The sequence below is a fragment of the Lissotriton helveticus genome, chromosome 3_1, assembly GCF_964261635.1.
Source record: "Lissotriton helveticus chromosome 3_1, aLisHel1.1, whole genome shotgun sequence".
In the NCBI taxonomy this organism is placed as follows: Eukaryota; Metazoa; Chordata; class Amphibia; order Caudata; family Salamandridae; genus Lissotriton; species Lissotriton helveticus.
This window is the reverse complement of record NC_136061.1, coordinates 158,776,295-159,929,727: the sequence shown is the minus strand read 5'-3', so window position 1 is coordinate 159,929,727 and position 1,153,433 is coordinate 158,776,295. Positions and strand designations below refer to the sequence as shown.

Sequence of the window (1,153,433 nt, the reverse complement as noted above, 5' to 3'; positions counted from 1 at the left end):
AGCCACGGAGGCTCAGGGGCATTTCTTTGGTCATGAGCCCTGAGAGGCTCGGGGGCAGAGTGGAAGAAGGAGCCCAGAGAGGCCCCACCCTGGCCCATTCAAGTTAAGAGCCTAGAGAGGCTCTAGGGGGCCACATTTATTTCTTAGGGCCCGGAGAGAGGCTCCAGGCGCCAAAGTGGTTGTGAAGGGCCCAGAGAGGCTCTTGAGCCCCCACTGTTGTTTTTGAGCCCTGGCAGGCTCAAACATTGTTGCACCAGTTGCCCAGCACTTTGTGGGCAACTGCTACGTTTAGGCCCCCCTGACTTTGGGACACAGGGCGTCCTAGCCCCAACAAGGCCAGAGGGCCTAGGGACAGTCACAGGTGGTGACTTACGTGAGTTGGCGCAATTGTTCATTTTGCTTGCACCTCTGAATGTATTGTTTATGCGTCATGTGCCTTACACCTCTGAATGTATTGTGATGCATCATGTGTTTTCCTCCTTTACACCTCTGAATGAATGTTATGCATTGCATCATGTGTTTTCCTCTTACACCCCTACAGGTATTGTAATACATAGGTGGTTGTTTTCTCCCTAGTACAGGTGGTGCTAGTGAGGTCCTGGTTACCAGTGATTACTGGTTGTGTGCTATTTTGTGCTATATTCTATGTACTAAGTGCTATTTCTGAAAGTGCTACTTCTGATTCCTGACAGTGGTCCAGGTGGCCCTGTCTTGTACATATCCCCTGTAAATTCTGCCCGTGCCTCTGGCACATTGTAAAGTGTGTGTTTTATCTAATGTGTTTTGGTGTAATACAAAGGCTATTTTTATATAACCTTGTGTGGAGTTTCCTTTGTGGTGGGCCTTTGGTTGTTGTTGCTGGGGTGCGTGCGCAAATACTTAGCCTACATCGCCTCCAAGTTTAGCCTTGCTGCTCGCGCCACGTTACCTAGAGGGTGAGTAGGGGTTATCTTGGCGTGTAACTCCCTTGCCCTGACTTGGGTGTGGTGGTCTCTGACTGACTTTGGCGAAAGCCCTGGCCAGCCGGGGATCCCATTTCCAACATTGGCGGCAAGCGGCGGGATAAGGATTTGTGTTTGCCTTGTACCTTAGTAGCAGCTGGCTGCACCACAAAACTCTGCATTTTAGATGACCACATTTTTAGGGGATTGTATTGTTTTGAAATTCCATTGTTTCTTCTCCTGAAGAGTGTCATTTGATTGTGTTCAGTACATTTGTCCCCCACCCTGCTTCCAGAGTTTGGTACCTGTGTCGCTTTTGGTCAGGTTGAGAAGTCAGGGGTGGTAGAAACTGCCTTACCGATCCGAGGGGAGGGTGTGTGTGGATGAATGGTGTGTTTTCCTGGACGCATGAGTATGAGTTCTCTTTGATAAGGAGATTGTTGAAGTTTTGGAATTGTGTCCTCTTACTTCAGATCGTTCAGTCCCCTGTGTTGCACGTGTCTGTGAGCATCTTGCCAAGATGGAGTCTGCTTTTAATGTCTGGGGTCTGTTTTTGCATGAACTGAGAGAGTTTTGCGAAGAGAGAGACATTGAAGTGAATGAGTCAGACACCCAGTCCCAACTTAGGGGTAACCTGATCCAATGGCAGAAGGATGACTGGGAGCGTGAGCACAGTGAGGAGAGGGCCCGGGTCTCACACCATGAGGGTGGTGGGTCAGAGGGGAGCCCTGAAGAGTCTGAGGAGGAGGGAGAAGATGATAGCACAGGGACGCCAGCAGAGAGTGAGGACCCCATAGATAGGGAGTCCCTTGCTGGGTCCAGTTTAGGAGGCAGCGCCTCATCCCTTTCCCTGTCCCCAGAGGAGCTGGAAGATAGGAGGAGAGAAAGGGAGCACCAGCTGGCTTTAGAAAAGCTCAGGTTGGAGCATGCCCAGGCTATGGCACAGCTGGGCATTAGAAGGCAACAGCTGGAGACCGAGAGGGTCTTAGCGCAGGACAGGATAGAGGAGGCTGAGAGGGCCGCCACCAGAGGCAAAGTAGCTCTGGAGGGTAGACTATCCCCTGCGCGCAGTGTTGAGTGTCTGGATCCCCCAGGGAGGGTTGGGTCCAGTGGTGGCAGCTATTTAAATCACAGTGTAGAAATTCCCAGTTCCCAGAGTATGGTTCCTGTTTCCCCAGAGGAGGAGAATAGGTTGAGGTTTAGGAACCTTAGGAAACCGTCTCACCAGTCTTGGGTAGACTTTGAGGATGACTGTTGTGGAGCACTGTGGGCTTGGGTAGAGGTTCACACTGACTCTGATTTTGAAGTCTTGTTTGATCTTATAGTCAAAGAGCAGGTGCTCAGTGGTTGTTCGCCAGAGTTGCGCCAACACCTGTTGCAAGTTGGATTTACTGATACAGAGTTACTGGCAAGGGAAGCCGACCGCTGGGAAAGGGCCAGAGGTTCTCTAGGGTCATTGGTGAGTGACTCCAAAAGTAGTGGTTCAGGGATCTTCCAGCCCAGCGTGGTGGAAGAGGCTCAGTGTAGCCCAGCTAGGTCCCAGGATAGCGAGGAGGGTGTAGGGGCTCACTGCCTGGCTCAGTGGAGCAGGAGTGAGGGGGAGACCGAGGTTCCCCAGACGCCCAAAGCCCTGCCTCAGGACTTGGATGGTTTCTTGAGGGAACACCAGGTTGGGGACCTAGGCTGTCCTGTTAGTCCACTTGAGGAAGATCTCCTAGTGAGTAGAGGACCTGGAGTGTCTGTAACCAGAGCTCCTGTGGTTCTAGAGTCTGGCAGTACCGCTCCGGTAGGGAGGGTACAGGAGTCCAGAGTGAGGAGTGATTGGGGGAGTTCCCCAGTGGCTGGACCAGTGGGTCAGGGACTACCCAGTTGGGCTAGGTTCCCGTGTAGTGACCATGGTGACACCACTTCTGGTCTGGGGGATCGTCACGCACTGTCAGGTGGACAGAGGGCGGGAGATCTGCGCCAGACAGACAGTCACACGACACATGGGCCATGTGTCAGCCTCAGGGAGATTGTGTGTGAGTCCCCAGAAGTCCTGGAGTGCCAGGCAATTGTTCCACCGAAGGTTTTAGACCAGAGGTTGGAAGGCCAGGTTCAGGATCAGCCTGACCTGAAGGGTAGGACAACTGTAACCAGTGTCCTGACCGGTTCTTCTTCCAGAGGAACTTCTCCAGGTGGGAGAGGGCAGACCTCTGGAAGGGGGTGCAGAGGGTGGGAGAGCCCACCTCTGACCCCGGTGCAACCTGAATGGATAAGTCCTGGGTTGGAATGGCGTTCTAGGGGTACCCCTCGCAGAGGGAGGAGGAACCCTAGGAGAAGAGGTAGGGGGAGGAGAGCCTTCCCTGAGACTCCTGGTCCGCCTGAGGTTGTAGGCCTTAGGCTGGAGAACCAGTGGCAGTCTAGTCCTGCCTTGCAGACAGGAAGAGTGGAGAATGGCTCCTATGTGCCAGGGGTTACTACCCCCCGCTCTGCGAATTGGCATGGACCAGTGGCACCTGGGTGGCCCAGGGCCTGGTCCTGGCCGCGGACAACTTGGGAGTACCAGTGGGGTAGCCCAGTTGGTCCAGACAGTGTGTTTAGAAGGAATCCCATGGGTTCACCGTGGCCTAGAACAGGAGGGTGTCCCTGCAGTTGTGGGCCCGCGTCCGTGTTCTATCGCCCCAAGCAGGGAAGTCCATCACGGTGGTGATTGGTCTCCCCTGCGTTTTGGCTGGAAGGGGGTTATGTTGGACTTTGGCCCTTAGGGCAGGTTCACCCCAAGACTTTTTGCTTGAAATGGTGACCTGGAGATGGTGATTTTGGGATTCTGCGCACTTTCACTGTGTCCCAGTGGAAAGTGCGTGCGCACTCTGAGTGCATGTGCTGAGCTAGGCCTGCCCGCCCATAGGAATGCATGGGGAATGTATGTGTCCCTGGTAGTTCCTGATGCGTGGGGTGTACAGGCTTGAGTCTGGTATGTGTGAACTCGTGTGAGTGAATGCTGCGCAACGGTGTATGCAGCATGTATGTGTCTAGTAGCGAAGCGCCATTTCTAGACATGGCTGTACGTGTGCTGTGAGGGTGCTGGCGTGTGATTGGCTGGAGCTGGCTGGCATGCCAGGCTCCAGGAAGTCTGGATGGGTCTGCCCGGTGGTGAGTGGGAGATCAGCATGAGTGATGTGTGGGAGGAGTGTACCTGTGTCCTGGATGGGCTGGGTTTTCCCCACACAATGCTGGCTCCGCCCCCCTGTGGTGTGTCTAATGACCCAAGCCCTGCCAGTGAATAGAGAGGGTGGTTGAGGTAAACAGAGTACTCAAGAACCAGCTGCGACTGGTTCCGCCCCCACTCTGCACCCTTGAACAAAGGAATGCACTGTATAAAAATGGGGCTGTGTCCCCACTGAAGTTGTTCTCTTCCAGGATCCTGAGGGGGCTGTTGCTGCTGCTGGGCCAGAGGACCGCCACTTGGGGTGTCTCCCTGCCTGGAGACCCAGTGTGCTGGCTCTGGGCCCAGCCTTGCCCCCCCTACAAGGAACTTTCCCTGTGATCCTGCCCTGCTGAGGGCACCTGGAAGCGCTGGGATTATTGCTAGCGCTAGGAGCGCTGAGGATTTCCCTCCGAGCGCCTGGGAGCGCTTCCCTTGATTTGCGGGGCTAGATTTGCCCCCTAGCGCTGAGAGCGCGCCCTATTGCCTGCCAGCGCCTCGGGGCGCTTTATTGTTTCAGCCGGTGCCCACCCGGCATTGCCCCGGTGATTTGCTGCTATTTCTAAACTCGAGGGAGCCCTCGGTTTATTGAGCCCCCGCCTAGAAGTGCCGGAGACGGGCCGCCGCGCTGCCCGCGACGACCCGGAAGTGCTCCTGCCGGCCGGCCAATCCGAGCGCGGCCCGGCAGAAGTCCCGCCCCCACAGCCGCGACCCGGAAGTCAGGCAGGCCGGGGGCAGGACAGAGAAGCAACCGGAAGCGGACGGGAGGCCACCCCGTGCTCCGGTAAAGGGAGAAGCCGGCACCTTTCCTTGACCCCCCAGGCTCCCAAAGCGAGGGAGAGCCCAGGAGGGAAGTGAGAAGTCTGAGGAGAGCCCCGGGACCAGCGGGAGAGACCCGCCTCCGCTGGAGACCAGCCGGTGAGTGTGGCCGTTCTGGAGGGAGGGGCGCCGGGACACATTGTCGGTGTCCGCCCCCCCCCCCTGCCGCCCTCGGCAGCGCGACCTCGCGCCCACGTGTTTAGAGCCTGAGAGAGGCTCTGGGGGCATTTTCTGTTGCAAAGCCTAGCGAGGCTCGAGAGCCAGAGTGATTTCCGAGTCCCCGGAGGGGGGACTCCAGCATCTGGGGCCACATTCGTATTGAGCCTTCAAGGCTCCTGGCGGCATCTTTGTTTATGCAAGTCCACGAGGGACTTGCACAAGCCGCCCCTTTTGTTTGTCCAGAGCCACGGAGGCTCAGGGGCATTTCTTTGGTCATGAGCCCTGAGAGGCTCGGGGGCAGAGTGGAAGAAGGAGCCCAGAGAGGCCCCACCCTGGCCCATTCAAGTTAAGAGCCTAGAGAGGCTCTAGGGGGCCACATTTATTTCTTAGGGCCCGGAGAGAGGCTCCAGGCGCCAAAGTGGTTGTGAAGGGCCCAGAGAGGCTCTTGAGCCCCCACTGTTGTTTTTGAGCCCTGGCAGGCTCAAACATTGTTGCACCAGTTGCCCAGCACTTTGTGGGCAACTGCTACGTTTAGGCCCCCCTGACTTTGGGACACAGGGCGTCCTAGCCCCAACAAGGCCAGAGGGCCTAGGGACAGTCACAGGTGGTGACTTACGTGAGTTGGCGCAATTGTTCATTTTGCTTGCACCTCTGAATGTATTGTTTATGCGTCATGTGCCTTACACCTCTGAATGTATTGTGATGCATCATGTGTTTTCCTCCTTTACACCTCTGAATGAATGTTATGCATTGCATCATGTGTTTTCCTCTTACACCCCTACAGGTATTGTAATACATAGGTGGTTGTTTTCTCCCTAGTACAGGTGGTGCTAGTGAGGTCCTGGTTACCAGTGATTACTGGTTGTGTGCTATTTTGTGCTATATTCTATGTACTAAGTGCTATTTCTGAAAGTGCTACTTCTGATTCCTGACAGTGGTCCAGGTGGCCCTGTCTTGTACATATCCCCTGTAAATTCTGCCCGTGCCTCTGGCACATTGTAAAGTGTGTGTTTTATCTAATGTGTTTTGGTGTAATACAAAGGCTATTTTTATATAACCTTGTGTGGAGTTTCCTTTGTGGTGGGCCTTTGGTTGTTGTTGCTGGGGTGCGTGCGCAAATACTTAGCCTACATCGCCTCCAAGTTTAGCCTTGCTGCTCGCGCCACGTTACCTAGAGGGTGAGTAGGGGTTATCTTGGCGTGTAACTCCCTTGCCCTGACTTGGGTGTGGTGGTCTCTGACTGACTTTGGCGAAAGCCCTGGCCAGCCGGGGATCCCATTTCCAACAAATACATTCAGAGGTGCATAGAAAGTCCAATTGCGCCAAACTCACGTAAGTCACCACCTGTGACTGTCCCTGTGTCCCAAGTGTCAGGGTCCTAAACGTGGCAGCTGCCCACGAAGTGCTGGGCAGCTGGAGATGAGGATGGGGCCAACGTGGGAACCTGAGCCTCTCTGGGCTCGTGAAACAAATGGCCCCTGAGCCTCTCTGGGCTCCTGCAACAATGGGGGCGCCTGAGCCCCTCGTGGGCTCTCAAAAATGCCCCCTTGAGCCTTTTAGGCTCAACACAAGTGCGCTGTCTCTAGAGCCTCTCCGGGCTTAACAACACAGGTCAGGCCCCCACGAGCCTTTCACTAGGGCTCTCGGGGCAGGGGGGTCCCTCACGGGGACCCGCAAACACGTGGGGCGCCTTTGGTGGGAGTCCCCCCCTCTGGGGGACTCGAGATTCCGCAGGTGCCCCCTTGAACCCCTCGGGGCTCTGCACAAGTGCCGCCTGGAGCCTCACGGGCTCACAACCACTCGGGGCCTCGTACTGGAGGGGAGGGGCGGGCACCGTCAATGTGCCCCGACTGCCCCCTCCCCTTTTGCAGACACTCACCGGGTTCGCGCTGGGCTCTCCAGCGACGTCTCTGCTCCGCCGGCGCTTCCCCTCTCCCCGGGGCTCTCCTCACTTTCTTGGAGCCTCGGGGGGGACAGGTGCCGGCTTCTTCTTCTCGCGCTGCTCCTCGCTGGGTCTCTCTCCTCCTGGGGGCCGGGGCAGGACGGGACTTCCGGTTGTCCCGCTACAGCCTGCCTGACTTCCTGTGACTGGGGGCCGCCAATGGCAGCGCGGCCCTCGGTCGGGAGGCGGGCCCTCGAGGCAAACTCCGGGCAGCGGCGGTGAACCCTCAAATTTAGATAGAAGGCGAGGTGGGCTCTCGCTATGGCCACGACAATAGCGGCACAGTCCCTGGCGAGGTGGGCACTCGCCAGGGGCTTCCAAATTGGCAAATAGAGCAGGCAAAAGCACCCAGAGCGCTCTCAAGCGCCAAATGAAATTTAAAGCGCTCCCTGCGCTAAAATGGCAATTTCAAGCGCTATTAAGCGCTGGGTCACAGCAAAGTGCCCTCAAGCGCCAAAAGTCAATAAAAAGCGCTCCCAGGCGCTAGGGGCTAATAAGCCCAGCAGAAGTCCTCCTTGGTAGGCAGGGGGGCAAGACTGGGCCCAGAGCCAGCACACTGGGTCTCCAGGCAGGGAGACACTCCAAGTGGCGGTCCTCTGGCCCAGCAGCAGCAGCAACAGCCCCCTCAGGATCCTAGAAGAGAACAACCTCAGTGGGGACACAGCCCCATTTTTATACAGTGCATTCCTTTGTCTGAGGGTGTAGAGTGGGGGCGGAACCAGTCGCAGCTGGTTCTTGAGTACTCTGTTTACCTCAACCACCCTCTCTATTCACTGGCAGGGCTTGGGTCATTAGACACACCACAGGGGGGCGGAGCCAGCATTGTGTGGGGAAAACCCAGCCCATCCAGGACACAGGTACACTCCTCCCACACATTACTCATGCAGATCTCCCACTCACCACCGGGCAGACCCATCCAGACTTCCTGGAGCCTGGCATGCCAGCCAGCTCCAGCCAATCACACGCCAGCACCCTCACAGCACACGTACAGCCATGTCTAGAAATGGCGCTTCGCTACTAGACACATACATGCTGCATACACCATCTCGCAGCATTCACTCTCACGAGTTCACACATACCAGACTCAAGCCTGTACACCCCACGCATCAGGAACTACCAGGGACACATACATTCCCCATGCATTCCTATGGGCGGGCAGGCCTAGCTCAGCACATGTACTCAGAGTGCGCACGCACTTTCCACTGGGACACAGTGAAAGTGCGCAGAATCCAAAAATCACCATCTCCAGGTCACCATTTCAAGCAAAAAGTCTCGGGGTGAACCTGCCCTAAGGGCCAAAGTCCAACAAACCTCTTGGAGACAGAAGAAGGGAATTGATCTTTACGTGTGGAGGATTGTAGAGACACTGCACAGGGCACAGAAGAAGTTGCTATTTCACTAGGAGAGTCCAAAGACTCAGCCAACAGTTCCTTCACAGCGGAACCAGCAGCGTCAACACTCACCGTAGAAGAGGAATGTGTCTTGGGGGTAAAAACAAAATGCATCTGTCTTAATCTTCCCATAGAAAAGAGAAAAACATGTCAAGAAACGAAAGTGAAGGCCGAGTTATCATTTCCACCAATACCGCATTTATTTATTATGTAGCAATTCCTCTAGAAAGCTACTCCAGATAGCCTACAGACAGAAAAAGAAGGACCTGTCAAGCAACAGAATTTGCAGTAGAATTGCCCCACAGAGCCTCAGTCATAGAACACTGCAGAGACACTCCACACAGCAGTGTAAATATCACCAAGAAAATTAAATCTTCCACAATGTCAGGTAAACCTGCAGCTTTTCTTAAATGCAGTCTCTCGCAAATTTCAGAGTAATCAAAATCCTTACGTGCTCCTCTAGGGCACCCTGTAGTATGCTCAATTCCCTAACTTCGTCGAGAGAAGAAAAGAAAATGGCGGCTGCTACATTTGAAGAGTCTGTGGCGAGACCAGACACGGCACTCCAGCATTGAAAACAGCACAGCAGCAGCTCTTCATGTTTCCTTCATCGCCGCAGCTCAAAACCTCCAGAAAAGCAGTGTGATGAACGCCGAAGGGACCGAAACATGTCTGTGGTGCGCCGGAGCCTCCCCGTCAGGCAGCCATCTTAGGTTATGCCAAAGCCACGTCTTCATCACAGCCCTCTTTTAATCTGACACAACAAAATCATCCTTAGCCAGAGACTCTCATAAAGCAAAACTGTCATCTTTTAATGCAATCAGGGGCCTAACGCAAGCCCCTGAAGGCCAAGAGGGGACCCCACACTCTTCAAGGAGGCCCCATTCAGCCCAAGGTCAATGCATATTTGTGAGATATGAGAAACTCTGGAGTCCTACATCCAGTGGCGGCTCCACCGATAAGGCGGAGGAACGTCTCCCCATTGAGCAGGTCGATAAAAAAAAAGATAAAAAGATAATGACTCTTTGTTAATATCATTTTATTTTTCCCCTTGCTCAGCCGGGTAGGGGCGAGGCTGCTCTGCTCACAGAGCAGGACAGGGGAGGAGTGGTTTGCCCACTCCAAGTGCGCAGGATGCTTTGGCTGGTCGTCGCGGGCAGGTCAAACCGTCATGCGCACTTTACATGTTCTCCATGCAGGCTGCATCACAGCCTGCATGGAAAACATGCCCAGCCTACCATACTCTGGCTGACCGCCAAACCACGGTGCTCAGACCAATCACAACGTTGCAGCTTTGTCATTGGCTATTGGAAGGCTGAGAGCCGGCTGCTTCCTCCCCTGGAAGCAGGCGAAGAGGACCGAGAGGCAGTTGCAGCAAACAGGTAAGTGTTTATTTTATTTTTTTCTTCATTCCCTCCTCTCACCCACCCCCATGACCCACCCCAACCATCATTACATACCAGCCGCAACTGCCTACATCACATTCTGCAGGGGTGCCCAATCATTGTGCATTGTGCCACTGGATGCAATGTTAAGAGAACTTCTGTCCTGTTGCACATTGTTTTTATGCTGCCTTCCTCATCCCTGTCGATAAATAAAATGTTCACTTTTTCATATGAAATTGCCATAAACAGAAATCATCAACACTGAGACCCGCTCATTGTAAAGCAGATAAGCTTTGACATGTATTTGTTGTATAGCACATTTGGACTTTGCACCAAAAGCAATTCTTGTTCAGCTTTACTGTACCTCACTCTTGAATGATCCAGTCTGCAGATTAGTTTTCTGACCAGGTCATTAGTAACCCTGGGCGTAGTGGGGCTCCGCGGAGCTACGCGGAGAGGGCGAGAAGCTACGCCCACTCCCGCACTCTGCGTAGCCCCACTACGCACCTCCCTCCCGCTCTCCCCTACATACGTTATTTAAGCAATTACCTTGATTAAAACAATTTTAAAGCACTTACCTTGTCCGGGGCTCGTCCGGGGCTCCCTCATTGAATAGCGTCCTTTCCTGGATACCAATGCGCATGCGCGGGCGGCCGCGCATGCGCATTTCTCCCGAGAAATTCGCATGCGCGGGCGGCCGCGCATGCGCATTTGTTTCCAGGAAAAGGACGCTATTCAAAGAGGGAGCCCCGGACGAGCCCCGGACAAGGTAAGTGCTTTAAAATTGTTTTAATCAGGGTAATTGCTTAAATAATGTATCTAGGGGAGGGCGGGAGGGAGGCGGGTGGCGGCCGACTCGGCTACGCTCACGGAGTGGGCGTAGTGTTGCCGGCTACGCTGTCTACGCAAAATGCGTAGAAGGCAACACTACGCCTACTCCGTGGGCGTAGCCGAATCGGACGCCCAGGGTTAGTCATTAGTGGCTGCCCTTTTCCCAGGATGCACTTCTTTGGCCTTCCGGGTCTTCCTGCATGATCCGCCATTGTGCGTCATCAGGATCGAAAAAGACGATAACACCTTTTGTGTTATGTGCGAGTAATTAGCTAGAAAAAGGGAGCTTGAGTCGACCAGGGAGATGCTTATCCAGGCCTTCAACACCAGGAGGATTATGTCGTAATATTAAGAAATGCTGCTTAGGACAAGATGCCAGATGGGAGCCGCGTAGAGCCAGTTTCATCTGAAGCGCACTAGATCAAAATGGCGCTGGGCGTCGACTCTTTCTAAACCTCACAGGGGATAATGAGATCATACACAGGCTTCAGGCGCCTGAATCTGCCGCCTTTTCCACTTTACCTCTGGGTGTGTGATCTTAGGCAAGAACTGCTCTTGATAGTTTGATATCACATCTAGGACACAATTACAAATGCAACGTCTACATGAAAAACAAGATTTATTACAAAATGTAAAAACTGTTAGATGTACTGCGTGAAAAAAAGTTTCTAATGGATATTTTGACCAGTACTGGACCTAGCCTTCCCTTCACGCAAGGTTATGTCAGGCATTGTGGGCCCAGGCAGGCACTTTTGCAGCCACCCTTTTTGCTGAGGCAGCACACCCTGCGTGCTGGGCGGGCTTGTCAGCGGAGCGCATCATGCAGGTGGGACAATGGGAATCCAAATGTGTTAGGGTACATCCATCCGCAGCCACCCAGCGGATTGGCCAGAACACAGGTTATGTGTTGTATGTATAGGCGAATGTTGAGTATACCATGGGCACCTCTGGGACAAACCTGGGTTTGTTGGGGTGCAGTGGTAATAGATCATTTATGTGCAAGCTGGATTAGTTGTATAGAATGATGTCCAGTGCTCAACAAAGAGGGTTTAGCAAGCTAGCATTTCTGTATGTTGCCTGGATCAAAGGTCTGGGTGAAGGGCCTCCCGTGCGTCTGTGGATGGCACAACGGGTGGAATTCAAGCAATGGAGGCATGGGTTTTCTACCACGAGTTAAGTTGGTTGGAGGGCCCAGGCATGACCTGGAACAGCTTGCTGCAGAAGCTGCGGATCACCACTGAGATAATTTGGTTTTGGGGTTCCAGGCATGCGCTCGAACAGCTTTCTGTAGAAGCTATGTCACAGACTGGGGGCAGGAGGATTTCTCCCCTCCCAACATTTTGGCCACACACCAGGGAGACAATGATCTGATTTGCCTGGGTAGGAGGGTCCTGCTGCCACAATTGAATTCCTCCTGGTGTAAGTTATGCAACCATTGGTGAGCATGTGAGTTTGATGGTCAGAGATACCCCAATGCAATATGGGAGGGGCCAGGCCGGTGGTTGCAGTGGAAACCTCACGCATAAGAGTTAAGAGTGCCAGGTGTAGAGGCCCGGAACAAAGGGGTTTGGTTTTAGCAGGCATGGCTGGCTGCATGCTAAAGTCCACAGGGAGTTTTAAAAAGGATGGGGGCGCCAGTCCAGAAGGGGCATGCTGGCCTTCCATCCAGTATGGGCGTGGACTTGTTTTGCGGGACCTGGGACAGGCCCTGGAATCATAATGATGTAGGTAAGAATGCCTACCTTGGTGGGGGGCCCTGGTTGTGACGGTGACCACACCCAGAGCTGTGACGGAGTTACAGGGCGATCCAGACTCTGTAAGGTACAGACGGGTACCCTCTGCAGGAGCACAACAAGGGTGCAAAAGTCAAGTGTACCCAGGGATGTCCTCATGTTGGACCCTGGAAGAGTGACGGCGCCCTGTTAGTCCTAAGGGCGGTTGTGGGCCTGAGCAACTGGGGGCTGCTTGGAACTCTCCGCCTCCTTTGGGGGGCGTGGACTGGCGATCCACCACTGGGAGGGTTGGCCCCTCCCAAAATTGGTAAGCACCGATTGGCGACGGCCCCGGTGTAATTTGGCTCATCAGGCGGGCAGGCGGCGGAGGGGCTCGCCTGCCCTTGCATCACCCGTAAGATAACCCACCATGTTTGGCATATTTGTTATGCAAATAAACCTGCAGCAATTTTCTCCACAAACAATGTGTCTTGTGGTTTATTTACTGATGATATTGCTGTATGTGGGATGGGGAGTGTTGCTGATATTGGCACTATGATGGCTGCTCGTGGTCCACGAAGGGGACCCTCCTAAGAGGGTGGTCGCCTTAGTGCCACATGAGGGCACACGAGTCAGTCCAGTTGTTAGGGACCCACTAAGGGTCCACGTGCCTTATCACTGCCGGTAAAGGGTGGGTGGGGGATGCAGTAAAAGTGCTTCTCCCCATCCATCTGGCGGCCTCTTTGTGGCTGCCCTTTATGCCATTTACCTTCCTATAGCTTACCGGGGTACGTGCCGGGTTTGGGGTGGGGGAAGTGTACTAATGTGTCATTTTGGGTTTGCAGGCGGAATTACATGGAGATCCAGAGGCTGTAAGGTACCGGCGGGTACCCTCTGCAGGAGCACAACAAGGGTGCAAAAGCCAGGGATATCCTCGCATTGTCCCCTGGAAGAGCTACTGCGCCCTGTTAGTCATAAGGGTGGTTGTTGGCCTGAGCAATCGGGGGCGGTGTGGAATCCTCCGCCCTCTTTGGGGGGGTGTGAGTAAGGGCGTGGACTGGCGATCCACCTCTGGGAGGGTTGGCCCCTCCCGATTGGCGACGGCCACGGTGTAATTTGTCTCATCAGGCGGGCAAGCGGGCAGGCGGTGGAGGGGCTCACCTGCCCTTGGATCGCCCGTGAGATAACCCACCATGTTTGGCATATTTTTTATGCAAATAAACCTGCAGCAATTTTCTCCACAAACTGTGTTGTGTGTTTTATTTACTGATGATATTGTTGTATGTGGGATGGGAAGTGTTGCTGATATTGGCACTAAGGATTTTTTCAAAGAAAGATGGCTTCTGCGCAACTGTACTGCCTTTAAAGATGCAGGTTTGTTGCTCACTCACAACAGCTGCAGAAGCTAGAATATCGAAAAAAATATTGTGTATTTGCATCTAATTTCCTCAAAATCTGGAAAATACAGCACAATTGTGTTTGCCCTTAACATCACCTACACCAATGTGAAAGTGTCTGAAGTGCACAAACTTTGCGATTTAAAAAACTGAAATATGTTGTTTTTTTCACAACTTTAACTTAAATGATCTGAATTCAGGAGATATAAATAGTATGCTTTGCAAATGTCTGGTAAGGCCCACCCCTCTCTGGCTCACTAGTATAGTTTAATGGCTAGTTGGAAAAGCAATATACCCTCATGCAAATTATGTCAATCGTAAAGAAATAAAGCATGTAAGTCATTAGGAAAAAAACAATTGAAGGTTAAAAGGCTATTAGAAATTCTCAATGAAAGTCATTGGGGGGAAAAAAATCTTCTTTTGGTCTTATAAAACAAAATATTTAACATCTCTGGCTTTTGACCGAAAGGTGCTAGTATTTTTCTGCACCTCCCCAAAGCACTGACATAAACCCAGCTTTTTATTTTATTCGCTGTACACACATGTTCCCAATAAACGTACTTAATTTCGAGATAGATTTATGTTCATTTTTAGACCTAATTATCACCATTAACTTTTTTAATATAATTGATTATTAAAGCACTCGTATTGCGTCATTGTTTGTAGACTGCGAGCAAGCGAAGCTGAGTACAAGTTGTAGGATTTTCACAGCGGGGATCTATCCATTTCATGCATTAACGTCGCTAAATTCCCTGCTGTGTAATCCCACTAGCAACAGTGCTTGCAAATTTCTTTTCTACCCCAAGTACTGTAAAAAAAAAAAAATCCCCTGCTGTTGTTTTCCAAAACCTCTTCTGTTTGTTAGGGGATGGGCTTCCGATGACACAGGTTGGGTTAATGGTGGCAGGCAATTCAGGCATGGAGAGCTGAAGGCTACGGGCCATCCAGAAATAAAGGGCATGGGTCAACTGGACGAGGAGAAAAGTCTCAACCAAGAAATGAAACAGTGGTGGGCTTCCGCAGCAACCTCTATCTTTTAGCCATAAGCACAATGTATATCCTGAGCTAACAGATATTAGGGAGTATAGATAAACAAATACCAAGTCGTGTGTCTCTTCTTTTCTTCTTTTATTTTTTCAGTGATCCTTCTTAAGGTGCTCTAGCCGTTGCCAACACGTGTTTCGTCTTTGGTGGTAGTAAACCACAGACTTCTTCAGGGCTAAACTCAATTTCTCAGTTCTTTTTCTTATTATCCAGATATTAATATGTCGAGAAATTGTGGTCTTAGTAGCTCCAAATATTCGTGTTTCCCGGTTCCGTATAACCGCAAATCAAAAGTGTCCTCCACGTGTAAGTAGAGACTATATGTTCTTCCAAAGACGGAGTAACGTCTTGTTCGAAAAAGGGTAACTGGCGTTTTTGTCTTCTCATACTTATTTTATGGCATGGAAGGAGGCGATGGTGAAGAATCAGAGGTAAAATAGTCACTTATCTCAGGTACTTTGCCTCAGAGTCCATTCACACAAGATAAACATAACAAAATAAACACCATGGTAGTGGGTTCTTTGAAACTGAAGTACCTTATTGTGATATTGGTCTAGATGTACAAAGCGTTACCAAATCCGTACCCCGTCGCAAACTTGTTACCGAACGCAAAAATTTAGTTTTCGAATGTAACAAAAGCATTTGATGTGCTATTTATCAGAAGAGACTAGTTACTGAATTAGCATTTTAGCGACCAGAGTGTGTGAGTCGCTGTTACTGATTCCCAAATACCGATTCTCAAATTCTATGTATCAACCATTCACAAATTCTGAATAGTGCAAAATGTGGATTTTGCAGTTGCAAATTACTACCGACTCTGATCAGGTGATGACAAGGTGTAACACATATAAAAAGTCCTAAAATGCATCAGGTTGCTCCACAATGGCAGCGATTTACGTGATTGCGAGGAGGATGTGGATTCTCAATTCCCTTTAGAGATGAAGGGGGAGACAGGAACAGATATTCAGAGTTAGGGTGACACTCTTCCAACAAGCAGAGGAGAACATATTTGATACGTGCAGGCTGAGGAGTGCAGTTATTTTATACCTAATTGCAGAAATAAGGTCTTAGTTTGAGAGAAACTCTCACAAGCAATGCCATACCCACCCATGTGCAGCTAGAATTCTCACTCCATCTTTTAGCCTCTGGGAGTTACCAAGGTGGCATTGCAGCTACAGATGGGGTATCACAGAGTGCCCTTTCTAGGTTTTTAAAGAAATTCCTAGATGCAATGGTACAGAGAATACATCACACTATAACTTTCCCCGGCACAGTACAGAAGTTGCAGTTAGCAAATTAGAATGTGTTCTGCATTGCCCAATTTTTGCATAATTGGATTAATTGATGGCACCCATGTTCCAATATGTCCTCCCTCTTACACTAAATACATATTTAGAAACAGAAACAACTGTCATTCACTCAATATGCAGGTGGAGTGTGATGCAAAACCTATCATAACAGATGTCCTAGCAAAGTACCCTAATAGTACACATGACTCTTTTATGTTCAGGCATAGCAGCATTTACTCACGTCTTCTCAGAGGAGAGTTTGAAGATGGCTATCTACTTGGTAAATATGAATTATGTAAATGACATAAATGTCCCTAATGTTTAAATTGTATATATTGTAGATCATGGATATTAACACCATGACACCATGGATTTGTGCAATGATTTAATCAATTAACAAGAGTGAAAAGTAACACTACAAGAAATGAGTCAAATGAATAATAAAGTACAACTGAGATAATAAATTGGATTAATCTCATCAATAACGTACAAATAACCCTGAGAGGCAACAAGCAGTGACCTGGGGACGTTCCCCAGTTTCAAAGGGTACGCACTAACTGTATGCCAATATAGCACACAAATGGATCCGGTCTGTAATTGAGAGGACATTTGGTCTACTGAAGAGAAGATTTCTCGGTCTCCACAAAAGTAGTGGTGCCCTACAATATTCCGCAGATACAAGTTGCAAGATAATCTCTTGTGCAATTCTCCACACTGTTGCAATGCGGAAAGGGTTGCCAGAAATCATGTCTCAATCAGAATCTGAAAATTGGTTTCAACAGCACACGCTAATGTCAACATGTATTACATAACTAACAGATATCAACAATTCTTGTCTTTCTTTGTATTTGTTAAGTTTATGCTAATATATGTTCTTGTTCAGTTCTTTTTTTAGCCAAAAAAGAAGCTAAAAAAGAAAAAAAGGAGAAAAAGAACTAAACAAGAACATATGAAAATAAACCTAACAAATACAAAGAAAGACAAGAATCGTTGATATCTGTCATTTATGTAATACATGTTGACATTAGTGTGTGCTGGGGAAACCAATATTTTTGTACACACTGGGTGATTTTGGTCGTCCAACTGGGGAGTGGGTGATCTCTCTACCTCAAAGCACCCCACATAAATAAGTTCACAACAACTTTCAAGTGTACTTAAGTAGAGCACCACAGAACCTTCTGCAAACCTCACCCCGCTAGCGTATCTCAATCAGAATCTGATCAAGATGAACCCGGATACCTACCACTACAAGCAACATAGGAAGATACACTGGAAGCAGAAGGAAGAGCCAGACGTATGGCCATCCCAAACAATTACTTTCAAGGTATGTAAATGATCTCGTGTGTTACATTTGGCCCAGAACTAAACACAAGAAGTCCAATGTTAAACAAATTAACCTTTATTTTTCAGGTTGTAAAGGAAGTTGTAAAATCCTTTTCACTCGTCAAAATTTTGAAATGAAAGTAAAACATCAGCACACATGTTACTGTAATAGCAAAAATGACAAAACAATATTACTGTCTGCATTGACTACGAAGTAAACTTTGTCGCACGGATCTTGTGGAGTCTCATGTACCAACAACACCACCTCATGGTCTATTGCGATGCACATTAAGTTCCTCATCTACAGTGACATTGCTAATACTGGATAGGTCAGTGGTTCCCAAACTGTGCACCACGGCACCCCAGTGCACCGTTAGGAGTTGCCAGGGGCGCCGCGCGCACTATGCGTGAAAGATAGCTTGTGGCTGTGCTGAGGAAGCTTCTCATGTACTTGTGAAAATATGCGCAATTAACAAATGAATCGGTCAGCTTGAAGGCAGCAAGTGAATCTTATTCAACACCCAGCCGCACGCGGCGCAGGGGGAGGGGGTGTAAACAGTGCCCAGTGAGACTGAAATGGAACCAGCAGCCCACCGCCCCTCCCCAGAGGGCAAAGTAACCACAAGGGAATTACTGCAAAATATCTTAAAACACTAAAATGGCCACGTAATCGGACCTCTTCACCAGGCACGGCCCGTGCAGGGCGTTATACCGGAGCGGTGACGTCAGGCGGGGGAAGGCCAGGGTCGGGGGTTATAAAATGCGGGATATGGCCCATTACAGGTAAGTACTGAAAAAAAAAAAACGAATTTCGTTACCTGCGCTGCATTGCCAAATGTGATGCAGCGCGAGCAACAAAATTTGTTTTATTTGTTTTTTTCAGTACTTACCTGTAATGGTCCATATTCCGCATTTTACAGCCCCCCCCTACCCTGACCCTCCCCCGCCTGACGTCACCGCCCCGGTATAACATCGTGCACGGGCCGTGCCTGCTCTTCACAAACGCAGGCTCCAGCTAATGATTTCTTGTAAAATGAGCCTTTTATGACTTTCCCTGTTCTATATCTTTTTTGACAAGCTTGAAAAATTAGCAAGCTGCTTCTACAATGTGCCTCACCTCCACGATGGTCATAGAACGCATTCAGTTCTCAACTGTAGTTTACACAAACATATATACATATTTTTTGCAATCACCTTTCCTCATTGGCAGGAAGTTTGGCATTTATTCTCAAAGGGCAGTTTTCGACCCTGGCAGTTGCAACTGGTTGAAAATGTAATATTTCCACCGTGTGGTTTTTATGGGGCTATTTTGGCTTTGTGAATGGGCGTTTATTGCTGTGTGTAATATCTGAAAAGGAGGGCTTGGGTGGGACAGCGTTGCCATAAGAAAAGCGCCCCCAGTCTAGGGTGGCCAGACGTCCTGGATTTGCCCGGACCGTCCCAGTTTTTTGGTAGCTGTCCCAGCAGATTTCATGAAATTAAGCTAATTTCCCGGTTTTTAGAGAGGGTCGGGTGAAAACGGTGGGAGGTATCTTTTTATGTTTAGCAAAGCAGGGATATTTAGCACTTTGTTTAACAGGCATGCTACTGGCTTTCAAAATGGCATTTATTGGATGTTCTTACTGCCTCTTCATTAATTCTCTGCTAAGGAGCACTGGTATTCTGTGCGCTGGGGTGAAGGAAAATTGTATTCCTTCTATTTTTAGGAAATGTCCCGGTTTTTGGCTTTACAATTCTGGTCACCCTACCCCAGTCTCCCATTTGTGCTGCGTCCATTGAGTCTTTGGGAGGTGCACGACAAAATGACCAAAGCTCCACTGAGCCACTCACTTCAAGTGGATGGGATGGGGGTGCACTTCTCCTTAGAATGTGTAAAGTTTGTCTGAATCAGCGATAGTAAACTAAATCACGGAGATGGCTAACATATTGAACGTCCAGAGAGAGCAGCAGGAACACAGTGATTTAACCCACCTTTTGCACCGTTGCCAAGCAAGGTGCTAATTCTGATTGGTTTGGGCCCACTGAACCTTCTTCATGTTTTTTGAGCCTGAAAGACCATATTAATAAGTAATAAAAATAGCGTTCTGCTATCTGTCTCGATTCATACTGTATCTGTCCCCTATTGCTCATTTGCAAGAGTTACTATTCTGTTTCTAAATACTTTAGTTGATTAAATCTAATGTGTAAGATCGTGATTTGCCACATTGCGATAAACGATATGTGTATATCAAGAAGCACACAATGGGGAGCCACTGCCAACTGCCAATTAGGTCAAGGGAGCCACAGGTCTAAAAAGTTTGGGAACCACTTAATTTAATTTAAATTTAATTTAATTGCGGGTTTATATAGCGCTAGGAATCGACTCCCGGAGGAGTATCTCCACGCTTCGACCGCTGGGAAACCCGTCCTGGCTCACCCTGAGAGATGGTCCCTGATGGGTATCTCTAAGGTGCGACCAAGCATCCCCGGCGATCTGGGGGGGCCGTTGTGAAGATGAGGCAAGCTGATGCCCAGAGTTGCCGAGTGTGGTTTCTGACTAGAGTAGGCACCGAGGCGAGAATTATCGAGTCCGCTGACCCTGGTCCACGACCCTGCCGCGTCGGGAATCGAACCCTGGTCCCAGGCCGTTCTCTGCTTACGGGTCTGCCGCCTCTAACCAGTGAGCCACACTTCTCCACCAGTGAGCCACACTTCTCCACCAGTGAGCCACACTGGGATAGGTCCTCACTTTCGGCATGCCCGACTGCTATTCTTCATGCTATTTGAGTGGTCTATAAGCTCTCTATCTACTGCACTAGTTACTTGTACAAGGCCCAGTGCGACATCGCCACCATAAAGACCAATTTCAACCTGCAGCCCTACAGTACGATGTGAAAGGGTTGATGTATCCTGTGCAAGAAAATTTAATGACCAACTCAACAAATCAATATGCGGAAATAAGCTATTTTCAATACGTCTGTGTGTTGCATTGTCCTACTGCATTTGGCCACATAGATTGTTCATAGCCTCTTTCGTAGAGTCCACTTTTGCCTCCAGAGACTTGTAGAAATCTACAATGGTTGTTGCTACATGTTGGACGCCAGTTGTGATGCTTCCTTCTGTTCTAGATAATCATTTAGTAATAATCTGCATTTGCCTGTGCTGTAGGTGCTGTACCTTCAATATGGATGCTTCAAGACCACCAAACACCTGTGTGATATCGCCCATAGCTTGTGTGGACCCTGATCTAGAAATAGGCTGCCTGACAACATTGCAGTGTCAGACACGAGTATCCCTGTGCAGTTGTCTGAGCCTCACTGTAGATTATTCCGTGACTTTTGGCATCATCCACTTCATCAATGAGAAATGTCTGACTGCCATGTTCAGGACTGCTACTTTGCCTCTGGGCTTATGTATGTGGCATAATGGACCCATTGCCTTCTTGCATGCACATTTGTGTGTCTTCCTGACCTTATCCTTCTCACTTATGTTCTGTTTCTGCTAGAAAATCTGTAAAGAGATGCAATGTGTAAATATATGTAAATAAATGTTGTTGCGTACACTTTTGTTTGTATCATTTATGGTATTATAGGTTTGGTCTGTCCTGTAGGTGTTTATAATGCAGTACTACATATCCCATAATGCACTACTCGGGTAGGCCGAACACTTCGAATAGATTTTTTCTTGTATTCTTTCGTAGCTAAACATTTTCCAGCCTAACATGGTTACAATGTTGCCTCACAAATCGCTGCAAACATGTTATCGTGACACTGTAAGTGTATGTATCACTCTTACCTTTTGAAGTAGAAGGAGCCTCTAAAGCAGTGGTCTTCAAACTTTTTTATTCCGCGCCCCCCCCCCCCCAGTGTAGAAAAACAATTCGCCGGGCCCCCCCTCAAAATATTTCACAATTATTTTATTTAACTGGCAATGTTTAAATATGTCGAGACTTATTTAAACATTGCAGCTAAGTTCTGTCACTGTTTTAGAAATGCAAACAAATACATGATTTCCAAACATACTTTTCCGGTGAGGCAGGCCTTACTAATGTGCAAAGGATCCAGTCTGGTTATTCAAAATGGCAGTGTGGGTCTTGGAGAAAATTTGAAGTCCCTTCCCTTTTGACACCTTCTCCCAGCCAGGATTTAAATGACAAAGGATGTGAATGATGGCCCATTACAGACGTGCTTACTGCTGCTCATTTTTTTAGGCAGAAAACAAAGCATAATGTTTCTTTTGGCCAGAACCTGGCGCCCCCCCTGAGATCACTCGAGGCCCCCCTAGGGGGGCCCGCCCCCCAGTTTGAAGACCTCTGCTCTAAAGTGTCAGTGTTGCTGAGTACCGACACAGTTTTGGTTTCAGGGTGGACTCGATCATTTCCTAAAGAGGAGCTGGTGGTAGCTGGGTTGGGGGTCCTCCTGTTGCACAGACCTCAGTTCTAAGGGTTGGTAATTTCTCTTTGGTCTTGGTCGGAGGCCGTAAGACCTTTTGCAAATCTCTTCTATGGATCTGTATGTGACCCCCCACAGAGTTGATGCGCTCCTGGATTTTTAGACAAATTTACTTCTTCGCTGCGTCAAGCAGAGAGGGGGATGTTTTCCCAAAAAAGGCAGCATTATTTGCTGGACCCTCTTCTGTGAAAATTGCCAACTCTTTCTCAGAAAATATGAGTTTTCTCTTGTACCCTTCAAGGTACTTCTCCTTCTCATGATTCTGCTGGGACATTTTCCTGCTTTGCAGGGGTGGATGGCTGTGAATATTGCAGATACCATTAGGATTGTCTCAAGGCTCTTCAATTTTCTTATAGGTCTGCAGCTGCTCTACTTACTGTTTGTGATGTCATCACTCACTGCCAGGTAAAGATTCAGTATTTTTGTCTCGATTCGCTGTTTACTGAATCACTATTTGCTATCTTTAAATAGCGAATGTGACTCGTACTAAGGAGGAGGGAACGTCCGCATGGGCTGCGGCGTTCCCTCCTGTGCAATAAGGATGTGACCGCCACCCTGGCACATTGCAGCGGGTGCGGCTTCAAGCTGCACCCGCTGCAATGGTAAACAAGCATTAGAAATGCAATCGGGCTCGGATTTATTTGAGTTTGAGCTAATGGCATTGTAAATGCCAATGTATTGTTGCTATGTGTTATGGAGTGTGTTCATGTGGTGTGTACTGCTAGGGATCTCCTTGTGAATGTGCCAATATTGCACCACTTGCCTGTGATGTCCTTCTTATGTGTGAGAAGCTTGCACCTCTGCTGCCTGTGGTCTCCTTGTGAGTGTAAGAAGCTTGCACTGCTGCTGCCTGTGATGTCGTTCTTGTGAGTGGGTGAAGATTGCACCTCAGCTGGCTGTGGTCTCCTTGTGAGTGTATGCACTGTCATTGCTAGCCTGTAGATATGCACTATCATCGCTAGCCTGTAGATATGCATTGGCTTCACTAGCCTGGAGGTATGCGCCGTCATCGCTAGCCTGTAGATATGCTCTGTCATCGCTAGCCTGTAGATATGCGCTGTCATTGCTATCCTGTAGATATGCGCTGTCGTAGCTAGCCTGTAGATATGCATTGTCATCGCTAGCTTGTAGGTATGCACTGTCATCGCTAGCCTGTAGATATGCTTTGTCATCGCTAGCCTGTAGATATGCACTGTCATCGCTAGCCTGTAGATATGCACTGTCATCACTAGCCTGTAGATATGCACCGTCATCGCTAGCCTGTAGATATGCACCGTCATCGCTAGCCTGTAGATATGCACTGTCATCACTAGCCTGTAGATATGCATTGGCTTCACTAGCCTGTAGATATGCGCTGTCGTCGCTAGCCTGTAGATATGCGCTGTCGTCGCTAGCCTGTAGATATGCATTGGCTTCACTAGCCTGTAGATATGCACTGTCATCTGCACTCTGCACCGGCACTCTGCACCAGCACTCTGCACCGCCACTCTGCACCGCCACTCTGCACCGCCACTCTGCACCGCCACTCTGCACCGCCACTCTGCACCACCGCACTGCCACCCTGCACCGCCACTCTGCACCACCGCACTGCCACTCTGCACCGCCACTCTGCACCACCGCACTGCCACTCTGCACCGCCACTCTGCACCACCGCACTGCCACTCTGCACCGCCACTCTGCGCCACTCTGCACCGCCACTCTGCGCCACTCTGCACCGCCACTCTGCACCGCCACTCTGCACCGCCACTCTGCACCGCCACTCTGCACTGCACCACCACTCTGCACCGCCACTCTGCACCGCCACTCTGCACCGCCACTCTGCACCACCACTCTGCACCGCCACTCTGCACCACCACTCTGCACTCTGCACCGCCACTCTGCACCGCCACTCTGCACCGCCACTCTGCACCGCCACACCGCCACTCTGCACCGCCACTCTGCACCGCCACACCGCCACTCTGCACCGCCACTCTGCACCGCCACTCTGCACCGCCACTCTGCACCGCCAGTCTGCACCGCCACTCTGCACCGCCACTCTGCACCGCCACTCTGCACCACCGCACTGCCACCCTGCACCGCCACTCTGCACCACCGCACTGCCACTCTGCACCGCCACTCTGCACCACCGCACTGCCACTCTGCACCGCCACTCTGCACCACCGCACTGCCACTCTGCACCGCCACTCTGCGCCACTCTGCACCGCCACTCTGCGCCACTCTGCACCGCCACGCTGCACCGCCACTCTGCACCGCCACTCTGCACCGCCACTCTGCACCGCCACTCTGCACCGCCACTCTGCACCGCCACTCTGCACTGCACCACCACTCTGCACCGCCACTCTGCACCGCCACTCTGCACCGCCACTCTGCACCGCCACTCTGCACTCTGCACCGCCACTCTGCACCGCCACTCTGCACCGCCACACCGCCACTCTGCACCGCCACACCGCCACTCTGCACCACCACTCTGCACTCTGCACCGCCACTCTGCACCGCCACTCTGCACTCTGCACCGCCACTCTGCACCGCCACTTTGCACATCGCTAGCCTGTAGATATGCTTTGTCATCGCTAGCCTGTAGATATGCACTGTCATCGCTAGCCTGTAGATATGCACTGTCATCACTAGCCTGTAGATATGCACCGTCATCGCTAGCCTGTAGATATGCACCGTCATCGCTAGCCTGTAGATATGCACTGTCATCACTAGCCTGTAGATATGCATTGGCTTCACTAGCCTGTAGATATGCGCTGTCGTCGCTAGCCTGTAGATATGCGCTGTCGTCGCTAGCCTGTAGATATGCATTGGCTTCACTAGCCTGTAGATATGCACTGTCATCTGCACTCTGCACCGCCACTCTGCACCGCCACTCTGCACCGCCACTCTGCACCGCCACTCTGCACCGCCACTCTGCACCGCCACTCTGCACCACCGCACTGCCACCCTGCACCGCCACTCTGCACCACCGCACTGCCACTCTGCACCGCCACTCTGCACCACCGCACTGCCACTCTGCACCGCCACTCTGCACCACCGCACTGCCACTCTGCACCGCCACTCTGCGCCACTCTGCACCGCCACTCTGCGCCACTCTGCACCGCCACTCTGCACCGCCACTCTGCACCGCCACTCTGCACCGCCACTCTGCACTGCACCACCACTCTGCACCGCCACTCTGCACCGCCACTCTGCACCGCCACTCTGCACCGCCACTCTGCACCGCCACTCTGCACCGCCACTCTGCACTCTGCACCGCCACTCTGCACCGCCACACCGCCACTCTGCACCGCCACACTGCCACTCTGCACCGCCACACCGCCACTCTGCACCGCCACTCTGCACCGCCACTCTGCACCGCCACTCTGCACCGCCAGTCTGCACCGCCACTCTGCACCGCCACTCTGCACCGCCACTCTGCACCACCGCACTGCCACCCTGCACCGCCACTCTGCACCACCGCACTGCCACTCTGCACCGCCACTCTGCACCACCGCACTGCCACTCTGCACCACCACTCTGCACCACCGCACTGCCACTCTGCACCGCCACTCTGCGCCACTCTGCACCGCCACTCTGCGCCACTCTGCACCGCCACTCTGCACCGCCACTCTGCACCGCCACTCTGCACCGCCACTCTGCACCGCCACTCTGCACTGCACCACCACTCTGCACCGCCACTCTGCACCGCCACTCTGCACCGCCACTCTGCACCGCCACTCTGCACCGCCACTCTGCACCGCCACTCTGCACCGCCACTCTGCACCGCCACTCTGCACCGCCACTCTGCACTGCACCACCACTCTGCACCGCCACTCTGCACCGCCACTCTGCACCGCCACTCTGCACCGCCACTCTGCACCGCCACTCTGCACTCTGCACCGCCACTCTGCACCGCCACTCTGCACCGCCACTCTGCACCGCCACACCGCCACTCTGCACCGCCACACTGCCACTCTGCACCGCCACACCGCCACTCTGCACCGCCACTCTGCACCGCCACTCTGCACCGCCACTCTGCACCGCCAGTCTGCACCGCCACTCTGCACCGCCACTCTGCACCGCCACTCTGCACCACCGCACTGCCACCCTGCACCGCCACTCTGCACCACCGCACTGCCACTCTGCACCGCCACTCTGCACCACCGCACTGCCACTCTGCACCACCACTCTGCACCACCGCACTGCCACTCTGCACCGCCACTCTGCGCCACTCTGCACCGCCACTCTGCGCCACTCTGCACCGCCACTCTGCACCGCCACTCTGCACCGCCACTCTGCACCGCCACTCTGCACCGCCACTCTGCACCGCCACTCTGCACTGCACCACCACTCTGCACCGCCACTCTGCACCGCCACTCTGCACCGCCACTCTGCACCGCCACTCTGCACCGCCACTCTGCACTCTGCACCGCCACTCTGCAGCGCCACTCTGCACCGCCACACCGCCACTCTGCACCGCCACTCTGCACCGCCACTCTGCACCGCCACTCTGCACCGCCACTCTGCACCGCCACTCTGCACTCTGCACCGCCACTCTGCACCGCCACTCTGCACCGCCACTCTGCACCGCCACTCTGCACCGCCACTCTGCACCACTGCACCGCCACTCTGCACCGCCACTCTGCACTGCCACTCTGCACCGCCACTCTGCACCACCACTCTGCACTTTGCACCGCCACTCTGCACCGCCACTCTGCACCGCCACTCTGCACCGCCACTCTGCACCGCCACTCTGCACCACCACTCTGCACCACCGCACTGCACCACCGCACTGCCACTCTGCACCGCCACTCTGCACCACCGCACTGCCACTCTGCACCGCCACTCTGCACCACCGCCACTCTGCACCGCCACTCTGCACCTCTGCACCGCCACTCTGCACCGCCACTCTGCACCGCCACCCTACACCGCCACTCTGCACCGCCACCCTGCACCGCCACCCTGCACCGCCACTCTGCACCGCCACTCTGCACCGCCACCCTGCACCGCCACTCTGCACTGCACCGCCACTCTGCACCGCCACTCTGCACCGCCACTCTGCACCGCCACTCTGCACCTCCACTCTGCACCGCCACTCTGCACCACCACTCTGCACCGCCACTCTGCACCGCCACTCTGCACCGCCACTCTGCACCGCCACTCTGCCCCGCCACTCTGCACCGCCACTCTGCACCGCCGCTCTGCACCGCCGCACTGCACCACCGCACTGCCACTCTGCACCGCCACTCTGCACCACCACTCTGCACCGCCACTCTGCACCGCCACTCTGCACCACTGCACCGCCACTCTGCACTGCACCGCCACTCTGCACCGCCACTCTGCACCGCCACTCTGCACCGCCACTCTGCACCGCCACTCTGCACCGCCACACCGCCACTCTGCACCGCCACTCTGCACTCTGCACCGCCACTCTGCACCGCCACTCTCCACTCTGCACCGCCACTCTGCACCGCCACTCTCCACTCTGCACCGCCACTCTGCACCGCCACTCTGCACCGCCACTCTGCACCACTGCACCGCCACTCTTCACTGCCACTCTGCACTGCCACTCTGCACCGCCACTCTGCACCGCCACTCTGCACCACCACACTGCCACTCTGCACCGCCACTCTGCACCGCTGCACCGCCACTCTGCACCTCCACTCTGCACCTCTGCACCGCCACTCTGCACCTCTGCACCGCCACTCTGCACCGCCACTCTGCACCTCTGCACCGCCACTCTGCACCGCCACTCTGCACCGCCACTCTGCACCGCCACTCTGCACCACCACACCGCCACTCTGCACCGCCACTCTGCACTCTGCACCGCCACTCTGCACCGCCACTCTGCACCGCCACTCTGCACTCTGCACCGCCACTCTGCACCGCCACTCTGCACCGCCACTCTGCACCGCCACTCTGCACCACTGCACCGCCACTCTGCACTGCCACTCTGCACTGCCACTCTGCACCGCCACTCTGCACCGCCACTCTGCACCGCCACTCTGCACCGCCACTCTGCACCGCCACTCTGCACCACCACTCTGCACCACCACACTGCCACTCTGCACCGCCACTCTGCACCACCGCACTGCCACTCTGCACCGCCACTCTGCACCTCTGCACCGCCACTCTGCACCTCTGCACCGCCACTCTGCACCGCCACTCTGCACCTCTGCACCGCCACTCTGCACCTCTGCACCACCACTCTGCACCGCCACTCTGCACCGCCACTCTGCACTGCCACCCTGCACCGCCACCCTGCACCGCCACTCTGCACCGCCACTCTGCACCGCCACCCTGCACCGCCACTCTGCACCGCCACTCTGCACCGCCACCCTGCACTGCCACTCTGCACCACCGCACCGCCACTCTGCACCGCCACTCTGCACCGCCACTCTGCACCGCCACTCTGCACCGCCACTCTGCACCGCCACTCTGCACTCTGCACCGCCACTCTGCACGCCACTCTGCACCGCCACTCTGCACCGCCACTCTGCACCGCCACTCTGCACTGCACTGCCACTATGCACCGCCACTCTGCACTCTGCACCGCCACTCTGCACCGCCACTCTGCACCGCCACTCTGCACCGCCACTCTGCACCGCCACTCTGCACTCTGCACCCCCACTCTGCACCCCCACTCTGCACCCCCACTCTGCACCGCCACTCTGCACCGCCACTCTGCACCGCCACTCTGCACCGCCACTCTGCACTCTGCACTCTGCACTCTGCACTGCCACTCTGCACCACTGCACCGCCACTCTGCACTGCACCGCCACTCTGCACCGCCACTCTGCACCGCCACTCTGCACCGCCACTCTGCACCGCCACTCTGCACCACCTCACTGCCACTCTGCACTGCCACTCTGCACCACCGCACTGTCACTCTGCACCGCCACTCTGCACCGCCACTCTGCACCACCACTCTGCACCACCACTCTGCACCACCACTCTGCACCACCACTCTGCACTCTGCACCGCCACTATGCACTAGATGGTATCGGATATTGCTTGTTTCACCTTTGGTCAGAAATCTATAATTTTTTTCCCTTCTGGCTCTTTTTTGTTGTTGTTTTTGTTTTGTTTTCAAACCAGTACTGTGGGAGTTTGAAATGCGCAAACTTTTCCCCATTGCCAGCTTACATGTGACAGTTTCCTGCAAGGTCCTACTATTCTCGTCTCACACATCGAATCCTTTTGTACCTGGTTTCCACTGTTGCATTCAAAACAAAATATTAGAGCGATTATCTTTGATGTAAAATTGGTTTCTGTAATACTGCATATGATCATAAAGTTGTCCATGGAATCTCCAATTGACAGATGACCAAGTAGTTGAGGCACTTGGTGCAATCAAGTGTGATTTAAAGCGCGGGGCATGCCTTATGATCTATGTGCTCTCTTGAAGGCGTTTATATTGCTATTCAGGCTTGCAATGTAACTTAGAAAATCGATTTTAAAATGTGACTTTGAGAAAATGTAACACTGGTCTACGGCACCCGATTGATTAGTCTTTGCAGCATCTTAGGGTCTTCTATGCACTGCATGTATGTCATACTGAAAACATCACTCCATGCGTATAAATCTGACCTGAATTGTATGTTTACATCCGTTCTCTTATATGTGCTGGATTGCTTAGTGTGTTCTGCTGTTGAAGGAACACTTGTGCTTTTTTATGCTAATGTAGTGAGGGCGCGCAGTCCAGTGTCTGTCAGGAGCGGCTCTGGGAAACAAACATACACGGGAACTTAAATGTTAAAAGCGGCACCATCTGGATTGCATTACACGGCCACTCTGACAGCTCCTAATTAAGATTAATCACTCAGCCGTGCTCGTTCGCGCACACAATATGCCACATCGGCCACGCGTAAATTACTTATAGCCTATCAGGTCAACGCTACAAAAAAAACAGAACAGCGAAGACGAATCACTAGGCAGATGCCATAAAAATCTAAGGAATGTGCCTGGCAAGAGCCCTTTCTGAATTCCTTCTTCTTTTGATAGCATAAGATCTCGGGAAGCTCCGCCTCCCCACTTCGTGGAGGCGGAGGCCCGAGCCCTAAAAAGCACACATTGCATTTACATGCAGAAAGCGGCAGGCACCGCGCGGTGCCTGCCACTGTCTGCATGTAAATGGAGGGGGGTACCATAGGTACCCCCCATGTGCACCCTCCCACCCCCCCTTCACCCTGGGGGCCCGCAACGGGCCCCCGAAGTGCACATCCGTATGCTTTTCCACGGCGGAGAACCCGCCACGGAAAAACATATCTGATACGCAATCCTTATATGGCTGGCGGTGTCTGAGAGACACAGCCACCATATAAGAGCTTTTCCGCCGCGGTTGTAAGCCGACCGCGGCGGAAAAGCGGCGGACATACACCAAGTAGTCTCCGCGGTGGTTTTCCCGCATCCTCCGGGCCGGCGGTCGCTTCCGCCGGCCCGGAGGATGCGGGAAAACCGCAATCGTAATGTGCCCCTAAATCGGTAATGGCCAGTCACTCACATTCGTACATATCAAATACTATTTTGTAAATTACGATTCGATAAGAATTGCAATTTACAAATTGGTATTCATTTGCTTTATACTTCTAGCCCAGAGATATTTTTATTCTTTTGGATAGAATGTTGGTATGTATATTGCACCTGTAGAGCCTAGTGGCCTCATTGTGCTAGAGAAGCCAGTCATCAGGAAAGGGTCAATAATTTGATGACTAAAAATATGCATTTTTTCATGCATTTAGTTGTAATTTAGCACTACCACCAGGTTACACACTAAAGCTGCTGCATTCGGCCACCTAATTAAGCAATGATGCTGCCACTGAAAAAAGAACAATGGGCCTGATTCACAAAAGTAATCTGAGACAAAATCCTAACTTTACGACTTTTGGTATTCACAAACGGCATTTAGGAGTACTAAAGTTAGGATTTTGTCTTAAGTTTGTCTTAAGTTTTGGTCTTAAGACAAAATCCTAACTTAAATTTAACTTCAGTTAGGATTTTGTCTCAGATTACTTTTGTGAATCGGGCCCAATAATTTTGATGTTTGTTTTTTACGAAATAGACTTTGTTTCCTTGAGTCTGTGATTACTCAACCTTTAATGACTAGTGATCCTATCGCCCATTCATGCATGATTGGCAGAAACTACTTGAAATACTACAACTCCTGACTGGAAGATAATCAGTTAATTAAATCATTGTCCTCATTCGTGTTGTGTCTATAACAGCTTTGTGAACACTGTGCATGTGCTGGTTTTATAAGGTACAATTGGCGGTGGAAGTGGGTGGCATATGTGGGGCACGTGTCCCTACTTTATTAATTTAACAAAAGCAGTTCCCCTATATTTCGTTAAAAGACAACAGTCCCGGGGCAGTTAATTCCAGCAGTTGAGATGCCCTAGTTGAAATATAATGGAGGGGTCTTCTGTGGTGAGTGGCCAAGGGAGGGACAGACAGATAAAGAAACTAGCCTTCTTGCCAGGGTGCCTGCTGCCTCATAGAAATGTAAATGTGTGCTATTGGTTAACCTCCAAATGTAAAGGCTGCTTAGAATCTGGTATTTACTTTGCTCAGTGAAATCAATTGAAGCTCGTGATGAGAAGGCTTTTTTCTTTTTGAGAGGTTTTGTAAGGGTGATAGCAGATAAGCTGTGAAGTGTGTGCTTTTAATTGTCACTCATAAAACTGTTTGTACTAGATACAGTCTGTTACTAAAATCTATGGGGCAGATTTATGTCGGAGTTGCGCCACGTTTACGCCGCCGTTGCGTGATGCAACGGCGCGGAAATGTGGCGCATCCCTGTGACCTATTTACAACGTGACGCATCTAGGCAGATGCGTCACGTTGTAAAGCCCTGCGCCACATGAAACCTGCGTCAGGTTTCATGTGGGCGTTCTGTCGCAGGGTGGGCGTTCCCTCGCAGGAAAGCCCTGTAAAACTGACGCAGTGAAATCTACAAGATTTCACTGAGTCAGTTTTACGACGCTGCTGCGTCAAATCCTTACGCCTGCTTAAAGCAGGCGTAAGGAGTGACGCACCACATTATGCATGGGTGGCCTCTGTACATTGCAGGAGTTGCGTCGCACTTGCGACGCTACTCCAGCAATGCGCCGCCCGTACACCACAAGATGCGTCACGCATCTGCCCTTCCTTGCACCATGGTGCGCCGCATTTACAATGCATCTGTGGTGCCGCAAGGAGGGAATTGCGTGACGCATCAGTTCTGGCGCCTCCCTGCTGATTTGCCGAGATGCGCCAGAACTCATAAATATGCCCCTATGTTTTTAAAGCACTTTTTTTTATCTTAAACCTACATTATTTTGCACTTTCTGTGACCACCCACTTTTGAATTCTCACCAACACTGTAGGGTTAACTGAAAAGAAATCACCTGTGCGAATATAACACATCCCTCTGGTCTGTGAGGGGTGAGACAAGTTTAGTTCAAGAAAGATTACTGCACGGGTACAAAATTATTTCTGCCAGGTTGATCGGGTGACTCTGTGCTAGACTGTGCACTCAACTCACAAAAGGCCAAAGAGGCGGTGTCAGTTCTGCTGGCACCAGAATCTGCAGGTCAGATTTAAAAGGGAGTATACAAAAGCATGCCTTGGGCAGAATCAGACAATATCTATGTAATAAGGGATGCTTCTTCTGTCTCCTGACTAACTTGCCAAACAACAATGGTAAAAAGTCGATTTTGCTATTGTGAGTCTATGGGCCATATGTATCAAGCCTTTTGCGAATCGCAAAGGCCGAAATTCTCAGAATTTCGGCCTTTGCGAATCGCAAACGGCCTTTTTGCATGTTTTGGGATGTATGATATATTCGCAAAATAAGGAATCGCAAAGATTTGCGATTCCTTATTTTGCCATAGCATTTAAGGAATCGCAATTTTGCGATTCCTTAAATGCTATGTATGTAGCATTTTTGGGTTGCGAATTTTGGTTAAGAATTCGCAAATTACCACCAACTTGTAGTTGTTGGTAACTTGCGAATTCTTCAAAAAATGCACAATTTGGCATGTTTGAAGGTGGCATGTGATGCACACATATGCCCATAGGGCATGTATGTGCGCCATATGCACACACATGTACATTTCAGGGCTGCAGCAGGGCCTCCTGGCCCATAGGAATGCATTGGAAATTATACCTTAATTGCAAATTCGCAAATGCAAATTCGCAAATAAGGAAGATTAAGGAATCGCTATAAAATAGCAATTTTCTTCATACATACCATTTTGCGATTCCTAAATAGCGATTCCTTAAAAATCGCTATTTAGGAATCGCAAAAGAGTTTGTTGATACATATGGCCCTATGTTCATCTTCTTGAGCAGTGTTCAGTGCTACCACATAAAGTAGATTGCAACTAAAGGGTTACCATTATCACTAAAAGAGTGGCAAAGAATTGTATTACCAGACAGGAGGCTCTTATTATGCAGTCTCATTGCTTAAGTAGCACATTCAAAGTAACTACTGCTTCTCTGGACAAGAAGTAACAACAAGAAACACACCCAACACTATAAATTGGGGCAGTCCATTGCCAACACCCTCTTTTCTTGCTGCTCGGGTTAGGTACATGTTAACCTGTGCAATAAACTGCTAAGACTTAGCGCAATTTGATGCTTTTCTAATTATATTTAATATTTATGTGCATGCCGAGGCAAGAGTGATGTTAAATTCCTATAATCATTTGTCTGCTTTGAGGGCAATTACAAAGGGCGTGCTACAAATGCCTTTGTCATCTTTTTCGTCTGCTAGAAAAGCGTGTACAGGGCACGCTACTATTTTAGTACTATTTTAAAGTATGAGTGTGGAGAAAACTGAAGTGAAAAGTGCATTATGTTATGCTATAGCCTAGTTGATTAGGTCTCATTCTTTCAATCTGAAACTGTGAAAGTTTATATAACTGTACGTATGTTTTTTTGCCATTTACAAAGAATCATTGCTTACCATTTAAATAATTGCTGTTGTCATGATTCAATTTCTTATTTAAAATTTAGGGATTATGAATAATAATAAGGAAGACTGTGATAGTAAGGAAAAAAAGGTAAATGAGGTACTTAAAAAGTACATTTGTGATTGTTTTGTATAGTTTTGTGGCCAATCTTATCTATAAAACAGTCGCCTCGTCTTTTACAAACGTGGCTATCAATATTAATAAGTTTGTAGCAACTACAATAATGAGTACTTTGTCTTCCCTGCAAGAGGCTAATGGTTAATGTAGAAAACGCATATGGTAATCATTGAAAATTCTCAAGGGAATAAGCATGGTGTGGATTCTGGCTGTGTTAATTCTGCAATGTAAAAGGGTCTTAAAGTCCCTCTGGAATATGGAGGCATTTGAGGGTCTACATAAAAGGCCATTTGATGATTTGAATGATCAATATTCCGATGATTTATATGTTCACGATGCATAATTTACTGATGATAGTATTGCTAATAGTGCTAACAAATGTAAAATGGTTGACAAGCGGCAGATGGTAATTTTGGATGCGGATGTTTGACCCCGGTATGCTTCAATACCCAAATTTCTCTGAGTAATTTCCTCTTCTTTTTGTTGCGGGTTACTTACAATCCAGGCTCAGCAAGACTATTGAGAAGGCCACTAGGTGCAAAATAAGGACAAAATGGCCTAGAATAGTTATTACTGATAAAGTTGCTTTGACTCTCATTCTGGTTGCAAACATTATCACTTTTTAAAAAGAGGAAGCAAGGATCCCTGAACGGCTGTTGATTACGGCCTGTGTAGCATGCTAGGATTAACTATTGGATACATTGGGTCCATTAACAAGAATATTTTGACTGCTGAGAAGGCAAAGAGCTCAGGTGATTTTCTGGATCCTGTGATTGTTTCTAGGTGGGCCCTAAGGACTGTGTGCTTTTTTAAGACTACGAATGTTGGACTATCATTAGAACGGGATAAGGAACTTTTACTGAGGGTAAACTCAAAACTGTGGGGTCATGCTGGTTCCGAGGTTGGACTAGAAAATTATAGATCTCTGTTTGGCGATGACTTTATTAAGGAGTTTAGATATTTTTTGCAAGCTTTTGCCTCGCGAGATAAAGCTCACTCCGCGCTGATGAGGGTGTTTGGGCGGCTCTCTCCTCGAGTTAGCCACGACAGGGGGCCACTTGCTGGCCATACTATCTACTTCAGACCCAACTTCTACTGCCAATAGTAGAGAGAATCCCGGCCAACGTTCTGTGCACAAAGGAGGAGAAGAGGATATTTTGGCATTGATAGAGGAAAAGCAAAGGAAGAGGGCTTCGAGGTAAGAATTCTCTGTCCCCCCCTTAAGAAAGTGATTGCAGGTTAGTCCTTTTTGCCCAAGAATGGAAAATGATTTCTGAAGGCCCTTGGGTTTTTCAAACAGTCTGTGATTTCTATCCTATATCAGTACACAACAGGTTTCCTACGCTAATCCAATTTTCTCAAGAGGGAGTAGATTTACCACAGAAGGAAGCGATAGAGCCCTGTCTGTTGAACCACAATGGGTTTGTAAGCAATATATTTTATTTCAGAAGGTCAAAATGTTCCTGCCAATGATAAATCTAAAGAATCTTAACCAAATTGTTCTTTATCAACAGTTCAAAATGGAGACAATAATCAGTCTCAGAGAGATTCTCCTCCCAAGGTACTGGATGATGCATCTGGATTTAAAGGATGCGAGTCTAACAGTGCCAATTTTTAACAGGCACAAAAAAGATCTGCTGTTCTACTACTTGCAAGGTGTACAGGTTGAAGTCCTACCGTTTTGTCCATCCTCTGCTCCTTGGTGTTTCACCATGTTGTTAAAACTGTTGGCAGCAGCCCTAAGCTCCCAAAGACTGAGGATGATGGCAAGCTTGGATGGATGGATGATGTAATATTTCTAAGGCAGGAGAAGAATATTTTGTTGATAGAAGTACAGGCGACCACAGAACTAACTCAAACACTTGGTTTCATCATATACAGAAGTTGAACTTGTATCCTTCAATGAGAATGTAATTTCTAGGGTTTTGAGTGGAATAAGAAAGTGAAGTTCTTTTGCTTCATGACCCAAAATTAAAATAACCAACAAAGAGTTGAGTATGACTTTAGCTCAACAACAGATTTTCTGTCCAGCACTTGGTGGATCGAGTGGGCCTTCTTTCACCTTGCATTCAAGCGATATGTCCAAGTCTCCTTTATTAGAGAGCTATCCAGCGAGTATAAAGATTAGGCACTTGCAAAGAGGCTTGGACTATTCAGAGATGGTTCCTTTGAGTCTGGAGGTGGAAAATAAAATAAACTGGTGGTTAAGCTATGTTGGAAATGGGATCCCTGGCTGGCCAGGGCTTTCGCCAAAGTCAGTCAGAGACCACCACACCCAAGTCAGGGCAAGGGAGTTACACGCCAAGATAACCCCTACTCACCCTCTAGGTAACGTGGCGCGAGCAGCAAGGCTAAACCTGGAGGCGATGTAGGCTAAGTATTTGCGCACGCACCCCAGCAACAACAACCAAAGGCCCACCACAAAGGAAACTCCACACAAGGTTATATAAAAATAGCCTTTGTATTACACCAAAACACATAAGATAAAACACACACTTTACAATGTGCCAGAGGCACGGGCAGAATTTACAAGGGATTATTTACAAGACAGGGCCACCTGGACCACTGTCAGGAATCAGAAGTAGCACTTTCAGAAATAGCACTTAGTACATAGAATATAGCACAAAATATAACAATAGAGCGCACAACCAGTAATTACTGGTAACCAGGATCTCACTAGCACCACCTGTACTAGGGAGAAAACAACCACCTATGTATCACAATACCTGTAGGGGTGTAAGGGGAAAACACATGATGCAATGCATGACATTCATTCAGAGGTGTAAGGGCACATGACGCATAAACAATACATTCAGAGGTGCATAGAACAATAACAATTGCGCCAAACTCACGTAAGTCACCACCTGTGACTGTCCCTAGGCCCTCTGGCCTTGTTGGGGCTAGGACGCCCTGTGTCCAAAGTGTCAGGGTCCTAAACGTAGCAGTTGCCCACAAAGTGCTGGGCAACTGGTGCAACAATGTTTGAGCCTGCCAGGGCTCAAGAACAACAGTGGGGGCTCAAGAGCCTCTCTGGGCCCTTCACAACCACTTTGGCGCCTGGAGCCTCTCTCCGGGCCCGAAGAAATAAATGTGGCCCTCCAGAGCCTCACTGGGCTCTAAGAACAAATGGGCTGCCCCTGAGCCTCTCTGGGCTCCTTAATACAACAATGTGGGACTCAAGAGCCTCTCTGGGCTCTTCAAAACAACTGATGCCCCCACGAGCCTTCGTGGCTCTGAGCAGACAGGATGACCCCCTGAGCCTCTCTGGGCTCGAAGCAAAAAGAACTGGCACCGAGCCTCTCTCTGGGCTCTGCAACAAATTGCGGGGATGGAGCCTCGTGGGCTCTAAAGCAATATATGCCCCACTCGTTGGAGTCCCGCTCGGGGGACTCTAAAGACACCAATGCCCCCTTTGCCGGTGGAGCCTCGCAGGCTCGAAAGAAGATGTGGGCGGGAGCCTCTCTGGGCTCTGCACAAATGGGGCGCCGTGAGCCTCGCACTGGAGGGGAGGGGCGGGCACCGTCAATGTGCCCCGACGCCCCCCTCTCCCTGAGCAGTCACTCACCGGCTTCTGCAGATGCTCCCTCGGTCTGGGGAGTAGCGCGTCTCCTCTGCCCGGCGGCTCTTCTTCTCCCCGGGGCTCCGGCAGGCAGCAGCTTCCGCCTGCCTCTCTCCTGCCCCCGGCCTGCCTGACTTCCGGGTCGCGGCTGCGGGGGCGGGACTTCCGGTCGGCCCGCTCTCCGATTGGCCGGCCGGCGAGAACACTTCCGGGTCGCACTTGGCAGCGGCCCGGCAACGTTTTTAAACACCCCGGGCTGCGGCGGTGAATCTCGAGGGGCAATGCCGGGTGGGCACCGGCCTTAATTACCATAAAGCGCGGTGGGCACGCGCTCGATTATTCAAAACCAGCGAGGTGGGCACTCGCTTTACAAGGTCGTTAAGGCGCTCCCAAGCGCCAGGGGGCAATCACAGCGCTCCCAAGCGCTACAATTCCAAATAAAGCGCTCTCACAGCGCTAGAGGCCAATAAAGCGCTCCCTCAGCGCTAGGACCAAAAGAAAGCGCTTTCAAGCGCTAGGGCCCCAAGTAAAGCGCTCCCAGGCGCTTAACAGAAGCAAAGTCCAGCAAAGTTCAGGGAAGTAGGCAGAGGGGCAAGGCTGGGCCCAGAGCCAGCTCACTGGGTCTCCAGGCAGGGAGACAGCCCAAGTGGCGGTCCTCTGGCCCAGCAGCAGCAACAGCCCCCTCAGGATCCTGGAAGAGAACAACATCTGTGGGGACACAGCCCCATTTTTATACAGTGCATTCCTTTGTCTGAAGGTGCAGAGTGGGGGCGGAACCAGTCGCAGCTGGTTCTTGAGTACTCTGTTTACCTCAACCACCCTCTCTATTCACTGGCAGGGCTTGGGTCATTAGACACACCACAGGGGGGCGGAGCCAGCATTGTGTGGGGAAAACCCAGCCCATCCAGGACACAGGTACACTCCTCCCACACATCACTCATGCTAATCTCCCACTCACCACCGGGCAGACCCATCCAGACTTCCTGGAGCCTGGCATGCCAGCCAGCTCCAGCCAATCACACGCCAGCACCCTCACAGCACACGTACAGCCATGTCTAGAAATGGCGCTTCGCTACTAGACACATACATGCTGCATACACCGTTGCGCAGCATTCACTCACACGAGTTCACACATACCAGACTCAAGCCTGTACACCCCACGCATCAGGAACTACCAGGGACACATACATTCCCCATGCATTCCTATGGGCGGGCAGGCCTAGCTCAGCACATGCACTCAGAGTGCGCACGCACTTTCCACTGGGACACAGTGAAAGTGCGCAGAATCCAAAAATCACCATCTCCAGGTCACCATTTCAAGCAAAAAGTCTAGGGGTGAACCTGCCCTAAGGGCCAAAGTCCAACATAACCCCCTTCCAGCCAAAACGCAGGGGAGACCAATCACCACCGTGATGGACTTCCCTGCTTGGGGCGATAGAACACGGACGCGGGCCCGCAACTGCAGGGACACCCTCCTGTTCTATGCCACGGTGAACCCATGGGATTCCTTCTCAACACACTGTCTGGACCAACTGGGCTACCCCACTGGTACTCCCAAGTTGTCCGCGGCCAGGACCAGGCCCTGGGCCACCCAGGTGCCACGGGTCCATGCCAATTCGCAGAGCGGGGGGTAGTAACCCCTGGCACATAGGAGCCATTTTCCACTCTTCCTGTCTGCAAGACAGGACTAGACTGCCACTGGTACTCCAGCCGAGGGCCTACAACCTCAGGCAGACCAGGAGTCTCGGGGAAGGCTCTCCTCCCCCTACCTCTTCTCCTAGGGTTCCTCCTCCCTCTGCGAGGGGTACCCCTAGAACGCCATTCCAACCCAGGACTTATCCACTCAGGTTGCACCGGGGTCAGAGGTGGGCTCTCCCACCCTCTGCACCCCCTTCCAGAGGTCTGCCCTCTCCCACCTGGAGAAGTTCCTCTGGAAGAAGAACCGGTCAGGACACTGGTTACAGTCGTCCTACCCTTCAGGTCAGGCTGATCCTGAACCTGGCCTCCCAACCTCTGGTCTAGAACCTTCGGTGGAACAATTGCCTGGCACTCCAGGACTTCTGGGGATTCACTCGCAATCCCCCTGAGGCTAACAAATGTCACATCTGTTGCGTGACTGTCTGTCTGGCGCAGATCTCCCGCCCTCTGTCCACCTGACAGTGCGTGACGATCCCCCAGACCAGAAGTGGTGTCACCATGGTCACTACACGGGAACCTAGCCCAACTGGGTAGTCCCTGACCCACTGGTCCTTCCACTGGGGAACTCCCCCAATCACTCCTCACTCTGGACTCCTGTACCCTCCCTACCGGAGCGGTACTGCCAGACTCTAGAACCACAGGAGCTCTGGTTACAGACACTCCAGGTCCTCTACTCACTAGGAGATCCTCCTCAAGTGGACTAACAGGACAGCCTAGGTCCCCAACCTGGTGTTCCCTCAAGAAACCATCCAAGTCCTGAGGCAGGGCTTCGGGCGTCTGGGGAACCTTGGTCTCCCCCTCACTCCTGCTCCACTGAGCCAGGCAGTGAGCCCCTACACCCTCCTCGCTATCCTGGGACCTAGCTGGGCTACACTGAGCCTCCTCCACCACGCTGGGCTGGAAGATCCCTGAACCACTACTTTTGGAGTCACTCACCAATGACTCTAGAGAACCTCTGGCCCTTTCCCAGCGGTCGGCTTCCCTTGCCAGTAACTCTGTATCAGTAAATCCAACTTGCAACAGGTGTTGGCGCAACTCTGGCGAACAACCACTGAGCACCTGCTCTTTGACTATAAGATCAAACAAGACTTCAAAATCAGAGTCAGTGTGAACCTCTACCCAAGCCCACAGTGCTCCACAACATTCATCCTCAAACTTCTCCCACGACTGGTGAGGCAGCTTCCTACTGCCCCTGAATTTCAACCTATACTCCTCCTCTTGGGAAACAGGTACCAGACTGGGGGAATTGGGACTGGGATTTCCTACACTGGAATCTAAATAGCTGCCACCACTGGACCCAACCCTCCCTGGGGGATCCAGAAACTCAACACTGCGCGCAGGGGATAGTCTACCCTCCAGAGCTACTTCGCCTCTGGTGGAGGCCCTCTCAGCCTCCTCTATCCTTTCCTGCGCTAAGACCCTCTCGGTCTCTAGCTGTTGCTTTCTAATGCCCAGCTGTGCCATAGCCTGGGCATGCTCCAACCTGAGCCTCTCTAAAGCCAGCTGGTGCTCCCTTTCTCTCCTCCTATCTTCCAGCTCCTCTGGGGACAGGGAAAGGGATGAGGCGCTGCCTCCTATGCTGGACCCAGCAAGGGACTCCCTATCTATGGGGTCCTCACTATCTGCTGGCGTCCCTGTGCTATCATTTTCTTCCTCCTCTTCTGAATCTTCAGGGCTCCCCACAGACCCACCACCCTCCTGGTGTGAAGCCCGGGCCCTTTCCTCACTGCGCTCAAGGTCCCACTGACACTTTTGCCATAGGATCAGGCTGCTCCTAAGTTCGGACTGAGTGTCTAACTCATCCACCCCTATGTCTCTCTCTTCACAGAACCTTACCAACTCTCCCATACTGTATCTAAACAGATCACAGACATCAAAAGCAGGCACCATTCTGGCGGACGTTCTAGTGAAGAGATCACACAGGGAACCTAGGGGTCTGAGCTAACACAGGAGTACACAATTCACAAGGTATTCAGCAAGCTCTCTACCCCAGAGAACTCACACTCACTTGCCTAGTGCCACACACCATTCATCCACACACAACCCCCCCCTCGGACTAGTAAGGCAGTTTCTACCACCCCTGACTTCTCAACCTGACCACAAGTGACACAGGTACCAGACTCTGGGCGCGGGGCAGGGGAACAAATGCACTGGACACAATTGCACAATGATACCTTCAGGAGAAGAAAATATGAAACTTCCAAAAAAAACAATCCCCTTAAAATGTGGTCATCTAAAATGCAGAGTTTTGTGGTGCAGCCAGCCGCTACTAAGGTACAAGGCAAACACAAATCCTTATCCCGCCGCTTGCCGCCAATGTTGGAAATGGGATCCCTGGCTGGCCAGGGCTTTCGCCAAAGTCAGTCAGAGACCACCACACCCAAGTCAGGGCAAGGGAGTTACACGCCAAGATAACCCCTACTCACCCTCTAGGTAACGTGGCGCGAGCAGCAAGGCTAAACCTGGAGGCGATGTAGGCTAAGTATTTGCGCACGCACCCCAGCAACAACAACCAAAGGCCCACCACAAAGGAAACTCCACACAAGGTTATATAAAAATAGCCTTTGTATTACACCAAAACACATAAGATAAAACACACACTTTACAATGTGCCAGAGGCACGGGCAGAATTTACAAGGGATTATTTACAAGACAGGGCCACCTGGACCACTGTCAGGAATCAGAAGTAGCACTTTCAGAAATAGCACTTAGTACATAGAATATAGCACAAAATATAACAATAGAGCGCACAACCAGTAATTACTGGTAACCAGGATCTCACTAGCACCACCTGTACTAGGGAGAAAACAACCACCTATGTATCACAATACCTGTAGGGGTGTAAGGGGAAAACACATGATGCAATGCATGACATTCATTCAGAGGTGTAAGGGCACATGACGCATAAACAATACATTCAGAGGTGCATAGAACAATAACAATTGCGCCAAACTCACGTAAGTCACCACCTGTGACTGTCCCTAGGCCCTCTGGCCTTGTTGGGGCTAGGACGCCCTGTGTCCAAAGTGTCAGGGTCCTAAACGTAGCAGTTGCCCACAAAGTGCTGGGCAACTGGTGCAACAATGTTTGAGCCTGCCAGGGCTCAAGAACAACAGTGGGGGCGCCGTGAGCCTCGCACTGGAGGGGAGGGGCGGGCACCGTCAATGTGCCCCGACGCCCCCCTCTCCCTGAGCAGTCACTCACCGGCTTCTGCAGATGCTCCCTCGGTCTGGGGAGTAGCGCGTCTCCTCTGCCCGGCGGCTCTTCTTCTCCCCGGGGCTCCGGCAGGCAGCAGCTTCCGCCTGCCTCTCTCCTGCCCCCGGCCTGCCTGACTTCCGGGTCGCGGCTGCGGGGGCGGGACTTCCGGTCGGCCCGCTCTCCGATTGGCCGGCCGGCGAGAACACTTCCGGGTCGCACTTGGCAGCGGCCCGGCAACGTTTTTAAACACCCCGGGCTGCGGCGGTGAATCTCGAGGGGCAATGCCGGGTGGGCACCGGCCTTAATTACCATAAAGCGCGGTGGGCACGCGCTCGATTATTCAAAACCAGCGAGGTGGGCACTCGCTTTACAAGGTCGTTAAGGCGCTCCCAAGCGCCAGGGGGCAATCACAGCGCTCCCAAGCGCTACAATTCCAAATAAAGCGCTCTCACAGCGCTAGAGGCCAATAAAGCGCTCCCTCAGCGCTAGGACCAAAAGAAAGCGCTTTCAAGCGCTAGGGCCCCAAGTAAAGCGCTCCCAGGCGCTTAACAGAAGCAAAGTCCAGCAAAGTTCAGGGAAGTAGGCAGAGGGGCAAGGCTGGGCCCAGAGCCAGCTCACTGGGTCTCCAGGCAGGGAGACAGCCCAAGTGGCGGTCCTCTGGCCCAGCAGCAGCAACAGCCCCCTCAGGATCCTGGAAGAGAACAACATCTGTGGGGACACAGCCCCATTTTTATACAGTGCATTCCTTTGTCTGAAGGTGCAGAGTGGGGGCGGAACCAGTCGCAGCTGGTTCTTGAGTACTCTGTTTACCTCAACCACCCTCTCTATTCACTGGCAGGGCTTGGGTCATTAGACACACCACAGGGGGGCGGAGCCAGCATTGTGTGGGGAAAACCCAGCCCATCCAGGACACAGGTACACTCCTCCCACACATCACTCATGCTAATCTCCCACTCACCACCGGGCAGACCCATCCAGACTTCCTGGAGCCTGGCATGCCAGCCAGCTCCAGCCAATCACACGCCAGCACCCTCACAGCACACGTACAGCCATGTCTAGAAATGGCGCTTCGCTACTAGACACATACATGCTGCATACACCGTTGCGCAGCATTCACTCACACGAGTTCACACATACCAGACTCAAGCCTGTACACCCCACGCATCAGGAACTACCAGGGACACATACATTCCCCATGCATTCCTATGGGCGGGCAGGCCTAGCTCAGCACATGCACTCAGAGTGCGCACGCACTTTCCACTGGGACACAGTGAAAGTGCGCAGAATCCAAAAATCACCATCTCCAGGTCACCATTTCAAGCAAAAAGTCTAGGGGTGAACCTGCCCTAAGGGCCAAAGTCCAACAAGCTACAAAGACACATGGAGCCATTTTCCTACATCCCCAGATAAAGATTAGAATCAGATGCAAGTCTCCGGGGTTCGGGAGCCAGATATGGTACATTCTCGACTGGAGGAAGACGGCCCAAGAGGGAGTTGTCAATGCATATACATTGTTCAGAGCTTCTTGCAGGCTCCTTTGTGGTCCAACGCTTTGTAAAAAACAGGGTCAGATGTGTACTCCTCCTACGCAGGGACAATCTGATCATAGTCAGCTATGTAAACATCTACGTTAGACGAGATTGAAAGTCCTAGTAGTATGGCTCCAGGCTCTTTGGGAATTCTGTTTTCATCAGAAGATATTTTTGGTGGTGGCAGATATAGTCGGGGACCTTGCAAACATGATGCGGACTGGTACTGATGGAGCCTATAGGACAGCAGTGATTGGCCCCTTAATTGTCATATTTTCAGGACTCTGAGCAAGGTTTGGAGACTATATGATATAGACCTGTTTGCTTCGTGGTTAACAGCTGAGTTATAGGGGTATTACAGTGGAGGCCAGGGGACTTATTTATAGGATTTTGGTGTAGGGCAGCGCAAAAAGGCACGTTGCTGCAACTGCCCTACTCGAAAGCGAAAGGGCAGGAATGCACTCTATTTAGGCAATACGGTGCATTCCTGTCCTATCTCCCTGCGCAGGTGTAGTTTCAGCAGCCTAGCAACAACGTAGGCACGCTTGCACTATGATGCCAGGGTGTAGGCACCTTTGCACCATAGTACAAAGGTGCCTCTGTTACATGCTGGATTATTTTTGTGCAGGAAAACAATCCTAAGAGACGTTTTCCTCTTTCGATGCAGAATGCAGCACACAAGACGAGGAAAATTAATCATATTTCTCCTAGTTACCTCCTCACCTCAGGAGGCGTACGGATTTGGTGCTTCCACAGGTTTACAGCACTTTGTAAATATGGGGCAGCATCAAATTCCATGGGTTTTGCTTGGGAAAACCCACGGCAACCCCCATGGAACGCCTTCCAGGAGCAGAGTAATCGAACGCAGCAATTTGTTCTTCGTTGCCTTACTCAAGATTTATGAGGCCACTCAAAACCATGCAGAGCAGCTTTGCGTGGCTTTATAAATCAAAATGAGAGCCCTGTGTAATGCATGTACCACTTACGTGGTGCAAAAGTGACACAGGGATCTCAAAAAGGAGAAGTGTGGCTCAATGGTTAGAGCGGCAGACCCTGATGCAGAGGTCTAGCCCGGGACCAGGGTTGAATTCCCCGCCTCGGCGGGTCTTGGGTTCAAAAATTCCACGGACCTGATAATTCTCGCCTCGGTGCCTATTCCAATCATGGAGTCCCACTCTGCAACTCTGGGCAATGGCTTGCTTAATCTCCACAACGGCCCCCACAACGCTAAGGATGCCTGGCCTCCACCTTGAGGGTGCCCAGGAGTGGACACCTCACAGGGAAAGCCAGGATGGGTTCCACAGCGGTATTCGTACAAGCGCCTTGAGACCCTTGCGGGTGAGTAGTGTGCTATACAAGTATCAATTTTCTACATTTAAAAATAAGCCCCCATATCTACAAACTTTACCAACAGATGCTTTCTTTGATGGAGTATGTGTGTGTGTGTGAGTGCATGCGTCCATGTGTGTGGTTTTTTTTTGTGCTAAAGACGAATAGTCATGTCTCTAGGAAAATTGGCCCTGGAATAGAATGGTACGTTCAACAGGTTGATGGAGCTTCGCTGGACTCATAAAATATAGGGGGAATTATAGAATCTATAGATAATCAAAGGTAGATAGGACACTTGTAACCACGTTTGCCAGGAGATCTGTTGAAAACCCCTCATAAACGCTGTGTCATCGAAAAGCGGTTTATCTCTGTTCTCTGCCCCACACTAGCGTTGTGGCATTTATCATAGGGTTCAACAACGTGCATCATGCCCGCCTCACCCGAGGCAATCTCTGATGTTAACGTGGCAGTCTCCAGAGATCTCCAAATATAACCCCACAGGCAGGTTTTTCTCAAAATTAAAAATAGTTTCCAGACAACATCCTTACTTTATTTAGTTGTTGGACAACTAATTAAAAGGTAGGGTGGGTATGCTCAGTGGACCGAGTTATAGAGTCTCAAGCATATCACTTTCATTCACAAAAAAGTCGACATGTTTCAGCTCTCTTGGCCCCAAAGGGTCTATGGAGCTTTCGTCAGGACAACAAATAACATAAAGTGTTAAAAATACTTGCACGATTTGTGTTTGAATGAGCGGGTTCTCAAGTCTTACCCACTGTGGTTCGTGATTGTTTTCACCTGGAACAAAGAAAATATTTATGGGGTGGCTAAAAATTCATCATGGTATAGAGTTTGTATATACAGTTTGCATACATTGAATTTTCACATAATACTCTAGAAGGTGCTTGTGGCGAATTAAAGGGGAGCAACATTTCACGAAATTAGAAATCATGTGTCGATTAATTAAGTCAAAAATTAAGTCAAGGGCTGATGTTGACGCCTTTTAAATACTGTCATCAAGTGTAAAGGCAATCACGTTATATAATTATTTCCTAAATTCTAGCTCAAACAAATACCTGAAACTGTAGGTGAATACTCCGTGAACTTAGGGAAAATCACCAAGCACTGCGTTAATAAGTTGAGTCAAATCGGGTGTATTCGTGGTCCCTTACTTGTAAAGATGTTCTTACCTAAAAAACGGTGTCGGTCATTCCCTTCAGAGGGTATGGACTGTTTAGTCCCAGGCTGGATTTCAAAGAGAAGGAAAAAAACGGATTACATTACCGCACGGTAAATCTGCACCCCAGTCAGCACACAAACTTCTCTCCCCGTCCTTACCCGCGTAGGAAGCAGGTTCCGCTCTTGTGCTGGCTCTGCCCTCTGGACGCGGAAACCATGCTTTCTACGGGGTTTTCTACACCTGCGGGGGTAATCATAGAAAGAGCACTGAGCGCAGTCCGAGACCCCTATTCGTAGTTTTCAACTTGGATGAATAAATTCTACAGTGGGATGAATTATATATCATGTACACACGTTGTGTATGATTTTCAAGTCTTATATTCATATTTCAAAATCTCATAATCATATTTCAAAATCATTTTTCAAAGGGCGAACCATATGTAAGTTACGAAGTGGCGTTATGCCTCCACCATATTATTCATATAGATAGCGTGTAAAGTGTTCTCCAATTCGTAATTTGACCTTCCTGCAGGTCATCCCGATGTACTTTTTTTCGCAGGGACATGTCACCATGTAAATCACATTTGATGAATTACAGTTTGTGTGTTGTTTCTGGATCCACCTGAAGGTTGGAGTCAATTGCAAAGTCTTTGTGGTGGTGGTAGATTTACAGGCCAAGCAAGTTCCGCATGGTAATGTCCTATTACTGGTGTCATATGTGGGTCTCTGATTTGTCTCAATATAGTTTTTTGTCGAGGACGGGTATGGACCAGCAGATCTCGAAGGTTTTTGGTACGTCTGTTAGCAAATCGAGGCTTGGGCCAATTGTATTTTCCCGTGTTGAGTATATGCCAGTTCTTATTGATCAGTTTGTTCACTTGATAGGTTGCTGGACCGAATGTAGTGACACATGTCATGAGATCTACTACCGGAGCTTTTTGGTAGGTTGTCAGGAGACATTCTCTGGACTGGTGTTTTGCCCTTTTGCGGCATTTTGATATCGTGGACGGTTTATATTCTCATTTCAGGAGTCTTTCACTGAGTTCCTTTGATTGTTTGTGTAGTCAGTCTCACGACTACAGTTTCGTTTAAGTCTGAGAAACTGGCTATACGGCAGGTTGTCTCTCAATGGTTGAGGATGGTAACTCTTGTAAGATAACAAACAAGCTGTTCTTAGCTGTCGGTTTTCGGAACGTTTTGGTCTCTACTTTTCCATCTTTGATATAGATAGTGAGGTCCAAGAAATCGATACTATCATTATCCACTGTGTACGTGAATCTAAGCCACTGATCTCTGGTATTCAGCCACTCGATGAATTGTTTTACATCTTGATCGTTCCGCCATATCAGCAAAATGTCATCAATGTAACGCTTCCAGTATAATATACTGGAAGCGAAAGGGTTTGCTGTCGTGAGGACATGCGTGGTTTCAAAATTGCTCACGTAGAGCCCAGCTACCGATGGGGCAAAGGCACTCCCCATCGATGTACCATGGCTTTGTAAGAATAGTTGGCCATCAAATTCAAAGTAATTTTCTGTTAATGCCAACCGGCAGCACTCAAGGACAAAATGTCTTGGTGTATTGAATTGCCAGTCCTCCATGAATAGGACATCTTCCAGCATAACCAATGTTTCTTTTTGGGGGAGACTTGTATACAAGGATTCGACATCCAAACCAACTAGGATCATTGTGGTAGGATCAAAAGTCATGTCCTTTATTTAATTCAGTAAGTCTTGTGTATCTTTTAGATATGCTGGAGTCTTTTGGACCAGTGGTTGAAGAAATTGATCAGCGAACTTTGAAAGGGGTTCTAAAACAGACCCTATACCCGATACAATCGGGCGTCCGGGGGGAGGGAGTTTGTTTTTGTGAGTTTTTGGTAAGGAATAAAAGAAAGGAATTTTAGGATCCGATGTTATTAAAAATTCAGCTTCCTTTTTTGTAATCCATGCATTCACCTCTGCTTCATGAACCATCATAGCTATTGTGGTTTGCAATCTAGATGTCGGATCTGACATGATTCTGGTATAGAATTTGTCGTCTGCAAGAAGTTTCAAACATTGGTCTCTGTATCCTTCTTTTCCAAGAATAACTACTCATCCACCCTTATCCGCGGGTTTGATTATTATTTCATCATTTGACTGGAGTTGTTCCAACGCTTTGTGAGATTCTGAAATGTTTTTTTAACATCCCTCTGTATTTCATCAATACCCTTAAATATGGCCTGTTCGAATGCTTGGATTTCAATTGGGACCATGCTTTGTGGGAGAGTGAATGTCGATTTTTTCTTTAGGTTAGTGTCACCTTTATTGACCACTTGTGTTGAACCTGAAAAGTGGGCTTTTAATTTGAGTGTTAGACAAAATTCTGATAATTCGCACTTCAATTTAAAAGTGTCCAGAGTAGGTGTGGGTACGTAGCCCAGTCCTTTATTAAGTACCCGTTCTTGTTCTTCAGACAATTCAATGTCGCTCAGATTCACTATTAACGACTGGTCTTGCTCGAACCTGGTTTTTCTGTTGTCATACTCCGGGTTTGGACATTCATTTGTTGGTCTTGCCACATGATGTTTCTCCTTCTTCCTCTTTAATGCTGGCCTCTCAATAAAAAAGTATCCTGATTTTGGTTATCCATACTTTGTATCGGCAAACCCATCATGTTATGCATTTGTTGTGCTCCCTGGTTGTAGGGGTTCATCCACCCTGGATAAAGTTGCATGTAGGGCTGGAAATATGGCATTGGATGGTCCATGAATTGTTGTCTAGGCCATCTGTTACCTCTTCTTTGTGGTCGGGATCGGTAACTGCCTTTGCCTCTTCTTGGTCCATAATTTTCGGAACCTGTCTCTGACCCTTCTGATGAGTTCCATCCATCGGATTCGTTGTCAGAATTTCGATTAGATGTCTTATATTCTTCTTTGCTATAAGGATGCATTTTCTCCTGGCTAAACTTTTTTATGTCCTTGCCAAGTTTTTGTAATTTATTCTGCATTAGAAAATCTTGAGCTTCTGTTATTTCTTTATTTATCTCCTCCAATCTTTTTTTTTGTATACAGATGGTTGTATGCCCTTTTTCAGATCGACTTCACAGGCTTGTATCTGTATCAGGAGGGCTTCTGACAATCTCCTGGCAGTTTTTACAATCAGTACCAGGTAGTCGAGTGTACATTTCCACGAAATCGCAGACCAATCTTTTCTGAAGGCTAGACCATGGAGGAAGATTCTCGGTGCATTATTGACTCAAAGGCCTCTCGGTGCTGTTTTGGATCATAGATATTCCGTCATAATAATGCCATGGATGGCTGTCCTGATTTGTTCCCGTTTCTTTTCTGTGAGACTTTCCCAGTCATCAGTCTGTGCCAGTGCTTGGACCAGGTCTGGATTCTGTAATAGCTGTTGTGCGGCTAGTATTTCGTTTATATCGCTCTCCGTATAACTCAAGCCACTCGTATCCTCCATGGTGAGTATTCCGTGGGTATCTTGGCTACAGATCTGTAGTCAAACGGTACTCCCGCAGCTGTGCGCTGCTTATATATTAATTTATCAAAGAGAGGGAGGAGGAATGATTATCCTATCAGTTCCCCGGGTCATCTATAGTTAATCAAAGGTAGATAGGACACTTGTAACCACGTTTGCCAGGAGATCTGTTGAAAAACCCTCATAACCGCTGTGTCATCGAAAAGCGGTTTATCTCTGTTCTCCGCCCCACACTAGCGTTGTGGCATTTATCATAGGGTTCAACAACGTGCATCATGCCCGCCTCACCCGAGGCAATCTCTGATGTTAACGTGGAAGTCTCCAGAGATCTCCAAATATAACCCCACAGGCAGGTTTTTCTCAAAATTAAAAATAGTTTTCAGACAACATCCGTACTTTATTTAGTTGTTGGACAACTAATTAAAAGGTAGGGTAGGTATGCTCAGTGGACCGAGTTATAGAGTCTCAAGCCTATCACTTTCATTCACAAAAAAGTCGACATGTTTCAGCTCTCTTGGCCCCGAAGGGTCTATGGAGCTTTCGTCAGGACAACAAATAAAATAAAGTATTAAAAATACTTGCACGATTTGTGTTTGTATGAGCGGGTTCTCAAGTCTTACCCACTGTGGTTCATGATTGTTTTCACCTGGAACAAAGAAAATATTTATGGGGTGGCTTAAAATACATCATGGTATAGAGTTTGTATATACAGTTTACATACATTGAATTTTCACATAATACTCTAGAAGGTGCTTGTGGCGAATTAAAGGGGAGCAACATTCACGAAATTAGAAATCATGTGTCGATTAATTAAGTCAAAAATTAAGTCAAGGGCTGATGTTGACGCCTTGTAAATACTGTCATCAAGTGTAAAGGCAATCACGTTATATAATTATTTCCTAAATTCTAGCTCAAACAAATACCTGAAACTGTAGGTGAATACTCCGTGAACCTAGGGAAAATCACCAAGCACTGCGTTAATAAGTTGAGTCAAATCGGGTGTATTCGTGGTCCCTTACTTGTAAAGATGTTCTTACCTAAAAAACAGTGTTGGTCATTCCCTTCAGAGGGTATGGACTGTTTAGTCCCAGGCTGGATTTCAAAGAGAAGGAAAAAACCGGATTACATTACCGCAAGGTAAATCTGCACCCCAGTCGGCACACAAACTTCTCTCCCCGTCCTTACCCGTGTGGGAAGCAGGTTCCGCTCTTGTGCTGGCTCTGCCCTCTGGACGCGGAAACCATGCTTTCTACGGGGTTTTCTACACCTGCGGGGGTAATCATAGAAAGAGGACTGAGCGCAGTCCGAGACCCCTATTCGTAGTTTTCAACTTGGATGAGTAAATTCTACAGTGGGATGAATTATATATCATGTACACACGTTGTGTATGATTTTCAAGTCTTATATTCATATTTCAAAATCTCATAATCATATTTCAAAATCATTTTTCAAAGGGCGAACCATATGTAAGTTACGAAGTGGCGTTATGCCTCCACCATATTATTCATATAGATAGCGTGTAAAGTGCCTCCCTAAAGTTATTCGAAAGAACAATATCTTTTTTGTGTATTGTAAGCAGAATTACTGTGGCGGAGGAGATAGTCATAGAAAGAGGACTCCTCTTGGTCCAAAGCCTCTCGTATTGTTTGTAAGCTTAGAGACTTGAAGAGAAAAGTTCTTTTTTGTGGGACGGATTTTATATCATAAATATAGATCAAAAATTATGATCTATATTCACATATGGCGTAAGGGATTTTAACAAACCATCTGTAGAGGGTCAGAAAAATGCATTATGCCTACCCCATATATGTAAAGATAATAAGTTGTGAATTGGTGTCAATCTATTGTTTATCCCTATGTGTACATTCTAGGAGTGTGATCACAATTCAAGTAGTTGAGCATAGTTAAGAGCGGCACAGGAAAATTGTTATCGATAATTAGCCAAGGGCTCTAGATTAATGTATGTTTCAAATTCTTGACAAGGGGTAATCAACGGGCAAAGTGGTGCCAAGATATGTCGTCATTCAGCCCATATTTGTTCGTCTTAAGGCGGTCTACCCAACGTTGTTCTTTCTCATAGAGGATCTTTTCTGCGTTCGGAGTCCCTTCTGGTAATCTTTCAATGACTGTCCACTTTAAATCCTCGATATTGTGTCCCACTTCAATGAAATGGGAACAGAGTTTAGTCGTGTTCTTTTGGAGTCGAATGTTGCTTTTATGTTCTCCAATTCGTAATTTGACCTTCCTGCAGGTCATCCCGATGTACTTTTTTTTGCAGGGACATGTCATCATGTAAATCACATTTGATGAATTACAGTTTGTGTGTTGTTTCTGGATCCACCTGAAGGTTGGAGTCAATTGCAAAGTCTTTGTGGTGGTGGTAGATTTACAGGCCAAGCAAGTTCCACATGGGTAATGTCCTATTACTGGTGTCATATGTGGGACTCTGATTTGTCTCAATATAGTTTTTTGTCGAGGACGGGTATGGACCAATACATCTATAAATTAAGGAATTATAGAATCGCCTTCATTCGTGCAAAAATATGAGGTTTTTGGGATCCTAGGGTGTTATGAATGTTGTCTGCCATGTTACGCTCACTTAGCATGAATTACAGGGGTTTTGCTACCTCGTGGCACAAAGCCATAATCGAATGAACTTTCAGCGCAAAAAAATTTTGTACATGAAAGTTGATTGACGGTGTTGTTTAGAGCGTGCTAAGGCACAAGAAAATATGGGAGGCACACCTCAGCCTTACCGCTGCGGCTTGCTTTAAACATCTTTTCTACTTGAGTGTTATTGCTCCTTTTAATATGCGTCTTTCACCTCCGGCCTCCAGTGGTTGGAAATCTCACTGTTTACAGATTGTATTAACTGCGACCATAAATGTACAAGCACAGACCTAACCATGATGTAGTGCTCAAGAGTCCCGTCTAGGCGCTCCTAATTTTCAGACATGTAAACCGAGGCCCAATATCTAAAATACAATAACTACAAACCTTTACCTTATGAATAACATTTTGAAAGTGCACTGCAATAGCTCCGGGTGTAGGTGCTCACAAAACATTATACAAAATGCATCAAATAAAATAGAAACTCAGAAAGAGTTTTGTGTGGGTGAACTGTGAATAGATACCAAAACCAATGAAGCAATTGCCAGCCCTTAACTCTCCTTCTCATCGTAATATAAACTCTGGGAGACATCTTCTGTGTAGATTCGTGTTCGCGCGCGTGTGCATGCGCACAGCACAGGTGATGATTATTGACGCTGGTACCAGGTATTTACTCGACTGCCACTTACAGAACACTCAAGGTTCACAAGGTGCTCAAACACACCAGAGGGGGCTACTTAGCCCTTAAGTGGCAGGCGAACGGGACTCCTGAAACCGTGGCAACCAGTCACTGAAAAACACCACAACCATCTAATTGGGAGCGCCTGCAAAGCAATCACCTGCGAGGGATTGTATAGTCATGGAAACAGGGCATGTTAATCTGCAGGGAACTTCACGAACCCGAGGCACAAGCAAGTCAAGCTGTGATATGCCTTTCACATGTGGATACCTGGCAGAGGCCCTTTGCTTGATCAATAGCTGCAAAGAACCAATGTGTCAATATGTGGATACCTGGGAGAGGATGAATCTAGAATCTAAATATTGATGTGTCGTAGAGTCCAATATGTCATTAATGTGTGTGTCCATGGTGGAGTCCAATATGTAATTCATGTGTGGGTCCATGGTAGAGTCCAATATGTCATTCTTCCATGGGTACACGATAGAGTACAATATGTAATCCATGTGTAGGTACATGGTAGAGTGCAATGTCATTCATACGTGGGTCCATGGTAGAGTCAAATATGTGATTCATGTGTGGGTCCATGTTATAGGTCCAATATTTCATTCATGCGTAGGTCCGTGGTAGAATCCAAAATGTCATTCATGCATAAGTACATGAGAGAGTCCAATAAGTCATTCATGCGTGGGTCCATGGTGGAGTGCAATATGTCATTCATGTGTGGGTCCATGGTAGAATGCAATATGTCATTCATATGTGAGTCCATGGTGGAGTCCAATACGCCATTCATACGTGTTTCCATGGTAGAGTTGAATATGTGAGTCATGCGTGGGTCCATGGTAGAGTCCAATATGTCATTTAAGTCCAATATGTCATTCATGTGTGGGTCCATGATAGAGTTCAATATACCAATAATGCATAGGTCCGTCCTAGAATCCAATATGTCATTCATGCGTGTATCCATGGTTGAGTCCAATATAGAATTCATGCGTGGGTCCATGGTAGAGTCCAATAAGTCAATCATGCGTGGGTCCATGGTAGAGTCCCATATGTCGTTCCTGTGTGGGTCCATGGTAGATGCATTTATATGTTTATGCCAGTCAGAATCCCAATATATCATTTATATGTGGGTTCCTGGTAGAGTTGCAATATGCCATTCATATGTATGATCCTGATGAAGGTCCTCCATGTCGTTCACCTGGTAGAGTTCCAGCCAGTAATTCATATATTGATGCCTACTAGGGTTCCAATATGTCATATAGATATGGATGCCTGTCAAAAGTCCAATATATTACTCATACAAGGGGGTCTAATCCGAAAAATTTGAAAGTGAGTGGTGGTATAGGGTTGATCAGTACATCTTCCCAGAAAACCTGTGGGAAAAGCACTCTCACATATTGCTAGACAGATTTCCAGCTTCATATAAAACATTCTGGACTCCAGTCCATTTCTGTGACACCTATGATCTGCTTCCACCCTGGCAGGCCATATTAGAGGTGAATTTACATATTTTCATTGTTGCAGATGCCACTCTTTCTAGGGACTGACTTAAAGCATGTATGTGCGTAGCATTATGTTTTTGTTAATGCCTGCTTGCTGGTGTAATTTCATTAAATAGATCCCTCACTGCCTGAGTAATAGCTGACACACCAGATTGGAGTATGTTATTGCCCTCAGAAAATATTTGTTCATTTTGTTAACCTTTCTGACTAAGCTAACAAGTTGTTCTACCTTGTTTTTGTGAACTGTTAACATCAATGTTTTCAGAATATAAAATTGAGATGCACTTAGAATCTCTCCTGGTATATTTACTACTAATGCAGGCCCTGTTATGTTATCTTAGTTTATACCGCGCGAACTACCCGGAGAGGGGTATCTTGGTGCAGCCACTGGACATAGGAAAAGAGGCAACTGAGTTAGAACAGAGTTGTCTTAAGTGGTTTCCTGAAAAGAAAGTAATCTGAATAAGTTCATATAAGATGCAGCAGTTTGTAACAATAAAGAGGGTCTAGGTAAGAAAAGGGCCTACCCCCAGATCAGGACTTTTTGACGAAAGGAACAGTTAGCAGAGCTCTATCCCTAGATCTAAGGAGGCTGGGCGGCCAATAGTGAGTACGCTTTGAAGCAAGATAGCAAGGGCCTTTACCTGTCAGCGCTTTACGTGTAGGGCAGCACATTTAAAAAATGATTATCTGCCGGACTTGTAGCCAATGTAAGAAGAGCAAGATGGGAGGAGATGCAGGCCCTGATGGAAGGTTGCTGAAGCGAGCAGCGGTGTTCTGCATGACTTGTAGTTTTGATAACAGTGTCATTTGCCGTGGCCAACAATGCATTATTGTAGTCCAGTCAACTAATCACAAGAGGCTGAACCACCGTTTTCCTTGCTGTAGGTGGGAGAAATGGAAAGACTCTTCTCCGCCAATTCATGATTTGAAAACAGGAGCCTGAAATGGATATCACCACCTCTTTCATAGTAAGAGATTCATCAAGCGGGCTCCTAAATTCTTAACCACCCGGTTGGGCGTGGAAGCAGTGCCACGTTCAGTGGGCCACCGGTCAGATGCCCACAGCTGCTAGCCTAGAGTCCTGCCCTGTCTAAATACAGACAGAAGTCTAAATGTACCTTTTAGAACATATCCACATTTCCATCTATGCTGTGCATACATTTGCATGTTTGTCCAAAATGTGGATATTTTTCAGACACCATCTGTTCTAGCAAATGAAAGGGAGGAGCTTATTAAGCCTTAGTCTTATGGTGTGGGGTCAAGTGCCCCATCTCATTCCCCCTTTAGTATTAAAGTTGCTCTCTACTTCTTTGGCCCCACAGGGGTGTTAGTTATTCTACGTGCTGAATTGCTTTGGATCCTGTTTTTCATGCATGTGTGTTTTTCCTTTGTTACCTTTCATAGGGCTTCCTATCGAGTCACATGTAGGATTGACAAAGATCCCCTGCATGGCCTTTCATAGTTTGCACCTCTGCCTCGAAATCACAACAGCAATCTGTAATTGTACCATCATGTGTGTGATCCAAGCTCTGTCGCAGAAGGAATAGCATTTAGCCACACCCACTCAATTCGGGGTGCTGAGCCTGACCCTAAATAAGACCCTCTTCTCAGCACCCCCTGATCGAACACTCACTAGACTCATTCACTGGTTGAGTCTTTGCTTTAGGTCTGGCTCTGCGCTCAGTGCCTCAGCTCACGTGGAAGCTTCTATGATGTCATTGGTTATACCAATGGGCATGTGATATGTGTTCTCATCAGTGATGTCATAATGCGGACTTGGGTGAGGAGGGTTCTCCCCCCATCGTGAAAAGTTTGAATAAAGAGTGGACAAATGCTGCATTTTTAAACAAATGTGAGAAAGAAAGACACTTAAAATGTTTCAATTCTGACATTGAGACTGTGAATTAAACAGTACTGAGCCCTTTGGAAGGGGCGTGGTCTTCAGAGTGTCTCAATCATGCCCATAATGCTCATTCTACATCAGACATGTGCGCCCTTTTTTCTCCACATCTCGTTCATCTGCATATCTTATCATCTTCAGCAGCCTCCTTTCACTGAGTCCTGAATGCACTTCCTCACATCTACTTCACTTCACAACCCCCAAACACACAAAGCACCCCTTCATCTGTAACCACTGTATTTCATTACAAGACCGGAGGCTACCATTATGCTTACAACTTTTAATGCAGACCCAAGCAGCCGCATATGTCATAAAGTAAAAGTTCTATACTAGAACATAACAGATGAAACAATAGCAGTAGTAACCAGGCAATCAGCCTCTTTTAAATGCGGCTCCAAGCAGATAAGTCAAGCTTTTTACTTCCTCCTGACTGTTATATAATTGTTACCTATGTTACTTCTATATGAAATTATTTTATCGTTTATATTTTATGGTAATACATATATTGTAACCCCCTTTTCCATTACAGCGCCTTTAACGCCCTTTTTTCCTAGATTCCTCTAACCTTTTATATTGCCGGTTAAAACACGGCCTACCCTACTTCACGCTCGGTTTTCCGACCTCCAATTTACGGAGGTCGGCTTCCGTGTTAATTTGACCTATTTCCTGAATCGTTATATCTTTCCCATTCAATTCTTACATAATTCTGAATTTCGGGGGAAGAGGCCTGCCGCTCTAGGCACCTCTCCCCCGTATACCTGGTGCTCCGATTGGACCGCTCTACCCTCCGGGGCTCCCGATATTTTAGAATCGCGCACTTCTCTTTTGAAGCCTTTTGGCTTGAAGAGCGCACCTTGGCAACGCCCGCGTCGCGTACGCACGTTGCCAAGGAACTTTCCTCTGGTCGGTCGCTCGAGCACGATCTTTCTGTTGCTCTCGACCGGCCAGCTGACAGTTTGTGTCTATCTTCGTTTCTTGCCCATATTTCAAGAGAAAACCCTTTCATAACCCTAGCGCATTTGCATAATTTATATTTTGAGTCTCTTTGTCCTACTGGACCCTCCCCACCCTTTACTTACTATAGATTGTTTTAAAAAAATATATTAAAAAAAAAGGTGGTAATTTCGTTTATATATATATTATTTATATATTAAAAGGCATAAAAAAAAAGAGGAATATATATTAATATATTTTAATTATGTCTGATTCCGACTCAGATCAGTCTAACCCACCTGTTTCTGATTTTAATGATGAGTCTATCAGGAATCTTATACACAAAGAGATGAGATCGTGCCTGTTCTCCACACTTTCACAGGTCATGTCCTCCAAGAGGTCTTTTCCACCCGAAAGGGATGACCCTTATGACACTGACCTCCAAGATGAGAACGCTGATTTAAGGGGTAAGAGGCAAAAAAAGACAAATAATACTATTTTTACCCCAGTGAGCACAGGAGGTCCTAGCACCTCGAGATTTACGGGAGGTGATTTCACCTCCCTTGCCTCAGGTGTCCCTAGCGGCACAAAATCGAAAGGTGTCCTCAGCGGCACAAAAGTTATGGGTGTCCCTCGCGACACATATTATCAAAGTGCTCAGAATTATACTAATGACGATCTCAATATAAATGATGATGCCTCAGAATTTCAGGATGAGTATATCCTTGATCTAGACGAAAATGATCAAGACACTGACTCCCTTCTCTTTGGAGGTGACGTTCCGTCATCTTCAAAAGATAGCATTATGGACCCCTTGGGTGAGGAAATGTTTTCCCCCCTCAATATTAAACATCCTAGAAGTTCGGAATGGACCCCCCATGACCACGTCTGTAAATTCATCACTAAGTGGCTCAGAAACCCTTTGGAGAGGGAGACTCGTAATCTTTTGAGAGCAGAATGCTCAAGACCTTCCATAGAGGGTAGAGTTTGCCAAACCCCAAACCTCGACCCTGAGCTAATTACTTATTTATTTAAGCTCGGCAGGGACCCTCGTAAAGGATTGGAAAGATCCCTAAAAATATGCCAAGATAAGGTCTTAGATATCCTGGGTCCTTTGACCAAGATTATTGATGCAGCAGAGGAAAGCTACCTCAACGACTCCCCCCTTGATATACTTTCAATTCGTGGTTGGAGTCAGAGGGCTCTAGTTTTGTTGGGCAACGCCAACGCAGGGCTCAATTCAGAGAGAAGAAGGGTAGTCTTAACCAGAATTAGCCCTAAACTAAGTGATTTGGCTGACAAGGAACCTTCTCTTAATCCCAAAGGTCTTCTCTTTGGTGAACACTTGATTAAAAGCCTTGGTAAATATGTCAATACCTTTACCGCCTTGGATAAGGCCCATCAAAACATGAAGAAGGTATTTAATTCTAATAACCTTTTTGGAAGGGCCGGAAGAAGGGGCCAATCTTTCGGCCGCTTCAACAGACGGCCCTTTTCTAGATCTAGAGGTTATGGCGGAAGAGGATACCAACCCCCCAGCCAACCTCCGTTCTATCCCCCGAGAGGAAGAGGCTTTTGTTCCAGAGGCTTCAGAACGAGAGGAGCTGCTGCCGACGCCAACTCTCAAAGTGAGTACTCCTTCCCCTCCCCTTTCTTCGAATCCAAGAGTGGGAGGCAGACTAAGGTTCTTTTACCACAACTGGAAACTTATCACACAAGATCCTTGGGTTCTAAATACCGTAGTTGGTTTCCATGTGGATTTCTTTCAAACCCCAGTTCAGAACTCTATTCCGAAGGCAATTCCACTTACTTTGGATCAAGAAAAAATAATAGAGGAAGAAATTTCCTCAATGCTGCAGAAAGGTGCTATTATAGAAGTCCCTATGGAATTCCTGAAGTTTGTAAGTACTCTTTTCCTCGTAGAAAAGAAGGACAAAGGTTGGAGACCTGTTATAAATCTCAGGGAACTCAACAAATACCTTGTCTACAGACATTTCAAAATGGAAGGAATCCATCTTCTCAGGGACCTTTTATTAGAAGGGGACTGGTTAGTCAAATTGGATCTGAAAGATGCCTACTTTACCATCCCCATGGCCAAGGTTCATCAACCTTTTCTTCAATTCATTTGGAAGAACCATCTTTATCAATTCCAGGCCCTTCCTTTCGGCCTCTCCTCAGCCCCTTGGTGTTTCATCAAGGTGATGAGGGCAGTCACCTCATCTCTGAGAGAAAAAGGTATTCGTCTCATCATTTATCTAGACGACATCCTTATACTTTCTCAGGATTACGATCAGATCATTCAGGATCTCAAAACCGTTGCAGACCTTCTAGAAAACTTGGGTTTCATCATAAACAAGGAAAAATCCATTCTTTTCCCCTCCCAAACAATGGAATTCCTCGGTTTCACTGTAGACACAAAGAACTGTCTTCTTCTTCTTCCTCCAAAGAAAATCTCAAAAATAAGGAAAGAGATAAAACACGTCCTGAAACAACAAAATCTCTCTTTGAGAGAACTAGCCAGACTCTTGGGCCTTCTCTCTTCTTCCATTCAGGCTATCTTTCCGGGCCCCTTGAACTATCGAGCCCTTCAAAGAATAAAGGCAAAGGCTCTCAGATCAGGTCTCTGGTATGGAGACCGCGTTTCTCTAAACCAGGAGGCTGTGTCAGAACTGAATTGGTGGCTAGACAATTTGGACGCATGGAATGGCAGGGCGATCTTTGGTTCAGCTCCAGATTTTGTCTTAGAATCAGTCGCGAGCCTTCATGGCTGGAGTGCTTGTCTCCAAGATCAAAACACTGGTGGGATTTGGTCTCAAGAAGAATCCTTTCATCACATCAATTATCTGGAATTGACCGCAGGGCTCTATGCTCTGATGAGTTTCAAGCAGTCTCTCCAAGGCAGATCAGTCATTCTGAAAATGGACAACATGTCCGCTGTCGCCTACATAAACCGCTTGGGTGGCACCAAATCGGAGGACCTGTCGAACCTGGCCAAGAAACTTTGGATATTCTGCCTGGAACACAAAATATCTCTCAGAGCAGAATATCTTCCGGGAAAGTCCAACCTCTGTGCAGATTGGAATTCGAGGTTCCTCATAGATTACAGCGATTGGAAACTCAACACTTCTGTCTTCAATACCCTCAATCACTTCTGGGGTCCTTTCCAAATAGACCTTTTTGCCAGCAGACTGTCTTTTCAACTGGAAAATTATTTCAGCTGGATGCCCGATCCGGGTGCTCTAGCGGGTTAATGCTTTTCTCCAATCTTGGGAAGGGATTGGCGGTTATGCCTTCCCTCCATTTGCAATGATCCAGAGAGTACTTCAGAAGGTGAGACAACAACGCTCTTCAATAGTTTTGATAACTCCATTTTGGCCGTCCCAGGCATGGTTTCCCACTACTCTGGAACTAACTTACGATCTCCCGTTTCTGATTCCTTCTCTCCCAGACCTCCTTACAGACGTAGACGGTCGAATTCACCCTCTCGTTCAGACAGGGAGTTTGAACCTTCTTGCCTGGAAGGTGTCAGGAGATCTAACCATCTCGCTAGACTTTCGTCAACAGCTTCTACTCTCCTCAGAGAATCTTGGGCTCCCGGTACACATTACCGATATAACAACATCTGGAAGATATAGTTACGTTGGTGCTTGGAGAGGCACCTGGATCCCGTGGAGGCGCCTATCGTTGATATAGTTAATTTTCTGGGAGAACAATTTGATAGAGGCCTGAGTTACAGATCTATTAACTGTTATAGGTCTGCCATTTCTGCTGGCCATTCCCTTGTCAACAATAAGACGGTAGGTAAAAATCCGATTATTTGTAGAATTCTTAAAAGTATAAGGATTAGGAGACCTCCCAAACCAAGATACCAATCTCTTTGGGATGTTAAATTAATTCTTGACCTTTTCTGTTCCTGGCCTGAAAACTCTCTTTTGAGTAATAAGGATCTCTCTTTAAAATTGGCAACTCTTCTTTGCTTAATATCATGTCGAAGAGTTTCTGATGTTAAAACTCTTGACATTTCATATAGGTGTTATGATATGTTTGGAGTCAAATTTGAGTTACATAGTGTGATGTATTCCTATAGGTTCTGTATCGATTCCCCTATTCCCGGCCCTGTTCTGGTTAATACTTAACTAGCAGCCGACCCACGGTGCAAAAAAACGTTATCTGATTAAGCCACATCACGGCACAGAAACGTGTTATCTGATTAGGTAATAACGCATGCCATCTAATTAGACAAGCACTATTCCTCCAGCCCCTGATAAGGCATACGGAGTTCTCAAAACAAATCAAACCTATGACAACCTGGGAAAATCCCTGCGGCCATTGTTTTGATTTCACCGAGAACTTCAGCAAAAGAATGTGCGAACAAGCCCGTTCGTATGACATCCTTATTGACGTATCCATGTCCATCCTTACGTCAATCTCGACACCTTACAGGTATAAATATTACCGACATTGCCTTAAGCAAACACACGCGGTGGTGACGAGATCGGAGCAGCGAGACGCGCTGAGGAGCCCAGCAGAGAGCGAAGCCCACACGCGCTGCCCCGCCTTCCTGACGCGCTGAGAACGAGACGCTGTTTTTCTCCTGCCGAGAAAGCCAGCTCCGGCGCTTCCAAGCAGCCCTCGCAGGCAGCTGGAATATCAAGACCAGAGACGAGAGATACCAGCCCTCAACCATTCTAGATCTCAGGTACAGAACTGAACAACCCCTTGCAGAGAATTCTTGAGTCAGTCACTTGGCAAAACAAACTTAACTTAAACTGCTACTTATCTACTCCCGCCCACGTATTAGGCTTAGGTCAGGTACACTGGGGTAGGCGTGGTTAGAAGCACCAGTTGAGTACGATTAGTCACATGTACATATGTATGTATCTATTTTATCAATTTTAACTATCATATGGCTTAGAAACCATATCAATGCTTCTGCAGTATTATTTTATACTTCTGCTTTTATTGTATGCACTTTACTTAACCATAAGTATCGCAATAATATCGATTCATTTCTCTTGTACGAGAAAAGAGACTGATCAATAAATAACATCTTTTATTGAACACGCCCGTCTCTTCCTTTTCTCTACAAACTGGTGAAACTAAGAATGCACGTACTGACTGAGTAAAATAAGTTGTCTTTTGTTTTCACACGACTCTAGAGATACACTCTTGATTGGGGGAGAGCAAAGTTGTCATGTTCTATGGTTGTCAGAAACTAAATCCCTTCTTGTCTATCCAGGGAAGTTAAACTCCTCCTTGTCTATTCGAGAAAGTTTCTAGTGAACTCTGAGCTAGCTGGCAAAACCAAAAACTTTAAGTCTAATATCGTCAGTAGAAGACCTAGTTAACCTCTGCCCTAGATCTATACTATTGAAGATATTATTCCAATGCGCAGAGCCTATTGGGATAATAGGAACTACACTACATGGCGCCCAACGTTTGGATAGGCGATAAAACTAACGCAAGACATTAGAGTAACTCAGTCGTGCTTTTTCACACAGAACCCCTTTTTCCCATAATACTCCAAAGACGTCTGGAGTGGGTAAAAGGTCATATCCGCCAAACCTCACAGGAGGAGACTCCTATGTATGGTTCTTGGTTTATTTCAACGTTGAAGGATACACTGTTCCAAAATATTGTGCATCTAATCTTTGTTTCCATAGAAACCTGATCTGCAAACAAACAGAATAACCTTCCTGTCAGTAAAATGGTAGACAGTGATGATGAAAGGGAGACAGCTAGACTAGCAGCTGAACTCGTAGCAGCTGATAATACTCTGCTACAAAATGACCCGGATATAAAACTCATCCCGGTCAACATAAGAAAATCTATAACTTTAAAACTTATAGAAAATGGACTGACATCGAGAGGTGGTACAGTCATATTCGTAATTAAGGCACACGAATATCGGCAGACAGAGGTATTCTATTCATGGATAAACTTTCCAGCAGCAAACGCTGTAACAAAAGAGTTCCACTATTATAAGATAGAGGAACCACCGGATACTTACACTCCTTTCGAGGAGGTAGAAGTACCACTCAAATTCCAAGAGCACCTGCTCTTGTTTGATGGCGCCCTAAAACATAATAATCACATCACCAGGCTCGGTCCACTAGATAGACCAGGAGCAACGTGGCCGGTCCTAACCGGATATACACCACATCCAGACATTAAAGAAATGTCTGCACCAGATCTTTTAGCACAGCTAAAACAACTAATCAAAATACATAGACAATTAGTCCAATATGTAATGCGGACTTCAACAATCCAACCAGCAAATAAAATTCCACAGCTGACCCCTCATCAGGGTAACACAAATAAAATTACACCACAGAACATACAGTCCTGTCTAGGTAAAGTACCCGCAAAACGGGAACAAATACCTTTCTGGCTAGCACAAAAAATCACTCAAATAGAGGCGGTGTTTCCAGACACCACCCCTGTAGATAAACACAGGATTCTGACTATCTGTCTTCCAATGGGAATCACACCACACGTGGAGGACTGTGACACTTGGGGTACAGTCTTTGCTTCCATATAAACAAAAACACATGGTGTACCATCCATGTCAGTAATACCAGATGTGCTAAAACAAATTCAAGATGAATATGGTCCAGAACCCGCTTTAACTCTCGGTATGAAATTACTGAAGGACTTCAAGCAGGTCTCGGCTATATTATTAGCCAACATAAAGGGAGAAGCAGCAAACGTGGCGATCCGCCAAAGGTTAAAAGAGACAGATATAGCAGACCAACCAACTGAAATTGCCAGAATCATAGAGAAATCCTATGAAGAACTAGGAAGAGATAGTCTGGGTGGAATACCGGTAAAACCTCAACTGATTGAAAGTCCTGAAAAGATATTTATTAAAAATAATTTAAACACTCAAAAAAAAGAGCTGGGATGGAAACAAACAATCCAATCCTAAAGAAAAAAGATTCCAGTCCAGAGGAAGGTCTCCTCGGCGGAGAGAAAGATCTCCGAACCAAGGACGCAGGTCTCCCCAAAGTGAGCCCTCTGGGAAAAAATACAACCTTAGAAATAGGGATAATATAAAGAAACCTGATAGATATCAAGATAATGATACACGTCCCTCTCAATCTTTTCAGACTTCCTCGCAGAAATCGGAAAGAAGAGGACGATCAGAACACAGGGAAGAGCACGTCAAGTCCAAAGACAAGGAACCTGCTCATCCAAATAAAAAGTTACAATTTCCAAAAAAGAAGGTAGCCAGTATTAAAGTAATCAAAGATGCCGAGAATACTGAGGACACAGCTGAAAAACGGAGAATGGGCTCAGACAATGCTAGACAGCGCAGCAGAAGTGAGCATAGCTCGCAAAGTCCTTATGAATCATCTGGAGACAGTGGACACGAATGAATATATTCAAGTGGAAACTGCCGACACCAGAGTTAGCAAACCTCACAAAATATATGAAATTACATTGCGTATAGAGGGGGATAAGACTAGAAAAATAAGGGGACTATTTTGGGATTATCTCTCCCAGGGCTATGACATCCTTCTAGCTGAGAAAGACTGGCCACCAGAGTTTGTCAGGGAGTGTCCTCATGGCGAAGAAATAATTATGCCTGCCTTCTCAAATCATATTCCAATTCATAAAAAATATACACTTGCTAGAAAGTGGGCAGTAGCTCAAGCTCCTGCTTTATATAAAAATCATGTAGGATGGGATGAGGACTCTCCTCCTCACAAAATCCAGTTAAAATCACAACCTACTGCACAGAGGCAGTACCCAATTAAGCAAGAAGCAAAATAACAGGTAAAAGAGATCCTAGATCAACTTGAATACCAGGGGGTGATTGAAACTTGCACCTCACAAATGAACAATCCTTTGTTTCCTGTCTCCAAACCAGACAACTCATATCGTCTAGTTTTGGATTACAGACACCTTAACTCATGTTGCAAAACCTTTACAGTGCAAAACTTGCATAGTGCTGCACTAATGAATAACATAGTGCGCAAAAAATACAAAACAACATTAGACATCTCTAATGGATTCTTTTGTCAAAATATAGCACCAGAGAGCAGATATTTGACTGCGTTCTCGGTAAATGGCTCGCAAAAAAGTTTCTGCCGTTTACCCCAGGGGCACAAGAATAGCCCAGGATTATTCTCAAAGAGAGTAACAGAATTACTACAAACATACGATGACGAGGCATTATCATATGTCGACGACATTTACCTAACAGATGATGACTTGGATACTCACTTGAAGAGAGTGAACACCATAATACTTGGGTTCGCAGCAGAGGGTTACAAATTCAACTTTAAAAAATCAAGAATTGCCCATCTAACGGTCCTGTTTTTAGGATATGAATTATCAAGTGAAGGCAAAAGCCTGGCTGACAATTTCCTAGAGAAATGTGCTGTACTCCAAGCTCCTAGAACACTAAAAAACTTACAATCAATTCTAGGCTTCCTAAATTTCGGAAGAACATACATTGTAAATTACGCAGAAAGGATCAAACCCCTTTATGATCTAATAAAACCAGATTTTAAAAGAATCAATTGGACTCAAAAACACACAGAAATTTTGAGATCTTTACAAACAGACATGCTAATTAAAACAAAATTAGAAACACGTGATAACTCACGCAATCTTGTGATTCGAGTCATCCCAGGAAGATGCGGATTCACATACCTGACCTCTAATGAGGGAGAAAAGGTACCAATTGCATACAAATCACACTTGTACACAGAAGCTGAAAAGAAGTTCAGTATTAAAGACAACATTGTTCATGCAGTTCAAACGGCTATAGCAAGAGAAAAAGACAACGCCGACGGTAGACATATCACAGTCAGAACAACGGAGTCAGCCTTTGAGGCATTAACAACCCCATGTAATTTACCAAAAACAGCGTTGAATCCAGAATGGATACAATGGGTGAATTCAATTACAACGGACAAAGTAAAATACTACTTTGATCTAGAATTAAAGGAATTAAAATATCTAGAATATGAAATAATATACCCTCTGCCAATCGACATTCTGCCTTTACGACAGTACGCCTGTGTAATACATACAGACGGGCATGCTCAACCCTCAGTTTGGGGAGAGCTGGCTTACAAGGCCACATGCGAAATTGTAAAAGAAGTGTGGCGCGGAGGTAAATTAAGACCTCTACTTACAAAAACACACTCAGTGGAAAATAATTCAGAACAACAAACTGAAATTATAGCGTTACAAATGGCGCTAGATAATGCCGATCGCGAATTCCCGACACTTATTGTGTGCGATTCGTATTACTGCGTCAAATCATACAATAACTATTTACAGAAATGGATTCAAAACGGTTACAAAGATGACACAGGTGCAACAATAAAGCAAAAAGTGCTTTGGGAACAAGTAGCTCTTTTACAGAAAGAACTACCAAAAACTCACGTGATACATTCAGTGAGTCATCAGCGTGATGGCGTTCACGTTGCAGGGAATTCATTGGCTGAGAAAGCCACAACGGCAGCAACTGAATCGGCTTCCGTAGTCAAGAAAAAGCGTACAGTAAAACACATTGACGGTGAAACTATGCTGGCGGTGAAAACGTCATCAAAAGGCGACTGCTCAGCACTACCGATCAACTATCCACTCAATTATACATACATAATCGATGCAAACTCCGTTCCTTTTGCTCGAATCCCTGGAGTGGGGGATAGAGTGATTCCAAACACGGACAGGAGAGGCTTGTTAATAGCAGACGCGCATATGGGTGAGGGTCTCAGACACCTCAAACTAAAAGATTCCCTGGAAGAATTACAATCAGTGTACTGGTGGCCAGGTATGAGCCTGCATCATCACATCTTTGTAAAGAACTGCCCAGACTGCAATAGAGATCGCAGTGGCGAGAGAAACGGTATATTAGCATGGCGTTTCACTCCAGGATTGATCAACAATAAAAACTAATGCGTCCAATTAACATATAAAGACTAGTTTCCACTTGTGATGTAGACCCCAGCACTCGGCTGACGTCTGGACTGTTATAAAAAGATTTGCGAGTCTATAATGGCATATACGCTAGAAGCATGCTACGTTTGGCTGAATGTTTTTTCTTCTTGCCCTAAAGCGTATGAAAAACATGGCCAAATGAGCATAGCATAGCGGGACTCTTCTCACTTCCTACCTGAGGGAACGGGATGGTGTAAAGAAAAAACCAAAGGCATAAAGCAATCTATAACAGCGAAGGTATTAGGTTCGGGAGCTGGGTGGGTCAAACATCTAATAAGTGTCCAACGTAGTCTAAATAACCTGCCAAGAAATTCTCTGAGGGGATTCAGTCCGTACGAACTATTGTTTGGAACTAGAATGATGGTCTTAGATCTTGACAGTCAGACTTCAGTGGTTAAAGAAAAAAGCTTTGATATCAAAGATCGTTTGGCTATTTTACAGGACTTAAACGTAACAAGGAAAGACCTGAGCAACATAAAGTTGAAACAACAGCCAACGACCACTGAAGAAAAACCACCTGTCCCAGCAAGACCTGTCTGGATTCCAAAAGTTGGGGATCTAGTCAGAGAAAAGATCGCGGTAAAGAAGGAATTTGGGCCTTCTTACAGAAAAGCAGTTCCTGTCTTGTCTATCAACGGGACAAGATCAGTAGTACTACCGCCCCTTGCTGGTAAAAAGGAGAACCGAGTTGTATCCATCGACCTGGTTAAACCACACTCAAGTGGCCGATAATAAACAGTAGGCCAAGTGGACTCCCGATAAGTAGTAGAACACCAAGGTTTGCTACAAAAACAGAGGTTCAATCTAAGAGGCTACTCACGTTTGAAATGCCAAAAGAACAACAACAAGGTCTGTGCAACAATGCTATGGAACTTAAACCTCTAAAAACCCAAATAAAAACATTTAGCAGAGACACACCAATCTACAATGAAGTAATAAATGACTATGCTGCTGCAACAAAACACACGGATAAAGCAAATATCAATCCTGAAGCTATTGGAACAATAGACAGAACGGCATCCGGTTACTTCATCAACTTCAGCGATTCATCTGAAAACCTGAGTGAATCAAAGGAACAAAAATCAACAAAAACCTTTAAAAATAAAGCTAAGGAGTTTTTTCAACATCTGAAAGAAACCTATCTGATTTCTCCATGAATTGAATTCTGGGTGGCCTTAGGTGCACTTATCCTCATACTTTGGCTCATCATGGTACTATGTTTGGGACACTTCATTGAGGGAAAATATGCTAAAATGGACACAGCAAGCCAGAAAATCAACTTGGTCCTCAAACCACACACGTCTTCACACATCGAGAAAAGAGAACTTTCTTCAGTCAACTTCACAGCCAATCCTATACCCGGTGGGGTAGCATGGGACAATACTGATTATGAAATCTATGGTCCGGTTGAAATCCTGAAATATCCACACCAAATCAAGATCTCATTGAGTGACTTTGTAAAACCAAGCTCAGTTGCTGATGATTGGGACGTTGAAAGCATTAATAATATGATGTCTGCTAAATTTACAAAACATGATTATTTACAGGGTTCGTCTAATTATGATAAAATGTTCTGCTATAATCACTATAGTAATCATTATCTGCATAAATCTGCACAACCTAGAAATGTTTTAAATTATAATCAATGGGAACACTGTGCAACCCCTCCAAAAGGTAGCTCAAGAACTTTTTATGACAAATATTCATATTTTTCAGGGTTCAACACAAGTAATGCAGAAACATTTTATTTCAAATTATCAAACAAGACAAGTACAAAGACCATGCTTACAAACACTAAATTGATATATTCAGACTCATTTTTTGAGCAAATGAGTACATTTGGTTTTGAATACTGGGACAAAAATGTTGAAGTAAAAAGTGTTTGGGGTACAAAGGAATGGCAAGTACAAGGTATATAGAATCATTGTTTAGAGTCTGCATGATCCCAAACAAATGATATTTTTGAATGACACTATTCAACAAACTACCTGTCTTGGCCTAGCCAAAATCAAAGATTTAAACAAACCGTCTATTCCAAAGCCAACGATAAACAGTAATAGCTCGACAGATGAGGAGATAGACGTAAACCATATATTAAGCCAAAACAGAACACATCCAGATTGGAAAAAGTGGTTGATCTGGCCCACAGATACTAATAACTGTCAAGACAGATTCCTGAACAAAATCCAGGGGTTCAAATTGACCAGGCCAGACCCTAGATATTCCCAAAGACAACACCCAGGGATAATTACCACGTACAGTGTGGGCAAGCTCTGCCTTCAATGGCTACAAACATCCACACTGGCAGAAATTAAGCAACACCTAACTTTACTCACTGATGGTGCTGACTTGTGTGATTTCATTATGGGACCACGCAAACAGCGTCAAAAACGCTTCATAGCAGCCTCTGTATATGCAGCTTATAACGAAGCCTGGAAAATAACTCAAATTGAAACATCAGAGAAAATACGGGAAATTGACCGTATTCATTTGGAAAAATCACTTTCTGTAGTGGACAATGGGTTAATGACTCTGTCCTCCAGAATATACTCTTTGGACAGCATTGTGTCTTCAGCAATCGACATAATATCGCAAGACTTACTGTTGTTACAACACGGTCAGGCCCAATTGCGTTCTATTGTACAACTTGGCTGGACGTTACAAAATCTGCGTTCAGGCTATGTGCCTTGGCGTTTAATCAACACAACGTCACTGTTCGATATCTTTAACCTTACTGATAAACAAATCAGTATGGCACAGAAGGGTGCTGATTATACAATCCTGAGCATTGAGAAACTCGAGAGATTACCATTGACAATGTCAGAACGACCTGTCAGTGAGTGGATAATACATGGAATAATTAATATTCCAATATCTACTTTCAGGTTTCAATACTGCCAAAAATATATACAGGCTGGCATGTACGAAAAATTGGGTAAAGGGTACATTAAGTCAACATGGAACTTGCCCTATTCACACGCGTGTGTCAGTAATAAAGGCCGGAAAGTGTTTCTTAGTGGCAATAATTGTGCCATGTCACTAAGCGGTACACTTCTGTGTAATGGTATTAGTTTACACGGAGCCTGTGAAGGGTCCTCAAATAACCTTTCATGTCACCAGCTAGGCACACCTGCGACACAAATAGAACCATTCTTTAGGAGACTATCGAACGGGAGTTACATTATAATCGTAGACCGCAGATGTTGTAGCTTGGTGCCCGGAGTAGCTTATCTCATAACTACGACTGCGAAGGTCATGTGCTGTGAACGAGTATTGTTCCCCAGCGCAATGCCAGACAGGGAGGCAAGGTTATGGCCGAATTTGAAAATTTCTTCCATTAGAGTTGATACTTTAAGCAGAATGAAAACTGTGCTCCTTCAGACGCCTACAAGGCTCACGTCATCAAAAGAAACGTATGATCTCCAAGTTGCAAGGACAACGGCAGAGATTCATTCATTGTTATCAACTAATTCCCCCATACATTTCGCAGAAATCCTGAACGAAATCTTAAATATTTCTGATACCAGTGGAGTCTCAAATGTATTTAAGACAGTGTTTTCAGGGGCTCTAACACCATTTAAAGCCATTCTGGGTATTTTTCCAGACTTTGTCCATTCCGTCTTTGGTGGACTTCCTCTCCTTTTGGGACTAGTGGCAGGAATCCTATTTTTGATCCTGTTATTTCGCTATGGCAAACCGTGTCACAGACAAAACACCTGCGACAAGGGAAGAAACAATCCTAGCCATTGGATACCGGGACCAGATATCTAGAATCCTTGGACTGTCCCGGCTTAGAGACCTGAACATGACTTGGTTTCTTTCGTTTAGACCTATGTGGCAAAGCTGTGTTTTACCTGTATTAAGGTGCTTGCTATGCGGAGAAGAATGCGTGTTAGACACCTGTCTGACGCTACAATCGGATGCGCCAATGGATGCAGAAACTTTGTTGGGTCCGGTCACGGCTCATGCATTGTGCTGTCCCCTGCGGCTACCAATCCTGATGACGGCATTCGTGGAGACTTCACCACTACGATTAAGGGGTAGTGAGGTTCAAGATGAAAGCAGCATCGATCAGGTACGACCTTCTGTCAGCTATGCTGATCCAAACATCAAGGAAGGCAATCATGCTCACGAATGCATGGTAACATCTTTTTCCGAGTTAATGGAACTTTCACAGGAAGCTGTTGACAGCTTTTTCGAGAGTCTAAATGATATGATGTTCTCACCAGAGCAGAAATAATGACTTTTGAACAAGCTAGCACAAGGCGTTCCCAACACCCTGAATTTGGCCTTCAACTTTGATAATAAAGTATCATGAACAATTTTCTCCAGTTTACGGACAGCGGAACATTATTTTTCAGCGGCCCCAAAAATATTTTACAATTTTCAGGACACTTATCTTCTGCTTAAAGTAGAAACTATTCTTAGAGAACTATATTTCTATTTTAGGCACTTTAGAGTCATTAGCTGCCCTCTGGCCTGTTCATAAATATTTTATTTTGTGATGAAATGGTCTCGCATTTTTTTTTCTTCTGTATTAAGAGCCATTTCATGTGTTGATTTTCATATTTTATTAGTTATGATGTATGAATATGCGTGATATTTAGCATTAATATACTGCTTGAATGCATATAATGTATATATATATATATATATATCTTCTCGTATATTTCATGTTTCAAAATGCATATGAATGTATTTTGGGGTGGTACGGTATACACATGCTCTACTAGTGTATTTGCTATGCCTAGATCTTGTAAATATGGACATAGTCAGCGTGGAGTGGGTGTGATGTATTCCTATAGGTTCTGTATCGATTCCCCTATTCCCGGCCCTGTTCTGGTTAATACTTAACTAGCAGCCGACCCACGGTGCAAAAAAACGTTATCTGATTAAGCCACACCACGGCACAGACACGTGTTATCTGATTAGGTAATAACGCATGCCATCTAATTAGACAAGCACTATTCCTCCAGCCCCTGATAAGGCATACGGAGTTCTCAAAACAAATCAAACCTATGACAACCTGGGAAAATCCCTGCGGCCATTGTTTTGATTTCACCGAGAACTTCAGCAAAAGAATGTGCGAACAAGCCCGTTCGTATGACATCCTTATTGACGTATCCATGTCCATCCTTACGTCAATCTCGACACCTTACAGGTATAAATATTACCCACATTGCCTTAAGCAAACACACGCGGTGGTGACGAGATCGGAGCAGCGAGACGCGCTGAGGAGCCCAGCAGAGAGCGAAGCCCACACGCGCTGCCCCGCCTTCCTGACGCGCTGAGAACGAGACGCTGTTTTTCTCCTGCCGAGAAATCCAGCTCCGGCGCTTCCAAGCAGCCCTCGCAGGCAGCTGGAATATCAAGACCAGAGACGAGAGATACCAGCCCTCAACCATTCTAGATCTCAGGTACAGAACTGAACAACCCCTTGCAGAGAATTCTTGAGTCAGTCACTTGGCAAAACAAACTTAACTTAAACTGCTACTTATCTACTCCCGCCCACGTATTAGGCTTAGGTCAGGTACACTGGGGTAGGTGTGGTTAGAAGCACCAGTTGAGTACGATTAGTCACATGTATATATGTATGTATCTATTTTATCAATTTTAACTATCATATGGCTTAGAAACCATATCAATGCTTCTGCAGTATTATTTTATACTTCTGCTTTTATTGTATGCACTTTACTTAACCATAAGTATCGCAATAATATCGATTCATTTCTCTTGTACGAGAAAAGAGACTGATCAATAAATAACATCTTTTATTGAACACGCCCGTCTCTTCCTTTTCTCTACAAACTGGTGAAACTAAGAATGCACGTACTGACTGAGTAAAATAAGTTGTCTTTTGTTTTCACACGACTCTAGAGATACACTCTTGATTGGGGGAGAGCAAAGTTGTCATGTTCTATGGTTGTCAGAAACTAAATCCCTTCTTGTCTATCCAGGGAAGTTAAACTCCTCCTTGTCTATTCGAGAAAGTTTCTAGTGAACTCTGAGCTAGCTGGCAAAACCAAAAACTTTAAGTCTAATATCGTCAGTAGAAGACCTAGTTAACCTCTGCCCTAGATCTATACTATTGAAGATATTATTCCAATGCGCAGAGCCTATTGGGATAATAGGAACTACACTACAATAGGAGAACCAAAACTATGTCTGATAGTATTTTTTACCCACGTTTTGACATGTGTAATAAACTTTGTGTTGTTCACAAAGAATATGATTTAAGAATGAATCCTCTTCGTCCTCAGGGTGTTAATCAATTACTTATTTCCTTTGTTAAACCTCATAAAAGCATTTCTTCCAGTTCTATAGCAAGATGGGTTAAAATTGTTATGGGACTTGCTGGCGTCAATCTGGATCTTTTTAAACCACATTCCATCAGAGGTGCTATGGCCAGTAAGTCTTTCTGGTGTGGTGGTAAGTTGGAAGATATTCTTAAATCTGCTGATTGGTCAAATTCTAGGACCTTTGCTCATCATTATTGCAAACGTATTACTCATATGTCTGATGCTGTTTTACATGACTACCAACAAGCATAATGGTAGCCTCCGGTCTTGTAATGAAATTGCGATTCTCCTATTAACATGACCAGAGTATCTGGATTTCATTAAAGACACGGAGGCTAACTTTATCCCTCCCACCCATCCCTTGGGTGGTTGTGTTTAAATTCATTATTGCTGTTCTCTCTATGCTTTTTGCAAGATTTATCTTTGATTGCTTTATGCTTTACTTCAAGTTTTATCTCTATTGTTCACTTTTCATGAATGTTCATTTTTCTGAATTCATTTATACCTTTTTTCTTTTCAGATAACATCTCATGAAATTTATTTATTTGGCTCCTGTTCTACATCCTTTGGATTTGCTTCCTGTTATTCGAATTTTGAAGTTCTTTGATTTCTATTTCTTCATTCAAGTTATAATCCAGATTCTCTGGTCATGTTAATAGGAGAATCGCAATTTTCATTTACTCTTGCTGTCTCCAATATTTTGTCAACTGTGCACCACCTTTACACACAGATACACAGAATCACATTTACAACTGGAATAAGCGACCATTGCTCTGTAATACAGCTAATATTCAAGAAAGCATTTACTGTGGACTGCATTTACCATTATGTTGAGGGGAGAAGTGTGCTGGGAGGTGAGGCAGTGTGCTCCCATCACCCTTCTATATTTTTTTTGAATGTTTATGTGACTTTTATCAATACATTAGCACTGTGCTGGTATCTTTCTCTGCTGCTGCAGTTGAGAGGCAGAATAGTCATTCACCATAAGCATCAGCTGGGAGTGTGACGTGGAAGTAAGTGTGCTATAAGGAACAGAAACCGGCCCTGGCAAACTGCTCACCTGGCCCCGCCTGGGGTGAGCTGGAGTGCAGCTGAGCAGTTTGCGAGGGCTGGTTTCGGACAATTTTGTTACAAGGGGCCTTTATTGCCGACCCACAGTAACAAAAACCGGCCCCCACACTAGCGGCCTACCGGGGAAACGCCCGGTGCCTGCTATGGCCAGTCTGGCCCTGCTAAGGAGAGCGTGCTTGTCATGGTTTGTTCAGCCCAATTACCTAACACATAAATAAATCATGAATGAACTCTGGGAACTGCACGGCCAGATCGGTAAACATAAGCCATGGCGAGCAATGAACCGCTGTCTTCTAGGAGCCAGAGCAGCGATTGGGGCTTCATTATGTATATGTCCCCTTCAAAAGCAGCAGGGATCTGAGAAATAGTGCTAGCACTGGGGCTATCTAAAGAGGCAGACGCTGCCTAGAAGTGTCAAACTGTAAACAATTACAATATTTGCTTCAATGAGGAAAAAACACAAAGCACGACAGTAAAACACCTTCCCGGCTGTGCTTATGTTTTTTAATAACACGTGAAGAAGGATTGAGCACAGTCATTAATTGCAATTTTAACTGTGTATTGTAAGGTTTTCTTATACACTGTCAGTAAACAATGTCTCGTGAACACACAAGACATTCATGCTTCCTATTAATAGGCCTATTGTAAGGGGATAATGTGCCGTGAAATTGAGTTCCCAGGAGCGGACGTTTCACTGCACAATATAAGGCTGCACCCAGAGTGCGACCTGGTACACTATAACGATGTAAAATGAAAACTCACTGCTCTAGGCAGGGGGTGCTGGAAACCCAAGGGGTTTTATCCACTCCATCTGTCCTAAGCTTGAACTTTGCATATTCTCATTAGACTCTGGCTTCAGTATGTGGCTTCGGCCTATAAACGTGCTGCATGTAGCTCTTGGCTAGTTGTTCTTGGCACTATACTTAGGTTGTCCTGGCCCACCTGCAATAGCTTTGATGTGGGCAGTGCAGGTCTGTCACAAGGTGGAGCAGCCAAAGCTATTAGCTGCCTCTTGATGTCGCCATAAAACCAAAGATGGGGCCCCCACCATATCTGACAAGCCTGGGGCAGTGGTCTTAGGGCACAGAGCAAGGCCTTTGACTCACTCCATGCACCGGTGCCTAGAGTATATGTTTATGGTCTTCAGCTATGCTCAGATGGCATTTTATACATTTTTATTCTTATACTAAATTTATTTGAATTCCTTTCTCTAAGGCGCTGTACACACAGAGTAAGCTGATATAAACCTTTAAATCATATGATACATTCATAGTGAATTAATATTAGAAATCACAGTCGAAACTGGCAACACACATTGATTGTTCATCTTTAAGGCCTGTTTTGGGAGCTTATTCTGGAGTCTGTGAGCCAAAAGAAGGGTGGAGCGATATCGGGAGTGTACATAAAGTGGATGAAATACTGCTAGAAGGCAGGGAGGGAAGGGTCAATAGAGGTGGGCAAGCCAACAAATTAGTAGGGAGAGCCAGAGCTGAACCAAAGTTCCATCTCGGATCTTAGAGCCCGTGCACGAGCCGAGCCCTTAACATGTTTACTATGTAAATCATACAGCAAACATTGCTTAATATACCATAAAGTCTCTTCAAAATTAAAAAAAGTTTAGTGTTTTAGCATGTGGAAGCTTTGACATTAATGCCTCACAGTATAGCAGTGCACGGAGAAGTACTTTATTAAAAGTGATAATTTTTAAACATGAACCATAAGAGAACTAAGAGGCAAGACAATTGTCATGCTAACCCTGTGCGTGGCTAAGATTATTATAGGCTTTGTCTTTATCTCTTTGTGCACCTTTTAAAGGTATTGGAGCGCTTTACATAGAAACTCCTAACATTGAGCCGACGCCGAGACTCAAACCTGCTTCCCCAGGTGCAAAGTTGACATCTCTGGTCCTAACCCCACATAAACGGTATGGGAATGGAGGCAGACAGAAGCCACATGAAAGCTTGGTCGATTTGGGCTCGAGGTTCTACCAGAGCCTCGAGCTGAGTCAGGTCCAGGCTCCAGCCTCGAGTCTGGCTCAAGCTTTCAGTGGCTCGCTCACCTCTAAAGAACAAGTGGATTTGGAGGATAAGGGGTTTCTTACAAGTCTGGCGGTCCACGGACTTCCAGACTGGCGGAAGCGCAACGTGGTGGTCTTCTAACTGCCCTATTAGGACCAGGGAGGTTAGGCCAACCTGAGGCCACCGCAACCACCAGGGATCAGAGATCCCTGGCGGTGGCGTGGCGGTCTTGAGGCCGCAATATGGTTGGCAGGGCCGCTGCAGCCCTGCCATGCATATTACAAGTTTCCTCACCGCCACACTTGTCATTAACAGTGTGGCGGTGAGGAAACAAAGGAGTCCCTATAGGGCATCTTGGTGCCTCACGGCATGTGGATGTACACAGGGAGGTACAACATGTGCCCCCTTGTATGTATGCACACAAGCACCTGCACAGCATGGATGGCAGCAGTCAGTGCCATGCAGGTACTGCCTTTGATGTTCCCATTGAAGTACCTGTTTCATAGGCACCACCCTGGGAACGCCAAAGAACCACAAGCTAGACAGGAGAAAACTCAGGGAAGTTCCTACATGGGTTTAGCATTGGGGAGCCGTGCAGGCTCGCTTCGGCACCGCCAAACTCATAATAAGGCTCTTAGGGTGTACAGGACAGAGAGAGAGTGAAGAGATAAAAATGGATCACAAAAAAGTCACACTGGGAACCAAAACTAGTCCCTTTCCCCACAAAAGTTCTGGAGAAAGGAATAGCCCACCAACTCACCATCCACCTAGAGAACAACTACCTCATAGACCCTTCCAAATCTGGGCACTGCTCAAATCACAGCACAGAAACTACCCTAATCGCAGCCAGCAATGACATCAGGTCTCTCCTAGACTGCGGCGAAACCGTCACAACACCGTGTCCCACAGCACCCTCCTACATGGACTCCTCCAGATGGGGATCCAAGGGAATGCCCTCAAATGGATTGCATCCTTCCTCACCAGAAGAACCTAAAGCATCTGCCTTCCACCGTACACCTGGGGCCCAAAGAACATCATCTACGCTGTTCCAAAAAGATCCTTACTGAGCCCAACACTGTTCAAAATGTATATGGCCCCTCTGGCCACCCTGGTCAGATCCCATGGCATGAACATCATATCAAACACTGAAGACACTCCCTATCCTCAGACCCACAAACACCAAAGCCAACTTCCACAGGTGCATGACCAGCGTCGAGAGCTGTATGCAGAACTAGTGCCTCAAACAACACCGACAACACAGAGTTACTCATCTTCAGAAGCAGCACCCCCTGCCCCAGGGGACGAGTCCTGGTGGCTGGCAGAACTTGGCCCTCACCCACACCCACAGAGCAAGCAAGGAACCTTGGCATCATATTCAACAGCAATCTCACAATATAGTGCAGATAAATGCTGTCTCGTGATTCTGCTTCCTCACTCTCCACATGCTCCAGGAAATCTTCAAGTGGCTCCACATCAGCACCAATCACATCGTCACCCAGGCCCTCATCACCAGCCGCCTGGACTATGGCAATTTCCTCTATGTGGGGATCAGCACGCAACTGCTAAACAGACTTCAGACACGGCTCGTCCTCGACCTAACGAGAAGGGCCCACATCACCACTCAACTCAAAACACTACACTGGCTCCCCATCAGCAAACTGTGCCAGTTCCAATTGCTAACCCATGCCTACAAAGCCCTGCAGAGGACCTACCTGTCTGAACCACAGTGTGAATTTCCACCAACCCGTCCACCAACCTGTCAAACAACTGCACTCCGCCTCCCTCTCCCGCGCCCACACGCCCAAATGCACAGAAGCAGGAGCGGTGGACGTGTCTTCTCCTACCTGGCCGCAAAGGCCTAGATCAGCCTCCCTCTCCTCCAAACAGACCCCACCCTGCAGGAATTCAGAAACAGCCTAAACACCTGTCTGTTCGACTGATGGCCCACAGCAACAACCACCCCGCCCCTTGCCTGGATACCCTCACTGGTGATAAGCAGCACTATACAAATCCTGATTGATTGATTTGCTTGCTGGAACTCAGGCAAGTTTTACGCAACACCAGTTTAAAAAAACACTGGCCACCATCCACTGGGGAGTGGAGGAGACCAGAAAGGTCGGTGCACAGGCATCGGGGCAGTGTGTGTGAGAAGGGGCAGGAGCACTGATTTGGCAATGAAGTGAATAACATTTCCTACTCTTAAAATGTATAGGATTGTATCAATATGACAATATTGGCCTTCTCCTCTCACCTGCAATTCTTTCCAGTTTATTTTCAGAATCAGAATCCCCCCCTCCCCCGACCCCCGCCCACAATAATGTGGTGAACCAGACTCCCATGGGTGAATGAACGTCGATGCTCTCGTGGCCCCACAAACCTCTGCGCACACCTTCCGGCCTTCAGCCCGCCCTCGGTGTACAGACCGAATTCTACGCGTCACGTGAGTGTGTATTGGGCAGTTTAGTACAGGTGCAGGTTTCGGTCCAGACACTCGTCTGCTCGACGTCTGCTTGACTCCCGCTGAAAGCCTTGTCTAAAAAGCGCACCTGCTCAGGTTCCTAATTACCACTTTAACCCTTTAAGTGCTGCCGTCGGCCAACGGTCGTCACGGGCACTACCTCCCCAGTGCTGCGTGCGACCGTTGGACGTCCAGTTCAGCACTGGATAATGGACAGCGCAGCACAGGGGAGGTATGTGTACGAAGCTCCTAAGGTGTTAAAAGACAGACGACACAATGCTAGGCCTCTCGGTGCAGCTGAGCACACACCAGAGGCCCCGCCCACCCATGAACGCCTGTCACTGGACACCCCTCCAGGACAAACCCTTTGATGCCTCATCCATACACACTCTCTTCAATATGTCCAAATGACTCGCTTGTTTGCCTGGGGATGGAAAGGGCGAGTTCCCCCCTAAAAGGAAAAGCTTTAACATAAATCAGTGAACAAAAAAAGTACACAAACACGCACCTTCTTAACATGTGTATTCATGAAAATTTGCATCCCTCAAAGGAGATTTTAAGCCACTTAATAATAACACTTTGTTGGGCAGTGTTGTATTTTACATTTTTAATATTTAAATTCTCAATCTTATGATCAACCTATATACATTGGGAGTACAATCAATTAAGTTTACAGGTATAGTTCAACAAAATAAATTATAACAAAATAATCTTCATACAATCACAGGTATAATTTCATTTCACAGACGGAAAAATGTTATACACGAGGAATATGTTTTTATTAGGAATCATTAGCAACAGTAGCAACTGATTCCAGTGCTATAGGCAGACCAATATTATTTAGGCATAAGCGAAACTTAAATTACACCCAAGTAGTTTGCATAATTTTGAGAATTTCATCTTAAGCTTGTTTTATGAAATTCCCAGAATTACTTAACACCACTTCTAGTATATACACTTTATTTGCAGAAAAATGTACCACACACGTGCCATTTGCAGTAAAAATGTATAGGGTATGTACAGGATCAACAGAATGTGAGCAGCTGGTCTTTCGCTGTGCGTTTGTTTTTTTTGCATTTTTTAATGCAAAATGCATGTTTGTGCCATAAACTGATGTGCGGACGCTTCAGGCACTATACTATAGTGATGAATGATAGATTTGCATTTTGTGCAACTGAGCATTAGTTAATGTAATTTTAGCCAAAATTTAATTGAAACTATGTTGAAAATTATTCACATTTTCCACAACCTTAATATTAATGGGGTTTTCCACACTCATAGATTTCATATTAGTATCTTTATTTATCTTTTTTCTATAGTGCAACTGAACTAAGGGCTCCATTAGGATGACGGGCGGACAATGTCCGCCCGCCACCCTATCGTAGAACGGGACCGCCCACCATAAGGGCGGGGGTCCCGTGGGGGGAATTAGGATGTGCCCGCCACAGTGGCGGGCACATCCTGTAGTTTTAGCATTGTGGCGGGCGGTGCACTCTGCACCGCCCGCCAAAATGTTAAAAATGCTTTTTTGCATTTGCATATGCAAAGCGGCAGGCACCGCGTAGTGCCTGCCGCTTTGCATATGCAAATGTGGGGGGGGGTACCATAGGTACCCCCCATGTGCCCCCCGACAGTGGTGGCAACCTGGGGGCCCTGCAGGGGGCCCCCACAGCAATCTCCGCCTGCCTTTCCGTGGCGGCATTGCCGCCGCGGAAAGGCCTCTACTGTTTGCCATTGTAATATGGCTGGCGGTGTCCATTGGACACCGCCACCATATTAATCTATTACCGCCGCGGTCACAAGGCGACCGCGGCGGTAAAGCGGCGGACGGTCTTTCCGTCCGCCGCTGTCCCCTCCGCCATCCTAATCTGGCGGAGGGGAAAACGAGAGTGCTTGTCGGGCGGATTGCTTCCGTCAGAGTGGCGGTGGCCACCACCACCCTGGCGGAGGCAATCCGCCCGACATCCTAATGGGGCCCTAAGTGTTGTACATTGCAACAAGGAACATAAGAGATATGAAGCATACAGAAATAGCAGTCAAAATACTATTAAAGGTGATGGACAGGCTAGATCTTAAATAGGTAACAAGTTATTAGACTTACTAGGATAGGAAAACAAAAGCCATATAGCATGAGGTTGGCATTACAGACAGAAGTCTAATAGTAAGTTAGCCTTCATGCTTCTAAAAAGTTTTTTTTAAGGATCAGGGAGGGTGTTGTGTTCTCAGGACCAGGAGAGAGTTCTCTGGGTTAGTGATGATTCCTGGAAAGGATTTTTCCATGGCCTGAGATGTTTTAACCTTCAGTATTTCTAGTGGATGAGAGCCATTGCTTTTCAAATTATATAGGTCTCCAGGAATGGTTGGTAGGTTTGCTAGGTAGTGTGAATTCACAAGTGGACAGTTTAGTAAGTCAAGGAGCAGATTTTGTTCCGAGATTGGAGATAGAAATTAGTTGATTTGACAACTCACCGCTGTATAATGTGTTCTGTTATAGGCAACATCTCTACTATGATATCCAACTCCAATGCCAGCGCCCATATTTTTCTAAGGAGGCTGCCACCCACTGTTAGTGACAGCACCACTCACTTCCATCTTGGCACTTCTTAGTGCCGAAATGCTGAAGCCACCTAAAGCCACGCCTTCAAATAGCCCGATTGAGGAACAGATTGTGGGTCTATTGTTCTGGTATTAACAGTAATATTCTGTGTAATAATCTTTTGAACCTAAACCTAATTATCTGATCAAGACCCACATGGATAAAAATGTGCCAGGTGTCCTATTGTAAATGGAATAAAGCACTTCTGATATTGGATTCCAGGAGTGGCTTGTGTTTGTTTCCTCTTGCACATCGGATTCACTTTGGTCATTGTTGGCAGGCTCAGGGAGTCCACACAAGCTCCGCCTGTCATATATGTATATATATATATATATATATATATATATATATATATATAAATATATATATATATATATATATATGTATGTGTGTGTATATATATATGTATGTGTGTGTGTATATACATTCACTGGCAAAGCCAATAGGTCCTAAAAAGTAAGACTTTGGTTTTGTCAATGCTTGTTTAATTAGGGAGTGGTTTAAAAGTTTCTGCTACCGACACGCTACTTTGGCTGTGCCCACGGAGCATTCAGTGAGAGATTTTGGTGAACACACATGGGACTCAGGTACTCCAGGTGCAGTTGAGCCTGTTTGGGTGTCGAGTGTGACTGACCTGGTGGGAGGGAAAGGAAAAGACTTTTGAGACTTTCGTATCTCAGTTCTGAAGATAACATGCTATGCTAATGGGTGTGATGTATCATTGTTAGGCTAGACATGGCGGTGTCAGCCAACCCTAGATAGTTCTGATGATTTTGGCGCTCTGCAAATTGGGGAACTGGGCAGTTCTATGCCTACAGTGCAGGGTAGCACGGTGGGGAAGGTGGGGGTGGGGGGGGCGGTTCTTAGTTAGACAGTTTTGCTGTTATACAATGTTTAAATTGCATGTTTTACTTGATTTAGCTCAGCAACACTAGGTCAACACTAGGTCAAAGGGATTAGGGAGGAGAGACCACTGTGGGAGAAGGGGATTTGTCACATGTTCACGGTGGGGGTCACATCTCGGTTAGGGTTCACATGGAGGCTTGAGCAAGCTCAGCCTAAAAGGTCGTGACGTGGAATGTCAACGGCTCAGTAAAAAAAAATAAACGTACAGTAGTACTGCAATTTCTGCAACAGCTCGCCCAGGAATTGCTACTCTGACAGGAAACTCATTTAAAAGCCAACCACTATAAGGAGCTTGATAGGTTTGGATATATTCTCCTAGCCCATGCGGGTTTCACTTTTGGCTTGAGAGGTACGAGCAAACTTATTAAAACATCAGTCGCACCTGGAACGACCAGTTTGGAAGATATGTAGTGCAAACTGGCACATGGGAAGACCGCACGCTCAACATATGCTCGGCGTATGTGCCGCCGAAGCTCCACTCTGGCAAATTACCGGCACTCAGCGCCCTACTGCTTGAGACGCCTCCTGGCACCCTTATACTGTTCTGTTTCGTCTCTGCTCCTGCTGTTTTTCCCACTTTGTGTCTCTAGTGTTGTCAGTTGCTTCGGTATTGCAAGTGAAGCAGCAGTGCTGGCAGGAGAATGGTCCTCTGGTGGTGCATGGGGACGTGCGGTATCAGTTGTAGTCGATGCGCCCAAGATCCAAGGCTCCGAGGTTGGCAGCTGTGTAGCTGTGCGGGATGGAAGACCCAGGGTTCATGACACCCCTCCGTGCCTGGATCGTGCACTAACTACTGCCATGCCATCCCTAACTTCATCCCCCGATCACCATCGACTCCGAGCACTACATCTTCCTTGGGGCTCTTAACTTCCACCTGACAACTCCAGCGACACCAACACAATGGTCCTCCTGGAAAGCGTGAGCAACATTGGCCTCAAGCAACTTGTCACGACCCTACCCAAATCATAAGACACACATCCGACCCCATTTTTACATCTAGTGACAGAATCAAGTACATCCACGTCTCACAGTTCACCTGGACCGACCACTACAGCGTCTATTTCACCATCTCGGGACCTACCAACACTGGCACCATGCCGCCCAGTTCCATGCTCAGAAACTGGGAAAAAATATCTGAAGTCCAGTAGAACAGCGCTCTCAACTCCCACCTCCCAGACACTACATCCAACCCGGAACTGGCTGCGAAGACCTTCTCCCAGTGAATCACAGAATGCGCCGAAACAATCAACCTTGCCTAGACAGCCATCTCCAAAGTACCTGCCAAAAGAGCCAGCTAGTTCACCGCCGAGCTGAAATCCACAAACTGCAACTGCCGACAACTAGAAAGGAAGTGGCACACCAGTAAAGCCATAGGAGACCATACCACCTACAAGACATAGCTTAACCAGTACCATCACCTCCTGAAAGAAACAAAAAAGAACACCCTAGCAGACCGCATGGAAGCCAGCACAAACCGCAGCAAGTAGATGTTCACCATTGTGAACTCTGCAGCGGCTGAGAATAACATCACCCCCTCCCAAGAACTTGTGTGACACTCTGGCGGACTTCTTCCACCACAAGATCTCAGTCATGTACGATAACTTCAAACCCCAATTCTCTGCTGCCGACAGTATCAGCCTGCTCACACCCACAAACACAAACCCCGAACACCTGCTCACCCACTGGGACCCTCTCACAACTCAAGCCATAATCTCGATCATGAACTCTGTGCACTCGGGAGCACCTACAGACTCCTGTCCCCACATCATCATCAACATCGGGAGCAAGGCAATTGGTGATGAGCTCACTTCGGCCTCCTTCCCTGAGGACTGGAAACACGCTGAAGTGATGCCCCTCCTGAAGAAACCATCCGCCCACCCAGAAGAACAGAAGAAATACTGGCCCATTTCCCTGCTTCCTTTTCCATCGAAGGTTCTCAAAAAGGCAATCAACCAGCAACTCACCAAACACCTCGAACACAGCAACCTCCTGGACCCCTCTCAATTTGGATTCCAAGCCAACCACAGTTCTAAGACAGCCCTGATCGCAGCCACCAATGACATTAGGACCCTGCTTGATTGCATAGAAACAGCAGCCCTCATCCTCCTGGACCTGCCAGCCGCCTTTGACAGTGCCTCCCATCCCATCTTGATCAACAGACTCCACCACCTCAGAATCCAGGAAGACGTCCTCAAATGGATTAACTCATACTTCACTGGAAGAATCCAGAGAATCCTTTTTTCACTGTTCATCTCAGAACCCAAGAAAATAATCTGTGGCATCCCCCAAGGATCATCCCTCGGTGCCAGCCTTTTCAGCACGTACATGATCCCCCGTGGCCAACATCGTCAGATTGCACAGACTCAACATAATCTCCTACGCCGACGACGCCCAGCTCATTTTCTCTTCTTCTGAAAACCCCTCCACTGCCAGAGCCAACTTCCACAGATGTATGATGAACGTTGCAGAATGAATGAAGTACAACTGTCTCAAGCTTAACACAGACAAGATGGAAGGCCTCATCTTTGGGAACAACACCTTGCCATGGAATGACACATGGTGGCCTGCTGAACACAGCCCGTCCCCCACAGACCACGCCCTCAACCTTGGTAACATCTTGGACAGCAAGCTATCTATGAAGAAACAGGTAAACGCAGTGTAATTCTCTTGCTTTAACAACCTAAACATGCTCCGCAAGATCTTTAGGTGGACCCAAGCCAACAGCAGAAGGACTGTCATGCAGGCCTTGTGACCAGCAGGCTGGACTATGGAATGCACTCTACGTAGGAATCCCCACACACCACCTGAAGAGATTACAGACAATACAAAACTCAGCGGCAAGACTCCTCCTTGACCTCCATAGATAGACGCTCATGGTTCTCTTTCTCAAGAAGCAACACTGGCTCCCGATCCAGAAGAAATGCCAGTTCAAGATGTTGCCCCACGAATACAAAGCCCTACACAACGAAGGAACAGCATACATCAATAAAACACATGACCTTCAACCAACCGACCCGATAAACCCCTGGATCCGCAAAAGGTAACAGCAGAGGACACTCCTTCTCACACCAGGCAGCCTAAGCTTGGAGTGACCTTCCCCAGCACCTCAGGACTGCCTAATAAATCTGGCAATTCAGGAAAGGGATCAAGACCTGGCCGTCGAATGAACAGATCACCACGAAGCAGCCAGCACCTCCAGCACATGGAGACTGTCACTGGTGATTTGCCATGCCTACTAATTCCTTGATTGATTGATTGATTGCCAACATGGAATACTTTAAGAGTTTTACAGTTAGTATTGAGAAATCAATCAGTCTTTTTTTCCAGTAAAGTTAGCAAATTCAACAGAGAGCCCAATAGGGACTCTTAGGAAGGGTTTTTTTTTCGTTTTTTTTTTAAAGACTTCAAAGACTTTATTGCTTGATTTAAAAAACCTTTGCAAGTTACAAAAGATAAAAAATATTTAAAAGTGTACATATGTAAAAAGAGGAGTGCGAATTCCAGTCCAATATAAATAAAAGTAGCAAATATTATGCTGATGGAAGGTCACTTGGATCGATCACATCACAAACTCTTTTTTCTGCTTGATCCAAAAACCTGACCAGGGCACAATTTAGTTCGGTGTTCCAGGGATCAAAGCATGCCAGAACTGTTGCCCTGCATGATCTAACCATATTTTTGTTCCAAAGTTTCCTTAAGAGGAACCGTCTTTCGTGCAACAGGTTTGGGCAGAGGCATAGGATGTGTGTGATGTCTTCTTTGTGTTTCCCACAAAGTCGACAGGGTTCGTGGCCATTGACTCTTTTCCATTTTGGCAAGTGACACGACAAGTTGATGAGTCCCATTCTTAATTTTAAGAAGCTTAGTTTTGTACGTGCAGTGAATATTAAGGTTAGGTACGGCTGTGGAATCAGCTGGACATAGGATTGCAAGGTCATCCAGCCGTGACTTCTTTTTGCTAGCCGAGCCTTGTCTTCCACTAAAGAAAGTATTTTAGCGCTTATTTTTGCTAATCGTTTGAATTAATTTTGGCTTACTTGCAGATTCCAAAGGTCGTTCAAGCCTAGCGTTCTTAGCCCTTTTTTCCAATAGTCATGTCCTGCTCGCCATAGGTTCTTATTAAGACTGGCCCATAGGTGTTGGCCTAGGCTGCCTTCCTTCGATGACCTCAATTTGTGGCAGCACATTAAGAAGCTCTTGGCTCTGGCCAATGATTGGTTACAGATACCCAGTTCCAGCCTGATTTGCGCCGGTGATGTTTGGTTTGGTAGCTTGAACACTATTCTATACGTTTTTGCGATGATTTTATCCAAATTGCCACTGTCCAATCCTTTTAACACCTCGCTACCATAGGTTAATGTTGAAATGATTTTAGCCTGTGCTACCTGTATTGTTGGTGCAAATATTGGGCCAAGTAGCTTTTTGTGTAGGGTGCTGATTGAGAAAGCAAGTCCTGCTCCCTTCTTTTTTTGTTCTTCAAGGTGGATTTTATATCTGCCGTTGTTATTAAAAAAGACGCCAAGGTACTTATGGCGGCTGGATTCAGCTATGCTTTCCCGGTTCAGGACCCAAACCAGCTTCTTTGCCCTTCCTGGACGCACCGCCAACATTTTTGTCTTCTTGTTGTTGATCTGAAGCTCATTTTTGGTTGAGTATTCGGAGGTTGCGTCCAATAGTCTTTGCATGCCAATCTTAGTTTTACTAAGGAGGACCACATCGTCGGCATATAGCAGGTTTGACAAAACGAAGCCAGCTGCTTTAGGAGCGTGGGAATTTACCTTATTTAAGGCTTCAGGAAGGTCTGGTAGGAACAAATTGAAAAGGGTGGGGGCCAAAACACATCCTTGTTTTAGGCCTTTTGTCGTCAGAATTGGGCGTGATAACCTAGAGCCGTCCCCAATCTTGATCCTCACCCGTCCTGATGCAAAAGCTGTATGGCTCTTAAAAGGTCTTCTGGGATGTTTAACCTGGAGAGCTTCTGCCAAAGCATTCCCCTGTTCACGTTATCAAAAGCGGCTTTATAGTCGATGAATCCCATATAGAGTGAGCTGGAACTGGCCTCCGCCTGGTCAATCAAACAGGAGAGGGTCATTAGATTGACAGAGGTGCCAGTATTGCTTGTAAAGCCGGTTTGATTTGGAGGAATTACTGAGTGGTCTTCTGCCCATGCCCTAAGTGAATTCAACAACAATCCGGCAAAATACTTTGCCTCATTGTCTATGAGGGCTATGAGGCGGTAATTCCCAGGTGATTTTTTATCCCATTATCACATCAGTAGAATTTATTCCACCATGCCATGACCAAATAAATGAAACCACGAAGGTCACCTGGAGATCGGAAGAGGCAAGGAATAACATCTTAGGGCACATAGAAACTTTTAAACAGTGGCGCATACTCATACAACCGGGGAAGGAAGTGGCCAACCCTCATGTCCTGCATGCAAGCCGTCACACTGAGCGTACGCGAGTCGAAAGGGGAGCAGTATACTCAGTCCTTAGGGGTGCTTGCAATAAAACACCGATTTGTGACCATAAAGGCAGGAAACCAAGAGACGACAGGATCCCATCCAACAGGGATCGGGACGAGGCCGGATCATGGTCATGGCTGGCAGGCACCCTCAACACAACTCGGCTCCTACGCTGACAGCTCAACAGTGAAAGGAGCGCAAACACGTGTCCCCTAAAGATTTGCTCGTGGAACATCAACGGTTTAAACAATAAAATGGAGGACCAAGCGATAATCTCCTATCTTCGAAAATTCGACATACTATTACTACAAGAGACATGGCGAACTGAACGGCAGCACATAGAAGGCTTTAAAACTCACCACACTCCTGCCCAAAAATTGAAATCTTTGGGTAGAGGCAGTGGCGGCCTGGGGATCTACATTTCAATCAACAACGCAATTGCCTCATGGGAGTTAACGAGTTCATCACACTCCCTCCAATCCGTGGGCATTCCCTACACCGTCAACAAAGGCAAGCGCAGGTCTCTCGTCCTAATGAATGCCTATGTCCGCCCAAATTCGGTATCAAGGCAATCCTTCACAGAAGAGGTAATAGCGACAATACTAACAGTGAAAACTGGATCCCCCATTCCAGAAATAATACTATCAGGGGATTTCAACATGTGGCTAATATCTGATTTACATAAAAACGAAGTAACCAAATCACACGAAAGCATTTGGGTCATACCACCGCAGGACCCCCCAGGATGGAACAAGGACGACCTGAGGGGCCGCTCTCTACAGAGCAACCTTGAGAATCTGGGTCTTAGAGCCCTAAATGGGTGCTTTCCTCAAGACAAGCCACCTTGCTTCTCCTATGTATCGAAGAATGGTGCCTCGCTAATTGACTACACCTTTGTTAGCCTGTCACTTCTTCATGAAATAACAGGGTTTAGTCTTGGAAGCAGAACGGAAAGCGATCACCGTCCTCAAGAAATAACGCTTATCTCCGGACAAACCTAACATGAAGAGGAAAGGGCACTGCCATCCGATAGGTATACGATCAACCTTAAACTAATTAAGTGCTCCTTCAGCAACTTCCAACAAATAGCAACTGAGGCCAAACAAATTATCGAGAGCACTAGCAGAAACTCCATCGACCATATTGTAAACTGGTCGAATTTTGCAATTAAACTGATCAATAGACACGCCAAACCGATAAGGCATGCCAACCCGAATGGGCAAAAGCTGACGCCTTGTAGGAATCTCGACATACAATCTGCAACAAGAACCATGAATCGGTTATGGCGGGCTTTAAAAACAAACCCAAAGGACCCGCTAATAATAGAACAATGGAGAGAGACCCGCAGCTATTTGAAGAAGGCAAAAAGAGAACAACGTAGAATTCATTGGAACTCCTTCTGGGTCAGACTACAGCACGACATCAAATCAAATAACTCTGCAAGGTTCTGGTGCACTATCAACAGCCTATCTGGGCGCGCTCAAAAAGTCGCGTCGTCAACCATCTTGGAGTCCGAGTGGGTCGACTTCCTAAATACTCATTTTAATGAATGAAAAGATATAACCTTTTATCAGAATTCCATCGCTGAAGGCACTACAGTATGGCTTACTGACCAGCAATCCAAATCGCTTACAATGGAGTTATCCCTCAATTCAGATCAAAACATCGAAAGAACAACACAGGGTCCCAGGAACCGAAACGGGAAAGAACCAAGAATTATCCAGAAGGACCAAATTGAAAAACTAATCAAAAAGGGTCGCAAAGATGGGGCGCCAGGCCCAGGCGGAATTCCTCAGGCTGTGTTTAAGGAGGACGTTACTTTTTGGGCCTCGAAGCTAACCACCCTTTTTAACACCATCCTACATAACAACATCATTCCGCCCTCTTGGCAGGGGTCAATTCTCACGCCAATTTTCAAAGGTGGGGATAAAAAATCACCTGGGAATAACCGCCTCATAGCCCTCATAGACAATGAGGCAAAGTATTTTGCCGGATTGTTGTTGAACTCTTAGGAAGGTTGTTTTTGGTTACTGCTGGTGCTGAGACATGACAGGACCTGGTTCATTTAAAGCCCTGCTTCCACTCCCCACTGGGTCACTGTTTGCTCAAGCAGCGTCAGGCACAAATGGAGCAGGACACAGTACAGGTCACTAGGATGCATGACCATGAAGGAGAATGTAAATTTGCCTGGCCCACTGTGGCTCAGATCAGACAGTGAGAGGAGGGTCAGTGCCGTGGACCTCTGACTCTTATTAACAGTTGCTCAGTACAGGTGGGGTGCACATTTCACACTTTAATTACTTTTACTGTGCAATAATACCTGGTAGTAGGACAATACAACTCATGCATTTTCCTTGGCTGCCTTTACCACGCAACATTTACTGTGCAACGCCTTTAACACATATGGCTTTGCCATGGATATACCTTTACCATACATGTCTTTATCATGCAATGTAAGCTTACTATTCAAGGTAAGTTCAATCCTTAATTATACATTTTTGGGGGGAAGTCTCCTCCAATGCCCCCTTTAAATTATTATACATATACATTTCCTTTTCTTTGCTTTGAAGACCCTCCAAACTCCATTAAAAAAAAAATATTTTACCCTCTTTTTTTAAACCTACCACCCTATATCCTTACCCAGCCCAAACACTAAAACCCCCTTAACACCCTACCCCTATCCACCATTAAACCCTAAAATACCCTTACCACATTATAACCTTACCCAACCCTAAAAATATTGTTAACACCATGTACTACCTATCCACTCCTAAAACCTAAAAAAGCCCTTACCACCCAATACCCCAACCAACCCTTAAAGCCCAAAACGCCCTTAACACCATATACACCTACCCACCCCTGAACCCTAAAATTCCCATACCACACTATACCCCTACCCAACCGTAAACCCTACAAATACTCACCCTAAAAATACCCTTGCCACCCGAATTTATATATATCTGTATTACCTTAAATATACTACCTTGCATGGTAAAGGCATGCGTGGTACAGGCATATCCTTGGTAAAGGCATGCGTGGTACAGGCATATCCTTGGTAAAGGCATGCGTGGTGTAGGCATTGCCTGGTAAAGACATTGCATGATGAATAATGCGTGGTAAAGGCATTGTGTGGTAATGCCTGCAGTGCAAAGACTATTTACCTAATATCCCAGTACACTGCATTTACAAGTTAAACCCCATGGCATGGAAATAACTGTGTGGACCTGGTTTTATCAACTACAAATCCACACATAATTCCTAATCCCGTGGGGGTAACACTCCCATTTACTATTTTGCTCTGAGCAGGTAGTCAATAGTTGCATGGACTTGTGTGCGGGTTGGAGTGGAGGGAGAGGTGTGGTTAGGGGAGGGAATGGACAGAAGTGACCTGGAATTGGGCAGCATATTATGCTTCCCAGGGAAGGGTGTGGGCACGAGGCTTAGTGCTTTTGCAGCAGAAGCCGAAGTAATTTTATCGGCTGGTTTTTCCAGCTGGTAAAATCGGATCCGGTGTTCTCACACCCAAGAAAACTGCTTACAAAAACACCCATCGATTTTTGATAGGGCAGAGTGAATTTGGTATGGGAATTCTGCTATGCATGACCGGTACTGAAAGAAAACAAGCACTGGCTGAGCTACTGGCTTTACAAGAAACAAAAGTAAAAAATCCCACACGATCTTTTTTCTTCTTTGTTAGCTCTAAGTGCTCATTTACCTGACCAATGACGATTTCTAGACATGTGGCTGTTTTGATATTTTTGTTTTATTTTGGATTTTGTTTGAACGATAGTGGGTATATTCTAACATGCTACCAATTTGATTGTTCAAAACATTATTTACAATTGTTACCATATGCATTCTAATTTTGTTGCTTACCAAAGACACGTTTGTACAAAACAAGAAAATAAGATTATTTCATACATTTAACCTGCGTTTCGCCTAGAAACACTATACAGGGTACATATGAATTGTATTAACAGATACAAGTTTTTCCCGACCCCAAATCCCAATCCACGCTCTCATTTATACATAAAACAGGCACATCCTCTCATCTACACCACTCATTCCAATCCCAGGCTCGTATGACATACTCTACAGGTTACAACAGGGAAAGGTCCCCAGTTTTTGCCTTTGTGGTGTTGTGGCCTGGGATCTCTCATACAGGTCAGTTAATGTACGTTTCGGTGAGTAACAAGAAATGACAATCCGCCTTCTTCAGGAACACACAATAAACCCTTATGATATGCTGGTCCAATAAGCGGGTGCGGAGGATCTGCAAATCAGTACATAAAAACTAAAATAAAAAAGGTCAGACCAATTAATTTTTTTTAAATGCAAATTTCTGTTAGGAATTACATTTTCTTAGTAAGTGACCTTTATAGAAGTTTCGAGTGCTTGAACCTAGTTTATCATTTATCCACCAGGGACCACCGTGGTCCTGGGGATATGTTGCAAGCTCTATCATTCTTAGATGTGCTCTCACATAGATCATTACTTTATATCTCATTCCTTTTCTAGAGTGAATACAAAAGTTCACCCTGGGGTAGTGTATAGGTATAGGAGCAGGCTACGTGGGGAGAGATATGGAGTGAGAGGAGTTGGATGTAGAGAAGATTTTTGATGTATTTGAAAGCAAGAGAAAGGTCTGTGCCCCTACACCATACGGGCATTCACCCGGGGATGTCCACCGTCTTTAGCGTCCCATTGCGAGATATCTAACCTGGGTCCCGCGTTATGGCCACATCCCACTGATCAAATTGTGTTTAAAACTATGTTTATTCTAAAAAGTTTGAGGTCTTCTGGATGGGGTATATCCTACACTAAGAGAGGGTATCTTGAAGGGGTAAAGCAGAATTGGTCGTCAACATGCATAGAGTCTATCGGTGGCACCTGGTGTAAATGGTAAGGATGTCAGTCTGGTACCTATAAAATGGACTATTGGTTCACAGTGCTCAAGTATGGAATTTCCAAGCTGGTGCATCTATATGGTTCTGCTTCTCCCAGAGCGCTTAGAGACAGCCTGCGTTCGTAGTAGCAAACGTCCTAAGTAGAAAACATGACTCCGCCGCAAAAGTCATAAAAAGATTATGCATCTGAAGTAAGAAGAATGCCTCTTATACACTGCTAATGGCATAAAAAATCTGGTATTTCTGACCGGTTCGGAAGCGAATTAAGGTGAGGGCCTTGTGCGTGTATAGGGACTTGAATAGCAAGGTCCAGTGCCATTACATAAATATGCCCAGGGTCAATCGTACTAACAATGCTCTGTTCTGAGGGTGAGAACAGGAATGCCAGTCTGCCTAGGTGGCAGCGAGAACTCCGTTAAAGGGTATAAGGCACATCGGTATTACACCGCTGCGGCATATCATATGCGGTATACAAGGGCAGGGTAGAAGGCACTGTCAGTAAGGTAACCCCTGCAGTCTGGACTCAGTCTAGAAATAGGGACGCTGGCTGTTCCCGAATGATGCCTCCCATGTCCTCATAAAGAAAGTGCCCAGACTATTTCTTCGTTAGGGCCCTCTGTCACTGTACTGAGAGAGAATATCCAAAACGTTTCCCTCTCTTTGCTGACTTCAGTCATTTGGTGCCCTTGTATTTGCTTTATTTCTTCCAGTATGAGTCACTTTTTTCCATATGTTTTTATTCTAAACAGTGTCGAACCAAAGGTGCTTGTGTCCTCTTCATCCTAATTGAATATTATGCTTGCTGTAGCGAGTCCTAAATTCTCTTCACATTTAGCCATTGTAACCCAGGGCACTGGGGCATACAATGAGATGATGAGATGTACAACATTTTGGCTTCTACAGTTGGTCATGTATTTTAGAGGTCCCCCGTGTGGTCCCCTGTGTCCTCAATAGTCCCATTGTTCTGCCACAAGAGCTGTCTCACAGGCGTGGCATGTGCCACAATGGTGGTTGCCTTTAACCTGGGTGTTTTCATCTATGGTCCTTTGTTGGTGTTCTACACTGGGTCCTAATCCAGTGTGTACCAGCTTGTCCCTCAGGCTGGCATTGCACCTGAATGCAAAAATGGGTCTTTCCAGTTTGATGTCTTCCTCATTTGTGTTCAGTATATCTTTCAATATTCTGTGAAAATTCTCTTGACTTAGTAATTTATGTTGGAATGATTTGTAACGCATACCAACCTCTCTTCTTTTCTTGTGCTCCTACCTTGCAGAAGGGCATCCCTATTGTATTATCTGGCTCGTTTAAAAGCATGTCTAACAAGGCGCCTGGGATACCCTCTATATGGGAGCCTGTCTTTCAGATCTTCTCCATGTTGCATGAAGTCCTCCATAGTGGAGCAATTGCATCTGAACCTTAAGAACTCACTGAATGGAATTGAGTCTTTCTGGCAGTTTGGATGGAAGCTGGCATGCTGTAGAACAGTATTTCATGGGGTGGGTTTCCCATAGATATGTACCTGTAGGCAGCCCGGCTCTCCTGAGATCCAAATGTCTAGGAACTCCACTTTCTGATTGCTTTATTTAGCAAGGAATTTCAATCCCTGTTGCTGAAATTGAGCCATGAGAGAAATTCTTTAAGATCTTCTGTTCCCCAATCCGTACAAAAAAGATGCTGTCTATGAACTGTGACCAATATTTGATAGTTTCAAAGAAGGGTGCCACTTTGTTGTATATGTGTTTGTGTTTGTATTCTCCCAAACAGATGTTCGCTATACCAGGGGCACAAGAAGCTCCCATGCTCCATTGATTTGCTGGAAGATGTCTCAGTTGAATGCAAAGTAGTTGTTGAGAAGCTCTTTCCAGACATTCCAGAATAAAACCATCAGGTCTCTCACTGGGTGTTCTCTCTATGAGGGCTCTGCTTCTATTGCTTCTTTCTACAGAATATTTGTGTTCAGCGCCTCAATGTCTAGTGTGACTAAAATTACGGGGGTTAAAAAGCGCATTTTCGATTTTGGAAATCATGGGGCACATGCATCAATGTACGATTTTGCGATTCTTAATTTGCGAAAATTACCGAATCGCAAATTAAGAATTGCAAAATGGTATGCATCATTTTTTTGGCTATTTTTTTGGGATTCGGTAAAAATCGCAATTTTTACCGAATTCCAAATAAATAGCGAATTCCTAACTGCAGTTTCGCAATTCCCATTGATTCCTATGGGCCAAAAGGCCCATAGGAGTCAATGGGAAGGCATTTCAAAATTCGCAATTTGTTCATGCATTCCATGGGTGCAGGGGGGGGGGGTCCAAAGGACCCCCCCTGCACCCCTGAAATTTATTTTTAAGTGGATGTTTCACACACACATGTCCTAAAGGAAATGTGTGTCTGTAACATGCAAGTTTAAAAAATGCATTTTTTTGCTTTTTTAAACATTTTCGCAATTTAACACGAGGGTCAACCTCGTGTTAATTTGCACTTCCAATTTCCAAATTCGCTATTTTTAAAAAAATTATGCATTGCATTTAAGGAATCGCACAAATGCGATTCCTTAAATGCATTCGCATTTTTTAGAAATGCTAAAAAATGCGAATTGTGCACAAAAGTTTGATGCATCCTAAAAATGGTTTTTGCATTCGCAAACGGCCGATTTTTCCGATTCGCACCGTTTGCGAATGCAAAAACCAATGATGCATGTGCCCCCATATCTCTTATGCCTCGAATGTAGGAGGCATAGCGCTTGGTCATGGGACAAAGAAACGTATCCACGTATTTGGAAAACTGTAATGTGGTGGAATTGATAGATGAAATGAAGGGACAAAGTGGAGGTTCCTCAATGCTCCTGTGGGTTTTTGGGACTCCATATAGGGCTACATTTGCAAGTAGGAATTTGAATTCCTAACAAAGAGAGCCCAGTGATTCCAACCCTTCATGGAGTCCTCAAAACCCACAAGAGAATTGAGGACCCTCCGTTTTGTCCCACCATTTCATCTATCAATCCTATCTTTGTGGATACAATTGATACTAACCATGGGCGTAGTTTGCGAAGTAGCACTACGCGCAGCTATGCAAAGTGCACTTGGCACTACGCGAGCTACACGTAGCACTACGTGAACTACGTAGTACCCTGTTCGCACTGTGCAAGATGCCATTTTCAATGATTGCACAGTGCGGACAATCATCCGGCACTGTGCAATCATTGAAAACGGCATATTGCGCAGTGCGAGCTGTAGTTTTCTGCCGCTCGAGTAGATTTTTACTCATGTGGCAGCTTTCTCAATGCGGGCTGGTAGGTTCTCATCGCGAGCCGTCGCGAGCATATGCGACCACTCGCAATGAGAAACCTGAATCCCCGCGTTGACAATCTGACCGGGAGGTTTATTTTCCACGCTCGCGATCGGCAACTTGATGTTGCTGATCGCGAACGAAGAAAAAGTCGCGCCGGGATGTCATTTTGCTTGCTCGCGGCCGCAAACTTGACGTTGAGGACCGCGAGGAAGCAAAAAATGACCGCTGCACTACGTTACCTGTGTTTGCACTGTGCTGCGTGCAATTTGCGTAGTGCAAAGTAGCGGAAACTTTGCAAACTACGCGAGCGTAGCGTAGTGCTTTGCCCAGGGTTAATTGATACGTACACTATGAAATACCCATTTTTCTTGTTTTGGACAAATGTGTCTTTGATAAGCAACAACATTGAAATGTATATAGCAAAAATTGTAAATAATGTTTTGAACAACCAAATTGGTAAGCATAAATGGATATACCCACTATGGTTCTAATAAATCAAAAAATATATATTATAAAAAGAGCCACATGTCTAGAAATCATCTTTGGTCAGGTCATTGAGCACTTAGAGCTAATATAGAAGAAATACAGGTTACGTGGGATTTTGTATTTTTGTTGTGCTTGTCTTTTCCCCCTTTTCCCAGACCTTAAATGAACATATAGGGGGTACCTTTTATTCTTATATGATGAGCTACTGGCTTTGCCAGTGCTTTTGACGATTTTACGCCTTCAGCAAGATGCATATCAATGCTTGGCAAACTTGAAATGGGTTGTATAGTAACGGAACCCCTTACCAAAATGGTTAGTGGTACACACGCATGCTATGTGAGGAATTCACATATTGTGATTCATGCCTCATACGTGCGCATGGGTTGTAGCGCAGGTGGGCATTTTTGAGTTGCTGTTCTTATGTAGCGGACAGCCATGTTAGGGTGTTAAATTAAAATGTAACGATGCTATGAGTGTCCACTCAGAGAAAAATAAGTGCACACAAAAGTGTGAAAATGGATAGATGGACTAAAAGCTCTTTGCACATGTCACAGCTTTGTGAAAAAAAAATTAAACACCGGGAGTGGGACGAGAGCATGATGGGAGCAAAGAGGGGAGCATTGGGAAGCATGGTAGGAATAAATTAAGAGAGTGTGGAGCAAGAGAAACAGGAAAATGGGGCAATAGCAAGGACCTATAAAGTGTATGTGGATCCACCATGAACTGAGCCTCTACCATACATTCACTGGATCACCGTGCATGGGCTCACTAGGCAGTCACTATTCACTAGGGTGATGCTGTAGCAGCACACTAGTGTGGGCCATCTAAAATACGCAAACACAAGGAGATGATGGACGGAGCGCTGAAACTTTAAAGACACTCACCCCCAGTCACAGATCTGGGTTGAATCCATCATCGTTCTTTAGCTCACTTCGCCACCCCAGTTCAGACATAGCTGTAGGCAAATCAGTCTTTACCCTGTGCCTTATGGGAACAGTCCAGCCCGAACTGCCAAGCCATGTATTCCCTGAACCGGAAACAAGCATGCTGGGACCGGTTTCAGGCTAGCAGCCTTCATCAGCCAGGCTAGCTTGAATCCAGTGGCAAAGTGAGCAAGGAACCCACGTCTGGGCATACCCTGCCAACTTAGGGCGAACAAAGCAAACACAAGGAGATGATGGACGGAACGCTGAAACTTTTCAGACACTCACCCCTAGTCACAGATCTGGGTTGAATCCATCAATGTTCTTTAGCTCATTTCGCCACCCCAGTACACAGCTATATGCAAATCAGTCTTGACCCTGTGCCTCATGGGATCAGTCCAGCCCGAACTGCCAAGCCATGTATTCCCTGGACCGGAAACAAGCATCCTGGGACCGGTTTTGGGCTAACAGTCTTCATCAGCCAGGCTAGCTTGAATCCAGTGACAAAGTGGCCTGGCAGTTCGAGCTGGACTGTTCTTATTGGGCGCAGGGTCTAGACTGTTTTGCATATGGCTGGGTCCAAATTGGAATGGCATGGTGAGCAAAAAAATTATGGCTTTAGGCCCAGATCTCTGTACTGGGGTGAATGTATGACAATGTTCTGCATTCTGTCCATCAATTGTTCTTTTTGCATTTGTCACCCCGAGTGGGACGGGTATGTCCAGACGTGGGTCCCGTGCTCTCCATGCCACTGGGGCAAGCTATCCTGGCTGATGAGGGCTGAAAGCCCGAAACCGGACCTAGGATGCTTGTTTCCAGTCCAGGGAGGACATGGTCTGGTAGTTCCGGCTGGACTGTTCCCATTGAGAGCAGGGTCAAGATTGATTTGTATATGGCTGGGCCCAAACTGGAATGGCATGATGGGCAAAAAAACGATGGATTTAGGCCCAGATTCCTGTACTGGGGTGAATGTATGGCATTGTTCGGCATTCTGTCCATCAATTGTTCTTTTTGCATCTAAAATCGCCCCTGAGCCCAGCACCAGCAAACAATGGATTAAATGAACCACTGCAGAAGCAGCACTTTGTAGTGGGCTGACTTCAGCTGTCAAAAGAAAGCAATGGTGCCTTGAAGCTAGTGCCGGAGCAAGGCACTGGCAAACAATGGTACAAATTGTGTACCTGGTGTACCAAAGATCTGTAGGATCCTTTATCAACCGGGGTCGGGGAATTATATCCCTAAAGAGAAGCCATCTCAGACTGTCTTCCAAGTCAGGGTATCAAAATGCCTAACAGCTGCTTTGTAGAGGACTAGACATTTTATACACTTATTTATTCATTGATGCATTCATGCATTCTATGAAGGGTCAGCATGTCACTTTGTTATTCCTTTCCAGCTGTGCACTCTTGGTTTGGTGAGGACCTGGGGAACAGATGGTCGGTCCAAAGCTTATTCATCCACAGTAAATTTAGAAGAGCAAAGTGAGGTCTTGTGCCTGCATATGGCTCGTGGTCCCTGTGCAGGGGGAGTGGCTTGAATCTGGGACATGGGGCCTCTGTAGGGGTGGGGCTTATTCTGCTTGGCAACCATTCCCCTAGGTAATCAAAGGCACTTGTAATTTCTGCTACGACCCTCGTATGACTCTCACCAAAAGGACACAACCAGCGAACAATTGTTAATTTTTAATTTTGTTTGCCTTGAAATTATTTCAAAATCTCAACGAGGTAGCAATTGTTTTCGTATTGAGGAAAATAGAAGAGCCTCCTTCTTACACCCACAGCACTTCCTCCTCGAATTCAAATGCGAGTTTGTGCCCAAATTCAGATTCAGAATTTTTCGGTAATTACTGCACATTTTTTAAACGAACCGAATGGGGAAACATGCAGAAGTGCTGAGTTCTACTCAATTACGAGGTTCAGAGCACGCAGTGATGTGGAATGTGCAGAACGCTGCATTATCTATAATTATGGGTTCCGGAGCCACACATCATTTCACTTCAGAAATTACAATCAGCCCCGAAATTGATAATGATAATGATAATGTATTCCTTTGAATTTAGTCCAATCTATTTTTGAGGATAGCATTGTATTACTAGTATGAAAGCAGTTTCCTCATTTTAGTGCATCAATAGAGCTCATGACAAAGAAGAAACTAGTTATTTTGAAGTGTTTGTTTTCAGGCAAGACTAATAATGTTGCTGACATTGTTTTGTTTTGTCAGTGAGAATCGTGTTTTCTTTGTACTTGGCTACAAGAAATAATGAGGTTGGAAATGTCTTATTAATGCGAAAGAAGAGGATGCTAATTTGGAGTTATCTGTAGGTTGTTAAAAGTAAAAATGAGGTGAATAGTGTGTTTACAATAAGAAAAACGCAATTGCAAAATGAAATAGCAAACAATGAACCTGATCATGAGATTATTACGTAATAAAACAGATAAACAAAGTTGAAACTGTTTCACGCTTGCACGTGAAATGAGTCGTTTTAAGATGAATAATTTTGAGTTGGGCACCTGTCTTGTGGCTCTGTGGGGCTTTCTTGAGCTTCAGTCCTTTTTCGTCACTGAACCCTGTTTTCTTATCCTTATTCTCAATGGCATTATCTTGGTTGTATGAGTTATTGTCCATTTCCTTTTCAGAATATTAATGCTGGAACCCTATTGAGTGTCTTTTTTCTGAGCATCATTGCCCTCCCCCACTCTTCTTCACAGACGGATTTGTTACTGGAAGGCTTGCCTCCTTTTAAACTGGAGGTGTGACACTTTCAGGTTTATGTAAGTCCCTTGGTTTATAGGTTACAAGGATAGGTCAAATGGAGAATGACCAGTGCTTTAAATAGAAATATAGAAGTGCGGGCACTCACTATGTAGGGTACCTGTTTGCTCCTGAGAAGTGCCAATACCCTCTCATTTAATGAATTGCAGGAGTGCTGAAAAGTGCAGGTACTCTCCCTCTCAAATTAAAGAAGTGCAAGGACTCAGGGGGCATATTATCAATAAACGGCATTAAAATTATCGCCGCTTTAGCGGCAGAAAACTGCAACTAAAGCGACAATAATGGGCTTGATAATATGCCCTTGAGAATTCCAATAGAAGCCCATGTTGACACCAGAATATGGGCTTCTATTGGAATTCTCAAGGGCATATTATCAAGCCCGTTATTGTCGCTTTAGCAGCAGTTTTCTGCCGGTAAAGCGGCGATAATTTTAATGCCGTTTATTGATAATATGCCCCTCAGTTCCTACCCATTTAAAGCACTCAGAACCACCACCAGGAGCAGGCCTCTACCCTGCCCAGCAATGCTCTCTCTCTCTCATACAGTATATATTGATGTACACACAACTCCAGCACAGAAACAAGCTAACTTCCTCCCCCCATTCTGAAAGCCCCAAGAGAGGCGCATATTTTTCTCCAATCCTTGTACAATGAGGCTACACTGGAACTCCAAGATAACAAATAAGCACAAGCACTGGCAAAGCCAATGGGCCTGGCTTGCATTTTGAGTGCCGAGTAAAATATTAAAACTAACCTGCAGCTGTGTAGGAACAAAGCAAACAATCAATGATTGCTTTCTGCACACAATACAACTATGAGATAATTATTTTTTTGTGTGATGAGTTGGAGTACGTTTATGATAGTAAAAAAGGCCCTCGTGCTTTGCAATGCAAGCACACCAAAGGAGGCGGAATGATACACCAAACAGCAAGTAGCATAGAGTGAAAGAGAAAAACTCCTCTAGATGACGTCAAAACACAGCCTATGTCTTCTAAAGACTTGGGTCTGATTTAGAGTTTGGTAGACAGGGTACTCTGTCACAAACATGACTGCGTACTCTTCATGGCATACCCTTGGTTCGCCTGCCTCATTTAGAGATGGGCATTCCTTAAGTATTCCAATGGGAATGTCAGTGGAAATTTTCCTCAGACTGCCCAACTGAGTAGGGGCTGTCAGAAGAAGGACATTGCGAACGCCTGAATACATTTTATATATTTATTTTAATTGCAGAGGTAAAGAAACTATGTTACAGCTACATAAACATAATTTTTATTTTAAAATTCAATTAATTTAATTATGTTAAATTAAGTTAAAATTATTTTTCCCAAGTTGAAATAAAAAAATGTATTCCCACGTTACGTAAAACATTAAAACTAGTCCGTCATTAACACTGTCTGATTGAGTGTTAGTGTCAGTTTAATTCCTGAACAGAGAACAACTCAATGGAGGCCAGTTAAAATTTGCAAAATGTCTGTGACTGTGTTCCACAATGCTTAGCACATTTTAAAGTAACATTCAATCAGTTTGAGCTAGAAAATATTGTTCTTTGTTGAAATCTGTGTATTATTCAGAAAACAATGAAATGATCCACAGTGACATGGAAGATGCTACAGCCTTGCAAAAAGGGTTTTCAAGTGACTCGGAACTACAGTTGAGCTCTCACAATACCTTAATTCCGCTGTTAAAAGACAGAGGCATATGAAAGGCATTTGTGTACTATCCATGGCTCACCGTTAGGTAGTGCTGGCCAAGTTCATGGCTCTGAAATGCTGGCAAGGTTGGCAGAACTGTAATACAAAAAAGATGATGCAAAATATAAAGGGCCATAGATACTAATATTCATGAAAATGGTTATTATGTTTTAACTGGGACCCACAAAAAGTTGGAGAAAGCAATAAAGATAATCTTAGCAGTTTCAGTAAATGTTCACGTGAATGGAAGGTGCACTGGGTTCTAGAAGAAGCCCAATATAGCATCTGGAAAGCTACACAGATAAAAGAAATCTTCTAAACACTCCTATGGATGTTTGTAGCTGCACCTGCATTAAGCAGGCGTGTTTTAATGTATACAGACGCCTTTCCCTTGCCTGAACCCCCTCCTTCCATTTCTCTGTTGTGTATGTGTTGGCTGCAGGTTGAGTCCTACTTGTATTTTGCACTATTTTCATTTACAAAGCTTATTTTCAAATAAACTCTGTCCGGCTGGACAAAGAACATAGTGTCTATATAGCATATGTTTATAAGTCGTTCTCTACCTGATTTTGTCTAGGGACCTCTGTCTTTAGTAACAAGCACTTGCATTAAGCGGCAGGCGGGCTCTGAGTGAACTATGTAGGGCTTTGGGATCAAAGTCAATTGGAAAGACATAGAGGAAAATATTTACATAAATCTCCCAAAAGTTCCCCTGGATCTTGGAAGAAGCTTCCACAACTTCAGACCAGTTGAATGGGAGATCTCTGTGAATTTTTCTCTGGAGGAGGGAAACAAAATAACAACAGCCCAAGGTCAAAGGTTTGTGCTGGCATAGAAAAAAAGTGGAAATACAGCAATCATTTAGATAAAACAGGGGATCTGCAAGTTTGGCAGAACACGAACACCGCCTAGTAACAGGGGTGCCCCTTTTGCGTCAAATTCTAAATGATGCTGTAGCTCAGGTATTTGGATGTGACAACCCAGGACACAACACAATAAGTACGACCAGGGGCGGCTCCTCTATTAGGGCAGAGAAGCATCACACCACTGCTTTATCGCAGTGCGAGAAGCAGAAATATTAAATGGCAAAACAACCATTTTATGTTTCTGCTTCTCACACTGCGAGAAAGCAAAAGGGTTTTCCTGGTTGGGGGGGTGGGGGGCATGTTGGGTGGAGGAGCTGGCCCAGTGCTGTGGGCCCTGACTGTTTGGTCGGCCCTCTGGGGCCGGCCAAAGCAGTCGTGCGCACTCTCCCTTTTATCCATGTAGGCTGCATGCAATCTAGATAGAGAAAATGGCCATCCCATAGGCACCCGACTGGGCGCCATCCCCACCAATCACAATGCTTCCATTGCAGCAGTTTTATTGGCTTTGGGGAGGGAAGGGAGGCTGCCTGCTTCTTGTTCCTGTCGAAGGCAGGAGAGCAGGAAAGCAGCAGGAAAACAAGGGACTCGGCCAGGAGTGGAGGTGGCACGAGACCCAGTAAGGTAAGTTTTAAAAAAAAAGTATTCCGCCCCATCCGTGAACCCCTGGGTGACCTCCCCACGCGCGAGTCATGCCGGCCGTGAATTGCCTCATTTAATGGCGGACTCAGCCAAGCACCGATGAAACAGTGACAATCAATTCTGTGTAATGCCTGGTTTGTTACTGACACCGGAAACGGTGTAATTCAAAGGCTGAAGTAATGGGCGCGCAAGGATTAGATACTAAGCCCATAGACAGAATATCTCATGTACTTATATGTATTTTTATAATATGTAGCCGCGGCTCCTTTTCCACAGCTGTGCACTGTGATTCTGCTTTGCGGTTTTTGAAGAATTCCGCACTTCCAGGTGGTTCACACGAGAGGTACCTTTTTGAACATTATGGGAATTTCAAAACACAACTCATTGTGATGTCTTTCCGAATGTGATGTCACCTCAGGTTTCATGAGTTAATATTGCATTTTTTCTTCACCGGGATATGTGGACCATGCAAACATTACACAATAGATAATTTGCCATTTTAAAAGCATTTTTGTACATATGGCCCAAAACAGTGTGATATGCGAAAATAATATCACAACATGCTATTAACAACGTCTTCCTCTGTGTAGATGTGCGTGTTTGGAAAATAAAAGACAATATGCAAACTAGTTATATTATTTTAGATTCTCATTGTAGCGGTATATAGAGCATTTATTTATGGTATTTATTGGACTGGGATTGTGATTCCAAGGAAAAAGCATGTTATAATAGTATTCTAGATGGGTATCAGAATGGGTCTATGAGGGACAGTGCTCAAGTGGTTTACCTCCTTTCTTCATAACCGGACGCAAAAATTCAAGATTAACAATACCCTGTCTACACCCATTCCAGTAACATTAGGTGTCCCACAAGGATACTCCCTATCCCCGACATTGTTCAATTTAGTCACGGAACCACTCACCGCACTGCTGCAAGCATCTAACGTGCAATTTCACATGTACGCAGACGATACCCAACTCTACCTTAAAATACACACCCCTGAAGACATCAAACTACTCAACACAACGCTTAGGAACACACAGACATGGCTGGCAGAGAATCATCTCAAACTGAACGCTCTAAAAACGAAATTCCTTCTAATAGCACCATCCGCCAATTCACCCAGTTACCTCGCTCAGAAATTGACAATCTCGGGTGGCTCTAGAGCCACAAGAAGAACAGAAAATCTACTACTGAAACCACAAAATTTCAACAAGAAAAAAACATATAAACGGTCCTTCTCAAGGATGGTGCCCGGAATCTGGAATGCTCTCCCTCCAGAAACCAGACTTATCTCATCCACGGCATCCTTCAAAAAAGAAGTAAAATCGATTCTCTTGGCAAAATTCACATGAATATACGCTAAGGAAATCTAAAGATTCATTATTATTCCTTTTATGACAATGGTCAGCCAGACCACCTAGGCACTTCTGTTGCCTTTGCCTTGACTCTATGGGTACTCATTGGCTTACATCGTTTTGCTCATCTTTGCACAAAATGTTATGTTAAATGATTCTTGTTGTCTGTATAACCCCTATGTGTGTAAAGCGCTCTGATATCCGCGAGGATCTTGTTCGCGTTCTATAAAACTTTCAAAATAAAATAAAATAAATAAATAAATAAAACTGATTTTTTTTTCAAAAGCAGCCAGTATGTGAGTGTGGGTGGAACGTAAGGTTGAAGGTGCTAGATACCAGACTGTACAGTTGAACAAATCTACAGTTGGAAGGACTGGATGTTGAAATGATTTGCCAAAAATCACACATTTTTTGGGACTCAATTGTTGAAGCCAGGTTTAGAACAGAGTAATCCAGCCAGTAGACTCTCTTTGGTGTAAGTAGCTAGATGGATGGACAGAGTTAGCCCACTGGAGTGCCTATCCTAAACATCCACCCCAGTCTTCCAACGCACTTAAGTACTCAGATACCGATCAACCACTCCTCCAGAACTTTTACGTCCCCCCATTTTCAAATGTCACCAGCCGCCACTGAGTATGACAGCTGTTCATCACCTTGGCAGGATGGCTAGAGCTCGTCAAAGAAACAAGATTTGTAGCACAAAGCTTGAAACTATATATCAACACATTGGCCTCATTGAGACATGGGTGGTAAATGGACATCTGCCAGAAATTGTGAGAAACTCAATGTACCCACCTCTCATAATTCCTTCCCAATTTAAAGTGGAGGGAGCAGTTAATTTTAACTATAAGTGAAACATGTGCCAAGGGAATTGTCAGGAAAAACCTCAATGCAAATGTACCACTGGTGGAAAAGCAGTCAAAGAGGGTCCCATATTTAGAACACACAATCTACTGGTTTTTTTCCTGTCCAGGTTAGCCATCTGAACCATGGCAGTCCTGGACAGACAAAGAAAATATGGTAGACCGTCAGACGTGTTTCCCCATCACCATTTTACAGTGGCCTGCCATATTCTAAACGAGGCTCTCGGTCTTGTCATTGGTGGCTTTTCTTTGCCTGATTGCCCAATCAGTGATGAGAGCTCTGCATCCTCTCTTTCTCTATGCTATACTTCTTGTCAGTCAGTAAATAAAATTACTGTTTGGGACTGCCTGTTTCACCCAGTGAAACAGGCAGCTCTATACAATCCTAGGTACTTTCCGAAACAGTTTTTAAAAATCCAGTACTGAATGACGTGTTATAACACTAAGCAAACACAAGGAGATGATGGACAGAGCGCTGAAACTTTTCACAGACCGAGGTGGAATCCATCATCGTTCTTTAGCTCACTTCGCCACCCCAGTTCAGATCCAGTCATATGCAAATGAGTCTTCACTCTATACCTCATGGGAATAGTCCAGCCTGAACTGCAAAGCCAGGTCTTCCCTGGACTGTAAACAAGCATCCTGGGACCGGTATAAAGGTAACACACCTCATCAGCCAGGCTGGCTTGAATCCAGTGGCATAGTGAGCAAGGGACCCACATTTGGGCATTCCCTGCCAACTTAGGGCAAACAAAGCAAACACAAGGAGATGATGGACAGAACGCTGAAACTTTTCAGACACTCACCCCAGTCAGAGATCTGGGTTGAATCCATCATCGTTCTTTAGCTCACTTCGCTCCCCCAGTTCAGACCAAGCCATATGCAAATCAGTCTTGACCCTATTCCTCATGGGAATAGTCTAGCCCAAACTGCCAAGCCAGGTCATCACTGTACCGGAAACAAGTATCCTGGGACTGGTTTTGGGGTAACATCCTTCATCAGTCAGGCTAGCTTGAATCCAGTGGCAGAGTGAGCAAGGGACCCACGTCTAGGCATACCATGCCAACTTAGGGCAAACAAAGCAAACACAAGGAGATGATGGACAGAACGCTGAAACTTTTCAGACACTCACCCCAGTCAGAGATCTGGGTTGAATCCATCATCGTTCTTTAGCTCACTTCGCTCCCCCAGTTCAGACCAAGCCATATGCAAATCAGTCTTGACCCTATTCCTCATGGGAATAGTCTAGCCCAAACTGCCAAGCCAGGTCAGCACTGTACCGGAAACAAGTATCCTGGGACTGGTTTTGGGGTAACATCCTTCATCAGTCAGGCTAGCTTGAATCCAGTGGCAGAGTGAGCAAGGGACCCACGTCTAGGCATACCATGCCAACTTAGGGCAAACAAAGCAAACACAAGCAGATGATGGACAGAGCGCTGAAACTTTTCAGACACTCACCCCCAGTCCCAGATCTGGGTTGAATCCACCATCGTTCTTTAGCTCACTTCACCACTCCAGTTCAGACCCAGCCATATGCAAATCAATCATGACCCTATTCCTCATGGGAATAGTCCGGTCCGAACTGCCTAGCCAGGTCTTCCCTGGACCGGAAACAAGCATCCGTGGGCCGGTTTAGGGGTAACACCCTTCATCAGGCAGGCGAGCGTTAATCCAGTGGCAAAGTGAGCAAGGAACCCATAAATTTATCATCATTCTTTAATGCTTGAGGCAGGAATATAAGACAATTTAAGAGAGCTATCTGGTTGAATGGGCACCTTTATTACCTAAAAAGCTAGAGGAGCAAATTGAGACAAAAAAGGGTAAAACTGGAACACTACTGCACATAAAAACTATTATGAAATTACAGCAGAATACGATGCCTCGATTAAGATAAAAAAGATACAATATGACATGGCCAACTCGGAGGAAGTATAAGAGGATAAGAGAACATTTTGGAGACCGGTCAAATAGAGGGGACCAGTCCCACCAGATGTATGATCTGGGAAGAGAACTGAGTAAAGTTTTTGAGCAAGCTATATGAAAGTAGAGACAAGGAAAAGCAAAATAAGGTGCATACTGTAGAAGACCTTCTAGTGTATATGCCTGTTAGTAGTCTAAAAAAGTTAAATATTACATTTAATTTATAAAGAACTGCATGGCCCAACAATTTGACAGGAATCATAGCAGAAAATATCATTGAATGGTGGACGTGAATATATGTGCGTGTTTTCCAAACCAGCACAAAACTTACATTTTCCAGATAGTTGTAAAGATGCAATCATTACGCACATTTTTAAGAAAAAGGACCCGATTGACAACAAAAATTATTGTTTATTAGAGTTTGGAGCAGAAATTAATGCAAAAGTTTTATTGCAATTTGTGAAGGGCTGGATTGGTTATAACAACTTCAAGGTGCCTGAGTCCATTACCTCCGCCACCCCGAGAAAAAATAACGGCGAGCAAGGGTCCTGCACAAGGAAGAAACAGGAACAAACGTCAGGATCTGGCGTAGGAAGGCACAGGGCACGAGTTGGCAGACACGAGCTCAAGCAAAGAAGCGGTGAAGGGGAGTAATCAGCAGCAGACGGAGCGAGGGAAGGAGAGGAGCGAGGGGAGCCCAAGATGGCGGCAAACAACTGAAGCTCAGTAACGCCAATGCAAGAGTAAGGAGAGGGGCAGCGGGGAGAAAACAGAACGCTGATACGGAATGGGGAGCACACCTAAGACAGGGAGCGGGAGCAAGATAAAAAGCCGATTAAGGGTCGGAAACACCAAATCGATCCAAATCGAAACTGAAACTGACGAGAAGTCAGAAAAGCAAAGCGTCCATTTTGCGCTCAGCCCCGCCCTCCTCCTCCGCAAAACAGGCGCGCCTGAGATCGCTACTAGTAACACGATCAGAGAAAACAAACGCGCCCAAAGGAGAAGCGATAAAGGGGAGAAATCGGCAGCAGACTGAGCGAGGGAAGAAGGAAGCGTGGAGAGCCCAAGAGGGCGGCACACAACTGGTGCGACAAGGGGCTCCGCAACGCCACAGCAAGAGTAAGGAGGGAGGCAGCGGGGGAACAAGCAGCGCTCAGAAACGGAAGGGGAGCGCTACTAAGACAAAGCAGCGGGGGCGAAATAAAATGCTGATTAAGAGCCAGTAACATCAGACCGATCCAAGGAAAACAAAAGTGACCATTTTGCGCTCAGCCCCCCCCTCCGCAAACGGGCACATCTGAGATCGCCACCAGCGACGCGATCACAGTTTAACGGCAGCAGAGAACAAACGCGCACAAGGGAGGACAAAAGTGGCGCTAAAGAGAAACCAAGCCGAGTACAATCGGAAACCTAAGGGAGACGGGAGCGGCCATCTTGCGCTTCGCCCCTCCCCCTACCTCGCCAATTAACACCGGCAAAGACTAGCGGTACGGAAGTAGTGACAAGAGTCAGACGCAACAACGCAGTGCATTAACAGTGGCCAGGATCATAACGAAACTAAACCGTTTCCCTACTAGAGACATTACTGCCACAACTAACAGGAATAAAGTTTGATAGGCAATTTGAAATCGACAAGGCATACAGAGTGCCAGCCCACAAACCCCAACATGGCCAAGGACCGCGCCCAATCATATGCAAACCGCTCCGCAGCAACCAAACAGAAGCAATTTTCGCCATCGCAAGGAAAAACCAGAACCTGACTTGGAACGGGAACAAAATCATAATCACACAAGATTTCTCCAAGCTGACAGTGGAAATCAGGAAGGGCTTTCTAGCCCTGAGAGACAGAATGAGAAGAGAAGGCATAACTTTCAGCTTCGCAGGTCCGTCAAGAATGAAAATCACGGATAGGAGGGGCACCGCGCTGTTCGATGACCCCAGGGAGCTGAGGAGATACCTGCAAGGCCCCACCACAGAGGAAATGGAGGCCCAAAGCCCCGGCACGGGAAAAAGACGAGCCCCATCGGACAACGGCGAAGAAGACAACAACGGCAGATGAACACGAACACTCCCACCAGTTAAACCACAAACCGACACTACCTCGTGGCCCTGCGCCACCCTTTAAGCTAAGACATGCTCAGGAAGACGCATCTACCTCAAGACTGATCAACCCTTTTTTTTTGGGCTGAACAAGGAAGCTATACGCACACACAACCAACATACCTACCTCAGCACTGATAATGAACCGACTTACCTCAAGATATGTTCCACACCAGAGACAGTTCCAAAAGGAAAAAGACTGTGACCCCTGCCTTTAGACGATGAGCGCCTGGATGTATATCCTTTTGAATGTGCTAAGAAATCAGCACAGTTGCTCATTACTTGAACAATTAAGGGGTGGGACTTTCAATATGTGAATTTGAGTGCCTAGCTGGACCAACCCAGAGGCTAATCTCGGAGGGGGGAGAGGGGGAGATCCTCATTGTCGCACGCCTACAGTACGAAGCACGGGGGAGGGGGAGGAGGGGGGAAGGGGAGGGGGTTCTTCAAGTACGGTGGTACAGTACTACTGCTTTCTATGCTTATTTTCTCTTTTCTTTCTTCTTTCCTATCCAAGACTTTCTGTCCTTGCACTACATCCATCTCGGAGACAGAACCAACAGCACATTGTCCTGGCCAAAGAACGGTGGTCAGAGATCTAGGGTGCTAAAACTAGTGGCAAACCAGCAGTGGAGGCACATACACGACCAGCATATGGGATACACCCAACTAAAACGCGACAAACACGCAATTACATGACAACAACGACACAGACAGCTAGCCAGCTGAACTCGGACATCCAGGTAGTGTCCCTAAATGTCAAAGGCCTCAACCACCCCGTTAAGCGCAGAAAGACACTAGAATACCTAGCAAAGCTCCAGGCGGACGTGTATGTCCTCCAGGAGACTAAACTCTCAGAAGACGCTGCGCTGCGCCTCAGGGCGAGTTGGATAAGCGGCACCTTGTACTCACCGGCCATACAGAAAAAAAGAGGAGTCATCACACTGATACATAAGAAAAGTAACTTAGCCATACACGAATGCCACAATGATGCAGAGGGTAGGCTGCTGATAACAAGCCTAAAAAGAGGGGACGAGACCATACACATAGCCAATGTCTACGGTCCTAACGCAGAAAACAAGGAGTTCTGGAACGATGTAGAGAGCAGACTAGACAAACTCCCCCACGACGACCTGGTATTGTTGGCCGGAGATATGAATGAGGTGCTAGACCAGGCCATTGACAGACACCCGGCTAGGCAAAGCCATAGACCTCAAGAGCAGCGCACCCTGCTAAACCTATGCACAAAGCTACACCTTAGAGACCCCTGGAGGCTACAACACCCAGACGCGAGAGAATACACTTTTTACTCGCACCCCCACAACTCATACAGCAGAATAGAATTTTTATTTATTTATTTATTTTATTCGATTTATATAGCGCGTTATAACCCAGGGGTCTCTAAGCGCTTGTCCAGTAAGCACAGCAGAAATCCTGAAAGGGCCCTTCCCTGGAGTTATAGCCCACCCCAGGCCTTCTGGAAAAGAACGGTTTTTAACTTCTTCCGGAAGGACAACAAATTAGGTTCCTTACGCAGATCCGCCGGTAGATTATTCCAGACTGCTGGGAGGGTGTTAGAGATGGCCCGACCACCCACTGTCGCCAGTCTGAAGCGTGGTTGGAAAAGAAGGGTTGCTTCCGCAGATCTTAGCGCCCTACCCGGTTTGTATGGAATCAGGCGGGTCTTAATGTATCTTGGTGCCTTGCCATAGAGCGATTTATGTGCAATACATAACCCTTTGAAAAGCACCCTCTGTCTTACTGGGAGCCAATGCAGCTTGCGCATAAGTGGGGACACATGCGTGCTCCTGGGTTTCTTATGAATGAGCCTAGCTGCATCATTCATCACCACCTGAAGTTTGTCCAAGAGTTTTTGGGGCAATCCTAAATAAAGCGAATTACCGTAGTCCAACCTTGCTAATATCATTGAGGACACCACTCGTCTCAAGGTGGAATAGGACAATAGTGGAGCAATTTTCCTAAGTTGCCGGAGCAGGCCAACACAGGTTCCTACCACCGTGGTGATTTGCTTCCGCATGGAAAGTTTATCATCCACATGGATGCCTAGGCTTTTTACTGCTACTGCTGGCTCAGGGGGTGGCCCAAGTTCCCTAGGCCAGAACCCGTCGTGCCATGGATTGCCAGCGATGGTAATAGGTAGAACCTCCGTCTTGTCCGGGTTAATTTTTAAGGAGTTCAGCGACATCCAATTAGCTGTGTGCTTAAGAATAGTTTGCAGATTTGCTGACGCCCCAGGGGCATCATCCATTTGGATAATGATTTGAGTGTCGTCAGCGTAGTTATAAACCTGACAATCCATTTGATTAAGAAGTGAAATCAAAGGTTGGAGGTATATATTAAATAACAGGGGCGACAAAGCCGACCCCTGTGGCACTCCACAGGAAATTGGTGTTGCAGTGGAGAGCAGTTCTCCCAGCTGAACTCTTTGTGTCCTCCCTTGTAGGAAAGAAGCAAACCAGGCGTGGGCTGTGCCCTGGATGTCGAAGTCCCTCAGCCGCGACAAAAGTTGTTTATGACACACGGTGTCAAATGCCGCGGAGAGGTCTAACAACACCAGGGCACCAGGTATCTTCTTGTCTGCCCTATTCCTGAGCTCGTCCACAATCGACAGCATGACCAGTTCCGTGCTGTGATTCGCTGATATTCATGTCAGCCACACACACACACACCTCATCGACCACACAGAGATAGCACCCATAACAATCTCGGACCACGCACACATCAGTCTCTCCCTCAGCGGCAGGCACAATGAACGTCCAAGCCGCAGATGGAGACTAAACAACGACATACTGCAGAACCCCGCACATGCCACAGAGATTGAAGAAGCGATTCAGTAGTACCTGTCCTTCAACGACAATGCAGAAGTGGACAAAGGCGTCCTGTGGGACGCTCTCAAAGCCACCCTCAGAGGGAAGTTCCTAAACATCAAGGCCAATGTTGGACCTGGCCCTTTTGGCAGGTTCACCCCGCAACTTTTTTGCTTTTTCCTAGCCTGTTTCTGGAACCTGGTGTTGGTGATTTTAGGCCTCTGCGCACTTTTTCACTGTGGTACAGTGTAAAGTGCGTGTGCTCTCTGTGTATGTGTGGTGAGTGACCTGCCCTCCCATAGGAATGAATGAGGAATATGTATGCCCATGGTAGTTCCTGATGTGTGGGGAGTGCAGGGTCGAGTTTGATATGTGCGAACTCCTGAGATTGAATGCTGCGAAATGGTGTATGCGGCATGGTTGTGTCTAGTCTAGAAGTGCCACTTTTAGAAGTTGGCATATTTGTGTAGTGAGTCTGCTGGCACGTGATTGGCTGGTGAGCCTGGCCCAGGAGTGTCTGGGCCTGCTTGTGGATTGACTGTCTGGTTTGAGTGTGACAGGGGCTGCAGAGCCCCAGGGGGTTGTCTGAGTCACCCCGTGGATGAAAGGCAGCATCTGCTGCCAGGGAAGTGGGAGGAGATTAGCACCTGATAGTGAAGGGCTGTGCCTGCCTGCCACAATGCTGGCTCCACCCCCCCCCCCCGCTGGGTGACTGTCACCTCTGTCCCTGATACTGAAGGGACTTCCCTATAACCAGTTCTGGCTGGTTCTCACACTGCCTACACAAAGACTTCAAAGACTTTTCTGTGTATAAGAAGGGGCTGTGTCCCCTTCCAAATTGTTCTTGTTTTCTGGACTTGAATCTGCCAGGGGCGTGCTGCTGCTTGGGCTCAGGGGAAGGCTTGCCTCCCTGAGCCCTGCCCAGCCCCTGGATGCCCTGATGGACTGCTGGGGGACTCTTCCTGACTGTCCCCCTGCCTGCTGCATTTCTTGGAGGGGGCTATGCTGCTCCCTCTTTATGATTTCAGGACTGCCTGGAAGGACCTCGTGGCTGGACTGTGTGTCCTACTTTGCTGGGGACCTTTTGGCGCTGTTTTCCCCCTGAAGAACGGTGCTGGACCTTTCTCTAAACTTACAATGCCTGGGAGCAAGGCATTTCATTGCTAGCGCTGGGAGCGCGTTATTTTTCCCTTCTAGCGCTGGAGAGTGCTGCTCTGGTCCATGAGCGCTGTATTGCGCCCCTAGCGCTTCAGAGCGTTTCCGTGTCCTTGTAGCGCTTGGGAGCGCTTTTTGATGCCAATTCACGAGAGCCCACCTCGCTTTAATATTTACCTTGATCGAGAGCCCACCTCGATTTCGTCCCCGTGATCGCCGACCGCCTGCCTGTCTGAATCGGGCCGCCGCGCTGCCCGCGGCGACCCGGAAGTGATTGACCGGCCGACCAATCCTGTCGCGGCCGGCAGGAAGTCCCGCCCCCACAGCTCGGGGGAAGGAAGAAGATGTCTGGCTGGTGCGGGGCTCCCGTGGCCTGGAGGGAGCCCCGAGGAGAGAGAGATGTTCGGCGAGGGAAAGAAGAGTGAGGCCGACCCCGCAGCGGAGGAAGGAGCCTGCCCGGGTCCCGACACCGGAGAGACAGGAACAGCAGCCGGTGAGTTGGGACCGGCTGGGCCGAGTGGGGCCGGTGTGGTTATGGCAGAGGGGGGCGTCGGGGCACATTGCCGGTGCCCGCCCCCCCCCGTGGGCTGCTAGCATGTCGGGCGGCCCCAGATGGTAGCGGGCCGCCCCACCATCGAGACCATTGTTGCTTGAGCCTTGAGAGAGGCTCGTGGGGCATTTTGTTCTGAGTCCCCCGAGAGGGACTCCCCGCCCGCATTTTTGTGTTGTGAGCCCAGAGAGGCTCGGGGCCAGGTTCTTGATGTCGAGCCCCCGAGGGAGGGCTCCAACGACCCCTTATTTGTGTTAAGAGCCTGCTAGGCTCAGGGGGGGTATTGTGTTGAGGAGCCAGAGGGCTCCAGAGAGAGGATTAGCTGCAGAGCCTGTGTGGCTCCACCATTGGTGGCGCAATTCGCCAGAGGGGCTGCTGAAGGCCCTGCCACCGTTTTTCATGATTCTCCAGCTGCCCTGCAATTAGTGGGCAGCTGCACCGTTTAGGCGCAATTTCAGGAGAGAGTCCCTGTGTGGGACAGAGAGGGCACAGTGGTGCCAGGCCTTCACAGCTGCGCAGCACTTAGTGCCAGCTGCTACGTTTAGGCTTTCTTTTCTTGAGACTGGCGCTGCATGGCAGCGCGCCCTGACATTTGGACACAGGGCTTCTGAGCCCCAACAAGGCCAGTTGGCCTAAGAACTGCCACAGGTGGTGGCTTATGTAAGGTTGTGCGCAATTGTTTGGTTTTTATTCCTGCACCTCTGAATGTTTTTAGACATCATGTGACTTTTGCGCTATTGTATTGTTCTGGTACCTCTGAATGTATTTTACTGCATCATGTGCTCTGTTCTTAACACCGCTGAATGTGTAGGTTTATACATCATGTGTTTCCCTTTACTACTCCTCTGAATGTATATGTATGCATCATGGGTAATGTGTTCTTTCCTAGACCCCTAAATGCTGTGTGATACTTAGGTGGTTGTTCTTTTTAGTACAGGTGGTCCTAGTGAGGTCCTGGTCCCCTGCGTGACATTCTCCTAAGGTGTTTAGGGTTGCGTAGGTGGTACTTACCTGTCCCCAGTAGTTACTGGATGTGATTTACAACTGTTATTCTTTTTGCTATACTTATTCTAAGTTCTATAAGTGCTATTTCTATATCTACAAAGTGTTGATTCTGACAGTGGCCCATGTGGCCCTGTCCTGTACATAATCCCTTATGAATATTGCCCGTGCCAGTTGGCACAATGTACATGTGTGATTTGTATCTGATGTGTTTTGACAATACAAAAGTTATTTTAATATAACCTTGTGTGGAGTTCCTTTTGTGGTGTGCCTAGGATGTTGTTGCTATTGTGTGCTGACGCAAATGCTTTACACATTGCCTCCGAGTTTAGCCTCACTGCTCGTGCCAAGCTACCAAGGGGGTGAGCAGGGGTTATCTTGGCGTGTGACTCCCTCGCCCTGACTAGAATGGTGGTTTCTGCATGGCTTTGGCGTCAGCCTTAGCCTACCAGAAATAGCCAGTTCTAACATTGTTGGTCAGCGGTGCGGATTTGGACTTGTGTTTGCGCAGTGCCACAGCGACAGCTGGCTACATTACAAAACTCTGCATTTTTCAGATAGTCACATGTTTGGGATTATTGTTTTTGATTTTGTTTTTCCTCAAGAGTGTCATTTTCAGATGGTGTATCTGCGCTTTATGTTTAGTGGCAGATGAGAGAAAATGACAGGGCGGGATGCCAGTAGAGGGGGAGGTTCCCATAGATTAGGAATCCCTTGCTGGGTCCAGTGTCCAATCCCTGTTCCTGTTCCTGTGTGGGTAGATGGAAGAGAGGGAGTGTGGAGGAGAAATGGCTTGCTTGGGAGGGTGGTTATCCCCTGAGTGTAGTGTGTGTGTCTGGATTCCCCAGTATGGTAGGATCCAGTGGTGGCAGCTTAAATGTGTCCAGTGCGTGAATTCCCATTTCCAGTTCCCAGAGTATGGTGCCTGGTGCTCAGTAAGAGGGTGACAGGTTGAGAGTCAGGGGCAGTGAGGAACTGTCTCACCAGTCTGGAAGGGGAGTGTGTGGATGAGTGGTGTCTTGAACTGGAGGAGTTGGTGTGAGGTTTTTTTAAGGAGCTTGCACGTGAGGTGTACCTCTGGTGGTGTGCAGGAGATCCTGCAGAGGCACTGAACAAGAAGGTGGATGTCTGGCTGTGTGCTAGATGTCTTGCAGAGGCATTAGGGAGTGATTCTAAAAGTAGTGGCTTGTGTATCTGATGATCCTGTGTAGGTGAAGAGGTTCATGTGTAGCCCAGCTAGGTCCCATTAGGATGGTAGGGGTGTAGGGGCTCACGTCCTGTCTCAGTGGAGACGGAGTGAGTGTGGGGCGGTGTGTCCCACGTTGGCCCGAAACCCTATCCCAGGGCCTGGAGGGTTCCCTAAGGGAGCGCCAGGTCAGGGGCCTAGGCTGTACTTACAAGTCATTTGAGGAGGATCTTCCTGTGTCTAGAGGACGGGGAGTGTCTGTAACCAGAACTCCGGCGGTCCTAGTGTTGGGCAGTACCGCTCTTAAGTGGAGGGTGCAGAAGTCCTGGCTCGCTGAGCATTTGACCGTCTAGAGTGCTTCACCATTTGTGGGGCCTCTGGAGGTCGTTCCCCGAGGAGGGGGAAAGCCAGGTTGGGGTTGTAGCCTGACCTGGAAGGAGTACTGGAGGAGAGTGTGTCACTGATATGCCGCTGGCGTGTGCTCTGTCTAGCCTGGGACATACTGAGAATCACCCTGTGATAGGGAGTACTGGAGGAGAGTGTGTCGCTGATACGCCGCTGGCGTGTGCTCTGTCTAGCCTGAGACATACTGGGCCTGTAATCATGGAACTGGAAGGGGGTGCAGAAGGACGGTGTACTTCTGACCCCGGTGCAACCTGAGGGTTTAGATCCTAGGTTGGGAGATTAGGAAACTTCTAGGTCAAGAGGAACTCTACCAAAGTGGATCAGCTGAAGAGACTGAGGGGACTGCCCTTGCTGTGTGTTCTGGGGCCCACCTGCAGTTTGTTGTTTCCACTAAGGTATAGGAAAGGGGGCTTTGCTGTGTGCTGTGTCCCCCCACCTGCTTGAAGAGGGACTGTGCTGTGTGCTTTGCACCTCAGAAGTGAAATAGTTTCCAGGTGGTAGACCAGTGATGGAGTGAGGTCCTGATCTGGTAGGAGGATTGTGTTCTGGTGAGCGCTTCCCTGTGAGGGTGCAGAAACCCAGAAGTAGAGGTAGGGTGGGGCATGCTTGCCCGTGACCTCTGGTCAGCCTGAGGGGGTGGTCCCTAGGTGGAATGTTCAGTGGTAGTTGTAGCTACACTGAGAGGGAGAGTGGAGATTGGCTATTGTGTGCCAGGGGTTACTGCCCCCCACTCTGTGGATTGGTTAGGAACTGTGATATTTGGATGGCCTAGGGCCTGGTCCTGGCTGTGGATGACTAGTGTGTACCAGTGGGGTACCCTAGTTGTGGCAGAGAGCTTTTGTTGAGAGAAATCTATGTAGGTTCAGAGTGGCGAAAAACTGGAAGGTGTCCCTGCCTTGCGGGCCCGTGTCCGTGTTTTGTCGCCCAAAGCAAGGAAGCCCATCAGTGGAGTGATTGGTCTACCCTGCGTTTTGGCTGGAAGGGGGTTGTGTTGGACCTGGCCCTTTTGGCAGGTTCACCCCGCAACTTTTTTGCTTTTTCCTAGCCTGTTTCTGGAACCTGGTGTTGGTGATTTTAGGCCTCTGCGCACTTTTTCACTGTGGTACAGTGTAAAGTGCGTGTGCTCTCTGTGTATGTGTGGTGAGTGACCTGCCCTCCCATAGGAATGAATGGGGAATATGTATGCCCATGGTAGTTCCTGATGTGTGGGGAGTGCAGGGTCGAGTTTGATATGTGCGAACTCGTGAGATTGAATGCTGCGAAATGGTGTATGCGGCATGGTTGTGTCTAGTCTAGAAGTGCCACTTTTAGAAGTTGGCATATTTGTGTAGTGAGTCTGCTGGCACGTGATTGGCTGGTGAGGCTGGCCCAGGAGTGCCTGGGCCTGCTTGTGGATTGACTGTCTGGTTTGAGTGTGACAGGGGCTGCAGAGCCCCAGGAGGTTGTCTGAGTCACCCCGTGGATGAAAGGCAGCATCTGCTGCCAGGGAAGTGGGAGGAGATTAGCACCTGATAGTGAAGGGCTGTGCCTGCCTGCCACAATGCTGGCTCCACCCCCCCGCTGGGTGACTGTCACCTCTGTCCCTGATACTGAAGGGACTTCCCTATAACCAGTTCTGGCTGGTTCTCACACTGCCTACACAAAGACTTCAAAGACTTTTCTGTGTATAAGAAGGGGCTGTGTCCCCTTCCAAATTGTTCTTGTTTTCTGGACTTGAATCTGCCAGGGGCGTGCTGCTGCTTGGGCTCAGGGGAAGGTTTGCCTCCCTGAGCCCTGCCCAGCCCCTGGATGCCCTGATGGACTGCTGGGGGACTCTTCCTGACTGTCCCCCTGCCTGCTGCATTTCTTGGAGGACTTTTCTTGCTGGGGGCTATGCAGCTCCCTCTTTATGATTTACTGCCTGGAAGGACCTCGTGGCTGGACTGTGTGTCCTACTTTGCTGGGGACCTTTTGGCGCTGTTTTCCCCCTGAAGAACGGTGGACCTTTCTCTAAACTTACAATGCCTGGGAGCACGGCATTTCATTGCTAGCGCTGGGAGCGCGTTATTTTTCCCTTCTAGCGCTGGAGAGTGCTGCTCTGGTCCATGAGCGCTGTATTAAGCCCCTAGCGCTTCAGAGCGCTTCCGTGTCCTTGTAGCGCTTGGGAGCGATTTTTGATGCCAATTCACGAGAGCCCACCTCGCTTTATTATTTACTTTGATCGAGAGCCCACCTCGATTTCGTCCCCGTGATCGCCGCCTGCCTGCCTGTCTAAATCGGGCCGCCGCGCTGCCCGCGGCAACCCGGAAGTGATTGACCGGCCGACCAATCCTGTTGCGGCCGGCCGGAAGTCCCGCCCCCACAGCTCGGGGGAAGGAAGAAGATGTCTGGCTGGTGCAGGGCTCCCGTGGCCTGGAGGGAGCCCCGAGGAGAGAGAGATGTTCGGCGAGGGAAAGAAGAGTGAGGCCGACCCCGCAGCGGAGGAAGGAGCCTGCCCGGGTCCCGACACCGGAGAGACAGAAACAGCAGCCGGTGAGTTGGGGCCGGCTGGGCCGAGTGGGGCCGGTGTGGTTATGGCAGAGGGGGGCGTTGGGGCACATTGCTGTGTGATACTTAGGTGGTTGTTCTTTTTAGTACAGGTGGTCCTAGTGAGGTCCTGGTCCCCTGCGTGACATTCTCCTAAGGTGTTTAGGGTTGCGTAGGTGGTACTTACCTGTCCCCAGTAGTTACTGGATGTGATTTACAACTGTTATTCTTTTTGCTATACTTATTCTAAGTTCTATAAGTGCTATTTATATATCTACAAAGTGTTGATTCTGACAGTGGCCCATGTGGCCCTGTCCTGTACATAATCCCTTATGAATGTTGCCCGTGCCAGTTGGCACAATGTACATGTGTGATTTTTATCTGATGTGTTTTGACAATACAAAAGGTATTTTAATATAACCTTGTGTGGAGTTCCTTTTGTGGTGTGCCTAGGATGTTTTTGCTGTTGTGTGCTGACGCAAATGCTTTACACATTGCCTCCGTGTTTAGCCTCACTACTCGTGCCAAGCTACCAAGGGGGTGAGCAGGGGTTATCTTGGCGTGTGACTCCCTCGCCCTGACTAGAATGGTGGTTTCTGCTTGGCTTTGGCGTCAGCCTTAGCCTACCAGAAATAGCCAGTTCTAACAGCCAAGATGAATAGAGTAGGAAATAAAAAGATTAAAGACCTCGAGAACGAAATCAGAGACCTAGAGACAGGCCGCTGTGCAAATCTCGCAGACGCAAACACGCTGACTACCCTGAATAAAAAGAAATACCAACTAAACAGAATCCTGAGTGAAAGGGCAGGCACGTGGATAAATAAATAAAAAGCGGTTAACCTGTGCACGGCCAACAAGGCAGGGAGGGCACTAGCGTCTTACCTAAAAGCAAAACAGAGACAGCACTCCATAGCCGCAATCACGGAAAAAGGCGAAAAAGACTCACATGGCCAACAAAGAAATACTGGAAACCTTCAAAGACTTCTATAGCGACCTGTACAAGGCAGACAAAAATCTACTAGAGGACGGGGGGCAGACCTGCTAAGCAAACTGGACCTACCCACTCTAACACATCATTAAAAATCGCTACTAGACCAAAACATAACAGGGGCGGAGATTGAAAGAGCAGTAGATTCCCTCAAAGTCAACAAGGCACCCGGGCCAGATGGGTACACAGCGAGCTTCTACAAGCTCTACCTTCAACAGCTGAAGCCCACCCTGGTAGAGGTGTTCACACACTGTGTGCAGAAGGGACAAATGACAGACACTATGGCGGAGGCCAATATTATAGTAATAGCGAAAGATGGCAAAGACCCACAATACCCCCAAAACTACAGACCAATCTCGCTGATTAATGTTGACTGCAAAATTTATGCTAAAATACTAGCAAACAGACTGAATAACTATCTCCCTCACCTCATATACAACTCATAAGTGGGCTACATCAAGAATAGGCTCTCCCAAGATAACACAAGACTTCTCTGCCACCTAATCAACCGCACGGCCACTAGTGCTGACCCAGCGGTCATGATAGCACTAGACGCCGAAAAGGCCTTTGACAGAGTGTCTTGGCCATTCCTAGAACAGTGCATGAAGATGTTTGGGCTAGGTGCGGCCTACAGAGGGATGGTGATGGCCCTGTACAACAAACCCAAAGCCAGAGTGGTAGTCAATGGAGGAACATCAGAGCAATTAATACTAGAGAGGGGAACGAGACAAAGCTGCCCGCTGTCACCAGCCCTCTTCCTACTGGCAATAGAACCACTCCTCAGCATGATCAGGAACAACCCTGACATTGCGGGGTTAGACACACACGGGAAGACGGTGAAACTGGCAGCATACGCTGACGACGTCTTGATAATAACCAAGAAGCCAACAGAATCAATAGCGGCACTAATGAAAACTATTAAAACATACGCAAAAGTCTCGGGTTACAGACTCAACAGAGACAAGTCGGAATATAAACCTATGAACGTCCATACAACTAGGGCGGTCCTGGGCGATACCGGTTTAGCATGGCAAAGGAAGCTCCCTAAATACCTAGGTCTCCATTTCGGGAAGGATCTCAGAGATACCCTAGAAAACAATGAGACTATCACCCTAAAAATGATCAAGGATAAACTGACCGCCTGGTCACCCAAATACATAAGCTGGTGGGGAAGGGTGGAATCCATCAAGATGATGATAACACCACTAATCAACTACTTGGTAGGAATGCTTCCGCTTACACTCACAATAGACTTCCACAAACAACTAGACGCCATGATTAACAAATTCATATGGAAGGATAAAAAACCCAGGATAAGCCTGCACAAACTAAGACTGAGTAAAAACTTAGGTGGACTCAACATAACTAACTTCAAGACATTCCAAACCGAGTGCTTAGCAAGACAAGGGGCCCATTGGCTAGCCCCTGATAAGGAATACACACCAGTATGGTTAGAGCTGGAGAGAGCCATGCTAGGAGGTCTGGACCCCATAGCATTGCTCACGGCAAAAAAACACCCAGAGGCCGACAATGCTATCCTTAAAAACACTAAGGCAGCCCTACTAAAGGTAGACAAAAAAATGGACCAGAGCATAAGCTGCACCAAATGGGAGTCCATATGGTACAACCCCAAAGTTAAGAACAAGGGGAAGCTCCTAGCCAACACCACCTGGTCTGGGAAGGGCATATCCACTCCCCAACAGCTGGAAAAGAACAATGCATCCATGACCTTCGAAGCCTTAAAAAACCTCCACAACCTAACGGAGTAAGACTTCTATGAGTTCCTCAAAATCAAAGCTGCCATCACGAAAGCCAATTTGAACAAGAATACACCCTCAATCATACAATACATGAGGAACCTGAACAAGCTAGGCCACCACACTTCCCACCTATACAAATTATTAAGTCCGACAACGTCAAAACTCAACAACAAAACAATAGGATTCTGGGAAGAGCTCCTAGGCAGACAACTAAACGAGAGGGAAAAGAGCCGCTTGTGGCTGTCCACGTCCCAAAATAAAATCTCACCCCAAGTCGCACAGACAAAATACTGGCTGCTACAGAGCTTACTGGACGCCAGCCAGACTCGCAGAGGTAGGTGTAAGAGAAACTGACACCTGCTGGAACTGCAAGAGAGAGAAGGGAGATCTTGCTCACCTAATCTTTCACTGCACCCGAGTCAGAGCCTTTTGGGCCAGAATCACAGATTTCATCACAAAGGTAGTAGGGAGGGACATACAGCCAGGCTTTGTAGGACTAGCGACGGCCTTCATGGCCCCAGACCTCCAATCAAAAAGAGGACGGCGACCTGATAGACCTCCTCCTCACGACAGCAGTCAAAACGATACTAGCAAACTGGAAAAACACAGGGAAAGCCACGTTCAAGGGCTGGGTTAACTGGATTACCTTCCTGAGGGGGGCAGACAACATAGCGGCAACACACGCCCCCAACCACACGAAATGTGGACATCCCTAGACAAACACCTGGGAACGTACGAACCCCCGTGAGATGGTCATATGGGTGACCCACATTTCACCATCGACCACCTGTGTTTGGCACAGCATAACTGAGCGACAACTTGTCTCTATCTCCACCTCTTTTTCCTTTCATCCTCTTCTCTTCATCTCTTTATTTTTTACAAGGGTGCACCAAGACTCAACAGCATGCATATACAATCGATCGAGTGATATACACCCACCAGGTAGCCCGCCAAGCCCGTTGTAAGCCCTACGGAGCCCGCGAGGCAATGCTATCACTGTACTGTATGTATACATGAAAATTTGCTAATAAAAAACTGTTGAAATAAAAAAAAAGAAAGAAGTGCATAGGGGCTATTGGGCAAGTGTGGAATTCTACAAATCTTCAAATAATCCTAATAGAGAAAGTCTTGTATAAGGGTATGTATTGGCACCCTCCCTTTTTGCACTTTACCTGGCATATCTGCCAGTCATTCTACAAAAAACACATATCTTTTGGCTAAAGATAGGGGAGAGTCATGTCCCCTATTTACTATATGCAGACTGTTTTAATATATTGAACATGACACAATCTGGAATACAAAGGGAACGAGTAGCCTTCAGTAAATATTATAAGGCAAACCATTTAGTAATCTACATGAAAAACAAAATCCTGGTGTCTGGGAAAAATTGCAAACCCTTTACATTGTTGATTGGTATGCAGGAGGTGGATACAGTCCTAATTCATCTGGAAAATGCACTTAGACACTTTAAAAACTTGGACGTCTACTACAGTAGGAGAGTTAAAGAAATGTAAAAAGGTCTTTGGTGTCCCATTGTTAAAATGAGTGCTGGCAGCATATAACGTCACATCTCCACCCCTAAATGCTATATGGGGCAAAGATTGTATGTCTAGGCACAAACACAGATTGGGAGAAGCAGAAGTGCACTGAATCAAAACCCTCCTTGGGCTCCCTAAATGTGCAATGATTCAAGCGGTAAGAATTTAAGCTAATTTGAAATCAAAGGACTGTATAGAAAAGAACCTCTATATATGCACCCCAAAACTAAAGGTATTGAGCTCCTGCTAAGTGAATCAATCACTAGTGTACCAACGTGGAAAAGACTGCTAAGAAACCGACTAGGTCGGACTGCCAACTATTTCAATTGAAAGGATTTTAATATTATTGAGTCTACCTTGCTTCTATCGAAGAAGGAAATAAGTGCAAAAGGTGAGGTGGAGTCAAATGCCAGGGATTTCAGTTACCTGGCGTCAAAGAAACCTACTGCTTACCTGACTGCTTCTTTGCAAGATTGAACAGTGTACAGCGTTGCAAATGACCTTCCTCATCAATATTCATGAGGCAGGTCACAGTTGGCGACCCATTGGGGATGGCTTGTATTCACGGGGAAGGTGGTCTGCATGTCTATGATTGCTTTTTAAATGAAGCAATTATTTTATTTAACGCAGGCAGTTTTCCTTAAATGAAAATAGGATGCATTTAAAAAAGAAAAATGAAAAGTTTCCTTTTTATTTTTTTAAGAAGAGGTAGTAGTCCATGGGACACTGGTCTTAAAAAATATTTACAAAACTTTAGGCCAATCATGTACAGGACGATATGCACAATTGGATACATTCATACCGATCAGAGTATATCACAAATAGAGCGACATTTGGCAGTATTCATAGGATACTCCATCTCACATAGAAACTGAATAAGAGACAAGTCCTCGCTTAACTCAGGAAAAGTCCCAGCCACATGGAAACATGCCATTGTCAAGCCTTTATTAAAAAAGCCACTAGCCGACACCCTAAAGTGCGAAAATTATCATCCTGTCTCCCTCCTTCAAGGGCCCGTCAAACATTTGTTAATAAGAATCCGGTGTCATATCTAGAAGCAAACGGTATACTACCTTCTTCCCAAACCGGATCCAGATCAGGAAGCAGCACTGAAACTGCCCTCCACAAAGCCACGGAGGAGCTTAAAGTAATCCTGGATCAAGACGGGTCTGCTGCCTTGATCCTTTTGGGTCTTAGTGTGACATTTGACACCGTCTCCCACCCAGTGCTAGTAAATAGGCTACAAGAAGCAGGTATAGCCAGGACAGCACTTAAATGACTTAACTCCTTCATCCATAACAGAACTTTCCAAGTCTGCAACAAAGCCATAATGTCAATAACTCACCCTTTTAACTGTGGGGTCCCTCAGGGCTAATCCTTGCGCTCCACCTTATTTAATCTGTATGTCCTTCCATTGCCAGATATCATATATGGCCATGGCCGCTCCACCATATCTGTGCGGATGACACACAGATTATCATCTCCCTCTCCCATGAAACGGACAAAACATCCATCCACCTCAAAAGACTGCCTTAAGCACATCATAGACTGGATAACAGATTTAGATTTGAAACTAAATGGAGAGAAAACCGAGGTGATTGTGGTTGGAAACAACCCCGCTATGTTGAGAGAATGAAACTGTCCAGAATGTCTTTGCAATCAGCCCACCCCCAAAACAGAGGTCAAAAGCCTGGGCGTTTAGCTAAATAACAAACTCTCAATGGCCATGCAAGGAAAAAACTAGTGGCAACATGCTTCTGCATTCTAGGAATCCTAAGAAAGCTGCTGAGATGGCCACCCGAACCATCTCGTAGGATAGTGGTACAAGACTTAGTCATGTCATGGCTTGACTATGGGAACTCCCTATACTTGGGTAGTCCCAACGCAGTCATAAAAAGACTACAGGTTATTCAAAACGCTGCAGCCCGGATATTGTGGAAAGTCCCCAAACACCACTCAGCAACCGGCGCACTGGCTAGCCTACATTGACTGCTACTGCTTAAAAGGATACACTTCAAAGTACTCTGCTTGGCCCATTGAGCAATGCATAAAAAGGGTCCAAAACTGATCCAAAAACGACTTTCTCTCTACAACCCCTGCAGATCGCTGGAGTCCATTAATCAGCAACTCTTTGTAGTCCCGAGGATAAGGAGAGCTAGGAGTGGAGGTTGGGCCTTCAGGTTCCTGGTTCATAAGCTATGGAATGCGTTTCCACAGCACATAAGACAGATTGAATCAGAAGCAACATTCAGGAAACTGTTAAAAACCATTTTGTTCTAACCCATTGGCCAGCACCGACATTCTTTCTTAGCTGTCGCAGCGCTGGAAGGCCCTTCTGGGTAGCCATGTGGTTTCCAAGTTCCCATGAATAGAATAGAATAGAATACAATAGAGGTCTACCTATGACCATCTTATCAATCAGTGCTAAAAAGGCATTTGGCCTAATGGATTTGTCATTCCCTGATGTATTTTTAATATGAAGCACATAGGCTGACAATGCAAACGTGTTTCGGCAAGATACTTAGCACGCACAGTTAAAGCTGTGATCAACAGAGAGAGGGCAGGGCCCTTCTTCCTTGGTAAAGGATCAAGAACCAGAGAGGGCTGCCCCTTCTCTCCACTCCTCTTTTGCCTTAAGATAATGCTTTCAGCTATCAAGATTGAGGCAAAGGGAAAATAGAGGAGATACCACTTGGATGTAAACAATTCAATATCCATCTACTTGTGTATGATTTTGTTTGTATTGAGAAAGATAGAAACGTTAATTCCAAAGCTATTGGAATTCATAAAACAATACAAGACAATATTGAAGTTTGAAATTCATCTGGTCAAATCACAAATACTGGGAATGAGATTCCTTCCCAGAGAAAATGAGTGACTAGAAAGGATTTCTCCATTCTGAATGGCAAAGGGAAACAAAACACCTAGGAATCTCTGTTATCCCTACCGTTTAAGCATTACATACAGCTAATTACCCTTATTTTGCCATATCTTAGCAGACATTCACAAAAACTTGTTACACTGTATCCAGAAATTCAAAAAATAAGTTCATTCCATTTGGTATATAGTCTATGCCTGGGCGGTGAACTCCGCTCCGCTCGCGGAGTTTGTGGAGTTTTCTGCACGCTGCACTCTGCGGAGCTCGTGGAGTTCAGAAAACTCTGCTTCACCTTAAAAAAAGGTCTCATCTTCCTCTCTGGATGACTGGCTGAGAAGGTTCCCATTCATAATGGCTATAGAGATGTTAACACGTGACTTGCAAGATGATTGTGATAAGTTTCAATACATCTGGGACCCGTCAATCGCTGAAAAAGTGTACAAACAGCACGTATTGGTTAAGACAAAGATATTATGGATGTTGGATTTTTGGTTTGCTTAAAAGTTCGATAAAATATCTAGGAAAAAAAGAGAAAACAGTAAGAATAAAATGCAACATACGTTAAAAATCAAAAGGATAGGGAAAAAAGCAGGGCAGAGGAAAATGTAAGTGGGGCTGTGGAGAGCAGAGAAAGGAATAAAAAACATTCAATAATATTTCAATTAAATATCCATATAATATATAACCCTGGGCGTCCGATTCGGCTACGCCCACGTTGCCGCATTTTGCGTAGACAGCGTAGCCGGCAACACTACGCCCACTCCGTGAGCGTAGCCGAGTCGGCCGCCACCCGCCTCCCTCCCGCCCTCCACTAGATACTTTATTTAAGCAATTACACTGATTAAAACAATTTTAAAGCACTTACCTTGTCCGGGGCTCGTCCGGGGATCCCTCTTTGAATAGCGTCCTTTTCCTGGAAACAAATGCGCATGCGCGGCCGCCCGCGCATGCGCATTGGTATCCAGGAAAGGACGCTATTGAATTACCAGTCGGCTTGACTTCGCAGCAGCTCCCACCACATTCTTCTCTGCAGTAGTAAACCCAGTTCAGCGGTCCTTCGTCGGCTACAGTCTCGTCCCGCTGGAGATTTTCAAGTTCTAAAAAGAGACTAAGGGCTAGATGTAGGTAAATTGAATTTACCGACTCTAAAATACCGAATTTTACCAATTCGGTATTTAAGAAATCGGAATCTGCCTTTCGGTATTTACCGAATCGGTATTTACCGAATCGGTATTTCCCATTCATTTCTATGGGCCTTTTGTCCCATAGGAATGAATGGGAAATACCGATTCTGTAAATACCGATTTGGTAAATACCGAATCGGAAAAAAAAGAAAAGTGAAACTGAATAAGGCAGCCAATCAGGTGCTACCACCCTCCCCCCCCCTACCAGGAAGTGGCTACACAGGCAGCTGCAAGTAATTAGAAGCTTCTGGAGAGGCAGTTGGAGCTGAGCTGAGTCCCTGAGCCACAGACAAAGTTTTGCACTTTTAAACTGGGGAAATGGCAAGCAGCAGTGAAAAGGAACAGCCAGAGAGGAAGAGGAAACTAAAATTTAGCAACATGGAGCTGCAGGTCCTTGTGGAGGACGTGGTGAAGGAACACCAGAAATTGTTTGGCAAGCTGTCCCTGACTGTGGCTGAATCTGCCAAAAGGAAGATTTGGCTGGACATTCAAGCAAAGGTGAATGCTGTTGGAGTGACTCCAAGGGACATAGACGACCTGAAAAAGAGGTGGTATGACCTCAGGAGCCTGACCAAGAAACAAATTGCTGAGCTACACAAACAGGCAAACAAAACTGGAGGAGGGAAGAACCGTGCACCCCCCCTGACTGACCTGGAGGAGCTGGTGGGGTCCACCAGTGAACCAGAGAGCGTCTGTGGACTGGGAGATGCAGACAGCTCAACCAGAGCTGCCACCAGAAAAGGTAAGACGCATGCACAGCAATCACCCCCACCCCATCAGCCTTCCCTTTACCCTATGTGGCAAAGTTAACCACAGTCCAGTAGAGTTAGCACTCTACAGGAGCAATGCATTATGAGACAACTAGTCAGTAAATGAAGGACCATGTCATACAGCACAGCAAGCAACAAGTTAGGCAAATCATTTCAGACATAGTGAAGCACAGGCAACATGTATATTGTACAAGTGATTTTTTTTATTGTAGTGGCTGTGAGGCAGTTGCACCAAGCTAATGTATGCTTATATGTCCACAGGCGAGACATCTGGCAGGCGTACCAGGGAGACGGAAGGCACAGCACCAGAGAGGGATGACTGCCAGGAACCAGGGCCAAGTGCAGAGAATGTCACAGAGGACACAGATGCACCAACTACACAGCCACCATCCCAAGACCCAGAAATGTCTCCACATCTGCAGGCGTCCCCAGAACGTTCAGGTTCCCCTCTGCTACTGTCCTCACCTGAACTGCCTGCATCACTGCCTCTGACAACTCCTGCATCACAAAAGAGCAGGAGGCATATAGTTGCCCCACTTGTCCAAATGGAGTCATCAGCGGGTGACATGGAGGGGGGTGACACACCAACCTTGCCTGGGGAAGGTAGCCCTTCCACACAGCAGTCCAGTGCAGAGGTTGGCCGTACAGGTAGCAGACGCCGGAGGCACAGAGAAAGCATTGTAGCAGCTCATGTGGAGGGTCCCAGTGTCTTCCGTGGCCTTGAGGGTAGCATGGTGAAAATCCAAAGGATGCAGGGTAAGGCCATCCTGTCTGTGCAACGCCAGATGAGTAACCTGAACACAAATCTGGAAGATATAGGGAAGGGCATTAGAGAACTGGTCGATGTTAACAAGGAGATGGCTGCAGGGATGCGGGACATGACACAATCAGTGCAGCTTCTGTGCAGCAAACTGGACCAGGACATGTTAGCAAGGCGCAAGGAGAGGCAGCGTGCGCGGCAGCAAAGTAAAGCAATAAACTGCCTGGCCACAGCCACTTCCCTGCTATGCAGACGATGCATTAAAATGCAAGCGGGACTCACCCACAATAGCAATGAGGTGTCTAGGGGCATTGCTAGTTTGACCAGTGCTGTAGAGCTGATGATGAATGCACAAACAGCACAAACTGCTGCCCTGGACGTCCCAGAAAGTGAGGAAAGCACCGGATCACTGAAATAATATCGACTACCAAAATATCGACTACCCAAAATATCGACGAGAAAATATCTACAACCAAAATATCGAGTTTGTATGTACAAACAGGTAAGTACAAAAATATCGAGTACAAAATATCGTTAACAAAAATATAGTTGTAAAAAATATCGACTTTAATAAAAACAATGTTTAATTACATTAATATAAAAAATTAATTACTAAAATATAATTAACAATACTTAAAATAACTTTTAATAATTAAATAATTAATGAAAGTAAAAAAATTATATTTTTTTAATCATATTTCTTAAAACATATATATATATAGTAACAAAATTTAATTAAATAATAGCCAATATTATTAACGTACAAATACAAAAGAGTAAAAATTACTATTCCCACTGCAAAGAGTGCAACAGTGGATATATGACGTTACAACGCAACTTTTACAATGCACTACCATTACAACGTAAGTATTGGTAAGTATATAATAATTTTTTTTTAATTTAAATTATTTAAATTATTTAAAATTATTTAAATATAATTTAATTTAATTTAATTTCATTAAATTAAATTAATGTAAATTTAATTTTACTTTATTTTTACACTGTACCCCTGTACCCCTGTACCCCAAAACTGACCCTGAACCCTAAAAAAAACCTTTACCCAAAAACCCAAAACTGACCCTGAACCCTAAAAATACCCCTTTACCCAAAAACCAAAAACTGACCCTGAACCCTAAAAATACCCCTTTACCCAAAAACTAAAAACTGACCCTGAACCCTAAAAATACCCCTTTACCCAAAAACTAAAAACTGACCCTGAACCCTTAAAATACCCCTTTACCCAAAAACTAAAAACTGACCCTGAACCCTAAAAATACCCCTTTACCCAAAAACTAAAAACTGACCCTGAACCCTAAAAATACCCCTTTACCCAAAATCTAAAAACTGACCCTGAACCCTTAAAATACCCCTTTACCCAAAAACTAAAAACTGACCCTGAACCCTAAAAATACCCCTTTACCCAAAAACTAAAAACTGACCCTGAACCCTTAAAATACCCCTTTACCCAAAAACTAAAAACTGACCCTGAACCCTAAAAATACCCCTTTACCCAAAAACTAAAAATTGACCCTGAACCCTAAAAATACCCCTTTACCCAAAAACTAAAAACTGACCCTGAACCCTAAAAATACCCCTTTACCCAAAAACTAAAAACTGACCCTGAACCCTAAAAATACCCCTTTAATTTAACATAATTAGCAATTAATCAATTAAATTAAATTAATTACCAATTAAATTTTAAATAATTAACATATTATATTTAATTACCAATTAATTAATTATTACTACCAATTAATAAATTTACATATTTAATTAATTATAATTAAATTACTTCCCACCCTATTCCCCTATAAACCCACAACCCGCTACAGAATAAAATTACACAATAATTTTAAAAAAATCATTAATTAAAAATAATTATAACATAAAATGACACTTTTCACACATATTATAACATAAAAACACTATAAATAATTACATATTATATAAAAAACGATATTAATATTTCGATATTATTTACAGTTGATATTACTTCACTTACCTTAAAAACGATATTTTGGCTGTCGATATTCTGTCCTGTCGATATTTTCTCCAAACGATATTTAAAACTCGATATTCTGTCCTAACGATATTTTGGAGTCGATATTATGTCTGTGCACCGAAAAGCACCAGTAGGAGCAGCATGACAAGCCCCCTTGTTGTGGAGACACGGAGGAGCAGCAGGCGCCATGGTGAGCCAATAGCCCAAACGCAGAGTGAAGAAAGCTAGCCACTTACATCTGGCACTGGTAGGCGTGGGCGGAAATTACTTTTTAAGTTGATGGGGAAGTGACCCAGGACTACCATTATTACATGGATGGCATTTGTGTTGCACATTTGTGCTTTGGAATACCTGCGTAGTGCCAAATATTAAACTACGTTGGGTGCATACTCCACCTGTCTGTGTCTCTGTACTTACTTAAAAGTAGTTGCGTGTGATCTCTGCCCGTCTGTGTCTGCCATCTGTTGGTGTTGCAACTCCTGCTGTGTTGGGTTCAGGCAGTGCATGTTTATCATCATGGTCCTCATAGTCGCTCAATTCCCCCTCAGTGCCCTTCTTAGTGGCAAGGTTGTGCAACATTGCACAAGTTGCAATCATCTTACAGCAGATTATTGGTGTATACTGGTGTGCCCCTACACTTTTGTGGAGGCAGCGGAACCTGCTTTTCAACAGCCCAAAGGTGCGCTCCACAATGTTCCTGGTTGATTTGTGTGCCCTGTTGTATCGCCTCTGGCTGGGGGTTGAAGGGTTGAGGTAGGGTGTCAGGATGTAGGAGCGGATGGCATATGCACTATCCCCTATTTGAAAATGAGAAAGACATTACTCACATGCACACATACACATACATCTGCAATATGTATCAATGGAGTGTCACACAGTGTGTCACCTAGCAGGTATCCTATGCCAAATTCCCCCGCTGTCAGGCGTGTGTAGATTCCACTGCTCTGAAAGATGTAGGAGTCGTGGGTACTTCCTGGGAACTTGGCCACTATGTCCGTGATAATGTACTTTGCATCACAGATTACCTGTACATTTATTGTGTGGGTTGACTTCCTGTTTCTGTAAATGTACTCTGTGGCAGCAGGTGGGCAAATTGGGATGTGGGTGCCATCAATACAGCCGATGATGTTGGGGAAATGTGCTATTTGATAGAAGTCTGTCTTGGTCCTGAGCAGTTCTGCGTGCGTTTCAGGGAAGCTGATGTAATGATGCATTCTCTGCATCATGGCCTCTAGGAACTTCCGAAAGAAACAGGACAGGCAGCTCTGGGACACCCCACCTACCGCAGCAATCACACTCTGGTAACTCCCAGAGGCAAGTAGGTGTAGGCTACAAAGCACCTGCACAAGGGGTGGGATGGCGTGTGCCCTTGGGGTTGGGTGCTCCAAAAGTGGGTGCAGGTCCCTGATCAAGTCCAAGATGGTTGGGGGTGTAGCCTGTACCTTTCTAGGATCTCTGCCTCAGTTACTTGGAATAGGGTGATCCTCTGCCTGTAGACCTGCTCCTCCCTTCTCCAGACCCTCTCTCCTTCGGCCTGTAGCCGTAGCCACCTGGCTATCACGTAGAATGCCGCTTTTCTGGTGAAACTGTTGCATTTTGGGCCCTTTTTCATAGCCTGCACCTGGTTACCACCTGCTTTCAATCCATGGTAAATACCGATTCTTAAATACCAAATTTCATGCAAATTCGGTATTTTAGAGGTTACCTACATCTCAAAAGTCATTTTTTCCATTTCTTATTTACCGATTCGGTAAATTTACTGATTCAGTATATTTACCGATTCGGTAAATTTACCGAATCGGTAAATATACCGATTCGGAAGTTTTTTTGACCCCTACATCTCAATATCCAAATACCGGTCGCTAACGGCCGAAATTAGGTATTTTCGGATGTCACCGACCGGTATTTGGATACCTACATCTGGACCTAGGTCCGAATGTTCACCACAACTTCATCCAGTGGCTATCCTATGACAACGCCTCCTCTTCAGACACCACCTGCAGTCTTGCCCTGCTGAACTTATACCTTCTCAGAGATCTTTTCTTCAAATATCTTCTAAGCTCGAATACAGGCGACGACCGACCCCAATCCACTTTTTGTATCCAACTCGCGCCGCATTGCAGTCGACCATATTTTTTTACTTTGACCTAGTCTTGCTCAAATAGATGTCCGCAGTTGGCTCTTTGATCTTTTAGGGACTATTTTATTCCTTTAAACGTAAAAAGTGTATAACTCTGGTTCTACTAATTGGGATTTTGCCATTTTTGTGTCAAATCATTTATTAAAAATTACTATATATACCTAAATTGGTGTGGAATGTTTCTTGTATTGTGTTTTCACTTATTACTGTCTGTGTGCTATATAAATACTTTACACATTCCCTCTGCTGACTGCTTTTGTGTCAAACTACTAGAGGGTTAAGTTAGTGACTTTTGTGGTTCATCCTGACAGGATTGCGGCTGTTGCCAGATCAGGGTTAAAACCCCAACCCTATTTCTCAGAGCAGCTATCAAGCGAGTCATTTGACTGTGAATCTTTGGTAAATGGACAAAGGAGAGGAAGAACGGGAAATGGTGAGTATCTCAGTACTATACAAAAAAGAGGAGAAAAAGAGGAGTAGAGGGATAGGCTAGAACCCTACTTACCAGGACTAAATGCTGAGGGAGCCAAGGGAAGGAACAACAAATATTTGGTAATGCCAACCTGGTCCTTACTTAAACAGAAGTGGTCGAGCCAAACAACAGCTGTTGTCAAGCAATAACCCGCTATACTGGCTGCACTTTTAACTAGCACAGCCTATCGCAGTCCAGAAGAGAAACCAGTTCCTGACATCTGAGCTTTGCAGTCCACCAAGGACCATCCTAGTCTCCACGTCCACGTTTTCCAGAGTGTCCAGGTGTTTGTTCTGCTGTTGTTTGCTAGAGAGTCTGGGAATAGGATGTCTAAAAGTAATTCCCGCAGCCTGCTGTCCCATCTTGTTGAGTGGACATCATGCTGCATGGACCTGTCAAATATTACTTCTCTGAGTTGGGCAAACTCCACTGAAATTATTTAAACGTTGCCAATCTTTGTTGAGCGAGCTGCAAGAAATGCAACGGTGGGAAATGCTTACCGCCCATCAGCCCTGAACAAACCTGCCAGCTGATCAAAATCACTCAGGGGTTTTAATATATCTGCATGTGCACTGCACATGTCAACTGTGAGTATTATTCTTTTTACAGAAAAGAGGTGAAAATTCAAAACAGTGTATAATGCATGATGATTTGATACGTGCCTATGGATAAAAGAATGAGCAAATGTGAGTTTTTAAAAATATATTAAGGGGATTTAATGAAATTGCTTTGTGTCCAGAGTATGTGCACCATCTGTTGTTTTTATGCTGTCTCTCTGTATGCTGGCCATTTGGGCCATTCATCTGGCACCAGCTCACTCTAACCAGCTGGTGCCCTTCCCTCTGCAAAAAAACACAACAAACTAATAGAAGGACTGCTTACATTATTCTCAGCCACCGGTGAATCCTCAGGGTGCATTCCATTCCACCATTCACACTCTCTATCCAGATATGGGACATATGCAAATCAAGCTTGGCCCTTCTCCATTATGAACAGCTCTGCTCGGACTATAAGGCCAGGCCCCCTCCCACTTGGCTGTGTCATCTTAATCCAATGCCACCGCAATCACCAGACATTATATCATCTCCCCACTAAGGGCATCTAGCCCAGGCATTGAGGTTAAATTGTGGAAAGGTTTCTTGGTGTCTTTCTGTGGCATCCTCCCTGTTTCCACCTACTGAAGCCTGGAGATGGCCTAGGATGAGAAACTGTGCCCATTCTCTGAGGGCTTTCCTGACAGCCAACCACCTCTGCTTCCTCTTCTGGCAAACACTGTTCTTTATCAGGAACCCTCAGCCGAACCACACACAGCACGTGCGGAAGGAAATGAGTCCATAGTTGACTATTCTATGAATGCAGTGGGGGGTGCACTGAAAATGATACTTGGTTTAACAGTGCCTCAAGGGGTATGGAATATTTTGCTCCTGAAAAGACCCCATATGATGTTCTATTGGTGGCTAAACCAGACATCTGGGGATTTAGGCCTCTAATTTTCCTAGCTAGCTTTCCAGTAAGTTATGTTCTTGCTGGTTTACTGGGCTGGGCTCCTACCTCGTATGGGTTGACTCCATCTGGAGTGTAACCCGTGGCTTAACACTGCATCCCAGGGGTTTGTACCTCTAGAAACCTTCGTAGGCCTGAACCCAGACCCAAGCAAAACCAAAAGGGGCAGTTCGGGCTAGACAGGAGGCACAGGGTCAAGACTGATTTGCGTATGGCCAGGTCTAAACTGGGGTGGCATGGTGATCAAAAGAATGATGGATTCAACCCAGATCTCTTGACTGGAGGTGAATTTTTTGATTTGTTCTGCACTCCGTCCATCAATTTGTGTCTTTTGCTTTCTCGCCCTAAGTAAGTCAGGTTTGCCCAGACATGGGTCCTGGGCTCACTGTGCCACTGGAATCAAGCTATCTTGGCTGAAGAGGGGTGAAACCCCGAAACTGGTCCTAGGGTGCTTGTTTCCGGTCCAGGGAGGACCTGCTTTGGCAGAACGGGCTGGACTGTTCCCATGAGGCACAGGGTCAAGACTGATTTGCATACGGCCAGGTCTAAATTGGGGTGGGAATGGGAAGCAAAAGAATGAAGGATTTAACCCAGATCTCTTGACGGGGTGAATGTTTTGATTTGTTCTGCATTCCGTGTGTCAATTTGTGTCTTTTGTTTTGAACCCAAACCCAGCTTACCTAGGAAACTCTAGGCTGATCTCCAAAGGCGCATTCCTAGCAAAACAGAAAGTGCTGCCGTCTTCCAGATCTCCACTTTGTTGAAGAGGATGAGCCTCAGCCTAAAGTAAATGACGTTCTATCTCATAATAGGCAAGGCATGGTAGCCATCATCAGGCCGCCTCCTAAGCCGCACAAGCAACAAATGCCCGAAGTTGTCTGACATGCCTCAATATCGCTGGATACTTTGTTCTTTATAAACTTGTGTAATACAATAACAATTTGTGCTTTAGTGGCTTTAATGAAGTCTATCCCTGCAGGCATGTGTCTCACAGCTTCTCAGTTGGACAAGCATTAAAAAGTCTCCCATTAAAAACTTGGCTTGCATCAGGGATGACTCAATACAGATCATCCCAATGGATCCTTGTCCTCACCCTCTAAGGCGCCTCGTGAATATAGAGAGCTTCTGCCTTGACTCTGTGTCCAGCACCGGAAGTGCGTTGATGTTTTGCTGATCTCTGAAGAATGTCATAAGGGACCTTAGTAACTTAGAGCGGACGATTAATGTGAAACTTTAGCTGCAACCCAAGACAGATGAAGAGCACCTCTCTGCAAGTGCCCCTCACTGCAAATCCACCACCCTTCTGTCCAAGCACTCCCTCACAGTGCAGTGTGCTCCCCACCGGGAACTCACTCCTGCACCTCCTACAGGCTATTGCTTAATTTGTAAATAAATAAGTGCCTACGTCCTCGGTTGGAGACTACTGCAGCTTCTACCACCCATTGCCCCTGCCATCACTGCCAATGACAGTACCAACACAACTACTATGTTTAACCCGTTCCATGCTGAGGACAGGCCCGGCCATCCCACGTGACAGTGGGCACGTGCATGGGACGGCCGGGTGCCATCCAAACCCCGCCCACTGATTAAAATGCCCACAGCGCGGCGGAATTCACGCCGCCGTCAACGGGTTGTCATTTCTTATGTATATTAAATTAATAAACATCACCACCTTGTGGCAGACTATGGTAAGTGCCAGTGTAGACAATGAAGTGCTGGTGCCGAGCACTGGAAAGCACCGGCTCAAATTAAGCACTTCATCGAACAACAAAAAGTATAAGTAAAATGGCTGCATACAACAAAATATCATAAAATGGCTGTTCTGTATACACCTTGTTTGGGCATATTGCGGGTGTTCTGCCTTTCTGGTGTTGTATCTACTGCTGTGTAATGTTGCTCACTCTCGCAAGATGGCTCAGGTCTCTTACCCGCTCACTCTCGCAAGATGGCTCAAGTCTCTTGCCTCCGGGTGTCTTCAACATGTGCCTTCCATTCCACAGATATGAAAGCCCTTTGCATCACTTCCGGTCCTTTCAAAGAAGCCCTCGGACACTCATTGCCCTTTAAGACTTTGTGTTTCGAGACATTAGCGCAGAGGGTGGACCCTCCCATCACATAAGACATGGCCCTGTTTTTTCCGTGGCGGCCCCGCTCCTAACAGGTGTTCTGCTGTTGCTCTCGGTGGATGTCATGGTTTTCTCCCAGTGGGGGCTCATGTGGTAAAATGTCTGAGTCGTGCTCAGGTCTCCCAGGAAGGCTGCCTACGGAACATTTAACGCTCTTCTTTTACAGCGTCGTAAAGCCTCCGCAGTCACTGAGCAAAACAACAACAGCTGCTGAAGTGAGCTCACGTGCCAGCGGTGACGAGCGGAGAAGGGAGGCAGAGGGCGTAGGTGAATGTACCTTAATGAGGCACTTTCTGGAATCCAACGTGTTAACCTAGTATATAGCTTGGTATTCCATCTTCTCAACTCATTTCCCCACACCAGGTCTGCAAAATTAGCATCCTGGACAAAAACCTGATTTTCAGGTATATGCAGACAGCTGTAGATCTGTGTCGGCCTCGTGTAAAAAAAAAAAAATAATTTATACATAAAAATGACGATACATAAATGGGCTATCGGTCAGCATCCTTCAACCTGGTCTCTGCTGGAGTGTCACTTCAATGCTGGGTTAGTCCTACAGGACAGCATACATAGAATGGATCATGAGTCAGTTCCACAGGATAAAATACATAAAATGAGCCATGAGTTAGTCCTACAGGATAACATACATAGAATGAGCCATGAGTTAGTCCTACAGGATAACATACATAGAATGAGCCATGAGTTAGTGCCACAGGACAGCAGACGTAGAGTACATAGAATGGGGTGGGGCAGAGTCAGTCACACGGGATAGCATACATCGCATTATACTCAGTACTCCAACTGCCCCTTCATCTGGGCCTCTGTACCCACCTTTGAGAGTGGTACGCCCTGATGTCTGAGCTTTCGGGGCGACCTGGGCAGTTGCCCCTCCTAGCTCTTCCATCCCCTACGGCAACTCATTCCCCACAATACAGTCAGTGGGCATCTGGGGGCTAACTATGAGCCTTCTCTGGGTCACCTCCCTACCCCACTCCAGGGAAACCAGGGCCATGGGGTGGAGAAAATCCTGCCCTTGGGCCTGGGTTACCCTACACACCTTATCGGTGCACTGCTCGGGGAAACCAGTCTTTCCCCTACCATGGTCTGCCTGGCCCCAGTGTCCCTCAGGATCAGTGACAGGGATCCCACTCACCATGATCTGGTGCAAGTAACGACTCCCACCCTCAGGGATCAACAGGCTACCCTCTGAGTTCACCCCCCAAACAAAGGGAGATTAGGGCATGATCTCCCTCCTGCCCCTGGGGATGGGATTACCTACCCCAAAGGCCATATTGGTCATCCTGAGGATGGTTTCTTAGGACAGAGTCCTCCTTCTTCTGTCCTAGTTGAGAACAATCACAGCATCGGGGTTGGCACTGAGGGTGCCCTGGGCCATTGCCCGCTAGAACCTCCCTCAATCTTCTCAAAAGGGGCCTGGGGACCATTTCCTTTCCCCTTAGTCTGAGACGTGTCTGTGTCTCCCTTGACCTCCCACTCACTCTATTGGGGAGCACCTGAACCACGCTTCTTGGGGTCACCCCAAGTACCTTCTTGTACACTCTGGTGCTGACCCAGAGGTCCGCCTCCTCCTGGGGCCAGTCAGTTTGATTCTACCAGATGCTGGTGCATTCAAGTGACCGCCATACTTTGCACCTGTGTGTTAGTAGAATAGACAATGTTTCTGCCTTTACAGGCTCTTGCGCGCCTCGCCCCAATGTGTCACCGATCACCGTCCGCAGCACACCATCTGTCAGGAACTGGCCGCGTGTAGTCCTCAGTTCTCCATGAGGGCCTCAAACGTCATGAGCTCACCCTCATTGTGCAGACCACCCATCGTGGTGATCCCTGCCTGGAGGGAGGCTTGTATGGTGTGTCCGACTGCCACCTTCATCATCACCAGAACCGTTCACACCGCAAGAGCCGGGGAATACGGAGCCCTTGTTCCCAGTTTCTTGAAGTAAGAGCTCCACCAAGCACCCTAGTATGTGGGAACTTGGGTCTAGTCATTTGGTATAGTGTTCTCAAGAGGTCCCTGTTTTCTGGAATGTTCACTACATCCTGCCTCTCACGGTCTGTTTTCACCGCCAGCCACCTTGCCACCCAGACCAGTTGGGCAAATATATAATATATATCTGAGTGTTAGGGATGCTCATGCCTCTCATATCTATGGGGTTCATAGCCTTTTCAAGTGAAAGTCATTCATTGGGAGCCCCAAATTAGTTCCAAGAATATGAAACTCGATTCTTTGAAGAAAGTACTTGGTAAACTGCCATGAAAAAATTAAGTAGTGTTGGGAGGACAATCATCTTGCAGTGCAGTCATGTGGCCAGTTTAGACAGGTAGGCAGTGTAGAACTTGGGTGGAAATCCATCTATTCCAGTGGTCTTCCCTTTCCCCATTTGATCTGCGCAGCTTAATCTCCAGCACCTCCAGGTCTGCATTCAAGGACCTCGATTGTGTTTCTTTGACCACTGGCAGCTGTGTGGACCGCAGGAATCAGTCTAGGTGTGCTGTTTTGGGGGGGGGGGGGGGCTTTAACCGTAAATAGACTTTTGTATAAATCTGCAAACAATTCGTTAATTTCTGCATATTGACGACCTGCCCACTATGTGTCTAGATGGCCCCTATGGGTTCATACAGAGTGTCTGACCGCGCTAGTCATGCCAGGAAACGGCCAGACCTATATTACTCTCCATTTTGGCAAGTGAGGTATTCTTTGTAGCACATGCATCGTCCGTGATTGATGTGTTTTAGTCACCTCCAGTAGTCTCAGCCTGTCTGCCTGATTTTGCTCCGCAGAGAGTTCAAAGTCACAAAGTTGTTTCTCAACTTGTAACACTTCCCTCAGCAGTACCATAGGATGTTTTAATGCATGTAACCCATAGTAGAACTTTAAAGGCATCCCACGCCAGTCCCACAGGATAGCATTCTCAAGCCCACCGGACACCATGAACAGATTATGCCAGTATATATACAGTAGGTCATGTGTCAGTCCCTCAGGATAGCATACATACATAGAGTAGGTCGTGAGTCAGCCCCGCAGGACAGAATACACAAAATGAGTCATGATTTAGTTCCTTTTAGCTACATTGCTAATATTTATCTGGGTAAAACAAGACCAAAAGGACTAAAATACAACATAAACAAATCAAGTTATGGAGTATGCAAAATTAAAGCAAATGCAGTGTTTAGAAATCAATAGCTTCAACTGGGGCTATGACTGGAGCATATCCAAAGGTACAGTCCGATCGCGATGGAGCGTGAGCCGGATACAGGAGTCATGCAGACAGTACTTTGGATGTGTCGAAGCTCGGGGACAATGCATTGAAAAACGGTGGGGATACTTCTCTGTTGGAGGCAATGCGTCAGTTCCGAAGTCAAGCAAAGCCATTGATGTGCTGATGTCAAGTGTGCGTCGAATCTGAGGTGTCGATGATGAGCCACTGGGCTGTCTGAGATGCATTGGCACAAAGCCGTGCAGGGCCAGGAATGCATGTGGCCCGGAGCATCACAGGCATCGGCGATGCGGTGTCTGAGACTCATGTGACAGTGGTGATTTGGGGGCGCTGCGTCTGCAAAGTCGAACTGCAATGAACGTCGAGGTTGTTGCATCACGCAGTCGGGGAGCACTGTCCACGGCTTCGATACAGGCAGCGGTAATGTGTCGATATCGCAGGAAAGTGTGCCAGTTTGAAAAAACGCTTCACTGTCAAATAATTGTTTCTTGGGTTGCAGTACTAAACACTCAATTCCAAGGACCCAGGACTGTATTTGGCACCATGTGGCAGAGCGGGACTCAGTGGCTGGTAGCAAGATGCAGGTGAAGTCTTCGATGTCCCTGAGACTTCTGACTTCCAACAAGCCATTGGGGAATCTTTAGAGATGCAGAATAAAGAGAGTCAAGGCCAGACCTCTCACTCCTACGCAAGAAGCAGCAGGCCAATACAGTAAAGCAAGCAGCAAAGTGTCAGTCCCTCCTAGCAGCACAACAGCTCTTCTTCCTGACAGAATGTCCTCAGTTCCAGAAGTGTTCTGAGTATATGGTGTCAGAGGTCCAGCACTTATACCCATTTCAGCCTATGAAGTAGGGAGACTTTATAAAAATGTCTTTGTAGTGCACAAGACCCTGCCCTTCCTCACCCTGGCTCCAGACACAGACACGCCATAGGGGGTATGCAACTCTTCGCGTGTGGAGAGGCACAGCCCTATTCAGGTGCAAGTGTCGGCTCCCCAATCTCACTCTACATCTCACTTTACATCAGGAGGACCCATCAGCCTGGTGATAGGTCATCAGGATATGCAGGGCACACCTCTGCTTCCTTTGTGTGTGACAGTCAAGAGGCAATACTGTCAACCAACCCAGATGTGTATTCCAGAGGGACTCAGAGGCACAGAATGGTTAAAGTAATAAAATGCCACCTTTCTTATAGTGGCATTTTTAGACTTGCAATTAAAAAAACAACTTCACTTAAAGATGTGTTGTTACATTTTGAGTCCAGAGACACCAAATTCATTCTTCCTATCTTTTCCCAATTGTAAGTTACAAGCCAGCTCCAATGCTAACCTAGGGGAGACACAGGCCTTGCTGTAGTGGAAAAACAAATGTAGCAGGCTTTCACTATCAGGACATGTAAAACTCCAAAGTACATGTCCCACTTTTAAATACATTGCACCCTGCCCATGGGGCTATCTCGGGACTACCTTAGGGGTGACTTATATGTAATAAAAAGGAAGGTTTGGGCAATGGCAAATTGGAGAACTTGCCAGGTCGAAATGACAATTTAAAACTGCCCACACAGGCTCTGCAGTGGCATGATGTTTTAAAGGGCTCCTCATGTGGTTAGCATAATCAATGCTGTAGGCTCACAAGTATCATTTAATTTACACGCCCTGTGCACTTATTGTGTGCTGAATTAGGGAATTACCAGTAAATCAAATATGCCAATAATGGAGGAACCAAATGCCATTACATTTTAGACACAGAGCACATGCACTTTAACACTGGTCAGTAGTGAAAATGTGCAGAGTCCTAAAGCCAGCAAAAGCGAAGTTTAGCACACAGCCAAAACAGAAGACGAAAAGTCAGGGGAAAAAATGGCAAAAGATGCCAGGTCTAACACTGCCCCACTCTCTGCTGTTGCTACATCCAGAGTTGAGTGTTAGGAGTCTGGCTGCAGCCCCCCTCTCCCACCAAAAACTCCAAAAAAGCTCCTAATTCCCCAAGCACCTCCAACTGAATGACCCTGCGGTTTCCCTCGATGGAGCACAGTTTCTGGCATTCCTTCCCATACATCCAGCTTGCACCCAGTGCATGCTTTAGCCCAGTGCGAAATTCTTTCTTGGCACCTCTTCAATGACTTCCTTATCCACTGATTTCCCCTTACCCCACTTTAAGCGTGCCCCGTATGCCTCCATAGTCCTTTTCTCACATTAACATAATTTACTTTCTAGCACTACTCATCCCATTGTAGGGTATCAGAGCGCTTGAGATCACACATATATTATCCAGATACAGTAACTCATACAAATGTGTAAACAAATGTATAGGATATGTTGCATAGGACAATGACAGCTACAAGGTGTAGGAGCCACATGCCATCCATACTGGCAGGCATTATATGTTATGAGTACCTTTTCCCACACAAATGAGAACAATTTTGCCCATTTGTGCAAGAAATAGCCCAATCATGCAACACTGAAATCCATCTGGGACCAAATGAGCGCTGTTGTCCACCGTTTATTTTCATAATGACTAGTCTCAAGGAAATGAAAGATGGATTACTGCCCGCATTTCGGTCAGAGTGCAAATAGTACCATTCCTGAGCTTGGCACCAGTTGTGCCACCATAAAGCTGGCACGGCTTGCAACAGAGTGAAACTTGGCATGTACTGATGAGCTGCCACAACTGCTGCTATTAATGTTCCCGGCCCAGTGAGATGTTCAGGAGAAATAGTGGTTTGTAATGGGACTCTGGCTGAGTGCTTGAAATGGAAAATTAGAAATGCAGGTACTATGAACCAGAGTACCTGCTTGTTTCTAAAAAGTGCAGGTACTCTCCAATTAAAAGTATAACGTCAGTCTTGATAAGTGCCGGTACTCTCCCTCTCATAATAAACAAGTGCTGGTACTCTGTACCGGACAGTGCCGGCCCATTTAAAGCACTTCTCTGGCTCCAGTTCCTTCTTTCGCTGAAAACTCCAGCACGCCTCCTCACTCCTAAGGCACCTCCAGGCTCCCTGACCCTTTTACTCTTGAGGTTTAAGGTGGGGGTAGCCATTGTGAGGAGCGTCATAGAAGCAAGGCGAGAAGTGTGATTGCTGCAGCCTGGGAGTCAGGCGGGTTCATGAACGTTTACTTTGGGCTGAGCTGTCAAAGTCGAGACAGTGGAAATTTAGTAAATTATTTCAATTTGTATGTCGTGGTAAATATGAAATATAACATGAACAGTCTGGCTAGCATAAATGAGAAATTAGTGCATTACTTGGCAAAATAGAGACCAATTATCCATATGAAATTTGGAACAGCTGCACTCAGTAGCATATGTAATACACAAGCACCTGTCCTATAGAACTTGAAAGGAATTGGCTGATGACTCACCCAAGGAATTATCCTAATGAATGCATAGGAAATGTTCATACTTGAAAATGCGTGCCAAAGAAAATCTTATGTTGTGCAACGTGAATTCACACCCAACTCATTTTTGAAGGGCACGAGCTTTGGACATTAGAGCTCCGAAGCATTAACTCCAGGGCCCATATTACAAATACAGTGCACCGCCAACATTTGCGCAGCAGCGTACCTTGAAGTGGGTGCGATGGGTGGAGACGAGATCAGTGCACCCTACTGCACTAAATGTGCTTCTCCAGTGCAGATGTGAACTCTTGTCTGCTCCAGGAACAGTGTATTAGAAGCATAGACTGACTGTTTGAAGCAACCGCTCTGCCTTTCACTGCAGGCAGCAATGCAGTCTGCATTTCAGAGATACCCCTGCAGGTGGGTGCAGTGAGTGGCCCACTTGCAGGGGGTGCCTCGGGTTATGGGTCCCAGGCATCCTTTTCGCAGTTTTAAAGGAGCAACTTGGGGGGCACACTAACTGTGGGCCACCTATATATGGCATGCGGGCTGCGCCTCTTGATGGCCTCTGCCTCTGCGCCTGTCATACTGATGGCATGGCATGCAGCATGCCCCCCCCCCCCCCCGCCTTAAATATGAGGGAATGCCACTTACAGTGTTTTAAATGGGCAGGTACTCTGTGGTACTGAGTCTTTATTTTGGAAGGGAGAGTGCCGGCACTTCTCAGCACTACTGCAATACATTCAATGGGAGAGTACCGGCACTTCTCAGGAGCACACAGGTACTCGAACTAGTGAGTACCTGCACTTCTTTATTTTTGAAGGGAGAGTACCAGCACTTCTCAGCACTACTAAAATACATTCAATGGGAGAGTACGATACTTTTCAGAAGCAAACAGGTACTCTAACTATTGAGTACCGACACTTCTAAATTTCTTTTCACAGAACTGGCCACCTTGTGATCGCACTGGCGCAAAATGGCCTCCATCTGTATTGTAGGAGAGAGTTCACAAGCATCCGTAGCCCCTTCTAGAATACCAGACTGCCCCGGAGAGCAAGCAGTAGGCGCATAGGTCTGTCGTGCCACCAAGGCACTTGCTATAATACAGGCCCATGTGTGGAGACAGTGCTGTCCAAAAGGGGGTGGTGATGGACAGAGCATCTGAACCAATCAAACACTCACACCCAGTCAAAAGATCTGGGTTTGATCCATCACCCTTCTTTAGCCCACTCTGCCACCCCAGTTCAGACATGGCTATATGCAAATCAGTCTGACCCTGTGTCTCATGGCAACAGTCCGATACAAAAGGGGATGATGGACGGAGCGTTTGAGCAAATCAAACACTCACCCCCAGTCAACTGATCTGGGTTCAGTCCATCACCATTCTTTAGCTCACTCGGCCACCCCAGTTCAGACATGGCAATATGCAAATCAGTCTGACCCTGTGCCTCATGGGAACAGTCCAGCCCAAACTGCCAAGCCATGTATACCCTGGACCGGAAACAAGCATCCTGGGACTGGTTTCGGATTCATAATCCTCATCAGCCAGGCTATCTTGAATCCAGTGGCCAAGTGAGCAAGGGACTCACGTCTGAGCATACCCTGCCACACTTAGGGCGAACAAAGCGATACAAAAGGGGATGATGGACGGAGCGTTTGAGCAAATCAAACACTCACCCCCAGTCAACTGATCTGGGTTTAGTCCATCACCATTCTTTAGCTCACTCGGCCACCCCAGTTCAGACATGGCAATATGCAAATCAGTCTGACCCTGTGCCTCATGGGAACAGTCCAGCCCAAACTGCCAAGCCATGTCTTCCCTGGACCGGAAACAAGCATCCTGGGACCGGTTTCGGATTCATAATCCTCACCAGCCAGGCTATCTTGAATCCAGTGGCCAAGTGAGCAAGGGACTCACGTCTGAGCATACCCTGCCACACTTAGGGCGAACAAAGTGATACAAAAGGGGATGATGGACGGAGCGTTTGAGCAAATCAAACACTCACCCCCAGTCAACTGATCTGGGTTTAGTCCATCACCATTCTTTAGCTCACTCGGCCACCCCAGTTCAGACATGGCAATATGCAAATCAGTCTGACCCTGTGCCTCATGGGAACAGTCCAGCCCAAACTGCCAAGCCATGTCTTCCCTGGACCGGAAACAAGCACCCTGGGACCGGTTTCGGATTCATAATCCTCATCAGCCAGGCTATCTTGAATCCAGTGGCCAAGTGAGCAAGGGACTAACGTCTGAGCATACCCTGCCACACTTAGGGCGAACAAAGCGATACAAAAGGGGATGATGGACGGAGCGTTTGAGCAAATCAAACACTCACCCCCAGTCAACTGATCTGGGTTTAGTCCATCACCATTCTTTAGCTCACTCGGCCACCCCAGTTCAGACATGGCAATATGCAAATCAGTCTGACCCTGTGCCTCATGGGAACAGTCCAGCCCGAACTGCCAAGCCATGCCTTCCCTGGACCGAAAACAAACTTCCGAGAACCGGTTTCTGGCATTCCAGCCATCTTCAGCCCGGCGTGCTTGAATCCAGTGGCAAAGTGAGCAAGGGACTCACGTCTGAGCATACCCTGCCACACTTATGGCGGCCAAAGCGGTACAAAAGGGGGTGGTGATGGACAGAGCATCTGAACCAATCAAACACTCACACCCAGTCAAAAGATCTGGGTTTGATCCATCACCCTTTTTTAGCCCACTCTGCCACCCCAGTTCAGACATGGCTATATGCAAATATAGCCCTATCTCCTTTATTGTTTAATCTCTATATCTATCCTCTTATCTTTGCACTTCAGCAGCTGGAGGTCGCCGTATATAATTATGCGGATGACCTCCAGCTGGTCTTTGACCTCTCTGCCTCCCCTCATGCTATCTCTAATTTTCAATCCACTATGATTTTTATCAGGGACTGGATGAGCCACAACCATCTGAAGCTCAACCCGGATAAAACCGAGTTGGTGCTTACGGGTGGCTCTTCCAGTCCCTGGAATTCTTCCTTTTGGCCCCTCACTCTTGGTTCTCCTCCCCTTCCGTCCTCTACGGTTAAGACACTGGGTATTAAGATTAACAACCAGCTCACTCTTCACTCACAGGTTGGTGCTGTTGTTTCTTCCTGTTTTCTGATGCTTCGAACTATTCGCTCTGTCTCCCGTTTCTTTTCCCCTTTGGCACTTAAACTTATTATGTCTGCCTTGGTCATCTCCCGGCTAGACTATGCCAATGCCCTGTACAACGGCATTCCGGCATATAGTCTACGCAAACTTCAGCTTGTGCAGAACCAAGCAGCCCGGTTGGTGTATGGTCTTCCCCGGTGCCACCATTCCACACCATTATTGAAGGAACTGCATTGGTTGCCTGTTCGGCAAAGATCGCTTTTTAAGACTGGATGCATGGTCTTTCAGGCACGACAGGGAATGGCCCCAGCTTTTATCTCTTCCCTTTTAACTAACTATGTCCCCGCCAGACATCTTCGTTCATCCGATCGATCCCTCTTGCAGGTTCCTCGGTTCACTAGGAAAAAATGGGGAGGTTCCAACTTCTCCATTTTGGCTCCTGTATTTTGGAACTCCCTGCCTGATCATCTCAGGGCCTCAAAACAATACTCCCTCTTCCGTAAGGGACTGAAAACTTTTTTGTTTGCTCAGGCCTTTCCACTCTAATGATCCTTCCTTTTCTGCCTGCATGCCGTCAAAAGCGCCAAGAAACCGTAATGGTGTAAGATGCGCTATATAAACTTTTTAAATTCAAATTCAAATCAGTCTGACCCTGTGCCTCATGGGAACAGTCCAGCCCGAACTGCCAAGCCATGCCTTCCCTGGACCGGAAACAAGCTTCCGAGGACCGGTTTCTGGCATTCCAGCCGTCTTCAGCCCGGCTTGCTTGAATCCAGTGGCATGGGGTATGGGTCCCAGGCATCCTTTTCAAAGTTTTAAAGGAGCAACTTGGGGGGCACACTAACTGCGGGCCACCTATATATGGCATGTGGGCTGCGCCTCTTGATGGTCTCTGCCTCTGCGCCTGTCATACTGATGGCGTGGCATGCAGCATGCCCCCTCCCCCCGCCTTAAATATGAGGGAATGCCACCTACAGTGTTTTAAATGGGCAGGTACTCTGTGGTACTGAGTCTTTATTTTGGAAGGGAGAGTGCCGGCACTTCTCAGCACTACTGCAATACATTCAATGGGAGAGTACCGGCACTTCTCAGGAGCACACAGGTACTCGAACTAGTGAGTACCTGCACTTCTTTATTTTTGAAGGGAGAGTACCAGCACTTCTCAGCACTGCTAAAATACATTCAATGGGAGAGTACGATACTGTTCAGGAGCAAACAGGTACTCTAACTATTGACTACCGACACTTCTAAATTTCCTTTCACAGAACTGGCCACCTTGTGATCGCACTGGCGCAAAATGGCCTCCATCTGTATTGTAGGAGAGAGTTCACAAGCATCCGTAGCCCCTTCTAGAATACCAGACTGCCCCGGAGAGCAAGCAGTAGGCGCATAGGCCTGTCGTGCCACCAAGGCACGTGCTATAATACAGGCCCATGTGTGGAGACAGTGCTGTCCAAAAGGGGGTGGTGATGGACAGAGCATCTGAACCAATCAAACACTCACACCCAGTCAAAAGATCTGGGTTTGATCCATCACCCTTCTTTAGCCCACTCTGCCACCCCAGTTCAGACATGGCTATATGCAAATCAGTCTGACCCTGTGCCTCATGGGAACAGTCCAGCTCGAACTGCCAAGTCATGCCTTCCCTGGACCGGAAACAAGCTTCCGAGGACCGGTTTCTGGCATTCCAGCCGTCTTTAGCCCGGCTTGCTTGAATCCAGTGGCAAAGTGAGCAAGGGACTCACGTCTGAGCATACCCTGCCACACTTATGGCGGCCAAAGCGGTACAAAAGGGGGTGGTGATGGACAGAGCATCTGAACCAATCAAACACTCACACCCAGTCAAAAGATCTGGGTTTGATCCATCACCCTTCTTTAGCCCACTCTGCCACCCCAGTTCAGACATGGCTATATGCAAATCAGTCTGACCCTGTGCCTCATGGGAACAGTCCAGCCCGAACTGCCAAGCCATGCCTTCCCTGGACCGGAAACAAACTTCCGAGGACCGGTTTCTGGCATTCCAGCCGTCTTGAGCCCGGCGTGCTTGAATCCAGTGGCAAAGTGAGCAAGGGACGCACGTCTGAGCATACACTTATGGCGGCCAAAGCGGTACAAAAGGGGGTGGTGATGGACAGAGCATCTGAACCAATCAAACACTCACACCCAGTCAAAAGATCTGGGTTTGATTCATCACCCTTCTTTAGCCCACTCTGCCACCCCAGTTCAGACATGGCTATATGCAAATTAGTCTGACCCTGTGCCTCATGGGAACAGTCCAGCCCGAACTGCCAAGCCATGCCTTCCCTGGACCGGAAACAAGCTTCCGAGGACCGGTTTCTGGCATTCCAGCCGTCTTCAGCCCGGCCTGCTTGAATCCAGTGGCATGGGGTATGGGTCCCAGGCATCCTTTTCGCAGTTTTAAAGGAGCAACTTGGGGGGCACACTAACTGCGGGCCACCTATATATGGCATGCAGGCTGCGCCTCTTGATGGTCTCTGCCTCTGTGCCTGTCATACTGATGGCATGGCATGCAGCATGCCCCCCTGCCCCGCCTTGAATATGAGGGAATGCCACCTACACTGTTTTAAATGGGCAGGTACTCTGCGGTGCTGAGTCTTTATTTTGGAAGGGAGAGTTCCGGCACTTCTCAGCACAACTGCACTACATTCAATGGGAGAGTACCGACACTTCTCAGGAGCACACAGGCACTCGAACTAGTGAGTGCCTGCACTTCTTTATTTTGGAAGGGAGAGTACCAGCACTAAGGCAAAACATTGAATGGCAGAGTACGATACATATCAGGAGCAAACAGGTACTCTAACTATTGAGTACCAGCACTTCTAAATTTCCATTCAAAGAACTGGCCACCTTGTGATCCCACTGGCCATCTGTATTGCAGGAGAGGCTCACAAGCACCCGTAGCCCCTTCAAGAATACCAGACTGCCCCGGACAGCAAGCGCAAAGGCCTGTTGTGCCACAGAGACACTTGCTGTAATACAGGCCCATGTGTGGAGGCAGTGCTGTCTACAGAGCATGCGCTGACTCCCGGAGTGCATCATGTACTGTAGACAGTGCCAGGTCTTACATAAAAAACAATGTAGATTGCAACCTTTCACATATGAGCGCAGTCCAGATCATGACGTGGCCGCAAAAGGGACAATCCTTCCCAAACTATGAACATGGGATCTATAATAACATGCCTCCACAGACCTCTCTCTTTCTCTCCTCCATCTCAGAGAGGAGCAGAAACACATCATCATCTTCTACACCATCTCACACACCATCCATAAGGGTCACGAGCTCCTTTGTCCGCTAGACTCTGTGCAAAGAGAACACCCCATACGTATACAGGACCTTGAAAAGCACCGCCACACACAACCACAACTAAGTACTGTACACCGTACCTTTCCGGCTAGGCCCAGGCTGCTTAAACTACCAATACAAACTAAACAACCGGAAGTGATCCTTACCTTCCACTTAACAAGATCCGAGAGGAAATGAATTCTTGAGTGCACCTAATGGAATCTGTGGAATGTGCGGGCACTCCAAGTATGGCCCAAGTTCCATAAACAAGAGGCACCATGGAACAGGGCTGGGTGTGCGCATTGTGTTCAGTCTGTGAAAAGCAGAGTTTTGCAGGGACAGGAAGAGAGAAAGGACCGTGAGCGCCAGTGGCGGAAGCCGCGCGCACCAGCCATTGTTCTCTGGAATTCACGGAGTCTCCCCTCGAACCAGGAACCCCGTCCCAGGGCCTTCCTGTTTTTTAAGAACACGGAATGATTTTCACCCGATAAGACAACACACTTCCTGTGGCTAAAACTGGAGACAATGGCACTTGGAAGAAGCTGACAATGACTGAGAAGTGCTAATGTAAATACTGCACGAAAAGCGCATTTTAACTGCGCGCCTTCGAACAAGAGGCTATGACGCGGCACGTCCATCACGTGCCCAGCGCTCTGCAAAACATTTAATTAAATAAACTGTATAATCAATAACTTTTTTAAGAAACCGGCGAGAACATTCCATTTACAAGCGTTTAAGATAAAACTGCTACGCTGTCCCTTGGACGAGCCAATGACGTCAGCGTTTACCTATTGACTTGCAATAAGACTTTTTGCGCCAATGAATAACAAGCATTTGCAATGCAATTGGTCTCACATTTGTGAGAGTAAGAGCTATTGGCGTTTCTGAATGACAATGTCTTTAACCCGTGTGTTTTGGAGTGGAGTGGATATATGTGGTGTGGAATTATGTGGGTTACATTGCAATTGTTAGTTGTGGAATTGTGTGGTGTGGAGTGGATTTGTGTAGTTGAATTATGTGGCATGATGTGGATAGTAACTGTGGTATTGAGTATATTAGAATTATGTGGAGTGGGATTGTGTGAAATAGTATTTTGTGCTGTGAAGTGGTTTGTATTGGATTTTAATTATGTGTTGTGCTGTTGTATTTTCTGGCATGATATGGAATTATGTGGTGATGATTTGTTGTATGTGGTGTATTGTCTGTGTTATTGAGCTAAATTATGTGGTTTGGTGTTCAATTATGTGGTGTGGATTGAAAATATATGGAGCTGAATTGTATTGCGTGGAACTGTTTGTGTAGCTTTGCTTGTGCAGCACTCTCTTACAGTACATGTGAGAGACTCTTGCGAAGAGATAGTCTTGTAATTAAAAGGCTTTGCAGTATATGTAATCTGCATTTCTTTGAAGCTATCACACCTCCTTCATTTTGTTCTCTCTAGTGTAGATAAATAAAGCATGCTTTGCTTTCTTTATAGTAAATATACCAAAAAAAACATTACGTGGCCAAGCAGATAGGGTAAATGACTTTACTACTTGGGAGGTGTTTGAAGCATTATGAGCCGAGGACAGAACCTTTATTGAAGCTTTCTTGGTGAACTGTAGCCTTTGTAGCACCCAGAGAGTTTAAGAACAAGAACCAAGAGCAGGGTGTTCTGCCCGCAGCACAGGAAGAGAGGAAAGGAAAGTGGGACAGAGGAGCTGAGGGGAGAAGGCTCAGGGCTGGGTGGAGGCGAAGGAGGTGTTGAAGGAGGGAGGAGAACTGGGATGAAGTCAGACCTAGCCCTGCAGCCGCCTCTGGTTACATGCTGGTGCTGGGAAGATTCTTCTCTCACAGCGAGGGGAGCGAGCCCCCTTACCCCGCAGAGCACTCAGTGTTGGTTAGCGAACCCTAACATGGCCCCTGCACCAGGATACTATGCTCTTACACATGCGCAGTTTGAGGTGGCTGAGTGCCAGAAGTCTCTAACAAGGCGGCCCAGAGTGCTTGCGATTTGTAATTTGTAAGTATCGCTGTAAAGGTTATCTGCACTTACCCTGCTGGCCCAGCGAGAAGTGAAGTATCACCATTGACAACAAAGATTTTGTTGTCAAGGCAACAGTCGAAGCTCCACCATTACTGAACATGTGACGTATGTCCAAACTCAAAAGCCCCTCTTGAGCAGCAACAAGCCGCTAGCCCTCCACTCCTGCTATGCATAAATAAAGGGGTGCAGCCTCCTGAAGCCCCCCCATGCCGAAAGGCGAAGCACGGTGTCCGTGAAGGGGGTTCTAGGGTGACCAACCGTCCGTAAATTTCCCGGACCGTCCGTAAATTGGACCTCACGTCCGTTGTCCGTGAGGATCCCTTTTACAGACGCCTTTTGTCCGTAATTTTGGTCCTTTCAGGGAACAGAGCTGTTCCCCTACGTGAGGCCTCAGCCTTGCACTTTTCTGATCACAAGAGCAGCCCCACCTCGCCCATTGATTGATGAATTGATAAGTGAAAGGGTGAATGGATGGACGGATGAGTGAAAGGGTGGATGTAAGACTGGATGAGTGAGTGAAAGGGTGGGTAGATGGACAAAAGGGTGGCTAGATGAGTGAAGGAGTGAAAGAGAAGATGGATGAGAGAAAGGATGGATGCATGAGTGAAAGGGTGGATGAGTGATAGTTTCAATGGATGGATTCATGAGTGGATGAGTTGATGGACGGGTGGGTGGATGGATGGAATGATGGATGGCTAAGTGAAAGGGGGATGGAGCGAGAAAGGGAGGGTGGATGGATGACTGAGGTGGATGAAAGAGTAAGTGAAAGGATGGCTGGATAAGGTACATGGCTAGATGGATGGGTGGAAGAGTGGATGGATGAGTGTACGGACGGATAGGGTAAAAGGGTGGATGGATGGATAATGGATGGCTGAGTAAAAGGGTGGATAGAGGGAAGGATGAGTGAAATGATGGAGGGATGGATAAGTGAAATGATGGATTTAAGGATATGTGATGGATAGGTTTGTAAATGGTTGAATGGACATGGATGGGTACACAGATGGAAGGACAGAAGGAATGGTGAAAGACTGAATGATGGATGAAAGTATGATTACACATTGTAAGCCCCATTATCTTAAGCAACATTTTCTATACATTGACTTTCACATTTATATGAGTCATTGTCTCTATATAATATGTGTGTGATGTAACACACTCTGACACCCTGCCGTACATACGTCGAATGAGTCACACTATAAAATAATTTAAATACACATGAGAGAGGGTCTAAGTGAAGATGAGGGGCACAATTGGAGTGTGGTAGCATAACCCTACTGGCTGGATCGGGCATCAGGCGTTTCCCTACGAGCTGGAAAGGTGGGGTGGGGGCTGTTTTGTTACCACAAAAAGACCTGCACATTTGCTTAAAGCTGCGCGCATACTGAAAAACCATGAAGTGCACAATTGTCTCGACCTAATACAAACTTATTTTCACTTGTACTTAATGGCTGTCTATTTACTTACTTATATACTATGGCGCAACCTCCTCTGATCTGTCTGTAAAACGTACCTTTTGTCCTGAATTTTGACCTCCTGTCCTTAATTTTGTCCTGAATTTTGACCATTTGTCCTGAATTTTTACACTCACTGTCCTGAATTTGCACTCATGCCAGTTGGTCACCCTAGTGGGTGCTGCGCTGTTGAAGAAATGCCACTGTATATGTATCAAGAACTTACCAAGGGGGTGCCACAGGGATCATGCCTGAGCCCAACTATGTTCAACATCTATTTAGCCCCCTTGGCAACTCTCTTGAGGAACTATGGGTTCGTCCCAATATCCTACGCGGACGACATCCAACTCACCTTCTCCTTTAACAAAACCTCTCAGACCGCTCAATCCACCTTCTCTTCCGGCATGCTGGCTATATCACACTGGATGGAAAGCAATTTCCTCCAGCTGAATGCTAGGAAGACGGAGGTTTTGCTCTTCTGAGATGCCCCTCTCCTATGGACACCCCACTGGTGGCCCCTAGAACTAGGCAATCCACAACCCCGGCGACTACAGTCAAGAACCTCAGAGTGTACCTCGAACAGACCCTCACTATGAAGAAACAAGTCATTCACACTGTGGGCTCATGCTTTCACATCCTAGGCCTACTGAGGAAAAGCTTTTTCCTACCTCCCCGACTCTATCAAAAAGACCCTGACTCAGACCTTGGTACTGAGCATACTAGATTACTGCAATGCCCTTCTGATCGCAGCGAACGAGTCCTCATTAAACCGCCTACAGATGATACAAAACACTGCCGCCCGCCTGGTTTTAAATGCCCCCCACAGAACAGCCTCTCTCCCTCTCCTTCACCACCTACATTGGCTGCCCATACGACAACGCGTAAAATTAAAGATCTGTTGTCTTACTCACAAGGCAAATGGGCCCTCCTACCTGGCGGAGAGACTCCACCACTACACCCCACATCGGACTCTGCGCTCTAGCTCTAAATCGCTCCTCAAAATCCCCAGGATAAAAAAGGCAAGAACTGGAGACAAGTCGTTCTCTTACCAAGCCCCACTCATTTGGAATCAACTTTCTCTTGCCTTAAGGCAAAGCCCGGACCACCTGAAGTTCAGGAAAATCCTGAAAACTACTTTATTATAAGCCTCAAGTCCTCTGCCGCTGCTGCGTATCCCGAGCTCTGAGATACCCTCTCGAGGGTGATTCAAGCGCTATACAAGATAATAAATCAAATCAAATTGTATGCCCTAATTCAGTGGCTCTGTGGCTTTGGCTTTGCGTTGCTGAGAGCTCCTGTTCAGAAGCATGGAACATCGGTGTTGCTCTTTGCTTTCGAGCCCTGGAGACCGGAGCTCCTGCCAGGGCTGGCACCGGTGCGACAATCAGGGCCGGACTGGGAGCCAAAGGAGGCCTGGCAGATTATGTCAGAACAGCCTCTTTACTGCATGTAAAGCCAGCGCACAGCGAGGGGAGATTGAAAGGTGGCGGTACCCCTCCGGGTTTTGCAAAAAATTACAAACATACTGCATTTTATTTTCATTATCAAACCTGATCCAGTCATTTAATGAATGGTTGCATGGCTCAATGAATGAATAGTTGGATGGTGAATTAATTCAAGAATGGATGACAATGATCAAAGACTTTTAGCGATGTAGAGCAAATGGTCTCAATACACTGACAAAGTCTGGAAGCTCTGTTTTTCATTTTAGCTTCCACATTAAATATGTTATATCCTGTAACTATAGAATGTTGATATCCTGGCGACTGTTGCCATGTTCCAATGCAACCTGTGACTCCAGCTACTGGACAGTAACGTTAAAGCAGACGAGTGAAGGACAGTTGCTGCTGGGGCTCCCAGGGGCCGTATACATATACCAATAAAGAGGTTCCTCTTCAGTTTGTGCCTCCTGTCGTTCTCAAAAATGGTGACGAGGATGGGAGAGATGGCATCCACTTTTCGCGGCCAGCTTATCCTCACTTTCTGTCTTTCAGTCTTGCCACAATGGACTCCCTTAACAAAAATATTAGCACGTAGCACAAAGACGTGATCACGTCATGTGATAACGTCGTTAGTGCACGTAACTCCTCCCACGAGCTTCCTCGTTCAAGAGCAACACCTCCGCTCAAGAGGAACATCACAGCTCTCGGGAACGCGCCAAACACCACACGACTTCCGTGGATCCAGTAAGTTTGCGAGCCGTCTCTCGCTGTCTCATGCTGTAATCCAACGACTCTCATCGTGACACACACTAATGTACACAAAATCGTATAATTACGACAGGCACCGCTCCAAGCGTCTATCCAAGTGCCGATGCACTGCAAAGCAAAGCACATCTCAGTTGTTATCCTTAAATCCCAGGGGCTACACAATCACTTAAGTTTCTTCTCCTGATCCTCAAAATGTAATTGTAGTAATGGTTCATAAAGGAATAAAGTCCAGACAACTCCAAGATGAAGTAAGCAGGTATTTAATGGAGCATCCACCTTCTTGAAGATCAGCAGTGTAACTGACAACTGACTGATCTTCAAGACATAACATGACATGACATATTCAAAGACATACAAGTAAAAGAAGGAACATTACAAAGGAAAGATTCTACCTAGAATGAACAAGGAGAATTCTCAACCAACACATAATACTACACATCCCCTCCCTTTATAAAATGAAAGCAAAGTAGAAAAACAACTAGATTGATCTATACAAAACAAAATCATCAAATCTTTTAGGTAAACGTTTTTGTCTTTTAAATGAACTTTGTACATACATATCAGAACAAATAGGCTCAATACTGCAATCAGTAACTAAGTGCTCATTAGAAGAAACATTGTTTTCTTTTTCTAAAACAACATCATCACTTGAGAAATCAGGATCAAAAGATATTTGTTTCTTGAAAATCGATGGATCAATTTTAGCAATTCTCGAAATATTCCACCAAGAACCATTATCCAAAAGAACAGAAGTTTTACCAATTTTACAAATTACAAAAATATCTGAAAATTTTGATTGACCTTTTTTAACAAAATAAGGTAACTTTACTTTCACCATGTCACCAACACATAGTTTAGAATTAGTCGGTGAAGAAACAATATTTTTTTTAACACAAGTATTCTCTTTAGCTTTTTTATAAATGCTATTCAAATCAGATTTCAAAACATTTTTTTTAACCAAGAAGGAGAAATTTCTTGCTGGGGATTCCTTCTTTTAAATAATAAGAATGGAGTAAATTTTGTGGAAGAATGTGGAGTACACAAATAAGACCAAACTAAATTCGCTACATGACTTTTAACATCAATATGACTTTTAAAAGCCAATTGTATTCCTTCCACCAAAATTTTGTTAAACCGTTCTACAATACCATTCATGTTCGGAGAATATAAAGCAGTTTTGATATGCTTAATGTTAGACTTTTTAATAAAAGTATTAAACAAATAAGAAGTGAACTGTGTTCCATTGTCAGAAACAATAGTTGAAGGTAAACCTTCTCTTTTGAAAATATCCTTTAAAAAACAAATTACAGCAACAGAATCAACTTGTGCCAACCATTTATATTCGACCCACTTAGAGAAGTAGTCAATAGCAACAATAATATACACCTTGCAAGACTCAATACCTTCATAAGGACCCAGAATATCAATAGCTATCTTACTCCAAGGAACATCAGGTATCTCAATATTTTCACACTTAGAGTGCATAGGTTTTAAGACTTTATCAGAATTCGCACGTAAAGCACATTTCTTAACAAACTGAACAATGTGATGATCCATATAGGGCCACCAAAAAATGTCTCTTACTTTTTTAATTGTGCTAGATTGACCTAAATGGCCTAAATGAGCAATAGAAACGATTTTCTGTCTAATAGACATAGGAGGTACATAGCAATCACCTTTTAAAATAAGACTACCATTACAAATAAGTTCATCCTTGACTTTCCAAAACACAGCAAGTTCTTTAGAAAGATTTTTCTCAACAGGCCAACCATCCACAATATACTTAGAAACAAAATTGAGATCTTCATCCAATTCCATGGCTTTAGACCACTCTTCCTTAGAAATTAAATCTGCCATAGACAAAACAACATCCTCAACCGATGCTACGACACACTAATCCAGACTTTCAGAATTATAAACAAAACTAAGCTCTGGCAACAACCTTGAAAAACAATCAGCTCTCAAATTTTGCGAACCAGGAATGTAGATAATTTCAAAATTATACTCATACAGTTTAGCCAAAATACGCACCAATCTAGAAGAAGCTTTTCCAACACCATTGTTAGAAAACAAAGAAATCAAAGGCTTATGATCAGTCTTTATTTTGAAAGACTTTCCCCACAGATACGTCTTAAAATGTTCAACAGCCCATGAGCAACCTAAAGCCTCTCTTTCAATAGTGGAATACTTAGATTCAGATGACGTCAAAGGTCTTGACGCAAAAGCAATTGTCAACTCTTTATCACCCTTAACTTGGCTCAACACAGCACCTAAACCAGTAGCACTTGCATCCACCGTTATCACATTTGATGCAAAAGGTGAAAGTGGAGAAAGAGGTTTACATTCAATTATTGCAGATTTCACAATGGACACAGCTTGAGAATGTTCATTAGTCCACAAAAACTTGCAACCCTTTTTTAAGAGCGACCTTAAAGACAACACAATATCTGAAAAATGTTGCACAAATCTAGAATAGTATTCGCACAGTCCTAAAAAAGACTTGAGTTGATCCTTGTCTTTAGGCTCACACATATTCTTGATAGCTGAAATTAAATCATTCTTTGGATGAATACCCTGAAAATTAATCATATGTCCCAAATATTCTACTTCAGATGCAAACAAATTGCACTTATCCAACCTTATTGTCATGCCTCTTTCATTCAATATAGATAAAACTTCATCTAGAGTTACTTGATGTTTTTCAACAGATTCAGAAAACACCAAAATGTCATCCTGAAATGCAATAACATTCTTGATATTTTTAAATAACGAATTCATTAACTTTTGAAAAACAGAAGCAGCTGATGAGAGGCCAAAAGGCATTCTGATATATCTAAATGTACCATCAGGGGTAATAAAAGTTGTAATATCCCTAGAATCTTCTGTCAACTCGACCTGATGGTAGGCAGATCTTAGGTCAATAGTACTAAAAACTTTTGCCCCATCTAACTCTGCCAACAAATCTTGTATTTTAGGTAACGGATGACACTCCACCACAATTTGTTTGTTAATAGACCTCAGGTCAGTGCACATTCTCAACTCGCCATTTTTCTATTAACTAAAACAATCGGAGAAACCCATTCCGAGGCATTTACAAGTTCAATAACACCTTCTTTACATAATTTATTAATCATTTCAGTTAACTCCCCTCTTACTGATAATGGGACATTTCTCAATTTATGTTTTGAAGGAACAGCATTTTTCTTTAACACAATTTTATGTGAAAAACCCTTAACATTTCCAAGTTCCTTCATAAACACATTACTATGTTTATCAATAATGTTTGAAATAGGACTCTCATCACCTTCCTTTACAACACAATTCACAAACAAATCTTCCAAAAAACACACTTGTTCTTTTGCATTGGGGCATAAAACAATATTAAACCTTCCTTGATGTTTCCAAACAAAAACTTGCAAGCCATCAACAGCAACATACACTTTTCCATAAATGGTTTTATGCTTAAAATTAATATCTGAAACAAAATACCCCAAATTTTAATTTCCTTACCAGCAAAACCAAAAACACGAATATCATTTGGCTTCAGAGATTTGTTATCCCAAGATTTATAGAAGAACGAATCTGAAATAATAGTATAAGGAGACCCCGAGTCTGGCATAACTTCAATGTTCCTGCCTTCTACAGTAATGGTACACTTAGGCGGAATATATGGTTCAGAATCGACATCCATTTCATTAGTCATAACTTGACCTAATCTATGAACCTCAGTTATTGGAAGAATTTTATTCTTATCAGGATACTCAACAAGAAGTTCTTCTTGAACTTCAACATCCGATAGTGAAGCTACACGCTTGTTTGATAAACAATAATTACCAAAATGACCTATTTTCTTACACTTAAAACATTCTTTTCTTCTAGCTGGACACTGTTTGAATTGAAAAGAATTAGATCTTGAACCACAACGATTGCAAAATAATTTGTTAGAAGATTTAACATTACCTTGAATAAAAGTTCCTCTTACATTGTTTCTGTATTTATCAACAACTTGAGGCTTTGTGTCTTTAACATTAATAGCAGCTATCCCAGAAGAGACTTTCTCAACATTAATGGTGTTGAAAGATAAAATAGAACGTTCTACACTTTTTGCAATCCTTATTGTTTCATCTGATGAGGGGTTTCGTTGTCTTAACAACTGCTCTTGAATTTTTTTATTAGAACAACAAATAATTAATTGATCTCTAATGTATTTATCAATTTGGTCCCCAAAATCGCAATCAGCAGCTAAAATCCTAAGACACTCAACATAAGTATCTACAGGTTCATTGACTAATTGATGTCTAGTATAAAAATTATATCTTTCCATTACTATATGAGGTTGTTCAGTAAACCTTTTTTTAACCTATCAATAGCTTCATTAAAACGATCATAGTCTCCGCTATCCATTCCTGCAGGAGTGGGAGAAACTGGTAAATGTATAAATACATCTTCTGCATGACCCCCTAAAGTATTCAATAAAATAGCCAACTTCCTAGAAGAAGAAAAACTAGCACCATCAATTGCCAATAAATAATGATGAAATAACCTATACCATTTTTCCCATTTCATGCTGGGCTGATTAGGACCTGAATAAAAAGGAGGTGGTGGTGTGCCACAAACTGTACTCATATTGAACTTTTAAAATAAAAATAGTTAACCAAATGAAAAATATTAAAACATTCCTTCTGAAACAATAATAACCATAATCTTACTAGTTTTCTTCAGTATTCGTTTCTTATAACTTTAAACATAAAGGATATTTCGTTGTAAACAAATAAAACCCTTGAGAGAAAACAATCGTAAAAAAGATCGTGTGGTTGCTAGGTAACTTAAATGCAAACAAAAATGGCTGCCTAAATGTGATGACGACAACACGCTGTATACCGACAGTCATCCAATAGAAGGTGTGCGCGACACTGTGACGCGCTGGTAACGCTGTGAGAAGAAGAATACTGACGTGATGATGACACGCTGGTAATGCTGCGAGAAGAATACTGAAGGAAATCGAATCCTTATGGAGATACAATTAGAGAATTAAGGTACGTCTTGTTATGCTTCAAAAAATGCGCGGAGGCAACTGACACCCTGCTCGCCTCCGACTGCGCTCGTTTTGAAGAAAAACACAATCTTCGATTAGAAAAGAAACACAACCTTGACAGTCCTTTGAGTTATCCAAAGATCGCGGGTTTAAACATTTCCATTACACTTCTAGAGTCACATAAAACTTGTCAAAAAGTCGAACTTGCTGGAAAAACGACTAAAAATAACAGAAGTTTAAAACAGTTTTGGAAATGAAGGAAAACAAACGATCTTAAATCTTCTCCTGGTTGCAGAAAATATTTTCAATTTTCTGTTTAAATGCCAATACTTAAAGCATAACTTTTATAAAAGTAAGGCAAATAGTTTCTCTTTTTAGTTCATAAAATATATCCAAAAAGATGCAGAGTTGCTTGTCAATATGCAGATTTCAATTCCATGAAATATTCTTGACTGCAAAATGAAGTATAAGATTTTTCCTTTAGTAATTAAAAATCTTACTTGTACATCAGCAACCTTTCCAGCATTTTATATCCAATAAGAATAAATCCATATGAGTGCACTGCAGGGAATTTTTTTTTATCAAACATGTCCATAGAATAATTCAAATAGTAAAAAATCAAAAAAAAATCAAAAATTTCCCAAAATATGATCAGTAGACGCTCCAGACACGTTGAAATAAATCCAAAATGTCGCCAATATGTAGTAATGGTTCATAAAGGAATAAAGTCCAGACAACTCCAAGATGAAGTAAGCAGGTATTTAATGGAGCATCCACCTTCTTGAAGATCAGCAGTATAACTGACAACTGATTGATCTTCAAGACATAACATGACATGATATATTCAAAGACATACAAGTGAAAGAAGGAACATTACAAAGGAAAGATTCTACCTAGAATGAACATAGAGAATTCCAAGGAGAATTCTCAACCAACACATAATACTACAGTAATTTTCCTGTGCCTCCTTGTTTGGGGTATTCAATTTGAACTGCGAACAGACCACAAACCATTAGTTGAGCTGTTCTCCACAGCAGGTGCTGCTAAAGCTACTCCCGCCTTGCAAAGTGGTCGCCTCACTTACAGGAGTACAATTTTGATGTGAAGAATGTTCCAGGCATAGGAAATATAAATGCAGATTGCATGTCCAGGTTGCAACTTCAGAGTGATGCTGGCGAAGATGAAGATGACTGGGTAGTGGCGAAGATATCTAAAGTGTGCCAGGCCATCGAAGAGAGAGAGTGGAAAAATGCAGTATTGACTGATCCTGTATTCAGGAAAGTTAGGGATAAGTTGCCTGAGATGTCAGGATGGAAATCCGATGAGGATTTGATTTTGTATAAAAACATGTGGGAGGAGTTATCAGTGGTAGATGATATAGTGAAGAGGAGCAACAAACTGGTGGTGCCAGAGGTATTGAGTAGTAGGTTGTTAGGAATAATGTATGAAGGTCATGGCGGTATGGCAACAATGAAGAGGAAGATCAGGATAGATTTTTAGTGTTCTCGGATGGACAGACAGATCGAAAGATATGTTAGAAACTGTGTTTCATGCATGTGTAGCGACAAATCACATTCTCTAAGAGAAACCACTATTAATTAGTCCTGTGGAGTGGCCAAAAAAGGCATGTGAGAAAGTAGGCATGGACATATGTGGGCTGTTTGAATTCTTGGGTTTAAAGGAAAGATATTCCATTGTATTAATGGATCACTATTCTACATGGCCGAAGGTAACATTTGTGAGTGAAGTGAAAACCGCAAATGTAATGTACTTGCATTTTGTGAGGATGATTTTCGCCGAGAAAGATGTCCGTCAAAGATACTTTTGGACATTGGCCCACAATTTGTGTCAGCAGAGTTTGTTGATTTCCTCAAGAAATGGGACATCAAGCAAAGTAGAACACCAGTCTGTCACCCAAGTGGTAAAGGCCTTATCGGGCGCTTTAATCGTGTTTTAAGTGAAAGTGTGCAAGTAGCCATAGTGAATAACATTTGCTGGAAGAAACAAATAAAAGAGATGATGAGAAATTACAGAACAACACCCAAAACTGTAACGGGGGAGACGCCTTTCCGTTTGTTCAAGGGAAGAGTGCTATGTACAGTAGCTGTTCCTGCGTGGATGGTGAAATATGGGGATAAAATAATACAGAAGGAAGTTTTGCGTGAGAAAAAAAGATAATTATCAAGCACAATATACACAGAAACACAATGAGAGAGTGATCAAGTTGGATAGAAATTTCTCAGAAGGTGTGTAGGGAAGAGTGTGTCCAGGAAATGTGGTGAAGAAAGGATTTTCCAAGCTGTCTGATTCTAGGAAGGTGATGAAAGCATAGTGAAATTCTCTATTGTTGTCTGATGGTAAATGGTGGAATGCCAGTAGAGTAGTGAAGTGTTCTGATGAGGAGGTGTGTGGTTGATTAAGAAGAAGGAATACGCCTGGAGAAGGAAGACTTGCTGTTAGCGATAGGCTGTTTGAAACAAAAATCAGAGTGGCATAAGAATTATGTGGGCATTTAACATGTGGTGAACCATTTGCTTAAACAATGTTATTTTCTTTTCATTATATTATCGTTGTAGGTATTTTAGTTATGTTGTTTAAAAAAAAAAGAAAATTAGATATGTTATATCCTGTAACTATAGAATGTTGGTATCCTGGTGACTGTTGCCATGTTCCACTGCAACCTGTGACTCGAGATCCTGGATAGGAACATTAGAGCAGAGGAGTGAAGGACAGTTGCGGAGGAACAGCTGGAGCTCCCAGGGGCCATATACATATGCTAATAAAGAGGTTCATCTTCAGTCTGTACCTCCTGTCGTTCTCAAAAAAATATCACCTACCCTAAATGCTGCTACCACCAATCCTTAGGTGGCATGCGCAGCCTTTGTGTGTTTAACACAGTGCACTGATTTAGAGCCTCCAAGAAGTAAACACAGTACATTAAGCTTTGATCTAAAATTGAAGAGACAATAAGATAACTGTGAACGGGCCGAATTGCACAAACACCTTGTATCAATACTTGCTTCCTCCTGACCCCATTGTGTGATCCTAGCTAATTACTTTGTTCACAGTACCTCCTTTTCCTTCATCATCACATAAGATCACCTTGAAATATAACATTTTGGGGTGGTGCTGCAGGAAAAGCAAAAGACTATAATGTCATTCCATCTCTAGTAACACCCTAGGCAACGTATAGAGGATAAAAGGTAACTTTCCACTTGGTTCACTAGTACCATCGTCAACAGGGCAGTGGTAGGGGCCTGATTTTATAATAAATTATTTATTAGAATTTGTCATTTCTAATGCAGCGTTTGTGTTACAAAGTAATCTCCAGACGAAGGTAGGTTCAGGTGTTTATTTTCGGTCTCCACAGTTCTACCAGCCTGTGCCTACAGGTTCACCAGCCTCAACGCTCTCTCTGCTCTCTTTCCCTCACACAGGCTCTCCAACATTCTAAGGCAGCCTCTCGACCAACTGTAGGGCTGTACCAACAGGGAAAAGGGAGGGAGGAGGGAAAAGGGGAAAGGGGAAAAAGGGGCACCAGGAAAATAGGCATCCCATCTGATACAATAAACAATAATATGGAAGAAGTAAAACAAGTAGTACATTATATCTAACAATAAAATATAACAAGTATATTTAATATACTAAACTAAAATCCATTTTAAAGTTTACAATCAAAAGACAAACACTGATTTACATTTTGAAGAGGCTTTATCATGCACCTACTTGATTCTCTCAGCCAAGGAACAGCAGACCCTCCCCCCGTGTTGTCCCCAAGCCCTGAAGGCCAGAGCTGCGGGTGGCAGTCTTGCAGGAGACAGGAACCACACAAATGCAAAAACAAATGTTTTTGAAGCAGGCTTTAAAGCCGTTTTGTTTTTTAAATATTTATTTCTAAGCGCTAGAGGCAGGCAATGCTGTAGGCCAGTCACCAGCAAGACCGGCCCCAACTGCAGTGAAACAAGCTCACAACCCTACCAGCACACACTGGGTAAATGATCTGTCCCGGGTAATGGCAGTCCCGCCCTGGCGACAGTCTTTGTTGGCACCCATCCAATCAACTCCTCCACAAATTCCATCAAAACCGCTATCCCAAAGGTGCCCTTGTCCTTTCCTTAGCCCCTCTCTCACATTTAATTTCTTCTATAGCGCTACTTATCCCAATATAGCGCTACTCATTCGAATGTAGGGTGTCAGAGTACATCACACACACATTTTACAGAGACAATGAATCATATAGGTGTGTAAATCAATATGCAGCAAGGTTATGCATGCTAATGAGAACTACAACGTATAGGTGTCAAATATCATCCATATTGGTAGGCAGTATATGTTATATGCACACACCCTTCAACTATGGTGTTTTATTTGTATGTGTAGTCAAGCAAAGGTTCTTTGCTGGAAGTCTATCCCTCCAATACAAAATGTCAGGCTTTGACAAAGTGTAACACTTTTCCCACTTTGTAAGTGTGCTATAAGGTGCAGCACACATGAGAAGCTGGAAAAATTTGGAAAAAATAGAACTCTTCTTCAATGCTCTACTTGCCTCAAGGAGGCATAATTGTTTTTGCAAATCACTTTCTACCAATGTTAGTAGATAGGTATTAGTATCAAAATCCATGGGTATTTTCACGGGAACAGCAATCTACCACTCATGGGATGCCAGCTTGCCATAAGCTAGCACAACGTGATGCATAGCACTGTTTTGTAATACTTTAGGGCTACTTTTCAAAACAAATTAGAATTTGCAATGAAAGCGACCCCCAAAATGAGACTGCACCATATCTGTATCACTTTTGTGGTGCAAACATGGTGCAAAGTTAGGAATACTACCCCACAAACTCAGGAGTTAAAATATAACACCGTGGTTGGGAGTTGGCTATACTACTACAAATGTTTTGCTGCAGAAATAATTCTTTTTTATCTACCATATAATAATGAAAGATTGAGAAAAAAGCAATACGTTGCTAGACCTATGCCTGGCTATTTGCATTCCGCTCTTTGATGCCGGTTCATTGCTCATGCAGCTATAGTAGAAGAACTGTAACTTATGAACTGCAAGTAACAAATGATCTCTGTCATCTAGTAACTCACTGAGCGATCTATATGAAATTCAAATCCGCGATCTTCATTTTACACGTTGCGCTTTGCAGCAGACATATTTGCCCTCTTTGCTACTTTCGGATGACTCAAAGTGTGACTAGACACATCACATATCTCTCCATTAAGTGCATTAACCATCAGAGTTATCTTTCCGTTAATTTTCTCCCTTGAAAAATGTTGGGCACACAAAGGTCTCGGCAGCCTGCTCTTGTCTCACCTTTAGCCCAAATGACGTCCCACCCTCAGATCTTGGTGCCCAGTGCACTGAAGCTAACAGTGGCTCACGTGCTAGTTGGTGTGTGTTCTCTAAATGGTGCAATTCCTTCAGTAATGGGTGCATAGAGTACGCTGCGAAGGGTAGCATGACACAAAGGGCCTTATTATGAGTTTGGTGATCCTACAGCGGGCGCTGCAATGTGCCGTCCGTTTTAGGGTCACCAAACCCATTGTGCGACCGTCCGCCAGATCACAAGTTTATTCCTGGTCTGCCTGGCGGTCCTGCGGTGGTGCCTGTCTAAGGTTCATAGGACAGCCATAGACAGTCAACGCTGTCTATGGCATGTTCCTGCATGGTGAGGCTGGCCCCATGTGGTGCTTGCTGCACCAAGCAGGAACTGGCATGTAAATTTGCCTGCACCCCCTGGCCCTGTACTGGCAGGGGCCCTGTTAGGTCCCCCTTCAATCAATCAATCAATCAAGGGCATTTGTATAGCGCGCTACTCACCCGGAAGGGTCTCAAGGCGCTGAGGGGGAGGGGCCCGCTACTGCTCGAAGAGCCAGGTCTTGAGGAGCTTCCTGAAGGAGAGATGATCCTGGGTCAGCCGGAGGTGGATCAGGAGGGAGTTCCAAGTCTTGGCTGAAAGGATCTTCCCTCGGCAGTGGCCTTGCGGATGCGTGGTACAGCGGCGAGGGCGAGGCTGGTCGATCGCAGCTGGCGGGTGGGTGCGTAGAAGGTCAGGCGGTTGTTGAGGTACTTGGGTCCCAGGTCGTGGAGTGCCTTGTGTGCATGGGTGAGGAGCCTGAACATGATCCTCTTGCTGACGGGGAGCCAGTGCAGGTCTCTCAGATGGCCGGAGATGTGGCTGTGTCGGGGGATGTCCAGGATGAGTCGTGCGGAGGCGTTCTGGATGCGCTGGAGTCTTTTCTGAAGTTTGGCTGTGGTTCCGGCGTAGAGGGTGTTTCCGTAGTCCAGTCAGCTGGTGACGAGTGCCTGGGTGACCGTCTTCCTGGTTTCGGTGGGGATCCATCGGAAGATTTTGCGGAGCATGCGCAGGGTGTTGAAGCATGATGACGAGACGGCGTTGACTTGTCTGGTCATCGAGAGGGAGGAGTCCAGGATGAAGCCCAGGTTGTGTGCATGGTCCGCTGGTTTGGGGGTGGTGCCCAGGGCAGGGGGCCACCAGGAGTCATCCCAGGCGGAGGGCGAGGATCCCAGGATGAGGACTTCCGTCTTGTCTGAGTTCAGTTTCAGGCGGCTGTTCTTCATCCATTCGGCAACGTCTTTCATCCCTTCGTGTAGGCTGGTTCTGGCGGTTGCGGGGTCGTTGGTAAGGGATAGGATCAGCTGGGTGTTGTCGGCGTAGGAGATGATGTTGAGGTTGTGTTTGCGTGCGATGGCTGCGAGAGGGCTCATGTAGACGTTGAAGAGGGTTGGGCTGAGTGATGATCCTTATGGTACGCCGCAGGTGACTTCGGTGGCCTCGGATCTGAACGGGGGGAGGCGGACTCTCTGGGTTCTTCCGGTGAGGAACAAGATGATCCACTCCAGTGCCTTCTCTCGGATTCCGATGTTGCTGAGGCGCTGTACTAGGGTGCGGTGGCAGACAGTGTCGAACGCTGCGGAGAGGTCCAGGAGGATGAGGGCCGATGTTTCCCCGTTGTCGATCAGGGATCTGATGTCGTCAGTGGCTGCGATGAGGGCGGTCTCGGTGCTGTGGTTGGCTCGGAAGCCGGACTGCGAGGGGTCGAGGGATCCGTTCGTCTCGAGGAAGGCGGCAAGCTGTCTGTTGATGGTCTTTTCGATGACTTTGGCAGGAAAAGGGAGGAGCGAGATGGGGCGGTAGTTCTTGAGGTCGGTGGGGTCTGCAGTTGGTTTCTTCAGGAGGGCGCTGATCTCGTCGTGCTTCCAGGTCTCCGGGAAGGTGGCGGTGTTGAAGGAGGTGTTGATGATGTCCCGGAGTTGGGGTGCGATGATGTAGTCGGCCTTGTTGAAGACGTGGTGGGGGCAGGGGTCGGTTGGTGATCCGGAGTGGATGGTGTTCATCGTGCGGGTGGTGTCTTCGGTGCTGCTCGGGGTCCAGGCGCGTAGGGTGGTGGTGGGGGCATTGGTTCGGTGGTTGGGTGCGTGGTTGGTGTGTCAAAGCTGTTGTGTATATCGGCGATCTTGCGATCCCCTTAGTTGCCTCACCTCCACCCTTTTCATGGTGGGCTCAACCCCATTGAAAAGAATGGGGGTTAGGAAATTCGTAATATGCTCGGACGGTGCAGCAGCAGCAGCACCGACATGTTACTCTGCCTGACCTCCAGCACAACCCTGCCGGATCCTGGATCCCGGCGGATGTGGCAGTCCTGTGGTGGTCCAACTGCCACACTCATAATGCAGGGCATGGTGCTGAAGCGGTGGCTTAGGTCAGACCGCCACCGCAACTCTGGAGGTCCTGTTGGCCGCCATAGTCGTAATAAGGCCCTCCGTGGCAGCACAGATCTATGTTTCTGAGCATTCTTGTCTGTAGGACATATGTTAGTTTGTAAGTTAGGCCTTAATATGAGTTGCTAATTTTTTCCACTTCTTGTGCTAACACAATTTTGTGCAGGGATTGGAATCACAAGTTTAGCTGTAGTTATTGCACATCCACAATTTTATACAGGAATTTTTCCGAAGGTCATGTACCGGTAAATGAGAATTGTAGTTCAGAAAGCACAAAAAGGTGCATGTCATTTGCTGTTTGAGTGGGAAAACCTTGTGATAGGATTTTGTTTGGAGCAATAAATTCCGATATTTGGGCAATATATATTTTATTGTGGTTGATAACTCATCACCCACAAGGCCACTCATACCGAGGGCCTGAGTGTGCTACCATAAGCGCTGCCGACAATGATTGCTTCAAAACGAGGTACACAATACCCCACTACATCTGTGCACATTGGTATACAAAATCTTTTTATTTGTTTATTGTTTTTAGAAGTTCTCACACCGTATTCATGGTACAATTGTGCTTTCAATGTTAATATGACCCCAGGGAGCAGACTATATACATTTTGCACTGATGAAAAACTAAGGAGAGACTCTTGTGCTCAATTTTTTTAGTACTTGCATACTAGGAGCAGGGGTAAGCACATTCTGCTTAATGGACATCACATACAAGTTTTTGTACCGAGTCTGAAGTGGCAAAACTTTATTTTTCGCATTCCTTATTAAGTCATCATAAAATCTTTATTTCGCTAAAAAAAATACCATAAAAGCACAGGTTTAAAAAACATACAACATTAGTACAGTTGAATAATTATCACAAATAAAAAATAGCATTTGATTATTCCAAATCACATTAAAATTAGGGCACAATATACATTGCAGTAAGGCACACCTCGGTAACGGATTAAATCATTTGAGTACTAGGGCACACTTGACCCTAAATAGTTAAAACTCTACGGATACGCCACATAGCTGCTAGAAAGTGCGAAACTGCGAAGACAATGGGTCCGGAAGTGTCACTTTGCAGAACCCTAAACGCTTGCATGCACTGCAGAAAACCAAGATTTTTACATAGTGGTGCTAACGCGGGATTACTGGTTACTAATTATCTTACCAAATCCCAAACTATGTCGACTGAATCGTTGGTACCTGTCTTGAGTAAAAGGTAATCTCGCAATAAATCAATCAACTTAAGAACTTACACCACTCTAAATGACCACTGACCAAAATTAAGTTTTAAAGATTTAATATAAAGTCAAAGATAACTGAAGATACAAACTTCTCAAAATGAGATTAAGAAGATAAATCGGTATCACTATAAACATGAACTTTTTGAATAGTCTGAGTCTGAAAAACAGAATAATAAGTACAAGCTCGAAAACCATCAGGGTTGCCAAAATGGATACAAGTTGCAACCTCAAAGTCATTACAGAAAAGAAAATTAAGGTTAGTCTGTCCCTACACTACACTAAATGACATCCCTACTTAGCAAGATCTTAACCCTCTAGGTGTCAGCCGTGGTGACTTCCTAAGAAGATCACGCACTTCTCTTTGTCTCTTCTCTGATAATGGGTCTCTCCTGATCAGCCTATCTGCCTACCCATCCGCTTCCTTAGGCTCCCAAAATCATCTGCTCTGCTCTCCTCCCGGGTCACTTTCCCTAATACCAAATCACATTTCCAATAGAAACGCCCCTTGGGACGCCCCTCACGTGGTACATCTTTGCGCGGTAAACTCCATGATGGTATTCTTGAAGACCCTCGTTATAGTTGACCTTGGTTCCCAGGCTCCTTCTTCCGTGCGCTGATACCCCCTGAAATTCCTGGAAACTCCTACAGGCCTGCGCAAGGCGCCACTGAACAAAGTCCCTTTCATTCGAGCTGATTAGGACCCTCGCACCTGCATACAGCTCATCCTGCAGTGGGCCTCAAATTCCAGACTCCACCATATCTTTGGTCATAAAACACTCTCAAAGCTCCGTGCTGGACACCTCACGACCTCTCCTCTAACGAGCACATGGCAATTTAAACTACATGACGTTATCTGCTCTGGCCTACTTGATTTACATGCAGCAGGTTCCTGCACTCTTAAAACGTTAACTTGATTTAAACAGCAAACATTCTTAACTAGCATACGTTTCTAAAATAACACATCTATAAAGCATATACTTTTAACCCTAAGTTCAATAGTACATTTTGAAAGAACCATGTCAACCTTATTTCACATTATTTTAGCAGCACGTTCAGGTTTGCTGTGAATTGCCCTAAGGCCTACACATAATACTGGATTTTCAAAGTTACATTTAATTCGGACATGACTCTTTTTAACATGAGAACATGAGGTTTTCACATATATTCCAACATTTCTACATTAATCTCACACCGTTATAATTATAGTTACTCTACTTAACATTCTATACGTTTCACTACTGAATATAAACCACTCGTGTGCAAAACATGTTTAAACTAACTACGTGCTTGTAAATATGGCGTACTTATACATTTTTTCAAACTTGTGCTCTCTCAGTCCCCCCTTTGATGACCTTCAGGGGTCATCATCACCAAAACACTAAAAATGTAGAACCTTTTAAAGTGAAGACAGGGCAGTTCCACCTCTTTTCATACTCTCTAATGCTTTCAGACTCTTATATTGAGTGTCCTGCATCGCTGTCAACTCTTCTTCCTGTTTCTTCATAGCTCTCTGTAACCTATTTGCTCTATAACATTGATACAAACGCACCAATCCCCACAAAGTGATTACACAAATCACAATTATGATGATGGGTTTCAGTATGTACCAAACGATACCCTTTCCTAAGTTGGCAAACCAACTTCCAACTTTACCCATTCCATGGCCTACCTTTTCCCACACATTTACCTTTGCTAGGTCCTCAATTTCGTAGTGTATGGCAGTGATGTTTTGTATATACTTCTCTAGAGGCTTTGAATTGTCTGGAATGTAAGTACAGCATTCCTGGACCTTCAAGGCCTTACAGACTCCTCCCTCTTTTGCTAACAGAACGTCTAAAGCAAGTCGGTTCTGAAGAACCATTGCCCTAATCGATTGCATCTCCCCTTCTATCAGCATCAAGGATCTTGCAGTACTGGCAGATAGCCTATCTACGACTGTAGCTAACCTTCTGATCTTAATGTCATTCATTATCAATCCTAAGAAAGGGAATGCAGCACCTATTACATCTCCAACTACTTCTGCTGCACCCAGCCCTCGCTTCCATCTAGTTGATATTTCTTTCTTAGGCGTGTCTAAATTCTCAACATGATATATTTTAGGAAAGACAACAGCCAGATAGCATGATCCGTACCAATTATCTGGTAACTTCACATAGGCATATCTTCCACATACAAAATATACATTTGGTATTGCTTGCATCCCTTTCATGAAGTTCTTAGAGTAATACTCCAATTGAAAGGCATGTTCGCAATTGACTTGTCCTACATAAACGTTTTCATAATAGGAGTAACTCCTGTGAATGCACAGTTTCCCCCGTTTCTCCTTATCCAAAGCAATTGGACCAATACTACCTTTTCGTTGTTGTGCCCTTTCCTCCTTGGTCCAATCTGTTTCCCCTTGTCCTGATGCCTTCAATATCTTCTGCCTCCTGTATCTAGTATCTACCTGTGCTATAAACTTTTTCTCAACTTCTGATATTTGACAAGTCAGATTGTTCCTTCGAGCATGTGAAGTATCTAACGTTTTCCATGGAATAAACCATTTGTGTAATCTGTCTTCGCTTTTGTAGTAGTCCCATTTGTTCAAATGCTTGAAATTCGGAACCTCTGGCAATGTCGAGTCGAAATTCGAGAAGTAATACTCAAATCCGTCTCGTCCATAAAACATACTTAACAATAAACTGCACGTTATTCCATATGTCAACGGAAGATGATGGTATCTGATACCCTCCTCCACTGAAGCTGGTAACTGCATACAAACATAACAATCCTTTACTTCCATGGCATCAACATATTCATAAAGCAATTTAGCATAAGCATTTGACTTGTAATTTCCCTGTGACTCATCCATGTGTAACCTTTTTACTTCTGCATCTAACAATGCTTTGTCTTTTTCATTGATGTTTCCCTTCTCTTTAATAACGGTAGTTTTCGGTGTTGACACTCCCTTATCCTCCTTAACTGCGGTTTCATCCCCTTCGTGTCCCGCTAGGAATGAAACAGTTACCACTAAAATTATAAGAGAAACCACTACTCCTAAAAGTATAACAGCTATACATTTTGCCCTGCGGTTCGGGTTGCCAGCCTCCATGTTCTCAAACAGTGTAGTTTTGACTTTCTTCCAGGATTCACTTCCTCTTCTTTTCAAACAAAGTCTTTTTCTCTTGCAATGTCTTTCTTTGAACACTTGGAAGCTTGACAATTTGTTTCCGCAAAACAGTTCAAAGTCCAGTAGAAAATAGACAACCCTAGCCCTTCTCCATCCACTAAAATGAAACCCCTATCACTTTTCTTCTTCCACTCGGCGCTAGGTTATCTTGCAACAAGTTTACAACTTATTTTCAAAAGTCTTGTTTTCATCTAAAGTTATGTATGGCTCAAGGAGTGACACTACTTCTTCATAAATGTCCATCCGAAGTATCATTCCCTCAGGTTCTGGACAGTTCGTACCACAACATGGAAAGTCAACTTTTTCTAGGATTATTCTCCTTATTTCGCTCAAGACAAGTGGACGGACAAAATTGAGAGTTAGCGTTTTTTCAATTTCCACTCCTGGTACTATCAGTTCTACATCCACAATTACAAAGGGGTCCGTTCTAATCGAGATCACTTTCTTCACCTTCCCAGTTCTGCGCCCCTTTGAAGACATTCACAATATGGTATTAATCCACAACAATAAGCGCTCCTAGCATTTCTACTACTCGCTCAAGCATTTCCAAACGAAGAAGAGTTCCCTCCAATATTGGATATCGTGAACAGCAAACTGGAAACTCCACTGTCTCTAAAATCAATTTTCTTATTCCACTCAGGAGAGCAGGATGAACGATGTTGAGTGTCAGCAACCTTTCGGTCTCCGCTCCTGGCAGTAGAAACCTTATTTGCACGGTGATGATCGGGTCAGTTCTGATCAGTTCCACTTCCCTGATCCTCCCTGTTCTGTGTCTCCCAGACATCTGCAACGAGGTAGGTCCAGTCGGGAGTAGAGTATCTTCTGCTAGGCACTCGCACCCTACTTGATCTTCTAAGACCCTCCTCGGCTTGATCCTGGATATCTTCTTCTGGATCTGAGTCTTCGGATATAGGAGTAAGCGTTTCTTCCTGGGCCGACCTCAAACTTAGCCTTCTTCTCCTTGTTGGCCAAGTGGCAGCTCCAAGCCTTATTCTCCTATTTCTTGTCCTCCCACTTGGTTCTTGGTCGCTCCGATACGGATCTGAGTCTGAGTCGTATTCACTTCTGCTCTCTCCTTCAGTTGCGTCTTCTGTCTCACTGCCGTCCTGCCTTCGCTCTTCTTCTGAATCCGTTGCGTTCCCAACTTCTTCCGACACCCCCTCAGCTGCCTCTATCCCTTCTTGCGACTCTTCTTCCACTTCCGGGCTTTCGTCTGGGATGGGAGCTGTTCCTTCTAGAGGTGCTGGAACTCTTCGAGTATGGGATGCATGGATCCAATTTGGCAGCCCCCCGCACTTCACCGCGGTGTTCGTTATCAGGATTACCTGAAAGGGCCCACGCCAGCGAACATCTAGGCAGTTCTTCCGGACGTGCTTTTTAACTAAGACCCAGTCCCCTGGGTTCAGGTCATGACACAGGTTCCTCGCTGCTGGAACTTCAGCCGCATGCACCTGAAGGGACACAGAATGGATGGCATCAGACAGTCCTTTACAATAATCCAAGATCAGATCATCTGTAATATTCAATAGAGCAGTAGTTGGAACTGTAGGAAGTCTCATGGCCCTCCCCATCAGGATCTCGTGGGGAGAGAGACCTGTCCTCCTATCAGGTGTGCTGCGCATGCTCATGAGCACTAAAGGAAGAGCATCTGGCCAACTCAAGGATGTGGATGCCACTACTTTAGCCAATCTATTCTTCAAAGTGCCATTCACTTGTTCCACAATTCCTGAAGCTTCTGGTCGATAACTACAATGCAGCTTTTGATCGATATTCAGTGTGGAGCACAACATCTTCACTATTTCGCTGTTAAAATGTTTTCCTCTGTCAGATTCCAAAGAGGCAGGCACCCCGAAGCGCGGTATCAACTCCCTGAGCAACAATTTAGCCACTGTGAGTGTATTGCACCTACGTGTAGGGTACGCTTCAACCCATCTGGAAAATACGCATACAATCACCAACACATACCGAAGGCGATTGACTCTTGGCATTTCGATGAAATCTAGTTGCATTCTATTGAAAGGCCCCCCCGACCTCCCAATATGACTCAGTGTGACTGGTGTTCGTTTGCCTACGTTCAGCTGTTGGCAAGTAACACATCGTTTACATACTGATTCTGCTGCTATTCTAAATTTAGGGCAATACCAAGTTTGCCTAAACACTCTCATCATAGCATCCCTTCCTAGATGTACTGGACCATGTATTTCTCTCGCCATGGGATTAGCTAATTCTTCAGGTAACACAGCTCTCCCATCTGCTGAAACCCAGAAATCCATTTCACTTCGCACACAACCTGCTATTTCCCATGCCTTTTTCTCTGTTTCAGGTGCGTTCTCCTGCATTATTCTTAAATCCTCCCAAGTGTCTACAGTTTCTAACATCATACTTAATTCAGTCTTTTCTTCTGCACCTTCTATTTCCACCTTTGAGAAAGAATAACTTTGTTCCGCACAATAGCGTGCGACTTCATCAGCATATCTATTCCCTTGTGACACAAAATCTGTATTCTTAGTATGAGCTACACACTTCACTACTGCGATGTCAACAGGACCTTGTAATGCTTCTATCAGCAATCGCACAAATTCTCCATTTCGAATGGGCGAACCAGAGGAGGTCATGTAACCCCTCTGAGACCACAACTGCCCGAAATCATGAACCACACCGAAACCATATTGGCTGTCCGTGTAGATGGTGACTCTCTTTCCATTTCCTGCTATGCAGGCACGAGTTAGGGCAATAATCTCTGCTACCTGTGCGGAATGTACTCCTTCCAGGCAAGCGGCTTCTACAACTCCAGTAATAGTACAAACAGCATAAGCTGCTCTCAACCGACCAGTATCGTCTCTTAAACATGAGCCATCAACAAAATAAATTTCATCGGGGTCTGACAATGGCTCATCCACAATATCTGGTCTGGGTTTCGTGCATAGTTCAGTCACATCAAGGCAATCGTGGTCTTCACATCCTTCGCCTTCTATTACCGTAGGTAATGGCATCAAAGTAGCAGGATTCAAGACAGAGCATCTCCTGAGAGTCACGTTTTCTGCGGCAAGTATAACTTGCTCGTAACGCGTGAGCCTGCTATTGGTCAGATGCTGCGTCTTTTTTTTTTTTAAACATATTTTTATTGCAGAGTTAGAAACCACAGGAGACAAACAATCAACCAGTGCCCTCGTGACACCCCACCGTCCAATAATAAATCCAAACTGTACACAGCCATTCAGCCCGCATCCCAGGGGCCGGGCGGCATGTTGTTCCAAGCAGTAAGAGAAAATCACAGTGCAAGTCCCACAGGGACCATGGTCGAAAAGTCATCGTACGTATCTGCTTTTACCCCCCCCCCCCACAACAAAATCTCCGGCAGCCATCCCAAAACTAATACAGTGACATCCCGCGCTTCGGGGCCACCCCTAAGCGCCCCCGTCCCAACCCGCCTAGACGCTCCCCTAGCCCTCCCCTACTTCCACCTCACGCAGCCTCCCTAATAGAGCCTAGGCACCCAGGCGAGCCACCCCCTAATGGCTTCCGTCCCACCCCAAGTCCCATAAGCCAGTCCCCCCCAAAGCCCCCCCCCCCCTGGCAACTGCAAGGAGTACCCCTCGCCCTGTCGAATTAGATGGATCCACCACAGCGCGGAAATTAACTCTCCCGTGTGTGCCCCGTGGTGTCCACCGGCTCAGTTCTCCCCATCCCCGTCATCCACCATCGAGTCACGCAGGGCCTGCACCGCCTGCTCCCATGCACGCGCCGCGTCCAAAACCCTCTCATTCCCCAACTTAACAGCCTGTTTCATCCGGAGCACACTCTCGCAGGCAGACCACCGCAGCAGTTCATTCTTCCACCTACGCAGCGAGGGCCCCCCCCTAGACTTCCAGTGCCACGATATCTCCCTCTGCGCCAGTATCAAACCCAGGTCAATAAATTTGCTCGTCACCTTGGTGCGTTTGGTGTGCGGGAACCAGAGCAACAGGCACGCCGCCATATCGAAGTCCACCTCCCTGGCAGACACTTCATTCAGGAGTTCCCCTACCTCTGCCCAGTAGGTCCCCAATTGCGGGCAACCCCAAAACAGATGATCCATGTCCGCACCCAAAGACGAACACCGTGGGCAGCGGGCATCCGGCACCCGGAAGTACCTCTGTAACTTCTCCGGGGTTAAATAGGCCCTATGAAGCACATAGAAATGTACTTGTTGAAAGCGCGCATTTCTCGTGCCCTTCCACGTACGCCGCAGGATGTGTCCCCATGCCGTATCCGGTATTGGGCGGCCCACGCTCTCCTCCCATTTAGTCTTGAGCCCTAGGAGTGGCTCCAGACCCTCATGCAGCATCCTATTATGGAGGCACGTCACAGCTTTAACCGTACCAGCTGCCATCACCACATATTGGCACGCCATAGTCGTCGTTGGTTCTACGAGCCCCCCTTTCCAGTGCTTCTGTACGGCAGCCACCACCGCCGCGTGTAGGAGGAACCCCCCGTCAGGCAGCCCAAACTGATCCCGGAGTACCTCAAACGGTGCTAACGCCCCATCTATGTACAAATCGCCAACCACCTGCAATCCCATCTCTTCCCAGGCCAGCAACGGGGACCAATCACCCCCGTGCGGCAAGGCCGTCAGCATGCCGATCGGAATCTCCGGTGCATAAGGCCGCGAAGACCTCGCTCTCCGAAGGCTCCTCTGCCAACACAAGCGGAGCGTCCTTTCCTCCACGGTGAGGGCCCGCAACTCAAGCCTCTGCTGCATGATAATATAGGATAACACATGGCGTCGTATCCCCCGATCCCGGTCCACCTCCGGACCCCTGAACACCCTAGCCACATTCTGTGTAAGAACCTGCAGCTGTGCCGCTAGATAATACAGCTCGAAGTCAGGCACAGCCATACCTCCTTCCATCTTAGGGCGGAGGAGCGTGTTCAGGGCCACTCTGCGGCGACCATGCCCCCACAGAAAGCCAATAATCATCGACCTCAATTCTCTGAAGATCCCCTGGGGAATCCATATGGGCAGCGTCCGGAAATAATAGAGAAAACGGGGGAGTGCCACCATCTTCAAAAGGGCAATCCTGCCCAGAACCGTCAGCGGGAGGGTCGACCAGAAAGACAAGCTGCCCCGCAGTGCCCGGATACAGCGACCAATGTTACCCTCCAATAGGTCCGCGGTAGCATGATAAATGCGAACACCCAAATAGGTGAAACAAGATGGTTCCCACACCACGGCCAAGTCGCCGTCAGGAGCAGGTGATCCCGCTCGCAGCGGGAACACGCAAGTCTTCGCCCAATTGACCTTAAGACCCGACAGCCGGCCGAACTCCGACAGCAGCTCCATAGCACCGGCCAACGCCCGGGAGGTGTCAGCCAGGTACAGGAGCAAGTCATCCGCATAAAGCGATATATAATGCCACTGCTCGCCCCCGGCTATCCCCGTGTACTCGACACCCGACCTCGCATGGACCGCTAAAGGTTCCATTGCCAGAGCAAACAACAGGGGAGACAGAGAGCACCCCTGCCGTGTGCCCCTGCCCACCGGGTACGCCGCAGACACCAGGCCGCCCAAACGTACTCTCGCCGTCGCCGATACATACAAGACCCTTGTCCATCTGCGGAACCCCTCGCCCATTCCAAACCTCTCCAAAACTCCGTCTAGGAACGGCCATTCCAAACTATCAAAGGCTTTCTCGATATCCACAGACAGGACCGCCGGGGCACCCTCCCCGTCCAAGATGGCGTCCATTATCCCCACCAGTCGGCGAACATTCAGCGCCGTGCTCCTCGTGGGTATGAACCCGGCCTGGTCCCTATGTACCAGGCCCGTCATATACGGGGCCAGCCTGGTGGCCAGTATCCGGCTCAGAATCTTATAATCCACCGTCAGCATGGACAGTGGGCGGTAAGACCGCACGTCTGCTGCATCCTGGCCAGGCTTCAGGAGCGGCACAATCAAGGCCTCCTGCATGGATCCGGGCAGTGCCCCAGCCTCGAAAGCTTCAGCATACACCGTCAGCAACCTGGGTGTCAAATTATCCGCATACAGCTGATAAAATTCAATCGGTAGGCCGTCCACCCCGGGCGTTTTGTTGCGGGCCATATGCTTTATGGCCGCCCGTATTTCCGTGAGCGTTACCGGACCGCCCAGTTCCTTCGCGTCCTCCTCAGCAAGGACCGGAATCTGCCTCTCCCCCAAGTATTCCGCAATGGCCTGGACCCCCACCTCCAGCTGACTCCGATACAGTTCCTCATAGTACCCCCTAAAGCACTCCAATATCGCCGCCTGGGTGTACACCATCTCTCCCTGCGCAGTGCGAATGCCGAGGATCGGGGAGCCCCCAAGTACCGGGTTGGCCAGTCTGGCCAAGAGGGTACCCACCTTATCCCTCTCCGCATGCGCCCTGATGATATACTGCTTGTAGTCATAGCATCGCAAACGTTCCGTCTCAGTGGCGACCACCTCCTTCGCTTCTAATAGCTGGGCTTGTAGGTCCGGTCTAGCCGGCCTGCGGCGCTCCAAGTCCCTCAACCTATCTTCCGCTGTCACAAGGTCATTCAACACAGCCGTGCGAGCATTCGAGAACCTGCCCAGACACACTCCTCTCACCACCACTTTCATCGCATTTCAGATGCTGCGTCTTCGTCCTGGTCATTAACAATTCAACTGAATGTGGTACATACACCACTACTGGATGTCCCATCACAATACTCTCGCTCCTTTCAATGCTGACACCCGTTGCAGCAACGGATTTGAGACATCCGGGCAACGCTGCGGCTACTGGATCTAATGTAGCCGAAAAATATGCAACTGGTCTACGGGCATTACCGTGGGTCTGTGCCAAGACTGACAAAGCACATCCCTCTCTCTCACAGCAATAGAGTGAAAATGACTTTTCGTAATCTGGCATTCCCAGAGCCGGAGCACGACATAAATCGTCTCTCAGCTGTAAAAACGCCACCAAACATTCTTCATCCCATGGTACCGGATCACTCACCTCCTTGTGCGTCAGTTTTTGTAAGGGCTTTGCTTTCAGTGAAAAGTTAACTATCCACTGTCGGCAGTAACCCACCATTCCTAGGAACATTCTAACTTCTCTCTGTGTTGTAGGCGCATTCATTTTCATTATCGCCTCAATCCTCTCTGGGGACACCTTACGTTTCCCTTTTTCTAACCTGTGCCCTAGATACTGTACTTCTGTCAGACAATACTGCAACTTGCTCGGAGATACCTTATGTCCATTTTCAGCTAAATGATTCAGTAAGGCAATTGAGTCTGCTTTACAAGCTTCCTCTGTTTCTGACGCAACAAGTAGGTCATCTATGTACTGTACCAGAACCGAGTTCTGTGGCAGTACTACATTCTCAAGATTCTTTTTCAACAACTGATTAAAGATGGATGGGCTGTCTGTGAATCCTTGTGGGATTCAACACCATGTTAAAACGCGATCTTCCATTTTAAAAGCGAAAAGGTACCTGCTCTCTTCATCCAATGGGATTGAAAAGAAAGCCTGACAAAGATCTATCACTGTGAACCATTCTGCTTGACATGGTATTTGAAACAATATTACTGATGGATTCGGTACCACGGGACAACATGAAACGACTATGTTGTTAATTTTTCGTAAATCCTGAACTATCCTAAACTTCCCGCTAGGTTTCTGCAAACCCATAATCGGGGAGTTACAAGGACTACCCACGATTTCTTTCAGTATTCCCTGCTGTATCATTGACTCGATCACAGGCTTTATTCCTGCAATCGTTTCCTGTGACAATTTGTATTGAGGCGTTCTTGGAAACTCAACATTTGGTTTTACCAATATTTTTACCGGTTCTACCCCTTTAATCAATCCTATATCTTCTCCTGTGAAATCCCACACCTCTGACGCCACTGCATCTCTTAAATCTTGTGGAAGATCTTCTACAGTCAGAGTAGGATATAGTTCTACACAGAATTTTGAATTGGCCACCTTAAAGGTAGCATCATCGTCGGTAGTCTGTACCTCCACTCCTTGCGGGGTGCAGTATATGGTGCAGTTCAATTTGCATAACAAATCCCTTCCTAACAGACATACCGGACTCGAGTCACAAACCACAAACTGATTTTCGTTCATATGATTGCCTATTTTTACAGATACTGGTTCTGTCAACGGACTAGTCATTCTTTTATTTGCGACTCCTACCACCTGAATTGTTTCCCCTGACATCGGCAAGTCTGGAACCACCGCTGATCTCAGAGTCGAACGAGTAGCCCCAGTATCCACTAAGAACGTAGTGGGACACCCTGCCACTTCTGCCTCAACAAATGGCCCTCTCTGATCCACTTCTAGAACTGCCCCGAGGGTACAGTCCTCTTCACTGCTCACCCGTTGTCCTGTCAATGGATCAATGTAATAACATTTTTCTTCCTCAATAAACAGAGGCATTTGTTTAAAGACCTTTCCTCCAGCTGTTATCTTCGGTGGCTGTGGGAATTGGGCCCGTGGAGCCGAAGTCCCCCCTTTGGCCACCTTATTACTTGGGACTGTCACCTTTTGCACTGGGTCTTCTTGGACCTGTTCTTCTACTTCTAGCTCTCCATTTTCAGGGTTAAAGGGACACTCGCGTCGCCAATGCCCCACCTGGTGACACTGATGACACTTTGTCGTTTTCTTTAAAGTGGCAAAGTCTATCCTAGGTCTCTGCCCTTCTTCATTATCTTTGCTCTGACCATTTGGTTTTCGTCCCATCCCCTGCTTCTGCTGGCCACCCTTCCCAGCGGACTGCATTTGCACCACCATCAATTTCTCCTTTAGATTCTTGGCTTTAGAATCTATCTCGTCACTGCAGTACCTCGCATATCGTAAAATCTCATCTAGTGGTTTGTTCTGCCAACAGATTAAATGTTGCTGTATCATCAAACAAATATCAGGTCTCAACCCCAAGACAAACTTTGACACGAACTGCCCTATGTCTTTGGGATCCATTACATCTAGTCCACTGTATTGCTTGAATGTTTTCAACAATCTTTCATAAAACTCGTGAACTGTCTCCTTGGGTTCCTGCCTTGTTCGGTCTATTTTTACCCAATCTATGTCCTGTGGTGGTACCTTATCTTTCAGCCATGCTATTACCCTTTCATACTTTCGCATGACAATCTCAGATGGTCCATTTGTTCGAGCATCCCTCAATGGTTCAGCATTTGGCCATTCGACACTAGTCTTGCACGGGGTCCACAAATCAGATGGGACCACGATGTCAAACAACGTGTTCAAATCTATCCACAGTACTTTCGAGATTTTAACAAACCTCTCTACCTGCTTATACCATTCGACTGGATTGTCCCGCAACTTCGGAAATGAGTTGGTAAATGCGGCTCCTCTACTCCAGGGCACATGTACATAATTTCCATTTGATATTTCTCGCAAAGGGAATGCCTCCATCTGCATTACCCTTCCCTCAGGGGTCATCACATTTGTACTTCGCCTAACTGTGCCCTTTTTCGACCACCTTTCTTCCCATTTATCCAGTTCTCTCCACACTCTTATCCCTGTTACCAGCTCTCTTATGTGTGTTTTTAATCCAGTAGTTCTCTTCTCATCTAGATCTTGGTCTGCGTACTGTAATCTGTGGTTACTCTGTAATGCCCTTGTCCTAGACAAATCCACGGCATACCTGTCTGCCAAATCAGTCAGTTTTTCATGAAACGCTCTAGCTTTCCTAGTAATATCCTTTGCCATGAACAATAACTCATCCTGTTCATACAATTCTATCCTTTCCAAAGGCAAGGTTCCATCTATTATCTCATCAACATCTGATTTTAAACTGGCAACATCAAGCCTTTTTGCCTTAATTTCAGCTTTCAAGACACTCAATTTAGCTCCTCCATCCGCATCTCTCCCATCCCAGCTCCGAGATCTACGTTTAGGTATTGGTGAATTATAGGGAGTCCTCCCCTGTTCCCATCTCTCTAGATCCCATGCCTTTCCGTCTTCTCGGGGTGGGTGGTGAAACACTCCTTCATGCCTCATAGCCCCTCTCTCCCCCTCCGGGCTAGTTTCACGGGATGCAGGGTAAGATGTTCCATTACTCCCTCTTTCTTCCCTACTTCCCTGTGATTCCTGATTATTCGAGGCGTGGCGGGACCTATCGCTGTTCTCCTTTCTCCAATGTTGAACGTCTTCCCCGAGTGTATGATGAAGGCACCTAAACCTATTCTGAAAAGCCCGTACCGCCTCATCTCCTCCTTTCCCCCAGAGACGGGACATTTCCTCACATTCTACAATCCTAGTATTTTGTTCCGGCTGTTCTCTCTGATTTGTAGGACATGCATCCCCTCTATTCTCTTGACTTTGGCCTTCCCGGCCCTGACTGCTTTCGCTGGCCCCACAATGAGATACAGTCCCGTTACCCCTGCTTTCCCACTCTGGTTCCGTTCTTGTCCTGTTACTCGGAGATACTATGGACCCGTCCCATTCCCTCAAATCAGCTCTTAACTCTGAAAAAGATCTTGGCCGCGGTCCCCTTAGATCCATTGGTCCTCTCGGACCTCCCTGTTCTGAATTGGGACCGACAGTTGTGTCTAATGGGGTATTCCATGTTACTGATCCTGGCAATTGTTTCCATGCATTTGTCACATTATTCCTCCTTTCCATCTCAATCCTCTCCCTATCCAATTGCCTTTGTTGTTCCCCTCTATCTCTCTCAGAATTATAGATCGAAACTATGGGTCCTATGGTAACAGGCACTTGAAGAGCGTCTGGCAATCCCACAGACTCAACCCTTTCTGTGGTTGGCGTTTTCTGCACCACAAACCTTCCCACTACACTCTGTACAGTGTTGTTTGGAGGTGTTTCTCCACTTTTGATAGGTGTCCATTCCGATATAGGGAGTGGTGTATATCCCTCTATGTCATTCCCATCTTCCCTTGCGAGCCCTCTATCTTCTATTAACTCCACTCTCGGAGGTGGTCTATCCATTAACAATCTGTTTATCAGATTGTCCTCCGACTCGCTTTCCTCGTCTTCTTCCATGAGGTTTCCTCCTCCTGACACCTCCCTCATCGGATACATTTTCTCCACCTCGATAGTCTGTACCCTCCAACGCTTTTCCTCCTCATCCCATTTGGAATCTCGCACTGCCCTTACCGATCGCGTCAGCCTTTGTTGACGCCTGTTCAAATTTCGGTCGTGTGCAGCCTTAATCCATGCATTAAGAGCCTCAAACTGTGTTGGTCTGGGCGAGGGTTTCAATGAGGACATGGTTGCTTTTAGCCGATGTAACACCTCTAATTTAAACGTCCCGTACTTCGGGAACTGCATTTCCTCATTCCCTTCCGTAAGCTTATTCCAAGCCCCAATCCACAATATCGTATGCAGCCCAACATTCGTTGCCATATAATGAGCTGGCGTACCCTCTGGGGGAGCCTCTTCCCCGTAATAATGTTCACTTCGTTTACGTTTAAAAATCCCTTTCAAACACTTAAAACACTTCATGATTTCTCTTTTCTCCGCGTTTGTTTACTTCCTGATGACACTCCACCAATCTCAGCGCTGACCTCACTAACTGGCCTATCCGTACGCGACTTTCCTCCGACGTCACGCTAGCCGCCCAACCAGAGCGCGGCTCTAGCTAACGTCACACCAACCGCTCAATCACAGCGCGGCTCTAGCCGACGTCACCCGTCCCCCTTCGCAGCAGTTCCCCTCCTTTCTCAGCTCGTCTCCTCGGTCATGCACGCATCCCATTCATACTCTGAAAAATGATTACTTCCGTCCAAGCGATCACCTTTCTTTGACTGTACGCCCACAGTCTTTCTGTAGTTGTCACCTTAACTTGGCGAAATGTCTTTCCGATTACTTCCAGACAATCGCCTTCTCCGATAGGTTACTCACACACAGTAACTTTCGACCAGCGTCCGTTACTCATACACTCACTCTTACACTCCCCCTATCTTGGATCCACGGCGGTCAATGGTACCTCGTGACCTCCGTACTATGGTCGACAACTACCCTGGATGTTCGATACACCCAAAACCACTTAAGCTCTGGCCTGAACTTAAGATTTCACCAGTTAACCCGTTTACCAGGTTACCAGTTTACCAGGTTGCGCGCGCTCACAACCGTCTCTCATTCACACTACAGGCATTCAACTCCGCAAGACATTACAATACAAATAAAACACAAAACACCGCAATCTATTCACGCATGACCCTTTTTATACTCACTCTCCGATACTGCTGCTTTTCTCGCACCGTCTGCACCTTTCGGCACACGATTCTTCCGCTGCTCGTCTCTCGGCGTCTCGAGCCTTGGGGTAAACTAACCTCTCTAGATTACCTTCCTCAAGAAGATAACCATCCTCTGCTACCAACTGCTAACGCGGGATTACTGGTTACTAATTATCTTACCAAATCCCAAACTATGTCGACTGAATCGTTGGTACCTGTCTTGAGTAAAAGGTAATCTCGCAATAAATCAATCAATTTAAGAACTTACACCACTCTAAATGACCACTGACCAAAATTAAGTTTTAAAGATTTAATATAAAGTCAAAGATAACTGAAGATACAAACTTCTCAAAATGAGATTAAGAAGATAAATCGGTATCACTATAAACATGAACTTTTTGAATAGTCTGAGTCTGAAAAACAGAATAATAAGTACAAGCTCGAAAACCATCAGGGTTGCCAAAATGGATACAAGTTGCAACCTCAAAGTCATTACAGAAAAGAAAATTAAGGTTAGTCTGTCCCTACACTACACTAAATGACATCCCTACTTAGCAAGATCTTAACCCTCTAGGTGTCAGCCGTGGTGACTTCCTAAGAAGATCACGCACTTCTCTTTGTCTCTTCTCTGATAATGGGTCTCTCCTGATCAGCCTATCTGCCTACCCATCCGCTTCCTTAGGCTCCCAAAATCATCTGCTCTGCTCTCCTCCCGGGTCACTTTCCCTAATACCAAATCACATTTCCAATAGAAACGCCCCTTGGGACGCCCCTCACGTGGTACATCTTTGCGCGGTAAACTCCATGATGGTACTCTTGAAGACCCTCGTTATAGTTGACCTTGGTTCCCAGGCTCCTTCTTCCGTGCGCTGATACCCCCTGAAATTCCTGGAAACTCCTACAGGCCTGCGCAAGGCGCCACTGAACAAAGTCCCTTTCATTCGAGCTGATTAGGACCCTCGCACCTGCATACAGCTCATCCTGCAGTGGGCCTCAAATTCCAGACTCCACCATATCTTTGGTCATAAAACACTCTCAAAGCTCCGTGCTGGACACCTCACGACCTCTCCTCTAACGAGCACATGGCAATTTAAACTACATGACATTATCTGCTCTGGCCTACTTGATTTACATGCAGCAGGTTCCTGCACTCTTAAAACGTTAACTTGATTTAAACAGCAAACATTCTTAACTAGCATACGTTTCTAAAATAACACATCTATAAAGCATATACTTTTAACCCTAAGTTCAATAGTACATTTTGAAAGAACCATGTCAACCTTATTTCACATTATTTTAGCAGCACGTTCAGGTTTGCTGTGAATTGCCCTAAGGCCTACACATAATACTGGATTTTCAAAGTTACATTTAATTCGGACATGACTCTTTTTAACATGAGAACATGAGGTTTTCACATATATTCCAACATTTCTACATTAATCTCACACCGTTATAATTATAGTTACTCTACTTAACATTCTATACGTTTCACTACTGAATATAAACCACTCGTGTGCAAAACATGTTTAAACTAACTACGTGCTTGTAAATATGGCGTACTTATACATTTTTTCAAACTTGTGCTCTCTCAGTGGGATGAGCCAATGTTTCCTCGGTTTATGGTATGCGGGGCAAAAAAAGAAAACATGTAGCTCTGATTCGCTATCACATTCGCAGAGAGGGCAATTTTTCGGGGCGAGCATGCTCCAATTACATGTAAAGGCCCGTAGAGGTAATACACCGTGCCTCCATTGCACATACAATTTTCTGGCTATGACAGGATAGATGACATCTAAGAAACCTTCAAAGTGATATGTGTCTTTAGCCATAAGAAAGGAGACTGTTCTGGAACCGTGTTTGGGGTTACACAAAGCCGTATTCAAGCTCTCTGCACGATATACCTTCGTAAGCATGATAGCCGAGATTTCGTTACATCCCCGCTCGGGGTCAGTCCACAGGACTGAAAGTCCCAGTCTAGTAAATTCCTTCTTAATGAAGGTGAGCCAAGATATTTTACATGCGCTCATACAACTAAGTATTTCTCTGAGCTCTTGCCTGTAGTTGACCAGCTCCGGTGTAACCCAGAGCCAGCGCCAGTACCTTAATGGTTTTAAGGCTAGCTCCTCCTCAACTGGTGTAATCCCCAGGTCAAGTTTCAATGGGAGGAGCGGGGTACTGGGCGGAAGGGCTAGCAGGTTCCTTAAGAAATTGTTCTCAACCCTGGTGATTTTGGATTTATTGCAGTGACCCCATAGTTCGCCACCATACATACTTGCACCCCTGGCTTGTGATTTGTAGAACCCCGGTGTTGGACCAAGAGGTTTTATCGTTGATACATTAGATAGCCTCAGGATCCCACCTGATAATTGGGCAAGTTTTAACTGAGAATTGATTCCCTGGGGACCCCACGTCAAGCTCTCATTTATCGTGATCCCAAGATAGACAAAGGTGCTTACCCTTTCCAGTATTGTTTTGCCCAGGGTGGGATTGGGTCTTGTAGTTCTGGGTGGGTTGAAGAGCATGAATTTTGTTTTCAGCAAATTGATCTCCAATCCCCGATCATTACAGAATTCTACAAATCCGTCCAATGATCTCTTGATGCCCATAGGGGATTTAGAAAACAAAAGGGTATCATCGGCGAACATTATCGCCGGTACCCTATTCCCGGCTAGCTTGGGCGCATCATTATACGGCACTCCATTCAGATGCGCGATTACCCCGTTGACATAGAGGCAAAACAGGGTCGGTGCAAGCACACAGCCCTGCCTTACCCCCGGCCAACCAAGTAATGGAAGCACAAATAAAGCAAGATTAACCTGTCTGTAAAAACCTGTATGCAGAGCACGTGTTTCCCATCCCCAAGTGTGAGTAGCTTTTCTTTGAATTCTGGGACTTGCAGTACTGGGTTTATTAAAAGTTAAAAAGGGCAAAAAACATAACAAATAAAAACCTGGATTGGATGAGCTACTCGCACACTGCGCCAGCTACCACCCACCCCAATGCATTTCACACATTTTCCACACTTCACACTTATAAATGCATGCTTCATTTAGTACTGTTTGCATGCACATGTATAATGTATAACATTTACTTTATTATAGTTTGATAATTTATCAATTATCTATAAATGTATTCACATGATTTCGATTTTCGTATATAATTAAGTTAAATCTCAACAAGATTAATAAGTTAATTCTTGCATTTAACATCATTACAGGCCTGCCTTTTTCAAAATAATCTGGAAAATGCATTTAAGCTGGGTACAGACAAGAATAAGACAGAGACGAATATTCAATTTTCTAGGAGAATTGGTTAAAGCAATCAGAAGCTGTAACCATCCTTCGCGAAGGCCACTGACACACATCTAAGAACCACTAACCACAAAGGGCCTGACCAAAAGAGACAACACCTAATGCTATAGCTTCAACACTTGAGGGGTTTCTGTACTTTACAACTCCCTCTCATGCACATTTACTCATAATAGTCAAAGTGTTGTGGTGTGTCACATTACAACAAGAAAATCAAATTACCATCATAGTCCCACCCCAGATTAGAAAAAAGTGTGGGAAAGGAGAGAAAGCACCTCACGGTCGTAACACCAAGGGGGCTGCTGGCTGGTACTCACCAGCACATCCACGTATCATCATAGGTTACCTTCTCTCCAAAGAAAACAAGTGCGTGTTCTGTCGTGAAGAAGTCTCAAAGCCCATGAAGTGACTATTATGAGTTAATGTGCATTGGAGGGAGTTGTAAAGTATAGAAACTCCTCAAGTGTTGACGCTATAGATTAGGTGTTGTCTCTTTTGGTCAGGCCCTTTGTGGTTATTAGGGCGTTGAGTGAGGGGGGGGCCTGCCCTTTCTTTCCCCCTGTAGCTCCTGTTGTGTTAATGACACATCTAAGAACCACCTTCACCTTATCAGCTTGCTGAGAATGTCAAAACATACTAAGCGGTTTATTCAGATATTGTCCGGAAAGGCTCCAAATGGCATTCGATTAGTCCGAATCCGATTCGGAACCCGATTTTATGACCGGCTCAAACATGTTTCCCTACCAGGATATACAATGGCTGAGTAGCGTTCGAACTGTCCGACTCGGTTCCGAAAGGCATTTAGTTGTTCTGAAATGAATCGGCTGTCGGAATCTGACTTTGAGGGACCAAAGCAGGCTCCGCTTTCTCGGGGCCCTACGAATCGAGTCCGTGGGGGTACCCATGGGTCCCCCTACCCCTGCATGCACAGTGTGGCAGGCACCATGGGGTGCCCGCTACAGAGTGCCTGGTTTCCCCCAATCACCCTTTTGTCAATGGGAGGCTGTGTTCTCATTCAGAACACAGGCTCCCATTGATGTCAATGAGAGTCTGACCAAATCGTATCCGGATGCATCATCGGTCGGACTCCCCTGATCTGAGTCTTTCGGAAAGGAAATTCTGAAACACTGTTACAATGTTGCAGTTCTCTTTAATATTTTGTTTATTAATCAATTCCATTACTACTACTTTATTTATCTTTATAGTTACAACTATACACATTATTTGCACTATAAAAAGATGTTGATTTTAATAAAATATATTTGTTCGGCATGATTCATAAACTGCATTTTGTAGTGCATTTAGTAGTACTACAATAGTACTTCGAAAGTATGTCAAAATGCTATTCACAAACCTACACATGTCAATCTTTACCTCCAACTCTCCTATTTTTTTCTTTGGAGAGATCCTCACAAATATAAGTTTACTACTTTGGGTCCAATTCCGATGTTGTTCGGAAAGGCTCCGAATGGGATTTGGTTTTGCATAATCCGATTCGGAACCCTAGTTTCCGAATGAATCATACACATTTACCAAAGACTGATTATGATGCCCGGAAACCGTTCAAGCAGTCCGAATTGGTTCAGAAAGGTATTCGGTCAGCCCGAGTCTTTCAGAGGCGATTCGTACAGCTCTATGGACATGGTTTACGGATGAGCGATTAAGATGACCGATTCAGATAGCTATTCCGATTTGGTTTGTCCGACACGAAACGGCTGTCGGAATCTATCTTTGGGGGCCCATTGAGGGACCCCCTTCACCCAGAGGTGTACGAATGGAGCTCCTGGGGGTACCCAAGGGACCCCTCTTACCAACCATGTACAATGATGCAGGCACCATGGGGTGCCCGCCACAGTGTGCAAGGTTTTCCCCAACCACCCCTTTTTTCAATGGGAGCCTGATTTCTCATTCAGAGCACAGACTCCCATTAAAGTCTATGCAAATCCGACCGAACGATGTTGGGTAGCATCGTAATTGGTCATCCAGACTCACAGGACACTATTCGTTCAGAAACAAGTACTAGACCGATTCGTCCAGAACAGTTTCCTAACAACATTGGAATCGGCCCGTTTGTAGTAAATGTAAGAGGGACCAGGGAGAGTGGTTGTAAAATGGCACATACTTACTAGAAAAAATGTGGGGGTTTAGGTATGAGTGCATAAGAGAGGGGTAGAGGGGTAAAGGGTAGTTTCAAAAGAGACAGACATCCACCCACAAAAGTGTAAACCCTTGCTATTCACAAACAGAACTTCTGAAATTACTCCAGGAATGCAGGACTCAAAACAGTAGTAAATGTACTCCAGCTCAGACCTGGAGCAAGTCCAGCATCACCCATGGCTAACAACTGCAACATACTCCCACAGAAATCAATGGGGGTACATTACAAAATGATCTGACAATAAAGCCTAATTGTTATTTAATTGCAATTAATATTTCTTATTTAAAAATCAACATAACAGTTTTAAAAATATATAATTAAAGTACTTTTAATCAATTCTATGTATCACTTTTTTAAACTATTGCAAATGATAAAAAATATGTTTTACCTTAGGCAGGATTTCTCTTAACTTAAGCTTCCGAAAATTCATCTGTATTTAATTTAATATATTGAAATTAAATGCTTATTTCAAAATTAAGTTAGCAGTGTTGTAGCATTTTTTATTTTGGACTACATTTAAAGTAAATATCTCAAATTAATCTACATTAACATTTAGCATAAACATATTTTAACAGTTTTTCCAATTTTAATGAACATTTTTACTTTTTCCTATCCTTTACTATAGGGAGAAGCCCACCACTGGCTTGAATATCTCCCTTTAATGAAGTATAAGGAAAAATATACAACTTTTATCAAACTTTCAAACATTTGTAAAAATATTTTTATTTTACTATTATTGTACATTAATTATAAATTTATTTTAAATGTGGTACAAAGTAAAACATCTACAGCACTATTAACTTAATTTTGTACTAAATATTTAACTTATTTTAGTATATTACATTATATAAAAAATATTCTTGATAATATTTATGTTAATAAAATCCTTCTTAAAGTAAAATATTTTATTTACTTATTGTGTACTAAAATGACTTAAAGTTATCTATAGAATGTATTGAAATTAATGTAAAAGTTTATAAAAACATAGTTACATTTAGTTTCAAAATAAATAAGGCTATTAAATTATTTTATCATTAAACTAGCTATATTTTTAAAAAATATATAATTTTGTAATATTCAGTTTATTCTATATAGATTTTTAAAAAGTTGAAATAAATTATTTTAAGTTATCTTTCTTTTGTACGGGGTTTTACTTTAAATCTTGTCCTCCATTATTTTTTATTAGTCGTTGACCGAGTGTGGTGTTGGACTTACTATTGCTCCTTGCTGGCTACTGTACATTTGTAAATTTGGCTAAAGTTACTCAAAAGTGTAAGAATAAACTTGTGTAAATTAACTTATCTGTAAGATTACCTTTGTGATTTGGCCCTAAAAGGTGTATTTTTGAGTTTGTCTATCCATGGTGAAAAGAGATTTGGAACCTCCTAATAACAAATAGTCCTGTAAGACTCACAGGACTGACATTGCCCAGAACGCACTGCCTTCGTGTAATTTCAGGAGGACCATTGGTGACAGTTCCAGCAGGTTTCCTGTCTCAACTTGGTAAGTTGGCATCGAGCCTGCACTTTCACCAGAGGGTTAAAAAAACGAATGTAATATTTTTGTATGCAAACTACTAAAACATATCAGTGGTGCCCAAAGTGGTGCTCTCCCTTTGATCAGTCCTAATTAAAGATCACAAGACTTTACCAATTACTGATAGTGGAGACATCAGTTTTGATATTGGTTTCGTCTTTCAGTTTAGACACAAGCTCTCTCTGCTGTCGGTTTGTCAGGCACTTGACTAATAAAAGTTATTCCCCATGTCAATTTATTTTTCTATAGCTCTTTTTGAATCTGTTTTGTAATGGCGCAACCTGTTGTGATAAGAGTAAGAATCAGGGTGCCATTAACCCTGTACCTCATGGGAAGAGGTTTCCCAGAGGGAAGAGGTGAAGTAACAATTATATTAAATACACATGTCTCATGCCCCTTTGACATATTTTTTTCATCAGTGAAATTTGATCCTGTAGATTCAAACAGCAGGCACTTTCATTCACCTGTAGACTAGGAACTTTATCACTTAGAAATCCGGCTAGCATATCAGGAACACCAAGCTTGGTTTGGTGGACATTGCCACATGTAGTTAAGCATGTCAGAATGGGTGACTTGAGTAATCCAAAGGCTACTTGGCTATTTATATTTCATAATAGTACACAACAAATCTGAATATTCTGGAATTAATAGTTTTTAAATTAGTAAGTGGCTGCTTATTACCTCTTTAAGGGGTTGATTCCGATTCGGTAAAATCCCCTACGAATAGCCGTACGGAGCATTTTTCCCATACGAATCGTACACCTTCAACGTCCCCATACGTACCGTGAAGTACGATCCGAACCCAAAGCAGATCTCCGTACGAATCTTACGAAAGACCATACGACTTATGAATAAGTGCAAATCGCATTCGGAACACGCAGTACGCGATGTCCGTATGGATCGAAGCACCTTTTTCCGACCCAGCAAGTACGATTTTTTACGACAGCAGTCCGTACGACTCTTTTTCTACTGGAGTTTAAAACATCCGTAATGGCAGATTTCGACTCAAACCGCGTGCGAATCAGACCCCCCGGGTACGCGAGTACACCCCATGATTGCAGGGGTACTGTGCGTAGGGATACGGTGCATCGGGGTACGGTGCGTAGGGGTACGGTGCATCAGGGTACGGTGCGTATCCCCATGATTGCAGGGGTACGGTGCATATGTGGATGTGCGGCTCTCCGTACGAATTGCTCATATGACGTTTTCCGTACGAATCGCGTTCTCGGTCCCCGGTCCGGATCGTACTTGTCGGATCGTACGGCATGTTTACGATTCGTACAGATCACTTTCAGGGTCCGTATCGTACGGATTATCCTTTGCTTTTCATACGGTTCGCAACGATTCGGACGTATTTTTTTGCTACGGATCGTACGACGCGATTCGGACAGATTTGTACGATTTGTACGGAAACGGCTACGAATTCGAATAGTTGTATGGATTAGTTTCCCGAATCGGAATCGACCCCTAAGAGTGCACTTTACAGACAGCAGAGATTGAAGTATTGGTTCCTGCCCTGCAAAACAAATGTATCATCATGCAGTGCAGGCAATCCGTCCACAAACTATTAATGTGATCATGGGCAACACACCACAAAGCAAGATGAAATTTTATTTTGGAATGCTTGCAAAAGCAATCAGCTGGAAGCCATCTATCCTCACACATCACCACAAGGCAAACAGAATGCTAATTATGTTTGTTCCACTTGGGATGGTACCATCCATAAAAGAGTGTGCTACACTGGAAACTATTTTGTACATACCCACACATAGCACTCTCTCATTGGCAGTGCTTTCTTGGTTGTTAGAACAAATGCAAAATAATCAGGAAGCCTCCCCAGCTATTGATTGAGAACATGATAGGTAATTTTGTAACTGTCTCTTCGTAAGGATCAATGGAAATTCTGGCAGTACGCTAGTGCTGGGATACTCATTTCTGCTCAAGATCATGAATGGGAGCTTTTCAAAATAATTTCATGGGCTAGGATCTTGCAGTTTCTCGCTTCTCGGACTGCAAAACCACAATTCAAATAAAAAATTTGTCTTGAGGTTTCAATACTGAAAAGGCTGCTCAGGAAACCAAAAAAAGGCAGAAAGTCAAGCAGAAACATGACTGAATCATGGCCACAGCAGGAGTCCGGCAGCGGTGGATACAAATGGAAGGATGGTAATACATTTAAAAAGCAAATCAGTATCAGTGTTCTGCTAGCTGTTCTTCCTGTTCGTTGTGGCACTCTGGGGAGATTAAAAGTATAGGTAGGAGTATTGCAAAAAGGATGAATACTCAGGGAGAAAAGTGAGCGAGAGCTGGCAGAAAGAAGAAAAAAATACAGACATAGAAGCTCATTATAGAAAAGAAAGTAGCTGGAATAATAAAAAGAAATATGCCTCAGAAACTGAGTATACTTCTGCAGAACAGTGCTTAGGCAGTAGACCTTCTGGACAGTGGAAGTAACTACAGTTCGCCAGACTCTCAAAGTGCATCTGGTGGTGATGCCGACTGAAGGATACATACAGGTTGAAAGCCCATATGTGCAGAGATGCTCCAGATAGGGTTTATGATTTAGAAATACAATTGAAAGAGTTCTATTGTGCAAAATTAAGTTATATTCTGCTCATACTTATTGAATGCCTATAAAATCACTCACACAGAATGACTGACCTCCATTATTTATCAGGGATGCACCTCATGGTGAGGAGGTAATAGCTAGGCCTGGGTGAAAATTTAGCTACACCAGAGTAATTGGCATAATACAGATAATTTTGTGTAACAAAATCTTGTTACACATAATTACCGAGATTACGCCAGTACTCCACATCGCATAATTTCAAGGAAAAATGTAACAAAAGAAGTACTGTTCGGGTAATTTTTGAATGCGAGCAGCATTTCAGGTAGAGTTTTTTTACCTAAGCTGACCATTCGGGTAATTTTTGTGTGCAAAGCTACAAATCTGAATGCAAACTGTGGTGCTTTGAACATTAGTGGAAGTTCATTTAATGTCACAAACAAACATTTCAAGTAGATTTTTTTACCTGGGAAGACTGTTCAGGTAATTTGTAAATGCAAAACTGCAAATCCAAACGTGAGCAACTGGAAATCAAATCAAAGCTACATTTTCAACTTGAATTTTTACTTGAATGTACATGTCATGTAATTTTATCAGTGTGAGATGAATTTGATTAATTATGCATAATTTCACAACATTTTTCAGTAATTGTGAGAAATTATGTGACCTGAAATTAAGCAAGTTAGTCGACCCATATAACACAGGTAATTTCTTCCTTAGTACCAGAAGATCTCAGGGAAAATATACACGAGTGGGCTTTGAAATAGGCTCTGGTGTTATATAGATTCTGTTCCACGTCTAACTCCCTTACATTGCGAGCCCTAAATTTCAAGTTCAACACCTATTAAAACCAGGGAAGAAGTGTAATATAAAGTCTCTTTTAGATCAACTACAATATCACAGTGTATCCACAACCGGTTCTTTCGTCAAAATATAGCAACTGAATTGCAGTATCAAACTGCTTTCTCATTCGGTGGACTTCAATAGGGATATATGTGATTGCCTCAGTGGTAAAGGAATAGACCTTGGCTCCTTGTTGCAAGAAAAATGGAGATCTTACAAGAAGGACCAGAGGTGTTATCCTACCTTGATTACACTTGATTACACCTACATCACAGACGATGATTTAACAGAACACTTAGAAAGGGTGAACAAAATAGTCAGGCACAATGTTATTCTAGCATTCACACATTTCTTTTTAAATATCACAAATTGTGTTTCTTAAAATTATATTTTTAGATGTGAAGAATCCATTGAGGTTAAAGGAATGGCACCTACCTTCCTACAGAAGTCTTTTACTTTACAGCCTTCAAACACACTGAAAAAGTTGCAATCCCTGATGGGTTGTTTGTACTTTGGAAGAGCTTGCTTACCATAATATGCTGAATGAATTAAGCTCTTTTATGAATCAATTACACCCACGGTTTCTAAAAAAATTGAAGAAAAACACATACAGCTATTTTTACATTGACTGCAGGCAGACATGTAAGAGATGAAATACTTACACACTTAGGACCAGAAAACAGGCATTCTAGGTCCAGTTTCGGGGTAACGCCCCTCATCAGCTAGGTTAGTTTGAATCCTGTGGCATAGAGAGCATACCCTCCCCACTTAGGGTGACTATAGCAAAATGAAAAGATAATGGACGGTATAGAGATCTGGGCCTGAATCTAATGATGTTTTGTTCACCATGCCATTCCAGTGAGGACCGAGCCATATGAAAATCTGTATTGACCCAGCTCTCACTTGAGTACAGTCCAGCCCGAACTGCCAGGGCAGGTTCTTCCTGGACCAGAATCAAGCATCCTGGAAACAGGTTTAGGATATCACCCCTCATCAGTCAGGCAAAGTTGAATTCAATGGCAAAATTAGTACGGGATCCACGTCTGGGCATACCCTTCCCACTTAGGGTGACTATAGCAAAACAAAAACATTATGGACGGAATGAGGAACATTGTCAAACACTACCACCCAGCACAGAGATATGGGCATACATCCTTCATTTCTTTGCTCACAATGTCATTACAGTTTGGCCTCAACCATATGCAAATCAGTCTTGACCCTGCTCCCCATGGGGACAGTCCAGCTAGAACTGCCAGGCTAGGTCCTCCCTGGACCAGAAAAAAGCATCCTGGGACCAGTTTTGGGTTATCACCCCTCATCAGCTAGGCTACTTGGGTAGCAGGGTCAAGACTGATTTGCACATCACTGGGTCCAAACTAACGGGCAATGGTGAGCAAAAGATGGATGTATTTAACCCAGATCTGTGACTTGGGGTAAATGTTTGACAATGCTCAGCATTCCATCCATCATCATTTTGTGTTGCTATAGTTGCCCTAAGTGGCAAGGATATGCTCAAAGGTGAGTCATTGGACTTCTATGCCACTGGATTCAAGCTAGCCTGGTTCAAGAGGGGTTATACCCCGAAACCTGTCCCAAGATACTTGTTTTCCGGTCCAAGGAGGACCTGAGCAGGCAGTTCAGGCTGGACTGCTCCCATGATACTTGTTTTCCGGTCCAAGGAGGACCTGAGCAGGCAGTTCAGGCTGGACTGTTCCCAAGAGCAGCAGGGTCATGAATACTGATTTGCTTATGGCTGGGTCCATACTGGGTGGCATGGTGAGCAACAGAACAATGGATTTAACCCAGATCTGGGACTGGAGGTAAATGTTTGACAATGTTTAGCATTCTGCCCATCAACTTTTCTGTAACAAATAAAGCTTTCAATTGCCAGAAGACCAGAACCTACTCCCCTCACGGAAACCGACAAACTGTTTGGTGTTGTTTTCCTCAATGACATTGGTCCACTACAAAGAGTCAATCATTATAAGTACATATCGGCTGCAGCCAATTCCTGCTCTATATTCCTTTGGATGTGGGGCAAAAGATTGTCACTGCTTGAGTGGCCATAAAAGACTTATAATACCAAAAAGCAATTGGACCAGTATATATAATTCATTCAGACAATGATCCTGCATTCTCTGTTGAGGCGTTTTTGGATGCTGTGTCTGCTCAGAGGGTGAGGTTGCTATATTCGTACCCTTTCAGTCTGGAATCAAAATGATGTTTTGTGCAAGCTAACAGTACGCTTAAGCAAGCCTCGACTTCTAGGGTATTAGATAAAGGATTTGTATGGGGCACAGAGAGCACAAAAATTGAGTACAGATGTATAAGGTGATTGAACTCCATACTAAATACTGTCTGGCATCCCAATATATATCCTTGATCTTGATCACCCTGGAAAAGTGGTGGAGTCAAAAACAAATTAATCTGACCCTGTTTTATGATCTACTGTGTTACAGAACATTCAATAAATTAGAGAGACACTCTCCAACAAAAAGGACTATACCATTACTGAAGATAAAAATGATGAGGAGTGGTTCAGTGGTTCTGACAGTCTTCAGACCATCATACAGACCACCTATTTCAGTTATTGGAGTAGAAGACACATGCAGTGTAATCCTAGCACCACTTCCGGGTGTAGAGAGAAACATTAAGGTGTCAATTGATCACATCAAGAACCACTATGTAGCTGATTCTATTCAGCGGTCCCTTACCGATAACACACTGCCTCCAGATTAGCCCACTACATCACTTCACTATTCTGAAGTTACACTAAGAATAGTACAGGCAATTATTGGTCCCATTCCGAGGAGTGACGGAGCCAGTTGTGTCTCCAGCTTTACAACTGACACCAGTTTTAGCACGTATAATAATAATAATCACATAATTATCTAATTGTGGTGCAAGCATCATCTTGAACAGGTGGACACCTGCTGCTGCTGTATTAACAAGTGCTATTTCTGCATATGTAACACAATCTTGTGGGCATCACTAATAGAATCTACATCAATTGAAATGAAGGAAGAAATCACATTTTTTGGGAATTAGTCTAATTCATATCCTGAAACTTCAGAAGCTTTCCTTTTGTCTCCTCACACAAGAAATAACCATCTTTCCAGTTATCTGTTGCGACAAGTGGCTTCTTACCTGGAGCTTGTTTAACCACAGATATATCTACCCACTATGGGCCTATATTTTGATCTTGCTTGCTATAATATCAGCCGTTTTGTGGATTACAAAGTAGATTTTGTAGCCAGTGCATGGGCACTTTCTTTCTGAAAGTCTGACATGATTCAGGAATTAAAACTGCAGTCTTCTACACACAAAGCTAAATAGGACTGCCATGGTGTTAACATTACTGTGGGCCATGTGTTTGACGGTGTTATTTGAGATAAACTTCTTTATCGATTTCTGGGCCTACAGAAATTAGCCAAATGACATACTGTCCGAAAATGTTATTCCATGACATCATGACATCATCAACCCAGATCCTATTGCAGGTTCATGAGACATCTTCGCGGTTAAACACCTCATTAGACTTGAGCTTGTATTCTTCATTGGACAATTGAGATATGTATCTTGATGCAGAAAAAAATCAGAAGCTGTTTTGGTTCCATCATTATGGACATTACTACATAATTTGATCTAGCAGCCCAAGGGAAGCATACAATACAGTAGTAGCATTGAGGGGCGCTGCACCGATTAACAGACGTAAACGTTTTCTGAAAAGGATTTCTTAATTTAACAGTGATGACAGATCTGAACCATCTGAATGATCCTTAAAAGATTTAAGAAAACCATTAATTGCTCAAATAAATGTGGCCCTCTTTACAGATTGAAAATGTAACTAAATCATCACTGATAAGGATTTGAATTAAATGGTGCAGAATAGATTATGCAATTTAACATTGTTTGGTTTATATGGTATAGCCTGTTGACCAACAGATACTGATATGCAGTTGCACAGGTTTCTATCTTAAGTTATTGATCCATTAGCAAGTAAATCAGACTTTAGTTAAAAAACATTTCCTCTATGGATATAACTACTGATAGTGTAAGGAAGCACAATATTTTACATGTGCCTTTCCCCAGATGTGGCTCTTTTGGTTATTTCCTTATAGTCGAAAACATACGTGCACTGCTTGACCAAGGGTCGCTATAGGAAAATATATTGAGGCTCCCTAATCTTCTTTCTATTCCAGGATCCAGTGGTTGATCCTTATCAGGGCATCAGGGTGCACCCCCCACCTCCTGTGAGGCACCACTTATTGCCCTTTGCCACAACTGCTATTTTTTTAACTGTACAGTGTTCATGAAAAAAATACTTTTGTGTTTTCATAAACACTGCTAGTGTGCAGGTCAACCCTATCAGCCTCGTCGCCAGTCTCCTGATGACAGGAGAAGGAGTGGGGCTGAGTGTGCAGAGGTATGATCCAACTGCAGAGTACAGAATGATGTTTACAAACATGGCACTCTTTAGATGGATCTCTGGATTGTGAATGTCTGGGGTTGGAATGTGGAACCTAAAGCAGCTGTGACAAAAATGCTCAAACCAGTCTCTCTCTTACCATCCATCCATTATCCCTATCCTGGAGAGGGCCATTAATATCCCCTATTTATAAAAAATGAAACTAGGCCCACCCTGAAAATTATCGACTAATAACTTTACAAGACAAAGATGCTAAATTGTTTGCGGGGATTTTACTTACAAATCTCACCGAATGGGCAACGGATAATAAGATATTACCTCTGAATCAGACTGGATTTATTAAGGGACTTGGAAATACAACAAATATATTAGCATTATCATTTTTAATGGACAAAACAATTTTAATGAAACGACCTTTGTACTTGTGCTTTGTAGATTTTAGACTGGCTTTTGATTGTGTGCACAAATGCCTTTTATGGAGAAAACTGCAGCAAAAAAACATTCCGGAGCATTTGCTAAAACTAATTCAACTACTGTACACCAATACATGGGTTAGAGTGCGGATGGGGATGGCCAGACACTAACAATGGAAATAATAACAACATAAGGTCTTAAGCAGGGGTGTGTATGGGCCCCTCTACTTTTTAATTTGTTTCTAGCGGATTTAACGGAGGCCCTGGATGAAATAAATGCACACCTTCCTAAATTAGCTGGTAAACAAATTTTCAATCTGCTATATGCAGATTATGTAATTCTCCTAAGCAAAACAAAAGTGGGACTACAACGCCTAATAGATCGAATAGCTTCATTTTCAAAAGAAAATGGAATGGTGATAAACGAAACCAAGACTAAAGTTATGGTTATCACTAAAAACGTAAGATAAAAACATAAAGCCAAATGGTTTCTGGAGAATATCCAATTAGAACAAGTTGAAACATACAGGTACTTGGGAGTATTATTCGATGACAATGGAAACTTTCGCCCGCAAACATTAGATATGCAAAGGAAAGCAAATGCTTTGACAGCAGCATTTAGGATTCTGCAGAAATCATTAGGGAATCTTACTTATCGCCCCTTTTAAAGGTTATCGACAAACCTCCTCCCTAATTTAACATTCGGTAGTGAGGCATTAATTGGGAAAGATACTGTGATTATAAACAATATAGTTTCAAAAACTTTTAAATCCCTTTTATATCTACCAAATAATGCATCACCAGCACAAATAAGGCTGGAGTTTGGTCTAAACACTGTTGTACGCAAGAAAGGGCCAATTTATCAAAGTATGGAACAGGATAAAAACATGACCATGAAAATCAAATGTCTCAGCTACTATGGCAAGAAATAAATAACAACAGAAAATTACAAGCCAGGAAATATTTAAATATAGCGCTGGAAGAATTTGATGTAATGTCAATCTGGAATACCACAATAACTAAGGGATCGTACAAAAAGTCAATCAATAAATTAACAAATCACCTATCAATTGTACGAGATAAAGACATATTCGCAAAAAGAAAAACATGCATGGCCAATAATGAGTGGGTTTACAAAAAAACAGATTCAATTGTATTTAGAAATACCATGGTCATTAAAAAACAAACAAATGTTTATAAAGACAAGATTTGGTGTATTACCTGGACTATGCCATCTCCCTCCATGGATAAATTTGAAAGAGGTCACATTATGCAGATTATGTAAAACCAGAGAGGAGAACATTATTCATTTGTTATGTATCTGCCCCGAACTTCAAACTGAAAGAAAAACTATACTTAAGATACTTTTTAATGCGCGAGGTATAAGGTCATGTAGGCAAGCTATGATAAGGTGTCTGCATTCTAATGATATAATTATGAATTCTGCTTTTGTAAAGTTGTTTACTAAGAGTAAGAGCCAAATTGGAAGATCACAATAAAGAAACCATTAGCACAGTATGAAACTTTGTTTACATTATGAAACAAATATTTTATATATGTATATACCATGAAATTGGTTTATTTTTATTGCAACTGGCTTAGAATTTGATGCTGCATTTTTTATCTTGTTTTAGTTGTTTTACATTGTAGTATATATTATATGTATAATGTCACATTGTAAGATTTTAAGTAATCAAACAATAAAGAATTATTATTATCATTATCTCTCTCCTTCTCTCCCCTCTCCCTCTCTGATCACTTTCTCTCAACCTTCTCCTTCCTCCCCTTCTGTCTCTTGAAGCCTCCCCATGCCTGCTACAATTAACTTTGGGAAGCTGGGAAAAGTGTCAAAGGCAACAGCAGATTCCCAGGCTTTTCAAAACTGGCATCCAAGGGCTCCAGCCAACCGAGAAAATACCTACTGGAAGAAAAGATCTGTTCAGCCTTGCCCATGACTGAGGGGCGTACTTCAACTGCGATCCCCCTGACACATGCACAATCCATTTTATTTAGCCATCATACAGCGCATGCATCAGGCAGCACAGTATATCTGCTAAATTATGGTTGTCAGGGCGTACATCAGTGCATCCCTGTGGCCAATGAGAAGCCGTCCAGAGCAGCAGGGGCAGGATCCCCAGCATTGTCCCAGCTTGTTTTAGGGTTGTGTTTTCAGTGCGATCATAAAGCTGGAAGAGGGATTGAGGTGAGTCTCCCCCTTTTTAAACCTGGCCTTACTACTCTGTCTGACTCCTAGCTATGGATCATGGCTTGCTGTTTCCAATATCCTACGTCTGATTCCTCACAGATTCCTGCACTGCTTCTCCCATGGAGCCTCTGAGTTGCCAGCATGGGAAGAAAGGTAAGAAAAAAATTGGTTTCTCTGTGCAAGTGTGTTTATATGCTTGTGGGTGTATTTGTGAGAGAATCAGATTGAGAGAGCTTGGGAGTGTATTTGTGAGTGTCGATAAGAGTGAAGGTGAATGGGAATCTGAGTTTGAAAGAGTGTATGAATAAGTGAAAGTGAGTGTGTGGGAGTGAGTTTAGGAATTCGAATATGTTGGAAGATGTGAGCGATTGGAGATTATGAGAGGGAGTGGAAATAAGTCAGTGAGTCAGAAAGTGCAGTTGCACCAGGGCCCAGTGTCATTAAGTGTGAAAAGGTGTGTGTGTGTTTATGTGTGTTTGTAATTGATAATGCGCACCAGTGAATTTGAGTTAGTTTGTGAGTAACAGTGAGTGGGAGTGAGTATGAGTTAGTGAGAGAGTGAGAGTCATTGAGGGAGAAGAGGTTGAATGAGAAGGGACGAGAGTAGGAGGAATAGTGAGAGATTGTGAGTAAGAGTGTGTTATTTAGCCACTGTTTATGGCACACTCAATATGAAACCCAAAGTAACATGCTGCCCCTGGCATATTGGAGATAATTCTTGGCTTAAGGAAAGGCATCCATGAATAATGCAGGCCCTGATACACTAAAAGTAATTGTTGGCGTATGCGCCCTTGTGGAAAAATGGCAGCACTTGGATACTGAAGAAAATTATTGGCATAAGCAAAAAAAAATTCATAGCAAAAAGCTGGTGCTGGGTCATTGAAGGTAATAGTTAGCATAAAGGAGGGCACCCTTTGGCAAAATGCAGTCCTTCAAATACTAGAAGTAATACTCAACATAGCGGGCAAACTATGACAAAATGCTGGTGCTGGCATACTGGAGGCAATTATGTGCCTCAAAGAGGGAGGCCATGGCATCCTGGGGCCCATGGAAGCAAAACATGATTAAATGCTGTCTCTGAAACACTAGAGGTAATTGTTGACATAGGTACCACCCATGGTAAATGGGCAGCATCAATGGCAAAAATATGGTGCTGAATAATTGTCTGTAATTCTTGACATAAGCGGTACACATAACGAAATGATACATTGGCACAATGAAGGTACATTTTAACATATGCGGAACTCCCAAGGCAAATTTTGAATAAAGAAATGGGATGAACTCCTGGCAAGTATTATGCGCCATCACTTTCAAAGATCATCAGCTAACACTGCCGAGATCACAAGGTATTTGAGCGTTAACTATAATACATATAATTACCAGATGACTCCACTTCATCAGGGGCACCTTGCACCAGTTCAAGGATTTCATGTGACAACCCATTGTAATCTTGGAGTTGCAATCCAGCTTCACCAGGTAGAATCTGTTAGACTGAAGTTCTCGATTAGAGAAGTTTATAGAAGCAAAACACAGGACTGGAATATTGTGCCCCCAGAAGCATGGAGTCACCTGCTAACCTTATGCATCACAACCATTTAACAAGTGGAAGAAACACCACCGTTCAACAATGTCGCCACAGCTGAGCCCCTCACCAAACAACTCACCCAAAGTGAGTTATCTTGGATTGACCATGTACTCCAATCTCTCACTCAAAGTACAAGTAAATCAGGTTTCCAAACAACACTTCTATATTATGAGAGGCCTTTGATGAAAGCACACTTATTTTGGATTTCATCACAAAGGTGGAGCTATCACCTTCCTTGCTCTCGCTCACTTAGCCTATGACATTGGGCTATACCTAGAGGACCTCTCTGGGGGCCCGATTGACAAAGGTTACTAAGACGAATGTATACCTTTATGACTTTTGGTATTCACAAAAGGCATTTACGAGTGATAAAGTTAGACTTTTGTCTCAGTAGTTAAATGTAAGTTTTGGTCTTAAGTTTAACTGAGACTAAACGTCTCCCCCTTCCCACATCCCTTCTCCAGCCCGGCCACCCTGTCACTTTGGCAGGGGATGGGCCACTATTGATAACAATATTCAAAAATCATGTCAAATTTCAGAGAGAACCAACCCTGCTTCCTTCCAGCAGCATAATCACATGGCAAAGACAGAAATATTTGTTAGTTAACAGTCTGCCAATCAGAAACACACCTCTAAACCTCACTCTGTTCACCCAACAGCTCCATGTAGGACAAACAACATCCTACCACGAATATATAACGTTATAACACATGCAATTACAACGCATGCTTTTACAGCGCAGTCTTTACATTGCACGATTTTACAACGCATGCCATTACAAGGCATTTTTAAAAACTACCATTACAACGAATTCCAATACAACGCATACCATTATAACGGATACCATTACAATGCATTAAACGTTTAGGGTAAGTGTTGGATAGTGTAGGGGTAAAAATTATTATTCCTACTCCAGTGAGTGCAACAGTAGGGTAAGTGTTGGATAGTGTAACGGTAAAAATTACTAAGTGTTGGATAGTGTAGGGGTAAAAATTACTAATCCCACTCCAGTGAGTTCAACAGTAGGGAAAGTGTTGGATAGTGTAGTGGTAAAAAATACTATTAGTACTTGAAAGCATTCTCCAACAGGGAAAAAACGAACCCTTCCATCACTCCTATATTGCATCTAAAATGATAAATCTTTCAACAAATTACTGATTCCAGTAAGCTTTATTTTGATGGTTAAGTCCTCATTTCTTTTATTCGATTTGTATTTTTTACCATTCTAATGTTGATTTCACATTATCTTTGCTTATAACCAATAAGCTTCATATAATTTACAGGGTCCCCAATGCTTTTCTGGCTTTGCCCTTCATGAGGGGGTACTGCCTGTGAATACGCGTGAAGGAAAGTCAATCTGTTGTCAAGTAAACTCGGGAAAGCGGACAAATAAAGCTTACTGGAATCAGTAATTTGTTGAAAGATTTATCATTTTTGACGCAATTTAGGAGTGCTGGAAGGGTTTTGTTTTTTCCCTGTCGGAGAACGCTTTCAAGTACTATATACGTCTACACCTCATGATCAGGTGTGATACCCTCTGGCACCCAAAAAATCAAGGATAGTACAACAAAAGCACAATCATCACGACAAGAGAGTGCGATCGTAATTCATATTTGTGTGCTCCTAAAAATTACTATTCCCATGTACCCCAAAACCCATATCCACCCTAATACTAAAAAAATCTTTATTACTTACCTTATAACATGTTGTAATTGAATGCGTTGTAGTGACATGCGTTGTAATGACATGCATTGTAATGGCATGCAATGTAAAGACAGTTGCGTTGTAACAGTTGCATTGCAAAGGTAGGTCGTTGTAGTGACTGCGTTGTAATGGATGTTTCCCTCCGACTGCAGTGGTCTTCAACCTTTTCTGTATTAAGAGCTACTTACAGTCAATGACACTCATTGAGAGCTACTTCTATTATTTGTGTTGTAATCCTGACCACAAAGATTGGATTAGTGGCCACCATATGCAAGATTACCATTCACGATCACCTCAATGCATTGGGCATGATTGCCAGCAGCAAAAATGTGTTTGTCAAAATGGAATGCCTCTCTAAGGGTAATGCATACCAGCCACAGCTGTAATGCCCCTGGCACCAAGGTAATACGATTTGTAAATCGTCTATCCAATGCCACTTGATTTATCACTCAAATATCAGATGAAAATGTATTTTGGAAATTCAGCCATTTTTCTCCAAATATCAGTTTATGAGTTCTGAAAATAACCACATTGTCTTTTCGAATATACATTCTCTATTTTGGTAAATGTATATGATCTCAACCAGCCTAAAGCTGCTAATTTGGTAGACTGGTCTCCACACAAGAGAACATACTACAGAGGCCAACAATAAACTCTTTTTTAAAGTCAGGCCTACTCTCCAGAGAAGCAGCAGGCCAATTGGCTACAGTGAAAGAACGATATAAAAAAAACAGATGTTTCACTCGCCGAAATACGTTTTGTGACAACCAGTATGAAATGCCCTTTGAACAAATAAGAAACCAGCTTTGAAAAAACGCTCTAACGACTACATTTATCAAAGCTGAATTGTCTCTTTTTTTCTAAAAAAAAAACTGCTCGGGTCAGAAAGGCGCTCTGCTGTATTTGCTGGAGATGATGTGTGCGCCTCTCCACAGTCTAATAGAGTTTGTGCAACATCATTTTTCTTCTCAATGGGTAAACTCCACAGAGTGAGTAATGGCCAGTGGGAGACTCCCTCGCGCGTATGGCCCCTGAACAAGGTACTTCAGTCAGAACGGACGCGCGCGCAGCCGCGAGACAGACTCCCACGTGTACATCATGGACGACAATTATGGGTCGCCAGGAGTAGCAACTGCGACCCCTGCTTCCCTCTTGCGACTCTAGCACTGCCCTGGCGGCTGCTGGCCCGAGAGGTCTCTAAAGAAGTGGCAGGAACGGAATGTAAACTGTGCTCCAATGAGTCTTGTTGAACACTTTTTATCCCGCAGCAAACTGGGACGTTTGGCTATCATAAATACACTCAGCAGTGAACCTCTGCACACTGCAGCAAAAGAGAATGTTGGAACCATTCCTGAACTGAGGGCTCAACAATGGACACAGGGGCGGGCAGCTGAGAGAAAAGGAAGCGATAGCGACCAGGGGAACAGAGAGAGAGAGAGAGAGAGGGAGAGGGGGAGAGAGAGATAAAGATAGATAGAGAGACAGAGAGAGAGAGAGCAGACAGACAGGTGAGAGAGAGAGAGCAGACAGACAGGTGTGAGAGAGAGAGCACACAGACAAGTGAGAGAGAGAGAGGGAGGGAGGGGGGAGAGAGATAGGCAGAGAGAGAGAGAGACAGCAAACAGACAGGTGAGAGAGAGAGAGACAGCAGACAGACAGGTGAGAGAGTTAGGAAGAGGGGGAGCTAGAGAGAGAGAGAAAGAGAGAGAAAGAGAGAGACAGCAGACAGACAGGAGAGAGAGAGAGAGAGAGACCAGACAGGTGAGAGTGTGTGTGTGCGTATGCACACATGTGTGTGCATGTGTCTGAGTGTGTATAAAAAAAGAGACATATGAGAAAGTAGAATAGGTTAGAGACAGGTGAGAAAGCCACAGTTCCAAGGTACATAGTGGCAAAGCAGGAGACAGGTTTAATAAAAGCAATGATATGAGATAACTCAGAGAGAGAAATATACACGTGAAAGAGAGAGAGATGGGTGAAATGAGATAATCAGGATAGAAAGAATAGCTGAGAGGTGAGGGGACGGACAAATGGACATTGATTAGCTGCAGTTGCGACTCCTAGATTGCCGTGTGTGACTCCTGGCTCTGCCTTTGTTATCCACGGACTTCTGAAGTGGTGACATCAGTGGCAAGAACACAGGGGGCCTCACCCTTGTGGCCAGCAAGGCTCCTCCCTTCTTGTTTCCTGTCCATTATTTTTAATATCATATCAATAATGAATACTAGTTTATCATTCACTACCAGTGTAATAAAAATGGAGCACAGGGGCTGTAACAGGACATTCACTGACAGGTGAGGTAAGTTCAATAAAATGAGTTTAAATGTATGTTGTGTCCGGTGGGGCAGGTGAGAGTGTGTTTGTGTGAGAGAGACTGTGTGAGCATGTTAGTGTTTGTGAGAGTGAAAGCGAGTGTGAGTGGGAATGAATCAGAATGAGTGTTAAGCATGCTAGAGAGAGTGAAAGAGTGTGAATGAGAATGAGTGTGAGAGAGAATGCATGAGAGTGCGTGGAGGTGAATGAGCATAACTATGAGTGAGAATGAATGTGTTTGAATGAGTGAAAACAAGTGATAATGAGTGACTAAAAGTGAGTACGAGTGTGTGGTGTTTTCCACATTAAATAAGATAAATGGACATCGTGAAGCAGGTAAGTGGGTTTATTAACCTCTTCCACAAACTGACACAGGTTAACTGACCAGATACAAATCATCACGTTCCAAACAAGAATACTGAACATAGGTTCTATGATCTTAAAGGAAAAGGAAAGAAAAGAACAAAGGAAAGGACACATTATCACACATCTTCCTTCCTAACAAAACAGAAATGAGGTAAAGAAGACAAAAGAAAGAAAGTAGCAAAAATAAGAACAATTTTCATGCGATAAAACTTCAAAATAACAATTAACATAGTCTTTCAAGTAGACAGGTGCCCTACGTGCTCTTTGACTCCTTTTGTACGATAACAACATGTTGGACCCATTACCAGAACTGTTGTTAATGTGATGAAATTTGCTACATAAACCATTGTCATGCACAGATGCATCTGAAAAAGATAATTTAGGATTGACCACTACACCACGACTCTTATTTCATATCCTCCCATCTTCCGTCTTAATGGCATTCCTAAAAACCTTAATGACAGCTCTAACATCAGTGTATTTAGACCACGGCTTGCGTCATCCTCATGAAAAATCTCCGTATCAACCAATCTTTTTTTTTTTTTTTTTAAAACCTTTATTTATATAGAAGTGTACACCGCTATTTAGCCGAACATCCCGGAGGCACGGCAGCATATCGAAAGGCATATTATCATGGCATACATCGTTCACAGTTCCGGATAAGTGAGGTTCAATTTTACCAGTAAATCAGGATGACACCAATAACGTAAAAGCTGCAATATAACGTAAAGAGACGTGGGTGTCGGGAGCCTAACCGTAAGATATAGTCATACATCGGACGAACCAAACCAAAAGTTCCTCATATTGAGACGACCACAAAGAAGGTATGGGTCACATAGCAGAGAATCAGGATATACGTACATTCAAATATTACGAGCACCGAATAGACGCCCGCCCAAGTACAACAATAATGCAGCAACAGTTAAGACATGAATCACAACAAATCAATGAAAACTAATTTTCTAATTTCTAGGTTTGGTGAAGCGCAACAGCTACCCCAGCAATGGGGCGTCCCGGCGCTAAAAGACAGACACACACCTCTAAGGCGGGGGGGGAAGGATGAAGGCCCTAGGTAGCAGGAAAAAGGTGGGTCTTGATAGCTTTACGAAAGGCTGGGAGACAGTCTATGGAACGGATACTGAGGGGGAGATTGTTCCATAGTTTAGGACCGAGAACACTAAAGGAGCGACCTCCAGTGCGACAGAGCCTAGTTCTGGGAACTGCCAGAAGAAGTTGGTTGGAGGAGCGGAGTTCGCGGCCGGGGACATAGGGTCGGGCCAGGTTTCGCAGCAGAGGGGGATTTCCCTGTTTGACGATCTTAAAGATCGTGATAAGAGCTTTGAATTTAACTCTGTGTTCCACGGGCAGCCAGTGGAGTTTGCGGATGGTAGCTCTGACTGAGCATCTGCGTGGGAGACCAACCAGCGTTCTGGCCGCCGCGTTCTGGATACGTTGGAACCTAGCCGTTTCTGCTTTGTTTGTTCCCAAGAGGAGGACGTTAGCATAGTCCAGGCGTGACAGGATAGTTGCCTGGATAATTAGCTGGCGGGCCTTAGAATCAAAGAGTCCAAGTATAGGCTTGAGATTCCTTAGGAGACCTATACAGGTGGCTGCCACCTTTTTAGTATGTGACTGGAAGCTGAGTTTAGCATCCATCCAGACTCCCAGATTTTTTACACAGTTTTTAGGGAGTGGAATGGTGCCCAAGGATGAAGGCCACCAGTGCTCGTTCCATAGGCTGGTGTTTCGGCCCAGGAGGAGCACCTCGGTTTTCCCGGCATTAAGTTGGAGGTAATTCTCCGTCATCCATTGTGCCACCGCTGCCATACCCTCTGTAAACTTGGATGCCGCGATGAACGGGCTTTCCGAGAGGGTGACGACCAGCTGGGTGTCGTCGGCGTATGAGACCAGCGTGAGCCCCCACTCTTTGGCCACGTCCGCAAGTGGCTGAACATATAAGTTAAAGAGGGAGGGACTCAGCGCTGAGCCCTGGGGGACTCCTTGTGCTATGGGATGGGTTTTAGAGAGGAATGGAGGGGCTGACACCTTGAAAGACCTGTCCTTAAGAAAGGATTGGAACCATAGCAAAGCAAGGCCCGTCACACCGGCCATCTCCAGACGTTTCAAAAGAATGTCATGGGATACCGTGTCAAAGGCTGCGCTGAGATCTAAGAGGATCAGTGCAGCACTTTGACCGGAGTCTAAAATCGTCCGGAGATGTTCGGTGGTGGCCAATAAGGCGGACTCAGTGCTATGGCCCGCTCGAAAGCCATTTTGGGAGGGATCCAGGATTCCATGACGGTCCACATGTTTCGAGAGGATGCCATTGACATGGGCCTCTGCTATCTTGGATATCCAGGGGAGGAGGGAAATTGGCCGAAAGTTTTCCGGTTTGGAAGGGTCGAGGGCAGGTTTTTTAATTATCGGTGATACCCATGCTTGCTTCCAAGCTATGGGTACCGATCCAGAGGTAAATGAAAGATTGAGGATATTCAGCATGGGGGGTAGAAAAAAATCAATTGAGTCCAGGAAGTGGGAAGGACTCATAGGATCAGCTGGGGAGCCAGACTTCACTTTCTTGCATAGTTTAGTCAGGTCAGCGGCCGTGATAGCAGGGATTTGGGTAAGAGGAATGAGGGTGGAAACTGGGGTCTTAAGTTCCTCAGAATGAGAGGGGTTCTGCAGAAAGGTCGCATAAATTTTTTGGACCTTTTCAACGAAATATGCCGCTAGCTGCTCGCATTGTTCGTTGGATGAAATTTTTGGAGGAGGCGCCCTAGGATTTTGGAGTTCTTTGACTAATTTAAAGATCACTTTAGAAGGGTTCGGATTGGAGCTGATTTTGTTAGCGTAAAAAGAGGCGCGGGAAGATCTAATGGCTTTGTGATAAATTTTAAGCTTGGATAGGTATTTAACCTTATCCTGGTTGTCAAGGTGTTTCCTCCATTGACGCTCGGCTTTTTTACAGTCCTTACGCAACGCTTTAAGGGTATCATCATACCATGGGTTAGAGGGTGTGTTGCGTCCTTTAGTCAGCTTGGCAGGGATGAGAGTGTCAAGGCCCTTAGTAATCCAGGTAGTGAACGAGGAGTAGGTCGCATCAATCTCCTGATTAGCTTCGTAGTGGAAATCTCCTAGGGTTTCATGGAGAGCGGGAATGGAGAGTTTGTGCCAAGGTCTTTTTAAGCGCCGGTTGGATTCAGTTATGTACTGACGTTGTGGTACAGGAACCATAAGTTTGACGAGGTAGTGGTCCGTCCATCCCATTGGGGTGGGGATCTCAGTGACTGCTTCTCGGATGTTAGTGAAAATCGGGTCTAGGGTATGGCCAGCTGTGTGTGTGGGAGCATGGACCAGAGGGTTAAGTTGTAGTGCCGAGAGATCTGCAAGAAGATTAGCGATTGTGTGGTCATTAGTTAAGTCAAAATGCAGATTAAGATCACCTAGAATGGTGAAATTAGCAGATTTGGTGATGAGCGCCATAGATGTCTCAAGGAGGGCGTCAATGAACCTTGAGGCCTGGCCTGGTGGGCGATATATGTATAGGCCGGATAGCGTAGACTGAGGGCTAATGCTGATTTTAAATTGGGCACATTCACAGTCTGGGAGTGATTCTTTAATGAAAGAGCAGGTAAGGTGCTTTTTATAGATTACTGCGATGCCGCCGCCCCGGGTTTCACGGTTTATGGTGACCAGGTGAAACTCATCCGGGAGCGTCAGGTTAGGGATGGTGGTTACGCCATCTCGAAGCCATGTTTCGCACAGAAACAGGACGTCAGGATTTTCATCCTGTAAAAGTGAGTTTACCTCAAGATGGTGTTTAGCGAGGGATCTGACATTGAGCTGTAGTATCGTCAGAGGCGGGGTTGTGATTCTAGTACAGCCACCCCACACGCGGGTGGGCGTGCTGGTGGAAAAGTGGCATCGATTGCAGTGGAGTTGCGAGTGGCCCAGGATGCCAGTAGCACCAGAGCACCTTAGATTAAGGTTCATGCCAAGGAGTTCCTCGCGATCATAACGTATAGACGGCTGGGGCCTGGTTAAACCAGGGGGACTGGCGAGAGGCGATGGTCTGGCGATGACGGGCGCAGACGGGCTTGCCTTAGGCGCGCCTTCGGCGCGCAAACGGCGCTCCCGCTGCGCTCGTCCGCTGCGCTTCCGGTGACAGCACATGATATAGGGGGTAAGGGGGCGTGGCCTCAGTCCTCGCCGAGAATGGCGTTTTGTCCAACACAGGTTAGGTAACGAGTCAGCGCTAGTTCCGCTGCTCGCAGTGATTTTTAGCAAGGTGAGTGCCCTGGGCGCTTTGCTAGCGCGTGGTGCGTTTAAAAACAACAGATTATTTTGTGACACAGAAAAGAAAAGTTTAGCAGTTCTAAGAGCTCCCGGCTACAGCCTCAGGAGTGCGCGAATGTCTGATTTGGGCGCTCGCGATCAGCGCTTCAAATACTGCGACAGGGGGGCGTGGCCTTCCGGGGGCGTGGCCTCAGTCCTCGCCGAGAATGGCGTTTTGTCCAACACAGGTTAGGTAATGAGTCAGCGCTAGTTCCGCTGCTCGCAGTGATTTTTAGCAAGGTGAGTGCCCTGGGCGCTTTGCTAGCGCGTGGTGCGTTTAAAAACAACAGATTATTTTGTGACACAGAAAAGAAAAGTTTAGCAGTTCTAAGAGCTCCCGGCTACAGCCTCAGGAGTGCGCGAATGTCTGATTTGGGCGCTCGCGATCAGCGCTTCAAATACTGCGACAGGGGGGCGTGGCCTTCAGGGGGCGTGGCCTCAGTCCTCGCCGAGAATGGCGTTTTGTCCAACACAGGTTAGGTAACGAGTCAGCGCTAGTTCCGCTGCTCGCAGTGATTTTTAGCAAGGTGAGTGCCCTGGGCGCTTTGCTAGCGCGTGGTGCGTTTAAAAACAACAGATTATTTTGTGACACAGAAAAGAAAAGTTTAGCAGTTCTAAGAGCTCCCGGCTACAGCCTCAGGAGTGCGCGAATGTCTGATTTGGGCGCTCGCGATCAGCGCTTCAAATACTGCGACAGGGGGGCGTGGCCTTCAGGGGGCGTGGCCTCAGTCCTCGCCGAGAATGGCGTTTTGTCCAACACAGGTTAGGTAACGAGTCAGCGCTAGTTCCGCTGCTCGCAGTGATTTTTAGCAAGGTGAGTGCCCTGGGCGCTTTGCTAGCGCGTGGTGCGTTTAAAAACAACAGATTATTTTGTGACACAGAAAAGAAAAGTTTAGCAGTTCTAAGAGCTCCCGGCTACAGCCTCAGGAGTGCGCGAATGTCTGATTTGGGCGCTCGCGATCAGCACTTCAAATACTGCCACAGGGGGGCGTGGCCTTCAGGGGGCGTGGCCTCAGTCCTCGCCGAGAATGGCGTTTTGTCCAACACAGGTTAGGTCACGAGTCAGCGCTAGTTCCGCTGCTCGCAGTGATTTTTAGCAAGGTGAGTGCCCTGGGCGCTTTGCTAGCGCGTGGTGCGTTTAAAAACAACAGATTATTTTGTGACACAGAAAAGAAAAGTTTAGCAGTTCTAAGAGCTCCCGGCTACAGCCTCAGGAGTGCGCGAATGTCAGGGAATTATCCAATAGACCGATCCCACGTCCGAAGAAAGGAAGAAAGAAAAAGGAATACCAAAAGAGAGAAGGAAAAAGGCCATAGAAACACCAAAAAGAAAAATAATAAACCCCAACCCCCAACCCCCCCACCCCGCACACCTGTAGATGGCTACGGCCTACCCCCCTAGCAGCGTGCCTGTCGCCCAGTAACTAAACGCGAAATATAGAAGAAAGAGGAGAAAGAATAGAGAGGAAATAAGGATCCGAAATATAACTGCGAGGGAGGAGCCAGAGGATATGATCAAACACTTCGGCCACGACCCTCCCCGACCAACAAATGAATAAGTATCAAATCAGTACTACATCTTCACATACAGCAAGAACCACAGGGAGGGGGAGGAGGGAGAGATCGTAACGTTTCACCGTGTCGAAAATACAAACATCAATGCAACGGGCAGGTAGACCAGCAAACTATCATGTCGTGTAACTCACCCCCAACCCTTCCTGATCACGAAACCAACCCAATAAAGGATAATGTGAAGGGGACCACCCAGTAAAAAATAATCATAACGTAGGCCAGAGTCACGACAATGATATAAATCAGGTAGAGCTTTCGTACGGTGGGAATACAAAAAGTCAATTAAGCAAGTCAATTGTAGCAGTAACGACAAGGCAAGCAAAGGCAAGCCGGAGTCCAAGTGTGCAGTTCGACAGTACAAAGGTAACCCTCCAGAACAAAAGTTCGAATCCAACGAAGCGGGAGCAAACAGCGGCCCACCATGAGTCCCAGGTACCCGGGAAGGAGCAGATCTCCGCGGCGTGTGGAAGTCCTCGAAATCCAAGCGACGAGGAAGCAGAGGGTCAAAAGTCACTGGCCCATCAAGCGGCCGAAGAACAGCAACAGCAACTCCTGGCGCAGCCGAAGGGGGTGAAGCAATGGCGGCATCAGGACGACAGGGGTGCATAAAAGAGCGGCGGCCCAAAATGGCGGCGAGCCGCACGGGGTCAGCAGAGGCATCGGGGGCCAAGACAGCGTATAATGACAGCAAGGCGTCCAGGACATCTCCGGGCGTGGGCGCCCGAGTACACACCCAGGCCTCTGCACAATCCGGCCGGCAAGGAGCATCGGTGCAGAGCGGAGTACCCCCCACGTTGTCGGCAGCCATCTTGTGAGTTTCGCCGCCCCACACTTCACCGTGGGCCCCCAAACAGTTCCCAAATGTAGGACTTTACAGATCCCCGGAGGCTCCCAGCAACGGCCTCACCGGCACAGAATGAGAGAGCGCCCGATGGGGGGGGATCCTCTCCGAACAGCGGCAGGCCCCACAGGCAAGATCCAGGCGCGGGGTCCAGGACCGCCGGACAGGACAAAGGCGAAGGGACCCCTTCACACGGTCAGCCCCCAACACAGCTCGTCCCCCTCCAGCCGCACGGCCCAGTCATCGGGCCGGTTCAGGATATCCGGGGCACACGCACAACGGTTCCCACCAGTGGCTCACTTTCGCGGCCGGGGCCGGCAATCTCTTCTCCGCCGGTCGGGTCCCGCAGGCGAGGTCCCGGTCTCGAGAGCCCGGAGGCCCCAATCTCACCGAGGGCACAGCTGCGGATCCACAGCACCCAGGGACCTCCGGATCAGACGGTGAGTAAGAGTGGGTGTTCAAAGGTCGAATTCTGTATGGAAATAGCGTCGCAGTGAAGGATATATGACAGGATAGTCGGAGTTAGCCGGAGGGTCGACGGAGCCGAGCTAAAAGGCGGCCATTACGTCCGCGAGCTAGGCTCCTCCTCCCCGTATCAACCAATCTTGATAAACAATCAGCTGACCTATTTGCCACACCTGGAATATACTGAACTTCAAAATCAAACTCCTGTAGAGAAACAACCCATCTTCTCATCCTTGAAGAAATAGCATCCAAACCTTTCTTCAAAAAAAACTTCTCTTAAAGGCTTGTGATCTGATAGAATACACACTTTAGATCCCCAAATTAAATTTCTGAATTTTCTCAATGCCCAGAAAATTGCAAGAGATTCTTTCTCTATCACAGAGTAATTAAGTTCAGATCCTTTAAGACATCTCGATGAACAACAAATAAGAGAATCTTTTCCATCCTTCTTCTAAACAACCACCGCACCAAGACCTTTGTCACTTGCATCAGTAAATAAGACTGTAAGAAGACCAGGAACAAACGCATGAAGAGAAGGAGCTTTGTTTAGCTCTTTTTTGATACACACAAATTCACTCTTTGGTAATAAATTTACCATAAAATTCAACCATTCCAAGAAAAGAGAGTAACTCTTCCTTATTAAGTGGTTCTTTTACCTTGTCAATAGATTGAACCAAATCTTTCTTCGGAAAAACACCTTCACCAGTAATACGATGTCCTAAATAATTAACCTTTTCTACTCTAAACTTACACTTATTTTTTTTAAGAGACATGCCTGCCTCATTTAAACGTTTCAGCACAGCACACACAAGTCTATCATGTTCCTGAATGTCGTTACCATAAATCAAAAGATCATCTTGATAACATTTAACACCTTCCAACCCCTTCAAAATTCTAGACATAATTCGTTGAAAAACTGAGGCCGCAGATACAAGGCCAAAGGGCATTCTCTTAAACTTAAAAGTGCCCATAGGTGTAATGAAGGCAGTCAGATCTTGAGAAGACTCATCTAGCTCCACCTGATGGTAAGCGGAAGCTAGATCAAGAGTAGTGAAATATTTCGCACCTTCCAAAGTCCCAACCATCTCATCAATGTTTGGAAGAGGAAATCTATCCACCACAACCTCTCTATTTAAAGACCTCAAGTCTATGCATAGACGAATTTCTCCTGTCGGTTTCTTAGCGATCACTACAGGAGCAAGCCACTCTGTGGCCTCAACAGACTCAATAATACCATTCTTTACAAGTTTCTCAATTTGCTCTTGAACTTTTGCTTGCTCCATTAAAGGAATCCTCCTCACTTTTGCTACAACAGGAACAGCATTATCTTTTAACCTGATATGATGTTTGTAGCCTCGCAAACACCCCAAATTCTCTTTAAACACATTAGGAAATTTTCCTGCTAAGACATTTGACAAATCATCACTACTCTTGACTTGAACAGAATCACAGACTTCCTGAATCTGCACTTGTGGTGAAGCATTAGGATCAAGTTTTACACCAAGTTGACGTTGATGTTGCCACCCTAACAATGCATCACCTTTTTTAGCAACATATATTTTTCCAACAATAATGCGGCTTCCCAATTCTATTACAGCCATAAAATAGCCTAACATTTTAATTGGTTTCTCACCATAACCCAAAGGGGAGATATCACATCTCATCAATTTCACGTTTTTATAAAACATTTCATTAAATAACTTCTCGTCAATCATCGTTATTTTAGAACAAGAATCAAATTTGAAATTTACCATCAAATTTTCTACACTAACTAGATGAGAGGGATGATCTTCCTTTTTACAACTTACCTCAAAACAGACAGATCTTACTCGAGGTTGTGACCATTTTTTTTTTTAAATATCACTTTTATACATTTTTGTTCTACAAAGTTTAGCATAATGCCCTCTTTTACCACACAAGTTACATAAAACTTTTAGAGCAGGACATATAGGTGAATTAGCTAAATGACTAACTTGACCACACCTAAAACATGAAAACTTGTTACTCTGACTGGCATTTGAGGTGTTAGGAAAAACATTTTGTTTCTCTTGTAATCCTGTACCCTCCTGTTTCTTAATTTGACATACGATCTCTTCTACTTTAGTTTCTTCTTTTGAATCAGTACAAGGTGGTTTCTCTTTCTCTTTCTTTAATTCACCAACACACTTAGTCATGTGTTCAACTTGTTTTGCAATAACCAACACTTCTTCCAGAGGAGGTTCATCTTTCAGCCAAAGTTCTTTCCTAATGTCATCATGCGCACACCTCAAAACAAACTGATCACGTATTCTTTCATCTAAAGTTTGACCAAAATTACACGATGATGCCAACTTCCTGAGAGATGATACATATTCTTCTACCGTTTCATCTTTTTTTTGTTCTCTTAATCCAAAATGATACCTCTCCATAATAGTGCTAAGTCTCGGCAAATAATGTCTATCCAGTTGAAGAATAGCAATCTCATACTCATTTAAGTTTCTTTGTTCCGCCGCAGTTAAATCAGGCAAATGTTCCAAAACATCTTGTCCCTCTCCGCCAAGACAATGTAGAAGTAGTGAATGTTTCCTTTCTGCGCTTACATTTGTCCCACAAACTCTTGCATAGTTTGCAAATATTTTTTCCATTTTTTCCAACATTCGGTTCACCTGGACTCGTCAGAAAAATGCTGGTTGAGTAACATTCTGCATTTTTATAAAATATTATTTATATTATCACTTTTTTTTTTGACTAATAACTTCTTAAAGATTCTTTTTTATATATATATATATATTTATCCGAATTTATTTCTTATATCTCCAAGACTGAATTTAGAAACTATTAGTTTAAACCATACTGTCTTGAAAAAATGTGATGAACCACAATGCAGATTTTCAATAAACAAAATGTTTTCCTTTATAAGATAAATCAATTTGTCACAAAGCGTGTTTCTTTTCTTTTCACTTAGTAAGTGAATACGTCACAGAAAAGAAAGAAAGTCTTTGTTCCTTAATGCTGAAGGACGCTGACAGCCAGTCTTTAATTAATTGAAGACGTAACAAAGATAGACTGGAAGACAAGCATTCTCTTTTTTTCAAATCAGAACGTTTGAGTTTTCAATTGTCAAAGACGTACGTCCTTCGGCTGGAACGCAAACCTTAGGCTGGAACGCAAAGTCAGAGACGGAAAGCTGAAGCGCAACGTCAGATGCGTGTAGCTGAAACGCAGCGTATGCCCTTACGTCAGCTCCTTTCTCACGCACAGCTTACTCGCAAAGCTTTTGATAAATTAACTAATTTGAAATTCAAGCCGTAATTTCTTGAATATTTAATTTTAACTTCCCTCCGCTCTCCTCACCGTAACTTTTACAAGATGAAAAACAGTTTTCCTATCGTTTACTGCCGCCGTGAAGTCAACGCTTCTCTTCTTTTCCATACTGCCGCTGGAGGAGAGGTAAAGTTCGGTTCATCTTCGTCGTGTTGAGGCTGTTTCACCAATCGTCGCCAAATAAATGTGGTGTCTTCCACATTAAATAAGATAAATGGACATCGTGAAGCAGGTAAGTGGGTTTATTAACCTCATCCACAAACTGACACAGGTCAACTGACCAGATACAAATCATCACGTTCCAAACAAGAATACTGAAAATAGGTTCTATGATCTTAAAGGAAAAGGAAAGAAAAGAACAAAGGAAAGGACACATTATCACAGAGTGATTGTGACAGAGAGTTTATGAGTGAGTGAGAATAAGAGACAGAGTGAGTGAGAGTGAGTGAGAGTGAGTCTACACAAATGAGGGAGAACAGGTGAGTCAGAGTGAGTGATATTAAGTGAAACTAAGTGGAAAAGTACACATGAGTAAGAGTAAGAGTGAGTGGAAGAGCGTGAGTGAGAATTTATGAGTGAGTACAAGTGAGAGTGAGTTTGAATGACGGAGTAAAAGAGTGAGCGAAAGTAAGTGAATGCAAGTGATTGAGAATGAATGAGTTTGAGTGAGAATTAGTTTGAGTGAGTACAGGTGAGCTTGAGAAAGAATGTGGTGTTATCCTTGCAAGTCTGCACTTAGCCGTGGCATACAGAAGGTAATTCTTGGCACACAGAGTCAGCCATTGCAAAAGGCTAGCACTGCTATGCTAAATACAATTCTTAGCATGTCAGTCACCTGTGACAAATATTGGCATTGCCAATTCTAGTGGTAATACTTGGTATTTGGGGACACCTATGGAAAAAGTCTGCCACTAGCATACTGGAGAAAATTCTTTGGCATAAGGGACACCCATGGCGTAATGCTAGGACTGGCACATTCAAGACCAAAATGAATAAATGGTCAAATGAAGAATTGACGAACAACACAAGGAAGCAAAAATAAACAGGGAAAATTAATTACTTGCAAAAATGCATGCATTTTTATAGCCTACATGAAGATATCTATGTACAAAAGATTTAAGGTTGCTCCATAAAGTGGAAACAATGTGACACAAGTGCTCGTCCAAAGTGAACATGTGAGGGATGAAGTGACTGTAGATCTAAAATTCAACAAAACATGAAACACAATGCTACAGCAGCCTTTAAGCTGCCTGCCCCAAACGCAACGAACAAATCCTCATCCAGAAGGCTTCTATAAGTTTCATAAAAGTCCAAGGGAGATTATTGTCTTGATGCAGACAATGGATATCGTTGCCATATCGACCCAGATAATAGTGACACTTTGTAACCATCTCAGAGGGTCTTCATCAGAACGAGGGGGAGGGGCAACCTGTGTGGTAAGGACAGGGTGTGAATATATAAACTATGGCTGGTTCGGGATTGAAAAGATCATGTCCAACCAGAGGGATGGAGACATTTCCAATGTTATTGATATGCGCGAATGTAAATGGATTACCATCAAGATTTCGTGTTGTTTATACTAACTGCTACCCATGTCCTGAAGTTTACTGGGCCCCCCCATTAGAAAGTAAAGTACTGGCACATTGGCAGTAATTCCTGGCATAAGGGAGAACAGTTGTGGCTATTTGGGGCGGAGGTAACCAAAAGGCTGACTAGAGATAATGTTTAACATAGGAGCCACCATGATATATGGAGAGCACCAATGGCAAAATTCTGGCATTGTAATATATTTTGTAATTTTTGTCCTATGGGGCATCCATTCCATGATGCCCATTTTTAAACAAATTGTTGCTATTTTTTATTATTGTGAATACATGAAAAATTATGTTTTTGAGTAAAACCTTAAAATAATTTAGGCTCCCAGTGCAGTTCTGTATTTGTGCCACTATATATTCTTGTGATGAACACATAACAACCACATAATATTTTATTTGAATATAAAGAGAAAGGAGTACGGTTCCCTTGGCACAGCGTATTCACACCCTAATATAGGTGGCATCTAAAATAGACATTTGTGTTGTTATGTTAGTCCTGCAGTTATTATGGAACTTGAGTGATATCAATAATTGTAATCTAATCAAGATGGTACATCATTTTGTGGGAAAATTTAGGGTCAACGGTCATGATGATGTCACTTTTGTGATGTCATTCAGTTCAAAGGGTAAGTGATGTCACTTCTGCCATCCCTGGCATTTTGGTGTATCGACGCCCATGCATATCCAAGCCTAACCTCTGTTGGACTCTCACTACCATTGTCTGCTAAAATTCTGTGCTAGGTTGAGGGGGTCACGCCAGTAGTCCAGCTGTTACAAACTCAAAGTCACATTACCACCAGTACACAACAGTACAAATAGGTGTACACTGATTTTCACTTGGGAAAACCTGCGAGCACTTACCTGCCGGATCCCAGTTTCAGCACATGTTTCTGAGCCAGATCTAGGATACCACTGATCCAGTGAAATATGAGGATTTTGTCCTGGTGTCATTATCCAACACCGGGACACTTTTAGCAGCGCCCGCACACTGGATGCATTTTGTTTGGAGCAGCAACCTCAAGTGGCAGGAGGCTTTCTTATTTTCACTGTCAGCTATGGCAAAAACAAAGGCCTGATTTAAATGGTCATCAGCCCTCCTTTTTAGGTCGAGGGACCGTAGCTCTCACTGCAAAGCAGTGAGGGGCGGAGTCCCGAAGAATGAATGTTTTGGAGTTAGGGACTTTGAACCCGCCTCTCTCCTCCATTCTCCTCCATTGGCTGACTTCCTAAACGGAGGCCAGCCATTGGAGGAGAAGGGAGTCACTCCAATAAAGCCCCGTCTTTTTCGGATTTGGGGGCGTGTTTTTTCATTCTTTAGCCCTGTGACGTCACCCGTCACTCAAAACGCCAAAACACGCCCCCGAATCCGAAAATTTCGGAAGCTTGAATCAGCCATTTTTTTGGGGGGGTTGTTGGTAGGAACAGCCGCACTAGCCCTGACTAATATCCAGCCGAAAATCTGCTCCTCCTCGCCGCTACGCTGAGCCCTTGTTTTTAGTGCAAGTGATCGTCTTTTGTCTCCCTTTGCTGTTTTTCCACTCCCCTTTCTCTGTGACGTAACACTCGCCTTCCCAGAGATTTTGCAGCGGCTTCTTCTTTGTGCCTCGCGCGTTTATTCCTCCATTTTACTTTCTGATCTCTAAACGGATCAGGCAGGAAATGGCGTCCGATGGCAAAGGCGAGAGCAAAGGGGCCAAGGATGGCATGAAGAGGTCCCAGTGTGCGCCGTGTATCCCGCCGTCGCCGTGTATCCCGCCATCCCTGTGTGCGCTGTGTATCACGCCATCCCCGTGTGCGCAGTGTGTCCCGCCATCCCAGTGTGCGCCATGTGTCCTGCCATCTCCATGTGTGCTATGTTGCTCCCTGTGCCTCCCACCATCCCCCATGTGCGCCCCGATCCTGTGTGCACCCAGTGCCTCCCGCAATCCTATCCAACCCGTGTGCGCCCAGTGCCTCCCGCCAACCCCTGTGTGCGCCATGTAGCCTGACATCCCCCGTGTGCGCCCCGGCCTGCCGTCCACCATGTGCGCCGTGCCTACCGCCAACCCTGTGTGAACTTTCACATCCCAGCACGCCATGCGTCCCGCCACCTCCCTGCGCCATGTATCGTGATCACCCTTTGAAAACTGTAAATGAACGTGTTGTGTTCCCTGTTGCTTCCAGCAGGGGGAGAGAACATCAAATGCATCAACCAGCAGTCCAGGGCCCACGTGGAGCTGCAGCGGAACCCTCCCCCCAACACCGACCCCAGCCTCTGGGTGTTCACCATCCGCGGCGTACCTCAGCAGATCAAGCTGGCCAGACACCTCATCGATGAGAAAGTTGGGGTAGGCACTGTTCGCCTCTGCCCTCTCGTTCTACGCTCGCTGCACCCCTTGGCACACTTCGAGGCGTCACCCGTGGCTCCGCGACTCTCCCTCACTTTCTTCACACTGTGACACTTAGAGAGCGCCCTCTCTCCACGCGCTCCCCGGGCCCCCTCCTCACTTTCCTCTCCCACTATTGCTGCATGATTAATCTCCATCCTTCCCTCCCCTGCTCTCCCACTGTCCCTCCTCACACATTAACCAGTCGCGGGCTAACTGGCACCCTTCGCCCGTCTCTTGCTTTTAATGTAGCTCCCGCTCCCCTCAACTAATCTCTTGTAACACGTTGTGAGCGCGGCCTCTCTCCCAGCTATCCTCTGCCTTGACTTCCCCTCACCCTCTGCGACGGTTCTCCCTCCTTTCATCTCCTCTTCCTCACTTCTTTCAACTCCTCCCACACTTTGACACCATGTGCGCTCTCTGCTCTTCCCCTCTTCTTTCTCTCTCCCTCTCTTTACTTCCACCACACTTTGACAGCACACCGTCACTTTCTGCTCATCCCCTGTCCTTCCTGTTTCTCTCTGTTTGTCTCTCCTAGCCCTGTCACAATCTGAGAGTGCGCTATCTCATCCTAATCTTTTATCTCTCCTCTCTCTTTTCACCCCAAGTTCACTGTGGGGCCCGGGCGTCCTCCCAACCCCCTTTCTTGCATTTTCCCTTGCTGGTCCCCTGCACTCTCGTCACACTGTTGTTTACAAACCCCCATCAGAGTGCGACTGGACTCGTTCCTTTCCTGCTGTCTCCCGACCTCACATCCGTGACACTCTCGTCACTCCCTAGTATAACCTATCCCCTTCACTTTCCCCCTACTCTCATACCCCGTACCAATTTAGCCGGGCACCCATCTACTCCCTGCTCTTGCCCTAGCCTACCCCTTCCCGGGATTTCACCCCCTCCCCGCAAACCTTGCCCGCTCTGCCAGAAGCATGACTGACAGGCGGTAACATTGGCAGGCGAGTGAGAGAAACGAGGCGTCGTCGCCACATGACGGCCAGGGACACAGAATCTCAGAGGCTAAGAGACGCCACATGTTTACACAGAGACACCAGGTCGGTCTGCTACTTGGGAGAGAGAGCTATGAAAAACATAGGACCACAAACTGCTTCCGAGCCTTGCCTCCAAGCTGTGAGAGACATGAATTCATGAATGCAATTGCACAATGATGTGCTGCCTCAAGGCGCTGTGTGGTAGGAGAAGTGAAGGTGGTGAGTCAAAAATGGATCAGAGAAGCGGAGTTGTCTCCCTGCCCCCTCGCTGTGCTTGCTCTCCTGTGTGTGTATGTGGCTCTGGTTGTGTGTGTGTGGCTCTGGGTGTGTGTATGGCTCTGGGTATGTGTGTGGCTCTGGGTGTGTGTGTGGCTCTGGGTGTGTGGGGGGCTCTGGGTGTGTGTGGGGCTCTGTGTGTGTGTGTGGGGCTCTGTGTGTGTGTGTGGGGCTCTGTGTGTGTGGGGGGGGCTCTGTCTGTGTGTGTGGCTCTGTGTGTGTGGCTCTGTAAGTGTGGCTCTGTATGTGTGTGTGGGTTTCTTTGTGTGTGTGGCTCTGTGTGGGTGTAAATGCAATCGGTCATGCATTTGCGAGTGATTAAGCTATTGGCATTGTAAATGACAGTGCCATTTATTTAACGATTAAGCTATTGGCAATGTAAATGACAATGCCATTTATTTATGATTTTTTTTAAAAAAATGTCATGAGCAATGCCAATAGCTCTACCTTTAATAATGCCGAGACCATTGCATTGTAAATGCTTGGTTTCGATTATCATCGTGGTTCGGAGCTATCAAGAGCCCCACGCCAAGACACTAATGCACTTCAAGGAAACACAGGCACCTGCCTTGTTCTCACTTAACAAATACTTATGAGAAACTATGATTTGGGGGCAGGTGTTTAACTTTGCTCAAACCTTCTCACCCATGTAAGATATGTGCTTGCACTCTAAGAGTGCCATATGTATCAGTGTTTAATTACACACAACAATTTAAATGGCTTCTAATTTATTTCTTAAATCTATTATAACACTTCTCATCCCAGCGTCAAAGCGCTTTATATCACACACAGAGAGATAATAAATTGTACAAGTGTGTAAATCAATTTATAGGGAATGTTATGTAAGACAATGACAGTAGTACTGTGTAGGTGTCACATATCTTTTATACTTGTAGACATTATATATTGATTGCATGTGTGAAAAATGTAACAGAGTAGTTGGTGTTACCTGTACTAGCAAGGCTTTATTACCACCTAAAACAACCCTTCTTTGCAAACTTCTAATAATAACAGATTGATAAAAAAATAAGGCTTTAAACCCATGACTTACAGTGCTGAATTTGTGCCGGTGTTTGCTTATGATTGGCACCAGCATTTATTTAATTTCTTCAGCACATATTTATGGTAGTCCACCACGTGGTGACGCTCTCAGTCTATTTTGTTTAATAAAAAATAAAACCATGTAAGCAAATTGTTTAATAATTCAATACACACATCAAAATATGCCAGGGTGCTTGCCCATTCTTCCAGCTCTGCATCACCTAGTAGAGTTCAATTTTTAACAGTTGTAGTAATGGTATGTAGGTGTTGTTGGTACTGGTATTTGGCAGCGCTGGGAGGGACCTCAGGTGGCACAAGCAGCAATGGCCTCTTGAGAAATATCTTTGGCCATGGCACTTAATAATTTACAAATTAAGCACTAGCTTGTAGTTTGCCCACATATCCTTGATATAGATTAATAGTGCACAGTGTGATATTAGAAGGTCTGAGATTTATGAATTGGAAGCAACACAAGCAATAACCCACTTACCTATCTATATAAATCTGTGGTCCGCATATTACAAGATGTAGTTTGCAGAAGGAGCATTAACCGTATATGCTATTTTGGGTCAGAACTGTGACTAGACAAAAACACAGATCTCTCGAGCAAGCACACTAACCAACACAGCAGTTCCCTATCTATGCACCATGGCATCCTGGTGTGCCGTCTAAACTGGCCAGAGGCGCCGCAAACAGATGCTGTAAAAATTACTATTGTATGGCTAAGTCAAAGTCTTGTGTAAACTTTAAGCTCAAACTGCCATCAGCCTGGGCATGCTGAGATGCAAATGAATACACCAGACTTAAAGGGTGTTTGAGCTCTGGGAGGGAAACTACTACACATTGGTAAGGGGAATTTTACGGCAAAATATACATTATGGGACCGATTCACAAAGGTAATCTGAGACAAACGTCTAATTTTATGACTTTTGGTATTCACAGAAGTCTTTTACGACTTTTGGTATTCACAGAGGTAATTTACGAGTCGTATCTTTACGTCTGCGGTCGGGCTGGAATTTCTGCACCCAGGCTGTACTCTTCTCACCCGGGCCGTACTCTCCGACTCAAGCCGTCCTCTCCGGCTCAGGCCGGATGAAGTGTAATGTTCAGTTTTGTAAAAATTGCATGCTATCCCATTGATTACACTTCATCCGGCCCTAGTCGGTGAGTACAGCTCGAGCCAGAGAGTACGGAACTAGCTGGAGAGTACGGCCGAGTGCGGAGAGTACGGCCCGTGTGCGGTGATTCTGGCCCGACTGCGGACGTAAAGATATGACTCATCAATTACTTCTGTGTATACCAAAAGTCGTAAAGTTAGACTTTTGTCTCAGATTACCTTTGTGAAGGGGTCCCAATGTTTTTTACCTCACAACTTTAAACCTGTTGGCCTGAATAGACAATGATATACAGTAAAATGGTTGCATCTCTCACGCCCAAATTACAGCTGGTGTTCTTCAGTCATTTTGACTTCTGCTGCCACACCTCAAATTACTGATCTATGTTGTTGGCTGAATGAAAGCGTCTCAGCCTGCTGTCAGTGGAGGGCTATGCCCTGCTGAGCCTATCAGGTCTGGAAAGGCTGCATGCATGCCTCATGGGCCAGAGGGGAGTTTTTGGATGCCTGCAGTGGTTGCAGAAGGGATATTCCAGCAAACATCTAAAGAATATTTGTCACACATTCAGGGTGCGATGCACATACTATGACATGCACCAATTAAGGTGATTTTAGGCTAACATAAGAGTCAAGTCCTTCCCACCAGAGATTGTATCCCTGTTTTAATTGGTAGCCATGCAAGTTGAGGGAAGATTTGTGTGTGACAAACTGCAAAAAGAGCAGACACTTCCATGCTAAACTCTTAACACTGGAGCCATGTAGTGGGCAGAAGGCTGCTGTGCAAAAGGAATTTCACCTGTGTGAAATTTAGCAGCAACAGGCCTAATGCTACAGTTCTACGGGTAGATGCTAGCAACTCTGAGTGGGCTGTCTGTACAGCGTAAGCGGGGAACTGAGTTACTTCTTGGCACTTTGTGAACTTTGGTGTGGTTTTTGTAGCTGTTTAAAATTGCTTTCCTTAAAGCTCTTTTTGAGAGATTAATGCTGTTTTGTTTGGTCTCTTGCCCTCTCTTAAGAGAGTGCCAAGTTCTACCAATTTTGCTTTTGTGCATTACAACTAACTGGGTGACAAATTCAAACTACTATACACAGACCACCGAGTACTGCATCACTTCCGACAGATTTCCACGAATAGCGGCCTGTGTCCAAATTGAATTATCGGCCCAAAGGAGTCAGATGCAGTTTCCTTCTCCAAGAACCACTGATTCGCCATTCCCTTAGCATCTGTAACACACGCTCGCATTTGAACTTTGACTTGGAAGCACTTGGTTTATTTCGAACCCATATGTATCTCAGTGACACATCAACTGCAAATTCTGTTACTTAATCCATTCTGTCTGCTGACACTGCGCTTCCACCTACAGCATGCAGGTTGTCCATAAAGTGCCCCACAGGAAATGTAGGTCAAGTGCTTGGTGTCTCGGTGGGGTTCTGCACAGTAGCGCAACACGCATTTTGGTCAACTTTACCTAATACATTTGTACTAAAACTTATGGAGTCTGAATATTTCATACAAAATAAAATTTCATCATTACTTACAAGGTGCTAGTTTGGGAACTTCAGTGCGCTTGTAGCATTGCGAAAAGATGTCTTGTCTTGGCTCTGCCGAGCGAGTTATTCATCCAGTGGCTTTTTGGGTGTATCTATCCACGTCCACTTGAGTGCTTGCATTGAACTGCATGACAAAATAATTGATGACTGTACAACTCTATGTTCTCTCAACTCCTGCTGACATGCATTGGCCATTTAACATAATCTCGTGAAAGGTGCCAATGAGAATTGTTTTTTTCATCCCCTGCCCAGCTCCCCCTCCAATTGGTTACCAGGAGTGCACTCCTATGGAGGCAACTTTTTTAAACAAAAAAAGTTTTTAAAAATTCAATATGCAAAAAAGTGTTTAAAAATTCTATATGTAGACCCCAGTGCTGAATAGTATTGTTTCTGACTTAACCAATTAAAGTGTTTTATCAAACAATTGTTATATTTTTATTTTGTTACATCTTCATCGGCTTCATCCCAATTATTTTCAAGGAGAAAAATTGAAGTAAACCTAAGACCAGGCTTACATACCACTACCCACGAAAACAAGCATTTGCAATGCATAAGGTCTCGCATTAGGAAAGTTTGAGCTATTGGTATTGTAAATGACACATTTTTTATATATGTGTTGGTTTTGAAAATAGCAAAAATAATAGCTTTGTCATTTACAATGCCAATAGTTATAACTTGTGACACCTATAGCATTTTTTTTTTTTTTTAATGGGTTAGTGTTAAGAAACTTTAATAATTACATGTTTGTTTTTATTTGCCAATGCGACCTAACCATGATCATACAATGCTGAGTTTGTAGTTTTATTAATTGCTATGCATAAATTGAGTATAAAAACACTGCTTTTGAATGTCTGTGGTGATTTCTCATTTTCCTCCTGAGACTTTATCTGATCATTTTGAGACTTTCTCTTCCTCCCCTAAGATGCTGTCAGTGTCCTTTTTGAGCTTCACACTTAAAATTTAGATGTAATTACCTAAATAGAGATTTTACTATGATTTGTGATTCTTTATTCTGCATCAGAGCCTTTTTCAGCAAATGTATGCATTTCTCTGTATTTCCTTATTATTAATTCTTTTTTTTTCCTTTTTTTTATTGAGCAAAGTTCCGACAAAAGAAAAAGATTCGACAATACAAATTCATTACATGTACAAAAAAGTGAAGAAAATATTGCAATCACACTAAAACAGAAAGGAATAAATGAGATACATATTCCTGAGTATGCAACCTAAAAGAAAGTACCATAAAATATTAAGAAGGACATAAAGAAGAAAAAGAAAACTAAATATGGCCAATGTTGGTTAAGTTTAAGCCAATCAAGTCGAGGGATGGATACCAGCAGGCCTCACATTATCATACCACCTAGAAATTGGGGCCCAGATCTGTGTCCTGAGTAGCCTAGCTTTTTTGCCTCTAGTTCCGTAAATTGAGATCTCTTGTTTATAGGTAGCTAAAAATCGACTAAGCCACATCTGAAATGTAGGAGGCTCAGAGTCCTTCCAACGGGCAGCTAGAATAATACGGAAAATTGCGGTACCTATAAAGATGGTTCTTTGTTCGTCGATACTATGGCCAAGGGATTCATCATGGCCCATCAAGTAGAGGGTTTCTGAATCTCGAATATTTTGCCCGAATATTTGTGTCCAAAATCCCCTAATCATTGTCTTTAATAAGTCCAACTTGGGGCATTCGGCGAACATGTGTATTAAGTTCGCTTGGGGTTGTGTACATCTTGGGCAGTTGTCATCGGCCCTCAACCCCCCAGAGAAGAGCTTTGCGGGTGTGTAGTTCAAGTTGTATATGACTCTGTAGTATTGGGCTTTAAGATTAGAGGCAATGAACAATTTTGAAGAGAGGGCCAGGGAGAGGTCGATATTGATATTTGGATTACCTAACCTTGCCACCCAGGCTTGCTCAACCCGATCTAAGTCATCCGTGGTTTTCTCCATCAACGTCTGATATAAATTACCGATAGTAGTGGAACGCTTCCCAATAATTGAAAAAAAATAGATACTATCTAATTTGATTCTGGGAGTACAGTTATGAATACTTGTAGATACCTGAAAAAAATTAAGAAGATCAGTTGGGGGAATAGTATACTTCTGTTGTAGCCATTGAAATGAGGGTGAAATTTCTTGGCCAAAAAAATCCGCAACTGTATTGATGCCTAAGATTTCCCACCTCCTAGAAGTATTATCATTAAGGCAGGCCGAAAGAATCGAGCTACGCCATAATGGAGTGTATTTTGTAAATTTTGGGATAGCTAGTTGTTTAGATACAGATTTCCAAACATTCCATGCATCTTTAACTACCTTTAACTTAATTTTTTTATAGTATGATGGTTCAACCTGCCTTAAAAATAGCCCTTGGCACTTAACCCCAAGACTCAACTCATAAATAGAAGGGATATAAGATGTAATAGTAATTGCGGTGGCTACTTTACAAGTTAATAGAGGACCCATATGTTGAATAAGTGTTGCCCATAAATATAGAGTTAGGCTAGGAATAGCTAGCCCCCACCTATCTTGGGGTAGAGTCAGAAGTGGTAAGGCTCTTCTAATCTTTCCAAAGCTCCAAATAAATTTAGACATGGAAGAGTCAAGGATCTTAATAAAACTACCTCCAGCCAGTAGCGGGATAGCTCGAAACAGGTAAAGTATCTTTGGGAAGACGGTCATTTTTAGGTAATTAGCCCTTCCAATTGTGGACAGGTGTAAATTATCCACTCTATAGCATTTGTAATGCAATATGTGTTGTATGCACGTGACTTAGATGTATTGATATTACAAATAACAATGGCTTTGAATTTTTTTAATAATGAATACTTAAATAAAAGTTATTGTAATTTATAATAGCAATAGCTTAAACTTTTGTAAATAACTTTTGTGAAGAATATGTTCAGTGTATTTTATTGTGACGAAAATCCAAGAACAGAAGTGAAATACTAACCTCTTTTTGTGACATTTGTAATAAAGCTTGAAACATTGAGAGATCATATTTGACCCAGTTGTTGTTGAATGGTTGCACAGATTGATGCTGTGGTGGCGCTGAGTGATGTTGTAGTGGCGACTAGTGATGCTGTGGCATTCAATGATCCTGTGGTAGCGCATAGTGATGTTGTTGTGCCCCTTAGTGATGCTGTGGTGGTGCTGAGTGATGCTGTGGTGATGCGATAGATAGAGTGAGTGGGATAGATAGATAGAGTGAGGGCGATAGATAGATAGAGGGAGGGCGATAGATAGGAGTGAGGGCGATAGATAGCTAGACAGATAGATAGAGTGATGGCGATCAGTATCTAAATAAATAGATAGAATGAGGGCGATAGATAGATAGATAGAGTGAGGGCGATAGGTAGATAGATAGATAGAGTGAGGGCGATAGATACATAGCGTGAGGGCGATAGATAGAGTGAGGGCAATAGATAGAGTGAGGGTGTTAGATAGAGTGAGGGTGTTAGATAGAGTGAGGGTGTTAGATAGAGTGAGGGTGTTAGATAGATCGATAGATAGATAGATAGATAGATAGAGGGAGATGGATAGAGTGAGGGCGATAGATAGATAGTGAGGGCAATAGCAAGATAGATAGAGTGAGGGCAATAGCAAGATAGAGTGAGGGCGATAGATAGAGTGAGGGCGATAGATAGAGTGAGGGCGATAGATAGAGTGAGGGCGATAGATAGAGTGAGGCCAATAGATAGAGTGAGGCCAATAGATAGAGTGAGGGCGATAGATAGACTGAGGCCAATAGATAGAGTGAGGGCGATAGATAGAGTGAGATAGAGTGAGGGCGATAGATAGAGTGAGGGCGATAGATAGAGTGAGGGCGATAGATTGATAGATTGATAGATTGATAGATAGAGTGAGGGCGATTAGATAGATAGATAGAGTTAGGGCGATAGATAGATAGAGTTAGGGCGATAGATAGATAGAGTGAGGGCGATAGATAGAGTGAGGGCGATAGATTGATAGAGTGAGGGCGATAGATAGAGTGAGGGCGATAGATAGAGTGAGGGCGATAGATAGAGTGAGGGCGATAGATAGAGTGAGTGCGATAGATAGAGTGAGGGCGATAGAGTGAAGGCGATTAGATAGATAGAGTGAGGCCGATAGATAGAGTGAGGGCGATAGATAGACGGATAGAGTGAGGGCGATAGATAGGTAGACAGATAGAGTGAGGGCGATAGATAGATAGTTGTGTGTGGTTGTGGTTGTGTGTGCATGGTTGTGTGTGTGTGGTGTGTGTTATGCTTTGTTTTGCTATGTTTTGTTATGCTATACTATGTTTTGTTGTGTTTGGTATGCTATGCTATGTTTTGCTAGGCTATGATATATTTTGTTTTGTTATGTTTTGTTTTGTTTTGTTATGCTGTGTTTTGTTAAGCTATGCTATGTTTTGTTATGTTATGCTATGTTTTGTTGTGTTTTGTTAAGCTATGCTATGCTTGGTTAGGCTATGCTATGCTTGGTTAGGCTATGCTCTATGCTTGGTTAGGCTATGCTCTATGCTTGGTTAGGCTATGCTCTATGCTTGGTTAGGCTATGCTCTATGCTTGGTTAGGCTATGCTCTATGCTTGGTTAGGTTATGCTCCATGCTTGGTTAGGTTATGCTCCATGCTTGATTAGGTTATGCTCCATGCTTGGTTAGGTTAGGTTATGCTCCATGCTTGGTTAGGATAGGTTATGCGCTATGCTTGGTTAGGTTAGGTTATGCGCTATGCTTGGCTAGGTTAGGTTATGCGCTATGCTTGGTTAGCTTAGGTTATGCGCTATGTTATGCGCTATGCGCTATGGTATGCGTTATGTTATGCGCTATGCGCTATGTTATGCGCTATGTTATGTGCTATGCTATGCGCTATGCTATGCGCTATGCTATGCGCTATGTTATGCGCTATGTTATGTGCTATGTTATGCGCTATGCGCTATGTTATGCGCTATGCGCTATGTTATGCGCTATGCGTTGTTATGCGCTATGTTATGCGCTATGCGTTATGCGCTATGTTATGCGCTATGCGCTATGTTATGCGATATGCGCTATGTTATGCGCTATGCGCTAAGTTATGCGCTATGTTATGCGCTATGCGCTATGTTATGCGCTATGCGCTATGTTATGCGCTATGCGCTATGTTATGCGCTATGCGTTGTTATGCGCTATGTTATGCGCTATGCGTTATGTTATGCGCTATGCGTTATGTTATGCGCTATGTTATGCGCTATGCGCTATGTTATGCGCTATGGTATGCGCTATGTTGTGCGCTATGTTATGAGCTATGCGCTATGTTGTGCGCTATGTTATGCGTTATGCGCTATGTTGTGCGCTATGTTGTGCGCTATGTTATGCGCTATATAATGTGCTATGCGCTGCGCTATGTTATGCGCTATGTTATGCGCTATGTTATGCGCTATGCGCTATGTTATGCGCTATGCGCTATGTTATGCGCTATGTTATGCGCTATGCGTTATGTTATGCGCTATGTTATGCGCTATGCAATGCGCTATGCGCTATGCCATGCGCTATGCGCTATGTTATGCGCTATGTTATGCGCTATCTTATGCGCTATGCACTATGTTATGCGCTATGCGCTATGTGTTGCACTATGTTATGCGCTATGCGCTATGTGTTGCGCTATGTTATGCGCTATGCGCTATGTTATGCGCTATGTTATGCGCTATGCGCTATGTTATGCGCTATGCGCTATGTTATGCGCTATGCGCTATGTTATGTGCTATGTTATGCGCTATGTTATGCGCTATGTTATGCGCTATGCTATGCGCTATGTTATTCACTATGTTATGCGATATGTTATCCGCTATGCGCTGCGCTATGCGCTGCGCTATGTTATGCGCTATGTTATGCGCTATGCTATGGGCTATGCTATGGGCTATGCTATGGGCTATGCTATGGGCTATGTTATGCACCATGTGCTGCGCTATGTTATGCGCTGTTATGCGCTATGTTATGTGCTATGCTATGCGCTATGCTATGCGCTATGCTATGCGCTATGCTATGCGCTATGTTATGCGCTATGGTACGCGCTATGTTATGCGCTATGCTATGCGCTATGTTATGCGCTATGCGCTATGCTATGCGCTATGCTATGCGCTATGTTATGCGCTATGTTATGCGCTATGCTATGCGCTATGTTATGCGCTATGTTATGCGCTATGCTATGCGCTATGCTATGCGCTGTTATGCGCTATGTTATGCGCTATGCTATGCGCTATGCGCTATGTTATGCGCTATGCGCTATGTTATGCGCTATGCTATGCGCTATGTTATGCGCTATGTTATGCGCTATGTTATGCGCTATGTTATGCGCTATGTTATGCGCTATGCTATGCGCTATGCTATGCGCTATGTTATGCGCTATGTTATGCGCTATGTTATGGCTATGTTATGTGCTATGTTATGTGCTATGCTATGCGCTATGTTATGCGCTATGCGCTATGTTATGCGCTATGTTATGCGCTATGCTATGCGCTATGTTATGCGATGTGCGCTATATTATGCGCTATGCTATGCGCTATGCTATGCGCTATGTTATGCGCTATGTTATGCGCTATGTTATGCGCTATGCGCTATTTTATGCGCTATGAGCTATGTTATGCGCTATGTTCTGCGCTATGCGCTATGTTATGCGCTATGCTATGCGCTATGCTATGCGCTATGCGCTATGTGTTGCGCTATGTTATGCGCTATGCGCTATGTTATGCGCTATGTTGCGCTAGGTTATGCGCTATGTTGCGCTATGTTATGCTGTGTTTTGCTATCCTATGCTTTGCTGTGTTTTGCTATCCTATGCTTTGCTGTGTTTTGCTATCCTATGCTTTGCTGTGTTTTGCTATCCTATGCTTTGCTGTGTTATGCTTTGCTGTGTTTTGTTATGCTATGTTTTGTTGTTTTACTATGATATGCAATGTTTTGCTATGCTATGTTTTGTTTTGCTATCCTATGCTTTGTTTTGCTATGTTTTGTTATGTTCTGCTGTTTTGTTCTGCTGTTTTGTTGTGTTATGTTATGCTATGCTATGTTTTGTTTTGTTATGCTATTCTATGTTTTGCTATGCTATACTATTCTATGTTTTGCTATTCTATGTTTTGTTTTAAGTTATGTTATGCTATGTTTTGCTATGCTATCCTATGCTTTGTTTTGCTATGTTTTGTTATGTTCTGCTGTTTTGTTGTGTTATGTTATGCTATGCTATGGTTTGGTTTGTTTTACTATTCTTTGTTATGTTTTGTTTTTTTATGCTATTCTATGTTATGCTATGGTTTGTTTTGTTATGCTATTCTATGTTTTGCTGTGTTATGCTATGTTTTGTTATGTTCTGCTGTTTTGTTATGCTATGTTTTGTTATGCTATGTTTTGTTATGCTATGATTTGTTATGCTATGATTTGTTATGCTATGTTTTGTTATGCTATGGTTTGTTATGCTATGGTTTGTTATGCTATGGTTTGTTATGCTATGGTTTGTTATGCTATGGTTTGTTATGCTATGTTTTGTTATGCTATGATTTGTTATGCTATGTTTTGTTATGCTATGTTTTGTTATGCTATGTTTTGTTATGCTATGGTTTGTTATGCTATGGTTTGTTGTGTTATGTTATGCTATGTTTTGTTGTTTTACTATGATATGCTGTTTTGCTATGCTATGTTTTGTTTTGCTATCCTATGCTTTGTTTTGCTATTTTTTGTTATGTTCTGCTGTTTTGTTCTGCTGTTTTGTTGTGTTATGTTATGTTATGCTATGTTTTGTTTTGTTTTACTATGCTATTTTTTGTTTTGCTATTCTTTGTTATGTTATGCTATGGTTTGTTTTGTTTTACTATGCTATGTTTTGTTTTGCTATTCTTTGTTATGTTATGCTATGGTTTGTTTTGTTATGCTATTCTATGTTTTGCTGGTTTATGCTATGTTTTGTTATGCTATGTTTTGTTATGCTATGTTTTGTTATGCTATGTTTTGTTATGCTATGTTTTGTTCTGCTATGTTTTGTTGTGTTATGTTATGCTATGTTTTGTTGTTTTATTATGATATGCTTTGTTTTGCTATGCTTTGTTTTTTTATGCTATGGTGTTTTGTTGTGTTTTGTTATGCTATGCTTTGTTGTGTTTTGCTATGCTATGTTTTGTTGTGTTTTGCTATCCTATGCTTTGTTTTGTTATGCTGTGCTTTTGCTATCCTATGCTTTTGTTTGTTATGCTATGCTATGCTGTGTTTCGTTATGCTATGCTATGTGTTGTTATGCTATGCTGGTAAGGGTATGTGAGGGTGTGTGTGTGAGTGTGTGTGAGGGTGAGTGAGGGGGGTGAGGGTGTGTGAGGGTGAGGTGGTGTGAGGGTGAGAGGGTGAGGGGGTGTGAGGGTGAGGGGGTGTGAGGGTGAGGGGGTGTGAGGGTGTGTGAGGGTGTGTGAGGGTGGGTGAGGGTGGGTGAGGGTGGGTGAGGGTGTGTGAGGGTATGTGAGGGGTGTGAGGGGTGTGAGGGTGAGAGTGTGTGAGGGTGAGTGTGTGAGGGTGAGTGTGTGAGGGTGAGAGTGTGTGAGGGTGAGAGTGTGTGAGGGTGAGGGGGTGTGAGGGGTGTGAGGGTGAGGGGTGTGAGGGTGAGGGGTGTGAGGGGGTGTGAGGGTGAGGCAGTGTGAGGGTGAGGCAGTGTGAGGGTGAGGGGGTGTGAGGGTGAGGCGGTGAGTGAGGGTGAGGGGGTGTGAAGGTGAGGGGGTTTGAGGGGGTGTGAGGGTGAGAATGTGTGAGGGGGTGTGAGGGTGAGAGGGTGTGTGAGGGTGAGAGGGTGAGTGAGGGTGAGAGGGTGAGTGAGGGTGAGGGTGAGGGTGTGTGAGTGAGAGGGTGTGAGGGTGAGGAGGTGTGTGAGGGGTCAGGGGGTGTGAGGGGGTGAGGGCGAGTGAGGGGGTGAGGGCATGAGGGTGAGTGTCTCCAATGAATGTCGCTGCTTCGCCTTCTTTGAAAATGTTCAGTGCTGCAAATAGAGCATGCCGCCCTAATTATCACAGCATGAGGCCCCAAAGTGATAATTATCACAGCATGCAGAGAGGCGCCCCACGCTGCTGGAGCACTCAACTGTGCATTAATTATAGTTGAGTGCTCCAGCAGCCTGAGGCACCTGTTGACATGCTGTGATAAGTGGGTCTCATGCTGTGATAATTGTTAGCGCCTGAGGAAGTGGAGACTCCTGCTGGGATAATTGGTCTTGTGGGCCTCGGGAAGTAGAGTTTCATGCTGGGATAATTGGTCTGGCGGCGCTTGCCGTGCCTGACGTCCAACAAACGTGCACAAGCTGCTCAACCTTGAAGCGCGTTCACAGACCTGGGTCGGCTCGTGCCCAGGTCTGTATCGGGCTCGTTCACAGCTGTTACTCCCTTGACAGGGATGAAGGCGGCTATAAGTCTCGTTGGCGGCAGCGCTTCGCGCTGCAACGCCAGCGAGACCTAAAAAGTAACATAATGGGGAGCCACATCCAATGGTAATAAAAGTTTGAGAACCACTGTCTGATCATTATTATTGTCTCCCGCAATTCTCTGGGCACAGAAAGAGCTCTGCCGCAGTCATCCCATAAGATATTTTTTAAAATGCAGCCTCTTTGTGACAAATTAATTAAAAAGAATAGATATACTGTCACATTCCTCCTTGTTGACAATTGCTTTACAGCATATTTTTAAAAGATAAATGTACAAGTTGGGTGTCAGATTCCGCTTTTCATGACACCACCTCTCGTGACACCACCCACCTGTCCTCTGACACATCGTGATGTCCAGTTTATGGGTCCTCAGAGAATTTTTTTTCCAGTTCCAGCACAGAGCTCGTCTTGTTGCTGTACCTGCCTACCTCAGAACAAACTATCAGAAATCAACCATCTTTTGCTTATAATACAATCTATTTGTCGGCTAATTCATGTCTTCTTCTAACGCACTGAGCTGACTTTGAGTACCATCTCTGTGGTAAATGTGCACTTAATAAGCAGCTACTGATGTAACACTTTCTGTGTAAGGAGAGGCATGGAGACTTAAAATGAGTTACCTCTTCCACTGCACATCAACTGGAAAAGAAAGCAGAGTCAAAGCCAATCGGTCTGGAGTGGGTGAATGTCAGAATGCATTGATGGCTGGGTGAATGGGCGAGTTTACACATGAATGAATGACTGGATACAATGTTCAGTGGAGGAATGGATCAATGAACGAGTGAGTGGATGGATGATTAGATAAGTGAATGTATGGACGGCTGAATAGGTGGAGTGCTCTTGAAGATCCTTCAAAGGGCCTCAGTGCCGGGTGTGCCAGTTACAGAATACCTACACTATCATTTAGCCAGCAAGCACCCACAGACCACCTCAGCCTGTGTGGCCTTAGGGGTTATTCAGGGCTCCGCCTCCAAACAGCCCTTTCAGGTGCCGCCTACAGAGCCGGACACTACCATTAACATCATCAATGCACCCTCTCCTGGCAGCTCACGGGATGCTGAGGGAGTCCTGGCCTAATTCTTTTCACAAGGCTCTTTTGCAAAGAGTCAAATGTTCCCCAACAAAGTCAGGAAAAGTCAGTATTTTTTCATGTCTACCGAACGGAGGGATGTTTTAATGACTTTTCCCAAGTTTACTGAGGCGCGCGTTAACCACCGGAGCCGCCCACAAGTTGGCGGCTTCCCAGCAGCAGGACGTTTTGCCCATGTAGAGTAGGATATGCTAGAGTTGGAAATTGCTGCCAAGGCATTCCTGGTGTGAGGAAAGACGAAGCAGGTGATTCGGGTGATAGCTGAGTGTGGGGTCTGCAGGCTCCTTGGGGACGATGCATGGGTGGAGCTCAGAAACTGGACTTTGCTGAAGGAAGAGGGAGTTTCCAAGGCACTAATGCGAGACCATTGCCAATTGGCACCAGTCCACCTACCCCCTTCAATGTCCACTTGCCTTAGTGGGAATAGGTTTCCCATGCTACAAATGGCCACTCAAGCTTTCCTGCTGCCCTACTTTTTTGCAAAGCTCACAAATTATTTGTATTATTATTTGTTTTAAATGTAGTAAGGTGTGAGTCAACAGATTTTCCAGTTTGGCCTTGCTGACATCTGCCCATGTCTCCAATTGTTGCAAGGATCTCTGGCACATCAAGTGGCAAAGGGAGCTCAGGCAGGCAGTGGTTTGTTGGCACTTGATGGGGTACAATAGGCAAAACTAAAGCACAAAAATATTTGTGCAATGGGTTCCCCATTATGTTACTTTTTTTGGGCGGGTGGGGATATGTAAGCCCGGCCTTGGGATTACTTCCATTTTTCTCCCTCATAATAATTGGGATGAAGAAGATGAAGATGTAAAAAAATAAAAATATAACAATTGCTTAATAAAAAAAACACTTTAAGAAACAATACTCTGCATATGGAATTTTTTTTAAACTATTTTTGTTTTAATTCAAGCACTCAAATGGACATGGATAGATACACCCAAAAAGCCACTGGATGAATAATTCACTGGGCAGAGCAAGACAAGACATATTTTTGCAATGCTTCAAGCGTACTAAAGTTCTCAAACTAGCACTATGTAAGTAGTGTTGAAAGGTTATTTTTGTAAGAAAAAAATCAGCATCAATCATTTTCAGCAGAAGTGTGTTAGGTAAAGGTGCACAAAATGTGTGTTGCGCTGCTGTAGAGAGCTCCACCGAGACAACAAGCACATGACCTACATGCCCAAGGAGTTCTTTATGGACAATCTGCATGCTGAAGGTGAAAATGCAGTGTCAGCAGATAGATTGGACCAGGTGATAGAATGTGCAAAGTTAATGTGTCACAGTGTCACCAAGGTACATATGGATAAAAATAAACCAAGTGTCTGCAAGTCAAAGTACAAATGTCGGCGTGTGTTACGGATGCTGGGGGAATGGGTGAATCATTAGTTCCTCGAGATGGAAACTACATCTAACTCCTTTTGGCTAATAGTTTGACACAGGTCACTATTCATCCAAATCAGTCAGAAGTGGTGCAGTACTCAGTGGTCTGTGTATTGTAGTTTGGATTTCTCACCCAGTTAGTTGCAATGCACAAAATCAAAATTGGCAGAACTGGGCACTCTCACAAGAGAGGGCAAGAGCTGTAACAAGACAGGATTTACCTCTCAAAAACCTTCTAACTTTATGGAAAGCAATTTTCAAAAGCTACAAAAACCACACCAAAGTTCACAAAGGGCCAACAAGTAACTCCGGTCCCTGCTAAATTTCACAGCAGGTGAAATTCCTTTTGGAAAGCAGCCTTCTGTCCACTACAAGGCTCCAATGTTAAGAGTTTAGCATTGAAGTGTCTGCTCTTTTAGCAGTTTGTCAAACACAAATCTCGCTACCAATTAAAACATGGATATAATCTTTGGTGGAAGGACTTGACTCTGATTTTAGGATAAAATCACCTCAATTGGTGCATGTCAGAGTACCTGCATCACACCCTGAATGTGTGACATACATTCTTTAGACGTTTGCTGGAATCTCCCATCCGCCTCCACCCCAGGCATCCAAATGCTCCCCTCTGGCCCATGAGGCGTGCATGCAGCCTTTAGTGATCTGATAGGCTCAGCAGGACATAGCCCTCCACTGACAGCAGACTGAGATGCTTTCATTCAGCCAGCAACAAAAATCAGCAATTTGGTGGACAGCAGAAGTCAAAATGACTAAGAAACACCAGCTTTAATCTGTGTGTGAGCGGTGCAACCATCTACTTTCTATCGGTGTTAATTCAGGTCAAGAGATTTAAAGTTGTGAGGTAAAAATCATATTGTATATTTTGTCATAAAATCCCCTTTACCAATGTGCATCAGTTTCTGCCTCAGAGCTCAAACACCCTTTCAGTCTGGTGCATCATTGGTGTCTCAGCACGCTCGGGCTTATAGCAAATGTAGTTTGAGCTTAAAGCTTACCCAAGACTTTGACTTAGCCATACATTATTAATATTTACAGCATCTGTTCGCAGCACCCCTGGCTAGTTTAGACGGCATACCAGGGTGCTGTGGTGCACAGATTGGGAACTGCTAGATTACAGGGATGTTAGGTGCAGGGAAACAGATAAAAAAAGTCCACTCCGAGCGAGCAGGAGCATTTTTCCTGCTCCCACCAACTGGGAGTGGACTTACTGTTTACTGTCACGTGGCAGGAGCTTTAAATTGCTTCCACCAAGCGAGAGCAAACAGGTGTTTGCCTGCCAGCACTAGTGCAGGCAGGGAAACCGCTATGTCTCAGAGGTGGACACCCCAGGACATAGCAGGAGTCCAGAGCTGGAGAATAAGGTCCCCAGGGCCGAATGTGGCTGGAGGGGGGGGGGGCATGCACCCCCTCCCTATTATATGTCTCGGTCTGGCCACAGGGAACAGGGTCCCTGAGGCTGAAATAGGCTAAGGAGGGGGGCCAAGTCGCCCACACTCCCATTGTTTACAATTGGCCGGGCACACAGCACCCTTTTTTTAAAAAAAGACCGCAATCGTCCTGGAGGCCACGCCCCCTCCCAGCAACACTTCGCAAACGCACGCTGTTGCACGTTTTAAATTGGGGAATTAATTCCCCTTCAATACTGGGGTCCCTGTGGGCCAACTAGCCCACTAGGTACCTCCAGTAAGCGCCACTAGGCTGCATTGCAGAGAGGTGGACCAGGCCACACCCCTTTTTACACCTGTCTGCAACAGAGCTCTGTGGCATTTACTGGAGGTACCTGGTTGGCTAGTTGGACCCCAGGGACCCTCAGAATTCAAGAAGACTTAATCTCCCAACTGAAAATGTACCACGGGCACATTTGCACAGTGGTGAAGGGAGGGGGCGGGGCCTAAGGTGACATATGTGCAAACACGCCCTGTGGCGCATTTTAGGTTAGGGAATTAATTCCCCTTCAATCCTGAGGGCCCCTGGGGGCCAACTAGCCGACCAGGTACCTCCAGTAAGCGCAACAGGACTGCGTTGCAGAGGGGTGGTCCAGGCCAAACCCAATTTTTACACCTCTCTGCAACGCAGTTCTGTGGCACTTACTGGAGGTACCTGGTGGGCTAGTTGGACCCCACGTACCCTCAGGATTCAAGGGGACTTAATCCCCCAACTTAAAATGCACCACGGGGCGCGTTTGCACAGTCGTACATGACCAATTGACTACATTATCTACAGTAAGTATCTCTAGAGAATCAGATCAGGTTTGTTGTGAACTGCTAAACATTGGTCAATTGGTCATGTCTGTTACACATTTGATGTCTGTTGCATGTTTTTCACGATTTTTGGTGATGGTAAATGTATACACTGGGTGTGTTCGCACAACTCAACGTTAGCCCTGAGTACGTAGGGTCGCGTTGGGTCACGTTATGTGGCTGTCTTTAGGTGATAATGATGTACACTGCAGTTGGTGAGTTCTGAGTTGACAAAGTCAAAGCAATGAAAATTATGACTATCTTATGGATTGTTGTGGAAATTGGTCCAATTGATGTTAATATTATTGATACTCTTGATGTGGGCCAGTTTTTCTTATTGTTTTTATACCTTTCAGGTGGTATATTTTATTCCCGGGTGGAGTGGCTCTTGTGAGGGCCTTATATCTGGCATTCCATCATTTTGCAGCCACTGAAACGCGTCGACCACTGCCTCGATAATATCCTGCTATATGCAGTTGTTGCATTTGGTCATTCCAATTACTATGTCACTCTGTAGTTGAGTCCCCTAGAAATGTTATGAATGTAAAGGTTTGTCTGGGTTTGTGTGAGTATGGTTTGAATGGTGGTGTGTGAATTTGGTTTGTATCTCTCTACATGGGTTCATATTATTTATGTTGTATTTCTTGCCTTTTTTCTTGTGTGATTATTGAAGAACTTATATAATTTATGTTGATGTAAACAAAAATAGCTAAAAAAAAGTATGATGATGAAAACATTTTTGATAAAAGAAATGAAATAAAATAACATCGTTTTGTAATTGTTGGAGTATTTGTTAATTGATAAAATAAGATGTTTTGGGTGCTCACATTATGTATTTAGATTAATTTGTGTGTATAATAATTTGAGGTCTAGAGGGAGATTATTCTCTTGTTTTGTTATTATTTCCCCTCTTCTCCCTGACCATTATTGTTTTTCAGACGGGGTCCCCTACATATTTCATAACCTCCTGTAAGTCCTATGCAGCGGAATTCCTGAGCGTTGGTTGGACGCCCAGCATCCTTTCTCCACCACTCTGCAAACGCGACTAGTTAAAGTAGCATATTTCTGCACCTCTGAGTTAGAGGTAGTTTTAATCACCTGCCCTATTATGTACTAGGGCCTTACAGAGGAGGTCATGCTAATCACAGGGGTGCCCCAACGCATAGTGTTCCTTAGTGTATGTAGGTGTTGTCACTGTATTTTAAGTGTCTATTAGCATTGCACTGGCTCTAGGCCTGGTTAGTCAGAGTCAGTTACCACCAGTACCCGTCTGGAAAAGTTGGGGGCACATGATGAATTTGCATCAAGGCTTCTTTCTGCTCTTCTGTTGGTTCTTTCTGCACATGTCGTACTTCTTCTTGCACTTTTCTTCATCTTTGTGGAATTCTGTTGCCTCTTTCTGCATTTCTTTTGCTTCTTTTTGTGCATTTTGTTCTTTCTTCACAAGTCCTACATCTGTAGGCATAGTTAGAAACTAGCATTTAACAAGCATTTACAATGCAATAAGACTCGTGTTTACGAGAGTTTATGCTATTGGCATTGGAAATGACATTGACTTTTATTTATTTGTTTAGAAACCCAACACATTAATAAAATGCATTGTAATCTACAATGCCAATAGCTCAAACTCTAGTAAATGCAAGGCTTATTGCATTGTAAATGGCAATGTCTTTTATTTACTTGTTGGATTTAAAAACATAAATAACCAGAGGGGGAGGGGGCACCGGCACTTATTTTGCCACATCAAACATTTACCCAGTGCTAGAGAGTGAAAAGCAGACTGAGCGGGAAGAGGGAGGAAAGGAATGAGGGCAAACCCCTCAGAAAGAGAGAAGGCACAGACTTGCATGAGTGAGATAACTGGGCTGGGAGCGCCTGATTATACAGAGCTTTAAATGTGCCGGTACCGAGTACGTGCACTTTTTAATTGGAAAGTGAGAGTACCGACACTTCACAGCAGTACATTTAAGGGAGAGTAGCTGCATTTACCAGCAGCATGCAGGTACTCTAAAGAGTGAGTACCTGCACTTCGTATTTTCATTTAAAGCACTGATCATACACTCAATTCTGCCCAGAATCACAGGGTGTTGCCAGGAGCAATTCTGGTTCCCTACTTTCCACGCCTACAGCTCTTGCCCTCAATCTTCTGCATTCCCCGCCCTCCCCCCACCGTGTGTCACAACAGAGGCAGTGACGTCATGGAAAGAAGTGAGTGGGGGAAAAGCAACAAGTGTAAGGAGTGGGGTTTTGATTAGGGGTGGGCGGGCACATGAAGTTTACGGCACACAGGCAGGTATAAAAGACCGCAGGTGCGTGCTGTCTGTAGTCTGTCTGTGAGTGGTTTGCATAGAAGAAGGACAAGTCCCAGACAGGTCTCTTCAAGGCTCTGGAAAGTCGTTCCTGGGTGCACAGAGCTGCTTTTATGGACCACCCGAGAAAGTAGTTGCGCAATGTTTTCTTGCACTTTGTGGCTCTAGCCATCAGCCGAGGTGAGTAAATATAAAAATGTATTGGTTTTTGGTAATTAATTAATTAAATAATTTATTGGGGTTAGAAAGTGCAGACCGCAGAGGATAAAGCAATGGGCGTGTTTTTCTTCTCTTGGTTTTTATTTGAACTTCCAAAAACTGCATGTACTGGCGTGAGCGTGTAAATGCTTTTCAAGTAAAATTAAATACATTAGAATGTATAATTAGACAACGCCCCTTCTAATGATTACATTATACCAGCCGTGCATTGTTTAGACGGTGGGTACAGTTCATTTTTTTCTACCCAACGAGCAAGGTGAACAAGTGCTGGGAGAGGGGTCCCTCAATGTGACCCTCAGACTAGACTTAGCCCAGGAAGTACCCCCAGCCCTCTCTTGTTTTCCTGTGTCTGACATGGGCCAGGTCACACCTGAATTCATCATCACAACACCACAGAAGTTCATGGAAAACAATTCTACAAGTTCACCTAACAATAAGGTCCGGGCAGAGCAGTAACTGTCCCACGCTGAGTAGTGTCGAGGTGGAAGAGTGGCGGCAGTAAACATCGCTGCCAAGGTTTCAGAATGCTATGTGTGGCATTTTCATTACTTCAGTGCAATTATGAGTGAAATTTCAAAATTATGAATGACATTTCAACGACTATTTCTTGCGAGTAAAACCAACACACTAAAATTCGCAGATGAACAGCTCCGCCGCACACAGCATCTGGCATCGAGTAGGGTGCAAGCCTGGCCGAGAGGCACACACAGAGCCGGACAGCAGCGGAGCAAGCCGGGAGCCGTAGAATTACAAGTCCATCGCGTGGCTCGTGAATATAAGGTCACTGCAATGTCAACTAACAGGGCAGACAGCTGACTGATCCGCGCTAAGCGCAATTGTACTTTTGAGTCCGGTTAGTAACACTCAGTGCTGAGACTGACACTAGTATTGTACTTAAACTGCCAGGCGAGCTGCAACGGTTTGATTTACAGCGTGCTGTGAACCGAGCTGGGGGTCAAGTGGGGGGTTGTAAATATAGGGTGTTATAAAGTCTACTGTTAAATAAAGGACTTCACCCGTAGAAGCTTAACTGCCTTTATTCTTCACTGCTCCGCTCTCCAGCAATCTATCTCTCCACACATGAACATTCTAAGGTGAGCTCCACAGGTGGAAGGCACCAAGATGCCAGTTAGCACAGGGGTGTATGGAACATACCAAAGTTGTACATATTAAATTATAACTCCACAGGAGAATCACATTTAAGATTGTAACACATCTTCCCCCCTTGGATCCAATGCAACAAATAACTTCTATTGATACGGTTTAACATAACATGTTTCCAGGGGGGTTCATTTGTACACAATAAAGTCTTTGTGCCATCCAGGAGTCTTGCGTGTTCTTTGGATAGGGGTAAGGTTGGATGGGTGCTCAGAACTGGGAAGGTTTTGGGTCTGTCTGTTTTGTTCTTGTTGAGACTTGACTAATCTGTCCATGCTCCACATTTGGTCATCGTCTAAGATGACCATGTTTCTCTTGACTGCAGTTATACACATGGGTTTTGAAAACTTACTTTCAGGATTGCTACCCCTGGGATTTCTTATGCGAACCCACTCACCCACCTTCCACTTAGGGCTCTTAGTACCATGTTTTGAGTCATAGTGTTTTTTGTATTTGTTGATGGTTTTGAGTTCTGTCATTAAAAACACTCATGTCCCTGGTAATGAGGGACCCTCCCCCTAGCCAATTGGGAAGGAACTTGGTGCAGGGTTTTCTCCCTCTTAACACTGAGAAAGGAGAGACTCCTGTGATTTTGGTTGGGCGTGGTGTGATAGGCCCATAACATTTCTTGAAGGCTTTGCTCAATAGGAATGTTGTTGCTACTGGCTAATTGAATTCCTCCTTTAATCATGCGGTTCATCCTTTCTACCAACCCGTTAGCCCTGGGACAGTACAGTGGTGAAGTGATGTGTTTTATGTTTAGCATGTTGAGAAACTCTGTCATACTATGGGAAACAAACTGGACTCCTTTGTCGGTGACCATGGATGCAGGTATGCCTTCTGTAGCAAAGGTGTCCCTTAGAAACTGAATGATTATGGCGGTGGTTATTTGGTTAACCATTTTTACAACTGTCCAATGTCAGTGGTAATATATTAGGACTATGGCAAATTTTGTTATCACTCTCGGTAGATTAAGTGGACCAATTATGTCGAGAGCGATCTTTTCCCATGGTTTACTTGATATGGGAAGTGGGAAAATTGGGACCTTTCTGGGTATCTTGGACTTATCACTATTACTGCATGCTTGGCAGTGCTTTACTTTTTCTTCTACTAAGGTGTCCATATTGGGGAACCAGTAGCTTTCGCGTAACCTAGACTTAGTTAAGCTTCTGCCCAAATGAGCTTCGTGTACCAGGTCTATAATCTTGTTTCTTAAATCCTCAGGAGGAATTATTTTGTCCTTTCTAAATAGCATTCCTTTGTCTGTGCAAAGTTCATTACGTACTTCCCAAAATTTCCTTGTGTCATTTTCCAATTGTTCTTGAGACTCGGGCCATCCCTGCAACGTGTATGACTTGAGTTATCTCATAGTGCTATCAGAGCTCATGTGGTTTAACCATTCTTCTTAAGAAATTGTTGATAGCTCTATTTGAAAAGATAGGGTATTCGCCTACATCAAATTGTTCTTCTCTATTGAGAGGGCTCCTAGAAAGGAAATCTGCTGCAGAATTTTGTGTACCTGGCAAAAACTCTATTTTAAAGCAAAACCCTTCCAACCCCAAAATCCACTTAGCAATGCGTGGGGTGTTACAAGAGTTGTTCTTTGCATTGAACATGAAGACCAAGGAGTTATGATCTGTTCGTATGCAAAATTGTATGCCCCATAAGAAAATTTTAAAGTGTTTTACCCCCCAAAAGCAAGCCAAGGCTTCCCCCTCCACCACTGAGTAGTTCAGTTCAGCTTTTTTAGTGTACGTGAGGCAAACGCCACAATTCTTTCCTTGCCATCAATCACTTGTGACAGAGTTGCCCCTAACCCTTTCCCGCTTGCATCTGTGGTGAGTATGGTTTTTCTGTTATGTTCAAAATTGCACAGATATGGGGCGGAAATAATATTCTCTTTTACTTCTGAAAATGTGCGTTGGTGTTCTTCTGACCAGTGAAATGGAACGTTTCTTTTAGTTAGTTCTCTTAGGTTAGCAGTGATCTCTGCAAAATGATTGACGTATTTTGCCATATATTCTTCCAGACCTAGAAATGATTTTAGTTCTTCCTTGTTGGTAGGTGCAGGACTCGTCTTAAGATGTGGTCATGCTCCTCTTCGTTGGCACCATAGATTAGGACATCATCCTGGAAGCAAAGTGTCTTAGGTATTCCCTCGAGAATGCGTTGCATAATTTTTTGAAATACGGCAGCCGCCGATGCTAGCCCAAACGGCATGCGGGAGAACATGAAGGTTCCCAAAGGGGTGGTGAACGCCGTGAGCTTTCTGGATTCTTGATGTAGCTCCACCTGATGATATGCCATGGATAGGTCCAGTACGCTGAAATGAGTGGCCTTCCCCATGGTGCTTAACATTTAATGGATGCGTGGCAAGGGATGTCTCTCAACTAGGATTCAGGTCTCGCAGGTCGATACACATCCTAATGTCCTGACTATTATTCTTCCTGGCAATAACAATGGGGGCCACCAATTCTGTACAATCCACCGGTTCAATGATTTTCAATTCTTCTAACCTGTTAAGTTCTTTCCTTAGTGGTTCCCACATCAAGTAGGGAATCGGTCTGGTTTTGTGTACTACAGGTTTAGCGTTGTGTTTCAACTTGATTTTATGTTGGTAGTCTTTAAGCAGCCCTAGCTTTTCCGTGAAGACCTCCTTGAATTCTTTAACGATATGCCCATAGTCATTTCCTGGGTTGGTGCACAGTACTTGTTCCGGATGGTTAGGGTCTAATTTAATTCCCAATTCTTTCTGGTGTTGCCACCCTAATAAATTAGACCCCTTTTCCACAATGTACACTTTGCCTACTGTGGTGCGGTCCTTGAATGCAATTATGGACTTGAGCATTCCCTTCATTGGAATAGGGTCTTTATTATACCCACTGGGATTTAGGTCTGCTTTTGTCAGTTTCTTTTCCTCTTGGCCCATAACTGATATGAAATCTGAATAGTTCACTAGGGTGAATGGGGAACAAGAGTCTGCAAACATTCTAAAAATCTTTCCGTTGATGTTGACTTCACACTCCGGATACTCCTGTTTTTCCACACCCACTTTGTTGACTTGAAGAATTATTTTCTTTACTTGGTTCTTGTCTTCTCCGGGCCTATTGCTCCATGTTTTCTTAGGGAAACATCCGCACAATCTTGGCAGGTGCTCTTTCTTATTGCACTTCCTTCACCACGCAGATTTTGCTTGACATTTTGGGTCATTTGCTAAGTGGTTGTTACTGCCACAGCGAAAACACTTTAACTTTGAACCTTCTGGATTCCCTGCATGGCTTTGTTCCATCTCTTTCTTGTTTTACGTTTTGTAAGTATCGCCTTTGATTTTGCACACTTCACTTTCTTCTTCTATGTTTTTTATTTCTGCTACTCTGTTATCTGTTTTGGTCATTTCTTTAATGCATATGTCGGTGTGTTCAATTGATTTGGCGATCTTGATTGCTTCCTGCAGATCTGGTTGTTTCTGTAAAAGTTTCTTCTGGATTTCTTTGTTGTTTGTGCAACGTACCAGCTGGTCTCTGATTAAGGAGTCATTTAAGTCCTTGAAGTCACACAATTTACTGAGACCTCTTAGTGTAGCTACATAAGTTGAAACACTCTCCTGTTTTCCTTGAGCACGACTGAAGAACTTATGTCTCTCTAAGACTATATTTATTTTATCTCCGAAATGTGCTCGTAGTTTGACCAGTGTGATGTTGTAGACTGCTACGTCATCGTCGTCCTCCTCTTCTGGTTCTGGAAGTGACTCAAACACTTTTCTGCCTATGGGACCCAAATTGTGTAACAAGATATGTTGTTTTCTAAACTCGCTGAACTTCTCACCTCCAATTGCCACAAGATAGGATTAAAAAATCATTTCCCACTCCTCCCATAGCATGTTGGTTTCCCCAATTTCGATTAAGAATGGCACAGATTGTGTCATGCTGGTAGCTGCCATGTTGTAAAATGAACAGGAGAATCTTATTTAGTAAAAGTATTATTAGATGACTTCTTCAATTTCAATTCAGCTTTTTAACAGGTATCATTTGCCCACATATTCACAAAAATGGTTCATTTAATTCAGGATACTTATATCAATGACTTTTGAGCTTATGCTACTGCAATGGTCCATCAACATTCACCCTACCTATAAGAAGATATTATGAGCTTATGTGTACATAATGACTAGGTATAGGCAACGAGTAATAGAAAGGTTATTACATAATTTTTTCTTATTGTTAATAAAGCTGTTAGTCAATACATTACACTGTATATATATTTTAAATAGTAAGTTGAAGAGGCAATCAGTTTCAAAATGTATTGGTGAACCTTGGGATAACGGTTAGCAACAATTGCGTTATTAACTTAATTAATAATAATGGTATCACACTTTAATGCTGTATGTCCCTTCATTGTTAAGAATTATGGTGCGCACTTGGTGTGCGTATCTCCGTTGTCTTTTCCTTTAAAACATTAAGGTGTGCGTGTCACCGTGAGGAAATTCAATCCCACTGCTTGAACAGACACACACTGAGGAGTGTGTATCTCCGTATAGATATTGTGGCTGGCCGTGTGTTTACCGGCCCTTAATTACTGCCGCGTAGGTAGAGGCAGCTCTCTGGGGGCCGTGACTGTAGGCGTTCCTGACAGGATTCGTCTGCGCCGCAGTGGAAGCACTCGAGCAAGGATCGGTCGAGCTGGAGGCGCCCATCGGCCGGCTATGCTCGCAACTCGATGGCGGTGGCCTGAGGAGTCGTCCAAATTACACCAGGTGGGTGCCAATAAGTATCACAAGTTTAGGGCACTGAGGAACTTCCCACCGCCGCCGGCCAGACTTCACCGTCACCCCTCCGCACTGTTATTTTCCCTTTCCCCGCCCTAGAGGCGTTGGGTACGATCGTACAGTGCTGAGGGAACAGACTTTGGGCTCAATCGGCACACTGCACCGCGGGCCTTCCTGACTCCACTCTCACACGCAATTGCATAGGGTGTGTGGATTTAAGGATGCCGACTGTGAGGACTGAGACTCCCAAAGTTTGGATGTGCTACGAGACTCGAGCGCCGATAGGCAAGTTTTATACTGAGGTCAGGTTTTGCTTTGAATTCCTGACGAGGAAAGTTGAATCGACTATACTTTTTAATGTGTATAGATATCATTTTGTTTCTTGGGCAGTTATTTAATTTCCAAAGTCTTAGATAATTCAGCAGCTTATTTCATTACCTAAATATGCTTGGACTGTCACAGGACCTATAGTTTTCGTTAGTAACCTGTCAGTTGTTTATAAGTCCATGTTCACAAGCTAAGTTGTCTTTGCCCAGTTTAAATATTTAAGAGACCTCACCAGTTCATTTTGCTGGGTGTTAACCTCGAAGATATACTTCTCCCTTTGACTTGCCGCTGTCCGTTACATTGGTCTCTCTTATCTCCGTTGCACTTTATTCCTTGCTGCCAGAGTTCATTCAAAAGGGGAGGAGCAGGAACATCTGTCCCCTTCCACAGATCATCGCCACTGTTATAAAGTCTGCTGTTAAATAAAGGACTTCACCCGTAGAAGCTTAACTGCCTTTATTCTTCACTGCTCCGCTCTCCAGCAATCTATCTCTCCACACATGAACATTCTAAGGTGAGCTCCACAGGTGGAAGGCACCAAGATGCCAGTTAGCACAGGGGTGTATGGAACATACCAAAGTTGTACATATTAAATTATAACTCCACAGGAGAATCACATTTAAGATTGTAACAAAGGGCTTGCACGAACACTGCCCTAGCACATCACACGAGGGTCCATTTACCTTGGGGAATCGCCATATAGTCCAATGAAGTAACTGCTAATATGTGCTTCCCAATGATTAAATAACAAACAGATTTTTTTCTTCAAAATGAGGGGCTGTGTGCCCTGAGGTAAATAGGGTTTCAACGCCAAAGGACAAGTTACACTCAAATTCAGAACTTTACTTAAGTAACAAGCGGCGCGAAAAATAACCCCACCCACAAGTGGTGCGTGCCCGCGCGCCACTGCGAGTCATATGTCTTCAATTATCCCGCCCGTGTCTGGGCACGATAATTAAAGACATATGGGCTTTGATGCGCGTAACAGACACTAATAGGCCATGGGCTGAGCAATGCGCCCGCCTTTGGCCTATTGCGTGCACTGTTAAAAAAGCACACGCACACAAAGCCCAATAGCGGAACCCAAAAGGAAAAGCACTGCCAGGCTCTGTTTCTAAACCCCCTACAAAACAGATCGCCTGCGCGAGCACTGCTGCGCAGTGCATCACGAGAGGCGAGCCCTAAAAACCTTTGAAATTCACTTAAAAACCATAGGTTTCAGGCTCGTTATAATTAGAAATTAGCATTTAAAAACGTTTGAAATCCACTGAAAAAAACGTAGACATCAGGCACGTTTTAGTTAGAAATTTGCATTTTAAAAACCTTAGAAATTCACTGAAAAAACCATAGGTTTTAGGGAAAGTTATAGTTAGTTGGACGTTTCACTTGTACAAAACCATAGAAATTCCCCCGTTACAGTTAGTTCAGCTAACTATAACTCGCCCCCCGCAATGAACTGCTGATGACGTCACATATTACATCACTTATGACATGGTCAGTGACATCACTGATGACATCACTGATGACATCTCAAATGACATCACTGATGACATCATCCATGTGATAATTTGATGCATCTTCTCACACCCTAATATAACCTTTGATACACCCACTCTAAATTATAGACTGCCATTCTCAAAACCATAGACACTCCAACACCAATACATACAGACTACCGGAACGGCGATGGGATCTTGCTTTGCTCCTAGTTCTGCCAATCTGTTCATGGGACTCTGGAAGGAAGAGATTTTTCAGGATCCAGTTCTCTCTCAGGATTTTGAGCAGGTCACGATGTGGCTTCGGTACATCGATGACCTGTTAATTAACTGGAGGGGTTCTGAATCTGAAGCTCGTGACTTTATAAGGAAACTTAACAAGAGCAATCTTAACATTTTGCTCACTGGCAGCATCTGCAAAGCCGTAGCAGAGTATCTTGATGTCAAACTTGAAATCATGCAGAAACATATCCACATCACGTTATTTTGCAAGACCACCGCAGATAACAGCATCCTGCATGCCCTCAGCAGTCACCCGGAGACGCTCAAATGGAGTATTCCTTATGGAGAGCTGCTGATGGCTAAGAGGAACTGCAATAGCGAAGAAGCATTTGCACAGGAGAGTACATCCATGCTCAATAGGTTCTGGGAAAGGGGCTATCCCAATTGGGTTCTAAAGAGAGACAAAGACAGAGATAATGGTGTCAGTAGAGCACAGACCTTAGCGAACAAAGACTTTCCCGAGGGTGAGTCCGAGGAAGAAGGCACCAGAATAATTTTGTCGTACAGCTCGGATGCCGATAGGGTCACGTGCATACTGGTCAAAATTTGGGATTTTCTCAAATGTGACTGCACTGTTGGTGGCACCATCCATGAAAGGCCAAACATCACTTTCAGACGAGGCAGAAATTTGAGGGACAGGCCTGTACATAGTGATATCACCAGGTACATGACCAACAGTAGATCTTCAATAATCCAATAACCAGCATGCACTGCAAATATAACACTGAAGTTCTCAACGCATTAGCAGAGCATATATATCCATGATAAATGGCGTCAGAAGCACTGAAATGTTTTTATTGTTCAAATCAGGCTTTGCTGGTAACATAAAGTGACTACATGCATTAAAATATGTAAAATATATTTCCTCATGCAAAAATGCCACTTTAAAAAATGTCATTTCATCACAAGGGAAAATATAAATATTTGATGTCATAATTTGTAAAAGGATCCAATTTTTGGGTTTAGGGGTGGGTAGTGGTAAAGGGAGGCAAGGGTAATGTGTTATGGTTTAGGGGTGGGTAGTGGTAATGGGAGATTAGGGTAATTTTAGGGTTTAGGGGTGGGTTGGGTAAATGGAGAAATGGTAAAGGGAGGCTACCCCTATAAACAAAAATATGTATGAGGTTTTTCTTACCTTATGGATACTTACCATGTATGGTAAAGGCATCTGCATGGTAAAGGCTGCGTGGAAAAGGCACACATGGTAAAGACGTATTGTAATAAGTAGGTTTTATTGCTATAAAAACATGCAAAGTCAATAAAGACCATCACATGCATAACAAAAGTTAATTAAAGAAATAAATATTAATAAAATAAAGTGCATATATCCATCGAACAGTATTCTGTGATTCTCCATGCTTTACAATTTAAAAGGTTCATATATTCTGAGCTCAATTACATGAGTATGTTCAAATGTCATGCACTAGGACTACTTTAGTCCTATCGTTAAGCATAGATTTTTATAAAATTTAAATTGAGAAACAATATAGAGCATCAAATGCGTAATAAGTGTTAATAAAAGATCCTGTGATTGCCCATGCTTAAATTAAAATAAAAAAACCCTCATGTACTGAAAGGAAATCCATGTGTATGCTCAAAAGTACAGCACTAAGCCTACTTTAGTCCTGTGGATGAGCATACATTTTATGAAATTGCTGTTTAGTCTTATGTGTGCCTGCCAGTCTGGAGTGGGAGCTGATGAAACAATGGAGGAAGCATCGAGCACCATTCTTTTAAAAGTGCCGGACAGACGCATATGATATGCACCAGTGTCTCTTCTGTTGCCCCACAGACTCTGCAACTCAGGTCAACATTAATTTTCTTTCAAGGTGGAGAGCTCGATACAGCGGAGTGAACGTCAAACCTATGCAATATGATTTTTATTTTTAGATGTTTTGGAACACTGGTGTCAAAGTATGGTTGTGGCTTTAAGATTCCATAAGTATGTATAATTTGCCAGAAGTTCTTTCGTTTTGCTTTAGATCCTTATCTTCTCAATAGGATTGTGTGCGATTTACTTTGTTCAGGTCTTTTGTAGGTCTCGCTTGAGCTAGCGCATGCCATGCACAGGCGAGAATTTTAGTGAGGGCTTCAGAAAATGCTACCACACGCATTTGGTGGTGGCCTAGAGCTTGGGGTTACATGCGCGGGTGCGTGCTTACGAGCACAGGCGCCATCTCGCGGGCACTCTTACAGCCGCGATCACTAACACTTTCGCGGCCAAGTGGCTGCGTCACTTTTGCGGCTGCGCGGTCAATGTTTTTTTATTTTTATTTTAACTTTTAGCACGCCATTCAACTCTGTGGTGTTCATTTTCTTCCCAGCCCCCTTTCATCCAGTGCATTCAAGTCCCTGGATGTTCCTTTTCTTTTAGTTTTATTTCTATATTTGGGGGGAGGATTCGGGGGTGGGCTGGAAGATGCAATCTCAAGTTCTTTTCTTGATAATGCCATTTTTTATTTTTGTCCATCCATGATGAGCGTCCACTATCACAGAGCAGTAAATTTAAAGTAAAAGAAATGTCTGCGGCAGTGTCACTAGGGCTCCTCTTTGTTTTTTTGGTTTCGTTTTTTGCTTTACCAGCACTTGTATATCTTTCAGGTGAGCAGGGATGTTGTTTTCTTGGAGTCACAAAAGCATGTTTATTCTACAGTAGATGTATCCCTCCTTTACTTGCTTCTATACCCTAAATGTTCTGATATCAAGGATGATCAGGTTTCACAAACTGATCATTACATTTCTATAGCGCAAAAGTCTTACAGTGCTACACTGTTTCACAGCTAAGTCACAAACAATTGCCCATTGCATAAATGTAGCAGCTTATGATCTAGTCTCGAAATCACCAGATGTTGATTACACAATTTTGCACCTAGGATTGCCAGAGTTTACCCTCTGACAACGCTTTCAAGAATCACACTCTCATAATTGTCTCCATATATTATTAGATCATGACAGTTTTGCCCAGACTAACATGTTTTTGATTAAAAGGTGCAACAACAAATGCATTGCAATACAAGTTCCAAAAAATGTACATGATAAAGAGGAGCAAATGGAGCCAGCCAACTTTAAAACATTAGAATTTATCTTAAGCAGTTTAAACATAATTTCTACTCCCACATTTTTTATTGTCTAAAATCGGTATGTGACTTTCTTTCCGAAACCCACTGCACTAGTACAATCCCAAAACGGTTTTGGCCACAGTAACTGATGTTCTGTCATTGTCTTCCAGCAAAGGTTGAAGTCGGACAAAAAAAATAATTTTGCCATCTCGTTGGCACCCTTACAGCCGCGATCACTTTCGCGGCCGCGTAAACTTTTTGCGCGCCTGACTCTTCTCGGCAGCTTGGTGATATGCATTCAGCATTTAATCAGGTATCCACGTATCTTGGCGTCGGCTTCACGGTCCAAACCCCTAATTCAACCAACGTGGACTAGAGCAAGAGCCATTGATCAATTTGTGCTTCTTCCACACCTTTCCCGCCATCTCAGTCACGCAAACAAACCCAGGACAGACACGACATGTTTGCCAAAGCCTTTAGGGTTAAATCCAACACTGCCATTAAAGTCTCAGACCGGTGCGTTCCGAAGTTAGCTCTAGGGATTGATTAATGATTTCTTAGTACACACATAACTCCCCAGGACAGACATTTGAGATTACGAGCCTCTCAGAATCCTAGTCAAAGCAGACAAAGCAAGGGGCGGGGCAATGACACAGGAAGTACTCAAGGGAGCTTGAGAAACGCCTGGCCATAAAGTGCCTCCTTTGCAAATGAACTATCTTAAAATCACTTGCGCAGATTACGGGAGGAGGCCTTGTTTTTAGGCTGTTAACTTAACCACGTACTTGTTAAATTTAGAAGATGGCTCAGTGGGGCACATTCCTTAGTTCCTGGGGGCTCAGAGCACTGGAGAGCGTGGTCTTCAGAAGTGAAAGCTTCCCCCACACTGCCCATCACCCCTGCGTCAGAAGACTGGAGGAGCATGTGCTATAGAGTCTTGTTTAACCTTTGACCTCTCGAGTTATATTTTTAACACAGTTGGCGAAACAAACCACCCTGGACAATGCATGCTCTAACAGTTAGTGAGGAGGCCAGTTCCAGTGGTTGTGTTCTTGGCCTGTGAATCACAAATCCACGAATCCATCAACAAATGGTGTGATTCTAGGCACCTCACTGTAGGTCTCTGGTCCTAAAATGTGTGCATTGTAATAAGCATTTATTTGCAAATGTGTGTAATGTCAATTTGTATAGGACAACTAGATTGTATTCCGTCCGAGTTAAATGCCCCCTCATTCACACCCATATTTCAGTAATCCTCTTATCTGGATCCATACACATCAGCAGACATATATTGTTTCCGCCCCCTGTTTGCGATTTCCCCTACTACTACAACAAGCATTAGCATAGCCAATAGGTCTCGCCTTTGAGACCTTATAAGTGTTTAGCCATGCGGTTGATGTTGTTGCACCAAGGATATTGTGCTGCAATGGTCCCAAAAGCGAGAGCTATTGGCTATGCCAATGCTTGGTGTAAATTTTACTTTTTGTTCTGGCAGAGCCCAGAGGTGATTTGCCTGTAACTTATGGATTCCTCCAGGTACAGTCAGTCTGTGAGGTAAAGCTGGGCTTGCTGTAGATTCCTGCTTTTTAAACCCTTTTTGACTAGGCCAAACTCTGATCGAAACTGGGCCTGAGCTGTATATTTGGGCAATACAAAGACTTGTCTGTAGGTTGGAGCACTTAAACAGTCCAATCAATAAAGTGGTTTATCTACATTATTTCTCTTCCGTAGGTAATGGCAGGTATCAACTTAGCTCTCATAACCTCCAGCAAGGAACTGAGTATTGGGCTACATAATGACTTTGATAGTGAATTAAATGGCGTCCTGAGTGTCAATGTTTCTAGATTTCATCGATTTACCCTGAGGACCTGCAAACCATCAGACTCACCATTGGGACCGTTGATGATGCCGACTAGTCTCGAAATAGGCTCAAGACTAAGTTCAAGTCGTGCCTCCTAGAGGAACGAAAAGAGGTCAGTGAACTGGGTGGATGATCTGCGACGGACTTCAGACTCTTGGGTAGAATATCAGGAGATGTCAAACAACAACTGAAACAGGAGGATCTTGAAAACCGCAGCCACAGGAACAATATCCACATAAGGGACATCCCTAGGGGATCCGAGGGAAAAGACATGATGGATTTGGTTGCTGACCTACTGCAGGCAATCAGGGGCAACAGATCCTTGCCTCCACCCAGACTCGAATAAGGACACAGAGGGCCTCATTTATGAGACTCCTTGCGCCTCTTGAACGTCACTTTTTGTGACGTTCCATGGTCCAGAAACCTGCGTAATGTTTATCAGGCAGAACTAAGCCACTTTTTTTGGCTTAATGCTGCCTAATAAATATCAGTCCCTTTAACGCCGTGCTCTACATTAAAGGGACGTGCAATGGGTGCTGCTGGGGGCATTCCCAGCAACATCCATGGCCTTTTGACACTGCCCCAGATTTACGAGAAATCGTCAATCTGAGGCAGCTCCAAAAGCTTACACCTCCCCAGGTGTGGCATAAGGAAGGCACAACGAGGAGAAATATCTATATTTCTCCTCGTTTTTCCTTTTTAGGTCTCGGCCTGCGTAGGCTGCAATTTCTCCTCGTTTTTCCTTTTTAGGTCTCGGCCTGCGTAGGCTGCACTTGCGCAGTCTCGCTGGCGAGAAATTATGTCTTCTAGTAGGGAGGTAAACGAGCCAGCTCTTCTCCATTGGCTGGCTTCCTAAACGGCGGCCAGCCATTGGAGAAGAGCTCTGTCTGTCCCTTTAAGCCCCGTCCATTTCGGATTGAGGGGCGTGTTTTTTCATGTTCTCTCTATCCGTGACATCATCGGACCAAAATACGCCCCCCAGTCTGAAAAGGATGGGGCTTAAATGCAAATGGCCTTCTCTTTCCATCTGTCTCTCTCCCTGCCCCTCATGTGCTCCTCCCCACCCCTCGGGAAGCGCAGGGCTGCCCTATGGCAAACCTCATAAATGATGCCCAGAGTGTTTACCTATGCGCCTGGCCCGGTACTAGAACCAGACACGCTCACACATGTCCACTACTTCAAAGAGAAGGAAGCCATCATGAGAGCCGCCCATAGTAAATCAGACCTAATCTTTAATGGAGTGACAATTCAATTCTTCCACAACCTTGCGCTGACCACTGTCAGGAAATGCAGACGTTCACCCAGTCACAGAGGTCCTGAAGGAATGTAACATTAAATACCAATAGGGTCACTCCTTTAGCTTGATTTTTCAATTGACGGGATACAAAGATTGGTTCTCTCCCTGCAAGAGTCAAAGTCAATGTTGGAGATCCCCCCAGATGCCGGCGACAGAGAACAAGGCCCAAAACGATCAACAAGAGAAAACAGAACACCATCCAACGTCCAAATGCACGGGATCAGCTCCTCTGACGACACTAAGGTGGATGTGATCTCCCACTTCATGAAGATGGAACAAGACTCCTTGACGCAAATGAAATCAATAGCAGGTACTACGCCCCCCCCCCCACACCCGCCCCCTGGAGGAGGCCTAAATTAATAGTGAACTCTGTAAGTTCTGACTGAGGCTCTATGAGGGACCAAAAGGAGAACGAGCTGGGAGGACTCTGGAGTATACCTGTTTTGCTCACTACCAGACCTGTGACTCTCTTAAATAACTTGGCACTCCCCAAAGCTGGGTTAACTTTTCCATACAAGGGGCTGCACCCCTAGCGGTGTTGAGACTCTACTCCACATTTCTAATGAGAAGACAACCATGCCTAGGCCTTGTTGGCCTCTTAGGACTTTTAGTTTCTTGTTTCCCCTTTGGTTCTTTTCCTTTCACTGGAGAGGGATGCACTGGGGGGGGATGCACTGGGGGGGGAGGGTGAGTTACTACAGCATGACCCAGCTGACATTGTTTCCAGACCCCATCCTTAGCATCTAACTTCTATCCCCCCGAAGACAGTCTCTGATGTCCCACACAAATACTCAAGCTACATTCACTGATGTGCTGGGGCTAAACTCTCCAAACAAGCATAGGAAAGCCCGGAGATATCATAGCCAGCAGAACCCTAATGTCATGTTTGTCCAGGAAACATACCTGTTAAAGGCAGAATAACACGACATGTGCCCCTGACAATACCCTCAGCAATTTTGGGCTTTCCCTTCTGACAAAATGAAAAGAAGTTGTGATCATTATGCAAGTCTCATATGGGGTGCGCACCCACCTCTATAGTCAGAGACCCAGAGGGCAGATTCATAAATCTCACCTTCCCAAAGAGGGACACTGTCCTTGTAATGTTGAATATCTATGCTACAAACACCTCTCAGGACACGTTCCTACACACCACACTGAAGTAGGAATTTCACAATGTCGTAGGGGAAGACTACCTCAGTCTAGCCTGGGTACTGAACAGGGACCGAAATTTGAACACCTAACAAAGGATGGGAACAATGTCAGCTCTCCTAAAAACAGGAGATCACATAATTGGGATTGGTGGACGCGTGGTATCACCAACACCCAGACCCAGATATTACTCCTTTTACTGTCACGAACACTCCTTGTACTCCTGTATCGACGATATTTTCGTTACCCACTCCCTCCCCAAAAATCTGAAGTTGACCTTTCTTTCTGCCATATACTTATTTGACGATGCCCATGTAAATCTCAGGTGGGGATTGGGACCACACTCCTCATGATGACCCTGACACTGGTGACTATATCCCCAGACACTGAGCGAACTGGTGAATAGGGGTATGATCTTTGAAGCTATAAACGACTCTTTCACTCACAACTACACCTATGATGTCCCTGCCTACACACTTTGGGATGCATTTAAAGCCATTGTAAGTTGCACTATTATGACCATTGAAATAGGGCCAGAGAAGTGAATTGAGTGGAGCAATCCCTCAACTCAGCGATAAAAGAGTTAAAAACCAAAGATAAACTAAACCCCTACAAGCATTCTCAGAGGAAGCTGGCAGTTGTGAGAGTACAACTAAAAATGCACAGGACCAATCATGCAGAATGTACGCTACTCACAATAGGTCAGTGTTTCTACTTGAAATGCGACAAAATAGGTACTCTGCTTGCTCACAAACTCCCCTTATCAACACCTCTCCCCTTATCCATACTTCTCCCCTTATTACGTTGGGGTAGGTATCTTGTGTAGTTCCTTGGCAACAAGCCAGCAAAACACCATCCTTGCTGTACTCTACAGGCCCCAGAACCTCCTGACTTATTTAAGGGAACCCATGTAGTAGTGGAGCCCAGAGTCAGTCCAGCGAGATCCCAGGGGAACAATCCAAGGTCCTCCGCAGGTCCATTCCCCCATCTGTTCCTCAGGTAACATAAGGGGTCCAGTGTCACTGGCCCTGGTCAGTTGGAGTCAAACTCAACATGGCTGCCCAGGTCAATGCCTCATACTTGCATACCCTGAAGATGCAGAGGTAGATTTTTAAATGGCTCCCAATCAGTACCCAGAAAACCATCATGGATGCCCTTATCACAAGCAAGTTGGACTACGGGGCCCCACTCTACACCAGGAACAACAAACTCAACAGAAGGCTGCAGACCATTCAGAGCTCTGTGGCCAGAATCACTCTCAACATCCCATGCCACACTCACTAAACACTACACTTAAAGGAACTACACTGGTTTCCCATACACAAAATAGCACAATTCAAACTCCTTACCCACACTTTCAAGGCACTACATAACACTGGCCCCGCAAACCTCAACAATAGCATCCTCTTTCACAAAACTTCCAGATATCTTTGCCCAGTCAGAATCCTACTTGCACACAATCCACATATGTTGAAATCCTTCTCCTACATCGCTCCTAGAATGTGGAACGACCTGCAGCTACTTATAGGACCCTCGTCCTCACTACTTGAAATCTGCAAGAAGCTGAAATCCTGGATTTTTGAGTAGTCTCATTAGGACCTAGGTTTGGCTAGACTCACACCTGCTCTGTGCCAGGATACCCACCAGGGCGATAGTGCATTCTACAAATCAGTATAGCATAATACAACATCATAAGGTAAAATGGGTATTTAAAGGGAAATACCGGAAGAAAAATAAAACGTATCAAAGTACTGTCTACAGTCGAAGTGGATGTTATTTGTGTAGGGAAAGGCCTTTTTATTTGGTCACCCCAACGTTTCGGACTGATGCTGCTGTTTTTTCACCTCCGAGAGTGCAATTAGGTCTGCTAGCCGGCCCTCATTCCCAGTGTCCTGACTCTTAAGAGTGTATCTTTGATTGGCCTATACCTAATAGGCATAAGCTAACTTACTTATAATTCCCTAGTATATGGTACCAGGGGTACTCAAAATGAGGGTGTCCCCCTCATGCACTGTAGCACTTGTGGGTGGGACACGGTAAAATGTGATTCCTAGCCTACCACTTGAAGACTATTAGAGTCGTTTAAAACTGCTAACTCGATCTTGCCATTTTAAGTAATGGCAATGTCCAAACTTCCTTTGTAATATGTGTAAGTCACCCCTACAGCGGGCCTATCGAGTTCTAAAGCAGGGTGCAGTATATTAAAAAGTAGAAAATGTGTTTTACATGTTCTGACAGCAAGAACCTGCAACTGTCATATTTACGGTGAGAAAGACTGGTAGCCCTGTTGGCAAGTACAGAGTTAACACACTGACAACTCAGCTGTGCTAACTTCTGAATTGGACTACCAAAGTTGGTACTTGATGGCAACAACTAGTTACATTAAGTCCAACTTTTTTGCCGAAATCAAAATGAATGTTGCTTGTTGTCATATGCAACTTTTAGAAAGTTGGCACTTTGTTGCCCAATTTGCCAGTTGCTATTTACAAAGGCTGACCACGAGACCGCCTCCTGTCTGCCTGGTGAGACGTGTCAAAGCCTGAACAGGACCAGTAACAATAGAGGCCTGCTCCTGGAGGAGGTGTTGTAACATAGCATGTCATTTGGTTCTATGCACTTGAAGGTTCTACTGTTGTCCAGGGAGTCATTGGGATTTTGAAGACTCACTGAGAAGCAGTTAATTTTCGAGCCTCTGCTCATTACTGCTTTGTGTACTCTTCTTCTTTGTCTCTTTGAAGATCAATAAACCTATACTGCAGCATCTACTTCAAGTCTCAGATTTTTTAAGCGACAAGCAAGAACAGGACTGTGTCTTGGATTTTTGTTAAACCCACCGAAGCCTTGACTTAACCCTGCTTTTCTGGTCTACTCATCTCTCACACTAACCCTATATTCACTGGGTTTACCAGTACGTGTCATGTCGTCTGCTCAGCACCATTGAATAATTATAAGACCGTTACTGTAGTATATGGTAAGATGTTTAACTTGTATTCATTTGCATTCACTTGTTGTATTCACTGAGTTCATTGGTATTCTCTTAGAATATAGGAGGTAGAACTGTATATTGTTGTTCCATGTTCTACCTATATAAGTGCTTGTATAGAATGTTTAAGGCAGAAGTTTTTCTCTCCTGGAGAGTCATGCTGAAGTTCTGCGGGTCGGCAATAAAGATAAGGATCTACCTTGAAAGCTTCCAGAGTGATTATTTGCACGGAAATCACTACAGTTACATGCACTTCGTGCAGTGATTGCATCACGCTCCTTGTACACCGCACTCGCGCTGTGTTTAAAAAAATTGCACATTCTGGACTCCATTCTTGAGCGCGCCCAACATTTGGATGGCCTCGGTTTCCAGTCATTCCCCTCAGCGTTGCATTCTGGGACATCCCGTCACCAATGTGCTCACACACCGTTGCGCAGTGCATTCTGACGCGAGCAGTGTAAGAATCTCAACACAAGACTAGAGCGCGCATGCATTTAGCGAGGAGCCTTTGACTGACAATGTCTTATCTTTCTCTGTCTTTGTGAATAATCGTTTTCACTTAATTGTCTCAGCTCTTGTATTTTGAGGTGGGTTATCCTATTTCTAATTGAGTTCTCATAAAATACTGGTACTGTTCATTCTGCGACTATGGCCTCAAATCAACTATTTCTTCGACCACGTCCATGTCTTCAAAATCCCCAAAAATCTCATGTTAAATGGGAACAATGGTTTGGGGCTTTTGATCCATCATCATTCTTCAGCTCACTCCACCACCCCAGTTCAGACATGGCCATATGCAAATCAGTCTGACCCTGTGCCTCATGGGAACAGTCCAGCCTAAACTGCCAAGCCATGTCTTCCCTGGACCAGAACAAGCATCCTGGGACCGGTTTGGGGTTCATAACCCTCATCAGCCAGGCTATCTTGAATGCAGTGGCAAAGTGAGCAAGGGACCCACGTCTGGGCATACCCTGCCAACTTAGGGCGAACAAAGCGATACCAAAGGGGATGATGGATGGTGCGTTTGAGCAAATCGAACACTCAACCCCAGTCAACTGATATGGGTTTAATCCATCATCATTCTTTAGCCCACTCCACCACCCCAGTTCAGACATGGCCATATGCAAATCAGTCTGAGCATGTGCCTCATGGGAACAGTCCAGCCACAACTGCCAAGCCATGTCTTCCCTGAACCGGAAACAAGCATCCTAGAACCGGTTTCGGGTTCATTTACCTCATCAGCCAGGCTATCTTGAATCCAGTGGCAAAGTGAGCAAAGGACCCACGTCTGGGCATACCCTGCCAATTCAGGGCAAACAAAACAATACCAAAGGGGATGATGGACGGAGTGTTTGAGCAAATCAAACACTCACCCCCAGTCAACTGATCTGGGTTTGCCCAGACGTGGGTCCCTTGCTCACTTTGCCACTGGATTTAAGATAGCCTGGCTTATGAGGGTTATGAACCCGAAACAGGTCCCAGGATGCTTGTTTGCGGTCCAGGGAAGACATGACTTGGCAGTTCAGGCTGGACTGTTCCCATGAGGCACAGGGTCAGACTGATTTGAATATGGCCATGTCTGAACTGTGGTGGTGGAGTGAGCTAAAGAATGATGATGGATTAAACCAAGATCAGTTGACTGGGGGAGAGTATTTGATTTGCTCAAATGCTCCGTCCATCATCCCCTTTGGTACCGCTTTGTTCGCCCTAAGTTGGCAGGGAATGCCCAGACATGGGTCCCTTGCTCACTTTGCCACTGGATTCAAGATAGCTATAGATAGCTATAGATAGTATACGGTAGTATACGGTAAAGTCTCCCAGCCACACTATATATTACACCCTATTTCTTCACAAGCAGGGTAATACCCTGGGTAACCTCTTACAACATAACACATATTTTCAGGACACTAGCAAAAAGTAAAATAAACACTATTGGGGAATATCCTAAAGTAAAATGGGTATTACTAAAGTGAGTCCTAGAGGAAAATGGATAATAGGAGGATAAAACAGACATTATTGGGGTGAAACCCAAAATAAACTGAATATTATCAGAGGAATTTGTAGTGAAAACACATTTAATCAGGAGTCAAATTGGCTACACAGAAAGCATAAACAAAAATTCGCACCAGGATGAAGTCCACAGAGTGAACCTGGGCCTTATCGGGCCTGACAGCCACATATTCACGAAAAGGAGAAAACGCAATATGCCCGCTGTGTTCTGAAAAAGGCTCCCCAGGTGTCCGCGAACACATATCGTTTCAGATCTGTCCCCACCTATCTCCGGCTCCCCGTCCAGGGTTCCAAGGGCGGGGTACGCCCCAGCCCTCCCTTCATGCTGATGGCTGAACGCTCGTCGCTAACCGAGCATCAGCTCTCGGGACAGATGGTGCGCCACTTGGCATAAAACAGAGAAATATCCGCGCTTGATTAATTTGATTTAATTAGCAGAGAGAGCCGCTCTGATTATTCGTCGGGCCGCCCTGCGCGCGTGACCCTGCCAAAATTCCCTCAAGCGCCCACCCTCCCATGTCAAAGCACATCAGCACTTCGCTGAGGTGGAAAGTTGAGTGCATGCACAGTGCATATGTCCTGGATGTCATAATAACTGTTGCTTTTGATTCGTTTTGCAAGGTTTTCTGAATGTCAACATCTGAGGTAAAAATGCTGCGTCAGCACCCGCCTTCGCAGTAAGCTCCAAACGCGTCGATGCGTGAATTGAGAAAGGTTCTGTGCACTGCCGGCGTGCGGGGCAGCACAGATACTACCTACCACATTTACATCCGTTCTCCGGTTATAATTGGTTTCCCCGAAATGCGTCACAGCCTTGACTGATGCCCAAAGGATGCTGCTGCCGGTGCACGTGTCTCTTGAATCTGTCAAACGGGGGTGACTTAAAACATGGCCGTACGTGGGCTTTGATTCGAATCTTACCATAGAAGCAGAGCCACTAGAATTATGTGGCAATGGAAGACCGAATTATGAGGCACAATTGACTAAATTATACTATAAGAAAAGGGCAGATATGTGGCGTAGTGCAACACATTCTAGGGCAGTATTGTTATTTTTGGCATTGTACCACAAATTAAAAGTAGGCAAGAGTTCCACCTAATTAGGACAGGTTACTCACTTGAATACAACATCAAGCATCTCTAAGGTTGGCCAGGTATCTTCGCAAAACTTTCTTCCATTTCGCGGCACCGCAGGTGGTGCTTGTCTTGTTATAACTTTTGTTCCCTTTAAGCTGGCAAAAAATGTTTTGCTGGAATCTAAAAATGATGCAGAAGATGAGGACTAGGTGGTAAGTGCAGTTAATTCATAATTATGTGGAAACGTTGTAGCCACAGAATTAGCATGATTCAAGTGGCCCTGAATATAAAGTGCAAAAAACAACTGAGCTTTTCTCACAATCACTGGAATGGATGCACACATAAGGGTGCAGCTTCTTTCTTTGTTGTGGTTCTGAGAATCCATGCTGTATTTTTGTTATTTTATGGTGAGTTGTGTTGCCTGCTGGTTGTGCATACACTACTAACTACATCTGATGTTTTCCCTCCTCACATGCTGCTGTCATGGTTTACGCCTCAGTTCGGCGTCTGCAGAACAGTATAATAAGAGGGTGTGGTTCCAAGGTACATTTGTTGCCATTTTCATTTGTTTATCTTTTCAATATAAGGCTATTATCACTTGGGCAAAGTTGTTAATAAATACAAGCACGGCACAAGTCCTAAAAAAAGAAGTGGGGGGGACTAACCTAGTTAATCAGTATGCGCGCGTGACAACATGGCGCGTGACATCGCGGCGCGTGAGGCTCATGACATTACAGGGCGTGACATCACAGGAAGTGGCATCACAAGAAGTGACATCAGATCTTAAGCCCTCACATATATGTTTAGCAGGTGTACCAAGAGTACATTTGATCACATTTCGAGTATACTTGCAAACCCTCCTGATTTAGGCAGAAGATTCACACTTTTATACGATACACATAAAACATTGTTGCCTTTTGTCAGCCTGAAGCGTCCATGAGCCATAGTGCTTTAAAAGAAAAAATTGTGATATTTAAATTATTACAAGGCCTCCTCAGGGGTAGTAAGCACTACATATTGCTATTCATTTTCTACAAATACTGGGAACGATCAACACATCTGACGTTCTTACAGTGCATGCATTCTACATGTACATGTTCTTACAGTGCAAGCAGCTTTTCACTCTGTTCAGGCTCTGTTTAGGAGCAATTAGCTCTTAAACAGAGCCTGAACAGAGTGAAAAGCTGCTTCTCAAGTATGTGTGAAGTGCTAGCAAGTTGTGAGCCTTTGTTTCCCCTCTGCTGCATTTGCATCTAGGTGTGAGGCTCCTGACACCAGACAGGAGACTCCAACAAAAGGAGGCCTGATGACCCCTCAGATTTGGCCTTTGTTATGGGCCTAGCAGGAGTCAGCAGTAATAGAGGCCCTCGCGTCCCCACCTGCACGTTGTTGCGGATCGAAAGCAGATAACAACGTGCAGGCGCTGCTGAAAGTGTCCCGATGTTTAGAAATTACACCGGGACAAATTCAGCATCTTTTTTAATGGGGCTCAACTTCTTGGCAGGATGAACGGTGTCCACCCTGTGAAATAAGTGGGTGAATGCCGTCCACCCGCGTGTACCCCCGACTCGTGCCCTGAATACATGAGATTTGAGTATACATTGTAGATGGTGGACTCATGGGCTGGTAACTGTGGGGGCTGTTGACAGAGCTGCCTCTTGTGGGTGCTTCTTATGGAGATTGTTAGGGGTTCTTTGAGATGATTTATTTAGTTGTTTGCTGAGTCATATTAATTCTGTGGCATTATCACGGAATGTTACTGATGGAGCGAGGTGGAGAAACAAAATTTTGTATACCCCTCGTGAAATCATTTCCTCATAACTGTAACTTTTAATAATTGTGTGGTGTGGAAAATATTAATCAACATAGTATAGAATGCACACACAAATACACGTGGGAATACCAATCTGCTTGTATGGCGAAAATATAATTAACTAATTAATGTTGTTGTGATGTGAAATATGCAAAAGCTTTGAAATAATCAAAAGTGGCATAAATGTGCTTTTTGTGCATGTAATTGTGGCAGGAACCGATGGATACGTGAGTATAAATTGCATATGTGTTGCTTGTTTGCTAGGTAATAACTAACAGGGAAACCTTAGTATGGGGGGAGGTAAACAGAAGGGCTATATTTCAATAATTAACATTTATTTGTGTTTGTTCCTATGATAGTTCCCGTTCTGGCCTTTGGGCCTAGCTACAAAATGGCTGCTGTGCCAAACCACGAATGAAAGACAGAGTGCGCATGAGCACTTTGAACAGAACTGAATGCGAGCTGACCGTGCCTGCATGGGAGACAGTTCAAGGACGGACTGTCCTGAAACCCTGTTGACTACCAAAAAGCTATGGACTTCTCCATTGTTGAACGTGAGAAAGAACGTGAATATAGCAAATTAAGGACATAACTGAGGAAACTTATACAATGACAAAGGACCATTTAATTTCGCTTACATGACGGAAGTTTAGGAATGAAATGATGAGGTGATGCTCATCCACCCTCAAATTTGTCCAATCAGAATCTGAGTTCATATTGACAGTTACTTTTTAGATAGATAAAGTTAGTGAAATAGTGTATAAAAACCCCCGACTTTACTTAAGAAAAAAACTCCTTTCTGATTTCCTCCTGAGATGCTGTCGGTATGCTGAATTTCCTGAGATGTAAGACTTTGAATAATTTTCTATCTTCTTTGAATGAGAACTGAGCTTTAGAATAGGTTATTAGTCAGGGAAGTTAGGAGAAAATGAATTTTGGGAACTATCTGTCTTTTGCTAATACTTATGTTCTGAAATCTAAATAATAATGTCTATTTCTGAATCTCTGAAATAAATGAATATAACTGTTTGAGATAAAACTTTTACTCCTTTAAAGTTATTTTTTGAATAACGAAATAAATAAAACGAATAAACTGCTAGACATGCTAAACTTTGCTTTTAATAAAAATTAGATAAATGGAGAATTAAGCTGGTCTTGTATTTTCCTACGCCTAATTTTTTACTAGCAGATCCGTTGACCAAAATGGTGGTGTGTTTTAATAAAATGTTTTGTTGATAAACCATGGTAAAACTTCTTTGAACTGCAGATGTAAATAGTATAAATATTTAGTTTTTGATTTAGACACTTTGCTATGATACAGCAGCTCTCCTTTGAATTTCACCGATCCGTGAGGTAGGATGAAAGTGTTTGTGAGTAACTCGCAGTGTTATGGGCCCCACTAATGAGTAAGGTATTATTTGGTACTTTAGGGAAAGGTGATATGGTTTTAGGAAATATTCCCGGAGTAGCGCTGCATCAGTACACAAAATATTACCTGATCTATTATTCAGTCTCTTCGGGGATGCCGTTGCATTGTGCTGCACTGCCCTGTGTAGCATTGTCATAATAGGACTTTGGGGCTCTGTCTTTATTGCACGCCCCACGATTCCCCAGCTCCATTCTTCTGATATCTTCAGGGGTAAAGTTGAGTGCTGGACTTTCATGAACATGGTGACATCTTTAGTTCATTAAAGGTTGTCCCTGGAGGGTGCAGGTGAGTCGGCAGCTGGTGGTGAAGTTCTCAAGTCCTCCACTGTGACGGTATTCTGGTTTTCTGGAACGGGGTGCATCCCAAGGGTGAGCGTCAACAGATTTGGGAGTGCCATAGCAAGCTCAGACCCAAATCTTAAATTCAGTGGAGAACCGGGCGTGTGGGTCAGATTCAGTTAAGCTGGGCTACCAAGATAGCTGTGTCAACCAGAGTGTGATGAACAATCCTCTCGGGGACCATCTGCCAGATTCATTCCCTGGTGGCAATATCTAAAGTCAGAACGGGTCTGGCGGACAGCACTGTTCTCATGTATGCACACTTGGTCACAAAACACATAGGCTAGTAGCGTGGCTAGCTACTGTTGAGGGCTGAAGAGAGTCTTCCTTGCTAGGTATTTAAGTGCATCTCTGAGGTGTACTCTGGTGTTAGATGTGGAAATGGAAAAAGAACAGAAGTTTGCAAAAGGCACCGGGTGGATGGGTAAGGTGTAGGACATTGTCTCCTGCTGGATGCCCCAAGGAACTGAGGGGCCCGCAAACTGATCAGCAGATCCCGACCCAAGGAATAGCTCCGGATGGATAAATTGAGCTCCTTCTCTCAGCTCTGCTCAAGTTAAGAATTTAGGACCCCCTGAAGGCTCTGATGGCAGAAACCCCACTGAAGAAGTCCGAGAGGAAGTCTTCAATCTGTTCAAGAAGCGATAACTCGACTTCCTCCTCATCAACACCTTCATATTGCCAAGAAGAGAATGAGCCAAAACAGGACAAGAAGGTGATAGACAACTAGACAGAGAAGTTGATGTGTACTAATTGAGATTCTGCCTTTAGGGTGTCCTTCACAATTTGTTTGGAAGGGGGATGTTCAGGTAGTTCCAGGAGCCATCCGGTGAGGTGGAAGTGTCCCCATAGGATTTTCATAAGGTATCCTCAGGGGATGACTGTGAAAGTTTCTTGGAGAAGATGGAATTATATTTCAAGTTCTTGACTGATCCCTCTTTCTAGAATCTTTGTATTTCTGGTTCTGCTTCGGCTTCTGACAACTCCATTAAAGTACAAACTAAGAATGGGAGGATGCTAAGGGGGCTAAGAGCTTCTAAATTATAGTCCAACATAACCCAGCAACCTAAGTTGCGGAGCTGCATTGCGCTAAGGGCTAAGATGTGGTGATGCTGGTCTTCTCCAGAGCTGGTGCTCTTTCAGGCTGCACAGTGCCACACAACACCATGGTCCTATAGTGCAAAGGTGTATGTGTCATGTCTAGCTAGGCTGTGTACTGGAATGGACCATTTCAGTACAAAATACAATGCTAAGACATACTTTAAAAAACCTCTGCCTGGAGGAGGCACTATGTTTCTGCCATTGTTAGTAATTTGGGCTTGCATTCAAAAGCATGGGTGGGTACTGCCCATGTGGTTCCCCTGGGCAAAGTAATACAAATTAACACAAAGTGCTATTTTTGTTCCTTTTAAGGCAGCTTCCCAGGAAACAACGGTTTTGCACTGGAAAGTAAATACTTTAGCAACACTTTGAGGCTAGCTGCGTCACTTTTTGTGACTGCACTGACACAAAATGTTGATAAATCTGCCCCTAAGAGTGCACAGAAGGCAACCCTGTTCAGATTCCCTTTCTTGGGGTAGTACATTGTGGTCTCAAACTGGTTGAAATAGCAAGTGATGCAGGACAAAATATGAAAACCAGTTTCATAGTGCCCCTTTATTAACATCAGAGGTTAAGACTATTTCCGGTCGGTGGGCACATCACTCATCATTCCCAGATCACAACCAGAGAGCGGTTTCTCTGGTTAGAGAAGGTGCAAAATGGCTGCCCTATGCCCTTGCAATCAACATATAAGCACTCCTGAGTGTATCCAGGAAAAGGAACTGTCCGAGGTTCCAGCTGCCTCCATGTTAGCAAAGAAGCATTGTTCCACTCCTGGACTTTCCTCTCTCTAAGCATTATAATCTGATCTTGTATTCTAATGTTTGTTCATTGGCAGTAATCCGAACTTCAACTACCAGGATACATTTGGCTGTATTGATAAAAGACAAGGACTACCGTTTTGCATCTTGGTGGCAAAAATCTTCTGGTGACCTTGAGTAAAGTTGGGAGTTGCAATTTTCAACAGGACTGTAAACTCTGTAGTACTGTGCCATTCTGCACAGAAATGAAGTTTCTGTTCATTCTCACTCACTGTTTTCTTCAGTGAATCTATAATTGTGAAATTCTCAAGTTCTGCATCTAAAATGTGTAGTACAGTGACATTCTGCACAGAATTGCACACTTTCTGTTCATTCTCACACACTGTTTTCATCAATGAATATATAATGGTGAAATTCCCAAATTCTGCATCTAAAATCTGTAGTACTGGTGAGATTCTCAAGTTCTGCATCTAAAATGTGTAGTACAGTGACATTCTGCACAGAATTGCACACTTTCTGTTCATTCTCACACACTGTTTTCATCAATGAATATATAATGGTGAAATTCCCAAATTCTGCATCTAAAATCTGTAGTACTGGTGAGATTCTCAAGTTCTGCATCTAAAATGTGTAGTACAGTGACATTCTGCACAGAATTGCACACTTTCTGTTCATTCTCACACACTGTTTTCATCAATGAATCTATAATGGTGGAATTCTCAGGTTCTGCATCCAAATTTGGCAGTGATGGAGCGTGGCGAGATGGTTCAAGCAACAGTTTTGATAGAGGGGTGTGCAGATGGCTGTAAAGACAGCTTCTTCCCTATTAAGCAAATAAAAATCCATAACCAAAAAGCACTTTTACATATTATTATCTGTCGAGAGGCTTCATATTTAATATGCACATATTAATGAGTACTGCAGAAGGAGCTTCTGCATCAGTTCCACAGAAGCTGCTGCCTCCCAGATGGCGTGAGGTGGCAGGGAAACCACCGAGCAGCAGAGGCGAGCTGTGAACTGACAGGGGCTGCCATGGAAGCAGAGCGGCGCTTCCAGACATGACAGATCCCCAGGGCACTGAAAGGGAAAGAGGACAGCAGCAGAGAGGGAGAGCACATTCACTGACACAGCAAACTGATGTGCGATCCATGGATGCAAATTTACCCCCGTGATAGGGGTAACGGAAGTGACATCATACATCCTAGACCCCTGATGACATCACAGGCCAGGCTCAGCACTTGCCCCGCACTAAGACCCTCAGTAGACTCCTATTTGCTGCAGAGGTGCTGTTGGAAGGGCCAAGCTTGGTGCCCAGAGTAAACGAAAAGTGCAATAATACTATAATGGCCCCATTTACTATGTGTTTGTGCCACTGCCATCGTGGTCCCGGAGATCAGGGGTGGTAAAGAAGAGGGAGCTAGGGATAGCAACTGCTACCCCTTGAGACATGGCAACATTGAAACACAAAACCTAGCAGCAGGTAACCACTGTCTGGCATTTCCAGTCTGCACTTGTTCCTGCTTTATTAGGAACACAGGAGGATTTTGAATTAAGAGACTTCAATGGTCAAGTTATCATAACTTATTAACGAAGGCCTTTAAAGTGAAGAGAAGCCCTATAAACAATGTGCCTTATTTACAAGAAAGCGACTCAGCGCGGCACTAGAAGCCATTTGGCTGTACCATGCTGCGTCACTTTAAAAGCACAGGGATGCTTCAAATTGACAACAATATGTCGCATCGCTGTGCTTTCCCCTGCGCAGACACACAATTTGCTGCCATGCGCATATGCAGGCACTCTTGCGCCATGGTGCAAGGTTGTCTGCGTTTTAGGGGAGGTTGTGTTTGTGCAGGAAGGGACACCTCCCTGCAGAGAAAACAAATCATGTGAGGTGTTTTCCTCTGTATTCTGCAGCACGCATAGAAAGAGGAAAATATTAAGAGAAATATACGTATTTCTCCTCATTGCGCCTCCTGACTCATTCCCAGGTTTATGACATTTTGTAAATCTAGAAATCAGCAGAATCCATGGGTGTTGCGCAGGAACACCTACAGCAACACTCATGAAACTCCTCTTTAAAGCAAAGTGCTGCGTGAAAAGTGGCTGTATTTGCAAGACCACGCAGAGTGGCTTTACGTGGCCTTATAAATGTAGAGCCCCACACTGTGCCACAAGTGCCTCAATAAAGTGATGCATCGGCAGCGCAAGGGGCTTGTAAAATAATGCACCAATGTCTAAAGAATAGTAAACTATCTGCACAACATCACTTTTGAAGAGAGGGGATGTGTCCTTTACTAACTCAGCCATTGATCTAAAACTGCAGTTTACAGTAGGAGCAAAGACACTCTGTGTTCACCATACTCCTGTTTGTTTGATTTTGTATGTTTTGTAATGCCCTGTAAACCCGCAAATAGGCTTCAGGGTGTGTTTCCGGAAAGTGGATGGCGTTTGGTTCAGAGGGAAACAGACATGAGCATCAAGTCCTCACCGCCATTATATGACCGGGCAGTTCCCATAGAAGAACGCTATTACTTTCAAGCCCAAAAGCGTGTCAGCAGTGGGTTATAAGTGGCCAGGAAAGCAGGGAGATGTGCATTACGATTAGGGCTCCCAGTTTTATGATATTCATTTTTTAAATATTTTCCATCTGTAGTTATCCATATTTATTTTTCGGCCATCTTATTGGTATTTATCCATATTTATTTCGTATTTTGAGAATAAACAGAGTCTTAAAATAGAGTAGTTTGATATTTATTTTACTGATAAACATGCACTCATACTTTGATGCCTGTCAAGTTTCAGCAAATGAATCACCCAAATATAGCAAAACACTACACCCATAGGTAAATACAGTATGATATACAAATATATATTAACTAATGACTGTATTCAGGAAATCTCATCCTGTTTTTTAACTTCCCATGCTGTCTATCTGCTCAGTGGTTGTTATGAATTCAAGAAAGATATCATGGAGAGTCACTCAGAAGGAGCCCAGTTTTCTGCATTTTTCCACTTTTAAAAGTAAATACAGATAGAAAATACATTGTTTTCTGCCTGTATTTAGCCGTAAAAATCAGTAAAAATCGAAAGAAAGGAGCCTTTATTTCGGTGGAACTCAAAGGCCTGGACAAGAGGTGTGTTTGTGAGTGGGTGATCTAAACTGGAGAAAGCTGTCTAGTATGATTGAGCATAAAGGCCTGTCTGAAGAGGTTTATTGGAGGACAATTGAAAACAGTTGTTGCACTCACAGATAACAGCATCAAAGTGCCAATGATACACAGCTCTACTAAAATCTCCACTGCTTCAGCCATAAAAAGCCACAAACACTGCCTGCACGTCATCCAGACCTTGGATGTCCAGCACCAACTTTGAAACTCGACCCAACCAAGACAGAATTCCTGTGATTTGCCTAGAACAACAACAACAAAGGAACAGTACAAATGTGGCGCAGGGACATAAACCTTGATTGCTTTAAACCCCAACTTTCATTCAAGGCCAAGTGATTCACCCTGGACACGGGCCTCACCCTCAAGGAACACATTACCAAAACACAAAGATGGCCTGGTACCAGATCTCTCTTCTAAAGAAAGTGAAGCAGTTTCTTCCAGAAAGCAACTTCAGAACTGCCACTCAAGCCCTTAGACACTTGCAACTTGTTGGTAGTCGCAACTTGCTCCATGGCCTCCCAGACTCCACCCTAGCACCACCTGAGGACATCTTACATGTTGCAGCAGCGCAACTCATCCAGGGCTTGAAGAAATATAATCACATCAACCGCATCCTGATGAAACTTATTTATCTCCTCTTGCCAGCCACACCATCTTTAAAAATATGTACATTATTTACAAAGCCATTGTGAATATCAGTCCTACTTGTCTCGCAAACAAGCTAACTATCTATGTTGGTCTCATCAAATTCGCAGACAAACTTCGGATTAAGAAGTGTTAAAAAAGGCAGGAGGTATGTTGGAAATGAGCATCTTTTTTGTGGAGTACCTACCGATTTTTGCCTTGAATGTTTTTGCTGGTTATAGAACTGTGCTCTTCGCCCTGCCTAACCAGTGGTAAAGTGCCTGTGCTCCCCCACCTTACTGAGAGGGAGGAGCGTAGGGGTGTTTTTGTACGTAGTGGAGGTATATACTAAATACCCAATGAAAGAGCTGAGGTGATGGGGAATGCAGGGCAAATATGGCACACATTGATTAAAACTAACTACAGGGTTCACTGCATACCTTTTTTCAGGCGACCCTGGGCTAGGATTAAAAACAGTGAGGTACAGGGGGAAATATACCTACAAGTTCCTAGTAAATGGTACAAAGTGTGCCTAGGGCATGTACGTTAAATGTCACTAGTGGACTGCAGCTCCCATTGTGACAGTGCAAATATGACTGCAGGTCTAACCCTTGCAGTCTGGTTATGCAGTTTTAAACTACAAATTTGACTTATCTAAAATTACCTCTTTTGACAAGCCTAAACCTTCCTTTTAAAAATGAATGTCAACCCTAAGTATGCAGTAGCAGCCTGCTCCCTGCTAAAGTGGAGGGGGAGGGGTGGGCCGGAGGAGGGAGGTGGAGAGGTTTTGGGTACAAATAAATAAAGAAATAAACTTACCTTAACGCTGCCGCCGCCTTGTCCCGCGCACCAGATTTTCCTGCTTCTGGCTCCAGGGCTGGACACAGGTTTCCAGCCTGCCATGTGGTCAATCCTAAAACTGGCTCCCTTACTAAACACACCCACGAAATTTGGGATCTGCTACACAACCGCTCACATGACCTGCTCTTCCTGATCGAACCTTGTCTGACTCCTCTGTCAGCCCCCATTATCGCCATGGCAATCACCCGCCCCCCAAACACAATATCACAAGAAAGGACAGGAATAACAGACCTAGGGGGCAGAAAAAGAATCCATCCACTGCTCCACCACCTTGGAAAGCACTAAAATCAACATGGAACACTTAACCTTCAAACTCCTCATCACCTCGAGTGGCAACCCCATCTACCCCCCTTCCATCACCACACACCAACTTCGGCAGCACCATCATGACTTCGTACCCACTTCCCTCGATCCTTGACTGGAGCGCCATCATCCTCTGTGACCTCATCTACCACCTGGAGGGACTCACCAATTCCAATGCGGCCAACCTCCTCGATTATTTGGCCAACCTAAGGGTCACCCACAACTGGAAGGCACCATACATGCCACTGAACACCTACGGGACCCCACCTTCACCAGCTTCAGCAGCATCACAGTAGAGAAGCCCACGGTGATCACATTGTCCCAACCATGCCATCCTCAACTTCAGCATACCTATTCCACACCACCACAGAAACCTCATTACCAAATATTCGCTTCTGGACTTGATCAATATTTCAGAAACCATCCTGTTTTTCCAAACTCCCACACTACCGCCCGTGATACAACAACAACTTCCTCAAATCAATTTCCATTTTCAATGCCTGGATCACCACCTGCACAAATGCCCTGTCTCCTCTCAAAGCTAACAAAGCCATAAGAACCAGACCGCAAGCAAGCTGGTACACCAAAGTGCTCAGGCTCACCAAACGCTGCTGCATGCAACTTGAATGCAGATGGAGACAAAGTCAGGATGACTGAGACAAGAGCACCTACAAATCTTCTCTCAGATGCTACCATCAGCAAATACGAAGCACTAAATGCTTTCTGCTCACTGACAGCATTGAAATCAGCATCAACAGTGCGAGAGAAATGTTCACGATTGTGCAATACTACACCTACTTGCCAGCAAGCTCCACTAGTGTAATGCCCTCTCAGGACCTCTGCACCCAACTGTCCTACTCTTCAGTAACAAGATCACCATCATCAATGACAACTTCGAGCTCCAACCGGCTCATTCCATCCTTGCAGTCCCCCTGCCTATTTCAAACAAACCCTAGAGGACATCTCTGACCAGCTAGTCCACCAGCACCACTCATGAAGCCGCAACGACTATACAGTTCATACGTGGGTCCCTTTCTCACTTTGCCACCAGATTCAAGCTAGCCTGGCTGATGAAGGGTGTTACCCCGAAACCGGTCCCAGGAGGCTTGTTTCCAGTTCAGGGAGGATCTAGCTTGGCAGTTCGGGCTGGACTGGTCTCATGAGGCACATGGTCAAGACTGATTTGCATATAGGTGGGTCTGAACTGGGGTGGCGAAGTGAGCTAAAGAACCATGATGGGTTCAACCCAGATCTGTGACTGGGGGTGTGTCTGAAAAGTTTCAGAATTCCGTCCATCATCTCCTTGTGTGCATTTCCAGGGAGGTATGAAATTTGCAACTCTTTGTTGTGTGTGACCGGGATTGTCCGCTGCGACTCATATCAACATACATCAGACGCTGTGCTCGGATTGCCTGTGTGCGACTCTGAACGACGTGTACGTGACGGGGTTCCTCCTCCTTCTGAGAGGCTCCCCTGCTTCATTTCCCATTCCTCGATTGTTCCCTTTTTGGCCCTCAGTGCGGTGGACCAACTGCCCTCTCCTCACCCGATCATATTGTGTCACCATGTAGTATTGCACGGCTCAGGCTTGGGTAGAGAGAGTGCTTGACTGGGCTGAAAGAACACTTTTGAGAGTGATCGGTAGTGGGGCAAGTGATTGTGTGATCCCCCTGTGCTTTGCAGAATTGGGCTGGTGCCGGAAGGCCCTTGTGGAAACCTTTTGGGTGGCGGGCCATTGCCCTCAGCCCGCTTCTGCTCCGCATCCCACGGGTGAACCTCCAGAGTGTCTGCCAAACCCCCATTTGACGACTGCCTTCTAATTTGTCCTGCTACCTAGCCCCACGTGATTCCCTGGACCCCTGGCTAAGTGTGACTTGGCTGCGTGCGGCCTGGTATTCGGGGAGTAGGCTGGTGTTCTTCCATCTGTGGGCGTAGGATAGTCAAGGGGAGCTGAAGGGTGGAGGGAAGCTTGGCCCACGGGGTCTGCAGTGTGCTATCAATTGACCTGCTGGGTATCAGTTGCACCGCATTACGGTGCTGAGTGCGCATGTGTGTGAGCGTGTTCCATACGGACCTGCCTAATATCTGCTACACAGCGTATCGGTGCAGAGTGAGTGTGTGTGGGAGTGACAGTATGCAGACCGCCTGTGATTCACGACACAGGCTGGCGATGTTGCCTTACACATTGATTTCTTGCCAGAAGAACACTATAGTTGACATTGATTTTACCCGTGCTGCCTCAACCCGTGGTGCTGCTAAAAAGTGTTACAATTCTTTGCATGTACATATTTCTGATATCATTATGACTTGGGGTGATCCCTTTAACTGTTTGCTATTGAATTATAAGAATTGCTAGGGTGGGCCTGGGGTTGAATATGTGTTGAATGCATAAGGGTACTGGGGGAGGAGGGGTTAGAATCGGATCTGTCCCAAGAGTGCATATGATTGATGTCATTTCAACACAGTTGAGCCTAGTATTGCTAGTAATATTTCCATGTATGATTTATGGCCCGAAATACATGATGTTATGTACATACATAACATGTGAAGTCTCTTTTGAGACGCTCAGTTTATTTATTGAGAGTGAGTGCTGTGCCAATGCTTTACACATTGCCTCTACGGCAAGCCTGACTGCTCAGGGCCTAGCTACCCAAAGGTGAGCGCAGGTTATACAGTGTGTGTAATCACCCGCCCCTGATGGGAGTGGTAGTGGTAGGTTCTGCCTGGTTAGGGCATCGCCTCAGCCAACCAACCAGTTCCAACAGCACTCTACTAGACATATAAAAAAATGTCTGATCATACTACAAATTCACAAACCATGGTATACGGCCATCACCTCTTTATGTGATGTACCCAGGTCAGGGACAGCAATCAACTCTCTAATATAAGAACATGCTTGGTGCACCCTTCCAGGTCCCAGAAAAAGGCAGAGATGTTTAAAGCCCAGGGCTCCCACCTTCCAAGGGGCCCCCTGAGAAAGTGAACTTTCTCTTTATTTCACTTCTGTCTATTCAATTTCTCTCACTCCCTGCCTACATCTACCTTTCTCTCTCTACCCAGTGTCATCTTAAAGATTTTTGGGGTCCCAGGCAAGACATATTATAACTGTTTTTGAGACCTGTTAAAGTTGAACATATAATGTAATATTGTTTGGCATTGTGCAGGCTTGAATCAGCAGGAAATGGGTAATACAGTTAAAGCCTCTTCCCTAAAGAGGCCCCAAAATAAGTGTTGCCCAGGGTCCCCACAGTCCTAAAGATGACACTGAGAACAGGTTCTGAATCTTACATTTTCAGGGATAGGCCATAGCCATGGTGCACACATTAGGTAAGGGTGCCCCCCCCCCCCGGGCCAAAATAAAAGTCAGGATATGAGTTTTTCATGCAAGTGAACACTCACGACAGAGGTGCATGCCTGTTTACCATGCAAGGTGCAAAGAACATTTCCATCCCAATAGTCAGAGGTTGGCTCCAGCAAAAGGCTGGAGTAACTGCACTACCATAGTGAGTAGGGGAAACAATCACCCCCCAGATTTGGTGTGGTATAGGACAAAGGATTTCTCCTTGAGGGAATTATTTTGCCGGAGAGGAAAGAAGTCTACATTTGCACAAAGGACCTTATTTCCCCACTCTACTCTAGTAAAATGGATCTCAAGGTACTGATTTAGGCACAATGTTGGTCAAAAAGAGCCAGAGCCATGATGTTCAAGTTATCTACCTACATACAATGAATTTACTTACAATACAAATGGCTTGCATGCCTGTAAACCAGAAGATTACAATAATCAAGGTGTGAGTTTACCATTACTTCAAACGAATGGGTCATGTGTGTTTTTTAAACGTGTATTTTCCAAAAGTGGCACTTACAGTTGCTTGCAACCTTGGTATTTAGGAACATATCAGTGTCTCTAGAATTTTACTTGGGATTGAATGGCAATCTCCTTTCCAAAGAATCATAGGACATCTAAATGAAAAAAGGGGTGCTCTTTCCAAAGAATTGTATCACCTCCATCCTGATGCCATTCAGCTGAAACCAGTGGAATACATCCAGACCTCAGCAGCATTGACACAGCCAGCTGGGCACATGAGGCCGTTCATCCCTGAAGCTCGCATATCTACGTGTCATTGGTGTATGAGTAATACCGACTAAAGCTTCAACCCCATTCCATACCACCCCACCTCTCCCACACTACACCCTCCTTAAAGAGAATGTCACGAGACCAGTAATTGGGATGGAGAAGTGACCAGGGCTAGGCTGGGGAACCAAAGCAGCCCCACTCTCTTTGTCTCCTCACGAAAACTGTCTCTTTGATCTACCATCTCCCTCCATCCATCACTCTCTCTCTCAATCTTAAAGCCTCCTTATGTCTGCTGCCATTAACCTTGTGGAGCTGGGAAAGTGTCAGAGGTACAAGGAGCTGCCCAGGGCTTTCAAAACTAGCATTGAAGGCCTCCAGCCCACCGGGGAAATGCCCAGTGGAATAAAAGGCCTGTCCAGCCCAGGTGAATGCAATTGTTGCTCCACAATAATATACATGGATGTAAAACTAATGCCCTGGTTGGGTACAGGGTTGATATTTGTCTGAACAAGTGAAGAACAAAGACTTTTTGGGGCCCATCGGGAGACGGGGAGGGGAAAGACCGACCGGAGACAATATAAGGTGTGATAAAGGCCGCTTTATTGGGAAACAGGTGCATCTTAACAATACCACATCCTTGGCCTTTGCCGTACAAAACTAGGCCTAACTAAATATGCACATACCTGACAAAACCCCCACCCCACCCCTAAAACCTTGCCCCCGCAAACAACATAAACATAAGTACCAACTCTCCAAACACCTGCCTCAACTGTTTAAACTCTTGCCATCTGTACACTCCCTCCCCCTCTGTCCAGGAACCTCATTCCTCCTATCCTACCCTCCCCCTTAACTAGGAAAAAGCGCCACTCGGAAGCCCCATACGGCTTCCGACTCCCCCCCTAGGGCCCCTGCACCTTCGGATACCTGCGCACCCCTACAGCCCGATCCACTACCTCCTTCAGCTGCACAATACACAGCTCCATCCCGTATCGTGATAAATGCACGCCATCCTCCCTGAAGAAATACACTGCCCCATACCTCAGCTCCGGGTGTTCCATCCTACCCAAACCTTCCTTCTCACAGAAAGTCCGCATTTCCCTATTAATTTTCCTCCGTGTCCTGTCAATAGCCACAGGCCTCTCTGCCCCCCTCCAATATCGTCTGGGAATGAATTCCGACCAAATGACATAACACCCCGCCCACTGTCTCCTAATTTCCAGCAAATCCCTCTTCATTTGTTTTACTAGTGCCAGTCCTTTACACTGCACCAAATCATTCTCTCCCAGGTGAATGACTACCACATCCAGACAGACCCCCCCCCCCCCGCACAACATTATTCAAAACCGGCACCAACTCGTGCCAACGCATGCCCCCTTTGCCCATCCAATGACACCTAAACAACTGGTCATCCAACTCCAAATTGAGGCTTCTGTGTTTCTCCCATTCGGCCCTCTCCGCTCTCTTTACAAAGGAATGGCCCACCACGTAAATGCTCATCGTTGCCGCTGTAGGCCCCGCCACCGCACCTGCAAAGATACATATATAAGCAATGGGCCAAGCATGTCAACCTCATTCCACTCCTTCCCCCCGCATCCTGACGTACGTCCTATAACAGTCCGATTTCCAGCGTCCCAGCCTTTTTATCTCCTCCTTGCCCCAACCCCTTCGCGCCGCCTCCGTCGCCGCACCAATGCGGAAGGAATGCGTTCCTAATTCCTTCGGGTCCTCACCCATAGACTGCAGGGCGTGCCGCAGGACCCACAGTAAGTGAGCCGCCGTCACCCGACCGGCCTCTCCCCGGCAAAAAACCTCCGCCCCGTCCTGCGCCTGCCCCCCCGCCAGTCGCCTCCCCCACTCCGCCGGACAAACCTCCTCTGTCCCGGGACCCAGCACCACCCAGGTACCCTCCCCACGCTGTTCTGTCTTCGACCGTCGCAGACGCACCACCACTTCCCGTCCTCGCAACTCTACTTCCTCAACTTCACTCCCGGCCGTCCTTGCAACCCCACCAACTCTGTCACCCGGAACGCTCCAAAAAACATCCACAACATAAGCGTGGAAAACAAAACCGTCTCCGCTTGATCCCTGCACACTCCTGGTAAACGGCGCACCAAGCCTTCCAGCATCACTTCGAGAATCGGACGCCACTGCCGCGCCCGCGCCCCCTTTTCCCTCTCCCAACCCTCCAAGAGAAGCCCCCCCAACTCTCCTGCCGAAGGCGCATAACCCTAAAAGAGCTTCCCCATGAATGCCAATCCTGCCAACTTCCCCGCAATCGTCACCCTCGCCAGCCCTTTGTCCATCAAGCTGAGCATGAACCGCACTACCTGCTCCTCCCGACGCCACTTGCCCCGCTGCCTTACCGCTCCGAAAAGTAGAAACTCCAGCCAAGCTTGCTCATACGCCTTCTACGTGGAGGCCGCCACAGACGACCTCACCAACTGAACGACCTGCGCGCTCCCACCAAACAAAGCTCCTCCGGCACCGGCGTCTTGACTGCGGCCGCCTCCATGGCTAGCCCATGGAACCTCCGCCACTGTGAACGAGACAAAGCATCCGCAATGTCATTGTCCACCCCCGGCACATGCTGAGCTTGAAACAGAATGTCATGTTCCAGGCACTTCAAGACAAAAACGCGCATCAGCTTCAACACCTGTGGCTCCCTTGCGGACTGCCGATTCACCACCTGCACCACCGACATATTGTCCACCCTGAACAAGACTCGCTTGTGTGCCAGCTCCTGCGCCCACACCGTCACCGCCACCACCAACGGGAAAAGCTCCAGGAACGCAATGCTCCTCCCCCCCGCCTGCCACCGAGCCGGCCACTGCTCCGCACACCATCTCCCTGCCCAGTACAAACCGAAGCCGCCGACTCCCGCCGCGTCCGATGACATCGTGACTTCCCACTGCCAGTCCTCCGGTGGCGCCATGGGCACTCCATTAAAACGCCCCAGAAAAGCCATCCACATGCTCAAGTCCTCTCTCGAACCCGCCGACAGGCGCACGTGATGATGAGGCAACGTCAGCCCGGACAATGCCAGCCCCAACCGACGGCAAAACGTCCTCCCCGCCCGCACAACGCGTCACGCAAAGTTCAAATGCCCGAGCAACACCTGCACCTCCCGCACTTTCACCTTCGGCCTGGCCAACATGCCCCTCACCAAGTCCATCATCACCACCTGCTTATCCTCCGGTAGGCGTGCTTCCATGGCTGCTGAGTCGAGGTCTATCCCGAGGAAGGACAGCACCGTGCTCGGACCCTGAGTCTTCTCCGGCGCCAAGGGAACCCCTAGGTAGCCCATCAGGTCCGTAAAACCGTCCAGCTGCCGCTGGCAGTCCGTCGAACCGGGCCGACCCACCAGGAAGAAGTCGTCCAGGTAGTGCATCACCGCCTCAGAGCCTGAGCGCCAGGAAAAAGCCCACTGCAAGAAGGAGCTGAACCTCTCAAACAATGCACACGACACCGAGCACCCCATAGGAAGTGCTCTATCCACGAAAATGAGTCCGTCAAACTGGATCCTCAACAACTGATGATCTGCTGGATGCACCGGCAACAACCTGAACGCAGACTTCACATCACATTTTGCCATGAGCGCACCCTGCCCCGCTGTCGTCACCAGCCTCCTCGCCACGTCTACCGACGAGTACAACACCGACGCCAACTCCGCCGAGATGTAATCATTCACCGACGTGCCCTCTGGCCATGACAGATGCTGGATCAGCCGGAACTGACCCTGCTCCTTCTTTGCAACCACTCCAATCGGCGAAATGATCAAGTCCGGCAGGGGCGGCTCCTGAAAAGGACCCACCATCCGCCCTTCCTTTACCTTCTTAAAGAGCTTCTCCCGGACGATGCCTCTGTGTGCGTTCACGGACTTCAGATTCTCAGCCCACCGGGCGATCGCGGACCCTTGTACCCTAAACGGAAACCCTCCCTGAAGCCCCGACGCAGCACGGCCGCATCGTCCGCCCGCGGATACGCCGCCAGTAGAGGTTCGAGCCTGTCCAACCTAACCGGTGTACGAGCCTTTTCCCAAGGCACTGCCCCCTCCCCTGCCGCCTCCTCTCCCCCCACCGGGAGCCGCCGGCTGTTGCCCCTGAGCGGGTCCTCCTCCGAGCCCCCAGCAGCGCACCACCGGGTGTCTCCTCCCGCACTTGGAACATTCGTGCCGAAAACGGCACGTCTGCCTGAGACAGGACCCCCTATTGAAGTCCCAGCAGGCCCCGACGCTGTTAGTACTTCCGGCGTCTCCCGACCCCACCCCCCCCACGGGTGGGGCGGGCTGTAAAGGGGGCCGACGCCAGCGGAAGCCCACTGGCTGTGTAGATGGTGCGGCCAAATTTCGCCCCACTCATCGTCTGCTGATACAAATCCACATCCAACTCGCCCCACTGCGCCTCCGGATCAGACGCCATGCGAGCCCGGAACTCCTCGTCGTAATGCGACCAAGCGTAACCTACGTACGTCACTTGAGCACGCCGCACCACGTCCATATATTTGAACAACGCAACCAACCTGTCCGGATACTTTTCGCAGTATACACTAGCGTAGATCAGGAAGGCAGCTGACCAATTTTCAATGGTCACCGGGACCTTTGGGCGCCTAGCTAACTCCTGCTCCTCCTCCTTTGAACCCTCCTTGGCCATCAATTCCCTGTGAAGTAACTTCAGAATCTCCACGTATTCCCCTTTCCAAATTTTCTCTTTCGTCGCTAATGACAAGTGCGCCCCCAGCGGCTTCGCCACCCCCATATAGGGCAGCTTCCTGATTGGCACCTCACAACTCTCCTTCGCCCCGACGCCAGCCACCGCCGACCCCCCTGCCGTCGCCGCATCTCCGCTCGCAGCGCTCCCCGACTCCGTGTTGCCCGCCGCCTCCTTCATTTCCGTACCTACCCCCGCGTCCATCACATACCTGCCCTTCACCAATCGCACTGCATCCCCTCCCCCAGCATCCGTGCCAACAGACACCTGGCCTCCTCCAGACACCCGGCCTCCATGAGGCCCGCCCAAGCCACTCCCCAACCGTGCACCTGCCTTACCTGGCGTCAAGGCTGGCGTCCGCACCGGATCCCGCCGCCTAACCAGTTCCGCTGGGGGGGGCGTCACTCGCGGCACCGTCTGCCGGGGGCGTTCCTGCAAAACACTGCCAACAACATTACTCGTCTCCCCCTCCCCCTCCCTGAGCTCCCCTTCCTCCTCCGACTCCATTTCCCCGCATCCTTCTCCATCCCTCCACTGCCTCGGCAGACCACTGCCCGTGCTCCTGCTCAATCCTGCCTTGTCTCTGCATGCCTTCATCAATGCCCCCAGGTCCACACTCTCCCTCCTCCCACTCTCAGCATGATAGTCCGTGTATCCAGTCACATTTGCGCTCCATCCCCGTCCCCCGGCGGCCGTCTCGACCCATCGGGAGGGGGACGGCGGAGACCTATAGCCGTGCCATCCGCTGTCCACACGTGCATGGTCCCTCGGTGGAGCGCGGCCGCCCGTACAAAGCTAAGCCGGCCCATGCTCTCAGCGGGTTGGAGCCGCATGCTGCTCACCCGAGCCCCCTGCCAACTGCTCCTGCCAAGAAAAAAGCGGGGAAGTTTAGCATGCCGAGGGAAATTCCCCCCCCCCCTTCACCCCCCCCCAACCTCCTGGCGCCCCTCTCCCCCACGCCGCCGAATGCCCACCCCGTCGCGCCGGGCGTCCCCACCACCCCCCTTCCCCCCCTCCCCACCCCGCTCCCCCTCGCCCCCCCTGCACCTACCCCAAAACCCCAACCCGCCCCACAATCCACCCCAGCTACCCCCCGCTACCCCTCCACCTTCATGGCCCCACTCACCGCACCCCCCCCTCCCCCCTCCCCCCCGCTCGCCCCCCCTCCCCCTTGGCAGCCCCTCGCCCCCCCGGCCCCCTCTTGCCCCACCCCCCCTCTGTCCTGCCACTACCCCCCACCCCGTGGCGACACCGACCTGCTGGGCCCCACTACGCCCCCCTCCCCTTCCGACAATGACCCCCAGTCCAGGTCGCTCTCTTTCCCCCCTCCCCTTGCCCCCCTCCCACTCCCCGTCCCCCTCCGAATCGTCAATGAGCAATGGCGACACCCCCCCTTCCACCTGCCCCCCCGCTCCCACTCCCCCCTTGGCACCCTGCCCCCCCCTCCCCCCACCTCCCCAATCCCCGGCACTTGGTTTCCTGGCAGCCCCTCAGGACCCCCTCCCCCACTGGGCACACCCCCATCTTGCAAAACGGGTCCATGCTCCCCTGTCCCCCCTGCCACCCCCCCCAACCTGGCACTCCTCCTCGGCTTCCTTGCCCCCCCTTTGCCCCTCTTTCCACTGCCCACCCCGTTCGCCCCCCCTGAGCCTCTCTCCCCCGATGCCTCCACCCCTGGCCCCCCCGCACGAACTGTAGCGGCGCCTTCTTAGCCCCTCCACGCCTCTTCGCCGCACCTCTCATTCTCTGTGGCGCCCCAGCCACCCGCCGGCCGCCGCCGCGCGCTGCTCTGCCTCCGCTCCCTCCTCACCCTCTACGGCTCACAGGCTACAACCGCCGCCGCGGCGCTGTCAGCAGCGCGCCGCGGTGGCCTTACTCGCACTTCCCCACGCAGCAGATGCATCCGGACGGCTTCCCCCAAGAGGCGCAGCGCCTCTCGCACTCGGGGATCCGCCAGCACTTCCGCCGCCATGCCGCACCAGGTACAATCCGCTCCGGCCATCCACGTCGATGCACAGCCCCCGCCGACCTGCCACGTTCAAGGCCTCCCTGCTACACCGCCACTCGCCGCCGCCAAATTTAACCGCTCCGCTACCGCTCTCCCACTTCCTACGCTAACTCCCCACTGCCAACCACAATACTTGTACTTCAAACCACCCCAAATCTGGACAACAACTTCCCTGCCTAACTCGGCTGCTGGGTCACTGTCCATAAAATGGTGCACAGTGACCCAAAATGGCCGTATTTATCTAACCCCAGCCCAAATAGAGCCCAAACCAGCCCAAGGAGCCCAACCAGCCCAAACTCGCCTTCCTGTCCCCGTACTATCTCTTCCCCCACCCCTTCCTCCCGTGGCCCCACACTTCCCCGGGGGGGCGAGCCTCCCTCCGGTTGGCCACCCCCCCCGCAAAGCCCCATTTTTCGATAGTTCTGAATATTTAATGTAGATCACACGGATCTCCCAACACAAGCTTTTTTCTAAATCTAGACATTTTTAAGGCCGAAAATAATGTCAATTTGGGGTACCGGTACTTTGAGAAGTACACAGACACTACGACATGGACAAAGACAGCTCCATTAATTCCCTGCTTGTCCTTGCACTTTAAACTGACTAAAGACGAAATATAAGTCACTCGAGCAGGTGGGAGAGTATTTATGTTACCAATGTTTATGATCTCTGGATAAAATATAGCACCAAAACACAGGGAGGTATCTAATACAGAAAAAAAGATGTGTCATGCACCGTCTTTCAATTCTATAAAAGACTGACTTCGTGGGAATCTGATCAGAGTGTGGCTGCTGCAAAAAAAATTAAGACTAAAGTTTGTGAGGTTTTCAAAGTAAATATTTTCTTTGTATTACTTATGTTTAAAAATTGCAGATCAAAGGGGCAAAAAGAAAAGATCACAGAACCTCCCGTGTGAAATATGACAATGGTTGAATTTAGCCTCAAGTCCTCTTCATAAACCTCCACAGAAGGCTCAGGCTGCTTTGATGTTTAAGCGGTGCAATGTAGCTCGTCAAAGGAGGGTGGCGCAGTGAGCTGTGTGCCTCACTGACAAATGCGGTGCTCCCCCAGCCATGAGCTTGAATCCTAGCAAGGCAGGCTGAGGCTCCATCCTTCTGAAGTTAGTAAACTGAACCGGGATTCACAAACCAACACAAATAAATATTTGCGTTAGTTTGTATGGAAAAGTAACACAAAGCATTAAGAGGGTGTTACATGGGTGGTGCATGGGCGTTCCCATGCAAGCATCCATGATTTTTGATGCTATCCTGATTCACTAACATTGGTGGAAAGGGTTTAGTGGCAAAAAATGTATGTAGCTGAAAAGCAGGCGGGAAACAAAGAAATGTTTAGATTTCTCTGTGTCTTTCCTGACTTTGCATGCGTGCTGCACTGTGCAACACATATACAACGTAGGAAAAAGCTTTAGACATGTCTAGGCATAGTATTTTGTACAGGAAGTGTATCCTTCCTGTACAAAACATATGCTAGACTCAGACACATACCCTAGAACCTTGACGATAAGGTGTTTGCCTGGCGCAAGGCGGCTGAAATCAGCGCCGGCTTTAGGGAATATGGTGTCCCTGCTCTCTCCCTGTCACACAGCGCTGCGTTGCACGACAGTGTTCAGAATCTGGGCTTGAGTATCATAGGTTTAGAGGTGGGTCAGTGTATCACCATAAATACTAAGAGCTGTTATTTAGAGTGCTGCGAAACGGTGTGAGTGTGCTATTTAGCGCTGTATAAAAGCAAGTCATCATTATTAAATTACTTTTCTTCATTCCATTTGCATCCCACTGAAGTACATGGCCCTGTGCGAACACAGCCCTGAGGTAAACCACAACAGTCACAATGCAGTCACCTTTGGGCATTATGTGAATATGTCTACCCTATAAGAAAATATACTGTAATCTTGAAAAAATTATGAATAAACCTATTATTTTTGGTGGGGTAGATGCCCTACATAGTTTATGCCAGGAAGCGGGGCTAAGATGGTAGTTTTAGGTGTGACCCCTCCCCTACTCCCCCCCCCCCAAAGCTAGGAATCAGCCCAGACAAACAATATAATAATTGAGAAAAATGTGTGGAAATGGTTTCTTTGATAATGTGCATCATTACTTTTGCATATTTCTATGCATTTTAACAAAGAACGCCACCAGACCCATGAAGCGTTTTCACAGCATGACAATTCAGATGAGGATGTATGACATTACAACGCATGCATTTACATCGCATGCCTTTACAACGTAAGTATTACAACGCAGTCCATTACAACGCATAGTGCTTTGGGGTGCTGGATAGTGAATAGTTTAATTTACTATTCCAACTCCAGTCCCCGTGGACACTAGGGAAGGTTATTGGATAGTAAATTAACCTATTCCCTATCCTAGAGCGCCCCCCAGAGCGATGCGTTGTAATAGTTTGCGTTGTAATGGTTGCATTGTAAAGGCTCTGCGATGTAAAAGTTGCGTTGTAAGTGTTGTTCACCTTCAGATGACACTCCTTCACAAAGATACAAATGTCAGATCCATGGGACTTCCAAATGTGTTACTGTTTGTTCTCAGTGCCAGATTCTTGCTTCCTAAATGGACATACTCTCACTCGGACCGGATTACACTCGGACCGGATTACAAGTGGCGGTACCCTCGTGGGCCAAACCACACTGAAATGATGGGTCAGCGTAGAGGAGCTAATTTTTATACAAGCACATTCTCGTGCAATTCACAATGGTTTAGATTCGTGGTTTATAGGTAGTTTTATTTTCCCCACAGTTACACTTCGTCGCATCCTTTTTGCTCGTGGAAGACCAGTTCCAGCTGAAAGGATGTCTGGCAGGAATTGTGGAACTGAAGTGCGCCGCGGCAAGGAGTATCAGTCTGTCGCAGTGATAGAAGTGGGCGGGAACGGAAGGGCACGGCGTGCCCCTACTTCTAAAAAATTGTTCAGTCCGTTCCCCTACTTCTTGCTTTCAAAAAAGCGTCCCGGGACGGCAAGAATAGTCCAACTTTAAAATGATAACTTTTTTCTTTCCGCTTCCAGGGGCTGCTCGCACTTCTCTGTTGAAGTCCAGAGGCTGCAGCAGCCCCCGCCCCCCCTGAGCTCGCGCAGGCCGAGGGCAGGCCATTGTCATTCCGATTGAGGCAGATTAGCCCCTTTAGAATGACAATGCGCCCGCCCTCTGCCTTTAACATATCAAATGCCCCTGAGATCGGAGTTGGTGATTAGTGAGGAGCTTTCCCCAAGCAGAGTACTGTGGGGAACTTGACACCTTTGTCAATGTTGTACACGGAGTAAAGTGAACTGGGCAGGAGCAGTGACCACAGTGACCGGACAGAAGAGGCGACAGGAAAGGAGAGGTACTAGGGCTGGAGAGGTGTCGGGGCAGGAGAATTGACAGGGGAGGAGAGGTGACGGGGCAGGGGAGGTGACGAGGCAGGGGAGGTGACGAGGCAGGGGAGGTGATGGGGCAGGGGAGGTGACGGGGCAGGAGAGGTGACGGGGCAGGAGAGGTGACGGGGCAGGAGAGGTGACGGGGCAGGGGAGGTGACCGGGCAGGGGAGGTGACGGGGCAGGAGAGGTGACGGGGCAGGGGAGGTGACGGGGCAGGGGAGGTGACGGGGCAGGAGAGGTGACGGGGCACGGGAGGTGACGGGGCAGGGGAGGTGACGAGGCAGGGGAGGTGACGGGGCAGGGGAGGTGACGGGGCAGGGGAGGTGACGGGGCAGGAGAGGTGACGGGGCAGGAGAGGTGACGGGTCAGGGGAGGTGACCGGGCAGGGGAGGTGACCGGGCAGGAGAGGTGACGGGGCAGGGGAGGTGACGGGGCAGGAGAGGTGACGGGGCAGGAGAGGTGACGGGGCAGGGGAGGTGACGGGGCAGGGGAGGTGACGAGGCAGGGGAGGTGACGAGGCAGGGGAGGTGATGGGGCAGGGGAGGTGACGGGGCAGGGGAGGTGACGGGGCATGAGCTAGAGCGGTGAAAGGACAGGAGCGGTGAAAGGACAGGAGCGGTGAAAGGACCAGGAGCGGTGAAAGGACCAGGAGCGGTGAAAGGACCAGGAGCGGTGAAAGGACCAGGAGCGGTGAACAGGGCAGGAGCAGAGAACAGGACAGGAGCAGAGAACAGGACAGGAGCAGAGAACAGGACAGGAGCAGAGAACAGGACAGGAGCAGGGAACAGGACAGGAGCAGGGAACAGGACAGGAGCAGGGAACAGGAGCAGGGGACGGGACAGGAGCAGGGAACGGGACAGGAGCAGGGAACGGGACAGGAGCAGGGAACGGGGCAGGAGCAGGGAACGGGGCAGGAGCAGGGAACGGGGCAGGAGCAGGGAACGGGGCAGGAGCAGGGAACGGGGCAGGAGCAGGGAACGGGGCAGGAGCAGGGAACGGGGCAGGAGCAGGGAACGGGGCAGGAGCAGGGAACGGGGCAGGAGCAGGGAACGGGGCAGGAGCAGGGAACGGGGCAGGAGCAGGGAACGGGGCAGGAGCAGGGAACGGGGCAGGAGCAGGGAACGGGGCAGGAGCAGTGAACGGGGCAGGAGCAGTGAACGGGGCAGGAGCAGTGACTGGGCAGGAGCAGCGACTGGGCAAGAGAAGAGACTGGGCAGGAGAAGCGACAGGACAGGAGAGGCGACGGGGCAGGAGAGGCGACGGGGCAGGAGAGGCGACGGGGCAGGAGAGGAGACGGGGCAGGAGAGGTGACGGGGCAGGAGCAGTGAACGGGGCAGGAGCAGTGAACGGGGCAGGAGCAGTGAACGGGGCAGGAGCAGTGAACGAGGCAGGAGCAGTGAACGAGGCAAGAGAGGTGACGGGGCAGGAGAGGTGATGGGGCAGGAGAGGTGACGGGGCAGGGGAGGTGACGGGGCAGAGGAGGTGACGGTGCAGGGGAGGTGACGGGGCAGGAGAAGGAGAAATGACGGGACAGGAGAAGGAGAAATGACAGGACAGGAGAAGTGACGGGACAGGAGAAGTGACGGGACAGGAGAAGGAGAAGTGACGGGACAGGAGGAGAAATGACAGGACAGGAGAAGGAGAAGTGATGGTACAGGAGAAGTGACGGGACAGGAGAAGGAGAAGTGACGGGGTAGGAGAAGTGACGGGGCAGGAGAAGTGAAGGGACAGGAGAAGTGAAGGGACAGGAGAAGGAGAAGTGACGGGACAGTAGAAGGAGAAGTGACGGGACAGTAGAAGGAGAAGTGACGGGACAGGAGAAGGAGAAGTGACGGGACAGGAGAAGGAGATGTGACGGGGCAGGAGAAGTGACGGGGCAGGAGAAGTGACGGGGCAGGAGAAGTGACGGGGCAGGAGAAGTGACGGGGCAGGAGAAGTGACGGGGCAGGAGAAGTGACGGGGCAGGAGAAGTGACGGGACAGGAGAAGTGAAGGGACAGGAGAAGTGAAGGGACAGGAGAAGGAGAAGTGAAGGGGACAGGAGAAGTGACGGGGACAGGAGAAGTGACGGGACAGAAGCAGGGCCGGACTGGCTACCGGGCAGTTAGGAATGCTGCTGAGGTGGGGGGTGATTTCGATAATGGGGACCTGCGTGAGCTAAACGAAATTCGTTTTGTTTTCAGGATTTCGCAGCACACGCAGGTCTCCATGGACGAAATCCGCCTCCACTGCAGTAAAATCAGGCAGCAGCTCGGCAGCATTCCTAACTGCCCGGTAGCCAGTCCGGCCCTGGACAGGAGAAGTGAAGGGACAGGAGAAGTGACAGGGGCAGGAGAAGTGACGGGGGCAGGAGCGGTGACGGGGGCAGGAGCGGTGACGGGGGCAGGAGCGGTGACGGGGGCAGGAGAAGGGAGGGGGCAGGACTGTTCCTATTGGGTGCAGAATCTAGACTGATTTGCATATGGCTGGGTCCAAACTGGAATGGCATGGTGAGCAAAGAAACAATGGATTTAGGCCCAGATCTCTGTACTGGGGTGAATGTATGATATTGTTCTGCATTCAGTTGTTCTTTTTGCTATATTATGATTGAGCAGCTAGCTGGCGACATGAATATGAAGGAGCCTTTGTGGGTTTCTGTGAGTATAGATTCTCCTGAAGAGTTCCTTTCTCTTCTGAGCCCTGCATAACACGTGTACAGGAGGAGCCCTGTATTCATGACCTCAATGTTTGAGACAAAAAATAATCATGGATTTCTGAACATTGAGTAAAAGCATTAAGGTAACATGTTGTTCCTGGTTAGTGTTTGCTTTTTCTAGAATTAAACCTCAAACATGTTTATCCATTGTTTTAATTAAATAACGTTATAAGCTGTAACTGGTCAGTGAAATGCTAAACATACTAAAAATTGGTATGTTTTGCTATTTCTAGCCACGCCCCTGACTCCGCCCACTGATTCAATCTTCGGTTATTCCCGCCCCCTGATTCTCCACCCACAGTTCCCCTACTTTTTTTTCCCCACTTCGACCACTGGTCTGTCGCCAGCATCTCGCGTGATTTGCACGCTGATGGTAAACGGTGTCCCACGCAACATTCATTGTGTTTGTGAAAATGACCTGTCCTGCGCAAGGAAAGAGGTGAGATGAACCTTAGAAAGATTTCTGCACTTTTGTTCGCCCTTTTATAATGGCACCTCCCTGGCACATCTGGGTGGCACGTGGGAATATACTGACAGCTGTTCGGACATTTCAAATGCCCGGAAGATGTTCTACTCAGAATGTACTGTCACTGCAATGAGCAACACTTGTCACATGTGGTGTGCACATGAACATCAAAGTTACAAAATATGTCTGACATTTCACAAAATGCGCCCTAATTATTTCTGAGCGGTTTTTGCTGTGTTTTTCCTCGGGCATCAAAGACACAGTCTCAGAAAGGCCTCCTCTATGTCTAAAGGCACCCACAGCATTTCACTGCTGTCTGCCATGCACGAGCCAGCTGCCACGACCCAAAGGCAGGGTCTTTGCCAGGGTGGGGGGTGGTGACTCCCCTGCCAGCCTGAGTCTCACGGATTTTAGAGTCATGGATATGACCTGCTCTTAATGTTTTCCACGTGTGAAAGACTTACACTTATCCCAATAAAAGATGCGCCGTAAAGCACAGAATGAAGAGATATGATTCATTAATTTCTTGTTTGTTTGATTCTGTGAAAGAAAATCTAATAAAATAATGTACATTTGTTCATAATCTATACAGCCACAATTACCACGTCGCCATGAAAAGCCAGGGCACAATTACATTTCGGAGGTGCTCTTTAATAGTATTCAATGATGTTTTTGTCACCTGGGACAGCATTTCAGTCCATTTACAGGGGAGTGAAGCCAGTGCTTAATTTGTAAAATATGAAGTGCAGGTGCTCAAATGTTTGTCGGAGGCCCCACCTACTTTTATCTGGCTCCACCCACTTCCTATATTAGCTCCACCCACATCTTCAACTGGCACTGCTAAAAGTCAGATGTAATATATACCGGATCCGAATTTTTCCTCTGTGAACATTTAAAAAAAGATTAACTCAAAAGTGCATTTAAAGCACAATTTTGGAATAAATTAGCTAAATTCACTAATGCACTGAAAAGGGACAATTTCAGTGCTGTATGTGCTGATTTGGGGAAAGGACAATACTGGGGTAGAGTATGACATTTTTAACAGAGTCTATGAGTCCTAAGGTACAACTTTTACATATCTTATGTGTCAAAATAAACCAAAATGTTGTGAAAACACTCTAAGCAGATAAACTGAATAACATTGTGATTCCTTAGTAGAGACAGTTAATGCTGCTCTGCCAGCCTCTGCCATAAATAAAAGCAAACAATTCTGGCTGTTCGCACTTGCTGCTGGCTGCTTTCACTTAGACAACTGAACTTACTTTCACTATTACACTCTTTTAGTGAACCTAGTGCTGAACGTTTCACTTCAAGCACTGAAGGCCTGAACTGAATGGCCACAGATCGGACGGTGGTGGTGAGCCTGAAGCATTGCGGGTATGCTGGTGGCAGGGCTCCCAGACTTTGCCTCCTATGCCCACCTGCTCTCTATTGCAGTTTTTTCAGTGCTGGAGTTTACTTTGTCAGTCCCACCTCCCTATGAAGCAGCCCAAGTTAGGGAGTCTAGTGTCTGGTCAAAAGCTGACTCACAACTCCTGATGCCACATCCCAACCAATCAGAGCCACAAGGGCTTTCATCACAGCGCAGATATATCCCACACATAGACTCATCTAAAGCCTCAACCGCTCAGCCGCCTCATGATGTCCTTTCAAGTTTAGACCCATCTTGAAGCCAGGTCCAGCCTCCACCTGTACTCCCATACTGAACTTTCACCTAGCCCGCGAGCAAAGGCAGTTTACAATTCCTATCACCTCCCCGATGCCTTTCATCTAGGCTGTTGCAGCAGGAAAATTATGTCCTTCAATTCCGAACAGGACCAGTCCTGAACTCTACCACAGAGGCCCTGCCAAAGTCCGCTAGTGCGCCACATTACTATCATTACTCTGACTCTAAGCTCTGGCTTACTGACCTGGGCATCAATCCTCCACCAGTTTTGAGCCATGATCCAGTGGCTCTTTCCCAGACATCAGATGCCTTTGCTTTGGAGCTTCCATGCGCCACCTTACGTGCACTCATGCACCGGAGGCTCCATGCCTGGACATCAGGCTCAAATGAATGGGACTTCTGCATACTCCTGCTGGGTTCGGGAAAATGCTGCCAATGTACCTGTATGATCTCTATGCTGCCTCTTAGAGCCATCTAGGCTCTGGAGAACTGCAGTGGAGGAATGAAGCAAAGACTCAACGCTAGCCACAGTTCCATCTTGTTGAGATTTTCTGTCTTCCCTAATCCCTTCACAGTCTGCACTGCCATAACTGGCCCCATTAATATTATCTGCACAGCAACCCTCTCATCTGGACCTTGATACTCAACACACTGCTACTTGATCCACCCTCCATTGCCTCGTAGACCAATCTGGTTTCAGTCTGAAGGACCCTTGCAGGCATTCATTAAAACAACAGCCCTACAGTCTAATATTAATAGAGAAATGACTACCTATGTTTTTCCCCTCATAGGCTGCGGCCATCTTGGAGTATTGCGGCAATGTTCATTATAAATATCAGTGCTGCTGCAGTAATAGAGAGAAGATAAATACCCCAAAGCTGTTTCACTATGTACAGGCCGTGGCGTGGCCATCATGTGTGGGATTACAGTGGCAGTGATGGGTAGCAAATTGGCTTACAGGGAAATTTAAAATGACTACCTCCCAAGCTGACTAGCTCCAGTGTCTTATCTTCTTTCACTGACGTCGGCGATTGTTGAAGTGGAGATTCAATGAGTCCTGCTACGGCAAGATCTGCACTGATATTTCCCATGAAGTAAGAGAAGACAACGCTGGAAAATAGTTCCCCTGGCCTCTACATACAAGCAATTGGTCGCAAATTGAAGCTTTCAATGGTGTTTAAGGATTGCAAGGAACCGCTGCAACATTTCTCACTACTGACCTCTTGCACCTTGCCCAGGACACGCTAACCGTCCATAAGTTTGACATGGGTACTTAAATATTTGGGATGATAATCACTGTAACCTGCAGGCTACAGGTCTGGACAACAGTATGGACATCACATCTGCTCTTCAGACAATAGGACACAACAACGCTTTCCCTATGCCCATGAAGCTTGCCACATTTTGGAATGTGTACAACCTCATATCCAAGTAGATATCCCATAGTCACTGAGTCTGGGTACACAAGCTTGGTACTGAGGCTTTTTTTGCATATCCACCATGCCCCCAAGCTGCTCCTCTCTGTACAGAGGCCTTTCAGATATTCTATTTCTACCATTAATTTGGTAAGCTACACAATTTTGTTTTAATAGATGTAACTGCTGTGACAATATTCTCGAGATCGGATATCGGTGGTAGGTAGCACATTAATAATGTTTTTTTTAATTTTGGAGGCTATCTCGTGTCTCCCTTTATTGTAAATTCACTGTTGCAAAGCAGCGAATGCACGCGCAATTGCAATATTAAAAAATCTGCGCACGCTGCTTGCCGCGCACCATTTCCTGAACCCCCGCAGATTTCCTGAACCGAACCGAAACTGAATCCATCCAGGCAGCCTGGGCCGGCCAGCAACTGCACAACATCAAACTACGGCCACGCCCGGGCCACTGCATCAGAGACACTGAGAGACACTACTGCATCAATGAATATAAAAATGTAAATAAATCATAATCACGGCGCCTGCCAGGCCCTGCCACACCTGCGAAGCTTTATTTTTAACCCATGATGATGATTAGGCTGCCGCCGGACTACCCAGGCCATGACTCCTGCTGGCGCTTATTTTTAACGGGAAACATCATTTACCACGAAGGCATTACCACTACTCACGTTTACCACGTGACACTTACCACGCAGGGTGCCTTCCACGCAGGGTACCTTCCACGACGTCTTTACCACGGGCTAGGGGGGAGACGTGGTATTCCTTCAAGTCGATCTGCGTGGGCATGGGGGGGCAGAGGGAGGGGGGGGGGGGTCTCCCCCCCAAAAATAACAAGCATTTTACTTTAACAAAAAAACGAACATAAATTTAAAAGAAAGAGGAAAGAGCCTCCCCCAAAGACGTGCCGTGTACGTCAAAAAAGCAGTCCTTTTTTTATTTTGGTATACGTGTTTTGACGCTTGTTTCAAAGGAGGATGGAAGTAAGGGCTCGTGGAGAAAGACGTGAAGGTAAGACGTTGCAACGCGTAGTAAAATGCTACGTTGTAAATACCAGCGTGGTAAAGCCACTTGCGAGGTAAAATTCGCGTGGTAAAGCCATGCGTGGTAACTGAAATCGTGGTATAATCATATATCCCATTCAGGCAGCAAAGGCCGGCCCGCAACAACAGCCACCCCACTACACTACAACATTATAAACTAAGGGCCGCGGGCCCACGGCCACTCATCAGACCAATGACAATCAAAATGATATATAACATTTAATAAAAACAGTAATCACGGCCCCTGCGGTCTGCCAGCCAGGCCCTGCTGCTCTGCCTCACCTGCGCAGTTTTATGTAAATCACGATGATTAGGCCGCGGCGCCGACCTACCCCAGGGCCCAGGCCATGCCTCGCCGCCCTCACCTGGTGCTTCTGCAGCAGTAGTCGTCGTCATCTACTCCACCGAGTATACCTCGACATCGTCCAGGGATCAGGACATGCTACTTTGAATGGCGGCGGTGTTCAACCACCACCAGTGGATACTCCGTGCAGTGGTGAGGTGCTGGGGCGTGCTGTGGCAAAATGAAACCAGCGAATGAGCGCGCACGCTTCGATGCCTCTGCCACGCACAGCCCCAACCCCGCAGAAGACAGCCCAGGCAAAGCCCTGCGCAGCCGCCAACTCAGTGACCCACCCACTGGGCCGGAAACACTGATCCGCGGCCCCTGGGCTGGAAGTCTTGCAGTCATTGAGGATAAATTGCGTCACCTGACCATTTAAACAGTAAGTTGCCACGATGCCATCAATCCGATTCCTACCTCATCAACACATTAACAACCAGTAGTACGGTAACTTTCTAACACAGTGACAGGCCAGCAGCACTTGTTACGGACCGTACAGCAGCAGCACACGTTCTCTGTGCCAGTGGCTGCAACTCATTATAAAATCAAATTACTGACCTGACGTGCACAAATGCGTGACTGTAGACCCGGCCCTGATAATGAGGTGCCGGTGCTAAGCACCGGCAAGCTCCGGCACAAATTAAGCACTGAGTGAAGCTTTTCTCATTAGCGTACATTTTGTGAAAAGACGGGGGTCTCCTCTTAGTTTTCTCGCTTAAGTAAATTAGTCATCAACTCAAGGTGTAACGTTATGTGCCCGGGATCACACTGTTTAGCCAACCACGTTGAAGGTGTGAGTCCAGGCAAAGCTTCTTTTAGTAATTTTTTCTGCAATCTAGACACTTGCAAGATCCCCTTTAGTTTTATCATTACTTTCATGCACCTTTAACTTGCTTTGGCAATTCTTGTCTCTCTAAACACGAAAGTGTTACTCTGAAAGAGAAAGACAAGAAATTCTCAAATACATTCTGAAGACTAAAGATACTGGAGTGAGCTAGGTGATATTATATAAAACACTTTGAAGTGTTATATTAAAGGTTTTAGAAATCTTAGGGAAAAAAAATAACGCTGGGCAAATTAGTAATAACTGTTTTCTAGTACTTGTGATCCTGATCTATGATACTTTTAACTTCTACACTACACTACACTAGCTACACTAGTTCAGATTTGGAATTCTCTCAATGACAAACAAACAGTTCACGCCCTGTGTGACCAAGCTCTCTACGAGCTCCCCTTAATATACAGGTCACCAAGAGGTGGCTAGTGTTTCTCTATTTCCACCACAGACCCGCTCATCAGGGGCGGGTGATAAATGGTGGCTACAGTCAGACCAGCAGCAGACTGAAGACCGAACTAGCCCCCCTAGCAGGGACGTTTTAAGGATCTGGGGGGCCCGGGGCCCCTGTCAGGAACCCTTTGATTTTATGATTAAATTTCTGCTCTCTCATTACTCTTTAAACAGGTCCCTGATCGTGCACTGCAGACGCACACTTGTCCAAATTCGAAATGTATTTACATCTAGTATTCAGGAATAGTGATGTGTGTTGTCAGTATTGTAACATAGCTCGCAAATATTACCAATATCCATATGTCAGGTCCCGTATTGATCTAAGAGAAAGGTTTATTATGGATGTCGCATGAAACATAAACCATTTGTCTGCAATAGACTCTCACATATTACCCACATTAAAAATTATTTAAGGGAAAATGCTTTTTACAACATACTGTCCAATAATAATTCAGGGTCATCTGGACAAGAACAGATCTGTCTCATCCAGTGGGCTCCCTAAAAGGCTGGGGCACAGGGCCAGAGCCCACTTTGCCCACTTTGCCCATGCTTTAAAACGTCTCTTCCCCCTAGACCCGTGGGGCACCGGAGCGCCCTAGGCTCACCTCCCTCTCCAGGCCGGTCAATGCGCCCTTGTTCTCGGTTGCTCGATAGACGCTCACTCACACCCATGCTATGTCTGGTGTGAAGGCTGATTCACCGTCAGGCAGGTGTCAGGCAGATGTTCAGGAATCTAACAGGACGGCGTCAGAGGGGCCGCGGTTTGACGTTCCGTCCTTGCGTCATCCCGCAGACGCTTCCGCGAGGCATTTTATGAAGATGCGCCATGAGGCGCGCGGCTGAGGAGAACAGGGCGCGCATTGACATGCACCGGTGAGGAATCTGTGAAAAACAAACAACCAGACGCAAACTCAGCCAAACTGTTATAAACTGTTACATTTTTATCAAATCAACAAATGTTATAGCGAGATGTGAAAGTATATTGACTTTCTGCCGCAGATTCCTTCTCGGGGCCTTCAGTTTATATTGGCCGTGGAACCGTCTAGAAAGGGTAAGGGCTGGAGCTGGGAGGAAGCCCTCTACAGAGAGGCATTGTGAAGGTGAAAGAGGGGCGAGGCCGGACTGCGAGGGTCTCCCACCTAAATTAGGAGGTGAACACCCCCTGATAAAATGAAATGGGCCTTTTATGATCTACAGTGTGCAGTTGGTAGGGGGCCCTGTGACCGACAGCAAGGAAAAGACAGATAGCTTTGATTGGTGGGTTAGGGTTGACCGAGGGTAGTCAAGTCAAGAACAAAATGGAGCCTATCAAGCCTCCATTGTAATGTTTATTATGAGTACAGCAAAAATATAGGGAATCTCATATCCACCAATCAGGGTCGGATTGGGATTGAAAATCGGCCCGGGCACACAAAAAAAATCGGCCCCAATTTGCATAATGCCTTTTCTCAAATCACTGATTCAGTGTAATTGTATTAAAAAGGGGGTAAACATCCTTTACAACGCAACTTTTACCACGCAGTGCCTTTACGATGCAACTTTTACAACGCAAACCATTACAACGCATTGCGCTGGGGGGCGCTCTAGGATAGGGAATAGGTTTACTGTACTATCCAACACCTTCCCTACTATCCACAGGGACTGGAGTTGGAATAGTAAATTAAACTATTCACTATCCAGCGCCTAAAAGCACTATGCGCTGTAATGGTATGCGTTGTAAAACTTGCGATGTAAAGGTAGGCGTTGTAAAAGTATGCGTTGTAACGTCATACATCCAAAAAGGGCTTAAAAAAATGCACGCATTAGTTTACACTAGTGAAACACACCTGAAAACAAGTGAGGCCTCTTCTACTGAGGCCCCCTGCCCCGCTCAGTATGTGCATACATTAATGGGCCGGCCAGCGAGACAAAGGGAGTGATACCTCTGCCTGTTGCTAAACCGGGGGTGGGGGATCGGCGGTGTTGGTGGCAGGGAGTGGTAATGAGCGCCCATCTGCCTGCAGAAAGGCCACTCAGCCACCCACTGGGCCGCTGGCTGTATTCGGAAAATAAAGACACCATCCAAATCGGCCCCAGACTGCTCAAAAAAGCAGCCCACAGCAGGGACTCAGACACCGGCCCCTCGGGCATTGCCCGAATGCCCGCGTTACCAATCCGAGGCTGCCACCAATACAAAAGGAGTATGACTGGTGGAGTCGGGTTCTCAGTCACCACTCCTCGTGTCTGGAACGCTCTGCCTTTGGAATTTAGGACCACTTTAAACTATAGAAAGTTCGGACAATTGTTGAGGACCTGGTTCCTTAAGCAAGCCTATCAATACATTTCTGAGTCATGCTAAGATAGTTACCTAGTGCCAAGAGTCTTTGGTGGATGTGTGCTCTATATGAACCTATAACATAACATAACATAACATATGCAAAGAAGTCCACTGTTTAAGGTATTGCAACTATCACAGCCTAGTCCGCTATTTTCTCCCATGTGAGTGAAATCAGTTACTGCAAAACATTTTCTTTTTAAAAACTTGTAACTATTCATAAATTCAAAAGGTGAATCTCGCAAAGCCATTTGTATGTGTAACTCACACTTAAATAAGAAAATGGCCTATTTAGTTCTCTCGCAACCAACAGTGAAAGCTGCAAAAGGCCTGTGGTGCCCTTACCAAATTTACAGTGGGCTTAAAGCCCGCCCGCTGCTTAACATTGGTTGGGTTTATTACCAGTCTCATTTGCTTTCTTCTCTATTGTTATTTTCTCCCCCACTCCCTTTTGCTTACCCCACTCACTCCTCATGCTCCCTTACCGGTTCCAGGCATTTGCTTTTTTTTAACCTTTTGGAGGACCTCACAGTTGCCACTGCTGCTAGGAGCTCAGTTCCAAAAAAAAGCAATTTGCCACATTTAGCATTTCTTTTAAAAAAAAATGTAATGATCTAAGTGGTGTCTTAGATTGGTCTATCAAAAAAACAAAAATGCTTTTCCAAAAAAAAAAAAAATCACGACCGTGCCATTCTATGGTCATGCGCATGCGTGGTGACGGCAACAGCAGCCACCTTACCTCAACTTTGTTTTCTTCATTTTTTTTTTGCTGATGCTGCACAATATTGGCAAAGAAAGGCGAGACATATTGGTTTTAGAAAACTTGTTTATGAGTGCAGATCATTGTCTGTGATTGATATATATCTGGATTAACAGTCATAAAACATTTACTAACTTATTTTTTATGGTCCGTAAGTCTGCCCCCAGGGGTGGGGAGGGGGGTGTTCCAAGATAGGAATGCCTTGGATATTCAATTTTGAAAACACCCACAAACCTACTTGTTTTTTTATATTTACAAACTTTTCATTGGACCAATCTCACAATGGGAATGGCTGAAGGTTTACCCCAGTATATGGCAGGAGTAAATCAATTCCCACGAAAAAACACTTCAAATCTAGTTTTTTTAAATGTGAATAGGTTTTCAGATTTAGGAATAGGAATGTAAATCAATTATGACATGTAGAAAATTAAAAAAGAGAAACACAAGAAAATGATAAAGTACTTACATGTTTTTATTTGTGCACAGTAATTTATGATAAACTGAAAAAAACATACTATTCATCTACATCGAATCTATGCGACGGTGCAGAAATCATAAGGCCATGCTTGTCATGAGAATTTGAAGGAATTGTGGTGAAATTCTCATCTGGCTGTTAACCGGCTGTTTTTCATCAGTTAATTGTGCCCATGAGAGGGTGAATGGGAACCAAAATGGTGTGGGTTTGCACAGGGCTTTAAGTGGGATGAAAAAACTGGAGGTTCTCTCAAAGGAGAGTGGCCCATGTAATTAAGGGTGTGGCTTAAAAACACATAAGCTACAAATCTGTGCTTAGCATAGTGTGCCGCCGCGCTACTATTTTGCTATTTCTGTCATTGTATCAAGATATATGATACAAACATACCTACAACAAGTCAGGACTATTGGCTTGGTCAATGGTTGTTAGTTGCATAGGATAAATAAGCAGCAACTATGGGTAGTATATAATATTGAAAAAGCTTCCCCTTAAAGTCCCGGTGACACCACAATTTTGCTGATCCTGAGTTTTAAAAAGAGAAGGGAAATCCAGAGAGAAAATGACTTTCTTTAAAAGAGTTCTCTTTCCCTACAACGCTCACCTGGCATGACGTCATGCCGTAACTTCTCCACTAGTGAGAAGTGAGCACTGTGAGCATGCACACATCGATGTGCCTGCTGTCACTGTAGTCCGGAAAAAACGGACCCCCTGTGCCAGGGCATAAAACAGAATCCGATGGAGACCCGTTTAAAGACCCCCTTTAAAAAACTGCCGGTGCTCAGCACCGGTGAGACCCGGCCCACTTAAAGCCCTGGGTTTCCAAAGAAAATCTCCTTTACATTTAAACACTTGGGGCCTCATTCACAGCGATTGGTGTATACATAAGCAGCTCTGCCAAGTGTCACGCATTAGGCGTGACATTACCGCATTTCTGTGTGGTGTACCGCATCACCGCACTGAAACGCATTGTCACGCATTTTAATGCCACTGTCTCAGTCACTCTGCCAGCTGTACCAGCGCTGAAACAGGCTGCTAGCGCGCGTCAGTGCGTGTGACTTGCCAGCAGTCAGGCTCATTCAGTAAACAGTTAATGTACTTGTTGGCTGAGTTCGGCGCTTGCTACAATGTTACAATCTTTAGCCCTTCTGCTTGGCGGTACTGAAATTTCCGACCGGGGCGCCGTGCGGCTGTCACACAGTAGTGACTCATCACTTCACTGCCCAATGCCTACCCAGGGCGGGCCTGCTCTCAGAAGTGATTGCCGTGTATTCGCTGTGGCTGCGCGGGAAGAGGGGGAATATCATTCGTGACCTCATGTCCTGGAACAGGCAGGAAGTAAGTGAGGTCGGTCAGAAGCAGCGGGCATTTGACTAGAGTTGTGCTGTCCTCATCCCTCTTAGCATCCGCGCAATAAACTCTGAGCGCGCTCCTGGCCTCCAACCTATGCATATTACCCGGCGTTGCATGCCAGACGGCAGCTCTTTGTCAGTCATGGCCGCGCATGAGAGAGGCCTCGGGGAGAGCTACCTGCAGTGCTGTGGGGTCGCAGCGGACGTTCAACTCTTGTTCAGAGAAAGTATGAGACACTACTAGTGCCGGCTGCCTGTTAGACTACACAGAACAAGTACTTTGGCCAGGCTGCCTACTGACACTGACTTCAGTAGTGTTGTTGTTCATGTCGTTCACTATGAAAACACTGAAGCGGCCGGCAAAACGGAATTACAGTGGTTCGCGGCCCTGCAGTCACTGCCTTACTTTAAGTCGCTGCCTTAGTAATTATTGGAGCAGCCGTCCTCGCCACACCCCTGGGACTCTGCGGCCGGCCCGGCCCAAGTAAGTACCAACCTCTGTGAGCTTTAGTGACATGAAGTTTACGTGTTCGTACATTTTAAATAAATAGAATGCAGTGCAATTTAGTTTGGAATTATTTAAAATCTGCCTTGAGAAGGATGCGCAAAGAGGAGCAAAGACAAGGGAATTAGGACTTGAGCTGACGTGTGATTATCTAATTCAAAGCTCGTAGGAGTGAGTCTATAGTCACTGGAGCAGATTTCTGCACTTTCTCTTCCGTCCGTCTGATTTGAACTGCAAGGTACACTTAATTTCCGCAGTCCGTTTCTTTTTTTTTGTGAAATCGTCGTGCTGCTGCCGCTCGTACTTAGCTGGCCGCGGTGTTCAGTCTGTGCACAGTGACTAAACAATACAAATATTGACCCCGACTAACAGACATAACTACCATTGTTGAGTTAACCACAATTATAACACCACTTAATAATGTTAGCAGCCCGGGCCTCTACCTGGTAGAGCGCTGCTGACAGTGTCTTGAGCCTTCTTCGGGCTCTTGTCGCGTTTTTGGTGCTGACCTCAGCTGGCTGCATTAGCAGCTGAGACCCCACGATTGTCTCAACTCTTTGTCACGTGACTGCTGCCTGCAGAACCTTCTGTGCCCGGTCCCTGTGCAGGTCATTTATATCCATCGCACGAACTGCCCGAACCCGTGTCTTGCTCGTCAAAACTGTTATCCTTAAATAGACAGTCAGTGCCTCGTGTGGATCGGGGGGACTGGGCTTTGCCTTTTCATATCTTCTGTCAAGTGGCGCCTCTCACTGTACTCACGCAGTGATTGACTTCCGAGGCAAACACAACGGTGGGCGCCTGCTTAAAGTTTTGTTTTTCCACGCGCACAGCACTCCTGCTAGCGTCAAGTGTTACCTAGCCTCCGTCGGAGTTAGGGGATCGAGTGTGTCATTCTGGGACCGTTCGATGCACCATGATTCTTTACTACTGGTTCCGGTACACAATCTGCAGTGTAGGGCTGCATGTCCTTCATATCATGTAGACAATACATGCAGCAAAGAATTAAGATTCATTTCATGACATCAAGCTGCTTATGGTATCTCCTAAAACCCTAGCACACACACCCTGTTTCCGTATGGTACAGCACCTCTATAAACTAACCTGTGTCTGGTACTTGTAGTGCTCTTGCTTCAGCTACGGTTGTCTCCTTTCCACCAACAAAATACTGGCCAGTTGTTGTTTTAAAAGTCTGAAAGTCCCGTGTATCATATGAAAGATGAATTTAAACAAAATCATATACATTTATTTATAACATCACTTTTATGCCTTTGTTGCCTACAATTATTTACTAGGTATCGTTAAAGTAGCTCAAGCACATTTAAAAGTGCTTTATATTTATTGTTTGAAGTATGTACAGATAATGTATACAAATACTGCTTTCCTGATTTTGCTTATTTTTGTGCCAGCCGATACAGAAAAATACCAGTGGTGCAGGTAGAACACTGGCCAGGCCCCAACTCAAGCCTCGGCAGTCCCTCCTCTCGGAGCATTTCACCCTCAACTGGCACCAGGCCTGCAAGCACTGAACCGTTCCCTTGCCCTTCAGGTGTGCTGTGAGAGCAGGGTTGGGGCTGCAGGGCCTCGTGTCCGTCCGAGAGAAGTGGAGCAGCCTGTCTGTCAAGTTAATGACATGACCCAGCCTGCTGTGAGACTGAATGACAGTATATCTCCTTGTTGCACTCGCTATGCTGTAAGATTTGCTTTTTAGGCTAGTGTGCTGTTATGAAGGATCCAATCAATGAGATCATCTCAGCAGCTGCGGTGCCTGCCTTCCCTCTGTCACTGAGAACTACAGTCCCGCAGTCTGTCTTCAGTCATTGTCCTTCCATTGCAGGTGCTTTGCAGGAGTTTTAAGAATTTCTTAGTTTTTTGTTGCTCAAATGGGTGTAATTTGCAATATTTGTATTTTTCCCTCGTCTTTATTGCTTGATTTTGCTTGCGGGAAAGTGTCACTCATAGTCCTTGAAATGTCACTCATAATTACACTGAAATTATGAAAATGTCACTCATAGCAATCTGAAACCTTGGCAGCTATGCATAAGTCTAACTTCATTGTGTGCTAGTACTCACATCTTACTGCTGGATTGTTTGGAGTGATTCGAGAATAAATCACAGACAATTCTTTGTCAGGCGTCCCACAGAAGGTGCTATGGAAAGCCTTGTGCAAATCACTGAATTCTTCAATTTACTCTTCAGCCCGCTTCAACCTGCGTAGTTTCAGGTGCCACATTTCTGACTGACTTTAACATGGCTTCTGAATCTCCTCCTTAAACCTGGTGAACTCTTCTCTTTTTTGCTGTTAGGCAATCGCATAAATATGAATGTACCTGTGTTTAGAAAGGCAACAACAACTATTACAGGGTTGTGCAAAGTTTACAAAGTTCTCATTCGCCAACGTTTAACTTTTTTTTTCTTTTTATAAATCGCCCTCGAAATAGTAAAAAAATAATTTCGTACACCTCTAATTAAATGTACATCTGTTTCATCTCTCTTCACCCCTCCCCTTCAAGTTGAAAGTAACAGGAAACATTTTTTACAACACTTTACTGCTGGATTAGGTCGTGTTTGCTTGCTAGAAAATCACTAAATACAAAAGTAACCAAAGAAAAGAAATGAGAGAGCACTCAAGTTCGATCAAAATGCACAAGATATCATAATCCTGTTTTCTGCGCCGCACTAGCGCAGAAGAGGTTGGTGCGCTTTTTGTTGTCTTGAGCGCATACATTAATTTGAAAAATCTTCCAGTTAATGCATGTTTCGCTGCCAACAGAGCTTTGAAACACAGGGCAGTAATTGCCTCTTTGTATTTTCGCTGTCAGAAAACCATGCATGGCAGCCAGAGCCGCTGTAGGGGAAAGGAAGCTGCCAATCTGGCAATCAAGCCAAAATGCAGTGGCTCTTCTCCCATCACGTGGCAGAGACAAGCAGGACCACAGATCGAATGCTGGTCTCTCTTAGAGCACAAACATGAAAATGTAGGAAAAACATACAGAACAATGACTGCAAATACCACACTTATTTTATCTCATATTTACCACATGCAGACTGTCCATTAGATCAGCAAAGGGCTGGTAGTATGCAGGGCCGGCTCTAGGCTCATGGTGGCCCTGTTCAAGGAGCGTAGGTGGGGGCCCCGGAAGAGGGGGTCCGGACGGACTTTGATAACCCCAGAAGTTGACTACACACAATACAAACTTAACGTCCAGAAAGCATTTTCATAATTAAAGCATCTCTTTAGAATACATGCTTTAGGAAGACCACCTTATTCATTTCTCCTTCCATCTTTAGGGGATTTCTTTCTTAGCATTTTTGCTTTTGGTTTAAATGAAGTATACATAGATAAATATGTTGTCTCTAGCAACAGCAAGTGCACAGTATGCACTGTTATATGTATTTTTATATAGCTAGGGCAACTAGTAGCTGAAGGCAGGGTGTGTGAGAAAAGGCTTCTGGCCTATGTTTATATGCCAAATTAGAGGAAATAGTGAATTGTGATTGCTGGATTGTTAGCCGACCTATGCATGTGTTTGTTTCACTTGGCTGGACTGTTGGCCCCAAGCCCAACCCATTAATTCAATACCTGTCCCACTACCTTCCCACCACTGCACAGACGCCATCAGATGAGTTTTCAGTGCTAAAGGCGGTATTAATTCAATAATACGTGGTTGATCCTATAATCTATAAAATTGTAGAGTGCTGCTAGGAAAGCATTTCGCCTTCATGCCTAAGAAAGACATTTCACAATTGCCGTTCTCCTTTTGTAGAGGTACTTTGCCACAAGAGACACCTCTGTTGTTAATTGAGGCACACCACATTAAAAGTGAGACTGGCATTAAAGGCATATGATTATGATTACCGACGCGTTGACTTTATTTCCCCGTGTGATTTCAAAAGGTCGTACTTGGGCGGCGGGCCTCATGAGTCGGCCGGGCCGCGGCGGGATTGCCATGCCATGACGCGAAATTGGGCAAAACAGTGCTGAGGGGTTGTACAAACGGCTGGCGGTTGCGCTATGATCGGGTGTGACTGTTAACTGTAACCCTATTTCTAAGAAGGCAAGGAGATGAACTTTTCAAAGGCAGAGATGGTAGGATTTGGTCGAACAACATTATGCTAGGTCGTTGCCAACTGTTGAACCTGCTCGTACTATACGGAAATGAAGGGATGCATTTTCCCTTTTGATGCTGGTTTAGGAATTATAGTATATTTAAGTAGTATGCCGACTGACGAGGGGTAGCGCAGGTTGGTGGTGGCGTTTTAACATGAAGGGGTCTCATTTTCTCAATAACTTACGCCACTAAACTAAATCTAGTGTGTCATAAAATGCCAAACATGATATGAACATCCTGCGCTCTCTAAAAGATATGTCCCTTAAAGGCACTTCAACAAATGCGGTGGTTCTAACTTAGGTTCCAACTCTAGCAGCACAGCCATGTATACTGAACGAGTCAAATGAATCAAATTTCACCATTCTGCACCCAAGTTAATCAACTTTTTTTTCTCCTTTTTATCCGTTCATTTCAATTCTTTTTACTCATTCACGTCGAAGATGGTCACAAAGGCACAGGCAAAGAGATGTTTTTCCTCATATCATGACTTTATTAAAAATTAAAAACTTGCCCAATGCATTTCGGGAGGGTCCCTTCGTCAGGGGCATCTACAATACAATGTAAAACAAAATCACTTGCGTATCAGAAAACCGCTTATTTAATCTCTATTTAAATAACAACATTCCTGTTACCTCTTAAACAAACTGTTTAAAACTACACATGATAAATTGCTGCTAACTGAGATTGAAATGCGCGGTCACATTACACCAATTTGGCCTTCACATATAATCTCATTTTCAAAGAAATCTATTTAAATTCAAAACATCAGCCTACCCCACTCCTTTCCTTTGTCATTCTCGCTCGCTAATATTCAAATGCGCTTACCATAACATTTGCAAAGTTCATTCCTTCAATAAAACAGGCCGAACACGCTAGGAATCGACTCCATTTCAGTGCCGTATAACTTCGGTAATTTTTCCCTCAGTCTTTCAAGTGTGCCGAAGCACATTACCTCCCTCTCGGTCTGACTCCATTACCTGCTAAGGTTTGCTCCATTTTTTATCTCCCCTCTTCAAGTACCCACAGGTGGTTAATTACGTGAGTCTGAACCAAACAGTAAGCCTAACAAAGGACTGCTGATGTTCTATACTCCCCCTTATTTTCACCTACGTGAAGCACAAACTACATTTCCCAAAATGCTATATCGAAACCAATGCCCAATTAAACCTGCATGAAAAACCTACTCAACCACTATTTACAAGCATGTTTACCAAAGTTCTTAGCTCACAACTACATCCATAAATACAGGCTTACCTCTTTAAAAGGCATTTTGTTTTCTGGAGAGACATTTTGAAGACATCACAGTTTATCGTTCCTCTTTTTTCCGTTTGCTTAATCATATTGTAAATCATCAGCCATGTTATGCAACCCGACCCCTGTGTCAATTATCATTACCTACATTTTCAGTTTATTCCATTTTTTCTCCATTTGTTTCACTGTTCCAGTTTAATCATGGGTGCGACTTCACCAAGGTGGACGGAAAAGACAATTTAAACATTAGAGTGTGGTGAGATGCACACCTTAAAGGCACTTGGCATATTGATTTCGTTAGGTGCAGGAATTGGGAAACATCATGGTGGAGGTTTTGCATTTTGAGGTACGGGGTTGGGGGAGCGCGCTCGTGTAGTGGTGCATTTGTGATTGAGGCTGGTGGGATTGCACGGGAGGGAGTCGCCGCGCTGGACGGGCCTTTTGTTTGGATGGAGAGGGATAGTAACTGCTGCTCTTCAGTGCCCTCTTGGCAGAGGGACAAGTTAGAGACGCAGTTGTGTTGTGTTTGGTATTTTCCACCTTGCTGTTTCCGTCAATAATACGCTACGCAGAATGGACATGCAGGGGCACAAAAGGGGAGAAACACACCAATGGAAGGGCTGCCTTACAAGCAGCACGAGCACCACACTCGTGCTTGTACTTAAACGAGTCGAGTGACACAAATGTCAAAAACAAATAATCAGATTCTGAGTGCCCTTACCCGCCAGGTCACAGGACAGGTGCGCAGCGTACAGTACAGTAACTAGTAAGTACTTCTTTCTGAGGCTGCGCTGCTCAGGCTCACTCATCGACGGACGGACGGACGATGACCACCGAATGCTGTTATGTTGCAGCCGGCCCCCAGAGACTAATAGATATGCCACACAAGTTACGCACACGCGCCGGGAAGCAGCCAGGTTAGGTTGAGTACTCTGCGTGCGCCGCAGATCACCTTGGCTTCCGGCGTCTGTCTGTGCCAGCCGGGTGATGACAGTCAACTCAGCCTGGTCATTAATCATTTTAAGTAACACCCCGGCGCCCCTGCTGCCCAATCAGGAGGTCGGTGGTGCGCAGCGGAGCCAGAGAGGAGGCCAGGGAAGTGAAAGGGGGGTGTCAGGGCTTGCGGGCTGCGGAAGTCAGTATTAAAAAGTGAAACTAAAAGCCGCCGGGGTTGGAGGCCGCCAAATCCTGCCAGGGGCCGCCAGTGCAATGAATATGTGTATGATTCAATCCTCGTCGTGGCGGCCCCTGGGGTTTGGCGGCCCTGTGCAGGTGCACACTTTGCACATGCCTAGGGCCGGCCCTGTAGTATGGGCGACAGGTAATGTGTGATCCCTGCAAGTGTATTTCAAGGTGGGAAAGTGAAGTAGATCACCCCTAAACATCTTGAAGGTGTAGTGGAAAGAGGTTCAGTTTTACTCCAACCCTAGACTTGGTGGGCTGTCCACTGATGTACAGTTCACCATGTATATGAATACAGACCATGAAGAATAAAAAAATCATAAATTTAAAGGCGTATCTTAGCTTTTGTTTGTGAATACACAAAACAAACAACGTAGATTTTAGACAGAAGTGTTATGCACTGTCTCAAAATTATGACTTTCTTTGTGCATCAGGTGCAAATGTGTACTAGTGTTAATTTTGCAATATTTAATGGCATACTTTCATGCTCCTGAGCCAATCTGTGCCATGCACAACTTTGCTGGGTTCTCTAGCTTGGAGTTTCTAAGCAGCAGCAGATCCTTTTCAGCAGCAAGAAGACATCCAGCCTTGTGAAACTCATTGTCGGATGCAGCTTGCAGCCTTGCCATGCTGGAGGATTCTGAACTACGTAAAGTAAACTAATGACCTGATTTAGATCTTGACAGGACTCCCATCGTCCCTCTGCAGCTGAGTTTACAAATACTCTGTAAAGCTGACGGAATCCCACTTGTCATATATAGATGTGTACTGGCTGAATCACCATCGCCGTTGACAGAGTGTTTCCTGTCACGTAAACGGTTCACCGCTCTGCTGGTTAACATTACGCCATCACTATTGGGTAGTGAGATTGCGCTGAGCCTATTTAGATATTACAGCTGTGCTGGCGGTGTCTTAGCAGTGGATTGCCAATGGAGTGATTCTGGTGCTGGACGCGGTCAACGTTGGACTGTTCCTGTGGCTGCAAAATGGATGTTAACATCACACACCTGATGAGTTTTGGCTAATTGTGTTTACCTGCATACCAAACTATAAAACACATTACATTTCGGACCATGATCCTTTGCCATTCCACTGCACCACAACATTTTCAAGCAGAACTCTTGCCAGTGGTTTTTGGGCTTTCTCTGTTTCTTGTCCCTTATTTCTACTCTCATTTATTTTTTTGTGGGTCATAACATTTATTTCATTTTTGTTTGTTTGATAATGCCAGGGGGGAGAAATCCCAGTTTTACTGAGACAGAATTGTCAGTATGGTGTATGAAATTATTAGAGGTGAGCCACAGTTGTTTGGAGCCCAAGTACAAAATATAACCATATCTCAGAAAAGGCAAATGTGAACCAATATAGTTGACAGAGCAAATGCTGTAGCAAACAACCGGCACACACAGGAGGAAATTAGGAAGAGGTAAAATGACTTGAAGGGGAGAGTGCGTTCCCTCGCATTCAAGCATCGCCTGGAGGCCCAGAGGACTGATGTTGGTTCTCCTACCCCTCCTTATAACTTTTTTCCTGGAATTTGTAGGTCTTGCAGATCCTACATCCTGAAGGCTTGACAGGAATCCCTGGTGGAGTTGAGACCGGTAGGTTACACTTTTCAATGCGTCACTGAACCTAAATCTTGTTAGAGGTTTTCAGTTTGCTGTTTCTAATGTGTTTTGCACCTTTTAGAAACATACAAAAATATATCTATTGTCATCAAATTTGTTTTTGATAATCAAATTTATTGATTTTAAAACTAACCACAAATTTACATTGGCAGCGAAATCAAGCACAATATCTGGATAATATACAACCGTAGGGGAGATGACAGAGACTTGTGAATCATTCTTTAGGGTAAAATCTTGCATGAGGTTATCACGAATCATAAAAACACACACACCCCTCAGGACAATAGGTTGAACCATTTACCCCAAATCTTTTCAAATAGTTAAGGGCAGCCCCGGGCTTCAAAGAGGGGTTCATCTTGAGTTCCGCACCAGTCTAGCCCCGTCTCCACTTCCGCATAGTAGGGGACTTAGCCTGAGACCAGAGTGCCGCTATATCTCACTTCGCCACCGCCACTGCTGTCCCAAGGAAGCGTTTGTCGTCCCGAGAGCCATCCAGGCCATCAAACACACCTAGAATCAAACATAGTGGGTCATGGGGAACCGTCCACCCCAGGGTCTGCGTGAGTTCCAGTTCCACACCCGCCCAGAATGGTGCAAGGACAGGGCATTGCCAAATCATGTGATAAAAGTCCACTGGGGCATGATTGCATCGCGTGCATGTCGGGAGGGCAACAGATGGGCTCTGTATAGACGCGCAGGGGTGAGGTATGCTATGTGTAGGTAGTAGAGTTGGACTAGACATAACTTGGAGGAGGTTGTCAAGGTCTCAGGGGCCATAAGAGCATCCCTCCAGTCCGCACCCTCTAGGGGGCCCAACCAACCCTCCCAGCGGGCACGCAACAAATCTAGGGTTGTGGGGCCATTGCTCATGAGGGAGGGATAAATCCATGACACCCCCCTCTACCCAGATTCCCCATCATCACTTGGTCCTTGAGGGAACTAAATTCAGGGAGGGAGGTGGGAGATGGAATGTGCACCCTGAGGGCATGCCTAAGCTGTAGATATTTATAAAATTAGGAGGAATGGGGGGGGAGTAGCGCTGCTGTAAGTCTGCTAAGGTTCTGATGTGGTCCCCAACCCAGACGTCCCCAAGAAGTGAGATCCCAATGTGGTCCCACCGACGTAAGTCCCGGAGAGACGAGGCCTCAGGCAGCCCAGTGCCATACCACAGGGGCGTCTGTCTGGTAAGTTTCCCATCTCATTTCGTGTGGCGCAGAGCAGTGCGCCAAGCCAAGAGGACTGTCTTAGTGATAGGGGGGGGGGTGACTTGCGGTATGGGGGCCCCATACAAGTAGGCCTGGAGCTGCGGGAAGTCCATCGTTCTGTGTTCTACCTTGTACTCTGGATAGGATCAGCCGCCCGCAAACCAGCCATGAGTCTCGTGGCCAGATAGTAAAGGTGAAGGTTGGTTACACTCATGCCCCCGTCATAAGAAGGTATGCGGCAGTGTGCCAGGGACATTCATGGTCTCCCGTCCCCCCATAAAAACCAGGTGAGGATACCATCAATCTCACAAAACCAGCTCCATTGTAGAATATATAAACAGGGGAGAACCATCATTTTAAAAAGGGCACTTCTGCCAAGGGGGTTAAGAGGAAGGGATTGCCATCTCCTGAGGTCCGCCTTGGCCTTGGTAACCAGGGGCGTAATATTCAGGGCCCATTCAAGTTCTGGAAGCAGGGCGAACCAAACCACCAGGTACTTGAAGGACTGCCTACGCAGGGGAATGGTTGTTTGCCAATCAAAGCAGGCATTGTCATCAATTTTTTTGTTGTCTTGTTTGTTTGAATGTATTTTGTTGAATATACGATTTTAGGTTGCAATGTCCATAAGACTTCCCATGATGTAATGTTGCTTGTAAGTGCCTTTACACCAAATAACATATTGCATTACTGTTTTTATATTGTAAATGTCAGTTATTTTTTAACAGCATATTTTCACTCTGTATGTTTAACCTACACATTTACAAGTGTTGTTAATGTTTAATTGGAGTTACAATAACTACCATAATGCCTTGTTTTTTCTTTGTAAAAATAATATTGCAATGCTATCTTGCTCATTTTTTCTCTCCTATCATATTTTCACACAATGTGTTATGTATTGATCAATCCCTGTTTTCAAATGTTTTTGTGTTTAATTTTGTATGCTGTCCTATCCCTGTTAATTGATTAATTTGAAGTTATTATTTTCTCAAATCAAAGTTTATTTACTAAACTTTTTTGAGGTATGTCATTTTGTATGTGGAACACAAGTGGTGACTTTTGTGAAAATGTTTTCTGCAATGTGCATATGATGACTAATGCTATTTATCCTCCTAAGTTGTGTAAAGGTCAGAATATTAGCCGCTAGGTCTTGGAATGGTTGAATTCCCATTTCAACTCTCTACTGTGTTGTGTTAAATGTTTTGTATATTTTATGTATACTTTCTAATCATCTTATTGCATTTCAGGACATCTTTTCACCTGCTTTTTTGAAGTAGTTTTGGGTGTCATTCAAAATATTTGTGTAACCTATTATAATACCACTGAAAGGTACAATCAATATAATCTTTTACTTTTTATTTTTTGGTTGCTTCATATTTTAGCTTCAAAATAATTAGATGTATAATCCAGATTCTTAAAATGTGTACTTTTTATGAGTTCATAATAGGTCCAACAGGCAGAATATGTGCTCAACCGTCTGCTGAGGATACCTCTACTCTAGACCAGGATCAAGGCTTCAGTTAGGACTGCACTCCTGCAAGTACGGTTGACAAGGAGCAGTCTAGTCCAATTGGTCCGTCTGGGCAGACAGCTACAGAGAGTCTCACTCTTCCCACCCCCACCCCAGCTATTATCACTCCTCAGTCTGCGTATACCTCCACTTCCTGTGTCGAAACCAACATCACAGCAATCTTGTGCCCCCCATTTCTGTCTGTTGTTGATACACCACCACCATTACCTCCAGTTCAGCCAGAAACCAGTGGGATGGGGCACATTGGGTCAAGGGCACAGGGTGGTGGGATTAGGAGTCGAGGAAGGGATCTGAGGGCCAGCAAAGTGAGGCCACTAGGCTCATTGTCACCCAAGCCACCGTCGACCAACTCTTGGGATCCCTCTATCAATCCCAAGACATGATGGGCCAGGTCCTGATTGAGCTCCGGGAGATGAAACAGTTCCAGAGGGAGCACAATGTACAGATGAAGAATCTGAACTGCAATTTGGGCTCCTCACTGGGGTGCTGTATGATATTTCACCCATATGTGCAGGGCTTTTCCAGAAACATCTTCCTCTTTCTGTAGTCCAACTACATCTGTTCTAACTACATCTGCCTCAGCCACAGAAAGGGAGGCCTCCCACAAGAGGAAACAGCTGCACCTACCTTATTCCCTGCAACTGTGGATCCACCACCCCCCTCAGGAGGGGACGTTTAGGCTGACTACCAGAAGAGGATGGCAGCACCTCCACCACCAGCAAGAGATGCAAAATCTAATATCCTCAAATGTGTGACTACCATTTACTCTGTGGACTATTTATTGAACACATTTACCTTTCTGATGCCAGTTGTATTTTGAACATTGGACTACAAATAATGTTGGCTCTGCAGTAATAGTTTCATTCGCCATGATTGACTGTTTTAAGTTTTGGTTTAGTTTTTTGATTTCATCCTGTGTTGTTCTTTTTTTGGGTTATGTTGAATAAAACAAAATGACAAAGTCAAAGACTGTTCTTATATTTCAGTTCTCAATGTATTCATTTTTTTCTTTGTATCATACATTTTAAATTGTAAACGTTAAAAATGGTAGTTTAGATATAAATGTCCATGTAGGTGATGTGTCCCACATTCTTCAGAAATAGGCAAAATTAACAAAAATCACAGATAATAGACTGGTACTTTATTAAATTGGAAGAAATAAATGATTGCTGTTTTTTTCTTAAACATTACAAACTATGCATAACCCAAATACTTAGGGCCTTATTACGAGTGTGGCACTCCTCCTGCATCACTGTCACCACTGCGCTTGCAGGAAGACTGACAAGACAGTGGTGCGCCTGCCCGCTGGATTATGAGTTTAATCCAGGTCAGGTGGGCGGTTCAGCGGCCGTCTTATGGCGGCTGATGTGTTAGGCTCATAGGAGAGCCTTAACAGCAGATCTCTGCTGTGACAGCGCCTGCAGCATGTTCCTGTATGGTGTGGCATGCGCTATATCATGCATTCCTCACCATGAAGGAATGGGGGTTTTAGGGCTCCCATAGTTGCATCTCCACCACCGTTTTTATGGCAGGCTCACTGCCATGAAATGGGTGGTGGAAAAGCAACTTGGAATATGCGTGACAGTGCCACAGTGCACAACCAGCATATTCCTGCCCCTTACTGCTGCACCACCACCAAGGGGCGGTCCTGTAGTAGTGCGATCGCCACACTAGAAATACTGTGGGTGGAACTGGAGTGGTGGCGGTGGTCCTAGGACCACCATACTAATAATAGTGCCTTTTTCTCATTTACAGTTCCAGACCTTGCCCCATGGAAGACGGAATGTAATCAAAGACATCAGATTAAATAGGCTGACTAATTCTGATTTATGGACGACGGTGGAGATGGCCGCCTAAATCCGTCGCTCGTCGCACAGGAGGGCGAATTCTCCATACCCAGGAGATTACGCTACAAAACTCAACCCAGCTTTTAAGGATTTCAGAACCGCATACCTTCCAGCGCTCCCAGGTTCCGGAATTTGGTGTTTCAGATGTCGCGATCGGAGATTCTAAGCTTGGGGAAATGGACAGCCATAGTCTCTCTGCTGAACCCGAATATGGCGCCGACCCTCGCATATCTCCGGCCCTGTTCACCCACACTTCGGGCCCGTGCTTAAGCGGCAATCATGTGCACTGGCATGCCACCATCATATACCTAAGTTGAGCGTCTAGAGCTTGTAAGCTGCCAAACGTTATAAAATTGAAAGACTCACTCGTCTTACTTACTACACGCTTCTAATGCCTGACCCCGTAATGGTGAGGAGCGGCTGCAGCGCTGCGGTCTCCCTTATGTTTCGAGCTCGTGGGAGTGAACCTGCCCTCATGTTCCCTATGTCCGTGTGGAGAGCCCTGTTTCCTCCCTTCTGCCTGCACCCCAGTGCTAGTCCAGCTTTAACGACCACAGACACGACATCGGCCAGCGGCCAGCCTGACTCTAAAATGACGGCGACGGCGGGGGCAAACAAGCGCGAAAATTAGATGCGAGACAGGAGCGGCGGGAGATTTGGAGTTTAAGAGACACTGTGGGCTGCTGTGGGCTGCAGCTGCTGCCAAAACCTGCTGCTGCTGCAACTTGCTGATTCTGCACACAACCATACGCTCCACCATACTCACAGGAGGTATCGTGCTAAATGGGATCTTGCTAAATGGTATCTTGCTGAATGGAAGGTATTTAGCTTAATGGAGTCTGCTGCCACTGAAGTACACAACCAACACCAGGAAGCTAGCTATTGACAACCATTCCCTTATAAACTGCTGGTACCCTGTTGGGACACTGTGCGCTGGATCTCAATTGTGGTGGGAACAGCGGAGGACTCCCCTGCACAGCGTGTGTGTTTCACATGTGATCTATATCTTCCCCACATATCTGCCCGGCCGATCTACCTGTGTCCTAACTGTGGTCTGGTTACTTCACCTGGCTTTCTATACGAGGTACACACCCATGATAGTAACCTGCCAGGCGATTATACCACTTTTGACCTACAGCCTGTCTATACACAACTGGCCACCTGATTAGGTTTCAGGACTGCCATGCTGAACCTTCCTCACCGATTTACCACCTGTGAGTAAGCACCGGCTACACAGTGTTTCGAGGGAGGAGCAAATACCTCCGGATCTGCTTCTTGCCATCCAGCAGTAGTGGGCTCACTATCACCGGCACCTCAACCTGCAGATCTTTTCCTCACCTCGCTTCCTGCCACAAGTAAAATAGTGCGAAGCAAACAGACGACCGCACAGACAGGTACTCACTATCAAGTGCTTGCAGTGTAATCTCGCTTCACCTTGCCTCTTCTCATCTCCCCCTGTGCCTGACGACCCTACAAAGATGGCGGAGAGAGACAACAAAAACAACAAGAAAGTAAGACCTGAACACACATTGTCTGAATCGCCTATCAAAGCTAAATCAGACCTGACTAGGACATTGGACATGATACTTAAGAAATTGGCGGAAGTCCACGACTTGGCTAAATCCACGAAAGGTAACACCGATACCATGCAATTGGAGCTCACAGCGACCAGGGCTGACATGAGCTCTATGAACAAAAGCATTAGTGAAGCGGAACAACGGGTAAGCGACGTAGAAGACAAAACAACCCATTCGTCCAAAATAAAACACAACACCTTCAGAGCACTACAAATGACCTCAAGCGTCAAAATGCTGAGTTAGAGGACCGTAATAGGAGAGGTAATGTACGCATCTTTGGTGTTCCGGAGGATTCAGAAAAAGACGCAGAATCCTGTGTGGCCTTCCTTGAAGCATGGATCCCAACGGTCACGTGGATTAACTTCCACCACGGCCTAGAATTAGACAGGGCACACAGAATACCAACATTCATTTCCCAGGGAAAAAGAGGCCCTCGTCCCTTGATCTGCAAACCTCTCCGGTTTCAACACACTGAGGCCGTATTGCAATTCGCCAGAAAAAGTCATCACATCTCTTGGGACGGTCATCGTATAATCTTTACTCAGGACTATTCCAAAGAGACTGTTGAGACAAGAAAAGGTTTCCTATCTTTGAGAGATAAACTGAAGGTAAAAGATATTCAATTCTCATTCGCAGGCCCGGCAAGGTTTAAGATTATTGACCATTGCAAACCACGCTTCTTCTCGAGCCCTCAAGACCTGGCACGTCACCTCGAAGACTCTCCTCCACATTCCATGGACTCTTCAAGCGGATCTTCGAATAAACGGAAAACTGATACCCACAATTCTTCTAACCACTGACTGTTGAATGGTTGCTCTGGTGAGCTATTGATCTGTCAGGAAGCGTATCAGATGGTTCTTTAAACACTACTTTCTATCATTGCCATCGTCATAAACTGTCTTGGTTATAGGCGGTACCATTTAGTACTAGCAAATTAGCAATGACCAGTGTATTGGTTCAATCTTCATGAGTAGTTATGTTCTTTAATAATGTACGAGATCACTCTTCTACGAAAAGATTCAATACTGTTAGAAACCTTTTACAGGTGTTTTTAATATACTTGAGCCTTACCTGAGCCCCGTGTATGCCAAGTATCACATATGTTTTTGGATGCAGCGTCTTTGAATTTCAAGCCGTAAAGCTGATTTCCGGCCATTATGCTGCCTCACTCCTCATAGGTAATCCTCATATGTGTTCATTAGTTCTCATACAGGCTTAATGGGGTTATAAACTACTAACATTCAAAATGTTAAAAATGCTCATAGTTGATATGCTCAAAGTTGAAGCGTTATATTTGAGATAGGCCTGGACCTCACCTAGGTGCTTTGTACAGCATATGTTATGTTATACATGTTTGCGCAAATACGCTGAGACCGCTCAGTATGTATGCTTCTCCTTTTGAATTACTACCCTACTACACATTCCTGTGTTGACCCCAAATGGGACTGCCATCGCAGCTCCTAAGTTCGAATTCTTTGGGGGGTCGAGGGAGGGAGGGGAGGGAGAGTGGGGGGGTTCAAGGACAATGGGAGGAGGGAGGGGGGTATATGGGGTTGTGGGGTAAATGTAATTTTGGTTGTTTCATTATTGTTTCTATTATCTCTTTTTTTAACCGCTGCCCAGATTTCAAATGTAGTATCGTATGCAACCTACTCATCATGCTATCCCAATAATGGTTACCGCAAGTTCACTGTCATAAGATGGTCTCTACAGTTAATAATTCCCAGCCATGTTGTACACTCTCCCTTTGTGTTCCACATTGATCCCATAGCTTGCACAGCTGCACCCGCAGTAAGCCGGCCACATACCTTGCGACATTTAACGGTTAGATGTCTCAGACCCAAACCCTGGCAGAAAGCCTCAATCAATATAGTTTCCCTAAACGTCAAGGGTCTTAATCACCTAGTTAAGCGAAGAAAAGTCCTTGACTATTTGGCGAAATCCAAAGGAGATATCATTCTACTGCAGGAGACAAAACTTTCAAAAGAAGACACTGAGTTCATTAAGCAGCATTGGATCTCGCACACCCTATGTTCCCCAGCAGTCCACAAGAAGAGGGGGGTGATCACCCTAATCTCAAAAAAGTCAAACATCTCCATGATCTCACACACTCAAGACATTGATGGCAGATTGATTGTTGCACATCTAGTGAGAGACGATGATTCTATCCACGTGGTAAACATTTACGGGCCAAACTCCGATGTCACTGAGTTTTGGGAATCTGTCTCATCAGCAATAGTGAGCATTCCCCAAGATGAGCTCTTGATAGTTGGCGGGGACTTCAACCTCCCACTAGACCCCCTTCTGGATCGCCAATCTAAATGCACATACCACCCCTCAAGTTCCCATGATATACTTCACCGTCTCTGCTCCAAATACAACCTACGCGACTCCTGGCGCCTACAACACCCGGACGGGAGAGATTATACATTTTATTCGGCTCCCCACAATTCTTACTCAAGAATTGACTATATACTAATCTCCAGCCCATTCACACACCTGATAGAAGAAACAGACATAGCACCCAAACTGGTCTCGGACCACTCCTGTATTTACACTAAACTCGCAGGTTCACGCTCTATCCTCTCCCCAAAACGATGGCGTTTTAATAAGGACATTCTTTCCGAACCTGAAAACAAAAAACGAATCATCAAGTATCATCAAGATGGCCGCCTAGGAGGAGCTGCCAGAAGGAGCTCCCCATGCTTGGGGTCCGTTAACCGGGTATATCCCTGCTAGCACCTCTGCATCAAGAGTAACAGGATTAAGAGTAACAGGATTAACCTCTAAAAGTAACAGGATGACCGGCCAGCACCACAGAGGAGTCCCAGCAGCGCCGGAGAGAGGCTCGGGACGTGGACCATCGTTGTGACCGGTACGCATCGCAGCAGAGAAGCCCAAGCGGCGTCGGAGGGCTGAGAGTGTCTCGGGACGTTGTAGCTGCTACCCCGTGACCCCAACAGCCTGCACCGGAGCATAGAAAGAGGAACGAACACCGGACCCCTCCCCCACCCCGAAGAGAAGTAAATACTGGTGGACACTCTGGGAGGCACCGACCCTTCACGACGGCAGCAGAGGACGCTGCACCGGGACCAGCGTGAGACGAGTCACGACAGCAGACCCCAGCGGACCCCCCCCCCCCTCCCCACCCTCCTCCGGTCAGCTCCGCAGCTGAAGCGCCCCAGCGGACAGCCGGCACCAGGACCAAAGCGGACAAACACCGGACCCCTCTTCCACTCGACGGCAGCAGAGGCGCTGATTGCTGCACCGAGACCAGCGTGGGACGAAACCATCACAAAGGAAAACGCCCTCACCCCTCCCGCCCGCACCGCAGCAGAGGAAGACCAGCGATCTGTAAGGCAGAGAGGGGCTTGGGGACGCTGGTTGCAGCTCCGCAGCAGAAGCACCCCAGCGGACAGTCGGCACCAGGACCAAAGCGGGACGAACACAGGACCCCTCTCCCACTCGTCGGCAGCAGAGGCGCTGATTGCTGCACTGGACCAGCGCGGGACGAAATCAACACAACGGATCACCCCCTCCCGCCCGCACCGCAGCAGAGGATGACCAGCGGTCTGTAGGGCTGAGAGGGGATTGGGGACGCTGGTTGCTGCATCGGGAGCCCTACAGACCTGGGCTGCGCTGGACGCCCCACCCGCATCCCTCACTCCCTGTCCCGTTGCAGACACAGAGGGGACTCACTCACTCATTCTCTCGCAGCAGACAGCGAGAGCTAACCTCAACTATTCACCGTGAGTAAGTATAAAAATAAAAAGGTATTTACTCTGTGTGAACTCGCCTATACCCCTTTCCTTTGTTCAAAATGGCGGGGGACTAAAGAAACCATAAAATCTAAGGCAATAAATCACCTCCTGTGCCTCCAGATGCTCACGAGGCTCCTGCAAGATAAGACACCCTCACAGCAAGGTAGAATCTGGCTACTTTGAAATTGAAACTGTCCACAGAGCAACTACAACAAAGAGAGGACTACTGTCTCCCTCACCCCTATGTGGCGGCCGTCTTTGTCCAGTCTCTCTATCGGGTGGCCATCTTGGACTAGTCACTGTTCACTGGAGCCCCGGTCCTCCCCACGTGGCGGCCATAGCTAGACTACTACTCTCTCTCTCTATGGCGGTCCTCATGGACTAGTCTTCCTGGCTATCAATTACTAGCGGTACCACAGTCTCTACATAGCTATGTACTTAAATCTACGTGGGCTTAATTGTCTGCCTCTTAGTGCAGTATTATTTTACGATGGGTATTGTGCACTTTATATAACCTGGTGTTCCTGACGTGCTTAGTGACTACCTCTCACTGAAGTATTATATGACTACTGGTACTCTACACCCAATGGAACCTACACCCTTTTTCACTTTCCCTCACTGACAGGGCACTGACTGCTACCTCATATTCTACCGGCTGCCCACCAGTGCCATAATGTTCATTGCTGTAATTCGTCTGCACCTATATTGGATCTAGTAATTTCATTAGTAGTTTAGTCCTATTTGTATATTGTATATGTTGTAAGTTGCACCTATCTCACGGTGATCCCTATCACTCACGGATAGCTACCTCAACTATTTGGTTATCATTGTAAACTACTTTCATTTCACTTTATCACTATGATGCACTGATTACTACCTCATTTACACTGTGATCCCTATCACTCAATGATATCTACCTCAACTATGTGGTTATTATTGTAAACTACTTTCATCTCACTGTATCACTACGATGCACTGATTATTACCTCATTTATCTCGTTTACCTCATGCACACTGCACCCAGCCACTCTCGACACTTGGACTACACCGCTGCTATTTCGTACATTATGATGTGTCAATTTGGCTCCACCTAACTGGTTTGCTACCTCTCAAATATTGTACATGATTTAAGCTGACTGCTACCTCACATCTATGGTACATTGTGTAAGCTGCATCTACGCACGGTTTGACCCTGGATTGCTTCGACTGCTACCTTTATTCTTTTTGCTACTTTTGACCACTCACTAACGTCACTCCTGTGCCCTGTAGCCAACGGCTGACTGATTACTGTCGTCTTTTCTCCCACACCCAACCTTACAGCCATCCTAACATGGATCTCATCGGTAAGCACACATACAGAATCAATTACCCTCCCGCTCTCACCAAAAAAGCAGCTAAACGTTTTAAACATAGCTTCTTGAGGTCGCACCCTGAAACTCCCGTTGCCGACTCCTACTTCTCACCGGGCAATGGAGCCCTGAACACTGATCTCATCTTCCACACCTCACGCATAGCCCAATGGAGAAAAGCATTTCTAACCCTACTCACCGTCTCAGCCACCAGGAAAACAGCTCATGGCATAACCCTCTCCATCACACCCTCCCAACTCTTCCATGGCAGAACCACCATCACCATCTACAATAACGGGATTGTCCTAATTCAATCCACGGACAAGAACCTGGAAATACTAGACAACCTGTTCCCCAAGTTCAAAGAGCACCTTTCCAATATGCGGACCACCACCCAGAACTCCACCAGCACTATCATCACCCCCGACGACGCAGCCCCCGCCCACAACACTACTAACATAGCTCAGCGCCGGATCTACACGCACCTCACCTCTTCCCCCAGCACCCTAAACAATCGCCCACCTGCTGTTTCCGCCCCACTCTCCCCAAGCGCAGTCACCAATCTATCCCCTTCATACACTAGCCGCCCCTCTAACATCACCCCCACCTCGACCCCCACTCTTACCTCCCCCATCCCTCTCTCCCCTGACATAACAACCCCCACCCACAACACCTCCTACCTAGATCAGCGCCAGAATAGCACGCGCAATGACAAATCCTACCCTTTGTTCCCCCCCATTCTCAATCCCCATGTGAGCACACCCCCTCCCATACCTCCTCGATACACCCACATCCTCGACTCCCCCACGCCCCCTTCCCCCCACGCTACACCCCCCATGAACGCTTCTGAACACGCCACCGTCCTGGGTTTATCTCCGCCCCTCCCCCTCCCCCCCATGGCAGATCCATCTCCCTCCCCAGCTCCCTCCCCACCCTCACTCACGACACCCCACCCTCGCATCGAGTCCCACAGAACATACCGCCTTTCTTACCTTAACATCCCCCTCTCTCTCTCCTCCTACTCTCAGCCCCCACTACCTTCCTGCCACCCCCACTGTCTTCAGCCTTCACTCTCTCTTTAACTCACCTGCACCGTCTCCCACTGACGACACCACATATGTCTCCCACTCCCCACCTACTCCACCCACACCCTCGTCCACAAATATGCCCACACTTCGAATACCATCCCACTCATCACCGCAGAACGTTTCAACAACGCCAGCATATCCCCCCCTTCGATACCCTGCCCGCTTTCCAGCTCACTACTCAACCATTCACCAATGGCTCTCACCACCAACGCCATCTCCAATCCTCCTCTTGACCTGACCTTATCTACCCTCCAACAAGTCAAAGAGGATCTCCTACAAGTCAAAAAGGATGTCCACGACATCAAAGACCTCCTCCTCTCACAGCCCAGCCTACCTCCCACCATCCCACTACCCTACAAACGACGCACCCTCTCTACATACCCTCGCCTCAAACGATCCCCGAGATGGCCGACTATCCCCGTTCGCAATAACTCCCACCGCCCCCGCCGTGTCCTCAACTCACTGTCTGACCGCGACCTATGCTCTCTCCTACGCTCCTATGGCCCAGGTCCTGAAAAACACATATCCAACGCACACATCCCCATACCCACAACTCACTCAAACCCTCTGAGGCTCCCAACCCATAGCAACAGAGGTTCCATCCCTAGCAACCTCAGAAAAATCCCCCTCTCTCTAGAAGGCTCGACCACCCTTCTCACTCCCAAACTCAAATGCATCCTACTCAACTGCAGATCGGCCCAGAGACACTCCTCCGACATCGCTGATCTCGTCTCAGCAATGGAACTGGACTTAGCGATTCTGACTGAAACGTGGCTTACTGAAGCCTCTACCCTGATAATGGACATATTAGTCCCCCCCCCCAATTATCACATCATTAGACTGGACAGGCCTGTCAAGACGGGTGGGGGAATTGCATGCATTTTTAGGAGCAACCTCTCCGTCACTAAAGCCGCCTCCCCCTCCCTTACCTCCTGTGAACTCCTCTGCCTCGATATCACCAGCGAGGGCAAACAAGTTTGTGCTTTACATCTCATCTATCACCCGCCTGGCGACAACATCATATTCACCCAACAACTCATGGACACGATCACCTCCAATGCCGGTCGGCAGATCACCCAAATCTACTTGGGTGACTTTAACCTCCACTGGAATGATCAGAAAGACACAGAGGTGAACAGTCTCAAAACTTTCCTTAAAGCGCTTGACCTCACCCAAATATGTGATAGACCAACACACAACAAAGGCGCGATACTCGATCTCATCATCACCAAGGAGGACTCCACCAAACTGGAGGCGATCCAACCCTGTGATTGGTCAGATCACCACATTATCACCTTCTCTATTAACGAAAAAGTTAAACCTAACCCGGTTCAACCCACCAAATCCAAAATCTGGAAAAGGGACATGAAGAGTCTTAACCCCACTACACTGCCTCCCCACCTCGGCAGTCTCCTCCTTCCCCCTCCAGGTGTCTCGGATGCCCAATCACTGACCGACCACTACCTTGACTCTATGAAATTAATAGTCAATGAAGTCGCTCCACTGCAATTGAAGAGAGTCTCCAACAAAATTTCTAACCCCTGGTACGATGGCAGACTCAATGACGACAAGCGCACTATGCGAATGGCAGAGCGTACTTGGAGATCTGACCCCTCATCACTGCATCTAAAAACGCTTAAAAAGAAGAGAAATTACTACTTTAGGAAAATAAAGCGCACAAAGTCGGACTTCTTTAGCCGTCTACTGGACCAAGCAAAAAACAGGCCAAGAAAACTGTTCGAACTAATCAAGACTCAAACAAAGTCACAACCCTTACAATCAAACAAAGCAACAAGCAACACCCCACACTGTGAAGCCTTCTCTTCTTTCTTTAAGCAAAAGACCGACAACATAAGAAATGACCTCGTCATGGATTTAAGCCGATTCCCCAATCACACCCTAATGTCTAACATTCAACCTAAAAACAATGCATCATGGCTGCACTTCGACAGCTGCACGGAAGAAGCTATACACAAACTACTCTGCACTCTGAAGCCCTCTAATCACCTCACAGACCCCCTACCTGCTAATGCAGTAAAAGACTTCACCCCCTTGCTCCTCCCTCTTTGGACCAAAATCATCAACAGCTCCCTTCAACAAGGACTCATCCCAGACTCCCTCAAGGTGGGGCAAGTCACACCTATACTCAAGAAACCCACAGCTGACCCGTCTGACCTGAACAACTACCGGCCTATCACCATTATCCCCACCCTGGCCAAACTGCTGGAGAAATGTGTCCAACTCCAATTAACAAAACACATTGACCAATTTGACCTCCTCAACACTCACCAATCAGGCTTCCGAACGAAACATAGCACGGAAACAGCTATGACACACATAATTGATGACGCCCTCCAAATCCTTGACCGCAATGATTCCTGCCTCCTCATCCTTCTTGACCTATCGTCAGCTTTTGACACGGTCAAGCATGAGAACTTATTGGAGCTGCTAAGCACTAGAATGGGTCTTTCGGGAACTGTTCTCAAATGGTTTTCTTCTTTCCTTCATAACCGGTCGCAGAAGTTCAAGATCGACAATGTGCTATCTAAACCAGTGCCTGCAGATCTAGGTGTCCCACAAGGATCCTCCCTCTCCCCCACACTGTTCAACCTCGTCATGGAACCACTCGCCACCTTGCTCCAAGCATCCAATGTTCAATTCCATATGTACGCCGATGACACACAACTTTACCTAAAGCTACAATCCCCGGAAGATATCAAACTACTGAATTCCACACTTAGCAACACTCAATCCTGGTTGGCCGTTAATCACCTCAAACTAAATGCGCTGAAAACTGAGTTCCTACTCATCTCACCCCCGGCGAAAACTTCCACCACCCAAACGTGGCTCAATAACCTAACAGCACTCAATGTCCAACCTACTATCGTGGACTCAGCGAAATCCCTAGGCATCACAGTTGACGCCAAGCTCAACATGCAACAACACGTTAGCAAAGCCACAAAAGGGGCTAATTTCCAAATCAACACACTGAGGAAACTCAAACCCTTCCTCCCTGCCAAAGACTTCCAAACTGCTGTACAAGCTTTAGTCATCCCTCGCATAGACTACGGAATTGTGGCCCTCAGCGGACTCCCGCTATCCACAACAGCACCCCTAAGAGCCTCCCTGAACGCTGCCGCGAGACTCATTACTGGCTCAAGAAAACATTCGCATATTTCCCCAGACTTAAAATCTCTAAAATGGCTGCCTTTTGAAGCCAGAATACAGCTAAAAATTGCAATAATGACACACTCGGCCGTGCACCACAAAGCACCCAACTACCTCGCGCAAAAGCTGTCTATTTCAGGAGGGTCGAGATCCAATCGTAGTACAAAAAATCTACTTCTGAAACCTAGTAGATTCCGGAAAGAAAAAACTTACAAGCGCTCCTTCTCAGGAATGGCGCCCAGGATTTGGAATGCGCTCCCTCCGGAAACCAGGCTTATCTCCTCCACTGCACTCTTCAAGAAAGAGGTGAAAAGAATCCTTCTGGCCAAGATCTCCTGAACCTTACAGAGACTGGATCTGAGTCTCTGCATCGCGCTGTATCACTGATCACCTTGCCCTTTGGCGCTATCCTCCTACCTAGGGGGTCACTACTACGCTATTCTCTTTCTAACGACCAATATATGCTACGCTTTGTTGTATTTATATTACTTGTTTACCTGACTGTATTTTGATATGTTTCTGTACATTATTGTTAGCTTCTATGTTTAGTGATTACTATATTGCTCCCATTATATTGTTCATTCCTGTTGCCCTTGCCCCTGTCTCTGTGAAGCGCTCTGATATCTGTAAGGATCTTGTTCGCGCTATATAAAACTTTGAATAAATGAATAGAGAACGCCATCCGTGAATACATTGCATTGAACGACTTACCAGGCTCGGATATATCTGTTGTGTGGGATGCACTTAAAGCCACAATTAGGGGTGTCATTATTGTTATCCGTGCACAAACGAACAAAAAAACTAAACCTCGAACTAGAAACTCTTGAGAGGGACATCAAGGCACTGGAAATTTCCCATTTGGCCGACTTAAGCAATAACTCCACTCTAGACCGTCTCACTAAAAAGAAGTACGAATACAATGCAATCATGAGCAAACACGCTGGGGTATGGATAAATAAATTCAAGGCACTGAAATTATGCGAGGGTAATAAGGCAGGGAAACTACTTGCGTCTTACTTCAAACATAAACTAAAACAATTCAACATATCATCAATTAAAGGTCACGCCAACAACATCCATACCAAGCAAAACAACATCCTAAACACCTTCCAATCTTTCTACGAAGACCTCTACAAAAACAAGATGGCGTTCAACCCAGAGGCATGCTCCAACTACCTAAACACGTTAGACCTCCCTAGGCTCTCTGATGAGGACAGCTCCCAGTTAGGTTCCCCCTTCACAGTCCAGGAAATCTCTTCCTCCATCAAAACCCTTAAGAGAAATAAAGCCCCAGGTTTTTCGGACAGCTTCTATAAGGAATTTGAGGGAATTATCAGCCCTGTTTTACTAAACCTGTTCCAGTCCTTTTCCGTAAAGGGTGGTGTCACTGATTCAATGAATGAGGCCACCATAATTGTCATCCCGAAAGAGGGGAAAGATCCCCTTCTAACGAAAAACTACCGCCCAATCTCGCTCATAAATCTGGATTGCAAGATATACGCAAAAACCCTAGCCAACAGACTTAATGCACTCCTCCCTAAATTAATTAGTAATTCTCAAGTGGGGTTCCTTAAATACCGCATGCCCAACGATAATACGAGACTACTTTGCCATGTTTTGGAAAAAGCCAAAATAACAGCCACTCCCTCCGTTGCCATCACCCTGGACGCGGAAAAAGTGTTCGACAGGGTGTCATGGCTCTTTCTAAAGCAATGTATGCAATCTTTCAACCTGGGGAAGTCCTATATTGACATGGTAATTGCCCTTTATTCCACCCCGTCTGCCCGAATCGCCATAAACGGCTCTCTATCCGTACCTTTCCGCTTAGAACAAGGGACCAGACAAGGTTGCCCCCTTTCTCCAGCTCTATTCCTCCTGGCCCTTTGTTAGACCTGTCTGGCTTTTTGCGTAGTCCCTCCAATTTATTATTTATTTTGTCCCCTTTTTGCCCCTCATACCTTAATAATTTTTGTCCACTGACTTTTTCTAGGTGTTGGCCATGGGGATAGGTGTTCTTTTTCCCCTCATAGTTTTTCACCTCAGGCCCAGAGGCCTGTTCTGTCAGGAAACTGCTGTAATTCACAAAATGGAGGGCCCTAACTGTTTCCAACTGCCACATCTTAGACTGCCCCATAGGATAACCTGAGGCCTTCCAGAACCTTCTGGACCCTACTGGACTCTGTGGGGGTTGTCTATAAAAGGGCAGGGGTGGGGAAGCCATTTTGTGCTGACCAGAGAGTGGAGGAGTGAGGCAGTGGTGAGAGGAGGAGGACGCACTGGGAGCAGTTAGTTTGTCCTTGTGACAGACAGCCACTACAGGGAGACGTTCCCCCTTCAACCCCTGACCAATCCCTCCCAACCACCTTCTTCTGCCGAGGAGATCAATCTAATTGCGGTGGAAGCCCCCTCTAAGCCTTGGCCCCATTGATCCCTAGCGGAACGCTCTTGCAGGGAGACTTCCCTAATTCCCCTGTGGCAGAGCTTCACCTACCAGCGTTGTGGAGGAAGCAGATTCCAGCCAGGAGTTGTGCTCTGTATTTCCCCGAAGCTTTGAGGGAGAGGCAAGTGGCTGCGGAGCCTTTGTGGCCCTGAGTAGTGAGCGTTCCGCTCTGAATAGCGTTATTCCTGGAGCCAGGTGAGGGGAAGGACTGTGAGCGAAGGAGCGGTGACAGCGCGGCGCCAAACGGGAACACTAGTCCCTCGCGCCCGCGCTGCCTTGCTCTGTGATTGTGAGGCGATCCAAGAAGTGAGCAGCCCCCCGCAGGAGACGCTTCCAGCGTCAGGTGATTGGAACCGACTCCCAGCCGGCGACACTACTCCCCCGCATTTGCGCAGTGGAACCGCTGAGCGAGTGACGCCCAGACCGGCGGGGAGACGATCGGCGAGGGAGCAGGCTTTGGCGCTTCTCTGCTTCAGGTACCTCTTTCCCTGCTGAAGCGCCAACACGGAGGAGCAGCGCTGAGCAGTGGGGAAGGGGCGGAAGCCTGACAAGTACCCGCGCTATTGGTGTTGTTTTCCCCGCGCCAGCACCAGGCTAAGTAGCTGGTCGGGGGAGCTTGGCAGAATCGTCGGTGGCCGGTTGTCAGCCAGAAGCCGGAGGACTGTGGCAGTACCGCCACTGAGACAGTAAGGAGAAAGGGGGTGAAGGGGAGAGCTGAGCACTCCCAGGATAAAGCGCTTCAGAGAATAGCGAAGTGGGAGATAAGCCAAGGTCCTACCCTTCTGAGGGAAACTAATATCAGTACATGTGGGAAGTGCCCTAGCTTACTGTTATACCGCCAATTACTGCAACTAAGTGGGTGTGGAAGAGTTCCTTCTAGGAGCTGCGGAGGCTCATGTAAAGACATAAGAAAACCTCTCTTTAAATGTGTATCTGTTGAGTGGATATAAGAGTAGAGGGAGGTAAAGGTTTAGGCATTGAGGTAAAAACAGAACCAGTGATGCTGGAAACGTTGTAAGGAAAGATACTATTGATGTTGATTATTAATGCCAGTTGAAACTGCTAAAAAGATTGTTATTAATTCCATGACATCTGCATTTGCTTATACTGAGTTGTAGTTTTCTCTCCCAAGACGTAAGCAACTGTTATTTCACCTGATTGATTGTAAAGTACTGAACTGTGAATTCTAAAGTATAAGAGAACAGAGTATATTATTTTTATAAACAGGTACTTATTTTCCTAACCAATTGGTGTAGCGTCCTTTTTAAGTGTTATTGCGTGGATTTACTCTTGGGTGGTTTGCAACCTTCACACTGTGCCTCTAGAATTGCATGCCTTACCCCTAGGCCAGGCTACCCTAGGTGACCTGACATCCCAGGTTCCAACAGATTGGTGCCTAGCGGTGGGATTCTGACTTGGTTGCAGCTACTCATTAGTAATTCAACGCAATACACTGGCCTACACCAGGAGTTTTCTCCTTGCGGCCCTCCTAATTTGAATTTTGTTTTTTCCAAATTTATTTCTGGTGGTGGGTGGAGGTTAACCGCAGGTCACTTCTTGGTTTTCTCCTGTGTGTTAATTTTATTCCATAGTGAAAGATGGAATTGAATTTTAAAGAGCTAGAATCCCATACTGTGACCCAACTCAAAGAATGGTGTCAGCAACAAGGGGTATTCTTTAACAAAGGTGCCAAGAAAGGCGAGTTGCTGACAAGCATAAGGGCATGGGTGGAAGCTCATTTAGTGGAAGAACCAGATACCGAAGGGAGTGACGGGGACACTGTCCTTGAGATTGCAATGTTGAACCAAGCTAGAAGGGGGAATCTGCTGACAGGTCCCAGGACACCTTCGAGGGAGGGCAGCAGCGTCTCAGAGAGGGGTTTAACTGACGCCGAGCTAGAAGATAGGAGGGAGGAGAGGAGAATGAAGTTGGAATTAGCTAGGATGGATATGGAAAGGGAGGACAGGAGGTTAGCCCATGAGCGAACCATCAAGGAGATGGACCTACAAGCCTTAATACGAAGGTCTCCCAATCCAGATAATGGTGGCAGCGAAAATAAAGTGAACACCAGGGAACCCAGACCCTATTTACCCAAAGATGTCATCGCTAGTTACACCCCAGGCGATGACATTGCCAAATGGCTGGCCGCCTACGAAGTTTCTCTAAGGGCTCACGGGATCTTAGAAACTCACTGGGGGGGTGGGCTGTATAAATACATGCCACCTGCTGGCAGAGACACCTTGTTGGCTCTGGAGCAGGATGAGCAAACCCACTACCCTACAATGAAGGTGGCACTGGTGAAGAAGTTTGGACTTACACCTGAAAGATACAGACAGAAATTCAGGGGAAGTCACAAACTGAGTACCCAGAATTGGGTAGACTTCTTAGACTACGCCAAGAAAGCTTTGGAGGGTTGGGTCAAGGGCAGCGAGGTGAAGGATTATGAGGGGCTGTACAATCTATTTTTGAAAGAACACCTCCTCGAGAAATGTTTTCCCGAGTTGCGCCAACACCTGGTGGACAGCAAGCTGACCAATCCCCGGAAGCTTGCAGAGGAGGCGGACACTTGGGCAAGTACCCGAGTGTCCTCAAAGGGGACTGGAGGGGATTCTCAAAAAGCCGGACAGGGCGCCCCCCAGAAGAAGGAGGGGGGAGATAAAAAGAAGGAGTTCTCCAAAGGTCCCCAAAATAATTTCCAAGGTAAGGGAGCAGGTTTCACCCCTAGGGCAAACCCGCCCAGAAACCCTAATCCTGGCCAAAGCCAGCAGCCAAGGGTTCTCCACTGTTTTGAATGTGGTGGTGTTGGACATTATAAGGGAGATGTCAGATGCCCAAAGAGACCACCCCCTCCCACCGGAGGAAAGTCACCGGGAGTAGCTAGTGTAGCGCTCGGGGAGGAGTTGCCCTTAGATAAGGGGGGTGAGTGGGCGGGTGTCACCTTAGTATCCCTGGGAGAGCGGGAGATGGTTCCAAAGATCCAGGTGCCCCCAAATACTACAAAGTATGGGCAATGGGTCACCATCAATGGCCAGAGAGGGGAGGCTCTGAGAGATACTGGAGCCAGTATGACTATGGTGAGAAGTCAACTGGTGTCTCCAGAGCAGGTGGTTCCCAATGTACTCCACCCCGCCGCGATGGCTGACGGCAGAATGGGCCACTATCCAGTGGCTGAGGTTCCCTTTGAGTGGGAGGGGGTTGCAGGTTCACTTCGAGTTGCCGTAAGCCCTGCCGTGCCAGTCGATTGTCTGTTGGGGAATGACATGGAGCACAACACTTGGAGAGAGGTGGAATACCGGACGCATTCTGCGATGCTGGGTACACCTGACTGGGCCTGTGTGAGCACACGGTCTGCGACTGCCCGGAGAGGGAGTTCGCCTGGGTTGGAGCCTGGAACAATGGCCCAACCCGCTGCTAAAAAGGGACAGACCCGGAGACAGGAAGAGCCTGCTCCGGCTTCCACGCCCCATGTGACAGATCGGCCACCTGCGGTGGTGGACCAGGAGTCCGTGGAGGGGGAAGTAGACTCTCTGGAGGATTTACCCATCCCTGCTGAGTGGCATGTGGAGGGAGGTCCTACCAGAGAGGAATTCTGTAAGGGGCAGAGGGAGTGCCCTACCCTTGAGGGACTGAGGCGACAGGCTGAAGCCCAAGCAGCAGGTGATGTTACGGGACACTACCATATTTACTGGGAGGATGGACTCCTCTACAGTGAACCCAAGGTACCCTTACCTGGTTCGTCAAGGGCCTTGGTAGTCCCGCAACAATTCCGAGCCTTTCTGCTGGAATTGGCTCATGCGATACCACTGGCAGGACACTTAGGCCAGGACAAGACCTTTGCACGGCTTGTCCTCCACTTTTACTGGCCTCAGATGAAAGTGGCGTCCAACACTTACTGTCGGACATGTGTATCCTGCCAGGCCAGTGGGAAAACAGGGGTGAAGCTGAAGGCTCCCCTGGAACCACTTCCAGTCGTTAGCACACCCTTTGAGAGGGTGGGCATCGACATTGTAGGGCCTTTAGATCCACCAACCACAGCTGGTCACAGGTTCATCCTGGTCCTGGTGGATCATGCCACACGGTACCCGGAGGCCATTCCTCTGAGGACAGTCACAGCACCTGTGGTGGCTAGGGCCCTGATGGGAATCTTTACCCGAGTAGGATTCCCCAAGGAAGTTGTGTCTGACAGGGGGACCAACTTTCTGTCAGCTTACATGCGGGCGATGTGGAAGGAGTGTGGAGTGACTTACCGGTTCACCACTCCTTATCACCCCCAGTCGAATGGACTGGTTGAGAGGTTTAATAAGACCCTGAAGGGCATGATAAGAAGTCTGCCTGAGAGCCTACGGAGGAAATGGGACGTCCTCCTGCCTTGCTTGCTGTTTTCCTACAGAGAGGTGCCGCAGAAGGGAGTGGGCTTCAGCCCTTTTGAATTGTTGTACGGGCACCCTGTGCGTGGACCTCTCAGCCTGGTGAAGGATGGATGGGGAAAGTCTCCCAGGAAACCTCCTCAGGATGTGGTGAGCTACATGCTGGCCTTTAGGAGCCAGATGGCCAAGTTGTGGAAGCAGGCTTCTGATAACTTGGAGGCCAGCCAGGCCGTAATGAAGGAATGGTACGACCAAAATGCTCACCCGGTGGAGTTGGAGCCTGGCCAAAAAGTATGGGTGATGGAACCTGGAGAGCTAAGTGCCCTTCAAGATCGTTGGACAGGCCCATTTGAGGTGTTGGAAAAGAAGGGTAAGGCCACTTACTTGGTGGATCTTAAGACCCCGCGACAGCCCCTACGGGTGCTGCATGCCAATCGCCTCAAACCCCACCATGAGAGGCCAGAGGTCATCCTGATGATGGTGACGGATGGTGCCGAGGAAGCAGAAAGCGAGCCTCTCCCGGATCTCTTTTCATTCCAAGAGAAGGATGGGTCGGTGGAGGGAGTGATTCTCTCCCCATCCCTAACTCCTGAGCAACGAGAGGATTGCCGCCAGGTATTGGAGCAGTACTCTTCGTTGTTCTCCCTTGTCCCGGGAAGAACCCACCTGTGTACCCATGATGTGGACACAGGAGACAGCCCCCCAGTGAAGTCAAAGACCTACAGGCTGTCAGACAAGGTGAAGGCTAGCATCCATGGAGAGGTTGCCAAGATGCTAGAGCTAGGAGTGATAGAACCTTCCAACAGCCCTTGGTCCAGTCCGGTGGTGCTAGTGCCAAAAGCCGCCCCACCAGGCACCACACCAGAACTGAGGTTCTGTGTGGATTACCGAGGACTGAACTCAGTTACAAAGACTGATGCTCATCCGATCCCTAGGGCGGATGAGTTAATTGACCGGCTAGGAGCTGCCCAATACCTAAGTACCTTTGACCTCACTTCAGGGTACTGGCAGATCTCCTTGACAGATGGAGCAAAGGAAAGGTCAGCCTTCTCCACGCCTGAGGGACACTTCCAATTTTGTGTGATGCCCTTTGGGCTCAAAAATGCCCCTGCCACATTTCAGCGGCTGGTGAATCAGGTCCTCTCTGGAATGGAGAGTTTCTCTGCTGCCTACCTGGATGACATTGCTGTCTTCAGTAGCAGTTGGGAGGACCATTTGCAACATTTGCAAGCAGTTCTCCAGGCCCTGAAAAAGGCTGGATTGACAATCAAGGCCAGCAAATGCCAGATTGGGCAGGGGTCGGTTGTGTACCTTGGACACTTGGTGGGTAGGGGGTCAGTGCAGCCCCTGCAGGCAAAGATTGAGGCAATCATGGCCTGGGAACCCCCCAAGACACAGACTGAGGTCCGAGCTTTCCTGGGCCTCACAGGTTACTACCGTCGCTTTGTGAAGGGGTATGGCACTATTGTAGCACCCCTCACAGAGCTCACCTCAAAGAAACAACCTCGACGGGTAGTTTGGACGAGGGCTTGTCAGCAAGCCTTCGAAAAGTTGAAGCAGGCAATGTGTGCAGCACCGGTCCTGGAGGCTCCCGACTTCTCCAAGGAGTTCATTGTCCAAACAGATGCATCAGAACATGGCATTGGGGCAGTGTTATCGCAACTAAATGAAGAGGGCCTGGATCAGCCTGTAGTCTTCTTATCCAGGAGACTGCTTCCCCGGGAACAGAAGTGGAGTGCAATTGAGAGGGAAGCTTTTGCGGTGGTGTGGGCTCTGAAGAAGCTGCGGCCATACCTCTTTGGCTCGCACTTCCTGGTTCAGACTGACCACCGACCCCTTCGTTGGCTGATGCAAATGAAGGGGGAAAATCCCAAGCTGTTGAGGTGGTCCATCTCCCTACAGGGAATGGACTTCCGGGTGGAACATCGGCCTGGAGTGGACCACGCCAATGCAGACGGTCTCTCCAGGTATTTCCGCCTTAGTGATGAGGACTCCCAAGGGGTTGGGTAGTTCTCCCCACTTTCAGCTGGGGGGGACGCGTGTTAGACCTGTCTGGCTTTTTGCGTAGTCCCTCCAATTTATTATTTATTTTGTCCCCTTTTTGCCCCTCATACCCTTAATAATTTTTGTCCACTGACTTTTTCTAGGTGTTGGCCATGGGGATAGGTGTTCTTTTTCCCCTCATAGTTTTTCACCTCAGGCCCAGAGGCCTGTTCTGTCAGGAAACTGCTGTAATTCACAAAATGGAGGGCCCTAACTGTTTCCAACTGCCACATCTTAGACTGCCCCATAGGATAACCTGAGGCCTTCCAGAACCTTCTGGACCCTACTGGACTCTGTGGGGGTTGTCTATAAAAGGGCAGGGGTGGGGAAGCCATTTTGTGCTGACCAGAGAGTGGAGGAGTGAGGCAGTGGTGAGAGGAGGACGCACTGGGAGCAGTTAGTTTGTCCTTGTGACAGACAGCCACTACAGGGAGACGTTCCCCCTTCAACCCCTGACCAATCCCTCCCAACCACCTTCTTCTGCTGAGGAGATCAATCTAATTGCGGTGGAAGCCCCCTCTAAGCCTTGGCCCCATTGATCCCTAGCGGAACGCTCTTGCAGGGAGACTTCCCTAATTCCCCTGTGGCAGAGCTTCACCTACCAGCGTTGTGGAGGAAGCAGATTCCAGCCAGGAGTTGTGCTCTGTATTTCCCCGAAGCTTTGAGGGAGAGGCAAGTGGCTGCGGAGCCTTTGTGGCCCTGAGTAGTGAGCGTTCCGCTCTGAATAGCGTTATTCCTGGAGCCAGGTGAGGGGAAGGACTGTGAGCGAAGGAGCGGTGACAGCGCGGCGCCAAGCGGGAACACTAGTCCCTTGCGCCCGCGCTGCCTTGCTCTGTGATTGTGAGGCGATCCAAGAAGTGAGCAGGCCCCCGCAGGAGACGCTTCCAGCGTCAGGTGATTGGAACCGACTCCCAGCCGGCGACACTACTCCCCCGCATTTGCGCAGTGGAACCGCTGAGCGAGTGACGCCCAGACCGGCGGGGAGACGATCGGCGAGGGAGCAGGCTTTGGCGCTTCTCTGCTTCAGGTACCTCTTTCCCTGCTGAAGCGCCAACACGGAGGAGCAGCGCTGAGCAGTGGGGAAGGGGCGGAAGCCTGACAAGTACCCGCGCTATTGGTGTTGTTTTCCCCGCGCCAGCACCAGGCTAAGTAGCTGGTCGGGGGAGCTTGGCAGAATCGTCGGTGGCCGGTTGTCAGCCAGAAGCCGGAGGACTGTGGCAGTACCGCCACTGAGACAGTAAGGAGAAAGGGGGTGAAGGGGAGAGCTGAGCACTCCCAGGATAAAGCGCTTCAGAGAATAGCGAAGTGGGAGATAAGCCAAGGTCCTACCCTTCTGAGGGAAACTAATATCAGTACATGTGGGAAGTGCCCTAGCTCACTGTTATACCGCCAATTACTGCAACTAAGTGGGTGTGGAAGAGTTCCTTCTAGGAGCTGCGGAGGCTCATGTAAAGACATAAGAAAACCTCTCTTTAAATGTGTATCTGTTGAGTGGATATAAGAGTAGAGGGAGGTAAAGGTTTAGGCATTGAGGTAAAAACAGAACCAGTGATGCTGGAAACGTTGTAAGGAAAGATACTATTGATGTTGATTATTAATGCCAGTTGAAACTGCTAAAAAGATTGTTATTAATTCCATGACATCTGCATTTGCTTATACTGAGTTGTAGTTTTCTCTCCCAAGACGTAAGCAACTGTTATTTCACCTGATTGATTGTAAAGTACTGAACTGTGAATTCTAAAGTATAAGAGAACAGAGTATATTATTTTTATAAACAGGTACTTATTTTCCTAACCAATTGGTGTAGCGTCCTTTTTAAGTGTTATTGCGTGGATTTACTCTTGGGTGGTTTGCAACCTTCACACTGTGCCTCTAGAATTGCATGCCTTACCCCTAGGCCAGGCTACCCTAGGTGACCTGACATCCCAGGTTCCAACACCCTTGAACCTCTCATCGCCAATATAAAACGAAACGATAATATCAAAGGTGTGGAATTTGGTGAGACGCAAATAAAATTGGCCGCATATACGGATGACATCCTGGTGGTCACTGAACAGCCAGACTCCTCCATCGAGGCCCTTATGACCACCATAGAAAACTACTCCCTCCACTCAGGCTACAAATTGAACCGGGATAAGTCTGAGGTTAAACCTCTGAACATACTCGGCACCAAAGACATGCTTGGTAATTCAGGCCTGTCCTGGCAGTCCGGCTTCATTAAATACCTCGGAATTGAATTTGGTAGTACCCTTCCTGAAACCCTTCAGCGTAACAAAAAAAACACCTTAGAGAAAATCAAAACGCAACTTGATGGATGGTCTCCCCGCTGATAACTTGGTGGGGAAGAATTGAGACCATCAAGATGATGATCTCCCCACTAGTGAATTATCTCATCACTATGCTTCCCCTTTATCCCTGGACTTTCATCACAAATTAGATGCCACACTCCCCAATTTTCTTTGGAAAGGGAAAAAAGCACGAATTAGCATAAAGAAACTACGTCTGGACAAATCCCTAGGGGGGGGTCAATCTGACGGATTTCAAACTGTACCAAACTACATTTCCTGCCAAGCAGGGCTCTGTTTGGCTGTCACCCCCTGCCGATTAAAATCCCGTTTGGCTAGAGATAGAAAAAGCCCTTCTCGGGGATATGGCCCCGGCAGCTGCTCTGTCCGCGAGTCTGAACACAGTCACCTGCTCGAAGCCAATTTTTCGGAGCACAAGAGTCGCCCTTCTAAAAGTAGATACATTTCTTGATACCACCATTCGAGACTCGCGATGGGAGTCGATATGGCATAACCGTACTGTGCTTTACAAGGGAAAACCACTATGTAATCACCTCTGGATTAAATAGGGTATTTTTTTCCCACACCAACTATATGAAGGATCATATCCCCTCTCTTTCAAGGATCTGCAAACCAAATATAATCTTGACCCACTTGAACTGTATAACTTCCTGAATGTAAAGGCAGCGATCACTAGGTCAAAGCTCTCTTCAAGCCCTCCCTCCCTCCCGTCTTACCTCTCCAGACTATATAGGCTAGGCCGGTACAACAGGGGGTGGTGATGGACGGAGCATCAGAACCAATCAAACACTCACACCCAGTCAAAAGATCTGGGTTTGATCCATCACCGTTCTTTAGCCCACTCTGCCACCCGAGTTCAGACATGGCTATATGCAAATCAGTCTGACCCTGTGCCTCATGGGAACAGTCCAGCCCGAACTGCCAAGCCATGCCTTCCCTGGACCGGAAACAAGCTACCGAGGACCGGTTTCTGGCATTCCAGCCGTCTTCAGCCCGGCTTGCTTGAATCCAGTGGCAAAGTGAGCAAGGGACTCACGTCTGAGCATACCCTGCCACACTTATAGCGGCCAAAAGCGGTACAACAGGGGGTGGTGATGGACGGAGCATCAGAACCAATCAAACACTCACACCCAGTCAAAAGATCTGGGTTTGATCCATCACCGTTCTTTAGCCCACTCTGCCATCCCAGTTCAGACATGGCTATATGCAAATCAGTCTGACCCTGTGCCTCATGGGAACAGTCCAGACCGAACTGCCAAGCCATGCCTTCCCTGGACCGGAAACAAGCTTCCGAGGACCGGTTTCTGGCATTCCAGCCGTCTTCAGCCCGGCTTGCTTGAATCCAGTGGCAAAGTGAGCAAAGGACTCACGTCTGAGCATACCCTGCCACACTTATGGCGGCCAAAAGCGGTACAACAGGGGGTGGTGATGGACGGAGCATCTGAACCAATCAAACACTCACACCCAGTCAAAAGATCTGGGTTTGATCCATCACCGTTCTTTAGCCCACTCTGCCACCCCAGTTCAGACATGGCTATATGCAAATCAGTCTGACCCTGTGCCTCATGGGAACAGTCCAGCCCGAACTGCCAAGCCATGCCTTCCCTGGACCGGAAACAAGCTTCCGAGGACCGGTTTCTGGCATTCCAGCCATCTTCAGCCCGGCTTGCTTGAATCCAGTGGCAAAGTGAGCAAGGGACTCACGTCTGAGCATACCCTGCCACACTTATGGCGGCCAAAAGCGGTACAACAGGGGGTGGTGATGGACGGAGCATCAGAACCAATCAAACACTCGCACCCAGTCAAAAGATCTGGGTTTGATCCATCACCGTTCTTTAGCCCACTCTGCCACCCCAGTTCAGAGATGGCTATATGCAAATCAGTCTGACCCTGTGCCTCATGGGAACAGCCCAGCCCGAACTGCCAAGCCATGCCTTCCCTGGACCGGAAACAAGCTTCCGAGGACCGGTTTCTGGCATTCCAGCGGTCTTCAGCCCGGCTTGCTTGAATCCAGTGGCAAAGTGAGCAAGGGACTCACGTCTGAGCATACCCTGCCACACTTATGGCGGCCAAAAGCGGATTTGCATATAGCCATGTCTGAACTGGGGTGGCAAAGTGGGCTAAAGAACGGTGATGAATCAAACCCAGATCTTTTGACTGGGTGTGAGTGTTTGATTGGTTCAGATGCTCCATCCATCACCACCCCCTTTTGTACCGCTTTGGCTGTCATAAGTGTGGCAGGGTATGCTCAGACGTGAGTCCCTTGCTCACTTTGCCACTGGATTCAAGCAAGCCGGGCTGAAGATGGCTGGAATGCCAGAAACCGGTCCTCGGAAGCTTGTTTCCGGTCCAGGGCAGGCATGGCTTGGCAGTTCGGGCTGGACTGTTCCCTTGAGGCACAACGGAAGACTGATTTGCATATAGCCATGTCTGAACTGGGGTGGCAGAGTGGGCTAAAGAACGGTGATGGATCAAACCCAGATCTTTTGACTGGGTGTGAGTGTTTGATTGGTTCAGATGCTCCGTCCATCACCACCCCCTTTTGTACCGCTTTGGCCGCCATAAGTGTGGCAGGGTATGCTCAGACGTGAGTCCCTTGCTCACTTTGCCACTGGATTCAATCAAGCCGGGCTGAAGACGGCTGGAATGCCAGAAACCGGTCCTCGGAAGCTTGTTTCCGGTCCAGGGAAGGCATGGCTTGGCAGTTCGGGCTGGACTGTTCCCATGAGGCACAGGGTCAGACTGATTTGCATATAGCCATGTCTGAACTGGGGTGGCAGAGTGGGCTAAAGAACGGTGATGGATCAAACCCAGATCTTTTTACTGGGTGTGAGTGTTTGATTGGTTCAGATGCTCCGTCCATCACCACCCCCTTTTGTACCGCTTTGGCCGCCATAAGTGTGGCAGGGTATGCTCAGACGTGAGTCCCTTGCTCACTTTGCACTGGATTCAAGCAAGCCGGGCTGAAGACGGCTGGAATGCCAGAAACCGGTCCTCGGAAGCTTGTTTCCGGTCCAGGGAAGGCATGGCTTGACAGTTCGGGCTGGACTGTTCCCATGAGGCACAGGGTCAGACTGATTTGCATATAGCCATGTCTGAACTGGGGTGGCAGAGTGGGCTAAAGAACGGTGATGGATCAAACCCAGATCTTTTGACTGGGTGTGAGTGTTTGATTGGTTCAGATGCTCCGTCCATCACCACCCCCTTTTGTACCGCTTTGGCCGCCATAATTGTGGCAGGGTATGCTCAGACGTGAGTCCCTTGCTCACTTTGCCACTGGATTCAAGCAAGCCGGGCTGAAGACGGCTGGAATACCAGAAACCGGTCCTCGGAAGCTTGAATCCGGGCCAGGGAAGGCATGGCTTGGCAGTTCGGGCTGGACTGTTCCCGTGAGGCACAGGGTCAGACTGATTTGCATATAGCCATGACTGAACTGGGGTGGCAGAGTGGGCTAAAGAACGGTGATGGATCAAACCCAGATCTTTTGACTGGGTTTGAGTGTTTGATTGGTTCAGATGCTCCGTCCATCACCACCCCCTTTTGTACCACTTTGGCCGCCATAAGTGTGGCAGGGTATGCTCAGACGTGAGTCCCTTGCTCACTTTGCCACTGGATTCAAGCAAGCCGGGCTGAAGACGGCTGGAATGCCAGAAACCGGTCCTCGGAAGCTTGTTTCCGGTCCAGGGAAGGCATGGCTTGGCAGTTCGGGCTGGACTGTTCCCATGAGGCACAGGGTCAGACTGATTTGCATATAGCCATGTCTGAACTGGGGGGCAGAGTGGGCTAAAGAACGGTGATGGATCAAACCCAGATCTTTTGACTGGGTGTGAGTGTTTGATTGGTTCAGATGCTCCGTCCATCACCACCCCCTTTTGTACCGTATATAGGCTAGGCCACCAAGTGTCCTGGATCTATACGCTCCTAAGCCTCCAACATTCCAATCTTAATAAGCATCTCACACAGTTCTGGGTATCACACTCCTCTTTCCCTATATCAGACGTAGAATGGGCCAAAACCTGGGAATCTTGCATGCGACACAAAATCAGCCCTACACTATCCCAGACAACATTTTGGCTCCTTCATAAAGCTTTCTGTACACCGGCACATCTTTTCACTCACAACATCAAAGCTGATGCATTCTGTTGGAACTGTAAGTGTGCTGAAGGGGACCTTGAACATCTTATATTCCAATGTGAGTGCGTGGTCCCTTTTTTGGGATAAAGTCTTCGAATTTCTCAATAAGGTCTTCTCTTTCTCCCCACCCAGAGAATTGCCATACCTAGTCTTTGGGTTCCTCAAAGCCACGTCCCTCAATGACAATGATAGGGCCTTGTTAGACCTACTACTTATTGCTGCTTTAAAAGTGGTTCTCAATAATTGGAAAGATACCCGGAAATCTAACTTTGCCTCCTGGCTAAATTGGGTAAGCAATCTTTGAGGCTCTGACAATATATCTCTTCAGCACTCACCATGGCGCCCCCCTTGGAGGCGAATGTGGATCACCCTTGACAACTACTTAAGTGCCCACAAACCTCCATGAGTCTCCTGCATGCACCCTCGACCCAGCCCTTCTTTTTTTCTGCATTCTAGATCGGCCGTTGCCTCCCTGTCTACATAGATGGTTACTAGTCAGCCAAATCGGTAGCGTCATCAACCTGTGGACCAACTTATTGATACTACTGCTCCTACTGTCACATCATGTATTTTCAATCCTATGACTTCCTCAGTTATTTATTTACTTTGTGTTATGTTATGTTATGTTAGGTGATTGATTATTTGTAATAACTGTCTTCCATTCCATTGTCAGTGCTATAACCGCTATTTTATTTACATGCATCACAACCGTTTATTTGTAATTTGTATGTGCCACTTATATACGCTTGTCAGTATTTCTCCTTTGTTTTCTTTTGAAACTACCAATAAAAAACTTTTGAAATGAAAAAATAATAACACCAATAGTCTCAATCATGGCAGTACTCCATTTAATGGCCACAGGATCATTCTAATAGAGGGTTGCAGTATCTGGTGTAATGCCATAGGCAACTTTAAGGGTTATGCTACAAGAAGTTCTATCTATAATGATAGCACACATCAACAGCCTCGGTCACTTAACACAAAATGAGGATTATGCAAATGTGAAGTGAGATTAGTATGCTCTGTGTCAGCTGCCTCATGTGGTCAGAGCAATTTAAGCAGCACATATTGGCATGGTGTCAACATTCCACAGAAAACAAGTCTAACACAATCATAAAAACTTCAATTCAATCACTGTGCAAGTTGTCTTTGTACAAGATATGTAAACAAAAAGTCTGTGTGTGTTTTTAACAGGATCAACCCATGTTCCCTTTGTACTTTGCAACAGCAGCATACAACTGCAAATTTCACAACTTTGAAATGTTGAAATAGGGGGCGTGGTCTGGCCACGCAGGAAGATGGCCGCCTGCTAGGTGAGCTCCGCCGAGGGACGGACCCCCGACGAGCTTCCCTGACTTGCCTGTTGGTGTGGGTCGTCCTTTTCTTGATGCCGAGGCTCCGGAGTTCGTAAGGATTCCGGAGGCGTTCTTCTTTTCTGGGCAGTGGCCCGTGTTTTCAAGTCGGCGGAGTGACGGTGAGGTGACCGGTTCCCACAGCGCTCGCCTCGGCATTCGCGCGCTTTCGTGACCGCGCCTCTCCTCAGCCGAGGCGGCGCCTGAGACACTACAGGGCCGCGCCTCCTTCATACCAGGGCCGCGCCTCCTCAGAAGGTGGGGGCATGCTCTAGCAACGCTGTCAGCAGTTTCTTCATCTTTTTCCTACCAATGTGAGCAGCAAGCAGCGCCCTCCTCAGGCTACTCTTATATTGACTTTCCTCATAAGCTGCAATTTATGCTTTTTCCATGGAAAAATCACCTCAACAGAAATGAAACAAGCCTAACAGACTGGCACGCTTGTTCTTTCACGCCAACATGTTTACTTAAATACATATGTACATGTGCCCAGCGGCTCCATTGGTACTGGCAGAACTAATATTGCCTCACTTTTAATATTTGTCATTCAATAAGGAAGCCACCAATTACTATCATTTGAAGGGGCAAAAATAATGCTAATGGCAGATTCACATGCAACAGTATTGCTCCATTTCTTTCCCTAACCAACTGGTTTTGCAATTTTTATTTCACTACAAAATACTGACAACTGAATTCTCATTTGCAGTCACTATTTTCTATTGTGCGCTCAAGTGCTTTGTTTTCCTTTGCAACCATTTACTATCTTTACATGCTTTCCTTATGAGGTAGTTTAAATACGCAAGATTGGTTACTCCGATATATCATTGATTTCGTGACATATTATTTGCCTTTCTGTGGCAATGTTGTCATAATTTTTTGATTTCAGGAGTTACTTGTCTGCTGTTAGTATTGGTTACTCTCTTACTACATACACCCTATTACCTCACTGGTATTTGCTATCTTCCTGGCTTCATCATTGCCTCATATTCCAGTATCTCCTCTATTCGCTACTGCAGACCACCACTGAAAAGGTCAACGGCCATGTCTAACAATAGAAATGGTGGTCGTGGACCTAAGCAACCACTTTTCACTGAAGTGGTAAAACAACCCTCTCCTGCGGCCGTTAAAAGTAATGGTTCTGCGTCATCTCCTTCATCGCAAGTTACTTTGCCTCAGAGCGACAAATCCTTGTCTGACACCATGCAACGGATTTTGCAAGAGCTTTCTGGGGTCAATCGGCGATTGGAGGGTCTGGATATTGCCATGACTTCATTGACTGCAGAAACTAAGTCTATCAGGGCAGAACTTTCTACTTTTCATTCCAGGATTGATGTCATTGACTCTAAAATAATTGACATAGAGGGGCGTCTGGATTTTGTTCAGGGCTCAGATCAAGACTTACTTTTCCTACACAGCAAGATCATCGATTTGGAAGATCGCAGTCGTAGGGATAATATCCGTTTTTTTGGTTTTCCTGAAAATGTTGAGAAGCAAGACATGAAGTCCTTTCTCTGTGATGCCCTTCCCACTTTGACTGGTCTCTCTTTTACTCCTCCTCTTGAGCTCCAACGTGCTCACAGATTGGGCCCACCACGTTCTGGCTCTTCTGCAAGACCTAGACCTATCATTGCTTGCTTCCTTAGACATGAACAAACCAGACAGGTTCTATCATTGGCTCGTACTCATGGTTCCTTTCTGTTTCAGAGTCATACCATCCATATGGCTGCTGATTTCTCTAAAGAAACGAATGAACGACGAAAGGCATTTCTTTCCATGCGACCCCAATTACGTCAAATGGACATCAAATATGGATTATTTGAGCCTGCGCGTTTTCGTATTACTAGGAATGGAGAGTCCAAAGACTTTTATGATCCTGCACTCCTACAGCAATTTCTGACTGATATTAGGTCCGAAGATATGGAAACGCAGTCTCATTCTTATGCTCAACCTTCTCAGTCCAAGTCCTCACCTCCGAATCCTTCATCATCTCAATTACACTCCTCTCCTGAATCTAGACACCGTGGCAGAGATTTCACTCGTCTGTCTCGTTCTCAGGATGGCAAGGATTCGGCTCTACGTTCTGTCTCTTCTCACACCAACACACAGCAAAGGGACAAATCCAGATCGCCTCTTAAGACGCCCTCTGATGCTGACTGAACTCTGTTAAATGCTTTAATGTTTAATTACTTTTTCTTCTCCTCTAAGCGCATAGCATTGTTTATTGTTCATGATGCTTTCACTGTTCATTTAGCTCAACCAGCTTTTACTGCATGGCACAATCAGATTTATTCTCTTTAGTGTTCTATATAGTACTCTGCACTCTATTGTTCTTCTATATTTACTACTACTATGTGCTTTACAGTTTGCAGCTATTTAATTTTTTTCAGGTTTTGCTTATTGTACACTATAAGACTGTTCCACCATCCCACAAGTGCTTTTTCTCTCCTCTTGTTTGCTCCCCTAACGATGGCGTATTTTTATTGTTAGATACTGATTGATTTTTCTGCTTTATTATATTCTCGTTATTTTATAGATTAGGATACTTTCTATTATTTGATGTTTTCACTATTTACTTAATTACCTGTGCTCTCTAGTATTATAAACTATGCACATTGCGGCATTGTTTTATTTTGTGCTATATGTCTTATTGTTATCCTGTGAGTTTTCAACAAATTGGAGTATTTCCGCATTTTAGGTCTCGCTCATTCTATATTGCATATGCATTTCTTTTTACATGCGGGACTCACTCCCTGTTTTTTTTAAATTATATTTTATTGCAGAGTTATAAACAGTAGGAAAAAGTAAACAGCCAGTGCACTTGTGGGCCCCCCCCAGCCAATAACAGTTCACAGTTGTACACAGCCTTTTAGCCCGCATCCCGGAGGCCGGGCGGCATATCAGATCGCTCTAGAGGAGCACAGCACAGTGTACGTCCCATTGGAACCCTGGCATAAGGTCGTCCTACGCATCTGCTTTTACCCCCCCACCCACAACAACACCATTCCCGTCAGCCATCCCCGCAATAACAACACAATAGCCCCCATCGGGACCTGCTCTAGGCTATTCGGCCTTCGTGACAGGCCGTCCCATCCACCCAGTCCGCCCGCCGCTCAATACCCCTTGTCCCAGTGGACCCAGGCCTCCCTCAGCAATCCTCCAATGGCTTCCGGCCCCCCCAAACCCCTCTACAACTAACCCCCCAACACCCCCCCCCCTTGGCAACTGCTAAGGTGTGTGTTTCACTCAACCGAACTGGATGGTTCCATTACAGTGCACATTGACATATTACTGTGTTCGCCCCGTGGTGTCCATCGGCTTAGTCCTCGCCGTCCCCATCCTCAACCAAAGCATCACGCAGAGCCTGTACCACTAACTCCCATGCACGCGCCGCATCCAGAGCCCTCTCATTCCCTAACTTCACTGCCTGCTTCATCCGGAGCACGCTCTCGCAGTCAGACCATCGCAGCAACTCATTCTTCCATCTACGCAGTGAGGGACCCCCCCTGGCCTTCCAGTGCCACGATATTTCCCTTTGAGCCAATATCAGCCCCAGATCTATGAATTTACTGGTCACCTTGGTGTGCTTAGTATGCGGGAACCAGAGCAATAGACACGTCGCCATGTCGAACTCCACCTCTCTGTCAGTCACTTCATTCAGGAGTTCCCCTACCTCTGCCCAATAAGTCCCTAGTCGTGGACACCCCCAAAACAAATGGTCCATGTCCGCCCCAAGGGACGAGCACCGGGGGCAACAGGCATCCAGCACCCGAAAGTGCCGCTGTAATTTCTCTGGAGTTAGGTATGCCCTGTGGAGCACATAAAAATGGACCTGCTGAAAGCGCGCGTTCCTGGTGCCCTTCCACGTGCGTCGCAGGATATGGCCCCATGCCGTGTCCGGTATGGGCCGGCCAACGCTCCCCTCCCATTTAGCCTTGAGCCCATGGAGTGGTTCCAGCCCGTCGTTCAGCATCCTATTATGGAGGCACGTCACAGCTTTGAACGTACCAGCCGCCATCACCACATATTGGCATGCCATAGTCGTCGCCGGTTCCAGGAGCCCCCCTTTCCAGTGCTTCTGCATGGCAGCCACTACAGCCGCGTGTAGGAGGAAGCCCCCCTCAGGCAGTCCGAACTGGTCCCGGAGCACATCGAACGGTGCCAACGCCCCATCGACATACAAGTCACCCACCACCTGCAATCCCGCGTCCTCCCAATCTATCAGCGGGGACCAATCCCCTCCGTGCGGCAAAGCCGTCAACATCCCGATCGGAATCTCCGGGGCATAAGGCCGCGACGCCTTCGCTCTCCGGAGGCTCCTCAGCCAGCACAGTCGGAGCGTCCGCTCCTCCATGGTGAGGGCCCGTAAGTCGAGCCGTTGCTGCATAATGATGTACGACAGCACGTGGCGCTGTATCCCCCGTCCCCGGTCCTCTTCCGGCCCCCTGAATACCCTGGCCACGTTCTGCGTAAGGACCTGCAATTGCGCCGCTAAATAATACAGCTCCAGGTCGGGCACGGCCATGCCCCCCTCCAACTTGGGGCGAAGTAGCGTGCTTAAGGCTATCCTGCGACGGCCATGCCCCCACAGAAAGCCAATAAACATCGACCGCAGTTCCCTAAACACCCCCTGGGGAATCCAGACAGGGAGCATTCGGAAATAATAAAGGAAGCGGGGGAGCGCCACCATCTTCAACAATGCTATCCTGCCCAGTACAGTCAGCGGGAGGGTCGACCAGAAAGACAAGCTGCCCCGCAGGGACCGGACACAACGGCCAATGTTACCCTCTAAAAGGTCATTAGCCGAATGATAAATGTGGACACCCAAGTAGGTGATGCAAGAGGGTTCCCACTCCACCCCCAGATCGTCGCTAGGGGCTGGCGATCCCGCTCTCAGCGGAAACACACAGGTCTTCGCCCAGTTGACCTTAAGGCCCGACAGTCGGCCAAACTCAGACAACAGATCCATCGCTCCAACCAGGGCCCCCGAAGTGTCAGCTAGGTACAGGAGCAGGTCATCCGCATAGAGCGATATATAATGCCATCGCCCATCACTCACGATTCCCGCGTAACGGTCGCCGGACCTCGCATGGACCGCCAAGGGTTCCATCGCCAGGGCAAACAACAGAGGGGAGAGAGAGCATCCCTGTCGTGTACCTCTGCCCACCGGATACGCGGCAGATATCATGCCGCCCAACCGAACTCTCGCCGTCGCCGAGTCATACAAGACCCTCGTCCACCTCCGAAACCCATCTCCCATGCCAAACCGCTCCAGCACTCCATCCAAGAAAGGCCATTCCAAACTATCGAAGGCCTTCTCGATATCCACGGACAGAACCGCCGGCAATCCTTCCTCGCCCAAGATGGCGTCCATTAGTCCCACCAGGCGGCGGATATTCATCGCCGTACTCCTCGCGGGTATAAACCCGGCCTGATCCCTGTGCACCAGACCCGTCATGTGCGGTGCCAGTCTAGTGGCTAAGATGCGACTCAGGATCTTGTAGTCCACCGTCAGCATGGACAGCGGACGATACGACCTCACGTCCGCGGCATCCCGGCCAGGCTTGAGGAGTGGCACTATCAAGGCCTCCCGCATGGAGGCAGGCAATGTCCCCTTCTCGAAGGCCTCCGTATACACCACCAGCAACCTGGGTGCCAGAGCGTCTACATAGTGCTGGTAAAACTCGATTGGGAATCCATCCACCCCGGGTGTCTTGTTACGGGCCATATGCTTGATAGCCGCTCGAATTTCCGTCAGCGTGACCGGGCTACCCAGGTCCTTCGCGTCATCCTCGTTCAATACCGGAAGCGGCCTCCCCCCCAGGTACTCCGCAATGTCCCAAACCCCCGCTCCCAGCTGACTCCGGTACAATTCCTCATAGTAACCCCTAAAGCGGTCCAATACAGCTACCTGAGAGTACACCATCACACCCCGCGCGTCAATAATGCTGAGGATCGGGCAACCCCTCAGTTCCGGGCTAGCTAATCTGGCTAAGAGGGTACCCACCTTGTCCCGACCTGCGTGTGCCCTAATAATGTACTGCCTATAATCATAGCATCGCAAACGTTCCGTCTCCGCGGCCACCGTTTCCTTCGCTTCCAATAACTGGGCCTGTGAACCCGGCCTGGTTGGCCTACGGCGCTCCAGGTCCCTCAAAGCGTCTTCCGCTCTTATTAAGTCATTCAGCACAGTCGTTCGAGCATTCGAAAACCTGCCTAGGCACACCCCTCGCACCACCACTTTCATTGCATCCCATTCAGCAGACCTGCTCGTCGCCGTTCCTTCATTCACACCGAAATAACTATCAATGCCCTGCCGGACCGCATCATCGAACACAGAATCCTCTAGCGTCTCCGGGCGAAGCCGCCATGTTGGTATTGCGGAGCGCTCCCTCTGCCACTGTATATGCACCAATAGGGGGTTATGATCGGAAATTGTCCTAGCAAGGTACTCAGCATGGGTAATTAATGGGGCTAGGGAGCTCCCGCAAAGCACCGAATCAATCCTAACATGTAAATCATGTAGTGCGGAATAAAAGGAGTAATCCCTGGTTCCCTTGTGTCCCTCCCTCCAGACATCCAGCAACCCCCATCGTTCCTGCCAGTCCTTCCTGTGTGCTGCCAGCCTGCGTACAGGAGAGTCCACAAGGGGGGGATGGGACCTATCCAGAGCCACATCCGTAATCGAATTGAAGTCCCCCCCTAGAACTATCGGACCCGCCAGGAAAGAGGCCAAGGACCCCGAGAGGCCATCAAAGAATCGGCCTTGGTCAGTGTTCGGTGCATAAACACAACAGAAAACTACATCCCGTCCATACACTCTCCCCTCCACCGCTACAAACCTGCCCTCCGGGTCTATGACCTGATTCAGCACCTGAAAGGGTATCCCCGCCCTCACCCAAACTCACTCCCTGTTCATGCCCTTTTCCATGTTGTGGTTATTGTGTTTAGATTTACACTGTTCATCTGCTTCATCAGATACCTTGATTTTGACATAATGTAATTTTATTATATTGTTCTACTCACTTTTATCTATGCTGTCTCTATTCATGCTCTCATGTTTCCTTTTGGGTGCTTTTCCCTTTTGTTTCATTAATATATCTTATTTGTTTCTTTTCCTGTATGCTATGGGGATTTATTTCTCTTCCTTTAGTCTTCTTTTCTTTCCTTATCAAGTTCTTATTTGTTGTATGATAATTACACTATGCATTTAATCATTCTCTTTATTCATTGGCTATGTTCTATGATGATATTTAACGTTTTTGCATGATCTTTGATAATGTAGACCTGCTCTATTGTGTCTTGTATATTCCATATTATTCTTTACTCTCTAGATCCCAATTCTTCTTTCCTCGGAGGGGGTCCGATTACCCCTTGGCGCTGCTTTCAGTGCGCCCAGACCCGTAGATAACAGTCTAGATTCTCTTCTCTTTTCCTATCTTATTGTTTTTCTTTTGTTTCTACCTGATTTGTCTTTCTTAGATACTCACTTTGCTTTTCTAAACTACTTCTGTATTTTCTTTTTCCCTTTTTTCTTCCTTTTTAGGTCTTGTCCTTTACCATTCAGAAGGAATGGGAAATGGCGAGAATTCAAGTGCTCGAACTGATTGTCAAACCACCGCATTTTTTCGTGGCGTTTTCTTCGAGTGCACGTGGCCACAGGCACGCGCTTTTGGCCCATACACTTTCATGGCCATCTGTTCCTCAATGTCCCTCCCACCCTTCGTTTGATCTTGCCGCGAGTTCAGGCTAATGGCCCTTCCCCAGCACAGAGCGCGCATCGCGGGCGCACAGCACATCAAAGGGCTTCTCCCAGCGTGTGCTGTGCGGCTTCTCCCCCCCTAATTATGTGGCCGGCCGTACTTGTGTTTCCCGGCTGCTTCCCGGCCGCTCTTGTATTTAATTAGCAGCAGCAGCATTTCTCCTGCGCCAGGCCACATCAAAGGCTCTGTGCCACTTTCACCCACACAGCAACACTTACAGACACGCAACGCCACTCACATCCACGCAAGCCCACTATCATCCACGCAACACCACACTCACCCACGCAACGCCACTCACCCAAGCAACACCACTCACACACGCAACGCAACTCATCCACGCAACCCCACTCATCCACGCAACCCCACTCATCCATGCAACGCCACTCACACACGCAACGCCACTCACACACGCAACGCCACTCACCCACGCAACGCCACTCATCCACGCAACGCCACTCACACACGCAACGCCACTCACACACGCAACGCCACTCACACATGCAACGCCACTCACACACGCAACGCCACTCACACCCACGCAAGCCCACTATCATCCACGCAACACCACACTCACCCACGCAACGCCACTCACCCAAGCAACACCACTCACACACGCAACGCAACTCACACACGCAACCCCACTCATCCACGCAACCCCACTCATCCACGCAACCCCACTCACACACGCAACGCCACTCACACACGCAACGCCACTCACACACGCAACGCCACTCACACACGCAACGCCACTCACGTTGCCACTCACACATGCAACGCCACTCACACATGCAACGCCACTCACACATGCAACGCCACTCACACATGCAACGCCACTCACACACGCAACGCCACTCACACACGCAATGCCACTCACACACGCAACGCTACTCACTTACGCAACGCCACTCACACACGCAACCCCACTCATCCACGCAACCCCACTCATCCACGCAACGCCACTCACACACGCAACGCCACTCACACATTGTGGGTGCAGATTGTGGGTGCAGATTGTGGGTGCAGATTCAGAGTGCAGATTCAGAGTGCAGATTCAGAGTGCAGATTGTGGGTGCAGATTGTGGGTGCAGATTGTGGGTGCAGATTGTGGGTGCAGATTCAGAGTGCAGATTGTGGGTGCAGATTGTGGGTGCAGATTCAGAGTGCAGATTGTGGGTGCAGATTGTGGGTGCAGATTGTGGGTGCAGATTCAGAGTGCAGATTGTGGGTGCAGATTCAGAGTGCAGATTGTGGGTGCAGATTCAGAGTGCAGATTCAGAGTGCAGATTGTGGGTGCAGATTCAGAGTGCAGATTGTGGGTGCAGATTGTGGGTGCAGATTGTGGGTGCAGATTCAGGGTGCAGATTCAGGGTGCAGATTCAGGGTGCAGATTCAGGGTGCAGATTGTGGGTGCAGATTGTGGGTGCAGATTGTGGGTGCAGATTGTGGGTGCAGATTGTGGGTGCAGATTCAGAGTGCAGATTCAGAGTGCAGATTCAGAGTGCAGATTCAGAGTGCAGATTCAGAGTGCAGATTGTGGGTGCAGATTGTGGGTGCAGATTCAGAGAAAACTCAGCAGCACCACCACCATTGCAATGCAATAGGTCTCGTTTTAACGCAAATTTAAGCTATAGGCCTTGTAAATGACAAAGCCTTTTATTTATGTTCCAAAAACCTGAAAGGGCATTATCATTTACAATGCTAATAGTTCAGACTTGCGTTATTGCGAGACCTATTGCATTTCCAATGCTTGTTTCTTTTTCCTTCTTTCCCATTTTATTACTTTTTCTCTTCTTCAACTTACTTTGTCCCTTGCTTCCCAGTGCAACATCTTTCTTCTCTAATTCTTGTCCACTTGTTTCCTTTTCTTTTTATCTACCTCTCGAATTCTCTTACCATGTCCTCTCCTAATTCGTTGTCAGTGATTTCCTGGAATGTTCATGGTCTCACTCATTATATCAAGCGCAAAAAAGTACTAACATACTTACGCTCTAAACATGTTGACGTTGCTTTATTGCAGGAAACGCACTTAGATGATATTGAATCTGGTAAACTCAGTAGAGATTGGGTCGGTACAGTGATTCATAGTAGTGTCTCAAAGCATGATCCCACCAATCCTAACCCTGTTCGCAAGTGCGGGGTAGCCATACTTCTTCGAAAGTCACTTCCCTTCACAATTCTGAAAACATGGTCTGACCCGGAAGGTCGATATGTCTTTGACAAGTTGAAGATTGGAAACTCTTGCATCTGCCTTGGTTCTGTTTATGCCCCTTTAGGCTCCAAAAAACAGTTTTTTCTCCGTCTGAACCGCCTTTTCACAGAAATCAACGCCTCCCAGTTTCTCATTGGAGGAGACTGGAATTTGGCACCTGATCCGGCTCTGGACAGAACAGGTTGTTTTGACACCGTTAATGCTCCAGATAGAGCCATTCTCCGGGATATTCTTGCTGATATTGGTCTAGTTGATCATTGGAGACTAAGTCATCCTCAGGACAAAGAATATACGTTTTTCTCCACTACGCATGGTACGTTCTCACGTCTTGATTACTTTCTTCTTTCACAACAGGCAGTCCAATTGGTTATGCAGTCCCAGATCTTGGAGGCAGCCATCTCCGACCATTCCCCTGTTCTCTTATCTCTTGATTTGGGTCTCTCCAAACGAGGATGTAAACCATGGCGCTTGAATATAGCTAGGTATAGAGCTCCAGCAGGTAAACTCCTTTTAAAATCACATCTCCAAGATTACCTTAATCTCAATGCTACATCAGTCTCTTCTAAGAGAGTGGTTTGGGCAGCGGCTAAAGCAACAATTAGGGGTCAACTCATGCGGGACGCTGCTTTTCGCAATAAAGAAAACGCAGTTCAACAGACTGCTTTGGAGGACGACATTCGTCAACTTTCTCAATCATATATCTCAAATCCAACCCTTCAGACTCGTAAATTACTGGAGAAAGCGCGAATGTCTCTTAATACTCTTTTTACTTCTAAAGCCGAATACGCTTTGCAAAAGATGAAAGGACGTCATTATGAGCAAGGGGAAAAGGCTGGTCGGTTATTAGCTGCGCAATTAAGACAGAGAGAGGCCGCTATGGCAATTCTGGCTATTAAATCAAGTAGTGGTGACGTACTTACCCGACGACAGGAAATTGTTGAGGAATTCGCTTCATTCTACAGATCTCTTTATTCTTCAAGCACTCATATAGACGCACTTGTGATGTTCAATTTTTTAGATGCAATACATCTCCCAAAACTCTCTGATGAGGGTAGAGCTTTACTGGATGGTGTTATACGAAGGATGAAATTTCTTCGGCAATAGCTGCATTGCCATATCATAAAGCTCCGGGAGAGGATGGTTTTCCTCCTGAATTTTTTAAATGGACCGGTCAGAGTATGATCGACACTTTACATGCTGCGTTTGGGGAGGCGGTGGAGGAATCTTCTCTTGGTCCTCTTTCCAACAAGGCCATTATAGCTGTCTTACCGAAACCTGGCAAAGATCCTTTGTTATGCAGTAGTTATAGGCCCATATCTCTTTTAAATTCTGACGTTAAGATCCTTGCTAGCATTCTTGCATCGCGTCTTAGTAAAATTTTTCCTTCTTTAATTCATTATTCGCAGGTAGTATTTGTCCCAGGCAGGTCTTCACGTAACCATTTACGCACTCTCTCTCATACTTTATGGTCAGCTAAACATCTCGCTGACGATGCGTTACTTCTGTCTCTAGATGCTGAAAAAGCGTTTGATCGCATTGAGTGGGACTACCTTTTTTCTATCATGCATAGGTTTGGGTTAGGCGACCAGTTTATAGATAAAGTGCGGCTGCTTTATGATGACCCATCAGCTCAGGTCAATTGCGGCGGTTTCCTATCTACTCCATTTCCAATTAGACGAGGCACTCGTCAAGGTTGTCCACTTTCCCCTCTTCTTTTTCTTCTCGCAATGGAACCTTTAGCTGCTGCGATACGACAATCTACTGCGGTGGTGGGTGTTCCCCTTCCAATTGGTCACTCTAAAATTTATTTATATGCGGATGATATTCTCCTCACACTCACTGATCTTCCCCGCTCTCTTCCTGCTCTCCTCCGCATTATTACTGATTTTTCTTCCTTTTCTGGTTACAAGATCAATTGGGATAAGAGTGAAGCATTACCCATGACCATTGGTACAACAAAGGACGTAATTTCTGATTTCCCTTTCCATTGGCAGTCATCCCGGCTTAATTATTTAGGAATCTTAATTAATAGAGGGTTGGATAATATAGTCACGGACAATCTGACTCCTTTAATCGCGCAAATGCAAAGGGACTTTGATAAATGGAAGGCTTTGGGTTTATCTTTATGGGGGCGGGTCCAGGCGGTCAAGATGGTTACTCTTCCTCGATTTCTTTATGTCTTGGGTATGCTTCCTTTTCACATCCCCTTAACCACTTTGAGATCCATTGATTCCAAAATTAAACTTTTTGTCTGGGGCACGGCTAAACCACGTCTTGCCTTTGCAAAATTGAAATCTCATCAGTTACAAGGGGGTCTGGGCCTCCCTTCTATCGAACATTACTCACTTGCTCTTCATCTTTCGCAACTTGTCTTTTTTCTACCTAAATCTAAGGATATACCTCAATGGGTCCCCCTTGAACGTCACTTATTGGCTTCTGGTCCTGGTTTATCCCTTCTATACGGTAAAGGGGTCAGTTCTTCTGATCCTAAAAATCCTATCTTAGCTGCAATGTGCAAATCCTGGCAGAGAAGTCATCGTATACTTAAATCTAAATCGCGTATCCATATTAAAGCTCCTTTATGGAGTAATTCCGCCGTTCGTGTTGGGGGTCGCACTTTGTCCTGGCCCATATGGCAGGAAGTTGGTATTCAGACTGTAGATCAGTTGTTTCACAATAACACTTTTAAATCTTTTACTCAACTCTGTGGCGAATTTCATCTGCCATCCACACAATTCTGCAAATACACCCAGCTCCGGCAAGCTCTCACGAAACATTTAGGCCCCCCGCCTGACTTGTTATATGTATCTCCTCTTTTGTCCTATCTACAGTTATGGGGGAATCTTAAAGGTGTGACTTCTGGCCTTTATAAAACTTTTTTACATCCTTTATTTTCACAACCTCTCTCACAAGCTCTCCAGTTCAAATGGCAATCTCGTCTCTCAATTACATATTCCAATACTCAATGGGATCCAATATTGGAAGGGTTACATAAGGGAGTTCGTGAAGCACGTCTTAAGTTTTGCGTTTTCAAAATCTTACATGAATGGCACTGGTCTCCAGTCAAATTGCACCAAGCCAAGTTATTACCACATACTTTGTGTTGGAGATGTTCAGCTTCTGGTTGTGATATTACGCATATTGTTTGTGAATGCCCTCATACGGCTCCTTTCTGGCTCTTTGTACGGAAGACGTTAGCCGCTACCATGTCACTCCCTCTGCCCCTTACTTCTCTGAATATTATTTTGCATGATTTTCGTACCCTTCCGAAGCTTTCTAGACCACAAACTCGTCTTCTCCATACGGCTCTGGCCACGGCAAAAATGTGCATACTACGACACTGGAAATCTCCTCTGCCTCCTTCACAGGAGGAATGGTTGGTGGCGATGATGCAAACAGCTCTACATGAACGTACAATTTATAATTTGCAGGATCAAGCTTCCATTTTCCACCAGGTATGGTCCCCGTATCTGGAAACCACTGTGCAGGATGATTCTGTTTCTACTCCTCCTTCTTCTCTGATTGTCCCACCTTCTTAATTCTATTCTTTTGTTTTTTTTTCTCATGTTGCTCAGCTTTACATTTTCTCTCCCTTCTCTCTTCTTTATGTTTACTTGTGTTGCTCTGGGATTCTTGCTTATTCTTTTCTTTTCCCTTTTCTTTTTCTCTTCCTTTTCCTTTTTCTTAAATTTTTTTTTCACTTTTTATCCCTTTTTCCTTTCCTTTATTCTTCTACTATCCTACACTTCTTTTATTATTTTCTCATTCCTCTTGTATTTAGGATTATGAAATATACGATATATTTATGTCTTCAAATTTATTATATTTGGTGTAATACTTTTCTTCATTTGTACTCTGATATTTTTCTGCTTCATTCTTCGCATCTGTACTTTTATCTTCAAAATCTTTAATAAAAAATTTCAACACAAAAAAGAAATGTTGAAATAAAGATGACATGGTAAAGGAACCTAAAACAGGTTAGTTAATTACATTACAAAATGTACATATTACAAAAGAAACATTTTGAGGACACATTTTCTAAGGACAATCAAAGATAAACAATGTAAAGGAGCAAAGTATTCTATGTGTCAAAACATTGATCAACAAAATCTTTGCACAGTATTTTCCTTAACTCGACATTTCTAAAAACTTTCATCAGATTAAAGGTTGGTTCAACATGTAATATAATAAACTGCAAACATATACTCACACTCGTGAAGAAGTTGTCAATAACATCTTGACGTAAATCAATGTCTTCCTCTTCACCACTTTCGTATTCATTCGGCATTTCAGCATCCTCTGCATTGCCTCCATCCTCTGCGAAGTATGGGATGTTCTATCGCAGGAATATGTTGTATAACTTGCAGCAGGCTCTGGTGATGTGGCACACTTTATCGGATGAGTATAGTAGGGCTCCACCCGTCTTATCTAGACTTCGAAATCTGGACTTTAACCCCTTCGACGCTCATGGCGAGCCCAGCTCGTCATGGAGTTTCCATTGACTTCAATGGAAATTACATTCAAAGCCATAAAACACCTTAGCATCCAAGTGGTTAAGAGCCCAAAAGCCCACTCCCGTGGCCTCTGTGTTCTTCCATGAGCCTCACTGAAACGGACTTCCCTTGGCCTTGCTGGATTCGTCAGTGGTGCCAACAACCAGAATCAGTTAGGATAAGCTGAGCCTCCTGTAAGAAAAAAAATTAAAACTAGCCAAAATATGTAAAAATGTTTTAGATCATTAAACTTGGAACTAAGCAAACAATATATTGACAGATTGAATTTACCAAGAAGCTAGGCCCTCTCAGGTGCAAATTGTGACATTTGCAAGAGTATACTGCTTTTCCGTAGTCGTATGCAAATCAGTCTTGACCCTGCTCCAATAAGACCAGTCCAGCCCAAACTCCAAAGCCAGGTCTTCTTTGAGCCCCAAGACCATTTCACCCTGAATGGGCTCTTCATTTGGGTGTAACTTGGTTCCAGTGATACAGTGAGCAAGGGACCCATGTCTGGGCATAACCATGGCCACTTAGGGCATTACCTCATACACACAAAAGGTGATGGGTAGGTACTTGTAATAATTCTAACCACTTGTGATTGCTAGGGGTATCATTCTAACCAATGGATTCAGTGGGACCCCATACAACAGCTATCTAGATTTGTGAGGACTTCCTCTGATAAAGCCTGCAACCTTGCCCCACTAGAAGATCTCGACTTCCATTTCAGAAACTAAAGCCTAATGTAAAATCTTTGAACCTCCATGGCGCAACCATTCCGCGTGCCATCATGGCCATCCTAAAATAGAGTTTAGGTACCGGTCACCCACACACAGTGATTACTGATTGTTGCTTTACATTTTCATAGCACTTTATCTCACCTCTTTAAAAAAAATCTCTCTGGTTCTTCTTATCAATTTTTGTCATTTTGATATTGTTTTGTTTATTACATTTTACACTGTTTTTTACAAATTGAAGTGGGATTTTTATTGTGTTGTTTCTCTGATTTCTTAACCGTTTTGTCACTTCTAAATGTTTTACACATTTTCACTAAGTTAAGCCTGACTGCTCCGTGTCATAGCTACCAGGGGATTACCTCCGGTTTAAATGACTGAAACCGTAACCTGAACTTAATAGGTTGATGACCTTATTACTTATGGAGGACAACCATTTACCTCTATTAATAACTCATTATCTTATGCAGAGGAATCCATTCCAATATTCCAAAGTCCAAGATTAGCAGTAGGCCTAGTTTACCAATATGAAGGATGACTCATAACATGCAGAAGGCACCTAACAATGATGCTTGGTACCTTCTATTATCCACCAGGATCTCATACCACACAAGCCAAATAATTTCTCTTTTGCCATGGAATATATAGTTTTATGTTAGGTGTTTATTATAGGTGTCCTATTTGCTATTGACTTCATCCTTAGTTCTCTGTAAGCCTGGGTGTAGACCACAAAGCTTTGCTACGCAGAACTCAACGAAGTTAGAAAAATACTCTGCAAAGTTACGCAAGTGGCAGAGTGTAGTGCATACTGTTATTCACGCTGGTCTTCCAGCCACTCGGGTAGAAAGCGGCAGCTCTCGCTTGCAAACTTACCATTCAGGAGCGGGGAAAAAACTCTTCTGCACTACACGAAGCGGGATTGTCTGCTTTCCGTGAGCTATGCGGGGTGCTGAAAACTCCGCAAACTCCCCGAACGGAGTGGAGTTCACCGCCCAGGCCTAGTGCCATGCCTTCTGGCTTTTCTATTGCACATTCTATTTCTTCTCTGATGTTTCTGAATTTGTTTCTTAGAATAGTAGTCTGTTAACCCTTTGACAGGTTTGTTTAGATCTCTTGAATATAAATGAATACTATGCAAGTCAACATCTTCTTTAACAAGGTTTGCTATGTACATAAGGCCATATAGGGTGTTTTTCCATTTAAACTCCCTTGAGGCACCCACTGCCAGTGTTTTAAGTTCAGAATTCCATCTTAAACTTAATACCCATTGCCTGTAAGTTCTAAAAGGTTGGCAGAGGTGATATGGCCTTCTCGGGTGCAAGGACACGTTATTAGAAAGCTTGAACTCTTCCATTCACAGAACATAATTTTCTGTTTATTTCTGACACATCTAAAACTCTTATAGTTCTGAGGAAGTTTGCGCAATTTTCTATTCCTATTTATTCACACTAAATGCTCATACCCAAGTTCTTCTTTCAGAGCTAAACTTCCCAATTCACATTTGTGGAAGAGTACACAGTCCGCCAAACTATATCAAGCCCTAAGTCAATTGCAATCCAAAAACAATTACACCCAAATCTACTCACGTAGTACTACAGCCCAAACAGACTCTAATCTACTCCAGCTAAGCTTAGCAATAAGTCACACACCTAGCACACCCACTCACAGCTACTGCCAGGGAATCATACAGAAATCAGTGGAGGTGGGTGATAACACTACTAGCACACAGACACACACAAAGCACAACAGTTAAGAAAATAAATTAATAATGAAAAGAAACAACGTTCATATAGCACATTGTATTCACCATATACATTGCAATGCACAAAGGTTAAAATATTTTTTTAAATTATAATTAATATACAAATGATCGTTTATGCTGCATACATTGTAGATGTCTATAAAAACTATATAACCAATTGTAAAAGATATAACAAATTAATAAAATGAAAGTAAAACAAGTCACATAACTTTATATATTCAGAACTTGGTGGCCATAATCATTCTCAACCTCCCACACTATACTCACATCACACCACATCTTAAGGAGCTCCACTGATTACCATTCATAAACATGCACATTTCAAACTCCTCAACCACAATTTCAAGTCACTACATAACACTGGCCCAGCATACCTCAACAATCGCAACTGCTTCCACAAACTCCACCTCCACTCATCCAGACTCCAACGTGCACAAATTACATGCATACAATAAACCAGATCCAGCAGTCAAGCCTTCTCCTACAGCGCTCCTAAAGTTTGGAATGACCTGCTGCTGCACATAAGAGCCTCCTCCTCACTTCTTGAATTCCGCAACAGGCTGAAGACCTGGCTTTTCGAGTAGTCCCACTTGGCCCCTGTGTCTGTCAACCCAAGACTGTTCTGTGCCAGGATACCCTCCCGGGTGATAGTACACTCTACTAAACTGCATAATATAATTTACATTAAAGACGCCTCTACAAATCATGTTATAAAGCTGTAAACATAGCACACACATACTAAATTACACATCTGGAAATTTAGAAAATGAATTATAAAAAACATAATTCATCTCACATCTAACACTACTCTTTGTACACTCACATCATAACATACACAAACACAACACAGCTGTCGCTGGTATCTGGCTCCACATTTTGCAAAATTAGGAGAATAGGGGATGTTTTTGTCACATGTGTAATATTTTTCACAGGTGATGCCTATTTGTCTATTCTTTTCAATTCACACATTTCTATGGCCTGAGTGGAGATCTCTGCTTTTGTTATATAACTATATTTGGTTGATTTGTACCTAAAATATGTCCATAAATGTACTACCAGTAACTATATGGTATTATTATGAGTATTAGCTGCCTCACTACCTCATGCAAGTGTTTCGGGACATATGCTCTAACTATTAGGTGTAACTCTGTGCCTGGAGTTGGTGAATTGATTTTAGGCAGATATTTGTGTCTATGCATTGACATAAATCTGTGTGTACCGAAAGTCCTGCTCATACATATAACCTTATGAATCGAGCTCACTTAGTTCTCTGTCTGTGTTGTAATTGCATTTCTAGAGCGCTTATTACCCCCGAAGAGGCATTGAAGCACTTACGCCAAGCTTTTCCAGAATTCAAGGTTAGTATTTTTATTGGGATTAGGTGTGTGTTCGTTAAGAAACAATTCCATGCATTTACTCCAGTTTCTATGTGATACATTAAATTAATATGAGTTAGGCTTAACCTTCAGTGGGAAAAGGTTGGCAGTATTAATAGATGAGCTACAGGAAATGAGGTATAAATAGATTGCAGAGGAATTACTTTTAAATGAGAAGTTGTGATCTTTGAAAGATGTGTGGGCAATTTTCAGAAATGCCATAATAGGAATTAAAGCAAACATGAATGTGATTTAGAGGAGGCTTTGCTCAGAGAGAGGAAGCATGCAGAGGATGGAAAATAAGGGAAGGTTCATTCGAAAGAAAAAGAGAAGCAACAAATATACGTTTTAATTCAAGGTCAGATTTAATGGTAATACAGTACTTCAGTGATCCCTATGCTTGTCTTCATGTCAGAAGTCCAAAGGGGATGTTTATGGTTTGGCAGAGCATGCGCCCTGCAGTAAATCAGCATGGCACCACTGGTTCTCCGCCAGTTCACTATAGGAAAGTTACAGACAACTTGTTCTAATCCAGTGTCTGCCTTGCAGTGAAGTCTCCGCTATGCTTGCTACATCCTTCCTTTCCTATATTCTTCTTTTTTTTAATTTGGAGCTGTTCTTCTTATTTACACATCATTTCAAAGGGCTTTATGTGTGCAAAAGAGTTAATCTAGAAAAAGAAAGATAGATAGATAGATAGGTAGGTAGGTAGGTAGGTAGATAGATAGATAGATAGATAGATAGATAGATAGATAGATAGATAGATAGATAGATAGATAGATAGATAGATAGATAGATAGATTAAACCACTATATCACAATTTTCATAGGGAGAGAGTTTTTTGTTTTGCTAATAATCTTTGCATTGTTTGATGAATGTTCACAAAACTTTCCAAAACATAGTTGATCATATTTAGCTCCTTCCTTTTGGGTAATCCATCGACAAGCGGTGGGAGGGGGTGAGAAAAAGTGGGGGTGAGGGGGTATGAAAACAAGATTTTCCCATGCAAACTCCAATAAGAATTTGGGAAGTAATACAAAAAAACCCTGCCCTGTGGCCAACACAATGCACAGCCGGGATTCCGGCACAGGGCCTAAACATAGTGGCTAAACCCAAAGCACTCATAGCCTAAAGCTATGCTCCGTAAGAGAGTTGGGTGAATAGGACCAAAACCCCCAGAAATTCACTGAAAAAACAAAGGGTGATGTGGTGTCACAGTTAGATATGGACTTTACTGTACATTAGGAAATTCACTGAAAAAATACAAAGATTAAAGTGAAGTTATTATTAGGTAGGGTAATAACGTTTTAGCTTACATTTAAAATAGTACAGAAAAACATTGTTTAGAGAGGTGTTATACTACTATCTTGAAATAATATACAAACTAGTGTTTAAAAAACAAAAAAAAACTGCAATTCAGCAGTTATACTTTAATGACCTAACTATAACTTATGACCCCTCCATGCATTGCTTATGACCTTACATATTACATAATTCATGACATTTTAAATGGCATCATTGATAATGTCACTGATGATATATCAATTGACATCATTGAAGACATCCTTGATCACATCACTAATGCATCATCCAATGGATATGACAGTTTTTATAAGCATTTCACAGTGAAGAGTGTTCAGCAAGGTATACGTAGATGAATTATTCTATAACATCTATAGCAGTAATGGGCGTATCATTTCGCAACAAGTAGAACAAGCAGAACCTGAAACATATATGTGGAATAGCCTACATCAAGTAGATATAATGCTCTTTGTTTACTGATATTGAGGTGTGTAAGAAATGTAATGGCTCTGTAGACATTAATTTCATCTGCAACTTATCAAACCTTTAATTTTGTTCAAAAGCAGATTTTGATTAATATTTCCATCAATGAGATGTGTCTGTTAAATATCTAAGAATTTTAAGTCAAGGACTTCTCTTCTGTATTTCACACAGTTATAAGGCATGTACAACCAGACTCTATGGACAGCCCTCTGTAGTATGAACAGAATACCTTACACATATTCCTGAAATGTGGACACCATTTTAAAACTGCTTACAATCATACTATGATTTGCACCATCTATAAGTGAGTCACCCATATATTATAACTTCTACACCAATGTACGTCTCAGAATTTCCACGGAACATTTCAAAATAAATACCCACACTTTATAGATCTCCAGTTTTCATAGAAATAGTCTATAGCAAAACATGACAGCTCTTTAATGTCAGCTTGTGCACGCACATCACCTGTTGAATAATGTATTGTAATAAGAAGCTTTAGTTTTTCTTGCATTTATTTAGAAACAGGCCTTTGAATTAAAGCACAATCTGTTTGAAACATACAACTGCAACTCACACTAGTTGTGCTTAGTCTACCTTGCTTTACTGAAGAACTGATTAAAACTTTTATATAGCGCACTTCTACCCAGAGGTCTCGTAGCGCTGTTTTCATACCGCTGTAGAACCCTTCCTGGCTTTCCTGTGAGATGTCCACTCCTGGGCACCCCCAAGGTGAAGCCAGGCATCCAAGCGCTGCTGGGACCATTGTGGAGATTAAGCAAGCTATTGCCCAGAGTCATAGAGTGGGATCCATGATTAGACTAGGCACCGAGGCGAGAATTATCAGGTCCGGGGAGATTGAGTCCAAGAGCCGCTGAGGCGGGAATTGAACCCTGGTCCCGGGCCAGACCTCTGCATCAGGGTCTGCTGCTCTATCCATTGAGCCACGCTATTCAAAATAAGTATAGTTATTATACGAATTTATACAAGACAAGTGTGAAAATATTTACAGTGGAACCTAGATAACAACAAAATCCAAACCTTGCTGTGCGCCGGTGTTAAACGTGTAATAAAGTTTTGAACAAACTTTATTATCCCTACTGTGGCAACCCGCGTCCTTACAACAAAGACAGTCTACAATTGTATGACATAAAGTAAATGATGCGACTCCCAATGCAACGCATTTTCAGTCTAGGTGGCTGCGTGTATTGTATTGAGACAATCCTCAGTGGGATATATCACCAGACTATGCTAAATCAGCATTACTGTTCAAAGGAGGAGGCAGAGGCCGCGCAAGAGAAAACACAAGATCATCAGAAGATCTGGGAAACCTGTGGGAAGTTGTACAAGGGGCCAAAGGAAGACAAAATGATGGATAAACAAACAGTCATCAATCTTTCAGGTAGGAACCTGAGTGACACTGAGACAGAAATACTATCATTAGGCTTGTCCTTCTGTCCCTCTAATAACTAACTATACCCAAAGTAGAATTGACTTGTTTCACTTTACAAGAAAATTCAGAATAAAAAAATGGTATGCGACAAAAATAACTGAAAACACAGGAGACATGATAGAGATACCCAGCAATATTAATATCGGAGATAACGTGCTGCTGCACACAATGCACGATCTTGTGGGAAGACCAGGATTCATTCAGGATCTCTTTATCAATCTTATCAATGATGGCATCCGACTGGATTTGAGTGTTCAAAGTGGTTTTAGACCTAAATCTATTTTTCTGACAAATTAACAACGATGCAATAGACATCTTTGAGAAAGGCTTAACACAGGAATTTAAAAGTTTGTCACAGAAAAGATGGCACAGTAAGAGAAATATGAGTTAAGCCCAAATTGAGGCCATTGAAAATTTGAGAAAAGACCAATCGATTGTAGTAAAATAATCTGATAAAGGGGGCAATGTAGTTGTGTTATCCAGGGCAATGTATGTTGAAGAAGAGATAAAACAACTTAATTATATTGAAAAATACAAATTGAGTGATAGATAGAAATATGAAAAATCTATGAAAGCATACCAAGCACAACTATGTGAGTGGAGAGATAAGGGCCTGCTTGAGTAAGAAGAACATAACTTTCTGGCCTGTAAATTCCCAAAATTACCAGCTCTATACCTGTTGCCCAAGGTTCATAAAGACAGGCAAAATCCACCAGGGAGACCAACTGTCTCCTCAAAATGCAGCTCTCTCGAGAACACATCGAGATATGTCGATTTCTTCCTCCAGCATTTGGTACAAGGTCTCCCGTCATTTTTCAAAGACACAGGAGACTTCCCAAGGCGTATAAAAAACATAGTATAGAAAGAAGAATACTCATTACTCTGCATTGACGTAAACAGTGTGTATAGGAGTATCCCTTGCAATATGGGTTTGCAAGTAACCCTGGGCGTAGGACTACACTACGCTTGCGGAGCGTGCGAAGTTCGCACTACTACGCGCTACATGAATTGCACGTAGCACTGTGCAAAAACGTGTAGCGTAGCGGGTATTTTTTGCTTGCTCACAGTCCACAACGTTAAGTTGGCGACTATGCCAATGGTCTGTACATTGGTTTGGCCACAGGGCTCAGCCATCGTCTACAGACAGTTCAAAACGCAGCGGTTCGATTGGTATGTGGCATATCCCTTAGAGAACACATCTCTCCTCACCGGCGCTCGCTTCACTGGCTGCCAATACATAAGAGAGCTGAATTCAAAGCTCTTACATTGGCTCACAGGGCAATTAAAGGACAAGGCTCCGCCTACTTGTCCTCCTGTTTGCGCCCCTATAAAAATGTGAGATCTCTTCGCTCCAGCACCAAAAATCTTCTTACTACCCCCAGATTTAACAAAACTCGCTCGGTAGGGAAAACTTTCCAGGTTTGCACCGCCTACCATTGGAACAAACTCCCTCTTTTCATTCGATTGATCCCAGACGAGTTTTCCTTTCATAAGGCATTAAAAACATTCATCTTTTGCTGATTTCCTCCGGAGTTAGACTTACTTACACTCTTAGGAGCGCCGGGACACCCCGTTGGGGTAGCCGTGCGCGTTATAAAATACGCTAAATAAATAAAATAAATAAATAAATAAAATCAACATCCCAGTGAGACTTTTTCCTCGCTCGTGATCAGCAACATTAAGTTGCCGATTGCGAGCGTGGAAAATATACCTCCCGGCGAGATTCTCAACGCGGGGAGGTCAGGTTTGTCATTGCAAGTGGTCGCGTATGCTCTCGACCGCTCGCGATGAGAAACTACCAGTCCTCGTTGAGAAAGCTGCCGCTCGAGTACAAATCTACTCGAGTGGCAGAAAACGACCGCTTGCACTGTGCAAGATGCCATTTGCAATGATTGCACAGTGCCTACAAGCATTGGGCACTGTGCAATCAGTGGGAACAAACTTTTTCCTACTGCACTACGCAGTTCGCGGAGCTCGCGTAGTGTGAAGTGCACTTCGCATAGCTACGCGTAGCGCTACTACGCAAACTAAGCCTACGGTTATTTACAAGCATGCCGTTACTTTCTAAGAAACAGATCAGTGATACCTGTTTCATACAGAGATGCTATTAGATGTGATGTACACCTGTCTCATACAGAATTTCTTTACATTTGATGGCAAATTCTACAGACAGACCCTCGGTACTGTGATGGGGACCTGCTTTGATTTGCAGGTCTCTATTTTTCATACAGAGATGCTATTAGATGTGATGTACACCTGTCTCATACATAATTTCTTTACATTTGATGGCAAATTCTACAGACAGACCCTCGGTACTGTGATGGGGACCTGCTTTGCTTTGCAGGTCTCTATTTTTTGTGTCTGGAATGGCGATGAGAATGAGGCGAATCTGCTGGTCAACATACTCAATGATAACTGCATGAATTTGAAATTCACTAGTCAATTTGCTAAGTTCAAATTTAATTCTTAGATCTAGTGTTAACTGTCAACAATAATAAGTTGGACAGTTGTCTATTTTGCAAAAAAACAGCTGACAACAGCCTGTTCCATGCCCGAAGCTGTCACCCAGAGAGCCTGATCAGAAGTATCACGCTGGGGGAATTACTTCGTGCAAAGCGTAATTATAGCTCAGAAGAGGGCTTTAGACAAGAAGAATTTCGAATGATGAACAGATTCGTAGAAAGAGTTTACACTCGTCCAATGGTAAAGAAAGCAAGTTGAGAGGTAGAGAAAAGATCGAGAACAGAATTGTTGACACCCAAAAGATCATCTACTGATGAATCAGAACAAAAGATCAGGTTCATCACTACTTTCCACAATCAGGCTAGGCAAGTCAGAAAGTGATTAGAGAAGTTCTGGCCTATGTTGAAAACAGACAATGACATTGCTGAAAGTATTGAAGATTTTCCTCAAATAACTTTTAGAAAGGCACAATCCTTAAAGGATATAATTTGCAGAACACTTGTTACACCACCAGGGAAGAAATCTAATATACAAAGGTTTTTCATTTGTGGAAAATACAAGGCATGTAAGTTCAGCAAAAATTGCAAAGAAATCAAATTATCAATTGAATGTAAACCATATACAATTGAGAAACATGTATCTTGCAACACAGATCATGTTGTATATATTCTTTGAAATGCCCCTGCGACAAATCCTTTATAGGCAGCACAATCCATAAAGTGAAAAAACGTGTTCCAGAACATCTTTGCGCGATCAGAAATGAAGACAAACACCACCAATACAGCCTTCTGCCCCCAATCTGCCCCCGGGGAGTAAAAAGCCCACTAGACGCCAGGGTTATTTTGGGGCAAATCTGAATTAGGGTCGGGCTGCCCAAAATGGGCATGCCCCACCCCTCCCCCGCAGAAATTACAGCCTTCCTGCCCCCCTAGGGGGCAGATGGGGAAGGAGCCCCCATTCTGCCCCCGGGGGGCAGAGAAACCCACTAGATGCCATGGATTTTTTTGTGCACATTTTTATTAGGGTGGGGGCATTGGCATGCCTGTTTTTGGCAACCCCCACCCTAATTAAAATGTGCTCAAAAAAATCCCTGGCGTCTAGTAGGCTTTCTGCTCCCCCTGGGGGGAAGAAGGGGGCATTAGCCCCCATCTGCACCCCTGGTGGGCAAAAAGCCCACTAGTTGCCAGGGATTTTATTGGGGCAAATTTGAATTAGGGTGGGGGCTGCCCAAAACAGGCATGACCATGCCCCCTCCCCCGCAAAAATTGCAGCCTTTCTGTCCCCCCCGGGGGGCAGATGGGGCAGTAGCCCCCAAACTGCCCCCCGGGGGGGGGGGGGGGGGCAAAAAGCCTACTAGACGCCAGGCATTTTTTTGGGAACATTTTTATTAGGGTTCGGGGAATTGGCATGCCCGTTTTTGGCAACCCCCACCCTAATTAAAATTTGCCCAAAAAACTCCCTGGCGTCTAGTGGACTTTCAGACCCCCCTGGGGGAAGATGGGGGCGGTTGCTCCCAATCTGCCCCCCCCGGGGGCAAAAAGCCCACTAGACGACAATGATTACGCTGTCTTTTTTATGTGTGGAGGTGGGGGCTGCCCAGAATGGGCATACCAATGCCCCCACCTCCCAAATAGCCACAGTGTTTCTGACCCCCTTGCGGGCATATAAGGGCAACCCCACCCCCAATATCTCCCCAGGGCGGCAGAAGGCAGACTAGGGACATATTTATTTTAAGCAATATGCCTACCAGTCGATTTTGGGCCCTAGCGCAGCCGGGCAAACCCTTACATTTTTCCAGACGAAACACCCAGGGGAATCCAGGATGGGGTAACTTGACTGGCTCTCACCAGGTTCTGTTACCCAGAATTCCTTGCAAACCTAAAAATGTGTCCAAAAAAACACATTTTCCTCACATTTCTGTGGTGGAAAGTTCTGGAATCTGCGAGGATCCACAAAATTCCACCCACCCTGCGTTCTCCAAAGTCTTCCAAGAAAAATGGTACCTCACTTTCATGGGTAGGCCTAGTGCCCGCGACAGGAAACGGCCCAGAACGCAACGTGGACACACCACATTTTCACAGTGAAAACGTACTCTTTTTTTGCAAAGTGCCTAGCTGTAGATTTTTAATACTAGCTCTGCAGGCACCTAGGGAAACCTAGCAAACCTAGGCACCAAAGGGAATCCAGGATGGGGTGACTTGACTGGCTCTCACCAGGTTCTGTTACCCTGAATCCCTTGCAAACCTAAACATTTTCCTCACATGTCTGTCGTGGAAAGTTCTAAAATTTGCGTGGAGCCACAAAATTCCACCCACCCCACGTTCCCCAAAGCCTTCTGATAAAAACGGTTTCTCACTCGTTTGGGAGGCCCAAGCACACGCAACAGGCAGGGACCCAAAACGTATTGAGACGACATCAAAAATGCCTATCACCAAACAACCTGGTTTTGCAAGGGGAGGTCACCTGGGTTTTTGGCCCTGTGCTCGGCGGCCATCTAGGGAAACCTACCAAACCCACAGATTTCTGAAAACTAGACACACGGGGGCTTCTAGGGAGGTATGGCTTGCGTGGATCCCTCAAAGTTTCCTTACCCAGAATCCCTTGCAAACGTCATTATTAGCTGAATAAAATCACTTTTTTCAGACATTTTTGTGTGGGAAAGTGTGGCATCACAGGGCTCACACAAAGTTCCTACCACCCAGCATTCCCTCTGGTCTCCTGATAAAAATGGTGCGTCACATTTGTGGGAGGCCCAAGTACCCACGGCAGGCAATGGCCCAAAACGCAGTGAGGCGACATCAAAATTGCCTATCGCACAACCACCTGGTTTTGCAAGGGGGGTCACCTGGGTTTTTGGTCCCGTGCTCGGCGGCCATCTAGGGAAACCTACCAAACCTACACATTTCTGAAAACTAGACACCTGGGGGCTTCCAAGAAGGTATGGCTTGCATGGATTCCCCAACGTTTCCTTACAGAGAATCCCCTGCTAACCTCAATTTTAGCTGAAAAAATCACTTTTTTCACACATTTATGTGTGGGAAAGTGTGGCATCACCGGGCTCACACAAATTTCCTACCACCCAGCGTTCCCCCAAGTCTCCAGATAAAAATGGTGCCTCACTTGTGTGGGAGGCCCAAGTACCCACGACAGGCTAGTGCCCAAAACGTAGTGAGGCGACATCAAAATTGCCTATCTCACAACCACCTGGTTTTGCAAGGGGGTTAACCTGTTTTTTTGGCCCCGTGCTCAACGGCCATCTAGGGAAACCTACCAAACCCACACATTTCTGAAAACTAGACAACCGGGGGCTTCCAAGGAGGTATGGCTTGCATGGATCCCCAATGTGTCCTTACCCAGAATCCCTTACAAACCTCAATTTTAGCTGAAAAAAATCATTTTTTTCACACATTTTTGTGTGGGAAAGTGTGGCATCACAGGGCTCACACAAATTTCCTACCACCCAGCGTTCCCCCGGGTCTCCCGATAAAAATGGTGCCTCACTCGTGTGGGAGGCCCAAGTACCCGCAACAGGCAGGGGCCCAAAACGTATTGAGGCGACATCAAAATTGTTTATCACCAAAGAACCTGGTTTTGCAAGGGGAGGTCACCTGGGTTTTTGGCCCCGTGCTCGGCGGCCATCTAGGGAAACCTACCAAACCCACACATTTCTGAAAACTAGACACCCGGGAGCTTGTAGGGAGATATGGCTTACGTGGATCCCTCAAAGTGTCCTTACCCAGAATCCCTTGGAAACGTCATTATTAGCTGAACAAATCACTTTTTTTACACAGTTTTCTGTGGGAAAGTGTGGCATCACTGGGCTCACACAAAGTTCCTACCACCCAGCATTCCCTCTGGTCTCCCGATAAAAATGGTGCCTCACATGTGTGGGAGGCCCAAGTACCCGCGACAGGCAAGGGCCCAAAACGTAGTGAGGCGACATCAAAATTGCCTATCTCACAACCACCTGGTTTTGCAAGGGGGGTCACCTGGGTTTTTGGCCCCGTGCTCGGCGGCCATCTAGGGAAACTTACCAAACCCACACATTTCTGAAAACTAGACACCTGAGTGCTTCCAAGGAGGTATGGCTTGCATGGATCCCCAACATTTCCTTACAGAGAATGCCACAATTGTCTCGTTTCACAGTTTTGAGGAGAATAAAAAAGTGAATTAAATCCAAAAGGATATAAAAAATTACAATCGAGAGCAAACATATCCATATTTACTGGACACTTTTTACAACACACCATATCAGCCACCTAGAAACAAGAATTGGGGTTGATACCGCAATAACCAGTTGATTACCTTCTCTGATTCTTCTAACACATCAATAGAGGACCAAGACAGCGCAGAGGGCTCCAGCTCAGGCCCCTATAGGCACCCCCAACCACCTCCACTCCTACCTACTGGTTTTTTAGGAGTGAATCGCGGCCGCGGATGTGGCCGCAGGAAACAAAACTATCAAAGCCAATTTGCCGGCGAGAGACAGACCCGCCAAAAATTCTATCAATGGGGGCCCCAACAATGAAAAGTCTATTATTGCCTGATACCACGATGAGATCATCTATCGATACACTTACCCCTTCTACCAGCAATACACCAGCCTACAACACCCTGGTTACAGTATCTGATCCCCATACTAACATTGTCACCACAGAACCAATCTTGCTGTCTGCACCACAGACCAATACTCATGTGGGATTACCTGATCCTCTCACAAATAATATGGTCCCACAACAAGTTCGGCCAGTAGTCTCACAGACCAACACAACCACCGACCTGACTATTCCCATTTTTAACCTTTCAACCCATGTCCTATCCTCCGATGAAATCTCTGTACTTAGCAAAGGATTATCCTTTGTCCCTAACTGCTCATAGTAAATTCCTTACATTACAAGAAGATTTACTCCTGTTTTTCAGACGTGTCCGCCTGAAACAATTTTTCTCCAATGTCCCTGATAGCATCCCACAATTTGATAGACAATTCAGACCACCCTCGACTTTCTTACCCCCAACCTCTACTATGCCACCAGAAATTTTGAGCTTCGAGAGACTTGTTCTACATGAAGTAAAGGAACTCAAACTCAAATCGGAATTTGTACCTTACAACTTGTCACTTACTGAAAAACTAGCTTTAGACAACTTGAGTAACAACAAGAACATAGTCATAAAACCCGCCGACAAAGGCGGGGGTATAGTCTTAATGGATCAGTATAAATATGATGGAGAGATCCTTCATCAGCTCAATAATACCATCCACTACCGGAAATTTGAACTCTGACCCACTGATAACTATTCAACAAAAAATATCCACTGTCACTTCTCATGCCCTTAACAATGGAATCATCAGTAGAAAGGTTCATGCCTCTCTTAACAACCAACACCCAAGGACACCCGTAATCTATAACCTACCTACGGTACACAAAAACCCATCGGCACCCCCGGGCCGGCCAATAGTCTCTGGCTGCGGCTCAGTTTTGGAGCCCCTTGGAAAATACATTGATGCTATATTGAAGGATTTTGTTCCATTGACTAATACCTTTGTTAAAGACAGCACCCATTTGATTAACATTGTAGAGGATTTTCCCTTCAACATCAACACCGACCTTATGTCTGGGTTAGATATTGAATCGTTGTACACCAACATTCCCCAGACAGAAGGTTAAGGGAGTTTCTATGGGTGCTTGTTTTGCCCCTAATTTTGCAGTCCTGTATGTGCACCATTTAGAATCTACTTTTATTCTATCAAACCAAAATCCTTTTCTGACTAAGATTTTATTATGGCGTTGATATATAGACGACATTCTCCTCCTGTGGCAAGGACAACAAAATGACCTTTTAGCTTTTATCTCCTGGCTTAACAATAACCAAACACATCTTACATTTACCTCAAACATCAGGAAAAATGACCTTCCATTTCTCGACCTCACTTTACACGTGGAACATGGTAATATCGGGACAGCCTTGTACCGAAAACCCACCGAACTGAATATTTTACTCCTGTATTCCAGTTACCACCCTTGTGCCTTACGTGATGGCTTGCCCTATGGGCAATTTTTACGTATACAAAGCAATTGTAAATGGCGCAAGGATTACTTTCGGGAGGCAACAGTACTTTCCGATAAATTAGCAAGTAGAGGCTACCCTAAACACCTAGTCAAAAGAGCGCTTAAACGTGCATGGTACAGTCATAGAGATATAATCCTGGCACCGTCCATTGAACGACAAAATACACGTATCCCCTTTGTTTCAACTTACAGCCCATGTAGTAACAAGGTTGGCAAAATAATTAAGAAGAATTGGACAATCTTACGCACTTTCACCCATTTTTCTGAACCACCTTTACTATCATACAAAAGGGGACACAATCTTTCAGACAAACTTGTTCACGCGATAACATGGCCGCAAATACAAAAGGGTGAACAATCCCTTACTATGGCTTGGGGCCTCTCACCTATCTTGGGCCACTTTAAGTGTCAGAACTGCAATGTATGCGACCTTATGAAAAATACTAAAGTATTTGTAACTACTGAACGCACCTACCAGCTTAGACAATTCTCTAATTGTCGTTCCAAAAACGTCATCTACGCAATTCGTTGCCCGTGTAATCTATTGTATATAGACCAAACGATTCAAATGGTTAAAGACCGTATCTCACAGCATAAGAGCCGAATCAGATGCAATATCACCACTGCACCATTGGTAACCCATTACAAAGCGGAAAACCATTTAGAAACAGACATGACATGGCAAGTGATAGATCGCCCACTCCTACCACAGCGGGGTGGTAATCTCCAAATGCTGTTAAACAAATGTGACTGCCGATGGATTACACGAGTTAACTCGGTAGCGAATGGGTTGAATTCACTTGATGAGTGGAATACGGTGATTGCTGCTACATAGGTTATGCAGCTCCATTGTCTGTGAATAGAACTTTCGCCTCCTCCCGGTACTTAGCCGTACTGATGACATGTGTGTATACATACTGTATTCATATTGTATATATTTTGTATATACTGTACTGTCTGTAAATAGAACTTTCCCCTCCTTCCTGTACTTAGTTGTACTGATGACATATGTGTATATATACTGTATTCATACTGTATATATTTTGTATATATGCCCCCCCTTTGTAAACCACTGAATAATTTTTCTAATCCACTTAATTATTCATAATTCTTACCTTTCGCAGGACGTGTGTCCATATTAACATGTGTTTTGTTTCCATCTAAACATGCAACTTGTTGATACTTACGTTTTTATTAAGCTATTTATTCCTACTGTCACTGACATGTTCCATTATGTATTGCTTGCCCTTTTTTGCTTAAATCGTGTTCTTGATGAGTTTGTTAATACTAAAAGTTTCGGCTTTAAATTATGTCAACTTTCGGTGTCATTACACATAACCCCTTCCTTCTTCCCCTCCTTCCTTCCTGTCCCTCTTCTCCCCCGGATGCCCTTGACAACTTCTTAGACGCGCGCTGGGCTATGACTACGCGTCTTCCCCCCCGGGGTACCGCACTTGTTTTTTTCCCCCCGCGCTCTAGTTGTTGGCCCTTTCAATCGCGCGTGAGTTCCTTTACCGGAAACCACAGCTGGCTTCCGGTAAGAACGCTTTTTTGATTAACTTGAGGCTTAATTTCTATCATTACGCCAGTCTCGTCACTCAGGTTTTTCCCCTTCTTTTACTATAGAGCGTGACTCTCCAGCCCTTCGTCAATCACAGACATTACAATCCCTGCCTTGGTAAGTGCCTTGGAATTCGTCCAGCCCATTTCCAACACTACTCCGGAACCCCTCACCCCACACTTCCCCGATCCCCCTCACTTCTCCTCCCACCACCCTCCCCCCTTTTTTCCTCCCTTCCCTTTCCCCACCACCCCGCGATCCTAGATATACTATACTTGCCCTGAGCTTGTGACTAAGCACATGCTCTGTTTACTCCCTAGATCTACACTTGGCACTATTTCTCTGCCAAGACGCCGCCACTACGATTAAAGACGTAGGGCCAGATGTAGGAGCCCTAATACCGGTCGGAAACGGCGGTATTAGGGTTTTCAGATGTAGGGGGCTGAAAATTACAGAATCTGTATATTTACCGGTTCGGTAAATTACCGAATCGGTAAATATACCGATTCTGTAATTCCAAATGTAGGTGGCACAGTTTACAGTGCCACAGGCCCTTAAGAGTCGGTATTTTACCACACAATCCTATTGTGTGGTAAAATACCGAATTCAGGTGTGCATGCACATCTGTGCATGCACACCTGTGCAATGTGACACACAGACATGCCCTTAGGGCATGTATGTGTGCCACATGTCACACAAGCATGTACTTGGTGTGCTAGAGGGTGTCAAAGTGACACCCCCTGCACCCTTGCAGGATTCGGTATTTACCGATTCTGTAAATACAGAATCGGTATTTCCCATTGATTCCTATTGGCTTCAAAGCCCATAGGAATCAATGGGAAATACCGATTCTGTCTTTACAGAATCGGTAAATACCGAATGTTACAGATTCGGTAATTCTGAATTTAAAAATACCTACATCTGCCTCCTTCCTATTTACCTACTCTTAAATACCGAATCAGTAAAATTCGGTATTTAAGAGTAGGTAAATCGGAATTACCTACATCTAGCCCGTAGATTCAACTTTTCTGACAGGTAGTACCCCTCTCATCTTTTTCTCGCCTTTTTAGCTCTATTCTTTTGGTTTATGGGTTTGAATACTATTGATCGCCTCCCCTTCTTCTCTAAATCTATAGAGCACTGACTCCAACTATGTAACCATCGTCCTGATGATGACCTCAAATTATAGAGGTTGAAACGCCGTCAACCCTGTAACGCCATTTGCGGAAATCTATTGGTCACTTTCAAAATAATGAAAATGTTGTGTGTAGTTGTAAATATTTTACTTTGACCTTCACTGATTATTTGTCACCTTGCACCGCCTCACGTTGTATCACAATCATATGTGTCACTGCGCCGTTCATTCACCTACACATTGCCAGTACACTCCTGGTTGTTATGGTTACTACAATCTAGTTGTACTTTTGTGCTTCTATATGTAAATAACAACTTCGAATTATCATTCGGTCCTTGGAAGCCCCCGGGTGTCTAGTTTTCAGAAATGTATGGGTTTTGTAGTCCCATATATCCCCACAACCAGGAAGGTCCAGCAGATGTAACGGTATATTGCATTCAAAGAGCTGTCATAATTACAAGAAGTTACAGGTGAAAACGTTGACACAAAAGGCTGTTTTGTTCAACTAATTTTCAATTTTTCCTATATTTAAACTGTTAGTTTCTATAAAGAAACCTTGATGGATCTACACAAATGACCCCTTGCTGAATTCAGAATTTTGTCTACTTTTTTTAAATGTATAGCTTTCCAGTATCCATTATTGCTTTCACACCCATTTCTACCATTAACTGGAAGGAGGTTGAAAGCACAAAAAATAGCAAAAATAGGCTATGTCCCTGAAAAATGCCAAAACTGTGTAAAAAATGTTGGTTTTCTTACAAAAGTCTGTCATTCCCTAAAAGCTGGGAAAATGGTGATTTCAGCCCCACAGCCCCTTTTTTTATAACATTTGCAGGGAAAAACCCAGATGCTTTCATTTGCAGCCCGTTTTCCCCATTTTTCCACAAAAAATAAAAACATTTTGCTGTATTTTGGCTAATTTCTGGGACCCCTCCAGGAAATCCACAAACCGTGGGTACCTTTAGAATCCCCATGATGTTTGAAGAAAGGGACGCAAATTTGGAGTGGATACCGTGTGTGGTCAAAAAGTTTCAGGGGTCTAAGCGCGCACTACCCCAAATAGCCAAAAATAGGCTTAGGACTACGGGGGGAGGGGGGGTTGGGGGGGGGGGAGGTCTAGCAGCGAAGGGTAAGGTGTTGTCTGAGTCTGTTAATATCAGTATGTACAGAAAATTTGGTGATTTTTAAGGTCCAATAATGTTAGTTGTCAGTATTAAGAATAATATTTAGGTACTGTTTTTACCTCACTTAAGTTTTAGTTGCACTGTGTTGTATGAAGTAATACGTGATGATTCATTTTGTATTGTTAAGTATTTATGTTTTGTTACAGACTTGAAGACTTGTGTAGAATAACGAGTGGAAGGCACTGGAGCTATAAATATCTATTCACCCCGAGCAGGGTGGTTTGAGTTGTCTACTATGCCCCCTGGGGATGCATTGGCCTTGCATGACTTTTTAATGATTTGGTGTAAATCTGTTCAATAGTTGCAGAGATATTAACAAAAAAGAAATATAGATCTCTAGGAATGTGGACCATCATGCGCCACCAGCAACGCTGTGATTGGCTGATCACAACTTGACTGGGAGATTGCTGCCACCATTTTAAGAATAGGGGAATGGTCTCCGGATCTCAAAATGTTTCTGCAAAGTGATTAAAGGGGTCAGAGTAGAGGTACCCTGACCTACCCTGACCCCATGGGTGTGTTAGAGGAGTGTGAGAGGGACCTACATTGGGCACAAAATGGGGTTATATCTGGGGATTTTTCCTTTTTGGTAATCCGTGCATCTCCCAAGAGGCTTAGCACAGTCCCCTTGTAAATCTGTGATGGATTCGTGAATCCTGACGCACTTTGAAAAATAAAACACTAGTAGACCCACTCAGACACCCACCCAGCCACTCACAGAGCCACACAGGCAGTCTCACACCCACTCCCAGACCCACACAGCCACTCACAAACGCACTCAGACCCACACAGCCACTCACATGCCCACTCACATACCCATGCAGGCACTGACAGACTGTTGGAAAGTGGATTATTAGTAGGGGCAAATGTATATGTGCCACTGGCATTAAGACCACTAATCAGTATGGGGCTCAGAATAGGTCTTAGATAATTATTCCTATGCTCAACCCTTGGTAGCTTGGCTGTGAGCAGGCAGGCTTAACTTCAAAGACAGGTATGTAAAGCATTTAAAAACACAATTTCAGTAAATAATTTTGACTCAATACAAACTAAAAATCCAACACAAATTTAAAGAAATAGGAAATATCTTTATCTTTAAAATGGCATCACAACGACAAACATCCAATGTAGGGAACCGGAGATATGAATTTTCAAAGATTTAGCAATTTCTAGCACATAGAAACCTCTAGCGCCTTATCGGGACATCTGGTCGCGATAGACCGGGTCAAAGTCAAAGTTTCAGGCCGCCCATGATGAAACACTGAACGGCTAGCCCTCGCGTTAAGTCTTGGTCAGAGTTTTTACCTTCTGACTTAGAAACTTTTCTGGAGCTTTTCTTCCCCGGGTCTCTCGAAGCTCTCAGCCAGCCCGGATTCATTGAGGGTTCGCCGGATTGCCTTGGGATTTGCTCCTGGTCAAACTTATGGAAGTACGACCTCCGAAGCATTCCATCAGGACAATTGAAGGATCCATGCCGACATACGGTTGAAGGCAGGCAGCTTGGCTTTCGCGGTTGCTCCTGGTACCCTTTTCTTCGTTCAGACTTTGAAACCTTTACAGAGATTTTTCTCGCGGGGTCCCTCGATACTCTTTACCAGCCCGGATTCGATGATGGTTCGCCGGCCTGGGATTTTGACTGCTCCCAGTCAAACTCTGGAAGGAGGACCAACGTAGCTTTTCCGCGGGGCACACCTGGACGGCAGGCCGACTCGCGGTTGAAGGCAAGCGGTTTGGCTGGCCAGGTTCAGTCAGTCCCCTTATGGAGCTTTTTTTCCAAGGTTGCCCAAACTTCTGGAACTTCTTCCTGAAGTTCTCAAAAGTGTCTCAAACTCACTCTAAGGGTCTGAAAGCTCCAAGATGGTCCTTGAAAGTTGAGGACTTCAGTTCCCACAATTCACTCGGACAAAACCCTTACAAATCCACTGGCAGTTCTCCAGGTTGAGGATTCTTGGTGGTGATGTTCCCGGTGAGCTCTGTTAACCTGTAGCTTGCAGGTAGTTCACTCTTTAGTCCTTTTTACAGCAAGGTAATCCACAGGCTGCAAGTTCAGATGGTGCAGAAGGTGCAGTCTTCAGAGTGCAGGCCTTATGAAATGCACATTATTCAAGCAGCAACATGATTCAAGCAGCAAATCTAAGGGGCTCTGCCCTTCTCACATACTTATTCCAACTTCCCTGGGTCAAGCAGGAGGTCACTCCTGTCCAATGGGCTGCAGGGTACCACCAAAAGGTCTGACCACTTCCTGCTGAGTGTGGCACTATTTTGTCCCAGTGTACACCAATTCTTCCAAATTCATAATGGCTGATTTTGCAGCAGGGAGAGAAGAGCTGGCTAAGCACAACCCTAGGATGGCAAATCTCCATAGACTCTCCCCCTTGCATCTGCTCATTCCTTCCTTAAACCTAGCATCTGGCTGGGGGTCAAAAGAGTGGAGTTGTAAATGACTCTGATGTCTTCCCCTTCCCTTGAAGTACATTGTTTATGACTCCTCCCCCTGCTCTAGCATTCTTGGCACACATGACACTGCCCTCCCAGTAGAGCTGGACAACCCCAAGGGCTCTTTATCACCTCTTCATAGAAGCCTGGCTAATCCACTTAACTCATATATTCATTATATGTATATATAATGAATATACGTGTGTATACATGTATGTTTATGTATAGATATTATACACACACAAATATGTGTATGTGTGAAAGAAACAAAGAACATTCTTTCCCATATAAAATAGGCACTTAGTGGGATCTATTGTGTAGAAACGTTTGTATTTGCTTTCCTTTAATGGATCTTGCTTGGTGCATGATGTGTCCCTGAGAAATATTTCAGGTTGAGCTGGGTTTCATGCCTCAGTGGCGTAGATGCCGCACACAAAAGGTAGAAACTATATTGAAATCTCTGTTACTGAGACACTTGTTTTTAATTCATGTATGAAATTCTCTCTACGTTCTAGATGGGCAAAGCTGGTCTATGCATTATTAATCTCAGTCTGTCACGGGCCTAAGTGACAGAATAAGGGCATAGGCACTAATCGTCCTTTGGACAATGACAGCTGTGAACTGTAAAATGCACTAACTCCAACAGAGAGGGTGCCTTTAACAAGTTACGACTCAGAAGCATTGGTCACATGTATTATTTATATAAGATGGTGTCACATGTTCACATGTTGGCATGGAGATCCCACCAGGACCTAAAACTGAAGATTCCAATGTTGATGTTTCCTTAACCCAGTTCTCACACAAAGTTTGACGTTTCTCCTCGTATGCCCCAAGCTGCTCGCAAGTGCTTGGACACTGAACATGCCCAGAAGACGCAGTACAGGACACCACACAAGAGGCGATCTTGCCTCTTTCTCAGCACTTCTTAGCACTCTAGATTCCTCTAGTCCATCTCTGAGATTGGTGTTTATTATTTCTCCTCTAGGCAGAGGTGCATGTTACAACGTAATATTCAATACATACTATCCAAAAAGTCATAACGTTTGCAGCATAGTTCATGAGCCAATGTGTGCCAGGAACCCCTGTGATTGTGACATCAGTAAGAAGTACACATACAGTACAAAAGCAAAAATCTGAATACATGGTGTCTGTATTTTCACACTTCCATGAACAGTTTGGTTACTCCCAGTCTCTAAGGCTCATCATTTAAGTCACTGCAACTACCAAGTCAAGTGGACACACTTTGTAATACCATCCTTTACCCTTTCCTCTCACAAAGATCTATTTCTCCCCTAAACTAAGTTCAGATGCACTTAATGAGATCAGGAGGCAGAGTATGGTATATTTATTCAATGTTGCAAATTGTAAATTCTGTCAAAATGTGGTACTATGAATTTAAATGCTCGCAGTGCTTGGATGCCTTGACTGCAAACACTAAAAATTATATCATGTTACCTACAATTTTTTGCCAGTGTGACATTTCTGCCAAACCACCACTGCTAGGAGCAATGCTGGGTAGTTAGCCTTAGAATGAGAGGAAGGCCCCAGTAGTCTCTTTCACTTGCATGGGTAGCTTGTTCGACCATTCAAGGCTTAGCTCAAGTAAGGTGATGTGAAGATTGAGTCTGATACTGTATAACACAATTATTACACACACAATAAATATGAATCTCCAATTATTGCTGTTACCTGAACAGAAAAAGCATGTGGTAATCTCAAGTCAATAGGCTAAACTGCTCAAAGCTACAGTAAAATTCTTAAGAGTTGTGCAGTTAGTGGACCAGTGCAGTGGCGGCTCCTCCATTAAGGCGGAGGAGCGTCGCCTTGCCAGCTGTCTACCACCGGCCAATCTGTCATGCGCACTTGAGACCCTGCCATTCCAGTGCTGTAAAACAGCTGAGGGATTGCATGCACAGGCCCCAGCCTTGAAATTAGCACTAGGTTAGTATGCTCCTGCCAATCCTGGACCTCCTAACAGCATGAGAGCAGCTACAGGATTGGTTGGATTTGCTTGCAGGAAGTAAACCACCTTCCTTTCCTGCTACACACCATTGAGAGAGGAGAAAGGCACTGATTTTTAAAGTTGCTAGCCAGCCCCTGCTGTGCAGGCTAGTATTACATGATTGGGTCCTGTCAAACAGCTTTGATAGGAAACAATGGGCCAAGTTGTCCTATGAGAGTTCAGCATGAGGGGTAGGTCGGGAGGTGTATATAGTGCGACAAGTTTTTAATATTGAAGTCTTTGGAGGCATCCCAGTTATACTTTGAAGAGAAGAGAAACCATGAGCTGGGCTCAAAAGTGGAGAAACTGACTTCAAGATGAAAGGTACCACTGGGGTACTCCATACTAGCCTCTCCATACAGATTTGACTGCTTTTGTGGGGCTGTGTTGTGAAATTAGTCAAAGCTTTAATTATTTTCTATAAGTGCTAATCACTGGTGGATAAAAGTCAATGTACAGGTGTTCCGATTGACTGCAGACAAGATTTTATATTTTATCGGAAACGCAAATGTCTCCTTAAACCTCACAGGTGGGTCAGCTGGCATGGTAAGGAAATAGGAGATGTATCTCAGGATCTACCTGTGGCAAAACAACTGAGGCTGTGGAGGTCCCATTTCATGATGATGGCGCTTTGAACTGTCTCCAGCTCCAAAGAACTAATTTGTATATCAAATTTAGATTGGCCAAGTTCAACAATTTGGACTTATAGTTTCTATTCTAAAGTTCAGGAGACAGGTATTTTTTTTCTATTTTATATAGCCCAAACTTGACCCGAAGATATTGGCTTTAAAGGAGCACAATTTACATTACACAAGGTCCAGAATTACAGGATGTTGTGCAGATACTGGGATTTGAACCTGGGTCCCAGGGCTTTAAGTGGGATGAAAAGACTGGAAGGTCCGTGCATGCGTCGGACAGCCCCCGGCTGTCTTATGTCACAGTGGGCATGTGCGGAGGACGGCCGGGGGCCATCTGAACCCCCCCACCCCCACTCAATATTTTGCCAGCACCGCGGCGGAATTTGCGCCGCTGTCAACAGTTTAATAGGAGAGTGGCAACTGACATACATCTAAAACAAGCCAGGACTATTGGCTTTGACAATGGTTGGTATCTGTATAAGATAAATGAGTAACAGGGACAATTCTATTGTATATTATATTGATAATGATTCAATTGTGAAATTATGAGTCTGTGGTGTAAACATTTCTGAGGTGGGTGGAAGGCGAATTAGTCTTAAGAAAGTCTCAGTCACTCGTGTTCTTCCCTTTCTTTTACTTTTGCCTTGTCAATATGTTGACCACGGTTTATCTCCTTCACACACACATTTGCATGGAATCACAGTTGCAACTGGCTCATCTCTTCATTGTTCTGTGCGTTCTGCAGAGAGGCCAAGGATTGGGTGATCATGTATTCTGAGCATCTTTTAGACCCAGTGACAGCCACTGTGCGAAAGTCACTCTGCCTTGAGCCTCAATCCCAGCACTCTCACTTGTAGTTCCTCATAAACACATGGATGCAACTCAGTTTAAAGTATGTGTGAAACAACAAACATATGTGTCACACAAAAAAGTCCAGAAATATAACATCCAAGAAATGATCAACACTCTCAGGGAATCGAAAATTATGTAAAACATGTGGAATATAAAAAGTAACTACATTGGTGCCTTGGGTTACCTTAACGTTCATTCTTCACAAGTTGATCAGTGTTTTGTCTATAAAGTTAAGGGCGTGATTAGAAGACCCAATAAGGACCCGTTTCAATGTTAGTATTTGATTACTTGTGGGTCTGACACCTTTGGGGGACTGCAGCTCTGGCGTTAATGACACATCCTCTCCCAAAGTTGTTGGATGTTTGCAAAGCAGAACAGGGTAATGGGGAAGTGCTTAATTTGAACCAGTGACTTCCGCTGCCCGGCACTGGCACTTAATTGTCATCACAGGCCCTTGTGACAGCTGCTACATGGTAGTGCTGTTTGTGTGATTTGGGGATCAGCAGAACAACAGTTGTTTTAATAATTCAATATACATTAAAATCGACTAATACCCGCCTCACGCGATTGTAATAGCTTTGGGGGGCTCGAATAGTCTGAATAGTCACACATGCATCAGTGTGATGATTAATAGTTGTTTAGGTACTGTGATAGCAGCGTTGACAGGGGCAATGGGTGGTCAAGCTGCAGTGGCCTCCTGACGAAGGCCCTGGCACTGGCACATATTTCCTTTTTTTAGGTCGAGCTGGTAAACTGCATCCAAAGGATGCAGGTGTCCAGCTGGAGACCTAATGTTGTCTGTCTCGGGGGGAGGAAGGACAAGAGGGTGTTACGAGCTTGAAAGCGGCCGGATTTGGGTGCGCGAACGCGCACGTCGCCTCCGTCCACGCGTGCGCACACAGCCAGCCACTACACAGACTGAAACACACGCGCGCTGCTTACTTTCACTTTACATCCCCCCACCAGTCATCGGATCTTTTTACACACGCATGCATGCATGCATACATACACACACACACAGACACACGCGCACACACAGGCACAAACACACACACACACACACTCGCACACACACACACACGCGCGCGTGCACATGTCCCCCCCCCCCTCCCTCCCACCCCACTCACCGAGTTCTTTTCATGTGTCCCTCTCTCCTTCGGCAGGCAGCGGCAGGCAGCGGGTCATCCTCAGCAGCAGGCGGGGCTCGCCACGAGCACGGGAGCCCCGCTAGCTGACACGCAAATCTTCCGGCTGACGGGCACAGGAGCGCTTCAGCACAGGAGCGCGGGGTAGGCTCCCGTCTGCTTCCTGTCTTTTTGCGGCCCCGCCCCCGTCCCAACACAGGTTGCCTGGCTTCCTGTTCAAGCCGGGCTGCGGCGGTGAGTTTTTATTGTACTTGTTTAAGACGCCTCGTATTTCAATTCTGTGAACATTACGACAAAGGCTGACACCCAACCTTTTCGCAGTGTTGTGTGTAAACTGTGACGTAACGGATCAGAAACAACAAAACGTTGTCAATGCATGTAAAGCCCAGAGCACGGTGTAAGCTGCTATTTGCAGCCTTGTCCACTGTGTACCTGTGGGGTGTTTCCTCGGGTCTTTTCACTGCATTCATGAGTGGACTTGGAAACCAAGATATTGTAGGAATATTTCACACTTGGCCGCCTTAATGCACAATGATTCTTGGCAAAGCTAATGTGCTCATTTCTGGTCTGACGTTTTGCATTTCAGAGCTTCAGGATGCAGTAGCAATTCCATCTTGTATACACGTCTCGTATATAAAACCATACTAAAGGCAAGGTCGGTTTGTCCAGGCACACCCCTCAATGTCGACAACATATTTTTATTCGTCTTTCTTAACTTTCAACAAGGCAAGAAAATTAATTACATGCCTTTGATTTTACAGTTTTTACACTGAACCCGGCACTGCCACTGTTAGCATCCTACTGCACTCAACTGGCACTGCTTTCCTCATATAGTGAACCAAGGGCAACAGACCTTCCTTGCACCAGTGGATCCCCCCCGCTTCTGTATATCACCTCCTGTTGCTGGGAACAGGTGTACATCTCATGTACTGAATGCGCTAGAAGGGAGCTTTAGATCTCCAGTGAGCGGTGATGTTGCACTTTGCAAGTAGTAGACCCACCCTAATGAGGTTCGAGAGCTCCTGAAGTATCCCCAGTCGTCCAGCAGTCACAGGCGTGCCATAATGGGCTCCATGTCCACTGGCCTCAACACCACATGTCCAGCATGGCCTGAGCCCAGGTCCAGTATACTTTAATAGCATGGCATCCTCAAACCAGTTAATTTTTAGGTCGAGCAGCAGTCTGCTCGAGACCTATTGCTGCCCGTATTTGGGAATGTAGACACGAGAGGGGCACGAGCGCAGATTTGACCTCGTGGGCGCGCACGGCGCCGTGCCCCTCTCGTGCCTCATATTCCCGTGCGCACACAGCCTGCCCCCACACCCCTGCACACACACCACACAGGCACACGCTGCCGCCCCCCCACCACACACACACATACAGACAGACAGACACGCACGCATACACACGCCGCCGCCCCCTCCCCCCCTGCACGCACACACAGACACACACCCCCGCCCCATGCATCGGGAGATCTGCCATACCCCCGAACCTCGGTACTTACTAGTTAGGCGCCGGAGCGGTCCGCGGAATCACCACCTCTTCCTCCTCGTACTCCGGCCCGTCTAGAGTCAGGCTCCTCTGCAGCTCCGGAGGCTCCGGGTGGAGGAGGCAGTGGTGGGAAGGCGGGCCCGGCTTCAGGGGAAGGACCGAGAGTGGCTGCAAAACCGGCAGCTTCCCCCAGACCGGGGGCGCATCCCCGCCAGCCTCCGCCAACATCACAGGGAGCGGCGGTTGCAGGCCCCCAGCGTAGGAAACAGGCCCCCGCGGTGCGCACACTGGGAAGAGGAAAAGGGGAGGAGACCCACGGCGTGCGACACGGCACAGGGAGGGGGTGCGCGCCAGGCCTCCGTCGCTGCCTGGAACGTGTGCGCGTGCTCCCCAGCCTGTCGCGAGCACGCCTCCTTCTGGCTACTAGCGTGTCCCAGCCGCCGCGGTCACAGAGCAAAAGTGGTGGCAGCATCTTTTCAGAAGTGAGTACTAGGCACACACATACTCTCGCGCTTTAGCTCACGAGTGTGTAAAAGGACATCTTGAGGCAGAATCTACCGAGCATATGTTTATACTTAACACTCAAACGCAAATACATTGTGACTGGCATGGAATTCTGAAGTTTTATTTGACATACTTGGGGACCAGGCTGCAGTATTACGGCACTAGGCAACAACTCAAGCGGCGGCCACCCACGAGTCTGCCGGGGGTTGGTAGCTTTGTAGTAAGTGTTCATTACCACGCTGGGAGCCCCGGCAGCAGCGCAGCACAACACAGTCGGAGCTGCAGCAGAGTCGGGCTCCCGGCTGCGTGCTCTGGCTTCAAAAGTTTAAACTATGCCCGCCCTAGCTCTCCCACAGCCTATATGTGCACGGGATTCACAGACAACGTGTGTCTTGGCAGGATGACTCGACAGTATTGATTTGGGAATAACGTACTCAACTCACGAAGGCTTCCTGAGCGAATATGCTGCAGCTCCGGGATCACGTGACATAGGAATGTTTTTACAGAGGCCGCAATGACTCGTCCATCGGCGGCAAACCGCGCCACCCGAGCATGATTCTTCAGGCCCTCAGTCCAGTCCTCGTGGTATCATAATGTTGATTAATTTTAAATTTGACCCGTGACTCCAGTGGAGGCCCCGGCCCCGCTCAGCTTCTGACCGACCTTGCCTGTTCCAGGTCTCGTGAGGTCACATCCGATCACCTGCCCCCCATGCGGGGCCACAGCCTGTAATGCAAAGACTGCTAAGGTCAGGCCCCGCCCGGGTCTCCGTAATTGGGCAGCCAGAGGCAGTGACTCACTGTACTACCGCGCCGCCGGCGGGAATGTTAATGCTAACTTTTATTTAACTATTAATCATTGTAAAAAATAAAAGCCATTGTTCTATGTAATATCAATACATCTAAGTCATGTAAATACAACACATATTGCATTACAAATGCTAAAGATGTCACATTTGCGAAAGTTAAAACTATTGGCATTATAAATGACAAAGCTATTCATTTCGCTATTCTCAAAACCAACACATAAATAAAAAATTTGGCATTTACAATACTAATAGCTCAAACTTTCCTAATGCGAGACCTATTGCATTGCAAATGCTTGTTTTTTTAAACAAATTAAGCACTGTAAAAGGGGGCCCTAGTTTGGCTGGTACCTTCATACCCAGAGCCCTGGGCAAGAGCTCTTGCCAAGCAGATCTAAGGGGTGTCAGTTATAATACGAGGATGGAACCGCAAGGGTGCCTGTGTCAGCTCAGCTGTACTTTATTGTAGTCCTTCTGGTGAGGGTTGCTTGGAGGGTCTCACTGTGTCCGTGGGACACTGTGGCTGGAGGTGTCCCACGGACCACACTTCCAGCTAGCCAGCCATCAGCTGGGCCCCTGCGTGAGGAGCCTTCACGAGATAGCGAAGCCGCACTCTTGTCTGATGTTTGTTTAGTTTTCTCTTTGGGAGCCGAGCACATGCAACACGCTTCCTGAAATATCATACCAATGGATGTATGAAGCAGCATGATGGGCGCTGAGCTGTGAAAGCACTGGCGAGTGCAACAAACAGTATAAACAAACACTGACAAGCGAAACGAAAGCAACAAACAAGCACTGGCAAGTGCAAAACAAATAGTGCAAACAAACATAACAAACACCAGACAGTGCAAATCTCGAATGCGACAAACAAGCAAATGCAGGTCTGAAACACAACAAGCACGAGCAAAGGCAAGTGCCAAAGTAAACCTGTAACGCTACGCAAAGAGAAGAATTAAAATAAAGGAGGTGAGAAACTAAATGGTCCAGAATCATACCGAGATAGCTGCGGATCTTACCAACCTAAAAGGAAACAGTCCTGTGACCGTAGCAGATCAAGATCTTCCTCCCTCATGGCGGTGGGGAAAGCAACCCAACGATCCAATCCCTACATTGAAGTGCCACCCCCAGTGACACAGACTGACATTCAGAGTTTGGGTCCCAAATGGAACCGGTGGCTGGAATCACTGGACGACTTTCTTGACGCCACCGGTGAGCGAAGAGATGGAAAATGTCTGACGTTACTGCTCCAGTTGGTGGGCCATGAGGGCCGACGTTTAATTAGAACATTTTCTGAAAAGGACACAGAGACTTATGAAAGACTACAAGAGACACTACGCGCCCATTTCAACGCAAAGGATGACGTGGATCATGAACGCATCATTTTCAACACAGCACGGCAGGAACCAGGAGAATCATTGCCAAACTTCATCACCCGTTTGCAGAGTCTGGTACAACGCTGCCACTTCAACACATTTACAAATGAGGGCGCAGTTCGACTTCGGGTAATCGAAGGCTGTTCAAGGTCTAGTACAAAGCACAAGATTCTTCGAGGGCATTTATCGCTAAAGGAAATAATCAAGAAGGCCGAAGTTGGAGAGCGGGTCAAAGCAAGAGAACTATCAAAAGAACCGCACCTATGTGCAAGACACCAAGATACCAGAAAAGAGACATCTCTAAGGTCGGTGAATAAAGCACAAGAAATAAACAAAACCAGAAACGGGGAGGATGAAGACGGATCAGAGATAAGACAACGAGAGAAACAAAGTAACATGAAGTACTCTGAGTCAACAACACAAAAGACCGAGATGATCCAGGAGTACGACAGCGTCACTTATTCAACCTCAAACTCAACGTGTAGTGCAAGTGATTATGAAGCAGAGGAAGCATCAAGTGAGACAGATCGCACCAATGGACCAGATGACAGCCTGCCCAACAAATGTGCAAGAAAGGCAAATTATAGAAGTCTGGACCAGTTACGCCAGCACTGGAATTCGGTACATGATCACGCCCGTAACACAGATGTCAGTGCACAAAACAAGCGGGAAGGAGAAGCAAACTGGATAAGACAGACTGACTCACTCGGACACCGGGAAGAGGAAGACAAACACATCCACGACATCCGAGACAATGAAGAAACCGAGAGGAGGCCATCATCATCACACGAGAGAGGTAGAAATGAAATGCCAAGAGACCAACCACAAGAGATAGATATACCAAGAGATCAACCACAAGAGATAGATATGTGGTCATCAAACAACCCATCCAGTAAGACGACATCGAAGTCATTTCGAGAAAGGTACCCGGAGAAATATGCCAAAGAGAACTCCGACTCTAGGAGCAGCTCGTCACGGCCTACCTATTTCAAAATTCATCTATTCAAGACACACTCAAGAGAACGGTATCAAAGGACATCGTCAGAAGACTCCTCTGATTCAGAAAGCACGTCTGTTCGATCCCTCGAGTCGACCGAGTCATGGTCCCGACGACGGCCATGGCGTCAACCACCTGAACATACCTCAGAACCAAAGGACATCAGTCACGTCAAGAGTAACGTATCTCACATCAATGTCCCTGAGTACTCAGTCACTTCACAAGACAACCTGTCATGTCAACTGCAGACACATCAAGATACAAACCATATACCTTCACCACGGATAGGGTCAGCGAGGCTGACCCACAGGGCGTACGGAAAGAAAATAAAGATAGTGGACACTACCAACCGGATGGGAAAGGAATATCCAGTCACCCCGCAAGGAAGACAAGACGTGTTAACAGAGACAGACCATCATCCGATGAGAGAGAAACATGAACAGGCCCAGACAGTCAAAGAGCTCACCAGTCCTAAACATGAGTGGGAGTGGGTGAGGCAAACAGAGGCAGCGAATGAGTCCCCGAACCAAACCAAGATGGTCTTTTCAGATAGCGCCTCACCGTCTGGTATACATGACTCTGAACAGGAAGGCAGTGTTGTCCTGGACCAGACAAGACAAAAGGAAGTACAGTCATACGCGGGTGCTCGGAAAAGAACCCGAACAACACCCCCTCATGAAGAAAATCGAGCGTCAATCAAACAAGAGCCCCATATGAAGACTGACTGCCGCCATCAAGTTGAGCTTTTCACAGTCACCTCAGAAACTGAAAATGAGTGGATCACCCAGAAGCTGATTGGAAACCACCACGTACCTGAGCACAAGAAGACCACGCGAGAGAAGCTGATTGGAAACCACTACGAACCTGAGCACAAGAAGACCACGCGAGAGAAGCTGATTGGAAACCACCACGAACCTGAGCACAAGAAGACCACGCGAGAGAAGCTGATTGGAAACCACCACAAACCTGAGCACAAGAAGACCACGCGAGACGTCTCGCAATTACAAAGATACACTACTGTAACAAAAGATGTTCTCGTCAAAGCAACAGAAAGCCATACAAAAGAAATGGAGATGCATCTTCGTAGCCCAAAAGGGCGGCCTGCAGACCCGTGTGGCTGACTGAGGAACCATTAAACATGTTAGACGCTAAGTTTATTTTGTCAACAAGGGGGAGATGTAATCGTGTGATGCAGTCCAGCGTTTCAACAAAACGGAACTATAAGAACTGCAGAGGCTGACGGAAGACGACTCACCCGCATCGTGAAACCGAAACGAAACTGGAACAGAGAGATCCTGAGACACTGCCAACTGACAGTCAGGCACTGATGGAGACTGCCGCTGAGAATGAGCCCGACAGGCCATACCGTATCACTTCATCGAAGAATTCAAAAGAAAGACAATTTCCTGTTTTGCCGTGGTGTATATAATTTTGTTTTCTTTTATTCACAGAGAGGGGAGATGTAATGATGTTGATGCAAAGTGCCCAGTGACCCAACTGGTCAGGCACTAGGACCGGCCCGAGTGAGGGACGAGGGCAGGCGGAAAGGGCGGAGCTGGGGACCAAGTGGGCAGGAAAGGGCAGTAAGCTGTTGGGACTTGAAGAAGGAGGATGATTAATAAAGAAGGTCCATGACCCTACCTCACTGTGTCCGCCTGAGTTATTGGGGCTGGACACTACAGTAAGTGGTGAAGAGTACAGGCTGGCCGCTTTACCAGATACTCAGGGTAAGAGTTGGGGGTACACGCGGGTACATGGCATTTATTTATTTATTATGTATTTATTTATTTTATTTTATTCGATTTTATATAGCGTGAACTTTAACCGAAGGTGTGAGAGCGCTTTACTTAAGAAACAGTTGCAAAACATAAGGATTTAGGATTACATGCGTTACATAAAAGATACAAACAGAAAAAAATGCAAATGTGCAAGATGTAAAGTCACACAAGGAAGAGATACAAACAGAAAGAAAAATTGCAGATTCACATAAGAATGGTAGAGTACAAAGGTGTACTGCATATACTAGTGATTAGAGTTATCTCTATATACATATATACACAGAGTAGATTTTCTCAGGTCAAGACCCAAAAAAACCCCCCAGAAAATCAGAGTTCCATTAAGTGGGGTCGGAGGGGGGATGCAGTCACAGCACCAAGGGAGGGTCGGAGGGATACAAGGATATGGAGAAAAGGCAAATCAGAAAAGGGAAGAACCATTTGAGGATCGTCAAGGGGGAAACGAGGGAAAAGGGTTAAAGGACGAGGGAATGGACAAGATGGTGGGTCAGAGTCCAGAGAAAAGCGGCCGAGAGCAGCAGCAAAATGGCGGCCAGGACAAAAGAAAAAGTAAAGAAGTCCAGGAGAGTCCGTGGCATAGTTTCTTTCATTCTAATGTGGCTGCAGGGCTGCTGCCTGCATCTAGTGTTATCACGGCCCGCTGCTTTGTTTTGGGGAGGGCCGTGTGTGCCCCGAGGGCCGCTCCGCACGGGCCCTCTCTGCTGGCCCAGAATTGCGGGGGCTGCTGCAGACGTGGGGCGGCCGGGGAGCGCGGCCAGGGCTCACCCTTCTCGGCGGGGGCTGCATGGTGATCCTGCAGGTCCAGGAGAACCATAAATCCCTGGTGTCAGTCAACCACCCACTCTTTTCCCAGGGTGGCCGCTGTCCCCCTGCTAAGAAGTTGGGCCTGGCAGAACTATGTTGAACTTGTCCCAGTGTAATTTTGAAACACTGGGATACATACGTTCATCAGCTCCTGCACATTGTCAGCTTTCGATTCCCGGCAATGTGCAGGCAGCAAGGGTTTTTTGGTTTTTTTTGTCCACGCCAGCTGGGCAAAGATAAAGACAGAAGTTAAGAGGCCAGCATGCCTCCTTTTGATCAAGTATGGGACTGGAGGTGAGAAAACAAAAGCACACAGCTTATCTCTTCACCGTTACTTAAGAGATGCATGCTTTTTACTTTGTTGTATATAAGCGTATGCACTGTAAGAATGTCAGCTGGGTTGGTCTGTCTCAGTATGTACACAAATAACAATTTAAATATCACTATTTTATAGCGCTACTCATCCCAATGCAGTGCCAGAGCACTTTATGTGACATACACATTATCCATTCCAAATAATTCATGTAAGTGTGTATATTAATGTACAAGATGTGTTACATGAGACAGTCAGGGTTACAATGTGTGGGAGTCAAATACACTTCATAGCTCACTGTGGTCTACTAGAAGGATGACAATGTATTAACTGCAATCCACTTACCTATCTACATCCCCCAGTTAAGAGATCTGGGTTAAATTCATTGTTCTTTTTATCACTTTGCCACACCAGTTAGACCCAGCCATATGCAAATCAGTCTTGTCCCTGTGCCTAATGGGAACAGTCCAGACCGAACTGCCAACTGAAAGCCCGAAACCGGTCCTAGGAGTCTTGTTTCCAGTTCAGGGAGGACCTAGCCTGGTAGTTCAGTCTGAACTGTTCCCATTGGGCGCAGGGTCAAGACTGATTTACATAGGGCTGGGTACAAACTGGAATGGCATGGCGAGCAAACAAATGATGGATTTAGGCCCAGATCTCTGTACTGGGGTGAATGTATGACATTGTTCTGCATTCTGTCCATCAATTGTTCTTTTTGCCTCTCTCCACGTGTGCCATCGTGAATGCAGAGGTGCAACTAGAGCGAAATTTCAGGGGGCTACTAAAAATTTCAGGGGGGGGGGCTGATTCTTCCAGCAATATGCAGCGTGGAGATGAAGAGGCGGTGAAAACACAACAAAGCCTCGTTAGCAGGTAAGAGGTTTTTAAAGACCTGTGAAGTACTCGGGCGGCTGTGTGTGTGCCCGGGAAGCTGCCTCAGCTGGGCTGACCAACACGACGAGGGGGTTGAAGCCCTTTGAGCCCAATGGGCGTTGCGTGCCTGCGTGAATGCCACTGAGCCCTGGGGGCCTGGTGGAGTCATTACTGGGGGCCAATTGAGTAAATATGCTTTCTGCATTCTAGTTTTATTTACAAGGGATGCGTCAATGCCTCATCAGGGGTATTAAGCGCTATATACATGCAGTTATAATATAATAAAATATAATGTGTACACGTCTTTATGCACCTTACACCCCCCTGTGCACCTGCACACTTCTCACACACAGGCCTGTGCACTGACGTCATAGTACATCCCAACCAGAACTGATCATGGGCCATGCAGTGCACACAGAGCCCTCGACAGAAGGCCACCATCCTAGAAGCATGGACTTGTAACAGTGCCTGGTGAGGAGCCAGAATTTACATAAGTTTGTCACTTTTGCAAAGTTTACAAAGGGTTGGATTGGGATTAAAAACCGGTCTGGGCACACTAAATAAAAGTGGCCACATTTGCAGATTGCCTTTACGCAAAGCACTGCTTCAGCAAAGTTTTAAAAAAAGGAAGGGGGTGGGTGGTCTCTGACAGATGTATGTTTTCTTAACTTCATTTAGATTTTTTTTTTAATGCACTGATTAGTTCACACTGGTGAAATACACCTGAAAAACAAGTGAGGCCACTTATGCTCAGGCCCCCTTTCCCTGCTCAATATGCTTATATTAATGGGCCAGCCCAGAGAGAGAAAGGGAGTGACACCTCTGCACATTGATAAAAGGGAGGTAATGGATGCCCATCTGCCTCCAGAATGGCCACTCAGGCACCCACTGGTGGCATCCAAACAGCGAAGACAGCCCCAAGGCTGGCCAAATAAGGGGCCCACAGCTGGAACTCGGATACCGGCCCATCGGCCCTTGCCCGACTGCCCGTCTTAGCAATACGACCCTACCGCCCTAGTTATTTGGGTACTAAGGACACTTACCACTATTAATGGAATCACAGCCACACTATTAATTTAGTCCAGTAGTGGAAAATTAATACAATAAGGCCAAAATCTGTGAAATTATCATTTATTTTGGATGTACTACGGTGCTCCAGACCACTTATCTACAATGTACCACAGCTACTCACTGTGTATGTAGATAATCAAGGAAAAGGTAAAGTAAACATCTGCACGAGACGTGCAACCTGCAGAAGCGCTGAAGAACCAAAACCATTCCCCGAAACCTGTAGGAAAGTTCCTCAAATCTTGGGTGCTGTACTGCAGAAGCATGGCTTCCCAGTTCTACGTACGAGGCTGCTGGCTCAGTACATCCTGATGCCCAAGAGGACTGTGTCATATTTTCCTTGCACGGTTCACAGAGTTCTTTGAAGTCATTGGAGATCTTAATAAGCTGCCTGTTAGCCAGTGCAGGTCATGGTGGTCTGAGGAGACTTGTATTATATTGTAATCGCATTTATGGAGGGCTTTCAAGTGTCAAGTGGCCCAAATGCTTTGGTAATCTGCGAGTTCGAAGGTTTTTGTTTGGAAAGATACGAAGCTTATGCTTCTAAGGCCTTGTGTTTTGCTGGAAAGGTGCATATATGTAAAACGGCCGATGTGGTGAGTGTTTCACTGTCATGAGCGATTGGCAGAGCCTTGCTCAGGTCATGTCGCAGCACTTCTGTATTAAGACTACTGTGCATGGGCCGCCATCTTTGAAGAAGATGTGGTTACGTGCTATGCTGAGTGTGACCCGGAGTGCTGTGGCGTTCACACCCTCCTAGTAATGGTGAGTTCTGTCTGCTGGTTGATGGATATATTTCATCATCTGCCGGGGAAGAGACAGACTTCTATCGTCTTCTTGTCGTCCAAGCTGGAATTAAGTAATGCGAGAAGCCCAATTCTTCACTCAGATAATATTTTTTTCTCAATAGAAATAAAGGTTTACGAGACTTTAGCATTTGGTCCAAGTGCTTCATAACAACCTCTCGTGATAAAAGGCTTCTGTCAGTCCTGGTGCTTTCACACCAAGAACAGGCCGTCGAAAATCAGAGAAAGAAAGCATGAAATAGCAATTATGCGGTCCACACAGCCCATGCAACATCAAACACGCCAGTGAAGGGCCCAGGAAATGTAAACATGGAGACGCTCTGAAGTAGGGAGTGGCTGAAATACGAAAAAATAGCTTTTCAACACATGCAATTATCTTTATTAGCTTCATGAGATTTCCTGGAGCGATTAGACCGGGGGGAGGGGGGGACGGCCAATGAAAACAGCTTCAATGAGGAGCTTTTAATTGTAAAATAACTCATTGGGGTGCACCCTTGCAGTGCTTAATTTGCGGCGGTGGTTGCAGGTGGAGTCCATCAGCACTCATTTTTGGTGACCAGGACTTACTTATCTTTCCGTCAGACTTTGAACCAGAACAAGAGAGAGAGAGAGAGAGGCAGAATACGGGGAAGAAGGAGGAACGAGAATGGCATTAATTTAGTGAAAAAGGGAGAAAGCAGGGGTGAGAAAGCATCTGCAGGAATGGGACAAAATGTCAGGAAGTGTAGGGTGTTGGAGGAAAGAGACATGACATGGAATCAAGACAAAAAAAAGCAAAAGACATACAGAGGATGTAAGGAATGCAGAGCCAATCAAACATTCACCCCCAATGAAGAGATCTGGGTTAAATCAATTGTTCTTTTGCTCACCATGCCACCCCAGTTTAGACCCAGCCATATTCAAGTCGGTCTTGACTCTGGCCCTCATGAGAACAGTCCAGCCCTAACTGCCAAGCAAGGTCCTCCCTGGACCGGAAACAAGCATCCTGGGACCGGTTTCGGGCCATCACCCCCCATCAGCCAGGCTAGCTTGAATCCAGTGGCACAGTGAGCCCGGGACCTACGTCTGGGCATACCCGGCGCACTTAGGGCGAGAAAGCAAAAGACACACAGATGATGGGCAGAGTGCTGAGCAAATCAAACATTCACCCAAGCCTTATCAGTCCTAGTATTCATCACACCCACATTCAGTAGTGCCAGATGCGCACTTCTGAGAGAAACTTTAGGCACTGGCTGGCTCTTAATCAAGCAGGATTTATAAAGTGCAGCTAATCTCCCACAAACGGTATCCAGGCGCTGAGAACCAGGCTGCTCGGGTGGTATCAGTTGAATAGCCGGGTCTTGAATGCCCTTTCAGAACTCCTGAAGAGAGGACGAGGACCTGAGATGGAGAGAAGGATGTTCCAGGACTTTGCGGCAAGTAAGGAGTAGGAGCACCTTCCACTGTTGCTTTGGCAGATGTAGGGGTGTGAGCAAGGGAGACAGAGGTGTAGCATAGGAGTCGGGAGGGTTGGTGGAAGTGGTAGATGATGTATGCTGGTCCTTGGTTGTGTAAGTCTTTGTAGGGTCAGAATCTTAAATTGGCATCTCCTGTGGACGAAGGGCCATAAGAGTTCCTTCAGGTTAGGGGTGATGTTGGTCCGTCTGGGAAGGTCCAGGATGAGTCTGGACACTGAGTTCTGAATGGTCTGCAATCTCTTCAGGAGGTGTTTGGCAATTCCTGCGTAGAGTGCGTTGCCATAGTCCAAGCGGCTGGTGACAAGAGCTTGAGTGACGGTGAGTCTGGTGGAGACTGGGAGCCATTTGAAGATCTTTTGGAGCATGCTCAGAGTGATGAAGCAGGAGATTGCAACTGCAATGACCTGGTTCTTCATGGTGAGTTTGCTGTCCAGGATGATGCTGAGGTTCCGGGCGTGTTCCTTGGGGGTGAGAGAGGGTCTCAGTTCAGCATGCCACCAAGAAGATCAGCAGTTTTGTCTTGTCTGTGTTGAGCTTGTTTTGCATCCAGTCGGTGATGCTGGTCATGAACCAGTGGAAGTTGTCCCTCGTGGTGGATGGATCTTTGAATAGAGAGAGAAGGAGCTGGGTGTCGTATACGTAGGAGATGATGTTCAGTCCATGGTTTCTGATGATGTTGGCTGGTGGGGGGGGGTCGTGCAGGCGTTGAACAGAGTGGGGCTGAGGGATGAACCTTTAGAGATGCCATAGATGTTGTTCTTGGACTCTGAGGTGAACGGTTGAAGGCAGATTCTCTATGTTCTTCCGATGCGGAAGGATGCGATCTAATTGAGGGCATTAACTTGGATTCCGATCTGATCGAGCCTCTTGATCAAGGTGTGGTGGGACACAGTGTCGAAGGCAGCTGAAAGGTTGAGGAGGATCAGGGCAGCCGCTTCTCCCCAGTCTAAGAGGGATCTTATGTCGTCAGTGACTGCGATCAGGGTGGTTTCGGTGCTGTAGTTCATGGAGAATTCAGATTGGGTTGCGTCCAGAAGATCGTTGTTCTCTGGGTATTCTGTGAGTGGGTGGTTGATGGCCTTTTTGAGTGCTTTGGCGAGAAAGGGGAGCAGGGAGATGGATACGTAGTTATTGAGCTTATTGGTGTCCGTGGACTGTTTCTATAGGAGGGGGTTGACTTCTGCTGGTTTCCACACTTCTGGGAAGGTAGCAGAGGTGATGGATGTGTTGAGGATAGATGTTGGCTTGTTACTGATGATTCTCTTGCCGGGTTTGAAGATGTGGTGGGGAAAGGGGTTCATGGGTGCTCTTGATTGCTTGGAGTGCATGATGTCTGCGGGCTCTGCTTGTAGAGCTGGTCCCAAGCTGCTATTCAATGGTCAGAGATTGCGACTGTGGGAGCGATGAGGCCGAGGATGTTGGCGGCAGCAGGTTGGGGTTCGAAGTGTTTGTAGATGGTGGATCTCATTGTGTGGAAGTCTGCTAGAGTTCTTGGGAGGGGATGATGATGTTTTCAGCTGCTGAGGGGTTAGAGAACTACTTGACAATGCTGAAGAGTTCTTTTGTGTGGTTGGAGTGGGCTTTGATGCGGTCGGCTAGAATTTTTCTTCTCATCTCTTTCAGGAGTCAATGGTAGTGGTTCAGCAAGGTCTTGAAGGTGGTCTGGTTGGTGGGCTCCTTGCTGGTGCCCCATTTCCTTTCCACTTGCTTGCAGTTGCGTTTCACAGTTATCAGTTCTGAAGAGTACCCGCTGGCATGTTTAATGGATCTCTTAAGTTTGGTGGGTTTGATGGGGGGCGACTCTGTCGGGGTAGATTCAGGTGGTGAACTTCTTGCCCACTTGTTCAAGGTTGGTGGTGGTGTCAAGGTAGGAGGTGTTGAGGGTGTCAGTCCATTGTCTTTTGGATACTTTGTTCCAGCTGCCGTGTGAGGTGCTAGGCAATCTAGTGGCAGTGCTGGGAGCTGCTGCAAAGGTGAAGTGTACGAATGGGTGGTCCGTCTAGATGAGCTCGGTGACATGGCTGTACTTGGCTCTGTTGCTGGCTTTAAGCAAATGTCCAGCGTGTGTCAGGAGATGAGTGTAGGGTCGGTGACTAGCTGGTTGAGGCCGATGTTGTTCATGCTTTCGAGGAGGTTGGCTGTGTTGGCGTCATTGAGGTCGTCAAAGTGAAATTTGAGGTATCCGAGGAAAATGTAGTGTTTCGTGTTGATGGCTTGAGGAGCGATGAATTCAGGGATGACATCACAGAAGCCAGGGTGTGGTCCTGGAGGTCCGTGGGCTAGATTGCCTTTGATGGTGGTGTTGCGGTCTGTTTTGAGTTGGAAGTTGAGGTGTTCCATGATAAGGGTGGTGTCGTCCATGGCGGTTGTACAGTAAATGAATTGTTTGTAGATTATGGTAATCCCACCTCTGTGTTTGTTGATGTGGTCCGGGTGTGCAACCTTGTAGCCATTAAGTGTGGCCATGGCGATGTCGGGTGTGGATACAGGGTTGATTCCGATCTCGGGGAAGAAGACAGCGTCAGGGGTGAGGGAGATGATTGTGTCCCAGGTCTCGGTGGCCTGCTTGCAAAGTGATCAGGTGTTGAGCAGAAGGTAGTAGAGTTGTCCAGGTGCATTTGTGGTTGGCGTGATGTGGTGGTATGTGAGGGTGTTCCGATGTTACAAGAGAAGCAACTGTGGTGGTATTCAAAAAGGTCCCACTGTTTGTGGAAAATTACTAAAATCGGTATACATAAGCGGCGTTCATTTATGTTCACCACAGCCACTGTTGAAAGAAAAGCGACAATCGTGAAACAGTAGCCACGCCATCTTGTCCCTTTTAGGCCCCATCGCGAACGTAGGTGGCAGCCATTTTGTGTGTCACGACCTCTCTGCCCACTGCCAATAGCCTGCGCGTCTCTCCCCCCTCACTCCCCAGCCTCGCAAGCATTCCCCCGCACCCCGACAGCCCCCGGTTTCTCCTGCTTGGGCCATAAGCGCACCTCTAGCGCGACCCTGTCTCCGAGCCACATCCTGTGCTGAACCCCCTCGCTCTTTCATCTCATTCAAAGAACAGGCCCTTTTGATAACCTCTTCCTCCCTGCCCGATTGTCCAGCCTGATCCCAGGCCATCACCTAGCCCGACAGATGCAGTTTATTGCCCCCTACAGTAGGACCTCGCCTCACATCAAAGGAGCGGTGGTTAATCAATACCCTCACACCTCCAGATCCGGCCGATCGCTCACTTTCCCGTTCCCAGCGGAATGTCCAGCTGCGCGACAACCACCACATGCTGAGGTTGAGGTGGGAACTCTACTGTAAATATGTGTGGGAACGGGGGTGAAGCGGGGATTCCGAGGATGTCTTTCCGTACATCAAAGTATTGACAAGAATGTGTTTCATGTAATAAAGCAATAAACCTGTGTATAAGAGGCCAGGCCTCAAGGATGCGTTTAGAGCACCTCGAGAAGATACCCTGTTGTCTGATTTGACGTGTTCTGCTCCGTCGGAATAAACTCCTGTTTCCTGCCTTCTGTCTCCAGCGCCTGCCTCTTTGTTTGGTAATATTGAATGGTATGAGAGGCGGCTAACGCCGGGCAAATACTGAAGGGTTCTTGGTCGAATTCGGCCCTACCTTTTCTACATGTTGATCCTGGAAAGTTGCGGCAGCAGCTGTTATTGGGGCGTATGGGGTCCAGGGCTCCAAGATTGGCACCAGTGTAGCTGCAGGTGACTGGAAATCCAGGGTTCCTGGTGATGAGCGCGGTCCAGGTGCAGATGGGCTTGCCTTTGGCACACCCACGCTGCGGTCTCCATAAGTAGATCCTGGGAGCAGGGCAGGGCACTGAAAGGCGATGGGAGGGGTTGGTAAGAGGCAGGAAGCTGGTGGGAAGGAGCGGGGTGACAATGGTGGGAAAAGCAAGTGGTCAACAGGAAACGAGGGGAAAAACAACAATTGCAATAACAGATACACTACACAAAAAAAACACCAGAAACACTACATTTATTACAGAGTTCTTACAAACACAAAAATGAACAGCGCGGACAACGACAAATGAGGAATAAGCAGGCTAAACAGTGATAGTGGTAAAGTTACAGCAGCAGCAAATAACAAAAATAACCAGGGTAAAACATAGTTGGAGAGACTATGCAGGGGAGACAAAGGAAAGACACAAGATCAAAGCAATGTCTGGAGGATGAGCGCGATTGTAGCTGGCAATAGAACCTGCTCCAGTAGAACTAATAGCTTACAAATTAACTCCACATATTTGTACCTTGATGATATATATCTGCCAGGACTGCATATATGGAATTAAGAATAGTACATTTATAATCGCTAGTATACACTTGCATCAACAATATTGGTTGTCAATATTCTTCCTATAATATTCTTGTAGCACGGGAGATGATATTCGGATGTCATCGTCATCTGATACACAGGAAAAAAAACAAATCATTACTGTGCATAGTGTTTTATTATCCTACATTCTGCAAGAAACTTAAAAGCATTAGGTTTGGACACCGACCACCATTTACAGTGGTTTTGCAAATATATAGAGGTATCCTCCTGCAGAAATCCAGTTATCACATTCAGGAGGTGTGGCATTACCATTCTAAGTATATATCTTAATCAGATCAGTGGTAATTTTACTGTTTTCTGCAATTTTGGACAATGGATTATAAAAAATAGGTATTTTACCTTTAGAAAGCACTACTGCGATTTCTAAGCACTGTGACTGGAAATAAACAGTGTTACTATTGTCAATGTAATCCTTACTAATTTAGCAACCTCAGACGCATGATAACTATGTTTGCCTTACAAGCATTGGAACTTAAGACCTACAGATCACAAATATATGCATAAATAATAATAAAAAAAAAAATATATATATATATATATATATATATATATATATATATATATATATATATATATATATTAATATCTCCAAAAAACTCCTCCTCATGAAAGAGCAGAGGCCACAGCGGGAAACGATCTTGGAAGCACTTTATTTAACAAAATATTGGTGAATGCATTTCGGCATAGATTTGCCTTCCTCAGCGCCCAAGTCATTAGAAGGCTTCCATCTCACAAAGTGTAAGTGCTGCTGTCTCCTTATGCATACAAGAAGGCTCCGCCCTCGGTGAAGTAATTTCACCTGCTGCAGTTCACGGAAATGTTCGTGGACTCCAACACCCAGAATGCAGTGTTTTTCATTCCAGGTAAGTGATGCATGGATTGTTGATTGCATCTGATGGTTTTGGGTGGAATGCAGGTTTGCGATAGATAGAAAGCCCAGTTCTCCTGCTTGTAATGTAAAACAAAGCGCCTCCTCGGGTCCCCACAACTGCTTCAGCCACGAAGCTCAGGTCAAATACTCGGCGGAGGCAGCGATGACAATACACGCAGCCCAGCATGAGGTTAATAACCTCATTACCTCCCTGCCTCTCCCCGAACATCATGGCGGGCCACAGTCCATTCCAATCACTTAGAACACAAGAAAACTGCCGGAGCAGAGCCAGTATGGTCCGGGCCCATTCTCGAAGCAGGGGCCTCTGTACTGCGTCGCTGGCAAACGCAGAAAATGTCTCCAAAAAACTCCTCCTCGCGAAAGAGCAGAGGCCACAGCGGGGGACGATCTTGTAAATTGTAAATTGATACTTGTATAGCGCACTACTCACCCGCAAGGGTCTCAAGGCTTGGAAGCACTTTATTTAACAAAATATTGGCGAATGCATTTCGGCATAGATTTGCCTTCTTCAGCAAGTATGCTTCGGTATTTTAGAATATGTAAACAGTATTTCTCTTCCAGGGGATACTCATTGATAGTCATAAGCACTGAATAATCTCCGCCCATGAGCGGGAACCCGGAACATATAATAATATATATATATATATATATATCTATATATATATATATAATATATATATATATATATATGTGTAAATACATATAATAGTAGTACATAGTACTAAACAAATTATACACATATATATGTATAACCAATAAAATGCAGCCCAACATAACCCATAAGCTAATAAAGCCATAATTACATATTTTCTGCAGTATGAAAATAAATCATATAAATAATGCAATAAAAAGGCATGAGCCTCAAAAGCATTCCATAATCAGCAGAAAACGTTTATTTTCATCAAAGAAATTGTAATAAAAGGCAATTAGCCTAAGAAGGCTGCATACAGAAAAACTATCCCTGTATAGAAAATCAGACTGACACCTCGCCTTTAAGCATCAGAGAATCTGAACACTTTGCCTTTAAGGCCTCCAGGGGAACTCAGTTCCCATCATACACCACAGGTGACAGTTAGGTCAGTTCTTTTTTCCGGCTTGTTCTGTGAGGAACCTGGAACTTGAGCTCGGCTGAATTTGACTGTTTTTCAGTCAGAATTTGTTTTTTTCCTGTCTTTTTTTACAGTATTGGCTTTTGGTGGTGTTTTTCTACCTTTTCTGGCTAATTTTTTAGAAACATTTTGGTCAGTTATGCCACCTTTATTCTATAAGTGTCCTTCCTGTGGGAAGAAGATGTCCAAAAAAGATCCTCACTCTGTTTGTGTGGTTTGTCTTCCTTCCACACATGATGTGGAAAAATGTTACCATTGCCTCAAGCTTTCTAGCAGAACTTTGAAAGAAAGAGAAAAGGTTCGGCTTTTGGGGCTTATGGAGAGAGAAGGACGTCGTGAGAAGGGGGCAAGGAGTGTTTTGTCGTCTGGAAGGTCCCCTTCTCATTCAAAACGTCGAAGATCTGCTTCTCCTGAAGGTAAAAGCAAGAAAAAACGACATCAGGAAGCGTCGACGTCGAAAAAAGTAAGTGCGGCGTCGAAATCAAGATCACTGTCGACGTCGAGACCAGAGAAAGCTGCATCGACGTCGAAGACATCGGCGGTGAGGCATAAGTCGGTGTCGAAGCGGAGATCGAGGTCGCCGTCGAGAAGTGTATCGACGTCGAGACATCTGGTGTCGATTGCTGTGAGGACGATGTCGAGAGCAAGGCGTTCGACGTCGAGAGAGAGAGAGCGATCGTCGTCGAGAGAAAGAGTTGGATCGACGTCGAGAGAAAAGTTCAGATTGACGTCGAGAGATGCTGGTACGACGTCGAGACCAGAAAAGAGAAGACGATCCAGATCGCCGTCGAGACATGGTTCGACGTCGAGGCATGCCTCGGGCTCGAGGCTTGAAAGGGGCCAGTCGGCGTCGAGAAAATGTCTGACGTCGAGGAAGTCGACGTCGAGGTCTCCGCTGCTTGTCTCACGGTCGATGTCGAGACATTCTAGATCAGCCTCTCGGACCTCTCATAGGTCTTTGTCGAGGTCTGAATCAGCGTCGAGAGTGTTGGATGACCCTTCAAGGTCTGCTTCACACGACCTGCAGTCAAGGACATCGGTGAACAGATCTCCAGTGGTCGGAGCCTCTCCACACCAAGATTCTTCAGTAGTGGCTCATTCTGACTCGATGTCAAGGAAGTCAGCGTCAGGAGAAAGACAGGTGGTCCCCAGAGAGGTGCAGGCTACAGCTTCTGGGTCTCCACATTCAGTTGGGCCATCGGCTGGTGGTTCTCCAAGGAGATACAGATCTCCAGTGCGAAGGCGTTCACGCTCTAGGGAACGCAGTAGGCATCGGTCTACTACTCCTGAGAGAAGACATAGATCTCCTGCTTCTTCAGTCTTCTTACAGAGACTATTCGCCCACGATTCCATCAACACCACCCTCCAGGGTTTCGCCTGTAGATGATTTGGGAACCTTCAATGAGGTTTTGTGTCGTGGGGCGAGTAAATTCAATATTACTATGACAGTGCCTCAGGTGAAATCTTCTGTCATTTTTGAGACTCTACATCAAAAGTCCTCTGCTAGGCCACTTCTTCCACTGGTGCCTGGTTTGTTGGAACCGGCAATGAAGACTTTGTTGACGCCATCGACTGTAGGATCAGGTCCTTCAAGGATTGCGAAAAAGTATAAGGCACCTGATCAAGACCCCATGTTCCTGCGCACAGATCCGCCACCAGATTCTCTCATAGTGGCTGCAGCCAGGAAGGCCCATTCGGCTACATCTGTCTCGTCTGCCCCACCTGAGAAAGACAGTAAAAATATGGATTCCTTGGGCCGAAGGATGTGTAACACAGTTGGTTCGGTCATGAGAGTGGCCAGTGCTGCGGCTTTGCTGGGTCGCTATGATCGCCTCTTATGGGACTCTATGGCGAGGTTTGCAGACAAACTTCCAAAGGAAGATCAGAAAGATTTCCTGGAGATTGTGGAAGAAGGTGGTTTGGTGGCAAACCAAAGTATAAGTGCGGCTGCGGATTCGGCTGATCTGGCCGCCCACGGCATATGCTCCAGAAGATCCGCTTGGCTGCGTCTCACGGGTCTAAAGCCGGATGCCCAAAGAAAGATAGTTAACCTACCTTTCAACGGATCGACATTATTTGGATCTCATGCTGATGATGAGATGACCAAGATGAAGTCGGAGCTGGACACTCAGAAGGCAGTGGGCTTGGAGAAGAAGAAAGACTTCTGCCGGCGTAATTTTTGTCCTTATGACAAAAGGTTTTTCCAGCAACGTGGGCAATCGTCGAACTGGTCGTCGCAAAATCAAGGCCAGAACCAACAGAGGTCTCAATTTCAACAGCGCAGACCTGGGCGAGGCAGAGGAGGAAATGGACAACAGTCCTCTGCTGCAAAACAGCCTCAGAAGCAATGAAAAGAGACTTCCTCCGTAGCTGTTGTCCACTCCGGTAGGAGGAAGCATTGCTTTATACTTGGACGAGTGGAGTAGATTAACAAAGGACAGGTGGGTTATCGGCATTATCCAAAATGGCTACCTCCTAAAATTCAAGAAACCTCCTCCCATTATCAATCCGAAGGTACTTTTTCATCACAATCTAAAGCTGTTACAAAAAGAAGCAAACATCCTTCTGTGCAAGAAAGCAATAGAGAAAGTCCCTCGTCCACAGCGAAACCATGGTCTGTACTCCCGGTTTTTCCTGGTGAAAAAGAAAGGTCCCAAGGCAGAATTCAGACCCATACTGGATCTGAGACTGTTGAACAGGTTCATTCGAACAGAAAAGTTTCGAATGTTAGCGCTCCATCAAATATTCCCTCAGTTACATCAAGGGGACTGGATGTGTTCCATCGACCTGAAGGATGCATATTTTCATGTTCCAATCTCCAAAAGGCATCGCAGATTTCTCAGGTTTCAAGTGTCTGTTCATCACTACCAGTATGCAGTACTTCCATTCGGGCTGAAGTCAGCTCCCCGAACGTTTTCCAAGTGTATGGCGCTGGTTGCTGCCTTCCTTCGAAAGCAGAGAATTTTCATTTATCCTTACTTGGACGACTGACTCCCAAAGAGTTTGTCCCCGTCTCTGTTGGAAGATCATCTGTCCATATGTCTTCATCTCATGCACAGGTTGGGTCTCCAGGTCAACTTCAAAAAATCAATTATGAATCCTACTCAGCGGATCCATTACCTGGGAGCTTTTCTGGACACAGAAAGAGAAAACGTGTGTCCTTCGGAGGAGAGATGGTTATCAATCAGGTCGAAGTGTCAACTGCTTCGTCAATCCACTTATCCGACAGTTCGTCAAGTATCTTCTCTTCTGGGATCCATGGCATCGTGCATCTTCATAGTTCCAAACGCAAGGTCCTCTACAACAGTGTCTAGAAGATCAGTGGAGTCAGAGGACGGGATGTTGGGAGGATCGAGTTCTTCTTCATCAGTCCGCCAAGGATTCCATCAGGTGGTGGATTAAGAGATCACACTTGATGAGAGGTGTTCCGTTTCATCAAGACCCTCCGGTGCAGACTCTGATCATGGACGCTTCACTCCAGGGTTGGGGTGCTCATATGTGCCCTCTGCAAGTACAAGGACTATGGTCCGACTCAGAGAAGGGCTATCACATCAACCTGCTGGAGCTGCGGGCTGTTCATCTAGCCCTCAAGTCCCTGTTTCCCTCATTCCAGTCTCGGTCCCTCCTGGTCCAAACAGACAATACAACGACAATTTATTATTTAAACAAGCAGGGGGGTACTCGGTCCAGGACTCTGTCCATAGAAGCCCAGACCATCTGGAATTGGTTACTGGCGAGAGACTTGTCGATAACAGCTGTACATCTGCCGGGAGTTCTCAACTCTCAAGCGGATTTTCTAAGCAGGGACTTTGTCGAGGCTCACGATTGGGTCCTCAACGAGGAAGTCACAAACAGTATTTTTCAGGCATGGGGAACACCAGATATCGATCTGTTCGCAGACGCGGGAAACGCAAAATGCCCCGTCTTCGCGTCCAGGTTTCCCCAGAGCGGGTCTCAGGGGAATGCCCTTTTGATAGACTGGTGTCAGAACTTACTGTACGCTTTTCCACCGACCCCGTTGATACCAACAGTAATCAACAGGATGTACAGAACCAACTCCAGGATGATTTTGATTGCCCACGCAATGGTGTTTCCAGATCTCCTTCAGTTGTCGGAAGTACCACACAGGAGATTGCCGTTTCGCCCAGATCTTCTGTCCAAACAGAAGGGGAGAGTGTTCCACCCCAATCTGTCCTCCCTGCGCCTGGTAGCATGGCTCCTGAAGTCATCCAGTATGGACACTTGCAGTTGAATCCTGACTGTATGCACATCCTTAAGGAGGCGAAACGGCCTTCTACAAGGAAATCCTATGGATTTAAGTGGAAACGATTTTACCTGTGGTGTGAGAGTAATGGGTTTGATCCTATCCATGGTCAGGAACAGGTGATTTTGCCCTACCTCTTACATTTAGCAAGATCTGGTCTTCAATTTAATTCTATTAAAGTCCATCTTGCTGCGATCACAGCCTACAGAAAATCACCTACTCAGGTCTCCTTTTTAGGGCTCGGGCCTACGTCACCACGAAGTGGAGGCGGAGCTTCCGAGCTCTTATGTACTCGAAAAAAAAAGAATTCTGAAAGGGGTCCTGGCTGGCACATTCCGGCACATTCCTTAGTGCGCGCCGCGTTTTTTATGGCATCTGCCTAGTGATTCGTCTTCGCTGTGGTGTCTATTTAGTAGCCTTGACGTGATAGGCTATATTTACTTTTCGTCCGTCATTGATTTCAGTTGCATGGCATATTCTCGGCGGTTTCGCGCAAGGCAGACTTATTAATCTTAATTAGGAGCTGTCAGAGTGCCCGTGGAATGCAATCCAGATGGTGCGAGCGCGTTCACCATTGCATTGCATGTATCATGCGCGCGTTTAACATTTAGCTTTCGCGCACGGCAGTCCATTCATTTTAATTAGGAGCTGTCAGAGTGCTGCGTTCACGGCGGAGATAATGGAAAGAAGTTTCCTGTAGCTTCAAGGGCAGTCACAGTATTTTTTAAGATACCTCGCATACAAGCACCCTTGCCTTGCCAATGCGCGTGTCTTCTAAAATAAAAGTGCGCAGTCTTTCAAGATTTCTGAAAAGATATTTCTGTTGTTGCACGAACATTTGCCTCTTCTCTGCGAGGAGTGATTTCCGTAGCTGTTTTCTCCTCCCTTCAATATGTTAGAGTTTAACAGAGATTTTCGCAATAAACAAAAGCACCTATGTAGATTGCGGCGTGTTTTATTTGCCATCACCTTGAGTTGATTTTTACGTACATATTTCACACACACACACACACACACACACACAGTAGTGAGGGCAGAGTAGTGAGTGCAGAGTAGTGAGGGCAAAGTGTAGAGTAGTGAGGGAAGAGTAGTGAGGGCAGAGTAGTGAGGCAGAATAGTGAGGTGAGGCAGAGTAGTGAGGGCAGAGTATGAGGGGCAGAGTAGTGAGGGCAGAGTAGTGAGGGCAGAGTAGTGAGGGCAGAGTAGTGTGGGCAGAGTAGTGAGTGCAGAGTAGTGAGTGCAGAGTAGTGAGTGCAGAGTAGTGATGCAAGTAGTGAGTGCAGAGTAGGGAGTGCAGAGTAGGGAGTGCAGAGTAGTGAGGGCAGAGTGCAGAGTAGTGAGGGCAGAGTGCAGAGTAGTGAGGGCAGAGTGCAGAGTAGTGAGGGCAGAGTAGTGAGGGCAGAGTAGTGAGGGCAGAGTAGTGAGGGTAGAGTAGGGAGTGCAGAGTAGGGAGTGCAGAGTAGGGAGTGCAGAGTAGGGAGTGCAGAGTGGGGAGGGCAAAGTAGGGAAGGCAGAGTAGTGAGGGCAGAGTAGTGAGGGGCAGAGTGCAGAGTAGTGAGGGCAGAGTAGTGAGGGCAGAGTAGTGAGGGCAGAGTAGTGAGGGCAGAGTAGTGAGGGCAGAGTAGTGAGGCAGAGTAGTGAGGGCAGAGTAGGGAGTGCAGAGTAGGGAGTGCAGAGTAGGAGTGCAGAGTAGTGAGGGCAGATTAGTGAGGGCAGAGTAGTGAGGGCAGAGTAGTGAGGGCAGAGTAGTGAGTGCAGAGTAGGGAGTGCAGAGTAGGGAGTGCAGAGTAGTGAGGGCAGAGTGCAGAGTAGTGAGGGCAGAGTGCAGAGTAGTGAGGGCAGAGTAGTGAGGGCAGAGTAGTGAGGGCAGAGTAGGGAGTGCAGAGTAGGGAGTGCAGAGTAGTGAGGGCAGAGTAGTGAGGGCAGAGTAGTGAGAGTAGTGAGGGCAGAGTAGTGAGGGCAGAGTAGGGAGTGCAGAGTAGTGAGGGCAGAGTAGTGAGAGCAGAGTAGTGAGGGCAGAGTAGTGAGGGCAGAGTAGTGAGGGCAGAGTGCAGAGTCAGAGTAGTGAGGGCAGAGTAGTGAGGGCAGAGTAGTGAGGGCAGAGTAGTGAGGGCAGAGTAGTGAGGGCAGAGTAGTGAGGGCAGAGTAGTGAGGGCAGAGTGCAGAGTAGTGAGGGCAGAGTGCAGAGTAGTGAGGGCAGAGTGCAGAGTAGTGAGGGCAGAGTGCAGAGTAGTGAGGGCAGAGTAGTGAGGGCAGAGTAGTGAGTAGAGTAGTGAGTAGAGTAGTGAGTAGAGTAGTGAGTAGAGTAGTGAGTAGTGAGTAGAGAGTAGAGTAGTGAGTAGAGTAGTGAGTAGTGAGTAGGGAGTAGAGTAGTGAGTGCAAAGTAGTGAGTAGTGAGTAGAGTAGTGAGTAGAGTAGTGAGGTGAGTAGTGAGTAGAGTAGTGAGTAGTGAGTAGAGTAGTGAGTAGAAAGTAGTGAGTAGAGTAGTGAGTAGAAAGTAGAGTAGTGAGTAGAGTAGTGAGTAGAAAGTAGTGAGTGCAGAGTAGTGAGTAGAGTAGTGAGTAGTGAGTAGAGTGGTGAGTAGTGAGTAGAGTAGTGAGTAGAAAGTAGTGAGTTGAGTAGTGAGTAGAGTAGTGAGTAGAGTAGTGAGTAGAAAGTAGTGAGTAGAAAGTAGTGAGTAGAGTAGTGAGTAGTGAGTAGAGTAGTGAGTAGTGAGTAGAGTAGTGAGTAGTGAGTGAGTAGTGAGTAGAGTAGTGAGTAGTGAGTAGAGTAGTGAGTAGAAAGTAGTGAGTAGAGTAGTGAGTAGAAAGTAGTGAGTAGAGTAGTGAGTAGAGTAGTGAGTAGAAAGTAGTGAGTAGAGTAGTGAGTAGTGAGCAGAGTAGTGAGTAGTGAGTGCAGAGTAGTGAGTAGAGTAGTGAGTAGTGAGTAGAGTAGTGAGTAAAGTAGTCAGTAGTGAGTAGAGTAGTGAGTAGTGAGTGCAGAGTAGTGAGTAGTGAGTAGAGTAGTGAGTAGAGTAGTGAGTAGTGAGTGCAGAGTAGTGAGTAGTGAGTAGAGTAGTGAGTAGAGTAGTGAGTAGAGTAGTGAGGTGAGTAGAGTAGAGTAGTGAGTAAAGTAGTGAGTGTAGAGAAGTGAGTAGTGAGTAGAGAAGTGAGTAGTGAGTAGAGTAGTGAGTAGTGAGTAGAGTAGTGAGTAGAAAGTAGAGTAGTGAGTAGAGTGGAGAGTAGTGAGTAGAGTAGTGAGTGCAGAGTAGTGAGTAGAGTAGTGAGTAGAGTAGTGAGTAGTGAGTGCAGAGTAGTGAGTGCAGAGTAGTGAGTAGAGTAGTGAGTAGAGTAGTGAGTAGTGAGTGCAGAGTAGTGAGTAGAGTAGTGAGTAGTGAGTAGAGTAGTGAGTAGAGTAGTGAGTAGAGTAGTGAGTAGTGAGTGCAGAGTAGTGAGTGCAGAGTAGTGAGTAGAGTAGTGAGTAGAGTAGTGAGTAGTGAGTGCAGAGTAGTGAGTGCAGAGTAGTGAGTAGAGAAGTGAGTAGAGTAGTGAGTAGAGTAGTGAGTAGTGAGTGCAGAGTAGTGAGTAGAGTAGTGAGTAGAGTAGAGTAGTGAGTAGGACATCACAGGCAGCAGCTGTGCAAGCTTCTTACACTCACAAGGAGACCACAGGCAGCTGAGGTGCAATCTTCTCCCACTCACAAGAACGACATCACAGGCAGCAGCAGTGCAAGCTTCTTACACTCACAAGGAGACCACAGGCAGCAGAGGTGCAAGCTTCTCACACTCACAAGAAGGACATCACAGGCAGTAACGGTGCAATATTCTCACACTCACAAGGAGATCACTGGCAGTACACACCACATGAACACACTCCATAACACATAGCAACAATACATTGGCATTTACAATGCCATTAGCTCAAACTCAAATAAATCCGAGCCCGATTGCATTTCTAATGCTTGTTTAGGATGCCTGTAGTAAAGGATTTTCTGGAAGGTTTGAGAAAGGTGTATCCGCCAGTCAGGTCTCCTTCTCCACCGTGGAAGCTTAATGTGGTGTTGACTAAGTTAATGGGTGCTCCTTTTGAGCCAATACATAAGTCTTCCTTGCAACACTTAACTTGGAAAGTAGCATTCCTGGTGGCTATTACTTCTGCTCGTAGAGTGAGCGAGATTCAAGCTCTGTGTTGCAAAGAACCGTTTACTGTGTTCCATTCTAATAGAGTGGTACTCAGGACGCATCCTGCTTTTCTGCCCTAGGTAGTGTCAGATTTTCATATTAATCAAGTCATAACCTTGCCTACCTTTTTTCCAGATCCTACTAGTCCTGCTGAAAGGACTCTTCATTCCTTAGATCTGAAGAGAGTCCTTAAGTGTTATTTAGATAGAACAAAGACTTTGAGACATTCAGACCGTTTGTTGATTAACTGTGGTCCTGTTAATACAGGCTCTGCAGCACCTAAGCGGTCCATTGCTAGATGGATTGTTTCTTGTATTCTTCTAACTTATCAGTTGTCAAATAGGTCTTTGTCAGGAAGACCAAAAGCACATTCTTCAAGAGGGAAAGCTTCTACCATAGCTCTCCTTAGAAATGTTTCTATGGCAAAAATTTGTATGGCAGCTACTTGGCGTTCAGTGCATACTTTTACTCGCCATTATTGCCTTGACTCAGACACACAGGCAGATGCTCAGGTTGGGCAAGCATCTCTTAGAAATGTATTTGCTGATGCTACCTGAGAACTGTGTGTTTTCAGTTGTTGTTGTTATTTTTTCTGTTCGCCCGCGTTTTGTGTGTATGAGCTTGCTACTCTATTCAGTGCTTATGACTAATAATGAGTATCCCCTGGAAGAGAAGGATTAGTTACTTACCTGTAATCCTAGTTCTCTTCCAGGGGTATACTCATTAAAGTCATAAGCACCCTCCCGCCTCCCCGGGCGAGCAGTAGCTTTATGATGGTACTATTGTGTTTCTAAATGCAGATTCCTGCTAAGTTTACTGTACCGTACAAAATAACTGACCTAACTGTCACCTGTGGTGCATGATGGGAACAGAGTTCCCCTGGAGGCCTTAAAGGCAAAGTGTTCAGATTCTCTGATGCCTTAAAGGCGAGGTGTCAGTCTGATTTTCTATACAGGGATAGTTTTTCTGTATGCAGCCTTCTTAGGCTAATTGCCTTTTATTACAAATTCTTTGATGAAAATAAAGGTTTTCTGCTGATTATGGAATGCTTTTGAGGCTCATGCCTTTTTATTGCATTATTTATATGATTTATATGATTTATTTTCATACTGCAGAAAATATGTAATTATGGCTTTATTAGCCTATGGGTTATGTTGGGCTGCATTTTATTGGTTATACATATATATGTGTATAATTTGTTTAGTACTATGTACTACTATTATATGTATTTACACATATATATATATATATATATATATATATATATATATATATATATATATATATATATATATATATATATATATATATATATATATATATTATTATATGTTCCGGGTTCCCGCTCATGGGCGGAGATTATTCAGTGCTTATGACTTTAATGAGTCTAAGGAAGAGAGGAGTTGGCCTAACTGCTAGGGCGCTCGACCTCGGACCTGGGGATCTGGGTTCGAGTCTCGGTAACGACGCCAAAACCTCCTGTGATTCTGGGCAAATCACTTAATCTCCCCATGCCTAAAATGAATGTGTGTCTGTCCTCATGTAACGTAACTGGTGCTATGTAAAGCGCTCTGATACCCGATTCGGTTTGGGTCTAGTTCGCGCTATATAAAACTCTGAGAAAAAAAAAAAAAAAAAAAATACCCCTGGAAGAGAACTAGGATTACAGGTAAGTAACTAATCCTTATCTACATCTGGCCCTAAATATTTTTAAGAAAACATATTTTAAGAAAAAAAAATAAACATATCTTTGAGTCCTTTTTTAGAATTATTTAGGCAACAAAGTGTAACTGTAGACCCATCACAAAGTGTCAGTGCGCTCCAGATGAAAAGCAAACAGCTGCAGCTTGGAGAAAAAAGTACATTGATGCTATGATACTGGTATGTGCAACACTGCCTTGAGGTTTTGTTCTGTTTATTCAATCTGTTTGATCTACAAAATGCTAAAACAATGAAGAGATGTGTTAAAAAAGAACAAAAAATATGATAAGCTCGCCTGGGGTCATGGATTCCATGACCCAGGAGACATACAGTTGTTTTTATTATGTTGCTATGCCCTCACAACATTTATAAAAGGTTTGTGGTGGCCCTGTGCTTTTTAGGGGCATCACAGGAAGAAAACATTTATTGTCAGTCAGTCAGTTAAAGATATTTATTCGGCTTAAATGACAGCTATAAAAGAATAAATAAAACATTATTTAGCAATGATAAGTATAACAAAAGTTCAACCAACATAATTAATACCCGGGAATTCATTTTCCAACAATATTATGGAGTCGGAATGCAGAGGAGATATACTTATAAACCATTTTGATTTTGCAGCATTTGTTTTTAACATTTAATTGAAAAAAGCCCTGGCAGGGCATTATGGGCATTCCTTGCACAGAAAAAAGAGAATAATAAATGAGCGGTGTTAGACTTGGCATCCTTGGCGTGAGTCTCACTTCCATTTTTACTGATTGCCTCCTCTGTTTTTGATCTGTTTTGCTGGTTATATGCTTTGGGCACTGTGCCACTGCTATTCAGTGCCACAGTGCAAGGGCTCCCTATGTTAAATTGATGTATTGATTAGTGATTTCATGATTGGGTTATTTGATTTACTTGTCAGGCCCTAGTACAGTGCACCATGTGTGCCTAGGGCTTCTGAATCAAATGCTGCTGGTTGTGCCACCCACAGAAGCAGCTTGTAAAGTGTGTCTCAGGCCTGCCATTGCAAGGCCTGTGTGCAGTCTGTGACTGCCATGTCGACTTGGAAAGTGTACCCACTTGCCAGTGCCTAAACCTTCCCTTTTCTTCATATCAGACACCCCTATGGTAAGCCCAAGGGCAGGGTGCATTGTAAGTGTAAGGTAGGACATGCCCTGGTATGTGTGGCATGTCCTAATAGTGAATTACAGCCATTTTCGTTTTTCACTATTGCAAGGCTACCTGTTCTCCATAGGCCAGAATGGGCAGTTTGATTATTACATCTTATTATCCTAACTGACTCAGGGAACATGGTAGAAATTCGAATTTAGTATGCCTGAACTCAGAATTATAAAATACATCGTTTAGTAAAGTTAGTTTTAACATTCTATGTTTGAAAATACTACTTTTAGAAAGTAGGTATTTTCTTGCCTAACTATCCAAGCCTGCCTCTGCTAGGTTGTGTAATCCTTGTCTGGAGTTTGAGTGACAGAGGCTGGGGATTCCATGAGACAGGGTGAGTCAGGACAGTGCTCAATAGAGAGATCTGCATGCAGATGGGCGGGAGGTGTTGTACGTGGGACCTGAATAGGGCTGTGCCTTCCCTCCATAATTTTGGCTCCACCTCCTGCGGTGTGTCTGATGTCCCTGGCCTACACTGTGAAAGGAATGAAGGAATCTTGCCAACAAAGTGCTCCAGGACTGACCAGAAAGGGTCTGACATCCGTCAATTTGTTGTGGATCTCTTCGTAGAGGCATTTCCGGAAGTCAAAGTTTGGGATTGGCAGTTAGAGACCCAACGTGCCCATCGCTTTCCCTTTAAAATTAAGCCACGCTCAGGTCAAAATGCTAATAGACCCCGCGCTATTTTAATTTGTTTTTAAAATTTCTTAGCTAGAGAAAGAGTTTATGATTTGGCCAGGCCTGATAAACAAAGATCAGGGAAGGGTTGCCAATTTTTTGTCAGGCCAGATTTTTGTCCGGCCACAGTTGAGCGGAGGTGGCAGCTCCGCCAACTGATTGCCCCCTTTCAGGCAAAGGGGGCGCAGGTTTTTGTGCTCTTCCCATCCAAACTAAAGGTAATCCATCATGGCCAGACCAGATTTTTTGAATCTGAAGTACAGGCAAAACTTTTTTTGGACACACTGTGAATCGGGGTAACTGTTTGCAAAATGCATGAGTACAATTGCATATGTTGATTCCTTTCTTCTTTCCTTTTTTTTGCTTTCCTTCTTTTTCTTTCTCTATGTAGGATTATGTCTCTGTAGGGAAAGTTAATGAAATTGCAATATGAATAGTTGTCATCCTTTACCTCTACGGGGGATATCCTATGTCTGTTGAAAACAAAAAAGCTTCCTATTTTCTCTGTCTATGGGGGTTGGCGGCAAATCGGAGGAGGATTTTTGCTTACACCAGCTTCTCCATCAAGCGGACTTCGGTCCTGTTGCCTAGATTGGGGGGGAGGGGGTGGAGGGGCAGGAGGGTGGAGGGGAGGTGGTATTGTTGGGGGGGGGTTTGGTGGGGGTTGGGAGGGGGGGTGGGGGCGCATAAAAAAAAACAGCTTGATAAATTCTTTCTTTGGTATAATAATTACGTATTAAAACAGCTATTTACAGTAACTGAGATGCCTTTGTTTATATACCCTAATGGCGTTAGGTAAAATAAATATAGCCTCATGGAACGTATACGGCTTGAATAATGGCAAGAAGCGGGCCTTGCTGTCTCGAATTATCCGGGTGCTTCGGTTGGAGGTCGTATGCTTACAAGAAACGCATGTACCCTGGAATAATCGAAGTTGTTTAAATATTCCAGGGTTTGATTTAGTGTCATGCTCTCAACAGTCTTCTGTGATTAGGAGGGTAGCTATACTTTTAAAACGAGGGGCAGGTACATGCGTAAGATCAAAACAAGATAATGCGGGGAGATGGGCACTGGTAGAACTTTTGATTAATCGTACATCTCTCACGGTCTGAACTATATATAGTTCAAATTCGGATGACCCTGCAGTTCTGGACTACTTGAATGTAGAGCTTGCTTTATGGCCACATCCGATTTGCCTCTGTGGAGACTTCAATATTAACTTAGCGGCCAGTTTTAACTTAGTTGTAGATCAGAAATATGTGGGTTTGAAACCCAGGGTTTTCCGGGCTTTGCCAGCTTTAGTACAAGAACATTGTATGGTAGACCTTTGGTTTTACCACCATAGAAATGTAGATGGTTCAACATATTTTTCTGCTCCCCATAAAAAAATGGTTTGTTTAGATTATATTTTTCTCTCAGATCAATCTGCAGATACCACTTTAATTTCGATTATGCCCAGAATTATTTCAGATCACAACCTGTTGCCTATTAGTTGTAGTTTAAAACCTGTGGTAAGTCCTTTAAAAACATGGACATTTGAGCGAAAATTGTTATTGGATGAAATGTATGTTGAACATATGAGAGCCTGGATAACTGAATTCTTGCACATCAACAGAGGTTCAGTTTCTAGTGAGGTTCTGTGGGATTCATTTAAGGCTGCTATTCGGGGAGAAACTAAAAGTGTTTCATCCTATTGTCAGAAGTTAGTCAAAACACAAACCAGTGAGCGTATTGACGAATTCCGTCGGGTAGAGATTCAGCTCACTAATGCGATTAGGGATGGCCGCAATATAGACACTATTCAACTGCAAGTTGCTTTTGTTAAGTCATCCCTTCTGGAGTTACTTGGGCAGGACCTTGCGGTTAAATACTTACAATATCGCTCGACAATGTTCGAATATGGCGAAAGATCAGGCAGGGTCCTTGCCAAGCGCCTACAGAAACGGGCTCTGGCTAACCGTATTGTTAAAATTCAAGATACTCGGGGGCGGATTTATGACACTCCAGAGGGGGTACTAACTGTCTTTTCTGAATTCTACCAGTCTTTGTATACTGAGGAAATCAGTGACCTGATTATAGAACAGGAATTTGATACCTTTATGGCTGACCTCAATACTTGTAGAATTTCGGATTCACAGAACACCCTTTTAGCCGCTCCGATAGAGTGGGATGAGGTGGAAGTAGCATTGAACTCTTTGGCTAAAGGTAAAGCAGCTGGGCCTGATTTTATCCCATTAGAATTTTATTCTTTATTTCGAGCTGAGATTCGGGAAGATCTTTTAACAACATTAAGGAAAGCTCAGCTTGGGACTACTCCAGACTCATGGCACTTGACAACCATTATTTTGATTAGAAAAAAAGACAAGCCAGAGTTGGACCCAGCCTCATATCGTCCGATCTCATTAATTAGTACGGATAACAAATTATTTTCAAGATCCTCGCGGCTAGACTTGCGTCCGTAATATCCCCTTTGGTTTCAATCCGTCAGCATGGCTTTATCCCCGGAAGGGATACGGCGGATCATGTGCGTCGGGTTATTGCCTTGCTGGACTGGGCCCAAGCTACAGATTCTCCCTTAGGGCTAATCCTATTGGACGCCGAAAAGGCGTTCAATTGGGTTGCCTGGGGGTTTCTGTGGAGAGTTCTTCAGTGGAAGGGATTTTGCCTGGGTTTTTTACAGGCCTTACAATCATTATACATTACGCCCCGAACATCGGTATTTATATCAGGTCTTCTTTCAAGCTCTTTCAAAATAGGGAGGGGTACTAGACAAGGGTGTCCCTGTTCACCCTTGTTATTCGCTTTATGCATTGACCCGTTCATTAATAAAATAGAGTCTTCTCTAAATATACCCCCCGTTAAGATCAATGGGCATGAATTTAAGGCATTGGCGTATGCCAAGACATTGCTGTTTTAACTACTAATGTGTCATTGGCATTCACAGCTTTACAGAGGTTGGAAGATTCCTATGGTCAACTCTCAGGCTATAAGCTTACATTTCAGAAAACCCAGGTTATACAAACTAAGAATATGGGCCCTTCGGATGCGCCAGTTGTTCATAGAGCCAAATATCTGGGGGTTGAACTTACAGCAGCAGTGGAATTATTACCTGAAATAAATATTTTGCCAATTGTTCAAACAGTTAATGCCACTCTGAGTAGATTGGATAAATTACATCTGTCCCTGTTTGGTAGGAGGAACTTGTTAAAAATGCTTGTTCTACCTAAGTTTCTATATTTATTTAGGACAATTCCCTTGGAATTTGCTCAGTCTAGTTTAACTCGAGCGGAAAGCTGCTGTAATAGGTTTCTTTGGGGCTATCATTCCCCTCGGAGGGCAGCTAAGTGGATGCACTTGCCTTTGCATAGGAGGGGGTGGACAGTCCCCGATCTGTTGCTGTATAATTGGTCAGCTTTGTTGCAACACCTGGCTGTACCTCTGTTTGGGGCATGAGCTCCTACTTTACCGGCGTGTTCTCCTTTGATTCTTGAGATAGGGCTGGGCGAAGACGCCAAAGGAATTCTTCTTTCGGTGCTGGAACCCAGGTACTGCAAAAAAAACAAGTTCAAGGTAATTCAAACAATGTTTTCAGTCTGGAGGAAAATACGAAGGAAGTGGGCAATCCCCAACTATAATTTTTACACAACTTTGGCTGCTGCCAGGTTGTTACCGCCTATCTTTCAAGACTTTGTTACTATCAGGTGGAGGGCACATGGTATCTGTACTTTGGGTGACCTATCCAATAACGGCAATATGGCTTCTTTTTTACTTTTAAAAGGAAAATATGGGTTAGGTACACATGAATTTTTAAAATTTCTACGGATACGTAGTTATATGGATAGGCTTTTGCTAACTACACCTACTGCCCTTGTTAAAAACCCACTTATGGAACTTATTTTGAGAAAGGGGCGAATTGGTGCTTTGTATCAGAAGTTATTGTCAGGTTTACCAGACGATCTTTCATCCCAAAATACTAGATTGGATTGTAAACTTGGCAAGAGTGGCATCGATATCTCAGCACTATTGGAATTAGCTGATTCAGTTCTAATCTCCGGGAGTTTACGATCGCAAAGCTATATGGCCCTTTTTGATCTTTATTTTACTCCTGCTAAGATCTCTAAATGGGGAGGGACTAGGGGTCATGGGTGTCCACGATGTGGCCAATTGGCTGCTAATGATGTTCATATGTTTTTTTTATGCCCGAAATTGGCTCTTTTTTTCAAGATGTTCAAGGTTTTATTACTAGTGCTCTTAAGATTCCGATGTCTATTTCAGCCGAGCTAGTCATAACAGGATCTGAAAATGATTGTTTGTTTTCTAGAACAACCCATGAAACTGCTCTTCTTTGTATTGCGATGTCTGTAATTCGTTTAACTATAACTTCTGAATGGATCAATCCTATCCCCCCAACGTTTGTCAATTGGAGAGCTAGGATTCTCGCTCTCCATAAATTAGAATCAGCGGTCCTTCAAAGGGTGGGGAAGAGGAGGCGAGAGAGGGGGTTGAAAATTTGGGCTCCATTTACACAATGAATACAGAATTGAACGTTATGATTATGGTTTGTTCTTTATTTTTTGGGTAGGTTTCTTCTCATTTCTCATGTCAAATGATACTGTCTGAATATTGTGTTTAAAGTTTTTTTTCGTTTTCTGTATGATATTGAACAAAGGAGTTTGTCAAGCTGTACAATAAAAAAATAAAAAAAGGACGGACCAGAACTGGTTTTGACTAGGCAGAGGCCTCTCTGCCTTCAGAGAACAAAGAGAAAAGTAGTATAAGTATTGGGACCCAGACCCAAGAACTTTAGATCACTTCTGGGAACAAGACAAACCTTTTGCCAAGGAGAAGAACCAAGGAAGCTGAAGGAGTTTGGACTACCCCACTGCCAGTGAGTTGTTTGCTGGGTTGGCCTGCAGTGGTTTCTTTATTGCCAAGGAAAGGAGAAGGAACTTTCAAAGAACTTTCATCATCTTGCAGAATATTACTCCCAAGGGCTTCAACTTCCTCCTGCTGAAGTCTCAGGGCTACACAACTTCACTACCAGCTCCCCTCTGAATTTCCTTGCTGGGAATTCTATCTGCAGAAGCCTGCGTGTCGCTGGGAGCTGAAAGTGCGACTCAACAAGAAGAAGCGTGTCGCCACCGCATCTGCTATCGTTGCATCGCCGGAGAAGCGTGCCGCCGCCGCATCTCCCGAGAAGCGTGTCTTTGTCGTAGCTGTTTGCTGTCGCATTACCGGAGAAGTGTGTCGCCACCGTGAGGGTCACCGTCGCATCACTGGGGAAGCGTGTCACATGGCCTGTTGCGGCTCCAAAGTACAGAGTTCACCGCAAAGCCGTCAGGGCGTGCACACATCATCTTCTTATCGCATCGCACCGGATCATCGCATCGCATCCACGCGCCATCTTGTCGCATCGCAACCGAAATACATCACGAGAACCTACGCATCACCTCCTCTCCGGTAAGGATAAAGACACATCCCCATCTCTGCGCAAACATTGAGGCGCGACCCATTGTCTCCCCCGAAGCAAGGAACCAACGCATCTCCATTCCTGCAAACCTTTTGTTTGTTTTGCGTTATGCATCCAGGTACTTTGTTGAGAACTTTGTCGCATTTATCACCAACTTGAATTAAGCAACTTCTACCATCTTTAAGTCAACTTTAAGTACAGTATTGTGGATTTTTGTCGTTTGTGGTCTTGTGTTAAATCTATATAAAGAATACTTATTTTTATAAAACTTATGTGGTGTCCATCTGTGGTTTTTTCACTGTATTACTGTGTATATTCACACATGCTGAACGCACTGCCTCTGAGATAAGCCGCTCTGCTCGTGCCAAGCTACCAAGGGGGTGAGCAGGTGTTATCTAGGAGTGTAAGCCCCTTATCCTGACTTAGAAGCAAGGGTTCCTATTTGGACAAAGGTGTATACCATTGCCAACTAGAGACCCCCAGTTCTAACAAGCGGCTCCTGCAGCTCATTTATCATTCTTTATAAGAAGGTTTCCGGGTTTTCTTTATATCCCGGTACCACCTGGAATACGCAAAATGTATATTAAGTTTGGAGCCTTCAGGGGAGCCATAAGGCTCCTGTGGCCCCTGCCGGCTACCCAGCTAGCATCCGTAGTGGCAGGAGCAGCTAGTATTTTAGAGTTGTTGCCAAATGAGGGGTCACATGCCCCCTACTTAAAATAAAATATTGTCCTGCCCCCTCCCCTGCCTCAAGACCACCCCAGAGGAGTGTGGGCAGGGTGGGGGGGACAAAATAAGAAAAGGATGGGAACAAACCATTTGTTTTAGTTGTACCCCGGATCCACCATGGATCCAAGGTACAGCTAAAAAACATTTTTCATAGCTATTGTTAGTTCCATTGGGATTAGTATTGTGCTCTACAGGAACCATTCCATGCCTTTTTCTCCAGTGTGTTACACAGTAGATTACATTAGTAGGAATCAGATTGATATGAAAATGTCCTACACTGGTTAGCAGTATTAATAGATGAGCTACAGGAGATTACATACCGTTAGGGTGGAGGGCATGACTTTTAAAGGAGAGCTTGTGATCTCTGAAATAAAGTGTGAGCATTTTGCAGAGATACAACAGTAAGGATTAAAGCAAACATGCATGTGATTTAGAGTAGGCTGCACTCAGAGAGTGGAGGCATGCAAAGGATGGAATGGAAGGAGAGAGTCGTTTGAAAGAAAAAGAAGAGTAGGGAGTTGGAACTTTTAAGTCAAAGTCAGTTTTCAAAAACCATCAGTAATGTTATTCAGGATGGGATACAACAAATCATGAGATATGAGATAGGTGTTGTATCCTGCTTCTCCCTGCTCTTCTCTCTTTCTTGTCCTTTCTTAGTCTCTTGTACTCTGCTGCTCAGCCTGTCTCTATGATGTCATCCTTAATTCTATCTGTGTATCTTTAAGTGTACTGTCAGTTACCCTGGAGGCTGAGCAGCAGGGCAGCTGCTCCCGGTGGGGCATTTATCTTAACCTTAACTGGAACCTGGATTACTACCTTATCTAAATGCTGTACTTGATTATTTGACTAACAAGAATAAACATACATCCTGACACAACAATTAAGAAGTCATCTTTAATCTATTGGATTTTACACTGGCGACGAATTAAGGAAAGAAACCACTCGTGATCAAAAAGATACTGCAACAGAAGAAACTAATTGAACCTCATGCCCAACATCTTGATTGCCCCACCGGTGTCTACAACAGCAGACAGCCAGAAGTAAGTTGGGTTTAGGACATTTTAAAGTAACTTAAACTTTGGATGTTTAAGTTGTCACCTGCTGTTTGAAATCTGCTTTTACATACTATAATATGCAGCTACATGTGGAGACTCCCTGCCTTACAGTCATCTTTTAAAAGGAAGCAATTTGATTTGAATAACTTGGAACTTGTACATGAATACTTTATGCTGCCTACTACCAGCTTTCATGTGGCTGAAAATGAGTAGATAGTATATTCTGAAACAAACTTTGCTGCCATCAGAGTTGTGAAATAATCTAGCGTTGGTGTGCTGTGAACAGTTATCAATTTTGGCTCTGCATCTGAGATGAGCTGGAGAGTCTGTGAACCCTGCTGAGATTACTTGGTGTACTTTAAAGGAAATTCCTCCCTCCTAGATGGTATCATCCTTCGCACTACTTTGGGGAAAAGGTGACTTTTATGGACTTTTTGATCGCTTTACCATGGCCATTGGCAGTTTCGTTGTTGCAATGCCGTTTAACTGTGTTTTCTTTTAAACTGAGCACAAGCCGACTTTTCAAAATATCTCCACTCTTGCGCCTGCACGCGCGCTCTTACCTGTCACCATGGACTCCTGAAGTTCCTTCATAGCTTCTCCTGTGACGTTCTGGCATTGTTGAATCAATCCCTCTAACTGCTAACAGACGCTATGCTGCAAAAGTGTGCCATGAGCCACTCGGCGCCGCATCAAAGCGTGCCGCCATTTTGGGTTGGTCGTGGCTCAGTCTGCAGGTTGGTGCAAGTCTTCAGTTTGCCAACCAGCTTCATTACGTGTGTTCTCCTTTGGCAACTGCATCGAGGCAGTTTCAGAGAAGGATCTGGTGGCTATTTTCTTTTTCGCCTGGATCTGTTTGTGGATTTTTGCGGTGGTGAGGTGACGACTTCGTGGAGACTGCTTTGGGTTCGGGTGAGATGTCGCTCACCATATCTTCTTCAGTGTAGACTCGGTTGTGTTTACAATCTTCTTGCTGTTGGTGACAGTCTCTATATGGAAAAGTTTACTGAAAATCAGACAACGGTGACTACATTTATTATTTTAATTTGTTATGTTTAAAAAATTGCTAAGTGCATCTTGTATTTCAATGCATTTATGAACTGTGCTATTGGTCTGATGATTTAAAGTTTAATGTAATTTATTACCTGTTATGTGATACTTTATGGAAGCCATTTTATGCAGGTCGTTCATAATTCTTCCTTTGAAGCTCAGGATGGCTCAGAGCTGGGCATCCTAATCTTTTTGTGGGGAGCAATTTTTGTGCTCAATATATTTATTGAGGTGCTCTATCCCGTTTATTGTGCAGTTGTTTAGTTTACTGGACCTCGTTAGAGCTCTATTTGTTTGAGGTGTATAATGCTTTTTATTATTACAGGTAATGGGCAAGTAATTATTTCTATGTTTACTTGTACTGAAATGAACCATTTGATGCTCAATTTATTTGAGGAGTTCATTTCCATGTGTATCTTCTGGAGGTTAGTTTTAGGGATTTTAATTCTACTACGTTTGTTGGAGCCATTTATTTGCTCAATATCTATTGAGGTGCTCCATTCTGGTTTTGCTTATTGGTGATGGGCCATAGAGGGCTCAATGTTTATGATGAGCCATAGAAGTGCTCAGTTTTATTCGTATTGCTACTGAGCCATTTAGTTGCTCGACTTTTGTTGAGGTGCTCAGTGTTATCTATGCTTAACTCTATTTTGTTAGAAGTGTTAATATTACATTTTCATGCTCAGTGGTGGGATGAGCCGTAGATGTGCTCAGTTATATTCATGCTTTCATTTTGTGAACCACTTTGGTGCTCTACTTCGCTAGAGGTGTTCAATTCGTATTGATTCACAGTTCTATTTATTATTACTGGTGATGGGCCTAGGGCTCACTTCTGTTGGTGCTTATGTATGCTGAACCACTTCGGTGCTCTATGTTTTTTTAGAGGTGTTCAGACTTCATTTATGATTGACGCTACTGAACCTTTATTGCTCAAATTTTCATTGAGGTGTTCAGTTCCATTTCCATTCTAATGTTGATTTTGTCAAGTGGTTTATCATAACCACTTTTATTTTTGTTAGCTCATGGTGTTGGTACAATGTTAGTACCCTCGCACTTACCTCTTCTCTCCACCATTCTGAAGACGGAGTTTATTTTGTGCGTTTCCTCTTCTCTCCACCATTCTGATGAGGGTGTTTATTTTTGGTGCGTTTTTATGTTGTTCCTTTATTCTACTCTTCTGCTCTCTGTTTTATCTTCTTCAACTTTTCTTTTAAAAGGTGTAGGTGTGTTGTATCCTGCTTCTCCCTGCTCTTCTCTCTTTCTTGTCCTTTCTTAGTCTCTTGTACTCTGCTACTCAGCCTGTCTCTATGATGTCATCCTTAGTTCTATCTGTGTATCTTTAAGTGTACTGTCAGTTACCTTGGAGGCTGAGCAGCAGGGCAGCTGCTCCCGGTGGGGCATTTATCTTAACCTTAACTGGAACCTGGATTACTACCTTATCTAAATGCTGTACTTGATTATTTGACTAACAAGAATAAACATACATCCTGACACAGCAATTAAGAAGTCATCTTTAATCTATTGGATTTTATATAAGGTCATAAGCAATGACGTGTATAAATTATTGTTGGAAATTGGGTTACTGGTTGAGGGGGCTAGAATTCTACTGAAGCAGCAACTACAATTTCTATTGGGGTGAACACAAGCAAACCCCAAATTATCTGTGTTTAACCCTCTGGTAGCTTGGCACAAAGCAGTCAGGCTTAAATTAGAGGCATTGTGCAAAGTTTTTATACAGCACTTCAAACAGCAATAAAGGAAAAACAATACAAGAAAAATCCCATTCCAATTTAGAAAACTAGAGTAAAAGTTAATAAATTATTTCGCAACTTAATAACAAAAAACAAATAAGTAGAACTGATGAAGTGCAATTTTAAAGATCTAATTGAAAACAGTGCCTGAAGCACAAAGCCACAACTTTGGTTGTCCGGTCATGCCGGACCGGGACAAAGTCACAAGTTCAGGTCAACTGCGATGGGGCCTGGGCCAGATACAGGGATCACATAATGTCCTTTGAACAAAGTACCTTAAATCCTGGTTGCAAACAGGCTGTAGGCACCAAATGGGTGGGACAAAAAAATGCCAACTTTCCAAAAGTAGCATTTGCAGAATTGTGGCTTAAAATCCAACTTTACCATTAGAAAGGGCTTTAAGTTACAATGCTTTAGACATCAAACTCGATATTCCTACCTGCTCCCAACTGAAACTTACTAAATGTAATAAGTTAACCCAATGTTATCCTAGGAGAGAGGTAGGCCTTGCAGTAGTGAAAAACAAATGTCTGTGTTTTTCACTCCCAGGACATGTAAAAGTTAAAAGTATGTGCACACTATACAATGCCCTATGGGCTGTTTAGGGCCTACCCTGGGGTTGACATTTGTATTAAAAAGGACATTTAAGGCCTGGCAAAAGGTTTATTTTGCCAGGTCGAAATGGCAGTGTTAACAGTACACACAGGTTGCAATGACATGTTTAAAAGGGCTACTTAAGTCGGTGGCACAGTCAGTGCTGCCGGCCTACTAGTAACATTTCATTTACCGGCCCTGTGTACAGGTTATACCACTTTACTTGGAAGTTATAAGTAAACTAATATGTCAATTAGGTGGAAGCCAATTTCACCATGTTTAAAAGGAGAGAGCACAAGCACTTTAGCACTGCTTAGCAGTGGTAAAGTGGGCAGAGTCCTAAAAGGCAACAAAAACAGGTTCAGAAAACAGGAGAGTGAAGGCAAAAAGTTTGGGGGTGACCCAACAGAAACGGTCCAATGTGTCTGTTTCAAATCCATGTGTATTATTCCTGCTGTTGATTAAGAATGTTACTGTGTGTGTTGAAGAGTACTGCTGTTTGAATGTTTTTAAAACTAGCATTAGCATTCATGCTGCCACATGCATCAATGTTCCCGTTTGCGAATTCTTAATTGCGAAAATTAAGGAATCGCAATTAAGAATTCGCAAATGGCTATGCATTAAGAAATCGCAATTTTTTTTGCGATTTCTTAATTTTCCTTAATTGCGATTCACAATTTGCGAATCGCAATTAAGGAATCCCTTTCCATTGATTCCTATGGGCCTTGAGGCCCATAGGAATGAATGTGAAGGCATTCTCATTTTGCGATTCGCAATTAACGATTTGCAAAATGAGAATGCAATTTCAAGGGTGCAGGGGGGTCCATGCATTTTTGAAAGTTTTCGAAAATTACCATGAAGGTTAACTTCATGGTAATTTACCACTTCCTATTTGCGATTTCGCAATTTAAAAAAAATCATGCATTGCATTTAAGAAATCGCAAAATTGCGATTTCTGAAATGCAATCGCAATTTAAGAAATCGCAAATAAATTGCGATTTCTTAAATTGCGAAAAAGCAAAAAGCTTAATGCATCCCAAAAAAGGGATTTGCATTCGTAAACGCCCGATTTTTGCGATTCGCACCGTTTGCGAATGCAAAAACCCTTGATGCATGTGCCCCATGGTGCCTGTCTGAGGTGCACATTTTCCTTAAACGAGAAGTATCGCATTTTATCTTTAAAAGTGTAAATGTGTATGTGTCTAGTACCCTGTTTGGCATTTCTGTCAAATACGCACCTTTCTCTCTGTTTAGTTGGTCATTGGCTAGTTGACATGCAATTCTTCTTACTACAAATTCAAGGTATGGTCACATGATTCATTCAAGCAGGGAAGGTGAGATTGTCACTAGGTTTCTTTATGCTTATAAGTTTGCATGGAATGGGGGCTAATGTCCTACCACTGATCCCCCTTCTAGTTGACATGCAAATGCAGCATTTGCATGGATTCCTATGGCTTTAGGGAAAAGACCAGATGCTGTGGTGGGAAGAAATTGAGAAAATCAATGAGGCCCTCATTCAGGAAAGACTGCTTATTACTTGTTATTCCTGTGCACTGTAGGCTGAAAAATAGAAAGTGTGAAGAGTGGGACTACAGTTTCTATTACTCAGGTGGGGAAGTTTCTAGGCAGGGATTTCCTTTTGTGTGTCTGATTACTGCTACAGGAAGGCTGAATGGCAGCCAGATGCAACCTCTTGCATTTCATTGTGTTTATGTTGTGGGTGTTCCTGGTTGGATGCGCCCCGGTGCTACATGCCCAGCGACGGTGCCTCCGCTATGGCAGAGACAGCTGCAAAACTTGAAAAATAAAACAATAATAAAGCTATTTTATTATTGTTTAAGTGTAAGTGGAGCCTTGGGTTGGGGCCAGGGGAATGACAGGCGCAGGATGAGTGGTAGGGGAACTGTTCTCCCTGTGCATGAGAGTTTTGCCGGCCATCTGAAGCCGGCCAAACCGACATGCGCACTGAAGCTCTCACCAAACAGATCCGGTTTGCCAGGTTGGAGTGAGCAGACACAGGCTGCCAGTCTCCCTGGAAGTGCAAATCAAGGGCGCTCAGGCCAATCCTGACACTACTCTCATGCTGTGAGAGCAGCATCAGGATTGGCCACAGGGCAGTCCGGGAGTCTGTGCTTGCAGTGCAGGTACAAGTGCGGCGATGCGGCGGGAATCATGTAAGGTTTTTGTTTTGTACCACCACCCTCCCCCGTCCCGCCATTTTGCCCTGACACCAGCCGTGACTGCACCTGACCTGAGAAGTATTACTTTGCACAATTCCACTACAACAGACTATGTTCTCCTTCATCCCACCTCTTTCATTAGAGGGAAAGGCAAGGTGTTTTAACACAAGCATTTAAAGTACAACATTCCTATTTTGTGTTTACCTTTCCATTGGATTTTATGGAAATTACATCTCTAACGACATCATTGATGAAAACACAGTGCACGGTGGGGCCGCAATTTATAGTTCCTTCAGTTAACTATAACTGGTAAATTTCAGTGTTTTTTTTATAGTTTAAGACATGTGTTTTAAGTAACTGTCATTTTCACCTAACTATAACGTTTCTTTAACTTTTTGTTTTTTCAGTGAATATATATACATAGATTGTGTGTGCATTATATTATCTTATTATCAGGACCACTGGAATTCTGCAATTCGGCGTCTGCTGTGTTTTTTGCATAATTATGGGGTTTGCCGCATGTGCCACACAATCCACTAATAGCTGCATAATTTGCAGACTTAAAAACAAAATTCTAGCTAACACAGACCAAAAGTTACTAAAAATGCGGCAAATCATGTTGCTGTGCAGGGGAATGCAATTTGCAAAGTTTGAGTGTTCCCCTTTCAGTGACATATTGCTGTCTCTGTATATTAAACTAATATTATTAAGGTGACACCTTTGTCAAGACAGTGTTAACTTTTGTAAAAATGACAAAATAATGAACTGAATAATGAACTGATACTATCACAAACTGCCACATTATGCTGCATGATTTGCATTTTCTTGCTGCATAATTTAGTAAACCCTGACACATAATTGTGTCCTCCCTGGCTGCATAATTCCAGTGCCCCTGCTTATGATATATGATATGCCATGGTGTAGAATATATAATAGGATATGAAATGATATAAAATGGAATATGATACTTAATACTCTGAGAGATATGATATGATGACATGTGTAATATAACATAGTTTAATATGGCATATGATACATGACATGATATACCATATAATTGCTATGATACAACATGATATGAAATAAGATATAGTTTGAAATGATATCAGATTGATTATGTATGACATTAAACAATCAGTCAGGATTTCTAAAGTGTGGCTATCATATGAAACGTGATATGTGCTGTGATATGCTTTGAAATATGGGGTGGGATGATTAAAAAAAAAAAGGTGGGATGATAACTGGCACTTGAATAGCAGACTCAACTTCCACTAGTATGACATTGAGGCACTCTTAATTCTCTATAGCAACTCCAGGTGGGCCTGTATGTTTTGTTACAGCAGGTGCGGTTGTAGCAGGGGATCGCTGACACAATATCAAGGTAAACAATATTGTTTGACACAAATATTATATCAAAATTATTGTTTACCAAAATATCGTGTCCCTATACTTATAATGGTACAAAAATATAGGGAAAAATATCGTTGACTCTAACATCATCAACAAATGTAAAAAAATATAGATTTTTTATTATAAATAGAGTTTAAGATAGTAAATGTTAAATATTTTAATATATAATATTGAATACTATATATAAATATATAATTATATAAAAACACACACATATGTATAATATATTTATATGTTTGTGTTTAAATAACTATGTATATGTAGTGTATAAATATGTGTGTGTGTGTATGTGTGTTTATTTATACACATATATATAGAAGTATAATGCATGCAAAATAAAGCCGTTAAAAATATAACAAATTCAATAACAAGAGTATATTAATTTGTTTTAGACAATAAATTAAATACAAATTTAAAACCCAAAAAACACATTTACCAAAAATACTATATGCGTTGGACTTCAGAGGGGGCTACAATTACTATACCCAGTCCAATCTATGCAACAGCACGGAAAGCATTGGACTTTGGAGGTGGGAAGATTTACTATACCCACCCCAGGGAAAAGCAAGAGCATAAGCCTTCACAGTGAAGGAAGTGACTCGATTAGGGTCACCCGGGTCACTCGCGACCACCTCTCAACCATCCACACAAATGAAGAGTCGGTCAGACAGTAGCGAATACAAACCAAAGATATTTATTCAGGTGCACTTGAGTGGAGTCCGGTCTGACCAGCCTCCTTGGACTGCTGCAGAGGGACTGACTTCAGCAGGCATGGCGATACATAATGTACAGTTAAGAACCAATAAAGACACGCCCAGACTGGAAATTTCCAGTTGGTAGTTGGTGAACAAAGGAGATACAGAAGGATGGGTTTAGGGCCTGAGACCGGGTACATGCTATCTCAGCACAAGGTCACTCTGCCTGTGCCCGCAGCTCTAAGGGTGAGAGCAGGCCTATCTAATGAGAAAGGTATGTACTGACGAAAACAGTTTATTCATTAGCACAGCAAGCTTAACCTTGGAGAAACAAAACCTATTGCAGCTGCTTTCAGCTGGGGCAGAGAAGGAGTGAGACAGAAGTTAGTTGATGGAGAAGTGTGGCTCAATGGTTAGAGCGGCAGACCCTGATGCAGAGGTCTAGCCCGGGACCAGGGTTCAATTCCCCGCCTCGGCGGGTCTTGGGCTCAAAATTCCATGGACCTGATAATTTTCGCCTCTGTGCCTATTCCAATCATGGAGTCCCACTCTGCAACTCTGGGCAATAGCTTGCTTAGTCTCCACAACGGCCCCCACAACGCTAAGGATGCCTGGCCTCCACCTTGGGGGTGCCCAGGAGTGGACACCTCACAGGGAAAGCCAGGATGGGTTCCACAGCGGTATTCGTACAAGCGCCTTGAGACCCTTGCGGGTGAGTAGTGCGCTATACAAGTATCAATTTACATTACATTACATTTACATTTACAGTTTCAATCATGGCTCAAAATGGTGGCTTAATATAAAATGGTGCCGCAAATGCTAGCTTTTATTCGCTAAACTAATTTATTACTACCTAAAAACAAACAACCTCTTACAGAAGATTACATTTACCACTACACACTACAAGCTGATATATGCATTGTCAATATTCAAAGATACCTTCATCAATCAATATAATGGCATTAATATCTTTATTGTGGCATTAGTGTCATAGGCTGATATCTTTGGATTAGGTGTCAGAATATTTACACAATAAGCACAACAAGCAGGGAGGCAGTGTATGCAAAGACAACATGTAAAGATAATACCAGCAATTGCAACCAGAAAGATAAGAATCTTCCAACCCCAGGACGTGAATATACCCCAGAACCATCCAATTACCATTTGCTTGGTGTATGTTAGACAAATGCCTATGTAATTTCTGTATGGCACCATATACATTGGGGGCATGGTCCGGTATGTGCACCCAGCATCTACTGCCAATAACATGATGGGCCCCTCCCGATCAGCAAGGATGACGTCTAACACCATCCTGTTTTATAAGTTGACGAGCCACGTAGCCTGGAGCTCAGCAGTGATATTTGTCAGTATCCCTGTTGTTGTATTAATAACCCCTTCGACAACTCTTGTGAGCCGACGAATGTTAAGGCTATTGGACATGGGGCGCCAAAAGGGTACGATACCCTTCATGGCATCCTCAAACTGTTGCAAAGTGGTATCTGTTTGATCTATATCTTCTGTGTCAATAACCCTTCTGACTCGGGGCAAGTGTGCACTCCGACGCTACAGCCGATGGTCTTTGTGGCAATTTGATGGAGCTATATACACAGGGGGAAGGAGAAAAGAGAGATAACACTTGCCTGACCATCCCTCCGGGAGCAAGACATAACCTTGGGATCCACAAACAAAATAGACATTAGGGGGTGGTATTAAGGGCGGACAAGCAGTCGTTGTTAACCTATATGTGGAATTTCATTTGCTCTCAACCACCTTTGTCTTCCTGGTCTCCTTGACACAGAAATGAGCTGTTGTGTTGACCACTGACTCCGGTATTGGCTTAACCTCAGTAACATTACAAGCCTGGAAAGACTGGAAATACTCTGACGTGTTAAACCCTAGGAAATCAGCTATTTCATTCGAGACCACATTCTATTCTTCACCCCTTTGTATGCATGCATACAGGAACTTAAGCACCAAACAGCTCTTGGCCTGTCAAACCGCCTGGGGGAGCCCTGTACTGGAAATGTACATTCTGTACCATAGTGTGAGAATCAGTACGTGTTCTGTCTAGGCATCAAATTGGGGATGAGGGTACACCATACTGAGTCATGCAAACTAACCCTCGCAACTGCTGATGTATGACAGTGGCATGGACAACAAGTTATCCCTTTTATGAGTCACTGAGGGAAGTAGTCCACACACTCAACAATTAGTTGTATTAGACACCTCATGAGGCTGATGCAACATTTGTATGAATACATTATCCTTATAAGACTTTCGGTGTTCTCCTTTGTGAGGGATAAAAGTGACAAACATATTCAGGAGGAATCGGTGTTGTACCAACCAAGGAATGCACATGATACTTCTCGTCCAGAAAATAGGATATCCCTAATACAATGATTAGTGCAATGACAACTATTGATGCAAAAACTATTTTACTTTTTGTGGACCAACCCCGCTCTGGACGCGGAGGTGCAAATGGCTGTTCTTCCTCAGTCATGTGCCGACCAAATGGATATATTGTGAAACAAAGAAAAGGGAATGCAGTAAAACTGATGACAAGAAGGCAAGATGACAAGAGGGGGCAAGTGTTCCCAGTGTCTCTCTGAGCCTCACTGGTAGACTCCTATTGTTCATCAACGTTGGCGCTCTTGAGCACCAGCGGTGGAGCGGCTTAGTCCTAGCTCGTGATTAATCCCATGTCATCCAGAAAAATGTACTCCCCTCCAAGGGAGCACCCTCAATTTATCCTGTCCAATGTCCGAACAATGCACCAATCTCGTCTCGCCCTAAACTAACACTGTTGGTACTACAGGTAAAGTACACCCTGACTTGCACAGTCCATCCCTACTAATCTGACTTCCGCTTTGGTGCACTGTTCTTCACTCAAGGGTGCAAATTGTACCTGGGGACTCCGGGCAGAGAGGGGTAAGCAAAAAGGGACTTTGTCACAGAAGGGTCAATGGAAAGGGGCTCCTGAATGGCCCTGATCTCAGGGGGTACTGCCGCATTTAGCATCTCAATGTTTTTGGCATCCGTTTGGGTCCACGTGAGCTTGGAATCTGAAAAGGGGACACAACGTAGGACCTGTTCCCACTCTTGAGTCCCCGATACCCTCTTTCACCCACTGGTCGTAGGGTAATGGCAGAGGTACTCTGCAGCAATGCCGTGTATGAATCCAGTGCTTTCGGCCGGCGAGGAGGACCTGGATTGGTCCCTTTCAGCGGGGTCCAAACTCTTTTTCCACTGAAAATTCATCACCAAAACCTATTCACCAGGCCGAATATCATGCACAGGCCCCTCAGGTACAGATTGTCAGGATCCCCCGTTATGCGCCTGCCGAGATGTCAAAACTACACATCCCATGATCCTTCTCTGTTCCGCCCAGGAAGTACATCTGTGGGTGAGACACGCTTCCGGGTGCGTGTTATCTGATTCCGTTCCTGGCGTGAGAGCGGCTGCTCTGCACGCCAGTTCCTGGTTCCTGCTTCACCTCCATTTGGTATCGGTGAGTCACGGATTGCTTCTGCCGCCAGGGGAGTTTTCCTTGCCCAAACTCTTGGATCCTCCCTTCTGCAGGCAGTCCTTGCTGTTCAGATCGGTAAGACATTTACCGAGTACAAATCAGCCGCGGCTGGCTGTATCTGGTGTTGTGTTTTGCTTTGCTTCTTTCCATGGCGTTACAAGGATGGTAACATTAATGAATGATCTTTTGAAGGACTAGGGCATGATATATGAATCACGGAGCACGGTGGCGGCCGAATCCACGTGTTACCGTAATTCCCTGGCAAATAGATATAACTCTTGTACTCAGTAGCGGAGCGCAGTAGTGAGGTTAACTACGCGTTACCGTGAATTCATTGGAATAAGTGTCTGGAAGAATACAGAACGCTGTGGTGGACGCAACTACGCGTTTCTGTTAATTGCCTTTTTGTTTGTGGTTATTAATACTTCGACAGAAGTGTGGAGGGGCGGAGTGTTGTCGTTATTGCCTCCTACACACTTCCGTATCCTCTTTCCATTGTTGGGAACTGAATTGTTTTCTTTTGACTTCATGGACCCCCAAGTACATCACGTCCTCTGTGCAGCCCTGTGGTATGTAGTATGCGGTTTGCTTAGAGTCTCTGTATTGTTTGAAATGTCAAATAGGGTGAAGACCACATTCACATCTTGCTTATGTTTTCCATAGGACATCCCAAAGGCCGTATTGGATTGTCTAGATTGGTTCATTATCAAAGGTCTTTTCTTCCCTTATAGCAGGTATACATGTGCATGTTTAGTGAGACTTTATGAGAGTAGCATTGTGTAGAATCTAGCGTCTACTGAATGTGTCTTGTTTTTTGTGTTACAGGCGTCCTTTCCCTGCAGACCCTTTCCTTTTCCCTTCCCTTGTTTTTTATTTTAGTTTGTTATTTTTCTCCCTCGCCTAATGGCTCGAACTCCCTGTATATACAACTCGGGTGTTGGTGACATTTGGAGGTGGAACCATTAGTGCAACAACTGGATCCCGTGGAAGTAAACCTGGCAGAATAACACGCCCACGAAGGTTACTCTGCCTGGTCCAGTTGTTGCATAATGGCTACCATGGATGATGTCATGCAGGCTTTACTTTTGGTTCAACAAGAGCTGGCCTCTTCCAAAACTGAAGCTACTGCATTAAGAGAGAAAGTAGACAGGTTGTCTAGGAATCCCTTTGATGCTTCTTCGCCACAGTTACAGGTTACGGTTCCCCCCCCTATCCCTCTGGCCAGCCCTGAGAGGTATTCAGGGGATCCGGCAAAACCTCAGGTGTTCCTAACGCAAATTATGCTCCATTTTTCGTGCAAGCCAGCCTCATTTCCAAATAATCATTCGAGGGTTGCGTTCGCTATATCTTATCTGATAGGTGATGCAGCAAACTGGGCGGTGCCCTTGGTAAGGAACGATGATCCTATCCTTTCAGATTGGTCGGCTTTCCGCACTGAGTTCGAGAAGGTGTTCGATAGAAGGGCCACCACTCTAAGTGCGGATAGAGAACTCCTGGAATTAAGACAGGGCAGATCGGATCTAGTAACATACTTAACCAGGTTTAATAGGCTGGTGGCTGAAACATCGTGGCCTGAGGAAAAGAGAATGTCCTTATATTACCAAGGGTTACGGGATGGACTTAAGGATGTCATCGCCCAAATAGATCCCCAACCTGTCACGTGTGTTGACATGGTAAACTTAACCCTGAGACTTGATGGTAGAATGGCTGATAGAGGAGGGGACAGGAGAAGGTGGGATAGGGGCCCTCCTAGATCCGAATGGACTCCCTGCAGGGCTTTGCCTTCTACCGAGACTACCCCAGAACCTATGGAAATCGGGGCGGTCCGGGCCCCATTAACCAGAGAAGAAAAAGAAAGCCGTAGGATATCCGGCCTATGCATGTACTGTGGCAAGAAAGGCCATTATGTCAGGGAATGTCCTTCCAAACCCAAAGCCTCAGGGGGATGGAACAGAAACAAGAGAGTAGCCATCACAGCGGTAAGCGCTCAGGATGAGTCAAGTGGGCTGGCGGAAGGGAACAAGAGGGAGCCTCAGCCCTAGAAAGTACCATCGCTAACGGTGTTAGCACTGCTCGAATCAGAATCCCATATCTTGTTGCCCATGAGGTTGGAGTGCCAGTTGCAGGTACACCAAGTAATGGTTATGATCGACTCAGGGGCCACGGGGAATTTTATCAACAGCGGGTTAGTGTCATCCCTGTCGTTGGACAGAGTACCCCGAGACACACCTGAAGAAGTCCTAGCGGTAGATGGGAAACCCTTAATATCAGGTCTAATAACTGAACAAACAGAGAGAGTAACCCTGTCCGTAGATGTTAAAGAAGGCAGGCACAGGGAAGAGCTGACTCTTAATATCATCAAAATAATATCTGCGCCGGGATGCTCCTTCGCTGGAGTCGCTGTGCGCATAACAAATTGTTATAACATAACATAACATAACATCATTGAAGCCCCCCAGTATGAGGTGATCTTAGGGATGCCTTGGCTCAGCCATCACAATCCCTCCATCAATTGGAAGGAGAAATCGGTACAGTTCACGCCCGAGGAATGTAAAACCCATATGGAAGGGCATAATATTGCTTGTTTTTCACCTAAGCTTATTCCCCTGTTGGTGGGTACGGCCGCGGAAAAGGCAGTGTGTTTGCCGGTAGAATATCAGAGTTACAGGGATGTCTTCAGTGAAAGTAAGGCCGAGGTACTTCCCCCGCATAGGCTGTACGATTGTAGAATAGACCTGGTGGAGGGGGCCACGATTCCGTCATGTAGGGTTTATGCGTTGTCAGACCCAGAAACGACACACTTGAAAGAGTATTTGGATCATTATGTAGACATAGGTTTTATATGACCTTCCAGATCTCCTGCAGCATCCCCCTGTTTTTCTTCAAAAAAGCTAATGGGGATTTGAGGGTATGTGTCGATTATCGGATGCTAAATAAGAACACCATAAGAAACAGGTATCCACTACCCCTTATCTCGGTCATGCTGGACCAGGTACGAAACGCCAGGGTGTTTACCAGACTAGATCTCAGAGGGGCGTACCACTTGGTCCGCGTTCGAGGGGGGGACGAGTGGAAGACCGCCTTCAAAACGAGATACGGTCTATATGAATACACTGTAATGCCGTTTGGTCTGTGTAACGCCCCGGCGGCTTTTCAATATTTCCTGAATGACGTTTTGAAGGATGTGGTGGACATCAGTGCAGTGGTGTACATAGATGACATCCTGATTTACTCAGAGGACCCCACTGCACATACACAACATGTAGTGGAAGTGCTACAGAAGTTACGAGAACATAGGCTGTTTTGCAAAATTAGCAAATAATAATTCGGCGTGGACACAGTAGAGTTCTTAGGTGTCATGTTAAGTCAGGAGGGACTACAATGTCCGAAAGGAAGATACAAGCAGTACAGGAATGGTCTACACCCACATGCGTGAAAGAGGTGCAAGGCTTTTTAGGCTTTGCGAACTATTACCGTCGTTTTATTCTGCGGTTCTCTCAGGTGGCTGTTCCTTTAACGAGACTGCTTAGGAAAGGAGTCAAGTTCCTGTGGTCCTCTGAAGCCGCGGAGGCTTTTGCTTATCTAAAGAAAGAAGGCGTTTACAGCAGCCCCGATTCTAGCTCATCCAAAGCCAGAACACCCCTACATAGTGGAAGCCGATGCTTCTGATGAGGCCATAGGGGCTGTCCTGTCTCAGAGGGACAAGGATACAGGCCAACTACACCCTGTAGCGTATCTGTCCAAGAAGCTGAGTACATCCGAAAAGAATTACACCATCGCTGAGAAAGAATTGCTAGCGATAAAAAGGGCTTTTCAGGAATGGCGACAGTACCTTTGGGGGGCCAAGTTCCCTGTCACCGTTTTCACAGATCACAGGAATCTACAGTACATTAAAACTGCCAAACATCTCGCGCAAAGACAGATGAGATGGATGCTATTTTTCTCAGAGTACGATTTTACAATCACTTTCAGACCTGGGGCAGAGAACCTGAAAGCAGACTCCCTCTCCCGTCGAGATCAGGTTGAGGAAATCGGGAGCAAAGACACAAAGATGGCAATCGTGAGTCCTGAAAAGGTGATCTGTGCGATCCAGGCTAATTCCTTTTTGGATGTTATCCGTAAAACCAAGGATCATAATGCATGGGTTCTTTGGGCCACGAAGGGTGTCAATCGCACACTAAAGCAAGGTCTACCTTTTCAGGACAACAGGTTGTACCTCCCCACTCCGGAATTGCAAAGGAAGGCCTTTGTTTGGTGTCATGTTTCTCCGTTGGCTGGTCATCAGGGAATACGTAAGACTGTACAGCTCATGAAACGACATTTTTGGTGGGAGTCTGAAAAGACTGATGTGACCACCTGGATAGAACAGTGTGAGGCTTGTGCACGCGCAAAGACTGTGACGGGAAAAAAGAAAGGCCTGCTAATGCCTTTACCGTCTCCCAAAAGACCGTGGCAGAACATCAGCCTAGATTTCGTCACGGACTACCTCTTGAACAGGGAAAATCGGCCATATTAGTGGTCATAGACAGTCTCACTAAGTTGGGACACTTCATCCCTTGCGTGAACCTTTCTACCGCTGGCCAAACTGCTCAACTACTGCTAACCAATGTCATCCGATTACATGGTGTACCTGAGGTTATAGTGTCTGACAGGGGGCCTCAATTTGTTGCGAGATTCTGGAAAGCATGGTGTCAGGCGTTGCATATACAATCCTCGCTCTCCACCAGTTTTCACCCACAGACCGACGGACAATCTGAGCGGTTGAACCAAACACTGAAGAAATATCTTCGTTGCTATGCAACTGATGCTCAGGAGTCGTGGGTTTCACTGTTGTGGATGGCTGAAGTAGCGTACAACAACGCTTGGCATAGTTCAGTGGGGGTCTCTCCGTTTCTTGCTACCTATGGTTTTGATGCACGTATCCTTCCGGTGCACATCCCAGAGGAGGTGTCTCGACAGCCTGCGGTTATGGGACAGATGAGGAAGATTCGTACCATACACAAGAAAATACGGGTGCATTTGATGAGGGCTAAGGCGGAATACAAGAAATGGGAAGACCGACATCGAGCAGAGGGTCCCACTTACCAGGTGGGTGATAAGGTGTGGTTATCAACTCGCAATATCAGGTTCAAGTTGCACAGTGTGTTCCATCCACGATACATAGGGCCCTACACTATTGTGAGACAGATGAATGAATTCGGATTTCTAATGAATGAATTCGGATTTCTAAAGCGCGGGTAGCTGCCCTGAGGCGTCCGAGCGCTAAGAATATTGCTGAGGTTTGAGTTGGAGGGAAGGCAGATTCAGCTTCATTGATTATGCAGTAAACAGTAGTGTTTTCAGCTGTTTACGGAAGGAGAGAATGTCAGGGTTTGATCTGAGATGCTGAGGCAAGGCGTTCCACTTTTTTGCGACATTGTATGAGAAGGAACGGCCTCCGGACCTTGATTTCTTTATTTGTGGCACAGTGGCTAGATTAGCAGAGGTGGAACGCAGCTGTCTAGTGGGTAGGTAGGGTGTGATGAGGGGGAAATTGATAGCCGGGCCTCGAGACCAGAAAGTCTGGTGTGCGATGCAGAGTGATTTAAAATCTACTCTTTCCTTTACGGGGAGCCAGTGCAGTATCCTTAGTCCTGATTTTACTGAGGATCTGCGGGGAATTTGTAAAAGTGTTCTGGCTGCGCAGTTCTGAATTAATTGTAGTTTGCGTAAAGTGAAGTCAGGAGCTCCGAGATACAATGCGTTTCCATAGTCCAGCCGCGATTGGATCAGGCCCAGGACTACGGTTTTTCTTGCTTCAAAGGGGAGTAGAGGCAGGATCTTCCTGATGACTCTCAAGATGCCAAAGCAAGTGGCGGAAAGTTTCGTTGCCTGTTGGTCAAAGGACAGGGACCTGTCGAGCCAGACACCAAGGCTCTTAATAGCGTCTTTGGGAGCTGGAGCCGGACCTAAGCTGGGGGGCCAAAGACTGTCTATAGTGGATGGTAAAGTGTGACCCAAGAGCATGAGCTCTGTCTTGTCTCCATTAAGTTTGAGACAAGACTTGGTCATCCAGCTTTTGACCGTCTCCAGGCAACCTGCGAGATCTACATTCGCCGAGGGACCGCCTGCCTGTGCCAAGGAGACCACCAGCTGGGTATCGTCCGCGTAGGTAACGATCTTAATACCAAACGGGCGGACGATCCCAGCCAGCGGCCTCATGTAGACGTTAAATAACGTCGGGCTTAGGGATGATCCCTGCGGGACTCCGCACCCCAGAGGTTTGCTGGAGGAGGTGACATTGCCCTCGTACACCTGGAAGGATCTATCGCTCAGGTAGGATTTGAGCCACTCCAGAGCTCTGTCAGATATTCCGATGTCCAGGAGACGCTGCAAGAGGATACCGTGGTTAACGGTATCGAATGCGGCGCTTAGATCGAGGAGGATGATTGCCACCGATCCTCCCCGATCTACGATTCTCCTGGACTCCTCCGTGACTGCCAGCAGTGCCGTCTCGATCCCATGCTTTGGGCGAAAGCCAGTCTGGGATGGATCAAGCAGTTGGTATTGTTCGAGAAAAGTTGTTACTATGCTGTTTATGTGTTTCTCCAGAATTTTGGCTGCCCAAGGCAGCAGGGAGATCGGGCGGAAATTGTTGAAGTTCTTGGTGTCAAGGTTAGGTTTTTTGACCAGGGCCCTCACCATAGCCTGCTTCCACGCTGTTGGTACTGTGCTAGTAGCAATCGAGGTATTGAGTACTCCAAGCAGTGTGGGAAGGATGGTTTGAATGGCCGAGACTAGAACATATGGGGGTGCTGGGTCTCTGGGGGAGCCCGACTTCACTTGGTGCATGAGGGAGGTGAGGTGATCTACCTGCAACTGGGGGAATTCCTCCAACACCGGAGGGTGATAGGGTGAGTGGTTATGAGGAGGACCAGGGAGTGCTTTAGTCAGAACAATCTGTTCTGTAGATGGAAATGAAGAGTAAATAAGATTGATTTTCTGAGAGAAGAAATTAGCCAGGTCTTCACAGCGGAGCTGTGGATTCTCCGTTATAGACGGAGGGGAAGGGAGGGTGGTGAGGCTTTTGACTATTTTGTATATCTCTTTCGAGCTGGAGCTGGCCTCTGCGATCTGGTTTGAGTAGTATGATGATTGCGCACTTTTTATGTCTTTTTTGTATAGTCTGATGGCGTCTCTGTAAATAGTTTTATCTGTTTCCGCGTATCCCAGTCGCCATTTGCGTTCCAGTCTCTTACAGAGACGCTTTTTCTCCCTTAGTTCGATGGAATACCAGGGAGCTGAAATTCTAGATCTTTTGAAAACTGTTTTCTTCAAGGGGAGCGTGGCGTTTAGGGAACTCTGGATCCATTCATTGAATATTTCATTGGCCTGTGAAGGGGTCTGGCCGATTGAGGGAATAGATTTTTGTAGTTCCTGGGTCCACTGGGCCAGCGGTATTTTAGACCAATTTCGGGTTTCTTGGACAGTAGGTGTTGGGAGTGTAGGTTTCTCTGTTGTCCAGAGCAACGGGACTAAGGCATGGTCTGTCCAAGGAAGTGCTATAGAAGGACAGGCCTTCAAATGGGGACAGTTGCTGAAAACTGGATCCAGCAAGTGGCCATTCGTATGTGTAGGAGATGAGACCAGCTGGAGCAACTGCAGGGCAGATAGGTCCCTGCTTAATTTGTTAGCGATGGAGTTATTGGTGTCGTCAAAGTGTATCAATCCGGTGGCGTTTAAACTGAAACTGCCAGGTTCGCTACAAATACATCCGGTGTTTCACTGTAACCTTTTGAAACCGGCTCATTCTACTAGGAGACGGGCCCCTCGCCAGTGGTCGGGGATATGGGTGTTGAGTATGAGGTCAGGTGCATCAAAGACTCAAAGTGGAGTAGGGGCGTTTTGTGGTATCTGGTGTCCTGGAAAGGATTCTCGGCAGAGGACGATACTTGGGAGCCTGTGGTGAATGTGCATGCTCCGGCTGCAATCCGTTCCTTCCATCGTAGATGCCCCTTGCGGCCTGGGCCTAGGAGGCGCTAGGGGGGAGGATGTACTGTCAGGATCTGCTGTTATGCGCCTGCCGAGATGTAAAAACTACACATCCCATGATCCTTCTCTGTTCCGCCCAGGAAGTACATCTGTGGGTGAGACACGCTTCCGGGTGCGTGTTATCTGATTCCGTTCCCGGCGTGAGAGCGGCTGCTCTGCACGCCAGTTCCTGGTTCCTGCTTCACCTCCATTTGGTATCGGTGAGTCACGGATTGCTTCTGCCACCAGGGGAGTTTTCCTTGTCCAAACTCTCGGATCCTCCCTTCTGCAGGCAGTCCTTGCTGTTCAGATCGGTAAGGCATTTACCGAGTACAAATCAGCCGCGGCTGGCTGTATCTGGTGTTGTGTTTTGCTTTGCTTCTTTCCATGGCGTTACAAGGATGGTAACATTAATGAATGATCTTTTGAAGGACTAAGGCATCATATATGAATCACGGAGCACGGTGGTGGCCGAATCCACGTGTTACCGTAATTCTCTGGCAAATAGATATAACTCTTGTACTCAGTAGCTGAGCGCAGTAGTGAGGTTAACTACGCGTTACCGTGAATTCATTGGAATAAGTGTCTGGAAGAATACAGAACGCTGTGGTGGACGCATCTACGCGTTTCTGTTAATTGCCTTTTTGTTTGTGGTTATTAATACTTCGACAGAAGTGTGGAGGGGCGGAGTGTTGTGGTTATTGCCTCCTACACACTTCCGTATCCTCTTTCCATTGTTGGGAACTGAATTGTTTTCTTTTGACTTCATGGACCCCCAAGTACATCACGTCCTCTGTGCAGCCCTGTGGTATGTAGTATGTGGTTTACTTAGAGTCTCTGTATTGTTTGAAATGTGAAATAGGGTGAAGACCACATTCACATCTTGCTTATGTTTTCCATAGGACATCCCAAAGGCCGTATTGGAGTGTCTAGATTGGTTCATTATCAAAGGTCTTTTCTTCCCTTATAGCAGGTATACATGTGCATATTTAGTGAGACTTTATGAGAGTAGCATTGTGTAGAATCTAGCGTCTACTGAATGTGTCTTGTTTTTTGTGTTACAGGCGTCCTTTCCCTGAAGACCCTTTCCTTTTCCCTTCCCTTGTTTTTTATTTTAGTTTGTTATTTTTCTCCCTCGCCTAATGGCTCGAACACCCTGTATATACAACTCGGGGTGTTGGTGACATTTGGAGGTGGAACCATTAGTGCAACAACTGGATCCCGTGGAGGTAAACCTGACACAGGTGGCAAACTCCTATGTATGTGTTGATGAATAGAACGCAGACTTTTAGTTAACTCACATAGGTAATCCATCAACAAAGAATACTCATTTTCTGAAAATGTACACGATCCCAGGATATCCCAGACATTCACTGGGCATCTGAACACGACTGTGTAAGGTGACAATCCTGTTCTAGAATGTGCTGTTGTTCTTGTGGACAAAAAGGCTAATGGTACAGCATCTGACCACTGCAACACTGTGGTCTCCTGAATCTTTGTCAATTTCAGTTTGAGAGTGCCATTGTACTTCTCAACCAATCCTGCTGATTGGGGGTGATTCGCAGCATGGAACTACTGTCTGATGTCTGGTACAGAAATAGCCAAATGCCTCATCATCTAATTAGTGACGCACAGGAATGGATGAACGAGATTCCCACTGTCCCTACCTTTTATCTAGCGAAACCACAGCTAAGAGAATGGGCTTGGCAGAATCAGTGGGGAAAGAAGGCCCTTGACTCTAGTCCGGCACTGTGAAGAGACATGAGAGATGTAGGATAAGTTGGAGGCCCTTGGCCGCCCGTGAAATACTACTACTCTTATTGTTTTTTTTCACTTACCCGGTGAGGCGGGGGTGAGCCCTGTGGAGCTCTCGCTTCTGGCTCCAAGAGCCTGGCACCCACCGGGCGTGACCCGCTCCAGGGACAGTGGCAGGTGGGGAGTTTGACTGGGGCGGTATACCTGTCAAACGATAACGTAGGTGCCTAAGGCAAGCTCAGGGAGGACAGAAACCTCCCACGGAGCAGAAGGGCAAAAGCTCACTTGATTTCGATTTTCAATATGAATGCAGACCATGAAAGTGGGGCCTCAGATCCTTCTGAGTTTTTGGGTTTCAAGCAGGAGGTGTCAGAAAAGTTACCACAGGGATAACTGGCTTGTGGCGGCTAAGCGGTCATAGCGATGTAGCTTTTGGATCCTACGATGTCCGCTCTTCCTATCATTGTGAAGCAGACTTCACCAAGTGTTGAATTGTTCACCCAGTAACAGTGAACGTGAGCTGGGTTTAGACCGTCGTGAGACAGGTTCGTTTTAACCTACTGATGATGTGTTATTGCACTAGTAATCCTGCTCAGTACTAGAGGAACTGAAGGTTCAGACATTTGCTGTGGAACCTCAGTTGGCCTGGGATAGCCGGCCTCTCTCGGGGGGCCCGTGCATAGAGCTGCTTGCTTGGGGACCGGACGTGAACGGAAGGGGGCCGTCTCCATCACCCTTAGTGCACCGCATGTTCGTGGGGCTCCCAGTGCTAAATCATTTGTAGACAACCTGATTCTGGGTCAGGGTTTCGTAAGTAGCAAAGCAGCTACCTCGCTGCAATCTATTTTTAAGTCATCCTCTGAGCCAAGCTTTTGTCTCTCTGTGCGTAGGCACCCGCGGACTCCCTCCTCCACCACACCCAGGGGTGGGTCCTTCTTCTGCTGGGCCGGTGGGAAGGACGCGGAGGGGGTAACGCGGGGGTAACGTGGTCCTGCCTCCACCTCCCATCCCTGGCCCACTGAGGTATGGGGACGGGGGCCACCATCCCTTGAGGGTCAGCATGGTGACCAGATGGCCTTCCCACTGCTCCCGCGCAAGTCAAGCAGGGAGGCGAGCAGCCCCTGGAAAGGAGCCTCCCGAGCGGCGACCTCAGAGTGCCTGGCCACCCTCGCAGTCGTCGGACTGAAAGGGTGGCTGGGTATGGCACCCTCTCAGGCCATCTGGGCACTGTGTCGTACCGGGCCATCTGGGTGCCTGGCTGCACAGCCAGATGGCCCTACGGGCTGGCCAACCAGATGGCCCTGCAGGCTGGGTGACCAGATGGCTGAGCGGGCCAGGTGACCAGATGGCCGGCCTGCCGGCCGGCCTTCCTCCAACTTTTGTCCTTCCCCAGGGTTCTGTAATATAATCGAGACAAATGGGCTCCCAGGGTAGGCAGGTGGGGAGAGGACATGGCCTGGGCTTAACCCTCCTTGGTTTCAGCCAAGGGCCCGGGTGCTGGGGACAGCCCCGGGGAGGTTCTCCCGGCCTGGCTAGGGTTCAGAAGCTGGGACCGGGCCTGGGGCTTGAGTTCCCTCCGGTGGCCCCTGGCCCCGGCTGCAGAAGCCCCCTGTCCTGCAAGCCAGCTGAGTGTCCGGGTGCTGGGGTTTGTGGGGTCCATCTGGGCCTGCGGAGGCTCTCTCCGGCCTGGCTAGGGATCAGAAGCTGGGACAGGGCCTGGGGCTTGAGCTCCGTCTGGTGGACCATGGGCCCGGGGTGTGTGAGCCCCGTGTCCTGCAAGCCAGCTGAGGGTCCGGGTGCTGGGGATGGAGGTACATTGGGGCCCAGGGAAGCTCTCCCTAGCCTGGCTAGGGTTCAGAAGCTGGGATGGGCATGAGGCTTGAGCTCCATCAAGCACGTCCCGGGGTGCGAGAGCCCCCTCGTCCTGCAAGCCAGCCGAGGGTCCGGGCGCTAGGGACGGTGGTCTACCGGGGCCCAGAGAGGCTCTCCCCAGCCTGGCTAGGGGTCAGAAGCTGGGACTGGGCCCTGCAGCTTGAGCTCCGTCCGACGGGCCCCGGGATGAGGGAGCCCCCCATCCTGCAAGCCAGCAGAGGGTCTGGGTGCTGGGACGGGGGTCCATTTGGGCCTGTGGAGGCTCTTCCTGGCCTGGCTAGGGATCAGAAGCATTGACCGGGTCTGGGGCTTGAGCTCCATCCGGTGGGCCCCAGGCCTGGGGTGCGGGTGTCCTGTGTCCTGCAAGCCAGCCGAGGGTCCGTGCGCTGGGGACGAAGGTACATCGGGGTCCAGGGAGGCTCTCCCCAGCCTGGCTAGGGTTCAGAAGTTGGGATGGGCACGGGACTTGAGCTCCGTCAGGCGGGTCTCGGGGTGCAAGAGCCCCCTCATCCTGCAAGCCAGCCAAGGGTTCAGGTGCTGGCAACAGAGGTCCACCGGGGCCCGGGGAGGCTCTCCCTGGCCTGGCTAGGGTTCAGAAGCTGGGACCGGGCCTGGGGCTTGAGCTCCATCCAGCAGGCCCCTGGGTGCGGGAGCCCCCTGTCCTGCAAGCCAGCGGAGGGTCTGGGCACTGGGGGTGGGGGTCTACCGGGGCCCGGGGAGGCTTTCCCCGACCTGGCTAGCGTTCAGAAGCTGGGACTGGGCCCCGGAGCTTGAGCTCCGTCCGATGGGCCCCGAGGTGCGGGAGCCCCTCGTCCTGCAATCCAGCCGAGGGTCTGAGTGCTGGGGACGGGGGTCTACTGAGGCCCGGGGAGGCTCTCCCCGGCCTGGCAAGGGTTCGGAGGCTGGGACTGGGTCAGGGGCTTGAGCTCTGTCCTGCGGGTCCCGGAGTGCGGGAGCCCCCGGGTCCTGCAAGCCATCCGAGGGTCCGGGCGCTGGGGAAGGAGGTCCATTAGGGCCAGGGCAGGCTCTCCCGACCTGGTTGGGTTCAGAAGCAGGGACCAGGCCATGGGGCGGGGGTGGCTGGTTTACTCTGCTCCGACCCCTACTGATGCGCTTATGGGTCAATCTCCTACCCTCCTTCAACAGTAGGTGACCCAAATAGGTGACCACCTGTCGACAATACTGAAATTTAAATAGGGATACCTTATGACGATGGTCAGCTAGATGAAGCAACAGTTTAACTGTACTGTTTCTGCAACCTTGTTTTGTGTCTGAGGTGATGAGCAGGTCATCAACATATTGGAGTAATACATTACCTGTGGGGAGCGACAAAGAATCCAACTGACCTTTCAATGCCTGACTATAGATAATCAAACTCTCTGTATAGTCTTGAGGAGCGCAACAGAATCTAAAGCTTCTACCAGCTAGGGTAAACCCGAACAGGTGCCTGCTATCAGGATGAATGAGGATGGTGAAAAAGGCATTCTTCAAGTCAATGACAGAAAAGAATCGTCAATAGAGTCGTAATATCGGGGACCACCGGAATCTGAGGAATCACTATTTTGTTAACTTCACGCAAATCAATTGCAAAACGTTAAGTAGCTTCTTGATACTCAGAGGGACCCGAAAGCGACTATTTAAGGATCGGAAGAATAGGGCTGTTACAAACATTAGCAGACTTCTCCTCAACCACTCCTTTCTCAATCAAGTCTTGCACAACTTGAATCAAAGCTCGTTCATTTGCCTGCGGTATCTTACACTGAGGAATGCGGGGTAAAATAGCAGCTACCTTGACACAAAGCTAAACAAGCAATATTTGCAACAAGCCCACATCTTTGTCACCCATTGCCCACAATGTGGGTGGCACATCTTTAAATTCAGCAGGGAGAGGCGCATCTTTAGACAGACATCAAGTAGCAAACACAACATTCGGAACCACTGACATGTAGACACCCTACGGGGAGCAATAAAGTGTGGTTTGCAATTTCTTCAATAGGTCCAAACCCATCAAATTCTCACCACAATTGGACGTCAGCAAAAATGGTGAATCCACAGTGAAAGGACCAAGAGTCACGTAAGAGGTTTGGAAATGGGGCTCACAACCGGTACACCATAAAAACCTACCCAAACATTATTATGGCCAGACAGAGCCGCCCCAGGGACCAAAGAACGGGAAATAGAGCTGTTTGTTGCACCTGTATCCACCAAAAACTCCTTAGTCAAACCATGCACGTCCGCACTAACGTACGGACCATGTTGATCCACAGGTATCTGAATTGGTTCCTCACTCTGTCCCTGGCTGTCCTAACTGTAAGACATCCCTAGCACCTCATCCGTATCATAGTTATCATGATAATACTGTTTGTCCTGTGGGTCGTCAAAGTATTTCTGATCAGTTCGGCCCTCCGATGTCTCAGCTTGATGAGTACTGTCCTGGTCACCATCTCCACGTCCCCGTCCACGAGACCCTCATCCTCTTGGGACCGCCACCTTCTGCAAAAGCACAGGACACTCGCTACGCCAGTGTCCCTCCTCCTTACAGTACGCACACTGGTTTGTAGGCATAGTATTCCTGCTAGTATGAGGAAGCTGTTACAGAAACCGGTACTGCCACAGAGGGTGCTGAGAGCAAAGCTGCCATTTGCGTAATCCGGGCTACCTTTCTCTCCTACCTTCAGGCCAGAAAGGATCTGTGGCAATGGTGGAGTCGAGCGAGGAAGGGTTGGGACGTGCGGTTCAATGTCACGGTCCACCATAAGGAACGTGCATGCTCACGTCAGCCTGGTAGCGGATAAAAGACGCTTCTGGGTTGAGATCGGGGCAGATTATAACTGTCGCAACTCGGAGCTGGAGAGAAACGCTGTTGAGGAACAGCGTTCAGCTGGTGCAGTAAGGCTGGGCGTTCCAACAAAAGGCAAAAGAGGTTCATGTGGCTATATCTGCCGTATTGGATTCCTTGATAGCAAAAACGCTAGTGGCTGAATTGGGAACTTCCTTAATGTGTAGGAGTATTCTAGGTTCTTGTGCTTAAACAAATGTACCTCCTACTGAATCTGCTATTTAGTGCTTGCTGGCGTATTTTCTCACAAACGACATGGAGTCATTTGATGCTAAAAACCTTGCACTAGGAGCAACCTCAGGTACTCAGGGTTCTTTCTCACTTGGAGTGCATTGGCCGGATAAAAGAAATGATTATGGTTCAATACCTACAAGCTGTTCTGAACCACTGAACCAATGTCTCAGTATCCATTGTTTACTTTGTTCTGTTCGCTATTTCCTTAACAGGGGAGTTGAGAGATCATATTGGATATTGGATTCATCCCCTGTGATGCATTGCATACTATTATTTTTGGTGAGTATGAGGAAAATATCTCTGCTGAATGTATATGTTACGAAGTGAAGGGTGGTATATTATGACACGCAGTTTCTTAAGATATTAGTTATTTCAGCATACTTCTACTGACAGCCCTTGACTAGGAAAAGAATGAACTTTCCTTGTGTGTTCTTTAGTGGTACAGGACACTATTTATTTATTTTAGGTAAAGAGAGAGAAGACCTTCTTACTTTAGGCTATATATAAGTGTGATTAAGGTTTATGTTATTCTTTTTCTTTACGGGTCTCCTTCCCCGCTGTTCCCTCCCTTTCCTTCCCTCACTTGATCACCTTAATCTTCTGTGCTAATATAGCATTCGGAATTGAGGCTATCAAGGGACAGACCCACTTGAGCCATGAATCGATCCAGAGGATACAATATGACAGAAGCTGCTGTACCGAACCATCACGTCCTCTACCATTCCCTCGAGAAGCCTGCTGCAACCCCTTTGTCTTCAATTCTTTATGCTTTTTCTCCACCTTCTCCTTCTCCTCATTTTCCTTTTGCTCATAATACTGCGCCATATTCAAGATAACAGAAGGAGAAGATGTGGACCAGGTACTCTCGGAAGCCTGTAATTGTGTTTCAGTCTCGGGGAGCAAATTCTAAAAAAATCTACTAAGAAACAAACGTACACCACCTTCAACCGACAAGTCCTGTCCACTATAATCCAGAAACGCACTTTTGAACCAGGTGAAAAAATCAGACACACTCTCATCTTTCTTCTGGCAACAAGTCGATAACTTGTCCCAATCAATCTTTCGGGGCGGAATAAGGACTGCATGTAAGTGATCATTCATCCAAGCAAAGCAAGTATCTCTGCCTTAGGCTTCTCACCAGGCTTCCTCTCCTGGTCCCAGGCTTTAATCTGAATCCAGGTACCACCCAATTCCATGACGTGGTCCTGTGTGTGCAGAGGCCGTGGTCCGTGCAGGTAACAGCAGTGGGGCGGTGGGGCCGTGTAAGGGGGGATTCCGAGAGACGATGCCGAGGGAAAATTAATTATTTATTTATTTTTCCCTCTGCATCATCCCTTGTAATTCCCGCCTTATGTGGCCCCACCTCCCTACCGCTGTTACCTGCACAGACCACAGCTGGTGTGTACCTGTCTACAAACATCAATGGGCACCAAGAAATGAAAGAACATTTCAATATGCGCAAGCATCATCACCGTCGATGAAGAGGCCTCAGTCAATTATTTATAATATGCAGTAAGATTTTTCCTAGGGTCAGGTAGCAGAGTCTAGGGACAAAACCTCACTCCTTTTCCACGGAGTATAAACCCATTGTTCTCTTCCAGGGGATCCTCATCAAAGTCATAAGCATTAGAATATTCCCGCCCATGTGCGGGACCCCGGAAACACTATATTATATGTGCCCCACATATATATATACACTCATATATAATATATATACATATATATATATAAAAACATGCAATAGCAGCCAAATAAAGAACAGAGCTGAAATATGCTGTAAAGAATTTCCACCATACATGAGTAATAAGCATTAGAAACATGAGAAAAACAACACAAAGTTTGTTTTAGAAACTGTTTTAATGCTCAGAAAGCAGTAGAAATTCTCATAACTCACTGGAAGCATAGAAAGCTCCCAGGCTGCATTGCAAACACACAGTCTAAAAAGACTGAAAAGCTAACCTGTAGCTGCATAGCAATAAACTGACACCGTGCCTTTAAGGCACCCATGACCCCCAGTATCCCATCATGCCTCAGGGGTGACAGTTAGGTCAGTTGTTCTTTCCGGCTCCTTCAGAGAAGGACCCTGGTTACACAGCTCCACTAATTTTCCTGTTTTTTGACAGAAAAACTCTTCACTTTTGACAATTTTTTGTTCTTACTCGACATTTAACATCTAGTCAAGTAAGATACTGTCTTTTTCAGTCAATTTGGGGAGCATTTTCTCCTGAAAATGCCTTCACTCTTTGACAAATGCCCTTCTTGTGGCAACAAGAAGGCCAAGTCAGACAACCACGACGTCTGTATCCTGTGTCTGCCTGAGGAACATAATCCAGGCACCTGTCCTCATTGTGAACACCTGTCAGGAAGAACTTTAAAAGACAGGGAGAGGATTCGCATTTATGGCCTAGCTCATAGGTCATCAAGAGGAAGATCTCCGGTGAGGAAGGGCTCCAAGAAGACTCATTCATCTTCCAGAAAGAAGTCTTCATACCCCTCACCCTCAGCGTCGGGCTCGGCGCTGAGAAATGAACCACCGGTGGATCATTCATCGTCTAAACTACCGTCGACGGCGGGCTCGCCGTCGAAGAGAAGACCAGGTACGTCGACGACGTCGAAGGATCCAGTTCCATTGTCGAAATCCCCTCCGTCGGCGTCAACCGGGCGACGTCCGACGTCGAGGAAGGGAAGTCAGCCGGGCGACGGTCGCCGTCGAGATCCAGGACCCCTCCGCCGTCGTCAACCAGGCGACGACCGGCGTCGAGGGAGGTCACCCCTCCGCCGTCGTCATCCAGACGTCGACCGGCGTTGAGAAGTGTGACTCCTCCGCCGTCATCGAAGAAGCGACGTTCGGCGTCGAGGACCAAGACCCCTCCGCCGTCGACAGGGAAGAGTCGATCGGCGTCGAGGATGCAGTCTCCGTCGGTGTCTCGTCAGCTCTCGGCGTCGAGGGTGTCCAATACCCCTCCACCGTCGTCGCACAGACATTCGACGTCGAGGCAGAAATCTCCGTCGATGGCTGATCATCACCGTTCGACGTCGAGAGAAAGACCTCCGTCGACGATTAGACATTGTCACTCAACGTCGAGGCAGGGTGCTTCGTCGACGACAGGACATCGTCGTTCGACGTCGAGACTTCCGTTGACGACTGGGCATCGTCGTTCGACGTCGAGGGAGAGGGCTCCGTCGACGGCCGGTACTCACCGTTCGACGTCGAGACGTGGAACTCTGTCGGCGGCTGCTCATCGCCGCTCGACGTCGAGAGACCATACATCCTCGCAAACCAGATTGTTTGATCCGCCGACTCCCCGAAAGCACTCGACCACGAGGGAAGATCGCTCGGCGTCGAGATGTTCAGATGTGGTGATGGTAACGGAGTCAGCTTCCCGTCATTCCACCTCAAGGTCCTCTGGCTCCTCAACTACTTCCTCGAAGTCCAGAAGTCCAGTACGCAAGTCACCTGAGCGTCGGACGGACCCTTGGGCGGATAAAGTCAGACTTTCACCTAGATGGTATAGGTCTTTGGATCATTGGAGAGATTCTGGGGCTGCAAAACGTATGCAAGGCGCAAATCTCCGGTGAGAACACCAACTAGATCTCCCAGAAGGACCCGATCTCCCAGAAAAGACCCAGAGGAGCGGGTCAGGTCTCGCTCTCCTAGACGAGAAGTGCGTCCGCTTCCAAGAGGGACTACTCCCCTACTTTGACGGACAGTCCTACGTCCCGATCCTCCCCAGTGGATGACATTGGCACGTATCTGGACGTCTTGCAAAGAGGAGCTCAGAAGCTGAACATTGAAATGTCTGTCCCTCAGGTTACCACGACAGTCATTTTTGAGACTTTACACAAAAAGGCGATCACCCGTCCTCTACTGCCATTAGTTCCGGGGATTATAGATCCTGTCAAGGAGGTATTCCTAACTCCGGCGGCTATCAGAGCGGTGCCAGCCCGCATCCAAAAGAAATACAAACCGGCCTCTTCTGACCCGGTTTTTGTAAGATCGGACCCGCCAGCAGACTCTGTTATTGTGGCGGCGGCGAGGAAGACACACGCAGTGGCAGGTTCTTCTTCCGTCCCCCCAGACAAGGACAGCAAGACGCAAGACTCCTGGGGTCGCAAAGTTTGCAACTCAGCTGCGTCGACTCTTAAGGTTTCTAGTGCGGCTGCACTTCTGGGTCGGTACGACAGAGCCTTATGGGACTCTATGGAAAGGTTCAAAGCCAAGCTGCCAAAAGAAGACCAGCAGGACTTTGAAGAGACCGTGACTGAAGGATGTCTGGTGGCGAATCAGATGATCAGCACGGCTGCGGATGGTGCTGTCCTGTCGGCGCATTCCTATTCTCATGGGGTTTGTGCCAGGAGATCGGCATGGTTGCGCTTGACAGGCCTGAAGCCGGATGCTCAACATCGCATCCTTAATCTCCCCTTTTCGGGTTCCGCTCTTTTCGGTGAGCATGCGGACAAAGAAATGACCCGAATGAAGACGGAACTGGACACAGTGAAAGCGGTGGGCTTGGAAAAGAAGAAAGAGTTCAAGCGTCGTTTCAAGCCCAACAGGGGGAGAGGGGCTCAACAGAGGGTTCAAACCCCTCAATGGTCCCAAAGTAAAGCCCAAGGAAAACCCCAGTTTCGAGGTAAACCTGGCAGAGGTAGAGGAGGTCATCAACAATCCTCTACCACTACAAGAGGAGGAAAAGCCTGATCAGTGGCTTCCTCTGGCGCCGTTGCCCACTCCAGTGTGAGGAAGTGCTTCACAACACCTGGCAGAGTGGGTCAGCATCACCAAGGATCAGTGGGTGCTGAATATACTGCGCAATGGATACAAACTACGTTTCCTTGCTCCTCCAAAGAACATACCTCCAAAGAGCGCTTCCCCTCACCAACTAAGCTTGCTCCGAAGAGAGGTAACAGTCCTACTACAAAAGCAAGCGATAGAGGAGGTTCCTCTCGCTCAAAGAGGAAAGGGAGTTTACTCCAGGTACTTTCTTGTCCCCAAAAAAGATCAGGAGGACAAGTTCAGACCAATACTCGATCTACGACTTCTAAACAAGATCATCATCAGAGAAAAGTTCTGCATGCTGGCTCTTCACCAAATATGCCCACATCTTCAAGTCGGAGATTGGATGTGTTCGGTGGACTTGCAAGATGCGTACTTTCAGATCCCAATTGCACAACAACATCGCAAGTACTTGAGGTTTGTCGTAGGGAACAAACACTTTCAGTACACGGTGCTACCCTTCGGTCTCAAGTCCGCACCACGAGTCTTCACCAAATGCATGGCGGTGGTGGCGGCTTTTCTGCACAAGAAGGGACTCTTCCTATACCCATACTTGGACGACTGGCTCCTAAAAGGTCCGTCTCCAGTGCGGGTAAAGCACGATCTACATCTGTGTCTTCTCCAACTGCACAAGCTCGGTCTCCATGTGAATCTGGAGAAGTCAGTCCAGCGGCCTACACAGTCAATTCACTACCTAGGCTCCGTTCTGGACACAAAAGTGGGAAAACAGTTTCCTTCGGAGGAGAGACTTTTTTCCCTGAACCAGAAATGTGGAATTCTGATAGACTCTCGGCTTCCAACAGCCCGACAAGTCGCATCCCTGCTGGGTTCCATGGCATCCTGCATCTTTCTCATCCCAAACGCAAGGCTGAGAATGCGGCCTCTACAGCAGGCCCTGGAGGATCAATGGGACCAGGCGACAGGATTTTGGGAGGATCGCATCAAGCTCTCCCAAGCGACGAAAGACGCCATCAAATGGTGGACACGGAGAAAGAATCTGCTGGTGGGGGTTCGGTTTCACCAGCCTTTTCCAAACCAGTCGATAGTGACGGATGCCTCTCTACAAGGTTGGGGAGCGCATATGGGTCCGCTTCAGATTCAAGGCCTGTGGTCTGCGCAGGAGCAGACATACCACATCAATATGCTGGAACTCAGAGCGGTATTCCTGGCTCTCAAAGCGTTTTTACCAGCGATAGAGTCCAACTCAGTCCTAGTTCAGACGGACAACACGACCACCATGTTCTATCTGCACAAACAAGGAGGCACAAGATCTCAATCTCTGTCTCGAGAGGCTCAGGCAATCTGGCATTGGCTCCTCTCTCGAGGCCTCACGATAGTGGCGGTGCACCTGCCAGGCGAGTTGAACGTAAAAGCAGACGCACTCAGCAGGCACTTCGAAGATCAGCCAGACTGGGTGCTAAACGACGATGTGGTGGAAGAGCGTTTTCGTTGCTGGGGTCGTCCAGCCATAGATTTGTTTGCAGACGACGAAAACTCCAAATGCCACGCCTTCGCGTCCAGGTTCCAAAGGCCAGGGACTCAGGGGAATGCTCTGCTGATGGATTGGTCAGGGACGTTCGCTTACGCGTTTCCTCCCCTGGCTCTGATTCCGAGAGTAGTTTCCAAGCTCTGCAGGTCGAGCATGGAAATGATCCTGATAGCTCCGGATTGGTCGCGGCAGTGGTGGTACCCGGACCTTCTACATCTGTCTGTGTGTCCACACAGACGACTCCCTTGCAGGCCGGACCTGTTGATCAAAATGAACGGGAGGATAATGCATCCCAACCTCCCATCATTGAACCTAACAGCATGGCTCCTGAGGTCCTGCAATATGTACATTTGAACTTGCCTCCTGAGTGCATGAACATTTTAAAGGAGGCTAAGAGACCTTCCACGAGAACGTCCTATGCGTTTAAGTGGAAGCGGTTTTTCCTATGGTGTAGGGATCATCACCTTGATCCGACTACAGGACAGGAGGACGTCATCTTGCCATACCTCCTTTCCCTAGCTACTGCTGGTTTGAAATACGCTTCTATTAGGGTGCATTTGTCAGCCATAGTAGCATACAGAAAATCTCCAGATCAGGTGTCTTTCTTTCAGGTTCCAGTGGTTAAGGACTTCCACCAGGGGTTGAAATAAGTGTATCCCCCTGTGCGAAATCCTTCTCCTCCATGGGAATTAAACCTGGTGCTATCCAGGTTAATGTCACCACCTTTTGAGCCCATCCACAAGGCCTCTTTGCAACATCTCTCTTGGAAGGCGGCCTTTTTGGTGGCGATTACCTCTGCTCGCAGAGTCAGCGAGATTCAAGCTCTCTGTGCGAAAGAACCATACACTATCTTTCATCACAATAGGGTAGTCCTAAGGGCTCATCCAGCTTTCTTGCCTAAAGTCATTTCTGATTTTCATATAAATCAGTCCATTTCCCTCCCTTCGTTTTTTCCAAATCCTACGACCCCGGCCGAGCGGTCACTTCACTCCTTAGATCTTAAGAGAGTGCTCAAGTTCTATTTGGAAATGACCAAAGGGATTAGGAAAACGGATCAACTGTTTGTGAACTATGGTTCAATGCGAACAGGTTTTCCAGCGGCCAAGAGGTCCATCGCGAGATGGATTGTCTCTTGCATTAAATCGGCTTATCAGCTTGCAGGCAAGCCTTTGTTGCAGTCACCCAAAGCGCATTCCACTAGAGGGAAGGCCGCTACAGTAGCCTTCTTGCACGACATTCCAATGTCGGAGATTTGCAAGGCTGCGACTTGGAAATCAGTTCATACCTTTACGAGGCATTACTGTCTCGAGTCTGATTCCAGGGCCGATACTCAAGTAGGACAAGCCTCTTTGAGGAATCTATTTGGGTAGCCTACGGCCTGTACAAGCTTAGTAGTTACTAGGCTTAATATGGTTATTACTGTATTGTTACTCCTTTGCCCGCAGGGAGATGAGGTGAGGCTCGCTATTCTATTCTAATGCTTATGACTATTGATGAGGATCCCCTGGAAGAGAAGGATTAGTTACTTACCTGTAATCCTAGTTCTCTTCCAGGGGTATCCTCATCAAAGTCATAAGCAACCCACCCGCCTCCCCGGGCAAAGGACGTTCTTTAATAAGGAGATATTGTTAACCTATCTGTTACTGGGTTTATTTTCAGTCTCCGAAAAGAACAACTGACCTAACTGTCACCCCTGAGGCATGATGGGATACTGGGGGTCATGGGTGCCTTAAAGGCACGGTGTCAGTTTATTGCTATGCAGCTACAGGTTAGCTTTTCAGTCTTTTTAGACTGTGTGTTTGCAATGCAGCCTGGGAGCTTTCTATGCTTCCAGTGAGTTATGAGAATTTCTACTGCTTTCTGAGCATTAAAACAGTTTCTAAAACAAACTTTGTGTTGTTTTTCTCATGTTTCTAATGCTTATTACTCATGTATGGTGGAAATTCTTTACAGCATATTTCAGCTCTGTTCTTTATTTGGCTGCTATTGCATGTTGTTATATATATATATGTATATATATTATATATGAGTGTATATATATATATGTGGGGCACATATAATATAGTGTTTCCGGGGTCCCGCACATGGGTGGGAATATTCTAATGCTTATGACTTTGATGAGGATACCCCTGGAAGAGAACTAGGATTACAGGTAAGTACCTAATCCTTCTTGGAAACAGGCATCTACCCTTTGTCTAGTAAAACATCATGCTGATCCCATGATTAGCGCTGGGACGCTCTTGGGCAGCCATGCGCTTTATAAATCAAATTTCATTTCATTTCATCCCATAGCTCTGGTATTTCAGGGTGATATATGGGGTGCACCTCCCTCATCGGAAATTGAGACACCATCGTCGCAACATTACCAAAAACCTGGCCAGGCGCCATATCTGCTACATAGACATAATCCTTAATATCATAGATAACCTGTGGTGCTGCCCCATTGAAACACTGCTCCCAAAGCCTAATCAAAGAAGCCAACATGTTCAAGGGCATGCTGCTGCACAAAAGGCTCATAATCTTTCTTCACATTCCACACATCCTCCACACCATAAATGGGATTCCAGGCCCACTGCGCAGACTGATTAGCTACTACCTGTTTTTCGGGCCTCCCGCACGTCAGATCCCATCAACGTTCGCCCTAATCGGTCCTTGAATTTCATCCAGTCTCTAACCTCAGGGCCACGTACTGGTGCCCCAGTATCCTGCAATGTCGGGTAATAGAGGAAAACAGTGGAAGTGATAACAGAGGTAGTAGGCATTAACATCGCTGCTGGCTGAGTCGTGGGAGTAAGAGCTGGTGAAAGGGATGCCGAAGCAATAGGTGTTGCCGGAATGCTCACTGTTGTGGTTGCCACAGACGGCAGAGACAAAGAAAGGACAGGAGGTGCCGTGACCACGGCAGACTGGGCAATAGTAGAAACAGAGACAACAAAGGCAGAAGAACCGGGCAGCTGGGTCTGTGGGGGAAGAATGGGATATACCCTCTGCGAGTCATACGGAGGCAGGGCGAGCATCTAGCAATTCTTCGACAAAAACATAATTTTCCTCTTGGGCTACATAAGATTTATCAATATTCAGTCTATCTTCATGTTCAATTCCTATCTCCTGCTTCTCTCTGTCATGTGCTACAGCTTTCTGAGTCAACATCTGCATCCTCCCTGGGCCTCTTTCTCTGCTTTCATTCGACTCTGTTTAGCCTCCTTTTGCCATTTTCAGAGGGGAACAAACATCAACTGCCTACTCTTTTGCGCAAACAGTTTCTCCAGTAAAAAAAATATTTTTTGTTCATCAAAAGTACCCGTCAACGGCCACTGCAACTCGGCATTGTCCCTTGTATATTTGTGCCATAACGTACTAAATATAATAGGGCCAAGGCCATGTTTTACATACATATCAAAATTTGGAGACGCTGGCTGACTTTCTTCTAGTTGAGCATCAGCAGAGCAACAATGACAACAAGAAACCAAGAAGCGACTTAGGCAAGGCATTTTTAAAAAAGTAGTCCAAATTAGTTATGACACCTAACGTAGTGTTCAGAAACACTACGTATCCAAAGCGGTCCTCAGACCGTACTAAAGACAATTCAAAATCGGTCCTCAGACCGTACCAAAGACAAATCAAAATGGTTCATTATCCACCAAGAACCAAAGCAAACTCACCTGGTGCACACAGGTCAAACAAATTTATTCTCCACTGCCGACTCTTCGGACCAAACTGTCAGACCCAAGGGTTTCGTCGTTCAGGACCCCAGTCAGAATGATCGCTGGGGAAGCACCGCCCGACAGACGGGGCAGCTGCGAGTTCAAGACTCTCTCGTGCAGGAATCCCTGGTCCGCCCATCCGACCTGACATGGCCCGACCTCCTCACCCGTCCATAGGCGAGGATGGGTCACCCGATGGGGCACCTGTTTGGGCACCAACTGAAGGAAGTGACCCGATTAGGATCACCCGGGTCACTTGCGCCAGCCTCTTAGCATTCCACACAAATGAAGAGTCGGTCAGACATTAGAGAATACAACCCAAAGCTATTTATTCAGGTACACTTGAGTGGAGTCCAGTCTGACCAGCCTCCTTGGATTGCTGCAGAGGGACTGACTTCAGCAGGCATGTCGATACATAATGTACAGTTCAGAACCAATTAGACATGCCCAGACTGGACTCTTTTTTTTGTACTAGCAGTTAGTGTTGTTTCCAAGGAGATAGACCTGGCAGACCACTGTTCCTTTTGGCAAATATTGGCCAACAAGGGCCAGAATCTGCTTCCCCCCTGTCTAGCAACATTCTGACTACCATCTGGGTTGATCATATTAAGGGAATTTATGAGTATTATATGGGGCCGAATGAGCTGGACAAATTGCCAGCTGCTGGACTTGTAGCGAGTTCTGACAGTAGTGTGTCAGAAGGGGTGACACTGACAAGCCTTCCAGATGAATTTGCTGATTGACCCATTTTTGCAGAGGAAGCTCTTTTATCGAGTATTTAATTTGGGGCAGTTTAGCCCAGCCAGGATGACTGTGCTTTTTGCCCTCTCATTGTAAGTGAGGCTGCCAACGCCTTGATCAGATTAGCCCAGGGATGGTGCAGGGTTGGGTAAGGTACCGGGAGACTTGTTTAAACCGGAGAGGTAGATTTGGAGCCCCTACCTTGCCCTGTAGTTTAATTGCATTATGAATGGATTGGCTATGCCACAGCCATGGGCAGGGGCTGACATCATCCCTATCTACAAAAAAGGTATAAAGTCCCTACAATCCAACTACCAGCCCATTAGTCTTATTGACTGCTCGCAGAAAGCTCTTCAGTCGAATCCTCTTTAGGGCTGGGACTAGCACCACAGATCAAGTTCTCCAACTTCAATTCATTTATTGGAAACATGTTATGTTGGAAGGTTGCCAACTCTATGTAATCTTCATCGATCTCCGGTTGCTGTTTGCTCTTTTGCCAAGCATAGCCCTGTGGAAGGTTCTGTCTAAAACGGGTGTTCCAGCATATTCAGTTGATGTCAACAGGAGGCTTCAACTGACAAATTACGCAGGGGTTTGGTGTGGTTTATCTGGGGAGGTGTCGGTTGTCAGACCCTATTCCAGTATCCCGGGTGTAAGACAGGGGTGCGTTTTATCTCCGACTTTTTTTTTGCTATACATTAATGCTCTGGTGACCCATTTCGAGCAATGCAACCACAACGCCTCGAGTTAGACAAACAGGAAAGTCCCAGCCCTTCTGTTCGCAGATGACACCCTGCTGGTCTCAAAGTGCCCCATAGGCATTCAAAATCTGCTGGACACGTTTAGAGTCTTTTGTGGACAGCGAGGACTGGAGATCAGCCTTAGCAAGATCAAGTATATGGTTCTGAACCTGTGTCATTCAGCCTGGTCGCACCTAGTCTTTAATGGTTTTCCATTGGAGAGGATTAGCACCTTTGAATATCTAGGGTACACACTTAACAAACATTTTGGCTGGTCTCCCCAGATTGAAAAGTGTAAACTTAGGTCGGAGCACCATACAAGAGCTTCTTTAGAGCTCTACAGTGCTCTAGCTTCCACCCAATAACTCCTGCCTTGCAAATCTACAATCTTACAGCCCTGGGGTCAGCATTATATGGTGAGAAACTCTGGGGCCATGACAATGTTAATGCTTTGGAGTTGGTGGAGAATTGTTTTCACGTCTCCTTACCGAACCTCCCTATCAGTGCCCCACTTGTCCCGCTGGGTGTTAGAGTTAGACTTAGACCTGTGTTGGGCTGGAGTAGAATCTGGTCCTCAGTTGACTTAAAACCCTATCGGGCAGTTCTATAAGATATCTTAAAACTCCCTGGTGCCGTTAGGATCCTATGGCTGAGGTACATTAGCCGTTGTTTAAAATAGATTAAGTGTGAAAATCTCTGAGTGCACCCTGAGACTACATGCAGCATATCCAAGTCCATGTTAATGGGGATGTACGGAAGCTGTGTACAAGATGGTTTCCTTAGGACTGTAGAGGGAAGGTTCCTTTACTTCACCTTATCTGGAATCTATAGATGGTTACCATCGGGAGCAGGACATGGATGAAGTTGAGTCCCCGGCAACTAGAACTCTGCACATTAAATTCTGGATAGAGTCTTTGGCTCTCTGCACATTTACAGCAAGATGGCATTGTCCTTTTTCAGAATCAGAGACGAGCTGCACCTTCTGTCGAGAAACCATAGAATCAATAGATCATGTCCTGTTCTTTTGCCCTCTTAACCACGCTCCCTGGAGGTCTTGGCTCCTACCTCTGCGCGGCAATTTGGGTGCAAAGGACTATAGATCTGCTTCTAGGATTTATGATCCAACACAACTCACCCAATTACTTCTGTTGTCTCCCGTTTTTTACTGAGCATGTGGAGATGCAGGCAGAAAAGGGTTGATCTTTATTCACCAGCCTGGGTGTGGGGACTTGTTTGCTTGCTACCTTCTACTATACAATTGGTTCTGTATATATGAATTATGTGCTGTTTGGTATTATGGACTTGGATTCCCAGTCAATGTATTTTTTTAAGGATTTTGTTCTCAGCCTTATTGAATGGCTATCGCTCATTGCTGCTATTATAACATGTTTTTATCCTGGATTTTTTAATTGCATTTTTGTCAAGTTTTACACTTTTATTACACTGATGTATTTGATTCTATGTAATTGTATGGCCCTGTGCACAAATAAAGTTTGGTATGATGATGACTATTTCTCCTCCGATATGTGCAACAGTAGGGAAAGTGTTGGACTTCAGAGGGCTTCAATTAATTATTCCCACTCCAGTCTAAGTATCAGTAGGCAAAGCGTTGGATTTCCGAGAGGTAAGATTTACTATTCCCACTCTAATCTGTGCAACAGTGGGGAAAGCCCTGGAGTTCGGCGGGGGGAAGATTTACTATTTCCACCCTAGTCTATGCAACAGTAGGTAAAGCATTTGACTTCAGATGGGTGTCATTTACTATTCCCATTCCAACCTGTACAACATTAAGGAAAGTGTTCGACTGCGGTGGGGTAAGATTTACTATTCCCTCTCCAGTCTGTGCTACAGTAGGGATAGTCCTTCACTTCAAACACATTGCATATTTGAATAACCCTAACAAAAAAAATAAAACTCTAATATAAACAATATTAATTTATATAAAAATATATATATTAAAGAATAAGAAAACAATTCAACAATTGCCTGAAATTGAACTCCGATAAATCGGAAGTTGTAATTTTTGGCAATTTATCCCCGGAGTGGTCCCCCCTCTGGTGGCCATCATCCATGGGTCAGCCCCCAGACCCGGTTAATAAGGTGAGGAACCTGGGAGTTATGTTCGACAATCATCTGAACTTCTTACCACACGCAAACCAGATTTCCTCCTCAGCCTTCCACAAATTAAGGCTTATCAAGAAAATTTTGCCTTTCCTACCCGAGAATGCTGGCAAAACATTGGTAAGCTCCCTGGTCTTGTCTACCCTAGACTATTGCAACGCCCTGTTTTTAGGTGCCCAGGAGAGAGTGCTACTGAAAATGCAGGCTATTCAGAATGCAGCCGCCAGGCTCCTAGGGCGCATTCCCAAATACCATCCGGTGTCACCCACCATAAGACAGCTCCACTGGCTACCGGTGAGAATGAGGATCAAGTTCAAGTCTCTGTGCCTGGTATACAAGGCTTTACATAATACTGGACCCGCATTTTTCACCCAAAACCTTATCCCCTACTGCCCATCCAGAACATTACGATCATCCAGCTCACACGAGCTGGTGGTCCCCCGAACTAAATCGGTCACATGGGGTGACAGAAGATTTCTTGTTGCCGCACCGAAATTGTGGAACACGTTGCCACACTCAATCAAAACCAGCACCTCCCTTTGGTCTTTCCGTAAGCAACTTAAGACCTGGCTTTTTAATCAATGAACCACAGCCCCCCTTGTTGGTTAAACATTGCAGTAACTCCAGCGCCGAGATGCCTAAGGGCCTTTGTTCGCGCTCTACAAATGTTGTTTTAAATAAATAAATAAATAAATATACATAAAATAAGCAATTTAATAATTAATAATCAATTAAAAATAATGATAATTTAGTGTTTACTTAATTGACTTACCACCCTATGCCCCAACAAACCTAGAGGACCACACCTAAAATATAACTAAAACAAAATAGGATAACACAATTGACATATTTAATACTCAATTGAATGATTAAATAATAATCAATACTTAAATGTTAATTATTACTTAATAAAATTCCCAATCTATACCCTTACAAACCCAGCTGCCTTCACCTAAAATATAACTAAAATATATACCTATTATACAAATCACATACTTATTAATCAATTAAAAGATTAATAAAAATGAACTACCTATATTTAATTAATACTTAACTTCCCTCCCTCTACCCTTACAAACCAAGCAACCCACACCTAAAATAAAACTAAAATAAATCAATATAACATAATGTAAAAAATGAATATCAAGCACATACTTACTCAAAAAGTATTCATTGTTTAATAATTAATTATTGCTTAATTAACTTCTCACCCTATACCCCTACAATCCCAACAACCCACTACAACACTATAAAATAATATTAGCAATTAAATGAAAAAAATGTAATCACTCAAACACAAACTATATTTAAAAAAATTAATAACAATTATACAAACAATAATAACACAAAATTAATATATGCACTAAAGACATTAATATTTCCAAATGAGGTCGCACACTGCTCGTCCCATCAGCGTGTGACCCCGGAGCATGATGGTCGATGTAGTAGGTATCAGCGGGTGCGCTTCTACCCGAGTCTTGAATCTTGAGGGTATTCACTGATGTGCTTGCCATCCCTGGACACGTGTTTCGCGTTCATTAACGCTCGTCAGCAGGGATTAGGCGTGTGCACGGGGTTGCTGCGTGGGCTGCCGAAAATGTTAGTAGGTCCAGATACCTCTTATGGCACGCAGGTGCGAAATCTCGAAGTCGTCACCTCCACCAGCTCAAGGGAGCCTGTATAAATAGTATTTCCAAATGAGGTCGCACACTGCTCGTCCCATCAGCGTGTGACCCCGGAGCATGATGGTCGATGTAGTAGGTATCAGCGGGTGCGCTTCTACCCGAGTCTTGAATCTTGAGGGTATTCACTGATGTGCTTGCCATCCCTGGACACGTGTTTCACGTTCATTAACGCTCGTCAGCAGGGATTAGGCGTGTGCACGGGGTTGCTGCGTGGGCTGCCGAAAATGTTAGTAGGTCCAGATACCTCTTATGGCACGCAGGTGCGGAATCTCGAGGTCGTCACCTCCACCAGCTCAAGGGAGCCTGTATAAATAGTATTTCCAAATGAGGTCGCACACTGCTCGTCCCATCAGCGTGTGACCCCGGAGCATGATGGTCGATGTAGTAGGTATCAGCGGGTGCGCTTCTACCCGAGTCTTGAATCTTGAGGGTATTCACTGATGTGCTTGCCATCCCTGGACACGTGTTTCACGTTCATTAACGCTCGTCAGCAGGGATTAGGCGTGTGCACAGGGTTGCTGCGTGGGCTGCCGAAAATGTTAGTAGGTCCAGATACCTCTTATGGCACGCAGGTGCGGAATCTCGAGGTCGTCACCTCCACCAGCTCAAGGGAGCCTGTATAAATAGTATTTCCAAATGAGGTCGCACACTGCTCGTCCCATCAGCGTGTGACCCCGGAGCATGATGGTCGATGTAGTAGGTATCAGCGGGTGCGCTTCTACCCGAGTCTTGAATCTTGAGGGTATTCACTGATGTGCTTGCCATCCCATGACACGTGTTTTGCGTTCATTAACGCTCGTCAGCAGGGATTAGGCGTGTGCACGGGGTTGTTGCGTGGGCTGCCGAAAATGTTAGTAGGTCCAGATACCTCTTATGGCACGCAGGTGCGGAATCTCGAGGTCGTCACCTCCACCAGCTCAAGGGAGCCTGTATAAATAGTATTTCCAAATGAGGTCGCACACTGCTCGTCCCATCAGCGTGTGACCCCGGAGCATGATGGTCGATGTAGTAGGTATCAGCGGGTGCGCTTCTACCCGAGTCTTGAATCTTGAGGGTATTCACTGATGTGCTTGCCATCCCTGGACACGTGTTTCGCGTTCATTAACGCTCGTCAGCAGGGATTAGGCGTGTGCACGGGGTTGCTGCGTGGGCTGCCGAAAATGTTAGTAGGTCCAGATACCTCTTATGGCACGCAGGTGCGGAATCTCGAGGTCGTCACCTCCACCAGCTCAAGGGAGCCTGTATAAATAGTATTTCCAAATGAGGTCGCACACTGCTCGTCCCATCAGCGTGTGACCCCGGAGCATGATGGTCGATGTAGTAGGTATCAGCGGGTGCGCTTCTACCCGAGTCTTGAATCTTGAGGGTATTCACTGATGTGCTTGCCATCCCTGGACACGTGTTTCGCGTTCATTAACTCTCGTCAGCAGGGATTAGGCGTGTGCACGGGGTTGCTGCGTGGGCTGCCGAAAATGTTAGTAGGTCCAGATACCTCTTATGGCACGCAGGTGCGGAATCTCGAGGTCGTCACCTCCAATAGCTCAAGGGAGCCTGTATAAATATTATTTCCAAATGAGGTCGCACACTGCTCGTCCCATCAGCGTGTGACCAGGCGCACCCGCTGATGCTTACTTCATGGACCACAATGCTTTGGGGCAACACGCTGATAGGACAAGCAGTGTGCGACCAATTGGACTTCCTTATTAAACACATTAACATAATCAAAAAACTATATTTTAAACAAATATATATTTGAAAACAATATTAAAAACATTGATGTTCTTAACAATAATATTACTTACCTATTAAAATGATATTATTGACAACGATAGTTCTGTTTTACGGCATTTTTGTATCACAATTTTTTTCCTGATATTTCTGTCTCCCAATATTAAAAATTCGATATTTTGTCCATAAACCGTAGAAAGGCCTATGAGAAAAATTTGGGTGAGGTGTTTGACGTCCGGACTTGTGGCCGGGTTGTATTGCTGCGTGCATGGTTGCTCAGGTGTTGAAAAGAGATATGTTGTGTTTCATACAGATTTATTTTAGATATGACGTTACATGACATGACATGACATCATATGATATTTGAGAGAACACACCCACCACCGCTGAAACTGTGCCATGGTGCAAAAAGAGAGAAATAGTAAAGAACCACAAGGACGCCGTAATGTCAATATGGGGCGAAAAACTGATCCACTGTGTGACTACTTTACAATTTTGTGGCTCACAGAAATAATTGCACTCCAATATTTTCATCTCCTTTGTTTGGGGTAAAGTTAGCTCCTGTCCGCAGGCCTCTCACAGGCCATGCATCTGAGGGCCCGCTGGAGCTCTGAAGTAGCCTGTGGGTGACTTGTTTTTAGCATATAAAGACGCCTCTTTTCTCCAACTTCACAGCTTTTGAATTGCCCAAAGACCGTTTATGTCTGAGATAAGGCCATTATCACAAGGTGTAACGCAGAGCTCTATTTTAAGCCCTACTTTATTCAATTTATGCATCTGCTCCTTAGCTGAGATCGTTGAAAGGAAAATTTGAAAATTGTATCATATGCAGAGCATACTCAGCTAAATGTAACACTCTCCCAAGCTGGGGTTGATGCCGCGACACAGTTTAAATCATGTCTGGAGGAATTGGCCTCTAGGATGGCTAACAGCTGTCTGAAGTTGAATGCTAATAGAACTGAGGTACTGATCATCAACAAATCCCGTTCCATTTAGACATCGACTTGGTAGCTTGATGTCCTGGGCCAGACTCCCGTCCCCAAATCCAAAACCCAAAATCGGAGCATAGGGTCAACTCCAAATTATCTTTTGAGAGTAAGATAAGCAGTGTTGTGGGAAAATGCTTTGGTATCCTTAAAATCCTGAGAAAGACATTGGACCTGCTCCCCATAGCGGCAAGGAGAACCATTGTTCACGTGTTGGTAACTTTTCAGATTAATTATTGCAACATTTTATATCTTGGAGCAGCCAAAGGAAGTCTGAAGAAACTCCAACGGAAACAAAATGCAGCAGCATGCCTAGTTCTGAACCTTCCTAGAAGGACGTAGACTACTGACGCTACTCTTCACTGACTCCCAGTAGAAAAAAGAATCACTTCAAAGCCATGTGTTACTGCCACAAAATGCTTAATATCAAGTGCCCCAAATATCTGCTCCCAATGGTGCAACCCTACCTGCCTCTATGTAATTTGAGGCTCTCTAGGGCCCACCTAGTATTGGTGCCCCGGGTGCTTAGGGCCAGATTAGGGGCCCCAAACTTTTAGCTACTTGGCGGCTAAGATCTGGAATTTCCTATCAGTTCACCTGAGATGAACCATCTGAAAAGATTTTCCGACATAGACTCAAAACATAACTGTTTAAGTCTTTCTAGATTGACCATAGGAGAGTTTTTCTTCCCCCTCCAGTATTTATGCTTCCCTATTTTTACCTGGTAGGTTAGGCCCTAGAGTAAGTACACACCGCAAGGTGTAACCATGCGCTTTACAAATTGCCTTATTATTATTATTAGTTTTCAAGGATGGGATAGCAGTGGAGTGCTGTGGTTTAGGGTTATGGTGGGCCTGGCTTAAGGCAGCATTAGGCTGCAGACTACGTTATTGTAAGGAAACCAATCAATCTGTTATAAATTGTATAAGATGGTAAGTATCGTTGGGCAATAATGTTTAGGGGCCGATTACAATGCGGGTGGCACCGACACCGACGTGCCGTCGCTGTCGGTCCCGCTGACATCTATAACTGCAGTCAGACCGCCGCATTAGGATGCGGTCAGTCGGACCACATTGGCCCAGGAACCGCCAACAGCTTCCAACGGGCTCCACAATGGAGGCGGTGCCTTCTCAGGCACCGCTGTGGGGATTATGATCCACCATTCCCCCAGCCATTTCACGTTGGTTCTTCTGACGTGAAAAGGCTTGTGTAAAGGCTTTTTGGGCCCCCTAAAAGGTCCCCTGTCCCCCAGGGCCCTCTGCTACGGGCCCTCGGGGACTCCTGTGGTGCCCCCTTAAACATCCCTGCATCGTCTGGCAGGCACCGAATGGTACCTACCACAGGCTGCAGGGATGTTTACAAACACACATTTTGGCATTGGGGCTTGTGCTGCAGGCCTTTTCCGGGTCGCAGCACAAGCCTCAATGCAAAGAGGCATGTTTCCCACTGCCTCCACGGTGGTGGGATCGTAATTTGGCATGCTGGACCGCCGACTACCTGTCAGCCGGTCTTGTTCCCACAATGATGACCGCCATCACAATCAGCCCCTAAATCTGTTTCTAGAGGTCTGATAGGAAGAGGGATACTAAGAGGGTCAGTACAGAGCGTTTAGTGGAACTGCCACAAATTGCAGAAAAAACTGAAGACATGGCTGTTGCCATAATGACTTACTAAATCCTCTTACTGTCACCTCCTTCTCTGCAGGGCTTGGAATCCCTTGGGAAGCCATGCGCTTTATAAATACTGTAAACATAAACATAGTCTTCTGAACACAGCTCATATCTCCTCCTTTTCTCGAAGCAAAAAAAACACATAAGTAAACAAATAAATACATCTAAGATATGCAATCAAGAGAATTTGTAAAGCGCTCTACTTACCCGTGAGGGTCTCAAGGCGCTGAGGGGAGGGGGTGGGTGCTGCTACTGTTCGAAGAGCCAGGTCTTGAGGAGTCTTCTGAAGGTGAGTAGGTCTTGGGTCTGCCGTAGGTGTGTGGGGAGGGTGTTCCAGGTATTGGCGGCGAGGTATGAGAAGGATCTGCCGCCGGAGGTCTTCCTTTGGATGCGGGGGAGAGCGGCGAGGTTTAGGCTGGCGGAGCGGAGCTGGCGGGTGGGGGTGTAGAAGCTGAGTCTGCTGTTCAGGTAGGCTGGTCCGGTGTTGTGTTGTGCCTTGTGTGCGTGGGTGAGGAGCTTGAAGGTGATCCTCTTGTCTATGGGGAGCCAGTGTAGGTCTCTTGGGTCGGGGGTGATGTGGCTGCGTTGGGGGATGTTGAGGATCAGTCGTGCGGAGGCGTTTTGGATGCGTTGTAGTCTTTGCATGTGTTTGGCTGGGATTCCTGCGTAGTGTGTGTTGCCGTAGTCCAGCCTGCTGCTGACTAGGGCTTGTGTCACTGTTCTTCTTGTTTCGGTTGGATCCACTTGTAGATCCTGCGGAGCATGCGGAGGATGTTGTAGCAGGAGGAGGAGTCGGCGTTGACCTGTATCATCATGGTGAGGGAGGAGTCGAGGAGGAATCCTAGGTTGCGTGCGTGGTCGGTGGGTGTTGGTGCTGTTCTCAGTGTGGTCGGCCACCATGAGTCGTCCCAGGCTGATGGGGTGGGTCCGAGGATGAGGACCTCCGTCTTGTCCGACTTCAGTTTCAGATGGCTGCTCCTCATCCAGTCGGCGACGGCCTTCATTCCCTTGTTGAGGTTGGTTTTGGCGGTGTGCAAGTCCTTGGTGAGGGAGAGTATGAGCTGGGTGTCGTCGGCGTAGGAGATGATGTTGAGGTCGTGCTGGCGGGCCACTTGTACGAGGGGGGCCATGTAGACGTTGAACAGCGTCGGGCTGAGGGATGAGCCCTGGGGCACGCCACAGATGATGTCGGTGGGTTCAGATAGGAAAGGTGGGAGGCGGATGCTCTGGGTTCTGCCGGAGAGGAAGGACGTGGTCCAGTCGAGGGCCTTCGCTTGTATTCTGGCTTCTTGGAGGTGTGACTTTAGGGTGCGGTGGCAGACCGTGTCGAAGGCGGCTGAAAGGTCCAGGAGGATGAGGGCTGATGTTTCGCCGTTGTCTAGTTGGTGCCTGATGTCGTCTGTGGCGGCGATGAGGGCTGTCTCGGTGCTGTGGTTTCGTCTGAATCCGAACTGGGACAGGTCTAAGATGTTGTTGTCTCCGAGGTGGCGGGCCAGTTGCATGTTGACAATTTTCTCGATGACCTTCGCTGGGAATGGGAGCAGGGAGATGGGCCGGAAGTTCTTGAGTTCCTTGGGGTCCGTTTTGGGCTTCTTGAGGAGGGTGTTGATTTCGGCGTGCTTCCAGCTCTCCAGGAATGTCGCATTTTCGAAGGAGATGTTGATGACCTTCCGTAGTTGGGGTGCGATGATTGCGTCTGCCCTGTTGAATACGTGGTGTGGGCCCAGGTCCGATGGAGATCCTGAGTGGATGGAGTTCATGACCTTGCGCGTCTCGTCGTTGCTGACGTTGGACCAGGAGGTCAGGTGGTTGATGCGGGGGGTGCTCGCAGCGGGGGTGGAGTCTGGTGTAGTCGGGCTGGTCGTGGTGTTGAAGCTGTCGTGGATGTCAGCGATCTTGCAGTGGAAGAAGGTGGCCAGTGAGTCGCACAGTTCTTGTGAGGGCGGGATGTCATTGGCGTTGGCGCTGGGGTTGGAGAGTTCCTTCACGATGCTGAAGAGCTCTTTGCTGTCGTGTGCGTTGTTGTCCAGGCGGTCTTTGAAGGAAGATCTCTTGGCTGATCTGATGAGGTGGTGATGTCTGCGAGTGGCATCCTTGAGGGCTGTGTGGCTGTCTGGTGTGCGTTCGCGGAGCCATTTCTTATCCAGATTCCGGCATGCGCGTTTGGAGGTCTGGAGCTCGTCGGTGAACCAGGTGGCTTTCTTGCTGGCGTGGCTGTTGGAGGGTCTCTTGAGCGGGGCGAGGGTGTTGGCGCCATCGTTGATCCACTGTCTGAGGTTGTGGGCGGCGGCTTCTGGGTCGGTGGGGTCAGTTAGTGGGTTCTGGGCGAAGGTGGTGGTCAGCTGATCGTCGGTGACTTTGCTCCAGCAGCGGCGTGGCAGCTGTTGGGTGCATTGGTGCGGGGTTGGTTTCTTTTTTTTTATTGAACAAGGCATCAAAAAGAGTGCATAGTACATAGGAAAAACCCTCCCACATAACATTACATCATATCGAAAAAATTGGGGGGGGACAAGAAGCAAGATGCTTATCCATTTGAGGGTCACGGGGACACAGGAATATCAAAAACAGAGTCCACAGGTGGTACACAAATATCCCCCCTGTATCGATTCCACAACCCCCATACAATTCAATACCGTCCCGCGTCCATTTATCTCTCAGTTCTACCAGGAGGTCTGCTCTATGATTAATCAATGTCTTATAAATCAGAGAAATTGCCCTCTCTGGCAAGTGACCATCCAAAATTCTATCCTCTAGGGGTGAGGCCTCGGGTATGTCTGCTTCTGCCGGCAGCGCCGTTTTCAGCGCATGTCTAACTTGCGCATAACGGAAATACTCCGTTCTATTCAACTCAAATTCGGTTTGCAATTCCTCAAACGTCTTAATCCTTCCCTTGACCCAAATATCACCAATATTTGCAATCACTATCAAGTCCCACTTATCGAAACTCTTCGAGTTCCAAAGCTTGCCTAGTTTATTCGAGCCGAACAGTGGGGTAGCCAGGGTAAATCGATCTCTTCATCCCAAAGAACTAGTAGCGTCGTGCCATATCCGCACCGCATGCCTAGTTGGTCCCGTCAATGCCCCCCTGCTGACTTGGAGTATAAAGCTCTATTATAATTGCCTCCAAGGAGAAGCCACCTATCCATTGCATATCCAGGGTCCGTGACGGGCCCATAAGTACCCTGGTTTATGGCTGCCAGCTGAGAAGCCCAATAGTATCTCTTGATGTCAGGGAGGGCTATACCACCATCATACCATGGAAGCGTCAGTTTGGCTAAAGCAATACGAGGTCTACCCTCCCATAACAGACTACGCTGCACCCCCTCCACTTCCCGAAAATAACTAGCCGGCGCTATATCTAAGGTATTCTGGAGGGCATAGAGAAAACGAGGCAGGGACATCATCTTGAAAAGGGCTGCTCACCCCAGCAGGGAGAGAGGAAGCTTCTTCCAGCTGGCCGCATCTCTCCTCAACCTAACCAGAGGGGGAAGGAGATTCCTCTCATAAAGGACCGTGGGGTCCAATGAGATAAAAATCCCCAGATACTTAAACCCGACCGTGGCGATCTGAATTGGACAATTCCGCGGGGGAATCGGAGCATCACCACTAAGAACGAACAAAAAGGATTTATCTCAGTTTATAGACAGCCCCGAATTCATACCATAGGAGGCCAAAACATCACAGACGACAATTAGGGACTTTCTAGGCGACGTCAAATATAGCAGAATATCGTCCGCATCCAGAGAGATCCGATCCTCCCGAATTCATACCATAGGAAGCCAAAACATCACAGATGACAATTAGGGACTTTCTAGGCGAGGTCAAATATAGCAGAATATCGTCCGCATACAGAGAGATCCGATCCTCCAATTGCGGGGACCATTGAATACCCCGAACTGAGGGTTCCCAGCGAATCCAGGCCGCCAAAGGCTCGAGAGCCAGTGAGAACAGAAGGGGAGAAAGCGGACAGCCCTGTCGAGTGCCCCGCCCAAGACAAAATGGCGCTGAGACCCGGTTATTTACCACCACCTGAGCGAGTGGTTCAGTATACAACAGAAGCACCCAACGGATGAAGTCGGGTCCAAAGCCAAATTTAGCCAGGACTGCCCACAAATACGGCCATTCTACCGTGTCAAAGGCCATTGTCGCGTCTAGCAACGCTATTATAGCCGGTTCCTTCAGGGTATGAGCTCTGGCCAACACTCCATGCAACCTACGTAGGTTTAGGGCCGTGTTTCTATGGGGAATAAAGCCTGATTGATCAGGATGTATCAGTCCGCTAATCACCTTGATAAGCCTTTTAGACAGAAGTTTGGCAAGAATCTTAGGCTCCGCATTCAATAACGAGATAGGCCTATACGAAGCACAGTTAGATTTTGGCTTCCCTTCCTTATGAATAACCACGATTGAAGCCACTCTTTGATCATAGGGTAGTGTTCCCTTTTCCCGGGCCTCTACAAACACACCCCTAAGGTAGGTGGCAACCTTATCGGGTCTGAGCTTATACAACTCGATTGGGAGCCTGTTAGGGCCCAATGCCTTACCCGCATTCAAAGAACGTACCGCCAGGGCCACTTCACCTGCGGTGAGGGTACTGTCCGTTAAATCACGTTCTTCCTTAGTCAAGCACGGGAGTTGAATATCTCGCAGTAACAAGTGGGAGTCATCCTCCGGCCGCTCCGAGACCGAGGTGTGCACTGTTTGAAAATAACCCGCAAAACTGTCAACTATACTTTGGGGGTCTGTTATCTGGGTTCCCTCCGCCGTCACAAGTTCTGGGACAACACGGTCCGTCCTGTCCTTCTTATCCAACCAGGCGATAAGTTTCCCGGCCTTATCTCCGACATCATATAAACGACCCTGCTGCTCTCTACTCAGAGCTCTGGCACTATCAGTGGCCAACAATCTATTCTCAAGCTGCTTGAGATTCAGGACATGCAATTTGGCACGAGTCACCTCCTGCTCCAGTTCCCCCTCAATACGAGTTATCTCAGATTCTACTTTCACTATTTCTTCTTCCCTATCTTTCTTTGCTCCCGCTATCATTGATAGAGCCTGGCCCCGTATAACTGTCTCAAAGGCCTCCCAAAGCGAGACCGAAGAGGACACCGACCCCTCATTTTCCAGAAAATAATATTCTAGAGTCTTCAGCAGGTCCCTACGGATTTTAGGATTTCACAAGTACCAGGGATTAATGAGTGCCACCCTACCTCCTGATCCCGAAGTCACACCGAATCGGTACCAGAGCGGTGAATGGTCCGATATGCCCCTAGCAAGGTGTGTTGCCTCCGTGATGTAATATGCTTGGGCAGCCGGCACTAAGCAATAGTCTATACGGGAAAGGCTACCATGGGCACCGGAGTGAAAGGTGTATTGTCTTTGATCCGGATGAAGCAGTCTCCAACCGTCAACCAAGCCCAACGCTTCCAGGAAATCTGGCAGCCATCTTTGCGCCTGCCCCATGTCCCTAGGTGGATGCCTATCCATAGCGCCGAGACCACGGCATTAAAGTCACCTCCCAAAATCAATAGTCCCCTCGGGAGGTCCAGGAGGACCTTCCCCAGATCAGCGAAAGTAGTTGCTTGCATACCTGGGGGGACGTAAACCGACAACAAGGAGAGGGTGTGCCCCTCCCAACGACCCGTCACCCCAACATATCTACCCCAATCATCCTCAGAAATTGAGTCAATCACCAGCGGGAGCATCTTCCTGAGCAGCACACCCACTCCCCTGGATCCTAAAGTGAATCCTGCATGCACGACCAGCCGATATCCCATTCTATGCATCGCCTTACATGAATTCCCTACTAAATGCGTTTCTTGAAGCAATACCACATCCGGGGCGTGACGTTTAAGATATTAAAGAACCACACTACGTTTGATTCTATCCCCCAACCTATTCACATTCCAACTCAACACCTTCAGTTCCCTACCCCCCATCATCAAACATGAACAGGACTCGTCTCCCCTCCGACTCCTGCACCATAAACATGATATTATTCAACACGAAGCCTTGAAATGCAATGCCTTGATAAATACGGATGCCATCAAACTTACAAAACCTTAAAATACGTAAAAGAATCATCAACAATGTATCAAACAATAATATGCAAATTCTGTCAACCCTTTTTAACCCACCCTGCACCCCTGCATATCGCTTACGCGCATCCCCAACTAGCAGTGTGCCTGTCGCCCTTATTCACCCCAACACTAATCTACAACTACATAGAAGTAGAAAACAGAGGGAGGACCCACCCAACCCGCCATCCCACCCCGCTCCCCGCTCTATCTTCGCCATGACCTAACAGATTCATATAGGACAACCATTCACAGAAGAAGCGAATCAAGAAAACATAACCTATCCGTGTCACTCCTCGATCAATACACAATACCATTCAAGCCTAGCGACACCAACTAAATCATATTCTTTTTGTGCAAACTGGTCCCTATTCTAGCCTACCCTCTCAGCTAGAGCCGTAGCGTGCCAACACAGCCCCCAAACTCCCGGGTCTAAGTGTCATTATAGGTCATCCGGCTCGTTCCAGTTGCAGTCCTCATGTTCCTCCGCAGTCACGGTATCCAGCCAATCCGCAGCCACCTCAGGTTTGTCGAAAAAACAGACCTTCCCATTCAGTTCAACTCGGAGACGGGCCGGAAACATCATGGCATACTTCAAACCTTTGTCTCCTAATTTCTTTTTCACCGCTAAAAGGTTTTGACGTTGCCTCTGTACCATCTGAGTAAAGTCTGGGGAAAAGGAAAGAGTCGCGTTCTCATATTTCAAAGAGGGCCCATTCCTTGCAGTCTGGAGAATCGCGTCCCTATCTCGGAAGTTAAGGATTCTTGCGCTCATAGGGCGCGGGGCGTGGTTGGTTTCTTGAAGGTGAAATGGATGCAGCGGTGGTTGGTCCAGTGGAGTTCGGTGGTGTGGTTGAAGGTGATGTGGGTCCAGCATGTGGCCGGCGACATGGGTGGGTGTGGTGATGAGTTGGGTGAGGCCGAGGTTGGTGAGGTTGTCGATCAGGGTGGCGGAGTTGGCGTTGTTGTGGTTCTCGAGGTGGAAGTTCAGGTCCCCGAGGAGGATGTAGTATGTGGAGGGCGAGTGCGTGGGTGCTGGCGAGGTCGGCGATGGAGTCACTAAACTGTGCCTGAGGTCCGGGGGGTCTGTAGACGTGTGTCCCTCTGAGGGTGGTTTTGGGGTCAGTGTGGATCCTGAAGTGCAGGTTTTCGGCGGTGCTGAGGGTGTCGTCCGCGTGGGTGGAGACCTTGAGGGTGGACTTGTGGACGATGGCTATTCCTCCTCCGATTCCGTTGGCGCGGTCCCTGCGGGTGATTTTGTAGCCGTCTGGGATGGCTATCACGATGTCGGGCGCCGAGGAGTCGCTCCACCAGGTCTCTGTGAGGAAGGCAACGTCTGGGGCGGAGGTGTCAAGCAGGTCCCAGAGCTTGACGGCATATTTGCGTGCGGACCGGGTGTTGAGGAGTATGCAGCGAAGGTGGTTGGGTCCGGTCCTGGGAGGGTTGGTGGCTCTGTCGCAAGTGAAGCGGCAGGAGAAGGGTCCGTGGGTGCGTTTCGGGCGGCCTGGATGCAGCTGTCGTCTCGTCCGGTGTTGAGTGCGAGGAGAGTGCTGGTGTCGTATCGGAGTCTGGCATTGAGGTGGTGGCGGGGTCCAGGGGTTCTGGCACTGGGCGTGGTCCAGGCGCGGATGGGCGCAGACGGGCTTGCCTCTGGCGCGCCAGCGGCGCGCCCGCTGCGCGCGGCCGCCATTTAAGGCGAGGTGGGAGGGAGGAGCAGCTGGGAGGCGGGAGCGGGGCAGCGGACGGGCTCGCTTGGGGGTGGGGCCACAGTGGAGCGGGAGCGGGGAAGAGGCGAGGGCGAAGATGGGGTACAGAAGGCAAAACAGGGGGGCTGAGAACGGGGAAAAGGAGCAGGCAAGCAGAATACAGTAAAAGGACAATACAATAAGGCAAAAGGCACAATAAGGGTAGAAGGCACAATAAGGCAATACGGCGATTACCAACACAGAGACAGGCAGGGGAGTCTCGAACTCACAGCAGAAGTGGCAGCAGGGGGAAAGGTGCGGAACACACAGGCGGTGCTGTGCGGCTTGGGGAGCGACCTGGCCTGCAAGCATTGTCTAATACATGAAGGTTAGGCAAGTTGAAATATTTTCTCACGGTTGATAGAATGAATTACAAGTTTAATTGACAGTCTTCACACCTCAAGCTGCGAAAAATGTAACAAACAAAACACTAAACAGACCAGTACCCTAGTCTGAAAGAAAGCTACAAATCTGCACACGAGGGTATACGACCTGTACTCTCGTAGATGTACCACTTTCAGAAAATCACAAAAGTTTGCAGAAATGCTTCTGTAATCCTGCAGGAGCTGCAGCAATCAAGGCATAATCCTGTTTTGTTTTTTTATTTCATGTCATGGTTGTATGAGCAATATACAGAATATTTTTGTTCATGCAACAATCTGTCTGGCAAGTAAGTGCTAGATTTTTTTGTAGCCTTTTTGTGTGAGAAGCTCCTTCGCCTGCACTCTCACCAATGTAGTGTTTGGGGAAGCCATTTCTCTTTCCTACAGCCGAAAGGGATTTACTCCTTTCCATTTCAGGAGTACATCTATGAGCCTTCCCAGGATGGGAAGGGGTATAAGTGGAGTTTGTGAATACCCACAACATATAAGAGCACAGACTCACAAATATCCCAGCCTTTGCGCACACTCTTCGATATCTACTCCCCATTCCTGGGAGTAGATTTACTCATACAAATTGTGAGTAAATTATTATATGAGTGCATAATCAACTTTTGAGATTCTCGTTTTATGCTTGTAGGAACCATATCATTTCATTTTACTCACAGAAAGGGATTTGTGAATTGGGCCCAGGTGGTTTATTGGTTACCGAACGCCGGGCTGCCGTTGTTAGCAACATTTTAGGGCACAGTTCCATGCTGTTAGACCTAATATTTAAGCTCCTGAGTGACTGTGGTCAAACCAGATCTAGTTATGAGGTTTTAGAGCGAATCTGTGCCCAGGCATTTTGTGGGCAAAGAGATCTTGAGCCATGAGCACTAACTTGAATTGTGTCCTTTATAAGAGCCAAGTTACAGTGGGCAGCGTGCACATACGCCAATTTGCATTAATCATTATGAATTGCAATGTGCATTTCCGAGCCATTGCAAGCCGCAGCAGGAAAGGCAAAGGCACATTCCCTCCAGTTCTTGGGTACTAGCAAACATTTACTTTAGGGCCAAAAGTATGTTCTGTGGTTTTCCCAAGAGCCGCATTGATGTCAGCAGGGTGGGAGTGGGGCTTTGAGCGTGGCGTAGGAGCGAGCCAGATGGGAGTAGGAAAGTTAAGCATGTACAGGGTACTTGCCTCTGAGTTCACAATTGCCATTGTTGTCAGTGTGGGAGGAGGCACGAATGTTTCTACCTTCTTTTTGGAAAACTACCACTTTAAAAACATGATTTTCATTGCTCTCATATAATATGATGTACTAAGATGAAAAGGTTCTGCATGTTGATGAAATAAAGTAAACTGAATTTTGAAGAGACTTTATCATGTTTTTTAAACACTTTTGAAAATTTGTTTTTATATTGCATGCAATACTCAACATACAGTAGCCACCCAACACTTCTCATTACACGTGTAAGATAAACTCAAAGTGCCGCTCATTTTTGAGGACAGGGTCTTATTTCTCCGCATCTGACATTTTCAAGAGGAAGAGATGGAAAATGCACAAAACGGAAAAAACTGAGAAAAACAGTAAAACCGTCACAGAGGGAGAAAGTTGAAACCTGCAAGAGTGGTATTAAGGGGCAGGGAGTGTCTGGTAGTGGATCACGGAGAACTGAGGTGGATTTAGGACTAAACAGCCTTTGTATTCGGCACGGTGACATTCAATTGCACCGACCTCAGGATCCTAAGTAGAGCCCGAGTGCCCCGGCACTCATTCTTTTTCAAGTTAAGCACTGAGCCCAGTGCTGCCGTTCACCAGTGGGCTGCATATGAATGTTCAGGAGGGCCGAGGTAGCCCCCATGGCCATACTTTGAGTATCACTGCTCCAGTTCTTTTCCCTTTCAGTTGATGCTTGCAGTCACAAACCATGTATTGGCCACAGAGGGCAGGAAGTAGCCAGTTGTAAAGCCACAGCTGTCCAATAGTCACTGGTACTGAGGGGGGTATACCTTGTATATGGTGCCCCCCCATGAACAGGTCTGCTCAGAACCCCCCTGTCCCTTTCGGACCCCGCCATGTTGGGCGCCCATAATCCCTGTCTACACAGTCACTTTGAGCACCTAGATGGTTTTCTATTGCCTGAGGTTTCCTTCTGGGTGCATGAGGGAAGAGGGCTAGGAGGGGGGCTTGTCGCTTTATCTTTTAGTATCACTTTTTTTGCATTGTTACAGTCTTAGCATAGTTCCCTGGATTTATATAGATGCTAAAACAATTCATTCATTCATCCATTTCTCCCGACTTTTTTTATTTAACACTAGCTTTTTATGGGATCCATGTTATAAAATGTAATTCGAATACATAAACTCTGCATATAGTGATTAAAAATGATCAAGCTCAAAAACATCTAAAATGTACTTTACCTTTAGAAAGTACAAGACTTGAATACAGACACAATGACATTAATGGCCTGATTACGATGTTGGGCTGTTGTCTCTGGACCAACCAGCCTCTGGTCGGTGGTCCTGACACCGCCCTTACAATGTGACCGCACAAGCTGCAGTCGCATACTCCCATTTCTTTATGGGAGCTTGTGCTGCGACCATAAATCGGCCCTATCACAAGCTCCCATGGAGAAATGGGAGAGTCTGTTAATCCCTGGGTGCCTGCCACGCGGTGCATGGATTAACAGAGGGGCACCATAGGTGCCCCCTCAGCCCACAACAGGAGGCTATGGAGGAATGGGGGCCCTGCTAGGGGTCCCCAAAGTCACTTTGCAGCAGGCTTTTCATGTCGGAAAGCCCAACATGAAAAGCCTGTCGGAAACCGACATTGTAATCCTGACGGTGGAAATGCCGTCCTCAGGAATCAATGTGGGGTATCCAACTCGCCAACGGGCTCCTTGAGCCAGTCAGAATCCCCCCGGGATGACCGGCAGGCTTTGCTTTCGACCTGCAGCATTGTAATGTGGCGGCCGAAGGTGAAACCGAAGATGTCGATTCGAAAGCCTCTGGTCAGAGGCTTTTCGACTGACATCAATATAGGGCCCTATGTGTTTATAAATGGCATGAACTAAATTAGCTGCTGTATTGCAGTAAGATTTGCAAGGACAACAGTACATAAATCATAAACAACAGATCAGCACAATGGATAAATATCTCCAAGCAGAAGGTGTACATATAAAGGTGACATATTTACAATGTTTAGGCCAGGACCTCTCTGTGGAAATAGCAGTATTTTATGGCTGTCAGTTTCAAGATGTGAATTTTTAGTGTGATTTTAAACTCCTGTAGTGTTAGACTAGGTCTGATGTTCACTGGGAGTCTGTTTCCTGATATTGGTTCAAGCCGATGGAAGGACCAGAATCTTGACAGTGAGCAGAGCTGTTTCTTTGTGGTCAGGAAGTGCTTATTGGCTGATCCTAAATTGCAAAAGGGGATATATCATATCATGATAAAGTGACTGAAAGATTTCTGATGAATGGATTTGAAAACTAGCATTAGAAGAGCCCCATTCTTAGCAGAAAACAAACCAGCCGCTTGATGGTTGTAGTGTGAGGTAGGGTTGTTTCTAGGGAGATTGTATGCAAATCTTTTTGCAAAGTTTAAGAATTCTCAAGCGGAGTGAAGGTGTTATGAGAAAGTCAACTAAAAAACTACTGCAGCAGTCCAGTTTTCTGATTCTGAATGAGTGAATCGGGCTTTGGCTGTTCAGAATGGGATATGAGGACAGCTTTTGCATAAATGTAGGGTTTGATAGCTTGTTTTAGTTAGTGTATGAAGAAAGATACCATCCAGGCCTCAGCTTTAGGGCAGTGCGACGCGTGCAGCCGCACTGGACGCTGATCAGGGGAGGGGGGCGCTGACCATGGGGTGGAGGGCACTGTGTTAAGCAATAACATATGATTTAAAAAAACACCTGCAGCAGAATTCCTTGTGCATCCAGGTTTCAGGCAGAATTTAAAATGTAAAGATAACTCTTGTGATTAATGTGTCTGCTAGAGACAGAGATCAGAGTTTTGTCTAGTGACAGTTTTCACTTGCCATAAAATAGTGCAGAGGTTCAATATGATTGCTGCAAAGAACTTGTGCCATGCAGATCACAGATCTGTATTTTATGTGAATAGCTGAGTGGATTATTGCTTTTGTCACAGAGATCCTTTTGTCCCTGCAGTTCATAAGATACAACCCTAATATAGACTGTTATGAACTGTAATCAAATAGCTGCATGCAGCTGCACGAAATAGGTTAGGACATTATGTTTTTTTTCCTCCAGTCTTTCATTATCTATTCCTTATGTTGCTGAAAAGGGTTGGTTTGGGAAGATATACATTATTTTTAGTAAAGTCAGCCTTTATTAGTGCTTTAAAACAAATTACATGTATGTGAGAGAGTGTTCTATGAAGAGATGAAGGGCACTTTTACCCAGTGGAAATCTGACGAGGAGGTCATGGGGGGTGGTGTCAAAAATAATTGGCCCGCGGGGCGCCAACACCGCTAAAGCCGGCCCTGATACCAACCAAATGGAAGGCTGGCAAAGACCACCCAAGTGTCTTACAGACGTGGCAAAAGTCAGTGTCTCTGGGCAAGCTGAGCAATGAGCAGAGGTAGCAGAGGTAGTTGTAGAGGAAGGAGAAGTATTGGATCTCTGTCTTAATTGAATTGAGGTCAGCATGAGGAACTGTAAGGCTATCCATTGGAGAATGGCAGTAACAAGGATTATACAAGGAGGTGAGAAAGTTGGAAAAGAAAAGATTTGGTTATTGTCAAATTATCAGTGGTTCAAAAACCCAGAATATGTTCTCTAGGTCATGTCTGCTGCTAATGTGCCTTTTCTGCAGAGTCTCCTCAGATGTTTTGTACTTTTGCTGAACCCTATTTTTGCTGGCCATAGAGCTCTATGTGCTGTAACCCTGCTAACCGGAGATAAAGTGTTTTTGCTACTCCTTTCAACATGATGAAATGGCATACCCATAATTGGCATATTTAACTTACCTTTAAGTCCCTAGCATCAGGTACCCAAAATGTACCCAGGGCTTGTAAGTTAACAATTACCAGTGGGCTGCAGTACTCATTGCACCAACCACTGCAGTGACAATGTAAACTAGACTGCAGGCCTGTCACCATCAGCCTGGTTCTTCAGGCGTTAATAGCAAATGTGACCTGTCAAATTAACCTGTTTTTGACAGACCTAAACCTTTCTATTAAATATTAATAAGTCATAGCGGTAGGCCTTACTGGCCAAATGGCGGGGTGCATGGCACTTAAAAGTAGGACACCTAAAAGTTTACTGTTAAACATGTGCGTACAGTGAAAATGCCCCCAAAGCTATTTTCACTGCAGCCGGGTTGGCTGTTCTATAGGAAAGCATTGGGATTGAGTTTAATTATGCTATCACTGCATAGGAAAGAGTTATAGATGTAATTTTCCGACTTTTTGAAATATTTAGGGATATTTATTACTAGCCCAATTCACTAGTAAAGTTGGATTTGTAATAAATAGTTTGTAAAGATGCCTTTTAATATGTCACCTTGCCATACCTGAAGCCACTGGATCTAAATCTGCATTTTACTTTTTCCCTTCTGCCAGCCAGTAATTAACGTTTCAGGAGGCATAGGCAGTGAACTTGTTCTCAGAACAGGGACAAAAGGCATTGGGTGTGCGTGAGGAGGCGTAGTTATGCCATTGACAGATTGAGTTGTGGACTGGGCTGAAGGACTTTATTAACTTCAAAGAGGCCAACCATGTCTCAAGCAGATGCCGCTAACAACCAGGCTTATATCCTTCTATTGTTCTCCCCAACCAAACTAGCTTCTATCACAGTGGTCCTCTTATTGCCAACACAGAGTCAGATCCTGCTGTAGTGCCAAGTCCTACTTCACATGTTTGCTGGGGTTAGTTTGGCGATGACAATTCATCTTGAAATGTACCGAAGTGGGTAGCCCTGGTAACCTTTACCTCCTTAAGGCATCCCCGCGGTCATTCTCACCCACTAGCTCGAGCCAGGTACAAATGTAGCCCCTCCAGACACCCACTCAGAAAAACTCTTGGACGTGCAGAAGATCAGAAGAGGGCTGAAGCTTCTGTTTGAGACCTGTGAATATCCTGTAAGAATGGACCTGCTCTCCCTCTTGTACCCAAGGAAAAGAATTGGACTCCTAGGGTCATAAGACTGGATTCCTACATGGCCACAACAAGCTACAACAGTCCTTTCCCTGCAACAGCCCAGCTGACTAGGAGCAACTGGACCCGTATTGGGCCCTCCTCTTGACCTCTGCCTGTCACCCTGTGAGTGCCTCCCCTGAGATAGTGAGAGGCTTTAGAAATGCCCTCCTGTGGTGGATTGCGGATTAAAGGACTAAAGTCAGTAGGTAAAATCGTTGACCAGGACAACCCTGTTTAGTGTATCTGACTTGTGCTTCATCGCGGTCACCATCAATTTGTGCCTAGGTCTGCCTCTACCAGTGTCATTTGCTATCACTTTGTGTTTCTGGGCGCTATTTTTACTATAGACTTTAAAAAAGGAACTCTCCTGTTCCCCTTTAAGGTTTTTTGTCATTTTGGGATACTTTTTTTAAAGTAAAAGTTTACTCTGTTTTGCTCATTGGTTGTAGGGCCTTTTCTTGTTATGAATTTTTACTTCACAACTGTTTTAGCACTGCATAAATACTTTACACATTACTCTAAGTTAAGCCTGTCTGCTCTATGCCACAGCTACCATGAGGTTGAGATCAGATTTATTTAATGACTTTAGTGGTACACTCTGACAAGGATTGTGATTATTATTTGAGGCGGGTATGTACCCAACCCAACTATGAGGGTCATGAAAAACACTAACAAGTGTTGTAGTGGAAGGCCATCTATTGGACTGCAGGTCAGCAGAGGAGAACCATTCAGAGACATGTATGGTAAGCCAGTTGAGAGCGTAGCCTGTACTCACAGAGAGTACTCAGGGTGCAAAGTAAGGCAGGGTGGTTGATGGTCCCCGAAAGCTGCAGATAGATCAGAGTATGTGGATGAGTGAGAGGTGATGATCTCTGACGATCTTGAACAGAAACACAAGGGGGGATAGGCCGGCAAGCATTACATACCTAAGTGGAAGGGCTACCTCTATAATCGATTTCACCTTCGTAAGTGAAGAGCTCATCACAGGCATTGAGACATTCCAAATTACCCAAAGGCCAGAAAGTGACCATTTTCCCCAAATAACTACCTTGAATACAGGGCCCACTTTGGCACCGAACACGCCCAGCCTACTACATCACCCCTCAAAATATAATCTAAAGAAACTAAAATGGCGAGGCGAAGGGATGGAAAATATCCAGTCTGCTGCAAAAATACGATTAGTCAACCTGGGGACCCTAAAAAAAGAAGATCTGGTAAGAAATTGGGAGCAACTGACATCTGATTTGCTTCATAAGTTTCCAACAACGTCTGCGAAACAGAGTAAGCGTACCCTCAAGAAGGATCCCTGGTTCAATATGGAATTAAGAACAAAAAAAAGAAGGGTCGCGAAAGAGGTCCGAGCGTTAGCCCGAGAAAAAAAACTGGGGCGTAAGATAAATAAAGGACACTTGATCGCAGCCAGAAACTCCTATAGAAAATCATTGACTGCAGCAAAGTCCGCCTACAAGGAAAGGTTGTGGCTCAATCTTCTAAGTGCAGGGAAACAGTCTAACAGTCGGGACTTTTGGGGCATAATAAATGAGTTAAACAAAGGATCAAAACTCCAACAGGAAGCAGGTGTGGGAGCCAGTGCCTGGATCGGGCATGTACAAACCTTGTATGGTACACCGGTCGCAGGCCCGATGAACGAGTTAAGGACAACAAACACAAACGAGGAAGCTCTGAGCAGATCAAACAAATCAGATATCAAAGGCTCAGAGATGGAGGAGATGTCAAAAGAAGAGATTACGCATCCGGATCTAATAAATAGAGGCGATGTATGTAAAATAATATCAGGATTAAAAGCTGAAGGTGCGGCTGGCCCAAATGGGCTGCCAAACGCCCTTTTCAAATATGATCCGGCCTTTTGGGCTGACAGCCTAGCACCGCTTTTTAACCATATCTATAAAGAAGAGCAGATCCCGCCATCTTGGAAGGGCAGTGTCATCCACCCAATTTTCAAGCATGATGATCATCGTAAACCAACAAATTACAGGTTAATATCGCTAATAGACGTGGAGGCAAAGCTCTATGCCTCCTGCATCCTATTAAACCTCCAAGACTGGATCTCAGAAACAAATATAATCCCCCGGATGCAAACAGGCTTCAGACAGAAAATGGGAACAATTACAAACCTGACCAGCCTGTCATTGCTAATGGACAGAGCGGCTGAGAAGGGAGCTCGGCTGTATGCATGTTTTGTTGACATTAAACCAGCATTCGACCGGATCAATAGAGAGCGATTATGGGAAAAATTAAAGACCTGGGATGTGCCGATCAATCTATTAAAGGCAATAAAAGCACTATATCAAAACACCTGGGTAAGAGTGAAATTGGACAATGGAGCCCATACAACTAGGAGCATACCAACGCACCAAGGCCTAAAACAGGGCTGTGTTTTAGCACCTACACTCTTTAACCTTTTTCTTTCCGACCTCGCAAACGAGTTGGAGACGGACGAAGTTCATCCACATTCGCAGTCAAAACAACATATTCCTTGTTTGCAATATGCAGATGATATAGTGTTGCTAAGTAAAACGCCCATAGGATTACAAAGAGCTCTTAACAAACTAGTGGCATACCTGAATAAGGAAAGGCTGGACCTAAACAAAGAAAAAACAAAAGTGGTCCGCCTAGTAGACCCTAAAAAACTAAGATACACATGGACGGCAAACGGGAAAAAAGTAGAAGAACAAGGGTCTTACAAATACTTAGGAATCATAATATCTCAGGGAGCAAAACAATCGGAGCACAAAACAGCATTACGTGCAAAAGCTCAAAACCTAATTTTTTCTTATCGCTTACTAAAAGCAAAAATGGATTGTCCAAACTACAAGCATCTGCTGGAAGTTATGTCAGCCCAAGTCTTGCCAACCCTGTCCTATGGCCTGGTCACCTGGTGTGGCAAGGAAGTAGACGTACTCAATGACCTACAAACTAAAATCTATAAAGCGGTTTTTAATCTCCCTAAAAGCACCTCAGCGTCGCAAGTAAGACTTGAATTTGGTCTGCAAAACCAGAAATATAGGAGCATGAGCGGCTTCGTAAAACTGTGTTACAAACTTAGAGCTGCAGATTCAGATTCAATGGACTGGTTAAACTGGGAAGAAATAAAAAAAACGAGGGGAGGCCGGAATACCGTATACTTGGGGAAAGTACCTGAAATTCTGCGTAAAGGAGTTGGAGTTGGAAGCAGCCTGGGAAAACCGGGATGGACAAAAGCAGGTTTCAGTAGTCTGGCCAATATATCAGCAAAAAAAAAATCTTTTCAAGAAGATTAAGGTATATTGAAAAGATTTCTGAAACACATCTTCATCAAACTAAATGTTCACTCCTGCAGACAAGCCGTAATATGTTGGTTGGGAGCAAGTTCTATCATTATGGTGTGCAGAGGAACAAAATTTATGGCTGAGGTAAAAAAAACAGCTGAGTTGTGTCGAACAGGGTGAAGGTCAATAGGTGATTTACTCAGCCCCAAAAAACCAGGGTTCGTAATAGTCGCTTGTACCCCCATATTAACTGGAGAACTGTAGACAGGGGGAGGACCCCAGGAAGAAAAATAACTTCAAAATGTTATCTTTACTTCGTAATTAGCGAGGAAAAACAACGTTAGAAAAATGAATTAAACTGTATTTTTATATATATATTTTATTTTTTATTTTATCATGTGTAATTGTAATAATTTTAATTAATTATGCAATAAATCTTTTTGACTTTGACTTTGAGAGGTGATTGTGTTGAGTGGAAACGATGAAGTTGGCTACTTGCCTGAGGGCTGTTTCGGTTGAGTGGAGAGCATGTGACTGGAAGGGCTTGAGAACATTGTTACAACAGGTGGTTAAAGATGAGGTGTTCCAGTATTTTGTAGAACGTATTGGGTATGTATCAAAAAAGGTGGTGGGTGAGAGGATATATTGGGTATGTGCTCAAAAATGAATTTATAACAGCAAAATAGGAACCCAGCTGTGACAAAGAGACTAACCCTCCACTGCAGAAAAACACGTTTTCTTGTAAAACCCTCACCCACCAGGGTTACATGCTTCATCATCGGGTCCATCCCTCTCAGCTGTGGACTAGGGCGTGCTGCGACCTACGGACTACGCGGGAGCACTTAGGTCAATATACAACGATAAAGGAGATGATGTGGACAATAGGAGTGTAGGTTTGTGCTGGAGTGTATCTTAAAAATACCTGGCTAGTAGGTATATCCTATTTATTCTGACCTCTAGTTGGTATGGTTAAAAAGGGGAGGGAGATTAGGAAAGAAGGATGTCATGTACCTTATTTCCTAAAAGGTCGACACGTTTCAAGCCGTACCCTATTGGCTTTTCATCAGGATCTAGGGAAAATAACTCCCTGGTACCTCTCCTGTTGTTACACAATGGGCGCACACTTATTGCATGCTAACGAAAAAGGTGCACCCTCGGCCGAGCAGCTTGTCGGGGCCGGTTTTGGTTCCCAGTCCAGCCCTGGATGTGTGGGTGAAAGGATGCCAGATTAAATGGGGATCTGAGAAGATGGATGGATGGATGAGTGCATGAGTGGGTGAAAGGATGACTGGGTGAAAGGATGAATAGGTGGGTGAAAGTATGAAAGCGTGAATAGTGGAAGATGGGTGACAGGATGGATAGATGAGTGGGTGACAGGATACGTGGATGAGAGGGTGAGATGATGGCTAGTTGGGTGGATGAAAAGATGACAGAGTAAATGTAAATAAGAGAGGGATGGATAAATAGATGGATGCATTAAAGGAGGATAAAACAATTGAAATCTGAGAGGATGGATGGATGGAGGAGGGATGGTGAAAAGATGGCAGAATAAAGGAGGAGGGATGGTGATGGTGAAAAGATGGCTGAGTAAAGGAGGATGGATGGGTGAGTGGGTAGGTTGAAAGGATGGCAGAGTAAATGGAGAGCTGAGAAGATGGATGGATGGATGATGGATGTATGGATTAGTAAACCAAAATCAGCGAGGATGCATGATGGGTGGATGAATGAATGGATCAGCAAAAGGATCAATTGATGGATGAAAGGCTTCATTGATGGATGGGTCAAATGATGGATGCATTGGTGGATTGTTGTCAATGGATATACGCCTAAATTATAGATGTCTGCGTAGATGGGTAGATGGATGGAATGACCTATGGTGGATGGAATGGTGAAAGATTGAATGATGAATGGAAGAATGAATGGATGGTTGGGAGAATGTTGAGTGAAATGGTCGATTTCAGCCGGTGGTTGTAAGGGTCAAATAATGAGTAGAGCAATTATTGGATGGAAGCGACAAAGGAGTTCTTCTGGAGAGGTTCAAACTCACAGGCCTTGCTTGCTTGGTTCTGTAGGAGAGTAGTGTCTGCGTCCTATGGTTACCCCCACTTGTTGCTGTGATTCTCTGGTTTTTCGACTTTAGTGTGACTGCGGACCTGCTAATCAGGCCCCCAGCCCAGCTGTTCTCTCTCTAAATTGATACCATGTACTTTAGGTACCCTTGTGAGCCCCTGTATAGTGTACCCTAGGTACCCAGGCCATAGGTTCACCTTAGGCCTACCAGGGGCTGCAGCATGTATTATGCCACCCCTGGTTTGCCTTCCAAACTGACACCACAGGTCTGTTCACACAGGTGGTGTAATCACCCCTTACTTAGATATAGTATACCTATATCTATATATACATATAGACACATATACTCCTATAAGCCACTGCTATGGCAGGCCTTAACAATCCTGGAGGCAGAGTGCTTGGTTTTATGTGAGAGGATGCCCTAGCATGAGCTGAGCCCCTCTGCAGCTTTCGAAACCATCTCCTTATAGCTGTTCTATGATATAGCCATACCATATACTCTTAAGTGCATTATAATCCTCGCGGTTAATGTTAGCTTTGGTTTGGCTTTGTCGAAACATGTCGTGTAAGGTGTCAAACACTTTGGAATGCCAACCCCCTACCAGTCCTGGCAGCGGGGGTAGCATTCCACCCTTCTAGAGGGAGAAGACATGTAGTTACTGGGTTACCCGGTTAAAGTTAAACAGAGCCTCAGCTTCACAAAATGGATAATGCTGCAACAGACACGAGTCTGACCTCCTGTTGCTGGATGAAACTCCGGCAGGGGAGGCCTGGACAGTAGGTTTCCTGTCCAGGGAGGTGCCAGCACCTCCCCAGACAGGCTTTTGTGTATTGGGGCAGGGAGGGCTGCATTCAGTGAATGCTTTCCAGAAACTGCCTGGGGCACACTAGGTGCTCCATGCATTTCCCAGTTCAAACCTGTTGCTGGTTCACTCTGCCCCAGCTCTGGCGCAAAACTGGACAAAGGGAAAGGGGTGTAACCACCCCCTTCCCAGGTCCACACATAGGAGGGACCTTAAGGGTAGTCCAGCCCCTAAACTTAGTATAAGTATAGGAGCCCAGTCACTAGGACTTTAGATTACCCTGGACGAAACTCTGAAACATAAATCCTGGACCTTCGATATTCCATTGGATGGAAGACATCTCCCTTGTGGTCAAGGAGTGACCACCCTGTTCAAATAGGCACCAACAGCAACTTTGTGGGTCTGCATTTTCGAGGCTCCTGCCGGATCGCGAAGAATCTGCGACACGGGACACAGACTTTCAGACATCTCTGACCCCGACCTTCGCTCACAGTAAAGCTGAGGCAGGTGGCGGACACGAGAGACGTGGGACTGTAACTCCTGGACATCCTGCATTTTGCAAGCTGCACTCACTTCACAAGGTAACTCGAAGTCGTGCATTGGGGTGCTTGAAGCCCCAGACCCGAGCATCATTTACACCGAAGCTCAGAGGCCCCCACTCCACGAGTGACCCGTGGGCCCCCCTTTTGTATTTCAGCTTGACGCGCCTTTGCGGTTCATAGTCCGTTGGCTAGTGAGCCCCCGTAGACTTTCCTTTACTTCTAACTTGCTTTCCTGGTTGCTCCAGGCTTGCTCTAACTTTCCTACAAAGGAGAAGTTCCTCAGACCTTGCTGGTCTGCACCGAAGCTAATCTCGACATCCTGCGTGGGTTGCGTTTGCCAAGGCTTGCTGGGTCCAGTCCGGATACCAACACAGCAGTCAACTAGATCCTTTGTGGGAAAGCTCGAATCCAGCTCCTGGTTGTAATTGACACCTCCTGGTCCTTGTGGCTGAAGAGATAAACTTCACATCTTCACCTGAAATCACCCGACATCTGGTGGCATCTTTCTATCGCCGCCCTGGTCACTGGTCACTGGCAAGTAAACCCAGACTCTGTCCTTTATGCTTTCAGGTTCTTCAGATCTTCGATCCACCCTTGGATCCACCCGGACACTTTTCCTCTGGTCGCCTGCAGCACTACTTTGCAGCTCTCCAGTGAAAAGGACGACGATACACGACACAAAAGGACACCTATGCACCCGGCTTCCCTGGGTGAGGTTACACGAGTACTCCGGTGCTCCCGTGGGTCTTGACTCTCGAAGTGTCCTAGTTTAAAAGGGTTCCATCGTAGTCCATCCGGAAGTGTCCTTAAATTGTATATTTGTAACTTCTACGTTTCCCACAGAAAGTCAATGGTAACCCGCGGCTGTGTTTAGACACTGCACGCTTCTCCTGTGGGCCTCCTACTTCCTAACCTTTGGATGTTTGGAGTAGCCCCAGCGACTCCACAGGCCCCAGGCCTGCTTTCTAATTCTCTCATGGTTCTTATACCACTATTTTAGTATATGGTTTGTGAGGCCCCTAGGGCATAACGTATTCTGTGCAACTTATCGTATATTAACTAAGTGACTTGTATTGTATTTTTACCTCTGACCTCGTAAAGAGTGCAGAGGGGTTGTGTTTAGAATAAATACATATATATTTGATATATACCTTGTGTGGTGTCCTTTCATTTGGTACTCAAGGGATTATAATTAGTAAAACAACTTGCTTAATACGCTCTCTGAAGTCTTAGCCTGATGACTGCTGGTCCATGCTACCACTAGGATAGCTCTCTATAAGGTTGACTTTACAACCACCATCAATGAGGGTCGATTAGACTGGTGCAAGGTACCCACTAGAACTAGTGGACATCATATGCCAGGCTAATTTCTCACATTGGTGTGCAGCGGATGGGATAAGAGCTTGCATTGTTTTACCAAATAATCTTGAGAATATCATTTGAAAGATCATATGAAGGTACCTGTAGGTACATATGAATCAAGTCTTATATACATAAGTTCTACTGAACTTAGCAGTTGTAGGTGGTAAGAGCTTAGCACACCCTGACTACAACTCCTAGAGAGGTTCTAGTAGGAAAACAAGTAGTGTAGGTAGGTGCATACACCACATGGTAAATAAATAATTAATTACCGGTACTATTTTTCAGAATAATCAATAAACAGGTAGCTCAAATAAATAAGAGTCAAGATTCGAGGTAGCTGGAGTTTACAGGCTTTAATCAGGCATAAAGGACAGGAACAGGACAGCCTGTACGGGAATAGGATGGCAGCTGCCGGGGGCAGGATCTGGGAGCATAAGGGGATAGGCGCTAACTTTTAATAACAGTGCACAGTATATATATCAAAACAAATGCATTACATTCAATACAGTAGGCGTAGCAGTAGGCGTGGTTCGTAACAGTCGCGAAAGATAAGGGCAAAGTGATGTAACAAGAAGGCGTGTACAGGGCGTATACATAGACATGTGATGTAAACGTAACAGAATATGTCATAAAAGGGGCGGAAACATGGAGGGGGCTACCTGAGCAGCTGGGACCTCTAACCTAGTGGTGCGCGCAAACGGGTAATGACGTGTTACCGGGGAGAACTGGGGGCTATGACTTCTGCGCTAGAAGAGGAGACTAAAGTCTGGAGTGTCAGAGCGACATGTACCCAGGCATATCTAGTATCTGTTGTTTAGAGTACATGTTGATAGAATCCAAAAGTTATCAGGGCAAAGGCTAATAGACTCTAAGACTGGTGCATGCATAATTCTATATGTAGTGCGTGTGCGAGGAATATTCTATGAACATTAATACAGTATTTCTCTTTCATGGAGACATAAAGGCTAGACCATGATGGAAACTATTGATGCGATTCAGTAGCTTAGGAATGCAGAGAAGGAAGGCTGAACTGATAACTAGAAACATAACATATTCTTGGCAGACTGGGAGGCAGAGCCAGGCCGGGCCGGGCACTGCGTGGCAAGAAGTAAGCTAAGGGTCAGGGATGCAGGTGGGGGCTGTATCGCTCCTCGGAGAGGGTTCAGGAGACAGGAGCTGAATCTGAGTCCGGGCCCTTTTGAGGCCTAGAAACGGGGACAATTCAATGAATTAACGTGCACACTGTAAAATGTGGCAACGTAGGTTTACATAGGCCTGATATTCGTTGCTTTCACGAAGACTGGAAACTGGCATACTAGAGATGGACACAACTGTAATTGCGTTTTTAATCGATCAGAGGGGAATACATGCATATCGATCATGCACATATAACAAAATATGGGGAACACGTAGGCACATACAACATGGCAAAATTTACTTTTCCACATTCCCTCCTTGTGCCCTACGTGTTCCCTCAGGAAACATCTATATTCATGATACCATCTATCATTTCATATAGCATCATTTGCTCGTCTCGAATTGTCTTGGAACGGGATTTAGGACTAGGAATACAAGAGGTAGCACACATGCCGCAAATCGCAGGGCCACATTGTATACAGAGGCAGCAACTGAATATGATCATTACTGCAATACCTAGGAATGACAATACTTTCCATCCCCAGGCAGATATAATACTCCAGAGCCAACCGGACCATGTCCAGGTGCCTGGATTCTGGTGTAACTGATGGGCAATTTTATGAAGTCTGGTTATAGCTGAATAAACAGACGGCGCATTATTAGGAATGAAAATGCAGCAACTAGATCCGATGACTCTACATGCTCCTCCTCTATCGGCCAGTATGACGTCAAGAACGAGACGATTTTGGAGCACGACAAATCTCATAGCAGATTGCTCTTCGGTTAAGTTACCTAGAGTAGAAGTAGTCTCATTCACTACTGCTTCAAGGGTTCTGGTTAACCTACGTATTAACTTACTATTCTGGATAGGTCCTATAAAGAAGAAGAAACCTTTATTAAAGTCTTGATATTGTTCTAGAGTAGTTTCAGTTTGATCGACAATTGGGGACTCGATCTCCCTTCTAGGTCTGACGTGTACTAGATGTGTGTTTCTGTGATAATCAGATGGGGCTAGAAAAACTGGTGGCAGTAGGAAGGCAAGGTAACATGTTCCATCCCAATCGAGGGGCAGACGAACATATGCGGTCTGACCACAAACAAAATAAGAATGACGTGAGGCTTTGAAAATAGATTTCCCACTGTCACTATACTCGACAGTAGTAGTACAATCACTGTGTCCTACATGTGCGGAACCATTCTTTCTGACTCATAATTCGCCTTTGACTGGTAGTACTGAAATAGCAGGTAAATCTGGAGTAGTATCAGACTGAACATTCAGGACCATAAAATTCGAAGAATAATTACCTAAATCATATACTTCATTTTCTAGATCTAACCCTGTTCTATGGGGGAGACCTTGCTTGTCTGGAAAACATGTCCTGTTCAGAAGGGACATATCATTGGAGGATGACGTTAACGTGGACCATGCTCCACACGAACCATTATGTGAAAACGGATAAGGAAAGAGTGGCAGAACTCCCTTCGGTGTCTGGAAAGGGGGGAGTCGACCACACACCCAACAATTAGTGGCATTGCTGGTCTGGTGTGAATAGTGTAACATTCTGATAAATGTGTTATTGTGCATAGCAAGACGATAGGATAGCTCGTGAGGAGGCAGATCACTAAATGTGTGCTCTACTGTAGCATTAGAAAACTTATTTACATGGGAAACTGGAAAACATAAATGTAATGCATAACTTGTGCAGGTAACCATAAGACTTAGAAACAATAAGAAACTTAGGAAAACGATACATCTTATAGAGTTTTGACTAACTCTCTCACTATGGGGGTCTATCTCATACATGTCAGAAACCTGTCTAACCGTTTCACCCGAGAGGGACTTAGACAATTAAACTGGCTGACTTATTTTACTAGACCTTAATTTCTTTTTATACTCCTGTTGCGGAGTTTCCTCTAACAGGGGAGGCTTGAGTTCAGAGTCTGTTTTTAGGCAGTCCTTAGAAATGGAACAGTCCTTTGCAAAAGATTTTTCACGAAGTCCATGGAATTTTTTGACGTGGGACAGGTGGACCCATCCCTTGCGGCCTTCTAACTTGACTGCAGTCCTTGTAGTTAATAGAACTAGGCGAGGCTCCTTCCAACGAGGCTCCAGCGGACTTGAACGATCAAAGTTCCTGACCAACACGAGGCTTCCTGGAATGACTTCATGCGGTTTCACCTCGGTGTTGTCTGGAAATGCGGCGGCAACCTGTGAACGACAAGAGTGTAGGGCAGACATCAAGGAAGCTAGGTAATCTGTCAGCATATTACTGGAAACATCTGTAATACTGCGGGGTCTAGGTGTACCCCACATATTTGGGGGGCGGCCGAATACGACCTCGTACGGGGACAGACCTGATCTGGAATGTGCAACCATCCGCATATAGAATAAGGCTACTGGCAGGGCAACTAGCCAGTCTACACCTTTCTCTTTACATACTTTCGCAATGCGAATTTTCAGGGTCTGATTATGTCTCTCTACGAGACCGGCTGCTTCAGGATGGCGCACACAATGGAACTTCCACTGGTACCCTAACAGAAGGGAAACTTGTTTCATAAGTTCAGATGAGAATGGCTGGCCGTTATCAGAATACACGACCCTAGGGAGTCCATAGCGGGGAAAGAATTCACGAACCAACTGTCTGGCAGTGGTCGCGGCTGTGTAATCTGGAACTGGATATGCTTCTGTCCACCTGGACAAAGCGCATACAACTACAAGGACATACTTGAAACCTCGACATCGCTCCATCTGAATATAATCCATCTGGAGGACTTCAAAAGGGTGGTCAGGAGGTTGGAATCCACCTTGTTCCACCGGGACACTTTTACCTGGATTGAACTGACAACATATCATACAGGTACGGACTTTCTGCTTGGCTGCAGCTCGTAAGTGCTTGTTGAACCATAGGTTCTGTATACTGTCTAACATAGCTTTTTCTCCTAGATGTGCTGGACTATGTGCGGTATTGATAATGACTTGAACCATAGAGTCGGGGAGAAACCATGTGGCTTTTCCCTTCGTCAACCATCCCTGATCTGTCTGGACCCCTCCTTGTTCGGACCATTTCTTGATTTCATCGGGAGTAGCATGTAACTGTATGTCTATGACATCTTGTGTAGGGTCCTTGACAGTCATACAAGTAGTCGGATCTGGAGTGAGTGTCTGTGTTGTGTTAACTGGAATGTCTGGAGTCTGAGCTGTAAGCTTGGCTGTTCGATCTGCTAGATCGTTACCTTGGGAAATGATGTCAGTAACTTTCGTATGTGCTTTGCACTTCATGATAGCGATAGCTGTCGGTAAATGTATTGCATCTAACAGAGCTTGAATGAGGAGACCATGCTGAATCTTGGTTCCATGAGAAGTCATGAAACCTCTCTCCTGCCAGAGTACTCCGAAGTCGTGTACGACTCCGAATGCATAACGTGAATCTGTGTATATGTTTACTTTCAGGTTCTTGGCACGTATGCAGGCTTGGGTCAGAGCGACTAGCTCTGCTGCTTGAGCAGACAGGGTGTCAATACGATGTGTTTCTATAACTTCGGTTTCAGTAGTTACTGCATACGCGGCTACTAGTTCTCCTGTACTTGTTCTCATACATAAACCATCCACATAAAGTGTCAGGTCGGGATTAGGTAATGCAATGTCTGTCAGGTCTTGTCTTGGCTTTGTCATAGTGTTAACAACTTCCACACAGTCATGTGCGGCAGGATTTGAAGTAACTGACGGTAACAGTGTAGCAGGATTTAGAATGTTGCAGCGTCTGATTTCTATGTGTGGCTGGAACAGTGTCAGTTCATAACCTGTTAAACGTGCAATTGTCAAGTGCTGAGTCTGTGTTCGGTTTAAAAGAACTTCCACGGAGTGTGGAACTTGTACTGTCAGGGAGTGTCCTAACACTATGGAATCACTTTGTCTGATAGCTAGAGCTGTGGCTGCAACTGACTTGAGGCACGCAGGCAGAGCCTGGGCTACTGGATCTAATGTGCTCGAGAAATAAGCACAGGGCTTGTACTGTCCTGCTTGATCTTGTGTGAGAACTGATAATGCAGTACCATCACGTTCTGTGACAAAAAGTGTAAAAGGCTTACTGTAGTTAGGTGTAGCTAGAACAGGTGCTTGGCATAAAGCTTTCTTTAATTCATTGAAAACAAATGTATGTTCCTGGGTCCAAGGGAGGACAGTCGATACGGCTGCCTCCTGTGTCGTTAACTGTATCAGTGGCTTGGCTAGAAATGCGTACTGAGGAATCCATTGTCTGCAATAAGAAGTGAGGCCAATAAAAGCTCGTACCTCCTTCTGTGTCTTGGGCTGTGGAAGACTCGCTATCAACTGGATACGGTCTGGTGTCAACTGCCTACCCCACTTGGACAGTAAGTGGCCTAAGTAGATCACTTGCTGGACACAGAATTGTAATTTGGAAGGGGACACCTTGTGCCCCTGCTCGGCCAGGAAATACAGAACTGTAAGTGACGCACGCTCGCAGTCACGCTCAGAACGGGCTGTGATCAGTAGATCATCGACATACTAGAGCAGGGCAGTGTCAGTTGGCATGTGAATATTGTCTAGTTGTCTCTTAAGTGCTTGACTGTAAATACTAGGACTTTCTGTGAAACCTTGAGGAGCTCGTGTGAATTTATAGCTCCTTCCATTTAAACAAAAACCAAAAAGGTACTGGCTGTCTGGATGAATGGGGACACTGAAAAATGCGTTCTTGAGGTCGATAACGGTGAAAAATGTAGCTTCGGAATCAATGGCTGTCAGTAGGGAAGAAATATCTGGGACTACTGGGTACTGGGGTATGATATTAAGCTCTCGAAGGTCAATCACTAATCGATATACTGGAGGTGCATTTGGATCAGTGCGTTTCAAGACTGGAATGATAGGAGAATTACATACATTGGAGTCAGTTTCTACAACCACTCCCTGAGCAATGAGCTCGTCAATAATTTTGGATAAGGCTGCTACAGCCTCAGGTGGCAATCTGTACTGTCTAATTCGTGGCAAAACTATACCTTGTTTGAGAGTCACACGATGGGGTGTGATGTGCATACATCCTACATCAGTTGGACCTTGCGCCCATAAATGATGCGGTATATTCAAGAGTCTTGGATCAAAATCACGTAATACATAGTGACCTTTAAAGTCACGCAAAAACAATCGGACTCCTTCTGGGGAGCAGCAAATTACTGCACCTAATTCTTTCAGTGTTTTAATGCCTAACAAATTTTCTGGACATGACTTCGTAAGTAGCAAATCAGTAGTTCGGGACAATGGACCAACTTCTAGGGAAACTGGTTTTGAAATCTCATTAATAATAGGCTTTCCTGAAAATCCAAGGGAAACATTTTTAGAGCCTGAGAGCGGAGCCCCTGGAACCTCGTCATGACTGATAGTAGTCCTACTTGCCCCTGTATCAATCAGAAACTTTCTGTCTTTCCCTAATACTTGACTGTGTACATAGGGACCCTCTTGATCTACAGGTATCTCGATGAGAGGCAAGCCTACCTCCCTCTCTAGGCTGTTTCATGAATACTGTTGATACTCTGGATACTCTGACTGGGCATACTGGTACATTTGCTGTGTAACATGCTGTGTTGCAGCGATAGGCTGCGGTGCTGGAACTGTCTGTTGTGCATTCTGTGGTGACTGAGAAGTCTGTGAAACTTGTTCTTGTCTGGGCGGACGTGGTCTTTCTTTAGTCTTACCAGTAGCTATGTTGTGTTTTAGAACTGCACACTCGTTTATAAAATGACCTGGCTGTTTACAGTAATTGCAAGTCCCTTTAACGGGAGCTGCAGGATGACTGGCTTGATTCGGACCCCTCTTCTGACTTGTGGAACAGATTGTGCAACTAATACTTTCATTTTCGTATCTTTCATACGTCTCCTTTCATGTTCTTGCTCTTCCCTGATTCTATTCTGGTGATACTGGAGCATCTGGAGGATTTGTGACGGAGTATTAGCTTGCCAACTACTTTCGACTTTCAATACTCGATTTTTAACTTGTGGACTTGAATTCTCGACTAGTTTGGTAACAAAAAGATGAGGGTACGACTCACTACTTGTCTTCAGACCACTGTTAATTATAAAACATTTTTTAAATCTAGAATAAAAATCACTGGTGTCTTCATCCTGTTTCTGTTTACATGCTGAGATTGCATCCCAATCTTCCTTTTTCGTGGCTAGTAACCTTGGCAAAACCTGAATCAATAACTCGGGCAATTCTTTACATTTGTCCCCAAGACCAGTACCTGGTACTCGTATTTTATCTTCAGCTTCTAGAGCTGTCCAATCAATCTTTTTCTCTCCCACCTCCCATTCTTTTTCCTTGAGTTTTTCATATACCCCTGCGGGCAACAGGACCTTTAGCATTTTAATGATATCAGGATACGTGTATTCTCCCATACGGAGCATGTCTTTTAATTCTCGATGGAACCCTGCTGGATCTTTGTCGTGACAGGGAATTAATTTCTTCATCTTAAGAGTTCCATCTTTGTAATAGGGGTGTAAACAAATACTCGTTGCATTTCACCACCCGCTGTCCTAACTGGGTGTACTTCTCGTAACGGATGCTGTCTATCTATGTAAAATGATTTACTTTCTGGAGGTGAGACGTGAACAAAATGCGGATTCAGAAACGTTCTATATTTGTGGCGCTGTTCTAGAATGATACTAATTAAATCGGTACCTAGACCTCTCCATCTATATTGGAGTAACTCGTTCAGAACATCATGTAGCGGACCTGGATCAGAATGTTGTCCCTCATACAGTGTAATGAGGTGCTGGATCATATACATACCCACCAGTCGCTGCTCGGCTGGGGGCAGTTTCAGAAACATTTGTGCCACTATTTCGTCAGGAAAAGTGGTAGAATCAGTAGTCCATCGGACTGCTGATCGGGCTAATTCTTGTTCATGCATGGTACTAAGTTCACTATAACCGATTCGTGATTTCAGAATGTGATCGGTGGCTTGAAATACTTGCTCGAGAGAACCTTGTTCTGGTGCTGGAGGAGGAAAAACTTTCTTGTGTTCTAGGCGTGAATGTCGGTCGGGAAGTCTAGTTCTACCTACATACGCTATTCTGGTGGGATTCTCGTCGTCTACCTCTTCAGTAGAAGAGTTGTCTTCTTTCTCGCTTACTTGTGCTGCTTTTCGTTTCTCGTGTAACTTTATTATTTCCCTACGGATCTTCTTATACATACTGTCTATACAGTTCTGTGTCTTGTGTCTTCCCTCTGCTATATGGTCACTCCACCTTGTCAAGACTTTCATTTCGGTCGGATCTTTATCTGGATAATCTTGTTCCCTTATTAAACAATTAATTAGAAACTTTAAAAGCATGAGCTGAATCTCGACTTTTCTTTGAGACATGGCCTCGCCAATACTTTCTGGATCTACTCCTGTACGGATGAAACGATATATTCTGTCTAGATATTCTTTCATATTCGGTAGGGTGTCCAAATACTCGGTCACCCGTCTTACACGCAATGAATACAGGACCATACCATCATCGCCTGGGACTGGATCATAACGGCATTCTGTAAGAGCTCGCTTGATATCGGCAACTGACTGATTTTTGGGCGACCGCTGTAACGCTCGGGCATGTAGCTCGAGTAATGTCACACGTCTGTGTTGGGGCGGGGTTCCAGGAGGACTTCCCCCCGAGGCCCCTAAACTAGAATCGTCGACGGGTATTGTACGTGCTGGAAGAGTGACTGATGTAGCGGGTACTTGTACTGTAGGCTGGACCGGGGGTACCGTAACAGGTGCTGTAACGGGTGCCCCGGTGGCTGGAGGAACAGGAATTACATTATTTACGGGAGCTGGCGGAACAGGATTTGCGTATTGTGGAACGGTGTCGTCCAAATAGGACGAGAGAAAAATATCAGCTGCGGTCGGTTTGTGACGTAGCTTAATCGGAACTAATGGCGGCGGAAAATTACATGGTGCTTCCGGGGTTGCTTTCGGCAAGCCCTCGGCAAGAAGAGGATACATACCCTTAATGAGGGCATTTCTCTGTCTGTCTGACTGTTCGGCTTTAACTCGTTCACCTACTTCGATTAATTCCCTTTCTTGGGCTCTTTCTGAGGATTCCCTACTTAATTCTGTTTTTCTGATTTCTTTTTCTGTTCTTCTATGAAATTCTTTGCGCCATAACTCGATGGCATCTTTCTGGGACTCTCTGGCTTTCTTTTTCCATAATGCTTCTTCTACTCGCATGATACACTCGGCATCCCATGTACCTGACACGGGCCATCTATATTTCTCTTCTAATTCCTTGGTGTACTCCACCCATAAATCTAGATATAATATGGCACTTATGCCATGCTTATGATACATAAAATGACCTGGACTGTCCCTAGGCGGGACAGGAACTGCTTCCTCTAGCAGACCTTTTCTGGTTTTTAACTGACGTAACTTCGAGAACAAAGGCATAATTTAGGCTGGAGTCTGGACACAATACAATACACAATAAACACAATAATAACTGAAAAACGAATCACTCATACCACGACATTGAAAACACATAAAATAACATTTATAATAACAGTTCGTACAGAATACATGAATTTTCTCGAGAAACAGAACTTACTGGAACAGAAACTTACTAGAATGACTAGATGCACTGCTAAAACAGTACGAAACTTACCGGTCCCATAAAGAGACACGTCAGGACCCGCATCCACCTAGGTGGACACTTCGTGTTGGATCTGTGTACCCAAACCCACGGACCAGAGACAAATGAATTGACCCTGTCTAGATACTACCCCAGCAATGGTACTCACCAGGCAGCAAGAACGGAAGGCCTCGGACTGGACTGGACTGCTACGACGACAGACTACGAACTTCGGACTTCAGTTACAGGTGGGCCTCTGGATACCTCGGACCTTGGACTCTCGGCTTGGGCTCTGGTCGGGACTCGCCGCGTTCCTCCACCGCCTCGTCTGGACGCTGGACCGCAACCTCCGTCTCCTCCGTGGGCCTGAGGGATACTTGAAGCAGAAATATCTGCACGTGCACGGTATGGTTCCGTCACGGCTGCAGAGGATCAGGGGGCCTGCGTGGCTTCTCCGGCGCGTGGGGAAAGGGCAAGTCCCTATTCGGGCGCCATTATGTGGTAAATAAATAATTAATTACCGGTACTATTTTTCAGAATAATCAATAAACAGGTAGCTCAAATAAATAAGAGTCAAGATTCGAGGTAGCTGGAGTTTACAGGCTTTAATCAGGCATAAAGGACAGGAACAGGACAGCCTGTACGGGAATAGGATGGCAGCTGCCGGGGGCAGGATCTGGGAGCATAAGGGGATAGGCGCTAACTTTTAATAACAGTGCACAGTATATATATCAAAACAAATGCATTACATTCAATACAGTAGGCGTAGCAGTAGGCGTGGTTCGTAACAGTCGCGAAAGATAAGGGCAAAGTGATGTAACAAGAAGGCGTGTACAGGGCGTATACATAGACATGTGATGTAAACGTAACAGAATATGTCATAAAAGGGGCGGAAACATGGAGGGGGCTACCTGAGCAGCTGGGACCTCTAACCTAGTGGTGCGCGCAAACGGGTAATGACGTGTTACCGAGGAGAACTGGGGGCTATGACTTCTGCGCTAGAAGAGGAGACTAAAGTCTGGAGTGTCAGAGCGACATGTACCCAGGCATATCTAGTATCTGTTGTTTAGAGTACATGTTGATAGAATCCAAAAGTTATCAGGGCAAAGGCTAATAGACTCTAATACTGGTGCATGCATAATTCTATATGTAGTGCGTGTGCGAGGAATATTCTATGAACATTAATACAGTATTTCTCTTTCATGGAGACATAAAGGCTAGACCATTATGGAAACTATTGATGCGATTCAGTAGCTTAGGAATGCAGAGAAGGAAGGCTGAACTGATAACTAGAAACATAACATATTCTTGGCAGACTGGGAGGCAGAGCCAGGCCGGGCCGGTCACTGCGTGGCAAGAAGTAAGCTAAGGGTCAGGGATGCAGGTGGGGGCTGTATCGCTCCTCGGAGAGGGTTCAGGAGACAGGAGCTGAATCTGAGTCCGGGCCCTTTTGAGGCCTAGAAACGGGGACAATTCAATGAATTAACGTGCACACTGTAAAATGTGGCAACGTAGGTTTACATAGGCCTGATATTCGTTGCTTTCACGAAGACTGGAAACTGGCATACTAGAGATGGACACAACTGTAATTGCGTTTTTAATCGATCAGAGGGGAATACATGCATATCGATCATGCACATATAACAAAATATGGGGAACACGTAGGCACATACAACATGGCAAAATTTACTTTTCCACAATGCGGTAGTGCCTCTCTGCCATTTGTCAGCAACTTGCAGACAACTAAGTATGACACTGTTTTATCCTCCTCATTACTGTGTTTCATTGTACATAGTCCTTGCATGTGTTATGAGAAGTTGTATAGTTACAAATGTATCCTAGCAACGATATAAGGTTCTAGAAGAGTGAGAGGCAGTGAAGAGCTGGAAGAACTGAGAAAACAGCTGTCGAGGGTTGCTGCATTACTTCTTAATAAACCCTTGTGATTACCCCTAAATTGGTTCACATCATCTTTAAAAATGGCGACGAGGATGGGATGGTGAACATGAACCAAAGACCTCATAAGAAGGTTGAAGAAATTAGAATTTCTACACATTTCAAATTTTCAAATTTAATTGCAGCAACATAATGTTCTTATTGAACATTGAAGACCCTCAACGAAGTGCCTCATTGTAAGCTATCAGGTTTGTTTCAATTATCGGATATTTACGAGGAAAAATAGTTACCAACCACTTGAAGAGCTTGAAGGCAGAATTTTTAATTTGTCTCTTAAAAATTGACGTTTTGAAATTTGCTAAATTTTTTTGGGGGGACATGTCGTAAGACTGAGCAACTGCATATCTATGACGTGGCATTGGTGGATGTACTTGGAATATTTTAAAAATATTGAAAGATTTTCTTGCTGTGTTCCGGGACTTATAATATTCAAACTGAGATTTAATTGTGTCAAATATATTTTTTTTTGCCACGAAACGAGAACATTGCGTTGTTGAGCGTCATTTTTGTGCAAAAGGCGTTACCTGTTTTCGAAGATAAACAACCAGTGCATTCAACAGTTGTCAAGGAGTGCGTTCTCGTCTCGTTCTTCATCTTGTCACTGCAAGCATTCCCAGGAGTCATTGCACTCGTACCTGACCTCGTAATCAGAAGGTGACGTTGCGTGCGTGCGTGCCGCCATTTTGTTGCAGTTCGAATCCAAGGAAACCAGAGTCAGTGTTAGGAACCGGAGACAGTATTAGAAACTTTGTTTGTTTGCATTTATGCACGTTATTGAAAATTTGGTAATCGAAGATTCACAGTAAGTTCATTTTTCGGCAATATTCATTCCGATCTGTAAACTTCGTTCAAATGCGATTTATGCTCATTATTGAATTCTCTGGTGAAGATTTGCATTACGTTTTGGCATTTACATCAACATTTAACAGTGGAGATTTGCATTACGTTTTGCCATTTACATCAGCATTTAACAGTCTGACTGCACATTACTCAGTTTGTTTGAAGTGGAGTTTGAGGAACTTTAATATTTGAATTTTGGTGACATTATTATTTCAAATAAGGACAGTTGTCTTTCCTCATTCAATACTCTGTGTGCAATTCATTCTGATCAAACAATGTCCAATCATACCATCAATCCTCCTCCTACATTTCTACAAGAACCAGGTTCCCCTTGTATGACGTAGGAAAACTGGATAGAAGCTTTTACTACATATATAGAAGCCATTTTTGCTGAAATATATGTGGCTACCAGGAAATTAGCAATTTTGAAACACCATCTTGGTGGGGAAGGTAGAGATGTCTTAAAAAATCTTCCTAAACCTATTCCTGCTGTTAGAAGTAGTGAGAATGCTTCCGATGACACGGCAGTAACTTAACAAGAAGACGTATATGAAATTGCTATGCTTGTGTTACAAGAATACTTCGGAAAAAAATTCAGCATTGTTGTGGAGAGACATAAGTTTTTTTCAAGGAAGCAAGAGCAAGGAGATAACATTGATCAGTTTGTTGCAGCTTTGAGGAAGTTAGCTACTACTTGTAAATTCAAACATTTACGTGATGATTTTATTAGGGATCACTTAATTAATGCTACCTGCAACAAGAGAGTACAAGAAAAGTTGTTGAACTTGATGGATCCCTCATTAGAAAAAGTTATCCAAGTTGCCAAACGCATCGAAAATATGACTAAATATGTAAAAGAGTTGACTGGTGCAAGTGTTCAGGGAGAATCAAATTCCAAAGTTGGAGATATAAATATCATCAGCAAGAATGTTAACAAAAAAATGGACATGAATTGAGAAAAAAAGAAATCTCAATTTCAAAAACCTGTTGTTAAAGTATGTTACAGATGTGGTACCAACATGCATACATCTGATGCCATTCATTGTCCTGCTGCGAAGAGAAGGTGCTACAAGTGTAAGAAAATTGGTCATTTTTCAAGGGTTTGCAAAACTACCAATTCATTACAATCTAAACCTAATGTAAACGCAATTAGTGAGGAACATATAACTCAGTCTAGTAACAGCGATGTAGAAATTTATGTCATTGAAGATGTTAATGATGTGGGTATTAATGCAAGTAATGAGTACACACCTCCTAAATGCGACATTAAGATAAATGGTGTCATTGTTGCTTTGTGGGCAGATTCTTGTTCTCCGATTACAATTATAGATAAACATATATGGATGAATTTAGGTTCTATAACTTTAGAATCCACTGATGTGAATCCTGTAGGATACTGCGGACAGAAATTACCTGTTTTAGGTTGTTTCTCTACTAATATTGCTTTTCAGGAAAGGGAGGCTTTTGCTAAAATGTTTATGGTGGAGAAAGGTAAGTCATTGCTTGGATGGTTGGATCAAAAACATTCAGACATTATTCTGAACCCCAACCACCCATCTCAAGTTTTACTCACTGAAGCCTCGAGAGTAGCATGTGGACAACTAAATTTCCAAATCTTTTTAAAAAAGAATTGGGTTGTCCTAAAAAACGTAGACACAAAATAATTTTAAAGGAGGGAATTATTCTGAAAGTACACAAGGTAAGGAATGTTCCATTTGCATTGAGAGGTCCTTTGAAGGAGGAATTGAATAGATTGTGCAAGGAGGGAATAATTGAGTCCATTGAGGCGTCAGAGTGGTTAGGTCCCATAGTTATCGCACGAACACTGAACGGAAATATTCGCATGTGTGTGGATTTGAGGGATTTAAACCAATGCATATGGGTTGATCGCCACCCTTTATCTCAAATTAACGAAAGGTTAGCGACTATCGACAAAGGTAAATTATTTTCCACATTAGATTTGTCAAGTGCGTACCATCAAATTTTGTTACAGCCGGAGTCCAAACACTTAACATCGTTTATAACTCCAGAAGGCGCATTTCAATTTGTTCGGTTTTGCTTCTGCTTTGGCAGTGTTCCAGAGGGTCATGCAAAATGTAGTAAAAGGAATCCCTAATTTGTTGGTTTTTTAGGATGACATATTAGTTTGGGGGAAGGATAAAGTTGATCATAATGCGGTTTTAGACATGACGCTAACCAAATTAGAACAAGCAGGATTTACTATAAGTTTGCAAAAGTGTAAATTTTGTAGAACTGAAGTGGAGTACCTGGGTCATGCTCTGTCTTCTGATGGAGTTAAACCAAAACTCAAACTCGTGGAAGATTTAGAAAAGGCACTGGTACCACAAGACAAAGATCAGTTAAGATCATTTCTCGGGTTGGCTGAGTATTACTCGAGGTTTATTCCTAACTTTGCAGATTGTGTCAATCCTTTGAGAGAACTGATGAAGAAAAATGCAAATTTTATATGGTCAAAAAGTTGTCAATGTGCATTTGAAAAGGTAAAAAGTGTGGTGGCGAATGCAGTTTCATTGAAACCGTTCAACCCTAATGACAGAAGCATAATTGTGACAGATGCTAGTGGTTATGGCCTGGGTGCAGTGTTGATGCAAATACATGATGGGAAAGAACGCGTGATTGGTTTTGCATCGCGAACCCTTAAAGGAGCTGAAAGTACATACTCCACTATTGAAAAAGAGGCGTTGGCATGTTGGTGGGGTGTTCAACATTTCAGGAATTTTGTGTGGGGTATTAATTTTGAATTGCATACTGACCACAAACCATTGATTGATATTTTTTCCACTTCTGGGGCTGGCAGGGCTACGCCACGCATAGCAAAATGGATTTATCGTTTGCAAGAATATGATTTTGGTTTGAAATATGTTCCAGGTGTGAGAAATATCAATGCCGTTTACCAGTTAATAAGTCTGTTTATGATGAAAATAATATGGAGGCTGATGATTGGGTTGTGGCAGAACTCTCTAGTGTGTTTAACGCTATCACTGAAACTGAATGGAAGAGTGCCATGTTGGATGATGTAAGTATGAATTGGGTCATAGAAAACTTATCAAAGAAAATGGAGGGAAATTTCATGAGGACACCGTTCAATACAAGGAGGTATGGGAGGAGCTGTCTGTTGTGAATGGTATTTTAAAAAGATTTGACAGATTAGTTGTGCCAATTTCTTTAAGACATAGATTGATGGAACTGTTACACCAAGGTCATGGGTGTATGACTGCTTTTAAGAGGAAAGCTAGAGATGATTTTTGGTGGCCCGGAATGGATAGGCAAATTGAAAGATTTGTAAGGGATTGTGTGGCACCAGCCGAGCACGGGCCGGGCCAACCTGAACCAAGACCACGAGGACGTCCCCCCGGCGACTGGGACCCGAAGTCCAGTGCCCAAAGACCCTCCTCGACGAACCAGCCGATGCCTGCAGACTCAGAACCAGGGGCCACCCCAACCACGACTAGCCGAGGGTAAGCTTTTTGAACACCCAAAGACACCCCTGCGCCTGGCGCCCTACAGCCCCCTGAGCCTCCCTTTGGGGTACCTACCTGTGCTCCAACATCCCAACTTACCTCTCGAAGTGCTGGTCGCCCCTGGAGAATCACCGTCCCCGAGCCTGCAGCCTTTGTTCCTTTTTCAAGATCCTCATTGGATAACATTGAGCGCCCGACGGCTCAAATGCACCCTGCACCCATCCGCACGAATGCCGCTGGCTGTGACCTCTTTGCCCTATCCTACTTCCCCACTTGCCCAGAGCAAGTGACCAGGAGCCCCGCTCCCAGAGCCGTCTGATAGCCAGCAGCCACCAACCGAAGGCCCCCTTTCCTTCATTGGATAACATTGGGCCTACCTACCTCTGCACCCGGCCGACCCTGCGCCGCTGGGACTGAACTAACTGTCCTCACCTGACCCTGGGGGACCCCTGAGTCTATGCCCAGAACCCTAACATCACCAACCAAGTACTCACCTGGAAACCGGTAATTCACTTCTCTTCCAGGGGATCCTCATCAATAGTCATAAGCATTAAAGTCCACATTTGTAAAGCGCACAATCACCCGTAAGGGTCTCTAGGCGCTGGGGGGCCGTCGGGAAGATTAAGCGAGCTATTGCCCAGAGTCACATGGTGCTGGGCTGACCTGCCGCCGTAGCCGGGGATCGAACCGTGGTCCCCAGATTCCAGCGTCAGTCGCCCTGGCCGCGGCGCCACCCATGCGCGGGACCCCGGAAACAATATATTATATGTGCCCCACATATATATAGACATATATATATAAATATATATATATATAAAAATAGGCAATTGCAGCCAAATAAAACAACAGAGCTGTAATATGCTGTGAAGAATTTCCACCATACAGTGTATTTTGCATTAGAAACATGAGAAACAACACCAATGCTTGTTTAGAAACTGTTTTAATGCTTAAAAACAGTAGAAATTCTCATAACACACTGTAAACATATACAGCTCCCAGGCTGCATTGCAAATCCCCAGTCTAAAAAGACTGAAAAGCTAACCTGTAGCTGAATGCACTAAAACTGACGCTGTGCCTTTAAGGCACCTCTGCCCCTAGCTTCCCATCATGCCTCAGGGGTTACAGTTAGGTCAGTTGTTCTTTCCGGCTCCTTCAGGAAGGACCCTGGATACTCAGCTCCACATTTTTCTGCCTTTTTCAGTCAGAAAATCTTCAAAAGAACAATTTTTTGATTTACTTTGACTTTTCAAATCAGAGTCAAGTAAATAACTGCTTAGCAGTCAATTTTTTGTGAGGTTTTCTTGTCAGGATGCCCTCATTATTTGATGATTGCCCTTCTTGTGGCCACAAGAAGGCAAAAACGGACTCTCATGAGGTCTGTATTTTATGCTTGCCAGAGGATCATGATCCTAAAGACTGTTCCCATTGTAAAAATCTGTCTGACAGAACTCTTAAAGACAGAGAGAGGAACAGGCTCTATGGTCTGGCCCAGAGATCCATGAGAGGAAGATCTACGGAGAGGAAGAGTTCAAAGAGACCCAGAACTCCCTCCAAAGGCAAGTCAGAGCGTCCATCAACCTCAGCACCGGGCTCGGCGCTGAAAAAACGACATCTGATGGACATTTCGAGAGAAAAAGCTCAGTCGACGTCGAGATCGGCGTCGATGAGGAAATCGTCGTCGAAAAGAAGTTCGCCGTCGTCGAAGAAGGCTCCGCCGTCGTCAACTAGGCGACGATCGGCGTCGAGGGAAGCCACGAGATCGGCGTCGACGAGAAGATCGACGTCAGGACATAAGTCAACTCCGCCGCCGTCAACCAGGCGACGGTCGGCGTCGAGAGACAGGTCACACTCGCCGTCGTCTCGACGTCGACAGGCTTCGAAGAGTGTGACACCTCCGCCGACGTCTCCACGGAGGCGCTCGGCGTCGAGGAGCAAGAGCCCCCTCAGACGATCGTCGTCGAGGAAGGGATCATCGAAGGCACGTCGGCGCTCGACGTCGAGGATGTCCGATCCTCCGCCGTCGCCACATGCCAGGTCGAGATTGCCATCTCCGTCGCCGACAGATCAACGTCGGTCGACGTCGAGAGCTCCGTCGACGGTAGGGCAACGCCGTTCGACGTCGAGACCTTCATCGACGGCAGGGCAACGCCGTTCGACGTCGAGACCTTCGTCGACGGCAGGGCAACGCCGTTCGTCGTCGAGGGAGAAGACTCCGCCGTCGGCACATCATCGCCGATCGACGTCGAGGGACCACAGGTCAACGTCGAAGCATTCAACGCCGAAGGTTGTCGCCCCGTCGACGCCGCAGAGGCGTTCGACGTCGAGGGAAAGGCTTTTGAGACTTCCTCCAACACCGGTGAGACGGAGATCTCCTTCGGTGCCTTCGACAGTCCTAGTGACACAATCTGCTTCACTCCATTCCTCCTCAAGTGCCTCGGGTTCAACGGGGTCATCTTCTAGGAGCAGGAGTCCGGTACAAAAGAGTCCCCAGCGGGGGTACACTTCACATATAAGACTCTCGCCAAGATGGTATGCTCCTTTGAGTAATTGGAAGGATTCTAAGGCACCAGAGAGACTTCAAAGGTACTTGAGTCCAGATCCACAGGTCCCCTCTTCAGCAAGCAGAAGAGGCAGATGGACAGAGTCCTGCCATTCACCGATCACGCTCACGAGAGAGAGGAGCGGACAGGTCGCATACCCCTAGGGTCTCCCGATCGCCAAGGAGGGAGCAACCCAGATCTCGAACACCGAGAAAGGAGGTACGGACTGAGAGATCGAGATCTCCAGTACATCAGAAGGTATCACGTTCTCCTCGAAGGGAGGAACGACCTAGGAGATCACCGGTGAGGAAGGAGCATTTTCACCACAGGAGAAGAAGGACTCCATCATCCTCCCCTCCATCTTCACCTGGATCTTCTAAAAGGGATTACTCTCCAACGCTGGCAGACAGCCCTCGCTCAAGAGCTTCCCCTCTTGACGACGTCAACACATATCTGGACGTCTTGCAAAGGGGTGCTCACAAACTGAATATAGAGATGACCACTCCAGAGGTGTCCACTACTGTGATTTTTGAGACCCTTCATCACAAATCATATACACGGCCGTTGCTCCCATTAGTTCCAGGAATAATGGACCCAATCAAAGAGGTTTTCCTCACGCCAGCAACGATCAGGGCAGTACCGGCACGTATCCAGAAAAAATATAGGCCGGCCGACTCAGATCCTATCTTTGTTAAAGGTGAGCCTGCGGCGGACTCAGTTATTGTAGCCTCAGCTAAGAAGAATCACACAGTCGCTCCTTCTTCGTCAGTTCCTCCTGACAAAGACAGCAAGACGCAAGATTCTTGGGGACGCAAGGTATGCAGCACAGCAGCTTCATCCCTGAAAGTCTCTAGTGCATCAGCCCCTCTGGGAAGGTACGATAGGGCCCTATGGGACTCCATGGAACGATTCAAAGGGAAATTGCCCAAGGAGGACCAGAAGGACTTTGAGGAGACAGTGACGGAGGGCTGTTTGGTGGCAAACCAAATGATTAGTTCATCAGCAGATAACGCCCTTCTAGCTGGACATAACTATTCACATGGGATATGTGCGAGGAGATCCTCTTGGCTGCGTTTAACTGGGCTCAAACCAGATGCACAGCAGCGCATCCTCAATCTGCCTTTTTCCGGATCTTCACTCTTCGGGGAGCATGCCGATCAGGAAATGGCTCGTATGAAGACTGAGTTAGACACAGTAAAGGCAGTAGGTCTGGAAAAACAGAAAGCACCGTTCAAACGACGCTTCAAGACCAACAAAAACCGGGGAGGCCAACAGAGGGTTCAAACCCCTCAATGGTCTCAAAACAAGCCACAAGGAAAGCCACAATACAGAGGTGGAAGGTCGAGCAGAGGTAGAGGCGGACATCATCAGTCCTCTACCACACCTAGAGGAGGCAAGGCCTGAGCAGTGGCTTCCTCTGACACCGTTACCCACTCCAGTGGGAGGAAGTGCTGCACAACATCTGGCAGAGTGGGTCAGCATCACGAAAGATCGGTGGGTGCTGAATATACTGCGCAATGGATATGCGCTACGTTTCAGGAAGAAACCACAACCGACTCCTCCAAAAAAGTCTCGCTCGTACCAACTAGAGCTCCTCAAAAGGGAAGTGAGCGTCCTCTTACAGAAAAACGCAATCGAAGAGGTACCCCTATCCCAAAGGGGGAAAGGAGTGTACTCAAGATATTTCCTTGTCCCCAAAAAAGACCAAGAAGGGAAATTCAGACCGATTTTGGATCTTCGACTCCTCAACAAAGTGGTGGTCAAAGAGAAGTTTCGCATGTTGGCACTCCACCAAATATGTCCTCATCTACAAATCGGAGATTGGATGTGTTCGGTGGATTTACAAGACGCGTACTTCCACATTCCTATTACACCAGGTCATCGAAAGTACTTGAGGTTCCTGGTAGGATCCAAGCATTATCAGTGCAAAGTGCTTCCTTTCGGACTCAAATCCGCACCAAGGGTCTTCACCAAGTGCATGGCAGTGGTAGCGGCGTGTCTACACAAAAAAGGTCTCTTTGTGTACCCATATCTAGACGACTGGCTCCTGAAGAGTTCGTCACCTCGTCAAGCCACCAAAGACTGTCACCTGTGTCTCCAACAGCTACACAGGCTCGGCCTCCATGTGAACTCAGAAAAATCGATCCTGCAGCCCACGCAAACTATCCACTATCTGGGAGCAGTTCTAGACACAAAGTTAGGAAGAGCGTTTCCTTCGCAAGAGAGACTATCTTCCATGGGACAAAAATGCAAAAAGTTACTTCAGGTTCCTCGTCCAAAGGTGCGAGACGTAGCGTCTCTGTTGGGCTCCATGGCGTCCTGCATCTTCCTAATACCGAACGCCAGGTTGAGGATGCGGCCTCTACAAGAGTCTGTGGAGGATCAGTGGGACCAAGCGACTGGAGATTGGGAGGATCGAATCATCCTGTCTCAAGCAGCACTGACCTCAATACAGTGGTGGACTCGCCCTCGGAATGTCCTGCAGGGAGTCCCTTTTCAGCAACCTCTTCCTTCGCTGTCTGTGGTAACGGACGCATCTCTAGAAGGCTGGGGTGCTCACATGGATCATCTTCAGATTCAGGGTCGCTGGTCGACCAATCTTCAGACATACCACATCAACATGCTGGAGCTTCGAGCAGTTCATCTGGCGCTCAAAGCGTTCTTTCCAGCAATAACAACGGACAAAGTCCTGGTTCAGACGGACAACACTACAACTATGTTCTATCTGAACAAGCAGGGAGGAACTCGATCTCGCCCTCTGTCTCTGGAGGCCCAGACAATCTGGCACTGGCTTCTGGCTCGGGGACTGTCGGTGGTGGCAGTACACCTTCCAGGCGAGCTAAACACAAAAGCAGACGCACTCAGCAGGCACTTCGAAGATCAGCCAGACTGGGTGCTAAACGACGAAGTGGTCGAAGAACTCTTCCGTTGCTGGGGTCGTCCAGACATAGACTTATTTGCGGACGACGAAAACGCCAAATGCCACGCCTTCGCGTCCAGGTTCCACCGGCCAGGGACGCAAGGGAACGCTCTCCTGCTGGAGTGGACAGGAATGTTCGCTTATGCTTTTCCCCCTCTAGCACTGATTCCGAAGGTGGTGGCCAAGCTCATCAGATCGAGCATGGACATGATCCTAATTGCTCCGGATTGGCCGCGACAATGGTGGTATCCAGATCTGTTACATCTGTCGCTGTGTCCACACAGACGTCTGCCGTGCAGGCCAGACCTGCTGAGCAAGATGGACGGAAGGATCCTGCATCCCAATCTCCCGTCGCTGAACCTGACTGCATGGCTCCTGAGGTCTTGCAATATGGACACTTAAATCTGCCTCCGGAATGTATGAATATTTTAAGAGAGGCAAAGAGACCTTCCACAAGGACGTCTTATGCGTTCAAGTGGAAAAGATTTTTCATTTGGTGTAAGGACCATGGCTTTGATCCCACCAAAGGACAAGAAGAGGTAGTCCTGCCATACCTCCTATACTTAGCGACATCAGGGTTGAAATACGCTTCTATTAGGGTTCATTTATCCGCCATAGTAGCGTACAGAAAATCACCTACACAAACATCGTTTTTTCAGGTCCCAGTAGTGAAGGATTTCCTTCAGGGATTAAAGAAGGTCTATCCACCTGTGAGAAATCCTTCTCCTCCCTGGGAGTTGAACCTGGTTCTCTCCAGACTGATGTCTACACCGTTTGAGCCTATACACAAGGCCTCCTTGCAGCATCTCACTTGGAAGGCGGCCTTCTTGGTGGCAATAACCTCTGCGCGCAGGGTTAGCGAGATACAAGCACTCTGCACCAAGGAACCTTACACTGTGTTTCACCACAACAGAGTGGTAATGAGGGCTCACCCATCTTTCCTTCCAAAGGTGGTATATGATTTTCATATAAATCAAACGATTACCCTTCCTTCTTTCTTTCCTAACCCATCGACCCCAGCTGAGAGGTCGTTGCACTCGTTAGATCTTAAACGGGTGCTAAAGTTTTACCTAGAAAGAACGAAGGACACCAGAAAGACAGACCATCTCTTTGTCAATTATGGTGCAATGAGGACCGGGTTTGCAGCAGCCAAAAGATCCATCTCCAGATGGATTGTCTCTTGTATTAAACTAGCATACCAGCTGGCTGGCAAACCTTTGTTGCAATCACCCAAAGCTCATTCCACTAGAGGGAAAGCAGCCACAATAGCTTTTTTGCATGACATTCCTATGTCAGAAATATGCAAGGCTGCGGCATGGAAATCAGTCCATACCTTTACAAGGCATTATTGCCTAGAGTCTGATTCCAGAGCGGATTCTCAAGTAGGGCAAGCCTCCTTGAGAAACCTTTTTGGGTAGAGTAAGGCCTATTCTTGGGCCTACGGATATGAATGTTATCTGTTGATTCCTTTGCCCGCAGGGATGAGGTGAGGCTCGCTACTCTATTCTAATGCTTATGACTATTGATGAGGATCCCCTGGAAGAGAAGGATTAGTTACTTACCTGTAATCCTAGTTCTCTTCCAGGGGTATCCTCATCAAAGTCATAAGCAACCCTCCCGCCTCCCCGGGCAAAAGACTTTGTTTATTACATCGGAGATGTTTTTAACCTGTTATTACCATGGTTTGGTTTTCAGTCTCCGAAAAGAACAACTGACCTAACTGTAACCCCTGAGGCATGATGGGAAGCTAGGGGCAGAGGTGCCTTAAAGGCACAGCGTCAGTTTTAGTGCATTCAGCTACAGGTTAGCTTTTCAGTCTTTTTAGACTGGGGATTTGCAATGCAGCCTGGGAGCTGTATATGTTTACAGTGTGTTATGAGAATTTCTACTGTTTTTTAAGCATTAAAACAGTTTCTAAACAAGCATTGGTGTTGTTTCTCATGTTTCTAATGCAAAATACACTGTATGGTGGAAATTCTTCACAGCATATTACAGCTCTGTTGTTTTATTTGGCTGCAATTGCTTATTTTTATATATATATATATTTATATATATATATGTCTATATATATGTGGGGCACATATAATATATTGTTTCCGGGGTCCCGCGCATGGGCGGGAATATTCTAATGCTTATGACTTTGATGAGGATACCCCTGGAAGAGAACTAGGATTACAGGTAAGTAACTAATCCTTACCTGCCGTTGGATAACATTGACCCATTTTTGACTAGAAAATTTTCTAAGTGTGAAGTTGTGAAAACTGAAAATATTGCTATAAAATCAGCCAAAGTCCGAATTCAAAAATACTCACCTGTGATCAGGAGAGAAGCCAGTACTGTACCTTTCAACCCAGTACTGAACCGCAAAAGTAATCCCTAGCGGATTTACTAGTAACCTGTATCTTCTCCATAGGAACCCATTGTCTGCTTTTCTATGAAATTTCTTCTGTCTACTTTTGAAAACTACAAATATTCTTTAAAAATCGTACGACATACTGAAACGCAATTACCTACCTGTTTTGAGCTAAGCCCCCAGTGCTGGCCCTAGGAGACTCGTGCTGGGTTACAAAAGTAACACGATCGTACTTTACCTGAAACCTTAATTTCCTCCCATTGAATAACATTGTGAGAATCATCTCGAAAAGTTTCTAAGTGTGAACTTTTAAAACAGCTTTATATTCAGGAAAAATCATCACTGTAACTAAAACGTTTTTGCTAATCTAGTTCCAGCTTAGACCCCAAGGCCGAATCCAATATCTAGTCCTGGAACTACCAAAGTAATCCATAAAGTAATCAACTGTACTTTCCTATGAAAACCCATTGAGCTCAATGCTAGAGTGTGTTTCAGAACTGTATTGCTATTAGCTAACCTGTGATTATTGTGTGTACAAACGTATTGCTCCTCTGCAAAGTATTTACCTGAGAGTACTCGTATCTCGAAAAGTATATTTTTATAACTGTTGGTTCTAAAAATAAAACAACGATATCTAAGGATATAATAACAATTGGCCTGGAGTTCAGTTCTTGAGTGTGTGACACCTTTTGCTGACTGAGTGTGTACAACAAATGCTTTACACTGTCCTCTGGTACTGCCTTACTGCTCGACCAAGCTACCACTTTGGAGAGTAAGGTCAGTTCTGACTTTAACCTATGTTAAACCTTTGGGGTTGGTGGACTCTATACACACTGTACTGCCTTATTGTCCAGTATATATAGAGCCACCTTCTCACAAAAAGCATCACACCCAGAGGCACATGGTAGCAGGGAGGGGGGCCATCCCTCATCAGAAGAGAATCCTACTGGGGATGCCCCACTGGTCTCTGAAGATGATGAGGATGTAGATTAGGGTGAGGTTGATGAACCTAACCTGGGAAACAGGACTACCTGGAGGTGGAGAAGGCCTAGGATGGCCTCCCTCTAACCTTCCAAGTAGGCCTAATGGTGTGAACAGAAGACGCAGATCCCTTTCCAGTGGGTCTGACCATTCTGACTCATCAGTAGGGTCCAATGCCTCTGCTCAAAGGAGAATGACTTCCCCTCAGAGAAGAGAGCATAAGGCTAGGATGAGAGAAGTCAAGCTTAGGATCAAGAGGCAAGATATTGCCCTTGCAAAAGAGACTCTGGCTCTTGAAAGAGAGAAGAAATTGTGTGGGCTAGAGCCCACTGGTTGTAGCAACAACCCTAGTGGTAGGGAAAGGTCTCATGAACATAGAAACCTGAACAAGATTGTCCCTCCCAATCAGATTGGGGATGACATCCACAAGTGGATAACTGCTTTGGAGAGGGCTTGCAAAGTACAGCAGGTACCCTAAAGTCAGTGGGCAGCAATCTTGTGGCTCTCCTTTGCAGACAAAGGAAGAGACAAGCTCCTCACTGTTAGAGAAGAGGATGCCGACATCTACAATGTCCTGAAGAGTGCTTTGATAGATGGGTTTGGTCTAACCACTGAACAGTACAGGTTGCTGTTCAGAGATATCCAGAAGACACAGACTCAGGACTGGACAGATTTTGTAGATTGTGCTGCTAAGGCTCTGGAAGGTTGGTTACTGGGCAGTAAAGTAAGTGACTATACAGGATTGTATAACCTCATTATGAGAGAACAGATTCTTAATAACTGTCAAAACCAGCTATTGCATCAACACCTGGTTGACTTTGATTTGACCTCTCCCCAAGAATTGGATAAGAAGGCAGACAAATGGGTCAGAACCAGGGTGAAGCAGAAAGTACAGAACCAAGGTGGTGATCAGAAGAAGCAAGACCAAAAGGGTGGGGAGAAAGCAAAAGACCAGAAGTCTTCTCAAGGTCCCCAAAAAGCTTCTAATGGTGGGGGTTCCCAACAATCTAAAAGAAAGAAGGCCCAAAGAAACGTTGGTGCAAGATTTGTAAAGTAAATACTCACTGGACCAGTGAGTGTGCCAAGAAGGAGACACAACGGTTCCCCCTAGTTCAGTTCCAAGTGGTGGTTCTCAACAGAAGGGTGTAGTAGGGTTAACCCCGGGAACTGAGATGGATTCTGGCCTAGTCAGAATACCAACTCAAGCTGTTTTGATCTGTGATGGGTACATAATCATGTCCTCTTCTGTGAGTCTCAATAACTTGGCCAAGTACAGACAAACTCCTTTATTAATGATAAAGTGGCTCAGGCCTACAGGGACACATGTGCTAGTGTCACAATGGTGACGCCCAGCTTTGTGAACCATGGACAGATCATACTAGGTGAAAATTACCTAGTGACCAATGCTAGCAATGTCACTACCACTCACAGTATGGCAGCTGTTAATTTCTCCTGGGGAGGGGTAACTGGCCTTAAGAAGGTATTGGTTAGCTCAGACCTCCCTGTAGAATGTTTGCTTGGCAATGACCTAGAGACTTCAGCCTGGTCTGAAGTGGAGTATAGGACCCATGCAGAAATGTTAGGAATCTCAGCACATGTCCTTGCGGTGACTAGGTCACAGGTAAGAAATTGCAACACTGAACAGGCACTGGATTCTGGAATAATGGACCAGTTGCCTACCAGGAGGAGAATCAGTAGGGTTAAGGCACTGCCTCAGGAAGAGGATCAGCCTTCTGAGGAAGCTGATTGTGAGACCCATGAAGGAACTGTCCTAGAATAGCTCGAGCCTGATCAGGTTGAGTTTCTTGGGACAAGGGGACCTTCCAGGGCAGATCTGAGGCAGGCGCAGTTAGACTGCTCTTCTCTTGAACCCCTCAGACGCACGCTGCTGCTGAGGCTGCAGGGAATGCTAGTGGGACCCATACAACTTATTGGGATGAAGGGCTCCTGTATTCAGAGGCTAGAGACCCCAAGCCTGTTGCTTCCAGGAGGTTGGTCAAACCTTTGGCATTCAGGGGCTTCCTTTTAACACTAGCCCATGATATTTCCCTTGCAGGACATCTTGGCCAGAACAAGACTTGGGACAGGCTTGTCCCTCACTTTCACTGGCCTCACATGTCAGAAGGCACCAAGGAGTTTTGTCGCTCCTGTGTCACCTGCCAAGCCAGTGGCAAATCAGGTGGCACCACAAAGGCCCCACTTATACCACTACCTGTGGTGGGGGTCCCTTTGAACGTGTAGGGATTGACATTGTTGGACCAATGGATCTCCAAACAGCCTCTGGGCACAGATTTATTTTGGTGGTAGTGGATCATGCCACCAGATACCCAGAAGCTATTCCCCTTAGGACTACAACAGCATCTGTTGTGGCAAGAGCCCTCATGGGAGTTTTCCCAAGAGTGGGCTTCCCTAAGGAGGTTGTCTCAGACAGAGGTGGAAACTTTATGTCTAGATACCTGACTGCAATGTGGAAGGAGTGTGGAGTGAACTACAAATTCACCACACCCTATCACCCACAATGCAAGGGTCTAGTTGAGAGAGTCAACAAGACCTTAAAGGGCATGATTAAGGGTCTCCCTGAAAAGCTCAGGCAGAGATGGGACATGCTGCTGCCCTGCCTTTTGTTTGCTTATAGAGATTTCCCACAGAAGGGGGTTGGCTACAGCCCTTTTGAACTTTTGTTTGGACATCTTGTAAGAGGACCCATTTTTCTGGTGAAGGAAGGATGGGAGTTACCTCTCAAACTTCCCAAGCATGACATTGTGGACTATGTACTTGTCAGAGTACATGAAAAAGGCATCCAAAAACCTTGAGGCAAGTCAGGAATTGCAAAAGGCCTGGCATGACCAAAAGGCTGTGCGGACTGTTTACCAGCCAGGACAAAAAGTGTGGATGTTGGAGCCTGTGGCCCCAGCATTTCTCCAAGACAAGTGGAGTGGACCCCACACTATTGTTGAGCAGAAGGGAGAAGTCACCTATTTGGTTGACCTTGGAACTCCCAGGAGCCCCCACAGGGTGCTTCATGTCAACAGAATGAAACCATATGTTGACAGGGCAGACATGGGCTTGCTCATGGCTACTGATGAGGGACAGGAAGAAGAGAGTGACCCTCTCCCAGACCTGCTCTCTCAGAACCCTGATGATGGTTCAGTTGATGGTGTAGCCTTGGCAGGCAGCCTCACTGACCAACAGCAGCAGGACTGCAGACAAGTTCTGCAGACATACAGACATATGTTTTCTCTGACTCCAAGTCAGACTACCTGGTGCACTCATGAAGTGGACACTAGGGACAGTCTGCCTGTTAAAAGTAAGGTTTACAGGCAATCTGATCTTGTCAGGGACTGTATCAGGACAGAGGTCCAAAAGATGATGGAATTGGGAGTCATTGAGCTCTCAGAGAGCCCTTGGGCCACTCCAGTAGTCCTGGTGCCAAAACCTCACACCCAGGATGGTAAGAGAGAGATGAGGTTTTGTGTGGACTACAGAGGTCTCAATGCTGTCACTAGGACAGATGCCCACCCCATCCCCAGGGCAGATGAGCTCATAGACAGATTGGCATCTGCCAAGTTTTTGAGCACATTTGACCTGACAGCTGGCTACTGACAGATCAGACTAGCTGATGATGCAAAGCCAAAGACAGCATTTTCAACCCCTGGTGGACATTATCAATTTGTGGTAATGCCCTTTGGTCTGAAAAATGCACCTGACACATTTCAAAGGTTGGTGAACCAAGTCCTCTCAGACCTGGATGACTACTGTGCAGCTTATCTAGATGATATTGCTGTCTTTAGCTCCACCTGGGAAGATCACCTAATCCACCTGAAAAATGTTTTGGAGGCCATACAAAAGGCAGGCCTAACTATCAAGGCTACCAAGTGTCAGATAGGGCAGAGTCAGGTTGTATACCTGGGCCACCTCGTAGGTGGAGGCAAGGTTCAACCATTGCAGAGCAAGATCCAAACCATAATGGACTGGACTGCTCCAACCACCCAGACTCAGGTCAGAGCTTTCTTGGGCCTGACTGGGTATTACAGGAAATGTGTCAAGGGGTATGGTTCCATAGTGACACTCCTTAATGACCTAACTTCTATGAAAATGCCTAAGAAAGTTCAGTGGACAGTCAGCTGTCAAAAGGCATTTGATGACATGAAGCAGGCCATGTGCACTGCACCAATTCTGCAAAGTCCAGACTACTCCAAAGAATTAATTGTTCAAACAGATGCTTCTGAGTTGGGGGCTGCTATCACAATTGAATAAAGATGGTCAAGACCAGCCAGTAGATTTTTATTAGCAGAAGGCTGACCCCTAGAGAGAAACGTTGGTCGGCTATTGAGAGGGAGGCCTTTGCTGTGGTTTGGGCACTGAAGAAGCTGAGGCCATACTTGTTTGGTACTCACTTCAAGGTTCAGACAGACCATAAGCCCATCTTGTGGCTAAAACAGATGAAGGGTGAAAATCCCAAAGTGCTTAGGTGGTCCATTTCCCTACAGGGTATGGACTTTACAGTGGAACATAAACCTGGGAGTAACCATGCAATGCAGATGGACTCTCCAGATATTTCCACTTAGAACATGAAGACTCAACTGGTCAAGGTTAGTTTAATGTCCCTGCGTTGGGGGGTGGGGGGGTTGTGCAGGAGAGTAGTGTCTACTTCCTATGGTTACCCTCACTTTTTGCTGTGATTCTCTGGTTTTTCGACTTTAGTGTGGCTGTGGACCTGCTAATCAGGCCCACAGCCCAGCTGTTCTCTCTGTAAATTGATACCATGTACTTTAGGTGCATACCAGATTGGTTACTGGGTCACCCTTGTGAGCCCCTGTATAGTGTACCCTAGGTACCCAGAGCATAGGTGCACCTTAGGCCTACCAGGTGCTGCAGCATGTATTATGCCACCCCTGGTTTGCCTTCCAAACTGACATCACAGGTCTGTTCACACAGCCTGGGTAAGGTGGTGTTATCACCCCTTACTTAGATATAGTATACATATATCTATATATACATATAGACACATATACACCTATAAGCCACTCCTATGGCAGGTCTTAATAATCCTGGAGGCAGAGTGCATGGTTTTAAATGAGAGGATGCCCTAGCATAAGCTGAGCCCCTCTACAGCTTTCGGAACCATCTCCTTATAGCTGTTCTATGATATAGCCATACCATATACTCTTAAGTGCATTATAATCCTCGCCGTTAATGCTAACTTTGGTTTGGCTTTATCAAAACATGTCGTGTAAGGTGTCAAATACTTTGGAATACTATCCCCCACCCCCCACCCCCCCGCCAGTCCTGGCGGCGGGGGTAGCATTCCACCCTTCTAGAGGGAGAAGACATGTAGTTACTGGGTTATCCGGTTAAAGTTAAACAGAGCCTCAGCATCACAAAATGGATGCTGCTGCCACAGACCCGAGTCTGACCTCCTGTTGCTGGACGAAACTCCGGCAGGGGAGGCCTGAACAATAGGTTTCCTGTCCAGGGAGGTGCCAGCACCTCTCCAGATAGGCTTTTGTGTATTGGGGCAGGGAGGGCTGCATTCAGTGAATGCTTTCCAGACACCCCCTGGGGCACACTAGGTGCTCCATGCATTTCCCAGTTCAAACCTGTTGCTGGGGCACTCTGCCCCAGCTCTGGCACGAAACTGGACAAAGGGAAAGGGGTGTAACCACCCTCTTCCCAGGTCCACCCTTAGGAGGGACCTTAAGGGTAGTCCAGCCCCTAAACCTAGTATAAGTATAGGAGCCCAGTCACTGTGACTTTAGATTACCCTGGACGAAACTCAAAAACATAAATCCTGGACCTTCGACATTCCATTTCCGACTGGAAGATGGAAGACATCTCCCTTGTGGTCAAGGAGTGACCACCCTGTTCAAACAGGCACCAACAGCAACTTTGCCGGTCTGCATTTCCGAGGCTCCCACCGGATCCCGAAGAATCTGCGACATAGGACACGGACTTCCAGACATCTCTGACTCCGACCTTTGCTCACAGCAAATCTGAGACACGTAGCGGACACAAGAGACGTGGGACCGGAACTCCTGGACATGCTGCATTTTGCAAGCTGCGCTTACTTCACAAGGTAACTTGAAGTCGTGCATTGGGGTGCTTGAAGCCCCAGACCCAAAGCTCAGAGGCTTTTGCATTTCAGCTCGACGCGTCTTTGCGGTTCCTAGTCCGTTGGCTAGTGAGCCCCTTGAAGACTTTCCTTTACATCTATCTTGCTTTCCTGGTTGCTCCAGGCTTGCTCCAACTTCCCTACAAAGGAGAAGTTCCTCAGACCTTGCTGGTCTGCACCGAAGCCAATCTTGACATCCTGCGTGGGTTGCGTTTGCCAAGGCTTGTTGGGTCTAGTCCAGATACCGACACCGCAGTCAACTAGATCCTTTGTGGGACAGCTCGAATCCAGCTCCTGGTTGTCATCGACGCCTCCTGGTCCTCCTGGCTGAAGAGACAAACTTCACATCTTCACCTGAAATCACCCGACATTTGGTGGCATCTTTCTATCGCCGCCCTGGTCACTGGCAAGTGACCCAGACTTTGTCCCTTCTGCTATCAGGTTCTTCAATTCTTCGATCCACCCTTGGATCCACCCGGACACTTTTCCTCTGGTCGCCTGCAGCACTTCTTTGCAGCTCTCCATTGAAAACGACCACGAAACCCGACACGAAAAGACACCTATGCACCCTGCTTCCTTGGGTGAGGTAACACGAGTACTCCGGTGCTCCCATGGGTCTTGACTCTCGAAGTGTCCTAGTTTAAAAGGGTTCCATTATAGTCCATCCGGAAGTGTCCTTAAATTGTATATTTGTAACTTCTACATTTCCTATAGAAAGTCAATGGTAACCCGCGGCTGTGTTTAGACACTGCACGCGTCTCCCGTGGGCCTCCTACTTCCTAACCTTTGGTTGTTTAGAGTAGCCCAATTGATTCCACAGGCCTCAGGTGTGCTTTCTAATTCTCTCGTGGTTCTTATACCACTATTTTAGTATATGGTTTGTGAGGCCCCTAGGGCATAACGTATACTGTGCAACTTATCGTATATTAAGTAATTGACTTGTATTGTATTTTTAACTCTGACCTCATAAAGAGTGCAGAGGGGTTGTGTTTAGAATAAATACATATATATTTGATATATACCTTGTGTGGTGTCCTTTCATTTGGTACTCAAGGGATTATAATTGGTAAAACAACTTGCTTAATACGCTCTCTGAAGTCTTAGCCTGATGACTGCTGGTCCATGCTACCACTAGGATAGCTCTCTATAAGGTTGACTTTACAACCACCATCAATGAGGGTCGATTATACTGGTGCAAGGTGCCCACTAGAACTATTGGACATCATATGCCAGGCTAACTACTCACAGGTGCCATCAGTGCTTGGGTTCAAAGTGGGGGGTATTTTAATTTTCTGACTACTCTCCTGATTCAGACCCAGGCGGTGAGGGCATGGTTGAACAGAAGTTCTAAAAGTCAACAGATTTAGTGTTGTCTAGGGATGTATATAGTGTTTCCCGGGCTTTTTTATGTGTATGTAAATTTTCTGCAGTCTGATTCTTGAGCCATTTACAAAGGAGTGTGCACATTAATGTTTTTGAGGGATGAATGTCCGATGCAATCCCTGGTAGACGTGAGGCCTTTGAGAAGAATGTGCCCATAGGATAATGAGAGATAAAAGCATATTACAGAGTTGGGTTGAATTTGTCGAATTACGTATTCTAATTAAGAAGTGTGAAGTCATTGAGGATTTGGTCTAAAAAGTTAGAGTTTCAGTTGAGTGTTTTCTTTTGGAGAAAGGGTGGTACAAATATATGTCGTTGCATCACGGTGTTTACACAGCGATACCTTTACAACACAGGCATTACAACGCAAGTCGTTACAACGACTTGCATTGGAGGAAGCTGGACTTAGGAATAGTATCATTTACTATTCAAACTCCAGTCTACCTACAGTAGGGAAGGTGTTGGAATAGTAAATCATACTATTCCTTAGGTTAGAGCGCCATCCAGCGCAAGTCACTGTAATGACTTGCGTTGTAATAATCGCGGTGTACACACCGCAATGTAACCGATGTTTCCCGGGTGGTACAAAGGGGGGTTTGAGGAGTTAGTGGGCAACATTATTATGCCATGATTTTACAGAGAATGATCAGCCATGAATAGAGTGTATGACAGTATGTTATAAATCAGTGTTAGGTTTAATGGGTTGTCCTGATTTCATGTGGATGTTGTGCAAGTATTAAGCAGTGAGTGGTTAGGGGACAACTGCAAGTACATATCAAGCTTATTGCTTTTGTACAGCTAATAGTCTCCAACAATGATGACAGAAACGTTGGGTACTATTGATTCGAGGACACTGTCACTGTCAGTAGCACCTTACGAAAATTAGGGAACCAGGACATTAGCCGCAAAGGGGGTGATTATCCTTGCTTAATGGTATTCGAAGAAGAACGATGCAAATAGGTGTCTCACTGGGAACAGTCATGTCCCCATTTGTTCAGGAGATTACCAACTCCTCAATAAATCAATCAATCAGAGATTTGTAGAGCGCACTACTCACCCGTAAGGGTCTCAAGGCGCCTCCTACACCATTGTTTATCAGCTGTGGGATGTAAGAAATGTTTGCATGGTCAGCATGGGAAGTTGTATGTCAAACAACCATATACACTTAAATAGTGTGGTTCACAAAAATATTGTCCCGTTGGGTGTAAATTTGCTATTATTAAATCTAATGGTGCAAGATTTTGCAAACATTATATAGAACACAATATTTATGTCTGGTGATGTTCTGGTAACATTGTTCTGGTACCACACCACATGGAAAGCTGCAAGAGAGTGTTGTATATGGTTACTGTTTTCATGCCACTAACATGTATGTTTGCTGTTGCCATGTTTGTTCCTTGAAATTCTATTAGTTATGGAAATTAGAAGCCCAATGTGCTCCATTGGTTGCCTGTGTTGGGCATTCTTGCACCCGGAAGTTTCTGGGACAGGCTGTCCTGCTGATTGCACTCCTTGTGGGACTTACTGCTGGTCCTTAATAAAACTACAACTTCTTCACCTTTCTTTTTCTGATGTCCTGTGCTTATTGGTTAAAGACGGCACTACAGAGCGACAGAGTGTCTTGGATCAAACCAAGATTTTGTGATGGATGTTCGGTAGGGAGGAGGTGGGAGTCAAAATCTTCAGTGATGTATGAAGTCATGTTGCCGACCATTGGGGATTCCAAAGAGAAAAAGCACCAGAGTGTTTCCTAATGCAGGGCTCTGTGTTGGCACCATAGTTACTCCAGAGGGTTAATGAAATGGCTCTAGTAACCCAGCAGTAACCAGGGAACTTGGGTTCTCCAGTATTAGGGGTGTCTTTCATAGATTCACATGCTTGAATATTCCCCGTCGTCAAAGTGGGAGTCCCACGGTACATAAAATAGCAATAAATGCTAAAAAATTATATGTATGTGAGAACATAACATAAGAAGAAATAGAAGTAAAAGCATAACTGAAAACCTCTAAACCAATTCCTCTATAGGAATGCATGATAGAGAGAGAAAACACTTGTAACATATCACTGTCATTATGTTAGTCCAAACTACAGCCAATCAGGCGCCAGCACCCTCTAGAACCTTCTCCTCAGAAGCTCAAGCCCTCAGATTTTCTACCGCACGTTGTGTGAAGGGAGTCTCCCTGAGCTCTGCTCAGTTTTTTCCTCAACTGCTTCTTGTTTCCTGAACTTTCATCATGTCAAGTAAGAAGTCTTTATTCCGACCTTGCTCTTCTTGTGGGAAGTTGCGTCTTTTTAAAGAGGACCCCCACAAGAAATGTATTTATTGTCTCTAGCCTGAGCATGAAGTTGGCAGCTGTAAGTTTTGTAGAACCTTTTCTACCAAGACTCTTAAGGACAGAGAAGGCTGTCTCCTCCTTTGGCTCCAACGTCTTAAAGACAAGGATTCAGCTCTGTCTGATGCGGGACCCTCCACTGCAGCCTCTAAGCGTGGTAGTGTGCAGGATGTGCCTTCTCCTTTTCTAAAAAAGAAGAAACTGGCCCTGCCTTTGGCCTCTGTGGTGTCCCCACCAGCTCCTACTACTGCTGCGCCCACGAGACCTGGCTCTCAGGCGTCTTCTGCTGCCTCTCAGCGTGTTTCCACACCTAAACATGCTTCGTCGTCGACGGGAGCGTCTACGAGCGTTCCAACGACGAGATCTGCAGTGTCTACATCGTCGACGACGACGACACTGACGACGACGTCAGCTTCTACCTCGTCGACGACGGTCTCGTCGTCGGCCTTTACGACGACGAGAGTTTCATTGGCCTTTCAGACTGTCTCGTCGACGATTCCTATCACCTCATCGACGAAGAAACCAGCATCGTCGACGAAAGCCATCAAAAAGTCTTCATCGTAGACGAAGACTCCGTCGACTAAAGCCTCGTCGACGAGGGCTCCGTCGACAGGGGTGTCTCCTGCGTCGACGACTTCGTCGGCGGCTTTACCATCTACAATACTTCCGTCAACGACGACAACTCCGTCGACGACGGCTTCGTCGACGAGCCTTCCGTCTACGATGGATTCATCAAAGTCATTTTCGTCGATGGGCATTTCAGCACCGTCAACGATACGGTCGACGGCACCGTCGACGTTGGCACCATCTTCCTTTGCCTCTTTGCCTCTGGTGTCTTTACCTTCTTCAGGTTCTGCATCTGTCACCCCCGATCCTTCACGCCTTCGCCAACAAAAGCCTTGCCTCCAGTTGTCCGCTCCAGATCCGCAGCCTACTTCCCCTATGTTTGCCACTAACTCTGAGCACGACTCGGACTCTGGTGATGATGTGGATGACACTTTCGGGGCAGCCCACAGTCCGTCTGATCTAATCATCAAATGTCAAGATTCCAGCAGTGACGACGACGGCGGCGACCAGGAGTCTCAAGCTGGGGGAACAGTGTATCCAAGTTCCAATGGCTTCGTTGCCTTTGTCTTTGATTTCAAATCTCCAGCATTAGCTGGACGACTACAACCGGCATTTTCCACCAACGCCACAAGGTACTCCTAGACCATCACCTGCTGCGAATGCGCCTGCTCCGCCTTCTATTCCGCCAATTTTGCCACCGACGCCTTCAGGTTCAAACGTCGGTCAAGATTCACACAACTGTGTATCCACAGGATGCGGATGATAGGCGATTCCAGAACAAGAGGACGGAGAGGTCCACGATGATACGGATAATGATGATGCCGCAACCGGCATGGCAGAGTGTGACGACTACCAAATGCAGACGCCCTCCCCTCCGCCAGGAGAATCTGGGGATTCCCTTCCAGTAGATATTGTCAGTTTTCATCTGCTGATGGATAGAGCAGCTCAGCGCTTTAAATTACCAAGGACACAGACAGAGGAGGACTGTTTCCTCTACGATTTCAAGAATCAGCCTTTCAAACAAATCCACACAATTCCAATAATCAATTTTATTTGGAAGGAGGGAGTTAAGCTCATGCAGGCTCCGAATTCGTTACCTGCCCAACTGCCGCGCCTTGAAAAGAAAAATAAGGCCCCAACTGGTTCACCATCATGCCTCGTCTCTCACCCTAAGCCAGATTCGGTTGTAACTCAGGCAGCACAGCATCGGGCCCGTAATCCAGCATCTCCAATTACCGCACCTCCGGATAGAGAAGGTCAGCGCCTAGACGCCATTGGAAGGAAATTCTCCACCATGGCTTCCACTACAGTGCGGGCGGCAAATGCCTTAGCCATCTTGGGCCGCTACGACCGGCAGATGTGGTCGGACATATCTGCCCTGGTCAACCTCATCCCTGACGCTTCCGAAGCGGACGCTTTGCAAATCCTCCAAGACAGACAAAGAGCATCTGAAGAGATGATTGACTGCGCAGTCGATATTGCGGGCACTGGCTTCCGCCAGCTTGCTAGTGCGGCTGCCTTACGACGCCAGGTTTGGTTGAAGACCACCTCCTTCCGGCAGGAAGTTCAATCCAAGATCCTTGATATGCCATATGATGGTGAAATGCTGTTTGGGTCACACATTGACGAAGCTCTAGAGTCCATTAAAAAGGACACTGATATGGCTAAATCGCTGGGCACTTTGCAATTTTGGAAGCAGCCATTTCGAGGTGCACGCGGACGTGGCACTTCTTCCACTGTTCGAGGAGGTCAATCTCAATATCGCTCCTACAATCAGAGCAAACAAAGTTACTCTTCCAACCAGCAGCAGTCACACCGACAACAGTCCTCAAGGCCCTACAGGGGAAAGTCATCCTATCGGGGATCCACTCCCAAACGCCAATGACTTTTGTCATCCCCAAAGTGTTGGAGGTCGAATCTCTCTGTTTTATTCTCAGTGGTCTTCCATCACCGCTGGGTGTTGGGCATTGTGCTGAAAGGTCACACCTTAGAGTTCATCCAGATTCCTCCTCATACTTCACCGTCTGGCCCGTCTCCTCCCCATCTCAAGGAGCTTTACCATCAAGTCCGTCTTCTTGTTCAAAGAGGTGCAGTCGAAGTGGTTCCAGTGTCTCAGAGAGGAGAGGGGTTTTACTCTTGTTTCTTCCTCATACTCAAGAAGACGGGAGATTGGCGACCAATGCTGGATTTGAGGGCTCTCAACAGATACCTAAAGAGCCAGTCTTTCCGAATGCTGACTGTACTGGAGATCCTGCGTCTTCTGGCCAGCGGGGATTTCATGACCACCGTAGACCTTCAGGACGCATACTTTCATGTCCCAATTTTCCAACAGCATCGAAAGTACCTGCTCTTCAGGGTGGACAAAGCGATACAAAAGGGGATGATGGACGGAGCGTTTGAGCAAATCAAACACTCACCCCCAGTCAACTGATCTGGGTTTAATCCATCACCATTCTTTAGCCCACTCAGCCACCCCATTTCAGACATGGCCATATGCAAATCAGTCTGACCCTGTGCCTCATGGGAACAGTCCAGCCCGAACTGCCAAGCCATGTCTTCCATGGACCGGAAACAAGCATCCTGGGACCGGTTTCGGATTCATAATCCTCATCAGCCAGGCTATCTTGAATCCAGTGGCCAAGTGAGCAAGGGAGTCACGTCTGAGCATACTCTGCCACACTTAGGGCGAACAAAGCGATACAAAAGATGATGATGGACGGAGTGTTTGAGCAAATCAAACACTCACCCCCAGTCAACTGATCTGGGTTTAATCCATCACCATTCTTTAGCCCACTCAGCCACCCCATTTCAGACATGGCCATATGCAAATCAGTCTGACCCTGTGCCTCATGGGAACAGTCCAGCCCGAACTGCCAAGCCATGTCTTCCATGGACCGGAAACAAGCATCCTGGGACCGGTTTCGGATTCATAATCCTCATCAGCCAGGCTATCTTGAATCCAGTGGCCAAGTGAGCAAGGGACTCACCTCTGAGCATACCCTGCCACACTTAGGGCGAACAAAGCGATACAAAAGGGGATGATGGACGGAGCGTTTGAGCAAATCAAACACTCACCCCCAGTCAACTGATCTGAGTTTAATCCATCACCAGGGTGGGGCAGACACATTATCAGTTCAAGGTGTTGCCTTTCGGACTCCGATCCGCCCCTCGTGTGTTCACGAAGGTGTTGGCTCCTGTGGTGGCTCACCTACGCCTCCGAGGCGTCCAAATCTTTCCATATTTGGACGATTGCCTCCTCAAGTCTCAATCACGCCATCAACTGAGCCAAGACACTCGTCTTTGTCAAAATGTGTTTCAAACCCTCGGCTTGGCCATCAATGTCGACAAGTCACAGTTTGTACCAGCGCAAACCAGGAATTTCTTGGGAGCGATCTTAGACACAATGATTTCAAAGGCATTCGTTTCACACGAACGACAACAGAAAATCCTCCGCCTGGTGTCTCTCATCCGATCAAGGCAGTCCGTTTCTGTCCGGACATTAAAGTCATTTCTGGGGATGGCATCATCTTGTATTGCACTGATGTCACTTTGCAGACTGCGGATCCGTCCCATTCAAGAGGAACTGGACGTACAGTGGCGTCAGGTCTCCGGATCTTTCAACGACCTGGTGGCCGTTACAGCTCGCATGAGAAAGGGTCTGTGCTGGTGGGCACAGCCGACCAACCTGGCGACTGGAACATCCTTCCTCGTCAATGCGCCGAATCTCATGCTCACAACGGGCGCCTCTCTGGATGGCTGGGGTGCTCATCTTCAAGGCCTCTCCATCAAGGGCAAATGGTCTCCACCCCAACGCTCTTGGCATATCAACAGGCTAGAGTTGATGGCGATCTTTCTGGCACTCAAGTCATTCCTTCCTGTAATTCAAGCGGAGTCAGTGCTTATTCAAACGGACAATACCACCAGCATGCACTATGTGAACAAACAGGGAGGGACCAAGTCTCAACGCTTGTCTCAACTGACTAAGTCGATTTGGGATTGGGCTCCCCGCCATCAGATAACCTTGATGGCGGTGCACCTGCCGGGCGTTTCAAACATCCTGGCAGACTCCCTCAGCAGATCCACATCGTCGACACACGAATGGGAGCTGCATCAACCGACTCTGGATCTTGTGTTTCACCGACTGGGTCGCGCATCTCTAGACCTCTTTGCGACACCAGAGAATCGGAAATGCCCGTCTTACGCAAGTTGGCATCCCCACCCCGGATCGTGCGGGAATGCCCTTTAAATCGATTGGTGCGATCTATTCGCTTACGCCTTTGCGCCAATTCCGTTAGTGCCACGGGTGCTGTGGAAGATGCGGAGGCAGCCCTGCCAAATCCTATTGATCGCTCCTCGATGGCCCAGACAGGCGTGGTTCTCGGAGTTGCTCCTACAGTCCCAGTGCGAGCCCATTCCTCTTAATCCTCGTCCAGACCTCCTGACGATGGACAGGGGCCAGGGGCCAGGTTTACCATCCGGATCCATCCACTCTACAATTGTCGGCATGGACCCTGAGTACCTTGAGTTCGCAAACTTAAATATCTCGCAAGCTCGATACTGTGGAATGGCCGTATTTGTGGGCGGCGTTAGCTAAATTTGGTTTCGGGCACGAATTTATTGGATGGGTGTGGCTTCTCCACAAGGACCCCCTCGCACAGATAGTTGTTAACGGTCGTGTCTCTGATCCGTTTGGTCTTGGGCGAGGTACCCGTCAAGGTTGTCCTTTATCACCTCTCCTGTTTGCATTGGCCCTTGAGCCTTTGGCGGCGTGGATCCGTTGGGAACCCTCTATAAGGGGTATTCGGTGGTCCCCGGAATACGAAGATCGTATCTCGTTGTATGCGGACCATATTTTATTATATCTGACTTCACCCAGAAAGTCATTTATAGTATTGTGCGACGTATTGACCTCTTTTGGCAGAAACTCGGGCCTGGTTATCAATTGGACGAAGTCGTATCTCTACGTGCTCTGTTGTGCCGCCCCTCTCCTCCCGCGCAATTGTCCCATCCAAGTTACACAGGAAGGGTTTAAGTACTTGGGTATATGTGTGTCTATGGACCCCTCAATTCGATATAAAAAAAATCTTATTCCCTCCTTTAGATCGTTTGAGACAGGACGTTGCGGGTTGGCGAAGGCTTCCGCTTTCGCCACTCGGACGCGCGGCTCTCTTTAAGATGATGTCCCTCCCCCGTTTTTTGTACGCCCTTCAGAATACGCTTGATGTGGTTCCAGCCAGCGGCAGTAGAGGGTCTTCAGAGGAAGTTGCTATGGGATGGGGGGCCTCGCATAGCGCTTGCCAAACTCACACTCCCATGGTATGACGGAGGTATAGCTCTTCCTGATATCAAACGATACTATTGGGCATCACAATTAGGGGCTATTAATCATGGTATGTATGGCCCGGAGTTGAACCCTGGTTTTGCTATGGACCGGTGGCTACTGCCTGGTGGTGACTATAATAGGGCGTTGAACACTAAATCGGTGGTTGGCTCTTTGACGGGGCCTACGAAGTCGGCCGTGCGCATTTGGAAAAACACTACCAGCTCGTTGGGATGGAAGGATCGTTTGACATTAGCAACCCCGCTTTTTATCTCTGATAGACTAGGCAAATTGTGTAATACTAAAGGATTCGATAAGTGGGATCTCATCGGTATCACGAAGGTGGGAGACCTATGGGCCAAGGGGCGAGTGAAGCCATTTTCGGCCTTGCAGGCGGAGTTTGACTTGAGAGAAACGGAATACTTCCGTTATGCCCAGGTCCGACATGCCCTGATGTCAGTCTTTCAGGAGGGGGAAGTAATACCGGAGTCTACCCCACTGGAGGATCGGGTGTTGGATGGCCATTTGCCCGATAGTACTATCTCCCTGGTTTATAAGAAATTGATCAACGATAGGACAGACCTTCTGCTCCATTTGCGTGATCTCTGGACCCGTGACGGCCTTGAACTAGATGATGAGGACTGGCAGTCTGCGATCTCCTCTCCTAAGGAGGTCGCGATTCCAGCGAGACTCAGATTGGTTCAACTGAAAATCTTGCACAGGGTGTATGTCACGGGTCCCCGTCTGGTTCAGATGGGCTTTTCTGAGGAGGGTTTGTGCAAACGGGGTTGTGGATTGTTGGGTACATTTCTTCATATTATTTGGGAATGTCGGGAAGTTGCTGATTATTGGAAACGAGTACATGACGTGATGGAGGAGGTTACAGGTGTTGCTCTCCTGCCCGAGGCTAAGCGCTGCTTACTGAATGTTTGGGAGCCGACTGATCACAATGTTACTCAGACTCAGTGGGGGACCTTGGGGGCCATGATCGCCAAACGCAATATAGCGCAGCTATGGGGATCACAGAAGCCTCCTACTCTTGATGTATGGATGGAAAACATGGACTGGTGCATGTTTAGGGAGAAAACGGTCTATCTGGCCCGGGGTCGCCCCCGGAAATGGCATGGAATTTGGGGTCCTTGGAACCGATATCCGGGTGACATATGTGTTCCTTCAGCAACTACCATCATGGATGTTCCACTTTCCCCCTGACCCTAAGTTGATTCTCTTTTGTTCCCCTCTTCTCCTCCCCTCCCCCATTATTGTATTATTTGTATTACGGTAAATTAAGGGGGTTTTCCGCCTCGGTACAAGCTATGCACTCTGTATTTTATATTCATGCTTTGTTTGTTGATTTTTCAAAGAAAAAGAAATATAAAAAAAATAAAAATATCTCGCAAGACTGCAGAGAGATCCTCGCTCATGCTAGGGCTCCGTCTACCATCAAAACTTACAAACTCAAGTGGAAGAGATTTTGTCATTGGTGCATTGCAGCAAATGTCCATCCAATCCATTCTACTCCGGAGCAGCTTCTTCCGTTCTTTTTGAGTCTAGCTCAATCTGGACTCTCGCATGCTACCTTGAGAGTTTTCCTAGCTGCAATCTCTCGCTTCCGGCAAGATGGCTCTTACTCCCTCTGCTCGTCCAGAATTATCTGCCAGTTTTTCAAAGGGCTTTTCCGGAAGTTCCCACCTATTCGGCGCCCTCCTCCACCGTGGCATCTCAATGTTGTCTTGTCGCAACTCATGAAATCACCATTTGAGCACATCCATAGGGTGGACATTAAGTTCCTCACCTGGAAGGTTGTTCTTCTCCTTTCTCTGACCTCATCTCGTTGTGTGAGTGACCTCCGCGCCTTTACTATCAAACCGCCTTATCTTCAATTCAGACCTGACGGCGAGGTGCTTCGCACCAACCCATCTTTCCTACCTAAGGTACCTACTGACTTCCATCTAAATGAACCTGTGTTCTTGAAAACTTTCTTTGCTGAGCCAAAGTCTCCGGCTGAGCAGAGATTGCATTCCTTGGACATCAAACGATGCCTTAAATTTTACATTAGCAGAACTGCCTCCTTCCGCAGGTCCGACCAACTGTTCATTGCCTATGGACGACTGCGTAAGGGGCATCCAGTTACCAAACCAACGATTGCCCGTTGGATTTCTTCGGCCATTGCCTTCTGCCATCAACAGGCTGGCAAGCCTTTGCAGTCTTCGGTGAAGGCTCATTCTACAAGGGCTATGTCTTCATCCACCGCCCTGTTTGCTGGTGTGCCATTTCATCAGATCTGCCGTGCAGCGACATGATCCAGCAGGCACACCTTCACAAAGCATTACTGCTTGGACGCCATCAATGAGGCGGATACCGCAGTGGGACAGGCAGTACTTCGTCATCTTTTCAAATAAGGTGAGCCTCTGTTCCCTCCTCCTTTATATTTTTTCAATCATTGCTATTTAAGCTTCCATGACTGTATTACTACTGTGTTCGAGCTTTTACATGCTGTGCTTTGCAATTTCATTGGAGGTTACTGCTCTCTACTCTATTCAAACATGTGAGTCTATGAAAGACACCCCTAATACTGGAGAAGAACAATTGTTACTTACCTGAAACAGGTGGTTCTCCAGTATTGGTGTCTTTCATAGATTCACATGCGACCCACCCTCCTCCCCTCAGAGGCTCTCTTCTCCTCATGCACTCTGGGTCACTTTGGTGCTACGAAAATCTGAGGGCTTGAGCTTCTGAGGAGAAGGTTCTAGAGGGTGCTGGTGCCTGATTGGCTGCAGTTTGGACTAACATAATGACAGTGATATGTTACAAGTGTTTTCTCTCTCTATCATGCATTCCTATGGAGGAATTGTTTTAGAGGTTTTCAGTTATGCTTTTACTTCTATTTCTTCTTATGTTATGTTCTCACATACATATAATTTTTTTGCATTTAATGCTATTTTATGTACCGTGGGACTCCCACTTCGACGACGGGGAATATTCAAGCATGTGAATCTATGAAAGACACCAATACTGGAGAACCACCTGTTTACAGGTAAGTAACAATTGTTCTTGCATGGACAGGTTCTGGTAATGCCCTTCCTGTCTATCGTCATTCGAGACTCCGTCATTAGCAGCCCTCCGGACAGTTATGGTCCATAAATAAAGATTCCTTGCAGGTCCCACACCTTCAAATTTGGCAGCAGATCTTTCTCGTATTTGGCCCATTTTCATTGGAACAAACTCCCTCTTCCTATTCGCAACTACTCCATTTCACGAATTTTAAGAAGTTAAAGACATGAATGTTCTAAAGTACATTAGTTTCCAAGCAGCAAAGCACCCATATACTCCTTCGGGAGCGAGTCGTGTGCTATATCAAGATTGAATAAAATAAATAGCACAAACAACACACAGCATTGTAAAGTGCATGAGACTGGGGAGACATTAGGATTTAGTGAGTTCAAGAAGAGTAAGGATGGGTAAAGAAAGAGGCAGCAGAATGATGTACTGAGTATATACTCTAAGGAGACTCTTTGTCTGATTGCTGTTCCCAATGTGATTAGAAGAGCTGTGGAAAAATGTCAGCTGGAAAATCATGCAATTTATTTTTGTTTCCAAGTGAGCTGAAGCTGCGGTGCACTTAAAACAAAGCTTGAAAGGATAAAACATTTTTACAAACGTAGGTACTTTAACCAATATTAGAACATTGGAATGTTGGGAGCTCCATTGAAAACAATGGAGTTCTCCGGGCTTATAATGGCTGGTATAAGCCTGGAGCTCCAACATTCCAATGTTTCTTTGTTCACAGCTCTGGCTGTGAACAAAGGCTTCAGGGAGGCTGAGGGGATTCCAATCCCCTCATGCTCCCATAAGGCTTTGTTCTTTTTTGTTAGAACATTCTGCCCTCTGATGGCAGAATGTTCTAATAGCCTTATAGCCCTTCGTAGCTGGGCTATACTGGCAATTAAAGTCCCTCTCCCTTGTTAAAGGTCCTCGCCTTCGGCTCGGGCCTTTAACGCAGGAGAGGGCCTTTAATAGCCGGTCTAGCCCTCTACGGCGGGCAATAAGGCTATAGTAAGGAAATAGGTAGAAGTGAAGGATCTATAAAAAGAGTGTAGCACAGCAATAAACTGTTTACTCTAGTAGCTTTTGTCTCTTAGTACATTGTGTTATTTTATTAACCCTACACTGTTTTGCTTTTTACTTTCATTATGTAGTGTCATCAGGGTCAAAGTTAATGTGATGTCTCTTCCTGCATTATCAAGAGAGTCAGGGGTCATGTGATGTCACTTCTTCGAATGTCAGTGGGGCTCACAGGGCATGTGTTATCAACTATTCCAGGCATTTTGCTGAATTAACATGTGCTATTAACAAGAAAACGTCACATGTATATCCACATCCAGGTCCCCATTGTACTATAAGAAGGAGAGACTTATTGTGCATACAGTGAACAGCAAACAGGCAGTAAGCGGGATGCTGAGCAAATACACATGATACTGATGACAAACTTACACTGCACATGAAACTAACTAGATTCTGATTATTGGAATTAACTCAACACTGGAAGTCGTGGAGGAGCTTCGCGCCCAACCAAGATGGCCGCGTGAGCATAGGGCTCTCGAGACCCTCGTAACCTCCCGCATATATCCTGTCGTTTATCCTGATTTTTATTGACGTCCTCGTACAGATGACCCACAGGAGAAACTAAAACTGCAACGTACGTCCCGATTGGGCCCAGGAGTCCAGAGCTGTGGTGTTGGGCAGTTTGCGGCCTTGGACTCGAGGAAGCCTGGCGCTGGAGTTGGCTGTGTGCCCGGGGAGTAATTGAACAATGGCCAGAGGTGGTGGTTAACATCCGGAGCTGGTTTTACTTTCACTTTCGATTTTGCCACCGGAGCCAGATTCCAGCGGGGACACATGCCCGACCTGACACTCGAGTGAGACTTATATTGCTGGAAGTGCTGATCTTTGGTCAGAAGGCTGGCCGTCTCTCTCTGCTGACGCTGGTGTGGCACCCAAGTGCCATTTTTTGGACCTCCTGCTTTTCCGCTTCACGGCCGTCCGCCGTGCTGGTCAGCATCCCTGGCTATTGGGTTTCGTCTAGTGCTCTTTGGCTGGTCTCTTTGTTGGTTTCCCCCCCCCCTTCGGTCCTGTCTTGGACTATACCTGAGTATCTCCCATAACGGCGGGTAAGCCGGAGGGAGACAAACAGAAGCCTAAACCTACCAGGCGGGGTGGATTTACTCAAACCAATGTAATGGGTCGGTATGCCCAGGTCAAGGGGTCGCCCAGTGGACCGGGTAGGCCATTGGAAGAGGCGAGGGATGCGATGCCTCCGACAACCGACCCAACTCTGCAGGACATTATGGCTGCCATCGAGGGCATCAAATCGTCCCTTGGGAAGCAAATGGAGACTCTCGCTCATAGTCTGGACACGGTGGCGATAGATGTCAACTTGATTCGTACTGACTTGACTAAAACCAACGAAAAAGTCAAGTCCTTGGATATAAAAACTTCGAGTTTGACGGGCGATGTAGTAGACTTGCAGACTGAAGTCCGCAATTTAAGGGCTTCTAATGATCTGGTTACGCGTCGCCTGGAGGATTTCGAAGGGAGGGCTCGGCGGAACAACATCCGTATCGTTGGAGTTCCGGAAAAGGTGGAGGATCCGGCAGCTGACCTCTTTGTGGAAGACCTTATTACTAACCATCTGGCGCCCAAGGGAATGAGTAAATATTTCACTGTTGAACGAGCACACAGAGTCCCGGGTGGTAAGCCAAAGGTGGGTGCCCCGCCGCGGCCTATGATAGCGTGAATTTTTAACTTTCGGGACAGAGATGCTATCCTTCAGGCCTCACGAACGGGTGGACCCTTGAAATTTGAGAATTCCACCATCAGTTTTTATCCTGACTTCACCCAAGCGGTCCAAAAGCAGAGACTAATTTTTCTTGGGGTAAAAAGGAGACTCCGTGATATGGGCCTCAAGTATGCCATGCTTTTCCCCGCAAAGTTGCGGATTGAACACGAAGAGCGGGCCTATTTCTTTGATAAGCCTGAGGTGGTAGCTGACTGGCTGGACACTCTGCCGGCCCGACCAGACCCGGAGCAACGGTCCGGTGGAGCGGAGGGAGGTTTGCTTGAGCAGGAATGAACATCATCTATCTGGTTTCTGGGGACGCTTCGGAGACTAACACTGTGGGGTCTTAATATTGCTGTATGATCATTTGTAGATAGCAGGAGGGGTATGGGGTTTCTGGTGGGTCTCTTTCCTCCTCAGTCCGACTTTTTGTAGTTTAGTTTAGATGTGGGGGCGACAGGCACACTGCAAGTTGGGGTGGCTTTCTAGTCTTATGCAGGAGTGCAGGGTGGGGGATGTTACGTTTGGTTGTTTCAGGGGGGAGAGGAGGGGTTTGTTGGGATTTCAGTTTCTCTTTTTACAAGGCACCATATTGCAAGACTCTTTCATTGACGTGCTGGACTCTGGCCGGGGTTGGATCTTTTTCCTTTTTCGTGATGGGGGGTAGAGGGTTGAGATTGGTGAGGTGGAATGTGAATGGGTTGGGGGATAGGATCAAGCGTGGGGTTGTATTGCAATTGTTAAAACGTTATTCCCCTGATGTGGTCTTACTCCAGGAGACCCACTTGATTGGGAATACGTGCCATGCCATGAACAGGAAGGGTTATCGTCTTGTTGCCCACGCAGGGTTCTCCTCTGGTTCGCGGGGGGTGGGAATCCTGGTCAGGAATTCTCTCCCGCTTGAGATTGATGGTACAGTCCTTGATGATAGGGGGCGATATGTTGCTGTGTCTGGGCGTTGGGAGGGTCGGACACTTTCCCTGGTTTCTGTCTATGTTCCTCCGGGTTTGCAGTCTACAACTTTTGCTGATCTGGGGCGGGTCTTACTCGATCTCCCTGGGGGCTCTTTGATCCTGGGTGGAGATTTCAATGCTGTTGTGTCTGGTATGCTTGATAGACATCCGCCTAGGGACCTTAGAGGGGTGCACGGCTGGCTGCCTGATCTAATTGACACCCTAGGCCTGGTGGATTGTTGGAGATTACTACATCCTACCCAACGGCAGTACACGTTTCACTCTAGTGCACATGGCAGCCTCTCTAGGATAAATTACGTGTTGGTACCAGCGGCGCAGGCTTCCTCTGTTGCGGAGGTCAAACATATGGCTCGAGGTATTTCAGATCACTCCTCTATATGGCTTCGGGTCGAATTGGCGTTGGGGGCCGAGGGACGGGTAGCCTCGATTAACCCTTGGTATCCCCGAAATCCTAAGACCCGTAGGGAACTGGTTAGGTCCTTAGATCTCTATTTTCAGGAGAATGAGGGTTCGCTCTCTTCCGCGGTGTCATTGTGGTAAGCCTTCAAAACTGTGGTGAGGGGACAAGCCCTGTCTTTGATTGCTGGAGTCAAGAAACAGAGAGATGAGGATATAGTGCGGGTAGAAACTGAAATAGCGGATTTGGAGTCAGATCTAGAACAAGAAGTAACCCGCGCCAAGATGCATATTTTGCGGTTGAAACAGTTAGAATATAAGACGCTAGTTACTGATACTGTGAAGGCTCTTGGTTGGGAACAACAGGGACGTCTGTATGATGTCGGAGACAAAGCGGGTAAGCTGATAGCATGGCTAGATAAAAGGGATAGAGCGAGTCGCGTGGTGCCTGAGCTTGAGACTGCGGATGGATCTCGGATCACCGACCCGGCGGAGATAGTGGCAAGTTTTGCTGAGCATTTTCAAGCAGTCTACTCTCCGGTCTCGCATAGGCCGGAGGAAGACTCTCACTTACTGCTGCGAGATATCACCCTGCCGTGTCTATCTGATGCAGACCGGGAGCTTATGGATAGCGAAATAACTGCGGATGAGGTGGCATTGGCGATGCGTTCCCTATGTTCGAGTAAGGCTATGGGTCCAAATGGTTTGCCGATAGAGCTATATAAGCTTCGGCCTAATAAAATTGCTCCTTATTTATGGGATATGTTTTAAGAGTCTCGAGAGCAGGGCCTTCTCCCCCGAGATCAGCGGCTTGCGACAATTGTTGTGATACATAAGGAAGGGAAGCCGAGAAACAAATGTGGATCGTATCGGCCGATCTAGCCTTGAAATGCCGAACCTAAAATTCTTGCCAAGTTGCTGGCCAATAGATTGGTTAATGTTATAAGTGACCTAATCCATCCAGATCAATCCGGTTTTATTCCGCATCGCAACACCGCATTGAATCTCAGGCATCTACATGGCGCTCTCAAAAGGGCTGCGACGCTGCGTGAGTCGGCCATTTTGGCGTCATTGGACGCCACTATGGCTTTCGATACTGTGGAATGGCCGTATTTGTGGGCGGCATTAGCTAAATTTGTTTTCGGGCCCAAATTTATTGGATGGATGCGGCTTCTCTACAAGGACCCCCTCGCACAGATAGTTGTTAACGGTCGTGTCTCTGATCCGTTTGGTCTTGGGCGAGGTACCCGTCAAGGTTGTCCTTTATCACCTCTCCTGTTTGCATTGGCCCTTGAGCCTTTGGCGGCGTGGATCCGTTGGGAACCCTCTATGAGGGGTATACAGTGGTCCCCGGAATACGAAGATCGTATCTCGTTGTATGCGGATGATATTTTATTATATCTGACTTCACCTAGAAAGTCATTGATAGTATTGTGCGACGTATTGACCTCTTTTGGCAGAAACTCGGGCCTGGTTATCAATTGGACGAAGTCGTATCTCTACGTGCTCTGTGGTGACGCCCCTCTCCTCCCGCGCAATTGTCCCATCCAAGTTACACAGGAAGGGTTTAAGTACTTGGGTATATTTGTGCCTATGGACCCCTCAATTCGATATAAAAAAAATCTTATCCCTCCTTTAGATCGTTTGAGACAGGACGTTGTGGGTTGGCGTAGGCTTCCGCTTTCGCCACTCGGACGCGCGGCTCTCTTTGAGATGATGTCCCTCCCCCGTTTTTTATACGCCCTTCAGAATACGCTTGATGTGGTTCCAGCCAGTTATTTCCGGGCGGTAGAGGGTCTTCAGAGGAAGTTGCTGTGGGATGGTAGGCCTCGCATAGCGCTTGCCAAACTCACACTCCCATGGTATGACGGAGGTATAGCTCTTCCTGATATCAAACGATACTATTGGGCATCACAATTAGGGGCTATTAATCATGGTATGTATGGCCCGGAGTTGAACCCTGGTTTTCCTATGGACCGGTGGCTACTGCCTGGTGGTGACAATTATAGGGCGTTGTACACTAAATCGGTGGTTGGCTCTTTGACGGGGCCTACGAAGTCGGCCATGCGCATTTGGAAAGACGCTACCAGCTCGTTGGGATGGAAGGATCGTTTGACATTAGCGACCCCGCTTTATGCCTCTGATAGACTAGGCAAATTGTGGAATACTAAAGGATTCGATAAGTGGGATCTCATCTGTATCACAAAGGTGGGAGACCTATGGGCCAAGGGGCGAGTGAAGCCGTTTTCGGCCTTGCAGGCAGAGTTTGACTTGAGAGAAACGGAATACTTCTGTTATGCCCAGGTCCGACATGCCCTGATGTCAGTCTTTCAGGAGGGGGAAGTAATACCGGAGTCTACCCCACTGGAGGTTCGGGTGTTGGATAGCCATATGCCTGATAGTGCTATCTCCTTGGTTTATAAGAAATTGATCAATGATAGGGCAGACCTTCTGCTCCATTTGCATGATCTCTGGACCCGTGACGGCCTTGAACTAGATGATGAGGACTGGCAGTCTGCGATCTCCTCTCCTAAGGAGGTCGCGATTCCAGCGAGACTCAGATTGGTTCAACTGAAAATCTTGCACTGGGTTTATGTCACGGGTCCCCGTCTGGTTCAGATGGGCTTTTCTGAGTTGGGTTTGTGTAAACGGGGTTGCGGATTCTTGGGTACATTTCTTCATATTATTTGGGAATGTCGGGAAGTTGCTGATTATTGGAAACGAGTACATGACGTGATGGAGGAGGTTACAGGTGTTGCTCTCCTGCCCGAGGCTAGGCGCTGCTTACTGAATGTTTGGGAGCCGACTGATCACAATGTTGCTCAGACTCAGTGGGTGACCTTGGGGGCCATGATCGCCAAACGCAATATAGCGCAGCTATGGGGATCACAGAAGCCTCCTACTCTTGATGTATGGATGGAAAACATGGACTGGTGCATGTTTAGGGAGAAAACGGTCTATCTGGCCCGGGGTCGCCCCCGGAAATGGCATGGAATTTGGGGTCCTTGGAACCGATATCGGGGTGACATATGTGTTCCTCCAGCAACTACCATCATAGATGTTCCACTTTCCCCCTGACCCTAAGTTGATTCTCTTTTGTTCCCCTCTTCTCCTCCCCTCCCCCATTATTGTATTATTTGTATTGCGGTAAATTAAGGGGGTTTTCCGCCTCGGTACAAGCTATGCACTCTGTATTTTATATTCATGCCTTGTTTGTTGATTTTTCAAATAAAAAGAAATATACAAAAAAAAACACTGGAAGTCGTACCAGTCTAGTTACACTGTGCAATACATCTCCCTCCGCAACACTGATAATATGTACTCTACTTCTTATAATTTGCAACTCAGTAATGTATCCCTTGAGCTATGTGGCTCATTCCCCTGTCCCGCAGACGACACTGTGCCACTGAAGAAACTGGCTGTAAAGTGAATGCTAAAATACACTGCACCGGAAACCGAAAAAGGTAATGAGGCCACCAGTCAAAGTAACACAAGACATTTTTATTTTTTCTTGTCTCAGAGCAGTGGGGTGACGTTCCTTCGCCTTAGCAGAGGAGCTGCTCCTGAGATGGCCACTGATAGTGTAAATGCTTATATTAAAGCAATATGTAAACTATTGGCATCTCTATCTGTTGTGGACAGTGTCTTCTTTTAAAGTACCAGGCAAGGGGCATTGTACTTTGGCCACTGTCAATCAGACCTGGCTATTTGTGGGGTCCTCATGTGAGCAGAACTGCACAGACGGGGCTGGTACTTAGAACTCAATGTGCACATTTTATTTATTTTTTATTTATTTATTTAAAGAGTTTTATATAGCGCTGGCTAGACCCGAAGGTATCAGAGCGCTTTACATGAGAATCCACAATGTAACAGAACAAATTCAACAATTACACAATACATCAAAAAATAGGCAATTCAATTAGGAGGTGAGAGAAAGGAGAGAGGAGTAGTGGAGGGGTTAGGGGAGGTGAGAGAGGGAGGATAAGGGATGAGACAATAAGGAGAGACGAAAAGAAGTCTGTCTAAAGACCGACTGGGTAGGTGACGACCAAGGAGGGAATCTAAGGCCCATCTCCCCTATAGCGGTAAGCAGCCATGACAACGCAGGCTTTACCCCGTGCTGCCATTACGACGCTGCTTTTACAACGCAAGTCGTTACAACGACTTGCGCTGGAGGGCGCTGTTGGAAAAGGAATAGTTTAATTTTCTATTCCAACACCTTCCCTACTGTAACGAGGGCTGGAGTTGGAGTAGAAAATTAAACTATTCCACTATCCAGCACCTACAGAGAGCTTAAAAGAAGTCTGTCTAAAGACCGACTGGGTAGGTGACGACCAAGGAGGGAGTCCATGGCCCATCTCCCTATAGCTAAACCAGGTAGCTCCATCGGGCATCAGACAAAATAGTTCAGTCTCAATACATTGAGAGAGGAGAGAAGGAGAGACATGACCAGAGGGAGGATGTGGGAGGAGACAACAGGAGAGACGAAGGGAAGTGCAACAATGTGGTTCAAAAATATAACAGAAAAAGATCGACAATTACACATTACATCAAACAATCAGCAGTACATTAGGAGAGGAGAGAAAGGAGAGAGAAAAGTAGTGGGGGGTAAGGGAGATGAGAAAGTGAGGATAAGGGAAGAGACAATAAGGAGAGATGAAAAGAAGTCTGTCTAAAGACCGACTGGGTAGGTGACGACCGAGGAGGGAGTCCACGGCTCATCTCCCCTATAGCTAAACCAGGTAGCTCGATCGGGCATCAGACAAAATAGTTCAGTCTCAATACATTGAGAGAGGAGAGAAGGAGAGACATGACCAAAGGGAGGATGCGGGAGGAGACAACAGGAGAGACGAAGGGAAGTGCAACAATGTGGTTCGACAATATAACAGAAAAAGATCGACAATTACACATTACATCAAACAATCAGCAATACATTAGGAGAGGAGGGAAAGGAGAGAGAGATGTAGTGGGGGTAGGGGAGGTGAGAAAGTGAGGATAAGGGAAGAGACAACCGTAGAGACGAAAGGAAACCTGTCTAAAGACCGACTGGGTAGGTGACGACCAAGAAGGGAATCAATGGCCCATCTCCCCTATAGCTAAACCAGGTAGCTCCATCGGGCATCAGACAAAATAGTTTGGTCTCAAGTGTCAAGGGAAGAGGTTCACTGAGAAACAGGGTGGGGACAAGGGGAGGGGCAGGTGAAGGCAGAGGACAGAAGCTGGAAAGAGTAGGAGCGGAGAGGGGAGAGGGTTGGGGGAAGAGAGAGGGGGATGATAAGGTCAGGAGAGACGTGGGAGCGTTTGCCCGAAAGTCCGGCTGGGTAGGTGATAGTCAAAGGAGGGCACACATCAGGTTTAGCAGTTTAAAGGCCACAGAAGGCATTAGAGGGACTAGTGCGCACACATTCAACACAACTGAGATATTCCATATAGTTGGGTATCACCAAGCTCACAACAGTACCAACCACAATAATGAACAACTGAAATTATGGACTCACCCTACACACATACCTCACGACAGACAATGCACATAACAGTCCTTCTGATGGCAAATGCCTGAATTGTTCAAAACATTGGTTACTCACGCCAAACAACACTAGACTAAAGAAAACAAATGAAATATTAGCTGAACACACCACTGATGAGCCCACACAAACAGAAAACAGACCCTGCTCTTTGATGGAATCCTCAAGACTAGGGCCTGAAAGGACCCTGCCAGCGCTATGAAGCTGTACTAATGGTGATACAGCACTATACAAACCTCTGTTAACGTAACAACACAAGACTGCTGTGAGCCTGTATGCGGTCTGCTCATTCATAAAACTGATGGATAACTTCCTTAAGAAGATGGAGACTTGTCAGCGGCAGGTGTTGATGTCTGAAACAATCATTCCATTTCAATGGAAAACATTCATAGACAATTCAAGAAATCTATTTTGGCCACACTATGGTGGGGGATGTGCATCTGTGCACTGAGTCCATTGTGGGCATGCCTCCGTGCAGTATTCGTGCGAGCCCCATCCTCAAAGAGTATTAGCAGAGCTTTGATAATGTTTCTCAGCACTTCAGGATTATCTTTAACAAATAACAGATGTTCTTGTTTGCAGCAGGGGATGTGATATAAAACACGGCTGTCTTCTCACAGGCTGTGATATCAACAGTAGAATGTACTGAGATTCAGCTCCTAATAGGCGCAATACAGAATAGAAGCCAGTATTCCAATGTCTGACCTCATCCATGCATTAGTACTCGTTGCGAACCAGACAGCTGTTTCAGCATCTGCATTTTGACTGGATCCTTGAGGCTGATAGCTTGCCATTGACACAAGCTGTGGCCTACCTCATTACTATCACAACCGGCATATCACAGAGCCTTGTTGTCATAACACCTGTCTGGGAAGATCAGAGAGCTGTACTAAAGAACTAAAGTGCTAACCTAGCTCACAGAAGGTGCCAGCTATTGGCGACATGCTGCTGGTTCAAACAACTTTAGAATTCGGCACTTTGCTTTCAGTAGGTTAAACATGTCTGGGCTGCCACAATTTCTAGACCGAAAGGAAAACAAGAAACATTCATTAGTAAGTTGTGTATATTTAAGATATTTTTCAGTCTGTAAAAATGTTATTAAATTATGCATTCTATTAAATTTTATTATGTTCTAAACCTACGTATCTTTGATTACCAAAACACATTTGGGAAGGAGTTATGGTTTTAAAAAATTGTTCATTTATTGTTTGTTTTCTTAAGCAATGTTTTATTTTGCTGATTTGAACCTTCTACATGCTGTACTTGGAACGTTATAAAACCAGAAGCAGCCTTACTATGTAAAAAAACAGCAAGCACAAATTTCCTTGGTTCAGAGATGTTAGTGCTGCAGCTGTAGTTCATTAACGCATACTCTAGATCTGGATTCCGTTGCTGTTTAGAAAATAAAATAATAGACCCAGATTGATAAAGTAAGTACACATAAAAAAGTAAAACGTAAAACTGAAAGTTTTAAAACGCTCTGGAAGTGTGGGTGAATTTGAAACTGGAAGCTAAATTAAGTTAGTCTCCTTAGCTTAATTGGTGGGAGCAGCGCAAGTACAGCAAACATCAGTTTGGGTGGTTGGTGTTGTTAATTGCAGCATTTGTGTGCACCAACAAAGAGAGAATACATTAGAGCAAAAAAGCAAGTATTATGCTAGGGTAGACCATATTACTTTGTGTTTTAAAAATAAAACACATTTTGAAAAGCTCCAACCTTCCAATTAAAAACATTATTTTGACTCTGGTATACCTTTTGTTTGTAAAATAAATAAAATGTTTTATAATTTGCGTATTTGTTTGATGTAGGATTGTTTCTGTATTTTGCGATTTTTTGTTGAGCTTCAAATCACCTCCATTAGTGATACAGTGGCGGCCCACAGAAGTCAAGATATTAAGAGCCCTTACACTAGGTGTAATCACAAGAAGGAAAATGGTGGACAATGCCACGTCAAATGGCTAGTCACCAGTGGCATAGCGCACAATGATGGGGCTCCATGCAGAATATGATGGGGGACCCCTGAGTCTCCCATATTTCACAGATAATCCTTGGTCTATGGTGGAGTTGGGGGGGCCCATAAATGACTGCGCCCCCCAGCTCTGCAGGGGTCTGCGCTACGCCCCTGCTAGTCATTGAGTATGGGACTGGTGGCTTCTCTGAAGTAGAGAGGGGGGTATTATTGCAACAGAGGGAGGATAGGATGCTCACTCCAGGCCCTAGAGGCCACTACAGAGAAGCAAGGGTCTCCCCAACCCACACACTAAAGGGTTAGTGACAGCGAACAGGTGCTACTGCGGTCTTAATTTATTTTTTTGGGTAAACAACTCCAACCCAACTGAGCGCCCTCCCTAGAACCTTTTATTATGTTTTTTGAGTACAGGGAAAAGATACCCACCTTTGCTTTCGATTTCATTGAATGGTTCAAAGATTTCGGGTCGCACATTTCAAAATTTCCTTTTGTGACAGGAGCACTCCACATACACTAATAAACAGACCACATTTCAAGGCATTCTGTGCGATCTGGTGCAATCTAGTGGCTGCTTTCTGCGGCTATTGCCATACAGTGTCTTAGCCCTTTTGCCACGAACGCAATGCGGTATTAACATTTCCCAGCCCATCGCTACTGTATTGGCTTTGGAAGGATAAATGACCTTTTCAGTCCCACAGATTAGCTCTTTCTTTAAGGAAAGCCTACAGGATGGCAATTTGTGGTAGCCCCAAACTAATACAAAACGCGTGAAAAAGTATTTTTTCTGCATACGAGGGCCGATCCAGAAAGTATTTACAAGTCATGCTAACAATTCTCGCCTGCTCTCGAGTCTCAGTGATTAGCATCAGGGAACACTCAGATGTCAGCGGTGAGCGTTTAACTCGCTTTCACTATGTTATGGCATGACCGACACAGACAGACAGACGCTAGCTTCAGGCCGTAGGAGCAGTCGTGGATCAGCATATCTTAATGTCGCATTCCCGCAGAAGGGGAGCCCTCTCAAGGCAGTTGGCTCCAAAGCGCCTGAATCCCCCCTGATGGGCGGGCTCCCCCGGCCTCAGATGTGGTAGACCACACCGCACTCGCGGATCTCGCTCTTCAAGATGTACACAGAGCCTCCCTCCCCCTGGGGGGGAATTAATACCCCCCTCGGAAAGTCAGGAAAACGCAAGAGTTCGAAATAAATCTGACTGGGCCCGGAGAGGCCACATCAGAGGGATGCGGTTTACCAGAGCGCGCGCTGTCTGGGGCGGCGCGCGGCTTCTGGCCGCTGTATTGTTCCTCGGTCCTTGCAGCTTCCATACAAAACTGCGGCTTTCGTGCCAAAACAGGAATTCCGAAATGTTTCTTTGATGGCTCAAAACAAAAATTTTTAGATCTCGTTTTTTTGTTGTTTTTACAGTTCATGGTTTCCATTCGATCTGCAAAGCCTCTGAGTTTGTTTTAGGAAAATAATTGCTTTTCATGCAAAGCTTCCGAATCAAATACACATTTTCATTTTGCCAGCAGCAAGAACGGGGGCTCATCTCCTTCTGTTCGCCTTTAAGGGATCTACAGTACAAGTGGACCGAACTAGGCCCGGTACCCCTGAGGTACCGACACTGCGCGCATCAGTAATCCTGGGGGCGTGGGAGGGTGATGAATGCTGACACCAGATTCTGGTAGATAACATGCAGGGTTCCTGTTTCCCTGACGATTACCACATGTTTTCCTTCATTTCAGGAGGAGTCCAGTGAAAAACTCCGGATCTGCGATGTTCCGCGGCTCTTTTAATCCAAATGGACAAGTCATCGTCAACATCTTTATTCAACTATTAGAAACAGCCATAAAAGCACAGATAATATAATACATAAAAATTACTGCATATTAAAAAATACAAGCATTTTCTGTTACCCATTACTAATTTATAGCTCAATACTTTCCCTTTTGGTAATTGATTTGAGAACAAACAGGGCAGTGTTATAGCATGTCAAAGGATCCTCTAAGCTTACAAGAAATTTAATTGCCAGTTTATGGGGCCTGATTCCATGGTTAACAACATGGGCTTCAGATACAAATTCCTAAAATTACAATAAAATTTGCAAAACAATAAAAAGTGCAGCATGCTTTGTTTACTCTTATTATCACATGGGCAGGGTACCTTATCTAAGGGAAGTGTCTTCAAATTTGGGAATGTGATACAATAGTGTATAATGCCACATCTCAGCCTCAATAAAACACATCAGTGCTGTGCATGAGTCACATGCAACAGGTAACCATTTATTCCCTCTTCTAACACATGTCTTGTATAGAGCTACAGTTGGTTTATTCAATTCCATTTTGCTCTATGGTTTTGTCTAAATGACAGAAAAGAGGACTTCTTTCTATTAATATTTCTAGTTAATATTTTTTCAGGGTCCAACCATACAGATATATTGAACAAATTCCCCAGTGTAGTATTAATATAAGACAGACAGGGCATTGTTAAAATCTAGATTGCGATGTAAACATTATCGGCGCCATCTTGTCCCCTTTTAGCTCAAATGTGCGCGTAAGTAGCAGCCATTTTGAACGCCATGGCCTCTCTGCCCACTGCCGATAGCCAGCGCGTCTCTCTCTCTCTCCCTCTCTGACCCCGCCAGCATCCCCCGCGCGCTGACAGCCCACGTTCTCACATGCTTGGGCCATAAACCACCCCTTCAGTGCGGCCCTGCCTCGGAGCCACATCCCGTACCCGACTAACACCTCCCTCCGTCCCTTTAATGATCACGCATCCTTTGATGAACCCCCTTCCTCTGTGCCCGATTATCCCGCCCGATCCCAGGCCATCACCTAGCCCTGCGGATACAGTTTATTGCCCCTTACAGTAGGAAGCTGTCCTTCTTCAAAGAATCTATGACTGATAAAAGCCCCACCCCATGAGATCCGATCAGCCGCACACATTCCGGGAGCCGGCGGGATATCCAGCTGCGCGATAGTCATCACCTACTGAGGTGGGGTCTTTTACTGTAAATATGTGTGGGAACGGGGTTGGAGCGGAGATTCCGAGGATGCCTTTCCGTACATCAAAGTATTAACAAGAATGTGTTCCATGTAATAAAGCAATAAACCTGTGTATAAGAGGCCAGGCCTCAAGGATGCGTTTAGAGCACCTCGAGAAGATACCCTGTTGTCTGATTTGACGTGTTCTGCTCCGTCGGAATAAACTCCTGTTTCCTGCCTTCTGTCTCCAGCGCCTGCCTCTTTGTTTGGTAATCTCGAATGGTATGAGAGGCGGCTAACGCCGGGCAAATACTGAAGGGTTCTTGGTCGAATTCGGCCCTACCATTCTACAATTGGCGTCCCAAACGTGGGGCCCATCAGCGACGCGTGGATCCAGTGGGAGAGGTCCCGACGACAGAATGAACGACTGCAACGATCGGGAAGAGCTCCTGCCCGATAGACCCTCGTCTGGCAGCCGATCATCCGAACTTCACCGGTTCCGAGCAGACCTCTCTCGAGTGATCTACAGTCCTGACTGGGAACCATCAGGAGTGCCACAGCAATTACGGAGAACAGAGGACGATCAGGCGCTGGAAGCGGAAGACGAGAAACTGTCCATGCGGTCCGGGTAAGGTCGTGCAACACGACGAATTGCGAATTGATTGTTTGATTGTTTGAAAATACTAGTATTACTCATTTGATTGTTTCTGAGAGATTCTCTATTTGCAAACAAGCACAGAGTCGCCATACTCTGTTTAGTCTTTGCAGATAGTGAAGGGTAGGTAACGCAGGCTTTTGCCCCCATTGTAATCCGTCGTGCCTGCTTCCCTCTCCATTTGATTGATTGTTATCCAAGCATTTACTGTTTTGGAATTGGTTCTCTTTGGATCATTCTCTATTTGCAAACAAGCACAGAGTCGCAATACTCTGTTTAGTCTTTGCAGATAGTGAAGGATAGGTAACGCAGGCTTTTGCCCCCGTTGTAATCCCTCGTGCCTATTTTTATCCCTCATTTGATTGATTGTTTATCCGAACATTGATCGTTCGGAATTGGTTCTCTTTGGGTTATTCTCTATTCACAAACAAGCACAGAGTCGCAATACTCTGTTTAGTCTTTGCGGATAGTGAAGGATAGGTAGTGCAGACTTTTGTCCCCTTTGTAACCCGTCATGCCTGTCTTCGCCCCGTTTGTTGGTAGTTGGTTCAGCCCGGACCGCTTATTAGAGGTGAACCATCTGGCTCCACTGGAGGGCACCCCTAATAAGGACATGTTTACTAAATATGGACTAGTCACCGTGGCTTATAGTAAGCTGTGGCATAAATACACGAGAAAGGATCGGGGAAGTCAGTGGCCACTGATAGGATCCTTTGATAACGACAAAATAAACGTGCTGGAAACAGCCCTTTATAACAATAAGACAACACCCACTATGCTCGATAGCTTCGGCATGTGGCGCAAAGAAACAGAACAGCGAAAGAAGAGAAATGAGGTCAGGTTAGAAAAGGAATTACGCAAGGCAGCTCACCTGGCCGCTAACAAATTAAAGGAAGAAATAAAAGAAAGAGAGGAAACCAAGCTAAAACAAGATTCCGAATCATCAGGCCAGTGTCCCGTCAGGACACCCTCTACACTTTACCCCGAGCTACCTTCGAAACAGCGAACGAACGATGATTTACTACTAGGTCCCCCGATCATCTACATGCCCCCTCCATATGCCCCTTCCCAACCCTTAGCACAGCACCCGCAACCCCCAACGACAGGCGAGAGTAGTGCCGGAGCCTCGGTCCTCACGGCCTCTGCGCCGACCGAATCCCTTGCACTCAGCGCAACACAAGCAGCAACTTCAGGTGATCCCGAAGCGGGGAGGAAAGACCCCGCGAGATCGAATAGACTAAGTAAGGACGAACGAGCTGGGATCGATAAGATTGTAAAGACACTGGTGGTGCGAAAGGAAAGTGAGGATTATATAACGGATATGTACAATACATATGCCAATAGCCACAGACGACACGTTGTCGTACGCCTTTGTTACCACACCCTTAATGCCTACGAGGACCGATACCAAGGAAAAGGCCCTGAAAACCTAACGACTCTGTATAGGAAAATTGATGTCGGAGATGGAGGCGAGTGTGATGTGGCGAACCTCTTCACGCGTACGCTTGAAGTTTGCCGCCACCTCACGGAACTGAAACCAGAGACCAACACCACGACTCCTGCAGTGACTGAAGCCAGAGTAGAAAAAATTGACACTATGATGCCCATAAAGGAGGCCGCTCCCTATTGGGTTCCCCCACGAGGACAGGGAACACACGACGATATTAACCACCAAGATGCGAGAGGGAGGGTAGTTTACAACTGAGTTTACCAACCATGGGATCGGCAAGACATCCTGACTTTCCGAAAGTCCTTGCCTGATCTGCGAAAGAACCCCACAGTCTTCTATACAGAATTAGCCACCGCTCTGGGTTCAACGATTATGACCCTAGCGGATATCGATTTGTTTTTCGGGTTATGTCGGACAGCTGATGTGTGGAAGCAAATCCGGAAAGTCGACCAGCTTGAGCTGTTCGGACATACCTGGATACAACTCGGTGATGTAGACAAACAACGAGAGCCGGGACAGAAACCTATGAAAGCCATTTTAGACCTACCAGATAAGATTGTGCAGAAATTAAAAACCTTAGTCCCAGAAAGGAAGGTGGACTGGTCGGTAGTAACGGCCTGTCGCCAGAAACCCCAGGAAGACGTATCAGAATACTTCTCCCGGTTTGAAACGGTGTTCTCCGATTACAGCGGCCAGGACATGACCACTGCAACCGGACATCACTTGTTTGTCCAGAACTATGTGAAAGGCCTGACACCAGAAGTCTCGCAGAAACATACAGACTAGCGAGAGTAGTTGGGCGGCCTCCAAGCCCGCAGCTATCCTTCAGATGGCTCAATACTATGAGCGACAAAAGAACGAGAACGATCAAGCGACTGAGAAAAAGAAAAAGGACTTGAAAGAGAGGGTAATGATTGCTCAGTTGCAAGGGGTGACTATAGGAAGGGAACAGTATAGAGGGAACTACCAGTCGAATGCTCCTAGAAATCCACCCCCTAGAGACCGCACACCCGCACCCGGCGCTCCACGAACAGACCTCGATGAGAACCAGTGTGCGTTTTGCAAAGGATTTGGCCATTGGAAATCTCAATGTCCAGTTCTGCAAGAAGCACTCAGAAATAAAGACACGAGAGACGTATCGGGCGGGCCGAGAAATAGAGGACAGGGACGAGGGCACACAAGCGACACCAACAATGACAGACCTGGTAGACCGAACACGTTTGACCGTCCCCGACAGAATCAGTGCCAACAGTCTGACTGCGACAATGCCCACGACTTTGCATAGGACTGCCAAGGGCAAGGAAGGGATCCAGTCGAGCTCTATGTTGACCAGCAAGGCCCTTATGTCACCGCTAAGGTCCTAGGTACGAAGTCTCCATTTCTGGTAGATACTGGTGCAACACGTAGTGCGTTGTCTAAACGATTGATTCCCAGGGCACCCTTGTCTGGCTCACATGTGACATCAATATGTTTTGATGGAACGCCCTCCACTAATCCCTTGTCCACACCGATCTCTTTTAACTTGGACAATAACACCACTGACACGACGTTTTTGCTCTCCTCCAACACCCCCGATGCCATTATGGGACTTGACTTATTGAAACATTTTCGAGCTACTATTAGGTGTTCACAAGACGGAGTTCGAGTCATTCTGTACGACAACCCAACACTGCTCAGATCTTGTCGCACACAACGCATGTTTTCTATCACTGACACTGACTTGTCCTTACTCGACACCCTACCTCTGTACCTATGGGCAAAGACTGACTCGGACGTAGGACGCATGATGATAGACCCTGTACACATAACTGTTCGACAGGACGCAGTACTCCCCAAACTCCCGCAGTATCGGATATCGCCCGAAGGCGAGAAGGCGTTGGTAAAAATCATCCAGTCCCTGGTAGATGCAGGAGTGGTAGAAGAAGTAGTTAGTAATGTTTGCAACAGCCCTATCCTACCCATTGTGAAGAAGCAGGGTGAGGGAGATGAAAAAGCGTACCGCTTAATCATCGACCTAAGAGAAGTCAACAAAGTGGTTGTACCCCAGTACCCTGTAGTCTCAGACATCACCACCATTCTGACTCTGATTCCTTCCACTGCCACCACCTTCACGGTAATCGACCTCAAGAATGCATTCTTCTCCATCTCCATTCACTCGGACAGCCGCTACCTTTTCGGCTTCACTTTAAAATCCCGCTCATACAGATTTTGCAGAGCACCCCAGGGCTACACTGAAAGTCCAAGCATCTACAGCCAGGCCCTTAAGAGACAGCTGGATGCAGTCCAATTGCCGGATGGAGTGGTGTTGATACAGTACGTCGATGATATCCTTTTGGCGGCCGACACCACTCCACTTGCAGTCACGGCCACCATCCAACTCCTGCACTTCCTCGCGGAAAATGGCCACAAGGTCTCCAAGAAGAAGTTGCAATTCTGCCAACCTCAAGTCACTTACCTAGGCCACCTCTTGTCCAAAGACGGGAGAAAGCTCACACCCGATCGAATACGGGCTATTCTAGAGACCCCTATCCCTAAAACCCCGAAGCAAGTCCGCTCTTTGGTAGGCCTCACCTCCTTCTGCCGACAATGGTTGCCAAATTTCAGCCTCATTGTGAAACCACTACTTTCCCTACTGGCTAAAGATGTCCCCTTCCCGCTCCCTTGGACCCCTGAATGTCAATCCTCCTTCAAGGAACTACGAGACGCCCTTTGTTCAGCGCCCGTCCTAGGAACCCCTGATTATACAAAGCCCTTCTCTCTCTACACTCACGAAAGGGAGGGATGCGCTTTGTCTGTCCTGACTCAGTCCATTGGCCCCAAACAACGACCATGTGCCTATTTCTCTGCCACTCTTGACCCTGTAGCAAGAGCTTTGCCTGCCTGCCTTCGAGCAGTAGCCGCTGCTGCTGTCTCTATCCGACAAAGTGAGGGGATCGTACTCTCGAATTCCCTCACTGTACTAGTGCCCCCTGCTGTTGACACCCTCCTAAACCAGACCAAGACACAACACCTGACCAGCGCGCGACTGACTGGGTACGAACTGACACTGCTCGCACCTCACATCACGCTGAAACGATGCACCACACTGAACCCAGCCACCTTGCTGCCTCTGCCTGAAAACGATCCCGATGTGCCCCCAATACATGACTGTGTGACCCTCACGGACGAACAGACTAGGAGTAGAGTTGACCTCCGAGACACTGCCTTCCCAAACCCTGACGGAGAGCTATGGGTAGACGGCTCTTGCATTAAACTCCCCGACGGCACCACCTCAGCTGCCTATGCAGTTACCACAGCCCGAACTGTAGTTGAAACCGCCCGCATCACGCAACGATCCGCCCAGGCGGCAGAACTGATTGCCCTCACACGAGCATGTATCCTAGCAAAGGGGACGACAGCAAACATTTACATGGACAGCCAGTATGCCTTCGGGGTGGTTCATCATTTTGGGCTCTTATGGAAGGAGAGGGGATTTCTGACATCTCATGGCACGCCCATCCTGCACGGAGATCTAGTCTCCGCTCTGACTGAAGCGGTTCTCCTCCCCAAACAACTTGCCGTAATCAAATGCCAAGCACACAAAAAGGTGACAGACATCATTGGACAGGAAAATGCACTGGCCGACATCACTGCCCGAACCACAGCTGAGAACAGGACGACGACTCGCATGTATGTGACTAGGTCACAAGCAGAAAAATGGACGGACGCTAGGGAAACTATTAGGGACATCCAAATGGCCAGCTCACCACAAGAATTGACTGAATGGGCACGGGTGGGATTAAAGGATGATGAAGGCTGCTGGCGGACAAAAGACACGAACAAATGGTTGCTACCCAACTCGTACCTGATCCCCATATTGACGATGGCCCATTCCCCTGCACACATAGGATCTGCCTCTATGGCCGAAATTGTCTCCCGAGTTTGGCATAACGATAGAATTACAGACTCAGCCAAACGATTAGTCCAACAATGTCTAGTCTGCCTGCAACACAACCCTGGGAAAGGAACTGTCGTACCCCGGGGAGGGTTTGGGGTCCCCAACCATCCATTTGAAGTCCTACAGATGGACTATATTCAGTTAGAGAGATGTCAAGGACTGAAGTATGTACTTGTTGTTGTGTGCGCTTTTAGCAAATGGGTGGAAGCCTACCAGACGCGTGACAATACTGCTATTGCCACTGCAAAAGTACTACTGAAAGAGTTCTTCCCTCGCTACGGCCTTTGCCGTATTTTATGGAGTGACAATGGCCCCCATTTTGTAGCCGAGGTTATCCAGCTCATCCTGAAAGGACTGGGGGTACGACAGAAATTCCACGCAGTTTTCCACCCCCAATCTGCTGGACTGGTCGAGCGGCACAATGCCACATTGAAACTAAAACTGGCGAAAATAGTGGCTACCACAGGACTAAAATGGCCAGACGCTCTCCCCCTAGCATTGCTGTCAATGCGTTCCACCCCCACCAAACACCACTTGACCCCTTACGAGGTCGTTTTCGGCCAGCCCATGAGTATCTGGTCCGCACCCAAACCGACATCTATTCACGACGTCCCGGACGTCCTAATGTCTGACTACCTGTATAACCTAACTAAAACACTGTCTGTTATTCATCATCAGGTGCTGCAGGCCATCCCCGATGCTTCCAGGGGCCCCGGACATACCATCCAGCCTGGAGATTTCGTCCTGATCCGGAACTTCCAGCGGGAGAAGAGTCTGGAACCCCGCTGGACGGGCCCCTGGCAAGTCTTGATCACCACCCGAACAGCTCTTCGAGTGGAGGGGAAGCGAAATTGGCTGCATGCACATCATTGCAAGAAAATCTCTCCGGCCCTGACGTCGACCGAAGACGTGAGCACCCAGGAAGAGCTCCTGAACAAAGACCGACCATCCCTGAGCTGCTACCCTGAAACAGAGACACTCGAATTGGCGAAATTCCCTGATCCCACTGTGCCATCCAGAGAAGGGTATAACCTGCGACGAAAGGAGGGAGCTTCGGTTAAGTAGACCACTGACTAAGTTATCATTCTCAGAGCGGCGGCCTAACACTACAAAGGCTGCCAGGGGAGAAACCAAACGAAGTCTGTGGTTCTGCCCGCTACCGAGCACCTTGAAGATGATGGAAGCGCCCGATACGAAGATGATGGAAGCAACCGGACATCCGAAGACCCGCTACAGGAACCCGAAAACTGACAGTTTGCACAGCTCAAAGACTATTGCTTTTCTTATCACTCTTCTCTTTTGCCTCCTCCTCATGACTACCTTCTGGATCGTGGAAGAAAACGCACCGGCTCATAAGACATTTCTAACGACTGCACGGCCTACCACCATGAAAGAACACTACCTGGTCTCTCTTTCACCTCAAATCCAAGAAAGGCGTAAGGAGTTCTGGAACAACTCTTTCGTACAGTTGCTGCACCAACACAACCTTGCTGCAAATGCCACGAATTGCTGGATCTGTGGGTTGATACCACATGCCACCGGACATTCCATCCCCTTCATCCCTTCACCTTTCTCTGTTCATGGCTCCTGCCTTGCCTGGCTGATCCTCTTGCAAGAGAGCTACAGAGACAACGCCACTTCCAGCGAAACTATGTCACACTTTTATCATGGAGTCTGGCTGAACAAAACCGGGAGAGCTGCTGCTCCTTTTTGCCCTCTATCCTCCAATGCCTCTGTTCACATGGACATCCCCGCCAAAGAAAGGGTGGAGATGCAAATATTCAACAATCCAGCCAGACCCACCTTCTCCTACCTCCGGAAACGAACAGCTGCCACCCTGACTGTGGCCCTATCTGTCGTCAATGTCTCGGGCCTCGTATGCATCACAGGCCATGGGACACAAATGGTGGGCCACAGCACTTGCCGCATCACCAGAACTTTGTACTCAACCGACCCACCCTGTTTTGTCACCTCTCCAAACATGTACTTCATCTGTGGTACAAAAGCCTACACCTGGCTCCCAAAGGGCTGGGGAGGTACCTGCTACATAGCCTTCATCCTTCCTCCAACCTATGTGGCTCCGGCAAACCATCACCGACAGAGGCGAGCAAAGGACATCGAGCAGGCCGACTCCACTGGAGCACAATTCTTGGATGCAATAAAAGGACTTGTTCCACTTTGGGGTCCGATGGCGAACAGTCGTGCCATTCGACATTTATCCCAGGCAGTCGAGACAACGATGAACATTACAGCTGGTATCCTCACAAACAATACAGCCGAGCTTCAGGCGGTCCGTCTGGTGGCTCTTCAAAACCGCCTTGTTCTGGATGTGGTTCTGGCGGACCGTGGAGGAGCATGTCATATCATCGGGTCCAGCTGTTGTACCTACATACCAGACAATTCACCCTCCGTTTACAAGGCCATCGAACACCTCCACAGACTTTCCTCAGAAGTTCATCAGGAACAAGAAGGATGGTCGCTCGGGAGTTGGTTCTGGAGTACTGTAAAGGACTGGGGATGGAGGTTGCTCATGATTGTACTGATACCAATCGTCGTAATATGCGGACTCTGCCTGGGTATTCAATGCTTGCCACCTCTGTGTTCACTATTTGCTAACTGTGTTTGCCCTAAGACTCCGAACTTTGAAGCTGAACGCATGAAAGCTTTGTATGATGTAGAAATCCGTAATATGATGGGGATAGACATAAATTGACAAGCTGGCTAGATATGTTGAAAAGGGAGGACTGTTAAAATCTAGATTGCGACGTAAACATTATCGGCGCCATCTTGTCCCCTTTTAGCTCAAATGTGCGCGTAAGTAGCAGCCATTTTGAACGCCATGGCCTCTCTACCCACTGCCGATAGCCAGCGCGTTTCTCTCTCTCTCCCTCTCTGGCCCCGCCAGCATCCCCCGCGCGCTGACAGCCCACGTTCTCACATGCTTGGGCCATAAACCACCCCTTCAGCACGGCCCTGCCTCGGAGCCACATCCCGTACCCGACTAACACCTCCCTCCGTCCCTTTAATGATCACGCATCCTTTGATGAACCCCCTTCCTCTGTGCCCGATTGTCCCGCCCGATCCCAGGCCATCACCTAGCCCTGCGGATACAGTTTATTGCCCCTTACAGTAGGAAGCTGTCCTTCTTCAAATAATCTATGACTGATAAAAGCCCCCACCCCATGAGATCCGATCAGCCGCACACATTCCGGGAGCCGGCGGGATATCCAGCTGCGCGATAGTCATCACCTACTGAGATCGGGGTGGGGACTTTTACTGTAAATATGTGTGGGAACGGGTTTGGAGCGGAGATTCCGAGGATGCCTTTCCGTACATCAAAGTATTAACAAGAATGTGTTCCATGTAATAAAGCAATAAACCTGTGTATAAGAGGCCAGGCCTCAAGGATGCGTTTAGAGCACCTCGAGAAGATACCCTGTTGTCTGATTTGACGTGTTCTGCTCCGTCGGAATAAACTCCTGTTTCCTGCCTTCTGTCTCCAGCGCCTGCCTCTTTGTTTGGTAATCTCGAATGGTATGAGAGGCGGCTAACGCCGGGCAAATACTGAAGGGTTCTTGGTCGAATTCGGCCCTACCATTCTACAGCATCATCCAAGTTTAAGCAATCTAGAATGATGGATCTGGTAAAGGCAGTTTCTTCATGTTTCCAGATTTGTGCCCATAATAATAAGGGTCCTGCCATCAAGGTGTCCTCTCAAAATTGCAGCCCCACCTCGTGGTGTGCAATGGTGTTCGATACAGAAGATGGTAGGGACAACAAGTGTTTTATAAAATAGTTTTCTTCAATTTGTAGCGCACAACTATTTGTGTGGCCCCAAATTCCTGCCCAATACATGGCAGTGTCAATTTCGTTAGCTTTATAGATGGTCGGTTGCCCAATATGGCTGCAAATTTAAAAATCCCTTGGTTGGCCCTACTCATTTTAAATTTTGTATTTGTGATATGTTGAGACCATGTACTGTTGTCTGAATACAGTATACCAAGGTAGGAGAACAAGTTTACTGTACAAATTGGAGTACAATTACAATGTGAAAGGTTCTACAAGTTTTCTTTTTAGGCCCACATATCATGGTGAACGTTTTCGATTTGTTAATTACCATCCTCCGTTGTTCCATTAAACCTAAAAAGCCATCCATCAATCTTTGGAGGTCTACTGGGGTCCGTGCCAATAGTACTGCGTCGTCCGCATATGAATAATACAGGTATCGGACGACCAGCCACCCTGGGAACATCAACTTGAATTTTCTGTAAATAAGTATCAACCTCATTGATAAAAAGGGAGAATGAAATTGGGGCTAGCACGCATCCTTGTCGTATACCCCGTCCCACTTTGAATTTAGGTGTACATTCTGCCTGGGGACCAAAATGAACCACACTAGCTAATTTTTCGTATAGGAGTGAAAGAAAGTTAATAATATCCCAGGGGTCTCCCAAATCGGTCAAGGTTTGCCGTAGTAAATTGTGGGAAACTAAATAGAAGGCGCTACTCAAATCGGCAAAGCATAGATAAAGAGAACCCTTCTTTGCCTTAGTGTATTTACCGATGAGTAGCTCCAAATTAAGACATTGTTCGATTGTCCCCAAACATTTCCTGAACCCAGACAGCACAGGCGTTAAAATACAGTGCTCATAATCCCATTCCTTCAGCCTTTTAAGTAAAACCCTGCTCATGACTTTTAGGGAGGTATCTAAAAGGGAAATCGCAGATAATTTTTGGGGTCAGTTTTGCCCCCCTTTTTATATATCGGGGGAATAATAGGCCCGCCCCATGTTTGTGGTGTTTTTTCCTTTGCGGCTGAATTGAACACTCTGGTTAAAATAGGTCCCCATAGTTCCGGTTCAGATTTATAAACGTCTACTGGAACTCCATTGGGACCTGGTGCCCGCCCCCCCCCGGCACTCTCATGGATTGCCAGTAGGACCGCTGCACACGTGACATCTAGAGTGCAAAGGCTCTCTTCATGAACTTCCTTATCTATTCCCCCCATCTCCTCGTTATTATTAAAGATTCCAGAGAAATGTGTCACCCATTTTTCTGCCGGGATGAATTAACCAAACTCTGGTACATCATCATTTTTAGGACTTGGCTGGCGAAAGCAACGCGCATGCGCTGCTCTCGTCATACGAGAGCTTCTTGGAATCAATACAGATTCCAAAGCTCTCGGAGACGGAGTTGAAGCCCGCCCATCTTTTTGATTGGTTTGCGTCATCTTGCATGCAAAACGCTGGCATCTCATTGTAAAGGAGGCTTCTTAGTCCCTCCTTGTTGCCGCCTTGTCTCCTTTTGGCCACGCCCACCTGGATTTTATCTTTTACCGGTGGCGTGACAATCTCAGCTTCATTACTCCCTACACACTTTTTTCCTCTCTCTCAGCTTTGGCAAAGTCAGCCGCATGTTTACTTTCGCGTCGCGCTTTCACTTAAAGTGAAAGCGCGATGCAAAAGTATACACATGGCTGCCTTTGCGATGCCGTGCTTGTTTTACTTGTTCTCCTCAGCTTCTAGCTGGTTGGCTACGTGGTAGGTGCACGGGCAGTGTGACACCACTGTTCATACTCGCGCTCTTCGGCGGCTTGCTCCGTTCTCAGTCCAGAAAATTATTATTAACCGCCAGTCTTCACAAAGCACACATACCAATTCTCAACCTGCTTCTAGGTGCTCCTAAATGTCAGCCATGTGAACTGTGGCACGTGATGATGACGTATTTCTTAGAATGACAACACGTTGTCGAGTGAGACACCACAAACTATAATTTAGGTGACAGTCCAGTGCTGCCCAAACTCTCACAATACACTTTGTTTTCATCCATGGTGTGTTTTAAGACCATATTGTAATCTCGCAGCACTGCAGTGTAGACTCATCTTGATAATACTCATGGTATGAGCTCCAGATGAATCTACCGGGGGTGCAAACTTCTGACCGCCATTAACTGCATTAATCAGCCCATTGAGGTGTCTTATTTGACCTACGCTGCTCAGTTGCTGGCTGCACACCGGAGTACCCACATTCTGCAACTTCTCTATTCTTTCCGCCTCCGGTCACCTGGGACTGAGCAGGCCTCGTGCCATAGGGGGAGGGGGACACAGCCTCAGGGACGTAGCACAATACTTGTGTCTTTTCTGTGCTCTCCTACTCAGTACTGCATTTCTGGGTGTCACAGAATCACAGCAGATTTACTGCTTCTCTGGGGCATCAGTGCTTCTGTACTCAGTATTCTCAATGCCATCCCTGTACTCCATCGACCCTCACCTATGTCCAGTAGATCACCTGTCCGTCTCCTGTACTGCTGTCAACCAAAGTGTCTCTGTTGTTCTCTTTGACGCCTCGGTGCTCGCAGATTTTCCTGTACTCCGCGTAGTACACATCAGTTTATCCAGTATTGGGGTATCTTTCATAGATTCACATGCCTGAATCTTTCCCCGTCGTCGAGGCGGGAGTCCCACTGTAAAAATATATACAATAGCAGTGCCTAAAAATTTCTTGTAGTAGGCTGGCAAAGCCTAAAGGCCTAGCTAGGCCCAAAACTTAGCAGCCTATCTACCTCATTATGTAAAAAGACCTGAAAAAGTAGCCTCAGCCAATCAGCTGTCCTCACCCTCTAGAACCTTCCCAGCTCAGGCAGTTCTCCTCAGATTTTCACTGCACTTCGTGTGTAAGGGAGTCTCCCTGAGTGCCTACTCAGTTTTTTGTCTTTTTTCTTCAAAAATGTCTGAAAAAAAGGCTCTTTTCAAGGCTTGTGGAACCGACTATAAGAAGAGGGTCCATGTGGATGACCAGCACTTTGACTGCATCTATTGTCTGCACCCTGACTGCATCTATTGTCTGCACCCCTCACATGTTGTGAAGGATTGTAGGATTTGCCGTACCTTCCCTTAAAAAACAATCAGGGATAGAGAGGCAAGGGTTCTTTTGTGGTTAAAATCATCTTCCACAGATGATGAGGACAAGGCCTTACCTCCAGCAAGAGAGCCAGATCCAGGGAGAGCTCTCCTCCTGAGAGGGGGAAAAAACGTAAACCCTCTCAAAGAGCCTCAGAACCCTCAAAGAGTGCAGCGTCTCCTTCAAGACCGGCAACTGTGAGTACAGCCCAGACTAAGACTGTTTCTCTGGTGTCTGTTCATACTGCTACTTTGACTTTTACTTCTTCAACTACTTCTACTACGGTCACCACTTCGGCTATTACCTCCCCTCTGATGTCTGCTAAAATGTTGTCATCGCCTGTGAAGCCTTGCACGACGAAAGGCAAGTTGCTGTCAAAATCATCGTCGACTGTCCCGTCGTCGACGTCTCCGTCGACGAAGGCCCCGACGACTAAAACATCCGGTCCGTCGACGAAGCCAGCATCGACGACCTCGTTGACGAAGGACTCATCGACGAAGACACCATCGACGACCTCGTCGACGAAGGACTCGTCGACTAAGAAACCATCGACGACCTCGTCGACGACGGACTCGTCGACGAAGACACCATCGACGACCTCGTCGACGAAGGACTCAGGGCTTTCACGGGCTGTCACGAATGGGAGCTCGACAAACATCAAGTAGAGAGGATCATTCACACATGGGGAACACCAACACTGGATTTGTTCGCCACGCAGCAGAATAGCAAATGCCTGTTTTATGTCAGCAGGTTTCCTCAACAGGGGTCAAGGGGAAATGCCCTTTTGATGAGATGGTCCAGAATATTTGCGTACGCTTATCCTCCGATTCCGCTCTTTCAGAAAGTACTGCAAAAGATGAAGAGGGAACATTGCACTCTCATCCTCATTGCTCCCCGTTGGCCAAGACAGTTTTGGTTTCAGGAGCTCCTTCTACTCTCTCAGCAGCCTCCACTTCGTCTCAACCCGACAGTGTCAATGTTAACAAGAGAGGGAGGCCAGATCCAACACCCGGATCCTCAATCACTGCACGTGCACGCTTGGCTCCTGACTTCCTAGAGTTCAAGGATCTTAACATCTCCTCAGACTGCAGGGCGATTTTATCACAGGCCCGTGCGCAAAGTACCATCAAGACATCGTTTTAAGTGGAAACGATTCTGTTCCTGGTGTGGAGAAAATGATGTTCATCCACTTCAAGCTCCTCCTGAAGCCATCCTTCCTTATCTACTGTCTTTATCTAGGGCTAGACTAGTTTTCTCGTCCATTTAGGTGCATCTAGCGGTAATATCCAGGTTCAGGAAGAGTCCAACAAACCATCCTTATGTTCATCATCTTTGATCAAACAATTCCTTAAAGGGCTATTCCGAGCTTTTCCACCAGTTCGTCCTCCTCCTCCTGAGTGGGATCTTAATATTGTTCTGTCTCAACTTCTAAAAAGGCCTTTTGAATCTATTCACAAGGCGGAGCTAAAGTTTCTAACTTGGAAAGTGGCTATCTTACTGGCTCTCACTTCAGCCCGCAGAGTCAGTGAGATACAGGCCTTCACTATTGCACAGCCTTTCTTACAATACTCTAAAGACTTTGTGACGCTTAGAACCAACCCAAGATTCATTCCAAAAGTACCGACCCAATTCCACATCAATCAACCGGTCAAGCTCAAGACTTTTTCCCGGATCCTAAAACTCCGACGGAGAAGGTTTTACATTCCCTGGATGTGAAACGGTGCCTTAAGTTTTATCTTAAAAAAACAAAGGACATCCGCAAATCTAATCAGCTTTTTGTTGCTTATGGTCAAGCCACCTTGGGTCAAGCGTGTACAAAGGCAACTCTAGCTAGATGGTTGTCTTCTACGATTATTTTCTGTCATGACAAAGCTAACAAACCTTTAACAAGAAAGGTTAAAGCGCACTCCACCAGAACAATGTCAGCGCGACGGCCCTTTTCGCTGGAGTGACGCTGGAGAACATTTGCCGAGCTGCTACGTGGAAAAGTGTGCACACTTTTACGAAGCACTACTTGTCTGCAGTCGGCAGCTCATGATGATACAGAAGTTGGAGAAGCGGTGCTGCAGCATCTTCTTCACTAAGGTTAGACTCTTTATAGTTTTTTCTTCTTCATTTGACTGTTTTAAGCATGTGTATTTCATTATGATGTTTTAGCATTTTCAAACGCTATCCTATATGTAATGTACTTATGAAGGTTTTTGATGCATATGTTATGTAAACAAATTTGTGCTCTATTACCTTCCTGGTTGTGTGGGGGTGTATATGATTATTTTGTCTCCCACCTTCTTCTAACGACAGACATGATGTCACTGCTTGCTACTCTGATTCAGGCATGTGAATCTATGAAAGATACCCCAATACTGGATAAGAAAACAAGTTACTTACCTGTAACTACGGTTATCCAGTATTGGTATCTTTCATAGATTCACATGCACCCACCCTCCTCCCCGGCACGGCAGTTCTGTTTTATGGATACTTGTTCTCACTTGTGCTGGGAAAATCTGGGGAGAACTGCCTGAGATGGGAAGGTTCTAGAAGGTGAGGACAGCTGATTGGCTGAGGCTACTTTTTCAGGTCTTTTTACATAATGAGGTAGATAGGCTGCTAACTTTTGGGCCTAGCTAGGCCTTTAGGCTTTGCCAGCCTACTACAAGAAATTTTTAGGCACGGCTATTGTATATATTTTTACCGTGGGACCCCCGCCTCGACGACGGGGAATGATTCAGGCATGTGAATCTATGAAAGATACCAATACTGGATAACCGTAGTTACAGGTAAGTAACTTGTTTTCTTCTCTCCTGTACCCCTTTCAGCCCTCGTGGCTCATATGTGCTCCTCGAAGACTCAGCGCTTCTCATGGTGTTCTCAGTAGCCCATGTACTTACTCAGTGCAGTCACGGGGGTTTCCTGTACAGGATACATCTCCTGTACAACTTTCAGTGTCAGTAGTCGCCTCAGTGCCTCCCCTGTACACAGCACATTTCCAGTACCCCCTTCAGTGCCAGTAGACTCCTCGGTGCCTCTCCTGTACACAGTACCTCTCCTGTACCTCTTTCAGTGGCAGTAGACGCCTCGGTGCCTCTCCTGTACCCCTTTCAGTGTCAGTAGATGCCTCAGTGCTTCGCCAGCCTCTCCAGTACTGTCAGGAGAAAATGGCTACAAGGCCCACTGATCACCATAAGCTAAACGTATTGTCTTTGTACCATTACTCTTCCCTTCACACGCGACCTGCAAGTCACTCACTGCTCAACCAACAACATTCATCACTAGTACATAGAGCGCACTGAATCGTTTGGCTATTGTGCTGCCCGCATCATCAATCGGAGCTTACCTCCATCATTCGGTTCTCCATATAACAAGCATTCGCAATGCAATAGTGTTAAAATGGCATGACGCTACCAACCAGAATATAAGATCCTTAAGTATTGCCCGGTGGTGTCGCCTCTTGAACCCACAAAGAAGTTAACTATTGAAGAGGCAGGCGCTGGAGACTGGAAGGCAGGAAACAAGGTTTTTATTCTCTCTGGAGGAGAACACAGCAAAACGTACAGCAGGTATCGTTCTGAGGTGCTCTACTCGCATCTCTGAGGCCTGGCCTCTTATACACAAGTTAATCACTTTATTGCATGAAACACATTCTCGTTAATACTTTGATGTACGAAAAGGCATCCTCGGAATCTCCCCTTCAGGTCCGTTCCCACACATAGTTACAGTTGAAGTCCCCACCGCGGTCACAATAGGTGGTGATCATCGCACAGTTGGATATTCCGCCGATTCACGGAATGTGTGGGGTTCGATCGGATCTCATGGGGTGGGGGCTTTGATCAACTCGGGGGTCCTTTGATGAGGGAAGCTTCCTACTGTACTGGGGGGTAATAAACAGTTATCCGCAGAGCCAGATGGCGGCCTGGGAGCGGGGAAGACAGACGGGCACACAGGAAAAGGGGGTTCGCATCAAAAGGACCTGGGATCATGGAAGGGAAGAAGGGAGGTGTTGCGCTGGGAACAGGATGGGATTCCGAGGCCGGGCTGCGCTGGAGAGGGGTTTATGACCCGAGACATGCGAGGGCGAGGGGGTTGTCAGCATGCGGGGGGTGCCCGTGAGGCTAGGAGAGGGAGAGAGACGCGCTGGTTATCAAAAAAAGGGGGCAGGGAAGCCATGGTGTTCAAAATGGCGGTAGTTTACGTGCACGAAAAGGATTCAAGAAGAGCAAGAGGGCGCCGATAATGTTGACGGTTTCAGCCTAACTTTCAACAGTCCTCCCTTTTCAACATATCTAGCCAACTTGCTTACTCAATGTCAATTTTCATCAAATTCCTAACCTCGACATCATACAACGCTCTCATGTGTTCGTTTCCAAAGTCCACAGTTTTGGGGAAAATACAACTTGTACATAAAGAACACAGAGGTGGCAGACATTGAATTCCTAAGCATAAACCACATATTACAACTACAGGAACCAGGATAATGGTGAGCAGTCTCCAGCCCCAGTTCTTAACGGTGTCCCAGAACCAACCACCGAGTGACCATTCTTCTCGTTCTTGGCGGACTTCTGAAGAGAGTCTGTGAAGATGTTCGATGGCTTTGTACACTGAGGGTGAGTTGTCCGGTATGTATGTACAACAGCTGGACCCAATAATGCGGCATGCTCCTCCACGGTCCGCCAGAACCACATCTAGAACAAGGCGGTTCTGAAGAGCCACCAGACGGACCGCTTGGAGCTCAGCAGTGTTGTTAGCAAAGATACCAGCTGTGATGTTCATGGTTGTCTCAACTGCCTGAGTCAGATGTCGGATGGCACGGCTGTTTGCCATCGGGCCCCAGAGGGGGACGAGTCCCTTCATAGCATCGAGGAACTGTGCTCCTGTTGAGTCGGCTTGCTCAATGTCTTTGGCTCGTTTTTGTCTATGGTGATTCGCTGGGGCCACGTAAGTCGGAGGAAGGATGAAGGAGATGAAACAAGTGCCCCCCCAGCCTTTGGGGAGCCAGGTGTAGGCCTTGGTGCCGCAGACGAAATACATGTTTGGGGATGACACAAAGGAAGGTGGATCCGTGGAATCCAAAGTTCTGGTAAAGCGGCAAGCGCTGCGACCCACCAGCTGTGTCCCAAGTCCTTCTACACACATGTGACCTGTGACGTTGATAACCGACAAGGCCACAGTCAGAGTGGCAGCCGTTCGTTTCCGCAGATAGGAGAAGGTGGGTCTGGTTGGATTGTTGAACACCTGCATTTCGATCCGTTCTTTAGCCGGGATGTCCATTTGGATTGAATCGTTGGAGGTCAGCGGGCAGAAGTGTATCTTCGTTTTGTTTCGCCGGACCCCGTGGGAGAAATGCGTTACGGTTCCGCCGGAGGTGGCATTGTCCTTATAGCTTTCTTGCAGGAGGATCAGCCAAGCAAGGCAGGAGCCGTGAACAGAGAAGGGTGAAGGGATGAATGGTATTGAATGTCCAGTGGCATGGGGTAGCAACCCACAGATCCAGCAGTTGGTGGCATTGGTGGCAAGATTGTGTTGGTGAAACAGCTGCACAAAAGAGTTATTCCAAAATTCCTTTCGCCTCTCTCTTAGTTGAGGAGAGAGCGAAATTAGATAATGTTCCTTCATGGTGGTAGGCTGAGCAGTGGTTAGGAATGTTTCGCGAGCAGGTGCATGTTCTTCCATAATCCAGAGCGTGGTCATGAGGAGAAAGCAGAAGAGGATTACGATGAAGAGTGCAATTGTCTTTGAGCTATGGAGTCTGTCTGTTCTCGGATTTCTGTAGTGGGTATTTCCTGTTGTCTCCATCGGCTTCTTATTTGGCGCTTCCATCATCTTCTTATTTGGCGCTTCCATCATCTTCGTTTTCAGGGTGCTCGGTAGTGGGCAGGACCACAGACTTAGTTTAGCTTCTCTCCAGGTAACCCTTGGTAGTTTTGGGTCACCGTTCTGAGATCCTTTAACCTAGTCCGTGGCCTACTTAGCCAAAGCTCCCTCCTTTCGACGCAGGAAATACCCTTCTCGAGATGGTACAGTGGGGTCAGGATGTTTTGAAAGTTCAAGTGTCTCTGTGTCAGGATAGCAATTCAACGATGGTCGGTCCTGGTTCAGGAGCTCTTCTTGGGTGTTGACGGTGTCTGTCGTGGCCAGGGCTGGGGAGACCTTTTTGCAGTGATGGGCGTGCAGCCAGTGCTTCTTCCCCTCCACTCGAAGTGCGGTCCGAGTGGTGATCAGCACTTGCCAGGGGCCCGTCCACCGGGGTTCCAAACTCTTTGATCGCTGAAAATTTCGGATCAGCACGAAGTCCCCCGGCTGGATGGCGTGACCCGGACCCCTAGAAGCATCGGGGATGGCCTGCTGCACCTGCTGATGAATGACAGACAGAGTTTCAGTCAATTTATACAGATAATCAGACATTAGGACGTCCGGAACGTCATGAATGGAAGTTGGTTTCGGGGCAGACCAGACGCTCATGGGTCGACCGAAGACAACTTCATAAGGAGTTAAGTGATGTCGGGTGGGGGTAGAGCGCATCGATAGCAATGCCAGTGGGAGGGCGTCTGGCCATTTCAGGCCCGTGGTAGCCACTATTTTGGCCAGTTTAAGCTTTAGTGTGGCATTGTGTCGTTCGACAAGTCCAGCAGATTGGGGGTGGAAGACTGCGTGGAATTTTTGTTTAATACCCAACCCATTTAGGATGAGCTGGATAACTTTGGCTATGAAGTGGGGGCCATTATCACTCCATAAAACACGACAGAGGCCATAACGGGGGAAAAACTCCTTTAACAGAACCTTTGCAGTGGCCATAGCGGTGTTGTCACAGGTTGGATATGCTTCCACCCACTTGCTAAATGCGCACACCACAACAAGTACATATTTCAGGCCTTGGCATCTGTCTAGCTGGATGTAGTCCATCTGCAGGACTTCAAATGGGTGGTTTGGGACCCCAAATCCCCCCGGGGTACTACAGTTCCTTTCCCGGGGTTGTGTTGCAGGCATATTAGGCATTGTTGGACCAGGCGTTTGGCGGAATCTGGGATCTTATCATTGTGCCAAACCCTGGAGACAAGTTCGATCATGGGGGCTGATCCTATGTGGGCAGGGGAGTGTGCCATGGTCAATATGGGAATCAAGTATGAATCAGGTAGCAACCATTTGTTCGTGTCTTTTGTCCGCCAGCAGCCTTCATCGTCTTTCAATCCCACCCGTGTCCATTCAGTCAACTCGTGTTGTGTGCTAGCCGTTTGAATGTCCCTGATAGTGTCTCCAACGTCAGTCCATTTTTCCGCTTGTGATCTGGTCACGTACATATGTGTTGTCGTCCTATTTTCAGCTGTCGTTCGGGCGGTGATGTCGGCTAGTGCATTTCCCTGTCCAATAATGTCTGTCACCTTCTTGTGTGCCTGGCATTTGATGACGGCAAGCTTGTTGGGGAGGAGGACAGCTTCGATTAAGGCGGAGACTAGATCCCCGTGCAAAATGGGTGTGCCGTGTGAGGTCAAGAATCCCCTTTCCCTCCAAAGGAGCCCAAAATGGTGAACCACCCCGAAGGCATACTGGCTGTCGGTGTAAATGTTCGCTGTGGTTCCTGTTGCCAGGATGCAGGCTCGTGTCAAAGCAATCAGTTCCGCTGCCTGGGCAGATCGCTGGGTGATGCGGGCTGTTTCTACTACGGTTCGAGCCGTGGTGACTGCATAGGCAGCGGAAGTGGTACCATCGGAGAGTTTGATGCAAGAACCGTCCACCCACAGCTCCCCGTCGGGGTCAGGGAAAGCCGTGTCTCTGAGATCGACCCTACTCCTGGTCTGTTCGTCCGTAAGAGTCACGCAGTCATGCACGGGGTGCACATTGGGATCGTTCTCTGGCAAGGGTAACAGAGTTGCCGGGTTCAGTGTGGTGCATCTTTTCAGGGTGATATGGGGGGCAAGCAAGGTCAGTTCGTATCCAGTCAGTCGTGCACTCGTCAGGTGTTGCGTCTTGGTTTGGTTCAGGAGGGTGTCGACTGCATGGGGTACCAGTACCGTGAGGGAATTCGAGAGTACAATCCCCTCACTCTGTCGGATAGAGATTGCAGCAGCAGCTACAGCTCGAAGGCAGGCAGGCAAGGCTCTGGCGACAGGGTCAAGAGTGGCAGAGAAGTAAGCGCACGGTCGTTGCTTAGGGCCGATGGCCTGGGTCAGGACAGATAAAGCGCACCCCTCCCTTTCGTGAGTGTAAAGGGAGAAGGGCTTTTTGTAATCAGGGGTACCTAGGACAGGGGCTGAGCAAAGGGCATCTCGCAGTTCCGTGAAGGAAGTTTGACACTCAGGGGTCCACGGGAGTGGGAAAGGGACGTCTTTGTTTAGCAGAGAAAGCAGTGGTTTTACAACGAGGCTGAAGTTTGGTAACCATTGTCGGCAGAAGGAGGTGAGGCCTAATAGGGAGCGAACCTGCTTCTGGGTCTTAGGGACAGGGGTATCTAGAATGGTTTGGATTCGATCAGGAGTGAGTTTTCTTCCATCTTTGGACAAAAGGTGGCCTAGGTAAGTGACCTGGGGTAGGCAGAATTGCAACTTCTTCTTGGAGACCTTGTGGCCATTTTCCGCAAGGAAGTGCAAGAGTTGAATGGTGGCGGTAACCGCTAGAGGGGTGGTGTCGGCTGCCAAAAGGATGTCATCGACATATTGTACCAACACCACTCCATCGGGTAACTGGACTTGATCCAGTTGTCTTTTGAGGGCCTGGCTGTAGATGCTAGGGCTTTCTGTGTAGCCCTGGGGTGCTCGGCAAAACCTATATGAGCGGGCTTTTAGGGTAAAGCCGAAGAGATATCGGCTGTCTGGGTGGATGGGGATGGAAAAGAATGCATTTTTGAGGTCGATGACGGTGAAGGTGGTGGCAGTAGAAGGAATCAAAGTCAGGATGGTGGTGACGTCTGAGACCACAGGGTACTGGGGTACCACCACTTTGTTGATCTCTCGGAGGTCGATGATAAAACGGTATGCTTTCTCATCTCCCTCTCCCTGTTTCTTGATGATGGGCAAGATAGGGCTGTTGCAAATGTTGCTAACCACTTCCTCTACCACTCCTGCGTCTATCAGTGACTGGATAATCTTTACCAATGCCTTCTTGCCCTCGGGCGATATCCGATATTGTGGAAGTTTTGGGAGTGTTGCGTCTGGTCGGACAGTAATGTGCACTGGGTCAATCAACATACGCCCTACGTCCGAATCCGCTTTTGCCCACAGATACGGAGGCAGAGTGTCAAGCAGGGATGCGTCAGCGTCGGTGATGGAAAACATGTGTTGGGGAGAGCAATGTCTAAGCAGAACGGGGTTGTCGTAAAGAAACACTCGAACTCCATCTTGAGAACATCTGATCGTCGCTCGGAAGTGTTTCAGTAAGTCAAGTCCCATAATGGCGTCAGGGCTATTGGAGGAGAGCAAAAACGTGGTGTCAGTGGTGTTGTTTTCTACGTCAAAGAGAATCGGAGCAGACAAAGGGTTGGTGGAGGGCGTTCCATCGAAACCTGTCGATGTTATGAGTGAGCCAGACAAGGGTGCCCTTGGAATCAGTCGTTTAGATAACGCACTACGTGTTGCGCCAGTGTCTACCAGAAATGGTGACTTGGTACCCAGGACCTTAGCAGTGACGTAAGGGCCCTGCTGGTCAACATAGAGCTCGACTGGATCCCTCCCTTGCCCTTGGCTGTCCTATGCGAAGTTGTGGGTGTCTTCATAGTCAGATTGTTGATATTGGTTCTGCCTGGGTCGATCGAACGTATTTGGTCTGCCTGATCTGTCGTTAGTCGCGTCATTTGGGGGCCCTCGCTGTTGTCCCTTAGGTCTCGGTCCGTTTGCTACGTCCCTGGGGTCTTTGTTTCTGATCATTTCCAGAAGAACTGGGCACTGGGATTTCCAATGGCCAGTCCCTTTGCAGAAAGCGCACTGGTTCTCTCTAAGGTCTGTGCGTCCACTGTAGGAAGTCAGAGTGCGGTCTTGGGGAAATGTAGTCTTGGGGACGTTCGTCTGGTAGTTTCCCCGGTATTGGTCTCGTCCTATAGTCACCCCTTGTAGTTTGGCAATCATCACTCTCTCTTTCAAGTCCTTCTTCTTTTTCTCTGTTGCCCTATCGTTTTCATTTTTCTGATGTTCATAATATTGGGCCATTTGGAGAATCGCTGTAGGTTTGGAGGCTGCCCAACTACTCTCGCTGGCCTGTAGTTTCTGGGAGATCTCCGATGACAGGCCCTTAACATAATTCTGGACAAACAGATGGTGTCCGGTTGCAGTGGTCATGTCCTGGCCGCTGTAATCGGAGAACACTGTTTCAAACCGGGAGAAGTATTCTGATACATCCTCCTGGGGTTTCTGGCGACAGGCTGTTACTATCGACCAGTCCACTTTCTTTTCTGGGATCAGGGTTTTTAATTTCTCTACGATTTTATCTGGAAGGTCTAGAATGGATTTCAAAGGCTTTTGTCCTGGTCCCCGTTGTTTATCCAGGTCATCGAGTTGTGACCAGGTATGTCCAAACAGCTCAAGGTGGTCGACTTTCCGGATTTGCTTCCACACATCAGCTGGTAGGCATAACCCGAAGAACAAGTCGATGTCAGCCAGGGTCATAATCGTTGAGCCCAGGGCTGTACCCAATTCAGTATAGAAGGCAGTGGGGTTTTTACGTAGGTCGGGTAGAGATTTTCGGAATGTCAGTATCTCTTGCCGGTCCCATGGCTGGTAGACCCAGTTGTACACTACCCTTCCTTTCGCATCTTGGTTGTTTGCATCATCGTGAGTCCCTGTACCTCGGGGAGGAACCCAGTAAGGGGCAGCCTCTCGTATCGGCATCATGGTGTTAGATTGCTCGGTTGGTGGTTTGGTCACTACGGAGGTCGCGGATTTAGCTCCCGGCTCTCGTTCAGTGAGGTGGCGGAAAACCTCAAGCGTACGCGTAAGGAGGTCCGACACATCACACTCGCCCTCATCCCCGATATCGACCTTCCGGTACAGAGTCGTTAGGCTCTCGGGACCTTTGTCCCGATATCGGTCCTCGTATGCGTTCAAGACATGATAACACAGTCGTACGGTAAAATGTCGTCTGTGACTCCCTGTATACGAGCTGAACATATCTGTGATGTACTCTTCATCATCCTTCCTTTCTACCAGTGTCCTTGCTATTTTGTCGATCCCCGCTCGCTCATCTTTGCTTAGTCTGCTTGTTCTTGCAGGGCCAGCCCCTCGAGTCTCATGGTCGTCTAACGTTGTTGTTGATGTGGTTTTTAATACAAGGGGTTCGGCTGGCACAGAGGCCATTGGGGCCGAAGCTGTGGCGGTACCTTCGTTTGTACCTGGGGGTGGCGCGTGCTGCGCCAAGGGTTGGGAAGGGGCATATGGAGGGGGCATGTAGATGATAGGAGGACCTAACAGCAGATCCTCGTTGGCTCGTTGTTTCGAGGGTAAATCAGGGTAGAGCATGGAGGGAGTTCTAACCGGACACTGGCTTGGTGTTTCCATTTCTAGTTTCTGTTTAGCTTTCTCTCTTTCTTTTATCTCTTTTTCTAGTTTCTGGGCAGCTAGGTGGGCTGCTTTTCGCAGCTCTTTTTCCAACCTACTCTCAGTTTTCTTTTTACGCTGTTCAGTTTCTTTTCGCCACATGCCGAAACTGTCAAGCATAGTGGGTGTTGTCTTGTTTTTACCCAGGGCAGTTTCTAGCGTTTTTATTTTATCATCATCGAAGGATCCTATCAGGGGCCACTGACTTTCTTGACCCTTTTTCGTGTATTTATGCCATAGTTTACTATAGGCTATAGCGGTCAATCCATGCTTCATGAACATGTCCTTATTAGGGGTGCCCTCCAGCGGGGCTGGATGGTCCATCTCTAATAAGCGGTCCGGGCTAAACAGGCTACTAATCAGTGGGGAGAAGACAGACATGACGGCTCGTAACGAGGGACTAAAAAGTCAGCACTGCCTATCTTATCACTAGGTGCAAAGACTGGACAGAATATTCCTATTCTGCGTTGTTTGCAGGCAGTGAATACCTCATGGATCAAAATAACAAAAAGACCAATAAATATTCAATGGGGAGAATGAGTAGGTCCGCAAAGATCTGCGTTACCTACCCTTTTCACTATCTGCAAAAAGGGTGGTCTCTTCCCTGTTTGCAGACAGAGAATCTCCAGAAAACAATAGTTTTGCGAACAACAGTTCAGTTTCAAGTAATTATTGAGTGGGGGAGAAAAAAATAAGCACAGCTGCTGCCCTACCTATCCTCCACTGCTTGCAAAGAGAGAGCCCGTTGTTTCTCCATTTGCAGACAGTGAATCTCCAAATAAATAAAAAGAGCAATACTAGTATTTTTTTTTAAACAATCAAGCAATCAAGCAATCATTTCGCAACTTGTCGTGATTACACGACCTTACCCGGACCGCATGGACAGTTTCTTGTCTTCCGAATCCAGCGCCCGATCGTCCTCTCTTCTCCGTTATCCTCGCGGCACTCCTGATGGTTCCCAGTCAGGACCGTAGATCACTCGAGAGAGGTCTGTTCGGAACCAGTGAAGTTCGGATGATCGGCTGTCAGACGAGGGTCTATCGGACAGACGCGTTCCCGATCGTTGCAGTCGTTCACTCTGTCGTCAGGACCTCTCCCACTGGATCCACGGGTCGCTGATGGGCCCCACGCTTGGGACGCCAATTGTTAAAAGGGCATGACGCTACCAACCAGAATATAAGATCCTTAAGTATTGCCCGGCGGTGTCGCCTCTTGAACCCACAAAGAAGTTAACTATTGAAGAGGCAGGCGCTGGAGACTGGAAGGCAGGAAACAAGGTTTTTATTCTCTCCGGAGGAGAACACAGCAAAACGGACAGCAGGTATCGTTCTGAGGTGCTCTACTCGCATCTCTGAGGCCTGGCCTCTTATACACAAGTTAATCACTTTATTGCATGAAACACATTCTCGTTAATACTTTGATGTACGAAAAGGCATCCTCGGAATCTCCCCTTCAGGTCCGTTCCCACACATAGTTACAGTTGAAGTCCCCACCCCGGTCACAATAGGTGGTGATCATCGCACAGTTGGATATTCCGCCGATTCACGGAATGTGTGGGGTTCGATCGGATCTCATGGGGTGGGGGCTTTGATCAACTCGGGGGTCCTTTGATGAGGGAAGCTTCCTACTGTACTGGGGGGTAATAAACAGTTATCCGCAGAGCCAGATGGCGGCCTGGGAGCGGGGAAGACAGACGGGCACACAGGAAAAGGGGGTTCGCATCAAAAGGACCTGGGATCATGGAAGGGAAGAAGGGAGGTGTTGCGCTGGGAACAGGATGGGATTCCGAGGCCGGGCTGCGCTGGAGAGGGGTTTATGACCCGAGACATGTGAGGGCGAGGGGGTTGTCAGCATGCGGGGGGTGCCCGTGAGGCTAGGAGAGGGAGAGAGACGCGCTGGTTATCAAAAAAAGGGGGCAGGGAAGCCATGGTGTTCAAAATGGCGGTAGTTTACGTGCACGAAAAGGATTCGAGAAGAGCAAGAGGGCGCCGATAATGTTGACGGTTTCAGCGCTTCTCATGGTGTTCTCAGTAGCCCATGTACTTACTCAGTGCAGTCACGGGGGTTTCCTGTACAGGATACATCTCCTGTACAACTTTCAGTGTCAGTAGTCGCCTCAGTGCCTCCCCTGTACACAGCACATTTCCAGTACCCCCTTCAGTGCCAGTAGACGCCTCGGTGCCTCTCCTGTAGCTCTTTCAGAGACAGTAGATGCCTCGGAGCCTCTCCTGTACACAGTACCTCTCCTGTACCTCTTTCAGTGGCAGTAGACGCCTCGGTGCCTCTCCTGTACCCCTTTCAGTGTCAGTAGATGCCTCAGTGCTTCTCCAGCCTCTCCAGTACTGTCAGGAGAAAACGGCTACAAGGCCCACTGATCACCATAAGCTAAACGTATTGTCTTTGTACCATTACTCTTCCCTTCACACGCGACCTGCAAGTCACTCACTGCTCAACCAACAACATTCATCACTAGTACATAGAGCGCACTGAATCGTTTGGCTATTGTGCTGCCCGCATCATCAATCGGAGCTTACCTCCATCATTCGGTTCTCCATATAACAGGCATTCGCAATGCAATAGGTCCGATTGCATTGCAAATGCTTAAGTTTAAAGATGCAAAAGAATTATATGCAAAGCAATGAATATAGACTGAATCAGTTCTATATTTGGGGCGACATGTCCAGCCGGACAGAGGTCTTAAATTTTTTACTCAATTGAAATTTTTCATACACAGGAATACCTTCAACAAATCACCAGTGTGGGGCACACGCCTGTACCCAAACACAGTCAGATCAGTACAAAAGGTAAACAGAGGAAAAGAGCAGGGCTTTTCAAGGCAAAAGCAGCGATTTCTGTAAAGTATTGGGTGTACAGAAATATCAGTTAAACACCATTACATATAACATATAAATCAAGCATTTGTATATGGTGTACAATGAGTCGACGGCGTTTCAGTCCCCCTACTTAGTCATGGGGACCATCATCAGGACATTTATATTTGCCTTTAACATTATAAACCTCTAATGCCTAGAGACGGGAGGGAAAGAGAAAGTATATATACATTTAATTTATGAACATTTAAAGCATATTATTGGCATATTTCCAAGTGACTTAAGTGAATGGTGAACCTGTTTTCTGTGAAGTTGCAGATCGGGGTGTAGACCGCGTATGCTAGTGATAGGGTCCCCAAATATAGAACTGATTCAGTCTATATTCATTGCTTTGCATATAATTCTTTTGCATGGACCGTTGTTGTTTCACAAAATATGCTCCCCGAGGTCCGATGTAAATTCACTTGGGGCCCCTTGTTGTCCTTAACATAAGTTTAAAGATGAGCGCAGCGCCGCTTCACGGACACCGCGCTGGGTTTCTTTATATAGGGCACGTTTCACAGAACTAACTTAAGACAAAATCCTAAACTTACTACCATTTTGGTATTCACAGAAGGCACTTTCTCATTTTGGTATTCACAGAGGACTCCTACCGTTAGGACTCCTAAATGCCTTCTGTGAATACCGAAAGTCTTTAGGATTTTTCTCAGTTTAGGAGTCCTAAAGTTAGGAGTCCTAACTTTATTACTCCTAAACTGAGAAAAATCCTAACTTTAAGACTTTCGGTATTCACAGACGGCATTTAGGAGTCCCTCAAGTTAGGAGTACTAACTTTACTACTCCTAAACTGAGAAAAATCCTAACTTTAAGACTTTCGGTATTCACAGAAGGCATTTAGGACTCCTAACTTCTGTGAATACCGAAACGAGTAAGTGCCTTCTGTGAATACCAAAATGAGTAAGTGCCTCCTGCGAATGCCAAAATGGTAGTAAGTGTAGGATTTTGTCTTAAGTTAGTTCTGTGAATCGGACCCTTATTTCTTAACTTTAACACTGAGCGCGGTGTCCTTGAAGCGGGTGCTGCACTCAGTGTTAAAGTTAAGAAATATACAGTTTCAAAGTAAAATAAAAAACAAACACACTCTCATTAGTACTGTGCTGAAAATTAAAACAAAAGAGTGCTTAGCCATCACCCCCACTAATAAAGGAAAACAATACAAGTTAATTAATAATAATCTCTAAACTGAACCAAAAATTTGAATACACTTTCAGAAACCTATTCAACAAACTCTAAGAAGTAGAAAAAAAAATACCTTTACTACTTGAGTACTTCTGTAACCTGTACACTGGAAACACCAGATGAACATGCAGAAAAAATAGAATCACAAATGCATTAAAAAAATACCTGTTGCATTCCTTGAAAAGGTTAATTATTCTGTTTCGTTGGCAATGTTGGTTAAAAAATATGTATTAGATTTGACAATCCCACCCACAAATTTGAGAAACTCTATGAGTGCATTCAGTATTGTGTACCAACAAAACAATAGAAAAACATAGCACCTCTGGAGGGCATTCAGGTTCCTGTGCCCTGGAAACATGTAGGTCTCGCCTTTTGCTATGCTATACAATACCATTAGCAAAGCAAATGGCTTTAACTTAATCAAAGGACAAACCTATTGCAGTTTCAGTGCTTGTTTAGGAAAGGGGCCTTTACAGTGTCCCAGAAGAGTTTACTGTTCCTTGTTTCTGTCGAGGTAATCAGGTTATCCCATGCTTCTTTCTGTAGTACCTTTTTCCTAGTTACTAAAGCTATTTTATATTCTTGTCTTAGGCATTTAATCACCAGGTTGTCTTGCGGTGTTTTGGACAGTGCATATTTAAGTACCTGGGGTGCTTTAGTGCAGGTATTGTCAAACCACCCCTTCTTATTTTTGGTTGTACTACTGGTCTGCATAGTTAAAAGTCCTTTAATATACATAGTAATACAATTAAAATGACTAATTAGTACAATTGGGGAAATTTCATTCTGGAGGCAGTACGCAATTTCACCGCGATTATGTAAAATAATTTGCTCTAGTGTCCTATTGGGGTCGACACCTTTCCACTTTATTCTAGTTCCATTGTTCCTAAATAGGGTAATATTGTCCGCAATAGAAAAAACGTCACCCTTCAAACCCCAGAAAGACAAGGCGAGAGCCAACAAATTATGGTCACTCAAAATAGAGGGAACAACAATGGGGTTTCCACATCTTAATATATCTGCTTAAGCACTAGTATATGGTCAATAGCTGAATAAATATTTCTCTCTACATAAGTTGGGAGTACAACCCCATCTTGGCCACAACCTCCCCTAAGTAAGAGGAGATCGTATTTGCATTTTATCTGGTTTAAAACATCCCAATACTCATTATGGCAAAAGTGGTCAGTTTCATCCCTGTCACCACCAAACGGGCAGCATGTCTGGGGGTTTGAGACATTACATGCCTGTATATTGAAGTCTCCTATCCATATTAAAACATAATCTGTACTAATTGGTGCTAAGAAGGTTTCTAGTTGCCAATCAAGGGCTGTTACCACGTTAATATTTTTAGTGTCATAAATATTATTGTAAAAGTTTACTAAAATAAGGTCTTTCCCTCCCTTCTTGCTTAGCCATAAAATCTGGGCATAAGGTTCTACTAATACAGCTTTTTTTACCGTTATTGAAATGTTATTAGAAATGAGTATCTGTAGGCCCCCTGTGATGGTTTCCCACTCGATATCGACGCCGACCAACCCAACATGACCGTCGCCGAAACCGGAAGTGGGGTTGATGCTCTAGCATCTGAAACGGAACCAGCGCCCGAGACTGGTGAAAAGGACGGCAGGCGTCTGGAATGGCGTTCAGCTGTTTCGGAGGAGGACACGACCGGAGCCGAACCGGAGGACAAGCAGCGAAGCACGACCCGAGGGAAGCCGAAGAGGGCGCAGGGGAAGTGCGCGCAGGAGGAGCAGAGCGGGAGCCACACACCAGCGAGCCGGAGACAACGAGGGAAAACAGCTCTAGGAGCACTGCCCCCGGGACCACTGTACTCCCCGATGGTGAGGAGGCTTGGTCTCCCAACGCCATGGCCCAGGAGGTTGTATGACGTTACAACGCATGCTTTTACCACGCATGCTGTTACAACGCAGTTTTTACAACGCACGCTGTTACAACGCATAGCGCTTTGGGGTGCTGGATAGTGAATAGTTTAATTTACTATTCCAACTCCAGTCCCCGTGGATAGTAGGGAAGGTGTTGGATAGTAAATTAAAACTATTCCCTATCCTAGAGCGCCCACCAGCGCAATGCGTTGTAATGGTTTTCGTTGTAAAACCTGTGTTGTAAAAGTTTCGTTGTAAAGGATGTTTCGCGGCCCAGGAGGGTCGTGGAAGCAGGCAAATACCCTCTGCATGTTCAGGGCTTGTCCAGAGGCTGTGGTCTCGCATGATGGGGCGTCTCTAAAGTCACCACTTGTTTTCCCCCACATTAGGCACAATACACTAGGAACTGGTGACGGAGCACTTCCCCTCCCTCCTATGTTTAAATATTGAATTGAAGCCTGAGCCCATGTTGTTTTCTTTTCTTTTGGGTCCACGCTCGCCTACCACGAGACGGAGTTGGGAGCACAGAGACCAGGAGTCTGCAGTGAAGGGCCCCACACCTACATTGTGTTTATTCAATACTGACTGCCTATCGCTACCTTCAAGAACCCACTTATGTTGATGATTTAAACCCTGTGTCTTTAAAATAAACCAAACCTACAAACTTGTATCACTTGGAACTAGTTTAGTTTGGGACTACTTTAGTACCGAAGAAGGGAGGGGCGACAGACTGGTAAGAACGTCCCGACCACAGTGGTGTCAGATGTGGGATATTAGTCTGAGAATAGACAGAACCCCATCATGGAAGCAATCATCACCCAACTAGCCGAAGGGCAGCACCACTTAACCCCTTCGACGCTCATGACGAGCCCAGCTCGTCATGGAGTTTCCATTGGTTTCAATGGAAATTACATGAAGGAGAAAAAATAGACTTAGCATCCAAGTGGTTACAGCTAGTATTTGAGGAGCAAACCAAGCAGGCACTAAAAGAAAGGGAAGCCTTACAGGTAGCCTTAAAAGACCGAGCAGCCCTCCTAACCTCGAACCAAAAAGTTCAGGACACCGCAGTTCTTCGCCTGACCGACGCTATTTCTAGTGCACGTGTCCACCCTAGTGTACCAGGGTCGGTCCTCCAAAAGTTCCAACAAGGGGATGACCCGGACTATTTCTTTGTTAATTTCGAGAGGGTAGCGTCTAACGCCACCTGGCCCCCAGAAAGATGGGGACAGTACATTGCACCCCTTATGTCAGGCGAATTACAGGCAGAGTATCAGGCCACCAATCCGGCAGGGGTCACCAGTTATGCAGATATAAAGAAGGCCATCCTGGAACGTTTAGGGTGCGATCAGGAGTATTATCGATCTCGTTTTAGAAAGGAAAAATAGACAACAGGTGACAATCCCAGGGCCTTATACTATCGGATAAGGGACTTGGGTAATCGCTGGTTACAACCTACTGTCTCTTCTGTGGATGAACTTAACCGAAAAAGTATACCTTGAGCAGTACTTGGAGGACCTACCATTCAGTACCAGAGCATGGATCAAGCAACATCCCAACTTGACTGTTACCCTTGCGACATTCCACCACTCCCCCTGGAGTTTAAAGCTCCGTCTCACAAAACCCTGACTGGACTCCCAAGGATGCCATCTAGGCATAATCCACTCCCGGCAGAACAAAAGGGTCAACCTTTTCCACGACCCCTACCTCGACCACCCGTCCCAAACTCCCCAACAGGACCCCAGTGTTTCCACTGTGCCGAGTGGGGACACATAGCTCGTAATTGTCCTTCACGACTTCCCCCACAAGAGCCCATGGAAGTGGGGTATATCCGAGGGAGGGTGCTGGTGACTGGAAAACCCCCAGAAAGGTATAAAAAACAGATATACTTGAACGGAAAGCCGGTATTAGCTTTCCGAGGGGTAGTCCCAGCTAAGAAAGGTAGGGGTTCTACCGAACCTCCCTGAGACAGTCCTGTTAGGAACCGACCTTCCCAAGTTCCATGACTATCTAAAGGCCTACGCCGCAACTCCTCCCTCGGCCCTTTGGTTAAACAGTGCCCCTTTATATGCAGAAGAGATAGAGGAAACGTTCCCTAAAATACAAAAAACCCGCAAGGAAAAAAGGAGAGAACGCGCTATGTATCTACAGTCAGAACCACTCTCACCCACTTATATCTTTACTTCCCCATACACACCGCAAGAGACAGGACAAGGCTTCCGGGCCGCCCAAAGAGATGATACCATGATACTCAATGCCTGAAACCAGGTGCAGGAAGACCAACCAGACAAGGTAGGCCCCTTTTTCTGTGTGAAAAGGGGACTTTTATACAGGGTTTCACATGAGGGAGACAAAAGGAAAGAACAGTTGTTGGTACCTCGATCCTACAGGGAACAGGTATATTCCTTGGCCCATAGCCAGACTGGGGGTGGGCATTACGGCAAAGAGCATACCCTGAAATACTTATTACCAAAATTCTATTGGCCAGAGGTATATCAGGAAGTAGCCAGGTACTGTACTAACTGTCCCCGTTGTCAATTGGTCAACACTCCAGTCATTCCCAAAGGGCCGCTTCAACCCCTCCCTATTATAGATGTTCCCTTTAAGAGGCCATACGCCTTTCTTCTGCGACCACTCCAGCTGTAGCCCATGCCATGGTTACGTTCTTTTCTCAGGTGGGGTTCCCTTAGGAATTGTTAAAAGATCAGGGAACCCCGTTTATGTCCCATTTAATTAAACAAATATGGGCCATCCTCAAAGTAAAGCAGATACGCGCGTCAGTCTACCACCCTCAAACAGATGGGTTGGTAGAAAGATACAGCCGCACGATCAAGACCATCTTAAGAAAAAGCATAGACAAGGCAGGGACGGATTGGGACTGGCAACCAATGTTCCCTCTAATTGTTTTCCTCTGTGGGTGGCAAGTCCTATTTATCACAGTACAGGATGTATCTGTAGACATAAGCATACTCAAGTTAGTGTCAAAATCCAATTCATGATTCCAGGTTATGTTCCTCAGCTAACTCTAAGGGAGTCCTGCTTTCTGTTTTTACCATCTTACCTTATACTTTGATGTAGATAAGTATTCAGGTCGGTGTCATTCCTTATTAATCGATTTCAATGCACTGCCATGGTTTGCTTTTAAAATCCGCAATAATATAATACATCTCTAAGTATACATGCCTAAGCCTAATGAGTTGACCTGTTGTTTTGCATACTATAATAGACCCACCTTTAAAAATGGAGCTTAATGTGATCCATTAAAAATCTCAAATCATTTTGATCATTTAGGGTTTGTACAAATTGGCCCTTTGTCCAGATGGAACTGAAAGAGACCAAGGAGGAAATTAATAAACAAAATGTTTCTCTCCTACTACCAGAAAAGTGACCATAGAACTCACATTCCCCACCTATTCTTCCTATCATAACAGTGCCAGCGCTCCATTCTAGAAATCCCGTTCAAGGCAAAGAATTGTATACATGTTAAAACCGGAGGCCCCCATTGTTGTTCGGGAACCCAGGACGTAGCAGGGAGTCTCTCCTGCAACCAACTAGTCTTTTTTGTTTTTGTTTTTTGAAACCCTTTATTGATATCAAAAGAAGACAAATAGAGGCCCACAACCAAGCCGGCCGGCCGCAGTGTACAAAAACAGTCAGGAGTCATCAGGCAAATAGTACATAATCAATCAACACAAAGCAGAGGCCGTATAATCGCAATAGGGGAAAAATAAATACAGAAACTAAAGGGCTAAAACACAGGAGTAAAGAAGGCTTAATTTTACAACAAGGGGAGAGGACATATGACAGGCACAATTGCAATACGGAGGCATCCGATATCCCGTAATCAACCTCAACATTAAGAAGGGGGCGTGGGGCAAAATATCAGGGGGACAACACAATGCATTCAAGAAATCAGGATATGTGAGATACAGTCAACCCCTGAGCGTTATCCTCGTAACACGCCCGCCACCCGGGTCACTACCAAGCCAGAACAGTGGGATCGGAAGACAATGCATGAAAACCCGCCCGTCACAGTACCCTCTGGGACGCAGGAAGGGAAAAAGGGAAGGGGGACTAGGTAGGGGGGGGGAAGAGGAAGGGAAAGGAAAATGGAGGGAAGAAAAACCAAACAATAAAAGGGAATAGGGAAATATGAAAAAAGAAAGGTAAAAGACACGCCGACACGGCACCCCATGGTGAGAGGACAGGAGACAAAAGGATTAACGGTCCAAGTGGGGCATGGCAATCGGATGAAAAGACAGCCAAAATGTAGCAGGAGGAGTAACGATGCCATACCCCCACCCGAAACACACCATAGGAGGTCGGGACAGACGCGGCCTCACGAAAAAGATATACAAAAGGGCCATAGAACCAGAAGACAAACAAAAAATAGAACCCAACCCACCCGTCCCACCCTGCACCCCTGTAGAAGGCTACGGCCTACCCTTCAAACAGCGTGCCTGTCGCCCTAAACCAGAACCCGAAATATAGCAAGAAGAAAGAATGAAAAAACGAGACAAAAAGACCACAAAAGCGAGAAAAGAAAACAGGAGGGAGGAGCAGAAGAGCTATAACACAAACGATAGGCCACAGCCCTCCGCCCAACCGGACAAGTACAATCAAAAAACAGACCAGGATGTCACCCCATCATGCGCCACCAAATATTAGGAGAAGGGGACCCCCCACCCCTCTACAATCAGAGACAAGTGTGCAACGAAATCGCATACCGGGAATCAAGCAGAAGTCGTACATTTCACCCCCAACCCTTCCGAGCGACAAACCCCACCCACCACATGGCAATGTACAACCACATACTAAATACGAAATCAGCAGATAATCGAGTGGAATGGAGACTAGCATAGCTACGTGGGGAGTAGATAGATCGACAAGTGAGCAATAGTTCAAACTGAAAGTATCGATGCATCAACAATCGAAGCACGAGCCATGAGAAACAGGAGTTCAGTTGCGCCACTGGAGCGGGCGAGGTGGTCCCATTTTTAAACACAGGCAAAGTCATCGAAGCAGGCACAGGAGGAAGTCCACCCATAATTCCAGGCAACAATGTCGAACAGGGTCGCAATACAGCATCCGAGTCCCCGGGGTCCGAACCTTGAAAAGCAGGGCGCCCCAAAGTCACCAGCACATTACACGATCTTCGATCAGCGGTGGAGACACTCAGGTCAATCGAGGGGGGTGAGGCAATGGAGGCATCGAAACAAGAGGGCGACAAGAAGAAATGGCCGCCCAAAATGGCGGCGGATCGTGGCGGACCCACCGAGACGCCCAGGGCCAGGGAAGCGTACAGGGATCTGAGGGCTTCCAGGATATCTCCGACTGTCGGCTCACGCCCACCAGATCCGATCCCCACACAATCAGGCAACTCGGGCCCGCCGCCACAAGGTGACTCTCGATCCAAAGGGCCGGCCGCCATTTCGTGAATCAGCCCAATCGCCGCTCACGAGGACCCCCGGAAATAACAGTTCTCAAATGTAGGACTTTACAAGCGCCGGGGGTCCCAGCAAGGGCGGCCTCGATGCCAAAAGGATGTCCGCCCAAAACGGGTCTCCGCCCGCACCAGCACCGGTGCCCCAAACAAGCGGAGTCCGGGCCTCGAGGACCAGGGCCGCCGGACAAAGCAGCGGCGGGGGGAGACCCCCTCTCAGAATCAGGTCCCGGGGCTTCTCACCCACGTCTGCCACGCGACCAGCAGGACAGGTCCGGGTCAGGATCGCCGGGATCTTCGCACATCGGCTCCCAACACTGGTTCTCGCTCTCGGCCGGGGCCGAGAGCCGTCGGATCCCACCGGCCAGGTCCCGGTCCAAGTCTCGCAGAGGCCCCGATCTCTCGGAGGCCGGAACTCCGGAGCCACTGCACGTCAAGACCCCGGGGTCAGATGGTAAGTACCAACAAGCCGTAATGTTTCCAATTCCCCAAAAGTGTGCCGTCCCGGGGCAGGATAAAAGACAGGATAGGCAGTCAGGATGGAGGGCTGCGGGAGCCGAGCTAAAAGGCGACCATCACGGCCGCGAGCTAGGCTCCTCCAACCAACTAGTCTTAGACCTGTGGCCTCACAAGTAAGTGAGACTGACAGTGCTTGCTGTAGCTAACCGAGTGAGTTAATAATAATTACATATTATTTGTTTTTAGAAGCAGCACGATCAGCTACCTCGGTGCCAGTCGTGTTGCAGTATATGCTAGTTCAGAGTGCTGCTCAGGCATTGCTACAGGCTCGAGGCTGCCGGCGTGCTGTGTGTTACCAAGTGTGTGCCTGAGACTGCCTTTCCGAAATGCCCGGGGCTCCGTGCATGCTGCTGTCTGCCCCTGTTACTGGAAGATATGTGGGTTTCAGAAGTCCTCACAAGGTCCAGCTCATAGGCGAGACCTAAATAGCATAAAGGAAATGTAACCAACCTCTGTGAAAACAGTAGAGTGGAAGGCGAACCAATCAAACCTGTGCCGGTCAGTACACCACTTCCTGTATGTAATTCCCTGTGTATTGGCAATAAGTGGAGATCTCTTCTCAGAGTGCAGTCTCTCAACCATGAGGGCATAGTTTTGCACCCTGAGTTAGAGGGTAAAGGGCAGAGATTCTGCATGTAGGAGGGAGACCTCACACGTAGTGGAAAACCCAGATATGATGAACAGTGACTCAATACAAAAAGGAAGGTTTTATGTATCTAATATGTGTATGATTATATAAGATATTTACTGTTTGCCGTAAACCATGAGGATCGTGACTAAGGTACTGTGGGTTTCATTCGACTAGAACTTCTTCAGGGCTTATTAAGTATTATAAAAATTATTTCAGCAACCCTTGATCTTGCGGAATATTTCTTATTGCATGAACTCCAAGTATGCATCATCTCTAATGACTGCTGCCCTCTCCAGACCAGAGTAGGATGTTAAACAATTAAATAATAGTCTCACTTTAAGTTCATGGCACAATCAATCTCCTGCAGGAACAAGGAATGATGAACAAATCTTTTTATTATCAGTAAGCCCTGAAGAAATGCAAGTTGAATGAAATGCGATGGCTACAAGCAGGTTTTGCCATAAATGAATGATGACCAATAAAACAAGCATTTACAATGCCACGGTTTTGCCTTTTCAAAAGTAGAGCTATTGGCATTGTAAATGACAACATTTTTATTTATGTGTTGGTTTTGAAAACAGATAAATAAATGGCATTGTCATTTACATTGCCAATAGCTTAATCTCTCGCAAATGTGAGACCTATTTTACCCTACTGGACGAGCTCAGCAGACAGCAATTACTACCACACACACACACCCAGAGCCACAGACACCCATAGCCACACACACACCCAGAGCCAAACACACACACACACACACCCAGAGCCACACACACACACACCCAAAGCCACACACACACCCAGAGCGAAACTAGTATCCGGCACCTTGGTGGATCCTTGTTTTATCTACTAATAAGTGATCCCACAGAGTGTGTTTTTTCTAAGACATTATACGGTCGGGTAGAAGCGATTGACTCGTGAAACAAAAAAAGCCAAGACACTACGATAGCCAAGAACAAACTCTGGTGCAACACAACAGACCCAAGCATGGCTACTAACAGATGGCAAGAGTAGACCCTATGTGGCCCCCAAAACACACAGAACTCAAGAAACCTCACATAGCCCAGGACTGACCATCATATAACTGTCAACAGACCCTCACATACTTGATAGACCCTCACACACTTCGATAGACACACACACATACTTCCAGAGACCTTTATGGAGCCTAAAACAGACCCTCTTCTATAGCCCCCAAAAGACCCTCGCATAACTCATCAAACTCACACATACCTCAGCAGACCCTCACTGAGCCCAGAGAGACCCCTACATAGCTTAACACCAATACCTGAATAGACTCTCACAGAACCCTAAGCAGACCTTCACTTAACCCTAAGCAGACCTTCACATAACCCTAAGCAGACCTTCGCATAACCCTAAGCAGACCCTCTTAAACAACCGTACACAGACCCTCAGGCTAAGCAGAACCTCACATCTAACAAAAACCCATCACATCTCGGAAAGGTCTTCCATAGAGCCCTTAACAGACCCAGACTGTAACAAGCAAGCACCTGGAAGCCTCTGAGTTCAGGCGCTGTAACTATGAAGCGTGGCCATCTTCAGACATCTATCAACCCATCCATATGCTACCGTGTACGGTGGCCTCCGAGGATGTAACTATACAGCCGGATTCAAACATGCAGGCAAAGCAAAATACAACGATGTGCAAAGACAACATTATACATCAAATGTCGAAAGGACAGAGAGTTCGTGCTGTGCACGAGTTGATGGAAAAGCGAGAGGCCACTCCCCCAAAAAACAGGAGAAGGGATAGAGTGCTGCGCCTACCTGAGCTGCCGGTGCCTGGTCCATTCAACAAGCAAGGGTTTTGTGGAGATGAGTCCAGGATCAAACAGAGTGTCGGCGAGAAACTGAGGAGACAAGCACCAAGGAAGTTCCCGTCGTAATCTCAGAGGCACAGCCACTAAACTGCAACACTAACATGCATCTGTATTCATGATACCCCCCTCTCTCTCTCTCCCACCCCACCCCCAGCCACTCCCCTCCAGACCATGCCGCCACTCTCTATTCTGGACTCAGAGGGCGCAGACAGCAGCCCAGACCACCCGTCAGACACGCACGACCGCAGCATGAAAGATGCACGTGTGTTAAAAGGAGGAGCCAGTACCTTCTTTCCCTGGTCGGCTCTCACTTCCCATGGGGTCCCTCTCAGTGAGGGCAGGCGGGGCAGGGCTGCAAGGAGGGCTGGTGAAACACTGGAGCTCTGTGCCTGTGCCTCACTGCCTGGTGGCAGTGTGTATATATAGCCGGTGTTTGTCTGTGAGTCTGTGTCTGTGCGTGAGAGGGAGGGGTCTGTGAATAAGTCCGCTTCTCCGGGACTTTCTGTCCTGCGCCCCTTTCCCAAACTGCCATGAGACAAGCTGGCATTGCAAAAATGCACTGGGTGCCTGAGTCAGGCTCGGCGCGAGTCCCCTCAGCCGGGGAGGGGTACAACTTAAGCCGGAGGGCGGGATTGAGCCCCCGGAGTCAGGGGTGCCCTCCTACCCGGGATGAGCAGGCTCCAGAGCAGCCTTAGGAAGTGTTTGAGAAACGTCCGTCCTCCTCCCGGGAGCAGCTATGTCCGGGAGGTAAGAGGCATTTTAAAACAAGCACTGATCGGGTTTCCGGCAGGTTAAATCATACCGTCGGAAACATGTCTCCATGGTTCGCAGGGACGGTGGCCGGGGGGCAGTGGCGTGGGAGGTTGCAGCATAGCACGGGCGGCACACGGACAGCGGGAGGGGGGGCGGGAACGGGCAAATGGACAGCGGAGGGGGGGCAAATGGACAGCGGGAGTGAGGGCGGGAACGGGCAAACAGACAGCGGGAGGGGGGGCGGGAACGGGCACAAGAAGGCAAGAAAAATAAAACAGCACTCACCTGGACATCCTCCGGCGGCAAATGATCAAAACATGGCGTCCAAAAAAAAATAAAAATACATCCGCCCACCGCCGGAATGACGTCACAAAGGGGTGGGATGAGAAAAATTCGACGGAAACGCCCACGAATCGCCTCGCAGAATGACGGATGCCTCTCTCTTCCAATGGCTAGCCTCCATTTATGGAGCTAGCCAATGGAAGACAGAGGCGGGACACAAGCCACATACTATTCTCAAAAGATTTTGCCTGCGCGAAACCTAAAAACGACTAAATATTACAACGGACCATTGTGTGCTTTTATGCTTTTCAACCAGCACGATGAATTGTATTTTACATGTGTAATTTGGAGACACCCATTCGTATATAGGAGTTACTAAGAAGAGCGCTTCAATCTGTCCGAGGCTGGCATGCAGTGAGGGGCGGTTGTCTCTCAGCATGTGGGACGCAAGAGGAGGCATTCTTAAACGTAGGCACTGCTCCTGGGCTGCTAAATATATACCACTTTGCACTGATAGAGCTAACTGTCTGAACAGCACAAAAACACAGGAATAAATCCGTGCAAGCAGCTGAGGCTGCGACAACAGCTTACATAACAAGATAAATGCATGCGCTAAAGGCACCTACTAATGCCACGTTCAGTCCTGTCAAGTATCATGCATCAGCCGTGATGCTCACGCATTTCAGTGCGGTGTTCCGCATCACTGCACTGAAATGCATTGTCATGCATTTTGCCACCCTCAACCCGTTCCTCCAGCAGCGCCTGTGCACGGACTCTCTGCTGCTCCAACGGACGTGCTGCTGCCTGGGCTGAGTTCCTAAAGAGTTAAACCGATCTGCTCTCAGCTCTGCGGAGTGGCTGAGTGCGCTACCATGTATCTCTGCACTCTGCCTGGCAGATGCCTGCTGTGTTGCCTACAAACAATAAATGCGGCAATTGGCGCCGGCACGGCGCACGGCTTTACACACACTCACACTGCTCCATGTATGGGGGGGCTGCCCTCTCAGCAGTCGATACTGCTGTCAATCACTGTGGCACACCATGGGGACCGGGATTAATCCGGATGTGCGGTAGAGGGCTGTCACGTCCGGAGGAAAATGAACTAGGCAGAAGCGGGACTCCTCTGGTGCAGCACAAGACTCGACTGTCTCATGGCCCCAGCACTCTGAAGCAGGGCACTGCATAGCTACCAAGGTTTCAGATTGCTATGTGTGACATTTTCATAATTTTGGTGTAATTATGAGTGACATTTCAACGACTATGAGTGGCACTTTCTTGCGAGCAAAATCAAGCAATTTAAACGAGTGCAATTTACCACCCTTTAACAGTGACCCTCAAGTCTCCAGTACCACTCTCTTACATGCTTTTGTTTTGTTTTATAGCGCTACTCTTACCATTGTAGGGTGGCAGAGCACTTTACATCACACAGAAACAATGAATTCCAAGTGTATAAATCAGTGTATAGCAAATGTTACATAAGAGGTGTAGGGAAAGAAGTCATAGGGCATTCATACTGGATATAGTTTGAGTGCTTGATTGTAAGAAGCGCAAACTCAGAATTTAAAATGTACCATTGTGGCTGTGGGTTGTCTTTACTAGTAAGAATTAATTTCTACTCAAATGAACCTTTTTTGCATTATTAGGATAATTAAAAACCATGAGAGAAATCAACTCTAACCTATACCTTTGAGTTTCCAAACTGTTCAATATTACGATTTTCATTTATAAATTGCAACTATTAAATGGATCTCTCTGACAAAAGCAGTAACCCACTGAACTATTTACATTATATGCATTTCTGTGATCTGCATTGTGCACGTGCTTTGCAGCAGGCATGTTAACCCTCTGCGCTACTTTGTAAGTCAAAACGTCCACTAGAGAAAACTCAATCGATCCCCAGAAGGTCCGTTAGTCACCAGAGTTCTCTTGAAATTTTTAATTGCCTAAAACTTGCTAGGTGCAGGAAACCTGGCTGGTGCCATTGGAATGTGGCAGACACATAGGCGGGCATGGGATATTAGGTGACACGAGGTCACTAAGGCCAGTAAAGGTGCAAAAGGAGGTGGGTACATTACCACCGATCCGGGAGAAGGCCTGGGTGGCCTGTGGGAATGTTGCTGCGCTGAACCCCTTTGGATCACTACCCCAATGAGGGAGTCTGCATCTTGAGTTTTCAGCTCAATGCTGTTTCCCCTACTATCGAGTCTAACACTGCCAAGTTCCCTCCTATCTTCCCAAAGAATGCCCTACTGGCCGATGCCCCATCCTTCTACCAATGCCAGCGCTCCTTGGATCCCATCTGAAGTCAGAGAGGCTTCTGTATGGGAGTTTACTGTTGGGTCTCACACCTTCGATACCCTCCATCTTCCTTTCACTTAACTGCTGCTCTCCACACACACTTCTAGCGACAGTTTTCATGCTGCTCAGGCATCTCTATGTTGGGTGAATCCGCCCCTCTGTTTATAGTGCTGTACGTGAAAGCTGTGTCATTTTAAAGTAAGCCACATGAATTCCACGTTCAGTAGTGACAGAGGCATGCTCACGTTCCTCCACGTGGAAACAAAATGAAAATGAAATACATTTTAACAACAACGCTGCACCTAAATCTGGAATTAAGAAATTTCTGCCCGCACAAAGCACTTAATTATATGTCTGCGGCACAGCCAGACGGAGTTCAAAATCGAGGACCCCATATAAGAATGTCCTACTTTCGTTCTTCCCTAATCAGTAAATAGGAGATCATGTCAAAGTAATCCAGGCAATGATGTGAGTCAGACAGGGAATATTCTTCGAGCACCAGACAGATGCCCAACCAACCCTCCTCCACTTAATAAACCATCCATATTGTGCTTCATTCTCTATTAAGAGAAGATATGCAGCACCAAACACAGCGTGTGCTTTTAGGTGATTCTAAAAGCACACGCTGTGTTTGGTCGTGCATTTCTTTCATTTTCTCCAGTGCGTCTGTGGGGCTCATTGTTTGCTTTTGTTTAAAGCATTCATGTTAATCGCAGCTCCTGATGGGCTCTGCCATTAACACGACTACTTAAACAAAAGCAAACAATGAGCCCCACAGTCGCACACGAGAAAACAAAAGAAATTTAGCAAGTGCTCCCCTCCCTCCTTGGGAGGGAGCACTTGCTAAATACCTCTGCAAGTTTAAAATGCCCAATGTTCGCGCTGCAGTGGAGGCGCCAATGCCCTCAGGGATGTGTGTGCGCACCACACGCACAGCACTGCGTGCTCGGGGGCACTGATGTGCGCGCACGCTGAGGCGTGCGTGTTCGAGGGAACACTGCTGGCAACTCCTCCTAGTCTTATTCGCTATTAGGACACATGAACAAAAATCAACAGGTTTTTCGCCCTTTGAACTCTTGTTCGGGTGACAACCCCGAACACTCCTAGACATGCCCATAGAGAAGTTGACGGAGGAAGAAGACGAGGGCAAACCTCTGCTTCAATATTCAGCCAGTTTGAAAGATACATTGGCTTCCCTATGGGAGGAGGTTCATGGAAACATGGAGAATGCTCAGTCTAGGCAAAAACAACAGTATGACCGTCAGTCAAGGCGTAGGGATTTCAAAACGGGAGATCAGGTACTCATTCTGTTACCTAGCTCGGAGAAGAAACTATTAGCCACCTGGCAGGGTCCCTACAAAATATTGAGCAAAGTAACCCCCGTAAGTTACAGAGTTGATGTTCCCCATAAAAAGAACAAGGGACAGATATATCATGTAAATCTGCTCAAAGCTTGGGAGGGACCCCTTCCAGATACCCCAAATCCAGACATGTCCATATGTCACATAACCACCGACAAACCCATGGAAGTGTCCTACATCCCCCAGGGATATCAGGAAAATACCCCCATCCAATTAGGATCACAAGTGACAGCAAAACAAAAACAACAAATGTTGGATCTGTGTGCAAAATATGCCACCGTCTTATCAGGGAATCCTGGGAGAACTACTTTAGTAGAGCACGACAATGTCACAAAAACAACTGAACCAATTAAGCTGAAACCATATCGTAACCCTGAAGCTAGGAGGAAAGCAGTCGATCAGGAGATACAAGCGATGTTGGAAGCCGATATAATTGAACCTTCCCATAGTTCCTGGTCCTCTCCGGTCGTTCTTGTCCCAAAACCTGATGGGAGTATCAGATTTTGCATAGATTTTCGTCAGGTGAATTCGGTATCAAAGTTTGATGCCTATCCATGCCAATGCCCAGGGTGGACGAGTTAATCGAAAGGCTGGGGGAAGCTAGAGTAATGATAACCATAGACTTAACCAAAGGCAATTGGCAGATACCACTAACCTCTTCAGCCAAAGAAAAAACAGCCTTCTCAACACCCATGGGTCTATATCACTTTAAAGTCCTGCCTTTCAGCCTTCATGGGGCCCCCGCTACTTTTCAGTGGTTAATGGACACCATACTGACCCCTCTCCACCAATTTGCGGTTGCCTATCTGGACGACATTGTCGTCTATAGTCCTGACTTCGAAACTCACTTAGTACACCTGGAAGTGGTGCTTCAGTCCTTAAAACAGGCAGGTCTCACTCTCAATCCTAAAAAAAACACTTTTGGGACTGACCACATAAAATATCTAGGATATACTATCAGGAAGGGTTGTATAAAGCCACAGGCCAGCAAAATAGACGCCATCTCTAAGATACCCCGGCCCTCCTGTAAGAAAGCTGTCCGTTCATTCCTCGGGTTGGTGGGGTATTACAGAAGATTTATCCCACATTTCTCTGAAATAGCCGGTCCCCTCACCGATCTGCTCACAAAAACGCACACAAGAAAACACCTTCTTTGGCTAGCCTCCCAAGAAGAAAGCTTCCAGAAACTAAAAAGGATTCTGTGTACGTCTACTGTACTTACCTGTCCCGATTTCAAAAAGACATTTGTCCTCCAAACAGACGCCTCAGGAAGTGGTCTTGGGGCTGTACTTTCCCAGCCAGATGACTCCGGTCCTCTATCTCAGCAGGAAATTGTTTCCCAGAGAGACTAGATATGCCACAATTGAAAAAGAGTGCCTAGCTCTCAAATGGGCCATGGAGGCACTCCAATATTATCTCTTGGGACGTTCCTTTCTAGTTCTGACTGATCATACCCCTCTTACTTGGCTCTCTTTACATAAAGACTCTAATCCTAAGGTTTTACGGTGGTTCCTTGCATTGCAGCCCTTCACCTTTGAAGCCATACATGTCCCAGGAAAATTCCAAACAAATGTTATGTTATGTTATGTTATGTTAATAACTTTTATTGGGCGCACAGTGGACTATCTCTCCAGATTCCCGGTCTTGGAATGGCCCGATCGTCCATTCCGAAGGGGAAGGCTATGTGATGGTTTCCCACTCGATATCGACGCCGACCAACCCAACATGGCCGCCGCCGAAGCAGAAACCAGAAGTGTGGTTGACGCTCTAGCGTCTGAAACGGAACCAGCGCCCGAGACCGGTGAAAAGGACTGCAGGCGTCCGGAATGGTGTTCAGCTGTTTCGGAGCAGGAAGAGGAGGAGGACGCTACCGGAGCCGAACCAGAGGACAAGCAGCAGGGCGCACAGGAGGTGCACGCAGGAGGAGCAGAGCGGGAGCCACACACCAGCGAGCCGGAGACAACGAGGGAAAACAGCTCCAGGAGCACTGCCCCGGGACCACTGTACTCCCCGGAGGTGAGGAGGCTTGGTCTCCCAACGCCGCGGCCCAGTAGGGTCATGGAAGCAGGCAAGTACCCTCTGCATGTTCGGGGCTTGTCCAGGGGTTGTGAGCTCGCATGAGGGGGCGTCACTAAAGTCACCACTTGTTTTCCCCCACATTAGACACAATACACTAGGGACTGGTGACGGAGCACTTCCCCTCCCTCCTATGTTTACATATTGAATTGAAGCCTGAGCCCGTGCTGTTTTCTTTTGTTTTGGGTCCACGCTCGCCTACCATGAGACGGAGTTGGGAGCAGAGAGGCCAAGAGCCTGCAGTGAAGGGCCCCACACCTACGTTGTGTTTATTCAATAATGACTGCCTTTCGTTACCTTCAAGAACCCACTTATGTTGATGATTTAAACCCTGAGACTTCAAAGTAATCCAAACCTACAAACTTGTATCGCTGGGGACTACTTTAGTTTGGGACTACTTTAGTACCGAAGAAGGGAGGGGCGACAGACTGGTAAGAACGTCCCGAGGAAATGAGTAGAAAAACCATCAATATGTACAGAATTTACACACCAGGTTTCCTCAAGACATACAATATCATAACAGGAAATAAAATTTACCCAGTCAATGTTCTCGACCTTATTTTTCAGCCAGTTCACATTCCAGGTCGCTAGGACAAACCTTTTCCCATGGTATTGGCCAGATAACGCTGTGCATATTACTGTACTTCTAAATCGATCCCTTTCTAATCCCTCAAGTGCCTCTCCTACATCACACACCATTGTTTTAACCTGCCCACCCATATAGGTGCTCTTTGTTGCATGGGTATCATCACCGGAACCTAAATTACTTGGCTGGCTCTCAGTAGAGGGAGAAGCGTGTGACCTGTGCTGCTATCTATGTAGCGGTGGCTTCAGTCAATCACACTGTTCCATGTCACTTAGGGGGGCAAATCTGTTACATATAGCTAACTCTCTAAATCCCCCCTCCATTGGAACAGGAATTTTCATTGGTCCTCCTCTCCCAAATGATCTCCACTCATTAGTTGGTTTTGGGTGGTGCCTAGGGAAGAAAAACCCATTAGGTAAGGCTTTTATCTGGGTATCCCTATGTGAGTCCCCCCGCAGGTAGTCCATGAGGATTCTAGGGCTGTGATGGTTGTTGAAGTTCAGGATAACACAATCCCCGTCCATTGATTTATTCTTTGGGTCCAACCACTCACACCTTTCTTGCCATATTGATCTGTTTTGCGAGAGAGACAGTCCCAATTACCCCTCTAGGGACCTGATGGGAGAGCCAGTGAAGAGATTTATTTAGAAATTGGATAGTGCTTTCTAACTGTTCTTTCCCTAAGGTCGGGACATTGGCCAAGATCATGACAAGAGGGTCTGAGGCCTGGGGAAGGTAGAGAGACTGATACTGTTTAGTATGGACCCCTTCTGACAGGCTTTGTTTGTTGAAATGAGCAACCCTCCCCTTTTGGCCCTGTGAAATTGTGCAGGTATTATTGCCTAGGTCGTTTATGGTAATGACCGGTTGCAATAGGGGGGTCCCATCGCTCTGATGAGGTTGGTGTTGCTGTATCTCATAGACTATTTGGGTTTGTGACTCAATTTGAGTAGTAGTTGGCAAACAGTTCAAAGTAAAATTGCTCCCTCTTTTGAATTAGAGGGATCGTGCCCGCCACCTCCCCTCTGGCTAGGTTGATTCCCCTGTACAGTACCATTGTTTAGATGCGGCGTTGGCGGAAGCGGCGGCCCTACCTGTTGCTGCTGATGGAAGAGCCAAGCATGAGAATTAAGAAATGTTGATACAAGACCCTCAATATTCGACATGCGCTCCTCAATCCTATTCAGTTGTATTTGTAAAGGGTTTAGCAACACGGTAATCATTGTCTCAAACCTCTTACACACATCATCACCATCTGTTAATGGGAGGGAGACAGAATCCTTGTTTATCGCACGAGGCGAGGTGTGATTTGGCCAAAGATCAATTCTTTCAATTGCTTCTTTCCTTTTACATCTTGTTGGTTGCGGTGTTTGCTTCACCAGTTGCTTTGCCAGTGCACCATCCCTTCGACCCTTCACTGGGGCCTCGTTGTTTTTATCAGGCGCTACTATTGACTCCTGGCTTACTGTAGGTGACTTGAGACTAGTGATAGGTTCATCAGGTGGATGGGATGAGTGTGAGCCCACTAATTCAACACTTTGTACAGGTGACGCCTGTGAAGTAACAGGGTAGAAGGTGAGCCCAAAAGTGGTGTTAGTGAGGTAAATGTCCTCAATGAGGAACGCTTTTGCGCGGTTAGCGAGTCCAGAGAAAGGCGTCTCTCTGTTAGGGCAATCTCATGTGTCAGTACTGATTCTGCCCTAATCAAAAAGGCATTTAAAGTTCCTGCCACACTTCCACCGCTCTGATCAGCATGGATCTTATTTTTTGCCATTGATTCGATCTTAAAATTAAATAAGCAGTCAGCATAATCTGTCTACAAATGGCTGTAAGTCTTGTGACAGTACCTTATTTGGTGAGATAGGGGGTCCCAAATATCAGAGGGTGAGCCGAGTCCAGTCTCTTCCGGGCTCTTTGGCTCGATATTTACCATATGGGACGCCGTCGCTTTGACCTCAGGTATTGGATAGGAATACCTGGACTTGTTTGGAGCCCTGCATTTATACCTTTAATGGCCCGACATTTTGCCTTTTCTTGGACTCCTTAAAGATACGACAATAGATGACTTAGGGCCAGATGTAGGAGCCCTAATACCGGTCGGAAACGGCCGATTTTGGCCGTTTCCGACCGGTATTAGGGTTTTCAGATGTAGGGCATGCATTTACAGAATCGGTATTTTACCGATTCTGTATTTACCGATTCGTTAAAATTACCGAATCGGTAAATACAGACTCGGTAAAATACCGATTCTGTAAATACAGATGTAGCTGGCACATGTCAGAGTGCCACAGGGCTTTAAGAATCGGTATTTTACCACCCAATCCAATTGGGTGGTAAAATACCGAATCCAGGTGTGCATGCACATGTGTGCATGCACACCTGTGCCATGTGACACACAGACATGCCCTTAGGGCATGTCTGTGTGCCACATGGCGCACATGCCTATTTTTGGGGTGCCAGAGGGTGTCAAAGTGACACCCCCTGCTCCCTTGCTGAAATCGGTATTTACCGAATCTGTAAATACCGATTCGGTAATGCCCATTGATTCCTATGGGCTTCAATGCTCATAGGAATCAATGGGCATTACCGATTCGGTATTTACAGAATCGGTAAATACCGAATCTTAACGATTCAGTATTTACCGAATCTGAAATACCTACATCTCCCCTCCTCTTTTTTACCACTTCTTAAATACCGATTCGGTATGAATCGATATTTAAGAAGTGGTAAAAAAGATTTACCTACATCGGGCCCTTAATCCTGAATCCTCATTTTATGACACCTTGCTCTAACACGTATTTCCGGACGGCGTGCAGAAGAATTGAGAATACACACCATCCATGGTTTGCGTGTAACTGATTAAATCTTCTGGATAAATTCTGTCCAGAGATTCATTGCTTTTGTGCAAACTCATACGGTGTTCATTTGGGACGAATGGTGTGAAGAGCTGAGAATTATCCCCTCAGCTTCTTCTGGAGCCACCCGATATCGGCGTCCGATTGTGCCAGACTTCTTTTCATATTTATTGTACACTTTTCTTCAGCCTTGAAAAAGTTTTAGTACTCATCTAGTACTTACGAAACACGTGTCGGCTGTTTTCTGTTTGATGAATTGAAGATGCTGTTTTCTGTTTGATAAATTGAAGAATAAAAAAGACAAAGAAGACTCTTAAACTACAAGGGATTGCGACTAATTCTTTTGTCCTGTATTGCTTAATGATATTTAATATATCGTCTAATGGTGACTATCAGATTGCGTTCTCTTATTTGTCCTTAGGATGGTGCACACTTTACCCAGTTCTTTTTTCATGGTATTTGTATGTTGAGAATTTTTTCTCAACACATCTGTCACCCTTGGTAGTGAGTGACGTGGGTTGTTGTTGCACTCCGCTAGTTTGATGATACTAGTACAACAATTATTGTCCTCTATCTTCTCGTCAACTGTATATGTATTTGTGATTGTGCGGAAATCCCTCTTATGAGGGACACCACTACCTTGCTTTTTGTGTTTTCTCTTCCGGGCTCTGACGGGCGTGGCTGGGCCTGCCCTTGGCCTGGGCTTAGCCCGGGTGCGGCCAGGGCACGCCTATGCGCGTCCCGCGCCGGTGGAGTGCTGCGGCCCTTTTGTATGCCTCCAGGCGCAAAAAGCAGAACGTAGGTGGGCCTCCTGCTGCGAACGGTGCCGGTCTCTGCAGTCCCCACAGGTTACGGCTGGTATCCGGCGCCACAGGAGTGCTGCAGCCCTTTTGTGCGCCTCCATGCGCGAAACCCGGATCGTAAGCGGCCCTTCTGCCGCGAGCGGTGCTGGTCTCTGGAGTCCCCACAGGTTGAGGCTGGTATCCCGCGCCACAGGAGTGCTGCGGCCCTTTTGTGCGCCTCCAGGCACGAAAACCAGAATGTAGGCAGCCCTCCTGCCATGAATGTGCTGGGCTCTGCGGTCCCCACATGTTACGGCTGGTATCCATGGCTCTTTTAATCCAAATGGACAAAAGTCACTGACTCCATTGGGGCAGGGACAAAGGGACAAAGTTATTTATATGTTTTTCATTAAATGAGATATTGACTATCATTAATATTGCCCTAGTATATTAGGAACCATTGCTTTTTGTAAGTTATATGACGACCCCAGGTTCCTAGTGATGATTGGGTTTTCCCTTGTTTCATTCTACAATTTACCTTTTTCTTGAAGCATAATCTTGAGGTGAAATTACCATATGATTCTGTGGATTTGACGTGGAATGAAGGCCGATAGCTATAATTGTTGTTATCACACATTATCTCTATACATAATTCCCCTTGTGGACATCTGTTCCACTCACAAAACCTCAGGATATAATTGGAAGAATTTGTGCAGGAGAAAAACCTGAGATTGCGGTAACCTTGCACAACGCGGAATGTGATATCAGCTAAAACACCGGAGACCCTGAATATTGGATTGTAAATTTCTGTGTAAGGATAAGGATTGAAGATGTAAAGTTTGGGCTAAGGTTCATATTTTTCTCCTTGAAGTTGGGAAAAGTTGTCAAACATCATACGTCTCTCAGTATGCAAAGTTTGTTGAGTTACAATATTCACCCAACTTCACTTGCAGAAGATTACTGTGCAAAAAAGTGCCGGTAGAAAATATTATTTCGAAAACCTTTTTTTTCTGAAAGAAGTCTCCAGCTAGAAATGCTTTTTTGGGCAACTTTTCCCACGAAACTTCCCAGTACAGTAATTGTTTTAAAATTCTTTCAAACTTCCTAAACTTTGTGTAGATTGCAATATAAAAAATAAGAATCTTCAAAATGTTACAGAGGAAAAATCTTAATCTTATTGTTAGATTCACATTCCTTTCATGTCTATCTCAACACAGCACCCATAAACCAGGGCAACAAGATGACTTCTTGTCACTGGGATAGCAGGTATAACAATCTTACACTTTTGTTTAACAAAACAGTGTATTCTGGGTTTTGTTTCAAGTTAAAGTTTATTAAAGAAAAAGAGTATAACATACTTATGAAATGAATAGCGTATAAGAGAAATTCACAATGAAAAACTAATGTTATACATTATAGAACAAATTACATACTAGAATTGAGAAAAAAGAGAGAGGGTAGGGGGGAGGGAAAAGGGGGGGAGGAGGGGAGGGGGAGGGAACATCATTAAATAACAGTACAGGCAAGAAATACAACTACCTGAATCTTAAAGAGTAATTCAGCACCAAGAGGTATGAACAAATGCATAATAAATATAATAAACTCTGATATGTAATAGTTGAAAAGGAAAAAGGAGTCACATCTGACAGTATGAAACTGAAAATAAAAAAGCGAAAAGACAACCGAGGATTTATGGAGGTTTTCTAACTTCATCAGGAGTATTAATTGAATGAGGAAGAGGTGCAGCTATATCCGTGAGATAGGAAGATAGAGGTAGCCATAAAAGATCTCTTTTAATGGATAGAGACTTAGGGGTGACATTGCTTGTGTCTAATCTATTATGAAAACACACAGCGTTCCACCAAGCTCTGAAAGTAACTTTATCAGCTTGTTTCCAGTTTGACGTTATCAAATGTAGGGCAATCGCCAATAATAGGTCAATTAATGAAGGGTTGGGAGATGAGTGGGACCAGGAAGGTGATAAGGAACCTAAAAAGATGTTGGAAACAGAAAAAGGGATTTGGTTGTGAGAAATTTTATTAATTTGGGACCAAACCAGATGCCAAAAACGGGAGAGGGAAGGGCATTCAAACAGCATATGTTTTAAATCAGCTGAATTACTTTTGCAATACCAACAGGCAGAGGAAAGGTCTGTGGAAAAAGAGGCGCATTTCAGTGGTGTAAAAAGAAGGCGTTTGTAAATAAAATAAAGAGTTTGAGAGATATTAGCTGCTCTTGATGTGTTATGTATTTTCAACCATAACTTGTCCCAAAAAGGAACAGGCCAACATTCTGCGAGATCCTTTTCCCAGGCCAATTCAGACTTCCCCTGCATTCCGGGTGTTGTAGTCTTGCTGTACTTCAATTGTACCAGTTGGACTAGTTGAATAATAATGATGATCTATAAAATGATAGCCCAAGATTAAAAACTGGTGGTCTTGTGACATAGAATGATGTAATCTCCCTATGGTAAGTAATTGGGCGTGGCAGGTTATAAAACTAGGTCTCAGGCTAAAATACATTCCAATTGTCTGTCTCTCACTGAACAATTGTATTGTTTAGTGACATGTATATAGCTCTTACCACCTCTATGTGGGGCGCTGAATCTACCCTACATGGATAGTAACTACACCATGTTGGGTGTGTGGTTGGAAGGATGTCTTTGTCTTGATCCTCTGTGGGAAGTGTTTCCATGTTGTGTGTGAGGACTACCGAGGTGCAGCTATGGTGTTATGGTATGCAGCGCTTAGCAGTGTGCTGAAAGCAGAAGTGTGAGAGATGGTTTTCAATAAGCTGGCAGCTTTAAACAACTTTACAGGCTCCCTGTGGTACTTCTTATGTTCATTGCCACTTAGCTGGTTACTATTCTTGGTTGTCCATACCCCCACTTCAGGTTAAAAGACAGAACACTCAAATATAATTACACTACATGCCTTAAAGGAATAACACTACTCCTTAATCCTACCATTCCCTGAACCCTAAAATCATTTTACCATTCCATAACACTACCCTTCACTGAAACCTACAAACTCTTGTCCCTTAATTGCTTAATCCTACTCATCCCTGGCCCCAAAAAATACCTTACTACCCCATAAAGCTACCTCCTCTGAACCCTAAAAGCGCTTTAGTACCCCTTATTGCTACTCTTTTCAAACCCCTAACTGAGCACTGCCCTATAACACTCCTTTAGGGATTCTTTCTGCTGAAAGGAGGGTGAACCTGAGGGTAAAATACTGGGAAGAGCTCGAAATTAAATTACTGAGTCCCCTGGTAATTTCTCATGTCTAAGGCAACCCAGACGCCCCCCCCTGAGATCCCTCTTATTTCTACTGCCAACTCCCTCCCCTCGATAAACAATGCCCCCAGTTTAGGGAACTCTGGGGAGTAGCTACCAGGAGATATGAAGGGATGTTGTTATAGAGATTTTAGTGGTGTCGAGCAACACAGAAAAGATTAAGGGCCAGATGTAGGTAGGGTTTTACCGGTCGGTACCGGCCGAATTCGGCCGTTACCGACCGGTAAATGGATATTGATATGTAGGGGGCATATGTTGACAGAATCGGTAAATTTACCGTTCGGTAAATTTACTGATTCTGTAAATTTACCGATCGGTATTTTTACCGATTCGGTAAATATGATATGTAGGTGGGACTCTTTTGAGTCCCACAAGGCCTACAAAATTGGTATTTTACCATCAAATTCTATTTGATGGTGAAATACCGATTCCGGTGTGCATGCACATGTGTGCATGCACACCTGTGCCATATGACAGGCAGACCTGCCCTTAGGGCAGGTATGCCTGCCACATGGCCCCCGAACCTTTTTTGGGGGTGCTAGAGGGTGTCAAAGTGACACCCCCTGCACCCTTGTCAAAATCGGTATTTACCGATTCGGTAAATACCGACCGGTAATGCCCCATTCATTCCTATGGGCTTCAAAGCCCATAGGAATGAATGGGGCATTACCGGTCGGTATTTACCGAATCGGTAAATACCGACTTTTAAAGATTCGGTAAATCCACATCTGGATTTACCTACATCTCGGTACTTCTATTTTACCGATTCATAAATACCGAATCGGTAAAATTCGGTATTTATGAGTCGGTAACATAGAATTACCTACATCTGGCCCTAGGTCTTTAAAGAGTAGAAGAACGTTTTAGGCCATCAATGGAAGCACTTTCAGGACTGCATTGTGCTGTTTACTTACAGCGCAGCTATGGTGCATTGCTATTTGGGAAAAATGAGCATTCCCCTGCTAATGGAGTAATTTACAGAATCTCAGATGTTTTACCGTTCTACCACCATTCGCTAATACCATTACCAAAACCAGTTATCATTACATTACCACAAATATAGAAATAAATGTGTGACCATTGTTTCCATTTTTTTCCACAATTATTGGTGTAAAATTAGCAGCATCCTTTTGCTTTGTTCTGGTACTAACAGGCATGGAAAGCATTTCTTTTCTCTTAATGCAAAAATAGCGTTTAATGCACTGAAAACTACTTTTCACATATTTCACCAGAATTTGTACAGCTTCTCACCTATTCTAAATGACCCCAAAGTAGTATGTTTGTGAAAGACAAAATACACAAAATATTAGTGGATGATTTATTAAACTGTCGTACTAATGGCCTACCTAGGTACGGTAAACTTCCCTTTTTGTGGTCTGACTTGACAGTGCAGCTGTCTGGACGACATATTTTTAGCAATTCTTTAAAATATGCACAGAGGAGTGCTATTCTCTGACCTCATGCTATCAGCTGGTGATGTATCTCGCTGCCTTCTAGGAACTGCTTTCATTACAATGCTTGAGGGACTATTCTAAATCTGAAAAATAGACTCAGCTCTCGCTGCTAAGCACAGAAAGCAATATTTTTAGCTTCTTTCCCTCAGCATTAGCAAAGCCAGTAGGGTATGCTTTTATGTGATACAAAATATCTCTGCATAGAATGCATGCAAACAGTATTTGTGGATGCACGTGTTTACAAATGTTGGTACAATTCGGTCAGTTGTGTATTGATTTTGCCAATGCTTGGTTACCTTCTTGGTTAAATCTGACCACCTGGGTTGCTATGGTATTGGCCTTACCAACAGGGCCTCAGAAAACTTTGGGCCTTTGCACTTCTTCTTTTACTAACTACCTACACATGATTTATACCTTCTCCAGCACAATGCCATCAATCAACAATTTGAAGTGATTCTGTATGGACGAAGCCTACTAGTGGATTAGGAATGTATGACACACCTGGCCAGTGGAACCCATGAGAAAATGTGTCTTCTCATGTAACATATGTCATGTCTTCTTGGCTCCCAACGTTTGTGACCAGGACCACACGCCGGGACCATGGCTGATGACACCATGCCACCATTCCAACACAGAAGCAGAAGAAGATAAAAGCAGTGTACACTCGAAGATACAAATCATCATGGAGAGGTGTCTGGATGGTAAGCGGCTGTACAGACCACACTACACCAGCACCTGTATGAGGTGGAATGTCATTTATTGAATACACAAAACTTCAAGCATCAGATCAAAACAGGGCACAAAACAGTGACACTCCTGATTAGCGACAAGACACTGAAACACACAAATAAAATGTAATTTATATTCCCTCACAGAGTAATGAATGAAATGTAACTTATTTTCCCTCACAGAGTGATGAATAAAATGTAATTTATATTCCCTGGCAAAGTGATCAATAAAAATGTAATTTATATTCCCTCACATAGGGCCCCATTAGGATAGCGGGCGGAAAACCACCCCGCCCGCCATGGAGGTGGAAAACAACCGCCCGCCATGGAGGCGGTGCAACCGGCAGACAAATTAGGATCGACCGCCACTAGAGACCGACCACGGCGGTAGCGGTGAAAATAAAACCGCCCGACGTGTGCGGTTATGACAAAACTCCGACCGCGGCGGTCGGAAAAGCAGCGGAAAAAACAAAACCGCCCACAGGGAAAGCGGAGACACCGCACAGGAAATTACGATATCCACGAGGGTGGCGCGGGCGGAACCGCAGGCACCGACCGCCGCGGTCGAAGGCAGGATTGTATGGGATAAATGGCGGACAAGCACCAGCAAAGTCACCGCAGCGGACGAACATGAAATCCATGGCGGTCGATGTCAAATCACCGCAGTGATGCCAAATACTGCATAAACAAAGTAGCCCAGCCTCCAATAGATACAACACACACACACAGATACAGAAATGGGAAAAAAATATACAATACTACATAACAACACCCACAACACACCTGACAACCACTATCCAATTGGACACACCCACACAGCTGAGTACAAAGCCACCCCCTCCACTCACCACAATCCTTTGCATCTTTCCAGAACAGAAGGCCACACACCACATCTGAGAGAGGCAAAATCGCACACCACACCCACCCACCCAAAACCACCATCAACACCACCATCACACCATCACAATCAAACCCCCAGCACATAACACACCTCATCACCACACCCCTGCACCCAAACCCCCCTGCACCCACAAACACCTCAACTCCCCCACACCATGACATCACTAAAAATGCCAAAATTCACAGAGAGTGAGTTGACAGTCATGGTCAACGAGATTGTGAGAGTAGAACCACAACTATTTGGGAACCTGGTCCAACAGACACCATTAGCCACCAGGACACAAATGTGGGAAAGGATTGTCCAAAGGGTGAATGCAGTTGGGGCCACCCCAAGATCCAAGAAGGAGATCCAGAAGCGGTGGCATGATCTCAAGAGGGTTGTCAAGGAGAAGAGGAGCAAGAACTGGAATCTGGCAAACGTGACTGGCAGTGGCCCTCCCATCCCAATGAAGACATTCACACCATGGGAGGAGAAGGTGCTTGCTATCCTGCTACCTGAGAGTTACACAGGAGTAGCCGGGGGAGCGGAGGCTGGTAAGTACAGACAAATGTTTAAGACCACATTGACATTTACCTCCTTGCAATACCCAACCACCAATACACTGTCCATCCCTAACCAACATGTAGCCAGCCATTCTGCTGAGGAGGCCTGTATGGGGCCGGAATGTCAGTACAACAACTCCCAGCATGCCCCCCTGTCCCACAGCCCAGCAGCATGGAGGCCTGCCCCACCCAGGAGAAAGTGTCAGCCATTGCACTGTTGAACAAACAAACTCACAGGTTGGTAGCCATCTTCACTTGGAGCCTGTTTGTGGGTGGGAGTGTGGAGGGAGGCCTGTCTCACTACTCCCAGCATGCCCCCTGTCCCACAGCCCAGCAGCATGGAGGCCTGCCCCACCCAGGAGAAAGTGTCAGCCATTGCACTGTTGAACAAACAAACTCACAGGTTGGTAGCCATCTTCACTTGGAGCCTGTTTGTGGGTGGGAGTGTGGAGGGAGGCCTGTCTCACTACTCCCAGCATGCCCCCCTGCCCACAGCCCAGCAGCATGGAGGCCTGCCCCACCCAGGAGAAAGTGTCAGCCATTGCACTGTTGAACGAACAAACTCACAGGTTGGTAGCCATCTTCACTTGGAGCCTGTTTGTGGGTGGGAGTGTGGAGGGAGGCCTGTCTCACTACTCCCAGCATGCCCCCCTGTCCCACAGCCCAGCAGCATGGAGGCCTGCCCCACCCAGGAGAAAGTGTCAGCCATTGCACTGTTGAACAAACAAACTCACAGGTTGGTAGCCATCTTCACTTGGAGCCTGTTGTGGGTGGGAGTGTGGAGGGAGGCCTGTCTCACTACTCCCAGCATGCCCCCCTGTCCCACAGCCCAGCAGCATGGAGGCCTGCCCCACCCAGGAGAAAGTGTCAGCCATTGTACCCTGCACACTCACCTTACAGGTATGTAACTACCGTATATCTTCATGAAGTGTGTGTGTGTATTAATCAATTTACTATTGTACAAAATGCATAGACAATCAACCTTTAGGACACCATGATGTAACTCTCCACTATGTAATGTAACACGGTGTTGCCATGATTTGTACAACTGAGGACAGCAAAATGCACTAGTGTACAGACAGCTGATGATACGCAGATGACACAAACACTGACCACTCCCCATCTACTCCACAGGTGATGAAGAACTCACTGCTGGGGACAACACCAACGACCAGCAGAGCCAGTCTCCAACTCCGGCACATGGACTCACAGATGCAGACTCCCAGGACAGTTTGGATGATGAGCTCCAGGCCGGCTCATCCGGTGTTCCACAGACCCAGAGGTCCCAGGCACCCATCCTCCCCACCACCACCTCTGCTGCAACAACAACGCAGCAGACCCCTGCGGTCACGGCCTCTGCCTCCACCGCAACCACCACCGCAACCACCACCGCAGCCACTGGCACCAACACCACCACTACCACCAGTACCACCTGCAGCACCCTCCGTGTTCCTAGGGATGACCAGCCCACACCAACAACTGTGGAGGGCAGGGAGCCAGTGCGTGGCGCACCAGTGGCGAGGGAAGAGGTCCGTGGCAGCAGAGCAGGTGGGAGGGCAAGGGTCAACACCAGACCTCGGGAGGAGTGGACATCATCCCTGGACCACTTCACCAGAGTTGTGAACGCCTACCAAGAGGTCCAGGGACAAAGTGGCCGGTCGGATGAACTATTAAGGGAGCTCATCCTGCTGATGAGGTCCATCGATAACCGCCTGGGACAGATGGTGGACCTCATGGGCCAGCAAGTGGCGTTGCAGAGGGACAGGCCTGTGTCCCAACCATCACCGCCGTCCCCTCCTGTTGTGCAGCAGGATGACAGTCCACCATCCTCCCCTGCGCCAACAGAGAGGGGCGAGTCCTCTGACGCCGCTGGCCATTCAGCAGGCCCCCCACCGCCAAAAAGATCTAGGGGGCGTCCGAAGAAGAGCCTGGGAGTCTCTGGAAGCCAAGCACCTGCCACACGCCAGTCACAGAGCCAGCCGTGAAGACAACCCTCTCCCCAACTGCATTGACTGTTTTGGACTATCTTTCCCCACATTGCCTTGGCAATGTCACCTGTCTGTTGGACTGGGTCACCACATCCATGTGGTGTCTACTCTTGCATCTCTGCGACCATGACTGTCAACTCACTGCTCATTCCCCACCTTCCTGTAAATATTCCCGCACAATTCACATGTCCACCCCGTAAATAAAATACCTTACAATCCAGATTTTGTGTATTGAATTCTTTAGTGCAGTATTTACAATGATGATAATGTCCATGATATGTAAACATGAAGTACAGTATGCAGGGCAGGAACACTCTGGAGCACCTAGGGAGACACAACAGAACTACAGTCACTGGTCTCATCGTGGCAACAGACACAGATCACAGCTCCACAAATATCCAAATTATCACAGGTACACTACACATTGTCTAGCTGATATGCACAAATACCGTCCAGAATACATCTCCGTACGTAACGTCCATTCCAACAATACCATACATAGGTGACAGAACATGTGGCATTGTGAACATCTGCGCATATCCATTCACAACATAAGCTACCACACTACACTATGTAGACGTTGTAACTCGTCACACACCTTCAAGTGAAGTAGCGTTGGATTAGCTGCTGCCGTTGGTCAACTTCTTCCTCCTCTCCACTGTCCTCATCAATGGATTCAGGTCCCTGAGCAGGTTGTGGCCTTGGTTCCTCACCGTCGTCCAGGAGCAGGGGGACCCCCTTGTGGATGGCCAGGTTGTGTAGCATACAGCATGCCACAACGATCTTGCACACCTTCCCAGGCGAGTATGCGAGTGCGCCTCCAGTCCTGTCAATAGAACAACACAATTGCCAATGCTGAGACTGACTAAAACACTAATTGTGATCCTTTCATGAAAGAAAACATGAAATTCAGCTTTACGAATTGCAAACTAGTCAAACGTACTGTATTCAATGTTCATTTAATTGTTCAAAATATTATTTCGAGGAACAACATAATATAGATGTGCATTTCTATACATAACCGAACTGTACATTAGAAAACGGACTCATGAAGACACATTGAAACAATTTCAACACCATACATATGGTCAATTCCACATTCATATCACATTCATCCAAACATACATCTTAAAATAAACAAGAAGAAAAAAGAAATGAAAACACGATCCCTTCAACACAGCTAAGTGTGTAATTAAACATCTAATGTCTCATGTCACAAATTTCAAATTACTAAGAAATGTAACAAGGGTACTGTTTCCTTATTTAAACAGAAAGGCTTTTTGTGTTCAGGGACCCGATTGGTCGACGCGTTTCGAACCCCAGCTGTTTAATGGGTTCTCCTCAGGACCAAAAACTATCTATAAAAAACAGAATAACATAAGTTTAGACTACCTAAGCTTAACAAGACCTCTAACCTTAGGTCAAACCTGCGTCCCCCTAGACGCTTCCATACCTTAGGATCTCCAGCTCTTGATCATAATCCAGTTATGCCACAATCCCAGTCTCACACAGTGACAACACTGAAAGAAGGAAAATTTGAAAATACTTAGGTGACAGTCTGCAGCACCTGATCACTAACTATAAGGAGCAGAACGCTCCCTTGGGTGGCTTACCTAAAATTCACTGATGTGCTCATAACAATCTTTCCATGTGTAGGCGGTGCCTCTTTTCTTGAATCAAATATCGATATTCGTGTCCACAACCCCTAATATAAAAAAAGGATCAAAGACCCTTTTAGTACGGGCTCGCCTCAGCAGCCTGACTTTCTATAAAATGATTGCAACTGTCGATCGCTTACCGTCGATGTGTATGCGCGTCTCAATGCCTCTCTGGCGCGCCTCTCTTTACACGCAAGTCTTCATCTTGCCTGGTGGAAACACAAATCATTCGGGGCATTAGTTAAAGCGACTCATCTCGGCTGAAACGGTCGCTGTAAAGTTTGCAGGGCTGCTGGCTTACCGAGCGGGCATAAGTTCCCGACATCAAAGGATTTACTCGCTGTTTGTCAGGCAGACGCGTTATTCAGTGCAAATCGTCCAACTTCCTGTTTCCTCGTGGTGACTACCGCATAGGATGCTGGGGGTTGTAGTTTGTGCACATTTCTCAAGCTTAGATGTTTTAATGAAATGGGGTAAAGTGGAGTGATAATTTAGCGTCACAGACCGGCAGCCTCAATTGGCTTCAGCCAAAGGCTCGCAGAATTAGTACACGTACAGTAACCATATTTACAGTGGTTTAAATATTTCAGAAATTTCATTAAGCACATTTGTAGCCGTGTTGAACTTCATAATAAGCAGGGCTTCTCTTTGACTTAGACGTGCCTCAAGGTCCCCCCCTCGAGGGTCTTTTTCAATTTTAGAAAGGACAGTCCACTTGAATTCATTCTCCTTGTGATCTTTAGTAATCCAGTGGTTTACGAGTGGCGCATTCTCCACTTTTCTCCTAATGCGAGATTTGTGTTGTGTGATGCGCTGTCTGATTTCTTGGGTCGTTTTTCCAATGTATAAGCTTGGACAGGGGCACAAGACCCCATACACCACGTTCTTAGTTTTACAATTAGAAAACGCATCGTGTTTCCAATGTATATTTTGGAATGTAAAAATTGAACTTTCTAAAATTGAAAAAGACCCTCGAGGGGGGGACCTTGAGGCACGTCTAAGTCAAAGAGAAGCCCTGCTTATTATGAAGTTCAACACGGCTACAAATATATATATATTTAAACCACTGTAAATATGGTTACTGTACGTGTACTAATTCTGCGAGCCTTTGGCTGAAGCCAATTGAGGCTGCCGGTCTGTGACGCTAAATTATCACTCCACTTTATCCCATTTCATTAAAACATCTAAGCTTGAGAAATGTGCACAAACTACAACCCCCAGCATCCTATGCGGTAGTCACCACGAGGAAACAGGAAGTTGGACGATTTGCACTGAATAACGCGTCTGCCTGACAAACAGCGAGTAAATCCTTTGATGTCGGGAACTTATGCCCGCTCGGTAAGCCAGCAGCCCTGCAAACTTTACAGCGACCGTTTCAGCCGAGATGAGTCGCTTTAACTAATGCCCCGAATGATTTGTGTTTCCACCAGGCAAGATGAAGACTTGCGTGTAAAGAGAGGCGCGCCAGAGAGGCATTGAGACGCGCATACACATCGACGGTAAGCGATCGACAGTTGCAATCATTTTATAGAAAGTCAGGCTGCTGAGGCGAGCCCGTACTAAAAGGGTCTTTGATCCTTTTTTTATATTAGGGGTTGTGGACACGAATATCGATATTTGATTCAAGAAAAGAGGCACCGCCTACACATGGAAAGATTGTTATGAGCACATCAGTGAATTTTAGGTAAGCCACCCAAGGGAGCGTTCTGCTCCTTATAGTTAGTGATCAGGTGCTGCAGACTGTCACCTAAGTATTTTCAAATTTTCCTTCTTTCAGTGTTGTCACTGTGTGAGACTGGGATTGTGGCATAACTGGATTATGATCAAGAGCTGGAGATCCTAAGGTATGGAAGCGTCTAGGGGGACGCAGGTTTGACCTAAGGTTAGAGGTCTTGTTAAGCTTAGGTAGTCTAAACTTATGTTATTCTGTTTTTTATAGATAGTTTTTGGTCCTGAGGAGAACCCATTAAACAGCTGGGGTTCGAAACGTGTCGACCAATCGGGTCCCTGAACACGAAAAGCCTTTCTGTTTAAATAAGGAAACAGTACCCTTGTTACATTTCTTAGTAATTTGAAATTTGTGACATATGAGACATTAGATGTTTAATTACACACTTAGCTGTGTTGAAGGGATCGTGTTTTCATTTCTTTTTTCTTCTTGTTTATTTTAAGATGTATGTTTGGATGAATGTGATATGAATGTGGAATTGACCATATGTATGATGTTGAAATTGTTTCAATGTGTCTTCATGAGTCCGTTTTCTAATGTACAGTTCGGTTATGTATAGAAATGCACATCTATATTATGTTGTTCCTCGAAAAAATATTTTGAACAATTAAATGAACATTGAATACAGTACGTTTGACTAGTTTGCAATTCGTAAAGCTGAATTTCATGTTTTCTTTCATGAAAGGATCACAATTAGTGTTTTAGTCAGTCTCAGCATTGGCAATTGTGTTGTTCTATTACAGTATTGGCTCAGCCTTGCTGAGTGTGAGCCAAGACCCATTCTAGTTTTCCAGTCCTGTCAAGGCACCGGAACCTTGACTTCAGCAGCCCAAAAGTCCGTTCAATTACCCGTCGTGTCCTGCCATGGGCCTCATTGTAGCGGATCTCAGCTGGTGTCTGGGGATTCCGGAGTGGGCTCAACAGCCATGGCCTACTGGGATATGCAGAGTCCCCTGTGAATAAAAAAGACCCATAGCAATGTTGTACGACCACAGTAAAGCCAGTGAAACATAGCACGTGATATCAGTAGTGTAACTCACCCACAATCCAGGCACGTTCAGGATGCAGATTCTACATCATCCGTGGCACCATGCTGTTCCTCATAATGAAAGAGTCATGTGCGGAACCGGGATACTTAGCACACACATGTGAAATTGTAATGTCTGCAAGGCACACCACCTGCACATTCATGGAGTGGTAGTGTTTGCGGTTCCGATAAATGTGCTCCGTCGCCTGCGGTGCCACCAGAGCCACATGGGTGCAATCTATTGCACCGACTACATGTGGGATGTGCCCAAGTGGATAGAAGTCCCCCTTAACGGCAGCCAATTCACGTCCCCGGGGGAAATGGATGTAGCGATTCCGATAAATCATCATGGCCTCAAGTACATCCCTCAGCACCATGCTGAACATGGGCTGCGACATTCCCCCAGCGTTAGCCACGGTCTCCTGGAAGGAACCAGTCGCAAAGAAGTGTAGTGCTGCCATTACCTTGTAGGTGGGTGTGAATGCCGTAGGATAGTGACGGCGAGGCTGCAGGTGGGGCTCCAATAGATCACACACGATCTTCAATGTCGGTCTGTCCAGCCTGAATTTCCTGATGATTGCCTCATTCTCCATGTCCTCAAGCACAATCAACTGACGTAGGAGATTTGGCCTCCTCCTAGTTTAGGATTAAAAAGAATAGGTCAATGACAAGCATCATGAGATGGCCATAGCACAAAGCATCAATGATGTAATGGGGAAACAACAAGCGCCAGAGAGATGCATGGCACATCTGGTTACATGGCTGCCCAATAGCTACACACAGAGGGCAGGCCTCTCCAGTGACAATACCCAAGTGACAGCAACACATCGGGGACTGTGAAAGTGGATACAATGATAGAACTTGTGACATGCGCAGACATGGAGCTACTAGAGCCACAAATCTAATGTGACTTGACATGTCTGTCATACCCATCTGCCGTACCTGCCACACCTCAATGCATCATGTACATTCTGCAAGCATTCATTAACACAATGATCACAATAGCAGGGACACTTCTGGTTGTGTGCATGATCATTTCTGAATGCACAAGTAAGGTACGATACAATGCAGTGGCACCAGCCCGGTCAAGGTCTGCACTGACCAACAACACATTAAACCTCACGACATCTATGTAGAGCACCTGACGTCTGTCAATCATCATCACACATCAAAACCCTTACTAAAATGGCACAAACACATGCTAAAGTGGCTCACACTGAACGTGCGTCCTCCTGTGGATGCAATGGCTCTGTGGCATCGTGTGTCCAATGATGTGCCCTACACCATGTAGCTGCATGGTACTTATACATTGTCCAGGATTGACATACACAGCACTGTGTACGAAAATGCCAGAACCTACCGCCGGTCCCCAGCGGTGTGACCCCAGCACCACCATCTACCCAGCCAAGGTAGCCATTGGCACATGAACTTGTGGACATGCCGCTGGCTATGCTCCGCCGCATGAGTCGCGGGACCTACCGCTGGTCCCCAGCGGTGTGACCCCAGCACCACCATCTACCAAGCCAAGGTAGCCATTGGCACATGGACTTGTGGACATGCCGCTGGCTATGCTCTGCCACATGAGTCGCGGGACCTACCGCCGGTCCCCAGCGGTGTGACCCCAGCACCACCATCTACCCAGCCAAGGTAGCCATTGGCACATGGACTTGTGGACATGCCGCTGGCTATGCTCCGCCGCATGAGTCGCGGGACCTACCGCCGGTCCCCAGCGGTGTGACCCCCAGCACCACCATCTACCCAGCCAAGGTAGCCATTGGCACATGGACTTGTGGACATGCCGCTGGCTATGCTCCGCCGCATGAGTCGCGGTACCTACCGCCGGTCCCCAGCGGTGTGACCCCAGCACCACCATCTACCCAGCCAAGGTAGCCATTGGCACATGGACTTGTGGACATGCCGCTGGCTATGCTCCGCCGCATGAGTCGCGGTACCTACCGCCGGTCCCCAGCGGTGTGACCCCAGCACCACCATCTACCCAGCCAAGGTAGCCATTGGCACATGGACTTGTGGACATGCCGCTGGCTATGCTCCACCGCATGAGTCGCGGGACCTACCGCCGGTCCCCAGCGGTGCGCTGCCGCCACGGAGGCGGTCATTGGATGCTTTTGAATGATGCACCATCGCGGTAGCGCACCCCGGACACCCGTGGTGCGTCACCGCCGTGGAGCATTGCATACAGCCAATGGCATGGGTGTTCTATGTGGCATGATGCAGATTTGTAAAATGCGGAAGCGGTGCGCCGCCACCGCGGAGGCGGTCATTGGATGCTTTTGAATGATGCACCATCGCGGTAGCGCACCCCGGACACCCGCGGTGCGTCACCGCCGTGGAGCATTGCATACAGCCAATGGCATGGATGTTCTATGTGGCATGATGCAGATTTGTAAAATGCGGAAGCGGTGCGCCGCCGCCGCGGAGGCGGTCATTGGATGCTTTTGAATAAGGCAGACCCAGACAACCAATTGTAGCATCTTATCAGCTTCCTAACGACCCCAGGGGCCTATAAATCTGTGGGAGTGAGTCACACATTCCCACTGCTCACAGAGCCTGCTGCCTGGGACCCTCTCCTGCTGCTGCCTGGGACCCTCTCCTGCTGCTGCCTGGGACCCTCTCCTGCTGCTGCCTGGGACCCTCTCCTGCTGCTGCCTGGGACCCTCTCCTGCTGCTCACAGAGCCTGCTGCCTGGGACACCTCAGAACACACTTCCGCCACAGGTCTGCCATATCCACAGGGATGTCAAGAACAGATAAGATCCGTGCCAGTCCATTCACGAGTGAGGAGCTGGATGTCCTTGTGAATGAGGTGCTGGAACAGTACCCACGCCTGTTTGGTGGCCCCAATGTCGTGGTAAGTCACCATGTAGGGAGCAGTAGGGCAGGGTGGTGTCAGACGTGTATTCATGATGCTGCAGTATGTTATTTTGGATGTGGGGTGCTGACAAACACTGACAGACAAGATGTTTCCAGGTGGTGGGAGTGTGTGTTTAGCATTGTGACTCTGTCCTAGGCCTATACTTGTATGTGTGAGTGGGATTTGCTAATTTTTGGGGCAGACATGACCAACGGTTGTTTGCCTTGTAGCTGGTTGGACAGTGTCCGCTTGTGATGTAATTTCAGGGTGCCCCTGTAGTCATCGTCAGTGTGGCCCACAGAGTAGGTTCAGTGGCTGCACAGCCAAAGTTTGTCCATCAGCCAACTTACATGCTACAGTTGCTGCACACTGATTAGTGGATATGCCCCATCAATGCCCTGTACAATTTCTGATTTACACAGTGCTGTCGATGCATTACTGTTGAAGCATCATTGTTTAGCGTGATCATCATGGAGACTACGAAGCTCAATGTGTGCATGCATTCACTAATGTTTATGCCATGCAGAGTGGCCTTGTGAGGGTACCCCCAGTTCTGGAGGGAGATTGGTCACTGTGAGTCCAGAATCTGTGTCTGGCTGCTGTACTGAAAGATGCTGACATATGACAATGTGTAAATGTTAATTTGGCCTTCTTTACTCTCATACCTGCAGCTCAAAGTACACCAATGTAAGGCTGTCTGGAGGGCCATAGCAGCAAAGGTGCGAGCCCTGGGGGTATCAAACAGACGACACACACACTGTCACAAGAGGTGGGACGACATCAGCCGGCTGGCTAAGCAAGTGGCAGAGATGACCTTGGGGATGGTACCACGCACAGGGCGTGTGGCACGGCGCACCATGACTCCGCTGATGGCACGCATACTGGCAGTGACCTATCCAGACCTGGATGCACGTCTGAAGGGGCTTCAGCAGCAAGACAGAGATGGTGAGTATCCGGGGAGGGAGAGTTTGTCTGGGAGTGTATGCATGTGTAGAGTGCCTGTGCCTGCGGTGACACATGTGATGTGCGTGTGCTGCCATGCTGTGATATGTGATGTGAGTGGCAACTGTGATGTGTGTCTGTATGAGGCATTGGCACACCATGGCCTTACTCTGCAGCTCCTGCCTGCAGTTTTCTGTCCTTGACATATATTTTGTTGTCCACATGGTCACTCTTCTTTGTGATGGTGGGTGGAGGCCCTATTATGCCGTACAGCTGTGTCCACTTAATGAGTGTGACACCATGTCTGTCTACTTTGCATGCACCTGCACACATCTGACAACAATGTGAACCCAGATTGGCACATGGTGATTGTAATGGCCTATTTGACAATGTGGCATGTGTAGACAATACAGGTGTGTGTATTCCCCTCTGGATCCCTTTAGGGTCTGTAAGTGGTGATGTTAGTTGTGGCTACATCATGTCCATGGGGCAGGTCAATGTGGGCTGGGGGAACACCATCCATGGGCAGGGTGTAGTGCTGTGTGTCAACGACATTGGTCCACTCCTGCCTGTTTGTCCGCATGACAGGCACTGTTGTGGTCTATATGGTGTGTAGCTGCACATTGATTTGAGGGTGTGGTGGTTACCATGTAGCTGTAGGCCTCTCATGTGCTGCATTGCTCTGATATCGTGTGACCAGACAATGACACTTATACAACCATGTTTCTGTCACTTATGCAGATTCGCAAGACACCACGGCGGAACATGATCCTGAAAGTGGTGGTGAGATCAGCACGACAGCGGCAGCAGAGCAGAGTGCGACGGAGCAAAGTGACACTGACCACACCAGCGCTGATGAGGGTGACAGGAGTATGCATGAGGAATCTGTGGCTGAGACACAGAGTACCACTTCATCTGAGGGCAGAGGGGATGCGTCCCTGTTAGCAACCACAGGAGATGGGGAGTCTGCTGCTGCATCTGACTACCAACGGCCACTGCCCACCCTCCCATCCACTTCCTCTGGGGCTGGCCATATCCGTGTCACTAAGAGGGGACGTGTGACATTCACACATGGCACCGCTGCACCTGCACCTGTCCCCCCTGCTGCCCTCAGTGCAGAGTGTGTAGAACTCCTGCGGCAACTTTGCGTGGGCCAGACCGCCCTGCTCAATGCCTTCAGTGCACACGATAACAAATTAGGCCAGGTTCTGGCATTCATGGAGGGCATACACTCTGACGTGGGTGGCCTACATCGTACACTCCTGTCATTGTCAGGTACAGTGACGTCAGCCCTCCAACAAGCACATGCCCCCTTTGCAGCTCAGGTGCCTGTGACGTCCACCCAGTCAGTGGCCACATCAGATGACAGTGAGCACTTGGGACATACATCAAGTAAACGTTACAACACTAGGAGCACAGGTCAGACCCAAAGCAAACAATCCCGTCCACAGACTCCATCCCCAAAGAAGAGCAGGGACCCCCCAATATGCACAGACAAGCTGAAGTCACAGAAGAGCAAGGCCAGAAGAGCATTGTCTCAGACAACAGGCTCACATGCTGCAGAGCCATCACCAGCAATTGACTCTGCTATGCCCACAGAGGATGTGTGGGATGAAATGGCTACACCTGGGGAGAACACAGGGACAGACCCACCTACCACATCAACCCCAAAACAAAGTACATCGAGGCAGGTGGAGGGAAGCCCTGTTGTGACCAGCCCGGTCATTGTGGCAGTGGAGACCCCTGTCGTGACCAACCCAGTCATTGTGGCAAAGGAGGGCAGTGTAGTGGCCATCCCTGCCAAGAAGGGACAGGAGGGCACTGTAGACACCACCCCTGGGGTAAGTGGGAAGGTGGTCACTGTGGGGGGTACAACATCCAGAGAGGGTAAAGTGGTCCGGAGGCGTAGCCAGCCCAAGCGTACTGCAGGATCAAGCACTTCTCCAGAGGGAGTGCCAGTGTCTGCCCCTGATGTGGGACAGTTGGGGTGTGTGCCGGTGGTGTCAACGCCACTTCCCATCAACCCCATGACAGGGAAGCAAATTCATATTCCAAAGAAGTGGAAGGGCACCCCTCCTACCTCTCCCACCCACACTGTGTCAAGGGCGTGCATGACTCCACCTCCACGTGCCACAGTGCCACCTGGTCCGCACAGCCCTCCACCTTGCAAGCCCTCTGTTATAGCCACATCACATGTCCCTCTGTCACACCAGTCAAGTGGCCCTCCAGTCCCTGACACACAGCCAGGTCCCACTCCACATGACAGCCAGGAGTGAGTTGTCAACACCCTCAGACGCCTGTGGCACACATAGGTGTGCTACACTAGACCATTGTTAGCGACGTGGGTGTGTTCCTGGGCCTGTTGCTCTGAAGTGCTCTCCCCTGCCAAGGACTCTGGGCCTGTTGCTCTGAAGTGCTCTCCCCTGCCAAGGACTCTGGGCCTGTTGCTCTGAAGTGCTCTCCCCTGCCAAGGACTATGTTGCTCTGAAGTGCTCTCCCCTGCCAAGGACTCTGGGCCTGTTGCTCTGATGTGCTCTCCCCTGCCCTGCCAAGGACTCTGGGCCTGTTGCTCTGATGTGCTCTCCCCTGCCAAGGACTCTGGGCCTGTTGCTCTGATGTGCTCTCCCCTGCCAAGGACTCTGGGCCTGTTGCTCTGAAGTGCTCTGCCCTGCCAAGGACTCTGGGCCTGTTGCTCTGATGTGCTGTACCCTGCCCTGCCAAGGACTCTGGGCCTGTTGCTCTGATGTGCTCTCCCCTGCCCTGCCAAGGACTATGGGCCTGTTGCTCTGATGTGCTCTCCCCTGCCCTGCCAAGGACTCTGGGCCTGTTGCTCTGATGTGCTCTCCCCTGCCCTGCCAAGGACTCTGGGCCTGTTGCTCTGATGTGCTCTGCCCTGCCAAGGACTCTGGGCCTGTTGCTCTGATGTGCTCTCCCCTGCCCTGCCAAGGACTCTGGGCCTGTTGCTCTGATGTGCTCTCCCCTGCCCTGCCAAGGACTCTGGGCCTGTTGCTCTGATGTGCTCTCCCCTGCCAAGGACTCTGGGCCTGTTGCTCTGATGTGCTCTCCCCTGCCAAGGACTCTGGGCCTGTTGCTCTGATGTGCTCTCCCCTGCCAAGGACTCTGGGCCTGTTGCTCTGAAGTGCTCTCCCCTGCCAAGGACTCTGGGACTGTTGCTCTGATGTGCTCTCCCCTGCCCTGCCAAGGACTCTGGGCCTGTTGCTCTGATGTGCTCTCCCCTGCCAAGGACTCTGGGCCTGTTGCTCTGATGTGCTCTCCCCTGCCAAGGACTCTGGGCCTGTTGCTCTGAAGTGCTCTGCCCTGCCAAGGACTCTGGGCCTGTTGCTCTGATGTGCTGTACCCTGCCCTGCCAAGGACTTTGCACTTCCCGATTGTGATTCACCAGTGCATAGTCTGTGCCATTAGTACATGATTTTGAGACTTGCTGGTGTCTACTAATGTTGTGTACCTACATCTGTGCAATATGTGAATAAATACAGTACATTATGGTGTTTTTTCTCTGTCTCCTTACTGAATAAAGTCATTTTCTTGTTTGCATATGCTTGACTGAGTACCATGGTCTATTTTGTACATCACCATTGCAAGGCTCTATGTGGCCATATGATTTTTAGACAGGGGGACAGGGTCTTCAGTCCATTGTGGCCCTGCTGAAGTTGTACTCTGTGATGGTTATTTGGCAGGCCATGCAGTTTTCGTGTTGGTGATTTGCTATTGCTGCATACACTGTTCACAGGTCACCTTGGAGGACACTGGCAGCACAGGGTGTGCAGCTGTGCTGTGGTGTAGTCGATGTCTAGGATGTGATGAGGTGTGTGTTTTCCTTTCTGTGTGCCCAGGCGTGTATGTGTATGTTCGTCTTGCGTTGGCCCTTAGTCCTGGTGGCATGGCTTACATGGCATGTGTGGTGTTGGGTGTGGCAGAGGTGTGCAGTGTGAAGGGCGTTAGTTTGTAGTGTATGTATGTGTGCCCCTGTATGGTGTGAGACACACATGTGACAGCCAGGAGTTGTATGCCTGTTGTATGTTTTGTCTTGCCCTGTGTGGATGATTGTATGCAATTGTGTGGGCTGTGGGGAGTGCACTGGTGTTGTGTGTTCGTTGTCAGCCAATCCTGCAGTGCCTGTGTCCCTGGTTGTGTGTCGCAGTGAGTGTGTATTGTGCTTGTTGTTACAGTGCTTGTTGATGTGCATGGGGGTGCACGGGATGGGCACCTGGCCTGTGACTAGTTAGGGTGGTGTCTCATAAACAAAACAAGAGTATTCCAAGGAAGGATAGGAGACCATCAATATGGAGCAAGGAACGACTTCACTTAAGGCGTTTTTTTTTAAAGAAAGCCCTCACTCACCACCTAGTGATGACATGCTTCATCATCGGGCCCCACAGAGGGAATCTAGCATCCCCTCTGTGTGCTGCAACGCCAGAACTACTGCGGAGCGGGTAGTGGGTAAGGACAGTGATGTGCAAAGAATATTAAGTGAGTGATGTGAGGTTTAAAATCAGTCTGTAGTGTATCAAAACAATTTTATTAGGATCACTAAGGACTTATCAATAAAATGATGTGTCGGAAATGCGTCCACAATTATTCAAGTGGTAGTTTCCTTAAGTCAGTCGACATGTTTCAGCCACGAAACGGTGTGAATTTACCTGGCATTCTTCAGGACTTTGTGTGAATAAACCCTGGCGGCATGGACTCGCTAAGGTCCACCCTAACCTAGGGACGTGAAAGTGAAAATAATTAATGAAAAAGTGCAAAAAATTAGAAAGAAAAACTGTCTTTCTAATAACTCCTGGTTTAGGAGGCTTCCGATTTTACGGTTTCTGCACTTTGATAGTGTGATAAATGCACACCATGGGTCACAGGAGGGGGGTGGAGGCGTAATCGGCACACCGCCCTCAACGCTCGGCACCCTCAGTATACCTAAGGCGACCCTCTGCTGGACCCCGAAGAACAGTTTGTAGTGTATGTATGTGTGCCCCTGTATGGTGTGAGACACACATGTGTCAGCCAGGAGTTGTATGCCTGTTGTATGTTTTGTCTTGCCCTGTGTGGATGATTGTATGCAATTGTGTGGGCTGTGGGGAGTGCACTGGTGTTGTGTGTTCGTTGTCAGCCAATCCTGCAGTGCCTGTGTCCCTGGTTTTGTGTCGCAGTGAGTGTGTATTGTGCTTGTTGTTACAGTGCTTGTTGATGTGCATGGGGGTGCACGGGATGGGCACCTGGCCTGTGACTAGTTAGGGTGGTGTGCAGTGTTGGTCGGGGTGGTGTGTCGCAGTGATGTTTGGGAACTGCCCATGCCTTGGTGTTGCCCTGCCTTCTGCATAGTGCGCATGTGTTGACCGCGGCGGTGACGTGTCCGTGACCGTGACGTTGCTGCAGGTTGACCGACGTAGTGTGTTCCGGATGCCGTGTGGTGCCTTGTTGTGAGGTGGGTGATGTGTGGGTGCCCATGTGGATGTGGTGTGCCCCCCAGCAGGATGCCAGTGTTTAGTTTGGGCCCTGTGTCGGCATGTGAGATGTGTGGTGCATATGTGTAGTGGCGTACCTGCGACGGCGTCCGCGGCGGCCCATCTGGCGATAGTGTTGCAGCAGGTACATGACCGGATGCATGTGGAGGGCTGGGTCCATGGGGTTCATGTCGGGTCTCGGCGTGCGTGCTCCGCTGTCGACTTTCCGCCTGCTAGAGCTGTGCGGTGTCTCCGCTGCGGTGCGTCTGCTTGTTTGGGCAATCCTAATTTGTCGAGCGGGGCGGACGTCATCGGCCGCGGCGGAGGGTGTCGATTGGCTGCAGCCGCCGCGGTGGCGGGCGCACTTTGATGGCGGTGCGCGGCGCTCCGCGGCGGACGGGAAATGACCTGTGTTTACCTATCCTAATGTGGCGGACGCGAATTCCACTGCTCGCGGGCGGAAAAAGCTGTTTTTCCGCCCCGCCACCACCGCGGTGGTGCCACCGCCCGACATCCTAATGGACCCCATAGTGAGGAGTAACATGTAATTTATATTCCCTCACAGAGGAATGAATAATATGTACCGCATATTCCCACACAGAGTGATGATTAAAATGCAACTTACATTCCCCCACAGAGTAATGAATGTTTCAAGTTTCAAGTTTATTTTATTTTGTTTGATTAATTAAAATCTGACAAAAATAGCTAAAATATCAAGCAAAACTTTAAAATTATAAAACAATCCATCATTCCAATTTGTACCCAAAGACTTAATTATATATCATACATGCTGAGTTATAAAACAATTGATCGTTTAGCATTTTGTTTTTTAAAAACTGGATTATATTTTATACATAGTGGCTCAATCCATAAATCACTCAAGTAAAAGCCTGCAATTTAATTACCACAGCTCGTAAGAATTTCACAAACTCTGAATTCATCGGTAAGTTCTCTGGATTTAAACATGCGATCAGTGCTTGCCTACATGTCCTTACACCTCATATATTAAACAGTCTCTTAAGAGTAGTTTTTCTTTCACTTTCCAAATCCGGGCACAGGCACAGTAAATGCATAATATTTTCTTGCCCTAATTTACAAAGCCTGCATAGGTTTTCTACTTCTGGTCTCTTCCATGGTAGTAAGTGACATAGCCCTGGCAAACACCCGAATCTAGCTTTGATAAAAAATTGTTTATTTTTCTTGGTCCACGATGTTTCTAAGTATTTTTGTACCTTTTTTACCTTGAATCCATTTACAGTTGGCCATGCGTGATTTCTTTTTGCTAATATATCTTTGTCCTTTATCAAGAAAAGATGGTTGGTAAGCTTGTTTATCTTTTTTTTAAGCTTTCTTGTGTAATAGTGGTATTCCAAATCGACGTTATACCAAATTCGGCTATCGACTTATTTAAAGAGGAACAAACATATACATTTCTGTTATTTTTTAATTCCTGCCACAGTAAGCGAGATATTTGATTATCCTGTTAATTTTTTATTCTGTTCCAAGCTTTGAGTAATTGACTTTTCCTTGCATATAGTTGGTTTTTTAGCCCAAATTACAGCTGGACCTGTGCTTGTGAGGCATTCTTTGGCAGAGAAAATAAAATTCTGAAGGCTTTAGCGACAGCCGTCTTAATGATCTCAGCATCTTTTCCATTCATTACCTCACGACCATATGTTAAGGTAGGGATTAGTTTTGCAGCAATTATTTTTAGGAAAGGGTGATAAGACAGGTCTCCTATGGTTTTCTGAACGGTTCTAAATGCCGCAACAAGTGTGTCTGCTTTCCTTGTGATATCCTGTTTTTGTGGCAGGAAGTTTCCATTATCGTTAAAAATAACACCACGGTATTTGTAAATAGCAACTTGTTCCAGTTCTTTGTCTTCCAAAAACCATTTGTGTTTAAATTTGAGTCGCACATTTCTTTTTAAATAAACATTACCTCGGTCTTAGCTTCATTTATTACCAGCTGGTCACCTTACCCACACACAAAGCAGGCCACACTCTTGACGGATTGTTCACGAATAACCCGGCCATTGCCCCTCCTACTGTAACTCCAATTGTATGGTCAGATCACGCAGTGGTGGTTTTCTGCGTTAGTGTTAAAAAACACAAAAATCAACCCTCGGCAAAAAAACAACAGAGGCTCAGTAGGGATTGGAAAAATATAGAAATGATCACCTTAGCCGAGACTCTTGGAAATACTAAACCACCCCCAGTATCCGACCCTCAACTAGCGGCAAATAATTATAACCAATGGCTTACAGATACCTTAAATCAAGTAGCGCCTCTAAAAAGAGTGCGGTCAAATCGTGTAACACCATCAGCCCCATGGTTCTCTGAACGGCTAAGAATAGAAAGACAGAAATGCCGCAATCTAGAAAGGCGTTGGCGAGTCAACTACGATAACAACGACAAAGAAAGATACAAACAAGCGCTATCAGACTACAGGAAGACGCTAAGACTGGAAAAAAGCAAATATTTCTGTGAACAGATAGAAAGAGCACAGAATTCCAGTAAGCAATTATACCAGACAGTGGCCACATTAACAACGATACCAACAGCCAATATCACTGAAACCTCCCAAGACCTCTGTAACAAAATGGCTGACTTTTTCAGGACCAAGGTAACTGAAATTTTCGATAAATTTAACAACATCACGAATGAGGAACTGTCAGACAACACCAAGAACACAGAACTTACGTCCTCATCTCTGAATGAATTTATCCCCCCATCACTAACAGAAATAAAAGATCTCATTAATACTACTATGTCAGGATCCCCTCTTGATCCATGCCCACCAACCATTATCAAACTAACATCTGATGTAGTAGCACCAATCCTGGAGAACATCTGCAGCACCATCTGCGAGACAGGAATATATCCCCAAAACTGGAAAACTGCAATAATAAAGCCTCTTTTAAAGAAACCAACTCTCAACACCTTGGAATTAAAAAATTACCGCCCTATAGCAGCCCTTCCTTACCCATCAAAAATCCTTGAAAAAGCCATAAACAAACAGCTGGCCAACTACATTGATCAAAATAACCTGTTAGATAACACCCAGTTCGGGTTCAGAAGAGGACATGGAACGGAGACAGCGCTCATCAAGGCCTCTGAAGAGATCAGACAGATTCTGGACCAGGGCGGTTCGGCTGTTCTGATCCTACTAGATCTATCAGCGGCCTTCGACACGGTCGATCATAACATCTTGATCGACCGTGTCAAAGCCATGGGCATAAAGGGCAGGGCGGCGGAACTTCTGACCTCTTTCCTGGCCAATAGAGAACAGTCAGTGAAGATGGGGAACTTCTATTCACCAACGTTCGTGCTGCCATGCGGAGTCCCCCAGGGATCCTCGCTGAGTCCGACACTGTTTAACATCTATGTGTCGGACCTGGCGAGGATCATTAAAACCCATGGAATGGGAGTAACTTCGTACGCCGACGATACCCAGTTGGTGTTGGCAGTACATAAAAACGGGATTGAAGTGGCAGCCAACTTTCAGACTGGTATGAGAGCCATTAGTCACTGGATGGACAATAACTGTCTAAAACTTAACACCGATAAGACCGAGGTAATGGTGTTTGGAGACCTAAAACCATCTTGGTCTCCGATCTGGTGGCCATCGGAAATGGGCAATCCACCTATCCCAGTTTCCAAGGTCAGAAACCTAGGAGTGTTGTTTGACAACAAACTGAGTTTCACCAATCACGCCAACGCAGTGGTCTCTTCTTCCTTCTTCACGCTACGGAAAGTGAAAAAGCTACTACCCTACCTACCACTGTCTGCAGGAAAAACCCTGATGTCCTCCTTGGTGTTATCCAAGGTGGACTACTGCAATGGGCTTCTGTTGAATGCCCAGGAGCCGGTCTTCAAAAAGCTACAAATGGTGCAGAACGCCGCGGCGCGAATCCTGACCAGAACACCCAAGTTTGCACCGATCTCATCAGTCATCTACCAACTGCACTGGCTCCCAATAAAAAAGAGAACAAAATTCAAGGCTCTGTGTATTATATACAGAGCACTGAACAGCCAAGGACCCGACTTCTTTAGGGAATCTCTGCAGCTGTACGTTCCCAAAAGAGCGCTAAGATCAGCCTCATCCGCATCACTATGCATTCAACGAGTGAGAACAGTCACCTGGGGAGACAGACGCTTCATGGTGGCCGCCTCGAGGCTCTGGAACTCCTTGCCCCATCACATAAAAACCAGCCCCTCACTGTTGCCCTTCAGAAGGCAAGTGAAGACATGGCTATTCACTCAATAATGCACGCACAGGATGTGCCTCTTTGTCTGCCTAGCGCCGAGACACCATTCATGGTATTTGTTCGCGCTTTAGAAATTTAGAAATAAATAAAATAAATAAACCCATTTGGTTTTGAATACTTAAAAATGCCATCAATTAATCGTTGCATTCCAATTTTGGTATGATTTAAGAGTATGACGTCATCAGCATATAACAAATTGGATATCTGTTTGCATGCTAACCTTGGAGCATGTGAATTAATTTCGTTCAACATAGTAGAAAGATCAGCTAAAAATAAATTAAAAAGTAAGGGGCCAAGGCGCACCCTTGTTTAAGACCACTTGTTGTAGGAATTTCATTAGTTAGTATGCTTCCTACACCAATCCAAACCCTAACCCAGGTTTCAGAGTGCAGAAGCCTGATCATTTTTAGCAAACTATCCAGAATTCCTTGGTTTTTTAATTTAGCCCACAGAAGGTCTCTGTCAATACAATCAAAAGAAGATTTGAAATCTACGAAACAAAGATATAAGGGTTGTTTTCCAAATATTGCCTTTTCAATTAATACTGATAGTGTTAGTACATTTGTAGATTTTCCAAGGCCTTTGATAAAGTCTGTTGATTTGGGGGCAATGCCTGGTTCTCCTTTACCCAATCTGTTAAAAGCACCAATAAAATCCCGGCAAAAGTGTTTGCATCCGTGTCTTGCAAGGTAATTAGCCGATAATTTTCCGGCATGTGCCAATTTCCTTTCTTATAGATTGGTGTTATTAGCGATCCTTTCCATGATTTTGGAATCAATCCACTCCGAACCACCTCACGAAAGACATCGGTCAAGTAAGTAGACCGAAATTCTGGTGCTTCCTTGTATAGTGCAAACAGAATACCGTTGAGACCAGGGGCCCCAACCTTCTGTTTCTTAATCAATTTGGCCACCTGTGAGTTGGTTATATGAATTTCGCAATCGCTTTACCGGTCATCTTTTATCCTCTTTTCCCAATTCATGCATTGATTGTTTGCTGAGGATTCTATGTTTAACTGTTTTAAAAGAAACGTCACCCATTCTTCTTCGGTTAGAACAGACCCTACAGCCTGTTTATTTGGTCTTGCTAGACTGTTAATCAATTTCCAGAACTTCTGTGAATTAGTTAAAGAACTTGCATGGAAGATTTTTGTCCACAGACCTTGCCTGGCTTTATTCTTTTCATTCCATATTACTTTCCTCAGATTGTAATTTGTATTTTTTAATAATACCCGTAGTTCCTCATTAAACGGAAACTTAATTAACTGTTTCCTTAATCTATTTCGCGTACGTCTAAGTTTCCTTACAGTTTATGGAAGGTAGATGTTAGATTCGCTCGTTTCACTCGGGCCGTGTTTTTTCTTTCTACGCACGATGTTTGGTCATTGTAACTCACTATCTTCTCTATAAATTTAACCCATTGGTCTGTTACTGTTCTCATCCGTGTTTCTTTAAAACATTCTTCAACTACACTTTTCGCCTTTGCCATAGTCTCCTCTGCATTATGGGGTTACCATATAAGTTTCCTGTAGTTGATGGTGCAGGTCTGCCCTTGCATTGTTTGATATTTTTGAGATTTTGGACAGGATAGCTTTATCTCAATAGTTTGTTGACTATGATCGCTATCCGGGACTTTATTCAGACGGTAAGTTTACACTTTGTTGAAAATACACAACGATGTCAGTGTGTAATCAATACGTGAATTACCGCTACATGAATGGAATGAGCAAGAGGGTGGACTGTCAGTGGAGAATCTACCATTCAATATTCTGAGTCCCAGTGCTTCCATGTCCATCACAAAATATCTCCCCATACTAGTTTGTTTACTAGTTGCTTTTGGTTCTGGGATTTCCCATTGCTGATTTTGTGACTGAATAAAGTCATCCCGCATGAAGGATATTAACAAGTTTATATTAAAATCCCCTGTTACAATGTAATCCGCTAAGGGCTCTTCCAAGATGTGCTCCAGTAGGAAATTATTAAGAGCAGCGCACATCTCTTTCTTTGAGGTCTGTTTTGGAGGTATATATATGTTGGCTAAGATTAGAGTTTTGTATGATCTGTTTTTGCAGGCTTTATGTCGTAGCTTTACCACAAGCAGATTTGGATTGTTCGTCTGAATTTGGTCATGTTTTACTGCTAGATCAATCCATACAAATATTGCTAGACCACCACAGGGGCGACCACATTTCTGATATTTGATTGCAGGCTCAAAGTATCCCTTGTGGTGTTTTAACATAAATGGTTCCATTGCACATGTTTCCTGCAATAGTACTATTTGGTTGTTATTTGATAATCCTTGTATTTGAGCATCAATTAGTTTTTTACAAATCCCATTTATATTCCATGAGCAAATATTTATTATCGTAGTGACCATGCTCAGTACCCGTTGCACTGCCTGTGATGAGGTTTGTCAATTCTCCTCACTACCGTGCAAAGCTGTCGTGATCCATTTTTCATTCACTCCATTTGTGTTCTCTCTCTTTAATATGTTAAACCCTTTTTTCCCTCCAGATTTGTTTTGCCCAGGGGATTTTTTAATATGGAAAAAACAGGGTTGTTTTTTCAAGTTGTGATTGTTTTGATGGACTTTCTCTAATTAAGAATGGTGTTGGATAGACCTTAGGTAGCAGTGGGCTGATTAGTATCCCCCAACTATGGAAGGTTTCGTACTCTTTCAAGATTAAGTCCGCTATAGGTCCAGTGGCTACTGTTACCAATGTTAATGGAAGTCTTCCTTCGGGGTCTGGCTGAAAACCTACACATTCAATATCCTCAGATGTTATCTTCTCAAGTGATGGTATAGTTTTCATCAGTCGGAGGATATTTCCTCTATATAGGATGTCATGTGTTCCTCTTGATTCATAGAGAGGTTTAAGGATAATTTGAGCAGGCGTATTTTTTAAAAGCCTTGTTTGACTTTTTGTGCCCTCTGTTGTTCCGTTTTCCTCGTAGGTGATCTGCCTGTTCTGTCCACTTCTCTCAATTACTAGAGTATTTCGAGTTTTTTTATATGTTGATTCGTCTATCATTTCTTTTATATTCCAAGAATTAGTCATTGTTCTATCAGCCCCCAGCTCGTTTCCCACAGGAATATCTTCTTTTTGATTTGTATTCATAGCAAGACTAGGTGATGTTTTTTGTTCTTGCTCTGTTAGGTAGCGGGTTGTTGGGCCTTTGTGATTTTGCATGACATTCTGATTATGCACTGTTATTCTAAATTCCATTATATTCCATGGTGTCATTTCTTTTGTTATACTTTTAGTTTGTTCACTTTGGATGTCGCAGAAAGTGAGATCTTTTATTACACAACCGTTTCCGTTGGTTTTGCGTTTTGCTTTTTCATGTACCCTTTGTGATTCTACTCCGGAAGCAGACAGTGTATGGTTGAAGTTTTCAGCTACTGTACTTATACTTAATCTAGCCAATTTTTGATTGCTTCGAGGGTTCATTGGTTTAGAGAAAATATCATAATATTTTTCTTTTCCATCACTAGATAGTTTGGCATCAGAGGATTTCATCCCAGTAGTATTGCTATCTATTCATTTTTTCCTTAGGTTTCCTTCTACTTTAATTAAGTGTGGGTTTAAATCCATTTTGGTATCTTCTGTTGTTCCTCTTCCTTTTTTTGGTGTGTCCAATTTAGTATCAATTTTTGACGAACTTTCCTTTTTCGCCTTATTTCTTGCTTTACGTAGCTTTTTTCTCTTTCTTTTGTTATTTCAAAGGCTACTGAGTCGTTGTCATTTGAGCCTTCTTTATTCAATTCTTGTGGAGAATCCAGCAATAATGTATTACCCTTTGTGTTATTTCTATCTTGGTTTAAATTCGTTTGTATTGCAGGACTTGATATACTAGCATCCTTGGTATTAATTTTTTCCGGATCACTGACATAATATCGAGGGACATAATATCGAGTATCAAAAATATCGTTGACAAAATATCGACAGACAGAATATCGAGTTTGTATCTACAAACAGGTAAGTACAAAAATATTGAGTACAAAATATCGTTTACAAAAATATAGTTTATTAAAATATCGACTTTATTAAAAACAGTGTTACATTAAATTATTTTAAAAATTAATCACTAAAATATACTTAAGAATACTTAAATTAACTTATAATAATTAAATAATTATTACAAGTTATAAAAAAAATTTTTTACAATAATATTTGTTAAAACATATATATATAGTAACATAATATAATTAAATAGTATCCAATGTTATTACCGTACGATATCGGAAGTGTAAAAATTACTATTCCCACTCCAGAGAGTGCAACAGTAGGGAAAACGTTGGATAGCGTAGGGGTAAAAATTACTATTCCCACTCCAAATAGTGCAACAGTAGGGAAAGCGTTGGATAGCGTAGGGGTTAAAATTACTATTCCCACTCCAAAGAGTGCAACAGTAGGGAAAGCGTTGGATAGCGTAGGGGTAAAAATTACTATTCCCACTCCAGTGGGTGCAACTGTAGGGAAAGCGTTGGATAGCGTAGGGGTAAAAATTACTATTCCCACTCCAGTGGGTGCAACAGTAGGGAAAGCGTTGGATAGCGTAGGGGTAAAAATTACTATTCCAACTCCAAAGAGTGCAACAGTAGGGAAAGCGTAGGGGTAAAAATTACTATTCCCACTCCAAAGAGTGCAACAGTAGGGAAAGCATTGGATAGCGTAGGGGTTAAAATTACTATTCCCACTCCAAAGAGTGCAACAGTAGGGAAAGCGTTGGATAGCGTAGAGGTAAAAATTACTATTCCCACTCCAGTGGGTGTAACAGTAGGGAAAGCGTTGGATAGCGTAGAGGTAAAAATTACTATTCCCACTCCAGTGGGTGCAACAGTAGGGAAAGCGTTGGATAGCGTAGGGGTAAAAATTACTATTCCAACTCCAAAGAGTGCAACAGTAGGGAAAGCGTTGGATAGCGTAGGGGTAAAAATGACTATTCCCACTCCAGTGAGTGCAACAGTAGGGAAAGCGTTGGATAGCGTAGGGGTAAAAATTACTATTCCCACTCCAAAGATTGCAACAGTAGGGAAAGCGTTGGATAGCATAGGGGTTAAAATTACTATTCCCACTCCAAAGAGTGCAACAGTAGGGAAAGCATTGGATAGCGTAGGGGTTAAAATTACTATTCCCACTCCAAAGAGTGCAACAGTAGGGAAAGCGTTAGATAGCGTAGAGGTAAAAATTACTATTCCCACTCCAGTGGGTGCAACAGTAGGGAAAGCGTTGGATAGCGTAGGGGTAAAAATTACTATTCCTACTCCAGTGAGTGCAACAGTAGGGAAAGCGTTGGATAGCGTAGAGGTAAAAATTACTATTCCCACTCCAGTGGGTGCAACAGTAGGGAAAGCGTTGGATAGCGTAGGGGTAAAAATTACTATTCCCACTCCAGTGAGTGCAACAGTAGGGAAAGCGTTGGATAGCGTAGAGGTAAAAATTACTATTCCCACTCCAGTGGGTGCAACAGTAGGGAAAGCGTTGGATAGCGTAGAGGTAAAAATTACTATTCCCACTCCAGTGGGTGCAACAGTAGGGAAAGCGTTGGATAGCGTAGGGGTAAAAATTACTATTCCAACTCCAAAGAGTGCAACAGTAGGGAAAGCGTTGGATAGCGTAGGGGTAAAAATGACTATTCCCACTCCAGTGAGTGCAACAGTAGGGAAAGCGTTGGATAGCGTAGGGGTAAAAATTACTATTCCCACTCCAAAGATTGCAACAGTAGGGAAAGCGTTGGATAGCATAGGGGTTAAAATTACTATTCCCACTCCAAAGAGTGCAACAGTAGGGAAAGCATTGGATAGCGTAGGGGTTAAAATTACTATTCCCACTCCAAAGAGTGCAACAGTAGGGAAAGCGTTAGATAGCGTAGAGGTAAAAATTACTATTCCCACTCCAGTGGGTGCAACAGTAGGGAAAGCGTTGGATAGCGTAGGGGTAAAAATTACTATTCCTACTCCAGTGAGTGCAACAGTAGGGAAAGCGTTGGATAGCGTAGAGGTAAAAATTACTATTCCCACTCCAGTGGGTGCAACAGTAGGGAAAGCGTTGGATAGCGTAGGGGTAAAAATTACTATTCCCACTCCAGTGAGTGCAACAGTAGGGAAAGCGTTGGATAGCGTAGGGATAAAAATTACTATTCCCACTCCAGTGGGTGCAACAGTAGGGAAAGCATTGGATAGCGTAGGGGTAAAAATTACTATTCCCACTCCAGTGAGTGCAACAGTAGGGAAAACGTTGGATAGCGTAGGGGTAAAAATTACTATTCCCACTCCAAATAGTGCAACAGTAGGGAAAGCGTTGGATAGCGTAGGGGTTAACATTACTATTCCCACTCCAGAGAGTGCAACAGTAGGGAAAGTAAACACTTCATTTATTATTTAAAAAAATATAAATTAATGTCTATAAAAAATTTATTTAAAGTAATTACCAATTTAATATAATATAACAATTAATCAATTAAAATTACAAATTAAAATTAATTATTACTATTAGTTACCTATTAATCCAAATTAATTACAAATTAACAATTAATTAATTAACAATTAAAAATTATTTAACAATTAATTCAAATTAAATACAATTAAATAAATCGAATTATATAATAAATTATAAATAAATTACTTCCCACCCTATTCCCCCATAAACCCACAACCCGCTACAGAAAATAAATTAGTAAAATTAACATAATTAGCAATTAATCAATTAAATAAAATTAATTTCCAATTAAAATTTAATTAATTACCCATAAAAAATTAATTAACAATTAATTCTAAAAAAATACCAATAAATATTTTTACATATTTAATTAATTATAATTAAATTACTCTCCACCCAATTCCCCTATAAACCCACAACCCGCTACAGAAAATAAATTAGTAAAATTAACTTATCCAGTATTAGGGTATCTTTCATAGATTCACATGCCTGAATCATTCCCCGTCGTCGAGGCGGGAGTCCCACGGTAAATAAAATATATAATAGCAGTGCCTAAAATTTCTTGTAGTAGGCTGGAAAAGCCTAAAGGCCTAACTAGGCCTCAAAACTTAGCAGCCTATCTACATCATTATGTAAAAAGACCTGAAATATTAGCCTCAGCCAATCAGCTGTCCTCACCCTCTAGAACCGTCCCTGCTCAGGCAGTTCTCCTCAGATTTTCACCGCACTTCGTGTGTAAGGGAGTCTCCCTGAGTGCCTACTCAGTTTTTTGGATTTTCAAGCTTAAAATGTCTGAAAGGAAAGCTCTTTTCAAACCTTGTGGAACCTGCTTCAAGAAGAGAGTCCATGTGGATGACAAGCACTCGGATTGTATTTATTGCCTACACCCTTCACATGTGGTGAAGGAATGTAGAATTTGCCGTACCTTCCCTCAGAAAACCATCAGGGATAGGGAGGCAAGGGTTCTTTTGTGGCTAAAGTCTTCATCCACTGATGAGGAGGACAAAGCCTCAACTTCTAGCAAGAGAGCTAGATCCACGGACAATGCTTCTCCTGAGAGAAAGAAAATGTTGAAATCCTCTCAGAAAGCTTCAGAACCCTCTAAGAGTGCATCGGCTTCTTCACATGTGAGTACTACCCAGACCAAAACTTTATCTCTGGTGTCTGTACCTACTACTACTTGGACTTCTACCTCCTCTTCTACTTCTGTGGTTACCACTTCAGCTATCACGTCACCTTTGATGTCTGTTCCACCTTTGATATCAAAAACCAAGTCACAGTCTTTGAAATCCTTCTCTACGAAGGCTCCATCGACTAAAACGTCTGCTCCGTCGACGACCGCACGGCCGTCGTCGACGAAAACATTGTCTCCAAAAGATTCGTCGTCAAAGACATCATCGACGACCTCGTCGACGAAGATTTCGTCGACGAAGACGCCAACATCGGACACGTCGACGACGGCGTCGTCGACGAGAGCACCATCGACGACCCCGACGACGAAGGGATCGTCGACGAAGACACCATCGACGGTCCCGTCGAGGAGGGACTCGTCGACGAAGACACCATCGACGGTCCCGTCGACGAGGGACTCGTCGACGAAGACACCATCGACGGTCCCGTCGACGAGGGACCCGTCGACGAAGATACCATCGACGGTCCCGTCCACGAGGGACTCGTCGACGAAGACGCCGGCGACGGTCTCGACGACGAGGGACCCGCCGAGGACGGCCTCATCGATGACGGCGTTATCGACAATCTCAACATCGAAGGACTCGTCAATGACAATACCTTTGACGACCTCGTCGACGGCAAAATCTTTAGCGTTGGCAGCGCCGTCGACGGAGAATCCGTTTACTGGGACTTCTGCTCATCGGCTGCACGGTTCCCCGCCAGCAAAGATACAATTCACTCATTTTCAAATGAAAACTTACAAAAGGCAGGATTATTCACATATTTCTCCGCTCTTGCCATCGCACATTTTGGAGACATACATGCAAGGAGAGTCAGATGAAGGAGAAGAGGATGATGACCCCTTTGGGATTGCCTGTCACCCTTCTCAATTGCATATTAAACTTCAAGAGGATGATGAAGAGGAGTTTCAGGAGCAATATACGCATGACGTCTACTCCACTCCATATCAGTCACCTCATTCTAGACTTCCTCGGTCTGAGGACACAACACATTTGCCTACTTCCTTAATACAGGACTTGCAAGCTATGTTGGCAGATTATCGACAGAGATTTCCACCCAATGAGGGTGCGCCCGCTGGGTCATCTGCTCCAGCTACTGTGCCACGACCTCCGTCGCCAAGAGCTCCTTTGTCTCCACAGCCACGTACTTCGCCAATTCCTCAGGTTGTGGACAGTTCGTCCTCTGATGGTGACGAAAGTAGAGAGGAGGGAGAATTACCGGATAACACTCCAGTGGACCCTTGGGAGGATTATGTCATCCCTACACCTTCTCCGCCTCCTCCCCGTCCTTCAGACTCTCCGCCTGAAGATATTGGGGGTTTTCACAATATTATGCAGAGAGCTGCTAATAGATTTCAATTGGTTGTCACAGTTGAGCAGTCGGACTGCTTTTTACATGACTTTAAGGAAGGGTATCGGAGAGTGATCAGAGCCATACCTATTATTGACTATATATGGAAGGAAGGCCTCAATATAATGAAAACACCAGCTTCCATTCCAGCAGTTTTACAAAGGATTGATAAAAAGTATCGAGCACCATCCGATACACCTGCTTGTTTGATCGGCCATCCTCGACCGGATTCGGTCATTTCTCAGGCTGCGCAGCAAAAGTCCAAGAATCCTTCTGCTCCCATCTCAACGCCACCTGACAAGGAGGGAAGGAGGCTTGACGCCATTGGGAAGAAATTTTCAGCAAACGCAGCAGCATCCATTAAAGCGGCTAACTCCTTAGCTATCCTGGCTCGATATGACAGGCAAATGTGGTCTGAGCTCTCAGAATATCTTGAGCTGATCCCGGAGGATCAACAGATGGATGTACGCAGAATTGTGCAGGAAGGTGAAAGGGCGGCCTCAGAAATTATTGATTGCGCCCTAGACATTTCTAATACCAACTTTCGACAATTGGCTGGAGCAATTGTCCTTAGACGTCAAGGTTGGCTCAAGGCTACCACCTTTAGACCTGAGGTCCAAACCAAAATCTTGGACATGTCTTTCGATGGTGAGTCCTTGTTTGGAAAGCACATTGATGACGCTTTATTGGCTATAAAAACCGATACCGATACAGCGAAATCTCTGGGAACCCTGCAATACAAGAGGGGGTCCTTTAGAGGTGCAAGAGGTCGTGGTTACTCCTCCAGAGGAAATTATTCAAACCAACAAAATCGACAGTATCAATCTTCCTACAACAAACCCTACTACCAATCTTCTAACCGGCAGCCTGCTTCTGGTTCTTTCTCTCGACAAGGAGGACAACGGCGCTCAGGCAATCAAAGAAGAGATTCTAACAAGCGCCAATGAGCTTTGCCGGATGTCGGCCACTCCTCTTTCCCTTCCCGTGGGCGCCAAGATTTCCGCCTTTTACCATCAATGGCGGAAGATAACTTCAGATCAGTGGGTCCTGGATTTGGTCAGCAAGGGACACACTTTGGAGTTTTTACAAAAGCCTCCCACAACGCCGCCCAGGGGTCCCCCTCCCCCTCGCCTGCGCTTACTCTTCAAAGAAGCCTTAAAGATGCTATGCAAGAACGCAATAGAACTAGTCCATCCTTCTCAGAAAGGGCTGGGCTTTTATTCACGTTTCTTCCTTGTGGAGAAAAATTCAGAAGAGTGGCGTCCAATATTGGACCTGCGCAAACTCAACAAATATCTAAAGAAACAGAGTTTCCGCATGGTAACGTTGAAGGACATTCTGAATTGTCTAAACGAAGGAGACTTTCTGGCTTCTCTGGATATGCAAGACGCATATTTTCACATCCCTATTCACCCCAACCACCGCAAATTCCTAAGGTTTCAAGTGGCCGGCGTCCATTTCCAATTCAAAGTCCTCCCATTCGGCCTCAAATCGGCCCCCAGAATCTTCACGAAATGCCTGGCTCCAGTGGCTGCAATGTTGAGGTCCCTGGGACTCCAGGTGTTCCCATACCTCGACGACTGGCTGTTAAAGGGTCCCACCAGTCACTCGACCATGGAGGCAGTCAACAAAACACTTTCACTGTTCTCGAACCTAGGATTGACCCTCAATTCTCAAAAATCTCAGCTCCACCCTCATCAACGACTGACTTTTCTGGGTGCAGTCTTGGACGCATGCCAGTGCAAGGCATACTTGACACAGGAGCGTCAAAACAAGCTCGTCAAACTGGCAAAACAAATATCCGCAAAAAAGTCACTTTCAGTTCGGATGTATGCTTCCCTTCTGGGGATGTGTTCAGCTGCGATCAATCTCATTCCTATGGCAAGACTCAGAATGAGACCGTTGCAGGAAGAGTTGCTTCGTCAGTGGAAGCAGGTCGAAGGATCTTTCGACGACCGCATCAAAGTCACTGTCAAAATGAAACAGGCTCTTCTCTGGTGGTCGAAGACACACAACTTGTCGCAGGGCCTCACCTTCCTCCAAGAGATTCCGGACTACACTCTGACTACGGATGCGTCCATGGAAGGTTGGGGAGGTCACCTTCAGGACCTTCAAATCCAGGGAAGATGGTCTCATCAGTACCAACAGATGCACATCAACATATTGGAACTCAGGGCCATTTTTCTTTCCCTGCAAGCTTTCCTACCGAGGATCGTGAATTCGTCCGTCCTGGTGCGCACGGACAATACCACCAGCATGTTCTACATAAACAAACAGGGAGGAACGAAATCTCTTACCCTGTCACTGCAAGCTCAGGAAATGTGGGAATGGGCCTTACAGCACAACATATCCCTCAAAGCAGAGCATGTTCAAGGGATTCGAAATTCTCTAGCAGACAGTCTCAGCAGAACTTTTGTGGACTGTCACGAATGGGAACTCGAACAACATCAAGTGGACACAGTCTTTCGCCTTTGGGGGAGACCAACGCTGGATTTGTTTGCCACGCAGCAAAACAGCAAGTGCCTGTTTTATGCCAGCAGGTTCCCAGGACGGGGGTCAAGAGGAAACGCCCTCCTCATGAGATGGACCGGAATGTTTGCGTACGCTTATCCTCCGATTCCGCTCATTCCGAAAGTCCTGCAAAAGATGAAGAGGGAACACTGCACTCTCATTCTCATTGCTCCACGTTGGCCAAGACAATATTGGTTTCAAGAGCTTCTCCTGCTGTCTCAACAGCCTCCGTTTCGGCTCAAACCGACTATGTCGATGCTGACAAGAGAGGGCGGTTAGATTCAACATCCAGATCCTCAATCGCTGCACTTGCACGCTTGGCTCCTGATTTCCTAGAGTTCAAAGACCTAAACATTCCCTCGGAATGCAGGAAAATATTGTCGCAAGCACGTGCACAAAGTACCATCAAAACATACCGTTTCAAGTGGAAGAGGTTTTGTTCATGGTGTGTAGATAATGACGTTCATCCGCTGCAGGCTCCTCCTGAAGCTATCCTTCCATACCTGCTTTCTCTAGCTAAATCAGGTCTAGCTTTTTCTTCCATTAAAGTACATCTGGCAGCAATCTCCAGATTCAGGAAGAACTCCAACAAACCATCCCTATGTTCTTCCTCCTTGATCAAACAATTCCTTAAAGGACTCTTCAGAGTTTTTCCTCCAGTTCGTCCTCCTCCTCCGGAATGGGATCTTAATGTAGTCCTTTCCCAACTTCTTAAAAGGCCCTTTGAACCAATCCATAAAGCGGAACTGAAGTTTCTGACTTGGAAAGTTGCAATTCTGTTGGCTCTTACTTCTGCTCGCAGAGTTAGTGAAATACAGGCGTTCACTATTACTCCCCCTTTTCTGCAGTTCTCTAAGGACGTTGTTACACTTAGGACCAACCCTAAATTCATTCCTAAAGTGCCAACTCAATTCCACATTAATCAACCGGTCAAACTTAGAACCTTTTTCCCGGATCCGAAAACTCCTGCAGAAAGGGTTTTACATTCTCTAGATGTCAAAAGATGTCTGAAATTCTATCTGCAAAAGACAAAAGACATACGTAAATCTACACAACTGTTTGTTGCCTATGGAAGACCCACCTTCGGTCAAGCTGTCACAAAAGCAACTATTGCCAGGTGGTTGTCCTCCACAATTACCTTCTGTCACGACAAGGCCAATAGACCTTTATCAAGGAAGGTCAAAGCTCATTCCACAAGAACAGTGTCAACATCTACGGCCCTTTTCGCTGGAGTGACTCTAGAGAACATTTGCCGAGCTGCTACTTGGAAAAGTGTGCACACTTTTACCGAACATTACTGTCTGCAGTCGGCAGTTCAAGATGACACAGCTGTTGGTGATGCAGTGCTGCAGCATCTTCTTCACTAAGGTTGGAAAGATTATATATTTTAAACTTTACATATTTATAATGCTGTCCTATCTGTTATATTTGAAGGTTTTGATGCATATGTTATGTTTTTTTTTTTTTTTTTTAAATTTTTTTTTAAACATTTTTTTTATTGCGGAACTGTTACACGGCCATTCAGCCCACAACCCGGAGGTCGGGCGGCAAAGTAGGTACAACATAGACACTGCAGCCCAGCAAAGGCCGATGCGGATAATCATCGCCATGTAGTTCAGTTCCGCTTTTAATTTTGAAGGAAATGATAAAAACTTGAGAAGTAACAATCCCAGAGACTCAAAAAGAAAGCCCCCCTACCCTCCGCCCCGAACGTAGCGAGGCCCACCCACCATTCCGAAGGCAGAACAACAGTGATATAGGAGCAAAGGTTTGTGGTATGAGCAGTATGCGTAGTCCGCCCAGCAACCCCCCCCCCCCCCCACCATCAGTGCAGTAGCAATAATAGTTCAACTGTGAGCGTGTAGGAGAAGACTAACTGGAGCATGCAGGAGTATATTAAAAGTCTATCGCATTACAGGGACGCGGGGAGCTCAGCGGCGTCACTGTCCGTGTCGCTGGAGGAATTATGATCTCGCAGGGCTTGCACCAGTGTCTCCCACGCCTGTGCAGATTCCAGCGCTTTATCATTCTGCTGTCGCCTCGCCAATTGGTAACGCAGGGTGCTCTCCCCCTCTGCCCATTTGAGTAATTCAGTGCGCCATTTAGTGCTCGTCGGACCAACTCGTGCCTTCCAGCGCCGCGTCAATTCACGTTTGGCCAGGATAAGTCCCATATCTATAAACTTGCTGGTCACTAGCGTCTTGGGGGTGTGGGGGAACCAGTGCAAAAGCGTCACTGCCATGTCGAACTGGAGGGTCCGCCCCGTAACCTCATTAAGGGTGTCCCCAACCGTCGTCCAGTAAGAGGACAAGGCAGAGCAAGACCATAGCATGTGGGTCAGGTCCGCTCCAATTGTCTGACATCTAGGGCAAGCCGCAGTGTCAGCGGCAAAGTACTTCCGTATCTTCTCCGGGGTGAGATATGCACGGTGCAGAATGTAAAAGTGAACCAACTGGAATCTAGCGCTGCGCGTACTCTTCCAAGCACGGCGCAGCAGCTGAGCCCATGTGGTCTCCGGGATGTGTTTTCCTTATGTCCGCCTCCCATTTGGTCTTGAGCGCCTCTAGGGGAGTCAGCTGCTCCTGGGTCATCCTAGTGTACAAGCATGTCACGGCTTTAACCGTGCCAGCTGCCATCATCACGTATTGGCACGTCGAGGACAACGGAGGTTCCTCCAGGCCAGTCCGCCAATGTGATTGCAGCGCTCTCGTGACCGCCGCGTGTAATAGGAAGTCCCCCCTGGAGATATCGTAGCGATCCAATAGTGTCTGAAAGGGTAGGAGTACTCCATCCTCATACAGGTCACCTAAGACTTGAATACCCGCCTCCTCCCATGCACGCAACTGGGACCAATCGCCGCCATGGGGGAGCGCAGTAAGCATTCCCAGTGGGATCTCGGGGGCGTATGGGTGGCCCACTCCCAGCTTGCGCTGAGTACGATTCCAGCACAGTCTAATAGTACGTTCCTCCTGCGTGAGATCCCTCACTGCTATCCTCTGCCGGAGCGCGATGTAGGAGAGAACGTGCCGGGGAACACCCAGGCCTCTCCCCTCCTCCGGGCCCCGGAATTCCCTCGCCACCTCCTGAGTGTAAGTCTGCAGTTGGGCGGCCAGGTAATACGTCTCAAAATCCGGGACCGCTAGTCCCCCCTCCGCTTTTGGTCTCATAAGGGTCTGAAGCGCAACCCGGCGGCGGCCCGGACCCCAAAGGAATGCAACCATGAGTGACCTCAAACGCCTGAATTCAGCTGGTGGAATCCATATCGGTAACGTTCTGAAATAATAAAGGAGTCGGGGGAGCGCCACCATCTTGAGTAGCGCTATTCGTCCCGCCACTGACAGCGGCAGAGTAGCCCAGAACAACATGCTGCCCTTCAATGCCCGGACACAACGAGATATGTTGCCCTCCAGGACATCGGCGGGGGAATGGTAAATATGGACTCCCAAGTATTTGAAGCAGCTGGGCGCCCACCGAATCCCCCTGGATGTGTCAGGCCGGGGTGCCCCGTGACGAACCGGGAACAAGCAGGTTTTCGACCAGTTCACCCGCAGGCCCGACAACGCGCCAAAAGACGTAAGTACTGCATCGGCGGCGGCCAGTGCTTCCTCTGCATCTTCCAGAAACAACAGCGGGTCATCCGCGTAGAGGGAAATGAACTGCTGCCCCCCAACGGTGCGTAGCCCCCCATAGTGGGCACCGGTGCGAAGCGACAGCGCCAGGGGCTCCACCGCCAGCGCAAACAACAGAGGAGATAGTGGACAACCCTGTCGCGTGCCGCGCTCCACCGAGTATCGCCGGGATATCAACGGGCCCGATTTCACTCTCGCCACCGCCGAGGCATAAAGCACTGCGGTCCAGCGCGCGAAACCTTCCCCCAGTCCAAACGCAACAAGTACTCCATGGAGGTAGTTCCATTCCAGGCTATCAAAAGCCTTCTCCAGGTCGATCGACAGTATCATGGGCTGGGAGGCCTCTTCATGACTATCCTCCAGCAGACGAAGCAATCTGCGGATGTTCATGGTGGTGTTACGCCTGGGGATGAACCCCGCCTGGTCTTCGTGGACCAAAGAGCCCATGTGTTCCAGCAACCTCGATGCCAGGATGCTGCTCAGTATCTTATAGTCCACTGTGAGCATCGACAGCGGTCTGTAGGACACCGGATCAGTAGCCTCCCTACCCGGTTTGAGAAGGGGCACTACCAAAGCTTCCCGCATCGATCCCGGGAGGTACCCTAAGCGCTTTGCCTCTTTGTAGATCAGTAGTAGGCGCGGGGCCAGGAGGTCCATGTAGGTGGCATAAAACTCAACCGGGAGGCCATCGAGACCCGGGGTTTTGTTGCGTGCCATCCGCTTGATGGCGCTGCGGATCTCCCCCAGCTCCACCTCTCCCCCCAACGCCTTGGCGTATTCGGGTTCCAGGGTAGGAATAGGCAGATCTTGCAGGAAGGCGCCGATGGGGTCAGCGTCCCCTCCCGCCCTGCTCTGGTACAGTTCCTCATAGTAGTTCGTGAGGCAGTCCAGGATCTCCGGCTGGGTATAGACCTCCACACCCGCCGCATCGCGCATGGCCACCGTGGGAGAGGTCTGCCTCGCAGGGCTAGATAGCCAGGCCAAGAGCGCCCCCGATTTATCACCCTCCGCCAGCGATCTCGTGAGGAAGGCCTTGTAATCAAAGCTGCGCAGCCGTTCAACCTCCACTGCCACCGCCTCTCTCGCGGCCGCCATCTGCTCCCGAAGTTCCGGCCTGCCGGGGCGCCTTATCTCCAGGTCACGAAGCGTCCGGTCCGCTTTGTCTAGGTCCCCCAATAGGACTCGGCGTACCCCCACTTTCTTAGCTATGCAGTAGCCCCTTATAACCACCTTGAAGGCGTCCCACTCGGTGGCCCTAGCCCCAGTCGATTCCTCATTTTCCACGAAATAGGTAGCGATCCTGTCCTCCAGTTCAGTCTTAAATACCTGATCGTCTAACAGCTCGGGCCGCAACCTCCACATCGGGACGCATGGGGCACTCGGGAGCCACCGAAGGTCGACCAGTAAAGGGTTGTGGTCGGATATAGTCCTTGTTAAGTACTCGGATCGCACAGCCGCGGACACCACGTCTACCGACCCCAACAGGGCATCCAGCCGCACGTGTAGCTCGTGCAGTCCAGAGAAATGGGAGTAGTCCCGGGTGTGTGGGTGTTGGGCGCGCCATACGTCTGTCAGTCCCCACTTTGTCTGCCAGTCTAACCTACCCTTAGCTACCCGGTGCGTGGGCGAATTCATCAGGGGAGGATGAGATCTATCGAGATCCACATCCACCACCGAATTGAAGTCGCCCCCAATCAAAAGCGGCCCCGTCATGTAGTGGGCCAGCGAACCCGAAAGCGTCTCGAGGAAGGCCAGTTGGTCCACGTTGGGCGCATAGATACTACAAATGTTCAGCTCTCTCCCCCCTAATTTACCCGCAATAGCAACAAACCTCCCCTCTGGGTCAATTGTATGTTTCGTCACCTGCAGGGGGACCCCAGCTCGCACCCAAATTAGCGCGCCCCTAGCATAAGCCGAATATGTGGTGTTAAATATCTGCCCCCTCCATCTACGTTTTAGGGCTAAACCCTCCGCCTTCGTGAGGTGCGTTTCCTGTAACAACGCGATCTGAACACCCCTACGCTTCAGGTATGCATGTATTTTGTGACGTCTGGACATGGTGTGCAGCCCGCGTACATTCCAAGTAATGCATTTCAGGTTGGATAGATCAGCCATTATCCCAGTGCATTCCAGCATGTCCCCCCGCAGCTCCCACAGATAGGAGAAAATACAATGATCGCATTGCACCGATGGTGACCCTCCCCCTTAACCAGAACAAACTAACCCCCAACCAGGACATCACCCCCCTCCCCCCCAGAACAGGACCCAGAGATTGCCCCTCAGTTCCCATCCAAACCATGTCCCAAAACTAGAAATCCAACCTGACGGTAGTCACCGCAGGTGTGCCTTAGGGGCAAAGGAGGGGGTCTAGCACCGACAGAGGGGCCCTCCCGCACTCAGGCCACCTAGTTGCGATCGAGCCATAAGATGAATGTACAAGTCCCGGGCTCATCCCCAACCCATGGTACAACCAGTCATTTAACAGTCTCAACAAGGGACGTGCAATTCTATATAGTACAGCACTCTCAGCTCCGTCAGGGACGACTCACCCAAGTTCACCCTCGGCCATCAAGCAGTTCCTCCGCCGTATTTGGGGTGACCACAGGGAGGGTTACACTATCAGTCTGAGAGTCCTCCGTGTCTGAGTGTTCTCCGCCACCTCCAGGCTCCGGTTCCTCGGTCACAGGTTCACCCTGGGAACCCGATATGCTGGATAGCATCTCGAGCACTCCCCGTCGTTCCGCCGTAGTCACCATCGTGGAAGGACGGCCAAAACCACCACGACGGTTGCGGACCCTCCCAGATCTCCGTGGCAGTCCCGCCTCTGAAGTAGCTTGGAAAGAAGAACCAGGACCATCCTTGCCAGCCCTATAAAGTTCCAGCCAGCTACACGCCTCATCGGGGGTGTCGAAGAATTTGGTCTTGCCATCAAGGATGATACGGAGCCGGGCCGGGAAGAGCAATGAATATTGAACACCCTCAGTGCGCAGTTCACGTTTAATCGCCAAGAAGGAGGTGCGCTGGCGCTGAGTCTCGTAGGTGTAGTCCGGAAATATATTCACCTTGCTGTTGTCCACCTGGTATGGCCCATTTTTCCTGGCGGTATTGAGGAGCAGGTCCCTGTCGCGGAAATGCAACAATCTCGCCACCACAGGGCGCGGCGGGCGTCCCTGTTGAGGTGGTCTGGACGGAACTCGGTGGGCCCGCTCCAGAGTGTAGAAGGAGGAAAGCCCCTCGGGCGCCACCTCCGCCCTGAGCCAGTTTTCCAGGTAGGACACCATGTCGCCATCTTCGACTTTTTCCGGCAGGCCCACCACGCGAATGTTGTTCCGTCTGTTGCGCCCCTCCGCTTCCTCCGCCCTCCGCTCCAGAACATCAATTCTTGTTAGTGCGTCCTTCATGACGACTGCCAGTGTCTTTTGCGCCGGTTCTAGGGTTCCAACCGAGTCCTCTACCTCCTTGACCCTGTCCGATAGCTTGCCATGGTCAGCTCTGAGTAAGCCCAAGCCCGTGACCACCTGGGCGATGTCTCGCTGGAGTGCTGACCTCGTGTCCGTAATGGCCGCCAAGATCTTGTCGAGTTGCCGCTGAAGACTCGGGTCAGTTGGCGTTTCCAGGTCCAGCTGGTCACTCTTGTCCGGCAGTTCCGTGTCGGAGGTGGCCTGTGCACTCCCCTTGGCGCCCCTCGGTTTACCCATGGTGGTCGCAAGTGTCAGCCTCAAGATAGGTTGGTATCCCAGACTAGGCGCCGGCCAGCACGCAGATGGCTCCCTGCTGGTCCACGACCTCGGGCCAGCCCCCGGCGCAAATCTCCAGCCAGTGTCTCACATCGCGTTCAGGAGCAGCATGGTCGTGTCCAGGCTCGGGTCTAGCAGTCTGTGGACCTTCTGATCGGGTCCCAACAGCCAGGATAAGGGGCTCAGCAGTAACCGATCTCCAGAAACGCCGAGAGCGAGGTCGCGTCCACGTTCACGTGGTTCAGGGCTTTCTGCGTCCGTGTGCGTGATTGTCTGAGCCACGTCCTGACTTGGAAGGGTCAGGAGCTCGCCCTCGTTGAGGCAAAATGCAGGCGGGGAGGGGAGACGTTAGCGGCTTCCTCCGTTTCAAGCCATCTCCGCCGCCATCTTATTGCACAGGTCTCTCACTCCGGCTCGGCCGGCCCGCGCACCCCGACGGCCCACTCGGGCCCACCACGCTCCCCCCCACTGTTATGCGGGCTGGATGCGGTCCGCAGGTCAGCAGTGGGCACAGGGTCGCCGGCAACAGAAATCAGGGCTCACCCCGGTCTAAATGGGGCACAGGAGGGCCCCCGTAGCCCCGACAATCCGCAGTGCCCCCGGGGGACCCGCCGGCAGGCCACCGCAATGTCTACAGGGCGCCCGGAGCCGCCGGTGATCCAGGCGGCCGGCTCCCGGTGCGCCCTGCCAGGAACAGGGGGCGGAAGCAGAGATCCAGCAAAGCCGCGACGGTCCGCAGGTCAGCAGCGGGCACAGGGACGCCGGCAACAGAAATCAGGGCTCACCCCGGTCTAAATGGGGCACAGGAGGGCCTCCGTAGCCCCGACAATCTGCAGTGCCCCCGGGGGACCCGCCGGCAGGCCACCGCAATGTCTACAGGGCGCCCGGAGCCGCCGGTGATCCAGGCGGCCGGCTCCCGGTGCGCCCTGCCAGGAACAGGGGGCGGAAGCAGAGATCCAGCAAAGGCGCGACCACCGAGGGCCGCCGGGCACTCTAGAACCTCCGGGCCGGAGCGGGCGCCATGTTGGATTCGGCGCCGCTCACCCCCGTCCGCTCAGCCAGAGGCCGATCCTGTATCCCTCGCGTCGCCGCAGCTCTCCACTCGCGGCACCCCGCGGAGCGCCCTCGGTCAGATCCCCGGTGTGGGGTTGGGGAGCCCTTGGAGCCGTTTATGCAGGATGGATTCGGCTCGATCGCGGAGCCGAGCACTCAGGCGACCTCCACCATCGGCGCCTTAGCCACGCCCCCATGATGCATATGTTATGTTGACATGTTTTGTACTCTATTACCTTCCTGGTTGTGTGGGGATTGATTTATATTTTCTTTGTCTCCCACCTTCCTCTATCGACAGACATGATGTTACTGCTTGCTATTCTGATTCAGGCATGTGAATCTATGAAAGATACCCTAATACTGGATAAGAAAACGAGTTACTTACCTGTAACTACGGTTATCCAGTATTGGTATCTTTCATAGATTCACATGCACCCACCCTCCTCCCCGGTAGGGCAGTTCTGGCTATGGATACTACTTCTCACTTGTGCTGGGAAAATCTGAGGAGAACTGCCTGAGCAGGGAAGGTTCGAGAGGGTGAGGACAGCTGATTGGCTGAGGCTAATATTTCAGGTCTTTTTACATAATGATGTAGATAGGCTGCTAAGTTTTGAGGCCTAGTTAGGCCTTTAGGCTTTTCCAGCCTACTACAAGAAATTTTAGGCACTGCTATTATATATTTTATTTACCGTGGGACTCCCGCCTCGACGACGGGGAATGATTCAGGCATGTGAATCTATGAAAGATACCAATACTGGATAACCGTAGTTACAGGTAAGTAACTTGTTTTCATATTTAGCAATTAATCAATTAAAATTGATTGCCAATTAAAATGTAATTATTTACCAAATATAAATTAATTAACAATTAATTAAAAATGAATACCAATAAATAAATGTTCATATTTAATTAATTATAATTAAATTACTTCTCACCCTATTCCCCTATAAACCCACAACCCGCTACAGAATTAAATTACGCAAAAATTAAAAAAACAAATTTCATTATTTAAAATTAATTATAACATAAATACATAATTTTCACACATATAATAACATAAAAAACCCTATAAAAAATTAGATACTATTAAAAATTCGATAATTTTAATAACCTATATTATATACTTCGATATTTTAACTTTCTATATTTTTAACATTCGATATTACATTACTTACCTTAAAAACGATATTTTTGATGTCTATATTCTGTCCATTCGATATTTTGTCCAGTCTATATTTTAAACTCGATATTATGTCCATTCGATATTTTGTAGTCGATATTATGTCTGTTTACCATTTTTTCCAGTTGCTCCGCTTTATCTACTAATGTAGGCTCCCTTGTATTAGGATGATAACTGTCCTCCTTGTGGTAATCCTTTTTTCTTGTGCAAACGATATCTTTAACGTCCTCAAGGATTGTATTCACAACCTCTGGAGTGGTTACTAGTTTGTTAATTATTGGAGCACATGTGCACTCATTGTAGCTTGGCGCAACTTCCATTGGTGCTTTTATTATGAGATTATTCAGCTCCGCCAATTTATTCTCAATCCTGGCAACTGTATTGGCCATAACTCCCAGTATGTCTATTTGAATATCCATTTTATTTGATTGCGCTGTTAGCGCTTCAAGGGTCAGTACTGATGTTTGAATATATCCCACATATTTCCTGGATCCTGATTTTCAGTTTTTTTTTTGTTTTTTTGTCCATGTATATTTCCTTACAGCTTATGGGGATATTGATATTATCTTGCTGCTTTCCTTATGTGTAGCTTCAGATACGTGTATTGACGTTAAACCACTGGACCTATTTGTGGCAAGTTCATTTGCAGATAGAGGGTGTTCTTTGCTTACTAAAAGACTATTTGTTCTAACTAGTATCTTTGATTGATTACTAGCGGCCTGTTCTAAATGTTCTCGTATTTCATATCTTTGTACTGTTGTATTTTCTCCGCCAGCATTTATTTGCGCGGTTGTGTCATATTCCGATTTAATTGATCTGGTAGGGCCTTCTTGACAGTTTCAAAATATAAGACCAATTTTGTCCTCCTCATTGGCCTTTCGATAAAGTGCTTTAGAATCCAGTGTTTGTTCATTGACTACTTCGTCCTTTTTTTCCCTAATATCAATTTTAACTTCTATTGGAAGCGGAACTCCTCCGTTGTTAGTAATCTTGTTGTTATCAGTATGATTACAGTCCTTTGTTATTACGACCATCCTTGTCTTATCCAACTCTCTACATTTCATTTCTTGTGAGGTTATTTGATTCAGAGGATTTACTTAAGCAAAAACAGTGGTTCTGTTGGGAGTGAATAAAGGGAAAGGTTATTGTAACAGAACTATATAGAAAACCTACTGACAAAAACACATCACTACAATATGGAAGCTTCCATCCAATGACTCTAAAGGATAATCTTCCAATATCTCAATTTATGAGAATAAAAAGAATTTCATCTGATCAAGCAGAATGTACAAAGAAATTTGAATTTCAAAAGCAATGCTACCTTGATAGAGGATATCCGGAAAAACTCATCATCAAACAAATGGAAAGAGTAAAAGTTATACCACGAGGAGAGCTATTGCAAAAAAAGACAAAAGTTGAAAACAAAAGAATGGTCTTCACATCCAAATACTCCACCGCCTCAAGAGATATTAAAAGAACTATAAACAAAAGATGGGATATTTTGCAAATGGAGAGTGATTTCGGAATACTATATGAGCAAAAGCCATTGTTTGCCTACAAGAGATCTCAAAACTTAAAAGAACTTCTCAACAAATCAGAAAAAATTGAATCTTGTGATGAAACTTTCAAAGGCACAACGAAATGCTTTAATTGCAAAAACTGCAATAACGCAATCACAGGGAACGCATTGCAACATCCGCAGACAGGAGAGAAGATCAAATTAAGGCATTCAGCAAACTGTAATGCAGAACATGTCATATATTCAATCAAGTGCCCCTGTGGGCTATTATACGTTGGCAAAACTGACAGGAGACTGAAAATCCGTTTATCAGAACATAAGAGCCGAATTCGCAACAAAAACATGACATCACCACTTGCAAAGCATTGGGCTGAAAATAATCATACTATAGCTCAAATACGCTTTCAGATAATCGAGCAGGTTCCACAACGACTGGGACTAGACAACGCTAAAGCTTTACTTAGGAGGGAAATTTACTGGATCCGCAAACTTAAGACTGTGGCCCCTAATGGGCTCAACGATAAATTGGATATGATATGTTTTCTATGACCTATGGTCTAAATATGACTCTAAACAATCAAAGTTTCAGACATGAACCCTAATATAGAGCCACTTTAAGTAGCTAGTAACAATATTTCATCTTATGTATAAACGTAGATAGCTACAATTTTCAAAGGAGAAACTAACACAGTGTTACACAATCACAGGTCGTTATAATGTACACCATGAAAATTTTTTTGATAATATAATTTGTTATTATGTACAATGAGCATATGAATTGCTATAGGCATCTAAAGTTGATAAGAAACAAATACTCCAAATGTGTTAAAGATGAAGATCATCTTTACTTTTTTCTATTCTTCCTGTTTTTCATCTTTTCTCATAATTTGCTTTTCTGACTGTCTACAAAATGCAGTTTCGCAATTTCGACGTAAACACACAACCGTAATACCGGCAATGAATAATTCCAGGAATTAATATATTCAATATGTAAATACATTTTAATTGGGGTATTACTAACCCCAATTTATTGTCATTTGTTCTAATTTCTTCGTTCACCTAGTTCACAAGTTGTATTATCAGCAATAGACACTAACTCGCTATTAACAACCTTTCTCCATTATAATCACGAGCGACACCATTCCACTATGGCCGCCAAAATTCTTTCTTCGCCCTTAGTCCCTCCTCTATATTGATTAAGTCAGCTCGACATAGCTAAAGGACTATGGACGCCAACGCGCTATCACCACAACTCGTCGGTCACAGAGTGAACACGGAGCTTATCACAACGCCGTCTGGTAAGCCCTAAATGTCAACCCGCGCTATACGGGATTGATAATAATAATCTCGACCTAAATGACAACCCGCTAAAACATGTATTATCTTACTTCTCTTTTAGCGTGAGAAGGATTAAAAAGACGCTAGCGAGCTACTAGACACAAAACCCTGAACTCACAGGTAAATGCTTACTCTACATAGTACAATTCAGTTGTAAACAATCTATGTGTAAAATAGTTCATGATACTATTCTCACCCGCTTAAACCCAATAGATTCCATCATTTTGGCTACGTGACTTAAACCGAACAGGTGAGCCATGTGTCTTTATGTAAAAACTCAAAAAATAAGCATAAAGAGGAATTTTCTCTTACATATATGCCTTCGACTCATTCACAGATAATCTGGTTCTATCCGGAAATACAGGTATTTACTGCGAACTATATTTCAGCATAACATGTAGGTATATATTGGTTTAAAATACACTCTTACTCTTTCGTTTCTTTGATCTTCCAGATTTTAAATTTTTCAATCCACAATACTTATACACCAAAGACAACCAATTACCAGGGTAAGGTGATCAATACATCACTCTAAACGTAATTAACAGATTCCTTTTTGTAAAAACATCAATACTAATTGAGCTTCCTATTTCCTCTTTTTTCTTTTTTCTTCTTTTTTTCTTTAGACCCCTGACGAAGGGGTGCAAACCCCGAAATGCATTGGGTTACAAGTGTAATTGTGTTGTATTGATTTGTGTTTTATAATTGTATATGAATCTTGGATTTCTCTGATGCAATTTTTTTGATGCAATGTTAAAAAGTGATATGAATGGATTCACATTGACTAAACTTGTTTGATGTAAAAACAACAGATTAACATGGACTATTGGTTTCATTTGTTATAACTAATAATAGTAGTGCGCACCGGAGTCCTGGAGATCTAGCGATCCCAGGCCATATTCACAGTTCATAAAGAGTTCAGCAGGCACTAATCTGGTGCTGCACACATACCGATTAAATGTAAAAGAGACTTGCAAAACCTGAGTGCATTACCCTCATCTATATACATATCTGTTGGGAGTGAAGCAATTTCTTTGTTTTTCATGTACTTGAAATAAATTCGGGTATCCACATTGAATGTACAGTACACACAGACACACAACTCCAATATTTGTTTGAATGATATCTCTTATTGTAGATACCATGCAATGTATTAATAGTAGATAACGTGGATGTCCATGACAAAAAATTACATAAAAATACACATAAGCAGTGCAAGGTTTAGTGACTGGTAGTGAGTGGTGGTGACCGTGCTGTACAAGAATAAGGAAAGTGACATATATTCAATACCAATATAAATAACATAAAATCTTGTGTGTTCATTTCTGAATTAAATAGTCACAACAGACTCAAAAACTTTTTCTTTTGTTGAGACTCCATATGGACTTATTGACATTAACAACGTCGACGTTTCAACCCTATAAGATAGTGCAGAATTATTTGCATCAGTGACAGGTCTTCATCAGGACAGGGGATGAGTAGGACAGCCTGAAAAGGTGGAGAGCTGGCCTGGGTGTCAGCCGACACCCTTGTGTGATATATCTGGAGAATCTTTAGCAGGAAATGCAAACCTTCTTCACCAGGCGGTGGAGAAAGTTGGGAAAAGTGCCGCCAGTAGCGATCACTTGGTAATAATTTCAGAAGGACGTCTGTGTACGTCTCAGCATAGGCGTTGAGTGGCCTCACAGGATTTACTAGCTGTAGTAAATCACTTTCCTCTGTGTGTACATTACTTTGTCCTCGATCTTTCCCTTCCTGGTCTTTAGTTTGGTTGAATACCCAATCTACTTCAACTTCATCGAGTAAAACTAAGTTCTCTTTCGACCCGTTTGTTGGCTTCATTGGGGTCAGTAGAGTTTTCAATTCTGGTTCAAGTTGCATTGACACGAGTACTGTTGTAGGATCTCTCATAAAATCTAATTTCTGGGGGATTTTTGTAGATCTTTCAAACTTCCTAGCTATTGGAGAGATTAGAGTCTGATTCACCCCCTGAGTTTGAGCTTTAGCCCTAGCCTTTTTTGGCAGTTTAGGTGCTTGTTTTATCCGAACACGTTTTTTTGGAGTACCCACAGTTCTTTCTTTTCCTGAGCGCATTTCTAGTGGCTACCTTGCTCAAATTAGTAGGGAGTACAGATTTTCCTGTATGCCACGATGTAAGCAATAGTATGGAGAAGTACTGTCCACTGGCAAGTATATACAACACGGAATGGATTCACTGAGTAGGTTCCAACTATAGTGTTATGCAGACAGTTTCCCTTATTGTGAAGGATTGATTTCAAGACTCATTAAGGTTGTGCTAATTCTTTTGATGGAATGAGGTGGCCTTCTACGCCTCCTTAAACTGTCTTTTCTCAGCTGTAGTCAGCTTTAATCAGAGTAGTGCCGGCAAGGCAGGATGACGGGGGCTTAGCTTTTTTTTTAATTTTTTATAAACCCTTCTCTTGCCCCACCAGGTCCTAACGCTGCCTCCTCGCGCCTTACCGCAAGCTGCCTGCACCGGTTTCGACACAGGAATCCACAGGAGTGCCCAGGCGTCCTCAGGGAACAACAGCAGCAGCCCGTCCAATCGCCCGCTCTTCGCCTGCTCCTTCCTACTAAATCTAACTTATATTCCCTCACAGAGTGATAAATAAAATGTAACATATTCCCTCACAGAGTGATGTATAAAATGTAACTTATATTTTCTCATGGAGTGATGAATTAAAGGTAACTTATTCCCTCACAAAGTGACGAATAAAATGTAACTTATATTCCCTCAAAGAGTGTAGAATGTTCATTTCCTAGAGACAATCTGCCACGGAGTTGGCTCTGTGTCTTCACTGCCCTGCCCCTCTGCCCCACCCTGGGTTGATAATGAATCTGACAGAGACTGTTGCCGCACTCCTGCCCTGAAACTGAGTGGGCGGGAGGGGCAGATGCATGCTTCCCATACCTCAGCGATGCAGAGCCATGGAGGGGTCCATTCGTGATCTGGATATGTAGGAGTTGATGCTCAGGTGACGTCTTGCCAGGGCATACAGTGCATGTGCCAGAGTGCTGAACTCTAGGGTCTTTGCTCCAAGAAACATCTTGATGTCAGATACCATGGGGCCAGTTGCTTCATCCCGTCATCTGACATTTGGAGGTTCCCATCCCAACAGACATAGCCTCAGTGGACCTCTCAGTGGCCTTCACTGCTGGACTGTCCCCCCACAGGGCTTTCATGCCTGCTCAGTTAATGCATTCAAGGGCCCGACTTGTTTTGGATGGGTTCCACATCTGCATGGACTATGGATGAATGCTGGACCCCTACAACCACAGAAGTAGTATGTCTCATATTCAATGGTCCTTTTGTCAAAGTTACCAGGTGCTCTTGTGTGTCTGTAGACATACTGATGGATGCCAGTTCTGGGGTCACAAGTTAACCAGGGGCTCATATGGATATGAATTGTGATGTGGTTTCTGTGACGCCAAAGAAGAATGTATGTGCTCATGTGACTCCTGCTATTCTTCAGAAATAACATGACAATGTCATCAATACTGCATTATGTGATTGCTGGTTGTGACATGGCAGTGTCTTCAGAAGGTTGTGTGTCATTGTCTGCTGCACTAGTTCCACCTCCAACGGTGAACAATGTTGTACTATGAGCAAGGCGTGTCATGAAAATGACTGCCCATTGTTTACCTTCACATGACCAATGGACATCCTACATTATAACGTGGCATGGTTCTTTAAATGCATTATTAGGCCATATACTAACGGGACATGCTTTGATAATGCACTGGAGTGAATTGTGCTGTCCAAATGCAGCGGTTTTGGGAACAATAGACTGCAACAAGCGCCCCTTTTCTGATGAACATTTTATCTTATTCTTACGTTCGTAGCTCCTATGTGCAACTACAAAGAGTATTACAATGCAGATGAGTTCATGACTGTGGCATGCACATTCTTTGCACATGTTGGGTTCATTACTGTCCCACTGTGCAACAGGTCATGATAGATGTTTGCGTGGTTCTCGGTTCTCCAGTCCACATGCTATGCATTGCTACACCCCTCACACTCATCTGTGTAGTCATCATATCCGTTTACTATTCTTGCCATGCATCGTATGTTCACTGAGCTTGAGCCCTACATGTGACAAAGTACAGATCTGGGCATGGATTAGTGCAGACACCTAAGCATGTGGGTGCCAATGTTCTATTCCTATTTATAGAGAGGGGGGACACTAGGAGCTGGTCATTACGTCCATTGACCCTTGCTCCTGAAAAGTAACTAGTACACAAAGGGAGTCACTGTTCCTTGTAGAGGATGAAAGAGGAAGAAACTTTTTGCACGTGCTACTCTATCTGTGGGGGACAGTGTGTCCTCATCATAATGCCCTCACACACCCCGAAGGATATCATGCTTCATCCTTTGGGCTTTACTCCTCGTTGGGCCGGTGCTACAATGCCCTACGGGTCCCCCGAAGGGTCTCTTTATCGTAGATCTTTTGTTGAGAAGCCGTTTGGGTGCGTGGGTGTAAGTGGCAGTGAAGTCTAAAATGGTCTTGTTAAAAAATGACTGGAGGGAGAGTGGGTACTATTTATTAAGGTGATCCCTCTGTCATTGTTAAAACAAAGTGTGTAGTGCTGCTCTAGGGGATATTATGTCCCTTTGTAGCTGGGTATATGTCCCTAATGGACATATATAACCGTCAACATGTTTCGTCCTCTATGTGGCCTCAGGAGATCCAAGGCGCTTCTTCAGGACCAAAGGAAGGTCAATTTTAGGATCAGTGGCAGCCTGAACTAACCAATGCCACCAAGTTTGTAGAAGTGTGTAGCGTTTCTGAAAAGAGAGAAAGTGTAGGACAAAAGTATAGTATGGTTGATATCTTGTCATGATAGTTTGTCCTGGTCATCCATTGGAGGGCCAGTTGCACATTAACCTTAGCGTGAGTATTATTGCTACAGGTTGGCATAAGTGCATGTATAATAACAGTAATGTGAATAATTAAAATGATTTTTCTCCGCATAGTGATCGACATACATAAATAGGTATAAGATCAATGATTAGATTTTGCCAGTGTAGTACTATATGCATACTTTTACTCTGTCGTTCATATAATGCCCCTAGTAAAGTACCCAGGTTGATGTGACTCTATAAAAAGGCTCATTCATAAGGTAACTATATGAACCATAGCTTGTCTAGGTAGACAATACCACAAAGTAGTCCCAACCATTGATGGCAAACCTCTAGACACTGTTGTATTGTTGTTTGCAAAATACATCATGTTTCTCACCCCTTAATATTAGAGTCAGGACCTCATGAGATCAGTGAGGGCACTCGGGAACTGTGAAATCAGAGGAGGCAAAGAAAATAGTTTTAAAAGGTTTCGTTGTGTCCCGCTGTTGTTGTCAATAAAGTTTGTTGTTGAGAAACAAAACTGCATTGTTTTGAAGACTAAGAAAAACGTAATAACGTATACAGAGTCCAGGGAGAGATTTGCCCCACTTATCAGGTAAAAAAGGGTCTAAGTGGGTCAGTGAACTATGCATAAAACCAGACCTTACTCGCATTTTAGCAGGTTTGACACAAAAAAGACAGTAAATGTATTAATGAGGCTTAGTTTTTAAGAAACAATTGTTTAAAGGCTAGATGCTAATAAAGCCAGAGAGATGTTGCCTCACATACTGAAAGGGTTTTCCCTTTCTATTTGACTAACGGTTCTCCAGTAGAAGCAGGGCCGATCCACCTGCATGCCTCTCTCTGTCTCTGCCGGTAATGGGAAGGTTGGCCCCTATCCCTTATATAGCGGAGGTGTGTTGTCAATCAGTGAGTTAATTACATGTTAATGGGAGCGTGTGTTACGTGATGCGTGGGCGCCATCTTGTAATGGGGTGTTTGAGTAGACATAGTTCTTGATACTTATTGTTATCAAGCTATTGTTACCAAGGAGTGTCCTATAATGAATTCTTAATTTTTCTAAGTGTGATGGTTGGTGGTGCAGGTAGTAAAAACTTACTAGTAGATCTAAGCAGATATGTTTATAGGGCACAGTCGGCATCTTTTAGTGGTGTAGTTGGTAGGTCGATTGTTTGACCATGGGCGCCATCTTTGAGTGGTATCGTGATATGCTATTTTTCACTATATGTGAATAGTCAAGCCCCATTTCTGATATTCAACATACATGGTTTTGTCCTCAAACGGAGTATCTGAGGTGGCCTGTATTCTGAAAAATCGACATATGTATATTTTGTGTTTTCTGTGTCTCTATGGTTTACACATCATTATGGTAACTTGGTTTTCAGAATTGGGATGTGAAGAGGTTGATGGTGAGGTCTTCATTAGGCTACACTACCTCAATCCACGGTATTTCGTCGTTTAGACCAAGGGTATTTGTCCGTAGGCGGTAGACCAATCTTTGTTCTTTTTTAAATAGTGTTCTATTAGACCATGAAGGATTGGACTGTATGACAGTCCAGGTCATTTCATCTGGTGTATATCCTGTATCGATGTAGTGTCTGCTCATTTTAGTGGTGTTTTTCTTGCACCGTATATTACTTCTGTGTTCGTTCATTCTCGTCCTCACGGCTCTGGTTGTCAATCCTATATAGAGGAGATTGCAAGAACATTTTACCATGCACACACAGTTTTTAGTAATACAGTTTGTATGTTTCTTCTGTGTCCACTCCTGGTTGTTTAGTTGTAGAGTTGTGGTATGTGTTCTTAGGGGGCAAATATTGCAGGTTCCGCATGGGTAATGCCATTTGACTTTTGGGAGGTTCCACAGTGTCCTTTGATTGTCCAGTTTTTTACCCTGTGGCCTTGTGTGCACAACCATGTCTTTAATATTCTGTGTACGTCCAAAGGCGAATCTTGGGCACTCCAGTTGCATCCCTCCTATGTGCAGGATGGTCCAGTGTTTTAGTAGGATTTTCTTTACTTGATTTGATTGTGGTGTGTAGGTTTTCACACACATGTAATAGTCTCATCCTTTGGTTTTTCAAGAGTTTCTTGTAATACTTCCCGTGATTGTTGCGTGCACATTTCTGCGCATTCTTTATGATTCTCCGCAGGTAGTTCCTCTGTTCCAGGTTGATGCCTAGTTCTGAAGCTTGTGTTTCGTAATCTGTGGTATTGCTGCAGTTTCTTCTGAGCCTCATTAATTGTCCAAATGAAGATTCTGTCTTAAGGCTTTTGTGCGATGGCTGTCGCAGGTTAGTAAACTGTTTCGGTTTGTAGGTTTTTTGTATGTTTTGGTGAAAAGTTTTCCATCTTGTAGGATGATTAATAGGTCCAGAAAAGGGATCTCTTCACTTGAGGCAGTCAGTGTAAATTTTAGGAAAGGATCCTGTTAGTTAATCTAGGTGTAGAATTCCATGCACCGTTCTTTTGTGCCTGTCCATAATATGAGTATGTCGTCTATATAACGTTTCCACTCTTTTATTTCTGGTTTGAAGGGGTTGGAAGCTGGTAGGATGTGTTCTGCCTCAAAATGGGCCATATATAGGCATGCTAAGCTCGGCGTGAAAGTGCTGCCCATACAAGTTCCGTGGATTTGTTGGTAGTGTTGATCATGGAACTTGAAAAAGTTATTCTTTAGGGCTAGTTCTGCGCATTCCGGGATAAAATTTACTGGTTGTGGTGCAGCCAAGTCATGGTTCCTTAGACTTTCTTCAACTACTCTCAGTGTAGCTTCCTGTGGGTTGTTGGTATATAACACATTCACGTCGAGGGTTACTAGCAGGGTGATTTCCTCCGGTCCCCTTATGTACTCAATTAGGTTGATGGTTTATTCTGTGTCTTTGAGGTAAGACGGTGCCGCTTGTACTAATGGTCGTAGGAAGTGTTCACAGTATTGGCTGAGTGGTTCAAGAGTTAATCCCAGACACCATTGGTCTTCCAGGTGGGGGCATGATGTTTTTGTGGATTTTTGGCAAGATGCAGAAGTATGGAGTCGTAGGTTTGGAGTTCACTAGGAATTCTGCTTCATTCCATCCATTTGTTTGTGCTTCAGTTACTGAGATGGTGATTCTTCTCGTGAGGGAATCTCTGGGATCAGTGTCTATTTTTTGATAGTATCTGTTGTCTGCCAGTTGTCTGTTGCGTTCATTGTTGTAGTCGTCAGTGTTGAGAATGACAATTGCTCCGCCTTTGTCTGCAGGTTTTATTGTAATTGTCTTATCACTGTTGAGGTCTTGAAGGGCTTCCTCTCTCTTGTAGGCAGGTTGTTATAAACTTTTTTCGGTTATAAGCCATTTATGTCTTGTAGTACCGCCTTTTCATAGGTCAGTATCTCAGTGCTAGTCATTGCTGCGGTAGGCCTGAATTTTGATGGGTTACGAAGGGCCTGTGTCTGCCGTAATTGTGTCTGTCTTGTTCATGTCCAGCATCTGGAACAATTATCTCAGATGTAATTTCCAGAAGAAGGCGTCTAATTCACCAGTGAGTCTAAACGGGTCCTCTCTGGGAGTGGGGACAAAGCCTAGTCCTCTCTGTAGGACTGATTCTTTTGTTGATGTTAGGGTCCTGTTGGAGAGGTTAACCACTATTTTTTCTTGGTTTTGCTCCTTGTCGTGCGTTGTTTCTCGTCCTCCGACCATTGCACTTGTTTTTGCTCATTTTTTTGCCGGCCTCATCCTCTGCCCCAGTCTCTGTTCCAAAAAGGAGGGCGTTGTTGTTGTTGGTAGAAAGGCTGAGGTGGCGGTGGACCTTGGTAGCCAGGATACCATGGTGGTGGTGCTACTGGGTAGCCTGGCATTGGGTAATTGAACATCGGTGGAGTTGGTAGGATACCTGAGCCGCCTTAATTGTTCTTCCAGCTTCCATTGCTGGAATTGCTACTTGATCTCTTTGATCTGGCGGAGGTAGTTGATCCATCATCAAATGAGGTGTCAGTGATGTTAGTCACATAATCCTCCTTTGTGGATGGATATATCTTCTCTCTCTCAAAATTCTTGATATCTCTCTGTAGTTTAGTTATTTTCTTCTGTAGAAGGTATTCTTATGATCATTCATTTCTGAATTGATCTCGGCAAGTCGTGCTTTCCATGCAGATATGCTAATTGTTATCTTCAATGCATTTTCTACAATAGTTATCTTTATTATCAGTGCTTCCGATAGGCGTTTGCCAGTATTGATTATGAGTACAAGCGAGTCACGTATGTACCTCCAGGCTATCTGGCTCCAGTCTTTTTTGAAAATTATATCTTCTAAGAAGATTCGTAGTGCTAAAGTTACAATGAGGCCGTTGGGTGTAATATTGGCCCGCAGATACTCTGTCATAATAGCTCCATGCATTACTATTTTTACTTGCTGTTTTTTAAGGGCGGCTATATTATTCCAGTCGCCTCTATTCCTAGCAGGCTTGGTGTTCTTAAAATCTCTGACACTATGTCTTCATCAAAACTTCAAACTATCTGTTCTGTCATGATGTAGTTGTATGTGCTAGAACAGAGGAAGAAAAAGAATAAAGAGGTTACGTCCCTCGGCTGATCCGCCATGCTAAATAATCCTATTTATAGAGAGGGGGTACACTATGAGCTGGTTATTAGGTCCAGTGACCCTTGCTCCCGAAAAGTAACTAGTATACAAAGGGAGTCACTGTTCCTTGTAGAGGATGAAAGAGGAAGAAACTTTTTTTGTGTGTGCTACTCTATCTGTGGGGGACAGTGTGTCCTCATCATAATGCCTTCATACACCCCGAAGGATGCCATGCTTCATCATTTGGTTTTGCTCCTTGTCGGGCCGGTGCAGCAATTCCCTACAGGTCCCCCGAAGGGTCTCTTTATCAGAGATCTTTTGATGAGAAGCCGTTTGGGTGTGTGGGTGTAAGTGGCAGTGAAGTCTAAAGTGGTGTGCTAAAAAATGACTGGAGGGAGGTACTATTTATTAGGGTGATTCCTCTGTCAATTTTAAAACAAAGTGTGTAATGCTGCTCTAGGGGATATTATGTCCCTCTGTAGCTGGGTATATGTCCCTTATGCGCATATATAATGGTCAACATTTTTCGTGCTCTATGTGGCCTCAGAAGGAGATTCAAAGCTCTTCTTCAGGACCAAAAGAAGGTCAATTTTATTATCAGTGGCGGCCTGAACTAACCAATGCCACCAAGTTTGTAGAAGGGAGTAGCGTTTCTGAAAAGAGAGATCGTGTAGGACAAAAGTATAGTATGGCCAATGTTCTACTTCTACAAGTTCTTCAATGCACATCCTTATCTGATATTGATGTGTCGTCCATGCCCGCTGTGCCTGTGCCTCCCAGTCAACTCCAGTCACAATTTTCGGTGCCCCCCACACCCCTCTCTCATCTGCATCGATTCCTCCTGGGTATCTGGTCTCCAGCCTGTTGCTTGAGCTGACTATCTAGTATTTGCAACTTCACCTCTTGTACTCTTCATGCCTGGTCAGTACAGGAGAGTGGTCCCAAGAGGGTGATACCAAAGGTGCCAAGTCTTCCACAAAGCCCATATGTCATCTCTGACTCCACCTTCAGGAGAGCAGCCTCAAACTTAACCTTCTTAGGAACTCCTATTGGATCACGTGCACTCCTGGTACTATATGCTGTTGGCTGTTTTGTCACATACTGTGGATTTAGAAAACATCCTGTACCAAGAATTTCCATCATGCTTTTCACACGTTTTCTCTCTCTGAGTAGCAGTGATCCTACTGCAGAGTGCTGTGAAACCCTGTGCAAAGCGTCTTCAGTATGCCACATTAAGAACTCCAGAGAGATGAAAGTATTGCCACAACCAAGGGAACTCAGTATCACTGGGGCAAGAAGAGCCTGTGCAAGGCTGAGTACTTATGCATGACAACAGGTACATCTCAGTTGGGTCCTTCCCAGCTCTGGTGTTAGGCAAGACCTTTTGATTTTACTAAAAGTATATGTCTAGTATTCTTACTGAAAGGGGCTTTCAGCCATTCCTCTTCACCCATTGGTCTGTTGTTGTGTCATTCACTATGTGTCTTCCACCTGCTGTAGCATACAGTCTGCGGCACTGAGTCAGCCCACTTCAGCCAGTGGCTAACCACTGTGAGTGAAAACATTCTTCTCTTCCACAAGGAGCGCACTCTCACACAAAGGAGTTCTCTTCAGTGCAAGGGACTACTATGGTAATGTGTGTTTTTTATGCCCAAAATGGTTTGCTTATTGTCAATGTTCATATTTTATATTGGTGAAGGCACATTAGTTCCTTCAGCAATACATTGTTTACAGCAGAATTTACAAAACAAGCATTGACAAAGCTAAAAGGTTAGCAGCCAACTCCAGACCTACTGGCTTGTTTTAGTGTTTAGAGGCAGAAAAAGGCAGGCGTGGATCATTGTTTGAGGAGTGGAGCACAGCAGCGTAACGTTAAGTGCTGTAAAACTGCCACAAAAAAAGCACTGCATGGCACACAATGTATATTTTTGTGGCGCAAAGTTTGCAAATCCTTGCAGCAGACTGTGCTCTGTGGCTTGTCACTTCCTCACCTGTGAGAGTGCACTGTTCTTTTCCTACCATCATTGCCTTCAGGTTCATGGCTGCTAGGCTGGACCTGGCTCCCAGATTGTACCATGTTCTCTCCCAGACACTTCCTTTGGGGTAGTTTCTGTGTGCAGACTTGCTTCCAAAATGTTTGAGACTTTCTTTTTTTTTTTTTTTTACTTTTTAATATTTTAAAACAAAAAAATAAACGGACATTTCTCTTCCAGGGGATCCTCATCAATAGTCATAAGCATTAGAATATTCCCGCCCATGCGCGGGACCCCAGAAACACTATATTATATGTGCCCCACATATATATACTCATATATATATATATATATATATATATATCAGCCCAATCACACCAGAGCTGAAATATGCTGTGAATAATTTCCACCATACATGAATAATATGCATTAGAAACATGAGAAACAACACCAAAGATTGTTTAGAAACTGTTTTAATGCTTAGGCAGCAGTAGAAATTCTTATAACTCACTGAAAGCATAGAAAGCTCCCAGGCTGCATTGCAAACACACAGTCTAAAAAGACTGAAAAGCTAACCTGTAGCTGTATACAAAAAACTGACACCGTGCCTTTAAGGCACCCATGAACCCCGGTATCCCATCATGCCTCAGGGGTGACAGTTAGGTCAGTTGTTCTTTCCGGCTCCTTCAGGAAGGATCCTGGTAACACAGCTCCACTAATTTTCTGTTTTCTGACAGAAAATTACATTTTGAACAACTTTTTCTGCTTACTTTGACATTTTACATCTAGTCAAGTAAGAAACTGTCTTTTTAAGTCAGTTTAGTGAGCATTTTCAGCTGAGAATGCCTTCACTTTTTGACAAATGCCCTTCTTGTGGCAACAAGAAGGCAAAATCAGACAACCACGACGTTTGTATCCTGTGTCTGCCTGAAGAACATGATCCAGGCACCTGTCCTCACTGCGAGCACCTGTCAGGAAGAACTCTCAAAGACAGGGAGAGAATTCGCATCTATGGCCTGGCTCACAGGTCATCCAGAGGAAGGTCTCCGGTGAAGAAGGGTTCCAAGAAGGCTAGAATATCTTCAAAAGAGAAGTCTTCCCACCCTTCATCTTCGGCGTCAGGCTTGGCGCTGAGAAAAGAACCACCGGTGGGTCGATTGTCTTCAAAACTACCGTCGACGGCGGGCTCGCCGTCGAAAAGAAGAACAGGTACGTCGATGACGTCGAAGGATCCAGCTCCGTCGTCGAAATCCCCTCCGCCACCGTCAACCGGGCGACGGTCGGCGTCGAGATCCAAGGCCCCTCCGCCGTCGTCAACCAGGCGACGATCGGCGTCGAGGGAGGTCACTCCTCCGCCGTCGTCATCCAGGTGACGACCGGCGTCAAGAAGTGTGACTCCTCCGCCGTCGTCTAAGAAACGACGTTCGGCGTCGAGGACCAAGACCCCTCCGCCGTCGACAGTAAAACATCGATCGGCGTCGAGGACGCAGTCTCCGTCGGTGTTTCGTCGACGCTCGGCGTCGAGGGTGACCAATACCCCTCCGCCGTCGTCGCACAGACATTCGACGTCGAGACAGAGGGCTCCGTCGACGGCTGGTCATCGCCGTTCGACGTCGAGAGAGAAGGCTCCGTTGACGGCTGGTCATCGCCGTTCGACGTCGAGTGAGAAGGCTCCGTCGACGGCTGGTCATCGCCGTTCGACATCGAGAGAGAGAGCTCCGTCGACGGCTGGTCATCGCCGTTCGATGTCGAGAGACCATAGATCCTCGCATCAATCGCCGTCGAGGCATTCGAACTTGAGATTGTTGGACCCGCCGACTCCCCAGAGGCGTTCGACGTCGAGAGAAAAACATACGACGCCAGAACGCTCGACGTCGAGACATTCAGAAAGGGCTCGATCGTCGTCAAGAAACTCTGTGATCATGGTTACGGAGTCAGCTTCTCCTCATTCTACTTCACAGTCTTCTGGCTCCTCAACAACATCCTCAAGGTCCAGAAGTCCTGTCCTCAGATCTCCTGTGCGTCAGCCAGATCCTTCGGCTGCGGAGGTCAGACTGTCACCCAGATGGTACAAGTCATTGGACCATTGGCGAGATTCAGGGGCTACCAAACGTATGCAAGAGTACGTCAGTCCGCAACACAGATCTCCTCTCCAGAGACTGGTGGATGAAGTGGACAGGCGTAGTCCTCCCAGGCGCCAAGCAGACAAATCACCTGTGAGAAGACCAACCAGATCTCACTCTCCCAGAAGGGAAAATCCGGTGAGATCCCGATCTCCCAGAGAAGATCCTGTCAGATCTCGTTCACCAAGAAGACAGGATCCGGTCAGATCTCGCTCTCCTAGAAGAGAAGAGCACCCAAGAAGATCACGTGAGAGGAGGCACTGTGCTCACCGTAGACGTCGAAGAACTCCGTCTACTTCATGTACCACTTCTACCAGGTCTTTCAAGAGGGATTACTCTCCCACGTTGACGGATAGTCCTACTTCTAGATCCTCTCCAGTGGATGACATCGGCACTTATCTGGATGTCCTGCAAAGAGGAGCTCAGAAGCTGAGCATTGAAATATCTGTCCCCCAGGTTACTACGACAGTAATTTTTGAAACTTTGCACAAAAAATGTATCTCTCGTCCACTGCTGCCTTTAGTCCCGGGGATTATGGATCCGGTCAAGGACGTTTTCCTAACTCCAGCAGCCATCAGAGCGGTGCCAGCCCGCATACAGAAGAAATACAAACCGGCTTCTTCTGACCCAGTTTTTGTAAAATCTGACCCTCCAGCAGACTTTGTGATGGTGGCAGCGGCGAGGAAGACGCATGCAGTTGCTGCTTCCTCTTCAGTCCCACCAGATAAGGACAGCAAATCTCAGGATTCGTGGGGTCGCAAAGTTTGCAATTCAGCTGCCTCCACACTGAAGGTCTCCAGTGCGGCCGCACTGCTGGGTAGATACGACAGAGCCTTATGGAACTCCATGGAAAGGTTCAAGTCCAAACTGCCAAAGGAAGACCAGAAGGACTTTGAAGAAACTATGACAGAAGGATGTCTGGTGGCGAACCAGTTGATAAGCACAGCAGCGGCACATTCCTACTCACATGGGGTTTGTGCCAGGAGGTCGGCTTGGTTGCGCCTCACAGGGCTGAAGCCGGATGCTCAGCATCGCATCCTTAATCTTCCCTTTTCGGGTTCCTCTCTCTTCGGAGAACATGCTGACGAAGAGATGACCCGTATGAAGACTGAACTGGATACGGTGAAAGCGGTGGGTTTGGAGGAGAAAAAAGAATTCAAACGCCGTTTTAAGACCAACAGGGGGAGTGGGGCTCAACAGAGGGTTCAAACCCCTCAGTGGTCCCAGAATAAGAATCAAGGAAAATCCCAGTTCCGAGGCAAATCCAACAGAGGTAGAGGAGGTCACCAGCAGTCCTCTACCACCACGAGAGGAGGAAAGACTTGATCAGTGGCTTCCTCTCTCGCCGTTGCCCACTCCAGTGGGAGGAAGTGCTTCACAACACCTGGCAGAGTGGGTCAGCATCACAAAAGATCAGTGGGTGCTGAATATACTGCGCAATGGATACAGGCTACGTTTCTGTGCGCTCCCGAAAAGCATTCCTCCAAAGAACTCTTGCCCTCACCAGCTGAGCTTGCTCCGCAGAGAGGTGACAGTCCTATTACAAAAAAGAGCTATAAAGGAAGTTCCTCCCTCTCAAAGAGGAAAGGGAGTCTACTCAAGATACTTTCTTGTCCCCAAAAAAGATCAGGAGGACAAGTTCAGACCTATACTCGATCAGCGTCTCCTAAACAAAGTCATCGTCAGAGAAAAGTTCCGCATGTTAGCTCTTCACCAAATATGCCCACATCTTCAAGCCGGAGATTGGATGTGTTCGGTGGATCTGCATACTTTCACATTCCGATTGCTCTACAGCATCGCAAGTACTTGAGGTTTGTCGTAGGAAGCAAACACTACCAGTACAAGGTGCTACCCTTCGGACTCAAGTCCGCACCACGAGTCTTCACCAAATGCATGGCAGTGGTGGCGGATTTTCTTCACAAAAAGGGACTCTTCATCTACCCATACCTGGACGACTGGCTCCTAAAGGGCCCGTCTCCGGTACAGGTAACGCACGATCTGCAACTTTGCCTACACCAGTTGCACAGGCTCGGTCTCCATGTGAACCTGGAGAAGTCAGTCCAGCGGCCGACACAGTCCATCCACTACCTAGGCTCCGTTCTGGACACAAAATTGGGAAAAGCGTTTACCTTCGGAGGAGAGACTTTTTTCCATGAGGCAGAAGTGTGGGATTCTATTAGGGTCTCGGCTTCCAACAGTCCGACAGGTAGCCTCCTGCTGGGTTCCATGGCGTCCTGCATTTTTCTCATCCCGAACGCCAGGCTGAGAATGCGGCCTCTACAACAGGCTCTCGAAGACCAGTGGGACCAGGCGACAAGTCGTTGGGAAGATCGTATCACTCTTTCCCAAGCAGCGAAGGATGCCATCAAATGGTGGACTCGGACGAGGAATGTGCTGGTGGGAGTGCCTTTTCACCAGCCACTACCAACCCAGTCTATAGTGACAGATGCCTCTCTACAAGGCTGGGGAGCGCACATGGGTCCCCTTCAGATTCAGGGTCAGTGGTCTGCACAGGAGCGGATGTACCACATAAACATGCTGGAGCTCAGAGCGGTGTTTCTAGCTCTCAAAGCTTTTCTTCCAGCTATCAAGTCCAACTCAGTCTTAGTTCAGACAACCAATACAACCAGCATGTTCTATCTGAACAAACAAGGAGGCACACGGTCACGCCCTCTCTCCCGGGAGGCTCAAACCATCTGGCACTGGCTTCTCTCTCGAAACCTTTCAGTGGTGGCGGTGCACCTTTCAGGCGAGTTAAACATCAAAGCAGACGCACTCAGCAGGCACTTCGAAGATCAGCCAGACTGGGTGCTAAACGAAAAAGTGGTAGAAGAGCTGTTTCCTTGTTGGGGTCGTCCAGCCATAGACTTGTTTGCGGACGAAGAAAACGCAAAATGCCACGCCTTCGCGTCCAGTTTCCACCGGCCAGGGACGCAGGGGAATGCTCTCCTGATGGATTGGTCGGGAACATTTGCTTACGCGTTTCCTCCCCTGCCTCTGATTCCGAAGGTAGTTTCCAAGCTCCTCAGGTCGGACATGGAGATGATCTTGATAGCTCCGGATTGGCCACGACAGTGGTGGTACCCGGACCTGCTGCATCTGTCTGTGTGTCCACACAGACGACTTCCTTGCAAACCGGACCTGTTGAGCAAGATGAATGGGAGGATACTGCATCCCAACTTCTCATCACTGAACCTGACAGCATGGCACCTGAAGTCCTGCAATATGGGCATTTGAATCTGCCTCCCGAATGTATGCACATTTTAAAGGAGGCTAAGAGACCTTCCACGAGAGCGTCTTATGCGTTCAAGTGGAAAAGGTTCTACATATGGTGTAGGGATCATCACTTAGATCCAACTAAAGGGCAGGAAGAGGTAATCCTGCCATACCTCCTTTCCTTGGCAACTTCTGGTTTGAAATATGCTTCCATTAGAGTGCATTTGTCAGCCATAGTAGCGTACAGGAAATCACCTAATCAGATTTCTTTCTTTCAGGTTCCGGTGGTTAAGGACTTCCTCCAGGGGTTGAAAAAAGTGTATCCCCCTGTGTGAAATCCTTCTCCTCCTTGGGAATTAAACCTGGTTCTATCCAGGTTAATGTCACCTCCTTTCGAGCCCATCCACAAGGCTCCTTGCAACATCTCTCTTGGAAAGCGGCCTTTTTGGTGGCGATTACCTCAGCGCGCAGAGTAAGCGAGATACAAGCGCTCTGCGCGAAGGAACCATATACTGTTTTCCACCACAATAGAGTAGTCGTAAGGGCTCATCCATCTTTCTTGCCTAAAGTGGTTTCTGATTTTCATATAAATCAGTCCATTTCCCTCCCTTCGTTTTTTCCAAATCCTACGACCCCAGCCGAGCGGTCACTGCACTCCTTGGATCTTAAGAGAGTGCTCAAGTTCTATTTGGAAAAGACTAAAGGGATCAGGAAAACGGATCAACTGTTTGTGAACTATGGTTCAATGAGGACAGGCTTTCCAGTGGCCAAGAGGTCCATCTCCAGATGGATTGTCTCTAGCATTAAATTGGCCTATCAGCTTGCAGGCAAGCCTTTATTGGTGTCACCCAAAGCGCATTCCACTAGAGGGAAAGCCGCTACAGTAGCTTTCTTACATGACATTCCAATGCCAGAAATATGCAAGGCTGCAACCTGGAAATCGGTTCATACCTTTACGAGGCATTACTGTCTCGAATCTGATTCCAGGGCCGATACTCAAGTAGGGCAAGCCTCCTTGAGAAATCTGTTTGGGTAGCCTATAGCCTGCTCGGGCTTGTTGATGAGATTACTGTCTTGTCATTCCTTTGCCCACAGGGAAGAGGAGAGGCTCGCTATTCTATTCTAATGCTTATGACTATTGATGAGGATCCCCTGGAAGAGAAGGATTAGTTACTTACCTGTAATCCTAGTTCTCTTCCAGGGGTATCCTCATCAAAGTCATAAGCAACCCTCCCGCCTCCCCGGGCAAAGGATATTCTTTAATAAGCAGATATTGTTAACCTATTTTTTTACTGGGTTTGTTTCAGTCTCCGAAAAGAACAACTGACCTAACTGTCACCCCTGAGGCATGATGGGATACCGGGGGTCATGGGCGCCTTAAAGGCACGGTGTCAGTTTTTTGTATACAGGTTAGCTTTTCAGTCTTTTTAGACTGTGTGTTTGCAATGCAGCCTGGGAGCTTTCTATGCTTTCAGTGAGTTATAAGAATTTCTACTTCTGCCTAAGCATTAAAACAGTTTCTAAACAATCTTTGGTGTTGTTTCTCATGTTTCTAATGCATATTATTCATGTATGGTGGAAATTCTTCCCAGCATATTTCAGCTCTGGTGTGATTGGGCTGCTATTGCATGTTTTTATATATATATGTATATATATATATATATTTATGAGTATATATGTATGTGGGGCACATATAATATAGTGTTTCCGGGGTCCCGCACGTGGGCGGGAATATTCTAATGCTTATGACTTTGATGAGGATACCCCTGGAAGAGAACTAGGATTACAGGTAAGTAACTAATCCATCCGGTGCCATACATACATCCAACAATGACAGGGTGAATTGGTACAAGAAAAACAGGAGAGACGTAAAGCAGCAAATATACTCGAGAGGCTCGCACAATTAAGCACAAAACAAAATATGCATCAGTATAATCGGTTAACAATTTAGTTGCGGGTCCTCAATACCTTCCCACCCATAAAGTCAAAACTGCAGGAGAATCATGGCAACCAGATACTAGAGGTTAAAGATCAAAGTCAGGATATTTCGCCAATATTATGAATAAAGTAAAGACTGAAAAAAATTAAAAAGAGAAAAAAACAGATGGGTGATAACAAAAAGAAAACAATAAACCCAACCCCCCACCCTGCACCCCTGCAACCGGCTATCGCCTAACCCCCAGTAGCAGCGTGCCTGTCGCCCCAACTAATAAGGTTCTAAAAGAAGAATCTACCGAAGTAGAGAAGAGAAGTGTAGGAGGGCATGTTCGTACAGGCTCCCGGTCGCCCCTCCCCCCCGCCAGAACCAAGGATCCCCAAAGCGAAGTCAAGAAATCTATCAGATAGCGAATATGTATCTCAACAAGGGGATCTTCAAACACCGCCCAGCCTTACTATAGCATAAGTTTAGCAGGTCCCATGCCCATCGATACTTGAGTCAAACCCAGTCCTTCGATCTCATCCTTGCCCCTCCCGATCAGACACATGAGTTCTCTCCGAATAAGCCACCTCTTCCACCGGACAGTCAGAGTATGATAAGACTGTAATAGAACTCAATGCAAGACAAAGTAGTAAAACGATAGTGCCGTGAACATCGTCAGGTCCAGAGACTCCCTTCCCCGTTATGAACTCCCAGCGTTGAGTCGTCCGCCATCTTGGCGGCTCAAATGCATAGGGAAGTGGCGCAGTTGTATTCCGATAGCAATTCTCATCAAAAGTTTCTGGAGTGGGAACGTCAATTAGTCCTTCCATAGTCGGCAATGATCGTAAGTTAAACAATCCCTTGGTGGCATCAAGCTTGTGTACATCGTCTAAAACACTGGTCAAAGGCTCCGGTACCTCACAAGATAGGGGGTCTATTTCCTCCATCAGAGTGGCCATATTGGGTGTCTCGGTTGTTGCTGTTTCTTGTAGCGGAGTAGGGTCCGGTCCAAATCGTTCCATCTCGGCCAAGCGCACCATCATCGTCTGAATGCGGTTTTCAACGAACACATGAATTGACTCAATGGCTGCCAACACAGTTCGTAGTGACGGTTCGCCCACATACCGTTCAACCACTCTTCGATCGATGTCGATCATGATCGTTTCCCCGGGCAATCTCGATGTCTCAGAGGGGAACGGGCGAATAGAAAACGGTGGATTGCGGAGGGAAACTTATCGGTGGTTTCGACAATATACTAGGGCCTCCAATGCTGGTGGTGATCCAAACCCAGCGAACACCAGCGGGCCAGTTACCGGGTCACTAGGCAGTGCCACCGTACACAGCTGCAAGCGTTGAGTTGTCACCCCTCCTCCGACTTTCGGCAAGGCAGTCAACCGTCATCCACATCAATCCGAAAAAAGCGAGGAAAAAGATTTGTTCCCCCCACTCCAGTAGACCGGACCCGATCACCCCACCACAGCCGATGTTGTTGAACTGAAACCCGGATAGGCCAGTACTCGAGACCCCGGCTTCTGGGCAAATCTAGGCCGCAAACTTCCACTCTACATATCTTCGTCAGCCGAGCAATTAGAGATCTCGGGAAAGCACCATTAATATCACGGCAGGTTCATAGACACTGTGGCTCGGCGCAAGAACAGGATAAATATCAGGATATTCCGGCGGGAGTAAGAGGTCGGCGGAGCCGGGAGCCTATGCGGCCATCTTGGTTGCTAGCGTGGCTCCTCCTCCCGTTTGGAGACTTTCTGTTGGCATTTTTTTAGGTAACATAATGCAGTGCTATTTGGGTGTTGGTCACATTTGTGTCACACACTTCATAGCATTGTTTGCTTGTGCACATCCGCTTAATGTTACATTTCAACAGTGAGCATCTGAGATCACGCAAAGAAAACTTCCTGCATGGGCAGTTGCTATGCATTAGGAGGAATTGCACCAACAAATCAGATTACTGCCCTAACGGGGACAATTTATGCCAAAAATGTATGAACTGAGGGTACCCCACAAAGCTTCTGAAGGGTCCCTAAAAAAGGTTGGACTTACCTTGCTAGAAACATTGTTAGTTCCAAAAATTAGAGACAACAGCGACCCTCTAACCTGTGTTTAGACCTTTGATCCGAAAGCCAACCAGATGTTGTTGGAAAGTGGATTATTGGTAGGGGCAAATGTAGGTCTGCCACTGGCAATAAGGCCACTAACACAGTGTAGGGCTCAGAATAGGTCTTTGAAAATTATTCCTATGCTCAACCCTTGGTAACATGGCTGTGAGCAGGCAGGCTTAACACAGGTATGTAAAGCATTTAAAAACACAAATTTAGTAAATAATTAAGTCACAACACAAAATAAAAATCCAACACCAATTTATAAAAATTGGAAATATTTGTATATTTTAAATGACACCAAAGCTAAAATAAATCCACTTTAGGGAACCAGAGATATTAATTTTTAAATATTAGTCATTTTCTAGTGCTTAGAAACCAACAGTGCCCCTTTTAGTCATTTCATTTGCTCTGACAGGAACACATTCACCTTTAGCAATAGTTCTGGAGGATCTCTCACCACTCTTGTGCAGCCCCCTCCAGAAGGCTAGATCCAGTTAGAACTCCTTCCTGAAGTTCTTCTTGCTGGCCCCAAAGTATCCAACACACAATCCAAGGTTCTGGAATCTCCAAGAGGGTCCTTGAAGGTGTGAGACTTCAATTCCCACCCTCCACTTGGACGAAACCCTTACAAATCCACTGGTAGTACTCAATGTTGGGGAATCTTTGTGGTGATGGTCCAGGTGAGCTCTGTTAACCTGTAGCTTGCAGGGTGTCCACTCTTTAGTTCTTTTGAAGCAGGCTTGATCCACAGGGCTGTAGTTTCATATGGTGCAAAAAGGCGCAATCTCAGTGTCCTGGCCTTTGGAAATGCACATCAAACTCTTCAGCGCAGACCGTTCTGATTCTCTTAAGTTTCAAGCAGCAGATCTGAGGGGCTCTGCCCTTCTCAGATACTTATTCAGTGTTCTCTGGGGTCAAGCAGGAGGGCACTCCTGTCCAATGAGCTGCAGGGTTCCACCCAAAGGTCTTACCACTTCCTGCAGAGTGTGGCAAAATGCTAACCCAGAAACCACTATTCTTCCAAAATTCGATATGTCAGAATTTTCAGCAGGCAGAGAAGACCAGGTTAAACACACCCCTAGGATGGCTATTCTCCATAGTCTCTCCCCCTTGCATCTGCTCATTCGTATGCCCAGCAACCTCTTCTTCCCGAGAGGCTTCATAACCCCAGTGGTCATTTATCACCTCTTCAAAGCAGCCAGGCTCACCCCCTTATCTCTGACCAATCAGGGCAGAGCAGTACAGGGTTGAATTTTGGCTTACAGATGAAAAAAGTCTTATAACTTCTTGTCTGTACATTTTACAATAAATTCAACAATACAATACTGTTGGATTTATCATTACCATTCTACTAAGTCCTTTAATCCTAGTTTTATGGCTTTTCTTTCTCCAGTTATTAACTAATACCCTTTTCCAATGTTAACCTATGTGCTGGGTATTTGAAATGGGAAAATTAACTGAACAATTTCTCCAATACCGGGGCATATAAAAGCATATTTTATAAGTACTCTGCCTATATCTTCAGGACCCCCACCCCTAGTATCGCTAGGGGAGACTTTAGGGGTTCTGAATATGCATAAATATTGCAGATCCTCCAGCCACAGTGCTCCTACCACCAAAGTCGCAGCACTTTATCACAATGTGGGGAGTAAAATTTGCAATTTCACTCACTTCATCCAGGCTATATACAACTCATGTTAAAAGGGTCCACCTTGTAAATACCTGACCCTCACCCATGGGAAACCTAGGGGAGACCCTGGGGGTACCTAATATGCCCAAACACTTACTGCTTTCACCACAGAGATCCGTTTGTTGCCGCAGTTCATAAGATACAACCCTAATATAGGCCAGTGACTGTTATGAACTGTCATCAAAGGGCTGCATGCAAACTGAATTAAATAGGTTTGGACATTATGTTTTTTTCTCCAGCCTTTTACTATCTATTCCTAATGTTGCTGAAAAGTGTTTGTTTGGGTAAATATACATTCTTAGTCTTCAACAGTGCTTTGAAACAAATAAAATGTATGTGAGGGCCAATGGAGAGATGAGCAGCACTTTTGACCGGTGGTAGTGAGGGAATCCGCGGAGGAGGTTGTGGTGGTGGGGAGGGCTGCCAAAAATGATTGTCACACCAGGCGCCATCAGCGCTAAAGCCGGCCCTGGGTCTCAAGTACTGCTTTCATTCTTCCATCTTGGTAATTGCACCTACAATTTGGTCCCATTCATTTGTTGTTGACACAAGTCACTTTTGAGCATACCCCACCTTCTTTGCTTCACACATGTGGCATGTGGTCCCTGTAGTAGTTAGTAAAAGAACGGGATAATTTGCACTTGTTGTTGACATGGGTAAAGTCTTTTATGGACTATCTAAAGTCGGCAGAGAATGTCACCAATTTACTCGCGAGTAAGTTGGTGACATTCTCTGCCGACTTGTGGTCTCATTTAGCGGATGTGCTTGATTAACTTATTCACACTTGGTTTCAAATGGATTTGCAGTGTTGGTAATCTGTGGCACACTACAGGAAAGTATTTGATATTTTTTGTGTATGGTTGACAGTGTTGAGCATTAGCTTAATATGTGCCATGCATTTGTTCTGTAGGAAAGGTGACTGTGTCTTTCCTTGGTCCTGAGGAGGTCACGACTGTATATGGCCAAAACGGGTCATCCTTGATAATTTCAGAGGAGTCTTGTAGGAAAGAATGAAGTCTGACCTGATTAATTAAGACTGCAATAAGGAAATAATGATTGGAGGCTCTTTGTCTGACTCCCTGCTAATTTTTGGACTACATCTAAGTGGATTATCGACTAAATAAATTGACAACCACCTACACATTTAAAGGCATGCAACGAGGGACAAGGAACAGAATATTATTTCTGCAATGTTTATATGGTGTACACTGTGTTTGTGTGTGTGTGTAGATATAAATGTGATGTTTTGCTTGCCAACTGTACAAAGACATAACCTGAAGAAGAAAAATGTAATATGTACCTTTGAATTGGGTGTTATGAATAAACTGATTGATCTGCTGGATATATTCAGACTTGCAAAAAACACAGTTGATGGACAGAATGTAGAACAATGTCATACATTCACCCCAGTACAATGATCTGAGCCTAAATCCATCGTTTTTTTGCACTCCACGCCACCCTGGGTTAGACACTGGCTATATGCAAATCAGCTCTGACCCTGTGCCTCATGGGAACAGTCCAGTCCGAACTACCAAGCCATGTCTTTCCCAGACCGGAATCAAGCATCCAAGGACCGGTTTCTGGCTATCAGCCTTCATCAGCCTGGATTGCTTGACTCCAGTGGTGTGGAGAGCCTGGGACTCACGTCTGAGCATACCCAGCCCACTCGGGGTGAAAATTGCAAAAGACACAGTTGATGGACAGAATGTAGAACAATGTCATACATTCACCCCAGTACAAGGATCTGGGCCTAAATCCATCATTTTTTTGCACTCCACACCACCCTGGGTTAGACACTGGCTATATGCAAATCAGCTCTGACCCTGTGCCTCATGGGAACAGTCCAGTCCGAACTACCAAGCCATGTCTTTCCCAGACCAGAATCATGCATCCAAGGACCGGTTTCTGGCTATCAGCCTTCATCAGCCTGGATAGCTTGACTCCAGTGGTGTGGAGAGCCTGGGCCTCACGTCTGAGCATACCCAGCCCACTCGGGGTGAAAATTTCAAAAAACACAGTTGATGGACAGAATGTAGAACAATGTCATACATTCACCCCAGTACAAGGATCTGGGCCTAAATCCATCGTTTTTTTTACTCCACACCACCCTGGGTTAGACACTGGCTATATGCAAACCAGCTCTGACCCTGTGCCTCATGGGAACAGTCCAGTCCGAACTACCAAGCATGTCTTTCCCAGACCGGAATCAAGCATCCAAGGACCGGTTTCTGGCTATCAGCCTTCATCAGCCTGGATAGCTTGACTCCAGTGGTGTGGAGAGCCTGGGACTCACGTCTGAGCATACCCAGTCCACTCTGGGTGAAAATTGCAAAAAACACAGTTGATGGACAGAATGTAGAACGTAGAATGTTGAACATGCTTTTGGCCGCCATAAGTGTGGCAGGGTATGCTCAGACGTGAGTCCCTTGCTCACTTTGCCACTGGATTCAAGCAAGCCGGGCTGAAGACGGCTGGAATTCCAGAAACCGGTCCTCGGAAGCTTGTTTCCGGTCCAGGGAAGACATGGCTTGGCAGTTCGGGCTGGACTGTTCCCATGAGGCACAGGGTCAGACTAATTTGCATATAGCCATGTCTGAACTGGGGTGGCAGAGTGGGCTAAAGAACGGTTATGGATTAAACCCAGATCTTTTGACTGGGTGTGAGTGTTTGATTGATTCAGATGCTCCGTCCATCACCACCCCCTTTTGTACCGCTTTTGGCCGCCATAAGTGTGGCAGGGTATGCTCAGACGTGAGTCCCTTGCTCACTTTGCCACTGGATTCAAGCAAGCCAGGCTGAAGACGGCTGGAATGCCAGAAACCGGTCTTCGGAAGCTTGTTTCTGGTCCAGGGAAGACATGGCTTGGCAGTTCGGGCTGGACTGTTCCCATGAGGCACAGGGTCAGACTGATTTGCATATAGCCATGTCTGAACTGGGGTGGCAGAGTGGGCTAAAGAACGGTTATGGATTAAACCCAGATCTTTTGACTGGGTGTGAGTGTTTGATTGATTCAGATGCTCCGTCCATCACCACCCCCTTTTGTACCGCTTTTGGCCGCCATAAGTGTGGCAGGGACTGCTCAGACGTGAGTCCCTTGCTCACTTTGCCACTGGATTCAAGCAAGCCGGGCTGGAAGCTTGTTTCCGGTCCAGGGAAGACATGGCTTGGCAGTTCGGGCTGGACTGTTCCCATGAGGCACAGGGTCAGACTGATTTGCATATAGCCATGTCTGAACTGGGGTGGCAGAGTGGGCTAAAGAACGGTTATGGATTAAACCCAGATCTTTTGACTGGGTGTGAGTGTTTGATTGATTCAGATGCTCCGTCCATCACCACCACCCCCTTTTGTACCGGATACATTCAGACACACAATGATAAATGATTATTTTATTGCTAGGTGAATACAATAGTTGTTTATTTAGCCCCAGTGTTTTTCACTGTTACTGAGATTTTATATTTTTTATGTTATATTGAATGTTGCAGCGTTTTGGTCAGGAGTAGGAAGCGCTAATAAATATAATTACAATTACATTCCAGCTGAGATCCCAACTTCCGGGTGTACATAGCAATATCAACACATGCAGCTTACTGTTGCTTCAATCTGCCCTTTGACCATCATGTGGTGGAGAGGAAAGAGGAGGTTTATTCAAGGATGCGAAGCTGTGCAGCGATCTATGTTATTTCGTTGCACAAAATCTCATAAAACTGATCAAATAGACTGCACCTGGGGCTGAATTGTTTGGAGGTACTGATGCGCTCTCCTGCTGCATATTTTCGACTCTGAGAGTGTGACAGGTTAAAATGCTAACTATTACAATATGTGGCCAACGTGATGGATGTGCGGAACTCTTTTCTCCCAATGCACATAAAAAGACGTCTTCCTTCTGCTCGCTCTCGCGAACCGTTTGTTCTTCCTGTTACCGCCTCCCCACGGAGAGGCTCATGAAAGCAATAAGGTTTCTGGTGCGTGGTTGAAAAACTGAACTCTGCCAGACGGTCTCGATAAATCCCCGAACATTCCAGAGTCAACACTTCTTGACAAACGAAAACCATGCTCTTTGGCTCACCCGTCATTTTATAAAACGAGGAAACAACCCGACTGCCATTTTACAAGCAAGTGTCGTGACCTCAGGGTCAGACGGCCATACCTAAGTCAGGCACAAAACCTCTTTGTTAAAATTGCCCTGTAATTAATTACATAGTGAGGTCGCAGCACCTCACTGTGTAAATAATTAAGGTGAAAACGTACTCGCAGTAATGCAATTTACGGGTTAGTAATTAAAGCATTACCTTTGCTGGTTCTGTATCCCCCAAAAATGTGAAATTTAAACTGGGTAAAATGACATTTGCATTTTCGAAGTAGATAGACCAAACTTATCAACCGTCGTCAAAGATACATGCTGTAAGGATGATTTAGCACAGACCTGTGTCTAAACAACTCTTTACTGCTGTAAAGGCAATGTGTAGGTTCCTTATCTTCCATGGGGACAACAGCTGCTCTAACTCTATTTCTGTGCTGCCACATGTTGCTATAAGCAGGGCTTAACTTGTAAATAAATAAGTGTCGGTCCCCAAGATTTTTCCTTGGGAGGTTGAATGCGGGGTTTGGAGGATTTGCCAGAGAGGTGGGCCTTACTTTTCTGGCTGCAGCACCACCACCTGCAGTGCCCACTGCCACCTCTGACACTTCATGTTATGTAAATGTAAATGTACAGGAATTTATATAACTCTGCCACCAGGGACAGGCGTGCCTATTTGATTCTGGGAATCCTGGTTGTGCATTACAAGTGGTCTGCAGTTATGGTTTTCACAGGGTCCATTCTGTGATCCTCAAGAACCAACTCTTTACACCAAGAGCTTCGTAGAACAGCATTTTTCATTAATTTTGTGCTGCTAGGAAACATTGTGAGATTCAAACAAGACATGAGATTGATATCTTAAATAGTTTTGTACTCTCTTGAAATAACTGTAAAATATGTTTGCCTGAATAATGAAGCAAAAGCTTTTTCATGACTAAGATCCAATCATTATTTCCTTTATGTTTGAATTGCATCCAAATAGGTCACAATTATTTTTCATGCCGAGAAAAGTAATTTGTCGTGCATCAAATGGCAAAAGGTTTTACTGCAATCCACCCACAAATGTGATCAGCTAACCTCTGCAAAGTGTCAGTGTACCAGGTGGGCCACATTTGTTTTTGCAAGACATTTTGTTACCTTCAGTTAGCTGAGTCAGACTTTCGCTTACCATTGATTGGATTTACTGTGATCTCATTTGCTTGTTTATTATTCATCAGGTTCTGTAGGCTTTCCTTCCTCTTCTCGTGTTGAGGTTCCGTAGTTTTCAACTCCACTTCGTATCTAACCGCCATTTTGTGCTCAGTCGCCATTTTGTGTTGCCTCACTCAGGCAGCGCGGCGAACGCGGTGATTTTGCTCTTTCAGCTGCTACGTGTCTCTTCTGTTAAAGAGTAACCCTTGTCCTTGATTACTAAACCAACGTTAGGGCCTGGACGAGTTTGTTAAATCCATGTCTAGACTGATTAATCCTTGTCCAAAGGTGCGCCAAAGGTAAGCCCGTCTACGCCCGTCCGCGCCCAGCGCCAGACCCCCTGGTCCCCGCCGCACCCAACCCACCAGATTCACATATGATGCCGCAACTCTCCTCGCCCTCAACCCCGAACGCACACCACAATGCTGCGAAGCCACCCCAGGACGTACCCACGGCCCATTCGCTTGCCTCACCTGCAAGTTCTACTGCTCCAGGACGATCTCCAAATCCGCTTCCTCCATACACAACTCCGACTCTAACCGCCTGAAGTGCATCCTACTTAACACCCACTCGGTCCACAGACACGCAACTGAACTCTGGGACCTACTCGACACTGCGTCTCCGGACATCGCCTTCCTTACAGAAACATGGATGAACACATCATCAGCACCCGACATCGCCATAGCCATACCGGACGCTTACAAGATCATCCAAAAAGACCGCACCAATCAAACTGGAGGAGGCATCGCCATCATCCACAGGAACACCATCAAAATTTCGACCAGTTCCGACGATAATCTTGCAACCGCCGAACATCTCCACTTTCAGATCCACACCGACCCTAGGACCACACTTAGAGGCACCCTCATCTACAGGCCTCCAGGTACCCGCACTCAATTCAGCGATGTCATCACGGAATTTGTCAGCCCACATGCCCTCGCCTCCGAGAACTACATTCTTTTAGGAGACCTCAACTACCACCTTGAAAACAAACACGACAGCAACACCTCCACCCTTCTGGACAACATGGCCAATCTCGGACTCAAACAACTAGTTGACACCCCCACCCATGGAGCCGGACACACGCTCGACCCTATCTTCACCTCCAGCAAGCACATCTCCTTCGATCGCACCACAGCTCTCCACTGGACGGACCACAGCTGTGTTCACTTCAGCTACAAAACTACCATGACCCACAACCACCCACAACCCATTCCTCGGAGAAACTGGAACAAAATCACCTCCGACCAACTCCTCACATCACTCAACCAAAACCCTCCCACCCTCTCATTGGACCCAAATCAAGCGGCCACAAATCTCAAGCAATGGATCACCCACAGTGCTGACGAATTAGCACCCCTGAAAAAACACCAGAACAAATCAACCAGCAAAAAGGCTTCCTGGTTCAATGATGACCTAAAAAAATCCAAGAAGCTATGCCGCACCCTAGAGAAAACATGGAGAAAAAACCCAACCACCGACAATATGACCTCCCTCAAGGCAGCCACCCGCAAACACCACCAACTGATTCGATCCGCCAAGAAATCAGCATTCAAGGATCGTCTCGACAACAACACCCACAACAGCAAGGAACTATTCAACATCGTCAAAGAATTCACCAACCCCACCGCAGCATCTAACAACATCACCCCCTCCCAAGACCTCTGCGATGCATTATCCTCCTTCTTCTACAACAAAATTGCCGACATCCACAACAGCTTCGAGAACACTCCCAACGATCAACCCTCCCCACCCCCCACAGATCCTACTCCACCAACTAACAACCTCAGCGCCTGGAACCCAATCACCACTGAAGACACTGTCCGCCTAATGAACTCAATCCACTCTGGCTCGCCAACCTACCCCTGCCCCCACCACATCTTCAACAAAGCTGACTCCATTATCGCACCCCATCTCCGTGATGTCATCAACTGCTCGTTCAACTCTGCCACCTTCCCAGAAAGCTGGAAACACGCCGAACTCAGCGCCCTCTTGAAGAAACCCACAGCAGACCCTTCTGAACTCAAAAACTACCGACCCATATCCCTCCTCCCTTTCCCCGCCAAAGTCATTGAGAAAGCCGTCAACAGCCAACTCGCCGCCTTCCTTGAATCCAACAACTCCCTCGATCCATCTCAATCCGGATTTCGAACCAAACACAGCACCAAAACCGCCCTCATTGCAGCGACAGACGACATCCGAACACTACTGGATAACGGAGAGACAGCGACCCTCATTCTACTCGACCTCTCCGCCGCCTTCGACACAGTCTGCCACAGCACCCTTACACAACGCCTCAGCAACATCGGCATACAAGGAAAAGCCTTGGCCTGGATCATCTCATTCCTCTCCGGGAGAACTCAAAGAGTCCGACTCCCCCCATTCAACTCAGAGGCCACTGAAGTCATCTGTGGAGTACCACAAGGATCATCACTCAGTCCCACCCTCTTCAACGTGTACATGAGCCCACTCGCATCCATCGCGCGCCAACACAACCTCAACATCATCTCTTACGCCGACGACACCCAACTAATCCTTTCCCTCACCAAAGACCCTAACACCGCCAAAACGAATCTTCACGAAGGCATGAAAGAAGTAGCCGAATGGATGAAACATAGCCGACTAAAACTCAACTCTGACAAAACGGAGGTGCTCATTCTAGGATCATCCCCCTCTGCCTGGGACGACTCATGGTGGCCACCGGCCCTGGGCACAGCACCCACACCCACAGATCACGCACGAAACCTGGGTTTCATCCTAGACTCCTCTCTCTCGATGTCCAGACAAGTCAACGCAGTCTCATCCTCCTGCTTCAACGTACTTCGCATTCTCAAAAAGATCTTCCGCTGGATCCCCCTCGAGACAAGAAAGACTGTCACCCACGCACTGGTCACGAGTCGACTGGATTATGGTAACACACTATACGCCGGAATCACAGCAAAATTACAGAAAAAACTCCAACGCATCCAAAACGCATCAGCGAGACTCATATTGGACATCCCTCGCCAAGATCACATTACCGGACACCTAAAAGACCTCCACTGGCTTCCCGTCAACAAAAGAATTACGTTCCGTCTTCTCTCCCACGCACACAAGGCCCTCTACAATCTAGGACCCGAATGCCTCAACACTCGACTGTCCTTCTACAAACCCACCCGCCATCTAAGATCATCCTATCAAGCACTCGCCGCAGTCCCGCGCATCCGAAAATCCACCATGGGAGGCAGATCCTTCTCCTTCCTGGCTGCCAAGACCTGGAACTCACTCCCCACTCACCTCCGCCTTACTCAAAACCACAACTCCTTCCGAAAAGAACTTAAAACCTGGCTATTCGACAAATAATGAACCCCTCCCCTAGCGCCTTGAGACCCCCTGGGTGAGTAGTGCGCTATATAAATGCCCGAACTTGAACTTGAACTTGTCTTACTCCACTGTTTGGGTCCCACCATTCTTCCTGCTTCTATCTTATTTGACTGGCCTTTGCTATTCTCTTCGTGTATTCTCTTGTTACATAAACTATCCTTTGAAGCATTCAAACATGTTCTACCACCTGCAAATTGAATTACGGGCACTAGTGTTGATTAACTTGAGGGGAGGAGAGCACACGGGGTCTGAAAGAAGGGTGTGTTTTGGACATCCGATAGCTTGTTTTTGAACTATTCCTATTCGTCAGTTTTGTATGTTTGGGAGTGGGCATTGTAAATGTGTGTACTATAATAGACTGTGCGCCACGGAATTAAGTGGCAGTCTCCTAAGAACTTACCTCTGTCGTACTTCTTGGACAACTGTGCTTAGCTGCAGCTAATAAATCTGATTTTCTACGCCCAACAGAGTGTCTCGTGTCTCTGTTCGACAAGGCAGGTGAAACCGGAGATATTAGGCGTGCCCTGCGCCGCTTGGCCCATAAGGCCCGGTTCTCCAATGTTTGTAACTGCCCTTCCACTGCTCATTTACTTCTCCACCTCTGTGTTCTTCCTTTGGGTCCTACTCCAGTTATCGATCTTTCTTTCTTTCCACCTGCCATCCTGTTCTGTCCTTCCTACCCCACAACCCCCGTTTGTTCTTCCTGACCAGCTCTCCCACCATTCAGTGTCCATTTTCTTGCCCACCCGTCCCATCCAACGTCCAGTTTCCCTATGTTTTCCACTCCCTCCCACCAGCTGTTGTCCATGTCTTCCAAAAATCTGTTGCCCATGTGTATCCAGAGCGGCCCACCCTCTGTTGTCAGCTTGCGGACCCAGCCCCTCTGCCCATCCACCAATGTCAACTTGCTGCTTCAGACCCTGCCAAACACCTTCCATTGTCAGCTTGCATCCCCAGAATCCTTGCGGCCATCCTCTATTTTCAGCTTGCATCCCCAGACCCTTGTGCCCACCCTCCATTGTCAGCTTGCTCTCCCAGCCCCTACCACCCTCCTTTTGTTGTATGCTTACTCGTTCAGCCCCTATCACCGACCCTCCATTTGTTAGCTTGCTTCCATAGCTAATCCCACCCACCCTCCATTAGTCTGTGTGCTTCCCCAGCTCCTCTGCCCACTTTCTATTGTCAACTTGCTTCTTCAGCCCCTCAAACCCACAACCACCTTCTGTTATTATTTTCCTGCCCCAGCTGCTCCCACCTGCCTACCATTGTCAGCTTGCTTGCCCAGCACCTACCACCCACCGTTGTGAGCTTTCTGCCCCATCCATTCCCACCCTCCCTCGTGAGCTTGCTTGAATCCTCCACTGTCAGCTTACTCTCCCAGCCCTTGCGGCCACCTCTGTTGTCAGCTTGCTGCCCTGTGCCCTCACACCCACCCTCTATTGTCAACTCGCTGCCCTGTGCCCTCACAACCACCCTATGTTGTCAGCTCCCTGCCCTGTCCCCTCACACGCACCCTCTGTCAGCTTGCTCTATCAGGTGCATTGTCTGTTAGTCCACAGATCCCTCCTGCTCACCCTTCATTGTCCATTTGCCCCAGGGCCTTCCACCCACCTCATTGTCCATGCGCTTCCCCATTGTCTTGTGTATCCTCTCCCCATACCTGTGCCCTTCTCTCTCAACCTCCATCCTTGTTTCCTCATCCCACTGTCTTCTCCCCTATTTCATTTTTTTTTAAATAGTCATATTTGCTCTGACTGTGACATAATGCTTCTTTAATAAAGAATTTTAGCCATGCTGCACAGCAGCCATGCTTTTCTACATCATGACTAAAAGTCATTGGCAAAGTCAATAACTCTCATGGGTGAGCCCTATTGGCTTTGCCAATGCTTGTTTGGCAACCTTTTAACAGCTTGAGTTAGTAGTTTCACCAGTGGAATTGCCTAAGTTCCCATTAACTGCGTGCCTCCAACACACTGCTAAGAGTAATGATGACCTCTCTGATCAGTCCATCAATTTTCACTGACCTGTCAGCAGAAGAGAGCATACCCCTGGCAGGGCCGGACTGGGAACCCAAAGCAGCCTTGGCAGTTTTCTCGGACCTGCCACTGAGGAATCGCTGTTTGGGCCCGAGAGCCTGGAAATGCTTGCTTGCTGCTTTTGTTACTGTGGGCCGATAGTGCAGCACAGCTGCAAAACCACCACCAGTACCTCAACTGGCCCGCAAGACCACAAAACCGGCCCCCACCCTTCCAGCCTCCCAGGAAAACAACCGCTGCCCAGTACGGCCAGTCCGGTCAAGACCCATAGAACACTCGCTACATCACATGTGCCACCAAAGACTGCGCAGTCCCATAGACACAGACCCGACACAATGACGTGCAGAGGACAGAGCACAACACAGAGGACCTAGACCGCAGAGTCCCAGGGACACAGACCCTACACAGTAATGAACACAGGACACAGCACTACTCAGAGGACCTATGCCACGGAGTCACACGGACACACACCAAACACCATGATGTACACAGGACAGAGTACAACACAGAGGATCTAACCCGCCAAGCCTCACAGACACAGACCCTACACACTGATGAACACAGGACACAGCAAAACACAGAGGGCCAATAGCTCAAAGTCCCACAGACACACACCAAAACACAATCACGTACACAGGATAGAGCACATCACAGAGGACCTATACCGTGGAGTCCCACAGACAGAGACCCTACACAATGATGAACACAGGACACAGCAAAACACAGAGGGCCAATATCGCAAATTCCCACAGGCACACACCAAACACAATCACGTACGCAGGACAGAGCACAACAGAATACCTGGACGGTGAAATCCCACAGACCCTAAACAATGATATACACAGGACAGAGCACAACAGAGAAGACCTGTACCGTAAAATTCCACAGACACAGACCATACACAATGGCATTCACAGGGCAGAGTACAACACAGAAGACCTTTACCGCAGAGTCCCACGGAGACACACCAAACAAAATGACATACACAGGAATGAGCTCAGCACAGAGGACCCTAAACCGTTGAGTCCCACAGACACAGACCCTTAGGTACAACTGCCGCGTTTCTATGTTGGGCAATACATTTTCTTAACTGACTCGCTGCTCGGCCTTTTTTAGAATTGTTTTAACAATTTGAAGTTGCTGTACTATTTTTTTTAATTTGTATAAATTGCTGTTAAAATTTAAATCTGTTTGTTTTGCTTCTACTTACCTTGCACTTGCACGGAGCCCGTCTGTTTCCCTTTCAGTTACGGGTACTTGGGCCGTAAATTCTGCATCTTACTGGGGAACCAATCATTGAGGGAGGGGGGAGGAGCTAGCCTAGGGTGACCAGAATTTTAAAGCCAAAAACCGGGACATTTCACAAAAATAGAAGAAGGACTACAATTTTACTTCAAGCGATGAGAGCGCTCCTCAGCAGAAAATTATAGAACAGGCAGTAAGAACATACATAAAATGTAATTTTTAAACCCAGTAGCTTGCCTGTTAATTAAATTGCTTTCTTGAAACAACTGTTAACTTTCCCTGCTTTGTAAAACATAAAAAACACCGCCCACCGTTTTCAATCGACCCTATCTAAAAACCGGGACATGAGCTAAATTTCTTGAAATTTGCTGGGACAGCTGGTTAAAAACGGGGACCGTCCTGGCAAAACGGGGACGCCTGGTCACCCTAAGCTAGCCCCGCACCTGGCCATTAAAGGATGGCTGTAGCCAGGAGCGCAGCGGGTGCGTGTGCGGGCGTGGCCAGGGGCCAGACACTATGCCCACATTCTGTGCTACTCTCCATTGGAGCTGAAATCCTTGCAAGTTAGCAACTGACGCTTGATACTGCTACTTGTCTTAAACTTGACACCTTCGGTATCTTGAAGTCAACTTTGAGCCCCCCCGCCCAGATCACCATATCAGGCAAAAGAATTATACGAATCCTGACCCTTCAAACCCCCATTGTCACGACTGGACTGAACTCACAGTTACTTATCTGAACACTCATTCTTTTTGTTAAACACCAATTCGAAATATTTCAACTTTTGGACTCAGATAAACCGGATATAATCTTACAGAAACCTGGCTCACAGAAGAATCTTCTCCAGAGTTATTAGCAGCACTGCCTAACAGTTATTACATCCTTCAGGCTAATGGGAAAGCAGGGGGAGGGGTAACATCTGAAGTTACAGTCACATCTCTCGCTGCTGCGGGCATTTCATCAGTCGACTGCTTAATTCTAATACTCGATTCCCCACGTCCCCCCCTTATCTGTGCATTGATCTATAGACGCCCTTATCATATGCCATTATTCCCCCAACTAATAGGTGAAAATATCTAGCACCTAGCTATCAACTACGCTAAAATCCTTAGAATTGGAGATTTTAATTATTGGGCCAATGATATTATGGGCAGTACCAATTCTGCTGACATGACGGATCTACTCTCTGGCCTGATTTGTACCCAGCATGTCATTGTTCCCACTCACGTCAAAGGTCATACTCTTGACCAAGTTTGGACATCTAACTTGACGGTCTCTAATTTAATGATCTCTCCTTGCACTTGGTTGGATCACTATTTTATTACATTCGCCCTCTCCAATGTTCCCTTAACCAAGCCACATTTGAAGGCGAGCCACATGGCAAGAAACTGGAGACGCTCCAACATATAAGACTTCTGCACTCTACTGGCTACTAAAGCTCCATCAGAGCAGCAGTTAATTAACAATCAAGAAGAAAGAATCAAAGTTTAGCTTGAATCCGCCAGTGACCGCTTTGAAACCCGTTAAGAAAGTCAAGATAGTTAGACCTCATGATGCCCAATGCTGGTTCTCTGAAGACATAAAACTTAAGAAACTTGCCCTACGTCAAGCAGAACGTATTTGGAGACGAAATTACTCCTCAGACAAAAAAGATATATTTTTTATCCTGCTTAAAGAATACAAAAAGGCTATTTTACAAACTAAGACCGCCTATTTTTCTAATAAGATATTAAGCTCTGTTAATAAATCCAAGGAAATCTTCGCTATTGTGGCTGAACTATCCAAGCCAGATATAGTCACAGCAAAACCTGCCCCGACTCAAGCTCTATATGACTCCCTCAAAACTTATTTTATGAAAAACATTGCCACTATTAAGTCTAGCATACCCACCAATACTTCTCCTATATCCTAACTATTTACATTCAGGAACCATCAATTGCTAGAACAGGTCCCTCTCATTTTTAGGGAAGCCTTTTTCAGCCTTCTAAGGAAGGTTGGATACGGCTCCCCTACTGACTGTTGCCCTCCACACATATTAAGGGATGCTTTTTTCACTTGCCTGGAACCTCCTCTCGCATTTGTGAATAATTCCCTCAAGCAGGGCACTGTTCCAAATGTATTTAAAGAAGCGGAAATTGTTCCCTTCTTAAAGAAAACAGGGTCTGACCCCCTAGCCCTTACTAACTATCGCTCTATCTCTCTGCTCCCTTATTTAGCTAAGGTTTTGGAAGCACATGTGGCAAGTTGCCCCAGCTCCTTTATCGAACACTAGCAGCCCGTCCCGACGTTGTCCGGGTATGAAATAGAATGTGTGTAATGTGTGTATTCAGATACAGATATTTGCGTGTTCCTCCCCTTGAGGCCCAGCTGCAGCCCTGGTTGATGTTAGCAGGCGCGTGTCCCCCTGCTTGAGGCCCAGCTGCAGCCCTGGTTCATGTTAGCAGGCGCATGTAATTAGTGTAGTGATCCGGCGCCTGAGCCCGGTTACAGCCCTGGCTGATGTTAGCAGGCGCGTGTAATTTGGTTTAATGTGATAGTTCAGTAACAGTGCGCATGAGAGGCTGCAGTAATTGTCCCCGCAGACACGCTCAGTCACGTGTGCCCCCACTTGAGGGCCAGCGGGGACCGTCTAACAATTAGAATTGTGTGAGTCTTGAATGATTGTTTCCCACTGTTCTTATTTTTTTATGACCCACACAGACGCTCTGCGGCCCGAGTGCTTTTTAGACGCACCCAGGCCAAGCCACACACTGCGTTCGGCCCTTTCGACGCACCCAGGCCAAGGCACACACTGCATTCGTCTCCCCCAGTATGTGTGAGACAACGGGCAGTCCCCCAAGGGAGTCTTGCGAATGGTTACTTACCACGCTTCGAGGTGAACGCCTTTGTGACGCCCCCAGCACACGGCCACAGCAGACGATCTGATTAATGTACGACCCAGATGGCATGAAGTGCGGAACGTAGCACACGCCCCCAGCGTGCCCCTTGATGCAGCGCAATTGCGCAATTGGCGCTTCACATGGCATGAAGGGCGGACACACGCCCACAGCGTTTGTCACGCCCCCAGCGTGTCACGCCCCCAGCGTGCCCCTTGATGCGGCGCAATTACGACTCACATGGCATGAAGGGTGGAATGTACCACACGCCCCCAGCACACGCACACAGCAGAACGCAGACACGCCCACAAGGGACTACTTTGCTGGCACGGTTCTTTTACCTTTTAAATGTATATGGTGGCCGTCTGCATAGCCTATGTCCTTCTGCTGCAACTGCCCTTTCCAACGCTGTATTCGGTGTTGTGATTGATGCTGTGGTTACTGAGATTACCCGCCTCAAAGGTTTGGGCTCTCTCTTTATAATATTAGTATGGATATTGATACCCCTCGGTTCCTTTTCGCCAGAATTTGCAGCGCTCTCTCGCCGGTTCGTAAATCCCAGCGGCAGAACCACGCCGCATTTAAATCCACAACCAATTTTCCCAGCTGGTAGAAAAACGGGACAAACTCGCGTTTGTCTTCACTTATGTGCTTTTTTATTTAATTATCACAGCATGGAGTTTCTCAAACAGGCAGATAGCATATCCTTTGTTCACGATCAATTTGGCTCCAGGCTCTCAGTCTCAATATAGGGAGTCATATTATTACATCATTTCCTGTTTGATGTTATTTTGGCCCTCGGCCTTCTGGATGATGTAGTTTTTTGCAATTTTTTTTATACATCTTTTTATCCGTCTGCATAGCCTATGTCCTTCTGCTGCAACTGCCATTTACAACGCTGTATTGGGTGTTGTGATTGGTGCTGTGGTTACTGAGATTACCCGCCTCAAAGGTTTGGGCTCTCACTTTATAATATTAGTATGGATATGGACTCCTACTATCTTGACCTCAACCAGGCGGGCTTCCGACCGGCTCATTCCATAGAGACCACCATCCTTTCGGTTTTGGACGAACTTAGGAGGTGGGCTGATAAGGGCATTACCCAGGCCCTGGTACTCATTGATCCCTCTGCTGCTTTTGATATGGTCAACCAAGATCTTCTGGCCAACAGTGTCGGCAACGCCGGGATCTAGGGCCTGTCCCTCAAGTGGGTTTTATCCTTTCTGAAAGACCACTCTCATGCTGTTTGCCTTGTCCACTTCTCCTCCCCCAAAGTCAAATTAGCCTGTGGGGTGCCACAGGGCTCTTCTCTCTCACTGCTTCGGTTAACCTGTACTTACTGCCCCCGATCCGCTCTCTCAGAGAAAGGAAGGTGGGCCCCTTCAACTATGCCGACGACCTCCAACTGATATTTGATATCGATCAGTCTGCATCTTCTGTGTCCAATTTCCAATCCACCATGCGATTTATAAGTTAGTGGATGAACAGTAACCATCTGAAATTGAACCCCGATAAAACAGAGCTGATCCTAATCAGTGGGCCAGCTAACCCCTGGAACTCCAACTGCTGGCCAATCGAATTGGGAAATCCTCCTCTCCCAATCAAATCAAAAGTCTGGGAATTATCATCAACAGTGTTCTGTCGATGAAAGCCCAGATTGGGATGGTGGTCTCCTCCTGGTTCTTTCAGCTTTGAAGGAACAGCAAGATCAGCAGATTTCTTACCACAGAAGCCCTGACCCAAGTTGTTATGGCCTTGGTCATCTCCAGCATTGATTATGCAAACTCACTCTATGTTGTTATCCTGGCATATCAACTAAAACTTTGCAGCTGGTGCAAAATCAGGCGGCCAGACTAATCTACCAACAGCCCAAATGGCACCATGTCACGCCACTAATGGAAAGATTACACTTGGTCCCAGTAGCCAAACGTTGCGCATTTAAGCTGGGGTGTATCACCTTTAAAGCTCTTTATGCCAACAGCCCGGCATTTATATCCCCTCGGATTCAGCGTTATGTCCCTTCTCAGGATCTCACGTCTCCTCATCTGAATCTTATGGTCACCCCACCCTTTAAATGCAAGAAACATGGGGGAGTAAGATTTGCAGTCTTGGCCCCTCAATCCGGGAATCTCCTCCCTCTGGATAATAGATCGCTGACCTCCTACGCCCAGTTTAGGAAACTTTTAAAGACCTGGCTCTTCCGCCAGGCATATAACTAAACCTCTCAAGCGGCAGTACCCCCTGGACTCCAGCACCATGAAACAGTTTGGTGTATGTGCGCTTTACAAGTTTATTTAACATAACAACAATGAAGAACACAGGACAGAGCACAACATAGAGGACCTATACCACGGAGTCCAACAGACACACACCAAACGCAATGACGTACACAGGACTGGGTATAACTGAGAAGACCTGGCCTGGATCAAGGAATCCCACAGACAAAGACCCCACACCATGACAAACACAGGATAGAGCACAACACAAAGGAGCAATATCGCGAAGTGCCACAGACACACACCAAACACAATCACGTACACAGGACAGAGCACACCAGAGAAGACAGGGCCTGTGGAATCCCACAGACATAGACCCTACACAATGACATACACAGAACAGACCACAACACAGAGCACCTATACCACGGAGTCCAACAGACACACACCAAACACAATAACGTGCACAGGACAGAGCACAACTCATAGTACCACACACTTATCTCATTGCACAGAGAACTAAAGCCATATATTCTACGTGAACCATCACTGGATACCACACAATGCTCACTGAATATGCTGGGGCAGATTTACAAGCCCCTTGCTTCATTTTTGCGTTGCAGTTGCGTCACTTTTTGTGACGCAGAAGCAGCATAACATGCGCCCCATTTACAACGTGACGCATCTAGGGAGATGCGTCACGTTGTAAAGCCCTGTGTCACATTATACCTGCATCTGGTATAATGTATGCAGGGTGGGCGTTCAAACGCAAAAAAGCCTCGTAGAAGTGACGCAGTGAAATCTACAAGATTTCACTGCGCTACTTCTAGGACGCCACTGTGTCAAATTCTTGTGCCTGCTTGACGCATGCATAAGGAGTGACGCAGCACAATGAGGATAGGCATCCCCCTGCATTGCTGGAGTTGCGGTGTGCTTGCGACACGACTCCAGAAATGCTTGACTTTTAAGTCAACAGATGCGTCAGAATTTCTGACGCATCTGTCAGTCCTTGCGCCATGGTGCACCGTATTGTAAATACGGCGCATCCATAGTGGCGCAAGAGTTTCTGAAAGTGGCGCATCTTCACAGATGCTTCACTTTCTTGTAAATCTGCCCCGTAGTATTTTTCCCCTTTTCACAATGGCTCTCGAACTGTGAGGTTACAATTGAAACACCAGAGAAGCTCAGGAATAGAAATTACAGCCACCAGCATGACCTCAGGAGTAGTAGCTGCCCACTTTCCGTAGAATATGAATTCATTAAAGTGCAAGCATTGGCAAAGCCAAGAGGTTTGGGTATAACGTGCTAACATATGCAGCATTGCCACCTTGGAGAAAGACTGGCAGAATTGTGTTCTACTGAAATTGAATTCTCAAGATACTGTTTCGGTGCATCTTTCTTGAGTTTTACTTTTAAGTCTTTTGGGAGAAGCCACAGTCGGTATATCTGGAAGGCACAATTCATATTTACAAGTAGGTAGGCATCTTTTTAGGTTGTCTCTTTTCTTAGGTTTCCGGCCCATCTCCTCTTTTCTTCCATGTTTTAACTTTGGAGCGCCAAGAAACCCCCTGTCAGCGGACCCGCAGAAGAACAGGAGAGCACGTCTCTGTGATCAGATTTTTTTTAGATCTAAACAAATACAGGCTCTCACTTTCTTTTGTGTTTTTCCCTTTTTTTTATTTTCTTTTGGGTCTTTAACTTCTTTCTCATTAATCTTCTGGGACGTTTTTGTTCCAATGCTCTATTCTTTCTGTTCCTTTAGTAGGTGCTCTACCCTTTTCGATTAACCTATCTCTCTTCTTCTGATAACATGCCTTTACTATTTTTTCCTTTCAGGCAATGATTAAATGCTACTATGTAGCAGAGAAATAAAAGAGCAGCAAGAATAGATTATTTGGAGCCTCTTGCTTATTTACCTGACTACCAGCTCAGACTCAGTATTAGTATTTATGAGCGTCCATTGGTTTACCTGTGCACGTTAATTCTTCTTTTTTCTTCTTCCTGCTACTCCCTCCTTTTGCCCATGTACCGCCCCAATCCCTCCCTTCACAGGGCACCTAATCCACAACATGCAACAAAAAACAATTGTGGCGGAATCAGGAATGAGGAAAGTAATGTGGGTCTGCCTTGCCTTTTATGCTTCTTTTTCTTTTCCCCTTATGCTTATTAAGATTATGCTCTGTATTGTTTGTAAATCTCAATAAAAAGAGATTAAAATAAATAGTAATGAGGGAAGTAATCGGCAGCACTACCTTCTGGAAACTCACCTGGAAAGTCACAGTCCTCCTCTGGGCCGTGGCAGGCCTGCGACTCGTGGAAATGGGTCCTCCTGACCGGCCTCCTCTTAGATGAGTATTGCGGACTTTGAGGCGTGGGTAACATCCATTACAATGCAGTCATTACATCGCACTGCTTTTACAACGCAACTGCCTCTACATCGCATGCCATTACAACGCATGCCACTACAACGCATGCCATTACAATGCAGACTATTACAACGCTTGCCATTACAAAGCATTATACGGTAAGTAATGGAGATTTTTTAGTTTTAGGGTGGGTATGGGTTTTGAGGTAGATGGGAATAGTACGTTTTACTCCCAAACTATCCAACACTTTCCCTACTGTTGCATTCACTTGAGTGGGAATAGTAATTTTTACCCCCACACTATCCAACACTTACCCCACTGTTGCACTCACTGGAGTGGGAATAGTAATTGTTACCCCTACACTATCCAATACTTACCCCACTGTTGCACTCACTGGAGTGGGAATAGTAATTTTTACCCCCACACTATCCAACCCTTATCCTACTGTTGCACTCACTGGAGTGGGAATAGTCATTTTTACCCCTACACTATCCATTACTTACCCTACTCCTGCCCTAAAAGTATTATGCGTTGTAATGGTATGCGTTGTAAAATCATGCAATGTAGTGGTAGTTGTGATGTAAAAACTGCATTGTAAAAGCATGCGTTGTAATTGTTTGCGTTGTAACGTCATATATTCTTGAGGCGTCCATCCTCTGGTGGGAGTCTTGTGTTGGCTTTTTCCTGCACTGTGGTCAGCATCTTCATTAGTTTCCCCTGCTGGTTTATTTCTCGTATTTCCTCTTGGTCTCCCCCACTTCTATGCCACACCTCCTGATGTCCATTTACATGTTTGTAAGAAAATGCGCATGTGTAAAGGCTATGGCTATCAAAGGGTTTTGCCCATTTTGTGTCTATGGGAAAATGTGTTCATGCATATAGCCCTATTTCATTTGTTTACCTCACAAATTCTCCTCCCTCTCGTTGTTTTCTAAGTTGTTATTGTTTAGTCCATTCTCTTTGTATGATGTTTTTTCTTGTTTTTGTTTACAGGTGGCATTGGTGGTGACAATGTCAGCTGCCCGCGATGAACGTAGGTCGCTCCACCAGGTAAGTACATTTCACAGACCTCTTCCCTTGAATTCTTCTTCTCTGCAAGATTGAGCAGACTCTTAAGAAGGAATCCCATTACCTTCTTTTTTATTTTTCCTTGCTATGTTTGACCTGAAAGTGGTATGCTAGTAAGGAGCGGACCCAATAAAGTACTTGAGGGTTATTACCTTTGTTGAGGGCCAATCAAGTTAAAGGAGTATGATTAGCAAAGAGAACAAAGTCCTGACCATCCAGATAATAATTAAGCTTCTCAATAGCCAACTTAATAGCAAGTCATTTTTTCCCAAATCTTGAATTCTTTTTCCTCTCTAGCAAAGAGTTTCCTTTTAAGGATGAAGATGGCTCTTTCATCTTCCTCTAAAGTGGTTTGTGAAAGAATATCTGTTATTCCGAGGTCAGAAATTTTGGTTTGTAGGGTGATGAGTTTTGAGAACCCAATGGTTTGTAAAACAGGTTCAGATGAAACTATATTGTTAACCATTGGAAAAGCTATTTCTTCCTCTTCACTAAACCTAGTAAAATTCGAAGAGACTCCTTTTTTAGTAAATCAATAAGCGGAGCTGCACCCAGAGAAAATGAAGGTATGCACAACCTATAGATGTCCTCAAACCCTAAGAAAGGGCTCTTAAGGAAATGGCTTGTAGGGCAGTCACTTTTTCTCCTTGAGGTTTGCTTTTTCTATTTCTTGAGAGATATTCCAAATATCTAACTTGATACATAGCTTTCCTAAGCTTTTCTGGGCTAATGTTAGGTTCCACCTTTTTCAAATAATTCAGGATCACTTGTAAACGCTCTAGATGTTCAGGGCAGCTCTTATTGTAAGTAATGGTATCATCCAGATAGGTAGAAGCATTTTGTCATGTTTGTTAAGCAATTGATTAATTAATTGTTGAAATGTCGTGTGGTGGAGGCATGCAAATTAAAGGGTAGGACAGTGAACTAACATAACCCCTTTGGAGTGGAGAAGGACATATTTTCTTCAACTGACTCATTTAGGGGAATTTGCCATTAACCCTTTGTGACGTAAAGGGTGGTAATGTATTTGGCATCTCTTAACTGCTCAATAAATTCATCAATTCTTAGTAGGGTAATGCATCAAATTCTGAGATTTGATACATTTTTCAGAAATCAAAACAAAATCTAATGGTTCAACCTGGTTTTCATATTAAGACAATACAGGAACTCGAATTGCTCTTGGAGGGCTTGATAATGGTTAGTGTTTACATCTTCTCTACCTGCTAGCCAGTGGCCTTTCTTCTATCCTCAGGAATACGTGCGTTGTTTTTTTTTACTGCTTGACCTGGTTCTGTGTGGATAAAAAGGTGCTTTAAAAAAATTGTTAAAGGTTGAGAGTTTTTTTTAAGACAAGTGTTTTACTCTTGCTGAGGTTAAGGTTGATTTCTGAATCTTTTAGACCATTTAAGCGGGATTGAATTATGGCTACTGGAGTAGGCTGGAGAAGAGAGCCATCCCATTTTCTTAGATGGTTGATTTGAAAAATTCGATTTTAAGTAATTTCAAGTTGATAGGTTAGTTTGTTAATTCTCTTTTCTTTGCATTTTATATGGGCCTTGCTAGCATGTGCTAACAACTTTTGACCACTGGAATAAATGAAAAGTAACACCTAGTTTCCTACTTCAAATTCTCTGAATTTTGCATTACCGTTGTAGTAGTGTACTTGGAGATTTTTAAGCCTTCTCCAATTGGATGGCTACTACTTTTCTAAGATTTTCTAGTCTATTTCTCAATTGAGCAGTGTAGGAAATTGGGTTAATGGTTAGGGGGTGCCACAACCACAGTTCTTATCAGGATGAAACACATACAACCCCCAAATTAACCTGTGGTCAACCTTCTGGTAGCTTGGCAAAAAGCAGTCAGGTTAAACTTAGATGCAATGTGTAAAGTATTTATGTAAATGTAAATGTCATGGTACTTATAAAGCGCACTGTCACCAGACGGTCACCTTGCGGTGATGCCTATTCGGCTTCCTGGCGCTGATACTCATACCGCTGTGGAACCCCTCCTGGCTTTCCCTGTGAAGTGTCCACTCCTGAGCACCCCCAGGGTGAAGCCAGGCATCCTTAGCGCTGTTGGGGCCGGTGTGGAGGCTAAGCAAGCTATTGCCCAGAGTTGCAGCATGTGGCCCGTGATTAGAATAGGCACCGAGGCGAGATTTAACAGGTCCGAGGAAATTGAGCCCGAGACCCTGCCGAGGCGGGAATCGAACCCGGTCCCTGGCCAGAACTCTGCATCAGGGTCTGCCGCTCTAACCATTGAGCCACACTCCTCCACTTGCAGCACTTCAAAGAGTAATAAGCTTAAACCAACACAAAAAATGCCCACACCAATTTAGAAAAATAGTGTAGAATTCAATAAATTATTTGAGACCAAAGCAACAAAAATCCAGTTAGTAGAACCGGAGATATGCATTTTTAAAAGTTTAGGGAAAAAGAGTGAGAAGTTTGAAGGTAAGCGGAGACTGGCCCAAATCCAATTTGTGTATCTGAAGCGTGCTCCATTGCGGTCCCCCATAACTTTCGGCTTTGCCCCTCTCTGGCACGCATAGATGCCCACAGTTGTGACTTTGGTCTTTTAACTTTTTCACTTAAAACTTTCAAAATTCTTAACTCAAGTTTTACTGATTGGGTTTTTGTACTTTTGGGTTCAAATAATTTAATTAAAATTGACTCTGTTTTTCTTAAGTGGTGTGGGATTTTTCTTGTGTTTACATTTTATAAGTGTTTAGGTGTTGCATAAATACTTTAACCATTGTGTCTACGTTAAGCCTGACTGCTTATGTGTCAAGCTTCCAGAGTATTTAGCACAGTTGATTTAGGGACGTTTGTGGTTCACCCTGACAAGAATTGTGGCTGTTACTTGTATAATAGAAATTGCAAGCTGTCCTCACCACACTCATAATGTGCACGCGTGAATATGCCAAAAGACTGTACCTTAGCACACCTGCATTCATCATCCGCAAAATACAACTCATCTAAAATGCTGCTGCAAGACTTCTCCTCCACCTTCACCCAAAAGAAGCACATGACTCACATATTGCACTCTCTGCAGAAGCTATCTGTAGAACAAAGGGCAATGTTCAAGTCACTTTGCATTGTCCACAGGGACTACAAGGAAAAGGACCACTATACCTATAGGCTTAAATCAAGCAAAACAAACAAAACAGGACACTGCACTCCAGGCTTGCACCACGTATCATACCACTTTACCATTACTAATTCGTAGGAGGCACAGCTTTCTCAGAACAAGTACCAAGCTCTGAAACTCACTAATAGCCAGCATTCGAAGCATCCAGTAGCATATGTACTTCAGAAGACAGAAAAAAACATGACTACTTCCAAGAATCAGTCACACCTTCAAGCTCAAACTTCAGTTTACAATCCTCAGATGGGAAACAACCCAAACAGCAAACTGCTTTTGATAGGCAGGTAAGATAAACAGGGCAGACAAATGGTTCACCGGAGTAATAAATAGTTATGTAATTTGAATTCATATATAACATTTCTTGCCCACACTAATAATAATAGCATAACACTCAGAGGTCGACAGCCAACTGTAGCTTACACTCCTTACATTTATATAAGACATATCTGCTATGAAGGTTGTTTATCACCAGTACTGTGCCGCCAGTAAACCAGCCATCACTAAATGAAGCGGCATGGAATAACTAAAGAGATTCCTAAAAGCCTACGCTCAGCGACTGCTGCATAGAACCTGTGCCCAAGAGCGAATGCCCAGAGGGAGGACACTGCTGACGACCTACCTGGAGGGTCGCACTTGCCAAGGTGCTCACTGCTGGGTGCCTGACGCTGTTTGTTTCCCTCGCCGCCGTTGCTCACCACTCTGCACGGTCGCCGAGGGGGGAAACTACAGCTCCCAGCGAGCTCGGCACACAGCACCGCCCACTTCCTGGTCAGTCACGCCCGGAGGCGCTTAAACGGCGAGAGCTCCCACTGAGGAGCGGGGGACACTGCTGACGACCTACCTGGAGGGTCGCACTTGCCAAGGTGCTCACTGCTGGGTGCCTGACGCTGTTTGTTTCCCTCGCCGCCGTTGCTCACCACTCTGCACGGCCACCGAGGGGGGAAACTACAGCTCCCAGCGAGCTCGGCACACAGCACCGCCCACTTCCTGGTCAGTCGCGCCCGGAGGCGCTTAAACGGCGAGAGCTTCCACTGAGGAGCGGGGGACACTGCTGACGGCCTACCTGGAGGGTCGCACTTACCAAGGTGCTCACTGCTGGGTGCCTGACGCTGTTTGTTTCCCTCGCCGCCGTTGCTCACCACTCTGCACGGCCACCGAGGGGGGAAACTACAGCTCCCAGCGAGCTCGGCACACAGCACCGCCCACTTCCTGGTCAGTCGCGCCCGGAGGCGCTTAAACGGCGAGAGCTCCCACTGAGGAGCGGGGGACACTGCTGACGACCTACCTGGAGGGTCGCACTTGCCAAGGGGCTCACTGCTGGGTGCCTGATGCTGTTTGTTTCCCTCGCCGCCGTTGCTCACCACTCTGCACGGCCGCCGAGGGGGGAAACTACAGCCCCAGCGAGCTCGGCACACAGCACCGCCCACTTCCTGGTCAGTCGCGCCCGGAGGCGCTTAAACGGCGAGAGCTCCCTCCGCGTCGCGGACGCGCACGGGCGAAGCCCGGGCAAAGGGCGGGCCGTCTGTGGCCGTCCGGGGACGTCCAGGGACGGGACGGGCCACCCCCCTTGGCACGGACTTTTTGTGACAGGTACTGTTGACTTTGGATCTGGACTGGTCGCCCGGGCCTCATAGATCCACTTGCGCTATCCAGCGGTTGGTCTAGGAAGAGGGGGAGCAGGGGATTTAAACCACATATAGTAAATATAGTATAGAGATACTCAGCTACCCATTAGAAGTAAGCTTGGACTGCTCTATAGGGTAGGTCAAGAGCTACTCTAAAATCTCACTCACTATGTCTGATCACCCCAAAACCCGCTCGACTACGAGCAAAGCACCCCGAGGTGAATCGCCCGACCAAACCCTACCCGAAAAAAACAATCTTGCCCCCAATAAAGTAAAAAAAAAACACCGCAATTGATTTAATGTTGAGGAAGGTATCTGGGAAGATAGAACGCATGGAAAGGAGCCTTTCTGCCTCACCCAATCCTATAGCAGCTTCCCCAACACAATTAAGGGATCATACACTAGCGGACAGCCCCAATATGACTGGAAATTTAGTGTCTCCAAGTACCCAGTATGAAGCTGTTCCATGTGCTCAACCCTCACCTATCCCTGGGGAAAAAATCTCAGGGCTCAGCGACGCGACCCCCCATAGTAAATCAAAACGGCGGGGGAGGAACAAGGGACAACAGAGGAAAACTATATCACTTATAGGAGATGGTAGGTCCAAAAATAGGCAAGATGTCACCCTGGTAATAGACAAGGTCCCCACAAACACAAACCCACCAGGTTGGATTGAGGATGTTATAGGTGATCTTAAGAAACATCTCGAAACTTTCATTACTGCCCAGTTGCAACCTATCATAAGTAAGGTGGACAAAATAGCAAGTGAATTGACCAAACACGGCAAGATACTAGACCTGACAACTAAGAATCCCCCCTCAGGTCCTAATCAACCTCTAAGTGTGGCCGCTAATACCCCTAATAATAATACAATGGTAAACAATAATTGTGTCAGTAATATCCAACATACGGTTGCCCAAATACATGATGCTCTGACAGTTTCTCAAGATCAGAGAGGGGGACTAAATCAAAAGATGAGCTCCAAGAACACTGATAAAGCCCCCCTGCAACCACTAATGCTAACAGGTCAGGAAGATCATCATGTTAGAAATGGCCCTTATAGCTCACCCTACACGGACTCTGATCCTTTCATTAGTCCACTTAGCCCTCCCCCACATATAAACCTTCCTCCGGAAGCCAGCCCCTATGTTATTGTATTTGCGGGGGTACCAGAAATTAGGGCCTCTGACAAAGAATCGCACTCTCAATTACATGCTAAAATCTCCAAGTGGTTGGATATACATAGACCATTGAATGCTGGGGAAAGGGGGGAGATAGTGCATGTAAGAAGAGTTAACTGGTTAGGGGGTAGGAAAAAGGACATAAGGGGGGATTGCATTGTGGCTAATTTCAGAGATGCTAGACTAGTGGACTACATACTGAAGAATTCTAACAGAAATCACACCAGCACAATCTGTGCGCTCCCCCTTGGATACTTCTACCCAAGGAGGTGGAGTAGTATAATGTCTAACTTGTGAAGGCCACAACATATCCAAAGGGCTAGAGCCACAAACCACCCCTACCAGTTCCTTCCACCCCGAGATTACTCCCAGTGGAGAAACAGATTTGCCCCCTTACAGTCGCTCGATGAGAATGACTGACTACCCCCCATAGACAAAGAGCTTGTAAATACTATTGCTACAGGGGGACCAGCTTGCCCTACAATAGAGGAGGGAATTGTTAACAGCAGGAACGGGCTAAAAATTAGGATAGAAGATCCCCCAAAACAGAGGGAAGAGAATGACAAAGCTTCAGAGACCCATGAAATAGGAAACCGTAGAAGAAATGAACACAGCCCAGAGGGAAGGAATGCAAACAGGGCAGGATTAGCCTTTCTGTCCTGGAATGTAGCAGGCCTGGGGGGAAAACTTGACAATACAGAGTGGAGAGAGTACATAAGGGGCTTTCATATTATAGCCTTACAAGAAACCTTGACTGCTGCCAACTGGAGGGCTATAAATGTTTCTTCAGGCCAGCCCAAGAAGCGAGATCTGGGAGGGCGAAAGGTGGGTTAGTGATATATGTTGACTTAGACCTAAAAGGCACTTGGTCACAACCAGTCTGGGTGTCTGACACCATACAAGCAGTGAAATTTCAGGGACATGGGCAGAGATTTTTAATCTTAAATTTTTACAACTCGGGCCCAATTGAGGGAAACTTCCCCACACTAATAGAACTAGAGAGCAGGTTAAATGAGGAAACAGACTTAAGGCAGGGGGGGCCTGAACCAATCGTACTGCTGATGGGGGATTTCAATTGTCATCTGTGCCCAAAGTTATTACCTATTTCCCCTGATTGGTCTTCCTGCTCTGTTGAAAGTGGACCACACTTTGAACATAGCAGAGAGGACACACTGATTATGAAGCTACTTGATAGCTTTGCCCTTACTCACACAATGGACCTGTTGCCACTGAAAGCAGGAGACACCCTCACTCCTACATTTAAAGGATGAGGTTGTGCTTCCATAATAGACTTTGTAGTAATCCCTGCCTTTGCTAAAGCCCAGATTATTAAGGTAAGAACGGAGTGGAGCCCTTTTAGCGACCACAACCCCCTAACTCTTGAAATAGAATATAACAATCTTCCAGTAAAACATCAGGGGGGGGATATGGCAATACGACCAACGGACCAAGGAAGGCGCATTAGATGGGCAATGATCAATCCACAAGACTTCTATAGCAGCTTAGTAGTTAGAGGAAAAGAACATATAGAGATCTGCCTAGACTTTGCTAAAGAGGGTAGAGAAGTGGTCCTGGCATTTGAATCCTTAACTAGGGTAGTTGAAGGATTATTAAAAACTAAGAGGCCTACTAAGGACCTGACTACTCCAAGATGGTTTGACTTGAATTGCTCACGGGCACTTAGAGAATTAAAACAGAGTTTAAAGAAGTCCCCGAGAGACAAGAATGAAATCGCCCTCTGTAGACGCAATTATAAAACACAGCTGAAGCAAAGAAAGAGTGCACTTCAAAAGGAAGTCTGGGCAGACCTTAGAGAAGCAGGAGAAAATAGAGATTATGCCCAATTCTGGGGAATCATAAATAGACCTTGTTACCAAGACTCCAGCTCCCCTGTAATCAGTACCAATATACTCCCCGAACAATGGACGAACCATTTTAAAAGTTTGTATAATCAACAGGAGATAGAAAACGGGGATGGAGTATGGGAGGGTCCCAGAGCAGTTGAGCTAGAATTCTCCTTGCCGGAAATCTTAAAGGCAGTGCTAGGGCTGACGCGCAATAAGGCGCCAGGTCCGGATGGCACACCCCCAGACCTCCTTTTAAGTAACACTGATCTTTGGGCACCGATTATGACCAGAGTACTTAATGCAGCTATTAAAACTGGTCTCCCGAGATCTTGGTCAACTGCAGTGATTGTTCCTATATATAAGAAAGGCTGTAGGGATAATCCGCAGTGCTATAGACCAATCTCGCTGATTGATGTCTCAGCGAAACTCCTAGGTAGGGTAATACTAAACCGCCTCACAGAGTGGACTGAAGTACATAACATCATGGTAGAGACCCAGTATGGGTTTAGAACGGGCAAGTCAACTAGTGACCAATGTCTTAACTTATATCTTTTGGCTGCTAGATACATTAAATCAGACACAGGAACCCTATATATGGGGTTCATGGACCTTGCAGCAGCATTTGATAATGTAAACAGAGCAAAACTCAGGGCGCTTATGTATAGATTGTGAATTGATCCAGATCTGATAAACATACTTATGGAACTTCACTGGAACACCACTGCCAAGGTCCGCTATAGCTCGGGAGGGGTGAGTACTGATCCCTTCCCGTGCTCTAGCGGGGTGAGGCAGGGGTGTATCCTGGCTCCATTTCTATTTTCCCTCTACATAAATGACCTGGAGAGTGCACATCTGACACTGGGGACGGACTGCCCACGAGCAGGATCGCGTCACATACCGGTACTTTTGTACGCAGATGACGAGGTCCTGCTCGCACGAACAGCGGTGAGTCTCCAGCGGCTGATTAGTGGCTTTGCAGGGTTCATGGAGAATCTAGATCTCTCTGTAAATCTGACTAAGTCCTTTATCATGGTGGCAGGGAAAAAAACCCTCAAGAGATTTCCGTTTAAAATAGGAACCCATGTTTTGGACACTGTGAATACCTTTTCATACCTGGGTCTCTTGTTTGATGAAAATATTAGGTTTGCCCCATTGCTGGAGGAAAGATGCAGGAAACTTGTTTCAGCGAATGGTGCCATTTTAAACTTTGCGCGAAGGATGGGCCGTTGGTGCCCTGAACAAGTATTGACGCTGTACAGAGCGGTCAGTATTCCTAAAGCCACGTACGGGGCAGAGGTGTGGGGCTTTAGGGATGCACAACAAACCGAGGAAGATAAATTCTTAAAGAAACTGTTAAAGCTTCCATAGAGCATCCCAGCAGCAGTCACACACAAGGAGCTTAGTACCCCGTACATCTCTGACCTGATCAGAATAAGACCAATCCTGACCTGGCTTTGAATTTGGCTAAATCCAAACGCTGAATTAACTAGACAGATTATCGAAGATTGTCTTCGGAGAGACAGATGGTTGCAAATCCCTTGGCTTAAATACATTAAAGATACCTTAGAGTCTATTGACTACCAAATGTTATTTTCTGATCCCTCAAAGATTGATAGCTCTAGCAAATTTCTTATTCAAAAGCAGTTATTGGATAAATATGATCAAAGCAGGAATCGACTTGACTCTAATAAATCATCTGTTGTAGTGCACTCTCTTGTGAGTAATGAAATGGGCATGGAACCGTATCTTTTTTTAATGCACAGTCAACAAGAGAGGTTTTTAATGTGTCGTTTTAGGCTCAATTTGTTATCACAAATTTTAGCTTATCCGTCTGGTTTTACTCTAACAATTGAGCAGAAGGGTGCCTGCGGTTGTGACAATAGGTCTCCGCAGGACACCCTTCATTTTGTATTATTATGTCCTTTTTATAAAATCCCACGCAGAAGATTTCTTGTGGATATTTTAAAGGAGTTCAAAATCTTTCATGCTAAAACTGCTTTATCATTTTTGCAAAGAGCAACTGACATGCGTACTCTGTGTTCTATAATGAGTTTTTTAAAAATTGCTGTCAAATTAAGAATCACTAGGGGTTGATGTAGGGTGTAATGAATTAATCGATCTCTCCCTTTTAATTAGTTTCTTTTTTTTTTTTAGTTCAAGTGTTTTTATTAAAATATAAAGTGTACAAATCAAACGTTATATATACAGTACATAATGAAACGCGGCACCTTGTCTTCAGAGAAGAGAAAAGGAGAGAGGAAAGAAGAAAGAGGGGGGGGGGGTGTCTATGCCTCGCCCCTTTGCCGCGTGTCCGGGGGTTGTTTTTAACAAGAATATATATTTTAAATTTTAAATTTTAAATTTGTTTTTAACATTGTAAAGTTCAGTATAATAATGTAAAATGTTGATTATGGATTTGTAATGTATTGTGTATTTTTATGATGGTTTTCAACCAACGAAATAAAGATGAACTGAACTGAAGAGATCCATCAGACACTGTGGGTCAATCTGAGGACTTTAATCTAGCCCAAGACAGCAGGTCCCTAACAATTGCACACTAAGGCCGATCACAGTGACACTCACAATGACACTCAGGTATGGGATGATAGCAACAATGCACACCCCAGCAGATCTCTCCATTTTTCTTCACTTCCAACCATGCTAGCTCAGGTCCAAAACTAAGCAGGTTATAACCATAAGAAATACCATAGAGGGTCTACATAGCTGTTCAAACAGTTCAAAGCTGACATTGTACTGGAAAACTAAAAAAGCACATCTGATTCTCTCACATCTCTTCATCCACCACACTGCTACACGCTGCATCCGGTAACATAATAACCCTCTTTGGTGTCATCATGCACAACATGAAAACACTTCCCACATAGGATCACAAAACAAAGACAATACCCTTCCAGCCACAAACCACCCTATATGGCATGGTTTGCTTCCTGTGCACGTAAGCGCTTCAGTGCCACACATAACGGTAGTAAGCGCTATACAAATGCTCAGTATCCACTGCTACTGAAAGGAGGAAGGGGGTAGGGGCAGCAGAGGGAGGGGGGAGGGAGTTGAAAATACATTTTTGAAAAACATTTACCTGGATGCGGCTGGCCACTGCCTTTCCTCCGTCCTCTCATCCTCTTCCTGACTTCTGTGGAAGCAGGAAACACCCCGGCTCCCCTGAGCCAATCACAACGCTGCAATGTAGCATTGTGATTGGTCTGAGTGGCGTGGTTCGGCGCCCAGACAGGGAATAGGACCCTGGGCATGTTCTCCACCCAAGCTGTAATGCAGGTTGGGTGTAGAACATGCAAAGTGTGCATGAATGTTTGGCCAGCCCCATAGGGCCAGCCAAACATTCATGCGTACTTAGGAGGGTGCCACCACTCCTGCCACAGCCTCTAAACAGCCCAACCATGCCCCGCCCCCAACCAATGGAGCCAGTACATTTAAATAAAATGATAATAGCGTTAGGTTATTATAATTTTGTTTTTCCATTTTTAATTGTTCACTTAGTGAGCAGTGGGGTGACACTCCTCCGCCTTAGTGGAGGAGCCACCACTACAAATGCTGCAGTACAATAAAATACAATATTTAGCATTTGCATCACCAACATTTGTTTTGATCCTATAAGAAAATATTTGTTTCCATCACACTTCAGAGTTACAAAACAAAATGTGCTTTCATAACTACTGACATATGTTGAAATATTTGTACAGTTTATTTCAAGGTATGTAGATATTGTAAAAAATGTATTCAAAACAATTTGACATTTCTTTTCACTGTTCCTGTACACAGAGTCACTGGAATTATGCAATTTTGTGGCCTTGGCATTTATGCACAATTATGAATTTTATGCATTTGCCACATTATCCATCATCTGTTGCATAATCTGCAGATTTTAATGAAAAAATATTTCTAAACCAAACGTATGAAAAGTTACTGAAAACACTGCCTCATGGGCTGTGCAGTCGAAGGTCCTTCACAAAAGTCCACTTGTCACTTTTCAGTTACTTATAGCTTTACTGGTACTAAAATAGTGAAACCTTTCCCCAAACATTGCTAACATGTACAAATGGCAAAATAATGAAGTAATGCTATCACAAAATGTGCTACATTAAGCCACATAATTTGTTTCCTTGCTGCATAGTCACCTTACAGCATAATTCGGGTATCCCCTTCCGCATAATTCCAGTGGACCTCACTTTGCAGTTAGAGAAAGACAACATCTCCACGTCAAAAGAATAAGCAGCAATTTGTCAGACGACATAGCCTGACATTTAATCTCTGTCTTAAAACACTCTCCTTCTGGCGTTTCATTTCTCCTGTTTCCACCTGCTCGTCTATGCCACACTTCACGATAGTTGTTTCCTGGTTTTTAAGAAACGTGCACGTGTAAACACTATCTTTCTTCGTTTGTTCCCTCTCGTGCTCTTCTCGCTGTTCTGTTTCTAGGTTGTTGGTATGTTGTCAGTTTTCTTTGATTGAGTTTTTTTCTTGTTATCTTTTACAGGTTATGCTGGAGTTAAGCATGCTGGCTGCTGGTGAGGGACATCTGTCACTCCACCAGGTAAGTACATTTCACAAACACCCAGACCAGGAGGAGCGAAGAGAGTGGGATATTGTTGTGAAGTAGTTCATCATCAGAGCAATGCAGGGCTCAAATGGAGGCAGATGGATGCACCAAACAGCCAGTAGTATCATGTCAGAGATGAATACTCCACTGGACTGAGCCAAGACGTGATTGACAGAGTCACAAGCTATTGGCTGAAAGAGGTTTGGTTGACGAAAGCCTATGATTAATAGGGGTGGCCCCAAAGCTTATTCTATGTATATTGTTACCGATAGGTTTGTTTGACAACTTTACTGTCAAAATCTGTTCCTAAATAGAGCCATTCCCTACACCGAGAACTCTGAATTATCAATGAGAGCATTGTATGACCATCTGCTCGCCATGTGAAACACCCGGCATTCCTCATTTCTGGGAAGCTAATCGCATTTTATCTACAACAACCTGGACTGAATGCTGATCTCGGTAACTAAAATATCTGATTCCTTTAACAAGAAAGCAATACCCATTTGGCACAACCTGGAAAAAGTGAAGCAGGGATTTCGTCTGTTGATTGGCTAAGGCATGGTTCTGAGCTTTGCCTTTGGCTTTGGAGGACATGCAGACACTGAGGGTTTTCCTGTCAGGGTCCTCAGTGCATTAAAGCTTAGGACATTACACAGCCTGGAAGCTGAAAGGTGTGGGCATGAAGAGATTAGGGCAGAACCCCGCACTCATTGCTGGACATGGAAGAGTAAGATGGCTTCCATTGCCAGGGTCCAAACTGAACTCATTTTTAGTGAGCTGAGCAAGATGGCGGCTCCTGCAAAGGGGGTAAGAGGGGACTGAGGCACATGGAGAGACAGCTATCTCCCATGGCTAATACCTCAGTACCTCTAGTATGCCTGTTTGTCCTTTACATGATTTAGTGGCGTAGCTGAGGGGGTGGGGTGCCGACTGCCCTGGGCGGCACAGTTTTTAGGGTGTGGGGGCGGATGTGAGCAAGTCATGTCTGTCGACTATCACCACCCCCCCTGCAAACAAGTCATCTGTAGGTCGTCAGATACCCCCCCCCCCAACAAGTCGCCAGTCGGCCACGATCCTCCCCCCTGCTCTTACCTGCACTTACTGGCAAACTTAGGGTCCGCCCGGGTGGCAGTAGGTCTAGCTACGCCACTGACGTGACCGCTAGAGCATAAGCGCCTAGAGACAGTTCAACCTACACTTGGACCAGTATGATCAGAATATTATTTTCTGATATGTCTTTCATCTGCACAGCACAATCCTAGCTAGCACCAGTGCTATATATGAAACAAAGTAAGATGGTAGATTTCTGACGTCACCCAATGGACGTTAGACACATCGACCCTCAAAAGTTATGACCCCAAATCGAACTTGTGGATGTAATTCGACTTTCTTTAGTCATACCCATACACATGTTGGTGGTGACAACAGATTATTTGCTGTATTGCTGATTCACTTGTATGGAATTTATACGACATGAAATATCCATTGATTGCTTTTTAAACAGAAATGTTTCTAAGTCAGTCTACTGTGGCATCAGACATGAACTAGTCTGTACAATATTCTAACAGCTGATTGTTTCTTCAGCGCCCTCATTAAATAACAACCCTGTCTGTCTGGCTGGTTGGTATTATTTATCTGCCGGGCGGTAAACTTGGGTGCAGTTGGATACATGAAGTAATTCTTCTTTGATAAAGTGGGTGGAACAAATAACGAGGTGTAAGGTGGCATCCTACATTGCAGCCACGGCCCGTGCAGGTAGGAGCGGTGGGGCCACTGGGCCAAGGGGGATTTCGACAGACGATGGTGAGGGAAAATTAAATAAATAATTAATATTCCCTTGTCGTCGTCTGCCGAAATCCCCACCGCCCAACCCCACTTGGCCCCCACCGCCCCCATGCTCTTACCTGCATGGGCCGCGGCTGCTCCATTGGTCACTGCTACGGAGTCATGCCAGAACCATTAAACCTCCCCCTGCCTACCTACCCAACACCTACCTCTTAAGCCAATTGGTCGAGATGGCCAGAGCGCCAAACGCCTTCTGAGCGGTGTCAGACTCGGACAGAAAATAGGCCCAGTCACCAAAATAAAGTTGGACTCCATTATCGAATCAGATAGCTAAAGAATGGACCACATTTGCATGTCAGGGCAGTGTTAAACTTGTAAAGACAAGCTGTGTAGGTGTTTGGTAAAGTATGGGACGCTGCATGCATTTGTGCTCCTGGCAGGCAGTGTGTGTAGTAATAGAGAAATGAACAGCAAATAACAGCCCACCAGACCATAAAACAGGCCCACAAACCGCCATAAAACAGCCCCTGCACAGATCTGTGAGCCCAGCACTCCAGGCACTGCCAGATTGCCCTGTAGGGCAGTCCGACCTGCTGGAGAGGATGGCGCCAGGTCTCCCCATCCGGTACCATCTTCCTAAACCCTGCAAGCCTGAGTGTTAGATAAAGCTACATTCCAGCACAGGTCTCGGAAACACGCTGTAAAAACAGTGTTTATCATTAACCTCTTGACTGCCCGGGTGCCTGCGCACTCCTCTTCGAGATACTTTATCCAATGCTGCACAGACCTTTGCAAAACCTAGCGGGCCACTTTCCATGACGTGTGCCTCATGCCCAAACGTATAGGTCATAAGGACGTACAGATTATAACTTTATAAGATGCATATATATATGTCTATAAGGCAGGCAAGATGCTAAGCGGTGACGTGTCAAGGCCACGCGCAATCTATTGACGTGAGAGTGCAGGCTCAGTGTGTTCCTAGTAACTGCATAATGTTCTTGTTGTCCAGCGCTCACTGCCCCCAAATACGAAATACCTTTAGAAACCTGATGTTCTTTGCCAGCCCCTCTAGCTGCCATCACCCCTGCCATCTCATTGTGTGCCTAATCTGACCTCCAAACCAGAGCTTCTTACTCCAGAAATGTAGGTCTCCAGCCATCTGATGGACACCTGCTTACCTCGTGACAGACAAACCTCCCTGAAGTTTCCAAAAAGTGACTGTATTTCCCCTTTCACTCATTTGGAGAGTCTGGCGTCGAGAGGTCCTTGGCTGGCATCTACTGTGGCTCTGGTCTGTTTGAGAACCTTCTGCAAAGGGGGATCATCCTGGTTGAAAAGTTCACCTGCACAAACCTCGCTGGTAACAGTGGTGTCTCCTTCTTAACCAACAGGCAAAATCTCACCAAAGTCCAGGAAGTTTGTACTTTATCCTTCTGTGATCTATACAGTTAGAGCATCATGTACAGTAGTTGCGTGTAAAAAATTGTGTGTACATAACAAAAAAGTCCTACCAAATCTAAAATAGAGAAAATCGCTTACCACAAAATTGTGAAGGTAAGTATATAAAGATAAGTAGAAATGTACTATTCTTAACTCCAAATTGACACACCTTGGATATATATTTATATATATATATATATATATATATATATATATATATATATATATATATATATATATATATATATTATATATACATACCATCAAGGTATACATATGAAAAGTAAACAATAGTAAATCAATACTTATCAACCTTCATAATATTGTGGTAGTTAATATTTTGGCTACTGTATTTTTGAAAGACAAAATTTAAAACAAGATATCCAGGTAAAATGTGGTATAATGGCCAGAGCTGCTGACCTTAGAACTAGGGAACCAGGTTCGAGTCTCGGCGTCAGCTCAACATCCTGTGATTCTGGGCAAATCACTTAGTCTCCCCTTGCCTACCAAAAATGAATGTGTATTTGTGTAATGCTCGAAGGAGGGACTTTGGTTTTCTTTCTGCTGGGCTGCTTGTTACACGCGGGAACTACAGGGACCAGGAGCTTCGGCCCTCAGCACACCTGTGCTGCTACGCCCATCGCCCACAGCGCGATAAAACTCCTTGCGGCCCCCGCTTCGCGGGAGCCGCTCGAAGGAGGGACTTTGGTTTTCTTTCTGCTGGGCTGCTTGTTACACACTGGAACAACAGCGACCAGGAGCCTCGGCCCTCAGCACACCTGTGCTGCTACGCCCATCACCCACAGCGCGATAAAACTCCTCGCGGCCCCCACTTCGCGGGAGCCACTTGAAGGAGGAACTTTGGTTTTCTTTCTGCTGGGCTGCTTGTTACACGCAGGAACTACAGGGACCAGGAGCCTCGGCCCTCAGCACACCTGTGATGCTACGCCCATCGCCCACAGCGCGATAAAACTCCTTGCGGCCCCCGCTTCGCGGGAGCTGCTCGAAGGAGGGACTTTGGTATTCTTTCTGCTGGGCTGCTTGTTACACGCGGGAACTACAGGGACCAGGAGCCTCAGCCCTCAGCACACCTGTGCTGCTACGCCCATCGCCCACAGCGCGATAAAACTCCTCGCGGTCCCCGCTTCGCGGGACGCGTGCGAGTGCGCGTCGGGCGAAGCTCGGGCCAAGGGCGGGCCCGTTTAAGCCCGTTCAAGGCCGGAAAAGGCTGGGCTGGGCCCCCCTCTAACGGTGGCGAACGGAGAGAGATAGTAAGTGCAATCTTTCATACTTGTTTTGTTTCTCATACTCTCCGTATCAGGCGCTTCGTTGTCATTGCATTGGTTGATCGCTCATGAAGGAGGAGGAAGGCTACTCATGGTGGCTCTGTGGCAGGGACATTAGATCAATTTATCGTAAGAGCCACTTCAGTACTAGCCCGTGAAATAGATTTGACCGAGCGACGCCTCTCCCTAGACTTGGCTGCCAGCAAACGGTCTTCTCTGGGAAATATTGTTCTGTCTGTTACCCCTGATCGACACATAAATACAAATGTCGCAGATGACTTACAAACAAAAATAAGCCTGAACAGCGACATAATATCTATGGACATTACGCACAGTACGGCTGATGGGTTGCTCAACACGCAGAATTCTAACAATAGTACCAACATAGCGAACAACCCATGTGAAGGTGTGTCAACTCATGCATCTACGTTGGCTGCAACCGGGGTTATACTACCCTTAGCAGATCACACATTGGAAGCAATACCTAAAAAGAAGAATGGAAGGGGGCGGAGCTTGCCGGCAACCGCAATGGCCGCGTTCGCCTAGGGCTCTGTACTGAAGCTACAATAATCCTCCACTATCCTGCAACAACTGCAACTCTTCCTGATCGGACCTGTCCCCCTGCACTCCGGGGCTGAAGCGGCGCCGGTGGCGGGGATATTGCGGCTCGCTGGTGCTCGGACTCAGCTGCGAGAGACCCTGCGGCTGCCTGGGCTGCAAGCCGCGGTCCACAGTGAAGCGGGCGGCTGGTGGACGTGACACGGCGTGCGGCTGACAGGCCCCGCCCACCAGGGAGTTGCGACGCGGCGCTTCCTAGGCGGAGGAGTGAGGATTGCCCGGCAGCCTTGGTGCCTGGACCGGAGGAGGGCGGAAAGGCATACTCCCTGTGCGGGAGAAGAAAGTGCTACAATATGAGGTCTCAGAAATATCGCTATACCCGGACTTTACACCTAGAGTGCAGGAGGCTCGAAAGCATTTTGCTCCCTACAAGAAACAACTTAGAGAGCAGGGACTAGACTACGCCATGCTATACCCAGTGAAGCTAAGAGTTAACAGACAGGGTCACTCGCATTTGTTCACAGAACCCCGAGCGTTACAACAAGCTTTGGAAACCTGGGCAAAAGAGCGCCACAGAGATCACCCAGAGCAGCGCAGGGAGGCAGAGGCGGATAGCCATCTGGACATCAGGAGTAGAGACAATATAGAAGTCAACCGAGAGTGGTGGTATGATGGACGGGGGATATCTTTTGGATACAGGTACACCTGGGTCTAGTGCTAGGAACGCTGCTATCCTGCGACACAGGTCAGTGGGGCTGGGGGGTTGAGAGGAGGCCCCTGGAAACATGCTTTTTGACGGGTCGTATATCCAACAGGGGTTGAGGACTATGGGTTGGTGACATTTGCTATGATGCTACGGAAGAGCTACATCTGGAAGATGTGCCCCCCCCCCCCAAGGCCCTGGTGCTGCTTGTTCCGCCACGATACCTAAGCTAGCTGTTAAGTCTATATGCCACTACAGATCCTTTGTATAACCGGTTGTTATTATTATTATTATTATTATTGCAGTCTTATATAGCGTGTAGTTACCCTGGAGCATCCCAGCGCTTTTCAGAACAGAAGTAATAATCACGAGCATTCAGGGTCAGCAGTTAACAAAAAGATGTGTTTTCAAGTGCTTGTGAAAACGAAGGAGACAAGTCTCAGAGCGCAAGCCTAAGGGGAGGGAATTCCAGAGTAACGTAATATTCACAGCGAGTCTTCTTCCCCCTGTGCGGGCCTTTTTAACTTTAGGGGTCTTAAGCAGGCGTTTTTGGTTCGATCGCAGGGTTCTGCTGGCCTTGTAAGGTGTGACTAAACTCTGCAAAACCGGAGGACCTATACCCTGCAAAATTTTGTGCGCGAGACAGAGGGATTTAAATTTCACCCTTTCACGCACCGGTAGCCAATGCAGTGCCCTCAAAGCAGGTTTGGCCGACCGTGACATGGGGATGTTTTTAAGTAATCGTGCTGCAGCATTTTGAATTTGTTGTAATTTATTCAAAGTTGCCTCAGGGGCACCCAGATAAATAGCATTGCTATAATCCAGTCTTGATATAATCAGCCCCTGAATCAGAAGCTTCCGAGATAGCGAAGGAAGAAGGGGCAGAACTTTACGCACGGACCGGAGAAGGCCAAAACAGACACCTGCCATTTTAGTAGCCTGGGTCCTGAAGGAGAGATCTTGCTCCAGCCAAATCCCAAGACTCTTGATCTCCTCCTTGGGATTCGGAGCTGAGCCCAAACAGCTGGGCCAGACAGTCGGGGGAAGTGAGGATCCTTTATGCCCCAGCAGCATGATTTCGGTCTTTGAACCGTTCAGCTTTAGTGCTGACTCACCCATCCATGTGTGAACTTTGGACAGGCAGGAGTACAGCACGTCGGGACTTTCAGTTGCCTGGGAAAGGGCGAACACCAGCTGGGTATCGTCGGCGTAGCGCATGATTTTGATGTTAAATGGGGCAACCACATCCTCCAAGGGGGCCATATACACATTAAACAATGTGGGACTCAGGGAGGAGCCCTGAGGTACCCCACAGTGGAGGTGGATGGATGCCGAACGTGTTCTACCTTCCCATACCTGATAGGTCCGGTCGCTGAGAAATGACCGGAGCCATTTCAGTGCATTCCCCGTCACCCCAGCATCTGACAGCCGTTGAAGTAACACTTGGTGATTAACAGTGTCTAAAGCTGCACTGAGGTCCAGGAGGATCACTGCCACTGATCCTCCTGAATCCAAAATGCTTCTTGCTTCTTCAACGACTGCCAGTAGAGCGGTGTCAGTGCTTTGGCCTGGACGAAATCCAGTTTGGGAACTTCTCAGTAGGCCATTGGACTCAAGGAAGTTGGATAGATGAAAATTCACCAACTTTTCCGTGATTTTACTAAGTCCGGAAAGTAGAGAGATAGGCCTGTAGTTCGCCATGTCAAGGGGGTCTAGGTTAGGCTTTTTTAGGAGAGCTTTTACTACTGCTCCCTTCCAGTTTGGCGGAACCACACCAGACCCCAAAGAGGCATTGATCAATTCAGTTAAAGGTTTAGCAATGGAGGAGGCGACCTGTTTTAGAATCCTCATGGGAACTAAATCGCGAGGGGAACCACTCTTGACAGTCGCCAAGGCTTTAAGGACCTCATCCACCGATACTGGTCCAAAAGCTTCTAAATTGTTAGGGGGTCTCCATACCACACTGCTCGGCTCTGCTCTCATGTTAATCTGGGGCAGGGTACTTAAGATCTTTACTATTTTTGTGTGAAAATAGTCTGCTAAGTCTTTGCATTTTCCTTCTAAGTTATCTGTGGCTGCTGGCGGCTGTTGTGACTGTGGAGCTTCGACGGGAGCCGTAAGAGGCCTCTAAGATGTTCGGCATTCCTACATAGACTGATGGAGGTCCGGCGACCTCGGCCCCCGTGCAAGTTGCTCCACACTGACTCCCTTGAGTCGTCAATATTGAGAGTTGGGATTGAGGGAGGGCGTGTTGGAAGCGGGATCGGCAAGGCCACGTTGGGGGTGGTCTGCTGTGGGTGGGGGGAGGATCGCCTGACAGGCGGTTATTTACTTGGGGACATGTTGGGGAATTTACTGTGTTTCTTTTACTGTTGCACATCTCCACTTAGGTTATTAAAGGACAAGCTGCTACACACACTACGCCTACACAATAAGCAGCACCCACTATGTCTGACGGTTCTCACACGACTGCAATCCGCGCTCTCACTTGGAACGTGCGTGGCCTTAATGACCACCGGAAGCTCAGGAAGGTGCTGCACTACTTACAACGACATGATATTGATCTAGCTCTCCTACAGGAGATGCACCTACCGCTAGCAAGCAGACTGCTACTGAGCAGGGGATGGGCGGGGCACACAGCAGCTGCGGGCTTCATTACCCACTCCAGGGGTGTAATAACCTGGGTTAACCCTAAATCGAAACTATCACAAACGACTCTAGCTTCAGATCATGAGGGGAGATATATCTTATCCCGCTGTATGGGGAAGGGACTTGATCTGCTGATAGTGAATGTGTATGGTCCGAACTTCGATTCCCCTGAGTTCTCTCACAAGGTGGTCAAATTAATACGCGCATCTCCAGCAGTGCGCATCCTCTGGGGGGGAGACCTAAACTTAGTACTAGACCCAACGCTAGACAGGTCTGCGGGACTGGTACGTAGACCATCTGCGGCAGCGCTGGCGGTGCAACAAGCGCTTACTGTGCTGGACTTGGTGGACGTCTGGAGGAGTGGGAACAGGGGACCAGGGGGGTATACGCACTTTTCTGCTTACCATAACATACACACAAGAATTGATTATTGGTTGGCTTCCTCCTCCATGCTCGCTCAGATAGGCTCCTGCACGGTTCTACCCAGGACACTGTACGATCATTCCCCACTGCTGCTGGTATTGAAGACTCCTCGGAAATTTATACCCCCGTTCACTTGGCGCTTCCCACCTTACTCACTACTTGATTCAGTGTTCAGGGGGGGAAATAGCAGAGGAAATTGATGTCTTTTTTGAAGCTAATATAGGTTCGGTGGACAACTTCCTGGCAATCTGGGAAACCTTTAAGGTATTTATCCGAGGGGTCGCTATGTCTAAGCACTCTGGAGTATTAAAATCCATTCGACAGCGACTTGCTACGCTGGAAAGCCAGCCGGCCTCCCTTGAACACCGGCAGCGGACTGCCCCATGCGACGCCGTTACTGAGGAGATCAAAAAGCTGATCTCTGAATATCACGAGGAAGCTGATAGGGAAGTACAACACATGGGGAAGTACGCCACGGCGCGTCTGTATGGGGAGGGCGAACGTCCGAGCTCGCTATTAGCCAGGCTGATTAAGGGGGATAGGGGCGAGACTCGGATTGCTGACCTGTGTACAGCGGATGGCACAAGGGTGACGGAGGAAGCGGAAATTGCAGAGGAATTCCGGAGATACTACTCTGACCTATACTCGGCCAAAGTTGGTGATATCACCGCGGAGGCGAGCGATTATCTGGACCACATTGAGTTGCCTCAGCTGAAGGACTCTGATAGAGAATTCCTTATGGCCCCCATAGAAAAGGACGAAATTGTTGAAGCTCTAGCTAGCATGCGATCTGGAAGTGCCCCGGGAGCTGATGGCCTTACGGTAGCTTTTTACAAAGCCTTCCAAGATAAGTTACTCCCATACTTATCCAAGTTATTTGACGACATTTGTGTGGACGGGGCTATGCCGACGTTGATGAGAGAGGCCCTTATAGTTACCATACTTAAACCAGGAAAGGAGCCCACTGAATGCGGCTCGTATAGACCTCTCTCATTGATGAATGTAGACACCAAAATATACGCCAAGGTGCTAGCTACTCGCCTTGCCCTTCTGGCGCCTGAACTGGTGGCGCCGGAACAGGCTGGATTCATACCCAGCAGAAACCTGATGTATAATATCCGCACGGTCCTAGGAACAATGCAACATGTACGGCAAGATTCACGAGCGATCGCGTTTTTCCTAGTCATGGAAAAGGCATTTGACTCGGTCGAATGGCCATTCCTGTCTCTAGTGCTGTGGCATTACGGGCTGGGCGAGCCATTCCTGCAAATGATAGGGGCACTGTATTATAAACCGACAGCGCGTCTCCGACTGGGGGACCTGGTTACTGCCCCCTTTCGGATTGGTAGAGGAACGAGACAGGGATGCCCCCTCTCCCCACTGCTCTATGCTCTTGTGGCGGAACCGTTGGCCTGCGCACTCCGCGAATACCACGGTCACGAGGGAGTCAGCTTTCCGTCCTACAAGATAGTGGTGTCGACTTACGCGGATGACACCTTGTTATATGTCCGCGAACCGGAATGCAACCTGTCCCCCATGCTGAGGGAAGTAGTGCGCTTCGGCGCTTTCTCCGGATTGACAGTCAATTGGACAAAATCGGTGGCCTACCCGCTCACTCCGATAACTAAGCAATTTGAAATGGAGTTCCCTCTCCAGTGGTCAGAAGACTCGTCCGATATCTGGGGATAAGGCTACACTCAGACTCGGAGACAATGCTACGTGAAAATTACGGAGTGGCCTGCAGCAAACTTGAGGACAACGTTGAAAAGTGGTGTAAACTGCCCCTATCGCTCATGGGGCGCATTGCCCTTATGAAAATGGTGGTACTCCCCAGATTCCTTTTCTTATTTAATGCCATACCGATGGTGCTATCGAAGGCCTTCTTTCAGGTCCTGACACAGCTCATGGTGAAGTTGGCCTGGGCGGGCATGCAGCCCCGTGTGATGTGGTCTGCCCTGACACTCCCATATGAAATGGGCGGTTTGGCTGCCCCGGATCTAGAGGTGTATTACAGAGTGGCGCAGGCGGCTCATCTTCACACTTGGATCCATGGGGATGATGGCATACCCCACCTACGGATGGAGTATCTGTTCGCAGAGCCACTGCCACTCCCGGCAACGATTTGCCGACCGGTAGACCGTAGGACAGGCATATTGGACTCACTGCTCGCCACGAATCACGCCTGGCATACTTTACTGCAGAAGCAGGCAGGAGCCCTCATGTACTCTCCGTCCATGCTTGTTGAGTGGGCCCTCTGGCTATCGCCCCTTGCGGAGCGCGGTGTCATACTTGCACTGCACCAACTGGGCATATACGCAATGGGAGACTTGTTCAGCGACGGGAGGGCCAAAGAGTGGGGACAGGTGGTAACGAATGTCGCTCACGCCTCATTGCTACTGAAGTTTCAGTTCCACAGGGTACGCAGTGCTCTTCTGGCATTGCTAGGCCCGGACTTGCCGGAGCCCCCGGAGGTCCTGGAACTAACACATGTAATCAAGACCGGGTCCCCTCGGAAGCTGATAACTACACTATACAAAACGGCAATCAAGCATAGGGAACACCAGTCTGTGAAGGCTAGAGATGCCTGGCAACAAAACCTACAGATCACCATTGATGACGAATTATGGAGATACTGCTGCATGAGCACGAAGAAAATATCTCTCAACGGCAGACACAGACTGATTCATTTTAAATTTCTCCAGAGAGTGTACTACACGCCGGAGAGATTATACAGATATGGTCTTAGGCCAACAGCGGAATGCGATCGTTGCCAATCACAAGCTGCGTACTTCTTCCACCTGGCGTGGACATGTCCGGGGATTAACAGATACTGGTGTGGCGTCTACGCGGAGCTAAACAGGATACTGGGCACAGACTTGGCCCCGGACCCGGCTCTGGCGCTGATAGGGTACTCCAGGCCGCTGCCGGTTGCCGTAAGGCGACTTGCTGATATGGGATTATCTATTGCCCGACGGGTCCTGGAGATGTGGTGGATGAGAGGCCCACTACCCTCAGTTAAACGATGGGCGCATGACATGTTATATTGTTGCACTCAATCAGAACTTTATAGCGAGCTCTTACCACCAACAAGCCGACCGAAAAACTTCTGGGGCTTATACAGGACGCGACTGAGTGGTGAAGGAGATGGGGAGACAGATGGTGGAGATGTGACGGGAATGAGGGGTGCCTCTGAGGACGCGCGGGCAAATGAGGAGGGGTAGCTTGCACTGGATGGTGTGATTGCAGACGGTGTGACTGAGGGTTCGACGGCGCTGGGTCCGGTGTGATGCTCTGCAGTAGTTTAGCGATAGGGATAGGACGTAGCGGTTACTAGTCACTAAGTGGGGACGGAGGTGCACGGGTGGGGGGTTGGGGGGCTGTTGTCGTTGAAATTTTTGTTTCAGTTTAGACCTAAGTAGAGGGGGGGTTAGGGATTCGGGGGTGGACGGAAGGGTACACTGTACCCCACACTAGGTTTCCTCTTATTACTGGGGAAGTATGGAAATGCACTTGTCACCATGTATCTCCCTCTCCCCTCGTCCCCCCTTTTTCCACCTCCTCCCCCACCCCCTCCCCCCATTCCAATCCAGCCCTGGTTACCCTTGGATATGTAACATCGCCGCCGGGCCCCCGGGTTGTCAGCTGAAAGGCTGTGTTGTACTGGATCGAATCAGTCATCATCCTTGTTTCTACGGAGCGGCCGGCCTCCGGGTTGTGGGCCAGGAGCTGTGAAAGCCATGACTACTACTTAATAACGGTCTTTAAAGGAAAAAAAAAAGAAAAATGGGAGGGGCGCAAAAAAGGGAAAACAGCAAGAGACAGCTAAAGCTAAAGTTAAAAATAGCGACATACGGACATCTGCTGCACAAATTATTTTGTAACCAGATACACCGAGACTAAATACTCTAGCTGTAAATATGCCGGGTGGCACCTCGGTTATACTGGATGACGGGTTTTGGGTAAAGGTTGGTGGAATTTTATCGACCTCCATGCAGCCGATTTTGGACAGACTAAAAACTATCGAAGAGAGATTAAAGAATGTTGAGCAATTGACTGCGTCCAATCTTGAGCTCAACAAAATGAAAAATCTACCGGCCCCTACGGTGACCAAAGTCAAATCTCTCCCGCAAAATGTTACAAGAAATGCCCTGGCCCTGGCCTCTACATCTCAAACATCTGAAACATCGACACCAGGCCCCATGAAAACTATTTTGCTGAAGAATACCGAAGGTGGGTTGGGCCCCAAGAATGTTGTAAGCAAGCAAGAAAAAATGGACACATTAAAGAGAAATATTGCACCAAATCAGACGACGGGAAATGGTCCTACGGAAGCCCATCTGGGGGGCGGGAATGTAATCACTGTAAATAGTGATCATGGGTGTCCTGCACCGACTATAGATTTGCCGCCGGAATCAATTCCCTATGTTATTGTCCTGACAGGGGTCCCCGTTTTAGGAGAGGGAATCGTGGAATCGTTCCTAGAATTAAAAAAACAAATCTATTCATTGGCTTAATGCCAATAGACCTCTACCGCCACACATCCGCAGTAAAATATTGTTTGTACGAAGAGTGAGCTGGGTGGGTAGGAGTAGAAACAAGCATTTGCAATGCAATAGGTCTCACATTGGGAAAGTTTGAGCTATTGGTATTGTAAATGACACATTTTTTATTTATGTTTTGGTTTTGAAAATAGCGAAATTAATAGCTTTGTCATTTACAATGCCAATAGTTTTAACTTTCGCAAATGTGACACCTATAGCATTTGTAATGCAATATGTGTTGTATTTACGTGACTTAGATGTATTGATATTACAAATAACAATGGCTTTTATTTTTTTTAAATAATTAATACTTAAATAAAAGTTCTTGCAATTTATAATGGCAAGAGCTTAAACTTTTGTAAATAACTTTTGTGAAGATTGTGTTCAGTGTATTTTATTGTGACGAAAATCCAAGAACAGAAGTGAAATATTAACATATTTTTGTGACATTTGTAATAAAGCTTGAAACATTAAGAGAACATATTTGAACCAGTTGTTGTTGAATGGTTGCACAGATTGATGCTGTTGTTGGCGCTGAGTGATGTTGTAGTGGCGCTGAGTGATGCTATGGTAGCGCATAGTGATGTTGTAGTGCCCCTGAGTGATGCTGTGGTGGTGCTGAGTGATGCGATAGATAGATAGAGTGAGTGCGATAGATAGATAGATAGATAGAAGATAGATAGAGTGAGGGTGATAGATAGAGTGAGGGTGATAAGTAGAGGGAGGGTGATAGATAGAGGGAGGGCTGTAGATAGATAGATAGATAGACAGAGTGAGGGCGATAGATAGATAGACAGATAGATAGATAGATAGATAGATAGATAGATAGATAGATAGATAGATAGATAGATAGATAGATAGATAGATAGATAGATAGATAGATAGATAGATAGATAGATAGATAGATAGATAGCGACAGATAGATAGAGGGCGACAGATAGATAGAGTGAGGGCGATAGTGAGGGCGATAGATAGATAGATAGATAGATAGATAGATAGATAGATAGATAGATAGATAGATAGATAGATAGATAGATAGATAGATAGATAGATAGATAGATAGAGGGCGATAGATAGATAGAGTGAGGGTGCTAGATAGATAGATAGATAGAGTGAGGGCAATAGAGAGATAGATAGATAGATAGATAGAGTGAGGGAGATAGATAGATAGATAGAGGGAGGGAGATAGATAGATAGATAGATAGATAGATAGATAGATAGATAGATAGATAGATAGATAGATAGATAGAGATAGATAGATAGATAGATAGATAGATAGATAGATAGATAGATAGATAGATAGATAGATAGATAGATAGATAGATAGAGTGAAGGCGACAGATAGATAGAGTGAGGGAGATAGTGAGGGCGATAGATAGATAGAGTGAGGGTGATAGATAGATAGAGTGAGGGCGATAGCGAATGCAATAGATAGATAGAGTGAGGGCGATAGTGAGGGCAATAGATAGATAGAGTGAGGGCGATAGATAGATGAGAAATAGCAATGAAGAGAGGGGTGAGAACGAGAAAGTAGACAAGAGTTAAAGAGAGAATAGAGAAAGCATAAGAGAAGAAAGATGAGAGGAAGAGAGACACACATGTAGCGCAGGAGCAAGACTATGGGAAAGAGAGAAAGAGTGACCGAAAGAGAGGGAGTGCGAGAGAGCTAGCGGGAAACAGGGTGAATAAGAGAGATGAACAGCTAGAGAGGGAGAGAGAGAGGGGCGGAGACTGTGTGAAAGAGGCAGGTAGATGTCACCAGCAGCAGAGCTGTCGCTGTCCCCTTGGGTCTGTAAGTACCCACACAGGTCAGTGTGAGGGGCGCAGCCTTTCAAGCGCTATGTTACACAGTCTAACTAAATACAAACTAAACTGTTTAAGCAAAACAAATCGGACATTAAAATGAAGCGTAGAAAAGAGAAACGAATTCTAATCCGAAATGCAGTTTTAGCAGGACCCCCTTGAAGCACTGATTGTGGCGCTGGTGTTTCAACCTCCTATGTCCAAATTGTTACGGTCACGATCTGCACTATAGAGCGGTTTGTAGCAGTGGCGTCATGAAACTTGAGGGCGGACCCCCCCTGCAAAGTACTTTGAGAGGCCCCCTCCGGACGCACTCGAGCACTCAGGCCTGGGTGCCATGCTGAGAGGGTTTCTGGCACTTGGAGCCACCCACACCCCCTTCAGAAGTTATAACATAATAAGCATTAAACATCGCAAATACGCATTTGTACCGAACCGGCAATTCAAAGCAGTAAAGATTTCACAACTAAGTAACAGCCGCCAAAGATTAGCAATATTTTCTCTAACAGCATGTTAACAAATCCATGGACATACAAATACATACATACATTCCTAAATCCAGTGTAGTATTTGCCGTTTATACTGAAGGTGGAAGCAAAGAGGGACCCGTTTATGAAAAGTTTGTAAATGTAAAAAAACACTAAACAGTTTATCAATAGGAACTGTACAGATTCCAGTATTTTTTTGATTCACACAAAAAAACAACAGCCCAAGAGTACGCAGCGCACCTATGACCGCAGTTTTCCATTCATACTCCTCGGAATGAGCGCCTGTGCACGTGACTTGCCCATTGCTGGTTAGCTACATATTTTTCAGACTTGTAGACAATCCATATGAGAAACTTTGGCAAAAGTGCACAAATTGTTCAACATGGAAACATCCCATCCACTACACCCAATGACACAGGGGAGGTGTTCACTCCCAACAATGCATATCACTTTCGTGAACCAGTAGTAATGTGCTTTGCATGATGTGAAACTGTGCACACAATAGATTAGACTACTAGCAAGATTTCTGGTTTGTGGGTGTTTTTTCACGTCCTTTGGGTACTCCTAGCCATAACTTTAAACACAGTCCACAGTACGAGTGGACTCTGCAGTCCAATTTAATCTACAAAAGTAACTGTCTGCAAATCTTGAATCCGTGGATCGAGTAAATTGTGTACATAGGAAAGCGTAGATGCAGAAGGGCGAAAAAGTAAAGAGGATTTAAAGACATGGCAGGCTATTAAGATGGCTCGTTTAGTCCAGTCAGTATCTCGGCACTCCAGTGCAAGAGGCCGCTTACCACCGGGGTGTGCAGCAGCTAGGCGCTAGGCATGAAGCCTGTCGAGGCACCTAATATCACAGCCAATGAACAACTGAGGAGAAACGTCTTATCCGTTTTTGAACCACGACGCAGTCTTTAGCGCCCGGCATAGCCTGTAAACAAAGAACAAGTTAGCAGTTTGAGTGAATGTGGCGTAACATACAGAACACTGCTGCTCCTACGGCTCGGGCTGCACTGGTTGCTATGCCTGGGCATTGGGCAGTGATAACTGGGCGGGGTTTGGTATTGGCGCATATATATATTTTTTTAAACGTGAAAGACCTGTGTTTGAAAAAAAATAATACCGTCAGCAGATCGCGGCAATGAAAGTAACCGGTGTGTTTCTCAAATAAAAAAAAACACATATGCCGTATCCATTTGAAAAACAATGCTGTAAGCGGAACACAGCAATCAAAGTAACTAGTGTGTTTCTTAAAGTAAGCGGCAAAAAAGTAAAGAGGATTTAAAGACATGGCAGGCTATTAAGATGGCTCGTTTAGTCCAGGCAGTATCTCGGCACTCCAGTGCAAGAGGCCGCCTACCACCGGGGTGTGCAGTAGCTAGGCGCTAGGCATGAAGCCTGTCGAGGCACCTAATATCACAGCCAATGAACAACTGAGGAGAAACGTCTTATCCGTTTTCGAACCACGATGCAGTCTTTAGCGCCCGGCATAGCCTGTAAACAAAGAACAAGTTAGCAGTTTGAGTGAATGTGGCGTAACATACAGAAGACTGCTGCTCCTACGGCTCGGGCTGCACTGGTTGCTATGCCTGGGTATTGGGCAGTGATAACTGGGCGGGGTTTGGCATTGGCGCATATATATATTTTTTTTAACGTGAAAGACGTGTGTTTGAAAAAATAATAATACCGTCAGCGGATCGCGGCAATGAAAGTAACCGGTGTGTTTCTCAAATTAAAAAAAACCACATTGTGCCGTATCCATTTGAAAAACAATGCTGTAAGCGGAACGCAGCAATCAAAGTAACTAGTGTAATTCTTAAAGTAAACATAACAAGCATGTCCCCTCTTTTAAAGTGTATTCGCCTGCTCTTGAAGATAATTCTAACATTTTCTGAGTACTGCTTTTCTAAAACCAGCATTGTGTCTCAGGTTTGAGTAGCGGTTTCCCGCCTTTGGGATGGTGAATGCATAATCCTGAGTGTGTTTTACACTTAATCAAACCGGACGCGAAATGCAATAACAAGAAAAAACAAGTCTTCTTTAAAACAAGCTGCCTGTCGGAGGGAGGCTGATGTGATGACAGGCACAAATGAGAAGCGGCCGTGAAGCAGGGGGGCGGGGCAGCGGAAACCTTTGATGTAGCTCATGGCCTGGAGGCCGTGAAAGTGCAAGCAATTAGGGGGGAGGAGGAGCGAGGCCAGCGCGCACTGCGCACGCTGGGGAAGCCTGTGGGAGGGAGGCTGATGGATTTGATGTGGGGAAATGCGCGTGATTGTGTTCACGTGATTTCACATGAACTGTTTGAAATCCGCCCGATCGTTTGAGAACTTTTTTTGCCCACTAAAATTCTCCTCTATCCATTCCTGCGGAATGGGATAGGCTCGACCTAAAAACATACCAGGGGACTGCATCATTATAAATTTCAAAGAAGCGCAAACAGTCCAACATATATGTGATAAGTGGCCTTATATGTCGAATACAAAAATTCAACCCTTTGATCTCACATATTTCTACAACCATCGAACATATTGCTCAAATATTTCTCCACAGGGAAGCTTCTTAGGGGGATACACTGGAGTTCACTGCGTTAGAAATGGACCCGAACTTGAGAACTATGGTTTAGAACTTGGTTTTCCAACTAGTAATAGATACAGTGTACTCGACATGGTGGATTGACTTATACTGAATATTTCCACCCCTAAGACCATTCGGCTAAAGACCAGGGAAGAAGACGTATTAAATTATCATTCTGAAAAAGGAAAAAATCTCCTAGTATGGAGTCGGGAGGGTCCATAATTTGCTCTGCCCTGAGCCCTGATGGTGTCATGGAAAAAGTGATTTGCTCTAATGTTGCCATGGATACCTCCAAACATACATTAAACACAGATAACCTCCTTTATAATAATCATATAATCACAAAAACATCGGATAGGGTAGAACCTCTGGTAAATAACCAACAAGACAGAGAAAATGATCTGTACCCATGCCATATGCGGGAAGTTACCGGGCGTTGTCCCTCCACAGATAACTGAGTTTGAAAACACCAACAATACAGAGATGGTTAACAGCATCAATTTGATGTCTTGGAACATCGGGGTTGTCTGTTAGGATAAGGGATCCTGGTTGTATACCCTTCATGCAGGGTTTCCCAATAATTTGCCTGCAAGAATGTTGGGTAATGGAGGCTATGCATATCAATGGTTATCGCGCCTTTCACACTCCGGCTATACAGTCTTTTAGGGGAAGGAACAAAAGGGGACTTTGTACCTATGTGTCAAATCGTTTAAAGGATTTGATAGTTAAATCTGATACAAAGTCCAAATACTATCAGATATTGCAGATGACCATTGAGGGTAGTCAAAAAATACTCTTGGTAAACTTCTACAATAACATCCCGAGACTGGAAGTTGGTAATACTCTAGAGGAGATATGCCAAAAGTTGAAGATTATAGAAGAAAACCAGCATGGGGATACCTGTGTCATATGGGCAGGTGACTTCAACTGCTCATTATGCCCGCATAGTCATCTGTGGCTTAGGCAAAGACAGAGATGACCCCTGCACACACTTTTCCCATACGACCCTGGGGAATTACTTTAATGACCTTATTTTTCAACTAGATTTGGGTTTCGAAAATGAACTGTGTTCTCCCACGGTCGCCTTCGTGCCTACATTTATAGGAAGGGGGTGTAATCCCGTAATAGACTTTGCCCTGATATCTAGTCGATACTCTTGCCATGTCCTTACCTATAAAACTTGCGATATAGCAATGAGTGATCATTTCCCTAAAAGCCTATACCTCTCTTTTAGAGGACGAAATAAAAAAACATCCAATATAATAGAAACACTATACAATCACAAACTGAGTCTTGCAAGGATGAATGGTTATGCTATTAAGTGGAATAAAATTGAGCCTGTGGCCTTTTTCGAAACCCTTATCACTAATAAATATAAGGAATTTGAGACTTGCTTAATTGTGACTGATGAATACGCTTCAGTAAACGAGGCATTCCTTGAAATTGTGGGAAAAATATGCAAGCTCCTGACAGGGCCAACGAAACAGAGGATAAACAAGAAGTTGGGATGGTTTGATTCAAATTGCAGAAAGTCCCATGCGCACCTTATGATAACGCTAAAAAGTGAGCCTAGAAATATGGTGGAAGTAAGACTCGCCAGAACTGCATGTCAACGTGCAGTTAAAAATCGTAAGAGTCAGCTGAAAAAGGAAGCCTGGCAGGCGATACATCTAGCCTGCCTAACTAAGGATAATATCGGTTTCTGGAAGGCTGTAAATGCCCCTTTTTTTGCAGATAGGGTGACTGACACAATAGAAGTGGCCATTACTGAAGACAGTTGGGTCAATTATTTTAAAGAACTTTATGAGGCAGATGACCCAATTGAGAATATGAGTTCAGACAAAAATGGAGGTGAAGAATTCATGTCCCAGGAAACATTCCCAATAAACATCCAATTTTTACTAAAGGAAGTCCAAACCGCGATAAATGAGAGTGCTGCTGGGAAAGCAACAGGACCAGATGGGGTTCCAGTAGACATATACAAATCTAACATCGATCTATGGTCCCCTCTTTTAACTAATGTCCTAAACAGTTGTAACAAAAATGGTTTCTTCCACACATGGCAAGAGGCTATTGTGGTCCCTATCTTCAGGAAAGGCGACCTCAATCACCCAAAATGCTATTGTCCAATATCTTTATTGGATTCTCTGATGAAGGTTGCTGGGAGGTTGCTGGGAGAGTTATACTCAATAAGTTGCAACTATGGGTGGAGGGTGGAGGTTAAAGGTATATTGTCCCAGTTCCAATTTGGTTTTAGGGCTGGACTCGGTACAATTGAGCAAGGCCTGAACTTAGCGTTGATCATAGCCAAGTATGTAGCGGCTAAAAAGGAAAATTTGTACTTAACATTCGTCGACCTAAGTTCGGCCTTTGATTGCTTAAATCATGATAAACTTTGGTCCGTATTACTGCAAATGGGCATAGATCTGCTGATTTTTCTTAAGGAATTATACCGGGGGGGCTGGGACGAGGGTACGGTTTGGGAACCAGGGCGAGTGCACCTCCAAGTTTGACATAAAAAAGGGAGTCAGGAAGGGTTGTATACTCGCACCATTCCTTTTTGATCTATATATAAATAGTGTAGCTTCCCATCTCATACGAGACAAGCAGGATTACCCCCAAGTTAAGAATAACCCAGTCCCCATTTTACTATATGCAGACGATGCAGTAATTATGTCACGGACCCAAGTCGGCCTCCAAAGATCCCTTGTTAATTTTTCAAACTAAATGTCCGATAGAGGTCTAAAAATAAACATAACCAAGACGTTTACTATGTGCTGCACCATCAAAAGAACATCTACATGTAAAATCTTCCTCTCAAACACAAAAATAGACACAACTGATACCTTTTCGTACTTGGGTATCAACTTTGATAAAAAAGTGACCTGGTCCTCAGTGGCCCAAGCCAGAAAAATGGCTTTTTCAAGAGCAAATGAGGCAGTTCGCAACTTTGCGAATAAATTGGGTGGACGTCCCGTGCCAGTGTTAGTGGACATATACAAATCTAAATGCACTTCCACGGCGACATATGGGGCAGGTATATGGGGAATAATAGAACCTCAAAATATACAGTTTAGTGAGAATGCTTTCATTCGCTACATATTAGCCGCCCCAGTGTCCACTTCTACTTATGTGTGCCACAAGGAATTAGGCTTACATTACATTTCAGACCTTATCAAAGTTGATCCCCTTCTATGGCACAAGGTATGGACTAATGATGAGACAGGCTTAAACAGAGATATAATCATGGACTGTCTTAATCTACAGGGGATTTCAAGAATCCCATAGATTATGTATGTAAAAAAACTTTTTTATGACATTGGTCATCCAGAATATTTTGATTTCCCGAGTAGCTTAGAGACCATTTCAAGAAAGAAGCTAAATGAATTTTGTCTGATCTTTTTAGAGAGTAAACGGTGGCTGGTAGAGAAACATAAGACCTCTGTCATGGATAATCACTTGATTCTTCAAGGGCAGGGAATTCAGCCTTACTTGATTCAGACACAAAGTAGTAATTCTCGTATGCTACTCACACGATTCAGGGGTGGACCTTTTTTAGATTGGTGACGTTACCAGAAGTAATCTGCTGGTCTAAAAACCTGATATAATGTCCCTGTGATGATACCTCAGTACAATCTATGTTACATTGCATACTTTTTTGTAAATTCTATACATTGCTGAGGAAAAGATTTCTGATCCCGATGATGCGAAAATGGGGTTTGAGACAATGTAGAACAGCCCTTTTAAGATTACAAATGTTGGAAGATGAACTGAAAATGCACTCCGTGTCCTTGTTCTTCAAAACTGTTATCAGATACAGGACTTCGATTAACTGATTGAAATAATCCTTCAAGTTATTATAAATCATTTTTAATGTATCTTTTAATCTGACCGTTTCTGGATGTATGTAAATCATGATAATGTGTGTTAACCTTTTTATTGTGCTTTTATGGATTTTATGCTTAAAATCGAATAAAGCAGTCTTTTGTGTAATGTAGCTGGTGCTCATGTGAAGTGCTCCAATACCTTGAGTCGAGTTCACCCTTTAATAAACTGTAACAAATCTCGCAGTTCAGTCCCGAAGAAAGAGAGCTGCCTCATTGGCCCCTGATATTTCTCTGTCACTAGCCAGCCATCGCCTTAAAAACATCAACCATCCTGTCACCTTCAGCTAAGTCTGTCTTGTCAACAAAAGACGAAATCACCCAGATAGTGTGACACTCTGTCCTAGTCACTCTCCAGGTTGCACTGCTGCAGAAAGAAACTGAGCCACTTACACACCAGGTATGACCGCTCGAGAAGGGCAAGAACATATACAAGTACCGTAAGTTCAGCTGTGAACCCCAACAAAGGATGGCAGACGGTATTAACTCAGGGGAACTGAAATGGTGACTTGATGTTTGTTTTTGCCAGCCCTTCCCACAATTTTTGTTTTACCATTGTCTACTCCACCTCAAACGACATGTACCCTCCTGAGCATTCACCTCTGCCGAGCCACTGATTTAATATTCAGTGCAGAGCAGGTTATGCCTCGGCATTCAAAAGAGATTCTGAAACCTTCTGAGAATAGTTTTTCTTTTTTAAATGACAGCTGCTCCTCCTCATCTCCGTAACTGAAAATAAGTCACCTGGAGTTGGTAACAGCGTCCCTTGCACCCTCATCGTTCATTTCTACTTCTCCTGCTGCCCCCTCCTTTCATCTTCAGTGGCTGTGTTATTATTTTGCACCCTCCTTCCTGATGGCCTTCCCCACAGACCTCCTGCAGTTGTCACGGTAGCTGCAAAATGACCCCACATCCTTTTTTTTTTTTTTTTTTTTTTATTATTTTATTTCTCATTTTCAAAGGAAACCATACATTCAAACTCCCGCGTGCGGCCGCGAAGTGCGTCTCGCAGACCATACAATGATAATACAAGAAGCAAGCAATGCATCACATTGACAGTATATGATAAGACAAAATTTAGCAATACAAATCAATAGTTGAATACGAGTCCGTAATAATATGTCCATACCTGGAACAAGACATGTCCAACTGGGTCAGAGTACAATACCATCTGAGGCATCCATGGGGCCGACTCAAACAGAGCTGAGCAGTCAGCACCATTTCGAATCAGTCATCGGCTAACTTTGCTAGCATATAGGCAGTGTAAGGACCCCAAATGTCTCTCGGCCTCGACACCGATGAAAGACCTTCATGATAACATGTTAACTGATCACTGCAATAAGCCAGGTCCTGCAACCATAGCTTAACATCAGCTGCCCGTCTCCCACCCCAACACATGGCCACCCTGCGCTTAGCCAACTGCAGGGACAGTACTACTAACTTGCGCACTCCTGCCGGTATACACAATACTATTCCCAGCAAACATACCTTTGGGTCACAAGCAATGGGAACAGCCCTCATTCCGGACAATTCCTCAGTCACTGCCTTCCAAAACGCAGAAACACGCTCACAAGCCCAAGCCAGATGCACAAAGTCTGCACCAGCCACACCGCACCGCACACAGCAGTCAGATTCACGCAGGCCATATTTATGTAGTTGTGCAGGAGTGTAGATCCACTGATGCAGGTACTTATAGTGTATGAGTTTAAAATGACCATTAATAGCAAAGCTGCCAGTCATAGCACAACATTCGACCCATTCATCATCTGTCAAGGGCTGCGTGAGACAGTCATTCCATCTACCTCTAGCGGTCTCGCTCGCACCTCCTTCATCCATCTGCGAGGCATGATACAGCCGGGACACTAATTTCATCCAGGTGGGCGTCGTATACAGCATGTGTAGTGCTCCCAAAGTAACCGGTTCGTCAGGAAAGGACGGATAGAGACTGCGCATCGCAGCTCGCAGCCTGGCATAAGTAAACTTGGCCATAGTAACATTACCCCCTGTGGCGACAAAACCCTGTAATGTGAGGAATGCACCTGCGGGAAAAACATCCCCCAGAACCTGTAGCCCAGCAGCATGCAGGAGCTGAAGCGCCCCTAATTCTCCGACACCGAGATGGAGGCGTGATGCAACAGGGGCATGGCAGGCTCATACAATGGTAGCAGCCCCGCACGCCTCCCTAGTTCATTCCAGGCCCTGGCCGTGCATTGCACCGTGTCCACCTCTCACTTTTCGTATACCGAGTGTGGATTTACTATCATGGCTTTAAGAGGCAAAGGATGGACAGCGCCGGCTTCAACCGCCACGTGAGGCGTGTACGGCGGAGCTGAAATCCAGTAGGCAGCAAAATGCGCCTGCGCACACAAATAGTACAGACGCATGTCTGGAATCAAAAACCCGCCCAATTCGTAAGGCTTTGTCAACGTATCCCAACTCACCCGTGGTTTCTTACCCCCCCCGGTCAGCGTGATCAGCAGAGATCGTAGTGAATTAAAAAAATTGGTCGTCAGCGCTAACGGAATATTAACAAATAAATATAAAAACTTGGGCAAGACCACCATTTTAATCAGCTCAGCCCGATCAGCGAACGATAAGGGCAGGCGCGTCCAACGGGCCACTTGATCCTCAAGTTTAGATATTGCCTCCCCATAATTAGCTCTAATGACTTCTTGCGAGTCCCTATGGACCCATATCCCCAAGTACCGGACTGGTTCCATAGCCCAGGCCAATGGGAACTCCAGCTCAAAGAATTTGGTGCTGTCCGTTAGCGGAAGGATGATAGACTTGTCCCAGTTAATAGCCAGTCCCGAGAACCATTCAATTCGGACATATTCCCTGATCACCCCCTCCAAATATCGGTCTGGTTCCCGGATGTACAAAACCATATCATCAGCGTACATTGACCCTGCTAATGGTCTCTGATGAAAACGGAGCGCCGAGGAAGCATGTCTCTACCGCAGCACACACGCCAATGGTTTCAGTATAAAGGCAAAGAGCAGGGGCGAGAGTGGGCACCCCTGCCGAGTGCATCGCCGAATGGGGAAGGCACCCGACACTCGCCCATTAACCCTCACTCGAGCCACCGAGGCCGTATAGAGTAGTTTGATCCAAGCCGTAAAAAGAAGGGGCACTCCCATTCGAGGAAGCACCGCTAACATGTACCGCCAAGCTATAGAATCAAACGCTTTGGCAGCATCCAGTAGAACCGCTGCCGCCGCCAGCTCAGGCTTGAGCAAGTGAAGCACCGCAAAAAGGGCCCGCAGATTATGTGCCGTGGAACGCGTGGGAACAAACCATGACTGGTCCGGTAAGACCATGACAGGCAGCAACAGGCGCAAGCGTGTTGCCAGCACCTTAGCAAGAATCTTTACGTCAGTGTTCATAAGTGACAGCGGCCGATATGACTCACATTTGTCCAGTGACTTGCCCGGCTTCGGCAGTGCCACAATCAGTGCCTCCCGTAGTGTCGCCGGCAGTTGTCCCCGCTCCAAAGCCTCCGCAAACATTGTTGTGAGATGAGGCAAAATCACAGCCACATATTCTTTATAGAATTCGGATGAGAGACCATCAGTGCCCGCCGCCTTTCCATTCGGTAGGGCCGCAATGGCATCCCTAAGCTCCCCCTCCGTTATATGGTGCATTAAAAAATCCTGCTGCCCCTTCGACAGCCAGACTAAGGCCACACCATCCAGGTACTTTGCAATCTCATCATCACTAGCTGTCTCCCGGCAGTCATACATTTGTTTGTAGAACTGAACAAACCGATCCAGAATGCCATCGGCATCATTCACGGATCTGTCACCATCCTTGATTTCTTGTACTCCACAATGTTTAGCCCACGGGTCCCTGATCCTGTCTGCCAACCCACGCCCCGGTCTGCCCCCCTTGCCATAATATCGGGCCCTAATTTGTTTAGCCAGATGCTTCACCTGTTCTGCAAGTTCATTATATTCATTTACTTTTAAGCGTATAGTCACCAAAGTGGGAGCCGCCGGGTCACGTTCATATTGTCGTTCCAGCTCTATTAACTCGCGCTCCAGTCGACCCATTGAATCCCTTAGCGACTTGAGCACTCCAGCCTGCAGACCAATACACGCCCCGCGTATGGTCACCTTGAACGCCTCCCAAACCGTGCCCATATCGTCCACTGGGCCAACGTTCGTTTCAAAGTACCTCGTGATCTCCTCGCGCAAGCCCTCTCGAAACACCTGGTCTAGGAGCGCCGCAGGCTGTAATTTCCACGAAAACGGTGCGGGCGCATGCGTAGGCAACACCATTTCTAGCAGCACAGGCGCATGATCAGACAACGTGCGAGGCAAATGCATCGCCCTCGTCACCCATCCACAGACATCTCTCGTGGCCAACCAGTAGTCCAGACGAGACCAGGTATCATGTGCAGAAGTATTACAGGTCCCCTCTTTATCAGTGGGGTGCCCCAATCGCCACACATCCACCAAACCAAGCTCGAGCATACCATCCCTCACTGCCCTTACCGCCTTTTTGTCCGTGACCAGCCGACCATCCTTCCGATCCATTGCCCGGTCCAGAGTGACATTTAAATCCCCCCCACAAATAATAGCAGAAGGTGGCAATGCATAGACCTTATTCTATAAAGTGACATAGAACTCAGGGTCGTCCACGTTAGGCCCATAAACATTAACCACTGTCATCAAAGTGCCACATAGTTTACCCTGCAAAATAATATACCGAGCCTCTTTATCAATTTCCTCAAACATGCTCACAAAGGGAACATTCTTCTTAATCAATAACATAACCCCCCGGGCATAGGACGAGTATGTAGAAGCAAGTCGAACCCCAGCCCATTGTTTCGCCACACCCTCGGCAGCATGCCCCGTGAGATGCGTTTCTTGCAAAAAGGCCACATGAATGTTATGCCTATTTAAATATGCTAGCACCTGTCTGGTTTTCTGTGGCCTATTCAAACCCCGTACATTCCATGTTAGCCAATTAATCTTGCCCCCATTATCCATGAGGATCACAGATTTGCAACTTGTGATGCTTACAAAGATAACATTGCCACATCAAGCAGTAGTCGATCTGAAAAACACACTTTACATAGCCGCACATAACAATACCCCCCCGGTCCCAGATAACTGGCAGCAAACTGGCCCACTGCCCAACTCCCCATCCCCCTCTCCCGCCTCCCACTTCAGCACCCCCAACCTGCCAAAGCCGTTCCCATCCCACACCCACCCAATCCCCACAGTCAACAGTCATCAAAGATTGGGGTACACCCATTGTGGGGGGCGCCAACGCATTACCCTCCCATACTCCAGGAGGTGACCAAGCATCGATAGTAAAGCATCCAATGAGTTCTACAGAAGGCAGGTTCAATAGAGCAAATTAAGGTGAAGCCAGAGGCCATCCAGAGGGAGGTCCCAGGCCCAGGTCCCATACAGGGAAATAAGGACATATACAGACCCCTACATGCTAACGCCAGCACAACCGCAGGCAGCCAAGAAAATGAACACAATAAATAATAGTAATAAGGGAGTGGAAGGGCAACACAAGCAGTACAGATCACACATTTGTATGCAGTAGGAATCCCGCTCACCCAACCCCCTCCCAGCTTCCAACCAACTCAGATGGGCGACATTTAGCAATACATTTGAATCAAATAAGCAGTCCACTCCAGTGCCTAAGAGTAGGCCAGTGCACTTCGCTTTCCTCTTCTTCCAGACGTTCTTCCGCGGGACCGCCCCCAGAGTCTCTCTTGCGACGTTTCAACTTTTTCACGTAGTCCATTGCAGCCTTTGGGGAAGTAAAAATCATATTCTCAGTGGCTGCCCCAATGCGCAGCCGAGCCGGATACAGCATGGCATACGGAACCTCCTCCTTACGAAGAAATTGTTTGACATTGTTGAATTCTCGCCGCGCTGCCTGAACTGCGACAGTAAAGTCTGGGAAGAAGGCGAACCGGCTCCCTTGATACTCAATAGATCCTTATTCCCGCGCCAACCTCAAGATGACATCCCTGTCCCTATAATTCAGTATGCACGCAATTATTGGACGTGGAGGCGCGCCTGGCAACGGTCTTGCAGCCAACGAGCGATGAGCGCGCTCAACAATAAACATGCGGGACAACTGTTCGGTGCCGAAAATATCGACTATAAGACGCTCCATAAAGTCCTCCATTTTGCCCACATTCATTGTCTCCGGCAGCCCCGTGACACGGATGTTGTTGCGCCGGGACCGCGCCTCCAAATCCTCCATATTTAGTGCTTTATCTGAAACTGTTGTGAGGCCATCTTCCGCAGCAGACACTCTCTGTTCCACCTCCCCCATCCTTGTGTTTTGGCGCTCCAGTTGGGTGGACATGTGATCTAGTCTATGGTTTACCGCCGCCATGGTGCCTTCAATAGATTGCAGTGTTTTCTGCATTGCAGACCATGTGGCCTCCAACGTCGGGGAGGTGCCCCCCACCGCCGCCACCTCCGGCTCCGGCACCTGCTGCTGTGAGGCGCCAGGCTTTCTCCGTGTATCAAAAGACAATTTTGGTTGCGTTCTGTCTGTGCGGCCCATTATTGCACACCCTACCTGCAAACCAGCAGCCGGACTAAAGAAAGTGCGATCACCTGGGCCCACAACCTTCGTAGTGGAACTGCAGCTCCTCCCCGTATCAATCACTCCTTCACAGGCCCAAAAAAATAGCCCAGCAAATGTAGTGAGTCCTTGTTAATCCCCAGCAGCCTTGCAATCTCCAACTGTCATTAATTGCCTGTAAACATAGCACCCCGGAGGTCAAATTCGCAAATGAGTGCGCAGGGTAATCTCTGCCTCACAGACCGACACCTCCGTATGCAGCGACTCGTAATCCCAGCCGCCCTCCGCAATCAGGAGAGGCCAGAAGGTCCGCAGGCATCCACTAGTTCCCCACAGCGCCGCCTCCACGAGGCCCACCAGCCGCGAAGCAAACCAGGGCCACCACCCGTGCTCCAGCGCCTCCCGCCGAGTCAGCCTCCTCTCTCACTCCCCGCACCAGCCACAGCTCAGAGCGCTGCGGCCCAGTGCCCGGCCCGGATCCGCCTCCGCGACCCGGTCGCCTCCAGGCCCCCAGCACCACTCACCGCAGCCAGCGACAGGGAGCGCCGGCAGAAGTCCTCCACAGCCTGCAGCAGGGCCCAGTTACAGCAGGTAGGCGCCGCCACAGCCAGCTCCTCCGCACCCATCCAGCTCCGGGGCACACCGTCCGGCACCAGTTGGCCAGGGGATGGTCCGCTCACACCCGCAGCCCCCTCAGCAGAGTGCAATCACTCCGGCAGCGTTTTTCCAGCAGCAAGGGGCTAGCCAGCAGTTAGTGCAGCGCCTCCGCCCGCATCCAGTCCGCCATTTTCATGCAGCCACACGTACTCCGGCCCGGGGCAGCAAAGTCTGTCAGCTGGTGATTTCAGCCCCCGATAATCGCCTCGCGTCTCTTCCCAGCACAGCGGCAGGGCGTCACCACCAATCACGGTGAATGTAGTAGCTGGATGCAGCAGATTATGGACGGATGTTGGCTCGGTCAGGCAGAGCCTCACTAAGGTGCGGCCATCTTGCAGTGCGCCCTCTAGCGCCCCCGATGACCCCACATCCTTAGTCAGCCTACAAGCAGTTTCCCAATCTCCTACCCCTGACTGCATGAAAAATTCCCCAAGTATCTCTCCCTCGCATCCAATCAATAGTCTCCATGCCTCCTGGAAACGCTAAAGCCCCTCCTTGTACCTCCTTCTATTTTATTACAGCATATCAGGGCACCACCTGTCTTATTTGTGTGGTACAATTTACTCACATCTTCTCAATATGTTTGGAAGCCCTGACGACAAATATGGGTGACCCTCAAAGATGAGACAAAGTTGGTGGGAGGAAGCCAGGGTGGGCAACATTGGTTGCAATGCTACCATGAGCAATTGCCAGTGAGTCGACTGTGGGCAAACTTTCCACCTATTCCCTTTTGTGTGTTTCATGTAATGCCCGAAGTGCCAAGGGTAATGCCAGATGGGGGGGCCCATACTCACTGTGCCATGGGAAACACGCTGCGACCAACTGAAAAGCCCAAATAGGCTGAAACCGGTCTTCGGTTGCTTGTGTTCCAGTTCAGAGAGGAGCTGCCTTGGCAGTTGGAATGCACTGTTCCTATTGGAGCAGGGCCAAGGTGTAATTGTGTGTAGCTGAACCTAACCAGAGGTGGCGTGGTGGGCAAAAAAATGATGGGTTGGAATGCTACCCGAGCGATAGTCAATGGTTAAACTATTTGCAAGCATTCCTCCTGTCACGTTTTGTGTGTTTGTGCATTAAGCAGCCAGAATAGTCTCATGTGTCCCATACTTGTACAACTTCCTTATCACCCCAGTGAAAAAGCAAACATTATGAAGAATAATAGTTCTGAAACTATTTCCTGGTGCCCTTTCACTGCTACTTAAGCCTCCCAGTGCTTGCTCAGCCACAGTGGTATTCGTCTTTACTTCTGAGTCAAATTAAAATCCCCCATTGCCTTATATCCATCATGACATGGTTTAGGTATCCCTCCTTTAGTCATCCCAGATTCTTTAACGCCTCCTTTTCCTGGTCATCCGTGTTTAACTGATTGTCTTCCTTCTCTTTTCCTACACCTGGAGCCTCAAGAATCCTCCATCTTTGGCTCTTGTTTATTGTTCCGTCTACCTCCCCTTCCTCTTTATGCGCATACTTTTCCCTACATTGTAACCCCTGATCATCTGCTTTGATCTCTCCTTTAAGTCCTCCCTACTCTATCTCAACCCGTTGCTCGACCATCCCTTCCCATCCCTTCTGAATCACTGCTTCTGCTTCTACTCCCTTTTCTGTTCTCCAGATACTCGTTGCCTCTCTACATGTTATTTTCTCATAATCCTCTCAAATTAACAATCTTTTATTTTCTGATCACACACGCTTCTCCATATGTTTCCTCTTTGCTACTCTTTTTTCCAGCCAGTATCCCAACCACCTTCAGTACCTTGCTCCTTTCATACACCTCCCTCATTTTTCACTGTGCCGCTCCCTTGGCACCTCACCTTCAGCTATAATCTCCAATACCCCCGTCACCCTCAGCATCGGCCTCCTCCTCATCACGTGTCCGGTTGGTACCCTACTAGCTGTTTGGTCTGAGTCATCCACAACCACCAGAACTTCCTCCCCTTCAGACACCCCTGGTGTTATCTCCAATACCACCCCTAACTTCCATGGCCACGATCCTAGCACCTCTTTTCCTTCCTGCTGATCCCAGCAACTTACCTTGTCTAACTTGTCCAGTCTTTGTGGACCTGTTCCTGACTGGCCGTCAAATGATCAGTGTAGATGGGATGACCCAGTTCTTCTACATCAATGCCAGTGTTTTAAACCCTTTGTATTCTTTACAACTACATTCCTGCACTTCTGGTAGAGCTGCCACATAATGTTAAATACCTCTCACTGAGAACAAAGTGACCACCCCTTAATTATGTATGGAAACCAAAGTCATTCTGTTTAAATTCTCTTTCAATGAACCTTTTTCATCTAACAATTCCCAGTCATTAGCTGAAAAGGACACAATTACCTCCCTTTGCAAATGTAGTGGTAGGCTACAATTTAGTACAAGAGACCATGAATCTCTATGCACCTTACCACCAATTATGAAACAGGAAGCCTCCTTGGAAAGTGACCTACATTTAACTGCTTAAATCATTTGTTCGAAACAAATAACGTGCAGAAAATTGGTTTGTTTTATATACACAGTGTAGATTATATGTTTATTTCACAGATGTTCTGCAGAAGAGCTTTCCCATCAGAGAGAACATGAAAACATGTCTTAGAGGCAGGAATGGGTGCACGTACAAACACATTTAAAGTGGAAGAAATATCGCCTACTATTCATATAAATTATACCGCAGGACCTTAAGAAATGTCCTATTCTCACAAACAAACTGTTCCTCTATAAGGTCATAAAATTCCTTGGTGAAAAACCTTCCAATTATAAAATACACTATTGGGTATATTAACAATCTCTTCTCCTTATTTACTTTGACATACAGCTGCTGGAATGTGTTGGCAAAATGTCAGTACCTTCCAAGCTCCTTGAAATATTTCTTCATTTCGCACACCTCTGTTACATGGCCACTGACATTAAAGATGGAAAGTAGTGAATCAATATTTCCTAGCTATTGAGGTTATCCATGTGTTTCCATCCAAATATTTTCTATTGAGTCGTTTGGTTCCGTGTCTTTAAAGTCTCCTAAAAAACATCCCTATAGTTTTTTTGTGGAATATATGTCCCTGTCATAATATTGCAACTATATATTGTATGTCAATTGTAATGGAAAAAATAGACTAAGTAAACCCATGATTAATATTGCTGACAGGTAATCTTGTCTACATCTCAATTTTATGGGATATATACGAAATATTAAAATGCAATTCTATAATTGCTCTTAAAAATCCTTATCCTGACTTCACTCATTTACCCTCCAATATACTAGAAAATCAGGTGTGAGGAGAGCAATTTTTTAAATGCTATCATTAGAGGGGAAACCTCCACGTCTTGTAATTCCCTTTTGATTCAATTGACTAACAACACAAACCTAAAAGGAATTACAAAGTTTACATAAATGTATTTGTAATATACTACATTTCAGATGTATTTTTTCAAGTGTTATGATTGTCCCGCAATTTGAGGAAATATTATTTGATAATTATGATGATCTTTATATTGTATGTGTCTGTGGGAACATGTTTATAGGCGATCTACACTACTTCTTACGTCATTATCTCTTCACAAGTATCACTATTTACCTGGGCTGGATCACACATAGTGTGCACTGTCTTTGTTTGCACCACAGTGCACCTTTGTGCAGGTGCGCCAGGCACAAATAGGGAGAGTGCACCCTATTACAATGAATGCTCTGCCCCCGGGGCATCCACAAACTCTGGCTGCCCTGGGGCAGCTCATTCAGTGAAATACAGAGCGGCAGCTTCAAAGCCACTCCGTGTTTCTCTGTGCAGGCAGTTCCCCTTCTGAACTTTAAAGAGGCGTTAGGGATGCCTGATGTGCCCATGGGACTCCCTTAACACCATCCAGAGGGCTGCCCTTAGCGGGCACACTAACAGTGTGACGCTTTTTTGTGGCACACTTTAAGTGAGTCTCCTAAGGGCAAGTTTGCCTCCATAATACAGTGCAGTCACTGAGGCAAGGTGATTACATCATTTGCGTAGGATCACGTCTCCATGCAAATGAGAGCACTCCCTCTGAGGTTAGCACTGATGCTACATGTACACCAGAGCCATTAGTATTACAGAGGGGCCGCAGAAGTGTCTGCTGCCCCAAGGGGCATAAAAAGTGGGTGTGGACACCTGTTGTGCCCCCGGGGTTTTATGTGCAATTTGGCACTAGGTCTCTCTAAGTGAAGGGGGCGTGTCAAGAACTGGATCCCTTGCATGCTGTGCCTAGAGACTCCAGCTAGTATAAGCCACTATGAGGCCTGGTGAGGTAGAAATATGCCTGAGGTTGCCTGTCATCTTATCCAGAGGGCATGTGGTCTAGAAGTGAATTTAGGCCATACTGGAGTGGGGTTAGAAGAATTTCCACGAGGTTGGGTCTAGTCTGTGATGTCATAGACAAGCTAATAAATTGTGCAATGCGGTAGACAAGGGCATAGTAAAAACAGTGTTTAGGAAGTGCTGGATCAATCAAGGCCATCTCAATTTTGGTTCTCAGTAGAGGTAAGCAAACCAGAAAATTATAAGTTAGAGGTTTGGCTCAAGCGCCTTAGCATGAGCTGAGGCAGTGACTGCTCCCAAATTAAACGCAGGATTAAACCACTTAAAAAATGCAAACCGTGCAGGTGGCCAAGCAGCCAAACAAGGGCAGAAGCATCCCTGTCCCAGCTTTGGCTATTCCTACACAGTAAAAGCCAAACCAGACATTTGGCAGAGTATCCCTCTATTTTCCTACATATAAATTGTATAAATATAACTCCGAGTGATGGTGACAATTTATCATTACCATCTGGCGGCTTGTTTGTGGCCAATGTGTAATAAGTGGCTAGCCTCTGTCCAGTTCCCAAATGGCTACTGTTCACTTCATATAAAGCTGCCATCACAGTGACACTAATCCCCTTTATTAACAACTTCAGCAGCGGGAGAGAGACTGGGAAGTGTCTTATCACCGATAGAGGCATTTTAAGACAAGGGCAAAGTGGGCAATGGCCCAAGGACCCTATCTTTCAATAAGCTCCCTGAAAAAGTACATTTTCTTCCCCTGTCACCTTTATTTCTCGTGTGCATCTTGTCTCCCTCCCTCGGCCTACCTTTAACCCAGACTCTATCTCTTTCCACCCAGGGTCATCATAAGGATTTTAGCCCCACCTAAGACATATTTTAGCAATTTATTTGTGCCCCTTTTTCTGCAAAGGTAATGCATGATTGAATACAGTTTGCCATTGTGTGTGCTTGAATTAGCAGAAAATTCAAAGTAGTTGCAAAAAGGGGTCCAAAAAAATCCTTAAGATGACACTCACAAAGGGTCTGAATTAGGAGCTGCCTCTTGCAGTCCAAGTCTGTTCTTGATGCCAAACGTCATGGGGAATTCACCGCTCTGTGAAGGTCTCAAGTCCCATGGTGGACACTTCAACCACTCCTGCCCATAGATCAATGAGCAGTAACCGTAGCGACTACTTTACTCAAGCACATACAAATGATCTGGAGCTCAAAAGGCCCTCTGCCAAAAAATAAAGAGAAGTCAGGCAACTTTTGGAAATTACAAAAAACACTTGAACATGACAGCATCTCCGTGCATATTTGGTACCATATCCTAATCCATACATGCCAACATTTTAGAAGGGGAAAGTGGGAAATAAAATAAAAAATAATAACCCAGAGAATGTATTTCCCCCATTGACTTTTATTGAAGGAGATGCAATCTCAGGTGGGAGACAGCCAAATTATTAAGCCTTTTGTCTTTTTTTGTGCTTTAAACATCGGCAGCCTCCCGCTTGAATCGGATCTATTGGCATGTATGCATATCTATTATTTATATGTAGGGCATGGTTCGCTACCCAAGTAACCCCAGGACTGCGCGCGCTGTAAATAGGTGATGGCGCAGGCGGTGCAGGGACTTCGGGATCAGAGCGCCGGCCGTTTGTGAGTGACAGCAAAACCTCTTCGCTCTGCCATGTGCGTAATTAGAGCTTCGACTGCAAATCTGAAAGTTAAGAGGCCCTCTTCTTCAGAAATATGCCACATCTCATGCTGAAAATGTATGGAATGTCCACCGCAAATTATATACAATGGAGCGGCAAATACGCGCCCTATTTATAGATTCGCTCTTTGTGTAGCTTAAGGAAGGCCTCGTTCTGAGACTGACAGCGCGCGACGGCAGCACGCCCGGGGCCACGCAATGCGCAGGTCACGAGGTGCTGTACGGGCGTGCGTGCCACAGGGTATAGTATGCTTTTATCATTGAGTGACTTGTGTCGCACCCACCCCTCGCCTTTTGGCTTTTTGTAAGTGGGGTAAGATGACGCAGGTATACCGAAACACAAAGCTAGTGATGGAATGCAGAATAGAAGCGTGTAAATCGGAATCATACCTAAGCCTGTTGGTTAGTAGGGTTTCCACCTTTCCAAGAGAAAAATACCGGCCATTTGTTGAAGTTTTAAGAGTCTGCAAAGGCCCTGGACGTCAGACCAAATATGACTGTTTACAAGATCATATCAATTCCCTTGTAACAGGATTTTTTTCTGCCTTTGTTTACTTTAATTATTAGTCAGCAAGCACTAACACTAGAGCACATTTAAGATTATTTTCTATGTATATTTGCTGTTTAAAGTATGTACACATAAAAGCTAAAAATACCTGCTGAAAGCGATTTTGCTTATCTTTTTACCAACCGGGACGCTAAAGTACAGCTGGTTCCAGTAGAAACCCGGCCAGGTGACAACCCTACCTATGGGCCATGGGTGTGCAACCAAGTCCCAGGAAGGTAGATCCGTGCCAGATTTTCTAGATAGCCTTAGTTTTCTGAATACATCACATTTAGGGTCATTATATGCAAATTAATTTCAGGTGGGTATTTGGAAAATCCGGTATCGGTCTGACCCTCCCCGATCTACGCTGAGCTCCCTTGACTTAGGTCCATCAGCCAAGTTATTTGCTCGACCTGTTGCAGCATCCATAGATCCTACTTTCTATCCTCTGCTACACTGGTTGGTGCCCGTGTCGCATTTCAGATTTTTGAACATTTGGGGGCAGATTTACAAGCCCCTTGCGCCACTTTTGCTTCACTTTTAACATGGGAAAAATGACGGAAAAGTGGCGCAAGAGGGTAGTAGATCTGCCCCTTGGCATCTTGCTTCTCGCAACTCTCAAGTAATGCCAGTGCTTGAAATGGAAATACAGAAGTGAAAGTACTCACTATCCCAAAATATCTGTTTGCTACTGACTTTTGCCTGTACTCTTTCATTAAAAGCACTGGCACCCCTACTGAGTGGTGCTGACACTCTCCCATTCAAATTTAAGAAGTATAGGTACTGAGTACCTGACTGAACCTGCCCTTTAAAAAGAACTGAGTACTTCTGATTTTCATACTCTAACACATAGATTAAATGGACGTTATGCAAAAATCTGTAGCTCATAACCAGTAACGCAGTGCCCTTTGCCAAAAAGAAGACAGTTCCTTGTCAGTTTGCCAATCCTAGTCGTAATCACACTTGTGTAGCACCTAAAGTAGCAAAAGCGCTTTCTGGGCTGGTCCTCACTGCATATCTGTTCCAAGTCCATTCCAGCCAGAAACGTCTGCATCTTGAGTTAGACAATACCTTGCATTAGGTGCTTTGAACCTTGCGCTGGGTGCAGAGATGCACCTTTTTCCCCCTGCTGTGTCAGGGTCTTTAGGCCATCCACGGTGCAATAAATGCTGCAGCTGCTTTGTCTGGGTTCAACCACACCTCTTTTTCAAATATTTTGTGTAGGCTGCTTCACTTGTGATTAGTAAATTCACAGTTGGGTAGAATCCAGCCTATTTTCCAGCCTCTCGTAATGAGGACCTAATTGTCTTATGCAAAGTATATCCAATTGAGAAACCTTTTGCTGGGTTAAATAATGATATTTGTAACACATTATAACAAAAGTGACAGGGCCTCCTTTATAAGGCCCCTTGCAGCACTTCTGTGCCGCTGGAAAGTCTTTTTTTATGTTCCGATGGTGCAATGTGCCCCGGCATAATTACAAGGCCACGTAAAGCCACATAACGTGGCTTTTCATGGCCGTGTAAATATGTGCCCCTTTCACACAGAACACTGCATGAAAAGGGTGTTGCTGGGGGTGTTCCCATGCAACACCCATGGAATCTGAAGCATTCCCAGATTTACAAGAAATCGTAAACCTGGAAATGTGTCAATATCTAACGCTACCCCAGGTGTGACGCTAGGGATGGATGCGCAACGAGGAGAAATTATGTAATTTCTCCTCATTTTTTCCTTTTTCTATGTGTGCTGCATTCTGTAGCACACACAGAAGGAGGAAATCGCCTGAAATAATTGATTTTGTGCAGAAAGGCACAAAATCAATCCGCCCGCAGCGCAGGTACCCTTGCACCATTGCAAGAGTGCCTGCGTTAGCGCATGGCAGCCAATTGTACATTGGTGCAGGGAAATAGGACAGGAATGTGCTGTGTCACATAGATAAGGTGTATTCCTACCCTTTTGTTTTGCCGCAGGGCAGTGCTGCAAAATTCCTTGCAGCGCTGCCTTACGCCAAAACCTCATAAATGAGGCCCACAACTATTTTATGCAGAGGTAGCAAAGAGAAAATGTTCACTGTCTTAGTGATATTGAAAGGTTTTCCATAGAGCTTTGCATGGGTTTCAAAAACTGAACAAACCCGTCATATCCATGAGGGGAGTGAAAATAAGATCGCAGAGAGAAGCAACACCTTCTTTCTGTTTGACAGGTTCCAGAGAGTAACAAAAGTACCTGCATCCTCTGAAATATAAAAGTGACTGAGGGAGGATTTGCTCATTCTGCCTACTATGGCGAGAATGTGAGAAACAGAAAATAACTTCATTGGAGGAATGTAAGAGACAACCACAGGAATGTAGACCTACAACTACACCTGAAGGCCCAAGCATCAGCAAGTCAGAAACACAAAGCATGAGGGCCTAACAAGAAATGAGAAAAAAGTCTATGCAGTGGTCCTGTTCTTCCCCATAAACCTTCCCCCTCGCAGTGTTATCGCCCGCTACTTTCACAACTGTTACAAACAACTTTCTGCATCAACCTTATTCACAATTCTGTAAATCTGAAATGCCCTACTTCCATATGCCTAGAAGTCATTTGTAGGTTTTGCCTGCATAGCGCTTGAGCTGTGCTTGTGACATCTCTTGTATTTGATATATCTTGAAAGGGGGCTCTTATCAGTTCCTGGGACCGAATTACTGTGTTCATTTGCTTTTGTGTGGAACCCATTTGTTTGTTAACTTCCCCATGGCTGCATTCATTTACAATACTTCTACTAAAGTTGTTCACACTGTTGTTTAAGCACCCATTCACTGTCAAGATAAGATCTCTTCCCACTGTAAAGGCAGACAGCATCTAACTGTATGCTGGAATGTGGTCGGAGGTTTGGAAACCGACCGCCATATTATGAATACGGCGGTCGGACTTCAAACTGGCCAGTCATTTCGGCTGGATTCCAGTCAGAGACCGACCCGTAAACCCTATAGACGTCTTTTCCACCGTAGGGATTACGATGTTGGTTTCTGACAGGCTTTCCATATCTGGCTTTCCGACATGGAAAGCCTGTCAGAAACCGACTTTAGGGGCTCCTAGCAGGGCCCCCTTCACCCTCCGGTCTCTGGTTGAGCGTCAAGAGGGCACCTATGGCACCCCACTGTTAATTCCTGCACCGCGTGGCATGGTGCAGGGATGAACAGATCCTCCCATTTCTCTATGGGATCTTGTCCTACGGCCGGTTTACGGCCACAGCACTAGCTCCCATAGACAAATGGGAGTATGCGACCGCACCATGTGCGGTCAAATTGTAATTGCGGTGTCGGGACCGCCGACCACAGGTCGGTCGATCCCTAGACATGACGGTGTCGGTCGGAGGCAGCTCCGACCAACATCGTAATGAGGCCCATAGTTGTGTAAAGCAGATGCTTCAGACCTAAAATGTTTGTGGCATATCCTATTCATGTCTCATTATCTTTCTTTCCACTTTGTAGGCATTATCGGATTGATTTTTCCAACGTAATCTATTTGGTCATTATGATTAAGCCTTGGTGTAGTTCACGAAGTTTTGCTACGCGGAACTTCGCGAAGTTACAAAAAAACTCTGCGAAGTTCGGCAAGTGTCAGAGTGTAGTGCGAACTGCTGTTCGCGCTGGTCTTCCTGCCGCTCGGGTAGAGAGAGTCTACCCGAGCGGCAGCTCATGCTCGCAAACTTAGCGTTCGCGAGCGGGGAAAAAACTCCGCTGCACTACGCGAAGCAGAGTTTTCTGCACTCCGTGAGCTCCCCAGAGCGCGGAGTGCAGAAAACTCGAAGAACGGAGTTCACCACCCAGGCCTAATTATGATCAAATTCTAAATGTTGTAATAAGCATTGCACGTTAAAAATAAAGTTAATATACTAAAGCAATGCTATATATTACTATATGGTAGCCATAAGTGCAGTTAACTTGCAGACACCAGGGTCATGATTTGAATGGTGCAGCCGGTGCAGTAGCACCAGGCCCAAATGTTGTCAGAACTCATCTAAACACATAATTTTGCTGTATTTGACTACTAAACAGGCAGTCACAATTGCAGTTACCTTGCAGTCAAAGGGGCTTGATTTGAAAGGCGCAGCAGGTGCTGTGAGTGGCACTTGGTCCAAAAGCTCTAGGGGCCACTAAACCCAGATTATTGCTAAATTTTACTACTGAACAGGACAGTCACAAGGGCATTTATCTAGTAGGCAATATGTTCATGATTTGAATGGTGCAACAGGTGCGATAGTACCAGGACCAAAAGCTCTAGGCAACCCACAAAACACCTAATATTACTATATTTTACCAGTAAACAGGCAGTAACAAGTGCAGTTATCTTGCAGGCACCAGGGTCATTATTTGAATGGTGCAGCAGGTGCAGTGGCACCAGGCCCAAAAGTTGTCAGAGCTGCTCTAAACACCTATTATTGCTTCATTTTAGTACTAAACAGGCATTCATAAGTGCAATTATCTAGCGAGCACTAAAGGTGTGGCGCCGCGGCCAGGGCGACTGACGCTGGAATCTGGGGACCACGGTTCGATCCCCGGCTCCGGCGGCAGGTTAGCCCAGCACCATGTGACTCTGGGCAATAGCTCGCTTAATCTTCCCGACGGCCCCCAGCGCCTAGAGACCCTTACGGGTGATTGTGCGCTTTACAAATGTGGACTTTACTTTACTAAGGTTATAATTTCAATAGCTCAGCAGGTGCAGTGGCTTTGGGACCAAAAACTCCAGGCACCCCACTAAACACTTATTATTGCTATATTTTATTCCTAAACAGACAACCACAAGAGCAGTTACCTTGAAGACAACATGGTGCAACAGGTGCAATAGCACCCAGCGTCAAAGTTGTCCGAACTCTTCTAAGCACATATTATTGCTACATTTTACTACTATCAGGTAGACATGATTGCAGTAATCTTGCAGTTAAAAAGAGTTTGATTTGATTGGTGCAGCAGGGGCAGTAGCACTAGGGCGAAAAGCTCTAGGGACTCCACTAAACATAGAATATTGCTACATTTTACTACTAAACAGACAGTCACACATGCAGTTATCTAGCAGGCACTAGGGCCATGATTTCAATGGTGCACCAGGTGCAGTGGCACTGGGCCAAAAGTTGTCAGCACTCCTCTAAACACCAAATATTGCTATATTTTACTCCTAAACAGGTAGTCACAAAATGCTTTTTATCTTGCAGGCACTAGGGGCATGATTTGAATGGTGCAGCAGGTGCAGTGGTACCGGACTCAAAGGTTGTTGAAACTCCTTTAAACACATAATACTGCTATTACGTCAATTAATTCTATTATTTCCCTCTTTCATTTTATTTTTAAAAAATTTGCTATTACTTACCCGCACAATACCACTAGTAACAGCACAATATATTGCCTTTTTGTTCATAAACAAATCATAACACTTTAACAGACTTTCTGTAACGTATATTGTACAACTACTCAGCAAGCTACAACTTACAACAAAAGCAGCCTGTTATTAATCACATAGGTGACACCTAATACATTTACCAACGCTTGTTTAACCTTCTGTTTTTTCAAATTTTGCATGCACAGCAACGGATCAATGAACAGATGTACGGATGGAGGGATGGCTAGGCAAATTGACATGAAGTGTGTGGAAAAGTTGATTTAGGGTAGGATGCATAACGTATATTTTATTTTTGCCACAAATAGTAAAATAGTGGGTGTGATATTATATGAACAGGTATTCCAAGCTGTGCTACATGCATTTTGAACTGCTATCTGGGGCTGAGGAGAGGTTTACCCCATAGAAAAAGCCAGTCTTATTAGGAGACACAGTTCGTGCAGAAGACGCTGACTGTTATACAACCAGAGTGGTGAAAGATTCCGAGAATGATTAAACTTTACATGGAACTTTGAAACTTCTCCTTTATCAAGAAGACCTATCCATGAATATGTTGACGAAACTTAATTATACCTTCAGAACTATCAGTTAAAGACAAGTTTAAACTCAGATCCTTCTAGACGTCATTCAAATCAGGGCGTATACAGTGTTTCTAAAACACAACCCAATTCGGACTGTGTTTGTTAGTGTACCTGAAAGAACCACCATTGCCCTCCTCCAGAAGTGGCTGAATATTATGGATTTCACTGGATTCTCCCATTTTAAATTTTTCTGCAAATTTTTGGAACATCTCTTGGACTCCTCTTTTTTTTCAAGAATCACATCAACAAAAAGGCACATACACCTTGGTTCCAACTATCATTATGAACATGAATATCAGATGTTATACTGCAGGTCTTTACCCAAATGCCCGCAGGCATTACAACCAGTTGACCTTTACAATGCGTTGTAATACCATACAGGGCTTTACAACGTATGCCTTTACCCCATGTTGAAAAGTCGTATATATATATTTATGTATAGGTAGGTATAGTTAGGACCATGTTTCTTTAGGAAAAGCATCTTTTTTGGGGGATAACTTTGACACTGTTTGAAGATGCTTCATGAAACTTCACAAATAAAAGTTCATCTACTCCAGTTCTTTCCTGGAAATTGTCATGGTGATCTGTCTAGCAGGGGTCAAGAAAAAGGGGGTTCCAAAACGTGTTTTCAGCGATCATTTTAAATTAGACACAGCTACAGCCAAAATGGCTGAACAGAATTACACCACATTTGGCAGAAAGCTAGATCATAGTCTGGAAAGTATGCTTCTTGTTACTTAGTGTACGTCCGTGTAGTAAGTTTGAGAAATTAAGGTTAAAAATCTAGATATTTGAAAACCCAGAGGATCCTCAGCGCTGAAAGAGCTGTAAATCTCATTGGCTACCACAACATCATAAACGATGTGGCAGCAGTCTTCTCAGGACTGTGGGACTCAGTTGCCTGTCCTAGAAAAATGTTTTGTTTTTTTAAAACATTGAGGAGGGCAAGGTAGAGTTACCTCGTTATAGTTAGTATAGGTAGGAATTGTAATAATGTGTTATTTTACATTACAAAATATCGCAATTTACTGCAGATTGGCCTTCACTGAGTCAAATGTGCGCCGCTGCCGCTGAAACTCCTGGGTATAATCTGGAAAAACAGGATTTTTAAGTTCTCATGGCACACCTCCCCCATCTTGTGTACTTCAGCGAGGATCATGTCCCTGTCCTGGAAGTTCAGGAAGCATGCTATCACCAGCCTCGGGGGGCCCCGACGGCAGTCTGTCCCCCAGTGGTCGGTGCACCCACTCAATATGAAAACAAGAGGAGAGTTTGTCCTGAGGCAGGATACGTCGCAGCCACCCAGCCAGGAATTGTGCCATATACAGGCCCTCAAACCCCTTTCAAAACCCCACAAATATGAGATTGTTATGTTGGGCATGGTTTTCAGCATCCTCCAGTCTCCACACCTCATCCTTGTTAGTGGCTTGGCCTCTGTGATGTAATAACGGAGACCTTGGATTGTGTCCTCCAGCTCAGAGATCCTCGTTTCTGCCAAGGTGACCTTCTCCGCTACCTTGCAGAGATTCTGACACCTCACCCACTCTCCTCTCTAAAGCTTCTCAGGAAGACTGGATAGCTAGGAGCAGGGCCAAATTATCAGGCGCTGCAGGTGGAGCGTCAACCTTCGGAGGCGTTACTAACTTGGTTTAGCCTCTGATGGGGAGGCCTTAGATTCTTTGTTAGGGGCCATGCTCTTTACACCAGAGCGCTGTTACATATGCCCCAGTTCAGTTAGGCCCGCACATGGCGGGACAGTGTCCCAGTCTGAGTCTCATAGGGGCTGGAGTGCTCACCAGTCATCAATGCTGCATTTCAGGTCAGGGGTGGGGTAGGGCCACCCTCTCACTCACATATCTCCCATGCCACTGCAGCCCATACAGCAAAACCCTACCCCTCATTCCCAAGCTGGCATGAAATAGGGGGAGGGTCACCGGTCCTGTTGTAGTGGAATCCAGCCCAGGCAGGTGGTTTATGGTCCACAGATGGTACTCTCATGGGGCAGGGCACCCCAGGGAGCCCCCAATCACACACAAAGTACAGAGCCATTCAGGCAGAGGCACCTCCCCCCCAGCCCCGAGCAAGGGACCCACCCAGAACAACCTTGCTGGTGCATCAGGGGCCGCTCCTCAGACTGCTGCAATGGTGGCAAGGTGACACATTGTGCCCCATGCCATCTCCTGGTGTGTATAGTGCCTCGATCCCGATCTCAAATTAGAATTCACTAGTCCTTTCCTGCCGGCCCCAGCCCGCTAAACAGGGTGACTCCATAGGGTGGGCCTAACCTCCGGCGTGACTTCACCGGTGAGTCAGGCCTTATGTATGCTGCCTGGACTCTGGCAGGGCCCACAAACCACCCACTCATCCACCCCCCCAGGTTCTGGTGATGGGGTAGGAGGAGTGCTGAATGACAGGGCCACACTCCCTCTGCTGCGGCCTGGACCAAGTTCTCACCTGCCAGCAGATGTGGGATGAGACCGTCAGCTTCTTTCCATGATATATTTATATTTAATATTTATATGACGCAGCGAATCCTCCCCGAGGGGATCTCTCAGAGCCTGGAAGGCAGACAACATGTATAGAAAATGCTAAATCCAATCAAAACAGCCATGTTTTGAGAAGCTTCTTAAATTGTGCCAAATTCGGGCATGCTCACAGATCCTCTGGCAGACTATTCCAGTGGGCGGGGGCTAGATGAGAGAATGCATGCCCACCCATCTGGTTTTTCCTAATTCTGCGCGTGCAAAGCAGTCTTTGACTGCTAGATCTTAAGTGGTGCCCTGGAATGTACCATTCAAGTTTTTTTATTAGATATGCCGGTCCCTGTCCTTGCAAAGATTTGAATACCAAACATAGGAGTTTCAAAACGTATCTTTTCCTGACAGGAAGCCAATGTAGGAGTCACAATAAAGGTAGTGCAGGAGTTTATGCAGGCTTGTTTAGGGCAAGGTGAGCTGCTGTATTCTGAACAACTTGCAGCCTTGGTAACAGATCTTCTCTGATCCCTACCAGTAGAGAGTTCCCATAATCTAGTCTACTGACTAGGAGAGCCTGGATGAGGACTTTTCTGGTATAAAGGGGAATCCACCTGATGCATGCGCATCATGCCAGAACACTTACCCGAGATGATTTTTACATGATCCTCCATAGAGAGTCTGTCATCGATCACGATCCCCAGGTTCTTCGCATATTTTTTAGGAATGGGGGCTTCCCCCAATTCCATTGGCCACCACTCTGTGGACCATAACTCCTCAGTTGTCCCAAACAGCAGAATCTCTGTTTTATAATAATAATAATAATCCACATTTGTAAAGCGCACAATCACCTGTAAGGGTCTCTAGGCGCTGGGGGCCATCGGGAAGATTAAGCGAGCTATTGCCCAGAGTCACATGGTGCTGGGCTAACCTGCCGCCGGAGCCGGGGATCGAACCCTGATCCCCAGATTCCAGCGTCAGTCGCCCTGGCCGCGGCGCCACACCTCTCCCTAAAGAGTTCAGCTGTAGAAAGTTCTTGCTCATCCATGTCGCGATTTCTAACATGCAGCTCTTAAATTTTTCTCTGGTCAGTGCGGGGTCCTTTCCTATGGGGACTATCAGCTGGGTGTCGTCCGCATAGGAGATCATTTGGAACCCGCACGATCTATTGATAGGGGCCAGAGAGGACACATAAATATTGAATAAGTTGGGGCTTAGGATGGAACCCTGTGGTACCCCCTTATCCACTGTTGTAGTCTGTGACACAAATGTGTCCAGTTGTACACATTGTGTTCTTTCGGTGTCAAAAAGCTATGCATCCATTTTAATGCTGATCCCTTATGACACCAATCTCTCACAGCTTACCCAAAAGGATACTGTGAGAGATGGTGTCAAAGGCTGACAGATCCAAGAGAACTAATATCGTGGAAGTTCCCTCGTCCAACAACTACCTTATCGAGTCTGTCACCTTCATCAAAGCAGACTCCGTGCTGTGACCAGCATGGAAACCCAACTGCGAGGAATCAAGCAGGTTGTTTTGTTCTAAATAACCTGAAGGTTGCTGATTGATCGGGATTTCCATGATTTTAGAACAATATGGGAGAAGAGAAATAGGCCTATAGTTTTGTAGGTCTGCCGGGTCCGCTAATGCTCTTTTAAGCAGTGGCTTAATGTAAGCCTTCTTCCATTTTGAGGGAACCGAGGCAGTGTCTAATGATAAATTACAGACTTCCATAATTGGGTTCGACCAGGCCGGTGCCAGGTCTGAGAAAATGTGAGGGGGAGCCACATCTAGCGCGAGCCTGACTTAGTGTGTACCAGCAAAGCATGCACTTGCTCATAGGTGATAGCTGAGAAGGTTTCTAAACTGGGGGAGAGAACATCTCCCGGGGAAGATGTTCTCTCTTCTGGTTCAAACGTTTTATACATTTTATCGATCTTCTGTTTAAAATATTTGGCTAGATTGTCACATAGCCCCTGCGTGGGAGGGAGGGAGGAGTTGTTGGCTCTGGGATTAGTGAACTCCTTGAGAATCTTAAAAAGCTCTTTAGAGGAGTTATTTGCTTCAGCAATTTGCATACCCAGATGCGATCTCATGGCTATATTACAATTCCTTAGATATGTTCTATGTGCTAATTTATATGCCAGTTTATCCACGCAACTCGGGCTCCGTTTCCCCTCTGCACCCGATGGATGCTGCTGATGCGGGGTGTTGCCGGTCCCAACCAATATCGCTTCCCACCTGGAACAGTACCTCGACTCTTGAAATAACTAGAATATACCATGCACAAAGAAGTGAATCAGAGACTTCATGCTACAACACTAATTCAACACCACAAAGTGAAACGGATTCCTCGTGGACTAAGGATTTCTCTGAAATCGATGCTTTTTAAATTCATTAAGAATTTATGTCAAGGTGGTACTCAATACTTGATACATGTTCTTTGGATCTTGTTCTTTTAATAATTGAAGAACCCTCACAAATGTTGAAAGATTTAGCAGCAGAAATCTATGATCTAAAATCAGAGCTGGAAACAAGGATAGAAAGTGAGACATGATCCAAAACTCTGAATGACATCAATGAGAAATTGGGTAATCATGCAAGAGAGATACACGAAGGTAAGCTTCGTAAGTTCAAATGAGATACCATAGATTGCAAGTTGGATGAGGTCTACACATGGGCTGATGCCTATGCACAATGACGGGTGTTCAATAAAACAAATGCATAAAGTGTAGCCTGTTGGCATATGTATGAATATATAATAACTTAGGTTTATAATATATTTATTGTTTCAGTCTCTCTGAATTCAGCAACCACTGCATCTGCTAATGCAATACTGAATACTGGAGCTAACATCAAGTAAGGACTGTGGAATATGCTGGGAGTAGTAGTCCGACACAATTCACATTCAGGGGTGGTCGTGGAACAGGGAGAGGAGATTCTTTTAAAGTGTTGCAATTATGGCACCGAATTGCGATTTTCACTAACAGGTATTTCAGCTTTTCACACCTTTCACTTCTTTGTAGGCCTGCGTTTTCTTCTCTTTTCTTCTGAATTTTTCATTCAGGTTACAATCATGATTTTGACAGTTTTATTATGATTCGAGATGATGACGCTGTTATTTGTGTGACACAGATTTATGGTACAATTTTTAGGTCTCGCACATGGCGACGCAGTCGCCAGCGAGATCTATTGTTACCGTCTTGCCTGCCAAGTGGTATAGACCGGGGCACGCGCCGATTTGGGGTCTGTGTACGCGCCCGTGAACACGCGCATGTGCACATCTCCCTTCCGTCATCGCAAGCTTCACTCTGTCTTGTTTAGGGATAAGTGCGCATTAATATTATACAAAGTAAAGTGACTAAGGTTATATGAAGCAGAGCAATAAAGAGTTAAAGGGCCCTGTCACAGCATCATAACAGAAGGTTAGTTAGGTTTCGGCACTACCTCTAAAGCTAATCTTCTAGTGCAGTGAGAATATTAGCACAATCCGGGGATGCAGTACTTTCTATGGTTTTAGAGTTCTCTCTATATATAAATGAATACCTTGTAGAAAAAAGGTTTCTCCGCTTATCTTGCATTTATGGACAACACATTACCACCTTGTTTGACTGGGTAAATGGGCTTGTTTGACATTCATTGTTACCACTTTACATAGCCAGTAAAACTGTTTTGTTTTTTTCAAATCGGCGGAAAGGGTAGAAATATGTGGTAACCCGGACACTGCACTTTTTTCCAAAAAAAGGTGCGTGAAAAAGACGTCCCACTCTATCGATCGATGCTTCATGTGCTTTTTTTCAAACATGGCTTTATCTAAGTTATATCTAAGTTATATCCAAGTACTATGTGCTCAAACTTTATTCAGCTTGGAAAACCACAAGTGATTCAACAAAAAACGTTATGGTATTTTAAGAACCATTCACCTTTGCACAACTGTTACATCGACAGAACTCACGCATTTTGATGATTTACGGAAAGAAAGCTGAACACTGGAGAATGGCACTCTTTCCAGTAAATTCTTGCCACTGTAACAGATATAAGACTTTGGGGGGGCTGGAGTAGAGAAGCGCCAGTTGTAAAAATACAGGGTTCGCGGCATAAGCCTGGGCTACTATTAGACTCCAAACAGTTTATAAAAAGCAGAAATTAAAATAATCCAGAATCCTACCCCAGCACTTGTAGTTTACACCGCGGAGAGCCCAGGACGCTGCAGAGGACGTTTACTGCTTCCTTGTCGAAGGCATTTTCACCCAGCCTGTGATAATGGCATGAAATTAATGAGTTAGTTTATAAATCCAAAGTGATGGCGTTGCAGGCTGTCTTTTGTGCTTTGAAGGAACACAGCTCTCCCGCCCACTCCCACTGCCATGCTTTTGTTCATCTCCCATTGATGCGCGCGCGCCTACTCCCACGGGGCGCCGTGCACCGCCTGCTCGCCGGGCGCGTGGCGCAGCAGGACAGATCACACAGCTTTCCCTCGAACGCCAACAGGGAGCGTGAAGGGCACTATTTGAGATGGGCCTTCCTATTAGAAACGTGAACCGAGAACTTATCTCTGTTTACCAACAGACTATACTGGGAATCAGTCTTTACCATCTTCTAGTACAGTGTGAAAAATAAGCTTTTCTCGAATTTAAACCAGAGTTATTTTATGCTGCCTGTTTATAAATACTGCAATATGAGAAAGAGTGCAAACACAATACAGGAATAGCTAATGGCAGGCAGTGCTTTGCACAGAAAAATAGCAAAATAAACAGTATCTTTAATATTTTTGGAACAACATGTGAAAGTACATCTTAACATTCTAAGGATATATAGAGCGGACATTAAAAATATATAAGACGGCGATGATGATAAACGTACAATAACACAATAAGTGTCAATGGAAACACGGTCGTACTTTGAGAATGATTAAATCGGTGATAGCAATTAGCTGCCAGTAAAGAACGACTGTTGCCAATACATTTCGCTTGAATGCGTGAATGCATGCAAACTGCATTTGCGCAAACCTGTATTTCCATAAGTTACCACATTAAAGTCAGACCTGCTGGCTTTGACAACACAACGCAAGATGTAATGTAATGTAAATTATAGTTTATATAGCGCATAAATCACCCTAAGGTCTCAGAGCGCTAGCAGGTCCACGGAACAGAAAAGGTGGAAGGTTGTTAGAAGAGCCAGGTTTTCAGTTTTTTACCAAATCTCAAGTGGTTTGATTCTGTCCTGAGACAGAAAGGGAGGGAATTCCAGGCCTCAGGAGCAGTTTTACTAAAGGCCCTGTCTCCATTTCTGACAGTACGGACTTTGGGAACCGTCAGGAATAGCTGGTCAGAGGATCTGAGAGTTCGGGCACTGCTGTAGAGTTTAAGTTTGTTTTCCAGATATAATGGTCCTTGGCCATGGGTGGATTTATGAACTAGACAGAATTTAATGCGCTTTTTAACCGGAAGCCAATGAAGGCTTTTAAGGCAAGGCAGAGAGGGTGTTCGGGGCGGAAGGTTGAGGACCAATCTGGCCGCGGTATTTTGTAGCACCTGGAGTTTTGCCAAGAGATTTTCATTGATAGAAGCTAGCAGAGAGTTCCCATAATCGATGCGGCTTATGATGAGACCTTGAACTAAAGGCATACGGGAGGACAGGGGAATCCATTTGAAAATTTTCTTTAAGCTTCTCATGACTCCAAAGCAGGTGCCAGCAACTTTATTAACATGTTCAGCCATGGTCAACTTGTTGTCCACTGTGATCCCTAAGTTCCTGACTGACTCCTTGGGAGAGGGGCACACACCAAGGGCAGTTGGCCACCAATCTTCTGACCAGATCCTGTCTGCCTTACCAAAAAGTACAATCTCTGTTTTACTAGCCTTTAGCATCAAAAAGTTGCTAGACATCCAATCATTTATTTCAAGTATGCATTTTTGGAATCTTAGTTTAGTCTCAGCAGGATCTGGACCAGTGGTGACCAATAGCTGTGTGTCGTCCGCGTATGATACAGTTCCGAAGCCATGCGCTCGGATTACTTTAGCCAAAGGGGCCACATATAAATTAAAAAGCGTAGGGCTCAATATTGATCCCTGCAGTACGCCTTTATCATTAACTTGATAGTCCGAGGAATATTTTCCCACTTGGACCCTAGAGCACCTGTTGGTCAGATAACTTGTAAGCCAACGCAGTGCGGGGCCCACGACACCGATCTCTGCAAGACGTTCTATCAGAACGTGATGCGGGATGGTGTCGAAGGCCACCGACAAATCAAGCAGGACCTGTATAGCCGACTGCCCTGCATCCAGTATCATCCTAGTATTGTCTATTATTTCAAGCAAAGCAGTCTCAGTACTGTGAAACGCCCTAAAACCGGATTGGGTGGAATCCAGGAGCTTATTCGTCTCCATATAAGAGCCTAATTGCTTGTTTATCAAGGATTCTATAATCTTTCCAAAAAGTGGCAAGAGGGAAATGGGCCTATAATTTGAAAGTTGATTAACGTCAGCTGAGGGCTTTTTCAAGATCGGTCTAATTGTGGCCTCCTTCCAATGCTGAGGCACTGATGCATGGAACAGAGAGAGATTCAAAATTGTTGTTAATACAGGAATTATGGCCGGGGCAATTTTTAGTAGCATCTGAGAGAACGCTGGGTCATTTGGAGAGCCTGACTTTATCTTATGTAGAGCAATGTCTATATCGGTTTCCGAGAAAGGTTGGAATTCTCTGAGAACACTGTCTGGAATATCACAATCCTTATTCAGTTTTCCCTAGTGAAGATGTTGTCTGGATAGGAGGGATGGGTTGGGAAAAGGATTTGTGTATGTCATTAATTTTATCGTTAAAATGGGAGGATATGGAATTGACCCATTCTTGGGAAACCATGGGGGTGGGCTGCCGGTGGGTGAGTGAATTCATGGACTATTTTAAATAATTCTTTCTGTGAGTTGTCTGCCTGGTGGATCCTGTGACCCCAATAGTCTTTTTTGGCTTTTGCTATTTCTGTCATGTATGTTCTGTGAATGTGTTTATATTATTGTTTGTCTAAACAATTTTTAGTTTTTCGCCATTTCCTTTCGGCTGACCTGACGGCAAGTTTTATTTCTTCCAGGCTCGGAGTGAACCAGGGAGAGACTATGGAGATAGTTTTAGATTCCTTCATAGGTGCAATTACATCTAAGGCCAGAGAGATTGCAGCTTCGAGGTCTATTGCTGCTTTATTTGGATCGGTGTTCATAGTGATGGAAGAGGGAACAAATGGGCAGCGAAGGAGTCCAGATTAATCTTATTCCACGATCTACTCAGTCGTACTTCTTTACTGCATTCGGTTTTGGTCGGGGTCCCTGTGATGTGGAATTTGATCACATAATGGTCTGACCAGAGACCTGGAAAGACCTGGCTGATTCCTATCCTAGGCGAGTTTGTACCCACTAGATCTAATGAATGGCCAGCCCTATGGGTGGGCCCTGTCTCTAGTAAGTTTAGGCCTAGGGAGTTAATACTAGAGGTAAGGTCACTGGTGTGTGGGTTAAGGCTTTGTTCCATATGGTAGTTGAAGTCTCCGAGCAAAATAAACTTGTCTGAGGCAAGAACATGAGGCGCTATGGCTTCTATGAGTTTATCAACGAAGTGAGTTCTCACACCTGGGGGTCTGTAAACAAGAGCAACCCTGAATGTATCTTTGTTTCCAATTGTTATAGTAGTGATGGACATTTCCCCCCATTTTTCAAGATGGGAATCGAGTGCATGGACGTTAATGTGAGATTTATAAATAAATGCAGTGCCCCCCCTATTTTGCCGATACGGTCGAGTCTGAATATTTTATAATTCTCCAGTAATGCTATCAGGATGTCTGGAGACGAAGATTCCTGTAACCAGGTTTCGGTGACAAAAAGTAAATCTGGCTTTTCCTTATCAAGTAACGACCATACTTCTAGGGCGTGTTTGGGTAGAGACCGGGCATTACAGTATAGACAGGTGAGTGTGGCCAAGAATGGAGGAACAACTTTGTTGTTCGACTGTACTGCAGGATGTTGGGTTTCCGTAGGACCGGGAGCTGTGTTTAAAGCGTAGAGCTCTTACTAGTATATTGGATTTGGGCCATCATGTGTCTAAGAAAAAAGGCTTATGTGCTTACACGGCAGAAAATTTTAAGAGTGTAAACAGGGCATAAAATAGACAAGGTACCTGGCGGCTGGCAGCAACCCGGCTCGGACGGGCGCAGACGGGCTTGCCTTTGGCGCGCTGCTGCGCGCGTTCGCTCTGCGCACTGGCTCTTATTCAGCAAGTGGGCGGGACCGCGGCAAGGGGGCAAAGAGTCTGGAGCGCTAACCCTAAGCTCCAGGAAGTGAGTGGATTAGCTGGTACGGTGTTTTAACCCCTCCGCCCAATCGGCACACGCCGTGACGGACCAGGGGGACACCGGAGATGCTGAGAGAGTGCAGAGCAAGATTTTAAAAAACAGTCTTGTACAAAGTAGCAAAGTAAGATTCTCTTTTTAAAAAATACAGTCTTGTGCAAAATAGCGAGTATATTTCTAAAAACAAAGGACACTCTGGCAGAGCCTGCCCGACCTGATCATCGCTATAAGATGTGCTTAAAACAGCTGGACTGTGGGCCCTTATGCATTGTGTGTCTGTGTGTTCTTGTGTATGTTATCATTTGTGCTCATATATGTGTGACTTGCACACAATTCCTGATTGAAACATTAAACAAACATTTGCAATGCAATAGGTCTCGCATTTACACTAGTTTATGCTATTGGCATTGCAAATGATAATGCTTTTTATTTATGTTTTGGTTTTAACCCCTTCAATGCTGATGACAGAGCGGTTCCGTCATCAGCATCGGTTGGGCTGTGCTGATGACGGAACCGCTCCGTCATCAGTACAGCCCTGGGGGGGAGCGCTGGCGCTCCCCCCCTGGGGCATCGATCGTTGTCTTTTATGCAGGAGTGGCAGCGGAAGACTTTCCGCTGCCACCCCCTGGCCCCCCCCACGCTTCCTGGTGACGTCAGCGCGCACAGCGCGCGCCGACGTCATCAGGAAGCGCTGGACGCGCTGGAATCCATTTCTTTCCAGCGCGTCCAGGACAAAGGTTGGTGTTTGGCTCTCCGGTGGGGCGGGGGGCCGTTTTTCGGTGCCTTGAGGCATCGGGGGGGAGGAAACTGTGTTTCCTCTCCCCTGATGTCCCAATTCAGGGCATTTCTGGTGCACGATTGCGCACAGCGTCGCTATCGTGCACCAGGAATGCCCCACTAGACACCAGGGATTGTTTTTGGTGAAATTAAACTGTGCAGGAAGCGACCCCTTGGGCAAGGGTCGCTTCCTTTTGGGGCCAATTCATTTTTCAGACTTTTCTGCCCCCCCTGGGGTAGATCGGCCGTTTCTTTGGCCGATCTGCACCCGGGGGGGGGGGCAGAAAAGCCCACTAGACATCAGGGATTAGATTGTAATTGTAAAGGAAGCGACCCCTTGGGGAAGGGTCGCTTCCTAGTGGCCCTTATTTTTTTTTTAGACTTTTCTGCCCCCCCTGGGGGCAGATCGGCCGTTTATTGGGCCGCATCTGGACCCAGGGGGGTAGAAAAGCCCACTAGACACCAGGGATTTTATTATATTTATAAAGGAAGCAACCCCTAGGGCAAGGGTCGCTTCCAGGGGGCATTATAAATATTGTAGACTGTTCTGCCCCCCTGGGGGCAGATCGGCTGTTTTTTTTACCGTTTCTGGACCCGGGGGGATAGAAAAGCCCACTAGACTCCAGGTTTTTTTTTTTTATAGGGAGCGACCCCTTGGCCAAGGGTTGCTTCCTTGGGCCCTTTTGTTTTCAAAAGTATGTTCTGCCGTGTCTTTATTTGGTCTCTCTGCCCTCCCTAGGGTTGCTTCCAGGGGGCCCACGTTTATAATGATTTATATTCTGCCCCCCTTAGGGACAGACACCCCATTTGTGACATACCCTGTGACATAGCCTGTTGTAATGTGTGTTGTTTTTGTTTCTTCTAATGTGTATTGTTTTTTTTTCTCTTTAGATTGTTGCAGTGTGCGGTTCCGTTACTGGTGGTTCTGTTGTTCTGCTGTTTCTGTAGTTGCATGTGTTTGATAAGAGACCTGTTTTTTGTTCCATTGTAATGTAATTGTTTATTTTGCAAAGTGTGTAGTAATACGAGTATGTTTGGTTTCTGTTTTTTGTGATTGTAAAACATGTTTTGCATTTGTTTTTGATGTGTAATTCTGTAGATGTAAGTTTTTTTTTCTTCTTTCTAGTGGGATATTGTTGCCTATTTGCTGTGTCTTTGCAGAGTAGGTGCTGGTGAGTGTAGTTGTCTCTTGTAAGTGAATTGTATATTTTTTCTAAATATAGATATTTGTGATAAAGGCTTACATTTTTTATCTTACTTTGCACAGTGTTGGGGTTGTTGAGTTGTTTGTGCAGACTCCTTTATTTGTAAGGATAATGGCTAGCCGCCGGATTACTGCTCAGCAAGTTGTTGGAATGCTTTTTGATTCTTCCTCTGACCATGATCCAGAGACTGACTCTGATTCTGAGCCAGAGGTGGGAGGTGAAGATTCAGGTAGTGAGTTTTCTCTACACATGGCTTCATCTGATGATGAAGACACTCTGAGTGCTGATGAAGCTACTTTTGGTGTGGATGAAGCGCCTGTGGTTGCGGAGGACATTGCTGTGCCAATAGTGCGGCAAGAGACATCTGGGCTGCAGCCTGGGGCTGCTAGACTTCCAGTTGGTGTAGTGAGACAAGAGGCAGCTGGGCGGCAGCCTGCGGCTGCAAGACTTGACGTTGAAAGTTCTGACCTCTGGGTTGCACCAGGCATGGTGCTGCCAGCATTGCCTGAATTTACTGGTGTTCCAGGGTGTAGGGTGAACACTGAAAACTTTTTGCCTATTGATTTTTTCAAGTTGTTTATGGATGATGTGTTTTTGGCAGAGATTGTAGAGCAGACTAATTTGTATGATGAACATTTTTTGAGGGTGAACAGTGCCAGCCTTAAGCCCCACGCTAGAGTTACCCGGTGAACTCCCACAAATTTGGAGGAGATGAAAAAGTTTTTGGGTTTAACTTTTTTGAATGGCTTGCTTAGGAAACCATCAATGGCTTCATATTGGTCTACTAGTCCCTTGATGGCAACAGCTATATTTCCGGCAGTCATGAGTCGTGATAGGTATTTGCTTCTGCTTCGGATGATGCATTTTGTTGACAATAGTCTTGCTTTGCCACGAGATCACCCTGATTGTGACCGTCTTTTCAAGATTCGGCCTGTCATTGATCATTTTGTTGATCTATTTCCTGAGATCTTTTATCCTGGGAAAGAAATTGCAGTGGATGAGTCTTTGCTGTTGTTCAAGGGCCGCTTGGTATTTCGGCAATACATTCCTAGTAAGAGGGCACGCTATGGAATTAAGCTTTATATGCTGTGTGACAGTGAAACTGGATATGTCTCTAATTTCAGGGTGTACACTGGTAAGGAATCCAGGATTAACCCCCCTGGTTGTCCATCGACTTTTGGAGTGACTGAGAAAATTGTGTGGGAACTTGGTCGTGGATTTTTTAACAAAGGCCATCATTTGTATGTCGATAACTTCTACACTGGTGTGCGGTTGTTCAGGGAATTGGCCAAAGTGGACACTTGCTTGTGGCACAATCCGCTCAAACCGTAAAGGTTTCCCAAAAGAACTTGTTTGTCGAAAGCTTGCACGGGGACAGTGCAGTGCATTGCGTTGTGAGGAGCTTCTAGCTGTGAAGTTTTCAGACAGGAGAGATGTCTACATGTTGACTACAATACATGATGAAAGCACTGAACCAGTGACTGTTTGGGGTCAAGTTGCAGAAGCGCGCAAACCTGTGTGCATAATGGACTATAATAGGCACATGGGTGGTGTTGACAGAGTAGATCAGAGGTTGGAACCGTATGCTGCTCTTCGTAAGGCTTACATTGGGTACAAGAAGTTGGCTATCCATCTTTTCCACTTGGCAACCTTTAATGCTTTTGTTGTGTTCCAGAAATCTTGTCCCCAGTCAAAGATGACTTTTGTAAAGTTTTAGGAGTCTGTAATAGGCAGCCTTGTTTTAGTGGAACAGGCAAGTGTTCCTAGAGTTGGAGTGGTGGAGGATGTTGCCAGATTGAAAGATCGCCACTTTCCTGATCAAATTCCTCCTACAACTTCAAAAGACTTTCCCAGTCGGAGATGTAGAGTCTGTTGGCGAAGAGGTTTGCAGAAGGAGGTTCGTATGTACTGCCCCGACTGCCCTTCAAACCCCGGGCTGTGTGTACCTGCTTGTTTTAGATTGTACCACACGCAAAATAATTTTTGGGAGCATCCATGAGTGGTAAAGTGAACTGGTTGGTCTTTATTCTTTAAAACTTATTGTTCAGTTTCAAAATTGCCATTTGTGTAGTCTTTTTAGATTTAGTTGTTGAGTTAGTAGATTTGTATCAATTTGCAATTTGTTTTTGTTTCTCTTTTATTTAAAAAAAAAACTAAAGTATGATGTTGGTTTGCGTGTAGTGTCCATTGTCTGACGGTGTGTATGGTTTTGCGCTTGGCTGCCGGTGTCTGTGGACTGGTGCTTGTCTGGCGGTGTCTGTGGACTGGTGCTTGGCTGGCAGTGTGCGTGGTCTGGTCTTTGGTTGGCGGTGTGCGTGCTCTTGCGCTTGCCTTGTGTTGTGTTTGGATTTGTCCTTGGCTGGTGGTGTGCGTGGAGTGGCGCTTGGCTGGTGGTGTGTGTGGAGTGGTGCTTGGCTGGTGGTGTGCTTGGAGTGATACTTGGCTGTCTGTGCACGGAGTGGTGCTTGGCTGGCGGTGTGTTTTGGAGTGGCGCTTGGCTGGATGGGGTGCGTGGAGTGGTACTTGGCTGTCTGTGCACGGAGTGGTGCTTGGCTGGTGTGTTTGTAGAGTGGCGCTTGGCTGGTGGTGTGTGTGGAGTGGCGCTTGGCTGGTGGTGTGCGTGGAGTGGTACTTGGCTGTCTGTGCACGGAGTGGTGCTTGGCTGGTGGTGTGTGTGGAGTGGCGCTTGGCTGGATGGTGTGCGTGGAGTGGTACTTGGCTGGTGGTGTGCGTGGAGTGGTACTTGGCTGTCTGTGCACGGAGTGGTGCTTGGCTGGCGGTGTGTGTAGAGTGGCGCTTGGCTTGCGGTGTGCGTGGAGTGGTGCTTGGCTGGTGGTGTGTGTGGAGTGGTACTTGGCTGTCGGTGCGCGCTGAGTGGTGTTTGGCTGGCGGTGTGCATGGTCTGGTGCTTGGATGGTGGTGAGGGTGGACTGGCGCTCGGCTGGCGGTGTGTGAGTAGTTACTTTCTGTTGGTCACTACACACACTGCTAGTTGAGTGACACTCCACGCAGTCCATCATTTTGTGTAGTTGCAGTGTCAGAAATGTGGGCGTGTGAAAGTGATGGGCCCTTGAATGGCGCTGTCTGCTGGTGTGAGTGTTGAAATGTGATGGGTCCACGGCTGGCGGTGTGAATATTTTGTATGTGTCACACGTACGAAAGGTGTATGAATGGCCTGTAAAGAGGTTGGTGCCTTGACGTGGCTTTACAGCTCACGAGCTGTGAGTCAGTGGTTCAGTTTATCATACTTTCAATTATACGCAGTGTATTTCATTTTTGTGAAATTACTTGCGAATACAATTGTATGTACTGAATCATCACTCACCCTCGTGCCAAATCCAACCAGTATGTGTGTGTGCTTGCGGATTAGATGGCTGTGCAGTAATATTGTCTTTTTTCTCTTTCTGCAGTAGGGTGTACCTTGTCCCTTATTGTGATTGTTGTAATGTGTTGCTTTTCCTTCCGGATGGTGTCAATGGTCTGGTTTGTATCAGGTATGAAAGGTGCGTGAATGGCCTGTAAAACGGTTGGTGCCTTGTCGTGGCTTTACAGCTCACGAGTTGCGAGTCACTGGTTCGGTTTTTATGCATTTATTTATTGACAGAGCATTTCATTTTTTTGAAATATCTTGTTAATAAAATTTTATGTACTAAACTATCACTCGCCCTCGTGCCAAATCCAACCTGTATGTGTGTGTCTTTGAGGAATAGATAGCCGTGCTTGAATGTTTGACTTTTGAGTAACTCTGTTAAGGTGTACATTGTAGCTATAAATAACTTACTAAATTTAGATGTTATTGTTAAACCATGGGAGTATATGGTCATGTCTTTCTGGTGAATTCTATTGTTGTTTTTTATCCACAATCTCCTGCAAACTTGAAATTGTCTGTCACAATTTCCATGCAATATTGTCCCAAGAATCGCACGCTCTCAAATTGAAAACTTAATTCATTCTAAACAATTTGGTTTTGCAAGGGGGTTCCCATGAGTTTTTGGCCCGGGGCTTGGCGGGCATCTTTGGAAACTACCAAACCCAAACAGTTCTGAAAACTAGACACCCAGGGGAGTCCAGGGAGGTATGGCATGCGTGGGTCCCCCAATGTTTTCCTACCCAGAAATCCCTGCAAACCTTAAATTTAGGTTAAAAAAAACACTTTTCCATACATTTTTGGGTGGCATCTCCCTGCCGGCACAAATGTCCTACCACCCAGCGTTCCTCTTGATCTCCCGAGTAAAATGATACCTCACTTGTGTGGGTGGGCCAAAGGCCTGTGACTAAGGTGGGGTGCTTAATTTGTCAAACCTAAATACTACATTTTTTTAAAATTCATTTTTAGCCTGTTCTGCTTTGGGGCACCCACACAAGTGAGGTGTCATTTTACTCGGGAGAACAAGGGGAACGCTGGGTGGTAGGACATTTTTGCCGGCACGGAGATCTCACGCAAAAAAGTTTGGAAAAGTGATTTTTTTTACCTAATTTTAAGGTTTGCAAGGAATTCTGGGTAGGAAAACATTGGGGGACCCACGCATGCCATACCTCCCTGGACTCCCCCGGGTGTCTAGTTTTCAGAACTGTTTGGGTTTGGTAGTTTCCAAAGATGGCCGCCGAGCCCCAGGCCAAAAACTCAGGTGCCCCCCCCCCCAAAAAAAATCAAGGTAGTTTTGCTATAGGGTATTTTAAATTCTCCACCGTACGATTTGGACCTTTTCTTGTTGCAGCTACCATGCCTATCCACGCAAGTGAGGTACCATTTTTATCGGGAGACCTGGGGGAACGCTGGGTGGGTGGAAATTTGTTGATCCACGCAGATTCCAGAACTTTCCACCACAGAAATGTGAGGAACATTTGTTTTTTTTTTCAATTTCTTAGCTTTGCAAGGGATACTGGGTAACAGAACCTGGTGGTAGGCAGTTGAGTCACCCCATCCTGAATTCCCCTGGGTGTCTAGTTTTCAAAAATGTATAGGTTTGCTAGGTTTCCCTAGGTGCCGGCAGAGCTAGGGTTCAAAAACAAAAGGTAGTCTCTTTGCCCAAAAAGGGCACAATTTCACTGCGAAATTGAGGTGCGACCACGTTGCATTTTGCGCTGTTTCCTGTCGCAGGCACTAGGCAGACCCAGGCAAGTGAGGTACCATTTTTTTCAGGAGACCCGGGAAAACGCTGGGTGGGTGGAAATTTGTTGATCCACGAAGATTCCAGAACTTTCCACCACAGAAATGTGAGGAAAATGCGGTTTTTTTTGACAATTTCTTAGCTTTGCAAGGGATTCTGGGTAACAGAACCTAGTGGTAGGCAGTCGAGTCACCCCATCCTGAATTCCCCTAGGTGTCTAGTTTTAAAAAATGTATAGGTTTGCTAGGTTTCCCTAGGTGCCGGCAGAGCTAGGGTTCAAAAACTACAGCTAGGCACTTTGCCATAAAAGGGTCAATTTTTAACTGCAAAATTGAGGTGTGACCACGTTGCATTTTGCGCCGTTTCCTGTCGCAGGCACAAGGCCGACCCACACAAGTGAGGTACCGTTTTTATCGGGAGACTTAGGGTAATTCAGATTTGTAAATCAACTGTTATTACCAATTGAGTTTTCATGCATTTCTCCCTTCCCAATGAAAGACATTGTGTAAAAAAAAAATCTTTTTCAAAAATGACCAATAATTCTCATGCTAGTATGAGTATTCACAATTTTGAAAATGTGCAATTATATACTGTTTCTATACTCTATAATTTGTACCCAATTTAGAAATACATAGGTGTCTTTCATACAGATTTTTCCATGTATACATTTTCCAAGAAACAGTGCTCTATACCCAGTAAATAAAAAAATACCATTGCAAGTTGCTGCTCAGTTTTTGGATCTGGGTTCGTCGGGTTCTTGGTGAAACTACAAGTCCTATATATCCCCACAACCAGGAAGGTCTAACGGATGTAACGGTATATTGCTTTCCAAGAGCTGTCAAAATTACAAGAAGTTATAGGTGAAAACGTTGAGACGAGGCTGTTTTTTTCAACAAATTTTCAATTATTCCAATATTTAACTGTTAGTTTCTATAAAGAAACCTTCATGGATTTAGACAAATGACCCCTTTCTGAATTTAGAATTTCGTCTACTTTTCGAAAATGTATAGCTTTCCAGGATCCATTATTGCTTTCAAACTCATTTCTACCATTAACTGGAAGGAGGTGGAAAGCTCTAAAAATAGCAAAAATAGGCTATGTCCAAGAAAAATGCCACACCTGTGTGAAAAATGTTGGTTCTCTGACAAAAGACTGTCATTCCCTAAAAGCTGAGAAAATGGAGATTTCAGCCCCACAAACCCTTTTTTGATACCATTTGCAGGGAAAAACCCAGAGGCTTTCATTTGCAGCCCGTTTTTCCCATTTTTCTGAAAAAAACAAAAATGTCACTGAATTTTGGTTAATTTCTGGGACCCCTCCAAGGGAATCCACAAACCCTGGGCACCTTTAGAATTCACATGATGTTGGAAGAAAATGACGCAAATTTGGCGTGGATATCTTATGTGGTCAAAAAGTTACAGGGGCCTAAGCGCGCACTACCCCAAATCGCCAAAAAAAGGCTTAGCACAGGAGGGGAAAAGGCCTAGCAGCGAAGGGGTTAAAACAAAAAAGTCATTGTCATTTACAATGCCAATGGCTTAAACGTGCGTAAACGCGAGACCTATTGCATTGCAAATGCTTGCTTCTTTTTGTTTCTGAAATGAGTGCTGTTTCAGTACAATAGTAATATGATCGCTATGTTTACATTTACAGCTCCCCTGAAGAAGGGTGAATAACCTGAAATGCATTGGGATTTGTTCAGAAGCTTTGTTTCATTCAAGGTATAACGATGTTTGCATACACACTGTGAAGTAACATTGTTAGCCGTATATGTACATTAGTACAAAGATAATGTCATAGTGAAGCTTTGTAAACATTTGTAGTTGGTCTTCTATTAAATGTAAAGATAAGTAGATAATTGGTTGTTATATTATTTTGAATTTCTAAATAGGGTCCAACACTAGTGCGTACTGTGTTGAGTACACTGATTGGTGTACTGTTAAGGGACAAAATAAATCTTTTGCAAGACCCAAGCCTTTTTCTTTTTGATACATATGTCACTCCTAGGGTAGGCCTTGGACAGCCCAGAGAGCAGGTGCAGTGTATTCAAAATGTTAGGTATGTACTTTTAAGTTTTACATATCCTGGTTGTGAAACACTCTTAAACTTGCTTTTCACTACTGCAAGGCCTACCTCTCCCACAGGATAGCATTGGAGTTACCTTATTACATTTAATGAGCTGTAATTTACCAAACGGGAGCAGTTAACCAGTTCATGTATGGTGTCTTTGGACTTGAAATTAAAAACCCTCTCTAATGGTAAAATCTGATTTTAAATTACAGTTTGGAAAATGTCACTTTTAAAAAGTTGGCCTTTTTCTGCCTTTGCCATTTAATGCCTGCTGCCTGTCCCTGGGTCAAGGACGTGGTGTAGCCGAGAGTTGGGCGTTGTGTAGTCCTCCTAAACAGCAATACACAATAGACAACTTAGGTGTGCCTGGATGGGCCATCACTGGCAGGATGGAAGGGAGGAGCTGGACACAGCCCTACTTACACTTGAATAGGCTGTGTCCTGCATCCATACAAAGGGCTACATACCCCAGTAGTTAGTCTGGAGCTAGGGCAGGGAAGGCAGGAACCATGTGCACTTCAAAGGGAAACTTCTAGAAGTTTTTCCCACTTCAAAGGAGCCACCTGGTATAAATATTTGATATCAGATACCAACTATTTAGTACACTTTTTTACAAGTGGAGACTCTGCCAGGTAGAAGAACTGCTGTGCTGTTGAAAGGACTGCCACGCTGCTGAACTGCTGCCCTGCTGGGCTACTGCCTTGCTTGATTGCTACCTTTCTGGATACCCACGCTGCTGCACTCCTGCCTGAACCAGAGGGATTTGGACCTGCACTCAGAACTCCCAGAATGACTCCAAGGACTAATCTATTGGCCTCCTGTTCAGAACCACAGGGACATAGCAGTATCACAACCACCTGAACCAGCACTCACATCCAGCTTGTACTAGCCCCTGACCCCCAAGTAGTGCTCCTCAGGTACTGGACCCTTCTTGTGGACTCAGAGAGGCTGATTTAAATTTTTTGGGCTCTTCATGACCACGATCTGGCCCATCGGCACCAAAACATTGTTGCTTGCAAAGCCCGACAGCGCAGAGTTCCATCAACCCGACTCTTCGTGCTACAGCATCGACTTTTCACAGAGTGCCACAGCGATGCTCCGACCCACCCACTCACAACAACAGTGTCTTTGTGTCACAACCACAACTGTCTGCAACACCAGGCCTGCTCTTTGCGCCATATCGACGACTATTCACAATGCTTCTCTGCTGCTCACGGCCCCATCCACTGCGAACTGGACCTTTTAAAATGGACTAAGGAGATAACTTTTAGGCTGGACTAACCTGGTCCCTATATACGACCAGCACTGTATTGCTATTGGCCTAAGCTTGTGAGTTTTTTATGGTCTCGAATGACTAGATAGCCATGAGTGGCGCTACTAACTTTTTGGCTTTGTTTTCACTTCATTCTTTTATCTCGGTTCTACTGATTGAATTTTGGTCATTTAGTCTATATTTATTTATTAAATTTTGCTCTATTTTTCTACATTGGTATGGGATTTTTCTTGTGTAAATACTTTACACAATGCCTATAAGTTAAGCCTGACTGCGATGTGCCAATCTACCAAAAGGTTGAGCACAGGTTCATTTGGGGTTTGCTTGTGCCTCACCCTGACAAGGATTGTAGTTGCTGTTTGAGTAGGGTTTCACCCCACAACTAGTAACCTATTTTCACACACACGCACACACACACACACACACATATATTTGGGTGAACCCCAAATCTCCCTCTTTTTTGGGGGGTGGGTTCTGTATTGGGTTGGAACCACACCCCATTTAAAAAAAATCCCCAACCTCCCTATACCTGTCCTGTCTGTGAACCCTAATCTTTCCAGCTATCCTCCCCTTAACCCTAAAATTACATATACATTTCTTTGCCTATAGACACACCTAAACCATAGATTTACCCTTACTTCCTCACTTTACTTCTATCAACATCACCCCCTAAAATCTTCCTTACCTCCCTTTCCCTCTACCCACCCCTTAACCCTAAAACTAACCTTGACTCCCTTTATGGGACCCATCTCTAAACTCTATATTCACCCATACCACCCTTTGCCTCTACCCATCCCTTAACACTAAATCACCCTTATCTCCCATTAAAACTACCCTCCCCTTATCAATAAAATCACCCGTGTCCCCTTTACTCTATTTGCACCTTAACCCTTTTTTTAAATAACATTAAAATAATGTTATTTTTAAAAAAACGTACCTGTGGAATAAAGTACGGCATGGTAAATGATGTGAGGTAAAGGTAAAACCCATTAAAATCACTTACTTAATCGGTAGTTATCTGCAAGGTTAAGACTAGGGGATAAAGGCCATGTGGGGGTAAAGACTGCAAGGTAAACGTTGCATAACCTGCTCAAATGTAAACCCTTTTCTCCAGCTATGAATTTCTATTCCACTGTCTAGGTTCCTCATTTAGTTTCACATTAACAGAGATAACACTCTACTCACCGCTCTCCCAGAACTCTTGTCAATTAGAGCAGTTTTAGGCAGAAGCTTACTTATTTACCAGCCAAAGAAAGTTCCAGAATAATTTTCCTACATTCAAACATCTGCATTGGCTTTCTAGCCCTTGGTTACCAAGGAAAACCGGAATACCATGCCTCTAAACGCGGTATATGTGGAGGCATATGCGCCATTAGGGTCCCCTCTCATTTCATGAGGGAAATCAAAAAGCCTTACAAAGAATGACCATACCAGAAGGACCGTTTCAGCATAAGGAACAAGATCATTGAATGAAATCCTGCTGCACATCACATTTTCTCCCTCTTTGTTGGATTTCACAAAATATATTAAAACTCACATCTTTAGAGTCTTCCTACTATCCTAAACATCATCTCTCTCACTTTCTACTCTCGGAAATATTTTGTTTTCTTCTGCATGTTTTTTTTATATTGACCTCAACTCACATTGCTAAAATACGTTTATGTCTATCACGTGTTGGATCAGCACCTTACTGTTATGCACAGCATTCCACTGCCCTCATGGGCTAGTGGGGCACTTTACAAATGTCCCCAGTAAAATATATGAAACGAGGATCAGATGGATTTGCAGTTACGGTTGACAACTTCTGGCTAAGGAGCCAGAGGAGCTCATCCAGTTTGGACAATAAAAGCATAGAATGGAGCAATCTGGATTCATGGTGCACCAACAATAATCTGACACACTATGTTGTAAGAGGATGAGGCTTCACCTCCTGCTATAGCCATATCTTCACTGTTCCTGTAAAAACGCCATGCTGGCCAGTTATGCTGCCTGCTTCCCCATATTGGACACTGAGATCAAGGCTTTTGCCACCTCCCATCTAACATATGGTGATCGTTCACAGGTGCAGATGTTGGGGTTTCCTCTTTTGAAGAAATACTATTTGAGACTTTTCTTCCATGGAGCCGCACACTACGTGCACGCCTCCACGCCGCAGGGATCCGAGACAAGGCTCTGAAATGGACCACCTCCTTCCTCTCCGGCAGAACCCAGAGCGTCCGCCTCCCCCGTTCCATTCCGAAGCCTCCAAGATCATCTGCGGCGTACCTCAAGGATCCTCCTTCAGCCCGACACTGTTCAACATTTACATGGCCCCGCTCGCACATGTCGCCTGACAGCACGACCTCAACATAATCTCCTACGCCGACGACACTCAACTGATCCTCTCCCTCACCAAGGACAAGATGGAGGTCCTCATCCTCGGCTCTAACCCGTCAGCCTGGGACGACTGCTGGTGGCCAACGGCACTGGGGGCAGCCCCGACCCCCACCGACCACGCACGCAACCTGGGAATCATCCTCGACTCAACGCTCTCAATGACCAAGCAAGTCAACGCCTCCTCCTCCTCCTGCTTCAACACCCTCCGCATGCTCCGCAAGATCTACAGATGGATCCCGACAGATACAAGAAAGACAGTCAACCAGGCCCTCGTCAGCAGCAGACTCGACTACGGAAACGCCCTCTACGCGGGAGCCCCGACCAAGCTCATCAATCGACTACAACGCATCCAAAACTTCTCGGCACGACTGATCCTCGATGTACCACAACATGGCCACATCACCTCCCACCTGAGAAACCTACACTGGCTCCCCGTCAACAAGAGGATATCCTTCAAGCTCCTCATCCACGCACACAAGGCACTCCACAAGACCGGCCCAGCCTCCCTCAACAGACGGATATCCTTCTACACCCCCTACCGCCAGCTACGCTCCGCCGACCTCTCACTCACCACCATCCCGCGCATCCGAAGAACAACCACTGGCGGGAGATCCTTCTCCCACCTCGCCGCCAAGACATGGAACACCTTCCCACTGACCCTACGACAGACCCAAGACCTGCTGACCTGCAGGAGGGAGGATACTAAAGACCTGGCTGTTCGATCAGTAGCGGCCCCCACCTCCACCCCAGCGCCTTGAGACCCTCGCGGGTATGTAGTGCGCTTAACAAATGACTGATTAATTGATTGATTGTTATCGCTCAAAAACTGAGAGAAAGAGCTCTGCCTTCAGCGAACATTTTGTTAAATTTGACAGTTTACATTGTGCAAGTTACATTTTTATATAAGTGTGTATTTGCATACGTTACACTTTAATACCACCCAGTAGCAGCCTCTTAGCACTTTGTGACATCAAGTAAAACGTAGTAAAGAAAAAGCAATAGGAATATAGTGGGTCTTAGAAGAATGAAGACTCGCAGGATGTTGATTATTTCCTAAACTTAATTCCAACAATTATAATACCATCAACAACAGACTGCGTCTGCTCACCACCAAACTCCACTCCACTGCCAACTCTCACTTATGCCCTCAAGAGTTCCATTGTCCTGCTGAAGAGATCCATTGTAGGACACTTAGACAGTTCCAACCAAGCCCGACCACAAAACACCCTCTTCACGACCAACAAAATAAAAATAATCAACAGTGAGAGAAAATGACAAGCACAAACAATAAAAGGAATGGCAGTATAACATACAGAATATAATCAAGTACAGATAACAAAATTCAATGGTCATATTAGTCAAATGTGAGAGAACATAACAAGCACAAGCAAAAAAATGTTGCAATGTAACATATAGAGAAACAGGTACAGATAACAAGTTCAATAATCATAATAACCATAATAATATAAAAATGTAAACTCTATCCTTCCTCTGAGCTGGTCCCTTTGTTGTTCCTCAACACCTCAAAACCCGTAAAGTATATTGGCTCCCCTTTCTTCTCAACATATAACAAAGTCCTTTAACCAACCCGGTTTCTCTCACTATGTTTGCAGACAACAAATTTCACCAGTTCTTCCACTCCTCCCATCATTGGGGTTATCATTGTCACTAATGTCTTTTGCTTTCACCAATCATGACATGCGCCATACATCACCACATTCCAGAATGACAACATTCCTTTTAACTCCATTGATTTTATTGGGTCACATGAAGTCTGTAATTCTTTTTTTCACAAATTTAGACTTCTTGATGCAAATCATGTGATCAGTGTTCCATCTGCTACCTTTCATCCCATGCATCGCATCATAACATTCCTTGTATCTTCGATGATGTTCTATAACACTCTTCTTGCTTGCACACTGAGCCCAATCACTCCCAGAGAACCACAAGGTTGAAGAAAGCTTAGTTTAGGCCAACCTTCCCTTCAGCCTTCAAACAGAGACATCTCAGTCTCTCTATTTGGCATTTCCTATGTGTCCACAAAGTTTCCCTAAGCATATACACCAATTACGTCCCATTCTGCAGTGACCTCTGTACACTCCCCTTCACAATTTTATTCATGACCTCTGCTAGATGATTGCCCAAGGAAAGATAAAACGCGGTGCACCGATGCTCAATACCTAAAGCAAAAAGAAATCACTAATTTCCTGCGACACAAACTGCACACCATTGTCTGTTACAACACTCTTAGGAATCCAACCCTCAGTAAATTCCTCTTTCAAAAATTCAATGATCATCCTAGAAGTAACAGAACTTAGGCATTTAGTTGTCACTCACTTAGTAGTATATTCAACTAACAATGCTACAAACCTGTACGAAGGCTTCAGTGAGTGAAAAGGCCCCACAATATCCACTCCCAACTTTGCCCATGGTTCACTTGGAACTTCCACAGGTGAAAAAGGTACTAGTCGCACAACCATCCCTTTGTCCACCTGAATACACATATTATAATACCTGACCACTTCCTCGACCGGGCTGTCCATACCTCGCCACCAGTAAAATTTTCTTTACCTGTACCAGTTTCTCCGTCACACCCTCAGGCGCAATTCTTTTCCCACACCTGCTCAGATGATGCCTCTCTAAGTACAACTCTTCCTATACAGTTCCATGCCATTTCTCTTCCTCACCAAGGGTTCACAAATCTGGCCACCCTCTAGCTACAAATTCACTGATTCTACCATAAAGCACATCGTTATCTCTTGCCATAAATAAGATGTCATCCTGAAAAAATAAAATCTGCCTGAACCCCCTTCTAGTACCTTCCTCATTACATGTTGGGAACAAGCCTACACTGAGGCTAGGCCAAAGAGCACCTGGATAAAATGGAAATCCCCTAGAAGAGTAACCAATGACATTAGATTCCTAGAATCTTCACTCAACAATATCTGATGGTATGTTAAAGATAAATCTAAAACGCTAAATAGTTGTGCTTCTTTAACAATGACAACTCCTCTGCAATATTGGGTAGTGTCTGCCAGTCTACCCAGATGCTTTCATTCAAATCCCGAAGGTCAGCACACATGAGGACATTCTTCTCACCATCCTTGGGTGCTAAAACTAGAGATACCATACATTCCAAGAACATGATCTCCTCTATTACTCCTAACCCCTTCAAACTCTCTAGTTCAGCCCGTAACGGTTGCATCATCAAATGTGCGACCATCCTGACCTTGTGAACTACAGCTCTTACTCCCTTTTCAAGTATGATCCTATGTTGAAATCCCTGAAGCAGCCCTAATTCATCTGTGAACACTGTAGGAAATTTGCTGACTATGTCATTATCATCACTCAAATGTGCAATCATCGTAACCTGATCAGGTGAATTTAGATTAAAAGTAATTTCTAAATCACGTTGATGTCTCCTGCCTGGAACGTTTTCCCCTCTCTGTGCTTCGTAAACTTTCCCAAAAGTTTCCATGCCTTTAAACACTATTGTCATATGAACATAACCTAACAGATCTACAGAGCCACATCCACATCCCAATGGATTTATATCAGGTTTGTGCAACCCCAGTTTTTATCACCTCTCAAGGTGAAAGGAGAACCGGAGTCAGCAAGTACCCCAACTTCTCCAGTATTAGGGGTGTCTTTCATAGATTCACATGCCTGAATCATTCCCCGTCGTCGGAGTGGGAGTCCCACGGTATATATAAAAGCAATAAATGCCATAAAACTTATAGCAAATATCAGAGATACCAAACCAGGAAGTAAAGTAGCACCAGCTACAGTAGAAAAAACTTCCACATTAGTGACTATCCTAGTCGTTATGTATTAGTCCAAACTGCGGCCAATCAGGCGACAGCACCCACCAGAATGTCCTCCCCAGAGGCTCAGGCTCTCGATTTTCTACCGCACGTCGTGTGAAGGGAGTCTCCCTGAGCTCTGCTCAGTTTTTCTTCTAAATTATTAGTTTCTTCAAGTTTCACAGATGTCTTCTTCAAAATCCCTGTTCAGGGCCTGTGATTCTTGTGGGAAGCCAAGACTTTTCAAGGAAGATCCCCACAAGAAATGCTTATATTGCCTTTATCCAGACCATAAGGCAAAAGAGTGCAAGATCTGCCGGACCTTCCCCCCTAAGACCATCAGGGATAGAGAAGGACGTCTGCTACTGTGGCTCAACAGACTCAAGGACAAAGATGACCCTTTGTCTGAGGTAGGAAGCTTTGCCTCTGGTTCTTCATCTCTTTCTACTAAGAGGAAGGCTGAAACAGAAGTTTCATCTATAAGGGCGAAGGTGGCTAAGAAGGCTAAATCCTCTCAGGATGCGGGGCCTAGTACTTCAAGTAAAACTCTCCCTCCTACTATAGGGGATAGTACGCCCTCTAAGAAGTCTGGGAAAAATACAGTTCCCAAGAAATCTTCAAAATCTGCGCCTCCTCAGTTGCCACCATTGGCAATTTCAACGTCAAAAAAGGACTGTGTTTCCTCTCATGTGGCCACGTCTACTACCTGCACTATGACTTTCTCCTCACCAAAGCCTACTCTTGTCATGTCTTCAGCTTCATCGCCTACACTGGTTCATGTCCAGATCAGGCCTATCTCGTCGTCGACAATTGTCCCGTCGACGACGGCCAAGGTACCGTCGACGAGTCTCTCGTCTACGTCTGTGATGTCGACGGTTGCATCCCCGTCGACGATGAAGTTGGTACCGTCGACGAAGCCTTCGACGTCGACGTCCCGTCCGTCGACGATAAAATCCTCGTCGATGACGAAATCCACGTCGACGAAGCCACCGTCGACGACCTCGACGGCGTCCCTGTCGACGATGCTACCGTTGACGACCTCGTCGACGAAGAGATCCTCGTCGACGACGAACACCGCGTCGACGAAGCTACCGTCGACGACCCCGTCGACGACCCCGTCGACGACGATACCGTCGACGAGACAACAGTTTCTACAGCAAACGGATGTTCCATCGACGCCGCCTCTATCAAGCTGCACTACTTTGCAAGTTAGGTCAGCGCACACAGCAGGGATTCCATTGCCATCTCCTGCAACTACGGCTACGCTGCTAAAGAAGAGAGCTACTACGGAGACGATTTCTTCAACGCTTTGAGTGCCAGACAAACTCTTGGATTCCGATGAGGAAGGATCCTATGAGGATGAGAATTTTGGGGCAGCTAGAAGTCCATCTGACCTCCGGATTAAGGTGCAGGAGGATGTAGAGGAGGAGATGGAGGACACTGAGCCCACTTCACATGCTGACAGGCCTGCTCCGGATAGGCAGTTGCCTGACGATTTGTTTCGCAATCTGCAGTACATGCTCAGTGACTACTACAGACGTTTCCCACCTTCAGAGTCTGGTGAATCTACAGTATCTACACCAAGACCTCAGACAGTGCCTCCGCTTTCTAAGCGGACGCAACCATTGACTACTGTGCCGTTGGAGGACGGACGTCCAGCGTTAGCTGCGTCGGAAGGTTCAGCTCCTCAGCCACGGGAGGAAGAGTTCTCAGAACATGAAGAACAAGAGGAAGGAGAACTGGATAATGGGTCAGAATCGTCGGAGTATGAGGATTATAATGCAAACACGCCCTCTCCGGCAGAACCTACTACATCTGAGTCACCACCTGTGGACATTGCCTCATTCCATAAGATCATGGATAGAGCAACGAGGAGGTTTATGATAACCATGGAGTCAAAGCAAGAGGATTGCTTCTTGTACGATTTCAAGACTACACCACAGAAACAAAGTTGGACCATTCCAATTATAGAGTTTATCTGGAAGGAAGGACTAAAGATCATGTCCAAGCCAAATTCTTTACCAGCAGTGCTCCCAAGAGTAGATAAGAAGTATAGGGCGCCAAATACTTCTCCAGCATGCCTCATCGGACAAGCTAAAGCAGACTCTGTGGTAGCACAGGCAGCGCAGAAGAGATCTTCTAATCCTACGTCTCAAGTTTCTGTTCCTCCAGACAAGGATGGGAGGCGCCTTGATTCTATCGGGAAGAAAGTTTCTACTATTGCAGCTACGACCATCAGAGCCGCAAACTCCCTAGCCATTCTAGGACGATACGATAGGCAGATGTGGTCGGACATCTCGCAGTACATGGACAAGCTGCCCGAGCCAGATCGAACTGAAGCGAAGAAAATCCTTCAAGAAATAGAGTGTGTCTCCTCGGAAATGATTGACGCTGCAGTGGACGTTGCTGCCACTGGATTTCGACAGCTAGCGGGTGCAGCTGTTCTCAGGAGGCAAGGATGGTTGAAAGCAACATCCTTCCGACAGGAGGTCCAATCCAGAATTATAGACATGCCATTTGATGGAGAATTCTTATTTGGAAAGCATGTTGATGAGTCGCTGGAGGCCATAAAAAAAGATACCGAAACGGCACGTTCGCTGGGTACTCTGCAATACCGGAAGTCTTCCTTTCGTGGAGCAAAAGGAAGAGGGAATTTCTCTAATAGAGGAGGGTACAACCAACAGCGCTCCTATTCTTCCGCCCAGGGAAACCAAGGATTCCAGCCATATCGGCAGCAAACTTATGGGCAGAGAAGAGGCAATTTCTCTCAACCTCGAGGAAAATCTAATTATCGAGGAAGAGACAATAAGAAATGAGGTACGCATCCTGCCACCACTTTTTGCCAACCCGAACCAAATTGGAGGAAAAATATCCCAACATTACTTAAATTGGTCAAAAATTACCACAGACAAATGGGTCCTGGATGTGGTAGCCAGAGGACACATTTTGGAATTCGTGAAAATTCCCCCAAATTGCCCCCCAAGAGGACCCCCTCCAGCGCACCTCAAGGAGCTGTTCATCCAGATCAACACCATGATCCGGAAGGGTGCAATCGAAAGAGTCCCTCATCATCAGAAAGGAAAAGGCTTCTACTCAAGGTTTTTCCTTATTCGCAAGAAATCGGGAGAATGGCGTCCCATCCTCGACCTGCGTGCCCTAAACAAGTTCCTGAAGAAACTCACATTCAGGATGCTAACACTGCAAGAAATCCTCCAATTTCTTTCGGCGGGAGATTTTATGGCAACACTAGACCTTCAGGATGCATACTTCCACGTACCAATTTTTCCACGGCATCGGAAGTTTCTGAGGTTCAGAGTGGCTGGCAGGGACTTCCAGTTCAAAGTCCTTCCATTTGGACTGCGTTCAGCTCCCAGAGTGTTTACGAAGATACTGGCCCCAGTGGCTGCCCATCTTCGGTTGCAATCGATACAAATATATCCATATCTGGACGATTGCCTTATCAAGGCCAGTTCTTTCGACATGGCACAAGATCACGTTCAAACAACACTGGCACTGATGCACGACCTGGGGTTCTCTGTAAACTTCGAAAAGTCACACCTCACGCCAGCAACAAGAAAGACTTTCTTGGGAGCGACACTGGACACCAAGCTCGCCCAAGTATTCATCTCAAACGAAAGACAGGACAAGATTCACCGATTCGCTGCGGCACTGTTATTAAAAAAGTGCGTTTCAGTGCGCATGTTCAAGTCCTTCATCGGGATGCTTTCTTCCTGCATTCTTCTCACCCCCAACTGTCGTCTTCGAATGAGGCCCTTGCAAGAAGAGCTCAGTCGTCAGTGGCTCCAGGTCTCAGGATCCTTCGAGGATATCATCCATCTTACACCACGAATGCGACAATCGATACAATGGTGGACCCACCGATCCCACATACAAGTGGGATGCTCCTTCCTCACGGAAGTGCCCAGGTTCATCGTAACGACCGACGCATCAATGACAGGCTGGGGTGCACACCTCCAAGGCATGACGGTCAGCGGGAAATGGAACCAGATCCAAATGAGATGGCACATAAACAGGCTAGAGTTGCACGCCATATTTTTAGCCCTGAAGTCCTTTCAAGCGACTCTACAAGGTGCCACAGTTTTAATACGGACAGACAACACCACCTGCATGCATTATCTGAACAAGCAGGGCGGCACAAAATCAGCCCGGTTGTCGCAACAAGCACAGGAGATCTGGAGTTGGGCCCTGACTCACAATATCCATCTGTCAGCGGTCCATGTTCCGGGAATCGCAAATGTGTTGGCGGACTCTCTCAGCAGGTCCGGGGGCTGCACTCACGAGTGGGAACTACATCTACCTTCTCTACATCGCATATTTCAGATATGGGGGCATCCGGATCTGGACTTGTTTGCGACATACCAGAACCGGAAATGCCCATACTTTGCAAGCTGGGTTCCCCACAAGGAATCGTGCGGAGATGCCCTTTCGCTGAATTGGAATCAAATATTCGCCTACGCTTTTCCACCGATACCTCTGATCCCGAAAGTTATCAGGAAGATGAAGAGGCAGCCATGCCGGCTGATACTGATCGCTCCACGATGGCCCAGGCAATACTGGTTCACCGAGCTACTCCTTCTCTCGGAATGCAACCCTATCCAACTTCCACGCATTCCGAATCTTCTCTCCACCCAGCAGGGCAGGGTATACCATCCGAATCCGAACTCGCTGAAATTGTCAGCTTGGCTCCTCAGCACATCGAATTTGCACACCTGAACATTCCACAAGATTGCCAAGAGGTGCTGGCGAAAGCCAGAGCTCCATCCACGATCAAAACCTACAAACTAAAGTGGAAACGTTTCTGTGCATGGTGCCAATCTAATGATCTACATCCCATTCATGCAAAACCGGAGCAGATCCTTCCTTTCTTTTTGCATTTGGCCAGATTGGGTTTGGCACATTCTGCTCTTAAAGTCTTCCTGGCTGCCATTTCTAGATTTCGTCAAGATGGATCAAACTCTTTGTTCTCTGTAAGGATCATACAACAATTTTTCAAGGGGTTATTTCGTATGTTTCCGCCTGTCCGGAAACCCCCTCCGGCATGGCATCTGAATGTCGTACTAACTCAGCTCATGCGTCACCCTTTTGAGCCGATCCATAAGGTGGACCTAAAATTTCTGTCATGGAAAGTGTCGTTGTTACTAGCCTTAACATCTGCTAGAAGGGTAAGCGATATTCAAGCATTTACATCTAAAGCACCTTTCATCCAATTCACCACGGACTCAGTGGTACTGCGTACTAATCCAACGTACATGCCTAAAGTGCCTCTGGACTTTCATCTGAATGAGCCGGTTGTCCTCAAGACATTCTTCCAGCCCCACAGTCTACGGCTGAAAGAGCACTACATTCATTAGACATTAGAAGATTTCTTAAGTTTTATCTCTCCAGAACTTCTGGCATCCGCAAGACAGACCAACTGTTCGTGGCTTATGGGCGGCAACGCCGGGGCTGTGCAGTTTCAAAACAGACCATTGCTAGATGGGTCTCCTCTACGATTGGACTTTGTCATCAGCAGGCCGGTAGACCCTTACAGGCCTTGCCAAGAGCACATTCTACAAGGGCGGTTAGCTGTTCCACTGCCCTTTTTGCTGGTGTGCCTCTTCGACAGATCTGCAGAGCTGCTACATGGTCTAGCAGGCACACCTTTACTAGACACTACTGTCTAGATTCAGCAGACGACGCAGATGCTTCGGTTGGAAGAGCAGTGCTGCGTAATCTTTTCAAATAAGGTGAGCCTCTGTTTCCTCCTCCTCCTATATGCTCTTTAGACGTTCTTTCAGATATTGTATAACTGGTATTCTGTTATATATATATGTATATATATATATGCATTTGATACTCTGACGTCTACGAGCCTTATGTTAGGAGTACTGCTTACTATTCTGATTCAGGCATGTGAATCTATGAAAGACACCCCTAATACTGGAGAAGAACAATAGTTACTTACCTGTAAACAGGTGGTTCTCCAGTATTGGTGTCTTTCATAGATTCACATGCAACCCGCCCGCCTCCCCCCAGAGACTCACTCAGGCATTTTAGGGTTTCACTCCCGTGCGAGAAAATCTGAGAGCCTGAGCCTCTGGTGAGGACATTCTGGTGGGTGCTGTCGCCTGATTGGCCGCAGTTTGGACTAATACATAACGACTAGGATAGTCACTAATGTGGAAGTTTTTTCTACTGTAGCTGGTGCTACTTTACTTCCTGGTTTGGTATCTCTGATATTTGCTATAAGTTTTATGGCATTTATTGCTTTTATATATACCGTGGGACTCCCACTCCGACGACGGGGAATGATTCAGGCATGTGAATCTATGAAAGACACCAATACTGGAGAACCACCTGTTTACAGGTAAGTAACTATTGTTCTTCCTTCCCACCAATGACAACCTTACATTCAGGAATCTTTATTACTTTTGTATCACAATCCAGAACTGTGCTAGAAACATGCATCACTTTGAAAATTACCAAATTCAAACCCTCCTGCAATTATTGCCCCTGTTGAATAGTGTCTGTACTGTACAAACTCTTGATTAATGGCCTTTCTTGCCACACCTTCGACAAGTGGATAGCTTTGCATAACAACTAGGACTGTTTGAAGTGTGATTTGCATTGCCACAACGATAGCATCTGAACTTGCCAGGTAATTGTTTCTGTGTTTCCAAATTTTGTTTCCTTTCTTTTAATTTCATCATCACAAGATTTTTCATTCACCCTGGCTATCTCGGCAATAGCTGGTTCATCATTTCATATTTCCTTGATCCACCTTGAGGTGTGTTCAGTACTTTAAATTATAGGGATGACCTCCTTTAAGCTCAGGTTGTTTACTAAAGGTTTTCATTGAGCTTTCCAATTGTTGGTTTCTTATGCTAATTGGTCTCTAATAAGCAAGTCAGTGAGTTCGCTAAATTCACATGTTCTTACTAGGTTCTTTAAAGAGGCTACATAGTTGGTTTTATTTTCCATTTTCCCTTGGTGTCATGAGTAAAATGTATGCCTATCCATCACCTCATTTATCTGAGCGCCAAAGTACAGTTCTAGCATCTTCGCTGATATTATATAAATATAAGTTGGCTCACCATCCCATTGACCAACTGGAAATTCTTTGTGGCTGTCATAGATATTCCTGCCCTCATTTTGTAAATTGGGAATTAGAATTCCTTTCTTTCAAGTGGACGGAAACTTTTTTCCCATTTGCAACCAGATAGGAATCAAATAGTTTTTTTATATCTCTTCCACGTTAAAAGCGCCTCACCTGCATCTGACAGAAAACAAAATAACACAATTACCTAAAGAAATAAATGTAAATGGCTAACGAAATAAACAAAACATTTTTAATTGTACCCTGTGGTTATGTGTTACTACTCCCTCAAATGACCTTCCAGCTCTGTGGACGTTATGTACACCTCCTGTGTCACTTTGCAGGTAGAAATCAGAAATCTGTAGAATTCACATTACAGCAGTTTATGTCCTGCCACAGTATTCATCATCACAAGTAAGCTCAGTCTAGTGCACTTCTCAGTGAAGAGACTGGTTCCTGATTCAAAATGGTAGCCCATAATGCGTGTTGGGTCACATTATGATGTAACGCCGTAACCAATAGAGAGGCTTCTCTCATGCACAATCAAATGTAGGCATGGTAGTCAACGTAGGTGTTCCTTTCATGCGCAGTACACTGTGGTTGTGCACTCGAGAAGCACACTCGTGCAGCTTCACTGCGTGTGCTCGTCTTATAAACAAACAGGACTTTTACTGCCTCAACATTCCACTTGGCTGGCAATAAAAATGAAAATAAATTGTTACTAAATACTAATGGAGAAGGTCATCTAATGTGATTCTTACCTCCTTCCGCTGTCATACTGATTCTCAGTCACAGCAGAAGCAGTTGATTCCACTCATCGCAAACTTTCTGGGGTGGTGATTGAATGTTTTGCTCCTGCGCAAGATCCTCGCCGCCACATGGTGCGTCTTAGTAGAATAAAGACTCACAGGAAGTAAATTATTCCTTAAGTTTTATTTCAGCATCTATGTTACCATCACCAACAGTCTACATTGTATTGTATTGTAATTGAATTTATATAGCACTTACTACCCCTAACGAGGCGTCAAAACGCTTTTTCGGCAAGTAGCACGCTACTCTGGGACCCATGGAGGATTAATGTTGAATTAGTATAGTGAAATATGAAAGTAATTTTAAGTGGTGGATAGATTAGTCAGTTATTTGGATTTGGAAGTATAGCAGAAGGATAGAAGAGGAAAAAGGTTTGTATTTATATAGCGCTTGTTTCCCCTGATGGGGTATTTAAAGCCCTTTTTTTTGGCGAGTAGCACGCTACTCCGGAAACCCATGAAGGATTAGTGGTGAATTAGTATGGTGAAATATGAAAGTTATTTAAGTGTCAGTCAGTATTAGTCAGGTATTTGGAGTGAGAAGCAGAGCGGAGGGATAGAAGGGGAAGAAAGGTTTGCATTCATATAGCACCTGTTACTCCTGAAGGGTGGATTAGTGTTGAAAATTAGTATAGTGAAATATGAAGTAATTTGAGTGGTGGATATGTTATTCAGTTATTTGGATAGAGACGGGTAGGCAGGAGGATAGAAGAGGGAGAGAGGTTTGTATTTTTATAGCTCTTGCCACCCCTGATGGGGTTTTGAAGCTCTTTTTTGGTGAGTAGCACGCTACTCTGGAACCCATAATGATTCGTGTTGAATTAGTATGGTGAAACATGAAAGTAATTTGAGTGGTGGATATGTTAGTCAATTATTTGGATTGCGAAGAGGTAGAAAAGGGAAAAATGTTTGCATTTATACAACACTTGTAACCTTGATGGGGTGTTGAAACGCTTTATTAGTGGTGAATTAGTATAGTGGAATATCGAATTGAGAAGTGAACATGTTAGTCTGTTATTTTGATTGAAAGGGATGGTGGAGGGATAGCAGAGTGAAGGATTTGGATATATATTTTTTGGAGGTCATAGCAGTAGGAGGAGAATGTTGGATGAGTAAAAAGGAGTTTTGGAGGGGAAGGGTCAGAGGGAAGAGTTTTGAAAGGTTTGTTTTGGGGGATCGGTAAAGTAAAAAGAGGTGTCAGACGATGCAAGGAGGGATTGAGTAGAGTAGAGATTCTAGCAAGGGTTATTTTGAGGATCATAGTATTGGTATGGGGGTTGAGATAAATGAGAGTGATGTAGAGGATATATTGATAGACGTATAGTGTGAGAAATAGGGTAGTGCATTGGAAAGAGTAGTAGAAAGAAGTTTGAGATGAGCCAGAAAGTTGGGCTAGAAGATATATTGAGAGAAGTATAGGCTGAGTATTACGGTAGTGCATTGGAAATGCTAAATTAGAAGAAAGTGATAAATATATAGATCGCTAAGTACATTGAAAGTATATAGATGCATAAAGGAAGTAAGTATATGTAGATTAAAGATATTGATAGAGGTACAGGATGAGAAATAGGGTAGTCTATTGGCTATGCTTTTTCAGTAGAAAAGTAACAAACACACAGATCCAAGTACATAGGAAGTTCATAGATGCACAATGGAAGCAAGTACATGGTAGCGGAATACCGAATAGCTTACTGTGGGCCCATAACCTAATCTCCACAATCAGCATTAACTGATGAGTTGCATTCATTACACAGATGTAGATTTTAGGGGCTCACCACCAACCTCCGCTGCCAACTCTTGCTCATCCCCTCAAGTGTTCCAATCTAGAATCGAACTCTTGAGCAGGACACTTTGCACACATCCAACCAAGCCAGACCACAGCAAAATACATGCAAATTCATCTCGTACCTTACACCAGTGGTTATTAGCAAGTGGTCTGAAAACCTCTGGAAGTCCACGAAGCCTACTCAGGAGATCCACTTCTGTTTAGAAAATTAAATAAGACTAACAGATTACTAAAGTGTATTTAAATAAAGAAGTAAATTGTAAAACTTAAAATTATTTTAAAACGTGTGAATGTGTAGAAATGTGAGGCTAAATATTAAGTTGGGATCAACAAATGGAATATAGTGTAGACGATGAGTTGCCTTAATTTAGAAAAGCTCCAACCTTACTATTAAAAATAAAATTATGAATAATATTTTGTATTTGTGTAATGTTTTGTGGTTCAAATCATCGAAATTGCATAGGCCGGGGATTCCCGGCTTCCCCTAATGACTCAGTAGGGGTCCCCGATTCCAATAATTATTCAGTGAGGTTCCAGTAATGATTAAATGGGGGCCACAGAAGCAAAAAGGTTAAGAACCATTAATGTAGACTTCTTCCCCGTTTTCTTTATTAAATAAGGGAAGAGAAGGACGTCCTGACTCAGATGCAACCATTAGTGACCATATTCTGACATGAACTTAGTGGTTGAAGTGAAGTTTTGTTTTGTGATACCTTGCTGAAGCGCTGTTAAAAATAACTTTAAATGTACTGGCACATAGGCGATGAATCATAGCAGCTGCAATTGGAGAGGAGTGAGTGGGTACATGTACTGTTCTGCAATGGTATAATGCATTCACCTCAGGAATTTGTATTTGTTCTCTTGGTTATAGGTTAGAATTCTGGTGGGTCCATTCAGCCTATCATCCCTCCGTGGTCGATTCATTTAGTAAAAATAATTTTTGGGCTAATAATAAATAGTGTTTTTCTGGACCAAGGCGCATTAAAGGGTAAATGTGCACTTTACAAATACACATGATCAATGGCCTAATTATGAGTTTGGTGGTCCAATAGACCGCAACCCCCCGTGGAGGTGCATTGTTAGTCGGAGACCGGCGCACCAGTGGTCCGACCACTGCATTATGAGTACAGCGGTGAGACCGCCATGGGACCGTTGCAACCGCCAGGCATTGTTGCAGCGGTCATGAAGCTGCAATATAGTTGTTGGTGCCGATGCGGCACCGCCAAGCATATTATGAGTTTCCTCACCCCCAAAGTTTTTATTGCAGTGAGGCCATCATGAAAACAGTGGCAGTGAGGAAACAAAGGGGGCCCTACATGTTGTGCTCCCATGTGTGCAGTCACCCGACCCATTTCCTGCATGGCATAGACTTTATAGTCCATGCCGTGCAGGAACGGGCTTTGGCTTTCCCATTGCAGTGCCTTTTTAATAGGCACCGCTATGGGAACTCCAAAGAACTGCCCCGCCAGACCACGAGATTACTTGTAATCTGGCAGGCAGGCGGCTGTAGAGTGTGGCAATCCTGGAGCGGGGCGCTGGCGTGGCATCCCGCTCACAGACCATGAAACTCGTAATCAGGCTCTAAGTTATCGTCATGTTATGTAGAAGTAATTATGAGCAGCAGTATGTTGGTACTGGAAGAGTAGGCTTTTCAAAGGATATGCAAAGCTAGTGAACTATTCGTCTGCCAAGTTTTAGGCAATTTTTTATAACTTCAACTGTAGACCTTCATGAAGTTGTTTAAGCTTTTATATAAAACAAAGTGGAAGATAATATAAAATTCCACAAAATCTACTTCTTGCAGATTAATCCACACGCAAATATAATTTTGGCAGTTACATCTCATGAAACGTCCCAAAGTTGCAGAGATGTCAACCATGAACAACCTCGACGGTGGAGGATTCTGCCACTACCCACTCCCAGCTTCAGTCTTCAGATGGTCTCAGTCTAGAAGAAAGGTCCAAGTGGACTTCCCATCTCAGGGTGACTCCTGAGCCCGGGGCGAGTCCGACGGATGTGCTGGGGGGAGAAGCTGCTGGTAATGAATTTTACCAGGTTATTGGTGCTGCTCACACTGCTACCACTCTGATGGTACTCATTTCACCAACCTGTGGATTTTTATTTATATTTTCTGAGGCCTCCCAAAATCCTTGCAACGGAGCTTTGAATTGCACGTGCATTCATAACGCAGTAATGAGGGAAAGCCCGTCCATTTTTATTCTTTTAAAAAGAAAAACAGCTCTTTAATAACATGCTAAAATTCTCAGTTGTAAAAATATTAATGAGTGAGGAAAGTCTAACAATTATAACATTGAACGTTAGAATGATAGGACCCCAAATTGTTTTGTCCTGGTTCTTGTTGCTTCAGAAGCTAGTTTGAGGTGCGGACTATGGCAGCCATGGCCGCTGCAGGTAAGAGCCGTGGGGCAGTGGAGCCAGGTGAAGGGGGATTTCGAGAGACGACCACAAGGGGCAATTAATTATTTGTTTAATTTTCCCTCGTGCCTGTCTCTAGAAATCCCCCTCACCTGGCCCACCACTCTCACCTGCAGCGGCCACAGCTGGACTATGGTTCGGGAATCGGTTTGGGGTCAGTTTGAGAATCTTTCACAGTAAACACTGGCCAATGTTGTCCTACGAGCCCCAGCACCATGGAGATGCCCGGAGCCATCAAGAGTGCTGAAATGGTTGAACATGGGTGACATTGGCGGTGCCCTGGGTACCCTTAATAGAACAGTCAGACACTCATCACGCGTTGTCCTGAGTAGTCACTCTTAGGATTACCCAGCCAATTCTGAGTGGCCAGTGGCGCAATGAAACTAGAGGGGGCCCCCCTGCAAAGTACATGGAGAGCCTCCAGACCCACTCAAGAGCTTTCTGGCCAGCAGCCTGCCATCTGTGCACAGTGTCAGAAGGGCTGCCCCAGGAGCTCGGGCCCCCACACCGCGGGGGCTAATATTATGCAGAGTGGCCCGGACGCCGGGTACCTAATATTACTGGATACGGGATACCAGACCAAATGTTACTTGGTGCAGAAATGGTAAATCCATTGGGGCTCAAGACCACAGCAAGGGACAGAGTCACTGCCCAGCCCCTTGCCATAGCGGCAGGGGAGCAGGCAAAGCTCCCCCGAGCAGCCAGACCTACCCACCCTTATGTGATCATCCCCTGAATACTACCGGGAAACCTGCACTGGCTTCATCTCTCCTGTTTACCAGTTGTTGTGAGAAGGTGATAAGTTAGTTACAGAAACGTCCCATAATCGGGGATACCATACGGAAAGGACCGAGTAATCCCTGGTCCATCCCCATTCCTTGGACTAAAATGTGTTCAACATGTATGTTGAGCCTCTTACAGAAATTCTCCGAAACTCAAAGGTATCCTTTCACATGTACGCAGATGACACCCAAATATATATCAAGATCGCGTCTCTGGAAGACATCAAGTTAATGAATGAGGCCTTAAAAATGTCATTGCAATGGCTAACGAACAATCATCTGAAACTAAATGCACATAAAACAGAGTTTCTTACTAATTTCACCACCAAAGAACCATACTGAAGTAAAGGTATGGACCATACTGGTGACAGCGCTAAATTGCACCCCTACCCTAGTTAACTCAGCGAAATCACTAGGAATTACATTGGATGAGAACCTAGACATGAAAGCCCACATTAAATCAATGGCAAAACGGGCCCGCTTTCATTTGAACTACATTAGAAAAGTGAAACCATTCATCTCTAAGGCGGATCTCAAACTGGCAGTCCAATCCTTAGTTATCTCGAGGATTGAATATGGATGCACTACCTTAGCAGGTCTACCAAAAATCTCCCTAGCACCACGAAAAGCATGCCTCAATGCAGCGGCAAGACTCATCACCGGATCGAGGAAATTCGACAATATCTCTCCACACCTGAAAGCATTGAACTGGCTACCCTACGAAGCCAGAATTCAGCTAAAAATAGCATGTATCACCCACAAAGCGCTCCACTACAACACACCAAGATACCTCGCCAAGAAAATTGAATTATCCGGAGGAAGCAGACCAGCTAGGAGTGCCAAGGAGCTGGTGTTGAGACCACCCATGTTCATGAAGAAGAAAACGTACGATAGAGCTTTCTCAGGAACAGCTCCCAGAATCTGGAACTCACTCCCTCCAAACATTAGGAAAATTCGAAACACAGCAACATTTAAGAGGGAAGCGAAGATCCTTCTGATGAGTAAGTTCCTTACATAGGTAAGACAACTCATCACTATCACTGAGTCATAGATGTTCCAATACAGAACATCATTGTAGTAGAGAGAAAGTCACCGGCGTTTATGGAGATAACTGTTGTACAATACGACCCATGAACCAGGACTGTCGGTACACTTTGATACCAAAATGTATCCTTATTTCCACCTCATGTTACTGTAAATATGTATATGTTCACCCCCTAAAGGCTATATAATTACCAAAATGTATCCTTATGTATATCTCATATCACTGTAAATTTACATATATGCTTACCTCCTTAAGGCTGTATAATGACCCACCGCTTAACCGCTTATCGTTATGAATCGTTACACTATATAAGTTTTATACCTAACCTACCTCATGTAATGTAAAGCGCTCTGATACCTATGGGTCTTGTTTGCGCTATACAAAACTCTATAATAAATAAATAAATATTGGTGGAGGTAAGTCTTAATAGGAATCAATAAGAAAGGAAACACAATTAACCACTATTCCTATAGATCATTAAGACCAGAAAATGCCTCCAAAACATTGTTTCATGCAGTGCAATATTAGACAGAAAAACAGGAGGTTTATTAATTTATTATCGACCTTTGTTGTAGTTTTTTGCTCTGAGAAATGCAGTAGACAGAAACATATGTGCCTCTAGCTTGCCTTCTTTAACTATGGCAATGCTATCCAAAGCATTGATGAAACCATCTCATAGATTGAACCCAAGAAACTGGCAATTGAAGAAGCAGAGACGAATATCCTACGAAGAACATGTACAAACATTAACACTGCAGGTGAGAACTAGGTTTGATGGTCAAAGAAAGCCTGTAATAAGAGAGTGAATAAGGCCTGCATCTTGGCTGAAGCCCCATGAGATCAGAACACAAAGTACAACTATTAGACCCTAATATATGCAACGAAAGCTGGTGCGAGAATGAAATAAGCCAGAATACTGATCTCATTATAAGCAAACAATTCAGCATTTGTTACCACGATCCTAGCAGTGCAACTATATTTTCTTGCACCGACCATTTCTGAATGGAAAATAAATTGGTCATAATTGAAAATAAATACAAGATCATGTTGGTATCTATAAAAACAAGAAAATCAATACGCCGATGTATAAGACTAATAGAAACCTTCCTAAGTCAATATCTACTACTCCTGTCGTGGGCTAACACTAGACTACAAAGACTTGGTTTTCCCATGTCGAACAGACATTGAGAAAGATATTGGAATAAATATATTTGTTCAAAGCTTTGGACAAAGTTACAGAAGCCAAGCGGTTCAAATGGTTTTCCACCAGAAAAGGTGAAACAAAATATCTAGGGACCAAAATATTGTGACTAAGGTATCGAGGACCAAAATATCGACAAGGTGAATATCAACAGGTAAGTATTTGATGATACGTGTGTTTTTATGGCATTTATATGTGGGGTTAAGGATAATAAATCTATACTATCCTACATATATGTACCTTCACAATATTTTGGTTCTTGATATTTACCCAGGACACTTTGACCAACAATATTTGTTTTATCAATATTTTGATTTAGAATCTGCAATGTTGCATCCTGTAAAGGTGTATTTCAGTCATTAGTCACACAAAGAAATATGCTAAGCATTGTAAGTGTCAAAGGACGTACAATCAAAAGCACATAAACAAAGTTGTCCATTGGGGGGATTGGCATGACCCATCAGTTGAGAAACCTTTAAGCGATGTGAAAGATGTTGAATGTAGAAGACTTAAAACAAAGCATCTCAGTGTTCAAACTCCAGTTCCAGCACAAGCGTCAAAGGAAAGTAGTATCATGGGAAAAGAGAGGAACAACCAAGCACTCCAGCAATTAAATTCAGTGTTTTTGAACCAAACCTTTAACTCTGACCATGAGCCTTAGGCTTCTTTTATGCCACTTTGTGGAACTGAAGAAAGAGACTATTCCTGCAAGTGAGATGCAACTCCCTTATATTATTCAATTGCGGAGTTCATGTGGTAACACTACGGATGGGTTACGCCGTCTGTGTCTGAAAGCTCCAAGCCCGCCCAGGGGCCCCTTCAAAGCAGCAGTTCTCAGCAGAGTTCCCCTAGGTGTGTTATTCTTACAGAGGGATCATTTCCCCAGCTAGTGCATGAGTAACTGGATTTGTGAAAGCTCAACTCTGTCACCCTTAGGGGCACCTGGGGGCTGTGTCTCCGTCGAAGAGCCAAGTCCTGAGTCTCTTTCAGAAGCCTGCCAGTGAGGGGCCCGTACAGGGCTGAAGGGGGTGGTCGTTCCAGGTCTTGGCTGCAATGTAGGAGAAGGAACATGCGGCAGATGTGGGGAGGGGTCTGAGGGTGAGTGAAGAGGAGCATAGATGTCTAGCGGCTTGGTGGAAGTTCAATTGATAATTGAGGCAGACAGGTCCTTGGTCATGGAGGCTTTGTAGGCTGCATGAGTATCTTGAACTGGAATCTTTGCTGGATGGGGAGTCAGTGGAGGTTTCTCAGGTCGGGGGTGATGTGGGTTCGTTTGGGGAGGTCCAGGATGAGTCTGGCTGCAGCATTCTGTATTATCTGGAGTCTTCTGAAGAACTGGTTGGAGACTCAGAAGAAGGAACTACAGGAAGAAAGACAGTGGAGATACGATGAGGGGCTCAAGTCTAGCTCTAGATAAGTGACGATTAATCACACAATCCAGACAATTTTCATACAGCAACTAACACTGAAAAGCACAAGGACCATCAAGTGATCTGAACAACTTCCACTAATAATTTCAATGGTGGAAAACTTTTATATCCATCTATTCCTTCTCCCAAATGAAAATATTAGTTTTATACCCCTCTCTGCAATTTTACTTCCTTTATAGTGAGGTGCCAAAATAACTAACGTAGGCATGAAGCCACGTAATGTGATAGCCCAGCAATCTATGCAAAGTGAGGTAAGCATTCCTGAAATCCTGTGTAAATTAAAACTTATATGACAATGCTAGGAGGTGACAATCTAAGGGTCCATATTAGAACATGGATGAACTTTTTTTTTTTTTTTTTAACATCCGACAGGTCCAAAACCTTAAGTTTGGAGTCATGGAAGGCCATCCAAGCCAATGCCCTTGCATAGCAGATGGACAAAGCCGGGCTGGAGGTGCTCTGGCACCAATATCTGAAGAGCGTATGGCATGCCATAATCTGAGTGGATTATTACATCATTGTTTTTGGTGCATTTTGGGCAGTCGTATTGCAAACCAGTGTATTGAAAGGAAAGTTCTCCGAGCTAAAAACCTATTGATGGACCTGTTTCTACTCCATATCAATTTCACCTAGAGTCATATAGCAAGACTTACTCAGGAGGAAGATGATGAGTTCTATCTTTACCTATCCTTGCAGCAGAAGGTATTGGGATTGTGCTGAAACGCCATATTGCAACATTTCATACCTGATGTAAAATGTTCAAGAAATGTTTAACTTTTCCCGAAATATTCTAGAGCAAGATATTAAAATAGTAAATTTGCGTTCCCAGTCTCTGTAAAGCACCTGATTCTGATGTTAAACCATATACAGGATCTGGTTCTCTTTAAGTGCCATTTTCACTCTTTTTTTTGTTGATTTTGAACTCCATGAGGTGACTTATTATGCCTGAATACATTTTACTATGTATTTTTTGATTGTGATGTGTTGTGGTATCCACATCCCATTAGGTATCGCAGTACTCTTTGGGAAGCCTTTAACCTTTCTCTTTGATATTTCTTTCCCCTGTGGTTCCTTTCAAGCTCTCTGTTTTTCATGCCTGTCCTACGTTTCTGCAGGGCCTGGGTCATAACCGGATGTGGGGCCCACTGGACGCTACTGCGTTTTTGCTCATTCAAAGTATTAAAAAAAATAATTCCTTCGGGGAAAGATAAATCTTGGAAGCTAAATCATCTGGCATAATGTAGTACCATGGCCTTGTAAGATGCTAATTATTAATAATGAAGTCAGGTATGCTTATATTATACGTCTATAAATACTTTTTATTGCAGGAGCGAGGCACTAAGGAGGGCGTGGGCTGAGCCAGTGTCCTCTCTGCCCCCCTTTGACAGCTTGGATGTTCACGTACTTGATATATTGTATTGTATGTTGCTTGAAGGACTTATGCAGCTGCAAGTGCTGGAAGCGGTGACCTTAACCATTACTGGTCAGTGTACTCGTTGGGTTCTCACAATTCAATGGAGGGAAAGGGAACAGAGGCTGAAGTCATATCTCCCTTTTCTGGATTAACACAGGGTCATTTTAAGTATAAAAAGGACATTTGTGATTGTGATGGGCAGTGGAACTTTTGGGGCCAATTCAGGGAAAGGGTATAGGTAATCATCTCCCGCATACCAGGACATCCTTATCTAATGTAAATGTCTTTATTAAATTGAAAAAGATGAATGTAAATACAGAGATAGGTACATGTTTATTGACAACCATGATCCTCCAGTTTGACCTTGCAACTCAGCATTGGTCACGGGTCTTGACATAAAAAGTCTAATCAATTGGAAACATTTACATCACCTATTGAAACTGGTTGATGGCCCCGTGGGTTATAGCACCTCTGACTAGGTATCTTTAAATTAATAGAATCCAAGATGAAGTTAACTAAACGAAGTATTGAGGGCTGGTGGACAGCCCACTGCAAGTAACAAAGAGTAGAAAAGCACCTAAAAGGAGTGTATATTGACATTTAAAGTCTGTTGTTGGTTAAAAGTTGTCTTGTGGAACTGAAGACTTGAGATGTTTGTGGGAATGAGAGAAGAGAGGGAATGAAGAAAAGCTGTGAGAAACAAGTAAAGCATGGCAGCATTAGATACTAATGGGCATTACTAGTGGAAAGTACTGCCGCATTTTTATATCAACATCTCTCGAATTTGCATCCCGGTCTTGGGTGCCCCTTTTGCACTTTGATTCTCAGCTTACTTATGTCTACTACCCCTGCTGGGGTATAGGACATCACACAGGACTATCCTGCTATCTCTGTCTTGGACTTTTCTTTTAATCCCATTGGGTATAGTCCATCTCCTTGCAGTCGGCCTCAAGTCTTCAGAGCTGGGTGTTTCTCGGCCTTCCTCTTTTCCTTGTCCTTTTCCCTTGATGGTTCCAGGTCAGGGCTTGCCTGGTGGTGTTTGATGCGTGCTTGCGCAGGGTGTGACCTATCCAGCTATATCGTCTATTTACTAACCAACAGTGCCTTATTGGGTGAGATGAAAAGAGGTTCGGTTTAGAAAAAACAGGTTTATTATTTGTTCTTTTTTTCTAGCCTGTGTATTTAAAGCTCAAAGTGTCACAATTGCTTTAAGAAAGAATTTTATTGAATGAGTGAGTGAGTGCCCTGTGTCTATGGGGGCAGATTGGAGGGGAGTCATAGTTCTTACAGTATCCACACATGCCAACATTTTCAATCTGGGAAGTGGGAGATTTTGAAAACCAATTTGGGATTGCATTTAACTTATATTGAAGCAGAGGCAATTTCAGACAGGAGACAGCTAAAATAAAGCCATTTTTGGCTTAAAAAATCATGAGTCTCCCATCCGAATCGGGTCTATTGGCATGCATATTATAGGAAGCACCGACACTGGGGTATTTCAAAGCCAAACCACTTACATCAGGTTGCCAAAACTCGCTGTTTGCAGGCCAGAAGCACTTTTCTGCCAATGCTTCTTTGAAGGCCAAAAGACAAGACGTGTTAGGGGTTCTGAAACTCGACTGTTCACTAATTCGACTACTTTAGAGAATTTAGTGTCACCAGCAAATCACAGGCTACATTACCAACCGCAGAGATAAGTGTTACATGCAGTCCCCAGGTTTGAAGCCTGACATGTCTGAATTGGCCTTTGCTTATATCATTTTTTAGGTCTGGCATGGACAGCTTTAGCTATCTGCCTAACCACATGTAGTTAACAAAAAAATTAAAAAGCAGAATAGGGAGAGGGGTTTGGCGCCACACTTTTGTTGACAGTTTTTAAGAATCATTTGATTGGGTAGCAGTTGTGTTAGCCCCTTTATGACGTAGTTTTATTGCTCATAACTGATCATTCTGAACCGATGACATTGTTAATGCAGATCCAGTGTGTAATACAGTTGGAAGGGGCTTTGCATGTTGTAACGCTGGGAAGGCAGGCTCAATTCCAATAGGAAGGAGTTTTACATTGAGAATTTTGAAACAAACGCAATAGGAAAGGGCCACACATGGCAACATTTTGAAAAAGAAAAGAGGGAGCGTGTTAAAAAAACTTGGGAAATGTATTTTTCCTATTGACTAGTGTAGGAGAGTATGATCTGCTTACTATGGGTACCCCCACTTTTTGATGGTGTTTCACTGTTTTTCGACTACAGTCTGGCTGGGGCCCTGCCAACCAGGACCCCAGCTGAGCTGCTTCCTCTCTAAATTGATTGCATGTCCATAAGGTACACTCCAGATTGGTTACTAGGTTACCCTTGTGAGTTCCTAGTATATTGTACCTTAGGTACTAAGGGCATAGGTACCCCAGAGGCCTACCAGGGGCTGGAGCATGTATTATACCACCCCTGGGAAGCCTTCCAAAATGGCACCACAGGACTGCTACTGCAGTCTGGGTAAGGTGGTGCATGCACCCCTTACTAAGATATAGGTTACCTATATCTACCTTTAATCACTGACACATATAAACCGATCAGTCACTCCTATGGCAGGCCTTATCAATCCTGAAGGCAGAGTGCTTGGTTTTTTGTGAGAGGGTGCCCATGCATGAGCAGGACCCCTCTGCAGCTTGTGGAATCTATTCTCTGAAGCTATTCTGTGATGCAGCCAGACCATATACTCTTAAGTGCATTATAACCTCGTGGTAAATGCTAACTTTGAAATGGCTGCATGGAAACATGTTGTTTTTGGTGTCCAACACTTTAGAATCCTACCCCCCCACTCCACCCACCAGTCCTGGCGGCGGGGGTAGAATTCCACCCTTCTAGAGGGAGAAGACATGTACACACTAGTCTGCCTGGTAATAGTTGAAACGAGCCCTGGCATCACAAACTGGATGCCACAGACATGGGTCTGACCTCCTGATGCTGGATGAAACTCCGGCAGGGGAGGCCTGGACAATAGGTTTCTTGTCACAGGGAGGTGTAACCACCTCCCAGACAGGCTTTAGTGTATTGGGACTGGGTGGGAGCACTCAGAGAGTGCTTTTCAGACAGTGCTGGGGACACACTTGGTGTCCCTGTGCCTACCCCAGTTCAAACCGGTTGCAGGGGCACTCAGCCCCTGCTCTGGTGTAACCACCCCTCTTTCCTGACCCTCCCATAGGTGGGTCCCCAGAGTATGTCTAATCCCTTTTCTTAGTATAAGTAAGGGACCCTTGGCAACAAGACTTTAGATCACACCTGGATGAAACTCTGCTACATATATCCTGGAACTTCGACATTCTACATAACTAGAAGACAGAAGAATCTCCCTTGGGGTCAAGGAGGGACTCCCCTGTTCAAACAGGCACCAAAGAAGCATCTTGCTGGTCTGCATTTCCAAAGCTCCCACCGGACTCCGAAGTATTTGTGACACAGGACATGGACTTCCAGACTTCTCATAGGCCGACACGAGATCACAGCAAAGCACAGATCAGCATCCCTCACAAGATACGTGGGACCGGAACACCAGGACACGTGCACATTTCCTAGTGCATCAACTTTCCGAGCCTTCCCGAAGTTGTGCATTGGGCTACTTGTAGTCTAAGCCCAGAGAATCATCTGCACCGAAGATTGTGGGCCTACACTCCACGAGTGTACCGTGAGCCCGCTTCTAGCATTCCTGCTTGAGGCTCCTTTGCGATCCCATGTCCGTTGACTGGTGGGTCCCATCAAAGGTAACTCTACTTTTCCTTGAGCTTCTCTGGTTGCTCCAGACAAGCCCTGACTCCCTACCAAGTGGTGAGTCACCCAGACCTTGTTGGTCTGCACCGAAGCCTATCTCTGCTTTCTGCGTGGGTTGCTGTTGCCAAGGCTTGCTGGGTCCAATCCGGGCACCGACACCGCAGCACTCTACATCCTTTGTGGGACAGCTCGAATCCAGCTCCTGGTCATCGTCGACGTCTCCGGGACCTCGTGGCTGAAGAGTCAAGCTTCACCTTCTTCAACAGAAATCACCCAACATCGGTGGGCATCTGCTTATCGTCCTCCTGGTCACTGGCTAGAGACCCAGACTCTATCCCCTCTGCTTTCAGGTTCTTCATATCTCCGATCCAGGCTTGGATCTCTCCGGACACTTTCCTCTTGGACGCCAGCAGCACTTTGCAGCAGATCTCCATTGAAAACTACGATGAAGACGAAACCTGACATGAAAAGACACCTATGCACCCGGCTTCCCTGGGTGAGGTAACTCGAGGACTCCGGTGCTCCTGTGGGTCTAGACTCCAGAACCTTCTAATTCTAAAGGGGTTTGCTCCAAGTTCTCTTCTAAGTGTCCTTTATCTTTGAATTTCAAACTGTGACTTTCCCTATAGAAGTTAACCGTGATTCGTGGCTGTGTTTAGACACTGCACGTGTCCCCGTGGGTCCCCTGTGTCACTACCTTGGGTGGTTCCTGGTGGCCACGGCGGTTCTAAAGGCTCTAGGCCTTGTATCTATGCAACTCGTGGTTCTTATACCACTTTATTGATTTATGGTTTGGTACGCCCCTAGGGCTCAACGTATATTGTGCTCATTTACTGTGTGCTATTAAGTTTACTGAATATACTTTTGCCTCTAGCCTCATAAAGAGACTAGAGGGATGTGTTTAGAATAAATACATATATTTTATATATATACCTGGTGTGGTTCTCCTTTCATTTGATCAGTCACAAGATTATAGACTGATAAAACAAGATGCTTTACATTCCTTCAAGACTTAGCCTGAAAGCTACTCTCTACAGCTACCACTAGGATAGCTTTCTATAAGGTTGTCTTGAATGAAGGTTTTTTTTGTATAGTGCAACGTTCGCTCCAAGGAGCATTTTGGCGCTTTTGAGGACAGAAAGAAAAAAAGGTGAGAGTGCTAAATAGCACAGGAGAAAGGGAGACTTAGAGAGGGAAGTTTAGATTAGTGATAGCGCTAGGTGGTCTGGGGTGGCAAAAATCCATGTTTTGAGGAGTTTCCTGAAGGTGAGTTCCGAGTGGGTGTGCCTCAGCTTAGTAGGAAGGGCGTTCCAGGCTTTTGTGCCTAGTACCGCCATGGATTTTCCACCCCTAGTTTTCAATTTGAATTTTGGGACATTAGCAGGTTTTCTGATGTGGACCGCAGAGTTCGGTTAGAGTTATAGCAGTGGATGTTAGATCTCAGATATTCCGGACCTGATTCACTCACCGCTTTATAGGTAACTAGCAGCCCGTCCCGACGTTGTCCGGGTATGAAATAGAATGTGTGTAATGTGTGTATTTGGCAAGGGCAATTTATTTTAAAATCCCGTGGTAGACAACATTTTTTGTTTCATTAGAATAGGGACGGAGAAGGCCCAGCTGCAGCCCTGGTTGATGTTAGCAGGCACGTGTAATTGGTGTAGTGATGCGCCGGCTACAGCCCTGGTTGATGTTAGTAGGCGCGTGTAATGTCGTTGAATGAGAGAGTTATCAGCCGCAGGTAAATCCGTTTAATGAGAGAGTTGAGTGACAGCGAGTAGGAGAGGCTGCAGTAATTGTCCCCGCAGTCACGCTCATTTGCGTGTTCCCCCGCTTGAGGCCCAGATGCAGGCCTGTTTGATGTTAGCAGGCGCATGTTCCCCCGCTTGAGACCCAGCTGCAGCCCTGGTTGATGTTATCAGGAGCGTGTAATTAGTGTACTGATCCGCCGCCTGAGCCCGGCTAGAGCCCTGGTTGATGGTAGCAGGCACGTGTAATTTTGTTGAATGAGAGAGTTCAGTAACAGCGCGCGTAGGAGAGTCTGCAGTAATATAACTTACCAGGCCTCCAGGTGAACGCGTTTGTGACGCCCCCACCACAGGGCCACAGCAGACGATTTTCTGATTAATGTACGACCCACATGGCATGAAGGGCGGAACATAGCACACGCCCCCAGTGTTTCTCACGCCCCCAGAGTGCCCCTGATGCGGCGCAATTGCGTTCACATGGCATGAAGGCTGGACACATGCCCCCCAGAGTGTCTCACGCCCCCAGCGTGTCATGCCCCCAGCGTGCCCCTTGATGCTGCGCAGCAACGTAATTGGCGCTTGTATGTATGACTCACATGGCATGAAGGGCGGACACACGCCCCCAGCGTTTGTCTCGCTCCCAGCACACGCCCACAGCCCACTATGTGATGGCCGTACCACATGCCCCCAGCGTTAGTCACGCCCCCAGCCCACGCCCTCAGCACAACGCAGACACGCCCACAAGGGACTACTTTGCTGGCACGGTTCTTTTACCTTTTAAATGTATAGAGGAGTTGGCCTAACGGCTAAGGCGCTCGACCTCGGCCCTGGGGATCTGGGTTCGAGTCTTGGTAACGACGCCAAACATCCTGTGATTCTAGGCAAATCACTTAATCTTCCCGTGCCTAACAAAAATGAATGTGTGTCCTCATATAACGTAACTGGTGCTATGTAAAGCGCTCTGATACCTGATTCAGTTCGGGTCAAGTTTGCGCTATATAAAACTCTGCAAAAATAATATATATATATATATATGGTGGCCGTCTGCATAGCCTATGTCCTTCTGATGCAACTGCCGTTTCCAACGCTGTGATTGGGGCTGTGGTTACTGAGATTACCCGCCTCAAAGGTTTGGGCTCTCTCTTTATAATATTAGTATGGATGGTCAGGATTTTGAATAGGATCCTTTTATGAACTGGTAGCCAGTGGAGTGTATTCAATGTCTCAACTGAGGAGGAGCGCCTAGGGAGCCCGAGTACCAGCCTTGCGGCAGCGTTCTGGACTACCTGTAATCTTTGAAATCAGAGAGTTCTTTAGAAGTTTCTAAACTTTGGGCTATGTTATACTGGGGAGGATTATTAGAAAATTCTTTCGTTAGATCTTCGTTAGATCTTTAATTTTTTTGTCGAAGAACTCGGCAATGTCATCGCATAGTTCCTGTGAGGGAGGTATTACACAATCTAAGTTAGTGGGGTTAGTGAAAGATTTGACTATGTTAAAAATGTTTTTTTGATTGTCATCGGCCCTGGTAATGATATTAGTGTAGTGAATTTTTTTCTCTATTTTGATTTGTTGTTGATACACTTTAAGTGTTGATTTAAAGAGCTTCATATCTTTGGCCTCGTAGTGTTTTCTCCATTGTTTTTCTGTTTGTCTAAACTGATCCTTCAAGGCTTTCAGGTGAGGGGTAAACCAGGGGGCTGATTTTCTTATTTTCCTAGTGGTTCTTTTTTGCGGAGCTAGAGTGTTGGCTATTGATAGCATCTATTCATTGAATAGATTATTGTCTGTATCGGGATTACCTGTGCGGGTGGGTCTGGTGGTTTCCGCCGTGCTCTGTAGTTTGGAGTTAGCTAGCATATTTTTCCAATTTCATGTGGGGGCCCGATTGCTGACATTTTTAGTTTTTGGGCCGTTACCATAGATGAAACTGAAAGGAATCAGTTTATGATCGGTCCAGGTTAACGTGACTGGAGTGGCAACTGTTAGATTAGTGGCGTTGGTACAGATCCCGTCTAGGGTATGTCCTGCCTGGTGTGTGGGCCCCTGGGCCAGTTGTTTTAGACCCAGAGCGTTGGTGATTTCTGTTTAAGAGTTAGTGTCTAAATGGAGATTGAAATCGCCTAGAGTTGTGAAATTTGAGTATCGGACCACAAAGGGACTGAGGTACTCTCCCAGGGTGTCTAAGGATTTTATCACAGGTCCCGGGGGCCTGTAGACAAATGCACCGGCAAACGTGGTGCAATTGTCTAGTTTAAAGTTAAAACAGATGCTTTCTGCATCTTTTAGTTCAGGAGTATTGGTGATGGAGCATTCCAGATGATCTCTGTAGAGTATGGCTATGCCTCCTCCCTTTTTCCCGATTCTGTCCAGCCTGGAGGTGGTGTACCCCTGAGGGAGTGCCTGGGCTAGATCAGGTTTTGAGTATTCAGTTAGCCATGTTTCAGTGACAAAAAGGCAGTCATAGTTGTGGTCTGTCAGCAGGTCATAAACGTGTAGGGCGTGTTTTGCTAGTGATCTGGCGTTTATGAGGCCGCACTGAAATTGTTTATGAGAGGTGTTCGCCTTGGGTGTGATGTTTTTCTTAGTCTTTGTGTTGGGCTCATGAGTGATAGTGTATTTGCATGTGGGACAAGTACTGGTGGTTTTATTGATTTCTGTGAGAGGTATCATGTGGCAGTTTCTAACCTTTCGATTAAGAGCCCGTAGTTCTCCTGCAGTGTATTGAAGTCTTGGGGGTGAGCCTACAGCATTTCTGCCCCTGGCCGCGGTCCGGACGCGGACGGACACAGACGGGCTTGCCTTCGCGCCAACGGCGCGTCCGCTGCTTGTCCACTGTGGCATAGAGCTTAAATGCCCTTGAAGTTCCCACCACTGGGCTGGCGAGCTGCGGGGGGGGGGGGGCGTGGCCTCAGTGGGCGGAGCTGCATTTCTCTGCTCAAGCGGCACTGGCCAGCTGTGGCAGACCGGAAACGCAGCCCTCTCAGCTTTAACAAATAATCTGTAAGATAATGCGCGGCACAGATGAGCCTCTATCCAGGAATAGTCCCAAAATGGCCAAAATTACTGGAGTCAGAAGCTATGAGTGAGGCGCATAGAGTATTTTAAAAAGCAAGGTGAGCAATGCTAGAAGGACAATATTTTTAAAGTGACAACAATATATAAGTAGTAGAAATGTTTCCTTTTAAAAACAGCAGTTTAAAAAGAACGCGCGTCTCGCGTATCTCCCGCAACAACAGAACTGTGTCCTGCTGCGCGTCCGCTGCGGCACAGAGCATAAATGCCCTCGAGGTTCCCGCCACTGGGCCGGCGAGCTGCCAGGGAGGGCGTGGCGTCAGTGGGCAGAGCTGCGTTTCTCTTCTCAAGCGGCACTGGCAAGCCGTGGCAGACCGGAAACGCAGCCCTATCAGCTTTAACAAATGATCTCTAAGACAATGTGCGGCACAGATGAGCCTCTATCCAGGAATAGTCCCAAGATGGCCGAAATTACTGGAGTCAGAAGCTATGAGTGAGGCGCATAGAGTATTTTAAAAAGCAAGGTGAGCAATGCTAGAAGGGTAATATTTTCAAAGTGCTACAATCAAGAGAGAGAGTAAGGGAGTTTGTTCACTCAAATGTGAACCTGAGATCACTCCTATTCCCCTGGGAGGAATTATATCAAAACAAAGAGAGGAGTATCCCCTTTGAAGATAAAGAACAGACGTATCTGGAGGGCAGGTTTTTTGGCAAGAAGGAGAATATTCATCCTTTTGTTTAAAACCCCTCACTCACCAACCTAGTGGTGACATGCTTCATCATCGGGGTCCACCCTGGCGGCCTAGCGCCACCGGGGTGTGCTACGACACCTGTACTACAGTGGAGCGGGTTGTGACTGTGGGTGTGAAAAATCAAATGTTAAAAATTGTCCTGGTTGTACTCAAAAATATAATTTTAATTATAGAGCAACTGAACAATGTTAAAAATAAGTGAGCGAGATCCTGGTAGGGGAGTTACGACCAAGGGATCTCTATATGTGTTTATGTTGAATGGTCAACATGTTTCTACCTTTAGGGCGTTTGCCCGGTATTCATCAGGACCAAAAAAGCAGGTGGACAGGAGGTGTGTGCTCCCTAAAAAGCACACCCTTCCCTGATCCCCTGTGTACCTTCTGGCAAAATGGCCAGTGGTATATACTGCTCAGTAAAATAAGTGAGCAAGTGAAGAAGTGAAAAAGAGACTCAGTTGTGAGCTCTATGGTGCTTCAACGGGCAGGGCGTAGGTTCATTGCCGTAAGCGCAACATATTAGTTACTTGGCGGGAAGGACAGAGTCTGACCTACTCCTAACGGCCTCTGCACGGCCTAACGGCTACTCCTAACGGCCGTGCAGAGGCCGTTAGGAGTAGGTCAGACTCTGTCCTTCCCGCCAAGTAACTAATATGTTGCGCTTACGGCAATGAACCTACGCCCTGCCCGTTGAAGCACCATAGAGATCACAACTGAGTCTCTTTTTCACTTCTTCACTTGCTCACTTATTTTACTGAGCAGTATATACCACTGGCCATTTTGCCAGAAGGTACACAGGGGATCAGGGAAGGGTGTGCTTTTTAGGGAGCACACACCTCCTGTCCACCTGCTTTTTTGGTCCTGATGAATACCGGGCAAACGCCCTAAAGGTAGAAACATGTTGACCATTCAACATAAACACATATAGAGATCCCTTGGTCGTAACTCCCCTACCAGGATCTCGCTCACTTATTTTTAACATTGTTCAGTTGCTCTATAATTAAAATTATATTTTTGAGTACAACCAGGACAATTTTTAACACTTGATTTTTCACACCCACAGTCACAACCCGCTCCACTGTAGTACAGGTGTCGTAGCACACCCCGGTGGCGCTAGGCCGCCAGGGTGGACCCCGATGATGAAGCATGTCACCACTAGGTTGGTGAGTGAGGGGTTTTAAACAAAAGGATGAATATTCTCCTTCTTGCCAAAAAACCTGCCCTCCAGATACGTCTGTTCTTTATCTTCAAAGGGGATACTCCTCTCTTTGTTTTGATAATATTTTCAAAGTGACAACAATATTTAAGTAGTAGACATTTTTCCTTTTAAAAACAGCAGTTTAAAAAGAACGCGCATCCCACATCTCTCCCACAACAGCAGACCTGTGTCCTGCTGCGCATCCGCTGCGGCACAGAGCTTAAATGCCCTCGAGGTTCCCGCCACTGGGCCATCGAGCTGCTGGGGGGGCGTGGCCTCAGTGGGCGGAGCTGCATTTCTCTCTTCAAGCGGCACTGGCAAGACGTGGCAGACTGGAAACGCAGCCCTGTCAGCTTTAACAAATGATCTCTAAGACTATGCGCGGCACAGATGAGCCTCTATCCAGGAATAGTCCCAAGATGGCCGAAATGACTGGAGTCGGAAGCTATGAGTGAGGCGCATAGAGTATTTTAAAAAGCAAGGTGAGCAATGCTAGAAGGGCAATATTTTCCTTTTAATAACAGCAGTTTAAAAAGAATGCGCGTCTCACGTCCCTCCCGCAACAACAGACCTGTGTCCTTGTCTTTAACCTACCATCAGTAAGGGGTCATTTGGACTTGTGCAAGGTGCCACTAAAATAGTGGACTGCATATGCCAGGCCAACTTCTCACAACTAACATTAAAACAGAGCTCATTTTAGGCAGGAGACTGCTAAAATGAAGCAATTTTTTCCTATAAAAAGTGCAGTCTCCTGCTACAGTCGTAACTGTTGGCATGTATGAAGGGTTTACATTGGGAGGTCTGTGAAAAATTAATTATGAAATGTTTTTATATTGTTAGGTCTGGGCTAAACATCGATGGAAGGGGCAGGGTTGGACTGGGATATAAAATAGACCAGGCACCAAAAGTAAAGTGCCCCCGGTAGCGAACAAGGAAGCTAGAAAAAAGTGTCTCACATTTGTAAATTGGAGACGTTTTGAACAGGTAAGGACACTCTGACCCAGATTCTCAAAGATTTAGCATTGGATTAGCATTACTTTTTCAACATAAACCTGACGCTAAACCTGTTTTGGAATTTACAAACCAACGGTAATTGGTATTAGCGTTGGTTTGTATGTAAAAGTAACGCAAAGCAGCACGAAACACTGCTTGCATTACCTTGCGTCAAGGAAGTGGTACATGGGCATTCCCAAGCAACCGCCCATGCTTTTTGACGATAAACCCTATTCACTAATTTGGGAGAAAGAGTTTAGGTCCAAAAATTAACACCCCTGAAAAGCAGGTATTAAATAGAGAAATGTTTTCATTTCTTCGTGCTTTTCCAACTTTGCATGCGTACTGCACTGTACAGCAGATATACAATGTACTAACAGCTTTTAAACTTGTTTAGGTATAGTATTATGCCTTCCTGTATGACACCTATGCTAGACTCAGGCACGCACCCTAGCACTATAGCGCTAAGGTGTGTGCCTGGAGCACAGCAGCTGAAATCAGCGCCGGCGCTAAGGAGAGGGGAGAAGAGTGCCAAATGTCTGTGAATATGACGCTCTTCTACTCTCTCCCTGTCACGCAACGCATCACCGCATCTTTTGGTGCTGGGCTGCAATCCCTGACACCTTCCATAATCTGGGCCTCTGTTTATCTGATTTGTAACGTATAACAGACTGCAAGCATTTGCACTTTCTGCTAGCTATGTTTGACGTAATATCAGGGAAATCAACAGTGAAAACTAGCCCATCAGACCATAAAACAGGCCAATATACAATAAATAAAAACAGCCCACACTCCAACTGTCAGACCAGTCCTTCTAGCACTGCCAGGCTGCATGTAGACAGTCCGACTTGAGAAGAGGCTCTAGATTGTTTAACACTGGGAGATCTTCTCGCACAGATCTTTAGTTCTCAAGAAGTTAAAGAGATCTAGCTTCAAAGTGATCATACATAATTCTATGTTTAGTAGTCATTTGTGTGAATTAAAGCATTTTCTCTTTTAAAATGTAAAAAGCACCAGTTGAACATTGATTACATATTATTGTGTGCTTTGGGTTTCTTACCCACATCATGCCCATTAGTAAGTTTTACTTGCTCAGCCTCACTAACCTGAGGATCAAGCAATGTTGGTTTTGGCGGTCAGTTTGGCTTCAGTAGTATGGTGGCCCAGAGCTTTGACTCTGCCCTTTAGTTCATCTTCTTCTTTACCGGCATTTCATTGGGCAGCAGTTGCATTTGCCCACCTAGGAAGTAGTGCTGTTGTTCATAACTGATATAGCTATTGATAACACATACCTGTGTCAATTACAAAAGGAAGGGACTTTGCATGGTGTAACCCTTTGACAAATACACTACAAAGAGGTTTTATATTGGGAACCCTTTGACAAAAGCGATAGGAAGTGGCGTTATATTGTAAACTATCTGCCAAATTAGATAAGAATGGTTTTTACATTGTGAACCCCATGAACAACGTAAAAAAGGACCTTGTGTTGTTTAATAATAAGAGACATTCTTATAAGATTTCTATTTCAGGAGGGGCTAACGGGTTCAGGTACTCATTCATTGTGTGAGTTAGTACTTTTATGTTTGGTATTGCTTGTACGCAAAACTAAGAAACCTGATCTGACCCTTCTTAAGCAATCCACAGATTCACCCTTAGCACCTCCCTCTGAACCACTAACTCCCACCAATCAGTTACACTGGCAGCAAAAAATGCCAGAAAGGGCATCAGATGCCTCTCTTTTCTGGGAGCAGCACAATGGAAGTTGTTCATACAATTATTAAAAAAGAAGGAAAACTGCTCATTTCCCACCCACTTTATTTCAGAATATTGTCTGTCATGTTCTAAATTGCATTTCCAGAAATGTTTGCCCCATTGGGTGTAAAGGTGCTATTACGTACAATAGGGAAATATGTTTGTAAACTATAACTAAGACACAATATATGTATCAGACAATATTCAGGTACCATGCCCTTGCATTATAGCCTAATACACTTCCTGTTTCTCCAGTCACCAGAATAAGGTGCATTTGTCACTCCCCCATGTTTCCCTTCACCCAGATGCAGTTACTTTTCTATTGTCACTCTGTAAAGCCTAATTTATTCATTGGTGCAACTGAAAAACTCACATTTCAGTTATAGCGCATTGCCACAACTAATGTGGCCTCGTAGCGCTGTTGCCTTATCTGGAAAGTACATTCAGGGAATTTGTGAATGAATGGTATAGATGGTAGTTGGTATGACTATATATGGACAGATGTGGCGAGAGTAGTGCTCTGCTGGTATTGCAGTGGCATTGGCACCATATACAATGAGGATAACACAAGCAGGCGTACTGCAATGAAAAGGCCTTAATGTGAGAAGCTACAAGAGCTTAAATGTGAGAAGGCTGAGGGGGTTGCTAAGTGTGGCTCTTGGTGCAATGTGTGAGATCCAGACATGAAATATACCAGCATTTGTAAAGCGCATATATACCTCCGGAGAGGTATCCCGGCGCTGGGAGCCGTCAGGAAGATTAAGCAAGCTATGCTATTGACCAGAGTCACATGGTGCTGGACTAACCTGCTGTCGGTGCCGGGGATCGAACCGTGAACCCTGCGTTCTGGAGTCAGGCACCCTGGCCGCTGAGCCACACCTCTTCCACATGGGGTCTGATCATGATGCTGTGACATGTCTGAGCAAGATGAGCCATCTAGGTTTAGAGGTGGGATGGATTAAGCGATATTACATACCACAGTTAGGGCAGAGAGGAATGTGCTCTGAGCCCGAAGGCCCTTATCTATTAGCCAGGCCTGGTGGCTCAGTGGACTAATTCGTCCACTGCAGGGGCCTGTGTTGGACCTCATGGTAACAGATTAGAATCATGCAGGGTCCACTCAGCCTTACATCCATCTGAGGTCGATAACATGAGTAGCATTGAGCTGGGTAACAATAGACATCTGTTATTCAGCATCAAGATGCCTACAGGTGAATATGTGCTTTACAAATACATACATACAATTATGTTATTGCCGCATGATGATTGAGTAAACTAACTCTACCTAAGATGACACTTCTGTCCTCCCATCTCATTAGAGCGTTGTTCTCCCATCTGATTACACATCTCTCACATTTCATTAAACGCCTTTGCTCCCATCTCATTACACAACTGTCCATCCATTTCACTATACATGTGTGCTCTTATCTCATTACATCTCTGACCTCACATGTTATTACATTTCTGCACATCCATCCTATTACACCTCTGCCCCATCATCCCATTATATCTGTACTTACATAACAACTTTGCCCTCTAATCTTATTACAGATCTGCCTTCAAACCTCATTACACCCCCATCATCCCTTCCCATGACACTACTTTCCTCCCATCGTATCACACCTATAGCTTCTCATCTCATTGCACTTCTGCCCTCATATGCCTTTCCTCTGTTGCCCTCCCATCTCATTACATTATGTCCTTCCATCTCATGACGCCTCTACCTTCCCATCCTATTGCACCTCTGTCCTGACATCCTATTACTTAGGCTTACCATATAAATCTATGAGATGTCTCATTTTTTATTTCTTTTTTTTTCAGGGGTGCACTATTGCAAAGTAGTCCTGAAATATGAGCAAGTCCTGTTTATGTAGACAACATCAAGCTATCTTCTGAGACTTGTAGTTTTTAACATAGAAAGTACAAGCCTAAAAATCCCAGCATGCAGAGTGCTTTAAATTCAAAATATAGGACTTGCTGTAGGTGTCACATAAAAGAAGGGGACACTTGGCAACTGTGGCAGATGACCTATGACAACTGGTTCAAAAGCAATACTATATTTTTCAGAATGCATCAATTTAGTAAATGCAAGCCAACAGAAAGTTAGTGAGCCTTATGACATTGCAACCTTTAGAATTGGAACTTCTGCATTACTGTGATAGTCAATCAGTTATCTAGATCTTTATGTTTGTAGTGAATGCAGTGTCGCTGTTTCTTGCTCTCATTCTCACAAGAATCACTGATTGTAGATCAGGCTCCAGTCATCTGTATATCAGGCTCCAGTGATTTATAATCTGGCTCCAATGATTTGTTGGTCTGGCTCCAGTCATTTGTAGGTCTTGCTCCAGTCATTTGTAGATCAGGCTCCAATGATTTCTAGATCTGGCTCCAGTGATTTGTAGATATTGCTCCGATGATTTGTAGATCAGGCTCCAGTGATATGTAGATCTGACTCCAGTGATTTGTAGATCAGGCTGTGATTTGTAGATGAGGCTTCAGTGATTTGTAGATTTGGCTCCAGTGATTTGTAGATCAGGCTCCGGAGATTTGTAGATCAGGCTCCAGTGATTTGTATAGCAGGCTTCGATGTGTAGATCAAGCTCCATTGATTTGTAGAAGAGGGTGTGATTTGTAGGACTGGTTCCAGTGTTTTGTAGATCTGGTTCTTCTGATTTGTAGATCAGGCTCCAGAGGTTTGTAGATCTGACTCCAGTGATTTGTAGATATGGCTCCAGTGATTTATAGATCTGGCTCCAGTGATTTATATAGATCTGGCTCCAGTGATTTGTAGATCAGGCTCCAGTGATTTGTAGATCTGGTTCCAGTGATTTGTAAATTTGGCTCCAGTGATTTGTGGATGAGGCTCCAGTGATTTGTAGATCAGGCTTCAGTGATTTATAGATCAGGCTTCAGTGATTTATAGATCTGGCTCCAGTGATTTATAGATCTGACTCAAGTGATTTGTAGATCTGACTCCAGTGATTTATAGATCTGCGTCTAGTGATTTGTAGATCAGGCTCCAGTGATTTGTAGATCAGGCTGTGATTTGTGGCTCAGGCACCAGTGATTTGTAGAAGAGGCTGTGAGTTGTATATCTGGTTCCAGTGGTTTGTAGAAGAAGCTGTGATTTGTAGATCTGGCTCCAGTGATGTTTAGATCAGGCTCCAGTGGTTTGCAGAAGCCGCAGTGATTTGTAGATCTGGTTCCAGTGATTTGTAGATCAGGCTCCAGTGATTTGTGGATCTAGCTCCAGTGATTTGTAGATCTGGCTACAGTGATTTGTAGATCTGGTTCTAGTGATTTGTAGATCAGGCTCCAGTGATTTGTGGATCTAGCTCCAGTGATTTGTAGATCAGGCTCCAGTGATTTGTAGATCAGGCTGTGATTTGTGGATCAGGCACCAGTGATTTGTAGAAGAGGCTGTGAGTTGTAGATCTGGTGCCAGTGATTTGTAGAAGAAGCTGTGATTTGTAGATCTGGTTCCAGTTATGTTTAGATCAGGCTCCAGTGGTTTGTAGAAGCGGCAGTGATTTATAGATCTGGTTCCAATGATTTGTAGATCAGGCTCCAGTGATTTGTGGATCTAGCTCCAGTGATTTGCAGATCTGGCTACAGTGATTTGTAGATCAGGCTCCAGTGATTTGTAGATCAGGCTCCATTGATTTGTAGATCAGGCTCCAGTGATTTGTGGATCAGGTTCCAGTGATTTGTAGATTTGGTTCCATTGATTGTAGATCTGGCTCCAGTGATTTGTAGATCTGGTTCCAGTGTTTTGTAGATCTGTCTCCAGGGATTTGTAGATCAGGCTCCAGGGTTTTGTAGATCTGTCTCCAGTGATTTGTAGATCAGGCTCCAGTAATTTGTAGATCTGGCTCCAGTGATTTGTTGATTTGGCTCCCGTGATTTGTAGATCAGGCTCCAGTAATTTGTTGATTTGGCTCCCGTGATTTGTAGATCTGGCTCCAGTAATTTGTAGATCTGGCTCCAGTGATTTGTTGATTTGGCTCCGTGTTTTATAGATCTGGCTCCAGTGATTTATAGATCTGGCTCCAGTGATTTATAGATCAGGCTCCAGTGATTTATAGATCAGGCTCCAGTGATTTGTAGATCAGGCTCCAGTGGTTTTACGATCAGGCTCCAGTGATTTGATTGGAGATTTGTTCAGTTAAAATCTTCCTGGGTGCCACAGTGTGAAGAGATGCTACAGCACACAGAATTGATTTTAAATTAGGTTTGGGCAAAAATTAAATTGTGCTGGCATAGACTGTAATTTTTGGGGAATATCGCTTTACCCTTGTTGGGTGAAATTCCTAAATTCACCGCACTTCATGTGCTATTCGCAGTAAACATTTACTATGAATGCACTAGAACAACAGCACGCAAGTGGCTGTTGCTCACAGTCCTTTTATTTCTGCACTATTTTTTGTGCAAAATGGGTCCTCGAGTCAAAAATTGATGGGAGACTGCATTAGTGCTCTAAAATATAGCAAAATGACAGATTTGCATTATACATAATTAAGCATAGTCACTCCAAAATTTTGCGTGATTTGCTAAAATAAATCAAAGGAATTTACCACATCCCGATTAGAAAGTTAATTGTCTGAGTGAAGCAAACCCAATAAAATTATTCAAAACTGAAAGGGTAACCTCATTTGGAACATGTAAAACCTTTGTAGGATTGCAGAATGCACTCTTCTGATCAGCCTTCCATCACGCCACTGGGCATTCTCAAAAATATCAACATTGAATAATCACTCGTAATTTAAACATAACCAATATTTTTTTTACTAATAATTAAGTCCACTTTTACACTGCAAATGCAAAAGCATGATAGGATTTAAATTTATCATTTCGGGAGAAAAAACGAAATGTCTCATCAATGACTCACTATAAAAGCACTGATATTGCAAGGTAAAACTTACCAAATACATAAAGTCTGGGGTGTTACTATATAAGATTGCCATTTTAACACTTCTAAAAAAAATTAGTGTATCTAGCTCTCAAACTGATTCAAAAGTTTAGTTGTCAATATCCGGTATAACACCTTCTTTCCATAGTACTAGGACTCTCGTCAGGAGGCCACTGCAGCTTGCACCACACATTGACCCTGCCATGTTGCCAATGATAGTCAAAACACAACTACTAACCAGCACACTCCTACAAGTGAGACATTTTGGACTATTTCAAGCCACCAAAGATAAAAAGAATGACTTGGGCAGCAGGTTATAGTGACTAGTAATGAATATTGAATAAATAATAAACTGTTGTTGTGGTCATCTCTAGATTATCCAGACAGCGCCACCTTGTGGCATGCTGTCACAAGCACCAGTGTCGACAATTAAGTGCCGGTCCCAAGCAAATTAAGCACTGCTCGCAGAGGCAGGTTCTAAGACCGCTTCAAAATGAGACTTCAGAGTTGATGCTGGTTGATTGGTGAATAGATGTATGCATGAATGAATAGATTTGTACAGCACAGTTCTGTGAACTGAATTATCTGAAGGTGGTTTTGGGTGTAAGAGCAGGTGCATGAAGAATACAGCTGTGCGTTTTTCTCATTGAAGGTGTCCATGTGAAGCATGCTCCATAGATCGGCCCCGGGGCCAAGAAGAACAGACTTCTCTTTGAACTACAATGCTATGTCGTTCCTGCAGCTGGAGAGGGATCTATCCTCGGAGGTGGAGCCAGTGGCATAACGAACCTTGAGGGCGCCCCCCTGCAGGGTAAGTGAAGGGGCCCCCTCCGGACTCAATCTAGAGCTCCCCAGCAGAAGTGTGGTGCTGACGGGGCCCCTTGGAGGGTGAGGGCCCCCTCGCACCGCGGGGCTGCAGGGGCCTGTGTTACGCCTCTGGGTGGAGCCACAGAGGAGACTCCATGCTCCCTTAAAGGACTGCTGCTCGCCTGGAAGTGATATTGGAGAGCAAGGGTTGCAGCCCAGGAGTAGGGAGACAGCAGGGTTATCAAAAGACCTAAAACGAGTCAACAGGAAGAATGAGTAAAATATTCTTATAGTACAGTGTGAGTGCATGTTCTTAGTAATCCACCCCCTCCTCCAATAGCTAAACTTTCCAAGTGAACTACATGATCGACAATGCACTGTTATTAATAATCAGAATTCCCAGCAGTAACTCTCACTGGAGAGTGATAGGGTGCTGGTGGAGATCAGTTCAAAGTCTAAATCCCAAACAGTCAAGACAGAAAAGCAGGAGCCAGGCTGGTCTGACAGGAATAACCTTAGCAGGTCATCTCTCTACGAGGATGTTGCTGTGACACTTGCCTTCTGTTGCTACACCTACTTATAAGCAGTAGCTAGAGGGGGGCAAGTGGGGCCTGTCCCACTGCTCTTTTTGTCTGGAGGCCCCCTCTTGGGGCCTACCACCACAGCAGCTGAATCTGCCAGGAGGCGAAGCACAAAAAACAAACAGATATTGTACTTTGCCGCATTTTAATTTGTCCAACTACCTTTCTTTGCAATGCAGTGTTGATTACTTAAAATGTTTAAATCTGAGTTTGTGTGTCTATATCTATTTCTAACAATACGTGGATAGATATGTAGAAATACAAAGCCATAGTTAAACATTTTAAGCAAATGTACATATATATATGTACACATACCCACGTATATAAATATATACTCTTTGTAGGTGGTCCCACCAGTTTTATCTGAAGCCCAATATGCAGTCCTCTAAAGTGAACTTCTAGAGATGCCACTGTTTAAAGGCCATTTTCTGGTTCCTAATTGGTGCCAGGTGCACTGACAGGGTATTTCCGAAGGAGGACGACCCCATCAGAGTAACTTTTACTATAAAGGTAGAGCCTCCATGTCAGCGCCTTCCATCTCGATGAACAGTATGTTTGTTTCTTGGAACCCTGTGCTGTGTGGACGGCGATCCCCCACAATGGCCACCATCTTGTCCTCTCCTGTGCTGCTGCAGTGTCCCCATTCGTCCTGTATGACGAGGCTGAGTGGGTGAGTCGACACGTGCTGCCTGCAAAGAGGTCAGTGTTTGGTGGTAGATCAAGTGTAATAGCGCACACTGAATGCATGTCCAGAGTAGTTATAGAAGGCAACTCACTAATGAACGTGTTGATGTGAATATATTGGAGCAAATTACATGAAGGGTAGGTCATGTTTCCTGCCAGCAAAGGACAAAATGTCATGTAGACCTCCACCTTCACTAGCATGAACACAGCTTCCAAATGCACACCATCATTCACTCAAGACAAGTGAAATACACCACAACACATTTACAGAAACCCTCTCCCTTATTCATAGCCGTAGTGTCTTTGATTTTCTATTATTAATTGTAAAACCTTAGCGCTACCTTTTTTTAATACTTTAATGTTGGGCAAAGCTTACACGGTACACAGGGGTAGGTCCTTGCCGTCAAGTGTTAACCCTGCTGGAAGGGTGTTTTTGCTGTGCTTGTTGTGGTTTTAACTCTCTTACTAAACCATCTCCCCCACCCTCTATGTCGCTATCCAGTAATTCCCTTAACATTTTGAGTCTCAAATGCCGGTCTTTGGCCAAACACTATTTGAATGTATTTGACCCATTACAGGATGAACTGCCTGATGTCTTCTTCCTGACTGAATCCTGCTCTCCGACGATATGGTCGCGGAGCCAGGCTTAGCTCTACCACCTGGTTATAGTATTGTGACTCTAAATAGGATGGCAAGAGGCGGGAGTATTGCGGCCATTTTTAAATTTTGCTATGGTTGCACGTTCATTAAAGAGCCTGTGCCTGGCTGTGAATGTGCAAGCTTTGTGATTTCTTTTAGTGCTAACTACACTATGTCAGGGCTACTGGTCTATTGTCCTCCTGGACCTTCTAAGGAGTTTAGATCTGCACTTATTAGGTCGCTAGTACTATGGCTATGAGATCTGCTAACTTTACGATTCTTGGGGACCTGAATCTACATTTTGATGATCTAGAAGAATTAGAAATTAGTAGCTTCCTCGCAGACCTTGCAGCATGTCAATTAAATCAGTTAGTCTCTGGCCCCACTCATGCCGCAGGCCACTTGTTAGACCCCGTTCTTTCTAACCTGCCTTCTCTTACTGTCAGTGCACTAGTTTGGTCTGCTGGTCTGGCCACTTTTTGATCTCGATGTCCCTCGCAGTTCCATTACCCCAGAATATAGGTACTCAGAAATCCTTATTTAAGCACCCTTGGCGTAAATTGAACCTTGAGCAATTTCGCGCTCTTCTTGCCTTAGAATTGCCCAAGCTACCTATGGACCCAGGGGCGGCATATAAAATCTTTTGTAACTGGATTCTCCAAGCACTGCATTCTCTTATTCCGGCCAAGTGGTCCAAGTGCCGCACCTCCCATGCCAACCCTTGATTCTCCGACAGTCTGGCTACTACGTGTAAAGCTTGTAAAAAGCTGGAGCGAGAATGGAGAAGAGAATATGATCTGGCTGCTAAGAGGCATTACTAGTCTGCTATTAAAAGGTATCATTGGGCCATCCAGGCTGAGCGTGCTGCTTACTTCACTAAGGAAATCCATTCTAGTAGCAATCCAACCAAGTATATTTTTTAAATACTTAATGATATTAAACTTTGGAAATCCCCTATTACCTCTGTTATCACGTCCAAACAGCAATGTGAGTATCTCTCCACCTTTTTTGTTAAAAAGGTGGAGACGATCTATAAATCCTTTCCTCAGGCCCCTGTTAGCCCTAGTCTGTATCCAGGCCACTGACCGCTCATACTTTGATGGCGTTCCCTCCTGGTGACCAGGATGAGCTTCGCCTGCTCTATAGTAAAATCAAATCTGGCTCCCCTGTAGACCCTCTTAAGCCGGACCAGTTTTAAAATCACTGTCTGTGGTCGTGGTGCCTTTGTGTCAGTTGAATAATACTACCCTCTCCACAGCAACGGTTACAAGGCAATGGAAACAGGCTATGGTTGTTCCCCTTCTCAAAAAGCCATCACTAGATCCAGCGAAATTAGAAAACTTTCGCCCAATCTCCCTGTTACCCGGGCAGCTAAAATCGCTGAGGCACACATTAACACCATCCTCTCAACTTTTCTGAATTCTAATGGCATCCTGGATCCATCGCAGAATGGTTTCCGCCCAGGGCACAGTACGGAGTCAGCGCTCCTTGCTGTGACCGAACATCTGCGGACCATTCTAGATGTGGATGACACCAGGGCACTGATTTTGTTGGATCTCAGTGCTGCGTTCGATACTGTATCCCACAAGATTCTCTTACATTGTCTGGAGGAGGCAGGAATCGTTGGGGCGGCCTTGGATTGGTTGAGATCTTTCCTCTCTGAAAGGACTTTTCAGGTTGCTGCTCCGCCCTTCCTCTCACGTGTTAAGTCTGTTGGACAAGGTGTGCCACAGGGTTCTGCCCTGAGTGCCGTACTTTTTAATCTGTACGTACAACCTCTGGCAGGAATAGCCAGGGACAGGGGTCTCTCCATTGTTTCTTACACCGTAGACACGCAGCTGGTGGTGGTCCTATCGGATCATTCCACGCTGGATACTCCTAAATTTAGGAGCGGTCTAGCGGTGGTCGCGGAGTGGAGGACCGCCAACTGCCTCCAGCTTAATGCTAACAAATCGGAGGTGTTGTTGTTAGGTAAAAACACCAAGCTTTGGAGCGAGAACTGTTGGCCTAATACCCTAGGGTTTGTACCAAAAAGGGGTAACCCTGTGTCCCTCAGAACCTGGGTATGTATGGTTAAAGACAAAAATGGTTCCGTCGGGTGAATCAATTGCTTTTACGTGAAGGCTAGGTTAGCTCATAACAGAAGATAACAAATTTTAAGAGAAAACCTCTCTGACAACAAATAAAATTCAAAGTATTTTTATGAAAGAACAAAGTCACATTAAAACACCGGAATTACTTCATTCCATTTCAATTTCAATTATAAGTGAAAAAGTGACTATTGGTGAACAAGGTGAATAGTGCAACAATTTCAGTGACACTTATTTACAAATATTTACAAAGTTTATACAAGGAAGAATGGGCGAGGGGAACAGTACGCACAGTACTGGTCAAGAACCCTCCGGGAACGGGCACAGTCACCATCTGTCTCCTTGGAGTATTAACTCAGAACTCTGACCGCCAAAAATCTTTCCCCTCGCCCATTCTTCCTTGTATAAACTTTGTAAATATTTGTAAATAAGTGTCACTGAAATTGTTGCACTATTCACCTTGTTCACCAATAGTCACTTTTTCACTTATAATTGAAATTGAAATGGAATGAAGTAATTCCGGTGTTTTAATGTGACTTTGTTCTTTCATAAAAATACTTTGAATTTTATTTGTTGTCAGAGAGGTTTTCTCTTAAAATTTGTTATCTTCTGTTATGAGCTAACCTAGCCTTCACGTAAAAGCAATTGATTCACCCGACGGAACCATTTTTGTCTTTAACCTAATACCCTAGGGAGCATAACCACCCCTAACTTGGTGGTGAAAAACCTAGGGGTATGGATGGATTCAAACCTGAGCCTTTAGGAACATACTAAGAAGATTGCCGGTACATGCTTCGGCCTTCTACGGGGTCTGAAACCCCTTTTGGGCTACTATGACTCGTCCACTAGACAACTGATTGTTCAGGCGGCCATAATGTCAAGACTCGACTATGCTGATTCACTCTTTTTGGGGGTGAATAAAGCTGAAGTCATACGCCTACAAAGGGTCCAAAACGCAGCTGCCAGAGCCCTTTTGGGTCTCCAGCGAAAACGCCAGATTTTGGGGGCAATCCATTGTTTACATTGGCTACCTGTAGCTAAGCGCATAGAATTTAAAGTCCTTTCCATGGCCTTTAAAATCTTAAAGTTCTCTTCCCCCTGTATTCTGTCTGATTTGATGGTACCCTACATACCCTTGTGCTCTCTGCACTCTATGGGGCCATGCTTGGCTTTTATTTCAACGGGTAAATCGTGTACGTGCCGTGGGTCGATCTTTTCGCTATCTAGCGGCAAGCTTTGGAATTCTCTCCCCTTCCGTTCACAGTCTGGATAACTACTTGACATTAAGGAAAGCCATAAAAACTCATCTCTTTCCTGCAGCTTAGGCTCTAGTCTCTTGCTGTCTGCTTGTAGTAAGTGCCGGGACGTCTCTTTGCTGAGGCAGCTTGTCGCGCTATACAAATTGGACTAACATAACATAACATAACATAACATAACATAACATAATATAACATTTCTAGTCTACAGGCATTTCAAGATGGAGGGAATGCATCTCTTGAGAGACATTCTACTAGAAAAAGACTGGCTCATGAAGTTGGACCTGAAGGATGCCTATTTCACCAATCCCATGGTCATGCAGTCTCAAGGTTGCCTCCAGGTTCATTTGGAATCACTGTCTTATTCAGTTTCGGGCACTTACCTTCAACCTATCCTCAGCTCCTTTGTGTTTTACTAAGGTAATGAGAGTGGCTGCATCCTTGCTGAGAGAGAGGGGGATAAGGTTAATTGTTTATCTAGATAATATCCTCATGAAATGAAAAATTACATTTGTATAGCGCATAACTGCCCTGAGGCCTCGCAGCGCTTAATATCCCAATATCATTCTCAGATATTAAAGAATCTGGAATTGGTGGAAAATCTTCTAGAGAGATTGGGATTCATAATAAACAAGGAGAAGTCAATTCTGAATCAATTCAGGACCCTAGAATTTTGGGGTTTTACGATAGATACAATATAGACCCTACTTCAGGTGCCAGAGAAGAAAGTTACCATGATTCGAAATGAGATTTGTGTTGAGACAGGACTCTATAAGCTTGAGAGAGCTAGCCAGGCTCCTAGGTCTCCGTTCCTCTCCTATTCAAGCCATACTTCCGGGGCCATTACATTATCGAGCTCTACAGAGGGTGAAAGCGAGAGCTCTAAGAGAATTATCTTGATACGGGGACAGGGTGATCCTAGATCAAGATGCCAAATTAGAATTGGACTGGTGGTCGGAGAACATGGATGCTTGGAATGGCTAGGCAATCTTTGGGAGTTCCCCCAAAATATATAGTACAATTGAATGCAAGCTTTCATGGCTGGGGTACACGTCTGGGCAGCCAGAACACAGGAGGTCTATGGTCTTGTATGGAGAGGTCCCACCACATAAATTATCTGCTGTTGACAGCAGGTCTCTACGCTCTAATGAGCTTCAAACACTCTCTGCCGGGCAGAACTGTCATGTTAAAAAGGGACATTGTGTCTGCAGTGGCATACATAGATTATTTAGGGTGTACAAAATCCACAGTCTTGTCGGATTTGGCCAAAAGAAATTGGATGTTCTGTCTAGAACACAAGATCAGCTTGAGAACAGAGTACTTAATGGGGAAAAACAATATCTCAGCAGATTGGAACTCTAGTTTCTTGAAAGACTACAACAACCAGAAGCTAAACGAGAGCTGCTTCAGAAGTCTCTGTCACTTATGGGGTCCTATGGAGGTGGATCCCTTTGCAAGCAGGTTGACATCTCAACTGAAGTACTTCAGCTGGATGCCAGACCCGGAGCTCAGGCAGTCAATGCGGTCCTGCAACCCTGGAAGGTAGCTCGACCTTACGCCTTCCCCCCTCTGCAATGATCCAGAGGGTTCTCCAGAAAGTATGACAGGAGCAATGTTGCCTGGTACTAGAAACTTATTATGGCCGTCTGACACTTGGTTCCAAACAACCTTGGAATTGGCCTGAGATATTCCCTTGCTTCTACCAGAACAGGAAGGCCTTTTGAGGGACATAGATGGAAGAGAACACCCTCTGGTTCAGATTTGGTTTGAACCTTCTTACCCGGAAAGTGTCAGGAGATATAGTGAGATGTCAGGTCTTTCGGGAAGGGCTAAGGAACTCCTTGAGGAATCCTGGGCTCCACATACCCACTATAGAAACAATGGAATATAGGAAACATGGGTATGCTGGTGCTTGGAGAGGGATTTGGATTCTGTGGAAGGTCCTGTAGTGAAGAACTGGGATTTCAAGTACCCAGCCGCGCCAGGGACACGCCCAAAGTCCTCTGGGTTCCCTTGCCTTGGTATACAGAGACACTGAATACTTCTAGGTGGCGTCAGAGATCAAATTTATTGGCTGCAGCCAGTAGCAGAAATCCCAGTAATACAACACGGTGTACAACTCAAGAAACTGCTCAATTTTACTAAGGCGAGACATCCCTATTTATACACAAAAAGGTACATTTAAAATGCACGCCCCTGCACCAAAATTCAACCAATAGAAAATACATGACATCACACAGCATCATATAGTAAAGCTCATTTTACAGTGTCCCAACCCACAAGTTAATATTTAGGCATATCTAAATAATAATCTGGAAGGCCCGAACAAACCCTTAATTGAAAGCGTAACCCATGAAATGAAGAAACAGTAAAGAAAAGTAGTTTCAGATAATGTGCAAGATAACAGAAACGTAAAGAAACTTAAAAGTTAACAAATGTCTTGAATGGTGATTGGGAAAATGGATAACGATCTTGCAGGGAAATTGGCTTGGCAGGGTCAATTTCAGGTGAAAGGCCAGCTTCTGAAATTAACTCCTGCGCACAAAGGAAACCTTAGTTAATGTACACATGACCCACAAAAGGTCAGACTGCTTTGCTCGCAGACTAACTTCTGAAGCCTACGTAAAAGGCAACACCAGATGGCAGTCACGACGCATGGCAAAAACCCATGTTTAGAAAAGAAAGTCGTGCACTTTAAAAGCACGCAAAATCACAGAACCTCAGACCCTCCTTTTGCCATTACGTAGGCAATAGCCTAAACTCATGTCAATCTGAATCTAGGTCTATATCTATTCTCATCAGGTCATCAAGGTGTTGCTGTAACATCATCTTATTATCCTTCACTTCTCTCGGGACTGGTCTTCTCACACAGATCGTAACACAAAGACTACAAATGGCGGGACCACACTGGATGCATAAACAACACGAGAAAAGGATAGCTAACGCCATACCAAGGAACATCAGAATCTTCCATCTCCATTTGGACAACAATTCCCATGACCATCTCATCAACGACCAGTCTCCTTCGTCCACATGAATAGACTCAGAGATCTTATGTAGTCTAGAGATGGCTTGGTACACTGTCGGGGCATTATCTGGTATGAAAACGCAGCAACTAGATCTAATCAATTTGCATACCCCACCTCTATCTGCAAGTATAATATCTAAAACAAAACGGTTCTGTAATGTCATAAGGCGATCCGCTTGAAGCTCAGCTGTAATATTGCTAAGGGCACCTGCAGTCTCATTTATAGTGGCCTCAACCACTCTCGTAAGCTGACGAATATTCCCACTATTAGCCATAGGACCCCAAAAGGGTAGGAAACCCTTAAAGCAGTCTCCAGCTTCTTGTGCGACAGTATCTTTCGCATCGATTACACCTCTACCATATCTTGTCTTATGGTAATCGGAAACAGCAGTGTAAGTAGGGGGGAAGCAAAAATGCCACGTAACATGTGCCGGAAAAATCAGATGGCAACCATGTGTGTGCTCTATCAGAACAGACAAAATACGTGCCTTTAGCTGGCACGAACAGAGGACATTTCTGGGACGTATAAACGTATGTGTGAGCACACACACTCTTACCAAGCTGAGCTCTCGGATTCTGACCATTACCTTGCAAACAAAGATGACCTCGGTGGGGTACAATCCAAATAGGAGGAGACCTTCGCTGCCTTTCTTCCTCTGTCAAGCTAACACTATATGTCGTCTTATTCCAACCGACATATGCTCGTACCTCATCTTTAGGGATAGCATTATACGCGTCAATATCTCTAATCATATTGACTATTCCCTGTATCAAAGCATTCTTGCTCACGTTATCATTAACAGAACGCACTGGAGAGGCTTCGTTCGCATAGATAAACATCGATTGGAGTGCCCAAACTAACCCATTAAGTGAAAAAGGCAAAACCAAATATGGCATTCCCTTGTCTGTAGTATGTGGCATAAGACCACACACCCAACAATTTGTGGTATTAATGACTATCTGATGCTGATGCAACATCTGCATAAACGAATTATTCACAAATTCTGATCTTCGTGTCTGTTCATGTTCAGGTAACGTATGAAACTCATGTGGAGAAACAGTAGAAAAAGAAAGAGTAGGTTGGGAGGTAGATGTTAGTGGCAATTGTGTGACATAGAAAATCCAACCCACACAAGCTAACATAATATTCACAAGCATAAGGAAACACATTATTAAAAAACATTTGCTACGAACCAATATACATATTCGGTTTTTAGAATCCACTTTCCTAACACATTTTTCAGACTCAAGAAACTCCATCCTCTAACGTGCTGCTCATGGAAATTTTCCTTCTTCACTTAAGTGTGCGCCAAGATCGCACTAACAACCCTGAACCACAGACCTTGTGTCAATACGTGGCTCACCCCTTAAGAACTTCCTACTGTGACCCTGCAGCTGAGTCCGAATGGTGACTTGAAAAAGGAAAAAGAAAAAAAAGTTTCTTGATCTGCCAAAGTGTAAATTCACTATCTAAAAAAAAAAATTCAAATTTCACGTTTATTTGTCCATATGTACAGTCTTTCGCGGTCTTAGATTGTAGCGTTCTTTATTAGGTACAGTTGGGTCCTTAAATAAAAGTTCCGGATTGGTGGTGTCAATCTTTAGATGAGGAGGCACAGCAGCTTGCAGAACATCATCATCCTCGCGTTCTGACCGAGTCCATGTCAAATGAGCATCACTAAATGGAACAAATCTAAGAGTTTTTTCACATTCAGAATCGGCTATACCTCCCCTCACCCACTTGTCATATGGTAAGGGCAATGGAACTTTTTTACAATGGGTGGCATGCACCCAGTTCTTTTTGCCAGCTACTCTAACAGCGGTTCTAGTAACCAAAAGGACTAAGTAAGGACCAGTCCATCTAGGGTTCCAAGTTCTTGGTATGCTGAAAGTTCTTGACGAGGACGTATTGACCAGGTTGGATTGAATGTCCTGGATCTGTAGTAGCTGTCTGCAAACTGTCATAGACCTGTTGGTGGAGAATACGTAATTTAGCAGTCAAGTCATGTAAGTAATCCACCAACATAGGGTACTCAATACTGCTGTATTCTTTAGGACGAGGCACACCCCAAACATTCGCAGGACAACCAAACATGATTTCATACGGACTAAGTCCCACTCGAGAATGCACAGTCGTCCTTGTTGACAAAAGGGCCAACGGCAAGGCATCCGGCCATGTAAGACCAGTGCTCGCTTGTACCTTAGCTAATTTCAGCTTCAAGGTACCATTGTACCAGTGCTTCAGCCTGAATCGTTTTCACACTTTCTATTGTGTCTTCACACATTCCACCAGCCATAACCCAATTAGTTGGGCCTGCAACATACATACGGCTCATCATGTCTTTCGCCGTTTCCTTCGCAACTTCATCTGCAAACGCATTCCCTCGATCAACATCATCCACAACTTTCTTATGCGCACTTCACTTCACAATTGCAATCTGCTTTGGGAGAGTGAGAGATTCCAAAAGTTCATTCACCAACTGCCCATGCTGTATTTTTGTCCCATGCGAAGTAAGGAACCCACGCTCTCTCCACAAACGCCCAAAACTATGGGCAACACCAAACGCATACTGGCTATCGGTGTAAACATTCACTCGCTTTCCTTCTGACAACACGCACGCTCTAGTCAGTGCAATCAACTCTGCTGCTTGGGCAGAATTCTGTGGTATGCGTGCTGTCTCAACAACTGTATGTGAAGTTGTAATAGCATACGCTGCAGTCGTTTCACCATTCGGAAGCTTAAAACACGAACCATCTACCCATAAGGTACCATCAACATCCGTAAGGGGAGTATCCCTTAAATCGACTCTAGCTTTCGTTTCTTCCTCTGTACGAAGAAAACAATCATGCTGTTCCTGAGGATCCGTCTCTGAGGAGATCGGTAACAACGTAGCTGGATTCAGCACATTACATCGTTTAATGTGAACATGACTAGCCAACAATGTCAACTCGTAACCTGACAGACATGCACTAGTAAGGCGCTGTGTCTTAGTCCTGTTCAATAAGGTATCCACTGCATGTGGGACCATCACAATCAATGTATTGTCCAATACCAAACCAGCAGACTGTCGAATAGAAACAGTTGCTGCAGCTGTAGCTCTCAGACAACTCGGCAACGCCTTAGCAACTGGGTCTAACATTGCTGAAAAATACGCACATGGACGTTGTTTGTCGCCGAACTGTTGAACCAACACTGACAACGCACAACCTTCTCTCTCGTGTACATACAACGTGAAAGGCTTACTATAGTCTGGAGTACCCAACACAGGAGCCGAACACAATGCATCGCGTAGTTCAGAAAAAAAATTCTGACATTCGTCAGACCAAGGAAGAGGATGCGGAGTATCTTTCAGAGTCAATGCCAACAGAGGTTTCGCTAGCAAGGAAAAATTGGGGATCCACTGTCTACAATATGATGTAATACCTAAAAAGGCACGCACTTCTCTCTGTGTGGATGGTACATTCATTTGCACAATCGCTTGAATTCGTTCTGGGGTCAATCTCCTTCCCTCCTTCGACAAGAGATGACCTAAGTAGGTCACTTCTTGGCGACAATATTGCAACTTTGAAGGTGACACTTTATGATGAAGGTCAGACAAATACCGCAACAAAGAAAGAGTAGCCTCTTTACAAATCTTTTCATCATCAGCAGTAACCAACAAATCATCGACGTACTGAATAAGAGTAGCACCAACAGGTAACACAAAACTGTCAAGCTGAGTTTTCAACGTTTCACTATAGATGGAGGGACTTTCACAATAACCTTGGGGAGCTCTCTTAAACCGGAAGCTTCGGCCTCCTAATGAGAAGCCAAAAATATCCCTACTCTCCTCAGCAATAGGAATACTGAAGAAAGCATTCTTCAAATCGATGACAGAAAACCAAGCTGCCGAAGCAGGAATCAAAGTCAACAAAGCAGTGATATCAGGTACCACAGGAAACTGTGGCACTACTATCTTATTGACCTCTCGAAGGTCGATCACAAACCTGTACACAGGTGGCTGAGAAGCATCAGTACGTTTAAGAACAGGCAAAACAGGACTGTTACACACATTACCTCTCGTTTCCTCAACTACACCCTTCTCAACCAGATCATAGACAATCGCTAAAAGAGCTCTCTCACCATCGCTCGAAATCTTGTATTGGGGAATACGAGGTAGCCTAGCATTTGACTTAAGGGTGACAACATAAGGTGGAATCTGCAAAAGGCCAACATCATTTGGACCTGTAGCCCAAAGTGTATCAGGAAGCGAACGCAATTCCAGTGGCAAACAATCCTTAGACAAAAACATTGGAGAAATCACTTTCTTACCAAGGGTAAGTTGTACTCCCGAAGGAGAACAATGCAATGTCGCATACAATCTTTTCAGCAAGTCCAAACCCAACAGATTCTCACCACAACCAGGCGTTAAAATAAGTGGAGCTTCCAATTCACAAGGGCCAATGGTAAGGGACAAAGGACTAGAAACCGGATTACGAACTGGGGCGCCTGAAAATCCTACTGAAACATTGGTCAAGCCAGACAAAGGTGCGCCAGGAAGTTTAGAGTGCATAATAGAACTCTTCATCGCACCAGTATCCAAAAGAAAAGGTTCTACCACACCTGATGTAATCACTTCAACATAAGGTCCACTCTGGTCTACTGGAACTGACACTACTCCCTCTCTTTGTCCTTGGCTGTCCTAGTTATCATTATAACCAGAACTCTCACCTTCGACATAGTAATCCTCAACACAATACTGGGCAGACTGACCACTCGGAACATTCTGTCTGTCAAAATAATTCGCAGAATTCTGTAGGGAAGAGGAACGCTCATTCTGAGGGATCACACCACGTCCCCTACCCCTAGGAGCTTGCTGAAAACTACCACGACCTCTCTGACCAGATACACCATTCGCATGCTGTAACAAAGCCAGGCAACTATTCTTGTAATGACCTTCCTCTCTGCAATAAGCACACTGATTAGGGCCAGGAAAGAATCGCTGAACATGAGGCTCAGGCTTCTGTAACAATCTCTGAAATTGTGGAGGTTGCTGGAACTGAGGCTGATTCTGACGAGGCGGATAAGCTTGCTGCAAAAGAACTTTCGTCTTTAACTCTTTAGTTTTCTTCTCCACTTTATCCTTCTCATCTTTATCCCTATTCTCGTAGTATTATGCAGTAGCCAATATCTGGGCCGACGAAGAGACAGCCCATGAACTCTCAGAGTCCTTTAACTTATTAGAAAGTTCGGGAAGCAAATTAAAGACAAATGTATCCACAAACAACCTTTGACCACCCTCCGTACTCATATCCTGACCACTATGATCAATAAACGTCTCTTCAAACCTAGTGAAGAAATCAGATACACTCTCGTCTCTCTTCTGCTTACATGCTGCTAACTTATCCCAATTTACTCGTAAAGCAGGCATCATCGTTTGCATCAGATTAATAATTCTACCTGGTAATTCTGAAACTAGAGGTTCAGGTTTAGCACCTCCCTCCTGTCTACCATCTGCGGCAACAATATTCGCCCAGGTATCACCTAATTCAGCAGCATGATTCTCATGACGAATCTTCGCCCACAAAGGTTGGGGGACGACATTACCCATCAACATATCGATGTCAGCTAAATTCATAATACACGCTTCAACTGTCTGGGACAACTCCTTGTAATAACCAGCAGGATTCTTACAATGGTCAGGTAAGGTCTGCTTAAGAGCCAAGACCTCTGCTCTCTTCCAAGGGACATGTACCCATATTCGCTGAAAATGCGGCAGAATAACTGGATTCGGGTTTGGGTCCCCTTCCTTCCAAATTGGGGGAACTTCTCTCATTGGATACTGTCTCGCTTTTCTTCTAACAGAAGAATCAGGTTCATACAATGTCTGAGGCGGAAGGCTAGATCTAAAAGCCAGTATCGTCTCTACGGCATCTGTAATATCAGATTCTACTATCATCCCTTTAGCAAAATCCGACTGAACATCAAGTAATTCCTGCGGGATCAAACCCAAATCATTATCTTTCCATTCCTGGCGCAAAAACATACACATCACATTAAAAACATACCTTTGCTTAGGCGGTTCCCACTGAAAGAAAACATCCATAACCGCTGGCAAACTATACCTTGAGGCATTTATAATCCATTTACGAGCCAACAAATCCAACACAGCCCGTTCCTCAGAACCAGGAAGCTTACGCTCCGAAACAGGGGTCATATTCAGTGACCCAAACAATGGTGACAACAAATTAGAAACGGTTTCTGTCATTCGTTTTCGAACAGAAGGAGAAGAAGCAGACATAAGAACAGGAGAATAAGTATTTTGAGGCAAAGAAGGTGTAGGGACAAGAACAGTAGAAATCGAAGATGCAGAAGCAGAAGGCAAAGGAGTTTGAGGCAAAGCTGGTAGCAAGGCTGGCGACCCTAGAATGGGTTGCGCAGGAGGAGGCAAAACCATCTGTGGAGCACCGGGTGGCTGAACAACAGCAGGAGGTTGAAAAACAAAGGGTGGAACAACCGGGGGTAATAGAGGCGCAGTAGCACCCTGCACATAGGGAGGTGGCAATCTCAGTAAATGAGAGATCAAAGGATCTTTTTCAAGGTCTTCAATCACTTTTGGAGGAGAAGACGGCAAGGCCGGATAACATTTATCTATGGCCATACAACACTGTCTATCTAAAACTTCACTCGCACGCTCTTCTCCATCTTCCTTAAACTGTCTAGCAGCTTGTAATACTGACATATTCTTATCTTTCCTATCTCTCTTTGCTTGTTTAATTTCTCTCTGTTTGGCTTCCTTACGCCAAAGGCGGAAAGAGTCAAACATTGCCGGCCGGGCTTTCTTCTTAAATAGCTTAACTTCTAGATTGTCTAAAATCTCTGTTTCAAAACTACCATGTGGGGGCCATTGCAAAACACCATCCTTTTTGGTGTAGTGGACCCATACTTCATTATAAGTAATGGGACCCACTCCGTGTTTAGAATAGAGCTCATAAGTCGGAGTTCCAACCGGAGGTATCGGACATGAATCCTCCAATCGGAAATCCCTGTTACTACCACAAACAAATCAATTACCAAATTTACCAAGACCAGGCATCTTGCTCACTAGTCTGGTTTCAAACTTCAAAGGGAATCAAAAAATGAAACACTCGTAAATATACAAGCCCTTCGGCTTTGGGTACTGCAGCAACCAAATCAAAACCAAGGAACCAGACAAAGTCGTGGGAGCGACCCACTTATACTTAACCAAATATCTGTCACGCCACCAGAAGACCGTCTATCGTCTCGCTTTACGAACATCAATCGGAGGGTCCAAGGCAAGGCGACAGTCAGGGCAGCAGTCCTTCGTAGCCGTTGGAAAGCGGGAAGCCTCGCAGAAAAGACCTTCGGTCCACGTCGACATGCAGGGGTCGATGAAGTGGGGGCCCTCCTCCAGAGTTTCCTCACGTGGCTCCTCGCAATCTTCGGGCTTGGACCGGTACCACTGAAGTCGTCCCACGTTGGCCGCGCCAACTGAAGAACTGGGATTTCAAGTACCCAGCGGCGCCAGGGACACGCCCAAAGTCCTCTGGGTTCCCTTGCCTTGGTATACAGAGACACTGAATACTTCTAGGTGGCGTCAGAGATCAAATTTATTGGCTGCAGCCAGTAGCAGAAATCCCAGTAATACAACACGGTGTACAACTCAAGAAACTGCTCAATTTTACTAAGGCGAGACATCCCTATTTATACACAAAAAGGTACATTTAAAATGCACGCCCCTGCACCAAAATTCAACCAATAGAAAATACATGACATCACACAGCATCATATAGTAAAGCTCATTTTACACTGTCCCAACCCACAAGTTAATATTTAGGCATATCTAAATAATAATCTGGAAGGCCCGAACAAACCCTTAATTGAAAGCGTAACCCATGAAATGAAGAAACAGTAAAGAACAGTAGTTTCAGATAATGTGCAAGATAACAGAAACGTAAAGAAACGTAAAAGTTAACAAATGTCTTGAATGGTGATTGGGAAAATGGATAACGATTTTGCAGGGAAATTGGCTTGGCAGGGTCAATTTCAGGTGAAAGGCCAGCTTCTGAAATTAACTCCAGCGCACGAAGGAAACCTTAGTTAATGTACACATGACGCACAAAAGGTCAGACTGCTTTGCTCGCAGACTAACTTCTGAGGCCTACGTAAAAGGCAACACCAGATGGCAGTCACGACGCATGGCAAAAACCCATGTATAGAAAAGAAAGTCGTGCACTTTAAAAGCACGCAAAATCACAGAACCTCAGTAGTTGAAGTGGTTCATTTCTTAGTGGAACAGTTTGATAGGGGCCTTATTTATAGGTCACTTAATTGTTACAGATCTGCAATCTCAGCAGGGCATGCGTTAGCAAACAGTAGAAGCATTGGGGAAAATGTCATAGTATGTAGAATTCTTAAGAGCATTAGGTTAAGGAGACCCCCCCCCAGACCTAGATATGAGACCCTTTGGGACGTTAAACTAGTCCTGCATAGAGTAACAGATATTTAGATCAGAAGAGACTTTCTAAGATAGCTTCTCTTCTCTGTTTAATTTCCAGCCATTGTGTATCGGATGGTAAGCTTTAGAGATAAGTAACAGTGTTTACGATGCCTTTGAAGTCAGATTTGAAATTATTAGAAGAATTAACACTATGTCAGACACAATTTTTATTCTACTTTTGACTCTTGCAAAAAGTTGTGCGTAGTAAATTGCATGAGAGAATATGATTCCAGAATGAGTAAGCATTATTCTGATGGTGTTGAACAACTACTCATCTCATTTGTGAAACCTTCCGAGGCTATAACTTCTTCTTGAATAGCAAGGTGAGTTAAATGGACTATGAATTTGACAGGTGTTGACCTTAAGAGGTTTAAAGCACCCACTATGAGAGGAGTTTTGGCTAACCAATCCTTCTGGAAAGGTGGAAGACTAGAAGACATCCTTAGGGCTGCTGATTGGTCAAACTCTAATACCAGTGGTGGCACGCTGAGGGAGTGCCTCGGGGTGGTGAGGCGGGGAGGGGCAGGGTGGGGGGTAGTGGACTCAAACATACGACAGACAGAAGTAAGGTACGTAAATAAATAAATACAACTATTTACCTTGCGCCACTGTCTAATACCTTTGCAAAACATTACTGTAAACCTTTCGAGCACATGTCGGATGTGGTTTTACAGGACTACTAACATGCATAATGGTACCCGCCGGTCTTGTGATGAAATAGCGATTCTCCGAATTAATTACCAAGAAAATCTGGATTTCATTAAAGACAGGGAGGCAAACATTATCCCATTCTCCCATCCCTGGAATTGGTTGGAGGGTTTGGATAACTTCATAAATAATAATACCAAAAAAAAAGAATACTCACCTAAAGGAGGTTAATAAAATGTAAAACTGTAATAATTCAAGATTGGTATATACATTGCAGTTGTTTATGCGCTAGTTATTTAGAATCTCTTACACCTATAGAGGATGTTTTAATATTCCTCTTCAATTTCAGATAATTCCCCGTAGTTCATGCCTACGTGTCTCTATCACCTGGAAACCTCTACAAACTGAGTGCCTGATTTGGTTGGTTCTCCAATGCAATGCATGCGTTGTTTGAGGAGTTTCATCATTTCCTGTTGTGTCATATCATTTTTGGACTTTCCTTAATACATGTTGGTGAATTTTGGACCACATTTCAAAGAGGCAGATTGTACTTTGGGCATGCCTATTAGGGTCTCACTGTATTCTATTCTGGAACAATTGTGTTTGTGATATAATAGATCAAAATGGCTGTGTGGAGTTTGCATTAAAGGAATAATGCATAAAGTTAGCATGTCTTTAAAGAAATCCAGATTCTCTTGGCATTTAATTAGGAGAATCGTTATTCCCTGATATGGAAGAGAAACAATAGACAGACCTCCTCACATCGGTACAAGTAAAAAGGTTTGTATCCCTGGACAGTCATCCCACTGCTACTGCCTGGCAGCACAGTCTGAGGTGAGGGGAGATGGAAGGGGTCCCTCTTAGGGTGCCCCCTTTCATTAGAGTGAACAGAAGAGTGAAAACATGGAGCCCTTCCAGTGCACTTGCGTGAGATTGGTTTCAGTGAAGGAAAAGCATAAGGCTGGTCTGAAACAAAAGACCAGGGTAGGGGGACACAGCTTTTCCAAGACTTGGATGTCCTTTGTCCCAAAATAAATAAAACAAATTGATACTTTTTAATATATCAATAGACTGGGACCTACCTCTGAAAACGATGCAGGGTCCAGCCCAGGTGTGAACACGTTGTGGGCGAGTATGTTTGCTAACTTTTTTAGGAAACTGAGAGAATTTTACCAGCAGTAGTACTGATCTTCTAGCCTCTGAAGAGGGAAATGATCCTCTGTACTTGGCTGATCTTGAAGTCACTTTTGCACCCAGGAAGCTCGTACATTAATCCCACCTCTCCCGCTTAGCACCATATGTGATCTACGGCCTCAGTCACTATCTACCTGGGCTCTGTTGTCTGACCTGTATTTTTGGAGGGATGACAAAAGATGGACCTAGCACCCTTACTAACACTTTTGGCTGAAGTAGCCAAGACAAGGCTCCACAGACAGGGTCTTCTCAATTTCTGTAAAGCATTTGTCAGTGGCGACGCTATCAATGGTGCAGCAGGTGCAGTGGCACCGGGGTCCAGGTGTATGAGGGGCCCACCACGCCCTAATTATAGTTGTTTGTTTAGTACAATACCATGGAAGGGAGAGGCATGTCTCTTGCTTGCATGGGGGCTTGTGGCTCTCTTGCAACGCCAGTGACATTTGTTGCTGGTTTGTTACAGTCACAACCTAATGTTGTCTTGTGATCAATGCCGGAATTTGGAAATGAGACTCTTGAGATCTGTTCCTGGTTCCCCCACTTTCTCCATATGCCATTGCTGCTGGTGCAATTCTCATAGATTTTGCTCTGTTTTCAGGTCCACTGGAATTATGCGATTGTCCGGCTGCTGCAATTTTTGCAAATTATAGATTTGCCGCATTTGCCACATAATCTATCTTCTGACGCATAATCTGCAGATTTTAACAAACATAAAGTGTTGCTTCTCCCTCAGACGGTTCAAATGTTACTAAAAATGCAGTAACTAACGTGTGTTGCCGCGCACCACCGGAAGGCCCTTTGGACTGGTCACCTTTCTGTTGCTTTTTTCTATATTTGGGTGTTAAACTGGAACTGAGGTGCAGCAAATGCCCAGATTGTGTTAATAAGTTTAAAAATGATAAAATAATTAAGGCATACTATTACATGTGTGTGCCGCATTGTGCTGCATAATTTGCATTTTCTTGCCGCATAATTTACTCAAACCTGCCGCATAATTTGGGCCTCTCTTGAAGCATAATTCCAGTAGCCCTCCTGGCTATATTCCCTCACAATAACGCAGGCTCAGTCAGCAACATGCTGTCCCGCAAGCGACCTTTAGGTGGCGCCGTGGCGCAAAAGGAACACCGGTCGTGCAGTATTTGGAATAGAGAGCTTCCCTCTCCATAGACTTCTCGGTTCTCCACCCGACCCGGCTGCCCCTCTGCTGCTCCCCGTATGCCGCCTACCTGCTCAGAGCAGCTTTGCACGCGCTCCATGCAGATGCCCCGTGACCTTCCCAGAGGCGGAGTCGTCCTCTGTCAGGGCCGTGGCTGCAGAGCTGAGGCCTCTCGCCGTGATTCACCCCAGCTGCAGCATTTAGATATTCCGATGTCCTGAAAGGTGTGCGCGTAATAATGTTATTTCCTTTGAACGTCCCAACGCTATGCACTCATTAAAGGACAAAATCATTTCCACAAAAAGGAAATGCACAAATCTGCCCTCGGGATGAGGTGTTTGTCGGGGTAAGGATCGGAGGAGGGCATGCCGGTATATCACGCTTTCATATAATACTCTAAGATGATAGGCGAGAGGTAGGTGTGTTACGGTTGTGGGTGTTCAAAGACATTTCCTTCGCAAGCGAAGTTGAGAAACTTCGCCCCTGGCGAAGGTGAGCGTAGTTGCGTCACTGCGCCCGAGGCGAAGTTTAACCCGCGGCCTCTCAGGTGACGATTTCCGGCGGCGTGACAGTGTCGGCCCTTTATAGATCAGAAGGGCCGCTTGATGAGCGGTGCGATGTGTGAATGTCCTTAAGAGACCACAGCCCTGCCTGGACACAATCTTAGAATTTACCCGGAGACAAAGGGAAATCCACTCAGGAAAATCCACAGGAGGCAGAATTCAAACACACAAATCTTCAAGGTTTATTAAAAATGAAGAATCGATACAGAATGCAAAAGGTAGTAGTCAATCGAATCAAAATAATGCAAAATGCAAATATGTGCCTAAGAAATTGAACCTTATTCTACCCAATAGTCAAAACCCTATCCGGTCTTGCACAAAGAGACATAAGAAGAGCCAGATGTCAAAAGGAGCAGAGGACACGGAACCAAGTCTGAGTTTTGCCTGATAGACTAACGGGGACCTTGCTCTCTGAGAGGCCCCGAGGAAGGCCTGGTGAGCGGCGGGCCTTCATACGTTTTTAGACCGAGAAACCATAGTCACTGTGCTGTGAGAAAGGAGACTATTGCCTCCTTCCGTCGATTTTCGCACCACCGTGAAACCCGGGGCCTATCTTCGCAACTATAATTTTAACCATACTTTGTATCCTTCCTTCCCTCCCGTGTCCTCTGCTACTTTAATGCTAACTGTACCTCGTGCTCCTTGCATCCCCTTGTACTCCTGTGATTCCCTGCCTTTTGTACAACTCCTTGACTATGTAAAGCGCTCTGATACCCTAACGGGTCAAGTTCGCGCTCTATAAAACACAAAAATAAATAAATAAATAGGTTAGGGTTCTAAGCCCGATAGTACAGCAGAAAAAACATCACATTGTACAATAACTTGTGTTTTATGTCCAGTGAATGTGCTGCACTATGCCTTACACAGAAAACAAAAGGACATTCAAAATATGAAAAGCACCTCCCTTTGGCAGAAGAAAGTGGCCTTCAATTGTATACAGTTGTCAATCCGTCATCCGCAGGAACAACCGGAACAGAAAATTAATACAATTTATACATTTTGCAGAGCAAACAAGGCCATTGAGCTGACTCAGTTTCATAAATTGAATACATAACTGAAGGTCATATCTGAGGCTCTCTGTGCACAGGGAGGGAAGAGGAAAACATGACATTTTAAACTTTGGCAGTGCTGCTTCGTAATGAAAATGAAAATATGACTAGGCCCATTCAGGCTAAGTTAAGTATTTCACCATGATAGATCACATGGCAAATAATTAATTGCTTCTCATTTATTTTGGTTAAAGCACAGTAATATTATATTTAGAATTCTCGTCCACTATAGCCTGTGGGAGGGACATCTGTGGCCATCAATTGTGTAGTGGTTGCTGAAAACCTCCCCAGACAGGTACAAGGAGAAGCGAAGGGGCAGCAGATAGTATGGGAGGTTGGCAGTGCTTAATTTGAGCAGTGGTTTCCGGTACTCAGCACCGGCACTTAATTATTAACACCGGCGCTTCTCATGAGCACCAGTTAAAGACACATTCATTTACGGGGAGATTAAGTGATTTGCTGAGAAACGCAGAATGTTGACTCAATGCGGATACTTGAACCTGGTTCCCCAGCTCTGAAGTCAACAGCTCTGGCCATTAGCCACATCCTGTCCTCACTTTCATGGTTAGTAGTTGGTTCTGTTTTATGCGGTGCTAACAGGAGAAATGGGCTGGTGCAAGCTGCCTCCTGACGAGAGCCCAGGCACTTATTTTTTTTACAAATGAACCACTGGAGGTCAAGGAGGTGCTGGGCACGGGACAGGGTTGGAGCTTGGATGCGGCAGTGGGTAGGTGGGCGAGGCATGGCTTAGTACTTAGCCGAGGGTGGAGACAAGGAGCAGGGAATGGGAGTTGCTGAGCAACAAGGGTCCATCTGCTGACTCGTGCAACAACCTCATGGCAGTAATAACGTTTTCACATATTGCAAATAGGGGCTAACACTGCCCCCCTCTCTTTTTTTTTGTAAAACAACATTTTTTTAAATTTACACTTCTCAAACTTTGTAGATTTAAAAATAAACATTTGTGAAATTATGAATCGTCTAACTTTGCAACTTTGCTCATATTAACTGATATTTCACTATGGTGTGATACCTTAGCTCCCTCTGCCGTGTGAAATTTGTCAACTTGAGTCTCTGCCCAAATCTAAAATATCACCAACCTAATCAATGCATCACCTGATATTAGTGGCAACCCCCAAAATCACGCCCCTCTATTAAACAAGCATTAAGCAAATCCATCATCATCGAATCAACAATATCCATGAGGATAGCCCTTGATAAAAAAACTCAACATGCAAGCCCACATTAGTTCATCACACGCAGTGCTTCTCTCCAACTCAGCCTCCTAAAGAAGGTGAACCAGTCATCCCGCCAACAGACTTCAAGATAACAGTGCATTCCTTAGTTGTATCCAGACTAGACTATGGAAGTGTGACCTTATTGGGTCTACCAAATTCACAACTGACACCGCTGAAGATAACACTCAATGCAGCAACAAGACTGATAGCGGGAAAGAGATGGTTCTGCCACATCAAACCCTCCATCAAGTCTCTCCACAGCTCCCTTTTGAAGTCCGGATCCTTCGTAAGATTAAACCGGGGCGTAGTTTGCATAGTAGCACTACGCGTAGCTACGCGAAGTGCACTCCGCACTACGCGAGCTACGCGAACTGCGTAGTGCACTGTGCAAAATGCTATTCGCACTGATTCCTTGTCCGCACTGTGCAATCAGTGCTAACCACATCTTGCACAGTGCAAGCAGTCGTTTTCTGCCGCTTGAGTATATTTCATCTTGAGCTGCAGCTTTCTCAACGCGGACTGGTAGTTTCTCATCGCGAGCGGTCATGAGCATACACGACCACTCGCAATGAGAAACCTGACCTCCCCCGTTGAGAATCTCACCGGGAGGTTTCTTTTCCACGCTCGCCATCGGCAACTTGATGTTGCTGATCGTGAACGAGGAAAATGTCTCGCCGGGGTGTCATTTTGCTCGCTCGTGGTCGCCAACTTGACGTTGAGGACCGCGAGCAAGCAAAAAATGACCGCTGCACTACGCTATGCTACGCGTGTTTGCACTGTGCTACGTGCAATTCGCGTAGTTTTGAAGTAGCGCAAACTTTGCAAACTACACGAGCGTAGCGTTGTACTTCACCTAGGGATACTTAAGATAGCCTTCCTGACTCACAAAGTGCTGAACCTATGACGCACCTGAATACCAAGCACACAACCTCACTATCTAAGGAGGCGGTCCCTCCATATGGGGAGTGAGCATCCTCCTGTTGGAACCATTGAGATGTAGCAAAACGAATACCTAGGCCCGAACTTTCTTCAGTTCAGCCCCAGAATATGGAACGCTCTCTTACCTGAGATGCGGCTAAACCCGTCAACCATCCCTTTCTAAAAGGAGGTCAAAAGGATTTCATTTAACAGATCCCTCCTATGATGACCATTTCCAGGAGCAACACCTAGACCACCAGCCTAACCTGGTACCCTCTCACCATGCTGTAGCTAGCATTGACAAGCCACCTGAAACGCGCGTGGACAAATCGCCCTAGGTGTCACAACTTGCATCTTATCATTGTCTATGTGGTTGATGGAAATTTATTTACATGTTCCATACGACCAAAGGGGTAACATCTTTTCCTTTCTACAGCGCGGATGATGTCTTGATTTATATATTTCATATATTGTACTGTGTAGCAGGTTTTTTTCTGTACAACGCTCTGATAGCTTTGGTTCACGTTCACTCTCACAATCAATTAAAATATTCCTAGCTTTAAGGTGCTAAGCTAATTCATGCAAACACAGTCTGTAATCTATTTTTTATTCCTCAAGTTTTTGCTGATGCATTGCATCACCACTGTGTGTTAGTAAATGAAAAACAGCAGTATGGCAAGCTTGGGGAATAAAATGCTGGACATTCAGATAGGTGACACAGAAAGAGACAGACAGGGACACTGGCATGATGCTGACTCTCCCTTAATTATAGAGGATTCTTAGTACGTGTGCTCCATCAGTCTCAAGTGGACGTTGAGGGATATCTTGGGGACAAACAGGGGGAAGGCTACTGTTCTGTGTAGAGCTGTGCATGCAAATACCCAAGAGTAACTGTCTTCAAATACTCATTCCTATGGAGTCAGGAGTAAGCCCTTGGGTGGTCTGCACTACAGCTATCACTTATGAAGACTGTTATTGTCATAAAGACATTTGTAGATCTTTAGGGATGAGGGCAGCATCTGAAGGGATGGAATGCATTAAAGACCTTCATAAACCCCGCGATATGTGGCAGGTATATTGTGTGCATGCCCTATTTGGTACTGAGTGACTTGTTTGGGTGGATTGACTGTGGCTTTTTGGTAATGTAGCATACTCCTTTGCTGGATTACAGTTGACCTCAGCTTAGTTGAGTTGTGGTGTTTCCTATGACATGTGGATGCCTGCATTGATTACAGCAGGTCATGGTTGTAACCACATGTAGGGTTCCTGTGTTCTATTCTGATCTCAAATGTTGATTCTTTTCATGCCAGGGAGGCCTGATTGTTCTCCACCATTATCTGAGGACAAAACAGGATTTTACTACCTGCCAGAACTTGAAATGGCCATTGATGTTTCATATCTTGGCTGGCAAGGCATTCTATAGTTTTACAGGCTGTACTGAGAATGGTTTCTGCCAATGGCGTTTTTATTCGCGAAAGGAACAAGTAGTCGATGTGCTAGACTTGCAGGTAGTGTCCAGTTCTGGCACTATCAACAACATTTTACTAGTATTTACCGCAGGCTTATCATTGGAATGGCTTCATGGATGATACAGTGACTTTTATGCTGCGTATTTGGCAGGTAAGGTTTGTAGCAGCTTGCCATATGTTCCCTTGGGTATGGTCGTAATAATCTTTTGCTAAAATTTGTGGATTCTTTGTTGTTTTTGCAGCAGGAAACAGTGAGGTCCTAGATACAAAGCCATTTACGTACTCTACCCATGATAGTAGCAGGGTGAGAGTACTGTAAGTGACATCCCAGATGATGTAAATTATGTCTTGCTACCCGCCACTCCGAGGTTTCTTACTCACTTGGTGTTGGTGGTTGGACATCCAGTTTTCTGGTGAGGAAATAGAAATGGCTGGTCATCATCCATTTGTCAATTTGTTAGAACTTCTAATCGAGTCGTAGCTACTTCTGTCTTTAGGGTTTTCCCGTTTTCGGATAATCTGTGTGTCATTGGTATAATTGTAACATGAGTGGGTGAAATGTTTGATGAGACCCTGTAAGGGGGCTAAATAAAGTTTAAACACGAGTGGAGAAATGAGTGAGCCATGTGGGACCCCTAACAGGGTGTTAGGAGATGAGGGGAACATATTGTAAGAAAGTGCCCCTTTTTGACATGGTCACCTTCACTTCTTTGCCTGGTGCCTGATGCAATTTTGACAGAAATGGACTGGATTCCTGTTATCTGGGTCCCCAGTGCCAGATCTCTTTCCCTAAAACTGTACAATTGTTTCCCAAATTGGCAATTTCTTTAGCACCACCTGTAACTCCCTAGTAAATGGTAGCTCTGGTAACTGGGGCAGGGCTGACGCATGTATTGTGCCTCCCTATAGGACCCCTCACCACACTCATGCAAACTGCCATTTCAGGCTGCATGATATGGTGCAGAGAAAAGTGAAGACAGAACATGGCACACCTCCTGTGTGTGATGCCTGCAGACACTGCATGTAATATAAATAAGTCACCCCTCCAGTAGGCCTTACAGCCCTAGGGCAGGGTGCATTATATTGCATGTGAGGACATATCTGCATATGAGAAGATATGCCCCTGTACTGTCCATGTCAGTTCTTGGACATTGCCAGTGAACAGGGAAGTACTGGGCACTGCTCATTACGAGTTTCCCAGCTACATGATGGCTTCACTGAAACTAAAGATGTTTGTTATCAAACATCTCGTATTAATAAACCCACGCTGATTCTTGTAATGGATTTATCAGTGCATGCACCCAGAGGGCACCTTAGAGGGGCCCCCTGAAAACCTCAATTAGTCAATCGGCATTTGTAAAGCACAGCAGTGTCTGTTATGTTATGTTATGTTATGTTAATTGGGTTCTTCTATAGCGCAACGGCTACTCACAAAGGAGTGTCCCGGCGCTTTGGCGAAGAGGACCTTTATTGGAGAGAAAACATAACTGGGAGTAAAAGACTTCACAATTTCTAGCTAAACAGCCAGGTTTTTAATGCTTTTCTAAAAGACATCAGACTAGGGGCCTGTCTCAGATCAAAAGGCAATTCATTCCAGGCACATGGAGCCAGGTAGTGAAACGAGCGCCCCCCTTGACGAGTGCGTTTGATGGATGGAACGCACAATTTGAGCAGGGAGGCAGAGCGAAGAGCTCTGCTCGGTTTGTACAGAGCGAGCCGTTTACTAATATACCTGGGGCCCAGGTCGTGAAGAGCCTTATAAGTTAGAGTCAGGCTCTTAAACAGCACCCTTTTGGCTATAGGGAGCCAGTGCAATTCCTTAAGCAGGTTAGAAGCACTCGCTCGTCTAGGAAGACCATAAATGGCCCGTGCAGCTGAATTTTGCACAACCTGAAGTCTCCTTACCAAGTATTTAGGAAGACCTAAATAAAGGGCATTTACATAGTCCAAGCGAGACCCTACCAGTGCTTGAACGATAACCCTGCGATGATTCACGGAAATCAAAGGAAGAAATTTCCTGAGCATCCTCAGGATACCGAAGCATTTCCCTGCAAGACTGGCTATTTGGGGTCCAAAAGACAACTCATTGTCCACAATGATACCAAGATTTTTAACCCTGGTACTAGCATTGGTAGGAGGGAAAAGATCCTGAGGCCACCAACTTTTCCAATTTGGTTCAGAGACACACCCAAAAAAAAGCAGCTCCGATTTATCGGAGTTGCATTTCAGGCCGTGTCTCTTGAACCAATCAAAGACTGCTTCTAAACAGCCTCTGATACGTGCCCCATCAAACATCTCATTCTTGTTCTGGGTGAACAAGAGCTGGGTGTCATCAGCGTAAGACACGATCTGAGCGCCAAACGACTCCGCAACCTCTGCAAGGGGGGCCATAAAGATGTTAAAAAGCAGGGGGCTAAGAATAGACCCCTGAGGGACCCCCACTTCCAGGACTGACATAGCTGCGGAGTGAGGTGGCGCCCAGATCGTTTGCCGGCGGTTGGCTAGAAATGACCTAAGCCAGTTCCACACCGTCCCCCTAAGACCACAATCCCAGAGTCGAATTAGGAGAGTGTCATGGGGAACGGTGTCAAACGCCGCCGACAAGTCTAGCATAACCAACATGGCCTTGCCTCCCGAGTCTAAGACCTCTCTAATGGCGGTGGTGACTTCCAGTAAAGCGGTTTCTGTGCTGTAATTCGCACGAAACCCAGATTGAGTACTGTGCAACATGTTGTTATTCTCGATGAAATCTGAGATGGATCGGTGCACATGCCTTTCCGCCACCTTTGCCAGAGCAGGGAGGAGAGAAATAGGCCTATAGTTGGCGTGTATGATGGGATCCAAAGTTGGTTTTTTAATTAGTGGAAGAATAAGCGCACTCTTCCAAGCCTGTGGAACAATGCCAGAAGAAAAAGAGGAATTTAGCATGGAGTTGATAGGACTGTTTAGCACAGAGGCTATTTTATTAAGACAAGAGACCGGGCAAGGATCTAAAGGGGAGCCCGATTTCAAGCCTGTCAAGTAGTCTAATGAAGCGGCAAGGCTTAACTGCGGAAATTCCCAGAGAGTGGGATTCACAGAAGAAATAGCATCCGGATCAACTACCCGAAACTGCTTAGAAAAAGTTGCAAGGTCGGCTTGAATGGTAATTATTTTGTCAACAAAATAATGAGCTAATTCATTCAGCCAAGATTTGGAATGACCCTGGGCAGACTTGGCCAGCGACGGAGAGGTGAAGTCTCTGACAATATTAAAAAGCTCCTTACAGGAGTTATCCGAATCATCTATCCGACGTTCAAAGTAGGTTTTTTTTTCGCTCCAAATCATCTTATGGTAAGATCTGGTCAGGTCTTTAAATTTTTCTCTCTCACGAGGGTTATAATCTTTTCTCCAGATTCTTTCTGCTCTCTTGCAGCTTTGACGGGCTTCTTTAAGCTTGGATGAGAACCAAGGAGCAGAGGCACGTTTATTTCCAGGTTTGGCAACTTTCTCAGGCACCAGATCCGCCAGTATAGTTGTAAGCCACTCAGTATAGAGGGGTAAATCAACTTCTACACTGCCGGACAGAGTGCAAGGCGAACGTGCCGAAGCCTGGAGTAACGCTTCACTAGATAATAGATGAAAAGGTCTGGACACCCTGAGGGGTATCTGGGTGCCACGTCTCAGTCTGAGAGCCAGGTATCTTGAGCTGCTTTCTGAAGTCTGCCAGGGGGGGTGCTATTCAAAGATGGAGAGGCAGATTATTCCAGAAGTTGGCAGAAATGTAGGAGAAGGAATGGCCCCTGCTGCAGCTGTGGCATAGGGGGGTGCATATAGTAAGGCGAATCGCAGGTGCCTTGCGGGTAGGTGGAAGTTGAGTCAATGTAGGTTGGTCCTTCATTTTGTAAAGCTTTATAGGCATGCATGAGGATCTTGAACTGGCATTTCTTCTGAATGGAGAGCCAGTTGAGGTTTCTGAGATGGGGTGATGTGGTTTGTGAGGGGAGGTGCAGGATGAGTCTGGCTTCTGCATTCTGTATGACCTGGAGTCTTTGGAGGAGCTGGGTGGCGCTTCTGGCGTAGAGAGTATTGCCGTAGTCGAGGCAGCTGGTGATGAGGACCTGAGTGACAGTTCTCCTGGTGTTGACTGGGAACCATCTGAAGATTTTGCAAAGCATGCGAAGGGTGTGGAAGCAGGAGGAGGCGACAGTGTTGACTTGTCTAGTACTTAATTTGTAAAAAAAGAAAATTGAACCAGGGCCCATGTCTAGAGGACCCTACAACTTGCACAAACCGTTGTCCCTGACAGCTGTCCCACTGACAGTTCCAACAAAACAATCACCCATCACACTCTTACAAGTGTGATAATTCATAGTATCGACCAGGCCTTCAATGCTATAAGAATGGCTTGGGAGGCAGGTATTAGTTGTTATAAATGTAAATTCAATCAATAACAGCTGTTGTTGTGCTCATACTTAAATTAGGCAGACAGCACCACCATGTGGTAGACTGCCATAAGTGCCGGTGCTGGTAATTAAGTGCTGGTGCAGAACACAGGAAACCACCAGGTCAAATTAAGCACAGAACTTGTCGTTTCATGGTTAGTTCGCTATTGAGGATGAACCCAGGTTGCGTGCATGGTCAGTTTGCGTGGGTGTAGGTCCATGTTCTACTTTCTACTAGATGTTATTCCATGCGGAAGCGTCCTTTCGAAAAATTAGTACTTCTGTCTTGTTGGAGATTAGTTTAAGACAGTTGGCTCTCATCCAGTTAGCTACTTTAGTCATGGCATTGCAGGAATTGGTTCGGGTGGTGGAGGGAGTCTTTGGTGAGTGAGAGGATGAGCTGAGTGTCGTCTGTGTATGGGATTATGTTGAGGCCCTGGGATCTGGCGCTGTCTACACGAGGGGTCATGTAGGTGTTGAACAAGGTGGGGTTGAGGGATGATCCTTGGGGTACGCCCCAAATGATGTTTTTTGGTTCGGAGGTTAAGGGAGCCAGCCGGTGGCTCTGAGTGCATCCTATAAGGAAGGAGGTGATCCATTAAAGGGCGTTTTGTTGCATGCCGAAGTAGTAGAGTCTGTCGATGAGGGTGTGGTGGGAAACGGTGTTGAACACAGCAGAGAGGTCAAGGAGGATCAGGGTCACAGTCTCTCTGTGGTCGAGAAGGGTTCTGATGTCATCTGTGGCGGCGATCAGAATGGTCTCTGTGCTCTGGTTGGTGCGGAATCCTGATTGAGTAGGTAGTTTTGTTCCAGGTATTCGATGAGCTGTTGGTTGATGGCCTTCTGGAGTACCTCCACCGGGTAAGGGAGCAGGGGGATTGGTCGATAATTTTTTAGCTCGCTGGGGTCAGTGGTGTGTTTCATTAGGAGGGGTCTGACCTCTGCGTGTTTCCATCTGTCTGGGAAGACCTCTGTGGAGATGGAGGTGGATGTATTGATGATGCTGGTGAGTTCCATGCTGATTGGATTGGTTCAGAAGTTGAAGAGACAGTGGGGGCAGGGTCGGTGGGTGTCTGGTAGTGGATGGAAGACATGATGGCTGAGGTGGACTGCGTGGTGAGCAGAGACCAGGTGGTGATCATTCGGCTAGTATGCATTGGTTGGTTGATGTTGAGGGTCAAAGTTATTGTAGATGGTGGCAATCTTGCTGTGGTAGTAGTCAGAGAGAGTGTCACAGAGTTCCTGGGAGGAGTGGATGGTGTTCTCTGTGGCTGCTGGGTTGGAGAATTCCTTGACTGTAATGCAGAGTTCTTTAGTGTGGTTGGCCGCTGCATCAGTGCAGGCTATGAAGGCCCCTCTCCTAGCTTCCTTGATGCACATGTTGTAATTGCTGAGGGCTGCTTTGTGAGCAGCTCTGTCAGAGGGGTTTTTCGTGCTGTGCCATCATTTCTCAATTTGGTAGCAGTTGCACTTGATGGTTCTGAGCTTTTAGGTGTACCAACTGGCTTGCTTAGAGGCTTTGTTGGTTTTTGCAGGTTTCATTGGTGCGACTCTAACAGTGCATTGATGGTTCTGAACTTTGGGGTGTACTAACTGGCTTGCTTAGAGGCTTTGTTGGTTTTTGCAGGTTTCATTGGGGGGACTCTATCAGTGCATGAGGAAGAGAGAAGAAAGCAAAGCTAACTAGAAATGACAGTACAAACAAACAGTACACACCAATAACATGGTGAATGAAAGACATACCTATAAGGGGGGACGGAGCTAGCGCAATACAAAAATAGCACATCAACAGAGCCATGAATTTGGTGATAAAAGAAAAGATTCTACACAAGGGCAATAAACAACACAGAGGTGACTGTACCTGAAATAAGAAAAAATAAACATTTAGGTTTGGTATAAACATAAAATAGGAGTGATTAATATGCATTTTCTTAACCCCTTTAGAGCTTGTAAATAAACCTCCCCAGTGCTGCGCTGTCCATTGGAACTAGTGCTGAATGGACGTCCAACGGTCGTGCGCAGCACTGGGGAGGTAGTGGCCGTGACGACCGTTGGCCGACGGCAGCAATTAAGGGGTTAATAACAGTTTAAGAAGAGGAAATATTCGAAATATCAATGTTTTCATCCCGATGGTCATGGATCAATTTCTAGAGATTAGCTGGGTCCTCATAAATTGTTGTTTTACCTTTATAAATCACTCTGAAATTACTTGGATGAATCAATCGATAACGAGCACTCATTGATCTGAGAACAGAAAGAAGATCAAAGAATTCCTTGAATCGAGATGCTGTTTCTTTAGCAACATTCTGAGTAGGAAACACCTTATGAACTAACCAAAAGAGTCGCTTTTTAATGTTAGCTATATTAAGAACTTTGTGAAGGTCAGTGAATTCCAGAGAACAACACCCTATGTTTTAGGAGAAAACAAGGGATGCTTCTTCTGGGGACCCCGTCTGTGGGTTCTTTCAATGTTAAACTTTACAGAGTTTGGCAGATCTGGCAACTTGTCGAGAAAGGAGGTAAAGAATGAAATTGGGTCACTTACTTCAATTTCTTCTGGCAGGTCATAAATCTGTAAATGGGTCCATCTATTTCTGTTCTCTAAATCCTCTCTCAAACACTTCAGAGTTGGTATTTCGTTCTGCATTGAGTCAGTCAGTCAGAATATCTTTATTCGACTTATTCCAAGTCATACAAAGAGACGCAAAAGAAAAAACACATTCAGACAAAACAATCATGTGATAATTACATAAAAAACAATACTTAAACATACAATATTCCTAAAAAGCATCTGCCTAAAAACAAACACATATTAAATACTATATACAAATTTTAAGAATTCATTTTATATAAGAAGATGCATTTTTGTTTCCCCTGAATGGGGGCATTTTTAAGAAAAAGAATTGCCAAAGGCTTTAGCTTTAGCCCTTGCAGCTGCCACTAAAAATTTTGCAACACTAAAAGTAGTGCTAGGATTTGTCAGAAGCTGTAAGAAGAGCAGAGCAGGGCGCACCTGTGTGAACCCTGCTTCTTTCAAAATGGGGAGCAAGTATTTTTTCCTCTGCTCGTGATACAGACTACAAAACATTACAAAATGCATTGTGTCCTGCACTGAAAAATTGTCACAGCTGCAAGGAGCAGCTTGTTCCGGCTTCTGCCAGCCGTTAAAAGAACCAAGGTGAAAGTGTAAAAGGTTAAACCTAAATTTAACTAATAAAAACCTATGATAAGGGATTGTGACGTAGCTGAGATAAGGTGCGAGATGGGGTTCGCTAACCAAAAGGTAGTGTGCTCTGACTGCTGGCTTCTTCAGTTCGGCTACCTCACGGCAGGCTTCCTTCCTTTCATAAAATAGCGTTTTAATTAGACCTATATCTTGAGCCCTGATTTTTTCTGGACAAAAGAAAAGTTCTGAGCGACCCAAGTTCGTGAAGGATTTAAGCAAATACTCCAGCCATGGGATTTTCCTGTATTTGTCTAAAGATAGAACGTCCTTCAAGATACTGTGGTTCAATGAAAGATCTTCATTTAACCACATTTTCATCCACACGGTCAGGGGCGCTAAACTCAATAGGTCTGATAAGTACGCTAAACCCACCTCCTTATGGATAGAATAGGTTGGAGTTGACTGAGGTACAGATAAAAGTGATCTAATGAATCTGTTCTCGGCTCTCTGGATGGGGTCAAGATTTACATGTCCCCACACGGGGGAACCATATAAGGCAATAGCCACAGGTTTGCACTTGTAGATTTTTAACAAGGCTTCCATGGGTCTTGCTCCCAGCTTGCTTGCAAAACCTAAGAGAGCTGAGGCTGATCTAGTAACCGCCAAGCGCTTTGCGCTTATCTGTGGGCCCCACGTCCCTTTGTGGTCAAACAAGACGCCCAGATAGGGAAATGTGGTGACCTTGGAGACTTGAGCCCCACTGCAAAAAAAGGATTTATGGCTCTTTTTTGCGCAATCACGACCCATGACCATAGTGTGCGATTTAGACACGTTAATCTTAAGGTCCAATTTCTCCATGAAGGAGCCAAAGGCATTCAGGAGAACCTGAAGACCGATACCAGTGCGGGCGATCAGCACGGCATCGTCCGCGTACAGGAGAGCCGGAATTTGGGTATCTCCTGCACGTGGTACGTCCGTGCCCCTGCCTCGCAGGTATGCCCCCAGGCCGTTAATATAGATCGTAAAAAGCGTGGGGGCCAAAATGCAGCCTTGCCGAACCCCCTTTAAAGATTTAAATAAAGGGGTACACCTTCCATTGTTAGACACTCGGACAGCTGCAAAGAGTTCCCGGTGCAAAGTGGCCATAAATGTGACCAACGCTTTGTCTATGCCTAGTTCCAATAGGATCATCCATAATTTGGACCTATTGACAAGGTCGAAAGCCGAGGAGAGGTCCATGAAAGCTAAGTACACGGACCCCTCCTTGGCCACCGTGTACTTTGAAATGAGTAAATGCAAATTAATGCATTGCTCAATTGTGCCTTTTTTTTCTCTGAAACCATATTGCAGTTCTGAGAGCCCACCACAGCCCTCCACATTCTCCCTTAATCTATGCAGAAGGACTCTTCCCAAAACTTTTACAGTTGAGTCCAATAGTGAGATAGGTCTATAGAATGCTGGGTCGTCCCGCTGACCTTTGTTTTTATAAATAGGGACGATGGTAGATATTGCCCATGATGCGGGTGCTGAGTTATCAGTAACAGCATTAAACACATTACACAAAACGGTCGACCATAGTTTAGGTGAATAGATAAAGAAGTCAGCCGGGACTCCATCCGGACCGGGTGCCTTATGTTTTGTTGTTTCCTTAAGTGCATTTTCAACTTCTTGTGGGTTAAAGATAATAGGGTGAGCGGGTCCATTGTACATTAAACCCTTATTGCCCACATCCCCCTCGTCGGCCTCATATACACTTTTAAAGAAAGACAGCCATTTATCATCAGCAATCACACAGTCCATGGATTCATTTTTATCTTCGGAGAATAAAGGCTGCTTGATGATCTCCCAGAACCTCCTACTATCCTTCAATACTGCCGCTGACTGGAGGTTTTCCCATGTTTCATGTTTGATGGAGTCTTTACGATTTTTTGTTGCTGACTTATAGACTTTCCTTAGCCTCGCGATTTTATCTGTTGCCCTCGGTACGATTTTTAATGCCACCATCAGGTCTCTGTGGGCCTTCGAGCATGCTGTGTCGAACCAACGCTTGTGTCCTTTAGGTCCCTGAATCGGTTTTGCTAACAAGTCACTAGAGACCTGGGCACATATCTCCTCAAAAGCCTCTACAATCTGTTTCCCCTGGGCATCCGGGTTCTGACAAAGCTCCACCTGTTCTTTTATCTTAGGGAAACATTTTTTGTAGAAATTGTCCGGGATCACTTTTGCCCACTTCAACCTTCTGTCTTGGTCAGTGGTCCTCAGGGGGTGTGAAGCTTTTACAATTGATGGTGAGACGCCCATCTCGGCTCCCCATGCCACTTCCAATAATACTGGGTTGTGATCACTATAGTGGGTTTCTACGGTGCGATAAGCAATAGTTCGATTGAGAATACCCATTGAAACAAAAATGTAATCTATCACCGTTCCATGATTGCCGCCCACAAAAGTTGGAGTTCTCATACCAAAGTCGGGTTCAAATAGATTATAGGTGGCGAGTAGGTCTTCAAGCTCCTGACCCTCTGTAGAATGTACAAAGTGAGGACCTAATGGTACCACATCATCCATTTCATCAACTTCCAATCCCTTACAATCTAGGTTACACAAATGAATGTTAAAATCACCTACTAAAATAAACTCAGAAGCGGATACGATATTCTGTGAGACTCTATTTAAAATACTGTCCAGACTGGCAATATTACGGCCGGCATAATCGCTATTCCCAGAATTGTAAAAATTGACGTATAAGGTCCTGCTGGTTTTGCTGATTACCCTTTCTACTATTAAGATGTTGTCAGAATCAGTGGTGATCTGCCTGTAGCTTCCTTTTAGGTTCAGAGCAAAGAAGAGCGCCAGGCCCCCCTTAGCCCTGCCCGTTCTACCTGGAACTGCAGGTTGTATAAAACTAGTAAACCCGTCCCACCAGACATCACTGGCTGTGACCCAGGTTTCTTGCAGAGCGATAATGTGATGTTCAACGATAAAGCTCCGCCAGACTGGGTCCTGGTTTTTAGAATTTAGTCCTGCTACATTCCAGCTTATGACCTTACATGAATCAATAATTTTGCCTGGCTTGTTTCCGCCCTCACGGTCTCCTTGCGATGTAACTGGTGAAGGAAATGCCTCTCTAGTTTCCCCCTGACCACGACACTGTGTGTTTTCTCCATTGACACCCAGTGTCTCACTGACCACAAGCCCAGATAAAGTTAGTTGCTGGGTGAGATTTATAGATGGATTAGACTCAGCCACCGCCTTACAGGTTTGCGAACTAAAGTGTTTCTCTGTTATGATATCGTTGCTACTAGTTTTTTGGTTGCTAGGCCCCCGCTGATCTGCTCCTGTTACAAGTCAGTCGCAGGTATTTAGGTCAGCTAAGGGGCCAAATCTGTTTCCTGTGGGGATACCCCACACGGATGGATTAGATGGCTGGTTATAACCATTATAAGCTACGTTCCAACTTGGATATAAACTATTTGAGTGGTACGAAAAAGGGTCCGATCTCTGCCACAGTGTGGGCCTAAAGCCCCACTCGTTGTGATTATATCCCAAAGGACCTAGCCCCCACCCGTTTGTTCTTATATCATGCTGCTGATCAAACTGATGATTTTGCTTGTGCGGGTAACTAGGTCTACCTACGTCCCGATGTACCATTGGTTGGAACCACTCAGTTGGATGTTGTAGGCTAGTAGCCCTCCCCCGGCTACTAATACTAGTAGACTTGTGTTGCCTGATGGCATTTGGCACAGTGGCTGACTGAATCTCATCATAAAAGAACTTGAGAGTCAGTGGGATTATAGAACCACTGCGGCGTTGTGGTGGAAACACGTTGTTTAAAATGTCTGGGAGGACTTCGGCATTTGCAAAATTTAGAATAACACAGTCGCCTTTAAACTTTTTGGGCTTACTGCCAATCCAAGATACCCTCCTGGTGAAAACTATGTCCCCAGCCAGTTTATCTAGCCCTCCTTCAGCCATGTGCATGTTATTGGAGAGCCAGTGTAGGGCTTTGTCTTTTAGACCCTGATTAGACTCAATTTTGTCTTGAACAAGGACTGGAACGTTGGCCAACACCAAAACTACCGGAGAGGCTTCCACAATAAATTGTGCTGCGGGAGCCTCTTGGTGCGCAACCACTGTTGCGTCGGTTATGCTAATGTGAGGGGCTCCGGTTTCAGCGTTCTGATCCATGACATGTGGTGAAAGCAATGAGGGAGAAGGAACCAGCCCTTGTTGAATATTCTGAGTGGGCTGTAAATTACTTTCGGTGGGGGAGTCCTCCTCGTCCGTAGATATAAGGTCTGTTACGAGGGAAGAGAGATTCTCTACCTCTTTAACCAAAACATTCTGTACCCCACTCAACTTCTTCACTTCTGCAGTCAATTTGTCCACTTTCCCAATCAGAGGTTTGATTATGGTCCTGATTTTGATGTCAATCATGTCTTGGATCCGATTGAAAAGAAAATCATCGCTTGTTCGTTTAGACTCGGAATCCGCCTCGACAACAGTGTGTTTGGCCGCCCTCCTAAGGGGAGGTGTTGCGGGCTTTTTCTTGCCTAGATGCTTTCCCCCTCGTTTAGTGGGTGGCTTTCTACACGCTCTGACCGCGCGTTTTTCTAGCTGCGGAGATTGTTGGTCTTCATTCTGGGTGGCTGTCTGACTGTTTGAGTCTATGAGGGTATTGTCTGACAGATCTATCAAATCGTTTCTACCCATCGAGGACTCCAAATCATCGGTGGCCTCAATGACATTTTCTGAGGAATCAGGATCGGCCATAATAAGCGAAGAATTGGCTAGCAATGGGTCAGACATTGAAGTGCTAGCAGCGTCTGTTGATGGACTTGCTTCAGGCAACACCGGTGATTGACTCAAACCCAGAGATTGTCTACGCTTATTATTAATACTACTGACGACTTGAACAAGATACGAGTCTAAAGTGTTCACGGCTTCAACTGGGGCAGGTACCAGTTTCTTCCCCATGCTATGAACTGTGCCTTAGAAGGACTATCGAAAGATGGCAATAGCACTATGCAATGTAAGTCATACAACTGTTATGTAAAAAGACAAAGGGAGGTCTCTATGCGATAGGCTATGCCCAAGATCAAAACAAAAGCACAGTACCTTGGTATTCACGAGTTAGATGTCAGGGAACTGGCCTTGCCTGGCCTTCTCGTGCCTCAGAGGGCCTAAGAGGGCCCGCCCTTTGCCCGGGCTTAGCCCCGGGCGTCCCGCTCGCGTCCCGCGACGCTGAGGGCAGACAGCTTTGTACTGCCCCTCCCGGCGCTTGTGCCGCGTCGGGGAACGCGCCGCCGCTGAGCCTGATGGGAAACGTAGTCCCAGGCGGCGGCGCGACTGGTGGCGGGATTCCGGTGCTGGTAGCTGGCGCAAAGACTCTCACTCTCCGAGCGCTCCCTCGCTCAGGCGCAGTCAGGTAGGGTTCTGGGCAATTTGTTTAGCTCCCCCCCGCTCCACCGAGGGCAGACAGCTTTGTACTGCCCCTCCCGGCGCTTGTGCCGCGTCGGGGAACGCGCCGCCGCTGAGCCTGATGGGAAACGTAGTCCCAGGCGGCGGCGCGACTGGTGGCGGGATTCCGGTGCTGGTAGCTGGCGCAAAGACTCTCACTCTCCGAGCGCTCCCTCGCTCAGGCGCAGTCAGGTAGGGTTCTGGGCAATTTGTTTAGCTCCCCCCCGCTCCACCGAGGGCAGACAGCTTTGTACTGCCCCTCCCGGCGCTTGTGCCGCGTCGGGGAACGCGCCGCCGCTGAGCCTGATGGGAAACGTAGTCCCAGGCGGCGGCGCGACTGGTGGCGGGATTCCGGTGCTGGTAGCTGGCGCAAAGACTCTCACTCTCCGAGCGCTCCCTCGCTCAGGCGGGATTCCGGTGCTGGTAGCTGGCGCAAAGACTCTCACTCTCCGAGCGCTCCCTCGCTCAGGCGCAGTCAGGTAGGGTTCTGGGCAATTTGTTTAGCTCCCCCATTGAGTCAATTTTAGAAGTTGAGTCTTGAATGTCACTTTTGCTGTTCAGCATCAGACATTCTCTTTTCTAAAAGTAAAATACCACCATTTTTTCTTCCAGCATTGGCAGTCTCTTGTTTGCTTCCTCTTCATAAGGGTGAAAAGCACATATTTCCTCCAGCAATGTTTCCATTGAGATGGAAAAGGTGGACGTGCCTTGCGAGGGTGGGTCTAGCTTTACTCTTTAAGTTGCAGGTGAAGGGTTTGAGAATTGTGCTGAAGCTGTAAGTTTAGGAATTGCAGACAGAATAATATCATGCCTAAGGGAAAGATTGTCATCCATTGTGAGAGACAAATGATAGGATCATGTCAGGTTCAAGGTTTCAGACTCTGTTGATCTATTGACAACATAAGATGTCTTGTTTTCCCCATAAAACATAGATATGTGGCACTGCAATGACACAATGGTCCACAGACCTCAGATAATAATGAACTTTGGTTTCTGCCATTGATTCTAATCAGGAAGAAGCACGTGATGCTTGGAGAACTATCAGTGAACCTTTCTCGGTCAATTGATTACAGGAAATTGTTCACTTGTTGTTTAGATTTTTCAGGATAATAAGCGGGTGATGGATTCTTCCTTCTCTACTTTAAGCCATTTGTTTAAAGAAGAGATTTCGGTACACTCCTATTAAAAGAATTGCACCAGTACTGAGAAGTGCTGGTACACTCCCATGAAAAGCATTGCACCAGTGCGGAGAAGTGCTGGCGTGCTCCCTTTAATATTGCACCAGTACTGAGAAGTACTGGTACCTCCCATTAAAAGTATTGCACCAGTACTAAGAAGTGCCGGTACACACCCATTAAAAGCATTGCACCAGTACTGAGAAGTGCTGGTACACTCCCATGAAAAGCATTGCACCAGTGCGGAGAAGTGCTGGCATGCTCCCTTTAATATTGCACCAGTACTGAGAAGTACTGGTATCTCCCATTAAAAGTATTGCACCAGTAATAAGAAGTGCCGGTACACACCCATTAAAAGCATTGCACCAGTACTGAGAAGTGCCGGTACATTCCCATGAAAAGCATTGCACCAGTGCAGAGAAGTGCTGGTATGCTCCCTTTAATAATGCACCAGTACTAAGAAGTACTGGTAGCTCCCATTAAAAGTATTGCACTAGTACTGAGAAGTGCCTGTACACTCCCATTAAAAGCATTGCACCAGTTCTGAGAAGTGCCGGTACACTCCCATGAAAAGCATTGCACCAATGCAGAGAAGTGCTGGTATGTTCCCTTTAATAATGCACCAGTACTAAGAAGTACTGGTAGCTCCCATTAAAAGTATTGCACCAGTACTGAGAAGTGCCGGTACACTCCGATTAAAAGAATTGCACCAGTACTGAGATGTGCCGGTACCCTCCCATGAAAAGCATTGCACCAGTGCAGAGAAGTGCTGGTATGCTCCCTTTAATAATGCACCAGTACTAAGAAGTACTGGTAGATCCCATTAAAATGATTGTACCAGCACTGAGGAGTGCCGGTAAACTCCCATTAAAAGTATTGCACCAGTACTGAGAAGTGCCAGTACACTCCCAGGAAAAGCATTGCACCAGTGCGAAGAAGTGTTGGCATGCACCCTTTAATATTGCACCAGTACTGAGAAGTACTGGTAGCTCCGATTACAAAGCATTGCACCAGTACTGAGAACTGCCATTATACTCCCATTAAAAGTATTCCACCAGTGTGAAGAACTGCTGGTATGCTCCCTTTAACATTGCACCAGTACTGAGAAGTACTGGTAGCTCCCATTAAAAGTACTGCACCAGTACTGAGAAGTGCCAGTACACTCCCATTAAAAGTATTCCACCAGTGCGGAGAAGTGCTGGCATGCTCCCTTTAATATTGCACCAGTACTGACATGTACTGGTAGCTCCCATTAAAAATATTGCACCAGTACTGAGAAGAGCCGGTACGCTCCCATTAAAAGTATTCCACCAGTGCTGAGGGCTCCTATTATTATTGCACCAGTGCTGAGAAGTGCTGTATGCTCTCAATAATATTGCACCAGTGCTGAGAAGTGCTGTACACACCTATTAAAAGCATTGCACCAGGGCTGAGAAGTGCTGTACGTTCCTAAAAATAATGTACTTGTGATGAGAAGTGCTGGCATGCTGTCTGCACCAGTACTGAGCAGTACCGGTACACTACCATTAAAAGTATTGAACCACTGCTGAGAAGTTCTGGTACACCCCATTAAATTTATTGCACCAGTGTTGATAAGTGCTATTACGCTCCCAATAAAAGCATTGCACCAGTGCTGAGTCCCATTAATATTGCACCAGTGCTGAGAAGTACTGTACGTCCCCATTAATAGTATTACACCAGTGATGAGAAGTGCTGGTACGCTGCCATTAAAAGTATTGCACCAGTGCTGAAAGGTGCTGTATGCTCCCATTATTATTGAACCAGTGCTGAGAAGCACTGTACGCCCCCATTAACAGTATTACACCAGTGCTGAGAAGTGCCGTACGCACCCAGTAATATTATTGCACCTGTGCTGAGAAGTGCTGTACGCCCCCATTAATAGTATTGCACCAGTGCTGAGAAGTGCTGTACGCTCCCATTAATAGTATTGCACCAGTGCTGAGAAGTGCTGTACGCCCCCATTAATAGTATTGCACCAGTGCTGAGAAGTGCTGCACGCTCCCATTAATAGTATTGCACCAGTGCTGAGAAGTGCTGTACGCTCCCATTAATAGTATTGCACCAGTGCTGAGAAGTGCTGTACGCCCCCATTAATAGTATTGCACCAGTGCTGAGAAGTGCTGCACGCTCCCATTAATAGTATTGCACCAGTGCTGAGAAGTGCTGTAGCCCCATTAATAGTATTGCACCAGTGTTGAGAAGTGCTGTACACTTCCATTAATAGTGAACCAGTGCTGAGAAGTGCTGTACGCCCCCAGTAATATTATTGCACCTGTGCTGAGAAGTGCCTACGCACCCATTAATAGTATTGCACCAGTGCTGAGAAGTGCTGTCTGTACGCTCCCATTAATAGTGAACCAGTGCTGAGAAGTGCTGTACGCCCCAGTAATATTATTGCACCTGTGCTGAGAAGTGCTGTACGCCCCCATTAATAGTATTGCACCAGTGCTGAGAAGTGCTGTACGCTCCCATTAATAGTATTGCACCAGTGCTGAGAAGTGCTGTACGCCCCCATTAATAGTATTGCACCAGTGCTGAGAAGTGCTGCACGCTCTCATTAATAGTATTGCACCAGTGCTGAGAAGTGCTGTAGCCCCATTAATAGTATTGCACCAGTGCTGAGAAGTGCTGTACACTTCCATTAATAGTGAACCAGTGCTGAGAAGTGCTGTACGCCCCCAATAATATTATTGCACCTGTGCTGAGAAGTGCCGTACGCACCCATTAATAGTATTGCACCAGTGCTGAGAAGTGCTGTCTGTACGCTCCCATTAATAGTGAACCAGTGCTGAGAAGTGCTGTACGCCCCAGTAATATTATTGCACCTGTGCTGAGAAGTGCTGCACGCCCCCATTAATATTATTGCACCAGTGCTGAGAAGTGCTGTACGCTCCCATAAATAGTATTGCACCAGTGCTGAGAAGTGCTGTACGCTCCCATTAATATTATTGCACCAGTGCTGAGAAGTGCTGTAGCCCCATTAATAGTATTGCACCAGTGCTGAGAAGTGCTGTACACTTCCATTAATAGTGAACCAGTGCTGAGAAGTGGTGTACGCCCCCAGTAATATTATTTCACCTGTGCTGAGAAGTGCTGTACGCCCCCATTAATAGTATTGCACCAGTGCTGAGAAGTGCTGTACGCTTCCATTAATAGTGAACCAGTGCTGAGAAGTGCTGTAAGCCCCCAGTAATATTATTGCACCTGTGCTGAGAAGTGCCGTACGCACCCATTAATAGTATTGCACCAGTGCTGAGAAGTGCTGTACGCTCCCATTAATAGTATTACACCAGTGCTGAGAAGTGCTGTACGCTCCCATTAATAGTATTGCACCAGTGCTGAGAAGTGCTGTAGCCCCATTAATAGTATTGCACCAGTGCTGAGAAGTGCTGTACGCTTCCATTAATAGTATTGCACCAGTGCTGAGAAGTGCTGTAGCCCCATTAATAGTATTGCACCAGTGCTGAGAAGTGCTGCACGCTCCCATTAATAGTATTGCACCAGTGCTGAGAAGTGCTGTAGCCCCATTAATAGTATTGCACAAGTGCTGTGAAGTGCTGGTACTTTCACTTTCAAATTGAAGAAGTGCAGGTACTCACAGTACCTGCCTATTTAAAGCACTGTGGACAGTACCATAATATACTCAGTGCCCGAGCGCTACTCGGCGCTATGTCGTGCCCGAGGCGTTGCGATATGAAGCACAGGCTGTGTGGGTCCCACAAGCTCCGGGCCTCCACCCTACCCCTGACACTACGAGGAGCCGCCCGGCTGCGGGGCACCCTCAGCGCGCGCTGCTCGGGCCTCTCAGGGGCAGAGGATGGGTGGAAGGTACCGCGGCTCTGTGGAGGAGGAGGCGGTGGGAGGAGAGAGAGGAGGGAAGGAGGGGGTGGAAGAAGCGAGAGGCGGGCCAAGGAAAGGGGCGGCTGCGGCATCTGTCAGCTTTAGAGCACGGGCCTGAGAGAAAGGAGCCGGGAGCGGGCGTGCAGCGGCGGAGGCTGGGGCGTGCGGAGCACCAGCGCCGGGACACTGGACAGCGCTTCAGAACCAGGAACAGCGGAGCGGCGCCGGACCAGGGACACGGGAGCGCCACCAGGACCCCGCGGAGCGGCGCCATACAGAGCAGGCGCATCAATACAGGGCAGCGGCGCTGCACCGGGGCCAGACATACCAGGAGCGCCGCCGTGCCACCTGCACCCACCGGGCACAGGGCATCGGGGCCAGAACCAGGACTACCAGAGGCATCAGGGAGGCTGGAACCGGGGATGAGATACCGCAGCCAGTGACAGCAGAGCCCGGAGACCAGAGCCCCAGACCAGAACCACGGACAGCACCGAGGCCTCCGGATACAAGCATACCCAGACCACCGGAACCGAGATAGCCAGGAGCGCATACCAGAACCAGGGAGGGTGCGCGGCAGTGGTACCAGTAGCAGTCAGCCCAGAGTTATCAGAACCAGCTACGGGTCAGAGGCAGTAGGTCAGAAGGACAGACATACAGAAACGAGAGCTGACCCGCGCAGTGGCCCCAGGCCCCTTGGCTCCAAGCTCCACTTGGGGGGCCCAGGCTGAGCCCCGCTCTGGACGCACCCCTCCGTTCATTGCCCTCCCGCCAGCGGTGCCCGGTCCCTGCGCCCCCACGGTGGCGGCCGTGGCTCCCCCTGGCAGCCGGCTCGCCGTGCCCTGGGGCCCCGGGGGCTCCCTGCCCACGGGCCCATGATGTGCCTGGAGAGCAAGAGCTCGGGCAGCAGCCCGGACTGCAGCGGCTGCACGGGGGCCGGCGAGGACGAGGAGGTGCAGACCCTCTCGGGCAGGATGAAGGACTCGGACCCGGAGCTGGGGCCCACGCCGGACGCGCAGCACAAGCCGCGGAACCTGGGCCGGGCCAGCGTGGCGGCCGCCGGCATCCTGAGCGTGGGCAACGTGCTGAACTACCTGGACAGGTACACGGTGGCAGGTAAGCCCTTCACCCTCATACGACCGAGCATCGCGGGGGAACAGACACCTGCTCAGGGAGCAGACACCCGCTGTTAGAAACAGACACCCACTCCAGGGAGACACCCACTGACAGGACCAGACACTCACTCACAGAACCATTTACGGCACCAGCAGACCCCCCACTGATTGAAACACACACACACTCATGGGAGAACACACCTGCTGTTTGAAACAGACACCCACTCCTGGGGAGACACCCGCTGATAGGAAAAGACACAGTCACTGATCCATTCCCGGCACCAGCCGACCCCCCACTGATTGAAACAAGCACACACTCATGGGAGCAGACACCTGCTGTTAGAAACAGACACCACCTTGGGAACAGACATCCACTAATGGGGAGAGACCCGCTATTATACAAGACACTCACTCACAGAAGCATTCACGGCACCAGCCGACCCCCACCCCCACTGATTGAAACACTCATGGGCGAACACACTTGCTGTTTGAAACAGACACCCGCCATTGGGAACAGAAACTCACCGTTGGAAACAGACACCTGCCCATGGGGACACACTCGTGGACAGAACAACGGATCAGTGCAGCGGAGCAGCCCCCACTCAATAACACTGACACCGACTCACGTGAATATACCCTTGGGAGCAGACACTCATTGACAGAACCAGGCACCAATGCTAGGGAACAGGCCACTGCCCATGGGAACAGACATCCACTCCTGGAACAGACATCCACTCACGAGAATACACGCCCTCCATTTGGAGCAAATACTGCCTTATGGGAAAAGGCGGCCAATCGTGGGGACAGAGACCCACTCGTGATAACATACACCTGCTCACGAGAAAAGACACCTGCTCGTGATAACGGACTTCTACTGATGGGGAAAAAAAACTCATTCATAGGGGCGGGCACACATTCATGGAAACAAACTCTCAGGAACAGATAGTCTTGAGGAAAGATACCCGCTCAATTAAACAGACACCCGCTCATTGAAACAGATACCCTCTCATTGAAACAGACTGCCGCTCATAGAAACAGACACCCGTCCATTGAAACAGACACCCGCTCATTGAAACAGACACCCGCCCGTTGAAACAGACACCCGCTCATTGAAACAGACTGCCGCTCATAGAAACAGACACCCGTCCATTGAAACAGACACCCGCTCATTGAAACAGACACCCGCTCATTGAAACAGACACCCGCTCATTGAAACAGGGACCCGCTCATTGAAACAGACTGCCGCTCATAGAAACAGACACCTGCTCATTGAAACAGACACCCGCTCATTGAAACAGACACCCGCTCATTGAAACAGATACCCTCTCATTGAAACAGACTGCCGCTCATAGAAACAGACACCCGTCCATTGAAACAGACACCCGCTCATTGAAACAGACACCCGTCCATTGAAACAGACACCCGCCCGTTGAAACAGACACCCGCTCATTGAAACAGACACCCGCTAGTTGAAATAGCCTCCCGCTGATTGGAAAGTACGCTCACTTATGAGAAAAGATACTCATGGAAACAGACACCCAAGTATTAGACATTTATTCATTAGATCAGGCATGCACACTTGAAAACAGAGACCTGTTAATGGGAAATGTTACTTACTTTCACAACATACATCAGCTCCTATATTGGAACAGAGACACGCAGGAGAAAATATACTCACAGGCAGGAATAGGCACTCAATCATGGCAAAACACACCCACCAATTAGAACAGACATCCACTCATTAGAACAGACACTCGCTTATGGGAACTGAACCCTTTAATTGGAACAGACACCAACTCGTGAGAAAAATCACCAACCCACTCATTGGAGCAGACCCTCATTAATACGAATAGACACTCACCTGTTTTCACAACTCCCTCTCGAAGGGCCAGACACCCACGCACGTGGACAGAGAAGCATCCATTGTAACGAGTGCTCGTTCATAAGAACTGACAGCCACTTATCAATGCAGCCATGCACTGATGGGAAAATACAGCCAATGAGGGGACACCAAAGTTAGTCATGAAAACAAAAAATCACCCAAAGGAACCCCTCGTGGGAACGGTCACCCGTGTATTTTAACAATCATGCATTCATTGTAAAAGACTCCCCTTCAAGAGAGCACAAATCTGCTTGTGGGTCACACAGCCACTCACAGATAGGCAACACCACTCATGGGAGCAGCGCACACCACTGGAGCAGACACTCACAGGAAGGAACACAAACATACCCATGGGAACAGCTACCCAAACATGGGGACATTTACACGCATGGGGGGGATCAGGCCCAGGGGAACACAAAGAACCCTACACGCCACAACCTACAAGGAAGACCAACACACCAAGCAAACAATACCCTTGTCAGTCAGTCAAAGTAGGCTTTATTTCGATATGAATATATCTTTAAAAGCATCACAATACAGTTTTAAAATACATAAAAAGCCTTATTGAATACATATGAAGCATTATTACATGAAAATAACAGTTATACAAAAATCGAAATACAAAATACAACCCTTGTCATAGAACCACCAAATGCGACCCCCAACCCGCTCATGGCAACTCTAAGCCCCTCACGGTAGAAAATGAGCAACCAGGGGACAGAATCAGATGTGTGGGAGCAAACCCAATGCTCAAGGCAACCAATGCATGGGAGTGAACACAGCCCCGCTCACTGGGTCAGACACGTACTGGAGGAAACAGACATCCACTGCTGAGAACAAGCATTTACAATGCAATGGTTTTGCCTTTGTTAAAGTTAGAGCTATTGGCATTGCTCTTGACATTATTTTTATTTATGTTTTTTTTTAACATAAATAAATGGCATTATCATTTACAATGCCACTAGCTTTATCTCTCGCAAATGACACACAAACACACACAGAGCCCCCCCCCCCACACACACACCCACACAGAGCCCCCCACACACACAGCCACACAGAGCCCCCCACACACAGCTGACAAGTATTTTATAAGTGATAGAATTAAAGCATTTATTGTGCTTATGAATGTACAGTGGAATCATGATGTACAAGACTAATTGCTTGAACTATGGAATAGCACTGATATTTTAGTATGTATGTTTAGTGGTTGGAATGATACGAGATTATACTTGAGGAAAATGTGTAATATATTAAGAATTGTAATTACGATTACTTTGTATTAATCATTGATTCTTGTTTATTAATCATCCAGGCTGATATTCAAGTAATGATATTTGTGAGTATTATCAAACGTGTTGATTTATTACCCTGATTTATAAAGTCCTGGTTGTTGCCTTCCAGTTACACAGCTGCTATTTTAAACTTTAAGAGCCAATGCATTTCCCTTTGGGGATCAGATGCTTTCGTAGTAGGTCCAAATGACAGTTATCGCTTATCCAAATATAGGGTTAAATGATGGCACGTAGAGTATATGGGACAGAGAGGCCCAGTCCCTTCGTATAAGGTAACACGAGGTGGTCTGTAGCAGACTTATTATACAACTCCTTGAAAAAGCAAGTATTCAGGGCATTGTTAAACGCCGACAGTATGGTAAGCTCGCTTCTTGAGTAAAGCCTTAAGTTGCTCCATTGTTGTGGGCCTCGATTACAATTAAAATACAATACTTCTTACTGCTACTGGAGGGGTCACCGTGTACAACTCGTAACTATTATACAGGTGAACTTCCTGAAGATTTCCTATTGTCCTAACATAGCTGTCAAAAATGCGCACTACCGCCAATGTGCGAGGAGGGCTGCCCTGCTGCAAGACCAGTTTTCTTTTCCAACACCAAGAGGCATGCTGGGACTTCTAGGCCCTACTTTCGAGTTAAACACTTAAACTACAAGTCCAACCTGCTGGCTGAAATGCACCGTCGTGACATCGGAGCAGTTAGAACTCATGACACGTCTCAAAACCTGTGGTATCTATATTAACAGTACAAAACGGTGCGAAATCGTTGCCAGATCCTAATGTGCTTACCTGCTCTTCACTCTTGGTTTCTCCCCCTCTTTAAGGCGCTCATTGCTGACCCATAGCCGTAAAATAAAAACAACGCCAAGTAACAGTAGTCCTGGGACGGCAAAAGATAGAAATAGTTCGAAAAGGAAAATAAATGTGAATAATGACACAGAAGAGAGATGAGAGCAGAGAGAGGTGAAAGAGAAGAGGGGAGAGGCAGAGGGAAAGGGAGAGAGGGGGGCTGCGGCGGGGAAGGGGGGCCGCGGGCAAACCGAAAAGAAAAGAATGCAATGGTTTTGCCTTACCGGGCACTCTGGTGGGGGCTCCTTGCGACGGCGGCAATCTCCTGGGCACTTCTCCGGTCTCCCTCTTCGGCATGGGAGACCGGCAACGTCCTCCGCTTCTCCCGGGGCTCCCTCCAGGCCACTGGAGCCCCGCGTGGACCGCCATACTTCTTCTCCTGGGCCGCCGTCCTGGCGGGGGCTCCTTGCGATGGCGGCAATCCCCTGGGCACTTCTCCGGTCTCCCTCTTCAGCATGGGAGACCGGCAACGTCCTCCGCTTCTCCCGGGGCTCCCTCCAGGCCACGGGAGCCCCGCGTGGGCCGCCATACTTCTTCTCCTCCTGGGCTGCCGTCTTCCTTCTTCCCCCGCGCTGGGGGGGGGGTGGGAGGGGTGGAGGGCACTTCCGGCCGGCCGCGGTAGGATTGGCCGGCCGGCTAGTCACTTCCGGGTCGCCGCGGGCAGCGCGGCGGCCCGTCTCTAGCTCAGGCAGGCGGCGGCGAAGTTTCCCGATGGATGCGAAGTGCCGGCAATGCCGGACCAGACTCGGGGGCGTTCCCGGCGTCGCGTGACGTCGGCAAAAGGCAAAGAATGTCAGGAACGCCCCCGTGTCTGGTCCGGCATTGACGGACAGGCCCCTCGTCCAATGGCAAGGCTCCGTTTACGGAGCCAGCCAATCAATGACGAGGGCCGACCCAAAGCACCCTACAGTTCTCAACAGGATTTCGCCTGCGCGAAAAGCTGCGCAGAGCGCAGCTTTCGCTAGGCAAAACCTAATAAAAAAAAACCTACAACGACAAGAAGCCAGTCAAAGACACCCGCACCCAGTTAGAGCAACACCGATGCAAACACGCGCTCAGTGGAGGCAGGCAGGTTCCATGTTCAATCTTCGATCAGTGCTAGCTCCACCCCTGCAGATTCAAACGGAGGCGAGGACTGAGCAGGGAAGAGACAAGTATTTCAACCCAGATATTTTAGTGATGTACACAACCCTTGCTTCCCCACTTTAGCCCTCCCACTGAAGGCGAGTGGGGGTTCAGTGACGGGGAGAGGCCAGAAGTACCAAGGGTCAGAGAGTCTGATCCTGGGCGGTGGGTGTCAGTACCTGGACATGGACCCAGTGCCCACGGGGGGGGGGGGGCTATGAAGGGGCCGTTTGCTATTTACGTATTTATGTAGCGCCGACACTAGCGGAAGGTGCTAGAGTTCTTTACAACAGAAGTCGCGCATCTTGCATGAATAATAGTGTTCACCGGCACTGCCGGGGGGGGCGGTGTAACCCAGCAGGGGGGTCAGGGTATGGTCCAGGGTACTCTGCATCTGCCACCCCTGGGCACACCGCAGTCACCCTCACAAGTACTCCCCGCGAGCGTCGCGCGACGGGTGTGTGCGGTGGTCGCATCATTCCTAGCAGAGGAGGGCGCAGCGGCCATGTGGAGCGGTGCTCCAGGACGGGGAGTGCGCGTGCTGCGGCTGTCGGCGGACGGTGCATGGTGTGGGCTGCTGCAGTGTGAAATTAATGGGCTGATGGCAGAGCGCATGCCTTGGAGGGAGGCTGCTATGTGCAGTGTGTATGGGCTGACGGCAGAGAGTGCATGCGCTGGAGCGCTGCTGCATTGTGTATGGGCTGACGGCAGAGCGCATGCCTTGGACGGCTGCTGCAGTGTGCAGTGTGTATGGGCTGAGGTCAGAGAGTGCATGCCTTGGAGGGCTGCTGCTATGTGCAGTGTGTATGGGCTGACGGCAGAGAGTGCATGCGCTGGAGCGCTGCTGCATTGTGTATGGGCTGACGGCAGAGCGCATGCCTTGGACGGCTGCTGCAGTGTGCAGTGTGTATGGGCTGAGGTCAGAGAGTGCATGCGCTGGTGCTCTGCTGCAGTGTGCAGCACGAATGGGCTGAGGTCAGAGAGTGCATGCGCTGGAGGGCTGCTGCAGTGCGTATGGGCTTACAGCAGAGAGTGGATGCGCTGGAGGCCTGCTGCAGTGTGCAGTGCGTATGGGCTTACAGCAAAGAGCGCATGCGCTGGAGGGCTGCTGCAGTGTGCAGTCTGTATGGGCTGACGACAGTGCAGTGGGTGCATGCCTTGGAGCGCTGCTGCAGTGTGCAGTCTGTATGGGCTGACGGCAGTGCAGTGGGTGCATGCCTTGGAGCGCTGCTGCAGTGTGCAGTGTGTATGGGCTGACGGCAGTGCAGTGGGTGCATGCCTTGGAGCGCCGCTGCAGTGTGCAGTGTGTATGGGCTGAGGTCAGAGAGTGCATGCCTTGGAGCGCTGCTGCAGTGTGCAGTGTGCATGGGCTGAGGTCAGAGAGTACATGTGCTGGAGGGCTGCTGCAGTGTGTATGGGCTGACGGCAGTGCAGTGGGTGCAAGCATTGGTGCGATGTTGCAGTGTGCAGTGTGTATGGGCTGAGGTCAGAGAGTGCATGCGCTGGAGGGCTGCTGCAGTGCGTATGGGCTTACAGCAGAGAGTGGATGCGCTGGAGGCCTGCTGCAGTGTGCAGTGCGTATGGGCTTACAGCAAAGAGCGCATGCGCTGGAGGGCTGCTGCAGTGTGCAGTGTGTATGGGCTGACGGCAGAGAGTGCATGCGCTGGAGCGCTGCTGCAGTGTGTTTGGGGTGAGGTCAGGGAGGCTGCAGTGTGTATGGGCTGACGGCAAAGAGTGCATGCACTGGAGGGCTGCTGCAGTGTGCAGTGTATTTGGGCTGACGGCAGAGAGTGCATGCCCTGGAGGGCTGCTGCAGTGTGTTTGGGCTAACGTAAGAGAGTACATGCGCTGGAGGGCTGCTGAAGTGTGTTTGGACTGAGGTCAGGGAGTGCATGCCTTGGAGGGAGGCTGCAGTGTGCAGTGTGTTTGGCTGATGGCATAGAGTGCATGCGCTGGAGGGCTGCTGCAGTGTGCAGTGTGTTTGGGCCGACGGCAGAGAGTGCATGCGCTGGAGGGCTGCTGCAGTGTGCAGTGTGTTTGGGCTGACGGCAGAGAGTGCATGCGCTAGAGGGCTGCTGCAGTGTGCAGTGTGTTTGGCTGACGGCATAGAGTGCATGCGCTGGAGGGCTGCTGCAGTGTGCAGTGTGTTTGGGCTGTTGGCAGAGAGTGCATGCGCTGGAGGGCTGCTGCAGTGTGCAGTGTGTTTGGGCTGACCGCAGAGAGTGCATGCGCTGGAGGGCTGCTGCAGTGTGTTTGGGCCGACGGCAGAGAGTGCATGCGCTGGAGGGTTGCTGCATTGTGCAGTGTGTTTGGGCTGACGGCAGAGAGTGCATGCGCTGGAGGGTTGCTGCAGTGTGTTTGGGCTGACGGCAGAGAGTGCATGCGCTGGAGGGCTGCTGCAGTGTGCAGTGTGTTTGGGCTGACGGCAGAGAGTGCATGCGCTGGAGGGCTGCTGCAGTGTGTTTGGGCCGACGGCAGAGAGTGCATGCGCTGGAGGGCTGCTGCAGTGTGCAGTGTGTTTGGGCTGACGGCAGAGAGTGCATGCGCTGGAGGGCTGCTGCAGTGTGTTTGGGCTGACGGCAGCGAGTGCATGCGCTGGAGGGCTGCTGCAGTGTGCAGTGTGTTTGGGCTGACGGCAGAGAGTGCATGCGCTGGAGGGCTGCTGAAGTGTGCAGTGTGTTTGGGCTGACGGCAGAGAGTGCATGCGCTAGAGGGCTGCTGCAGTGTGCAGTGTGTTTGGGCTGACGGCAGAGAGTGCATGCGCTGGAGGGCTGCTGAAGTGTGCAGTGTGTTTGGGCTGACGGCAGAGAGTGCATGCGCTAGAGGGCTGCTGCAGTGTGCAGTGCGTTTGGGCTGACGGCAGAGAGTGCATGCGCTGGAGGGCTGCTGCAGTGTGCAGTGTGTTTGGGCTGACGGCAGAGAGTGCATGCACTGGAGGGCTACTGCAGTGTGCAGTGTGTATGAGCTGACGGGCATTGAGTGCATGCTCTGGAGGGCTGCTGCAGTGTGTTTGGGCTGAGGGGCAGGGATCACGCCTTGGTTGGAGAGCAGGCGGGCTGCTGCAGTGTGTGCATCCCCACAGGGTGGATGGTGCGACCGCACTGGGCATTGGCTTGGGGTGGGGGCGTCATTTTTGAAAATGCATATTATCATTTTAAAAGCACCTGCAGCCCGAGCAACTTTCAGGCATCAATTAAAATGTCAAGATAATTCGGGTGATTAATCGTCTTCCTGGAAAGAGACCAGAGGTTTCTCTAGTGCAAGTTTTGAATCATCCTAAGGTAGTGCAGAGGGTCAAAATGCCTGCTGCTAAGAATGTGTACCATGCAGATAACAATTTGCATATAATGTAAATAGGGCAGTGGTTTACTGCTTCTGTAAGAGAGCTCCTTTTGTTACTTGTCGTTTATAAGTCAAAATCCTAATATCGAAAATTGAGCTATTAACTGTCATCCTAGAGCTGCATGCAAACTGCAAGGTGTATGTTAGAACTATATGTTTTTTTGCGCAGTCTTTCATTATTCTAATGTTGTGAAAAGGGTTCATTTAGGTAGAAAACAATACTTATTATGAAAGAGAACCCCTAACAATAATGTTATGTTTCAAATTCCGAATTTGTGCTTTTCCAGAATAAGGACTCAAACTATATTGCCTACTAGTATCGATGACGTGTCAATCATACACTACACCTTGTAGTCCTGTCTGATGTAACATTTCCTATACACTGATTTGCACACATATGATGTGCAATGTGTGTGTGGTGTGAAGTGCTCTGACACCTTACACTGGTATGAGTGGTGCTAGAAAACTAAATGAATCTGAGAGACAGTGGTTATGGAGACTTGAGAGGCACTGTTCAAGGGTGCTAGTGAGGGAATCCGTGGCACAGGTGGCCATTGGGAGGGGGGCAACGGACATTGTCGCACAGGGCGCCACCAGTTCTAAAGCAGGCCCTGGGAAGGGCGGTGTGGCTGACAGTGGAGGGTGCATGCCTTGGGGGGAGAAGGCATGGTGCCCTGCAGGTGAGTTCCCGACGTGCAGTGCCTGTTGTGAGTGGTGCAGATACTGACGAGTGACACACCGTCTGGTAACTAGAGCTTTATTTGAGCTTGTGGTTGCTGTCGGGGACCACCGGCCCCCACTTTTGGGAACCGGTACTTGTTTTAAAGCATCAGCCATTTACAATAGAAAGAGAAAGAAAAACAGACGAAACGGAAATAGGACAGAGGAGAAATACAGAAACCGTCTCAAAGGAATAAAGCAGTAACTTGCAGGAGTGAGAGACAGGGGCAGGGAGTGTCTAGCAGTCAGTGAAAGGGGCATGCGGTGTATTTAGCACTCTGCAGCCTTGGTATTCAGTGCGCTGACATTTTATTGCCCCGACCACGGGCTTGTGCGCATACCCAGTGGCACCGGCTCGCATTCTTTTACAAGTTAAGCACTGCCGGGAACTCCCCGTGTTCTGCCCTGGGCTTCCCTGCACAGACTGCTCTTTAGCGGCCCCTGGGTACGAATGGCACCGATGAACTGAACCGAAACTGCAGTGCACGCGGTTCAGACTGAGACACAACACATGCACAGAACAGTTCCCCCCCATCACCCACCAACCTGCCCCGTGCCTCTGTCACTCCCAGCACCAGCCGCGGCTGTTGGCTGCTTAGCACCAGCCGAGCAGAAGTCACAATCCCAGATCCAAACATCTCTCAGTGGCTCCAGCAATCAAAGACTCGGTCTGCCTTCTTTGCCACTTATTATCAGTGTGATGCAGTTGACATGTTTTGAAATGCACGAGACTAGATGGGCGACGAATACAAATGGGGAATTAAAAATTGGAAGCAGCCTCGGATCTAAGATGTAGCTGATTATTTACTCGCCATTTCAGTGAAGATGTTTGTTGTAAAACAAACATTACATGAACTGAACTGCCAACCAGCAACAACAGAGAGTGCTCACACAGGACATTAGTGACAGTGTGCAGACAGTTCCTCGGCATACATGCCTAATAGGTGCATAGGGTTAGAACACATATTTATTGTAGTGCACTGTAGCAATAATGTGCACATCGTTTCCGGATCCGGTGACCTGGAAAGGTTCACTCTTCTGTGTCTTTTATGAATACATGTGTCCTGCTAATAGAACTGAGGCACGCTTGGCTAAAGCTAGCGTCCGAGGATCACACAGTCAGGCCAAGTGGGGCAGCCGGGAGGATTAACAATGGGGCTTCATAATTTAACAAGTAGCAGTTTAGCCACTGCCCTAAAAAGGTGATTAACCACCCTTGCTGGTGCCGGGAAGCTTCCTGGTGACAGGAGGCTGACACATATTTAATTACAAGTCTCGTGGGGGCGTGGCTCTGGCGTCTGGCACTGGGAGCGCCATGTTACACTGGGCACCGTGGGCCTCTCGCAGCTTGGCACGTGGAAGTGGCTGCTGCAGTCTCGTCTGTGTCCTAGGGTGCACCGTCTATACCTGCGACAGCACAGGCTGTGCGCGTGTGAATGCGTGACACGTCAGGTCCTCTCCCGAGTGTCTCACACACTGGCCCTCTTCTTGAGAGCTCGCGAGAGCTTTGGAAGAGAGGGCAGATGGATGGAAAGGATGCAGGCATTTACTGTGCTTCACCTCTAGCTCTTCCCTTACTCACAATATGCCCCTCCCCAACCTTGGGTATAATACACTTGTCACCCGTTGTCTTTTTTATATTTCGTTTTTGTTTTGTCACACTTGGTATGGAATACCTAGCCCCTTTTTAAGCCGGATCGTGTTCATTGAAAAAAGAAATGTAAATACTGCACCTGCTGTCTGGCTCTCCGTTGTCTGTGGTACAAGAACAGGGCATGTGCAAGTGTGCTCTTGAAAAGAGGGAGATTTTATGAACGCATACGTTGCACAAGGAGCACAATTGTATGCAGAAGTGAAGGGTTTCTTTCCTCCCTGCTTCCTGAAATGTTCTGCTTGCAGTGGTCCGTGGTTTCAATGAAAATGTCCCAGTTGTGTGCTTTTCGTGCAGAGAATGCTGATTGCTTCAATACTAGTGGTGAATCCGGGTATCATGTTTGGATGTGTTCATTGTATTCGGATATTTTCTGTCAACTCGAGTAATCAGCCTCTGACCAGGAAAAAGGAAATCAATGAGATACATACATTATTCCTCGGGGCGGGAGTTGTGTGTGTGTGTACATGTGTGTGTACACACACACATATATATAATAAACACGCAGGTGTGTAATATGCCATTTATTTCCATTGTAAGACAGGCCATGACCCCCCCCCCTCCTGACCTCAACTGTAGTACTAAATCTCGTGTTATATATTGTGCACCTGCATATATGGGTTGTGCCATAGAATTTTCTTGTGTTTATTTTCTCTATTATTATTTTTTTAACATATATTTCACCGAAATCAGGATGCAGAGGCTATTGCAATTTTTTCAGCACAGTTTAACCACACTGAAGGGAAATCTGTGACTAATAGGGGAGGTGTCTCTCTGTGTAATAGTTAAATGCAATCTGTGAAGCAACAAAGGTGTTTTTCTCCTGCTTGTTTTACTGTATTGTGATAATAAAATCAAATTTGAACTTTGCACCGAAGTAATAACGCCTGAATGTGCGCTTATTAGTACGGTTAATCTAAATAACATCACGTTATGTGTTAATGGGCCACATTTATTTTCAATGCCATGGCATAATCCTGGGTGTAACTATGTAAATGATTAACCAAGGGAACTGGCACTGGCAGCAACTCGAGAGCAGCAATGCATCAGCAAAGCTTTAACCAATGTTGTAGCAAACTGTGAAGGGTGTTAGCAAGCAGAGGAGGGAAGTCTGGCCTCGAGGCGCTTGACTTGTAATCTAAGCTGGCTGTGGTGAGAAGGGGACGAAAAAGAGGGGCGTCCTGTAGCTGTAGGCAACAGTTGCAGGTACAAAGAGTCCAAACCCTGCCTCACCAAGCCCCCGCCGCCCCAATCATCGCGAGATCTTCTCGCGGCGCTAGGCCCAAGCACGAAAGCGAGCCAGGGCCAACCAACATTCCCTTCTGACCCGGTATCATCTTGTCCTGTCCACGCCCTCCGTGAGGTCGACTTTCCCCATTCCTGGGAAGAACCCTTTGAAGATGGTGCAGTCACCATAGAGGATTTCAGAAACAGCTCCCAACCCTGCCCGTTCGTCATCATTTCTCCATGAAAGACGCACAGACTACTTGCCGGGAGTGTGGACCTAGGCTGTCTAAGTGCCCTCTGTTTGTTCTAATAAAAGGTCCCTTAGAAATGCCCACATAACGGGTATACACTGAAGAGTGGCAGCCTGCCCGCCACTGCTCAGGGTAGGGAAGCTTGTCAGGGGATGGGTGCGCATGCGCACATGTGACTGCTGCAACCGAGTAGAAAGTTTCTGGTGCTCACGGGCATCTAAAACTTTAGACAGTGCGTAATGCCACTCCCAAGACTGACATAGGTGTGAACTCAGGCACATGGAGACAAAATGATTTGCCCATGGCCACACTGTTTGCTCATGAGGAAGCTAGGATCAGAGACCAGGCTTCCTGGTTCCACAGAGGCCACCTTGGACCCCAGGCCTTATCTCTTGCTTGTGTTGGAGGCCGGTCCGTGGTGCCAGGTTAGCTACCAGTTCCTCTCACTAACAGCACAGACGTAGATCGAATAGGCATCTCACCTCTTGGGGGTTCCACCAGGGTCCTGCTTCTACAACTCCAAGAACTTCGAACCCAAACCCTCGCCTCCATGCACTGAGTTTCCCTAAACTAGGCTCACCCCAGATCTCATGGGAACTGGGAAGGGGCAAATACATCATTTCAGAGTAAATTCTGCAGGATTTGCGGCTCACATTTTCGATTTTAAAGTGGAGGCTGGAGTGAGTGAACGTATAGGGTCGTCCTTGTGAGCAGCCTGGCACTTAGAGGAGTAAAACTGCACTCTGTAAATATCCATACCGCCTGGTGCCCTATGTACCAGGTGGGGGACGCTCAGACAGAGTGCCAGGCACCATACTGGGCAATAACGTCTTCCTTCGTTCTGAGCTGCAAACTTCTGAATATTAGAATTTTTTTAATTAAATTCTGCCCAATCTTTTCCTAGCAATCCATTTTTTGCTCGTTGTAATCGTTAGTAAGGTGTACACTCACCTTTCTACCCGAATCGAGTTAACCCATGTCATTGAAATGAGGGCCATGAATACATAATTATTGCCAGGAGGGAGGCAAGAGCCGTGAGGCCCCAAATAGTTACTCCAGTTCCCTCCCTGTTGCATTGTTATCCACTCCTCGTGGTCCATAGCTTTGACTTTGCTGTTAACCTTTTAAACCTTCTTTTATCTTTTGTTTTCTGGGGTGAACATGAGATGTTTATGTTACTTCTAAGTCACCCCCCTAAAAACCAAGAAAAGTCTTATTTTATGGCCACCTCGGTCTACCCTGATTGTAGATGCCAGGATAGCTCAGTGGGTTTATGAGCTGATGTCTATGTCTGTCAGAGTTTCCTTTCTCTCAGAGTTCACTTGATAAATCTTTTTTCATGACCCCTTAATCTAATCTTCTTGTAGCCGGTAAGATAGCTCAGTGGATCAGTGCACTACTGCAGAGATCTGTCTGTTAGAGTTTTGGATCCATGAGGAGATGTCTCATCATTTCATCCTGTGAGCAGAACTAATAAAGTAGCATTGAGTTGTGTAACAATAACACCTTTATTCAGTGCATAGGGAAGATCGGGTGGGCGGTGCCTTCTACACAATTGTCCATTACAACGTCCCACTATGCAGGAAGTGTGGCGGGAGAGGGCGGTGCCTCTATCTGCGGTTCAGGCCAGGGTGTGTTTATTCCAGAGTCAGCGCTCCACTGAGACCCACCGTGTGACCTTGTGACCCTCAGAGTGGAGAGAGGCCGTGTCCCTGGGATCAGACACCACAGTGTGCCAGGGCACGAGGCATGTCCTTGTCGCACTGAGGCCTCCTTCGGCCCCACAGGCCCGGTCTTTCCTATAGGCCAGTCGCAACCCTTCGCTCTGTGTCCTTCTTCACACTCTCAGTGACTTGTCTCCACAGGGGAACGTGCGAGGGGGGCCGAGCTGAGAGATTGGCGGTGCTCGACTACACAGGCGTATTCGTGTTTGTTTCCTTGGCACAAAGAAGGGTTTCTCCGGCTGATTATTGTTGTCACTGTACACACACACACTAAGCTGTCCTAAAGGAAACCCGGGGTATTTCCAGAAAGGCCGGGTGAGTTGGGGGAAGTCAGTTACGTGCCAGGTTTGCCTCACAATCTGCTAATGATCTTCGGTTTCTCGGTGGCACCGAGTTTCATGCCCGCGCGGTTTCCTATGACAACCCCTTCTCAGAGTGCACGAGGGTCCAACAGCTTGAGCTGAAATAAAGACTACACGTCCCAGAAGGCACTGCTCAGTTGCAGAACTCCTGCCAACATTGAACAATCAAACACCCTATTTGTGGATGACTCTTCCCCTGGCCCACCGGCCTCTCAAATGCAGGTCAATAGGTGGCCACAACTCAATCACAATGTACCCCAGATTCAAGCACATTCCCTAAAGCAACCAACTTCTCTGGCTAAAAGAAGAGTTAACGGTGGCTTTTAAAAATGCACCACAGTATCTCGAAGGAATTAGTGGCCGCACACCAAACTAACCGATGAAAGTCCTTCCCACCCTACCAACTAGATCACCAGAGCGACAATCAAAAATACAATTTTCAAGAATTAATTTACGGAGAAATTTCTGGAAGCAAGGAAACAAAAAAAAGGGATGCAATTTTCTTTCACATCAGCCCTGGCCGACACTTGTCCACTCAGAGAGCTCCTAACATCATGCCATAGAATAATTAAGCAGCCAATCAGGGAGTTGAGCCTCAACCAGAAACAAGAACAAAATAAAGGAGCGAAGATGTCTGAGCAGGTTAGAAGCAAAGAACCATGTGAGCCGCACAGATTAAAAAGTCTGCTTCTTTGGGAACTTTAACTTCCAGGTATAACAACTGGAAAATCCAGCAGCGGCTGCAAGCCCGGCCTGGCGGCATCCCCTCCGCCCGCGGGGTCAGGATACAACCTTCCTCCGCGGGTTTCCGGATCCTCTCAGACCGGATGGGATGGGCCCTGCTGATGGGCTGAGCCTGGGATACGGGAAGGAGGCACTTCTCTTGTTTACCATGGTAACGCCAAAACACGTCAGGCGCTGGTGCTCACCAACCCTGTCATCAAGTCCTCCGCGGTCCTCAGAGGCCTGTTAGATGGGTTTACGCGCGAAAATAGATTACACCTGATCTCGTTGAGTGGCAGGCGGGACGTGAGCACCAGATATGAACTACCCCAGATTCCACACACATCGTGTACTGCAGCAACAAACATAACTAATCAGTCTCTACCCCAGGCCTAGCTTCCCAGACTCCATGCACTGATAGAAGTGACGTTTACGCAACTTCATTTTATCAACCCTGAAAGATGAAAGGCAGAGTCAGCGACATCTGGGATTGCAAAGTGCACACAGAAGTCACACTCACAGTCACACAGAGAGGGGTACTTTCTTTAAATCTTAGTGCTGGGCGCTAGTAAAACTTACATTTTAAATACAGTAATTGAGGATGGAGACATCTCTATGCAAGATCACATGTAAAATGTGGGCCATCAGGGTTTTCAGAGGATGTCTGGATATACAGAGGATCAGTATAGTCCTCCCACCACATGAGGCCACCAGGCGCGGCCGGTGCTGGTAAGAACGGCGAGGCGGGGGGCAAAGTCGACAGACGACAGATTAGGGAAAGTAAAATAAATAAAACCACTTACCTTGCGCTCGCCGCATCACCGAGTCGGCAATGTTGAGAGAGCGGGTGAGTTTTAAAAAAAATGTTTATTTTCCCTATTCAGTTGTCTATTGACTCCCCCCCTGCCCCGCTCCACCGCTCTTACCTGCACTGGCCACACCTGGAGGCCACCGGATAGGTACTTTGTAGGCCTGGGCAATATTTTAACGACACCAGAATAATTGGAGTAATTTCAGTAATTCTTTGTTTCTCTTGAGGCACAACAATTACGCAATAACCACCTTTCACGCAATTAAGAGTAATTTGGGACAAAAATCCACCTGAAGGAGCACAAGAACAACAAATTAGCGAGCATGATAGACTTCTTTCTGCTGTTATTGGTGTTCTGTTGCATTTAGTGCTATTTCTGTAGTGCAAAATGCATCCTCAGGTCAATTTTTGATATACTTAATCTTCGAGGTATTCAAGTGCCGTTTAGGAGAACGAGTCCAAAGACCGAGCAAATTTATATGGTCACAGGTGTGAAATGCAATATCCTTTTAACAAGTGGTGGGAGTATTTTATTTCCTATAAACCATGGTTGCAGAATCACTTTCCCCAATAGACTATTAAAACCTTGGACTTTTGCTTCTGAAAGGGTTTTCCAGCCTCTAGATGTGGGGGTTAGAATGTCCAAACATGCAGATAGATTCCTGGTCTTCTAAAGTGAAGTTCAGCGTTGCAGTAAATGAACATACAATTAAGAAAGCCTCTTTATCAATTATTGACTGCATGTTTGGCAAAAGAAGAACTGAAAAGCATCCTTTCCTCTAATTTGGTGGTCTTCAAACTGTGGGGCAGGGCTAGGACTTCTAAGCCTCTTTAAGCGTGTCTCTGAAAACCAGGGGCATTTTACTAATGTACTTGTAAACTTGCTAAGTACGCAACATTACAGTGTTTACACAATTAAATATGCTAATATGAAAAATAAACATTGTTAATGGACATCAATTTGTGTGAAAATGCCATGGACATTTTGGAACCCCTGATTATAAATATACATGTATTTCATATAATCTGGTTGAGGCACTGCAATGCCACAACATAATAAAGTTTTACAGTAGAGGATTCAAGTATTTTTTTCTTATTCTAGGTGAGTGATGAGGTTGGAATATGAAAATTAGAGACAGGGTTTTTGTCAGGAATTCCAAGTTTCAGTGTAGAACACATCCCTGGTAGCCTGTGGGAAACAAGATATTAATTCTAATTGCACACAGCATCCATGCAACCTTTTGAACCAGTACAGATCAATGATTTGGGGACGCAAGCTCCCACAATGTAACGCTACATTTTTAACTTCCGAGGGTCAGAACAAAAGCTCAGGCTAATATCAAAATCTGATTTATCGCAAGGCACTACTGTGCTGTTCCTATCTTCACACATTTCAAATGAGAAGAAAAATGTTCTTCTTGAGGGTAAAACAAACAGTACACCACTCCTAGTAGGAACATTGTGTTCCGCCTAACTCATGGACATGGAAAATGGAGAAAAGAAAACTTTTAAAGAATTTAGAAAAATGTTTTCTTAAGGAAATATAATCTCTCCTTGTAATGTGTGCTGTACAGAATATAAAATTGCACAGACTGGGGCCTTGCCCCCCTCAAGTCCCCACCACCACCACACGGTGAGCATGAGAAACGCACCCTCATTCACCGAGGGGTCATTCTTTGGTTACTGACATAGTCCAATGTACCACTGAGACCTGGCTTCCTCAAGCAACCTTGTTGTGTGATCCTGGACAAATCACATTGTCTCCCAGTGTCCCGGTATCACTAACTATCAAAAAGAAGAGCCCTTAAAAACATACCTAACCACCAGTATGACGCTCTACCTAATTTTCATGGACATTTGCATATGTGCGATTTCCTCTTCCTGAGCCAGAACACGCAGCAACCATTTTGGAAGGCATATATAGTGTTTGCTTTAAAACAAGTTGTATGTGTGGCTAGTGCTATGTTGTTTTGCCTGTAGTGTTGATGTAGCCTCATTAACAGGGCTGGCTTTAGGACATTGCGGCCGCACTGGACGCTCACCTGGAGTGGAGGCACAGACCTCAGGGGAGGGCTGTGTTTAGCACAACTTACATATAAAAGCACCTGCTGCAGAGTTCTTGGTGCGTCGAGCTTTCAGGAAACAACAACAAAAATTCAAGATAACTCTTGTGATCGATGTTCCTGCTACAGAGAGATCAGAGTTTTGTCTAGTGGCAGTTTTGACTTGCCAGAAATTAGCGCAAAGGGTTAATATGCCTGCTTCAAAGAACATATCTGCATTTTATGTGGATAGCCGAGTTGATTAGTAAGGCCAGCTTTTACTGGTGCTTTAAAACAAATGAAATGTATGTGAGAGAGGGGCTATGGAGAGATGAGGGGCACTTTTACCAGGGGGTATGTAGGGAATCCGAGTAGGAAGTAATTGGGGGTAGGAGGGTGCCAAGAAAGATTGTCACACCAGACGCCACTGCTCTTTAAAATGGCCGTCTGTTTAAATTCAGGACAAGCATTGTGCTTTTATATACAGCTAACTGCTACTTTTGTGATTGCGTTGCTCTGTAAATTAATTAACTAATTTGTACTCATTTTATCATTCACTGAGCTCTGTTCAGTAGAGGGTCGGCTGTTACTTAACTCAATGCCACTCGTTTGCTCATTCTCAAAGCTCCATGGAGTACAGGTGCTGCCATTACGTAACTCAGTAGTACTCATTTTATCAATCTTAGAGATACCACAGTACAGGTACTGCTATTACTTAACTCGGTGGTACTCCTTTTATCATTCTCAGAGCTCCGTGCAGTCAGGTGCTGATATTACTTAACTCACTGGTACTAATGTTATCGGTCTCTGATCTTTGTTCAATACGGGTACAGCTGTTATTAAACTCAGAAGCAGTCATGTTATCACTCTCGACTCATTTTGTCAGTCTGGGATGAGCCTCATATAGATATTGTGGAACAACTTTGAGAGCTGTAGTTCTTTGGCTGATAAAGTCTGGTTAAAATGACCCTACATTTACACTGTCTTTCTCTGGATTCTTTCGAAAAACAAACGTGGTGCATAGGTTAAAATTCGAGCCCTACGGGTAGAGGGTTAAGATGTTTAACCCTGCAGGAGGAAAGGGGTATGGACGTGGTTGACACATTCCAATTGATAAAGTAAATACAATGAGTACATTACTGAGCGTGTCCAACCAAATTGGCTTAGGCAGGTGTCAAGCCCGCCAGCAGCCAATCAAACGGATTGTGTCACTGTCCGGGAGCGCAAAGGGCCTGATTGGTTATTTCAGACTGGAGTGAGGTGAAGTGGGCCTGTGGTCTCGAGCCCTGGGTGAGGGAAAGCTGTTAGGGGATTAGAGTAGATTTGTCAAACTAAGCCCTCCGTTCACAGCTAGGCCCAGCAGGCCAAGACAAACAAAGGCCGCCCTGTGCTGCCAGCATGGCTCCTCCGGGGCTGCCTCTGAGCGGCATCCGAGGCCCAGGGACGCGGGGAGACAGAGAGGCCGAGTCGTGAACAAGGGGCCTGTGCACAAGGGCAGTGCGTCCCGCGGGCCGAGGGGCCTTATCGGACGGATCCCGCTGGCGTTAGGCCGATTAGCGCTGACAGTGTCGGGCATTACCGTCTGCCGACCTTCCTTGCGGCTTAGGCCTGGCAGTGCTCGGAGGCTAACTAGGCCGCATCAGTGGCACTCTTGTCCCGGCGGCTTAACTAGCCTGCCTGGCAGTCATGAGACCCTCCTTCTCAGCCGAGGATTCTCATGTCCCTGAGCGCCTTGTGTATTGTTTGAAGGCGCTCTGGATTACTGCTGGATTAGCAGCCGCTGACGGGATGGAGGGCGGACATTTTGTGGTGAATTCGAAAGCGCGCGCAGGAGTGGTGCGTCACCAGGGCCGGACTGGGAACAAAAACCGACCCTGGCACACTGCTTCGCTTGCCCCCCCTGGGGTGAGGGGGAGTGCAGCTGAGCAGTTTGCGAGGGCCGGTTTCGGCTGATTTTGTCACAGGGGCCGATATTGCCGACCCCCGGTAACAAAAACGGCCCCCTAGGGATCCAAAACCGGCCCCCACCTTAGCGGGTCACCGGGGAAACGCCAAGTGGCCCGCTATGGCCTGTGCGTCACACTGCCCGAGAAACGAGTATGTTCTTGTGTAACGTAACTGGTGCTCATGTAAATCGCTCCAATACCTTCGGGTCGAGTTTGCGCTATATAAATCTGCAAAAGTAAACAACTAGCGAGCGCACGTTTGCAGCTGACGGGGGCCTCTGGGGCAAAGCATGGGTTACTGTTGATTCAAAACCACCCCCCATCATTACTAGGGAGACCAGGTACCTGCCAATTAATGCCAATTATCAAGGTGGGCCTACAGTGGCAGACATCTGTTCACTGACTGGGCCCCAAGGCTGGTTGTTCATTCCTCTGATGGCACAGGGCTCGACTTCAAGGCTTTTTGACTTGGACAGGCCTATGAAAAAGATCTTCCTTCACAGGCTGAGAGAGCTAAAGATGGCAGAACATGGAAGGAGAAAGCACGGAAGACAAAGGACCTGCGGAAGTGAGATAAATAGACAAGAAGTGTAGCGTTGTGGAACGAAGAGGCAAGAGGTGGAATCAAGACGGACCAAATTGACATTTTACATGGAATGGCATGCAAGCGTGTTTGGGCCCTAGTGAAAATAAGAAAGAGAACATGACCCCACCACCGCACCACTTGATAAAAGACAACCAAAAATTTGGGCACAGAGCACCTCCCCCCAGAGCCCCTGGACCCTCTGTGTCTCCTATAAAAGCTACGCTGTTGTGTACTTGACATTCAACGTTTTCAGCTTCAGCTACAGATGAGCAGTTGGTTCGCTTCTGTGTCATCAAAGCCACTAACTATGGGCATGATAACAATCTTAACGGGTGCTGGGGGTCAACCAGACTAAGGCGATGTAGGATTTCTAAGTTTGTTTGTTGGAATGTTATGCACTTGCTTCAATAAGGATAATGGCATAGATCTAATGCGTACGCAGGTTCTGAAGGGCCATCTTCATAAGGATGTCCCTCCCCAAGTTGCTTAGTTTTGCAGACATTTTGCTATTCGGTAGATCCGAGCCAACCTTAATACAATTGAAAATGGCTATTTAGTTCTGGGAATAAATGAGGCAGTCAGTGAAGTCTTACAAGACCACTCACCCTTCATATTGAAGAAGGAGGTTCATGGCAGAGACGAACATTTCAATGGTTTCGCTCATTGCTGTATAATGTTACTGGTGCAGATTACTCTCAGGTCAGAGGTGATCAAAAGACCTACTCATTGCACAGATATCCACCACCTTCCCTGGCGATCAGAGTCTAACCTAATTCAACAGGTGTTCATCACTTTCTGTTCAGAGGTAATCAAATGCCCTCCTCATTGGATTTGTACCCACCACCGCTGCTGGTGCACAGAGTCAACTTTGCACATTGTGGGCAGGTCAGAGGTAATCAAATGTTTTGGTGGTTGGATTGGTGCCCACCACCCTTTCTGGTGAACTGTTCACTCGAATCTATCTGGTGCACATTGCTACCGGGTTAGAGATGATCGAAAGTCCTACTTTGCGCAGGCACTAGCCTCCCTCAGTGGGGCACAGAGCGCTTCTTAGACTGAAAGCATGAGGAATGAATGCCTTAGAAAGCCTAGGCATCTGCTGAGCGCCACCTGACAAGGCGGACATGTGTACATTCCACAGAAGGAATGCAAAGATTTTACCTGCTCGGCCTGTTTGACTCAAGCCTGCCCTGCCCACCTCTTACTGTCGATACAATGGCATGTGTGCTCAGCTGCGACAAGTAAGCCGTTGCGTTACTGCGACACTGCATCCTGCATCTGCACTGAACTCTACCATGGCTACCACTTTGACATAACTGGCCTTGAGTAGCATGACTAGCCAGAAGGCCTCTAGTCAACTGATGACCAATTGGACCAGACTGAAGCGTGACCTCTAAGTCGCTTGCATGTTCTGTTGCTTTAAGAGTAGACCAAACCATTTCAGTTTCTCGGGTCACCCCCGTCATTGCAGATCTTATTGAAGCATGATGGCGCTGTACTGTTTCCCATCACAAATCTTGATTTTCGGTTGCATCTTACAGCACAGACATGCAGAGGCCTCCAGCCCCTAAGAAGAGGTAGCGGTGAAGGTGCAGTTGGCTAATGCGCCTGTGGTTGAATTGTTGCAGATCTCTGGTTCAGAACCCACAAGTTCTCAATGAATGGTTGGATACCAGTTCAGAGCATCTGTGCTGTGATCAGCTGGAGAGATACAGTGTCCAGTGTCTCAGGAAGAACAGTCTGTGACTTTGGCTGTACCCACATCCCCTGCTTTAGTCTACACAGATCAGAACAGACACGTTCATAGTGGACATGGTCTGCGGGGAACGGTGTACAGTCATAATATCGAGTCAATTATTTCGACTGGACAGAATATCGAGTAAAAAATATAGAATGGACATAATATCGACTAGACATAATATAGACAACAAAAATATCGACTAGAGAAAATTAATATCGAATAGAATGGACATAATATCGAATCAAAAATATAGAATGGACATAATATCGACTAGACATAATATAGACAACAAAAATATCGAATTTAAGGTAAGTTAATAATAATTTTTATTTTTTGTGTAATATAAGTCTGTAGCGGGTTGTGGGTTTATAGGGGAATAGGGTGGGAAGTAATTTAATTCTAATTAATTAAATATGTTAATTTATTTATTGATATATATTTAGAATTAATTGTTAATTAATTATTAATTGGTAATTAATTAAAATATAATTGGTAATTAATTATAATTGATTAATTGATAAATATTTTAATTTTAGTAATTTATTTTCTGTAGCGGGTTGTGGGTTTATAGGGGAATAGGGTGGGAAGTAATTTAATTATAATTAATTAAATATGTTAATTTATTTATTGATAATAATTTAGAATTAATTGTTAATTAATTATTAATTGGTAATTAATTAAAATATAATTGGTAATTAATTATAATTGATTAATTGATAAATATTTTAATTTTAGTAATTTATTTTCTGTAGCGGGTTGTGGGTTTATAGGGGAATAGGGTGGGAAGTAATTTAATTATAATTAATTAAATATGTTAATTTATTTATTGATATTTTTTAAAAATTAATTGTTAATTAATTATTAATTGGTAATTAATTAAAATATAATTGGTAATTAATTATAATTGATTAATTGATAAATATTTTAATTTTAGGGTTCAGGGTCAGTTTTCAGTTTTTGGGTAAAGGGGTATTTTTAGGGTTCAGGGTCAGTTTTCAGTTTTTGGGTAAAGGGGTATTTTTAGGGTTCAGGGTCAGTTTTCAGTTTTTGGGGTAAAGGGGTATTTTTAGGGTTCAGGGTCAGTTTTCAGTTTGTAGGTAAAGGGGTATTTTTAGGGTTCAGGGTCAGTTTTCAGTTTTTGGGTAAAGGGGTATTTTTAGGGTTCAGGGTCAGTTTTCAGTTTTTGGGTAAAGGGGTATTTTTAGGGTTCAGGGTCAGTTTTCAGTTTTTGGGGTAAAGGGGTATTTTTAGGGTTCAGGGTCAGTTTTCAGTTTGTAGGTAAAGGGGTATTTTTAAGGTTCAGGGTCAGTTTTCAGTTTTTGGGTAAAGGGGTATTTTTAGGGTTCAGGGTCAGTTTTCAGTTTTTGGGGTAAAGGGGTATTTTTAGGGTTCAGGGTCAGTTTTCAGTTTGTAGGTAAAGGGGTATTTTTAGGGTTCAGGGTCAGTTTTCAGTTTTTGGGTAAAGGGGTATTTTTAGGGTTCAGGGTCAGTTTTCAGTTTTCGGGTAAAGGGGTATTTTTAGGGTTCAGGGTCAGTTTTCAGTTTATGGGTAAAGGGGTATTTTTAGGGTTCAGGGTCAGTTTTGGGTTTTTGGGGTACAGGGGTACTTTGTAAAAATAAAGTAAAATTACATTTAAATTACATTTATTTAATAAAATTAAATTATATTAAATTATATTATAATATTTTTTATTAATTTATATTAAAAAAATTATTATATACTTACCAATACTTATGTTGTAATGGTATGCGTTGTAAAGGTATATGCGTTGTAAAATCTTGCGTTGTAAATGTATGCGTTGTAAAAGTTTTTGCGTTGTAAAAGTTTTGTTGTAATGGTAGGCGTTGTAAAAGTATGCGTTGTAACGTCATACATCCCTGGAGTGGGAATAGTAATTTTAACCTCTACGCTATCCAGCGCTTTCCCTACTGTTGCACCCACTGGAGTGGGAGTAGTAAATTTTACCTCTACGCTATCCAACACTTTTGCTAATGTTGAACTCACTATAGTTGTAACAATAAATTTTAAACATTTTCTAAAATGTTATATATGTTTATTTAATAATATGTTTAAATATATATATATATATATATATATATATATATATATGTGTGTGTGTAATTTTTGGTGATGTAATTTTTTTAATTAGATAAATTATTTATTAAAATTATATTTTTTTAATAATTATTTCTAAGTTTATATTAAATATATTTATTACTATATTAGTTTTAACTTACTTTTAAGACATTTTAAAAAATCGATATTTTGACAGTCTATATTTTTGTAAGTCGATATTTTGGAGTCGATATTTTGGTACTTACCTGTTTGAAGATAGGGAGTCGATATTTTGTCAATCGATATTTTTGACTCGATATTTGTGTATCTCGATATTTGTGTCGTCGATATTATGTCAGTGATCCGCGGGGAACATCGAGCTGGATAGCTTCCTCCCGACTGCAACACTGCTATTCTTTAGGCAAGCTCCACCCTTACTTTAAATTGTTTCTGTTATTGAATTTCTACCAAGGAAGAATGCTGATAGGAATATTTCTGAACTTTTGTGTCCTAAATACCTATAAATTAGCTAAAGCCACTACTACAGGGCCATGTTTAACTGAGGAATAATGGAAAATTAAACTTATCATGAATGTCTCTTTTGAAAAAAGGAGAAAATGAAAACCAGAGCATTATATGTTAAGTTTATTCACTATGCCATGCATGTCCAGCGTTTGTGAATAAATGATTGCGTCCTTCGTTGGTGCTTTACCATGAGCAACAACGGGATGAGAAGGCGCTCTTGTCTCTGCGTTCGCAATTCACAAAGATATCCTATGACTCAATTGGAAGTAGTCCGGTAGAAACTCTGATTTACACCCGTCAGCTTATGCCATATTTATAAATGTTTGCATAACAGAAATGTGTTTCAGAAGTTAATTCAAATGGAATTCTGAAAGATATTCACCAGTCTCCCTGGAAGACGTCCAGGCATCTCCAGTTTGGTCTTGAGGAGTGACTGACACTCACCTGGTTTCCTCCAGTGCTTCTTAAAGATCTTCTGTGGCATCACTTGGGCTGCCTACTGCCTCTTGAGGAGGCCATAGACACTACCAGATTGGCCCTAGTGTCTCTTGAAGATGCCCAGGCATCTTCAGGTTTGGTCTTGAACTGTCTCAGGACATCACGGCTTCCCTCCTTGAAGATCGTCCAAGTATCCCCTGGTCTGCCCCACTGATCTTGAGGTGGCCATAGTCATCGCCAGATTTGCTCTGCTTTCTCTTGAAGTTTTTTCAGGCATCTCCAAATTTGCCCTTTACTCTTAGTTATGCCTCAGGCATTTCTAGGTTTGCTCTAGTTCCTCCTAAAGATACCTCAGACATCTCCTGGTTTGCTAGAGTGCTTCTTCTGAATGACCCAAGCAACGCCAGATTTACCCCGGTCGCTCTTGAAGAGGTTCAAGACAGCTAAAGATTTGATCTGATAGCTCTTGAAGATGCTCCAGGATCAGCCGGGCATCCTGTTTGTACCACTAGTGCCACTTTACTTTGATCAGCAAGACAAGTTTCATCCTTTGCTACAAATATAAACACATGATTGTGCCAGGCCTTGACCTAAGTCATCGCCACCACCATCATCCTCACAGCCTGCCACTGCCCAAACATGTACTGCCTTTGAAAGTACATGCCTGACCTGCATTAGTCTCAATTCACTGACGCGCTAAACATAGTTGGTTATTTCAGGTTTGAGGAACCAAACACTGGGAATCCGCTCAGGGCGTCTTGACTAGGAGACAGGAAGGTTTCTTGGGAGGGGAGTCTGATGGCGCGGTTTATATGTTTTTTCCAGGCACAAACCACCATTACACAAACATTGACGGAAAAAGTAGAACGGAATTATTTATTCCGTGACAGTTTTGCTTTGAATAAGTCATGCCTATGATTGTCTTTACCGATGTGTATCCTCAAGTCACCACCGTAACCATACATTTACATTTGCGGAGCTGGCGGGTATCTTAAAGGAACCTTTCAGAGCCCTGTCACTGAGGTGAGCCGCACTGGTCTGGTCTCCTGTGGAGGCAGAGTACGAATAGCATCCCCACCACCAGCCACCAGCCAACGCCAGCTCGCGTTTCCACAAGGTGCTCACAGTGAGGGCAACTGGGGTTCAAAGCTAGGTGACGGGGCTCATACAGCAAACACAGGTCGTCTGGAGAGAATCAAGACATGTGAGAAGAAGACTGAAGATCATCAAGAAATAAAAAATAAGATGAAAACAACCTCCCTTGTAGGGCGGTAGCGCCTTTCGAGTTCAAGAAAACATCAACGTTTTTTGCCAGTTTTCTGTTTGTGAGAAACCCGGGGAACGAGGACTTCAATCAGACCTCTCCTTCTGTGTTTATTTAGGAGATTTAGCAATTCGGCTGACAGTGAACCCTTTCTGCAGTATAAGTCATTCCCTTTGAAAATTTGTCACCGGTGGATTCCTTGATCTCTAGACTGCTCCTGTCTCCTCCAGTTTCCTGGTCTCTCGCATCGCCCTGTCTCACCCATGGTTTTCCTAACCCACTGATCTTTAACCTTTGCACTGTCTCTTCTATTATCAATATATCGCCTGATCGCTAAACTCTCCCCATTCTTCTCCATAGTTTCCTCGGCTCCCTGATCCCTTGCATCTGCCCTCCCTCAGCCATGGTTTCCCTGGGCCAAGGGCCTTTCTTTTCCATTTCCCCAATATTCTGATAGCTAAACTCTTCCTTTTATCTCCATTGCTTCCACAGTTCCCTGATCTGTGTCCCTGTCTCTCTCATTGTTTCTTTAGTTCTCTAATCTCTAGGCCCTTCCCTTGTACCATCCATTGTTTTGCAGCTCCCTGTTCTCAAGACTCTCCCCGTCTCTTCATTGTTTCCCTGTCTACCTCATCCTCAAACGCTCCCTTTGTCAGTTTCGTTGTTCATCCGTGTGTTTCCCTGATCTTTTGACTCCCCCTTTTGTCTTGGTCATTGTTTCTGAAGCTCCTCAAACAGAATGCTCATTGTCTCTTCATTGTTTCTACAGGCCCCTGATCTCAAAACTCCCCTTTGTCTCTTCTATTGTTTCTCCATTTGCTCGATCTCTAGACTCTCCTTTTGTCTGTTTTTTTGTTTGTGAGACTCCCTGGTCCTAAGACTCTTCCCTTGTCTCTTCCATTGTTTCCAGGTGCCCCTGATCCCTGGACTCTCCCTTTGTCACATCCATCGTTTCTGCAGGCCTCTGATCTCAAAGCTCTCTCCATGTGTCTTCCATTGTGTCCCTCTCCATGATCTCTGTGCTCTCCTTTGTCTCCTCCTCTCTCCAGACCCACCACCTTGTCAACCATTGGTTCCCCAGTTTCCTGGTCTCTCAGCTTCTCACTCACTCTGTCCCAGCTCCCTATTCTCTGGACTCCCTGTCACATCAACTGTGTCTGCAGCTTTCCCATCCCAGGACTCCTTCCTTTACTCCTCAGTTGCTTCTTAAAACACTTTCAATAGTATAGTTCTGAACTTCAACATTTTTAGTTTTCAATTGTTAAAGAGCCACGCTTTGTCTTACAAGCAGTGATTGGCCAGAACTTCTTAGCAAAGTTCACTTTTACATGTTTTTTTCTTTGGCAAAATAAAGCAATTTATTCAAAGTGAAGTACACAAAATATGCAGAAAAGGTAATGATGCGCCATTTCAACACACATTATAAGACAATAGTGTCACAATACACCATCATTCTCTGTGGCCCATAATCTCCAAAATCCACAGCAACCAAACATCTAAAAAAGAGGCTAGAAACCTGCACTCAGAAAGTGCTTGGTTGCTCCAGCATGGTTTAGCGCTATATAAATACTTAAAAACTGCATAATTTACTCCACAACATCCTCAGTTTTCTGTGAGTGAAAGAAGTTCCTGGTTGAGTTTAATTCATGCAAACAGTTGCCCTCCTGTGTGGGGTGCAACAGAGAGTCAACGAGAGCCGACATCGCTGGCTTTCTTCGTGCCAATCAACAAACCCTGCGGATGATATAGACTTTCTGCTGCTGTACTGCTCTTGTACCGCTGCTGACATCAGATGCATATAACCCATCAGTTACAGCACAACTAGACAGATTGGATCAAGTTCTTGTCACCACACAGATGTTCCCGTCAGCTGCATGTCTGTTTTATCTGCTAACCACACCCCACTCTGTCCTCTTTCCCATACATGCTACTTCTTACAAATGTTTACATCACACATTCCTTACTATTGTACGATCTCTTTATATACTGTTAGTCACTGACAACTACAAACGTATGTATCTTTGAAACGCCGCAGGGTTATAGTGATGTGAACCACAAATGTATGTCGCTCTCTCGTGCCTCGCTTATGTATTTATTATGCCATTCCTGTGACACTTCCAGAAGTTATGCAATTTCTTATTCTAGTACCCTTCCTTGTAAAGCTACTTGACACTCGTGGGCGTTAGGGGCGCAACGTCAAAACCTCTCAAATGAAATAAAAATTAATGTGAAAAAATCCCTTTTCTGGTAGCTCAAAAGAGATCACAGTTCACACTTGTAAGAATGGCGCTCGCGAGCAGGAAGGGATGCCGGGCAGAATGAGAGCGGCAGGTTCTGCTGACAAAGCAGGCCATGAACATGTTGGCCGCGGATGTTAGGTCTCCACGAGGGAAGCACCGGAGCTTTCGGGGTTGGGAAGGAGGTTGTGTTGAAATACAGAAACTTGCATGGCGGATGAATGGCTGTTGCAACATACACTGCAGCCACAGAACCCCAGCTCAGACACAGGCCCTTAGCAGATGTAGAACAGCGACAGACGCGCGAGTACATGGAGAGGTTATAAGCCTCGGACATTACAATAACCGGGGCTTATGTCGAACACTAACACCTGGAGAATACGGAAGCCTCATATCCAACTTAGGGAACGCCCCGCACCCCACACCGCGCTCACCCAACTCTGCTTGCGCTTATCCGAGGACAGACCTACACCTGTGCTCTAAAGCGGTTAGAGGAGAAGTAAATGGCATACCTGCGCTATCCAACTGCGTGGCACAATTTATAGCACAGAACCAGGACGGCATCTGTCCACAAACAAACAAGTCAATTACGTTATCGCTTAGCGAATCACACCGTTGCCCCTGCCTGCTAATGCCTGGAACTAATGTCACCGTGAATCAGGTTGCGGGGTCTTCCATGACATGCCCACGAGGAGCAGCGTCTGTGCGCGCGCGACCGAGGCGTCACCGTCTGTCACAAAGCATCAATCAGCACGAGCGGCTGCCGGGGGCGGGAGCAGCGCGCGGCTGCAGACAGAGCTCAGGTAGAAGCGGGAATCCCCGGCACGTGCGGGAATCGAGTCTACTCTGAGAGCCTGGCTACACAGCTTCGAGGAGGGTGGCGTAACGACCAGAGCTGGCGAATTTGGGTATGGGAAAAACCAGGTTTGAGTCTCAACGTCAGCTTAGCATCCTGTGATTCTGTGTAAATCACTTAGGCCCAGATGTAGGTAAAACTTATTTACCGATTCTTAATTACCGAATTTTACCGATTCGGTAATTAAGAATCGGTAAAAAGGAAGTGGGGGTATGTAGGAACATCCAGATGTTCCATTTACCGAATCGTTAAGAATCGGTATTTACCGATTCGGTAAATACTGACCGGTAATGCTCCATTCATTCCTATGGGCTTTGAAGCCCATAGGAATGAATGGGGCATTACCGGTCGGTATTTACCGATTCGGTAAATACCGATTTTGACAAGGGTGCAGGGGGTGTCACTTTGACACCCTCTAGCACCCCCACAAAAGGTTCGGGGGCCATATGGCAGGCATACCTGCCCTAAGGGCAGGTCTGCCTGTCATATGGCACAGGTGTGCATGCACACATGTGCATGCACACCTGAATCGGTATTTTAACATCAAATACAATTTGATGGTAAAATACCGATTTTGTAGGCCTTGTGGGACTCAGAAGAGTCCCACCTCCATATCAATGTTACCGATTCGGTAAATATACCGGTCGGTAAATTTACCGACCGGTATATTTACAGATTCGGTAAAATTACCGATTTTCCCTGTTTACCTGTCCCTACATATCAAATGCCAAATACCGGTCGGTAACGGCCGAATTCGGCCGTGACCGAGCGGTAAAACCCTACCTACATCTGGCCCTTAATCTCCCTGTGCTTACCAAAAGCGAATGTGTCCTTGTGTAATGTAACAGGTGCTTTTCTACAGCGCTCTAATATCTACCGGTCAAGTTTGCGCAATATAAAAAAGTGGGGGGAAAAATGCTGAAACCTCCCTGTTCAAATTTTACGTGACACACAGGAGCGGCCTGTGCATGTAAGAGTAAGAGTGGTGGGGGGGGGGGGAGGAAGATTCGACAGATGACGAGGTAAAATTAATTATTTATTACATTTTCCCTGGTCTTGACTGTCACATCCAACCCTGCCCCACCACCCCGCCGCTCTTACCTGCACAGGCCGCTTCCACTCCAACAGGATGTTGTTGCTCTTGCTCGATTCGCGTTCACTCTTTTCTTTATTAATTTAGGGCAAATGCAGAAATCGGAAAGTACTTCGATACTTGACTTAAAATGCATCATTTGAGATGATGCAGTAGATAGAGGCCAGGCACTCAACACTGCCCTGGCCTGGGTTCAATCAAACTGCAAAGCTAAATACAGCATGATAATATCATAAACAAAATAATTATAGGATGTCTGTGGCATGGGATGATTCACTGGGACCAAAAAAAGAGCACTTTCACTTGTGCACTGAAATGAGATCAAAACAAACTGCAAGGGGAAGGGGCAAATTGTTCATTCGGTAGTCTGAAAAATGTTTGCCCGAAGTATTTTCTAGGCATCATGGGGATGATGTCCTTGACCAGACTAGCCGTAGTGGGCACAGGGCATTTCCCTGGTGGGCTGCCAGGGTGGGGGCCGTTTTTGTTACCGGGAGCCAGTAATATCGGCCCACTGTAAAAAAAACTGCCAAGACCGGCCCTGGCAAACAGTTCAGCCACGCTGCCCCCTACCGCATGGGAGGGCCAGCCGAGCTGTTTGCCAGAGCCAGTTTCGGTTCCCAGTCCGGCGTGATGATGTCACATGAAAAACAGACGAGGTATTTGCCCTCTCAAGAAACTGGGGGACGAGAGTTGGTCAGCGTGCTGTTGTGCTCTGTGCATCATAGGCAGAGGTTAATTTGTAAAAAAATAAGTGCCGGGCTCCCATCAGGAGGCAGCTTGCACCAGTCCATTACTCCTGTTAGCGCCGTCTGAAAAAGAAAAAACGAATTAAAAAGTGGGGAGAGGATGTGGCGTAATCTGCTCGGAGCTGGTGAACCAGGTTCGACTTTTGGCATCGGCTCGACAGCCTGTGATTCTGGGCAAATCACTTAATCTCCCCGTGCCTGCCATGAATGAATGTGAATGTTTTCTAAACTGGTGCTCATGAAAAGTGCCGGCGTTGAAGATTAAGGACCTGTGCTGAGCACCAGAAAACACCACTCACTTTAAGCACAGGAGGCGACAGAGTGGCCCACCCAATGCCTGGCATGAGGCTGCTTTAGTTCCATCGAGGAGGAGGAGGAGGGAGGGGGGTGGGGGTGGAATGCCGGGTGAGCCAGGTGGTAGGGAGGCTAAGTTGAGAGCAAGTAAGGGGGTAACGCTGCCAAATGGTGCTTTGGCATGTGTGACACCTTGAGCCAGTCTTGGCTTTTAACCTAACTGCGTTGTGCATTCTGGCAGTTCACGTTTCACTTTTAATATTGTGGGTATCGACCGGGGCCACTAGAATTGGTCGCTTCTGGTGCCACTGCGTTTTGTGTGCCATTATGGCTGTACCTCACTTGCCACATAATCCATCATCTGCTGCTTAATTTTTAGAGTTTGACAAAAAAGTTTCAAACTCAAGTGGATCAAAAGTTACTAAAAAAAGGCACACATGGTGCAGCAGAGTGGCAGAACCTTTGAAAGGTTAACTTGTCACCTTTTAGTTTCAGTTTACTGTACTCAGGTTTTAAACTGTGAAGTTGGGTCTAGTCTTTGTAGGGGTGGAATGGCGTGGGTGGAATGTATGGGCGGTTGGAATGTGGGGATGTAGATGCGTCCCTGCCAGTGGAGGTTGTGCTGCTGTTCGGTGGGCCGTGTTTCTTGCACTAGGAATAATCTTACAACTTTCAAGTTTACCTGCTTTGCGTCCTTTGTGGACTGCTCATGTTACTAGTACCCAGACTGTATTAATGTGTGTTAAAATTATATACTAGGGAAATAATACTGATAAGACCTGTGCTGCTTTATGATTTGCTCTTCTAGACACATGAGTTAGTCAAACCAGACACATCATTTTGTTCTCCTTGCTGCATAGTTTCTGATGCCTTGGTTAAGACTCAAAAATCCCCAGCATGCAAAGTGCTATAGACTATAAACCAGAAGTGGCTGAGGGTGTAAACATGAAACACGGCCACGTGGCAGCTATCGGGGATGTAAAGCACTGGTGGGGAGGAGGGAAGCGAGGCAAGCAGGATAAGAAGGGAGGCTGCCTCCCACCAATGGCACCTTTATCACTGGCCCACCCCGCCTCCTCACTGGCTCTGGGAGTGCCCACTAACGCCCTCCACGGACGCAGCAACTGCAGCAAAGCTGCACCCCTACTGCACCGCAGCACTGCTGGTGGGCGTGAACGTACTGTCATCTTCATGCACGCGCCTTCACACTGGACCCCGCCCCCAAGAATGCCAGCTTATGACCATTCAGAGTTTGGCTTCTGGTGTAGTGGACACTTGCCCAGTAGCAAGTGTGGAGACATCACTGATGCGGTTCAGTCTTAGGCCACGGAATGGCCCAGGGTGTGGAAAGTCTGTCACGACTAACCTGGGATGAAGTTGAACTTACGCCTCGCTGCAAGGCTCCTGAGCCCTGTGTCACACCACAAAAGACTCTGTGTGCCTTGAGCCTTCAGGTGCTTGTTGATGAGGTCACGTGGCTCGCACCTACAGGCCTGTAGAGGGTCACTTGCCTTGCACTGACAGGCACTGCTTTGCTTCTGGAGACCACAGCGGCACATCACAGCTTCTCTTTTAGAGCTGTGGTGAGCATGCCACCTGCCTTGTGCCTAGCAGTTCAGTGAGCATGTAATCTGCTGTTTCTTGAGTATGCGAGCATATTACCTGCTTTGTCGGTATAGACTCAGTTAGCGTGTCACCTGTGTGTTGTCTAGTAATGCAGTGATCATGACATTAGCTTTGTATGTAGAGCTTGTGAGTCAGTTAGTGTTTCACTTGCGTGTTGTCTAGTTGTGCAGTGAGCATGTCGTTGGCCTTTTATCTAGAGCTCATGTGTCAGTTAGCGTTTCTCCTGTGTGTTGTCTAGTTGTGCAGTGAGTATTTCATTTGCATTGTATCTGGAGCTTGTGAGTCAGTTGGCGTGTCACCTGTGTGTTATCTAGTAGTGCAGTGAGCGTGTCACTGACCTTGTGTCTAGAGCTCATGAGTCAGTTAGCGTGTCACCTGCGTGTTGTCTCGTAGTGTAGCAAGCCGGTCGTTGGCCTTGTATCTAGAGCTCATGAGTCAGTTAGCGTGTCACCTGTGTGTTCTCTAGTAGTGCAGCGAGCATGTCGTTGGCCTTGTATCTAGAGCTCGTGAGTCAGTTAGCGTGTCACCTAGGTGTTGTCTAGTAGTGCAGTAAGTCGGTCGTTGGCTTTGTACCTAGAGCTCATGAGTCATTTAGCGTGTCACCTGCGTGTTGTCTAGTAGTGCAGTAAGTCGGTCGTTGGCCTTGTACCTAGAGCTCATGAGTCATTTAGCGTGTCACCTGCGTGTTGTCTCGTAGTGTAGCAAGCCGGTCGTTGGCCTTGTATCTAGAGCTCATGAGTCAGTTAGCGTGTCACCTGTGTGTTGTCTAGTAGTGCAGCGAGCATGTCGTTGGCCTTGTATCTAGAGCTCGTGAGTCAGTTAGCGTGTCACCTAGGTGTTGTCTAGTAGTGCAGTAAGTCGGTCGTTGGCCTTGTACCTAGAGCTCATGAGTCATTTAGCGTGTCACCTGCGTGTTGTCTAGTAGTGCAGCAAGCATGTCGTTGGCCTTGTATCTAGAGCTCGGGAGTCAGTTAGCATGTCACATGCATGTTGTCTAGTAGTGCAGTGAGCATGTCATCAGCCTTGTAACTAGAGCGTGTGAGTCAGTAAGCATGTCGCCTTCCTCTTATTAAACAGTGCGCAAACATGTCACTTAACTTGCGTCTATAGGCTCATTTTGTCCAGAGGTGAACAATCATGTCACTAGCCTTGTGTCTAACCGTGTAGTGAGCATGTCCCTTGCCCTGTGACTGAGGGGTGCAGAGAGTAAGGCATCTGCTTGTTGTGTCGGGGTTCAGTGAGAATGTCCTGTCTTGTGTCTATAGGTGCAGTGAGCATGTTACCTGCTCATTCCATTTGCCTTGTATGTACAGGTGTCTGTGCTTGTTGCATGATTTGTGTTTATAGGCATTATTATTATTTTTATTTACAGTTTGTATAGTGCGAACTCGACCGGAAGGTATCAGAGCGCTTTACATGAGCACCAGTTGCGTTACACAAGGACACATTCATTTTGTTAGACACAGGAAGATTATATGATTTGTCCAGAATCACAGGATTTCGAGCGTCCCTTCCAAGACTCGAACCCGGTTTCCCACTTTTGAGGTCGCATGTCGGCAAGTCCATATCCTGTCATGAATTATTCCTTGAAGGCCCTGGGCTTCTGTATTTACTTCACCTGGAATCTCTGTTTCTCTCTCCAAACAGCGTTACTGGAAGGCTTCTGGGCTGTCAATCCATGAAGAGGAAACTCTAGACACCTCTTTAGAATGACAAAGTATTCTTGACTGATATTCATAACACACAATGTCCATACACACATTAATTGTGCATATCTTCATCTTCTGACTGGATTGCACTCATCCATCGGTCTAAGTTACTAGTCGTCCTTCCGCCTAACCATGTCTGTTACCTGAGGCGTTGTGTTGCACTGACAGCTTGGCGCGAGCCCCAGAAATTAAACTGTGTCCTCAAAACACTGTTTTCCATCATTTCCAATGACCGTGGTACCCCCTGCGTCTGTCCGAGTGTCTCATCTTCCTGAGGATTCTATTAATTGGCCTGTCCTTTCGATGGTCCTCGCGACCCGCTTGCTGACCGTACCAGTGTCGTTGTTATCCTGATTTTTGGCGCGTGCTTTGATCTGCAGCGGTGATGAGGACAGTGTGTCCTGGGCCGACTGCGGCCCTGGGCGCAACATTATCTTAAAATGGAAACAACAATTCTATATCATTCTGGGAAATGCATAGTGCATGAAAGATTGGTAAATTCAGCTCTTTTATACATCAAATGTTGTAGAAATATTCCATTGTGTTCCAGGACCCAGTTATGCGGTTAGAAAACGGTATATTTTAAGGAGATCGTTTGAGCATCCTCATGTATGTGGGCAGTGTATATATGTGGACCGAGTTAGCGTTTATGTGGAGCACACACTGCTTGCTAGCGTTACACAGCCTTCCAAAAACAAGGCCCCTCATTAGCCAAAGCTCAGTGAAGGCTTTACCGGGCAAACCACATTTTGACTGCAAAAATGTACTGCAATAAGTGTAGATTGGCAGATTTTCCACCAGGAGCCACTGGAGGCACAGACTGTAGCTTGGTGCCCATGGATGCAGAGCACACCTGACCACAACAGTGGGTCTTGAGACTCCTACAAACCACAGAGCATACAATGGTGAGATAAGAAGCGTCCAAGAGACCTCCAAATGAGGCGAGGAGAGTTTGTTGCTCAAAACACAACGTTGGGCGATACTTAAAGCTTTCACACCTCTTAAAGTTCACAGCTTGAGAGTTACTCACTCACTGGTACCATGTATGGAATCCTTGTGTCCAACCATGACTGTCGTACCTTGACTGGCTTCCCGCAGCTTCAATCTACGGGAATATTCTGTGGCATCAAAAGCCAGAGCCTTCTCCCATTCTAAAGTATTCACAGGGATTATGCTACAGACCCATAGGGACATGCACAATATGAGGCTTTCTTCCCACTTTTGCAAAAACAACAGGGTGATGGAATGCTTGAATTAATCTCAGCCAATGGCAATTGCTCGGGCTGCATCCCAATCTATTGTTTTACGCCCACCACGTCACCTCAGTTTGGGCCTAACCATATGCAATTAGTCTTGACCCTGTTCCTCATGGGCGCAGTCCAGCCTGAGTTGACAGACCTCCCTGAACCAAAACACAAGCAATCTAGAACTGGTTCTCCCTTTTTATGGGCTCTTCAGTCGGGTGCAGCTTGGTTCCAGTGGCACAGTGAGCCGGAGACCCACGTCTAGGCGTAGCCAGCACACTTAGAGCGTCATATGCAAAAACAACAAGGTGATGGATGGAAAGCTTAGCTTAACCTCTGCCACTGGCAATCACTCAAGCCTCATCCCAATCCATTGCTATAGTCATAACGTGGGCGAAACCTGTACAGTGTTGCTTGTGTTCCGGTTCAGGGAGGACCTGGCTCAGCAGTTGGGGCTGGACTTTTCCGATTGGAGACGGCTGAAGAGTAATTTGCATACAGCTAGGTTCGTTCTGAGGTGGCATGGTGTGCAAAAAAAGTGGATTTTGATGCAGCCCGGGTAATTACCAGTAGCTGAGATGAATTCAAGTATTCATCTAGCACTTTTTGTGTACTTCTGTTTCCCACTTCTAGCATGAGTTTACTAGACATTTAACTCCTTGCCATCTGGTACACCGTATCCTCTCCTTCCGGCTGCTCGTTGTTTGCACTGCAGATAGTCAATTTGTTAAGTTGGTGATAGCAATGCAAACACCTATGGAGAATATAAAGGAGGCTTGAAATAGATGGACCAGCCATGGTGTTGGCAAACAACCATCAATTTTGGACTGGTCGGATTGAGAATAGGGACGGCCCTACGATTTACACAATATATTGACGCATCACCTGTGCATGTCAGGAGGAACAGATCAGGTTTGTGGATCTGTGAGTAGGCCTTAGAATGGGAACGTAAGCCATGAAAAGGTGAATATGTGAAGAATAAAAATGGCTAAAGGTGTGAGAAATCGTAGTTTGTGATTTGAAAAGCAGTTAGAACACTTCCTGACCTTTTTTGGTATTAGTGAAAAAACTAGTCAGCCAGATACATTTCCACCAGTTCCAGTGGCTAAGAAAACTTCTCCCCGTTGACCATTTCCAACAAACCTAGCATATCTGATACACCAAGGTACTTTCTTTTAACCTCTGCACTTCACCAGAACTCAGAAGAACCCACATTGTCCCAAAAGGGTGCATGAATTACAAAGAGTACACCAACATTAAATATTAGCATTGTGTCAGACCATGCAGGATACACTATTGATCGAGACACCGCCTACTTAGAGCCCACAAATAGGTAATCTTATGGGCAAAGAACTAAGAGCTGAGCAGATGTACTCACAGATGAACCCTTGAGTACCGCAAAGTGAGGCAGAGCTGCAGAGAGCCGCTGTAGAACTTCTATTTATGGCTAATAAAACCATTGGGGGGTACGTAGCATGAAGCTTTTAGAAGTGTAAACAAAAAACCCAAACTTGGTATATCATTCCCTGATTTATTTTCCTGTCATTTGTAGAGTTACCGGCCACCCTTATTAATTTAGAAATTCTGCTGTAGGGGGACACTAAGTTGGTGTGAACCAGCAAAGACAGGAGCTTGTTTTGAAAAACCTTTCAGAAGAGTTTTGTTTGTAGAAGGAAACTGGCATGGCAGGTGTCTGTTCGCTTCTTATCCACCCATCTCATCGTTAGGTTGTCGGGGAGGTTGTCTTCTCCATGTGGTCATCACCCAGACCTGCTAAGACAATATGCATTCGCCCTGGCACAGCCTTCTTGTCCATTAAACTGTCCGTAGGTCCGGTGCCCCGCAATCATCTTCAAGTCTTTGCCCAATAATATTGATACTTACCTGCAGATCTCTCCCAATGAACTCTAAAACATCCTTCTTTCTTCTGCAGCGATCTCCCAAAATGTCAGTTCCTTAAGAAGGTCTGGCTGCCTGCCTACAATTTTCATTCTTCTTCTTGTGTTGAATCCATATGTTGTGTGTGTGAGTTTGCTCTGCTCTACCCTTTGTGGGACATAATCATTTTTACCAGTAACTCGTCGGGCTCGGAATCGAAACGTGATATCCATCAATTTCTACCCTAAAATTAGAATTCTCTCCAGGCTCTTCAATACAATGAGGTTTGTCACTGCAGTGGTCTGATCTCAAATCTGTATTAAGTCTTCTACATTATTCCAGACACTGCTCTGTCTCCTTAGACGACTTAAACTTCCCAGGAACAGACAATTAATTAATTAATTGTGCAATGGATTCTGCGCCTTGAGACCCTAATGTAGTTGCGCTTTACAAGAAACCTGACTGATTGGTTGATTGATTCTGAGTAGAACCACTAGTGCAGCAACTACGGCAGCAAAAAAGAGATCCCTCTGGGATATGGATATGAATGCCCCACACTGATCAAGCAATGACCAGTCTCACCTCATATTCCAGGATTTCTATCACGGAAGAGGAAGCCTGGACTCAAAGCATCTGAAACCGATTACATGAGGATGGCGTGTGAGGCATGCCTGCATCTCGCCCATGTAGCGATGGCAGCGGCAGTCAGTTCGAATCCCTCTATGAAAAAGTGTTTTAGGGCGGTCTCATAACGCCTCACTTTAAATGTGCGACCATAATCGCCTCTTGCATCAACTTCAGACATCTGAATATTTCAAAGTCCTTCTTCTCGTTTTTTGATGAAGCGATCCAGTTAATTTGGACAAACCTGGTATATAAGTAATATAACACGGTGAGATATTGACTAGTTAGGTGGTTTTGCAAGTGAATTTCAATATAACTTGTGTTTTGGGACAATGGTTTAGCACTTATTTGTTATTGCCTTGGTGCGAGGAGTGATGGGAAAGAATTTGCCAATCAATACACTGCTGCAGGTTCTCCTGACGCAAAGTACAGCAGAAAGAGCCCCAGTGCTCTGCAGTGACTCTTCGCCGGGTGGAATGATGAAATCACCCACAGCAGAGTCATAACCAGGCGCTCGGTGGCACTGCTGACGTCACTGCATGCAATCGCCACCCTGGGAACTCAGACGCTCCTGCCAATCCACCTGGGCAGCGAGGGAGCCATTGCCGGGCACATGGCTCTTGTGTTCTCACCGTGAATTCAAGATGTCTGCCAGACTGGGAGCAAGGAGCACGTGGCAGCTCAGAAGGTAGTCACTGCACCCTCACGCGGATCCCAAATCTCTGAAATGATTGGCTAGAACAACCTGTGGATACATTGCATGGCTACTGTTCCCTTATATTCAAGCTGTGTCTTTGCCTTCCATGTTGTTCTGTGCCCTCCCCCACCGCGTACCTCTAGCCTAAACCACCTGATGTAGCCACCCTGCGTGGGTGGCCGTCCATCCCCTGTACTTGCCTCTTTATTGTTGAATGTCTTGACAGTAACAGAAAATCATCTTAGTTTCCGGGGGAAACCCATAAAAAAGCTGGTTGTTTGCTCAAATATCGGGTTATGACATACTACCTGTGTCAGGTTCCTACTTAGCCAAGAGGTCCCTGGCGACCAAGCACTTTACAAAGCCACGTTTTGTGAGATGAAATTGAGAGATCCGTCTCACATAGGCACCTGAAAACACTCATTAATCAGAATATTAGATGAGCATTCTAGACATACCTCTCACAGATAAATTAACCTTTCCATAATCAAAAGCATCTGTTTTACAGCCAGAGAGCTGGCTTACCCTGCTGCAACAATCATTCATACAGAGGGCTCGGCATTACTGATTTTAGGCAGCAGCTAAAACCTTCACACCTCTCTCTCTCTCCCTCTTTCTCTCTCTCTCTCTCTCTCTCTCTCTCTCTCTCTCTCTCTCTCTCTCTCTCTCTCGCTTTCTCCCTCCTCCCTCTCTCCGTCTCTTTCTCTCTCTCTCTCTCTCTCTCTCTCTCTCCCTCTCTTGCTTTCTACCTCCCCCCCTCCCTCTCTCTCTCTCTCTTCTCTCTCTCTCTCTCTCTCGCTCTCTCTCTCTCTCTCTCTCTGTCCCTTTCTCTCTCTCTAGTCTACACTCATGACCTGCCCCATTGCCTTCCTCAGCAGGCAGAACACGGAGGCCTGGAGGGCAGGCTGAGGTACCAGGCTTTTCCTCGTGACGAGAATTCCCCTTTTCCTGAATATTCCTGGCTTCATTATCAGACCAGGGAGATCCCGCCTGGGCTTCCCTAATGGTATGCATCCATGTTAGGGCTGAGTGGCGTCCTGGATTCGCACAAAATGGCGGGAGGTGAACTCCCTGACAGGAGAAAGCTTGACTCCATATTTTTTTTCACCATTTATTGTCAATGTATTCCTCGCCCTACTTCTACTCTTTACTGTGACTGACTCCTCCTACCACCTGACCACAGGTGTGCACAGTGTCGCCGTATTTCAGTGTCACAAAGAGGACGCAAGCACGCGGAGGCGTGCGTGGGGATTGGTGATGGAGGGAAATTCTGATTCGAGCAGAAACTGGCAGATTTTTACCCATATCAAAATAATATATTTTATGCGAAGGATAACAGGAGTATTTGGAATGCATGCACCGCATTGTATTTGATTACAAATATAGCGCTAGCTACTACTATAGCTAGTCAGTATGTGGCAATTTACAATTGAGACAGAAGACTGAAGGTGGGTGCATTTTTCTTATTACACCCATGTGTAACCAGGCAAAATGGGATAATTTAAACTTCTTGAAGTAGGACGAAGGTTTCCAATTTAACCCGACTATTCCAAGGGTAGCTAGCTCTACTTTCACCTTCTTTCACGCCTCCCCACTTTTTTTTCATAGTCAGGGTCAGGGACATCCTAGAGCAGAAAATGTTGGATAAGTACGCATCACCCTTCTGCAATCAGCGGACATCAGTGAAGGCAGCAGTAGGACCAGTGGTGTAACTGGAGTGTCCTGGGCCCTACTGCAAGGAAGGAAATGTGCCCCTTTTTCCCTGGATGAAAAACACCCATAACTGGGGCTCCGTGGCCCTCACGCCACTGGGACTGATGCACCAATGATACGCATGCCCCTGAGAAGAGGACACCACAGGGGTTGCTGGAGCTGTCAAGGATGCAGGCAAGGTGGACAGCCACATTCCTGTGGTGGTGGGAGCCAGACCAGCTGGAACCTTTGTTCAGGAGACTGAAGCTCAGGCACTGGTCCCCCGTTGCCCCTCGCGGCACCCCAGGGTCCACAACTTCGCCCACCCCTGCAATGAGACCAGGCGATCAGAGCATTTTCAAAACATCTTCAATAGATTCTGGTTTTGTGTACTGTTTTAGGCTCAGCCAAGTAATATATAAGTGTCACTCATCCCAATACCTAAATAAGGTAAACAACAACACTTATGGGCAAGTTTCCATAGCTGATAGATCACTTTGTCTGACTGTTAATAAAGAAACATAAGTACATAGAAGTATATTTGGCATAGTGTGTTCCTTAAAACACAACGACCTACAAAAGATAAAACAGCTGTGGTCTAATGTTAAACTTGCAGTCTCCCTGGATGATCAATATTCCACCATCCATGTCTCATAAAAGGGAATAAAGAAGCATTTTCTTCAAATACAACAGAAAAAATCAATACCTGGGGATGCCGGGAGCACCATCGAGGTATGCATGTGCAAACGGAATTTACTAGGATTTGCTAATGCTTGAATTGAAGATGCTCGGAGGGTCTCAAAAACCATCCAATCACCTTCAGACTTTCAGCTGTGCAAATATTAGTTAATCTGCTTTTCAGTGTGTTCCGCATGTGCTCCAACCGTGCATATTCACTGTCTTTCACATCCCAAAAAATGAAAATATGACTGTGGAGTAGGGTTACGGTCCTTACACACACACATTTTTTTAACTCTTTGTACATTTTATGGTTAAATACATTTTCAGGTTGACTTTCATCAAGTAAAGTTTTTGAAGTACCGAAATTTGAATAAAGGGTTGAACCGCGGATAGCTCAGTGATGCATCTGAAACACACAGCAGTGATGTCAGCAATGGGGTGGTGGGATCCGGATCAGGGAGTTCTGGTTTTGGCACAAACAGTGTACCCACAAGCATGCTATCATTTCAGGCCCTTTTGTGGAAAGGACATGGCGTTCCGGATCAGCGGAAGCGTTGGGTTATCACCCTCAAGGCAAAGAAAGTAGAAAAAGACAGCTGTGAGAGTAGGTGAGCCTGTGCCCGGACATGGCGGGTCCCACCCATCATTGTCCGGATAAAGCCAGGACATAGGCTTTGTCGTATCGATGACACTGCGGGCAGCCCTGCCCGTGAGATCAGTTTCCATACCACCCGCCGACAATGGGTCCTTTGAAGCTCTCGCTTTCACAGCTTCCTTTCTCTCGTTGTTGGTACAGGGTTGCGTGACGTCCTCTACTTGAGCTGTGATGGCTGCCTCATGGGACCCAGTGGTCACAGAAGAGTTGTGGAATGGTGGCAAGGTGAAGATTACCAGGCCTCACTTCTTGTCACGGGTGGATCCTCACTGTTCCCTCGTATGATGAGCCACAGAACCAGTAGGAGGTTGGGTACCACGTACCGCCCTAATCTGCCTGGGCAACATGCGCCCTATGCTAGGGGCTGCTCTAAAGTGCTAAACCCCAGGCATGAGGGACTTACAAAAGGCTAGAAAAGGCAAAACAACTGTGATCCTCTCTTTGATGCAACTGCCTTCATTGTGCAGGGTTGTGCAAACTGTTTCGACTCCAAGCTTACTTTATCATGTATGTGGAAAATTGTACAACCTTTGTGCGCTATTTTGTGTGAATAAATAATTGTTAAAATGGAAAGAGCAGTCGGGAATAAATCTTTGTCTTCTTCGAGAAGTGCAAAATATCAATGAGAAAATACCACCTGTCATAACAATACCACCCTCCTGCCATAACCATACCACCCACCTGCCATAACCATACTACTCACCCGTCATGACCATACCACCCACCTGTCATAACCATACCACTCACCTGTCATAACCATACCACCCACCTGTCATGACCATACCACTCACCTGTCATAACCATACCACCCACCTGCCATAACCATAACACCCACCTGTCATAGCCATACCACCCACCTGTCATGACCAAACCACCCACCTGTCATGACCAAACCACCCAACTGTCATGACACATGACCAAACCACCCACCTGTCATGAAAAACTCTCAGCAGCTATGATCCTAGGCCTTCTACCTACTATTACCTAAAGCCTTACCTGCTAGTGGTATACACCACTACATGCAACGGACATGCTGTCCTACCTACCAGGACATAAAGTCCAACCTGCCATGATCATACAACTTTCAATCAGTGGACGTGGCCGTGCACCTCTACCGGACACTTATAATAAAGACTCCCACTTGTCTTTTTTACTGGCTTTTATAGATAAATAGAGACAGAAACTTATATAGGTCTCTGTCTGCACATATTTTTAGATGTGATAAAACGTACATTCATAATATAATCGTAATCATACGTTCTTGTATAGCGCCTTATCACCGTGAGGTCTCAAGGCGCTTGCTTTGGGAACCCGTCCTGGTCTTTCCCTGCGAGATTACCCCTACTGGACATCCCCAAGGTGAAGACCAGGCATCCCATCGCGGTGGGGCCGTAGTGAAGATTAAGCAAGCTATTGCCCAGAGTTGCAGAGTGTGAACCCACGATTCGAGAAGGCACCGAGGCGAGAATTATCAAGTCCATGGACATTATGAGCTCAGGACCCTGCCGCGTCGGGAATTGAACCCTGGTCCCGGGTCTGATCTCTGCATCCGGGTCTGCCTCCTCTAACCGGTGAGCCACACTTCTCATTGGGTCTTCTTTTGAGTGATCTTTGGGGCTGTGCGTCATAACTGCTAGACCAAAGGCTGTACAGACTGGACTGACCCTCAGGGAAATTAAAACAAGCATTTGCAATGCAATAGTTCTTGCATTAGTGATAGTTTGAAGTATTGGCGTTGCAAATAATAATGCAACACCAATAGCTCATACTTTCAGAAATGCGAAAACTAGTGCTTTGCAAATGCTTGCATAGTGAGCCATGAACCAGCATTATATGTCTCAGTGCAGTACCGCAAGCTGCTCCGAGAGGTCCCTAGTGAGTAAAGCACTGCATGTCTAGGTGAAGACCACAAGCTGCTCCTAGAGGTCCCTGATGAGCAAGGCACCATCACAGCTTGTCTAGTAGCAGAACTGCAAGCTGCTCCGATAGGTCCCTAGTGAGCAAGGCATCTTGTCTAGGTGCAGTACCGCAAGCTGCTCCTAGAGGCCCCTAGTGAGCATCATAAACTTTTGATCACATATGGTACCCTGCGGAAGATATGGTAAACCCACCTTACCCATAATGAATTGCATGCAAGACAGTACCACGAGTACATTCAAATAGCTATGTCCATATATACAATTAGTAGCTTTGAAATGTGACAAAATAGTTATTATATTAATTCCAGATTATGTTGTACTCTATGTGGAGCCTATGAAGGGAAATTTACATGCAGTACCGCAAGCTGCTCCTAGAGGTCCCTAGTGAGCAAGGCACCATCACTGCTTGTCTAGTTGCAGTACTGCAAGCTGACACTAGAGGTCCCTAGTGAGCAAGGCACCATCACTGCTTCTCTAGTTGCAGTACCTCAAGCTGCTCCTAGAGGTCCCTAGAGAGCAAGGCTCAAGCACTGCTTGTCTAGGTGCAGTACCGCAAGCTGTTCCTAGAGGTCCCTAGTGAGCAAGGCACCAGCACTGCTTGTCTAGTTGCAGTACCGCAAGCTGCTCCTAGAGGTCCCTAGTGAGCAAGGCACCATCAATGCTTGTCTAGTTGCAGTACCAAAAGCTGCTCCTAGGGGTCCCCAGTGAGCATCATAAACTTTTTGGTCACATATGGGACTGCACCCTGCAGAAGATATGGTAAATCTACCCTACCCATAACGCATTGCATGCAAGATAGTACCACGAGTACATTCAAATAGCTATGTCCATATATACAATTAGTAGCTTTGAAATGTGACAAAATAATTATTGTATAAATTCCGGATTAGGTTGTACTCTATGTGGAGCTGATGAAGGGAAATTTATAGAAGGTCTAAAATAAATGTAAGATTTGCTAGCAAGTAAAGTAACCACTGCCTACCTAGTTTAGGACTAAGTGAGTGGCCTGTCTGAAGGCCTTTAAGAAAATAGTGCCTTGAGGCTGTAAATAAAACCTAGGCCGCAACAACACATGTAACAGGGGTTGTCCTCATGGGAGGTGAAAAGAAGAGACAAGGCAGTACTAAGGAGGGACAACTAAGCATAATTACCAATGAAAAGCCACCATTTACAAATGAAAGGGACAGGGTTAGGAGCCAATTAAAAAAGATATGTGAAAAGTGGGTGGAGCTTAAGGCCCATATCCTGAATACAGCATGTCTCGGACAGACAGCACAAGCGCTGCCTAGGCGAGACCTAAAAAGGGACAAGTGTTTTCTTGGAGCTTTAAACCTTTGCAAATGTACACGTGGTCGAATATGCTAATGTTATGGTCGAATATGCTAATGTTATATGAATGTATTGCATATGACAAAGGATTTATAAGTTAGTACTCATGAGGCATCCAATTGGAAGGGTACCCTTACTGGTTACATAAACGTGGAAATATATTAGTTCCACGTGCATTTTTTCACAAAACAGAAAATAAATACAATAAAAAGGGAAAAAAATATGGATAACTACAAGAAACAATGTCTAAATAGTAAAGCCCATAAAACAGGGAGCCCTAGGGATAATTCATCTGACCTGTAATGGCTCTACACCCCACCTCTGCCTGCCAGAAACATACTCCAAAGTGACAATTACCATACAGCCTACCTCAAATAACTATGAAGCCCTAACAGGCATACCCATACTCTCCTGCCAGCCATACACCTGCCTCCTATGATGCTCCGCAGTGAGTTGGTGCCTTCATGGGAACGCCGTTCCCCCCGCCGAGGACCGCAGAGAGCAATGATGGGGTTCGGTGTAGGGTGACCAGGCGTCCTGGATTTTATGTATGTTCTTACTGTCTCTTCAGTAATTCTCTGCTAAGGAGCACTGTCATTCTGTGGGCTGGGTGGAAGTAAAATTGTAGTCCGTTTTCTATTTTGGGGGAATGTCGCGGTTTTTAGCTTTAAAATTCTGGTCACCCTAGATCGGTGCCTTTAAATAGCCCGTCTCCGAAGGAGCCCTGGGGGTGCCCCGGCGGCAGGCTCCGCGGCCTCAAGGCAGCAGCCCCGGCTGCAGAGGCCTCGGCTTCCATGGGTGGGGGAGGGGCGCTGTGGACACTGTGGTGGGCGAGGTCAGGGCCTCACACGCAGGATACTACACAATAATGGGACACACACACACTGCTGCAGGGTATGCCGGAAAGACCCCGAGCGGTCTTCCGCGCTTTTAATATATACCTCGGGGCGTGCCCGTCCCGAGGGTGTAGGCATGTGTGTGTGTGTGTCGATACATTGTAGGTGAGAGGCCGGGTGGCTCTCTACATCCCTCCTTCAATTTAGTTCACACGTAAACTGCCCAAACCTGAAGGCTACGGGGAAATGCACATAAAGTCTCGAAGTCTCTGGCTCGGCCCAGGATTAGGCCGCAGGTGGTATCGGTGGTTGGACCGGGCAGGAGACTCAACAGCCCCAGCCGGGGTTGTTGTTGTTGTTCCTTCTTGGGAGACAGAAGGGCGCCCAGTTGTTTCACTTTGGGGTAGGCCAAGGTGACGCCTGTCTTCTCCTGGCTGGTCACGGCTCGGGAGTGGCATAGAGCTTTGGGCTCCCGTCCTCCCGTCATCCAGACCATCTGTGCCGACATCGATGGTTTCGTCGGCCTCTTGAGGGGTGCCCTCCGGCACTCCTATCCGTTTGAAACAAGACACATTCCTTGTGACAGTTTGTTCGCCCAGGCGGGCTGTCACCATCGTTCCTTGAATTTTCTCTACGATCCATCGCTCTGGTTCGAACGGGGTTCTAAACTTCCACCCAGGGTGCCGATCTTGCACCACAACGATATCACCTTCTTGCAACCCTGGGCGTCGAGCATGTCTCTTTTCGCTTGCTTTCTGGTTCGTGATGGCTCTCCGTGTTTGGATGGCCTCACCATCCCTCTCTTCCGGGGTCCATGTGGAGGATGCCGGGATGTTGCCTCTTGGTGCCCTTTTGAACAGGACATGCGCGGGTGCGCAGTGGGTGGTGCTATGCGGGGTCTGCCGGTAGGCGCTCAGGAATTGGTCCAACGCCGCTTCCGGATCTTTTCCATCGTTAACGGCGATGCGGAGTGCCCTGTTGAGAGTCCGCATGAGTCTTTCCACCTCGCCGTTTGCTTGCGGCCACAAAGGTGTGATCTTGCGGTGTTTAATCCCTAGGCTCTCCAGGTATGTGTGGAACTCACGCCCTTGGAACGGGGGTCCGTTGTCCGACTTCACTTCCTCCGGAAGTCCCATGGTGGCAAAGATGTGATCCAACGCTTTTTTGACTGGTCCAAATGCTGTGGACGAGAGTAGTTCTACAACAGGGAATTTTGAGAAGGAGTCCACGACGACCAGCGTGTGGCGACCATCGGGGAAGCTCCCGAAGTCGATGCTCAGCTGGGTCCAGGGGGTGGTTGCGGCTTCTTCAGTGATGACTGGGGCCGGGGCTGGATCTGACCCCGTAATGGTGCAGGCATGACACGCGCGCACCATCTCATCGACCAGACGGTCCATGGCCGGGAACCATACTTTGTTGCGCAGTCTGGCCTTCGTCTTGGCTGTTCCTTGGTGGCCCGTGTGAGCAATCGCGAGGATCTGTTGTTGGAGGCTCGCTGGTACCACGATGAGATGCCCTCTCAGGATAATGCCTTCATTGCCAACGCTCAATTCATGGCGGATCTGCCATAGCTGTTGTCGGGCATGGCTAATCTCCGGACGAAGTCCTTGAGCTCCTTCGAGAAACCTCGTCCAGCTTCCAGTGTCCAGGGCATTCTTGACTCGGGTCAGAGTCTCGTCTTCAGTGGTGGCTCTACCAATCTCCTGCAGGGTGAGGGTCTCCGGGCAGGCAGCCACTGACACCATGTGTACGAATTCCTCTACCAAGGGACTATCCGCCAGTGGGATTGCTTTTCTGGTGACGTCCGGATGTCTGGACAAATAGTCCGCTGGATTATGAGCGCCGGGCCGGAAGACTAGGGTGAAATTATATCCTTGGAGCTGGACAGCCCATCGCTCAATCCGCGGAGGGGCAAGCCTGGAAGATCCGGCGAACAGGGGCAGGAGCGGCTTGTGGTCGGTCACAATGGTGAAGGGTTGACCGCAGAGGTACAAGTGAAAGTGTTGACATGCCCACTTGATGGCTAGCGCCTCTCGCTCAATTTGAGCATACCGCGTCTCAGTGTCCGTGAGAGCTTTGCTCGCATATGCGACCGGTTTCCAGTCACCCTGGCCGTATTCCTGCATCAGAACAGCGCCGAGGCCTACGGGGCTAGCATCCACGACCAACTCGGTCTTCCTGCGTGGCTGGAAGTAGGCCATCGTGGCCTTGTCCAGGAGGCTCGCTTTGATTTCCTGGAATGCTTGGTTTGCTGCGCCAGTCCATTCCCAGTCCTGGTCCTGTCTCGTGAGTGCACGGAGAGGCTCAGCCAGGTCAGCCAGATTGGGTATGAATCGGCCACAGTACGTGGCCATCCCGAGGAAGCTTCTCACTTCGGTGGGGTTTCGGGGCGTGCTGGCAGTCTGAATAGCTTCCGCTTTCTTTGGGTCCACTCGGAGCCCCTCCCGTGTGAATCTGTAGCCGAAGAAATCCACTGATTCTTGGTAGAATGAGCATTTGTGGAGAAGTGTGGCTCAGGGGTTAGAGGCAGCAGACCCGGAAGCTGAGATCGGTCCTGGACCAAGGTTCAATTCCCCGCCTCGGCGGGTCTTGGGCTAAAAATTCCACGGACTCGATAATTCTCGCTCCGGTGCCTCCTCGACTCACGGGTTCACACTCTGCGACTCTGGGCAATAGCTTGCTTAATCTCCACAACGGCCCCTCGCGGCGGGATGCCTGACTTTCACCTTGTGGATACCCTGCTATCTCACAGGGGAATACCAGGAAGGGTTCCCTAAGCAAGCGCCGGGACACCCACTGCGGGTAGCTGTGCGCTATATAAGCTCAACTACATTTACATTTACATTTGTTCCTGTGGAGGGTTAAGCCGTGTTCTTGCAATCTTTGGAGGGTGGCCCTCAGATGTGCATGGTGTTCCTCCAGCGTGTTCGAGTAGATCAGAATGTCGTCGCTCAAGTTAATGACCCCACTCAAACCGGATAAAACTTCCCTTATTGCATTCTGGAACACTTCGGCCGCCGATGACACTCCAAAGCTTAACCTCTTGTATCTCCGGAGCCCGACATGGGTGGAGAACGTTGTTATATATCGGCTGCCCGGATCAAGCTCCAACTGGTGATAGCCCGCGTTGAGATCGAGTTTAGAGAACCACTTTGCCCCGTTGAGATCGGCGACGATGTCATCCATGGTGGGCGTGATGTGGCGCTCCCTTTTCACGGCGGTGTTCGGCAGCCTCATGTCGACACACAGCCTGATGGCGCCAGGCTGCTTGGGTTTCGGGGCAACCACCAGTGGAGACACCCATGGAGTCGGTCCCGACACTTTCTCGATGACGTCGAGGTCTTCAAGCTTCTTCAGTTCTTCCTCGACCTGGGCGCGGAGGTCGAAAGGCACTCTCCTGTGCCGCAAGGCGACGGGACGGATGGAGGTGTCTATGTGTAATTTGATCTTCTTGCCTTTGAGTTTTCCAAGGCCATCAAAGAGCGCCGGGAACTCTTCCAGCATGGAGTCGGCGTGTGATTGGTGTACTTGGTTGGCGAAGAAGACCAATCCCAGGTCTTCCGCTGTGTTGCAGCTGAGTAGTGTCCCCTTCTTTCCTTCAGTTATGTGGAACCGGGCTTCAGTCGTGTACTCCCCATTGCGAATTGTGGTGCTGATGACGCCACGTAGCGGCATTGGTTCGGTGCCCCCATACGTGTATATTCGAGCATTCGTCGGGGACAGTGTGGGTTTGGGCGACATTAGTTCATACTGGTCCGAGTCCATGACGTTCACGGAGGCGCCAGTGTCGATGAGTGCTCGGACTTCTGAGCCTTCCACTGATATCGTGCACATGGGCGGCGGCCTCTTCCGGGTGGCAACCCGGCTGACATAGGAGATCACGTAGACTTCATCGTCCTCCTCGTCTTCATAGTATGGCTTTCGACCTTGGGCCTGCGTGTCCGGGGGCGGGTGCTCTTGCTCGAGCGAAAGTTGTCTCACTCTGGACGCCATAGACCGAGGTCCGGAACCTCCACGCGACCTCTGTGCATTGGGCCGGTATCGTCCCCCTTGGCACACCGCGGCAAAGTGGTTGAGCCTGCCACACTTCGAGCACGTCTTTCCTTTCGCGTTGCACACAGCGGTCGCCGCATGGTCACCCCCGCAGTATGCACATTGGGAGTCTCGGGGCTGCCACTGTCGATTTCTGCCACCAGTCGGTCTCCGCTGAATGGCGTCGACGGACTCTTCCTTGACGGACGCCATTTTGGGTGTCGCTTGCTGGGCAATGGGGGACCGGAGTGCCACTTCCATCTCGTCTGCTCTGGAGTCCGACAGTTCGTGGGAGCGAGCGAGGACAAGGATGGCATCCAACGTGATGCCCTGTTGTCGGAGGATGAGCTTCCGAAGCAACTTCGATTTGCACCCGACGATGATCTGGTCCCTGATCTCCTCACGGGGATCGGTAAACGGGCAGCTGCTGGCCAGCCGGCGCAGCCTCGCATAGTACATGTCCACAGACTCATTCTCCGTCTGCCACGCCCGTTTAAACTTGAATTTTTCATAGTCGGTGTTGACCTGGGGGTCAAAGTGGGTATTCAGCGCGGCCACCGCCGCGTCGTAGTCATCGTCCTCACCCGTGTTCGGGAGGGATTCGAAAAGGTCATAGATTTCGGGACCACCATACAGGAGTAGGAGCGATCTCTTCACGGTGCCGTCGGATTCTCTTGTCCCCCTAAAGTAGAGGTTCAAACGCCCCAGCCACGCCTTCCATCGCGGCGCCGCAGTCGCAGGGTCTGCTGTCTCACTGAAGGGCGGAAGCGGGGCCACACCAGTGTGGGCATGGCTGACAATGGTAGTGGTTGCACCGCGCCGCGGAGGCGGGCGTGGAGTAGCGGTATGAGCGGCCGTCCACGTGGGCGCACCCCCAGATGCGGCGCCGTCCATGATGAGCAAACCAGCGCTCGTTTATTGCGGAAGTGCACGCCTCCGCGCGGCAAGGAAGGTGGGCAGGCGGTGGCACAAGGACCTCGCACCCTGGACGTGGCGTGGGTGGTGGCAGGACAGCCACTCGGTAGCGAAAGACACGAAGGAGGGAAGCAGTTGCACTGGCCAATGTTTGATTAAACAGTCTATCCCTGTGTCCTGACTTTGAACTGCCCACAGAGTGATATACTGCAGTGTCCTTAGTCTGTGCGGCAAACTTTAATGAAGATGATATTCCCCACGTGCTCCTGGGGAGAGAACAGAAGCTCAGGGCAGGCAGGAAGCTGCGGAGGAGCAGACACGCGTAGGAGGCGCCACGTGGTTGGGCCTCGGGGCTGACGTGCAGCGTCTCCCCTGTTCACCCCTCCCCCTCCGGGGCAGCACGCTAGGAGAGCGCACTCGCGCTAGGCGCCGGGCGGGACACGGCCCCCCAGACAGGAGCACCAGCAGCGCGGGGGCCGGGCGAAGCACTCACCAGGCGGCTCCCGCCAGCAGAACGCGCTCCAGACAGGGAGGCGCGTGGGCGGGGAGCCGACTTCGAGCAGGCACAGTAGGCCGGCGGACGAGCTCCGCGGCCCGGGAAAACAGCACAGCAGGGGCGTCCGGCAGCAGCAGACAGGTAAGGAGCGGACGGCTCCGACAGGGCGGCCAGGCACGCGCAGGGGCAGAACCGGCCTCGTCGCCAATGTGGTGGGCGAGGTCAGGGCCTCACACGCAGTATACTACACAATAATGGGACACACACACACTGCTGCAGGGTACGCCGGAAAGACCCCGAGCGGTCTTCCGCGCTTTTAATATATACCTCGGGGCGTGCCCGTCCCGAGGGTGTAGGCATGTGTGTGTGTGTGTCGATACATTGTAGGTGAGAGGCCGGGTGGCTCTCTACAGACACCACATACATTATACATCGAGGCCGGCGCTGCAGCACCTCGCCGGGTCGATACCTGCTGGGAAGGGGCGCTATGGAGGGGCCGGGGTGAACTCACGCGCAGTCACCCTGCACCCGGGATAAATGGAAGCATTTACAGTCACTGGTTATCATGAAAATCTGGCATTCCTTGACCCTTGCTGGACAGCTATTCTCAGCCTCGCGGCAGCACATAGGGGTCGCTTAAAGGGTGAGGTGGAACAAGGGGTCAAACCTGCCGTGTCACGGGGGTCACTAGTGAGTGAGGTGCCCCCCTCCCCTCCTCCACCCGCGGCGCTAACCAGCGTCTGCTGCTGAACACACCCCGACAGGGCTGGGGAAAGGAAGCGCACCACTCTCGACATATTTGTTTTAAACACTTGCGGCACGTTGTATTAAAGCATCTGTGGGAGCATCGGACTACCTGTGTGTCTTTACGCCAGGAATGGCGGCCACCATTGCGCTGGACGGGTCTTAACAACAGCGACTGACAGTCACATGTGCACAGCCAGGAACACAGATTCTTAGCTTCCAAACTGCCCCATCCTTTCTTTTTTTATCCAAGTGTACTTTGCAGGCTGGAGATTTTTAGCTCAGACTTTAAATGTCAAAAGTGAAACTACAAGTCCCATAATGCAACACAGTGTAGTTTAAATAGGTGGTGCTGATTGGCAGTGTCAAACATGACATGGGACTACTTGTCAGCTGAAAGGATTTCAAGGGTTAGAAGGTTTTACCACTTCCTACCCCATCCCCTCGTCCCCACAACTCTACCCTCACTTAACACCCCTTCTCTGTCCACCAGTACATTGCCATGTAGTTAGGTTTGAGTTATTTAAATTTCCACGCATACGTATTTTGCATCTTAAACCCTGGATTGCAATAAATAAGCAAGCATCTAAAAAAATCAGCTTGCTCTACATAATCATGGAGGCACACATCTTAAGACAGGGCGCGCCGGGCATAACATGGCAAGCCCAGCGAGTGCTTGCAACATGGCTTGGCAGGCACATCAAACGACTGAACTTCCCTGGGCGTCCAGCAACATCCGGGAGTATGGAACCACAGCGGTGACGTCACAGCCATCTTTAGAGAGGGAAATTTTTACATGGCTCAAAAAGTTACCAAAAAGGTTGAGCAAAATGATTCTCCCATCGTTTTTTCATGAGCCTTACTTACTTACCCTCTTCCCGTCCTAGGGTTTTCTGAAATGGGACTTCACAACTAAGCAATTAAAAAAAAAACTTTACACATTTCGCTCAATTTATAAACAAACGCTTAAAGCCTGCAAAAGTAAGTTTTGCATGAGAGCAACATTTGTATAATGCATATTTTGTTTGGGAATTTTCCCTTATTCCTGGAAAAATCAAGACAAGTGGTAAAGGGCAAAATAAATACTGTCTCTATGAGAGTATGTCCGAGAGTACCGACAGTAAAGAAAGAAGGGCTCTCCACTGACCAGAGGTGAACACTCCACCTTCATTCAGGTATTCAATTGCGGAGGAGACGTGATCTTAAAAAGCAAGCACAAAGCTATTCAAAGACTAAGAGGGACAGCTAACCCCTGCGGGTCACCAGCATTAGTTCGTAGGTTTACTGCAAAAGAACCAACACAGAAACCAACAAAAACTGTTCTTAAAGATATGTAAATAACTGCTCTGAGCTCATAGACTGAAACCAGAACACTTCCTTCAGCGCACCTCTCAATTTCATGACATAACTATCGATTTTACTTGAAATCGAGGGGGAACCTGGACCCACTCTGCCATTTATTTATACGTATATGTATTTCCCAATTCCCCGCAGTGCGGTCAATATGTTTAAAGTACCAACACATTTCTTAATTGTAATTCAGATCATACGGTGTATTGTCTTGTGAGTCCCTGCAGTAAACAATACATTGGAAGCACAATACATCCAACCTAGAAGAGTATTCTAGAACGTGTGTGAGCCATTACCAAGGGGGATTCTTCATAGGGCCCGGATTCCCCAGCATGCTCCCCGCCCGCCAATACCCACAGTCACATTATTCACAGAGATAGAGTGGGTGTAAAACGGCCATGTTTAATATCAACATTCATAAACATGACAATACATATTCAAATCAATAACATTATCACACTTTAATTAATGTTATTCATAATTCTTTGTTATTAGAGTTCCTCTTTCCCCCAGCACTAAGGGGCCCTCTGGCTCGTATCTCCCAGGCTGAGCTCCCCACGTCAGGTGCAACCCACCTGCGTCCTTCAGTGATGGGCCCCTGCCCTCGGGTCCTTGTCCGCCATCTCCGGGGCCCACCCCTCGACCACCAGGCTGCCCAGAAGGCTCTTACCTGTCGCCCTAGCCTCCCCAGCCGGTGGCCCCAATCTCCCTGCGGAGAGCTTACCGTCCCTCCCCTCAGTGCTGGCCTAGGGAGTACGCAAGGCGGTCTCCCGTCCATTCTGTAAGTCCATGTCAATGGTCTAAGGTCTCTTTACCACAACACGCCCCCTCCAACTACTGAGCTAAGGGACGGGTGGGTGGGAGTTAACATTTACAAAAGGGGAGGGGGGGCAAGCGAGGTGGGAGCAGGTCCGGTGCTGGCGAGGAAAGAGACCGAGACCCCAACTTTCTTGACCTAAATAGGTCAAGGTCTCTGCCCCCGCCCGCACCGGAAGTGCGTCACGCGTGCCCCGGAAGAACTTCCTCTGGCCGGCTACCCATAGGGTGTGCCGGCCACCTACTCTAACCAATGGCTTAGCGTGGGGCCGGTCCCTAGAGGCGCGCTCCTCTAGCCCCGTGCTTGGCATACCCAGTGGCTAGGCGCTTTCAGGCACCTCACACCAGTAGTTGGAATATTTTGAGGTTTTCTACTGTGTAGAGTAGTTCCCAATGAGGTGGTAACAGGGCTTTGGCGCTACGAAGACTTGAATTGAAATACATTTTTAACTTGCAGACCAGCATTTCCCATGGGATTAACATTGATGAAGAGCTGGCAGTGCATTTGGGGTAGTGGGTGTGCCTTGCCAATTCTAGGAAGGTTGGAGGCACCACCAGGAAAGGGAGGGAACCATGCGGGTCAAGATCGCCAACGTTTGCCCATCAGGGCTTGATATGTAGCAGTGACCGATTTTGTACAGGATGATCGACAACCAGGTGGGCACATATATGAAATCCGATTAGAAATTATTTGGGGTCTGTTCATAGTGTATCTGTGGGTGAGCATTAACATCTTTAAATTTTTCTGTTCTGCTAAATAAGTATCAGCAAAAGGCAAAATAATAAATTTTGTTTCTGGGGTTTTATTATTAGTCAAATGATGGTATGCGATCTTCAAGATAACAACCAATGAATTCAAAGTTAATTAATTTGAATATTAGGTTTCATTGTGATATTTATTGTTTTCTTATAATTTCATTATTTACTGTGTTGGTGCACTTTTGTGATATTGATGGCAGTAAAGGAAACTTGTACTCAATTGAATGCACAGAGCACTTTGACTAGGCTAAGATGAGGATGGCCGAGAAGCATGAGTCTATTTCGCCTGCTTTTCTTGGCCTTTCTTGTCTTTTAATGGTTGAGGCTAATTTGCCCTTATGGGCCAGGGAGACATCACAGAAACACAGTGACCAAAACCAAGGGTTGTTAGGTGAAATGCCTGTGCTTGTTTGCTACTACAAGATGATTTAACAGGCACTTTGGAAACCCTTTGGAGTTCCTATGAAGTGTATTCATAAATAGTGTGTATGTGTATACATATATACACACACACACACACACATAGACATAGAGACATATATATACATATATATTTATATATGTATATATGTCTTTATATATACATATCTATTTATATATGTATATATGTCTGCATATGTCTTTATATGTATGTATATATGTCTGTATGTCGGTGTGTATCTATATATATATATATATATCGAGCTCGAAACCCTGCAGGTATTCAGGAGCACTCGCAGACGGGTGCGTGATGCGGTCGCAGGACCCGCATAGTATCCAGCTCACGGTTTCTGCCAGACTTGTCCGAAGGAAAGAAACCACGCACTCCGGGGGTCGTTTTCAATAGTTTATTTTGCAGTTTGTAACAGACGCGTTTCGGCGCTCCGCCTTCCTCAATGTCACAAACATTGATGGTGAGCGCCATGTTTTTGTTAGCGTGCACACGTGATTTTTGGGCGAAACAAACAAGGGACAATCATTCATACCTCCATATTGGAGATGTTAACAGTGAACGACATGTTGCGAGTCACATTACACTACAAGGGCTATCCTGCTTGATTACGCCCCCGAAATCCCAGCATGTTGTAGACATTTGTGATTGAATACCGCTAGAATTACGCGCTAGTTCGCTATCATGTTTGATTGTATCTCGCCGTGAATCGGCAGAGAACCTCTATGTACTGGCACATATTAAAGTACCATACTTAGATCACAATGTCAACAATTAAAAAATCAATGTGCTGAACCGCAAACAATGCCGATAAAAAACCATTATCGGCATTGTTTGCGGTTCAGCACATTGATTTTTTAATTGTTGACATTGTGATCTAAGTATGGTACTTTAATATGTGCCAGTACATAGAGGTTCTCTGCCGATTCACGGCGAGATACAATCAAACATGATAGCGAACTAGCGCGTAATTCTAGCGGTATTCAATCACAAATGTCTACAACATGCTGGGATTTCGGGGGCGTAATCAAGCAGGATAGCCCTTGTAGTGTAATGTGACTCGCAACATGTCGTTCACTGTTAACATCTCCAATATGGAGGTATGAATGATTGTCCCTTGTTTGTTTCGCCCAAAAATCACGTGTGCACGCTAACAAAAACATGGCGCTCACCATCAATGTTTGTGACATTGAGGAAGGCGGAGCGCCGAAACGCGTCTGTTACAAACTGCAAAATAAACTATTGAAAACGACCCCCGGAGTGCGTGGTTTCTTTCCTTCGGACAAGTCTGGCAGAAACCGTGAGCTGGATACTATGCGGGTCCTGCGACCGCATCACGCACCCGTCTGCGAGTGCTCCTGAATACCTGCAGGGTTTCGAGCTCGATTTAACCTCGGGAGCACCGCCACGCTGAGCAAAGGATTTAAAACACCGACTTCTTCGCTACTGGTTGGATTGGAGCAGCGCTTCGGAGGGAGGGCTGTCGACGGACAACAGAGTGGTGAGAGGACATCGGTTTTCCTATTATACTAAGCATACCAGGCAAGACAAAGGGGTACTACGTTTTCAACACAAGATTTACAAACGCAAACTCAATAATGGATGGCGCCATGTTCTGCGAAGCGTCACGGCATGAAGCCGTAAAAGGAATGTTCAAAAAGCACACGGAAGGACCACAGCCCTCCAAAGTTAGCCCACCTAACAAAATAACTGATCGCATGTTATCTCTGGAAAGACTCTATGAAAGAGAGGTGAGAAAATGGTGGGAGGCAACCAGCCTTCAACACTATTGTGATGAGAAGATGGTACCAAGGGGACTGAGGGTGTATACGGTGCCCTCTTATGAGAATCCCGACCCCCAATTACTAACGGATTGGGAAGAGCTGACTTCACACTACTGCAAAGGAACCTTAAATCTTCTCATTAAATACGCCTGGAGTGATCGGGAAAAGGCGTTACTGGAGATACGGAGCATCGAGGAAGATATGGCTAAAATGGAGGAGAGCAAAGAAACGATTGATACTATGCGAACACAGATGAAAATAAGACTTGGCAAATATGAGCAAAAAATAAGAACGCGGAAACAGGAAAAATTTGACCGCGATCAAAGAGATTACTCCATGGGCCGGGTTCTCACGTTTGCGAGAAAATTTGATGCTCCAAGAAAGGAGCTCAACAAGAAGAGAGGACAGCCACAGACACGGAGAATAGAAACCTCGGAATCCAGCGCGACTGAAAATGAGTCCGCGGACGAAACAACAACGAGGGAACGAGGCCAAGCAAGCACATCTGGGTTGACACCTTTTCAGGGCGAATACCAAGTAATACAGTACACATGGCTACGGGGAGGAAAGAACAAACCCCCGGAACAAGAAGAAGAAAGACAAGACGAGGAGGAGGGGGCAGGAGGCGGAAGAGGACGCGGGAGGCCCAAGAGATCGAACTGGGTGAATCGCAAGAGAGTACAGTAGATAGCATAACTGTCATAAATTTAACATCAAGAATCCTCAATGAGACCGAGAAGAAAGTTCTAAGCCTAGGTCTTAGTTTCTGCCCCACCAGCCATTTGGAGTACACGCAAACGCGTATTGATCTCTTCAACTTCGTCCGAAGATTGAAACTGCACAAGTATTTTAAAACAAGACCATCCTTGCAAAATGTAGTAAGACCACAAAAAAGAGCGTCCGTGACTGATGCATTAAGAGGCACAGATCTACCAGCGGTGGAAATAGCACAGAGCCTAGCCTTGGAAGAATATGGCAGCCAACTTCCATCCACCACCGAGGACGAAGCAACCAGAGCATCAACTATTGGCATTCCACAAGAAAGGGAGGAAAGCGGATATAAATTAAGATCTCATTTTAATCCGCAACTAACATTGGATGCAATAGACATATTCTCTGAGGCAATGACCAATGATCTACTAAGATTCAGAATGAAACGTAGTAAAGATGTGAAGAACAAAGGACACAACAATATGAATGCAGATGAACGAAAGGCAATGCTTGATTTAATGCAAGATAAGAACGTGATAATCAAGCCTTCAGATAAAGGTGGGAACGTTGTTCTTCAAACCAGAGATAATTATTGCAAAGAAGCAATGCAACAACTAAGCAATGCAGTAAATTATGAACGGTCCTCCAACGAAATGTATATGACAAGCATACAGGAATATGATACAATGATCTCGGAGTGGTACCGCAAAAATATGCTGGGCAAGGATGAGTATTTATTCCTAAGGAGCAACAATCCAACTATCCCAACCTTTTATCATATTCCAAAGATTCATAAAAATTGCAATAACCCACCGGGTAGACCGATCATTTCCTCTCAAAATAGCCTAACCGAACATCTCTCTACTTTCATAGATCATTTTCTTCATCCGCTGGTGGAGCAATTGGATTCCTATGTGAAGGACACAAAGGATTTTTTATCTAAACTTGATAAAATTAAATGGGACTCCAATTACAGGATGCTAGTACTGGATATAGCAAGCCTGTATACTTGCATCAGTCACGAGAAAGGCATCAGAGCAGTGGAACACTACTTGAAAAAACGACAACTGAGGTTTTTGGAGCACAATCAAATGCTGGCAATCTTTGTAGAATTCTGTTTAAAAAATAACATCTTTTTATTTGAGGACGTCTACTACAGACAAGTGTCTGGAACTGCGATGGGTACTTGCTTTGCCCCCAGCTACGCGAATTTATTCGTGGGCTGGTGGGAGGAGCAAGTACCCAGGTCGCTGGAGATCGACGGTGAAAAAGGCAGTGTGATCAAGTGGTGTCGTTACATCGACGATCTGTTTATAATATGGCAAGGATCGGAACACACCGCAAAGGCCTACATAGATGTCCTCAACATCAATGATATGAATCTCAAGTTCAGTGGCACTATAAGTAACACCTGTGTAGAATACCTAGATTTAAAAGTATTCATTGTGGACAACAATATAGAAACAGCCCTTTTCCGCAAAAGTACAGCGGGCAACTCAATATTATATGCCACGAGTAATCATCCACCGGCATTAATACAAAGCATACCTTATGGAGAGTTGCTCAGGCTGAGACGGAACAGTTCTAGAGATTCAGATTTTAAGATTGCAGCATCAGCATGCATCAGTAGATTCTCGCAAAGAGGATATGCAATGTCAACGCTTCAAAGTGCGTTACAAAAGGTGAATGCACTGAATAGATCAAATCTACTGACAGAGCGAGATCATTCTGCCATGGATAAAAAGAAAGAACAGGGTAAATTCCGGCTGGTAACCCCCTATTCGGCGGAAGCAAATTATTTAAAACGCATGATGAGAAAGAACTGGCACATTTTAAAAACCGACAGTTGCATCAAGGATGACATTCCGGAGCACCCTTTAGTAACTTTCAAGAAATCAAGATCATTGAAAGACATGTTGGTTCAAAGTCATCTAAAGAAAGCTGAGAAGAAAACCAATAGACTGGCAGACCTAAAAGGCTTCCACCCATGCTACCATTGTAAAGCCTGTGCACATAGCAGAAGGGTAAAAACCTATGAGATTCCGGACATAGGGATAACAAAAACAATCAATAAATATATCACATGTAATACACCCTATGCAGTATATTGTCTTAAGTGCCCATGTGGATTAATGTACATCGGGAGTACAATCAAACCCTTGAAATTGAGGATTTTGGAACATTTACGAGCAATCGACAAAAATGATCAGTCATATCCTGTGGCTCGACATTTCCAGCAGGAACACTCAAGCAATAGAAATCAACTGCAATATTTTGGGCTTGATCATATACCGGAAAATCCCAGGGGCGGTGATAGACTGCAAAGTTTAAGGAGACTGGAGTCTCGATACATTATTGATTTAATGACAAAATACCCTAAAGGCTTGAATGCGGGTGAGGAACTGGCCTCTCACATAGGCCAGTAGCAAGAAAAGAAGCCAGTATAATATGCACATCTATGATGAACTGAGAACTGCAAATGTGTATATATGTATAAATGTAGCTATAAGCCTTACAAATGATTGAATCTGTGATACCAAATAGGTTTGTTGAAGTAACATGTATAATAGGATTTAAAACTGGGTGCAACAAAATTGTGATAATGTGAAATGGATTAGAAGACTAAGTGTAGTTATGGTTATGAATTATAAGTCACTGATAATGGGTTCACTTATTAGTATTTTGTTTCGTTAAACTTTGCTTTTTTGTGGAACTTCAGAAGTGTGAATTTTGAGAATAAGAAATGATATTGAAGATTATAGTTTAAATAGTGGGACGGAACATAAAATGATTCAAGGGTGAATTGCCGATCCACGGCGATATGGTTTTTTATCGGCATTGTTTGCGGTTCAGCACATTGATTTTTTAATTGTTGACATTGTGATCTAAGTATGGTACTTTAATATGTGCCAGTACATAGAGGTTCTCTGCCGATTCACGGCGAGATACAATCAAACATGATAGCGAACTAGCGCGTAATTCTAGCGGTATTCAATCACAAATGTCTACAACATGCTGGGATTTCGGGGGCGTAATCAAGCAGGATAGCCCTTGTAGTGTAATGTGACTCGCAACATGTCGTTCACTGTTAACATCTCCAATATGGAGGTATGAATGATTGTCCCTTGTTTGTTTCGCCCAAAAATCACGTGTGCACGCTAACAAAAACATGGCGCTCACCATCAATGTTTGTGACATTGAGGAAGGCGGAGCGCCGAAACGCGTCTGTTACAAACTGCAAAATAAACTATTGAAAACGACCCCCGGAGTGCGTGGTTTCTTTCCTTCGGACAAGTCTGGCAGAAACCGTGAGCTGGATATATATATATATATATATATATATATATATATATATATCATATTTACGGTCTACTTTGAATAATTCCTTTACCCTGCTTACCATCATGGCGTATTTTGAGACACCAAACCACCAAAGGTGTCCCTTGTTCAGGGGTTAACGGAAGTTTCCCGTGTCTAACACACAACATTCCCGTAAATCATAGAGAAAGGCACACTCCCTTTGTCTGTGGGCTCAAACTTTACCCTGCCAGGAATATGTCTGGAGTTTCTCTTCATCCCATACAGGAAGGATGTGGTCATACAGTTTGGGCTCCACTGTTCAATTCGGGCTCAGACCAGAGTTTATTTTCATATCGTTACTGCTCTATTATAGCGGCACAGCAAAGAAACATGAAGGTATTGTTGCCAGAGGTTTCCGAGGAGGGATAGAAGCATTATTTCACACAGTTAAATCCCATGTTTAGTAAGTGGTACATGGATACACTAGGCTCCTTCATTCTTAAATGTAACTACCCTTAGAGTTTTAGAATATACAAATTTAAACGTTTTGTGGTTGACTGTAACCTTAGATATACATACGTATTTAGAGGATACATAACCTATAACTGTGTGACATTGTCTTATAGTGCCACATAAGGGTTCTTGTGGCATTATAAACCAAGAGGCGAAGATTGAATGGGCTTGTAAATATCACAGTTATTTAAATATATTCCTGTTACTAATTGTGTATTTTCCTGTTGAATTTTGTTTTTAGAATTTATCATAAAAACAATGTTTTTTCTTCTAATAGAGAAATGTTTACTAAAAACAGTAACTACCAGACTCAACTATACTGTTTGATTGCCTGTAGCAAAAAGGAGGGACATGCATTTAGTTAAGAACACACACTTTTAGAGAAAACATGTGTTACTTTGTTAAAATCATTTTCTGTCTATAGTAGTCATAGGATTTGAAACTGCTGCCTCCAAGGTAGAGCAGAGTGCATGTATCTCTGCATGTGATATATGTATAGCACAAACCTAGCAAAAAAGCAGTGCTGTACATAGTGAAAAACAAAGGTAGGGTCAATGAGTGATTACATCAGTAGCTGGGTTCTGAAAGAGAATGTAGGATAATGATGTGTTCTTTAAAGAGGCGTGTCTTCACCTCTTTCCTAAACTGAAACAGGAGTGGGACAGTCCTGGTGGTTATGGGATTGTGGTTCCAGATCTTGAAAGCATAGATGGAGAAATCCTCTTATTTACATTTTTTGCACTTTCTTCTCCCAATGAACCCGCATTTCAATAGAATCGCCAGCTTTCATGGCTAGATGGAAAGATTAGGGCAGACCAGAGGTTTTTGAAACTTCTCCTGCAATGTTGAGCTCAGAGTGTGCTTCCAAGAGACCTACATTTCCTAAAAGCTGAAGAAGTATTCCACATTCACAGCCTGATTTCATGTTTCACGCACTATTAGAGGAAATAGAAATTTAAATCATGTATGTTTTCACTTGACTTCACAGTAGTGCATGACCTCTGAACGCAGAATATCAAGTCTTTGAGATAACTGGATGGTGTGATCTTTGTTGTTAACGCTGGGCCTGGGCTCACCGGCCCACTTTGCAGTAAAATCCAAGCGGATTTCGGAATAACCAACCAATATGCAAATCCTTGGCACTAAAAACTTGTATCATGCACAGCAGGAGGTTGGATCAAGCTTCTGGGCCAAGTTTAGATCTTGGCAGATGGGTTACTCTGTCACAACAGTGACGGATAGCCCGGCCACCGAAAAATAAATCCCATAGGATATAACAGAATTTATATTTCGGTGGACGGGATATCCGTCACCGTTGTGAAGGACTAACCCATCCATCAACATCTAAATCAGGGCCGATTTATTTGTCGGCAGACGGGTTAATCTGCCACAACTGTGACTGATATCCTGTCTGCCGAAATATAAATTCCATAGAATATAACAGGATTTATATTTCGGCGGACGGGATGTCCTTCACCGTTGTGAAGGAGTAACCCATCCATCGACATCTAAATCAGGGCCGATTTATATGTCGGCAGACGGGTTAATTTGTCACAACTGTGACTGATATCTTGTCTGCCAAAATATAAATCCCATAGGATATTACAGGATTTATATTTCGGCGGGCGGGATATCCGTCACCGTTGTGAAGGAGTAACCCATCCATCGACATCTAAATCTGGGCCGATTTATATGTTGGCAGGTGAGTTACTCTGTCACAACAGTGACAGAATGCCTGGTCACCAAAAGATAAATCCCGTAGGATATAACAGGATTTATATTTCAGCGGACAGGATATCCGTCACCGTTATGACGGAGTAACTCCTCTGTCAAGATCTAAATCAGGCCCTTAGTTAGTTTGATACTTAGCACCCACCAGGTGCTCTCATACCTGTCAATCCGTGCCTGCAGGGCGTGTTTATGTCAGTCCCAATGAACATAGGCGTGAGGTTATTCTGTTATGTCTGGCACTCTTACCTGTTGGGTTTGGCGTGGGCCAGCACAGTCTATGCCTGCAGGAGTGTTGCGGCGCCACTGCATCTGTAGTGTAAAATAAATGATAATTAGGCTGCAACAATAACCTTCCCCCATAATTCACCCAGAAAACAAAACATACTCCATGAAAGTTAAGTGGATGCTGATCCTACCATGCCTAGGATGTTTGCTTCAGTCATCTGATAAATGTCAGCGCGTGCCATAACATCACCAAAGGGCATAGATGTGCAAGTTGTAGAGTCTGCCACAGTTGCAGGGGTGGTGGAATGGAATGTGAACGTTGCACAGAGAAGTACAGGCAACAAGTATCCTTGCGATAAGTTGAGAGTCCGGAATCACAGCTTCCCATGGATCCATGTTCCTTATATACTAAGTAATAGACAATCACTTAGTCAGTTCCAACTTTACTCTCTCTTGAGTGCACATATGGGAGTGTTTTCACTTGACTTAACTCTGGCACCTCCTGATACCGCTCAGGCCAAGTTCCCTGTGACAGAGTGGTCTGGGGAAAGAGTATTTGAAAGGTAGAGCTTCTATGCTTCATCTGTGATTTCGACCGGCACCTCTAGCAGATGCGCCTTCAAGGAGGCGACCGGACGATGGATGTCTGTGTCTAGACAAGGACTTTGGCTCTGCTCCCAGTACTTGTCTTTGCAGCTGAGGTCTCAGGCAATGAGCTTTCTGAGTATTTAGAGAGATTATTAAAAAATGTCTTATGTCCTCAGATACGACTTAGTTATTTTTGTGAAGTCTATAGCGCCAACGAGTGGCCTCTCATCGCGGTGCACTATAGAACTGGGCCACACACTTTATACTTTGATATGCCTTGTATTATCAAACTTAATAATCAATCTTCAGTAGCAGATCCATACAAAAGAGGTGTAAAAGATGGAAGTGAAACTAAAGACAGAGAGAGAAGTTCAATACCTTGAAATCTTGTGCTGTTCTTCAGCTCTCACTGGATCATTTAAATCTAGAACTATGGAGGGCTTAAACAAGTAATGTGTCGACAAATTCTCTCAGTTCTCTTTTCTTAAGATCCATGGTCACCAGCTCCTGTCCACGGGAGCCACTGCCCCGTCAGATTTTTAGGATACCCGCCACCTATGTAAATGATTTCCATGTAGGGTCTTTGCATGTGAATGTATCTGATGTGGACATCCTTGTTAGTTTATTTTATTTATTTATAAGCGCAACATTCATCTGAAGTGGCTATCACGGCGCTAGGAGAGCGAGAACCAGAGTGAGGATGTTAGAAGCCTCTGTGTCAGTAACTAAACCCAGGGTAACATATAGGTTTTCAGCTTCTTTCTAAATGACATTTAGTCATCAGTAAGAGTAAGATCTAGAGGGGGTTCATTCCAGTGAGTTGCTGCCAAATGGGAGAAAGAGCGGCCCTCTGCCTTGGTTTTCATAATGAGTTTGTTTTTTGCCCGTGCCTGGCGGCACAACCTTAAATTCCATGTAGGGGCATCGAATTGGATTTTATCTTGTAGAGTTCTGGGACCGTGATGGTGTAGGGCTTTGTGTGCATGGCCCAGGAGCTGGAATCTGGGCCTTTGGCGTACAGGCAGCCAAAGGAGCTCCCTCATACATTCAGATACCGAGCTATACTTGCTTTTGTTGCACACCACTTGGCGGCCGCATTCTGGATACCGGCAGACGAGAGAAGAGGTAGTCTGCCATGCCCACAAAGAGCGCATTCCCGTAATCCAGTTTCCTTATGAGCATGGCCTGTGTGATGGTTTTCCTACAATCTAGGGGGATCCATAGGAAGAGCCTTTTTAGGAGTTTTAATGTAGCAAAACTTTTCCCGCACAGTGCACGGACATGGTCATGCATGGTTAGTGCATTGTCGATAAGAACGCCCAGGATTTTCTCGACCAGTGTGGGTGCAGGTGCAGATCCTAATGATTGGGGAGTCGATATGATCCGGAAAAAGATCAAATGAGGGCATGGGTCAAGTCGGGACCGTGATTTAACTTCGGCCATTGCTTTTGCGACCTGTTCCTCTGTGAAGGGGGTAAAACTGCTGAGGTGAGATCGAGCTTCAGGGTGAGGACCCAAGGTTTCCCATTCGGTCTCAGCTGATGTTCTCGCAGCATTCTACTAAGGGGGGCAAGGTTTGGGACATGCTTGCTGGTTTGCATTATCTAGCATGGATGCAACAAACAGCAAATCAGAGTCTTATTCCAGATCATTAGCATTTAAATTATTGCCTTCTATCTTCTTAAAAGTGATTTCCAGGATAGTTACAAATGTATCCGATGAGTTTTGGAAAATACCTTTCCATTCAATATCTTCATACTAAAAAAGTAAATGTCTTTGCTCCGGGGGTTAGTGAAAGAGGTCTATCAGCTCAGAGAAATCAAGCACTGCTTTTATACATTTCATGATGTATCTAAATGTATAAAACACACATTTTGCGTAGACCAAGTGAGGTTGATTTGAAACAATTTTATAGATAAATATTGTGGCGTGGCTGTCTCCTGTACACATACACACTCAATGGACTATGGGATTACTTTCATAACAGTTTATTTTTCGAACCAACAGGGTGAATTGATCAGGGGGTGTGTGGTTGGGCCTTCGCAGACTCCTGGGTCTGCGTTTCCATCCGCGCGTGCCTTCTGTGGTGGCACGGAGGTGGATGAAAGGAGCTGGCAGACCACAATTAGATGTTCCTGTGCCCCCTTTCCCTGCGGGATCAGAAAATAGCTCCTGTATAAGTCCCTCCTTTATGGCTGAGCATAGAGGCTCTGCTGAAGGAATCCTTTCAATGTGTTTCGACTTATGTACTTGTTCAGGAACGTATACTTTACAGACACTCGAGTTACTCACCGTATATCTGTTCCATGTGTGAAGATTCTATGTTTGACCGCTGCACCAGTTTCACTAAAGTTTTATCATAAGCCCTTATGCCTCCCATGTCTCATTCTGTACCCTAACTTCTTAAGTCTTCATCTTTACTTTTCATTTTTCCCTCTACTGAAAAATCTCTCTTCTTGAGTGTGTTGTATCCTGGTTATGTCTTTACCCTGAACCCTTGTATTTATATTTACCTTGATGATGAACAATATGTCCTCTTCCACCTTTATCCTGACAATAATTCCACCCTCCATCCTTTCCCTGAACCCTTATTCCCTCAAGTCTATATCCTGGCGCCCTTTTCCTTCTGTGTCCATCACCTGAACCCTGATTGTCCTGAACCGTCTCCCCTTACCTGTGCAGAATCTCTGCTACTTAAACAACTCTACAAGGAGTAAATACATATCACTTTTATGGCCCCCGGCATTTCTACAAAAAGGAAAACCATCATGTCAGATCAGAATCATCCTATTTTGGGGGGCTCCAGTATCCTTAATGGGAAGGGACGTGTGTGGGACCTCAAAGAGACCAGCTCCCCACAGGCAAGCGCAGGCCTCCAGGCGCTAGCCGAGCACTGCTGGTCACGGGCACTGCCCGCAAGCTTCCACGGAAAGGTGCTCCCCACAGGCAAGCGCAGGCCTCCAGGCGCTAGCCGGGCACTGCTGCTCACGGGCACTGCCCGCAAGCTTCCACGGAAAGGTGCCCCCCACAGGCAAGCGCAGGCCTCCAGACGCTAGCCGGGCACTGCTGCTCACGGGCCCTGCCCGCAAGCTTCCACGGAAAGGTGCTCCCCACAGGCAAGCGCAGGCCTCCAGGCGCTAGCCGGGCACTGCTGCTCACGGGCCCTGCCCGCAAGCTTCCACGGAAAGGTGCTCCCCACATGCAAGCGCAGGCCTCCAGGCGCTAGCCGAGCAGTGCTGCTCACGGGCACTGCCCGCAAGCTTCCACGGAAAGGTGCCCCCCACAGGCAAGCGCAGGCCTCCAGACGCTAGCCGGGCACTGCTGCTCACGGGCCCTGCCCGCAAGCTTCCACGGAAAGGTGCCCCCCACAGGCAAGCGCAGGCCTCCAGGCGCTAGCCGAGCACTGCTGCTGCTCACGGGCACTGCCCGCAAGCTTCCACGGAAAGGTGCCCCCCACAGGCAAGCGCAGGCCTCCAGACGCTAGCCGGGCACTGCTGCTCACGGGCCCTGCCCGCAAGCTTCCACGGAAAGGTGCCCCCCACAGGCAAGCGCAGGCCTCCAGGCGCTAGCCGAGCACTGCTGCTGCTCACGGGCACTGCCCGCAAGCTTCCACGGAAAGGTCCTCCCCTGCTGATGATTAGCGGAAAGCAATGCAGATGTAGGGAGGTTGCCATGGTTACTGCAGCTCCAAATAGACAAGGTCACCCAAAATCATAGCGGTGGAAAGGGTGTGCGTGCCCGCGCTCTCTCATTTGTGGCCACCCGACTTCCTGACCAGTGTCGCCTCGAGGCCTGGGGCTGCCGGGTCCCCGGGGGTAGGGGGGTGGGGGGGCTCACAGCAGGAGCAGGAGTGACTCACAGCCCGTGGTGGATAGTGTTATCTTAGCTCCGTAACTCTTTATTAAAGGCATCGTTTTATTCTTAAACTGGATACAGGCAGGCACTGGTGGGCTTTTTGCCCGGCGATTGGGGGTTGCGTTCGGGGTCAAGCCTTCCTCCCCCCCCCCCCCCCCCCCCCCCGCCCCCTCACTCCCCTCCGGCCCCATCTCCATTCTCCCAGGGGGTGATGTGTAGCTGGTCGTAATGGACCAACGCTGGACACCCCAGCTGCTGCGGATGCCATACACTGATCCGTGATTAACTGAGCCCCCCGTGGTTTCATGACATCCACTTGGAGTACTTTTACACGGAATGAATCCTTTACGCTCCTTGGGGTCATCCCCAAAAGCTGGCTTTGGTCCAGTCTATGTGGACCACAATGGACACCCCAGCTTTCAAGTGAATAACAGGGGGCGGCTGTAGCGCTTTTTACAGGGCGCGCCCGCTCAGGCAGGAAGGTGGGGGAACTTTTATGAGGCACCGTAGAGTTATCGGCAGTGAGAGGGGGGCCTTGATCTTGTCAAAGGAACAGGGGGGACCCGAACTTGTTAATGTCAGAGGCGTGTTTTACTGCCCAAAGAGACCCCAGGTGAATCAGGCACAAAGAAAATCTCCACACCTGCGACTGACATACTCCTGTAAGTGGGAGTGTCTTCATAAGGTACAAAGTATTTACAACAACTGAAGTAAATTCGTGAATTAAGAGTGTGTAATGTGGGGGTTCGTGTAATTTATGAAGCAAGATTCACAAGTGGGCAACCCAGGGTTAGTGTCTGGTAAGTGACAGTGAAATCCCAAACAAACGGGGTGTAAAACCATCCAGGTGTAACCTTTTTGGGATTAAAAAGAAAAATTGAGGTGCATTATTCCCACTTATGTGCACTAAATTTGTGAGAAGGAGCACAAATCACCCCACTTAACGTGCTGGGTGAGGGGGAGTGAGCCAGGGCATGTTAAGGAACATATTTTGAAATGAAACTAACCTCAAGTGCATTTCAAATTGTGCACGTTTCCTAACCGAAAATTGGAGTATTTTATGCGCATTGTCTCGCAAGAATTCTGAAATCTGCGGGTCTACTTGGGTCACTCATGAGAGTATTGTACGCAAGTACATACATTGCCTACATTTTCCTCGCCACTGACTGGGCAGTGGAGACTTTGTGAACTACGTGTAATTTCACTAGATTCTTTTTGACAATTACAGGTGGTGCCCTAGCCAAGAACTACAGAGACTTGAAATATGTTCAACAGCAATGAAAGTTCGTACTTAACGTTAGCTGCAACCACGCTGTTATAGTAATGTCTATGTGCCCATTCAACCCTAGGCCTCTCTGCTGAAACTATCCCAGAACATAGGTGCTGAGCAGTGGAAAATGTGATGGTGGTTTTCAGAGGACACAGGGTGTTTATTTTATACACTTAAACTTCTTCAGGATCATATTTCAGTTATTAGGTACCTGGACAAATCAAAGTTGGCATTTGTGCAGCATTCCTTTCTATTTACTCTTAGAGAGGAGAGTGGTACAGCCTCACACTGCACGGGTGGCCCGCCTCCTGGGTACCAGCCAGTCACATCGCTTTAGTGGGCTGGGCCTAAAGTCAGAAATTACTATTTTCGAATTACCCGAAAGGCACCATGGAAGGAGCGTCCCTGCAGCCCCTGGTGTTTCACAACAGACTTGGGGGTGCCACCCTGCGTCTGGGCGTGGGCACAGTAGCACGCGCACCTGATGCATCCTGGTTCAGCACTGAGCCCTCATGTGTCTGAGCCATAATTACAGGCCCTGCTGCTGCTGCCTTTGTCCTCCTAATGTAAGAGGCTGTATTTTTAGGCCTGGAATGATGAGTTCCCTTTTCCCGCCCTGTGCAGCGGCGCCAAATATAACCTGTAAAAGGCTGAGGGCGGCACTGAAATTAAAATGCAGGTGAGCCTAAGGGTGAGCGGTGGAGATCTCACTGGTAACCCAATTATTTTATGATAGGTTTCCCTGTGTGAAAGAGTGATGTATCTGTGAAAACTATGGGGACCACCCCTCAATGATAGTACATTCCTTTCCAGGTCTCCAAGTCAATTTCGGGCATTTGGCCTCTGCTCCCAGCTAAATCTCCACCATGTATTCCATTATTTTTCCTATAGTACTTTTATAAAGCGCTGTGCAGCTTAGCAGCTACTTCAAAGCGCTCTCACCAGACTGATAAATACTTGATTCCTGCAGTGTGATTGCTGGCAGGGCCTAGTAGTTTTTCAGTGCTAAAGGCAGTCTTACTGTTGTAAACCATATAATACCCAGGACTGTATACCCTGGAAGGATGAAAGGCGGCGTTGGTCCGCCTTGATTTCTACTGTAACCCACACAATAATCTTGAAGACAGGGCATTCACCCACTGAACTACCCTGCAGGCTAATTACATAACTGCTGTGTTGTTTTGTGTTATCAAGTGTGCTCACGTATCTTCGTGTGCAGGTTTCTGTACAGCATTTGCCTCGAGCATCTTAAGAGCTGGTTTCTTCTGGGCAGGCCTGATCAGGTGTTTGTAAATGTGTGGATGGCGCACAAGGAAGGAATGGAGTCAAAGATTAGGGGATGATTCAAGCTGGCTGTTTCTCACAGACCTCCACCTATCATAGCCCACCACCCTCCCCCTTGCTACAACCCCACCGTAGCCCCTCTCTGTGAGCTCATGCCTTTTGCCAAACATGAAGTAAAAACAATCCTAAAGAACAAGCTCCTGCCTTAATTGGATCGAGGCTTGTCTGTTTTTCGAAACGTCTTTTTTTCTTCTCCTAACATATGTAATGTCTATGATTCTTTGCCTTACCTATTAAGTAACGTTTTGCCTTACCTTACTAAGTTACGTTCTGTTCCATTGATGTATAATTGTATGTTATTAGCTCAACATGTTAGCCTCTCCTACCTCAGCGTTCCCCTACTTTGTTCCCCCTTCCATTACTGTGAAGCGCTCTGATACCCTTCGGGGTCTTGTTCGCGCTATACAAAACTTTTAAATAAATAAATAATCAGCAGTATGGCCCCAACCAACCTGACGTTTTCAAAAGCCTGGACAAGCCCGCCATATTGAATATACACAAAAATGCCATAATATCGCTGCTCTCGCAGACCTACGGGCTATCCGCTGCTCTGCACCGTATTGTCGGGAGATGTTGACCCCCTTTGAACATGGCGCTCGACGAAGCTTGATTCCGGTCCAGGGAAGACATGGCTTGGCAGTTCGGGCTGGACTGTTCCCATGAGGCACAGGGTCAGACTGATTTGCATATGGCCATGTCTGAACTGGGGTGGCGGAGTGAGCTAAAGAACAGTGATGGATTAAACCCAGATCAGTTGACTGGGGGTGAGTGTTTGTATTGTCAACGCTCCGTCCATTACCACCTTTGGTTTTTCTTTGTTCGCCCTAAGTTGGCAGGGTATGCTCAGACGTGAGTCCCTTGCTCACTTTGCCACTGGAGTCAAGCAAGCCCGGCTGACGACAGCTGTAATGCCAGAAACCGGTCCTGGGAAGCTTGATTCCGGTCCAGGGAAGACATGACTTGGCAGTTCGGGCTGGACTGTTCCCATGAGGCACAGGGTCAGACTGATTTGCATATGGCCATGTCTGAACTGGGGTGGCGGAGTGAGCTAAAGAACGGTGATGGATTAAACCCAGATCAGTTGACTGGGGGTGAGTGTTTGTATTGTCATCGCTCCGTCCATCACCACCTTTGGTTTTCTGTGCTCGACGACCCACGCCTCACAACGTCTCACAATAAACCCGTCACCATGTCATGGAAAGAGGACTTCCCACCAGGGTGTGGCCTGACCAGTTGACATAAATAACAATGCACTTGGCTTTGATTGACCAGAAAACTACATTTAGCATTTACTTAAGGAGCACGCATAGGGAGGGCACCACCACTGTTTGTAGCCACTGTTTACTGGGTGACCAAAAAGATGTAAACCATTCATTTTATTTCTGTCGTGCCTGTTTTTGAGAGTCACGGCGCTGGCCCGCAGCCAGGCATTTGCTGTTTGTTAACGTCCAGGGGGGACTCCAACAAGTCGTCCACCCAGGGCTTTAAGCAGTCGAAAACGCCCTTCTTGTCCGACAGTTTTGATGAAATGCACATGTGCGCGCCAGAATGGAATCCGTGAGCCAGAAAGGAATCCATTTGAGCTGAGGGCCAAACGACCTGGCAAACCCAGCACCTCTCCCCAGGCCTCGGGGCTAAGGTAGTTTGAAGACAGGTTGCCTCTCTGATATTTAAGTTCTTTTCAGCCCATTTTTCTTCTCGGGCCTACAAGATTTTATCTATACCATATGAACCATCAATACAAAGAAAGACAGCCAGGCAGGCCTTTCAAGCTAAATAAATGGTACCGTTAAAGGAAGGGCTTGTGCGGGGTGTTGCTTTGAGCCTGCAGGGAGTGAAAGGGGTCATATCCCTCAGAGAGCTCTCGCTTTCTGAGATGGAATATGTTACTTCACTATAGTGCATCTTGATTTACATCAGCAGCCGTTGCCCTGGCAACCAGGCTGTACATGGTATAAACAGAGAGGCAGGCACAGCAGGTGAATGGGTTTAAATGAAGTGAGAGTGGTCTAAAGGCGCACGGATGAAGAGACGGGGAGATGGGAGGAGGTGGGCTGGCCGCGAGCGAGAACCTGCAAGTGGAGGTATATTGTAGGTCGATAGACGCGACAGGTGCAACGAAGACTGATGCATTGAAAAATAGATTGTTGCCATAGATACAGTGTGGCAGAAGAGCAATAAACCCCTGAAGTAAAGCATAATACTCGCCTCTGTGTCTTTAATAAAAATTAGAGCTAATCATCATAAACGCTTGGAAAATTAACTTTAATTGTCTACGACCTTCGTTAGTAGTGTTGTTTATTGGTTCCTCCTAGTCCTATTGGGGATAAACGTACAGTGCTTAATTTGAACACAAATAAGCGCTAGGGCCCCCGTCAGGAGGCCACTGCAGCCTGCACCACCCATTCCCTCTGCCAGCACTGCCGATGAGAATACTAACACTCTACTAATCATCACACACCTACAAGTGTGACAATTCAGATTATTTCAGGCCCCCTATGCTATAGGAATGGCCTGGGTGGCAGGTATGAGCTTTATTGTAATGTATATTGAGTTAAGAAACAACTGTTGTTCTGCTCATCTCTAAATTACACAAACAGTGCCACCAGGTGGCAGACTGTCATAGGTGCCTTTGTTGACAATTAAGTGTCAGTGCCGAGCATCAGAAACCACCAGCTCAAATTAAGCACTGTATATATCTCAGAGTTTGGAAGGGTGAATGTGATTCCCTTTACCTGAACAGACAGATGAAGTGGTCGTCAGCTCCACCAGGGCAGCTCACCAGTATCAACTGTGCCCGACCTATTTCAGCAATGACACCATCACTGCCGTGCCAACTGAGACACAGTGGCAACAAGAGGCAAGAGGAAGGTGGTAGTTATGCGACGGGCACATACGCCACTGCATATGAAGGGTCAGCAGTGGATACGATTCTAAATGTGCATCATACCAAGGGGCACCCGTTGACATGATTCTGCATGTTCCGGTGCATGTACAGAGACTACTCCATTGGCTTTGGGGTGTCCGCCTAGAGGGAGTTACCATATAAGCAGGCACCCGATATAGTGATTTCACACAGTTAAGCGATACCACCCAAATACTCGTGGGTACCTGCTAATATTATTCCAGTAGGTGCCAGGTACCTGTGGCATACATGGCAACATTTGGAGAGAAGAAAGAGGGATATTTTTGAAAAGTGATCATGAGGATTAATTTTCCCCATTGCCTTGTATTAAAGTGGGGATAATTCCAGGTGGGTGAAAGCTAAATGAAAGCCATTTTTTGCTTTAAAAAACGAGAGACTGCTTCCTGTGTCGGGATTGTAGGTGTGTATGCACCTGAGCAGGTGACCTTACCACAAGGGATCCGCTAAGATAAGAGCATGTGGTACAATCTGGAGAAAACAACCATGCCGAGCAGAGCTCCACAGTGCTTTTTGATAAGCTGGACCCTGGATTGATACGTCATATTTAGTTCTAGAATTCAGTTTAATCAGAGGAGCCCCAGCGCTGTGCTGTTAGGTACATTCAACTCAAATGGTCATCTCCAATAAAGCAGGCATGTCAGCCTTGATACTTGTATATCCGATTACACCGAAAAGTCTTAAGCTGGCGTAGAGATGTTCCTTATAAAAATGGATCCTATAGCCACTATGTGTCTTATATTGCCATAGAGACCTTGGTGCTAAAAAATAGACCCCTTAAAATAAAAAAGTAAATGGGGGTTCATGCTTGGGCATTCTGAAGACCCAAGAAGTTGGTTTTGACTGCATAGTTCCATTTTATGTCTGTATTGAACAGAAAACGTAGTTTTTGCTTGTCTGAAAAAAAAATTCCCTTCTGGGTAACGTTTCAGTTTTACACACTCTTGTAGCATGTTATTCATATGTGGCCTTTAGAGAGCGTGTTGTAGCTGTTTCTCTTTAGTTATTTTCATGAATATTAAATAAATAAATACAATACTACCAGGGAGTAGAAGCCTGAGGGATGAAGCCTCTTGAGTGCTGCTATAGTTTTAGCACTGGACCAGGGTGATGCAGTTGGCACCAGTCGCGACCACAAGGGAAAATTAATTATTTATTAAATTTTCCCTCGTGGTCGTCTCTCGAAATTCCCCCTCACCTGGCCCCACCGGTCTTACTTGCAGTGGACGAGGCAGGTTGGCACTCTGAGAAATTGAAAATGTAGGGGCTGGTGGTGCCATTTTGCCAAACTCCCCTAAATTAAATTTGAGCCCCTAAATAAAGTATTCTACCCAAACCAGACAGACAATGTAAGCACCTCCAGTGTAGCGCAAGATGGAAGGCACCTTCAAGCCAGTCCAGAAATTTGCTGACGCTCCCTCTACGAAGGATGATTTCAACATTTTAATCCTGACGCCCTGCAAGTGATTTTAATTTTTCCAGTGATATCACTGCAGTGGGCACTCTGCCAAAAAACCTCAAACAAACCACAATGTTTCTGATAAATCAGCAAGAGAACTCAAACATGACTTAAAACATTTAGACCATACAAGAAATATTTGTATTAGATAGATGAAACATGCCAGATTTGCTTACCGCAAAAAAAAAAAGGTTTGTGTGTTTTCATTGTGGTTGGCTGTCTGTTTCTGTAAAGTAGAACACACTAGAATCAAGATGGCTGACAAAAGTAAGTTCAGCTAGCACAAGGGTGGGGGTGCTCTAGTCCGTTTTCCATGTCCACTGTGTGGAACACATGGGAGCCATTGGAATAAGTCATATGGCATTTATTCATGATGTGAACTGGGAGACGATGGGTGATAAAAAAGCAGGACCACTTTAATCTGAATAGTAGAGTTACAAAGTGTGCTGCATCAAGTGTCCGCAGCACACATGGTTCAAATACAAGGCGCTTGCCAAAATCCAGGAGGCTAGAACATGTATCCCTACCACACTCCAGATGCTGACATACAAAGGGAAACCGAACTGTGCCAAAAACAATGAATATGAAAAATGCTGTAACCTGTTATAACCTAAATAAAATACCATTTGAACAGAAAAAGCGCATTCTCAAGTATAAAAAAAACTATTATTGTATGAATGTAATTAAACGTATAGCTTTACTTGCGCCCAGGGGATAGTTCGGTTACAACACGTTTGCGCTGAACTGTGAGAGGCACAGAGGGAAAGGTAGATCACAGGAAACTATCACTTCCCGCCATGTGGAGGGCGCATGACATCAGCGCGGGCCGCGGCGCGCGCTGCGAGGCGTGCACTCCAATATCAAAAGGCCCGTGGGCCGCCGGGACCTGAAACCAGGCTGAGGCAGAGCAGAGAGCGGCGGCCAATTAAAACTTTAAAACCTCAAATCTTCTTCAACCACATGTGACCTTCCTCTGAAATGCCAAGGACGCCTTCCAAATTGTATGTTTGCATGCGTGCCTGTGTCCGGACCTGCCAACCTCAAGGTAATGTTACTGTGTGATCATACAAAGAAGAGGTAGGGGTCTTGGCAACGGGTGGGGATATGGTAAGGGGGAGAGGAGGGGCTGTGGATACCCTGCCCACCTAAACATCCCCCATAGCAAGAATGTACTCATCTGAAGCGATCTCCCATCTCCTGGGGAGGTTTTAGATGGAGCCCTGCGGGGATAAGCATTGGTCCCTGAACAGGAAGCCTACACCATGGCAGGGGTTCCAGCTGACCCCGTGATGGTGACTTCTGAGCTGGACACCTACTCCATGGAAGGGGTTCCGGCTGACCCAGTGATGGTGACTCTTCTGAGCTGAAAACCCACTCCATGCAAGAGGTCCGGCTGACCGTGTGACGGTGACTCTTCTGAGTTGGAAATCCACTCCATGGAAGGGGTTCCAGCTGACCCTGTGATGGTGACTCTTCTGAGATGGAAACCCACTCCATGGAAGGGGTTCCAGCTGACCGTGTGATGGTGACGCTTCTGAACTGGAAACCCACTCCATGGAAGGGGTTCCAGCTGACCCTGTGATGGTGACGCTTCTGAGCTGGAAACCCACTCCATTCAAGGTGTTCCAGCTGACCCTGTGATGGTGACTCTTCTGAGCTGGAAACCTACTCCATGGAAGGAGTTCCAGCTTACCCCGTGATGGTGACTTCTGAGCGTGAAACCTACTCCATGGAAAGGATTCCAGCTGACCCGGTGATGGTGACTCTTCTGAGCTGGAAACCTACTTCATGGTAGGGGTTTCAGCTGACCCTGTGATGGTGACTTCAGAGCTGGAAAACTACTCCATGGAGGGGGTTCTGGCTGACCCTATGACGGTGACTCTTATGAGCTGGACACCTACTCCATGGAAGGGGTGCCCGCTGACCCTGTGATGGTGACTCTTCTGAGTTAGAAACCTACTCCATGGAAGGGGTTCCAGCTGACCCTGTGATGGTGACTTCTGAGCTGGAAACCTACACCATGGAAGGGGTTCAAGCTGACCCCGTGATGGTGACTCTTCTGAGCTGGAAACCTACTCCATGGAAGGCGTTCCAGCTGACACTGTGATGGTGACTTCTGAGCTGGAAACCTACTCCATGGAAGGAGTTTCAGCTGACCCCGTGATGGTGACTTCTGAGCTGGAAACCTTCTCCATGGAAGGGGTTCCCGCTGACCCCGTGATGGTGACTCTTCTGAGCTGAAAATAGACTCCCTGCAAGAGGTCCGGCTGACCGTGTGACGGTGACTCTTCTGAGCTGGAAACCCACTCCATGGAAGGGGTTCCAGCTGACCCTGTGATGGTGACTCTTCTGAGCTGGAAACCCACTCCATGGAAGGGGTTCCACCTGACCGTGTGAAGGTGACGCTTCTGAACTGGAAACCCACTCCATGGAAGGGGTTCCAGCTGACCCTGTGATGGTGACGCTTCTAGGCTGGAAACCCACTCCATGCAAGGTGTTTCAGCTGACCCTGTGATGGTGACGCTTCTGAGCTGGAGAAACCTACTCCATGGAAGGAGTTCCAGCTGACCCTGTGATGGTGACTCTTCTAAACTGGAAACCTACTCCATGGAAGGTGTTCCAGCTGACCCTGTGATGGTGACTTCTGAGCTGGAAAACTACTCCATGAAAGGGGTTCCAGCTGACCCTGTGATGATGCCTCTTCTGAGCTGGAAACCTACTCCATGGAAGGGGTTCCAGCTGACCATGTGATATTGACTATTCTGAGCTGGAAACCCACTCCATGGAAGTAGTTCCAGCTGACCGTGTGATAGTGACTCTTCTGAGCTGGAAACCTACTCCATGGAAGGGGTTCCAGCTGACCCTGTGATAGTGACCTCTGAGCTGGAAACCAACCCCATGAAAGGAGTTCCAGCTGACCCCGTGATGGTGACTTCTGAGCTGGAAACCTACTCCATAGAAGGGGTTCCAGCTGACCCCGTAATGGTGACTTCTGAGCTGGAAACATACTCTATGAAAGGAGTTCCAGCTGACCCCGTGATGGTGACTTCTGAGCTGGAAACCTACTCCATGGAAGGGGTCCCAGCTGATCCTGTGATGGTGACGCTTCTGAGCTGGAAACCTACTCCATGGAAGGTGTTCCAGATGACCCTGTGATGGTGACTCTTCTGAGCTGGAAACCTACTCCATGAAAGGGGTTCCAGCTGACCCTGTGAAGGTGCCTCTTCTGAGCTGGAAACCTACTCCATGGAAGGGGTTCCAGCTGACCGAGTGATATTGACTCTTCTGAGCTGGAAACCCACTCCATGGAAGGGGTTCCAGCTGACCCTGTGATGGTGACTCTTCACCTAGTCACTGTGTGATTAGGTGTGAAACTGTGTGTCACACGGCGGCACTGTGTGCGGTGATAGGCCTGTGCGTGTCAATATACATGCATCGATTAATGTATTCATGTAGGCATACATATGTATATTCACATTAATTTTGTATGAGGTGCATATGCATCGAGGTATATATGTAGCCAACTAGGCATACGTTTGCATACCCATATGTAGCCATGTTCACCTGCATGCATGAAAGCATGCACATATCTATATATTTATTTATGGATGTATCTCTGGGAGCTTCTGATAAGGTGTTGCATGCAGATGAAATATCTCAAATAATGATAGCCATACCCTGGACAACCGTTAGAGGGAACAAGTCGAAGCTGCTACCCGCAAACTGCCCCTTCTGTATGTCAGAACACCGACAACAAAAATATTATCCTACAAAAATACTGTATCCAGATTGTCAACTTCCACAATATTGCAATATTGTGAAGGCAAGTAGGTGTAGATAATCATAGATTTACTATGTGTAACACCACAGCTACGTATCTTATATACAGTCGATATACGTAGATGCGGAGTGTATAGGTCAACATTTAAAACTGTATATTCTGGTACTACACTTGGCCCATGGTACCACCTGTCTCAGAAGTCACAGAGGCAGAAATAGGAAGAAAAAGTTACTTGGTCTCCAATGATGTATTTACTTTGTGTAGTTTCGACTCATTTCCCTTCCGCCAGCTCATCAGCCAAAAATAAAAGTCAGCGGTGGGGCAACTCCTGGCCTTGTCAACAGAGCAGACTGTAGAGCAGTGTTTCATTGGTACAAGTCTGGTACAGATACTGGGTGAAACTACTTTCTATAGTGCCAGATGATAAGGAAAAATAACTGATGGTTTATCGGTACTCTGCGATAAAACTCCTGTGCCCTGGATTTGATCTTTTAAATGTTCCTTACGTGTTTAATTAAAACACATGCTAAAGAGGTGATCAGTTTACAGGGCTCTATATATGTGTATCTGGGTATTTATAAAGTCTTGTTCTATCTGTAAGCACGAACGTGTTGTACCCAGGAGGAACGAATGAGGATACAGAGTCGTGGGGTGAGGAAGGGAAATGGGGTAGGACTGAAAACGATAGAGGAGGTATCTTATGTGAGGGACAGTCATCAAGGGAGAGCGCTGCCCAAGAGGGGGGTGTTGCTTGAAGTGAAGTGTCTTTAGTTCGAAGGATGAATGAAAATCGCCAGATCTGTGTTGAGAAGAAGGAATAGCTGAGTGTCTTGGTATCCTGTCATTTCTTTTTTACATTTTCTTATCTCTAGTCCTGCAATGTTGTTGCTCTCGTTGACGCTGCTGCTCTGTGTGGCACCATACAAGGAAACTCGTGGCCTTACTCACCCTGGATAGCATTGCTGGTCAATTTGAGGTCCCTAAGAGCATATTGCATCTGAAGTAGAAACTGAACGGAGGCTTTTCAAGCACTGCGTCCGTCACTGTGTTGTTTGTTGCTATTGGTGCCCTGTGTGTGACCGGTGGGCCCATACATTGGTCCTGTGGTCACTGTATCATACCACTCAAGCTACGCCTTATTGATGAGGCCCAAATAGCCCAAAAATGGTCTGGGATTGCTTGTGGTCCCTTATGGAAGGGGCTTTGTCTGGCAGTTATGGATGGACTGTTCTCATGAGCAGCAGCGTGAGTGCTGATTTGCATAAGGATGGCCTTTGTCTAGCACGGTGTGCTAAAAAATGATGGACTGGAATGCGGCCGGAGGGATGCTCACAGATTTGCAGCAGTGATATCAGTTACGATATTATAAGCTCAGATTTCACAAATTGTATTTTAATGGGGATTTTATTATGTTCTTTCTCCATTGGAAAGACGCAAAGTCACCACATTAATGCATGATTGGATTCATCGTGTGTTCCTTAGGTAACTAACAGAATATGCTGTGTGCTGAGGCTTGTTTTGTGTTTCATGAGCAGTGCTCAGTCGAGAGATCTGCTCTCAGCTCTGCTGCACACAGTTCATGCACTCAGGTACCTCCTGGGGCTGGTTCTTCTGACTCTCCTGTTACATAAATGTCTTCGAATCCTCTGCATGAACCCGGAAGAGGCCACCGGGGAGGGATACAGGTTAAATCATGCGTTGACCTGGAAGAGCTTTGTCTCCAGGCTGCATACAGATGGATTTTGGGTGATCTAATGGTTTCACACTCATCGGTCTGTGTCTCCACCCAGAGCTCCCATGGAGCAGGAGAAAAAGACCAGGGGGCACAACTGGATATGGACGAGCCAGCCCTGGCGGAAGCAGGGGCTCCAGAGGGCCCTGGGGGGGCCAGGTGTGGCATTGTCTACAGGGCGGCGGCCAAGATAGGAGGGCCGTGAAGTCATCCCCAAAGCTATCGGATGCTGCCCTGGGGAGGCGCGCATTCATCATGGCCTACTTTGGCCATCTTCCCGCTTTCTGTCTCTGCTGACTCCCCTGTGTGCCTGTTTGGCTCTATACTTAATCTCTGTGCTTTCTGATTTCTTGCCATTGCCTTTGTGGAGTTCTGTATCTGTTTCTCTTCTTTAGTGTCCACTGTTTGCTTTGTCAGGGGTATGAGGGTGTGTTCTTATTGAAGGGGGTGGGTAATGCTATCCCTCGGTGTACTAAAACTAACTGAGGGCTGTTTGATGGATCAGTGGCCTCAACTTGGAGGCCCACCTGACATACACTGACTCCGCCCCAAACCTACCTGCTGTAGGTGAATCTATCTATTTGTCAACATGAGGTGGACATGTGCTGACTCTGCCCCTGCTCTACCAGCCACATGAACACCAATGAACAGCAATAGGTTAACCTGGCATGCACCTACTCTGCCCCACCCTATCAGCCTTTCATATGCACCTCTAGGTTAAGGACAGAGAGATTGAGATAGATAGATAGATAGATAGATAGATAGATAGATAGATAGATAGATAGATAGATAGATAGATAGATAGATAGATAGATAGATAGATAGATAGATAGATAGATAGATAGATAGATAGATAGATAGATAGATAGATAGATAGATAGATAGATAGATAGATAGACAGACAGACAGACAGACAGACAGACAGACAGATATTCACTGTGTACAAAATGTGAATGCAATACTTAAAACCGTCTAATATGCGCAGGATTCTGCATATTGATTTAAAGTTATGTTTCTTTAACCATGTTGCTTTTCAAACACTGTAGCTAACGCCTGCCTTGTTGTCTCCACAGGGGTGCTACTAGACATCCAGCAACATTTCGGGGTGAAGGACAGCGGGGCCGGATTGCTGCAGACAGGTAAGCGCCTCCGACTGTCCAATGCGTGCCTCACATCTCCCCCCCATGCGATGCTCGCTTCAGATTGAGGTCACATTGGCCTTGTCTACTAGTCTTTGTTTTCCAGATTACCGGAGGGTGGCAAACAGCGCCCAGTGTGAGTTGTGCTCCCTGTGGGGGCATTGCCTGTCCAGCCTTGGCATATGGTGGGGAAGGCTGGGAGGACCTCACGGGTGTTGCTGAGGGCATCACATAATGAACACTAGATGTTCTAAGCTGAAGGGCACCTGGCCCACAGGCCACTCACTGTTCTTGAACATACACCAGCTCCCGTGCAGCTGACCGAATGTGCATAGGCGTGTGATATCAGCTGGGACTACGGGGCCTGGTCTGGTGAATGCTTTACTCCAGGGTTGCCCAATGAAGGCTCACAGCGGTGACCCATGTACTTTGTTCAGGATGAACTATTACTATGTTTAGTTTTATTTGAGTTCATTGTTTCTAGATTTGTCTGACTTGGTGTGGCCCTCCTGGACCTCTAGTGGACACCCTAGTTTACATTATTATTAGATCTGTAGAAGGACATTCCCTCACACACGTATAGAGATACACTGGTTCATTGCTGCCCTATTATTACTGTGTTATCAGGCAATACCACAATTGTCTCACAGGCGCGCGTTAGCACCAAAGCCAGGATTAGAGCCCGGGCCTCCATGTTCCTAGAAGAGCGGGTTCAGGACAGACATCTGATTCGAACCCTGGCTCTTTATGCATCAAGGGTCACAGAGGAAGGAAGAAATTGAATATATCAGCTGCCTTTGCAGCAATATATATATATGCATAGCCCCTAGCAGTGTCACAGCACCACCATACTTAGGTGGGCGAGACGTATATAGGGCAGTGGGATAACAGGACAGAGTGCTTCCTAATTTGAGTTGATTCATTATCACGAGATCACTCGTCCTCTGGGAGATTAAATGGAAGTACTGGAGTAAATCTCTGGAGTAAAGGTCATGAGATTTCAAGGCATTTAATATAAACAGATATACAAAATAAACAGGCTCCTTTCCAGGGTCGACAGTCTAATAAGGGCCAACTGGATTGTATAATTTGTACAAAGAAAGCTTGATGATAACGTCATTTTGAACAATCAGAAAAGGTTGTCGATGCGCTGATTTCTAAGTGCTGCAGGGCAGGCATTAGCTCCTGAGCAGAGATGGCGCTGGAATGCACCTTGCCCTGCTGTAGGCACGCACACGCTACATTTTCACTGCCACCGGAGTCTGCTGATCCAGCGTCTCCACTCTTCAGCAGTGTTTTCTTTACAACCACAGCAAGAGCTGCGCAAAGAGGCCAAGTTTTAGGGCGCGTCCGTCCCCTCCGAATGATGCGGCACACTTGCTGAGGGTCCCCGGGGCTCTTGGAAGGCGGCCTCGAGCCTGCAGACATTCCTCCTCGGTGGCGAAACCCAAACAGAGAGCAGAGAGCCGCCCCGAGGGGCCTCTCTGCGCCTGCGTGGCCACGCCCCTCGCACTCCGGGGGGGGGGGGGGGGGCACCTGCTGAGTCTGCTGGCATGCTGAAGACGAGTGGGCTGGCTGCGATATGTGGTTCTTTCTCGGGGTGCCGCTTCCTTCCTTGTTTCTTGTAAAAGTCTGCTAAACTCACACTGTCAGAGCATGCCTCCCGGGCAGCATGGCTCGTCGCCCCGGGGAGCACACAGGACTCCCGTGGCCGGGCAAGGGGTGTCTGCACAACCCACAGCATCGGGGTTTAGAGGGCCTTGCTCGGAAGCAGAAGTCACTTACCTGATATGAACTCGGGTTACACAAGGGTAGAGTGTTCAGGGGTAATTTACAGTGCTTAATTTGTAAAGCAATAAATGCGTGCCTCCAAAGTTGGGAGTCACGTGGTACCTTCTTATGCTGGTCTCAATAGAAAAACACTGGCCAAGGCTGGCAAAACCCGGCCGCGGTGGCAACCCCACCAGGAGACCCCACCACCTCTGCCAACAGCCCAGCTTTACCGTTAGCCTGGTTGGAGGGGCATCCTAAATGCAGGCCTGGAGAGAGAACCATAGTCCTGGTTTCCTTTCTGTTATAATCCATGGAGAAGTGCAGCAAAATATTGAAATTGTAAATGTTCTCTGGTTGTCCTTCAGTGGTTAATTTATATGCAGGTTGGTGTTGGGGCCCAACTTACATTAGTGTGACAATTTGAACTATTCCAGGCCACCCCTGAGTGCTAACAATGCACTATTCGCACTAATTCATTGTTTTTTTTCAAGTGTATGGAAGTGTGAACCAGTTTGCTAGAATTAAAAAAAAGACAGTCAGCACCACCATGTGGTGAATAGTCATAATTAAGTGCTAGTGTTTATAAATAGGTGCCGGTGATCAGTACCAGCAAACAATGGCACAAATTAAGCACTGTTGTCCTTCTAATTCTGTGCTCGTCGGAAATTGGAAATAAAGGATGGACTGTTCTGGTGTTCAGACGGGGACCAGGAGGTGGCAAAGAAAGGCCTGTGGTGCCCACCAGCACATAGTAGCCACTGGGGTAGGTGGGGAAACCTGTGGATTTTGGGCAAATTGGGAATACTCCCAAATCTTGAGGTTCCTGGAAGGGGAAGTGAGGGGGAAGGAGGAAGAAAGAGAGAGAGAACTAAGAGTATCGGGTGCTTCCAGTAAAGAGGGATACAGTATGGGGTTCTTGGTGCAAAAAAGGATACAGTATTGTGTGTTTCCAGAGTGACGTCGTATGGGGCGCTAGTCTTCGGTGTAATTTGCAACAATAACGAAGTAAAACATTTTCATGACAAAGATGCAATGATTATTTTCTCCATCAGAAATACATTTAAATATAACTGAATTTTTTCATCCTGCAAACAAACGCAATTCCCACGTCTTCGGGTATAGCATACTGATACATTCTGGGTAAAAGGTTCACCTCATTAGTGCCCATGTAATACCCGAATACAGCAATCAACAGCTGAAAGGAGACTGGTTAAGCTTCGCAAAATGTCTTTCCATATGCTGTGTCAGAAGTGGCACTTTTTTAAAGTAACTTTTGATCTGTTTGACCTAGAAATTCGTTTTGTGGAAATCTGCAAATTAGGCAGCAGAGGGTAGAATATGAGGTAAATGTGGCACTGACACAATTGTATTGAATTTAATTGATTTTACATTAATATAACAGTGCTTAATTTGCAAAAAAATAATTGCCAGGGCTTTCGTCAGGCGGCAACTGCACCTTGTATCACACATTGCTCCTGCCAGCGCCAGCAATGATAGTAACAACACAAGTACTTACAATGACACAAGTGTGACAATTCAGACCATTTCAGGTCCCCAAAGCTATAAGAATGGATTGGGTAGCAGGTAATATTAATTTGTAATGAATATTGAGTTGATAATTAACTGCTGTTGAGGTCATCTCTAAATTAGCCAGACAGTGCACATTGTGGCAGATTGTGACAGGCAGCAGTGCTGACAATTAAGGGCTGGTGCCGAGCGCCGTAAACCACCAGCTCAAATTAAGCACAGGTACTTATTACCCATGATAAGGCATTGAAGCACCTTGCAGCGAGTAGCATGTTATTTACTAGTTCAAAGTTAGTGGTCAATCCACTGGTTATTGGAATTTGTGCTGTACGCTCAAATAAATTATTCCATGCATTTACTCCAGTTTCTCTGCTGTACATTAATGACTTAGGTGTGGTCATTAGAGCGAGTTATGTGAGAAGCAAATGGAAGATGGAATGAATAGATATTGTTAGGTTGCAGGGCTGCAGAGATTAAGATAGACGTGCAATATGCAGAATTCTTCATATATAGGAGGCAAGGAGAGGGGCATTCAAAAGAAAAATATAGAGGACAAAGTTGAAAGTTTGTCACGGTCAGTTTCTCGTGCAGGGTTTTAGGAGTATAGCAGGAAGAGTTTTGTATAGCCTGCAGTCTAAGGATGTAAACCTGTAGAAAAAAACACATTTTAAATTGTACTGTAAATGAATGTGGCTTTTAACAGTTTTTATAGTGACACTAACTTTCAAGAGGTGGCAGATATCTGCGTTGTCGCGAAAAGCAGCCCTAGTGCTGGTTGGCACCCTTTAGGAGCGACCGTCACACAGTGACATTGGAGCATATCCCAGTGCCTGTAATAACCATTTGACTTTGTCCACACAATTGAGCAGGCTGTTCTGCACATCCCCCCACTGTCGGTGCGAAATACATCTCTGCAAACCCACAAAGAACACCTGTGTAAACCTACTTCAGCAGCACATTAAATACTATGCAGTATTATGCATGCAAATCGTGTCACACCATACAAACTACCCATGTTATGTGAACACGCTTAAGCTTAATATATACCAAGGAAGGTGATCGACACGTTTCTGCAATCGTCGTTAGTAAATTCAGCGCATAGTTTATATTACCCATTCATTACCTGGTTCGGAAGGGCGTGGGAATGTGCTGCCCGTGCCCGACACCCTGCAAGGCACCGTGCACCACAGAGCAGACACCACGGCCACTGAATGAATGTGTCTTGTGGTCACACCATGACTCTCTAGAATCCACCTTGCCTCGTAGTGGAGCACCCCTGACCCTGGACAAAACCGTGACACCAAGCGTTTTGCACAGTGGCCTTCATTACGGGTTGGTGGCTTCACTGTACTATTATTGCAAAGCGACTGCAATCTGGTCTGGCCAGTTCGTTGCAGAAATTCTGTTATTGAGAGATGCTAAGCGTTGCGTCAGGGCGCGGGGGCAAGCCTGGTGATGTCTTGAAAGAAGGTACACGCTTCAGTAGAAATGTCTGTGCAATGACAAGCTGCCAAGTCTAAGCCACATAAAATGTGTAATTTTGCAGAAATGACATGAGAATATCATGCAATCGTTGCTTTGCCATTGTTTGCGCGTGGTTTCATTTGGCGTGAGGATTCCTGGGTCACACTTCTTCAGGAGCCGTCTTTTTGTGAGGAAACTTAGGGGTTTTTGTGCTATTCGTGCCCAAGTACCCCACTTTCCCATATATTATAGTGCCTTCCTGTTCAGCAAGGCAAAAGGTTTTGGGAACTGTGCTCATGTCAGTTTTTGGGGCAAAATTATTTTGCACGTGCAAGGATTGTTAGTGCCATTTGGGGGTCTTTTCAGCGCGCTTAGTGCGACACCAGTGCCAGCTCAAAACGTTAGTCAATCTGGACCCACTCCCGTGCCCAATATTTGGCGTTTTGAAAACATATTTATGTTTAATGCTGCTCTAAGCATCCATTGTCGGGGTTGTGATCAACTGGGCCAAGGTCACACGACGCGGCGGGGTGGGAAAGGGATCTAAGGCCCAGATTCCGAACTCCCTGGCATAGCCTCCACTACTAGACCGTGCACGCCTGCCCCTCCCCCGCTGCGTTGAAAGGCCTGGCCGCTGCCACGCACAGACGCATCTTCAAGGAATCAAGACGTCAGCGCGCCGAGGTCACGTCTCTCTCTAGACTCGGGCAGCTGAAAGGGGAGGTCATTTTATCCATCCATATTGTCATCACCCCTCATGGAGTCCTGTCTTAATCCTGAAAAGGGAGCCCCCCCCCCCCCCCCCCCCCGCCTCCCTAACTGCCCATGCACACGTTGATAAACATTGTTAGCCTGTAGAGAAGGCTGGGACTCACTCATTGCGGCTTCTATGTCTGTATTTCATCCACCAATTTCTCCTTCACTCTTCAGGGTTTCCCTCCATGCTGCCTTTTCTTCCGCGTTTCTGTTTTCACCACCCTGCCACCCATTTCCTCTCCTCCCTGACACTTGCATGCTCCATCACGCTTTAGTTTTCTCTTCTTTCTCCCTCCGTTCTCCTTTTTTCATCTCACTTTCCACCCTCTTTTCTTACATTTAGCATCATCGCTCCTTTCTCCTGTTTCTCTGTCACTGTCTATAACCTCCGCACTTTCACCCTCACACCTTTTTCGTTCTCTGCGTCTCCCCTGCCGTGAGAGGTGTTTTTACAGACTCCGCCGCATTCCTGCCTCTTAATGGCCCGCGGGGAACATGGAACAGTCAATGGTGGTCAGAATGGGGTAAATATGTGCAGTGAGATACAAGCCCCGAGTCCAGGCAGCCTGTAGCGAGGGTGAAACAGGCTGGAGGGCACCAGTGCTGGAGGGCTCGCTGCCTCGCACGGGGTAGGCAAACTTACCCTTTGCCTGCAGTTTGATTTGGCAGAGAACAACAGTCTTGGCCGTCACAGCCCACTCCATGAGCAGCAGCGTCGCTGCCAAGAGGCCCTGTCTCTTGAGAGGCACTTTCACTCTGTCTTTGCTACAGCCAGCAGCACTTTGCATGCTGCGTTGCTCATAACTGTTTTCTTTTAAAAACACACACAAACACACATTTCTCAGAATTCAGTGTTCAATCGGCTAAAAAGTCCAGATTGGACGAAACATGACATGTGGGATGGGCTTGGTAGCCGTGGTACATGTGAAATCTTAGAAGAGAGGCCAGGATTCTGAATGGGAGTAGAGTGACCAATTCTCTGGCCTGCCCATGAAGGGCGTGTGTGTGCTGGCAGGCTGCTGGGGCTGAGTGTAGCGCTTCTTAGGAGAAAGTCAATACCCGTGTCCCTCGATCATACTTTTCTGCTGAGTCTGCAGTATTCGAGTTGGGGGGTACACGCAGGCCTAATTCTTTTCACAGGGTGGATGCCGTTCCCCCTGCCAAGAAGTTGGCCCCCACAGAAATATGCTGAACTTGTCCCGGTGTCATTATCAGGCACCGGGACATGTTCAGCAGCACCTGTACGTTGCCTGAATTTACTTACACAAATAATTTAAATAGCACTATTTTATTTCTTTTATAACGCTACGTCGTGACGTCATGACGTCATGAGGTCATTTGCATATTGTCTTACTTGGTCAGTCCCCCCACTTCTTTTTATAGGTCTTGTGCCCTGGCTGAGAGTATATTGCATATGTGACACTGACTACAAGTCACAAATTGTAATTATTGCAGGGCAGACTCAGCCTTTCATCCGTCAAAGTGGGTGACATAGGTAACGCTGGGGTAATAACACTCGTTGTTTAAAGGGCAAAAGATACTTCGGTTTATTGATGTGTGCATATAAACGGCCAGTGTGACCACAGGTTACAGATAACCCCTCACAGCTGCACTAGGCCTCTGCTTCTATATAGGCCGCATGCAACCTCCCCACTGGAAGCTCGCCCGCCTTAGCGCCGCTGACACCTTTTAATAAAGAGAAGGTAAAATGTGGCTTCCCGTGATGCTCTGCGGCCCCGGTCTGGCGCTCTCTATTAGATTTCCCAGCCCTCGGCTCTCTGCAGCGGTAATGATTTCTTTGCAGGCGCGCAGTGTACAGCGAGGTGCAAGGACTGAACGCCTCAAGTTTGTTTCCAAATGGAATCGCTCGCACGTGAGCGTTCGGCACATTGGAGGCGGGGAGCCGCTCAGTTTGAAATAGTTGTATTCGATAGTGACTTCAGATTAATTTAAAACACCGTGACGTGAACGCCAACCCAACCCCACAACAACAAACAAAACAAGCTTTGCAATGTAATAGGTCTCACATTTGCAAGAGTTTAAGCTATTGGCATTGTAAATTACAATGCATAATATTTATCTGTTTTGCTAAATAAACCATACATAAAAGGCATTGTCATTTACAATGCTAATAACTCAAACTCTTGTAAATGCGAGACCTATACAAAGAAGTGTCCGCCACTGTCCCGGGCTGCTCGGAAAGTTAAAGCACGCATGGCATACTGAATGTTGGAGGAAAACATGTTGTGCCTGCAGTAGGAGAAACTCATTAAAGAAAATAGTGCTTACAGACTAAAAAAAACATACCTTATAACAGCCGAAGTAAACGGGCCAGTCCTCACGGGAGGTTACAAATGAAGACAAGGCGGTACTAAGGAGGGACTAACAAGCCTATTAACGAATCAGAAGCCAGCATTTACAAAGGGCAATGACACAAGCCAATGACAAATATGCGTGGAGAGTGGGCTTCAATTCCATACTCAAATTCAGCATGCAACAGAGGAGCGCATGCGCTGCCCAGGCTCGACCCAAAAACTCCAGGACAGCTTTAGTCCAAATAATTTTAATTGTGTGCACATCCTTGCTTTAAATTTATCCTTTACCAACTGTTTTTGCTTAATTTGTTACTTAGTTTTTACTGCGTTTTGTTTAAAAGTCTATGTTTTCGTCATTTTTAGTTGTTGCTTCTAAAGGACTCTTTTTTCCTTCACCATTTCTATTTGTGTTTTATCTGAATCCCTTTTTTTCCTTTATCCTTCTGTTTCTGTCATTTTGTAATTGTTTTTATTTGATTCAAGATATACATTTATATGCGGGTTGAGCCACATAGGGCATATTTACCATAAATCTACTGAATACAGTAAAATTAGAGAAACAGCAGAACAATAGAGTGGATTTAGGAAGCTGAATTGAGCAGTGCCAAACCTGAAGTGTTGAGGAAAGAGCTTGCTTAGGTGATCCGTCATGTAAGTGACGGGGCGTGGGTCATAGTGCAGAACCATCGCTCCTTCAATGGCAATGGAAGCCGTGGGTAGGGTTACCAGGTGACCCCACGTTGTTCTCCATTTGCAGGACCAGGTGCTGTACTTTGATAAACTCAACTAAACCGGAAGTGGCATGGAGTCCCCAGGTAAACACAGCCATGTAATCCCATGACAGTTCCCTAACACCTTGCTAACGTTGCCTGTGCTTTCGGCCATCTTAGGTGTAAGAGGTTTCTGACTCGGTCAAGGAGGACCGGATCCATTCCAGCTTTTTAGGATTTTCAGATAAGATAAACTGGCAAACAGTGGAGCTAAACTGACATTTTGTAATGGCTGGGAAAAGGAATATTCTCTGTGGAAACATGGGTTCCCTTCCGCGAGCCACCCGACATTCAACCAGTCGTGACAAGGTCAATGCTTAATTATTGGGTAGGCTTAGGCAATGTGTCCTGTTAATATTTAGTTGTGCGGTGTCAATGCCCATTCAGTGATTGGCCTCCCTTTCTAGTAATCACTTCTACTTTCTTAAGGGAGACTTCAGTCACCAAGCCCATCCAATCCTTGCCCTCTTTGAAATGATCATATATAAGCGCTAATGCAGCGAAATCTGCATGTCCACCCCCTCACTGGCCTCTCTGTATCATACGTATATTTCTTCATAATTCACCTGTAACACTACGATTCCGTGTTTGCACCCACGAGTAGCACGTTACGGTTGAGTTGCCAGCTCATCCCGTGTGCAGCAAATAAAAAGTTCACAGCCTTGGATTACCTTTTACAAATCTTTGTTACCAAGTCTGTACTAGTTGACACTCTACTTCATTTTAAATGCTAATTCATTGTGCCCCAGGGTTCCCTTCAGTTGTAATGTCTCTGTTGCTCTCTAGCAAGGTTCCTGTTCCTCAGGTATTCTTCATAGATATAAGTGTGTCAGTTCAAGTGGGACAAGGGAAGCAGTCCAGGGCCCAGAGAATGCACTGATTTGGTAAACGGAAATCGAGAACTGGAAAGAGAGTATGTTAGTGTATTTGGAGAGCTCTGGTAACCGCAGAGGCCCAGAGCAGTCTGTAGGCTTTGCTGTGCCGAGTTTAATTTTGTACACTAAGCATTTGCAACTTACAATGTTGAACAGTTTATGTAACCAAAAATAACCAAAAAAAATTGGATTAATCACTAACCGAGGGTCGTGGAGTAGCGTGCTACTCGCTGTAAAGCACGTCACCGCCTCCTCAGGGGTAGAAAGCGCTATATATGTGCAATTACAATTACTTCATGTTGTTTGTGTGGCAACTAGAAACATACGCTGAGAGTCTGTTACTTTACTCTTTCTGCTTTGAAACTTGATTTAGTATCCACATTTTGCCGGAGAATTTAAGTCGGGTCTCATGTAATAAATAAATCATCTCAATTGACCAATAAGAAAGAGTTGCAGAACACATTGAAACTCGTTGCACACTCTGTGTATTAATACTGAGAGTGAAAAGCACACCGACTGTTCCAGATAATGCTGGACTTCAACGGTGTGTGTTAGGGTAGCAATTCTTCCTACACATCTACTAATGGAAACAGAAGATGCCAGTTGTGTTATGAAAGAGACAAGCACTGAAAATGACTCCATCATATGTCTGTTGTTCAACCAATCGAAAAGTAGGCAATAACACTTACTGCACCCCAGCCACTTCTGATTCTTACTTCTCTAAAAGGTCTTAGCATCAATTGGTTATAAGCAAAAATATTTTTGGGTCTCGAAAAGCACACATTGTAAATGTGTAAATGTAAATGTAGGTGTACTTATTTAGCGCAAACCTGTCACCCAAAGGGCATCCTGGCGCTTGCTTAGGGAACCCGTCCTGGTATTCCCCTTTGAGAAACCCCGGCAGGGTGTCCACAAGGTGAAAGTCAGGCATCCCGCCGCGAGGGGCCGTTATGGAGATTAAGCAAGCTATTGCCCAGAGTCGCAGAGTGTGAACCCGTGAGTCGAGGAGGCACGGGGCGAGAATTATCGAGTCCGTGGATTTTTAGCCCAAGACCCGCCGAGGCGGGGAATTGAACCCTGGTCCAGGACTGATCTCAGCTTCCGGGTCTGCCGCCTCTAACCCCTGAGCCACACTTCTCCACAATTGCCAAAGTAGTGCACAGCCCTGAAGGGGAGTACTTAGTGTTTGGATGTGCTCCTGGCTGAACGCCGTCACTCACATTGAAGTTAGCCAATGACTGAAGTGGGCTGACCCATTGCTGTATGGAGCAGTGGGCGGAAACAACAAAAAACGTGAAAGACACAACAGCTGACCAATGGATGAACAGAGCTGGCTGGAACCCCCTAAAAGTATATTGTAGTCATAATTATAATAAAATCACAAAGCCTTGGCTAACCCCAAACCTAAAAAAGCCACAGGTTGTCAGCCAGACCGGTCAACGACCCCGGCCTAGATTAGGATTATAAAAGCTGTGTGTGGGATCTGATGTTAAAACCAAAGCAGCAGCTCGCCATCCCGCGGCGCCATCTTACTTCTCGCTATGCAACGTTTTCCGCCAGGGCAGCAGGCATCCCTGTGCTATGGCAGGTCAATGCACCTGTGGCAGAGCTTCGCATTATCCTGCAGCTCCCAAATTTGCACCTTACCAGAGCCGGCTCGATCACTGACAAACTGAGTAAATTGAGGGGAGTGAGGACAACGCCCAGTACTATAGTGCAAAGAGACAATTTGTTTTTGTGTTGTGTGCTACTTAGAAAGTTAATAATTGTTTCAGAAATAACAAAAGAGTTAAAGACTCCCAAAGGGCAGGGGAGTTTGAAGTGTAAACAGGTTAGTGGGGCGGCCAAATGTCACCACCTGTGCAAGCAGGGTGTGGTCTCAAATTCAGTGTGTAAACAGCTGTGGGTGTGTGTGATCCAGCAGAGAGCTCCAGGAAGGTACCTCTGCGTCACTAGTCTAAGGGGCATTTCTTAAAGATAGTGGAAGGGCCAGTGTCCGCCAAGGCCCTAACAATACCCAGACACTGACACGGAAGGTTACGTCACCAGGGACGCCATGTTCCAGCCCTGAACGTTCCCTTAAAAACACAATGCATTCTGGGAGCGGTAACTCTGGCTCACCAATGTACGTATTGGGCAATGGAATTCTTCAATACTTGGGACTCTTAAGTAACTTCTATTACACAGCTAAAAACAATTTTTAAAACAAAAATATATTTTATTTAGGTTCAGCAAAGGTATCAAAATCCATTTTCTCAAAGCTTACCCTGCTGGGGGAGCGGTTCTGTAACATTGACTGGTACAAAAGTGTTTACTTCATTTTGTTTTACATATGCCACAAAAGTAACATGGGGGTATCTAAATGTATTAGCATATGGGAGAATGTTACCCATACTATGCTGGTAAACGAAGTAGATTATATTAAAAGTGCTGTATTTTCTTACAATTACAATTTCAAGTATCATGTTTGAAAAGTAAAAACGAAAACATATTTTTTTTAATTGTCTTTTGGGTATGCTGAACAGCATCTTACCGATGCTCTACACAGCAATGGCAAAAGGCTTTGGCAAAGCCAATAAGTCTCAAAGGTGCGACCAGCTGTCTTGGCCAATGCTTGTTTTTTTGGCACTAGTGTAAAGTCCTGTTGCATAGCTCCAGGTGACATGGATTGTTACTGTGTGCACAAGTGTGTGATCTGTTAACGTGATTTGCTTTGTAAATAGCGCGCCTGACACTGAACCTCTGGTGGACATACATTCATGGGGAGCCAACGTGAGACACAGGAGACAGGGGAGATAGGGTCGGGGTTCTCGATTCTGCGTCTTATATATATGTTCTCACGTGTAGCTCTGCGTGTGTAAAACACGGCTTCTCGGTGCTGACAGCTCCAGGCAGCTGCTCCCAGAATGCGTCTCTGGAGAGAAACCCTGCATCGAATCGCATCGTTTGCAGAGTCGTTGATTGCTCGCTGTCAGTGGTGGTGTTTGCATCACTGTGCTGTGTAATATGACCTCCAGCTCTCTCCCAATGGGGATTAAATCAAGATATGATGTCAGTGAGCTAGCAGCACATCAGCAGAGCGGACAGACGGCCATGCCTTGCATGCTGCCGCATTCTAACCTATTCAGGTGCAAGAGGGTGACCTCACATAAGGTGCACGGTCACCAAGAAGGATATCATGGCGCTCAAGAACCGAGGCTTATTGTTACCCAGCTCAATGGTACTCATTCTATCGACCTCAGAGGGATGAAATGCTGAGCGGACCCGCCTGGATTTGAATCTGTGAGCATGAGGTCAAACACAGGCCTCTACAGCGTGTGCAGTAGTCCACTGAGCCACCAGACCCAGTATAAATAGGAGCTGCTGGGTCTTTCGTCACTGCTATTGTCCTGCCTATTCCAACACCCTAGACCCTGTTCAGCCTCCATCTGCCTTCGCTTGCACAGTAGATATTCCCTGTCGATTTCTGTCTGCAGCCTTTTTGAATGTTGATATTAGCACAATCCATTAGAAGACCCATAGTATATTTGAAGAATTCTTTAACATGTCCCCAAGTTTCCCTGACAAGTGTTATATCCCCTCCTCAATTCCATTGCAACCTCCCCCCTACCGCTTTTATACCCCTGGGTATTTTAAATATCTCTTTCAAATGTCTCATCCTGGATTACTGCTGCCCGCGCTAGGAAATGTAAATTCGTGCTTTCACTAGGGATTAAAACAAAACTCCAAGACCCAGAATGCAGTGTTCTTTTGGCTTAGTAAAAAGGCAGAACTGCAGACATGCAGGCACTTGATAATGCACACTGGGTCTTCTTGGAAGAGGGCCGCAAGGACCTTAAATTGAAGCACAGGGCGGCTCAGTGGAGGGCTGAACAGCACCCCCAGAATTTTTCCACAAAAAAAGCAAAATTTGTGATACCAAACTTCAAAATTTGCAGAATTTTTGCAGCAGGCAGAACATATGCTTATAACACAAATGCCGCTCGGCCACCACTGGAGACTCTGAGAAGTCTTTTTCTGTGACAAGGCAGCGTGCCCAGCAGCTCTGCGTCCTGGAACAGGACGGTGTCTCATGCCAGAGAGTGCAGATCTACATTTGAAAACTCAGCTGTCTATAGCATCGTAAAGCCACTATGCCCAAGGTGCGCAGGGCAGCAGCAGGCACATGGAGTGGCAGGTACAATGGAGACGTGGGAGTGAGCGGGCAATGGGGGAGTAAACATTTATGAGCTGGAGTTTACAAATTGATCTCAGCAGTGGGTGCTCAACCCTCTGAGCTATCTGAGTATCAAAATAGCCAAAGGAAAGCTGCCAGCAGGGCTCCCTGCCCTGGGGTTAACATTCAGCGAGGCCTGGTGCCCCAGCACTGAAGGAGCCCAGGCTTGCTGGCTCAAACCAATAGTAGGAAAAGGTCAAACTACAAGTCCCAGGTTCTGTTGGCCTGAAAAACGCAGGACTGGTAAAAGGCTCTCTCACGACAGGGGCCAGTTGGCAGCAACTATGTAAACTCTGTCGTCCGCATGGATTTTATTTCAACAAACGAGAGAATTAGGTCAATGAAAGCCACTTACTGTTAAGATTGTGAGCAAGATATTTACAAGACCTCTTCAAACATTGTTCTCGACAGAAGACTGTGGCTCACAGGATCAAATAGTTGCAAAGCTGCTTTTTTTGCTCGGATTGCGTTATCCTCTGAGCACAGACCTCCAAGTAACCTAATCATATTGAGCTCTCTGTGTACAATGGCGTTGATTATGGCAGGATAATCTCGCTGCGTGGGAGGGGTGTGAAAGTACAGTGATCAGAGGGGGAATTGGGGATTGTGATTGCAGTGGTGGGGGGGGGGGAATTCCCTTCGAGCAGAGGAGGGTGGTGAAATTGAAGAGGCCTCTGATAGATCAAGCCCAGGCCTGCCTCTGCCTTACATTAGTGCCTTAGAGAAGCAAAGGGCTGCTGCCAGGCACTAGAATAAGGCAACGGAGTGGAGCAGTTTTAGGGTGCCCCCGCCTAAGGGTGCCAGATTGCTACAAATGTGGGTAGGTGAAGACCCAAACAGCAAAATGTAATTTTGCCTGAAACTCCGAAACCCCTGCACTGCAGCTGGCTGCCTGGTATTTCAAATTCCTAAATAGGCCGGTCTCTGTCTCTGCCCAGAGGGAATGGGAGGTACTCTAAGGGCGATAGTAAACTGTCTATTTGTTGTTACAGTTCAAAATGCTCACCAGTCCGATGTTTCAAAGGACTCCCATTTATGACAGATGCCCTGAGTGCAGGTGGGCCAGACTTGGGGGTTTTATGCGTCCAGTAACTACTAACACCACCGCACCGAGTGCGGTATTTAACGAGGGTGGAAAATATCTTTTATTCCAGTTAATGTCCTGAAAAGCAAGCACAACATGTGGATGCCGCCTTTATCACACCAAATTGTGCTTGTTTTGGCTCCCTGGCGAAATTTATCAGAGGGAAATTGTGAGAGCTGCGGTAATTATCGCCATACTGATAATCCTGATACCGCTGCAAGCTTCTGTTTCTGCAGGTGGAAACATCGTTTACAACGCACGCGTTACAACGTGTGTCATTACAACAAATGTTTTACAAAGAGAAATCCATTACAACGCATGTCATTACATCGTATAATTCATCCCAACGCAATCTGTCCATGACTTTTGTGGAGGTGAATGTTTGCGAGGCTCAGCGGAAGTCTCAGAGGAGCGTGCCTGTAGGAATGTACTTCACTTGCTCAAATGGCCACTGTCCCTCTAAGGGCAGTGCGCAGTCTGTCCAGATCCGTAGCTCTCACTAGGACAGTCTCTGTACCTCCAGAGGTCTGGACTATGCCTTTCAACCTCCATAGCTCTCACTAGGACAGTCTCTGTGCCTCCATAGGCCTGGTCTATGCCTGTCCGCATCCATAGCTCTCACTAGGACAGTCTCTGTGCCTCCATAGGTCTGGTCTATGCCTGTCAGCATCCATAGCTCTCACTAGGACAGTCTCTGTGCCTCCATAGGTCTGGTCTATGCCTGTCAGCATCCATAGCTCTCACTAGGACAGTCTCTGTACCTCCAGAGGTCTGGACTATGCCTTTCAACCTCCATAGCTCTCACTAGGACAGTCTCTGTGCCTCCATAGGTCTGGTCTATGCCTGTCCGCATCCATAGCTCTCACTAGGACAGTCTCTGTGCCTCCATAGGTCTGGTCTATGCCTGTCAGCATCCATAGCTCTCACTAGGAAGTCTCTGTGCCTCCATAGGTCTGGTCTATGCCTGTCAGCATCCATAGCTCTCACTAGGACAGTCTCTGTACCTCCAGAGGTCTGGTCTATGCCTGTCAGCATCCATAGCTCTCACTAGGACAGTCTCTGTACCTTCAGAGGTCTGGTCTGTGCCTGTCAGCATCCATAGCTCTCACTAGGACAGTCTCTGTGCCTCCAGAGGTCTGGTCTGTGCCTGTCAGCATCCATAGCTCTCACTAGGACAGTCTCTGTGCCTCCATAGGTCTGGTCTATGCCTGTCAGCATCCATAGCTCTCACTAGGACAGTCTCTGTGCCTCCAGAGGTCTGGTCTATGCCTGTCAGCATCCATAGCTCTCACTAGGACAGTCTCTGTGCCTCCAGAGGTCTGGACTATGCCTGTCAGCATCCATAGCTCTCACTAGGACAGTCTCTGTGCCTCCATAGGTCTGGTCTATGCCTGTCAGCATCCATAGCTCTCACTAGGACAGTCTCTGTGCCTCCAGAGGTCTGGTCTATGCCTGTCAGCATCCATAGCTCTCACTAGGACAGTCTCTGTGCCTCCAGAGGTCTGGACTATGCCTGTCAACCTCCATTGCTCTCACTAGGACAGTCTCTGTGCCTCCATAGGTCTGGTCTATGCCTGTCAGCATCCATAGCTCTCACTAGGACAGTCTCTGTGCCTCCAGAGGTCTGGTCTATGCCTGTCAGCATCCATAGCTCTCACTAGGACAGTCTCTGTGCCTCCAGAGGTCTGGTCTATGCCTGTCAGCATCCATAGCTCTCACTAGGACAGTCTCTGTGCCTCCATAGGTCTGGTCTATGCCTGTCAGCATCCATAGCTCTCACTAGGATAGTCTCTGTGCCTCCATAGGTCTGCTCTATGCCTGTCCGCATCCATAGCTCTCACTAGGACAGTCTCTGTGCCTCCAGAGGTCTGGTCTATGCCTGTCAGCATCCATAGCTCTCACTAGGACAGTCTCTGTGCCTCCATAGGTCTGGTCTATGCCTGTCAGCATCCATAGCTCTCACTAGGACAGTCTCTGTGCCTCCAGAGGTCTGTACTATGCCTGTCAACATCCATAGCTCTCACTAGGACAGTCTCTGTGCCTCCATAGGTCTGGTCTATGCCTGTCAGCATCCATAGCTCTCACTGGGACAGTCTCTGTGCCTCCATAGGTCTGGACATGCCTGTCAGCATCCATAGCTCTCACTAGGACAATCTCTGTGCCTCCAGAGGTCTGGACTATGCCTGTCAACCTCCATAGCTCTCACTAGGACAGTCTCTGTGCCTCCATAGGTCTGGTCTATGCCTGTCAGCATCCATAGCTCTCACTAGGACAGTCTCTGTGCCTCCATAGGTCTGGTCTATGCCTGTCAGCATCCATAGCTCTCACTAGGACAGTCTCTGTGCCTCCATAGGTCTGGTCTATGCCTGTCAGCATCCATAGCTCTCACTAGGACAGTCTCTGTGCCTCCAGAGGTCTGGTCTATGCCTGTCAGCATCCATAGCTCTCACTAGGACAGTCTCTGTGCCTCCAGAGGTCTGGTCTATGCCTGTCAGCATCCATAGCTCTCACTAGGACAGTCTCTGTGCCTCCATAGGTCTGGTCTATGCCTGTCAGCATCCATAGCTCTCACTAGGACAGTCTCTGTGCCTCCAGAGGTCTGTACTATGCCTGTCAGCATCCATAGCTCTCACTAGGACAGTCTCTGTGCCTCCATAGGTCTGGTCTATGCCTGTCAGCATCCATAGCTCTCACTAGGACAGTCTCTGTGCCTCCATAGGTCTGGTCTATGCCTGTCAGCATCCATAGCTCTCACTAGGACAGTCTCTGTACCTCCAGAGGTCTGGTCTATGCCTGTCAGCATCCATAGCTCTCACTAGGACAGTCTCTGTGCCTCCATAGGTCTGGTCTATGCCTGTCAGCATCCATAGCTCTCACTAGGACAGTCTCTGTGCCTCCAGAGGTCTGGTCTATGCCTGTCAGCATCCATAGCTCTCACTAGGACAGTCTCTGTGCCTCCATAGGTCTGGTCTATGCCTGTCAGCATCCATAGCTCTCACTAGGACAGTCTCTGTGCCTCCAGAGGTCTGTACTATGCCTGTCAGCATCCATAGCTCTCACTAGGACAGTCTCTATGCCTCCAGAGGTCTGGTCTATGCCTGTCAGCATCCATAGCTCTCACTGGGACAGTCTCTGTGCCTCCATAGGTCTGGGCTATGCCGGTCAGCATCCATAGCACTCACTAGGACAGTCTCTGTGCCTCCATAGGTCTGGTCTATGCCTGTCAGCATCCATAGCTCTCACTAGGACAGTCTCTGTGCCTCCATAGGTCTGGTCTATGCCTGTCAGCATCCATAGCTCTCACTAGGACAGTCTCTGTACCTCCAGAGGTCTGGTCTATGCCTGTCAGCATCCATAGCTCTCACTAGGACAGTCTCTGTACCTCCAGAGGTCTAGTCTATGCCTGTCAACCTCCCTATCTCTCACTATAATTGGAGTATGCCTCTGTGGTTCAATCTGGCTTGCTGTCCAGACAGGTACCTCTCAGTAGGATGGCCAATACCTCTCTTAGGGGTCAACTTGTACTGTCCAGATAAATCCATCTCTCGAGTGGCCAGGGGTGGGCCTGTCTACGCAGCGTTTCCATGTCACATTTGAAACTACGCCCTCTGAAGAACACTCTGTGCTGGAGCTGAGTAGATAGCATTATCAGGGTGGTCCCCCCTCCACAGCTGGTCTGTGATGGACCTAGATAAATATCACTCTTCAGGGAGGCCTGAACCAATCACACAGGACGACTGGGCTGAGGTCAGCCTCTACCACAGAAGTCAGCCTGCAACCCATAGACATGGAAGAAGGACTAGACCAGCAGGCTGGACTGGGCCTGAGCTTGTAGACAGCCTAAGAAGAACGTATTTAGTGGCGGGATCCTTAGTATGAGGCATTCAGCCAAGATATTCGTTGTAGGCCTGGGGACATGCACAGAGTTCATAGACCTGGAAGAAGGACTCTGATTATAGGCTCCATAGTAACATGCCTTCAGCCAGTGAAAGAGCAGGGCTTGGAAAGGCAGCTCCCTGGGGACCCACCCGGGGACCGCAGAAACGGACTTTAAATCATTGTCCACTCCCGGCGGGGGCACAGAAACGTCTGCAGATCATTATAAAGAACGTCAGGAGGACTCAAATTACAGATCTATAATAAAGTGAGCCTGACACAGCTGAACCAATATGGCGCCCGCCCTGGCAGGTCATCATTTTCTTCTGAAGCTGGCAGTTCACACTAGGCGCTGCAGGCACCGTCTTTCATTTCACTGCACTGTCTGCCACCTTAACATGTCCAGCTCAGGTCACTTGCTCAATACACATTTTCCACCTGTTGTGTTTTTTCATTGTATTGTGTGCCTACTGACGACACTGTCTAGATGGCGTTGAACGCTGGCCACTCTGCACCCACGGCTAGGGGGGTTCTACGACATTAGTCAGTTAAGGGCATTTGCAGGAAAAGGGGCTGTAATAATAATAATTAATTACGTTGGGATGGCACATTAAACCCAGAGCTCTGGCCATCACAGGAAGTAGAAAGGAGGTGGTCACAAGGCTATGTCACCTCAGCACAGCTGCAGACAGAGAAGAGGGACTAAGGCCACCAACACAAAGTAGGAAGTGGGTGACAGGGCACAGGGTGGCAAAGAGCACGGGAGGGACAACACTGGGTGAGAGGGCACCGAGTGGGCCAAGGCCAGGGGACACCATAAGCTGCTTGAGAATGACACTACTGCCGACCAATGAAGGAAGAGGGTTGGCTACAAGCCCTTCTGAGTAAGAATATTATATTTACATATTTAGAAAAAGGCATTGGCTAATGCCAGACAGAATGAACAGAAGGAGTAAACGATTGTGTAAATAAAGCATCATTTTATCATCTTTTTGATACAGGAAAAGGGTTCACTTGTGGAATCATGCCCACTACGAAGGGAAGCATTCAAATACATTTGTACACCATTAGTCATACAGTTAATAATTTACTGCATGCCAGTACCATCCAGTGCCCGGATTCCTGCTTGCCCACACTCTGCCACAGAATGCCTTTCTTTGAGAAGCTGGCACCGCATGTTCCTCGTCGAACACGCAATGCCCCCAGGAGTCGATTAAAGGGTAAATGCAGAGCATCAGTTTTCTTATGTACCAACCTCAGCACTCCTGTTGTGTTGAAAAAGGTTATTACTCTATATTTAATCAGGTCAAACCTTTGTACTGGAGCCCTGGGCATTTAATGAAGGGTTTCAGACCAGCTATGGAAGCAGGTTACAACTTTCAAAAACAAGTAAAGGAGGTGTCTGACTACGTACCACTGCCGGGGGATGGTACAACATGGGTACTTTAGCGAAGAAGTGCCTAACTTGTGTGTATGTGTGTCTGTGACTGTGAGTGATTGTGTCTGTTTTAATGCATGCCTTCTTCTGCACGTATATGTACTCAGAGAGCAACCAATGGGTCATGGTGTTCCCAGAAGGGTTTTCAGGCTGGGTAATTGGGAATTCCACTGAAGTTTCTCCTTTTAAGTTAAGTGAAGTTCACTGCTGCATGTGGAACATATATCGCCCTTTAGTGTAGACGGGTCTCTATGGAATTCCAACTTATTGGGTGCTGGAATAGAAGTGAGTTTGAAGTCCTGACATGTCTTCCTTGATCTGCAAGGAGCAGACCCCAATCATGTCTGCATAGACCCCCCTGGCACAGTGCATGGTTCCCAACATGGAACATGCTGAAGAAGGAGGACAGCGGGGAACCACTCAGCTGGTATTTTACATTTAACAGCCCCCTATCCATAACTGATGTGGGACAAGGGGTTTCCCAGGCTCCCACAGTACAACCAGGGGATGCTCTCATGGCCTGCACCTCCACATCGGCCCTGCTCCATGTTGAAGGCCTGGTAGAGCCAGGCACTCCTGGAAAAGTCTGGCTGAGCCAAGCACTGCTGCAGCCTGGCATTGTGCCAGAGAACTCTGTAGCAGTCTGTTGAGGAGGCTTGAGGGACCACCCAGGTGTGGTGCCCCAAGAGCCTCCAACCTCGTGGGTGTACTCGGGTCCCCCTCACACTGCAGGGAGAACTCCACACACATTCTGACTGTGTAGGGTGAGAATGTAACTCTGACCGAGTTCACACCGCACCATCCAGAAGGTGCAATTGTATATGGTGCAGTAAACTATGATGGGCAAAGGGGATCCCCCTGTACATAGGGCACCGTACCAGTACCTGCTATTTGTACTGCCGCTCCAGGCGGATGAGGCTACGTCCTGCTAAGACCCGGCCCCTGTGGCAGATACTGAGAAGTGACAAGATCTGTGAGTCTGGAAGTTAAAATGCAAGTTGATCTGGGACTGCTGGAGGCGGAGAGTCTCCAATGATAGAGGACTCTCCTTGTTGAGATAGTGTCCATGTGGACGCCGGTGGTGGACGCGGCATCAGGCACTCGCAGTGAAGCCGCACTACGATGTCTGCTCAAGTAAGGCGTGTTTTACCGCTAGTCCAACATCCGCAATACCCGCAGAGTAGTCATAGGGGCTGCAGGCAGGCCATGGGGGCAACAGTGGCGGTCCCATGAATGATGCCATTGTGCGGCAGGGTCCTGAGAAACAAAGATCATTGTTTCCGCGAGGGGAACCTGCACCTTCACTGACAGCCGACATGTGGGACCTGGTGCTAGGGGACCTGCCTCGACGACTCAGGAGGCGAGCTAAACATAGCACATAGGGGACGAACCAGAAAGTCTGGATCGGCGTGCAGCCGGCAGATGTGCCCTCAGGCCTAGAGAAAACTGTCCCTGGCCTAGAAAAGTTAGTGACATCACCATGCTTGTGGCAGAAGCTAGAATCTGTCAGGTGAAAGCACACACTGGCTATCCAGCGCAAGGAGTATTTAGTAGTTTTGCCATTCTTTCTTTCCTTGAACCCTGTATTAGTTATCACCTAATCGTGAAATCCACCCTGTCCGAGGATCACATACCTACAAACTCATCCTATCCATTTTCCAAGGCATGTGCCCTCTTCCTCACCCACCACCCTTGTGCCATTTCCACCTGCTCCCGGGCACCCTCCCACAGTCACACCCTTCATGATAATTGTCCCCCCCCACATCTGTAGTCAAATTGAATTTCATTTCTATATAAAAAAAACCCAACAAATGCTGCATGAAATATATGAACCTTTCACCTTCAAGCTCACCCCAGCTGCTCACGAAACCCCGAGACCCCTGGAGCTTAGATGTTTTGATCACGTGTCAAAGTATGGTATGCTACCAGAATATAAAGTTTGAAATATCATGCTGCAAAAATAGTGGAGCAAAAATACGAACACCAAAAATATTGTGAAGGTGAGCACATAAAGGTAAGTATAGATTTTCTCTACTTAACTCCAAATCTGTGTACATTGACAATGAATATATCATCAAGTTACATACACATGGAGGTAAATGTATACTTACTTTCACCATGTTTTTGTTTTCAATAATCTTTCTATAATGTTTTTATAACACAGACTTTTTGCTGCTGATATTGTCACATGCAACCCAAATGATTGAACAACTACAACTTCTATTGCGTCCCTGTGTTGATCAAAGGTCTCCCCCGTGGTTAAGTTATGAAAAAATAACTGCCTGCGCTCTCGTCCGGAGGCAGCTTGCACCAGCCCGTTGTCCTATTACCACCGCCTAGAACAGAACCATCTACTAACCATGAAATCCTACAACTTGTGAGAGGGTGTGGTGTAATGGGCAGAGCTGCTGACTATGGCACTGGGTAACCAGGTTTGAGTCTCGGCTAGCCTCAACATCCTATGATTCTGGGCAAATCACATAATCTCTCCATGCCTACCAAAAATGAATGTGTCCTTCACTGGTGCTCACGAAAAGCGATTCAATACCTTTGGTCGAATTCGTGCTACACGCGCCGGTGTTGAAGATTAAGTGCTAGTGCCGAGCACCAGAAACCAATGGCTCAAATTAAGCACTGGTTTCCCCTCATTCTACCTTTAAACAAAAACCCACCACTCGGTCAGTCCTCCTCGATTGCTTTTTTATTCTGAGAGGATTGTCTCATGTTTGACAGTGGTATTTTCAATTGCACTTTAAAAGCTTTACCAGCAAGTGCGAGGCATTATGCTCCTCGCTGCTTGGGCTTCTTTTGTGTGTCTCTTGAACGGATTTGGCCTCAAGGCCCACCCTCTCAGATGTCCACTTACCATAGACGGATCCGTAAGCCTGAACGACAAACTTTAGAAAGGATGGTGTTGGTGGTGTGCTTGTATCTGCTCCAGCATCACAATGAGCCTTCTCTCGGGCCTTTTAGTAGGAAACCCGGAGGTAAATTAGCCAAATGATCTAATAGTGCAAGTGGGCTTCCGCCGAGGGCCATACAAGCCGCTGTATGCCCTCCCCCTTGTTCCAAACCATTACTAGCTTAGGTCCGGCGGGTAAAGTGAGTTTGTATTGATGGGGGCTCATTGAGCTACCTCGCGCCCAAGCTCTGGAACTCTCTCCCTCTACAGCTAAGGCAATCTAAGAGAGAACTACTGTTTAGAAAATGTGTTAACCTCTTCCATGCTCATGACGGCTCCCGGCCGTCATGAGTCACGGTGGGCGTGTGCTGATGACAGCTGGGAGCCGTCATGACCACGCCCGCGATCGGAATGTTCAGCACTGCGGCGGAATTCGCGCCGCAACGATGAGGTTAAAACCTGTCTTTTTTGTCATTAGGCATCTGTTGTTGTCCATCTCGGATCTCGATTAAGAGCGTGACCTTTAGCGCTGGGACACTCCTTTTGGCGTAGCTATGCGCTTTATAAGCTTCTTTATTATTATTATTATTATTTGTGGCTCGGTTCATAACTTGGGGAAAGGGCGTATGATGACCAGTATAGCCCTTGGCAGCAGGCTGTAATGCTATAAAATTAGAGCATTGGAATGCAGGGAGCTCTATTGAAGGCAATGGCGGGAATGCAGGCCCTCTGCTCCAATATTCCTATTTTTGTACATTGTGTCTCCCTCTTTAATTTAGGGCAGTCTACGCTTGATGTGTGGAGTGTTCTAATTGCATTATAACCCTTCTGCTGAGGGCCACACCGTATGGCCCCTCCCCTCGTTGAAACGCAGAAAGAGGGCAAGGAACAATAGCTAACGCGTTAGACAGTAGATAGTAGACCACGACTCTGAAGCAGTCGTGGTTTTTATTCCCATGGATATGACTTTGACAAACCCTCATTATGATTTTACCAGCCATTATGCCTCCATTTCAGTCACAAGAGGTTTGCTCTAATTAACATGAAAGATTGAATGTCCTTCACACCTTGCCTAATTTAGTGATGTCGTTTTCTCTATTAAATATTTCTCATTTCACATTCTGTCACTGTGTGTGTTCCTAGTTTCATACCGCAGTCCATGATTTAACGTATCCTGAACTGAAAAGCACAGATTGTTCTAATTTTTTGGTTGCAAACTTTAGGAATAACCCTTTCTCTTCTTTTTTTTAACATTTGCACCATTTAGTGACCACTTAATGCTTACACTGATTCTTACCATAACGCATCCATCTGTCTGTTATAGCTTCATACAGCCAGATAAGAAGGGAGAGGGCCTTTAAGTACTGGTATCGCCCGAGGCCGAAGGGCTATAAGGCAATTACAATATTTCACCCACTAAGGGAAGAATGTTCTCATTTAAAAATGAATAAACATGATGACAAATATGGAATGTTGGAGCAAAGGCTTATACCAGCTATTATTAGCCATGAGCCAGTTGATTGTCTTTAATGGAGCTTCCAACATTCAAATGTTCTAGTATAGCATTATAGCCCACTGCAAAGAGCTTTACTGGTTGTTAAAGGCCCTACACCCGAGTTATAGGCCCGAGCCACAGCCTGGGGAGAAGGGCTATAAGGCTATTAGAACATTCCACCCACTATAGGTATAATGTTCTAAATACAAAAGGAAGAACTATGACGACAAACATTGGAATGTTGGAGCTTCAGCCTTATACCAGCTGTTATAAGCCCAGAGCTACTCCATTGTTTTCAATGGAGTTTCCAACATTCTAATGTTCAAATAAATATTATAGACTCAGACTAATAACTGCGGACAATGGATTAAAGTCAAATTAGAATACTGGAATGCTAGGCGCTCTACTGAAGATGATGGAATGAGAGAGACAATAATGACTGGTGTGTGCGGTCTGGTCCTACTATTCAGTTTAGAATATTCACCCCTCGGTGAATGTCTGGCATTGCCTTGCATTAGAACCATCCCTAAGAATAACCAGGAAGAACCTCATTGTCAGGTCATGTTAGGCCGCCGGTGTGAACGTTTGTACATCTCTACAGAACACTTTGAGTCGTCTAAGTCTGTTTTTAGTGCTATGGTGTTAACGTCTGTACCTTCAATTAACAGCTCGGGAATTCAGGTAGAAAAAGGCTATACCAGGTAAGAATAGCTCATCTCGCTCTGTTCTACAATATAACAGTGCCACGTGGCAATGCCCCAAGACGCTCTCCAACTGGTTGGTTAACCAATCATCAATCAATCAATCAGGGATTTGTAGAGCGCACTACTCACCACGAGGGTCCCAAGGCGTTGGTGCGCTGGGGATATTCTAACTTGAGGCTATATGTGGATGTATGACATTACAACGCATGCTTTTACATCGCATGCTTTTACAACGCGGTTTTTACATCGCATACCATTTCAACGCATAGTGCTTTGGGGCGCTGGATAGTGAATAGTTTAATTTACTATTCCAACTCCAGTCCCCGTGGATAGTAGGGAAGGTGTTGGATAGTAAATTAAACCTATTCCCTATCCTAGAGCGCCCCCCAGCGCAATGCGTTGTAATGGTTTGCGTTGTAAAAGTTGCGTCGTAAAGGCACTGCGTGGTAAAAGTTGCGTTGTAAAGGATGTTTCCCGCTATATGTATCTGCTGCACTTTGTGTATCCACTCTCCTTATGGAGAAAGTGCAGTCCTGGGCAGATGCCCCACCACATAACGTAAAGTAACATGTTATGTTAACAGAGTTTATAACAAGCACAGCTACTTAAAGGAGTGTCCCGGCGCGAGACCAAGAGCAAAGCAGAGAGAAGGAAAGGCAAAAACAGAGGTGAACATGTCAGTTGAAAAGGAAAGTTTTTAGTTTATTTCTAAATTGGATGGGATCCTGCAGGCTGCGTAGGTTAAAGGGGAGAGAGTTCCAGGCCTCGGCGGCAAGGTAGGCCAGAGAACTTCCGCCTTTCCTTTTCAGGCGGTATCTGGGTGTAATTGCCCTTAGCATATTAGAGGAACGCATTTGCCCACTGGGTACATAGAACTGAAAGCGCTTCCTAAGATAGACAGGGCCATATTCCTAAAGAGCAGCATGTGCTGTCACTAGCGCCTTGAACTTGACCCTTACTCTCACAGGGAGCCACTGAAGATTACATACATAGATGCTGCCTGACACTAGTTTGTTTGGGGAGGATGAGGAGCATTCTGGCAGCTGCATTCTGGACCACCTGTAATCTGTCCAGGAGGTAGCCAGGAAGACCTACATAAAGTGCATTGGCACGGTCAATACGGGAGGTGATAAGTGCACGAGTAACCGTTTCTTTTGCTGCTAAGGGGAGAAGAGGCAGAAACTTTTAAGTAGCTTTAGTATACCTAAACCGGTTGACGTTTGCCAAATAACATGAAGACAGCAAAAACGATGTTTAGATTTATGAAATGCACTGCTCGCCGACGGGTGACTAATCACTATTCTTTTCATGTTGGCATGGGGTTGGCAATGCTACTGTTGATTTCTCTCACCCTGACATCTTACCTAAATGCTCAAAGGGCATCCTGTTGGTGGGTCCAAGGGGCAGTAATCTCCTTTCACTTGGTGTGAGCTGTTGAGTGATCTTCCACAGGGCATTCAAACAATCCTGACTCCTTTGCCATTAAAGAAAGCGTTCAAGACACCTCTTTTAAATTGAACCTTATATCCACCACCACCACCACCCCTTCATGGTCAGCTCCAGCACTCCTAGAATCCACAGAGCACAGGAATGTTGCACTTAAAAAGGAATTGCATTGACTGATGGTGGGTATAGGTGACTTCTGCGTCAATACAAGGATTGCCACATGCACCAGTGTCATTTAAGCCTGTCACCTTGGATATGCTACCCTGCTGTTACTCATAATACGGCCCGGGGGCCGCATGCAGGCCTCCTTACCTTTACACGCGGCCCCTGGCCAACAGCAGCACTGGGCTGCTGCCTACTCGCCTCAGCACTAACAATACAAATATATTAAATAAACATGCAAGCATTTATTTAAAGGTAATTGATGGCCTCCCCCTTACTCAGGCTCAGTCCGAGGCAACGACGGAGAGTGCGTGGCCTCCTTCATCCCGAGACAGGTCCAGGTGAGGTGAGGTTTTATCCCCAGTCATTATGGGTGAGCAATACACTATTTGACATGGAGGAATAACAGAAAATATATCCTTTATGCTTGATTTAGTCATGTTTTACACATGGTTTTTTGTTGTTTAGTAGCACACACTTGCAGTGTCAAAAACTTATCAGAACAGAGGCCCTGAGGAATGCCTTGGGAGGTTTCCCCTTTCTGGCAGAAACATGTCGGCCCATATGCAGCTATTTGCTAACACTGCTTTTTTGCGCTGTTCTTGCTTTTAAACTAGAAAGATACTTACAGCTATTAAAGTTGTTTTGCTGTTGGTTTTCTATTCTATTTTTAAATCACATTCATCCAATCACGTCACCTTTTTGCACTGCACATTCCCAATTAGTAGTCAAACACATGGTCTACAAGCAACCGTGGGCTAGAACCCAGTCCCAAAAGGTGGGAGTTAAAACAGTCTCGATGTTGTAGAGGCGATCTATCCCAACGTTTGGATGACCAGATGATATAACGTGATCACTACCAAGACTTTGATGGGAATCCATCCCTGGACATTGGGTCTCACCTACTTTTGCAGGTGGTGTAATGTGTTCTAGTTATTAATTCTAGTATTAAGACTCAAAGGCTTTTGCCTTGCACACACAATGGCTTCTAGTCTTATTATTATTTTAGAGTACCTTTGGACTCTTTAGACCCCCAGGTTTATTTAGTTGTACAGTTTGATTTTCAGGGGATGTTAACCTGGGCTAGGTCTTTAAAATTCCCTTTGACCCTTCACTCCTCGTTATGTTGTTAAATTGATGTTTAAAAAAGGATATAACTAGGGAGTCCTGCACCGCTTAACTTTAGGAATGCCTTCATTTTTAAAGGCATCTTGCCACATATAAATGCAAGCAAGTATAAAAACATGACTTGCAGCCAGATTCATCAAGGGAAATTGCGCTCGCAAAGGGCCAGATTCTGAGAATCTGGCCCTTTGTGAGCGCAATTTTTGCATTTGGGATTCATCATCCCAAATGCAAAATTCGCTCTTACAGAATTCGCATTTTAGCAAGGAATAGCATTTAAGGAATCTCTATTTGAGATTCCTTAAATGCAATTCATGAAACTTTTAAAATTTGCGAATTCGCAATTTCCGGCCGCTATTTACCGCGAAGTCTGACTTCGTGGTAAATAGCGAACACTTAGAAAAATGCACTTTAGTGCATTTTTCTAAGTGGTATGTTACACACACACATGTCCTTTGGACATGTGTGTGCGCAACATCAGGCTACATTTCCATTTCAGGGGTGCTACAGGGTGTCCTTTGGACACCCCTGGCACCCTTGAAATCGCATTCTTATTTGCGATTAGCAAATTTCTAATCGCAAATAAGGTTTGACTCCCCATTCATTCCTATGGGCCATAGTAATGAATGGGTAGTTAATCCTTATTTGTGATTAGCAATTTGCTAATCGCAAATAAGGAGGCTGTAGGAATCGCAATTTATTTTGCAATTTCTACATGAATCCTGATTTGAGAGTCCTTAATAGCGATTCCTTAATAATCGCTATTAAGGACTCGCAAATCGGGACCATGATGAATCTGGGGGTAAGTCTCTTCAAAATTCGAAAATGTATTTAATAACATGGAGAACCAACTTTTCAACTTAGTACATCAGATTATATCAGGGCATTGCGAAGTATTAATTTAAAAGTGATAGTTTATACACATGAATTTTGAAACATTAATTGTCCCCCCCAACCATGACAGCAATTTCAATAGTGAACTAAAGAGGCAAGTCAGTTGTTATGCACACTCTTTGAGTGGCCTGGGTTCCTATTATGCATGAACCTCATTATAGCTCATTAAATCAACCACAGCAGAAGGTTTTGAACAGCACACATCCTGAAGTCATGTATTTTAAGATTATATGTGATAAGAAAAAGGAAGGAAAATGAAATAAACAATTGCCTAGGATCACACAATTTGGTAAAGTGGGAAAGCCAGGATTAATCCCATGTTTTCTGGTTTCACATTATTCTCTTCAGCTGTTAGATGTATATGCTTCACTTACCCTACACCTACTTTACGGCCAATCCCCGTCATTCCCCCTCGCCTGACCGCCACCCCGCTGGCATCAACGCGGCCCTCGGTCATATCTCAGATGGAACTTTAGGCCCCTGGGAAAATATTTGCAAGTACCCGTGCCCTAGACACTTTAATCCATTTTACGTTAAGGGCAGAGTTATACTGGTCTTAAATGGCCTCTGTGGCTACATTTCAAAAGGGGTGGGGCTTTGTAGCAGCCAATGACTAATTACGACTGGGTCTCACGTATGTAATGATTGGAGCGGGCAGTGCTGACTTGGCACTTATCATCTTGGCCCTAACCCCGCTGGTCAGCGAATACTGAAACTGCAGGAAGCACTTAGGATGGACAATTGTTTATGAATGAGTCCCAGAAGTGCTCTCATCTGCGGTCTACTTAAGAGCGCAGCTTCTCACACTCACCCTAATCAATACTGGCTTGTTTTTCCATAACAAAATCAAGACATGGCTAATTGTGGCCATCTGACAGGGTGTCGGCATTTGCAGCAGTCCTGCCATGAAGCTGGTACACAGTAAATATCGATCACTGACATTTGCCTTTTATTGGCAGTATTGGCTGGGATTAACAAAGGTTCTTCTTCTTGGCTGGGATTAACAAAGGCCCTTCTTTTTAGTTGGATCCGTTAGCTGTTTCATCCATTCACAGCCTTTATGGAGCGCTCACTACATGAACGCCTCTTGGCGCTGTGATAAGTAACGCAAATCAGAACTGTGAAAGTGAGTGGGAACTGAACACAGGCTTTAGGTCAATAATAATTAAATAAGGTATTGACATCAGGAGGTGCCGACAATTAACTGTAATAAAAATAATGAGCTTGCATTTGCTGAAACCCGGAAATGCTCCATTGGCAGGTTTACGGGGATACCACACGTCTCCATCAAAAGGAATCTGGCATCTCAGCTCCCCAGCACTGGCCTATCCGGCTACCGTTCAAAAGGGCCCTTTCTTTCTTTATGGGCTCGGTTTATGTAGTGCAAACAGGCCGCATTGTGCGGCTGGTCCTCGTAAAGTCCATGCAGCAGAGGTGGGCTGCCTGGGAGGGAGTCTGGAGGACAGCCAGGGTTCAGAATAGAATTGAGCATAGTCCAGTGGCATCTGTAGGCCCCACTCACCGAGGTACTGCGCACCCAGCCAAGTGACAGTTGTGTAAATACCTCCATTAACACGTGCAAATTCATGACAGTGATTCCAAAGACGTGTTTTGTATGCACGCTTTACATTTCACTATTATTGCGGCATACGAGCGCATGTGTAGTTGTGCTTGCACCTACTAATGTAAGTGAACACACGTAAACTTGTGAGTATGTGCGGATGCACAAAGGTTTGGCAGGCACACTCCTTGATATGGTCGAAGATATGTGGGAAATGGGAAGAAAGAGCTAATTGAAGAGCGTGTAGACGAAGAGGTTCCGTCTAAGGGAAAAACAACTAAAACAAGAAGTGCAAAGTGTAGGATTAACGCAGCGAGATATGTATACTTCCTATATTTTACACACGTAAATTTTTACGCTTTTGAGTACAGAGAATCTGTGACAGTCGTAGAGTCCCAGAAGTACTTCTAGAATTCTCTGAGAGATTCAGACAATTCTGAAATGTACACAAGTTGTAGACATAAGCTTATCAGTGTACATTTCCAGCTTGCTAAGCAGAAGTTTTGTGAATTGGGCCAAAAGTGTCTGTTTACAAGTCTGAACAACCATTATGCAATGCAATAGGTCTCGCATTATGAAAGTTTGAGCTATTGGTGGTACATAATTATTTGCAATGCCAACAGGTAAAACTTTCAGTAATGCGTGACCTATTGCATTGCACATGCTTGTTTATTCTTAATCTTACCAACGGGATCCCATGACCATCTTCAGCAGGCCAATGGCCTGTAGAAAAGGACCTAAATGTTCCCCCTCCAGATTGCGGCATGGATGGATGCTGCCTTTGCGCGTGATTGGAAGGGGGTGTGAATATGGACTAGTGAGGAGTCAAGAGATGGCCAAAGCAGGCCAACCAAAAGAATCAATTGGTGATGTCTGCTGGGCGGGAACCAAGTACCAAAAGGCGGGACGGATGCAGAATATTAACATATCAGAGAAAAGGAATTTTAAAACGCAGCCCAACTAACCAACCAAAAGCAGTGATGGAATCCAAAGTCCCTGATAGCTCAGATACTGAATATAGTATGTCTTGCAGAGCAGCTCATTCGCTGCCCAGGCTCGACCTAAAAATGACTCTAGAACAAACCACAATCTCCAGGTGACACTGTATGTGACAGGCTGAGTTGGGAAGGAGCCGTCAATGCTAAACAGTTGCTATATCACCCCTCAAAGCTCTTCCTCCGGTCTTGTTTCTGCGGATGCGGGGGACCTCTGCCAGGGCGAGGTCGGCGGAGCGGAGGTTTCTCTTGGGTGCATGGAAGGAGACTCACGTTGAGGTATTTGGGTCCGATGTTGTTAAGGGCATGTAGGCGTGGGTGAGGAGTTTGAAAGTGACTCTTTTCTCGACGGGGAGCCAGTGAAGGCCACGTGGGTGTTGGGTCATGTGCTTGTGCCATGGAGTTCCGAGTACGGGTCTGGCTGCGGCATTCTGGATGGTTTGGAGTTTGTGTAGGATGGTTTTGTTGATTCCAGCATAGAGGGCATTGCCTTAGTCAAGTCTTTTGGTTATCAGTGAATGGGTGACGGTCCTTCTGCAGTCGGAGGGGATTCATGTGAAGGTCTTACGGAGGATTCGAAGGCAGTTGAAACTGGTGGAGGCAACGGCTTTGACCTGGCGGTTCATGCAGAGGGAGGAGTCGAGGATGATGCCAAGGTTCCGGGCGTGGTCGGTGGGGGTGGGTGGGGTCCAGAGGGCGGTCGCCCACCAGGTGTTGTCCCAGGCTGTGGAGCAGGGTCTGAGGATGAGGACCTCGGTCTTCTCCGAGTTGAGCTTCAGACAGGTGTCCCTCATCCAGGCTGCCACATTCTTCATTCCTTCCTGGTAGCAGAGTCTGGTGTCTTCTGGATTCTTCATGAGGGAAAGGATGAGCTGAGTGTCGTCGGCGTAGGATACGATGCTGAGTTCATGTTGTCTGATAATGGCGGCAAAGGGGGCCATGTAGATGTTGAAGAGCGTAGGGCTGAGAGATGATCCCTGTGGGACTCCGCAGTTGATGTCGGTGGGTTCTGAGAGGAAGGGAGGGAGTCTGATCCTCTGCGCTCGACCGGCGAGGAAGGATTGGATCCAGTCAAAGGCAGCTCCTTGTATCCCTGTGTCGTGAAGTCTGGCTTTGAGAGTGCGGTGTGAAACAGTGTTGAAAGCCGCGGAGAGGTCTAGCAGGATGAGGGCCGCCGTTTGCCCCTGGTCCAGTAGTATGAGGATGTCATCAGTGGCGGCTAGGAGGGCGGTCTCGGTTCTGTGGCTTCTGCGTTATCCAGATTGGGAGGCGTCCAGGATGGAGTTATCTTCGACGATGGTGGTCAGCTGGGTGCTTACGAGTCTCTCAGTGACTTTGGCCGCGAAGGGGAGGAGAGAGATGGGCTGGTCGGTTTTCAGGTACATGGGGTCTGCCGTAGGTTTCTTTAGGAGGGGTTTTACGTCAGCCCTTTTCCAATCGTCTGGGCAAATGCCGGATGTGAGGGAGGTGTTGATGGTGCGACCTAGTTCGGATGCGATCACACAGTCAGTCACACGTTTGCCAGGGGCGCAGGTCTATTGTTAAATTGTTTAGTTAAGTAAGAGTGCAGATCACATGTGCGGATTACTTCAAAGGTTTTATCTATTGACTTGAGTTCACCTTGCATTTGTACTTTCCATAATTATTTTATTCTCCGTTAAACTTCAAAGCTCTGAAACACCCCAGCTCATTAGCATGCCACCTCCGTACCAGCTGACACACCTTCACACCGTGCACTGTGAAGGGACATCAGAAATTCAGATGAGATGTGCCCGAAGGAGAGGAGGGAGGATCTATCAAATTCAAATGATACATTTAAATGCAAAATATTGCTTTTGGTTTCAGCGACTTAAATCGAGGTGATGACAGGTGCCGTTATGACCAGGCTGGCAGGTAGAGGACTGCGGGCAGGGGGTGAAGTGGGGGTCCTCAGAGCGCAGTCAACTCCCAAGTTTGAGGGGGGATCTGTCTGTACAATGCTCCTGCTTGAGGGGAATGGTGCAGTCCATCCGGCCGCCATTTTAGAACAGGGAGTAGATGGCAGGAAATAAACAGCTCTTTTGAAGGGAGGGCCTGCGCCATAGAGGGAGCAGCCTGTCAATTATCATCCCCTCTGTAAACTAATCTGGATGATGGATGAACTACTGTGTGTGAGTGTCCTGTTCCCTCAATAATTAGCTATGTCTTCCTACACTAGCCGTGTTTGTCTCACCAGCGGGCGAACAGAGGTGCCTTGCAGTCACTACTGAGGTTTCAAGGCATAGTGCACACATGAAGAACTCTTGCAGGTGTTGGGCTGGCAAAGGTCTATTGATGTTTACTAGGAACTCGCAAGGTAGTACATCAGAGTTTTGTGGCTATTCTTGCAGTCATAACGCTTTGTACCGTTACCAACGGCTGAAGGTATGCGGTAACCACTTGTAGAGGACTTTGCCCATTGCTGACAGCGTCCACACTGACTGGATAGCAGTTCCATGGGCCGCTGTCTGTTGGTCACTGATGTCACTCTCACGATTCGCCACTTTTGTGGTATTGCGACCACTGACCTGGCAGACCGTTGTCACTGAATTTACTGCTGGGTGGATGCGCACTGGTGTTTTCTCCCCACTAATATTGGGGAGGTGGTCTCTCTGCGATTAGCGAAGCCGTGGCTGCGTGAAGCGGGAGGATGTTCATGAAGTATCGCATCATGAACATCCTCTGAATCAGGCACCAAGTGTATAAATAATGAATACAAATCAGTGCCTATCCATAGTACAGTGGGTGTTTCTTGAGAGGAGGTGTAGTGGATGCGTGGTGGAGCAACCTTGGGGCGGTGAGCCACTGGGACAAACACAACCAACCACAGGATGTAACAGAGCGCACGGGTATGTCGGGTGGGGGGACTCACCCACCTATCTTTGATGTGATGCTGCATCTTGGTGTGATATATTGTTATTTGACCAGAGGTCTCTGCTGTCACAGTGATATGTGCTCAGTGTTCTATGATTGCTGTCATCTTCCTGGTTCCTGTGTTAGGTTAACCTGACTAATGATGAATTTTGAGGGGCGGCCGCTGCACTGAACGCAAAATGAAAGGAGTTTTGTGCAAGGATCTTCTACCATGTAAATCAGGAGGGCATGGAGCCAGAGTGATGTAACACGCGTGCTCGGTGTACACATACACCTCGCCCACATGTGGTCAATGTGAGCTAATGTATATCCTTTATGTGGCCTATGCATTTCCCACGTATGGACAACGTCAATGTGAGCAAGTGCAAATCCTGTATGTTGTCAATGTGAGTGACCACATATGCTGTGTGTGAGCAATGTGTGCCAATGTGTAGGCCTATCCACGCATTGTGAGTGTGAGCAGACATATCCCACGTGTGGTCAGTGTTAGTGAAAACATGTACCTTGTGCAGTCAATGTGTGCCTACACATATCACATTAGGGACCAATGTGAACCAACACATATCCAAAGTGTGGCCAATGTTAGATAATATATAACCCACACGTGGTCAAGGCGAGTGAAAAGATAAACCAGGTGTGGTCAGCATCTGCCAAACAGATATAAATGTATCCTACATACTGTCAACGTAAGTTAGCACTTATCTCGCACGTGCTCTCTGTGATTGACCACATATAACACGTGTGGCCAATGTGAACATCTATTGCACATGTGTTCAACGTGAGCCAACATATAACTCAGGAACAACTGAAGTTGGATTCTCCCAAAAATCTGATGTCAAATAGCTGCTGTCCTTTCTTCAGTCTCAGCTTTGAGACAACACACAGGTGCTTGGTGTGTGTTTTATAAACTCACGAAAGCGCCTCGTGTAGCGATTTGGTGGTAAATCTATGGAACTAGCTCCAGTCTGGTGCCGTGGGTGCACAACTGATGCTGCTGTTAGGAGGTGATTAAAACAGTAGAGTGCAGGAAGTGAGTAGGTGTGTATGTGACATGTAAATGTTATGTTATTGCTTTTTGTATTACACACAATCTCCCATTAGTATAACATTTTGGTAGTCCTAGGAAGACCTGTACAGTACCAAGAACTACCAAGAGCAGTGTCTCAATTCTCCTGGGAGACTGCTCTAATTTCAAGGGGCATTTGAAGGATGGTATTTGAGGGGTAGGACCATAGGGTTGTACCAAATCGCAAGTCCATATTGTCAGTCGAAAACTGTGCTCATTTTCAGGCAGATGTTTTAAAGGCTCAGATGCAGTTGGGAGCAGTCATAATCAATTAATTGCATATTTGACTTGTGTTGGATGCATGTTCATAGTTATGTCTTAAAATATGATACTGTGGGATAGTGTGTTTTTTTAGCTACAAATCAAGAGCGCTGTACCATCTATAGTGCAGGAGATCCTAAAGTGGGACCAGAGAGGAGTTTATGCACCATCATGGCCAGTGGTTTACAACAGAGAAGGAAAAGGGTGTGGGGGCAAGGCTTACAGAAGGGTTAGGGAGCTGTATACTGCAATTTGTGTTTTTGCCTTTGGCCATTTGAATCCTCTTTCTGTCCATCTTGACAAGGTAGCACAGGTTTCTTGCACACATTTGGATTATTGAGTGGCTTCTAGGCTGAACTTCTTCTCCTACCTCTATTAAGTTATTAAACAAGTCCTGTAAAAATGTCATACCCAGACTGAAGGCAGGAGACTATAAATGAGGACATAGCAGTAGGAGACTACAAAGGGCCAGTCGGTGGGGTGGAGGTGATACTTGATAACAACAGGTAATCATCGCGCCGTTTCGGCCTGTACGAGTGCAGGTGGAAAATTCTCTGCGGCTGGGCGAGGAGATTCGGTGTGATGTTCTGATTAAAGATTAGACAGGTCACAGACTGGGAGGGACGGGAATGTTGCTCGTAGCTGGGTGATGAAGTCTCAGCCAGTTGATGTTGTCACCTAGCTCCAGCCCCCACAGTCCCTAGATTTAATTCCCTATTTATTTCACAACCTAATCTCTTCTGGGACTTTACATAAGATTGGCTTCCACTAACGCAACCGACAATGTTTTAAGACAGACCAGCACTGGAAGCATGATGAACTAAAGACATAGAGCCAGGTGGCAACCATCAAGCAGCTGACACTTCTCACCCATCCAAGATGAGCAACCAATGCCCCCGCCAACAGCAAAGAGGAAACTCTACAGATGGTGGAGAATGTGGCTGCTGAAATGTTCTGACTCAGCATTCATTTCAAGTGTCCTCCAACAGTGACCTACACTGCCTTCCAGTTTCACATCAATTTGGGTTCATGTCCAAATCCATTGTTCCCCAATTGGGCTATAAATAGAATTAGCACATGGCAAAATGATGGCCTAGAGTTTGTGTTGCTTGCTGTTCTTTCTCCAGTTCTTCTATATTGTTGTGGCTTGCACGTGCCCTCAATGTATTCATGCAATCCCTAGTTCTCTAAATTCGTGGGATCATTGGATCTGCCCTACTAACCATTCTTTTTCACCAGAATTAATTCCATGTAATCAGTTGTTAGTTTCCTCTTGTTTCTGGTTCTATTTTATGAAGATCTCTTTAGATCCCACCTAAGGGCAGTTGAATGAGCCAAAGGGCTTTGTCCTCATTCGTCTGTGTTGAAAACTATTATAATTTCTAAGCTTTTGCTCCAGAGACAAAATTAGCTCATTTTGTCGAACAACCAGCATTATTTCTTAGGAGATCTTCATTACAAACAATAAGGTCTCCGATTGGTCTCATAGTGTAGCAGCAAAGTATTCCAAAGCGCAATACCTGTAATTCTAATGAATAACACAAATATTCTTGAATTTGTTGGTTTTATTGTGAATGCTGTGCTGTTCTGCCAAATCGTTTTTTGTCTTCCTGCCTACGTGCATGGCCACCCTCATCACAAGGTACCAACTTCTCACTTGGGCAAATCAAAGTGATATTAGGTAAACCCTTCTTTGAGGGCACTCTGCAGGTTGCCAAGGTTAATGAGCTTAAACCTCAAAGTCTTCTGGCCTAGCCTGTCAGAGTTTTTACAGGCAAGGGGGTTCTTGAACCCAAATAAGTTTAACAAGTTTTCCCACTGTTGATTGCTCTTTGTCATGTCTGGGCAGGCACTAGGACCCCGCAGTGGTCTCGGGTCCACAGCCAGAACACTGGACCCCACGTCCTGCCCCTGGGACAGAACAGGAAGTGTGGCCAGGAGCTAGGCATTATAGAGCAGGACCTCGCATAGACTGCATGGGTGGAGAAGTAAGAGAATAATTTGTGAGAGAGGGAATCTATAATAAATTATAACTTAATAATATACACCTCTAATCCAGGAAACAACACCCACTCAAGTAATCCTTTTTCTATTCCTTATAAGTAGTCCTCCATCTTCAGAGTTGAGGTCTTGCTTATGGCTTTCTCTACAACGACCCAGTGAAAACTGTCCCTCATCACCAAAGACCCGGCTCTGTCGCAGCAACCGGACCCCGCAGTACCCAGGCACCCACATGGTACTCGTCTAGCACCCAGCGGCTCGTTACAACCTTTCCTAAAGCAAGAAATCTGACTTTACATCACCCTGGGATCTGCAGCATCCTAGCCTCCCAATGCAACAAGCGTCTCTCCCTGCAAGCAGCTCTCTTCTGTGAGCCCCAAGGTTTACGTGTGTGGCCAGTAGACATTGCTACTCTGTGCCACTGGACTAAGCAGCACACGCTGGCTGCTGAAAGTCCTACTGGGCTGAACGTGCGGCCGCTTGCCCAAATAGACTTCGCTGGAACAGAACTATTTTCTCAAGACATTGCCTTTTAGTTGACTGTGTTTTGACTGGTCATTGGTAGCAAGTCCCATACTCGCGGGTCAGGTTTTAGCTATCACCCCCCAGTGCAAGCGGTCCTTAGCCGGTCGGAAACAAGGGCTGCACTAGAGAGTAGAAAGGTAGAGAGGATACTCATAGCTGCTGCCAATGAGGAATGTTTGGAGCTTGTTACTGCACTTTTAGGGGGTCATTTGAAGACCCCAAGTCTGAAGGAATGTGCTCCAGGGACCCTTTGGCGAATGTATAGAGACACCACCTGCCTTTGCAGCTTTCAAGGTCCCTCTCTCTCGCAGAAATATGGTCATTACTGGTGAGCTGCAACAGGAACATATATACATTAGGTGGGTGCTTAGTATTTATGTTTGTAAACATGTTATGTCATGTTTCAGAGTGTTATTGTGCTTTCTTTGTGGTTGTTTGTTTGCCAGTTCGAGCAGCTCTGATTAGTTGAATCCCTGTGTGTTTGACTGCACCGTGCAGGTCTATTAATAGCTCTTGTACAGTCACTGCAGGGAGGCAGCTCCTGGTTTGTTGTCACAGGAAAGCAAAGAGAGCAGCAACATGAAGCAGAATTTCACCCAGAGCTGCTTTGCCTGCAGTGATGGCAGAGAAGCGGCTAAGAAAGCCGAGGGCTTAAAAAAGCAAACAACATCACAGAGAAATATGAGAATGCCACACTAAACCACACCGAGGATAAATAAGCTCAACCGAAAATCAAAAACAGAACAGGAAGTGTGGAAAAAGGACATTGGGGCAGTGTTTGTCCCTCTACACACACCCCATCCTTTCTTACTTATCATTTGTGCCTGAGATTGTATTTCTCATGATTCATCTATTCCACTCAATTGGTACACCGCTTTATGCTGACATCACAACCTCCTCCCTTCAGGATACTCTAGCGTCAACGAATAGGATGTTGTGGTCCTGGTGGACTGGAATATGCTAGAAGTTCAGGATATGCGCAAAAGATACATTTACATATGATGAATCTACATGGAATTAATTTACATTGTGATGATCCTGTACATCCGCCAGGGATCCGGCCAACTTGTACCTTTCTAGGCACCTCTTGTCCATGGGTCTGGCTGACATGACAAATGTAAGGCTACAGGCTGTTTCCAGCTGGTCCATCCTTATTGAATATTTCCATTTTGCGTCCTTCTCGGCTCTATCACCAGGATGAGCCTTTTTGTCCACTACCACATGTACCATTATCCGCCATTGTTTCGACTCCAGTGAAATCTCGGCAATTTCTGTTCAACATTATCCAGACAAATTAATTTAGCTACAAGAACATTATTTTTATTATGTCATCGTATTACAAAATAGCCACACAGTCACCTATTTTACGCCCCAGTTGGCTTGGATGTTGGAATAATAATGTTATTGGCTGCATTCACCTAAGTAAAGACAGCCAATCCCACTAGCATGATGGTCAAAAGAACTAGTCATTCACTTGGTGCTACTTTATGGACTGTCCCTTTTGTGCCAGGATGCAGTTGAGAAACGATAGTAAAGCATTAATTATCCTTGAATACTCTGTTGTTCTACAAGTATCTTTCTTATTATGACTATCTAATACCCCGCACTTTTTCCTCCCGCTTGTCCCCAAATAACAATAAAATACTTTGAAATACAAAAAGTAAAGGATTAATTCATTGACGCCTAGACTAAATTATCTTGGTGTATGTGAAATTGCCAAATACACAGCTCACGCAACAACAACAACAATGTAAGAGGCTTCATTCAGTTATAACAGTAATTCAAGTTCTGTAATGAATACGCTCTTGTGTACAGTCGCGGTCTCTGTTCCACTGCTGCAATCCCCTAGCGACTCTGGGCTCTCGCTGCCTGGCACGGGGAGACAAACACTCCACTTTCTAGTGAACTAAAGCCTAGACTTTGGTGGCATCTCCAACAACCCTTCTTAGATTTGAGTGGCGACTCCCATATCTCGAGATGGTCTTGCGATCGGTTGTTGGTCCAAATTGTAATAATTTGTTTTGCATACAGCATCTTGAACATATTCTAACTGATTACAGATGTTAAGCCTTTGGCCACATAAAAAGGGTAAGATGACACTCTCAGACCACACACCTGAGTGGCTGGTTATAATAAAACAACCATACCGCCTATCACCACTCTCTACGGTAGGCGTACTCACTATGAACCAGACATGGTTTTGGGTATGCCAGAAGAACTGCCTTCATTGGAGTGCTCTTTGAAAGGTCATTAATCCTAATGGACTCTAGTAGTTTACTTGCATTTGCAGGTACCTAGTTATAGATGTCCCTGGTAAGATCACCAAGGCAAGGTGCACCAAGTGTGCCTCATAGCATCAATAAATGGAAGGTGGACAAAGCTCATCTTCAGGAATGTGATGAATACATCAGGTGGTCCTGGGTCTCCTAGGGGTAAACCTGGCTAAGCAAAAATACTAGTATTGAGCCATGAACCTATGGGTCATCTATTTCTGTCCTTCGCTGTCTGAAAAAAGTACTTGCCTGCCTGTTAGACCCTGGAGCTGCAACACAGTGTCACCAGAAGTTCAATTTGTGACGTGGGGCAAAACAACGCAGTGAATGCTGTTATTTATTATGTGTCTATTGTCTAGCTATTTCCTTCAAACTGAATAACCAAGTTATTGCTGTGTATTTTAATATTTACTTTGTCAAGTGTTTTTTGCTTTTGGCCCTGGATTAAGCTTCTTGTGGTTCACCTATTCCACACAGATGGTGCACCGCTTCATTCTGATGTCACAACCTCGTCCCTTCAGTATACTATACTGTCTACGAATAGGATGTTGTGGTCCTGGGGGGCTGTAAACATGCTAAAATTTCAGGATATGCTATAAACTTTTAAATAAATATCTTGTTGACTGCTCATTTGGTAATTCTTTGTCCATTAAAACTCGATGTATGGTATTTTCAAGCACTGGACTACCTTTCAGGCAACGCCCTTAGTTACACAGGCCACACCTCTTGTAGAGGAGTTTTTAAACTTTTCTTAGGTTATCCCCTTTTTAGAGCTCCTACCTTTCTCATCCTACTTAAAACACTAACTAGAGTCATTAGTCTGATTCTATTAATGGGAAAGTAATCAAAGAGGTCTCCAGAAAGCATCAGGGAATGCAGGTTATGTTAGGTGATGTTGCAGTGCTGGTGGTGTTCTACCACGTTATCGAAGTTTTAGATAGATTTGCACTCGTGTAACGGCTACCAATATATGGCTGAGGTGAGCAGATATGGAGTCTAAAGGCCCAGTAACAATATGTTTTGATGTTAAGTTTTAGTTACTTTACATCATCAATAGGACTGGGTAACCTGGTGGTCACCAAACAAAACTACTCTCTGAGCATGAAAGCAAAAATGATGGGATTTGTCAATGTATGTGAGATCAGATGTAGGCAGACATAAAAGGGGTGAAACCTCCTGACCAGATTCCAGATAGAGAAAGCATTGTTTAGTGATGTTCAGTACCCTTCACACTCAGGTAATACAGTTGAAGTCATTACACAGCATCAGCACCTGATGCTGTTGTGCTGCCTTTACTTGAGTCTGGGCCTAATGGGTGCAACTTCTCCAGCCCGGCTGGTTCCCAGATCACCAAGATCCCCAGTTTCCATTTCACTGTGGGCAGGGAATCAATAGTGCATCCCGCAGAGGTGTATGAGGCTCTGTATATTTGCTATAATACAATATAATAGAATGCAGTTCTATACAATACAATACCATACAATGTAATACAATGCAATACATTACAATAAAATACAATACACTACAATATAATACAATACAATGCAATAGAATACACTTTAATACAGTACATTCTAATGCAAAACAATACCATCAAATACAGTACAATATAATGCAATACAATACAATACATTCTCTGTTACCGAATTGCAATACAATACAATAAAACACAATACATTACAATATAATGCAATGCAATAGAATACAATACAGTACAATGCAATACAATATATTGAAATGCAATACAATACAGGACAAAAAATGCAATACAATACATGCAATATAATACAGTACGATATAATGCAATACAACATACACTACAATATAATGCAATAAAATAAAATGCAATATAATGCAATACAATACACTATTTTACAGAATTGCAATACAATACAATAAAATACAATACAGTACAATATAAAGCAATACAATACAGTACAATACAATATAATGTAATATAATACATTACAGAACAAATACATGCAATACAATACATTCTGATGCTAAACAATATCATAAAATACAGCACAATATAATGAAATACAATACACTCTTTTACTGAACTGAAATACAATACAATAAAATACAATACAGTACAATATAATGCACTACAATACAATACACTCTTTTACCGAATTGAAATACAATAAATAAAATACAATACAGTACAATATAGTGCAATGCAATGCCATTCAACATATTGAAATACAATACAAATGCAATACAAAACAATGCAATACAATACAGTATAAAATAATGCAATACAATATATACTTCAATATAATAAAATGCTATATAATGCAATGCAATACACTAATTTACAGAATTGCAATACAATACAATAAAGTACAATACAGTACAATAAAATGCAATGCAATATAATGCAATACAATACAGTACAAAAGAATATAATGTAATATAATATATTACAGAACAAATAAGTGCAATACAATGTAATGCAATACAGTACAGTATAATACAATGCAATACAGTACAATATATTGCAAAACAGTATAATACAGTACAATATAATGCAATACAACACAACGCCCTACACTATTTTACCAAAGAAATTAGACTGGGGGTGAGATCCCTGGTGGTTGAAAGCGAATTGCTGCCATGTTTGGATCAAGTGCCGACCTCAGGGCACTACATGAAGTGAGATTTCTGGTCTCAGCAGTGGCGGAACACAAATTGATGGGGCTCCCCCTCAAGAATATGATAAGGGACCCTTGTGAGTTCAATATCTCACAAATATTTATAGACTTTGGCCTGAATTGGGGACCCCCAGAAGGTTTAGGGGTCCCCCAAAAGATTTGGGAACCCCCCCTGAGCCGTAGGGCACTGTGTTAAGACCACCCTGAGTCTCAGATTAGTTTCTGGTTAGAGTCCCTTACTCTTTTTCTCCATCTTAACAAAACTATCTTTTTTTACCAGATTGAGGAATACTGGCGCTAATAACTCCTAAATAAAACCCTCTTCCTAGCTAGATAAAAATCTGCATTCATGGTGTCTCCAAAGTAAAGAAGATGGTGGAACTGTGTGAGAGAGACCTATTTCTGATTGGGTGCGGCACACTCTCATGTTCCTTTCTTGTGCGCATGAACATTTTCAATTGGGAAAAAGTAGGGCGGTAAAAAAATTTGGCTTTTCAAAAGGCAAAGCTATTCCAGGTAACATGCAGCCTAATTATAAAACAACATTTTCTAAGTCCGCTTAATGACAGGAATCAAACACGCGCTACCTTGAGGTGGGAAGTACGATAGCCCCGAAGGGACAAAAATAAACGTCGCTCTCCTCCTCGTGTGTATAAATAGGGATATAACCCAGAATTGGCAGCAGCCACAGGTGAGGTAGGGCCCGGCGGTGAGCCGCGGATTAGCAGTGGTTCAGTCACAACCACGAATGTCTTTCCTTCGACGCTTGGGGAAGATCTGGGCTCCTGTTTGTGTGAAGCCGAGAGAGCCCGTGGGTTCCGGGCATTAGTGCGCCCTTGTTCTCTCAGCAGCAGTCACACATTCCCTGGCAGGCAAGGGTGAGCTCCGAATGAATAAGGCATTCTCGCCCAGAGTGACTGAATGAACACTCGATGGCATCGGTGCCCGCTGGAGCCGCTCTCCATCCCCAGCCCAGGGCATCATGGCCACCACATGAAGGGCTTGCAAGTACAGTCCCTGGATTGGAAGGACTTTCTGTCCACCCTCTGTCAGGGTGGAGCAGGGATCTGGAGGCAGAAGGAGCTAAACTGAGGTTTCCTGTTTTGGGAAGTTGGTTTTGTGGCATTTCATCATCCAAATGTGTACACACAGACGTGCCAACTGCCTCGTGAGGAAACCTGCCCTTAGATGCTTCTGGCAGAGTTGTTTTGACCACTCTGATCATTTTCTGAATTTGTGTGAGTCCACTATTCAGCTTTCTAGCTGTTGAAGGAGACTTGGCCTTTGAAGAGATAAAGAGTGGCCTTGTTTTTAAGGGGTCATGACCCTGGCGCGTTTAATTTCGCTGGGTTACTTGAGGTGGCCTGTTGGGCACACACTGCCTGTAATGGCTACCATAATCCTTTGTACTTTGTTATCCACACAATGCAATCACGTTTATATTTAATGATGTTGGTGGGAAAGCACATTCTGTGTAAATCAGTCGCTTCTAGGTGCTTTTAGGGAACATCTGCAGCATGGACTGTTCTGCAACAACTTATACATGCTTGCAGTTGACGTTTGCAGGTTTGTGCTGTCACATGAACCATACCTTGCACTGTCACATGACATTATGTGACAGATAACTGCGTTGTTGCATGCGTTACTGAGTACACATGCTCGGAGGATCTGTGGCACCCTACGTGGCCATATATGAATTAGGTCAGTAGTGTGGAGGTGATTTGTGGCACCTTGCATGGCCTTTGAGTGCCCACATATGCATAAGGTCAGTAGTATGGAGTGATTTGTGGCACCCCACATGGCCTATGAGTGCCCACATGTGTGTTAGGTCTATAGTGTGTAAGGGGCTCTCTGGTGTCTTGCATGGCCTTTGAGTGATCACATATGCTTTAGGTCAGTAGTGTGTAAGGGGCCCTCTGGTGTCTTGCATGGCCTTTGAGTGCCCATACATGTATTAGGTCAGTAGTGTGGAGTGATTTGTGGCACCCCGCATGGCCTTTGAGTGCCCACATATGTGTTAGGTCAGTAGTGTGGAGTGATTTGTAGCACCCTGCAAGGCCTTTGAGTGCCCACATATGTGTTAGGTCAGTAGTGTGGAGTGATTTATAGCACCCTGCAAGGCCTTTGAGTGCCCACATATGTGTTAGATCAGTAGTGTGGAGTGATTTGTGGCACACCGCATGGCCTACGAGTGCCCACATATGTGTTAGGTCTATAGTGTGTAAAGGTTCTCTGATGTCTTGCATGGCCTTTGAGTGTCCACATATACATTAGGTCAGTAGTGTGTAAGGGGCTGTCTGGTGTCTTGCATGGCCTTTGAGTTTCGATGGGTGTGTTATTTCAATAGAGCTGATGGGCCCCATCAGTCCAGGCCATGAAGTCATTTGCTTGATCCTGGTTGTCTGGCCACCGGTGATAATCCTTTCAGCTTTACCGTACCCTGATGCCTCTGCATGCGATGGTGGCAGGTTCCAAAGAGTGGGTTTTCAACTTTGCCATGAAGTCCACAAGGTTAATGGTGCAGGGAAGTATGGCTCAAGATGAGGTCCCATGACAGGGAAGCTCAGGGCTTAATTTGAGACGGTGGTTGCTGATGGAGGCCACTGGTACTCATTTTTGCAGACCGGCACTTAAATATCCTCATCAGATACTGAGTAAAGAAGAGAAAAATGAAATAAGTGGCACAAATAGAGGAAGCAAGGACCAGCTAGAGTGAGATAAAGGGGTGCAGTGTTTGGCAGTGGATTAAAGAGGCTTGAGGTGAATTCAAGACTACGCAGCCTTGGCATTCGGCATGTTGATCTTTAATAGAGCCCCCAGAGTAGAGCTCTGGGCACCGGACTCATTTTTTTACAAATTAAGCACTGGCAGTGAAATGTCCCTCAAACCGCTCTAGATACTGTGAAGATGAACTATGCATAGTGCTGTGAGGGTCTAACATGTGTTTACATGGTGAGTGGGAGGCCAGAGCTTTGGCACAGAAGGTGCACTGCACAGCTGTACCCGGAGGAGTGGTAATAAAGAGGACTGTGAGCAGCTGTAGTGTTGCTGCTGTAAAGCAGAGCATAAGTGGCCCTAAACCAGGATCGTACGACCCCATAGGCTCAGTGGCGTAACACAACTTGAGGCCCCCCTTGAAAAGTACATGGGTCCCCCTGACAGGACACAGTCAGGACCTATCAGGCCAGGGGCCCACTGCTCGTGCACAGTGGCGGCTGTGCTGATGGGGCCCCTGGAGCTCGGCCCCTCCCCGCACCGCAGGGGCTAATGTCACACTACTGCAAAGCCTTTAATCCAGCTGACCGATCCTCCATCAGCCAGATTAAGTTAATGGTCAGTGCATGAGTCAATGGTCAGCCTGGCTCTAACCCCAGGGCTCCAGGTGAAGGTGCTCGTCATGCACACCTCATGCTGCCGGGTGCTGCTGTGGGCAGCGTCATATGTTTGTGTCGGGACTCAGACAGACAGATTCTGATGGTATCTTAATCATCTCAACCAAGGCTGGCACCGGGTCATTTGCATAAGAACCAGACATAGATTTAGAGGAAAAGGTAAGAACAGCACCAGTGCCAATTTCTACTGTGAGAGTTGAAACTACGCGCCCAAGGGCAGGACTGGATAGAAGCCAGAGCAGGGTCTGGACTTGAATCTCAGTGAAGCGATCTGGAGCATCCTGTCCTTGTGAGATAAGTAGACAGAGCTATGTCAGAACCCAAGCCCTCTCCTCAAGGAGCGCGCTTCTCCTCTGGTCCATGTAGGCAATCCTCCCCTTAAGGTATCGCTGCCATCTGGCTCTGCTCTTGGCATTGTATATGCTCGGATACAACGTTTGCCTGTATGTTGCTGCCCATACTGGATGGGTACCAAGAAGCAGAACTGGAACTGAAAGGGTTACATTTGAATAGAAAGATACAATCTGATCACTCAACCATGACTATATCAAAATAGGTTTTGAGTACAGGTTAAGGGCTTATGGCCATGGCCAACAATGCGTTTCTCACTTGTTTTGTCATTTTATTGTTTTTTTGTATAGTGCGGGACCCTGCATTGGGCCTCACCTATCTCTCTGTTGTCAAAGACCTGTTGTGTATGGTACCACTGCTTTGAGTGGGCTTTGGGCCATATCAATGGTTATCATTTGTTGGCTTTCTTACTCATCTTTTGCTTGCTTCTTATTAAGTGTTTTTCCTTCCTCTTCTTGTGTTTGTGCTTCCCCTTGAGCATATCTTTTTTGCCATCCTTTTGATTGGATGACAGCCTTACATACCTCACATCAGGGATCTACTTTTTTCTTTCTCTTTGGAAACTCCATGTGAGTTCATATGTTTTCTTGCTCTCTACCCCATATACTTCTGCTCCCTTTACATCCGCTCATCAGTAAAAGCACATCAAAAGTTATGTTTTTGACAGGCATAACTAAAGGCCAGACACATTGGGTTGGTTTTCTTTTATCTCTTGTGTTACACTTGTTGCAAAGCTCAGGACATGGGACACAATGCCAATATTTATGGCTCTGGGGGAAAGGCAGGCTGGTGCACTAGGCCTATGTATGAGGCAGAAGGGATACTTGGAGTAGCTAAAAAGATGTCTCTTCTCCCGAAGGACCTTAAATCTGCTCTAGTTCTCTGTGTTATTTTTAAGCTGGATAACATGTAACAGGCATTTTAAAAAACAAAATGTTCAGGGTTTCTTATGTAAAATTTGAAAAACATTGAGCATTCCTTAAGATGTGCATTTACTTTCCTTCAGCATTTAAAAATGTTTATTATTTAACTTTTTAAGTACTGGCAAAGTCAATAGCTTAGCATTCGCATTATAAATGTGAGACCTATTGGCTTTGTCAGTGACCGTTCCAGGTAGTCTGCTGGTAACTTGCTAATTGATTCTGGCATTTCCTTCACAGCTCAGAGTTTGACTTGGATTGTGCAGATGTATTGTCTTTAATATGGCTGGGGCAGGGTCTTGTATGGAGAAGACAGTTTCACTGCTGGCATTTTTTATTGCTATCTACCGTTTTGCTCTCAGTCATTATTGCTTGTATGTGTCCTAGGATGCTGCTCTGGCCCCCTGGGTGACATGGCACTGCTTAGTAGAGTGACAAGAGGCGGTTCGAGGTGGTTGAACCTCTGTCCCCCACACCAGAAGCTGATTGTCTCATAAGGGTGAAAGGAAGTCTCCTTGTAGGCCAATTACTTTATAAGGTGGGGTGGCAGCCCAGCTTTGACAGATCTTGTCTGCAGGTGGAGGTTATTGAGGGACATTTTAGGCCATTCGCAGCTGCCCGCTGCATTCCACATGATTGTTTTGGGGGCACCGGTCCAGGAGACATGCCCTGGAGCAATGTTCTTGACACCAGTAAACAAACCCATGTCATCAAGACCCAAGTCACAACAAGAACATTAAGCTTGAGTTACTCCACTGATTGTGGAGATAATTGAGTCTTGGGTGTTTTGGAGCAGCCAAGGTCCACTGCCCTGATGTAGAGGAGGCACGTGAGTAGCATGCACAATCAATAGAACAGCAGGCCGACTAATGCCGCTGTCGCCAAAGCGCCCTACTGCCTCTGCCCAGGTGTAAGCTACCGCGAGGAGACTTGCGCCGGCTGCCTTCAGCCGGAGGGGGCAGACTAGAGTCAGGGCAGCTGATAGTGTTATAGCTGTGATATGGGACTGATTGGTGAAACCTTATGTATATAGGCATGTTATAAAGAGTTTTCTTCTCTCGGATAAAAAAAATACTCGGGTTCAAGAATATTTCATTGCTTGGCTGAACAAACACAATGAGTAACTGAAATTCACTTCCAGTATTGATTAGGACATCATGATATTTCTTGATGTGAACGTCTTCCGTGACAATGGCATTGTGACATAACTGCCCTCATTCGTATCAATAATCCCACACATTCTGACATGACAGCCCTCATAAGCGCCAATAACCCATTCATTGTGACATCACTGCTCTCATATGCCACAATACCCCCACTGTTTCTCGCGTCACTGCCTTCATACGTACCAATAACCTCACTTATTCTGTCATCAATCCAGTGATACGCACCAATAACCCCACACATTCTGATTTCACTGCCCTAAGATGCACCAATAACGCCACTGCCTTCCTACGTGCCAATAACCCCACTAATATTGGCATCTCTGCCCTCATACGTGCAAATAACCCTATTCATTCTGGCATCTCTGCCCGCATACATGCCAATAACCCTACTCATTCTGGCATCTCTGCCCTCACACGTGCCAATAACACCACTCATTTTGGCATCTCTGCCCTCACATGTGCCAATAACCCCACTCATATTGGCATCTCTGCCCTCATACGTGCAAATAACCCTATTCATTCTGGCATCTCTGCCCGCATACATGCCAATAACCCTACTCATTCTGGCATCTCTGCCCTCACATGTACCAATAACACCACTCATTCTGGCATCTCTGCCCTCACATGTACCAATAACACCACTCATTCTGGCATCTCTGCCCTCACTTGTGCCAATAACACCACTCATTCTGGCATCTCTGCCCTCACACATGTCAATAACCCCACTCATTCTGGCATCTCTGCCCTCACATGTACCAATAACACCACTCATTCTGGCATCTCTGCCCTCACATGTGCCAATAACACCACTCATTCTGGCATCTCTGCCCTCACACATGTCAATAACCCCACTCATTCTGGCATCTCTGCCCTCAAGCGTGCCAATAACACCACTCATTCTGGCATCTCTGTCCTCGTACATGTCAATAACACCACTCATTCTGGCATCTCTGTCCTCGTACATGTCAATAACACCACTCATTCTGGCATCTCTGTCCTCGTACATGTCAATAACACCACTCATTCTGGCATCTCTGTCCTCGTACATGTCAATAACACCACTCATTCTGGCATCTCTGTCCTCATACATATCAATAACACCACTCATTCTGGCATCTCTGCCCTCATACATGTCAATAACACCACTCATTCTGGCATCTCTGCCCTCACACATGTCAATAACCCTACTAATTCTGGCATCTCTGCCCTCATACATGTCAATAACTCTACTAATTCTGGCATCTCTGCCCTCATACGTGCCAATAACACCACTCATTCTGGCATCTCTGCCCTCACATGTACCAATAACACCACTCATTCTGGCATCTCTGCCCTCACACATGTCAATAACCCCACTCATTTTGGCATCTCTGCCCTCACATGTGCCAATAACACCACTCATTCTGGCATCTCTGCCCTCATACATGTCAATAACACCACTCATTCTGGCATCTCTGCCCTCACACATGTCAATAACCCTACTAATTCTGGCATCTCTGCCCTCATACATGTCAATAACCCTACTAATTCTGGCATCTCTGCCCTCACACATGTCAATAACCCCACTCATTCTGGCATCTCTGCCCTCACACATGTCAATAACCCCACTCATTCTGGCATCTCTGTCCTCATACATATCAATAACCCCACTCATTCTGGCATCTCTGCCCTCAAACGTGCCAATAACACCACTCATTCTGGCATCTCTGCCCTCATACATGTCAATAACACAACTCATTCTGGCATCTCTGCCCTCACACATGTCAATAACCCTACTAATTCTGGCATCTCTGCCCTCATACGTGCCAATAACACCACTCATTCTGGCATCTCTGCCCTCACACATGTCAATAACACCACTCATTCTGGCATCTCTGCCCTCACATGTACCAATAACACCACTCATTCTGGCATCTCTGCCCTCAAACGTGCCAATAACACCACTCATTCTGGCATCTCTGCCCTCACATGTACCAATAACACCACTCATTCTGGCATCTCTGCCCTCACATGTGCCAATAACACCACTCATTCTGGCATCTCTGCCCTCAAACGTGCCAATAACACCACTCATTCTGGCATCTCTGCCCTCACACGTGCCAATAACACCACTCATTTTGGCATCTCTGCCCTCACATGTGCCAATAACCCCACTCATATTGGCATCTCTGCCCTCATACGTGCAAATAACACCACTCATTCTGGCATGTCTGCCCTCACACATGTCAATAACCCCACTCATTCTGGCATCTCTGCCCTCACATGTGCCAATAACACCACTCATTCTGGCATCTCTGCCCTCACATGTACAAATAACACCACTCATTCTGGCATCTCTGCCCTCACATGTGCCAATAACACCACTCATTCTGGCATCTCTGCCCTCACATGTGCCAATAATACCACTCATTCTGGCATCTCTGCCCTCACATGTACCAATAACACCACTCATTCTGGCATCTCTGCCCTCCAATGTGCCAATAACACCACTCATTCTGGCATCTCTGCCCTCACATGTACCAATAACACCACTCATTCTGGCATCTCTGCCCTCACATGTGCCAATAGCACCACTCATTCTGGCATCTCTGCCCTCACATGTGCCAATAATAACACTCATTCTGGCATCTCTGCCCTCACACATGTCAATAACCCCACTCATTTTGGCATCTCTGCCCTCACACATGTCAATAACCCCACTCATTCTGGCATCTCTTCCCTCAAACGTGCCAATAACACCACTCATTCTGGCATCTCTGCCCTCATACATGTCAATAACACCACTCATTCTGGCATCTCTGCCCTCACACATGTCAATAACCCCACTCATTCTGGCATCTCTGCCCTCAAACGTGCCAATAACACCAGTCATTCTGGCATCTCTGCCCTCATACATGTCAATAACACCACTCATTCTGGCATCTCTGCCCTCACATGTCCCGATAACACCACTCATTCAGGCATCTCTGCCCTCATACATGTCAATAGCACCACTCATTCAAGCATTTCTGCCCTCATACATGTCAATAACACCACTCATTCTGGCATCTCTGCCCTCACATGTCCCGATAACACCACTCATTCTGGCATCTCTGCCCTCATACATGTCAATAACACCACTCATTCTGGCATCTCTGCCCTCACATGTCCCGATAACACCACTCATTCAGGCATCTCTGCCCTCATACATGTCAATAACACCACTCATTCTGGCATCTCTGCCCTCACACATGTCAATAACCCTACTAATTCTGGCATCTCTGTCGTCATACGTGCCAATAACACCACTCATTCTGGCATTTCTGCCCTCACACATGTCAATAACACCACTCTTTCTGGCATCTCTGCCCTCACATGTACCAATAACACCACTCATTCTGGCATCTCTGCCCTCAAACGTGCCAATAACACCACTCATTCTGGCATCTCTGCCCTCAGATGTACCAATAACACCACTCATTCTGGCATCTCTGCCCTCACATGTGCCAATAACACCACTCATTCTGGCATCTCTGCCCTCAAACGTGCCAATAACACCACTCATTCTGGCATCTCTGCCCTCACACGTGCCAATAACACCACTCATTTTGGCATCTCTGCCCTCACATGTGCCAATAACCCCACTCATATTGGCATCTCTGCCCTCATACGTGCAAATAACACCACTCATTCTGGCATCCCTGCCCTCACACATGTCAATAACCCCACTCATTCTGGCATCTCTGCCCTCACATGTGCCAATAACACCACTCATTCTGGCATCTCTGCCCTCACATGTACCAATAACACCACTCATTCTGGCATCTCTGCCCTCACATGTGCCAATAACACCACTCATTCTGGCATCTCTGCCCTCACATGTGCCAATAACACCACTCATTCTGGCATCTCTGCCCTCACATGTACCAATAACACCACTCATTCTGGCATCTCTGCCCTCACATGTGCCAATAACACCACTCATTCTGGCATCTCTGCCCTCACATGTACCAATAACACCACTCATTCTGGCATCTCTGCCCTCACATGTGCCAATAGCACCACTCATTCTGGCATCTCTGCCCTCACATGTGCCAATAACACCACTCATTCTGGCATCTCTGCCCTCACACATGTCAATAACCCCACTCATTTTGGCATCTCTGCCCTCACACATGTCAATAACCCCACTCATTCTGGCATCTCTGCCCTCAAACGTGCCAATAACACCACTCATTCTGGCATCTCTGCCCTCATACATGTCAATAACACCACTCATTCTGGCATCTCTGTCCTCACACATGTCAATAACTCCACTCATTCTGGCATCTCTGCCCTCACATGTCCCGATAACACCACTCATTCAGGCATCTCTGCCCTCATACATGTCAATAGCACCACTCATTCAAGCATCTCTGCCCTCATACATGTCAATAACACCACTCATTCTGGCATCTCTGCCCTCATACGTGCCAATAACACCACTCATTCTGGCATCTCTGCTCTCATATGTGCCAATAACACCACTCAGTCTGGCATCTCTTCCATCATACATGTCAATAACACCACACATCCTGGCATCTCTGCCCTCATACATGTCACCTCTGCCTTCATATGTGCCAATAACACCACTCATTCTGGCATCTCTGCCCTCATACATGTCAATAACACCACTCATTCTGGCATCTCTGCCCTCATACATGTCAATAACACCACTCATTCTGGCATCTCTGCCCTTATACATGTCAATAACACCACTCATTCTGGCATCTCTGCCCTCATATATGTCAATAACACCGCTCATTCTGGCATCTCTGCCTTCATACGTGCTAATAACACCACTCATTCTGGCATCTCTGCCCTCATACATGTAAATAACACCACTCATTCTGGCATCTCTGCCCTCACATGTGTCAATAGCACCACTCATTCTGGCATCTCTGTCCTCATACATGTCAATAACACCACTCATTCTGGCATCTCTGTCCTCATACATGTCAATAACACCACTCATTCTGGCATCTCTGTCCTCGTACATGTCAATAACACCACTCATTCTGGCATCTCTGTCCTCATACATGTCAATAACACCACTCATTCTGGCATCTCTGCCCTCATACATGTCAATAACACCACTCATTCTGGCATCTCTGTCCTCGTACATGTCAATAACACCACTCATTCTGGCATCTCTGTCCTCATACATGTCAATAACACCACTCATTCTGGCATCTCTGTCCTCATACATGTCAATAACACCACTCATTCTGGCATCTCTGTCCTCATACATGTCAATAACACCACTCATTCTGGCATCTCTGCCCTCATACATGTCAATAACCCTACTAATTCTGGCATCTCTGCCCTCATACGTGCCAATAACACCACTCATTCTGGCATCTCTGTCCTCATACATGTCAATAACCCCACTCATTCTGGCATCTCTGCCCTCATACATGTCAATAACCCCACTCATTCTGGCATCTCTGTCCTCATACATGTCAATAACCCCACTCATTCTGGCGTCTCTGCCCTCATACATGTCAATAACACCACTCATTCTGGCGTCTCTGCCCTCATACATGTCAATAACACCACTCATTCTGGCATCTCTGTCCTCATACGTGCTAATAACACCACTCATTCTGGCATCTCTGTCCTCATACATATCAATAACCCCACTCATTCTGGCATCTCTGCCTTCATACATGTCAATAACACCACTCATTCTGGCGTCTCTGCCCACACACATGTCAATAACCCCACTCATTCTGGCATCTCTGCCCTCAAACGTGCCAATAACACCACTCATTCTGGCATCTCTGCCCTCATACATGTCAATAACACCACTCATTCTGGCATCTCTGCCCTCACATGTCCCGATAACACCACTCATTCAGGCATCTCTGCCCTCATACATGTCAATAGCACCACTCATTCAAGCATCTCTGCCCTCATACATGTCAATAACACCACTCATTCTGGCATCTCTGCCCTCATACGTGCCAATAACACCACTCATTCTGGCATCTCTGCTCTCATATGTGCCAATAACACCACTCAGTCTGGCATCTCTTCCATCATACATGTCAATAACACCACACATCCTGGCATCTCTGCCCTCATACATGTCACCTCTGCCTTCATATGTGCCAATAACACCACTCATTCTGGCATCTCTGCCCTCATACATGTCAATAACACCACTCATTCTGGCATCTCTGCCCTCATACATGTCAATAACACCACTCATTCTGGCATCTCTGCCCTCATACATGTCAATAACACCACTCATTCTGGCATCTCTGCCCTCATATATGTCAATAACACCGCTCATTCTGGCATCTCTGCCTTCATACGTGCTAATAACACCACTCATTCTGGCATCTCTGCCCTCATACATGTAAATAACACCACTCATTCTGGCATCTCTGCCCTCACATGTGTCAATAGCACCACTCATTCTGGCATCTCTGTCCTCATACATGTCAATAACACCACTCATTCTGGCATCTCTGTCCTCATACATGTCAATAACACCACTCATTCTGGCATCTCTGTCCTCGTACATGTCAATAACACCACTCATTCTGGCATCTCTGTCCTCATACATGTCAATAACACCACTCATTCTGGCATCTCTGCCCTCATACATGTCAATAACACCACTCATTCTGGCATCTCTGTCCTCGTACATGTCAATAACACCACTCATTCTGGCATCTCTGTCCTCATACATGTCAATAACACCACTCATTCTGGCATCTCTGTCCTCATACATGTCAATAACACCACTCATTCTGGCATCTCTGTCCTCATACATGTCAATAACACCACTCATTCTGGCATCTCTGCCCTCATACATGTCAATAACCCTACTAATTCTGGCATCTCTGCCCTCATACGTGCCAATAACACCACTCATTCTGGCATCTCTGTCCTCATACATGTCAATAACCCCACTCATTCTGGCATCTCTGCCCTCATACATGTCAATAACCCCACTCATTCTGGCATCTCTGTCCTCATACATGTCAATAACCCCACTCATTCTGGCGTCTCTGCCCTCATACATGTCAATAACACCACTCATTCTGGCGTCTCTGCCCTCATACATGTCAATAACACCACTCATTCTGGCATCTCTGTCCTCATACGTGCTAATAACACCACTCATTCTGGCATCTCTGTCCTCATACATATCAATAACCCCACTCATTCTGGCATCTCTGCCTTCATACATGTCAATAACCCCACTCATTCTGGCGTCTCTGCCCTCATACATGTCAATAACACCACTCATTCTGTCATCTCTGTCCTCATACATGTCAATAACACCACTCATTCTGGCATCTCTGTCCTCATACATGTCAATAACCCCACTCATTCTGGCGTCTCTGCCCTCATACATGTCAATAACACCACTCATTCTGGAGGGGCGTTGGCTGCAGACACTGGAGGTTGTTTTTTTGGGGGCCCTGGCTGCTGATGGCACATGTGCCACTCCAGCTCCATGGGGTGTAATGCTTTTGATTCCTTGTCGGCCATCGGAAGGGGCTGGTGCAGTGGTGCAGTTGCTTGTCTTGCATTCTGGAGACCAGGAATCAAATCCCAGCACAACTCGTGTGAGTCTGGACACCTCACAATCTCTCTCTGTGCCTGTAAACACATGCAATGTAAAAACAAACATAAAATAAAACTCAAGGATTGTTCGGTGTGCTGTGCCAGGTGCATGCCCCCACTTTCCTCTCATCTCATAGCAGCCTCGTTTCTGTAATCAGGCTTCATCCCGGCGCACCACCCACTCAAAACTGTTCTCTGTGCAGCTCTGGGTGCGCTTAAATTAAGAGGAACGAAATAAACAAGCATTGGCAACGTCGGTTGGTCTTTCCCAGTTGACCTGTTAGCTTTGCCAATGCTTTTTGCAGATTCCGAGCAGCACCACTAAAAAAGCAACATGGCTATTTTGCTGATGCTGTGCAGCATTAGCCAAAAAAAGCCACAATTATGCAGCTATGTCATCCTACTGGCACACACATTCATGATGATGTATGTGCAAGCATTTGTCATCACATGTACGCACACCAGTATGATTGATGGTGCAGGTGCCATTAGCTCTCTTTTTGTTTTATTTATTGATCCAAGATCTCTGATGCCAAGTGGATTGGGAAATAACAACATATCAAAATGTTACCACAAAAGTGCTTCCTGTATGGCACAGCAGCCTGGTAGGCAAATGGAAGCTAGTAGGCCTTCCAAAAAATATAATAATAATAATAATAATTTAAACAAATGTTCAGGGCGCAATTGAGAAGCAGGTGTGGGAAGCAACGGGGAGTGAGCGGGCAGGGGGAAGCAAAAGGGGAGTGTGCAAAGAAATTAAGTAAAAATAAAGGTGGGTGTGGGGAGGCGAAAAATGACCCGCGAGGGAAAGAGCAACATGGAGCGTGGAAGAAGTTAGGGGTGAAACAAGCACACGAGGGGGAGCTTGTATCACACAAGTGAAAGAGCAATGCAGTATGTGGAGGATGGGTATTTGATGGGGAGAAACACACTAGGGAAGAAGAGCAGCACAGGGGGGAGAGAACAACACAGAGCATGCAGTATGGGTATGGCAGGGGAGAAGCACACGAGGGAGGAGCTGGTAAACATCTCTACTCTCATAGTGGGCATAATCAAAAAGAAACAAGTAGTTCCCTAAATGTTAGCAGTGGAAGGATACATGTTAGCCAATAAAAAGATGTAAAGGATTGTAACAAGGCCATACTCCAGGGGAGGGACATACACAAGAAGAGGAAGGCAAGCCATCGAATAAGAAGCAAGCAAAGGAGAGTGACAATAAAGACGACCCATAGTAAGCAAATGGGCGGGATCTAAGTTTTTGGTAAGCTCACCGTAGGTCTTTTGCAGCTAGACAGCTGTCTGGTAGACAAGATCTAAAACTAGGCATTTGAATCTCACTCATCCTCACATTCCTGAACTCACTAAAATTCACATCTGTGGCCTTATACACCACCAGTGTGTCATTTATTCTCACATCTCTGCCTCACTTACTTTAATGGAATCTCACTCATTGCCACATTACCACCCTAAAACACTGAGTTGAAGTCTCACTTATTCTCACATCCCTACACTCACACACTTCATGCAGTTCACTCATTCACATATAATTGTCTCCTGGAGTGTCACTCGTTGTCACATCCCTAGCCTTTTACACTTCAATAGTCTCACTTATTTCCACAGCCCTGCCCTCATACACTTCATGGAGTCCCACCCTTTCACATTTAACTGTCCTACTGCATTAGTGGAGTCTCACCCATTGTCACATGGCAGCCCCCTTACACTTCAATAGTCTCAGTCATTGCTGCATTACCGCTCTCAAACACTTCAATGAAGTCTCACTCACTCACTCTCACATCTCTGATCTCAGACTCTTCATGCACTCACTCGTTTGCGCATAATTGTCCTTGTGTTCATCAATAGTCTCACTCACTCATTCTCGCTCATTCTCACATGCCAGCCCTCTTAAACTTCAATTGTCTCAGTCATTGCTGCCTTACCGCCCTCAAACACTTCAATGAAGTCTCACTCACTCTCACATCTCTGACCTCATACAGTTCATGCACTCACTCGTTTGTATATAATTGTCCTTGTGTTCTTCAATAGTCTCACTCACTCATTCTCGCTCATTCTCACATGCCAGCCCTCTTACACTTAAATTGTCTCACTCATTGCTGCATTACCGCTCTCAAACACTTCCATGAAGTCTCACTCACTCTCACATCTCTGACCTCATACAGTTCACACACTCACTCGTTTGCATATAATTGTCCTTGTGTTCCTCAATAGTCTCACTCACTCATTCTCACTCTTTCTCACATGCCAGCCCTCTTACACTTCCATTTTCTCAGTCATTGCTGCATTACCACCCTCAAACACTTCAATGAAGTCTCACTCACTCACTCTCACATCTCTGACCTCATACAGGTTATGCACTCACTCGTTTGCATATAATTGTCCTTGTGTTCATCAATAGTCTCACTCACTCATTCTCACTCTTTCTCACATGCCAGCCCTCTTACTCTTCAATTGTCTGTCATTGCTGCATTACCGCCCTCAAACACTTGAATGAAGTCTCACTCACTCTCACATTTCTGACCTCATACAGTTCACGCACTCACTCGTTTGCATATAATTGTCCTTGTGTTCCTCAATAGTCTCACTCAATCATTCTCGCTCATTCTCACATGCCAGCCCTCTTACACTTCAATTGTCTCAGTCATTGCTGCATTACCGCCCTCAAACACTTCAATGAAGTCTCACTCACCCTCACATTTCTGACCTCATACAGTTCACGCACTCACTTGTTTGCATATAATTGTCCTTGTGTTCCTCAATAGCCTCACACACTCATTCTCACTCTTTCTCACATGCCAGCCCTCTCACACTTCCATTTTCTCAGTCATTGCTGCATTACCACCCTCAAACACTTCAATGAAGTCTCACTCACTCTCACATCTCTGACCTTATACAGTTCACGCACTCACTCATTTGCGTGTAATTGTCCTTGTGTTCCTCAATAGCCTCACACACTCATTCTCACTCTTTCTCACATGCCAGCCCTCTCACACTTCCATTTTCTCAGTCATTGCTGCATTACCACCCTCAAACACTTCAATGAAGTCTCACTCACTCTCACATCTCTGACCTTATACAGTTCACGCACTCACTCATTTGCGTGTAATTGTCCTTGTGTTCATCAATAGTCTCCCTCACTCATTCTCGCTCATTCTCACATACCAGCCCTCTCACACTTCAATAGGGTCTCACCCATTTCCAGTTCACTGTCGGAATCGACTTCAGTGACTCCTTCTCACATCACTACATACACTTGGAGTCTCACTCATCCCCCACTTGTTTGGTTTTGACTCCCTGCAGTATGCGATGTAATCAGTTATTTTCCACGCCTTCATTCTTGTAACTCGTGATCTATCAGTGAGTCTAAGACATTAACTCGAGAGCACATAGTACAGCAACTAACCAGGACTGTGTGATATGACTGCAACAAGCACAAACAAGGAAAAGTAAGGCAGCTGCCTTAACCAACACCAGGTGACGCCAAATCGCAAGAATGTGTCAGGAAGCACTACTAATGAAAATTGTTGTGATAGAAACACTGAAAATAACTGTAGCTTTGCTGGCTGCAATGGACAATAAACACCTGACTACAGTGTATGAAGGTCTGCAGCTCCAATGAATGCATTCTATACATCCAACACTTTACCTGTAGACCACGCCTACTTAGATGAAAACCCCTTGAAAGGGAATCCTTACCTTTCTTAAGGAAATTATCATTGTCAATGTTAAATGCACTGCACATTGTCTGAATGACTAAGTGAGCAGCCCGCGTCTCCAGAGGACCTGGTTGGCAAGAACATATGACTTCAATTCTCAACTAATGTTTGATGTTCTTCTCTTTTCTCCTCTCCAGTTTTCATCTGTAGTTTCATGGTGGCTGCCCCCATCTTCGGTTACCTTGGAGACCGTTTCAACAGGAAGATCATCCTCAGCTGCGGCATCTTCTTCTGGTCCGCGGTCACCTTCTCCAGCTCCTTCATCACCAAGCAGGTAAGAGTTCCTGAATGCACAAGTGGAATGTCCCCACAGTCCCACTGAGAGATGTCAGTGCCTAAGTTACTGCGCAAATGGCTGATCAGTCTGGAATACAACAAGAGGACTCGTGGTGTTGCTGCTGGAGAGGTAAAAAGGCCCCGATCCATAGCAGATTCTTAGCATATCCCCAGAAGATACATTTTTACACCACTAATTTTAATGGTAATTGTTTACACGCTCAGTTGTTACGTTTTAAAAACTTGAATTCCTCTAACCAAAATGTTGTTTTAATTATATTTTAAAGTCTATTAAACCAAATAAAGTTTTGCTCAATATTTTCCATTGCTTTGACCTCAGCATTGTTGCCTCCTATATTGATATAATATTAGTCCCTCGTAATTGGTGGTTGTTGTTGGCTGTTACACCGTGGCTTTCCATTGCCACTTTGTTGCCACTCGGCCATCTTTCTTGGCATCCTCTATGGGTCTTCACATTGTGAGTAAGACATCACTTTGATTATGCCAACTTGGCCTTTGGTTATGTTTTGATGACAGAGAGAATATATTAGTGGGGATTAGAGAGAAATATTGTATTATGTAAAGGCTTTCTTAAAACATAATGCCACAAGGTATACCACGTGGACATTCTAGTTTACCAGATATAAATGGTGTCTCTTCTGGTTCCAGTTGACCCATGGGAGTTTTTCAACATTAGACTGTAAATGTATAATAGAGGAAGCAAGGGAAGATGCACTGGTTAGATACACATGTCATTAGGAACCAATAGCCCCACCTAGACTCATACTTTAATGGATTATTTCCAAAGAACAGCTGGAATCAACTGTGACTTCCGTCATACAAGTTCAGTGTATGTCTAAACCCCAAATTTAACATACTGAATATAGCAGAAGCCATCTGTAACTGGTCAACTGGAGTTTCCATCAGAGTTCTCACATCTGGTCAAAAAACATTGAGAAAAAGCAATCTTCATTTTCAAACAGATGACACCAAGTCTACTCCCACCCAGACTGTAAGAAGTTCTCTTTTCTGCAGCCATCTGCTCCCAGTATGCAGACGGCTATTAGCAATAGTGTCACAGGGATGAGCCAAGAACAACACATCACATCTTGACATCTGAGCATCCCAAGGCTGCTTCCACTGAGCCAGGATGTCTGGATGACAGACCTGGGCTACACAATGTCATTGTGTCCTGCACTCTTTTCCTTGTGCTGTTTGGGCCAACCCTCCTTCCCCATATGAGAAAAGCTAAATACGCTTACGTGTGTGCTCAGACAGTGATACAGGGCAAGAAAGGGCTAAGAGATTTGATTGGTCCAGCGAAAGAAGGATTGAAAATTGGGAGTGTGGAGAACTGCGTAAGTTGGTCCTTGAAGTCCATTACGTTCAATTGCTTTGACAATTCTAGGAAAAGCTTTTTTCATGTGACCTTTTTCTCCGGGTGCAAATGAGTGATACCCTCAAGTTGATTCTACTGTAGGGTGATTCAAAGCTGTTTTTGGGACGAAGAGAGCAAGTTGGTGATCAAATGTTTGTACACTTGAAAAGCCAGCAAATTGCAGGAAAGAGAAGATGATGATAGATGTATGAGGCTATTTTTATCGTCTCTGTTTTTTAACTGAAAAAATCCTTTCTTTTAGTATTGCCTAATTTATGATGGAGTTGAGTAAACACTGGTTTGTTCTTTGGATTCTGGGTTTATCATATATTTTGATGTCTCACTGAGCACTGCATGGTTTACATTCTTCACACAGTATTGTAAGTGCCTGCTTGCTACCCTTTTATTTCTTCATTATAGGACAAACTATAATTTTTTTCTGATGAAATGTCCTTGGTCACCCAAACTTTGCTGCTTTTCTCCACAACAAGCAACTCTTCACCCCAGAATCAAAACTCGAACCCGTAGTGACAAATCAGTTGTCGTTCCATTAGACCGGCCTGGCCTTCAATTTCACGCATCATTGCACACATAGCATATACATATGTTTGCAAAATACCTTCAGAGCCAAGTGCATACAGATAGGGTTTAACATCATGGAAATGGATGGTTACATAGTGGCATAGAATGGCACATGCCATCGTGGATGAGCATGGTGGATATTCAATTAGAATGGAGATAGATCCTCATTGGCGTGGATGGCTGGATAGCCACATAGAATCGTATATCATCCAGGGCATGCACCTGGACAACCACATAGAATGAAGATAGATCATCAAAGACGTGGACATCTGGACACCGATATAAAATGGAGGTAAATCATCATGAACTCGATCAGCTCGACAATCACATTAAATGGAAGTATATCATCAACGAAGTAGAGGGCTGGACACCACATAGAATGGAGGTGGATCATCATGAACCTGGATCGCTGGAGAGCCACATAGAATGGAGGTGGATCATCATGAACGTGGATCGCTGGAGAGCCACATAGAATGGAGGTGGATCATCATGAACGTGGATCGCTGGAGAGCCACAAAGAATGGAGGTGGATCATCATGAACGTGGATCGCTGGAGAGCCACATAGAATGGAGGTGGATCATCATGAATGTGGATCGCTGGAGAGCCACATAGAATGGAGGTGGATCATCATGAACGTGGACCACACCACATAGGCAGTCATGTAGAATGTGGCTGGATCATCAAGGACATGAACCGCTGGACAAGCTCATTGAATGGAGGTATATCCAGCCGCGGCCTGTAGAGGGAGTTCCAGTGGGGCAGAAAGGCGGGGGGCAGCGTGGGGAATGCTAAAAACCGGAATATGGATAATTGGAGGTAAGTAAACAATTTAATAAATAAAACGAATTTCGTAGCGCGCCCTGCATCGCAAAATGTGATGCAACGTGCGCTATGACATTCGTTTTATTAATTACATTGTTTACTCCCTCCACGGGCCGCGGCTGGGTATATCATCAATGACGCAGAGGAGTGGACAGACACATAGAATGGAGGTACATTATCATGGATGTGGATCGCTGGATGACCACATAGAATGGAGGTGGAACATCATGGATATGGATCGCTGGATAACCATATAGAATGGAGGTGAATCATCAATGACATGGATCACTGGAGAGCCACACAGAATGGAGGTAGATCTTCAAAGACATTGACTGCAGCAAAGCTAGATAGACTGGAGGTATATCATGAAGGACGGGGACACCTGGACAACTAAATACAATGGCGATATATCATCACGGATGTGATCATCTGGACATCTATATAAAATGGATGTATATCATCAAGGATATGGGTGTCTGGATAATCACATTGAATGGATTTGGATAATCGAAGACATGGTGCAGGATAACGACATAGAACAGGGGCATAGCTCTCAATGGTGCAACAGAAGCGTTGCAGTTACACTGGGCCCACTAAACACTTCCATTGCTGTATTTTACTATTCAACCCGCAGCCGGGGCCAGTTTAACATGCCCGCACTAGGACTCATGTCACCTTAGCTTCAACACTGGGATTCTCCTTAACAGACATGTGGTGTAATTGAGATGTATTCTGGTGAAGATTTAGTCCATTAGTTAAGTTATCAGTGGTGGAACTAGACGTTCAGTTCTCTAATTCCAATTTCCCCAGTTGGACAAAATTGAGTAGTCCTGCTGTTTCAGCTCTATACTTTTGAGTTGGCTACGCTTAGAAACAGATGCCACCAAATCATTTCTGTATAAAACTATGTATATATCTGTGCAGACACGTATACAGTAGCAAGTGCCAGCATTCCGGCTATTCTAGTGGAAGCGTCCATGACCGCCCTCTCCTTGGGTGATGGGTGCCCGGCTGTTCGAGCGCAGGTATTTCCACGTAGTACCAGGTGCTACCGACAAAGGGGCATATTACCAAGCAATAGCGATAATTATCGCTATTGCTTGGTTAGAGACAACATTTTACTGCTGAGCTGCGGCGATTTTTATCGCAGATAAACCTTGGTATTACCAAGGTTTATCGCAAATGCGATAAAAAACGGCCGCAATGCATGAATATCGCTGAAAAGTCAGCGATATTCAAGCATTACCGAGCTAATGCTCTTAGCCATGTTATCCACCTCCCATTGGATAACATGGCTAAGAACTGCTCAGGGCAGGTGTTAGCTTTTGGAGATATTCGCGCTTAGCGCGAATATCTCCAAAAGTTGGTAATAGGAGATAGCGATGTTAGCGACTGTTTCCAGTCGCTACCATCTTGTCACGCCCACTTTGCATGTCATTAATGATAAATATCACTGACATGCAAAGTGGGGCCCAAGATGGTCGCTATCTCCTACTAGCTGTCGCTAACTGGTGTTAGCGACAGCTAGGTAATAGGGAGATAATTTTATCTCCGCTTTCTTGGCTTTTAAAGCCAAAAAAGCGGAGATAAACCCCATTGATAATATGCCCCAAAATTCCCTGCTGTCACCAGCAAGTACAACCAATTCTGCACCAGCCTAGGGAGTGGAGGAGCCCACCCGACCACATCTGGTCACTGGATAATGGTGGCCACAATCTGAGTTGAAGCTTTTTACTACTAAATTAGGCGAAAAAACCCTGCTTTCACCTGAAAAAAACATGGAAAACGTCTGCGCTACCTGGCATTCTAATTTAGTTTAATGGCGTATGTAGGGTCCGTGAACCATCATAAATTGAAAGTTCCTTGTGGAAGTTATGAAGGTCCTTTTGCTTTAAGGCTCAAGTTGGATGGGTGAGGTATCAACATGTTCTCTTTAGTTCAGCTACCCTCATTGTGAATCAGGCCTGATGTCTCTGTGCTGTGAAGCTCACTTTTTTCACTTAAAGGTTGTCATGTGTAGGCATCGGCCGATTGGCTCAAACATTCATCCTTTAATGGTCGATTCAATCAATACTTAGTACTTACTCTGGATCTGCTAAAAATGTGATATCAAAGGGCACTGAACCCCAAGATAAGGAGCTCTCAACGATGTCCTTTTGCGCCTCGAAAGTTTATTATTTGGCCACCGGAAAGCGTCCTTTGTGGCGTGGAGCAGCATGACCGAGATATCTAAAATCCCAAAGACACAATACGACATGGAGCCGTGAAGGAATATAAAAATTAATATTAGGTTGTGTGGATCACATAAACACGGAAAATCAAGGGACGCGGACGGGCGCCGGTTCGTGTGAGTTCGTGTGAGCCAACGGCAATGACTATAAATTCTAAATTATTTGACATGTTTTCCAACTTCTGTAAAGCCACTTTTTCCTCGCCCAAAAAACAAGGCGCCTAAACAGGATCTGGAATGCGTGAAACATACCTATAAAAAACGGATTATTATTTTAAGACCTGCACACGTCAGGTGTGTGAATCACTAGGATGTCACATGGAAAACACGCGGTCTGAGGTGCAACAGCAGTGACGTGGGTAGGAAAGCCGGCTCTGTGGTTTGGAAGGAGGCCCAGAGGCCTTCGCGCTGGTCACGGGTGGACCAGGCCAGTGGTCATCGTAGAGCCAGCCCAGTCTGCTCAGGGGGCGGGGCTGTGGAAGAAGCCTCAGGGGTGACCTTCTCTATACAAGATGCCCACGTCACGGAGGACCACCAGCAGCACTGCTGTGGTTTCCAAGTCAGCCATGACGTCACTAAGGAGACCCTATAACTGCGGCCACTTGTGTCTCAAATAATCAATGTCACCCGGGAGCACCAACAGACCTCCTACGACAGGAACTGACGTCAGTGGCGCCTTGATACTCTTCCGGGCGAGTCGTGCGCTATTCAGGTACGCATAACATAACACATGTGAACAGCACCCAAACATCTACGAAATATTTCACCAGCTGCTGAAGTCACCAGCACACAGCAGCGGAAGTGATCTCATGCCAGCTCTGACCTCACAAATGAACACTAGTGGAAGTGAGCAGTGACTCACAATAGAACAGTGCACTGGAAATGCTGCCACCTGATCCCGAGCGATCACTGACATTTCGATGGATCGCCAGTGGACCAACTTGCAACTGCTCTCTAGTGCACAGTGACTTCCCAAAAGAACATCAGTGGAACTGCTGGGACCTGGTTTCAAGTGAATAGCAGCACCCACTACCAAACTCATACGTGAATTGCACTGGTTAAAAATTGAGAACAGAATCAAATTCAAATCACTATGCTTTATGCATAAAATCTCAGCAAATAAAGCTCCTAAATATCTACGAAGTCTGGTACAACGTTACCATCCATCCAGGACGCTGAGATCTACAACAGCGAACAAATTTGCTGTGCCCAAAATAAGACTATCACGCATGGGAGGTAGATCCTTTGCTTACCTTGGTCCCTCCCTGTGGAACTCCATGCCACAAGCTTTGCGCTCAGAGGTTAATTATTTCAGGTTCAGAAAAGCCATAAAAACCTGGCTGTTCAACATCTAAGTCCGCTGACCAACTCCCTTTCACTGAATCACAAGCGCCGGGAAACCCTTTGCTGGGTAGCTGTTTGCGCTATACAAACTAAACAAATAAATAAATAAACACAGAGGCAAACCAGCGGCACTGCTGCCACCAGACCTCAAGGCAGCAGTGACTTCACAATGTGGTGTTCCTGTCAGTACTAGTGATGTCACTAGTGAACTCTACAGGAACTGCTGCCACCAGACCTCAAGGCAGCAGTGACTTCACAATGTGGTGTTCCAGTCAGTAGTGATGTCACTTGTGAATACTACAGGAACTGCTGCCACCTGATCTCAGTCAGCAGTAACTTCACAGTGTGGTGTTCCAATCAGTAGTGATGTCACTTGTGAATACTACAGGAACTACTGCCACCAGACCTCAAGGCAGCAGTGACTTCACAATGTGGTGTTCCTGTCAGTACTAGTGATGTCACTAGTGAACTCTACATGAACTGCTGCCACCAGACCTCAAGGCCGCAGTGACTTCACAGTGTGGTGTTCCAGTCAGTAGTGATGTCACTTGTGAATACTACAGGAACTGCTGCCACCTGATCTCAGTCAGCAGTAACTTCACAGTGTGGTGTTCGAATCAGTAGTGTTGTCACTTGTGAATACTACAGGAACTGCTGCCACCAGACCTCAAGGTAGCAGTGACTTCACAATGTGGTGTTCCTGTCAGTACTAGTGATGTCACTAGTGAACTCTACAGGAACTGCTGCCACCAGACCCCAAGGCAGCAGTGACTTCACAATGTGGTGTTCCTGTCAGTACTAGTGATGTCACTAGTGAACTCTACAGGAACTGCTGCCACCAGACCTCAAGGCAGCAGTGACTTCACAATGTGGTGTTCCAGTCAGTAGTGATGTCACTTGTGAATACTACAGGAACTGCTGCCACCTGATCTCAGTCAGCAGTGACTTCACAGTGTGGTGTTCCAGTCAGTAGTGATGTCACTTGTGAATACTACAGGAACTGCTGCCACCTGATCTCAGTCAGCAGTGACTTCACAATGTGGTGTTCCAGTCAGTAGTGATGTCACTAGTGAATACTACAGGAACTGCTGCCACCTGATCTCAGTCAGCAGGTATTCACATTGTGGTTTTCCAGTCAGTAGTGATGTCACTAGTGAATACTACAGGAACTGCTGCCACCTGATTTCAGTCAGCAGTGACTTAACAATGTGGTGTTCCAGTCAGTAGTGATGTCACTAGTGAACACTACAGGAACTGTTGCCACCAGACATCAAGGCAGCAGTGACTTCACAATGTGGTGTTCCTGTCAGTACTAGTGATGTCACTAGTGAACTCTACATGAACTGCTGCCACCAGACCTCAAGGCCGCAGTGACTTCACAGTGTGGTGTTCCAGTCAGTAGTGATGTCACTTGTGAATACTACAGGAACTGCTGCCACCTGATCTCAGTCAGCAGTAACTTCACAGTGTGGTGTTCGAATCAGTAGTGTTGTCACTTGTGAATACTACAGGAACTGCTGCCACCAGACCTCAAGGTAGCAGTGACTTCACAATGTGGTGTTCCTGTCAGTACTAGTGATGTCACTAGTGAACTCTACAGGAACTGCTGCCACCAGACCCCAAGGCAGCAGTGACTTCACAATGTGGTGTTCCTGTCAGTACTAGTGATGTCACTAGTGAACTCTACAGGAACTGCTGCCACCAGACCTCAAGGCAGCAGTGACTTCACAATGTGGTGTTCCAGTCAGTAGTGATGTCACTTGTGAATACTACAGGAACTGCTGCCACCTGATCTCAGTCAGCAGTGACTTCACAGTGTGGTGTTCCAGTCAGTAGTGATGTCACTTGTGAATACTACAGGAACTGCTGCCACCTGATCTCAGTCAGCAGTGACTTCACAATGTGGTGTTCCAGTCAGTAGTGATGTCACTAGTGAATACTACAGGAACTGCTGCCACCTGATCTCAGTCAGCAGGGATTCACATTGTGGTTTTCCAGTCAGTAGTGATGTCACTAGTGAATACTACAGGAACTGCTGCCACCTGATTTCAGTCAGCAGTGACTTAACAATGTGGTGTTCCAGTCAGTAGTGATGTCACTAGTGAACACTACAGGAACTGTTGCCACCAGACCTCAAGGCAGCAGTGACTTCACAATGTGGTGTTCCAGTCAGTAGTGATGTCACTAGTGAATACTACAGGAACTGCTGCCACCAGACCTCAAGGCCGCAGTGACTTCACAGTGTGGTGTTCCAGTCAGTAGTGATGTCACTAGTGAACTCTACAGGAACTGCTGCCACCAGACCTCAAGGCCGCAGTGACTTCACAATGTGGTGTTCCAGTCAGTAGTGATGTCACTAGTGAACACTACAGGAACTGTTGCCAACGGATCTCAGTCAGCAGTGAGTTCACAGTGTGGTGTTCCAGTCAGTAGTGTTGTCACTTGTGAATACTACAGGAACTGCTGCCACCTGATCTCAGTCAGCAGTGACTTCACAGTGTGGTGTTCCAGTCAGTAGTGATGTCACTTGTGAATACTACAGGAACTACTGCCACCTGATCTCAGTCAGCAGTGACTTCACAGTGTGGTGTTCCAGTCAGTAGTGATGTCACTTGTGAATACTACAGGAACTGCTGCCACCTGATCTCAGTCAGCAGTGACTTCACAGTGTGGTGTTCCAGTCAGTAGTGATGTCACTAGTGAACACTACAGGAACTGTTGCCACCTGATCTCAAGGCAGCAGTGACTTCACAGTGTAGTTTTCCAGTCAGTAGTGATGTCACTGGTGAACTCTACAGGAACTGCTGCCACCTGATCTCAGTCAGCAGTGACTTCACAATGTGGTGTTCCAGTCAGTAGTGATGTCACTAGTGAATACTACAGGAACTGCTGCCACCTGATCTCAGTCAGCAGTGACTTCACAGTGTGGTGTTCCAGTCAGTAGTGATGTCACTTGTGAATACTACAGGAACTGCTGCCACCTGATCTCAGTCAGCAGTGACTTCACAGTGTGGTGTTCCAGTCAGTAGTGATGTCACTAGTGAACACTACAGGAACTGTTGCCACCTGATCTCAAGGCAGCAGTGACTTCACAGTGTAGTTTTCCAGTCAGTAGTGATGTCACTGGTGAACTCTACAGGAACTGTTGCCACCTGATCTCAGTCAGCAGTGACTTCACAGTGTGGTGTTCCGGTCAGTAGTGATGTCACTAGTGAATACTACAGGAACTGCTGCCACCTGATCTCAGTCAGCAGTGACTTCACAGTGTGGTGTTCCAGTCAGTAGTGATGTCACTAGTGAACACTACAGGAACTGTTGCCACCTGATCTCAAGGCAGCAGTGACTTCACAGTGTAGTTTTCCAGTCAGTAGTGATGTCACTGGTGAACTCTACAGGAACTGCTGCCACCTGATCTCAGTCAGCAGGGATTCACAGTGTGGTTTTCCAGTCAGTAGTGATGTCACTGGTGAATACTACAGGAACTGCTGCCACCTGATTTCAGTCAGCAGTGACTTAACAATGTGGTGTTCCAGTCAGTAGTGATGTCACTAGTGAACACTACAGGAACTGTTGCCACCAGACCTCAAGGCAGCAGTGACTTCACAATGTGGTGTTCCAGTCAGTAGTGATGTCACTAGTGAATACTACATGAACTGCTGCCACCAGACCTCAAGGCCGCAGTGACTTCTCAGTGTGGTGTTCCAGTCAATAGTGATGTCACTAGTGAACTCTACAGGAACTGCTGCCACCAGACCTCAAGGCCGCAGTGACTTCACAATGTGGTGTTCCAGTCAGCAGTGATGTCACTAGTGAACACTACAGGAACTGTTGCCACCGGATCTCAGTCAGCAGTGACTTCACAGTGTGGTGTTCCAGTCAGTAGTGTTGTCACTTGTGAATACTACAGGAACTGCTGCCACCTGATCTCAGTCAGCAGTGACTTCACAGTGTGGTGTTCCAGTCAGTAGTGATGTCACCTGTGAATACTACAGGAACTACTGCCACCTGATCTCAGTCAGCAGTGACTTCACAGTGTGGTGTTCCAGTCAGTAGTGATGTCACTTGTGAATACTACAGGAACTGCTGCCACCTGATCTCAGTCAGCAGTGACTTCATAGTGTGGTGTTCCAGTCAGTAGTGATGTCACTAGTGAACACTACAGGAACTGTTGCCACCTGATCTCAAGGCAGCAGTGACTTCACAGTGTAGTTTTCCAGTCAGTAGTGATGTCACTGGTGAACTCTACAGGAACTGCTGCCACCTGATCTCAGTCAGCAGTGACTTCACAATGTGGTGTTCCAGTCAGTAGTGATGTCACTAGTGAATACTACAGGAACTGCTGCCACCTGATCTCAGTCAGCAGGGATTCACAGTGTGGTTTTCCAGTCAGTAGTGATGTCACTAGTGAATACTACAGGAACTGCTACCACCTGATTTCAGTCAGCAGTGACTTAACAATGTGGTGTTCCAGTCAGTAGTGATGTCACTAGTGAACACTACAGGAACTGTTGCCACCAGACCTCAAGGCAGCAGTGACTTCACAATGTGGTGTTCCAGTCAGTAGTGATGTCACTAGTGAATACTACAGGAACTGCTGCCACCAGACCTCAAGGCCGCAGTGACTTCACAGTGTGGTGTTCCAGTCAGTAGTGATGTCACTAGTGAATACTACAGGAACTGCTGCCACCTGATTTCAGTCAGCAGTGACTTAACAATGTGGTGTTCCAGTCAGTAGTGATGTCACTAGTGAATACTACAGGAACTGCTGCCACCAGACCTCAAGGCCGCAGTGACTTCACAATGTGGTGTTCCAGTCAGTAGTGATGTCACTAGTGAACACTACAGGAACTGTTGCCAACGGATCTCAGTCAGCAGTGACTTCACAGTGTGGTGTTCCAGTCAGTAGTGTTGTCACTTGTGAATACTACAGGAACTGCTGCCACCTGATCTCAGTCAGCAGTGACTTCACAGTGTGGTATTCCAGTCAGTAGTGATGTCACTAGTGAATACTACAGGAACTGCTGCCACCTGATCTCAGTCAGCAGTGACTTCACAGTGTGGTGTTCCAGTCAGTAGCGATGTCACTAGTGAATACTTTAGGAACTGCTGCCACCTGATCTCAGTCAGCAGTGACTTCACAGTGTGGTGTTCCAGTCAGTAGTGATGTCACTGGTGAACTCTGCAGGAACTGTTGCCACCTGATCTCAGTCAGCAGTGACTTCACAGTGTGGTGTTCCGGTCAGTAGTGATGTCACTTGTGAATACTACAGGAACTGCTGCCACCTGATCTCAGTCAGCAGTGACTTCACAGTGTGGTGTTCCAGTCAGTAGTGATGTCACTAGTGAACACTACAGGAACTGTTGCCACCTGATCTCAGTCAGCAGGGATTCACAGTGTGGTTTTCCAGTCAGTAGTGATGTCACTAGTGAATACTACAGGAACTGCTGCCACCTGATTTCAGTCAGCAGTGACTTAACAATGTGGTGTTCCAGTCAGTAGTGATGTCACTAGTGAACACTACAGGAACTGTTGCCACCAGACCTCAAGGCAGCAGTGACTTCACAATGTGGTGTTCCAGTCAGTAGTGATGTCACTAGTGAATACTACATGAACTGCTGCCACCAGACCTCAAGGCCGCAGTGACTTCACAGTGTGGTGTTCCAGTCAGTAGTGATGTCACTAGTGAACTCTACAGGAACTGCTGCCACCAGACCTCAAGGCCGCAGTGACTTCACAATGTGGTGTTCCAGTCAGCAGTGATGTCACTAGTGAACACTACAGGAACTGTTGCCACCGGATCTCAGTCAGCAGTGACTTCACAGTGTGGTGTTCCAGTCAGTAGTGTTGTCACTTGTGAATACTACAGGAACTGCTGCCACCTGATCTCAGTCAGCAGTGACTTCACAGTGTGGTGTTCCAGTCAGTAGTGATGTCACTTGTGAATACTACAGGAACTACTGCCACCTGATCTCAGTCAGCAGTGACTTCACAGTGTGGTGTTCCAGTCAGTAGTGATGTCACTTGTGAATACTACAGGAACTGCTGCCACCTGATCTCAGTCAGCAGTGACTTCACAGTGTGGTGTTCCAGTCAGTAGTGATGTCACTAGTGAATACTACAGGAACTGCTGCCACCTGATCTCAGTCAGCAGTGACTTCACAGTGTGGTGTTCCAGTCAGTAGTGATGTCACTAGTGAACACTACAGGAACTGTTGCCACCTGATCTCAAGGCAGCAGTGACTTCACAGTGTAGTTTTCCAGTCAGTAGTGATGTCACTGGTGAACTCTACAGGAACTGTTGCCACCTGATCTCAGTCAGCAGTGACTTCACAGTGTGGTGTTCCGGTCAGTAGTGATGTCACTAGTGAATACTACAGGAACTGCTGCCACCTGATCTCAGTCAGCAGTGACTTCACAGTGTGGTGTTCTGGTCAGTAGTGATGTCACGGGTGAACTCTACAGGAACTGTTGCCACCTGATCTCAGTCAGCAGTGACTTCACAGTGTGGTGTTCCGGTCAGTAGTGATGTCACTAGTGAATACTACAGGAACTGTTGCCACCTGATCTCAGTCAGCAGTGACTTCACAGTGTAGTTTTCCAGTCAGTAGTGATGTCACTAGTGAATACTACAGGAACTGCTGCCACCTGATCTCAGTCAGCAGTGACTTTACAGTGTGGTGTTCCGGTCAGTAGTGATGTCACTGGTGAACTCTACAGGAACTGTTGCCACCTGATCTCAGTCAGCAGTGACTTCACAGTGTGGTGTTCCGGTCAGTAGTGATGTCACTAGTGAATACTACAGGAACTGCTGCCACCTGATCTCAGTCAGCAGTGACTTCACAGTGTAGTTTTCCAGTCAGTAGTGATGTCACTGGTGAACTCTACAGGAACTGTTGCCACCTGATCTCAGTCAGCAGTGACTTCACAGTGTGGTGTTCCAGTCAGTAGTGATGTCACTGGTGAACTCTACAGGAACTGTTGCCACCTGATCTCAGTCAGCAGTGACTTCATAGTGTGGTGTTCCAGTCAGTAGTGATGTCACTGGTGAACTCTACAGGAACTGTTGCCACCTGATCTCAGTCAGCAGTGACTTCACAGTGTGGTGTTCCGGTCAGTAGTGATGTCACTAGTGAATACTACAGGAACTGTTGCCACCTGATCTCAGTCAGCAGTGACTTCACAGTGTGGTGTTCCAGTCAGTAGTGATGTCACTGGTGAACTCTACAGGAACTGTTGCCACCTGATCTCAGTCAGCAGTGACTTCACAGTGTGGTGTTCCAGTCAGTAGTGATGTCACTAGTGAACACTACAGGAACTGCTGCCACCTGATCTCAGTCAGCAAGGATGTCACAAAAAGAGCAGAAAAGCTGTTGTCGCTTGGCTCTTGAGCCCACAATGGTGAGACTAAAGAGCGCAAACAGAACTACTGCCACTTTGCCCGAAGCCAGCATGACGTCACTTTCCCGAACCCGCCCCCGAGGGCACAGAGGTGCCCCACTTTCACCACACAAGGGTGGTGCGAGAGTGACAAACCTCAGACCAAAGTCAGGCCGGATGGGTGAATCTACGGGTGAAACCATTCTTCGCGGGTTGTGCTGGTACCTAGGTCACAAAACGTGAATATACATCATCCAAAAAATGTGTAAAATAAATACACAAAAGGAAAAATAGACCAGGAAGCGGGTGTATTTTTCGCAGGTAACAATGAGGCTACTGATTGGAGTTCAGGGCCCTGACGAGCAGGTCAGTGCTTTCTACACACGCACCATAGGGGCCCCTTCTCGGCGCCTCGGTCTCTGCTCGGGTAACAAAGGTACAGTGTGTGTACAGTAGCCCCTGGGCCCTGGACATACAGTAAGAGTAAGGTGTGTCTGGAGGACAGACAGCCCTAATCCGGCCCCGCCCTCGCGGACTGATCTCTTCTTGGAAACGGGGCTTCCGGCAGCCTCCCGCGCCCGGCTCTAGATGCGGCAGTAGATACACATGGGTCCGACGGCGCCATCACGGCACCCGACGCGCCACACACACCCTGCGAAGCCTGTCATTGCTACACGTCAACAAGTCGTAAAGTAAAGATGACAAACGTATTTCTGAGAACTACCTTCGGAGCCCGGGCTGCAGAAAGCGGCCATTGTCACCGGCGGCATTCCAGGGCGCTACTTCAGGGCCCACGGCGGGGCGCGCAGACCTCCGCCCCAGCCCCCTCCCCCACTGTGGCCGCCCTGTGATCACGGTTGGCCAGACCACATTCCACAGGCCGTGGTGACCCGGTTTCCATAGTGAAGACATATACAGAAACACAACAGTCCTAGACACATATACACCCTCCCAAAAACACACATATATGAGTATGTATACAACCCATAACTCACCCCTTGCTGTCCTGCAATCCAAACACGTGTGAGGCTTATCAATGGCACGTGCTAAAGGTCAGGGGCCGCGGTGCTTGTATGTGCAGTGATGCATAAAAGCGCGCCCGCCAGGTACACACAGCATGAATACGGTACACATGCCTTGTGTTTACTAAGACCAGCAGGTATAATAAACACCTGCGTTCCAGGGGCAGCTGTGCTGTTCAAGCACAGCATGGCTCTCCCTATACCCAGCTGCCGCTCCAGCCGCTCAGCGACTGTATATTTGCCTTTGACCCTGTGCAGCGCTCTGCTACCTTTTGGCTAGTTTGGCTCTATACAAATACCACATACATACACATAAGATACAAGAGTGGCCCCATACGGACTATGGTGGACTATAAACCAGGAAGCAGAAGAACTGAGAGGTCATATGATGATGTGCCCTTTGACAAGCTGGGGGTGCATTGCCCATAATGCGCTTTGGGGCTGGTCCAATAAGACAATATAAAGATACTCTTTAGGGGTGCCTTTTAGAAAATCCAAACTTTTAGGGACATCATGACTGACCTAACACCACACCACAGCACGTCTGCTGGTGATCCGCAGTGACGCATATACACCTCATCCAAGTGATGGTCACCTCTGAGTCATCTTCCACAGACCACCCCCTCCGAGCAGGCTGAGCTGGCTTTAGTGATGACCACAGGCCTGGCCCACTGTGACCCAGAGTGGAGGCCTCTGGGCGTTGTGCCAAGCCACAGGGCCGGCTTTCCTACCCACGTCACTGGTGTTACACCTCAGGCAGCGTGTTTTCCACGCGGCATCTTAGTGATTCACACACCTGCACCTCCTTATTATGGATAGAACACACTAAACAGAATTGTCATATAATAGCATGGCAACTAGAAACATGTAATATTGACATATAATGAGTTTTTTTTCATTATTAATAATACTAGTGTTAGTATAAGAATGGGGTAAAGTATAAAGTTAAGACCAGCATGTGACCTGTGATGGTGTTACCAATAGAATGCTGATATTTTTTTAAAATATCCGCTTGGTATAAATGTACTGCTTCTACTCTGGACCTGTAGTGCACCAGATCACACTGAACATGCACACGCTACTGTGATCATGTGTACAATCTCACAAGTACACTCCGTTATGGCTGAGAACACTGTGGGTACAGTTCTAGTAAACTTAACCAAGCGCCCAGGAACAATGGTAAGAATAGTCTCTAGTGATTGCCTTTTCTTACATACAGCAAGAACGTCATCAGGGCGGACTGGCCATAGCGGCCCCAGGTGTTTCCCGGTGGGCCGGTTTTTGGACTGATGGGGGCCTTTTTTGTAACTGAGGGCTGGTTAAATTGGCCCCCTGTAACAAAAGCGCAGCACCAGTGTTCCCTCATCTTCCCCCCCCCTCCCGGGGAGGCCGATCCGGAATTTTGCCAGGGCTGGTTTGCGTTCACAGTCCAACCCTGAACGTCATAACTAAACATATGAGGGAGAACATTAAAATAAATGGTGCCAGGAGGACCCACAATCTCAACAGGAGGCGGTCCACCACCCAAAGGCAGGTTTGTGAAATAGATTTATGGAAAGTACACAGAATTATGACCCAGATGGAAAGTGTTATAGCAGCTACGTACATTAAACCCAACATCCTCCACCATTCTCCTCCTTCCCCAGTGCAGAATTTAACAAATTGTCAAATTTGCTGCATTTTGGCCCCAATTCGGAAATAGAAGCGGTTCAGCACCTGATCTCCTGATAGACACTATTCCACGCGTAATCTACAAAAACAGCTTTATGATAGTCATAAAGTGACCCAGCCTTGGGCTAGAACACGTATGTATGTTGCAGTACATGTATAGAAGTAAGTGAAACAGCTATGGGTGGAATGCTTGAATTAATCGCAGCGATCACCGAGGCCGCGTCCTAGACCATCGTTATTTTGCATCCTATGTCACTTGAGATTAGACCCAGCTATAGGCAACTCAGCGCTGAGCCTGTTCCAATAGGAACAGTCAAGCTTAGACTACCAAGCCACGTCCTCTCTGAACCGCAACACAAGCAACCCACGCCTGCTACGCCCGGATCGAGCTCATCTGTTGAGTACAGCTCGGTCCCAGTGGTACAATGAGCATGGAACTCACGTCTGAGCATACCCAGAGGAGCACTCTCAGAATGTTGTGAATTATGAGGGGTCCAGCACGATTAGTGTACATGATGGGCCTCAATCATATTTTCAATTCCTTGATGAGGTTGAGAAGCCGACTGTTAGGAGCACAGCAGGTGTTTGCTCTCCACGTGAGAGGATAGCTTAGAGGTAACCATGGTTTCCAGTGTGTGTGCGGGGCACAGAAGGCCAGTAATTGGATGGTAGTTGAGACCAGCGTTCCTTTTCTTCTGGAGCAGTGTTGATTGCACATTGAGTTTTGAGTGACATCTCAATTGATGGCGAGGATAGGATGAGGTTGGCAATGAGAGGGACCAGGGCGTTGAATCGAACAGACACTGCCTTTCGCTCTAACGTCTATAGGGCTCTATGACGTCATCAAAGAGGGCAGGTACTTTGTTTACCCCCTGGGTCCATCTGCATCCATACAACAAAGAGAGAGGGAACGGTGGAGGGATGAGTCCTGAAGGTTTGAGAGAAAGCAATAGAAAAGGCTGACATTAATGAGATGTGGCTACAGAGGAAGCGTCAGCAATGTGAAATGCCCCGTGCATCAAAGGACCCAGTCTTTCAGTTTGTCGCTGTTTTACAGACACGCAGGGCCCAAATAACTAAAATTAGGTTTGCATCATACGAAGAACTTGTCATGCAATGACTCTTTGAGGTATAAAAGTATGCTGTTTAATGACCGCGCCCCCCCATTCAAATTTCATGGTTGTGTGGTCATTATTCGGAAAAATCCACAGCTTTGATGATTTGAATCGTGTATAGCGCCCTTCTCACACTAGAAACATGGGGGGGGGGGCGAAGATTCAGTGTGCCAAAGCGATTGTCAGCACAGAGGCCCTTAAACTAAGAATGCTTTCAGTTTCAGACTGCATCCAACACATTTCCTCTCATAGTAACAAACCCCAGCCTCCTTCCGCCACACACTGGTTAATTGTAGGGATGATCTGAGGGTTTGGCCTACAAAGTTCCTTCAGATGAGCCTGGGGTGATTGAATGCTCTGAGATATCAAGACGGCGGTGCCTTCATTCAGTAGGAAGTCTCAAGATCTGAGTGTCATTAGATGAATACAAACTCTGGACTTAGAGGTTGACTGTTCTGCCTTCAGCTGCTGGCATCAGTGGGTGTGGCAGCGGGTCCTGGTAGAATGCAAGGGAGACATTGGACATGCAGGAAGCGCTAAGGGGTAACACTGAAAATGGATTGTCAGCAAGTTGCAGCCAACCCGGCACTGCCCTTCGATGAGCATGTCTGATGCCAGCACCACCCACAGCCTCACTTCCGTGCACAGTAACTCCATATTCCCACTGGTAGCCATGGTCCACCTACGATTGCAAGATGGCGGAAGTTATGTCCTAAAATGGATCCATGCATTCTCCAGTGCAGTAAATACACGCTACACCAGTCATGCATTGTAAAGGAAGCACTTGTTTGGGAGTGTAAGGGAATTTGGTGCTATGTAAGAAAAGGGGTAATTTTCTTGAAATATATACTACTGTCATTTTCACAGACTGGCACCCAGGTGCCATAATGAGTGTCTACAGGCGCAGTACATTGACCTGCAGAGTAGAGTGTATTCAATAGAATAAATCTCCGGATTGAAGCATAAATAAAACGTATTCCTGCATTTTTGATTTTCGTAATTGATCTAAATGACAGTGTCTTCATAGTTCTGCTTACATTCAGTGCAGTGGTTCCATGCATCTGCGAGCTTTTCAAATCAAACCAAAATTATTCTTTATTGTTTTAGTTCATTAAAGCCACAACAATTTACTTGTAAAATTAATTGTGTAACATTTTGTTTTTAATGTGCATGTTGAAGATTTTGATTTTGAGGAGTGCAATGGTTACGCAGTTTATTTATACTTGTTAAAAGTGGCACGGATATAGTGGAATAAAACAAGAGGTGACCATGAGGTAGCCAGTCCGTTTTGTGAGACACAGTCACAGAAGGAGCTAATTGTGCTTTTCCCCACAGTCAGTTATACTTATTGAAAGTTGCTATAATACAATAAAATCTCAGTGCAAAAGTGATAGACAGTTGCTTTGAGCTGAAATCCACTTCATTGAAGCAGAAGATAAACCCTCACCCAATCTCCTGCACCTGTGAGCTGTAGCGACGTGGATTCAATCACTCTGTAATTTCTGCTTGTGCGAGCTGTAGACGCATGGGCTCCATTAGCCTGTAAATCAATCCCGCTCCAGCGAGCTGTAGAGGCATGGACTCCATTACCTTATAATTAGTCCTGCTGCGAAGTGTAGACGCATGGACTCCATGACCCTGTAAGTCCTGCAAGCTGTAGACGCAAGGACTCCATGACTCTGTAAGCCCTGCGAGCTGTAGACACATGGGCTCCATTACTCTGTAAATCCCGCTCCTGCGAGCTGTAGACGCATGGACTCCATTACCCTGTACGTCCTGCGTGCTCTAGATGCTTGGGCACCATCATCTTGCAAGTCCTGCTCCTGCGAGCTGTAGACGCCTGGACTCCACCACCTGTAAGTCCTGCTCCTGCGAGCTGTAGACGCCTGGACTCCACCACCTGTAAGTCCTGCTCCTGCGAGCTGTAGACTCCACCACTCTGTAAGCCCTGCTCCTGCGAGCTGTAGACGCAAGGACTCCATGCCTCTGTAAGCCCTGCAAGCTGTAGACACATGGGCTCCATTACTCTGTAAATCCCGCTCCTGCGAGCTGTAGACGCATGGACTCCATTACCCTGTACGTCCTGCGAGCTGTAGACTCCACCACCCTGTAAGTCCTGCGAGCTGTAGAAGTCTGGACTCCATGGCTATGTAAGCCCTGGGAGCTGTAGACGCATGGACTCCACCACCTGTAAGTCCTGCTCCTGCGAGCTGTAGACGCATGGACTCCATTACCCTGTACGTCCTGCGAGCTCTAGATGCTTGGGCACCATCATCTTGCAAGTCCTGCTCCTGCGAGCTGTAGACGCCTGGACTCCACCACCTGTAAGTCCTGCTCCTGCGAGCTGTAGACGCCTGGACTCCACCACCTGTAAGTCCTGCTCCTGCGAGCTGTAGACTCCACCACCCTGTAAGCCCTGCTCCTGCGAGCTTACCTTTTTGACTTCTGGTCTGTCTGGTAACTTCGGGGAAGCAGTTCTAGGATGAGACAAAGAAGGATTTTTTTTGTCTCACTAGATTCTGATCTCTGTCTAATGTCCCTTATACTTTGTACAACATCCAGAAATATGAGCGGAACACATAGCAGTTCTTGTCGAATATTAGCAAAGTCAGAAAAAAAAAAAGTAGTGTCTGTATTGTCGCAGGCAAAGTTAATTACAGGGGTGTGGGCAAACTACCCTGGATTAGCGCTAATCAACCATCATGAAATTAATTGAGGGGGGTCCTTGGCTAACCCCTTTACTAGAGGTCACTACGTTGCACAATCACATGTGATGTGCTAGGTCTAAATACTCTCTGTGCCACACACACAGTTCCTTGTGGAAAAATCCACAAGACCCATGCAAACCATGAAGATGCAAAGAAAGATATTTGAATGGATTTTGCATCTAGCTGCCATGCTGTAGGATTTGAAGCACCACGATTAGCCTTCTCGCAGCAGGGCCGCCACAGTTGTATCTACAGCCAATGCGGTAAGAATTGGAGCATCACGATTAGCCTTCTCGCAGCAAGGCCGCCACAGTTGTATCTACAGCCAATGCTGTAGGAATTGAAGCACCACGATTAGCCTTTTCGCAGCAGGGCCGCCATAGTTTTATCTACAACCAATGCTGTAGGAATTAAAGCGCCATGATTAGCCTTATCGCAGCAGGGCCGCCACAGTTGTATCTACAGCCAATGCTAGAAGAATTGAAGCACCACGATTAGCCTTCTCGCAGCTGGGCCGCCACTGTTGTATCCACAGCCAATGCTGTAAGAATTGAAGCACCACGATTAGCCTTCTTGCAGCAGGGCCGCCACAGTTGTATGTACAGCCAATGCTAGAAGAATTGAAGCACCACGATTAGCCTTCTAGCAGCAAGGCCGCCACAGTTGTATCTACAGCCAATGCTAGAAGAATTGAAGCACCATGATAAGCCTTCTAGCAGCAAGGCCGCCACAGTTGTATCTACTGCCAATGCTGTAAGATTTGAAGCACTGCGATTAGCCTTCTCGCAGCAGGGCTTCCAAAGTTGTATCTACAGCCAATGCTGGAAGAATTGAAGCACCACAATTAGCCTTCTCGCAGCAGGGCCGCCACAGTTGTATCTACAGCCAATGCTGTAAGAATTGAAGCACCACGATTAGCCTTCTCGCAGCAGGGCCGCCACAGATGTATCTCCAGCCAATGCTGTAAGAATTGAAGCACCACGATTAGCCTTCTCTCAGCAGGGCCGCCACAGATGTATCTCCAGCCAATGCTGTAAGAATTGAAGCACCACGATTAGCCTTCTCGCAGGAGGGCCGCCACAGTTGTATCTACAGCCAATGCGGTAAGAATTGAAGCACCACGATTAGCCTTCTCGCAGGAGGGCCGCCACAGTTGTATCTACAGCCAATGCGGTAAGAATTGAAGCACCACGATTAGCCTTATCGCTGCAGGGCCACCAAAGTTGTATCAACAGCCAATGCTGGAAGAATTGAAGCACCACGATTAGCCTTCTTGCAGCAGGGCCGCCACAGTTGTATCTACAGCCAATGCGGTAAGAATTGAAGCACCACGATTAGCCTTATCGCTGCAGGGCCACCAAAGTTGTATCAACAGCCAATGCTGGAAGAATTGAAGCACCACGATTAGCCTTCTTGCAGCAGGGCCGCCGCAGTTGTATCTACAGCCAATGCTAGAAGAATTGAAGCACCACGGTTAGCCTTCTCGCAGCAGGGCCGCCACAGTTGTATCTACAGCCAATGCGGTAAGAATTGAAGCACCACGATTAGCCTTCTTGCAGCAGGGCCGCCACAGTTGTATCTACAGCCAATGCTAGAAGAATTGAAGCACCACGATTAGCCTTCTAGCAGCAAGGCCGCCACAGTTGTATCTACAGCCAATGCTAGAAGAATTGAAGCACCACGATAAGCCTTCTAGCAGCAAGGCCGCCACAGGTGTATCTACTGCCAATGCTGTAAGATTTGAAGCACCACGATTAGTCTTCTCGCAGCAGGGCCGCCACAGATGTGTCTACAGCCAATGCTGTAAGAAGTGAAGCACCACGATTAGCCTTCTCGCAGCAGGGCTTCCAAAGTTTTATCTACAGCCAATGCTGGAAGAATTGAAGCACAACGATTAGTCTTCTCGCAGCAGGGCCGCCACAGATGTGTCTACAGCCAATGCTGTAAGAAGTTAGGCACCACGATTAGCCTTCTCGCAGCAGGGCCGCCCAAGTTGTATCTACAGCCAATGCTGTAAGAATTGAAGCACCACAATTAGCCTTCTCGCAGCAGGGCCGCCACAGTTGTATCTACAGCCAATGCTGTAAGAATTGAAGCACCACGATTAGCCTTCTCGCAGCAGGGCCGCCACAGATGTATCTCCAGCCAATGCTGTAAGAATTGAAGCACCACGATTAGCCTTCTCGCAGGAGGGCCGCCACAGTTGTATCTACAGCCAATGCGGTAAGAATTGAAGCACCACGATTAGCCTTCTCGCAGGAGGGCCGCCACAGTTGTATCTACAGCCAATGCGGTAAGAATTGAAGCACCACGATTAGCCTTATCGCTGCAGGGCCACCAAAGTTGTATCAACAGCCAATGCTGGAAGAATTGAAGCACCACGATTAGCCTTCTTGCAGCAGGGCCGCCACAGTTGTATCTACAGCCAATGCTAGAAGAATTGAAGCACCACGATTAGCCTTCTAGCAGCAAGGCCGCCACAGTTGTATCTACAGCCAATGCTAGAAGAATTGAAGCACCACGATAAGCCTTCTAGCAGCAAGGCCGCCACAGTTGTATCTACAGCCAATGCGGTAAGAATTGAAGCACCACGATTAGCCTTCTCGCAGGAGGGCCGCCACAGTTGTATCTACAGCCAATGCGGTAAGAATTGAAGCACCACGATTAGCCTTATCGCAGCAGGGCCGCCACAGTTGTATCTACAGCCAATGCGGTAAGAATTGAAGCACCAGGATTAGCCTTCTCGCTGCAGGGCCACCACAGTTGTATCTACAGCCAATGCTGTAAGAATTGAAGCACCACGATTAGCCTTCTCGCAGCAGGGCCGCCACAGATGTATCTCCAGCCAATGCTGTAAGAATTGAAGCACCACAATTAGCCTTCTCGCAGCAGGGCCGCCACAGATGTATCTCCAGCCAATGCTGTAAGAATTGAAGCACCACGATTAGCCTTCTCGCAGGAGGGCCGCCACAGTTGTATCTACAGCCAATGCGGTAAGAATTGAAGCACCACGATTAGCCTTCTCGCAGGAGGGCCGCCACAGTTGTATCTACAGCCAATGCGGTAAGAATTGAAGCACCACGATTAGCCTTATCGCTGCAGGGCCACCAAAGTTGTATCAACAGCCAATGCTGGAAGAATTGAAGCACCACGATTAGCCTTCTTGCAGCAGGGCCGCCACAGTTGTATCTACAGCCAATGCTAGAAGAATTGAAGCACCACGATTAGCCTTCTAGCAGCAAGGCCGCCACAGTTGTATCTACAGCCAATGCTAGAAGAATTGAAGCACCACGATAAGCCTTCTAGCAGCAAGGCCGCCACAGTTGTATCTACTGCCAATGCTGTAAGATTTGAAGCACCACGATTAGTCTTCTCGCAGCAGGGCCGCCACAGATGTGTCTACAGCCAATGCTGTAAGAAGTGAAGCACCACGATTAGCCTTCTCGCAGCAGGGCTTCCAAAGTTTTATCTACAGCCAATGCTGGAAGAATTGAAGCACAACGATTAGTCTTCTCGCAGCAGGGCCGCCACAGATGTGTCTACAGCCAATGCTGTAAGAAGTTAGGCACCACGATTAGCCTTCTCGCAGCAGGGCCGCCCAAGTTGTATCTACAGCCAATGCTGTAAGAATTGAAGCACCACAATTAGCCTTCTCGCAGCAGGGCCGCCACAGTTGTATCTACAGCCAATGCTGTAAGAATTGAAGCACCACGATTAGCCTTCTCGCAGCAGGGCCGCCACAGATGTATCTCCAGCCAATGCTGTAAGAATTGAAGCACCACGATTAGCCTTCTCGCAGGAGGGCCGCCACAGTTGTATCTACAGCCAATGCGGTAAGAATTGAAGCACCACGATTAGCCTTCTCGCAGGAGGGCCGCCACAGTTGTATCTACAGCCAATGCGGTAAGAATTGAAGCACCACGATTAGCCTTATCGCTGCAGGGCCACCAAAGTTGTATCAACAGCCAATGCTGGAAGAATTGAAGCACCACGATTAGCCTTCTTGCAGCAGGGCCGCCACAGTTGTATCTACAGCCAATGCTAGAAGAATTGAAGCACCACGATTAGCCTTCTAGCAGCAAGGCCGCCACAGTTGTATCTACAGCCAATGCTAGAAGAATTGAAGCACCACGATAAGCCTTCTAGCAGCAAGGCCGCCACAGTTGTATCTACTGCCAATGCTGTAAGATTTGAAGCACTACGATTAGCCTTCTCGCAGCAGGGCTTCCAAAGTTGTATCTACAGCCAATGCTGTAAGAATTGAAGCACCACAATTAGCCTTCTCGCAGCAGGACCGCCACAGATGTATCTCCAGCCAATGCTGTAAGAATTGAAGCACTACGATTAGCCTTCTCGCAGGAGGGCCGCCACAGTTGTATCTACAGCCAATGCTAGAAGAATTGAAGCACCACGATAAGCCTTCTAGCAGCAGGGCCGCCACAGTTGTATCTACAGCCAATGCGGTAAGAATTGAAGCACCAGGATTAGCCTTCTCGCTGCAGGGCCACCACAGTTGTATCCACAGCCAATGCTGTAAGAATTGAAGCACCATGATTAGCCTTCTCACAGCTGGGCCGCCAGGGTTGTATCCACAGCCAGAGGGTAGCGACATGGAAATCTCATTACAGCCGCCCAGGAGCCCGCGCAGTCCTGCGGATTTAGACTGATAGAGCTGGATTTGGAGAAGATTGAAGCAATCTTCCAATTTTTTGCTGACAGTGTCATTTACAATATCCGCGCGCTGCACGAGGCGAGTCTTCTCCTGTCTCTTCGAAGCAGTTGTGGAAATCAGAGCAGGCGCTTTACCTTCTGGAGTTCCACTTTATTAAAACCCCATCTTCGTGCATCTGGTCTCGCGCGGCGGTCTAAGGTGGAGACTGGTCCTTTGAGTCAGTCGCACAATGGGATAATGGACTTCAATCAATCAATCAATCAAGAATTTGTAGAGCGCACTACTTACCGGCTAGGGTGGGGGGGGGGGGAGAAGGGGCTGCAGCTAGTGGTCGAAGAGCCACGTCTTGGTCTGACGTAGAAGGAGGGGGCCGTTCCAGGACTTGGCGGCGCGGTGGGAGAAGGACTTCCCTATATGAGCCCACCAAGAGGCGCCCTGGGGGACATAGAGGAATAGTTTGTCATCACAAGGTCACGAACAACAGCTATGCTTATAGAGCGCACTGTAATTCCTCTTCAGAGGCTAGGCGCTTGACAAAGAACACAGCTATTACCCAAAAGCCCCTGAGGATGACGAGGGAACCCCACCTGGATTCTAACATGCCAGGGGGGGAAGGGAGGGGGGTTGAAGAGGCCCCTGCAGCAGATTCAGGAACCCACTGAGCCACACTACTAGTTCACGATTGAATCAAGCAACAGTGTGTAAAATGAACCTCTCCAGGATCCTTAAAGTCACAGTCCGCACATCGTCCTGCCAAAGCCAACACCGGAAATAGGATGGAGAACATAAAAGACAAAGTACCAATCACATTAGAGGGATCTGCATAGTTAATCAGGGCTTCCAGCATAAGACAAATTATAAAATTATAAAATATAAAAATAATGCCTCTTACATTTCCACACTCATTACTCCGCCAAGCCCTTGTTTCATAACACAATAACCGCACCAAAGGTGACATCACACACAGCATGGAAACAGTTCCCACATAGGCTCAAAGAAAGGACAACACACTTCCAACCGCACACCCACCCGGTGTAACCACTTCAGCACCCCACATAGGGGATTGTAAATGCTATACAAATGTAAATGTAAATGCATTTACATTTACATTTACATAAAGTTCATGAATATATGTGACAGCCTTCTTCAACGAGTAGCTCGCCATGTGCAGCTCGGCCAGGGAACATCCTTTACAATGCAACTTTTACAACGCACTACCATTAAGACGCAACTTTTTCAACGCAAGTTATTACAACGCATTGCGCTGGGGGGCGCTCTAGGATAGGGAATAGTTTAATTACTATCCAACACCTTCCCTACTATCCACGGGGACTGGAGTTGGAATAGTAAATTAAACTATTCACTATCCAGCGCCCCCCAACGCAAGTCGTTGTAACGACTTGCATGGTAAAACCTGCGTCGTAATGGCATGCGTTGTAAAAGCATGCGTTGAAACGTCATACATCCAGCTCGGCCTACTAAATTAGAAGCTTTTCCTTGGCTGAAATAATATATGAATACCAAAACTGAAAGGTGTCAATTTTTCTGAACTTATAAGCTGATGTTTGTAGAAACACGGTTGAGCGTCGGAGGTATTGACACTATGGCTGTTATATATTACCCATGTAGAGGCATTCCATATTGATAAAGCCGATTTTTATATTACTGTTGGCAGCATATTTATTTAGTAGTGGTTTGTAAGGTACTGCTAGTGGGCGCTATAGTGCCAAGAGGGTGGGGGTGGAGCAAGACTGAAAATAAAAGAAGGTGAGAGGAAAAATTCTCTGCGCCCAGAAGTAAACATTCTAGTTCATTAGTTGGCGAGTCAGTGAGGGTCAGTGAAAAGGGAAGATCAGTAAAGTAAGGAAGTTATTTAAAGCCTTACTCATAGTTTGGTTGAGCGGACCGTGAACCGACGCTCCTCCTACCCTGCCAAACCCCTGATTCTCTTGCTCTGTTTAAAATGACAGAAGAAATCAGGCTTCTGTCGGCCGAGCCTCCACTGACGGTAATCCCTGACCCAACGGTCTGTCCACCACAGGACTGATGGACAGCAGTACTGCTGGATCGCAGGACTGATGGACTGCAGGACTGATAGACCGCAGGACTGCTGGACTGCGGGACTGATGGATTGCTGGACTGCTGGGCAGCTGAACTGCTAGACGGCTGGACTGCTGGTCCGCTGGACTGCTGGTCCGCTGGACTGCTGGTTCGCTGGACTGCTGAATCTCAGGACTTCTGGACCACAGGACTGATGGACCACAGCACTGCTGGAACGCATGGCTGCTGGACCGCAGGGCTGCTGGACCACAGGACTGCTGGATCACAGGAATGCTGACCACCGGAGTGCTGGACCACAGGGCTGCAGGACTGCTGTATCACTAGACTGCTGGACCACAGGACTGCAACTGCTGGACCACAGGACTGATTGATCGCAGGACTGCTGAGTTACAGAACTTCTGGATCGCAGGGCTACTGGACCTCTGGACTTCTGGACTGCAGGACTGCTGAATCACAGGGCTGCTGGACCACAGGACTGCTGGACCGCAGAGCTGCTGGACGGCTGGACTGCTGAATTACAGAACTTCTGGATCGCAGGGCTACTGGACCTCTGGACTGCTGGACTGCAGGACTGCCGGACTGCTGAATCACAGGGCTGCTGGACCACAGGACTGCTGGATCGCAGGACAGATGGATCGCCGGACTGCTGGACCGCAGAGCTGCTGGACGGCTGGACTGCCAGATCACTGGACTGCTGGACCGCAGGGCCACAGGACTGCTGGACTCCAGGACTGCTGGATCATAGGGCTTCTGGACCACAGGACTGCTGAATTACAGAACTGCTGGACCGCAGGGCTGCTGGACCGCAGGGTTGCTGGCCCACAGGACTGCTGGACCACAGGACTGCTGGACCACAGGGCTGCTGGATCGCAGGACTGCTAGACCACAGAACATCTGGATTCTGCACCTCATGGTGACAGCGGGCAGAGGAAATGTTAAGTGGCACTTACAGCCAGAGAAGAAGCTCCCTGTGCATCAGGATATTTACTTTTTGTTCTGCAGAAACAAATTATCACATGGGGAGCTTGGTTTTTTTGGCACAAAAAATGTGTTGAGTGAATACTTTAAACATTGCGCCCTCTTAGCATACTTCACTCCTGTAAAGTGAGCCTTCGTGGAGGTGGCTTCGCTTCACAGACCCCTGCAAGGCAAGCGGAGATCTCTAAATACGAAAGACATCCTCTGCTAGGGTGGCAGAGGGCATGGCCTGGGATGGCAGAGCCTCCACCAAGGCCTACATAAGGACAACTTTAAAGGCAAGCGACCACACCCCCTTCAGGCCTAAAGACAAGACCTTGTGAAGGAACCATCCGCAGACAGGATGAAAAACAGTCACTCTGCTGTATCAAGTGCATAAATCATAAAGTGGTACTTAGGCCTCAATTCTTGACCATCACATGTGTATGTCTATCAATATGATAGGTTAGAAGGCTCTAAAACGTAGTATGTGTATGCCAACTCAACCTTCTACAGAGTCTCACACCATGTTGTTTCTTCTTCAACAACTCCACGCTAATCCATACGGACTCTATATGGATTGACATAAGCGCGAGATGGTCAAAAATTGAGGCCTGAGTACCACTTTATGATTTATGCACTTGATACAGCAGAGTGACTGTTTTTGATCCTGATGAATGCCCTGAACTGGATTGTCGCTATGGCAGAAACATGTTGATCACTAGATGGGGTACACATCTATAACCCTACATTCACTTGCATTTTAATTGACTACCACATAGGAAGGAAGAATAAAGTTGTTGTCCATATGTAGGTAGTTTTTAATAAATATTTTCACTTATTAATTTGCACTCTGCCCCTCCTTACCATACTGAGTTGGTAGAACCAACACGTGCTTTTCACTCCTGCTCCTTCACTCTTGGGTAAAGTCGTAGCCCACACGGGGTACCTTGCGGTCCCCGTGTATTGGAGGAACCCTATGATGAAGCATGTCACCCTCGGGTGAGTGAGGGTTTTCGTCCACAACCCGGTTGTGCCCTTTGTTCATCTTTTTCTTTTCCTTTTCTTTTCTTTTCTCGTTTCAACACCTTTATCAATAGTGCTACCCTACATATTGTGTGGGTATTATGATTTTAGAAGTTATATAGGATAGAAGTTTCTATATTGTAGCAAAGTTCTTCGTCTGACCCTATTGTGTGTGATATATACTGCAAATAAGAATACACACAGGAACATACGTGCAACTGTGAATAAAAATACACACAGGAGTGTACTGGCAACTGGCAGTATGAAAACACACAGGAGCATACAGGCAATTGGGAATACGAAAACTCCAAACCCAGCTGCAGCCAACTTCAAACACAGCAGAAAGTTATAAACAATGTACCACAAAAACAAACACTGAAAGAGACAATAAAACCTTATTAAAATAAAATAAAAACTGAAAGTATCTAGTGACTAATTCAAACAGCAGAACGTTTCCCGAGCAATCGCAGATGCTGCTTCTAATTAACAGGGAACATATGCACCATGGGTCTAGAAAGTTGTACATAAAGCCAAACATGGAAAAGGAACATAAACTTTTAGAAACTAGCAGGTCTTGAAAAATAACACGGTTTCTAATGGTAATCTGATTTCTGAACACCATTAAGGTTGTAGTCTGGAATATCAAGTAGGGAATATCGTTAAACCTTAATATTGGCTTCCCAAAAAATGGATCAAGGACAAAATAATAAAAAGTAAGTGCATATAGAGAAGGAGAGTTTTTTTATTCTTATTGCCACATCTAGGTACCTTCAAGATGTAAGTATCGCCATGGTACAAAAATGTGGAGTTAGGTTTAGAAACTCTGTAGACACTTGTCTGTCAATATTTGTTGTCCTTGATAGTATGGCTATGATATTACGGTAAAACGCCATCCTCTACTCTATATTCAACACCCACGTCCCATATTGGTTAAACTGAAAACAGACGAAAAGTGCGTAACTCAGCATAGACAGGGCCATATCATCCACTGACCTAAATGGAAATAGTACTAAAAAGAACTGAAGAGTGTTGTTAAAATCAAACCAATGATCCCCAGTGGCTTACAAACACTTATTTTCAGAATTGCCCAAGGGCAAGCGAAAAGGGCTTTGCTAAGCAAGCACAGAGTGGCGGTTACTCTCCCTCCCCCCTGCTGAAAGCCACCCATGAAAAAATAAAAAGGCAATTATATAAATGATTTAGGGCCCAGATGTAGGTAATTGAAATTTTCCGATTCTAAATACCGAATTTTACCGATTCGGTATTTTAGAATCGGTAAATGCAATGTAGGTAAATATTCGGTAAGTATTACCGAATTGGTACGATTCGGTATTTACCGAATCGGTATTTACCGATTCGGGAATTGCCATTCATCCCTATGGGCCTGGAGGCCCATAGGAATGAATGGCAATTCCCGAATCGGTAAATACTGATTCGGTAAAATGGGGAAAACATTCAAGGGTGCCAGGGTGTCACTTTGACACCCTGTTGCACCCCTGAATCGTGCTTGTGTGCAGATGTGGCAGACATACATGCCCTAAGGGCATGTATGTCTGCCACATGGCACAGTTGAAAATGCACAGATTTGCATTTTCTAAGGTATTCTTTATTTACCACCAACTTATAGTTGGTAGTAAATAATAAATCCTAAAATGGGAAAAGTACTCATTTGAGTGCTCCCTACATTGCAAATCCGGTAATTTACCGATTCGGTATTTTAAAGAATCGGTAATTTACCGATTCCTTAAAATACCGAATCAGTAAATTACCGAATTTGCAATTTAGGCCACCTACATCTCAGTAGCCTATTTCCGGTCGGTAACGGCCGAAATTCGGTAATTTCGGCCGTTACCGACCGGAATTAGGCTTCCTACATCTGGCCCTTAATTGCCATTTTATTTTTCCAGTGTGCATACTGGTGCAGTACCCATGCCAGGAAAGGGGCGTGTCCTCAGCTGCTGATTAGCAGCATAGAGGATTGGAGCGCTGGTCAGTTTGGCCGGCTGTCTTGCGACGGACAGCCTGACATGCTCACTTTGCAGCTCTCCACTCAGCAGCGAATAGGTCTCAAAGACGAGGCCTGTTGGCTTGCCCAATATTTGCTGTATAATGCTGGTCATTTTCAAGTGGACTTAAGCTTCTAACTGAAGCCGGTGGAGATCTTTCAGAAGAAAATGGTTTCACAATTGAAGCAAAAAACCTGAAAGTCTTAAAATAATAGTTCAAAGCTAAAAGTTGACATTGGTACTTTTTAATCCTTGATTTTCACTGTAGCCAACACGTGTTTTGTCTCTTACAGACTTCCTCAGGGAAAAAGAAAATAAACCAACCATCAGTCCAATACTGCTTCAAGTCATTTTACTCAATATTATAGCCTAGACTAGAGTAACCATGTTTCACTCAAAGTAAAGAGAAAGGATGCTGAGCAGAGTTGTAACTTCTCTTCTCACTCCAATTAACAGTAATAGGATATCCATAGTACCACAGGTTTGCGGTTTGCTATATACCTACCTACTTTTAAGGTGCTTGAGTGTTTTGCTTTATTTGTAGAAAATTCTATTTGTGCAGAGTTTGGTGTCCGCTCTACCCCTCTAGAAGCAGCAAACAATTATTGGAAGACACTGACACTGGCAGATTTTTGATTGACGGAGATGTGCGCCGGCAAATCATTTTTTCCAGCCATCAGAACTGTTTTGGTGTCTATTAGACTATTTATTTATTTATTTATAAATCATTTATAAAGCTCCTGGCTACACAAAGAACAGTGTGTCCCCGCGCTAACTACTGATAGGATTCGCGAGGCAGCTATTAAAGAGCTCTAAAGGGTAAAGACTAGGCCTTATGATGAGAATTCTTGGTGGCTGTGGCAGCGAGAGCAGATGGCCGCAGAATGGCTTTGAGAGGGCAGTGGCTTGTATCGGAAGGGCAGATATAATATCATTTCACCATCAAGGTGAGGCAGCTCTGGGGCTTGGGCTAAGATCTGAAGTCTGCCAGAGAGATGGGAGGTTTCATCTCCTTAAATGAATGTTGTTACTGACAAATGAGGTCAGTGCATAAGTGTAAGTGAGTGGCCATTGCGGTGCCGCGCTTTGCTGTGTACATCTTTCCCAAATTGCCCCTGTGTCTGGCGTGCGGAGAGCCCTGGACTGGAGAGCCTGGCTCCACCGAGGCCATTTCATTAGCAAAATGCACAATCAACATTTAGGAGCATGAGCGGGTAATTACAAAACACTTGACGGATGCTTTATTGCAGCAATGTAGCTTCAAACAATAACAGGCTTTAGTCTTGGACCTTGAAGGGCAATGTTGCAGTTCTCGCCGTCTGAAGGCCAATCAGGAACACCCAATAAGAAAGCGCCTATGAAACCCCTTCAGAATTAACGCTATAGTGCAATGAAGTTAACTTGAGACTGTTGAAAGCTGCAAAATACCCGCAAGTGTCTGAGTGATGACTTATTATAGCACTAATGCGACATTCGATTCAAACAGTCGATGGTGAGAAAAGCTTTCAAGATTGTCCACGGATCCAGGATGAGTATTTATTTGTTAGCTTTGTAATAATGACTCTTAATGGATGCGGTCATGCCTTTGTTTTGGGAGTTTCTGTGGCACCACTGTTGTACTTGTTTGGATAAAGTAATTTGCTTCAACGAACGTTGACTTCCAGTCAAAGAAGCAAAGAAGGGTACGGTTGGTGTGAACTTTTGTGTGCATTTGTTCTGGGACTCGATTTTTTAAAGTGAGGATCTGGGTCTGGCCTATTTTGTGGTGTCTGTGGCTTGGGACTCAGAGTTTCCAGAGTAACATGCTTTCCTAGGAGGAACATCAGAACTTTAGTTATCGTTCTTGCATTCTACTTAATTTGTCTTTCTCGCCAGTATCCAGCTCCAGGACCACTTCAATCTGTGCTGCAGATAGGCCGGTGGTTTCTTGTCAATAATTCAGGGTTCGGGCAAGAATGAATACAAAACCCTTGGTCTGCAGGAGAGCTCTCTAGGACCTCGAGGGAGGGTCACTGCCCAAACTACCCGGGGTGTGCCAGGTTTGGTTATTCTCGGCTCTGTCCTGCTGAAGGCTGCCGACTGCCCTTTTAGACTGAAACACTCTTTCTTTGATTTCTGTAATTTTTTATTGTATATAAAAAAATATATATTTACATGGAGCATACATGAGTGGCGGAAAGAAGGAGGAAAAAAGAAAAAGAAAAAGAAGAAGGCGCCGGGGGGGCCTATCTCCATTCCTACCTCTATCCCTCTCTATCCTCTCTATCGTCCGGGGCTTTATACTCACCAGGCAGCGCAAAGGGGGGAAAGAAGACAACGCCAAAACTCGGAATACGGACTTCTTCTTTTTTGGGACTAGTTGAACTATCCAACCTACGCACCATGGCAAGGAACGAACTATTGCAGGACTATATTTGCTGCACCCCCCCCCCCCCCACACTCTAATAAAAGACTGAAACACTCTTTCTAACTTCAAAACAGGCATTGACTGCTGTGCTGAAGGCTGTTCTAGAGTTTGCTGGTGGAAGATGGAAAGCAGATGAGTGCTTATCTTTCTAGAGCCAGAAAGCGCATCAGACTTTCAAAGTCAAACCAGAATTCGAGTCTGGAACATTCCACGGGCCCATGGGCCATGGATTTATATTCAAGGCTGTGCCGGACTCACATTTGATATTTATCAGTAAGTAATATGCATCGAAATGTTGCAGAGCACCTGGAGAAAGCAGCATCCGTTTTCATTAGCCTGCAGAGCGCGCTGTGGATGGAAATGTCTTGTTTTGTTTGCTCTTTTCAAACGTGTGTGAGGAGTGAGGGGGGTCACCTTCCTTGCTGCAGCTCCTGCATCCATCTCTTCAGGAACTGAAGGCGCTGAACAGAATGACTGACCGCGGTGTATAGGTCTGAGCACCGCCACCACAAACACGGACTCACAGCTATTCCAGACCGCCAGCATGAATGGGGCCGCTGGCAGACCCAGCATGTGTATAGATCTAACCTGCCTTCTGCCCACCAGGCAATAATTCCATTCACTGGTATCGCACGTGCACTTATTGGGTGATTTGATTTGTAGAGGTCAACATGAACAGTACAGACGGGGGATGTCTGGGCGCGCCACTAGCGCCTCGGATATGTAGTTGGACGTCATGTCTAGTGAAATGTCTCTGTGCTTGTATGACGAGCTATGTAAGGCGTGAGATTTATCATAGCCAGATTGTTTACATGCTGTCGAGCATTAACAGCTGTTAATCGCCCTTCCTCTCATTGTGCGCTCTTGCTTTCAACTTGTCCCACTAATTGTGAGGTGGGACATTAGGTGTGGTGAGTGCCCTCTGCAGATGACCTTGGCTACTATTAACAGCTGTGGTGAGGTCAAGAATGCTCAAGTAATAAACACAGGCTGCAGAAACTCAAACATGATATAAGTAAGATCTTCCGATGGATCCCCACCGAGACCAGGAAGACGGTCACCCAGGCCCTCGTCACCAGCCGTCTGGACTACGGCAACTCCCTCTACGCTGGAACCACCGCCAAACTCCAGAAAAGACTCCAGCGGATCCAGAACACCTCAGCACGACTCATCCTGGACATCCCCCGCCGCAGCCACATCTCCGGACACCTGAGAGACCTGCACTGGCTCCCGGTCAACAAGAGAATCACCTTCCGGCTCCTTACCCACGCACACAAAGCCCTACACAACCAAGGACCAGGATACCTCAACAGCCGCCTCATCTTCCACGCTCCCAAACGCCAGCTTCGATCGACCAGCCACGCCCTCGCCGCCGTCCCCCGCATCCGAAGAGCAACCACAGGAGGAAGGTCCTTCTCCTACCTGGCTGCCAAGACTTGGAACTCCCTTCCGACCCACCTCCGCCTGACCCAGGACCACCTCGCCTTCAGGAAGCAGCTCAAGACCTGGCTGTTCGAGCAGTAGCGCACCCACCCCCCCCCCCCCCCCAGCGCCTTGAGACCCTCCGGGTGAGTAGTGCGCTATATAAATGCTGTGATTGATTGATTGATTGATTGAGTGTCAGTGATAGGCAGGGGCGCAACTGAACCCGAACTTCAGTGGGGCTGATAGGTCAACCAGTGGGGGCGGGGCTAACACTTCAAACAAGGGGGAGGAGCTTTCCTTGGCGCCAATACAAAAACAGAGTGATAAGTTGTGCATTTTAAGCATACTGATCAAACCTCACAGGGATACAAGCCACATGTTATAGTAGGTTTGACAGTGTTTGTTGGCTACTGACAGAGATCTGTACAACGGGGAATGAGTGTTTTGGCAATCAAAAAGCAACAGGTACTCATTTCAATACAAAACAATTTAGAACCAGTTTTCGCACTGTTTTTTCAAGATGGCGACCCTTTTAAAAATCCTCAAAGATTTCCTCTGTAAAATTACAATGGACTCATGAAATATTTGTAATGTCCTCTTCAGAAAGGGACCGACTTGTGCATGTCTGTTGCTGCTTATTTTGTTTGAGTTGCAGGAGCATAGCTAGATTTTACAAAGTAAAATGCGTTAGTATTCCTCTTTTTCTGGAATCTTAACTACAAGCAAAACATGTTTTCAAATGTAACATCTCTTATGTGATACGCTGCACATAGGTATAGTGCTTTATTCCGCCTCCAGGTGCAGAGAGGGGATGGAGAGATGGTGAGATCTCTCCATAATGTTCATACTTTGATAGCTTCATGTTCTTTATGCTGATTTGTCGTTGCTTCTCAGACATTGACACTTTTAGTTTCTAGGCGCTGCATCAAGGTGCTTTAGGGGTGACAATACAATGAGTCGGAGGAGGGCTGCAGTGCGGGGCAGGGAGATGGGGGGCAATGAGGGACACCCCTGCCCCTCCCTCCCAGAGACGGTGGGTGCACTCAGAGGGCTGGACACACAATGTTTACATTTGGCACCGGGGTTATAGCCTCGTCTAGGAGGACTGTGCCCAAAAGGCCACCACAAGCCCTTTACTTATTCAAAGCGCTGGTTACCCACCCGCTCTGCTGACAGACATCCGGGGTGAGGCTATCATTAGTGCAGCAGGTGCAGTGGCGCCAGGGCTCAGAAGGGGGAGGCTGCCTTTCATGCGCGGGGGCGGGGGGGGGTGGAGATATTTCCTTTCCTTGCTTCTGTTAAGAACCCATGTAGAAAAACACGAGTTTATACAGGGCTAGAGGGATGTTTATAGACCTAGCCTAAGTATTATCCCCCAAAGGAATCAACTAACAACTACAAACTTAGGGGTCTTATGGAGGATTCAGCCGTAGTCCTCTGCTCATCTACACCTTGTCTAAAGTACTAGGGTGTGAATGAAGTAAACCAACAAACCAGATCACAAGATGTGAAGAACCAGTAACGTGAGTCCCCACTGGTGTAGGATTCCCATCAACAGTCTTGTAATGATCAATATTATCATTTGGTAGTCCTAATCGGGTATTGTGTCTCTAGATCATTGAGACCAGCATACCCCGATAACCAGCTATGGGGTAGCGACCCACAATCACTCGGTACTACCACATGATGTTGATGTGATGGGGAGTGCAGTGTAAACAAAGAAAAAAGTGGTGATCTTAAAAAAGGATAGGGAGCTCAACCCAGAAACCTTTAATAATTGTTTGCCCCTTCCTTCCTAAAAACAAGAACAGTGCAATATCATCGTCGCAGTCCCAACAGGCCTCCCCCTGACTCAGTCACGGCTAGGGACACCGACGGACAGAGCGGGGTCTCATATATCCTGAGCCAGGTCCAGGAAGAGGTGAGGTCCACTCCCCGGACACACTGGTACATACACGACCAGTTGCCGAAGAGAGGAGTTGAAACAGCTGAGGGAAAATTATATCCTTTACTGGTTTTCTACTTGTGTGTTTTTTACACATATTATTTTTTTCACACTTTATTCACTAATTAATGCAGTAGTATTGTTATAGAACAGAGACCCTGACGAAAGCCGAAGGACTCATCCCTGAGTGGCTGAAACATGTTGGTCTCCTCGCAGCTATTTGTTGGGACTGCGACGATGATATTGCACTGTTCTTGTTTTTAGGAAGGAAGGGGCAAACAATTATTAAAGGTTTCTGGGTTGAGCTCCCTATCCTTTTTTAAGATCACCACTTTTTTCTTTGTTTACACTGCACTCCCCATCACATCAACATCATGTGGTAGTACCGAGTGATTGTGGGTCGCTACCCCATAGCTGGTTATCGGGGTATGCTGGTCTCAATGATCTAGAGACACAATACCCGATTAGGACTACCAAATGATAATATTGATCATTACAAGACTGTTGATGGGAATCCTACACCAGTGGGGACTCACGTTACTGGTTCTTCACATCTTGTGATCTGGTTTGTTGGTTTACTTCATTCACACCCTATTAAGAACCCATGTACCCAGACATTATGCAGGAATGGGTGCATTGGGGCTGCTTCGCCATGCCTGTGCACCATACCTTCCTCTCAGCCCTGCCTGCATTGCATTTCAGATCATCGTTGACACCTGATGTCACTGCATCCAGTTGACACACGTGAGTTCTTTGGCGATTGTACTTTTTCGCCAGTGGAAAAACAAAGAAACATTCTACTAGATAAATTAAAAAAAAGCAACATAAGCGACTAAACTCCATGTGCTCAGCATCCAGTTCAGGCCCTTGGCTGTTCAGTCGCTGTCCTCACGGCCACAGGACAGCACCTGCATCCAATCTACACACCATGTGTGGCTGGTCAACTGGACAGCCTCTTTGCCAAGAATGTGCAATGCATATTGTAAACATATGCAGATACCTGCTGCAAACTCCAGGGGGCGGCACTTCCCCAGTGGATGCCATCTTTATGCACCTTGTCCCTAAACACTGGATTTGGGCCCGAAGCTTGGACGAGCACCTGATGGTGTGCAGGGCTGGAGAAGCATCAGTCCCGAGGCATGTGATGGACACCGACCCAGAGTAACCTTCGAGGCATTTAATCCAAGTTCGACTGGTCTAATAGTTGGTGTTGTTCTGTGCTTTACTCCTGTGTTCACTTGTAGGATGCTCTCTCTGTTGAGTTAGCCTCATCACCTGTGCCCGCGGGCACCTTCCCTTTAGTGCACAGCTCCCTGGCACCTCCAGGAGCCTGGTCGATGCTGTATAACAACAACAAATATATATAATTACAAATATACGTTAACATGAGTCAACAGAATATGCACTTTCGCCGTGCATGTTTATGCGTCTATTGACTTGAACATAATATGCTAAGCTACGTCACATTTACATCGTTCACACTCTGCCACTGAGATTATTTCCCAGCACTTTGGATCGCGTGGAGTGCTTGAACCCCTCACACCTCTGGAATGGTTGGCATACCCTTTGCAAGGTAGGAGTAGAAGTGTGTAGGCACTTGGCATGGGCACTGCCCCTCTTGGTATTGTAGCACCCTGGCATTCAGCAGTGCCTGCAGCAGGCTTCTAAGAATACCTTTGGGCCCCTGCAATTACTTTTTTAAATTTCTTTATAAATCAAGCACTGGCTTTGTGGTACCAAGTGCTGTTAAGTAAGCAAAATTGGGCAGCGCTGGATTTTTGCCTGGAATTCTGTCTGGGGAGGTTCTGTTGTATGTGTGAGTGTTGTGCTCAGGTGGAGTGTGCCACTGTGGGAACCGTGGTGCCAGTGGCGTGGCACATCTGTGCCGAGTTGGACTTGTGTGACTGGAGATGTGTAAGTTGTGAGCCTCTGATGCCAATAAAGTATATCTATGCAGCAGTGCATAAAGAGCAGAGATTGTTTTTGTATATATGCCATTCTCAGGAATGGCACCCAGAATCTGGAACTCACCCCCCCCCCCCCCCCCCGAAACTAGGCTCATCTCTTCCACTACACTCTTTAAGAAAGAAGTAAAAGCTATCCTCATGGCAAAATACACCTGAACTGTTACTTAGGTCTCCTTAAGAATAGGCACCGATCTGTATTACTTGTTTGACCCTGTTGCATATTTGTAATACTTGTATGATTGATTTACTGATTTACATGATTGGTTTTGCCCTCACTTATTTGTACTGTATGCTCCTCTGATTTATTTGTTTTGAATATGTTCCCTCATGTACCCTTTCTGTGTAAAGCGCTCTGATATCTGCAAAGATCTTGTCCGCGCTATATAAAACTTTCAAAATAAATAAATAAAATAAATAGACAGATGGCAGATATTCATATAATACGCAGACATTTAGCTCATCAGTAAGGTTCGGGGCTATGAGAAAAGGAGGCGCACGGTGACGTAAGCAGCAGGGGACTCCATGTTTTGCAGCTGCTGGTGGTGCTCTGGGTGGGAGGAGGAGGGAGTGCGCCGGTGCTGCAGACACAGCCCCGGGTGCTGCGCATGCGCACACTGACAGCAGCGTATGTTCCGAGCCCCCGTGTGCACGCGCTGCCATCAGCTGCACCGTGCTGGTGCCCAGCGCGCAGACGGGCGCTAATGATGCTGATGAGAAGGAGCGTCTCCGCGGACACTCCTCCTCGACTGAGGAAGACATAAACAGCCTCCTTTTATTATCCAAGGATGGTGCAGCAGGACACAGATAACGACAAGCGCCGTCCTCGGCACGAGCGCGCGAGACGTGGATTCAATGCATTTAATATATGGCTTTCATAGGGCGGAGATAAACCCTGCTGTACAGAACCCCCGAGATTTGGGACTTAATGTGATGAAAACGATACAGAGAAGTGCTAGGGATTTGGGACACGTTCATCGGCGCGAAAATGACCCTACGGACATTTGGGGTGACCTCCAACAACTCCCTGCAAGTCGGGAGTTCGAATCATAGCAGGGTCAACTTCGTTTCATCCTTCCAATGTCGATAAACCAAATCCCATCAGACTGCCAACATGCGCTCTACGAGCACCTATTTATCATTTTGAGTTTGTAGAAATCATGTATAAAAAACAAGACGTCATTTATTTCAAGTGTATTGGAATGTCCTTCCTTGAACCATAACGAGTCGCAGGAAGGCCTCGTCATCAGCCTTCACCTGGCAACAATCCTCCCACTGACCGGATACAATGCATATGTAACTGTGTATACTTATCTAGTCATGTTCTTTACAGAAACAGTAATAATACTAAAAATAATGGGGCAGATTTACAAGCCCCTTGCGCCTCTTTTACGCCGCCGTTGCTTCACTTTTGTGACGCAGCAGCGGTGCAAAAGATGCGCCATGTTGCGGGGTATTCACAACGTGACGCATCTGGGAGATGCGTCACGTTGTAAAGCCCTGCGCCAGAAGGAGGCGTTTCGGCGCAGAGGGTGGGGGCATTCCGGCGCAGGAACGCCTCCTAAAAGTGGCTGAGTGAAATCTACAAGATTTCACTCAGTCACTTTGGGGCCAATGCTGCGTTAAAACCCTGCACCTGCTTGAAGCAGGGATAAGGATTGACGCAGCATTAACAAGATAGGGCCCCCCAGAGCATTGCTGGAGCTGCGTCGGCATTGCGACGCAACGCCGGCAATGCACCACCTGTACGACACAGATGCGTCACGCATCTGTGCTGTTTTTGCCCCATGGTGCGCCGCATTGTAAATACGGCGCATCAATGGTGGCGGAGGCATGGCGCACAATAAGTGGCGCATCCCTGCTGATATGCAGGGATGCGCTACTTATTGCAAATCTGCCCCATTGTGCTTTACACAGCGTTCATAAGCACAGTCCTTGTTTCTAAGCGCTTGTAGTGCCAAATGACAGGCTGTAACTGGTCCGGCCAGTTGTGACAATGCCGCATGTACGAGGATTTTTTCATTTCTACTACAATGATCCGAACTCCAGGATGTTGTGCTAATGGCTGACGGCTGGTCCAAGAAGCCAAGCCCGCGGAAGGATTGCTCGTCAGGCTGCTGGTGAGGCGGGAGGAGCTGTGCAGACCTCTCCACAAAGCCGGTGCCTCCATAATTGGAGATAAGGGCTCAAGGCGCTAGCTGTACGCGGGGCTAAATACTAGCCAATGCAATAACGGCCTTCTTCCTGGTGAATGGGGAGCGCTGCAGTGGCGAATGCTATTTTGCCTCCACCACTTAACGCCTTTTCACTGTTCCTCTCTCTGTGTTGCATAAATAGATTCATAGCATGATCCCTGCCAACAGATTGCATAACAAACACGTCTGCAATTATGCTCTCTGAATATTCATTCGTTGGTCCTAAATACGTTTGCTTGCTCAGAGCAAACTTGTAACCCAAGATAACAAACAATTTACCTGCCACAGCCTAACACAAAGTTCATGTCCCTGGTGAAAGGGTCTATTTGTGTTCCACACTACCTGCCTTAGATTATGCAGTATAGCACACAGAAACAGCAACTTCTGTAACAGTGAGCTATGATGTGTAGTCAGGGTCAGCTCTAGGGCGATGCGACTGGTGCGGCCGCACTGGGCGCTGACCTGGTGAGGGGGCGCTGTGCTTAGCAATAACTTACAATTTCAAAACACCTTTAGGGCAGTGCGACTGGTGCGGCTGCACTGGGCGCTGACCTGGTGAGGGGGTGTTGTGCTTAGCAATAACTTACAATTTCAAAACACCTTCTGCTGAGTTCCTTGTGCATCCAGCTTTCAGGCAGCAATAGAAACGTCAAGATAACTCTTGTGGTCAATGTTCCTGTTAGAGCGAGAGATTGGTGTTTTATCTAGTGGCATAAAGTAGCGCAGAGGGTTAATATGCCTGCTGCAAACACATACTGTGCAGAACACAAAGCTGTATTTTGCACGGCTAGCTGAGTGGTATACTGCTTTTGTCACAGAGATCCTTTTGGTATTGCAATACGTAAGATACATCACTATTATAGAACAGTGACTGTTACAAACTGTCATCAAAAAGTTGAGCGCAAACTGCATAAAATAGTTCAACGTTCTGACCCCCCCCTGTCCCCTCTCGTTATCGATTCCTAATGTTGCTAAAAAAGGGTTTCTTTGGGTAGATGTAGCTTCTTATTAGTAAAGCCAGCCTTCGCCAGCGCGTTAAAATGAATTAAATGTATGTGAGAGGGGCTATGGAGAGATAATGGGGCACCTTTGCCCAGTGGTAGTCGGATTCCGAGGCGGAAGTTGGGGGCGCCAAAAGCTATTGTGGCACCGGGCGTCACCAGCGCTAAGCCGGCCCTGTGTGTAGCAGCTCACTCATAAAATCACTGACAATATCCGTAGCACACTTTAAACACTGAATTACTGTTTTAAAAGAGTTTCCACTACGCCCCTCAAAGGTGCTCGTTTTTGTACCCTCGGAATGATGACATGCTGAGGTGGCCCTGCTAGATTTCAAAGCTATGACATAGCGGTTACACATATCCCTATGCAAGTGCTTAACCCACTGAGCTACATAAGTACAGTTTGCAGTGTACTCAGCGTCACGCCAGCGTGGCTTGCACGCAAACCTCTCTTACTCGTGTATTTACAGGGGCCAGAGGGAGGGGGGAGTGTGGGTTCCAAAGCCGGCAGGTGTTGCGTGAGGCCTAAGGCCTTGAATTCACAAATCCTGCCTCCGAATGTACTGCCCCGAGCAGCACAGCAGCAGCCCTCAGTGTTATTGCAACGGGGTTTTTACTACAATGTTATTCTAAAAATCTATAATTGTACAACTCTCAGACGTAGCAGACAAAGGCGCCCTTTTCTCCGCGTGCACTCAGAGGTCACTTGGGGGAAGCAGTGCAATGTAAATAATAATTTTCGAGGGCAGATCAGAGCAATTTCCTGGCACGAAACCACACCTGAGCGAGAACGCCTTGAGAGCGCAGAGAGGGCCGCGGAGCTCGAGAGCTCCTGCCCGGGCCGCCCTGTTTATCTAGCTGTTCCCCGGCCTGGGATCCTGGCGAGCAGGGCTGCTCACTTCCCCTCTTAATTTCCCCGTCTGGCAGCCCGTGAGAGACGGCAGCCCCGGCGGAGGAGACGCAGGCCTGGGCGAGGTGTTTGGCTTGTCTCAGATCACGGTGCCATGTGCGCCGGGACCTGCCATAGCGCCGCCAGCGGGCCTGCTGGGGCCCCGGGCCAAACAGGGGTCAATGTGCGCCAGACTGGCCGACACCAGGCTGTGGGAGTCCGAAGGGCCCCACCACCCCACGCCAGCCACTGCCAACATGGCGTCCGCGGCAAAATATTGAGTGGACCTGGAACAGGCCAATCGAATGAAAGGTGTTAGATGACGTCATGCGACCAGGGTGACCCTGGGTATTCTTTCAGCAGCAGGGGCCCTGTGAGCCCCAGCTGTGGACCAGATGAACTGCACGAATTGGACTAAAATTCTAGATCACAGAGGTTGTAGAAGTAACAAGCATTGGAAATGCAATAGGTCTCGCAGCATTAGAGTTTGTGCTTTTAGAATTGTTTATGGGTTTTTTTTTTAAATCTTTAGCATTTTTGTTTCCTGTAGGCAATGCCACATAAATACAAAATGTGTCATTTACAATACCAATAGGTCAAACTTTCCTACTGCGAGACCTATTGCATTCACCCTCAACCCCTCACCCTCACACAGTGCAATAGGTCTCGGAGCATTTGAGTTAGAGCTTTTAGATTTGTTTATGGCTTTTTTTTCTTTGTAATTCTTTAGCATTGCCTACAGGAAACAAAAATGCTAAAGATTTAAAAAAAAACCCATAAACAATTCTAAAAGCACAAACTCTAATGCTGCGAGACCTATTGCATTTCCCTGAGTGATGCTGTGGTGGTGCGATAGATAGAGTGAGGGCAATAGATAGATAGATAAATAGATAGAGTGAGGGTGATAGATAGAGAGATAGAGATAGATAGATAGATAGATAGAAATATATAGATAGATATAGAGAGAGAGATAGATAACTAGAGTGAGGGCGATAGATAGAGTGAGGCAAATAGATCGATATATTGATAAATAGATACAGAGTGAGGGCGATAGAGTGTGGGCAATAGATAGAGTGAGTGCGATCGATAGAGTGAGTGCGACATATAGATAGATAGAGTGAGGGCGACAGATTGATGTGTGTGGTGTGTGGTGTGTGTGTGTGTGTGTGTGTGTGGTTGTGTGCGGTTGTGTGTGTGCGGTGTGCGGTTGTGTGTGTGGTTGGTTTTTTGTGTGGTTGTTTTTTTTGTGTGGTTGTGTGCGTGGTGTGGTTGTGTGTGTTTGTGTGGTTATGTGTGTGTGTGCGTGGTTGTATGTGTGTGTGTGCGTGGTTGTATGTATGTGTGTGTGCGGGAGGAGAAGGATACATGTGGAAGAGAGCAGCAGATCTGCACAGAAGAAAAGAACAGGGAGTTGGAGAAGGGGGCGGGGTGGAAGAGAGCAGCAGATCAGCCCCGGGAGAAAAGAACAGGGAGTTAAAGATGGATGCAGGGTGGAAGAGAGCAGCAGATCAGCACAGGACAAGAGAACAGGGAGTTAAATAAGGATGCGGGTGGAAGAGAACAGCAGATCGGCCCAGGAGAAGAGAACTGGGAGTTAAAGAAGGAGGCAGGTGGAAGAGAGCAGCAGATCAGCACAGGGGAAGAGAAAAGGGAGTTAAAGAAGGCGGTGGGGTGGAAGAGAGCAGCAGATCAGCACAGGAGAATAGAACAGGGAGTTAAAGAAGGAGGCGGGTGGAAGATAACAGCAGATCACCACAGGAGAAGAGAACAGGGATTTGAAAAAGGGGCGGGGTAAAAGAGAGCAGCAGATCAGCAGATCAGCTCGGGAGAAAAGAACAGGGAGTTAAAGAAGGATGCAGGGTGAAAGAGAGCAGCAGATCAGCACAGGAGAAGAGAACAGGGAGTTAAAGAGGAGGTGGGATGGAAGAGAGCAGCAGATCAGCACTGAGTGGTATTTGGAGTGTATGTTGCATTGAGTGCAGTGTAATTATGTTGTAAATAATGATGTGGCACTGAGTGGTATTGTGTGGAGTGTATGTTGCATTGAGGAGAGTGTAATTATATGGTGTAGTTATGTGGTACTGAGTGGTATTATGTGGAGTGTATTTATGTTGCATTGAGCGCAGTGTAATTATGTGGCTTGTAATTATGTGGCACTGAGTGGTATTTGGAGTGTAAGTTGCATGGAGTGCAGTGTAATTATGTTGCAAATAATGATGTGGCACTGCGGCAGAATGGGTAATGCTGTTACACAGCTGAGCCCATGTACAGAGCCTGGGGCACAATAAGGTGGAATGAGGCACCGTAAGGAACAGTGAGGTGGAGTGAGGCGGAATGAGGCAGAGTGGGGGATGCTGTTTCACAGCTGACCTGGGTCCCTGGTCTCTGGGATGTCAGTCTTGCCAGGACGATTGCTCCATATGGACTTGATCAAAGATGCAACATACCAAAATGTCTCTGGTTGGATACATATAAAAACTTATTGTTGATAAAACGTTCTGCAATGACGAACAGCACAGTTTCCCTGTGTTTTATTTGGGGCATGGGAAGGAGACCGGAAATTGTGAGAAGTTTGCAAACCGTGTATGGACGCTTTTTTAACAAAATATAATATAGGAAAGTGAAAGGGCGATGTTTATTTTGACTCAGACCGCGGGCGAGGCTTCTCCAGTCACTGATGCAGTTAAAACTCGCAGAGCGGAGTGGTTGAACACGAGAAAGCTCCTCATTCTTTGGCGTCCCACCTCACACGCTGCAACCCAATCCCCGGGAAGAAAAACAACAAAAGTCTGGTTACTCGAGCCTTGGGTTCCCAAGTAGTGCAAAGCAGGCCTTCTAGCGCTTCAAAGTCTAGTCAACACTAGCCATACAATTATAAAAATAATAGCAAAATTAATAGCTTTGTCATTCACAATGCCAATAGCAAATGTGACACCTATAGTATTTGTAATGCAATATGTGTTGTATTTATGTGAGACTTGGATATATTGATATTACAAATAACAATGGCTTTTTTTAAAATAATAATAATAATACTTAAATAAAAGTTGTGTAGAGAGAGAGAGTGCGAGAGAGGTGTGTAGAGAGAGAGAGAGATAGTAAGAGTACGCGAGGTGTGTAGAGAGAGAAAGATATGCATATAGAGAGAGAGAGATGCATATAGAGAGAGAGAGGTGTGTAGAGAAAGAGAGAGAGAGGTGTGTGGAGAGAGAGTTAGAGAGAGCGATGTGTAGAGAGAGAGCTTGTGCTCTCCTGGCTCCTCGGGTCGGTTTAGTGTTAACACGTAATTGACAAACCCATCGTCAAGCAGGATGCCTCTGTCTATGTTGTTGCCCACTGGCGCCTGTTGTCTGTTTCAAGCAGAAGAGCTGGAGAAGGCGGATGCACATGCTGCTAAGGGAGAAGGGAGGGGGTACCCCCATAAGAATGGCTCTGTCTGCCTTGTCCCCAGTGGCGCCAGTTGTCGGTTCCAAAGTAACACTTGCTAATTAATAATTGTAGCAGAGAAAATGAAAAAAAACGACACAGATGTGTACCAACAGAGTGTAGAACCGGTATTTCTGTAACAAAATGCACAACCACGCAAATGTTTTTCCCTTCAGTAAATACTTAATGTAATAAAAGCGCTTGTTTTTTGAAAATTACCTTGCACCTCGCAAACAGAATTCCTTAATGCACGCGCTCTATATATTGTGGAACAAGCATACTAAGCCCTGTTGAGTTTTCAAACCACATGTAATATAATTGGGCATGTATGAAAATGAACTGTGCTTCCCTTGTGTACTTGTACACAAATGTAAAGGAGTAGTGCGAAATAATTCCAGGCTGTATCCTGAAAAGCGATCTTTACAGGTTATAGGTTGAATCCCTTCAATCTTGTACGTTTGTTTCGGTACGTTTGTTTCGCTACCAAGTGAAATGTTGGTGGTTTGCATGTAAGAAGGGATAGATGTTATATTTGTCTCAAAATACGTAGCAAAATAATTAGATGTATTAATTTAGTGTAAACTTTTAAAGCTTGTAGAGATTTCCCTGCATTGGGTTCTTCATTATGCGCCGTTAGTTATTGTCACACCTCTCGGTTTTAGTAAAAAAAAAAAAAATTTCATCCACCCCAGAGACTTAATTGCAATTAAATAAAACTTCTAAATTCACCGATGCACAGAGACATACAAACGCGCAAGCACAGATGAAAAAAAAACGTGCAAACACAGACCAGGCACACCTTTGGAAACCCATCCACTTGCAGCCGTATACACTGATGTATGCAACTACACATGCATGCAGCGACCAGCACATACAAACTTACACACGCACATAAATATACACACAAAAAAAGCATGCACAAACATATAGGGCATTAGCAATTTACACACACATAAACAAGCACACATATGCAGGCACTCCTACATACCTACACATATTCACACTCAAACACACATGCATGGAGGCATGCTCCCGCACATATACACGCACACGCTCTTGTCTGTGAAGCGACTTTAATGAAACATTTATTTTAATCCTTCAAAAAATGCAACATTTTAAAGTGCTAATACGGTGGCAGCATGTGGGAATGCCCTCTGTGTGGGAGTACACATACTAAACGTGGTTAGTGGGCATGTGAAGCGTACGCTGTGTGGGAGGCGGGTTCAAATAAAGGCATGGACACATGCTCCCGCACATATATACAAACACTCTCTTGTCTGTCATGCGACTTTAATTAAAAATTTATTTTAGCCCTTTAATAAATGCAAACTTTTACATTGCTAAGACGGTGGCAGTGGGTGGGCATGTCCTCTGTGGGGGAGTACACAAAGTAAACGGGGCAGTGGGCGGGTGGAAGCGTCAGATGTGTGGGAGGTGGGTGCAACTAAAGGCACTGAGGCATGCTCACGCACATATACACTCACACGCTCTCGTCTAAAATGCGTCTTTAAATAAATGTTTATTTTAAGACTTTATAATTTTAAGACTTTAAAATATTTAAACTTTGACAGTGCTAAAACGGTGGCAGCGGGTGTAAATGGCCTCTGTCTGGATGGACGCAGGGGCAGTGGGCGGGTGGAAGCGTCCGCTGTGTGGGAGGCGGGTGCAAGTAAAGACAGGGCAGCTGGTGGAAATAAAACTGCTAAAATGAAATGGAAGAAGGGAGTAGGTGCATGCGAGATGGTAGCGTCCGCTGTGTGGGAGGCGGGTGCAAGTAAAGACAGGGGAGCTGGTGGAAATAAAACTCCTAAAAGGAAATGGAAGAAGGGAGTAGGTGCACGCGAGATGGAAGCGTCCGCGGTGTGGGAGGCGGGTGCGAGTAAAGACGAGAGCTGCTAAAAGGGAAACTGCTGAGAGGGATTGGGATAAAGGAGGGGGTACATGCGAAACAAGACGGAGGGAAGAGAGGGGAGGGGAGAGGAGAAATGCGAGGGGCCAGAGCGGGTAAAATAAACAAGACGGAGGGAAGAGAGGGGAGGGGGGAGGAGAAATGCGACACGGCGGGAAGGGGCAGGCAGGATGACTCAGGGGAGGGGGCGGAGCGGGGCAGAGCGGCATGTGGGTGTGAAGAAGCCGGGCCTTTGAAGTGAAGCTAAGCTTCACTTCAAAGGTGTCGGAGGAATGCGGGCGGCTGTGCACGCGCTTTTAAGCTCAATGCACATGCGCATTGAGCTTAAAAGTCACGGGCACTGCAAGGAATCGCCACGATTCCTTGCAAGTTAGATAAAGAGTCGATGAGCCCCTATAGTCTCGCTTGCTCGATGCGCATGCGCATCGACAGGCGAGACCTAAAAAACTAGACTGCAGTGTCTGAATAACTTAGAAACTACAGACTTGTCTCAGTGCCAGGGTGAAGTAAGAGAATAACCCTAGGCCCTACATATTGCAGTAAGCAGGACGTGCTGGGACTGGGTGGGTCATCAGCTGTTGTTTATCACACATTCCACTCGATGAAAGGTTGAATGGGCCCCTCGGGATTGAAATCTGCGAGTATTCGTTCTGCGAGTTCTCTGCAGCAGGAACATTAAACTGATGAACTATGTACGCATTAACCAATTATCTGTTTTAAAAGATTGAAACTCGCTGGCTTTTAAGGTGAAAGAGTAAATGGGGTACTTTGATTTGTGTGCCCTTTCAAAATTGAATGTGCCCGTCCCTCGCGCCCCCGGTACATCCATGCCACCGTAAACAAGGTCCTGCCCCCTCTTGCATCCTCTCAAGGTTCACCCATATATTGTTGAGGAGGACTGCAAGAGCAACAATACCAGAACTTTGAGGACAGGCATATGACACAGTAACAAGTCAATGCACCGCCTATGAACTACAACCCATGGCCTACACCCTACACGCGCCTTCAGCCTTCATTGTAGGTGCTTCCATATCTAAGTCAGCCATCAATGACCTCTACTTTAAGAAATATTGCCTGCTGCAAATGATTTAGGAGCACAAACTTAAACTATGTTATTTGAGTCATGCTGGGCGCTTATGATATCATGTGACTATGGTGTAAGCTGAGTGGCCTGGGTGATTGTGGTATAGAAGTGAAAGTAGGTCAGGTCTTGAGCATCACTTGGCTACAAGGGAGAAGAGTGTGCGTTTTGGGACCAGTTGGTTATCAAAGAGAGACAACATGCAGTCCTGATCCTGAGGGTAGGTGGTTTGGTGCAAGATGATCTTGGGTATCGTGGCTTGGTGGAAGGAGAAACTCAGATTTTAAGCATCAGATTATTATAGTGCTTTGAGACGGATAGCAATGCAAGTGTGATCACTCTCACAGTCGAAGAGAGGCGTGTGCTCTTCGGGATCATGTAGTGGCAGTGGAGGGAGAGAAGGTGCTCTTTGGTATCATGTGGCTTTAATGGTAGGAGAAAGTGCTGTCTTGAAGTGCCACATGTTCCTGGTGGGAGAGGGAAGCGTGGTCTAGGGGATGGAGTGGTCAGTGAATAGAGAAAGTGTTCTCGCAGGCCTCATATGGTGTGCGGAAGAGAGAAGCGTGGGCTTGGTTGTGTCAGATGTGTGGTCTTGGGAGCACATAACTATGATAGAGAAGGTGTGGGTCAGGGTTTGGGTTATCACAGTCACGGTGGAAGAGAAAAGTGAGCTCTTGTGGTAAAGTGTAAGGAGGAAGTGTGAGGTTAGGCTGTGTGATTATGGAGTATTATGAGTTTTTTTGGGAGAGGGCAGGTTGGACATTTGAGGTATCACATGGTCTTGTTGGTAGATGACTGTGTGGTCCTGTGGATGACGTGGTTACTGTGAGAATAAAGTGTTGTTTTGGCACCAACGTGGTTATGGTGGGAGTGGGCAGTGTGAGGTTCTGGGGCATCACATGGAATGGTCTTCGGGAGTCACGTGGTCATGGTAGAAGCAGAATGCGTCGCTCGTGGCTTCCCGTGGTTAGGGCTTTATGTAATAGTCAGAGCCTCCGGGAACCCTACATGAAAAGAAGCAAACCCAGCAGGAGCCTGACAGCAGCTATCACTTCTGCCCAATTACTGTCTGCGACTAAATTTAGCAGAAATTCTGTGCTTGAAAATTCCTCACCAAATCCGACCTCCCGAGGGATGACAGATGTTCGTTTCTTCAAGGAAAAGAGAAGCAGAACTAAGCCATCCGGGGACATCTCAGAATGATAATCCGGCTTCTGTACACCCCAGGGTGAGAGCGATAAGAGAGTATGATTCGCATTCCACAATTAGCACCGGGGTCTTCTTACATCGGAGCCGGTTTGCACCGATCTAGTCTTCGACTGACCCAACACCATGAGAGTCTAAAGTCAAACGTGGACAGGGATAGGGAAAAGGAAAATGGACTCACCTTGCGGTGATCTGAGAAGAGACAGAAATCAATTTCCCATCATGACTATCAATGAACACATGAAAAGTGTTGGGTGTAGTGTGCGGAACTCCCATGCCCTGGAGACACCATTATACGGGGATATTATTCATCGGATGCAGAAAACGCGCCCAACAAAGGGATCCGCTCACCTGGAAACCTACGTTGATCTCCGTTTCTCATTGAAGCTGTATGAGGACAAAGGCCTTGGCCTTGGTTCGAAACCCTGACAATGAGGTCTGTCTCTCTGTGGGCTCGGCTTCCAGTGTGGGTTTCACCACCAGAACTAAGGGGAGAAAGGAGACTTAGCCTGGGGCAAAGCAGGAGGTATGAGCTCATTCATTTATCCTATGGTCATGGGTGCCCGTTACAGGAGTATCGGTCATGAGAATACTTCACGGTAGGGGGGGACACAAAAGTACGGCACCTCTAAAGGTATGAAATCATCTGTTTCAAGTTATTTTTTAAACAGAAGCTCACAGTGGCGCGATAAAGGCGTGGCTTGTTGTAGATCGCAAGCGAGCCAAAGGGGAAGCGAGCCTCAACTTAAAACAAGAGAGACTACTGGGGTGACCAGCTTAGTAGTTTGCATTTGCTCTGGTTCAATGAGCCTTTGAATTCACACATTTTTTATAGTTAGAATGTCAACAATGTTAGTAGTCTCTGTGTGTGTGTGATTATATATTTTTGAGAAGAAACGAGGGTTATGATACATTTTCATGTGTCCTCTATGAATGGAAACCAATTGGTTCACTTGAATTAGGAGGCGGGAGAGGGAACATGAAATGAGTGAAAGAGAGTACGTTCCAGGTACGATGATATATTATCCTCGCGCGCCTGTCTTAGCATAGAAGGTAATGAACATTTCACCTAATTGAAAGCACAGAAAAAAAACACCTTATTTTAAAGCTTCAGAAATTATTCCCAAAAAATTAGTAATCCCATTCTTGCATTAATTCCTAAATCGTGATCTCTTTTCGATGTTTTATATATTGCGTACTTTGCTGCAAGAGAATTTCGATGAGGTCAATTTTTGTGCTCAAAATAAGATACCTTGAAAGATCCTCAATGTAGGTTTAGGGTGAAAGGCAGTTAAGTATTGTTAAACTAGGAGAGGAGTAATGTTAGTAAATGCACGCCTACACCCCCACCACCATCTGTCTGCCTGCCTGCCCTGGTCGCAGGGCCACCTGCATTGCTGGGACCATTATGATGAATCCTTCCTAGAGTGATCACCTCCCTCCAGATCATTAAGGACGCTGTTTCCAATTCAGTTTTTTGTGTCATAACCTGATGCATTATGGGTGTTGTAGTCTTGTTTTTCATTATCTTATAATATTATTATTTTGAGTTTGATATAGCACTAGCTAGACCTGAAAGCATCAGTCATTTAACGACTTATGCTAACACCCCCGTAAACAATGAGTTATTGGAAAAAGTTCAGTACTGGAGAAAGGGTCTGAAGTGGCCTTGAATGAAGTGGTCACTATAGACCTCCCTTAATCCAGCTCTTGATGAGCAATCCCCCGTAAATATGATACCCCAATAGTGATGTTGAAAATTACACCTGATTTGGGCTCTTCCACCATTTTCTGTCACACAATGCACTACCATTCCATTTGAGTAATGCGGGACAACCATTTTACTCCAAATCATTGAAACCAAATAAATGTGTAGCAATCCGAGCACATTCCCCTGGCTGAGAGTTTGGTGGGGGTTTCTGAGTAAGACTCCTCTTGTTATTCAAAATAAGATTTATGATTTCTACTCTGGAGTCTATAGTAAGAGGACAAACATAATCCCCTTCCCCTTCATTCCTGACCGCATTGTGGAGTTTTACAACCTGTTAGATGTATTTCTGCCATGTATATGATTTAATTTAGAAACGTTTTAGTACAATGAAGTTTACTTTCTTGGTTGTGATCATCATTTGAAGGAATTGTTAGTGTTGTTGACAGTCCCATGTCTTACAAAGGAAAGACCCTTTTGTGACCGGTGTTTTTCTTGCTCCCTCCTACAGTACTTCTGGCTCCTCGTCCTCTCGCGCGGCCTAGTCGGCATCGGCGAAGCGAGTTACTCCACCATCGCTCCCACCATCATCGGAGACCTGTTCACCAAGAACACAAGGACTCTCATGCTGTCTGTCTTCTACTTCGCAATCCCGCTTGGAAGGTACTGTGTCCACATATTGTAAGAACGTAGAGTCCCTTTGTACCTACACAAGTCCTTCCCGCTAAATCTCCACCTGTGTGTCATGTGCTCATATCCGGGGTTGACTCCTATTGCCAACAATTCAATGCTTCAGGAGTTGCAGGCCTGTCTATACCTGTATTTGAAGACTTTATTGCCAGATTCAAGTAAAAAACATCATGCTTACATTTTCTGAAAAAATGTACTATTTTTTGAAAGCATAGAACCTTCTGTAGAGTTTGGAGGGAATTGAAAATCACAGATTTTTCGGAGGTAAAACTAAATATGGAGTAGAATTCAGCAGCTGAATTTCCTCCACAATAATATCCCTATCAGAGCAAGAAATGCAGCTGGTGGATTCTAGTCCATAGTTAGTTTCTTACTGGAAATTGAGGTAGTTTAGTTCCCTCTAAACTCTAGATGTTGCCCATGAAGGCTTGAGTATAGTCTATTGCAACAAAACAGGAGATTGCATAGTGACGTAGATGAATGCTTGCAAACATTTGTACAAAAGGGTACCACAATTTTTAAAAGACTAGAGACAGATCAAAGGAAACAACTCTAGTTGAAAGTGAGAAAAATCAGAAACCACACCAAACCTGCAACGCCAAGCTTTACCCCTGATTTTATTCACACGCGCCTCGCTATAGTGCTGACACAATCTGTCTTAGATTCTATAAGCGGATAACTTTGTAGAATCTGCCAGAGGTGGGCGGAGACATCAATTATGGTGCAATATCCCTAGGGGAAGGGAAGGCTGTCCCACTTTAAAGATACTTTAATTGATTCTGAGGAGGGGATCCTGCTCTCTGATGTCCTAATTTACTCCACGCCTCCCTTCTGCTCCATCTTTGTGAACCGGAGAGGCCACCCACCAGAGGCCACCACCACGAGGCCCTCGCTTCGTACTCTATACGTTGACGCATGCCAATTAAATGATCTTTCATATCAGCACAGCTGACAGGCTGAAGTTGAGCCGAGTTCTGAAGGATTTATTCATGGAAGTCAAACAAAATGTAGGAAGAAATTGGATTTAGTGCAAACTATACTGATCCCGTTAAAATATTAATGGCACTTTACACGCAGGCGAATGCAAGTCGGGATTAGTGGCCGACATGAGATATCAAAGGCATGAAAGAACTGTGCACTAATTTGCCTTTTTAAATAACTTACGGCACTCTGTAGACCTACTGTATTTGTAATTTTCCCTTACAGAAGGAAAGGCCTGTAATGACAGAATGCAGCTACTGTGCTAGATAGAGGGGTATTGAAAGATACAGTGCCTGGTATTTCTTCAATGAAACTCAGTGGCACATGAAATAATCACATTATGACCGTAGGGATCGTATAATGGCGGGCATCAGATAACACAAAAAAGTATTGTTCTGGTACAAGGAGTGTCTGTTGTTTCCATTAAAGAGATTACTGATGCTGCACCTGTTTCCCCAGGTTTGAGTGATACTGGGATGATAAATATTTGAATATCACACAGCTCTAAACATGCATTATTAAGCACAACGTTCTTGTAATATAACCACAACACCTGTTGCCAAGAAGATACCTTTACACTGTCAGCTGGATGGTGACAATGTATTCTACCCATGAATAGGTGTGATGGCCAAGCAAGCAGGAAAACACAGAAAAGTATTTTGAGAAACAATGATTTTCTTCCATCAGGTATAGTGTAAAGTCTTATTCATCATCTAGTAGCCATCACAAATACTAACACAAACATGGAGGCCTTCTACCCTGGCCTGGGTGAGCCATCCCCCATTTGTGTCACTGGGTGAGATGACACCAGCCTCTGATCAAGATGCAACACACAATGATCCAGGTCTGGAAGACGCCACCTATCTGGGTCAGCAGAGATCTAGTTCTTAACCCGAACTCTGAGTCAAGTTGACATGGTCAACATTCAGTCCACCTTTCCAAGCGCAGTAACGCAGCCTGAGCTGTCATGGTTCTAGAGCCAATGTGCGTCATCTCTTCTCTCCCCACCTTCTGCCTCAAGATCTAAGCAATCATTTAGCAATGACAAGTACGTTTTATCAGGTAGGGAACCCACTTCAATTAGGATGCAGGTGTGATGTGGTTACCTCTAAATTCATCTTGACTTTATGCCATGATGAGATCCTGAGTAAGTCTTTGATATGATCCGAAACGGCAGCAACAGGTCCAACCAGTTCTGGCTCAGGTGTATTGCTTTCTAGTTTGTTGGATCAAATCCCGCGTTGTTCAAAAGATTGGCCATCAGCCAATCAGGTTAATTGCATCATGACGAAATGTTTTCATATTTGTAGTATGCTGCGCCGACGATTTCATGTTTTTCTATCAGCGTGTTATTTCTGTCACTGGTACTGTTACAAGAACACGTTTAGGTGCAAAAATACATTGAGCTGCAAAATCACATGTAAGTGCACAAGCCAATTAGGTGGTCGATTAGGATGGCGGACGGACGCCACCCCCGAGGTGGAGGGACCATCCGCAAGGGCAGCGGTGTTCCCTCCATGCCAACTAGGATGTGACCGCCACCCTGGCGGTCACATCCTGTATCATTAACATTGCGGCGGGTGCTGCTTCAAACAGCACCCGCCGCAATGTTAAAAATGCATGCATTGCATTTGCATGCACAAAGCGGCAGGAACCGCGCGGTGACTGCCGCTTTGCGCATGCAAATGCAGGGGAGTACCATAGGTACCCCCCATGTGCACCCCCACCCCACCCTTCACCCTGGGGGCCGGCAAGGGCCCCCCAGAAGCAAAAGTCCACATGCTTTTCCACAGCGGAAAAACCGCCGCGGAAAAGCATGTTTTGACGCGCTTCCTAATTTGGCTGGCGGTGTCTTGAAGACACCGCCACCAAATAGCGGTCTACACCCCGCGGATCAGCGGCGGACGGACCTGCCGTCCGCCGCTGATCCCACCGCCATCCTAATCTGGCGGGTGGTGTTGTCAGGGACCGCGGCGGTGAATCCGCATCCTCCGGGCCGGCGGTGGCTTCCACCAGCCCGGAGGATGCGGATTCACCGCCGTCCTAATCGACCCCTAGGTGCGAAATCACCCATGGTGCAAAGTCAGCAGGAAAGTGGTGTCACTTTTAAGACCAAATTACATTTAGCTACAAAGGGGGAAAAAAGGTGCAAAATCAACATTCATCCAACATCTCCAGTAATGGAAACACTTGTAGGAAGAAAAATCAGATTGAGGCACAAAATGTCGTTTAGGTGATTCATCACATTTAGAAGTAAATTTCCACCTACTGTGTAAAAATCACTCTTGAAAAGACCTTTTGGCCCACAAATCCCATTCAGGTGCAAACTTACATTTAAGCCTACAATCCCACTGAGGCACAAAATCACCTTTGGTGAAATGTGAGCACAAGTGTGCACACACTGTTATGAGCACCTATGCACCCCCATTGCCAAACATGGATGCTTCACTTCACCAAAGATGCACTTCAATGGTAAACAGTCTGTAGGCAGGCGGACGAACCCACCTGAAAGCCAATAGTTAACGGGGAGTCTTTCTGCTGATCCAAAATGTGCATGACACTTCTTTCAAGCAGTGGTTGAAGGGGTCGACCCAAAGGCCCTCTAATACTTTATATAATAGACAATTTAGCGGCAGGGATACACTGAGAGAATGGATTCTAAGACTAGCTGAAGGACTGCACAATGTCCACCCCTGGCCATGCCGGACTCGCCCTTCCTAGTCTGGGCGCCGGGGACGATGGATGCCTGGAAGGCAGGAGGCAGCTCCACTCCCAAACACAATGCAGTACATGTCTATTCCCAGCCTGTGACTTGTTTCCTCCTGCAATTACTGGAAACGAGTTTATCCAATCAAGTGGAAAGAAACAACCGATGTGTGTTGGCTGCACGACTTCATGTTAGGTCCCTTATGCGACATCTCTGCAGACAGGGTGGGCTGCGAACGTCTAGGCACCTTTGTCAGGGCCAACAGGTTCCTAGCGCAAGGGTGGAAACCATGAGGCCTGGGAGCAAACCTGGACCACTCCAGTTTGAGTACCTCTTGATAATAAACACAGCTACCCACCCCCTCAATCTCCTCCCCACATGAAGACACACCACCCAGACCACTGGCTCCAGAAATGGTGCCAGGATTTCCACCCTTAGGGCTAAACAGAATTTTACCAGCTTGGGCACTCAACTTTTTATAAAAACAAATATATTTGTCTTTTTCAGTAATATAGCAGCAACACCAGGTTCCTCATCTCACCTTATGCAAAGCACCTTCCATGATCCGCTCATCAAATAGTTCCAAACATGCATGCAACATGCTGTACCTGTGTCAATATCCCAGTGCCCTATCAACCAAAGGAGACAACATACACAGCTGACTTTGTTGCAGATGGTTTGTGTGCCAGCCTCTCACTACAGCAGACCTCACTGAGGACAAGGCATGTTGGTGGGTTGACTGTTCATTACTCAACATCCCCATTAAATATGAGGAGATTCCCTCCCTGCAGCATACAGGAATATACACCGCTAGTTACCATTGATAGATCTAAATGTCTGTGCATTTCCTAGGTAAGTGCTCACCTACCTTTGCAGGTAGATCCATCCAGTAGTGCTCAAAGACCCTCCCTAAGTTTGTTTGCCTGAACCCTAATGACAGAATTGTCATATTTGCAATTCGCTTTGCAAGGGTAAAATAGCATCAATTCTGATTCTGGGAATAATGAGTGGGGGCTTGCCCTTGCAAATCTTTTTATGCACATCCAGGTTGAATTTTAGTTTGCCAATGCTTTGGGAATCACGCCTTGAATGAGGAGGTACTCAGGTGCTCCCTAAAGAGAGGTTGGGACGTGAAGCCAATTTAGAAATACAATTGACAAGGCAACAGTGCCACCAGTTTCAGTTCTGAAGACTGTTATGTGGAGTAAATTCGAAGTATTGCTCCAAAACAATGCAATGATGTATTTAACCCTTATTAAATCATAGCAGGGTTTCAGCATGTCCTGTGAGGGGAGCCACTCACTCTTTGTGCTTCTTGCAGCGGCTTGGGGTACATCACTGGATCCACGGTGAAACAGGTGGCCGGCGACTGGCAGTGGGCGCTACGGGTAAGCAACTGTGTGGCATGTGCTCTCCTTCTCAACCAGGAAACTAGTTGTGTTACCTATCACTGGACAGCTGGGAGGGGTAGGTGCAACTGCGTTGTTTTTGGTGCGGGGAGCATCACTTTAATTCAAATTATGTAAAATTATACATATTGCACAAAATGTACTCAGCTGGGGCATACCTCACATACAAAAGTCACATGCGATACCAACAGGAGACTAGTTGATGTAGACAATGGCTCTCGGCCTTGGTTTTACTGGTTACGAAAGACATTCTCTGCTTCAATCAGGATCCAGCGGGTGAAAATGACTTGAAGTTGCACAACCGAATAATATCAAAAGAAAGTGCAAATTTATCATAGTGTAAAGTATGCAAATTCCGTGAGATTTCACCTGCATATAAAACAGTTTGCCCAGACCCCCTACTTGTTCTGAGGAACAGTTGTGGCTGCATGCGTGGTGTAGTATTCTAAATAAAGCCGACTTATGGTCGGTGGGTAAGAAGATTTTCTGTACTGTGGTGGGAATGAGGAAGAGCTATCTGGACAGGGAAAGAGCACTTAACAAGAGAGAGGCGAGGGAAGAAGGGATTTAAAAAAGAGACGCTCAAGAAATGAGGAAGCCTCACATGGTGGAGAGGATTATTGCATTATAAGGAAGGCTTCCTGTTTTCCATTTTTACTGATTTTTACAGATAAATACGGAGAGAAGACAATCTATTTCCTGTCTGTATTTATTTTTATAAGTGGAAAAATACTGAAAATTGTGCTTCTTGTAAGTGACTCTCCTTGTTGTCTGTCATGAATTCCAAACCAACTGCTAAGCAGATAGATACCATTGAGAATTAACAAGGGGTCAGACTCCCTTAAATACAAGCATATGTTAACATATATTTGTATGTAATGCTAATATTTACCTGCTGTTGTAGTGTTTCGTTATATTTGGCTTCTTAATTTTCTAAAAAAAACGCGAAAGGCATCATAGTATGAGTGCGTGTGTTTATCAGTTAAATAAATGTGAAAATATACCATTTTACGACTCCATTTATTCTCAAAACATAAAATAATATGGATAATACCAATAAAATGGCCAAAAAATAGATATTGATAAAAATGTTAAAACAATAAATAAATACCGTAAAACCGGGAGCCCTAATTATATGAGCACCAGCAAGGAACAGATACACCCAGAATCAAAATCACACCAGGGGCATGAAGGAGTAAGGAAAAGATACTGTACGTCAAGAAACATCATCGTACTGCTAGTTGATCGTCCCCCAAATACAGTCGTTTCCGGATTTACGCAATCAATCTTCATAAAATACATTTACATAACACGCACTTGAATGATGGAGTAATTTGCATAAACTGAAAACTCCATTTAGTGGGGTCGTCAAGGGCCCTCAGAAGGTACTCATGACTTATGCTACTGTTTCAGCTCACAAAACTTAAAGATGGAACCTTCCGTCTGCAGAAACTTGGAGAGTGTTGTACTGCGCATGCACAGTGATGCCCGTTACAGGCCTACAGGCCTGTGCCACCCCCTGGATACCAAGAAGTCTCCAGCACTGGCCTTGCTTCCATATTATGCCATTTTGTTGGCCTTTTGTGTGCAGCTTTATGCCACCAACAGGTAGGGTGACCAGAATTCTAAAGCCAAAAACGGGGACATTTCACAAAAATAGGACTACAATTTTACTTCAACCCAGCGCACTGAATGACAGCGCTCCTCAGCAGAGAATTACAGAAAAGGCAGTAAGAACATAAACAAAAAGTGCAATTTTGTGAAGCCAAGGGCATGGCTGGTAATTAAATTGCTTCCTTGTAAAAGCTGGTAACTATCCTTGATTTTGAAAACATAAAAGGCACCTGCCACTGTTTTCAGTTGAACTCTTTCAAAACCGGGACATGAGCTAAATTTCCCGAAATCGGCGGGACAGCTGGTGGAAAACGGGACTGTCCCTGCAAATCCGGGACACCGGGTTACCCTAACCCTACTTACAGGTCATTTCAAAGGTCAAAGTGAGGAACAAGAGGTATGAGGAACCGTGTTCAGGAAAGGAGAAAGGATGAGTGAATATAGAGGGAATGGGTTTTGTGGCTTCCATTCCTGGCAAAGTGACTGACACCGCCCCTCTTCTACTGGTCACTTCAGAGATACTGGCCACTGGCCTTACAATTTCCCCAAAGCAGAGGCTTCTTCTGTGCTCAGCTGGCTTCTCTTTTTCTGCATCATGTACTGAGAATTATTAAAAATTATTTCTTCCGAAGCAGAGCTATTTCTTTATTGATACATTAATTTCAAAATTTGTTTGGCAATTTGGAAAAACAAATTATAAAAAATGTATTTGACGAGTATTTATGGTTATATTCGCTTTAATTTAAAACATCCATAGCTTGAAGTCTGCAGTATTTTGATTATTTGTTTTAATGATATGAATTTATATTTGTGGCAATCTCCAGCCTGTCATGATGACGTGGCTTTTTTTTGGGGGGGGGGGGGGCTATGGCAGGCTTCAATAGCTCTAAAAATACTTTAAGAAAATCAACTAGACAAATCGTCTCACAATCAATAAAGAAATCTCAAATATCACTAAAGACATTTATTTAAAGCACGTTGGAAACCCCAAGCCCGGTCCTAACTGGCACCCTGCGCGTGCCTATCGAGAAATCTTGCATGGCGCACTTCCTGTTTGAGGGAAACACCCTCTTCCCGCTTCCGCCCATTTATTGGGCCCGAGACGGCAGTTTCCTTCTCTTTCAGTAATTACTCTGCGGCAGAGAATGAAATAAATCTCCCAAAACTGCCGAGGGGAAACGACGCAAACAGATTGAGCCGGACCTGCGACCTCTGCTGGAGTGTGACCAAGTGAAGCAAGCCCAGTGCAGGCCCGGCGGGGGCGGGGCCTGGCGGCCATTAGTGCTAAGTGAACGCACACAGATATTTCAGCACGCTGATTGGATAGGGAGCTTCAAAAGACCCGGGATTTGCCAGAGGGGAGCCTTGGCAAAGCCAGTAAAGGTACATTGAAACAGTGCTTGATCTGGCGTACTGCTGGGTAAAACAAGCATTGGCAAAGAGGGGAGATGATGTGGGGTAACGGTCAGAGCTTCCGACATGGGAACTGGGTAACCAGGTCCGAGTCTCAGCAAGGGCATAAAAAACCGATTATGAAATATAAGTGGTGCTTATGTAAAGTGTGTCTTCTGGTTACGTTTTGTGCTATAAAAAAACTTACCAAAAAATAATGAAAGGCTACAAGCCATTCAATCAGGATGGAGGTAAAGCACAAGAAGCGGAAGGAAAGCCATCAAATAAGACGCGAGCAAATGAGAGTCACAGGAAGGCCAGTCTTAACGAATGACTTTACTGAAAGCCCGCTGTGCGAATCGGCATTATTAAAAATAAATCTAAGACAACAGACAGGTAAAAGCTGCTTGTCCTGCAGTGAGTCCTTAAAATACCTGTTCGACAGTCATATGCCATAATGGTAGTGCTATATTTGTAAAATAATGAGTGTTAGTGCCCAGACCTAAGGTCAGACGACCGCGGCCGGCGCTATTAAATGTCAGCGCTCCGAATACCAAGGCGGAGCAGTCTTCAATCCACCTCTTTAATCCACTACCAGACACTCCCTAATCCTTTATCTCACTCTTATAGGTCCCTGCTTAGTCCCAAGGGTACCTCATAAAAAAATCTAAATTCACAGAGTACATTAAATGTATTTATAGTGAAATCTAAAACATGAATAAAAAAGTGGTATATTGAAAAGTGTGGCGATGGCTCAGTGTTCCAGTGTAAGAAGCGTGCAAGTACAGTGATAACATTTAAGCACAACAAAAAAGGTACTGATAGCTTCAGTTATTGGGATTTCTAGAAATGCTTCAGTTATTGGGATTTCTAGAAATGCAGAGCGGGTCTTAAGGCGCTGTCGTAGCAGTTCCTCAATAATAGGATTGGACAAATCACTGCACTTTTAATAGGACAGAACCAACATGTTTCACTAAGACTGCAATGCTTTGGGCAGATTAATACTTCTAAGCAGGCTAACTCTGTATGTGCACCACACTTGAGTACTGCTATAGCTTATTGAGACACCACTGGTATTTCACTGCAGGACTGCTGTAGTTTAATGAGAGCACTGGCACTTTACTGCAGGACTGCTATAGTGTAATAAGACAGCACTGGCACTCCACTGCAGTACTGCTGTAGTGTAATGAGACAGCACTGGCACTTCACTGCAGGACTGCTATAGTTTAATGAGACAGCACTGGCATTTTACTGCAGGACTGCTGTAGTGCAATGAGACAGCACTGGCACTTCTCTGCTGAACTGCTGTAGTTTAATGAGGCAGTACTGGCATTTCACTGCAGGACTGCTATAGTGTAATGAGACAGCACTGGCACTTCTCTGCAGGAATGCTGTAGTTTAATGAGACAGAACTGGCACTTTACTGCAGGACTGCTGTAGTTTAATGAGACATCACTGGCACTTCACTGCAGGACTGCTATAGTTTAATGAGACAGCACTGGCACTTTACTGCAGGACTGCTATGGTTTAATGAGATAGTGCTGGCACTTCACTGCAGGACTGCTATGGTTTAATGAGACACCGCTAGTCCTTCACTGCAGGACTGCTATGGTTTAATGAGACACCACTGGCACTTCACTGCAGGACTGCTTTACTTTCATGAGACAGTGCTCGCACTTCACTACAGGACTGTTATAGTTTAATGAGACATTACTGGCACTTCTCTGCAAGACTGCTATAGTATAATGTGACAGTCCTGGCACTTACTGTAGGACTGCTATAGTTTAATGAGACATTACTGGCACTTGACTCCGGGACTGGTATTATTTGAGACAGGGCTAGCACTTCACTGCAGGATAGCAATGATTTGATGAGACCATGCTGGCACTACAGTGCAGGACTGTTATAGTTTAATGAGACATTCCTGCCACTTCACTGTAGAACTGCTGTGGTTTAATCAGACATTACTGGCACTTCACTGCTATCGTTTAAATAGACAGTGCTGACATTTCACTGCAATAATACTACCGATTAATGAGACAGTACTGGCACTTCACTGCATAAATGCTATAGTTTAATGAGACAGTACTGGGACTTTACTGTATAAATGCTTTATTTTAATGGGACAGTAATGGCACGTCACTACAGGCCTGCTGTAGTTTAATGAGACAATGCTGGCACTTGACTGCATAAATGCTATAGTTTAATGAGACAGTACTGACACTTCACTTCAGGCATGCTGTAGTTTAATAAGACAACTCTGGCACTTCACTGCAGGAATTATATGGTTTACTGAGACAGTGTTGGCAGTTCACTGCAGGACTGCTATAGATTAATGAGACAGTACTTGCACGTGGCAGGCCTGCTAGAGTTTAAACAGACAGTGCTGGCACTTCACTGCAGGCCTGCTAGAGTTTAATGAGACAGTACTTGCACGTGGCAGGCCTGCTATAGTTTAAACAGACAGTGCTGGCACTTCACTGCAGGCCTGCTAGAGTTTAATGGGACAGTGCTGGCACTTCATTGCAGGAATAATATAGTTTAATGAGCCAATACGGGCATTTCACTGCAGGACTGCCATAGTTTAATGAGACAGACCTGGCACTTTTCAAATGTATCATTGCCAGCACTTCTCAGTAGGGCTACGATACTTCAGACAAGATGGTGTTGCCACTTCCAAACACATGTGCTGTGAATCCCTTTCTTCACTTCAAGGACTGCCAGACAGACAGCTCCTCTAGACTGTTGAATGTAGTGAGTGGAAACGCCCTCCCCGCAAATCCCCTCCCTCCCGCGGGTGGGTGCGGGGAGTAGAGACTAGCTTTGGATGTAGCTGGATGCACAGCAGAGATTACTGATAAGTCCCTTGACACAGGCATTTCCCCGTCCTTGTAAAGGAAGCGGTTCAGTGGGGTTCCAGGTCTGACGGAAAGAGCCCATCAGCAAAAGTTAAAATATGCCCATCGCTGACCCTGACACTCAGGAAGTGATAAACGTGGGTGTGGTGCTGTGAGAGAAACTCTGGGGCTGGCACCTTGGCAGGCCCCTATCAGAAAAGCACACACTTGACACAGGAAGCAATTTGTGTTGACCTCCTTGCCTGTATCATTGTGAGGATGCTTGGAATGCTGGGTAGCCGGCTGTTCTCTACGAGTCTGCTGTATTTTATTCAAGTGAGAATTTGCATCTTTGAATTAAGCATATCCAATTCACATATTTCCGATTTTAGGAACGGGAATATTCAGTGATTTGTCCATAATTATTCGATTTTCAGTTGAGTGCCTGGAGCGGGATTTGAACCCGGTGCTCACAATGCCACCTAAGCCGCCAGACTCCATCTCCCATGTGAGCCGGAGGTGTGGGCTGAGCAGCCTACCTAGGCCTGGTCAGGAATCCATCGGGCGACTGATGCATGGGTCACTTCCGTACCATCCAGCCGGAAGTGACCACGGTAGGGGGCGGGCAGACATGCTGCAGGTGAAGCAGGATTCAGGAAAGAAGCGAGTGCACGAGTGAATACACCCCTTGGCTCAGCAAGGCCGTAATAACAGTGCAGCGGGGAAGAGCGACTAATGTCAGGTGCACCCTGGGAATAGCAGAAGGAAGGAGGGGGGAAACACAAAACAGAGTGTTATTGTTATTGACTACAACAGATCAACATATCACATAGGCCTACAGAGCAGAATTCATTCTGCACGATGACGTCGTCATTCTGCAGCAAGAGCTGGCCAATCGCATTTTAGATAATTGTTGGTGATAAGAACACGGCAGCTAAAGTTTATGAGATGGCACGCACAGACACCCAACACGGATGAGCTCCGCACCAGCCTTAAAGTAAAGTTACAAACATATATATGTAGCTTGGGATGTGGAAGACACCTTACCAATTTTACGCCTTTGCCTACACATTTTTAGTTGTGGCTGAACAAATCACACATGATGAGGGCTAATCGATTCCTTTGGCGGGGCAGGTTTGGCCACTGCATGGCCTTTAAACCCTGTCTGCATTCTTGTTAACAAGGGGGTCAGTGTGTATCACTTGTCAGTGTGCAGTGAAGTGAAAGATGTAAGCAGTAAGCAGTGAGCCCTCTGGTGCAGTGCACTGTCCTTACCCTCACTTCCTGTCCTAGCCATGAGCGAGCACTCTGGTGTGAGTGAGTTTAGGTTAGGGGCCTTTAAGGGGGAGGGAGGGTGCTTAAACCATTTCTAGACCATTACAGTAAACAAAAGGGCCATTTCTAAAAACGTCTCTCTTTCCTGTGAACGTAACAACTGGTTTCCTGTTCACAATAAAGTGTCACGCAAAGTGTCACACATAAGCTGTTGAAATGTCACACGTGCCCGCTGAAAACACCGAAATGTCACGCATAAACGAACAGAAGCCTTGGCAGCGCTATGCATGTACCATAGCATGGTATTGAGGCGTGTGCAGGGACGGCAAGCACAGGCCGAGTGCAGAAGGGACAGCACAAACCAGAAGGAAATACAGGGGGAATGGACAGATGTCACGGGAGCTCATGAGGTTGGAATGAAAAATCATCAGGAGCTCTTATGGGGTACTCAAAATCAGGAAGTGCAACACCTGTGCCATATAACAGCGGATGAAGGGGACGGACAAACAAATGGGTGCTGTGTATGGGCGTGGGCAGCAAGAGGACCCAGGAGCTCTCACACTGTAGAATGTAGATAGTATACCGAGAATTAGGGAATGTGGGGACGGAAGTCGGGAAGTATGTGTGGGCGATAGAGTGTAGAACGTGCAGAGGATTGGAAGTCTGCACCTGCATCACGAGTGCCAAATCTGTGACCACACTGGGGAGAGCGGGAAAGTACCAAGAAGGCGTCGGGGGTAAAGGGGTCATATCCTAGGAACGGGCTGAGGTGTCTTCGGGAAATTGGAGTGTGTGTCATGGGATGGGGTGTGAATTGAGGGTATCTGAGCACGGTATATGGGGAAGGGAAAAATAACGAGGGCAGGTGTTAAGGGTTGCAGATGATCACACCAAGGTGTCCTCTGTACTTATATTTACCTACGGTTGGGAACTTACCACCTGATTGTCAACACTGACATGTCAACGGGGATGCATTGCCTGACTCTGTTGCGAATGACTGGCCTCAAGATGGCTGACGCGTCAGCATGGGAGAGGAGCTGCCCCCTCGCTGCCTAGTTCTTCCTGCTCCCTAGATGCACAATTCATGTGAGGCTCCAGTGCTCACCAGCCTGTGCCTTAACACCCCCGAGGTAACACCAAAGCTTCACCGGCCCACCACCCTTCCGCAGCCATTGCATCTAGGTCAGTGCTTAATTTGACCTTGTGGTTTCCAGTCCTGGGCGCCAGCTCTTAATTGTCAATACCAACACTAGTAGCAGACCACCACAGGATGGCGCAATCTTTTTAATTTTGAAAGGAGCGCAACAACCATGTTTATTAAGACAATGAATAATGACAGCCTCTCACACCATTATATCTCCGTGTGGCCTGAAATAGTCTGAATTGTCACACTTGTAGGAGTGTGGTGGTTGGGTGTTATACTTATGTTGGTACTGTCACTGGCAGCGTTGGCAGGGGCAATGGGTGGCGCAGGCTGCTGTGGCAGAGGATGGTGCAGGCTGCAGTGGCCTTCCACGAAGGGCCTGGCATTTGATTTTTTTTTACAAATCAAGCACTGATACCTAGATACATCTGTCACGCACAGAAAAGTCTGCACCCACGTTATGATAAAACTAATAAATTTTGCCATGTTACATGATTGTGTCATGTAAAGATGCTGACAAGGGAATATATTCAACAATTGATTTGCAGGAGGTTGATCTCTCAAATTTTTGCACTTTTTGATCAACTAAAATGAATCCTTTCCTGCCAATATTATGATTGGTCCCATAAATTGGAATACAGTAATCAAAATACTACAAACGGAACGCTACACGGATTTCAGAGTTTGACAAATTCTCTTTATATAAACTTATTAAAAGGGTACTGTTACAAAAAGTAAAAATATTTCATTAGAGACAAATGGACAAGAAATAAATGAATTGTTCTTCGCTTCCACTTGTGTTGTAGTCCACTCTTAAATCAATGGTTAACAATGAATCTTGAACAATCAGAAGCAATGATTCAAATGTCTAAATTATTTAAATTTGAAAGAAATGGACAAAAAAGTCTACGTTTCGGCCTTGTGGTCGTTACATCCTTAAGGCCATCCTCAGGACAATTCAATCTTTAGAGAGTAGAGACCCCCTGTATTTTATGAACATCCACACAATGTTGGAGGATTAGTTGGATCGAGATTTCAGAAATTATCCTTCTTTTGATGAATCTATACGCGAAGGATGGTGGGACCAACGTGTTGTATCAGCGTCTCCACACCGTATTTGTTCGAATATTCTTTTCCTTCGAAACAAAAGTTAGTCTCTGTCGATGCGTAGTCTCACGAGAACACTCTCTAATCCTCCAACATTGTGTGGATGTTCATAAAATACAGGGGGTCTCTACTCTCTAAAGATTGAATTGTCCTGAGGATGGCCTTAAGGATGTAACGACCACAAGGCCGAAACGTAGACTTTTTTGTCCATTTCTTTCAAATTTAAATAATTTAGACATTTGAATCATTGCTTCTGATTGTTCAAGATTCATTGTTAACCATTGATTTAAGAGTGGACTACAACACAAGTGGAAGTGAAGAACAATTCATTTATTTCTTGTCCATTTGTCTCTAATGAAATATTTTTACTTTTTGTAACAGTACCCTTTTAATAAGTTTATATAAAGAGAATTTGTCAAACTCTGAAATCCGTGTAGCTTTCCGTTTGTAGTATTTTGATTACTGTATTCCAATTTATGGGACCAATCATAATATTGGCAGGAAAGGATTCATTTTAGTTGATCAAAAAGTGCAAAAATTTGAGAGATCAACCTCCTGCAAATCAATTGTTGAATAAATTCCCTTGTCAGCATCTTTACATGACACAACATTAGCCCAAGCTCGCAAGGGTATATTGGGTCACCCACCTTTCATTACTATGTTACATGATTAGCACCAAAGTATTTAATTCAGAAATTACATGAGGTTGCACTTCTGCAAGCAGGAAGCCGCAGCAATTGTGGGTCAGACTAGTGCAAGAGAAGGGTCAAAGAAGGGGGAGAGAATGGAGGAGGGAGAGAAAGAAAACGGAAATATATATGGGAGGGAATAGGGAAAAAAGAAGCAAGGGTGCTACAGAAAGGAAGAGGGTGAGCGAGAGAGGTGGCGACCAGACAGGGTGAGAGGGATGAATGAAGGAAGGTGGAAAGAGAGGGTGGGTGAGAGGATGCCAGGCGGAGGACAGGCAGAGAGTGAGGCCGTCAGGGAGAGAGATATATTGGAAGGACAGGCACAGGTGGGGCGAGAGGCAGGGGCGCGGAGATTGAGCAAAGGGAGAAACTGGAGACAAAGAGAGAGACTTTTATGGGGTGGGTGACCGAGACGCCTCTTGATGCTGTCTTGGCACCAGAGCGCCCGCTGGAGTGATACAGAGTAAATGCCCTAGTTACTTACTGGTAATCTTCATTACTCCGAGTATTGCCTTCCTCGTCACGTGAATTCCCATCCCTCCCTATGGCTGTCGGCTTCATGTGGTTCTTGGGGATTGGTAGTTCTACAGGAAGTGGGATGGGTCGACCTTTCCCTCTGTGTCAAGGGTGATGGAGGCCGGCCATGTTGGGTAGGGATGGGATGCATGGGATGTTAATTGCATTGGAGGGTTCTGGTGTGGAGCTAAAGCTCACTTCGTGCCTCTGGTGGCGAGGAAGACTTACGAGGAGGTAATGAATACTCGTCAGCGTCTGAGCAGAGCAACCGTGGCTGAGCCCTGCTTCAATGTCTACTATCCCCTCTCTGCAGGTCTCCCCTGTGCTCGGCATGATCACAGGCACCCTCATCTTAATCCTGGTGCCCACGGCGAAGAGAGGCCACGCGGACCAGCTGAAGGCCAGGACATCATGGATCCGCGACATGAAGGCGCTCATCAGAAAGTAAGCTTGCGCCGCCCTATCGCTCTCAGCAGCGGGTGCGCTTGGGCTTTTCGGCTCCATATTGTGAGAGGCTGTCTGCTTACAAGAGCCGGAGTGAGACTCAGCACTTTTCTTTTCTAAATCAATAGCTCCGATGCTTGCTTGAGGCGGGAGGTCTTTCATGTAGGTAAAGCAGGGGTGTCCATCGCAAGTCTAGGATCCTCAGATTCACGTCAGATTCTCAGGAATCCATGTAATGAACGTACAAAATATTTTTTAAATATATATTTTACTTTTCTTATCGAGTGCTGGCATTGACCAATACCTGCATTAAAGCACTTTGGGCTATGTCTACAATTCTGGGCCTTCTAAAACAGATGTGTTTTCAGGTCTTTCCTGAATTAAAGAAGTTGTTTCCTAGACAGAATTCCAGAGGGAAGCCCTTCTTTGCATAAGGCTTTCTTCACCGTAATGTTTGTATCTTGTTATGTGGACAGGGAGACTGTTTTATGACGTGAAGCTTGGGGTTCTAAGAGGAAGTCTCTAACATGCTTTGTGCTCGTCATGATGACACCTGTCATGGATGCCGACCCTTGCACCCACATTGGCCATCCACCACTTGTGGGAGTCGCGCGCTTCGAGGGCACCAGCGCTGATTAAACCCAAACCAGGCGGTGTCATGAAGTCCACAGCGCCTCAAAAGGAAAATGACAGCTACAACTCTGGGTGTCCAGTGGAGCCACAGGAGGGCAGGCCCATGGCACATTTATTTATCACGATAACCTCTGAAAATGCAAATTAGTTCCTCTTAGGTTCATTGTATCTTGCTTGTCTGATGTAGATATCGTGCAAATTTGGCATGAATGTGGCCCTTCAGGACCTAAGCTGGACACCCCTTGTCAAACATGTATTTAGAGGGCGCACCTGAGTGACACCCTTGAAAAGAAGAGATGACGTGGAGAAGGCTGTGTAGTAGTGGGGCTGTAGGGACAGTGAAACGGGCTGAGGAAGGAGACACTGTTTGGATTTGTTCACACTGAAGCATAGACCATGGCATGTGACTACTGAAGCAGGGGTGTCCAACGCAGACCGAGGAGGGCGGGAGGCATCCATGCCGGATGTTTAGGGTACCATAGGTTTAAATACAGTGACTTACGTAGCTCATAGCTATTCTGAAAGTCTGGTGCAGAGCCAGCCTGGAGTGTGGTGTGTTGGTTGTGCGTTTTAGTCAGGCCTGTTTGTGAGCTGTCTGTTTTTTATGTTTTTTACTGTCCTTTCACGGCGGGTTGCATCACTAGTGAGCGCAGCGCCACCATTGCTTCACCATTGCTTTTTCATCCACAGTGAGCCGAGGCACTAATGCTGATATCTTCTCTCTCTCTCTCCTCTCTCTCTCTCTCCTCCCCCCAGCCGCAGTTACGTGTTCTCCTCCCTCGCCACGTCGACGGTCTCCTTCGCCACCGGGGCCCTAGGCATGTGGATGCCACTTTACCTGTACCGGGCACAGGTCGTGCAGAAGACCATCGAGCCGTGCCACCATGGGCCCTGCAGCACGAAGGACAGGTGAGGAGCTATCGAGTGCGTTCACTTCAGGCCTCAGAGCAAGGGCCATACCATCATCTCAGGGCGGGGGGCTCTAGCCTCGACGGGGCCCACTCGGCATTCATCCTTGGACGGCTGGTGACATGAGGGCTCAAGGTAAAAGCTTCTAGCCTTGAACAGGGTAAAAGGTTCTGGCCTCAACCGGACCGACGTGGCCTTTCATTTTTTGGAGGCTGGTGATTCTAGTCTTTTTTTTTTTATTTCAAAGGATTTTATTAGAAGATTTTTTTACAAAACAGTACAGAGTAAGCCGAAACGAAGGCAATACTGGTTCGCTGTTGTTACACACATGGATAATGATACAAACTGGCTTGCTAAGGCGCTAGAGTGATGGTTATACATAAAACAGCTTGAAACCTTGGCGTTACAAACAGGTACATGTGCGTTGCCCCCGTCGGGCGGAAGAGATAGTGTATAGAGGTAAGTAGGACGAAAGACGAGAAAGAGAAAAGGGGAAAGCGGACACTAGTCTTGACCGGGCCAGCTCCTCCTGTGGAGGTTGGCGATTCGAGGGCCTTCTGGGAATCTATAACTTTACAAAAAGTATCAATAAAGGACATGTTTAGTCTGTTCACTACCATGCAAGTGGCCACCGTATTTCTTCACAATATGCCCAGTTCTGCAACAAGAGAGTTTTCATATTCATTGTGGATTTACTTGCCACATATTTCACAATCCACTACATAATTTACAGTTTTCAACAACTACAAAAATATCTCTAGTGCAAACTTATCAAAAGTTCTTTAGGCACTTCGCAAAGATCAGCTGGACACTTTTTAGTTGCTGACTGCTGCATTCAAGACTTTAGCAGGTACTGGCACAGTGGAAACTGCTCACATCGCATGCACTGTGACTAAACCGAGAAAACATATTGGCTCAAAAAGTGCTACAATAAGCCACATCATTTGTCTTTCCTTGCTGCATAATTTTGTAATGGGTTTCCAGAGCATGCCAGGGGGCCTGGGGACGGCAGAGCTGGCACACGGGTGAGTGTCGCTCGCTGCCCCTTCAGCCTGTGGCTGACTCTGTGAATTCAGCGGCGCCTACCGTCGAAAAAGCCTCACAGCTCAGCACATGAAGGCGGTGGGAATATCTCCCAGTGTCAAAGTTTCTGAGAGAACATTCTGAGAGCCCAGAATAATTCGGGCGGCTCAAAACGAGCAGAATTGAAGGCTTATGGAGGTTCCAAGTCATGGCTCAGCCAACCAGCTGTAAGCCATCCACTTCCGGTGAGTGACATGTCTCATCAGCACTTTGCCACTTTCAGTCCTAACCACAAACAAGCTCAAATATAGAGTATTTCCCCTACTAACCCAGCACTTAAACGGCAGAAATAGACTGGAAAAGGGTTGTTGTTTACGCTTTGTCTTCCTTTGATAAATGTATTTCGCACATGATTTGACTTTCAGCAGTTCTGTCAACAGAAACATTGAATTTATTGGTTGGACTGGGCGGAGGTCAACCCTGAAACTTCAGGAGTTGAGTCTGAAATGCAAAGCACTTCAGCAATGTGCTGCATAAGAAAGCTCTGTACATTTATTCTTGAAATGTCTTCACTATCTTAAAAGTGGGATTTACAGTGCGAATGTTAAGCACCGAGTGCATTCAACGTTATTACACTACATTATTACATTACATTAACCCTTTCAGTGGAGTTGCGACAGGTTCGCATGAACAGTAATTTTAACTTCTAGACGAAGTAATACGTTTCACTATTATTTTTAATTAGGGACTGGCAACATTTAAATTTCGAATCTTTACAATTTCAACTAGGCTATTCGCAGTTCTGTAATCATTTCAAAACAAAAAAAAGAAAAAGAGTTGCAAAAATGTCATTTTTCAAAGTGATTTTTTAACTAAGAATCTTTCTCAAAACCTCATTTTCCATATTGTATAATTTTTTCTCAATGTCAAACTCTTTCTCTTTGCAAAGGGGGTCAAACTTTCAGAGTTTGAAAGAAATCTTCACTGTATTTGCTGAGGAAAAAATGACCAATTTCATGAATTCTTACCTTTTTCGTGTGTCTTCTTCCATAACATGCACCAGCTGTACAGCTGACAAGAAAAGATGTCAGTCTGTTGGTGAAATACCACCTGTTATGATAAATATGTTTATTCTAATGGATGTTACAAGTTACCATATTTAATTTGATGCATTTTTTATTTCTCAAAAATCAAGTGTCCTAAACTTTTGCTTTTAACAGTTTGATATTCGGGGCGATCACGTGCTTCACTGGATTTCTGGGTGTGATCACAGGAGCCGGAGCCACAAAATGGTGCCGGATAAAAACCCAGCGGGCGGACCCTCTGGTCTGTGCCGTGGGCATGCTGGGCTCCGCCATCTTTATCTGCCTCATCTTCGTGGCTGCCAAGAGCAGTAACGTGGCAGCATACGTAAGTAGTAGACCATGTTTTTAAAATACATCGAATACTCAGGAAATATTATGCACGGTCAAAATTGTAATCTGGCATCCTGCGTCATAGCCTATGCTTGTAAAAAAAAATATGCGTACATGGGAAATATTATGCACGGTCAAAATTGTAAACTGACAGCATAAGTAAGTAACATTTTATCTTTGTAAAATATTGTGCATGCATAGGAAATATCCTCCCTGGGCAACCTTGTAATCTGGCACCATAGGTAGGTAATAGGCTATGTTTGTAAAATATCATGCATACACATGATATATTATACATGGGAAAATTGTAATCTGGCACCACACGTAATAGCCTATATTTGTAAAATATAATGCATACATAGGAATAATCTCACATGGGCAACATTGTAATCTGGCAGCGCAGGTAAGTAATAGGCTACGTTTGTAAAACTCCATGAATACATAGAACATATTATATATGGGCACCCTTGTAATATTCTATACGTGAAAAGGACCCAGTGGGAACCAAAGTTTCCCTCCTATACTGCCTGGCTCAGCTTCGCGTGACTGCCACTCATTAACATAAATGAGATTTGCATGCTGATTGATTGTTACCTGCAGGTGGTTAGGTGTGACACATGTATGAAGATTCATTCATCTATTCGAGAATTACAGACAGCAGCACCAAAATGTGTTTTCAACATTAGATGAAACGATTTGCCGTGTGAAAATTAAAAAAGGTGCATGCTCATAACAAGCTATTCGCATCTCTCTGTCATATTTTTGGCAGATGTGCAGTAAAATTCAAGTTTCTGTTTGTGCAACAGCTGGATACACAGACTGACAGCACTTTGGTGAGCTGTGATACTCTTACATTTTAGCGTGAAACGGTCACCACACTTGGCGCAGACACTGTAACTGACGTCCCTATATCAGGAACTATGAATATTCTGGTATTTGTGATCCGCACAAACATCTCCACAACCTCGCATTTGGTGCATCAGTCCTGGACATGGATGGAGTGAATCACCTCTAATCCCAATTGGACCCAACATTAAACAAACATTGGCAAAGCCAATAGACCTGTGTTTAACATGCTAATGCAAGCATTGTTATCACATTTGAGCAGGGCGCACCGAAATCCCACAGAGACAGCTATAGTTGTAAAGTAACCCCTCGTGCAGTTCAAAGCAAGCACTCAAGTGGAGGTGGAAGGATACATCAAAACAGTAAATAGTATAAGGTGATAGATGGGTACTCCACTGGACTGAGCCAAGCTGTGATTCACAAAGTCTCAAGTCAATTGCTGAAAGAGGCTACTCGAAGAAAGCCAGTGGTTAAAAGGGGTGGACCCAAAGAGCACTCTATGTATATTGTGAAAACTCAGACAAAAAAAAACTTGAATCTCCATTGGGTTGTTATTTTTAATTTCCACCTGGACAATCCTAATTCTTATAACCAGAGGCTGTCCAAACACAAGGGTATTACTTGGCAGAGAATTTTTAACAAGGAGTGATGTAAAAGAATAAATGCCATGGACCAAGTATAGCTCAGAAGCCCGTGGCCGATGCAATCAAAGGCCGGAGCGCTAAATCCCAAGGCTGCGTAGTCTTGATTCCACCTCAGGCCTCCGTAATACACCACCAATCACTCCCTGCCCCTTTATCTCACTCTTGCAGGTTCTTTCACTGTTTTTCTGTCTTTCTCTTCTCTTTTGCTCTAGATCAAAATCTGTTGAGGAAAAATATGTGCTAGTCCACAAGAATGAGTGCCGCCAACGGGTCACATTAAGCACTGAGTGAGGCTGATGTCAGAAAGCAAACCCTGTGAGCAGGCGCGGTGCGTCCATTGGGGCGTAGGGGCGTAGCCCCACTAAGCCCCATGGACCCACCGCGTCGTCACGAAAATACAAATACAACAAATACTGAAATAATCTTGCTCGCTACCTGCCGCCCGGGAATCCGGGAGACACCCGACTTTTCCGTGCGGGGGGGGGCGGATGGGCCTGCTGCATCTGCGCAAGTTGATTTATGGGCAGAATCATGTTCGCGCATGCGCAGATTGATTCCCTGTGCAGTTCCCCTTAGAGAGAGGACCTGGGGGCGGGCCGCAGCCCCCGGGGTTAACTAGGGGGACTGGGCGAGGAGTCATGGTGCCCCCCCAGCCAATCCTGACGGTTAGCGCGGCCGACTTTGGTGCTGGGAAACCAGGTTCGAGCCTCTTATTGTAAATAATCGTGAGATGGGAGGAGAATGTATAGATTTGTGTCAGAAGAATTGACACATATTTAAACTCGAAGTCTTATTGTTTCATCGTGAAAAGTAGCATTCAATGGGATTAAAAATGTGGTCGGCAGTGAACTGCTTCAGAGAGCAGACGCTTCAGAGAGCAAAGCAAGAAAAGAAGTTCAGGTGGAAATCAGACGTATGAATTGAGGCCGGTTATCACTGTCACGCTGTAGTCGGAAGGATGTTCACACTCTTGTCAAAGCCATTTTATTCATTCACCTTGTTACTCTTATTGGACTTTATAAGCAGGAGTCTGCCCGATTTACCAAGACAAATAGGGCTCAGTTTGAGCAAACATTTACGCTTCAATAAATCACGGAACTTAAAATAAAACAGAAAAAGAATGTGGGTTTCTGAGGAAATTGTAGCATTTACGTCACCCATCTGTATGCGTGTAACTACACGCATACAGATGGGTGGATGCATGAATGAATGATGGATGCAGGATGGATGGATGAATGGATGCAGGAAAGGATGCAGGAAAGGATGCAGGATGGGTGGATGGATGGATGATGGATGCAGGATGGGTGGATGGGTGGATGCATGAATGAATGGTGGATGATGGATGGGTGGATGGATGGGTGGATGCATGAATGAATGATGGATGCAGGATGGATGAATGGATGGGTGAATGGATGCAGGAAAGGATGCAGGATGGATGGGTGGATGGATGGATGATGGATGCAGGATGGGTGGATGGATGAATGAATGGTGGATGATGGATGGGTGGATGGATGGGTGGATGCATGAATGATGGATGCAGGATGGATGGATGGGTGGGTGAATGGATGAATGGATGCAGGATGGATGATGGATGGGTGGATGGATGGGTGGATGAATGAATGATGGATGCAGGGTGGATGGATGGGTGGATGCATGAATGAATGATGGATGCAGGATGAATGGATGGATGAATGGATGCAGGAATGGATGCAGGATGGATGGTGGATGGGTAGATGCATGAATGAATGATGGATGCAGGATGGATGGGTGGATGGATGCATGAATGAATGATGGATGCAGGATGGATGGATGGATGAATGGATGGGTGAATGGATGAATGGATGCAGGAATGGATGCAGGATGGATGGATGGATGGATGGATGGGTGGATGCATGAATGAATGATGGATGCAGGATGGATGGATGGGTGGGTGGATGCATGAATGAATGATGGACGCAGAATTGATAGATGGATGGATGGATGGGTGGATGCATGAATGAATGAATGATGTATGGATGCAGGATGGGTGGGTGGATGGGTGGATGCATGAATGATGTATGGATGGATGCAAGGTGGTTCGGGCTCGCTCGCTGCGCTCGCTCGCTGTGCTCGCTGCGGTGCAATATGCAAATTAGTTTACGCCTCACCACTTTCAAATGTCACCAGCCGCCCCTGCCTGTGAGTGCAAGTCCTCAGTCCTAACAAGCCTTCAGCTGCTTCCAGAAAGACCGCTGGTGGCTTTTAAGAGTCTCTGATTGGCGCACCATGCCTACAAGACAGTCACACGCCAGCTACATGCCAAGCTCAAATGTTGTGCACCGGGTCATCAATAGACTGCTCTGTGCTAAATCTGCAGCTTGCCCCTTGGAGCAGATGCTTTAGGGGAGCATGAAGGAGGTTTTGCAAGTAGTCCTCTTGCCTTTGTAACTTCCTTCTCCCCTCTTTATGAGGAGAAGTAAACCATATGGCATTTTCTTTTGTCTGTGTTGATGAGATAAGTGCCAGAGGCTACACTGTTGCGCTAATGATAGCCAAGACACACCTAGTCTGTGTCCTGTATAAAAGCGCCACACACCTACCTCATTCTGGGTATTATGGGCCCAGTTTGTTTTCTCAAAACTATGCTGATGAGTGACCACTCTAAGGCAGGTGTCATGTTCTGTAACCCATATGCACTGGTGTTCAGCAGAGGCCTATGAACATCAGAACCATGCCAGATTTAAAGAAAAACCACTGACTATGTAAATGAGGTGCATTTTGGTTCATTGTATATAAATCTTTCCCACGTGCATATCCTGAAAATGTTGTAATGGATCCGGCCTTACTGGGCCTACCATGGACACAACTGCTCTACCTCTAGTCTATCCTATCGGCCACAATGATCCACCCCACGCTGTCAGGAAAAGCCTCGGAGAAGTGGGAGACACTTGGAGCAGCTGTCAGTGGTCAGAAAAAAAGTGTGTGCTCCAAAGACAAATTGTTCACAAATAGAGCAAAAATAAGGGGAAAATTTCAAGAAATGCGAACACTGGCGAAACAAGGAGCTTGTTGGAAAAGGGAAGCAGCTTGCGTTAAGCCGCCTCCTTTTAGCCACTGAAGTTCCCAAGGTACATATCACCAAAACCAGCAGTGAGTAAGACAACAAAGCGGATGTACTTTAAAGGGCTCCCAGAAGTGACTTCCACTGAGGGAGGGAGCACGGAGACTGGAAAGTTCCATTCCCAAAATAAGGCGGCCGAACACCAAATGAGTGTGCGGTCTAGAAACAATGTGTCTGTTGGAGCTGGACATCAGAAGTCTGGAGGACGAAGGACAACTCGCAGGCAGAGTTGTAGGCAGATGGGCGGTCAGTGGGATACGTTGTCCGCAGTGGCGGCTAGCAGAGAACAGGGGTAGCGGGGCAAGGGGAACAAAATATACATTTAGAAAACCCACTTACTTTCTCACGGACGCCGTCTCATCTGAGCTTCGCTTCTTCTCAAGTCCCGGAAGCAGGAAGCACACAGGCTCCCCTTAGCCAATCACAATGCTGCAATGCAACGTTGTGATTGGTCTGAGCATCGTGGTTCGGTGCTCAGACGGAAAACTTGTGTACGTTCCCACAGCCTGATAGCGGGCATGCAAAGTGCGCATGAGTGTTTGGCTGGCCCTAGATGGCCGGCCAAACATTAGAGTGCACATGAACCACTCCTCCCTCTCTGACCCCAGCCCCGCCCCGCCCCAGCCTCGTAGCTCTGAAAAATAAAATGATAATAACGATGTTATTATCTTTTTATTTTTCCTGCTCTGAGAGCAGTGGGGCAACGCTCTCCACCTTAGCGGAGGAGCCGCCACTGGTTGTCCGCAGGTTGTAAAGACAAGGACCATGCCGTGTTTTGATGCAGGGCTCTGCCGTTTAAGATTACACCTGCCCGTTGCACGGACTCAATGCTGGAGGCGACATGGCATCCCTCAAATACTGGGGGTGAGGGTCCCCTGAGGTTCCTGCTACTCATTGTTATACAAAGCGCACCCCCAGTCCCAGCACCATTCACTTCTGATGGGGTGGGTGTTTCTTTTCAGCAGACACCCGCAAACTCTGGAGTCAGCGCCCATTCAGCTCCAGTTGCCTTTCTCTTTGCAAAAAAACATGGGGGCCAATGTAAAAAGGTATTACTTCTGGAGTGGTTTTTACACACTCTTACATGCCTTTGAGAGCAGACACGAAAACCATCTCAAATGGAAATCAAATGTGAATACTCAAGAAACAGGCATATGCAATCATTCCATGAAATGAAAATACGGTGTCAACTTTGCACTTTTAGCAATAGGGAGTTGGACGTTTGGAGCCAATTCACAAAGTCATCTAAGAGTTTGTAAAAGAGCACTCCCCCGGCACTGGTCCCCTACTCAAGAATGCTCTTCGGAATCAGCCCCTGAACATCTGTTGGTTCCCAAAGGGCCACCCTGCTGCGTTTTGAGCTGTGTTGCCCCCAGTAAACACAACAGTGGTCGTGCACTTAAAAAAAGACATAACAAAATATTGGACAACATAAAAAACAAAAGAGAAAACCCTGCTTCACTTCGAACTCTTAAAACCTCTTTGCTGTAAACACAAAGCCAGACATCCTATAGTTTTTGTTTCACATGATTAATGGTGCAAACCACTCGGTTATTGTGGCCACTGGAACAGTGCACTCAAGTGCCATGAAGCAAGAATGCGTTGACTGCACTCTGCCATTCTGTTATTTTGATCGTTTTCCACTTGCACCTTTTAGAAATGTCTTCCAAACCTTTGGAGTATTGCTTAGACTTAGAGGGATATCGCTGCCGGTGCGTGTAGGAACACAAATATCTTTCTGGGAAGAGAGAAGGCACTCAGAATTATAAGTGGTGAAAACTAATTAGCCAGTGCAATCCAGACCGGCAGGCACGCGCCTGCCTTAGGCCTCGCGTGGAGCAGTTTGGCCTCGAGCCTGGGGGAAATGACGACACCGCACAGCTCTCTATGGTGCCCGGCCACTCCACGGGGCTCCTGTCCCCTCTGCCGCACTTTCCAGAGCTCACTTTATCAGTTTGAAACCCCAGAGCCCCCCCAGGGACCCCCTTTAGATGAGCCGCCTACCAAGCCCTCTGCACCCAGTGCACCTGCTGAGACCAGCTGATGGCCATCCGTCGGGTGTAAGGATCGTGTTTTGGGGTAACCAGGGGGTTGTTGCCATTGCTATCCCCTTTTCCTCCCAAACTCATCTTACGTATGCTGCTAGGGACATTCTATTCACTATGTTTGACTTTATGTTAAGATTTTTTAACATGTGTAATTCGGTATACGGTTTGCATACACAAGGCATAAAAACAGAATTATAATCGCTAGCATTTACATTATACATAGTCGTCAGCAATAGTCAGGAGACATACATTCACCCTTCCAAACCTTAAAGAAGCATTGGCAAAAACAATGATTCTGACATTGGCTGCTTGCCGTTTGGCTTTGTCAACGCTTGTTTTGTAATGTTTTAGGTACAACTTTACTGTTGGAAGAGCTATTGGTCATCAATATAAAAACAATCTTGGCTAAAAGGAAACATATTTTAAAGTCTAGAAAAGCACACATTGCTATAATAGTCCCTGGCACTGAAGGGAACGACTTATTGTGCGGATGTGTTCCTTGTGAAAGAGAAGAGTGCCACAAATGGAAACTAGCCAATGGCAGGAGTGGGTTTACCCACCACCCATGCTGTATGCTGCCGTCGGCAGATGAAGAATGTGAATGGCGCAACAACAGACCAATGGATGAAGAAGGCTGGCTGAAAGCCTCCCTCCTCAAGTATATTATAAATTCATTTGATTAATATCAAAAATGCATCATCTAGGATGAACTTACACAAATGTCATTAGGCACAGACAGCTATCCAACATCCCGGGCAAAGGACTGCTTGAAATTCATGATATCATTGCAATCAGATGACTCTAGAAGTACTTAAAAATCTCTGCAGAAATGTGAAGAGTTCACCAGAAATTGACGTGTGACAGTGTGACGGCAGCAGCAATGTGTTACTGACAGTATTATTTTATATCTTTCATTGCAGATCTGCATATTTGTCGGTGAGACACTTCTGTTTTCAAATTGGGCCATAACAGCGGACATGTTGATGGTGAGTACCTTCTACCAGAACTGTGTCTCTACGCGGCATTGAGTCTTCACATCACTGAGGGAGAGGAGTTGGCCTAACGGCTAGGGCGGTCGACCTCAATTCTGGGTTTCGAGTCTCGGCAATGGCACTGAACATCCCGTGATTCTAGGCACATCACTTAATCTACCCGTGCCTAACAATAATGAATGTGTCCTCATGTAACGCAACTGGTGCTAAGTAAAGCGCTCTGATACCCGATACCTTCGGGTCAAGTTTGCGCTATATAAAACTCTGTAAAAGAAAAAAAGAGAGCAGTGTCGCCATACATGGGGAATAGAGAGCCGGACGGGTGTTGCGGGAGGTTGCCCGTGTCCACTGTATGCTGTTTGTGGTACTCAGTTACCAGGCACACGGGAGAGGTTTCGTGTAATGTGGATGTGTGGTGTCACAGGCCTTGTGCTGGGGCTGAATGTCTATCATGGTGGGTTGTTAGTAGGTTAGCTGTGATCAGCACAATGGTAAGGTGAGATCCAGAGGTGATGAGGCAGCGATTGCACCTGGTAAAGTTTGGTGCACACTAAAGTCTGGTGGTGATAGCTGTGATTGGGCGGTGGTTGTCTGGCTCAGTCCATTTGGCTGGCCATGTATTTAAGCGTCTCTTTGTCAAGAGCACATATTGGAGCAGACAAGGGTGAACTTCTATTTTGTGCCAAATTATTTCCATCTCCAGTTTGCTAATAGCAATTCCCGGAGATGCATCTGGGATGTGGTGAATGCATAAGGCCTTTGTGCTCTTACGTGAGCAGCGGGGTTTGTAAGATGGATTGAGCTCTGCGCCTCTACTTCCCTAAAGGGGGACAAGGCTTGTAACCTTTTTGATGTCTACCATGAGGGCTAACCACCAAGTATGACTCTGGGAGCGCCTAGAAGGTGAATACCTCCAGCGGGAAGAATGGTGATATGGGGGAGCAGTGCGCCCCCACAGTCGCACGCCCCTGGAGCTGTCACTCTGAAGTGGCTGCTCAAAAGAAGCCTGCAGAGCGGGTGCGCTGTAACTCACCGTGATACCCATCCTTTCCTCTTGTTTCTTGTATCTTAAGGCCTGCGTTGTCAGGGCGCGGCTGCGGTGTCCTCTGTGTGTTTGCAGTTCTTATGTTGGCCCTTTGTGGCTCTCAGGGACACAGTATGGCTACTATGAGCCAATGTGGGATGCTGTTGAGATGTCATGTGCGTCCCTCGGTGGTTGAGCGACTGAAGTCACTTGTGTTCATTTTTGAGGGCTTCAACCTGGGTGACTTTTCTTGTGAGTTCTGCAGCCTGGAGAATGCTGCTATACATAGTCTCACATGGAGGTAGTTTTTAAATCAGTTGTGAGTCTTGTGTTAGATTGTTTACGGGGAGATGTTGTGTGTCGATATCCCTGTGTAGCGGATGTTTGATACAGAGGGGGAGTGGGAGTTGATATGTTGAACATCCCCATTCCATATACAAGTGAACTGATGTGTGTGTTTGCATGCTTGGTGTCTGCATGTGTGTGTGTTTGCATGCTTGGTGTCTGTGTGTGTGTTTACATTCTTGGTGTCTGCATGTGTGTGTGTGTGTGTGTGCGTATGTTTGCATGCTTGGTGTGTGCATGTGTTTGCATGCTTGGTGTGTGCATGTGTTTGCATGCTTGGTGTCTGCATGCTTGGTGTCTGCATGTGTGTGTGTTTGCATGCTTGGTGTATGCATAGGTGCGTGTGTGTGTGTGTATGTTTGCATGCTTGGTGTCTGTATGTGGGTGTGCATGTGTGTTTGCATGCTTGGTGTCTGCATGTGTGTGTGTTTGCATGCTTGGTGTCTGTGTGTGTGTTTACATTCTTGGTGTCTGCATGTGTGTGTGTGTGTGTGTGTGTGTGTGTGTGTATGTTTGCATGCTTGGTGTGTGCATGTGTTTGCATGCTTGGTGTGTGCATGTGTTTGCATGCTTAGTGTCTGCATGCTTGGTGTCTGCATGTGTGTTTGTTTGCATGCTTGGTGTATGCATAGGTGCGTGTGTGTGTGTGTATGTTTGCATGCTTGGTGTCTGTATGTGGGTGTGCATGTGTGTTTGCATGCTTGATGTCTGCATGTGTTTGCATGCTTGGTGTATGCATGGGTGCGTGTGTGTGTGTGTATGTTTGCATGCTTGGTGTCTGTATGTGTGTGTGCATGTGTGTTTGCATGCTTGATGTCTGCATGTGTGCATGTGTTTGCATGCTTGGTGTCTGCGTGTGTGTGTTTGTAGGTGCGCGGCACTCACCTGTAACCTGATCCCTCCCCTGACCTTCAGAACGGTTACTGTTTCACCACAATATGTGGAAAGCAGGGGAAATGTCACAGATAGGGTGCACTGACCTGGTCTACACCATGGGGTACCCATTATTGGGTTCACGACGTGCAGACTAGTCAAGCGCCTAGTCAATGCAGTGAATGCACAATCAGCAGCGCAGCTGCAAATGAGCGCCTGCCCTGAGGGCAGCGCATTAGTGAAAGGCGGACTGGCTGTTTGAAGCGGCTGCACTGAGGGCAGCGCATTAGTCAAAGGCGGACTGGCTGTTTGAAGCGGCTGCACTGAGGGCAGCGCATTAGTGAAAGGCGGACTGGCTGTTTGAAGCAGCTGCACTGAGGGCAGCGCATTAGTGAAAGGCGGACTGACTGTTTGAAGCGGCTGCACTGAGGGCAGCGCATTAGTGAAAGGCGGACTGGCTGTTTGAAGCGGCTGCACTGTGCAAGTGGGACTTGGCCTGCATTTGAAGGGGGGCAAAGATCCCCCTGTGTGTGGCGGTTGGGTGAAGGGTCCGTAGAACCGCTGTCATCTTTCCAGGGGACGCGTCGAGAGGCACCCTGACTGGCTGTGCACCACCTAACTATAATGCACAGTCAGTGCACCCTTCTCCATTGCCTCGGCAAGTGCAGACCGTTGCAAATGAGGGAACCCCCCCACCCCTAAGATCGTGCTGGGGCAACAAGTGTGCTGGCGCGATCTTCAGTAGAGAAAGGGCCATCAAGCTCTCGCGGCCCCTTCTGTAAAACCAAAAAGCAGGCGCCCATGTCCGTTGTGCCTCCAGGTCACTTTTGATGAGACTGCCCCTGATCTCATATTCACCATCCCTAGCCACCTCAAGCCTGAGTTCTTCCTCATTTGCATGCTATCTTGTGGTTTGGTATTTAATTCCTTCCCGGGGCCTCCGGCACTGACGCAAGACTCATAAAGTGTGAACTGTAATTATTCTGAAGAGAAATGTTAAGTAATGGAGAGAAATTAGGAAAAAAAGCCACAGCTGACCATGTTGATTTGTTTGACATCTACCAGTATCTCTTGAGTAATGCAGTAAGCGGAGCTGCGGGAGCACAAGGGCGGCCTCGCCATGAATGTTGTAAATGAGGTATCCAAGACGGGTAATGCAGCTGGTCGGTTCAGCATATGTTATGGAATGTCCCAGCATGCACCGAGGATCGTGTGCACAGAACTGGAGAGATGAATTCAGATGTTGCTTGCACAGTAATGCATCCTAACAGGCTTAACTGATGGGAAACTGAATGGGCCACAGAGAAGGTGGGAGGTTTGATTTCCAACCGGTCTGTTACTTTTGAAAGGTCTTGAGCGACAGGACGTTTTTTGAAGAGCCAGGTCTTCGGCTTCTTGCGGAACTCAAAAAGTGAAGAGTAGGTTCTGATATGTTGCGGGAGATCGTTCCATATTTTGTGATGTAGGGGAAAGAGCGACCTCCTGCTCTGCTTTGGTGAATGTGGGTGTGGGGGGTTGTGCGAGTGAGAGTGAGGCTGAGCGTAGGTGTCTGGCAGGCTAGTGAAAGTGTGTGCGGCTGTTCAGCTGTGCTGGTTTGGTGTTGTGGAAGGCTTTGAATGTGTTTGTGAGGAGTTTGAATTGGCTCAGTTTCTAAATGCGACGCCATTGAAGCCATCTTAGGTGAGGTGGTAGGCGGGAGCGGTGCGGGAGTTTGAGTAAGAGCCTTGCAGCAGTGTTCTGGATGGTGTGAAGTCCTTAGAGGAGCTCTTTGGAGATTCCGACGTAGAATGCGTTGCCGTAGTCGAGTCTGCTTATGAAGAGTGCTTGCCTGACGGTTCGTCTGGTGTTCTGTGGCAGCCACTTGAAGATCTTTCTTAGTATGTGAAAGCAGGCAGTGCTCACTGTGTTGACTTGTGCTGTCATGTTGAGCTTGTCATCCAGGAAGGCCCTCAGATTTCTGGTGTGGTTGGTCGGTGTTGGTTGGTCCTACTTCTGTCGCCCACCAGGTGGCACACCATGGGGAGATCTTGTTCCCGGAGACCAGTACTTCCGTCTTGTCTGAGTTGAGCTTCTAGTAATTGGTTCTTATGCAGTCTACTACCATGGACATGCAGTTGGTGAAGTTGGTTCTGATCAGAAAAAAGCCATCTGTCCCGAAAACAAAATCCTAAAGCACCAGACCTACCAACTTCCAAAACATTCTCACTGTGTGAGTGAGGAGGCGGGGTTTCGAGGGGGAGGTCCTAGAGTATAGATGCTCAAAAGCATTGAGGGGCATTGAAGGGGTGGCAACTAGTAAAGGGGAGGTTGCTATTCCCAACCCTCCCAAAAATACAGAGAAAAGGCTTTTGAGCCTCTTCTGTCCTGGGGTGTTTTCAACATCCTTAATAGGTTTTATGTTTGCAGATTCACCCCACGTGAGCTGGAAACATACTCTGTGTACTAGTTTTCAGTTCATCTTGTGCTCACCGTGTGATAACAGCACTTCACTGAGTAACCACGTAAAGCAGGACTTACTATTATCCAATTTAATGATGCTCACAATAAAGTAAGAATTCACATACATAAGGGTATCATTTTCTAGAATTAAGAGCCCAAAATAAATAAATTAAGCATATTTTAGTGGCAGAGGCTTGTCAGCTAGACTGTTGCAAACCGTGAATAAATTTCCACATTTGTCATCTACAGTGCATGCAGTATGTACAAGCAGAACGTATTAAAACTTGTGAACCAGAAGCTTCTCATCGCGAGTAGCTGCCATATGTTTAGCATACTGAATCAAAAAACACAGAAGTTGACAAAATTAGCACACGAAATACCAGCTGAGTAAATTTGGAAAGGTTATGAGCTGGGTGTTTCCAGAAAAAGCCTAATGGAATAAAAGGTTGGACTTTACCAGAGAAAAACTGTAAGTTTCACATGTGGAAAATGAGCACAATACTCCCATTTTCCTCCCCTGCATTAGGGCCCCTGGCGCCCTTGCTACGTCACTGTTGATCTTCCCCTATGGATTCTATATATAGAATCATATAAATGTCGATCTGCGCAGATCTCCGCTCGGTAAACAGCCCAGACAGAAGCAGGGAATTTAAATAAGCTTTCAAGGTCATTTTAAATTGGTGCTTCCACCTTCCCTGGGTAAATTAATCCCCATTAATGTATTTTTCTATCTGATTCGAAGACTCACCCGAGTGTGGATAATTTCTGCACAGACTCTCTCCTCTCCTGGCCAGGGCCTCAATAAGAAAGTTTCTTTGAATTTCTCCTCATTTCTGGTTCACCTATGAATATTCTGGCTCTTTGGAGAGCATGGCACCTTTGGCAGTAAATTAAAACCCAGTGTCACAAGGGCACCCTATACACACCCAGAGCCATGTCTCTGAAGTCCATAAGAGGTAGACAGTCCAGCCGCCCTCCCACCCCAGGGACAAACAGCCGATGGGTAGGTAGGGCTGGTGGCTCGCCAGCCCTGAGTTCCGCGGTGTAACGCTAGCGTCCTTATGTCGGTCCATGAAAAGAATCATTTAAGATTGGACTGCTCCACTCAATCCTAAAGGTAGATTTTTCAGCTGAGCACATGAAGTAGGCATTCACCAAAGCTCATCCCCCCAAGGTGACCCAACCCTAACCCTACAGTAGGACATGGGCGTCGGATGCTGATTCCAGCCAGGAACTTCCTGGTAATGACAGACTGCCTTTTTGAGATCCCACACTCCTTACGAGTGGATTACCACCAGTTCCTCTGGAAGTGCCTCTTCGTCCCTTCCCCTTTATATTTCAGCTGTTCCCAGGGTCCTTGTCCCCAGACATTCAAGAACACGGTTCAGTTCCAGGTGATGGTCTTTTTTCCGGTCGGTGCTTGAAGGACTGAGGCCTCAAGCCCATTTCTTGAGGTCCCGATAGCACGGATCATGTTTGGACCCCTTGCCTGATGGACAGCAGGACACCGTTCAGCATCACTTGGTGTCCATGAGCCCAGCCGGACCGGTCTAGCCTTGGAGTTCACCAGTGGCTTGGCACAGTCCCCTGCCAGGCTCATGGCTTGGGTCAGTCGTGACCATCGCACGTCATCATCTTCAGTCAATGGTGGCCCAGTGATAGCCTTGGTCCTGTCCCTGTTGTTCTTATTCCTGCATCTCCAGTGCATCCTGTGCTCAGCCGGTCCTCTGGCTCTGCAGGAGTCTTGGTGACTCCATGGTTTGCCTGTGTCTAGCCACATGTCTTTAATGTCGCCGGCCAATACGCCATCTAGAAAAGTGTGTGGACTCCAGAGGGACATTTTAGCCCGGAGAGTATTGTGTGCTTCCTCAGGCCATTGTAAGATCCCTCTGGATGAGAAGCAGCGGGCAGGATCCCTACTTAGTCCCGAGCAAAGTCTCGAACTTTACTCAGTCCCACCGCTGCCAGGTTCTTTGCTTAGATTTGCTTCCTCTCCCAGAGGGTTGTAGCGGAGACTCTGAAACAATATCAGACAGGATAAGGGAAAAGAGACTTTACAGCCCAAGCAACTGGAATCCTTCAGCCCCGTCCCCTGGCAATGGAACATATTTGCTGCTGCCCGGGGGAACAATATGATGCCCGGTGTTAGTGACATCCTTGGCAATACCCTAGCACCTGTCCCAGGCCTACACATCTCATATCCTTCCCACAGTAATCCAGAGCCTTTGCTGCTGAGGCAGGAGGACCGAACCCCTTGGCTCACATCCTAGGCACCACCCTAGGCACTGGCCCTGGCATTACACATCTTGTGTCCTTGAGGCAGGAGGTCGGACCCCGCTGCCACACACCCTAGGCACAAGCCTAGCAGGGGCGGCCTTAGGCATGTGCAAGCTGTGCACCTGCACAGGCCCACCAAACCCCAGGGGCCACCACGCCAATATATATCCCAGGGCACAAGTCCTAAAAAAAGGAGTGGGGGGACGCTGTCACCGGATGTGACGTTACGAGAGAAAGTGACGTCATGAAAGGTGGCTTGCACCTTCGAGATCATTGCCTCCCCTCGCTCTCCCCTTAGATGCGATTGCATCTTAGAAGCCAGCTCTGGGAGTGTCAGACGGGCTTGGCTTTAAACTTACACGGCATACATCAGTGGGGATTTTCTTACACATGCAGGGCTCGATCTCGTCCCAGAGAGGCCAAAGAGAAAGTCCAGCTGTTTGGCAGGGCGGACGGCACCCCCCCGGTAAAATAAGTGGGGGGACGCCGTCCACCCGCGTGGTACCCCGACTCGAGCCCTGATATATCCTTAATATAATAATCCTCTGAGGATGGATACATATTTGCATGGGGGCCCCTGGCAGGGATTTGGTGGTCTCCGGCTATGTTCCACTTCCAAACACCCTGACCCCCCCCCTCTTCACTGGCCTCCGCGCTCCGCTCCACCCCGGCCGGACCCCCTCTTCCGGGGCCCCCTACCTACGCTCCCTGCCCAGGGCCGCCATGAGCCTTGAGCCGCCCCTGAGCCTAGTGTTGCCTTCCTGTAGCATCAGTCTCATGCAGTGCTCGAGTCGAGGTACCACGCGGGTGGACGGCGGCCCCCCACTTATTTTACCGGGAGCTGGATAACTGGAGCAAATGGAGCCACACATTCACTCTCTGGCCTCTCTGGGGCGAGATTGGAGCCCATTCAGAAAGCTGCTCAAGCGCTGGCTTCTCTGATGCAATCGCATCTAAGGGGTGAGCGAGGGGAGGCAATGAGTCTGAGGGTGCAAGCCACCTTTCGTGACGTCACTTCCTGTCATGGCATCAGCGTCCCCCCACTTCTTTTTTTAGGACTTGTGCCCTAGTCTCATGTCCTTTAACATAAAGCAAATCCCTAACCACCGAGGCTGGACCAGGCTACCCCAACATGACCCGTAGTACAGCATCCTTCCGCGCCTGGAGTGTAGTCCCTCGTCTAATATTCAAAGCCTGATTCAGTGTGTGCCAGAAGCATATTAGTTTACCTGAGGTTCCAGAGAGGACCTACCGTTAATGCAGCAGGTGCAGTGCCACCGGGGTCCACAGCCCTGAGGGCCCAATTGAACCCTGATAATTGATGTATATGCCTACCCCAGCAGAAGTCAAATTGGCCCTTTCTCTTGCTTCCACCAGGGCTGAGGGCATCCTCGTCTGCCGTCAGGCGCTGCTGCGTCCACACTGCAGCCTCATCAGTGAGGGGAGCCTGATGCTGTGCGCAGAGCTCCCCCCGCGGCGCGCGCCGTTGGTTCATGCCAGTGTCTCCCCGGGCTGGCGCCATCTTCCTGCGGGAAGTGAAGACGCCGCCGCACTCCCCCCTGACAGCCGGTGCTTTGCTTGCTTTGGACAGCACGGCGGGTTGTGTGCTGTCGTATTTCCAGCAGCGCGGTCCGTCACACCTAGGGTAGCCGCAGAGTGGTATTTTAGGAGGGTGTTACAGGAGCGTGCCATGAAGCAGGTATTTCAAGGCGCTCCTGTGCGGTTTACCACACGTCCTATTAATAAAGGCACTCAGTAGTTGGAAGCAAGTTATGCGGTAACCTCGCCGTTTCCACCGCTGCCCCGTGAGTCACAGAGGGATGAAGAGATGCTTCAGGGAGCACAGAGGTGTCTGTCAGGAGCCCCGGCCCACAAGTGAGGCCCCGACCACCGACCTACCACACCCCACCCCACCTCAAACAGGACAGGCCGTCCCCTCAAAGGCTGTCCACTATGTACTGTGGTCTCCGGGCAGGGTGGTCTGACCACGCCGTGGTGGACAAGGCTCCTGTTTGCTCCTTTGCTTGGACAGAAAATGCCACATCACTGTGTCCACACTAGACTGCGGTACGTGTGTGTGTGCACGTCTGCACGCCATGTGGTTGGCGGGTTCACCTGGTCAGGTACTATCATTACCTTTTAATAGAACTCCTTGCTTTCGGATACACCCCCGCACCTACAGATTCTTTCTGGATTCGAATCTCCTAGGAGCTGAAAGTAATATTTTATGTCGTGCATCATAGTGCCTTATGCAGTTTCTAAGCGCTGTAAATAACAGTTGTAACTGAGTTTAATAGCACTCAGTTTACTGACCTGGCCATGATCCAAACACGTATCATAGCGGATATCAAGTTGTGCTTTAACTCTCTGAGCCATCTCACCTATTTAAGGAGGGCTGGCCATTCCAGGGTTCTCAGAACTATCCTGGTGGAATTCATGACGCTCATCGTTGCTATGGTACACCCCTGCCAGTACCAACCACACAAGGACCTTTTATAATCAGACTAAAGACAGGTATGCACAGTGCATTGGAGCTGTTCACTGAAAGCAAAGTGCAAGGTGGTGCAAACCTCACCTCGGCCTGTGCTAGCTCTGGAATTAGACTTTAAAGGGGCCATCCGGTGGGTGATGTCACAATATATCTTAAACCCCAAGCAGACATCATAAAAAAACATTCTCGAATGCCAGTGGTCGATTGTTGGTGATACCGGGCGGGGTAAAGAGAACCTCTTGTTCCTCCGCACCGATGCCCGTCTTCATCAGTCGTATGTCAGACATCAGCGGTTCCGCTGGAGATCCCACAGCCGGTGCATCAGCGCTGTGACCCGTCACGAAGGGGTGGGGAATTGAATGAGATATTGCGATATAGTCCCACCTCATCTGCACGGCAACGTCTGGAACTGCAATCTGTACCCTGGTGCAGCCAGACAGCAGTGTAGACCACGTTGTTGAGGAGTTACCATGGTGTAGGATCTCAGCGTCTGCACAGGCTCACAGGTAAGAGCGGCCTCTGTGAGACACATCATAAGAGATTCCTTCACCTGACGTCCCAAGCTGGGCCTGGGGAAGAGGGGAGCCTGTGGTCTCTGATGGCACACAGCACTGATGGGTCATTCTAATAGAATACCCCAAAGTATGATTAGATTCTTCCATACAACATCTTGTGGAACAGAGAAGGAAGAATGGCTGAGTCCAGTACAGTGTTCTGGAACTGCGAAGATAAGAGTTGTTTCTGCTCAATACCTTGAGCAGTGGTGAAGGCTGGGTAAGTAACCCTTTTAGAATACCCCCTGTGAGTGCCAAAGTAGAAATGGTTGTTCCCACTCTTTGCATAGACCCTATGTGCAGTGCAAGCTTCCACCCTTACTGCAGTCCCAGTTTCCACCCATCTTCCACTGCTCCTCCTGGAGGCCTCCTGTCCGGGTTTCCACTCTACCATTAGACACTGCTTTCGTTTAATCTCCAGATCTAACTTCGCTCGGCCTACAGTGCAAACTTCCATCCTACCTTGAGCTGTAAGTTTTTTCCTGCTACCACTCAAAGAATCTGCTCTCCCTCAGGCTATAACTTCTCCCTACTTTCAGTCCAAGCTTATCCCTTGTCTTGAGGTCTAACGTCTGTCATATCTCACAACTAGCTTTTCTCCTACTTCCTAACCTATTTTCCACCCTATTCCCACCCACAGACTCTACCTCTCCTTCAACCTTACCTCCACCCTAACAGAAGTCTAGTTTCCACATACTTCCAACACTAGCTTTCCCCCAGATTGAGTTCTTGGACTACTCTACTTCCAGTCCATGCTTCACCCTGTCCCTGGTCCTTGTAATGCACCTAATGTAGCATAACCTATGTATTTGTAAAGTGCAAGCTCACAACCAAAGGGTATCTTGGAGCTGAATACCCAATTCAGAAATATGCATTTTATCAACCTCAGAAGGATGAAAGGCAAAGTTAACCCACCAGGAAATGTTTGTGACAATGAGGAAAAACATAGATTCCTGCAGTGGAAGAATGAGTTCACTGAACGACCACCTCCTGCCGTTGTCTCCACCATAATTCCTGTTCTATCTTTGAATCCAACTCATGTCCTACCACCCACCTTAGTTCCATTAATAGTCTCCAACCCACCTCTAAATCTATCTTCCACCAGAACCTCGTCTTTAGCTTCCCCTCCTAGTTCCGACCATTACTCCAGGGTTCCATATGTAACTCTTTCCTCCCTTTAAACCTAGCACTAGCAGAAAGTTCCACTTTAACCTAAGAAATGGTTTCCAGTCTAACCACAGTCCTGGTTTCGACCCTTCACATAGAACACATTTTTACTCTAGACCGAGTCCTGAATACCACTCAAGCTGCGAGAACTTCAGAGTTACATAATCCAAATCTTCTAGTCTCGCTTACGGCCATCACTTCAGTCTAAACTTCAAGCTAACCTGTCTAACTGTTAACCAGAACTTCAAAGCCCTACACAACGCCGGGCCAGAATACCTGAACAGCAGCATGGACTTTAACCAACCTGCCAGACACCTACGGTCTGCCTCACTCTCAGTCGCACACACTCCAGCATCCGCAAAATCAAAACTGGAGGTCGCTCGTGCTCCTACCGCACACCCAAGACATGGAGCGACCTCCCTCAACACATCAGAGCCTCCTCCTCACTTCTTGAGTTCCTCAAGAAGCTGTAGACCTGCCACTTGGTACAAGCACCTTGAGACCACAAACCTACACACCTGCGCTATACAATTTAATATAACATAACAATCTGTCTTGCTGTTAATCAGAACTTCAAGTTGATTTGTCTTTCTATTAACCACAACATCAAGCTAACCTGTCAAACTGTTAACTAGAACCTCAGCCTGACCTGTTTTACGGTTAACCAGAGCTTCAAGCTAACCTATGTTGACTGTTCATCAAAACTACAGGCGGACCTGGCTTACTGCTGAGCAGACCCTCAAGCTAACCTGAATGTGAACCAGAATTTAAAGCTAGCATGTCTTGGCTGTTAACCAGAACTTCAAACTAACCCAACCATTAACCATTGATTTGACATTGGCTTCACCTGTGGAGGATATTGTAACTTTCAAAGAAATTTCTAATCCGAACTGCACCTTGATAATTGTGGATTCTGTCTCAGTTTTTAATGATAGAAATCCTTAAATTAACCTTATGCAAATCAAAATGGTTGTTACCTTAACAATGACAGCAGTGAGTTACATGTGCACGTGCACACCGGAAGTCCCCAATGGAGCCGTAAAAGTCTATCTTGTGTAACAGAGTCTTAAATCCAGGTTTTATGATGACACTTAGCAATGAAACTCTTCGCTGTGCACGAACATCAAATGACTTTCTCATCAAAGGCTTCTTAAAATAGCTCCAGCTTCACACATCGTAAAGACAGAGGAACATGCGACACCTTAGGGAACATGCTAAAACACCATCCACATAAATCTTAGCATTTTATGCCATGCTATGTGTATTTGTGTAGTTGTCACAGGTGTAGTCTATTGGTGCTATGGGCTATCTGGGAACCCAAAGAAGATAGCACCGACACGGGCTGTGTGGGTGTCTCTTAGGGCACTGATTTATGAACTGGAGACTCCAGTCGACATTCGAAAATGAAATAGTTTGTTGAAACCATTTGTTTTCTATATCCAAAGTATTTTATTCATACTTCCATATGGATCAAAGCTTATTCATGTACTCATAGAAATACATTTCTCCTTGATGAATTGATCGTTCCGTGGAAGCTACCACTTTAGACATACGACTTCCCCGATGAAGGCTTATTGCCGAAATGCATTGGAAGTTTTGTGGTGATCAATTCATCAAGGAGAAATGTAAAATAGCCCGTGTCGGTGCTATCTTCTTTGTTTTGACTTCATACTCCTGAGCGGGGAGTTATCCTAGGAGCACGATAAAACATTACACACTATTGAATTAACCCAGCAGTGCACAGCCACTTACTTAAAGTCTATCTGGGAACCCACCAGGGCCGACTGGACATAGTAGGCACCAGGCATTTTCCCAGTGGGCCACCAGGGTGGGGGCCGGTTTTGAGCCCCTTAGGGCCGTTTTGTTAGAGGGCCGTTTTTGCAGCATATTGGCCCCTGTAACAAAATCGATGGGAACCGGCCCCCTGCTCGGCCGCACCCCAACCCCCGGGGGACCTGCTGAGCAATTTGCCAGGGCCGGTTTTAGTTCCCAGTCCGGCCCTGCCGCCTCCACTGTCGATGCAAGTCCTACTTCTATGTTTGTGGAATGCCCCGATTTTCAAAAGCTGGTCACTTCTGGGGGCAAGGAGTGGGGACTGTAGACTTTTCGATTTCGGTTTAATTACTGTTCCATCTGCTGCCTTGAATATCCTTGAGTCCAGGGGTACAGGGGAGTGCCAGGGGTACCAAGGGGAAAGCCACAGGTAAGAACCCTCACCTTTTATACCCAGAAATGCACTGCACCCCCAGGGAAAGAGTGTTCTATTAATGAGGTCCCGGTTACACAAGCGTTTATTTGTGTGTTGTTCTAAACCCTGCCTGAGCAAAGGGGCCATGAAATAAACCCTTCTCGAAATGGGACATTTCACCGTAAACTGTAATTCTTCTTTCTGCGGCCGAGCACAAATACCCCGAAATAGGCCCTCAAATTGTAGGATTTTTTGTCAAGTTCCCAGGAGACCTATTTGCATAAAATCCAAAATGTAAACATGTGCCAAGTACTAGGTCTTAGCACGTACTGCGTCCCCGGTGTCTTTGTCCTGCTTGGCCTCTATATATAAAACATTCCTTTCCATTGTTTAATGTATCCCCTTGTTTTTCCACTGGATGCCAGAGCAGAATATGCTTCTTATTCCGGGCAGTCAGACATGACACCAAGGCCAACCTTACCACATTGTTTCCAAGTGACCTGCGTGCCGCTTAGAGTGCCCGGCTGGCGGCACGGCCCATTGTGTGCAGTTGACACGCAAAAGGCAACATCATTTTTGGAACAATGAGATTGCTTTTTGCAATGGTTTAGATAAACACTAGTGCATGTCTTTTACTGTCCCCCCCCACGTAGGCAGCCATTGGCCGACTCTCCAGCCACTACTCGCTGAAGGTCAAACCGAGGCAGGCTGGCACGCCCTTCCCTTCAGTGCACTTCCTGGAATTTCACTAATATAACCACCGTCATTGCGACTCTATTTCAAGACATGAGGTTCACCAGCTCGGGCTCATCGCCCTCCCCACACATCCTATAAGCCATGGGCCAGCTCGTCAGCGTGCTTGCAGCTTGCCAAGAGCGGCCCACGCGTGCCCACATGCAGCGGTGTGGCTGCCAATCCAGGCTGTCCCTCTCCCTGTGTGGAGTACCATATAACCACCGCGCATGGTTTGAATTAAGCCCTTTTCTGGCATGAAGACGCAACTGTTCACGCGAAACCCACGCTGAACTCTCGTGCTGTTCATCGCTGGTAAACATGGCGGCTGTTTACAGGCAATGGAGAGGAGAAGATCTTTGAAGGCCTCCAGCATCTCGCATAAGGACGCGACACATCTCCAGGATGCACCTATGTCAGGAATATATCATTTGTAGAGGCCTCCTACTAACTAGTACCTACAGCCAATCTTTGAGCTGTGATAGGGGTCAAGAGCAAATATGGACAAATGTGTGTCAGATTATAATAGGGAGTCGATAACCTGGGCGCGTTCAGCCTACAGATATTGCATGTGCCTGGTTGGAGAGCCTTCATCTCAAGGCGCCTACAATTGCAAGCCCATGGAAGCATGGGAGACACCCATGCCTGCACTTCCACACTGCATCAGCCGCATTACAGGGTCATCTACCTTTACGGTACTGACCGTACAGTATAGTACGTAGGCTATGATACAGTTTGGTATGGCATGGTTTGGTAGGGTATTGTATGGTACGGTACAGTATGCTGTGATAAGGTAGGGTTAGGGTATTACACGATGGGGTACAGTAGGGTAGGGTATTGTCAAAAATATCCTAAAATGTCCTTAAAATAACAATCCCAGATCCACTCAGAAGTGGGCAATAGATTGTTGGTGTGCACATTGAATGTTTGACAAATGTGAGGAATGCGGAACACCACGTGATCAGAAACTATAGTCTGTAAGTGGAAAATACAGTGTGTGTATGTGTGTGAAATAGAAACAGAAAAGGGACATCGCATTTACTGATGTACTTAACAACAGAAATACACATTCAGTGGTAAATGGGAAAACGGCCCTTCCTTCACACCACTGCGGCAGAGATTTTGTTTACCACAGGTGCAGAGGCAGTAAAAACCTACATTCCGTGGAATGTTACTGGTTAGAGGTGTAACTCGCATTACAATGAACGAGTGGTGCCAGTCCGTCACTGCCTCTCATGTCCTTGTTTTTTTCTTTTGCAGTACGTGGTCATCCCTACGCGACGAGCGACGGCGGTGGCACTGCAGAGTTTTGCTTCGCACTTGTTGGGGGACGCTGGCAGCCCGTACCTGATTGGATTTGTAAGTCTAAAAACATATACCTTCATCACTAATGGAAACCTCAGTATCCAAGGTGGCAGCTGTGTCTTGATTTTAGCTAAATCCTGTATTTAATCTCGGCTGTGGTCCTTGCTCAAATGGCTCTATCAAAGACTAGGGGCCCGATTCACAGAACTAACTTAAGACAAAATCCTAAACTTACTACCATTTTGGTATTCACAGAAGGCACTTACTCATTTCGGTATTCACAGAAGACACTTACTCATTTCAGTATTCACAGAAGTTAGGAGTCCTAACTTTAGGACTCCTAAATGCCTTCTGTGAATACCGAAAGTCTTAAAATGAGGGTTTTTCTCAATTTAGTAGTAGCAAAGTTACTAACTTTACTACAACTAAATTGAGAAAAATCCTCATTTTAAGACTTTCGGTATTCACCGAAGGCATTTAGGAGTCCTAAAGTTAGGAGTCCTAACTTTACTACTACTAAATTGAGAAAAATCCTAATTTTAAGACTTTAGGTATTCACAGAAGGCATTTAGGAGTCCTAAAGTTAAGAGTCCTAACTTTACTACTACTAAACTGAAAAAAATGCCAATTTTAAGACTTTCGGTATTCACCGAAGGCATTTAGGAGTCCTAAAGTTAGGAGTCCTAACTTTGCTACTACTAAATTGAGAAAAATCCTCATTTTAAGACTTTAGGTATTCATAGAATGCATTTAGGAGTCCTAAAGTTAGGACTCCTAACTTCTGTGAATACCGAAATGAGTAAGTGTCTTCTGTGAATACCAAAATGAGTAAGTGTCTTCTGTGACTACCAAAATGGTAGTAAGTTTAGGATTTTGTCTTAAGTTAGTTCTGTAAATCGGGCCCTAGGTGCTGGAAGGCTCTAACTGTTTGTCCCACCCGGTCACTACCTGCAGAGTAAAGTGCTATGTACCTGATTTAAAGTGAGACCCCAAAAGCTGGACACAATATTCCAGATGAAGCCTCCAAAACTAGACAGAATGGCACAAATTATGGTCTCCACAAAGATGCACAGAGCACCAGAGGATTCCTGCAGAGCTACAATCAATGCACTAGAAATGGACCCAAAAACTGGACAAAACACTTCAGATGAAGCCCACAGAACTAGACCCAACTCGTGAGTGCAGTTGTTAACATAAGTTGTCTCTTCTGCTGGTTATCCCGCTCCCTGGGTACCACACCATACTTCTTGCTTGCCATAACAGCATCACATTGCCAGGGCCGGCCTTAGGCATGTGCAAGCTGTGCACCTGCACAGGGCCACCAAACCCCAGGGGCCACCACACCAATATATATCCTTAATATAATAATCCTCTGAGGATGGATACATATTTGCGTGGTGGCCCCTGGTAGGGATTTGGCGGCCTGTTCCACTTCTAAACACCCTGACCCCCCCCTCTTTACTGGCCTCCGCGCTCCGCCTCGCCCGGACCCCCTCTTCCGGGGTCCCCTACCTACACTCCCTGTCCAGGGCCACCATGACCCGCCCCTGACCATGAGCCACCCCTGACATTGCTTATCAGCTCTGAGGCCATTCAACAAGATGAGCTACAGATGCTCTCCTGTACACTGGGCTTTGGTGCCCCTGTTCTTTTATTTCTACACCCTGGTGCATGACTTTGCACATGGTAGCCCTGAAGCATTACCGAGACATAAAGGAGCCAGGCTTTTAGACACACAGATTATCCAAAAGGCCTTTAAGGGGTAAAGTGAGTCATGCGTCTGTCCCACCAGACGAGCAACTGACTGTGTCCCAGAACCACCTGTCATTCAAACGAATAAACAAATATGGGATTTCCCTATTTCCCCTACAGTCCAATGGCCTTTATCGCTGTTCTCCATCAAAATGGGTTATCAAACCCACCCAATTCGATGAAGCGAACATGTAGTAATATCAATGTGAGAACTGTCCAGTATACTTGTTTCACTGCTACCTTTCTGGACCTCCTTTGATGCTCCCTTAGTTTGAAGATCACTGATAGAGGGTGTTCTGTCAGTTGCCACCTGTCTGAGAACTTTGCTAAATTTTCTTAAGTCACTCTGTATTCTGTTCACGTTGGGTGTTTTACCTGGGACAGATCTCCCTTACTGAGTGGGGGCCACCCATTCTTCTACCAGCTTCTCGGCAAAGCCTGGACTCGATGGTTCTGATCCATCAAGGCTCGGCCCCGTCCTGGTGCCTCTTGGTGGCTGATCATGGGCTTTTCTCAAGTATCTTCTCATAGGCCAACAGCATCCATGTTCGTATCACATTTTGCCTCTATCGCTGTGAAATTGCACAGTTTATGGGACTCGTCTGGATTTCACTTCGCTCTCCTGGCACGCGTTACCGAAGCGGAGGTAGTAATTTAGCAGTTCTGTTCCCTGTAGGGGGTTCTGAATCGTTTCCCTTTGCCATCTGTTAAGAACTGCTGACAGCCTCAGTGCCCCGGCAGACATTTTGTGCCTGGCATCAAGCCATTGCATTTTCAGCTATTTTTATTCTGTAAAGTACGCGGTGGGTGCTGGCGGTGCACCACTGCAAGATGCGCTCGCGAACCCTGTTGTCGAGCTGTCCTGCTTCACATATACCTCCTGGTTCAGGGTTTGTTTAGTGTTCCACTGGACCAGGTGCTCCTTAATAAGAAGCCTGAAGGGCTATTACATCAATAGAAGCTCGCATCTTGGTAGCCACGCTCATAGGCCTCCCCGGAGAACGCGCTTGAGCATCAAGGAATGGATTTATACTTCATCCTCGGGGCTTTGTGACAGCACCCTTTGTATTATTTAAAAGGAAAAAAAACCTTCATGCATGACAGTAGCAGAGTGATGTGGACACAGCCTGAATTCTGGCCACGGATAGACATGCGCAGGAGTGGAAGAAAGCACGCGGCAACCAATTCTCAGACAAGTAATGAAGAACGTCAATCTTGCAGGCCACAAGGTTCCCAGGGGTGTTAGTGTGAGGGCAAGAAAGCTTTGGGGCAAACATCCTTATAATTTGGTGCCACCGAGCAGCGCTGTACGGCAAACAAGGGGACGCAGGGGAAGGAGGCCAGGTTACAACCACCTGGAACCGATGAAATGCAGCAACTGCAGAGCAAGTCCGACAATGTGCAAGTCGGTGACCCGGGCATCATGCTGCTACCACAAATATCATCCGATCAAAATTGGTAGCAATTTCCCTGTTTAATGGCCTCGGATTAGAACCCGCAGCCTACATGCTAGGGCGGTCCTTTAACCATCGCAAGCCTCTGGGTGGGTATTAGACCTTCATTCGAATCGCAGCCTCCACCATGTGCCTGGTTAATGTAGAAAGCGGAAGCTCAGAGGCTCAAATAAGTCCCACATAACCTACATCATTCACGACCTACGATTCACCATGAAAATCTTCATGGTCGTGCAAAAGCCACCATATTTTCACTTCTTTTTACCTCTAATTTTTTTTGTTGTTGTTGTCCGTAGCCATGTTTTTGAATGGGGTATAAGCCACCATCATCATCCTTTCATTTTTCAAATTTCCTTGTCTCACACTGTTTAGTAGTTATGTGCTTTAGGTCCAGAATGGCCATGTTCTATTTCAAGATTACCTTCTGCACTTATGTTGATGTCTCTTAGCCTTCCAACCCGGTAGTGGCTCGTACGGATCATGACTGGGGGGGGGAGGAGGTGGTGGGGTGTATCGGGTAAAGAAAAAGAAATCACACTTACCTCCTCGCCCCTCCTCGTCGTCCATCTAGCATCTTCTTCTCTCCTAAGCCAATCACAACACTGCAATGCAGAGTTGTGATTGGTCTGAGCACCGTTGTTCGTTGCTCAGACGGGGACTTGGAGCCTGGGCATGTTCTCCACCCAGGCTGTGATGCAGCCTGGGTGGAGAACATGCAAAGTGCGGCCAAACATTCATGCACACTTACAGAGTGCCTACCGCTCTTCTGTCAGCAGACAGAACAGCCACACCCCACCTGCAAAGCTGCCACAGCAGGAAAAAAGAAAATTATAACATAGAGTTATTATCATTGTATTTTTCCTTTATTTACATTGCTTAAATGAGCGGGCCAACGCGCCTCTGCCATAGCGGAGGAGCCGCCACTGTTCCGACAACCACCTTCCTCCCAAGTGCCCGTTAGCTATCCTCAAGACAAATTGCTCTTCTTTTGTGCTGCAAGCCACTGAATAAATAAAATGCTAATGTTTTATTTATTCATTGCTTTGCTGTCACATTTTTCAGAGAACACCATGATATGCACAGATTACTTTTGAAGTTGCGGGTCACATTCAACGGAGGCCCAGTGGCCTTCAGGCCCCATAGGCAACCAATCCCCTGTGACCAGTGTCTCACTAGATATGTCGGTAGGCCAAGGGCATCCGTGGCACGAGCCCAGAGAGCATCCATCTGTTCAGATCTACAGTATTCCACCAACTCTGGGTGGACGGGTATTTACAATTCGCAAATATGGGTTTTACAATTCACTCCAGCTCTACCTGAGAGTCAGGCTGAGTGGCCAATGTTTCATCCCAGTACATGACCTTATTTTTAGGTCTAGGTTTTAACAGTGCAGCTGCCAAACAGTCTGTTTGCTAACAATAAGCATAGAATGAGTATTAGATCTGCCCTTTTGGCTTTCTTCAACTAGCCCCTTTAGCGATTGGCTACAAACATTGTCGGTCATGTCTTAGATCAGCCCAATGGATAATTCATCTCTCACCTAATGCTGCTGGCAGTGTGGATGTATCCTTCCGCCTCCACTCAAGTGCTTGCATTGAACTGCAGGAGAAACTACTTTACAACTGTAGCCCTGTACGCTCCAGCTGGCATACCCTCGCCAACCCTGCGCATGTAACACTTTAGAGGCGGAGCAATTGTCTTTACCAGTGCTTGTTTGATATTTTTTTCAATTTACAAATTCTTCTTCTCTCGTCTTCAACACATCATTGCAGATTATAGTGATGCCTCCCTTATCAGGGGAGGTTTTATTTAACCAAAGAATACAGGTTTCATCTTCCGACTCAGTCAACGGACAGTCACCAAATGAGTCTACTGTTGGAAAATGGGTTGGGGGAAACATTATCTTTAATCGACACTTTCCCTTATTTCTTAATCACTTTATCGTCTTTTATGTATGAAATCATTGCAGAATCGCAGGCAGTGGAGAGACATATACAGTCCAATGCGTACAACCACCAAAGGAATGCTGGTCCTTTCACACTAGGCAACCAACCCTATTCATTTGGCCAAGCGATGGTGCCTCAACAGGACGCGTCTTGTTGATCTTGTCCCCAGGAAACAAACAACCACCAGGACGCATCAGTCAAACATCCCATGGGCTGCAAATGCACCATGTTTCGCCAAAGCTATGCCAAGAAACGGTGCTTCAACAGAACACCACTCTCCTTATAACAATCAACCACATTTGGCCAGTAGATATTGTCCTCACACAACAAACATCTAACAGAACCCAGTAGACAAACATCCCAGGAGCAACACGCGCACATTGTGTCACCAAAGCCATGCAGTTGGCTATTCTTGGTGCCTCACCAGAAGCACACCATGCTCATCACACTATCAAAGTAGCCACCTAAACCATGCCATATACACGCCTACAACACATTGCACCTGGCAATCAATGCCTGTCCACAGGACTAACTATTCTGGCCGGGCAATGGACCAATATTCACCATGGCTGTGAGAATAAAAGAGCACGATCACCGATGCACCTGTTTCACTATCATGAAACTATAAAGTGTCTGATCTTCAATTCACTAACAATACATGACATCATTATTCCCCCCAAAATTGAAACTCTTACAAAAATGCGCAGTGGCCGCCAAGACGGCAAAAGCATTACACAGTTGTGAAAATAGTATAAATACACTATACAGGTGCTGATAATCTAATATAACCTAACTTCGAAGGGTTGTGAATCTGTTTTGTATGGCCTTGGACGGTCCTGCAATGCAAGTCACTGCTACAGTAGTAGTCGTATGCAGTCTAAAAATCTGAAAATGTTACCTTAAAAGTCATCAGATTAAATGCTAGTGCTGATACATGGTAATGTGTACACTTGTGGGCTATTAATGTAACAAAGTAGCATCTGTATCTTCCGCCATGTCGTCTGCTGTCAGCAGCACACCATCTGTTCAAAAAGTGTGTCTAACAAGTTCAGCCTTAAAAACACTTACGTTCATCCATCACACTTAGCTGCTGAGGCCTTTCCACTGGCACCCTCTGTTCTGAAGCCTACAGCTCACCTTAGGTGCTGCTGTACTGTTCAGCAGGAAAAATAATTGAAAAATTGGCCTGAAGGATAATATTAGAATCATCAGTCACCGAGTTGTGCCAGGTGACTTCCACCATGACTCATTTAAAAGCCTGCAGTAAATTCAGGGGTTACAACCCACTGTAGTAACAACATTACCACACGGTTTGGCCGCTGGATTTAGAGTTTTGTGCTCATAGATGGGTACTAGCTCCTGACAACAACATCATATCATGTTTTCTACATGTATTTGCACTTTCTTAGCACCAGCTTTTTGGTGGTGGTGTCTGTTGTAGTCACTTTGGTTCGCAGCTGCACTGCGTCACTGCGTAATGGCAGGATTGCGCCGTATTTAAGGCATACGGCACATTCCTGAATTTCCCCCCTGCGCTGGTGCACAATGGGCTGCCTCGCACCAACGTATGCACCCTTGCACCATGGTCCAAGGGTGCCTGCCTTGCATGCAGGATTGTTTTTGCACAGGAAGGGTCACTTTCCTGCACAAAAACAATCCTGAGAGGCTTTTTCTCCTTTCTATGTGTGCTGCAGAACGTAGCACATTCAGAAAGAGGTAAAAACAAGGAGAAATAACAATGTTTCTCCTCATTACACTCTCCTGGGAAGGCATAAGATTTTGCCACATTTCCAGGTTACAAGTCCTTGTAAATCTGGGAATAGGTCAAAATCCATGGGAGTTGCGTGGGAACACCCACCGCAACGCCCATAGAATGCCTACCCAGAGCAGAGTAGCTCAACGCAGCGATTTTCGCTGCGTTGACCTACTCTAGATTTATGAGGCCACTCTGGATACTTACATTTGACTTGGAGGTTTGTGTTGCGCATCTACCACATTGTGTGGTGCAAACGCAACGCAAGCCTTCTATAAATATCCCCCCTGGTTACTTCACATTTCTGCCACTGTCACAGGCCTGCACATGTCTTTAATGGGCGGGATTCGAGTACCGACACCTCTTTATTTCACTAAGTAGTACCAGCGTTTATGAGCCAGAAGCTGGCAGTGAAATACTTTTATTTAAAGTACTGAATGTTCTGTGGGTTCCCTGTCCGCACAAAAAAACACTGAATGCAGTTCAACGATTGATACAACTTTATGGCAAGCGGCTTGGCGTAGTTACAGAAGAGATTTACTCAAGCACATGTATGTTGCTAAGAACACCAAAGTGTGTGTTCCACAGTTAAGGCCAGGTTAGAACGCAAGATAAATACATTCTTAGACCTGTGTGGCTGATGTAGACAGCTGGGCACCTCTAGTCTACAGTGGGAAAGTGTATGGAAAACAAAATAATAGTATTGCACTACTGAGAATACAGACAATGGGTAATCGATTTCCTGGAAAATAAATTAAAAGAAACACTGTTTTCAACAAATAATACACAAAAAGCCAAGAACAGAACAGTAAAAAATAATAATAATAATATGAATTTGCTGTTTTAAAAAAAAGAATTAAGAAACCCATGGAGACCAAGGTAGAGTAAGGTTCAGTATGGAAGTTGTTAAGAGGAGGAATTTAGGTATGGAATAGAACCACCGACAAAAAAAGTGGAAAGAGATGGAGTATGCAAAGAGAATATAAAATCGCTTTTAAAAAAGTATATGAAAGGAGTTTAGTGGTTTATCTGACCCAAAATAATGGAAAAAAAGGAAGAGAAGGTCGAGGTAGGAGGAGGGTTGGAAGAAAAAAACATTAAAAAGAGGGCAAAGGGTTTGGAGTGTCACTCCTGAAACAGCAATTTATTATTTAAAACAAGTGAAATGTCATCCAGTGAAGGATTTGGAAAAAAACTAATGACAAACACCTCGTAGAAAACTCAACAAACAGAACCATTTTTTAAGATTAATAGTATTTATGCTTTATTTATGGTCGCTGCCATTTATTTTGAAAATTTCGAGTAAACAGTTTAGGTAGAATGCTTTCTTGAATTAAGACTTCTCGGACTAGCCTGCGGTAGCATATTATGCACTATTTTGTCCGTTGCCCATTTCCGGCTTATGCACTCAGATTACTCCATGTGTCTGTCCGGGGTGATGTGGATTATTTCCTCATTTTGTCTCAGCCACCTCTGCTGAGGATAATCACATGAATGTGCTGCTCTTTGTGTGAAGCACCTCCTTCCATTACAACTCAGCCTCTTCCGGGTAGACTTCAAATAATTACATTTTTCCTCCTAGAATGTGCACATCCTGTTTCCTGCAGAGACAGTTCTGATGCACAGAAGTGTCGATTTCACAGCTTCCCATCCGGCCTTTACTTCCAAACCAAAGAGATTTCAATGCACACATCTCCCTTCAAAGGATTTCTGGGTCAAACTGGGCGCCATGTTGATGGCTCTGCTTTGGAATGTCTGCAGTCTGTCTTAATCATGACTGTGTATTTGCAAACGTGCTTAGCCAATCAGAGCTAGCACAGATGTTACCTAAAGAGAGCTCTGTAAACAGTAGTTATGCTTGTCCAATCTGGTACATTTAAGTCCATGAAGGGGTGAATTTTGGGTACTCCACGGCGGGTCAGAGGATGTGCTGGGAATTCCTAGCCGACATGAAAAAACAATCACTGGCCTCCCTTCTCATCCTGCCGTCTTGCCTCTCCCAGCAATGAGAAATGAGTTCCATCGATTGGGAACACAATGGGCGCCAACGGTCAACAAACAAGGCCTTCCGGGCAGGGGGTAATGACCGGCTGCCCTAGGCGGTTGGTAAGGAAATGTCTTAAGACTTGGTGAGAGTGTTTTTTCCCTGTGTCACCCAGGCTCTTAGATTGTCTATTCCTTTTGCTTTCTCTAGATCTCCGACCTGATACAACAGAGCACCACCGAGTCCCCGCTCTGGGAGTTCCTCAGTTTGGGCTACGCCCTCATGCTTTGCCCATTCGTCGTCGTGTTGGGCGGGATGTTCTTCCTAGCCACCGCCCTCTTCTTCCTGGAGGACCGTGCAAAAGCTGAGCAGCAGTAAGTAGCCACATTTACCACTGTGTGTTTTCAAGCAAGCTGAACACCTCTTATATTTATGGCCAATTCACAATGTGTTTTGTAGATCCTTCCAGCATGAACAAAATTGGCTAATTTGACATATCTTCCAGTAGCCAAGTAACCTTGTTCATCAACAGCCGACTCACCCTCTCCATCTAGGGTAACTTGTCATGTGCACTAATACCCAACTCACTGTTTGCACCAATGCCCTACTCACTGTGTGCACCACTGGCCAACTGTTTGCAGCAATGGCTACCTCAACATGGCCATCAATGGCCTTCTCATTATCTGCACTGACTGATGTTTGTGCCTCCTCTTGCCCCTTCTCCCCTGCCCAGCCCCCAGAACACAACAGGCATTGGTGGGTTTCTACCGGTTACAATCAAAAAAGCGTGTTACTCACCTCTGAACAGTGAAATTCATGGCGATTTAAAAGGGATTATGAGGTGTTGCGGGTGGCTTTTGTTATCCCAGTATATGCTACTCCTCCACCAGTGCATGTCACATTAATAGCACTGCAGCTGTTTTATTGTGGGAAAGGATATTTTCAGACATTGCTACTGCAGTGTCTCTCCAGAGGCAGGCACCGTGCCCGACAGGACTGCTCTAGCCAAGCTGCAGCCCGGAGTAGCGTTCCTCTGCGGGCCAGAAGCCTGCCAGGCAGGGTGCAGCATGGCATGCTGCTTTTTGTGGGGATTAAGTGCATTATCTCAGCAGGTCTGGAGTGGCACGTGCCAACCTGAGCCTCAGGTTTCATCAAATGAAAAAAATCCTCGCTGGCAGGTGCCATAGCTACCATCCCAGGCCTGTCCCTGCAGGAGAGAGGCTTTAGGGCACGACCAGGCCGCCATCTTGGGAGTTCAAGTTCAAGTTCAGAAATTTGTATAGCGCACTGCTCACCCTAAGGGTCTCAAGGCGCTTGAGGGAGGGAGGTGAATTTACTTATCGAATATCCAGGTTTTTAGTTGCTTTCTGAAAGAGAGGTGGTTCTGAGTAAGGCGGAGGTGAATGGGGAGAGAATTCTAGGTTTTAGCCGCTAAGTAGGAGAAGGATCTTCCCCCCATGGTGGATCTGTGGATGCGCGGGATTGCGGCGAGGGCTTGATTGGACGATCGTAGTTGGCGGGAGGGGGTGTAGAAGGATAGACGCGTGTTGAGGCATTCGGGTCCTAGGTCGTAGAGGGCTTTGTGTGCGTGGGTGAGGAGACGGAACGTTATTCTCTTGTTGGCAGGGAGCCAATGGAGGTCTTTCAGGTGGTCGGAAATGTGAGCTTGCCGAGGGATGTCCAAAATTAGCCTGGCTGAGGCGTTTTGGATGCGTTGGAGTTTTTTCTGTAGTTTGGCTGTGGTTCCGGCGTAAAGGGTGTTGCCGTAATCCAATCGGCTTGTGACCAGTGCATGGGTAACTGTCTTTCTTGTTTCGGTGGGGATCCAACGGAAGATTTTTTTGAGCATTCGTAGGATGTTGAAGCAAGATGATGAGACGGCGTTGACTTGTCTGGTCATCGAGAGGGAGGAGTCTAGGATGAAGCCCTGGTTACGTGCGTGGTCCGTAGGTATGGGTGGGGTTCCGAGGGCCGGTGGCCACCATGAGTTGTCCCAGGCAGAGGGGGATGGTCCTAAGATGAGGACTTCTGTTTTGTCCGAGTTTAGTTTTAAACGGCTGTTCTTCATCCATTCGGCTACTTCTTTCATTCCTTCGTGTAGGTTGGTTTTGGCGGTGTTTGGGTCTTTTGTGAGGGAGAGGATCAGCTGGGTGTCGTCTGCGTAGGAGATGATGTTGAGGTTGTGTTGGCACGCGATGGATGCGAGGGGACTCATGTATACGTTGAAGAGGGTGGGGCTGAGTGACGATCCTTGTGGTACGCCGCAGATGACTTCGGTGGCCTCTGATTTGAAAGGGGGGAGGCGGACTCTTTGGGTTCTTCCGGTGAGGAACGATATTATCCAGTCCAATGCCTTTCCTTGTACTCCGATGTTGCTGAGGCGTTGTATGAGGGTGCTATGACAGACTGTGTCGAAGGCTGCGGAGAGGTCGAGTAAGATGAGAGCAACCGTTGCTCCGTTGTCCAGTAGTGTTCGGATGTCATCTGTTGCTGCGATGAGGGCGGTTTCGGTGCTGTGTTTGGCTCGGAGGCCTGATTGAGAGGAGTCGAGGGATTTGTTGGATTCTAGGAAGGCGGCGAGCTGACTGTTGACGGCTTTCTCGATGACTTTGGCGGGGAATGGGAGGAGCGAGATGGGGCGGTAGTTCTTAAGTTCGTTGGGTCAGCCGTGGGTTTCTTCAGAAGGGCGCTGAGTTCGGCATGTTTCCAGCTTTCTGGGAAGGTGGCGGAGTTGAGGGAGCAGTTGATTACGTCTCGGAGATGGGGTGCGATGATGGAGTCTGCTTTGTTGAAGATGTGGTGGGGACAAGGGTCGGTTGGCGATCCTGAGTGGATGGAATTCATCAGGCGGATGGTGTCTTCAGTGGTGATTGGGTTCCAGGCGCAAAGGTTGTTAGAGGGGGGTTTTAGTTCAGAGGTGGGTGGAGTGGGCCGGTCTTCGGATTGGTTTTGAAAGCTGTTGTGTATTTCGGCGATTTTGTTGTGGAAGAATGATGATAGAGAGTCGCAGAGGTCTTGGGAGGGGGTGATGTCGTTAGTGCCTTTGACGATGTTGAATAGTTCCTTGCTGTTTTGGGCATTGTTGTCAATTCGATCCTTAAATGCTGATTTCTTGGTGGATCGGATGAGTTGGTGGTGTTTGCGGGTGGCGCTTTTGAAGGAGGCCAGGTTGTCAGTGGTAGGGTTTTTTCTCCAGGTTTTCTCGAGAGTCCGACAGAGCTTCTTGGATTTCTTAGGGTCATCGTTGAACCAGGGGGCTTTTTTGTTCCCTGGCTTGATTAGATGGTTTTTCAAGGGTGCTAGTTCGTCTGCGCTGTGGGTGATCCATTGTGTGAGGTTGGTGGCTGCTTGGTTTGGGTCCGATGAATTGGCAGGAGTGTTTTGTTAAAGCGACGAGAAGAGCTGGTTGGTGGTGATTTTGTTCCAGTTTCTTCGGGGAATAGGTTGTGGGGGGTAATGGGACGTGGATTTTTTGTAGTGGAAGTGAACGCAGCTGTGGTCCGTCCAGTGGAGAGCTGTGGTGTGATCGAAGGAGATGTGCTTGCTGGAGGTGAAGATAGGGTCGAGCGTGTGTCCGGCGGAGTGGGTGAGGGTGTCAACGAGTTGTTTGAGTCCGAGATTGGCCATGTTGTCCAGAAGGGTGGTGGTGTTGTTGTCGTTTTTCTTGTCCAGGTGGAAGTTGAGGTCTCCCAGTAGAATGTAGTTCTCGGATGGGATGGCATGTGGGCTGATGAAGTCAGCGATGTCTTCACTGAATTGAGAGCGGGGTCCTGGGGGTCTGTAGATAAGGGTGCCTCTGAGTGTGGTTTTGGGGTCGGTGTGAATCTGGAAGTGAAGGTGTTCGGCGGTAGCGAGGTTATCGTCGGAGCTGGTCGTGATGCGGATGGTGTTCTTATGGACGATGGCGATGCCTCCTCCTGTTTGGTTGATGCGGTCCTTTCGGATGATCTTGTAGGTGTCCGGGATGGCTATGGCGATGTCGGGGGCTGATGAGGCGTTCATCCAAGTTTCTGTAAGGAAGGCGACGTCCGGCGATCTAGTGTCGAGTAGGTTCCAGAGCTCGATGGAGTGTCTGTGGACTGAGCGGGTGTTGAGCAGTAAGCACTTTAGGTGGTTAGTGTCGGAGCTCTGTTTGGAGTTTGTGGATTTGGTGTGGGTCCTGATGCAGTCGAACTTGCAGGAGTGGCAGGTGAAGGGTCCATGGGTGTGTCCTGGAGCGGCTTGGTAGCAGTTAGGGAGTGGGCCGGGGTAAAGTGCTGAGAGGGTTGCGGCGTCGTATGTTATGCGGGTGGAATGGGATTTGCGTGGACCAGGGGGGCTGGCGCTGGGTGCGGTCCAGGCGCGGACGGGCGTAGACGGACTTACCTTTGGCGCACCTTCGGCGCGCATAGGGCGCGACCGCTGCGCGTGAACGCTGCGCGCGTAGGCATCTGTCATATGTGGATAGTGGAAGGGGAGGGGCGAGGGAGGATCAGCTGGGAGGCGGGAGCGGGGTGGAGATCAGGGCAGGGAGGCACAACACAACAACAAAAAACTAAATGGCAGCAAGCCAATATCGCAACAGGATTGGGGCACAATTGTAAATAGCGCGATGCAAATGGCAGTGGCGCCGGCACAATCAGGCACAAATAAGTCTGCAGGCAGCCCAGCACAAGTTCAAATATCGTACAAGCGCACCTTGGCAATCAAGCGCTACGATCTAATTTACATCAGCAATTTAATAAATAATAATATACAGGCGGGGCAATCTAGCGCTACGAACTCTAATAAATAATTATGCAGGCTAAAGCAGTTGTGGGTGCAAGGCCAGATAGGCACTCAGCAGTCTGGCGGTAAGCGCTACGATACCAGGCGAGGCAGGGAGCAGCGTGTGTAGCGACCTCTTCTGCTGGGAGCAGGACGGTCACAGCGCTATCACGGCAGAGCGGGGGTAAACAGTATCAGTGGGAGTGTTTTGTCCTACAGGCTAGCTGCGAAACCCTAAAGGTGTAACCCTTTCAGTGTGTTTACCTAAACCTTTATAGCAGCAAACAAGCTGCAAAGAGGCACCACCTTCGAGGCATTTATCCCAGAGAGTGAGGGGTCCAGAGAGTTAGGAGCAAAGGAAAGGCGGCGGGCATATATTTCTGTGCGTGAAACCTGTGCTGGGCAACCTTACAATACCAGTCTAGCTTTTAAATACATTGACTGTGTGCAAAGAGAATAACAGAACAGGCAGCCTAACTCCCCAGCGTCAAGGGTTTGCAGATTGGTGAAACAGAGCTTCTGTGGTGGATGGGTTTCAGAGGTGCGACATCTGTCACCGTGGGTCAGTGTTTTACATGGAAATACAGAGGTGCGGGTTCTCTATTCTCTTGAAGCACTGACTTGGGTTATTATATCATGGCAGCCCTCTACTCAGGGCTGGACGCTGTAGAACAGATACATGTCCCTGAATCCCCTGGGCCTTGATAATGCAGACATCTATGCACTGGAGGATGGTTTTCAAGTGAGAATTAAAGAATAAGTGCCAGGGCCCTCTCAGGAGATCACTGCTGCTTGCACCATCCAGTGCCTCTCCCAGAGCTGCCAGTAACAGTACCAACACAACTACTAACCACCACACACCTAGCAGTGTGACAAGTCAGACTGTTCTAGGCCCCCATAGCTAGAAGAATGGCTTGTGCCACATGGTTTAGACATTGTAATGCATATTGAATTAATAAACAAATGTTGTGCTGATCTCCAAATTAGGGCAGTCTGCCACATGGTGACGCTGTTTGTCTAAGTGCCAGTGTTGACAATTAAGTGTGGGTACTGAGCACCAGAAGCCACCTGGTCAAATAAAGCACTGGAGAATTATCTCTGTTGGGGTCACTATTCAGAATTTAAAGTCTTGCCCTTGCCGTCTGGACCAGGCGGAGTAGAACAGGAAGCCTGGGTTTGTTTTGTTTTGTCCTAGTGCGGCCTTGCAGGGAGGTGCAGCCAATGCGGCCCCTAGAGGGCTGGTTCACTGGCATGCTTTCGGCTATGAAAAGGATGTAAATATGTTTTACTTTACTTGGGGTATCCAAGGTGGGTCCAGATCCATGTAAGAGTTTCATGATCCCCAAACAAGAAAAATGACATACAAAGAACTCATATGGAACTTATTAGCACAGTGGTTGCCCTGCAAACCTGGCATGGATCCTGCACTCCCGGACTTTCAATGGGCCTGCTGTTCTGAACTGACATGCGATAAAGTGTTCTGATAACCTCAACATGTACCTATAATATGTGTATTACACACAAGATGAAATAAAAGCCTTGCAGTGCAGTGCACTGGTACCCGTGTCACCTCTTGTTCTATAAATAGGCCCCTCATTCTATCACCTCGTGACGTCACCGGGATGTGTCCGCTCTGAGATGGCGAATGACGACAGAGGCGCAAAGCAAGCATTAATTCCAACAATTAGCAAACTCCGGTGTTCAAAATTGTTGAAAAGAAAGTATTTTAGGCCCATTCCAAGCATGAAATTATAAATTGCCCATCCCGAGGCGCTGTGAAGCGGCCAAGGCTTCGGAGCCGAGCCGCAGATGACTTTGTTTCAGATTGCAAAAACATGCAACTGGCAAATTAGGCCAAACTTCTGTGTACAGCAGCAAACAAAGACCGTCTGACCACAAATCACCGGCTTCGTTTTAAATGGCAAGTTAGAGTTACAGAAGCGAAACAGTAACGTAAATATTCCCATGGAGGCGGGGGCCTGGGGCTGCCACCCGGCCTGGAGGCGTGGCTGCTCCAGTTATGTTTTTCCCAGTGCAGAATTCACATCTCCCACAACTCCAAACATTTTTGGAATGTTTCCGCTCGTGCTAGTACTGTGAAATGATGTACTCCTGTCCGTAACAGAAGTATGTCTCTAAACTTTTCCAGGTTACGAATGCTTGTGAGTAGTTACAGCCCCACACATGTGTCAGTGTGCACACACCTATGGCATCCTCACCCTGAATGCACACTCCACACCCATGACGGCAGATTTACTCCATCCTAATGTTACATTTTACAGGGGGTAAAATGATGTGGGTAAACTGAGTTATGAGCGCAAATTCATATTCCACTCTTGTAAGTTAATGCCTGTACACAAGTGGAACTTACACGTGGAAAATGACTTCGTGAATCGGGCCAATGAGCGCTCAGGGGCACGTGAGCCCCGCCTGCTGCGTCCCGGGAAATCCTTTGACAAGTTAACCTCCTGGTGTCCTTAGGTGCTAGGTAAGGTTTGCATTCAAGACCCACCAGCAGACCACAGACCTGCACACTAGGATGCGGATACCCATCCAGCTAGGGGTGGCCGCTGCCCACGTCACTGTCGTGGCACTGGGTGCCACATCGGTGGTGGTGCGTCTTGTTCGGGCACGCTGACGCCGCGGCCCCTTTCCGGTTTTGACACTGTTCCGGTGTGAGGCAAAGCCGTCAATGACAAATCACACAGAGCTGTTCCGGCTGGCATGCAGGTCTGTGTGCAATAGCGAATGCAATATTCTGAGACACTGTGAGGTACATTCCGCTCCATCGTTTTTAGCTTGTATGCGCCATCACAGGCAGGTACAACGCATGAGAGTATTAGTTTGGCCCAGCCATTCAATGGGCGTTGTCTTGGAACAGCTGGGCAATTTTTAACTGCTCAGGTAAAAGAACTGCGCCAATGGTGCGCTCCCCATGTAGGTTTTTAAGGCAAATTACCAGTCACCACTAGGTGACTCCACAAGGGAACTTCCTTACAGGGCTTTGCTTAGACCATGTCCACTCTGAAGGGGAATATGTACATGCTCAAATGCAGCAGACGTAAAACACAGAGCATTGGTGCATGTTTGGTGTGTAGTCGTAGAACATACAAGGGGAACGAGCTGAGACAGTCGGCACCAGCGCGCGCCGGGTCCCTCTCGGGCAGTGACTCAGCTCTGACCTCTCCTGAAGTCCAGGAAGATGGCCAGGAATAGTCTGGTCACGTGACAGGAATCTGTGTGTGTATTGAGGCTGCCGTGAACTGCTGCCCTGAAACAGATCAATACTGCAGGGATGCTGAGAGCCGAGGTGTCCAAGTCCCTGAAGCATAAATAGATGTCGCGCCGGCCACAGACTTCTCACTGCCTCAATCACTCCTGTGTTGGAAACCCAGACTGCATTATGTATATGTAGTGCATTCCTCCTCACAGCCCCATCGCACAACTAATGCAATAACAACAATAATAATAATAAAATAATAGTGGTGATCAGTTGTGTAGCTCACATTAAACATGCAGTGGTCTCTTCTTGGCGCTTGTTAGCAAGGAGAAGGGACACTTGAATGATGTAGTTCTGTGACTCTGGCATTTTCTGTAGCGAGGCTGATCCTTTGCAGATGTCACCTGTTCACTTGCTGGTTGCTGTCAGTACAGGCTTTAAAATGGTACATAAAAGGTGAACTCTTTGCTCAGACTATTAATGTGCATTAAAATGTAAAAAAAATTACGCTATTTGAATTGTCTAGGGTCTTTTCGCCATGGCCCTGTGCAAGTCATAGTCATAGTCTTTTTCAGTGTTATTCGGGCGATCATCCGGGCTCGTCATAGCATCTGTCTGTAGTCTTTCTTTGTTGTCTAATGCAAAACAGCCTGCAGTCACAACGACACATGTGGGTTGCATAAGTGCAAACAGTGACTGGTCCAGGTTGCCCACAGTTTGTGAAACCACAGTGCCCCTGTTTGAAGCATCTCCTGCCCATGGAGTCTGTATGGTTACTGTCCAGGGCTGACCTTGGGGTGCACCCCTATAAACAAACACAGGTATATCCCTACAGACACTGGGAGGTGTGGGGAAGCCCTGAGAGGTGCTGGGGAAGGCGTAGGGCCACTTGAGAGGCTTATTAACTTAATGTTAGTACATGTATAACAGCATTTATTGAAATGACCTGTTATTACTTCTTAACTGTAATTGCTCTTATTTGGAACATGATGTTTTTATCAAATGTTATTTAATTGTTTTTGATATATTGTATTATGATGGTTTTTATTCTTGTAAATGACCAGTTTTTTTCTTGATCAAATAAATTACTACTACTTGAGAGGCTCACCAAGGTATTTTCTTTACATTGATTTTCCAAGCACTTGGTAACCACGGCAATCAGAAATAACGTATGTAGGTTACATCAATGATACTCGCGAACTTAGCAAGGTGGATACAGGAAGCCCAGAATAGGAGAGAGGAGAGCGGGTTACACATTACTGCACTATGTCAGAAGATGCGTGGATCATTGTACATAGGAGTCCAGGGGTGATAGGAAAGCAATCTGCACCTGTGACGGCGACAGTGTTGGGTATTGGAGGCGGAACCTCTTCAAACAGGAAGTGAGGCTATTTTTGCGCTGTTTTAGACATTGCTCCGGCAAGTGCCATCTGCATGTCGCAATAGCTGGGAAGGGGCTGGCATCCAAGCCATGACACTCTAGTGAATTCCCAGAGGAGAAAGTGATGGAGTTAACCCGGAAGGACTTTGGTCCACCTTTCTGCCCTGTGATACGCTGCTGCTCTCACTGGCATCCTTGTGTTAACTTCTTTGTGCTACATGTTCAGGAAAATGGCTGCCTTTGCTGACTGAGCCTTATCTGGAGCGGCCCATCTTACACCCAAACAGTTCGGGATTACCTAATAGGCAAAGTAGGCCCCGGGCCGGCCTATGGTTCCCACTCCTATTAGGGGCCCGCAACAACGGATCAAAATAATATTGATTTGATCTTGAAAGAAAATTACACTCAAGCTTTCTTAAATATTATTTCCAAAATATGGAAAAAAATTAATCAACTCAAAGAAACTAAAACTTCACATTAAAGATCCTGTTGAGAAAATACTTTATTAATGGAATGTACCTATTAACAACAGATTCACATAACAGTTTGTCTCTTAAAAGGTCATCTTCTGGCAGCTGTCAGTTTGTAAAAAAAAATGCGGTGCCTTGGGTTTTAAAAGATAATTTGCTAGGGGGCCTGAAATTTGGACTGCCCCTGCAGGGTTTAATTCGGCACTGCACCCAAAGGCTATATTTTTTTGTTATCAAGGTTGAGGCCTCAAAGTGCTTAGGCCTGGAGTCAGAATTCCTTTTCCACCATTTTGGAGACATCACCTCTCCTGCCATCGTCTTGCCTTACGCTTAGGAATAGAATTGACCTGTGTGCTTGGGTAGTGACCCTCCGGCGGTGATCAAGAGCACGTTGCCATCGCCAAGTGGAAAGCTCTGCACAGATCACTTGGTGAATGCACCCACTGCAGAGATCTTGACAGAACGAGCATGGCACAGATTACAAGCCTGGCATCGCTTTTTCACCTTTTCATCTCTGCAAGGTCGATGCAAATGAAATATAGCGACTTTAGTTAAGAATAGCACCTGTTTTGCAGCGCTATGAAATGGCATAACATGTATTACCAGGCGCTATATAAAAAACAGAGCTATTGCTTTATAAAAAGAAAAGTGAGCGTTTCCATGCAGTTGTGGTTTATGTACACGCCTGGTGACATAAAGAAACACGTTTAGAGAAACTTTTCGGGAATATTCTAACATCGTGTTTTTACCAACCCTACAAGGTAAATCTGAGTGTATTGCACCCCGAACTTCGTTTTGTAGCTTTACTGGAAGTGTACCATTTATTTGGAGAGGCTCTATTTAAAGAAAAGTGTCCCTGTGGAAAGTGTTGGTAAGCCCGGACTGGGAAGCAGTTTTAACAAGCAGGCGGGTGCTGAGAGAGCCTTGCTGGCATCTGCGGATGACTCGTCATCTGTCAGAGGTCACGACCTCCAGGCACGGAGGACCGGGCACCATTAATAACCCTGCAGCATGAATCGAAGCCCCGCGCGTGGCAGATCCGAGATCGGGCGCATGAATCTCAGGTGGGGCAGATGGGGTAGAGGTCATGGGGTCATCGCGCATCCCTCCAATCGATTAGCGAAGGAATCAATAGCCTGGGCTCGCTGCGCGCGCCTTCAGCGGGGTTGGATGGAGCCACGCGCCACCAGCGCACGAGCGCACAAGCGCACAGCTGTTAGGGAGCAGGAAGAACTGGTGCAAGGCCCTGAAGTCACCACTGGACTGGCAAAGGCCGGTCCCTCGGTGACCCCCGCCCTCTCGCGCAGCCGCTACCCCAGCTGCATTCAACAATGGCATTGGGAGGAGGGCCATTGAGAGATGTTTAATTCATGCAACAGAAGAATCAAGGGGGAGGGGCAAGCAAGGCAGCAACTTTCTTTGTTTAACCACTTGGCACTCCGTAGTTTGAAGTTAGTAACAGAGGGGCTTATTTATGAGAGCCCTGAGCCACTTTTGCACCACGTAAAGTGATACCGGCATGACGCAGAGCACTGTATCAGATTAATGAAGCTGCGCAAAGCCACCCTGCGTGGCTCTGAGTGGCCTCATAAATCAGGAGTAAGGCGACGCAGCCCAAATCGATACGCTGCAGCCGGGAGGCGCTCCATGGGTGTTGCGGTGGGTTTTTCCAAACAAAACCCATGGAATTTGACACTGACCCTGATTTACAAAATCATGTAAGCCTGTTGAAGTGCCAGATCCTTACGCCTCCAGGGGTGAGGTGTAACGAGGAGAAATATCTTTATTTCTCCTCGTTTTCTACAGCACACATGGAAAGCAAAAAACGCCTCTCAGGATTGTTTTAGTGCAGGAAGGCACCATTTCATGCACAAAAACAGTCCTGCATGCAACGCAGGCACCATTGCACCATGCTGCAAAGGTGCCTATGTAATTTCACGCTAGGCTGCTGAAACGTTGCCAGCACAGGGAAGAAGGACAGGAATGCTTTGTATTGTATAAATACGATGCATTCCTGCCCTTTCACTTTGGTGTAGAGCAGCGCAGTAGGGTGCCTTGCTGCGCTGCCCTCTGCTAAAATCCCATAAATGAGGCCCAGAGTGCGCAAGAATAAGTGCGGGTTTGGGGATCTGGTGGACACACATTTAGTGCAATGATGATTCAGACGTATCAGCTCTGTGTCTTAAACAGTAGCGTAGCAAAGGGGCCATTGGCCCTAAAGCAAGCGAGGAAAATAAACCTCCATGCGGTAGTAAAAAAACAGCTACATTTGTGTTTCCAGCCCCTCTCACATCAGTGCAGCACTGGAAACCAAAGCAGGCCGGAATAAACGTCCAATCCAGCCCGCTCCACTCCTTCTCTCTCATCTCCCTCTCCTTTGATCTGCCCTCCTTCTTTCCCCACTCCCACCTAAAGCACCCGCTCCAGGCCCCGTGTCCAGTGGAATAAACAGCCAGTCTGGTCCCACTCAGACTCTGGGCCCTAGTGTCACTGAACCTGCTGCACTGTTGATAGCTACACCTCTGGTCTCATGACCTATATTTAGTAAGAAGAGCACAAGCTGGACCCCAGCATTAACTGTACATCCTACCATGTTGCTTTCTGTTTTTCTGATTTTGGTAGCGTGAGGGCCTCTTGACAATCTATCAGGGGTTTATTATAGCGCAGCTACTCACCCGTAAGGGTCTCAAGGCGCTGAGGGGAGGAGGGGCTGCTGATCCGTCTGGGCACAGGGGTTCAGTCGAACAGTCAGGCCCTGAGATTCTTCCTGATCGCGATGGGGATTGCCTGATGTGGAGAGGCGGGGTTTTCGAGGTCTTGGCTGTGAGGTGGGAAAAGGATCTTTCTCTGGCTGTGGTCTTGTTGATCCATGGGATGATGGCCAGGCCAGTTGGGGGGATCGCCGGTGTCTGGCATTTACGTGGAATGAGAGGTGGTGGTTCAGAAATGCTGGTCCAGCGTTGTGTTGGCATGTGTGAGGAACTCTAAGGTGATTCCTTTGTTGACTGGGAGCCAGTGGAGTTCTCACAGGTGTTCGGTGATGTGGCTGCGGTGGGGGATGTTGGGGATCAGTCTGGCTGCGGCGTTTTGAATGTTCTGTACTTTCCTGAGGAGTTTTTGGGTGATGCCGGCGTAGAGTGCGTTGCAGTAGTCAAGTCTTTAAGTGATAAGTGTGTGGGTGACCGTCTTTCCGGATTCTGTGGGAATCCATCTAAATGTCTTTTGAATCAGGCAGAGCATGTGGAAGCATTATGAGGGTACGGCGTTGATCTGGCGGTTCATTGTGAGCAAGGAGTCCAGTATGATGCTGAGGTTACGTGCGTGGTTCATGGGGGTGGTTGCTGCAGGGGTTCCCAATCCAGAGATCCACCAGGAGCTGAAGGGTTGGGTTCCAGATTGAGTACTTCGGTCTTGTCCGAGTTGAGTTTCAGGTAACTATCTTTCATCCAGGTGGCAACTGCCTTTATCCCGTTTTGGAAGTTCATTCTGGCCGCTGTGGTTTTCGTTGGTGAGGGAGGGGGATCAGCTGGGTGTCATTGACGTAGGAGACGATGTTGAGTCCATGGTTTGGGATAATTGTGGGGTGGAGGCGATTCACAGTGAAAGTTGTTAATGTAGCAGGGGTGTTTGAAACGCTTGGTGCTCAGTGCTTAATAAACGATGTTTGTTTACGGTGCTTGCACCAGAATTTAATTGTCTATCTGTCACTTATTACAGGCTGCCACATGGCGGTGCTATTTGTCTTTTTTAGATATCAGCAAAGTAACAGTTGTTTATTAGTACAATATACATTAAAAAAAGACTTATACCTGCCGCCAAAGCCATTCTTCAAGCCATGGGGGCCTGGATATTCTAAAATCTCGCACTTGTAGATGTATGAGGGTTAGTAGTTGTGTTTGTACTGCCACTGGCAGCGCTGGTATGGGCAATGGGAGGCGGAAGCAGAAGTGGCGTCCTGACAAGGGCCGTGGCAATTATTTATTTACAAATTAATTATTGGTGCTGCTGCACACGGGCCGGAGTTGTGCAGGGAGTGAGACCAGATTACTGAATCCAGGGTGCAGGGGGATGGGAAGCTGTAATTGGTCGGCACTAAACTGCATACTGCCAGGTGGTTTTCACATTACTCGTGTTTACACACTGATGCACGGGGGGCATGGCACTGGTTTTGGCCAGCTGCCATGTGTAGGATTAGAAGGAAGTATTTCAGGTCAGCCCTGAACCTGGGCACGCCTCCTCCTTAATTAGCGAATGGACACCGAATGTCCCTGATTGCGCAGTAATATCCCCCCCCCCCCCCCCCCCCCCCCCACTGAAGCTGGGATTGGTGACCCATCCAGGAGGCTGGGCTCCTTTCCTCGGTATAGAAACGTCGTTACTAACAGTTCGCTCTGGCGAGAGGCTGTGACAGGGCTCACATCCCCGCACACCTTTGGTTATTACCCTGCGTCTGTCGCAGTGCTGGCGCCATCATCAGCCGCGGCGCAGGGTCACACGAAGCGCTGCCGTCTGGCAGGTGCGCCGAGAGGGAGCCGCTGTCTGAGCCCTCGGCGCTGTCCTGGCACGGCGACGCGCTGTAAATCTTCTCACTCACTTCAGAATCACGGTGACATGCTCTCAGGCTGGAGGGGGCAAAGCAGGCCGCTCGGCCACAGCGCCATCTAGTGGCCGAAAGGGTATTCTTTATGGAGAGCAGCGTTTCATATCCCCGAAGTGCGCAGAAGAAACGTTGTATGATATCCCTGGTAAAACGTGTTTGTATAGTGCTCGTACCCATGTCACACGTCTTTCTGCTGTCTAAAACAACACTCCGTCCACTGACCTACGGAAGATAAAGGGCTGTGTCCGCCCTGTGAAATGAATCACCGGCAGCAGAAGGATCTCAGCAATGGATGCATGAACCGACTGCGCTACGTTTCCGGTTTACCACAGCCTGCACGTGAAGAGATCATTGGTGTTTAATCTGTGGAAATGGGATATATTTGTTTTATCACAGGGAAGCTCAAATAATGGTACTGAACTGAAAACAGCGATTCTGCAGCAGAGAATAAAATGAGCTAGAAAGGCACAGAGTGGCAAAATCAGGCCGCTTATCAGTCGCTCAGGAGAACCCCGCCCTCTGCTTATTGAAGACATTGATTTTCTCCACACGAATCACCCGAAAAATCGATCCTATGTTTAAAGAGCATTACTCTGCTGTCCGCTTATAAGTAAAGTGGCGCTGGTTATTCGTATAGCGCTTTGAACCTCCCTAAGGCCACCTCAAAGAGCTGAGGAGAGAAGCAAAAGTAACGACGAGAGGGGAATGGCGGCGGTGAAATGGTCACAGTGGCGGCTGGTGGTATTTGAAAGTATTGGGTCGTCGTATTACCTGCCCTAAACTGAGTGAGTGAGTGAAACAACTGAGTCCCACTTTCTCAAGGGTGGGCTGAAGAGTTTTCTAACATAAAAAGAAATAAACCATGGTTTAAAAAGCACAACTTTCCCATTACGTTTTAAATAGCTTAGCTTATGAAATGACACAAAATGTTCTAGTGTGTTTATGATGGTCCAAGCAAACCCGTATGGACGGAGCTCGAGGGGAGAACAACGCGGGCATTTGAAACTGGAAGCCGGGGAGAGAGGAACTTCATAACCTGCCTGCGGATCAGGCGAGAGAATAAAGACCATATCAGCTGCTGACCTGCGTCCTGCATTGTCCACGTTGTGTGCACCAGGAGAACCGCTGCAGGATTGATTCACCGGTCGTCCCTTGTGAGCTGAATGTACTTTAGCTGAGAGGTGCAGGAAAAGCCGAGAAGTATGGAATAACATGGACAGAATTATGTAGAGGAGGCCTGCCTGAAGACCCTTTTCAGCTCTGAATAGGCCTGAACCTCCCTCTCCAACAGGATTGGGGTCTTGGCTTGGGGACTGGCCTTTGCTGCTCTGTCCGGCTTCCTGCTGGTATGGGGGGTCTTTCCAAAATGCCTCTTGACAGTCCCATACTGAAGAAATGCTGTGCAGTTCTGGCATGCGCTGTACGCCTGCTATTGAGTGTGACTGTATGAGGCGGCTACCTGGATTGCACGCCTGCACAATCCAGATATTGTGTACTTACAGGCACTGTGCAGATGGGTTGTGATAATTCAGCCCTGTGTGCCCCTTGGGCATGGGTGAAACGAAAAGCACACCTGACAAATGTGTAATACTGGGAGTGACGGGCCTCACCCTTTTGTGAGTGGACCATAATAAACCACGCCTACCTCCTGTTCTTCCCAAATGGGCCAATGGGAGGATTATGTTCCTGCAGGACAAAGAGTAACTTGTGAAGTGACCAGCGGCAGGATAGAGCATAGCATGTCAAGTGGGAGCAGGAGGCGAGGGTAAAACTTGAAGAAGTGGGAGGGAAAAAGGTAACTTGTGACAAGCAGAGTGGGCGGAAAGAGGATACAATGTGGAAAAGGTAACAGGGGGAAAAAGAGTAACTTCTGAAGAGAGGAGGAAGGGGAGTAAATCCTGCAATGGCTAATTCAGAATACAGACTACAAGTAGTACCGTGGCATTGTACACTGGAATGTAAGAGTCAGGGCTCAGTGGTGTGACAGGAGCCTGAATTGGAATGCAAGCATCTGAGCAGTGGAGCCGGAGAACATCTGGACAAAAATGCACGAATCAGGACACTGAAGCAGAGCAAATACATGCGGTGCAAATGCATGACTCAGGGCACTGATGCAGGAACAACCTATAGAATGGAGATGTGTGAATCGGGTCACAGAAGAAGGGAAAACACCTACAATGGAAATTCATGAACAGGATGAACTGACTCTAGATAGAACAGAACACTATGGATCCGTACACTCAAGCACAACACTCTTATACAAAGAATACTTCAGATTAAGAGCACCGAAGCAGAGCACACAGCTAGGACCGACATCCTTGAATCAATGCACCGAAGAAGGATCCAATGAAAATATATTTGTGAATCAGGACCCAACGCAGAACCACCACCTACAAAGAAAACTCACGAATCAGGGCACCGGAGCAGGGCGCACATCTAAAATGCAAATTCATGAACTGGGGCACTGAAGATGGGCACACATCTGGAAATCCATCAACCAAGGCACTACCTGTTGATAAAGGAGGAAATCCGCCCGACATCTATTGCCCAATTCCCCCCCGCCATATTAGGATGGCGGAGGGGACTGTGGCTTGGTGAAACACCGCCCGCCTGTTTTCCGCCCCGGTCGCCTTGCGGCCGGGCGGAAAATGATTAATATGGAGGCGGTGTCTGTTAGACACCGCCCGCCATATTACAATGGGCTTTTGCTGATGCTTTTCCGTGGCGGCAGGCATGCGGAGACTCCCTGCGGGGGGCCCTTGCGGGCCCCCTGGGAGTCCGTGGCTTGGGGGGTGCACATGGGGGGTACCTATGGTACCCCCCCGCATTTCTAGGTGCAACACGGCAGGCACCCCGCGGTGCCTGTCATGTTGCGCTTAGAAAAGCACTACTTGCACTTTTACCATTGCGGCGGGCGGAGATTTCTGCTACGCCCGCCGCAATGGCAAATATACAGGATGCGCCCGCCTGTGTGGTCTGTAATGGTGCTGGACACAACATCACCACATATTGTAAGACACCACAGTATCTGAGAAAAACCATCCTACGTGTGGCGGATGGGATACTCTGTCGAAATGGAACGGATATCCTGTCCTCCATCTTATAAGCGCAATAGGTTATAATTAGGGCTTCCAGTTTTCAGTTTTTACTGATTCTTACAGATAAATACAGACAGAAAACAATACGTTTCCTGTCTGTTTTTATTTTAAAAGTGGAAAAATACAGAAAATTGTCACTTTTCATGCTGCCCATAATGAATGTCAGGCCAACATAGACAGCATGGGAGTTAAAAAAACAGGATGATATTTCCTCGTATACAGGCCTATTTTAACATATATTTGTATATAATACTAATATTGACCTGTTGGAGCAGTGTTGTGCTATATTGGCTGCGTAATTTGCTAAAACACAACAGCATTCAAACTATTATTGCATGTTTATCAGTTAAATAAATGTGGATTTAATCACTCGATGTGTTCTTATAACACAAAATAAATACGGATAAATACCAATAAGATGGCCCAAAAAATAAATATGGATAAATGTAGATGGAAATGTTTAAAAAAATAAATACCATTAAACCAGGAGCCCTAGTTATCATGACCTTGTAATACATTGAGCGGAATTTCTGCCATGTTTGCGATGGGGTGTCCCACCCGCCTAATATAAATAAGGTTCGAAGTTTAAAACCTTCATTCATATGCTATTTATGGCAGCACTATGTGTTTCTTGGCAGAGTAGTAAGACTGTGATATGGAAAACGTTTCAATGCCAGCCCATATTACACCAAGCAAGCATTGTGAGTGAATCTGACCCTCTGTGGCTCTGGAAGTGGAATTTCGCCCAGACGCAAATTGTGACTTCGGGGTCTGTCACAGCTCCGAGGAGCCTTATTCCTCGTCAGCAGCTGAGAATGTAGCAGTCCACTGAGAAATCTGCTGCTTTCCCCTGTTCCGCAGTCCGGCCCTGGAGGTATTAGTCAGAGCGGGACCTATAACCTCTGTACCTACCACCTTGAAGACCTTAAGCAACGTGGCATGGTGAGTGGTAACAGAAGCACAGGTGATGTCAGTAGGAGAGCTGTGTTGGAGCCTCACAGCTAAGCAACAGTTAACTTAGTTTGATTTGGTACTCACATGTAACACTTCTAAAGATGCCTCCTCCTAACCCAGCAACAGAAATGAACTAACTCATAATGCAATAACCTCAAAATTCATTCACCTGCCAGTATCTGTTCTGTCTCATTATGTAGCCACACTTACTGGGACCAGACATGTCTAATTATAACAGTAATGTAGATTCTGTTGTGTTCATTATGTCCAGTTCTGCAGCAGTGTTGGGTGTTACCAGCGCCATTTTCTCCTGTAGCTGGGCTCGGTGACGTGTCCCTCAGCGGCAGTCTAATTAACATGGCCGCCAGCTCTGACATCTGTTCCAGTGCCTGGGAGCAAAGCTTCTGAAACATGTCCATTACCAGCTGTCACAGGCCTAGACCAAGTCAGATACCTGCTCAGGAGGAATCAGAGAAGTAATTATCTTAAACTGTTCTTAAAGAGCTAGAATCCGCAGGAGGCTGTCCAATTTATACAGTGGAAAAGGATTAATTTTCAGGATCAGTCAGCTCCGCTTCAAGATGGCCGCAGTGGTAGGCGAGGAAAGAATATCCTGAGAGAATCCAAAAATATGACAGGAGGCAACCTTCCAGATTGTCTCGGCAAGGTCAGAGGAACACCAGGAATTGTGTCTCACCTTTCATTGTTGTGTGTGAAGGCATGTGTGAGGGTGGGTGTCTTCACGTAACACCATCCCTCCGTGGTGCATGGCCTGGTATGGCTGCAGTGATGGGAAAATGGCCACGACAACACGTCCGTTTCCACGCACACCATAACCAATCAATCAATCAATCAATCAATCAATCATGCCATTTGTATAGCGCACTACTCACCCGGGAGGGTCTCAAGGCGCTTGGGGGGAGGGGTATGCTACTGCTCGAACAGCCAGGTCTTGAGTTGTTTCCTGAAGGCGAGATGGTCCTGGGTCAGCCGAAGGTGCATGGGGAAGGAGTTCCAAGTCTTGGCAGCCAGGTAAGAGAAGGATCTTCCTCCGGCGGTGGCTCTTCGGATGCGTGGTACGGCTGCGAGGGCGAGGCTGGTGGACCGTAGCTGGCGGGTGGGCGTGTAGAAGGTCAGGCGGTCATTGAGGTACTTGGGGCCCAGGTCGTGGAGAGACTTGTGTGCGTGGGTGAGGAGCCGGAACGTCGACGGGGAGCCAGTGCAGGTTCCTCAGGTGGCTGGAGATGTGGCTGCGTCGGGGGACATCCAGGATGAGTCGGACGGAGGCGTTCTGGATGCGCTGGAGTCTTTTCTGTAGCTTGGCTGTGGTTCCGGCGTAGAGGGCGTTTCCGTAGTCCAGTCGGCTGGTGACGAGTGCCTGGGTGACAGTCTTCCTGGTCTCGGTCGGGATCCAGCGGAAGATCTTGCGAAGCATACGCAGGGTGTTGAAGCACGATGAGGAGACGGCGTTGACTTGTCTGGTCATCGAGAGGGAGGGGTCCAGGATGAAGCCCAGGTTGCGTGCGTGGTCGGTTGGCTTGGGTGCGGTGCCCAGGGCTGGGGGCCACCAGGAGTCATCCCAGGCGGAGGGCGAAGATCCCAGGATGAGGACTTCCGTCTTGTCCGAGTTCAGTTTCAGGCGGCTGTCCTTCATCCACTCGGCGACGTCTTTCATCCCTTCGTGTAGGCAGGTTCTGGCGGTGTCGGGTGTCTGGTGAGGGGGAGGATCAGCTGGGTGTCGTCGGCGTAAGAGATGATGTTGAGGTTGTGCTGGCGTGCGATGGCCGGGAGAGGTTTCATGTAGATGTTGAAGAGAGTGGGGCTGAGTGAAGATCCTTGCGGAACGCCGCAGATGACTTCGGTGGCCTCGGAGCGAAACGGGGGGAGGCGGACTCTTTGTGTTCTTCCGGCGAGGAACGAGATGATCCACTCCAGCGCCTTCTCTTGGATACCGATGTTGCTGAGGCGCTGGACTAGGGTGCGGTGGCAGACCGTGTCGAACGCAGCGGAGAGGTCCAGGAGGATGAGGGCCACTGTTTCCCCCTTGTCGAGCAGGGTGGTCTCGGTGCTGTCGTTGGCTCTGAAGCCGGACTGCGAGGGGTCGTGGGATCCGTTCGTCTCGAGGAAGGCGGTCAGCTGTCTGTTGACGATCTTCTCGATGACTTTAGCAGGAAAAGGGAGGAGCGAGATGGGGCGGAAGTTTTTGAGATCGGTGGGGTCCGCTGTAGGTTTCTTCAGGAGGGCGCTGATCTCGGCGTGCTTCCAGCTCTCCGGGAAGGTGGCGGTGTTGAAGGAGGCGTTGATGATGTTCCGGAGTTGGGGTGCGATGGTGGAGTCAGCCTTGTTGATGACGTGGTGTGGGCACGGGCCGGTGCTGGGGTTGGAGAACTCCTTGACGATAGTGAAGAGCTCTTTGCTGTCGTGGGCGTTGGTGTCCAGTCGTTCCTTCAGGGATTTCTTCTTGGTGGTGCGGATGAGCTGGTGGTGCTTGCGGGTAGCGTGTTTGAGGGCGGTCATGTTGTCGGTGGTCCGGTCGAGGAGCCAGGCTTTCTCGAGGGTGCGGCAGGTCTTCTTGGAGTCCTTGAGGTCGTCAGTGAACCAGGATGCCTTCTTGCTTCTGGGTCTGCTGGGAGGGTTCTTTAGTGGCGCGAGGTCGTCGGCGCAGGCGGTCAGTCACTGTGTGAAGTTGCGGGCTGCTTCATTGGGGTCCGTTGTGTTGGCGGGTGGGCTCTGGCTGAGGGAGGTGGTGAGCTGGTCTGCGGTGATCTTGCTCCAATTCCTGTGAGGTACCTGTTGCGGGTGGTGGTGGGTCGTGGATCTTTTGAAGCTGTAGTGGACGCAGCTGTGGTCGGTCCAGTGGAGTCCGGTGGCGTGGCTGAAGGTGATGTACTTGCTGGAAGAGAAGACGGGATCAAGCGTGTGGCCGGCGTAGTGGGTGGGGGTGTTAACCAGTTGCTTGAGTCCGAGGTTGGCGAGGTTTTCCAGCAGGGCGGTGGTGTTGCGGTCCTTGTTGTTCTCCAGGTGGAAGTTGAGGTCCCCGAGGAGGATGTAGTCAGTGGAGGGGACGGCGTGCGGGCTGATGAAGTCTGTGATGTCTTCGCTGAATTGTGTGCGTGGTCCCGGGGGTCTGTAGACGAGGGTGCCTCTGAGGGTCGTCTTAGGGTCGGTGTGAATCTGGAAGTGGAGATGTTCGGCTGCGGCGAAGGAGTCGTTGGCGTCGGTCGTGATGCGGATGGTGTTCCTGTGGACGATGGCGATGCCACCTCCGGTCTGGTTGATGCGGTCCCTCCTGATGATCTTGTACCCGTCCGGGATGGCGATGGCGATGTCGGGTGCAGAGGAGGCGTTCATCCAGTTTTCCGTGAGGAAGGCGACGTCCGGTGATGTAGCGTCGAGGAGGTTTCAGAGTTCCACGGCGTGTCTGTGGACGGAGCGGGTGTTGATCAGGATGCACTTGAGGTGGTTGCTGCTGGTGTTTGTCTTGGCGGGTGCGGGTTCGGAGGCAGGTGAACTTGCAGGTGCAGCAGGTGAAGGGTCCGTGGGTGCGTCTCGGGGTGGCTCGGCAGCAGGCGTGGGTCCGGCCGGCATTGAGTGCGTTGAGAGTGGCGGCGTCGTAGGTCAGTCGGGTCGTCTTGCCTCGGCGGGGAGGGCCAGGGGTCCTGGCGCTGGGCGCGGGCCAGGCGCGGACGGGCGCAGACGGGCTTACCTTCGGCGCTCCCGCTGCGCGCGTCCGCTGCGCGGTCGCTCTGGGGGCGTCATAAGTAAGGAGCCGGGAGGGAGGAGCAGCTGGGTGGCGGGAGTGGGGCGGCGAATGGAATCACAGGGGGGCGGGGCCGCGGGGAGGCAGCGACGGGAAATTCCAAGAAGCAGCGAGCAGCGGGAAATTCCCAGGAGCAGCGGGCAGCGAGCGAAGGAATCTGCAGGCAGGCGGCGGCAAAGGCAGGCAGGAGCGGCAGCAGTGAGTGGGGCGACCAAGCCCTGTGGAGGGCTGAGCGGTCACACTCTGTGGTCCCCTTAAGTAAGGAGCCGGGAGGGAGGAGCAGCTGGGTGCATTACAACGCATGCGTGGTTACAACGAGAAGCCTTTACCACGCATACTTTAACTACGAAATACGTAGTGAAGGCATGTGTGCTAAAGTAAAAAAAGGGGGGGGTGTCTTGTGGGGGTCTCCTCACCCCCACACAAAAAAAGCGTAGGTTTAAAAAGAAAAAAAAGCACCTGTTTCTGAAAAAAAAAAAGATGTGAAGGCAATCGGCGTCATAAGAGGAAACGGAAAAACACTTCCTCTTAATGACGTACAACGTCACCACAGAAAACCAAGGAGAGGGGAGGTAAGGAGGAATGAGCGGGTGGTGTCGCGGAGAGGTAAATTAAAAAGGTACATTATTAGGGTGAAAATCCTTTAACCTGAAAATACCATTTACATGCATACTTTTACAACGAAAATCGTTGTAAAAGTATGCATGTAAAAGGAATTTTCGTGGTAAAGGATATGCGTGGTGATTGCATTCGCGTTGTAACGTATGCGTGGTAAAGGCATGCATTACAACGGAATGCGTTGTAAAGTCATACAAACGCAGTGAGGGTGCTTTGTCCTTGGGCATGCGCACACCGCAGCCAGGGTCCAGATTTGATCTAGGGATGAGCATACCAGGTTAGGATGCAGACATGTCCAACTTACCACCTCAGGATTTTAATTGTGTACACGCCATGTCAACACTTGTTGTAGCCATGTTGAACAATGTACAATGACTTGAACATAACAGTGTAGTGTCCACGTTGACAACACAAAAGAAGGGTGAACACTCCTCCTGGCCTGTGTAAAGGGTATTTGAACCCGTCCACACTGCAGTCTAGAACATCACCGACGCCAAGAAAGGATATATAGGTCTTAAGCGCCTTGTACTCTGGATTTCGAAGTGTTAGAAATTGTTTCTGTTTCACTTTTGAGGGTCTTAATGAGGGCAGATCAGTGTTAAGGACACAAAGGTGTTTCTGGCAGGCAGCTGCAGGGCTGGACTGGACTGGACTGGTCATTCTGCCACTCAGGTATTTTCCCAGCGGTCTGGGCTTGGAGACTGCCTTCAGTGCTGGATCGGCAGTGGTGACCCAAGCATGCCCCAATTACCCCATGATAGTCACAGACTCCTATAGTTACAGACACTGCAATCAGGCTCCCCTGCTGGAAACGTTTTTTTGAAGAAACAGCATTATCACCTGCTGTATCGCATTCACTTACTGCGATGGGAAAAAATATTTTGCCAATCCCTAATCCCTGCGACTCAATTTTCCAGCTGTAGTTTGAACACACATTGCAGCTACATGGAGACGAGGGGATGTATTACGCATTGTTCACATTCATTTATTTTTAACGGTTTTATAAGCACAGAGTGCACCACAGGGTATCAGGGAGCTTTGCATATAGCAGGGCTGGCATCTTACAAACAAAACCAATGTATGGGAAAGATTAACCAAGAGGGAGTAAAGCAAAAGAGCAATGCGGAAGGATTGTTAGCCATTTTTAGGTTATCCAAGGTGAGATGTCAAAGCTTTTCTAAAAGAGAGAAAGGTTGTTTGTGTAATGACTCCCAAAACCTTAAAGCAAAACCGGAAAAACAAAATGAAATAAAATAATAAATAAAGTAGATACTATTACATAAAAACAAATACAATTAAAAAAATTAAATTAAATAAAATAAGACTCAGGCATTTAACCTAAAATTGGAATTATGACTGATTTCAGGATTGAAGAACAGGTGCTCTAAATATTGGCAGTTTTTCTGTACACACTAGTTTACATTTTTGCCTGAGCCTCTGTTTCCACGCAACGTACACATCTTTTGATCATATTAGGACAATAAAAGCAGCCCCTAGACCTCCTGACATGACTGAGGTTGACAGCAAACACTGTAGGGGTCCCCTGGGGCTCTGAAAGCTCTTTGCAAAGCTCCCCACCCCTGCTGGAGAGTGAGATCTCCCCCTGCGCTCCCTCGGGGGAGGGCACACTCTCACTGACACGAAGCCGCCCAGGGACATCGCACATTAAGCAGAGACCCTTTAGTTAGTCACGCATTAAATAGAAAGTGACAGGCTGCTGGATTTGGGAATATTACGCCGCTAATAGTCCTTATTTGAGGTGCCCTGGACACTGCTTGTCACGACTAATCAGTGGAGCTGGGATGCGCCTTGCTGTTGTTTTTTGTGTAATTGGGTACTCATGACCTTCAGAGACATTCCTCCATTTTGCCTTTCGCTAAATGTACACGATCACGAGGTAAAACTCTTAAGTGAACCTGGTATGGAAAATCAATGATTTCTTGTAAAATTGCTGACGTTAGTTGGGGCTGGTGCAGCAAGCCATCGGTGTCTCCGGGGAACCAAGGCGCAGTTAGACGTAAAGCACTCTGCAGCTTCAGGGAAGAGGCCTACTTCGGCACTCTGTCCACGGACTCGATCCATTGTCGCATCGTAAAGGAAGCTGGGAGCCGTCTCGGCAGGATGGCTTCTGCTTTAGCATCGCGCAGCGTACAAGAAGACACATGCAGCCTACAAGGGGATGCGCGCCATCAAGCTCAGACATCTATCTCAAACACATCAGATGTCTGCCAGAAACCAAACGCCAAGAACCCTGGCCTAGCTCAAGGTGCACACAGCCAGATTTAGTAAGACCTCCAGCCTCATTCTTTCTATGGATGTTCTTCTATAAATATTAGATCAATCTCCACTTTCAAGAAGGACCTCAACAGCACTCTCTTAGAGACATCACATATAGTACATCCATCGCCTGAATCCAGAGAATGACCATCCCAGAGCTGAACGCTCCTCCCAGTGTGCCGCTCCCGCTGAAACGTGTGCCGCTCCCGCTGAAACGGTGAAATGCCTATTTTTCATCTGTGCGCTGTAACCAAGGTCCTCGTGGTGTGCTATGCCATAAAATAAATAACAAGTTCCGTGCTCAGGTTTGGGACACGTGTTTGAGGCTGAAATAGTGAGTGTGCATGTGGTGCTTTGAGTAGACCTACTCTGCATGCATGCTGATATTTAATTTATCGCTTTAGTTGCTGACAATGCATCTAATGTTGGGGTGTGAGCTAAGTAATAATCCTGCTAATATGTTATGAGCCCTAGAAAGTAATGGTTGCCTGCATTGCTATCCTCTGGGACTGACATCAATGGGGTGAATACATTATTGAAACCAGGCTGTCGGTTTATAAGGTCTATCGTTTACTGAACCCGGGACACACCAATATGTGTGTATGCTAGAGTCGTGTTTCTACTCCTAAGCGGAAGGCTAGTGGTGAAGGAGTTGCTTCAGAGTAGCAACCACGGGTACACCCCTATGTGTGTATGCTAGAGTCGTGTTTCTACTCGTAAGAGGAAGCGTGATGCTTAAGAAGGCACCTTAGAGGAGCAGCCAAGGGTACATCACTGTGTTTGTATGCTACAGTCCTGTTTCTGCTACTAACAGGAAGGCTGGTGGTGAATGAGGCCCCTCGGAGGAGCAGCCAAGGGATACACAGATACTCAGATGCTGTGTTTTCAATGATGCAATCCCTCTGTGAGAGGAGCCTGCCCTGCATCAGGGTGGGGTCAGTGACTTTCTCCACACTAATATGCTCATGCTTTGCAATGAGTGGTAGACCTCCTGTGCAACCATTCGCGCCAACATGACTTCTTGGTGTGACGTGGGTGGATTTGTAACAGTGTACACGTGTGTCCTCAACGTGAAAGGTGCAAAAAGGTTTTGCTTATCCAAAAGCGTGTCTCAAAAACACAGCTAGGCTTTTAAGGGTAGTACATATTAAAACCATCGGACATGTCGGGGTCGACATGTTTCACTGCTTGTATATTAATGGCAGCTTCTTCAGGACCATGGGACAATGACACCTAATGTAGATGCCTCCAAGAGTATAGCCATACCAATTTCATAGCTGTGCCCTGAGTGGTATTAGAGCTGATATACCCGGGGTATTTGGAGTGAATCTCCTAAGTTCACTAATGGAATGCAGTAATAGCAGTCCTCTAGCTCCTAATAGAGCCGCAGCGACTTTCAAGGGGCTTAGTTTTTGGTGTGGCGTCTTGAATGTGCATCTTTATTAAGGATACAAGGGTGTCAGTAGAAACAATGAAAGCGATGGTGCTCAGTTACCCTGTTTGCCGCGTATATCCGAAAACTTGTATTACTTATATTAACCCCTTCGCTGCGGCGGCTATTCCGCCGCAGCGCTAAGGGGGAGGCGGGGAGGCGGGGCCGCGCGGCGGTCCCGTGCTCGTGACGGAACCGCTCCGTCACGGCCCTCGGGTGAGCTGTGCTTGTGACGGAACGGTTCCGTCATGGCTCCACCCGCCCATTTGAACGTCAGCGCAGGCGCGGAATTCGCGCCGCGCAGACGCGGCGAGCGGGCCGTGACAGACCCGTTCCGTCACCAGCACAGCCCACCCGAGGCTCGGAACGGTTCCGTCACGAGCATGGGAGGGGTTAAGCTCTAATGTGGTCTCATTCCGAGGCAGAGACTTTTTGTTGTAATCAGTTGTCCTGATAAAATGTTGTTTTGTACGTACTGTGGTTATTGGCGCAGTCTCACTCTATAACAGAGAAGGAATTTCTCCAACCATGTTTGCGGGTAGAGCCGAAGACTTGTACTTACTGCACATTGTACATATAATAAGATCTAATGTGTCCTTCATTCTGACCCTCCTGTCTGATACCTCATTGGAGTCCATACCATTTTTAATACATTAGTACAAAGTTCTCATTCAATCACAAGAAAGTTAGGGGTCTGAAGTTGTGAATCTGAGGGTTTTGTGGTCACCTGTTTAGCGTCAACATGACTGCCATACCCTGAGTTCACAATGTAAGGTTCTACTACACATCATTCACAAGGCTGACACCATCTCAGTCTGGCTGCGAGTTCATCAGTAAACATCACGTGCACTGTACAAGTCAGAAGGATCGTAGTAGAGAATATCTAATCTGAAATATCGACACGCCACGATATAATGACCACAATATTGAGGAACAAATATAAAAAATCTAAGTACAAGGAAGGAGGTACAGGTTTACTATTCTTAACCCCAAGTTTACATACTTATGTACGTGTTTCACCAAGGTACCTTTTTGTGGAGTTAGATATAGAAAATGCATTCAAACTTTCTTTTTGATATTTTGTCCCTCAATATTGTGGTCACAATATTGTGACCTGTCGATATTTCAGATCTGATATTCCCAGCCTACACTGTCTATAGGTCAAATAGCCTTAATAAAGTGTTGGCTAAGTTGAGCCAATTTATTTATTTATTTATTTATTTTGAAGGTCTTATATAGCGCGAACAAGATCCTTGCGGATATCAGAGCGCTTTACATTAAGTCATGCTGGATATACAAACGAATAAATGTAGGCACATCAAGTATACATTACAAAAAGAGCAAAGTGAAACATTAGGGTACAGGAACAACATATAACCGTTGAGTTAGGTCGCGGTCAGAAAGCGTGCCTAGAAAGTCTAGAAGGCCCCTTGTCGAAGTAAGAGTTAATGGTAAGGAGATGATTGGTCTCTGAGATTCTTTAGTCTATGAGTAGGTGAGTTTCGCCATGAGGAACACTTTCACTTCCTTTTTTAATGAAACCGTAGAGGCATTCAGTCTGGTTTCTGTGGGAAGTGAGTTTCATATCTTGGGCGCCATCCCAGTGAAGGTTTGTTTATATGTTTTCTTCCTGTTAAATCTTTGAGGTTTCAGTAGCAGGTTTTCAGCACTTCTTGAGGCTCTTGTCCCACCCGAGATCGTCAGCTTCTGTGAGAGGTAGCTGGGTGATCTGTGGTGTAAGGCCCTATGCGTCATGCATGCTATTGTTAGGTGAATTCTGTCTTCAAGCGGATAGCCAGTTCAAGGCTTTTAAGTCTGGGGAGATATGTGCGCTTCTTTTCGAACCAGTGACGAGTCTCGCTGCTGCATTTATTGAGGCTCTTAGGGGTGCAGTTGTAGCTTTAGGAAGGCCACACAAGGATACACTTCCGTACTCCATCCGAGGGATAACTAGCGCTAGTACTGCCAACTTGAAATCGTTGGCTGGCAAGAATGGTTTCAGCTTCCTTAGTGTGTTGATTACTTGTGGGGCAGTGGCATTTGCCCTGCAACCCTTTACTTAGGGCCAGGTTGGGAGCACGTCCCAGGTACTGTGACCATAATGTTATTCAAAGCACGAAGTTATATACTGCTCTCTGGCCAGACCTCAGACAAGAGAGCAAGAACACATATACAGCATATCTGTAAGGAGAGGACCTTCCAAGACAAGGAAGTCCAATGTAGGCCGATGGGTGCTGGATCCATGCCAGGGTTTCAAGATCTTTGACTAGGTCTGGTATTGCCATGCTGATTCATTCTATGTAAATGTATGCTTTTTTGATATCCTGACAAATATAGTATGAATACGGTCCTCTTGGATGCATGTTGGAAAACCTTCTTCGAAGCTTTAAGTATGTCTATAGGGTGAGGAAAAATTGAAAAGGTGGCCTGGGAGAAGGTCTGATGCCTGCTAAATGCAAATACCGTCCCTTTAGTTTACAGCATCTACCTCTTGTGTTTACCTTTCTTCCAAGAAACACAATAGAATTTAAAGCGGAGGAAAATAAAATGCTTTGCCCAGGATCAAACATATTGGTCAAATGAGGGGAGGGTAGAACATAGGTATCTTGGTTCCACAATTAACAAGCTATATTGTAGGCCACATATCTTTCACGTGTCAGCTTTGAAGTGGAGAATGCACCCAGAAGACACCTTGAATGTGCACAGCCTTCGCCAGGTGCTGGGACACCATGGCTGGCCTCTGTCTGCAGCACCGACCTTTCACTGTTTGCCACCTTTCACAGCCACTGGTGAATGAGATCTCATACTTTATGGAGTCCAGTGATCCCTTAGCACCTCTTTCTAGTCTTCCAGGTGTTGAGAGGTGTACTGGTGTTGTGTAGCGCCTTCTCAACAAGTACTGTTGGACAGGCACCCGCTTAGTTATTCAAGCTTTGTGAAATGACAGCTCTTTGGCACTTGGATATTTTGTATGCATTTCATCCTGATGTCTCTAATTAGACATTTGCATTTTTAGGGTGACTCAACTAATGATGCCACCAGCTGCTGTGAAAGCCTGATAAGGTAAGCAATCAGTGAGCAGAAAAAACAATATTACTTTGCTAATGAGTCCCCTGTTTGTGCTCAGAAGAGCTGTTGGAATCAGTGATTCCAACAGACGGCAAATGTGATCCTTTTACCGAGATGTCTTTCTAAGTCTGGGTGCACATGGCGAGAGGAAGTGTCTTTTGGGGCTCAGAACCTACTCTGGGATCAGTGGTGCTGGCTGGAACAATTTTCAGAGTGGGGGTGCTGTTATTAGTGTTACACCACTGAATTCAGATGGATTGTGAAAATCCAAGAATCGCACCTAGAACAAGTGAAGTAAATGTGCAAATGTGCCATGACCATTCAGCAGGTGAGCGGTCAGGGTGTGGTTTGGCTCCGGTGCTGCATTTAGGATCATGGGTGCGGTGGTGTATTGTCATTTACAGACAGCACATTTTCTGTTGAAATGGCCAATAAATGCCTACTAAATGTGTACGCACATGCTGTTTTGCTTGTAAAACTATAGATCGCCCAATTGATAATGCATAGAAATCGGGTTTCAGCAAACATTTATCCTTTGCGCATCACCAAGTAAAGTGTATTGATTTGTTTTGATCCCATTAAAATCTTTGTTTCCATCACACTTCACAATTACAAAAAATGTGCTTCATTTGTGCTGTGCTAATTGCTGCTATATTTAGAAATAAGTGTATAGTTCTTTTGCAGGTATTTAAATGTGTGAGAAAAACAAACATCCTATCATTTCACTTTCGGCATTTCTGTCCTTTCCATCCTGCAAGATTGTCACATAAGTGACTTTTACAAAATCCTCTCACTTAGCAGGCAGAGAAATAAAAGTAAACCCAGTTTCCAAAAAGGCAACAATTTGACAGAAGACAGTCTGACATTTGACCTCGGTCTTTGAACACACAGCACAGCAACAAGATAAAGGAACATTTTAAAGGCACCTTTAATGCTCATTCACCTTCTGAGCTAAAGCATGGTTATCCCAACTTCCAGCGCCTAAGTCTGGGACAGAAAGCCATTAACATTATTTTTCAGCTGCACAAACCATGCATTATTGCAACAGTAAACATTTCTATTTCAGGCGCTTTCCTTCCCGAGAGTGAGCTACCTAGATTTGTATTTGTCATCACGCGCGATCTCTAAGGTTGCCAGCACGGCTATGAAGATTTGAAAATCTAATTTAAATGTATTTTGCATATTAGCTTCAGTGCTCATATAGCCTGTTTGGGAGCTGTGGCCCTGACACGCATGAATGCACAACCCTTGCTGGGCCTCACCATTCTACAGTAACCGTTCTCAGTTCTGGGCCTAAAATCTAGAAGTTTCTCTGTCCCGCCTTTCCTACGCCCCCAAAGCCGTGTTAACAATCAATCAAACATTTGTAAAGCGCACTACTCACCAGTCAGGGTCTCAAGGTGCGGGGGGGGGGGTGGGGGGGAGCGGCTACTGATCAAACAGCCAGGTCTTGAGAAGTCTCCTGAGGTCAGCAGGTCCTGGGTCTATCGTAGGTGATAGGAAGGGAGTTCCATGTTATTGAAGGCAGTGGGGCACACGCCCACAATCTTCCATGTTTATTATAAAGTTCACCATGCATATATTGTCAGTGCTTACTTTGTAAAATAGTAAGTGCCAGGGCCCTAACCAGGAGGCCACTGCAGCTTGCACCACCCATGGTTGGACTGGCCGTAGCGGGCACTGGGCATTTCTCAGGTGATCTGCCAGGGTGGGGGCCAGTTTTGGGTCTGTGGGGGGCGGGGGGTGTTTTTGTTACAGGGGGCTGGCAATAACGGCCCTCTGTAACAAAATCAGCCGAAACAGGCCCAAGCAAACAGCTCGGCCGCACCCCTCTGACCCACAGAGCAGTTTGCCAGGGCCGGTTTCGGTGCCCAGTCTTGCCCTGGCATCACCCATTGCCCTGTCAATGCTGCCAATGATGGTACCAAAACCAGGGCCAGACTGAGAACCCAAAGCAGCCCATGAAATTTTCTCGGACTATCCCTGGGGAAGCACTGCCTGGCCCCGGAGGCTGGAAATGCTTATGTGCTCATTTTGTTACTGGGGCCAATATTGCAGCACTGCTGCAAAACCTGACTCCAGTAACAAAACCGGCTCCCACCCTCCCAGCCTCCCGGGAAACACCTGATGCCGGATCCGGGCAATCCAGTCCTGACCAAAACAGCTACTAACCATCTCTCTCGCCTGCTAATGCGACAGTTCAGATTATTCCAGGTCCCCAAAGCTAAAGGAATGGCTGAGGAGGCAGGAAGTCTCAACAACGTCGGAATACAAGGAAAAGCACTGGACTGGATCATCTCGTTCCTCACCGGAAGAACCCAGAGAGTCCGCCTTCCCCCTTTCAGATCAGAGGCCGCCGAAGTCATCTGCGGCGTACCACAAGGATCATCACTCAGCCCCACCCTCTTCCACGTATACATGAGCCCCCACGCATCCATCGCCCGCCAACACAACCTCAACATCATCTCCTACGCAGACGACACCCAGCTGATCCTCTCTCTCACCAAGGACCCAAACACCGCCAAAACCAACCTACACGAAGGAATGAAAGAAGTAGCCGAGTGGATGAAGAACAGCCGCTTAAAACTAAACTCGGACAAAACGGAAGTCCTCATCTTAGGTTCATCCCCCTCCGCCTGGGACAACTCTTGGTGGCCACCGGCCCTGGGAACCGCACCCATACCTACGAATCACGCACGTAACCTGGGCTTCATCCTAGACTCCTCCCTCTCGATGACCAGACAAGCCAACGCCGTCTCATCATCCTGCTTCAACATCCTACGCATGCTCAAAAAAGCCTTCCGTTGGATCCCCACCGAAACAAGAAAGACGGTCACCCACGCCCTGGTCACCAGCCGTCTGGATTACGGAAACACCCTTTGCGCCGGAACCACAGCCAAACTACAGAAAAAACTCCAACGCATCCAAAATGCCTCAGCCAGACTCATACTGGGCATCCCTCGTCAAGCTCACATTTCCGGTCACCTGAAAGACCTCCACTGTCTCCCCGTCAACAAGAGAATTACGTTTCGTCTCCTCACCCACGCACACAAAGCCCTCTACGACCTCGGACCCGAATGCCTCAACACGCGACTGTCCTTCTACACCCCCACCCGCCAACTACGATCATCCAATCAATCCCTCGCCGCAATCTCACGCATCCATAGATCCACCATGGGGGCAGATCCTTCTCCTACCTGGCGGCCAAGACCTGGAATTCTCTCCCCACCCACCTCCGCCTTACTCAGAACCACCTCTCCTTCGGAAAACAACTAAGAACTTGGATATTCGATAAGTAAACGCATCCCCCTCCCCCAAGCGCCTTGAGACCCTCTGGGTGAGTAGTGCGCTATATAAATTTCTGAACTTGAACTTGAAGTAGTAATTTTGAATGTATATTGTATTCATAAACAACCATTGCTCTGCTCACCTCTAAATTAGATGAGCAGCGCCAGGGAAACTTTCGGAACACTGCAGTCGAAACCACAAGTGTTCTGACTCCGCAAGGCCTACCACGCATGCCGTAACCACGCATAAGCCTTATCCACGCATGTGTGTGGTTAAGGCATATGCGGGATATAGCTGCGGAACGGAGGGACGGAAGCAGGAAGAGGTGAGGTAAGTCGTGCTGGGGGTGGGCCTGGGTACTTTTGTGGGCTGCTGGGTGGGTCGGGATGTTTTGTGGGCTGGGGGTGGGTCGGGAATCTTTTGAGGGCTGTGGGCTCCATTGGACGGAAGCAGGGAGAGATCTGCGGTGAGGTAAGTGGGGCTCTGGGGGTGGGTCAGGGTACTTTTGTGGGCTGGGGGGTCGGGTAGTATTGTGAGCTGGGGTGGGTCGCGTTGTTTTGTGGGCTGGGGGCGGATTGGGAATGTTTTGTGGGTGGGGGTGGGTTGGGGTTGTTTTGTGGCCTGGGGGTGAGTCGGGGTAGCTGTGGGCTGGGGGGTGAGTCGGGGTAGTTTTGTGGGTTGTGGTAGGTCGGGTAGTTTTGTAGGCTGGGGGTTGGGGTTATTTTCTGGGCTTGGTCTGGGGCAGTTTCTTGGGCTGGGGGTTGGGTCAGGGTAGTTTTCTGGGCTGGGGGTGGGTTCGGGGGTAGTTTTCTGGGCAGGGGGATTCGGGCTAGTCTTAAGGGCTGGGGAGATGGAGGTTGTTTTCAGGGCTGAGGGGTTTGGGGCTAATTTTCAGGGCTGGGGGTCAGGGGTAGTTTTCAGGACTGGGGGGTCAGAGTAGTTTTTAGGGCTGGGGGACTGTTGGGGTAGTTTTAATTAGGGGTCCGGCATTAGGACTCATGGCAGGGGGAGGGGAATCAGTAGTCAGGATAGTTTTTAGGGCTTAGGCGTGGGTGGCAGTTTTAGGGCAGCGTAAGGGCTAGTCATGTTCAGGTTAAAGGACAGGGTTTTAGGCATCAGGGCACGGGGGAGGACACAGCGTGGGGGTTCAGAGGGGGTAGGGGTATTTGCACCTAGGGCGGGAGGGGGGTGGGGGGAGTTTGTATGTTAGGGCAGTGGAGGAGGGTGGTGACCTTAGCCCCACCTAACATGCCTTTACCACGAAAATTTGTGATAAAGCATGCGTGGTAAAGAATGCATGGTTAAGACGCGGCCGTTATTCAGACAACAATATTTAGTTAGGCATGCAGAGTTGGGCAATTCGTGGTTGCATGATACAACCGCAGCGCCACCACGTGGCAGACTGTCATAAGTGTGGTGTTCACAATTAAGTGCTGGTGTCGAGCACCAGAATCCAATTAAGTGCCAGTGCAGAGCAACGGAAACCACCGGCTTAAACTAAGCACCAGTAGCGGCTGCTACCAGATGGGAGTAGTGGGGCGGTGGAGGGGGTTGGGGGGAGTGAATAAAAAAATGGACTTACCTGAAACAGCTGGATGGACAGCTGCCGCCTCTCCTATGTCCTCGTCCTCTTCATCTTCCTACTTTCTGTCCTGGCTGGCTGCAGGAACCATCCAGGCACACAGGCTCCCCTGAACCAATCACAAAACTGCATTGAAGTGCTGTGATTGGTCTAAATGCCATGGTTCGGCGCTCAGACGGGACAGGGAGCCTGTGTATGTTGCTGAGAAGGCTGTGTACTGCAACCTGGTGGGGAACATGCAAAGTGCGCATGAACTGTTTGGTCGGCCCCAGAGGGCCAAACAGTCACGAGCACTTAAGGAGTGCAAACAACTCGTCCCCCTGCTCTGGCCAGCCCCACCCCGCCTCTGACTGCAAAAGGAAAAATAAAATGATAATAACATTACGTGATGCTTCTCTGCCTTAGTGGAGGAGCCGCCACTGTATGAGCACGGTATATTGTTCTTGATGTTAGTGCACTGGAGGACGAGGAAGAAAAAGTACCTTTAAAACAATTTGGTTAAAAAAGGCCACAGGTGTTTAGCGGGTTTGCACCCCATAGGTTAAAATTGGACTTTGATTACAGTAACATAAACAGTTAAAAGGTGGCATGGTGCGTGAGCTTAATAAGAGATCTCTGCCACTGCTCTGACACTTCAGTGCAGCGCCTCTTTAACAGGCCTTGCACCGCCATGATGACTACCCATAAGTTGAAGCCACACTGATGCATTTTCTTCATTGCACGCTCTGCCGCACCTTCTGATGTACTGCTGCACCGGTGTAAGCATTTTCAAAGACTTAAGAAATTATCTTTTGCAATTTGGGCTCTCCCTTTCCACTAGCGGGAAGGCCACTTTTAGGTAATTTGTAGCAATTTGGCGCCCTCTTGTGGGTGTTGATAGTGGCACTATTTGGCAGCTGGCTGTAATGGCCGTAATTATGTCAATGTGCACTAGGATTCAGAGTGGTATTGGGAAATTAATATAGAATCAACAAGGGACTAAATCTTGATTCGCAAAAAACATAATTTATAGAATTTTGCAACCCTAAATTCTACTTATGTCATTGAGAAATCATAAACCTAGCGTTAGAGGTGGGAATATGCATGTTGTGAGATATGTGGCAGCGACAGCGGGAAAGTCATAACATTTTAGTGTACTTAAACTTTTTTAATTGTATTTAAATCTGAATTTCAACACCTTTAGCTGGGACATCAATTCTATGGAGAACAAAGTTACCTAGTGGCTACTCTCCGCGAGTAACACCCACGCCCCAATTGTCAAATTCTCCCGTGCACGCCACTCTGAGGCGCATAAATGGTACTCCGCCGACCTCAAAACACAAAGACTCGAGCTGCGCCAATTTGAGAGAAAATGGAGATTAAGATACTCAACCGAAGACAGGGAAAAATATGCCACTGCCCGCAGAGAATATTAAAAAAACACCCTGACCACCAAAAAGGTCTACTTCTCCACTAAATTACTCAATGCTCATAACAATCCCAAAGAAATCTTCAGCATTGTGAACGATCTATGCAATGATGCTAGAACCTTGCCGACTCAGGCTCCCACTATAGATCTCTGTAACTCCCTGAATGCGTTCTTTCTGGACAAAATTTCTTCTATCAAAGCTAGTCTCCCCAACACCACAAACTGGGGATCTTTGGATGATATTTTTAACAATCACTGCACTTTAGATACCCTTCAACCCATCTGTTCAAAAATGCTATCAGAACTCATGACCCGTGTCAAATCGGGATCACCTGATGATTGCTGTCCCCCGCACGTCTCCAAAGAGATATTTATCGCCTTGCCTCAGAGCGTGCTCCCTCTTCTCAATGAATCCCTGGCCCAAGGTAAGGTTCCTAGGGCTTTCAAGCATGCAACGGTAGTCCCCCTTATAAAAAAACCTGGGGAGGACCCTAGCAATCCTGTCAACTACCGCCCTATTTCACTCCTCCCTTTCCTGGCAAAAATACTAGAGGCTCATGTTGCCAGGTCTGTGTCGAGCTTTATTGAGGGTTCGGATTACCTAGAGCCAAATCAAGCTGGTTTCCGCCCGGCACATTCTACGGAGGCTGTTATCCTCGCAGTCCTCGACACCCTGAGAGCTAATGCTGACAGAGGCGACCATCAAGCTTTGGTGCTCCTCGATTTGTCGGCTGCGTTCGACACAGTCGACCATTCCATCTTGTTGCACCGTGTCGAGCAAGCAGGCCTGCGTGCACCCGCACTTGGGTGGATTAAATCCTTCCTTGCTGATCGCACCCAAGCTGGAAGGCTTGGAAATTTCACTGCTCCCAAGCTCCTTTCCGCCTGTGGGGTCCCACAGGGCTCCTCTTTGTCCCCTGTGCTCTTTAATCTATATCTGAGACCGTTGATTCACTCACTCAAAAACAGAAACATAACTGTCTTTAACTACGCCGATGATCTCCAGATCATATTCCCTCTCGGCTATCCCAAGGCCGCAACTGAGTTCCAATCAACCATGCTTCACATCCAGCGTTGGATGGACGTGAACCACCTGAAGCTCAAACCGGGCAAGACGGAGTTGGTCCTGCCTGGGAACAGCAAGGACAGTTGGGGCATGCATTTCTGGCCAACGGAACTCGACCTCCTCCTTCCCCCTCTCCCTCTGTGAAAAGCTTAGGGGTCATAATCAACGCTGACCTCTCGCTTCGTGGTCAGGTGGGTGCAGTGATCTCCTCCACTATTCACCAACTGCGAAAAATCAGGAATATCAGACACCTGCTGACCTACTCAGCTGTAATACAGGTGATGTTAGCTCTCATACCCTCTACGGCTTGACTTCTCTAATTCCATTTATCTCGGTCTCCCTGTCGACCTACAAAAAAGACTCCAAATGGTCCAGAACCAGGCAGTCAAACTGATTCTTAAACTACCTACGTGGCAGTCAGCTAGACCTGGCTTGGCACAACTTCACTGGCTCCCGATATCCCAACGGGTAACCTTCAAGTCCTGCTGCCTAGCCTTCAAGGCCTTGCATGGCAAAAGTCCCAGATTTATCAGCACTATGATTACTAGATACATTCCTCGGCGCAGCCTCCGTTCAGCCCATCTCTCCCTGCTTACTACTTCATCTTTTAAACGGAAATGTCAGGGAGGCTGTCGCTTTTCCCACCTGGCCCCTAACCTTTGGAATTCCCTCCCTCGACGCTCAGAAGTTGCAATAATCTTCTCAGCTTCAGAAAGGGCTTAAAAACGTGGTTATTCGAGAAAGCTTATGCCTAGTTCCTCGGCTGCAATAGTCTTCAGTACGTATCAGCGCCATGAAACCCTTGGGTGTAGGTGCACTTTATAAGTGCTTACTAACATAACATAACATAACACATTTAATTTCAGTGCAAAAATTGTTGGAGTAAGCGCTCAAGCTGGGCGTGAAAAAAGTATTCCTTGTGCAGGAAAACAGAAGGAAAATGTGTACATTCTCATTTTGTCTCAAGTTTTCCTGCATAGAAGATAAGGAGTACAGATGGAAATGTATGAACTGCGTAGCTCTCCGGGTACACACCTGAAGATTCTTTGGGGAATTTGGCAATATACATCTATGCATAAACATATAATGTGTAGATGTTTTGTGAATCATAAACTTCTATTTTTTTGGTCTAAAAACACTGATAAAAAAGTTCTTTTAAAATAGCTGTTCATCATTGTGCGAGGGATTTATAGGTTTGGCTTGACAGCACAGCTGTCTGCATGACCTATTGTTACCCATTATTTAAAATATATATAGAATGGGCTTTGGAATGGGCTCTGGCCAGAGGAGCATGGCTGTCTCACCTCATGCCATTAGCAGTTTGGTGTATCATTCCGCTTCCAAAGGAGTGCCTACATTAATATTTTACATTTAACAAGTACACAAGATCATGACGCACTCAGTCCTCAATGTAATTAATACATGTATAGTTTAAAAAAAGCATTTTTTATTTGTTTCATGTTTTCACGGAAACAGGCTTTTTTGCAAGTTATTGATTTTGCTAGTATTTGTTCCAAAAGTTGGCAGGGTGCCCTCATCATGTCAGCTGCTCAATGCCACCTCCCTGATTGCAATGGAATTCCAAGAAAGCTCTTTGCAGCACGTGGCGGGGCCCGACTGTCTGCACAGGAAGTGCTGCTAAGCGGCTGCTCTTTCCTGAGAGTGTTTGAAATGGCCTCTCTGATGGGAAGGACTGGCTCCTGGCCAGCAGGGGGCAGCCCCGGCCAGTTCTTATCAGCAGCAGCAGACCAGGGCTACCCTACTCTTCACTTGTGCAGAGCCCGCCCAGCCTGAACACCGGATATCAATAATGAAAGAAAAAGTAAACAAGTAAAGTGCTTCCGGGGGCGCGCGGCTCTTGTTATTAAAGTAACAGAGTGAGCATACTGGCCTCGCCTTTGTCGTCAATATTAATGCATGGCGCATTTGACATGACTCTTGAGGCTGGGCGAGAGGTTATCTGTTTTCAGTTAGCTGTGAGTTTTTTGTGAATTTGGATAGAACATCCTCAGGGGCGTAGCTTCCTTTGGTGCAACAGGTGCAGTAGCACAGGAGACAGAGTCCCGAGGGGCTTAGTGACCCTGATTATTGCTGTATTCTATCATTCAAACAGCAGCCATGGGGCCCAGTTCCTTCCTGCACTAGGGTTAATGACACACTGGCCACACCACTGAAAGTCCTATCAACATTTTTTTACTGATTGAACAGTTTGAGGTAGTAAGTGTTGAGGGCTTTATTCTGTGCTATCACCATACTTTACCAGGGTTTCTAGCTCAAACGCAGTGTCTGCTTTAAGGAACACAAGATCCCACAGGATTTAAGAGGTAGGAAATTAGTTACAGCGTTCCAGATTCCTAAACTGCAGTTTAAATCTGTTAATTGCAAAGACCTGTTTAACCTAATTTACCATCTTCGTTAGTGTTGCACTGCTACTCACACGCACTTCAATGCACTCCTATGAGGCAGAGCAGCAGAAGTGCCCACTACAACATAACTGAAGCTGTTTGAATGGCCTTTTGTTGTAATTCAGAGCAACCACTAGGTGGCGACTTAAGACTGCCACCTTACCTCTGCTTTCCTTTCGTGTGCTTCCATTGCCTTCTTTTTTGCCTCCTGCACTAAAAATAAACTGACTAGGGTTTTGACCTGGAACATCAAACTATATATTTACTCTTTAATATAACCCGTATTTAGGGTTTCATGGCCTATCACCGCCATACCGTGCTTTAAAATATGTCCGTAGTGTTTTTTGCTACAAGCCATGTCTTAGCTTCCGTCCATGTGACCACACACAAAATATTTTTCCTTCATTTGTTTTACTGGTCAGCAGATGGGAAGGTTACATTTCACCACCACAGCCATAGTAAATCATTTTTATTTCCAAATTTGACATTAAGAATTATTGCCATTAAAATATTGCATGTATTTCAAGCTATATCAGCATACAGGTTGCCAGGTTAATGGACAGACTGGTACAGCATATGTGCAACCAAGCCAACTTTACATTATGAGCACCGTGTGTATCTCTAGAGCTTTAGAGACCAACATACAGTTTGTGAACTACATGTGAAGAGTAAATGTTTGTGACGCATTCACCTGCATTTTAAGACTTGGCCAAATATATTACTTACTGGACTGACTCTCTCACTGCATTTTCCAAACCAAAATATTAAAAACAAAAAAGTACAGACACTCCTAAAGATTGTGGTGAGCGGACAGGTTCAAAATGACATGCGCACCGAGCCGTGATCTAGTAGAATCCTGAATCAGTTTGTCAGCCGACCCAGAATGCTTTGATTCTCAAAGGGACAAGAGGGATTGTGATTGTAATAACAGACAACCAATCACCTGTACGCCTGAAGGACTAGGGACTGGTTCTCCAAGTATCTTTCAACAAGGCTGAAGGCCTCTCTCCAATAAATGTAACATCGAAAGAAGCAAAAGCGCCTCCAAATTTATCAAGCAAACTACATTTCTAAAATAAAATCTGGTCCCAGGAGGGTCCAGCGGTACTATGTTGGGCCACACACATATTAGTCGGACTAACACGACTAAAATATCATACAGTCAAAGGATAATCTTCAGATTAAGCTGTGCGCCTCATGGCCACCCTGAAGACACTTAAATATCTAGTTGATTATTTAAAGAGCAAACGGTTAAATAGTAAAACCATTGCACTGTTTTGTGATTTGTATTTTATCATTTGGATTACCACTGTGGCTAGAATTACAATGTGAACTAATAACGAAGTCTAAGCATCATTTATGCCTTTTCAAGTCATTGTACTTAACAAAATGACTAATCTTATTTCTTGTCTATCCACAGGTGGCCTCTTAGTGATGAGGACATCGAATGAAGTCTGCAGAATGCTTGTTAACATCCAGGATTACACAAAGGGGAGAGAAACTATTAGCTCGGTTTGTTCCTGGAACTTTACTTGGTATCAGTAAAATCATTCCAAAAGAGACTACTATACAAAATGTAACACAAGCACGAATGGACTTGGAGCGATGACCAGAGTACAGCAGCTTTAAAGACGCTAAAACTTTAAACTATTTCCAAGTTGTTTTTGATGGACAATGAATAGTCGCCTCTCTTATTACATATCTAATATGATGCTACCTGAAGAAGTTCTAGCAGGCCCAGAAAAAGTTTTCGGTTCCGTCATCTCCAGCCATCAACAAGCATCCTGCAGATTCCTGCCGAAACATATCATCTGGCTTTCATCGAAGCCAAATCTTCAGTGCTGACAACTCAAGGAGGACTTTTCATATGTACACACAAGTGTTGTGGCTTGACTGAAGTCGCTGGATATGCTTCTATGTCTAGTTATTTGTATATAGCTATATATACATAGTTGTAGATACATATATAATGCTATTTAAGTTCTGGACATTCCATGGAATCCAAAATCCTACAAAAATGAAGAATGGTTTTGAAAGATTCCAACAGACATATCTTTATGGGACAGCATCTGCCTCAAAGTCAGGTATTTAAAAAATCAGTGCTAAAGACCAAGTTCCGACAGTCTCCTTAAGGAGCGCTCACAGAACTAACGTGTGACAATCTTTTTTTATAACTCAGCTTTCCAGGTTGCAGTTTTGGGAGAACAAAGAAATGTTCACTGTCTTCTTCATCAGTTATGCAGCCACTGGAGTGAACAGACATACACACACAATTTATTTCTAGGCTTCAGAAAATGTGTTGACCAGATTGAGCCAACTGTAAAAAAAAGGAAAAGACAAATAGGAATTATTTTTTGCTTATGTATTTTATAATGTAATTTTCAGCCAGTCTTTGGTTTACATTTTTTTAAACCAAACAAGTATCATTCTGGAAGAACCACATAGCCTGTGTTCATTTCAGTACTACTCCTTGTGTTTTTTTCTATATGATCCTGTTATGATTAGCATTAGTAAATTCAAGAACAGGTTTCCAATTTTTTTGGACAGCCTTTGAAGTTTTTATCTAAATCTAAAAACTTTTTTTAGACAAAATGTCAGGGCAAAGGTATGCACCATTTATCAATTTAAAATTGTCTTTCTATCCTACTGAAATACCTACTGTGTATAGGATGGCTACTCTGAGAGCGTATGATATTGTATTTTGCTGGCCTTCTTAATTTCACCTTCATCACTATGGCTGTTGGGGACCGACTAGTTCTGAAGTTTGACACCATATTAGACATTTTGCTAGTTGCATAGTTAGATTGTTACAATATAGAGAAAGTAGCAGACAGACCATCCCCTATTGCCTTGTTGCGTTCATAGGCGAAGGCAAATGACACTCTTTTATCCTCCCCAAAGATTATCACTTAGAGAGTTGATTCACAGTTAAATAAGAGCACTACTGTAGTTACATGTATAGTTTAGAGTGTCTGGGGGTGGGTTGATCCTCAAATAGTCTTGCAACAAAATGAGCAACCAACATTAGGCCTCAGTCAACAAAAGGCGTATATGGGCACCTAGTCCGCCCGCGAGAACTTCCCATTTCAAACATGGGGACAGGCACAGTCAGAAGCCCGAAGCTGCCACGGTTCAAGGTTTTTAAAAATTGCACGTAATAGTATTGAAGAGAATAAGAAGTATAACTTAAACTGTATGCCGGGTGATTAGAAAAGGTGATAGCCAGTAGCTGAGAACTTTTCTAAACAGATCAATCTTGGATTTTGGCATTCATATCATCACTAGGTGCTGTAAGAAGCATGACATTATCTCCAGGTAGCGAGAATACTGTTCACATATCATTGCTCGTCATCAATTTGCGTGATTCAGTTCAATTGAAGATGGATTCAGGCATCTTTGTAAAGTGTTTTACTGAATGTAAGATACAGGCAGATAGGGACATGCATCGAACTGCCCTGTTAAGAAGGTATTTGTAAACTGTATAAGATGAGTAGCCCACCATCTTGTTTTCTATGCAAACTGGATGTATGGCTAATCACAATTTCTTTGTGGAAGTGTACGTTCAGCTCAATTCAAAAGGTAGCACAGTTAACAATACAGATATCTAGTACAAGACGCAGCAAAACATTAGTAAAAAAGAAAGCGGGGATACACATAAAGTGTATCTCATGTCGTGAACCGAGATATAGATTCTGTGCTACCAACTCAGACACAGAGAAACTCCAACAAGGGCCTTCTGATCACTAAATAATGTGCTATTGTTGCACCGTGGCCAATATTTCTAGTAATACTCGCAAGCAATTCGATAACTTCATGTGCCTATAATAACTTCACACGTCTATGAAAATTTGCTGTGAAAAAATTATGTTTCCTAGATAATTCTCACCCCACAAAATTATTGCTAAATTTATCGTCTAAGTTCAGACTCCAAGAGCACAAATCTGCATAGACTCCAGGCTCACGTAGAGTTCCTTTCATTGTATGCTCTTTTGCAATAGTTTGGTAATATTTTGTGCTAGAGTCAACTACAAAATAGAGCAATTTCTCAACACCCGTTAATGAACACAGCAACATTTTGTGGGATACTTTTAACTGTGTTTTATGTTTTTCATATGAATGTCTTTCTTTTGGTTTGGGTGCCTCTCAAGTGTTAGTGCAATTTTTCACTTTTGTCTATCTCCTGTCCTACAGATCAAGTTACCCATTTTTGGCACTGGTTAAGTGTTCCATACGTCAAAACAATGCTGTTTTGGTGATATGGGAACTGCCTGGTTCTGAAAGTGAATAGTACTTTTTGACATTGCACCATTGGACATGAACTGCTATTCTGTCTTACAACATGCTGATATTGCTTTTCCAAAGCACTTCTCTGATTTCTCCTCCAAAATTCCAGGAAAATATTTTTCAATGACTGTACCATTAGTATATACTGTGCACTATTTAAAACAAATGCATATATTATTATACATAGAAGTATTCTTTGAGACATATGGTGCTTATAAGACATTTAGCAGTCAGTTTCATTTTGAAAGGGGTAAACCAAGTATTTATGTTAACCAGCTTGTTAGAAAAATCATAAGAAGTTTTGTTTTATAGGAACCTTTGTAACAATTCTCATATGTCGAAGACTCTTTCAGTTCTCTCAAACTTCCAGATCGTCAAATGTTTCCGTCAAAAGTGTTTCTATATTGGCATTACGCTCTCTAAAAAGGATGGTGTTTTCTAACTGGTGGTTTTGTTATGTATTCTAAGGACAATTCCTTATAAGTTGCGAACAGATAGGAATAGCAATATCCAGTTCAGTCCATCCAGTCTCTCTAGCGCTACTCTAGCAATTTCTAAGACAACTCGAGGTCTAAGCCCGGCCACACTTGCACTCCAGTAATGATGAAGGCATCACTGCCCTGACAAGGCACCCCTTTGTGTATTCTAATAGATTTATTCGGTGGGGTTTACAACAGGTATAAATGATTGGATCTGATATTCAGGAGTGAGGATAACATTGAAAATGCAGCTTCGTTTACATCAGCACATTTTTATGACTGTGTGTTGTAGACAATGTGCTTTTTGCAAACGTCATGGCCTATTGAATACATCTGCCGCAATTCAGTATTGTGAAGCAGCTATGGCTTAGTAGACAAGAACCTTCACATTGGATCATAAAGATGCATGACATATGTTGGCACACACATTTCATGCATGGGCTCTTGAATTCCACTACATTTAGAGCAACTCTACACACAACCGTTTTTAAAAGTGCTCAACTCTTTAATCTCCCTTAGCAGGAGGTATATATGGCTTTAAGGAAAGCGAAAGGCTTCATTATATAGAATTCATGAATAGTCTAGCATTAAATGTAAGAGCAGTGCTGCAAAATTCACACTCTGATGCAAGCCCCATATAGCCTTTCCTCCAATTAGACATAGATTCACAGTTGCTTGGTAAAGCTATCTCTACCACTCAGGAATTAATTTTTTTAACTCATATATTCTGTAAGTCCACCTTCACAAAGTGCTATCTTTGTGGATGATGTGGATTTATCCTGACTAAACTATTTGACGATCGAGTTATTTATTTTCCATTGCTGCTACCCACTGGAGATAAAACAGATTTACTCGAAAGAGATTTGTTTTTTAATACTTCTGTTAAAATCTAGAAAGATAGTAAAAAAAAAAATCCCCCAAAAAAGCACCAGATAATGTTTTTCCCTTTTAGCTCATCTAAACATCGAGTAATTGTAACCTGCTGTCGTTGTCTTGGTTCAGTTATCGCCTTCATGAGTTCCTTTGTGTCTTTTCGGCTCTGTGCATAAGACTGCGCATGTTCGTTTCTTGTAACCAGGCAAAGGTACATACATATCCTGGCTCAATCGTGGTTACTTAAAATTAGCTGAATCGGTCTATTCTATTTTAATTGTTTAAATTCTGTTCACTAACCGAGTACAATAACACTATGATCACATTGTAACAAATATGTGTTTCTTTTGGCAGTGCTAAAAATATATAGGACCCCTAATGCTTTGCATTGACTGACATCTTTAGTCAATATATCTTTGTACGAATAGATGTTAATATGCAAACAGCAGTTTACCATGTACTTTGTGCACTAAACACATCTCTGTATCCCATGCATTGCCAAATCAGATGTGAGGTACCTGTTTGTGTTTAAAAATGCATCCTTCATTACAAGTGTACATTACTTATGGCTATAGCTAACACCCTTATTTTATAGTAATTACGAAAATTCAAAACAGAAGAAGTGTAGGCATTTGCTAGGCTTTGGTTTGTTTAAACAGATCGGTTTCAGGGGTGGATCCACTTCACAACTACACAGGTGGGTTCATGTAATAACAACCTCATTCAGACAGCTGTGGCTTTTTAACCAAGAACACTTTGGATTCTGGGACTTGTAGTTTCACATTCTCCTTTTAAGCTTGGCCCTACAGCACACAGAGAGGGTTGGGTCTACAAAAAGGCAGTGCTGGCTGAAGGCGACCCCATGACAAGAGACTATTATGTTATATTATTGCTAGTTGCTTCCCTCGTCACTGTGTAGACTGCGAGAGACGCACATACTGAGACCTTTAAAGAGTGGGACATCAAAGTAAAGAGCTGGTGTTCTGTCCTTGAAATGAAAGCAGGGCATGTACCTACAGCCAATGTAAAGCACTGCCTATACATGTATTTTCTTCAAATGATATGCCATCATAAAGTCAAGTACACCTGAGCCACACCATGACAGGTTCCCACCAAGCTTGATTGTAAAGTTGTATCAGTTCAATCAGTCACTGTCACAGCTGAGTCGAACCTATACCTGACCGTCCATTTCTAGACCCTATAGTGATCTTGTATCCATGGAAATATTCAATCGCAGTAAAAGTGGTGCTACTAATTCTTAGAATTTTTAAGGTCGCAAAATAGGATGTCGTTTGGGTCCATCCATCAATGCAGGCATTTTCTGACTTGCTGTGATATTTAAAATGGCGCAGAAAAGGCATAATTTGGTGCTGGATTAACACCTCTTCCACATTATTAGTATGATCAGTGAGTGTTGAAAAACAGGCACATGCACATCTTGGGCACACTTACTCATTGCTCATTGTAACGTTAATGCCTTTTAAAGTTGCCTTCGAACCCTAGATCCACTATTGACCTATAGAAAATGTACCTGGATTCTATTCTAATGAACTGATCACCCTCCAACCAACACCTGAGGATTACAACCCTCTGATAGCCTTCTTAAACTTGAGGACCACCAGATCTATTCCAAATTCACACTTTCGAAGAGACCCTCAGTTGCCGGGAGTTGCAAGGCGCCATGCTGCATTGGCATTTCTAGAGGCCGTAAATGTACCACATGTAGTACTAGCTACTCACCCGCCTAAATCAATGTAATACTCTACAAGGAGTTGGAAAGTAACTTGTCATGGCAGTGATTTATATTTAAGGCAGGAATTCCCTTCACAATGCACTACTAGCTTAGTCCTCCAACATCTCTTTGAGCTTTGTAGCTATCCCTGCATATCTCTTTCCATTAGAAGGTTTTACTTGTTGCAATTATGCTTTTAAAGAATTGGAGGAGGACCAAGTGGCTGCCTACACAATGTCACCTCTGCAGACGAAAACTGGAAAGGTCATGTATTGAACAAAGTATCAACCAACATCTTTTTTAACCTCCTGAATGCTAATTATTTGGTTTACTCTTTTTGTTTCATTGTTTGCAAACCAGCACTTAACAATCACTTTGAAAATGTGATTTATGAAAGTGTATTTTTTCTTGTCATACAAGAGCACCGGTAAAATAGTTTTCTGTGTTATTTCAGAATTAAAAGGCTATTTTATTTTTAAGAGCAATTGATTGTGAACCTCAGAGTATAAGAGAGAAAGCCAAATATATAAATATATATAAATATATCTTTATGTAAATTAAGAAATAAACTATTTAAAACAAAACTGATGTGTGCAATTTCCTTTGCGTTTGTTTCCAATGCCTGCCTTTGCAGGTGCTTGAACAGGAGTAACAGTGTGTGCTGATGATGAGGGTCAAGCTGCATCCCAGCAGTTGTGATGAAGGAAAAATGAACAAGGGAGTTAAGACATGTCTAGGACTAACAGAAAGGAGAGGTGTATTAAAGGGAAAGCAAGAGTAAAACTGGCGAGCTCTGTGGATTTGGTGTATGCTAGGAATCTTTTTTTATTTGACTAATTTAATTTGGGCTACGTATAAACGCCTGAAGAAGGGATATACCTGAATTGCTAAGAAGTGTTTGTACCCCATTCTCATCCCTCCTTTAACCCATTTCGTGAATAACCTATGAGCTATAATGACCCTAAGAGGTCAGTATCACTGCTTCTGGGATCAGCTCAGGCCCAAGGAGGGACTGTAGCATTTTTTATATCTACTTCACACTCTTCAGGTTTTATTTTTGCAGTCGTAGTAGCTTCCCAGCCCGACTCCTTTTTTAGTGTTTCGCTGTACACCTTGTGGGAGTGTAGTACATTGATGCACATACATGAACGGTTAGTAAGGTACTTAGGCTCCCTTACCTTTCTCGACAACTAACCGGACAGTG

At 46.4% G+C, this 1,153,433-nt stretch overlaps 2 protein-coding genes and 1 pseudogene across 15 annotated transcripts; all 3 read left to right on the top strand.

The window, feature by feature from the left end:
- The first annotated feature begins 301,216 nt into the window (after positions 1-301,216).
- LOC144822215 (uncharacterized) lies at positions 301,217-813,387 on the top strand. 13 transcript variants are annotated; one of them, XM_078679453.1, is made up of 7 exons: positions 301,217-301,295; positions 313,914-313,971; positions 364,419-364,479; positions 451,201-451,267; positions 694,751-694,807; positions 707,139-707,195; positions 793,419-794,263. In XM_078679453.1, the coding sequence occupies exons 4-7, from the start codon at positions 451,244-451,246 to the stop codon at positions 793,677-793,679; spliced, it is 399 nt and encodes a 132-aa protein (XP_078535579.1). In that variant the 5' UTR covers positions 301,217-301,295; positions 313,914-313,971; positions 364,419-364,479; positions 451,201-451,243; the 3' UTR covers positions 793,680-794,263. The 13 variants fall into 13 exon arrangements, 9 of the variants coding, with proteins under 9 accessions (XP_078535579.1, XP_078535583.1, XP_078535584.1 ...); XM_078679457.1 differs by lacking the exons at positions 313,914-313,971; positions 451,201-451,267 and adding an exon at positions 748,271-748,325 and having other exon boundaries at positions 301,218-301,295; positions 793,419-793,539; XR_013608581.1 differs by lacking the exons at positions 313,914-313,971; positions 793,419-794,263 and adding an exon at positions 768,593-768,614 and having other exon boundaries at positions 301,224-301,295.
- LOC144825609 (28S ribosomal RNA) lies at positions 445,996-446,917 on the top strand (annotated as a pseudogene).
- A 43,192-nt stretch (positions 813,388-856,579) lies between the features above and the next one.
- SPNS2 (SPNS lysolipid transporter 2, sphingosine-1-phosphate) lies at positions 856,580-1,152,813 on the top strand. Of its 2 annotated transcripts, XM_078679449.1 has the most exons (13): positions 856,580-857,598; positions 940,103-940,168; positions 1,000,521-1,000,657; positions 1,053,300-1,053,451; positions 1,058,488-1,058,554; positions 1,069,463-1,069,593; positions 1,070,983-1,071,135; positions 1,073,379-1,073,568; positions 1,081,132-1,081,197; positions 1,096,554-1,096,652; positions 1,105,698-1,105,861; positions 1,135,060-1,135,106; positions 1,146,282-1,152,813. In XM_078679449.1, exons 1-12 carry the CDS (start codon positions 857,358-857,360, stop codon positions 1,135,100-1,135,102), a joined length of 1,509 nt encoding a protein of 502 aa, XP_078535575.1. In that variant the 5' UTR covers positions 856,580-857,357; the 3' UTR covers positions 1,135,103-1,135,106; positions 1,146,282-1,152,813. The 2 variants fall into 2 exon arrangements, with proteins under 2 accessions (XP_078535575.1, XP_078535576.1); XM_078679450.1 differs by lacking the exon at positions 1,135,060-1,135,106 and having other exon boundaries at positions 856,586-857,598.
- Positions 1,152,814-1,153,433: the final 620 nt, after the last annotated feature.

Coding starts and splice junctions, on each gene's coding strand:
- SPNS2 (XM_078679449.1), top strand. CDS start 857,358: ATGATGTGCCTGGAGAGCAAGAGCTCGGGCAGCAGCCCGGACTGCAGC. Junction 1,069,594..1,070,982: donor ATGAAGGCGCTCATCAGAAA/GTAAGCTTGCGC, acceptor TCCTCCCCCCAG/CCGCAGTTACGTGTTCTCCT. Junction 1,071,136..1,073,378: donor CCCTGCAGCACGAAGGACAG/GTGAGGAGCTAT, acceptor TGCTTTTAACAG/TTTGATATTCGGGGCGATCA.
- LOC144822215 (XM_078679451.1), top strand. CDS start 301,249: ATGAGGCGCGCGGCTGAGGAGAACAGGGCGCGCATTGACATGCACCG. Junction 694,808..707,138: donor AACGTAGGTCGCTCCACCAG/GTAAGTACATTT, acceptor TATCTTTTACAG/GTTATGCTGGAGTTAAGCAT. Junction 707,196..793,418: donor GACATCTGTCACTCCACCAG/GTAAGTACATTT, acceptor AACATCCGACAG/GTCCAAAACCTTAAGTTTGG.